The sequence below is a fragment of the Rhinolophus hipposideros genome, assembly GCF_964194185.1.
Source record: "Rhinolophus hipposideros genome assembly, chromosome: 15".
Classification (NCBI taxonomy): domain Eukaryota; kingdom Metazoa; phylum Chordata; class Mammalia; order Chiroptera; family Rhinolophidae; genus Rhinolophus; species Rhinolophus hipposideros.
Window position 1 is genome coordinate 20,214,538 of NC_138061.1, and position 1,153,433 is coordinate 21,367,970.

At 41.4% G+C, this 1,153,433-nt stretch overlaps 9 protein-coding genes and 1 pseudogene across 20 annotated transcripts; 4 read left to right on the forward strand and 6 right to left on the reverse strand.

The window, feature by feature from the left end:
* Nucleotides 1-70,703: 70,703 nt before the first annotated feature.
* Nucleotides 70,704-612,579, reverse strand: SORCS3 (sortilin related VPS10 domain containing receptor 3). 2 transcript variants are annotated; one of them, XM_081075409.1, is made up of 27 exons: nucleotides 611,835-612,579; nucleotides 446,513-446,580; nucleotides 375,950-376,049; nucleotides 325,669-325,827; nucleotides 261,919-261,992; nucleotides 220,708-220,772; nucleotides 210,601-210,719; nucleotides 180,054-180,143; nucleotides 171,832-172,011; nucleotides 162,894-163,040; nucleotides 161,289-161,391; nucleotides 156,230-156,306; nucleotides 153,211-153,302; nucleotides 144,915-145,022; nucleotides 115,805-115,922; nucleotides 114,649-114,782; nucleotides 105,407-105,520; nucleotides 103,053-103,224; nucleotides 100,519-100,705; nucleotides 95,044-95,177; nucleotides 86,624-86,747; nucleotides 85,118-85,230; nucleotides 81,060-81,191; nucleotides 79,177-79,276; nucleotides 78,105-78,210; nucleotides 72,646-72,806; nucleotides 70,704-71,333 (listed from the first exon to the last, which is right to left on the reverse strand). In XM_081075409.1, exons 1-27 carry the CDS (start codon nucleotides 612,459-612,461, stop codon nucleotides 71,269-71,271), a joined length of 3,669 nt encoding a protein of 1,222 aa, XP_080931535.1. In that variant the 5' UTR covers nucleotides 612,462-612,579; the 3' UTR covers nucleotides 70,704-71,268. The 2 variants fall into 2 exon arrangements, with proteins under 2 accessions (XP_080931535.1, XP_080931536.1); XM_081075410.1 differs by lacking the exon at nucleotides 180,054-180,143 and having other exon boundaries at nucleotides 71,136-71,333.
* Nucleotides 612,580-751,278: 138,699 nt separating this feature from the next.
* On the reverse strand, nucleotides 751,279-840,654 carry CFAP58 (cilia and flagella associated protein 58). The gene is made up of 18 exons (XM_081073722.1): nucleotides 840,503-840,654; nucleotides 835,678-835,959; nucleotides 833,437-833,585; nucleotides 830,725-830,881; nucleotides 829,657-829,851; nucleotides 826,969-827,106; nucleotides 824,863-825,022; nucleotides 821,288-821,370; nucleotides 818,654-818,845; nucleotides 804,608-804,769; nucleotides 803,818-803,964; nucleotides 797,760-797,900; nucleotides 796,790-797,013; nucleotides 794,164-794,275; nucleotides 791,701-791,805; nucleotides 758,227-758,346; nucleotides 755,752-755,885; nucleotides 751,279-752,078 (listed from the first exon to the last, which is right to left on the reverse strand). Exons 1-18 carry the CDS (start codon nucleotides 840,509-840,511, stop codon nucleotides 751,967-751,969), a joined length of 2,622 nt encoding a protein of 873 aa, XP_080929848.1. The 5' UTR covers nucleotides 840,512-840,654; the 3' UTR covers nucleotides 751,279-751,966.
* LOC308508187 (riboflavin kinase-like) lies at nucleotides 815,422-815,909 on the forward strand (annotated as a pseudogene). Its single transcript has one exon. The product of its transcript is annotated as a riboflavin kinase-like (transcript).
* A 15,921-nt stretch (nucleotides 840,655-856,575) lies between the features above and the next one.
* Nucleotides 856,576-882,185, forward strand: ITPRIP (inositol 1,4,5-trisphosphate receptor interacting protein). The gene is made up of 2 exons (XM_081073579.1): nucleotides 856,576-857,011; nucleotides 876,150-882,185. The coding sequence occupies exon 2, from the start codon at nucleotides 876,163-876,165 to the stop codon at nucleotides 877,819-877,821; it is 1,659 nt and encodes a 552-aa protein (XP_080929705.1). The 5' UTR covers nucleotides 856,576-857,011; nucleotides 876,150-876,162; the 3' UTR covers nucleotides 877,822-882,185.
* A 5,581-nt stretch (nucleotides 882,186-887,766) lies between these two features.
* Nucleotides 887,767-904,388, reverse strand: GSTO2 (glutathione S-transferase omega 2). Its single transcript, XM_081073723.1, has 6 exons — nucleotides 903,917-904,388; nucleotides 903,561-903,669; nucleotides 902,804-903,026; nucleotides 901,794-901,895; nucleotides 889,394-889,500; nucleotides 887,767-887,934 (listed from the first exon to the last, which is right to left on the reverse strand). Exons 1-6 carry the CDS (start codon nucleotides 904,266-904,268, stop codon nucleotides 887,775-887,777), a joined length of 1,053 nt encoding a protein of 350 aa, XP_080929849.1. The 5' UTR covers nucleotides 904,269-904,388; the 3' UTR covers nucleotides 887,767-887,774.
* Nucleotides 904,389-908,941: 4,553 nt separating this feature from the next.
* On the reverse strand, nucleotides 908,942-918,548 carry GSTO1 (glutathione S-transferase omega 1). Of its 3 annotated transcripts, none has more exons than XM_081073724.1 (6): nucleotides 917,836-918,548; nucleotides 917,499-917,607; nucleotides 914,569-914,791; nucleotides 912,625-912,723; nucleotides 910,878-910,984; nucleotides 908,942-909,172 (listed from the first exon to the last, which is right to left on the reverse strand). In XM_081073724.1, the coding sequence occupies exons 1-6, from the start codon at nucleotides 917,867-917,869 to the stop codon at nucleotides 909,019-909,021; spliced, it is 726 nt and encodes a 241-aa protein (XP_080929850.1). In that variant the 5' UTR covers nucleotides 917,870-918,548; the 3' UTR covers nucleotides 908,942-909,018. The 3 variants fall into 3 exon arrangements, with proteins under 3 accessions (XP_080929850.1, XP_080929851.1, XP_080929852.1); XM_081073725.1 differs by having other exon boundaries at nucleotides 916,374-917,607; nucleotides 917,836-917,860; XM_081073726.1 differs by lacking the exon at nucleotides 917,836-918,548 and adding an exon at nucleotides 916,374-917,168 and having other exon boundaries at nucleotides 917,208-917,607.
* A 4,468-nt stretch (nucleotides 918,549-923,016) lies between these two features.
* CFAP43 (cilia and flagella associated protein 43) lies at nucleotides 923,017-992,991 on the forward strand. 2 transcript variants are annotated; one of them, XM_081073452.1, is made up of 39 exons: nucleotides 923,017-923,212; nucleotides 924,589-924,842; nucleotides 928,902-928,998; nucleotides 930,060-930,227; nucleotides 931,926-932,076; nucleotides 937,013-937,172; nucleotides 940,435-940,502; nucleotides 942,255-942,386; nucleotides 944,224-944,340; nucleotides 946,536-946,616; nucleotides 948,974-949,122; nucleotides 950,905-951,008; nucleotides 954,427-954,567; nucleotides 955,357-955,529; nucleotides 956,787-956,936; nucleotides 958,810-958,940; nucleotides 961,397-961,544; nucleotides 963,653-963,754; nucleotides 964,357-964,407; nucleotides 964,495-964,572; nucleotides 966,254-966,379; nucleotides 970,010-970,114; nucleotides 971,168-971,284; nucleotides 972,440-972,667; nucleotides 974,259-974,465; nucleotides 976,124-976,213; nucleotides 976,511-976,591; nucleotides 977,192-977,317; nucleotides 979,958-980,077; nucleotides 982,991-983,098; nucleotides 984,671-984,757; nucleotides 985,478-985,566; nucleotides 986,143-986,356; nucleotides 987,502-987,614; nucleotides 988,319-988,478; nucleotides 989,039-989,203; nucleotides 991,151-991,231; nucleotides 992,086-992,239; nucleotides 992,429-992,991. In XM_081073452.1, exons 1-39 carry the CDS (start codon nucleotides 923,145-923,147, stop codon nucleotides 992,593-992,595), a joined length of 5,061 nt encoding a protein of 1,686 aa, XP_080929578.1. In that variant the 5' UTR covers nucleotides 923,017-923,144; the 3' UTR covers nucleotides 992,596-992,991. The 2 variants fall into 2 exon arrangements, with proteins under 2 accessions (XP_080929578.1, XP_080929579.1); XM_081073453.1 differs by lacking the exon at nucleotides 964,357-964,407.
* Nucleotides 992,992-994,871: 1,880 nt separating this feature from the next.
* Nucleotides 994,872-1,002,323, reverse strand: SFR1 (SWI5 dependent homologous recombination repair protein 1). 6 transcript variants are annotated; one of them, XM_081073479.1, is made up of 5 exons: nucleotides 1,000,048-1,000,157; nucleotides 999,813-999,910; nucleotides 999,221-999,342; nucleotides 998,219-998,617; nucleotides 994,872-997,162 (listed from the first exon to the last, which is right to left on the reverse strand). In XM_081073479.1, the coding sequence occupies exons 2-5, from the start codon at nucleotides 999,826-999,828 to the stop codon at nucleotides 996,971-996,973; spliced, it is 729 nt and encodes a 242-aa protein (XP_080929605.1). In that variant the 5' UTR covers nucleotides 999,829-999,910; nucleotides 1,000,048-1,000,157; the 3' UTR covers nucleotides 994,872-996,970. The 6 variants fall into 6 exon arrangements, with proteins under 6 accessions (XP_080929605.1, XP_080929603.1, XP_080929606.1 ...); XM_081073477.1 differs by lacking the exons at nucleotides 999,813-999,910; nucleotides 1,000,048-1,000,157 and adding an exon at nucleotides 1,000,214-1,002,323; XM_081073480.1 differs by lacking the exon at nucleotides 999,813-999,910 and having other exon boundaries at nucleotides 1,000,134-1,000,205.
* Nucleotides 1,002,324-1,024,177: 21,854 nt separating this feature from the next.
* On the forward strand, nucleotides 1,024,178-1,081,602 carry COL17A1 (collagen type XVII alpha 1 chain). The gene is made up of 53 exons (XM_081073454.1): nucleotides 1,024,178-1,024,264; nucleotides 1,038,256-1,038,318; nucleotides 1,040,241-1,040,285; nucleotides 1,041,308-1,041,403; nucleotides 1,043,261-1,043,392; nucleotides 1,045,880-1,045,927; nucleotides 1,046,876-1,046,911; nucleotides 1,048,044-1,048,091; nucleotides 1,049,450-1,049,593; nucleotides 1,050,892-1,051,050; nucleotides 1,051,657-1,051,728; nucleotides 1,052,949-1,053,020; nucleotides 1,053,796-1,053,864; nucleotides 1,054,900-1,055,061; nucleotides 1,055,447-1,055,527; nucleotides 1,056,651-1,056,695; nucleotides 1,057,645-1,057,860; nucleotides 1,058,442-1,058,666; nucleotides 1,058,988-1,059,017; nucleotides 1,059,363-1,059,389; nucleotides 1,060,352-1,060,378; nucleotides 1,060,481-1,060,543; nucleotides 1,061,350-1,061,454; nucleotides 1,062,174-1,062,236; nucleotides 1,062,927-1,062,962; nucleotides 1,063,639-1,063,683; nucleotides 1,063,932-1,063,967; nucleotides 1,064,496-1,064,531; nucleotides 1,065,165-1,065,227; nucleotides 1,065,872-1,065,907; nucleotides 1,066,152-1,066,223; nucleotides 1,066,729-1,066,755; nucleotides 1,067,697-1,067,732; nucleotides 1,069,510-1,069,545; nucleotides 1,069,813-1,069,893; nucleotides 1,071,241-1,071,276; nucleotides 1,071,796-1,071,876; nucleotides 1,072,803-1,072,856; nucleotides 1,072,979-1,073,020; nucleotides 1,073,596-1,073,655; nucleotides 1,074,522-1,074,572; nucleotides 1,075,109-1,075,234; nucleotides 1,075,727-1,075,864; nucleotides 1,076,351-1,076,416; nucleotides 1,076,783-1,076,923; nucleotides 1,077,491-1,077,580; nucleotides 1,077,684-1,077,794; nucleotides 1,078,289-1,078,435; nucleotides 1,078,716-1,079,081; nucleotides 1,079,623-1,079,760; nucleotides 1,080,005-1,080,067; nucleotides 1,080,213-1,080,293; nucleotides 1,080,635-1,081,602. Exons 2-53 carry the CDS (start codon nucleotides 1,038,267-1,038,269, stop codon nucleotides 1,080,685-1,080,687), a joined length of 4,365 nt encoding a protein of 1,454 aa, XP_080929580.1. The 5' UTR covers nucleotides 1,024,178-1,024,264; nucleotides 1,038,256-1,038,266; the 3' UTR covers nucleotides 1,080,688-1,081,602.
* Nucleotides 1,081,603-1,085,546: 3,944 nt separating this feature from the next.
* SLK (STE20 like kinase) lies at nucleotides 1,085,547-1,125,477 on the reverse strand. 2 transcript variants are annotated; one of them, XM_081073483.1, is made up of 20 exons: nucleotides 1,125,134-1,125,477; nucleotides 1,124,732-1,124,900; nucleotides 1,114,281-1,114,445; nucleotides 1,112,494-1,112,542; nucleotides 1,111,973-1,112,122; nucleotides 1,110,809-1,110,881; nucleotides 1,110,462-1,110,656; nucleotides 1,109,827-1,109,908; nucleotides 1,108,433-1,108,561; nucleotides 1,106,745-1,108,094; nucleotides 1,104,695-1,104,825; nucleotides 1,104,353-1,104,476; nucleotides 1,102,047-1,102,226; nucleotides 1,099,573-1,099,665; nucleotides 1,093,188-1,093,317; nucleotides 1,092,431-1,092,555; nucleotides 1,091,725-1,091,913; nucleotides 1,091,048-1,091,173; nucleotides 1,090,038-1,090,151; nucleotides 1,085,547-1,086,810 (listed from the first exon to the last, which is right to left on the reverse strand). In XM_081073483.1, the coding sequence occupies exons 2-20, from the start codon at nucleotides 1,124,879-1,124,881 to the stop codon at nucleotides 1,086,664-1,086,666; spliced, it is 3,702 nt and encodes a 1,233-aa protein (XP_080929609.1). In that variant the 5' UTR covers nucleotides 1,124,882-1,124,900; nucleotides 1,125,134-1,125,477; the 3' UTR covers nucleotides 1,085,547-1,086,663. The 2 variants fall into 2 exon arrangements, with proteins under 2 accessions (XP_080929609.1, XP_080929610.1); XM_081073484.1 differs by lacking the exon at nucleotides 1,099,573-1,099,665 and having other exon boundaries at nucleotides 1,085,548-1,086,810.
* Nucleotides 1,125,478-1,153,433: the final 27,956 nt, after the last annotated feature.

Consider the following 1,153,433-nt stretch of genomic DNA (forward strand, 5'->3'; position numbering starts at 1 on the left):
CACCTTGAGGCTATTAATTTGGGCTATTAGCCATGGGTGATTTCAAAATCCATATTGATAATGCTAAGGCTGTTCTGTGCTGGCTGCTTGCTACATGGATGGGAAGTAAACAGTGGTAGCGTCCTCTGTTATTTCTGCTGCTGCTGAGCTTCCGCGAAGCTAAGCTGGATCAGGTCACTGTTATAGAAATCCTGTTCTGCTAATGACTTGGAGACAATAGCTGTCCTTCCTAATGGTGAAAATAACAAGAATCCTAATGACAATAAGTTAATATAATAAATTATCGATATTGTATTGATAACATTAATTAGCATTGATTAATAATTATTAATATCAATTAACAATAAAATGATTTTAATAAACAAAGATGACAGCTGTTTTTATGGTAGCTCATTTATTGAGTTACTACTACTTGCAAGGCCTTGTGCTAAGCAATATTTTTTTTCATAGAATCCTCACACTTTCCCTATAAGTTTAATATAACCATCTTACAGATGAGAAATCTGAAGTTAGAAAATTGATGCAATCTGCCCCATCACACAGTTAGTGGACAGAGTTCAAACCATATCCATTTGAGTTCCAAGCCAGCACTTCTGGTTTTAAATATCAGTCCTACAGACTGGCTGCTTCCCAATCACTTGAAGGCATTTTTTAAATATACAGATTATAATACTACACTCTAATCCATTCAATCAGAACCTCGGCAGCAGACCCCAAAATCCACTATAGTAAGAAGCTCTCCAAACAATCCTCACATACAGCCTACTCTGGTAACCTCTGTGTAACCAAAGGTGGCTTGGTCCACAACACTTTACAAGTATGGCTCTCAAACTGGACTGCTTGGCCGTAAATTCCACTTATTTGCTGCACGTCATTCACAAAGTTACTTAATCTAAACTGGGCCTCAGTTTCCTCATTGTTCAAATCAGGATAATTATAATTAATACCTTAACATGTTGTTTAATACCCCTCTTTTGAACACTTATTATTTGCCAGGCTGAGCGGTCAGGGTAAAGTGAATTAACACATCGTGGCTTTCTGACACTGCCAGGCACACAATGAGTACTGGTTATCGTCAATACACTAGTCTGTGGGGAATCAGAGACCACAGCAGTCTATGGGCTCAAAGCACATGACTTTTTATTTTTAATTCTTTAGGACAGCCTGAGTTTTGAAACTGGGCAGAGTAGATGCTTCTCACCTTGATAGCTGAGCAGGATTTACAGTTGAAAAAATACCAGTTAGAATCTCACTCTGTGCCTTTCTATCCTGGGACTGTAGTCAAGTTACATGACTCTTTTTAACTCAGCTGTAAAATGGGTTAATAACACCTACCATGCATTACGGTGCAGAGACAACAGATATGAAAATGCCCATCTTGACCTTGATGGCAGCTAAATGTTGCATGTGAATATTTGTTGACTTTGAGAAGCACAAGAAAGGGTTCCCCTATATAGTAAATCTGTGTCTCCTCACCATGCAAGACCTGCTCTAATGCCTTTGGAATCCACCATGCAGAATTATTTGGTATTAAGGTATTATTTCAGGTTAGACTGTAAATAATAGACATATTTTACATGTGAGTGCCTCCCAATTGAAATAAGCCAATAAAAAGCATGGATTGCTAGGAAGGATCAGACATAGCCTCCATCCCATTTACTTAGCTAACATCATAAAGGAGCAGGGTATACAGCACACACAGTGGAGTGGTCATAAACATTCTCCAATGCTGGAAGTTTAAAAAGCCAGAAGTTGAATGCTCCACTTTTTCCTCTCATCTACTTTCCAAAATGATCATTTGTATGTGTTTTTTTTTTTTTTTTTTTTCAAAAGAGTCTACATGTTAATGTTTATCAGTTTTTTCTTTTTTCTTTTTCCCTTTGATGTTGTGTTGTTAGGGCATGGCTGCTGTGGGAGTTAGCAAGTGAGGACAGAAAAATCTAAAAAGGAGGAAGTCAAAGTCATACAGAAACTCTTCCCACATATATATATGCATATGGTACATTTCCTTCCAAATATTTTCTATGATTGTATAATGGTTACAATGTCTTTCCGATGGATAATGCAACGTTATCCTTTTTTCACCTAATACTTGTATCAGAATCTTCCGCCGTCTTTGAAAATGATTTAAACACATCATTTTATTGGCAGTCACAGTACGGATGTGCTGTAATTTACTCAAACAGCGGATTTTTGTTTGACATTTCAGGGGTCTGAAGTTTTTAGTCATTTGTAAAAATGATTGCACTGAACATGATAGTGTGTAAATCTTTGGTTTTATCTGCATTTATGATGACAATATTTACCTAGGAAAGCTTCCTCAACATAGCATATCAAATCCCACTTCTTTGAGGCTATTGATATCCCCCACCTACTTTCTAAGAAGGTGGAGGATATCAATACCCAGTCTATTGATATCAATAGCCCAGTATAAACCAGTCTATACTCCCACCAGCAGTGCGTTAAAGGGCCCCATTAATGAAACCCCCAGGAAACGTTCTTTTTACAAATAGCAGAAAGGTTGGGATCGTCATAAAATTTGAACTAGCAAGTTCAAATTTTATCCAGCTTTACTACAGACTTATTTGCTAATTATTAACCATGTACATTAAGCCATCTAATTTTAATCCCATACGTAAGATTTGGGATAGAAATAAATGACTGAAAATCAGACTGGAACAACCTCAATTCACATGTTTGAAGGTTGTCCAACTGATCTGAGTTTTTGTGATTCTATGCTAAACCCACTTTCATCCATTCACTTCTTCCATTAATATTTATTGAGCACCTGTTAGAATCACTCACCGACTTAATAAATTATTGGAAACTTATTATAAGACAGGGCACTAACCAGATTCTAAGGCAACACAGGGGCAAGTAAGAAATACCTCCTCGGGGAGCTTCCATCTAATTGGACAAGTAACTACAAGTCTGATAAATGTTACACAAGATACAAGCAGAAATGTCAAATCTGGGATACGAACAATAAGTAGTAGTAGGTTAGCTAAAAACTAGATAGGAGAGCATAATATGCAAAGAACTTGAAAAAGGAAGACATGCTTTCATTGAGGAACTGAAAGAATGTCAATATGGTCAGAGCACCTAGAAGAAGGTGGAGAAGAGTGCCAGGTTTGGATGGAGGGGATGTTGACATAGGTCAGACTTTGTAGGCCATTTATAACTCAACATTTTGGCACAAACATTGAAAAAGATCAAATCCAAGTAATCAGATTTACATTTTCAAAAGACAACTCTAGCTCCTGTTGAGAGAATAAATTGGAGAAGGGAAAGAGCGGAAATCTAGCAGCCAGTTAGCAGGTTAATGCAATCCAGGAGAATGATGATGGTTTGGACTTCAGGATGTGGCAGTGATGATGGAGAGAAGTGGACAATCTTAATATTAATAATGCTACTGGCAAAGTGCATTGCCCTTTGAATCCCTTACACAGTGGCTCAAAAATTTTTCTTGTCCCTTGTTCAGTGAGAATAAAGGATTGCTAATCGCCATTAATTCTGTAAGATCTTTCTCCATGTCTAACCTAGATTATAAAGTTCCTCCTGGTCTTTCTTGTTCTCCAGTCAAATAATCCCATTTCCTTTTATCTTAGTTCTCAGGGTTCAAATTCTTTAAACTGTTGTTCAACAAAATTATTTTAGGGGGTGGTGGAAGGAAAACCCCAAAGCTTTAAAAGGTTAGTGTGTATTTGTCATTTTCCTATTAGGCAAGGCACACTTGTGGGGTATTTTCCTTGGTTATTGTAGAAACTCCACATATATTTAATAACCTACTTATGAAATGCTAGAACTTTATAGTTTATAAAGCAATATTTTTATTCCATTCGCTACAATGTGATGAAAACATTATAGGACAGGAGAACGATATCTGCAAATGTATTTCTTTTGAGGCATGAACACAGGAGTTTTCTCTGTTGGGCAAAGACGCAAACCTCAGAATGGTAATTTTCTGGAACCGTATCCAGTTGTTTTTGCCAAGGAGGTGGGGACAATGAGGATTCCTCAGACTCTTCCATTGTCTTGATCTTCAACTCTTTGCCCCATTTCTGTCAACCAGCTCACTTTATAAAAGAAAGACGCAAGCATTAAGGAGAAACCCTGTGTGACTTTAAACAGCTCCTAAAAATAAAAGGGACATATATATGTATGTATATATATATATATATATATATATATATATATATATATATATATATATTCAATGCATTATGAATCTGTGTTTGTATTTGTGATTTTTGCAAAGTTGACTTATCCCCAGAAGTTCCTGTTTTCTAATTCTGCATTGGGAGAGGAATTTAGTATTACACCCTCTATCAAGATGTTTCTGTTAAATCAGGAGAAAGAGGGGGCATGCAGCTTTCATTCACAGTTTGTCTTCTCAATAGCCAGTTCCTTTCTCTTTTACCACATTGCCAATCTTTGTATTCTCTCTCTCATTGCAAGCAGACACAGCCCTACCTCTAAATGACTTCACAACATGACTGTATCTCTTAGTCATTGTTTTTTACCCTTATATGATCTCCACTCAACAGATAGCTTTACCTCTCTGTTAATTGTATGCTTGCTTTGGGAATCAAGAGAGAAGGATGCTGTAAAAAAATCAAAGACAGCGACGTGTGTTCTGCCATTTGCCTCACAACCTTGTACACTGACTCCTTTCTGCAGGCTTTGGTATTATATTTAATCCTGTCCATTATGTTACTTTTGATGAAAGTGACAGTCTGAGAGTGACATTCTGCCCAAGCACGTCAGGCAGTCAAGGGTGGTAGGAGATTGCCTGCCGTAATTTCATGAAGACACCTCAAACCTAACCTTTAATTGCTTTCCCAGTGCTCAGACATACCTCCCAATGACTTAAAACAATTACTAGAATTATGAGGTGGGCCCATGAACCAGGTGATTTTGTCAGGCTTCAGGAATACCAAAACAAGTCTCACATTCTTGTTTCTTTACTCTTTGCAAGCGTTTCAGTGCTGAGCAATAAAAGACAAAGGAGCAGAAGTCAAGAAGGTGTGTGATTGGGATGTGAGCTGAGCTTCTCCAATATTTCTGCCTTGAGTATTATTTATGCCTGTAATGATGGGGGCAGGCCAGACCTCTGCAAACCTGGAGCCACTTATATCACTTCCTGTGACCAGCACTAAACCTTGAACTTTGCTTGCTCAGTTCCTGAATGAAACTCTCGTTGTTTATTTATTTGTGATTTATAAAATTGCACCCTTGGCAAACCACTGGTTTTGGGGAACAAGCACACAGCTGAGCCCAGCCAGTAAGTCATGTAAAGACCATTACAGCAATCCACAGCCTATGTCAGCGGGGAGTGACTTAATGATTCTTCTTCTTCCATAGCAGTCAGGGCAGGGATATTTACAAAGATGGGGCCTCCCCTGAGCCCTGAGAAGGGGGAGATAATGTTTTCTTCTCCTAAGACTCAGAAATCCTCTTAGAGCAATTCTATGTTCTCAGGAGGCTGAGACTTGATTCTTGACAGCCAGGAGAGAAATTCTATTCTCAAGAAGTCTGGGAAAGTCTCAGCAAATCTCTGTAATCTAGAGCCTCCTGTGCCTAGCCCTGGGCAGTGCATGGGGTAGGTGAGCATTATTTAATCTTTTATTGAATTAGTGTATTCTGTGTCAAGCAGAGAAATTATATATCCTTCCAATCCTTGTCTCAAGGACTTTAAAAGGGCAGTTCCCATGGCCTATTCAGCTGAGAAGATGAAGGAGCAGGGGGATCAACCCCAATCATGCAATTGGCTTTGCGAATGAAGGAAAATAGCAAAGCTCTTGCCAGAGGGAGGATGGTTAGGGAATATATGACATTTTGAAAATGTGGTCTTGCTGTGCTCTTTGTTTAAAAGATACTACACAAAAGCTGAATGGTGACAAGGCCTTACACATTATTTCTTATTATGACTGTGACTAGAGCTAAGTAATAAACGATGGACCACTCTACTCTCTGGTTCTGCCCCCACCTGCACCACCTGTTCCCTTTCACTCTCCTCCTCAAACTAAAGAATGAGGGATTCATTTAGATTCAGGAACAGCATTTATTCAAATCTAGACTTTCTACTTTATTGGCTTTGTGACTTTAGGCACTTCATTGGCACATGCAATGTGTTTGGTGATTAATGAATGGTGGCTAGCTGGTTTTGCTCTTACAATTACGCATGCTATGTGCTCTGGGCCTGTTTTCTCATCTGTAGAAATTAGGTTAAAAGTTTACCATGCAGGACTACGGTGAAGATTAAATGAAACAATGCATGATGACTCTCTCTGACGTCCTCACAGTTACATAGCAAAACGCGCATCCCATAATTTCATGGATCCTCCCACCCCAGTGGTAGATCTAATTGTTATCCTACTTGTCTGCGTACTTGTGATCACAAGCATGAGATGAAGCTCCTGGAGGGCAGGTATCTTAGTTTGGGGTACTATTAAAAAATACCATTGACTGGGTGGCTAGAATGACACAAAATTACTTATCACAGTTCTAGAGGCCTGGAAGTCCAAGATCAGGGCACCAACAGATCCAGCTGAGCCAGCTTTATTTGTGAAACAAGGAGATAAAGGCTACTCCTCTTAAAAAAAAAAAAAAAAGAAGGAACAAAAGGCACTAGCAGATCCACTGTCTGGTGAGAGCCTACTCTCTGCTTTGTATCCTCACATGGCAGAGAGAAAAAGCTCTAGTCCCTTCATCTTCATAAAAGGACACTAATCCCATTTTGGAGGCTCTACTTTCATGACCTCACCTAACCCTGTAGCCTCCCCAAGGCCCCACCTCCAAATATCATCACATTGAGGATTAGGGCTTCAATATATGAACTTGACGGGAACACAACCATCGTGTCTATAACAGCAGGGAAATTGGCTATTTCTAGTTTGGACTCTCAGGGACTAACATACTAAAAACTACTCAAGATTATGTAGTGGATGGATGGATGGATGGATGGATGGATGGATGGATGGATGGATGGACCAATAAAGTTTTCAGCCCTTAATATAACCTGAATAAAATAAAAATAGTGTCCTTCCTTCTAATGTTGGCCCAGGACACCAGGACACTCTATCAATATGGCCATGATAGAGCTTCTCAGATGGGGCTCAATTTCTAGTCTCTCTCTTTCCCTTCCCCACAGTCATCAGACCTGAAATGTATTTTATTCCTAATAGAAAACTAATGGCAGCTGGTTGACTGGGTAAGAAAAAAATAAGCAATCGCACAGCCACATTAGCACTAAAATGCTAATGACCAGCACAGTTTAATATTTTCTCTCATTTAGAGATATTTGCATTTTAATCAGGCATAGTGCCTTAACCGAAGGACAGGCATATAAAGGTGGTTTGTCAGGATTCAACATTTCCAAGCTGGATCTTTCTATAGTATCCTGTCGTCACAACCACCATCCATTCACCTACCCTCAAGACATTCTTAAGTATGAAGTCAGTTATGAAACAGAACATCCATAAGAACTCCTTTTTATTTCTTCTTTGATCAAGGAAAAAAACCTGTCACCAAAGCTGGGGCACCACCCTAACAACTTACAATATACACCTACCTATGAGATATATTCAGATTTTTGCCCAGGTAAGGTGAGGGGTGGAGGGACTGCTCTTCCTGGTTGTGTTTTTGTGTAACCAACTACCTGGCCCTTCCCCGCCCAGCCCTCAAAAGTGCCATCACTTCCACCATGAGTGTGGCTGGTCCCAGAATCAGACCATGCAGCCTGACAAGTAGACTTTGGGACCTAGGGGTGGGATCATTGAAATTTCAACTTCCAAAAGGTTGGATGTGGGATTCTCCTGTACTTGTGTGTGAGTAAAATGACTGCCTTTGTCCTACCATATTAGCCCCTACCTGGACAAGTCTGAGCATAGGCAGCCAGCTCTACAGGGAGGCTTAGAATGCAAAGGCACCATCTCATGTCAGTAAACATGTCAGAAAAAGCCATGTAACAAAGGGATAGTCTCATTCTCAGTGGTGTGGCATGAGGGAAAGAGAATTTTAAAATCTACTACTACCATTTTGTTTCTGTGGTCAATAAAGTGATTTGTCCAAGGTCACCCATCTATTAAGGAGAGACCTGCCCTATATTAATGTATTTAAAAATTGTATATAGCATTTAAAGAATGATTTTTATTACATTTGATTCAAAAATTACTGTGGTAAGCAGGACAGAGTAATCACTTCCATTATATAGATAAGAAGAATGGGTATTAGAGTTGTTTAGTCACACCAATATCCAAACTTAAATGCTGGTGTTTTTGTATTTTCTTTGTTTCATTGGTTATTTATTTGTTTCAGGGTATGATTTCACCACAAACACACTCTATCCCCTTTCTGAAGGAAGCAGAGTACATCAGCATGAGTCATGAACTTACGTATCAGAATCTGTCTGTCTCTGCCAACATTCAGCTGGGTGATCTTGGACATGCCAGGTGATGGTTCTGACCTTGGAGTCTCCATCTTAAACATGGGAAGGGGGTGCACTGTGTGGTTTCCAAAAAGCTTTTCAGCTTCCTTTAAAGAACGGTCAAAAGTTTTGTTCATTCTTCTTGCCAGGCTATGTCCAGGCAGCAAAATCATACCTGGCCTGTCAATAGTCCTCTAGTTGCTTTGATGCCTAATTCTTCCTTTCCCTTCTCAGTGGAGAGGAGGAAAGCTGACCAACCCAGTCATATTTCTGAGTTCCTAATGCTGGTTACCTTTGTTTTTGCCTCTGATGCTCAGCAGAATCCTGTCAAGAAAGCAGCACAAATATCATTGCCCAATCTTACAGCAAAATAATTTAGGATATCGGGTCTTGAGTGAGACAGTCCTGGGATCCAGTTTAAGGTTCACGAAAATCTGACTATGTGGCCAATAAGTGGTGGTATTAGAAACTGCGTATTCAGAAAGTGAGACCTGAGGAGATTATTCCACACAGCTGGCTAAGGCTCAGCTAAGACATAGAGCAGTGAACCCTAATGTAGAGGTAATGGGAGGAGGAAAGGGGGGAGCATATTCAATATTATAATTATTACTAGACTATATTATAATTTAGTGTTTGTAAATATACATTTTATTTTTGTAATGCACAAAAGAAGAAAAATACTGCCAATCTGGGGATACATGGCACACATGCAATTTTGCAAAAGGGAAAGAGTTTTCTGTTTCTCAGACACAGATATGGGTTTTCAAAATTGAGAAACCCGTGTAGCTTTGCCACTGTGGGACCCACGTAAGTCGCTTAACCTCTCATGGCCTCAGTTTCCTCCATTTGAAATAAAAACTTGTAGCCCGGCCTTGCAGAGCAGAGCAGGCACTTGTGGGTAATGTGCCAGACCACTGTAGGCACTGCTCACTGTTTGTCCTTCCTCCTGTCCTGATTCACCTTCCAACACTCCCTCACTGTCTTCACAGCCATCGTGAGAGTAGCCTCTTTGCTATTCACTGTCCCCTAGGCTGGGTGTCTGCCTCTGACAGCTGCCCTGACAGAACAGGCCCTGATCATCGTTTCCTGTATTATTTCTTCTCAAAAGGCAGGCACTAAAGATGCCAGCTGCTGAGCCCTGACCTTGCTCTCTTAGCCAGAGCTTGTTTCCCAGGCCTGGCTGAGAACAGCGCACCTCATCTCGGAGATTTTTGACCTTTTCCCAATGTCTCTTTGTTGGTTGCCTCTGTCCTTTCTAAAAGCTTCTTATTGATGTTTGGCCCTAATAGGGAAACGTAAACAAGAGATAGATAAAGGTTAACAATACCCAATCAATTCTGCAGAGAGAGGCAGCACAGGGAGGGAGGTATTGAAAGGCCAAATGTAAGAAGAGCTCTATTGACAATTTAATTGCATTCATTCTTTCCTCCTTATGTGTTGAACTAATAACAGGGCTGCCTGATAACCTTTCATTTTAGCTTTGGTAACATTTTTTTTTTCTTTTTAATAAATGAGAATAAAATACATGCAAATAGGTATAGTATCACTTCTCTTAATTTTTTAAAACTAATTCTTTCTCAAACATTCTCATACGTTGCCTATTTTCAGTGGTATTCTAAGTTATTCTCCCAGCCCCGAAATGTGTTCCCCCATCTTCCATCTCTTCCTGTCCAGTTAATCTTGATCTAACCACAGAAGCCCAGTTTCCCTGCTGGCCTCCCTAGAAAGAATATCCTGAAGCTACAACCTACAAATGATGCCCGTTCTTCCGTCACTGCCACGATGCTACTGCTTCCACGGTGCCTGTGCTCTCTCAGACCAAAACTAAAGCCAGAACTCATACTATGCACAAGGCAAATATTATTCAACAGCTGAGGAATGAGAAAAATGACTCAAAGGGATCACACGTGTTTCCTGGGGTCATACTAAGTGTTACAAGATTTGGAGTTGGAAGTTAGTCATGATCTAACTTCTACTGTATTTTTCTACCATTATCATTTAGTTTCTTACACAAACAGCATGAGATGAACTGGTCAGTAGCACATATTTCAGCTATACATAAAATATAAAAAGGAGGAAGAGAAAGAGCTGGGAGGGAGGGAGGAAGGAAACAAAGAAAGAAGGCTATTCATTGGCAGAATCCTATGGAAGAGAACCAAACCTCTCTAACTGATGCCAATATTTCTCTTTTTCTTTATAACACTTCTCTTGTCCCAACCCTTGTTTTTCACACCTCTGCCTCTCTTTTACCCAGCTTATAGCCTTGTAAGGGTGAAAAATAAATATTCTCTTCTTCAAAAAAATCTGGTATGTGAAAACGTGGAATTGAAGGACACACAGGTGTTGGTGGCAGGAGTGGGACTTAACAACAATAAAGTCTATGTCTAAATACTTCCTCCTTCATTACACTTTTATATGATTGGGAATCTCAACATTGGATTTACCAAGTTCAAATTATAGAATCACACATGTTGAAAAAATAGGACTGTTAGACAGAAAACCTGTGTTTTATTTACTTTGCCCCTTATGCAGTTTGCCCATCTCTACGTGACTTGCAAATAGCAAAGTGTGTGTCTAAGAACCTCATGTCCCGTGATGTGTGTCCAGCATAAAGGCTGTATTTGAGACTTTATCCTGCAAACCAATAACTGCAGGATTCTTTCTGAAAAGTGGGGAGAAGAAAACCAAGGTCTCCACTCCCTTCATAGTAGGAAAGGAGGGCAATGGGTGCCAACAACTGAAACCAGCCCATTTTCTGTATTCACCCCCATTTACACGCTGCAGGAAACGAAAGAGCAAAATACTGCTGCATCAAAGAAAATTGCAGCAAGTGTTAATTATGCACTTAATCATCCTCTTCCAGAAGGGAAAGCTGTCTTTCATGACATTTTTACATATTTGAAGGCAGTGCTGTGTGAGTACATGGCAGGATGCTGGGTTTATTAGACGTCACAGACAATTTCAACTGACACTGATGGATTGACCCAAGGGACCAGAGCATTTTAAGGGATGTGAGTGCTAGACACTAAAGAGACTGCAATGCCCACTCTCAGAATTTTATTTTGTTTTGTTTATTCACTAAAAATACTTGCTGAGATTAATTCTATGAGGTGTAATATTTTAAATGTTAGCGATAGAAAGAGGAAAGGTAGAACCCACTCTGAAAGAGCTCCCAGTATAATTACTGATGCAAACAAATATGTTAAAATATACTGAGATATAAGCAATATTAACAGAGGCACAGGGCAGGCTGAGATTCTCTTAATCTGGGGCAAGAAACTATGAAGTGTTCTGGCTTCCCAGAAAATATTTCGAAGGTTCTTAGCAGGGGGTTGAAAGATAAATGGGAATTTGAAAAGCAGACAATGTGGTACTGTGTGTTTGTGTGTGTCCCTTCATATGCCCAAGGGCACACTTCAGAATAAACGCGGGTGGTCTCCAGGTAGAGGGAACAATACCTGAAAAAAACTGTACATATTATTTTAAAGTTAATATCATGCATTTTTTAAAAAAAGATTTTATTGGGGAAGGGGAACAGGACTTTATTGGGAACAGTGTGTACTTCCAGGACTTTTTTTCAAGTCAAGTTGTTGTCCTTTCAGTCTTAGTTGTGGAGGGCGCAGCTCAGTTCCAGGTGCAGTTGCCCTTGCTAGTTGCAGGGGGCACAGCCCACCATCCCTTGCAGGAGTTGAACTGGCAACCTTGTGGTTGAGAGCCCACAGGCCCATGTGGGAATCAAACCGGCAGCCTTCAGAGTTAGGAGCATGGAGCTCCAACTGCCTGAGCCACCAGACCTGCCCCAAATCATATTTTTACAGTAGAGATGACCAAAAGCAGATGTAGCATAGAGATGTTGAATTATTTTCCAAAGTTCTTTCAACATAGAATCTTTGTTTCTGTAACAAGAGTTGAATTCAATCAAGGTAAGATGTCAGGACAAAGGTGGAATCCTTGTGATTGACTCTTCAACTGTATTGATTATTTTTTATAGTGTCTTAACTTTTTATTGTACCTTTTTTTAATTGTCGCAAAATATGCATAACCTAAACGTTGCCATATTAATATCCCTTTTTAAATGCACAGTCCAGTGGCCTTAAATATCATATTTTGCCATGTATAATGCATCCTTTTTTGCCCAAATTCATGACAGAAAAATAAGGATGTATACATGAGTATTACTAATTCCATAGCTATATAAATGTTTTTAATTCTTTTATTTATGCTTATGAGTTAAAAGTGTAACTCTAGAAATCAATAATGATATTGTATGCAAAATAATACCCTGGAATACGATAATAGGTTTTGTTGAACTTAAGACGAACTTGTAACGATGAGTAAATATTGTAAATTTGTTACTGGTATATAAAATTTGTTGTACCTTGTATCTGTTCGTGTGTTTTGTAATTATTTGCTACATAAAATTTCTTGTACCATGATATGTTAAAAAGTAGATGCTAAAATTCCTTTGTAATACAAAAAACAAGTACCTAAATATAAACAAATAAAATTTTGAATTAAAATGAAAGATATTTTTCCTGAAAGTTTGGGCCCAAAATGTGGGTGCACATTATACATGGCAAAATATGGTACATTCTTATTGTCGTGCTACTATCACCACTATCTGTCCACTGAACTCTGGTCATTTTTCAAAACTTATGCTCTACCCATTAAACAATAACTGCCTATTACCCCTTCCTTCAAGTCCCTGGCAACCACCATTCTACTCTCTATGTATTTGACTACGCTAGGAACTTCATATAAATGGAATCATACATTATGTGTCCTTTTGTGACTGACTTCTTTCAATGTCCTCAAGATTTTTTCATGTTGTAGCATGTATCAGAATTTCATTCCTTTTAAGGCTGAATAATATTCTATTATATGTATATACCGTGTTTCCCGGAAAATAAGACCCAGCCGGACAATCAGCTCTAATGCGTCTTTTGGAGCAAAAATTAATATAAGACCTGGTATTAGTATATTATATTATATTATACAAGATCCAGTCTTATAGTAAAATAAGATCAGGTCTTATATTAATTTTAGCTCCAAAAGACACATTAGAGTTGATTGTTTGGCTAGGTCTTATTTTCGGGGAAACACGGTACTACATTTTTTCCCCATCATCCATCAATGAACACTTGCATTGCTTCCACCTTTGGTTATCGCAAATAATGCTGCTATACAAATGGGTGTATAGATTATTTCTTTGAGACCACGCTTGTAATTCTTTTGAATATAACCCAGAAGTGGAATTGTTGCATCATATGGCTCTCCCCCCTGCCTGATTGTAAAGATAACATACACTTTGAGGTATTCTTGTGTTAAATAAATACAACCCCTAAAACTCTGGCCGCCCCATTATCCATAGTCTTAGAAATTTGTATTCTAGAACGCTCAGATTCTTTGCCCTCACCTTAATTTTAACCTCTATTTCTCTTCCCCTTGTCCCTTACATGTCCCCATCATGGATTTCAGGGTTTTGTTTTTGTTTTTGTTTTTGTTTTTTGTCTCATTTCTCCTGTCAACTTCTTGTCTTTCTCTCATTTTCTTTATCTTTCTTCTGGCTCCTACATTGAGATAAGCTCCTCTCTGCAGGTAAAACATTTAAGATTCTCAAATAAAATGAGGTCACAGATAAGATGCTGGCTTCTATAAAGGTCCAGGATATGCAGTGGGGCTCCTTTGGGGTCTTGAGGGAAGCAGGGGAGAAGCATAATTGAAATAGTTCCATCTGATTCTCAAAGCCAGTGTCACTTCACTTTGCTTTTACCAATGTAGTCTCAAGTAAAACATAAAAAAAGTTTTAAAAAAGTTTTTCAAGGCTCCCTTTTACCAAAAAGAAAAATATTATTACATAACTACATGGCCATTTTCACACTTAATAGCATGAGCTATATTTTTAAGACAGCATGTGATATCTATGATTGTTCTTGATTGTCTCCAAAAATCTCTTTTCGGAGATAGTTTGTTCAATGGGTATTTACAGAAAATGTCCATTGTTACATTTAGTTGTTTTGTCTCTTCAGTCTCTTTTCAGTCACTTTTAATCCAGAATAGTCTTTTTTTTCCTTTACTTTGTTCACATTTTAAAAATATTTTTTAATAAACTGGGTTAATAGTCTTGGAGAAAGTTTCACATTCTGAATTTGGCTAATTATTTCCTCACCGTGTCATTTACTTGTCCCTCTATCCCCTGTGTTTCCTACATGGACTGTCGACTGTAAATTAGTCCTAACGGCTTCATTAGATTTAGGTTAAGCAAGTTTGGCAAGAAGACTTCACAGGTGGTACTGTGTAGCTTAGATTGCATCACACCAGGAGGCACACAACGTCTGTCTCACTGTTAGTGATGTGAAACTGATCGGTGGGTGCAGGTGGTGACAGCCATATCTCCGCACCGTTCCGTGATTTGCCAGCAGAGAATAGATTAGGTCATTTATTTTAAGTGCCAGGAGCACTGCCTTGTCTAGCCTTCATGGAGACTCTCCATAAATACTAAATGACTGTATGTATGGATAAACAAACCACTTCCGGAGCCTGATCTCCCTGAGATATTAACAATGATGCTATTTACTGGGTGTGCACAATTTGTCAGGGACTATTCCAGATACTTTATAAGCCTTAACCCATATGTGCTCACAATAGTCATTCACATTTTACAGATTAGAAATCTGAGGTACAAAGAAGTTAATTAACGTGGCAAGATCACATGGCTGGAAAATGGCAGTGGTGAACTTCGAATTCAGCCCATCTCACTTCAAAACCTCACTCTCAGCCACTCTCAATTCCTGCACAGGTCACCTCAAGTCTCACTGTTCCCAGGAAGCCATCTTTTACTCTAGTCCTTTCAATACCCCATCTGACATAATGCAACACCTAAATTATACAATGTCTGTATTGCTATGCAGTAGAGAGCATAATCCACCTGAAAACATGAGATGTGGACCCAGGAGGGGAAAGTTTATTTCAAGCTGTCACCTTCTAGCTTTTGTCTTGGGGCAACTTAACTTCTCTGGGTCTAATTTTCTGACATAACAGCACTTTTCTCTTAAAGTTCTTAGGAAGGTCCAAGGAAGGAACATGAAAAATCTTTGTAACTTTAAGGCACTGTCCCAACATTTTCCACTCTTCTCATTCATTCTTATTCTCTTTCTTTCTTTCTTTCTTTCTTTCTTTCTTTCTTTCTTTCTTTCTTTCTTTCTTTCTTTCTTTCTTTCTTTCTTTCTTTCTTTCTTTCTTTCTTTCTTTCTTTCTTTCTCTCTCTCTCTCTCTCTCTCTCTCTCTCTCTCTCTCTCTCTCTCTTTCTCTCTCTCTCTCTCTCTCTCTCTCTCTCTCTCTCTCTCTCTCTCTTTCTCTCTCTCTCTCCCCCTCTCTCTCTCTTTCTCACACACACACATACACACACACACACACACACACACACACACACACAAAACCTCTCCTTAATTAGATTTTATAGTTCTCAGTCAGGGACCGTCTTGACTGTACCTTTTTGTTTTCCCACAATTTTTCAAAATTTGTCATTGCTTAGGACCTTTCCTAGGACATCTGCTGATAAGCTGACTTTGCTAAATAGTGAAGCATCAGGGCCCCTGCCTTCATTAATCCCCAAGGCTTCATTTCCCAATGGACCCCCAGCCCACACATGACTCAGGAACCCAACGGTTTGGCACTGGAGAGTTGCTGGGTCTAGCACTCTGTTAGAATTACATAGGAGGCAAAGAACACCATTTATATCAAAGTCACATTGATTTAGATTCTATTTAGTCACATCATTCAGACATGGCGAATGTGCTTCTAATTCAAAACCAGCCTTTGGCAACATTATGAGGTTGCAAGACTCTCCTTGGTGTCTAACCCCTTCTCTCCTTCCCCACCCCTCCAAATATGCCTATAGGAGTCCCTGGCTTGATCCTAGATCTTCTGTAAGGTAAATCAATCTTGATTTGTGTGTATGTACGCATTACTGTAAAATGGAGCTTTGTGCTTTATTTGTGCTTAATTCAGACGACCAATTTAGTTGAGGCCTTTAGATGACTATAATTTTACAGACGGCGTTAGCTCCAATACTGGAAACTGTAGACATTCCATTGGCTTTAGGGGCTTATTAAAGGAAATTTGAGCCAGACATTTCAGAAGTCGTCAAAATGACTTGGAAGCAGATAATGCTTATTCTGTTAATCTATAAGGAAGTCCATCTTTGATGTAAAGATTGAGACGTTCTGAATCATTATTTCTTCTGTGAACTTGCAGTAGTTTTTCCGTCCTAAAAGTGAGATTATCCTAGTCCAAAGTTCACTGCTACATTGCAGTTTGAATAAAGCATCTAAAGGTTATTATTTGAGACTTCAGCTTGCAAAATGACACCCTGAATTGCCATGGGTTCACTAGAGTTAACTAATAAGACTATATTGAAAAAAAAAGACTTTCTTGAGCATCTACTTGGCACAGAAGGTCATTTAAGCTGAGAAAGATATGAGTTTCCTCCTTACCGATGCCCATTCGTATGCATAACCATACAGAAAAATGGACATGGACAAACCTGAGTTCAAATCTCGGCCCTGAAACTTACTAATTAAGAAATAATTTAACCTCCCACACCTCAATTGCTTTCTCTGTAAAATAGGAATAAGAATTCTGATATGCCAGATATCCTGTTTTATGAATAACTTAAAAGACACAATATAAGAAAGTGCATGGCACATCATGGTCTCTCAATAAATACTAGTTCCCTTTCTGTTTATAATATACTGCAGATTGTGATGAGTTTCATAACATAAGTGCAAAGTATGACAAGCCTATGGGGAAGAGATTAATTCTGACTGAGAGATGTTTTATTGTCAGGCTGTGTCATTTTGTCTAATGGAACCCTTATATATTATGCTTTAAAAAAAAATCTCACTTAACTTTATTTTCTAGAGTCCATTAATCTCTCAGCTTCAACTATATAGAGAGTTTGGTTTCAGAAAAATGTCCTCAAAGAAAACAGTTTCCAATTCATACTCTCCACTATGCCAAACAATCTTATGTTTGCTCGGGAAACAGAGTTTGTGTCATTCTGCAGTCTCTCTCATTCACTCTCCATTCCCTTTCTCAGTCATATCTAGCCAGCCCGATGGGATCATTAGATATTATCCCTAAATGTTACTGTGTACCTCCTACAATCACAGCCTCTGTAACTGTATGGGTTAGCCATGTTTCAAAGAAAACACACACACACACACACACACACGCACCCACACACACTTCTGGACTCTGTGTTTACATTTGCCATTTGGAAGAGAACATAGACTACCAAATAGTACCGCACTCATTCATTCTTGTGGTTTTCTTCTTGATGTTTTTCTTCCCTTCTGTTTTTACTGTTATTTTTAAACTAAAGCTGACCTCACTGAATATTTAAATTCCCATTGTGTGCTTTACACTGTTCAAACATAACCAGGCACTTTCCTCATTCTTCTCCTATTTTCTGATAAATGAATGAATGGCTGGTTGAAGCACATGAAGCCCAACCCCACACATCCAAAAGGAAGAAATCTACGTGGATTCTCCGAGTCAAAGTCACATTGCCATAAAAGGCCCACCCTCATTCTGTCATGCACACACGGGTTGTTGTTCTTGTTGTTCTTTATAAAAAACAAAGTGAGTGAGTGAACATTTGGCTTCCCAGCAAACGCGAACATTCACTGGCCAACTCTGCATAAGGTAAGATCTAAGCACACACAATGGGCAGGTTACATATACCATTCGGAAAAGTTTTGCTAGGCAGATCTGAATTTGCACTTGTAATTGTGTGCACTGAAAGATATAGCTGCGTCTGAAGTAGGGTAACTTTTTACCTCTGTCTCCAAATCCACTGCTTATCTTAGCACTTAACCTACGCTGTCTTGTATATTTTATCATTTGTGACTATAAAACTTGCTTTCTGTACACAAGACCTTGTACTAAATTGAAAACACAAGTTTCTCATTTTCCATCTTATTTGCTATTTGATTAGTTATTGCCTTACAGACAGATAACCACTGAAAATCATCGGGGAAAAGCAATCAAGGAACAGTACATAATTATACAAAGTGGTATGCATTTGCTTAGTGCATGCTGACCTTCTCTCTGTGTTAGACCCTACGTACAGACAGCTATGATGCAACGGGACTCACTTAACATCCTTAAGCCATAATATTCTCCTCCATGTCATAGGAATGATTATTTTGAACCCTTGGGGTTAGAACGAAGACAGAATTCTTTGTAAGCCACAAAGTGCTATGTAAATATTGGATTACTGTCATTCTCTTTCCCAGCTTATTTTCACTTATTTTTAACAGATTTGTCTTTTTCTAAAGTTTTATTTTAAAGGTCCCAGAGACTTTTCATATCCAGTTATGAATCCCCACAACGACATTTGATAGTCTTCACAGCCTAAAAATAAAACGTAACATGTAATTCTTGCCTAACGTATTTCTGGTTACAAGCAAAGGACTGATGTCAAAGCAGCACCGGCAAATAGAGATTTGTGCGCTTATGTATTTAAGACAAGTGGCTGTCTCACAAAGCCCAAGGGCAAGAAATACTGCAGGATTTAGCAAACGACTCAAAAGACTAAAACCAGGAATGGGAGAGAGCATAGAAACCAAGCCTGAGGCTTCTCAGCCTCACTCTTGGATCTCTATAGTCTCTGCTGCTTTCTGCATGTCGGCTTTATTGGTCTCTTTTCTCCTCCATGCTCACGGTTGAGAAGGAATGCCCCACAGCCCGCAAGTACATACAACTGCTGTTGAAGTAAGCACACTTCAACATTCCAAGGGGAGAAATTCTGTTTCAGCTTAGGTCAGGTATTCATTCATGGCCCATGTATATGGCTGTCCCTCTTCATCCCTGTTGGTAAATGGGGTGGGTGTGGGGTTCAGGTGTGGTAGAAATGTTCTCCAAAGAAGGAGTTTTCCATAAATTGCATAGACACTTCAAAAGTTGCTTTGTACAATTACATTCTCTTCTATTGTGTTTCCTAACTATTTCCCCTCCCAGGAAGAGTATAAGTTTACACAGTACCATGTACGATGAGTCGATAAGCCAGAAAGGAATATCCCTTTCTTAAGTGTAGCCCACAACCACCACAAGGCCCACTGGTGGCTAAGAAATATTTGATTGTTTAATAATAAAAACCCAGCACACTAAATGGACTCTATATGGGAACACTAGAAATTTTAAATTTTTATATATTTATATATACAATTATATATATATTTATATATATACTTATATATATAATTATATATATTATATGTATATATTATATAAATTATATAAATCATATAAAATTTATATAAATTATATAAAATATATTACATATATATTTTATATATGTATAAAAATTATATATAAATACATAATTTTATATAAATTATATAAAATATATATTACATATGTTTACACATATATTTTATATTTCATATATATTATTTTTAACTTAAGCCAAGATCTGAATCCATGAATTATATACAGTTCAGTATGTTGGGAAGTGGCAGAAAGGTTGTCTTGAGTGTGCTTTGGGCCAGCTGAAAGGGACAAGAGAATACTCAATTGATGACTATCAATCTTTCCTATGAACTCTATCTGAGACCCTTCACCTAATAGGTTTCATAATGAAAAATACATAAATTGTAAGAGAATTTAAGATGACTAGAAGCCCCTTATGAACATTCAAGAACTAAGGCAAAAGGGAAAGAAGGATTTGGAGAGAGCACTGCCCTTTCTTAGATCGCCCTTCCAAAGGGAAAATGTGAGTATTTCAGTTTTGCTCTCCATTTTCAGTGACTTGGAAATCTCTGTCATGGTGTATTTATGAGACTTTAAATATTTAGCACCATAATACAAGCCTTAAAGATGCATTATTATTGGTTTTTTAACCAACATTAAAGTTTAAAACTGAATAAAAGTTTTGCTCCATAATCGACCAGATTCTCACAACTAAGAAATGGAAGAACAAATCAGAGAGCAAGATTTAGAGTCCATGGGGGGACACATCTTACACTGTTTCTTTTGAGGATGCATTTCTATTTGTATGTTTCTCTTCACAGAGTTTGGAGAAGAAAAGTGCTGCTCTAGGTTTTGTAGTTAACTAGCTGTAGGACATTCGCATTTCCAAGATAGGAAAATGACCTGCAGACTAATTCAGACTGCTGGTTAGTTGCCCTTGGATAGGATCCAGTTTGTACAGTATTGGCCTATCCAGTGTCTTTAAAAATTGAAATTAATCATCATTTAAAAATCTGTCATTTTTACATTCACCTTTAAATTTTTGGCTTTATCTTAAAAATTCAAGAGATGTGATAGACTATGCAGAATTTGCTGAGTTGAAAAGAGGTTGTGCCATTTAGTTAGTGTTCCTATGTTTCATGTTTATCATAGTCACGTGCTTCTGTTGTCTTGTGGACACTGAGATTGCAAGCCAGTGGTCATTTACTATAAAAAAAAAAAAAGTGTTTTTGCTCTTGCCCTAGGACTCTAATCAAAGAAAGAAAACAAAACAAACAAAGAACCAAGGTACCATGTTTCAAAACAAGTTGGAGAAAACATACCCGTATTTCTCAGTGGAAATAAAGAACATGACTCCATGGGTATATGTAGGCTATGAAGTAGTATAATTTAAGTCACCACAATGATACAAACCCAGATTGCTCCACCATGTTTTATTAAACCCTAACAGGACCACATGTTTGACTCATGCATTTATCAGACCTCTTTTAGTTCTAATACTCTATTATTCGATTCTGAATGTTTACCATTTTGACAGATGTAGCAAAACAATTTTCATATGGGTTTATGAAAATGAACAGTGGAAGAAAAGATAATGGTTTTCTATAAAGAGAAGGACACAAAATTAGAGATAGGAACTCAGATCCCCTAGGTCACAGCCCAAGACTATTTCTACTACTATTTCTATCATTTCTACCCTCTTTTAGATGCATTAACCAACAGGGGAGCTATTTGGATCTCCAAGCCTTCTTTCACTTAAGAAGAGAAACAAAACACATATCTCTTGAACTTTCTAGAAAACCTTTTCATTTTCTCAATGACTTCACATTTTGCAATGATATTGTATTTTTTTGCTCTCTTCTGTAAGTACTTCCTAGATCCCTTTGTACCTGCCTTATCTCTTCTCAGTTCTTAGAGTTTAAATTCCACTCTCACTGAAACTAGAAGTAAACATTTCCTTAGTTTAACAATAAGGTAGGCTTGCTTCCTAAGACACATAGTCATTGTGCTTGATGCAAAATTGCCTATTGCATTTTGACCATTAATGTTTCATGATGTTTTCTACTCTGCCTGCCAATGCCAAGTTTTATACTTTGCAGGGAAAGCCAGAGTTTCTCCCTTTTCCAGCCTGGAGAAGTTACTGGAGCAGAATCCACAAGGAATAGTGGCTCATCAATTTCATGAAAGAGCAGGGGAGTGCATTTCAGGAGGGCAGTATTTCAAGAAGTCCAAGGACGACGCTCCGGAAAACAGGCACCCACACTCATACCCAGGGCAGAACTAAGGCTAAGAATGAGGCCCCCTCGAGAAAAGAAAACACTGGAAGAGTTAGTGCTACAGGTACCGTTCCTCCGCTTCTTACTGTCTGTTTTAAAGTGAAGTAATGCTTTATGAAACTAGATTGCAGAATTTTTGAGGTAAGAAACACTTGTTGAAAGCAATCCTGACCGATAGAATTGCTCTAGATGATGTGACTTCAGGTATTCATAAGTTTCTCAAATACTAAGAATTAGACTAACAAATGCAAAATAGCCAGATTCCTATCTGAATCTGCTGAAAGTCTGCCTGCATTTGTAGGTCTGCAAGATAACAGCCCGGAATCTTGGGGTTTCTAAATAACAGAAAATGTACATTATCTCTTCCAGGAAGGGACGATTAGTCCAAGACCTCTGACTTCACTTACAACTAAAGTGGACAAATTCTATTTCTTAAAATAAGCATATTATGTAAGTTAAATGAATGACATGGTGTTTCAAAAGCTATGTGGAACAACAACAAAAAAAGTGACTGTAATTACATGCAATATATTTAGTAAATAAAAACCCATGAGTCCATCATAATAACAAAAGGGGAAAACTCATTTACTACCATTCGAGCTTATTATTATACCATTTCCACACTCTGAAAATTGGCAATTAAGAATGTAGAATAATTCTTTGAATAATCGTATAAAGGGAACAAGATAATGATAAAAATCATTAGATGAAATTGATGGGGAATGGGATATTTGGACAATTCCCAAGGATCCAAATATGTATTTGAAATTGTGGCTACATAACAAATCACCACAAACTCAGTGGCTTCAAATTACACACAACATACAATATAGGGTCTCACAACGCTGCAATCAAGGTGTCAGCAGGGCTGGTTCCTTTGGAAGCCAGCTGGAGTTCATTGCCAAGTGACCTCACAGACCCTCTACAACAGGACAGCTTATTTTTTTTTAAAGACAGGGCAGGAGGCAAAAGGAAATGGAGGGTCGGCTGTTCACTGGGTATAATGTTTCAGTTTTGCCTGATGGAAATGTTCCAGTTCTAGAGATCTGTTGCACAATAATATGAATATAGTTCACACTACTGAACCGTACACTTAAAAGTGGTTCAGATCTTTCACAAGCAGGTCTTGATAAGTGTTTATGCATGGGGGCTTGCCCTCTCTGAAAAGCTGCCCTGAGACTACCATGCCATGAAGAAGCCCAGAGTTCAGGTAGTACTTTGGGGAAAAAAAAAAGGTGGTGAAGATGGTGAATTTACATTATGTGTTTTTTACCAGAGGTTTAAAACATTCCAAAACAGGAAGCACAAAACACCTTTTGTCATTTTGAGGATTAATGTTGTAGAAGTGAATTAGTACTAACCTTTGCTAGGTGTTCTGGAATCGTTAGCACTTACCAGTCCTTGTGGCAAGCTGTGGCTCAGGTCCTAAATACGCTCATCGATGTTGGCTCTGTATGGAAGGGAGTGGCTCTTACACTTTAAATAGTCAGACATGCCAAGAGGTAGAAAAAGCTTTCCCAGTAGAGAGATTTCCCTGCCACACACTGCAATCAAGGATCGGTGGAGATGACTTGGGTGGGCGTTTCTCAAGATTTACCGTGCATATGAATCACCTGGAGCCTGTTCAACTGCAGATTTCTATGCAGGAAGTCTGGGGGTAGGATCTGAGATTCTAAAAGTCTAATGGTATCTCCCAGGTGCTATTGCTGCTGCTGGTTTAAAGACCACACTTTGAATCGCAAGAGCTTAAAGAGATTCAAATAATTAGCAAAGGTTGAAATAACTACGCAGTATTTACCGATTTCATCTAGTCACCTGACACTCTCGTTAATACTGATGACTAGGCCCTGGCCTTGGGGAACAACTGCCTTGGTTGTTCTTCAGTGGAATTCTGGAATTTGTGTTTTTCACCTCACAATTGTTATGATCAACCAATTTTGGGAAATATTCACTACTTTTTGAGATGGGTTTCAGTATCAACTTTCCATGATTCTGTTTCTCTGTATTTTTCATAGGGCTGGCTCTACGCTAGGTTTTCAATACATTGCTATCTCCAGCTTTGTCTTGCTGTGTTGTTTCATCCCAGGGATATTATACTCCCTCCTGGAAAGTATCATCTACTTTATTTTTAATAACCAAGAAAAGCACTCTCTATATATGGGGACCTGCCATCATCATTAGGTCATTAAGTGATTTCATTAAGTGATAAAAATTTTCTTTGTATGACAACTCTGAAGGTTTATATTGTTTCCCTCATCGTGTGGATTAGAAAACAGAAGTCGATAGAGGTCAGCTGACTTGCTCAAGGTCACACAGATAGAGGTAGTTGTGGGAGCTGGAGGTGACTCTCCTCTCAATGCTAAGTCGGGTCACTCAGACACTGGACACCCGATACCCTGTGGTGCCACCTCCCCTTGGTGCTTCTGAGGCACGCGCCTGCGCACTGATCGCCTTTTCTGCTCCTCCCTCCTCAATGTCTCCATCTCCTCCACCTTCTGTCTCCTGCTCAGGACTTGATGCTCTTCCTGTTGCATCTGCTTTGCCCAGGTCTTCCATCACAGACTCTCTGCCCTGATCCTGACCAGTGTCGGGTTCAGACTTCCTCTTTCCAACCTCTCTCTGGTGTTTGTGAACGTCGATATTCCTCTCGGTCTGGAGAAAAAGCCCAAGTGTGATGCAATGAGGTTCCTCTACAGGCTCTTCAGAACAGAAGTAAAATATATTCCTCAATCAGAGCCAGCCGTTGGGCACAGAGCCAGGTGGTGGGGCTGGAGGGGTGGGGAAATGAGCCCTTCCTAGGTGTTAATGACTTTTGTTGGTTTGTTTCTGTGCCTCAGTGATCATTACTACAAATTGCATGGAGATTATTTGTGTAACAGCTATGCATTGAGCACCTGCCTGTACTGTACAGGGTACTTGGAGATGCAGTGCTGAGCACAAGTTGATATGGAAGGTGTCCTCATGGAGCTTCTGATTCCATGAGGGAGACCATTTAAATAATTATAATAATTCACATGTGATTATAAATAGAGATCAGAGCTATGATGGAAAGGAACCCAGATGTTAGTATAAAGTCACAAACCTGTGGTAGAAATCAGCAAACAGGTCAGGTAATCTCATTTTTCCTTTTATCCTCTTTAGTAGAGTTCTAATGTTTATAGATGTAAAAGAGCTAACATATATTGAATCCTTATTATGTACAAGTGGTTTCTTATAAGCACTTGATATGCTTTATGATATTATAGCCACACACAAACCATATTAACCCTATAAAATAGCTACTCTTATTCCACTTCAGTTTCTTCATTTATGAATTTCCGATAGAGTGTTTATGTAACCTGCCCACAGTCACACATCCAGTGAGCATTGGGTGCTGAATTGAACACAAGTCTGGCCGCCTCCAGTGCTCAAATTTGTAACTGTGGATCACTTATTGCCTTAGGGAAACATGGTGGGCTTGGTGTGTCAAAAGCCAGTAGGGGTTGCAACAAGTTGTCTCATTTCATAATTGGGCTCAGGATGGAGAGAGCCTGGCAAGATGTAAGAACAATTAGGTAGACTGATAACCAGTTGAACAAATAGACCCAAAGGGGATTTTTTGATGGGTGACCAATGGGAGGAAGGTTTGTAATAGCATGGTCCGAGGCTCTGTCGTTGGCCCTATCTGAAATATTTTGTCTGTGGACCTCAGCAGATGCATGAAAGGGCAGTATTCATCACAATTGTGGATGAAAAATGCTGAGAGGAGGACCTAATAATGTTGATCGACAAAATTAGTATTCACAAAAATATCAACTGAAATGAAGTTCTGTGTCAGATGTGAAATTTAATGTAAATGAAAGCGAAGTCTTACCTTGTGAGTTCAGGGTATCAACTGCATAAATACACAACTGGGGAGATGACACTTAACATTTTAATGTAGGAATTTTGTGGATAGGATACTCCAAATGAGGCAGGAGTGTAAGGTTATTTGTAAAACCTTAATGAAATCTGTGCTTCACCCTGAAATGTGTACAATTTGGTACAATTTGGCACAATTAAAAAAAAAGAGGAGATAAGAAACAGTGTTGCTTTATCTAAGCTGACAATTTATGGAAAACGGTATTCTACTTGGTTTTGGCACTTTAAAGTTAGGTTACATATAGACTGAGTCATTTAGAGGAAAGAAGCCAGGATGGTAAAAGCTTGGAAATAATTTCATATGAGGAATTAAAACTTGAATAAATAAAATCAGGTAGATAAGATTCAGGGTAGTTGACAAGCTGTCTCAGCATGTGGACTTTTCTAGAAGAGGAGGCATGACATCAAATTGGGGTTATTGCTGATGAGACCACTGCAGGAAGAGGAAATTATCTTGTTTCCAACTAATAGTTGCTTTTAGTCTCCATTTTACAGATGAGAAAGCAGAGGTCTAGAAAGTTTCAGTAAGTTTAGTCTGGGTTAAGGTCTTGTTCCATAACTCAGGAGAAAGGGAAAGCAGAATAGGTGAAAGCTTTTACAGAAAGCTTCGGAAAGCAGATCAGAGGTCAGTACAAATCGGTAGCCAGCCACAAAAATAATTAGAGGTAAAAATGTATTGTTCTTATTATATACCAGCCATTCTGTGCAATGTTTCACATCCCTGGTCTCATTTAATATTCCTGGCAAATCCCTTTTCCATTTCAAAGAGGAGAAAACTGAGGCTGAAGGAAATTAAGTGACTTGCTTATACACAGCAGAGCTGAGACTCAGCCATATCTGCGTGAGTGTCCAGAATCTATGCTAATAGCCAACTCTTTGTGCTTCTAATAGTGTAGAGCAGGTGGAGACCAACAAGTTGGAGTTGGAAGGCAAGGGACACTGGGGCTAGGAAAAGAGAGACATTTGCTCAAGGGGAGATATTGCAGACCCTCGTAGGCATTGAGCTGGAGATGCAAGTGGTCTGGATGGGGAGTGATACGAGGAATTGCAAGCCACTAACATAATCAAGAGTGTGGTAGGCCCTGGAAAGCACTGGCTATAACCAACTCCAGCTACTGTCAGTCTTCCCTGGGGTTGGCTCTTTATAACACATCAAAATCCTTAGACAAACGCATCCAGCACGACCTCACATCCACATCTTCCCAGGGCAATATCACTCTGCTTGAATAGTGTTTTCACCTTCTTTTGTCTCCACAGGTTGTCTGCACTCCCTTTTTTAATGGAAGAAAAAAATCATTAAGGACTAACAGGACGCATACGAAGTGCTTAGAACAGCAGGGCTATCACACTGATATCCTAATTTGTATTGATGTAGTGCCTCCCGCCCAAGCTTTACATATTTTCTCTCTTGTAGATGTCACACGTTTAGCACTACAGACATTATCTTTCTCCCCAGGTGCCAGAAAAAGGGAAGACACTATGCATTCTAATGTTGGACTTAGTTCTGGGGAAATGGAGGCTGGCAGGGTATGATCTGAGCCCTCCACATCAAAGACCAAGTCACAGAGGAGAACCCAAGGTGAAACTTTGCTTCTCAAAGACTATTCCCCCCAGGGTGTTGCCCCTGCTACTTCTAGAATGTAATAAGACCACTTCTGGAATGGAGAGAGGACTTGTTGGTGGAAGAAGTATCCCATGCCCACTCCGGTGAGTTCCAGCAGTGGAGGCCTCTCTTCCCTGCTCTGCAACAACTTCAGCGTGAGTTAATTTCTCCCTCCTCTCATCTTGCTGTGTACTGCTTTATTAAGAGGAATTTACTCTTCAATTTCCTGTAGTGATTTCAAATCCCCAAGGTTACTGCAGTGCCTTGCTTCACAGCAACAATTACACACCACTCCCTAAAGTCTTAAAGGATTTGGAAATACATCCTCAGCAGAACCTGTGGATGTCAGAAGCCACCAGCGTGCAACAGCATTAACTGTCATGAGAAACTCCAGTGTGAGATGCTCAGAGGTGGGAGAAGAGAAGGAGCCCCAAAAGAACAAGGAGAGGGTTCTTTAAATATCCTGGCCTGGTCTCAACACTCAGGGAGTGCCTTGGAAAGAGGATCACAGCATGGAAACAGCCATTGGTTTTCTCTTGCAGAGAGCAGTTTCATGTTTGCAGGGGGTCGGATTTCTTTCCTCCAGCCTCTAATCACATAGCCACAAAACTCTCTTTCCAAGAGTGGTTATTTTAAATGGTTAACATTTTCAAAGAAAGCTACTGCTGAGGTTCTTTAATCTTCAGAGCCAGTTGGTAGGGGGCCTGTATTGTGCTTCTCTTATGGTCCTCTAACAATTCCTTCAGGACAGAGTCTCTAAGAATCATACACTCTCCAAATGGGAGCTAGGGACAATGCTACAGGCCATCAAATGCAACTCCCATATTTTTAAAAGAGGGAAACTGATCCTCAGAGAGGGTATATGCAGTTCAAAAGCTAACACACTTTAAGTAAATTGGGAGATATTTTTCTTATATTTTTAATGCCCATAAATCCCATATTCACCACACTAAAGAGTGATGCATTGATTCACCCACATGTTACTTTTTTATTTTTTTTTAATATGATACACTCTTTAATTCAGTTCAGCTTTATAACAACCCAAACTTGGGGGGCTTATGAAGAAAATAAACCAGGAGTGAGCAACTTCTGGTTCTGAAATTAATTTAATCTATTTAAGATGAAAACAAGATGTACAATCCCCATTAATGGCAATAGTTGGAGAAAGACCAAGGCTTTGGGAAGGTTTACCAGCAACATCACCAACAATCATAAGATGAAAAATTATACCACAAAATTGTAACCTCCTACAAGCCTTTCTCAGGCAAGAGGATGGAGAGAAAGAAGGGGACCACCTCAGATGACATGACCCCCAAGTCCTTACATCTATCTGCCTTGTTCTTTATTATCAATCACTAGCTTCAGTTTGGCTACAAAATAGTGGTCTGTAGAAATATCTATCAGTAGGTGAATAAGTTTGTATTTCACATGACTATTTTGTAAACAAAAGAATATAATCTTTCATGTTTCTATAGCTATAATTGCAGTGGGGATTTTCAAATTGGGTGCAGAATAAGTTGAGGAGTATATGTCAGTGACCTTTGTTTGAAAACAGTCCCTTCTGAAATGGAAGACCTAGGAAACTTTTGAAATTGAGATCTTGGTCAGAAACCTTGCCCCCCAAATCACTTATTTTGTTATTCAGCAAGCAGTGTTTGAGTAACTACTGCATGTACAGTACATGTCTCAGCCTTTGTTTCAGGTGGGAAATGCAGGGGCTCAAATTAGAGTGTTAGTAAAAATTCATCTAGGAGACAATCACAGCATAGTAGCCTCCTAAGAAATTCAAGAATTAAAGTTTAGGAAAAGAGAAGAGAAATGAGTATCTGTTGAGCCCTCTGTCCAAGAAGACATTGAGCTGAATGCTCTGTTAACATCACAATATTTTCAGTTATAAAAGGAATTTATATGCCCCCCACTTTTTTTCCATGGAAAAGTTTAATTACATTAAGTAACTTTCCCACAGTCTCCCCTCTAGTAGGTGCATCTAGGATTGGAAACCAGGTTCATCTGTGTCCAAAGCCCAACATTTCCCATTATTCTGCATGAATTGTTCATTGGTGTAAGTTTTATATATAGGTGATGAACTAATAAAACTCACAGATATGTTAAAATTCATTTTTATAAAGTCTGTCAGAGCAGAGTTTTGTGAATAAGAGAGGAGTTAAGCCTAGTTCCAAATCAAGTAATCACTGCTTTTATAGGGTAATGTAACACAGTGGTAACCAGCCTGGGCTCTGAAATCCATCCTTGTGATTTTGAATCCTAGTTTAACCACTTGCCAGTTTTGTGTTGTAAGCATGTTATTTCATCACTCTGAGTCTCAGTTTCCCCAACATATTAGTCAAAGTCCTCCTTTTTCCTGCTAGGAAAAAGACTGCAGCATTTGAGGAAGGTTTAATAAAGGGATTTTTTTCCCAAGGTGTGGACAGATTCCTAGAAACCTCAAGGAATGACTTGGTATCCCCAGCAAGTGACAGTGTCAGGAGCTGCTATCTCTCCAAGGCTGAAGAGTTTAAAGGAGGAAGAATATTGGAACCCACAGAAGAGGGAGAGCTGGTAGAAAGTGCCGGCTGTCAGAAGAAGTAGGCTTCAGTCAAGAGATGCATCCATCCAGAGGGTATCGCACCATGAGGGAGCTGGAGAATAAGTTCCCCAACCTCACTCTCATTCTGTCCTACAGTGTCCTGCTCCCCATTAGTAGAACCGTAACAGAAGCCAGAGAGAAGAAATACAATTCACATAGGTCAGCCTCCCAAGTATTCCAGGAAGATGGAGAATAATGGCAAGTGTATCCAAAAAAACCAAAAACACATCTATCAAATGGGGATGGTCGTAGCGCCTACCTCTGAGAGTCGTTGCAAGGATTACCTGAATTCAAGCAGGTAAAGTACTAACACTGATACCCGTCACATGATACACTCATGTATAAATCCAGAATTGAAGTGAACTGAGCATGACCTACTCCAACATCTTCATTGGACAGATGAGGACACAGGCCCAGAGAGGAAGGACTTGCCCCAATTGTATAAATAGGGACAGAGTCAAGACTGAAACTCAGCGCTCCCATCTAGTTGTCTACCTGTATCTGTAGTTGTCTACCTAGGGCGGGGCACAGACCCAATCGCAAGCCCCAAAAGGTGAACAAAATGGACTCTTGGACCTGCTGAGCTCGTATCTCCCTGAGACTTTCAACATGTTCCTTATAATAGTCTGCATTCCACAGAGTGGACTGTGATTTCCTAGTATAGCAGGTCCTCAGATAATGTTTCATTCAACATTGTTTTGTTATAGCAATGATGCGCTGCTGTAGGAACTTACCTCTTGTTTGTATCAATTAACCTGTGGTAAACGTGGTATTGCTATAAGTCATTTTGCTTAAAGTCCCAGAATCTATTGATAAAATAAAATGAGGACTTACTGTAGTTGGTGCACTAGCTGACTTGCATTTTTCTCTCTCATGGGTTTCTCTGTATAAATGAGAATCTACATGGTAAATCTTAAAGGACCAATAAGCAAAGAGCAGGAACCCTCTATTTCCGGCCTAACAGTGTAAAGAACAGACCTCATCTGGTCCACAGTGACCATGTCAGAGCAGGAAGCAGAGCCAGCACAGCAGAGCCATACACACAGCAGCCTCCCCTTTTAAGGAACAGAAACACTGCGCAGGGGCAGCTTTTAACTAGGGCCCTTCATGATAACTGGAGCCAATTATAGGGCGACTAACCATCCCAGTTTGCCTAGGATTATTTTAGGATTATTAATAATAGGATTATTTTATCACAGAAAGTCCTGTATCCTGCAACAATCCCCCATCCCACCCCACCCTGCCCAGTCCACGGCAAGCAGGATGGTTGGTCACCTTAGATGATTTACAGAGTTCAGATCCGATAAGAGCCCTATGCTTAGGTTCTTGACTGTTGCTTAATTGCATTCTTTTGGAATTTAAACAGTGGCATTTCTAAGTAATAATCTGCCTTTGCCTCTGGGAATCCTAATAAGCATATGCTAATAAATCAAAAAGTGGTCACAAGGATAGAAACAAAAACTAAGATACAGCTTAGAAACACAGGGAGCAGATGATACAACTAGTAGTATTTTGTAAAGGACTGAATTCCTGCCCAAAACTGCTCGAAGCACCAATTTATGTAGTGAGCAAGGACTGGTGGTGTAGTGGCCACCAGAAGACCGGATGGGAAATAAAGAGGGTCTCAGTACGGACTGGGGCCAGTAGACATATTACTAGTTACTCAAGACATCCCGGTAGTATCATGTAAGGAACTTAGACTACAATACTATGCAATAAATTCTTGGTGAATCAATGACGGAAGAAAAAAGGAAAGAGAAAGACACCTCAACTGCTACAAAAGTTTGAGACGAGGGTCTTCAGTGTCGTTATTTCTAGATGTTTGTGGACTTAAATTTAAGTTTGTTTCCTTGGTCAGCCTGCTGTCACCAGGCCCCTCCAGAACCGAGCCCCACGTGCTGGATTACTGGGAGACATCAGGGAGAGCCGTGCACTGCCAGCCTTGCATGCACAAAGTAACCTCAGTGAGACTCTGATTGCACTTGGGATGAGGGGGAAAATCACATGAGGTAGTTTGGCCCACATCGTGTTTATTGTTTTAATTGCACCACGTTACAGTTCTGATGTGCCGGATCAATTCTTGGGATATCTGTGGTAGAAAATTAAGTTGAAAGGGAGGAAGGCTGGTTTTTTTGGAGAGTGATTCAGGAGAAGAGAAAATGAAATTGGGAGTTTTCAGGGATATTAATGGGACTATGATTCACCTTCATAATATTCAAGAAATGCAAGTTAGAAAAATTTATTTAATTTATGATTAATTTTGTTGCAGGAACTGTGTTCTTTTAAAAAATGTCACCACTGTGGGATAGAAACACATGGCTCATGAATCTTTGAGTTTAAGATAACATTCTGTATGACACAATTTTACACTACTGATAGAATATGGCAAGGAAATTGGCTATTCTGGTATTTTATAATCAATGTATAGCTGTTACTTTATATCAGTGAATACAACTCACCCTGACAGATATTCAAATCTATATAACAGCATACAATTCTGTTATATATTCTGCTGACATTCTATCACCTAAAATTTTATATACAATTATTGCATTTTTAATCAAGTCTATGGCATAAGGAAGTCTGGATAATAAAGTTATTTCACTAATTTAAATTATGGCAATTTTGTTTAGTAGGAAGTACACAGGATCCAAAATCAGAAATTCTGGCAATCCCATCTGGACCACAATTTGCAATGTGAGTTTGGCGACTTTCATTCATCTCTTTAGGACTCAGTCATATGTAGAGTCATACTAGCAAGATTTGGGGGCTCAAACTTGACCCAAGTAAGCCCATTGAGAAAAATCCCCAAGTTCTATACAAATGAAACGTTACTGTTATATGCACTGCATGAATGGAAACTTGCTAGTATTAGGAAGATATAAAGTGTAACTATCATTAAGTGGACTGTACTTTTAATCTTCCTGCGATGATTCAGAAAGAACAAAGGCAAAGCAGGTCCCACAAACTGGTATGGGGCTATTTAGTTCAGTGGCTGTGCTTCTGTTTTTGATTTGACCATCAAAGTGTGAAAATTTTTAGTGTGAATTTAAATGTCCTTAGACTTGCCCTATACTGAGTTAGAGACCACTTCCTGTTGCCTTTCCCAGTTCCTCTGCACACACTGGTCCAATCTTACTGGCCTCTGAATACATTTACTGTAGCAACCACTGCAAGCACTCTGGAGCCAGGCACGCCTTAGGCTCCTTATTTTTAACTTTAGCCTCAATGCTAACCAGCACCAGGGAACCCTGGCAGAAAACCCCAACTGGTAGCAGGACAGAGCAGTCTCTCTTACAGCAAATCCCTGACTGCAGAATTTGTCTTTGCCATGACAAGGTGGAGGGAGTAGCCAGAAGGAAGCTTTGATGGTCAGTGGAAGCACATTCTGGAATTACGTATTAACTTTTTGAGCCCCGTTTTTTTCACCTATTATATGAGGTTACTTCCTTGTACAGCTGTTTTAAGGACATCATGAGATCACTCATGTTCAACATCGAGTAAAATGTGGGCACATAGTAAAGTACAAGGTACCTATGTTTTACCTGTTATTATTTTCTGACCTTCTACATTAAATCAGTTTCCACAGTTACATAACTCTCACAAAACTGGATTCTTTTTCTTCATGACTCTGATAAAGACTTGTATTATATGTTCATTATTGTCATTATTTGCTTAAAATCTGTCTCTTTGGATCATCACCTCAGGAGCACACATCCACGTCTGCTTTTTCTCAGTACTATACCTTTAGCTGCCAATACAATGTCTGGCACATTATAGGTACCCAGTGTATATTTGTTAAATAAATAAACAGTGATGTCCATGGAATTTATACTAATGATCACTAAAGTACAGAAAGTCAGCAAAAGTCATTATTAACCACCTACGGAGGCTAATTTCCCCCAGTCCACCAGCCCCATCACATGGGTCTGTGGCCAACAAGTAGCTCTGATTGAAGAATAGCTAAGGGAATATACAGAGGGTGCCAAAAAAATGTATTTACATTTGAAGAAAGTAAAAAAAAAATTAAAATTGTAATACTCAATATATACTGATAAAAAAAGGTGAATACAAGTCACGTTTAACTTCTGCAAGTACAAGAGGTGCTCAGTGTGGTTACCATCAGCGTCCAGACACTTCTGATTACGGCGAACTGCTGCTTGAGCAACGTTGACCAAAGTGTCCACTTGCATACTTTTTTGGGCACTCCCAGGATTTTGCTGCTATTCTGAAGAGCCTGTCAGAGGAACCTCATTGCATCACATTTTGGCTTTTTCTCTTGACCAACATAAATGTGGATATTCACAAACACCAGAGAGAGGTTGGAAAGAGTAAGTCTGAACCCGACACTGGTCAGGATCAGGGCAGAGAGTCTGTGATGGAAGACCTGGGCAAAGCAGATGCAACAGGAAGAGCATCAAGTCCTGAGCAGGAGACAGAAGGTGGAGGAGATGGAGACATTGAGGAGGGAGGAGCAGAAAAGGCGATCAGTGCGCAGGCGCGTGCCTCAGAAGCACCAAGGGGAGGTGGCACCACAGGGTATCGGGTGTCCAGTGTCTGAGTGACCCGGCTTAGCATTGTGTCGTGCGGGGCGGCCTGCAGGGTCTCAGCTCCCGCTCCCCACATAAGAACGCAGGACATGGTGAGGCCAAAAAGGAACACCCACGGAGCCATAAGTAGGGGAGTCATACCACTATAGTCTCGCTGGCGGCTGGATTGGAGACACAGGAAGCAGGAGCCACACTGTTTGCAACCCTCACTGCGCCGCTTATAGGCTCAGCCACCATCTTCTTGATAGCCCCCATTTTTTTTGCTAGCGTAGCCACAGCAGTTATATTAGTGGCCAATGGCTTACAGGTTATAGCTGACGGCCAACTAGCCACAGCTGATGGCCATCTGATTACAGTCGATGGCCATTTACTACCCAGCACCTTTCTATGTGAGGCCGAGAGCCTGGAAACTGCTTTTTGGGGCTTTGTCCCCACACATTGAGAGGAGAGTCACCTCCAGATCCCACAACTTCCTCCATCTGTGTGACCCTGGGCAAGTCACCTGACCTCTGTCTACTTGCATTTTCTAATCCACACGGTGAGGGAAGCAATATAAACCTTCAGAGTTGTCATACCAATAAAATCATATCACTTACCAAAATCACTTTATCAGCTACTGATGATAGCAGGTTCACATAAAATACTTATACTTGGTTATTAAAAATTAAAGGGGGGTTTGATTCCTTCTAGTAGCAATCTTACTATCTCTGAGACCAAAAATAAAAAGCAAAAGAAAACATTAACAACAGCAAAAACATTTCAAGGCAAACAAACAAAAAAAAACGTCAATAGCTAGCTAACCCTCTGGGAAACAGAGAACTAGCATTGTGGAAAGATTGTGAAGATCATCTAGTTAGTGTTTCCCAAATTTGCCTCATTGTAAGAATCTCCTTCTTAAGCACAGAGTTTCTGGACTTCAACCAGAGATCAACAAAATCACAACTTCCATAGGAGGAAACTAGAGACCTAGATTAACAAGGATACTAGATTATTCTTACAACCAAACCAAATATAGAAGCCCTCTTATGTCACTCTTTCCTAATTACTGGAAAGCACAGAAATATGTTCCATGTAGCAGCAGTATGACCATCACCTGGGGATTTGTTAGAAATTCAGAATCGTAGGTCCTACCTCCGACCTATTGAATCAGAATCTGCATTTTAACACAATTACCAGGTGATTCTTATGGTCAGTAACATTTGAGAAGCTTTGGTCTAATGCATTCCCATCTATTCTTAGACGCAATCAGTGACAGGAAACTCACTCTCTAAATATTAGTTATAATGTGGAATCTGAAGCAATATCAATGAACTTTTGCTACTCTTTACATTAAAATTGGTTAGTCTATCTTGCATTTGGGTAGCTTTTTTATATCATTTAATGGAAAATATTGGTTCAATATTCCAAATATTGACACATTTCATTATAAATTATCAAACAAATCACATTCATGAATATCACCATTGATCTCATCAGAAATGTCTTTAAATTTTTTGTAATTTGTCAAGGTCAGAGTGGGTTAAACATGTTTTACAAATTTCAACTTCTTCAATTTTTCATTGGTAACAAATATTGTCAGTTGTTTTCCTTTAAGTCATGTACAACATTTATTTTTCTAAAGATGTTTGCCAAATACTTAAGCTGAATAACCTTAAATTCTTTCTGTCAGTTATTCTTTCAAGTAAAACCTGTGTTCTATGGAAAAAGTGGCTAGTTCACCTTTCAACTCAAACAATTGCACAAGTGTTTTTCCTAGAAGCCACCACAGTACTTCAGTTGGCAGCAGGCATGCTTTATGCTTTATTAAAATTCATCTTCAAATGCTGATTCTGATTCAATCGGTCTGAGGTGGAGCCTGAGATTCTGAATTTCTAACTAGTTCCCAGGTGATGTTCATACTACTGGTACATGGAACACAATTTGACACATTCCTTTGCTCCACAATTTGACCATAATAGGTTCTATTGAAAATATGAATCAGTATTAAATCATCTCTGTATATGTGACAGTCTTTAGGGTATCAATAATTCAATACACTTATATGTGCACTAAGGTAAAGTTTTACCTACAGTGATTCAATAATCTAATGTGAGTCAATAACCTAAAATGAAAGATATGTCTGGGGGAAAAAAAAGCTTACAACATTTTATTATACTTGTGTATCAAGAAAACTTGTGTTTTCAAGAAAACAGAAGTCACTATATGTATTAAGATCTTCATTTTAATTTAATAGAGACAATTGGTGACAAAGGTTATGGAAAGACTGAAAACAAACAAACCAAACAGCTGTGAGAAATCCAAATTTTAGCCACAGCAAAAAGCCATCACCAAGGAAAAAAAGGCTACAATGAAAAAAGGAGAGATATGGTGTTGTTCTATTCCAAGGGCTGGAATAAGTTCAGTTCTGAAGTTAATAATCCAAAGTAGACATTGCCTATACAACCAAGAGACAATGTTCAATAGAGTGAATAGATCTGGGAGGAAATAGGCCAAGGATTGGCACACCTTGGCTTTGTGTGATATTGCCATAGAAAAATGCCACTTACTACTTTTGTTTCAACAAATGTTTATTGAGCAACTACAATTTGCTAACCCCTGTCCCAGGCAATAGGGATTATTGTAAAACAAAAAAAGACACGACATGAAGCTGATGTTCTAATGAGGAAAGACAGACAGATAACAAATATCTCCACACAAAAAGTTGTATTAGCTGTGCAGAAATTTAAAACAGGATGATGTGAGAGGGTGATTGAGTAGCTCTTTTAGATCAGGCATACATGCAGGGGTACACTGAGAAGATAATACCTAAACTGAGATATTGACAAGAGGGACCAGGCCTGTGAAGACCAGAGGATATAATTTTTTTAGGTCCTAAAGGCAGAAATAAGCTTGATATATTAGAGAAACAGAAAAAAGGTCAATATGACTGAGATTCGTGGGTAGAATAGAAAGGGAGGGAATTAGGTAGAAGTCAGATTGTATAGGGATTTATCAGTCTAGGAACCTTTCCATTACAAGTTTGTAAGAATTTTCTTTTATTCTAAATGCAATGAAATGTCGTTGGGGAATTTTAAACATGGGAGTGACATGATATAACTTATTTTAGAAGGTTCTCCGGAGGGCAAGAGTGGAAGGAGGGAGCTATTGAAGGTCAAAGAACCAAGAGGAAATCTACTAAAGGTACACTGAAATCATTACGAATGATCTCAGGAGTAGAGGTGGAAGAGAAGATGATGAGCCAGGCATTAAGTTATCGACAAATGCAGGGGTCAGGCGATTGCACTGGGATATGTAACAAGATCTGACAGCACGAAATTCACAGAAGTGATGATTTTGAAGGAGAACTAAAGAACTGATTTGTAAGTGGCTATGTGCATGTTCTGAGGTTATTAGGTAAAGGCAATGCCTGCAATGCAGCTTCCTCTAGAGGAGATCATTATTTATAAGGGAATATCCAGATTTCTGTTAGGGCAAGAAGGTGAAGAGAAAGTTTAGGAAGAGGAGCATGGTATAGAGTAGTTCACAGCTAAGAGAACATAGATCCGGAGGGCTCAGGGGAAAGTTCTGTGGGAAATCTGAAGTACTTAGTAACTATAGAGATTAGTATGAAGAGGGGGGTCCTGACAATGAATAGTTTACTGTTTCCCCGAAAATAAGACCTAACCAGAAAATAAGCCCTAGAGTGATTTTGAAGGATTCCATCCCCTGAACAGAAGCCCTAATGCGCCTTTTGGAGCAAAAATTAATATAAGACCCGGTCTTATTTTCAGGGATACATGGTACGTGTTGTAAGGACCACAGAGAACAGCAATATGAGACATGATTGGATTAACCCAGGCTATCCCTTAGGAGGATGTAGTAACCAGGTTAAGCTGGAAAGCTACTATTTCTTTATACTTGTGGGCATGGCAAACAAAGAGTGATCCCAAGGCTCTTTGGAAATCCTCTCTTCAGTGGCTGTGATATGGTGGGCAGCACAGAGATGGCAGTGGGGGCTTATGCTGAGGTTTGTCTTGAAGGTTGTGGCAGCACATGTCACATTAGCCACTGTCCCTTCTCACCAAGGCCTATTCATAGTGGATGAGAAACTGAACAAGCATGAGTGAGTTTCAGACTTCTTAGCTGTATCAGCCTTGCTTCCAGTGAACACTGATGCGAAGGCCCAACACAAAGTACAGTCTCAATTAGACTCAGCCCACACTCTCAACCCTGAGACTGCAAGAGGACTTCTCAGGTCCTCTCGGTTTTAAAGAGGCAGGCTTCACACACCTCGAAACAGTGCGATCTCTAAACAAGTTCCAAGTCTCAGAATTTGGTACTGGTATTATACACACCATTCTGGCTAATGTCAGCAACCATGACAAATATGGTAGAGCCTCACTAATTTTGAAAAATGAGGCTAATGTGACTCAGTAACAAAACTAAATTACAGACATTTTGTTAACAAAGTGCAATTTTATTACTCTCAAGTAGAGAATGAATTATAAACTGAGCTATAAATGGATATTATTACGCTGAATGGAAAAAGTTTGTGTAAAAATACAGCTCACAATAGACCTACGTAACGTGGCAAGGTATTACAAACATGTAAATCCTTTAGCATAAGAAATAATTGCTGTGGTTGAGAAATTGAAGGCAGGGTGAAAAGGGTCTTTGACTTGAGTCTTTGGTGTACAAAACTATTACTTGTAGTTTAAATTCTCTCTTAAACATAAGACCCTGAAAAATCAAAGATAAAGAAATTATTTCAACATTTACTTGAAGAAAGTAAAATGTAAACATTATTGAAAATCCCAAGTGAATATGGTTGGAGAAAATAAAATTCCGTTGTATATTTTGGCTTGGATCCTTGATAATATTCCAAGACAGGCACTGAATTAAATACTTTATGGGGGTACAGGTCTCCTCAAAAGTTTAATATGCTAAAGTGGAGTGCCTCAAACTTTAACGTCATTATGAATCGCGTGGGGATCATGTTAAATGATCCCCGTTTAACAGCAGATAATAGCAGATTACAATTCTGTAGGTCTGGAGTGGAACCTGGGATTCTGAATTCTCCATACAATGCCAATGCTGCAGGTCTGTACCACACTTTGAGTAGACAGGTACTAAAATGCATCCAGACATTATGTTAGAAAGCTGAATAGGTATAGTATAGCATTTTTTGTATTACAGATCTTTTGTGGGAAGAGAAAGAAGCATAAAGGTTTAAGATGATTGTATTGTAAATTTTTGTATATATGACTTACTTCTATTAAGTAAGATGATCCTTTAATTCCAGCCTCTTGTCTGTTTTCTCATCTGTGTTTCCTCTAAGCACTTAGCAGGGGGCCTTTCATTAGAGAGTATTAGGAAAATTACATAGGAAAATCAAGTACAGAATTCCTTAACCCAAATAATCTGATGTTGGCATAGGGGTCCTTGTTTAACTTTAAAAAAAAAAAAATACTGTATTCTCTTTAGGTATATTTATTTCAATTCACTAATGTTTAGTTAATGACTTTACCTTAACATGCTTTTGGAAAATTAGTTGCTTCACATAAGAGAAAAGCCAGCAATTGCTCTTTAGATTCCCAGACTTACAGAATTCTAGGTTGAGCAGGTTGTCAGAATATGTATTACCTAAACTCTCATTTTTCAGATAAGGAGGTAGAGAGACCCTGGTTACATCATGTGCCCAATATCTCACAGAAAGGTTTAGTTCCGGTATCTTCAGTCTTTCTTCACATTTTTAAAGGAAAATGTGAACCTCAGTGCCTCTTGAATTTAAACTCAAATATTGCTTATATCATGTACTTCTGGCTTATTAAAATAGTCACAACATATTTGTAAGTACCTCAGTGGAGAATAAATGAGTTTTATGCACCTACTTGTAACATTTGCTTTACTGTTTCTCAGATGCTAAAATGTTTGTGCCTTGAACGGTGTTAGGAGAGCAGTTTGAAGGTTTTATGTCAAATCGATTGGTTTTGGTTGTCCATGTTCAAGATTCAGGTCCATATGAGCCCTTGTTCCCAAGTAGATTTAACAGAATGGATGTATCGTTCTAGAATGAGGTATGTTTAAGGGAGATGTAACGCAGGTTCAGGATCACAGACTTACACAGCCTCTGATTATTGTCCATACAGGGCACTGAACATCCCCAGTAATCTGTGAAATATGCAGAAGCCATGCTCTCCAGTTCCAGTTGCTTGCCACTTAACCCCAGTGAGCTGGCTGGTCTCCAATTCAGGTAATTGCATCCTGTCTGCTCAAATTTCCTTTGCAATTTCAATCAGATATGTTATCCTCCTTAGCGTGGCTGCCCAGAATGATAGTTTAGGATTCCCTTACAGCTGCTAAACAGCTGTTGTGTTCAACCCAAGAGGTGACTACATTTCAGTAGTGGGTAAAGTGATTCCATGTTATTCCTTTTTGCCATCACAGAGGCATTCCAAGGCTTAATTAATTCAGATGTGCACAGCTTCCACATTGCAAGTTACGGTAAAGATGGCAAACATTCATTATTAAGTGTTTTTAAAGGGTTCTGTGCCTGCCTTCATCTTAAAGTGAAATTTGGGCATGATATGTTCCTCCCTCTACAAAACATCCTATTTAAATTTAATAAGAAATTTATATCAGAAATAAGCATTGGTTGAACTTAGAATTATACAACTTATTGCCTTTTTATCACTTTAAATGATCTTCAGTACTAATGAAGAAAACATCTTAGAACAGCATCGATAAACTTTTCATTGATGGTCCCACATTACTATTGCAAATACTATTAAGTTGGTGCAAAAAGTAATTGCAGTTTGTGCAATTTGTTTTTAATCTTTTAAACCACAATTACTTTTGCATCAACCTAATACAAAGGTATAGAACTGTTTTGTCCATCATTTCCCCATGATATTTTGCTATATGACTTTCTATGCATGCCCCTTGCTCATAAATATGTGTTGCATAAAAAAAAATAAAAATAAAAAGACTATCCCAAAGCTTAATGGCTTAGAGCAAACATTATTTTATTATTTCTCATGATTTTGTTGATCAGGAATTTAGGAATAACACTGCTCCACGTGACACTGACTGGGGTCATATGGTATTCAGCAGAGCAGAACTGCTCTGGAGGAGGTCTGCAATAGCTTTATTTACATGCCCAGTGCCTTGCCAGATTAGCAGGAAGACTGGACTTAGCTGACTCCCTGTCCATTTAGTCTCCGGACCTTTTCATTGGTCTCTCCAGTAGTGTCATCAAACTACTACATGGAAACCCAAGACTTCAAGAGCTTGAGACAGAACCTGCCAGTTCTCTGAAAGGCTGAACCTGGAAAAGGCATAGTGTCACTTTAATTCTACTTCCTTGGTCAAAGTAGCCACAGGCCAGCCCAGATTCAAGGGGAGGGAAAATAGGTCCACCTCTTTTTCTCTCTTTTTTTTTTTTTTTAACAGGACTTTATTGGGAACCAGTGTGTACTTCCAGGACCATTTTTTTTTTTCCAAGTCAAGTTGTCCTTTCAATCTTAGTTGTGGAGGGTGCGGTTCAGCTTCAAGTTGTTATCTTTTCAGTCTTAGTTGTGGAGGGGGCAGCTCAGCTCCAGGTCCAGTTGCCGTTTTACTAGTTGCAAAGGGCCCAACCCTCGGGGAGTTGAACCAGCAACCTTGTGATTGAGAGGACGGGCTCCAACCAACTGAGCCATCCGGGAGCTCAGTGGCAGCTCAGCTCAAGGTGCCATGTTCAATCTTAGTTGCAGGAGGTGGAGCCCACCATCCCTTGAGGGACTCGAGGAATTGAACTGGCAACCTTGTGGTTGAGAGCCCACTGGCCCGTGTGGGAATCGAACCAGCAGCCTTCGGAATTAGGAGCATGGAGCTCCAACCACCTGAGCCACAAGGCAGGCCCCAGGTCCACCTCTTAATGAGAGGATTGTCAAAGAACTATAGACATGTTTACTCCACCACACTGTCCGTTTTAATAGTGTTCTTGTCCATGATAATTTCAAAGATATTTTGAGTTTTCCACAAGACACATGTCTACCATGAAATATCCAGGCACAAGACAGATATTACCAACATCTTAGCTTTAACATTGGCCTAAAATACCTTTGGAAACCAAAAGCAGCTATTTCCTCAGCATTAGCACCCGTAAAAGGTGCTAATCACAATAATAAAATTTCAAATAGTTTAGTTATTTCAAGTCCATTTATACCTAAAATATCCAAAAGACTTTCAGTGGAGATAGGATTTATATATATATATATATATATATATATATATATTATATTATATATATATATAATATATATATATATATATTATATATAATATATATATATATATATATATTATATATATATTGTCTTTTTTTCTATTTTGCTCCTGAGGAATTTAACATAGAGAGATATAGATGATTTGCTAAAAAGTCGTCTATGACTCCATTATCTTTACTCCATATTTTTTCTCCCTGTTAAGATTGGACTCACAACCTAAAAATCCTTGATGAGGATCAAGGTTCCTAACCTCACTACAGTGAAGATGTTCTTGCAAAAGGGCAAATCCATCTTCAAACTGGATTCACATTTTCATTGAAAAACGTATAAGTTGGAACTGCTGCTGTTGTCCCTAGTCTGTTTCTCTCGGCATGGAGTAGGACAGTCTTGCCTGGTTGAATAATGTACGGTTTGCTCTGGATGGCCACATCGTGGTCAAAGATGCAAAACTATTCCAGTCTTCTAAATCTTCTCTACCTTAAGCAAAATGCATTGCCTGCATTATTCTTGCCCTTTTCTCTAATTCTTCATATCCTTCTCTGTCTTGAGGACTCACTCAGTTCTCTCAATTGCTCTAGAAAGATGTCTCCCATAATTTTAGCCTACATTTCACTCTTTTTACTGAACTCAAAGAATTTTACAGTCTGGAACATGACGTGTAGAAATCAATTACATTCATCCTTTCACTCATCAAAAAATTTAAAATACCTTCCTCGTGTGTATTTCTAGGCTAGATACCCTGCTGATACAAAACCGATTACATGTGGCTCTTGCTCCAAAGAGCTAACAACATTTGAGAAGCGAGTCACTGAGGAATCATGACACACCATGCACTATGTATGAAATAAGGGTTTCACATACGTCATCTCACTGACACCTCACAACAATCTCAGAGGGCTTCATAGATGATGGAACTGGAGCACTGCAGTCCAAGGTTACATTACTAGTAAGTGGCAGAGATGGGACATTAGCTCAGAACTGTCTAACTCCAGAAACAAAGCACGTGGCCATTAGGTTATAATGTCTTTGGATAAATGCATTATCTGTATGCATTTCCATTTAATGCATACATTTGTAGACATAGTCATTCAGGGAAATGTATGGTGACATTTATATTTCAAATGTCATGTGTAGACAAGAAAGGCACAGACAAGGTTCTACAAGATTCAGATGGGAGCAAAATAACTTCATCTGAAATAAGGTTCATGATACTTCACTTGAGCCTTATCAGGGGAAAAGTGAGTAGTTTGATTTAACATAAGAAAGGGACGGATTAGCATGAAGAGTAAGGATATAGTAGGTCAAACACGTAAAAAATATGCTAAAAATTTGAATTTGGACACATGGTCATTTCTAAGTTTTTAACGGTGTTTAATGTAGGTTGGCAAGATCAGAGATGACCTTTAAAAGGATTAATCTGTCAGCCTGAGCAACAGGATAGGTTAGAGTAGGACCATGTTGGTGATATAAGTTTAACTCCTTCCAAAAGCAATTATGAATCTATTGCAAAAGTCCAAGGAAAGCAAAGTAACAGAAGTCTGACTTTATTATATATCTAATCTTGGCTTGTTTGTTGATGATTTTAAGAGTGCAATTCTGAATTCTTAACTGTTAATCATAACAATAGCAACTGACATTTTTTTCTCATATTTTCCTCTTTTCATTGGTCCTTCACATACATTATCCGTTGAATTTTAAATAGTGCGTTGACTCCACAAAGCTGAGGATCATAGACTAGCAAAGTGCTGAGGATATAGTTACAATTCAAAATGTTTGGCTAATTTACTAATTAATCTATCTATAAGCAGCCATTCTCCTTCTGTTCTTAGAACCATTCTTAAAGCCATTTTCCAAAGCGTCTCTGCTTATGTTAATAAAGCATAAATAATAATCACAAAATAATGATAATATATTCCAATAAATAGGTTACTATTAATATTCAACATGAATCAAATATAATTTAAGAACAATTGTATAAGATATATGTGAGGTCTGACAACTAAGTTTGTGTTTTAATGATGTTGCCAACCTTTTTTCAATGTGTTTCAATTATGTTGCCAACCTTTTTTTGATATCAAAGGGATTATTCATTATGAATTTGTACCAACTGGACAACCAGTTAACCAAGTTACCGTTTGGAAAAGTCTGTCTGAAATAGTTAGAACACCTAACTTTTCGCCAATAATTCATGGCTCTTGCATCATGACAATGCACCAGCTCACACAGCACTGTCTGTGAGGGAGTTTTTAGTCAGTAAACAAATAACTGTATTGGAACGCCCTCCCTACTCACCTTATCTGGCCCCCAGTGACTTCTTTCTTTACCCAAAGATAAAGGAAATATTGAAAGGAAGACATTTTGATGACATTCAGGACATCAAGGATAATACGATGACAGCTCTTATGGCCATTCTAGAAAGAGTTCCAAAGTTGCTTTGAAGGGTGGACTAGGTGCTGGCATTGGTGCATATCTTCTCAAGGGCAGTACTTCGAAGGTGACCATAGTGATATTCAGCAATGAGGTATGTAGCACTTTTTCTAGTATGAGTTTGTGAACTTAATTGTCCAACCTTGTATTATAATTCCCACTTTATACATAAAGGAATGGGGGCAGAGAAGGTTAAATAATTGCCCAGGCTTAGATATTCATTAGGAATAGTTCTGGGATACTAATACCATCGTGATGACTCTAGAACAGGGGTGTCGAAACTTTTTTCAACGTTTTTTACCAAGGGCCATATGCAGTAAAATACACAAACAGCCGGGCCACTCACTCGAGGTGAAGTACGTATTGCCTCACCTGGCTTATTTAAGTAAACTAAATATATTCTTGGAATTTGCTGCAGGCCTATTAACAATGGATTACGGACTGCAGTTTGGACACCCCTGCTCTCGAGCCTTGTATACTTACTCGCCAGTCTCCCAAATCTAGATTATCTCGTCTTGGTTCCTGAGTTTCTGTGAGACCAAGAGATCCTCAACTAAGAGCCTCAGGAAGAACAGCTATATTAAAATATATATATTTTGGGATACTCTAATCTAAATAGAGATATTTGGCAATGCATATCTATATTTAGGGTATCATTTAAAGACTGTCCACATTGCAAATCATGAGTTTAAATTTAACTGTGTTTCCCTGAGCTTAACATGTCTAAAGGCAAAAAGGGAACTTGAAAACCAGTAAGTGGAAAGAATCCAACCTCTTTTATCCAAAATAAGACTCAATTTCTAAATCCCCAACAGGTTTTCTTTCACTCAGCCGCTGGCTGCCAGGAACAGAGCATGTTCACCACAGCCCTGCACAAGATTTAATGGGGTAATTAAGAAGTGTGTTGAGTATTTGGCCCAGGACTTGTTTCTGTTTTCGCTCTGCAGATTTTGTGTTGGTGGAAGCAGTTCAGGCAATCCGTTATTTATGCTTGGCAATGTCAGTGACACAAGTCAGTTCTTGGAATGCAGTAAGGTTCAACCGTACAAAGTTGGTAGCCAAGGTTTGGCAGCAAGCTATAGAGGCTTTACGGGGCCCTTTGGCTATGGTTAGTATTCCTCTCAAATAACTGTTAGCAGCAAGTGGCAGGGGAAAATGGGACTGCCATTCCCCCAATCTGCCCAGACTTAGATTACATCTTTTTTTTTTTTTTTTATTCTTTGTACAACTATAGGTAGACTTGCTTTAAAAAGAAAGCTTCACATGATATCGCTAAGCTGATATAAGTGATAAATGGTATTTTTAGAGTCTGAGAATGTCTAATTACGAGTGAGATCTATCATCTCTTTAAATGTTGGAGAGCCATGCGTATTTCCTTTTCTGTGAACTCTGTTCATTCCATGAAGCAAAGATCTACAAACTGCTGTGGTGAGCTACAAAGGAGGTGCCCACAAATGATGATTGTAGAATCATAAATGGCACAACAATTTGTCAATATCTGATAAAAATTTTAAGGTGCTCATTCCCAATAACTCCACTCTTATGCATTTATCTTACAGACCAACCTACATATGTGCAGCATGACATACTTAGAAGACCTTCACTGCAGCATGTTAGGGAAGAATAAGATAGAAAACAACATAAATATCTGTTAACAGTTGCCTAAATGAACTATGGAAGGAACATCTACTTCTGGCCATGAGGAAGTAACTGGTATGAGATAGAACTCCAGCCGTCAATATCTATAAGACTGGACAAAATGCATGAGGAATATTTTTTCAGTATTGAACAATAGACAGCACAAGACTGTAATCTCTGAGAGGAGGGAAACTACAACTGTGAGGCCTGTGATTGCCTAGCCTTCTACGTGGGGATAATTTTCTAACCATGGTACCGAAAGCTAAAGTCAAAGCAGGCCTTGGCTGTCCTTCTGAGTTAAGGAGGCAGAGATCTGGAATTAAGGAAGCTGAGAGGGCTGGACTTTACAGCGTGGATACCAGAGAAGACGGAGGAGCTAGGTTCAGATGGAACTCCAAAGAATCTGCACAAAAGCCACATATACATCTATACTGGCAAAGAACAACTGGGAATTCAAATTAAAAACAGTACTACTTACAAAAGCACACAAAAAAGAAACTTTTAGGTATAACTAACCCAAATATGGACAACATTTTTATTGTGAAAACTATAAAACATTATTGAAGTAGTTTTTAAAATACTTAAAAAACAGAGATATATATAGCACATTGTGGATTAGAAGGTTAGGATTGCTAAGATACCTATTCTTCCATGATTGATAAATAGATTCAATGTAATTCCAGTCATGTAAATGTGAACAAACTAAAATTTATATGGAAAAGTAAAGGAACTGAAATAGCCCAAATAATTTTTATGAAAAAGGATAAAGTTGAAAGTCTCACACTATCTAGTTTCAAGATTATTATGAAGCTATAGTAATCAACACATAGATTAAAAGAAGAGAATAGAGTTCAGAAACAGATCCACATATATTTGGTCAATTGATTTTTGACAAAGGGACGAAGACAATTCAACCAAGAAATGACAATCTTATCAATAAACGATGCTGGAATAATTTGATATCCATTAAAAAAAAAGGAAAGAAAAGAAACTAAGTCTATAGCTCACACTAACATAAAATTTAATTTAGAGTGAATTATAGACCTAACTATAAAACCTAAAGCCATAAAACTTTTTACAATAACACAGAAAAACAAATCTTTGTTACCCTGTGTTAGACAAAGATTTCTTAAATAAGACACAAAGAACATAAACCATAAGAGAAAAAAATGGATATAACATACTTTATCAAAATTAAAATTGAATCTCTTTGAAAGACACTGTGAAAAAAATTAAAACGTTAAGCCATAAACTGGGAGAATATTCGAAAACCACTATTGTATTCAGCAGATGTAAAAAGCTATCAAAACTCAATAATAAGCAAACAAACAAATCGATTCAGTTCAAGGGGGAAAAGGAAGTATTTTTTTAACAAATGGTGCTAGATCAACTGTATATCCATATTGTAAGTTTGGGGAGAAAAACTGATGGAAGGGGAGGAGAACCTGACTCACCTTACACAATCTGTAAAAATTAACTTGAAATGAGTCATAGTTTAAATACAAAACAAAATCTATAAAACTTTCAGTAGAAGACATAGGAGAAAATCTTTGCAACTTTGAGGTAGGCAAATATTTCCAAAAACATACACAAGAAAAACAAAAACTATTTCAAAGATTGGACTTCATCCAAATTAGTATCCTTTGTCCTTTAAAAGACACTGTGGGAGACAGAATTATGACTTCCCATGCACCCCTCCACCCGAAAAAAAGACTGTATGCCCAGATTGTGCATGTGTTATATTATATGACAAAAGGAACTTTGTAATTCCAAAATTAGGTTACTAATCAGTTGACCTTAAAACAAGCAGATTATCCTGGATCTCTGGGTAGACCCAATGTAGTCCCATAGCTCTTTAGAAGCTGAAGAGGAAGGCAGAAGGGAAAGTTGGAGAGATTTGGACCATTTGAATAATTTAACATTACTAGCTAGAAGATGGAGGGGGGCATGTATTAAGGAAATAGGGACCTCGGTTCTAGAACCACAAGGAGCTAAATTATGATAACAACTTCAATAAGCTTGGAAGCAGATTCTTCCTCAGGGTCTTGGGAAAAGCACATACTCCTGCCAACACCTTGACAATGGCCCCTTGAGACTCTGAGCAGAGAATCTAGCCATGCTGTGCCAAACTTAGAACCTACAGAACTGTGAGATAATAAATGGATGTTGTTTTAAGCCACTCTATGTATGGTAACTTGTTAACACAGCAATAAAAAAAACTAACACAGACACTGTTAAAATGAAAAGGCAAACCTCAGACTGGGAGAAAATATTTGTAGCACAATATATCAAACAAAGAACTAGTATCAAAAATGCATAAAGAGCTCCTACAATTATATAATACAAAACAAACAACACAATTTTAATCTTGGACCGAAGATCTCAACAGATATTTCACAAAAGAAGATATGTAAATGCCCAATAAAACTATGCAAACATTAGTCATTAAGATTCAAATTAAACACACAGTGAGATATTTTTGCAAACCCATTAGAACAGCTACAATTTAGAAGACTAGACTTACCAATAGTTGCAGATCATAGCACAAGTGAAATTCTTATATGTTACAAATAGGAAAGCAATAAAATACACCTCTGAAAATGATCTGACAGTTTCTTAAAAAGGTAAACAGACAACTACCATGTGACCCTGCTATTCCATTCTTAAATATTGTGAAAGACAAGTAAAAAGGTGTGTGCGCACAAAGACTCGTATACAAATCTTCATGGCAGATTTATTTGTGATAGCCAAAACTGGAAACAAATAAACAAACAAATAACCCACAAATGCCTAGTGACAGTTGAATGAATTTCTTTTTTTAAATAATGGCATATCTATACAATGAAATGCTTTCGGCAATAAAAAGGAACAGACTACTGATACATACAACAAAATGGTTTAATCTCAAAAGCATGATGCTAAGTGAAAAAAGTCAGACAAAAATAGTACATAATATAAGATTATATAAACAAATCTTTAGTGATAAAAGTAGGTCAGTGATCGCCTGGGGGTAGGAGAGATAGATAATAAACTAGCATGAGGAAAGTTTTAGAGTGATGGAAATACTTATTTTAATTGTGAGGATGGTTTCATAGGTATACACATATGTCAAAACTTATCAGATTGTACACTTTAAACACGTAGTTATTTACTTCAATCATGTCTCCATAAAGCAGTTTAAACAATTATATGGACCACAAACCACATCTTCCAGCCAGAAAGGCCTGGCCATCGTCCAACAGTTTGAATTCTCGAGTGTCATGATTATCATAAAAGTCAGAAGTACACTCTGAGATAATTAGAATTGTGTCACAGAAAGATCCAGGGAAGGCTGCCTATGAAAGGCAGGTGGGAAAAGGGGGAATTTTCCTTCTCTGCCTTAACTCTATTGCTGACTTGAGGAAAACCCGCCCTCTGAACTATTTTGTGATGGTTGACTGCCTTAATCCAACTTGTCATAAGCCATGGAATCATTGAGTCCATGAGTCTTTCAGCACTGGGCCTGACAAAGCCACAGGGATTTCTAAGATACAGGACTCACTTCTTAGGATTCTAAAGACTTTATATCTGGGCCCCTGCTGTTGTCAGCATTGCTTTGAGCTTGTCAGTGGTGGCCAATGCCATAAGCTACAGACAAATCTCAGGGACTCCTTTGGTCTAAGATAAAGAAAATCCCCTTAGGAATTTTCTAGCCAGCCCTGGAGTAGCAAGATGACTTTATCACATCCGGGAAAGAAGGATATCGTTCTAATCACATCTTTCGATCTTTTTTTTTTTTTTTTTTTTTAATTTTAGGGCCTACTTAGAGGCCTTTCCAGGGCTAGTTTCCCAGCTCAGGCCTCTCCTGAAGTCATAGCTGATTGCTGAGCAGAAATCCAGAAACTGCCAATGCAGGGGAGAATCTTTCTCCTCCCGACAGGAGCGCCTGCAGCATAGCAATGCAAACCAGCCTCCATCCCTCCTCCAGCGTGCCTCAGCCCTGGCACAGAGAACAGCCAGCTGCAGAGGCTTTGACACTTCCCTTCCTCCACTAACAGCAGTCATTGCCAATTTGGGAAACAAAAGATTTAGCTGCTTCTCTGTCACTGGCAGCCCGATCAGCAGGTACCTCAGATAAGGGTCCTCATAGGACCTCATTCCTCTTAGCCTCAAGACATCTTCCTGACAATTCTTATGCTCCAGAAAAAGCATTTCATTGCAACTTGAGTAGGACAAATCATTTAATCTCTTAGTACCTCCTTTTACAGTTATCCATTCTTTCATTTATTTGATAAATGTATACCTACTATGTACAAGTATACCTAAATGCACAAGTCACTCGTACATTTCTGGTAGGAATCATAAAAATCTAGATCTATTAGAATAATGTGGTTTTTTTTCTTTATAGCAATAATATTATAAACTATCATTTGTGAACCCACTATTAAGCACCAGCTGTATTGCATACATTATTTCCTTTCCTCACAATGCAAGTTAGATATTATACTAAGCACAATTGTTTAACAAAGGTTAAACAATTCACCCAGGGCCACCAGCTTAACAACTGTCCAATCTGGAATTGGAGCTCAGATTTAGAATTATCTGAAATGCATGTACTTTCCACTCCCGGTAGATTACCTAGTCTGTTTGAAGTGATTTTGATATGGTGATGTGTCCGTATTTATAGCACTTCAGCAAAACTGTGCACACTACGATCTCTAGCACATTTACAGAGCATTACAACAGTAGGTGACATCTGGCTGCACAGACCCCTGGTGGATTCCCGTAGTCCAGTTTTGGGTTTTCAGACTTTAGGTTCAGACTTCAATTTGTCTATCAGAAAGTAATTTGCTAAGTACACAGAATTTGATATAAATAAGAATTCGAACTTATTATTTATAAGGCTAAGTTGGACCAGAAAACAGAGTGGAATATTGGGCATAATGTCTCATCCAATCCACAAATATTTATTGTGTATCATGAGATATGATTGAAAAACACAATGAATGTTTAAATTAAAAAAAAAAAAAAATATATATATATATATATATATATATTACAGTAAAAGACATTGCCATTAATCCCCCTCAAAATACTCCCCCTCTCTTCGAACACACTTATCCCACTGTTCTTGCCACTTTCTGAAGCAGTTCTGGAAGTCCTCTTTCATGAGTGTCTTTAGTTGCTTGCTGTGGCTGCCTTGATGTCCTGAATCGATTCAAAACATTTACTTTTCATGGTCATTTTGACTTTGGGGAAGGGCCAGAAGTCATACGGTGTCAGATCCTGTGAATAACGATGACAACAGAGCTGGATGAGGACACACTGAAAAGTTTTTATTTGACAGAAATTGCTGTACCAGAAGCGATATATGACATGGAGACTTTCTGTTGTGATCAACAAATAGGGTGAATGCTGCTGCCGAGTGCCATCCAACTGAAAAGCAGGGATCGTCAATATGGGAAGCAGTGTGTGACAAGTTTCTACTTATTTGGTGCAGTCAGTCAGGTGTGAGAGTCAGGTTAACAAAAGGTGTGGCTTAAAGTGTGCCATAAATCAACCTCCCACATGACAATGCTCCATGTCACACATCACTTCTGGTACAGCAATTTCTGTCAAATAAACACATTATGCTGTGTCCTCATCCACCTGATTCACCAGATCTGGCCCTGTGTGACTTCTGGCTCTTCCCCAAAGTAAAAATGATTCAGGACACCGTGGAAGCCACAACAGTGCAACTAAAGACACTCACGAAAGAGGACTTCCAGAACTGCTTCAGAAAGTGGCAAGAATGATGGGATAAGTGTGTTCGAAGCAAGGGGGAGTCTTTAGAGGGGGATTAATGGCAATGTGTTTGTTACTGTAATAATTTTTTATTTAAACATTCACTGTATTGTGTGATCACAACTTGTAGGTGCCAACAGGGTTCTAGGTGCTGTAGATAAGACAGTAAATATGATTAGTATGGTCCCTGCCCTCATGGCAATGACATTGTCAGTCCTGATGATTTAAATTACTAGTTGGGAGGAAAACAATCACACAAGCTATTAGGTGTTCAGCTTTGACTATGTAGAATCTGAAGTTTCTATGGGTTAATCAAGAAGACAGTTATATAAACAGTCGTGGGGTTGTAAAGTACAACATAAGTAATATAGTCAATAATACTATAATAACTATGTATGGTGTCAGGTGGGTACTAACCTTATGAGGGTGATCACTTGCAAATTATACAAATGTCTAATCACTATGTTGTACACCTGAAACTAAAATAATATTGTACATCAACTTTAATTGAAAAACTTTTAAAAATTAGAGAAAGGTTACATTTCCAGCAGATGCAATGGTGTGCTGGGGCTGGCTCATACCAGCTCTGGAGAGCCGATGGTCAAATTTTCAGTTATTTTGTGAGCTGGTAGATGTTAACTAGGGAGTTAAAATCAGCCATGATCAGTATATTTATGTCATGGAAATTGGCATATTCAAATCAGAGCCTCTCTTTTCTTTCCCCACAAGAGCCCAATGTGAAAGATTTACTGGCTCATTGTTGGGTAGAGGAGCAGAGGCCCATATATGTAGACCAGGAGAAAAACTTTGACTCCCTTGGGTTCCACAGCATGTAGTTAAGTTTATGGAGTATTAGAAGGCAGATGGTAGTAAAAGTCTTAGGATAGATACACTAACCTAAGGGAGAGTCATAAAAGCAGATGACTGAGAAAAGAGCCTTAAAAAGTTAAAAAACAAAAACAAAAACAATAGTTAGGCGAGAGGCAAAGGAAAAAAAAAAGCCCCCAAAGAGATTTGAATGCATCAGATTTGAAGAAACAGGAAGGAAAGTTTAATAGGACATTTCCAGAAGGAAGTGTTCCACTTGGCTGTGTTCATCTTGATAAATTATTGTCTGAAGATTAGAAAGTGTCCAAGAATTTTGGTGGCTGGGGTGAGGTGAATCGTTAAACTCAAAGCATGTTCAAAGAGTAATGGGAAACGAAGTCAGGTGCACAAAGGTAAAAAGTAGGTGGGAACTGAAGTGGAGATAACAAGATACAAAACCCCCAGAACCGGAGGCACTCGCTCTCCTGAGATTGATGACACCTAAATCATTGAACTTGGAAGTTCAACTGCTTACCATTTAGGGTAGGTTTTTCTACAGATGGCTAATTTCATTTCCCGCATGTTGAATTCTTCCTAGCGTTCTGCTCAGAAGGTAATCTAAATTTCATGCTTAGGGAGTACCAGGAACATATGCTCCAAGAGGGAGTATTTTCTCTGATCATTTTTAACTCATAAAAGATGCAGCAGGCTTGAGGGAGAGGAGACAAAAGAAAAGAGTATGACACTTACATTGCCTCTCTGGCAGTAACCATCCCATCCTCATCTTAGAGAAGCTGCCTCATCTCTATGCAACTGAAAGGGATGGTCAAGTTCTGTACCATGATATCCTGCTGTCCAAGTCGCAGCTGATGGGGTGGCAGATGGGAAGCTACTCAGCAGATGGTCATTTCAAAATCTCAACAGAGACAGTGATTGCTTGCTCCAAAAGCTAAGCTACAATAAACAGATTCTCTATCTCTACCACTCTTCTCTAGGGCTCTTTGCTTGAGTCCTTCTTGTTGCAGGAGCAGGATCTTGAAGAGCAAGTAAAAATAGGGATGACTATGGGCAGACAGGCAGGCAGGTCGGCAGAGGAAATCAGAGATGAGAGACCACGTGGTTCCTGTGAGACAGAGAGAGCAAGCTTACCATTGAGCCTCCTATGAACTGGAACTTAGAACTGGAAAGTCGGAAACCAAGAACAAAGTCAAACACAAAGGCAATTTACTCAAGATCTCAATTCATGATAACAAAACACTCATAATTAATATAGGCATGGCTTTTATCCAAGATACTATCTTTTCATGATTACAACTTGATTACTCTCAACAAACATGTGTTAAGTTCTTACTCTATACCAAACACACAGGAAAGAAGGTACATCCTCAAATAGCTCTCAGAGTGGAAAATGGAAAAGAAAAAGCTCTGTGCTAAGACTTCTCTGGAAAGGGCTGAAAAGGAATATGGAAAGCAGCAACTAAAGTCACAATTTGGGGGCAGAGAATTTCTCAATTATTGAAGGGCAGCAGATTTTCTGTCAGCAGACGGAGGGCATCTAGGACTCAAAGAGCTGAGCACAGAGGACTTGCCGCTCATTGTGGTTAGAGCCATTGCTTCATCACTGCAGACAATGATATTTAGCCTGCTTGGCAGGTTAATTGGTTTCTCTGCTCCAGAGCCATAGTCTGAACACTACCTCTGGGTTCTACCAAGAGGAATATATTGATTTGGCTTGGCTAATTCCTATAAAATCAAACATATTTTTCTTCATTGATAGCCCCAAATCAAGTCACAAGACTAACACAAACCAAATGCACCCAGATGAGCCCCTGATAAATGAGACTGATTATCTCATGTAATCCTCAGTCAGTACTATGAAGTCCCTACTATTATTATTCATATTTTGAGGTGAAAAAAAGGGAAACTAAGTCTTAGCTTTGTTAAGTCACTTGCCAAAGTCACCCGCCAGAGGTGACAGATGAGACCCAGTTCTATTTCCATGATCTTCATTATTACAGTATGCAGAAGGCATCGTACAGAAGACTTCTTATCCAAATGAATGCATACCATTGGCAGTAGTAAGACAATCAATGGTTCAAGTTATACATTCACTGATCGCTCTCAGAGGAGTCATTGCCTTTGGGAAGGACAGCTGTAAAGAGCCACCTGGAAAAGGTGGATTTAATTAAATAAAAGATAATGTTTGAGTGCATATTCATTTTTAATTTCTTTATAACATCAAGGTGCCAGATTATATCTTTCATACACACATAAATATATGTGTGTGTGTGTGTATGTGATGTATTGAAGAAAAAAAGAAATCCACAGAACTTTTAGCAATTGTTATTGGGAATGATGAGCTGATCCTACTTAATTAGCAATAATTGAACAAGGTAATATATGACAGTGTTTTCTTTGGCAAACAGAGATGGTGGAAACTTATAATTCGCAAGAAAATCCCTCAAGTTGTGGCTCATGTCCCCTCCCACCAGGCAAGGGTTCCATGAAAGCAGTGTGCGCAGTGACAAAAACACTGAGGGAAATCACGAAGCAGTCCTCCAGTGCTTGGGAGGGAAGAAGGACAGCCAGTATCCACTTAGTGTTGACTGGAGGAAGAGAAAAAAACATATAAGACTTCCATTCACACACCAGATGTTTCCATTACACAAACACTTTCAAGAAAGCTCAGCTTATGGATGATCATAATTATTGAGTTTGACGGCTTAGCAACCACGGAAGAAAATTCCACAGAAGAGAGGACTGCCATCTAAGGCCTAGTGCTATGACAGGCCCTGGTGCTCTAGCCTTGGTTATGGTGGTGGGGGTGGGGGTGTCCAGCCTGCCATGTATCCCACTGGACACACAAAAAACCATTGCCCTCCATCTCCCAGAAGTCCTCAGCTCTGGCTCACTACTGGACACCAGGACTGTAGCACTCAGCTCTCTGTGTTTGCAGGTAGTTGGGGAGCTGATTTTCCTGCTCCTTGAGATATTATATTGAGAACGACATAGCTGTGTCTTACATATCTCCTATCTGTAAGTACACTTTGAATCTTAAGGAGTGGGATTTTGTTTTGTGATCTGAATACTATGGGATGGTGTCTTAGGTTGGGTTCCTTAGAAGCAGACCATGAGACAGGGATTTGGGCCATGTAATTTACTGAGAGAGTGTTCCAAGGGAGAAAAAAGAAGATGTATGAAGTGGGAGAAAGAGTCGAGCAAGGATGCAGTCGAGCAAGGAGCAAGGAAAGAGTCGAGCAAGGATACTGAGAGAGTGTTCCAAGGGAAAAAAAAGAAGATGTATGAAGTGGGAGAAAGAGTCGAGCAAGGATGCAGTCTCAGGTTAAGTTTGGTTTGGACTTGATCCCCAGGGTCCTCTGGAGCATACATTACACCACAGACTTGCCCCATCAAGGAGTAGGGTTTGGGGTGTTACTTCCAGGAGAAATAGGCAGGAGCAGCTGTGAGACATTAGCAGCCAACACTCACAGATGCTGGTGTTGGGTGTACTGCTGCAAAGAAGTGCAAATCCAAGCATAGGGAGAAGCCAGGAAATTGCCTTCATACTCAGCAATTTGTTGTGGCAGCTCGGAGCCAGTATATTAAATTCATTACAGGACGAGGTCTCTCATTTGATACATACAATTACCTGATAAGATATAGAAGGCAGACATAATTTCTAGTCAATACAGACTCCTACTTTCTAGCAGAGGAAATGTGCCACGAGAGACTGAATTGTTATCCTAAGTAAGCCAGACAATATGAGAAGAGCTGGAACTAAGATCTAGGACATCTGATTTCAAGGTCTGTGTCCATTCTGCTACATCTCTCTGTCTCTTACCTCTCTCATGGTAAAGCATGAGAAAAGTCCAATGATAACAGTAAGCATGTAGACAGCAGAGCAAATGAATGCTGTAGGAAGCAGGGAAGGGTGAGAAGACTTGAGAAGCCTTGTTGAGGGAGCCACATCTATGCTGAGTCTCTCCCATGTGGTTAGGATTTAGATGAATGGATGGATGAGCACTTCCCAGGCTCTGCTCAGGTAGTACAGAGACCAGAGCGATTGGGGTACCTCTGGAGTACAGCATGTGGATCAAGCTGGAGTGAGGCTAGATTTGTACCAGCAATATGGAGCTGAGTGTCTGTGTTGGGAAGAGGGTCCTCAATCACTGTGGCTTGTCTTTCCTTTCACTCATCTCCCACGTGGCTGTTCTCCAAGTACTCACCCTACTCCCTTCTCTGGCTTCAAAATTTGATTCCAGGGTCTAGTTGTATTAACTTCTGAATAAGTGGTCCTGCATAAAATTGCCTTCCATCATCAGATGAAGTGGAATAAAGCCCTTTTGTCTCAATATTCAGTTTCTATGAAGTAATGTTAGGATTTAATAGCATTTAGATGGTTTAGAAGAGGCCCAAGTATTCAAAAATGCCCAACTTTTGTCTCAAACACTCCTCCCCAAGAGGTTTCCAAGAGTCTCAGGGTAAAGGACAAAGGAAAACAAATTGCCACCTTCTTGTTCCTAAGACCTGGGCAATAAAGCCTGATGTAGAATGTTTTGAGAAACCTGAATGACACACGTGACCCAGCGTAGATATTTATGAGGCCTCTTCACCAACCTTCCCCTCTTCTGGGAGTTCCAATGAAGTCAGAGCACGTGATGGCTCCGTCTAGCTCATGAAAATATAGAAAGGTGCAAGAATGCATACAAAAGAAAACTCCCCTATTTTGCTGAGAATGGCACACACCATAGCAGCATGGTGATCCCAATCACTAGCAAAGGAAACCCAGTGGATGTCCTGGAATCTGAACAATGGGATCACTCTCTCTCTCCTCCTTCAAAGAGAAGCAGAGGCGAGGGTTTCAGTGGGAAATAACTTGTTAATAGTGGGCCAACAGGCTTGTGAGATTAAAAGACTTGTACGAATTAAGGTATCTAATAATAATAAAGTTCAAAAGTATGGACCAGAATAGCATGCTCATAGCACACAACCCAGATTAACTGTAGAGAGTCAAAGAAAGGATTGGCATTGGCCTGGTACACTTTGATGGAGAAGGAAGAGTTAAGGAAAAGAAATGAATCATGGGAACTGGCAGTTGATGCTGATTGCTAAGGATGAAGAGCCATTGTGTAATGTTGGTCCCCACACAGATACTCTGCTTATCCCAACTGTTATCCTTTTGCCTGCATCTTTATGTTATTTTTAGGAATGAGTCTATGGAATGGGCTGAAAGGATGACTCTCCAAAAGATATATCTACCCAGAACCTGTCAGTGTGACAGGTTTCTTACTTGGAAAAGGGATTTTTGCAGATATAACTGAGGATCTTCGGATGAGGTCATTCTGAATGAACTGAATAGACCTTAAATTCAATAAAATGTCTCTTTATAAGAAAGGAGAGAACACACAAAGAAGTCATATGAAGATAGAGGCAGAGATTGCAGTGATGTCTCTACAAACCAAGGAATGCCAAGAATCGCCAGCAGCCACCAGAATTTAGGAGAGAGGCAGGGAACAGGTTCATCCTCAGGGTCTCCAGAAAGAACCAGCTCTGTCGACATCTGATTTCAGACTTCTGGCCTGAGAACTGTGAGAACAAATTTCTATTGTTTTAAGCCACCTGGTGTGTGGTAATCTGTCATAGCGATTTAGGGGACTGACACAGCCTGTTAGGGGCTGCTCTTGGAAACCCTCTTGACAACAATAGTGTGAACAGATGAGTTACCAGGCTGCCCCAGCTCAGGTACCTCCAATGTGAGGGAACAAGTCAGCCAAACAGTGTTATAATCTGCATTGAAACATGGGAGTTCCATAGTCTGCCTAGGGCCCCTGACCCCACACAGAAGCTTCTGCCCTCAGCTCACAGGCAGCATTGCAGCTCAAACACATCCTATTAAACCCGCCTCAAGCACATCTTGAGGCCCCTGGGAAATATACTCAAATGACAGAGCTAGTCTCCTTTTGGCAAAGGTCTTTATCAAGCAACACAGAATATATTTTCAGTCATTCCCATCTCACAATGAAGAGATAAACCCTATTAGTGTGTGTTCACTGAGAAAGGGAAACATAAAAAAAAAAAAAAAAAAAAAAAAAAAAAAAAGACGCAAAATGCCATGGCTTGCTACCCCCAGGGACTAGCCAGGGCTTTGAGCCTTCATGAATCTTAGCAGTAGCCAGCGAACTGTAATTCAGTCTTTTTAACGTCATGATATATATTCATGTCAGAGACTTTAAGATAAGGAAAAGACTTTTGTGAAAAATGAAACTTCTGATGAATAACTCAGGATGCTGAATAATATACAAATATTGTTTTCCCCTCAGTCAGAAAGATTCCAAATCCTGCTGCGTATGCATACCTGTCACTGCCGTTCTTTTATAAGGAAAACAATTTGGAAGAGGAAAGAAAAGAAACCTTGGCGTTTGGGGCAGGAGGAGGGAGGAGTGGTGGGAAAGAGGAGGGAGAGGGGGAGAGGGGAAAGGCCAGGAGAAAGAAGGGAGGGAAAAAACTCAGCATATAATCACTGCAAGTTCCTAAGAGATGCAGGGAAATTGGCACATTGTTGATAATAACCAAAATAACAAAGTTAATGATAGGCTCTGGGAAGGACCTTGCTTGGTCTCAGATTTGTTATAATGAAAAGGAGCTGTTCAGCTGGCAGGCGTGGCTGCATCGAGCAATGTGTCATTTATCCTACAACAGCTCACCAGTCACGCGACGGCTCTGACCACTTGTCTCCTGCACTGTCCCAGCCCTCATTTTGCCTCTGCAAAATTATTGGCATCTTGGCTCTTCTCTGACTTGGCAAAAGAACAGGTGTAAACATTTGTGGGGTGGTGGGGTTGGTTTAGGGGCTCTTTTTTCTACACTTGTTTCATTGTTTCCTGTACAAGGGAGGGGAGGCAGTACTGGGTTGATGGATTGGCTGGAGTAGGGTCCATGTGGCAGTGGGGCAAGGAGCATCCTTGGGGAGTCTGAGCCTTCCTACCCTTCTGTCCTGCCAGGCGCCTTGTGGGGTCTGCCATACAGGTGTCCTAGGAAATTGCAGAGGAAGGGTGGAGGCAAAGGGATGGTTCATTTATGCCAAACCTATTATATGTTTTCTATTTATTATTATTTTCTTCATAAGAACAAAAGAGAAAATTGAGACTTGGGGAGATTAGATATTTACCCAAAACCTCAAAGCAGAAGCTGGCACTGAACCCAGACCTCTAGCTTTTCAAAGGCTAAATCCTTAGGGCAACATCATGCTCCTGCCGCCAAAGGTGAAGGCAATGTCCTAGAAGAGTCTGGGGTAGGAAGTGATCCCTTAATTCTGAGAGCTCAGCGGGGGAGAGACTTCATTTGAAGGAAGGAAGGTTGCATGATGCAAAGATAAACACGTAAAAACTATAGTCTGTCAATAGAATAATTGTTTAGAGAGCAGAATATTTTCGAAAGCTGGGAGGGCTAGCTTGAGCCCCACCACTCGATGTCTCTCCATTGGGTGATCTCATCCAGGCCTGTGGCTTCCAGAGTTCCATTCTGAACCTTCAGGCATCACCCTGTTTCACAGTGTCAGGTAGGTGCTAAGGTTCAGGGAAGAAGTTCCTTCAGCTAAGTTCTTCACCTCACAGCGCATGCAGAATTGTTGGCCATGTTTGATAACCACTTGAAACCTTAATTTGTGTTGTTCTGTTCCAAAGTTCGTTAACAATGGCAAATTACTTAGGATGGGACGTTGCCAGCAAAATTGTGAAACACAAAAGTGTTTCTACTTTTGTGAAAGGAGTAAGACAAAAGAGTAGCAGAGAGCAACATAAAAGCCATTTCCTTTGCCAAGAATCTTGAGTAATGATTTCCTGCGTCTTTAATACTCATTGTGAAGGACCTAAGTGATTATAGTTTCGTTTTCCATTTGTACAGACCAATAAACCATTCTCTAGCAGATATTATGCTACTACAAGTCTATTTTAAAATTATTGTCCATCTTTGACCTATGAATGTTCCTATTTTAACAATGCTTAATAATCAGTACTGCCAAACAATCTCATTATGCTGTTTTAAAGTTTATTAAAAAGGACTCTAGTGAAATACCCGGAAATCCACTAGATCTCGAATACAATTATGGACATTTGATGTGACTTTTATTTTCTTCTTTATTGTTTTAAATTATGAAATGAGTATATGCTCATTATATTCATTTATAAAGTTGGAATAGTACTGAAAATACAAACTTTGTCATGGACAGATTAGAAGGTCAGCATTTTTCTAAATTCAACTTCTGATTTTTTATTTGTTATTTCATAGTTGTCTTTCTAGCCCATTTCCCACCATCTCGCCATCCCTATTCATCCTCCCGTTCTGCCACTTCTTCAAAACTCTTATCACTTTGCCAGAGAGAAAGGAAAAAAAGATTCTAGATGGAAAAAAACTGTGTGAACAAATTCCAACGTTATTAATGCCTAGTGTAAATATACTTTCCTTCTATAATTCTTCCTTAACTTTCACCGCCAGCCTAATTACTCCTCTCTACCCTTCTGTTACCTTTCTCAAAATTATCAAAGCACTTTGTTTCCTCAAAAAGGGTGATAGAAAATAGAATGCTTACAAGAATGCTCTTTAAATTATAGGTTCCACCAAGCCAAGGCAGAGCTTACATACTTGTCCCCGGACTTCTAACACCTAACACAGTACCAGGCACTTATTTTCTTAGTTTATGCTCAACAAATATTGAAAGAATAATGATATTACAAGTTACTTGAAAGGTTATTGTAGTGAACATTCATCCTTTGTCTAGCACCTATTGTACCTTCATAACCACTCACGTATTGCCTTTGGTGGTGGTGGAGGGATAACTTTTCTCCTCGTGCATCTAGTCTAAGTGGAATAGTAAATTCAAATGCCTCCACTCCCATTTCAAAAGCCAGAGCCACACTTACAAGTCTGTTCCCCACATGGTTTTCCTCACTGCTTAGTTTTCTAAGGCTGTTATAGCAAGTACCACAGATTGGGTGGCTTAAACAGCAGAAATGTATTGTGTCACATTGTGGAGACTGGAAGTCAGAAATCGAGGTGTCCGCAAGGTTAGTTTCTGAGGCCTCTCTCCTGATAGATAACCATCTTCACCCAGGGTTTGCATGTTTTTCCCTCTGTACCAGTCTGTGTCCTAGTTTCTTCTTATGAGAATGTCAGTCAAATTGGATTAGTACGAACCCTAACAGCCTCATTTTAACTTAATTACCTTTTAAAAGTCCTCATTCCCAAATACAGTCAGTCACATTCTGAGGTACAAGAGATTAGGGCTTCAACATATGTATTTTAAGGTGACACAGTTTAGCTCATAACACTAGTATCATGCAGTGAGCGTGTCATCTAAACTTCCCCAGTTGGGAAATTTATCTGGAATTTTGAATCTTTAGTAAGATAGGGATAGAAGAGATGATTAGAGTTCATTCATTCCAGAGGAGACCTTCCGTAGGATGCTCTCTGCCAGAAAAACATTCCTGTTTCCTGATTCTCATCCCTCCAAAGCTAGCTTACCTTCTGCCTCTTTCTAAGCTGTGTTCTCCAAACTTGAGTTGAATTAACCAGGATCAGTGTCTATTTTCTTATTAACAGATACCATATATATATATATATATATATATGTGTATATATATATATATATATATATATATATATATATATATATATATCTTTAAAAAGCATCTAAAGCTATGCTCACTGACCTTGACTATGTAGGAGTCCACCACCCCAATGAGAGTCCCTCAGAAGACTCCAAGGCTGATAGGGGATCTCCATAAACAGCTTTTAGGCTCAAAGAATTAGATTTCCATCCATAGGTCATGGTCTGAAAGTGAAAAAACAATCCAAGGGTAAATGGAACATGGACACATCTCTGACTTTATGCTCCCTCTGAATTTTAAAGTAGGATGACTGTAATATCCTGGTTTGCTTGAGAGAGTCCTGGGTCATGCTTGTCTTCCCAGAGTAATTATTAATAGTGTCCCACTCTATGTCCCAGTTTGGATAAAAAATGATATGGGTAGCCTACATGACGTGACAGGGGTTTGATCATTGATGTATTCCCGGTATCCAGAACAGAGCCTGACAGAGAGCAGGTTTTCCTTAAATATTTTTTGAATGAATGAATGAAAGGGTTCTTTCCCCATTATCAGCTACAGATGCACGTTTAATTATTTATTTTTATTCTCCCTGATGTCACTTGCTGGGTCTAAATCATTAAGCCAAGAGGCTTTGGAAGGATAGCATCTTGCTATGGAGAACTCTTAGAAAGGAGACATGTGTTTGGAGACCTGCCGTGTTCCTGTTACCCCCCATTCAAGAGGTGGCTGCCTCTTTAAAAGGCAAGGTGTGAAGTCCACCTGTTGTTGGAAAGTCTGCCAAGATCTATCTCCACTTTGCTCAGAGCTCTTTCTCCTCCTACCTGCCCATCCCCACCTATTGCCTGGTTGAGGCTCCAACTTGTTCAGCAGGCAATCAACATTCCACTAATTAGGAGGCACAAGGCATAGCATTGGATGATTAGCTCATGATGAGCACATGCTGCCTAGAGTTGTCTTGTTACTATTATAAACAGTTTAGAAATCTTGGGAGCATTCATATTTTCCCCTCGCAGAAGAGAACCTGAAATTGACAGGTGGAAATGAGAGTATGTCAAGTGGAGCTTTGTAATTGACAATGATTAACTCGATTTCTCTAGACTCATCTCTTCTCTCTTCTTCCCTTGGTGTCCCTCTCTCAAAATATCCCAGATGCCAATGGAAAAAGCCCAACCATCCTCTTATTGAACCATAAGACTGTGAAAGGTCAGTGCAAGCAAATCATTCTGGTGCTCCAAGGACCAGGTGTGCTGTTTATGGAGACAATTTTATGCTTTTTCTAGAAACCAAGAAAGATTAGTGACAAGGAAAACAATTCTGTCCTGTCTCTCTTACTTCTGCACAGCCTCTTTTCTCTTCCTATCTACCATGCTTGGACACAATGTTAATTGCAGCCACTTCTTGGAAGACTGATTTTAATAACCCTTTGCAAGGGAGAGTAAGCACCAAAAGACCCTACATCATAAGAAGAGGCTTCTGGGAGAGGCCCCAGGGAGGAGAAGTAGGGCTTTCTTGGTGGGAAGAAATCCCCGGGGCCTAGGGATTTCTTTAGCACATGGGACACTTTGGGCAGACATTTCAGCGGAGCAGGTTTCTGTTCTTCAGGGACCAGACCACATACTTTCTCAAGAGCAAATTACGGAAAGCTCCACTTTATCTGGTTAATTTCTAATAGCTGCAAACAGCGCCATTCCCCAGAGACTAAGCCATAATGACAGATGGCATGTGTGCTTGTCATGATCTATTTTCCTCTGTCTTTCCTGACATTTTGAAAAGAATCTCAATGTTGTGTTCACTCTCTGAAAGAGCTCTCCTTGAGCTGTGACCAGAATCGAAGGTAAGAAACCATGTCCTCGGTACCTCCAGATATATAAAAGGTATATCTATATATCTTTATATACATACATATATATATATATATATATATATATATATATATATACACACACACACATATGTGTGTGTGTGTGTGTGTGTGTGTGTGTGTGTAGAGAGAGAGAGATATATATTGCAAATAATTTTTTATCTGATTATTTTTCAATGTGTAAAGATGTAGGAACTCAAATCAGTGACCCTCAGAGGGGCTTTGAGGGACCCCAAAACCTGGAACTGCAAACATCATCATCAAAGCTTCATACCAGAAGGGGGAGTCAACAAGAAGCAAGTTATAAATACTGGAGCCTCAAAGCATAAACAAGCAAAGCCGAACTATTCTTGGCCCAGCAGCATGGCTACCTCCAGAGCATCACGACATTTAGCAAGGATGAGCATGTTTCAGAACCTGAGAGCCTTCGGTCTATTTTTATGAGGCATTTCTGGCAGTCCTGATTAGAAGCGTCCATGTTTTATCTCTTCCACATGGTCCACGGAAAATTAAATCGGTTGTATTTCTAAAATAAAATAAGGCAATAAAATGGAATCAAGATGTCAATAGTGGATTTTAATCCAAATTGTCTTCCTCGTGAGGGATAGCTGAGGGAGATGTCTCCCCAGATAATTCTGAATTATATCCCTGGAAGTACAGCCCCAGGTGAGAGATTAGTCAGATCATTTTTACAACTTGAGACCAGGAAGGACAGAGGAAAAGGATGCAGCACAACAGAAGTAGAGCTTCTCAGATTCAATTCATTATTTGTCAGGCCCTCATCATTTTGTGTGTGTGTTTACCCAAATCATCTCATTTCATCTGGGTTCCATCCCTGTGAGATAGATATCATTTTGGTCAATTTATAGATAGAAAAATTGGATGCTGATTATGTCATTTTACCCATCTGGGCCTCAGATAATTAAAAAGTAATGCATCCAAGTTTTATTGAGACTTTCAGTCTGAATAAATTGAACTCTGGCCATGCTCTCCTCCCTGCCGCCCTTTTTGGTTTTGTATACAATGTCCCTCTGAATGAACCGATATCTCATCATGATGTATGGTCTGAAAACAGAGAGGCAAAGAGCATTTTAAAGGGCACTCTGCTACTGTAGAGTTAATAGTAACGAAAATAAGTTTAAGGGACCTCACGATGCCATAGTACTTTGAGAGGGAATTGTTGGGCTACATCTAGTCTCCTTTGGCAGTACTGTTGGAGCAGGTCAGAGAATTTGGCGGGATCTGGTGTGTGTGTCAGGATGAGGCATCCTCATTACTTATGTGTGTTCTCTGGCCTTCTTCCTGTTGAACAAGGCCAACCACGTTAGAGCAACACAGCACATGAAGCCGGGGCCTGGCAGCTGTCTACTGAGCAGCCTGACTTCCGTCCAGTGAGGGAAGTAAGGGCATCAGGCCACAGGCTGCTAAATAAGTGGGTCAGGAGAGTAACAGGATATGGACGGATGTGAACTACTGAATAATTAGCACACTTGGGAAGTTAGAATCTAAACCATTCTGGACATTGTAAACATGGGAGCCATATGGGCATAACCACTGGCTCCCTACTGACTCTCAATAATGTGCAGTTCAGTCAGCTTTGCATTTGTTAGGGAGTGGTATGGTGGAAAGAAGACATGGATTCTTGCTTCAGCTCTGCACTAGTTTGCTGTGCAACCTTAGAGAAGTCACTTTCCTCTCTGAGTCTCAGTATATCCCTTTACAGAAGAGAGTTCTCCTAAGTACAACCCATAGTAGCCATCTCTCAATCATTTTGGAATTGGCCATGTGCTTTTCAGAACTCTGGAAAGCAAAACGAGCCAGTAAGGCAGGCCTTAAGTGCTTTCCTTTTACAGATAAGGAAATCGTGGTCCAGAATTACTTGCTGAAAGTCAGAGATCTCCTAATTCCTGGCTTAATATTCTTTCCAAAGTACAATCCATCACCACCTTAATTCACAGTGTGTTTCTGTTCCAGATAACTCAATTAGATGACTCTCTCAGAGTTGCAGCTGTTGCCCAGAAGGAAATGAGCAAATTTGGAAGCTGTTCTCACTTCTGTAAATTAGGCGCCTGTATCATGGTGACAGAAGCCAGGGCAGGTGACTTTTACTCACTCTCCCTGAACTATTCAGTAGCAGATAGAGCAGTTATCCTCAAATATCAGTGTACATGAGAATCCTCAGAAATCTGCTTACGGTGCTGATAGCTAGGTTCCAGTTCCAGAGTGCTTCCACAGGCTTACTTATCAGGTCTAGAAATGACTTAGAGAAGACAATTCTGACGCAATGTCCTCACCCAGCATAGAAGTAGCTACAAAGCTAGTCACACTCTCTGCCATCTGCCTTTGCCTGTCTTTGCCTGTCTTCTACTGAGAAATCTGACAGACCTATGCTGGTGCTGGATACAGAGACTATATTCCTAGCACGGCTTAGCCCAAATGAACCAACTAACTCATACTGTTTTACCACTTTATTTCACTTTTATCCTTTTTAATCTTGTGGAGCAATTTTATCAACCTGACATAAAATGAACATGGGAAGAACTCAGATTCCATTGGAAAGCAAAAACTAATGCATGTAGAAAATTCACCTTTGACTTGGGATAAGAATATTAGCCACTTTACACTATTTGTGAAACTCAAAACTATTAAAAAATCCCTTAACGACGTACAGGTACTTTATGTTATAAACCACTAATTAGACTGAGAAAACCAACTACTTCTTTTAGAGGTACCGTAAGTGACTCCTCAATATTTAACGAAGGTACTTATATAATGTAAATTTGTTTAAAAGGTGAGTATAACTCAAGAAAACTTATATCAAGAAAAAATTGTAATTTGTTAAATAGATTCACAAATTAAAAAAGCCCACCTTTGTTTAATCTTACACGTTCAGTTTGAGTCCAGCATCTATGATTCCTCCAGAATAGCCAGTTAGTATGCAAAGTGTGGCAGCAAATTATTGACCAAAGCTTTCAGGTTTCTCGGATCTGTGGAAATTCATCATATATTTTGAAACACTAAGAAAACTAAAATATCCCGTTCTTAGTCTAGATATTTAGTTCACATTCCCTTATTACCTAATATGGAGAAGAGCCACTCACTCACCCTTCCAAATTCCTTACTCAGCACAGGCAAGAGAAGGAGATGTTACCGGTGTGATTCATCAAACAGCATGAAAATGGTGAGAGAGAGAGAGAGAGAGAGAGAGAGAGAGAGAGAGAGAGAGAGAGAGAGAGAGAGAGACAGAGAGAGAGAGAGAGAGAGAGAGACAGAGAGAGAGAGAGAGAGAGAGAGAGAGAGAGAGAGAGAGAGATTTCCTGCTGATTTCCTCTCCTGTTTTTATTACTCCTTCTGAAATCTTCAAGACCTGAGTTGGAGTTCCAACTCTACCACTCACTGGAAGCTGAGGTCACAATCAACTCCAAGCAGTTACCCAGACATCTGCTTAGAAGTCCTGGCCACAAACATTGGGATGGGAAAGTTGGATATTGATTCAAATGTACCATCTAATGAGGATTCCCCATGGTGGCTGTCACGCAGGGTATTATGTGGGGTCTCAGCTCCCGCTCCCCACATAAGAACGCAGGACATAGTGAGGCCAAAAAGGAACACCCACGGAGCCATAAGTAGGGGAGTCATATCACTATATTCTCACCGGCGGCATCCGCCTCTCTGCAATCCGCTCTTGCTAGCCCCCATTCTTTTTTGCTAGCTTAGCCACGGCAGTTATATTAGTGGCCAATGGCTCACTGGTTACAGCTGACGGCCAACTAGCCACAGCTGATGGCCATCCAATCACAGTTGATGACCATTTACTACCAGCTCACCTCAGAAAGGTGAGCCAGCACCTTTCTATGTGAGGCCGAGAGCCTGGAAGCTGCTTTCTGGGGTTCTGTCCCCACAGTGGCCATAGTAAATGAACAGGTAGAGTAGACTGAATTATTGTTCTAAATCCTTCATGCCCTTCCTAGATTGGAATTACCTATCCACACCTTTTATCATGTAACTCAGTAGTGTCTTACATCAGAATATGCAAAGTCTGTTTCCCTAGTCCTTTGATGTTGGACATGGCCATGTGGTTTGCTTTAGTCCATGAAATGTAGGTGATAGGTAAATAGAGTGACCACTTTGAGCCAAGGCATTAAAGGCATACGGTATTATGTCAGCCTGACTTGGAATTCTGCAATCCACTATGAAAAAAACATACCCCGGATAGCTGCTGTTCTTGGAATGATGACAGCTCATGGAGCATACTTGAAGCAACTGAAGCCTGCATCCAAACTAGCCCAGGTGAGCCTGGTCAGTCCCAACTGAGCTCAGCCAAATGACAGCCAACCTGAAGACTCAAGTGCAAAACATAAATATCTGTTGTTATAAGCTATTGGGATTCTTTTTTTGTCACGTAGCATTATTATAGCAATAGTTGACTGATATAATAAAGAAAACTGCCCAAAGAGAGAAATCTCTGACAACTATATAGCTTTGATGTACAAAAATACATTTATTTTCAACAATTTCAAAACCACTGTCTTTTTTTTACAGTAGAAATATTCAAATGGAACAATAAAACCAAGAACAGTATATGTACATATACTGTATATATAGATATGACTCATGCATTTGTATTCCAGTGTTTAGTACAAGTATTGCAATTGTCTGCCCCATTTAACCCTCGAAACAAAAAAGCAGGATCTTTAGAAATACTCCTAATCTTGATCTATGCTGTAGCCAGTAAGATTTCTGTAGATCACATTCTCTCAGTGTCTCACAGAGAAAAATGTGAACATCCCACAAGTATTAACAGGTACAAAATTGGCCTTTCCTCCCCTATATACAGTATATCATTTTCTAAAAGTGTGCACAGGCTAAGCCTGGGGGGCAAAAAAAGGTTACAGCATGGCTTAAAGTGACCGTATTGAAACCAATTGATGTGTGTAAATGGGTAAAGGGGCTGGGGTGCTGGAAAAGAGAACACTGGCTTTGAAAGTCAGTCACTCAAGAGGTAAGAACTATCTTAAGGGAACTGAAGGCAGACATTTGACTTTAAGGAAGTTGTGTACATCTGACAAGCAAATAGCACAGCTTTGCTAAAATCATTTTTGACTAATATCATTAAAGACTAGACTCCTATTTGGCCTGCAGGGTTTGCATGGGCTCATGGTTCCACAAATGCCACTTCCCTCCCAACCTCTCTAAGTCCTTTTATGCCAAGAGGCACTCACTGGGCTTAACCTAGTGCCCAGGGAACTTTTCTGAGCTAAGAATAGCCCAAGAATTCCCCAGGAGCACAATACATTTCCTTGGAATCCAACCAGAAAGCAGACCAGTGTCATCTTTAGCTCCATTGCATGGCTTTGTTAGAGAAACCATTTTCTCAGGCTGATGATATCCTCAACCTTTTCTTTTGGGAGGGGACGCCTTGTACCCACATGTGGATCTCAGTTTGGAGTCTCTAGCGGGCTTCGTCTTGCAACTTCTCCCATGTCACTGATGGGACAAAAAGACCCCCATGTTCTACAATGTCACCATAGTCCTTCCCTTGCCAATTGTCCAACGGAAGCCCTCCCCGCTCCCATATATATAAGTAGAAACCAGCTATGTCATGGACACAGAGATGCAAGAGTTAATTGTGACAGACAACTGGAGAGCGTCCAGAACCCAACACATCAAGCAGTCCTGGGGCTGGTCAGCTCGGAGGGTGAGTGCATAAGCCAACACACACACACATCTTTCTTTTTTCTGTTTTCTTTTTTACTAAACATTAAATTATTTCTTAGGAAATAAAAAGTTATTTACATTGTAATTATATACAATAAGCCATCAGTAGCCTCGCTATTGACATGCACGAGGCAGGGCCTTTCATAAAGGTGTGCACGCTGTCTGCAGCTAAAGTTCACTCCCCATCAACCTACCTCCTGCAGATCTAACGGGGAAATGGTTTATGTTTTAAGTGTGTGTACCAGGGGAAGGGCATGGGACAGAGGAATGGGAGGTTAATGAAAAGCTAACCCAACTTTCAACATAAAGAGAGAGACCACAAGGAAAAAGAGAGTCATTGCACTATTAACGGCAGAAAAAAGCGAAAAGGCCATGGGAAGATGTACACTTTTCCCATGGCACAAACACAGCCTTTTATCCTTTTTGTCTCATTTTAATCAGCTGAGAATCCCTTTGCCACCCAAAGCTAAGCACCTGCCTGCTATTTATGAAGGGGCCCTTGGTAAACAAAGGTTAAAAAAGACATTTTCATAATAATAGTAATAGTAATCATCAAAAATAAAAAGTCAGAAAGATGGTGGACCGCGTGGCTTGTCGGTATTAAACACTAGTGCAGTTGGGGATCTCCTTTGTGCTTTCACTGTTTGCAATGGTGGCAATGCCTCCTGCAGGGGAGAGAAGACAGGGAAAAAAGGGTGTAAATTTCACAAAGGTGGGGATCTTTTTTGTTGTTGTTTAATTTACTGCTAAATAAAAAATCCACCTTGAACAGGTGCCTACTATGTTATTTATTTCATAGGGCACCTGTATATTCCATTCTACCGTGTTTCCCCGAAAATAGGACACAGCCGGACCGTCAGCCCTAATGCGTCTTTTGGAGCAAAACTTAATATAAGACCCAGTCTTATTTTAATATAAGACCGGGTATAATATAATATAAAATATAATATAATATAACATAATATAATATAATATACACATAACATAAATAACATAACATAATATAATACTAGGTATAATACAATATAATATTGGGTCTTATATTAAATTTTGCTCCAAAAGACGCATTAGAGTTCATGGCCCGGCTAGGTCTTATTTTTCGGGGAAACACGGTATTAGCTCACTGGCTTACCTCATCTACATTTGACATTTGCCATCTCCCACACTGTTGCACAAGATAGGAGAAATACCTTGCCGTCTTCTACTCTAGTGAGAGCCCAACATGCACTGAACTCTTACTAAGTGACAGGCACTGGGCTAATGACAAAACATCATTTCATTATCATGACAATCTCAGAAGGTACCGTGTTTTCCAGAAAAATAAGACCTAGTCTGGCAATCAGCTCTAATGCATCTTTGGGGCAAAAATTAATATAAAACCCGGTATTTTATATTATATTATATTATATTATATTATATTATATTATATTATTCTCGGTCTTATATTAAAATAAGACCATGTCTTATATTAATGTTTGCTCTAAAAGATGCATTAGAGCTGATTGTCTAGCTAGATCTTATTTTCAAGGAAACATGGTAGGTACTATTATTCCCATGTCACAGATGAGGAATACAAGTCCCAGGGAGGTAACAGAGCAAGTTGATGGGCTGAGCAAAAAAATGGACCTAGGGCTTTCAGATGACAGAGCCAAACTTCCTGTGATTATTCATTAGGACATACCATGCTTTTGCTTCATAGAAGAAAAATAAAAAAGGCCAACAGTGATGGATAGTTGGCCTTATCCCTCCCCCACTCCAGCTCCTGCATTTTCAATCTTCATCTACTTTTAAGGAAAAAACATTCTACCTGTTTTGTGTGGTTAGAGGTGGCAGGCAATTTTCAAACATGATTATGTTCCTGTATTTTTTCCCCTTCCCTCCAGCCCAGTGCCATCTGAAGAACAGGCCAAGTGGGGTGGCTGACCTCGTGTTTAGGGGACAGAGGACACAGAGCCTTGGGGGTAGCAGCTCACATACCTATGACCCGGGTGTCCAGCTCTTTGTCCAGCAGTTCCTCGGGTTCGGTGAAGTCACTGAGTGTGATTTTGGGGGTGTTTTCACTTTGGCTCACTGACCCAATCATCTCCTGCTCCTTGTCATGTTGAACTTGAGCATAAATATTAATCCAGGGGATTTTCCTACATGGTGGGGGAGTAAAATCAGATTATGATCACAGGGCACATCAAACGTTGGCAGTTGGAAACATGGGTAAGAGGGGGAAGCAGCTTTTTACAGGAAAAGCCAATGTCTGGGAAAAGGGCTGGTCACTCAGACACCACTGTGGCCATGAGGCTAAGAAAGACAAGGTCAGAGACCCAGGTGCCCAGGGAGATGCACAGAACTCCCTGAGGAACTCATCTTCTTCTGGGGTGAAAAACAAGTAGGTACAAATAGAAGGGTAACATTGTCATTCAGATAAGCACTAAAACCCTGCAAACAGACCTGTTAATAAGTTTTCAAAGGAGCTGGACTTTGAGACTCATAAGGTTGTATCATAGTGAAACTTGCATCGATTTAATCAAATCACGTTGGTTCCTTTATGAATAGACAAGAAATAAAAGATTTATAGCCACTGCTACCATTTTCAGAACACCATCCACAGGCCGAGTATCTTTACTTCAACAGTCAGTTTCCTTATCCATTCAATGGGAATCACAGTAGCTTCCTTTCAGGAAAGGAGTAAGGCAAAGATTGAGAAGCTAAATAACTTCCTTCAGAGACACAGGGTGGGTTTGGAAACAAGGCAGGCAGACTTGAGGCTGGAGGAATAGGCAGGTTCAAATGAAAAGCTTCTCAAAGATTCATCACCTTATCTCGGGACCCACTGTGTCCCAGCTTAGGTAGGCTCCTTTGAATTCCTCTAATTCAGTGCTTCTCAAACTATAATGTGGTTGTACATTGCCCACGTTCTCGTTAAAATGCATTTGTGACTCTATTGGTCTGGGCAGGATGGGTTGAAATTCTGCATTTCTGCCAAGCTCCCGGTCATGCTGATGTCACTGGTCTGAGACCCAGACTTCGAGTTGAAAGACTCTAATACATCAAACTCATCCCCACTGTGGTGACTTTGCACCGTTTCCTCTACCTGGAACACATCTCCTTCTACCCTTCTCATGACGGTGTCCTTCTTGCCTGTCAGAACTTGGCTTACAAGTCATTTCCAAGAGGTCTCTCCTGACCACCCAACCTCTCCTGCTATCGATATGTAATGGGGCTGTGTCTAGGAAAGATGTGAACACGTATTGGTTTAGGGTGATGTAATAGGCAATGTTTGTTAACTTGTTTTCTATCTTTCTCTCCCTCTAGACTATAAGCCCCATGTGTGGAAGGCCCAGGCTTTTAGCTTCACTGTTATACACTTAACTTAGTACAGGGCCTGGCACATGGTTTACATTCGGCAAGACTTTGTCGAAGGAATGAATAAATGACCTGAAAGCCTGTGCTCTTTCTCCATTCATATATTATGCTCTCAAACAAAAAGATCACACTTAATATCTTGGAAGAGATACATCTAGAAGAGATCTCTCTACCTCAATAAATGATGAGGAAATTGGACTGAAGTCCTGACATTTCATGAAGCTGACTACTGGCATAGATGTTATTAAAATTTGAGACATCTGACACCCACCACAACCCAGAACATTCTGTGCATTTCTAAAAAAGAATCATTCTGTTGTCCTAACACCAACATGTGATATTGTCAAGCTTCGATATTCCCCTCCCCACGCCATCCCAAACCCCAATGAAGTAGAGTATGGAGACATTTAATAAAGTTTTCCTATAGCTAATTCAAAAGACAAGATCCAAAAATAGGTTTAAAACACAAGTACTTTTTACCTTTCTTTTACTTTCAATTTTCACGTCTCTAATGGTTGCTTTCCATATACCGAGGGAGGTGTCCTTGGGATTCCTACTGGTCTGAACCAGCTTAATATAATTTATAAGAACCTTGAATGAACAGACTACACATGAGGCAGCAAACTGCAGGCTCTCTAAATGTGTCTAATTAAAAATTCATGCTGACCGTTACTTTCTCCTTATCTAAATAGAAATGCAGCCAGATGACTTAGATTTCTTCTAATCATAAAAGTACATATTACTCACGAACATCGGAATCAACTGCAATATTTATTAGGTGCTGGGGGCAGTCAAACCATTTCTGCTCACACAAGCCTATATACATCAAAGCTGTAGCCAGAGTTCACTGTCTCGCCCCCACCCTTTCCTGCTTTTCTAATGATACCTGTGAGGATTTAGATAAATTTGTCCTTATAAAGATGGTTCACTTTATTTCAGTCTCCAAAAACAGGAAGGATTATTTGACATCTTTAATAGATGGTGGAAGGGAATGAATTTTATATGTCACAAATTTCAGCCTTTAAAAAAATTGTCAAATTGTTTTTCACTTCTTAACATGCCCACTTGTTGTACTGCTGAGAATCTAAGACTAAACCCAAAGTTTGCAGATAAGAAAGGGTGGGAAATAGAGAGATACAGAGATATGTCTTGGGCTACACATTCATACAGGTTTTAATAAGAGGAGTAAGATGGATCAACCCAAGTCATCTCTAAAAACTTAAGTTTTCATTTGTTTGTTCTAACTATGATAGTATTAGAAGCCCATGGGAGGAAATTAGAGAAAGTAAAGTCGTCTTCAGACTATAATGAAAGCATTACTGAAACAAACAAAAAAAAAAAAGTGAAAAAAAAATATAAGCTCAAAGTTATCTTGGATAATCAGAAAAAAACAAATCTACAGTAGAGAAAGAACGTCTTATTAAGCAGGTTTTTCAGAAAAGAAAAAACATTTCACAATGATTTTTAATTATATTGCCTAAAACATCAAATAATAATAGTCACTATCCAAGAACAAGATCCAATGGGAGAGACTGGGTGATATTTACCTGCAGGAAGCTTGAGGCCAATGGTAACTCTATTCTCCTGCCCTGTGAAGTGATGACTTGGGGTATTGAGATTCTTTTCAGTGCCTGTCACACAGTAGGCATGCAATAAATGTCTGTTGAATGAATGGCTTACTGACTTAAAGCTGGTTGTCACAGAGAGAAAATTTGGTGTCTGAAAACAGCATGGCCAGTGATATAGAAACAGAAACAGAATTGTCCATTCCCTAGACTGTGCTAGCCAAGTGTTTATTGTCCAGGTGTAGTATTTAAATTTAAATGAACTCAAGTTAAATACATTTCACAATTCAGCTCCTTGATCACATTAGTACTGTGTTGGACAGTACAGATTTTGGAGCATTTCTATCACTGCAGAAAGTTCTAATGGACAGTAATGAAAGAAGCAAAGGAGACTCTGGGAATCAGGTGTAAGAACCTGACCTTTACTTGTCTGCAAGCCAGGCACCCTGCACAGCGCCAACACTGGAGTTCCAGGTGATGGGGAGGAAAGAAGACTAAAGAAAGAAAAGAATATCCGACAGGATGTCCACCAAAGGGCTTGAGCCTTGGGAAGAAAACTTCTAGAAAAGGTGGCTAGAAAAGAAAATTGCTGATTGGTAACTCTTAGCTGACTCCGCTGTTTATCCAGTTTGACTGGTGTTTGTTTCCTGTAGCCTTAGCCACATAATTCACTGTCAGGGACATAGAAAGGGTTGGCTGCTATTTAGGGACTACAGAGGTAGAATAATTCAGAGATGGCACTACCTGGCATAGGTTCAAGTGTTGAAGTGTACACATTTAGAGATGCCTACTTTCATAAGTTGACTGTCTAAGGAGTTTAGCAGCATTTATAAGAGAACAGAAAACTCTAAGCCACAGGATAAATTTTGCTTGAATTTGGAGATGTCTGACACAAATACCGTTTTGTAGGACTTCCACTGGCCCTGACCTCAGCCACCATGAAGTTCTAGAAACCAGAAAGATAAATTTGGTTTAGTTCATCTTCAAACTCCAATAACCACTAGGCTTCCCAACAATCAAATCCTTGGATGAATGAAAGTGTGCCTTGCATGTCACTGAAGTACATTGAGAAATGGGTATTGCCTTGACCAGACTGTTTGTGTATTGAATCTTTGCTCTCCAATTGAAATATAACCAGTTTTCCGCCCATCCTCAAAGGGAACAGGGCATGTGGGCTGACACACATTGATCCAAGAGGACATGGACTCACATACTTGTCTATAAAGCAAGTAGGAAGGTAAACCTCACTCCGTCCTTCTGCTAGAGGGTGTTGAAGGATCCCTGCTGTTGTGACTAATGCTGAGATGGCTATTGATTAAACTGGTGTTCTTAAGCCTGAGCTCCACTACAGGAGAGTTAAAGGGGATTGGGGAAGGTGTAGAATGAAGCACCTTTACCACAGATTGCTTCCAAAATCTAAAAGCATCACTTCCAATACCTAGAAAAACTCCCAGGACCAAGTGACGCTTTCAAAACACATCTGACAGTAGTTAATGATATTTCTACTTTACCCAGGCTTCCAACGAAGCATATTTCTACGCCACTGATATGATTTTTGTGAGCCTACTATATGGCAGTTTGTGACAGAAAGGGCACCTCTGGAAGGTATATTCTTTGTTATTTATAACAATAGCTTAGATTTGTTGATTAGTTAATATGTACCAGGTATAGACAGTATTACATTTAAACCACATAGCAAACCTATAAAGTGATATTGTTTTTCCCATTTCACAGATGAGGAAACTAAGGCTTAGGGAGGCAAATTCAATTGCCCAAGTTCACAAATGCTAAAAGTTAAAATTGCGTCTGTCTGATTTCAGAATTTATGCTCTTAAACAGTATACCTCTTGGTAGAGTATTACATTATTCAAATAATAGTACATAAGTATTGATTTCAATTTCATGTTTTTAATAAGTATTCTGTTATATCATCCTTCCTGTGGTCTTCAAAACTAATTTCTGAATGCAAGTCAAGTTTGGTTTCCCTGATCAATTTCCCTTTAGAAACAGGAAAACAAAAAAAGGTGGGGGGCGGGGAAAGGTTGAATGTTTTTAGCATGCAAATTTAAACAGAAATACTGCATAGCTGTAACACAAGAAAATGTATGTGTGTGTCTGTGCATGTGTACCAGATTTCAGCTGCATTTTCTCTACTCCACTATCATGAATGGTTGTTAAGCTGTAGAAAAAGATATCCTGAACATTTGAGACCTGACTTAAGAAATTTAGGTGAGGTTCGAAAACCCGACAGTTCCCTTGAAGAGGATAAATTGATTTCATAGACTATCCCTTCTCGCCCTAACTCAATATACTTATAAATTGGATAGAGTTCAGATTCTTAAACTTATTTATTCCCTTACCCTCAACCATTCCTGCTTTTCCCCAATGCCAAAGAGAGCTTCAAGGAGAATTAATATCACATATTTGGATTGAGTTTAGGAATGTTGATTATATGAAGAATCAGCTCCCATGAATCAAGCTCCAAGATCAAAACTGAGTGATCGTAGCACATACCTTTTAAACTTGTAGATCAAGAACACGGCCAGGCCGACAAACACCACTGACAAGAGCATAAGCATGGCTGAGCTGCTGCGCCCAGCACTGGAGTCCACCAATGGAGCTAGGAGGCAAGAACAGGCATGCTCACTTGTCAGCTATTAGCTGGAGGGCATACCCACTGGATAAAGGAGTCTCCAATTGCCCTGCATGCTACCTGGGCACAGAAAGCTTGGTTTCAATGATGAAATGGTACCCCAATTACAGCGTCTTAGGGAAGGTAACCTCCTCTGCTCTGCCTGGGGAGACTTGCTGTTCTTTGTGTGAACTGAGCATGTGTATCTACTGAGGGGCATACAAGAAGGACTCAGATGATCTCTCGCCATTGCCTGAGTGTCTGTCAACACAATTATTGGTGGCCCATTGGGAATTTTGGATTAAACACTTGTACAATGTTCCCCTCTCTTCCTTTACACTGTTCTGATGAAACAGTGCTAAGATGAGCACATTTGGAATCTCCCCATCTGAAAAGTCTTTTATCAATAAGAAACATTTAGCAAATAGGCTCTCCCAGAGAGCCAGCAGTGGATGCCCAATGGGACAGGTCTTGTTTTTATTATTACTTTTACAAATCAACCAACTAGAGTTGATCCTGTTTCCATTTAGACTTATACACTGTAAATCAAAGGGAGTTTTAAAGTCATTCGATCTGGCCTCCAGACCAAGATTCATAGAATCAGAGAATTGCAGAAATTAAGAGAGTTAGAAGACTACCTAACAGAATCCCAACTGTTGCAGATGAAAACAAATAATAAAGTCAAGGCCCAAAGAGATTGCAGGTTTTCCCCAGATCATCCAGGGATTCAATAGCACAGCCACTTCTAACAAAGTCTTCTTGCCACCTCAACAGGAAGCCTTGAGAAAGATGTAACTGATCTTTCTTAATCATCTATATGCAAAAGAGTCCTGCCACAAAGCCATTTTCAGGCTGTTATGGAGAAGTATTTGGCAATTACCTCCTCCCTTTTCTCTCCAGGTAAACAGATCACCATCTCCATTGGCCCCTGAATCCCAACAGGCGCTCACTCACCTAATGTCAGCTGTGTGACATACACAATGATTTGAACTCCTGGCTTCAGTTCAAATTGGACCAAGTTTTGATTTAGAGCATTAAACAGAATCTCTACAATCTAAAAGAAGAGAGAGAGAGGCTGCATGAGTAGGCATGACATGCGACAATGTTCCCTCATGGAGTAAGAAATCAGGCTCAATAGGCAAAAAAAATGACTGTGTTCAATCAGAGGACAGGACATCGGAACCTTATGTCAATTTGGTTCTCTTGGGCCTTGTGAAGCCAAGGAAGTAGTTGGTATTATTCACGTACCCTAGATAAGATAGTGAGACACAAAGAGGTGTGTCCAAAGTCACTAGGTAAATTAGAGTTGATAACAGACATCAATTATCAATTAGAGTAGATAACAGACATCAATGTTTCATTCATCTCCTAGTTAAGTGCTCTTTCATCCACACCTTTTAACTTACCATAGAAAAAATTGTGAGTTCCAACGAAAGAAAGTCAACCCATCATTTGTCCTTTAGTCTGATCAAATAATACACACAGGGTAGAGAGGCACTTGCTAGAATAAAAGCAGGTACGTATATCCCAGTCCACTCCTCTGTTGTTGTTGATTTTTTTCTCTTAAAAACAATGGGAGGCAAACATCAAAGCAGAAGCTGCCTCCTTTTTATGGGATAATTTTTCCTCTTTACTTTTCCTCAGCAAGTCTCAGAACACAGAACATCGATTTAATCACTCCGTAATTCCCACATGAAAGCAGAGGCAGACTTCGGCTGTTGTCCCCAACTCTTATCTCGCTGTACACGCTTTAATATCACAGCTGCTATTCATCGCCATAATTACCTATTTATCTAAATGGATGGATATTGTAGCTTCCAAATACAGTTCACACATGCCACTTGCTATTTCAGAATAAAGAGGTCTTGTAAAAGTGATGTATGCACTGAGAAGCTGAATTTATTTCTGGCCAACTTCAATATGCAACCCTGCAATGCAAGGATCCGCTTCATTTTCCAGAGAAACTGACTGTGATGACATCTATGCTGCTTGAGGAGGGCTGAAGATGGATGTGGGGATGGGGGTGATGGCCAGGTGAGTGTCAGAGGGACACAGGAAATGCCTATACAATGATTACCTCATATGGGAGAAAATGTGTTTGATTCATGCCGATTTCTAGCGGCCTCATTTTCACATATTTCTACTTCTGACTTAGCACCAAGGGAAATTAGGGGAGATTGAAGCAGAGCACAGCCACTAAGACCCCAGTAAGGGCAGGGAGTGACAGAGGAAGAACCATGGGACTGGCCATCTCCTTTACTTCCTGACTAGTGTGCAGATCACAGGAACGATATGCCCATTTGGTAAGGACAGTAAATCACAATCTCGTTTGTAAACACTGCTTCCTTAGTCAAAGTAAGATGAGACAACCCATCTCTCTCCAAAGACACATGTTGAAAGGAGTTCACGTTCTCGCCAGGAGCAGGACTTAGACTGACCAGGATCTCTAAATACAAGAAGCACATTTTCCCAGAAATAAATAGGGAAACCCAAATTCCTCTCTTTCTCTCCCCCATCTCTCCTCTGGGGCAAGTCATTGGGTGGGAGATGGGAGCAAGCTGCAGGGATGCCAACTGTTGGAATGATGATGCCAGGGGGGCTTTTTCTTCCTGGGTGGCCAAATGCTCCCATCTATGTGCATTTGTGTCTATTCTGAGTAAGGCTGATTGCTCTTCAAAGCCCTGGGTGCTGGGCCAATAGTGACAGGCTGATGGGCCAACGGGAGACAGCTTGTCTTTCATTTTGGCTGGAATCATCTTTGGGTCCCCTTAGAATGAGATGTAGCAGTTGTAGCAGTTGTAGAGGCAATTGTTCTAGCTAAGTTCTCTTTCACTTACTTGTTCCAGGTCCCCATCATTGCCTTTCCTCCTCTCTGTCAAGTTCTTCGGGGGGAGGATAAAGAGCTCTGCTGAAGTTGGGAGGCCAGGGAACACAGCCACCAGGATCTGGTCTTCGGGGACACTGGTTACCTGCAAAAATGTTTAGACTGAAGAGTGACGTCCTTGAGGAAGACACAAGTCAGTAACAAGGAGCAGAATACGCACAGGGCTAAGGCTTATGCATGGTTTTTCAATGCAGCATTGTAGGCACAAGTTCCAACACACATCCAGGCTTTCTTTCTGTTGGCCTCTACAACTGCTAGGTAAAGAATTCTTAGTTTCACTACATCCTCTGCTCTTATATACATTTTCACTGAAACTAAAATGCTATTGCAAATGATTTCCAAATTATTGTTTGCTGGAAACTTTTGCAAAAGCCCCTCCCATATTTTCTGTACTTAGAGGGCGAGAGCTTCTGAGTAAAACATAAACAGACTGGCTGCAAATGAGGAATAAGAAGTTATAAACAAACATGGGGATATGCAAATTAAAGAAAAAAACAAAGCAGCACTTGTTTTCACTTACGAAAGCAGGATTTTTTGTTAACTTAAAATAGCTAATATTGGTGAAGCTTCAATTAAGATATTTCCTCATTTGTTGCTGGCAGCACTAAAAATTGATACATATTGCCAATTTGTTTTTCAAAAGACTCACTTTAAGGCCATAAAAATATTCAGACCCTTTGTTCAGTAACTGTAACTTGGAGTGTTTGTTGTAAAGAAATAATCCAAAATATAGGAAAAAGGCATATCCAGGAAAAAAATGCCTACAACTTTATTTATAATATAATAATAGCAAATAAGTGGGAAAAACACAAATGTTCAAAAACATTAAGTAAATAATGATATCAAATGATAGAATGTTACTCCACCATTAAGATTAAAATTAGTACAGTGAAAAAACACTTATGATAGCTGCATTCTGATCTATATCCTTACATTTCTTGGGTTACAAGTCTATAAAAATAAAAATGTGCAGGAGGGAAAAAGCAAAACAAAACAGTAAAAGTTATGTCAAGGTGCTGATATTGTGAGTTAATTTTTAAATTCTTGAGTGTTTGGTCAAAGGATTATATTGCTTTTGATAAAAACTTAAGAGCTTCTGTCTGAAGGCAGATTCCTGAAGAAAACAAAACTCTGAGTTTTCCCCCTGTAAAGGGTATGTCTATTCTTCCCTCTGTGTCTCCTGAAAGTCTTTTATCCAGAACAACACCTCTTCTTCTCCCAATCCAATTGTGGTAAGGTAGTCTTTAATTTGGCAGAAATGCCTGCCGCCTCCCCTGACTATCTCTGCTTGCAGTGTACCCCTCCATGTCAGCACCCACTCCCCACAAGCCCTTCCAAAATACCACCTCCACCACATCTTAGGAACTTAGATCATAGCCTCTATGACAGATGAGTATGTCCATCTGCTATAGTCTTTTGTCTGATAGGTTCTTACTGTATGTTTGCCCAGACATTCCTGGAAGTCTTTGGGGGCAACCTCACTCTTTCAAAAGATGCCTGACAGAGTAGAGACTCAGTAAATAGTTGCTGGATTGAATAGAAGTGGAGGGGTTAGTTGTTTCCCATTTGCTCAGCTCTGATTCCTAACTGGAACGAGGCTGAGAGATTAGAGGTAATGCTCAGAGATGTGATAACGAAGGGTAAGTTTCGACTTGACTTGCGAGAAGTAGCAGGCAGCAGTCGGAAGACTAAAAAGTTCACCAAGCAGAGTCTTCCCTTGGAACCTGAGGAAGCTTTGCCAGCTGCCTCCCTATCCTGCGGGAAGGCATGATCCCAAGTAGGTGGAAGTCTCCGTGTCCAAGAGCACTGGGCTGGAAAGCCTCATCTTAACCAGCCAGGGGAAACAAGTCTCCAGAGACCAGACTGGGGAGCAACATGCAGAGAATTACCCAGGGGAGTGAAGTGGGTGAGCCTGTGAGTGCAGTGACTGGTATAACCCTTTGTCCCAGGGAATTGTGGTCTTAGGGAGCGTGAGTCAGTTAGAGATCTTGGAGGGAACTTGGAGATATGTGTCTAGAGTCACTTAATCTCATCCAAAGGGGTGTCTGAGTAACTGGTCTTCATGAGATTTAAGACCCAGGTATGAAATGGCATGAGTGATTATTATTATTTATTGGGATTATTATTAAAATTACAAAATTATTTTTTAAAAAGCTTGTATGATTTTAATAAACACAATCATACAAAATACAACACAATTCTGGATCTTTCACAGTCCAACGCATCCCCGAGCAGCCTCATTTTCATCCTTTTCTATGAACAGTCTCTGTATAAAAAGATTTGAGGTGAAGTTCACCTTTCAAACAACTCCCCACAGGAATGCTCTTCTATCATTCTTTTCCTTCTTCCTGTCTGCCTGCCTGTTCTCCATGTCTATCCCTGGATCTTTCGCCTACAACTTGGGAAGCATCAACATTCGTGTCTGTCCTACACCCATACTATCCGTGGGGGTGGGGTGGTTTATGGACGTCCACAGCCTCAACTCCCACATCTCTACCTGGAACGGGAACCTCTGCTTGATCTTCAGATCCATATTTCCAACTCTCCTGGTTATCTTCACCCAATTGTTTCTCATGTGCTCCAAATGCATATAAATGATCAACCCATTATTGTTCCCCCAGCATATTTCTCCTACATAGTCCCCATCTTGATTAAAAGGCAAGGCCATCTCTTACCTACTCTTGTAATCAGAAAGCTTCTCCCTCCCTCTCACCCACACTACATATTATTAGTTATTAATTATATTGCTCAACTTCCTAAGTAGCCTTTGAATGTTTCCATTCCAGGATCATTTATCTCTAGATAACGAAAGTCATCTTTTAACTGGTCATTTTTTGTGACACCTCTCCCCCACCATATTCACTTCCCACCTCAGCAGCCCATCCTCTGTATTGCTACCAGAGTGGGTCCCTGACATGTAAATCTATTGTCAGGATTTTTTACTACAATAAATACAATACATCTCACACTTCCCAGTGCCTATAAGAGATATGTCAAACCCCTGTTAGCTTCTCAGATCCTTCACAAACTACCTAACCATCCTAGCTCAACATTAATCATACCTGCCCTTAAAATCTAAAGATTCCCTACACTAAACTCTGCCATTTCCCAAACATGCTATGCTTTCTCAGTAGTCCATGGGTTTGCACATGCTGTTCATTCTACTTGAAAGATATGATCCTTTTCTGTTAACTACTGTCTATCCTTTAAAACAGAGTTCAAGTGTCTTCTCTGAAGACCATCCTAATAGTTCACAAGTATTTATTGAGTCACAAATATGTGCTAAGCCTTCACTTTCCTGGATAGAGGGACTCACATTTCTCTCCACGCTCTTTTGAAATGCTGGCCATGCCTCTATCATAGAATGAGTTGCTTATTAGAATTGACCACGTTTTTGTCATTGTTATAGCCTAGTACCTAGCCCTGAGCAAAGTGTTAACAGCGCCCTCTAAAGTATCTTTAAGGCAAATCTGACATTGGGTTAATTTTATAGAGTCTGCTGGCATGCTCTGTTTCCTGGCCTGTAGCCTTGATTGCCATGTACGGCCAATGGTAGTCTTGGAGTCTGAGTGAGTGTCTGGTTAAGAAACCACTTTGTTGGGCAAACAGCCAATAAAGTGAATGATAAAGCGTAGACTCAATGAGTGGTCCTCACTATTTCATTAAAGGAGTCAAGCTCCTGTATTAGACAAATTTAGGATAAAGATGGGGCCAATCTCCATCCTCAAATGCTTCTCTCTCTCTCTCTCTCTCTCTCTCTCTCTCTCTCTCTCTCTCTCTCTCTCTCTCTCTCTCTCTCTCTCTCTCTTTCTCTCTCCCTCCCTCCCTCCGCCTGTCCCCCAAACCCTCATCTTTCTTCACTTCTTCCATTTTTTTCTCTCTCTCTTTTTACAGAGAAATAATCCTTATCGAACTGTAGAATGGTGATTTTTAATTCATGAAAACATATTCTGGAGGACACCATCTGGCTCTTTATTCCTAAAGATTTCAGCAAAAATAAAGCCAACTTACTTTAACCAGAGCTCGCTTGATGACATGGCCAATATCTTGCCTCCACTCAGGAATGTCAGGATTGTGGTAATCCAGATTAGGAGAGAATGATAAGAGCTGGGACTGGAAGTATTCTGCAGGAAGAGAGAGTGTGGGACTGAGGCTGAGAGAGGGTGTGATAGGCAAGGGGACAACACAATCACTGTGTTTAGGGAAAGGGCACACTTTCGTGTAGCATCAGCTCTAATTCCATCTTTTCAGCCTGTTTCTTGGCTTCTGAAAGGAAGTGGGACTTGATGAGCAGGAGTAGATTTGTGTTCCTACCATTTTTGTTAGTCCCTAAAATCTTAAGCCCGTCTTCTTGTAAAAGAAAATTACCTGAAATAAAATGTAAGTATGAAACCCCAGAAGAAGGACACTTTTGCTACTGTAAGTGATATCATGCAGATTTAGTGATACAGTTTTAACAAGTTGGACTTAATGAAAACAAAGCCTTATGTCCTTCCTTCAGTTCCTTTGTACATCCTGCTAGTAACTGCCTCAGGGCGTTAAAAAGCAGATTGAAATTCTCTATCGAGGGGATGAGTAAAATTCAATTTCTTGACCTGGTTAGTGGGTACACAGCTTTGTTCACTTTGTGGTAATTCATGAAGCTGAAATGCTTATGATGTGTACTTTTCTGTATTAAATTTACACTTCAGTAAAAAATGCTTAATTGAAAAACAAAAATCTTCTAGGTGCCCAATGAGAGAGCCTGAGCATCAAGTGGCAGACATGTAGGAAAAGACATTCACCTGAAGTGAGGCTGAAGAGATGTGTTCTGAGTCAGAGGACTTTAGTACAACTTTCTAGAAAACCCCTGGTATAGTGACTGTTTTTAGGGGCTTGGGGGAGGTTGTGTGGAATGGTAGTAAAAGCACAATTTTATTTAAAATAAATTTAATAATTAAGAATAGTTCTCCAGGATTTAGAACAGGATAGGGGCCATATTTACCACTCTCCTGCCTTGTCTGTCCTTATATTCTTAGCCTTGTGTTCAGCCTTTGCAGTCAATGATGGTAGAATCTCCACCAATCAAGAAAACACATAGATTATGTGCAGTTCATCTCAGTATCTGAACTATGAGTTCTTCAAGGGTAGGGACCATGACTCCTCCAGCTTTTGAAATCACTGGTCCCCATCCTCACAAAGAGTCATGCTGCATGCGTGTTGTAGATACCTCAGCACGACATAAGATCTAGATGCTTCTATTTCTAGTTTAGCATCACTTCAACTGATGATAAGTCTCTGTCTAATGAGACCATCAGGTTGTGCTGCAGACACATCACAGAAGACAACAAATGCCTGCCTGTGCCTGCTTCTCTGTCCAGGAACAAGGTAGGAAGAAGGTAGCAATACCTCTCGTGGACCTACATCATTTCCCCAGGGTCTAAGAAGTTCCCAAAGCAGTCAGCAATTGTCACTAGGATAGGTAGAGGGGATTGACTGGGCAGGAGGGGGCATCACTGGACAATTTCCAGAGCTTACCATGAACTGCAATATCTTTTGTATCCTGGATAAGGGCATTCCCAGCGGCCACCTGAACGGTGATGGTGTTGGTTCCCTCTGCAAGGAAGGTGAAGGAAATACTGCTGTCCAAGGTGATGAGGGGCTAAAAGACAGTAGAAAGACAAATTTAATCCTCTGTGGGATATGAGATGTCCTCCTTTACTATAAATCTCAGATGGTCATAATTCTGTACAGCATTTGCATATTCTCAAGGGGTCCTAACATGAAAAAGAAAAAAGAAAATTACACAGGTTCCTAAAACTGTGATTGTATCCAGTATCCAGGAAGAGTATTCAAACACTCAAAAAGCACTATAAAATGTTTATCCTGAGTGATGAAGGTAAGACTGAACACCCTGGATTTTACTTGTCATTCTGTTCCTTTTCCTGGGGCAAGGTAGAAGCAACTTTTGTAACCTCTTTCTGTTGACTCTGGAAAGAGATCATTTCCGTTCCCCAATACTCGGTGTCGCTTGTATTTTCATCCTGTATTCGATTGGACTATAAGACTATTCAGAGAAATGACCTCATTTTATTTACTTCTGTATCACCTATCCTTGGCATATTGTCTTACATACAGCAGAATAGATATGTAGATTGGATGCAAGGTCATATGACTGGTTTTTAAATTTATTTTCTATTTGCAAGCCATTTCTAACATTGTTAATAGGTTAGAAAACATAAACCTACATACCTGTGATCATCTTTTGATGCTTTCTTTTTCCTTTTTCTGTTTTATTTTCCTTATCCTACCAGATAAGGACTTGACAAGGATAAAGAAACAGAATGATTCCCCCCCACCCGCCAGCCCCGTGAATTAGGATCTCAATAAAAATCAGGTACTTGTTAGAGAAGAGAATGAAGATCCTGAGATTCAAGAGTCACTATTCAGTGGCCATCTTGAGCCCATGCCCTCTCAAGTTCTCTGGTGTTTGCAACATAAGACACAACACTAGCAGGCTTCTCTAAGGCGGCTCCTAAAGAGATGTCACAAGCCCGGATGAGGACTCACTCTGGTAGCTGTCAGGACAGCAATGGGGTAGAGAGTAACAATGTAGCCAGTTGGGCGTACACAGAGCTGCCCTATAAGGGGGTGGGTGTGGGCCATTGCTCACACAGCAAACTCATGTATCTAGCTGAACATGGCCTGGAAGTATGGGCTAGAACCCTGCAGAGGCTCAGAGAGGCAGCTTTCAGACAGCACCCCTGCTGCAAGACTAAGTCTTTTTGTTTTTGTTTTTCTTAACTCAAAATTTTCAACTGGGACCCTGAAGTAATAATTTGATTTCTTCTACTTTAAAATCCTATAGCTCTATTTTATGACCTGGCTGATGGCTGGACTTTGGGAAGATTAGCTCTCAGCTCTGACACCCTTTCTTCTCTGGTTGCTAAATGAAAAATGAAAGAGGTTGAATATGGGAAAGAGATATACTCTTTCCCTTATCTAAGGGTAAACCCCAGAAGTCAAGCATTCTTCCCTGTATTTATGGCTCTGTGATGAAACACACAAAGGTGTGCCTACATTAATTAAACAACTAATGAGGTACAAGTAGTTTCCGTGATGCACATCAACTTCAGTGGGCCAGTGTCCTGTGTTGAGGAGGATTCTGAAGTTAAGCTGGACTCAGCATAGCAGCGTTGGCCATGGTCATTGAATAAGGGAAAAACAACTTGTGTACCCTGGGTTGCCACCTCTAGTATAACAAGAACAGAGACTTGAAACACTGGCTCCATTACTATTTTAATGAATGACCTTGCGCAAAGTTTGTTCCCTTTCTGCGTCTTAGTTTTTTTGTTTTTTGGTTTTTGTTTTTTTTTTGGGGGGGGGGTTGTTGTTGTTGTTGTTATCTGTTAATGAAAGGTTTGGGTTAGAAAAGCTGTGAGGACTCACTCAGCTTGGAATATATAGGCTAGATGACTGGCTTTATGCACACTTTCTAGTTCCTACTGCTCAACCCACTAGGTCTTATCTGTCAGAATCCCTTCAACTGCTTCATTACCTTAGAAAAACTTCAGTTTTACAAGAAATTGCAATCATTATTTCTCAAGTAGTTGTGCCATTTTACGTTTTATGACTTAGCAATCTCAGTCAAGTTAAAAGAAAATACATGTCAACAAACAAACAAAATGTCCATAGCAGTATATTCATAACAGCCAAAAACTGAAAAGAGCCTAGGAGAATTCATCAACAGAAAAATGAATTAAATAGTCATAGTATATTCATACAATGAACACAAAAGTACAAATGCTGATATCCACATCAGTATATATGAATCCCAAAATCGTAAGAAGTGAAAGAAGCCTTACAAAAAAGAATTCATATGGTATGATTACATCTATGTGAAGTTCTAGAACAGGCAAAGCTAACCTATGATGAAAAAATAGTGATTGGTTCTGGAGATTGGGTGTGGGAATGGACTGAGACTGGGCGTGAGAGAATTTTCAGGAGTAACAGTAATACTACATATTTTGATGGGCGGTATGAGTGTACATAAATATTGAATTCTTGTTAATGATTTGTAAGCCAAGGCATTTAGGACAAAATGTCTAAAATTGGCTCTGAAATGGAACAAAACATTAATATCAGTTGGTGATGGATGGAGGGATGGACAGATAGATAGATGTGTGTAAAACAAGCATAGTAAATGTTAACCGTAGACTACAGGTAGTGGGTATATGGATGTTCACTGTAAACTTCTTTCAGCTTTAGTGTATGTTTGAAGTTTTCAATAATAAATGTTGGGAAAGAAACAAAACGAAAAAGGAATTGATGTGTTTTTATTTTTCTTGATTCCATCAATTACCTCTCTCGGATCATGACTATGTTACAGCGCCCTTCCATTTTGGTGATTGCCCTCAGCTATCTCTCATCTCTTCCTACCTCGTACACCATGATATTTTTCTCCCTTGATAGTCAGTTCTCTGGGGGACTTTCACTACTTCCATGTCACCTCTTCAGCTCTCAGTGGTCTACGTGGCACCCTCTCCTTTCTCTGCACACTGTTCTTCTCTTAGACTCAGTGGTTGGTGCTGTACTGGGCGTGACATCCCTTTTTGAGGGGACTGGAATTCGTCTTGTCCCAGCAGATTTGATTTCTCCATCTAGCTTCTTTCCTAGGAGAACCACGGGCCAGAGACACAGGGTGGCAGGACAACGGAATGTCATCTGAGGTAGGAATGGGTGTGCTATCCTGCTAGCCAGTCAGGGATCTGAGCCACAGCAAACAAACTGTGCTGAATGGCCACACTTGGTTTCCGGGTGGCAGGCCATAGGCTTCTGTGCTGGGGAGATGGCAGAACCTAATTCTGTTTTTAAAATGGCTTTTGTTTTTCATGAGCTGTTAGGGCATCATGGCTGATATTGCAAAGCTGCATTACCTTCCTTGCAAAGCTGGAACACTCAACAGGATCCTTGAATTCTTTCTTGGCTACCGATATCTAGTGAACAATGCTAAATTAAATCAAATATTTTAAGGTTCATTTACAAAATCTATTAGGCAAGCAGACACATTTATTAAGCCAGACCTTTGTTAATCCCAGCAAATTAGCCTTCCAGAGCCCCACAAATCCAACAGGCGGTCAATTGACTTCTCTGTCTCTAAGATGCTTGGTCCACACTGCAGGGCCAGCCCACAAGGAAGCTCCTTAGCATACCATATTTGGCTATGTATAATGTGCACTTTTTTCCCAAATTTGTGAGGGAAAAATAAGGAAGCACATTATACATGGTTAGTACTAATTCTGTATCTACATAATTTTTTTAATTCTTTTATGTATGCTTATGAGTTAAAAGTGTAATGATAAATAAATAAATAAATAAATAAATAAATAAATAAATAAATGCTGAAATTCCTTTATAATACAACAAACTCAAGTCCCTAAATATAAACAAATAAAAATTTGAATTAAAAAATTAAAAGCTTTTTTCCCCTGAAAACTTGGGCCAAAAATGTGGGTGCGCATTACACACGGCAAAATATAGTAATACCTCATGCCTGCCTAGGGTTTGGAGTACTTCCCTTTACACAGAAAATCACTCATGTGCAACAGGTCACACATTATCCACTGAGCCCAGCAAGAAATCGACAAAGCTCTGAGTGACTATTTAGTTGTGAGATTTTCACTGGACCAATGGAATAGGGAACTTCAGGGAAATCTTTGGACGTAGCTTACACCAGTTTGCCAGGTACAGTAAGTCAAGTTAATATCGAATATTATAAAATCTGCACAATTTAAATGTATACCTTGGTGAAAACTGCCATTCCGAAATTGGACAGACCGTGCAATCAATATTCTTGCCTTACTTAAAACCTCCATCAGATTATATAGTAATGTGTGAAAAGGGCTTGTCATATAAAGTGGAAAAGGCAGAATATATAATTTGGATATACTATGATTAGAACTATGTAAAAGCTCTAAAATACACACTAAGAATATTTTGTAAGAAATAAAGCCAAATAGTATGTGTAGACTATTATTTGTGACTGTAGTTAATGTGAAAATTCACAGCCAGGAATAAAAGTCCTCAAATACACACACACACACACACACACACACACACACACACACACACACCCCACAGAAACTCTTCAAAAATATCTCAGGGCCTAAAGTATCACTGTCCATGAATTTGGTTCTATCTTCTACAATTCTATCCTAAATTTGAGTTTCTGTGACAAAATAAATAGCATCCATTTACAAGTATGTCACTCAAAGCCATCTGTCATCTGTCCTCCCCACCATTCATTTTTTTCTCTGGTTTCTGCTTAAGAGAATCTTCTGCTTTGTCTGAGTCAGTCTACACAGACCACAACCATGCCCAAAGCCTTACCTTTACACAAAGCCTTACCCTTTCCCTCCTCTCTGCCTCAACTCTGTGCTGGCTTAGGGCCAACTTCACCCAGGACTCCTTCCATGACCAATAAAGTCTGCATCCATCATCCTCTAAGTTGCTGCACTGGGCCAGTAAGATTATTTTCCTTAATATAGTACCTTAGAGTGTCTACTACCCTGTAGAACCTAGCTTTGGAGGTTAACCTCATATTCACAAATAGATTATATTTCTTGAAGGCAACAACTGGAATTTAAACTGCTTTGTATTCCTCACAACATCTAGCACAAACCACAGGCTCTTGAAAAAGATCCATGGAGGTACCGGTGTAATTTCACATCTTCTGAGGATAGGTTTGTAGGTTTAGGAAACTACAGCTGGATTTCAGGAATGCTTGTTCTCTTCTATTTACTTATATATCACACTTGCACACCAATCATCCTTCTACGTGGAATGTAATTTCCTTCAAGGTAGGAGAAATGTTGTATGTGCTCTTTTATTCCTAAGCAGAGGGCTGGATATAAAGGAGAGTATTAACTAATTTTTACTGAGAGATTGACTTAATTCAGTCACCTGGGTGAACCTGTCCAATTCACCTAGTCACAATACACACACACACACACACACACACACACACACACACACACACACACAAAACACTGCCTTCCAAGGTTATTAGCCTAAGAGTTTTCTCTGTAAAATGGGATAATTTCTCCTTTACCAGTGATGATCTAATGATTAAATAAAATAATGCGTATGAAGAGTCTCATACGAAGCAGTACTAGAAATAAATGCTTAAAATTAGTATTAACTCCTTGTACAGGTCAGTTTGCTAGTCAAAGGAAACCAAATAGTTCTAAAATCAGAGAGCTCACAATGACACTGAGAGACACTGACTGATTCATTTACGAAACAAATATAGTGCTCACTGGATCGGTTATTGGGTATAGCGGCCACCTTGATATGTTTATAGCACAGTGTTAGGAAAAAGCACTGAAAATGTATCTCTTTCAAATGGACTGAGTAACCATTCTTGGAGGTGAGAGGAAAATCTATGGAACCAAGTCAGGTTTGTCACTGAGATGTAGATGAAAATGATGAGAAAGCACAACAGCGACTGATATTTTCAAGTGCTTGCATGTGTTCTAAGAGTATCTTTTTTTCACTCAATCCTCAAAGCAATATTACAGTATAGTTACTACTACTCTTATTGCAACATTACAATTAACAAAACTGAGACCCATAGAAATTACATAATGTGACTGAAGGCGTACAGCCAAGAAAAATTTTAGTCTGAATCCCAACCCAAATTTACCTTATTTCAAAACTATTTTAATCAAATGGCTCTCATGTGTTATCATTCTCTTGGTTTTGGGGGAACAGAAAAACAACTAGTAAACCTCTGAGGTCTGGGTATCTGTGTAGCACTTTATGCTCAAGTTTATAGATGAAAAATACCTAGCTAAAGGAATAAATACCTCAGGTCATCATCAATTTTAAAAAAAAATTTATAATGTCATTCTGTAATTTTAAAATGGCCCTTTCATAATATGGTATAATATAGATTAGATAGATAGACATTTCAAATAATAACTCAATGTTCATGGATTAGATATTAGTATCCTTGCTTTAGAGAAAAGAACATTGAGACTCAGATCAGGTGATTTGTTCGAACTAACACAGATAATCATCAGAGAAATAAAAACTAGACTCCCCAAACCCTTTATCCACTTTCTGCTTATTTATCAAATATTTATGAGATACTGTCTGGTATATCAGGCCTTAGAATGAGCACTCAAAGAAAGAAAAAAAAAATGGTGTTGTAGAGAAACACTGTGTCTCCGGTTCCCCGCGGACTGCTGAGTAAATCGTCCTGTTGATAACAGCCAAGAACTGCCCCTTTGCTCTCAATCGTTTCTCAGTAAAGATCATCAGTGGACAGGAACAGCCAAAACCTCACATTGTCAGCGGAGAAATGAACTTAAAATCCCTCTCTTTATTACTTTCTCCCTTCGTATGAGCTTCTCTTTTTCCTTCTCCGCGTCTGTCTGCTAGCTTTTGAGGCAGGATTTTAGGGTCTGTAACCTCTAAAGCAGAAGTGCAGCTAAAGCATCCTGGACCTGGGGGTGGGGCGTGGTAGATGGGAGTGAGGAGACAGGATTTCAGGTCTAACCACAATTAACCAGCTGCTTGACATTGGGGTGCTCATCTCACACAGGGAGCTTCACTCCTCTAATGAACCAATGAGGATCTTATCAATAACCTCCCTATCCATTGCCCCGGTGAGTAATAACCCCAGAGATGCTTCAGTACAAGACAAGCATCTGAAAGAGTAGAGCATGAAAAATGCAAACAGAAAAGGAGCTCTTGGGTCCATGAATCTAGTTTTACTTTTTATCAATCCATCCTAACTCATAGTTTTTAGGACAAAATAAAAACTATCCGTTTAGTGAGTACCTAGTGTGTGCCAGGGAGATCATATTATCTTACTTAGTTTTCACAACATCAAGATGACATAGATATTCTTTCCAGTTTCCAGTGGAGTGAATTAAACTTCAGGTCAAATGTCTTGATCGAGTTCACAGGGCTAGCTGTGAGCATGTGGGAGCCCTGGAAATCTTACCCATGTCTCTCTAATCCCCAGGCCTCTGTTCTCTCCATCACATGCTGCCTCCCTGAAGAAGAGCAGGGATGAAGCATCTCCCACTCTTATCATGCAGGGGCCGAAGTTTCCTTGGCTCATCTCAAAACTCGCAAACAAAACCAACATTGTTCCATCCATGTTTTATAGGAATTACTACACCAGTAGCTGAGTATTTATTAGCTTTTGTTTAGGTATTCAGCGTTTCCAAGTCTAATATGATAGACTTCCTAAATTATTAAAAATAAATAAATAAAAGTCTCTCTAAGAATGGTCTCAAGAATGACCAAGGGAAATGCAAAGACTAAAACGGGAACAGAGAAGAATATGAATCCCCTAAACTGAGAGATGCTCAGCCTAACTGCTTTCAGCTTCTATTATACAAGCATGGTCATTTTCCACACAATTGTCACCATCACTAGGGGCTGGGAGCAGGGAGTATCTGCAAAGTCCAGAGTTTGGCCCCTTCCATTCCTTTCTTTGCCACTTGACAACATCAATGCCATGGCCTTCATTGAACATCTCGTCTGTCTCGATAAGGATATTTTACATATTAATCCAGATTTTGCAAACTTTTTAATCTCAGAGATGCTAAGTGACTTCCTTGAGATTATATAGGTATGAGAGGAAAGGCCAGGATTAAAACCTGGGGCAAAAGATGTTTTAGAAATACTGATTAAAGGAGCAAGAACAACCAGATTTGTATAGTTTCTCAAAGTACTCTCTTCCTCAGGATTATCTGAACTTGCCCTATTAGAATAATGAAGTTGGTGTAGGGAGGTGTGTGGTATTCAATTATGTGGATTTATCACTTCATTAAGGGCATCCTCTTGCCCACATCCCCAGTGTCTCCAGCATCAATACAGAAGCTGGAGCCTAGCAGCGTTCAGTAGAGATCTACTCAGACAGCAAGAAGAAAGGGCCGAACCTTGGTGCTGTTGCCGAACCACCAGAAATAGGTAAGCGTCCCCAGCTGACTGGGCCATACGACTGCACTGATGTTGACCTCCTTATTCCTGATGGCAACGAATGGAACTCGGAGATGAACATGCTCCACAGGACCTACAGGGACAAGGAGAGCAATGTCAGTGTTTAAGTCCCTGGAATAAACACTCAAACTTTATCATACTCCCAGATTCTTAACCCTAACCCCTTTTACCATCACTTGTAATAAAACAAGGCTTATAAACTCACAAATGTTGAGAGGGGTGTGTGTGTGTGTGTGTGTGTGTGTGTGTGTGTGTGTGTGTGTGTGTACTTGAAATGAAGCACCATGTATAATAGGGAAATCAAATCAAATCAGACATCAGATTTTTTAAGTGACATTTGAACTTAATGTAACATCTGATGAGCCAAACCACAAATGCTTGTGAAGCTCCAATCCAAAAACAAAGCTAGTTTACTAGTCATTTAGCCAATAAATAGAAAGACAAACAGCAGAAACAGCAGTCTCTTTCATTTCTGACGATCAGCCTGTATTGTGATTTGGAGTCAGTGCACTGTATGGAGAGCGCTTCCATTGTCCTCAATTGTTAGTTGGTCGCATCCTCTTTAACCATCGGCCATTGTGCCTGGCACTGCAGGACTCAGTGGGTGTCACTCAGAAGCTAGCAAGGTAGTTTTACAAAAAAAGGAAAAAAGCTCATTTCCCTAAACTGAAGGAGAAACAAACGCCAGGTTCCCAGATAACAAAAAAAGAAAAAAAGCTGTTTCTAAAAAGGTGAGCAAATATTTCTTCGTTGCTTTTTTTTTCCCCCTCAGAAAATTTGTATAAGCAACATCAAGTTCTAAAGTAGCAGGTAAGAGAACATACAGGAACACAATCTAAAAATAATTTATTTCCAAAATAAATGAGAACAGGGAAATGCGAATGGAAAGGGTTCATATGTCAGTGTTGCATTTGTGGGGTAGATGATGTTATTTATTACCTCTCTTTGGGATTTTCTCCCCAGCTCCACCCCTTCCTCTTCCCTTTACTGTTTACCCTTCCTTCCTCCTTCCCTTCTTTCCTTTCTCCCGTCTTTTACCTTTTCTCTCTTTTCCTTGCTTTCTTTCTTCCTCCTCCTTTCCCTTCATCTCCTTCCTACTAATCAAATCCAATTAAAATATTCTAATGATCTGTTCCCAGTAAGAGCACATTTTCCTGGTTTCCACAGTGATAGTTTGATGAGTAAAAGTGACTAGCGGTCACAACTGCAGCACGGACATCTCTTTAGCCAGTTCTTCTCATTGGTGGGACATGTTTCAGGCCACCCAGCCTTTGCTATTTGCATCCTTCGTCATTTTAAAGATGATTCAATTTAAACTGAAGAAATGAAATGAAAACAGAAGGATGCTTCTTTTTTCTGCTCTGGTTCAACTTTAGCTATATGGGATCTTTCCCTCTATCTTACAGGGTCTCGACACTACACAGACTATTAAAGAGTCCTAAAAATAAGGGACACAACTTTCCCTGTCTTCCTTGTAGCCATGAGAACATGTGAAAGTGATGTGTGGCTGTTAAAAGTACCATATAGTTAATTATGGGTTGGCACTATTCCCACAATGACAACCACAACCACCACAGTGTCACTGTTTCTATGTATCATTGTGTAGACTTGCCTCTAAGGACAGTGGGCATTTGCCTGGGTCTCCCTGAGCATATTTTGTGCCATAGGCAAATTTATATTGGGGGAGAAGGTTTTTGGACATGGACTGATGTTTGGGGGAGGAGACCAACCAGGCCTGCTTGCCACTGTCCAGATTGTACTTTCCTGAACAGTCACCACGTCTTCAAGAATCTGCATATCCGCTTTCTGACCTGATCCCAGACATACGGCACCTCAAGATTTCTTCCAGCAAATAACTTGAACCTTGTCACTTCAGATACTCATTTGGCTAATGGCTTAATTATTTTCAATAAGGAAGTTGTTCAATTATTTTTGTATGGTTTCATTGTTGATGAGAGTGAAAAAATAAAGTGGGAGAAAACACTGGCTTTCACTGCTTTATTGACTGATGTTTTAGGAGTTTACTTGATTTATCTCCCTTTGTGGTTTGTGTTTTACTGATTAATGGAAGAGAGAATGAGGCAGAGTGAAGGAGTCCCTGGCCAGCTCAGGTCCAAAGAGGGAGATGAGAAATCTCCCTCTCCATGGCCAGGTGTAGACCCCTCATTCTTCCTCTGCTGGGAAAGGGACCTTTTTTACCCTCAAAATCAATGTTCCTGTTCTCATGGGAGAATGGACTAAAAGTCACTCCCTTGGCCAGCTCATGGGAACCCAGGGGTTTTCCACAGTGAAGGAATGAGGCCACTGCAGCTGTGTCTCTACAAATTCTTCTCAGTAAGTTGTCACTCAGGGGCCAGGGCTTACGTTGCCAGGTCGATGGATGCCCAAGAAGATAAAAGGGGACCTCCTTCTCCCTAAACTCACACAAACACAAAAGGGATGGGGCTTCCATTAATTGGAGCTCCATCAAACATGGTCACATTTATTCCAGCTTCAGGACAAGCATCTTTGGGTAAATAGAATCTCAAGGAACAACAGTATGTTAGTAGCTTTTTAAGGCAAATAGCCTGAGCCAGAAGCGTCAGGCTTCACCCTAGATATAGAGCATGGATTAGGGAGAAGAGAGCTAAAGGGATTCAAGAGAGAACACAGCGAACTCCTAAAATCCTCACTGTCAAATAGTGCTCTTTTTGATAAAAAATCTAATAATCTGTGCGAGATTGGTTATTATGGGCAGCTAACAACTACTTTTGTTAGCTAATGGCCCAAGGTGAGGCCAAGAGCAGTTTCCACTGTAATAACTGTCTGGTAAATGCAGCCATGATTGATTTGGAGGGAATTATGAGCACGATAAAAGTTTCAAGGAACATTTCCTCCTTCACGCACATAACCCATAGTATAAACCTGTTCGTTGCTGTTGTGTTTTTTGCCAGTAAGACACAGTCTTTGCACCCTGCAGGCAAAGCCCACTCTTGCCAAAATTAGGAACATGGATGGGGCAGGTTCTTGGGATAGAGGAAAGTAATTTTTTCTTGTCTTCACTTTTAAATGCAGCAGAAGTGTCAGGCAGAAAGTTAACAGGAAATCCTTCGTACAGTTGACCCTACACGTGGATCTTCTTCAATAAATATGTACAGTACTGTAAATATATTTTCTCTTCCTTATGATGTTTTAATAACATTTTATTTTCTCTTACATTTTATTGTAAGAATATAGCAAATAATACATATAACATACAGAACATGTTAGATTATTTATGTTAGCAGTAGGCTTCTGATCAACAGTAGGGTATTTGTAGTTAAATTTTGGAGAGTCAAAAGTTATACGTGAATTTTCAACTGCACAGTGGATCAGCATCTCAACTCCTGTGTTGTTCAAGGGTCCTCTCTAATTACAACAAAAGGTAACATTTATCATGTGCTAAGCTGGGTGTTAAGTAGCATTTTGCACAGTGTGCAGAAAACTGGTAACACAGACCTGAAACTGCCATCCTTTGAAAGATCTGTGTACAAGATTGGCCCTTGACTAGCATCTGGAAACTTGGCTCTGGGAGTTTTTCCAGTCAATAGTTAACTGATAAGAGTGGTTCATTCTGTCGCCAATATGGTTTATTCTGAACACCCGCTTTCCTCTTGGAGTGTGGACTTCCGATTTATGTTAGGCAGAGGACGCATACTTGATCAGAATCCAATAAAAATCATGGAACTGAGTCTCCAGTGAGTTTCTCTGGTAGACAGCTCTTCATGCATGTTGCTAAACCTCATTGCTAGAGGAATTAGCATGTGCTGAGTGACTCCATAGGGAGAAGCCTTGGAAGCTTGTGCCTGGTTTCCTCCGGACTTTGCCCTGTGGACCTTCTCCCTTGGGTGATCTTGCTTTGTCTCCTTTCACTGTAATAAATTATTGTAATGAATCCGACTATAGGCTGAGTCCTGTGAGTCCTTCTAGAGAGTCACCAAACCTGGGGTGACATCAGGGATCCCTGACATACATAGAAAATCCAGTTTGATCCTTATAGACTCCCTCCCTTGTTCTGAACCCTGGGCTCACAAACACCCTACACACCACCCACGTGCTGCTTCTGGCCCAGAATGATTAGAATTTGTGTAGCTATCATCACTTGGGCCATTGATGGCCCATATCTAACAGCACCCCTCCCCCCATTCCCCACCAGAATGTAAACTCTGTAAGGTAGGGCCTTATCTATATTACTGCCTCCCCAGCACCTAGCAGAGTGCCTTGTACATATTAAGAACTCAACAAATAGCTGTTCAACAAATTAGTGAATGATTGGGTGTTTCATTTATGTTTCCTATTTACTGTCACAAGAGCCCTGTGAGGCAAGGTACCAGTTAGAATTAAGCCATTTTAAAATTGGAGTTCCGAAGACTGAGCAATAAAATAACTTACCTCATGGCCACATAGTCTGGCAACCTTAGGAATACAACCGATCTGTAATTCAGGTCTCCTCCCATGTACTACCTCTATCACTGTTGGTCCTTGTGCTACTATTGTGACAGGAATATTAGGAGACTAGCTAGATTTCTATTTGTAAGGGAATTCTTAAATGCGGATTGTTTATAGGGTAGAGTTTATATCATCACTGAGTTCTAATCGGAAAGGTGCTCCCTGAATCCCCTCAGACTCTCATAAAACATATAATTTTCACCATCTACATAGCATATTATCCAAAAAATAACACTTCAGAATGTATAAGAGCCACAGAAATGCTTAGACACATGAGTGTTGCTGATAGAGGTTTAGGAAGCCAATACCAGCCCCATAACACTATCTCCTTGACTCAACATTCTAAAATCAGAATATTTCAGTTTCAGTTTACATGGGTCAAGTCCCAGGATAGTAAACACACAAAAGGCATCCAGAACCAAATATTCAGAACTTCAGCTGTTGCTTTGGTTTGTGCCAAGCAATAGCCAATAGCAGTGAAATATATTCTAGGACAGCAGAAACATTTTGGAGAGTTCTTAGAATTGTTTGCAACAAGAATCATCTTGTAATACCCTTAGATGTAAGAATTAAAATCTTTCGTGTGTTCGGTTCTACATTTTAAAATATCTAAACACATATTGCTTTAATCATTCTTTGGCTCTTCCAACAGAGACTACAAAGGGATCGTCACCTCCATGTGAGTCTGCGCACTTACATCAAAACAGAATGGAGCTGAAAAGGAAGGGCCAGTTGGTGATATGTTAGCCAAACTTTGAAAATAATCAATCAACTTCAGCATCACGAAACTCTGAAGTACAGAGGAGCATGCATCTCAATCTTTGGATTTGGGTCTTCATTTAGCGTAATAGTTAGGTCCAGTATCAGCCCTAAATCCCAGCAAGTCTGGACAGAGGGAGTCGTCTACTGGGAGGAATACAAGCAAAGGGATGGCTCCTGCTACTTACAAAGCACATGCAGGAAGAGGACCGCTGTGTCTGAGCCCAGGTTGTTTTCCGCATAAGCCGTCACCTGGAAAATCCCCGCGCTCCTGTACACATGCTTGATGCCATCCTCAGTGGGACTGAAGTTAGCATAGGACACCGCAATTCCATCACCAAAGTCAAGCTGAATGTTTGTCCTTTGGGGATCACCCTGCAAAAGGGAAGAATAGTTCGCCTGGGTCCATTCACATAGTTCAGCTTGACTCCTGTCTGATGCTTTGACCTGTGCCTTTAGCACCACCCTCTAAGGACACAGAGTCTCTTCCATGGGGCTAAAACATCCTCAAAACCATCATCAGATTTCTATCTGATATCCACTGAGCACTATGCCAAGCATTATGGACCTATTGTCCCTGTATGCCCAAAGTCGGGCAGGCTTAGTGGATTTGACAGCTGCAATAAAGGGGAAGGTAAAGACTCTACGAAACTTAAAGTGGGAAAGCCCAGGGCTTCCCTGGTTCTCTCACACATGCTTTAATTAATTATTTCTTTCCTGTGTTATAATATTAACAATAGCCATAATAATAAGAGCTTACGCTTATCATTTCTTTTTAGTTCCAAGCATTTAACTTCCTCACAACTCTGTAATGTACAAAATATTACTGTCACCATTTTGGGGACAAAAAAAATGTAATGAGACCAAAGTCTTGAAGCTAGTAGTGTGAGAGGCAACTTTTGAACCTAGGGAGTCTGGTTTCAATACTAATATCCTCAACTGCCATGCTATAATTATAATTTTCTTATTTTGTAGTATTTATTATCATATTCCAAGAATGATGCTAATCATTTGACACACATTATATAATACCACCTTCCAAATAACTCTACGGGATAGGATGATTATTCCCATTCTACAGATAAACACAGCATACCAGCCAACATTAATCTGTGCTCTGTTGACCTTGGGCTTCCTTAAACCCACCTAAGCCCCTCTTCCCTGAAGCCTTTCCTGACCCTGCCAATTCAAAGATACCTCTGCCTCTTAGAAAACCAAGAGACCTGGTAATGTGATATCAACGGTTCAGGTGAGTGCATCTTATCACCCCAGACCAATACTCAGCTTCTTAAGGGCCCATACTGACCCCCATCCTTCTTTGTTCTTCCCCGCTCTCTGTAATGGACCAATACTTTGGATAAATGCAATTAAGCCTGACCACAAAATAAGGATACCAGATGAAAAAGAAGAATTGGCTCTCTCTGTTTATATATGAAGATGGTTGATGGAATAAAAAGAGAAATATATCATTTTGGAATCATGAGCCAATCTTTCTGCCCAGTGAATGTGCATCGATCATAATTTCGCTTTCTGTCTCTTCTTCCATGGCAACCCAGATGTGAGTGAAATATTGATAGCTGCTCCCTTGTCCCACATACAATGTCAACTACCTTTGAGTTTATGAATATAAATTAAAGTGGAAATGAACTGGAGGCAATTCAAACGGATAAGATCATGGCTCTTCACATCCATTCAAGAGAAGGCTTTTATAACGCTGGTCCTGGAAACTCCCTAGTGGAAATGTGATAAAGACCTTCTCTGAATTTTAATTTTTTTTTTTTTTTAATTCAAGTGCCTAGTGTAGGTGAAAGCTGATCTGTCACCCCAGGATAAGGAACCTTCACCATCCTGTGCAGTATGGATTTGACTTTAAAGGTTTCTAAAGTATTCACCCTTGGGGAAAAAACTCCTGATCTGCTTTGGTCTCTTTCCAAAATCTGAAGAGCACAGAACAATTTGCATATAAATTTAGAGGGCTCTGTAAATCAGACAAACGTTCTTGCCCCACAACCTCAACAAGGAGTTCCTGAAAACCTCTCTGATTTGGGAAGAGATGAAACAGCTCATGTAGGGAGCAAGAAGCATACAGCAGATCTATTTCCATTCTGGAATGAATGAATACAGTCTGATTTTACTGCCCAGTGTACAGAAGGCACTAAAAAGTGAACTAATGGGAACTAATGGCTGTTGGGAAAGCAACTAATACGACAGTCTTCGTAAAGATAAATTGAAAGGATTTCAATAATCTTCCCCCATCCTCACACTCATAGTTTTAAGACCTTTTGAAAGCCTTATGGGCTTTTTAATCAGTGGAGTAAAGGGTTAGAATAAAGCAAAAGAGGTTCCTGAAAGCAACAGATAAAATTTGCATTCCCTTCTTCTGGCAGTTCACAGTATGTGGTCTTACAGGTGATAAACTTTCCTTCAACAAAGCAGAGCCTAAAGGGAAACCTCAAAGAATACATCCAGATCTGCTCTGCCCAGAGACAAGTGGGCCCAACTGCAGCCTGAGTCCGAGTCTGTACAGTGGGATGAAGGGAAGAAGGTCTCTAAACCCTCCAAATCCTCTTTTCCTTCTTTTCTCTTCTCCTAGAAGTTTCGGCTACTCAACATTGACTTTGGTGCAGGGACCCAAATACACCATATTTTTTTCTTCCCTCAAAGAGAACAGGGAATGACCTGCTTGCGAGTTCTGACCTCAGAGACCCAGGCCAGCACCTACCTCCTCCATGAGAATGATAAAGGTCGCATTGTGCCCCTGCTCTGCCACCAGGCGTCCATCGGTTGTCACCACGTGGAGGCCCCGAGGGGCTTTTCCAGGGCACATCTGGGCCTTGGCAGTGTACTTCTCCCTCAGCCCATCGGTGCAGTTGTTGGACACGATTCGCCGGTACCTAAAGAGTGTTGACAATTGTCAGTGGTGCGGTTGTGTTGTGCGTGCGTGTTACAAAGACAGTGCAAGGGAGCAAGAGCAAGACAGATATTTCACACGGCTGCTCCTAAAAACTGAGTCTCAAAGAAGACAGCCATTTAGGGAGCTAAACAAATGCTGAGGAGACGCTGTCCTGCATCTCAGGAAGAGTAGCTCTTTAAACATTATTATTGATCCTACCTGGTGAGCCACGGATCGCATCAGTGTCTAAACCAGCCAAGAAAAATCAATGTCTGACTCACACAAGATGGGAGGAGGCAGACCCACTGGATTAGGGGAGCAAGGAGAGCAGGTGCTTCTCTCTGAAGGAGTCTTATTTCTAGTTCCTGAGGCCATCCCCAGCTCTCTATGTACCAGAAAGCAGCTAGAAGATGAGACTTCTAACTCTAATTTATCAGGAAGCCTCTTCCTGTCTTCCCTCCACCCCCAGGACATCATTTGATACCTCAGTAACTAACAGTCCTGACTCTGGAGCCACTGGGATATTTTATGACGTATTTTCTCTCTTGGTTAATGTTCGTTTCCCACTCAACACAAATGCCAGATTAGAAGCACAAGTTTGAAACTCCTATTCAACCCGGCTGAGATAAAATGACCTCAGAGAAGAAGTCAGAGTGGGAAAACCTCCCACAAGGTGCTGTGACCTCCTAGGACAAGGGCATGTTTGTGCACAGTGATGTCACGTCGTCTCACTTGACCACTGACCCCAGCGTGTGAAGTCAAGCCAAGAGCTTGCCCACAACCTGGCCTAATGATGGACATTATTTCCAGGCACAGCACTATCTGTAAGGCTGCAGAAAATCAACATTCTGGTAAAACCACATAAAATAAATGCACCACCACTATCACAACCACCACCACCACCATCCTCACCACTACCACCATCATCATCATCATCATCATCATCTTCTTTCACCCTTTATGTCAGGACTAAGTTACCAGTCCATCCATGTTGCCTTCTTCTGGTGGCCTTGAAAGCAGATGAAACCAAATTCTTTATGTGTGATATCGGTCCTCCACTAAACCTGATATCTCTCCTGTCCCCTCCCCCACAACAACACCACTGAACTACTAGGTGTGCTCTCCATCCAGAGATCTCAGGAGGATGTTAAGCAAACGTCATATGTAATTATTGTCTCAGATGGAATTACAATATATCCTCTTGTAAATATATATTACTTTCAATTGCCAAGTGAGCTCATAATGGGTCGGGAGCTGTGCGGCCAAATATGCTAGCCATGGTCCACCTGTGCCTATTGAGCACTTAAAACGTGGTTAGTGTTACATGTTGGAATGACATGCAATGGCATATTGTGTGAATGGCAGAAGATCTGTTGGAAGAGGTGAGACTGGCATCCAGACACCATAGACCCTGGCTACTCAGAGAGTCCTAGGACCAGTAATGTTGACCTTGCATGGGAGCTTGTTAGAAACGAAGAACTTCAGCCCCACCCAGATATCCCAAATCAGAAGCTGCATTTTAACAAGATCCCCAGGTAATTCATAGCACATTAAAATTTGAAAAGTGATGTCTTAGCCCACCCATCCACTTTCCAAACCCGTTCTGGGCCATGGAAGCGGCCAAGGAAAGGGGAAGGCAACGAATGTCAAAGGACATTTTTTTCAAGCATCTGAATGAGTAACTAATAAATGAACAATGAGAGCGTTATACACATAATTTGACAATTATAGAAAATGTGACTTGACCTTTTTATTCTAAGAATTCCTAGGATGGAACTTTTGAATTTTCATTATAAGTTTCCCGCATCGGTCTATGAGCTTCAGTTCAGCTATCGTTAGAGAGAGAGCCTCACAGCATCTGCATACCACTTGTGTTCATTTATTTCCCTTAGAGCCCAAGAAATAAGGAGGCATCTCTTTCCAGAAGAGAAGGCCTGACCAAAACAATACGTATAGCTATCGTTTGTCAAAATGGTAAAAGGTACTGAAATTGGCTAATCAGAAATATATTCTGATGTTCCTAAAAGGCTACTCTCAGCTAAAGAACTCCTCAGTTTTTCTCAGAAATCACATAAACAAACTCTATCTATACTCCATCCTGCTTCAATAGTGACGCTCCCTTTAATCTCAATTTGGAGAAACAGAAAAACAGTGAGTGGAGTTCCTTCAGGTGTTTTACTTACCCAGTGCTGTTAAGGTAGCTTTGACCAAGACTGCAGTCCTTTGCTGGGGATGCTGGATTGTACCAGAAAGCTGGGACACACTGGCTCTCTCCATGTCTCTCATAGCCATAGTCACTGTCCGGAAAACGAATATTGCAAAGTGATATAGATGCACAAAAGCTAAAATACCCAGAGACACACACACACAGAAACACATCCCCATAGCCATCCACAAGGCTGCAACACAGTCCTTAAAACATTCCCAGTAAGGGCAAATATTCATACTTTGAGAGTTAATTTTTAGATTCAAAAGTAATTCCAAGTTGTTTAGGGTCTAGCCTATAAAAGAAATAGTGGGTTATCAAATGGATATTCTAGGTTTAAAAAGGTACAGCTATACATAATGTGGCAGGTACACGCTTGGGGTGGGTATGAGGGAGGCTGTAAGCTTAAAATTATATTTTGGATCACAGTGAAATTACTGAAAGAAGTAGATGACAACCAAGAAAATGACTTAAAAGGTCAAGATTTATTTATGTGTTAAGATTCCACATGGGTTATTGAAAATTCATTTCATTTTTATGTTTCCTGCAAATTCTCTCTCAAACACAAATACAGTTGCATTCACGTATATTCATAGATAGTCTTTCAAACTTCTCCCAATTATATATAACTCAGGTCCCTTGTTTCCCTCAACTAACAAAACAAGACAAACCCTAAACTGTAGCTCTTTTCCATGGTTTCATAAAAGCCTACCCATAATAAAATGAAGAAAGAAAGTCAGGTCCCCTTCCCCTTTCCTCCCCATTACAAAATGAGAAACTAATAAACCAGTGTAGGAGAAGAGGGCCCCATCTGAAGTCTAAATGATGTTTCCTTACTTCTTGAAGCTTCATAGGCTCCCAGATATGTAATTGTCAGGGTAGAAAAAAAAGCAATAAAGTATTACTGCTCTGTAACCAACCAGAGGTCATTGAGGGTGCCATCGCTTGGCAGGAGAATTTATGCGTCTAAGTTAAGCATCCAAGGGTTTCCTGAAACCCACAGACTGTGCAGAGCAATCTGAACATTTGAATATCGATCCACTGAGTGTTAATGAAACATAAAACAGCAAGGGAAATCATTCTTTCTGAACCCACCCCTCCTTTGTTTCTCTGCCTCCATATTCTTTGAGCCAAGATTTAATGAAAGTCCAGTGAAATCAGAGGCCGATTGTCTATGTGTGTAACTAGAATAGGACTGAAAGCGAAATAGAAATGAAAGTCTAATTCCACATTTCTTTGTCACTCAATATGTGCCCTGTCTGTGAGAGAAGTACAACAACCCCTATCCTCAAGGGGTTTTCAGTCTTTTGAAGATAGAGACACAATGGAAGAATAGAACAATGCACTATGAAGCAGAACACGGTATAAAACAGTATGAAACGGTGAAGATGTACCAAGTGATTAATGAGGTTATATAAATTATCTTCCCAGTTTGATTCCACCCTACTGTCCCACCATCTTCCTCCACACCAAACTCACATCTGAACACTCCAGACCAACCTTTCCACCCTCTTTGTCTATGTTATGCCCTTGGCGTGGAACACTCTACCACCTTCTGTATTGGTAGTTTTCTACCTATCTTTCATTAATATCTAGGTCAGATGAGACCATCTTTGATTCCCCAGACAAAACTTTTGTGGCCATAACATGTTAGGAACACTGAGGTTATAAGAGAGCCGAGCCCTCTGTTGGTTTTGTGTGCCAATCGGAGTCTAGAACGAAACCTGGGCCACTGAAGGTATTAAATAAGTATTTACTGGGTGAATGGATACTCCAGTTACATTTTTAAATGATTGCACTGAATTATGCCATTGCAATTGGTCTGTCTCTACAGGAAGACGGGGAGCTCACAGTTCACTTTGCAGTGTGGACCACACAGAACATCCCAAGTGCCCAACAGCTGCCTGTGGAGTGAGTGTGAGCGAGAGTCATTCGAAATCGCTACACGGAAATGTGAAACTCAAGACCAGCTTTGATATGGCCATGTTTAAATGAAACTGAAAGAAAAGAAGGAGAAAGGGACCTGTGTGACAAGCAAATCTTTTGTCATGCCTCCTGATCCAGGACTGGCGATCTCCCAGCCTGAGACTTCATACGGACTTGGTGTTGTGCCCGCTTGTAACAGCCCATGACAGCCAACTTAAAATTTCAGGGATTTTGCTAGCTGTTTAATGGCTGGTAAACACTACCATTATTAAAAATTATATGAAATTTCAATTAACAATTACATTTAGAAAGTAATAAATATTCAAAACACAGAAATTCCTTATTACTTTACTACGTAGTTTTATGTATAATAATATCTATTGTATAAAATGTTATTACATATTATCATATTCTCTGTGGTCGAGGTTATTTACATCTCTGTATCTGTACACTAGAAATACTACAAAATGCTGTGCTATTACTACTACACATCTCTCCCCAACTCTGCATTCACAAATGTTATGTCGGTAGCCTGAAATAGGCCATGGTGGCAATATTTATAGCAATCAGCAAATGCTGCTCATTGGGTCTTATTTATTTAGTTGTTTGCTCCCAGACAGCCGGTAGTTAAACCTTTACCATCACACCACTGAATGTCTGATATCTAAGCACTGTTTATCTGTAGAAACATTGAGACTGTGGTGTGTCTGCATTACTTCTAGTAAATCCCCCAATTGCTTTATGAGATAAATCTGTTGAATGTCCTGCTAATCTTAAGAAATTTAATAATCTTTGAAAGAAGTGTGTTCTCCTAAGCAGCTTTGGGAGAGAGAAATGCCTTGATGCTCTTTACTAAATGTAACCATCTTTAGCAATGCTGTTCAGCTCTGCTACCTGTTAACCATACAGTAATTAAAAAGGGGGCATCAAGCGTGCTGCTTTGCCCCAAAGAGAAAAGGCACCTCATTAATATTTAATAACATTAATGGAAATATCACTGGTTGCCCCCAAGCTGTGGACTCCTTCATTAACTTCTGATGAATGCATATTAATTTCTCTCATATGGCCCAACCTCCCTCTCAGCTCTGGAGTCTGCATGATTTAGACAAACAAGCAGTTTCAGCTGCTGCTCCAGCTGCCTGGGGAAAGGCGTTTTTCTGTTGAATTATGAAGTTTGGAGAGAATGTACCAGGAACTTTGAATTGCCTCAGGGAAATATGCTCCACAGCTTCTTCAAACACTCAAAAACGGTTTCCTTCAAGAAATGTTACCTCTGCGTCTCTCTTAAAAGGGTTTAAAACTTCTAAAAGTTTAGGGGAAAACTTGTCCACTTCTAGGAGCCTGTATGTACAAATCCCATCCAGGGATCCAGGGAGAAGTCTTAGATGAGCTAAAGAAGGCATAGACAGAACAGCTTCAGAAATCAAAAGTCTTCTGCATGTCAGAACAGGAAAGGACACTTGTATTCCTAGGGTCCAACCCCTTCAGTTGGTTGATTGGAATGGAGGAGCAAAACGAGGAGAAATGACTTGGTTAAAGGTTGGGCATAACTGACAATGACAAATGGAGGTGATAATCGAGGCTCCCGGCGCCTGGTTCAGCATGAGGACAGTCCCAAGGGCACCATTTCATCAGTAGAGATGGCCCTCTGGTCCCCAGGAATGACATTCGGAGACTCTTGGAGCCAGCCAAGAAGTCATGGTCTCTGCTGGCCCAGCTCCAGGGGCTGTGCCCACAGGTCCATCGTAGCCCCAGTGACCCCCAGTTCCTCCATTCTCCCATTTGGCAGTTGGGATTCCAGGATCAGTGTTCCACAGGTGGCCCTGCCCCATTTTGGGGATCAGCACAGCATGCTGGGTTTGGGATCAAGCAGAGAGAGGTGTTTCTGGTAGGCACAGAGTCAACCCTCAGCAAACAGAAGCAACCACAACAAAAACAATGAAATAATAACCTCGTCATTTAGCTAAGGCATGAGCCTACATACAACTGGAGAAAGACAATTACATCCAAACTATTTCAGAAATTGTTTGGAAAACCCAACAATCTTCCCTCAAGTATTTCTTCTAATCTAAGCCCATTTGGCCTTATCCCTCTCCTTGTATATCTGCTTTCCCTGAAGCACTGCCTGTTTTCCTTGTACTTACTCAGCAGCAAGTCTACACAGCTCCACCACCACCGCCAGCAGGAAGCCGTTCGATCATTACTCCAGTCCTCAGTGCTCAGGGCTCTCTTCGTTCTGACCCTTTCTAGCACCTACCAGTGCTGTCCGATAGAATTTTCTGTGATAATGGAAATGTTTTATATCTATGCTATGCAATGTGGTGACCACTAATCACAAGAAATGTGGCTAGGGAAAACAAAGAACTAAATGTTTAATTTTATTTCATTTTAAGACCAATAGTCACATGTGACTAGTGGCTACTATAACCGGACAAGCATCGATCTGGATCATAAAATTCAGCATCTGATTATACTTTTTATTATTTGCTGTTATGCCTTCTTTGAGTTCTGTAACTCTGGTTTACACATCTTTGAGTTTTCCACAATGCCTAGCCTATAGAAAAAGCATGCATGATTGTGCTCTATGTGCAGAATACAAAGGGTTGAATGGATTTCAGACACACCTGAGTTTACGTACTGTGGCACCCCAAAATCTCTTCTGCTGTACTTTCTATATCACCACCTGATAAACTAGCTCTGTATATCTGGAACCATACTGAACATGGTGGAGAGTAAGACATCCTAAGGCTTAGGACTCTGAAATCATAACATTATTTTGAGTGAGTTACTTAACTTCTGTGTCTCCATTTATTCATCTCTAAAATGCCTATTATAAGAGACTGTTATTTCAAGAGCTGTTTGAGAAGAATAAGTAAAATAATACATCTAAAGAACTTGGTACATAGTAGGTGCTCAGCAAAAGTTATTGCTAAGTAAATGACTGGGTGAGTAAGAAAAGAGAACTACTAGGTGCAACCTCTGATCCAACCCAGTTTCTCACTGAACAAGTATATTTGGGTGTCCCAGAGGGCAACTCATTTCTAGCAGTCCTCATATGACTTTAGAGCAAGCCCTTTATGTTACCTTTTCTGACTATCCAGTGGTCTCCGACAAACTTAATTCTTAGGGAAGATTTGTTCCTGGCGCCTCACCAGTGTCACGGTGGAGGTTGCTGCAAAGTGCCTCCCTAGAGTAAGCGTAAGGCTGGGAGGTTTACAAGGCTATTAAGCAGAAACATCATAATTTATGAAACATCATAATTTACGCAACATTCATACATGATTAACGCCGGCTCTGGATGGAAGTGTAAAAATTGTGAAAGCTAATGGTGTTCCACAAATAACACCTTTGAGGATGTATAAAACCTTCCCTCTTAGAGCAGAGGAGGCGTACAGGTTGCTCTCCTTAAGTTTTCCACCAAAACCAAGATGTTTGATCATCCTCCCCAACCTCCAAATCTCCCACCAACCCCAACCTGATTAAACTAGTAGGTTGAACACTCTCTCTGTTATCTCTGAGACCTAAAATTTGCCTAGACCATTCAAATGGCAATGACCTAATATGGCTTAGGGAAACAACTAAGTGGAATATGCATGATAATTTCTTATACTGACTGAGCTGGGAGTTTCAGATTCCTTAGCTGATAACACTTCCTGGTAGGAAGGACCATTGAGGAGGATACGAGGCTATGGAACTTGCCATATACTGTTTTCCAGCATGAGCAACAAAGACAAACCAACTACATTTGATTGAAAAACTGTATTTTTAAACTGATAACTATGCTTATTGAAGTTAACTTAAAATCAGACCGTTTTAAATACTCAGTCCCATTGTCCACAAAAATCACTGTAAAAATCCTGGAAATTTCAGAAATGAAACTGCCTATTCCATACTCAAGGGTAGTACAAAAATACTTTTTGGGCCACTCTTGATTTTTTTTTTTTCTGTTGTTCTCAGTTTACAACCAGTAACCCAGCATCCAGCCTGTGTGTCTGTTTCTCCTACTTCAGACTCAAGTGGTTCTTCCATCTTCTTTTTAATATGAGGTATGATTGACTATAAAAAGACAAACATACAATGCCTTATATAACCCCACCAAATTCTACAAAGTCTTCTTGAATACCATACACCTATTACAATTTCAGTACCAATGGTCAAAACTACTTCATTTATAACTGTTTTAGAGTTAATGGAACATTTTATATTACACTACATCAACAGCAGTTAACCTAGGTCATTTGAGGATGAGTTTTAATTTTAAAATAACTAAACTTGGGAACCCTATTTCTTCTGATACATGAAGTGAATCTAAAATAATAAAGACTTGTTCGATTTCTTGAGAAGTGGCATGATGTAGAGGAGAGAGCATGGTATAATATTTAGCTAGACTTGCATTTGAACCCAGCTCTTTCTCTCTCGGTTATGTGAACTTGGTCAAGTAATTTACACTCCAGATGCTCATTCTTCTCACTAAAAAATGTTGTAATAATGATGCTGACATTACAGGATCTTGGATCCAGGTAGTACTTCTACCAATGCAAGTGTGAGAAGCACAGAACACCTTGCAAGGACTCCCCTGCTTTACTTATAGATGTGTTCTGACAGCAATTCCAAAGAAAGGTTCAGAACTATTTTAAGCAATGCCACCAATATTAAAATAAATGGATAACACTCAAAGGTAAGACTTTGAAGATAGTGCTTATTTGAATATATAAGCTCTGGTTTTCTTGCTAAAAATACCACGGGGACCACTTAACCCTGGGGTACAAGATTAACAACAGCAGCAGCAACAGCTATCATATGGATACCTACAACACTAGGATAAATGCTTTGTTCACGTTAATGATATATATTAATTCATTTATTCCTCCCTAGAACCCAGTGAGATGCATGCTATGTATTTGTATTTTATAGCTGAGGAGGTAAATCATAGAGATTAAGAGATTTTCCCAAGGTCAAAAATTGTGAAAATCGGAGCTGGGATTTTTTTCTAGACTCATAAATGTAATTGCTGAAGGAAATAAAAAATGTTTATGTTACAATTCTTAGTCTTTCTCAATTGTGTCTCAATTGTGAGGTTTCCCAACAATGGGTAGGGACTAGAGCCCAGAAAGACACAGGAGACGAAGCAGCATGACATACACAGAGACAGTGCACCTCTATGGAGTCAGTGTACAGAAGGATACAAAGATGCCTGACATTCATGTGCGGAATATTTAGGTTGACATAGATATGTCATGAATCATAATTCTGAGTGGCCTACTGTGTACATTGCTATGACTATTTTGCTGGATTGCAGTTAATAATTAAAAACTATTCTTCCCAAGTGTGAAGATGTCTTTTGTTTCCAAAGGGTCAAAGTTGACACTGTCATTCACTTAAATTCCATTTAGCACAACCCATTGGAATGATTCTTCCTGAAGCTCAAATTTCGGAGGCATGTATTCAGGGATGAATCTCCATGACAGTCTTCTGGCTGGCTTACAGTTACTAGTTATAGTCGTAGGAGGAAGCTGGGAACAAAGATGGCTTCCAGCACAAATACACCTTAAGAAACAGGTTGTATGAAATGAGGATGGAAGGAGTAGTCAAGGGTAGCTGTTCTGTGATCATTTGGAATTACTTCTGTTATTCAACACCAGAAAAACCCAACTGCCACTGTCATTGTCCTACCCCTTCCATGTTTATAGGCTCATGCCTGAACCCTTATCTTTGTCTTTTAACCTGGAATGGCTTATGAAAATATCTAAACTGAACTTCAACTTTTGATTGTGATACAGAGGAAGAACTTATCCAGCTGGGGTCAGATATGTACCCACTCCCAGAACTTGGAATGTTTTTGACTCTCCTAAAAGGAACAACATTTAGAAACATGGTACAAATATTTAATGCTTAGTATTGGCTAGGTGCTGAGGGTGCAACAATAAAGACAGTCTAAAACTCCTGCACTCAGAGTACTTACATTCTACTGGGGAAATACAGGTGATAATAAAACGATTGAAAAACATGATCACTCCATATGGTGAATAATACTTAGAAGACGATAAAAACAGGCCGAGGTTCTAGAGAGCGCCAGGATGTAGGTGAGATTAGATAGTCTCAGAAGGTATTTCTTAGGAGCTGATATTTTTAACTGAGACATGAGTGATCCAAAGGTGCCAGCCATGCTGAGATTTGGAAGAAATCCTAGCACACGCTATTTCCTCTGCTAGGAATGAGCCTGGATTAATTAAGGCACCGGAGATGATAATATGGCTGCAAAATGGTGAACAAGGGAAGAATAGTAAGAAATTAAGGCACGATGGTAGCAGCAGAGGCCAAATCACTTATAATGAAGCAAGCCAAGATAAAAAGATTGGCTTATATTTTAAGAGAGGGGGAAGCCATCGGAGTGTTTTAAACTTAGGGATGATAAGATCCGATTTTAAATTTAATTTTGGTTGCCATGAGGAGAATAGATGTTAGGGTGACAAAGGTGGAAGTAGAGAGAGAGTGAGTAGACTGCTGGAGGGATCCAGACAATGGTAGACATGGGTAAATGTGTTTTGAGTTAAAATGTCTTTTGGAGGTAAAGACTTGCATGGACATGTGGATGGCTTGGATCTCAAGGTGAGGGAAAGGGAAAAATCAAGCTCTCCTGGGGTTTCAACTTAAGTATCTGAATGGATATCTGCACTGGGGTGGGGATTCAAGAAGAATCAAAAAACCGCTTCCAATAGTGGTGATTCAAGAAGAGTTCTGTTTTGGTCAGATTAAGTTTGAAATCTCTGTGAGCAATTCACGGGGAAATGAATGCTGAATAGCTAGACGAACACAAATGTCTCCATGCTAGAGGAAAGGGAGGTCAAAGCCTGGAGGTAAATATTTGCAAATGTAAGAATCATTGGCTCATAGGTGAGATTTCACTTTGTTCTTTGTGGTCGTCATTGGAGGGGGGAATAAGAAATGATGATGAGAGTTCAAATGCAAGAGCACAAGCTGAGCAGACTTGTCTGGAGGTTATTGCCCAAAGCAGTATCTCCCTAAACTCTGTCAGTGCCCAGCCCAACCTCTCTGGTACTTTCTAATACTGATGCTAACTGAGAGGAGAAAAAGTCCCCTTGGACGTGCTGCTCTGATAGAACAGTGATCTTCCCCAAAATACCTCCTTCTGTCCCTCCTCCATTGATGCAGACGTCCCATCTGGCTGAGGAGGTGAGGCCAGTCGTTCCTCCGCTAACTCCAACTTCATCTACGCGCCCCAAACTGGTACATGCCTGGTTGGAATTGACAGTGAGATGCCAAGGGACTTACCACTCAAAGTCCCAGTCGGCACAGACACAGGGTTCTGAGACCACTGTCCCCGAGGCGTCTCGGCCCAGGGCACACTGAGCTCCTGGCTTGCGTTTCTTAAATATTTTCCTTTCTCCCATGACACAAGGCTCCCCCTTAGGAAAAAAGTTCACAATGAGAAAGGCAGGAAAACACAAAGAAGGTGAAATAAACCAGCTTCTCAACAAGAAGCATTAGCCTCTTCATTGTCTTCTGGTCACTCTATGTAGCAGGCTCATTCCCAGTAACCATTCTGGAGTTTTAAGGGTAAAAAGGCTGCTGTCTTACTACCATACTACAGGAACAGCTTCCCTAAGGGAGGCTAGCCTGTCACTACTCATCCACCCAACTTGGCCAGGGATGTCTGCTCCATCCTATTTCTTTTCCATCTCCATAGGAATGCAAAGATTCCAGTCATCCTCACAGACCACCAGGCAATTAATTGCCTAACTGACTTTAGCAAAAGTTCTAGTGGAAAGGTTCCCACTTCTGGCATACATGTACTTTATGCCAGAGTAAAACTGAAGTGAACCCAAAAGTTCCCTCTCTATAATAAACAAGGACGTCCGAGTCTTTATTCCTAGTCAAGGGCAAAGAGAGCAGGAGAAGTTGGTACAACTTACAAGGACCCAGTGGTTCTAAAGAACACAGAAGCCTGACTATATTGTGTACCGATAAATATCTGCCATTGCTAGAGGCCCTAACCCCCAGGCCTCACCCTTTCTCCGTGGTTCTGTTCCCAAAATTCTGAGGCCCCGTCCTTCAGGCTGGCCTGAGAAATGCCCTCACTCTCCTCATGGGAAGGTAAAATGATAGATCCATTCTAGAGTTGCCTAGCTGTCTGGGCTTATTTCTCCATGGCTAGAGCTAAAACCCCAGGTTATCTTTGTTACCTCCCCCCCCACCCCCGTTCTCAGTGATTTCAATGAATAGATCAGGATACCAGGATGTAAATGGTCCCAAATACCATCTACTATACCTGGATGTGTGGGTTTCAACCCTTCCCCCAAATTTACCATTATCCTCAGTTGGCCCACTACCTTCCTCTTCCAAATGAAGAGGCCCAGGTATGACTAACCAGGGCTGCAGTAGCTCCTCGCCTAGAAGCCCATACTTCCCTCTGCACAGCGTGGTGTACCTGATTGAGCAGGTGCCAGGTCTGATAATCCTCTTTGGTGCAGTGCCGGCTGAAGATAGATTTGTAGTCCACTTTCACCAACTGCCATTCAGAACGGAGGCTGAAGTGGCCAAAAACTCTGAGTGTTCGGGGAAGGGATAGGAAACACAAGCAGGAAAAGCCTCATCATCAGTCACAAATGCACAAAGACTGGAAGGATAGAACACTGAGTTGCAGTCTGGACTTTAACTGGTTCTCCCAAAGTATGTTCTTTGAAGGCCATTGAGGAGAAAGGTCACTGTCCACATAACTCCAGCCAATTGACATAGCATTCACAGTGGGTTTAAATTCTCTCTCTCTTTTCTTTTTGCATATATATGCAAAAGTCATATATATGCTTTACAGAACATGTTTATAATATAGAAAGGTATGGAGAAGGAAAAAAAATTACCCAATAGTCCAAAATCCTCCACCCAGATAGAATTGCTGTTCATATTTTGACATACAGCCTTTTTTCTCCTTAATTACAAGCATTGGTATTTTGTTTACTGATGTCCACTGACAGGGACTCAGTTTCCTCATCTATAAAGTAGATCATATGTGTGTATGTTAGGAGGAGGGGTGGGTTAGCTAATCTAAAGTGTGACCCTACCAATTACAAAATTCTGACTGAATCTAAGTGCGTTTTAGTTGAAATCTCCATTGCTTAATTCACATGACTACCACCCTCCTTCCCCCTTCCCTGAGAAATCTCAGGAGTCTCATATAGGAAACTCATATTTATGGATAGCAAAGAAGCACACCATCTGCGTGACTTAGATAATCAATACTGACCTTTTCAAAGCCCAGCACTTGATAGCCCTATAAATATGAATAATCAATCGTTTCTAGAAAAATAGATTGATCGTCCGTACTCCACTTGGATGGCATGTCTTGTAATTACAATGCAAGACATCTATCACAGTGACATAAAGGAAAGACCAATCATGCCGGGAACTTAAATCAACTGAAGTCTTTCAAGGAATTGGATGGCTTCCATTTCATCAAGACTTATTCATGTTTCCATCCCTTGAGTCTCTTCTCTCCAAGTTAAGATACTTTCATGGTGACACCAAGAGACTAATTCTCTTCAAGAGACATTTCCTTCTGCAATCTGAAAGATGAGGATGCTTTGGGAGGGGTAGGGGCTGAGTGAAATTGTGAATTGGGGAAAGAAATATGATTGTTGTGTAGCTCATACAACTTAAAATACATCTCAGGGAATGACTTTTAATGTTCCATAGATAAAACATTAAATAAAGCTTTTTAGAGCTTTGTCTAAAAGAAGATTAAACAGACTATGAAGGAAAGGCTGAAGGTCTCTCCTGTTGTAAAACTCTATGGTCTTTGTATGAATCTGAGCTTAGCATTGGGTAGTAGAAACCATGGGACTCGATATCCTGGACTGTGTGACTAACAATGTGTGGAGCAGAGTGAACATAAGTATCTCCCCTGGTTCTCTCCATTCTCTTTCTTTCTTGCTATATCCAGTAGTCTGCAAATCCAATATATCCATGACAGGTCTCCACTAAGGTAATTCTACCTTTTAGTTCTTGTTCAATTCATGAAGTGGTCATGAGCCAATCCATTTTCAATCTTTAACAAAACAGTTATCTGAATGTTTTTGAAAAAAAGTCCTCTTGTTTTAAAAGGGAGAGAGAGAGAGAGAGAGAGAGAGAGAGAGAGAGAGAGAGAGAGAGAGAGAGAGAGAGAGAACAAAAGCAGTGGGAGAAGACCTTGATGAATGTCTTCTTCCCTGTCTATCCAGCCCCTCCAAATCCTGCCACATTGAAATGCCACCTTCTCTAGTAAGTCTTCCTTGATTGGAGTACTCTGAATAGCAGGATATTAGTGATGCTAAACCAAACACTTCTGCCAACTCCAAATAGTTTACAGTTATTTCATGGATCACAAAATACATCATGTCAGATTAATCCCATCTCTTTCTATGAAAGGATGAATAGGCAGACAGAAGAGGGAAATATGAGGCACATGATTTACCTATCAGCAAGGCATCCGACATTATCTGCCATAGCAATCTTGAAGAAGAGATGAAAAACTATGAGCCAGGCGCTAGTAAAATTATGTGGCTGAACAGTACCTAATTAAGGCATTAAAATCAACCAGGAGGGAGGGTGTGAGTAGTTAGCTCCAAGGTTCTGCTGTCTGCTCTTTCTTGTTTATCATTTTTATTAATAACTTGAAGACATGAAAATAATGGTCAGCAATGGAAATCACATATGCTGATGACAAAAAGCTGGAAGAAACAGTCAATATACTTGATAGCAGAATCAGAAACCAAAAAGGTCTTGACAAAATGAGAGACACACTAAATTTAATAACATGTGAAACAGCAGGAAGAAATGTCAGGTTCTCCCCTTGACAATTACATAAGTATTGGATGAAAGAAACGGGGCTTGGTGAAGCTTAGATTAAACAATAATAATAATAATAATGGTAGCTTAAGAGTTTTCACATACAATGTAATTAATATAAGTATATACTTCAAAGAGACCAAAAATATTAAAGGTGATCTTAGAATGCATTAATTAATACAGAATTTTTTATATTACCTAGAGCAAAAGAGACAATATCTTGGTCCATTCTACATTAATTAGATCACAAAAAAACTGTAGTTAGTTTTAGATGTCACCATTCAAGAATGATATAGAGTATGCTAATGTATAGTACACATATCGGCTTTGGTAGTGATAGTGGAATTTGAATCTCCTGAAATTTTAAATAAAAATATGCATTTGTTGACATGTGCATTTATCTATGGAGAAATTATATATATTTATCAGAATTTCTTTTTTCCTCCTTTTTTTTAAATTAAAATTTATTGGGGTGACAATGGTTAGTAAAGTTATATAGGTTTCAAGTGTACAAATCTGTAATACATCTATATATCACATTGGGTGTTCACCACCCGGAGATTTTCAAAAGGGTTCACAGTTCCCAAAGTTTAAGGACCACTAAAAAAAAAAGAGTGATTAAGATGGTGTACTGAAATGAATAGTGGCTCCCCAAAGATATATGACCACGTTCTAGTCCCTGTAAAACCTATGAATGAGACCTTATTTGGAAAAAGTTCTCTGATTTGTAAGTAAGTTAAGGATCTCCAGATAAAATCATCCCGGATTATCAGGGGGAACCCTGATTCCAATGACAAGTATCTTTATAAGAGTTACAAAGAAGAGAGACATGTAGAGAGGAGAAAGCCATGCAAAGACAGACATAAAAAAGAGAGCAGCCCATGTGAAGACAGAGGCAGAAATTGGATTTATGAGGTCACACGCCAAGGAACACCTGGAGCCACGAGAAGATGAATAAGCATAGAACAAATTCTCCCCTAGTGCATGAGAGGGAGAGATGCCACTTTGATCCTGAACTCTGGCCTCCAGAACTGTGAGAGAATACATCTCTGTTCTTCTAGCCATTCAATTGGTGGTGATTTGTTAGAGCAGCCACAGGAAATTAATACAGGTGGTGATATGATTTGAGACCACTTTTCACCTGTCTAAGAAGTAGTATTAAAAACTATGGCTAGTTAACGTGGAGATGGCTTAGGAAGGGGCAGGAGATGGAAGACCAGTAAGTGGGCACTCTAGGGTGATATTTTGAATGAAACAAAATAAAATAAAATAAAGTAAAGTAAAATAAAATAAAATAAAATAAAAAGTGTGAAAGTTTACAAAACGTGAGAGATCTTTCTAATACACAAAGTTGCCCAGAGATGGAAAGGAATGCTCGAGAGTAAGGAAGCATGAAACTTCAAGCTCGGGCTTAACCACTTCTCAGAACTGATGTTGAGAAGAATGCAAGCATCACCCAGGACCTTGGCTTAACTGACCCTGAGCGTCTAGGGATGTCCATGTTATTGGTCTTCCCAACTCTTTGGGATATCTATTTATGATCTCAGAGTGTTCATTTCAGGACTAACCACAAAAACAGGTGCCCAGTCAGGGCTTGTGTACTAATTCAGAGTCTTCTTTTCTGCGATTTTGGCAGGTGCATGCCTTTCATCTATATTTCTTGGGCGTCTATCCCAAATTTTCTTACACTGTGTGTCCCAGGTTTTTCCCCAAACTGTAAATTGATACACTAATATTATAACTTTGAAGTGTTCTAGTTCTCTTTCCTATGTGGTCACTTCCATATGGCCGGTGTAAAACTTTAATCATTTAATGTTAGGATTATGAGCTTTCCTCATTTTCTTACTGGATTCCAACTAAGATAGGTTGGGGGAAACCCCTTAACAAGTTTCAGACATTAATGTACTCCCCATCTCTCCATTCATTATCAGTTCTGGAAAGAAGAATGTTCATTGTGGGTCCCCTCTTGTTGAACATAATTGACTCCAACACAGGGTTTCTCATTTGAACAGATCTAGCTTCCCTTATTATGTTCAATATTGCATTCATTCATTGCTCTCCTGATTAGAGCTCATGGAAGCTAAGAAAATGGCAGAAACACAGCAAACTAAGCAGGATATAAAATAAGGACTAATTTAAATTCAAGCATTTCTCATTCCTTTTCATAACTACACTTTGAACAAATGTTAAAATTCACAACAGGATCTGTGGAAGTGAGCACCCAGCATAGAAATTAGGGTGATCATCAGAAACCATGTCCATCACTTTGGGGTAATAAATATTTACAAGGTCCATTTGATTCTGGATTGGGAAAAGAGAAATCTCAGACTGGTTCTAAATACTACTACTACTACTACTACTACTACTAATAATAATAATAATAATAATAATAACAACAACAATATCAAGTTTTGAGATAAAACTTTCTTATCCAGTAGAAATGTTTCTCTAAAGTTAGGGAGCTTCTCACCAATAAAGTAGGTGCAATGTACTCATCCCACTTGTGTATCTTTGGGGGACAAAGTGGTTCATATATCAAGTGAATATGAAAACCAAAAAGATGGGTGGGACAGAGGAATAAAAGACATGGAACATCTCTAAAAGGATAATGTGATTCCCAAATCAGGTGCTACTTTTTCCAGAAAGTCTTCTGTGACTATTCCAGCAACATTGAGCTCTCTTTCCTCAGAAGCTCAAATGTCCCTGATATCTCTAGACCATAGTCCACTGTCTGAATCAGAATCACCTAGAAGGCTTGTTAAATATAGGGTTGTCCCACCCCCAGACTTTCTGAATAGTATATTTTAGGTACCTGATTGTGCAATTTTAGTAAGTCCCCAGGTAATGCTGATGTTGCTGGTCCAGCCTTGGGAAACAGTGCTCTAGACCACTGACTCAGCATTTCTTAATTTTCTTGTACTGATGGTCAAATTTTTGTCAACTAGTTAGAAAGCTCCTAAGGTTGAGAAGGATTCTTGTACTTATACCCCACAGAGCCTTTCAACAGTAATTGCTTGACAAAAAAATGGCTAATTGATTACTGAGTGTCAATGGAATAAGGCAATTCTAGAGGGTGGTTTCACTTTCAAGTCTTTGGCATAAAGAAGCTAATTCCTAGTCAATCCACAGTCCCATTTCCTTGCAATTACCAAGATAAACTATTTTGACCTCCTTATTCAGAAATGCATTCCTAGTCCCCCCTTTTCACTCAAAGTCTATGTTTACCAACACATCAAAACCCTATCATGTAAGATAATGTATGTGAAAATCTTGAGAATCTCAATGGACAACAAATGTTTATCACCATCACCATTATTCTTATTACTGGAATCCCATAATCACACACAAGGCCCTGCTCAGTAAGAGGTTTGGTTCAAAATCCTTGTCTTCAAGGTACACACTAACCTCAAATAGAGGGGCTTTCTCTGTCTGTGTGCATGTGCGTGTGAGAGAGAGAGAGAGAGAGAGAGAGAGAGAGAGAGAGAGAGAGAGAGAGAGAGAGAGAGAGAGAGAGACTATAGAGCCTTGGAGGAAGTACATACCTCATTTACAAATCCAGGTGACTGTAAACAGGTAGCCTACCCTTTAGTTCCCCTGTAGAAGTTGCTCCCAACTAAAGGACAAAATAAATGAATTCCCTAAGCCATTGCTCACCATATGGATTTTTAGAAAAAAATCTATTAGAAATTATTACTTCTAGTTTTGTTTTTCTTTTTGCCTTGCCACCTAGACTTTTTTGTGAGAGGTTTTGGCTCCACTCAAGATTCACCTTCTTGGGCTCCACAAATCTAAGAGTCTCTCTCTTTCTCTCTCTCTCTCTCTCTCTCTCTCTCTCTCTCCATCCTCTTTTTCCTCCTCCTCATCCTCTTCTTCCTCCTCTCTGGTGCTAAATGTCTACACCACAAAGGTGACTCTGGTCACAGAGAATTATCCTGTGCTTTTGTGCTATTATTTCACTTGTAACATACAGGTGGTCTGGGCATGACAGCAAAGTACTAGGCAAGAAAATAACAGACTTGTCTTTCCCTACTCCTCATCTGCCACTAAATTAGCTAGCTAGGTAACCTTGAGCCAACGACTTCATCTTTCAAGCTTCCTTAGAGGAGATGATTTTTACTCAATGACATATGTACTCAAAGGACGGGATGCAGAAAAAAGCTAGACATAATGTGGCCCTTTCAGGACAATTTCTATGAGTTATTTTCTTTCAATCCCTATGTTTGCCTCCAGGTGTGCAAGCTATCTGTCTCCTGGTGACCCTATACACAAAGGATTTATCTAGTCATTCATCTTTGTCTCCACTGACACTTCTTTCATATAACAGATGCTCAATAAATAGTCTGGGTTGATTAATAGAATTAATCAATCAAATCATTCATTTCTTCCAAAATTGGGGTAATAGCTTTATCTGCCCTTATTTCTGGGCCAAAGAACATGGTTGAATTGTGTGTCCTTTGGGGTTTAGAAGGACAAAAGCAATCTCAGGGAAAAACCAGCAGCAGTTTCAGTGCCCCTGGTTATCTGGGACTATGCTAGGATTTTTCACAAACAGCTGTGATTTGCTGGGGCTCTGAATAATACACCTTCTCTAATCCACATCCAGATCTCAGTAAACCTTGTGGGGAGAAGAGTAGATAATTTGAGGGAGGGAGGTGGTTCACAAAATAAAAGACTTCATTAAAATTCCATACACAAACAGGGTTACCTACTCATTAATTAAGTGATTTCAAAGGGGGAATCTTGGTATGTAATTGCTATAATTTAGGTGGAAACAATGCCACACTAAATATAATTAGAGGAGTAGGCTCTGTAAAGATGTTTTTCTCTTTACCAGAGAGCAACTCTGGGTCAGCTGATTTTCTTCTGCATATTAACCCGGTTCTTTATTCCATCTCTAATTAAACCAACTTTTATACATAGTTATAAAATCTGAGAGAAGTTTCAAGGGGAGCGAGGTTGACTACAACCCTTCAGAGAGGGAAACGGGGAGGGTTCATACTAGGAGGCCACTAGAAATGTGGAAAAGAAAAATCAAACAGCACTTCGGGAATTAGATGAGGAGGACTTCACTGCAGACCGACTTTTCTGTGATCATTTGATTGAATTCAACCAGGATAATAGTGTGTTGTTATCAACCCGCAGCAGAACCTCCTCCTGTCCCTTATCTCCCTTCGTGACTCCAGGACCTGCATCATGAGCTCTCCTCAAACACCAACTCTCCCATCTTTATCTGCCTGAAGAAAATCTGAAGAAACAGAACAAGGCCAGCGCTGACACTGTTGGTTTCTTCCTGACTTTGTTCTTTCCATTATTGCCTCGACTGAGTTTTCAATCATCAGGCTAGAAACCTCTGCATCAGCAGGCTCAGTCCTCAACTTGGTCCTCTCTCTTAACCTCCAGTCTGACTGAATCCTTTTCATTACAAGTCTACAAAATCTCTCACATTCATCAACTCCATTTGAGTTCCATTCCCGTGTGCTGATGATAATAATGGGTACCACGGGCAGCACGCTTATGTGCCGGGGACTCTGCTCCACAAATTTACACAACTATTATCAATGCTTGCAACGCTCTGAGAATCAGAGGCACGGCAATTTCAGATGAGGAAACTGAGCTCTAGGGCCATGCTCGAGATTAAAGGTGAGCTGGAATTCGAGTTGGCAGTCACGTGAAGTCGAAGTTCTTATTGGCTGCCCTTCCTCCTGCAGAAGACTGTAATCTATGCTTTCAATACTTCTTGCCTCCTCATTAATTTCACTTGTTTACACCAAATATCCATCTTTATGAGACCTATGCTCTACCTGCTTCCAGACAGTTGTCTTAGAGCATTGTTCCAATGACACTACACCCTTGCTCAGAAACTATCATTATATTATAGCCCACATTCCTAGCACTAGAACTCCATTCCCGATCTGGATCTCGCATTCCTTTCCAAACCTTTCTTCCTTCATCACTTTTTGTTCTAGCCAAACTAGTCTATTACCCTTTGTACAAATGTCTACTCTACATAGATACTTGCATGTGTGCACACACACACATGCACTGTGATAATAGCTATAGAAATAGCTATTTCTATAAATAGCTATTTCTATAAATAGTGATAATAGCTATAGAAACTTTTGTAGAGTCCCTGAAACACACAAACATGCATTCCTGATTCATACCTTGCTTTGGTCATGCTTTTCACTAAAAACATCCTCCTTCATTTTCTGCCTGCCCCAATCCCATCTCCAGCCCCTACTTAAATGTCACCTCCTCTTAGAAGCGATCCTTAGGTATCTCAAGTTGAACTGATCTCTCCCTCTTCCAAACTTTTGGTTCCTTCTCTTCCTTTTTCCATCTATGACTGCCATAACTTAAGCCTTCTTCTTCTCTGTCCCCTGTCCCTATACTTGACCTTGGCAATCCTATTCATTTCCACAACTTCAACCTCTATGTAGAAAACTTCCAATGTAGCTGCCCTTGTCCTTGAACTCTCACAAGACTTAGACATGAATATCATGCTAATAACTTTGATTTTTATTCAAGAACCTACTGCATTGGCCTCCATCTACCTTTGTGGTATTATCTCCTTCTACTCCCCAATTTTTCACTTGTGCTCAAACAGAAGTCCATTTTGTTCCACTAAAAGAAGTGTGATTTCCTAGTGTCTGCTTTTCCTCTGCTTTGAATACCTTTCCTATCTTATCTTGTCCAACTCCTACCCATTCTGCCAATCTCAAGTAAAATATAGGAAGTAATTATTGGGAGGGGAAAAGAGGGAGGGGAAAACCTTTTAATTTTAAATACTTCACAGTGATGTTTTGATTTCCTCTTTACGAAACAAAACTACTCCTAAATAACCCAGGGTTTTATTTCCAAATATATGATGTTTACCCCTTTATTTATTTTCCTTATGATCATTTTATTTTAAAATTTTGATCTAATTGTAATGTTTAGAGAGAACATGATATCAGCTTTTTGAAATTAGTACAGTGTTTCAGGTGTACAGTAACTTTACTAATAATTGTCACTCCAATAAACTTTAATTAAAAAAAAGAAATTGATACAGTGTATGGCCCTTTAAAAAATACTATGTTTGCTTAAAAATACGTATCCGCTAATTGTTGAGAGGAACGTTGTATAAAAGTCTTCTAAATAAAGCTTGCTGATAGTATCATTCATATCCAAAATCATACTAACTTTTTGATTGCTTGGTAGAAGTTTATTAAAATATTCCCCTAAGATATTTCAAATCTTCCATTTCTCCTTGTGTTTTTTGTAGGTTTTTGCATTATGTAACAATACTCTAAAGGTTTTGAGATTATTCTCACTTCTTGATTGGTTGTTTTGAGTTTCGATTCAAACGCTAACTTTTCTGTTATGCCCTCCACAACCTTTCCTCCTGCTCAATGGTGTTTTATCCTCCTTGCTACATTTGTCAGAAATTTGCAATTTATATAACCTGTACCTTATACATCACAAGTGCTTGTCATATATTTATCGCCTGAGAGCCAGTAGAATGAAGTGGTCAAACACACAGGTGTTAGGATCAGACAGGAGAGATGGGAGCTGCGATCCTGGACCTACAGAAAGTTCCTTCCATGGATTAATTAGACTTCAGTTTCCTCATGTGCAAAATGAAGATAATGACAGTACACAACAGAATTCTGAAGTTTAAACATGTTATGTATCTATAGTGTGCAGTATAAGTTAAAAATTAATAATTTAAAACTGTTAACATTTTTACGTAATTATATTAAATTATAATAATTTAATGTCTTAGAGTTTTGTGAGCAGATAGTGTGCCTATGCTTTTATGGCTCTATGATCCCTACTACAACACTTTCTAAATAGTAGGTACGCTAGTAGAAGTCAATCAAGTAACAATAATCTACCAATATGAGTAAGAATTTATTGAACACTGATAATATGCTAACTACTTTGCATGGATTATCTCATTTCATTCATCATTTCCATTTAACAGATGAGGAAACTGAAGCTCAAAGAAGTTAAACAACTCATCCAATAAGATTACATAGCAAGTAGGTGCTGGAGCCAGGAGTCCAACTTAGGCAGTTGCTGCTAATATTAAAACACAGTTCTCAGCACTTTGTTTTCAGCAAGGTTCACACCCCTCTTCTAAGTGTTTCATGGCTCATTAGCAATCACTTGACTGTACATTTGGCACTAAAGTATGAGCACGGGGGTGCCTCTTAGCTCTAATTCATAATAGGCTTCAGGCACAAGAGGCAAAAACACCTTGAAATATATAAAACTAAAAGCATGGTTGGAGAAAGGAGGAAAAAAGAAATCTACAGAGATGTATCTAGAGAGTTTCAATTATGGCCTTATTTGTCTCAAGGTTTAAAGTATCTAACATGTGGGGAATTACATACTTAAACCTGAACTACAACAATCTTTATTGACTTGTTCTCTAGATGGGAGTCCCTGTGGCATGAAAAGAAAACAAACAAAATTACAAAGGCTTGGTATTGGAAGGATCCTTAGGGATGAACTTTTGACCCAAACCCTTCATATGCTGGTGGGGAAAACCAATACCCAGATAAAGTAGTGGCCTGCTCAAGAACACAAAGAACAAGAACTCATCTCTCCTGAAACCCAGCTCTTTCTCCCACACTGAATGTTTTCCATGGGAAACCTTTGCAGCCAGCAGGCTGAGTCACAGCACACCACACATAACAGTAGCACCACGAATAATTGCTGGAGGAATGCAGAGTATATAAGTGATCACAACCAAGATTACAGTTAACCAGGGAGGGCTTCAGCTAAGATCCACTATCCATATTTTGCTGGCTTTTCTGCCAGGCTGCTATAGCTAACAGGAGCTCTGGGTTTTCCAAACTCTAGCCTGCCACTCTGGAACCACAGATGTGTGCCACCTGTGTCTTCTAAGAGAGAGGAATTTATTTGGTGTGCTAAGATGTGGCACATCTTTCCCCTCACTCTGTCGGATCAAAGGAATTATCAGAATGACACAGACAGTAATGTATCCTGGTCTCTGGGGAAATGAGCCTGCTCCCCTCCAGGGACCATTTAGCTGTTCTCATTGAGCCCCTAAGGTAGGTGAAAATCATAGGTGCTAGAATGATGGAGTCTAAATTGGGCTTCCCTGGTGGCCAGCGAGCTGGAAGGCTGGCACAGTCCTTCTGTTTATGAAGGAGAACGCCTGCGAGTGCCAAGGCAGAAGAAGAATTCCCCCACTGGTTCAGGTGTTGCCTCCACACTGACATCAAATGCTCTGCAATGACCCTGTCTGGCTACGTGCAATTTCCCCCATTGACACACTGGATTTATTTCTCATTCTTCTAAGTAAACAGTTAAATCTGCTGTGGATTCCTGTGAGTCACACACCATCTTCTCTGCCACCCCTGTCCAGGACTCAGAATTAGCCATTGCTAGGAAACAGCAAATCCCAACTCAATTCTTTTACGAGCCTCAACTTCTTTCCCTGGCTGGATGTCATTAATTTGAGAGCAAATTATTAGAAACCTGGAAAACAGTTCTGAACTGCCTGCAAATGTACGATGAAGTCATTTCACAAAAGGTCATAGGCAACCCTGCTATAATTAAATCTTTCATTAATTTTTAAAATACACAATAACTTATAAATGCAGCATAAATTAACCAGATGACCTTGAAGAAATTATTTAGAGCCCCGATTCATCAGAAGCCACTATCTAGTAATTTTCTGAATTTTTATTCTGCAAGTAGGACTTGTCTATGTTTCACTCTTGTCTTTGATTGGGTTCCAGTAGCCTATTTATGTGTAATTATTTAGTATTAATTTATTCAGAGCATTAGTGAGAACTGGGAAGTGATGGAGGGTAGTTAAGATTCTCCCTGGCTTAGGTCACCACCTCAAAGGTAGAGTAAGTATGACCCACACAATCACCCACATATAGTTAGACACAGCCTCTCTCTTTCATTAATAGGGAGATACTTTTTTCACATATATATTTTGATAAGTGGGTTCCCTTTTCTCATTATAAAAAAATAATGAATTCTTATAAAATTTTTGAAAGCAAAAAAAATCTATAAATAAGTAAATGAAAAAACCCACTGGAGATAACCGTTTTTAATATTCTGTGATGTTCCTTTTCATTCATTGACAGTGCTGTTCTTTCTCAGATGAGGAGATAAGCAACAATTTGAAGCCACATTCAGGGTTCGAATCTTTGCAACTTAGAGAAACTCTAAGGTTTATGGTAATATCTTGTCTCTCTCCCTCTTTTTTCTCTTCTCTTCTCTCCCCTCCCCTCCCCATCCCTTCCCTCCTCTCCTCAACTCTGCTCAGCTCTCCTCTTCTCCTCCCCTTCTTCCACACAAGTCCTCTCCACCACCATCACTCTTAAAAACTCAAAATTGGATTGTAGAACAGATTCCATGAACACTAGAACTGATGTAAACCTCATACAAAACTGATCTTTCTTCGTAAGGTGTGGGACAGGCTTTAGAACATAAAACTCCCCAGCAGCTGAGACCTCGACTATTTTGTTTATGCCCTAGCCCAGCTCCCAGCACTCTTAGAACAATCCCTACCTTGTAGGGGACACTCAATATGTATTGTTGAATAAAGACATAATAAATGTTCTTGTAATAGGAACTTCATCCAAGAGGACCCCTGAGTCCTTTTTCTAAACATTCCTATAAAAGTCGAGCTCTCTCTGAAAGGTCTGGCCTCCCCACGCCTCCTCTTGCCTCCTGCCTCCATAATAAGCCCTCCTTTCTGCTTCCATGGAAGAAGCTGTTAAGAACAGATTTCAAATCAAAGCAGAAGGAGTAGTGTTCTGAGAAGGTCAGCCATCAGCGGCCAGCAATTGTCGGTCTCCAGAAATTCAGGCCACAGCTCTGGTTATTGGTGTGTGTCCATGCCACCTGATTGTTTTCCCATTAGGGTGTAGATGGGATTAGTGGGAAAGGAGGTCAGCAGCTACAGGGAAACGACATTGAGTGAAAGTGAGACATGAACTAGACCTTAATAGAAATAGGCAGGGGATCAACAGCAAGGAATCCTGCAAGTGGAGCCTGTGTTACTTACACAATATAATGATCGGAGAGATGGTGGAAAGAGGTAGGGATTAAAAGTCTTGAAAGTAAGTACTGGGAGAAGAGGTGGGTGAAGGGAAGATTAAGAAACCAAAAGGCACTGGAACTGAAGAAACAAAAGAAAGCAAGCTGACTTTCAAAAATTAATTTAAAGAAATCATATGTCCAAACAACTTGGATTCTTTTCTCAAAACCTAATAAACTCTATCCCTGGGCTTGAAAACTTAATGTCCACAACAGTGGGTTAGAAACTGCGGTCTGCGAAAGATGAGTCAGGAGTTGGGTGACGTAGGAAAACTTAACAGATGGAAAAAAGAGGGAGAAGATGGATATCCAAGACGGGATTTAAGAGAGGAGGAAACGTAAAGGAATTAAAAGAGCTGTAAGAGAGAAGCAGAATGATGGGCACCTGGTTTTCCTACGTCATTATATTTCTCAGTCTCCTACTTTATGTCAAATCCTGAACCAAGAGCTAAAAGCATCAGCAAAGGCGTAAAATCCAGGCCTTTCCCTTAAATAGCTTGCAGTCCAGTCCAATAGTATTATTAACTCACCATATGTCTGCTGAGCACCAGCTACGCACAAGCCTTCATGTTCGGTTCTGTGGGGGATGATGAATAAGACAGTCGCAAACCTCATGAATTTTACAGACTAAAAAAGACCTTACACTTTAACTGCAACCACAACCAATACATAAAACAATTAGGAAACAGTGCAAAATAAAGGTCACGATGACAATTCATTGTGACTCAGCAAGTCCACTTGTAGGTATGTAGCTCAGAGAACTTCTATGTATGTACTTGGAGACATATACAAAGAGAGGACAGTACTGTTTGTAATAATGCAAAACCAGAAACAACCTACATGTCCATTGGTAGAAGAAATAAAATTGTGTATATTCATATCATTACAGAATGTCATGCAGTATTAAAAGTTTCTGGACCAGATGGATATACCCCAAGATTGAGTGACAGACACATATAGGAGAATGAGAGCATTTAGGTACATTAAATATTTTTCAAACACTTAATGCAATACCACCTATAGCTCTATGAATAAATACGAGATCAGACAATTAAGTTCGTGAATTTTCCACTGTGTACGCGCATGGTGGAAAGTTCCTGAACTTAACTGTCTGACCTTCATATGTGCTAACCGCATAACCTCATGTGCTAGAAGAATATATATCAAAAACATGGCACCCACTGAACTGCATCGGGAACAGGAAAAGGAGTCTGGAAATGGGCAGTACTGAGAAGACCAGCTCTATGTGAAATGACTTGCACATTTATTTTTAAAGTCTGGAGCCAAAGTGATAACGTGTTAATATTTATTAATTCCAAGTAGTTAGTACACAGGTGCTTGTGACATTATTCTCTGTTCTTAACTGAGTTTTTAAATTTTTCAAACATAACTATAAAAAATACAAGTATGAAATTGTGAAAGTTACATTGGGAATCAAACACTCAGAATCTTACAGGAGCCACTAGGGCAACTTAAACAAATAATGAGTAAGCTGAAGCAATGGGAGCAGATGCGTGTTCCTCGGGTGAGAGAGGGGGAAAGAAATAGCATATCTAGTCAGAAGTGGGCAGCTGTCATGTAGTAGCTATTGCAAACTGTTGAACTATGTTGCATTTGGGCTCAATGCTGCCAGATGTTCCTGACTTTGCAAATTTTGGCTCCATTTCAAAAAAAAAAAAAAGTGTAAACCAAATGAAATACACCTGTGAGCCAAAGCCTCAAGCTTAAGATAGGAATTCATTGAAAAGAAATGAGGTTGAGCTGGGCAAATCGTGGAGGGCTTCGTGAAAGAGGTTAAAACTAGTCTATGTGATCTGGATCAGAAATGAGGAGATTTTTAAGCCATTTCAAATGATTTTGTCTTTTCGATACTTCATAAGTGGGTGCACCTAGAGAAGTAGTTTACGGGGAGGGGAAGTTTGTAGAAACTGAGTCAAAAACTCCAATGATCTCTGTAACATATCTACAATGGATGAAGCTCCATGTGTACTCTCTCTTGTTCAATACTGTCTCTCTTGCCAATGACTGCCTGTGGGACAACTCTGGCCACTACCTGTTCTGGATGGCCTAAAAGCTAACACTAGTTTTTACATTTTAAATAGTTTGCCGGGGGGGGGGGTAGGGAGAATGAAAACCAGTACTTTATGATATGTGACAATTGTATGAATTCCAAAGTTCAGTGTCCATAAGTAAAGTGGATGTCCAATCATTACATATTGCCTATGGCTTCTTTCACATTAGATGGGGAGAGCCAAGCAGCTGCAACAAAGACCACGTGGCAGGCAAAGTCTAAAATCTTTACAGAAAAACTTGCTGACCACTGCTCTAGTTGGCCATGGTTCTTCCCTGCAAGTGGCCCATTTCTTGATCGTTAGGAGACTACAAACAGTTCTAATGTCCGTTGATGGAGGTTATTTCACTTAACTCTCACACCCACGTGAGGAAACCTGAGTGCAGAGGGCGGATAAGTAAAGTATCTAAGGTCACATGCTTGGTAAGTGGCAACCTGAGCGCTGTCCCTGGAACATCAACCTCCAAAACCCATTCTGTAAGCTGTCCATCCCACATAGGAATTCATCGGTCAAAGAAGCCTTTCTTTTTTTCACCAGGTTACTGCTAGTCTCCAGTACATCCCAGTATCATCCAAAAGTCCCTATGCAGGCATACATTCTGCTTGTGTGTTCCTTGGCACAAATGAGAATGGGCCTCTGAGTTGATGGCAAGTCTGATGACAAACTGAAGGATGTGAATCCGGCAGCCAGCCTGAGACGCGATGACTTCGGAGTTCCCCTGGATTTGCCAATTACCCGAATGACTTACTTTAGGCAGTCAAGTCAAGCTCTTCCAGCAAACAACAGAGAATTGAAAAACAGATCAATGGAAGCAGTGCTGGTTCATTTCCAACGACTTTATTGGATGCAGTTACCGGAGGCTAAACAATGCATTTGAGCTCAGGGCTGGGGCTCTGCGTTGTGCTAAGGCTGTATTTCAGAGCACGTTTTCTGCTGAGCATGTGGTCACAGTTTCTTCAGTGGAAAGTAGGTCTTTGTTTTTATTTTGTTTTTAAACCTCTACGCTTTGGGGTTTGCATAATTTCCTAGGCAAAAATGTTCTCTCTCGTCCTTCACTTTGGCTATTAGTTTTGCTGGTATTTTCCAGTTAGAACTGGATTTATACAGTGAGTCAGCAAGGCAATTGGCCCTACACAATTTACTGAAAGCACCTCTATCCTTTCCCATCTCTCACTCTCCCCTCCACAGGCCAGGCCTGTTCCTGCTGTTCCATCTTGGCTCGCATGGCTCCCCCACCTGGAATACCCCCCTCTCCTTCCTCTCTGTCTAGCCACGCATAACTACTCTAGCTTCGATCACTTCTTTGCTACCAAACGACAACTATAATTTGTCCCAGACCACACCATTTAATTGTCTTCTTTCACATGTTTGTCATATCTTTTCAAACATCGGTCTGAATGGGTTTGCCGTGACTGACGTGGTGGTGCCTGGCAGCAATGTAAATACTCATCGATACTTGGTGGATAACCAATGACCTGCCACTCTTCCCACGAACCTTGGTCTTTTATTGAGCAAACCTTGGAGAATTCTAGTACCTTTCCTCAAGTACCAGCTCCGATCCTGGAGTTTGAAATTCATATTCCTTGCTTTCATTTTGCCTCTTTCAGAACTAGAACGTGTGAGCTGAGCCCTTAACTTCTCTGAGCCTCAGAGTCCTCATAAGCCCGATGATAATCTGATCTCCCTGGCCGGGTTGGTGGGACATTTCAATGAAATCAAGTTAGAGAAAGTGATCAGCAAGATGCATGACAGAAAGATGTGGAACAGACATAAGTTGGCTTCTGTTCACTCCTGGTAAGAAGTGTCTGCTTTCTTCCAGGAAAACTGTGCCTCTTCCTTTTTTGATATGTATGTATGTATGTATGTATGTATGTATGTATGTATGTATGTATGTATTCTGGGAGGCTGTTACATTCTCACTGGCCTTTGTAAAAGATCAGCTAAATCACAGCCAGTAGATTGAAACATTTCATATCAAGAATGAATTCCAAATGCAGCTTTGAGGTTTTGGGAAAACTGTTTTTAGCCATCTGATTCTACATCTGATCCAAGCAAAACAAAGCTTTCCTAAAAGTGCTAATCTGGGGGCAAACCTGTCAAGAAATAGTGGACTAAAGCAGCCCAGCTGCTCTAACTACCACAGGCATCTCATCAGCTGGAAAGACACGGCCTGAGATGGCAACAGGCCCTCCGGCTTGTCAATCATCCAGTCCTGTCCTATGCCTTAAGTAATAAGAACGGTCACATTTCTCTGTGAATTAGGCTAGACTCGATGGTTCCTGTCAAGTTCACCGGGGAGATGTTGAAATAATAACATTTGAAAAGACAGCAGAAAAAGGAGCAATAAAAGTCAGCAAACCAGATGCCTGCAAGCTGAGGACTGTTTCTCCCACACCAATTCCCCTGCAGAGTTATAGTGTTACAGATTTCCGATTCCTGAACTCTTGCTTTCCACCCTCCTGAGAAGTAGAAGCCAGACAGATTCTTGTGGAAGGTGGAGGAACTCAGAAATCATTCCCAGGAGGGACTTCATTCTCTAGATATCTTCTTGTGCCCATCTGCCATTCCACCCCCCGCTTTTTCAGCCTCCCTCTACACACTTCTGTGCACAAACACAGACTACTCTGATTCCTACCCCGTAAGTTCCAACTACTGGATTCTGATCATAGTACTTCAGCATGTCTAGGGATCTATAATCAACTTCCTAAAATGCTAGAGCCATGAGCTAGAGAAATATCTACAATCACAACACTGGTAAGATTACTAAGGACCATGTGGTTCACTGGTTAATTCATTCACTTTCATTCATTCATTCAATACATATATATTATTGAATCCTCACGGCTAGCCCAAAACTGAGAAACATGGCACTCAAAGAACAAGATAAACAAAGATCCTTCCCGATGGGAACTTACAGTCATATGCATGTGTGTGCCAATGCATACACAGGTGTGTCTATCTATCTTAAGGGTGGATGAAGGTGGAGGGTGAAGCTACTAAACAGACAAGACCATATTTTCACTAATATTTATTGCCTAAAGTGTCATGAACAGCATATAACACAAGGACCCAACCTCACCTGATGGGCTAAAGGAAGGGGTGCTACAAGAAGTGATAGTAAGTTATACTGAAGCTGAGACCTAAAAGATACTTACAAGTTTGGTTGTTCATGTGGGAAGGGCAAGCACACTGCAGACAGATATACAGATAGAGACCTTGGGGCAGGATGGCACTAATGGATGAGAAAGGGGTGGTCAGAGCATGGAGCCCAGAAATGGGGTCCCAGACATCTGGTCAGTGTAGATATTTAGAGGCCATCCAATGAGTGTGGACTTTATCCTAAAGGCAACGGTAAGACCTCCATGGGTTTCTAGATGAGGAGTGGTGTTACCATAGTTTCAATTTCAACATCAGTCTGGATACATGTCAAATTCTTAAGTATAACCTAAGACCCTTCACAGCCTCAACCACTTAACAACCAGTCATGCTTTTTCATGGTACTTTCCTTTGGATTCTGTCCTTTGCCTTGAAGTAATTGATTCTTTCAAAACATAATTACTGACATCCTACTATGTGACAAACCCTCAGTTAGGCACTGAGACACCAGTACTCAACAAAACTATTAAACATATGTGCTTTCTTCAAGCTTACATTCTATCACCTATCAGTCAGTTTTCCACTAGTGAACTACAATTGAAACTTTCAAACCAACTCACTGATGACCTCTTGTATGTGTAAAGTCTTCATTTACCTCTACTCATATCCTGGTTATATAACTAGGGTTCCTTGATGATTGGAATATCCCTACTCCCCCAGATACAGTGGCCTCAGAATGCTGTAAAGGTAGAATTTTATTTACCTCTTTATTACCCCTCAAGAGGGCCTGAAATGTATTAGAGGCTTTTAAAATGTTTTTAAATGAATAAACTATGTATTAAGGCTCTCCAGAGAAACAGAATAAATAGGACACACACCACACACACACACACACACACACACACACACACACACACACACTGCCTAATCTAGGGTGAGTAGGCAACCTGGACACCCAGGAGAGTAAGTGGTGTAGTTCCACTCTCCAGGTTAGCAGGCTTTGGACCCAGGAAGAGAGAATATTTCAGCTGGAGTTCAAAGGCAAGAAAAAGCCATGTTCCAGTTTAAACCCGACCAGGAACAAGGAAGTCTCTTTTGCTCAAGGAAGGGTCAGCCTTTTTGTTCTAGTCAGGGCTTCAACTGAATGCACAAATCCTACCCACATTAGGGATGGCAATCTGCTTTACTCAGCCTACTGATTTAAATGTTGATCTTATCCAAAATGGCCTCACAAAAACACCCAGAATAATGTTGAAACAAATATCTAGGCACCTTGTGGTGGCCTAGTCAAGGACACATAAAATTAACAAAGACAAGGGGGAGACGTCATCAAAATGGCGGCGTGAGGTGAGCCTCTGTAAATCTCCCCTGTAATTTACAACTAATCGGACAACAATAACTCCACAAAGGACTCCCTGCACAGCAGACAGGCAAGACGAAGAGGCCCACTACTGAATTCACCTAAAGGTGGGAGAATCGTGCGAACAGGGAAGCAGGGAAGGAAGAAGTACAGATACGGAGCCGTGTGGGCACAGGACACAGCCCTAGCTCAGTGCTCGGAGCCCGCTGCATCCCGGAACTACCGCAGCTGTGGGAGAGGGAAGGACTCGGACTGCTAGGGCTGTGCTTACGGCCCACAGGACTGAGGGGGCAGCATATAACACGGCTGAACCCAACGCTCACGGCAGAGACCTCGGAGCAAAGACTGAAGGAAGAGGGCTGAGATCGGTGGTTTGAGCCCTCACTGCCGAGCAGAGAACGGAAGCCTTAGGCACTGAGACTAGCCGCCCCCTCCCGACCCTCCCAGAGCTCGCCCCGCCCCCACCTGCCTGGTGCTAGAAGTGGAACAGAAGCAGTGTCAGACCAAAAGAACAGAATATTTGCTGTTCTGAGAACTGTGGACCGCAGACACAGATTCGCAGCCCACCTAGTTCTGGCAAAAGGGAGGGAGCTGTGGAAGGAGGACCGGCTGTGGTGGTGGTCACTGCCATTGCTCTGGGCCACCTCTCACAACTCACCCCGCCCCTGGCCCCACCTATCTGGGCGGATCCCTGCAGGAGTAAAATGAACTGCTGAAACATACGGGCTCTGAATCTGGTACAGAAAGAGCTTTGGAACTTCAAAACCTCTCCGCATACCCACACGGACACTGCGCCTGTGACCCCGGTGAACTGTTAACAGAGGAGAAGCCCGTCTCCCAGGGAACCCCCCCCATTGTGTGAGAAGCTGGAAGAGTGCAGAGAAAACATAGCACTACCCTGTGAGAGACAAAAAAAAAAAAAAAGGCTGCAGTCGGAGAGAAAATATAACATTCTACCAACAAGTACTGGAAAACAAAAGAAAGACCTTTTCCTATCAACCTGTTTCAGGAGCCACTCCTGTAGATGTCTAGGAAGAGATATAATAAATCAATAATTGCCATGAATAACCAAGGCAACAAGACAGCTCAGGAAGAAAGTGAAAAGTCTCCAGAAGATATGGAAATATGTGACTTAAATGACAGAGAATTCAAGACTGCAGTTTTGAAAAAACTGAATGAGATGCAAGAAAACGCAGAAAGGCAGTTTAATGAACTCAGAAACACAATCAAAGAACAGCATGAGCATTTTACAAAAGAGATTGAAATTTTAAAAAAGAACCAAATAGAATTTCTGGAGATTAAGAACCCAATAAAAGAAATCACGAATGAAATAACCAGCTTAGGTAGTAAAGTTGACCAGATGGAGGAAAAAATCAGTGACATCAAAGATAGAAACCTGGAAATTACACAGATGGAAGAAGAAAGAGACTTGAGACTTAAAAGAAATGAAAGCACTCTACAAGAACTTTCTGACTCTATCAGAAAGAGCAATATAAGAATAATGGGCATACCAGAAGAAGAAGGAAGAGAGAAGGGAACGGAGAATATATTCAAACAAATTGTTGATGAGAACTTCCCAAACTTGTGGACAGAACTGGATCCTCGAATCCAAGAAGCAAATAGAACACCTAATTACCTCAATCCCAACAGGCCTACTCCAAGGCACATTGTATTGAAGCTGTCTAAAATCAACGACAAAGAAAGAATCCTCAAGGCAGCCAGGGAAAAGAAGACGGTAACCTACAAAGGAAAGCCCATTAGATTATCATCAGATTTTTCAGCACAAACTCTACAAGCCTGGAGGGAATGGAAACAAATATTCAAACTATTGAAAGAGAGAAATTATGAGCCAAGAATAATATATCCAGTAAGATATCCTTTAGATATAAAAGAGGAATAAAGACCTTTCCAGACATACAGAAGCTGAGGGAATTTTCTAATACACGACCTGCACTACAAGAAATACTAAAGGATGCTATTCAACCACCATCAACAGGGACAATTTGTGGAAACATAAAAAGGGGGAGAGTAAAGGCCTGAACCGGAATATGGGAATGGAGAAAGTAAGCGTGCTGAAGAAAATGGAATACTCTAAATATCAAACTTTCTTTTACATAAACTTAAGAGTAACCACTCAAAAAATCCAAAACTGAAATATATACTGTAATAAAAGAAGAAACAGAGGGAAACATCATAGAATACCACCACACAGAAATAATAGACAACAACAAAAAGGCAAAGAAACAATGGAGACACAGCCTTACTAGAAAACTAAAGATAGAATTACAGAAAATCCTCACATATCAATAATCACCCTAAATGTAAATGGACTGAACTCACCAATAAAAAGGCACAGAGTAACAGATTGGATGAAAAAACTAAACCCAACCATATGCTGTCTCCAAGACACACATCTCAGCTACAAGGACAAGCATAGACTCAAAGTGAAAGGGTGGAAATTGACACTCCAAGCAAATGGTACCCAGAGAAAATCAGGTGTAGCCATAATGTACCAGATGAAACAGACTTCAAGAAGAAAACGATAACAAGAGACAAAGATGGACATTTCATAATGGTAAAGGGGACTATACAACAATAAGACATAACAGTCATCAATATTTATGCCCCCAATCAGGGAGCACTGAAATATACTAAGCAACTACTAACAGAACTAAAGGGAGAAATTGACCAAAACACAATTATACTAGGGGACCTAAATACATCTTTGACAGCTATGGCTAGATCATCCAAACAGAACATAAATAATGAAATAGCAGCCCTAAATGACACATTAGATGAAATGGACATAATTGACATATATAGAGAATTTCATCCTAAAACATCAGACTGTACATTCTTTTCTAGTGTACATGGAACATTCTCAAGGATAGACCATATATTGGGACACAAAATCAGCCTCAGCAAATTTAAAAAGATTAAAATCATACCAAGCATATTCTCTGATCACAAGGCTTTGAAATTGGATATCAACTGCAAAAAGAAAGCAGGAAAAAACACAAATACATGGAGATTAAACAACATACTTTTAAAGAATGACTGGGTCAAAGAAGAAATTAGAGGAGAGCTCAAAAGATACATAGAAACAAATGACAAGGAAAATACATCCCACCAAAATTTTTGGGATGCCGCAAAAGCAGTTTTAAGAGGGAAATTTATATCATTACAGGCCTATCTCAAGAAACAAGAAATATCCCAAATAAATAACCTCATGATACACCTTAAAAAAACTAGAAAAAAGAAGAACAAGTGAAACCCAAGGTCAGCAGAAGAAAGGAAATAACAAAAATCAGAGCAGAACTAAATGAAATAGAGAACAAAAAGACAATAGAAAAAATTAATGTGACAAAGAGCTGGTTCTTTGAAAAGATTAACAAAATTGACAAACCCCTGGCTAGACTCACTAAGATAAAAAGATAGAAGACACTAATTAACAAAATCAGAAATGAAAAAGGGGAAGTTATCACGGACACCACAGAAATACAAAGGATCATCCAAGAATACTATGAAGGACTATATGCCACAAAATTCAATAACCTAGAAGAAATGGACAAGTTCTTAGAAACATACAGCTTTCCAAGGCTGAACCATGAAGAACTGGAAAATCTAAACAGACGGATCACCAGTAACGAAATTGAATCAGTCATCCAAAACCTTCCCAAAAGCAAAAGTCCTGGACCAGATGGCTTCACTAGTGAATTCTACCAAACTTTCAAAGAGGATCTAATACCAATCCTGCTCAAACTCTTCCAAAAAATTGAAGAAGAGACAGTACTCCCTAACTCATTTTATGAGGCCAACATTAACGTGATACCAAAACCTGGTGAGGACAACACAAAAAAAGAAAACTACAGACCAATATCTCTGATGAATACAGACACAAAAATCCTGAACAAAATTCTAGCAAATTGAATGCAATAATGCATTAAAAAGATTATTCATCACGACCAAGTGGGATTCATCCCCGGGGCACAAGGATAGGTCAACACCCGTAAATCCATCAATGAGATACATCACATAAACAAAATAAAGGACAAAAGTCGTATGATTATATCAATTGATGCAGAAAAAGCATTTGACAAGATACGACATCCATTTATGATTAAAACACTTAATAAAATAGGCATAGAAGGAAAATACCTTAACATAATAAAGGCCATCTATGACAAGCCCCCAGCTAATCTCATTATTAATGGTGAAAACCTGAAACCCTTTGCTCTATGTTCAGGAACACGACAGGGCTGTCCCCTATCACCTCTGCTTTTCAACATAGTGTTGGAAGACCTTGCCAGAGCAATCAGGCAAGGGAAAGAAATAAAAGGCATCCAAATTGGGAATGAAGAAGTTAAATTATCACTCTTTGCCGATGACATGATGCTATATATAGAAAACCCTAAAGACTCCACAAAAAAAGCTGTTAGAAACAATCAACGAATACAGTAAAGTTGCTAGCTACAAAATCAACGTACAAAAGTCCATTGCATTCCTATATACTAACAATGAAATCTCAGAAAAAGAAATACAAAAAACAATTCCTTTTGCAATTGCAGCAAAAAGAATAAAATACCTAGGAATAAACTTAACCAAGGATGTGAACGACCTATATGCTGAAAACTGTAAGACATTTTTGAAAGAAATTGAAGAAGACACAAAGAAATGGAAAGACATTCTGCGCTCATGGATTGGAAGAATCAACATAGTTAAAATGGCCATATTACCCAAAGCAATATACAGATTTAATGCAATCCCTATCAAAATCCCAATGGCGTTTTTTAAAGAAATAGAACAAAAAATCATCAAATTTGTTTGGAATCACAAAAGACCCCGAATAGCCAAAGCAACCTTAAGAAAATAGAACAATACTGGAGGTATCACACTCCCTGACTTTAGCTTGTACTACAGGGCTACAATAATCAAAACATCATGGTATTGGCAGAAAAACAGACACATACACCAATGGAATAGAATTGAGAACCTAGAAATAAAACCACATAAATATGGACAGAAAATTTTTGACAAAGAAGCTAAAACATACAATGGAGGAAAGACAGCCTCTTCAATAAATGCTGCTGGAAGCATTGGTTAGCCACGTGCAAAAGAATGAAACTGGACTGCTATCTGTCAACATGTACCAAACTTAATTCAAAATGGATCAAAGACTTAAGCATAAGACCTGACACAGGTCTATAAACTACATAGAAGAAAACATAGGTACTAAACTTATGGACCTTGGGTTCAAAGAGCATTTTACAAATTTGACTCCAAAGGCAATGGAAGTAATAGCTAAAATAAACAAATGGGACTATATGAAACTTAAAAGCTTCTGCACAGCAAAAGAAACCATCGACAAAATAAAGAGGCAACCAACTGAATGGGAGAAGATTTTTGCAAACAGTGCCTCTGATAAGGGGCTAATATCCAAAATATACAAGGAAGTCATGAAACTCAACAACAAAAAAACAAACAACCCAATTGAAAAATGAGCAGAGGACCTCAAGAGACATTTCTCCAAAGAGGACATACAAATGGCAAATAGACATATGAAAAAATGCTCAACATCACTAATCATCAGAGAAATGCAAATAAAAACCACAATGAGCTATCGCCTCACCCCAGTCAGAATGGCTGTCATCAACAAGACAAATAGTAACAAGTGTTGGAAAGGCTGTGGATAAAAAGGAACCCTCATACACTGTTGGTGGGAACGCAGACTGGTGCAGCCGCTAGGGAAGGCAGTGTGGAGGTTCCTCAAAAAAATTACGAATAGAATTACCATATGACCCAGCAATACCTTTCCTGGGTATCTACCAAAAAAATCTGAAAACATTGATACATAAAGACACGTGTGCTTCAATGTTCATTGAAGCTTTGTTTACACTGGCCAAGACAGGGAAACAACCAAAATGTCCTTCGATAGATGAATGGATAAAGAAGTGGTGGTATATATACACAATGGAATACTATTCGGCAGTAAGTAAAGATGATATAGGAACATTTGTGACAACATGGATGGATATTGAGAGTATAATTCTAAGCGAAACAAGTCAGATAGAAAAAGCAGAGAACCATATGATTTCACTGATATGTGGTATATAAACCAAAAACAACAAAAGAACAAGACAAACAAATGAGAAACAAAAACTCATAGACACAGACAATAGTTTAGAGGTTACCAGAGGGTAAGGTGGATGTGGGGAGGGAGATGAGGGTAAAGGGGATCAAATATATGGTGATGGAAGGAGAACTGACTCTGGGTGGTGAACATACAATGTGGTTTATAAAAGATGCAATACAGAATTGTACACCTGAAATCTATGTAATTTCATTAACAATTGTCACCCCAATAAATTTAAAAAAAATTAACAAGGACAAATAGTTAAATCTTCCAAACGAAGGTCACAAGATGAGATAGTAAAATCTTAATGTGAGTGGGCCAGGCCTTCTTTTTCCTGGACCACAGCTCATCTACAGTCAGGGTTAGCAGTGAGGGAAAAGATACAGAATTCAAATAGCCTACATCATTAATAAGTTTTTAGTTAAATTGCGAGGTTAAGCATTTTGTCTCCAAAATGGACTCCATGTCCTGGCAGTTCCTAAGGAATTGATACATTTTTTTGAACTCCTGCTTCAATCGTTGTGATTGCCATTCCATGAGGGAAAAGCACTGGTCAGCCCTAGTGAGCCACTTAGCTTTAACGTCGTTTTCAAATCTTGGACAGAAACAGAAACTGACTCTTGGCAATCCTTCCATAGCTCACCCCTTTGGCTGTCTGATGAACCCTGGCAAAACTTGTATCATTTGCGTACTACAGAAATTCCAAATTTAATAAAAAGTTAAAAAACATGTATCCTGAATTGTTTATACTTCAGTGGACGACTGCTTCCAAACTTATCTTAATTTTGTGAAAAGACAAATACCTCTCTGTCCCAAATCTCATATAAGAAAATCATGCACTATTCTAGTTCATTTTCTACTTATTAGTATTTAAAGCATCTCGATAAGCAAGGTAGAAGTGGGGGCAGAATCTCTGCTGTGCTCTTGAGGAGCTTGGTGGGGAAGAAGGGGAAATAGGAGTGGTATCTAGTCTTTTCAGTAAATGGTTTGACCCTGAGGTCAATCTCCCTCATTTCCATGTGACCAGCTAAACTCTATCTAAAGCTAAGGGGAAAAAAAGAAAGAAAAAAAAAAAAAGTGAACATTTAAGATAAGATGAACATAGAATTTAAACTGTGGCCTTAAACTTGCCAAGGAATGCCAGGTCATGCAGAGATTAGTGTACATGCGATATTGTACACATGTACATGTGATGCCCAAGAGAAGCATGTGTTGAGCTGAAACAGGTCTCATCCAAGAGAATGCAGGATAAATCACATTATGAGATGAGGAGAAAGCAAAATAAAAGGAGGACCAATATGTCTCTCTGGTACAAAAACAGGGAATGCCTGACTTTAGGACCATGTATAGCTACGCTGCCGATGAGAGGACCATGTCAGATTTGAATGTGATGAGCTGCCACATCTGGCTTGATAAATTCAAGCAGATTGCATAACCTCCTTGAATGTGTCTACTTTGCCTTACAGAATTTCCAACTCATTACTTAAACTCTTTGATGTCCACATCAGAGAAAGTCCTAGAAAAGAGGAAGGTTTTCTTTTTATATCTGGTGATTAAGTGAAGGATGGGAAATAATTTGAAAAAAAAAATCAGTTCATGGTCAGAAATCCTCATGAAAAAAAAAAAAAGATAGAGATATTTCTAGTATTCCATTTCCTTCCTGGAATTCACAAGAACAAATTTTAATCTCTTGACAGAGTATTCTGAGTAAGGTGCCATTTTTACATCACATTTATTTAATGGGCAAACATGCAAACTTCATGAGAACAGGAGTTTCTCTCTGAGTTTTTCATCTAGAACAGTATCTGGCACATAAGTAGCACCATTTTGTTTTCTTTTTACAGTGTAACTTTATGAAGGTCTTGCCAGGACCCTCGATCCTTGAGATTTCTTTCTGACTATATCTCTGTTATATCTCTCTAGATATACGTACATGTGTGTACATGTCTATATACACATACAACTACATATACCGTCACTGCACATATATATGTATATATTTACCAACTGACTTCTATTTTAGAAAAATATATTATTCTACCTGTATGACACTGCCTTTGAACACTGTACTTATGCAACATATTGTTACTATGTATCCACCAAAGGATGAAGCTTAGACTCTAGGCATTAATAATGTACTATATCTTAAGTGCTGTTTAATGCTTGCACAGCTAAACTTATATGCAATATTGTTAACTCTTAATAAACTCATGTGGCTGATTAACGATAGAGTCTGCTTATGATAGGAGTAGGGACGTGGGGTTGGTATTGGATGGTGGAGGGTTATCATAACTATTCTCCATATCTCCCTACATACACATAGGAACACAAACACAGAGAGGTGATCAACTTTTTAAGAATTAAAATTTGATATATTTTTAGAAAACAGTACCAAATTATTATCTTTAATATTCAGAAGGTACTTCGGGGCTTTTTACAGCTTTAAGATCTATATCCTGACCATCGATTAGCATTGCAAAGGAGTATAGTAAAATTTTCACAGCAAATTAAAGTAGAACAAGTACAACTGTGAGTGTGCATGTGTGCACACGTGCACGTGCAGGCACCTGAATGTGCGTGTTACAGACTCTACGAGTTGCCCTTTGAATAGCCTGTTTTCAATATGTTGGCTACTTTTTCCCCTCTATCCCTATCCCTTACTGGACTGTGTTTGGAAACAGAGAAACACATCTAAAGACATGAGCTTTCTATTTGCTTGGGCTTGACTATTGATTATTACAATACTAGTTTAAGTTCTGTTACAAATCTTAACATTTCAATCAGAAGCCTAGCTTCTCCAATCCTATTAGTAGACTGTTCCATTGGTGGTGCAAGCGACATATTTCCATTTTACAGATGAGGAAACATTGTCCCAGATGGTGAAATGCTTTCGTTTCGGTCTCCCTGGGAAAATCCCTGACCTCTTTCGAAGTAGAACCCAGGTCACTGGGCTCCTTTTGACCATAGCAGAAGAAGTACTTACGTCATGATTTGGGTCTCCATTCCTGCCTCCACCAGAGCACCGTCGACAAAAAGAGGAACTGAAGTGAAACCGTACTTGTCCCAGGAGTGGCCCTCGTCAAAACTCACCCTGGGTTGGAAACAAATACATGAAAGAGACAACTGAAAACAAAACCACACTCTTCGGCAACCATCTTCTCAGGTTATTAAATTCTCCTCTGTATCTCACTCTCTGGCAGTTTGGATTATCAATAGGCATTAATCGCCAACATCTCCCCATATTATTATGGGATTTGATCAAAACTGCATTTCCTGGCCCGGGAAGAGAGACAGCAACAGAGCTGCAGAAATATTTCAACATATTAGAATCGAGAAAAAAAAAAAAAACACCAACCCAAGAAGGAGGGCTTCGTGAATGGAATGTCACGTTTCAAGTCCTCCGAGTGAAACCTGAGGTTCCATTTACAGTACAATCAGTTCCGCCCTTGGAGTTTTTGACACAGATAAATTGAATAGTGTGGGGTGTGCCCCATGGGAGGGGAGGTGTGTGTCTTTCAGATCAAACCTTAAAAAAAAAGCAATTTCCTATTTGTTCAGAATGGATGTTAGGATCATTTTCCCTCCCTGATGGCACTTTAAGGGGCTTTCAGGGAAGAGTACTGAGTGTCTGAGGTGTTCTAGGCAGCACTGTGCCATCTTTCGTCCAACAGTAAGAGGAAGGGCTGGCCCTTTGTGGATACAGCATCGGAAACTCTTTCGGGGATGCTACTAAATGGAGGAGACTTGAGTGATCCTGAGTGCTGGCTTCCTTCCTTTTCTCGGTATTATCAAGTTCCTGTCTGCCGTTGATTTAAGCAGAGGACAGAGCCAAAACACCATCTCCATGTAAAGCTTTTCCTGACACCCCTTCCACAAGGCAGCTTTATTTGCTCCATTCTGTGGGTCTTTCTCGGTCAGGTTAATTCTTAATTCTTCTCTGACTTCACAACACAGGATTATCTGAGTCCAACTATAAAAACTCTATTTCCTTATAACACCCAGGCCTTCTCCTATCCTAGTGCCGAGTGATGGTGTCTTAACTTATCCTGAATCTCTCAATTCAACATTATAATTTTGGGAGTTCAGGGGCGGGGGGTTACGTGTGTCATGTTCATTGAATGACCCCTTAACACCACCTACATATCTTTCTCACAGTGCTTCTTTCCTGATATCACATATATATATATTATCAAAAAATATGTCTGTCTTTCCCCTGAACTGTGAGCTTTTTGAGGTCAAAGACGATACCATTCATTTTTGCATTGCTAGTACTTAGCAGAAAAGTTGGCACGTGGCACTATATACATGTTAAATGAACAAATTAATGAAAAAAATAAGGAATGATTAAGGACACTCTTCTAATCCACCAATCTTTTTTTTTTTTTTTCAAGCATCATTTACACTGGCATGCATGAACTGGATGTGGGAGTCTCTTTTTCCAGTACCAGACAACCTACTCAGTCCATTCCATACTTATTTATATTTTTGTCTCTCTCAGATTCTCTGTCTCTCTTTCTCGTTGTCTTATCCTCTCTCCCCCAATATATTGATTTTTAAAATTAGGCGGTCCATATCTTTACCCAGCTAGAATAACTAGTCTCTCAAACAACATTTTTTTTTTTTGTATTTATGCAGTACCTAAAGGTGGTGGCAAGATAGGACTACAAAGTCAAACTGAAATAAGATTCATGTATCCAATAGTTATTGATGCCTACTATGTACCTGGTCTGGCAGTGGCCTCTGTTCCAGGGATATAATAGTAAACAAGAAAAGGAAGGCCCAAGCTTCAAGAGAACTTACATTCCAGTCTGAGGAGACAAACAGCATGCAGATAAACGGATTCAAAAATAGGAGTAAGAAATAAGTGTCATCAAGACAATTTAAAATGGAGTGCTGTGATAAGTGACTACATAGCTACTTTGTATTAGGTGACATTTAAACTGAGATCCGAATGATACAAAGGAACTGGATGTGCTAACATCAAGGAGAGAGCAATACCAGAGGGCAGATTTAATGTGAAATTAAGTTGCTGTATGGGAAGAACAGAAAGATGATCAGTGGTTGTAGATTAGTGGGAAAGGAAATTAAGAGAAGGAAATCGTGTCAAGAAAGTAGGGCTGGGCCAGACCAAAAAAGACCTTTTTCTGGTTGAAATGAGAAAGATAAAATTTGATTTAAACTTTAAAATATAACTTTTATTTCTTGGTGGTGAACGGATTGTTAGGAATCAAAGTAGCTACAAGAAGACAAACTGGAGGGAGGAGTAGTGATTATAAGTGACCGAGTAAGAGAAGGGACTTGGATAAAGGTTATAATAGTGGAGATGGAAAGAGGTGGGAAGATTTAGGATACTTTTAGAGGTGAAGTCAATAGATTTTGGTGATGGAATGTATAGATCGCTTGAGTAAAAGAATCACAAACAATGTGGATTTGGGGTTTAACCAAATGAGGTAGGAAAATAGAAAGAATGGGAGAAGCAAAGCCTTCTATTTGTTTGTTTCTGTTTGGTCCACATCAAAGATTAGAAGCTTTTGGGACTTCCAGCCTTTGACACTGTCAAGGAAACCTTTGGATAAATTGGATCTGAATTTCTTGGGAATGAGCAAAGCTGGGAATGTAGATTTAGAAGTCACTTATAAGGTGGGACCAAATGAAAGAATGATGCTTAATTTAAAAACAAGCAAGCAAACAAAATAAAACAAAAAAACTCCACAGCGGGAGAAAGAGGAGAAAGGAAAATAATAACTAATAAGCTAAAATAACAAACTGGGATCACTGTCAATCACAAAGTATTTCCCAGCAATAGCATTATTGTGAGAGGTAATCAAGCCACTGGGTCTAGTGTGTGCTCACAGATAGCATATACAATAAAAGAAATTATCCTTCTACCACGTCCTAAATACTATATTCAGTTTCAGTCATTGGAGAGAACTGACAATCAATATGATTAAAGGTTAAAAAAAAAAAAGTAGGTTGTTGTAGAAATAGGTTCTATGCATTGAAGATAGCATAGGGAAAAGAAGCATAGAACTGAATTCATTACCATTGCTTTTTTATTCTAGTAAGAAAGCTTCTAAATAGTTAAACCAATAAACAAACAAAAACAACCCTAGTTAATTAATACTGAAAAGGGGTAATGTCTGTGAAGGAAATCTGAGAGAATATAGTTAGATACATGAAAACATCAATTAAAAAGTACAGATAGAATAAAGGAGAAGATTTCCATTCTCATAATTCTTCTAAAGATCATAGTCAAATATTTGTGTACAAGAATGTAAGCGCCAAAGTATTTTGCCTTGTTCATCAGTATATACCAACCCCTTATTAATACTGGATAAATAGTATATGCTCAATGAATATGTGAGGAATCAATGAACAAATGCATAGAATTTGTCGTGAGTTGCATGTCTGATCATTTTCCAGAACCTACAAAGGCTAGGTGAAGAAATCTTATGAGGTCCTTTCCAGTTGTGTTTCTTTCCATAGCTCTAAAAATCACATGCAATTCTGGAGCAGACATTCTGCATAGATGTGGCCAGCAAAACAGGGACTGTTGGATAGAAATTACAAGTAGGTTCATTATTGCTCAGCACAAAAACCATCTTTCTAAAAAACTGAAACCATTATACAAGATGGGAACTCTCTGTCTTGGGTATTTGCAAGCTGGTCAGCATCGTGGTATTCTGGTGAAGTAGAGTGATCGTCTTAGGTGTCACAGAGGTATCTGCTCTACTAGTTGTGAAAGTAAAGCACATGTTCTCTAAAACCCTTCCTTGCTCCATGGGTCTATGACTTTATGATCCTGAGATGAGACCTACTGAAAGGAACAGAATCTTCGAAGAGCTACCAGTACCCTCCCTGGAAGTCTCTAGCATAGAAATAGAGCTGTAATGGTCATTGAGAATCAACATTCCTCCCTTTGGTGAGATGCGTTGCTCCGTTTTATTTTATTGCAGTGTATGAGGTGGTGGCAATTTAGCCACCGGGAAGTTCTTCAGAATAGCACATGTGCTTTCCCTTCGCAGAGGCCCGGATTAGAACTATCGTTTTCATGTGAATGTTTCTCATGTGAATTAGTATTAGAACAAAATACTAATGCTCACTACCATCTAGAGAAGAGCAAAGAAACAAACAGGGCCAGGTAATGTTTCACGTTCCGCTTCCAAGAGCATCCCATTGAAAGGAGATACTAAGCAAACAGTAGGACCCCATCTACCTGCCGATTAGTAGCTCTGTCTATTATGAGGTGTCAGTGTCCTGCATTCCATGGGGCTCCATTGTTCATTTCACTCTAATGCTTCTAAGGCACAAAGGTAATACTGGATGGAAGACTCACCTGAAATGGCACTTTGGTTCTAATCCCTATGCATCCCAATGTACAAGGTCACAAATAGATGGGCTCATTTGTATGCTGTTTGCCTTCATGCATATCTAGCTCCCTATCATTCCAGGTTATAGGAAATAGTATGCCTTGTTAACCTAGCTAAAGTTTCCCCAGCTTTTCAACCATGACTCCTATTTTCTCTGAAAGGCAATGTAGCTATTATTTAAATTTGAGAGCCATATACCCTTGTATAAGAGTGGCTAGGCTGGTGTCCTGTTCATACACACACACATATGTATGTATGTGTGTATATATACACATACACATCTTGAGACATAACAATAGGAAATAAAAATGAACTGATTACTTAACCTTTCTTCTACTTAAAATGAGCTATGTGTTTATCTCGAAGGTTGTGGCTTAATTAGAAGCTACTGGTAATGAAGAAACTGTTTGAGTCTCACAAGCTTGCAATGCAGAAGCAGGAGACAAAATCAGTTAAGAATGTTTTAAAGAAACACTGATGATAATGGTATGGGCAAGCCCTTACAAAACACTCACTTAGCCTTTGAAACAGAAGTGCAAAGGAGAATTCCTGAATGAGTTATTTGTGCTTGTTGGCTTTTTAACACACTCAATAGCTGGCATTTAACCATTGCAGCCATTATTTCAGAAAGCCATTCATAGATAAGCAAGTAAGCAGAAATTGTGGGTGGTGCTCAAGTTCAGGGAGACATCTGTCGCATTTATGACAAATGACAGTGTCAACATCCTTTATATGGAGAAAATGCTATCTTAAAAGCTCAGTCTGAAAAATCATTTTTAATATTGTATAAGTTGGAATAGGCCAACGAATGCAGGGTAGGATTATCATTATTATCAGAGGAAATTCAATGGGAATGCAGCTTATTTTTGTCTGAGTTCTATAAATATTTTTTTTGCCAATAAAAAAGAGATATGTAATAGAACAAAGGAAAACTCAAACTTTGTATTGATTACTTTGAAACGCATGATTTGATCCTGAGTGAATCTGAAATTATTTTCCCAAGTTTGATGGTTTCCCTCCAGAATATCCCACACAAGTGCTCCTTTTGCAACTGATCAGGTCTCTGAAGAGAAACTATCACAGAACAGACTGAACGGTCAGATGTAAGGATGAGAAGATGTACCAAAGCCAAAACCCTCTCTAGTCCCTCGGCTCCATACACTCCTTCCATGCCAAATATACTCTCCCCTTCTATCACCAAAAGGAAATAACAACAAAAGCAATTTACTTATTTCTTAAAACTAGGAAAATTTTGTCCGAAAAGCCTTAAAGGTCAACCGTTAAGTAAATACTAGCTTCCTATCATAATGAAGGAGAAAGAGCAGGAGGTAAAATGAGGTTGTCACCTCTTCTGCTAGGATGTAAATGGAAGAAATCTGCCAGCTATATCTGCCTGCAGAGCATTTATCAATTGTCTCACTGAGACTTAGATGGAGGCTCTTAAAATATCATGATAGGGGTTAACAAAGGTTGCCTTCATTAGTTAAAAAACAAACAAACAAACAAAAACAAACTCGTTTTAAGAGTCAAGCTGTCTTCTCTGAGAGTGCAAGTCTTCCTCAGCCCTCAACAGAGGGAGTTCTTCCCTCCATAGAGAGAGAGAGAGGTCTTTATAGTGGAAGGAATTACCTACAGGCTCAATCTGAACCCCTTAAACTGGCATTTAAGTTCTTCTGAGTCCTATCCACCCTGACTTACATTCTTGATTCCAACCAAATGTAATCTTCTGAACCCTCCCTATATTACCTGAATTCCTGTCTTTGGTCAGAGTTTTCTCTTCCCTTGGCTTGCCTCCCATCATCCCTCCTACTCCTGGCATACTTTCTTCAAGGATCAGCCCCCATGACTCCTACTCCATCCTCCTTCGGGATTCCAGCAATACGTATACCCAATATCCTTTAGCAGGTATTGCTTTCATTTCTGGTGATATGTGAACTAAGTTCTTATCTTGACTATGATCTCCCAGAAGGCCTGGACCATGTGATAATCTTCTGTGTACTCATTAAAGTGTCTGAAAATTGGTAGTTAAAATAGAAGAGCATCTATGACAGATGCTCAACTGGGTGCTGCCACGTACTGAGTTAGCCTTGAGAAAGGTATTTAATATGTCTGCATTTCAATATCATTATAAATACGTGATGAAAAGAATACCAACATACACAGGGTTGTTTCAAGAATTAACTTAGGTAATTCATGTAAAGAATTTATAACAGTGTCAGGAATGTAATAATCCTTCTGTAAATGTTATCATTAATATCAAGTAATTCCACACCTCTGATTACTACCCAACAAAGTATGTAATTGGTAGTAAAAGGATGATAAACAATTGCATTGGGAACTTTTACAGGCTCATTCTTGAGTTGGTAGAGTACTTTTCCTACAAACAGCTTCGTGCATCTTTTTAAAATTTATTTTTATAATCTCTAAGAGGATACAGTTAGTGGTTGGTGTAATCATTTTACTTTATGTTAGGTTGAGCTCAAAGAAACTAACAATATTTGACCATTTTGACTTACAAACATGGCAATTTCACAGGGTTTAACTTAATAAATGGCCAGACTGAGCAAACTCTTCTTAAGTCCTTGCCAAGGTAGCTAAAGCTTGGATTTGGTATCTGGGAATTCTTTGCTTTTTCTTGATTTCAATATGATACTTTAGAGTAAGTAAAACTCTTAGTCTAAAAATTCTTAGTCAACAAATCATGCTCCTGGTACTTAAACCAGATTCCATTTTCCAGCCCATGGCTCATTCAACCCCACTGAACTCTAGGTAGCATATTCTCTACCACCAAATATTCACTTAGCTGAATCTAAAGCCTAATATTTCTTTCCTTCAGGATATAAACACCCATGAGATTTACCCAACCCCTGCCAAAAACAAACACAAACAACAACAGCAACTTCATCATCATCTTTACAATCATCGTCATCATAATATACCCTCACTCAGCTCTTTGTCCTCACTGGAGGGTCTTGTATACATACACTCAATTCCATCCCATAATCTGCTTTCCTGAAAAGACTTATCTCCTCTGTCTTTGCTTTACCCTGTTGCTTATCACTTATGCATTCATTCAACTATTGCAGTCTACCTTTCAACCTCACCTCTTTTTGAATCCACTCTGACAAAAGTCACCAATGACCTCCTATATTGCTTCACCCTGGATTTCTTTTCACTCTATAACTGACTTGATCTGATTGTAGAATTTGGTGCTATGGATCACCCCTTCCTTCAGCATCCATGAAAACATTTCTCCTGGGTTTTTATCTGTTCGGCTATTTCTCCTTAGTCTGTTCCATAATTTCTTCTTCTGCTCTGTTTGTTGGTGTTTACCAGTGTTCCACAGGAGTCCAGAGTTTCTCCATGTTGTACCCACTCTCCAGTGCCATTGAGCCCTCTGCCATGACTTTACCAACTAGGCTAAATACCTCTACATCTAGAGTATCAGCCCAGAACTCTCTCCTTACTTTCAGATGAATATGTCTGATAACTAATGGTCACCTCTGCTTCAATATTCAGAGTCATCTCAAACTCAACTAATCTAGAATTGAACTTAGTATGTGCTACATGTACCTAAATTTCTTCTTGAAGCAATTTCCATCTCCCATATTTTGGATACTTAATCTTGTCTGCTTGAATTCAGAGCTCCGTTCTGCGCTTTTTGGCCTTATCAGATCCTCCTACCTCCTCACCCTACTGATCATACTTCCTCATCTAAATTATCTGGCCTACTACTGCTACCTAAGAGCTAGATGATGTAGTGTATATCAAATAGATGGATGGAAAAATGCATGAATGAATAAATGGATGAGAAAATGGGAAAATGGGCACAAAACCATGCAGAATAAGTTGCCCCAACCACTTTCACTAAAAAAGTTTCTCATTAATAGGGTAGGGAGCTCTCCTTACCACAAATGCCTGATTGGCAGAGGTGTGTGTTTCATAGCCACGAGGGCACCACCCCAGTCTAGGAACCAGACATTGTACTCTTCATCAAAGATCTGGAACAACAACAACAACAACAACAACAACAATTATAGCAAGATCTTACATTTGCACAGTGCTTGACTGTTTACAAAGTCTTTCACATACATTATTTTTTCCAGATTCTGAGCCTTCCAACAACTCTATCAGGCAGTTTGGCAAGTACTATCACCCCCATTTAATAGATGAAGAAATGGGCTTGCAGAGGACAAATAACTCTCCCTAGGCTAAGGAAATGACATTTCCATGGCTCTTTCCACTAGTACTGTAAACCAGTGTGCTACAAGAAGAGGAGGCAACAAGATGCATGCTCAACTAGATAATCCAAAGGAAAATGTAGCTTCAAAAAAGCTTCTCTGTCTTTATCCTAGTAGGTTACCACTCAGCTCTCTGTTCTTCCTCTTCTATTCAGATATTGGCTAATTTTTAAATGGCCTGCGTCTTACAGTGTTGTTTATAAATTACCAAGGAAGTTAAAAGACATTTTTCTAGAAATTATGCTATTCATGATGACTGACTTCCCAGAGTTAGCCACCACTTCCTTGGTTCCCCTAAAAGATAGATGCAGATCTAGATTTGGTGCTTGGGGATCCTTACTCTAAATGCTCATTGGAACAGAGTACTTCCAGGGACCTAAAGCTATTCATTCTTTAAATTATCCATTGTCCATCACCTATTAACCAATCCCCTTACTCATTAACACTATCTATGTAGGCATTTACTAAGCATTTACTATAGCTAAAAGAAATTCAGACTTAATCCCACATATAGCAATGCTTCTGTTATATATGACTTTCAAATCGCCAACCTGAAACAGGAAAAAACATTTCTCTAGCAGACAACCAATCCCCTACTTTAGATCTTCTAGAACAAAGTGGAATTGGAGAATTCCTCTAGCTTTTAAGAACTTATGGTGGCTCTTACATACTGGATGGAGAGGTTGGGATAGTGGGTTAAGTGAGAAGTACTATGAGGGGTAAGAAGTTATAGGTGGATTTGAAAGGGAGAGAGTAGGACGAATGGGGCCTCCTACGCATATGCCCCAGGGAACACTATAGAAAAAAAGCAAGTGGGGTCTCAGGTCTAAACCTCAATGGGTTTTATTTCCCATATTTGACTTTTAAGGAAAAAAATATATCAATACTAATGATTAGTCTTAATGCACAAAGGACATAAGGGGGATTCATTAATATTTCAGATATAAATATAGACTCTGAACCTGTAATGCCAACATTTTCTCTCCAGAACTCATAGGTGGGCTCTGTGATAAGACATACAATGGAGATGCTGGATTGAAGTGTGAGGATAAGGACTTAAAGAAGATTCTTGACACTGGTGAGGAGAGAGATCTTGTTATGCTCACACTTCCCTCTTGATACTATCATTCCGGCCACTGCCACCTCTTGCCCTGTCCAGCAATAGAATGGAAACTGGAATCCTTAGCTGTTTGGGAAAACAGGAAAGAAAACCCAAGTAGTAACAGCACAATGAAGGAATGTCACAGTCACCCATTGGCTGGGTGAGCTATTTCTTGATTTGGAGGAATAACAGTTTGTCTCTTTGGAATTTCCATGCTAGAAGAATTTGCATTCCAGCTTCCATCCTCATTTGGCACTAATCACTAGATTATCTTGTATTTTGAAGGTATGTTTTTATGTGTTTTTATGTGTTTGAAGGTATGTATTTATGTGTCTTTTCCTCATCCACCTGGTTATGACCTTGTAAGAATCCTAACTTATTCTTCGTTATATTCCTTGTAGGACTTTAAAGGGCTGTGTCTAGTAGGTCCTTGGTAAAAATTTTCTGGTAGTAGTAGTGAAGACAGGGGTGGCAGTGGGGGTGGTGACGATGATGTTGGTGATGGTGACGGTAATCTTCACTAAGGAATCTATACAGGAACTTATAAAACTAGATTTCAGATGGTGACTTCACCTACATCATCAAGATATTCAGTGCTCTTCCCTTTCCTTCCCCAGGTGGAAACCTTATGACCTTTAAGACTGAGTAAAATGTCAGCTCTGCTTGTAGAGTCTTTCCCAGTTTCCCCAAAGTAGAACAACTCCTCCCTTTTCTCTGCATGCTCATAATGACACTAAAATATTATAGTCAGCCTAAGCTTTAGTTGGGTTATTTATGAGCCCATTTTCTCTACTTAATTTGGAACTCCTTGAGGAAAGCCATCTGAGGTATTCAACTGCCTCCTCAGTTCTGTACCCGATACCTAGTTGACATTGTACAAATCTGCATTGTCCAACAGAGTAGCCACATGAGATTCTTCAAATTTAAATTGATGAAAACAAATAAAATTAAAAATCCAGTTCCACTGTCACATCAGCCACATTTCAAGTGCTCAACAACCCACATGGGGCAGCACAGACACAGAACATTTCCATCATCACCGAAAGTTCTATTGGACAATGCTGCTACAAATGTTTGTACAATTGGATTATTCTTTCATGTAGTCATATATCTATAAAGCTGTTTCATACTTACTTATGGACTTATACAATACTTAACCACAGACTTCCATGGCTTTGCTGGTTTAAAAGGCTACCCCCTTCATCTTGCAGATACAGAAACAAAGCCAGAAAGGTGAAGAGACCTGCTTGCCAAGATTCCATGGCACATTAATGATAGAAACCACTTTATTGGTTGTATCCTCAGCAACCAGCACAATACTTAGAATCTCGTGACTGTTCTATACATATTGCTAAATAGAAGAACGAAGGAATTTGGAAAATTCCAGTTCTTATTTCCTGCCCAATGTTCTTCCCATTTGATCCCATTGCCCACCCAACATGCCAGCCCAATTGCCAAGCTGAGCAGCTGCTTCCATTTCTTTGTAACGACAAAGTCATAAGAAGCCTAGGAGTCTATAGAAAGGAGAGAAGTTGGCAGAAATTGTCGTAAATCCCTCTTCCTCATCCCAGAGTGTCCCAGTTACCTGTCTCCATGTGTTGCCCCCATCGGAAGAAATGAATACACCAATATCAGTATATGAGAGTTCCGGGCCAATGTTGCCTGAAACATAAGCAGAGTATTTGAAATTGTCAGACAGTTTACAGATTATGTGTGCTTGGGGTTAGAGGACAGGGCAGCAGTGAACAAAAGTTTTCTGAATGATGTATAGAGATGATTTGTGCAAGTTCTTTCTTAGTGTCATATCAAAAAGCCACCAGGAAGATAAACCCAGTATGGGAAAAAGTAAATAACATAACAGGAATGCATCTTTAAATGATAAGACTCAAAGACCAAATATTGATTAGCTTGGATCTCTTGAACTGTTCATTCTGTATACCAATAATTTCTTAAAAACTGATCTTGACAGGTGTTCCCCAAGGTGGCAAAGAGAAGAAGAGTGGACATACATGGAGAAGCTGGGCCTAGGGATACCTTCCTCCTTATATATATTTTAGCCTAAGAAAACCTGGTGTGTGCGCGTGTGTGTGTGTGTGTGTGTGTGTGTGTGTGTGTGTGTGTCCAACTTTAATTTGTCACATGTTTCTTACATGCAAGGCAACTGAGTGACCGCCCAGAATAAGATAACTATACTTAGCTGACCATGGCCATCGAGCATGGCAGGTAAAGAAGTCACCTGGCTTATGCCTAGACTGATCAGTTACTGCTTCTATCCCTTTACATCCACTTATTTTCTTCCTCTTGTACTTCATCACCTTGTAATTTTGTTTATTATAAAAGAAAGTGGTCCAGATTTTCTAATGTATCTATATTGCCCAAGTTTCTCCAATGGACACTTCCTCCCACCACATAGCCTAGAACAGTGCCCCAAATACAGCAGTTAGTTGCACAATAATTAATTGTGGAATGAGTGAATGAGTAAACAAATGATTGAATCAGGTGGCAATATTAATGTGCATTTGGGGAGGTATTGAGAGCTAGGAAAGTACCCTAAGCATGTAAGAATTTATCATTTTGACTGATAATTTTTCTTTAAAAAAAAAGCAGGAAAAAAATGTTGGCTCCCACACATCTGTAGCCTAAATAAGAGCACAATAAAAATGCAATAATGAAAATGTTAATTGAGCTCCTGACATTTAATGCTTCAAAATGAGAAATTAAAGCCAGGCTACGTCAAGCGCCTGTCAGCATCAAGAGTGCATAGCTAGCCAACTTGTTTTGACGCTCAGGCTTCTAAAAATAACCCTGGGGCTTAGGGCTCAGGCAATAGGTGCTAGTGGGTGGGGAGATTCACTGCAAGCAGCTCTGGGGAGATCTGTTGGGAATTTGGAATTCCAGTCTCCAGATACAGGTTTTGGAAAATAAAGAAAGATCAGATGGATGGGGCAGAGAATATCAGAGTTATTTGGTGATGGCTGCTCAGAGCCCAGTACTAAGAAGGATTCTGAAGTCGTATTTGGTTCCAACAGAATAGAGTGTGGAGATTGATTAGTAATGTCTACAAAGTGTGGGAGAGGAAGAGAGAGAGAGAGAGAGAGATTTTGACTGATTCACCTTAGGGCTAAAATCTGCCATGCCTGCCATGGTTTCTAGGATCTGTCTCATCACCTCTTACCTGCTCCTTTTAGGAGGTGGTTCTGCCAACATCCGTAGCCTCCCTTTCAAAGCTCAGCCAGACTGATTGTGAAGGCTTTGAGGTGGGGAGAATCGAAGGCTAACAGTGAAGTCTGTTTTTGGAAATATGTCCTGTCAATTGAAAGGAGCCCTGAAAGAAATGCTGCTGATCACAGGGACCAGAAAGTAGGTTCCCCAATGGAGAGACAGAAGGATGTATCCGGGATGATTTCATTTTTGAACATATTCAGTCCCTAAGTGGCCCTCTGGGAAATCTCTGACAGGAAGAGTCTGGAATATCCTGTCAGAGAAGGAAGATTTGAGTAACGCACCTCACTAAAGTGGAACTGGGGCGGCTTACCTCCAAAGGTCCGGTGGCCAGGTTGGAAGATATAGCTGTCCCCACTCAAATGGTGTGATGGGGGTGGGGGGAAAAGAGGGGTGAGATGGAGAAAAACCCGGAGCTTCTCTCACTCATAGCTTAGCTGGCAAATCAGGGAGGTTCTGTTATCCTTTTGTGCAGCTTAAAAACCTTGCTTTTACCCCTCATTTCCTCCCAGGGCTACCCTTTTCCACTCCTTAGTTAAACACTAGTGAACAAAATGAGAGGGAGGGAGGAAGAGATGGAGATAGGAAGAGGGAGAGGAGAAACAGAAGGAGAGAGAGTGGGGGAAGAATTTTGAAGTCCTCTGGGGTTAGAGATGCTTGTCTCACCACCTCTGTTACCTTTTCAGAGCAAAAGAGGGCTCAGAGGAGGAAGTAGCTCAGTGCACCATTCACTGCAGGGAGGGAAAGTGCCTCCATGGAGGGGACAACACTAGGGTTTGAACATTTGAGTTTCTAGGAAGCATGGCAGGGAGCCTGGGGTAGCTGTGGAGCTCCGGGGTAAGTCTGGCTGAATGGTTACTGGACAGATTAGTCTCGGAGCTAGAGGAAATATGGGCATGGGCACGACATCCTTTGTCCTCTGCCTCTTCATCCATAATTGAGGAGAATAGTATTAGCCTTTTCTACATCATAGAGTCACTATGTACCCAAGGTAAGGCAAGTGCGTTGCACACTGAAAGTGTTTTGCACTGTGAAGATGTGAACACTAGCTTGAAACCACAGTGGTAAGGATATTTAGAACCCTGGTGATTCTGCTTGCTTAAAGCAATTGCCAAACTCTCCAGACTGCAATTCCATCTGCCTTCTGAGACGGCCTCAACAGGAATTAGAGATGAATCCTGGGGTGTACTTTCATCTAAGCAGCTTCCCTGAGACCACATCTCCATGTGAGATGGGAAGACGCAGTGAGTAGTGAGAGCGAAGAGGAGAGAGCCCAGGGTCACTGACACCTGAAAGCAGGTGAAATGCATGGATATGGGAAAGGGCCCTGGAGAGACATTGAGACAATGCAGGCCATTGAGGAAACCATTGGCTAACTTCATAATTATTTTCTGAGAGCAAATAACCTCTCAGGGAGAGCTGGCAAGCTGAGGAAGGGGAAGCTGGGTATGAGGAAGTGTGTGCCAGTAGATATAGGTCTGGCTTATCATCATCTCGTCAACTATATTATATCCCTACCAATGTCCCAGGTCCAGCAAGTGGTCGTACAAACTTACAAAAGTTACAAAAGGAACAGAAAAGGAAAGTAAGTCAATTCTGAAATACATGCATAAAAACAAAAAACAAACTCATCTTTAATGGCTGCACATTTGTTCATGTATAAAGCCTTACTTAACATTAGACTAATTTAGAGGCGCGTGCTGGTCACAGGTCATAACATCTACCAGTAATTCCACTCATTACGCTCTGAGCCTCTGTTGGGTATTACAGACACTCTTCCATCTCTAATTCTTAAACACTGTCACAAGGTAGAAAACATCTCTGTTTTACAGATGAAAAAAGTGAAGGTCAGAGGTTAAAGAACTCAGCTGAATTCACAAGCCTAGTAAGTGTTAGAGCTCAGCTCGGAAAGCAGGATGACAAGGTTCCTGAGTTTATTCATTCATTCAGCGTGTGCATAATGCATACACATCATTTATGGATTCTATTGAAGTAGATGAGGAAATCCTAGTCTTCCGTTGCAAAAACAGTGGTTTTAAACTTCTGTAATATTAGTGATGGTAACAGGTTAACATATATTGAACAGTCAATATGTCCTAAAAACTGTTCTGAGCACTTTAAATCCATTGCTTCGTTTAATTCTTCAATTCTGTTATGTCAGTACAGTTATTCCCACTTTGCCAATGCAAACACTGAAGCTCAGAGTGGTGAAGCCACACAGAACAAAGCCTGGCTACATAGTGCACATGTAAATAACATTAACTTTTATTACTGATTACTGTTTTCCAGTGTTGCTTCTACACCAGTCCAGGGCCTCCTGTCAACCTTGAGGGAGACAGAGAGCGCAGCAGTCCCCTAGTTGGGGGGTGCAATGCACACAGATTACAGACTATGGGGACCACTCCCCAAGTCATGAGAATAGCAACAGAGCCTGCCCTTACCTCACTGTCCTGGGCTCCCTGAAGACAGCGGAAGTAAACATGGGGGACTCCCAAGCTAAGTGGTTCATAGTTGTTGCCTGAAATGCCGGAAGTCTACACTAGATATCAATCTGATCAGAGTGGTTGGACACTAGTGGCATTTAAACTTTGCACAGTTGGAGGTTTGGCCAAGGGAGCCACATCTAGGAGGGCAGTAACTGCTGGGCCAGAGCTTCAGGTTGATGAGAAAAATCAGAATGTACCATCGCAGAAAGTCACTGTGAATTTATCTGCTTTCATGAGAAAAAAGCTGCCTAACACCAGAGCTCTAACTTCTAAGATTAGAAGCCTGCCTTGCTTTATGCCATCAATGTACTCCTGAAAAGATGCATGTAAATTAAATGCAAGCTAATTAGAGCACCTTCAGGGGAGACTTTCCGTTTCATTTGATGGGCATCTTTATTCCTGATGGATGTTCAGTGGACAGTGGTTCCAGCAACGCAACCTGTAGTTTTTCGGCCCTTTTCCCCAGGCTCTCAGCCAAGTGGTTAATCATGTATAAACAAACCTTTACATGCACCAGACCCCTCATGATTAAAAAGAACTCTGGGGTGAATCCTCTGGGTAAAGAGAGAACTACCCCAACCTACATTTGGTGACCTAGGAAACTCACACAGCACATGTTCTTAAAGTAAGAATTCCCTATTACAAACAGCCTTTCGGACCAGTCAGTTTGCTTTCAGAGGAACTCTGGCCTCTTGCTAAGCACAGTGACTGCTCTGTGCCTGTGTGGGATGAGGCACTAAGCTAGAAAGCTAGAACTTCCAAGTGTCTGGAGCCCCTTTCCTGGGTTGTTAGAGTGGCCATGGGGATGCATGATCCCTGCCCTTTTTCCTGGGGAGAGTGCCCATAACTTTTATCTGTTGCTCAAATGAGTCCAAAGAGGTTATAAACATATCCCAGCAGCCTTCGGTAAAGAAGCCCAGGGAATGTCTTCCTTACCTGTAGCCACCACAAGTCCTGGGGCTGTTGTCTTGCTAGAGATTCTTCCTGAGGAATATGGATTTTCAGAGATCTGTAAGTGCAGGTGTAAGGAACAGAAGGGCTACAGTGGAGAAGAAAAAAATAGTTCCATTACAGTAAACTCCTGACACACACACCCCGATGTTAAGGCTTTCAGAAACAGTAAGGATTGGATGCGAGACACACCCTTAATTTTGGGCAGGAGTCATCACCCCCTGAGATCAGCGATATGTTTACATCAGAAACTGCTCTGAGCACCTGTCCCTACTCCCACTGCAACTGTGTGGTATCCCTCCTCTTCCTCCCTTAGCCTCCATCAAGATGCAGTTCATGGTCAACCTCATGAAGCCTTCCTGAACATTCCTTATGACAGCATGACACTGACCTTCTTCCATATCTGATCCTGACTGTCACACTGTGCTTCTTAGAGCTCTAAAGGCCCACTGAGAGGGCTGAAAAGGGAAAGCTAAGTGAGACAGTCTCCAAGCTCTCTACCCTCCTCTTCAGCTAGATTGTCTCTGTTTCTGTTTGATGTATTTTGTTCCTGTTTATAATTTTACTTTTAAATGATTGAAGTTGTTATCAAAAACTTATGTTTGTGTTCTTTCTTTATTTACTTATTTATACTATTTGGGTATTCTTTAAAAGAATTAGGGAGTTATAGGGATATATATATATATGTTTAAAATATGAAAATGATGAAATTGGAAAAAGGGGAAAATTCTGTTAAGAAAATAAGATGAAGCCATGGGTAAGGTAAGGTTTGGGGGGGCAGGAATCATGCTGTGACCAGTTCCTAGAGAGAGGCAGGCATTTGTCTCTGACCTTCCTAGTACCCTAAGCAAAAACCATGGAGTTTGGATACTACAAAAGGGGAAAGGCCCTGTCTGCTCTATTTACCACTATATCTCCAGTTTTTAAAATAATGTCTAGAATATAATAAGCGGCAGAAAGCAACTTTTTGCTAAGGAGAAACATAACCATTTTTGAGACCTTAGAAGAACTTCTCACATGGGTCCACTTTAAGATGGCACTGAGGGTTGTGAATGTCACTGATAATTACCTGTCTTCCCTTCATATCAGAAGTTGTGGCAACTTATATATCTTGCCCTCCATCGTGCCTACCCCAATATTCCATACAGCTGGAACCCTGGGAATGCTGATAGATTAACTATTTCATATGAGTATACCAGCCTGACCCTTCCTGGGCTTCCAAGGCAAATTTTGCTTACCTTGACTTCCATCAAACATTTATCAAACTGTATTATATCAGCATCGGTTAGCAGGTGTGTTACCTCTACTAAGCTCCATCTGGGACCCTGGAACATAGGCGCTTTCTCTTATATGTTTCTTTATCTTACTGGGAGTTAGAGCACAGGTAAAAGCCTGTGGAATTCAACTGAACTTTCTGTCTAAGTGGTATGGCAGTCTGAGTCCACTGACCCAACCCTGGAAATTGTAGGAAATCTCAGCCCAGTGTCAGCCAAGCTCCTAAGAGCCCCTGATGAAAGAATGCCCCTAACACAGCATCCTTAGGGAATCAGCCGCCCTGGGGACTTCTTCACATGAGGCTGAGTGACTGACCAGCAGGCAGTGTATGGGGCTTCCTCTCAGGTCCACGTCTGGAGCTTGCAATAGGCGCCAATCCCTGCCCTTGTTGTAAGTGATGTATGTCTTCACCTGGTCATCCACCTTCTTATTTGCCAGAAATATCCCTTTGATACCTGCTACCTAGGAAAAAGGGTGAGAGATGGAGAACCATGTTGGACCAAAACACCTGTAGTCTTGGAGAAGCCCTGGGAGAAGTCCCAGTATTTTCCACAGGGTGTTCGGGGTACAAAAGAGAAGAGGTGGACCATGGTGAGAAATGCCATATGACATGTGTTCTCTGACAGAAGTTTAAGTTCATCTCTGCACCCTCCACCCCCCAACCTACATGTCTCATTCGCCTCTTATCCACTTGCTTTTTTCCACTTTACATGTCTCTGTCCTTTGTTCCATAAAACCTTATCCTTAATTAACTATTAGCATTTCCTCTGAGGTGGGAGGGGTCGATAACAACTAAAGGAGTTACCCCTTCCAAAAGAACACAGGTTTTGCTCAGGAGGGGTTTGTAAACAGGTTTTCAAGGCATCAAGGTATAATCCTTAATGGTGTAAGTTGATATATTTTTTGGGCAGATGACCCAGCTTGGTGACCTGAAATCTATCTCTGGCTGTGTCCCTAGCTCACTGTGTGACTATGGATAACTCCCATATCATCTTTGGGTCTCATCCAAGGGTCACTTTGAAACAGGCAGTATCAGTCCTGTCCTCCCTTTTTTCCCTCAGTTGGCTGGCGGTGGATACATGAGCTAATACAGAGCACTCTTGCCAGAATTCCCAATTGTTGGGATCTGCATACTCTTAATATTTTGAAAGGAGAAGAGCATCACCACAAAACAAGAAGCTAGAGGGTTAACAGACATTTACGATCTAGAAGGTTCTGGAGTAAGTACAGATTCACTCAAACTTTTATTCTTACTATCTCTACATTCTGGGCAATAAGAATATTGACAGCATCCTATGTCAAAGAAAGATTTCCTTAATTTCCCACACAATCCCAGCATGTTCCAAGGCTGAAAGATAATTCAAATAGACTAAATAGATATAAACAAGAGGTTTAATGGCAGGTTTTCTGGATAATAGAGATCTCAAAATTTTAATTGTATTTATGCCCCATTCATTAAGGATCATGGTTAACTGAGGTTTATTGCCATTCTGAGAAAACACCAATGGGAAACAATTCCACAGAAGTGAGCTCTTTCACTTTTTTAACGACATAATTTAGTTGATGAAATAAAAAGTCTTTTTAAAATTAAAAAAAATAATAATAACCTGACTGGTCTTAAAAGAGAATGCCAAGCGAAATAAAAACGAACAAACAAACAAAATGGACAAAGAGTGTCAGGAGGAGAACAGAATTATCTGGGAAGGACACCACTAGGGGAATTTGACAAGTGGCCAACAGTGCAATTGATTAAATTCCCAACTTGAACAGAGGGTGGGTAAGGAGAGAAGCCAAGATAGGGGGAGGAGTAGTGATGTCAGTTATACCCTTCCCCAGACGTACCCTCCTCCCTGCCCTAGCTGCTTAAAGTTAGTGCCACCTCCGGAAGGCTGGGCTCTTATAGGCTCATTCAGGGGCTATGAGACCCTCAGATCACCTGTCTTTAAAACCAACTGCAAAGATGTTTTTTCTTAATCCTGATTGCCAATTATTTCTTAGAGAGACTGGAATGTGTGTTTCTTTGGAACCTTCTGCCTTTGGTATTTTCTTTAGCTACAGAGATGGATCACCAAATAATGATTCCAAGAACTCTCTCCCCTAATCCCCTCCAACATGTAACTAGAGCCTTGCAATCCACTTCCCAGAAAATATAGAGTCAGACTTAGACTCCTGAGTCTGCGCCTGTGGAGCTCATGTCACCCCACCCGCTGCCTCCTAGCATGATGCATTACAGTCTGAATTACTAGCCATTCAGCTGCCTCTTGTGTTTTGGATGAGCATGCTTGGCAGAGGGAATGGTCTCTACCATATTTTCCCATGGAGAGCTCCACCCCTCAGATGGGCATTTTCTGTGTGTCCTACATATTCAGAGAACAAAATCAGGAGAATGGAGACTGAAAAGACACAGGAAGAGGAGACTTCTAGGGAACCCATCTGTAGCTCTGCAGGCCTTCTCCTGCAGTCGCACATAAAGCCACAGCGACCTCACTCATGTCTGAAAGAACCAGAACACTCCCCGCCCCTTCTATCTGGATTGGTCAAAGTCCTTATATTATTACTGAATTGCTTCTTGGCTCCATAACTTGTACAAATGGACAACAGGTTTGGAGGTCACTTTACTTTTGTGTAACTTAGGCCAACAACTTTCAGTCTCTTTCACTGCAACCCAAATATGAAATACAATTATGTTGCAGCTAGTAGACTCATACCCATATATGCATGTCCGTGTACACATATAGGTACATATAGATCATAAAACACAACTTACCCTCACTACATGCAAGGTAAAGGAATTGAATGAGACACACATTTTAACTCTTCTCCATCCAAGGAGGTACTCAGCATCTGCCTTAAACATGCTTCCTCCCCCTGTTGTTTGAAATCAGAAGCCTGGCTGTTGCTGTTGGGCCCAGCAGTCCAAGGAGAAGAGCACCAGCTGGTGATGGTCCCAGTAGGAGAGGGTAGTACAAAGTTTCAGGCCTGCATGGCCCACTTTCCCTCTGGGAATCAATTTGAATTGCAAAGGAAAAGTGATAAGTGGTCCCTTGGAAGAACACTGAGTCCAGGTGGCATGGTCATCTGTCGTTCACCTTCCTGGGCCCTCAGGACAAGAAAGCCAGGGATCTGCTGAGAAAAGCAATTACCATCGTCTGCTCTGGGCTGTCCCTAGAGTTGGACCTGTAGTGAGGGACTGGTTAAGGTCAGTTTGGAAAAAATGTCCCTGTGGAGTCTATAAGCAGCTGTCCATCTGGCCAAAGAAAGGTCACCTAAGTTCATGATAGAACAGGGTGGAAGGCAACACTGGGGACAAAAAAAGCAAGGAAACATCGATAAGATGGGCAAAGAGATCAGAACACCGAGCATGGCTCAGAGAGCTGCATTTTATCCATCCAAGTATAGTGGGGTCAACATAATTAGCAATGAGGAATTTCAAATTAAACCCACAATTAAGTAATACTAGGCTCCTATCAGAGTGGCTAAACACACACACACACACACACACACACACACACACACTTCTGATAATACCAAGTGTTGGTGAAGATGTGAAGCAACTGGAACATCTCATACATCTCTGGTGGGAACGCAAAATGATATTGCCACTTTCAAAATAGTTTGATAACTTTTTCTAATCATATACTTACATTCAATCTAGCAATCTTACTCCTAGGTATTTACCTATGAGAAATAAAAACTTACGTTCATGTGAATATTTATAGGAATTCTGTTCAAAATCACACACAACTGAAAACAACTTAAATGCCCTTCAGCTTCTGGATGAATAAACAATGGTACATCCATCAAAAGGAATGCTCCTCAGCAATCAAAGGAACATCTATGGATACTCAACAACTTGGGTGACTCTCAAATACATCATTCTAAATGAAAGAAGCCAAACTCAAAAGAATAACTACTGTATAATTCATTCATATGACACTCTAGAAAAGGCAAAACTGGAGAGAGAATGAGAGAAAGCAGACCAGTGTTTGCCAGTGACTTTGGGTGGGAGGAGAGTTGACTTCAAAAAGGCTGTAAGATAGAATATTTTGGGGTAATAGGACTGTTCTATATCTCAACTGTGGTAGTAGTTTCTCAACTGTATGCCTCTATCATAACTCATAGAACTGTACACCACAAATGGTGGATTTTACTGTATATAAACTATACTTCAATAAAAAAATTAATATGAAACAAATATAGTGGGAAGTGCCTAGGCTTTTTACTCAAACAGACATGGGTTCATTCAAGCATAGTGTCATTATTTCCTAGCTGTATGAGCTAAGCCATGTTACTAAATTGTCTGCATCTCTGTACTCTCCTAGGCATAATGGGGAATGGCACCTACCTCAAAGAGATATTGTGATACATTTTTTAAAAAGTATATAAGTCGTTTAGGGTTGTGCAGTCTAATACCACAGCCACTAGCCATATATGGCTACTGAGCACTTGAAATGTGGCCACTGGGACTGATTTTTAATTTCATTTAATTATAACCAATTTAAACACAGATACCCAATTCAGTTATTGGCAATCTTTTAAGTATATTTTGTAATAACTTGGGTATAATAACTTGGGAATCTGCTTTATCTACTGTAAATTTTATGAAATGTAAATACTGATCATGTATTTCTGGTGAAAATTCAGCATGTAAATTGAGATGTATGGAAAGTGTAAAATACACCCAGGATTTTGTAGACTTAGTATGGAAAAAATATAAACTATTGCATTAGCAGTTTTTCATATCAAACATATACGGAAATGATATTATAGATATTTTGGTTAAATCCAATATATCATTACAATTAATTTCACCTGTTTCATTTTATATTTTTAATGTGTGTAGTAGAAAATTTTAAAATGCATGTGTAGCTCACATTATACATTTATTCAATAACGCCAGTGTAAGGCATTGCCTCGTATGCTGCTGTTGTTATTATAAGAAGTTACAAGTTGGATGCTTAATATCCAGGAAAGTATTGAAAAAAATACATCAGACTGGCAGCTCAGAACATGTTTCCATAATAAAACTGAGGGTGTTGGAAAGAATATTTGTTTCTTGATTTATCAGTGGAAAGCAACTAAGAAGAAATAAAGTTTATAGTTAGAGGTGTGAAAAAATCACCATAGAGCTCTATATGAAAAGAGTATCATAAGAATAATGGTGAGCACACATAACGGACTACATTCACAGTCAACACTAGACTTGTTTTGATAGAATGGGCTCTGAAACCTCAAAGACGAGATGCATTATTATTTGGCCTTCAAGAATTATTTCCTCTCTGATTACATAATTATGTCCATGACAATATTGTACTTTGAGGCATGGATTAAAGAGAGAACCAGCAGGAAACTTTACACAGCAGTAGATGGTTCTAACAGGCTAGGAAATGAACACTGACTTTGCCTTTTTAGGTTTTAGGGAGTTTAGTGGGTTTGCTCCCCATTGGTCTCCAAAGTCTCTCAGTGCCAAGACCTGCAAGGTGAATTCTCAAATAAGTTCTCACTTTCTTTGTCCCCTTTCCATTGTCAAGAAAAGTCTTGTGAGGTCCATGTGGAAGATGGAGTGATACACCAGTAGCTTCAAGTGGCCTGAGCTTCAGCCTGAGCCACCTCACATCTGCGTTACCTACAGGCATCGCTGACATTTCAGACAAGGGAATACAAGAGTACTGCCCTGTTTTATTATAAAGTTCCACATAAATTTGGCATAGGAGACTACATCATGCATGGAACTATAACTCACTACATATGTAGATGTAGGGTAAAAACAGAGAAATACTAGCACATCGATTAAATGCCGAGCTCTTAAGTTCTTTACCAGTATCTTTGCAATGTTCATTTATACTATTCCCCAAGGCCACTCAACACTCTATAAAACATGGACTTCTACGCATCATACTCTGGTTCTCTTCTCATGCTGGGACTCCACCAAGCAATGTCTTCCTCCCAAGCTCCAGGATTCATCCTTTAAGCCAACTGACCTACAAGTCTCCCCAAATTCCTCAAGTTAGAATTAACCTTCTACTTTAGTGATGCCACAAAATGGGGAATACCTTCAATAAAAGTTAGACCGTGATCACTAAATCCTAATAGAGTCACTTATATCTTTCCAACAGATTGTGAGTTTCATGCACCAGCCTCTTTTCATAAAAAAGAAATACACTCCATGAAAGTGTGTTAACTTAGCTGAATTGAATGTGAAAGCTTACTGGTTTTCCCAGATGCATTACTCAAGGGCATTCAGAGTCCAAAAGAATTATAGTCTCTTTGCTAACCTTCCATATGGTACACAACCTCAGTTCCTACAAGAATCTCCAGTGAAGAGGTGAAAGTCTAATGACCTCTAGAGACCAATTAAATTGAGCTTTGTCTCCAAATCACAGAATGTATCTCCAGGTACAAAACAGCATCGCCCTCTGAAAACCTTCAACACGTTCATGGTCTAGATAGTGTCAGGATCCAATTTATTCTCTTGGTATTAAATGCTTTCTAGAATCTGAACTCCAACTATGTATGCAGCCCTCATTCCTATACCTGACAAGTATCTATTCCATGCAGTTAGACTGGCTAACTCACCGTCTTACAAATCTATACCATCCAATTCCTGGCTCATGCCATTCTTGATATGTGGAATGGCTTCCACTGCTTCACTTCTTTGTCCCCAGAGAAAAAGGATTGATAATGATTGGTAATCTTGAGAAAAATAACTGGGCATGTACAACTCATTCCCCACATCTGCTATTATATTTTTGGGATCTGCCTCCAAAGACCCAATCTTCTGTACCCAAATGTCATGATGCTATAGAAACTTCCACAGGAGATCTTTTGATTTCTGCCTGTTACTGGATGGATGGGTACAATTCTGGAGTGCAGTATTAGCAAGCCCACTTCCTCTTACATAACTTTTAAAGTGATACAGCTGGTGCATGATCTCCATTTGTCTCACCCTTTGTCTCTGTATCAATTGGTTCCAATCTTGGGCAAGTAAACAAAGGAGTTTGTTTATTGACCCCTCAAAGCCCAACAAACTAGGATGCAAGTTCCCTAAGGGCAAGAGCCATCATCTCTCCTGTCTTCCTTATGGGTGAGAATACAAAGTAGGGGCACAATCAACCCTGATAAAACTGAATGGAGAACCATCTCCACAGCGCTGGTTTTAGAGAAGTTGCCTTGTCTGGCACACCTTGCTTCTCTATAGATGCAATGACACCATGCATTTCCCCCCTAGCGAGATCAAAAATGCAAGACTGACTTCAGCAAAAAGAAAAAAAAATGACATGGGTCTGGGCACATCCTTCATTTTGATTCATGCTCCACTTCAGATCAGAGTGTCTCACTGTTCTAAATGACCGAGGAGTTTCCCTTAGGAAAGAAACAGCACAGTGACAAACTCACCCACCATTATCAATAGGGCCAAAGACAGATATTTCTCAACTTAAAGGTCCTTGGCAGAAATGTCTACCCTCTCCTCTTGGTTCTGGCCACAGGAACATGGATAATCCTCCTATCTCCATAGCCTCAGTTGTGCAAACAGGAAATTGGTTGGAGTGGCCTCAGTCCTGGGGAAATTCACCCAAACCTTCCCATGAGATGTGACTTATTTCCCAATAACAAAGGTATATTTCTGCTTCCTGGTATGATTAGAGACATGGAAATGGAAGTTTCTCAGATCCATTTATACACCTTAGTCATCTTTACCAGTTTTCCTAACTCTAGGAAGATATCGGGGCCATTCTCCAAAGAGATTTTGTTGTTAAAAGAATTATTTCAGCATTTGTCAACTATCTCCTTAGGAAATCAGAATATTTCTACTGATTTTGTTTTATAACCAATAACATTCACTTCTCTCTTTTTAAAAACATACTTCCATTCATTCCACACCCTATGGAATCCTCTTTTCACCTAATACAATAACTGGAATCTTATGTATTTCCACCATGATCAGTAACAGAGCAGTCAACTTAGGTATCAATATAGGGACTCTGGAACTTTCACAGGCATGGCTCAGAAGAGACAACTGTAAAGCAGATACCCATACACTGATCCCTCTACCGAAAGCCATTCTCATTCCTCAAAGAGAAAAACTCACCAGGGAGCAGCTCACCCAAGCCATCCGAGACTACCACCTACAACACACAACTTTTCCTTCCATGAGTGAATGACCTCAACCAGCACAGCCTGTGTGGGTCCGACCGCCAGCCACTAGTGAATATTGGATAATGAGACACATTTTCTTTGCTCAAATCAATCCATCAAACTGAGTGGAGAGTCAAGTCCCTTTACTGCGGCCTGGGTGGTCAAGGTCATACACTGTCAGAGGTATAAAAAAGTATTACATCATTAGGGTCCCGGAAACAGTTCCTACACAGAGTCACTAGACAAAGTATTCTTTAACTGATGATCACATGTATATATAGAGAGAGGGTGCCACAAAAAATGTATACACATTTTAAGAAAGGAAAAAAACCGTATTAAAATTACGCGGATGGTAACCACTTTAGCACCTCTTATAATTGCAATGCCAAATGTCACTTGTATTCATCTTTTGTTATCAGTATATATTATTATAATTTTAATACAGTTTTTTCCTTTCTTAAAATGTGTATGCATTCTTTTGGTACCCTCTGTATATATGCAACCGCAATAAAGGTGACCAAATTTAAAAAAAAAACTAAATATAAGTCAAGGCCAGTTCTTCATGCACAGATTTGCTGACATTTTGGTGGCGTTTTAGGGAAACCCTCACTTCCATCACTGATGTTTGATTTTCTTTTCCTATAAAAGTTATTTATAAACATGATTTTCCAAATAATTTCAGACATATAAATAACACTACTTCCTCCACCCCGAGTCCATAAGAAGGAGCATAGAATTGAATACTGTATTTAAGAGATCACCTGGGCCAAACACCTTCATTTCTGGCTTGTAATTATGCTCATATACACAAGAACTTGACTTTAGCTACCATTTGTTGAAGGCTTATTGAGTCAACCATCACATTAGCTGTTTTACAAACAAACATTAACTCTCATTCTCACTATAATCTCATTAGATAACTATTTTACCCTCATTTTACAGGTGAAGGAATTGAGGCACAGAGAAAGTAAGTCCCTTTCCCAAAGTCACACGATTGCAGAGTAGGGAAGCTGAGATCTGAACCCAGGACCATCTGACTCCAATGCTTGTGTTTATATTATTAAAACTCATGAAAAAGAGAGGCAGATCCAGGGGTGGGGTAATCTTAGCTACATACCTCATACAATTCAATAATGATGTTTCCCATTAGACCTCGGCTGCTCTTAATATTCTCCATGGCCAGGGTGAAGTAGATCCCACGTGTGTCTGAGATGTAGAGGTTGTAGGTGTCATTCTGGTTCCATTCTTGGACCGCTGCAAACACTTGGTTCTCATCGGTACTGATGATGTGCATGTCCTGTAAGAAGATGGAAGGCCTATAAAGGCAGCAGATCTCCATATCTCCCTGCCCATTGGGACCCAGAGTAATTACCATGACTTATGAAATGGTTGAGAAAAAGCTTGATTTATAGGCAATGTTAAACAATTTTGTGTCAGACCAAGGCTATAAATTATGAGTTTCATGATTTCTGCTCCTTGCTAAGTGACAGCAAGATGGGTGTAAGGGGCTTTGGTGGGCATCATTTTCCATGGCTTTGAGGGATTCATCCACTTTCATTTTTTATTTTTATATCAGAAAGTTAGTGTTGGTGCTAACAGAGACATACAGCCTTGCAAGAAGAAGCTCACACGTGCCAAGAAAGCAGGGCCTAGCTCTTCTTTAGATCTTCATTTATATTTTCAAACTTTTATTGTAACGATTTTCACACTTTTCTTTGGCCTCAACGGTGTCATGAAGACTGCAAAATGGGTGGCATGGAGGCATCGCCAGGGGTTAGGGCGCTAGCCTTCCAACCCTGTTTCAACCAGAGCAGAACCACTTGAATCTGTTTTATATTGGAGTTTTGTGTAATATTTAAGGAGTAAAAGGTGAGGGAGGGGTTCTTCTACTAATAAAATAATATTTCAAAATCACTGAGATGGAGGAAAAGATACTCAACTTGGAATTTAGCTTGCTGGGTCATAAAAGTGCTTCTATAAACAGGCTGTATGATGTGGAATGTGTCAGTCTCCTCGAGCTTCAATTTTCTTACTAAAATAGTGAAGAGGCTGGGCTACAAGTAAAAAAAGCTAACATTTGGGCACTGCTCTAATTTATCTAAATGTGTTATTTCAATTAAAAATCCAAATAATTCTATAATGGAGGTAGTGTGATTAAACCCATTTCATTGAGGAGTAAACTAAGGCAGTTGAGCTTTACCAACCTGTTTCTGATTACATAGCTGGTAAGTGGCAGAATCACATTTTGAACCTTAGTGGTATGACTCTAGCCTAACTATTAGTTTCTAACCACTTAAATATATAGCCACTAGATTAGAAGATGCAGACCAATGACCCATGAAATAAATACGAATCAAACGTGTTTGGTTTGACCACAGCCTCTATGCAACACCTGAAAATGTGGTCTTTTAGGTGGAGTCAGCACTCTTTGGAGTCTCAGTCCTATATATCCAAATGTTCTTATCTGTCACTTACATGTTGCTGTTAACTTCCTGGTCCCTGATATCACTTTAGTCCGTATTCCTGGAGTGCATCACTTATAAAGTCAAATCTAATAGTTCAGAATTCAAAACAGTTTATAAACGCCAGTTTGCATGTGTAGCTAGACACTGTACAAAGATTATCATCACAAACTCAGGTCTTTACTTAAGGACCTTACAAGCACAGGAAGTAATGTGAACAAGCAAGGATACGTTTGGAAAAAAATGGGACTAGTTAAAAAATGCAGAACTATACAGGTGTAGGTGCCAAAGAGTAATAGCATCCCGAGAAAGCAGGAGAGGCACCCTTGTCAGGGTGGTGGGAAGCACGGGTAATAGGAGCACAGGCAATTGGAGTGGGCAGTAAGTAGATAATCAGACTAAATCTAGCCTTTACCTTATTTGACCAACCTTTCCCAGAAATGGTTTCAACAATAAAAGGAGGCAGCAATGTCTATAATGTCAGGACCATGGAGAGATCCTCCAAGATGCTTTCAAAAGCAGTAAGCCCATTTGATTGGGACAACCGGGAGGCCGGGAAAGTGACAAAGCAAGTTCTGGGTTTTGTTTTTGTTTTTTTTTTGTTTTTTTGTTTGTTTGTTTTTTAGTTTCAGGTGTATAAAATAATGTGTAAATGTCTAACTATTACATTGTTTGTTCGCAAGTTCTGGATCTTTGCAGTGGGAGTCTGTCATATGTCAGCCTCTGGCCTTGAACTCTCTAGGTCACCTTGACTAACCTTGACTAAGACCTCACTTATACACCTTGTACAATTACAGGTTCTTGCTGAGCTGCTCAAAAATAGAAATAAGGCTTACTCTTAAAAACCATGTGATGATATCTTGTGCTGGTATGGAATTAAAGCCTAAGAACCCAGTAGGAGGGGAAACAGCAGCTGCAGGAAACACAGATTAAATTCACTTACTCTTAAAAATGTAATAAAAATGCCTGGCTTTTCCCAGATGTTTGGGTCATAAAAATGAATGAGCTAAGTTATTTTGGACTAAACTAATGTAAAAGAAGTGGGAAAGAAAAAACAACTTAAAACATTAGGGTATGGTCAGCCAGTTTTGCTGTGAGTGCATCTTAGTTTAGACCTGCGCTGGGATTATGTTATCTGGTGAACAGACACTGCAGGCTCTGGGGTGAAAGACTACTTTCTAGTATCTAGGATTCTAGGATGTCTGCTTGAGAAATTCTTAATCTGCCAAAGTCACTCAGCTAGTAAATGATATTACTAAGATTTAAACCCAAGACTAACCTAATCAGGAAACTAAGCTCTGTATCTGTGGGGGTATAACTTCAATGTGCATCAAAATGACCTGGAGATCTTAAGAGCATGCAGACTTATGTGTCCTATTGCCTGAGGTTCTGACTCAGTATGTAGGGTGTGGAACCTTAGAGTCGACCATCTGAAGAAGCCCTCCAGATGATTTGGGTGCAAGCCATCTGGGAAATCACTCTTTGAAAAGTTCTGAACTCTGTGTCCTCTCACCTAATAGGTCTTATGGTTGAATAAGGATCAACGAACAATGGGCAGAATATTGTCTTCAATAATAAAGAAAATTATTATTAGTTAAAATTGGTCCAATAGGGATCTGAAGGATATTAAAGCTTATTTCTTGAATTCTGCTACCTTAACCTAATTCCAAAGTGTGTGTCACCAACTTACTAAAATAACTATAAGTGACAGTCCCCCTGTACACTCCCAATAGAGTAATTTGGGAGAATCAGAGTCGCTCTTTGAAAACCTAAACCTGTGACTTCCTGGGTGAACAGTGGTGAAAATACTTCCCTGTTACCGAAACACTTTCTTGTGATCTGGGTCTAAGGTGACTTCATTTAAAAACACATTGTTAGGCACACACACTGTGCCAAACACCACAATAGAAATACAGAGAGGGACAAAATGTAGAACGTAACCCCAGAAGATGCCCCCCCCCCCAGTGGTGGAGATATCATATGCTCTGTGGCTGTCCATGAACTTGAAGGGCTACAACAGGACTGAAAATGGTGATAGGAGTAGAAAGGTGAGAGGAGAGATAGGTGAGAGGAAGGGTGTCATATTCAAGGCAATGTGTGGACCTTGGAGTAGCTTGAAAGCAGTTTTCCTCTGAGGACAGTGAGGACAGAGAGTAGCCACATAAGAAGGGGTGCTATATGGCACACCGAAGTTTTACCCAGAGGGAAGTACAAAGCTATCACAGATTGTAAGCAGGAGAGAGAAAGGATTAGAGTTGATCAACGCAGAGATTGGGTTGGAGAAGATTAGCTTGATTGCATGATTATATTCATTGTGGAAGCAGTATAAAGACGAAAGTGGGGCAGGGAGGAAGGCTTCAAAGGTCATTGCAACATCTAAGTAGTAACAAATGAGGGCCTGAACTAAGGAGTAGGTTTTCTATAAGAACCCTATGAAATGGATCGGTGAGACATTAAGGTGGCAGAATCAATAGGGAGTAAGGCAGAAGGACATAGCTTTAATAGTTCAGGTATATGACTTCCAAAATCCTCTGCTTTTCTTACAGTGCTCATTAAAAATTGTAACGAAACATTCACTTGTATAATTACTTATTTGATATCCGTCTCTCTTATTAGATTGTGAACTCCCAAAGGGCAGATGCTATGCCTCTCTTATTTATCATTTTATTCCCACTATTTATCAGAGCATTTAGCACATGGTAGATATCCAACAAAAGTTTATCAAATGACTAAACGGAGTAAGTAAACATGGTAGAAGGAAGGGATGTGAGGGGTATAGAGACTCTGAGCTCAGTTGTGGACCTGTTAAATGGGATCGTTAAGGGGATGTATTTCGAATAGGTATTAGAGATACTTTCCAGAGTTTAATGAAAAGATACAGGCTGGGGTGACCAATATGAAGAAAAGGGATGAGGTAACTCAGGAACCATGCAGAATGCAAGAATTTAGGAAATCATCATTTAAAGAGTGGCCAGGGGAAGAGGATCCAGAAAACGAAATCAGAACAAAATACTACCACAAAGGGCAAGTATCAAGTATGGATATTTTTCCCCTCCCCAACAGTGTCAAAAGCTACAGAGAGGTATAAAAAGACAAACAGCTAGAGATGTCTGTTGGATTTGGCATGTAGGTAGTCACTGGTACTGACTAGAACAATGTTAGTGGAATAGTAAGAGGGTAGATGTGGGAAAGCAGAGGGCAACCAGCAGAGCGCTGAAGAGTGAATAACAAGTGAGAAAAGAGGTTAGAATTACAGATAACTCTTTAAGAAGTGTGTGTGTGACACAACAAAGAAGGATAAATGAGCATTTGGGGAAATGTAAAAATTAAGAAAAATTTTCCTAAGGAAATTAAGGAAAGGTTACTACCAGTGTCATGATCATAATAATGAATTTTCTAAACCTTATTTCCCTTTCTCTTTGCTAATTCAAAATCGGATTAACCACATTCTACTGTCAAATGAAAACAAACCCAGACTTAGGTAAGAAGAGACTGTGTTTGAAAAGACTGTTGCAACACTCTGACCATAACGTCAGCACGTACCTCACAGTGAAGGCAGAAAAGAATTACTTTTATAGAGAGAAGTCAAACAAGGCTACAAAGAATTGAGTGTGAGGAGTGGGGTGAGTAGGTGACATAATGAAGCAATTAGATAGGAAATTGTTCTCCTCAGAGTCAGGTGATTCCCAGAGGGGCTCTTAAGAGAAGTTGTTCTGAGTTCCAACAATTGTGTAAGCTCCCAGTGCTCACATATGCTCAAGAGTGCCTCAAAGTTTAGGGTCTTGAGGGAAGGAGAACAGCTGAACCTAAGTTGATAAAGTCAAATTAGCAAGCATTTTATCCAGATTGGTCAGTAGGGACAGACAGTTCAGCTAATTGTTTATGAGACAAAGAATGGAAATCTGGTCTGGTCAGAGGTAAACACAGGGGATCTTATGGAGGCAATGGGAAAGGGGAATTCTTTGTAGTAAGCCATGTCCAGGAACACAAAAAGGTGGGGGGATTGCTTAAATATTGCTGTTTTCCAGAAGTACAGGACTCAGGTCGAGTTCAAAATCATCATGACCAAGTTGAATCCCATATAGAAACAAACAAACAAAAAAAAAAATTTCTCTTGGAGAAAGACTATTAGCATAACAAGTCAAGAATAAATCCAGAGACAAAAGAGGGTGTATTAGCACCAGAGTGATAAAGTGAGGGCCTCAGACAACACTGAGTCCAAGAGCAGGCTAGGACATGACCCCCTGAGGAGCACTGCTCTCCACCCCGGAAGTTTCAGAGCACGTATTTCCCCCTGGGCCACAATTATTGCTCAGACTTATCTGTCCAGCACTTTACACTTTATCAACAATGAGCCATTCATTAAGTTCTCACAACTTTGTCAAATAGTTTGACAATGCCCATTTCACAGCTAAGAAGACCTGGGCTCATGGAGAATTAAGTGGTAGAGCTGGAATGAGAGCTCAGGGTTTCTGTTCATAAGCTCCATCACCTTTTCCGGAGGCCACCATGGCTCTCCTTCATCTGCTCCCCTTCCCCATACTGGTGGGTGCTTCTCATGCCTGTTGGACAGAGAGTGCCAACCCAATGCCTAGGGACTGGGTTTGGAGGACTCAGCACAAGGTTGCTGACCCTAATCATGCTGCTTATTATTAATGGCATTCATTTCATTCTCTGAGAAGCACTTCAAAGCCACCGAGTGAGGCAGGTGAGCAAATTCTGAACAGACAGCCTAGGAGTAGAGGTGTGAGGGCAATGATGACAGAGAGCTTCTCTGTGTTTTTATTTTTAAGCAAGATGCCCAGCAGCAGCCGCAGAACTACATGGAACAGCAATAACTTGCTTAAAAGCCATTTCCATTTTTAAACAATGAGAGGTACCCATCTCCCTCCACCTGCTCTATCCTCACCTCCTCAGCCTTGGCGAGGAAAATCTGGGCCAATGTCAGCTAATAAAGGGGATCGATAACCATCCAGCTATTTTCACAGCAGCCCTCATATTAATGAGACGCCGCTGTGGATGAAGTTCTATAAAAGGGGCCGCACGGATGGTACTCCACCACAATAAATGACTGTGGGGTTGCTGATCGTTAATGGAGTGTTCTGGGGTTGTGATCAATTCCAGGCTTCATTTGTCTTCACCTGCACCTGCGCTGCCCAGGGGACGCAAGCTATTTGTTTTCCTGAGAACATTAAAAAAAATACAGAAAATATGCACACATACACAGGAGAAACAGGCCCTCCATTTTTGGAAAGAAGGTTTGGAAAGTTCCCCAAACTTTTCCTGGGCCAATACACAGAAATCACCAGGTTACTGAGAGGTGTCATTCTCCTTTGGAAAGACCATGATTACGAACTTCCGTTTCCTCATCTTCTCCAGGCAGGGACGCCGCTTTCCTGCTTGGGTTTCGAATATCTGATGGGTACACCTTGCAACCACAATGCTATACGTCCTATAAAAGCACATCACAGACAGGCTAGAGAAAATGAGAAATTGATCCCCATGCCACTGAGGCTGTTTAATACAGTCTCTGCCCACCTCCTCAGCCTCTTCACCTCTCTGCAACCCAGTCTCTCGACATGCTTTTTAGTTATTTGAATGAACCATATTCTCTCTTAAAAGAAAGCCTATGTGTGTATTTTCTATTGGCTTCCCCATCACTTCTTTGCACGATTAACTCCTTAGTCTTCTTCATTTTTTTAAAATCAGTTTACACATCACTTTCTTTAGGAACGTGCTCTCCCTACCCATATTTGGTTAGCTCCAACTTTCATGCCACCATGGCCGTTGAGCTCCCATACCTATAACACCCACTATACCTGCATCATTTGTTCAGTGTCTCTCTTCTCTACCAGAATAGAAGCTCCATGAAGGCAGGGCCTGTTTGTCTTATTCACTACTCTACCCATAAAGCTTAGGTCAGTGCTTGGCACAAAGTAAAAACATAAATGGAAGAAATAATAGTTCCATGGATAAAAAAAAAAAAAAAGGAACAGATGAATGAATGGACTGATACATGCATACCTGAATAAACGAATGAATAAAAACAACCAAAGGGTAGAAAATTGCCCACCATCTTACCCAATCCTCCGTCATACCTCTGTACCCAGTTAGCCTTTGACAATATGTTTCCTAGCACCAGCTGACAGACCCAAGTCTTTGCAACATTACTTTTGGTATGTGTCCAACCTGAGACTCTGCTTCTGGGCAGCCTCATTACGTGATGTCTTGTCCAGTTCACACCGAGGCCCTAAGATTCATTTCCTCCCAAAAGCCATTGTTCACAGGGGATGGGGTCCTCAGAGTACGTTGAATGATTGTCCAATAGAGGAGTTAAAATGACATCATTTGATATTAAAATTATAGTAAACCATTCCTTTCTAATTACTCATAGTGGCAGAAGGGAGTGGAAGTACAGGCAGCGCATTTATAAATTAAAACAGCATTAAAATCTAGAGAGAAGCAAGAAAACCAGCAGACTCACCTGTGCAGCTTTATGCACCTATGTATATATAGCTTCTGTGCTCCCACCTCGGCCATTCTGAGCCTGTCCCTCCATGCGGCAGTAAGGCCCTTGCAAAAGGAACAGGTCCTCAGAAGACAGAAGACAGTGCTCCTTTCACTACCACTACTAGGGAATGACCCAAGGTTATGCTGGACATCTGAGTCATAGAAAATCAAAACTCCTGCCTGTGTAACCTGCTGAGAGAACACAGAACCCAGGTCCAGCGACATTAGCAAAGGCCAAACCCTGCAGTGGTAAGTCCGGCTGAATGCCAGCTGTCTCCCAGGCAGGGATCAAACCTTCCACAGACCAACAAGGCAGCCTCTCCCTGCCACTTTTTCTGGCAGGCCCCAGAACGCAGGCGACGCATACCTTTGGCAGCGAGTATTTGGGCAGCTTTATCTGAGCGAAGGGCTCTCTTCGATAGGACACATAATAGCTGGCTCTTCCACCAGTTGTTACCTGGATCATGGGGAAACACAAAGAGGTCAGATGGAGCCATGGCTCATGGCATGAGTTGGAAGGGGATTACCCTCTCCATCAATAGCCACAGTAGGTTTGTGACAACCTTTGAGAGAATATTTCTTGCTGGCTTTGAGCCTCCAATCCCAAGGCACCCTGAGTTTCTCCCATGTCATCAAGCTTAGAGAATAAATGGGTGATGACACAGTCTACCCCCATGGCTGGCACTTTCAGTGAGAGCAGGGACTCTGTATTTGGTAGCTGTTCTCGGCATACGATGTCAGATAATGAAGTTCGCAAATTCATCCTAGAAAAAGCACTACATACCTCATTGCTGAATATCACTATGGTCACCTTCAAAGTGCTCCCACTATGCACTGACGCCTGTGCCTAGTCCACCCTTCAAAGCAATTTTGGAACTCTTTTTATGGAATGGCCATCAGAGCTGTAATCATATTATCCTTGATGTCCTAAATGTCATCAAAATATCTTCCTTTCAATATTTCCTTTATCTTTGGATAAAGAAAGAAGTCATTGGGGGCCAGATCAGGTGAGTAGGGAGGGTGTTCCAATACAGTTATTTGTTTACTGGCTAAAAACTCCCTCCAAGACAGTGCTGTGTGAGCTGGTGCATTGTCGTGATGTAAGAGCCATGAATTGTTGGCGAAAATTTCAGGTCGTCTAACTTTTACACGTAGCCTTTTCAGTACTTCCAAAGAGTAAACTTGGTTAACTGTTTGTCCAGTTGGTACAAATTCATAATGAATAATCCCTCTGATATCAAAAAAGTTTAGGAACATCGCTGCAACAAGTCCACAAAAATTGTCAGACCTCGTATGTACACATCTAACAAGTATTTTCAACTGAAAACAGAGAAGCTGTTATGTGGGCTGTACCCATGATTTATTTATTCTGTCTTCTTTTTTTTTCAACAGTTTTTAATCCATTGCAACTATGACATGATTGACAAAGAAATTTCTTTCTTGATTGGAATAATTACTATTGCTCAAAGTTCTCATTACTTTGAAATTAATTTCACTTCTGATATGAGCACAATTTTTCTCTTCATATTTATAAATTAATTCATTGAGCAGATATTTATTGACTCTTTCCATGAGGAAATTACTTAAAGGCATCAGAAGTCAGAGACAGAACCCTGGATTTGAAAGCCAGAAATCCTGGGTTTGAGCCCCAGTTCAGCCATCTCATGACTGGGGGTGGAGGAGCCAAGGTCTGTGACCTCACTTGGGAACAAATGGATTCTTCACAGAACCTGGAAACCACTCTACGAAACGAACGATCCTCTGGCCTGGGCCTAGCGACAAGTCCTGGCGACACGGCCTAGCTCTGCAGATGGCTGCTCTCGGCCCAATCAGCCTAACCCAGGGGAAATTAATATTCACAAGAGCAGATAACACAGCCTGTTCAGAGAAAATAGCAGGATGACAATTGCAACCAGGCTGTTGTGCTGAGGAGGCAATTATTGGAAGCACAGGCTCCGTTCTCACCAAGGCCCAGCACTCATTGGAGATCAGCCAGTCCTCCCACTTTCACCCAAACCTGGCGTCCATCCACAGCGGCCGTTGAGAGTAGGCGAGGTGGAACATCTCTATTGAAATCCACCTATCACTACTCACTCTGAGAGATGGTATCTCCCATGGCTCCCCCTGGCTCTGCACAGATTGGAAGCACACAAAGCAGGCACCATAAGCTGCCAGGTAGAGCAGATGTTAGAGGCAGCGTGAAAGCAGAACCTTGGGAAAAAAAATGGTGCAAAGACGTAGGCTGTGAACCTAGAGGAGAAACTGGTTTTCTCCCTGATGTTCACTGCTATTCTTACATCTCTATTTCTAATTAAAATCATTTTTGTCTTGTATTCCAGGACCTTTTTCTGTTTGTTTTTTGATAAGACATCTGTTCTGAATCTATATTGTTCCTCATTGGCTTCGAGGTGGGGTGTTGACAAATGAAGATCAATGAGTTGCTGAGAAGTCTTTTTTTATTTTTTTTTCCATTTTAAAACAAATCTCAATGGAATCAGATTAAAATACAATCCTTGGCTCTAAATACACACTCACCATTAGTTTTCGCAGAATCTTATTTATTTATTTATTTGCTTAATTTGTTTTTATTTTTAATTATAAAACCAACACATGTAAAAATAATTGCCAACCCAAAACCTAGAACAGTAGTTTTTAGACTTTAGCATGCATCAGAATCCCCGAGAAAGCTTGTTAAAACGCAGTCAGCTGAGTATCTGCTGACTGAGATACCCACAGAGTGTCTGATTCAGTCCATCTGGGGGAGGCCCTAAGAATTGTCTTTTCTAATAAGCTTCCAGCTGCTGCTGACGTTGCTGGTCTGGGGACCCCACTTGGAGCAGCCCAGAACTAGCACTTTAAAGACAATTGACAGACACCTCTGTGCCTCTGTGCCCTTCACTTTTCCTGACCCCAGCCTCCCTCCAGGTGTAGCTACTTTCCTGAAACTCTGTTTACAGTGAAGATAATTTTGTTTTAATTGAGGTGAAATTCATATTACACAAAATTAAAACTTTTCAAGTATATAATTCAGTGGCATTTTGCATATTCACAATGTTGTGCAACTATCACCTCTTACAGAGTTCTACAAAATTTTCATCACCCTCAAAGGAGAATGTGTACCCAGCAATAAAGTTTTTAAACCTCAAAATATTTCCTTCGGTTGTCTATATGACTAAAAATCCGTTCCCTACAGGACACGCTGACCCTCACCAAACTTACTCTTAGTGAATTAGACAGACCTCAGAGAAGACAAGTCCCATCTCTGAATGCCAGCCAGAGCTCGGCAATTAAAAGAAGACACACTCACATCCACAGGGACCCAGTCACATCCACAGGGAACAACATGACAGCATCATTAGGCCTCTTATCAGCACCACAGAGCAAGACTGGACCCTTTAGGATTGCCAAATCACTGAGGGCTACAGGAAAACAGAGTGTTCCCCTTGATAGGGTGATGAACCGCACCTCTTGGGAACACAGCCCAGTCATGTTTGCTTCAGCCCTGCACAAGCACAGACTCTCACTTTCACAAGCTCTTACAACCTGGAAGAGCTTGTGGTTGAATAAATCATGAAGATCGAAGTTACGCTTTGGATCCAACATGGAATAACCCAAAATATTCAGGGGCTGCATGAAGCCCGAGAGCCCAGAGGTTCTCCCAGGACCTCATATTACAGTATCTCCCAGCAGTAACAAGGTGGTTCCCGCAGCTGTGCCCTTGTCCTGGCCATGCCCCTCTCTGTACCATCAAAATCCAACTGATGCTTGAAACCTCAGTGTAAGACCCAGAGTTCACGGAAGGGTTTTGCATGGCACAAATTCATTATAATTTCTCCTTCCTCTAAACTCCTGAACTTTGTTATTTCCATTTCTTCAGCACTCTCAACATTTACTCTTGTGGTATACATATTCCTAAAATTATCTCTCCATGTCTTAGTATAAGGTTGCAATTTCCTGATTTGTAGGCAGAGCTGGTCTTGTGGCAAGAGATTAGTGGCTACACGATAATGATAAAACTGTCATTGATTGAGTTCATCTACCATGTTCCAGAACTACATGTAGCCCTTATATAAATTAACTACTTCTATCCTCATGACAACCCGACAGAGGCTATAAGATACTGAGTGACTGGCCCAAGGCAAATTTGAACATAGTAAAGTTTGGCTCTAAAGTTTCCCCATGTCCTGTGACTTAGATGAGTCCTCTAGTCATCCTACTCATCCCACTGTAACAACAGTACACTTCCTTGATTCCAAAATCTTTAAAAAAAGTTTTTAAATATCTGTAATTTGCATGTGTTTATATGTTTGTATTACTTTGTATTCCCAGAAAATCTGTCAGGGCATTTATGCTGCATTTTAATAAGATGTCTTCTTAAAAAAGAGATGAGGTAATAAAACAGTAATAATAATAATAACTACCATGCAGTAAAATCTATTACATGGAAGATAAGCAGTTTATAAACTGTACCTCATATACACATATTATGCATTATGTATATGCATAATGCCAAAAAATGTATACACATTGTAAGAAAGGAAAATTGTATTAAAATTGCAATACCCAGTATATACTGATAACAGAAGATGAATACAAGTCATGTTTGACTTCTGCAATTACAAGAGCTGCTCAAAGTGGTTACCATCAGCATCCAGACACTTCTGATTACAGTGAACTATTGTTTGAGCAATGCTGACCAAAGTGTCCACCTGTATACATTTTTTTGGCATCCCCAGTATATATTATCCCTACTTGATAGGTCAAGAAATTGAGGCTGAGAGTGACAATGACAGCCTTTCATTGTCACAGCCACTATATGGCCCCAGCGTATGCTGGGCCCTTAACGAGGCATGAGCACATCCCCAAACTGTCAGGGCAGTGGGTCAATACTTATTGACTAACTGAATAACGAAATGTGATTAATCTGCTTAACCAGAGACTGCATTTAATTTCCTCCAGTGTTCAGTGACTAAATCCTGGAGGTAGAGAAGAACTCTCTATTCCTACCCAGCCCCTGGATGACCACAGGATCTTATTTCCAAACAGAAGCTCTAGCACTCCCCCTTGGAAGCAGGATCATCACGAGATTGGGATGGTACCAGGTTAATGCATTTGCAGCCTCTCTGCTATTTGCATGACTCTCTGGCAACCACACAAAAAGAAATAAAGTTTAGTGACTATTAATCTATTTTGATGAACTTTTCTCTTCTTTACAAGCAAATTTGCTGGCATTGTAAATCCCAGAGATTATTACCACTTTCCCTTTCAGTGACACCTTTTATTTTATATTTGATGAATGTCATCCAATTATTTGCTCTGGGCCCATCCGTCATACTAAACACAGAATTAGCTGGGTCTTTTCCTCACTAATGACTGGCTCGTTAATCTGATTTTCTGGATTTCCATTTTACAGGTTTAATTGGGCTGCTGGCCAGTGAAAATGATTCCTTTGGACAAGTGCAGTGGCCATTAAACACATGTGTCTCATCTGACTTGTTCCCACTCTTGCCGTAACAAAGTCTAACCTGGCATATCCTTTATTTTTTTCATTTCTCCTTGCTTGTGGATAATGGCTTACCCTGGAGGAGAGAGAGAAATCTACCCTCCAAAAAAATGGAACCAGAAGCCTTTGGAGTCGTATTGAGCCTGTTTCTTTCATAGACAGAAGAAAACTTGAAATGTCTCTAAAATTCATAAATAGGCAAAAATAATCTGAGAAGAAAAGCAGAAACTAACATTTTCAAATATGAATTATATGATGTATGCTTTACATTCATGACATTATTTAATATCCACAATAATAATGATTACTATTCACATTATTGTTAATAACAGCATTAGAACCTTACAAGATAAAAATATTAATAACATAACATTTTTTGAGTATTTATTATATGTCACGCACTGTTCCTGTGTACATCCAGCCTTCAAAATCTTTGAAGACGCACCACAAATAAATAGTGGAGCTGGAATTTGAACCCAGGTTTATCTGACTACAAAGCTTATGCTGGTCCCTCAGGCTATGTGAGGTTTTCAAGCCTCTCTGTGGAGGGAAATGGATCACATGCCACTCAACTTCCAATTTCCCAAATAAGATGCCCACCAGAAAGGCAGATATTTCCATGTGAGGGTTCATATCAATTTCTCAGCCCCGAGAAATCAATGGTCTATTGTTGCAGAGGAGTGAATGGTGCTGCTATTGGAATCTGCGAATAAGAGGGACCATAATGGAAATAAATTTGGCTTATACAAGAGCTGTTGCCTTCATAGAAAATGACATTTAGAAGCTTTTCCAGCTAGAGGAACTTGCTGGGTCCACTCTAATGTGAATAATCTGTCTAAGCCAAGAGAAATGACCACCTTTACAGACACACGTTAGTTACTTCTCACACAGCCTCTGCACCATTTCCTCCTCATTTTAAAGAAACAAAAGGGAACAGCCAAGTTGTAATGATGCACAATTAACTTTTCCAATTTCTTTGCTCATTAATTCTATTCAGATTATTTAAAATAAATCTTTACGTTGTTAGGCCTTTCTCCTCCTCTCTTCCTATATAATTCCTTCAAAGATCACATTTCTTTTTCAAGAATAAAGAAACAGGCTTCTGATTCCTGAGCCACAAGAGTCAATAAATAGCCATAGGTCTTATAGGGATATTGGCCATAAGTGTCAGGATGGCGCGGGAACTTCTTCATGGCAGGCTAGGTTGCCACTGCCCTCTAGACCTCATTTTCCAAAAGTGCTTTCTAGGGTACCACCCTGTGTGTCTGAATCAAAAGTGTGATACAGCACTGGGAACAATGAGACATCCTATCAGCAAGCCATCTCCTCTGCTAAACTGCTTGATGTTGAATTTGAGTATTTGTCAAACTTGTGCTTGCTCATTTTATGTCCTGGAGACTCTGTGAAATTAATGCAATATGCAGTGTTATCTGCTTGTTTCTTGAAAGAGTGGGTCTAATATCTAACACAGCACTTGCACTGAGGCTGAACCTCCTCTGAAACAGATTTGCACATAAAATTTGTTATTAGAGCCCTAACATAACAACCAAAAACAGCTTCACCAAGAATACTGTGTTTCCCCGAAAATAAGATCTAGCCAGACCATCAGCTCTAATGCATCTTTTGGAGCAAAAATTAATATAAGACTCGGTCTTATTTTACTATAATAAAGACTATGTTACTATATAAAACAGGGTCTTATATAATATAAATAATGTAATATAATATAACGTAATGTACTGTAATATAATATAATATAATATAATATAATATAATATAATATAATATAATATAATATAATATAATACCAGGTCTTACATTAATATTTTCTCCAAAAGACACGTTAGAGCTGATGGTCTGGCTAGGTCTTATGTTCAGGGAAACAGGGCAGATTTGGGATATGAGAGTTAACACTGAAGCCAATATTGCTCTCTTTCTTTATGGCGTGTGTGTGTGTGTGTGTGTGTGTGTGTGTGTGTGTGTGTGTGTGGTGTTGGAGGGACGAGGTTGTACTAAAGTTGCCAACACAGTCATTGGCCAAAAAATACTGACGTCTCAAATGTCACCTTCACCAGCACTGCCAAGAAACTTCTTGAAGCCTTTACTATCTATTAGGAATGTAGGGAAGGCAGAGAAAAAATGATGACTTAGAATAGCATGAGACAAAGACTATGTATCTAAACCACAACATCACTAGAAGAAGAATCTGTACGCCTGACTCATTGAGTCTGATTATTTCAGATACAATAAAGGACTTGGACTTGATAAGTTTCCAATTACATATTTTCAAAGAGTCTGATTTTTGCCTCTGATTTGTAAGCATTACAGACCCTTTGATTGGGGATCCCAGCCTTGTGTTTGAATCCTGCTTTTGCCACTTGCTGGTTTCGTGACCTTGAACAGGTAATTTCACCTTCCTTATTTCTTCTTCTGGAAAATAGAGATCCTAATACTACCTAGTGACATGTTAACATGAGGATTAAACACAATACAGCATGTGAAGGGTTTTAGTCTTGAACCTGGCACATACGAAGTACTCACTGCATATTATCTGTCCTTGCTGAACCAAAGGCACAAATGCCTGCATCAGTCTAACATCTGGGAGGCCTTATGGTGACATGGTGAGAGCTGATTTATGCAAACTGGAGGTTTCAGGAAGTGTTGGAGTAGCTACGTGGACCACCTGGTCAGAACTGACCAGGGATAGAGGACTGATACCCTTCTTGTTGTCTGTAGCAAGTATGACTTCATGGAGAAGACCACCTATGGGGACCACTAAGCCAATGTGTTTTTGCCAGCGATTTAACCATCAATGGCTGCAAGACTTATCTTCATGATCTGGCTTTTATGATTTAGAGGAAGGGGAAATGTTCTTGGGATGCTTGCCTAACCTTTCAAAATGGAAGTTCTTTGTTTTTCCTCTCCTCTTTTTTTTGGGGGGACAGTGGGGGTGGAAGTGGGGGGATGATAAAAAGGCAAGGATGAGTACAGAAATAAAAAAGAACAGATCTGGATTTCAATTGTTATCCTGGAGTACAAAACTTGGGAGCATCTGGTTATTCCCAGTTAATATAATAATAGATAAAAAGCTAAAACCTCGACAGTCTGCTTTGAGTGTTCTAAATTCAGGATGTCCGAGTTTCACACACACACACAAAGACAATACTCATGGAAATCCTAAAGAGAAAATTTAAAACTTACTATCAAAACAGTTTCTCCCTTCCACTGTTAAAATTGGCCCTCTTCCTTGTGGACTGTGAGTTTTAGGTTTGTAAAAGATGGAACTGAGAAGAAGCTATAGAAGATATTATAAGAAGTCTAGCTTATAAAGTCTCCCTACACTTATGTAAGCTTTTCTCTTTGACTCAAAATATCACATAGCCTATTTCCTTTACGCAGGTGGAGATTATGAGGACAATTAATTGACTGAAATCTTCCCAAGCTATATATTAGCCTCTGTCTTTTCTGTAGTATCTCAGAATTTCAGAAAATCACAACGAAGTGGAGGGTACGGAGAGGAGGGAAAAGTCCAGCATCTGTAACATCTGCGATTTGAGTTTGGCTCATTCATTTATCAGACATGCTATTTTAGCATGGCAGTGAATCTCTTGGAGTTTCAGTGTTATTTTCCTATAAAAATGAAATGAATAATAATTACCATGCACTTACAGAGAAGTAAAAGAGATGATATAATAAAATGCTTTCATTTAACTAGAACGTGTTCCACAAATATGATTAGGATGTTATAACTGACCTATGGTATGTATCCAGGAACCTAAATATTTTAGAATTATTTTAATGGACAAATTGCAATAGACTGAATTTTGCCTCTGCTACCCCAAATTCATACATTGAAGCCTAACCCCCAATGGGATGGTATTTGGAGGTGGGGCTTTTGGGATTATATCATGAAGGTGGAACCCTCATGAATGGGAGTAGTGTCCTTATGAAAGATGACCCAGAAAGCTCCCTTGCTCCTCTCTCACGTGAGAACATGGCAACAAGACAGTTGTCTATGGACCAGGAAGTGGGCCCTTATCAGATACCAAATCTATCAGTGCCTTAATCTTGAACTTATAAGCCTTCAGAACTATGAATTTCTGTTTTTATAAGCCACCCGTTTATGGTCTTCTTTTATAGCAGCCATCAAACAGAAATCAAGCTGCCGATCCAGATTTGCCCACTCTATTGATTGCGTGGGGCACTGAAATTTGCCAGAGAGGCTATAGCTCTCCACAGACTGAAAGGCTAGAGGCAATAAAGAATTTGGCAAAAGAAGAAGGGGACGGATGGGCAAAGGTATCGAACAGAAGTGCTTAAGCCGTATGGGATGAATGACAGGTGCATATAGCTGCTGAGAGGCTAATTCAGTTTATTGATACGTTCGAGATATTTTAAATATCTTAAAAGACGAAAGTAAAGAAAATCACTAATTTTCTAGAGTAGCAAGGATGCTAGTTTGGGACATGGGATTTCCAGATGGCCTTGGAGATATGGGCGTGCTAAAAGATATAACAGCAAAACTTCACCAACATGGGATTTGCATGCCTCGTGAGTGAATTTTGGGACAGCAGTGGATGGATTTAAAGCGTCTGTCAAGCTGTTTCTCAGAAAACACTGCCACCTCTCCAACAGAGCCATGAATATTTGTGAAATGCCAACTGCTACTTCTCAGAGCTTCCCTGTTGCACTATTGTCACGCCTTTCCTGTCCTCCACCTGCAGAAGCAGCATATTAGAGAGCCAAGCTCTGTGCTCACCAACTTCTATGCACTGTCTGCTCTCCTGCACAATGACCATGTAGAGGAGATGCTATCAGTAAAGCACCCTGATTTACTGATAAGTTAATTGACACACATAAGGTCACTCATCTTCAAAGCGGCAGAGCCAATTTTGAACTTGGGTCTTTAAATCCTGACAATATCCACTACACTCTGCAACCATGAATGAGCCTAAAGTATCTACTGCAGAGTCTTTTCAAAGAATGGCCAGTTTAGGACCAGTTACCTGGAGGGATTCATCAGACTCAGAACACTAGAAGGTTCCAGCATCAATTAATTTCCCAGTGGCTTCTGTCAAAAACTACCTCCTTAATGAAGATTCTCCCCAACCCCAGTTTCCCATTTGGAATTCATTTTGTCTTTCTCTGATTTCCACAGCTTTTTGTTTGTAGCCCTCTTGTTACAGTTACCCACTGCTTTCTTGAATTATTGGAAAGTGGGTACCGCTTAGGTCTCTCGTACTATCTTCGATAGTAGATAATGTTTCTTGTCTCTATTTAACCCTCTCTTAATATCTGGCACGCATGTCATAACAACTAATATTAGTCGACTACTGTATGGTATTAATTTTCATTACTGAACTGAAACTCACTTGGTAAGGGCACAACCCTGCAAGTAAGGTATAATTACATCCCCATTTTAGAATTAAGGGGCGAAGGCCCAGACAGGCCACTTTAGGTCATCTTTTTTACTAAAAGGTGAAGTTCAAAGCCAACCTCAGGATTTCCGAGTTGAAATGCTAAGCTCTTTCCACGTTGCTAGGCTGCTTCAGTCTGTGTTCACTAAATCAAGATCAGAAAAACACAAAGTGGAGATAATTGCATGGATTTTTACAAGTGGGTCATGATTTTACATCAACTACTCCTTTGAGTGGTTGGCAACAACGCAACATGGAAAACCAAGGATGATAAGAGAGTGTGCTTTTCTGTGGGAAACGGGGAGCCAGATTACAAGATGTTCTTTCCCACCCATTGCTGAATTCATATATTAATTAAAGGGCTGGCCAAATTCACATCATTCCTGGAACACTAATCATGTTTAGACATCCCATTATGAATATGGTCCCAGTTCTATTCTGTGTTACATTTACCAATCTATCGGCAAGGACCTATTCCGGTCTTTGTGCCCAGGCTGTGTCCAGGCTGTGACCTCACAGAGTTCACCATTCCTATGTAAAAACAAGCCTAACATAGAAGAAGTACATGTGCCAACATAAGATCAGTGATAATGTTATGGTGTCCTGAGCAGGGTAAAAGATAGGTGCTATAAAACAGAGAAATTCCCTCCCCAGAACCACAATACTTTACTTATCTTATTTTCATGCTCCTTCCAGAATTACAATAAAATCAGTGCTGGGCACTTGGAGTCCACATTCATCCAATCTCCACTTTCCATATGCTACGACTAAGATATGGAGGTGGCAGAGTGACACCGCTAGCACAGGGCTGAGCTGGACTCTACACTCATGTTGTCGAACTCCAGATATGGAGACGTAACCCTTCTCCTAAGCCCCCTCCAGAGTGTGACATACATAAGCGCATGCACGTGGGTGTGAACGCACACCCTGTAATGTGTAGTATACAAACCAGTGTTATTTATATTCCCACGGACTTAGGAAAAGATTAGGTCCTCAATATTAAAGGATATTCTGTTTGCTAAAGGTGATGATGGCTTTGAGGTGGGAAGAGCAGCGAAACCAGGGCTTGGCTGAACTGTTCTAAATAACAAAGGGAGAGTTGGCCAGAAAAGGTGGGGATGATGTGAAGCTGGATCTGGAAAGAAGGGAAAGATCACCAGCAAAGCTCCAGTGGTCACAGGAAGAGATGTTCAAGAGAGTGGATCATGGTTGTAGGTTCCAGAAAAGGTACTTTGGAGTAAAGACCAGAAATGGTGGCTGTGCACAAGTTTTACTCCGGGCTTTTGCTGCACAGTGTCTAACATGAACATGGTGATTTATTTTTGTTTAACATTTTCTATAAAAAGTCTACACTACACTGCTCAATTAGCTTATTATAATTGTATTTATTTTATTGTTTATTTTTGCAGAAGTGGTTCACATCAGGGATCTAGTTCTGCTTCAAAAACATGCCCAAAAGATACAGCTGGGTTAGCAAGAATTTTATCTTTCCCCTCCTTTTGGGTTATTTATTTAGCTACTTGTAAAAATTAATGAAGAGCTCCAAAATGGAAGCCTAGGAGGGGATTCCAAAACTTCTTTCCCCTATTGGCTAGTATGGGTCTTTGGGAAAAGCATTTAACTCTCCTTCCAGACCTCAGTTTCACAGGCACACTCAGAATATGAGGCCCAACATGTGTCTGACACAAAGTAGGGACTCAAAAGTGTCATATCCCCCATATTCTCATCCCTTTACCTCCTGGCTTCCTCAGTGGTAAGGTCTTCTTTAACTCCTATATTCGCATATTTTATGCTGCCAGTTTCTTCTGCAGTCATTCAATAATTCCACAAACATGGTCTAAGCATCTACTTTGTGTTAAAGCTTTCCATCCCTACTTACTGCCCCTTACACATAACTTGACCCAATTTGCCTCAGACAAATAAGAAAGTGTACATTGTGAGTCTCATTTAAAGAACAGAACAAGTGCAGTGGTTGAGAAAGAAGGCTCTGGTGTTAGATTGCGTAGGTCAAATCTCTGCTCCACTCTATACTGCGTGATCTTACGACAATGACTTACCCTCTCTGTGCCTTTTCTGTGAAATGGAGGTAAGAGTAGGACGTACCTCCTAGGATTTCATAAAGATTAAGCGCATGAATAATAAGCCTAGCTCATACTAACTACTCAGTAAGCCTTGGCCGTTACTATCACGTAATTGGTTCTCCAAGAATTACATATTATTCAATAAGAAAATTAATCAGGAGGTCAAAAATCATAGATGAAGGCTAAGGACACATCTTAAACAAGAAAGTGCTGAGAACTACATACAGGAAAGTTATGTTCAATCTACTTCACAAAGACTCCTCTCAGGTATTTCACAGGGAGTAAGGAAGCCAACACTTCTACGCCTTCCTCCCACACAGAACACAGAGCACCCAGAAGCAATTGCATAGCGCAATAAAGTAATAAACATAGTCGTATTAAGAGCACTTTGATCATTTCTCCATACTGCCATCTGGAAACCATGGCCACCGGAGGCAGGCAGGCAAACCGCAGGCGTTTATTCTGGAGAATCTGACAGCAGGCCTTGGGGATGGCGGACTCTCCATTCCAAATACGTTCGGTGGAATTACCACTGTGCATTATTACAAGGTGTGCAGACCTTCCAAACACATTTTTCAGAGAAGAAAGCATAAGCCATCGTACCTGGCCTCGAGAAGTTACAAGGCTAGAGGGAGAGGCTGGAAGTGGCTAATTTCATACCCCCATCACACACAAGCTGGCTTAGAAGAAAACAAGGAAGAGGAGATGATGGAGATTAAAGAATCAGACAATTTTAAAGCCCAAGAAGCACAGAATGGAAAAAACCCAATCAATTTCTTTCTTTTTCCTTTTATGCAACAGATGTTTCGCTTGCAGTTTCAAATCTAATAGTAGTTGGTATAGTAAAGATGAAGTAGTAAGAGGAAGAAAAAGAGAGAGCTAAAAAGGAAGGGAGGGAGGGAATGGGTCTGGCAAACAAGAAGCTAATCCCCTGGGCCTCTCTTCTTCCTGACTGTGTTGTGCTAGGTTCTGCCCACTGGGGACAGGCCATGTGCCTGCCACCTAGCCTGCCGTGTGGTTCTCCTCAGGTCTGCCATACAGCGTCCCTCCCTGCAGGCATTCCTCACCAGGCCGGCAGAGGTAATCAGGCCCATCCTTTACACATCTTCATTCTATTAGTTTCATAATCAGCTTCTAATGTTCTGTTCGATAGATGTGAGCCCCACCAGACCCAGGGCTTGAACAGCTGCTCTGGCCACAGAGCTATTCTCTGTGCCATTGATCACACAGACAAAAATCAATCCTGGCTAAGGAGAAAGAAGTTAAAAATAAATTGCCGTGATTAATTTCTGTTCAGACGTTCTGACTCCCAGTTAAGGAAGGGGGAAGGGAGCATGTGCATGTGTCTGCCTATCGTGAAATCACTTTCTAAGTCTCAGAAGGATGTTTTACACACACACACACACACACACACACACACACACGTTTCTCTTACTTTGTGCTTTTATGTTATTTTAGTTGTGTCTCCTAATAACTATCAGAGATAAGAATCTTCTAAATCATAAGCTCCTATGAGAAGTGTATTGGGTCTGTCTTGTTCATTACAAAATCTCCAGAGTGTGGTCCCATGCTTTCTAGACAGTAGTAACTCCAGAAATAGTTACTGAAGGACTGACAGAATAAGTGAATGAATAAATGAATGCCCTCCCTGCCATTACTGTTTATTACAATTACATTATTTCTTCATAAATTTATCACAGTATGCAATCATTTTTCTTATTTATTGCTTTGCTTACATATTCTCTCTCTCTCTCTCTCTCTCTCTCTCTCTCTCTCTCTCTCTCTCTCTCTCTCTCTCTCTCTCTCTCCTTTCCTTCTTCCCTCCCTCCTATAAACCCTCCTATCCAGGAACTCTTTCTTATTCGCATATCAATTTCTTATATGCTGCATGATCTCCAGAGGTTATAATTTATTTATTTTTTTGCTTTTTAATTTTGATTTATTGCATTATCTCCATATTGTGCCCTCAGTAGATGTATGTGGAATGAAGGAAGGAAAGAATAATTCAGCAACTCTCTTGACAAATTAACTACATACCAAAGATATTATTATTATTATTTTGACAATGGAGAAACAAGTTGGGAAATACTTTTGAATAATAGTCCTCTCCCTGTGTTCAGTAAACAGAGTGTCCTGTAAAGTGATCAGACTTTTGAACTTCTGGAGTCATACAGGCGACTGCCTTCCCAATTGGGTTCTGTGGAGTTCTAGGGCTCTACAGCGGTACCTTGGCGTCCACAACAGGGTGAAGAAGAGGCCGAGAGAGTGGAGATGCTGCTGATACAGCCACTAATCCTTCTAAAACTAGATCCACCTGCATCCGTTTTATATATTGGAATTCCTTGAACAATGTTGTCTGAAAAGTAGTTCCCACTGCTCAGGACAGCAACAAAGCAAGGCTCAGAAGCTCTTCTTTGATGTAATTCTTTCATTTTGTGATAAGAAAACTGAGCTCCAGGGAGGGAAGATGATAGTCCAAGGTCACAGTGTGAATTAATGGTGAGACCAGACTTCAATCAAGGGACACCACCCTCCCCACACCTGCCTACCCCATCCTGGGCACACTGTCTCCTGCCATTGAAGGGGCTCTCTTCCTTATGCACTGCCTTCTCCGGGACAGTGTGCCTGATCATAGCACGCCTCAGGGATCTCCCTCTCTCTGAGAAGGAGCCTAGCGCTTTTGTAAGTGCTTCTGAGTTTTGCTCACAGAGAGTGTCAGGCCATCCAGTCCTACTTCCTCATCTAGACTGAACACAAAATGAGGATGCTTTGTCAACTTTATTTACCCTTTCATTTAGAACAGTAATGGAGCATCTTAAGTGCTCAGTAAACGGTTGCTAAATGAATGAATGAATCAATCAATCAATACCTCTGTCTCAGACAGAATTTATCACAGCCCTGGGTACATACTAGGTGCTCAACTAAACCAAGTTGATTGGTGAGTTAATGGCTCTGCCACTATTAAACTCCAAGAAGACCTTATTCTGGATGACCATGATGGCCTTCAGAACCAGATTCTTAAAAGCTGCTTGCAGAAATCCAAAATGTTTGTTTATTCCATCAGCTAGCGATGAAGTCAAAGCCAAAGTGATTAAAATTTTTAAAAGCTGAAACTCTGAAATAAACAGATATATGCCCTAGTTAGAATGGTAATGGGGAGAGAACTGGACTTAATAGTCTACTTCTCAGTCAGCAGCCCAACTGCCTTCATTATCTACACTGTTGTTTTTACAACAATATAATTATCTGTAATAGGAGAAGGCCCCAGAAAATGGATCCTCCTGGGAGCTGGCCTCAGCAGAGTGAGTGCTAGGGATTTGCTGGGACTTGGAAGGAAAGGACAATGGGAAACCTTGCTGTGTCTCATTTCAACAGCTCCTCTGTACCCTGGAATGGGACTCAAGAGAAGCTGTGCCCAAAACGCATCATGGAGATTGGATAATGCATGGCAGGAGGATAAAGACAGGTGGGAAAGGCTGGAGAAGAGTGGAGCTGGGGATGGTAACGATGATTAACCAGGCTGCCACTCTTCCCCGCGGCACCCCATTAAAGAGCGTTTGAATAATCCTCCAAGTATATCTGAGGGACAGCTCTCAGAGGTGCAGGCGTGATTACATTGTATCGAATCCCATTAAGCTCTTCTTTGGTTAATGATGCAGAGAGTTTCTGATCTGAAACAAAATTGAAACAGATCCAGACAAATAGGCCACCAAATAAGGAACAGAGCGACGTTTTCCTGCCCTCGTACCTACCAAGACGGAGACAACATTTGCCTATATCTCTTTTACAATCATCTGGAAAAGTTTCTGGAAACACCAGCCATTTGGTGCTAATGTGAAGATCCTCAGACTGGGAAAATGAAAAAGAAATAAATCATTGTCCTCTTTGGTCATCCTTTATGAACCCAGTCAGCCCTGAGGTCACATCCTGACCCTACCGTTTCTGGAACTATATGACAAAGCGTGATTCTCCAAACTTCTCTGACATTCCGTTTCCTCCATTGAAAAACAATGGTAATAGTTACCCCACTGAGATCCTGTGACAATGAAAGAAGAATTTAAAAAAGTAAAATGCACCCATGCCAGACATAAACTGGGCACAAGAGAAATGTGAGCTCCTTCTCCAAAGATGACAACAATCATTTCAGTTTGCTGACTGGTGGGTGGAAATTGGTGGTGTGGCTAAGTGGAAAGAACGTTCTGAAGAATCACTGCTTTGCAAATAGGGAATTGCTGATTTCCAAATAGTGGAAGAAACTGAGAGTTGTACAACTGATCTCACTTTCTTGAGCTGAATATACAAATGCTTGCGGTCCCCTGGACAACAAAACCTGCCTTCCAGACCAGAACTCACAGGCTACATCTAAGCAGATGAAGCTTGTGGATGATTAAAGACGATGAACACCACTCTTCCTGTACAACCCAGTGCAGAGCCTACATGCCACCACTCTTCTTCCCACACCCACGGAGACACCACTAATTAACAACAGCCGTCTCTCCTACGGAGCCACGAGAACACCGCCTTCTGTGCAGCTATTAAAACCAATCACTCAGAGGTGATACACAAAATGAAAACAACTTGACACCCCTGAACCAGACATATGCCATCCATGTACACTAGAAAGCAAGTACGTACATTATAATATGGAGGAAATTACAGAACAAGTCTCTGAGCTTAAGGAAAAACATACCTTGCTATTTTGGCCAAGTGAGAAACATGCAACCTCAGCACACCTCTTGGGAAGGAAGTCTTAATAATTTATTAGGAGCATTCAGAGAAAAGCTCTGAATGGAATGAAGAGATTGCCCTGCCTAAAGGATAGGTGGGCATTCTGTAAATAAGGAGCCCCTCCCTGGAGCCATCGTCTCAGCAGGAGACCCTGGACTCCTCAGCATCTGGGTAGTGATTAATGCTGTGCTGTAAGAAAGGATGGGGGGGATCACTCAGAGAGAGGGCAGCAACTGAACGGAGAAAAGGAACCTAGGAAGGACTCTGAGAAAAACCCATATTTAAAAGGTAGGCAGAGGAAGAGGCACCAGCACAGGAGAAGATCCTGGGAGGTAGGAGCTGGACCACACATTATCAAAGAAATAAAGGGGAGAGAGCACTTCAAGAAAGAAGCAGCAGTCAAGAGATTCAAATGTTGCAGACAGGTCAACTAAGTTAATTATGGAGAGACGTTCATCGGGATATAATTCTAAGATATCTTTGATGAACTTGACAAAGGTAATTTGAGAGGCGTGGCAGAGGGAGAAGTCAGTCTTGAGTGGGTGAAAGAGAGAAGGAAATGAGAAAATGGATAATGAATAGGGACAGCTCTCAAGAAATGTGGTTGTGAATGAGAGATGGAGCCTTTATAGAGAGGAGTGTGGAGGTCAAAGAAAGTTGGGTTGTTGTTGTAATTTAATGACAGTAGATATTTAAAAATACTTAAAAAAAAAACCACAACAAAACCTTAAAATAGAGATAAATAAGGTAAAGACATAGGGAAAAGAAGGCTAATCAATAAAGCCAGGACCCTGAGAGTTTAGAAGGGATGGGTTTGGGTATTCAGGCTGAGGAGTTTTACAAGGGAACGAAGTGGGTTCTTTGTACTTTTCTTGCATAATTAATTCTATAAAGCTGGATACATAGTAGGGACTCAATAAATTTGAGTGTTTCAAAGTTGTCTTGAGTTGTGTTTCCCCCCTGAGACAAGGACTTTTATGCAGTTCGTATTTTTTGCAGTGTTCAGAGCCTGAGACAAGGACTTTTATGCAGTTCGTATTTTTTGCAGTGTTCAGAGCCTGAGACAAGGACTTTTATGCAGTTCGTATTTTTTGTGTGTGTTTTTTTGGAGGGGTGGGGTGGGGATGTTTATTTGTTTGTTTTTGAGAAGTGATCCCAGGGAACATGACTGGCAGAAGTAGGATGTAAGAATCAAAGAGGAAGAAAAAGCCATCCCAGGGCTTATTACTAAACTGGTTATTACCATGACAAGCTGGTTCTCAATCCCACTGGGGACCTTATGAGAATGAGGCGCAGAATTGTCCTTCTGACACAGGAAGAGAGGAGTATTTACCATTGACTCTTGATTCCTACTGGTCAAATTGTCCCAAAGGGACACTTTGCACTTCAAGATTTGCATCTGCACCAGAATGGCTAAGGGGTCTCTTGTGAGCAACCCACTTGGGGAGAAATGAGCTCCTGAACAAACAGCAAGAGGCTCATAGCGCAGCTGACGCACGAGGAGATCAGACCACCTCTGTGCACAGCTAGTTTCTGAGCAAACATGAGCCAGAAGGATGTGAGATGGGACACATAATACATTCAACACGAAGGTCAACTGAACATCACTAGCTCACAATCAGATCACTAATTTGCCTTTCTTTATTCAAGGAAGTAGTTCAAATTCTAACAGCAACTTTTACCTCAAGTTACTAAAATCATTACATATAGAGGAGACATATCCCAGCTATGTGCTATGTGAAGAACTTTCATTAGTGTGGGCTATTATAAACACTTTTAAGAGTCTCAAACAGTTTCAAGAATATTCACCTGAAGATGTCTTTATTGGATTCCTTTTGAAGATTGTCTCTGCAACTCTTTCATTTTCCGTTAAACTCCTGTGTTGTAAATGTGTCCCTAATGATGAAATTGCTATTTATTTAACATTTCAAATCTCTCCCATTAAGACCAAATTAACATCATTTAAAATATTGCCAAATAGATTTTCTTTGAATAATTACACTCCACTAATTCCTGCCTCAGGGCTTTTTTCTTTCAGAAAGACAATTTATTAGGGATACAGTAGTCATGCCATAGAGGCTTTCCTACCTCATGCATTGGTGCATAAAGCAGGATCTTAAACAAAGTATCAAAACCCAGGTGAGCTGGATTACCAAGATGTACAAAAAGGTTTTCAAGAATCTTGAAAGATAATTAAACCCCAGAATATCTACAGTTACCTATGTATTACTAGAAGTTGGTTTCTTTGATAACCAGCACTATGAATGGTATGTGGGAAGATTTTATCATGCACGTATGTCAGTACATGAATTGAGTCTATGCATAATTTAAAAAATGAATTTGGGGAAAAGATTTAGTCATCTTTTTTTTGTGTGTGTGATAGACTGATAAAAACCCTTAAAAGAGAATGTGCATACACAAAATAGTGAGGCGTATTTGCATGTGATTAGACTTATTCTTGCTTTTTATAGGACTATGTAGTTTCCAAAGCATTTCAAAGCCATTATTATCTCCCTTGGTCCTCATGAGACACTTCCTGTTTAGGCAGGGCAAGTAGCATGAGTCCGTCCTACAGAGATGAGGAAATTAGTGCTCTGAGAATCCAAGGGACTTCCTCGTGTTTCCTGGCTATTACACATTAGATCCCTGATTACAACCCAGGTCTCTAAGTTCAAGGTTCTTTTGCCCACATCAGACCACTAGCTACTTGAATCATAAACCGCTTAAGAGCAGAGACAATGTGTTCTACCTCTGCCATGTTCCATTGCACCTGGCACACTTCTAGGGGCTCGCCAAATATCTGTTCATTGGTTACTGCTACTCATTAATTGCTAATACTCCTAGAACACCTCCCTATCCTTTAAAGCAGTGCTATTTTTCTATGTGTGTACCCAGTACTCTTAAAAACTAATAACATCTTGTATCCAAACTATCGACTGGATTGACTGTGGTGCTGGAATTATCCTAGAAGCACTCTGACGTGTGCCATCGCTGCATACTCAGAATGTCTTGCTATAGAAGGGGACTTCTCTTTTGACTGTATCTACACAACATTACCAGGAGATGAGAGGGACATTAGGTAGCAGATGGATTTACACACTGTCACTGGTCTAGTTGTGCATGTGGGGAAGGATTTGGCAGAGTGGGGATAACCTTCCCTCCTCCTATTTTCTGCTTTCTCCACCCCTCTAGAGGACTTTATTTGTTCTTTATTATCAATCTGCTTTTTCGGCCTGTGTTTCAGATATTTGAAGATACATCAGTGTCATACTTTTTTTTAAACAAATAATTGCATGCACAATGAAATGTATTCAATAAGTGAATGAATCCTTATCATACTGAAGGCCACCTCCCGTGCCCTGAAGGGAGGGTGGGGCTTTTTGCAGCTCAGTAATGACACACACATCTCTTACCTACCATGGCTTACTAAGGCTCTGTTCTTGTGTCTTCATCCCATTCCCTAATAGCCAGGGTCTGAGTCCCATCACTGAGGGGATTTTAACACTACCACTGCTGAGCTACCTATTCTCCAAAATAGTCACTAGAAAAGCTACTCCACAGGAGAAAAGACAGGATTTCCAACCAGTTTGGCTCAGAACACAGTAAAAGACTTATCTCTCTCTCCGCCTACCCCTACAGAGGAAAGCCTATTTCTCCTTTATCCGTGTGGAACTGAGACATTTCAGGCAGACTCTTTCCCATTAAGACAAGGGTTCTTCTGGGAAGGATTAGCTCCTTTTGATTTCACTAGGAAATCGCAGACTCTGGGCCCCCTGCACAGAAAAGGCACTGACAGATTGACAAATGTCACAGCTTTTTGTACATCTCCAGCTCAGCTTCCCCAACAGCAGGAGAGCAAACACTAGGAACCCTGGAGCAAAACCATCCAGATGATTTCCTTCACTTCTTTGTCAATGGAAAAATAAAAGGTGAGGCAGAATTTTTGGCGTCTCTCTAAGTTATAGCAGGTGCGTGAGTAGTATATGGCCTTTCCCCCACACTAAATATACAGGTCAGAAATAATAACATCATGTCTAGAAAAAGGAAACTAGGACTAGGCACAGGAGCTTTCCTTTAAAGGGCAAATGGGAGAGGGTGATTTTTTTTCATGCAAAATGAGTGTCATGGGAAGTTCATTAAGAAGAGTTTACCTAGGGTTTGGGTTATTTAAACTGCACTCTCAAATGCAGATACATTTGTGTATAATGACTCACTGATGGGTAATTGATTATGCCTCAAATACCTACTTCACATTTGTTAATATGTAGGGAAAGGATATGGGCCTGGATATCACCTGAATTCCTACTGGTTCAGTGACCTGCACAACAAAAAAAGGCTGACCCTTGACCCATGGAGCCAGCACTGCTACACAAAATCAATGGTTTTCAAACATCTCTTATCAGCAGATTCCTTTTAACAAATTAAAAAGTATTAAGAGCACTGATACACAGAGCAAACAAAAACAGAGTTGATTAATTTCAGGAAGGGCTAAGAGTCCTAGATTCCCATCCTGCCAGACACCCTCCTGAGACAAGATCCCTAAGACTCCACGTAAAAATGACCAAGAAACACATTTGGCATGTAAAGGTAGGGAAAGAGTGAGGGGGACAGACTGACTAGTCTCCTTTTCTGTGATTTTTTTTTTCTCCGCTCAGAGTTGTATGTCTGTGGTGGCACAAAAACTAAATATATTAATACTTTAAATAGTATTAGTACTTTAAAAAGTTAGAAAATTGAAGTGGGTAAGTCCCTTAACTTATGAAAAACCAAACCCACCAGAACCATGCGTGCCCATCCCACTATTGTTTAGGTGCTCAAATTGTAGGCATAGAAGAAAATAAAGTGCCACTACAAGGCTCTTCTTTAAAAGCCAAACTATGGAGGGGCAGCAAGCATCTTTCAGTGGAATTTATAATTCTCAGTATCAGTTCTGCTTTATTGGTACTCCCTGGAGATGCCACCCAGGAAGGCTGGGCTGGCCCTACGCCTTGCTGAACTATAACTTCTTGTGCCAAGATCATTCCTTACATTTCTGGCAGGTTAGGTAAAACATGTCTCACCCTGATGCCCAGATACCTTGTTTAGATACAAATCTGTGGTTTCAACCCTGTAGGATAAACTACTGTTGGTCTGAGAGTTATCTGCTCTGACAAACGCCTTCGAGGCAGCTTTATCCCAGCGAACAGGATGAGGAATTCTAGTCCTTTCCCTGCTTCAGAGGTAGATAATAATCATGGCAATGAAAATCTTACCTTCTCCATTAAGCCTTTCCTGATCCCCATTTCAATTTTAAAACTCATACCCACCAAAAAAAAAACAAACAAAAAGAAACCCCCCCCAAAAAAAAAACAACAACAAAAAAACCCCACACATTAAAAACCTCTATTGATTTCAGAACTTATTTGAGATGGCTCCAACACTTTTTAAGAAACAATAAAACAAGCAAACAAAAGATTTTTAAAAAGCAGCAAAGTAATCAAAAATGACCAATGGTAGAGGAGAAAGAAAGAATAATACCCTAAAGTTTAATGCAAGAAAGCGGCTAAAATTGACACAGACATTAGTTCTGACCTTTGTAGCAACTATAAAGAGGGAAACACAAAATTACCTACATTTAATTAAAAGAACTAGCAAAGGTTCACCTCTGCAGAACAGTTTTCTAATTTATTTGCCTGCCACTTCACTCCCTCCTAAAAGTACAATTGTCCTTAGACAAAGAGGTCCTGGTGGGGCATTCTGGTCTGTCACTTCCCTAACTTTACCCATGCCGTCCCCTCTACCCAGAATGCCCTTCGTCCTTCACCTGGAGAACTGGTGCTCACAGTCTCCCTTCCAGGAAGCTTGTACTGACCCCTGCTCCCAGGGCAGGATGACGAGCTCTCCCCCTGGTTCCAACCTCAACAGGTGCTTCCCATTAATACAGCCCTCAGCACACTACGTTATAATTGTTTAGTTGTCTGTGTGCCCCACTGGGCTGAATACATTTTAATTTATTTAAATGAATGACTATAAAAAGGACACGAAATAACATAATGGATAATTTCTGGACAGCAGTTTTGTAAAAATGCACACACATTCTCCATATGGTGATTTCTTATGCAGTAAGCAACTGCCAATTACCCTAAGCCGTCTTATATTATTAGCTAGAGAAACAAGGTCCCCTTGCTTTAAAAAGATAACTAACTACACTCCCTGAGAATAAAGACGGTGTCTTATCTTCTCAGTTCAGTTCAGTTCAACACACATTTATTGAGTATCTGTCATTACGCTAAGTGCCGGAGAAACCGTGATGAATGAGACGTAGTCTTGTTCCTCTTAAAGTTTACAGACCTGGCCGTGGAGAGATAATGCACACAGATAAGTAGTCAGCAAAGGAGCCTGGTCCGATCCTGACTGAGGAGGTCAGGAAAGATTTCCTAGAGGAGGCTTTGCCTAAGCTGAATCTTAAAGGATGAGTTTGTCTGGTAAAGGGACATTCCAAACAAGAAAAGAAACAAACAAAAAAAAGGTGTATTAGACAAAAAGGACATGGTGTGTGCATGGAAACTAAAGAAGGTTTATTTTTATTGACAGGTTAAAATATAACAAGGACGGCATATGGGGACAATGGCAGATAAGGAACTCACAGGCTGATGGAGCAGGTGGGATTTGTAGGCAATGCTAAGGAAATTGGATTTTAGCCTATAGGTGATGAGCAGCCACTGAAGTCAGGAACATTGATTTTATTTTAAATAAATTGTTGTGAATGGTGTTGTGAATGGATTGGAGGGCGGAGTGCTCATCTGGAAGCAGGGAAATCAGTTAGCAAGCTATTGCAACATTTCAGAAAAATGCATGATAAGGGTTTATAAATGGTTTTAAATAGCCAAGTAATAATGGTGCTTCCCCCTTTTCCTCTCATAAATCACCCTGGAGCAACTAGAAAAACAAGAAAGAAAAATGCAAACTCTATACTTAATGAAAATATAACCCTGAAACCCAATATATATGAAACGGAAGCTAAATGCAGTGAAGAACAAACAGGGTATAAACAGTCATTAGGGTAAAAATGCCTACAGTTACAAATCTTAGATCCTAAGAGAGAAAATTAAAATTCTCCAAAGATGGCAGTTCCAAAGGAGCAAAACTAACAATCTATTATTTGGAACCAAGGGAATGTGGCAGTGGGAGCATTCCAGAAACTGAGTGGTGACAAGGAGAAGCTGGAGAGGCATGGCAGGAGAGAAGCCACTCAGGTGTTTCTACCTTATGAGAAGAATCCACTCACAGAGAAAGCATCTTGTGTTATATCGAATCTCACTGAGACCCAAGGACGATTGTTAAGCTGAAACAGAGCTCTGATTTATCATCAAGATACATCTCCCTCTTCAAACAGTTCATCCAGGAAGAGCTCATGACTTTAAAAAATAAAATGGTTAATAACGTAGCAATAAAAGAAAGCAACACAAGAATGAGAAAACAATACAGAAAAATAAAAGAGGACAAAGAACAGGAGAAACAAAGAGCAGACATACAATAAAAAATGCTTCCATGGGGCAAATGAAAATCATGACCATACTACCAAAAGGAACCTGTATGGCAATATCACCTCTGTAAGAGAAGAGCTCACAGCAGAAATACAAAAACTGAAGGGAGATGTGTTGAGACAACAAAGAGTGATAAAATATAAGCTGGCAAAACTCAGGAAAGAAGTTAAACAATAGCAACAAAAAAGGTCAAGAGGAGCTTGGACATTGCTACTCATTCAATAATAATATGAGGAAGACTTTTTTTTTTTTATCTCATTTTGCTCAGGGAATTAAAATAGATTAAAAGAAAAAAATCTGGCTCTCCTTTGTCTTTCCTGTCTATTGTACATATCCTAAGTGTCTTGGAGGAAGAGAGCCAAAACAATGAAACTAAAATAAAATATATGTTTCAAAATATAAATCATACAAACTTTTGAGAAATTAAAATGGAAGGAGAAATTGAACCCATTGAATGAGACTTATATTCCAGGGGAAAGAATTGATCCAATATGACCAATCACAAAACATACACTAGATAAATAGTATTCAAATATATATTTTTGAAAAAAAGGACTTTAGGTATCAAGGAGAAAAAAATTAAGACACCTAAAAGGGAAAAATATCAGACCGACCTGATACAATAACATTCAGTAAATTAATGGAGTGAAATTCTCTTGGAAAACAAATGACACATTGATTTTATAAACAATATTAAACCATAAAGGGGATACAGAAACATACTTTCAATACTAAAAAAGTAACCTTTCTTGAAAACGTTGCTAAAGGACAAACTTTAGTCTTCAGACAACTAAGAAATAAATGAGAAAAATTATAATAAGAGAACTGGTGGTCACCACTAAATACATTTACGTATAAAATTAAAATCAAAATAAATGCAGGAAGAATGGTTCAGAGCAGGATGTAAATGCTCTAAATAATTTAATTAAAAACTTGAGGTTGGCTAGAAGGGAGAGAGTAAGAGGTCATAAACATGCTATTTTTCTCCACCTTTCTTCAGTGTCTCATAAAATATTTAAGTGTAACAGAATAATGTTTTAAGTGAGAAAAGCAAACACTAGAAGATAATATAATCAAGCAAACTTGAGTGGTGGAAAAATTAAAGTGAATAGGGAGGAAACAGAAATTCATGGAAATACAATAATCGTATAATTGCTCACAAGAGGAAATCAATAGATATTATCCAATAATAGATGATTTACCATGTTATAAAAAGTTATATGCATAAAGTTAAGTAGTTAGAACAAATACTCAAATTGTCAAAGAAACACATAGGCAGGAAAGCAAGGAAAACAGACCATGTAATGAGTTTGTTTTAAAAAAGTGATTACACCTAAAAACTAAGCATACACTTTAGAACTAAGACAAATCTGTAATATAACTCAATGCAAATGGCCAAACTCACTTCTGAGAAGGAAAGGTTTCTCTAATTAAACACTGATGGCCAGCCAATTTATATTTGTACCTGTAAAATGGATAACTGTTTATCTGCCACCTATTGACATTCTTTTATTTTGTTTCAATCTCAGCCAATTGATAGTTGAAAATAATAGCATTTAATCTGTGTTTATTTGATGGTTCATGAAATTCAGTTTTCTCAAGAGTAATTGGCATTTTGGGACATTGTTATTCCCTTGCTTCTCATCTATTTCATAGTAAAAACAAACAAAAAAAAAATCCTTAAAACAGCTTTCATTCTAATGTTATCTCTAAATTCTCCTTGTAGTGTAAGAGTAGGTTAGCATAAGAAAGGAAGCCATTTTCTGGATGACCTTAACAGGGTGTGGACCAGATGCCCTGTTTGAAAAGAGCTTATCTTGTTAACTACTGACTGGGTGGGGTACAAGCCAGCTTATCTTGTCAAATCCCCAGAATGTGGAACAAGCCCATGATATGTATACTCTTTGAAGCTATGGAAAATTACTGGATGCTTTAAAGATGCTATATAAACCCTTGGCTTTGAGTGCTCGGGGTCCTTGTTGAAACCCGCTGCGTCGGGCAGATACTTGGACCCTAGCTAGCTGGAAATAAACCTCGCTGTGTGACTTGCATTATCGCGTGTGTCCTCTGTCCAATTGAGGGGAGGTCGATTCTAGACCTTAACAGTAGGTCTCATTTCCTACTTCCTTCACATCTCCCTAAACTAAATAATAGAGTGCCCCATGGCCCAATCTTTGGATTGTTTATCTTCTCTCTCTATACTCCCATGGTGCCTTCAATGTCGTGGTTCAGAAATATCGTCCGTATGCTGACACCCTTCCAATTTATATTCCCAGCCCCTACCACCCACCATTCCTACTTCTAAACCCAGCCACAGATCTACCTGCCCACCCTGCATCTCCGTGAGGAGATGGGGGCCCAGGGCCCCACACACCTGGCTCCCTGGCTCCCTCTGACTGCTGACTTCTGCCACCCCCTCCCTGGTATGATTCCAGTGTAGCCTTCCCAGGTCATTCTAAATAAAACAGCAATACCTACAGACACCTAACATTCACAGTCCCTCGTTTATTTTTGTCCATAGCATTGTGATCAACTGAAATATTTTGTAGATATGGAAATAGATACCCGATAGATAGAAGAGTAGAGAGCAATATTTATATAACCTTGTTTTGGTGCTTTCATATAATCAATAAATGTAATCCTCCTAGTGACCCATGAAGTGGGGACTGCAATTATCCTTTTTACAGATGAGTCAAATGAGAAACAACTCAAGGTCATGCAGCTAAGTGTGGCAAACCAAGGTCAGAATAATGCAGGCCATCAGTCTCCAAACTACCGACAGGCTTTTAACCACAATCCCTTGTAGCCTTTCATATTAATGTATATATCGATGTATATATCACATACGTGTTTTTTCCTGTGTCCCACTAGAATGTAAATGCCACGAAAGCAGGAACTTTATTGTGTTTTATTACCTTAACCCCAGCATCTAGAGTAGGCGGTCTGGAACGTAGTAGACAATAAAACTTTATTGAATAATGGGAAATCATATCTCTTTCAAACAAAATAAAATTTGATGCTGATAAAAGAGAAAATGCCTATTGGTTTCCAGTATAATAAAAAATAAAAAAGAGAAGTGTTTCAAAATAGTTAGAAAAAAGCTATCTGGACATCTGCCTGCAGAGTTATAGAAAACTTTATGCAATGCAAGGAAAAATGAAACCAAAAAAATGTCAACATTTTAAATGCTAAGTCATGTTTCCCAGAAACAATTCTGGCCTGTTCATCACTATATGCAGTATTAGCATTAAGAAAAGGGCAATCAGATTGGTAAATTCATAAATCACCCCTGTGTTTCCACCTTAAGGAAAATTAAATAGAGAGCAAGTGATAATAAAGCCTTAAACTGGGACCTTAAAAATGGGGATGGAAAGAAAGGAAGCACTTGACAAATAACTAAGGGTGATATTAGCAGAAGCTGTGGGTTCATTTAATTTGGTAACAGAGACTGACTTCCAGGTTTCTATCTTGAGTGACCTAATAGAAGGTAGTATTTCCACAATGTATCCTGTTGCCACCCAGCAGCCTACCCGTCTGTCTCCCTGTACCTGTCCCTAAAGAGAGGAGACTCTGTGAGACAGATCTTTTCAGGGACTTCGCTTCACCTTTGTGCTTGCACCTTATGTCTCCCTGTTTGGCCCCAGAAAGATGGCTGGTCAGCCAATCTTTCTTTCCACGTGGAAAGAAACCTAAGCCAAGCGGACCCACGTGGGGACCAACAGGAGAATCAACGGGGTTCATAGAGGTGGGCACAGCCCCCTACCTTCCCCTGGCTAAGGAGAGCCTCTGCCTCTGTGGTTGCATTCCTTCCCACAACCTGCAGGGGAAGTGACTCCATGATGTGCTCTCCATCTATTCATATGCATATAGGTTTTGTCCCTTGGGGAAGTACATACAACCTGAGACTTAGGGTTCCGCTGCCTGCAGGTAAGGGTGATTGGCTTGAATCAGTTTCCTATTATAATGTAAAGGATTCACAGATCTTGAGATTGACAGCTTTATCTCCTTTACTTCCCCACCTAACTAATAAAAGCTATGCATAGGCCCTGGGGCTCAGTCCTTGAGGCTGCAGTCCCTTGGCCCCTTGCACTCTGTTCTTGACTACTGTATCTTAACCCTGCGTGGCCCTCCTCGCTCCCCACAACCCTTGTCGGGTGGGATGCGACAGTATCAGGTTTAAGGAGGACATGATTTTATTTTACCTGTGGAACATCCAAGTCGGGATGTTGATATGGCTATAAGTTACATAGGTCTGCAGTACATGATAGAGGTCACAGCTCACTAATGTGAGAGTCATCAGAACATGGCGATGGTATTCAACACCATGAGACCTCCCACGCCATGAGTACTGGGTGCAAAGAGAGGCAGGCCAAGGGCAGAAAGTTGGGGAACGACAAGAGTAGTGACTGGTGCTGTCTAGTTTGCATTGTATGTGCTCAGTACATACTTGTGAATAAAAGAATGATACTGCCAATGATCTGCCAAATTTAGGAACATTTTTCTGAAATTCTGGCTCTTAATCAAGCTAAGAAACAGTGACTTCTTTAAGCCACAAAGATCTCTCTTTCACTCCATCTTTCAAAGTGGCTTTTGAGTGGTTAATTACTTTTCCTATATTATATTAGACCTCAAAAATTCATGCAACTAATTTGCAAAATGAAGTAACTGTTACATCCACAATCTAGCAAAACAAATAGTTATTGAGCATCCCTGGTTTGCAAGGGCAGCTTTCTAAGGCAAAAGATGAGGGGTAAGTTGTGTGCGTAAAATATTGCCCCTATCCTCAGAGTGTAAAATACAATTTGGAAAGAAGAAGACATGTAAGTCACAACTCCTCCTAACTTGGGAATATTCCAAAATTCAAGTTTCCTAGAGGAAACAGTCTGTAAAATAACTGACGACAGAAGGGTGGGAAGGCAGAGTGGGGGACATCAAAGTCGCCCTCAAGTGCCAAGAATGACTTCACACATACACACCCCACACAGTGAGTCACCTAGTGGAGGAATCATCTTTCGTTTTCCCTCATTTTTTAAAATCTATTTTGCACCTTCTTCCAGTGAAACTTAAAACCTAAAACAAGGTTTCCTTTGTCTGCCAAAAAAACGTGAGTCCCACCTCTGAGTCCAAGTTCTAGAAACGAAGGATTTTGGACTTGGACATTTGAAGAGGCAATCAGCACTGCAAAGAGAAGGGAAGATGTAGTGCATCCTAGATTTTCCCAGAAAGAAAATCCTAGAGATGCTTAATTTCTTGGAGATTCTCATTCCCAAATTAGACAGTTCTCTGGGACAGAAATAGAACGTGGCTTTGACAAACTACTTAAAGTCAACTACCATTAGAGATTTCACTCCAAGTCACCTCAAAACCCAGGTCAAATCCCTGTCATTTCAAGACCTCTTTGGTATAATAAAACAGCAACCCAACCAAAGGATTCAGTGGGCGGCTCAAGTCCCCTGGAGATGAAACTGACCCACAATGCCTTTAACTTTCACTGGAAGTCTCGGATCTCTCCAGGGGGCCCTGTCCTCAAAGCAAACAAGGGGCAGCACTCAGCTCCACACCCTCACAACCTCAGAGAAATCACCCTCATTTTCCTAGGCAGCAGCTGACATCACCTATGCACCGTCCTTCTATCACTGAGTGTACTTCCTGGACTCACCTGAATGAAGATGTATTCATCCTGGACGACCAGGGAACTGACGTCAATGGAGCGAGCGAAGGGCCCACTCCGGGTAGTCTCGGCGCATTCCTGGATCCTGCAGGTGAGGTAGTGAGCATCTGAAATGGGAGGGCAGAGCGACATTTAGATACACGGGGAAACGGTGAGCAGACCTCTCATCCGCCCTCATGGGAGATCAGTGATGCAATTTAAAACATCACCGAGATTCCATTTTCTTGCCCACAACATTTGTCATATTTTTTTTAAATGATAAAATCAGGCAAAGGAGTGGGGAAAGACTTAATCTTATGTTCTGCGGGCAGAAGAGTAAATTGGTATACCTTTCTGGAAGAACAAATTTGAAATATCTATCAGAATTTTAATTGTGCATACCTTACACCGGCAATTCTAATTCAAGGGGTATTTTCTACAGAAACACTCCTGTATTTTCACAAAGAGGCAAGGGCAGAGATGGTCACTGTGGCACTGTTCACAGCAGTGAAAAAGCAGAAACAGGCTAAATGTCCATGCATCAAGGAACATCTGAATAAACTAAGGCACACATAGTATGGAGTGCTCTGCTGCAAAAGGGTTAGGAAGACACATAGACATCACTGTGTTGATTTCTCCAAGATACACTATTCTGCAACCTTTAAAAAAAGATGTAGCAACATGTATAGTAAGATATTTACTATTATTACAATAATAAATTATTTACTTATTACTTATATAAAATTTACACGACTTATATAAATGATTTGTAAAATCTAAAGATCTCAACAGCTAAACCCCCTTCAAGTAACCGCCTCCCCCCCCCAAAAAAAAAAATCATGGCAGCAACCTGGGAAATCCTTGACTCTCAAAGGTATCTGGTTATGACAACAGGGTCATACAAAGAAGACAAGCCATTTGTTTATTTGTTCCTCCATGAAAAACTACAGGTACGTCTCTGGGAAGAAAACTAATGTATACATTTGCTTTAAAAATGGTTATTATTCATTTAATAGTATTTAAAAATAATAAATGGTCAACATGAAAAGTGGGGATTATTTTAGGATTCAAAGCATAGTGTCTCTGTTTTAATTTAAAACCACCTGCGTTACCTACCACAGGTATCTAATGCATTGTCCCCTTGGATATGTGCACGCGTGTGCATAGGTGTCAGGGGCTACAACAGGCAGGATGGCAAGCAGTAGAGACAAACAAAGGCAAAAGGTTTAAATAAGAAAAAAATATATAACAACTGAGTTTAAAACAAGGTACTTCACACTATCCCTCACTGTCGTTCTTTAACGAGAGCAAGTATTTCTTGTGTCCATGCAATGTATTGGATATCCTGTAGGTACTAGGAATATAACAAGGAATGAGACAGAGATTTTCTTTTCTAAAAGGACCTGCTCTCCAGGAAGGGGCTTCCTCATATGATTTGTAGGTAGCTATTATACACATGTATTTATAAATAATTGTAATTAAACAATAAAACATATTTTGGTAGAGAATGAATTCATTTTGTGCTCTCTTCCTGCTTCTCAAATGTCCCTATCTGAGCAAAGTCTATTTGCTTTGGTATCTATAATCTGAACATGGTCAAACATCGATTTCATTCTCTCCGACAGCAGTATTATCATCCGCCCAGCAGCTCAAGCCTCTTAACTTTTCTTTCTTCCGCATGCCATACAATCCAGCTGGTTCCTAGCCTTGACAAGTCTGCCTCTGGAGTGCTTCCAGAGTCGCTTCTCCCAATGATCCCTGCCACTTGCCTGGGACAAGTCCTTTTCATCTGTGCCTCTTGCTGCATTCATTTCACCACCCGTGTTCATGTGCATCATCAACTGGAAACTGGATGGACCTGAGGCAAGGAGCAGGGGTCAGTTCTAAAACCTAAACCTGAGCTAATCCCTCCGGCTTCGAAACAACCAGCAGTTCTACGTGCTTCGGGACAAAGCCCAAATGCCTTTCTATACAATAGAAGGTCTTTTACAAGTAGCCAAATAAAATCAAGTGCAGAAGGATTCGGGCAAATGTATAAGAGTAAAATGAACTGGGACATGGCAGCTGGCACGTGGCCTTGGTGTCAGCGATCCCTGAGGAGTAATAGGGATGACAGTAAAATGGCCAACACTTGCCTCTTTAAGGGAGAGGTGCTCTCAGCCTCAGTTCAACATTGACATGCAAAAATAAGACATTCCAAGTTTCTACAAAAAGCTAACTGTCCCTACTTCTTAATGTAAAATTCCCTGATTTTTTTTAATTGACAGCTAATTTGAACTTAAAACAGAGCACAGGCCAGACACAGTAAGTCCAAACAAGCCCTGGGAGCCACTCATTTCCCACGTCTGCTCTGCAATTTGGTTCCTACCTACCTCTCCAGAGAAGAGACAGGCCATTTTCCCCATTCCGTGACCCATTAGCAAAACCAGCTTGATCACCATTCTGTTTTAAGTATAGCCTGCACGTCCCTTCCTCTTTGTTCATAGAGGAAGCCAAAAGTGGCCTGGCTTTCCACTTCTGGCTGAGAGGACAAGGGAAGGCAAGAAGCCCAGGCTGTCCTTTGGAGCACGTGGCCTGCCCACCAGGAATTTCTTGGACCCACACAGCCTAGTAATTTGCTCTTAGAATAAAACACCAAAAACCCAACTAAAAGTTGTGGTAAATACGTGTAAAGAAACCCCAAGTGTTGACATAACCCACTTCCTTCTCACTAGCAAGTATCTCAGAAAGCTGCTTACAGTGGTAATCAAAGGTGCACACAGGAGGCCATCTGCTTACCACCCCCACACAAGCTCATTTCCCCCTGTGTATTTACGATTCACTCTGGCATTTGGACACTTTGAAAACAGAATCAAGTGTATTCAAGGCCACCTTAAACAAAAGCAACACCTACCTAAACCTTGGCCCATGGCAGGTAAGTTATCATGCTAAACTCATCCCACTTCTTGGCCACGGCCCAGCATGGAATGAAAAGTCCAATTTAACAGGAAAGCAGCCCTAAAATGAGTTTTTGAAATCCACATAAAATTCAGGGGCCTTGCAGCCTCTAGCTGCACTCATGTAGTTGAAGTCTCAATGCTTTTATTTTGAAAAACACAGAGAAACGATAATAAGCACCAAAGTGGGAGCTTGGGAAGAGTAAATTATTAGGCAGGTTTGACCACCAGATGGAGGTGACCGTGGGTCATGAGGGGCTTTGGGTGTTAAAGGTGAGCAGGGAACATCATTTGACTCAGACCTTGCATTTGCAAAAATTCTCAAATTTGGACCTCTGACATTATCTCCAAATGAGGCTGGATAGAGACTTAAAAGATTCTATAATTAAACTGAAAGAATTTATCATATAACGTGAAATCCCAAAATAGGCCTCTAACAACAGTGACTTTTTTTTTTTTTTTTAATTACAGCAGATGCCTGATAAAATGGAAGAGGTTCAGATCTCTTGAGCATATTGTGATGCTTGACAGCAGGGCTTCTGATGCAAGAAAGGGCTGAGTGCGAATTCTGCCCTTGATCCTTGCCAATTGCCCTTGGTAAGTAGCAGCATTGCGTTTCATCTGCGACATGCTGACAAATTACCTTTGGCCTCAGGATTATCGTCAGGATTAAATAAGATTATGTACGAAAAATGCTTACTTAGTACATTGTTGGATACATTTTAGAAGATCAATAAATGTTAGCTCTTTTTATTGTGAAGAGAGAAGGAAGGGGATTTAACACTCAGCATCCCTCATAACATTCAATTAATAATAAGTGATGTGTTTTATTGTGGAGAATCAAAAGACCATGACAGCTCAGGTCCTACTATAATAGTAAAATCATATTCTGAATTTATATCACCATTTACTTTCTTTAAGTGCTATGGTAGTTCAGACAAGAAAAAAAGAGTGTCTGAGCTGGAATAATCAAGGAGAACTTGAAGGAGGAGGCAGTCCTTGTGTTTAGTCTGGGTGGAGAATTATGTTACTTGAGAGGGGAATTCCTGAAAGAGGGCATGAAAAGTGAACACAGATTTTCAGGTAGGCAAAGCTCATGGGAGGCATTATATAATTACATGTAGACTTTCATTAATCCTTATTCTTGAACTTCTATTTTTCTCTCCTCACCTTTGAAACATCCTGAGATGAAAAACTAGAAAGACCAGATTGAATGAAGATCTCATTTGCATATCCCCTTGGGAAAACCAGAGAGTGATTTCCCCAATGATTGAGAGTCACATCACCACCATGATTAATGTATTTCTAAATGTCAAATGTCTTTCTAATCCATTTGTAAGACCTGGTGTGGCCATTGCTTCACTTACAAAAACTAAAAGTCAAAGGCTTTGCTCCCTGCACAGAGAACTGCTTGGTAACCAGAAATATCTGGCCCTATAATCAGCAAGCTGTACTTCTAACAGGACCTTCCGGTAAGGTGGTACCCTCTCCCTCATGTGTCCAGCCTCCACACCTTCTCATCCTAGATGTTGGACCAAGGGTCTCATATGGTGAGAAGGGGTAGCCTCAGACCAACTGATTCATTCCTTTTTATTGGCTTACGGTGTATAGAGAAGTTGCAGGTGTCAGAGAGTCCCTGAGATACCAAGAAGCTGGGAGCATAAGAAAGGTTCTTGGCCTCAGAAGAATCCCAGGCCAATGATAGAGACAGGATATTCCCAAGTGAACGTGCCTTGCGGTCTGCGCTGGATAGAGATGATCAGAGAACTGGGGAATGTGGGAAGAGGGAATGAAGGAGACAACCTGACATTCTTAGCTGCCTTTTCTTCCTAAGGAATTGCATTCCTGCTGGGAGTTGTGCAGTGCCTAGGGAGGCAGCCTCTAACTTTCTCCATTCAGCAAGTCGAGCTTCTCATCTGTCTACCTCAACAAGTTTCATCACACAGTCCAACATTTCTCACTCTGCCAAACATTCTCCAAAGAGTCACCTCCTTTGTAGCAGGAATAAAGTTTTAGTCATCTTTGTTTCTCTCCTCAGGCTGATTTTGTAAAGCCTCCGTAAATGCTACTTCAGCTGAATTGAATTATATTAACAGCCTACATATTTCTGTTATGTTGAATTATATTGTGACTAGTGATTATATTTTGCCTTTGAGATTACTAAATATTCAAACTATCCTAAACGTCATGCCTTTTGCCACCTCACAGAAAAAAATCTTTTCATTATTCGCTCAACTTCCATTTCTTTGGGTCATATATAGTCAAAAACTGCAAAAGGGAATTAAAATTGTGAACAAAAGCAAAGTCAGCTGTTCGGGTCTTCTCTTAGAGAAATACCCTAGAGCTATTTATTTTAAATAAGAACATTAACTCTCAAATGCAAATAAGTAAAACCAGAGTCCAGGAAACTCTTAAAAGTTATTTAGCTTTCATAAGCTTCCTTCTCTTAGGGGAGTGGAGCTCACCTGTGCATAAAAAAAGGACACTGTCATTGCTGCCAATGCCTGCCATAGTACTTGAGACATGGTAGATACTAAAAACAAACAGAAGCAACGAACTGGAAAAAGTAGTTTCCATTCCTTCCTGTTGAGCTTACGAATTTAGAATTTTTGCAAAACTTCCAATAGCCCATTGGAGAATTCCAGTGTCTGTATCTTCTAAAGTCACATAGAGGTGGGGAGGATTGGAAGAGCAACAGAAATCCTGGCGACCTTGAATATCTTAGGACCCTTGACTCTCCACTTGCCAAATGAACAGATCCTGAATATGATGACTGGCTGATGATGATGGGCGATGATGACAATAAGTAACATTTTCGAACGCTTCTACTCTACGCTTCAGACTCTACGTCATCGGTGTTGCAGGAAATGCATGCAATCACTGATTATTGCGAGAATGAAAGAATCGTGCGCGAATTATTGGCAACCACCCATTTCACAGATGAGGAAACTGAAGCACAGGATGATTATGTGCCTGAATTCCACAGTGCTAGGAAGTGACACAACTGGGATTTGTGCTAAAATCATTTAAATACCTGTCTATCTCCCCCAAATTCTGTAAGATCATTGCGGACAGGGATGATACCACATTCACCTGCACGTCCCCCACAGTGTCTAGCACACATAGATTTTAAATAAATACAGGCTGTATAAAAGAGCCAAATGGATTAATTAATTAATTAGAAAAGGTAGGAAGTTTTTTAGCACTAGATACCAAGAAGTCTGCATTCTAGTTTTTTTCACCATTGATTTTATTTTAGTAGTCTTTTAAAACAGGTGTTTGTTTTAATTTATGTACAAGTTTGTACATTTTTGGCATACAGTTCTAAAGTTTTAATAAATATGTAGATTAATGTAATCACCACCACAATCAGGCTACAGAACAATTATATCACTCTAAAACATTCCCTCCTTCTGCCCTTTCTTGTCCAATACTTCCCTCACACTGGAAACCACTGATCTATTCTCCATCCCTATAGTTTTGCCTTTCCCATATAGTCCTATAAACGGAATCATTTAGTATGTAACCTTTGGAAACTAGCTTACGTCATGCAACATAATGCCTTTGAAGTTCATCTGTGTTGTTGCATGTATCAATGATGCTGAATAGCATTCTATTTTATAGCTATACCACAGCTTGTCATTCATCCATTCAAGAATTTTTAGGTTGTTTCCAGTTGGGGTGATTGTTAATAAATCCGTTATAAACATGTGTTATAGGTTTTTGTGTGAAAACAACATTCATTTATTTAGGATTAATGTGTAGGAGTGAGGATGCTGTATCTTAAAGTGTGTAACTTTATAAGAGACTTCCAAATATTTTTCCATAATGTCTATACCATTTCGCATTCCCACCAGCAATGAGTTCCAGTTGCTCCATATCATTGTCAAAACTTAGTATTGTTGTCAGTTTTGTTTATTTTAGCCATTCTAATAGGTATGTAATGATATCTCATCATGGTTTTAACTTGCATTTCCTTAATATCTAATGAAGGCTTATTTGTCATCCTTATATCTTCTTTGGTATAAATCGTCTGTTCAAATCTTTGCCCATTTTTTTTAATTGAGTTTTTCCTTATTGGTATATTTTGAAGTTATTTTATGTTCTGGCTATAAGTCCTTTGTTAGGTATATGATTTGCAAATGTTTTTTTCACTGGCGTTATCATGTCTTCTGAACATCCAAAGTTTATTTATTTATTTTTTTTTGATTAAATCCAATTTACCAATTCTTTATTTTGACAATTTTGTTCTTGGTGTCAATTCTAAATCACAAAGATTTTCTCCCATAAGTTTGTAATTTTACATTTTACATTTAGAATATGATTCATTTTAAGTTAAATTTTGTACAAATTTTGAACCATAGGTTGAAGTTCATTTCCCCTCGTATGATTGCCCATTTTTTTCCAACACCATTTGTTACAAAAATGTTATTTCTCCACTCATATGTTATATCCTGCAAACTTGCTCAGCCTACTTATTAGTTCTAGAAGCTTTTTCGGTGGATTCCTTATGATATCCTACGTGGACAATCATGTCAACAAGAATAGCAACAATTTTATTTTTCCCTTTGCATTTCATCTTTATTCCTTTATGGCACTGGCTTGGACTTTCAGCATGATGATGAAGAGGAGTGGTAAGATAAGAGTAAATATCCCTGCCTTTTCCCTGCCCTTAGGGGGAAAGCATTCAGTACCTCACCATTCAATATGACGTTTAGTTATACATCTTTGTAGAGGTGATTTGTCAGAAGTCCCCTTCTATTTGTAGTGTGTTGAGAGCTTTCTGTTCCAGTTTTTATTTTATCAGTCAGCTAGCTGTATGAATCTGGGCAAATTCAAGTCTAAGCTACCATATCAGGGAAACAAAGAAAAGGAAATAAAATACACTTTGTGCCTTTTTGTGATGATCAAAAGATTAAGATGTGCTTGCATGCGTGAGGATAAGAAAGCACTCAACATCATGTCACCAAAGGAAGGCGACATGAATTTCATTAGGATATGTAAAATAAAACATCCCCGAGCCAATGCAGTCTTGTTATGTGCACTCTCTAAATAAAGGTGGGTTAGAGCCGATTCACTAGGTTGAGAGAAGATTCTTTTAACTATTGAAAATCTAAGTTTAAAAAAACCTACATAATAGAAGAGAATGAATAAATACTATGCTTTAACCTGAATGTGGCATATGAAATTTATCCCTGTTATATGTCTGCATTTTTTTTTTGCAATTCTTGACAATAGGCCCAACTCTTCTATGTGCTTTGCATTTTTAATCTCATAAAATTTCATATCACTCCTGCACCATAGGTCTCACTCAAATTTGGACCAGAATTCTTGAACTTTCAAAAAATAAATTTAAGCTTAATGTAATTAAATTATCTGAAAAAAAACCCATAGGAGCTGTGCAGCAGTAGCAAAGAATGTGTCTTTAGCCTGAGCATGTGGAACCTGAGGATACACAGTAGAGGTTTTGGGGGAAGGTATCCCTACATGAAGTATGAGGTCAGATAGTCCTATAAAGTTTCCTCCACATCTATGGCTTTAAAAGGTTGACATGGGAAGCAAAGGCAGAGGTTGTCTGAAAAACTAGCCTGTTGGTCATCATCTGAGAGTTACTGTCTGCTCTTTTCTTCCTGCTGTCCTACTATGCTCCTTCAAACCCCTACACCTAACTCTTCTCCCAGTTTTTTGTTTGTTTGTTTGTTTTCTTTTTTTTTTAGCTCTGAGTCAGTTAATATAAATCTGAATCTGAGTTTCATCACCCTTATGATCAGTGAATTTGAGTATGTGACCTTATCTGCTAAATCTTAAATAGTTCTTCTATTAAAGATTATTTTAAAATACTCTGGGTTATTCCTCATCCCTGTCTGCTTCAGAGACTTACATGTATTCAAGAATCAAAGGGACTCCCCATCCCCGCCAAGGAAAAAAAAAAAAAAAAAGAAACTTAGTAGACTGCCAGACATACAGTAACAAATGCTGGTTGCTTTCTAACTCTTTGAAAATAAAAGCAAAGCAAATACATTACCCAAAATGCATGTTTCTGGCATGCATCTGCGTTTGGCTTCAAAAGCATGTTTTGGCAAAACACATGCATTTTTGCTCCATGTATTCTAAATGATATTCCAGCACGTACAGCCAGGTTAAAACAGAATCTCCTTACATTTGTACAATATTTTATAATTTCTACAACATTCATCCCCATTTGGTCAACCCATAACCCTGCGCAGTGGGCAGGGCAAATATGAGTAACCTCTGTTAATAGAGGAAGTCAGAGCACAGAGAGTTTGAAGGGGTCTCCCCTGGTCTTGAGGTTAATGGGCGGCAGAACCCAGTGCCCGGACTCACTGCAGGTGTCTGTTCAGCTGCATTCCCCGGTGACCCCTGCCTGTTTCCATAGATTATTTGGCCATATTTTTGACCTAGGATATGCTAATTATATTTTCATGTATTTTATATATATTTTATATATATCATATGTTTTCACATGTTTTGTATGTTTTGTTTTGGGTGGTTTTATTTTTCTTGCCTAGGGAAGAGCCCTATACATATGATCAACTCTGGGAAAGTGGTGCAAAATGATACTTATTCAGTCCAATTCTAAGGTGTACATAGGTGCATGATGTGCAAAGGTGTCACATGTCCCAAATCTCGGGGTTTCATTGTTGGCAGGGACAGCATATGTCTTACTCACCACTGCATCAACGGAACCTAGAACGCTGGCACATAGTAGGCTATCCACAACTATTTGTGGAATGAATAAATAAAAAGTTTTGCAAATAACAGCCAAGTTAGTGTTTTGGTAAGCTGGACTCCATGAAGGGTTCGCTTTTTAAAGCTGGCAAGTCCTGCACTTCACCATGGGAATGCAAAATCCTGTGATGAGCTATGGATATCCCCTAATTCGAACTGCACCGAAGATGCCAAGAAATTACTAACAGGAGCCTCAAAAGTCATCACATTAACTCACATCCCCAGAAAATTCATTCCTGAGGGTTTATTTCAATGAAATGTCTCCCTTGGGACCAGAAGCCTTTCCCCCACTCTAGGAAATAAGGATGGATATGGCAGTAATGAAGCTTAGGGCTTTTCATCTTCCCAAGTCATTAAAATGCAAATTGGGGGAGGAGAGAGAGCTGCAGGCAGGTCTCCCTGGGCCCAGCCTGGCAGAAGCAGCACTCACATCCATCTGCAGTCCTCGCCTCCATGTGTACCAGGTCCGGCTCCTTATCCAATCCGGCCACCGACCTGGGGAAGGAAGGGAGACAGAAGCTCAGTGACCGCAGGACCACGGACAACAAAGGGTAGCACTCAGGGTGATTACTGGATCGGAAAGTCAAGAGGGACTGTCTTGCACCATGCGGATCCACAGATATGGCCTGTAATGGTCACAACGCATGAGTCCTGGAGTGGTGTCAGAGAGTTGGCGACTGTCACAAAACATGAAAGAATACAGAGTCCACAGCAATGCTGGTCCAAATCTCCGTCCTTGCCCCTCCTCCACCATCTCACACCTTCTAAGAGGTTCTCTCTTCCCCTTGGTCTTCCTTCCATCTTGCCACACCTGATTACTTCCACCACTTCCTCCTCCTCTGCCATCCCACTAAGAGCGTGCTATTCCCTATCCAGCTCTGTCCCCTGGGGAAGGGGCATCAGCCTCAGTCCTGGCCATTTGCTTCAAGGCACTCTTGCCCTCCTGAGTTGATCCATCTACACTTCCTTCCTTGTGCCTTGCAAACAAATGTTTGGTGACAAACATTCAAAATCTGGCCTGACAAGGATCAAATTCTCCTGACGATCAGAGTAGGGAAACTTAAATGTCTGTTGCCAAGAGCCAGAAGAAGAAGGCTAAATGAGAATCCTTACAAACGAATCCTCCTGGGCCACAGACCTTCCACACATAAAGCCTAGTCAGCCGTCTCCTGCATGAGATATCCAGGTCAGAGTAAGACCCAGAAAATCAGCTAAAAAAGGCAACACAGACATTAAAACATTCATGCACTAAAGAAATCACATAATCCACCCTCTCCGGAGAGCGCTTACTCATAGTCTATTCACTCTTATTTTAAATATCATTCTAAGATTGGTTTTCTGGCCTTCCAGTCCTCAAAAGTAAGAAGCAGTGAGCTAGAAAGAAAAAGTAGAATTTAAAATGGTGAGAATCGACAGCTGATGCCCAGATAGCAAGAAAAATAGAAAACATATGAAAAACAGACCTAAGAACTCAAAACGCAATCTCCCACACCATAATGTCTACACTTCTCAATGGCCCTGAGGCCATTACTGTATTAAAGCATCTGTATTTGACGTCTATACTAAGGGACTAAAGGCATAGAAAACCAGAAACGGAGCTAATGGTACCAGTGCACTCTGTTTAAGAGACTAGGGCTACAAATGATGTATGTTAGGAAAAAGAAAATAATTTTTGTTAAAATAAAACAATTATGTTTTGAATGGTTAAACTTCAGTTACTAAAAATGTTTGTTTATATAAAATACATCTTTCCCCAAAGAAGCTAAATAAGTGAGGACTTGCTCTAACACTATCAATAAAACAAGTACTAAAACTGTTCCTTAATCTAGGATTGCTCACTCACTTCCATCTATGTAAAATCTGTCTGATCAATGGACACCTAGGTTGCTTCCATATCTTGACTATTGTAAACAATACACAGGGGTGCATATATCTTTTCGAATTATTGTTTCTTTTTACTTTGAATAAATACCAGAAGTTGATTTCCTGGATCGTATGGTAGTTCTATTTTTAATTTTTTGAGGAATCTCCATACTGTTTTCCGTAGTGGCTGTACTAGTTTAGAATCCCAACAGTTCCTTTTTCTCCACATCCTCGCCAATACTTGCTTTTGTTGATTTATTAATGATAGCCATTCTGACAGGTATGAGGAGATATCTCATTATGGTTTTGAATTGCTTTTCTCTGATGATCAGTGATGTTGAGCATTTTTTATGTGTCTATTGGCCAATCTTGAGGTCTTCTTTAAATGTCTATTCAGATCCTTTGTCCATTTTTTAATTGGATTGTTTGTTTCTTTGTTTTTTAATGTTGAGTTGTATGAGTTCTTTCTATATTTTGGATATTAACTCCTTATCGAACATATCATTTGCAAATACCTTCTCCCATTCAGTAGGTTGTCTTCATTTTGTTGGTTTCCTTTGCTCTCTCTGCAAAAGCTTTTTAGTTTGATGTAGTCCCATTTGTTTATTTTTGCTTTTGTTGCCTTTGTCTGAGGTGTCATATGCAAAATAATATTGCTAAGACCCATGTCAAAGAGTTTATTGTCTATATTTCAACCTAGGAGCTTTATGGTTTCAGGTCTTACATTTAAGTCTTTAATCCATTTGAAATTTTAAGATATGGTGTAATAAAGTAGTATAGTTTCATTTTTTTGCATGTATCTGTCCAGTTTTGTCAACACCATTTATTGAAGAGACTGTGTTTACTTCTTTATAGATTCTTGCCTCCTCTGTGATACATTAATTGTCCGTGTACGTATGGATTTATTTGTAGGCTCCCTATTCTCTTCTATTGATTTATGTATCAGTTTGGGGGCCAATACCATACTGTTTTGATTGTTATAGCTTTGTAGCACAGTTTGAAATGAAGGAGCATGTGACTTCCAACATTGTTCTTCTCTCTCAAGATTGTTTGACTATTCAGAGACTTTTGTGGTTCCAAATTTGAAGACTATTTAGCCAAATAAGCCCATTGCACGCCTTTGTTTGTGAGGGTATTTGTATATTTATTTGCTTAATCCATCCATTCCAAATAGAATAATTCTTATTAATGTACTACCCATCAGACAATGAGCTTTCTAAGGACAGAGACTCTATCTTTTTTCGGTATTTAGTACCACACATTGCTCAAGATTAGGCACACCTACAGATTAAATAGTAGGGATAAAAGATTAGTACTTCAAAGCTGCTCTGTCCCTGGGTCCACTGGGGTGAGAGATTAAACTGCTCAGCTGGCCAGAGGCTGAGCAAAAGAACTTGGGTGCCGAGGGTCAGGAGAGCACTCTTGCTTTTGTCCAGTGCACTGTCCACTTCTGTATTACTGCCAGCAGTAGCATAGTGCTTCTCACCATCGGCACAGTTGACATTTGAGGCTGGATAACTTGTTGTGGTGGGGCCTCCCCTAGGCAATGCAGGATCATGCTCAGCCTCTTACCATGTTTTCCCGAAAATAAGACTGGGTCTTATATTAATTTTTGCCATAAAAGACACATTAAGGCACATTTTCAGGGGATGTCTTATTTTTTCATGTACAACCATCTACATTTATTCAAATACAGTCATGTCATCTTCTGGAACATCGTCATAACGTCCATCTGGCTGATGATCTTAACTGGGGCTTATTTTCAAGGTAGGTCTTATTTTCGGGGAAACACAGTAGATGCAGTAGCATCCTTGCAGTTCTGACAACCAAAACTGTCTTTAGACATTGCCAACTATCCCCTTGGGGCAAAACCGTCCCCATTTGAGAACCACTGCCCCAGCTGGACACGTTTAATTGATGCCTGGGTTCTGTGCCTCCCCTACTAACAAGGTGCCTTAGCAAAAATAAGCATGCAATGAGTTCACTTCTTCACGTAGTCCTAACACTGCTGAGATCCCCTTGAACGGTTGCTATTCTGGACCACGCCATCTCACCAGGAAACGCTGATGTTCACCAGGTGGAATCCATCAAGACCTTAACGTTAAGTTTCCACTTCTAAAAACCTAATGTAAGGAAAGTGCACACAAATACAGCAAGCAAAGAAATACAAGATGCAGATATTTGGTGATTTGGGGGGAGGAGGTGGAAGTTGTAAGGGATAAACTTATGGAAATGTTTGAGAAAGTTCATATGGTAATAAAGACAAAGGCTAATGAATGTTGAGACCATTCGCATGCCAATCATTGTGTTTCTTTCATAAGCATTTTCTTCTTTAATCCTCAAAACCAGTCTTTAAGGAAGATACCATTCATCTAATTTCCATCCTTGGTAAAATGGGGATAATAAGATCGACTAAGTAATGATCGATGCTCAAGTCATGATAATAACAATCCATAGATATTGAAAGTACTGTGTTTCAGGCAGTGTTTTAAATATAAATGCTGATCTCATTAATCCTCACATCAATCCTATGTGTCGGGAATCATTCTTTTTCCATATTTCAAAAGGGCACAATTAGACTTTGAAAGCTTAAGCAACTTGCTAAAAGTCACACAGCTAGGAAGCACCAAAATTAGGGCTCCCACCAGGCAGATGGCTTTGAGTCTCAAGCTGAACCTCCCCTGTAATCTGCCTCTCCTGACTTGTGAGAGAAGAGATGGGGTATGAACCCAGTCTTTTCTTCCACAGTCAAGGATCATAACCATTGTGCCCTATTGTCTCCTCTCCCCCCATATGTAAGTCTTTTACAGCAGCACTGTAGGAAATGTAAGTGCATTCTGCATTCATGTTCAATATTTCTGAAAATTTTGGAGCTAGAGTACATGACCTGGGAGCCACTCATACTGATAATAATCAGGAAGAAGGAAAAGTAACTCATATTGGTGATAATCAGTAAGAAGGAAAAATGTTGGAGATACAAAAAGGAGGTTGGGCCAATGGCAGAGGAGTAACGAATGGAGAGTTTTGTAGAAGTCTAAGAAAGATAAATAGAGTGGAAAAAAGAAAATTTGGGGTTTGGGTTTCACTGTTCTTTAGGTCTGTGAGAATGGAATGAACCAAAACATGTATAAGTCAAACCATGAAACTGCCATGAGTATAGGGGAAGGAATGAGAGGCATACCTGCTTAGATATGCCAAGCAGGTAAATAATTGACCCTGACACCTCTTCCATCTCAAGTATCCAAGTATTTTTTTTTTTTTTTAATATCCAAGTTACATTTCTAGGACCCAAGTGGGGCCAGGGTGGACCACAGGTTCAGCAGCAGTATCCTTCACAGAACCAGCAAAGGGACAGGTCAAGCTCCCTGTACTTAATGTGTGCAAGTAAGTAGTGGTGAATTTGCAAGCATCCCACTGAAGCTACATGGAAAGAAACTCACAGAAAGTTTCCAGAAAGCACCAAATCCTAAAAAGAAATTATATCAGTAGGTATTAATTCTAATACAAAATGAAAACAAGTCATTAATAGTGCTTTTATTTGTTTTTATTGTATTTCTGGTTTTAACTGACTATAAAACAGAATAACAGAACAAAACAGAGTTAAAATATCAAGAATAGGTATAAATCTATGAAAGACCTTATGAAATTTTAAAAAGTCCTCACTGGTGAATTTTCTTAAGATTTTTCAGAAAACTAACATGACTCGGGGAAAAGTAATCTTTTCCAGTGGACCTTTCCGTTCTTCCTCAAGAAGGGAAGCATATCAGGCCAGTTTCTGCAAACTCCTCTTCACATTTTGAACATACTGAGGGTGCCAAAAAAATGTATACAAGTGGACACTTTGGTCAACATCGCTCAAGCAATAGTTCACTGTCATCAGAAGTGCCTAGACGCTGATGGAAACCACTTTGAGCACCTCTTGTCATTGCAGAAGTCAAACGTGACTTGTAGTCATCTTTTGTTATTGGTGTATGTTATTACAATTTTAATAGTTTTTTTCCTTTCTTAAAATGTGTATACATGTTTTTGGCCCCCTCTGTATATGCACATAATGACTTCTTAGTTTCCACATCTGTAAAATGGGAAGACCATAATACCTACTTCATGTCATGTCATGGGGAGTAAATGAGCTAAGTAGTAAACACACAGAACAGCACCTGACACAGAAAGCATTCCTTATATTTTAGCTATTTAGTGTTTCATTTGAAGAACATATGAATTCATCTGCTTTGCTGTCTGACTTCTTCCCTCCCTCCTACCTCAGTTTTACATTTGCTGAGTCCCTAATAATTACAGCATTGTTCTAGGCACTGGATGTGCCAAGTTCCGGCTACTGAGGAGCTCTGTTTAGGCACATTTCTCTCTCTCCATATTGATTATACGTCACAAATCCTGGGAACCAACTCTTGCTAAGGGCTCCTATAATGCTCTGTTCTCCTCTCTGGTGTAGGAATCATTATCCTGGACTGCAATTGCCTGTTTTTACCTATGGGATATAATGCCATGGGCTTTTGCTGGGTCTTCATATCAAGACATCCATCACAATGCTTGGAGCATGGTAGATCATCAGTAAATACTGGTTGAATGAACAATTACAACACTTTTATCTAGTCAGACAAACTTTGTTGAGGTCCTGTGTAAGCTTTAAGCTCATCCTTGGGCCTCAAAGACAAACATTTTTTTATGTCTAGAAGAGATCTCATTTTCCTACCTGTGTGTCGGATAGTGTTTACCATGTGGATTGCTCAAGTGGTGCTGAAAAGGGAAGAAAATGATTCTATAATCATTAACAAGCCCAACATCCGCACAAAAAGCTCATGTGGAATCTGGGAGGAAGGGAAGTGATTATTCCCTCACATTGAGAGCCCTTCTGAGACCTGAGCACAGACCAAGGACACAGGGAACAACAGGAAATTAGGAGCCAGACGAACCTCCAGGGAAGAAACAGAAATCGGCTCCTAGAGCCATGGGCTCACAGATGTTACGGAGGGAAGTACCTAAAAAGGTGAAGTGGCCTTCAAGTTTACTTTTAGCAACTGAACTTTCTGTCCAAAACAGCCACAGAGTCCCAACATATAAAAGAAGTCAAACAGGAACTGATCAGGCACATTAAGGGCTCACCCAGACACAACAGAGCCCGAGGACCTGAATGCAGCAAATTTTGGACGACCTGATCTCAAGCAACCCCTTCATTTCATAGAAATAAAAATGGAGCCTCACAAAACTATGCAGAAACACACAGCTAATTTGTGTTGTGTGGCCCTAGAATCCAACTTGGAACCTCAGCCCAACCTCTGTGATACACTTGGCTGCCATGAGGAAGGGGTAGGGCTAAACCCCTGTGTGTTTTCTGTCTTTGTGGATGTGAATCCCAGAGCAGAAGCTTCCCCAGAAATAAGAAAACTGGACCTTGGGGTAAGCATGAGGCAGTGCTGAGGGTGAAAGACTGAGAAGGTCAAAGTACAAATGTTTTACCAACTGATTAGCTAGACACTTAAATTACAAAATAATCTCATCTCAATATATTTCACCAATTCACACACAAATACTCTCCCCCTTTATGTCTTTGTTCAGGCTGCCTCTCCCCCTGAAATACTCATTCTGTTTCACTCTGCATATTCCCTACTCATGGCCCAGCTCAATACCTACTATCCACGACATCTCCTGACCCTGGCTAAATATTATAATCCCTGGGGAAACTTTCTAAAAACATCGAATAGTAACACACAGTCCCTAGTCCCAGAAATCCTGGTTTAATTGGTCTGGAGCAACAGTCCTCTCACATTTCTGTAGCATCAGACTCTCCTTGCTAAAACACAGATCCTGAGCTCCACCCTCAAAGCTTCTGCTTCGGGTAGTATGAAGGAGGGCCCAAGAATGTGCATTCTTAGCAAATACATAGATGATATGATGATGACAGGGATCACACTCAGAACCATTCGCCTGGAGTGTAGCCCAGAAATCAAGAGCTTTCAGATGCTCCTGGGTGATGAGATTGTGTGGTCAGAGAGGGAGAACCACGCATTATAGCTTGAAACACAATCTCCACAACCTTTACCTAAAATAGCCTCTCCTTTCGTGTACTTGCAGGGTTGTTAAGAGTATGAATTCTGGTGTCTGACTCTAAGTTAGAGTCTTGGATCCATCCGTTCCTTACTAACTGTGGGATCATAGGCAATTTACTTAACCTCTCTATGCCTCAATTTTCTCATCTGCACAACAGGGAAAAACTAATAGCACCCTTCTCATTGCTCTTATGAGAACTAAAATGAACTATAAAATGCAGGTAAAACATTTTGAAGACAGAGAAGCATGTGCTAGCACTTGACCCTATATAAGGCTCTATCATAGCGCTCACATGATCTAAAATGCAATGAATATTTATTGAGGGCCTAACACACCAACATTTTTACTATCCATTTAATGATATCTCACCTTAATCCTTAAATGAACTTTTGAGATAGGTAGTATAGTTTTTTTTCCGATGAGGAAATGGAAATTTTGAGACGTCAAATTGCCTAACCATTGGTACAGAGTAAGAAAAAGATGGAACCTGGATTCAAACATAATCTGTCTTGATCCACCTTTAGTCATTTGCACACCTAAAATGTTCTCCTTTTGGATTGTGCTATTCTTAAAGACAGGCTCTAGGTCTGATTAAATTATGTTTTCTACTAGTGCCTAGTACTGTGCCTTGCTCTGCATTTATTAAATATCTGTTAAGTAGATGAATAAGGACACAAATGAGAACAATAATATCCTCAGCAGTATGTATGTTTGAGACAAATGTTGACAACAGCTCCATCATATGGTAAAACAGATTCCATTTGTTTAATTAATCTCTAGGCAATTAAGTGAATAAAGTCTTCATTTTCCGTTATTATGTTGCTATTTTCACCATTTATCCTCAAAACCATATTGGATCTGTCAAACACACAGTCATCTGTGATTTGTTTGACAAATGTGATTGTTCTATGGAAAGGCTAAGGCAGCAAACAACGCAAGATCTCATCCCGTTCCAATGAACGTGGTGCCTCTAGTGGGCCCTCTGGGAGTTTTCTTCCCAAATCACAAACAATCCCACCTCTGTCAACTGCTGGCTCCCCTAAATCCACAGATTTCTAGCTGCAGACCCCTAAGCCCATGTCAGTGCTATATGGCCCCGCCCCTTGTCTATAGCAGATTAGAACAGGACTAGAACCCAAGTTGGGTCAAAGATATTTGTGTAGGCTTGGTTGGAGAAACTGTAGCATGAGACTTGGAGCAACTTGTCTTAGACAACTTTAACTCTTCCGCAAGAAGGAAGAGAGAAGCAGAAAGAAAAGACAGAAAGGGATCCTTTGAGGTCTAACTGCATTTCTTCTCTTGAATCCTAATTCTCTCTCTCTCTCTCTAAGCTAACTCAGATGATGTACTGTTTGTTGTAACCAGAGAGTTGTTACCAGTACCCTCTCCCCAAAACTTGCTCGGCATATGCAAGGGCTTCTCATGACTCCTGGGTCAGCTGCTGTCCCTTCAGCATTCCGTTTCTCCCAGCAAATAAAAAGGGCCATTGACTCTTAGATCAGTGGCACTCAAACTATGGGCTGTGATCTATTAGTGGGTTATGAAATATACGTATTGATTCAACCCCCTCTTTAATAAAATGGAATGGAATAGAAAATATCAGAGAATATCTCATATAGAAGACTATTTTTCATGTAACTTTGTTTAAGATATATAAAAAGATATAGGTTTTTACTGGGTCATAAGTATAACATTTCCTACCAGGTAAGCAATATTTAAAAAAGAGAAAGAAAGGAAGGAAGGAAGGAAGGAAGGAAGGAAGGAAGGAAGGAAGGAAGGAAGGAAGGAAGGAAGGAAGGAAGGAAGAGAAAGAAAGAAACAAACAAACAAACAAACAAAGAAACAAAGAAAGAAAGAAACAAAGAAACAAAGAAACAAAGAAACAAAGAAAGAAACAAAGAAACAAAGAAACAAAGAAAAAGAAAGAAAGGAAAGAAACCATATAGCCTAATTTAATATATCTTTCTAAGTTCTAGATGGCAGAACCAAATCCAGCAATCACATAAAACATTTTCAGGACCAGGCATGGACATATCAAGAGGTCACTCCCAACAGACAAGGAGATTCATCTCAACTGAAGAATCTCAGTGAACCAGAGCCAACACCATGCTACATGCTGGCAGTAGTAATTTAAAGCTGGTCATTGGGGTTTCATGATTGTGTTAATGTGGTGACAATCCATGAAGCTTTACCCAAATACACTGAACAACTGCTCTACTAGGAATATGACCAGTAATCCCTTGACAAGTACTTACTGAATACACACTATGTGTGAGTACTTGGTCCTGTTGGCCCACCAGTGTGGCCTGTGGCTCCCAAAGCAAGAGTTTCCCAAGAGTGTCCTGTGTGTCTCATATTGGAGACTGAGGATAAGATGAGGTTCAGGGGGCCAGAGGCATGGAGGGGTTGGTGAAGTGGGGCAGGATCTAATTTGAGAGAGAAACATATTCCTAAAGGTATAAAGACCTATCTCTTGAGTGTATACTATTCCAGTTAAACAAAAACAAGTAGAAATGAACAAAACCCTCATTGCCCCGCATTTCCCAAGCTGGAGTTTGGAATGACACAGTTAGTACTTGTTGGGGATCTACTGGTCACATTGGGTATTATGTTTTAAAAAATAATGTATTTTTAGGATAAGTTGTCTCCTCTATAGTCCAGTGGTTAAGAGAGTAGCTTTGGAGTCGTACGTCCTAGACTCAGTCCTGCCTTTACACCTATAGTTGTGTGACCTTGGGCAAGTTAACCTCCAATTCTCCGTAATAATCACAAGTCCATCATGGGTTGTGATGAGGATGAAATGAAATGATATACGTACACGTTGAGCAAATGTGTGTGCTAGATTATAGGCCTCTTATGGAGCATATCCAGATGCACACACACACGGACACACACACATCCATGTCATCACCTACTGATTACGTAGAAAGTGTCCACGGAAATCTTGCATCGGAACATAGTACAAAGAGAGCTGGACTGAACTGAGGGCAAAGATGTCAGTTCTGGTCGAAGTCTATTCACTGACCAGCACTTTGGCTTTGAATGTGATACTCGACCCCTCTGGGCAGTTTCTTCCTCTGCAAGTGGAAGGGGTTGCCAGGGCTGTGGGGTGGAGGGTGCCCAGGGATCCTGTCTCCGGTCTGTGGTGTTGGGTAACTCCGCAGCTGAAGAGGATGGGACACATAAGCTTTTGCTTGGAACTGATCTTACACCCCGATTGTCAGGTTCCTCCCTGCTCCATTCTCTGAGGGCGATCTTTTCTAATCAATGGAATTCACCAAAGGCAGAGGACTTTCCTGCTGGTAAGGTCCCCAAGGTGTCACTCACCCCCAGCTGGAGAGGGCTTCTCTGATCATCCTCACGCAACCCTCATGCTGTCAGAACGTGCTTGTACATGCACCTCCCTGGGGACCAGAAGAGCAAGCAGGGCACAGACAGATGAAGGAGCTACTGGGGATTAAACTGTCATACTGGACAGTTTAGAGAGCACTTTCACAACACTGGCTAATTTCATTGCCTTCAGCCTGGGAGATACGTATCATTGTTCCCATTCCACAGATGATCAAACTTAGGAAGCAGAGGTCACTTAAGACTATCAAACAGAGCTGAGGCTCCCACCAGGCTCTGCTGACTCGAAACCCCGAGCCCTCATGCTGTGGGCTCTCCATGGCTACCTCTTAGATAAGCCAGGAGGCCACAGTGCAATTAGATGCAAGATTTTGTGGTACTGACTGGAAGTGCTGGAGGAACTCAGAAAGTTAATGTAAAAAAGGCAAAGGACAGTAAGGAGAAGGCTTGGGAGGATATTCTGTGGAAGTTCTAGAGAAGGAAGAGAAAGGGACCAGGTGTATTTATAGACTAATAAAAGTGCAGAAGGGGGAAAAATGTGCTGCCTCCGGCAATTCTCATCAAGTTAATAGATATTGCCAATTACTGTGGTAACATTCTTAATTGTATCTTAGCCCTAAAGAGAATAAAAACAGAATTTCTTAGTCTTTGCCTCAGGACTGTTAGGGGCAGACATTCTGGCACATTATGCCAGTATATGCATAGCTGCCTAGAGTCTATATAGACAGCCCACATCACAGAAAAGCCTTACTCACAGCTGTCCCACACCTGTTTGGGGCTGCAGGAGTAGTTAGAAAACGGCATCTGCTTTATGAGTTCATGTGCATAAATGGGTGAGGAAGACAATAGGCAAATGTGTGGGGAATCGTTTATAATCACACGGGCACCCTGATGGGATATTCCCCAATGACAATATGTAGCTAGTATTTGTGTGCTTTCTTATGACAGGTTGTCCCTCTGATACAATGCTTTGTGTGGGTGGCCTTATTTAATACTCATAATAATTCATGTGATTCTTTGAATAATGCCTGCAACCCCTTCTAGATTGGAAGGTTCTGGAAGGGAGGGGCCTTGCCTGCTTTGCCCACCAGGGTAACTCCACTTGCACAGAGCCGACACTAATCATGCTATTGAACAAATGATTCAAAACTCCCACGGGGAAGGTGCAGTTTTCGTCTACATTTTACCAAAAAAAAAAAAAAGACTGCAGGCTCAGAGGGGCTAAGTGGCTTGTCTAAGCCACTAAACTTAATCAATGGCAGCTCTTGGATTCAGACCCAAGTCTGATGGACTCAGCTTGGAGCACATCCTGTGATGCACCATGAAGACCACTTTTTTTTTGACTAGAGGAAGGCAAGAAAATCACCAGCACATGTTAATGAGCTACTCTGTGTGCCAGGCACCTTATTTTTTTTACCCCATTTCATTCTAAGAAGAAACCTATGAAACATGTATAGCCCACAAGTTGGAAATGCAGAAATGGAGGTCCTGAGAATTTAAGTGCCTTGCCCAAGATTTCTCAGGTAGCAGAGAAGAAAATAGGGAGAATTCAAATGATTCCATAACTTAACCTCGGCAGATCTTCCCTTTACTTCATGGTTCCCAGAGACTGCTATCAGGCAGATCAAACTACAGTATATCCAGAAAACACAAGGTACAGATGGGGAGAAAATAAAAATGTATGGTTTCCTGTTCCTTCAAACAAATCCTTTAGGGGCAACTTGGAGACAAATTATGATACAGATAATGCTTCTCTGGTTACCCCATCCCTGTCCCTGACCCCATCTCCCCTTTCAATACTTCTCTGATTGCTTCATCCAGTGACCTCATGCTTCCCATCCTCATGCCTCTGCCTCCTGGATAACATTCTGGGACCTAAAATCAACCACCAGCAGCCCATAGATGTGCCCAGGCCCTCAGCCAACAGCAGCCAAGGGGAAATAATTGAAGGAATGAAAAGATCTCCTTTAGGAACAAGCAAGGCCATCTTGGGAGGGGCAACAGGGCAAACCAATATTAACTATGTACATAGCAGGTCCTCAAAAAACGTCATTTTGTTCAGTGTTTTGTTATAATGTTGATTAGATGTCATAGGAACTTCGCTCTTGTTTATATCAATTAGCCTACGATAAAATTGGTTTTGTAATATACCATTTCTCTAAAAGTCACAGAACCTAGCGACGATGTTAAGTAGAGGACGTACTGCACTTGTTTTGCATGAACCAGTTACCAAACACCGTCTGGCCAACATTGTTCTCTAAGCAGGAGATGCATGAATGAAATACCCACTTTGCCTAGGCCAGGAAGAGATCACAGTCTAGGTTCACACAGATACGCAAACACCCCCAAGCTCTCTGTACCCAAGACCAGCACACAGAGCTCATGGCACAAGCCCCAAACTTCCCAATTTAGAAAGCTAAACCTGGCTGATATAAGCATTACCTATCTTCAATTCAAAGTCAGCACTGGTCCCTTCCCACCTTTTCCTCCTTCTCACTTCAATCTTGTTCAGCACATTTTGTTATCATGCTTCCCCGAAAATAAGACCAGGTCTTATGTTAAGGTTTGTTCCAAAAGATGCATTAGGGCTTATGTTCAGGGGATTTCATCCTGAAAAATCATGCTAGGACTTTTTTTTCCGGTTAGGTCTTATTTTCAGGGAAATATGGTATGAGGCAGTAACAGAGTATAGTGGGGTAAAACATGCACTTTGCAACTCAGAGTGCAAATCTCAGCCCCACCATCCGCCAGCTAATTGACTTTGACACGCCTCTGACTTCTCTGATCCTTAGAATCCTCATCTCTGAAAAGGAAATAAGAACATGCTTACCTCAAACAGTTGTGAGAATTACACTTAACTCAAGGAGTTACTGTAAGAATTAAACTAGACAATAGTATAGTTTAGGCTGAAGAATGCTCAAAACATGTTAGCCATTAGTGTTTCTGGTCTTCCCAATGGATCATCAGCCTTTGACTCTCCACTACCGTCGTGAGCCCCCAACCCCCAAATTTACCTGCATAGACACAGCTGTGGGCACATCCCCTGGCTAAGAGGAGAAACACACAAAATTCACAGATCCTATCGATAGGTACTAGAGATATTTAATTTACTCTCAAAAAAATGATTCTTCCAAAGCCCCAGTACATTCCAGAGGCAACTTGTGAAAAATCCTAGGTTCTGGAAAACTGAGTCCAAGATGAGCATACACAACCCTGACACAGGGCACCATCATCCTCGGAGGTATTGCTCACATCTGCATCCATCCTCCAAGAGAAGGGCTGCCCAGGGGAAGAGCAAGAAGTGACACCCTCTGGGATAATTAAAATTAGAATGAGCCAGACACTCTGGAATCCTCTCCTGGGAGTCTTTCTGCTAGTCCAGGGCTGGGGCAACACCGCTTAATAGGCCCTTTTTCATCTTTAATTTCTCTGATTCCGGAAGTTTACTAGATCAATTGCTAAGAAGGCTAATGTGAGGCGATGAGGCAGCAAGTTGCTCTGGGCCCACACTCAGCTAATTCCTTAGCTTCTAACTGGAGCCCATAGGGACCCACTTGTACAAAGCCTGAGGACTCGCCTTGCACAAATCACCCCGGCTACCCATGAGCCCCTCCAAATATAGGATTTGAATTGCAACCCAGAAAGAATAGCATATCAACCTCAAGCCAGTCAGTACTTCCCAGGAATCTCAGAAGAATCTTGCTTAATTCTTATGCTTGCTTAATAGTTATGCTTCTGTCCACGGCAGGTAGGGCTTGTGGGTTCAGAGCCTGCTCCTCTGTTTTCACACCAAGGGTTCCAGGAACCTTGCATTTTCAAAGATTATCTAAAGCAATGCAACTTCATAATCAAGTCAATGTGCTCTCAAACTGCATGGGTTTACATCTCATTTCTACCTTTCTCTAAGCCTTGGTTTCGTCATCTACAGATGGGAATCACGATAGAACTTTGTGGGCATATAGCTAAACAATGCAGGAAATGTGCTTATCAACGCACCTGCACTGAGTAAATGCTAGCTGTCACTCACTGTCCATTATACTTGGGCCACCTGGTGCCAGCACACTGTGCTCATTCAAAGGATTAAGTCCAAATGGACCCAAACTATGAAGCTCTTGTGCTTCATGGGAAAAACATGAACTATACTCAGATTTCATTTTAGCCAGTGCCCTACTAGCTCTGTATCCCCTGAAAGGACTCCCAGCCTTTTCATTTCTTTTCTCCATCTCCTTTATTCCTGTAGTAAGTTAAACCCTCCCCGTGGGAAGCCACATATAGGAACAATGCTGTCTGATGACAGTCTCACCAAATGATGGCTGGAAACAGCACAGAAGAAGTTGTCGCCCATCCCAGAGACTTACACTCTCCAAGTGGAAACACAACCCAGAAGGGGGACAGCTCATACCTCCAGGACCCTTCAGTTTCCCTAACAGGACATTGCTTCTCTTACTCCATCATTTGCTGCATATTTTTCTTCATGATGGTAGAATTTTAACAAGTCTTTCTGCACAACTGGCTCGGGGGGATTCTAGAAAGTCTGGGAAGGAAGTTTCAATTTGTTCGCTTGCTGAGAATGAATTCTGCCTCATATAACTCCTGACAAATTGCCATTTTTAAAGGGTTTGTTAATTTCCAATGAGCAAATGGCACATCAGATATCTTGTTTATTCAACAGATGCTCCTGAGCTAAACAAATGGTTCTTGTTTAACAAACATGGAAACATCTTGTCAGCTTTACTGAGATCATCCCACTTAACTATCAAGGGAAGGTCTTGTGATTTGTGGAGAAAATATGAGCTGTCTCCCTCCAGTGTAGAGTTCTCGAAAGCGTTAGGGACAGTGGTTCCATTGAAAGAGATGATCTAAAGCTCCGTCACCAGAGGCTAGGAAGTGGCTCTTACACAAAGGACATTGGATTTCTCCCTTTCTCTGCAGATATCAGGTATTACAGATTCAGGTCTATTTGATCCAGAAATCTCCTTGGTGCTGAACTTGAAAATAGCCTTAAAGGAGACACCAAGCCGACACAGAGGTGGTATAAAACTGTGGTTAACATGGCTTTGGAGTAAGACTCAGTTGAATCCTAGCTCTGTCACGTACTAATTAAATTGTGTGAACTTGGACTGCTTACTTAAACATTCTCAACCTCAGTTCCCTCATCTGTGGAATAGATCTAAGAATGACATGAAAGGCAAAGATACTGGAAATAGTGATAAATGATCATCCTGTCAATCCTAATAACATTTCAAGAAATTTCTAAATGGAACTGAAACCAGAAGTGTGTCTAAGGGGTAGAGAGACGGTTGGGAAGAGTCCAATTCCTATGTCCTCCATTGTTTGGAAGGAATAATGTGGCATGTTTGATAATGTGATGGCTCAATGACTCCAGTCAGAAATGAAATTTAAACAGAGTGGAGTCCTTCCAAGCCTCAAAACTCCAGCCTGCTATCATAATTACATTCAGCCAGTGAGCTAAGGATCTGGCTAGACTAGGAGGCAGGGTAGGATGGGGAGGGCTGGGAAAGGAAAGGAAAGAGGCCAGCTTACCAGGAGCAAACAAAGACACATGGAGAGAGATGATGGCCAACCTCTGTCAAGTCTGAATGTACAAGGATAAATCCATATTCCGATGGGTGCATCACAGTACAACATATTAATTATGAGAGGGATGGCATTTCAAAGCCTCCCTGCTGGAAAGTGTCACAGAGAATTACCTTGGGACAACATGTAACTCACTGAAAATTAATTTACTCCACAGTCTAGATGCTTCGGAGTGATGCAAAGTGAGGTTGACCCCAGCTGAGCCTGGCATTACCATGTAGTGTCTGATAGAGTTGCAGATATTAACCAATCTGAATGCGTGGAAGGGCTGAAGAACCCCCAGGCATGGTTAATTACCTGACAGAATCTCCGCAGTAAATCTGTGAGGTTGACATCATTATCATCATGACCACTAAACTGAGGAAGAAACTGAGGTTTAGAAAATGTACCCCAAATATTAGAGCTTCTAATGGAGGAGACAAGATGTCTGTCTCAGGAAACATGTTCTTAACAACTCTGAAAATGTGTGAGTGTTCAGGCAGTTGCAAAAGTAAGGTAATTTTTCAGCAAAACTTTAGAAGATATCAAGTATTTTGCCTGGAACTACACCCCACGCCGTTATTGTCCTGGCAACGGGGATGCGTGAGTGAAGACCTGCAGATAAACAGTCTCATGGCACGTATGCAGGAGTGATGGGTCTGGAGTATGAGTGGGGAGATAAAGTAGATGATGGTGAGTTTGGAAAAATGTTACAGGTATGTGGTGTGGGAAGGCACTCTATGCCATGCTAACGGGTTTGGAATTTAATCTTTAATTTCGTTTTTTTCAATCTTGATTTCATGAAAAATCTATGGTGGATGCTGGTCACATAAGACCCAATCAGGCCGGCATACCACGATTTTGAGAAAAATCTCCAACAATTTTCAGTGAATCCTGCACAGTGATGATTTGCATTCACTATAACTCTTTATGGTCCATCCAGAAAGGCAGCTTACTATGATCAGTAAGAGAGACAAGAGGCTGGGGACACATTAGCTAGCATCCAATTGATTTTGTTCATTTAGGAATGTGAGTAGGTAAGAATGACATAATTTTACTGACAACCTTGAATTGCCTCAAATTTAGCAAAAGAAATAAATAAATAAAGGAGGAGAGGTAACTCATCAACATCAGTTCTTTATCATTGGCTGAAAAAATGTTGTGACACACTTCACAAGTAATCATGACTCACTAGTGTGTCATTATGCTTATTTAAACTTCTTTTATAGTTCTCTCTCGACTTCATCAGCAGTTTTCAACCAAAGGATAACATCATTTAGTCTGCATTTTAGACAAATTCCAAGACAATATAAAGGACAGACTCAAGTGGTGGCAAAACTAAAAGCAGAGAGGAAGCTTGTGCAGACAAAAGGTGATGAGAATCTGGCTTAAGAAAGTGCCAGTAGGAAGAAAAAGGTGTAATTGGGAAAGAGGTCTTGCAGGTGTCATAAACTTGGAATGGGGATCAAGTGGGTGGGGATGACTGGGAGAATGAAGGAAGGGAGTCCAGAGTGATTTGAGATCTCTAGGTCAGGCAAGTGGACAGATGGTTGTATTCTTAACTGAGATAACCTAAGAAATCAGGAGGAATATTGTAAGCAAGTTGGGGGAAGGAGGAGGTGCAGTTTCTGTGCACTGAGGAATGGGAATATGTTCTGTTATAGATAGCTTACGCTTTGAGGTATCTGAGAACTATCACAGTGGGGCCATTCAGCAGTATCTGAGCAATTTTGGGGGAGAGATGGCTGCTGAGGCATGGGGACTGCATGTCTGTAATTCCAGAGAGAGCAGAGTGGGGCAAGGATTTGGTGGTCTTTATAGGAACTAAGTAGTGATGGTCATGGGTATGCTTTTCTGGAAAAAAAAAATGATCTCTTTTCAAAATCAAAATGATGAGAAACGCTGACATTTATGGGTTTCCCGAATCAGAAGGAGTCAATGAAACATGCAGCACAGGAATCCTCAGGAAGATGGAAAGGAAAACGGAAGCAAATCACAATGGTCCAAGAAGGACAAAGACTCTGGAAGGAAGTGGCCAACAGTGAGAACATTTGCAGAAGTCAGGTGGAATGAAGAACGAAAAGAGAGCAGCAGGTTTGGCACTAGGAGGTCCCTGATAACCATGCAGGGAGTAATGGCGCAGAAACCAGACTGAGCAGGTCTGAAGGTGAGGAAGTACATTCATCATAAATAATTTCATACAACTTGGCAATGAAGAAAAGGAGACCAAGAGGAAAATGCTGGAGTGGAAAGAAGGACAGGTTTGTTTGCTTTTTCCCCTTCTTTTTCAGGATGGAAGAGAATTAATGATTTTTTTTTTAAAATAGAAGGAAATAAAGAGTGAAGATACTGGATCTAGAGAGTAAGTGATGAAGCAAAGCTCCTGAAAGGTGGGAAGAGACAAGATTTTGAAATGCAAGTGGAGATTTAAGTTCACTAAGAAAAGGTACATCTATTCTTCCAACACAGCAGAGAAATATAGGGAAAGAGAGAAAACTTTGGGTGGAAAGGGGCAAGGAAAAGCTGAGTACATTTACATGTCACAGCCTCTATTTTTGTGTGTTTGTGTGTAAGACAGAAGGCTCAATGACTGCTGCTAGTAAGGGGCAGGGAAAGGAGGAGGGGGCTAGGTGTGAGTGGTAAAGGTTTGAATTAGGGAAAAACACTATGTGGCAGGAGCAGGGCTGTTTGGCTAATCCACCAAGAGGAGTGAAAGGGAGCAGATCATGGCTGGTGCTGGACTATTATGATTCTCTTTCTTCAAGACTGAAGTGATATGGAGTGGGTGCCTAACAAATAAATGACAGACAATGATAACATATCCCATGAGGTCTCTAGATATAATGATTCAATGTGATGTGGCAAATCCACACTCCCACACCAGCTCTGCTCCTGGCAAGAACAAAGGAGTCTTTTGTGGCCGATGAAGTGGCAGCCCCTGCCTGTTCCTAATTTATCTCCAGCTCTTTCAACCTCTAAACCCAGATCCTTCTCCTCATGTCCATTTCCACCTCAAGTCCACTGTTTCCTAGCAAGACCACATGTCTAGAATAGATACTCCAACCTTGAATATTGTAGAAGAAATTGATGTTCATAGAGAAAGGTTTCAGCAGGGATGGGCGTGGGGGAGGGGCTACTTCTTAGTATTAATGCAGGTTTTTCATGAAATGTGGTCACAAAATGTCAGCGTGGATTGTTCCACCGGATGCGCCCATGAATGAATATTAATTTTTAAAAACCCTTTCCGAGTATTAGCTTTTTATAAAACACAGTGTTTACCCAGGGGACCACCCATAATGGCAGTTAAACAGAGACACTCTATTTCATTGTGTTTCCAGGGTCTTGGGAAATAGAAATCCTTTAAGTACCTTTACTCTGTTTCATGGGAGTTACTTTTCAAAGTTTAAATTGCTTATATTTCACACTACTCACTTCCTAAATTCCATTTATAAATCAAAGTAGCTTTTGTGCAATTTGATGGGAGTGAAATGGATTAAGAAAGAACAAACATCAAATATATATATTTGGTCACCTGAGTTTATTGGATTTTTCTTTCTTTGTTCTTCTAACCTATTTTATGCATATGCTCTGAGTGAAGTCTGGTGTGTTCAACGTTGACCTGGAGATCAGGTGTATTGCCAGGAAATGACATGTTGCGACTGTCTTCTTAGAATACCAACTTCTGACTCCGAGAATATCATGATGTCTGTGCTTGATCAGGGCACTGGAGTTGACCGGGCTAACATCTCAGAGACCCAAGCTGAAGAAGAGTTAATTCTTTCTACAATAACATTTTCTCATTCATAATTGCACAAGTCCAGGTTCTAGCTCTCACTTTGGGTATTTTTTCACACTGATCTAGAAGTTTCTACCCCATCCACATAGAATCAAAGGCTCTTAGCACTGCAAGGGTTCTCAGAGGTCATCTTGCATAGTTAGTTTTCAAACTACTTGGGATGAATGTATTTTCCCTAACTATTACAGGATGATATTTTGGTAAATGCAGTAAAAATACCACAAAATGTCAAACTGCTGTACAAGTTTCCGGAGACTCTCAATGGATATACTTATTGGTACTTACTTCTTCATGGACCAGTAGCAGTTTGTGGACCACCATTTGTCCCTGGACTGTACTTTGAGGAATAATGATGCTGATACAAACGGTCATTGTTCAGTTAACGAAGCTGAAGTATACAGGGAGAAGGCAATTAGCCACAAACACAGTTTCTTAGCAGGAGGGTTAAGTTAGAACCAGGACTACTGACACCATCCACAATGTACCGAACCTCCTCAGACTCATGCAGGTATAGAATAAGACAGATGGACGGACCCTCGCAGGAAGACGCCTTGTTATCTGCACCCTACATATTTTGATTTTCTAAGTGTATAGGTACATCTGGCTAGGTTTGGTTCCTTGTTATGTATACACTATGGAGGAAGGCCTTCAAGACTCCCAGACTATGCTGGGTCCTTTGGTTTTACACTCACATGGCAATGTTTAATTGCCCTTCATTGCTTTTGTCACAGCCACCCTGTTTCCCCGAAAATAAGACCTAGTCAGACAATGAGCTCTAATGCATCTTTTGAAGCAAAAATTAATATAAGACCTGGTCTCATTTTATTATAAGACCCAGTCTTATCTAACATAATATAATATAAGACCGGATCTTATATTAATTTTTGCTCCAAAAGACGCATTCGAGCTGATTATCTAGCTAGGTCTTATTTTCGAGGAAACACGGTAGCAATTACATCTTTAATTGTCTGACTATTTGATCACTGTCTGTTTTCCCTGCTAGACTATAAGTGCTAAGGGGGCAGAGACTATGTCTGTTTTGCCTACCATTATATCACGCTGCCCACTATCGTACCTGGCTCCTAGTAGGTGTTCAATAGATGTTTGACGAAAGAATGAATTAATGAGTGGAGAAGTAATGCTAGAATTGCACACTGGGACCTCCTGCAGGAGCTGGGGGAGCTAGCAGGATGGCCCGGGCAGCCATCATGAGGACACCAGGACCCCCACAGAGCTGAGCCTGAGTCCACAGCCTAACTGTGGGCTGATGTGCTGTTTCCTCCAGGGCAGTTCAGCTTCTCATGCCTAGCAGCTTCTCCAGGTTTATTTCCTGTGGTCCTTAATCAATACAGCAGGCAGGACAGTTCCTTCCTCCTCTTTCTATTCCTTCCTTTTCTCTCTTCCTCCCCACTCTCACCTTCTGTCCTTTCTTTCCTCCCTGTAATTGTTCATATATCTAACACCAGGTGAGGCAATGTACTGAAGGCTAATCTGGCAGGATTTCTGCTAATCTAGTTGGGGAGACAGATAAGTACATATGATCAGTCAATAAGAAAAGTCAGCAAAAATAAACAGTTAGACACTGTGAGCTCCAGGCATTTCAATTTCTCTGCCTGGGTTTTAAGTCCTTCCTAACGAGATCATATCCTGCCTGGCCATGATTATCCAGCATGCTTCAGAAAGCCCCAGTGCCTCAGCATCTCTAAACATCACAATGTCTGAACCTCTGGCTCCTGCTGGGACTCTGGGAAAATGTCCCCACCCTCCTTCTTCTGACTTTGCTAGGTCTCTTCTTGCCAGAACTAGCTCAAATGTCACCACATCCGAGACCTATACTACCCTTTGGTTTTTTATGGCACAAATTATCTGTATGACACAGATGAAGACCAGGAGTTTGACACCATATGATCAGGTCTCCCAGTTGGATTGTAAACACTCTGAAGGAAGGGATGGAGGCTGGTATATAGCCACTGGCCTCACAGTCCAAGTGTGAGACTGAATGAATCCTTCAGTGGAAATACACTGCAAGGCCAAAACAATTTAGTTTCAGGTCATTTTCTGGGACTGCCACCATCTGGAACACATCAAAGCAAATTCAGGGCAACAGATGCAAATAGATGTCATTAAAAAAATTTGTGCCTTATCTTAGAAGTGGTTATATTTTGGGTAACCTACAGAAGAGCTTGCTAAGACTCGGTTTGTCATTTACAAAATAGAGACAACAAGGATAGCTGGGAATAACGGGGAAAAAATGCATAATTACTAGTAACAGCAGCACGCTAGATACAACGAAAAGCTGCACCACTGTGCCCAGAGTGATTCTGGGTGGGTCATTTTACCTCTCTGGGCCTCAATTTCTTTATCTGTCAAATGAGGGTTCTGGGTCTGTTTTCTCAAGATTCCCTTCCAGCTCTAATCATCCGAGGATCTCTTAGACACCAGCTTGTCTCTCTTGGGTTCTCAACGTCCATGGCTGTTCCAGAAATAGCTGCTGATACCTTCTGAGCAGCCGGAAGGAAAAGGTTCTTATTCATTACACAGCCCCATAAATCATCTGGAGTCCATAGGATGTTTAATACGGAATCACTTAATTTAATAGTCATTTTGACATAAGGAATTGTTTTCTTAAAGCTAGAACTGGCTGTAAAACCTCAAGTGATATTTTATGGCTGCCATATAATAAAATCATTCAGCAATTAGTGATTAATGACATACAACGGTAATTTTCTCCATGGTCACCTCCCCCCGCTGCTGTTTCTCTCTGGTCTCTCCCACTTCCCAGTCCAGCAATCATACCTAGAGTGATGAGCCTCTTTTTGTAACATCATTCAGTCCCATCAGCAGATGTCTGAGCCTAAAACACCATGCCCTCCATCAAAAATGTCTGATGGAGCCTGAGGCTGTGATGGGCCTGAATGGAAACGTCTAAATAGACATGATCCATTGCAGGGAGGACAGTTAAAAAGCATAGGGCTTTCTTGGACAAACCACCAAGGGAGGTATTCAGTACAAAAGAATGAAGTGTCGCTCCCCCAGTTTTTATTCTTTTTCTGACCAGGTTAGGCCTTGCTGGGGAAAGGCACCTCAATACTGTGAGCTTGACAGTCTTCTGCACCCACCTGACTATCAGTCCTCTCTCACTATACTCGTAGCCCAGGCTCCTCCACACCCCAAATGCCTACCACCCTTTCGCTGAGCAGAGTTCCTATTGTGGCACCCTCCTCTGGCTTACCCTCCAACAAACACCAAAAATTAAACGTAACAGTATCGGCTTTGAACTCAGAAAAACCAGCGCCACTACTTCCTACTTCACATAATACTTGCCACAACCCTATGGGACAGATTATGGGTGATAGTCACAAGAAGAAAGAGAGGCCCTGGGTGCCCAAGGTCACACAGCTTAATAAGCAGTACAACCGTGATTCAAACATAGTCAGTCTGCAGCCAACCCCGCACATCGGACCACTACAGTGTTCTGAGTTCATGCTTGTTAAAAAGATAATTGCAATTGTGGGTGCCACGGACCTAGCTCATTGCTTGACATAGCATAAGCCCTAGAGCAGGGGTGTCCAAACTGCGGCCCGCGGGCCAACTGCCGTCTGCAATCCATTGTTAATTGGCCCGCAGCAAATTCCAAAAATATATTTAGTTTACTTAAATAAACCAGGTGAGGCAATACGTACTTCACCTCAAGTGAGCTGTTTGTACTGCATATGACTCTTGGTAAAAAAATGTTGAAAAAAGTTTGGACACCCCTGCCCTAGATAAATAACTTATCATATTCATTGTTATTTATTGTACAGTGTTACTTACTATTATACTGTAATTTACTGCTATTATTATAAAAGTTCATCTCCCTCTTAGGAACAAGGATAAAAATTGGGAGTACACCTCCCTGGCCCTGCTTTAGTGGATACAATGGTGCGCTATCCAGACTCCACTCTGTTCAGGCATTCACTCCCAAGGTTGGAAGTGTGGGTGCCTGATGACTCAGCTGAGGCTTTCTCTGAGAATTTTCCACAGCTGGTGACAGCCACCTCACTAAGGTCATAGCCCCTCCTCAGTGGTAGTCTACATTTATGGCTGGTTATTGTGGAGGACTAAGGCCTAATCCCTCAGCTCACGGCTGGACATCTCCAAAGGGCCACGCCAGGTACACAGCTCCTGCAGGATCAGCTGCTCCAACTGCATCATAGCCCATCCTCTCCCCTGCCTGTGCTGCACCCCTCACCTCTCAAAGGAGGTGTTATTCCTGAGAGCTCCCAGGAAACCTCCTGCACAGAGTCTCTACTTCAGAGTATACTGACCAAGGAAACACTGACTACAACCACTACCCACACCCCCAAATAAACAAACATAAAACCTCTTAGGGAACATTGTTTCAGTGCTTTTTTACACTGGGAGACATCACACCTAAATCCAGAGCATGGCTTTCCACAAAGTATGTAAACATCATGCTGGATTTGAACACTCATTAAAAATGGATTCGTAAATTCTAGAAATCTGTGGTCATTGCAACCTGTTGATTTATTGCCAAGTAGGATTTGAGATTTTAGACTTATAAAGACAAGAAGCAACATCCTAGGATGGGAGAAGGATTTGGATTTATTTTCTATGCTTCGAGATGTTCTTTTTCTTTTTTAATTGCAAAGCACATTTTTTTCTTAGAATTTCCTGGAGTTCCATCTCCTCTTTCCAATATTCACTACTCCCAGTAATGGTCTTTTAATAGGCCCCCTGGTCTCCAGCTCTTCCTTCTGTGATTTGCCCTTCATCCCACTGAGAGAATGACCTTCCTAAAAGCCAGTCCTGAACACACCTGGCTCTGAGCAGACCCTTCAAAGGGGTACTGTGTTAACTGCAAACTCTTCAACCTGGCATTTAAAACTTCTAAGTTATCACTTTAATCTTCTTTCCAGCTTTATTGGCATCTTTTCTATCACAAGCATAGAACTTGAACTTTGCAACAGCCTGAACAATTAACGATTTTCTAAACACACCTCATGCTCTCTTTCGTGGCTCTCCTCCTGCTTCTTCCTCTAGCTGTAATGCCCATCATTACATCACACCAGAAGGCCCACAAAGCACACATATACATAAGCTCTGCCTGTTGTAATTGAACACATCCTTTAAGGTTCCTCTCAGATGCCACCTTCTCCATGAAGGCTTTAGTGACGCCATCTCCCCTGATCCCTCTATCCCAGGTTGTACCTCTCTTGTGGCACTTCACCACTATCCTTTGTGTCAGACATGTGTCAATTTTGTCTCATCTTTTCTTTGTCCTACTGCATCAGCCTTCTTTGCTGCACAATGAACCATCCCAAAGTTCAGTGGCTCATACTTCTAAGGGCGAGCTGGGCATTGGTTTGTCTAGGCAGGCTGGGCCCCATGGGACGTCTTCTCCAAGCTAGAAATTGGGAAGAGCTTGGCTCCTCACTGAGGTGTGGGCTTAGGCCTGCCCCATGTGTTCATTACAGAGTCTGGGATAAAGGGCAGGAGCTACTATGGGATGGCAGAGGAAACAGAAGTACACCCAACTGGGTAGGCATTTTAAAAGCTTCTGCTTGGGTCACATCTGCTAAACCTGGAGAAAGCAAGTCACATGCATGAAACCACAGTCGAAGGGTTGAGGAAGCGCCAGCTGCATACAGTTGAAAGGCACTGCAAAGTTACATGGCAACGAGTTTAAATGTATAATTCTATTACTTAAGTGTAGGGACTCAAAACCATTTCTAGAATAGAATTCCTAGTAAGTACATCTAAAGGAACACAGAGAAAATCAATAACTTCATTCAGGCCATAGTGTTAATAAAAACTAGACACACTATTTTAATAATAACTAACATCTATACAACATTGTACAGTTACAAAACATTTTAATAATGCCTTACAACTTTCAATGCATACTTTATTATCTCACTTAGCATGGATTGTGTGCATTTTAAAAAGATACCTGGAGGGGGCAATGTTTTCATTGGTTGCAATTACTCTTTAACTATGGATGTCAAATAATGCAGAGAAAGAGGAGGGTTTTGGGAAAGGGGTCGCAGACTACACTTCTCAAAACACATCAACCTGGTACCTCAACCCTCAAGGATTTGCCTCCCTGGTTTTCAAACCACTGCCCATCCACCTCCTCTGGTTTCTAAAACCTAATGTGCAAAGGAATTGCCAGGAGACAGTGCTAAAATAAAGATTCCTGCGGCCAAGTCTAGAGATTCAGATCAAGAACCTGCATTTTAAACAAGCACCTCAGGTCAATCCAGTGCAGGTTCTCCCTTGACTATCATCTGAGAAACAAAATTCTCCCTATCAGAAGAGTGAACAGGCTTTCCTCTCCTGCCAACACCTACTGCTGGAGATTAACATCTAGGCTGCAAGGGAATCATAGACTCTTGGGATGAAATCACTGGACCAAGCCTCCAAAACCTTCTAGTCAGCCCTTTGAATTCTACAGATGAATACCTAGAAAGCCAGAGAAATCCCAGTGCCTGATTGCTATTCCAGTGGCCGAGGGAGAATTAACACCTAGAAGTCCTGACTCCTATTCAACCTCCCTTTCCACTACACCTCAAGGTCACAGATTTTCTCTATCTAATTTATTGAATTTCTCTCAGCTCTGGAAAAAATCCTAACAAATTTCACATTAAAAAAGAAGAAGAAGAATGAAAAAAAAGAAAGGAAAAGAGAAGGAAGGCAGGGTCCCCCAATTATGTAATTGGTGTCCCAAATACCTTCTTCCACAAAAGTAGAAAATAGTCATAAAACCCAATTCCATTTGTTCTAGTTCACTGTAATTTCTTATAATGACACTTGTTAAACGGGGACAATAATGCTAAAATGTAATTTATGAAGCAGGATCTTGGACCTCTCACTCCCAGAATCACTGGGACAAATGCACATCCATTCCATTTTAAACACCCTAGTGTATTGGGCCTGGCTTGTTGGCAATTATTGAATACTTTGGTACCTTTTATAGATCAGACTGGTTACAGGGTTTGACCTTTGAAAGGTTCAGTCTCCTTAAATTCATTGGAAATGCTGAGTGGGCAGATCAGGGATCCCCAGGGGCTGGCTCTCTGCCTCCATTGTGCACAGTTCTGCTCAAATTGCTTGACAGCTTCTCTTCCACACTGTTAGGAAAAAGGTTGAAGAATATCTGAATATGACACAGTTGGCCAGTGGAGAGATGAGAAGGGGTGGGGCATGCCCCTAATCCATCATCCAGGCTGTCTTTCCAAAGAGCAGATGCAAGTGAGATGACTAAAGGGGAAGGATGTGTCCTGATTTGGGGGGATTTAAGGAGAAGCACTATGGATTCTTGAATCATAATTTTGTCCCTTATTGTACTTGTAACCAAAGGGGATTAAGGTGGTAGCATATGCCAGTTGCTAGATCCAGAGCTACACAAAAACATGTACGCAGGAGGAAAACTGCTGCCTTTGAAAAGCAACATTCTGACAGCTGAAAAAGCCTAACTTCCTAAAGAAATCTCGTGTTGTAGGCATCCATTTGAGAACAAAACAAGCTTGAGTATGACTAACTGATCCTCAGTGGCATTTGCCACCAAGAAAATAAAAGGTCCACTTCTTCCAACCCAATCACCATAGACTCATATCCTCTCTCACAACCGGTTCCATGAATTAGCACTTAAACTGCCAAAATCAAGTCCACGTGAGTGTAGATAGTGATCTTCTCACCAAAACAAGATGAGCCCATGGACACTATCCTCACTGACACAATGGGCTTCGGCAGTTTGGCAGACTAACCATTCAAGCACTGTCTACACCACGCAGTTGAACATTTCAGAGTGATGTAAGCATTGAAGAATGATCATCTGAAGACTGTTATACCAGCATGCAGCTTGTGTAAACTAAAACAAAAAACAATAAAAACAGTCTAGATCAGTGATTTTATAAACATTTTTGTTTGTTTCTTTAATAAATGGTCTTCTATCTTCAAAAGTAATATTCTGAAGAAGCCTAATATATAAAACAAATTAAGAAGCTTAGTAGTTCTGGATGAAGCAAAAATTGGAGGGCCTGATCACTAAGCACTCCACAGGCTTCTCAATGTATCAGGTGGGCCCTGGGGTAACTTATCAGAACTCCCACAGAACTTTTAAGGGCACGACTGGGGAAATCACTAGACCAGATTATCTTTCAGGGTGCTTTCCACTCTAACTTTTTCAGGATCCTTTAGTATAAATGAGAGTATATCAATGCAGTGGAATATTCTTCCACCATCAAAATGACCTTTATGCATACATACAGAAAATTATTTAGGCTAGGTGTAAGTGAAACAAAAAAGACATCAAATTGGAACATAATATAACTATAATTTCGTGAGAAATTACTTTCATGTGTACACAAATTACAAAAGGGCAAGAAAGAATGAATGGTGAGTTAAAATGATTAAATCCTTAGTTTAATAAAATTCTACAATATTATATCAATTAGAGTATAAACAAAAATGCATTGTTTTTAAAAACATATATTAGGTATATAGTTTTAAGAAGTCTACAGTTCCATAATTTTTCATTGGAGAATGGAATTTGGGATCAGGATGCTTTAAAAGATTTGCCTCTGTCATGAGAAAAATCAATAGTTTATCTATTGACAGAAAGTTGCACAGAAATGCACTTGAGCACCTCAAGGAAAGTACCAAATGTCAATAAATCTTCATAAAACATGAATATCATATCATTTCCTTGCACAAAAGATGAATGTCCTCCATTACCCAGACAGACAAGTCTGAACCACTTATCTGGTTTTTGAGGACCCCCTTCACAATCTGAATCTAGTCTATGGCCCTAGTTTTCTTTTTCACTGTTTCTCAACACAAATCCTATTTTTCTAGCACAATGATTCTCAACGGCAGGTTGGGAGGGTGGGAGACTATTTTGCCCCTCAGAGAACATTTGTCAATATCTGGAGACATTTTCACAACTAAAGAGCTTTGGGCATTTATGGAGCAAAGACCAGGGATCCAGCTAAACCCGTCCAATGCACAAGGCAATTATCCAGTCAAAAATATGTCAAAATGCTGAAGTTGAGAAACCTATTCTAGCTGCTAACTGCTCTCCAAACATACCATGACTTAAGCTTTTTTCCAATTATTCTCCCTTCCCAGGAAAACCTCTTTACCTTTCTTAGGTGCCAATTCAATCCACTTTTCAAGATTCTTCAATTCTCCTCCTAGAAGCCTTTGGTGGTCACATTAGGCTGACCTGAGCCCTTCGTCCTCTGAGCAATTATAACTTCCTCTAACATTCTTCTGGTGTTTCCCATTTCTGGCCATGGTCCCTTGGCAATCTGTATGAATCTGTCTCAAATCTGCATCACATCTGTTAAAGCACAGGTGATCTGATACTGCACAATATTATTTAGATTATGGTCTTATGAATTTCATTAACATTAAGCCAGAAACAATTTTCCCTAAAAAATAATTTTAACGAGTATAATAATAAAGCATATGCTGATAGCTGGTAAAAGAGATCAGAAATACAAACACTGACCATCAAGCAATGGGATTTCATTGTGGGGGAAAAATATTCAGACATACCCAACCTTGCTTAGTTTCAAAGAGATCCTAAGTGCTGTTTGCCACCGAATTAATGAGGATGGTCATCTCTTCCAATTATCCTTTCACAAGTTGTTTTATAATTATTTTATAGCTGATATTTATTAAGTACTTACTACGTGTCAGGCTGAGAAGACTGACATTCAGCCAGGAGGCAATGGCAAGATATACGAGCTGGTGTTCTTTCTAGCCAGTGGAGCATTAGGCACAGAGATAAATACAACTGCCAAGGTTAGACAGCTATTAAGGAGAGCGCTCTCCTCCTACTTAGATCTCTAAACTCCCACAGGAATGAATCCCTAGTCACATCACACTTTCCAGTCACTTAAAACACACACACACACACACACACACACACACACACACATTTTATTTATAGCATAAAGAATCGTAGGGTACCAACTATGTATATGTAGGCAAATTACAGATACACCTCCTGGTTACCCAGTTCAGTCATGCCAGTCTAAAGAGAGATGCTTTGTGTAAAATATCTTTACTTAAAATAGCACCAAAGGTAAAAATTCCTAAAAATAATATTAACTAAAACTGTGTAAGACTGTTATGAAGAAAACTATACAACTTTACTGAGGAACACATAGAAATGTAATAAAAGAAAAGATAAACCATATGGTCAAAAATGGAAACTAGATATTGAAAAAGATTCAGTTTTCTACAAATAAATTTATAGCTTTGCTGTAATTCTAATCAATAGTCTAATTAGTTGCTCTATTGGGTGGGGTAATTGGGAGATTTGGGAACATGACAAAGTGATTCCAAATTCATTTGGATAAATACATTAGTATTATAAGCCAAGAATGTTTTGAAAAAGAAGGCGGTGTTCATTTCAGTTTGATTTTTTTATGTTTTTCAGGAAAGGAGATTGGCCCAGCCGGGCATTATGTTGTGTTATAAACAATAAGCAAATGCAGTGAAGTCCAGCTGAGGGCACAGAGGACTGATGAATCCATCAGAATAAAAGCTGATAAATGCCACCACCATCAAGGGTAGCTAACTTATGACCAGTTTCCCCTGCAGGAAACTATGAGAAGAAACAGAAATATGAGCACAGAATTAAGTGGGGACATGTTCATTAAATTTTATTTTACTTAACAAAATAGAAATCCTATTTTGTTCCTTCCAAGGCCTAAAAACATCTATCAGTATGGATAAAATTATTAAACTTATTAAATGATGAGATAGTTACAGGATGAAATATTATTGTGAGATTTCTGAAGCATAATGTAGGAGAAAGCTCAGCATTTTTACATCTGTTATATTCTCTAACATATAGAATATATAAATAGTATACATTGTATATATTATAAATTTAATAAAGCATCATTACAAATCAGAAAGCTTCAGATAATATTTACATCATCGTAGGCTGAGAGCACTCTCTGAACATAAAGTAATATAAAGCATTATAATGAGAAAAGTAAAAACATTTGAGCAATTTTTTAAACTAAAAAGTATGTTCAAATCCTAAGGTAATTAAATCCCAAAGAACAAAATTGAAACAAAATTGGGGACAACATTGAAACAAAATGAGAGACCATATAAAGAACTGACAATAAGCAAGAAAAACAGAGGATCACATGTAAAAGAAATACAATGGCTAATAAGTATATGAAAACACGTCTAAACTCCCTAGTCTGATAAGAAACGCAAATTAAAACAAAGAAGATCCATTTTTTGCATATTAAATTAGATTACTTTTCAAATTAAATTTTTATGAGGTGTAGTGAAATGGTATTTTACTAGTTGAAGTGGAAAGGGGTATAAACTTTCTGGAGAATAATTTGGCATGACAATATTTATATATATTGTTTTGGTAGTCTATCCTTAAAATTATAATAATCAGACCTTGAACAAATAATTACGTAAAGGTTTTCAAAACAACATTCCAATGCCTTCTTCAATAGTAAAAGATTAGAAGTAAGATCAATGTTAAATGATAAAAGATCTAATTATTACACATCCACAATTAGAATACAATGCAAGTCATGCAAGTTTTAATTCATGCTTAGAAAGTGTAGAGGATGGTATAGGAAAATTTCCAAGTTCATTTTTAAAAAGTACAAAATTTTATTAACAGCATGATTTTAATTGTGGTAAAAACTTAAATGCATATTTACAATTATGCTATATTACAATAGGAGAAAAGTCTATGAAGAAGTACTTGATTTTTTTAAGTGGTGATTTCTAGGCAGTGAAATTATAGGTAATTGTTTTCTTTTTATTTTCCCGTGTTTTCTTAAATGTCTACAATAAGCTTGTAGTGTGCCTATAATTAGAAAAACGTACTTAAAGTGTGTCCATTTCCCTTTAACCTGAGTTTTGTAGTTTTGGCATTGCCTCTCCATCTTTTCTCACCAGCCTTAGCTGTTTCTGCTACAGAACTCTTGTTGGTGCGTTCGCTAGAAAGTTGTTTTCCTTCTCAAACTCTTTCAAGCTTTTTACCCTGTTATGGACTTAAACACCTCCCATTCTCGACACCACCAAATTCATATGCTGAAGAACTAACCCCAATGTAATGGTATTTGGAGTTGGGGCCTTTGGGTGGTAACGAGGTTTAGATGAGGTCAGGAGGGTCCCTCATGATGAAGTAAGTGTCCTTATAAGAAGGGATACCAGAAAGCTTGCTCTCTCTTCTTCACCATTTAAAGACACAGCAATAAGGTGGCTGTCGAAAAGCCAGGAAGAGAGCTTTCACCAGATACCAACCATGTTAGCACCCTTATCTCAGACTTCCAGCTTCCAAGAGTGAGAAAATAAATTTGTGTTGTTTAAGCCACCTGGTCCATGGTATTTTGTTATGGCAGCCCAATCATTCTAATACACACCCAGCCCAAACTGGATTAGAACACTCTTAGATTTCCTCAGGGAGAAAAAAAATGACTTCTCCTGCCTGCAACCCTGTAGCCAACCTAAATTTTAACCAGCCTCCAAGCCCTCATTTTGGTGCTTTCTCCTTGTGCTGCTCAGCCCAAATCCTTTGCTTTCTTCTCTCTTTAGGCCTCTCCCTGCCCCTCCAGTTCTCATATTCCCCAGTCATAAGGCTGCCGAGTAACTCATTACTATCAATGAACTCACCATCCCCACTTCATGTAAGGAGCAAACCCTGAATGAGCAATCTGAGTTTCAGAAAGACTGTAGCAGTCAGGACATGCTACTCTATGTGGGGTCTCTAATAACCCCACCCTCAAAAGGCAGTAACTGGATGAAATCTTACCCACAGTAAGAATAGTCAAATTTGCTCCCCTCTGAAAGTTTATTATCAATGAGATTCCACTGTCTCTGAACTGAATGAATATTTCTCACATCGTCTGCATAATCATTTGGGTGGAATAAGCATTTGGAAGCCATGTGCCTTTAATTCTGGAGACAGGGCCAAAAAGCTAGGGAAAGAGAAAAGAATGTGTTTTCATTTCCATCTTGGGATTTCTGTTGTACTGGATTAAGTGAGTGGATGTGGCTATCTTTGAACCTGTGTTTAACACATACAAATCTTTTCAGATTTCCCAAGGCTTCTCTCCATAGCAAAAGACTCATCATGTACATAGCTATATATGGTTCCTTATTTCCCCTCCCTCATAGAACTCATATGTGCTAAGCATAATTATTGCATGAGTCCAGTAGACCTTAATTTCAACCAAGGATGTGAGGATTCTGTCTTCTTCAGGGCACTGGCAGACTACCATGTGTAAATTCTGAGCACTGTATTCTGCTCTTAGCATTATGATAGTTCTTCCAAGGCCAAGATGCAACCAGACATACAGCATGGGCAGCCCCCACCTGTAAAATAGAAACCGTTTTCTACTTGCAAGCTGAGATTTCACATCTCGACCCTTTTGACCTTGCATGCATTATTTTAGATGTAATGTATTTTTAAATTGCTTCACCATTTTAAAAATGTAAGGGAGAGCTGAATTAAATATTATTTGTGGCATACGCTGGTTTGCAAAGGGCCTCTAAATCTGATCCCTTATATCAGGTCGATGCCTAAATCCCATTATTTGAGATTGCAAATGACTGCGTTTGCAAAATTTTACATGCACATTTAGAGTAGCCTCAGAATTTCATCCCATAATGTTAACTTTGTTTGAAAAGGCCTTGATTTTCCAGGAAGCAATCTCAAGCCGTTCTGCCTGTTCCTTCACTCTGTCTCTGTCGTGGTTAATGCATTAATAGCCTAAGGATGACTCGGCACGTGGTTCTTTAGGAACCCTAGTCTAGATTCTAAATGAGTTCCTAGCTGAAGAGATGGAGCCCAATTTTGCAGCAAAACATAGAATTCATTCGAGAAAAGGGGAGATGTATGGAGTTTAAATTGAGGTAAAGGTGCAAAAGCGTTCATACCAGCCACTTTATTTCAACATAATTATTCTCCATTTTCACCTCCTACATCTCAGCCCTATGTTCTCCACACTGTTCTCCGCATCTGCTACCAGGCTGAGAAGGGTAAGTCTAAAGCCCAGACATAAGGGATTTTTATTCACTAAGTGAAATTAGCACTTATCTAAATGGGCATGTACACATTTGGCTCGTGTGTATACACACACATATATACACAGACACGCACACATATTCAGAATTAACAATATTCTCAGAAAATGCAATCCTACCATCAATGTAGAACGAGAATAAAACAGAACAGAATAGACCAGAAAAGAACAAGGTCAGACAACCTCATTATATTAAATGAGCCTCAATCAAGCTAAGGATAAGGCTCTGAGGTCAGTTACTCAACCATCAAACCCCACAGAACCTAAGCATCAGGAGGACAGGAATATCAGGACATCATGATATTTCCCTACTGTAAGGGTAGACCCAAACAATTAGCAAAATACACCATCTGGGGTTGACAGCAAGGAAGAGAACATAGAGGAAGTGGTCCAAGACAGAGCAGTTACTTTATGTTCAAAAAATAAACAAGCAAAAACTAATGGTCATGGAGAAGTGTATTTGTTGTCTATTTCTCGGTGACAAATAACCACTAAACTTAGCAGTTCAAAACAACAAATGTTTATTATCTCACTGCTCTTATGGGTCAGGAATCAGGGCATGACTCTGTTGGGTGCCTCTGTCTCAAAGTCTCTCACAAGGGCTGTGCTGTCCAGGGCTACAGTCGCATCTGAAGACTTGACTGGAGAAGTATCTGCTTCCAAGATTACTCATGATTGTTGGCAGGATTGGTCCTCGGTTCCTCACTTTCTGTTGGCTGGAGACCTATCTCAATTCCTTTCCACATGGACCTCTCCATAGGGCAGCTCACAACAGGACAGTTTGCTTTGACCAAGCAAGCAAGAGACCACACCTAAGATGAAACCATCATCTTTTTGTAACTAAATCTGTGAAGTAACATCTCATCACCTGTGCTACATTCTGTTCACCAGAAACAAGTCACTGAATTAAGCCCAAACTCAAAGGGAGGGGGCTACACAATGGCAGGGTCTCCAGAAAGCACAGATCACTGGAGGCCCCTTGGAGGCTGCCTACCCCAAGCAGCAAGTAAATATTCATTACAAATAGACTAATACTGTCATATGATATATATATATATATATATATATATATATATATATATATATATATATATAAAATATCACACAACTGTGGTAATACTTTTTATTATGAGTTTTAAAGATAATCAAAATGTACATTTTGATGTAACTATTCCCCTTTGGTGATTAAACCAAAAATATTAAACTTTAACAATACAAATCCCCCCTCCTCAATGTTCTAAGGGACATAGGGGTATATCAAAGATATGTTACAGTGATTTGCTGAGGGTGGGGTGGCACTGATAGATGGAGAGGTAAAGAGAGCAGGTAGATCATTCTATACAAGAAAAGCTATACTATTGGGGAGGAGGGTGTGGGTGTGGGGCAGAGGGCTCTAGAAGGGGATTCATAGTAGCGACAAACCTCTGTGACTGACAGCCCATGGTAAGAGAAGGAAAAGGAGAAATGAAACACTGTGATGATCAGGACTTCAGGGAGACAGATGTGGACAAGGGCATTTTAGGAACACTTGCTGTGTGTTGTGCCATGCAGGGCTTCTTTGCAACCCTTTGCAAGGAAAGGTTTGTTAAAATCTACATTGCTCTGAAAGGCTTTTGGTGTTGAATTTGGGTTATGCTGTTTAAACTGGACACTCTGCTGATACATGGGAAAAACACAATCAAGTTTTAATTTGGGCTACATAGGACAAGAAAACAATCCTAGGTGTTAAAGAAATATGTATAAAATATTAATGAAACAGATGTTTATGATAATAAAAAATGTGAAAATGTTCAATGTCCAATAAAATAAAATACAGTAATAAAGTATGTATTGTTACACAATAAAGTGTTGCATAGACAATTAAAAATTATGGTTATAAAGTTATTATAATAATATAAAAATTGTCATAAGAGAACATTAAGAGAAAAAAGGCAGATTATATAAATTCATGTGTGGCATGTTTAGGCTACATATGAAAGAGTAGATACATACAAACAGAGGCTGGGAAAAATAAGAACAATGAAAGATTAGAAAGAAAAGATTGCAACAAAAGGACTTTCCGTTTGTTCTTTTTTTCCCTATCATCCCTTCCTCTTTTGAAAGACATTTCCTTAAGACCTCCTGTGTACACACACCAGGAGGGGCATGCTTCACATTTCTGTTCTTCCCACCTCCCACCCCCACCCCTCATGGCCTTTCTGAAAGAGCAGAAAAGGAGCTGCTGGCCCAACCATCCTATAAATCAACAATTAGTAGTCTAACATTAGGCAAGTGCAATAGAGACCTGGAGCCCCTTCTGACTCTCCTTGTGTCCCAGCAACTCTTCAGCCTGCAACCAGGCTCATAACAGCTCAAAAGAACAGTCCTCAAGGACCCCTTCGCTGCACCCCCAAAAGTTGGCTAATCTAGAATTTCTACTCCATCTGCTGACGTTTTCAAGTGTTTCTTACTCTCAAGACCAGTCCATGTTGCAGTCCAAATACCCCAGAAAAGGGGTAAGAATTTAAGTCCGTCACACCTTAGGGTGTATTACTTTATCAGAACATCTTCTTACAGTGATGGCAAAGAAGAGAACAAAAAGACCCTGATTTTCCAGGAGAGAGAATAATTAAATAAGGAAGAGATTGGAGATATCCTTTCTCTCTTCCACAACACTATACAAGCAAATGGCCCCAGAGACTGTAGACACTTAGATGCCAGTCCACACAGAGAATTCAGCAATCCTAGGATGACTGTGAACACATTGAAAAAGATGCCAGAAGAGGGTGAACACCTAGGGCGGGTGAGGGGCCACAGAGGCAAAGCTGTGAATAGCAGCAAGTATTCACATTGGATGTGCAAAGAAAACAATCTTCCCACTGCAGAATGCACATGCCTGTTAAATGTCTCCCAGTGGAAGAGTGGAAATACTATTCATTTGCAGCTCAGTAGGATATTAAAAAACAAAAAAATAAAACTAAACTGTTTTTTCTTACATGATAACTCTGCCCAAGCAGAGACCACAAAGGGATTATGTTAGCACAGTTATTCCACTGTTGTGCTTCCTGCAAATTTAATAGTTAAAGCAATTGGGAAGATGAATGGGGAGCGTAAGATGGGCCTGATGACCTGCCTCTTAACTATGTAGGTTTCAAATGAGTGAAAGGGTCACACATATAAAGGAGTTTTTGATCCTATTCTCGGGTTATGTGTTTGATGGCCTAGTTACTCCATAGTGTAGGATTCCTAGGTGACCTCGCTTGTTGGAGTTAAAACGTCTGGAATTCATTTGAAACATTTTTGTCTCTAAATAAAGAATTTATTATTGATGCTAATGAATATTATGCCCCATGCCCTACGTAACCCACAGGCACTGTGGGCCACTAAGGAGAAAGGGATAAAGATGATGGCCCCTTACAATTTCCAGGGGATTCCCACAGCCATTACAACCGTCAGTCACCGTAGATGAGAAAGAGAGTATGAGGCATGCGTGTGGTCAGTTCTTCCTCCTGCACAGAAATCACTCCTGGATCACAGTGTTCTCCCCACAAGTCTCTTCCAGGCCACTACTTTCTATTCCTTGAAGGTGACATGGGAGATGACATTCGTAAAGGATGTATCCCTAGACATATGCAAACCTCCAAATTGCAAATAACAATAGTTGGACAATATTGCTTACGTTCATTCTATTTATCTACATACCACAAGATACACATCTTTTTAACATTGTTTTCCATTTCAATGGCTTGCTTTTGGCATATTGCTCTTCCCCTAGTGTTTCCCCATCGTCCCTCATGCCACTTCACTCTGCGCCATCCCTCCCAAAGAAGTACTTTTAAGGCTTTTTGCTGTTGATTGTATTTTTTGTTGTTACTGTTTTTACTACTTCTTAAGAATTATGACTCAAAGAGTAGAAGAATATAAAGTTAGATTGTGATATGGATCCCTCGAAGTAAATTAAAGCCTTTCAGTTGTTATTAGATGCCCATGGCCGTCTCACCATGCATGGGATTCAAACTTGCATCGCAGAAAAATGACAAATCACTTATGTGCCATGGTCTTCAAAAGACTTACAACTTAAAATTATCAATCTGAAATGTACAAATGAAATCTCCAAGTGTCCAACTGATCACACCTGGTCTTCCAATAACATTATGAGGTTGACCAGTAGAATATTGTTCCCATTACACAGATGAGGAAATCACAACTTAAAGAAGGCCTTGTCTCAGCCAAAGCTGTACTCTACATCCAGAGAAACGCACACTGTCTTTTCTCAAGGAGGTGCAGAGTGAATGTTCCACTTCAAACACACATAGGCCATGTCTCTTCGACATAACTGGTTTAGAGCTTTCAAGAGCCTTAGATTCTGTCATGGGGAAAAATAAGGTCTATGTAAAAAGTTGTTCTTCCTCTGTGACTCTTATGACACCTAAAAGGATAATCATGGCAATTATACACCAGAAACAAAGAAGTGATAATTACAAAAATGGAATTTGCAGCTATCACTTGGCTAGCCAGCATGAGCTGTGACATTTATATTTCCCCATGGGGGCATATATGAGAGAAGCACAGAGTGGAGGAGAGACGAACGCAATTATCAGGACCTCGGCATTTATCCATTCTGCTATACAAAGGAAGTGGAAGGACGACAGCAGCTGGAATATTCTCTTCTTGCTCTTTGCAATGATAGGAAAACACTTCCCGTCATCCATTTATTTTAATTTCCTTCAGAAACGATGACAAGCCTTATCCAGTCTATTGTATTTTCCTTATCTATCAACATGACTTCCTAGTTAGCTAACTGCCTTACCATATCAAGAGTTCGTTCCAGGAATAACAGATAGCATTTTGTTGTTTTTTTCCTTTTTGAGGGATTTCTGAGTGATGGCACATTGAGAAACTGGTCCGTATTAGCTGAGCAAAAGGCTGTAGTTGTATAGCTGGAATGTCAGAGAAACAAATATTTCCTTTTTTTGCCTTAGTCTATTGAAAAATCTTAACAGTTCAAAATACCGACCAAATATTAATTGTAATACTTGTTACATACCAAAATAATAGTTGGTCTGAAAGAGCAAAATAACTGGGGATAGTCCAAATGTTGAGTCAAGAGCAGTAATACTCCCAACTCCCTTTTCTCTCTTAATATTCTGAACTGTGTCCATAAAACACAATTGTTTTTCACAGTATGCTTCGGAAGTCATCATTTTTGATTCTGGATATAATTTTTGGGCACAGAGGGTACCAGGTAAAGCCACTGCTTCCAAAGATGTTGGTGTGGATGCACATATGTCCAAGGTACTCATCACCACCTCCCTGACACACTACCCCTTATCTCGTGTAGAACATAAATGGCCATCTCATGACTTTTTAAGGAAATAAAATTAAGGTATTCAAAAAGATACCAGGAATAGGTACTGCTTCCAAACATTGTCAATTTTGGTTTTAGTCAACAAATAAGTTTGCGAACTTGTAACGATGTTGCTAAACTTTTTTGATATCAGAAGGATTATTCATTATGAATTTGTACCAACTGTACAAATAATTAACCAAGTTTACTATTTGCAAGTGCTGAAAAGGCTGCGTGAGAAAGTTAGGCGACCGAACTTTTCATCAACAACTCATGGCTCTTGCATCATGACAATGCACCAGCTCACACGGCACTGTCTAGGAGGGAGGTTTTAGCCAGTGAACAAATAACTGTATTGGAACACCCTCCCTACTCACCTGATGTGGCCCCCAGTGACTTCTTTCTTTACCTGAAGATAAAGGAAATATTGAAAGGAAGACATGTTGATGACATTCAGGACATCAAGGGTAATACCATGACAGCTCTGGTGGCCACTCCAGATAAAGAGTTCCAAAATTGCTTTGAAGGGTGGACTAGGCACTGGCATCGGTGCATAGCTTCCCAAGGGGAGTACTTCGAAGGTGACCATAGTGATATTCAGCAATGAGGTATGTGGCACTTTTTCTAGGATGAGTTCATGAACTTAATTATCAGACCTTGTATTAAGCATATAACTAATTAATATTACACACCTCGGTGCATGCTCCCTAATCTCTATTCCTTTGACCTTTCCCTCTACTGAAATAAAAGCAAGATACAAGAAGCAGTTCACCTTATAGTAAGGAAGTGTAAGAGATAAAATTATACCAAACCAAGCTTATTTTATGACAACCAAGAGTATGCATATATAAAAGAACTTTGATTAAAAAAACACTTTCTAACTGGGGAAGGCTTAATTTTCCATTTGGAATATGCATTCACTCTTACAAAAGGCTTTTTCAAGACATGCTCCACAGAAGTTGTTCTAAAGCTTTTATTTGTTGTGACACAAGAAAAGGATTCTGCAGTGAAACAAGTTAAGAATCGGTGACTTAAAGTTTGGCAGGCTTCCCCAGACTCTTCAATACCCCAACTCATCCTGAGTCTTCAGGAGGGTAGAGTTTGATAATCAGTACTTCAAATTAGTGGACCATAGAAGCACTTATGAAAGGAGAAGCATTTTGTGGAACGAGTGCTTTTCATAGTTCATTTTAGGAAATATTGCTTTTCAGAATAGGCATGTACAATACATAGTTTTTCAAAAAGAAAGGAGATTAGTATATAGCTAAGAACACTTGCCCATGACCTTCTCATGGAGCTCTGTAGCCCAGTGCTTTCTAAACTTGAATGTCCACATTAAATCACCAGGGATCATGTTACATGGGGGTTCCTGATCAGCAAGTCTTGACTAAGACTCGGCATTTCTAACAAGTTCCCAGGGGATGCTGACACTGCTGATCCATGAAGCATACTTAGAGCCCCAAAGGGCTAGAACCCATGTGCCTTCAGGCGATGAAGGTGTCCAAGAACTGTCCAGAGAGCTATGTTGCCTGCCCATTCTTTAACCAAGCGGGAGGTGAGTCTGTGGATGGGGCTTACCAGTAAAACCTGTTGGGGGTGATGCGTTCATGCATGACTTGCCACCGTCTCCCAAAGTCCATGGAGCTGTAGAGCTGCAAAACAATGAAGTGAGGAGAGCATCAGCATCAAGGGGCACTTTCAGTAGGGACACATGGGTCTTCCCCCTGGAGAAGAACATCCCAAGACACCAGATGCCTAACATACCCAAGTAGGCATCTGTTTTATCCAGATCAAACATTATGAATATGATTGTTCTATGCTTATCATCATCATGCCGTCTAGCACCAAATTGGTATATATCTAATCGACTGATGTATGTGAGCTGAGTATAAATCCATTTCTGATGTCATCCATCATTCTCTCTTTTAGGGGTAAAACCTTTAGTAATATTATCTTTTTTTTCCCCCGAAAGGCTATGGAAGTCTTTAGCTATATCTAAAACAATCCGGCATCATTTACTTAAAAAGTATTGAAAGCAATAAATGAACAAACAAACAAACAAACAAAAACTCATAGACACAGACAGTAGTTTAGTGGTTACCAGAGGGTAAGGGGGTCAAATATATGATGATGGAAGGAGAAATGACTCTGGGTGGTGAGCACACAATACAATATATAGATGATGTACTACAGAATTGTACACTTGAAACCTATATAATTTTACCAACCAATGTCACCATAATAAATTTAATAAAGGTTTAAAAAGTGTTTAATGGACAATTCCTACATGTAAGGCACTCTGGTGGATATCAAGATAAGGAAGAGGTAGATTCTGTGCTAAGAGGGAAAATGGGACACCTATGTAAAAATGCTTATCAGCTGGTATGTGACCAATATTCTATGCAAAATAATGTACTCTTTCAGTTTCATCTCTTACTGCTCCTATAGAAAGCACTGCACCAATTGGGCCTGGTGTCAATGAAAGACACCAGGCCCAGTTATACACACATCTTTGCAAGATGGAAAAGATAAGGCCACTTATATGCCTAAGTAGAAACCACTCATCCATGCAGGGCCGTCATGAGAGTGACTTCCTTTCCAAAGCCAGTTCTGACCACTACAGTCCACTCATCTTCCTTCCTTCTCAATTCACTGTACTCATCTTTTGTTTCCATTGACCACTTAGCACAGGGTAATATATAGTTATGTGTTTCAGATTTGTCTGTACTATTTACTTGTGTTTATATACCTTGAATACCTGTAAAGTGTTCACCAAATACCTGCTGCATAAACCAATAATCAAAGTAAGGATGGAGTTAAGGATGGAGAGAAACACTTGGAATGAGAAAGAATTGCAGAAGCGCCCCAGAACTTTGGAAAAATAAAACAGAACCTTCTGCATGGCTAACAGAGTCGGTTCCACATTCACTTATTTTATATATAGAGACTGATCCCTTTGTAAAAACACACGAGGGAAAGGCCAGCATCTCTAGAAGAGACTAGCTAGGAGTATGAGGTTTATTTTCAACTGAATGCCTGGATTCAATTTCTAAATGTGATAAAATAATAATAATAATAATAATAATAATAATAATTCAACCCTGTTGCTCTTCCACATCCATTTGAGCCTTACAAAGACACTGAAAGGAAGGTAGGACATTTATTACTAACTTAAATTCTTGCTCCCATGGATTCTACGGTCCACTCAGACAGGGTTAACCACTCACACCATGGTGCCACCACTAGTTTTACTGTCTGCCTCTAAGAAGCTGTGCACACTATGCCATTACTGGTTGACATGCCTCTCTGCTACGATACTAGACTGTTAGTCAGAGAGAGGTAGGGATCATGCCTTAATTCACCTTTATGTATCAGTGGTTCTACCATGCCTGGCCCATAACAGGTGAACACACAACCGTATTTCATAGTTAATGAAACTCAGTCTTGGAGAAGTTAAGTTTGGTCAAAAGAACTAGGATATAATTTTTCTGATGTTTAGCTGACATCTTCCATAGAATGGTATCTAGTTTATAATGAAGATTCCACCATGTTTATGTTTCTCCCACAAACTCTTATAGGTAGAGAAATTGAGAAAAGCAGAAGTAGGTGGCTCTCAAGTTTACAGAAATGGGGTCAGGTGAAGTATATTCCTATAATCATATCCCCAGTAGCCGCTCACCTGTAGGGAGGCACTGTCCAATACACCACACCACACTGCAGGTAACTTTTCTGTTAAGTTCAGAGTCCATAATCTTACAACCCATATAGAAATAATTTTTTTTTTTTAGTTCTTTTTTTTTTAATTAATTTTACTGGGGTGACAATTGTTAGTAAATTTACATAGATTTCAGGTGTACAATTCTGTATTACATCGTCTATAAATCCCATTGTGTGTTCAACACCCAGAGTCAGTTCTCCTTCCATCACCATATATTTGATCCCCTTTACCCTCTTCACCCACCCCCCACCCCCTTACCCTCTGGTAACCACTAAATTATTGTCTGTGTCTATGGGTTTTTGTTTCTCATTTGTTTGTCTTGTTCTTTTTGGTTTATATACCACATATCAGTGAAATCATAGGGTTCTCTGCTTTTTCTGTCTGACTTATTTCACTTAGCATTATTCTCTCGAGATCCATCCATGTTGTCACAAATGCTCCTATATCATCTTTCCTTAACGCCGAATAGTATTCCATTGTGTATATGTACCACAACTTCTTTATCCATTCATCTATCGAAGGACATTTTGGTTGTTTCCATGTCTTGGCCACCGTAAACAAAGCTGCAATGAACATTGGCGTACACGTGTCTCTATAGAGAAATGCTTTTATATTTTTGGGGTAGATACCCAGGAGAGCGATTGCTGGGTCATATGGTAATTCTATTCGTAATTTCTTGAGGAACCTCCACACTGCCTTCCATAGAGGCTGCACCAGTCTGCATTCCCACCAACAGTGTATGAGAGTTCCTTTTTCTCCACAGCCTCTCCAACACTTGTTACTATTTGTTTTGTTGAAACACTTACTAAAATTGGTATAGAAAGAAAATGCCTCAACATAATAAAGGCCATATACGACAAGCCCTCAGCTAATCTCATAATTAATGGTGAAAAGCTGAAGCCCTTTGCTCTACGTTCAGGAACACGACAAGGTTGTCCCCTATCACCTCTGCTTTTCAACAGAGTGTTGGAAGTCCTCGCGAGAGCTATCAGGCAAGAGAAAGAAATAAAAGGCATCCAAATTGGGAATGAAGAAGTTAAATTGTCACTCTTTGCAGATGACATGATGCTATATATAGAAAACCCTAAAGACTCCACCAAAAAGCTATTAGAAACAATCAATGAATATAGTAAAGTTGCTGGCTACAAAATCAACGTACAAAAGTCCATTGCTTTCCTATATACCAACAATGAAATCTCAGAAAAAGAGATAGAAAAAACAATTCCTTTTGCAATTGCAGCAAAAAGAATAAAATACCTAGGAATAAACTTAACCAAGGATGTGAAGGATTTATATTCTGAAAACTATAAGACATTTTTGAAAGAAATTGAAGAAGACACAAAGAAATGGAAAGACATTCCGTGCTCATGGATTGGAAGAATCAACATAGTTAAAATGGCCATATTACCCAAAGCCATATACAGATTTAATGCAATCCCCATTAAAATCCCAATGGCATTTTTTAAAGAAATAGAACACAAAATCATCAGATTTGTTTGGAACCACAAAAGACCCCGAATAGCCAAAGCAATATTAAAAAAAAAGAACAATACTGGAGGTATCACACTCCCTGATTTTTCCTTGTACTACAGGGCTACAATAATCAAAACAGCTTGGTATTGGCGGAAAAACAGACACATAGACCAATGGAATAGAATTGAGAACCCAGAAATAAAACCACATAAATATGGACAGATAATTTTTGACAAAGAAGCTAAAAACATACAATGGAGGAAAGACAGCCTCTTCAATAAATGGTGCTGGCAGAATTGGATAGCTACGTGCAAAAGAATGAAACTGGACTGCTATCTGTCACCATGTACCAAAATTAATTCAAAATGGATCAAAGACTTAAGCATAAGACCTGACACAATAAACTGCATTGAAGAAAACATAGGTACTAAACTTATGGACCTTGGGTTCAAAGAGCATTTTATGAATTTGACTCCAAAGGCAATGGAAGTAAAAACTAAAATAAACAAATGGGATTATATGAAACTGAAAAGCTTCTGCACAGCAAAAGAAACTATTGACAAAATAATGAGGCAACCAACTGAATGGGAGAAGATTTTCGCAAACAGTTCCTCTGATAAGGGGCTAATATCCAAAATATACAAGGAAGTTATGAAACTCAACAACAAAAAAACAAACAACCCAATTGAAAAATGGACAGAGGACCTGAAGAGACATTTCTCCAAAGAGGATATACAAATGGCAAATAGACATATGAAAAAATGCTCAACATCGCTAATCATCAGAGAAATGCAAATGAAAACCACAATGAGATATCACCTCACCCCAGTCAGAATGGCTTTCATCAATAGAAATAATTTTTGAATGAACTTCTGGTTATTTCAAAAAAGCTTTGAGGGGCTCGGAAATGTTTTGGCCCATTTCAATTTAATTTAGCAAATATTTATTGAACATTGGCAGTATAAACTACATAAAATGTCTCTTCATGTCCAGTAAATGAAATGTGTGTGTGTGTGTGTGTGTGTGTGTGTGTGTGTGTGAGGGAGAGAGGGAGAGAGAGAGAGAGAGAGAGAGAGAGAGAGAGAGAGAGAGAGAGAGAGAAAGAGATTGCTCCATATATTGTCTTTTTATACTCAAAATAGTCAATAAGGTACTTAAGGAGATATATTTACATTCTCATTTTATAGATTAAAATACTGACACTTGGTTCTACAAAGTGACTACCACAGCAACTATATGGAAAACCAGGATGTCGTCCCTGATCTAGCTGATGGCAAGTTTACACTATGCCACACTAACTCTACACCAACTTGCACTGTATTTATCCAAAATGGGCTTTCACTCCATGAGTGAGTACTATTTACTATGTGTGTCCAACTCTGCACATGGGAAAATAGGCAACACCTTTCCTCATCACTCTTAGTCTCGTTCTTTTTTTACCAACTCAGTGAATAAAACAATACTGTCTCTACACCATTAAATTACAGAGCACACACAACCACATCTAATACTTCAAGCAGCAAAAATGGGTAACGGCTCACCATCAAAATATACATACAGGTACATCATGTAAAAGGGGAAAGTGGGGCAAAGGCTAAAGCTCTACATGTTGAGAAATGGGCAAGATTAACAGGGGTAGAAATAGAACAATGAGGCTTCCTGGACAAGTACGTCTTGCACCAGGCCCTTGGAGATAGATGGTGTGGACAGGAGAGAAGACAGAGAGAGATTTTGCTGGGTGGAGGAGACAACAATGACAAAGCTGTCAACACGGCCAAGGTTTTGAGCTCGGCTTGTGGGGGAACTTTGCAGAGGAAGGAGGTTTGTGATGACTGTTACTCCTTTTGTTACTGTCCAAAAGGAGGTGGAGGTTGTCTGTTCATTAGTTTATTTCTCTTTCTATCCATCCATCCATTTGTAGATATTTCTATCTCTACCTGTATGTACATTTATATCGGTGAGGGCTGGGAGGAAGGAGAGGTTTGGTGAGGACCAGATCATCCCACTGAGAAGGATATATCCATATATTTTATTGCAAGGATTGGGTTTTCCATGCAGAGTTTTAAGAAATGGATCACTCTCCTTCCCATGGCAGGTGTCCGAGGTCCAGATGCTCAGACTGAAGACAGATGTTTCCCAATTAAATACAGAAGAGATTTTGCTTGGAGCCTTCTATAACCCAATGATATCAGACTTTGTCAGTGTGATTTCTATCTTAGCAAACAGAGCCCCAAATTCCTTCAACTAAAACCCAGCATGATTGTATCTTTCTTTGCTCCAAACTCTAGAGACGGCAGGGAAAAACCATGAGGATCACAGTGACACTGTGGGAGTCACAATTCTCAGAGAAATGATCAGTCTTTCCATCACAGAGGAGGGTGGTAGTGACAGGGTGCCACCCACCACAGCTCCTGCTGGTACCCATCTTGGGAGAAGCATGGCTTCTCTCACCTTGCGCTCTCCCTAACAGAGAAAGAACAAGAGATCAGCTGCTGATCTCCTCATCCAAGTCTGTTCCACCTCCTGCCTCCCTTGTCTCTGGTTTTGCTTTTTCAGCTCTTCAGTTTGACTGATGGGAGAAAAATTAAATTGAATTCTCTGCCTCAAGGCTGATTCAGACGAACAGAGAACAGGCTCCTATTCATTAAGGGCCCTGGGTTAGGTACCTCGTCTCTCAATCTACAGGAAATTGCTGACTCTGAAACAAATTTTATTTGACCAAGAGCTGGATCTTTGCAGCCTCTCAATTCATACATTTGCCCATCCTTTTCTGCATTCATTCATTCATTCATTCATTCACTACAATGTATCAAGCAATTACTAGGCTTTAAGCACTGATCTAATAAAGCATGTAGGCAACCATTCAATAGTATTAGAAGAGTACTGAATGATATGAAAATGTTCATGATATTTATTTAAAAATATATAACAAAACATGCATACATTGACCCCAACTGTATTTGAAAGTAGTATTGCAAAAGCTTGAAACATATTAGAAGAAATTATGCCAAAATATTATCAGTTGTTATTGCTGAATTATGGGATTATGGGTAATTTTTATACTTTTTAAAGCTTTCCTTCATTTTCAGATTTCTTTACAATGGATATGTATTATATTTTAATAGCAATACAAGCCTGCATTTTTAACTTATACTTTCATAATAATGTTCTAATTATAATACATATATTATATTTATTTCTTAGACTACCTTTTCAAAGGCCAAGAATTGAAATGCCATTTCTTTTAATGAGTGAACTAGAATTAAACAAGGCAACGTGAGATTTTCCACAAAATCTTATTTCACAGAGATTATTGTGGATAGTGGTGAATCCTTCCTTGGACAGGTAGTGTATTAGCTCACACAGTTTTTAAACTGTCCTGCCTGGCTTCAACCACATGGGCTTCATGCAACATTAAAATAAATTTATTGTTTATTGTATTTTTCAAACAATAAACATCTTTAAAAACATTGCTTTTTTATACAAAGTAACATTTACAAGACCATGTTTTCCTCCATATCCTACTTTATGACGTCACCTCCATGCCAGACGTCATTCCTGGAACTTTCAGCAGAGAGCAACCTAGATCCTCTCCTTTCCCTTCTCCACTATATGTCATGGTCTCATCTCTCTTAAGAAGCACGTCCTCAGTAGAAACACACACACACACAGTCCTAAATGAATCATCAGAACAGCTGGCAAACATGAAAGAACACGCTCTTTTCCTTATTGATTCAGTTATTAGTTCCCTAATTACATCAGCCTGCCAGGGAAAAGCATCTGATAGCTGAAGAACTAAAGAGGCAATTTAATCAATGTAATAATATTCCACAGGAAGAACAAGTTGGATCTGAAAAGCTTAAGTTCAAAGAATAATGATTGCTTTCAGAGGCTATGGGATGAATGGTGTCCACCAAGATGATATGTTAAGATACCCCCAGTATCTTAGAATGAGCCCTTTTTTGAAAATAAGGTCTTTGCAGAAGTAATCAAGTTAAAATGAGGTCAGGGTGAGCCCTCATCCAATATGGCCGATACCCTCTTAAGGAGAAATGTGGACACAAAGACAGGCACAGAGGGAAGGCCTTGTGAAGATAGAGGACTGCAGTGATGTATCCACAAGCCAAGGGGTGGCAAAGATGCTGGAAAATCATCAAAAGCTGGGGAGAAGGGAGGAGCTCTCCTATAGCTTTCAGAGGGAGCATGATCTTGCCAACGCATTGATTTTGGACTTCTAGCTTCCGGTATTGTGGGACAATCAATTTCTGTTGTTCTGAGTCACCCAGTTCGTGGTATGTTGTTACAGCAGACCCAGGAAACTAATATAAGCATCTTACACCAACCATCAGAAGTCATAATGATAGGTCTGTTTCTACATTACTCTGTCGTGTTTTTTTTTTTTTTCCTTCACTCCTAGGCAGTTAGTTATAAAACCACAGTCTGGTTTAGGGCCAACTGTTGAATCTGTGGTTACAAGCCAAACTCTCATTTGCCAGTATTTGTCTGTCCTATGCATTTTCACCATACCCCTAAGGATATTTTTAAGAATAAATGTGAGTTAATAATAACCATATGGCAGCAACCAGACATAATCAGAAAAGGCAAAAAAATACACATTTTTATGGCAGCTTTTGGGAATCTGACAGCCAGATTCTCTAGAGCCAGCAGGGCTCCCAGATAGAGGAAAATATGGCGTAGAACTCATTTATATAAAAGCTGTCCCCTATAGGCAAATTCAAACTTAATGTATAACTGCCTGGGTTTTTTTCTCAAAACATGTGGAGTTTAGGTAGCATTCTGCTGAATTGTGGTCATGGTGATTTTGTCTTTCAAATAACATGAGGCTGGTTTCTTCTCAAAATAAGAAGGTCTCTGCACCCACTTCCTTGGTAGCTAGCTACAGAGGGAATGGGAGGGCTTGGCTGAGCTCTGTGGATCTGCAGAAAGAATGCCCTGGGCTGTTGCAGCATTTGTGGTAGGCAGGAGAGAAACCAGAGTCACACAGCAGCAAACAGTCCTTTCCAACATGTGCCTCTGGTTCCTTCCACAGATATTCTCCAAAGAACTCCTCTCTGGATAACTGATGAGGACAATCCCTCCCAATGGTCCTCAAAGCTCTGGGTACATAAGAGCTTTGGTCTTCAGCAGCCATTTTTTTTGCCCCTGGAAGATATAAGGCATTCATGAAGATATCCACTTAAAAAGACATAGGCATTCACTTAGTCATGCCATTCTCTGTAAAAGGCAACACTTTTCTTCCCTCTTGAAGATTTCTAGCCACAGAGGTTTTATCTCTCTGAGGTGACTTACATCATTCATTCCTTCATTTAACAAATATTGATCAAATGTCTATGAAGAACCAAGAACTGTTCTATATGTTTAGGGTTCATCAGTGAACCAAAGAGACGAAAAAACCTCTGCCCTCAGGAGCCTTACATTCCAGTGGAGATCAAGAACCTAAATGTTTTCAAGTTCTTAGTGAGAGGATGTGAGGGAGGTATAAGAAAAATAGAATCATTGTCTGTATTCTTTAGACACGGGTTTCATTTTGCTAATGCTTAACACACAAAGGAAGTTTCTTTCCTTGCCCAAGAAGAGTTTTACTAAAACATTTGTCACTCTAGGGCTATCTTTTGTTTTCCTGCTTTAGATAGAGACACGAGTTCAAAAAAAAAAAATGTTTCACTTTCCTTTCAGCTCTAAGGAAAACGCAGTGCAAGTGTGATAACACTTGACGTGAATGGCAGATGACATTCACCACAGTGCTCGGCAGAAACGCAATCCACAGAGCTTACGCTGCATCTAAAAACGGGCTTAGCTGTTCCTTTGCTGAACAGGAGACCTGAACCAGTGTGGTCAGGCTTTATAATTCTCCAAAGGAACCTGAAATTTCAGATTTTTTTTTTTATGGGAAGTCTCCATATTTTTTTTTAATGTGGGCAAACAATTTAAAACATATTGCAGGGCAAATAACACATGTCTTGATCAAGAGGGTCAGAAGCCGCTAGAGGGCCACCAATTTGTGACTTGAATCTTAGTGTAGATGTCCAACTGTGTGAGGTGGAGTGCGGAACTATTTGATCTGGAAGTAGGATTGCCAGATATAGTAAATAAAAATACAGAATACCCAGGTAATTTGAATTTCAGATAAGAAATAATCTTGCGTGTGTGTAAATATGTCCCACGTAACATTAGGGATTTTTATTTTTTTAAATGTTGTTATTTATCTGAAACTCAAACGTAGCTGGGTGTCCTGTATTTTATCTGGCAACCCTACTTTGATGTCCTCTCCCGTTTCATTTCTAAGCATCTGGATCATAAGAGACCCCCCCCCTTATATTATGCTTCTTTATTCTTTCACATTAGAAGACATCAAGTGAATAAAAGAATCTCAAAATTATTGTAAGTATGCCCTGTAGACAATTAAATCATTTCACTCAACTTACTTAGCATTAATTGAGCATCTATCAATTGCTAGACTTAGAGCCAGGTGTGACAACACAAAGATAAATAACAAAAGGCTCCCTGACCTCCAGAAACTCACAACCAAGATGGGTAGACAGATATGCCAACATGCAATGGCAACACAACATCAGGAGGCCCGGGCCAATAGAGGCAGAGGAGCGCTGGGAGAACTCAAAGGAGGGAGTGGTCAGTTCTGCTGAGTTGGGCACTGGGCCATGAGCTGAGTCATAACGGATGAGTAGGAGCTGGCCTGAAGGATAAGTTCCCCCAACACACTGCAGCTAACAGAGGTAAAAAAAAAAAAAAAAAAAAAAAAAAAAAATCTGGTCATTAGGGAAGATGTTGGAAATGAAACAGAAACATTATCTCATCCTCCTACTAAAGTACAATTCACTTGGCCCTGGATCAGTGTACATTGGTCCAACTGCCACATCTGAAAGAAGAAAGAGCAGAGGTGAAGAAGAATCCAAACAGGGTCATCTAAAGGATGCCAGAGGAAGAGAAGCAGCAACTCCACAAGAGTGTGGGTGTGAGGAAGAAACGAAGACTTAAAGATGGGCTGTGATAGCGAAGGCTGTAAAAGCAGAGAAGTGTAGGGAGACACGTACTTGTTTATCGAATTTTGAAACACCTTCCCTTGAAACCTAAGAGGCAAAATTACAACACCAAACAAAGAAGCATTACTTTTTTAAAGTAAATTCATAAAATTCACGACTTATAAGAAGCTGATCAAAAAGGCACAGGATAGTTTATAAATGGTATCAGACCTGGTTTGAGACTCAATGCTTTTCAAAGTTTTTCATCAAAACATCTCTAACAGCCAAAGGGAATGAAGCATCTCACTGAAAATCTGGAGGTTTGCTCTGAAGCAGTGTGACATAAGGGCAAATGTTTTCAAATCTCTAATTCTTATCGTAAAATTCCATGGATATGTTGTAGACTATAACATATCTATGCTTAGAATAAAAGATACATTTCTTCACAAATCTTCCAAGGGAAGGGGACCCACCAGAAAAACACTCCATATCTATTATACTGCCTTTACACCACTGACCCCCAGGAGTCCATTTTTGAGCCCCAGTTTGTAGAAGAGGGGTGAGTGACACCAAGAATGTTTATGCATAATTAGCATAATTAGGGGAGGGGTGTTATTGTTGGAGGTGACTCAGCTGTGTTACCTGTATGGTGAGTACAAGCCGGGTTGTGATCATTCCTTGGTGCCTATTTCCATTGGAATCCTGGATTCGATATGAGGAGACGCCCTAAGGGCAGGATTTGTATTTACGTCTCCTTAATGTTAAGGAACAAGGCGAAGGGAAATGTAGTTTTCGCGATGCCCTGCTTACCATAAAGTGATTACATTAAACCCTGCATATGCCAGCTAACATGGTAAGTCTGACTTTGCCTGACTTTGCCTCTAATTTCAGAGGCTACATGTGTATTTGGATAACCAAAGCCTTCTACCTCCCAAGTCCTACACTCTGCCAGAGGTGCTGGTGACTCTCAAGGTGAATTTCAGAACACACAGAACAGGTGATGCTTACCCCCAAACTCCCCAATGCCCTCCCCACAGTGTAGAGTGCTTTCATCCAACTGGGCACGTAGAAACTGGCTCATAATGATATGTATCGGTGTCTACACTCTGTCAACGGGGTGACACTATATTCATTTTCCCCTCACCTTTTCCTCCACGTTTCTCTCATTCTCCCTTATTTTCCATGTTCCAGCCTCATTGGCCTTCTTTTGGCTTCTCAAACGTGCCATGAACTCTTTAGTCTCAGGCTTTTTGCACATTCTGTCCCCTCTTCCTAAAATGCCCTTTCCCGCTTTCCATTCATGTACTGAACTTCTACTCATATGTCAGGTGTCAGCAGAAATAACACGTCCTAAGGAAAGCCCTCTTTGGTCACCTTGTGCCCCAAACAGCCCTGGGTCCACCTGGGATCTGCTCTCACGACTCTCCGTTCCCTTATTTCATAATCTTCATCAAAGCATTAAATTATTAAGTATTTGTGTAATTACATGATCAGCATCTGTCTTCCATTCTAGGTAGTGGGCTTCACTATTTTAATCGTCCCAAGCGCATAACACAGTGTCAAGTAGAGCAGAATAGATGGTCAATAAATATTTGCTGAATGAAAACATGAATATTCCTCTTCAAGTCTTTAAAGTTCTATTCCTTCCCATCCCAAATTTGCCTAAAGTCTATGCTTCTTTCAATATTAGTTCAGATTGTCTCCTTTCTTAAGCCATCGTTGCCCACACTTGGCCAAAAGAGGCAAGATTACAACAGGAAAACTGAAGAACAACTGTTAAAAGCAAATTTGCAAAACGCATCACCACAAGATGGTAAGAAGGAAAGAGTACCCCATAAAAAGTATCTGTCTTCCACCCATATTTACCACCCAGTGTCCAACCAGATTCCAATGACAAGTTTCTCTTATAAGCATTAACATTGTTTTTATTTAATTCATCCAAACATTAATCTATTCCTTCATTCACTTATGCATCAAAATTTCACGTAATCTCTTCAAATAGATTAAAGGCTCCTAGATGAGAGGAATTCCATCTGAAATCTTGATCCCCAAAAGAAACTGCCACTGGGCTTCCCGACAACATGGAATCAGAGAACAATAAACTTTTGTAGCTGACAGTGGCCTCAGAGATAATCTGGACATTTCTTTTAATACATTGGGGATTCTTTTTACACTCAGAAAACATAAGTAACTTGCCTAGTGCCCCACAGCTAGTTAGTGGTGGAGCTGAAATTCAAACTTTTTTTACTGTATGGTGCCGTCCTTTTTTATTAACTGCTTGATTTGGAAAAACAAACAAAAAAAAGGTAATAGAACCTCATAGGAATAATGGCTCATTTGGGTACGCCATGCATGAATGACACTGTACCTTGAATTTATCTAGGACTTTTATTTACAGATCACTTTCACATTTCATTTTATCCTCTTTTATACTGAAGAGTGTTTTCTGAGCTAACGGGCACATAAAACAATCTTACAATTCACACAGTATTTACCAAAATCCATTTTTTTGTCTCCACAGTCATATTCTCTTGACCATTTTCTGTTGCAATCAGGTTCTATTCATTTTTATACATTATAATTCAGAAACACTTCATATTTAGTAGTACCTTTTGGACATAAATGTTGGCCTTCTTCTGTGAGTTATTTGTTCTGACCCATATTCCCCTCCCCCCCACCTGTGTATCCTCTCTCCTTAATGGTTTGGTTTCATATCATATCACATTATTACTATCCACTTCATTGCCTACTATCCTGGCCTTTTCACTGGGTCCAATTTGTCCTTAACTCTTTTCCAAGTGCAGATCTGTTTTTTCCTCCCCAAAGGCCTAAATCTAAAAGAAGTGGGAAGAACTTAAATCTCTTAGTTTTAGGTCATTTATTTAATTTAAATTACTATCTCTACGTATCAAAACAATACCACCTGCTTTCAATGTGGTACACATCAAGGCTTTATTATCCCTACCATATGAAACACCATTTGAAACCGTTTTCCAGGTGGACATTTAAATATGTTCATCATTGCAGTATTAATATATGGCCAGAAAAATCTGAGTTCATTCAAACTCAAGATAATAAAGAAAAAATAATGTGTACTTCAAAGGCTAATCTTTCAGAGGAAAAAAAGAAAGAAGAAACTAACATTAATGGAAGATTTTCTCAGACAGGTACTTTTTTTTTTTTTTTTGCTTTTCTTTTTTTATTTTTTTAAATAAACTTATTGGGGTGACAATTGTTAGTAAAATTACATAGATTTCAGGTGTGCAATTCTGTATTACATCATCTATAAATCCCACGTGTGTTCACCACCCAGAGTCGGTTCTCCTTCCATCACCATATATTTGATCCCCCTTATCCTCATCTCCCACCCCCCACCCTCCTTACCCTCTGGTAACCACTAAACTATTGCTCAGACAGGTATTTTTGTATATGTTATCTTGTTTAATTGATGCAAAGTAAATACAGTTTGATGGTTATTTCTGTCCATACTTCCTGGAGGAAAACACGGAGGCCTTATGGGTTTTATGAACTTGTTCAAATCCTCAAAGAATATTCCAGGACATCTGATTCCAAAACTCAGTGTTCATTCTAAAACACCTGGCTGCCATTGAGAAATGAATGCTTTCAAGGAAACACCCTGAGTTGTGAGGGAGCTCAAACAATGTCCCAGGAGAAAATTTGTAGAAACATGAGATTGTTGGCACAGAAAACTGACCAATGTGCAAAGAAGTTTATAACTGTTTTCAATGTGGGGAAATGTTCTTCTGCAGAAGGACATGAAACTTTCTTCTGGGCTGCATCAGAGGGTGAAACAGGACCAAAAGGTCAAATCTAGATGGAAATACATGGTGGCTTGATATAAGAAATAATATTCTAATGGAAAGAACTCCCTGATGCTGGGAGAAGCTGTCTTGCACGGCAACAAATTCTCCAGGCGGTTGGGGGACATGTTTCAGTATAAGAGTCCTTGGATTAGATGATATTGTCAGAAAATTAAAATGTCAGATGGGGTTTAAACCAATAAGTTCTTAGGTCCATTAAGATTTTGGATTCTTCATCCCAGAGCAATAATCCTAAGAATAAACCCAAGGGAATATTCACTATTGATGCTCCCTAGATATTTGTAAAAGCTGGAAGATAAACTTTTTAAAAGGCTCTCAAATGCATGGGAAAGGGCCAGGACTCTGTGTAGCAGGCTTTGATGGATTTAGTCAGCCTCCCTGTATCTACAACTTTTGTAAAGGAATTTAAAGCTCCTCCCTTAAAGAGCTAGAATTTGTTTCCTCTCCCCTTAAATTGAGCTTGCCTTTGTTCCTTGTTTTGGCATCAGAGATGACAGGGTTCCAGCTCTGAGTGCAGTCCCTAAGAAGCTGTGGACACCTTCAATTTTGGAATGCTGTCACCCTGAGGTGAACAAACATGTGCTAGCCTGATGGAGGATGAAAGATCACACAGAAGAGAACCCAGGTATCCCAGTGGAGACCATCTCAGACCAGGATATAGCCTAACCAGCTGAGCTCAAACACAAGAGAGAGCCCAGCCAAGATCAGCACAGCTGCCCACTCAACCATAGCTGACCACAGACACACACATGAATCTCGCTGAGACCAGAATTATCACGCTGCTAAACCACAGAGTTGTGACTGATGATTAAGATTTACTGTGTTAGCCTTTAAGTAGGGAGAGATGGTGACACAGCATTAGCTAGGAATACACAGACCTAGAGTCAAGTCTTAGCTCTATCAATAACCTCACGGCGTTGTTTGGAGGAAGACTTTAAATTCCTCAGTCTTGGTCTTCTTATGTAAGTATGAGGAAGGGCCTTCTCCAGAATAGTGGCTCTCAAATTTCAAAGTTATTCAGATACCTTGTTAAAAATGTACATTATAAGCATGTCTACAGAAATTCTGATTCAGGAGGTCAAACAGGTCACGCATAGAGCCCAGAAATGTGCATTGTAACACGCTAGCAGATGATTCTCTTGTAAATGTTGACGGACCACACATTGAGAAACCCTGTTCCAGATAATTAGGGAAGCTTAGACATGTGTAACTATGCTCATTCCCCTGCCTTCAGTCAACCTCTCCCCTATTACAGATAGACAATGTCCAGCTGAATATTTGGCGCTCCTTAGAGATGGGAGTACCACAAGCTTGCTCTAGGGCCCCTTAGAGAAGAGTGACTTGACTTTAAGTCTGACACTGTTGGACTCCTGGGAACCCACTTCTAGCTCCATCACAGAAGCCATGGTCTCTTGACAAAGAAAATGGGCAGACTGTTTCCACTTAAAATCATTTCAGCCAATTGCCAATTCTGGAGCACAATTAAATAGCAAAAAGCATCGCTTCAGCTAAAATGCACAGTAACAGCTGGACTGTGTTCCCTGAAAGCACGATGCATTTATTACAAGATAATGAGACTTCCCTCTAGATACAAAAGTGTTGTGGTCTGAGCATTAAGGAAAGGGGACTTACCACAGCCTGGCCAACACTTGCCCAAAGACCTCGTACAGTGCTGAGCCCTGGGTTCTAAAACGTGGTGAGGAGGGAGCTGGGGTGGGACTAGGAAGACAACAAGGACTTTGAGGTTCTTCTGGGCATGACTTTAATGATGCAAATCAGTGGCTCTAATCTTGGCATTAGAATTTCCTGTGAGTTTTAAATACCACTGATACCTGCGCCCATCTCAGAATAACTAAATCAGAATCTCTAGGAATAGACTACCCGGGCAGAGGTATCTTTAAAGCTCCCTAGTGATTCTAAGGTGCAGACAGCGTTGGTTCAAGCAGAGGATGGCAAACTGTGATCTGTTTTTGTAAAGAAAGTTTGATTGGAGCATCGCCATACTCATTCAGAATTGAATTGTTGCAACAGAGATTGTAGGCATGGCTGGCAAAACCTAACATATTTATTGCTCAGTCCTTTACAGAAAGTTTGCCTATGTCTGCTCTTAAATATGGATCGTTAGTACCAATTAAGGGGCCCCGACAGGAATTTTATCCCGAGTGCCTCCTGGCTTGGTTTCATAGCCTTTTGACCTATTTTTCCAATAGCAGGAGCCCAAAGTACATAACAAGAACACATCTAACAAGTACTTATTATGTGTCAGGCATTAGGTTAAGCGGTTGCATCACCTCATTTAGTCCCTACAACTATTCTGTAAAGAATTTCTGATTATTTTCATTTTCTGGAAGAGAAGACAACGATTGGGAGAGGACCCAGTGACTTGATGGAAAACACAGAGTACGTGTGGAGGTCAGATGTAACCCAGGCTGTCTGATCCCATGGCCCACGTGCTCATAACCACACAGCCAAGATTCACAACATGAAAACATGGAGCTTCTGAGATAGGCTGTAGTGTGAACTGGGACAGGCCACGTCAAGGGGTGGGGGTGGGAGAGGATCTCTAAGATTCTCCGCCCTGCAGAACTATGGTGAAAAAAAAAAAAAAAAAAAAAAGGAATAGCATGGTGCCTAGCAAAACGAAACTGTCTGGCAGATTAAAATGATTATTTTGTCAGATATTTTGCTTGAGACTTTCTTGACTCTATTTCACTACTGTTTTTCATCCATTTAATCACTCAGTAATTGGGTGAGCTCCTTCCATGAACCAGGCATGGTTCCAGGTACGTAGGATACAGCTGAGAACAAGATGCTGGAAAACACAATTTGCCAATCTCGGACTTCCTGGAGTTTACATGGTAGAGGGGAAAATGGGCAATAAACAAAGGGATATTTATATATACATAAATAAGAAAGCACGTGTGTGTGTATGTATTTACAGTTGGTTCTCATTATTCACAGTAGTAATGTTTTTTAAAGTCACAGCAGACACTGGTTTAGCAAATACTAAACCATTGGCTCTAGGGGAAACACAAGGTTAGATCCCTGGGAGTCTAGGGTCACATTTTCATCAAACAACCAATACACACCCTTTTGTTTTAGGTGTGTTTCCGTTTAAAGACACCTTATTGAATATCTATTGTTAATTTAGTAACTTTGGCCTCATGCATGAAGGCAGCTTAACTAATTCACACATTTACTACCTAATACATATCACGGCCTTCTCATGCTTTAGGAACACTAGACGGACCCTCAGCACTATTCTTGGGGGCCATTTTTCACAGTGAAATCAATAAGGAAAAAGCACAGAATTATAAAAAAATATGGCACGATGTCGACCATGAAAAGAGCAATTGCTTACGGCATCAGAACTTAAACAAGAAGGCAGAACACCCCTTTGTTCAGCCTCAGCTGAAAACATGCACATTGAACAACTCAAGTTTTTTTGCCTCTCTGCTCATGTCCTTGGATGACCATGAAAACACTTGGAGTATCGACAAATTTTAGCGAGCAGGTACATTCACAAATACAGAATCTTCCAGTAATAAAATTGACTGTATAATGTCATGCAGAGATAACTGCTAAGTAGGAAATTAAAGCAGGAGAAGGGGATAGGGCAAGACAAGTGGTACTATTTTTAGGAAGGTAGTCAGGGAAGACCTCTCTGAATAGCTAACATGTCAGCGGAAGCCTGAATGAAATGAAAGATCAGGTGGTGTGAACATCTGGAGAAGAGTGACCTAGGATGGAAGAGGAGCCTAAAGCGGTAGCCTGGGCGTGGGGGGCGTATTAGAGGGACACTCCAGGCCAGTGCAGCTGGAGCAGTATGCAAGAAGGAGAAGCAGTGGGAGATGAAGTTAGAGAAAATCAGGGACGACCTCATGTCAAATTCATGTCAGCCCCAGACAGGACCTTGGGTTTCCTTCTGTGCATGATAGAAATGTATAGAGGTGTATGAGGAGAAGGCTGCCATGATCTGATTTAAGTTTTAAATCTGCTCTGTGAAGAACAGAAAGTAAGACAACCAAGAAAAAGCAGAGACCAGGGAAGAGACGACTGAGGTGAACCAGAGAGGAGGGGTGTGGTGGCTTGATCCAGCACGTGAGCAGTAGAGCTGAGGCAGTGGAGGGGTTTGCAAAATATACTGGAGGTAATAAGAATCTGGCCAATAAGATTCGGTAATGAAACGCCTGTGGGGTCTCAGAGGAAAAGAGCAGTCACAGAGAACTCAGAGATTTTGGACTCTGTCAACTGAGTAGTGGAGGAAGGTGACAGAACTGATCATATTCAGGACATATTTTGAAGGTGGAAGTGACAAGATTTGCTGCTCTATTGGAGTTGGGGTTGAGAGAAAGTGACCACTCCAAGATTTTGAGCCTGTGAAAAGGGATGTCATTTATTGCAAATCAAATTTGGGAAAGGAATGAGTTTGTGGGGGTTTCATGAGTCGTATGCATTAACTTACTCTTCTTTGTGTGTTTTTTGTTTGTTTTGCTTTGTATGTGTGTGTGTGTGTGTGTGTGTGTGTGTGTATGAGACACAAACAGAGAGATAGAGAAGAGAGAAAATTATAATGAAGTAATAGAAACTTATTAAATATTCATAAATTACTTATTCTGTATGCTCTGCTAAATCTAGGGATAAGGCAGAAATAAAACTCCCTGGAGGAGCTTGAAATCTAATGGGAAAAACCGACAAGAAAACAGGTGATTATTAAAAAAAAAAAAAAAAAAAATCTTAATACAGATTCTGAAGCCAGAGAATGCCAGGCAATGCCTAAGGCTGCACAGAAAAACAAAAACAACAACAACAACAACAAAAGAAACTATCAGAATGAGATCCAAAATTCCTAATCTGTGGAACTCCAATTTCTACAAAGAAAATCCTGAGAAAGGATGATTTTGCTCATCTCAGAAACACACAGTCATGAGTTTTCAGCTCAGGTAGCTCAGCTGATGATTCAATTGCTACTAGAATCTCCTTGGGAAAAGGCTTCTGAGAAACCTAGTCGGGCAGGCCCGTGGCCACAGTAACATGATGATGCCACATAAATCTCTCCTCCCTCAGAGGACAGCCCACAGATAGTAGGACCGGAGTCCCCATATTCATTAATTCCCCTGCTGAGCTTGCCTGTAGACATGCTTGTTGCTTTTTAAGTATAACCAAGAGCAACTCTTGGGGAGAGCCACCAACAAAACTAAAAGCCCTCAGCCAAGGGGATTGCCTCCTCAAACAAAGCACAAATTCCGCCAAGGTTTGAGCAACGGAGAAAAAATAGCTCTCTTGAGGAAAATCCCTGTTGAGGGCAGGGTACGTTTTCTGAGTTTATTTCTACTCTTCTCCCTGGTTCCAATGCTGAGACGAAACTGAAAATAAGACACAATCCTTTCCCTGAGTCTCGTCAGTACAGCTGTTAGAGGCCAGCATTTTCAAAAAGAATTTACTAGAGAAATCCAAAAGGGAAATAAACAAAGAGAATATAAAAACTGTAAAACTGTTGCACTCCCGAAGCAGAGGTCTCTGACCCTACAATAGCTAAGGATGTACCAGACACAGAGACCCTATCTTTTTCTACATTCTGTCTGAAAACTCCATGTTCAGAAAACGGCTCTGCTTAAATCTTAAGCAGGCAGCTCATGAACACATGCACATTTATTTATACACACTGTTTGCTATCTCTTTTCTAGATAAATGCCTAGAGTGGAAACTCCAGTCCAGTGGCGGAATGGGGGAAATAAGTAGGTATGGAGGGCAATGAAACTCCCCTGGGTAAACAATGCAAAACTCATATTCCTTCAAGCACACAACAGCAAAGGCACAGGTTAAATAAAGATTTGCTCTCCTCTTCTCCATTGTCTCTGCCCCTATTCCATCCCTATTTCATGCAAACTTTGCATTTTAGGGCTGGGAGGATTCCGTGCGACCAGTGCCAGAGTCCTGGTTGTAGCCAATAACCCTGAGCTAGGCTTAGATGTCTGTCTGGCTGTAAAGTGCTCCCACAACCCACCAATGTTGACATTTCATACACAAAGCACAGTAAAAGATAATAGTCAAATGCATTCTCAGATACATCACTGGATATAAGAACGGAAAAGTAGGCACAACCCTTTGAGGAAAACCAGAACGCCACCCACAAAATCACACAGGGGCTATTCAATGTATTCTCACCCAGAGTTTAATTTTGTGTTACTGCACATCCCACATGGAGTGTGAATCACATGTAGTTATGTATGTCCCCTTCTGCCATTTTATTTTCCATTTTACCTTTAACGTTCTTGCACAAAGAACATTAAATTCCAACAGTATTTCCATGACAAAGTCAAATTAAAGATATAAAGGAGAAAGGGGAGACTGGCTTCTCCTTGAAATGGAGCCTGCCTGGCTCCTGGCTTGCCCCAGTAAGCACATTGGAACTACTCTGTATGTGACCTCAGCCTTCCAATTCCAACTGGATTGTATAGTGCGATAATTTTTCGCTATTTGTCTCCTATGACCCTATCCCTGTCCATAGTTCATAATTTTGCAAATAGTTAGAATTTAGTTTCCATTTATTCCTTACTGCATTGCTCAGCAACTACAGAGGTGCCTCAGACTGATTTTCCACCACCCTCCACCACTGTCCCCAGGCAAGAGACGAAAGTTCCTATTGGACCCATCATTTGGACGTGCTCACTCTCTGTGGCATGATTTATAGAGAGACAGCCTCAATTACAATTTCTCTTACTCCTTGCATTGACAAAAATGCTGAAAATACAGAATTGCCAAGATGGCACGGTACACAGCCTCTGACTCAAACAGCGTTCTGCCTACAGCCCCAGGCACACACACACACACAAAAAGCTGCTGTGTCAAAAACAATGACTTAATCCATCAGTGTTAAAGAAGGGAAGACCGGGAGCTGTTTTCCTAACTCAGAGAGGTGGCCCCACCACCACAACTCCCCTCTCTCCAACCAATATCGGGAACTGTCTGCTCCCTTTCTTCTGGCTCGGAGCTTAAGGGCAGCCACTGTATGGGCCAATCAATTTCAGACACAGCAGCCAGCAGACAGGAATTGAAAGATCAAAAAATAAATCTGCATATGTGTTCCTTCCAGGACTGGTTTACTCACAGTAATTAAAAAACAAAAACAAAAACAAAAAAAGAAAAAAACATGAAACCAGTAACTGAAATGAAAACAAATAGACCGTTTAACTACCAGCTTTGGTTTCACTTTTATTCTGTTGAGTTGAGTCTGGTGGGAACTCCTTCACCAAACAGGAGAGTTTGTGGGAATAGCTTACCCAGTTCTCCTAACAGGAGGGAGCCTGGGGGCAGGGAGAGAGGGTACATTAACATGTGTCAAGTTGGTAGAAGAGGGAGTGTAAGAAAAACCAGGTCACTCTTGGACTAGTACCTTCTGGCAGACATTCCAATCTATTTTTAATCCTGTCTCATCTAAAGTCTTTTTATCACAGACTTAATGATCATCATGGCTTAGAAATTATGATTTTTAAAGCTCAATGTTTGGAAAAGGAACTCAGAGGCATTAACTGTCATTTTTGGCTTACACAGTCTACTTTCAATCCACTTAACCATAGTGATACTTGCAGTGTCCCTCCCAGGATGTCCAAATGGTTTGCTGGGTAAAATTTCTAAGAGGTCATCTCTTGACGATTAGGGTTATTTTATTGTCTTAATAATTTAACTTAAGATTTTTTTTTAAGTTAATGGACTTTAATGTTTTTGGAGCTGTTTTATGTTTACAGAAAAATGAGTGGAGAGTACAAGTGGAGAGTTCCCATATATCCTCTTACATCTCCATCAATATTAACATCTTGCATTAGTGTGCTACATTTGTCACAACTGAAGGTCCAAGCTTCATACATTATTATTGACTAAAATCCATACTTCATTCATATCAGGGTTTACTCTTTGTGTACATTCTATGAGCTTTGACAAATGTTTAATGACATGTATCCACCATTGTAGTATGATACAGAAATTTTCACTGCCCTAAAAACTCTTCTGTGCTACACCTATTCATATTTCCTTTCCCCCCAGACCCTGGCAACCACTGATAGTTTTAATGTCTCCATAGTTTTGCCTTTTCCAGAATGTCATATAGTTGGAATCACATAACATATGTAGCCTTTTCAGCCTGGCTTATTTCTCTTAGCAATATGCATTTTAAGTTTCTTCCAGGTCTTTTTGTGGAAGAATTGCTTTGTGTGTGTAAACACAGGGTTGGCACTAGTAGCTTATAAAATTGTAAAATGTCTCTCCCAACTTTCTCCTCTCTTAACTGTAATCTCTGAAGTAGATCAGAGACACCAGGAAAAACTGGTGAAACAAAAGCTTGGTGCTTCCTAACACTTGTAAGGGCAAAACCACAAAGATGCGTTTTATATTATCCCGTTCATGTTTACAGATATGTCAAGTGAGTCAACCAAAATTATCCCATCTCAGGGAACATTATTATAATTACTAGTTATTAGAGTTATTCATTATTAAAATGGGAATGTGTCAGAGTTCAGGAGGGAAAAACTGCTTGAACTCTGTAAAGCAGCACGGAAGAGATATTTATTCAGTTGATTGGTTAATTTCACTTTACATACATGCTGATGGAACATACATGCTGATGAAACAAGCACCCCCTAAAGGATATTATCTGATAATCTAGTCATGACAAGCTTTGCTCAGTGCACTTGGGCATGTGGAAGTCCAAGATACACACTCTGCACATTAGCAGCATATGATTTCCTCATATGGGGAAATCGTGGGGGCGGCGATGGTTGCAGTAATTACTACAATGTTAGACATTCTGTGCTGGGGCAGAGGAGGTACAGAGGATTAGTGTCAGGAAACTCAGACAAGTAAGGGAGATTGTTTCTGACTGGGTGGTATGTCAGCTGGTAGCCCATCAGGTAGGGCAGAAAGTCAACTGTAAACAATGGTACAAAGACAGAACAGCATAAGCCGGATCGTGGCCATGGTGAAGGTCAGGTGCCATTCATTCATTCATTCTTCCATTTATTTTGTGTGAGTGTAGGGGCCTCAACCTTGTGATCCAAATCTCGCTTTGGTTATTTGTCTCTGTATGCTTTTTAAAAGGGGAGTTGCTTAGGTTCACTTATTTTTTATTACTTATTTTATTTTTAGTTTACTTATTTAGTTTACTGATTATTTACTTATTTAGTTTACTTATTTTATTTTTTTTATTTTTAAATTGTATTTTTAATTTGAGTTTGAATATCTTTAGGCAAGGCATGGGCTCACCACTTCACTATAGTCCAAAACCTTTCTTATTTATATAATCTTCCACTCCCTAATGTGCATCTGAGATAATAAACCTATGGTTTAGAGATTGCACAGAGAATCAGAGAACAGTGCACCCACATGTGATACAAACTGTGGGAAGGCCGAATTCTGTATTTACAAGCTTGTAGTTCATCCTGACGGCAAGGAAGAGCCATTAAAGATTTCGCAACTTTGTTTGGAAGAAACTGTGTTACATGGTCAATATGGATGAGACCTTTGCCTTAAAAGATTCTTTTTCCATAAAGAAAAAATCCCATCTCCTGGATATCCAGTGGTAGGTAGGTAGGGACAGCCCCACGGATGCTAATAACAGAGGAAGCTTCCTGATACAGCAAAGAGACGATGGCTACAGGGCTTAGAAAAAGAGGCTGAGTTTCCCAAAGAGGGCAAACTTGGGCTCTGGCATTCACTTGAGTTAAGGGAAGTCATAAAGCATTAGCACTCTAAGGCCTTGAAGATCAAATGTAGGTAGTCGGCACTTCTGCAACATTCAAGGAAGAAAAGAGAAGGGAATACACTTCTGTGGTAACCAGGACCCATCTGATATGGAACAGAAAAATCAACTGCCACTTTAGTCAGAAAAAAATGGGCCCCTGCATTAAGCTGATCATAATTCAGCAATAACTGCATTCCTTCTTTATTAATTTATTCATCCATTCTGCAAATGCCTATCAAGGGTGCTCTATGTGCAGGGAGTTGTTCTGGGTGCTGGAAGAGAAACAAAGATGATGACAGATTCATTCCAACATGGTTTTGGGGTAAAAAAAAAAGGAGGTGTGTATCACTGAGCCAAGAAGCATAACTGCTTAACACAGGATATGGAGCATAGTATACACTTGATGAATAACTACTCTTAGTATTAGATGAAAGAAACAAAGTCAGGTGCAGCCTTAGAGGGAGTGTGATCACTTTGTTAGATGGTAAAGGAAGCTTTATGGAAAAGTGGCATCTGGTTACGGAAGTTCATTAGCATGTGGGTTGGAGAGGTAAAAGAAAGGTGGGAAAGAGGCAGAACAACAAATGTTTACAGAATGGAGCACCACCCACCTGTGTCTAGAACATGAAGCAAATGAAGGGAAGAAGTGGAAATTGTAGGGGCGGGGTCTAGAATGGAAATGTCAAATTTTAACTTGAAGTACGAGCCATGGAGAGCAATTGGTTGATGATTCTGTGTGGGAATAACATACCACATCACATAGAATACCATGAGCTGACTGAAAGATATTAAACAGTTATCTGAATCTCTCTTCAGTTTTATCACATCTAAAATGAGAAAAGAGTAGTAGAGATGACTTCTGAAGAATCATCACATACGCCGTTCTGTACGAATTTTAATTTGGTATCAGTATCTAGGAAGCTTGGAAGGAAGAGACATGGAGGGACATCTGAAGAATTAGGACAAAGAAGGTAGAAGTTTTTAAATATTTCCTCAGTGTCCCAATGAACACTAGTTTAAGAGAGAGAGAAAAACTGACGTTAGAGTACGTAACTATAATTAGTCAGGGGAGAATCTGGATGAGCAGCTGTAGCTTCTAGACTCCACTGAAGGGAGCAATTCAACTCAATTGTGTTGAGTCTGTATTGAATCATTACTGTATGTTTTGTTTTAAAAGTTAAGAGAGAGAAAAAATGAAAGCATAGCCCCACTTGTAATAATCTTAAAATTTAGCAGAACAAAATACCAAATCCATGTTCTTATGTAAAACGACAGAAGACATCTCTGTTTGATGTTCGTTGCTTTCCTGCTGCGTTCATTTCTTTCTACATCTTCCCATAACACTGAATCTGACAGTACCACTCTTCCCGCAACTAGTTCAGGAGATTTAGGTGGGACTGTGCCCCCTCGCACCCTGATACTGGGGTCAGCAGGTGATTCAGGCCAAAGCCAAGGGCAGTGGCCTGGGTGATTAGGGTAGGGGTGGGATGTGGCACAATCAGAAGTACTCAGAGCCAGTCCCAAGGCTTTCTGGTAAAGGAGCCCTCTTTCACCAGGGTTACCTACAGACAAGACAGAGGCCTGGAGTTGCTGTCAGCCATCTTGCCACTCCTGAGAACAAAGACAATGGGGGGGGGGTAAAGAAGAGGTGAAAGATGCCAAAAAAGAGAGCACTGCTAGCATGGTTTGAGCTCTTAGACTTACCCACACTTGAAGCCAGGTCTTCCCTTGAATTTGCAGCTACCTTACTCCATAAATTTCCCTTTGTGTATGACAGTTTCAGATGAGATTGTTGCCACTTTCACCCAAAATATTCCTTTCTGTACATGGCATATGACCACATGTAACACTGCATTATATAGAAACTAAGTCCAGAGAAAGGCATGCAGGCTACATTAGCCAGTGAACTCTTCATGCAAGAGTCCAGTTATTGGAGGTTGGTGCACTGTGCTTTTTATTAGGCATTGCAGGGAATATAAAAAAGGATCTCAGTGCAGCTCGTGCTAATTGGGGACCTCATGATTTCATGTAGGAAACAGTTGCATGCCTAAACTCAACAAAAGAGTGAACAAAGTTTCAAGAGACCTAGGGTGGAACCTGACAGGGAAGGATCCATCCTTGTGAAACAAATGAAATTAAGGAGAACTGTGTTTTGTTTTGTTTTATAATTGCAGCATTCATTGAGCAACACTGTAGGTGCTAGAACTTCTCACGTTTACTATCTCTATAGTTCTATTCTCAAAAGCAACACTACTACTACTACTAAAATCCATAAAACCCATGACTGCTTTCCTTTTTTTTTTCATAGACTGGACTGCGCAATCTAAAAAGTATTAAAGTATTATACAGTGCTTTAAGCACTGTATAATACTACCTAGCAAATTTTGGCTGTCTGGCTGATTGAATCATACTTTCTGTGCATCAGTCAAACAGGACTGCCCATATAAGGCAGGGCCTTTCTATTATTGCCACTAAGACGCCTTTGTGGTGGACTCCCCCACCCTGCCCCTGGCGACATACACCCTAACCATACAACCATTTCACACACAGACAGGCAGAAGAAGCAAATGGCTCCCTCAAAAAAATTCCCCTTCGTTACAACAACAAATAACCTTGATAATTACCCAAAGTGGCAGGAAAAAATATTACTAGCATGGGAGAACAAGCAAAACTTAATCTTTAAATGAGACATAACGGCTTTTCTTGCAGTACATCAAAGTCATTGTTAAAAATCCTGTTCTCCAAATGAGAACACGTCTCTCCTGATTCCAAGAGTCAAATCAGTTTATACACATCTTTCCCCCGAGGCAGTTTTCAAGATTAATAATATAGTACGTTGTTTGGGGAAACTATTTTCTTCCCCTGCAACTCGGAATAACATTTATTTTGTGAGCTTTACGCAGGCCAGACATCCATTTCCACACAGACATACGGAGAGTAGAGACAACGCATGTTTTGCCAGGATGGCAAGAAATCAGAGTGGCTGAGAAGGGTAACAGTGATTGCAGCCAAATGGGTCCACCTTCCAGCCAACATGACAGAGCCCTCAGCAGCCTTCATCTTATATGGTAATCATTTATAGAAGAGGGAGCGTAGAACAAGTGACCATCATTTGAAAAGTGTTACAGTTATAAAAGTGACAGCTATTGTGTTATTCAGCCCTTAGACTTGCAGGCATGATGCTGAACAATTTTAGCTCTACAGTTTCTTCAGTGCTACGTTTCAGCTTTTTAAAAATCCTGCAGTATTTTATTCTGATAAAATACATATGTAATACTTGTAACATGCGATATGTAATATACATGTAAGTGATGAAGCTCAACGTAACCAACGCCTGTGATCTTACCACCAAAAGTTGGGAACTAGGACCGCTCACTTCTGTTGAAATTAACTGTGTGCTCTCTCTCTGAACCCTCAAGGTACGCACTCACCAAAACTGGAGTTTTATTGTCCCTTGCTTTTAAAAATAGTCCTTCCCCATAAGTATGTAACTCGAAACACTGTTTATTTCTGAAACTTTATGAAAATGGCGTGATACTGTATAAAGCCAACTTTGATGGGATTTGTTTCCATCCAGGATTAGTTTTTCAAGATCCATCCACATGGTTCAATGTAGTTTTAATTAATGTTCATGGCTGAATAATATTTCACTGTGTCAATGTAAAACAATTTATTCATCCATTCAATAGCACCTGAGTGACTTCAAGTTTTTGTGCTGTAACAAAAATTATGAACATTCATGCATATGTCTCCTGGCAAGAATTTCCCCAGGGTCTATCCCCAGGAATAAATTGTTTAATGGTGGGATTTGCACTTAGGTGATGTCAAAAGTACAGCCAGCTTCTTTTCCAAAGTGGTTGTTCAAATTTAAACTGCTACCCAGGACGTACTAGGATTCATTTCCATCAAACCTCAACCTGCTTCATACTTAAAATAATGAGGTATCTTAATTTTGCTAGTCTGATGGGTATTATAAGGTATCTCACTGTCATCTCAATTTGCATTGTACTGATTACTAAACAAAGCATTTTTTTCGTGTTTATTTTCCATTAATGTTTCCTCTTAAATGTTAAGCCTTTTCATTTGTTTTGACAATCATTTTGTTAATCTATGTTTTGCTTATACACAAATTTGTAATATTTCCTCATATCAAATAGATACTTATCCTGAGATACTTGTTGCAAATACCTTCAAGTTTGTGACTTATATTTTCACATACTATTTTTGGTGTTTTTTAATGAACAGCTATTCTTTATTATTACGAACTTGAATTAATATAACTCAAATGTATTCATCTCATGGTGAGCATTTTTGTTTCTTAATTAAGAAGTCCTTTCTTATCATAAGGTAAAAAAGAGAGTCTCTAAAATTTTCTTCTTAAAGGTCAATATTTTTCTTCCACATTTAAGTCTTAAACCATCGGGAATTTTATTTTTGTGTATGTTAAGAAGACCCAAATAGATTTCTTCCCCATGCATAAACAATTGTTTTCACATAATAATTAAACAGCCCATGCTATGCCCACTGTTCTGCCATGCCGACTCTGTTATATCAAGATGCCATATATGCATTGTATCGATCTGTCCTGGGTTCTCTATTCTGTACCACTTTTCAGTTTGCCCAGGCCTCATGTGTATACGCAAACTGAACAGGAGTACAGAATAAACCTATCGTTTTTGAGAACTGTTAAGTTCTCCACCCGAGTCCAATAACAAACACTTTATTCTCCTTCAGGTGAGTCTGGCTTATTCCTGGGCCTTTGGTGTCTTTTATGTGTTAGAAAATGAGGTTGATAAGTTTCTGTAAACTCCTGTTGCTATTTTGATTAAATTGTACTGAAACACAGCAACTTGCCGGGAAAACATTTTTAGGTTATTGAGGCTTCTAGTAAATATGAGTGGTATATTTCTCCATTTGGTTTGGTATCTTTGAAGTCTTTTAACAAAGTTTTTCTTCATAAAGTTCTTACAACTTTATTCTTGTAGATGAAGAAGTTATACCATGTAAATTATATCTTTAATTATGTTTCCTAACTCATTATTACTGGGGAATAAAGAACCATTGGATTTTGCTAAGCTTTATTAAATTTAATAATTTGTCTAGAGTTTCTTGAGTCTTATATGTAGAGAACCATATTATCTACAAAGAATGACTTTTCACTTTCTTTTCTTACTTTATTATGATGGTTAAGACTCCTAGTGCAATGCTGATTCAAAGCTACAGAAGTGGGTATCCTTGTCTTACGCCTGATTTTAAAAGAAATGATTCTAATATTTTACAATTAAAAATAATGTTTGTATTTTTTGGTTGATTATCAGGTTACAGAAGCACTCATCTTCCCCTAGTGTACTGAGAATTTTTTGTTTGTTTTTTGTTTTCTAGGTTTTGCTTTGTAACTCACTGATGGGTGTTGAAGCTTGTTCAAGAATCTGTATGAGTCAAACAAAATGTTAATGTAATTTTTCTCCTAAAACCTTTAATATGATGCGTTTCATTTTTAGATTTTTCTAACATTAAATGATGTTGCATTCTAGAAATAAACCAAACTCAATCATAATATATTCCCTTCTGCATACACTGCTGGATTCATTTTAGTTTATTAATTATTCATATTATGAAGTCTGTGCTTTACAATCTCATTACGGAGTATTATTTAATAGGGTTATGACAATGGGTAAAAGCAGAACTTGACCTCAGGCCTGTCTGACTCCAACCCCCAAGATTTTAATCATGTGTCATAGTTCTCTGGATACTTTAAAGTTAACAACTCATGAGGAGGCCTCAACACACAGCATTTTCATAATGTCTCCTAGGCCTCTAGTCCATTTTTTTTTGTTCGTGGGACATTAAGATCCCAACAGGTTAATACAATAATACGTTTGACTGGTAGACCTTGAAAGTCAACCCTGTAGATATGTGTGTGTGTGTGTGTGTGTGTGTGTGTGTGTGTGTGTGTGTGTGTGTTTAGGGAGGAAAAGAGGGATAGAACTGCTGAAATTAAAATGTTCAAAGACAAAAGGAAAAGGGTATAAATGAAAACTGAAATGTCTTTTTAGGTCTGTTAGAGGGAATGACTAGAAGTTTATCAGGTTGCTATCCTAACAGGAATTGGCCTGCTCATTTCCTTTCCATGTAAACTTATGAATCTATTAAATCTGTTTACCCAACACCACCCCCACATAAGTTCGGAATTCTTCTTTAGGACCTTCACCATTAAGTCATTCAATACTTAACTTTATGTTGAAAGGGTTCACCAGAAAAAAATGGCAAGCTCTCACCATCCAATGTTCAAAAGTCCATTCAGATTTGCTCCTAAACATGATTTTCCTTCACTTTGAACGTACATGTTTTTTTCAACTTGCTCCAGTTTCTCCACATCCTCTTCTAAGTTTAGTCACCCGAACCAAACATCACAGAAAATTCAAATACACATGTTAAGAATACAGAGCTCTATGGAGGCAGAAGTCTTGGAAAACGTGAGAATGAGTGTCATGAAGCTCCACCCCTTCTGCACTATTAAAAGCCTGCCCATCTTCCCGAGATCACGCTCTGGATATGAGTGTGACGCTGGAGCCCCACAGTTCTGGCTGGAGCCTCTGCTCTGAAACTTTGAGTCTCTTAAATATCACTGCCTCCACGAGCTCTTCCCTGACCAGGCTACTTGTAAGTTGCAGCTGTCCCAGCCTGGCTCTCCCTAGTCCTCTTCCTTCTGTTATTTTCCTTAGAGCACTTATAGCCAACTAACAATATATGTTATTGTTAGACCAAGTATAACAACAATTGGTCAATTATATAGGAACTACTATAACAATAAAAGTCATATATATATATATGTATATATATATACATATATATATATATATATATATTTTTTAATTTGACAAGCAAGACAAACTTCAGGATAGCAGGGATTTTTGTCTGGTTTTTGATTATTCATTTATTTCTTGATGTAACTAGGCACCTAGAACAGCACCTGGGATATAGTCAGTGTACAGTAAATATTGATGGAAAGAGGAAAGGAAACTGGGAAAGAGGGAAGGAGGGGAAACCCACCTCAACCTCTCACTGTGCAACCTGGACTGGGAAATGTTGATCACCACTGCTGGTCACTAGAGCTGCTCCCATATCCCTAAAATGTGTAAGCAAATGACCTCAGCTCAGATGTACATAGAGAGTTTCCCAAGTACCAGAACCAGCAGTAACAGCTATAAAATAAAGTCTTGTGATCATCTTAAAACACCATAGCCAACAGAAAGGAATAACCTACTGACATGCTCATCGACATGGAGGAATCTCAGAATCCTTGTGCTCTATGAAAGAAGCCAGGGACACAAAAGAAGTACATACTGGATGATTCCATTTATTTAAAATGCCAAAAACCTACAGTGATAAAAAGCTGATTACTGTTGGCCTGGGGCCAGAGGTGGAGGGAGGGATGGACCGAAAAGGGGCATAAGACTCTTTGGCAGAACAGAAATGTTCTGAATCTTGGTGGAGATTTTACAGACGCTTACAATTGTCAAAACTCATTGAACTGTATACTTTACATGATTGCAGTTTATTACACATAACTAATTTTTCAATGAAGTTGATGAAGAACAAAATACCATAACAGGGACAGGGAGAGGCAAATGGCTCTTTAGCTCAGTTTCCTATTCAAAGAACAATAGCAGTCAGACTTGTGTCTAGTTATCAGGCCAGATAGCCACAAAGTGCAATGTCAACTCTGAAGTGTATTGATTTTCGCTGGTGTGCCCTTCCCCTTTCTCCTGCCATCACTCCTCCTGAGAGTAAGAAATCCTCTAACAGCATCTCATGCATGCACCAGTTCCACTCATCCATCCCACTGACTGTGTGGTCACACTACATGTTGTTTGCACCAGTTGTCACTATACTAATACTCTAGCTGGGCAAAAGCAGGCATAACCCCCAACATCTCCCTGGAGAATTTCAGCTTGAGCCTAGTCTGCCTTTCCTGTTCTCTTAGAAGTGTTTAAACATCAAAAAATTACCACAGAAAGAAAAAAAAAAAAGAAAGTGTGTTTCCAATAGAAAGATTTTTCATTTAAATGCACTTTATTGTGTGATGTATTCCTTTAATTAAAGTGTGTGTCTGGGTGCATTGGTTGCTATTACAGTGCAATTCCTCATGTTTATTGAATGCAAGAGTAGCTGGGGCAATGCAGTGGAAACTCACACATTAGCTAGAGTGCAACTTAAAGCTATAGTTCCCTGATCTTTTGAGCTTCTAAGAGGTAATCTTCTAAGATAATCTTCAGGGTGATTTTGGTTACTGGCTGTGTGTGATGAGATGTCTTGTATCGATTTGAATAGGTCGAGTCTGAAGACACAAGTTTTAATTCCAAATACCTTGTTTGGCTCTGTCTTGTTATCTAACTCAGATGGCATCCTTCACCTCTGGAAGAAAGAGTCAGGCAGAGGAAGGGTAGAGGCTAAAAGTTTTCACCATCCTCAAAAAGTGGTGCAGGAAAGAATTAACAGTCCCTGCCATTCATATGTGTTTTACAGTTTACAAAGCACGTTTATGTTTCCTCATGGACTCCTCTTAAGAGGTGTGTGAAGTATTATTACCTCCTATACTGACTTAGGAACTAAGACTCAGCGGATAAAGTTGCACAAAAAACAGAAGAGATACACTAGTCCCATGCCTTTCACTCTGAGTCCAATGCTCTTCTCACCACAGCAGAGCTAGCAGTCAGGCCTCTGGTCTGATTCTCACACAACTTATGGGACAAATTTCGGGACACATTTTGGAACCTCCCTGGGTTTTAGCCTCCTCATCTGTAAACAGGGTATTTCAAAATCCCTTCAATTTGTACGCTTCACTGCGTCCACAAACTGAGAAATGGGAAACAGAGGAAAAGAGGTTTCATTTTATGGTCATCTGGAAGGCTGGTTCATTTCCTTTCTAGCCAGGGCCGTGTTATACCATGATAAAAAGCTAGCCTTTCCTTTGGTATCACTCCTGTTTGTTGTTGTTGTTTCATTTCAGACTTACTGAGGAAAAAAAAAAGCCGTCATAAAAAACATCAGACTGAAAAAAATCCGTAATTAATCAGTAATTCCAATAGATCAACCATTTTCATTTCCCCATGATTCCTGCCAGGCCTTGCCAACATATATCTACATGTTTCCATGCAGATATTTCATCCCACTGCCATTTTCACAAAGAAGATCCATGGTTTTGCTCTTCTCTTGGAATAAAATTGTATATTTTCTCTCCACCTCAATTGTGAGCTTCTTGAAGGCAAAGACCTGAAATAACACCTCTTTGGATGTGCCCTGGCATTTTTTGTTTACTGCTAGGAACACAAAAAGTAGCAATACACATTTATAGTGTGTTCCTCTGCTTCTTGAATTTCTCCTTTCTTAATTAAAGCTCACCTTCCTTTTCCAGATTTTGTTAATAAAATACCCCTAGAGTTAAAGGGGAAAAAGAAGAAAAAAAAAGCACTGAACTATTCACCATTGTTCTGTCAGTGACATTCAGTAGAATGGACAACATCCTCTAAAATCAGCCTGGCTATGAAGCATCTCACCTCTACCCTCTTCTGATGACTCAGCTGCAATAGCAAGTGATAGTTGAAAGCCACATCAGAGGGATGGATGCTTCCAAAATGGTGTTACGGCCTACAAGTTCAGCCAGGTTTGAATATATTTCCTTGGTCAGGGACTGCTGATGAGAGGAAGGAGATCCCTTCACCCAGAATTTCTCCTAGACATGAGTACAATGCATACCTTAGTCCATGAACTTTGGGTATTTACTATTATATTGGGCATGAGGGATTCACAGTAGAAAAGACAAGGTTTCTCCTCTGCTGTTCCTCACAGTCTGTACTACAATGGGTGATTATAATAGGAAGTGGCAGATGCTGAGATGGAGACGTATCTGTGCAGCAGTTGGAAGGGATGTAAGACAGTGCGGTAGAGATCCAAAAGGCTTCCCAGAGATACTAAAGCTGAATGAGAATTTGCTAAACAGAAACCAAACTACACAACCAGAATCGTGCTTTGCCAGTGATTTCTCTGTTCTCTCTCCTCCTTTGCTCTCCAGCTACGCTATATTTCTTTTCCCATCGTTTAGGCCAACCGTATATCTCTCCTTCTCTGTGGCATAGCCAATCATCCAGCCCAGAGGGAACGCTTCCCTGGAAGGAGACTGCGATACTTCTGGATTTCCAGATTCATCCTGATTTCAAATTTATGTCCCTTTACCTTCCGAGCTTTTTGAAGACAAGGTCCAAGCCTGGAGTTGCTCATTACTTTATGTCCATCACAAAACACCCTGCCTGATCCCTAGCAAGCACGTTCATAAATATACAACCAGTGGTTAAGCATCACAACAATTGGCATGCCATGAACTGATCCTGTACTCTAATTTTTGTTGTGGTGGTGGTGGTTGTTCAGAAAACACTGTAATTATGGCACTGAGAGTCCGGCAGGTGGTTTGTAATCCAGCTTCTGCTGCTGCACTCACTGCCACCATCCTCACAGACTTGTACCCGTTCACCTTGGAAGAGTTACTTATGCACTCTAGGCCTCCATTTCTGCATCTGTTCATTTCTTTCTTTGAAGTGGAGGGTGGCAGGTGTAGAGATAACAATGGTACTTTTCTCATAGTGTTACAAAAATTAAATGAGTTTTCAAATGTAAGATTTTAATACAGTGCCTGCAAAATAGCTATTAATGTTACCGACATTAATGCTAATTACTGTGTGTGTGTCTTTGTGTGTGTGTATGTGTGTGTGTGAAAGAGAGGGAGAGATTCACCTCAACCAAACTACAAAAGCCCTTGAAAATTGAAATCATATTACATATTTCTCTGTATTTCTCAGAGTACCCAATATAGGGCTGTATGGAAAATAGATTCCTAATGAATATTAATTGACCAAATGGTTAAAAAACCCACCACTGGTTAGGACTTCAGGACGAAATAGAACCACCAATGCTAGACTGGAGTAAGCCTCTTCCTTCCTTGGGGAATGAGCTTTCAAGGATAAGTCCTCACTAAAGTGAGGATCTTGTGTGAGGACTTGCTCACCTTCGTGCATCCAGTCAGTCAACAGGTAGTCTAAAGCACCTGTCCTAAGCAAGGCTGTGAGCAAGGCACTGAGGATGGATCTCGGGACAAAAGAAATCAAGTCCCTGCCTTCCTAGAGCTTTGATTCTGGTGGGTGTGACCGACATGCTACGCAAGAATTAACATGCTGTATGGTGGCAACTTGTTAAGAAGAAAAATAAAGCAGAATAAATGGTGCCAGCAGTGGGTCAGAAAGAAGTTGCATTTCACAGAGGGTGACTGACGAAAGCATTTCCACAAAGATAGATTTGAACAGAGATTCGAAGGCAGTGAGCACTCGAGCCAAGTGAATAACTTCAATCCCAAACACAATGCAAGAGAAGAGGACTGAGACAAGACTTGGCAATTGGGGGAAGAGCAAGGAAGCCTGAGGGGCTGGGGCCCAGTGAGTGCGTGGAGAGTAGTGGAAAATGAGGTCAGAGCAGGGGCAAGGGCAAGCAGACAGGGAAGGCTATCCATGACCTTGTGAGCCATGGAAGAGACTTAAGGTTTACTCGGAGCGAGACGGGATCTATTGGAGAGCTTCGTACAAGAGTGATTTAATATTTACATTTTAGTAGATAGTTCTGGCCACTTTATAGAGAGTCAATTGTAGGTGGACAAGGAAGGAAGAAATAGTTACAATAACCCATGTGAGGGAGTGATGATGGCAGCATGGACCAGATGGAAGCAGTGGAGGAGGGAATTGGGAGTCCTGGGATTCTAGATGCATTTTTAAAATAGAGCCAAGACAATTTGCTTAGGGAATGATGGTAGAGTAAAAAATAAAGAGAAGGCCAACACTCCAAAGTATATGCCCTAAAAAATTAGAAAAACGAAACTGAATGAGGAGCAAATACGCGAAGGGGAATGAACAGAAACCAGGTGTTTAATTTTAGAATGGAATATTTGGTATATTTATGAGATAATCACATTGAGATATCAAGTAGGCAGTAGGAGATGAAAAAGTCTGGGGTATAGAGAAAAGAATCAGGGCTGATAATTAGGACAAATAAATGGTATTTACAACCAGGGGACTGGGTGAGATCATAAAGGGAAGGGGTGAGAGAGAGATGGGAAGAGGTCCAAGGACTCTTGAGTATTTGGAGAGGCCAGAAAGATGAGGCTGAACCGTGAAAGGCTTCGGAGAAGGAGCCCCCACTGAGGGAGAAGACACAAAGGAGCACAGGGTTCCATCTTCCACCTACTTCTGTTCCCACTAGAACTCCTCCTACTACTACTGAATGCTTTGCGCTGGCTCTGCTGGATGGCTTCTATTCAACTCCCAAATCTCAGCCTTAGTACTAATTTCTCGGAGAGAACTTCCCCGATCCCCAGTGTAAATGTTCCCCTTCTTGTCACATCACACTGGTCTTCACCTTCTTGACACTCTCCATATGAATCTATGTGTATATCTCCCGTGAATATGGCGATTTGTATCACCCCATGTTTGTTTATATGTATACAACGAATATCCACCTTTAACTAGACTACTGCCTACCTATATGCAAAGGCTCTAATTCCATTCACCCCAGGAATTAATGCAAAACTAAATACTAGGCCCTGGGCTGGGTGTACTATATTCATTATGCAATTTCAACTTAATAGCAAAACTGTGATGTTTGTAGAATTAGTTCCTCCTTATAGATACAAAACTGAGGATAGAAAGATAAATAACTGGCCAAAAGCTACCTCACTAATACACAAATATACCAGGATTAAAAGAAAATCCAAATCTACCTGACTCAAAGCAGATATCCTTTCCACTTTCACTGTTGCCCCTACATAGCAGTAGTTCAGTAAATATTTAATGCTGGTCTGTTTAGAAAGCGGCTGATTAAAAATAGTGGAAGAAGAGGGGAAGGGAATTGATAAGCTTGAACCTCATATTTCCAATGCACCCCCCTACCTCTCCCCACTTTCTCCCAATTTACTCCATTACCTCACACTCATACTACACAGTGGCCCACATCTGTCTATGATGATTAGTCTCCATTTGTCCTCACTCCACAGCCACTTTCTGCCCTTCTCTAGCCTGGTCTGTGTCCCTGCAGGGCTCACGTCCATGGACTATGTTGGCCCACCTGGCTTCCTTGCCTTTTGCCTTCCAGGTGGACTGAGCCAAAGAAAGGTACCTGCAGGAGTCTAGCAGATGAGAAGAGAGAGACGTTAGGATTTATCTTTCCACCTGCCCATTTCCTGCCAGCCTGCCTGGGGCCCAAGTTTCTAGCAGGTGTTCTATCTCCTTTGACTTCAGCTATGATGCCCCCACTCTGCTTCAGGTCACTCCAGGAATTAATGGACTGCTGTTCTGTGCTTGCGCTTTGGGCCCCAAGTTCTAACAGCTTCCTAGTGCTGCTACTCTCTGGGTGCCTCGCCCTGCTACACTCACTCCCTTAACCCTGCATGTCCCTGTGAAGAGTCCCATCACCCACTTGTCACTGGAATTCTAGCTAGAGCCAACCTTGTCCTCTGGGACCTGGACCCTGACTGACACAAGGTCACGGTGCATTCCTTCTTGGCGCTGTCCCGCACTGATCCCACCCCTCTCCTGCCCCCCGCCCCTGCTGCCTGTGCCCACACCGGTTGTATAGCCATCCAATCCCATAACAATCAATGGAACAAAAACCCAGAGAATTTTTATCACATCCGACAAATTTCCCATAACTGTCCTGAAATTGTCCTGGATCACCTGAGGAAAAAACTTAAAGAGAGGCAAAAAACAAGAAGAAGAAAAGGTTTGCCATCCAGGTGTAAACTAGTGGTAATTCCCGTCTTTACCCAGACTGAATGAAAACTGAGTGCCCACGAGGAGCTCAGCCTGTCTGAAGACTGAGATAATGTCTCCTGTCCCTCCACTTCTGAGGGCTGCACTGTTTACATAAACATTGTCAAACCCCCGGTCCTAACTATGTGGGAGCCAGTCTGCAGCATAAAGCAGAGCCTGGCTAGAATGAAAAGTTAGATCTATGAGTTTTTGTTTCTCATTTGTTTGTCTTGTTCTTTTGTTGTTTTTGATTTATCTACCACATATCAGTGAAATCATTATAGATGATGTAATACAGAATTGTACACCTGAAAACTATGTAATTTCACTAACAATTGTCACCCCAATAAATGAATAAATGAATAAATAAATAAATAAATAAATAAATAAATAAATAAATAAAAAGAATGAAAAGTTAGGGGGACTGGCGCCCACAGCAAGCGCCCAGCCTGGACACACTCATGCTAGGACACAGGGTTAGCACAATTAATGACCAAGTGGTTGGTACGGTTTATGTAATCATACTAAACACCTGGCATTGCACCTTTACCTGACACTCAGTGATTAACCAGTTGCATAATCTAATATTTATACACGACTTGGAATTGCGCAGTGCAAATGAGCACCTATTTTCATGTAATCAGAGAATTGGGAAAAGAAAACAGAGTCTGGGGACATTTTCTTTCAACCCCCACATGTTACAGATAAGGAAACTAAAGTAGAGAAGGGGAGGGAGGTGTCCAATGCAGGGTGAACAAGAGCTAAGAGCCCGTCTTCCACTGCAGTCCTTTTTCTGCCATACTTTGCTATTTTCCACTAACGAGAGAAACAAGGTGTCTGCCTCTCCTAGACTCTTGAAAAGCATAAGAATTAGAGTTTCTCCAACTCACTTGAAGGGCACAATAATAATACCTAGCATTTCCCATGTTCTTCTCTACGCCAGGCAGACACTAAGATATTAAGGGAGTAAAAGATTGAATTCTCCCAGCATCACTATGAGGTTTTTGCCATTATCAGGAATTATGATAAAGATTGACAGCACTGATTCTGGGTCCTGACTGCCTCGGTTCACATCAGCTCCATTATTAATGAGCTGCGTGACTTTTCTGCTCCTGTTTCTACATCCATGAAATGGGGGCAATAACAGCACCTACCTCACAGGATAGTTGTACAATTACATTAACTAATGCAAATAAAGCAGTTACAGAGGTGCCTGGAGCGTGGTGAACACCCTGTAAGATGTTCCCTGTATTATGGCTCAACTGTTCTCCCTCTTTGGTAGATAAGAAAGGCAGAGAGATATTTTTATTTTTTTATTTTTTATAGTTTTATTTTATTTTATTTTATTTTTACATCCCTCACACCGTGAACTCCCCTCCCCCCATCCACCACCACCCCGACCTCACACGGAGCCATCACATTATACACATAAAATTATAGTTGGCATTCATTAATGTCCAGCCTCTGGTGTACAATGCCATGACCAGGCATCCACAGCATCCCTGAGGTGGTCTCCAGAGAGATATTTTTAAAACCTGCCCAAGAACATGCACAAACATACAGCTGCTAAGAGACAGAGCCAGGTTCTAACCCAGGCCTTCTAATTCCAGAGCCAGGGCTCGCTCTCCTTGCTCTCACTAACACTGGCCAACAGAACTTTCTGTAATGATGGAAATGGTCCACAGCTGCGCTAACCAATATGGTGGGCACCAGCCACGTGTGGCCACTGAGCACTTGAAATGTGGCTAGTACAGTTGAGGAATATAATTTATTTTATTTTACTTTATTTATTTATAATTAATTTAATTGATAGCCACATCAGTCGTTTGTTATTGTACAGCTCACCTTTTCACTACCTTACTCATTTTGTCATCCTTATACCCTAGCTTAGGGCCCCACAGATGGTAGGCACTCTGTGTCACTCTCTAGGATATAAATCCTTGTTCCCATCTTTCTGATGTTACTGCCTTCACGATTTAGCACAGTTACTGTCTGTGCTAAATACAGGGTTATAATTTAGCACAGTTACTGTCTGTGCTAAATACAGGGTTATAAAGCCAAGGCAACCTCATCAATGCCTGTAGGATGAATGAAGAAATAAATGAATGAAACTATCATCTCAGCTAGGTTAAAAAAATGGCTCCAGGTAAAGCAGGGTGGGTCTTCTAGTCTCCCCTCCTCTATCATAATGCAGACACACCTTCCCCAGCCTGTAGTCTTCTAGCTTTTTTCAACTCTTAAGGGAAGACCAATGGGTGAAACTCAGTGACCATAAAGATCCTGAGTCACCTGTGACCTAGGTCCCACCTGGGCACACAATCTCAGTGTCTGGAAGAGAAATTTGGACACACTGATCTCTCATTTTGTTTCCAGAAGTCACACATCTGCCAGGGAAATTACAAGAACCACCTAAAACAGATCTCATTGCCTTTACCCATTTCTACTGCCCCCATCACCCCTTACCCTCTGGTAACCACTTGACTGTTGTCTGTGTCTATGAGTTTTTGTTTGTCTTGTTCATTTGTTGCTCTCAGTTTTATATTCCACATATGAGTGAAATCACATGGTTCTTGACTTTTTTCTGTCTGACTTATTACACCTAGCATGATAATCTCAAGACCCATCCATGTTGCTGCAAATGGAAGCATTTAATCTTTTCTTATGGCTGAGTAGTATTCCATTTTGTGTGTATGTATATACATATATATATGTATATATGTATATATATATATACATACACATACATACATATATACATATACATACATATACATACATATATACACATAATATCTTCTTTATCCAATCATCTATCGAAGGACAAGTTAGTTGTTTCCATGTCTTGGCCACCGTGAATAATGCTGCAGTGAACACAAGGGTACATATATCTTTACAAATAAATGTTTTCAGATGTTTTGGGTAGATACCCAGAAGAGAGATTGCTGGGTTGTATGGTAATTCTATTCTTAATTTTGACTCTTGATGGTGAACACATAATGTAATATATAGAAGATGTATTATAGAATTGTACAATTGAAACCTATATAATTTTACTAATCAATGTCACTCCAATAAATTAATAAAAATTTTAAAAACTATTAAATTACTAAAGTAGTTTCACTATTTTTTAAACCAAAACAAACAAACAAACAAACAAACAAACAAACAAACAAAAAACAGATCCTAAAGTGGTACCCGAAAAATTTAGATGCCTCACTATGGAGTCTGCCAGCTTTTGTTTGAATGCTAATTCTATCATTTCTAGCTCTAGTACCTTGGACAACATCAATGCTTTAAAACCTTACTTGCCTCATCTTTGAAATTGAACAACAGTATTCTTTTCCAAAGGGTTGAAAGAGACACAGAGCATGAAGAGCTTAGCACACAACCCAATATGTTGTATGTGTTTATGAAAGAATGTTCTGCCTCTCCTTGCAAGGCTAACGTGACCACAACCATCTCCTCTAACTGGCCTGTTGCTAACTGATTCTTCCTTTCCATGTTTTTCTCCTGGTGGGGTTCTGTAGGCAATGTTCCAAAGAAAAACTGTATTCAAAGGGTAAGTATTAAACATGATCCCATGTTTTTGCATAAATTTTTCAGATAGGAAGTGCAACTTCAAGGAAAATTTTGGATAATCACATCAGCATCACAAAGTACTTAAGTGCTTAACCTGTTGCCCCGAAAATAAGACCTAGCTGGACAATCAGCTCTAATGTGTCTTTTGGAGCAAAAATTAATATAAGACCCAGTATATATTATATTATATTATATTATATATTATGTTATTATATTTATATTATAAGACTGGGTCTTATAGTAAAATAAGACCAGGTCTTATGTTAAATTTTGCTCCAAAAGACTCATTAGACCTGATTGTCCGGCTAGGTCTTATTTTCAGGGAAACACGGTATTTGCAAGTGGTGCTAAATGAAGAGGACAGCACTACACAGCCTCTGCCCTCCTGGCCTTCTTCAAAGAATCACTTAGACACAATCTGTTCTCTTTAGAAAAGGGTTAAATATACAATGATTTTTTCAGCCCTTACCCCTCTAAGAGCATTTGATTCTTGTCCAAATGAACCACATTCCTCTCCTAAAATCTATGGCATTTTTCATTCTTAGTTCTCCTTCTGCTTCTAGGAACATTCTTCCTTTGTTTCCTTTGCTGGTTGCTATACATCTCTGTTCTGCCACTTACTGGCTGTGTGACCTCTGAAAATTGCCTAACCATCTTGAATCTTGGTATCATCCATAAAATCAAGGTAATGATACCTACTATATAGCGTTAGTTTGAAGACTATACAAGAGAGATAGAAAGGCCACAACTGAATGGGACCTCATGTCTCAACAAACATTCTGACACGATAAAGTAAAACTCAAAATCTTAAATAATTTCTGAGCTTGAAAGTAAATTCCTGCCTGTCAAGAATCAAACTAAGAACTTAAAACCAAAGTGGTAAGTAGGAGCTGATCAGTTGTGATTCATGGTGTTTGTGAAGCAAATATAAGCTCTGGGAACCAAGAGGTGGGTTGTAATATCTTCACAAGGAAAAGACTTTTGTCCTATGCCCTACAAAGTACATATCTGGAAATAACCCATATATAAAGCATGAAGTGTCACCAGATAGGTACATGGAGCCTTGAAATATGTTAGCCACTATCTGGGCAACCAGAAACAAATTGTCTTCAGATCACAGCCCTGGATTAGGATGTGGGGAGGTGAGCATATAGGAAAAAAAAAATCAGGCTACCTACAACTGTGGATCTGGAGTTTGAATTCACACAACCTGAATGATGAAGAAATCTGCAGTAGATAAAGATATAATCTGTCCACATCCACTGATAATCCTAAGACTCAAACAGAAACAAATGAAAACCACATATGAGGGATATTTTATAATCCAGGCTATTCTGTAATAAAGCAAACTAGACAAGTCCATGTGAAGATGAGCTAATATTTAAAATACATAACCGCACACAACCAGCCCCACACCCACAACTATGATGTTTTAAATTAACGTAATTGATAAATGCATCAGAAAGAGGTTAGAAGAATAAAATTAGCATAAGTACACTTAGCACAATGCTTAGTGTACACTAAGTATTCAGTAATTCCTATTTCCCACTCTCTTTTCTTCTATACCCTAAATGCTGGTTCCAAGAGTCTGTTGTTGTCTCTGTTGGTTTGGTACATTGATATTTGGTTTTGTTATACTTCATTCATTCATTCACTCAGTCACTCATGCAGCAGGGGAGTGCATGACCAGAGCTGACTTTTAGGAAGACTGTACTTTATGTGACCACCATACTGATTTGTTCATCACTGGATAAAAAGGATTAAAAGAACCAGAGGCACTAATGGAGACCCAGGACCTAGCAAGAGGCAGGCGGTCCAAAGGAAAGGTAATTCATCTGCTACCACTAAAGGGACGCCATGTGGTAAAATAAAATCTGAGGGAAGGAGCTGAGGGAAAATAGCCGGGAGGCACTAAATAATCTCTAGCTCCACTTGTGGACTCTAATGGGCTGGATCTATGACTTGAACCCAAAGTTTCGTAGAATAAAGCATTTTTCCAAACTTTCTGTGTGCACTTAAAAGAACAACAATTGGATCACTGGGGCATGAACTCACCAGCCTCCCCCTACACAATAGGGTTGTAATTTAAGTTTTTAAACGTTATTTTGTAAATAACGTTATCTTTTGGAGTGAGAGATGTTTATCCCAGAGAGGATAAGTGATACAAGTACTAAAGCTATGTCACCTATGTGAAGGGTCCTCATAAGGAGACGATGGGGGGAGACTTAATGTAGATTTCAGAGAACAGAATGCTTGAATGAGGTACTCTATACAGAGAAATTATTTCCAATAAAGGACTAAAACAGGAATATTTTATTTTTACATGTAAGGCCTTAGACAATAATCAGAATTCTCTAAAACCGGGATTGGCTGCTTTAAGGAACTGAGCTCCCTGAAACTGGAAATGTATAAACAAAGCTATGTGACTGCTAGTCAGAGCTAATATACAAAGGATTTGGGAATTGAACTAAAGACCTGTCCAGCTCAAAGATTCTATAGGAATTAATTAAGAAAATAAAAAGGAAGGTTAAAAGCAGCAGCAAAAACAAATACAAAAACATTTACCAACAAAATTATATAAACTGAATTCCATACCTAGAATTATTAATAAAATAAAAATGTTTAATTAAGTAAATGATAAGCACGTTTTTTTTCTCTCCCCTTTTCCAGTTTTAAAGCAGAGCATGAGTGCATGCATACACACAACCCATCCAAAGAACACCACCCAGGGAGGCTGGCACAATCGAAATGCTAAAAATGTCATAGTTCACACATTGTCATAACTTTCCTCCTCTGTGTATATTTCCATGATAAAGAGAAAGCGTTGGATAATATGAGCACTGCTGTCTTCAACGCAGTAATTAGAGAACATGTACCCTGATGAATTGCAAATGGATTCAGAACCCCAGCCTGTGACTTAATGAGCAAAGACAGCCCAGTCACAGACGTCCATGCTCCATTTCAATCAACGGCTGATGATTTTTGGCTAGGAAACTCTTCTGTGATAGATGGTCCTATTAGCCACCTCTTGCCGAGTAGGCTTCCTTTGCCTAAGACCTCTGGCCTTTCTAGTTCTGAGTCTGGACAACTAGGCATTAAAGACACTGAAGGTTCAAAGAATCTTGACAGACAATTTCACCCAAGAAAAAATATAATACCACCTGAAGTCTTAGAAAAGTTAAAATTCAAAGTTGCAAAGGAAGAGAAGGTTTTAAAGGTAAATAAATAACTGCCTGGAAAGAGAAGGAAATCTGGTTAACTCAGCCAGTGCAAAGACCAGATCGTATGAAAATTAATGTCATCTACTCAGTCGTGGGGCCTGACAGGACACAGAGCTGGTTTATTCCAAGTAGAGATTTAACCAATGAAGAGAGGCTTAGCATATATATTTCCCTTCTCCCACATAATTCCTACAAAACACCTATGAGCGTTCCATCATTATTCTCATTCAATAAAAAATGAAGTAGGTTCAGAGAGGTTAAGCCATCCACTCCAGGTAACACATAGGAAAAAGAGAAGCATGGATTAAATCCATGCCTTTTGAATCCAAGACCAATTCTCTTTCCAGAGCCCAGTTCAATGTCTTTCAAGGAGGTACACTTTCAGCTGGCTATTAACTACAAGGTGCTCTCTAAAGTATATACTCTTCCTGACTGATCCTCTTTTATAATAACTGACCTCAGGCAAAGTATGTATTGGGCCCATAATAAGTACCTACTAGGTCCCTTTCTTTGGTGAATCCCCCTCATCCTCCAACATTCAGTTCACTCCCTCCCCCAATATTATGTAGTCATCAAAGACCCTTCCCTACTGCTGGTCTCAGAAAGTTACTCGTTCCTAACGTGCCAAAGACACCATATGTGATTAAGGGTTCATTATTTTCCCTTCCCACCTGATTGAGTTACTTCAGGGAAGGTCTGAGTCTGATTCATCCTTATATTCACACAGGTGCTGCATATAATTATTTAAATCCTTCAAGTCCTCAGTAAAGATTTGCAGTGTGAAAAGTAGGTTCTGGCATGAGGAAATTAGGGTCTTGTTACAGAGCCAAGATGTACACATGAAATAGTGAAGAAGAGGAGATCATTAAACGCTGAGCTGTATGCCTCAGATTTTAATTGCTGTAGAGGTAACCCCCAAGGGAGAGTCTCCAGAAAACAAAGAACTCATATACATCTCCCTCACCCTAATCCTTGAGGTGCCTTCTCTTTCTCCCACCCATTGAGAGCATCCACAAAGGGCTGTTCCCTAAGACTATAAAACAGACATGTTAGAGTCAGGTCATTACCTGATCTAGAATGGATTTCTTAATTGGGATGAGATCATTGATGGAAAAGTCAAGTCTCAGGCCAAGAGAAACAGAGAGAAACATTCACATCTGAAATTCTGAGACAAATTGGAGATTCTCATGAAATTGATGAAGGACAAAACTGAAGATTCTCTTTAGGTTAGTTAAGTTAAAGAAATGAGTTCCTCAAATAGCCTTTATTATTTTATTTTATTTTTTTTATTAGTTTCAGGTGCACAAGACAAAGTAATACTTAGACGTTTATCATTTATATCCATGTGGACCATGTTAAAAAGCAAAGAACTAATCTCCAACCTACATAATAAAGCACAAACTCCCTAGACTAACACTCAAAGGCCCCCACTGGCTGCCCTCAGACTAACTTCCTGACTACTCCCCATCATGCATTCTGTGCTCCACCCCAGCTAAACTACATGCCAATCTTAGCTATAAGATTGGCATGTAGTTTAGCTGGGGTGGAGACCCTTTTCCCCCACCTTCACAACTTTACTTAGGCTGCTTGCACTGCCTAAAATATCTCTTCCATGTGCTAATCTGACAGTTTTCCAGGAACCACACCACCCCCCAAGCCACTTTTTTTCATCTTTCAATGATGAAAGATGAAAGCACCCTGGCTGTCTGAATCTCCCTTTACTTCCACTGAACTCCTGAAGTTTCATCTCTTCAATGGGTTTTCAAGGTAGAAAATTTTACTTATTTAACATTTTAAAGTGACATTTCAGTAGTAAGGATTTTTTTTTTTTTTAATTCTTGTCTCTAATGGCTTACAAATACTTTCTCATACATTAGGTAATTTCACACTTCTCTGAAACTAGTAAAAATTTCCATTTTAGAGATGAAGAGTTACAGTTACTGTACTCAGTCACAGAGGACCAGAATATGGCCAATCTTGGTAAATGTTCTATATGCACTTGAGAAAAATGTGTATTCTGCTTTTGGTGGGTGAAGTGTCCTATCAAAGTCAATTAGGCCAAGTGAGTTAATTGTGTTGTTTGATTCTTCTAAATCCTTACTGGTTTTTCTTTCTACTTGTTCTATGAACTATGAACAAAGAATCAGAAGATTAATTTTAATACCATTTTTAAAAAGTCATACTTATGAACTACTTAGGGATAAGTCTGACAAAAGAGGTGCGGGATCTATAAATTAAATCCTAGAAAGCCTTGCTGAGTAAATGAAAGGGAACATAAATAAACGGAGTGGTATAATATGGCCATGGATCAGAAGACTCAATATTTGTAAAATATCAGTTCTCAAACTGATCTACAGACTTTACATAATCCTAAAATTCCAGAAGGCTTTTTTGGAGGGTAGAAATTAGTAAGTTGATTCTCAAATTCATATGGAAATGCAAAGTACCTAGAATGACCAAGACAACTTTGATACAGAAGAATAACTTGGAAGACTTACTTCAGGACTTTAAGACTTATTATAAAGCTACAATAATCAAGATAATGTGATGTTAGTGTCAAAATATAAAAATAGATGAATGGAATAGAATAGAGTCCAAAAATAGAGAATTGGTTTTTAACAAAAGTGCAAAGGCAATTCAATGAAGATATGCAACAATAATAATACATTTTGACTCATATCTTACACCATATACCTTTTAACTTAAAATAGATCATAGGTCTAAATATAAAACTTAAAGCTGTAAAACATCTAGAAAAGAGCAGAGGAGAAAGTCTTTTTGAAAAGGTTGACTTAGGCAAAGATTTCTTAGATTGACACCAAAATCATGATTGAAAAATAAATAATTAACCAATCATCAAAATTATGAACTTCTCTTCATTGAAAGACACTGTTACAATTAAAAGATAAGCTACAGTGTGTGTGTGGGGGGGGGGAATATGTACAAATCACGTGTCTGATAAAGGACTTTTATCCATAATATAGAAGGACTTTCAACATTCAACTTTCAATTTTTAAATGGGCGAAATACTTGCTCAGGGACTTCACCAAAGAAAATATATAGATAACAAACAAGCACATGCAAAGATGCTCACAACATTCTTAGTCACTGAAAGAATGAAAATTAATCACAATAAGACACAACTACATATTTACTAAATTATTAAATTAAAAAGATTGACCGTAACAAGTGTTGGTGAGAATGTAGAGCAACTATATCTTTTATTTACTGCTAGTAGAAATGTGAAATGGTACAACCACTTGGAAAACAGGCATTTTCTTAAAAAATATGGTCCAGTCACTTCACTACTAGGTATTTGCCAAAGAGAAATAAAAGCATATATTCACACAAAAACTTGTACTGGAATGGTCATAGCATCTTTATTTGCAACAGCCAAAACCTAGTCAACTCAAATGTCTATTAATAGGGGAATGGATAAACCAATTTTGGGATACACATACAACGTATACCAGCCAAAAAAGAAAGAAAAAAAGAATAATCTATTGATATACTCAGCAACAGGGATGAATCTCAAAATAATTATAGGAGAAAAAAGCCATGCAAATCTACAGAATATACTGTATGATTCCTTTTATACACAGTTCTACAGAATGCAAAATAATCTATAGATACAGTAAGCAAATGTGCAAATGTGAATATGGTGAGGGGACAGTGAAGAAGGGAGGGAGGGAGGAATTACAAGAAAACTTTGGAGGGGTGATGGATAGGCTTTTTTTTTTTTAACTGTACTTATGACTGCATGGGTGTGTCCATGTCAAAACTTATTAAATTTGTATACTTTAATTTGTGTAGTTATTGAATGTCAGTTATACCTCAATAAAGTTGTTTATAAAAATATGAAGGCAACTCATACAGTGATGATAGTTTTATTTTAAATGTTTGTAAGCACTTAAAACTGTTTAACTCCAGGAGACCAGGAGAATATCTCAACTCTCCAATACAGTAATTGTATCAAACATCTTTGAAGATAGGTCAGTTCTTCTCCCCAATATATGTGTTGATAAAAATCCATACTTCTATTTTGTAGCACTTCTCACCATTGGCATTAATTATTTATTTGATCAATGTTTATTTTTTCAAGACAGCAGAGATATTAGCATCCTCCAGGTACATAGTAAATATTCAATAAGTATTTGTTGAATATAATATCCTTGACCTGGTATCTGGGTAATAAAAAGCAGGCTGTTGATACCTCCCAGGACATACACTAAAAGGTAAGAAATGGTTTTTGTTCTCTGTGCATTTTTCCCTTGTTTTCCCATTCATTGTATCAATATTCACTTGACCAAAAAAAAAAAATCAATATTTTAAAACATGAATCTTTGTTAAAACATGCTAGACTCTGATATCTGTTAGTAAGTTACCTGGGAGGGAAAAAGGACAAATGTTGTGGCGCAGTTTTCAGTTATTTTTAACGATTAAGTTGTGATACCTGTAAGGGAGATTACATGAATAATGTCAGCTTTGTACCTGGTTATTAAACTGGCATATTCAACATCAAAAAAGAGAAAAATATTGTATAAACCTAAGGATGGAGAGATTATATCGGGAGCAATGATCTATTACTGAAACTTGAAAGCTCCCTTTGGGAGCTAGACCCTCTGGGCTAGAAGGTTCTAGAGCCCATCCATGCCTGAGATAGATGCAGGAGAGAGTCGATTCCTTAAACACTTTTCAGCATCTCGATTATGAAAACATTCAAAACCAATGTTAGTACCACAGTAGTATTTGAAGAATGGAGAGTTAATACATCTTTTTTCTCTCATTCATTCCCCAGCTGCTTATTACAAAGCTTCTAGATTATCACTTCTGGTATCTCTACCAAGCACTTCAAATGAAAAAGTCTCCATTTTTAAAAGCCTTGTTTCAATAACTTAATCAGACGGCTACTGCTTGCTGCTGCCTCCAATGTTCAACATATCAGAAAAGCAGCTAAAGGAAATAGCAACCACAAAGGGAGGTCATTATCCCCTCCGCGGCACAGCTTGGTGGCAGCGCCTACCAAGCCTTCCCCCTCTCTCACTCCATGTTTTTGAGAAACAGGCATCTCCCTTGTCAACAAAGAAACACGCTGTAGGCACAGCCCTTGGTCTTAGATGTTTTTCCAGCCAATCGGACTATCAGATCGATGGTGTCCTTTTGGCTGTTATCATGGTTGGGGTTATCAGGCACCTTTCCTTCCTGTGACTTCTATGCAGTTACAAAGTCTGCTTGTACATGCTATCATTTGTCCCATTTCTTTTCAACCCCACAATTATCAACTTAGTTCGGCTCCTCTTTATCTCTTGTCCGGGGACAGTTTAAGATCTTTGGATGTCCCAAATACTGAGAAAAATGTTGGTCCCTCTACCCCTTAAGTACTTATAAAATGTAAAACTGTAAACTAAAAAGCTTTCCAGTGTGCAAATGTGACAATACCGTCTTTCTAGATTTTTGTTCAACATCTTGATAAGTTTACCTATGTTTCCATAGACAAGTTTGTCTAGGGAATGCTTTCTCTCAAAAGCTGTCTTGCATTGAGTTTTGAAAGGTAAATAGGAGTAGCCAGATGAAGAAGGGGAAAAGCACTCTCAGAGGAAAGCACATGTACTAACTTATTTTGGGGTGAAACCCCTAGTGCATGAGTGAAAGCGGTGTTTGGGACGAGGGGTAGAAAGTTAGACAGAACTATGATGGTCTATATGGTGAGAGAACTTTATCCTCCAAGTTCTGGGGAGGACAATGATGAATTTTAAGGTTTGTCACATATTTAGGTCAACCAAACCTCTTTCTGTAACATCTGGCACATCTGAGATCTACTGACCCTTTCAACTGCAAAGAGAGAACAAAAACAAAGCACCAAAATAAAACAAATCTAGCTTATACGAGCAAATAGCTATGATTCTTAAATATAAGTTTCCATCTGAGATTTCTTTCAAACTCTGTTCCCTCAAAGTTCTTCCCAGTGGTCTTCCTGGTGGGGTACCATCTTTTCTCTTGTACCCTCCATGATTTCCTAGCCTTTCTCAGGGTCAAGGCCAAAGAACAGTTTGAAACCTTCCTGACAGTCTCAGGGCTTCTCATGAGGATGTGCTTTCCATCTCAGGAAATGGCCCCACCCTTATTTTCTTACCTCCCACCCCCATTGCAAATCCTGTCTGGTGGTTGTTTCCATTCCATGTGCCTCAGGAGCCCTCAGGCTACACAGCAGGAAGAGACTCCTACTTTCACAGGACAGTAGAGACACGAGGGACAACTAGCTTTTCATCACTCAGCAACCTTAACATGTATAGATGTTTGGGGCTGAATTCTGTCCCCTCCAAATTCATATGTTGAAGTCCTAATTCCCAGTACCTCAGAAAATCACAGTATTTGGAGATAGGGTCTTTAAAGATAGGGTCTTTAAAATTAAAATGAGGTTATTAGGGTGGGTCCTAATGCAACTAGACTGGTATTTCTGTAACAGGAGGAAGTCAGGACACAGACACACACAGAGGGAAGCCCTTATGAAGATGCAGAGAACAGGCCATCTGCAAGCCAAGGAGACAGGCCTCAGAAGAAAATAACCCTGCAGACACCTTGATCTCAGACTTCCTGTTTTCAGAACTATGAGACCTTACATTTCTGTTGTTTAAGCCACCCCATCTGTGATACATTGTTAAGAAGAGCAAACGAATATGTGACAAGATGATGAACATGTTTTTCCATGGGAATTCCTCTCAGAAGGAACTCTTCTTATGTCAAGACTACCTGGATCAGTGTGAAGAGAAGTCAAAATAGGGGTGGGATGGCCTGTGTCTGGGTCTGGACGCATGGGCTTCCAAGAAGCAGGTGAAGATAAGTGGAGGATTTTTCCCTGCTGTGGGGCAGAAGGTCCATTAAAGCTGGGGTAAGGGTCAATGAGTGTATTAGTTTCCCGTCACTGCTGTAACAAATTACCATAAACTTAGTGGCTTACACAATTTTATTATTTTTAAGTTCTGGAAGTCGGAGGTGTGAAATCAGTCTTATGGGCTTAACATCAAGGTGTCAGCAGGGTTGTGTTACTTCTTGGGGCTCCAGAGGAGAATCCATATCCTTGCCTTTTCCATCCTCTAGACGCTGCCTACGTCCCTTGCCAAGAGGCCTCACCTTCAAAAGACATCCTTCCAGTCTCTGTTTCCACTGTCACATTTCCTTGTGTCTGACTGTTCCTTTTCTGCCTCTCTTTCTGGAGCCCTGTAATTACATTGGGCCCACCCGGGTAATCCAGGCTACTCTGCCCATCTCAAGATCTTTAACTTAATCACATCTGCCAAGTCTCCCTTACCCTGTAGGGGAACATATTCACAGGTTCTGGGGATTCGAAGGGAGACATCTTTTGGGAAGGGGGCATTATTCAGCTTACAACAGTGAGGAAAACCAGAAGGTGGCATGGCTCAGGACAGACTAGGAACACAGAAATGTCACAGGAGACTTTCTGGGTGGAAACCTGTATGCTGAGACCCCTCTTCTTGACTCCACAAACCTTCAGCTACCATCACCTGAATTGCAAAATGCTTGGCACAGTTGGTTAGAGTTCCTTCAGGTGCAGACACTGAGACAAAAATTAAGTAGTTTATTTGGGAGGTGGTATAGAAATGAGGCAGGCAATGGAGGCAGTCAGTATATGGCATATTATAAAGCCAGCTAACTCTGTGGGCAACTGAGCTTAATCCCATTGGGAAGTTCTGAAAAAAACTTTGAACCACGTGCCTCAGAGCCGTCCCACATGAGAAGAAAGGGAGCCAGGGTATCTATACACCAGTTTCCATGGGTGACTGGCTAAATGCTGCTCCCACAGTCTTGGTACTTCTACAGTATGCTCTGCAAAGGAGTGAAGTAGCCTCTACGGGGTTTGGAGAAAGTCCTCCAGAAATGGCTATCATCAATAAATCAACAAACAAGAAGTGCTGGCGCGGATGTGGAGAAAAGGGAACGCTTGTGCACAGTTGGTGGGATTGCAGATTGGTGCAGCCTCTATGGAAAACAGTATGGAGGTATCTCAGAAATCTGAAAATGGAACTACCCTATGATCCAGTAATTCCACTCCTAGGCATCTACCCGGAGAAATCCAAAACTCCAATTCAAAAATCTGTATGAACTCTTATGTTTATTGCAGCACTTTACACAATAGCCAAGACATGGAAACAACCAAAATGCTCATCGGTAGACGACTGGATTGTATAACTGTGATACATTTATACAATGGAGTATTATGCAGCCATAAAGAAAAAAGAAATCTTACCATTTGCAACAACATGGATGGATCTAGAGAACATTATGTTAAGCGAAATAAGCCAGAAAGAGAAAGACAAGTACCATATGATCTCACTTATATGCGGAATCTAAAGAAAAGAATAAGTGAATGAACTAATCAGAAACAGTTCTGGGGACAAAGAGGGAAAACTGAGGGTTGTTAGATGGGCAGGTGGTAGGGATAAGGGGAAAGGGAGGGGATTAGAAAACAGTCGGTAAGCACAAAATGGCCTCAGGGTTTTTGAAAAATAATTTGGGGAACGTAATCAATAATGTTGTAAAGATTTTGTAGGGTATCTGATGGACACGTGTCCCATTTGGGAGACCACCTCAGGGAAGATGTAAATGCTTGATCAATGTACTGTACACCTGAAGCTGAACAATAATGAATGCCGACTACAATTTTATATACATATATAAAAAAAAGAAATGCAAATCTCAGCCATCAGAAGCCAGTGGGAACATACTACGGTGGAACTACCGAATGGACTTGGGCAGGATATCAACAGTGTCTGCTTAAAATTAGATTCCTCACAGAAATCAGCAACATGGCTGAGTTTTGCATCATCACTGATGTGGGGTTGAAATAGTCCATAAATATGAGGTAACAGCTGACATCTGGATTACACAGAAAATGAACATCAGTGGCACAGTGACTTCTGCCTATAGAATTGCCACTATGGCAACTCATTCTGTAGACTGTTCCACAGAAAAAACAGCCTTGAACTCTGTGCTATCTGGCCCTGATTCAGGACTTCTGTGGAGTCCCCATTTCCAGCCTTTCCCTGGTCTGGAGCCAATTTCCCCCTCCTCTCCCACTCTCACCACATTTGGCTTAGACGGAACATCAATCTGCACTGCTACGCATCTCTATTGCTCTTTTGAGTAGATGAAAATGTACTGGATAGAGTTTCTCTCCACCTACTACTTCCTCCCTCGATTAAAAGAGAAAATTTTAAAAGAAATTACAAAGAGAAAACTCGCCAACTGTGTTCCCCCTTTCATTTTCTCCCTCCATTTCACTTTGAGTCCTCAGGCTTTCCCCTCTCTTCCCAGCCATGTATCAGGCAGTTGCGGAGGTTCCACGGCCAAACGTAAGAGGACAATATGCATGTGGGTACTTTTAAATAAGAAGTCAATGTACTATAATTTAATTTTCTCCTTTCACACTAAACCTGCCATTCTTTGCATAACCAGAGTGATAAATGCAGAGTCAGACTTCGTCTTTCTGACATTAATACACATCAGTACTTCAAATGCAAACAATTGTGACATTCGACTTTGTAAAAATTACCAAGTGCACCAACTCTGCTTAATTAAACCATTTAAAAGTTGCTTTTGTTACATTTAATGAATGATATATTATACTGCAATGAAACATGCAGCAATACAAATACTTCACAATGCTTCCAATTAAGACTCACTTCACTTATGCCAATTGACAACACAAGTGTTCCACACTTCATTCAGTGTGTGCATTTTAAATGAACTGGTTACTGAGAAGGGTGCTTCTTTGCTAATGAGTTTTGTAATCAAGGCATCTATTTTAATTTCAAATTGGCTAGATTGGGGAAAATTGCTAGACTAAATGACTGGTACTAATTAGGATTATAAAAATATTCATCATGCTGTGGAATTAACATGGGGGTCTGATTTTCCTACATTTGCATATTGCTTGAGTTTTGGGGGAAAAATCTTGACAAATTGTCTTCTCTTTAGCAAATTGAACAAACACTATATCTGTTTTAGCCCTTCTTTTCATTTAAAGCATAATACATATTCATGATTTGTAAATGAAGTTAAATGATTTCAACTTCTATCTTCATTACCATATTAAAGATGTCTCCATAAGCTTCCTTAAAAATCTTCATATCATAGTATTACCTAGTTAAATGGCAAACATTTTGGTTTAATCTATATATTAACCCAAATGTTGAAACAAACCAATGGGAAAAGTGAGTAAAACTAGACAAAATCTGAAAAAAACACAACCGCCTTGTTTATCTTCTGCCTGACACAGAATTAATTAGTCCTATGGCCTATCATCCATCAGTAAGCAGTTTGATGACTTCCTTCCTCAAAGTCCCACCCGGATCATGCCTTCAAGCTAAGGGGTATAACAGAAGAACTTCTGCATTCATTTGAAGGGCTGGGCTCTTCATGGCTGATTGTGTTGTCTCACTATTGTAAGTGTTCTCTGGGGCTGAGATTCAGTGTAAAATGGCCCATAAGGAATTCTGCCCCGAGTTGGTGGAAAGTTTGTCTACTAGCGATAGTGCTGTGTGGTGGTCTGTGGAGTTGTGTGTGTGGGGGGCGGAGGGGACGTGAACCTCAGCTAAGCCTAGGATAGAGAGCTAGCCAAGCCCCTCACAGGCTGTGTGACCTTGAGCAAGTTAATGTCACCTTCAAGAGTCACACTAAACCTGCCATTCTTTGCATAACCAGAGTGATAAATGCAGAGTCAGACTTCGTCTTTCTGACATTAATACACATCAGTACTTCAAATGCAAACAATTGTGACATTCGACTTTGTAAAAATTACCAAGTGCACCAACTCTGCTTAATTAAACCATTTAAAAGTTGCTTTTGTTACATTTAATGAATGATATATTATACTGCAATGAAACATGCAGCAATACAAATACTTCACAATGCTTCCAATTAAGACTCACTTCACTTATGCCAATTGACAACACAAGTGTTCCACACTTCATTCAGTGTGTGCATTTTAAATGAACTGGTTACTGAGAAGGGTGCTGACCTGTAACTTGAAAATAATAATTCCCATGAGGATTCCTATGAGGAATCCTATGAGGATTCAATGTAATAATATACATAAAAGCACCTGTCAGTGCCCATATGCAGGAGATACTTAAGCACATATATCTCCATTTCCGAGAAGCACCTGTATATCCAGCACTGAGTAACAGGGAGTGTAAGGGTTACTCGGCGCAAACCTTAATTCCCTGCGTAGGTCTACACCTCTTGGCTCCAGAGTATCTGTTTCCATTACAGCTGTCAAATCAAATATCCAAATACTAATTCAATTTGGGATATAGCTGCAAAATTCATCTGAAAACTACCAGAATAAATCACTTCCTTAACATCTATCTATAGTGGGTGCTTCTAAATAATAAAACCTATATCTATCACTGAGTTATAAATAATATAGATTGAAGTTATATCCAACAAGAGTACACTTTTTGTTAGGAGAAAAAATATAATTCCTAGAGTTTCACAGTTCAACAGGGACCATAGTGAACAGCAAAGCTGAAGAAAAGAGAAACCACCAACTCAGTGTACTCCTAGTTTAGGGGAATTTTCCCCTATGCCACATTGCCTCTTGAAAAGGTATTGAAATAATAATTTGAAATGATTTTACCTAAATCGGTGCTATTCACACTTAAAATCTTTTTTAAAAGCACTGCCTTATAATTAGGACTGAACGTAAGCTATTCAAGGTAGATTACTTTTCAGAATATTTTAATTATAAAACTACTCTAATGAAAGTATAGAAAATTTGGAAAACAAATGGTGCGAAAAAAAATCCATAAACATAATCCCATCATCTTAAGAGAAACGAGAACAATTCTATTCTTTCTAAATGTTTCTCCTTCCTTCCCTCTTTGCTTCCTTTGTTTTTCTTATTTTATTTTTGTATGCCTGTATTCAAAGAGTACTACTTTATTTAATATGTACTATGTATGAATTTATATATACATGTATATATACATATACACATATATAACATATGTAACATAAGATCTATATGTAATAAATAGGCATTAAAATGTATCCATGCTGCTACATGGTCACCATGACCACCATTTTAATGGCTGCATAATATTCTTGCAAATGCGTATAGTCTGATTTAAAGTCCCTTATGTTGAGACTTCACTAAGTTTCTATCCAGTTTTTCCCATTATGAATGACTTTGATAAACATTATGCCTAAAGCTTCTGGGTATTATTCCATTGCTATAGTCTCAAAAGTAGAGTAACTGAATCACTGGATCAAAGTTATGAATATATACATATCTTCTGATACACATATCATGAAGATTTTTCCTAGGAAGGAAAACTTATGTGCACAACATCAATACTACTTCAGAATATGAGTTTCACCACAACTTCGCCAGCATTGGTTATTTTTCTTATGGCCCAGAAAGGAGCACATTTTTAAAAATGAAAACTGTTAATTTTAAATGAGCATTTTTTTAAGTTTCCTATGAATTCTCTGGATTAATTATTCAGTATTAATGAACTCTTACCTTTGGTTTAGTCTAATCTTCTGTTGTTAATACTTTAAAAAATTCTCTTTCTCTGTTACTTACCTCACTTGCTACTTTCCAACCTTTCTCCTAAGGAATTCATCTTGTATCTATTCCTTCACCAGTTTAGCCAGTCATCAATTACCAACATAAAATTAGAAATGACCATGACTGATAGCAGCCCCACAGGGGTGTGAAAGATAATTGCTGGAAAAGTACACATGGTATATTCTGGGGTGCTAGTCATGGTGTGTTTCTTGATTAGGGTGCTGGTTTCATAGGTGTAGTCAGCTTGTGAAAACTCTCTGAGCTCATGAAATGTGCACTTTCCTGTATGTGTATTACACTCTGGTTTAAAAGGTTTGAAGATTGACCCCGACTTTAAAAGACTAGGTGCTGCCATACTGGGGTCAGTGGTCAAGATGGACGCAGAAAATGGAGAAACGATAGAAGGCATGATCAGGTCAAGTAGACAAGATCGTAAATCTAGAAAGGCTTGCAACGGAAGAAACAAGCAGAAAAATTCCCGAGTCCAACTGAAAAACTGGAAACCTAGGGTCAGAATTAGGCAAAGAGGTCAAAGTTAGGAACATTGGGTAGAAGTGGGAGCACAAAGAATCACTGCATGTGTGAGGACAAGGTGACTCCATGTAGAAAGTAGGTAGAAGAACACAGAGAAGGCCATGAAGCTCCATGGTTCCACCTCCTCACCCACCTGTAGCTATAATCGCCTCGTTCACAAAAATACTACCATGGCTGAATTTCTACTGTGAGCACAGTTGTTTGAGAAAGATGTTGCTGGAAAAAAGTATCTGAGTACCCTTCTTAATACATACATATATACATACATACATACATACATACATACGTACATACAAACAGATATACATGTATACACATACACTACATCTTCCACTATTACAGCAAATGTCCTTTTCTCTGGAAAAAAAAAATGTGTCAAGTTACTAAAATGAACACCTAGAAAGTAGAGGAAAGGAACAGAAAGTCTGGGACATGATATAGGAAAAGCAGGCTTGGAAAGACAAGGCCACCAAATCCATGTTTGCTGAAGGTTAGTCCATTGAGCTAATGTTCTCGTGAACAATGTGAACATGGGTGGAGAACCTTACTGCACCCCTCTCATTGAATGCAAGTTAATATTCTACATTAAACCAGTTATTTCATTCAGAACTTAGCCCAAATAGATTAATGGTATTATTTAAATAGTACAGTGGTTGCTCCACCTCCTTTACAAAAAATAGGGCCATTCTAGGTCCACTGTTTTTGTTTTCTACAGGAAAATGGCCTCATGGAGACTGGTGTTTCTATGGTGATGGAAATAGCACATCTTCAATGTACTGATGAGGCATCTGTAAGAGCAGTGTCAGCTTGTCATTGGTGAGTGGGACTGGATTTTCTTCTCTTAAATGATATGCAAATGATTGTATAGGCATGGAAGAGGTCCTAATGAAAATGCAATGTTTTTCTTTAAATAAAAAGTGTCCTTCAGTCCTACGCTTATTCTATGGAGGATAAGCTTCAAAATCATGTTCATCCCTAGTTAATCCCCAACAGCGTTAGCCCCATCAGGTGGGGAGACGTGATGCCTATTTTTGTCAATGGCTGCTAAGGAAAGTTATCATCACCTGCTAATCCTGGAGGCTCTGAATACAGTTACATTTCTAATCTGAGAGTGTATATGAGCATATAAATGAAAGAAACATCTTCATTTTTATCCAGCACTGCAGAAATACAGGTTTAAACTTCCTTTTGAATTTTCAGGTCCTCCAAACTACAGATATACTCTACTTCCCCAGGGCCCTGCTTGTGTATGACGTGGCAGCCCTAGGTAGGATCCAAGCAGCAAAGCCCACATGGAACCACTATCACCTCCTCCACTGTGAACCCTGTTTTGCAAGTGACCAACTGCCTCGGCTTCTTAACCTGCTATTGAACTTGGCTGGTAGCAGGTGATCAAAAAAAAAAAACCATAGTTGCACACCCACCTCCCCAACTACTGTAACAGCAACGTATCATTAGTGTGCTAGTACTTCAGAAAGTGGTTTTCACTTTGAAATTATTGGATATTATAGAATAGCATTGTCCAGAAGTGTCTGAAAAACAAGAGTCTGAAATCCCATTGAGTTCCTCATCTCTGATCTCCAAAGCCAGCTGTATTTGTTCAAGTTTCATTTTGCCAAGAAGATAAATGATAATAAAGAGCTTTGCAATACCACCTCTTATGCAGAAAACTAGCTATTGTCAGCCCTTTATCTCCGTGGGAAGCCCCTGTGCCAGGATGTACACATCTGTGAATGCATGAGCATGTGCCCATTTTTTAAAAAACTACACTCTCTTGACAAAACCAGCTTTCTACAGCAATGAGTATAGCACCTAGCTATCTATTTATAGGATTGCAATGTCCTCAAAACCTATCTCCAAAAATTTTCAGGTTTAATAAGATTACTGAACACTCCAGGTAATTCAAAACATCACAAGGTAAGCTATTTCAGTCATCAGTGAGAAACTAGCCTGATGAAAACAAAACAAAACAAAAAAATCCTTCCTTTTAAATAATTGGTAAATATACAGCCCTCAAAAGATTTTCTAGCGCTTTGGTTCTCACAGGAGAGGAGAAAGGAAAGGAGGGGAGGGAAGAGGAGGGGATTAGCTTTTCTTTTATTATTCCAAATTGGTCAACCATAACCTATTATTTTCGCTGGTTGTGTTTTAATTGCAGAGATTCTTGTAAAGCATCTCCAAAGATTCTTATATCCAAGAAAGAATCTCTTGTCTTTACTAAGTTTCTGAGTCTTTTTATATTAAAATTCAAGATTACAGGAAAATCTGTAGGGCAGAGGAGAAGCTGGCACAGGAATTGGCAGGAATTTGGGACTTTCACAGGGAGTCCAGGATGGAAGGACTTGATCAAAAGCCCAAGTCAAGCTGAGCGGGATACAGAAAGGACTTTGCTGTATTGGTACTATCAGAAGTGGAGAGGCATGGCCCTCCCACACAGTCAAGTGCAAGGTGCATTTGCCCCTTACCTCACTATCCCTTTGCAGCTTTGGAAGTTGGAAGGCTTGTATGATCTTCACCCACAGTCTGACCTTGACACCAAGGCAAGGTAGCCATGTTTCCCAATTGACTCAAAAGCTGCCATTGGGCACCTCAACTAACACAACGCTATGTGCATCACTAAATTTCTAGATACAATTTTGTTGTCTCCAGAAGGTATTTTCCTAGTTCCGCTGCAGGAGACTTGCCAGGAGATCTCGCTTGGTAAAGGCACTGCTGGGGAACTAGGAAAATGCCTTCTGGAGAGAACAAAATTATATCTAGAAATTTAGTGGATATTAAATTGGATATTGTCCCTTTAAAATATCATCCAATTAGGTCTTTTGTAATACATACAACAGAATGTGATAGCCTGACCGATTCTAAAGAAATTGCTAGTGCATTTCATCAAAGGCACAATAATGGAAACATCGATTCACTCCTCATCACAAATATGTCCCTTTGATGCTGCAGTTACCTTAACACTAGCACTTTTCATTTTCTCTAGAAGAAACCAGCTGCCTTGTTGCATGCACATCAGACAAGGCTGCAGTCTGAAATAAGAAATTGTATGTCAATCTCCACTACCTTACATCTTCATTTGCTGCTGCATCGTGTCACTTTCCTTGACTCTAAACTGATAAATTACCCCCCAAATAAAGACAAACTCTTCTGCAACCTGGATGACTGGGTCTGGGTGTTTCATGTCATCTCTGCAAACATTGCCAGAGGCATCATCTGCCTCTTCACACCGCTTATTTAAAAGAATGACAGGGCACCAGTTCGAAACTTTACGGGCCTGAAGAATATTCAGCCACTTTACACAAAAGGTATCAACAAGAAAGAGTACCGAAGGGATAATGCATCCAGAAATGTGCAGTGTGGTGAGGAAAATCCATCCACACCCACTGCCACATTTCCAAATATTTTGACTAAGTGTAAAAGTAGCCCCCAAGTCTGGAAGTGTTTCGAATGCATTATATCCACAAGGGTAGGTCCTTTTTGAGCAATGCCCCAAATGTTCTCACTGCTGTGGCGATGGAGAAAAAGAATACTCCTTCTGGATAAACACAAGGCACACTGCATTTGGGTTATCAACCTCTTGGCATGAGAGGTCTGCTGCTTCTATTGTGGCTTGTTTTTGAGTAAATAAAAACATGGTTTAGGACTCCTGAGCTGCTTCTAAGTAAATTACCATCCAGCCATGGAACAACATGCAAATCATTTGTTTTTTTTCAATATAGCTTCAAAATTCCTGGCTATCCTAAGCATCTAAACTCACAGACTACCTGACATTTGGCTAAGTCTTTCATACAATATCCACTTGATGCCATGAAAGAAATGTGTTTGCAATGGCTTTTGCTCTGCAAATGTCATGTGGGTGTCCTTAGGGGATTGCAGTAAGCACCCGACGCCCACCTCAAGGCTCCATTAATGAGAGATATAAAGGTTATGTTGAAATTATTGTTTAAAGGTGCTGACATCACACATGCACACACACGCACACACACTCACTCACATATACAGTCACATATTCAAATATACACTGAAGAGTAACTGCTTTAGGATTGAAGAGAGAACAAAGAGAAGAAGCTATTTCAGCCAAGATTATTCTGTGGATATCTCTATGCAAGACAGGGCTTGGAATTTTCTATTTTCCTTTACTGATTGATTCCACAATGTTATTACACAATCATTTGACATCAAGCACTGTACTTAGGTTCTGGAGATGGCAGGAAACACGAAGAAGAATCATCTAAAGTCCATTGTCTTACATTTAAGGTGACCAGCAATAGAGGGCTTGTTACCATAGCATTTATGCATTCATCCACTAATCCGCCGACTTCACAAATATTTACCGAGCGCTTATTAAGTACCACGCACTGTGCTAGGGACTGGTGTTACACAGTGAGCAAAACCAGACACGGTCTTGCCTTCCAGGAGCTTGTGATCTAGGGAGTAATGAAGATGATCCAAAAATCACATGAATCAACATAGAATCTCAACCATGACAGGTATTTTGAAGGGTTCCTGATCGTCCTTCTCACAGCGCTATGAGAAAGAACATCAAGGATGGTAAAACTTTGTCAAAGAATTTAGGGAAGAAGTCCTGAGGAAGTGATACTAGATCTGCGATTTGACAGTGGCGAGGTTTACTTTAGGGAAGAAGATTCTAGGCCGAGGAAATAGACCAAGGGAGACAGCTGGGGTGAGGGGCTGAAGGAAACCATCCAAGGGGAAGTGATTCAACAGTGAGTCAAGAGAGAGAAGGAGGGATCAGACCAAATAGGTGCTTACAGATCCTACCGAGGACTTTGGTCTTTTTTCTGTGAGCAGTGAGAAAATGCTGAAGGACTTGTAACAAAGTCATGAAGTCATAAGATCTAAATTCGGGAAATATATTGTCCAGGTTGCAAGTATGAACACACTGGAAGAGGCTCTGGCAATAATTCAAACGACAGATGTAACCTATGTTTGAGGGGGGGTGGTAATAGAACAAAGTACATGGGAATCAAGAAATATTTAGAGATGAGACTTGACGGATTAGAGATGCTGGGTTAGGAACAAGGAAGTATTAAGGATGACTCCCAAGTTTCTGACTTTTTCAACTAAATGGATACAATTAGGGAATACAGGAAGAGAAACAGGTTTCTTGTGGGGTGGGGGGGAGAAATCCAAAGTTCATTTATGGAGTTGTTGAATCAAGAGGCTTCTGAGACATACAAAGGACAAGGTCAAGTACACATGGATATGGAGCTCAAACAGGAAGACTTATTGGCCCTCTATATCTGGAATGCACTTTTAGAAAATAACAAAATGGACATATTTGAGGTTCTGCTTCCTTTGCTAAACTCAGAACAATGGTATATTCAAATCTTACCAAATCAAGGCAGCATGGCGTGATGGAATACACCCTTGACTTGGAATCTGACAATGTGCATTCAAACCCTGGCTCCTCCAGCTATGAGCTGGGTGCATTTGAACAACTCTATTTACAACAGTCACTATAAAATTATTTCGAATACATATTTGCCGCTTTCTTCACAGGGCTGTTTTAAATGTCAAATGAGTAAAGTTATAGAGAAAACCATCTTGTATCTGTGAAATCATAAAGAGCAGTGCCGATAAATGAAAGATACCTGCCTGCAAATTTTGATACTAAAGAGGACAAAGGAAAGTTAGTTGCTGCAAATAAAATCGACTTGGTTGGAATAATGAAATGTCACTTAATCCCCTCCAAGAATTGGATTGCATAAACAAAGTGGCCCTGGGTGACGAAATGTGAATGAAAACAGTTTTTGTTCACCTTTTGATCCAGACTGTAGGCCAGCACCCAGTCTTCTTGCCTGGGATGAAAGAGCAGGCTCTGGATATAGAAGGTGAGCCGGTATTTCTGATAGGTCGCCCCTTCGTCTGAGCTTATCAATATGCTGCTCTCCATTTCAGGATCACTAAGAAGCATGATCTAAAAAAAAATAAAATAAAATAAAAAGGAGAGGAGAAAATAGATAGGGTTAGTAGGAGAGAATAAATACAAGAAATTAAAGCATAAATATAAAGTCATCTGTACTTGTATATCACCACATAGAAAGGGGTGTCTGGGCCTCTATATGAAATATTGGTATTTTTCCCCCTGATTTAGTCCTTCATTTTCTGAATTGAGCTGAAATATTGTGCAAGGTTAGGTCTGCATACAAATGAGGTTTCATTTTTTTGATGTCTCTCCTTTAAGTACTGGAATCATATTCTTATGGTCCTCTGTCCCCTGACCTTGGGGACACCTGTCTTTCCTCCTCTTCCCCCACTCAATTCTCCATGTCACTCTTCATCACACGATTGCTTTTTTTGCTCTTTAATCATGAAAAGGATTCCCTTATGATTGCACTGTGTATTTTGTTCTTTCTGAATTGTTTTAGTGATTCAGTTGATTGAAGTGGTTTCATGATCCCTTTGTTCTCAATATTTTCCAAAGCACATATCTCCAAAGGACCTTGAGGCAAATCCTGCTGCTCAAGAAAGTTTGTCATCGCCAAGCCAAATGAACAGAAAGGTGTAGTCTCAGGTTTTGGCAGCAGAGAAAGCAGGTTCAAATCTGAACACTTTTCTGTTCCTGTTGTGCCACCTTGGAAAGTGACTTAACCTCTAGAGTCCTTGGTTTCTACAACAATGATTGAGTATGATGATACCCATACTGGTTTTGAGCACTTGGTATAATGAATATTCTTGACAAGCAATAGCTATGATTGTGATTTACCTTTCGATACTTACTTAAAAGCCCTCCCATCCAATAGGTACAATCTGGCTTCTACTTATAGAAACTCAATGACACTGGGCTCACTAAAAGTGTCACCGACTTTCCAATATTTAAATCCAACAAACACTTAGGCACTCAGACCTTTTCTTTGGCTAAACTAAGAATTTTTGATTCCACTGGCAATTCCATTCTTCTTGAAGCATTCTCTTCCAGGTGCTTCTGTAACACCATATTTGTCTTGTCTTCCTTTTCATCCCTTTTGAACTCAACTTTCTCTGTTATCCCTATGATATCACCATTCCTCATCCCTCAGCTTAATCTTCTTTTCTTTTCATTCAACATACTGTTCCTCAGTGACTTCTTTCACTCTTGCTTTTATTTTCCTCAATTACCATCTTTCTAGGGACAATTCATAAATTAAATCTCAAACTGCGGTCTCCTCAGTTTCAGAGTTGAGAACTTAGCTTCCTGGTTGATTCTTCTATTTGGATGTCTCACGAACACCTCAAACTCAACATGTACCTTCACAATCTGCATCACCCCAGCTTTATTACTACTCCCATCAGCATTTCCTGCCTGGCTTACTGTTTCTGTCAACCATTTATGTGTAGCCAAAAGCCTGATAGTCATCCTTAACTCTGCTTTTTCACTTACCTCCTAAAATTAATCCCTGAGCCTTGTGTATTTTACCTTCTAATTAGCTCTAAAATCAGATCCATTCTGTCCCTGCCAATTGTGATTACCTTAGTCCAAAATGTGATGATTTCTGTACTGGATTATTATAAAACACTACTAGCCAATCTCGCGGTTTTTGCTTTGTCCCCTCCAATCCTCTCTGCACGTTGTGGTGAGAACAATCATCTTATAATACAAATCTGACTCTACATTACCCTCCTTCAAACCATTCAATGGCTTATCATTGATCTCCCTATATTCTAAATTCCTTAAAATAGCCTAACAAAATCTGCACACTGCCTATGTCTCTGGCTTTATCAGCAGCATAGTAACTTCCACCTTTATTACCCAGCTCAACCTAACTTCTTTGAGTTTCTAATGCTTGCTGAATGACTGAATGAGCACATGACTTTATTTCCTCGTATACTTTTTCCTGTCTTTGGTTCTACTGCCACCAGTTGTTAGGGCTACTTCTACACACGGTGTGAATCACGGGGCCCCAAGTACAAAACAAAGCCAAAAAACATGTCCATACATTATAAAATAAAACTATTAAATAACAGGATTTTTTAAATGTTAGCATAGCATATATCACTATTACAAAGTAAGCTTTAAAGCAAGTTCAATCCCTTTAGGTGCTAAAATTCATAGTCCTTTTCCTCTTTTATTTCTTTACAGCTTCCGAGACAAGTTTACTTTCTTTTCCTGAAATATTTGCTTTGGCTTCATTGAAATTAGATATTACTAGTTATCAGCAAATATTTAAGAAAATGGATGTAGTATGTAGCTTGGTTTTTTGGGTTTTTTTTCATTCATGTGTGAATAATCTATGAGGAAAGCTCTTAGATTGCTAATTCAGACACAGAATGACTTTCTCCTCCATTGTCACTATGATGGGATGGGGACAACTGGGAAAAGCACCCTGCTGCCTTTGAGGGAAACTCAGAGAAGCATCCAAGCTCCTTGCAGAGCTTGAGAGGACAAATATACTGGGTCAGAAGGAGGCTTTCATAACTGCCCTCACTTGCTTCACACCATGTACTGATGGGCTACATAACGGGCAATGAAATCAATTTTCTCCAGGTGCTGAGAAATTAAACTGCTCATTTTATGCAGGTATAAAGAAGCTGCATGCCTATGATTTTAATCAGAAGATAAGACCAACAATAAACAAACTTTATTTTATACAACATGAGTTACAATATACTGAATAAGGGTTACCATCGAATAGCTAATGCAATATATCCTCTTCCTCCAGCCCTGTTCTTTCTTCACCCACACCCACATTTGCATACACAAACACAGCAATTTGCACACGTGTCGCATACATGTGTGCACACATACGCTTACACGTACACTGATATGGCATATACGTGCATGCATACACACGGAGACTAATTCACATATAAGGCATATTGAAATTGCGTGGTGGTTTTAGGTAGCTTTTGTTAAGAGTACACTTTTATTGCAACCTTTCCCTGACATTCTCATCAGAAATCCTTTCATATACTTTGATATCACTGGCAGTGTCTGTATTCAATCCTTGTTTCTAAGAAGAATAAAAGGAAAGGAAATAGCAACCTACATGTTCTGGATTTCTAAAGTGTCAGGCACTTTTCTGGATATTTTATCAAAACCACAAACAAATTATGTGAAGTATCATTCCTTGCATTTTACAGATAAGGAAACTGAGGCACAGAGGAGGAAAGCAACTTGACTTTGACCTCCTCTGATCAACTCAAACACTGCCACCTTCCGTGCCCCTCCCCCGCCACGTGCCCAGTAATACTTTCCGGCACCTTGAAACCATAGCACTTTAATATCTTTACCAAGGGACAAGGAGAAGTCAGAGATGCAGGTCTACATGCAGGTCTTTTTTAAAGCATCTCTAAGAAATACACACACACGCACACACACACAGAGAACCCCTTTCCTCCTCTAACACATACCTACCACTGGCCAAGTGGACATGAAGAATTAAATGAACAGGTATCCAACAGGAAAATATAATGGCAGTACCAAAACAAAAAAAAAAAAAAAAAAAAAAAGGAAGGAAAGGAAAAGGGCAACCATGATATTATATTAACAAATATAATAAGAGACCAAAGGCCTCATCAGAAGTTGTCTCAAGCCAAAACACGTATATTGTATATTAATATGCTGCAGATATAGAGAAAATCATTCCATGTACACCCACATTTTTATTGTTAAGCAGGAATTCCAAACACAAATGCCTAAGAGGGCAAAGCAGGTAAAGTGAGTGAGTGAAGCAGATAAAGCCAGATAAAGAGTGGTGACGACCGTGCCAAATGGAAAACACACACCTTTCCTTAAAATATTTACCATTGAGTTAAACAAAAATGTGTCTGAATTCATGGTGGACTGAATTCATGACGTAGGCATGACTTGTGGTAACACTATGATAGTTGGTTTCTATCGAAACAGATTTACAAGCCTTGCCTTCCCATTTTTAATTCAGTTCTGGAGGTACAAAACGTATGACGATATCTGTTTAGATGTCTGTGAGTTCGGCCTTTATGTGCCTTTCACAATATGAACAGGAAAGAATTCCTATTGAAGATTCTTGGTTTTCTGTTTTTGTTTTTGTTTCGCTTTTGCTTTATTTTGCTTTGATTCTTTATCCAGCTTTTCCTGACATAAGATCTGCAATGGGAGTATGCATGTACTGGAAGAGGAGCAGGGATATTTCAAATCCGGTTTAGCAGAGTTATTAATGGTATACATTCTTGAGGCAGGTGGCCTGACTTTCAACCATCAGTCTGCTATTTCATGTGTTAAAGTGAGGATGGTATTCAATTTTCCCAATCTGTTATCTCCTCTATAAAAAAAGTAGCAGAGAATAATTGTATCTAACTAACAATGCTGTTGAGATATTTAAATGAGCTAATGATTAAAACAGCTTAGCATAGATCCATAATTGCTAAATAAACATTAACCTTTATCTTTAAATCACCCAGATGAAGAGCATAAGTACAGTTAGAAGCAGAGCCAAGCTGTTTAAAGACAATTAGAAGCGATTTGGGGATTACTTGCCTCCCTCTTGCCTCTCTTCACTACTGAGCTTTGGGGATAAAAACTAAAGGGATAGGTGGTGAGGAAAAAGGGGAGCTGCTGTTCAATGGGTATTGCTCAAAAAAGAGACAACAGGCCCCAAATGGAGTCACTTGTGTTAAGGCCCCACATCAGCAAAACAAGACTTAATACTTAACCTCATTACAGCTTACTCATTCTCCAGGAATGTGACCTGTAACCAGCAAACCTGGAATTTCCTGGTCACCACTAGAAGGCCTCTGATGAATCCCCTTCCGTTCCCCTTAAGAGGGCAACTGCCTGAAAAAATGCGTTCATTGCTAATAAGTTCCTTTGTCCACCCCCTCTCTGCCTTTGAAAACCTCTCTACTTGCTAGATGGGATGCTGTCCCATTCATGAATCATTTAATAAAGCCAATTAAAGCTTTAAAATGGACTCGGTTGAATTTTTGTTACTTCACAATATAGTTTCAGTCATGCAAGATGATAAAGTTCTAGAGATCTTCTGTACAATATTGTTTTATTGTTAACAATACTGTACTATACAACTGGAAGAGTTTGAAAAGGGTAAATTGCGTGTTTTTTTCTTTTACCACAATTAAAAAAAACATAAAAGGAGAGGAGCAAAAAAGTATAATTTACATTTATTGTGCATACATTTTACATCCTGATAACAATGTAAGAAAAATATACTCTATTAGGAAATATCAACACCACCCAAATGAACACCAGTCAGTAGTGAATTGTCAATTTTCTAAATACAATTGACATTTTTAGTTTTTGAATGACCATTCTCATCTCTTCAAAGGGAGGCTCCAACCCCTGCAGCCAACTAAATACACCACTGCCTTCAGAGTGAGAACCTCATAAAACCAGTCTCTGGATTTGATCGCTCACTATACATGAATTGTCTGTATCTCAGATTAGAGATGGACAAATTTTAGAGTTTACCAACATACAAATGGTGCAACATCATTTCTTTCTTTTTTTTTTTTTTAACTTTTTTATTAATGCTTTTTGCAGGAAATTCCTGGGAAAGTTGAATGATAGTGGCCCTAATTTTAATGGTGTGTTGCAAATTGCAAAGGACACAGGTGGAAGGCAGGAATCAGGCAGGGGAGGTGCTTAATCAACTTAAAATTTCAAAAGCCCGTCTAAACCAGTCAAAATTACTGTTAGAGATGTCAAAATCCTCCCCGGAAATCTTTGCAGAACGAAACTTTCCTGCTGTTGGGCAAGTCTTAAAATATCAGAGATGAATATGTTATACTTTATTCAATTGTCATCCTTTCTTTTTCTCTTGTGTGCAAGCTATAAAAATGTGGGTGAAAGCTAAAAGTTTCTCATTCTTTCACTCACCAGAGATCCCAGAAATGCAGAGAAACAAATTTTAGTCCAATACTTTGAAAATAGTCTCCGAGTAGGAGTAAGTAGATGTCCTCTGACTAGAAAAGAAGAAATACTAGAATTTACTGTACAAGGTGTGATCGAAAAATATGACAAATGTTTAAATTTAAAAAAACAATTTATTACAGTAAGAGACACATTGCTCTTCATCCCCCTCAAAATATCCCCCCACCCACCCCCTTGCTTTGAAAACTCTTATCCCATCATTCTTGTCACTTTCTGAAGCAGTTCTGAAAGTCCTCTTTTGTGTCTTTAGTTGTACTGTCATGGATGCTCCAATGTCCTGAATAGATTCAAAACGTTTTCCTTTCATGGTCATTTTGACTTTGGGGAAGAGCTAGAAGTCACATGGTGCCAGATCCAGTGAATAGGTGGATGAGGACACACCGTAATGTTTTAATTTGACAGAAATTGCCATGTGCCAGAAGCGATGGGTGACACGGAGACTTGTCATGATGGAGAATGAAGTAAAGACACTCATGAAAGAGGACTTCCAGAACTGCTTTGGAAAGTGGCAAGAGCGATGGGATAAGTGTGTTTGAAGTGAGAGGGATTAATGGCAACGTGTCTTTTACTACAATAATTTTTTTTTTAATTTAAACATTCACCATATTTTTTATGAGACCTGGTATAATGAAGTCTTAACAAGAGAACCTCAGCATAATTTGTGCTCAATAAGAAATAACAATAATATCAATACTCACTCACAAAGAATATAAAAGAAATATTCTTTAGGATGACCCCTAAACCTATTGACATAATTGATATATCGTTGAATATTGACTTACACACATATAGAGGCTGTTATAGATAAGGCTTTCAATCACAATATAACAATAAACCACTATATCCCCCATCTATCAATTTATCCAACACCTCCTCTTATAGCAATGATTCTCGACTGGGGTAAGGGGAAGAGTTGCCCCCTCCCGGGGGACATTTAGCAATGTATGGAGATATTTTAATTGTCACAACTGGAGGCAGGGGAAGGAGTTACCAACATCTAGTGGGTAGAGGCCCAAGATGCTGCTAAACACATTAAAGTACACAGGACAGTGCCCCACAAAAAAGAATTATCCAACCTAAAAGGTCAGTAGTGCTGCTCTTGAGAAACCATGTTATTATATATGCTATTATGGGCAAATATGTAAATTGCATATACATTTTACAGATAGGACATCAATGCATATGTATGCTTATATACGTGTTTCTTTCACCTACTACAATTTATACATGCCATTATCTTCGCCAAGATTAGACTGCCCACCTTTCCACCCCAACACAGTGTTCCTACTCATCCTTCAAAATTTAACATAAGCATCATCAAAAAAACAATAATCATTGAGGCCAATCAGGAAAAAATAAAAAACACTAAAACAACTCAATAATACCAAGAACAACAAAAAAACAACTATGAAAAAGTGGGCAAAGGACTTGAATGGATTTTTTTTCCAAAAAAATATATATAAATGGTCAAAAAGCACATAAAGAGATTCTTGAAGCACTAATCATTAGAGAAATAAATCCCACAATGAGATACCACTTCACACCCACTGGGATGTAAAAATAGAAAATATAATAGGTGTTGGCAAAGGCTTAGATAAATTGGAATCCTAGTGCATTTTTGTTGGGAATGTAAAATGGTACAGCTGCTATGGAAAACAGTATGGCAGTTTCTCAAAAAATTTAAAAAAAGAAATTACATATAATCCAGAATTTTCTCTTCATATAATACTCAAAAAAATTGAAAGCAGGGTCTCAAAGAGATATCAGTACACCGATGTTCATAATAGCATTACTCACAATAGCCAAAAGACAGAAGTAACCCAAGTGTCCACTGATAGAGGAATGGATAAAAAACGGTGGTGTATATATGCAATGGAATATTATTCAGTCTTTAAAAATAAGGAAATTCTGACACATGCTACAACATGGATGAAACATAAGGACATTATGTTAAAGGAAATACGCCAGTCACAAAAAACACAAATACTACATGATTTCCACTTATATGTGGTAATTAGAGTAGTCCAATTCATAGAGACTGAAAGTAGAACGATGGTTGCCAGGGGCTGGGGAAAAGGGAAATGAGGAGTTGTGGTTTAATGGGTACAGACTTTTAGTTTTACAAGATGAAAAGTGTTCTGGGGTTCAGTAAAGTCCTCATTGAGAAGGCAACATTTGCAAAATGATATGCCGTGTTTCCCCAAAATAAGAACAGGTTTTATATTAATTTTTGCTTCAAAAGACGCAGTAGGGCTTATGTTCAGGGGATGTCATCCTGAAAAATCATGCTAGGGCTTATTTTCCAGTTAGGTCTTATTTTCAGGGAAACACGGTAGGAGTCCGGTGAGCTAGAACTGAGTGAAGGAGGTAGAATGTTGGAAATGGGGTCAGTAGGTGACATAAGCACCCAGGCTTTATCCCAAGTGATGTGGAAAGTCCTGGTGGGCTTCGAGCAAAGCACTGAGGAGACTATGGCTTGCATTTTGATACTTTCACTCTGACTGCCATTCTGGGGCAATCAAGCTACGTGGGAGGTAGGGAATAGAGGAACAGAATCAGAGAGACCAGTTGGAGGTGACTGGAATGATGGGGAGGCTAATGGGGAGACTAATGGCCTGAACTAAGGTGAAGTGCCGAGGTATGGAAGTGTGGTCCATTTCTGAGTGTATTGTAAAGTGAAAGTCAAAACAGTCCACTTACAGATTAGATATGGGGTGTAAGAGAAAGTGAGGAGACCAGTTAAAAAGTTTTATACCTGCTCGTTCATCTCAGTGTTGCTTATCATAATTAAAAACTGGAACTAACTCAAATTGCCTAATAGGTTTGTGGCCTGAACAATTGAGAAAACAGAATTAGCATTTATGAGATAAGGAAGCCTATGGGAGGATCGTGCTGGGGTTTTTGGAAATAAGGAATTTGGTTTTGAAAAGGCTAGCTGCCTACTAGACATCCAAAAGGGGATGTTAGTAGACAAAAGATGTACTGGGCCTATTTTCAATAGAGTGGGCTGGCCTGCAGATAAGAACTTAGGAGACATCAGTGCTTGAAGAGCATTTAAAGATATAATCTGCAGGTCACCAAGACAGCAAATACAGATAGAAAAGAGTCTGGAGAATGGAGCTCTATGGCACTGTTTAAGGGTCAAAGAGATAAGGAGGGACCCGATAAGGAGCGTGAGAGGGAAAAAGACAACCTGGAAACTGCAGTGTCCTTGAAACACTAAAACCAAGGAAAGAAAGTGTATCAGGGGACGGAGTGTTCAACTGTGTCAAATACAACTGACAGTTGAGTAAGCTGAGTGCTGAGAATTAACCATTGAATTTAGCAACTTGGAAGATGCTGGTGACCATGGCAATGGCAGTGGAGTGACGTATGCAGACCATATTGATGCAAGTACAAATTGGCATGACTGTCCTGGAAAGCCATGTGGCTATATGGAACAAGAATCTTATAAATATTTACTCTTTTGACCCTATAATTTCTCTTCTAGGAATCTGTCCAAGGAAACCATGAGGGACCCGATAAAAGGTTTATCCACTTGTATGTTCATCTCAGTGTTATTTATAATAATAAAAAATTGGAATCAACCCAAATATTGGATAGAATGATTAAATGAAGTTAAATCCATTCAGTAGAATATTATGCATCCATTAAGTATGAGTTCAAATGGTTTTATGACACATGAAAAATAATATGTTTAAACGGTCTGTAAAAAGCAGACTAAAAACACATGAAGTATAATCTCAATTTTGTTAAAAACTGTTTATATTTATGACTGTATTTATGCATAGATAAATTCACTACATGTTAACAGTAGTTGTTACTGTGTGGCAGGATCATGAGAAATTTCTTTTTCTTTGCATTTTTCTATTATTTCCCAAACATTCTGCAATTCTGCAATGAGAAAATATTGCCTTTATGGTTTTTTTATCTGTCACTTTACACACACACACACACACACACACACACACACACACACACACACACACATATTTCCCCATTAGCCCTCTCAAGAATCTCAACAAGGTTATGCTAACCTGTTACCTGCCCTTGGAAAACCTGAGAATCTGGATAATATCTGTCCACATTGTGAACACTGCTCTGAGTGCTGGACAGGTGTGGAGTGAAGGCAGGGTAGCAAGGGGACCTCAATGTAGACAGCAATGAGAATGCCTCTCAATTTAGGGAGTAGTCTTCCTGACCTCCCCTCTGGAGTAAAAAGCTCTGCCCCCCCCCCACCCCATCCACCATGCTCCACATTATGTGCCCCCCACCCCACTGTATGATGGAGCTCTCCCAGTCCAGCTCTGATCGTGGCATTTACCTCCACAAGAAACTCCAGCAACATCTATATAGCACAGAAACCAAGTCTGGCACCTCACACACTCCACAATTGGGACCCCATGTGGTTCTCAGGCTTGACCTCTAAAACACAACCCTATGTTCTTGCCAAACACTCCCTAAAAGTTGTCATTTTTGTTTTTTCAATTTCAAATCACAAGGCCTACTCCAACATTCCTGTCTTTGCTGACGCTCCTGCCTTACCCAGAAAGCACAGCATTCTCTCTGCCTCCCAAGGCCCATTCCAATTCTCTCTCTTCTAAGCAGCCTCCCAAATGTTCCAGCAGAAATATCTCTGCCAAATTTGTTGTCACAAATTTGATATGACATGTTTTGAAATGTTTAAAATATCTGAAAGTTTATAAATATTAGTGATATTTGGTTTCACTTGTATTCCTCTCACTTTGTCCCCTAGATATTGTTCTTTAAAGACAAGAAACTTCAGTGATATCACACACTCTGGTCTTTGGTGGGCTCAATGAAGCCCAGGCTCAGTAAACATCTGCTACATGGCTAGATGAAGTTCACTCAAATGTTTCTAAGTTTGCTTGGCTTAGTGTTCACTGCATTATATTGTGGCTTACCAGTGCCCTGGCCAGAGAGGCTGGCTCCATCTCAGTAAGAGCAGTCAGCAGAAACTTTACCTGAAGCACTGCCCCCTGGCAGCCCAGACATTACCTGCCCCACCAGCGGTAATCATCACTTAGGGCAGTAGCCCCTTCTGCCTCCTCCAGTTATCTTTTGTAAAAGTCTAATATGGACAAATTAACACATTGATGGCCATGCTAATTTTCAGCAATATGTTTATTTCCAATATTTTTAAAAAGCAAGTCTAACCCTGGGAGAAGTCTACGGGATCGTGTTGGAAGTAATTTTCATGACCTTGGTTGAATTATCTTTAGTGTTTTGTTAAGATTTGATCTGGGAACTTTGGTTTGTTTGTTTTGTCTTTGTCCACGTGAGGAGCACTGAAGAAAGATGTGAACCCAGATATGTACTCAGGAGATCAGACAGTGGGTGCTGAGATATGAGTTAGACAGGTTGAAGGCATGGGATTTGGCACAATATTATCCCGAGCATAGATAATAACCAATTGTACTGGAGAAGGTTTTGAGAAATATCAAACCAGTTGAATCGACATTGCCCAAGGTGTTTGGTTTTTCAAGCATTCCAATTGCTACTGTGCATGTCTGAATCCCAGAGTTAGAAGTCACTTCAAATCCTAAAGGCAGAAAGGCAATGACTACATGAAGAGATACAGAAAAAATGCTTAGCAGCATGTGTATTATCTACCACACAACAAATCTAATTTATAAGCATCTTGTTGAAGCTGCGTAGGAGGAAGATCCTGAAAAGATTCTGGTGCACAAGAGATGGTAAACGGAAATTAATTGCACAGTCCCCATTATGACTAATTTAAGAATTGTAGATTGTCAGTGATACAGTATTTATTTAGTGAGCTATCTTCTGTATTTAATTTAATGAACATTAAAAAAAGAGGGGGCCAGGGCTTTCATAAGTTCACCTGCTAATTCTATATTCCCATTGGATCTTAAATTCTTCATATGAGAAGCTTCAACCTAGGCAATTTCCGGGTACCTAATATTAGATATATGGGAAGGATTATTTTCGTTAGGAGAGGCAAGATAAGCTTTAGGTTACCAGAAGGAAAACAATCAAAGGAGAAAATAAGCTTGGAAATATCCTTGTCTTGGTCGAGTTGGGAGAGACTACACAGCCAAGAACATGACCATAACAATGGTCATGGCCATTGTTAGCAAGGTCACTACATTCTGGGAGCACCATCCGGTCTAGTAAGAATGGTGATCCTGTGAACACATGCTAAACCTTAACTTTTCACCTAAGTCACTGCCCACATTTCTGAGGGACAGAGATGGGCTCACATACAGCTAAGTGCTAGATGTGATCAAGACGAACATGGCAACTTTCTGAGGTGACAGCTGTTTGAGCCAATGGACCACAGAGGAGCGAAGCTGTAACAACCAGTAGCATCTTGGAGTGATCTCACCAGTGCAGGAACTGTCCTGAGAAAAAGGGAGCACTGATCTCACTCCCCGAGGGGAGAGACATTTAACTCTCAGAAAGAGTGGAAACAGAAAGGAGCCAGACCATGCAAGGAATTGGGCAGACCTTTGGTCTGTGCTTTCTACCCTTGGTTCAGGATAACTGCTCTGTGTACCTTCACTTTGGCAGTTAAACAATATCAAAGGCTTTGGAGTTGCATTGCATTTGGTAGTTTGCCAAGTCTTTCCACAGCTATTCTCTCCTTGACCCTCACTGTACTTCATGGGGAAGGCAGGGCAGGTGCTATTACCTACCGTCTTAGTTTCCTGTTGCTGAGAAGAAATTACCACAACTTCAATGCCTTAAAACAACATAATTTTATTATCTTAACAGTTCTGGAGGTCAGAGCCCAAAATGAGTCTCACTGGGCTGCAGTTAAGGTGTCTGCAGGGCTCCATTTTTCTCTGAAAGCTCTAGGGGACAATCTTGTATCTTGTGTTTTCTACTTCTAAAGGCCGCCCCCATTCCTTGCCTCCTAGGCCCTTCCATCTTCAAAACCAGCAGTGGACCGCAGTCTAGTCTTTCTCATATGGCATTCCTCTGACTCTGCTTCTTCCCTCTTCCACAGTTTTCAGGACTCATGACTATAATGGCCCTCCTGGATAATCCAGAGTATTCTCCTTATTTTAATGTCAGCTGATGAACAACCTTAATTCCATCTAGAACTTTAATCCTCCCTTGCCATGTTATTTAACATATTTACAGTTCCTGAGGATTAGGACATCTTTGGGAAACTGTAATTCTGCCTATTATTCCCCATTCTACAAGCAAAGAGTTGCCCAAGTTAGAGCTGAGCAATTCGCTGGAGGTCACAGCTGGTTACCTAGTGTTAAAACTGGGGTTCAAACTCAGAACTTTACCTCCTAAATTGAGTGCTCTGTTCTTCCTGCTGTGCTCTGTGTTGGTGACATAGTGAAGGAGAGAGAGAGGACGCAGCAAGTGAATTACAGGGTGGGTACAAACAAAGGCAGAAAGAAAATGAAACAGAAATCAGAAGGAGAAGCTAGGAGGTTTTCACCCCATGGGTCTTTGTCCATGGTGTTCTCTTAGTCTTGCCCTCTCCACTATCTTCTCCCTTTTGTTGTCATCCCTACAGCTGTAAATTTGACCCCATTTCCCAAAAGAAAAGGCTGTGTGTGTGTGTGTGTGTGTGTGTGTGTGTTTTCCTGCTGGGTTTTTAGAGTGTTCTGGTTGTTTGCTGTTGCTTCCTCTCTTTCCCAACGTGAAGCAGAGAGGAGGGGACAGAGAGGTAGCAATTTTGCCAGGCAGGTACTCTCTGTAATGATCCATCATCCTATGCCAGGTAGTACCCAGACAGGCAGGGAAGAAAAAGCCACAATAACAGTAATAAACGGAGAATGGGGCCATCCAGTAACAGCATAATGAGGAGCTCCAGCTGCCTCAGTCAGGGAGGTTAGAAAAGAGTCAGGAGAGGAAAGACTGAAGGGGTGAGAGAGGGAGGCGCCCAAAGGTGGCAGTTTTCTATTTTGCCCCGGTGAATACTGTGTGTGTGTGTGTGTGTGTGTGTGTGTTTCTCTCATTGCTCAAAGGAAGAAAGCAACACCACACATACCCTCACAAACTTTTTGCTGTTGTTAAGGATAGAGCAGCACATTTGTCAAAATGTACAAGTGCCACATCGGATCCCTAAATTCGGCAAAAGGATCCACCCCTATGGTGATTTAGATTAATTGCTTCTCATTAAGAGCCAATAAACAAACTGCATCCAGAGAGCTCCTCTCAGCCCAGCCCACTGTTGCTGGGTATAATTGCCGAGAGGGAAAGCAGAGGCACACCAGAGAGTTGTCAAATGTAATTTATAGGTTTTTAAGATCAAATCATTTTCTATAATATTAGATTAAATGATCATCTATATTAAAAAGGAAATTACATTTCAACTTGCTTTCTTCACTCCCCCCCCCCCTTTTCTAGTTCGGCTTTTCAAAAAGCTCTAATCCCACAGCAAAGGACCAGAAAATATCCTTGACAATGTACTTGAGAAGGATCAACCAAGGGTCTTCCCTGCACGCAGTCGTCTGTGCGGAGCAGCAGGACAAGAGACAAATGGGTATATTCTCTTAGCTGAGCCAACTCTATCCAGGAACCCCACAGAGTCCCACCCACTTTACTTTAATCAGAGAGGGCTCTGTCATCTTATCCCTTGACCACACTCGCCCCAGTTCCAGAGGATTTACTTTAGTGCTTGTGGTGGTAAAGAGGGCCTAGAGTAACCCCAAATCTTATAAAAATTGCATCACCTTTAGATTTGGTATCAAACAGACCCTGCTTTTTCATTTAGTCATTCAGTCATGTGGTCAACTATTTGCTCACCTTCACTCACTGAAGCTCTAACTGTGTGCCAGATTCTAGGATGAGTGTGGGGATACAAGGATGAGTAAGATATTATTCAACTTCCATCTCCACTTATTAGCTCATGTATTAGCTCCTTAACTTCAAACCTTCAGTTGTCCTGAACTGTAAAATCAAAAAAAAAAAAAAGGAAGTACTATCCCCCCACCCCCCGGCACCACCACCACCATGGTGGGTTTAGAAAAGAGGAGAAAGAAAAATAATGTTTGGAAACCTCATAACCTGTATTTGCTCTCAGCAGATATCAGGGCATTTCTTTCCCTTGTGCTCCCCATTGTGTTTGAGAACCATTATTTTCAACTGAGATGGGGGCAAAAGTACAGAATCTGTTTGTGGAAGGAGAAGGGGAAGTCACTAGGGCTACACAGGTGGGATGTATGAAATGAATACAAAAATGTAAAGATTGATAACCATTGTCATAGAAGGATAGGTCCAATTCTCAAAGCATAAGAAAGGAACAGTGACAATCATCTGTTACTGTGCCCTGCTTGGGATAAACAATGTCAGATTACAGAGACTAACTCATTAGCCTGGAGGTCACGGTCCTTCACTCACTGGTTCCAATAGAACACTCTAACCCTGTGTCCTCCAAGGGCCTATACTCTTAGAAAGATTTGCCCAATGTACTATTCTCCACACATCCTGCTTCCCCAGCTGAAGTCACTGCTGAGGCCATTCCTCTTCCTAGATGCTCTTCTTCATACCCTGTTCACCTAAACCCTAGCTGTCCTTTAAGGCCAGACCCAAAGTCCTCTAAGAAAGCTCCGTGGATTCCTTCCTCTTCACTCAATCATGCTTTTTAAAGCTCAAAACTACCTGACTAAACTACAGTAAAATTGTAAGCTCCCTGATGGCAGGGAGATTTCTCCCCATCTTTTTATTCCCCCCAGAGTCCAATTTAGTATCTTTCAGAGGGAGAGCTAAGGCCCACTGCTCCGCCCATGCTGCCTGCATTCATGAACCCAGCCTGAAGGAGCAGACCCTGCCACCCCTGCAGAACCCCTGAAGGATGGAAAGGAGTCATGGCAGGGCCTCAAGATGGTACATAAGGGTGCTGTTCACAAGGCACTGGTCACCTCTTCTCTCATGGCATTCATTGGCGAAAGCAAGATGCATGGCTGAGCCTATTCCCACTGAGGTAAGGTGTATAATACTCGCAGGAGGAGAATCCCAGTGGCAGGCTAGAGGCAAGGAATGTTTTGTACCAATGATATACCCAAATTCCACTCCTAGTTATGTATTCAAATGAATCAAAAACAGATAAACAAATACATGTACATTCACGCCCATAGTAGCACATTCACAAAATGTGGCCCAAACATGTGGAAACAACCCAAACATTCATCAATGGATTAATGGTAAACCAATTTTGGTACAAACACATGGAATATTATTCAGCCATAAACAGGAATGAATTATGGATACATCTACAATGTGGATGAACCTCAAAAACATGCTAAGTGAAAGAAACCAGTCACAAAAGGTCACATATTGCATGATTCCATTAATATGAAATATCCAGAATGGGTAAATCCAGAGATTGCCAATCAGTGGTTTCCAGGGGCTAAATGTAGGGTAGAATGGGAAGTGCCTGCTTAATGGTTACGGGGTTTCTTGTTGGGGTGATGGAAATGTTTTGAAATTAGTTGGGGGTGGTATTTGTACAGCACTGTGAATATATTAAGTTGGTGCAAAGTAATTGCGGTTTAAAAGGTTAAAAATGATTGCAAAAAACACAATTACTTTTGCCACTGAATTTTTCACTTTAAAATGGTTAATTTTATGTTATATGAGTTATATCTCAATAAAAATACATAAAATAAGAGAACTGTGGCCAGCACTCATTGGCTTCAGGCCCCCTCTTTCTTGTGAAGAATATTAGGATGATAATATTAAGCTTAAGATACCAGTAAGCACAGAATTCACTTCCATTTAGCTTGTAAAGTGACTAGTGTCCTGATAAACCCTCTACTTAATGTAAAATAAGTATACAGTTTTTCTAAACAGGTACTTGAGACCCCCACTGTAAGGAGAGCCTGAACAGCTACACTGGTTAGTGAATCTTGTTACTGGTCTGCTTTCTTCCTGGATGCCCAGCTCCAGCTCAAGCCACAGTCTATAAAGAATCCACACATCCTGCTGATGTCAGTGACAGTTCAGGTGGACCACCCTTCCCAGGAATAAATTCTATTCTAATTGCCTCAAGCTTCCTCTTCCTACTTCTTAAAAGTTAACACTACCAATGGATTTAATTAACACGCAGAAGCCCCCTCTTGCCTAAATGCTGTGCTTGAATGCTCTCATTTTAAAGGATGGTGCATACATGCTAGCTTTATATTGCTTTACGAAGCATGCGTTATGAAAGCACCTAACCTAGATGACTTTTTTTTTTAATTTATTGGGGTGACAATTGTTAGTAAAATTACATAGATTTCAGGTGTACAATTCTGTATTACATCATCTACAAATCCCATTGTGTGTTCACCACCCAGAGTCAGTTCTCCTTCATAGATGACTTTTTAATACCATGGCAGTCCGTTCAATTCAATCCCATAAAATCCCAGCAATATTTAAGTGTTAAAGGTGACTTTCACTATGATATTTATTATTAGATAATGAGCAATGGACAGATTTTAGCCTTCAAAACTTCAGGCAATGGAGTAAACCACATGTCTTCTAAGCTTTTAATAACAGGACCACCGTATTTCCTGAAAATGACACAAATCTCCGGAGTCTCTTTTGAGAGTCCCTCTTGGCAGCCTAAGTTTTATTAACAGTTTTGTTTTGTTTTGTTTTTTAGAAACCAAATCCCATGTCACTCAGTGGAAAGTCAGTTAGTTTAATACTTGGATCTGCCTTTGCCAGCAGACTGGACAGTTTTTAGGACATCCTTGCCCTTCCCACATGACCAAGAGCGCCCCAAGATTCTTAGTCTTCCCTTGCTGTAGCTATCCCTATAGAACTTAATATAGAGAGCTATCAGAACACAGTGGGGCTTACTCTGTGTCACTCTTCCCAACTCTGGATCCTCTTGGGTCCTATGTTCTGTTGCCATTATACCAGCCAGTATGCTTAGTGCCATTTATTGCTCTGTGTGTTTTTATCCTCAGACTGACATCTCTGAGAACAGTGACTGTGTCTGATTTATCTTTCTTATCCCTCAGCACAATATCTGGTGCACTGCAGATGTTCATAGATATGTCTGAGTGAAATAATGGTTAACTAACTCAGAAAATTATTATAGAGCAAGATCATCCATCGCAACTATCTTAACATGCAGTTGAGGTCACGTAAGAGATTCAGTCATCTTCTTAAAATCCCACAGTTATCAATGATACAATTGTTAGCCAGTAGTGGCAACTTGGAAAAGACTGTCAGAATCAACCAAAGTGCTTGCTAAACACTGCACCTTCCTGGGTCCTACCTCTGACATCACGAATTGGAATTTCTGGTTCAGGGAGCAGAGCCCTGAATCTGCCTTCACAATCACCAAGATTATTCTAATGCACACACAAATGTGAACACCACCTCATTAGAGTGTTTGCAGCAAGAAAACAATTCTCCAGTTTCTTGCAGAATGGAAGCAAACTGCCAGTGCCTGATAGCGCCCATCAAGAATGTGGCACCAAGGTTTGGAGGACTCCTACTAGGTACAATGGAGTGTGAAATACAGAAGCAGCCTTCATTCGAGGGGTCAGCTTCCTTGGACTCAATTGGAAATCAGGAAATGCATAACAAAATGATGTGGTACTGGGGACGGAACTGATTATAACACGAGAATTAGGACATCATTTGTTAGCTATCCTTCTCTGAATAACCTTTGATTCCCCACAATATCAGAAGTGGGGTCTCCAAATATCCCTTTTGCAACTAAACTACACACCAAACCCCCAGAAGGTGTGTGGCTTTTCCCCTAAAAAGCCTACATTTCAGGCTTTCTAAACACCACCAATTTACTCATAACACGGTTGGAAAGTAATTAGCATCCACTGTGGAGCAATGAGCTGCTGCTTTCAGATTCTACATTTACTTTCTAGAATAGAAATGAGCAGGAATTAGCCATTCTCCTTCCTCATTAATAGGCAAGAGTTGCCATCCCTGCAAATTCACAACATGTTAACACAACTCCAGCTATTCTCTGGCTCTTGTGCCCAGCTTACAATGACATCAAAGGGAAACAAGTACAAGTATTTGGTGTTGGTGTGTGCATGCATTTAGGCTAAGGAAGCAAGCATGTGGGAGGGAAACTCGAATCTAATTAGCAAAGAGTAAGCCTGAAAATGGAAGGCCCTTCAGCATTTGTTCCCGCCCCCTGGGTGAATGCAACCCCCAGGGATCCTGGACATCTCGACTTAGAAGAGAAAATTGAAGACTCAGGGGAAGAAAGATAGAGTTTAGAGAAGTACATTTCAAACTTGAAGATGCTCATGAATCACCAAAGATTTTATTAAAATACAGATTCTGATTCAGCAGACATCGTGTGGTCCAGAAAGTTGGCTTACTTTAAAAAAAAAAAAATTCAACTTAAGATGCTCCTGTTATAACATCACTTTGCTGAAGTCGTTGATATTTAGGTCACAGCCTTTTAGTTATGAGACCACTGGGAGAACAGCATTTACATATAAGTTTATGGGTTGCAACTTTAGTGTGATTAAGAATCCCCGGAAAGCTTGGTAGAACATTCAAAACCCATGTTGCATGTTCTGGAGATGCTGATTCTGGATTTCTGAGGTGAAAACATAAGGCTCCCCACCCCTTTTTTTAAGACAGAATCTCCCACGTCTGAGCCAGAGGAAAATGGTGCTTTTTCCCCAAACCACTTGGACTTGCCTTTCTATTCAAATGGAAATTTACAGCAAGTTTTCTTCAAAATCAATTTATAAAACATTTTTGTAACTAAACCAGATCTATAAAAATAGCCTTAAAATCATCATTACGATCATAAGAGCTAATATTCCTCACTCTTGCTGTGTGCCAAACTGTACGCTAAGATTTTTTTTTTTTTTACATGCAAGGTTTCATTTAACCCTCAGAAAGACTGTAAGAGTTAGGACTCTTTATTAACCAGTTTTCAAACATAACTCAAAATCATACAGCTAGTAGGCAATGTTGCAGGAACTAAAATACGATGTTTCAAACCCCCAAACTTACTACTGTACACTGTCCTAAAATTAGCTTTTCTTTTGGGGAGTGGAGGCGATCAAAAAAGACAATAGACAGCATCTCATGGGTTTGGGTAGTGATCACACATGGCTTCATTTCAGATGGTAACATTTTGAATGGGGAAGAAGGTTTATAGGAAACAAAACAGAAGGGTGTTACAAAGACCGGAACAGAGGTATAAAGGTGGGAAAGCTCAGAGGACTCCTGCTTTCTTTACTTCACTTGCTGCTACACTTTATTTTTGCTCTATCCCCACCTCATGTCTTATTGTCCTGGCTCCTACCTCTGCATCTTAGATTGATGCTTTCTGTGACTCACCTGGTATCTGTACAGGTAGGCCCGTGCAGCTTAAACAAATACTGCACACAAATTGAACTTGTGTAAATCGAATCTTATTCCTCCACTGACTCATTACCGTTTCACTTCAAATTGATATTCAATGTGTAATTTAAAGTTTCTCTCCCCTCAGTTCTCCGCCAAGCAGCTAATGATCTGCAAATGAACAGTGAAATACACCAAGGAACTGACCAATAAATTCACTATTTTCCCGACCCCTCCCTCCTCCGTACACACAGAAACTCAAAGCCTACATATTTTACAATTCAAAATGTTTGTATAGTGGACTTTCTTACACGGGATGCAAATTTGAACATGCACTTGGTTTTACTCAAAAAGCTACAATGATCCAAAGCCTCGACCAAGCCAGATTTTTGCTGTAAGATTCTGTTCATTATATATCTATGTGTAAGGAAAATAGAATACACTCATGAAATGCTTCAAAGGGTTCCAAGAGATAGCATCAAATTTCCTAAGAAATAGAAGTCATATTTAACTTCTTTCCTTAATACTCCATACTTTGAACCCCTAAGAGAATGTCTTCTCTATTAAACCGTTTCACTCTGTTACTGGGAAAAATAATTCAGTTCATCTATCATTCCCTTGAACTGCCAATTCAGACTAAAACCTGACTTCCCAGGCATGAACTACTTTCAAAATCATGTTGCTTTCTCTGTAGCACATCAGCAATAAAGCTCCTTCCCCCACTCTTTCATGTCTCCCCAACTAATGCCCAAACACAAACATAGCATCTGTGGAAAATATAGCAATTTAAAGACAAAGCAAACATAGCAATTTTAAATACAGCCAACTTTCAATTTTCTGCCTCTGGAGTGGGACGAGGATTACGTGTACTAAAGGGACCTATTGATTTTTTTAAACATTGAAGAAAACTCACACTTGACTTTTCCTGTCAAAGCTTTGTCATTCATACCGTGAAGAAGACCTAGAGGGGTGTGTTATCCAAATGGTAACTAACGAAAGCCTTTTTCCCTTTCTGTCCTGGATGGTGGTCTTTTTTGAGACAAATTAAATTGACTTAACTTCAGCTCTATTAGCATGAATTCACATTCCTTGACAATATAAGTAACACTTAGTGGATTGGCTGGGAGGAATGAGGGTGGTAGCAAATGGGACTGGGAGAACAGTGGCCTATAATGAAATACTTCCCATACAGACACCACTGGGAATTATCAGCACTGGGATAATGGGGGGCATGCTGGGTTTGGAGATATCAGCCCCATTTGATAGCCCCTAAGGAGAGGTAAATCTGATCATTTATTCATTTCCTATGAACTCTTCCTCTTGGGGAGTTTCCTTTCATTTAAGACTCTTCTGTGGACTCATAAAGCATGTCAGGGTCAAAGAAAGAAAAAAAAAAGAAGACAGAAAGAGAGAGAGGTAGGGAGGGAGGGAGGGAGGGAGGGAGGGAGGGAGGGAGGGAGGGAGGGAGGGAGGGAGGGAGGAAGAAAAGAAAGAAAGAAAGAGAGAGAGAGAGAGAGAGAGAGGGAGGGAGGGAGGGAGGGAGGGAGGGAGGGAGGGAGGGAGGGAGGGAGAGAGAGAGAGAGAGAGAGAGAGAGAGAGAGAGAGAAAGAAAGAAAGAAAGAAAGAAAGAAAGAAAGAAAGAAAGAAAGAAAGAAAGAAAGAAAGAAAGAAAGAAAGAAAGAAAGAAAGAAAGAAAGAAAGAAAGAAAGAAAAGCATTCATAGACGTCAAACTGGAAAGTTAACAACATAAGAGCAAGGCTTTATTTGGCCTTTAGCTACTGTGTCCCCAGGGCCTGGCATCATGAAGATGCTGTGAAATGAATTCATCACTATGCAAATTAATTTCCCAGCTGGACCACTTCTCTCATGATTCCATTCCACTTACCTCCACATTGCTAATTTCTCTATAATCACCTCCATACCCACCCAGCTTTCACAGTTTTCATGCCAAGATGGATGCCTATGTGATGTCTGAAGCTGGCTTCCTAGCTCTTTGATGTTGATTTCTCCATCTTGTATGAGGCACCCACATCAGAATTTATTGGTAATGACCTACTAATTTGGTAAAGCCCTCATTTCTGTGCTTTGCATGCTATTTTTGCAACATGTACCACACACAGCAGACTGTAAAAGGACTTAAACAGCTCAGGTGGGGCACAGTTGAAGGTGATCAGGACGCAGGGACACTCCAGACAGGGCAAAATAGGGTTCAGGATCCCGAATCCATCAAAGAGGTGGACAGTGTACAGTTGGGAAGAGCATGAAGGTTGTACATGTGTTATTTGTTCCTCACTGGGGTCCTCTTTTATAAAGAGTCCTTAAATATTCTCAGTCATTTTTATAATGACAAAAAAAAGCTCTAGTGCCCAGACAAAGTAGTTTTGTTTTTTGAATGTTTATGCCCAAGGTCTTTAAAAACCATCAAACCCAGTGTTGGGGTAGGAAGTGGAACCTGATAAGCTGATAAACTCCTTTTCTCTGAGCCAATAGGGTAAGGCATACTGCTGCACAGGTCAGCTTCATCATCCATGAAGAGACAGCACCTCTGTGTTGGGGCAGGGACTCACTGAGCCTCCGTTAAGAGGAAAGAGAACAAGACTCTTCTCTCTAAATCCCAGCATTTCCTCAGCCTCCTTCTGTCCCAACTGGAGTATGTGCATCTTAAAGGTGTCAGTCCTTTCTAGTACCCACAGAGAAGGAGACATTTTCCCTCAATCTGCACAAAATATGGCAGGCATAGATCTCACTGCCAGTCTCTGCCACAGAACCTTCTTTTTTCAAAGTGCACCTCTGTCCAACAGAATCCTGCCTTGGCCAACCACTTCCCCTCCTGGAAGGAGAAACAGAGGAGCTCTGCATATGTGCAAAAGAAAATGTGAGGATGGGGATAGCAGATAAGACCAGGTAACAGCTAATTTTATAGGCCACACTGCTGCTTTTTCTGGACTGTGAGCTACCATTTCCTCTCTCAGCAAACAACCCAACCTGCCACTCCCAGAGGTAAGTTTGGTTTCATGTTCCCTGCTATCCCCATTCCTGCTGCATGTGCTCAGACCAAAGGAACAGCCTGGGAGCTCAGAGGGAGCGAGGGCTCTTATTTCTCTAGGACTCAGGAATCCTACCAAGAAAATTTAAAACTATTAACTCCAAATAAAGATAAGCATGCTCTGATGCCTTTGCTCCCACTCCCTCGAGCCACATGCAATTGGTTCTCATGCAGAACAAGAGGAGAAAGGAGAATGTATCAGTTAATCATACCCACTGGGAGGAGGGTAGGGAGGAGGTGAGAAGTGCAGAACTGAGTGATCCTGGGAGGTGGTGATATTCTCTGACAGTGGAAACGGAGCTTCTGGTACCGACCTGCAGGCACCTGCATGTCAAAGCAGGAGATGGGTCCATACTTCCACAAAGAGTTTTCAATGCCCTGTCTCCACATCAAAGCCCCTGCAATGGTCAGGCCACACAAAGTGCAGATCAAACAATTTGGGTTTCTGCTGATAAAGTGAAAAAAGGCTACCTCCATCATAACCACACACACCATTCGTAGACAGCATGAGTCAGGCAGGGAGCAATGGGACTGGAACTCACTGAGCTACTGTAAAGACAGGAGAAGAGGAGAGTGAAGAGAGGATCCCAATGGAAAAGATGAGAGACAGAGACAAGGAGGAACGAGATTGGCAGTCCTATATTCATGACTCTTTATTCTGAGCCCCCTATAGGAATCTTAAACAGTCCCATATACACTCCTTTGCTGGTAACAGTTGTCCCCACCACCAAACCTGTCTTTTATTGAGTACACTCTATGTGCCAGTCTTTGTGTGAAGCACTTCCATAAGTTATCTCATTTGCTACTCAACAACACCCTAGAAGGTAAGTACTAATCGTATGCCCATTTTACAGACAAGGACCCTGACGTTTTCAGAACTCAACCAATCACTCAGAGTAACACTGATAATAGGTGATAGAACCTAGAACTCAGGTCTACCTGAAGCCAACGAGGGAGCTCTGAAAAACCACACCAACTGGGTACAAATGGCAACCACTTGAGTCAAAGCCCTCCCCATAGTGCCCTGCAAGGTCAGCTATGCCACTCCCACTTCCCCAACGTGACTGAAGATATAGTGCTCTAGAGACAAAGTACAGACGGCATGAGGCAAACACACTTTTTTTTTGGTGTGTGTATTTATGTGTGGTCAATTTTGTGAAAAATGTGTGTGCTGCCAAACAGTGCAGCCACGGCCCGCCTTTTAAGTCAAGGAGCCTCCTTATCATTGCAAAATTATCCAACGTAAACCATGTATTCTAGTCAACACACATAGTTCACAAATCATAAGGGTACAACAAGTGAGTATGCCTCTATATTCACTTCCAACATAAAGAAAAAGGATATTAGCAGCACCTCAGAAACCCACCTTGTGTCTTCTCTCCCCAAAGTAATCCCTGTCCTTTCTTCTATTAACAATGATTAGTTTTGACTATTTTTAAGTGCTGTATCAACAGAGCCCCACACTGCATTCTCTTCCGTCTTGCTTGTATGGTTCCACATTCTTTGAGCTTAATCCATCTTGTTGCTTGCTTATGTCAGTGACTCGTTCTTTCTCTTTCCTGTGTGGTATTCCATTGTATAAGTATTCCACAATTTACTTGTCCATGGGACTGTTCATGGACATTTGGGTTGGTTCCAGATTGTGGCTATTATACCTAAGCGTAGAATTGCTGGGTCATAGGCTATGTGGTTGTTCAGCTTCGGTAGATGCTGCCAGTTTTTCAAAGTGATGTTAACAATTTACATCCCTCTCAGCAGTGTCTGAAAGTTCCAGTTGCTTCCCATCCTCGTCAGCACTCAGTACTGTCTACCTAATACACTGATTATATCCAGGGATCTCAGAATGGTTTTATTTTGCATTTCTTGATGACTGATGGGCAAGTTTTCATGTGTTTATGAGACATTTAGATATCTTTTGTGAAATGTCAGTTTAGTCTTCTGCCCATTTTTCCATTGAGTCATCAGTTTTTTTCTTAATGATTTATATAAGTTCTTTATATATTCCAGATGAGTCCTTTGTCACAAATATGTATTACAAATACGTATCTTCTCTTATTAAGTGGGTTGTCTTTTCACCCTCCTATAATGATTACTGAACAGAAGTTATTCATGTCATTAAAGGTCAATTTATCCATATTTCCTTTTTGGTCAAAATGTTTTGTAGCCTGTGTAAGAAATTTTCGTTTATCCAGAAGCCATGAAGATAATCTCTCATGTTTTTGTTAGGTTTTAACTTTCACATGTCTATTTGTAATCCATCAGAAACGGTTTTTGTGCAGAGAGTAGGACAGCAGTCAAGAATCTTTTAAAAATTATATAACAACAAAAAAGCAAGTTATATTTATTAAACTATAACCCTTTTATCAATGCATTTCAATGTTACTTTTGTTGTACATCAAAATACCACACACACACACACACACACACACACACACACACACACACACACTTCTGGACTCTATTCTGTTCCACTGGTCTATTTTTCCATCTTTTTTGCTACTACTATACTGTCTTAATTCCAGCAGCTTTAAATAAGTCTTAATATGTGGTAGCATAATTCCTCCAACTTTTTTTCAAGATTGTCTTATATATTCTTGGCACTTCACATTTTTTTCTATAAATTTTAGAATTAGCTTGTCAAAATCCATATAACAAGTCAACTGGAATTTTTATTGGGACTGTTTCGAATTTATGGATGAGTTTGGGAGAGAATTAACATGTTTATAACATCAAGTCATTCTCTCCAATTTATTCAGGCCTTCCTTCTTTAATTTCTCTCAGCAATGTTTTGCAGTTTTTTTATTGAGGCCTTGCTCATCATTTATTACTCTATTCATTATATTACTATATTACCTACACTTTTAACACATTATTAAAAATACCATTTTATATTTTTTTAATTTCTATTTGCTTGCTACCATCATATAGTATAGACCGTGTTTCTCTGAAAATAAGACCTAACCAGAAAACAAGCCCTAGCATGATTTTTCAGGATGACATCCCCTGAACATAAGCCCTAATGCGTCTTGTGTGTGTGTGTGTGTGTGTGTGTGTGTGTGTGTGTGTGTACTGTATCCAGTGACCTTGCCATATTCACTCAATGATTCTAGTAGTTTGTTTACAGACTCTTTTTAATTTTCCACATAGACAATTATCTGATCATTTCTTTGTCTCCAATCTTTATACATTTTCCTTTTTTTCTTTCTTTCTTCCTTCCTTCTTTCCTTCCTTCCTTCTTTCCTTCCTTCCTTCCTTCCTTTTGTCTTTTGCACTGGCTAGAACTTCCATTATAATGCTGAATAAAAGAGGTCATAGTGGGCATACTTATCTGCTTGTTACACCATTGTGATGTTTTCTGTAGCATTTTAAAAAATACGTATTTTATCAGATTAAGGAAGTTCCTTTTTTCTAGTTGGCTACAAGTTATTAGGAATGGATGTTGAGTGTTAGCAAATATTTGTTTTGTATCAGTTGAGATCATCATATGATTTTCTCCTTTATTACATGATTACGGTGAATTAAATTTTGTTTTTAATGTTAAAGTAATCTTGCATTCCTGAAATAAACCCAACTTGATTGTGATGTTATCCTTTTTATATTTTGCTGGCTTGAATTAGCTAATGTTTTATTAAGGATTTTTGCATCTATGTTAATGAGAGGAATCAATCTGTAATTTTTCTTTCTTTTAATATCATTCTCAGATTTTGGCATCATGATTACATTGCCTTCATAATGAGTTGGAAACTTTTCCCCCTTTTTCTATTCTCTGAAGAATTGAGATCTCTGAGATCTCGTGGGTCTCTGAGATCCACATCATTTTTTCCCTCTACCATTTGGAAGAATTTACTAGTGAGGCCATTTGGGCCTGGTGATTTCTTTTAATTCCAGAATAAGTCTTGCCAATAGGTACTAGACTTTAAGATGTTTCGGTATTCTAAACTGTTTCAACAGTTGCTCTAGGTAGCTATGATGTTTGACTCCTAGAAGTCCTTGGGAAATGCTACACCACGTTCTGTTGGTCAGCTTCCATTCGTGATTCCCCTTGCACGGTCCTGATCTTTCACTCAGATCTCTTTGATCCTCATCCTATCTCTGCATTGCCTCTCTGATGAATGCAAGATGTTTCTCTCATTAAAACAGAAAAGACACTCCCTGTCCTTGTAGCAGGGTGATGTATTGAGCATTTCACACAGCAGGATAACTTATTAAGACATAAAATTATGTCTTCTTTCTCAATGCTCCAGACTCATCAGGCTGAAACAAAACCTAAGTCCCAATTCCACACATCAACCCTTCCAGACAGGCAGCCAGGTCTTACTTTCCAAGGACTGGACTCTCTTTTGGCCCAGTGGGGACTGCTCAGCTCTTTTGTTACTTTGAGCCAGAACGAGAAGAGGTAGAGATCTGTATTTGGACACCAATGCGAAAATCATCTTTGCTTTCTTCTCCATGATCAAGACCAGCCCAGGGAAGTTAGCCAGGTTGTCTATGTTTTGGTGGTCAGGTTGAAAAGAACAGAGTCCAAACCCTGAACGTCTTATTCCATAGCAGTAAGAAGAGTGGGAACTCTCTGAGTCTGAAAGCAGCCATGGAGTGGCAGAAATTCAAATGAGTGTGCCTGTGAGTGCCTATAAAGACTGTGAATAGAGCTGGTGGTCTTGAGAACCCCAGAGAAGGCACGCACAGCCCAATTCATCACAGAGGGAGTAAAGATGGCTTCAGAGCCAGCCATCTCCGAATGAGTCAGACAGACACTTGTCAAGGGCCAAGTGCAATGAGGACAATCGCTAAATGAGGTCAAAGATGTTTCCATTCTCACCCTGTGTTGTATAAAATCCAGCATTTTTACATGATCCAAGGAGGAGAGAGCCAGAAGAAAATAACTGATGTGAATTAGAAGTCTGGTGATTAAGGGCTCAGTCTCTCAATTTTGTTTTAATAGAAAACAAAATAACATTTTTTAAACTGTGGCTTATCTTTTACCCCATGAGTCCTATGTAGCAAGAAAAACCCATGCCCAAATCCCTTGGACTTTTTGGAGCAGGGTGACTATAAAAATCTACGAGGAAATTGGTTTTTTGAGTAGGTTTTTGACGAGACCAGTCATTTCCCAGAGCCTTAGAGCCTTCACAGTTTGGTCTGCCTTCACCTCCCTCTTCCCCAGTGATACTTCCACCCAGAGGACAGCAAAGGTCCTCTAAAGTTCTAGTGTGCAAGAGTGTCAAGCTCAATGGATCACTTAAGAATTTTAAGCAGAGTAGTTGCAGAAACAATATAGAGTCCAGATAGTTCACCTCCTTTTATTAGACAATTTCTGGAATGTTCTCACTTAGTAATTGTTTATTGATCTCAGCTTAGTTGAAATGTCAACCCAGTGCCAAGCACTGTGTTAGGTACCAGAAAGCCTGGACAGATAACGCATGGTTTTGGCCCTAGGGAGTTCAATGTTTAGCAGGGTAGACAGAGACATAAATGGCTGAGCTGTAGGGAGATGCATGTTAGGACAGGAGATAAACAGAATGCTGTAAAACTACCAAGGAGGGAGCAATCAATTCCACCATAAATGTCCCCCTCACTTTCTCCTCCCAGCAGAAGGTTTGAGGCTCTGAATTCTGGCAGAAGATGCTGGGGGAAGACTATAAGCTGTGACAGCTGGAAGCCATTAGTCCTGTTGCAATGACAGGAGAGGCCAGCAGAATGCTGAATACAGAAGGTGAGTCCAGAAGGAACAGCCAAGCTCAGGTGCCATCTGGACCAGGAAAACAGACCTGGAAAACTGGGATAAAAGCTGAAGCAAAAGCCATCTTCATTACTCAGCCCTCCACAGGCTTTGCCCAGGGAAACATGGAGAACCATCCACAAGTGGCTGGCATCCAGCTCCCCTGGAACAGCCTTCAACACCTGCACTACGGCTTCCCTCCAAGGCCGCCACAAGCATGCTGTGCTCTGGAAGCATGCAAGACCTCGCACTAGGCCCTACAATAGGTACAGGAATGGGGAAAATGCAGAGCCTGCCCCAAAAGACCTAGCCATCTTTCTAGAGACAAAAGTGGAAATACCAGTAATGTGGGAGGAAACACTAAGCGAGTTGATCAGTAAAGTCCTCTTGGAGGAGATGGCTTCGGCATAGGGCCCTGAAGATGGTTAGAATTAAAATAAGAGGGGCAACTATGTGAAGGGGCATCCTAAGAAGACACTACAAGCATAAGCACAAGAGCTGCCATGGAGCCAAAAGGAAACACGGAGTGTCTGAGTCGTTTGAGGGTAGAAGAGTACAGGGGCTATGAGGCAGGAGAACCTGTCTGCTGCAGGTTCCGGGGGAGATTCCGTCCCATGCTTGGAGTCACTGGCTGATTGTGAGCAGGGTAGGGAACTGCATAAAAGCAAATTATCTCACAAAACACTTCTCGAAAAACACTCTCCCCTGACCAATAAAGGCCATTCAATGGGAATATGTCAAAGCAAAGCCTGATCTCAGGTTATAAATTTACCTGCCAACTACTGAGAGCCATACAGTTTGGGAAGGTTTGGGTCTCTGCACTCTATTCATTTCCCAATCAAAAATTTCAAGCACTCACAATAGTAGAGAAAGAGGCAAGCTGAGGTCGAGTGGGCTCCTAATGCACAGAGAGCCCTGGAAGCGCAGGAAACACATTAAACTGCAACAAAAGCAAAGGATAAGACTGGAGTCCAAACGCTGCCTATCAGTCATCCTTCCCCAGGTCAAGCGTCTACCACTTGGCTGGCTTCCATCCCCACTGGCACCAGAACGTGAACCACGACTCGCTGTTCTACCTTGTAATTAACGGTAAAAAGTACACACAAGCGCTGCCAAAGGAGAGCGGCCAAGCACATGGCGAAGCACCATGTGGAAATGCCCAGGGGTGTGGCGAGGTGCGTACAGCAGTGAGGTCCTGAAACAACTTTGCTAAGTGACCTTCAATAAGCGCCCTGGAGGAGAGAGAGAGCGGGTTCGCCTCTTCCTATTTAAGCAGCTGTGGGAAACGAAGCATCTGCCTGGAGCTTGACTTGGCTCGTAAGGACTGGAGGACAGTCTAACACAGACACCATCCACCTGGACTCAGATCTTCCGTGTTGCTTTGCCTCCTACTAAGTGAAGGTGATAGGAGCTTTCGGCCAACCTGAGGGACTTAAGCTGGCTTACAAAACATCTCACCATTAGTTGTCTTAGAAAGGAACTTCTTGAATTTCAGAGGAGACTCTTCTAATGGATTTAACACTCAGCTCTCTGGCATGCAAGTTAATCCCCACTTTTCTGGACTATGCTTAATTTCTAAAGTGAAATTTACCTGCAACCACAAAAAAAGCGTTGATCCTCTGGGCAAACTCTAACTCATCTTTTAAGGCCTGGTCAAATGGAACCTGCGCTCTGTCTCTTCCTCTAGCCACTCATGGTAGATTTAATCACTCCCCTCCTTTGTGTTCCCAAAGCTCTCCATACACATCTCTATTATAATATGTTTCCTTGGATAGAGTCCAAGTCTCATTCATCTTGGTGATCCCAGTGCCTGGCATTCTGCAGACCACGGAGTAAGTTTCCAATAAGTGTTTGCTGAACTGGTGGCCAACTGGATTTATTTGCACTTGCTCTTATGTTCAACAACAAGAATTGAAAACGGACTTTATTGTTGAATTTATCTCTGTTTCCAAGACTTGGGTGTGCTCTTAAGCATACGTCTGTCTCCTAGGATCTAAATCCATGAATCCAACTGCCTAAAAGCTTTCTTACCTGGATAGCCCATAGGATCAGACTCAACATGCCCCAACCAAACAGATTATTTTTAGCCCAAAACCTTTTTCTTCACTCCAAATAGACCAGCGATTCTTCAATCCATGTCTTATTAATAACCCAAACCCCCACTCATTTACCCAGCCACTCAACTGAAATCCTGAGAACCACCCTGAAATCTTCTATCGTATCCCACATCCAAGCAAGCACTAAAGTACGTTGATTCCAGCTCCTACCACTTCTCATAGCCAGTCCCTCCTCACTATCCTTCCACCACGGCAGGAGTCCATGCCCTTGTCACCCCTTGCCTAAAGCATCAGGTCAGCCACTGTTTGCTTGCTTTATTTCAAGCATATAGTTCTATAACCTGCTTTTTTATTATTATTGATATATAGTAATAGCTTTTCACATCAATAAATATGATATTTAATAACCATTTAGTATTCCCTCATACTAATGTATTTTAATTTACTAATGAATTTCTCATGGTTGGGCACTCACATGACTTCTAATCCTTTTTGCTTTTATAAGGCAATATCATACTGGACTCTCTGTTATCAGTTTCACCATCCTCCACCCTGCTCCCAGGTGATCTTTCTAAGACACGAATCTGATTCAATGTCATCCTACTCTGTTGAGAAAAAAACAAACAAACAAAACCTCCTTAATCCAGTACAAGAGACCCTTACTCACGTGTCCCTATACCACCTCTCTTTCCTCCTCTGCCACCTCCTCACATGTGCTTTCACCTCCTCTCCACCAAAGTTCTTGGGGGTCTCCTGAACATACCTTACTCTCTCACATGTCAGTGGCATCAAACATGTTATTTCCTTTCCCCAGAAAACGCTCACCAATCCATCCCACCATTGATCCTTAGTAAACCCCTACTGATATGTTGGCTCAGCTTAAATATTAGCTACCCCCTGAGCCTTTCTATCCCTGCCAAGTAGAATTAGTGTCTCCTTCTTCTGTGACCCATTGCACTTACCACCTTCCTGGGCATGCCAACATGAAAGCAAAGGTCTAGGACACAAGACAGCCTCCAAAATATTCGACACATGGATGAATTTTTCTTCACTCCAAGTAGACCAGTGAGTCTTTTTTTTTTTTCTTAAGGTGGTAAATTTTATGTTATTTTTTTTCCCATTCATTGGGGTGACAATGGTTAGTAAAATGACATAGATTTCAAGTGTACAATTCTATAATACATCATCTATATACCACATTGTGCGTTCACCACCCAGAGTCAGTTCTCCTTCTGTCACCATATATTAGACCAGTCATTCTCGATGATGGAAGCACTTTAGTATCATCCAGAAAGCTTTACAAATTACTAATCCAGAACCTTGCTCTAGATATATTAAAACAGTCCCTTAGGGGAGGCCTGGGCATGATATGATTAAGGCTCCTTCAGGAATCCTGAAGGGCAGCCAGAGTTGAGAATCCATGAAATTGACTCCAAACCCTTTGAAAGCAGTGATGCGTGTTTTCTAGACCCCCAGTAGAGGTAGTAGAGCAGAGTATGGAATCTGGAGTCAATCAAACCTTAGTTTAAAATTTAAGTCATCAACTTCTTAGTGAGGCCAAGTTCTCAACTCTCTTGGCCTCAGTTTCCACAACTGCAAAATGGGGACAGTAACAGTGCCTAACTCACAAGGGTCACAGGGCTGTTCTGAGGATTAAAGATTTAGGCCAGCCCCCAGGACACAATAAGCATGTCATAGGCATGTTATTTACATACTATTCCTTCATAGTTCCCATCAGTGCTCAAAACAAACCAATGTTCACCACAGTCATTTGGGGAATGCTCACAGACGAGACAACTGTTCTCCCACTCGGTGGCTCTATCAGCTCCCTGCGACTCCAACAAGAAGTGCTGTAACTTGTCGCTCTGATCATTATGGGTAAAAGAAAGCAGTGCAAAAAGTGCCTCTTCCCAGCCGTGGCTGTTTGCAGAGACAATGTTAGGTGAATTTTGACTGCTTCTGCTTCTGCAATCTTAAAGGAAATCACAGTCAGACTTTCCAGTTGGTTATAATTCTCAAAGGTGATAGAAAACGCTGGGCAGCAAGACGAGCTGAACATGAGGAGGCAGACCTATCTTCCTTTTTGGCAGGAACTGGCAGAGGAATAAATCAGGAAACCTCTTTGGGGTGTAATTCTTAGAATACCACGTGTATTGATGAAATGAGCATACACTTACCCAAACACACAGAAAAAATCTGGAAAAAAAATTTTTTTTTAATTCTTACACTTAAAAGATTCAACGAAAATACAATTATTCTGAAACTTGATAGAAAACACAATTACTCTAAGACATGTGCCCAGGCTGTGTGCTAAGCAACCATGGGCACAAAAATATATGACATACGGTCCCTGCTATCCAGCCAGGAAGAGAACTTGAAAAGTTATCAACTGTCTTTACAGTGTGTGATGAAACCCAGATGTTAAGTTCTAGGAATTATTTCTAAACCCTGCTATCCATCAGGAATACATAGGAGATTTTTTTTTTTTTGGTCTAGTATGTATCCTTAACCTTCTCCAGACCTATAGAATCAGAATTTCCAAGGGTAAATAAGGTCTGAAATTCAATATTCTTCAAGTGTCCTCAGGTTATCTGATGCAGTCAATCCTTAGACCGGCTATAGAGTTTCAGGAATCAGGGGCAGACGTTCCATATAGGAGAAAGAAAGGAGGGGAAATACTGGGATGTCAGGGAAAAGTTCATGGAGGAAAGAAGATTAAGCTGAACTTTGTAAGAGTAGTAAGATTTGGGTAGGTGAAGTGGACAAAAATCAGTGAGAGTCAAGACATAAAGATAGGACAGATGGTAAACAGGAAAAATGCTAACATTTACATGATTTACATGGCTTATCTCATTTGATTCTCAGAAGACCCTTATTAGGCAGTGTGGCAGGAATTGTTGGTTGCCTAGACAACATCCATCCACGCCTTTCCTTTTTCCTTCCTAACGGAACCTATATTCTGTTGAGGTATGCCCCTCCTTGTGGGCATGTGCTTGGAGGAGACTGGGCCCCACTCTGGCTCCCCCAGTTTGCCCACCGCTGGTAGGGGAACGCACATGGGAGGCAATGCTGGGAGCTGTGCTCTTCTGCAAACAGTTCCCTCATTAGGAAAGCGTGTTGTCTCCTATTCTTCTTCTGGACATTTTCATGTTCAGACGTGATGCTACAACCTCTACAACTATCCTCTTATACGTTAAGAGGAAAGAGCCCAAGGACTAAGACCAACACTCTAAATGGCAAAGTTGAAATAAACAAAAACACAAAAAAACAGAAAGAAACTGGTCCTCGACAATGTCAAGGAGCCAAAGAATTCACAACCTGGAAGTGCCATGCCTTTAGATTTCATCACGTGAAGTAATGATTTCCCCATGTTTCAGCTGGTTAAGGCAGTTTTCTGTCCCTTGTAGGGCCAAAAAAATCCCGGCTGATATAGGTAGGTATTATGATTTTCATTTTGTAGATAATGGCCCGAGGTTTGGAGCATTTAAAACATGTCCAACGTAACAGAACTGATACTATTCAGCAGGACACAGCGGAGGCTGGACAGTTACGCTCAGAACCACTTGCTATCCCACACGGGTGTACTCTCCCACGGATGCTGGAGAGCTCTTGAAAGTTTCTAAGCAACGATTGGCATAGTCAAAGTTGTGATTCCTGAAAATAAATGAACATTTCTGACTGTACAGTAGTCCCCACTCATCCGTGGTTTTGCTTTTCAAGGTTTCAGATACCTGTGGTCAACCAAGGTCCGAAAATATTAAATGGAAAATTCTAGAAATAAAAAATTCGTAAGTTCTAAATTGCATACTCTCCGAGCAATGTGATAAAATCTCACACCATCCCACTTACTCTGTCCTGCCCGGGTCGTGAATCATCCCTTTGTCCAGCGTATCCACAATATATACACTACCCATCTGTTAGTCACTAAGTAGCTGCCTCGGTTATCAGATCGAATGTCATGGTATCAGTGCTTGTGCTCACATCAGCCTCATTGTACGTAATAATGTCTCATTCACCTCACTTCATCTCATCATGCGGGCATTGTATCGTCTCAAATCATCACAAGAGGATGAGAGAGAAAGAGAGACCACATTCACATAACTTTTATTACAGCACATTGTTATAATCCTATTTTATTATTAGTTATTATTGTTAATCTCTTACTGTGCCTAATTTGTAAACTAAACTCTATCATAGGTGTGTATATATAGGAAAAAACATAGGATACGTAAGGTTCAGTACTACCTGTGGTTTCAGGCCTCCCCTGGGGGTCTTGGAACGTATCCCCACGGACAAGGAGGGACTACGTATCCTTTCTGAGGGGATGGCTGGGGCAATGGCCTGCTTCCTCACCGCTTCCTCCTCCCTCACTTCCAGGGATTGACTGTCTAGGCCCCAAGTACCTGCCTTCAGACTTCAGAGTAAACTCAGCAAGCATGAGTTCATAGGCAAGCAGCTGTGAGGCTAAAGAGAAACAATCTTTATAGCTGCTGAAGGAAAGAGAGTGGCACAGAGTACTTCAAACCATTTTCAATTGGCTCAGGGTCCAGCTGAGGCAAGACAGTGTCTCCAGACAGCCACGTCACGAAGCTATTAGTGCTGAGGAAATCTCCTCAGAGACATAACTCTTTACAACTTCATGTCTGCAAGGCTGGTCTCCTCGGAGCTATGGAATGTTGATGCTCTGTGATGGGATCAAGGCGGGGCCATTGACACCAGGAAGCCAGCACTTTATTATTCCAAGCAGGCTTACCGGAGCTAACCTACACACTAAGATTCTGCTCTGACATCAACTCACTGCGCTCCAAAGGTCCAGAGTGGAGTCAGGAAATCTCCATGCATATATATGCTGTCACTGCCTTCCCCAGGATGATTGAAGGTTCGAGGTTCAGGCCAAAGACCACTTTGGATAATTACATCCTATCTCTCTGACGCCCTTATGTGACTGTCCTTCTCCTCTGGCCCACTGACTGCTTTAATCACTCAAATGCCACTCCTGCTACCATCCCCCCAACAAGCAAAAGGTACCCAATAAAAACGTGCTGCCAATAACCTCACAGTCTCCGTCTGGAGGCCCATGCCCAGGCCTGCCTTTTACTCCATGCCCTGTCTTCCCTGCTGGCTGGCCTTCCTGTTTGGGGCCTTTCCTCACCGTTTGGATATTATCTGACCTTCACTTTAGACCTTTTCTCTCCTTGTTCAACATTGACTCAGACTCTTTGATTCTGCTACCGTTAGCTTCTCAGGGTCCAACTTGGCTTATCTGTGGCCCCATGCCCTTGGGCAGGTTCCCCGCCAGTCACCCTGGTCTGAGAGATTGACCTGGCCTCTTCTAACCCCAGAGACCTGGCAACTCGAGATCTGCTGGACAGAGACCCTGAGTGACTCAAGGCGCCTAGCTGTCAGCATCTTTCTTAACTGCCTGTTTGCCCAGGTCTGCCTGCGTCATACATTGTTCATTCTGTGCAATTTCATAAGAAGAGCACTGGGCTTGAAGCCAGAAATCTGATTTCCAAAACCATAGTTCTGCCATTTCTGCCATTAAGTGGCTGTGTAACCTTGAATAAGTGAGACTCCCCCGACGGGGACTCCGTTTTTTTATCAGTTTAACAAGAAGCTTGAACCAGACAACCTTCCAGTCACCTACCAGCTCCACACTTCTCCAAACAGATCACCCGGTGCCCGAGAAAGGGCCACGCGTGCCCAGCCAAGCTGAGTGCCCTTCATAAATGGGCACTTCCAACATGGGACTACCCCGTGTTGGAATCTCAGTTGTCCTGAGATTAGGGCGATGATAAGAGTCATGATAAATAGTATTTACTGAGTACCATGGGTCAGTCACTGGCCACGCACTTACAAACACTTCTCATCTAATCCTCCTGTCAGCCTATGAGGTAGATACTAGTATTATCCTGATTGCACAGACGAGGAAATGGAAACTTAGAAATATTTAATAATGTGTCCACGCCACCAGCTGCTAACATGTAGAGACAAGATCTGCACCAAGTGCCTTCTTGCCCAAGTGGAAATAGACCCTTGGGAACCCAGCCAGGCCCCACCCTATGGGGGCTTCCGAGTGGAAATGCCAGAGCCCAGCCCTGCTGCTTGCTCTTGTGAATTATTGAATGCTAAGACATTTTCCTCAGGCTATTTCCTGCCCCCATCCACCCCAGCCTGTTGTTTGTTCCATGTTTAAGAAAACTCAGCAACCCGGTAGCACTCTGACTTCTCTCACCAGTAAACATTTTCATAACTTCTCAGCACAGGACCATGATATTGTTGCACTAGAAGGAAACACATCCGTCTGCATATCTACACTCCTTTGTTTAGATACATAAAGAGGGTCTGGAGGGTGACAGTGCCCATCTAAGGCAAGGGGGCCACCAAGACTCCATACTAAACACTTACGCTTTAAAGTTGGACAATCTGTTGTGGCCATTCCCTAGCTGGGACAATTTTATGCTTTTGCTGAGGCAAAAAGCTCCCTTCCCCCCACTTCCTTAAGTACCTCGAGTCATTCTCACTCTTTCTCCTCCTGGCCTTTCTCTTAAAATGAGGATAACAGTATTAATATTTCCATTATACATTTTTGTATGTAAACAAATGTTCATGTAAAACCATTTGTATTATACACAGTAAGTGTTCAATAAATGTTAGCTTTCTTTTTTTGTTGTTGTTGATAATGTCCAAGCTGGTCCTGATGTTTAGCTTAGCAGCTGCTGCCATAACTGCAGCGTCTGAGGTCTTGGGCCACGGGCTCTCCTCTCCTAGCTTTCATTCCCAAATGAGAGTTCCACTTACATACAATGTCTGCCAGTGTGGGGTCCAGGCCTGATGTGCCTGCATGTTTCCTGGGCCCGACACAGTGTTCCCCGAGGAGTTCCGTGCATGTGTGGTGTCAAGAAGAATGGCAGATACAGCATCAAGGGGGAGCCATGAATCTGGATGTGCGTCTGCACAGATGGAGCTGCTGCTCGTGGGGGTACAACGCTGGGGAAGCTGTCTGGGGCGCAGACGCCAGGGGACCTGGATATGAATCCTTGTGCCACCACTTCTATCTGCCTAATGGGGCTTGGGTGATAATGGGTAGAAATTTGCTTAGCACACACTGCCCAGGGCTGGCACCCATCATTTTTAATTTACACTTCATTAAGTAAGACAGAAGCAATCAATGGATCAGTAAGAAAAGAAGGCACACAAGGCAGGTGGCTGGATGGAGAGAGAAATAGAAGACATGCAAAAGAGCCAAGTTTTGTTTGGGAAGTTGAAAGGACTTTGCCTAACGCTAGTTTGAGGAGAATAGCTTCCTTTTCCCAGGACAGAAACGTCAGCTATGTGGATATAGGGTCCCTGGATTTGGGAGGTATCACTGAGCAGAGGAGGAAGCCGATGAGAGGTTCACTTAAGGGGAGGGGAGAAGTCACATTGCTGAGCACCTACTCTGTGCACTCTGTATACATTGTTATTTAGTTCTTACATTTGTTCTTTTAAAATACTATCGTGAGCCCCATTTACAGATGAGAAAATTAAGGTTTGGCAAAGTTAAACAATATATTCCAGGTCACACAGCGGGTGAGGCACAGGCTGGCGGTGAAGCTCTTCCATCCACATCGTATCACCTTGCTGGGCACTAGTAAGGAACCAGGAAGAACTGCCAAGTTTCTAAACTGAACAGCACCCTTTCTTGTCCCTGGCAGCCGCGAGATCCTCATGTGCATTTCTCACATCTCCGTCATCCTCTCTGGTTCCTTTCTTTCCTCTGTTTGGTCATCATGAGACAGCTGCAGCCATCTCTCAGTGTTACACTCATGCTGTGGAATGACGGGGCTGACTGCATCTGCTGCCGGGGGCCCTTAGCACGGGGCTGCCAGCACCAACAGAGGCCTCCATTGGTCACAGAGGTCAGCGTCTCACTCTGCACTGCTGGCTCAGACCCCAATGTGTGGGGACAGGGACTTGCTTGCTGCAAACCTGCCCCAAGCCATTTGGAAGGCCCGAGGATCCCTCGTCCCTCATTACGCGGACACGCTCACCAGCACAGTGTGTGTGAAGCACTGATGTCTGTCTTGCTGACCTCATGCCGGTAATGGGCGGAAAGGCCAGGGGGCGAGGCATACATGCCAGCAGCAATCTCTTTGCTTGGCTGAGCTCACCGAAGAAGAAAAAAAGAGAGTCAATTCTTTCACTAGTGGTGGTGGTACTTTCCGTTACAGATATGTCCACCTCAGGGGCATCGAGATCCATTTGCTATGTAACTGTGAATCACAACATTAACACGGGCACATCATCCTGCCTTCCCCAAGCTCTGTGCTAAAATCGCTCTGCCCGTGATGTGCAGAAAACACACCCCGAAGGTCTGGTGAGGCCAGGGCAGGGCAGGAGAGATGGAGTGGAATGCTTAACATGGGCACCTCATCCGTCCAAGAGGCTCTCGACAGCATTTCTTATACACAGCTCTCAGGCGATCAGCCCCTGCTCAGAAGCCTGCTATGGCTCCCTACTGAGTCCTAACTCCACCCTGAGCTTTTGGTGGAGGGGGGGTCTCCAATATCTAGTCCCACCCTATCTCTCTCCCGATTTACAAATGCTAAACCGAATATGCCTAGTAAGACCTCCACATCCTAACTCCCTTATCAGATTGCCCTATTTCCCTTCTTCTCCAAATCCCAAGCTTTTTTCCAACCTCGGCAAGATTTTTGCCTCTGCCTTTCACTGGCTCTGATTATGCCACCGGATACCTTTCTTCAGGCTCCATGCTGTATTAACTCTTTCAGATGTGGATGCATTGTCTTTCTTTTTATAGGCCATCAAAATGTAAAATTCCCATGATCTCCACGGGTCCTCCAGGCCAGGTTTAGAATTCCCATCAATGTCAGTCCTGTGGTTACTTTCTCTTATCCAGCCTGATGCCCTCATGCTGCAGTTCAATGCCCTCTCCTGTGGCTTGGGCCCTTGGTCTTTCTGCCTCTATTACTGGCTCTGCCTTGGTCTGTATCTTTGGCTGCCACCTACCCCTGAATGGAATTCCTCCTCACAGGCTTGACTAAACAATGATGGTGGTCAACCAGAGTCCTGGGAAAGAGCCAGGCAGCAAAACAGATCCAGCATCTCATGTGACCATCCAGAAATATAGGCTTCCTTTAAATCCTTGGATCATTGTAAACCAGAATTTGCACAGAAGAGAGCAGGGTTTTTGTTATTTCTTAACTCTGAAGTTTTCATAATGCCTTTTGTTGAATATCTTCTGTATATACACAGGTGCCTATGTAAACATAGACACACACACAGACACACACAAAACCGAAAACCAATAAAAATCAAATTAAAACAAATAAGTTAGGCCATAAGCCACTAAGAAGTGCAGTAAGTGGCTAATTTCCATTATTCCTTTTAAATGCCTGGATAATCTTTACTGCAAATCATATCTTTATTTTTTTAAATATGATATACTCAATGCAAACCCCAAAGGGCACTTTGGAGAGAAGCCAGGCTATAGGTTTATATTCTTCCCATTTCCAAATAAAATGCAAAAGAAAAAAAACTAGTAATCACTTTAATGAGCCTTTAAATAAATTCTTGGCTAGAGCACATTGCAGTAATTTATACAGGGAACCACACATATATATATTTGCTGAGAAAGGGACTTTGTGACTAAAGAGTGAATTTCCAAGAATTACTCTAGTTGCCTTTTCCGTTAAGTGATTAGTTTGAATTGAACCACACTTCATATCCACTCCTTTGCTGGGTCACACTTGCAAAGGCACATAGAAATTTGTACCTCTCCTGTTTTCTGATTCTGGTTCTCTTTCTGGACATAACCAAGAATAAAAAGGTTTGGACTCAGAATCGGTAAAAGATAGAGGTTTCTTCTACTCCATCCTTTCACATATTTTCCCCTAAATGCATCTTCTGAAAAACTGTTCTGGCCTCTGGGTAAGTGTTAATTTATGAGTCAAGAGAAACAAGGTGGTTGTGAATTAACAAGTGTGGGATCATTTCTCTCCACCAGCCAAATCATCAATCTTTCTCAAGCAGTCAGCAGGTTTGGTTTTAGAGACAGGGAAGAGATTGGAAAAAAGAAGGTAGCAGAGTGCCTCCTGGCCAGGGCAGGGCACGAGACTCTTAAAAATCCAGGATTCTGGGAGCTGCATCCTCCTCAAGGAAGCCAAGATGCAGGCATCCCCCAGGGGAGGCCCAGGAGCCCCTGCAGTCAGCACCAGGGCAGAGCCAGGAAGGCTGGCTTCTGGTCTGTTATCATGATGCCAGCTCCTTCTGAATAGTCACACCTTCCCTCCATTTCTGGATTTTATTTCCTCCAAAGCAAGATTATATTTCTCATTTTATCCTAATGTTGTTCCCAAAAGGAGGGGATAGATAAATGATCTTTTATTCCCACTTTACAGATTGAGAAACAAAGACTCAAAGAATTTAAATGACTTTCCCAATGTCCCACAGCTAATTAAGAGAAAACCCTGAACTGAAAATCCTGATTCCTACCTGGACATCTCTTCCCCAGAGGACCGAGCCTCTCGTTTCTCTGATGGCCATCTGGCCTCAGGCACGCCACTCCACTACTCTGTGCTTCCAACATGGAAAAGCAGTTTGGATTCCAGCTCCTTGGTTTCTCATCCAGGTTCATTTGAAATGTGATTCTAACTGCAGTATCCTGAGGGTTTTGGGACCAGACCAGAGAACCATGAAGCTATGGATGTTTGCATGAACCCTACAGCTATAACACACATTCAGTGAGACTGTTGGGAAGGAAATATCCCCAGCTGCTCCCTGCTCGCATTCGCCATTGGACCCAGGCAGGGTTCCCCATAAGATCTGAGAATTCCAGCTGTCAACAGGCTTTTGGCAAAGAACACTGGATTAGGAGTCCCATAGACTCAGTTCCAGCACCAGCGCTGCTGCAAATGACTTTGTGACCTGGGGCCAGTCCCCACGTGGCCTCTTCTGTTAAATGAGAGCCCGCACAGGCAGTCTCTGAAGGCCCTTTTAGCTCCAGCATGCAGTGAATCTAAGAATTAAATGTGAGTGAAAGTGAGTTAGATGAGCACATTAGACCAACGTAAGTGACCATCAGCAACCAAATGTGAGCACGTGGCCGGCGTCTCAGTGCCAAATCCATCATTTGTAAATGCAATAATGATAGTACCCACATCATAGGGCTGCTGATGAAGTACTAAATGAGTTAATTCACATAAAACATTTAGCATGATTCTGGCACACTGTAAACTCTCAGAAAATGCTAGCTTGTTATCGTCATCCTCATTAATATCACAGACACGTGTTACATTTGAAAACAGACACAGATATTAGCACTAAGAGGGACTTCTCTCTCTTGCTCTTTAACACCTAGCTTATTGTGCACCTTTTCTGAAGGGAAAAAGCAGAGCCCACAGAGAGGTTGAGGCGGAAGCTAGTGGGCGGCCATGAAGGAGGAAGTGAGTATGGGAGCAGAGCTGGTCCCTCCCTGCTATTGTGACGCTTGGGGTTCTTGCCCCCTGGGTTGCCAGGACAGATCCAGAAAGTGTCTCTAGATCTGTTTCCCACCGGAAGAGGGCTGCACATGCCGGGATGGGGACATGAGGTTGTATCAGCTCATCCTGACGGAACTCCTCAGTTGTGCCGTTAAAGAGGCTGCTGCTGTTTTGAGTTCACCAGCAGAGCCAGCAAGTTTAAAGGAACTTCCACCTTCTGACCAAGTAACTGTACCTTCAGAAAAGCTGGCCTGGATGGGAGGGCTTAGCTGGCCCACATGTGGCCACAGAACCTATGGGGATCATGTCTTCCAACTTGTTATCCACTGAGCTCAACGTTCATGGATGGTCACATGTCCTCATGTTGTCTTCTGAGCAGCACTGTCCAAATGGTGCGATCTGGACAACCCGAGCTGGAAGGAACTTCAAAAAGTGTAGGAGGACCTAACCTTGCCATTATATGAGTGGAAAAATGGAGGCTCTGAGAAGAGACTGGCTTATTCAAGAACACTCAGTTCCTCAGGACCAGAAAGCAGATGTCTGTCTCCTACTCCTACTCTGGTGGTCTTACCCTTACATGACACAAAAGGTCTTCAATGCAGGACCTACTATGTGATCCCTTTGAGTCAAAGGGAGGACTTGGTGAACCATGCTGGACTTCGTTTTTCTCTCACGCAGATCATGAAGGTATCACTTCAGGCCCCAGCAAGAGCGGCTGTGCAGTGTTCCCTTGTGGCCCCAAAGACCACTTTGCCAATACCAGCTTTCACCTGGAGGTGGACTTACTACTCAGAATATGGCACTGAGACTGGTGCAGCCATTATGGAAGGCAGTGTGGAGGTTCCTCAAAAATTACGAATAGAATTACCATATGACCCAGCAATCCCTCTGCTGGGTGTCTACCCCAAAAATCTGAAAACATTTATACATAAAGACACGTGTGCTCCAATGTTCATTGCAGCTTTGTTTACGGTGGCCAAGACATGGAAACAACCAAATGTTCTTTGATAGATGAATGGATAAAGAAGTTGTGGTATATATACACAATGGAATACTATTCGGCGGTAAGAAAAGATATAGGGACATTTGTGACAACATGGATGGATCTTGAGAGTATGATGCTAAGTGAAATAAGTCAGACAGAAAAAGCAGAGAACCTTATGATTTCACTGATATGTGGTATATAAACCAAAAACAACAAAAGAACAAGACAAACAAATGAGAAACAAAAACTCATAGACACAGACAATAGTTTAGTGGTTACCAGAGGGTAAGGGGGCTGGGGGTGGGAGATGAGGGTAAGGGGGATCAAATATATGGTGATTGAAGGAGAACTGACTCTGGGTGGTGAACACACAATGGGATTTATAGATGATGTAATACAGAATTGTACACCTGAAATCTATGTAATTTTACTAACAATTGTCACCCCAATAAATTTAAACAAAAAGACAAGATGGAAAAAAAAAAAAGACTATGGCACTGCATGCCAGCTGGATACAAGGGATGGAAGTAGGTTTTGAACAGCCCGCCAGCCCCCACATCCTGCATTCCATATCCTAGTCTAGCTAAAACATTTCAAAATACAGAACTTTCGTATAAAAATGTACAGAGGAAATCTCTTAAGAAAATTAGAAAATGATGACAATATGTCATATCTGCACTGGGCCCTCATTCTCCCATGACAACAGTCATCTGTTGCTTATCAGTGACAGCTCCTTTCCAGAGGCTGCCTCAGTCGCCACCTGTCCCACATCACTCAAAGGTATCACCTGCCTGGCCTTTGTATGCATTTGAATTTGAGATTCCAGGTCTATGCATGCAGTTGCTTTTCTGTGCAACATGTCTTCCCAGGTAGACTGCATATTTCTGAAAGCAGGAACCTCCCTTCACCCCTCCAAAATACTTTGCTCAGAGCTAGCCATTAGACATTTAACAAATTGCTTAACAGCCTAAAATCATCTTTCTTTCCACATTCTTTTTTGCTTTGCTTTAGTAGAGGTTTTAATGTCTGTGAGCTGAAAGCATACTACTCTAGAGCTTAGTTTCCCTGCCCTCTAACAATCGCAGGAGACATGGTCAAGGAAAGCAGGAGCCCAATCCTCTCAAGTTCTGTGTTTTGCTTTGTTTAGAGGTTTGCCAAGGTGTCAAACAGAGCTCAGGGTTATGCTGTTGTGTTAAGAGAATGACACAGGAACAACCAACATCTAGCCATACACACAATGCCTCTTAACCGCTTGACAGAGGTGGCTTGCTCATCAGAGAAATCTGACTACTAATCCCCACTGTATTTCTGCAGGGTAGCCTGGAAGTAATTATCCTTCTCACTGATAAATCAATTAGAAAAGGAGCATCTAGCACTCTCTCCCTTCTTCCAAGAAACTGCTGATCTTCTAACACAAATGGGCAGAAAATCCCAGGCAACAGAGTTACTGCTCATAGAGTGATGACTGCCCTCCACCTGGTCTTTATACCTGTGGCAGGGGCAGCCAACCTGTATTAGATCAGAGTGTGGCCCTTGTGGCCTGACAGAGGTGAAGTGGGGATCCTGGACCCTCTCTTACTTTATAAGAAGCAACAGGCTGCCTGAGCCTCAGTTTTATCACCTGTCAAATAGGGATAAAACCACCAGGCTCAAGGGATTAGTAGTGAAACTGAGAATAAAGTGTACAAATGAACTTAGCACAGTGGATGGAACTTACAGGAACTCAATAAAAAGACGTCATTACCCTATACCGATGGCAGACCTTACAGTCCGCCTCTGCCCAATCTCCACCCCCCCTCGCCACACACACACAGAGGCACACACACCTCTACCCTGCAGTATTTTGGTCTCATTCCCTGGCAGTCAGAACTTTCTGTCCTCTGTCATTTCCAAGCCACTGTTTCCAAATCTGCAGGTGGCAGCCACTTTTGAGCTAGAGCAGTTAGTCCAGAACATGCCTGCATTTTCCTATCCACACAAAGATTTGTTCTGAAATAGACACCCATGGGAACCACACCCCTCTCTTTTTGAGGCACAAGGACTTCAGCCTCTTTGTACAAAGCACAGATCTGTTAAACACAGGCCTGATCTTGACACATGCCATTCTGCATGGGCCTAAGGTCAAGAGTCAGCTAACAGTAATGAGTTTTAGAGACCCAGGGTCACTTATCTCCTACAAGGGGAAGGAGAAGCTGTGACCTGGAGCTCAGACCCCACCATAGCAGAGCCCCTTTCCCAGTGGCAAACCTCGCACATACTTGCTTCTAGAACTAACACAACTGCTCCTGGTGTTCAAAATGCCAGGCTCAGACATCACCAAGGCAATGAGCTAATTGGCCAGTGGTCAGAGAAACGCAAGCAGAGAGGGATGCAGAACTCACATCAAACACAGCCAGGGCAGGTCAAGGTCACTAAACTAGTGCTAATGCCACCGCACAGAATGGTCTAGAGCAACTTCAACTAGAGCAGCTCCCAGCACTTCATATCAATACTCTCCTTTAGAGAAAGTCTTGTAGATCCTATTAGTTCAAGTCTTAACTTCCTTAAGGGAATCCAGCATTGTTGGATATAGCTTGATTAATTTAGCCCCCAAATAAAACCAATGAAAATGCTGAACCACCATTTACAAGTAGTAGAGCTTCTGGGTAATTTGCATAGGGTCTACTTTCTTATCTTGCCTGCCTTCTAAAGTGGATGGGAGGATTGCCGATTATATAGATTAAGCTTTTGAAAGGAAGTTTAGTATACCATATTTCCCCGAAAATAAGACCTAGCCGGACAATCAGCTCTAATGCGTCTTTTGGAGCAAAAATTAATATAAGACCCAGTATTATATTACATTATATTATGTTTTATATTTTATATTGTATTATATTATGTTATATTATATTATATTATACTATGTTATACCCAGTATTATATTATATTATATTACATTACATTATATTATATTATACCCTGTCTTATAGTATAGTAAAATAAGACTAGGTCTTATATTAATTTTTGCTCCAAAAGACGCATTAGAGCTGATTGCCTAGCTAGGTCTTATTTTTGGGGAAACACGGTAGTAGGTGCTCAATTAATGCTAAGATTATTACTGAAGGAAACTATTCATGTTAAAATTCCTACTTTCAACCTAATGGTTTATTAGCTATCTGCATTTAGAAATTTTATGTTGTCAAAAAAGTGTTAGAAAAATCAACAATTGGCCTCAGGAACAACTACGAAAATACAAGCACAATTTACTATCTTGCCAAAGGCAATCGATCTCTGATATTCACAGCCTGCAAGGAAAGGAGTAGCCATCTGTTAAATAAATAACTCTTTAGGTGAAAAGTGTTTCCATAAGATTAACCGAAAAATCTGCTGGAGAGCAGGACTGTTAGCTGGTTGATGAACATGGAGAGCTACAGATAATTGGGGTCCTGAGAGAATCAAAGGAATCTTGCATAATTCAAGCTGAGATGAGAGCCCAGATAACCACAGGTTTAAACTTGAAGACTTATTTGAAGTTTAATACCTTAAAAAAAGAGACACTTAAAAAAAAAAAAGAAGTCACATTATACAGTCATAATGACCCAGAGCACTAAACCAATAAAGAAAGAAATAAGAGTATTTTCCTTAATATCTAACTGCCATCTTGTCTACATGGGTGGAAAAGGGCAGTTCTGGGAAACTGAATATTCTGATTAGGAGAAAGTCCCTATGGAGAATATTTGTGCATTGTCAGTAGGTACAGGCTCAGAATACAATAAAAAACACTTAACAATAAATTGAAACAGAATCTACTTTCATCTTTCCTTGGATGATTCAGAAAGCACTTCAGAATCACATAGTCTCCTTATGCAATTAATTACTATTGTCATTTTTTTAAAAAAAATAATAATTCCACCGCATTCGCCTGTCATTTGTCTTCCCCCGATCTGAGTGAAGCAAATCTCTCTGCCTAGGTGACAGTGCCTCGTAGGTGGGACTTAACTGTGCTTTGGTGGTGTTTCTCAGAGAACTCAGACTAAATAGACGCAACTGTTAAGCAGGCAATCATTCCTGTGAGAATTAGCTCCAGAGAGCCCATGTCGCCCAATGAGACAGAGAAGTGAAGGTGGCATTTCTGTGCCAGTGATCTCCAAACCTCGCGTATGTCCCTTCCAACCCTCAGCATCTCCCTTAACCTTCATCTCTCACACTTCTGAGCACCTCCAGGCTATGCTAAGGGGAGTTAAAACCATCAGGAGTAGAGAAAAACAGCAAAGACCGAAAGAAACATTGTTATGAGTAGGAATCCAACAGGAAATGTACCTGACAGATGACTACCAAAATGGGTGAAAAGAGGCGTGACTCTTTCATAGACCACTTGGGGAAATTCTCATGAAGATGGCTGACCTATCATCAACATGAAAATATGGTTGACTCTATTGTGATCCAGACATAGGTCAGAGATCAGACTGAAGAGCACCCGTTATGTGTCAAACAGCCACGTCCTGCTTCTCTCCAAGTTTATACACACCCTGTGATTCCATCTGACCCCAAGTCACTGGTGTGGGATGGGAGGAGCTTGAAACTAGGAGTCATGAACCAATTGCCAACTCAGCTCATCACCAGCTGAGCGACCTGGGTGGGATATTTGCCCGCTGTGGGACTCAGCTTCCTTCTCTATGAAGGGAGAAGGGTAGAGGAAGAATTGAGATAGGTCATCACTGATTCAATTCAATCAAGTTTTATCACATGTCCATCATGGACTTGGTACCAAGCTTTAATTCAAAGTCATGAAGCAACTGTCTCAAGCCTCCAAATCAGGACTAGGTCATCAATTTTTAAATCTATGTGTCTGTATAGGAAGAAAAGGTGCAAAGTGTGGTCTGAAGCACAGAAATCTGGACTGAAAGTCGAGTCCCAGGCCCTGACCTGGCTCCTTGTTTTACCTGGCTACGTAAAGCCATTTACCTGGGCTTTTTTGGCTTCCATTTTCTCATCTGTGAAATGAGTCTATTGGTGTAGATTAAAGATTCTTAACTGAGACTCTACGAACATCTTTGGTCCATGGGTGGGATTCAAGCTATTCACAAACCCCTAAAAATTGTTTTCAAATTTTTGTGTGCAGAGGCATATTTCTAGAAAGGAAGTATAGAGCTTTAAGCACTTTTGCAAAAGAGTTGAAGTTCAAAAATGATTAATAACTGTTTGTATCGGTGAAATCTATGATTGCTCGAGCTCTAACACGCAGTAATTCAAGTAACAGTACCGAACAAAGTGAACATGGCAATGCTTTTGGACAAAGAAAAGTGAAACTACTCAGCTAAAACCAGTAACCGGTGCCTGAACAGCCATCCTGCTTATCAGGGTTTTGGCGCTTGGCTGGTGGGCACAGTGTCAGGTCTGGGGACTCCTGGAGCTGCTGGATCTTCGGGCATCCATCAGCCACACTGAACGAGGATTCACCACATCTGCTTCCACCCTTTGCTGGGGATATTTAGGGACATCGGAGGTGGAAGTGGGGAGAAGGGGTGAGGCTGAGTTGTGCTGCTAAGGATTTGAGCCAAAGCTGCTTTGAGCAGCATAATGATCAACATTCTAAGTCACAGCCTGTACTCAAGTGAGTTGGAGTCAGAGATCAGGGGCATTTGCACAACAGTTTGAAGCTCACGCCCGCCCGAGTTTACCTCACTGAAGGGAAGGTTTGCAAAACCACTGCGGAATGCAAATCAGTTTGCAAGAGAAGAGCTTGGGAGTGCCATTTTCAGCCTTTTAGAAACACTGAAATAGCCTCTTTATATGCCTGGTGTGTTTATGGGGGCCAGGTCTACCTAAGTTTCTAAACAGCAGTGCCTTCCTAGCTGGAGAAAGATCACTTCTCCCCAAAGCCGATATATTGCACAACATTTATTTCCTAAAACTGCCCATCATTCCATGGACTCCAGATCCCCTCCTCCCAGTAGGACTCCATGACAAAAGTCTGACCATATGTGATTTCATTCACATCCTGGCCGTTAAGTCAAAAGGAAAGACAGAGAAACACAGGGTCTGGCAGAGCCAGGTCGGCTCTCCTGCGCCTCAGCAGCAGCTCTGGATCAAGAGGATGAATCCAGGAGCTGCCTAGCTTTCCCTTGGCAGAAACCGATACCCTGTTTAGGAGAAGTGCTGTGAAAATAGACCAGCCAAGAGGGAGGCTGAAGAAGGAGTAAGCTCTGGAGTCAAGCTGACCCATTCCCAAATCCCAGATCTATTATTTACCTACCAAGCGCTGCCTGACTTCAGGCTAGAAAATTACAAAATCTTTCTGAGCTTCAGTTTCTTCATCTGTAAAATGTGGACAATGGTAATTTTAACCCCATAAATTCATTGTGAGGAGACATGAGATGAGGTATGAAAATCATTTACCACCTCCTTGGCACAAAGGGACCCCTTACGTGGTTATACAGTTTTACTGTTGTTGTTATTATGATTTCTATTACTACTACCAAGGCTATTGTTAGAATTACAAACAGTGTCTGTGATGACCTTGACATATAAAGCAGGCCCTCTAGAAGCCATTCCATGGCTATTGGGTTTTACTTTAATGCCTGGCCCTAGGCAGCCCTGGTACATGCAGGGAATGCGCCATACCCACTGACCTCTCCTCTTACCTTCCTTTTATTGGTGGGATTAACGTAGAGGTAACTGAGGACAGTCTTCAGACCCACTTTGTCATTCAGCTTTTCATAGGTGGTGCCATAATTCGTTGATCTGCAGATAAGAGAGAAAGGGAAAGACGGTTTTACCAGATGGGGAATTGTGTTTAAAGGAGAACCGGGCTCCACTCAGACCAGCACCTTTGTTCCCAAATCATATGAGTGCTTAAAAGTGTTTTTCAGAGATAAAAGTCCCGGTCACTTTTAGAAGAGCAATTAGACTAATGTATCTGCTCACTACCTAGGCTCTCTCACCTTTGCCCTGGCCTTTCTCAGAGACCCACTTTTCTGCCTCTTGTGAAGATGTGCTGAGAAAGGAGCTGCAGAAGAGGGCACCTCCCACGTGCCCAGCCCCGGTTCTCTGCATGGCACTGTGGAGGGGAACACGTTCCCACCAGCAGGAGCTGTGCGAGGAGGCCATAGGGAGAAAGGCTGGACTGTCACTTGAGGTCACGGAGGGGCAACCAATTTCACGCCCCCACCACTGAGCTTGAAGCAAGGGGATGTTCCGAGAGGCAGAAAGTGCAATACCTCAGAGCTTGGGGGGACCAATAGCCAAATCAGACCATGGCAGGCAGACAATTTGAGGCTTCACATAGAAACAATGGTTGTCAGAGTGAAAAGCCAATGACATTGAACTGCTTGCCAATAGTTTATCATTCCAATTATCCTGCTGACTACCTGCTGCTCATTTGGGCCTAATTTTCAGGGACCTGTCCTTATACCAAAACAGAGAACAAAGGCAGGCCAATTCCTAGGCTCCTTCCTACGGATCTCACCCTTCTGTGATGGAGGAAGGAGGGTGGGTGTCAAATAATGAGATTCAAGTAGCCAAGCTCCCTGCCACTTTTCACCTCCCTTCTCCAACCTCTGCTCCATACATACCTCCCTCCTTTTTCAAACCCCGAGTATCATCAGGTTCTCATCCTCTCTTTCTGTTACCATCTTCCTTGGCTAGACTCACATAACTTCCCCCACCTGAGCTTCAGAAAGTCACAAAGTTCAGTTTATTTTCTCTACGGTCAACTGACTTCATGGGAGCTTTCATTCTGCCTTAAATCTCAGTTCCTGACTCTGGCCATGTGCCTCTTCTAGTAACTTCCTGCCCCTGCCTTTCCCTTGAGTTTTAATCTCAAGGGAGATTAACTCTAATCTAGGAGATTAACTTCTAACTCTAATCTGCTCTTGTCCCAACCCACACAGCTTTATAAATTTAGTAGCCAAACTATGTGATGATCTTTAAGAGTTATCCACACCTCATCCAACCTGGCAAATTCCATGTTCTCCAGCTTAAATACCCATGCTCACTTCTGTTAAGACTTCACTAGCCCTCTTCCCAATCGCCACTCATCTCTCCTCTGCTCCAGAACTCATGTCCCCATCCATTATGCTCCCAAGACACACACGCGTGCCTCTTTTTGACTCTTCAACATTGTCATGATTATTTTCTTTATGTTCTGTTTCCCCAAGCACAACGTAAGCCCCTCAAGGAAGAGGAACTTCAGAGAACGTTAGGGAGAAAGGAATGAACGTGAACTTGGGGCAGGCATAGCAAAATCTCTGTTTCATTCCCAGATCTGCAGCTCTCTGGTTACGTGACCATGTGCAAGTGACTCAACCTATTGGAGCCTCATCTTTCTCACCTGAATGGTGGGGATAATTTAATCTCACAAGGCATTTGTGAGGATGCAAAAATATGACACATGGGAAACCTCCTAAAGGATGTAGGCATACTGAAATGTTAAAAACTAAATAATAGTTTTCTCTTTCCCCCAAAATGCACAGAACCAGGCATTACACATCATGGGCACTCGGCACATTTACTGAATAAACAAACATCAATATTTCAAATCCCTCCCTAGGCTACTGGCTCCACATGGTCATTGGGTCTGCTAACTTTAATAATCAGTCCCAAAATACTGACGTCTTATCTTCTGTCTCCTAACTTAGGCATGGCAATCACTCTCAAGCTTTCTCTTTGCATTTCTCTTTGCATTTATCTTTCGGACCTAGATCAGCCTCCAAGTCTTAAGGATTCTGTGTCCTAAATAGCTTAGACCACTGGTCTTTACCTCCTCACTCCAATGTTGTGGCTCGTGCATCATCATTTTTGCCACAATTTCCCAATCGGATGCTCTTCTTCCAACCTTCTCCCCCTCCCGCCATTCTCTTTGCTGTCATCAAGTTGTATTTCAACCACCCAGATCTGTCTACCTCACTCCCTGGTAGTGACTACTTACTGCCTGCGTACTGTGACATTGTATTTTCCAAGCTTAGCCTTGTAAAATCTGGCTTCAACCTCCTTTACTAGACTTGTTTCCAGCCACTTGCTCCTCTGCCCCTTTCTTTCCAGCCTTATTAAACTTTCCCAAATGTCTTATATTTTCATCTCCCTCCATTTCTGCACACATCATTCCCTTCGCCTGAGTTATCCATGCCCTGTTTCCCCTACTTGGTAAATTTCTCTCCAACCTTCAGCACCCAACTCCAATAACACCCTCCTTCCAACTTTCCTATGGGCAAACTAATTACAATTTCCTTTGTGTTCTCCTTCCATCTTGTATATATTTCTATTTTAGCATTTATCCTACTGTCTTGGTCATACCGTTTTTATTCTGGGACCTCTTCCTTGACTATCACTCCCTAAAGGCAATAGCTGTTTCTTGTAATAGCCCAGATGTCTTGCACCGTGCCTAGTACAAAGCAAATGACGCATGTATTGATTTTTGCATTGTTTTGCTTTGTCTTTATTTGCAAGAATAAATGAATGAGCGAGCTTGCCCAAAACTACAAGTTCCTGACCAACTGCTAGTGTCTAGTGGCAACTCAACACCTACCACAGCTAGAAAACACACCTGACCTTTTAGACTCTGAACACCTAGGAAGGTCTAGCAGAGTCTAGTGCCAGAGAAGGATCTATAGTTCATTCAGACTAGCATTAAGGTTAAATGGCCAATCGCCCTGAGCTCCTGTCTGACCCAGGGCAGGGGAGGAGACAGGCCACAATCACTAGAGGCTGTCAGTTGTATACTTTTATGAATCCAAATATGAATCCAATAATATACTTTTATGAATCCAATTTTTATCAAATGAACTGCTTCTTGATCTTACACTTTTAAAGGCATGAAGACATCACAGTGTAGGGAAAAAATATTGAGCTTAGAGTATGGAAATCTAGACTCTAGAAGTGATTCTGAAATGTCCTCAAAATGTTACCCTGGACAAGCCAATTCTCTCAGTCTGTGAAAGGAAAATCTAACCTGACTTTTGTTAAAATAGTTAGGCAGACTTCAGTCAGGGCTATTGCAATAGGAAGACTACAGTAATGGGGCTTGCAGTAGGAGATACAGATTGCTCTCAGCTCTGAATACAACAAGGAAAAGCCGGAACTTATAGCCAAAAAGAATGGCTGTGGTCAGCTGATAAAACATTAGTATGAGTGTAGGGTAGTTCTTTGCTAAACTCACCTGATAGGATGCTTGCTAAAGGCAGGCCAGGGTGATTAGACATCACCTGGGGCACGGTGCGTGTTGAGGAATCAGGTCAGATCTTAAGCGTGATGAGATATGGAGGATGCAGGATTCTGGCTAAGCAGACTAAGCAGGAATCTTGCTAAAACTGGGCTCTTAGGACATATCCAAGGACAGGGCCCAGTTGAAAAAGAGCTCGAGAAGCCTGATTATAGAGTATGCTCTAAAAGAGAATCTTGTCAAGCCCCATTCCATCATCAACACAAGAGGCTCCTTCTAGAACTTAAACCTTATTATCCCACCAACATAGTGCTAAGCTGTTTTCCAACTAGTGACTTTTCCTCATACTATATGTAACAAACATCTTACTTACATGAGTTAAATGCTCCCTGCATGGTCTCCCTGCATGACTTGTGTCACAACCTATTTCCTTCCAGAATCCAAATAACCCGCATCAAAGGTAGTATGCTTAGCACCACGCACAGTCTCTCTTTCTGCAAGTGTCACAACAGATTCACACTGACTTTGTTGTTTTCCAAAAGTGGCTACTGAGAGTAAGGACTTCCCTACAAAGCGTACTCCATATTTCGGCTTCCACCAAGCCTGGGGCAGTCTCTGCTCCTTCAGGCTGACAGAAAGAAGTCTCACTCACTAGAGACACCTCAAAGAGCCAATGAGCCTGTGTGACCAAAGGTGACCTGCACTCTCCTTTCCAGCATAGACTCTGCTCCCTGAGTTAGTTGATCACAGAATTCTGCAGGCCCCCTTTGTCTGGGGTGAAGGGCAGGTGGATGAGAGGCCTCGGACCCATTGCCAGAGACAGGGTCACTTAGAGGAAATAGGCTCATCTCCCCAATTTTAAAGCTAGCCTCCCAAATTTTGACAATAGGCTAAAATGTTCAGAAATGTTCAGAAAGCTGGAATCATCGCACACATGCACTGAGCACCCACCATGGGCTGGGCACTGGGCCAGATTCCATTTTGAGTTGCTCAGTACACACAGCTAACCTGGAAGATAGCACGTAATGTGTGCACAGCCTAGAGCATCCAGCCACTGCGCCTTGGCATAGGTTACTCCAATTCCAGCAGATAATTCCACTGTCATGCGCGCACCCACGTGTGTGTGTGTCCCTGTCTCTTTGTCTGTTTTATGAATTATTTCCAGCACACAGAAAAGCACAATGAGATGCCAATCATATGCCCACTACTAAATTTAATGAATATTTGGGTTCATAAACAACCTTTTCAAGTCTTTCCCTCTACATAAATCTTATCTTACACGATACATGTTCCAAAGCTTGCTTGTTTTGCCTAACATTGAGTTTTAGGGATTTATCCATACTGACACTGGGCCATAATTCATGCATTTAAACTGCTGTAGATCACTGTAGCTTATAAATAAACCACCGTCTATTTATCTTCCAACCACTGATAATTTTTTTCTTTTAAAATTTGCTATTACAGTGTTTCAATGAACATTCTTGTACATGACTTTTTTTGCATTTGTGAAGAAAAGGCTTTCTGGGGAGACATCTTAACGTGCAATTACTGCTTCATACTCTGTATAACTTCTACTTTGCTAGTTATCGACAAAATTTTCTCCCAGGAGGCTGTCCCTTCAAAGAGACACTCCCTTAGTCTCTAGCTCCAGCAGCTGGGTCGTTCTTCATTCTCAGAGCCTGAATCCATAGCTCCTGACTGGTCTCGTCCCAGTTACCTCTCTTTCCAGTGCCTGAACCCAACCGGCAGCGGGGCCCCAGAATCCTGGCTTCATGAACACCATCCCTGGTTTTCCTGTTTGCATCACTGCAGGTCACCTGTTCTGTGGCTTCTTCGCCTGCCCAGCAACCTGCTAGCTGTCTGGCTGGAGCTCCCAGCTGCCAACTGCTCAGACTACTCCCCAGGTACCTGATGCTAACTGGCAGGCTTGATGCCCTCGCTCTTCCCAGAGGTGGATGGGTCTATGCCAGGACCCTGACTCCTAGGCTTAGCCCTTCAACTATTCATGAACTCTTCTCCCATCCCAATAGGCTTCCGAAGAGCTCCGTGTAGGTGGTACATTCCAGGAGGACCACTCCAGCCTAACCTGTCATAACTCTGGTTGTTCCACAAGGCCACTTTCTCAAGGACAATTTCCAGAGTTGAGTTGTGGGTATGGAATACTTTAATCCACCCAGCAAGCGCCAACTCCTCTAGCGAGCTTCTGGGGGAGAGGCTGGTGGCAACAAGCATATGCGCTGCTATTTTTAAAGTAAAAGAACAGAAAAGAAAAACTTCCAGGCAACACAGCCAAGTCAGCTTCCCTGTAGAGCTGAGCTGGAGCTTAACACCCACATTCCCAAAGTCACATTCCTGCCAGAGGTGAGAGAATGCTGGGCGGCCCTCTGCCCGTTCCCACCAGACCTACCAGATGTTCAGAGTCAAGGTGGGAACACTGCTTTCCTCTTCCAGCCACTGCCTTCTCCTCCTTTACCACTGACACCCTTGGGCCCCTCCTCCGTCTCTGAGAAGGAACTGGGAAATTATAAGTCCTTTACTCTTTGATTCTCTTCTCAGTCCTTCATCTTCTCAATGGGACTCCCTTCTGGGTGATATAATCTAAAATTAGCAAATAACCTCAGTCATGATAGTTCATTGTCCTGTTAGCAATTATATTTTGCTTTGTGTGTTTCTTAAGATATATCTACAAGGTCTGACAATTAAGTCAGACTTCGTATATCTATGTATTCTCTATTATTTACATGTGCCAGGTACCAGGCTTTGCTTCCCCTTTCTGGACAATTATGAGTAGCTCTAGCTCAGGTTAGCAAACTTTTTTCTATAAGATGGCCAGATAGCAAATATTTTAGATTATGCCAACCTTTGTCACAACTACTCAACTCTGCCCTTGTAGATCAAAAAAAAACAACAAAAAGCGAAACACAATATATAAATGAATGGGTGTGGCTGTTTACAATAAAACTGTATATTTACAAAAGCAGGGGGTGCATAACAGTGGCCACTGCCCCATGTGATTGCAACATCAGTGGCTACTGTCACCATCACCACCCTGGCACCCACTCTGCTTTAGTCTCTAAGGAAACTTCCCAAGATCCCTTCCAGGGGCTCTGATGCCCTAACTCGCCCTTCCTGCCTGGCTGCTGTATCAGGTCAAAATGCCTGCCTAGGCCTGGCATCTAAAGTCTCCATTTTCTGTCCACTTAACATCCCATTTGCTAATACTCTCCCAATGAGCTTAGGGTGAGCAATTGTCCGCCTTTTCTCCTGTGTGACTCCCAGCTCCAGTACTCACTCATTCCATCCTGGAGACTTTTCCTACAACTTCAGCCCACACCCTCCTCTGCATTTATACTAACAGCTCCTAGTAGATCCCCATTTATTCTCTGAATATGCATATGTGCCTTTGATTCATTTCAGCAATTGCTAAAAGCTCCTTAAAAGTAAAATAACAAACAAAATGTATTTTGAAGCTCTGAAATTACAGAGCACAGCTCTTGGTAGAGAAAACAGGGAAGATACGAGCAGGGCGAAGAAAACTAGAGCTGCAAGAACTAGACGTGAGCTCAACTTCTATGACCCTTGGCTGAGACAATGGTGTTGTCATGGGGACTGAGTAAAGAGTAGTAAGACGCCTGGCCTAGCATCTGATGAAAGCCCTTGTCCCATAAGTGCTTATGGCTGTCATTTTTATGACCATCCCAGACTATTTTCTTCAAGGGAAATCACCTTGTTTTCTTTTCCTTGATTTAGACTCCTTAAACTTAACAGAGGGTGCTGCACGCAGATGAAAAATAAATCATTAAAGAATCCTTGGCCACTGTTTCCATCTGTCATTGTGATCGTACAACATGGCCAGCTGCCTGGGAATCAAAAGACAAACCATGCTTCTGAGCAACAGGCCTTGGGAAGCACCCACCAGTCATTCCCCGGAGTGTATGCCATTGATAGTCAGCAATCAAAGCCCATACGCAATTAGAGGCTTCAGTGTGTGGTGAACCATAGTCCATTCCAAGGTCAAGGTCTGCAGTTTCCCCAGCACAGCTCCAGACCAATGGCTGCCCAGAGAGTTTTTATAATTGAAATTGGAAAACCACTGATACTCCCCTCTGGCCTGTTCCACTCCTCATCTCAGGGCCAATGCCCAAAGCCACATTAACTTGTATCTTTGAAGTGGCAGAAGCCCAGCCTGACCACAAATAACCAGCCATATAACTAATTTCAGACCTCGAGCCAAAAACAAGTCATTTAAAACAAGTCATAGCTTCATTCTCCAAGTGGGTTATGGCCCCACCCTCTGCTTCAGAAAAACCACAGGCAGGCTTATGCCAAGGCAGAAGCTCACAAAGCTCTCAGTGACCTCTTCATGTTATCTGACTCCCCAGTTGCATTATCTAATCTCACAAAGAGAGGCACAATGAGACAGCGTAATTAATTCGCCTCTATGTCTTCCTGACACAGCTATTTGAATGATAGCCATCAATGGGTTCCAAATGCAGAAAACCGTAGGTTACCTTACTCTGGAAACCAGACCATGAAGAAGCCATGGCTTATAGCAGATAAAATGTAGAAGCAACAGCCACAGAATCCCAACACAGATCTAGGAGGGAAGGTTGGGGTACACGCGATTGGCCAAACATTCTGATTCTTGGTCTTTCTTTCTCCCTGTGTGAGCACTTCTGTTCTTACTGAAGAACCTCAGTTTAGACAATAGGGTTGTTGGGGTGTTATTTGAGGATTCAAAATGCCAAAATATCTCAATCCCATCAGCCAAGAGGTCTATTTGTGTCATACAAGTGAGGGGAGGAAAGAAGCCCTCCAGGGAAAAGAAAGTATGAGCAGACCCCCAAGAAGCTGTGACATCCCATATTTCACTGTACCTTTGTTCATAGAACATAATAGAATGGCAATCATTAGGGAAACTCATTAGAGGAAACACTAAATAAAATATAGTGTATTTTATACACACACATATACACACGGACACACACACACTATGTGACAGCATAAGGTAGATATCTGGAAATGTCTCTAAGACTTATTACTAAATGAAAAAGGCAATTGAATAATAAATATATTAAATATACAAATAGTATACCCAAACAAAACAATATATTTCCATTGGTCTATGTGTGTGTACACAAGTGTATTTTAAAAATTCAAGAGGAATACACAGATAACTGGTAACAGAAGTTAACTGGGTAGGAGACTGGGTTGGGGTGGGTAGCTATGGGGACCCAAGTGTATTTGTAATGTTGCAGTGTTTTAAAACAAAAAAAGTATTCATGTATCACTCCTGTAGTTAAAAATAATAGCAATAAAGTGAATTGTTACTGAGCAGTTACAATGCAGAACAGTAAATTAACACATCCGTAGAGGAACTCTATTATAGATAACGATTTGCATTCAAAAAGGCAGCCCACCATAATCATAAGAGGATTCATTTCAGAGCCAAGCAGATTTTGTTTCAAATCCAGCCTGTGGAACCTCAGGCTAATTACATAAGTCTCATGTTTCATATCTGCTCAATGGGAGTATAAATATTGCCTTCATAGGATTACTGTGAAGTTTAAATAGCCCGAATATCATGGAGTTCACTTCACTGTCGGTTGTTGGGAGACTCCATGGTAGAACAATAATGTAATCCTCGGAGGAGGAATTGTACCACATATTTCTGGGCAGACAGCAGCTGAGTTATAGTTACATAAGCAACAGTGACCAGCTAATATCATCTCATTCCCACCATATCAGCAGTAAGCTACCAAAAGGCACATGAGAAGACAGCGGCTGCTGCGCCTAATCAGAGATAGCCTCCAGCAGGTGGCCGATGCGTACAAATTAAAGTCTAGGGAAAACGGACTCAACTTTTTACACTAAGTTTTCCTGGGGAAAAAAAATAATGAGGCACGGATTAGAAGGTTCTGGACAGTTTTAGCAAGGCATCTCTGCCTGGGAAGTGGATGTTTACCATTTCCCTTTGAAATGACATGTAGCCAGTTTGGTCCCTCTGACATGCACACAGTTATGTCTGTTTGGGCACATCCAGAAACCCCAGGATAAAATGGGTAGCTGCCTAATGGAGAAATTAGAAAGCCTTCAGATAGAAAGCCTTCAGACCATCTCTCTAACCGAGAGAAGATACATTCGGTGCCCCGTTTATTTATAAATTGTTTTCTTCCCTGGGCTAAGCACCAATGCATTAATTATTTTATCAATGAATGCAAGTCTCTTCCTCATGGGAGCAGTCAGCCATGGAAAGGAGAGAACATCTTCTCTTGAGGCTATCCTCCTCCATGAAGCCTCTCATCTCTCCTGCCTCTGGTTTCCTAGCACCTGGCATCTGTGTTACTCGCAGGGAGCATTGTACCTGCTCCCTGGGGATACACATCTCTTCTCATCTGCTGTTGTTTTATGTCATTATGCATTTTTTGGTGCATGAGGCTTTTTTCTCCACAAAGAATAAGTTCTCTGAGGTCAAGTGACTACCTTGAGTATCTCTTTTAACCCCTAAAGCCTGCTGAATAATACCAGGCAGAGTAGATAAAATGACCAAATGTACTCCAGGGACTGAAATAGTCACATTCACACTGATTCCCTTCCAATGGTGGAAATGTTCTGCTGTGAGAGACTAACAACAAAGCAGATGTTCTTTTATGCTGCTCTGGTTCTATCAGTTATCCTACTGGTCATTCAGAGGAGAAAGGAAACTAAAGTCTTCCAACATCTCTCAACCCAGGAAAAACAAAGGAAAGCCCCAGACACCACGGGTGAATTACATGCTCTCCTATTTGAGGCTCTTACACCACAGTCACCCCATCTCCATATGGGCCCAGCATCCTGAGGTCTCATGTATCTCTTCCTTTAAAAGAAATAGGCATCAACTGGCATGCTACCTGCACTGTGCCAATTGTGCAACATTATTTGAACAATTGCCTTGTTGGACCCCACCTTCTACACTCTAAATGCCCTTGACAATCGACCAGAGATGTACGGCATGAAAACCAAACCCAGGTTTTTTAAGCTCTCTTCTGAAAGGCTAAGTAGGAAAAAGCAATCAGCTAGAAGTTGGGTTTATTCTCAAGTCACAGAGTAGTCTTTAAACCATCACTGTGGCCCTTAGAGTAATGCCCCTGCAGGATCTGAGGCAGCACTCACCTGAATCCCAGGTGACACAGGCTGGCTTAGTAGATTGATTCCCATGACCTTAGCTAAAAAGAATGCCACACTCTCCAGTCTTTTTAAAAGATAAAAGTACTGAAAATTTATGGTGGAAATATCATAAAATATAGAAAAGGATAATGTGCAATGTAGACATCAATTATAGCCCCACCATATAGAGAAAAACTCAGTTAATATTTTGGTATGTTGTTTCTGTAATCTGTGCTCATGTGTGTATTTACAAAATTTGGAGTCATTCTTTGTATGCAGTTTGGTGTTTTGCTTTTTCACTTAACGTTTTAAACATTTCCCCATGTTGTTAAATATCCTTTAAAAAATCATTTTAAAAGCCTTCCAACATTCCAATGTATAGATGTATCACAATTTACTTTACCTCTCTTCTTGGCCAGTGGGTTAGTTTCTGGCCAAATTTTTACATTCAATAATGTTAGTGTATATTCTTGTACATAAATCTTTGTATGCATATTTATTTGTTTCCTTAGAATAAATTCATGTAAGTGCAATTATTCATTCCACGGGTAAAAATGATCATTAAGGCTCTTGTTATAAACTGTCCTACAGAGATATCCTGGTCAATTTACACTTCTACTAACAATACATGGGAGTTTCCCTGCATTCTTCTCAACATGTGGCGTTATCATTTAGAAGTGTCTGGGCACAGGCACTGTTCTAAGCTGCCCAAAGGACATATGCCTTGGCACCAGAGCATTATAAAAATATGTGATATCTTAACTGTGTCTTCATACCAGAATATCGTATCTTTGAAAGTGGTTTTCAAACTTTTGTGATGGAGGACTCATTCATACTTCTAAAAAGTATTGAGGACCCTGAGAGATTTAATTCACATTATATCTATCAATATGTAGTATATAGAAAGGACATGTGATAAAATTTTACAAGACTTATTAATTCATTTTAAAATAAATAATAATACATAAATAACATATTACGTTGGTGCAAAAGTAATTGCAGTTTTTGCAATTATTTTCAACACTTTAAACCACCATTACCTTTGTACCTTTTAATAGGTTTATGAAAAACAACTGTTGGATTCTCGTATGTTTTCCTGCCTTTTATCTATTATGCTATCAAATAAGTCATACAGCTTCTAGAAAACTCCACTGTACACTCTTGAGAAAATGAGCATAAAAAAGGGCAAATCACTTTTTATTATTTATTAAAAAATAGTTTTGACTTCATGAATCCCCTAAAAGAGTCATGCACATGTCCTAAGGGTCCTAGGACCTCACCTTGAGAACTGCTACTCTAAGCCAACCAACTACTGGATCCCAAGAGGATTGACACTTACAAAAAGTTTTCAGTTTTTTCTTTTAATTAAAAAGTATGGATGTCTCACCGGTCTCCCCTCACTTCAAACACTGTTCTTGTCCAGACCCTTTCAAATTCAATTCCCGCCTCCTGCGTGAAGCTTCCTCATCTATCCTGTCCTCCAGTGATCTTCCTTTTCTCTGATACCCCGTTGTTTTTATGTCACGGTAGCACAATCTGGCCTATGCCTCTGATATCCACAGTCTCTTGGCCCCACCAAAACTGTAAGCTTCTTGAGGTCAGGGATCAAGTCTTTGGCATACACTTGTGCTCAGTAATTGATTTCTCGGAAGAGCATCATCCTAAATCACTGTGGCATTTAAGTGACTGACATTTGCATAGTGTTCTATACAAAACACTTTCTTTTGAAATATTTCATTTAGTTCTCACAATGACCCTTTGGCACAGGTATTTTATCTTTGTCATAAAAATGAAGAAACAGACTCAGAGAAGGTAAGTGAAAGTAAATGACAGTGCTGGATCTTGAGCCCTGGTCAACTGATTCCAAATTCCACATGCTCGACTAGAATGCTTGTTTTTTTTACTGAAGCAGTGGTAACTGAGCTTCTGCTTCACAAGGTGTCACATGGTATGGGTTTCACGGACTCGTCCTTTCAGGGGATTTCCCAAGGCATTTCCCAGCAGGAGGCATTCAAGATAAGAAAAGGGAGCATGTCTGCAGTCAAAATTAGGCTGCAATTCCTATTCTCCCAGTTACTAGCAACATGACACTGGGCATATTGTCTTATCTTCCGGGGCCTCAGTTTCCCCATCTCTAAGATAGGAATAACCATTGCCACCAGGAAGGGTTGTTGGGAGAACCTTGACACACTTTCACTCCTTCCTAAGTCCATCTTACCACCAATCCCTACTTCCCCTCTGGAAAACAAGAATGACTTCATGTAATGAAGACAGGTACTTCCTATAGTGTGAGCAATCTATTAAACAGAAAGATATTTTACCCCAGACATCTAGATCTAGGGTGTTTGGAACATAAAGGGTGCAGAAGCCCAGGCCAAAAGTACAAAAGTATCACTGAAAAGAGAAGACAGTTTTGTTTGTTTTTGTTTTTGTTTGTTTACCAAAAGACCAATGCATGTGAAAGCCTGTAGGGACATTGGCTCTGGAAGCCAGTCCCCCCTCAGCCCTCTCCCTTGAACATACCCAGACATTTCTCAGGCCCATGTTTTTTCAAAGATGCTGGAACTCAGCAGCACCTTTCTTGAGATGGGCTGGCCCCCTGAAGGAAAGGTAGTGCTCAATTAGGCAAGTTGAGGTGTTAAGAAGAACCAGATACCTGCTTGGGAACAGAGTGTTTCTTAGCCCATTAACAAACACCAGCACTGGCAGTGACATGATGCTATTAACTGTCTCCAGTGGCTCAAACTTAAACATTTGGCAAGCCTATAAGTTCTGGTCTATTGGGTTTCCAGAATCTCCTTGTTAGACATTCCTTGTCCAATCAAAAACAATAATTCACAGTTCCATTACTCTCTTCCTTTGTAAAATGAGAGGGTTGAAATTAATGATCTCAAAAGTCCCTGCCATCTCCAACCTTCTGTGCATCTGATCAATCTCCAAGTGAATTCTGGTTGCTTCCAAAATATGTATCTATGTTCTAAGGATGCAAATCTACCATCACTGAAGGCCACTGAGGTTTTGCAAAAGTGCCCAAGCCAGGGCATGTCTCTGGAATAAGTGTTCAGCTTCCCAAAAGTCTATCAACCTATGGATGACCTAATTTAGGCACCTATGGGTATGCTGTCAGAAAGACTCATTGGGAAGACAAGACTATCTTTCATTGAATAACTAGAAGACAGGGCATGAGTGAGCCCTGAAGTCCAAAGGATGACACACCTCATTTTAAATACAACACATGGACCACCAGGAAATTATGAGCAAAATGACATAGCACAGAGTGACATGTGATACAGTCCCCTCCCGGAAAAAATTAGAGAAGGGAGAAGCTTGGGGAGGGAAGTGGCGATTAGGGAAGGGGCTCAAGAACACAATTAGATAAAACTCTGTGAAGACAAGGGCCCTACTGAGTCCCTAGTGTCCATTCCCTGGCATTCAATCACTATTTTTAATAAATAAATGAATGAATAAAGGATAAATGCATAGGGAGTAGCTCGACTAAATGCAATAGGATAGCAGAGTGGTTCAGTGCGTACATTTTTTGAGTTGGAGACATGTTGGTTTCAAGGCCTGGCTCCACATCCCTCACTAACTATGTGATCTTGGGCAAGTCACTTTACGTCTTTGAACTTCAGCTTTCTCGTCTATAATATAGGCGAAATTATCTTAACTAAGAACCTTGCAGGTTTGAGAACATAATGAAGAATCAATGAGGAAATGCACACAAAGCATTGCTCACAATGTCAGGCACGTTACAGGTTCTTAATAAATAACGGCCATAATTAATAGGATGATAATGGTGATGGTGGTGATGGTGATGATGGTGATGGTGATGAAGACAATAACAGTGCTAGAAGACTCAGAGAAAAGAAAGGAAGACTCAATGGAAGGGGTGAGCCTTAAGGAAAAAGTAGAGTATTGGGAGCCCGAAGGAAGACAAATCATGTCCAAAGGCTTGGAACCTGAAACACGCAAATATTTTCAGAAGATTATTAGGAGATGGGCCAAAACTGAAAGAAATGTTCTTACACAGGCAGAAAAGGGGGCAAGATTATATAAGCTGAATATCTGCTAAGGAACGTGGACTTTACCTTATAAGCAATGGGGGCCTCAAAGGTTCTTGAATAGGGTAGGGACATGATAAAAGCCTGTTTGGACAGATTAACCTGTTGGTGATGTATATGATGGATCGGTGAAATATATTCTCCTGAAGGTAGAAAGACCTATCAGGAAACTATCTCACCAACCTGATGACAGTAGGTTGTAAGAAATGAAAACCGGATAGAGAGAAGAACCATAATCTGTTCATTGGACATAGGGCAGAAATGAAGGAGAAGGATCAGGTGAAGAAAGCTTAGAGACTCCAAGCCTGAGTGCCTAAGAGAATAGTGTTACGATTGACAGAAACAAGAATGAAACCAACATCTCTGGAACAGATTATAAATTTTACTTTTTTTTATAAATTTATTTAAAAAAAAGAAAAAGAAAAAGAAACACATCCTAGGCTAAGTTCCCTAGAATCAGAGCCTGAGTCTGTTATTTGGAAGCTCAAGAATAATTGATGGAGTGCTTTTAGGCAAAACCTTACAGAAGAGAGGGAGGCAAGATGGGGAAGGTTCAGCAGACAAGCAAGGATGTGGCTCCAGCTAAAGCCTGATCCACAGGGGAGCTGTGGCGCATAAATCTCACCACATACTTGACCAATTATAAGGCAAGGGGTCAGGCTTTTGTGTTCCATACCAGCCAGTCACTGGTCATTCCAGATGTGGGAACGTGGTGACCTCTATAGGGGGTCACCACTCCTCTTGTAGCAGCGATGGGTAGGGAATGTTAACCTGAAGCTTTGCACATAACACTTAACAAATGCCTTCTATTACTATTATGAAGGTTAGCATTAAGAAGATGACATGATGTTCCATATATTTGGTGGATGAAAGAAAACAACTTTGGACAAATACAGTTCTCTGCCCTTGCACAGCCTCTGTACAGGAGTATAATTCACTTCCCCTCCATTTCCTGACCTTATTTGTGTAAGCAGCAGAAAGCTAAGTAGTTGTCATTTGCTGGGTTTTCAGCATTGGCCATGCAATTCATCAGAGGTGCAAGAGCATGAAAGAAAAGCTAGGCAAGGTTTCTAAAAGTGTGTGTGTGGGGCGGGGGGGATAAGTTCTTTCTATGTTAAGCATTTAAATATGGATCGGAAAACCTGGCATGGATACTCCACTTCTTGAAGCCCGTGACATTCATTGCTGGTTCATACATTCTGGCCTGGGGCCCTCTCTCCTGCATGGAGCCTATCTGTAACGCTATTCTAACACTTCTAGGGATCTTTATGGCTGAATTTTCCTTTTATATGGCAGGAATCTCGCTGAAAGGGTGTGTGTAAATTTAATGTTACTTTTAATGTTCCAGGTAACCTGAACTCTCTGTTTAAAAGCTGTATACTAAATCTTGTAGCAGAGAATCACACCCAAATGCATATTTCCTCCAAAATATCAGCTCTAACATAAAACATGCTCGCATTTTATAGGAAGCTGCTGTTTCATTCTTTAACCCAGGAATCAATCAACACATGTTTATTGAGTGCCTATGATGTGAAGGGCACTATGCTAGATGCTGGAAAAACACAGCCTGTCTTGGGAATAGTAAATAGATATTATGGCCAGAGAACAAAGCAACTGTAGGAGTAGGAGAGCTGCATATGCATTTCAGACATTGTGTACATTGCGGTAGCTAAGAAAAATAGCAAATGCCAATAGCAAATGCAACATTTCAGTGACAACACTATGCTAAAAGTTGCTCTGCTCTATTCAGTGATTTGGAGACCCAGGGTCATTTCACAGAGATTCTACTATCCTGTAGATCTTAGGAATTCTCAATTGAACAGATGGTTGGGTAAATGAGTGAGCATGGAGAATGCTGCAAGCAGTGTTTTGATCTAGTATCGATGTGGCATCCATCACTTCCATCCCATTCCATGGGACAGAATTTAGTCACACGGTTATATCTCAATGAAAGAATGTAGTCTATCTGTTTGTCCTGGACTGAGATGAAACATATGTAGTTAATATCAAATCAATCTTTGCCACAGGAACATCATGTGGAAGTTTCAGAACTTTCAAATGAGTATTTTGTCTTATGCATAAAAGACTGACCAGCTAATGACTTCTTGCTCCCAACAAGATCTGAGCTCACTTGAGACACTCAGAAACACACCCCACCCACCAAAAGAACAGGAATAGAATTTTTCGATTACCCATTCATTTGCCAAATAGTTATGCAGTGACTATGATGCTATGAGGCTCTGATGCTTGCCTGATGTTCTAGTAGATGGTCAAAACACAACAATAAAAGGAAAATAAAATGCGTTGGGAACTTTATATTAACATAGGTATTTTTTGGTTTTCCCCAAGATATCAAATTTTAAAAATCTAGGTTCTTTCAATGTCCTTTCATGATAGATAAAATAAACAAGCAAGAAACAAAAACAAAAAATCCACAACTGTCAACACACTGAGTATGGAAGGAATATAATTCAACATAATAAAGTCCACATATGACAAGACCACAGTTCATGATATTACTGATGATTACTCAATGGTGAAAAGTTGAAAACTTTTCCTCCAAGACCAGGAACAAGACAAGGACTCTCATTAGTCTTACTCCATATACTACTGAAAGTCCTGGCTAGAGCTAAAAGGCAAGCAGGAGAAATAAAAGGCATCTAAATTGGAAAAGAAGTAAATTTGCCTCTGTTTGCAGATGACATGATCTTATATGTAGAAACCCCTCAAGATTCCAACAGAAAACTGTTAGAATGAATGAACAAATTCAGTCAAGTGGAGGATACAAAATTTATATTTAAAAATCTTTTGTATTTCTATATACCAACAATGAACTATCAGAAAGACAAATTAAGAAATAACCCCATTTAAAATTGCATCAAAAATAATAAACACTAAGGAATAAATTTAACCAAAGAGGTGATAGATCTGTTGATTAAAACTATAAGACATTCATGAAAGACACTGAAGAAGACACAAATAAATATTCTTTTTTTCATGGATTAAAAGCATTAATATTGTTAAAATGTCTGCACTACCCTCTTTAGTGATCTAACGAGATTCCATGCAAGCCCTATCAAAATTCCAAAAGTATTTTACACAGAAATATAAAAAAGAATCCCAAAATTCATATAGAACAACAAAATACCAGAAATAGCCAAATCAATCTTGAGAAAAACAAATAAACAAACAAAGCTGGAGTTATCACACTTTCTTATCTCAAACTATGTTACAAAACCATAGTAATCAAACACTATGTTATTGGCATAAAACAGACACATACATCAATGAACAAAATAAAGAGTCCAGAAATAAACTCATGCCTAAATGGTCAATTGTTTACAAAGGAACCAAGAATATACCATGGAGAAAAGAATAGTTTCCTCAGTGAATGATACTAGGAAAATTGGATAGCTACACGCAAAAGAATAAAACTGGACCTCTTACAAAAATACACAAAAATCTACTCAAAATGGATTAAAAACTTGAAAACAGAAGCTTTTGGTTTGATATAGGACTATATCAAAGAACAGCATAGCAAAAGGAACCATGAACAGAACAAACAGGCAACCAACTAAATGGGAGAAGATATTCACAAACAACACCTCTGATAAGGGACTAATATCCAAAATATATAAAGAACTCATACAACTCAACAAGAAGAAAACAACAACCCAATTAAAAAATGGCAGAGGACCTGAACAGACACTTCTCCCAAGAAGACATACAAATGGCCAACAGATGTACAAAAAAGGACAAGACAAACAAACGAGAAACAAAAACTCATAGACACAGACAATAGTTTAGTCGTTACCAGAGAGTAAGGGGGGTGAGGGGTGGGAGATGAGGGTAAGGGGGATCAAATATATGGTGATGGAAGAACTGCCTCTGGGTGGTGAACACACAATGGTATTTATAGATGACGTAATACAGAATTGTACACCTGAAATCTATGTCATTTCACTAACAATTGTCACCCCAATAAATTTTTAAAAAGTGCTCAACTTCACTACCTATTAGAAACATGCAAATTAAAACCACAATGAGATATCACCACACACCTGTTAGAATGGCTGTTATTAACAAGACAAGTAATAACAAATGTTGAGAGGTTGTGGAGAAAAAGCAACCCTCATCCACTGGTGATAGGAATGTAAATTGGCAGAGCCACTATGGAAAACAGTATAGAATTTCCTCAAAAAATTAAGAATAAAATTACCATATGACCCAGCAATCCCTCTTCTGGGTACTTACCAAAAAAAAAAAAAATCTGAAAACATTTGTCTATAAAGATATATGTATCCTTATGTTTATTGCAACATTATTCACAGCGGCCAAGACATGGAAACAACCAAATTGTCTTTTGGTAGATGAATGGATAAAAAAGATGCGGTACATATACATGATGGAATATTATTCAGTCATAAGAAAAGATGAAATACTGTTATTTGTGACAACATGGATGGATTTTGAGATTATCATACTATGAGAAACAAGTCAGACATAAAAAATCAAGAACCTATGACTTCACTCATATGTGGCATATAAAACTGAAAGCAACAAACGAGCAAGACAAGGAAATAAAACTCGTAGACACAGTTTAATGGTTACCAGATGGTAAGAGGGATGGGGGGTGGTAGAAGAGGTAAAAGGGGGTCAAGTATATGGTGGCGGAAGGAGAACTGACTCTGGGTGGTGAACACAATGGGATTTATAGATGATGTAATACAGAATTGTATACTTGAACCTTATATAGTTTCACTAGCCAATGTCACCCCAATAAATGTAACAAAGATTTTAAAAACTTGAAACTATAAAATTCCTAGAATTAAATATAAGGGGTAATTTCCTTGACAATGGTTTTGTCAATGATCTTTTGGATTTTACACTAAAAGCAAAGGCAGTAAAAGAAAATATAAACAAATAGGATTACATCAAACTAAAAAACTTCTGTGGAGCAAAGCAAACCATCAACAAAATGAAAAACCAACCTATGATATGGGAGACAATATTCTTAAACCACATATCTGATAAGGGGTTAATATAAAAAATATATAAGGAACTCGTGCAACTCAATAGCAAAAAAACAACCCAATTAACAAATGGCAAAAGACTTGAATAGACATTTTTTTTTCCAAGAAGACATACAAATGGCCAGAAGGTACATGAAAAGATGCTCAACATCACGAATCATCAGGGAAATGCAAGGCAAAACCATAATTATCACTTCACACCTAAGAAGGAAGAAAAGGGAACCCTTGCACACTGTTGGTGGGAACATAAGCTGGTACAGCACTATGGAAATAGGTATGGAGGTTTTTTAAAAAATTGAAAATAGAACAATTACATGATCCAGCAACCCCAATTCTGTGTAAATAGCCAACAGAAATGAAACAGGTTCTTGAAGAGATAGCTGCACTCCTACGTTCATTGCAGCATTTTTGACAATAGCCAAGATATGGAAACAAACTGTCTGTCAATGGATGAATGGATAAAGAAATGTGATATATACAGATATATTTCTCTCTCTCTTTTTATATATATATACATATATATACATATATACACATATATATGTACACATTATATATAATGTGTACATAATGTCCCATTATACAGCCTTAAAAATAAGGAAATCCTGCCATTTGTAACAACATGGATGAAATTGGAGGGCATTATGCTACATGAAATAAACCAATCAGAGAAAAACAAATACTGTATGGTACCACTTATATGTGGAATCTAAAACAATTTAAAAAGTCAAACTCACAGAAACAGAGTAGAACAGAGATTTGCAATGCCTGGGCAGTGGGGGAGTCAGGAGGGAATAGGGAGAGACTGGTAAAAGAATACAAATTTTCAGTTATAAGATGAATAATTCTGAGAATCTAATATATAAGGTGGTGACTATAGTTGATCATATTGTACTGTATGAGTGAAATTTGCTAAGAGAGTAGAACTTAATTGTTCTCAAATAAATAAATAAATAATAGAAGTGTTTAACAAATTTGATCACCCAAGTAGTTAAAAATCTCTACTCTAAAATCTATATAAGTTCTGTAAATGGATGGTTGTGATAGTTGCACAACATTTTGAACACATTTAGTGCCACTGAATTACACTCTTAAAAGAAGTTAAAATGGTACATTTATGTATGTATATTTCATCACAGTAAAAAATAATGTGGAAGCAAGGAAGGGAGGGAGGGAGGAAAGAGTCTCAGAGAGGCTAAGTGACTTGCTAAAGTTCACATATTTGCCAAGTGGCAAAGTGGATGTTTAAAACACGATCTACTTGTCTTCAGAACTTGCTCAAAGTATCCCATTCTCACGACCCACCAAGTGCTTCACCTGCAAGGAAGACTGTTCTGGACTCACGAGAGAAAAATAAAACATAACTTATCTCTCTAGCTTCCTTCACTGACCCCTAATAAATTATCATCCCATAGTTTACCAAACTATAAAATGGGTAAGAGAGTCATTAAGTAGATTGTTAGGAGAACAATCGAAAAAAAAATTAAAAATCTTGAAATTTAATATAGCTTTTCAGAGGAAAAACTATTCCTTAAAGAAAAGTAAATAACTTGAACTATCTGAATTACTTTTTGAAGAATCTTACAGATTTTAGTAGAACTGATCTTAATGGCTGGATATATTGTGATGTCTGAAGTCTCTCCATCTCCAAAAAGTGTTCCCCAACGTCTGCCCAGTGTGTCAACTTTCACGTGTAGATAGATACTCATTTCTTTGGGTTAAGCAAAATGCATTCATTGCAATCATTGTTGGAAAAGGCAAAATCCTGGGCAAAGTATTGAATGTTCAATTTCTTTACGTGAATTATTTTAGTTGAAGATCGTTTGGTATATGAGGAACAGGATGTAGGATGGAGTGAAATATTGTGGTTCTATAGATCTTTATCTCGTGGAAACTCTTTCTCAAAAAGCAACCCTAGTCTCCCAAGTCCCAAAAACGTAAAGGTGTCATTGCTTTGACATCCTCGGGGGATGTGTGTTTGGCCCAGGACTACGTGGTAAATGACCTGCCCCTAATTAATTATGCTATATGGGCAGCCCCCAACAGTGTGAACCAGGCATGCTGGGGTTCAGAACCCAGATTGAAACCTATTGCTTCCCCTGAATTTGCTCTCCACAATTCCAATCATAATTCCTGGGATCCTACGCCAGGGGACAGTTAACGTTTTTCTGTACAGGACCAGAAGGCAAATAATTTGGATTTCGTAGGGCATGTGGTCTCTGTTGCAGCTACTCAACTCAGCCATTGTAGTACAAAAGGAGTCACAGACAATACATTAACAAATGAGCCTGGCTAAGTCCCAATAATACTTTATTTATGGACACTAAAATTTGAATTCCTCTTATTTTTAAGGTGTCATAACATAGTATTCTTTTGACTTGTTTTCAAGCATTAAAAATGAAAAAGCTGGATTTGGCTTGTGGGTCACAGCCTGCTGATCCTTGCCCTCTAACACTGCCTACTTGACCCCTCCCCACCATGAGCTCCCATGACCTCTTGCTAATCTAGCAGCATCAACATTCCACATTCCTCCTACCGTGTTTCCCCGAAAATAAGACCTAGCCGGATAATCAGCTCTACTGCGTCTTTTGGAGCAAAAATTAATACAAGACACGGTCTTATTTTACTATAATATAAGACTGGGTCTTATAATATAACATAATGTAATATAATATAATATAATATAATATAATATATAATATAATATAATATAATAAATATAATATAATTAATATAATATAATTAATATAATATAATTAATATAATACCTGGTCTTATGTTAATTTTTGCTCCAAAAGACGCATTACAGCTGATTGTGCATGTAAGTCTTATTTTCAGGGAAACACAGTAGGCCAAAATCTAGACTCACACTTTGAGCTATGCCTTCTTTGAGATAGCCTTTGCCTGAACCACCCCAGTCCCCACTATTCTGGCATTTGTCCTTGGTGGCTGGCATGCCCATCTGATTCACTATAGTTTTAGTAGTAGGAAAGCAAACAAAGGGGCTGCCAAATATTGTGATTCTTCATGACTTAAAAATATCTGCAATTTAAGAATGGCCAAGCTGCAGCTTGCCCAGTGGACCGACATGCATGATGCCCCAGCTGGGCTTCTCCCAGAAAAGATGGGCAGCATCCACCGTTTCACTTCCTTTGCCACAAGACCAGTGAGGAAGCCTGTGTCCTATAAAGAGGGGGACTGATATCTCCAGTAGGTGAAAAGATGCACCAAACCCATCTGGTCAGCACAATCTGGCCAGGCCCACGTAGCTATGCTCATGCTGCCTAAAGCAACAGGTTACTTCCAGGGTGGAAAATGGCAGCAATAACAAATTAATGGAACCCAGCCAGATAGCTGGCTCTAAATACCAAAAGACACTGCATAAGGAGAAAGGGGTGGTGGGATATTTATATACACAGAGAAAGATATTATCTTCTTCTCCAACACATTTTTTCCCAAGTTACAAATCTATGGGTTCTATTTATTCCCATTGGAGGGAAAAACAAAAGCTCTGAGATTTACGATCAGTGTTGTTTATTTATAATCCAAGAACTCTCCTCATACCATATGCTTGGTAAATTTACAGAGAAACAAAGTGAGAGAAAATTGCCTGCTTAATTCAATGGCCTTGGCAAAGCTGGCAGGCAGAGACAGCATCCCCAACTCTTCCTCTGACACACGTGTAAGCGTGTACAGGCGTGGAGGCATGCAGGCAGAGAGCTGAGGGATCCTTTCCTTGCCAGCAAAGCCACAATTCAGTGCAGTGGGGGTGCAAATAGCTGGTGAGACCAGCTGAGGAAGCTCGCCTCATTTCTCTATTTTAGCCTACAAGTGAGACACAGACACAGAGAAAAAGACAGGAAAACAGAGTGAAGGCTGAGGGATGCTGAAACAACCGGTTTTCTGGGCCAGTAAAGAGGACACAGGGTACACACAAGTTCTTAGGAAAGCCGAGTGCACACAGGTCTCTACAACACTTTTGTTTAATTACTGTCTTTCTCGGTGTCAGTGGGAAATAAGTAAAAATGTCTGATTCTCTCTCTGCTGCCCAACGTGCTTTGCAAAGAGAGGTTATCATTCACTGCCTTTAAGGAACGCGACGTACATTTACACCTGATGTTTTTATTTCCTCTGCACTGTACACCCTCCACTTTCAGACTAGTGACAAATAAAAAGAATGGAAAACACTGAGGTTGAACACTATTAAGACAAATGAAAATAGTGCCTAGATATGGAAAGAGATTGAAAAGTTAAGAATAAAAATATACAAATGACACGATGGGTGGGGTCAGAGGACCTCATTGAAAAAGTTCCTCGGACAGCTCCTGGTATAACATTCCATCCAACTGAAATCCGCAGCGCCCGGTACCTCTCTATACCACACTGGGGTTCCACACCAGCTACCTCTAGTTTTAGCTGCCTTTTAATATGCTTATGATTGCTCCTCTGGTTTACCTCCCTCTTCTGTTTGGATAACTCCCAAAACTTAACCTGCACCAGCCTCTTCTGTGAGCTCCAGTCCTACATTTCCAAAAGCTGGGCAATGAACTGTTGCTATCGCAATTCCAGGATGCTAAAACTGAGCTCATTCCTTCCCCCACATTCCTGTGCCCACTTTTCCTGCCACCCCTCCTTCCTCCCTCCTTCTCCTCTTCTATCTCCTACTTCTGTAGTGGGACCAAACCCTCCAACTCTCCCAGGCCTGAAATATTATCATCATCTTCACTATTGCCCCTTCCCTCTCCTCGAATCGCTGCCAAGACCTGTGAGCTATATCTCAGAAACATATCTTGCATTGGTCCTCCTCTCCCTCCTTCTGACAGACCCAAGTTCAGCACGATGGTCTGCCTGGCTGGCTGCCTGGGCAGCTGTAATACTCCCCTCACTTGTTGTCCCACCTCCGGACAGCCTCCTCTTCCCCAATCCAGGGTTCAAAGTGGTGTCAACTCTACCCTCCTAAAGCAGAGCTACAAGCACCGAGGTTCCAGCTCAGGAATCTTCACGGTTCCATATTCACTACAAAGTATAATTCTGGTACTCAGTAACCTGTCTGCACTCACCATCACAACTGCTCACCCACCAACCCAGGGGGCTGCACATAGTTGAATCTCAGGAATTGCTTGATGATGAAATGGTTGGTGGCTAAACGATACTGAAAAAAGCAAGCGTTTTTTTTTTTCCTTTTCCGCTTGCTATTTGGGAGAAACATTGCTGTTCACAGGACTTGTAGGCTTATAAATATGAGCACATTTGACAGTTACAAATGTGTAAAACAATGATAAGAAAGCAAAGGGTGGAGAAAAGAAAGGAGATTATACCAAAGTTCGTGACAAATAGCAGGGAGGAAGCCCAGTTGGTGAGCAGCCAAAATAATTAAGGATAAGACCCCCAGAAAGGTCTGTGAATAAAACAGAAGGACCTGGGTGATCCAGGGAGAAGTAATTTATCGACGAAGAGTAGACACAGCTGAACAATGAAATAGATTTGTCTGTCAGGAGTGTTGCAGAAAGGGAGGAGGGAACAGGTGCTGGAGAGAAGCATAAATTTGTCACAGGAGAAAACCAAAAGTCCTTATCAGAATGAGCAAAGGAGTGTCTCAGAAGAGCAGAAGCCTGGCCAGATTGGTAAGTGGGACAGGGCTTGCCTGAGAAGAAAATAATTGGAAAAGCAAGGAGCTACCCATCCTGCCATGGAGACCACTGGCTTCCTTTCAACATGCAGAGCTAGTATGGCAAGGAGTCTTGGGGATCTGGAAGGAAATGAGACCTAATTCATAGAAACAGACTCCACAGAAGAACCAGTTAAAAGTTCCACACCAGAGGATTGGGGGACCAAAAGTCAGACAAGGGACACAGGGGACAAGAAGGACAAAAGTTCTGTCACATGCCAGAGGCACTGAAACTAATCAATACATACCACTAATAGAGTTCCAAAGCCAAGAAATCATACCACAAGCAGCATCAAACTCAAGTGTACTATGTCCTACCTTATTCTGATTGCCAAAGCTGACAAGGCAGCGTGGGGACTGTCATTAGTCACTCTCTACCCAGACTGAGGTGTTGTTTGTACTTGGTGATGCCCAGGAGACTGACGCACCTGGTTGGAGATTCGACTCTGCAAGTGCTCACTACAAGGCTCTCCATCAGCCTTGCGTTATGATACTACTTTATAAACACAAATTCTAACACCTGTAAACCGTACACCTTCCCATTGTCCTTGGGGCCCAAATCAACCACATCATGAGTGATAAAGCAAAAAAAATCCAGCTTCATGAAGCTCATAGAATAGAATGGGAGAGAAACAATGAACTAGTACAATAATAAGTAAATTCAAAAACTGAACTTATGAAGCACACTGAGCGACATAAAGAAGGACCATGACAGAGAATGGTAGGGGGCAATGTTTCCTAAGAGGCAATGTCATTTAGATTGGACCTGAAAATAGAAGCATGCCCAGAGTGAAATCAAGAGCATCAAAGAGGAAATGCCACGTACAAGGGTCCTGAGGCAGGACAGAAGTTGACCAGTTCAAGAAATTCAAGAAAGGCTGGAGGATAGTGAGCAAGGCAGACAGAGACATGCAGTGAAAAGACACGATGTGGTCTGGCTTCATGTTTGACTCTGGGAGGACACTAAGTGTGAGAAAGGAACTAACGTGCATTGATTATCTTCTATCTCTCAAGCACTGGGATAGATATTTTTCAAGCACAGCCACTGTCTTTGCCTGTAGAAGCTTACAGACAGAACTAATATGCATGAAATGGAATAGTAAGCCATGCTGGAACCATTTTTATTGGTCTTGGTTTGGTAAAAATTTGTGTGTAAGACATAATCTTATTTTATACCCTCAGCCAAAATAACACCTACTCCCAACTAGCCTGATGAATCTCCCCTAAACACAGCTCTGAGCTAGTCAATTATTCCTAAGTTTTTTGTATACTTAAAACCTAGGTTTCCTAACAACAAAGATGGACAGAACCCTAAAAGGACATCTTAGCTATCAAACTGGAATTTTTTTAAGGGACACATCAACGACCCTGTATACATATTTTACAACATCAATATGAAGTTGCAAAACTTAAAAAAATATTCATGCTGATACACACTCTGCATCTTCTTCCCAGGGGTCACAACCCTATCTACAGAAAAATGTGTTTAACAAATATGGGTCAAAGAAGAGGCAGGGATTCCATAAGCTTCACTCTGTTTGTGATTTAAATATTGTCTTTGAAGATTCAAAAGCCAAATCATTACCTTTGGAGGTGGCAGTGGCAGTGTGTGATATGACTGAAAGAGCATAAACACGGAAGAAAAATACCTGGGCTGCCACTAAACTGGCTAAGCAAACCTTAGGTAAGCATTCACCTCTTTTGACGGCAGTTTTATCAGATATAAAATAAGGCATAGGTACTTCTGATTTTAAGCATGATAGAGTAACAGGGACTCAATCCACCCTCCTCACATGAAACTAAAAAAAAAATAAAACAATAATTTTCAAGTAACTGGACATCAGACAAGGAAAAACAGTGATCTTTGAGGGACAGGAAACAAGTGAGGTAAGGCTTACAACTGCCCCAGACCACAGCACGGAGAGTTTTCAGGCCACGTGCAGGGAAAAGAAACTTAGTGAAGCCTAGTGATCATCCCAAATTGAGCAGATGTTATAGGGAGTCTGGGCAGGCAAAGACGGCTAGAGATTCCAAGAAACAGTCCTGGAGAAAAGGCAATTACATAAATAGAGAGAACTCTAAAGATACACAGAGGATCCCCTCAAATCTTCAGCCAATTATTTATCAGTTCATGCATGTGAAGAAACTACCCAAGATTGGAGAAAGAACCACATAAAAGGATAAGAGGAAATAATCCCAAAAGCTCACACAGGGTCAATAATAGTTACTGTTCCCATCACCCAGAGCGGTAACCCTCATAAATCTTGGAATATCAGGTAGAATACTTCAGAAAAGTTCTGCCTCAGTGACAGGGCAAAATTAGTACTGAACAAAATGCTGTTCTGATTCCAACTTATAAAGCTTAAAAGCAATAACTAAAAATGAAAGAATTCAACTATTTTCAAGTAACTTAAGTGTGTCCCAGAACAAACCTCAATAATATTTACAGAAATTCAAAACTATCCAGTACCCAATAAGATAAAAATGATAATATCTGGCATCTAATAAAAATTATTTGGCATGACAGAAGCAAAAAATTACAACCCATAATGAGGAGAAAAATTAATCAATCTAAATCACTCAACTAAGGGTGATTTCCCACCCCCTCCAACCTGGAAACATTAGTCAATGCATTTTAAAATTTGTAATTGTCATTACGGAAGATAGTACTGCTATATAGTGGGTAGAAGACAGGGATTCTGCTAAATGTCCTACGATGCACAGGAAATTCCCTAACAACAAAGAATTGGTCAACCTAAGATGTCAGTATTAACACTGTTGAGAAATCTTATTCACAATCATCTCAGCAATGACACAACTGATAGAATTAGTAAAGAACATTAAAACAGTTATTATAACTATTCCATAAGTTCAAGGAGCTAGAGAAAAAAGTGTATACATTAATTAGATACATGAAATGTATTTTAAAAGACATACATCAAACTTCCAGAGATGAAAGTTACAGTAGCTGAGCTGAAAAGTACACTAAATGGGATTAACGGCAATTAGACTTTGCAGAAGAAAAGGCAAGTAAAACTGAAAACATAATAGAAAGTGTACAAAATTAAATGCAGAAAAAAAACTGGTAAAAATGAATAGAATATCAGTGTACTGCAAGACAACATCAAGTGTAATTAGAGTCCCTGAAATGGGATGGTGGAGGTTGACAGTAAACATATTTGAAATAATAATGGCTGAATATTTTCAAAATTTGATAAAAACTAAACAAACATCCTAGAAGCACAAAAAATCCCAAGCACAAGAATCATGACTAAAACAACATCAAAGCATATCACAATTCAATTGCTTAACACTGGTAATAAAGACATAAGGATACAGGGAAAAGAACGATGAATCACATAAAGTAGAACAAAGATATGGATGACAGCAGATTTTTTGTTAGACACAATGTAAGTGACAAGAAAGTGAGGTTGCATTTTAAAAGTGCTGAATGAATAAAAGAAAACTCTCAATCAAATCCCATACCTAGCAAAAATGTATTTGATAACCAAAGGTAAAGAAAGGCTTTATTGTAAAAAACTGAAAGAACTCACCACTGCAGACTTGCACTACAACAAAGTTGAAGTCCTTCAGGCAGGAGTAAATGATACCAGATGAAAATCTGGATCTACGTAAAGGAATGCAGAGTACTGAAATGGTAACTAAATGAATAAATGTAGGTTTTTCTTATTATTTAAATATATTTAAAGGATAAATTATTGCTTAAAGCAAAAATAATGATGTATTGTGAGGTTTATAACATTTATGAAAAAGAAAAATGCATGGCTACAATGGTCCAAGGGCTGGTGGGGGAGAAATGAAAGTATATTGTGGTAAGGTTTTTATACCATATGTGAGGTGGTTATGTCACTTGGACCTAGCCTGCTTTAAGTTAAAGATGTGTACTATAAACCCAAAAACCAAAAAACAATTTTAAAAAGTAAAACGGAATAACAAAAAAATATTCAATCCAAAGGGGTAAGAAAAAAAATGAAACAAAGGAAAAATGGGACAAATAGCCAACAAAGAGTAAGGTGATAGACTTAAATCCAAACATATCAATAATCCCATTAAATGTAAAAGGTCTAAACACTCCAAAGACAAAAATTGTCAGATTGGATAAAAAAGCAAGACCCAAGTATGTGGTGTCAATAAGAAATGTACTTTAAATATAAAAACACAAGTAGGTTAAAAACCAAATGACATGAGGAAAGATGGACAAATCAAAAGAAAGTTGGAGTGGCTATACTAATATTAGAAAAATGTACATTTCAGAGCAAAGAATATTACCATGGATAAAGAGGAACATTTCATAATGATAAAGTAGGCAATCTGTCCATAAAACATAACAACCCTAATGTTTTTGCATCTACTTACAGAGTTTCAAAATACATGAAGTATAATAAGGCATAAGCAGGGCTAATATTCAACTATTAAAATGTTAAAATAATGGAATTCGGTAGATTGCTTTTGTCCCTAGGTCTCCAAATATCCCCCAGCCATCCCTGTTTACCCCACCTCCCGGATCTTCCCACAACTGAGAAACTAAAATGGTATTATCAGTCCAACATGGCTGGGCAATTTATGATTTAGTGGGGGAGACCAAAGATTCACATAAGCAGTAATTATATGACAATTTAAAACCCTACGTGAACAAATGGCAAAGACACTTCACTGCAAAAGCTGAAGGACTTTAGAATAAAAAGCAATCGGTATGGACTGGATTGGTTGGGAAAGATTCCTAGGGTGCGGTCAGCTTGAGCTAAGGCTGAAAGGATGGATAGGAAGAGCTGGGCAGGAAAGAGTCAGAGTATATTCTAGAAAGAGGTATGGCATGAGCAAAGGCTTGGGTCAGACATGAGCATGGCTTCGTGGGATCATGGGATCCTTCACGGGAACCTTCAGTCCTGCTGGTGTGGAGAGGAAGTACCCTGTTCCAACTCCATAGCTTCTATTTACTCTGATTGATTGATGCCTATTCCTTAGTATTTTAAATATAACCTCTGGGCTTACATAAAGGTAATCTCCAAATTTCCTGCCATTTCCAAGGTTTTATCATTGCATTTATTCAAACTAACTCAACATAGAGAAAAGGTTGAGTGCTAGAGGGGTGGTTAAGAGCAAAAAATCAAGAATGGACAGACATCCTTACTTTATACTGGTAGTATGTGTAGAAAACATACTTGTAGAAATATGCAAAAGAAGGGCCTCTTCCGCTGGGCCATTTTGCATTTTCATTGAACACCACAAAGTCTGATGTTCTGCATGAAAATACAATTAAACTCAATTCTTGGGATCAACCAGCAGATGAGTCTGTTGGCCCAACTACTTGGCCAGTCAGGTAGCTAGGGATTTATGGAAGTGATTTCAATGTTTAATTTTCAGTTTTATCCTCAGTAGCAGGGGAATAAAAACCAGAATAAAATCATTTAAAAGAGGTTAACTGTTAAAATTGTATGAGACTCTAAAAAGTGAAAGTAGGGGGACCTGTTTTATAATGCTCCCTAAAAGAACTCTAGTATGAGGTCTCAATGCTGTAAGCAAGAAGAAACGAGGTCTTGGGAGAGAACACAGCTTCCTAACTGTCTTCAAAAAAGCAGACCATAAGTTCCAACTCTTAGAAGCACTCTCTTGGTCTCAGGCTGTCTCGGTTTGCTTGTCCCTCCCCATATTGCTGGGAACATACAGGAGATCAGAGAGGTAGCCTGCCTTAGTACTAAATGTGTAAGCACCTGACACCCCATGCAAATCTGGCCACTGTAAATCATGACAGATGCAGTAGAGCTTAAAACATCGGCAGAAACATGAGTAAAACAATAAAGTAATGGAGGTGGGAAGAGGTAACCTTATTCAAGAGTGGTACCATTTGAAAACAAACCAGTTCACATAGGATCTAGATATAATTCACATAGGATGAGAGCTGTGAACCAACATCACCACTTGGTGGTCTTGGGGCAGAGAGAATCCTAGGGCAAGCACCCAACAACTTGACCCAGAGTAGCAATTCCACCCCTTCCTATAACTGGACTCTTGTCTGGGTACTGCCGTCTATGTAACAAGCCACGAGGAGCAAGTCTAAATGCCTCGCTGGAGCTTTTAAAGCTCTCTAACGTCTCCATCTTCCCACTCCCATAACTGTAATTATGTCTCTGCACTTCCTCTCCACACCAGCAGGACTGAAGGATCCCAAGTCTCCCACGAAGCCATGATCATGTCTGACCTAAGCCTTTGCTCATGCCATACCTCTTTCTAGAATATCCTCTATTACTCCTTTCTGTCCAGCTCTTCCTATCCATCCTTTCAGCCTTAGCTCAAGCTGACCGCACCCTAGGAATCTTTCCCAACCACTTCAGTCCATACCGATTGCTTTTTATTCTAAAGTCCTTCAGCTTTTACAATGAAGTATATACGCCATTTGTTCACATAGGTTTTTAAATTGTCATATAATTACCACTTATGTGAATCTTTGGTCTCCCCCACTAAATCATAAATTCCTATAAAACGGAAACTCTAAATAATTTGCCCTACTATGCTCTCTGAGGTATTCACTAAATGACTTGCTGAATTAAAAAATTTGAATCACTAGGGTTACCCAGACACTCGCACCTAAATATTGATTTTGGAAAATGTTCTTGTCAACCTGCACTAACTGAGCTCTCAGGCAATAAAGTGAATAATCTCCATAGGTCCCAATCAGGTTACTTAAAAAGTTGGACCAAGAAGGTAGTGTGTAAACTGTGGGGGGGGGGGAGTCTAAGCAGTCCTGAAATCTGTCACCATAGATAAAACTAAACGTTTTATTCAGGAAGTCTAGGGATAAATATTTTCTCCACTATCTTACAAATTTTTACATTTTAATTTAAACAAATAGCATAATGGCAAATAGGTTCTGTCTTGTATGCCATTTCTTGTCAATACCTAGTGACTGTCTTGGGCTCTCACCTAAAGAAAGAGACTAATTCTACATCTATGTTTATGGAAAAAAATATATATATACATATATATGTATATATATATATATACTGCATACATGCATACAAACACATACCTACATTTCTATAATATTCCGTATACTGTATGCATTGTTGTATGTATGTAATATACACACACATGTTTGTGTGTATACAGGCATCAGGACATATTCTGTGTAACTGCCTATTCTGAACAATTATAAATGTATATAAAATTAAGTTCATAAAGTAAATGGAATGAAGTCACCAATTATTTCTGCAACAGCACTATTCAAATTCAATTCCCAGGAATACTAAAAAGACAAAAGTAGTATAAGAATTTTAGAACCACTGATAAAACAACAGGGCCCAAATAGATCTTGCTGCTTCCATACAGGGATGACCAATCATGCATATCATAACCCCCAAAATAAAAGCCTCCATCTCCAATCTATTGTACAAAACTATGAATCAAGATATTACTACTAGATAAAATTTATTAAAGATGTGTTTAAAGACTGTGGAACAAGGATCCAAAAGATATAAACTGTAGTCCTCACACAGCTGTAATCTCGCTGGATATCTGTGAGATCATCACCTGATATTTTTGGTCCCTCAGTTTCCCAATCTGTTAAATGGGAGGAATGGCTACAATGTCTCTTCTAGCTTTGAGGTTCTTCCTTGACTTTGAGCATCACCTAATCACCTGTCACAGAGAACAGATATAAGTATGTTCTCTCTCATTTATCTCTCGTTTCTAACTATTCTGCTTGACATTGTTGCCTTTACTGTTCAGCTTCAGATCATGGAAACTAAGAGAAATTCTTGGGACTAATAAGGAAAAAAAGTAGAAATCTGTAAACGTTTGGGTAGTACTAAGCAGCACCCAAAATGTTCCCAGGATAATGGGCTATTCATCCTAGATGTGTTCTGTCCAGTTTGATGCAGCCATCTGCTTTCCATCATATGTCTCCTGTAAGTAGGATGGCATTGGGAATGGAAGAAAAGTAGAAAGAAACAAACATATATATAATTTTTGTTATGCATTTTATATTTGAAGGAGAACCTTTTTCTCCTAAGCCTTAATACCCTGAAGGCATTTTAAAAGAGGATGCCCATAAACATTTTTCTAATCCTAGCAAAATTAAAATACATGCAGATATGCTTTAAAAGTCTTGCTGGGTACTTAAGACCATATTATCACAAGGATCACCTATACAGCAAGTTCTCTGGTATAAAAGGGAATGTTAGAACATCTTTGAAGAGTATCTAGTGCACTTGAAACACAAGTGTGTATGCCTTCAGAAATCTACAGTCTCCCTGGCAGCATAAACTTAAATGCACTGTCCCTAAGATCATTGTTGACATGACCCTGATAAAGGCAAGACTTGTGATTCCAGAATCTCCAGTAAAGAGACACTGTTGACAGAGGAGTCAGTGGGCTACTTGGCTATGTCTATGAGCATCTAGAAGAAGATAGGGAGACAATGCTCCCTGCAAGGCTGAGCAGCAGTGAAATCTCCCTTTCATCAGCCTGGCTTTAGAGCAGAGATCAGCCACTACACTGTATTCCCAGGGCCTGGTATAAGGCCTGGCCTGTACTGAATTCTGGAGAACTCTTTGTTAAAATACTGACTTGGAAATTTACTACTAGTCCACCCACAATTTTCTGACTTCCTACCAACTTCAATGAAGCAGAAGAAATGGCGTGAGAAAACAATCTAGAGGCAATAAATGCAAGAGATGCTCTAGCAAAGTAACTAGTGTAGATCTGCTGTGATTGGTAGCAAGCATCCATGGAGGGATGCGGAAGAAAGAAAAGCTAGAAAGGTACATGAAACCAGATTATGGAGAGACTGCTGGTGGGCACCTTCTTTGTCATCTAAATTGCTACCTATGGGAACAATTCATTTTGGAAATGTCTTCTTTTCCTTATACCCAAATGTTTTACATGTGATGGGTTTTGTATCCATATTACCTCTCAAAAAGGTCCCCTTCTGCCTATACCCAAAGGAATCTGGTCTCCTTTTCCTAAGACTGTCCTTTTATATATATAAAAATTATATATATATATATATATATATATATATATATATATCCTTTTATATATATAAATGTATATATATGATATATATATTTATATACGTATGTCCATATATATATATATATATATATATATATATATATATATATATATATATTTCCCACAGTACAACCTAATTATTCTCTCTAACTTCTATTTCTAATCCTCCAACACCCGCTCCAAACCTTTAACTGCTCCCAAATTCTGCAGACTGCTTCCTTAGCCTGGCATCCAAAGTACACTGTCCTACATTCTTTTTTAACTTTAGTATTATATTTAAAGGTCTCCATAGAACATATTGATTGTTACATTACAGATCCTAGACGTTGGACTGCTTTATATAACCAGTTAGATCTTTTTTATTAGTAGTAGTAGTTTCAGGCATACAAAACAGTATCATGATTAGACATTTACACCCCTCACAAAGTGAAACCCAAAAAAATCTACTACCCATCTGACACTGTACATTGCTATTACTAGTTAGCTCTATTTATCTTTTTATCTCCTCCATTATAAGCCAGCAATTGGTAGTCCTTCCAGGTTTAAAAGAATGAATGAATGAATGAATGAATGAATGAATGAATGAACCAACGTATACTCGTACTATCTCTTCTCTTCTCTAAAGGCATTTACCACTTGTAGGGCTGCAGACTGGAAACTATGAGCTAATTCCTCCTGAACATGTTTGGTTTGGCTTTCCAAGAACTATTTAAAACTTCAAACTTGAATGACTTCCGAGGCGATATAAATGCTCCTGGTAACCACGGTTCCCCACCCTTTATTACCAGCCCTGCTTCACTCATTTGTTTTCCTCTGGATATCTAAGTCTATAATCCTGGACTTTAAGTTTAAAAATATTTGAATCGTAATAATAACTAACACTTATTGAGTGTTTACTTGATCCAGAACTTCTAGGTATTTTGTACGTACAGCTGCATTTTACACAACCTGATTCTCAACGATAAGGTCATGGTGCTATGCATTTAATAGTGCAGTGGTGATAGCCACTGTGCCCAACTGTACAGTAGGATCCACAACAGTAGAGAGGCTGGTCCTCCTGCAGTTCCCACACAGAAAAAACTGAAGGTGTAGTTACTGGCTGTCCAGGAAAGCTTGGAGGAAGCGGAGCATTATAGTCTCAGGGGCCACTCTAACAAACCCACCTCCCAGTTTGCTCAGAGGAAAAGGAGTTGAGTTTCCCTCATCTGGCTTCCTAATACTTAAGACACTCCAAGTAACTCCATACCTCATTTCAGAGCCTAGCAATGCTTAGAAGGGGCACAGAGCAGTATCACCAACAAGAAATAAGATGTTCCCCGTGGATACCAGCCCCAGTGGCTGCTTTGTGCAACATCCCTGAAAGACGTGACCCAAAGGAGCCATTTTTCTTAGCTCAGACCATCCACCAATCTTTTTATGATGCTAATAAAGGAGGTAAAGTCTAAGATTTTTGCCTTTAAAAATACCTATTTCAGAATTTTCTTAGCTTCTCTTCATTGCCAGTGAATCACCGACAGCCTTCTCAAAGCCTTTGCACAAAGGCACTTAATCTTCTCATCTAATGACACCAACTATGGAAAGAAGCCACGGTGTCTCCATTCACCAATAGCCAGATCAATCATTTGTCTCCAAAAAAATGAAGTCATACCAAGCTGGTTTTTAACATTACTGAGGGGTGTCATTAAGACCTTGTAGACTTTCTGCCGAGGGGCTCTGATAGCTTATGATTAATTAGGTAGCTCTTTCCCGTAGACTCTCTCGCTGCCTCTGCTGTCAAACCCGCTCACCACAAGGCAGAGACTCCTGGGTTCCCCAGACCCTGTGGCAACCAGCCTAAATGAGGTCCAGGAAAGTTCCCCACATCCACTGCTCTGCAGTGAAGTAGAAAAATGAAGCTCCTAGCCTGTCTGCTGAGAACTAACCAAGCAGATGTCACAGCCACCTGTAACCTGAAAATGTGTGCCCTCCTTCCTGGTGATCCTGTGATGTTGGTCTCCTGAGGACCAGGAAGCTCTCTTCTGTATGTCACTGCAAATCAGCAGCACCCTCTTTGAGGTGGAAGAGAGGGGTCAAGTGGGGAAACATTGTGTGACAATGAAACGGTAAATTAGCGTTCTTTTTTCTAGTCCAAATGTTCTACAAAGATGCTCTCATCCCAAGCTGTGGCTGGAAGGGGGCAGTGCAAGGAGAGACTGGAACAGGCAGCTATCATAGGCAGGTATAAGATGGGATTGGGGAAGCACCAAATGGGAAGGTTGTCCAAGGAAACAGAAAAATCATAGTGTATGTTACAGGCACGGGAGTGACCATCTGAATGCTTCTTCCCTAAATAGGAGGGCTGGGTCATATCCATGAACACATTTCCCAATGTGCTTTTTCTCTTCAGGCCTCAGTTTCTTCATCTGTAAAATGGTTCTGTAGAATTCTACATTTCTAGGAGGTCATGCTCTTTTCCCATCATACACACTGAGACCGTACCTATCATGATTTCCCTTTAAAACCTTAAGCATTCTGAGGATGCTTGCTTCATAAGCTGGTTCTCTGACAGTCATTTTTCCTTTCTCATTCCACATACTAAGTTCCGTCATAAGAGTGTCTGAAGCCAGATTCCATTTAACCAAGGAGATAGTCACACTTTTGATCATGTATCAAAGCTGAACAACAACAACAAAAAGTGAATTGGGAACTACCTTTATAACAAATATAGTCATTTCACAAGCAGTCAGATTGAGCACAAAACAGAGGTAGAAAGGAAATCAGAGAGATCTACCCACAATTTGTTGGAAAAGACATGCAGACCTTTCTTCCACTCTAGAAAAGTGGGGTCCTTATCAATGACAGTGATCTATTAAAATGCTTCAAAGGGGAATCTGTCAATTTTCAAAGGAGAATTTACCCTCGAAATTATACTGTGTATCCACTCAGCAGCTCATCACCTCTGGCTTTAGATCCCACTTGGGTTTTCTTTTGTTTTGTTTTTTTTTTTTTGTTTTTTTTTTTTTTTTTTTTTGTGTGTGTGTGTGTGTGTGTGTTTTCCCCAGAGGGGAACAGAGATGCCTGCAAACTGCTGAAGATGCAAAGAGCTTTTATCCCATTCGGTCCACATGAAAATCATGCAAGTTCCCTAAGGTAAGTATTGTTGCTCCCATTTTATCGGTGAGAAAAACTGAGCCCAGACAAGCAGATGGCTTAACCAAGGTCGTTAGGCAAGTTAGGAAGGGATGTGGCTCTAGCATCCATATCTGATGACACGCCACATTCCGTGGTCTTTCTGTTCTGCTGCTCTGCTTGGTTTTTCATAAAATAATTACATACCTCTTCAATCACCAGTAGATAAAAGCTTCTGTCTTTATAGCTGACAATATGTGTACTTATCTATATCTAAACAGAGGCCAAGTGAACACTGCCCGCCATTCCATTCTTAATATGAAATTCTTCAGTCTGTTACTTTTTTCTCTATTAAAATAATTCTCTTTAATCAGGAAAAAAGGCTCAGATTATATCTGCATGTTGTCGGTTCCTTCCCAAGCTTGGTCTTTGCAATTGAATATTTCCATTTAAATGCTCCATCAATTCAATCAAAATGTTAACATTCTGATTACAAAGTATTGCTCTGTGCATTATTAACATGTTTCTTTCCCACTTCCTTCCTCCAGCAAAGCATGGAGTTGGAGTTCACAAATAAGCTGGTCATTTGGGTTTAAAGGGGATAATTGCACACCACAATGCTACAGTAATTGATTAGTAAAAATATTTCAGGAGATTAAACTACAATCTGCATGCACTCACCCATACTCTTATCTCTTTTGTACTCTGCACACAGCTATCGCACAGCTGCTAAAAACTCTGCATGTTTGTAATGATCAGGGAGACCAGTAAACTAGCATCTGTCCTTTTAAATCTGCATTAAATATGGGTTTAGTGATGTTATCCAGGAGTGTAACTCTTTTTTCATACTTTGCTACATAAGTGATGCTGACGTTGGAGCAAATAAATAACCATGGTTTCAACCTCAAGGCATTATCTCTCAGGCTACAGAGATTATATATTTTAACAAGTCAGATTCACAGAACCATCTCAGGGATTTTGAAATATTAATCTCTTTCTCTCCTGTATGTAAAGTGACAAACATGTGGTTTTGAAATCCAATTGTGGCTCACATCATGACATTCCCACTGCAAAATGGATAGCCTACAATGGGGGATCTGCTCAGGAATGTCCCCATCAAGACGAGCCACCTCCCTGCTTCTCTGCATTATAATATTACAGAGCAAGGCAGGGAGGCCAGGCTGCAGGGGAGCAGGATTTCTAGCATTGTGAGGTTGGAAAATGTGCTCAAATGCTCTGCAAGAATGCCTCCTACCCATGGGGTCCGGGATGGAGGATTGTTGCTAAGAGGCATTGATGAAGGAGGTGACAACCTACGTGATAGGATAGTCAAAGTACAAAAAAAAAAAAGCCCCTGACACCAAAATGCTTCTCCCATCTGCTCTGACAATTATTTGAACACAAAGTAAAAACATTTATCCTGTAATTAGGCATCAAAGCCATCAGTTAAAGGTGAACCAGGGATGAACGTAATCACACTTGTGTATCAATACCGACTAGCAGATTTTTACCTAGGACAGGAAAAGCAGAGAGCATGAGGCAGCCAGATGGGAGGGACAGAGGTTCCCACGGAGGAAAAGAGTGTTCAGGGAGAGAAGATGAAAACATTGCTGTCTGATACTTTTTCTGTGTTGCTATAAAGACATTGATGGTATGTGTTGGTTAGCCTCAAAGGTCTTTTGCGACTCCCATCACATTTTATTTGTCATTAGTTAATTTAGGCCACACGTGTCATTAAGTATTAATAATGAGTTTGGGCTATAAGGAATGTAAGGAGAAGAAAATGTAGGCTTGCTGCTTTCCAGGAACTTATTGCCTGGCTGGGGAGGAAATAAACTCATATAATTATTAAATGTATAGATAAATGCATGAGGAAGTGAATCCAACATGGCTTGGGCCCTGGGGAGAATGATGTGAGCTGTGGCCTCCTCACCTGCAACAAGGTATCACCCAGATTTACCATCACCCCGTCCCCATCATCCTAGAAACACGTGGCAGGTGAAAGTCGTTGGACTTTAACACCTCTCTTCTAGAGGTTTTGACCCCTTGACCTCACCCGCGCCCCTGCATAGTGTTGTGCAGAGTAAAGGTATCCTTTCTAGGAAGGGAGTGGATCTGAAACCCAATCTATCCTCTCCTTGGCAGGCTGTAAGCCCTGGCCCAGGGCTGCATCTGCCCAGTGGAAGGGATACATGTTTCAAATTCACATGCAAGCTCCATCTTCTTGCCAAGGGGCAGTGTCCAACCAGAGAAGCTGCCTTCGTGCAAATTAGACAACTGTGTGTCCTAGACAATATGCTGGGGGTGACCGAGCCCCACCATCTTTCTCACATACATTGTGGTAGGCATAACAATGGTCTCCAGAGGTGTCCACGTCTTAATCCCCAGGATCTAGGAATGGCACTTACGGAAGGGACTTTGCAGATGTGGTTAGGAGTGCATATCTCAAGAAGAGAATATTATCCTGGATTGCCAGGTGGGCCCAAACTAATCATGTAAGTTCTTAAAAATGGAGAACGTTTCCCAACCTTGTGGATTCAGAGAGATGCGACATGAGAAAGACCCACCATTGCTGCCTTTGAAGATTGTGATTCACAGAATACAAGCAACCTCCAAAAGAAGGTGGAAAGAGCAAGTAAATAGATGCTCCCCCCCCCCCCCGCCACCCAGGGCCTCCAGGAAAGAATGCAGCCTGCTGTCACCTTGATTTCAGCTCTGTGGGACCTGTGGCCAACTTCCAACACAAGAGAACTGTAAAATAATACACTTCTGTTGGTTTAAGCCACCAACTTTATGGTAATTTGTCACAGCAGCAATAGAAAACACGATCCATCATAGTCGGTCCACCCTAAAACCCTCAAAAATTGAATCCTAACATGTAGCAGAAGTCTCAGGAGAAACATGTTCCAATCCGCCTTTTGTAGCATATAGCTATCTCTGAAAACCACCAACTTTGCTGACGCAGACTGGAGGAACAGGTTGGCGTGTCCTGGGCTTTCCTAGAGATTCTCCAGAGCTGCAGCGCAAGCCCTTAAAAACACCCACTATGGTGCTGCAGGCCGCGATCAACAGCAGCATCCCGACCTACAGTCCCCCAGCCCTTCCAACAGCTTGTACAATTCTCTCTAATTCCCTGTATTTAAACCTTCAGTACTTGGAATACATAGGGTGGATTCCGTAGAGACTGAAACATACTGATGATGATATAACTTTATGTACTTACATTCTAACTCACACAATTTTACTAATTTTTTTCACACAAGTATTTTGTTATGTTATTTTAAAACAGTTGTAAATCATTTCAATGATCACACAGTATTTTGTCGTATAAAATAAATGACTTAACCATTCTCCTAATTGGGCAATGTATTTTTTTCTTTTATGAACATCTTTTCCAAATAATACACACACGGGCACACATGCACACGCAGGCACATATGCACACACACACTCACACAGACACAGTTAAAAACAATAAACACAAGAGGCAATGGCTCAAATTATTTGCAGGTTTTAAGGAAATCTTAAACATCAAGTACCTTCCATGACAAATAGCCCTTTGCTCCAAATGCTCATAGAAAATAATTCTCCCCAGCCCCACACCTACCACCCTGCTTTCCCTATCACAGAACATTTTTATTTTCTTCAAAGTATCTATGTTTTGCTTGTTAATTTATCTGATGATTCTCTGCTTCTCTACTAGCACATCAGCTTACCAAGGGCAGGAGCCATGAATGTCTTATCCACATCTGTACGCCAAGGGCACAGCACACTTCCTGGGATGGAGTGTGGACACAATGTAGTTGTAGAATAAGTGAGCAAATACAGTTCTCCACGGAAATCTCTATGGCTGCACCCTTCTCCCTGAGCTAGTGCTCAGTAAAAAGACAAAAGAATTTCATGAACAAATGCAGTTAAAGAATCTGTATACATTTTTTAAAAGCTGGATTCAAGATAATCAACATACTACCGGGCTACCGGAAAGCCTTTCTGGAAAATGGTAAGATATGTACAAATAAGTAAAAAAAAATAAAAAATAAAAAAATTCAAAATATAAATGTCATTACCAAAGAGACCTCTTAAGAAAACTGATTTTATAACACACAGAATGTAGAAGACTTTCAAGGTCATAATGTTAAAGACATAAACGGTACATTGGAAAATTGTAGCTAACACTACAGCAAGGACAACCTACATGGTATCTGATTCTGTCCCAGGAAATCTCTCTCTTATCACCCTGTATAATTAGTTTTCCTCTCTTCTCTTAGCTTGCTTCTGTCCCCATGTAGCATTCCTTTATGTAGCCTTGAAATGATCCATGTACATCTTTCTTTATTTGATTCTGCGACCCTTGAGAGTGCAGCCAGTGACTAACTTGTTTACCCCACTGCCCTGGTTTATCCCTACACACAGGCTTGAAGAAATAAATGGCAATAAGCTAAATTAATAAGGGTGGGAAATTATATGTATTGAACATCTTTTGCGGGCCAATACCTTTTCACTGACTACTGACTTATTTAATCCTCATAAGATCATGAGAGGTAGGATATAATTGTATCCATTTATCAGATAAGGAAACAGGTTCTAAAGTGTAAATAAAATTGTTGGAGGTCATATTATAGATCAGTGTGGGTTAGAAAGAACTGGGGCTGAGTATTGAAATAGGGAGGAAGTTGAAAAAAAGGCAAAGAAAGAAACAGGAGGAAGACATTTAAGGAAAAACAATAAGATGGGAAACTACCGTGCACGTTGGATAATGGTGGGTAGACTACCTGCAGCCAAGGTTCTAGTTACTGAGAAATAGGAAATGCTATGCTTAAAATAGGTAGGCCTGGACCAGGACATGGTGTGCATGTGATTTAATCACTGAGCAGAGTTATGGGGCATGTGGATGAGGTATCCCTTGCGTTCTACAGTCAACAAGGCCATGAGAAGCTCTAAGCAAGATTCCTAACATCCAATGCAGGCTCTTTCTTTTATATCAAACGGAACAGTTATTATTTTCTAATAGGACCAGAAGGTCTTTCGGGGTCTCTGGTGTCATGCCCAATGGAAACACATCTTTAATTTACATAATCTCTGTTCCTACAGATCAATATGAAGTGCGTAACTATAAAATGTTTTGGAAGTTGCCTTGCTTTGTTAATAGCTAAAAGGCAGAAACCCAAAGATAAAGGATAGCAGTAAGAAAATAAACTCCACCCTCCAACAGCCAAAAAAAAATCAAAGCAAGTCATTAACATCTGATGATAGAGTTAATCCAAAACAAACTGGCTACAAGAGGAGATGACTACAATCCTTAGAATACAATCCCTTTCAGGAATGTTTGTTGTCCTTAGTGACCTACAACAGTTGTAGTCACAGTCCCCCTTTGTCAACAGGATTTGCTGTTTTTCTCAAGAAATGCCAGGTCTAACAACCATGTCAAGGTGAGAAAAATGTTTTGCCCCTTACTGGCATTTGACCTTGATGTATGGATTTAATACTAACTAGAGAGAAAAGACGTGGTTCAAATAATAAACCTTAGGAGGCTGTGGGCTTAGGTTTGTCAGTGTTATGTGAAAACAGCCACTTCTCCGTTTGCCATGTGAGTGTATTTAGCCAACCTCAGGCTTTCCCATCAGTGTTATGGTGTCTAGAGATTCAAAAACACTAATAATTATGTCCATTGTAAAGCTTTGCATTGACCATCAGCATAGCATTTATTCACTCAGACAGGCATGCAGGTTTTACAATTTAGAAACATTCCTAATATGTACCATTGAGCCCGTGAGACCATCTATTTTTTTTCATGGACATGAGCAGGCCAGCGGCAATAACTAACTAGGAATTTCATTAGCAGAAGCGGGGGTGGAGGGGGCACTCAGCCACATTTTATAGAATCAAATGTCTTCAGTGCTTCAGAGCTGAACCTGCAATTTCAGAAGTTCATTTTAAGCAAACACTAATTTGAAACTTTAGCAGGTCAATGACTTCTAGTAATAATAATTATGATTTTCTAAGAGTTTACTAAGTTCTGGGAGTTATGTTAACCACTTTACAAACATTAATTAATATAATTATCACCGTTACTTTAGGTGGACCCTATATAAGAGTCCCTATCATTATAAGGTGGACCCTATCAGCATGCCCCGTTTTGCAGATGAGAAAATTGAAGTCAAAGGAAATAACTTACCCAAGATGACTCAGCTATTTGATGGCAGAGCCAGGACTTCATCTCAAGATTGACTGTTCATATAAACCACTATTATGAAACCTAAGTGCAAATGATGGGATATGTACCAATATGGCATCCTCGATCCAATGCATATCCCGAAATAGAAGTCAGGGTGTAATTTTCTTCTTGATTGGTCAAACACTCCTGACTTGAAAAAAAATCTACCAATGTCAAACACTCATTGAGCATCTATTCTAAGCAAAGCACTGTGTATACAGAAGGCTTCATTCCCGGCTTCAAAAAAGAGTCTTTTAAAGAAGACATGTGACTTGAGGACTAGAGACTAAGGAGAGGTTGAGAAAATGGAAGACATCATGCACTCAAACAGAGAGAAATTCAGCAGCCATAAGAGTGTGAGATAATTGGAGAAGTAAGAGAATGTGATCAGAGAGGGATATTTCAGCGTTCAAAGTATTATATAGGTAAGACAGTCCCAAATGATGGTGACCATTTGGGACAAGGATTTGGGAATACTGATAGGTGACTGAAGAAGAGAGCTGAAGACTAGGAGATCAGAATACTGAAGGCATCTTCTAATATGGATGGAGAAGTCATCATGGAGGATATTAAAGGACATGATGAGGAGAGTTGTAAACCAGGTGCCTGGTAAGGAACACTTGGCAAGGTACTACAACCTAAAAGAACAGTGCAGGATAATATTTGCCATTCATTATGACATCTTCACAGAGTTGAAAGATACAGTAGCCACTCCTAATTTCACCCATCCTGATTGCATATAAGGTTTGTTTCCATTTACTAAGAAAACTGCCTCTTAGGAGTTTTCAGAAGGTTCCATAGTCTTGATGTCCTGAACCTTTGGTGAACTAATTAGTCTACAAAAATCAGGAGGTATAGATGACAAACATTGGAAAGAGACCGGCATACACAATTCAGGGGACAATAAAGCTTATAAATGTTTCTGATAACAATTAGAATAGCTCTCGATGGCAGATGTTCCTAATGTCAACCTGAACAGCAGAGTACGCTAGAGATGAGATAGCAAAGGGAAAATGGAGGTAAAAGAGAAACCCAGCTGAATGGCAGATACTAAAAAACAAACCAAGGACTGTCTGAAAATGCCTGGTATTTTGTCATTTATCAAAATTTGTTAGCATGACCAAATCCTCTCATTCAAACAAAGAAGGGGAGGTAGGTGTGAGGGGATCAGACACGATAAGCACACTGCATTCTCACCCCTATTAATGTGATTTCTCTGCCTTGTTCAGGATAAGCTCCCTTCACTGTGTTAGTCTCACCATGGCAGTAAATTTTTAATGCAAATCAACTGTCTAACAGTATTTGTATTACAATAATAACCTGGAAGAACTTGTTTAATATCGAAAGACTTAGTGGAGCAGATGAATAATTCCAACATGATATCCATGGGATAGAAATTCAATTAAAAACTGCAAGTAGGGCTGGAGAGAGGTAGTTATTGTTCACCACATACCACAGGGCCCTTTGCTGAAGCACAGCTATTAGCTGAACTGGTTGAGAAATTCTGTTTTCCTTTATGGCAATCTGTTAGCTTGTATAAAGTTAAATTAATAAAAACACTGAGCTGCCTCTGTGGTAGGATTGCAGGATGAGGCCAAGGGCTAGTTGCATATTTTATAATTATGAATTAAGTGCATTATGCCACGCAAATTAAAGATATGCCACAATTATAATAAAAATGAGAGACTGCGCATCTGTAAATGGTGATTATAAGACTATAGCATCCCAAAGAGAATGCAGGGCTCTACCCCACAAAAGGCAATCGTTTCCACTGTAAAAAAGCAGCAGGAAATTACCTTTCATGCACACTTTCCTTCGGAACAGATAGATAGAACGTCTTCTGAAGTAGTCAGGGAAAAGCCAAAAGGGACTCGTGACCGCCTCTGCTCTGTGCTCAGAACTGTGCTCCAATGCTCAAGAACATACACGTTGCAAAGGGAGCTCTTTGCAGAGAGTGGAGGTCATCAAGCCTATTTAGGAATGAATGGGTTACCAGCAAGGAAACTAAACTAGGTGTTAGACCAGAAACTAAAAAAAGAGAGGTGTTATCTCACTGAGGGAAAGTGGGTCCAGGACAAGGAAATCCAGTTTTCCACACCCCGTACTGCATTTCTGCGTCAGAAGCCCTTACTATGTTTCTATTATGGGCTAGTTTTGAAAACAGGAAGCAAAAGCTCTTCTTCTGAAAATGACTGACACATTGGCATGCCCTGCTCTCTGCTGGAGAGAGGGCGAGGATTTTTCAAACCTCTCTTTGCTCTTTTCTTAACACATTTGTTGAGTGGGAGCATAGGCAAGTGGCAAGTGCACGAGAGGCTGTGGGTCTGTGTGTGCGCACGTGATTATAAATCACATTCTCCAAATGGAATATCAGTCCTTCTAGCCATAAGCTTTCACGCATGGCGAGTGACAACACTTTCAGCACATAACACAATTTTCCTTCTGCCAAGACTTTAGCATATTGTGCTTTTCAGAAAACAAATTTTTCAACCCATATTGTTTGTAATGGTGGGAGTGGGCGTGCATGTGCACATTTGGGCAAGCCCACGAGACACACACAAGGAAATGGAGCTGAAGCAAGGAAGTTTGTCAGAAACCCAGACACCCCAAAAGGAGGTGTCAATGGAAGTATCTGTCTCCTTCACTCTTCCACTGTGGCAGGGCATCTCAGATTATGGCTTGTGGACGAACTGCATTGGAATCCCTTGCAATGTTAGCAAAAAACATGAGGATACTTAGGACCAATTCCTCACTTACTGGACCAGGATCCCTGGAGGATGGGATCAGAAGCTGGCATTTTAAGCAGGACTGTGCCCTGTCATGGCCAGGTAATGCTGATCCACACTCACTCCATTTGAGAATGAGTCCCCTATTTTCTTCCCCAGGCCAAAGGCCCCAGCATGCAAACAGATTCTCAAAAATACTTAACCAGGAGTATTATTAGACACACACCCCATTTTCCTGACACTGAAGCTGAAGTTCAGGAAAATAGAACTAACTTGCCAAAGGTTACAGGGCAGTCACTGGCGAAGTTCGATCTAGGCTGGTGACAATGCCTGTCATTTATAATTTAATGTATAATTTAAAAAGCATTTGCCAATTCTGATCACACGCCTTTCTCACATCTTGCGCATTTCGTGTGGCAGTTGTTATTACATTTATGTTACAGATGTGAGTGTAGAGACTTAGAGTAGGATTTGATTGACTAAGGTGTACACCGCGTGTGCTTTATTCAGCCAAGTAAGCAAGTGCTGGGCTACGTGTGTAAATTGAGGAGTCAGAGTGAGCAGATCAATCAAGAGTGTGGAACTCAGAAGAAGTGACCTCCTTGACTGAAGTACAACTGTGTCCTAAACAATTAAGACTATAATCAGGAACATAAGACAAAGGGGTAAAATGAAGACCTCTCAGCAGGGCTGAAAGTGCTAAGCAAGCATATCCACAATCCAGGGTCTACCCATCACCCCAGAAACGCCCTGCCTCCCTCCACAAGATTCCAGGAAGAGCAGAAACAAGATCACCTTTAACCTGTGTCTCGGGGGCAAGAGCACCTCAGCCTCAGCTCACAAACATTGATAGAAAGGATTCCAGCAAGGCGGCTCAAATAAAAATGAATCGAGGATTCAAAACCAATTACCAAAGAATAATCTCACTCAGATGGGCACGCCAAGAATAATTACTCTCCGTAAGAAAAATGTCTGTTGTAGACACATTTCAGAAGGCTGCATAATTAAATACAGCTGCCAATTCTCATTTATCTTTCTGGCAATTTGTATTTGAGGGTCCACCTGGATTGCCAAAACCCCAGTGCACAGTGGGGTTGAAAGCAGGGCCTGCACATTTCTAAGGAGGAAGGACTCTAATGAGGACACATCACCACTGATGAATAGGCCTCTTAAAATCGGTTTGTATCCCTAGTTTACCTAAGGGGACCCCATCGACAGACCACATGCCTTTCCTCCTCCCTTCCCGGAAAGGTCTCTCCTTTCCCTTTGCATAAATGAATCCTAGCCATCTTTCAAGGCCTAGTTCACAATGGAGCTCTCAGTGAAGACTTCTCTGCGCCTCAATTGCTTCATCTCAAAAACAAGGATCATTCAAGTACTCAGCTTCTTAGAGTTTTGTGAGAATTTGAAAAGCTAATAATCCATGTGCATTTTCAAACAGAGTGCAGCAGAGTAATCTCTCAATAGACATGACCCTCACTCTATCCTCTGGCTCCTCTGGCCACCACTGGCTTGTTTCTTCTCTGACTCTTCATCTCCTCAAGCACACAGGGTCACCCACGAGCATGTAGGACTGTTTAACCCACTGTGATTTCTGTTCACTCCTGTGCTGCCCTCAGGCCCCGGGCAACCTGAACTCTCCCACTTGCCCCAGACCCCCTGTCAAAAGTCTTTCTCCAAACCTTCCCTCACATTGAAATGCCAGGAGCTGATAGCAGTTTTGGGTGTTACCTTTCTTTGAAGTAATATAACACTGTTTAACAAGAACCCAAACATTGATTAAATCTAATAATGACCTGTCAGTTTCATCAAGGGGCTGGCAGGGAGCCTGGCACAGGGTGGGGCTCGGGTATACCTGCCTGCTGAATAAAGGCATGAATAACTGCATTGTCACTGACTAAAGGTGGCTCAATGTTTCTCTTTCCCAAGGATTTAGATTAGCCAACAGGGCAGTTCCAGAGCATAGGACCAATGATGAAAAAATATATATATTAGTCTAATTGCGTGCTTTTGTTTCTCTGTTTCAAATGCAAGATAGAAATAGGGCAAAATTGCCTCATTCTTTGAGAGCTGTTGAGACTTAGAACATGCATCAACTTTGTGATATATAATAGTAGAAATAATAACAATAATAATGATAACAATCAAGTGTATTACTAGAACTCTTTATGATATGCCAGGCACTATTCCAAGAACTTTCTATGTATCAACTCTTTTACTCTGCACAACAACTCCACGTATTGGATGCCATGCTCACTATGCCCATTCTGCAGATGAGGACATCAAGGTACAACAATGGTGAATGATTCACATAATAATGATGAAGCCAGCAAGAGAACCCAAGCAGTCAGCACTATACAACACATTCAACAATCATGCTTCCTGAGAGTCCAACTGACTCCTGAGTTCAAACATCTAATCTAGAAAATTTAAACATGATGCCCAGCGTGTCCTGCTTTTGAGAAGAGATGGGTGGTGGCAGTGTCTAAAGGGGTCCATTTGAGAGATGGCCATCAGGAAAGCAGAGCAAGGGGGAAATAGCTCTGGAATGGTTGGGAAAAGCCTGGCATCGGTGTCATGGCTAGGGACTAGCTAGATTATGGAAGCCTCTATCTGAAGCAAAAGACTCAAGTGAGCAACCCTCGCAAACTACACAAAGTGTAGGAGGTGAGCAATCCCATGAGAACACAGCTTTGCAATTGTGCGAGATTCCTCAAGGGAAGTGCTCCTTCAGACCACATTAGACAGAAAGAGCAATGCATCATACATCATTCATGAGTCAGAACTTTGCTCGTAATTTTGGAACTTTGTGATGCAACATTTAGCAATGATGTATTAATACTGTTAACGTGCTTTTAATTAATGGCCTACAGTTGCACATGTTATTTATAAAGAGACATTTCCCCAAGAAGGCAGCCAAGATACTCCCTCTCAATCAGAGAGAAAACTCCCACCACATTCTGAAGTCAGAGTAAAGGAGGAAATGAGTGGGACCACCAGGGCTGAGCCACAAGGCTCCTCAGCAATTAAAAATAACCAATATGAACATACAAAGCAAGGATGGGGGCGCATGTTCCCAAGAACCATGCAGAGCCAGAGTCCTGCTAATGAATACAGAGCAGCTCAGCGTTGTAAAACAAGATGAATACCACCCCTCATTAGTGCTGCATTTGATGGCTGCGTAAAAGGAAGAAAACGATCCACTTAAAAAGGGTCTTTAACATTGATGGGTCAATTTTGGCAATTACAGGATTTACGTGGATATCTTCGCATCACACTGAAATGAGCCACAGCAAATGTAATCTTCACTTACTTGTTTAGCAGATGACCAGGCAGCTCTGCAAAGGCCTGGCTCCTCATTACCTTTCAGGTCCCAGCTCAAATGTCACCTCCTAGGTAGGACTGAGACAAGCATGAGCTGTGCAAGCAGGGTGTTTAGGGCTCAAAATTGAAGGAGGCTCCTCTGGGACTCTAAGAGTGAGTGGCTCCTTAAATATCGCACCCTGGACACGCCCGCTGCCTCACCCTAGTCCCAGCCCTGCTCCTAGGTGAGGTCACCCCTGGCCCCTGACCACTCTAATAAAAGGATCCCTCACCTCTGCTCCCCCATGCCCACCTCGTGTCTATCATGCCCACCTGTGGCAATCACCATCATGCCCACCTGTGGCAATCACCATATTCAGGTATCACCTAGTTTATTATTTCCTTATCTACTATCTGCTATCCCCACTATTGTCTGGGGCATTGTCTATCTTCCTCACCCCTTTCTTGAAACCCCTATTGCTTCACACAGTGTCTTGCATACAGGAGACTTCCAGGAAGTTAGCTGTTGAATGGGAATAAAACAAGAATGTGAAAGCTTTTATGAGAATGGTGACCAATGGCTGTAGATAATCCAACTAAACCCTCCTAAACCCTAACTATTCCTACTCATATCCAAATACACGGGGAAAAAAAGTGTCATAGGCACATGTTCAAAATTAAGATATTCCAAAAGAGATTTCAGGCAAAAAAACCATCTGAGTTGATAAACAGTAATTCAGAAAATATGAGCTCCTCAATCATTTGGGGCCACCTTTTCCAAATCATTGAAGAGAAAAAGTGAAAATGAACACTCCCATTTAACAGGCATTTCAAGATTATTTCCGTTAATGTCCACATTAAACTCTGAAGTAAATCATATTCCCATTTCCCAGATGAGGATTTTGATGTGAGGATTAAAGAGTTTATATAATCTCTTTATGATTTTACAGCAAGTAACTGAGGTATCCGGGGTTTAAATTCAGGTTTCTGTAAGCATCAAAATTATTCTTTCACATGACCTGAAAGAGCACCGAGACTGATTTAACTTCAAAGACTCAAGGTGTGAACACAATTACTGACGGTCCTGCCTAAATGCTCCCAACTCTGGATCGTCTAAAGAATTCCTAAGTCAATAAATCCAATACGTCTACCCTTAAAGAGCAGTGAACATAGACCATTACTAGTCATCAACTTGTGTTACATAAACCCCACTCTCCCTTGCCTTAATTTGTCTCTTTCTTCTTGTTCAGACCGCAAGGCCTCAAGTACCTGACTCTGAACATTAAGTCAAACTTCAGCTCACTTCCTCAAAAGAAGCTGCTACAATGGTATCCTTTTCCCCTATTAGGCCTTTTTTCTAACTCACTGTTCCCTGTTTTAGCTGCATGTTCAGTGTTATTTCCTTGCTCCCTCCCTTTTCAAATTTCAGGGATAATACATATGAGATACAAACCACAAGCTGGTGAATGAGGGGCGTAAACAGAGAACTATTGTCTGATCCCTACACATCTTCCTCTCATAAAGACTCGTGACCAGGACAGAAGCACGGCAGTCAGTCTCTGCGTGTGAAGCACTGCCCTGCAAAGGAGGCAAAAGACGTGCTAGGCTTCCACCCAGAGTCTGCTCTAGCTTTCATTGTCAGGCGCATTGTGCTCAGCTTGTAGCTTCCTTTTAGGGAAAAGAAAAAATGCTATGTTCTTTCAAGGTCCCTTTGGGAGAAAGGCTTTTTCAGACTCACAGCTTCCTCCTGGGTGAAAGCCCAGTATTTGCTTGCCTTCGTGTGGTTAGTGTCCCACTTCTTCTATTGTTCCTCTAAAAAGCAAAAGGGTTTAGTCACAAATCCCTGAAGACTGGGATCTTTCGGGGATGCCTGCCTTCCTGCCTGAAAGTGTGCTGGTGTCAGTTTTGGTCCAACCTCTTGTCCTAACCAAGTGATATGGAGCAAGTCATTTCCCTTCTCTGAGCCTCACTTTCCTCTTCCCTGCTTGTAGGGAAGGCTTACTGATACACGTTTCTCCTAGCATGAAATATCAGCAACCTCGTTAAGAGAATTTATAAAGGAAGAGACCTACGAGGGGTTAGGTCAAGAATTGCCACCAGGATGCCTGATCATGGCATTGTACACCAGAAGCTAAACATTAATGAATGCCAACTATAATTTTATATATATAATGTGATGGCTGGGTGTGAGGTCGGAGGGATAATGGATGGGGGGAGGGAGGTTCACAGTGTGAGGGATATAAATGATGAACGTCTAAGTATTACCTCGTCTTGTACACCTGAAACTAATAAAAATAAATAAATAAATAAATAAATAAATAAATAAATAAAAAGAATTGCCACCAGGGAATTGGAAATCTCGTGTCTACCTGTCTTCCTGGCTTCTGTCTGTGTGTGGGTTCTTTGCCTGCCTACCTATTTCCCCGTCTTCCTCCCTCCCTTCTTTCCTCCCATCACATGGCTCCCATCACATGCAAGCACAGTGCTTGGCGGTGAGAAAACATGTTCTATGAGAAAAACACGACGCTGCTCTCAGTGTGTCTATGGCTAGTGCAAAAGGTAGTGAAAGAAATCAGTAACCTCTACATAAGACATAAAATGAAATGATTGTGAGTTGTACAATAAGTGGTGCTGACAGAGCTTGAGAGACAGACAAGCTCAGAAACCTCTCTTAGATAGGATGGCCAACTAACACCTCTTGGAGAAGAGGTGCTTAGATTGAAGAAATAAAAAGTTAAAAAAAAATACTAAGCTTGTGAAAAATGTTATTTGGGGCAGGTGGAAAGGGGGCGGTAGGGAGGAGAATGAGAATATTCCAAAGAGATGTGAACTTCCCAGACAGGAAAAGCTTGATTTGTTTTTGAGACTGAAAGAACACCAGTTTGTCTTTGGTGACTTGGGGCAACACGCATTATCATCCTACTATGTGCTCTGATGGGTCTATATAAACTTGGTGCCTTTACCTTACCACTGATGCTTTACTCATGGACAATAAGAAGCATAATGACTATCTAATGCTATCTCTGAAGCAAAGATACTGGGAGTACCCCGGTCCAGCACTCATTGGCTGATGCCGCCCACCATCGCACACCAAAGGGCCCTGAAAAGAAGAGAGTCTCACCCAGTGAGATCCTTATGGACAAACTTTCTAAAGCTTAATCCAAGGCACCACTCCAGAAGTATACTGGTGATGGGAGGGAGCTGAACTCTGAAGGATTGAGTATGGCTTTGGTGCCAGTGTGAATGGAAAGGTCAATGAGGTTTCCTAAGATATGCAAGGCTGAACAGTTCCCTCTGACTGTATTCATCCAGTGATCTCCGGGATGGGGGGGGACATGCTCCTTGGCACTCTGGGGTTGTGGTTGCAGTAACACTAAGCTCCCCCCACTCCTATGGGTTACCAGCAGAGAAAAATATATTTAAAGTGGTTTTTTTTACGGCTTTTATAAACATATAATTTCTGACATCTCTGGACAAGAGAGCAAAGCCAAAAAGTCATGCAGCATACATGTAGCATTGTACCCAGCTCAAACCATACCCAGTACTTCTCCCAAAATCTTGCCATCAGGATGTCTAGATTACAGATAGTATCAGAAAGTACCTATCCCTGGCTCCCAGCAGCCATTCAATATATGCTAACAATTATGATAACTACCCCCAAGCACATATTGCTCCCACTTCTCCCCCAATCTCTTGGAAATGTTCCTTTTGTCAATCCTGATAAGCAATCTGGCAACTGCCTCAAAACAGCCAGTGAATTTCAATAACTGTGGCATTCTCTGTGTGCCATTCTCAGTTATCAGCTGGCTAGATTCCAACACATCATCACTCTGAAATATCAATTTATCCCATCCTACACCATCTAACTGTGACAGAGAACAGGCTACAGAGCAGAAAACACTGTCACTGCAGTGCTGGTGACAGGAGCACGGGAGCTTCCAAGAACCAAGTGTCTGTAGTTGGCTGCCTGCATTTGGGGGACCAGCAGGAACTGAGGCTACTAGACCCAGCCAGGGTTTCAACAGACTCCCAAGGTCAAGACCAAGGAACCTCAGGCACATCCTGCTCCTCTGTCTACCCAAAAGACATTACAGACATCTACTGAGCACATACGACACCCACAGCACACAGCCAGGTGCTACGGATGATCTCAAGAAGCCACAGGTGCTAAGTCCAAGTAGCAGATGAGTGGGTAGAAAAGCGGATTGTAAGGGACACAAAAGAGAAAAGAGAGGGTGCTGGGCAAGGGGGGCTCCAGGAAGTCTCCAGAAGAAAGCAGAACGTGTGTCCTAAATGAGAGTAGGAGGAGACGTAAGTGACGTAAGAGGGAGTTCCAGAATGGGAAGTGACGTAAGTAAAGGCAGAGATGCTGGCAAGTGAGGCAGCAGCCTGGCTAGATGGAAGCATTTGCTCTGCCGGGAACTTCCTAATTTCCATCTGTACAGTAGGTCCCCAGCTCAGAAATGATTGGTGGAGCCACCCAAGACACCACTCAAGCTTCCAGCTGAGAAATTCCTTGGTTATGAATAAATCATGAGTCTGCCCATGTGGGTTAAGAGCCCAAATGCACCTGTGTGAACTTCAGCAGATGAGTCAGTTTATTAAAACCTCAGTTTCCCCATCAGCAAAAAGGAAATTATAATAGTTCCTACTTTGCGTGGAGGAGGATTTGATAAGATAATTGATCACAAAACAAGCAGATGTTTCCCCAAATAAATACCACAGCTCATTCAACAATTTTTAGCACACATTTCCCTTCTAAAGGATGGATGTGCTGCTGCGTAAAAACATATTTAAAAGGTGAGAGCTCTTCCATCTTAACCAATAAAACTAAGAAGGAATGTGATTTGTTTAGGATAAAGGTTAGTAGATTTGATTTCCAAAATGTAAAACTCCTACTTTATGAAAAACAAAGCTATGGTAATGGGATAAAACAGAACGAGGGAAATATTGGCATCAAATTTAACAATGTTTTCAGGTTATACATTGTATTTTTTAAATGTACCAAATGATAAGGAAAACAAATCAACAGATCAATGTACGAAACTCATGAAAAAAATGCATATGAGGAATGGCAAGTAGACAACAAAACAGAGAAAAATGTTCCATTCACCATAAAAATTGCCTAATAAAAAATTAAGTTCGATAATAAATCTTTAAGACATTCATTAAATGATGGCACGCCCCTGCTTAAAGCCTCCTAATTGCCTCCGACTGTGCTCAAAGTAAAACCCAAACTGTTTCCAATGCCTGACAAGACACCACAGAGGCTGCCCCTTGTCACCTCCCCTCATCTCACGGACCACTCCTTACTCATCCATTAGTTTACTTTGGCTTTTTGAAAGGGCACGCTCCCACCCACCACAGGATCTTTGCACAGACCTGCCTGGAATGTTTCCCCTCAGCTCCTGGTTAATTCTATCTCATCCTTCATCCCCAGCTTGGGCACTTCCCTGATGTTATGAGTTGAATTGTATGCCTCCTAAAATTCATATGCTGAAGTCCTCACTCCAGTACCTCAGAATGTGACCTTATTTGGAAACACAGTTGCTGCAGATGTAATTAGTCAAACTGAGGTCATAGTGGAGTAGGAGGGGCCCCAAATCCTATTGGATACCATACCCCTATCCATAAGGATACCAATATGGCAGATATCGTTATAAAAAGGGGGAAACTAGAACAAGGCATGCACACAAGAAGGCTGCCATGTAAACCTCAAGGCAGAAATGGGGTGGTGTTTCTACAAGCCAAGGAGCAGAAAAGATGGCCAGCAAACACCAGAAACCAGGGGAAAAGCATGGACAAGATGCTCTGTCACAGTCTTCAAAAGGAACCAACCCTGCTGACACCTTGATTTCAGACTTCCAGCCTCTATAGACTGTAAGGCAATAAATTTCTATGGTTGAAGCCACCTAGTTTGTGGTACTTTGTCACGACGGCCCTAGGAAACTAATATACCCAGGAAAGCCCTCCGTGATCCTCCTGCTGAGTGAGTTCCTGCAGCCCCACTGTCTGTGGAGCCTGTGCCCTCCTTCTGCTGAAAGTACTCCATCCACATCTGCCTCCACACTGGAGGGAAACACTAAAGGAGCAGGCAGTGTGTCCTTTTGCTCCCTGTTCTATCTGTAGTATCCAGCATGTGGGGCACTCCGTAAGCATTTGTTGATTATGTCTGGACAACACAGGAATAAGTCCTGGCAGGCATGAGCCCTCACAGGAGCCTTGAGGGATAAGGACAAAAGGCAGAGCAATCCTGACTGGAATTAAAGCAAACATTCAACAGAGCACGTACTTCCTGTGAGCCAGCACGGTTTCAAACACTTCACCATTATTAACTCAGGACATCCTCTCAGCTGCCCAGTAGGGTACGTACTGTCAGCACTCCTTTAGAGATGAGGAAGTGGAGCGCAGAGACGCCAGTGCCCAAGCTCTCAGCTGGGCAGGGCAGGGATATGAATCCAGGCAGCATGCACCAGAGTCAATGCTTTTAATCTGTCTGGATGGTGATTCTCAGGAATGTACAGGTAAACAGGGATAGGTGACAGGTAATGATATGGTCAGCTAAGGTCTGGCTGCCTGCTGCTTGCAGAAGTTAAAAATTGAGAGACATGGTTGGTAGGAAGGAAAGCAGGTTTATTCCAAATGCCAGCATTCGGAAGGATGGCGGACTCCTGTCCAAAGGCCACCTCCCCATTCCTAGATGGGACAGAAGGTTTTATAGGTACACAAGAAGAACAAAAGAAAGGGGGAGTCAATCAGGCAGGTCAAAGGGCTGACAGCCTTCCTGGGGTCTGGTCTGTTTTAAGATAATGCTATCTCTGGACTCTGGACTCAGATTGGACCACCAAGGCCTGGGACTTTATGTGTATTCCAGTGTCTGGGCGCCTGAGGATTAAGAAATTGCTCTTTCCAGATTTTGTTAATTAAATGGATTAACAAGCTATGGGTAGTCTTGAGAAAGGGAACAAAACAGAGTTCTTTAGTTAATCAGTGAGGGGGAGAAACAAAGAGGAAATAGCTGAATATCAGGGCGGATCTAACTGCAAACTAGCTAAGTCTAATTACATTATTGATTTACCGAATTTCACTGTGGGGACAGAGCCAGGAGTGCAGTTTCCAGGCTCTCAGCCTCACATGGAAAGGTGCTGGCTCAGGTAGTAAATGGCCATCAACTGTGATTGCATGGCCATCAGCTGTGGCTAGTTGGCCGTCAGCTGTAACCAGTGAGCTATAGGCCTCTAATATAACTGCTGTGGCTATGCTATCAGAAAAATGGGGGCTAGCAAGGAGATGGTGGCTGAGCTAGCAAGAGCAGATTGCAGAGAGGCGGATGCCGCCAGTGATAATATAGTGGTATGACTCGCCCATCTATGGCTGCGTGGGTGGTCCTTTTTGCCCTCACCATGTCCTGCGTTCTTATGTGGGGAGCAGGACCAGAGACCCCGCAGGCTGCCCCGCATGACATTCACCATTATAGTAAAACAGATACAGAATAAGTAAGCTTCAGTTTGACAAGTCCTTCAGGGTTATTAAGAGAAATGGGGAGGAGTTGAGACTTATCCCAAAGCTTTACAGAAAGGAAAGAGACCAGATGGTCCCATGCCCCTCCCCTTGATGATTTCATAACAGATAGTGCTTTGGGTTGGAGGAGTCAAGGGTCTAACAACACAGGAGGAATTTTCTCATAGCCTCCTTCTTTCACATGAGTCTTCCTCTAGGGTCTTGCATTACGGGGTTTGTAATTCTTAGACATAAGGGACCCGCAATAACAACTTCCAGACTTGGTCAAGTCTTACTTAATGATTGTCTAGAATGGTGTTAAATGCACAGACTCTAGAATTCAGGGTCGGAATCCAAATCTGAGCTCTACCGTCCACCAAAAGCATTGGCCTTGGGAAAGTTATTTAAACTCACAGGCCCTCAGCTTCCTTGGTTGTAAATGGGGGGGGGGTAGGGGGGTGAACAGCAGTATTTACCTTACTGATTTACTATAAGGCTGGGTTAAACATATGTAAAGCACTTTACCCATTGCCTGGCATATAGTGTGCAGTAACCGTGAACAGCCATTGTTGTTGAGGTCATTGCTATTGTTTTCATTGTATCTGTTCAGATGGGCCTGGATATTCTCAGTCAGCAGAAGAAATGCAAGTTCTTCATGGAGTCTAGGGGTACATCATTTTCAAGGGTCTCATTACCCAAATCTTATTCCAATAACTTTACAATAATTTTAGCCATGCTAGTGACCCTAAAGCATGTAAATACAGGTGTGCAATATGCATAGATCACACACAAATATACAAACTATGTTAACTTTTCTCAATTTCAGAGGTTTTTTTCCCCCTGGCATAAGAGTTTCAGAAATGTACCTTTCTCAACAAACTTGACAGTATTCACTAAGAGGCTTAAAATTTCTCTTCTAGAAGTCTATCCTAAGAAAATAATCTAAACCGCAGACAGAAAAAAACAAAAATTCATATACCTAGATATTCATTACAAGAACTTTAAAAAAATAGAAAACTGTAAAACAATGTAAATCTCCAAAAATAGAGTAATGAATATAGTTAAGCAAATTACAAAAGAGCAATACAGTGCACTATTATGCAAACATTAAAATTATGTTTGCAAAACATTTTGAATAACATAGAAAAATGCTTAGTCTAATGTTATATGGAAATAAACAATTATTTGTACAAGAGGATCTCAATTATGAAAATATATAGGCAAAAATGTATAGGTATACATATGCTGAAACTTAACATTGATTTTAAACAGGATTATAAATGGTAGCTATTTTTATAGTACTTTTCATTTTTCAAGCTTTCGAAAATTATTTTTATTAGTGAAATTATTGCATAAAAATTTAAATATGCTAAAAAGAGAAAAACGTCTAAGCTTAAGAAACTCATTGTTTCTTCCTTGTTGGCCACACAAAATCGTGTACAGCATCTCAATTTTCAAGTCTGAGGGAATCCAAGCAAATGCATTTAAAGAGAATGCTAATATAAAGTATCAAAGCAAATCAGAATTAGGTGCAATTCCAAATTCCTCACAGTCTTCATTGTTACAATTCTGCCTTCCATATCCTCACAGCAAGCACATATTGAGGAATGAAATGGAATAAACATTTCTGACCATTAAACATGAGATCCTTGGATATTCTACAAGGATAGGAGAATAAATAAGGTCACAAGCAAACACATGGATGAAGGGATGGAGGGATGGATGGATGGATGGATGGATGGATGGATGGATGGATGGATGGATGGATGGATAAAGTAATAAGAATGGCATAATAGTCTCAGAACTGACCCCACCCCACCTACATTTTTTCCTCACACTAAATCACTCTTTCTAAACACATCTTTCCCAAAGCATAGCTATTATTTTATAATTGCTGTTCACAAACCTTTGTTCTTTCCTCTCTACCCAACAGACAAGGATCTAAACTGCTCAGTCAGGCATTGAAGTCTTCCCCAATGTGATTTTCACATCCTTTCCAGCCTCCTCCTTCTTAGCCACCTTTCCTGCACTGCATCCACACTTCAGCTCCACTGGCCTCCTACTCATACTTTAAATGTGTCCAGTTCATTCTCTCCTCCTAGATTTCAGTCTATGAATCTACCATGCACATTCCCTCACATTACCCATCAAAGTCTTTCAATTATATTTCTTTCATGCCATAATATAATATGAGCAATTTGTGTTCTTTAAAAATTTCCATATTTGAAGTCACTTTTATATTAAATTACCTGAAAAGACATGTGATGTCTGTGAGGGCTACTGATTTGGGATTCCCAGAGCCCTTTCCTAGCTTTCTTCTGCTGGTCCCGGTCTCCCTGTGCATAGGAATGAACAAGAGAGCCAGCCCAGGCCAGGAATTTCTCATCTGTGAGCACAGATAAAGCTTTAACTACTTGACTCAAGTGGTCCCTGCCATTCTCTCTCAGGAATTTAAATCCCAGAGAAGGTAGTTGTCCCTGTTATGGCATCCAGCTGTCATGGGTCCTGGAAATGTAAAGAGTAGAGCCATGACATGCCATGGTCCCTGGAGAGGCCTAGGATTTTGTTGGTCCTTAGGTTTTGTCATTATCTCTTCCTCAAAATGTGGAGCCATCCCAGGATCCTTCCAACAAATCCTCCAGCTGGCCTAAGTTAGTAATGATTTCTGTTGCTTGCCTTATGGATGGAAAGCCTTCCAAATCACCTGGAAATCATTCCCCATTAGTTATGTTCTCTGATCCTCCAAGGAGCCTAGATTCCCAGCTGCCAACTCACCCTCAGAGGGTTTATCTCAAACACAACTCCATGGAGAGCAGCACCTATGACCATTCTCTTATGTTACCAATCTCTAAAATCAATGTTAATTGCCCAATTAAACAAGCCTGATGCTGACAGAATGTGAGCTAATTAGTAAGTGCCAGAGCTCATTCCAATTATTAACCTTTATGGTTGTCATTTATAAAGATAAGGGTGCAACTATGGATTTTTGCATGAATGATTGTGCCTGTCATTCTGAACCAGCCATAAGGAAAATGGGTAAAAGGTACTGTTCTGGAAGGAAGATTCCCCAAAACAAGTTTCTAAGGACCCTTCAGAAACAAAGATGGCCATGAAGTCTCTTAAATCAGTGCTTACATCAGAATCAAGTGAGGAGTTCTTTATAAGTTCCTAGATCTTAACCCCAGAAATTGACTCAGTAGATTTGGAATAAGGCCCAGGAAACTGGCTTTTTCTTCTATTTCCCAGCCACTCCTCATGATCTACCAGTATTGAAAATCATTCCTAGCCCCCAAAGTAGCCTCTTAGCCACCGCGCTCTTATGAGTTATGAATGGTTGCCAAACTAGAAAGGCCAGGAAAGAGGGATTACTAATGTAACAGCATGAGCACAGGGCTGCTGAGAATCAGGAGACCTAGATTTGGATCCCAGATCTGTAACGACTAACCACCAACCAATTCAAGGCCTTAGCTTATCCATCTGTAAAATGGAATATTCAATTATACAAGCCTCATACTCCTGTCAGAAATTTGAGACGTGCATGTGTTCATGTGGGAATAAGTACAAATATGATATCAATTTAAGATATTATCATTGAACGGGGATCTTTGAAAAGATAAACTCTATGTATTGTATTTTAGGACTTGACATTAGCTTTCATTTGGGCACAACACATGTAAAAGCAACAGCAAGAGGTAAAATCCTTTTTAAATTCAGTGATTCCAGAAAAGAAGCCTCACAAACATGTGACAGAGAAAAGAGGCCATTTTACCAGCTTATTGCTCCCCAAATAATGTCTAGGGCAGTGATCTTTGTGGGGAAGCTGCCAGGAACCTCCTAAAGACATTTATAGTCTATGTCCAATAATGTAATTGGCCACCAAACGATGAGAAAGTAACTATGAAAGCCTGACTACCTGCTCTTTACAGTTGTTTTATATATATAAGCAGGAATGGGGTACGTAAAAATCCACTCTCCTATAAACTTGGAAATAGGTAGGCTCTGTGTGAGGTGAAAATGCCAGCCCCCCCACCCCCTTTTTTTTTTTTTTGGCTTCAAACCACATTCCAAGGACCTACCTATCATAGTTTTACACACGTGGACGTCTGGCAGGGAATAAACTAAAGCTTACCTTAGAGGGTAGGAAAATGTATACATTTATACATGTTATTTTAGAAGGGACTGTCTGATCCTATTGACTTATTAACATCATCAGAAGGCTAATGAATCTACTGCTGAGAAAATGAGAGGGAGCTCAGGCTGCGAAAGGGGACAGGCAGAATTTCACACCCCTTCTCCAAATGGTGGGGTTATTTATAATTGTGATAAAATGGCACTGCATTTGAAGGAAAAGAAAAACAACATAAAATACCAATCAACAGACACAATCCCCACAAAAGTGTTACATTCTCTGAGCCACTGGACAAAAATCCAGATTTATACAGGTCTGGGTCCTCCCTAGTGGAAGAAAAAAGACTAGGCCATAAAAAGAACCCCTCTTTCCCATAATAAATAGGAAAGCATTAAATCTGTAACCCAGATCTGCTTCTCCAGTGTTCTCATTTCTCTATTCTCTAGCAAAATAAGATGTCTGTGAGCTCAGTATTTAGAGCAAACTCCTTTCTCGTTCTACTTTTTGGAACAAAGGTTTTCATAGATTGAATCTTGCTCCTTATCTTTAATGAATTTAAATTGAGTAGTTTGGGCAGGTGTTCTGGCTAACGGCCACTGTCCATGAGTGAACAGCACGTTAGCGGAGTGTGTCCTTGTTGGCGACACTACCAGGCTTTTTAAGGAGTGTGGTTGTGCTCAGGAGTGGGGCTGTCTTCTACTGGGCATCATAAATCCTAATGTCTGTGCTTCCTCTTTGACTTCCCAAGTTGGTAGAATCTGTGGGCTTTGTTAGGCCATATTTAGGCCAGGAACAGGAAACTTCTTATCTTAAAAGTCATCTTGCCTTGTTTTATACCTTGTACCTGACAGCTTGTGTTTGCCTTAAGCCTGGAGAAGCCGCCTGGAATGTAGAAACCATCTTATCCTGTCTTCCTTTGTGCTTTGCTTGTCTCCTAGGAGCTTGTGATCAGCAGGCCTGGGCAGTCAGGACAGAGGCCTGGGGGCCCGGGTGTGGAGCCAGAGGGCTTGGTCTTGCCCTGAAACCCTTGGTTGCTAGAGACAAAGCAACAAACCCCCTGAAGCATTGAAGGGGGAACAACCTCGTTTACCCCTCCTATAAAACTCCATATTCCTTTATGCTCAGGGAGGTTATGGTCTTTTCTAGGCTGACCTCCCTCAGCTCAAACATGCCAAATAAATTCTAATAGACCAATTTTGGTCTACCGCAACTCATTCCTCCGGCCATGCCTAACAGGCTTAGAGTCAGAAGAGACTTGAGAGAACATTTCACCCAATACCTTTATTTATGAGGAAACAGAAAGATGGCATGAGTAACCCAATCCATTAGTAACTGAGACGGGCCTAGAACCCAAGCTCCCGCTGAGCTCCATGGTTCCCCGTCTTACCTAAAGATAAGAATGCACTAGGGAGCTTTGCAGAGTATACATCCTGAATAACACCCAGCCTTTCTGAATTCGAATCTCTTGGGTGGGGCCCAGGAATCCAGTTTTGTAACCCATTCCACAAATAATTCTCAGGATAGCCAAGGTGCAAAACCATGCATGACCTCACCCTGGCTTCCAGGTTAATTACTTGGCAGATAAAGCTTTTCATTGGGCTTAGATTCACTGAGAGTTGCATTACAAATAACATAACATTAATGAATGAGTTAAAGCTATGTTAGGGAAACTTAAATCAGATTGTGCTTTGCATCTTGCACCCAAAATCATCATTACCATCATTTGCTGTAGGAAAACTAAGACATATATTAACCTTCCCTTTGGTGAAGCACAGATGATTAACTAACGGAGAAGGCTCTAGAATGTTTTCTCAATAGAAATGTATCATTTCCAAGCATTATGTGCTTAGGATTCTAAATGTGTTCTGCACCCCACCCTCCTAAAGATATCAGCACAGCTGTCATCTGTAGCTTGGTGGAAGCTGCTAGACTAACTGGATATAAAGGCCTATGAACAAATAATAAATTTATTATATTAAGTAACCACTAGGTTGCAGGTGTTTTGCATTCCATGAATCATCTCACTGAATCCTCACAAAGCTTCCATGAGATAGGTCGCATTGTCATCCCATTACACAGATAAGTAAATGAGGCTTAGAGAAATTAAAACATCACTCAAGGTGGTACAGCTAGTGAGCAGATCTGGGATTCCCGTCCAGGTAATCGGAATCCAGAACCCATTCCTTTAACCACCACACACACTCACCCCCATCTGCTACCAGGTGTTTCTGAGAACTCTGGGAATTATTAGTATATGAAATAGTCTTTCCTCTTAAGAGTTTCACATCCTAATGGAGAAATAAGATGCTTTATATTAAACAGCAAAACAAAATATACTATGTGCACATTGATCACTTCTCTAATTCATTCCTAAAATTGCTCTGCGTCCTTTATAGAATGAGGTGGGGTGATAATACTAAAAATGTAAGTATTTCCATAGTGGGAGCACGCATCGCAGAATGCACTGTATTTTGTTTATACACACATCTTCTTGCAGATGCCTGATGCTGCTTCCTATGTGCATTAATCTTGTCTGTCAACCAAACTAAACATTCTTTGAGGATAGCAATCAGGACATACTTATTCTGCATCTCCCAGCAGTGAGCGCTGGGCTGCTTATATATGGAGCCTCAATTAATATGTTCATTTAAATGCTCGCTGACCCATTCAGGAGTTTCCACCAAATTTACTACCACCGAAAGCGAATAGGAGAAGGCCCCAGTTCTAGAGGGAGGATTTCACAGCCTGTCTCAGCCCAGCCTTCGGGACCTCACTTATGACGAGACTAACGCATAGGATGGAAAGCTTTTAATTAACAGCCTAGCAAAAAAAAGTCATTCCAATCTGCAGGTTGTTTCCATTAATTCACTCAGATTCAGCAGGAATTCCACTAAGGAATAGGGGTGAGCAGCTGGAGAGGGAGGAAAGCACATAAATAAATCATGAGTGTCATTAAAATGTGTAAACTAATAACTTCTAGAAAGTCTCAGCAATTATTATCAGGGTTTTCTTGGCAAACAAAAAATTAATAAATCCAAAAGGTCTCCAATTCCTATTAAAAAGAAAAAAAAAAGAAAAAAGAAAAAAAAGAACAGCATTCCCCAGAAAGGTCACTGACAGAACAATTAGCGGAGGAAATAAATGGTCCAGACAACAGCTTGCAAAGCATATGAAAAGTCACAGGATTCCCCAGTGGCAGGAGGTTGAGACAACTCAATACAAAGAAGTGACAGGGCAAGGCGGGGATTGATTGGGGGCTATTGGAACGTCAGAGCAGTTCTTCAAACCCTTATTTAGTGTCGCCCAAGTGCCAGGCTTTGTAGATCCAAAAACCAGAAAGACACGGGGCCCCTGCTCCGGAGAGATTCCCAGTCTGGGAACCAATCACAACACAGTGTAAGGATAGGATATGAGCAGTGAGCAGAGGAGGGGCACCCCACCCAGGGAGGAAGGTCAGGGAAAGTGTCCAGGAGGATTTGCCCCGGAAGTGATACACTCCATAAACACCCCAACTAGGAACACCTTGGTCTAAAGCCCCCTTTCTCTGAGGGCCAGGCATACAGGAGGAATGGCTGAGCTGCCTGCCTACTTATCAAAGAGTAAAATGTCTCCCATACTGCTGGGCTAGCAGTGGATGACATGGAGCAAGAGAGGAGAGCGGAGAAGAACCGAGGTGAAGTAGCAGTGGAGGGACATCATCCATTGCAAAAGATTCCCGATTCCCCTTTTTTTTTTTTTAATGCCTCCACAATTGCAAATTCGTTCAGCTCTGTGAGTACACTTAATCCGATAGGAAACCAAGAGGAAAGTTTCTGTAAGACCTCACACCTGATCAGAAACTGACCTCTAGGGATTAGCGCCTGGGATGGACAAATTGAAGTTGGAGAATTGCTTGCCAGCTCATCTCCCTCCAGAAACCAATTCCTTAAACTACTTTTCTTCTTTGAGGGAAGGGTAATGTGTTTTACAGTCCAAGTGTTAATGTTTAAGACATCTAGAACTGCATCCAAGAAGTGATTTGCCAATCAGAAAATCCCAACCGTGGCTTACATTGAAAACTAAAGAGTCCAAAACCTCAGGCAGTGGAATCCCTGAACTTATCATAGTTTCTACTTCCTTGCTCTCAAATTGAGGACCATGAATGCCACCAAACGAGTCAGAGATACACACACCTACGCTTGTAGAGGGGCACAAAGATGGCACCGAAACGTGAGCCACATGTCATGTCATTGTCAGAGAAATGAGGAAGAACGTGGCCCTGTCTTCGAGTCCACAATGCCTGCACACCATATGACAACAGCCTATTTTCACCAGGAATGGAGGAGACATGAAGTAGACAGTTACAGCCAGCTGTAGGGTTTCCATTTAGGCGGACGTGCGACACCATGGAAAGAGGTTCCGATCAGGAACCAGGGAGCAGTCCTAATCTCGGACTTCACCACTTTAGTCCTGGATCCTCCCACTTCTTAGGTATAAGATCTGGGACAAGTTCTTTAACCTCTGAAAGCTCACTGTCTTCATCTGTGAAATGAGGCCCCTGATACCCAGCTCTCAAGTTTGTTGTAAATGGCATAACTAGATAGCTTAGATGAAGAAAGCAGCATAGAGAAGCAGCCCAGTCACTTGTGGATTACACGATGACTAACTCTCCTTGAGCACGTTCCATTCATAGGCACTATATGCGTATGCCAGGCACTTTTCTAGGCAGTTTATGTATTTTATTTCGGTAAAATATCATAAACACTCTATCAGGCAAGTGCTAGCATAATCCTCATTGTACCGATAAAGAAATGGAGGCAGAGAGAAATAAGAAACTTCTTCAAGGTTACTCATTGGCTCAGTGGAGAAGCATGGACTTGAACCCAAGCCATCATCCCAGAGCCTTCACTTTAATTAATTTGATGAGGGGGACAATGTTTCATGCTGAGCCACCTGACCCTGACTCATCTCTCCTCCTTGGGTCAGGCTTCTATAAAATCGAATAGAGACAAGGCCCAATACCACTCTTGACTGATGGGCAGCCTCCAGGCTGGACACACTATGGGCTGAAAAAAATACCCTGAAAGTGAAGCCCTGGTTCTTTTTTAAAAAGTCATCCCCTAACCCTCTAGCTTAAAATTCTCTAGCTTGAAATATCACTAATTCTTTAGCTTGAAATCTTATATGTAAACTATTATTTGAGTAAGGGATGCCAACAGACGGTTGTGCTAATGGCCAACTTACACAGCCATTATTGTATTGGTGGAGAAAAACACTTTAAATCATTGTATTGGTGGAGAAAAACACTGTATTGTATTGGTGGAGAAAAACACTGTATTGTATTGGTGGAGAAAAACACTGTATTGTATTGGTGGAGAAAAACACTTTAACCACCTCCAATATAACAGCACCAGGGAGTTCCCGAAAGAGTGTCACAAGGACACAAGATACTGCTACATCATTGAATGCTTTTAAACTAATCCAGTGAGGCAAATAATCATATCGCACTGGTACCTGCCCAGGAGGGTCATCCTGTCATGACAGCGACTGCTCCTGTCTGTACAGAAAATTGAAGAAGAATCACCAAATTAAATTTCAACTTGGTTAAGCACGTTGGGCCAAATCACGAAACTGAAAGGGAGCGTGTTTAATTTAGCTTCTTTTCCCTGTGTGCCGTCTTAGGAAGGGAGATCACAGTGCCCTGGGCCCTAACTCAAACCGCACCCTCATCAGCATAGAAAAGAGAGTGGGAGACACAGACCTTTGGGGCTGAGCAGAGAAGACAATAAAAAGTCAGAAGACACCCTGTGAGGCCCCAGCCAGTTGGAAAATTCCCACAAAGTGTAGGAGCAGTCCCTTTCCTCAGTCATGCTCTCTCCAGGAGTTCCTAAGCTGGGCTTTATCAGACCCATGAACCCTCTGAAGCACAGCACAAAAATACATTCTTATAAAACACTTATCCAGAGGGAAAGCACATAATATCCACCAGCTTTTCAAATCCCTAAAAAAATATCACACCGCATGGAATCTATTATCTGTAAACCACACTCTAAGTCACCCCTTTGGTTTGGCCCCTTCTCCGACTCTAGTGAGTCTCCCTACTTCCTACCTGGACCAATACCCAGCTCGCCTCCTGCTTGGCTTCCTTCTCTCCTGCAGGCCAACCTTGCCTGGCCTGTTCCCTGTGCTAGGAACATTCTTCCACTATTCCATTTGCCAAACTGCATCCCATCCATCATTCCAACACCCAGCTCAGAGAATCTTGTCCACAAAAAAACACCTCTGGCTAGGTTGAAATTGATATTCCAATTCCCCCCCCCCCAGTCAGCACAAGGGACAACATTCTAAATCACACCTCTCTTTTCCCTATCCCCTGCCATTACCCCTTGAAGATCTCTGGTAAGTCTTAGATAAGCCTTGGTACCCTTGGTACAATCTCTGTCACATGAACCCCTGCAACAATGGATCCTTACAAACAAAGGCAATAATGGAATGAAAACTATACAAACAGGGTTATCGCAATCATTAATGATTACAATTAAGTCAGCAGTTCCTGCTGTCCTAAGTGTTTGTTCATTTATTATTCCATTGAATCCTTGCAATCCATCCACTAATTTATTTATTGAGCAAACATTTATTAGGTCCCTTCAAGTGCCAGATACTGGCACTAGGTGTGGAGGACACAGCGGTAAATTAAAATGAAAAAGAAAAAAAAAAATTCTCTATACGCTTAGATGGGAGTGTAGGTAGACAATAAATAAATGAAAAAGTAAATATTTAGCAGGCCAGAGGGTGATAAGTGTTAAGGAGTGATGGAAAGTGAAGTCCTGGAGCCAGGCCTCGCTGATTAGGTGAGCAATGGAGGGAAAGACTGAGGGAGTACCCACCTCGGGAGAAGAGACCTCAGGCAGAGGAAGAGCCAAGTGTAAGGGTTCTGGGGAAAAGAGACCGGTGTGTACGGGGAACAGAAGCAAGGATGTGTGGCTGGAGCAAAGGTAGGTTCTCCGACTTGTATTTAGAGAAACTGAGACTTAGTGAAGTGAGTTGAATGGTGCCCCTTCACCCCCCCAAAAAAAATATGTCCACGTTCTAACCCCCAGAATCTGTAATGGGGACCTTATTTGGGAAACAATGTCTTTGCAGATGTAATTAAGGCTCTTGAGATGAGATCATCCTGGATTATCCTGGGCCCTTATGAGGAGTGTCCTTCAAGAGCCAGAAAAGGCAAAGACAGGCAGGGAGGAGGCCATGTGAAGATGATGAAGGCAGAGAATGGAGTCATGCAGTCACAAGGGGTGCTGGCAGCTACCGGAAGAGTCCCCCTAAGCCTCCTTAGAGGAAATGTGGCCATAAACACACCTTAATTTCAGACCTCTAGCCTCCAGAACTGGGAGAGAATAAATTTCTGCTGTTTTAAGCCACCCAGTCTGTGGTGCTTTGTTATGGCTGCCGTAGGACACTGATCAGAGAGGTTAAATAAACTTCTCACATTTACAGCGTTCTTTGGGTGGGCAAACTGGGACTTGAATCCTAACAATTGGACATCAGGTTATCCTTAGGGTCACTCAGCTGTCTACAATATTTGGTACACACCAGTGAATATATTGGCTCTGATGACCATGGGACACACACTGGGTCACTTAAGAGCCTCTAGCATTAAGTACCTGGCCTTGGCTCCCTGGCTTTGCCTGGCCACCTCCTAAAACTAGCCCAATCTTTCCTGAAACATGGGCTGCCAGCTACAGCTATTTCCCATTGTAAGGACAGAATTTTCTGGCTTGTTTCATGATTTGCACCATGCAGACAGCATGGGAATCAGGCTGAACGGATCACCACAGTATCGCGGTGATGGGGCCTGAGGGTAAGGTTTCTGAGGCTCTGATTCCCTAGGAGTCCCATCTGAGTGGCGATAGGCTTGTTTTCATCGATTAGAGGCAGGCTGCTTACTGATACCTCTGCTAATTTTCACTGAGCAGCAAAATTATGTGGTGGACATCCTATGCAAATAGAGGCAGGCCTCAGTCGATAGGAGCAATTAACCCCTAAATATTTAATAGATGCTATGACTGCTGCCCCTCCCTGCAAAGACACAGAAAGGTCAGATTAAGAAGAAGCAAGGTGCACAGACACTCATGCCCCTGACCCTTCTGCTCCAAAACCCCAGGAAACCCTCAGAACAGGGTAACCAAGTCAATGACCTTTTGTGTCAGTGTCCTTTCCAGTCTTTACAAATAACAAAGCAAGCAGAATAGATACACAACCCTTGAGTCCCATGGACAGAAAAAGCATAGAACGTGAAGCCCCAACTCAGGGGCTGATAACACTTGCCGTCGTCCTGGGTGGCCGTGAGCCTGAGTGCATATGCATGTGAGGAAGTATACAGAAAGGTAAGTGTGCAGGTGTTCCCTCTCCAGGGAAACTCCAAGGCTCATGGCTTCAAGCCCTGACTTATCCCACCCACAGCCCTCCTCTCCCTCTCCCACATGCCCCCGTGTCCCATGGCGGCTGACTTATCCAGCACACACAATGGGTGCAGTGCCTGGGGCACAAGTGCTTTCATTTCCTTTAAAGTCAAATTAAAAAATGAAATTTTAGGCTGAAAAAAAATGTTTGAATATATTTGTCTTTACACCAATGCACGCGTAGAATAGATCTTTTAATATGATTTTATGGAGGAAGCAGCCTACTAAAGCTAGAGACCATGAAAGTCATGAAAGTCACTGCACAGACCTGACTCCCACGTAAGTCTGTGCTCCTAAGGACAGCCGTCTCAAAACCAATCAATCTTACAGACACGAAGGACTGAAAACAGTCCCTCCTACAACAGCTCCTTTACCACGGTCTCTCCTTATGTCAGGCACGCTCCCTTGATCTCTCCAACCAGACCCGTGTCCATCAAAGAATGAGACACTTGAGGAATGCAGAAGTAACAACACTCCCAAGGAGAATGTGTGACAGGACCCAAAAGAGATAAGCAGAGTGCTAAGGGAATTCACAGGTGGGCGCCATTAGTTCCCAGGGCATTAAAGAGAGCTTCCCGGAGGACGCCCATCTTTACCTCCTCCCAAAACAGGTGTCACAGCTGTTTAGCTGGCATTGCTCACGTGAGCGAGCCAAGTAACTCCTTAAGACTCTCTAATTCACTTACCTCCAAAGTGAACTCTCAGTCACGCTGCCCAGGTTGAAGTCATACAGCTTCGTCAGGATAAGTATAACCTGTGGGAAGGGTTGAGGAGGAGGGCAGAGGAGAGGAACAAAAGGGGAGAAAAAGGAAGCTTACTTTAGTTTGTGTAACAAGATACAGTGCATCTCAGATCACCCAGAGGAGGGCTTCGTCGTTATCCACTGAATTCAGGGGTATTATAAGATCAAGCAAGGGGGGGAAATACTAATTTAATGCATCCTCTAACTGGTAGCATTTATTTTAATCCTGAAGATTCTTTGCATTTGAAATAAAACATGCCAACAGCAATTAACTGGGTATCTGCAGTTGTTTTTCCACATCTGTCCTCCTTTGAGGTCAGTCACAGGTCGGCTGGCTCTGTTCACTAATATGGTCACCCAGAGATCAGAGGATGGGCTTGCTTTTGATCTGGAGATGATTCTAACTTACACATTTGGGCAAAAAGGGTAAGAAGGAACTGGGCCTGATTCTGTCTACAAAGGAGTTCAAAAGGATTTTTTGTTTCCATCACTAGGGCCTCGGCAGCCATAAATACTTGAATGGCAGGCAGGCCCAGTCCCCAACAGCTTCTTATGCCATCTGCCATCTACCATGCAGCATCTGTCCCCATCATGGAGTAGGCAGGTCATTGGACCCCAGTGGACTCCAGGACCACTTTCCTGACTCCAGTTGAAATGATGAAACCCAGAAGGAATCTGTACCTGTCAGAGAGCTAAAGCTGCCTGTTAGCAGTTTGCTGAAATGGTCTTGGGCTGGTCAGTCTAGTCCCATGACTTTTAAACTTCTCCAGCTGGGGACTTGCATATCAGACATTTCCCTGCTTGCCCCTCATGTGCTTGGACAATGGCTTAAGTACAACTCCATACCTACAAGGGTGCTAAGTGCATGCACCTAAATCGATGTTAATCAAAACGCAGGTGCCTAGTATACGGCATCTGCCTGGATGCGTGATAATCCAGTTACACGTAATTGCGTTTATCTAAATTTAATGCACAACTCATTTCACTTTTCTCAGCTCCTTCCCTTTCCACAATTTAACTTCCTCCAGTTCATTTGCACAGCAGCCATTAAACTCTTTCTGAGATAATGAATTTCTGCTACCAAGATGGGCTTTCCCATTCTAGGTATCCATTTAAGATTAAAGAAAAATAATCAGCCATTATAGTGAACACTTTTATGGCACTTAACTGACGACAAAACGCACTTTAATATTTATTCTCATCTCCTCATGGGGTGGGTCACTTCCATTTCCGTTTCTTTTATGTAAACTAAGAAAAGAATTAGAGAAAAGGATGTGACCCATTATAGGTCAAAGAGAGTCCATCGTAAAGTTGGTTTGGGACATTCAACTTTTCTGCCATTGCTGGAGAGCTCATAGGTCTCCCCTCTGATTGTGTCCTGTGATGGGGATGGTGGATTAGCAGGAAATAGTGAAGCCAAGAAAGACATCAATGGCATGGTATTCATAGAATAGTAAAATCTACCCCACCACCTGTCCTATTAGCATAGTACAACAGCTAGGAGTGTGTATCTCATGCAAAAATGTTCTCCACAGTCACTCAGTGGTCCTTCCCTCTCCCATTCACAGAGAATTTCTTCATTTGTTAAATTCAGGGGCTCATGAAGGCAAGGGACTCATCCACACCTTCCACAACCAAATGCCTAGTAATGTGCCAGATAATTCCTGTTTTGTTGAATTAATACACACACACATACACACATACAACAGACTTCTTCTCCCCTTCGTTTTACCTTCTTTCATCTACAAAGTCATTCTCACAGTCAGTATGCGAAAGTAAAAATGGCTATATGTAGGCCATCTCAAATTCTGGACAAACGGAAAACTATGCTCTTTGAGGAATAGGTCAGCACACCCATCTAGAGCTCTACAGGAGCAAGTCAGAACACTTCATTTTCTTCCAACATCCAGCCTCCAGGGACATCAAATAAGCTCCAAAAAGTGCAAAGTCCACATAGAGAGAAGAAAATGGTGTTGGGGGTTCCACTTAATTACTAGAGCGTCTAACAAATAACTGGGTTTGGAAAACCCTTCTAAGAACCCAGAGCCATTCTCGTTCTATCAGTCTCCTTACCCAATGCTTGGACCATTCTTCTTCTTTCCTTTTCTTCCTCCATCTTGTCTGTCCCTAATGTTTCTTGTGTATCTAATTTTTATCTTGGTGTCTGCTTCTTGAAGGATTCAGACAAACACAGCCTTCCAAACCTCTATGAATATTATTTCTGCCTTCATAGTAGAGAGTTTCAATTCTGCCTGAGTTCATTTACTTTCTTGATTAGAAATCTTTACTGGCTCCCTCCATCTAAGGATGAAACCCAGATTCCTTAGCCTGGTATATAAGGCACTCCACATATAAAGCACACTGGCTCCTCCAAAACCACTTTTCCCCAGTTCTCAAGAAACTATCCCCTGCTGTAGCAATCCAAGTTTCTTAAGGTGCTGCAAACTATCCAAATCCATTCTCACGTCTATTTGCTTTTTTTCCTTCTGTATAATTGCATCATTGCCTGTCCTTTCATTAACATCTACATGTGCCTTCCTGTTGTTCAAGAAATAGCTCAAAATCTACCTTCTTCAGGCAGACTCCTAGGACCATCCTAACCATCAGAGTTATTTCTCTTCTGAAGTCCTATTGTGCTCAAATTCAAATTTCATAATTTGCTTCTTAGTTAGATACTACTTTGACACTGTCTGGATGTCAGATGAGTTACCTTCTCATCTAGATTCTGAATGACTTGAGGAAGGGTTTATGTTTTGTACTTCTTTCTCCCTAGCAGAGAGACACAACACGTCAAAGGTTCCTAAAAATAATCATTTTTGAGTCAATGAAACATTAACAGAGTTTTGGTGTAAATTATAGTCCTCAGAAAGAGATGGTATTAATCTAGTCTATTACCCTCCTTGTACAGGTGGGGAGACTGAGGCACAGAGAGAGGAAGTGACTCAAGTTAAAGTCCCATTAATATGTGACCTTGACCCAGAGTCAAGGCTACTATTCTTCCCACTCCGTGAGTAAAGCTGGAGCCTAACCGTCAGTGGGGAGCAGTGACACAGATTCCCTGGCCCACTCCCAGCAAATATGACTTAGTGGGTCCTGGGTAGAGTCAAGAATTCTTCCTGTGGTGATTGGAGGACCGCAATTTGAGCAATACTCTATCACATCACGGTTCCTCTTCCAACGCTGTGGTGAAATGACACCACTCTTCCCCCTTGCTGAGATCCTGACCTAGAAAAGCATCATTTCCTTTGAATTGAGTTTAACCTAACAAAGGAAGCAGGCAGTAGGAGAGGATGTCTCTGCAAAGTCACCTCAGCATTCCCCAGAGAAAAGGTCCCAATTCATGTCACTGAGAATTCAGGGCCTGAAGCGTCCTTTCCCCCGGAGCCAGCACAGAAGAACAAGAACAGAGCTATGAAGAGATGATAATCTAACCTTAGCCTTGAAACAGTCTATGCCAAGCAAACAAAACTAAGAGCCAAAAGCCCGCCCACCCCAAAACCAAAAGCCTGCCCGCCCCTGGTTTCTGTCACCACTCAAGAGCCTTCCAACGGTTACCAGGCAGGAGGGAATTACCAGAGAAGAAAAATGAAAGCACAAGCGGTAAACCCACCGAAGAAGCCCCAGGCTGCTGGGCAAGTACTCGGAATAGAAAGAGAAGACGCAACTGTGCCTCAGGAATCACCAGGGCATGGATGTGGCGTGCAGGAAGGGTGAAGGACCCACCACAGAGTCTGACTTGACTCCCTTCCAGCAGGGTCCCCCATGTGAGAGTGAACTCAGATTCAAAGAAGGGAAAACACATTCATTGAAGCCCTCAATGTGCTAAATACTATGCCGGATTCTTCTCAAGCCTCACAACAAACTTGAGACTGAGTAAGTGTTATATCCCCATTTTACAGATAAGAAAACTGAGTCCTAAGAGCTAAACAAATTGCCCCCAAGGTACCCCACTACAGAGCCAGCATTCCCAGCCAGGGCTACAGGACTCAACCATGCTTGTTCTGCTCTAATGAACTACTCCTCCATTCAGCGAATGTTTGTGTGGGCTTTGTATGCAAGGCAATGAGTATGAATACAAAGAAAAACATACCCTTGCCCTCAAGGAGTTTATCACTCATTCAAGGATTCTACAGCATCTCTCATGTGAGTTAGAGAGATAGCTACTAAAATCTAGAAATCAGGGAGGAATCCAGGGCTCAAAGTCCAGGTGTGAAGATCACATTTTTTCATTAACCATTAAATTTATTTATATTTTAAATTAGTTTCAGGTGTAAAAAACAACATAGTGATTAGACATTTATTAGACATTTACCTCACAAAATGATAACCTCAATAAGCCTGTTACCCGACTGACACTGCACATAATTATTACAATGGTATTGACTATATTCCCTATGCTGTACTTTATATCCATGTGACCATCTTTTTTTAATTTAGTCAATATTCAATATTATTTTATATTAGCTTGAGGTATACAGTGTAGTTGTTAAACATTTATACAATTTATGAAGTTATCCCATCGATAAGTCTAATTAGTTACAAAATAATCAATAAGAGTGAAGATAACTTTTGATTTCTTTCTTCTTGGAGAAAAAAAATAGGAAACAGAGATATATACTGAGAAAAAAAACTAGACAAATTGTTGAGAGACCCAGGTTCATCAAATAAGCTTTGGCAAATAAATACCTTTTTGACCTAACAGGCTATAATCCCGGAGAGATTTTAGACAGCAAAAGAAATTAGAATAATTCTTAAATAAATAGCACTTCTCTCTTAATATAAGCTATATACATACAGAAACACACATAGATAGTAGAGAAGCTCCCAGATATATGTGAGCATATATATAAATATAGCTAGAAAATCTCATATATATTTGCAATATACTTCTCAAGTCTCACAGATGTGTGTGTGTGTATGTGTGTATACACACACACATAACCTATAATTGCCATCCAACAGCTTCTCTGGAATTACACTCTGTTCATACATCTCTTATAGCTTTTAACACATTGGGTTAAAGTGATTTCTCCATATGTCTGTCTTGTCTCGTAGATTATGACCACTTTGAGGTAAAAAACCAAGTCTCATTCAACTCTGCGTCCCCAGTACCTAGCATACTGCCTGCCATTTGTCAGATACTACGTAAGGTCCATTAAATGAATTATAAATAACAATAAAAGAAGGGATGAGAAGATAAACGTATGAAAGAGGTATAGATGATGTGCTGTAAGAATGGATAAAAAGAAGCAACTAAGTCCAGAAAATGTCATCAGCAAAGTCTTCATGAAGGAGAGATTATATGACCTGGGACTTAGAGCATGGTAAGAATTTGGATATATGGAAATGGCACCATCCCTCCCTCTTTCTTTTCTTTCTTTCTATATTTCAGGAATTATATTATAATAAAAGACTTATATAAAAGGTGACAAAAGGGACATGGCTGGCCTCTTACAAAGTTAGTTAGTGCTATCTTTGTTGACTATCCACCTCCAATTTTCTTGTCCCCAGGCATCTAGTGTCTTCTGCTGCCCCCAGATGCTCAGGCCAGCCCTCAGCTAACTGCCTGATCTTTATACACACACGATGCCAGTTATTAATGTCTTTATTTCTCATTGCCCCTTCTTTCTTCCATTTATCTATTGCTGCCTTATGCTCAGCACAGCATAAGATTCTTGGTGATCCAGTAAGCAAAAGAGAACTGATTCCTGTCTTTGTGAAATGTATAGTCTTCCTTAACCTGCTGCCTTCCAGGATTATCCGTATTTGAACTAAGGAGTGCAAGTCCCTGGCAGCATTGGAATGAGTGATGTTTGGGGGATGAGGATGCTTTCTACACTCTCCCGCCACTTCCTAAGTAAAAGGAGGTACACATTCTCAGAACTGCAGACGAAGAAGTTTCCGTTCCGATTCTACCTTCTAAATTTCCCCATGTCTAAAGTCACTTACCCCATTGGGTCCAGCTGGCTGCCTCCCTGATGGGGCTCATGTGGCAGCATGGGAAGACAGGGCACTTGGAATGAGAGAGCTGCACGCTAAACCCCATCTTACCATATGCTACTATGCAAGCCTGCGCACCTTATTTACATTTTCAAAATCTGCTCTGATTTCCTGAAATGGGGATAATGATACAGTTCCCCCTGCGCACCTCACAGCATTGTTGATTCAAATCAACTAAGGGAAGCTGACCTGCTTTATAAGCTGTACTACGCAAATATGAGTCATTAGTATAATAATTATTCTTCCAGAGACCAGGATTCCCTGTAATCTTTATTTGGTAGGAGGGAAAGGGAGAATTTCGATTCTAGAGTTGCAAGCTCCTTCTTTAAAAAAAAAAAAAAAAAAAAAAAAGCCCATCCATTCTAGACCCCAATGGCAATACAGGAGGCTGCAAATCAAATCCAGTGTGTTGACCTGGCTCCTGCACTCAGCTTTGGAAGGAAGGCAGGAGGCCCCGGGGAATCCTGTCCTCTGAAAGGATAATGCATAATCTGCAAATTCATAAATCAGTGGGAGGCTCTCACCCGTGAGCATATTCAGTGAAGTGAGGACCTTTAACGCCTGTAAAATTTTACTCTAAAGGAAAATTACTTTAGTTCATTAAACCTGCCTGACATCTTGGTGCCTTTAAATCAGGGGGTTCTCTACATGTCCCCCTCCAGTTCCCCCTCACCTCTTACCACCTCATTCTGGCCCTTAACTGATAGCTCTTTGTTTTCAGCCAATTGGAATAGAGACGGTGGCTTTCTTTACCCAAACTAGTTGACAAGGGTAACATGACAAGGAGGCTAAAACATACTCCTCCGGGATCTCCTACAGGAGTATATTTTTCAGTCTCAGCAGAGTCTGAATCCTGGGGTCTTCCTCCCACCTCCAGGAGCATCTCCCCAGGGAACAGAAATTCAATGTTTGCAATCCATAACCCAACTGACCCCGGTACAAGACTGCCTGGGCACCAGCTGGGTATCCAGAACTGTTTTGGGTGTGGGCCAAATTCTGAGTAACATACGCAGTGCTCTCTGGCTACCATGAGTCTACAATCTAGTTGAGAGGACAAGGAACTACTACAAGAGATATCAACTTTGTCATATGTGATGCATAGAATTTCACAAAACTGTTGTCCCCCTCCCAGTTTTGTTTTTTTTTTAAAGGGCCTATCATCAACTCTGTGGCTCAAGATAAAACCTCGCATAACCCTTGATTCCTTCCCCATCCCACACAGAGCAAGATAAACACCGAATCATCTGAAATGTATGGCTGTCCACGGTATCATCCAATTTCAGGTCCTCATCATTTGTTCATTCACTCACTAACCAAACATGTATGGAATGCGTCCTGTTTGCCAAGTGCTGTGGATTCAGCACTGATGCAGACAAAGCAGGCTCTTCATCCTCATGAAGTTTCCATCTGGCAGGGGAGATAAACAAACCAATAAGAAGGTAAGTGACACAGTAGTCAGGTGACAGTGAGTGTTACGTGGGGGAAGAAGTAAACCGAAGGAGAAGAGTGCTCATATATAAGGGCGGTCAGGGGTATGCAGGCTCCAGCAGTAAACGAGGAGCCCAGGAAAGTCCACTAAGAAAACTGACACTCAAGGAAAATCCGGAATGACGTGACGGATGAAGTCATGTTACTATCTGGGTAATACATATTACAGGCAGAGGAAGCAGCAGATCCCAAGACCCTGAGGCAGGAGTATGCCTGGTATATTCAAGAAACAGCAAAAAGGCCAATGAGGCTGGAACTGAGTGGGGAGAGCAGTAGGAGATAAGGTCAAGGAGATATTGGGAGGCTTAGGTCTTGCTGGAACTTGTGAACCATGTAAGGACTCTGCCTCTTATTGAGTGAGATGGGAAGCAGCCGGAGGATTTTAAGAGGACTTAAGTTTTAACAGGATCACTCTTGTTGCCGTGTTGAGAAAGGCAGTAAGAGGACAAAAGTGAAATAGGATCCTGTTTCAATTATCCAAGTGTGGGTTAGGCCAGAGCAACAGCAGTGGACAGGAATAGGGATGTGATGTGAATATATTTTGAAGGTAGAGCCAAGAAGATTTGCTAACAAATTGAATGCAGGATGTGAATGAAAGAGGAAAACCCTCAGCATTTAGGACTAAGCAATTAGAAACATAAGAGTTGCCATTTTATGAGATGAAAACTACAGGAGACGGAAGTTTGGAGTAAAGATTAGACGTTTAGCTTTGGACATTAAGTTTGATAAGCCTGAGAAAATTCAAATGAAGAAGTCAAGTGGTCAGCTGGATAAATGAGTCTGGAGTTCAGGGAAGAGAGTCCAGGCTAGAAATATCAATTTGGGAGTTGTCAGTGATTAGATGGTATTTTACGACTTGAGACTAGAATAGATCACCAAGAGATGAGGTGTGGACAGAGAGACGAGGATAGAAAGCTGGGGCATTTCAGCATTTGGAGATTAGAGAATTAAGGAAGGGAAACCAGTATGTGTTTGTACCACTTGAAATTGGCACAGTGGACATTTGTGTATTTACAAATGGTATTTACTACAGAAGAGACTTTCAATAATCAGAAGGACAAGAGAGCCCTCTGTTGAGGTCTTCAATCTTTCCCCAGCTACTCCTGGGTTTGATCTGTGGGCTCTTGTATAAAGTGGCCATTGTGACAGAGACAGATGTTTTGGCCTAGATTTGACGTGGACTTCCCCTCACCACGGCTGATGCAGAGATCACCACTGGTGACTTTCCAACCTGCCAACATCAGAAACCAATGCTGAGCCCTGGTGATGGAACCTGGTGACAGGTTGATACATTGCACCCTTCCCATAACATAGAGGGAACAATTTCCTTTCATTGGAATTGCTTTCCCTACCTGCAGTGACTATGCTAGAATCAAAATCTTTCCATTTCAGAATGCCTTATTCACTGTCATGGTATCCCATACATTACTTCTAACAAAGGAACTCATTTCACAGCAAATGAAGTGCAGTAATGGGCATGCCCACGGAATTCACTGGTCTTACCATAGAGCTCATCATCCAGAAGCAGCTGTCCTGATACAGCGGTTAACTGGGCTTTCAAAGACTCAGGGACAGGACTAGCTGGGAGCCAACACTCTGTGAGGCTTTCCTCCAGGATGTGGATTCAACCAATACGTGGTCAAAATATAAAGGTCCAAGAAGCAAGGGGCTAAAGCAGAAGTGGTCTTCTCATTATTACACCCAATAAGCCATTGCATAATATATTTTTCATGTCCCCACAACATTGGGCTCTGTTGATAGAGAAATCTTGACTTCCTTAAGAAGGCAATTGTCGCCAGGAGACAAAACACCTGTTCTACTGCACAAGAAGCTGAAACTAATACCGAGCGCTTTTGAGCTCCTCAAAACTACCACCGAACCAATGGGAAAAAAGGAGGTTACTTATGCATAAGGGATGGAAATGGATGCTCACAGCAGCTAAAGGGGTGGATTGTTATGTTTCTTTAACCTTGGCCTGCTTTTCTGCCTATGTATGATAGGTAACCAGGATCCTGAGAATTGTATTTCTAAGATTCTCCTGTCAACTAGCTTCTAATTGGATTCTGCCAATTGTGGGGGGTGGGGTGACTTGTAGAGACCAGTGGAAAGGAAAGGGCAAAGCTACTCTCTTCACATATCTTTGTTCTGGTGACAACCCAACAGTAACAACAGAGCCGCTGGTAGCAACAGCAGTGGTGTTGGTGACAGGAATTGCAGGCGCTGGGGTTCCTGCTTGTGTTGCTCAGCACACAGCAGGACTCTGGATGGCAGGGACTCTTGGCCTCTTGTACTGTTTTTTCTCCTCCTGTGCAATGGTGTAATAGTTTCTGCAATTACCAATCTTTGAGCAACTTTGCCTTTCTTTTTCTTGTTCCTCCAGCCTTTCTAGCACTCTTGTAATCAATTCCTGCATTCAATGTCTTCTCTTAGAAGTACTTCGAGTCAGAGATCTTCCACGACACAGAATGGTCTATGATATTAGAGGAAACCCAGAAGAGTGTTCTGGAAGCCAAGTAAAGAAAATGGGTCAAGGAAGGAGTGCTCAGCTGTGTAAAATGTTGCTGACAGTCCATGTACAAGAAAGATTAAAAACGGACCATTGGATTTAGCTACTGGATGATTGTAAAGACCTTCAAAATAACTAGTTTACTGATTTCTGATCTTCATCCCTGTTCCATCCTTACATCAGAATGACTTTTCCAAAACGCAGGCTCAATCCTGTTACTTACTGCCCAATAATCTCTAGTGGTTTCAGGCTGCCTTTAAGATCAACTCCAAAGTCCTTATCACCGCATAAAAGGTCTTTCTCAACCTGGCCCCAACTGACATTTTAACCTTCTAGAACCACTTTCCCAAAATGACATCTAAATTCCAGCCACACCAGAATACCCATCTTTCTCTCTGCTCCATACTCCCACATTGCACAATTTTTTTTTTCTCCTGTGAAAGCCCTTCTCCCATTCTCCACCTGAGGATCTTTCTCATTCTTCAAGGTCCCCTTCAAAAATCATTAACACTCTGATGCCTCACCTGTTCTCCAAGACAGAATTGATTTCCCCTTAATCCATATTCCCCTATCTTGGTGCACATACTTCCAATTAGGCTACCCAGCAGATTATAATTTTCCATTTGCATATATAGCTTCACCATTAACCTATGTGCTCCTTCAGAACAGGGACCTTGTTTTTCTCATTACTCTATTACAAGAGTATTATTATGCTCTTCCCTAACATAGTACCTATGAACCAACAGAAACACAACACATTCATTGAATCAAAAGTGTCGCCATAGTCATTCAAAGGAGGAGACGAAGAGTCTGAGCTGGGGCTATCACAATGCCCACCTAGAAAATGAGACGTGTAAGTGACATCAGAAGTGAAGCTGGGAGGTAGAAATTCCCCACCCTCTTCTTTCTGGAGTATTCTGTAAACTTCCAGGTTTTCTTTTTCTTAGAGAAGCTATACTGCCAAGTCTCTCCAGAAGGGAGAATTCAAAGTGGCTTATGAAACAACTTCAAGAATATCTGTCTACTAGCGGGTAAGAGAAAGGGGACACAAGGGCAGGGAGGGAAGTTGGTGAAAGCAACCTTCTAAAATATAACTGCATTAAATTTTCAATAGCCTTTTATTCCCTACTGACTTCTAGAGAGGACAAAGGTATATACCTATACCTGATGGAATGTAGGTTAAAGAAAACACTAGATGCACGTACAAAAGCAAGACTTGATTGAGTAGTTTAGACAAGAGCAGAACAAATACATATAGGGCCAAGGTGGGGACATTAATATATTTTGAGCATCTACTAACTGCCTAGCACCATGCTTGGTACTCGATGTGCATTACATAGATAATGGGCATACCCACGGTAAAAGGTAGATAGCATCATTTGCATTATCAAGATGAGGAAACTGTCAAGGTCATGCAGCTAGGGAAAGGTAGGAATCAGCATCCAAACACAGGTTTTTTTATTCCTGCATGATCTAAGGAAGGGACAAGAGATAAGAGAAATTAATAAGCATTAGTCATCCCTATTTAAAATAGGGCCATTGTTAAGAAACTACTTTGCAGAATTTGGTAGCTGAATAAAGCAAGTAAGAGATCAAGGAATTGGAAATGCAGTGTTGTTGAAATAAGGAGCTTGTGAAAAATGGCTATTGAATAGTGGGGGTTTTGTGGAATGAGCCATTATAAATGAATTAAAAATCCATTAACTCTTATTCCCTAAGTAACTTCGAAAATGAAAGACAGCCATCTTTTGAAAATAATTGTGTAGCATGCCGCCCAGTAACAGGGGTGGGGTCAAATGACCCCAGAATTCCTTACAGTGTCTGTATCCCATGATGACAACTCACCAGAACTAGAATTAATTAGCTCTAAAGATGTACCATTAACTAGGGATCTGAGTTCCTGCCTTCCTACATGTCCATCACTCCTTCCATCCAACCACCACCCCGAGGAAGAGGCCAAACGCAGAAAGAGATGTGAGCAGATTAAAGATGAAATGGTGGCTCCAAAGCCACTAGAGTGAAGCTTCCAGAGATAGTCATCAACACAGAGGAAACATAAGCAATCTTGTTTCTTTTGGAAAAGAGCAGAAGCCCTAAGCCACACAGTCTTGGTGTGGAATCCAGGCTTTGTCACTTACTATGTGTTTTTAGGCAAGGGGCTTACCCTGTGGAGACTCAGTGTCCTCATCTGGAAAATGAAGCCAATATCCTTCCCTTCACTGGATTATTCTGAGAATTATTAGATAAAAGGTATCTTGTGTCAGGTACAAAGTAAACCCTCAGTATATGTTAGATCTCTTCCCTCCGCAGTCTCTTAGCAAACCATGTCATAATTGCCACCAAAGTAGGAAAATGCCATGTCTCCGAGAGGAAGTATATCACTTTTTTAGTGACGACTACTTGAAGCTTACAAAGAGCAACCTCACCAGGCCTCTCACTGGTAGAGAGATAAAAACTGGGCGCGTTACCCGAGTGCCGGTGTTCGCTTTGTGTGGACATGCATTGACACCCTTAGCAATGGGAAGACCACATGTCCATCAGGTCCATTTTCCCAGTGTGTGATACTACACACTAGTCTTTGTCTATTTCAAGGTCTGTCTCTGCCAGTCTTGCCTGCAGACACACACACTCCCCTTCCTTCTACCACTCCTGTCAGGGGCACCATTCCCTTTTGTGTCTCAGGAGCTGAAAGAGCTCTCAGCCGCGCTGTTTTAGCTTCTGACACCAGTGGATTTTCTGGGGATCAGCAATCCCCCAGATTGGAAGTAGCTACCAGCCTGAGCTACGTCAAATGAAACCAAGAACAGGGACTTGACTATATGTTAAAATGCCTCAAGACAAACACATCTGTCTTCTTACTATAACTTTAGCACCTGGGACAATGCCCAGCACATCCCAAATCCCCACACACAAGGGTGAGGCAAAATGACCTATCACCCAATCCATGATCTGGCGTTTATCACAACCTATCTCCTATTCAACCCTACAAATCAGTACAGTCTCTCTTATGGTAGGTAACACACTATGCTAAATACTATAGAGGATGGACAGATGAGAGCCACAAAGTTCCTGACCTAAGGCACTTTCAGTGCAAGAAGAGAGATGTGCATTTGTGCAACTACATTCAGTCGGAATTGGTCTGATTTACAGCAGATTGGCTGGAGACATTGCACCTACTGTCTCATGTGAGTCTCACAGTAACCCTGCAAGGTGGACATTCTGCTAGGAACCGGTGATTTCCTAACTAGAGTGAAGGAGAGGATTACCCTCTGTGAAAATTTTTACAAGAGGTGATATTTCATCTGGCTCATTTTAGTATGTGAAGAAGGCAAAGGGATTTTCAGGCTAAGGAAGCAACATAAGAAAACACAATTAGGTTGAAATTGCCTGTCATATTCCAGGACCAGGGGCTGGTTTGCTTCAGGTGCGTGGAAAAGGAGATGGAGAACCAGACTGGGGTCAGATAATGAGAGTTTTAAACACCAGCCATGTAAATTTCCTGTTGTTGCTGTAATCAATTACTACAAATGTGGTGGCTTAAAACAACACAAGTGTATCATCTTACAGTTTGGGGAATCAGAAGCCCAAATGAGTGCCAAGGGCTAAAATCAAGGTGTCAGCTGGGCTTGTTCCTATCATCCTTCTGGAGGCTCTAGGGGACAATCCATTTTCTTGTCTTTTCCAGATTCTAGAGGCTGTACCCATTCCTTGCCTTGTGGCCCCCCTTCCATCTTCAAAGCCAGCAAAAGCTGCTCAAGTCTTTTTCATATAGCATGACTCCGACTTACTCTTGTGCCATCATCTTCCCCATTTAAGTATCCTTCTGATTACACTGGGCCCAGCCAGATAACCTGGGATGGTGGTTTTTTTTTAAGCTCAACCGATTACAACTATCTTAATTTCCCTCTGCCATGTAACCTAACATATTCACAGGTTCCAGGGATTGGGACATGGTCATCTTTGGGAAGCCACTACTCTGTCTACCACACTAGATTGAAGAGTTCTGACTCAGTATTATTATTTATTTTTTTTTTAGTAAATTTCATGGAGATGTCTAATGTATTCGAGCAGGTGAATGATCCATTGGCACATGTATTTTGGAAACAAAACTGTCCAGAATATAAAGAATGGTTCAGTGAAGATGAAAAGCAAGAAAGCTAGTGAGAAAAAAATATTGCAATAGTCTAAACATGAGAAGTAAGAAATCTGAATTGAGGCCACAGCAGTGGGAAAGAAAAGAAGGGAAAAAAGAAGCCTATGAAAGTTGTTGCTGAAAATTACAAACGGAGCATAACAGAAAAGAATGAAGTCAAAGATGTCTCCAAGATTTCCAGGAAGTTAGTGTGTTTCATTGTAATTCCAAGGCCTGAGCTTGAAATCCAGCTCCGGAACTTACAGAAGGACTATCTCATCTGTTCCCATGGCCTAACCCTCATTTCATGCCCCAAGTTAGTTGGTTGGATGAGTTTCTAACTAATTTCCCTGAATCTATGCATTCTCCCTTTCTTAGACATGAGCTCTTGGCCACAGTTCTTCCTCTGTCCCATCTTGCTCTCATCTATCTGCCTAAGGGACTGATGGACATGTTTGTTACTACCTGCCCCACTGCCTTAACTTCTGAGAATCTCCTTCCCTAAATTAACATTTCTTGTCCTCTCCCATATGTCTGGTCACCTCTTGGGCTCTCCTCACCAACAACTTGCCTGAATTTCCGTTGCGGGTTGCCTAGCTTTCCATGTTCTTCCTGAGTTGGCTTTGCTCTAGGTCTTAACCCAGAACAGCAGAAAACGGGGCCATGACCACCACATCCCAAGACATAACAGATGAAGGGCTGCCCCACTCACGTGGTAGGAAGTGGGAAAAGGGAGTAGATTTTAATGTGTTCAAGCCATTGATCAAAACTCCAGAGGTCTGTGCCATATATCACAGAACCATCCATTCAAGCAAAAGAGTGCTCATAAATCCCAGACATCAGAGGTAGAAAATATTTAAGGCGTAATCAGAGCCATGCCAGACCCAGAGAAGAATTGCTCCCCTCTGGTCTTTTGCAGTGGCCAGCCCTCCTCTCGCCGCCACACCAATATTTCCAGTAGAAACTTATCTGTATTGCCTAAAATAACACAAGTCTGGATTTTGTCTCCATATAACTCCTTCGAAAGGAGCAGAACTTCTACCGGCTGATGGCAGATGATTTAAGAGCCGTCTCTTGTGTAGCCTAAGACATAATAACAAAGAACACATAATTTATTTGTATTGATTCACTAGCACACATTTGATCATATCTCCTTGTCCTTCCTTTCGCTAAGAATCCACGGCCATGCTCCTGAGAAATATATCTTTTGCAAAATATCTCTGTGAAAAATACATTCCCCACATAGCAAGAGTTCAGGCCAGAGAGACTTGCCAAGGAAAAAGGGACAGGGAGCTGGCAATCCTTCTTGTGTGTTGACCCTGGTCAAAATAGTCTCCCTCCATGATAGGAAACAGACAAGGTGTGCTTAGGAACTAAAGCCTCCATTCTGGGACAGGAACTGTCAGACACAGAAACAGAAATTAAGGGCAGGTTAAATTCCTGTTCTAGAGGAGTAAGGAGCACAGAGGAGCTGGTCAGATTCTGAGATAAAGAGAAGGGATAAAATCAAGGAGCGGAAACAAGTTTGTTTCTGAGATGACTGCTAGACTGAGATGGCATAAGAATGCCCAGGTGTGCAGCACTGCTTTCATTTAACCTTCATTCAAGGTTATTTCATTCAAAGAATCTTGTACTGCTTATCCACTATGTACCTGGCTCTGCTCAGAAGCTGGAATAGGTTAGACATAGTTTCTTCTCTTTAGAGACCCTCAATCTAATTGGGGGGAAACAGGCAAGTAAGCAAATATTTTATTCATTGTGATTTCTGTGCTAACTAGGGTGCTCACTGCACTAATGAAGAATTTCGGTGACACATGATGCCATGGTGTAGAGGTTTCCTCTAGAATAGAACAGAAGACAATGAGACAATCAAGTCACATTTTGGCACCTGATCAACTTAAGAGGGCACGGGGAACTTTAGACCTGAGGTTCAGTAGGATACCTGGAAGGAAGCCATTTGTTTTGAAACTGCTGTGACCCACGGTGTTCCACAGAGATGTGGCAGTAACAGGATTCCATCTTTAGACTCCTAAGTTGCCCGCAGCATTAACAAGACTGATCTAGAAGACCCAAAAAGGAACATAAACCCTCCGGTGTCACCGACAACATGTACAGAGAGTCATCCCTCATTACTTCAGTCCACACCCATCTCTCCATCTGCAGACAACTACGTTCCCCAGTATCTCCCATCCTACATGCTTATCTCATCTTACAATTTGACCTTGACATTCCTTTCATTAAGTGGAGTCCATGTCCCTCCCTTTGACTGTGGACAGATCTTTGTTACTGCCTGGACCAATAGAATATAGGGGAAGGGGTGCCAAGTGACTTCCAAGGCTAGCTTCTGCATTCTTTTTTTTTTAATTCAAATGTATTGGGGTGACAATTGTTAATAAAGTTACATTGGTTTCAGGTGTACAATTCTGTAATACGTCATCTATATATCACATCGTGTGTTCGATAGATGATTGGATTAAAGAAGTTGTGGTATGTATACACACAATGGAATACTACTCTGCCATAAGATGAAATAGTGCCATTTGTGACAACATGGATGGATCTTGAGAGTATAATGCTAAGCGAAATAAGTCAGACAGAAAAAGCAGTTGTGCGTTCTTAGGGAGGTAGCTCTGAGTCCATGTGTGAGGAGGCCCAAACCAGCCCACAGCAGGAAGGACCACATGCGGTGGCCATGGTCCTCCACACAGGCCCAGGAAGGACCCAGTGGAGAGTGAGCATCAGTCACTAGATGTGAGGGAATACCCTTTCAGATGACTACAGCCCCAGCCATCAAGGCAGCCTCAGCTTTGACTTTCCAGCTGAGGTTCCAGACATCGATTATATACATCATGCCCACTCAAAATCCTTGAACTACCGAATCCATAAACATCATAAAATATTTTTTCTTTTCCATCACGAGTTTTGAGATGGTTTGTTTGAAAGCTCACCTGAAACACTATTCATACAACGCATGCAGCAGTTAAGGTTTATAGTCATTATGCACGTGGAATTTTCTCCTAATGATTCAGGTAGACCTAATCTCTAGAGATAGAATGTAAACTCCTTGAGAGAGCAGATTAAGAACCTATCAGACATCTTCCCACAGGTATGCTAAATTCCACATGTCCCAAAGAGTGTTCATCAGGGCACCATTCAGACCTACCCCACTCCTATTGGAATGCCACATCTTAAATAGGATGCAATCATCCCTTCAGTCATCCAAGCCACATATCCAGGAATCCTGCCATATTCCTCCCCACACTACATGCAAACGCACACTCTTATTCTGCCCCTAATATTCATACCTCACTCTTCTATTCATCTCCACCCCTCCTTCCCAAGTTCCAATTCTCATCCTCTAAGTGGTCTCCCTGCATCTAGACACACAACCCTGTTGTACAAGATGCCAGTTGCCTTCCTAATATCCAAACATGATTACATCATTCTTCAAAAATGACTCCTTATGGCTTATAGTGTAAAATCCAAAGGGAATGACAAGGTATGGCCTTGTCAATCTGGCCCTGGCCTAAGTCTCTAGTCTCATTTCCTGTCCCTAGCTTTTCAATGTAGGGTTCTACTTCTGGGTTACTCATCCAAACCACAGAACAGAGAAACAATGAGAGTGACTTTTCTCAATTCTCCCCCAAACCAAGGCATCTAGGCTTTCGCTTTCTCTCTCTCTCTCTCTCTCTCTCTCTCTCTCTCTCTCTCTCTCTCTCTCTCTCCCTCTCCCTCTCTCCCCCCCCTCTCTCTCTCTCCTCTCTAGAGCCACAGCTATAATCTTCAATCCATTGCCATTAGCTATACATAGTATTTAAATTTAAATAAGTACAATTAATAATTCAGTTCTTCAGTCGCACTAGCCACATTTCAGGCACTCAATGGTCACACGTGTCCCCTGCTATTTTCTCACCTAAAATTCAGATTTTAAACCCCCATTACTGATGATGTGAAGAGCTAGCTTCCCCATGCTTCCCAGAATCCATGCCCTCTCCTCCTGGAAATCATGCCCCTTTGCGAAGCAGTTCTCTCAATGATGAACTCTGTGGTTCAGGTGGCATGACCCATGGCACTGACCCTCAGTTTGAGGGCAGGCTCCACTGTCCTAAGCCAATCATCCTCCCCACCCCCATAGTATAGTGACTGGTTCAGGGGAAAACACGTTGCCTAACTGGAGCCAATGAGACCGAAGATGAGTCTGGCTGGGGTTTCTAGGAAAGAGAAGCATCCTCTTCCTTCCTTTAGAAACATTAGGAGATCCACTTCTTCTAAATAATATAGAAGGAAGATGTGAGTCCTGGAACGGCTGCAAGCATATTGCTAGCTTGAAGGGAGTGCCTAACGTGGCTGAAGGATCACAGTGTGGAACCTAAGGATGCAGCCACCACTGTACAAGCCAGAGTAGAAAAATGAAAGGAATTTAACTCATTGATGATACCCTTTGAGCTGCTGGGTCAACTTGCCCTGAAGATATTAACCTCTAGTATTTCATGTTAAATCAGCCAATAAATCCTCCTTTTTGTTTCAGCCCATTCACGTTCTTAAGTGTTACACTTGAAATACTCTTCCCACCCTTTAAGCCTCAGACCAAAGTTACTTCCTCCGCAAAGCCCACCCTGCCTCCTCCAGACAGATTCTATTACGCCTTTTGTATGACGCTCGATCACCCTAACTTTATACCAACTTCCTATTGCAGTGTCATATTAACATTTTATCTTCTTACTACACTGTGAGATATTTGACAGCAAGTTTTTGAGCCTTTATTTGTTACAAATAAACAAACAAACATAACCCTACCGGATCCATAACAGATGCTTGTAAACATCTGTTAGTGAGTAAAGATGTAGAGGATAAATTGTAGCCAAGTGGTACATTTCAGTTAATAATATTGGTAGTAGGAACAGAAGTCAGCACTTCAATCCATTATCTCATTTAAACCTCACAATAAACCTATGAAATGTTAAGTATGATGATTCCCATTTCTTTCAGGGAGGAACCAGTCTAGGAGAGATGAAGTAACTAAGCAAAGTACCACAATACATAAATGGAAGCACCTGATATACTCTTCCTCCAAAAAATTTGGCTGTTCTGTCCCAATGTTCCATATCCCACCTCCTTCCTGATTAAGAGCGTAAACTCAGCAATTTCAGCATCACTGAAGTTACTGTGGCAACTGGCTCTGTACTAGACCCTCCTCTGGAATCTCAAGGCTAAGTTCAAAGTAAATAAACCCAGCAAAATCCTCAAGACAGAACCACAGACTCAATCTCAAGACCACTCTATTCTAAGCTCAGTGGTCAAGGGATACAAAACTGCAGGTCTGGTTTCATAGCTGACTGGACAACCTCAGCTATTTGGGACTGAGGACCATGACACTTCTATATATAGTTCCTTCCTGCCTCTCTATTCCCCTGAAACCCAGGTTCCACCTCCGTGTTTTGAGTCACACTTCCTCTCAGTTTGTTGCTCCAGACCACCTACAGGGCAGGGCTCAGAGGGCAGGCTCATGAAACAATAGGACTATTGCAATTCCTAACTAAAAATTGAAATAACATGCATGAGCAGCCCATCTTAGGTACCTAATAAGTGATCATTTCACTTGATTTCCTGGAAAGGAAATTTCACTGGCCATATTCTTCCTCTGACACACAGCTCCTGCTTGGCCAGTTCTTGCACAAAGCACGCTCAGAAGCAGTGTTCGCCCCTTCAAGGTGGAAGTATAACCACATGCAGGTAAAAGTGCCAAGGGGTCAGGCTCAAGCAGAAAGTGCTTAGGGCCAAGTTAGCACCTCGCTCAGTGTTTCAGAAATAGCAACACTCCTCTGAGCTTTGGGGAATGGACACATGCTGCCCCAGAAGACAGGGAGCTGGGTCCACTGAGGTGGATGCAGAAATGCTCACCCGGAATCTAGGCAATGTGAAATCTTAGGTACCTGGGCTGAAGACTCAGCTTCCTTCCAGACTGGCAGCTGGGTTCCTACTGGGACTGACCTGTGCCTGGAGGTGTCCTCCCATCAGTACCTAGGGGCTTCAGGCTGTTACAGGGGCTCTGTTCCTACACACACCTGAATCATTTGCAGGAGCCTTCAGAGGCCAGATGGCATGACCACCTCTTGGAAAGTTGGATTTGTTCCCAGAATTCCAATGACTCAAGACAATCTAGAACTATATGAGCAGTCCCTCCAGAAGTTATCGTCTGGAGGAAGGGTGGGGGACAGGAAATATAGAAGTAGGACTAAGGTGTTGGGAGCCACACCATAGCTCATGACTCCCAAATATTTATTCCTGGCCCACCTTGAATGAGGAGGATGAATTCCACACTTTAAGGGACTTTATGTATTTGAGCTCTATGGTTCAGCAGAAACCCAGCTTCCTTTATATAATACATATGAGCATCACTCAAGTTCTCCACTAGCTTCTAACTAACCCAGCCCTGAGCAGCGTGGGTGGAGCATGAATAAGCCCCCACCCAAAGGTGGGATATGTCCTGCCAGATTCCCAGTATGGTATGATGCAGGCACAGGGGGCCTATAAGCCACCACTGACAACACGCCATTGTGCTTCAAGGTGGACCCACCTCGTAGAGCTCACCTCCACCAGACAGCCAATGCAGTGGGGACAGGATAGTCCCCCCCTGACTGCTGGGGTGGATGGAGTGCTTAGGAAACTAGTTGAGGCCCCAGCCTCCTGGCTGTCCACAGCAGACGTAGAGCAGGAGGTACTCTACTGCTGCAGCCCAGCACCTGGGTCAGGCACTGGCTCAAGGAGGTGCTCAGCAAGTATTACTGGTTGGCTGACCAAACGCAAGAACAAAGCAACAATGAGCTCCCAGTGTATATACCGGTGTACATACTATTCAGTAGAAAAGAAACACCCTAGAGACTAAATGTATAGTAAGTAGTTAAAGCCCACATCCTGAAAGCACGTAGTACCGGGTTCAAATCTCAGCCCCACCACTTCCTGTGCACCCTTGGGCAAAGTAACCCCTGCAGCCCCCCTTTCTACTTCTGTCACCGACTCACTGACCTCATAGTGCTACAATGAGGAACAAAGAAAAAAAAACAACAATCAAGAACTCAGTGTCGGCACATAGAAAAAAGCTGGGCAATGGTAGCTGCCATTAGAATTAGTTCCATAAAGTTCCATCTCTTTTAAAAGGTAGAGGAGAAAAGAAGGGTGAGAAGTTAAGTGACAGAAGGTGCAAAGTAAAGAGAGGCCACTCTAAGTGACACCAATATGATGTTCGAAACAATCCTCCAAACTGGCTTCTGTTCTCCCCAGCATCCAGCTGAGGAAACTCAGGCTCAGAGAGGCTAACAAACATTCACAAGTCACACAGTGCAGACCTAGTATTCAAGCCCAGGCCGAACCTCAAAGCCCTTGCTCTTTCCTCAACTCAAGACGGTTTTTTTAAAGCCTCTGGTGGGTCTGGAAGGTGACCTAAGCAGAAGCTAGTCCCTACCTGGCCCCAATGGCACAGCTAAGAACCTACTAAGCTCACAAACTCCCTGCACACAGATGGACCTGGGACTGATGTCATTTGTGTAATGTGGAAATAGACTGGGAAGTAAAGAACATATTCAAGAAAAACAATTAGCAAAGTGTTATAGCTTGGTTCTGTTTTTCCTTGTACTGTAAAGGATAACCATTGGTTAGTCTAAGACGAAGAGCTGTGTTTACAGGCACCAGGGCAAGGCAGAGATGCCTGAAAGCAAAGAACAGGTAGTTTATACATGAAGAAAAGTCGAGTGAACCAACATGAGAAAAATATCCAGCAGCCCGTCTTCAACTGATTACAAACAGCAAATTAATTCATTTCTGAAATGCCGGGATACCATTTAAATTAGTGAAACTTAATTTGGAAGTTATGAAGTGGACAGATATTCTAAAGAAACCAGTATCCTCTTCTCCTCCAGGGACTAGTTTGCTGGCTTGGGTCTGCCGGGGAGCATTCTGGCAGAATGACAAAGCTATTTATGCCCATTAACCTGCTAATTCCACTTTAGATATATTCTTATGTCCCAAGGAAATCATCCAAAAGTGAAAAAGAAAAAAGCTATTTGTATGGAAATGTTCGTAACACTGCTATCCCTCACAGGGGGGGAAAAGCAAACAAACAACCTAAATGCCCAACAGCACAAACATATTCAAGCAATTAATAGCATATTCTATGATGGATTCCATATTATTACTACAAACTGAAAACTGAAACTACATGGTCTATATTAAAACAGGGGGAATATGTAGAAACTTACATAAGTTACAAATTAAAGCAAAAAGTATGCTGACGCTTATATAGCTACATGTAAATATGTATATTCACTGATAAACTATTTTATATTAATAAGATTATATCCTATAAAGTTATATGCATAATTAAAACTAGTTTTTGTTTTATGTACTCACTGAGGCCTACCTACAAAAAAAATGTGTGTGTCTCTTTAATATGTAATTGTGGAAATGCAAATATATTCCCCTTTATACCTGGCCATAAGTGACAATCAAGATAGACTAATATTTTTAAACAAATAAGTAGAATCGTGATGAATCTACTTTGTGTTTCAATTTCAAATCTTTACTTATATTTCAATGATCCAAGAATGTCATATGCCAGGATCTCCAAAGGCTGACCCTCCAAATTGTTCTTCACGACTATGGATAGCCATTATCAAGGCATGTGGTTTCGCTGACATATCAGTGATAACCACGCACACATATCCCCCTTCTGTTAACACTGTCTCCCCAGCCGCCTCCTCCAATCACAAGCTTTCTGAGAGGAGGAATTGTACCTTCCCTCTTATTCCAGGTCTATCCACCAAGAGCATCTTTGAAGTTCCCATTCACAGAGCTCAATTAGGATTTCATTATGAGGACAAAGGAATCTTGTGACAAAAGGAAGAGTCAAAAGTATCAACTATATTTACAAGATATAATAATGCTGGGAGACTGAAAAACAGGAGTTAAGGACATAAAATTTACTTGCTGTGTTTTATTTTGCAAAGGTCGTGAAGCAAATGAAACACTCTCCATATCCATTACTTAACAGTAGTATGTAGTATGTCCTAGTCATACAAACATAAACTACACCCATCCCTGCCCCCGCTCCAGATTATTTCATATTTAGTGAGTTAGATACATGAACACACAATAATCACATAAAGAGAGTGTCTTTGATGGAGGTTAGCATGAGGTGCTATCAGTGAATAGAGGAGGGCAACTGGGGCAGGCTTCCAGGAGGAGTGATATCTGAGTTGAGTCCTAGAGGATGAATAAGGAGTTGCCATATGGAGAGGGGTGTTGATGGAGGAGTAGGAAGGGGACAGAATTTCAGGCAAGAGGAAAAACATCTACAAACACAGAGGCATGATAATCAAGAACAGCAAGTAGATCTCAAACACAGGGTTTGAGTTCGAGGTTGCTAAGGCTGGGTCCCTGGAAAGTCTGGCCTTTGAGGGGGGTCTCACTCAGTTATTTAGGGCAGTGTGTATCCTTGGAATAAGGAAGGAGGGCAGGAAGACTAGAGGGAAGGAACAGAAAAAAGACCAGTGCCATATGTCACTTCAGGGAGGGAGAGAGGGAGGCAGAAGAAAACCGCTTTCTGAACACTGCCTTCAGCATCAAAGGTAAGCCAATTTCATCTCCCTAAAATGCCTCAAAACAGCAGCACGCCCACCGCAGTGAGTGACTAGCAACTTGGAAGCTATTCAGACGACAGATATTCTAGTGAAGTGTTACGTGATTAAGAGAGAGAACACATACCAATTTTACTTGATAAGTTGCAAAGTTACTCTGGAATAGAATGGAAAAAAAATCATGAGTTTTCCTAAATTACTCATTGAAACCAAAAAAGAAAAAAAAAAAATTGACTCCTCCAAATACAGTTTATCAGTGAGAGAATTTTTGTTCCCTGCCTGAAGAAACAGCTTTTAGAATTTCCAAAATGTTCACGACAGTGACAGAAGGGAGATATCTTATTTTGTTTCTTACCAAATCCATGAAAACATTGTCGTCTTGGTTACTAATTTCCTTTCAGGCAGAGATGGATTATTGTGTGTTTTTTTAATGTCATTCTTGCCAGCCCACAATGTGCTCAGTGGAATCTTTACATTCATGGCCATCGGTTCCACTCATGAAGAGAGACGAAAAGGGTACAGAAAGGACCACTCTGCCCAACCTTAAAAAAGGAAAGCCTCCCTGCTCCAAGGATGTGTGATGTGCCCAGTCACACGGGAAATGAGCTGATAAGCCCACAGAAATAGAATGTCTCAGGTTCAATCATTTGACAAACAGTAATGAAGACTCCTATATTTTGGCCACTGAGGTGGGTGTGTACATTAATATATATTAGTGTATAAAATGGGCTGTCCCTGTTCTCATGTAGGATTAAATCTAGTAGTGAGAATGAGTCTTGTAAACTACAGAAAGAAATGAATATCTAATTGCAAATTCAACGAAGCCTTCTGAATTAGAGAATAGTAAAGAAGATGGCTTTTCCATCGAGAGGTCAGAAATGCCTTTTCTAAATGGTGAGCAGATCATGAGAAGTAGCTGCCCATTTGAAAAGAGCAGGAGGAAAAGCATTGCACTGACAGGGACCCCAAGGCTGAAAAGACCTTGGCACCTGCCATCTATAATACCCCCATCAACAAGGGAATGGAGGTGAAACCAGCCCACACTGCCATCAGATGTTACCCTGGTTATCCTTTGGGAGGCTCTGTATGTTCCCCTTTCTCAGGTGACATTCCGGGAGAGCACCTCAGCTTCACTCTGCTGTCTCCTTACAGGCCTCTGCCACAGGCCAACCCACCTGCCTGAGCTTCACCTGGACCATCTTAGGAGTGAAATCTGGTTCAGACCTGAACAGACTCCCTTGGGGGCTGGGATGCTCCGGTCCCAGTCTTTCCCATTTTTATGCACTAGCCCCACCCCACCCCTCACTGGAGTATTTCAACACTGTGTGCTATTATTTAAGAAAACAAAGCTTGTTTACGGTGGCCAAGACATGGAAACAACCAAAATGTCCTTCGATAGACAAATGGATAAAGAAGTTGTGGTATATATACACAATGGAATACTATTCGGCGTTAAGGAAAGATGATATAGGAGCATTTGTGACAACATGGATGGATCTTGAAAGTATAATGCTAAGCAAAATAAGTCAGACAGAAAAAGCAGAGAACCCTATGATTTCACTGATATGTGGTATATACACCAAAAACAACAAAAGAAGAAGACAAACAAATGAGAAACAAAAACTCATAGACACAGACAATAGTTTAGTGGTTACCAGAGTGTAAGGGGTTGGGGGGTGGGTGATGAGGGTAAGGGGGATCAAATATATGGTGATGGAAGGAGAACTGACTCTGGGTGGTGAACACACAATGGGATTTATAGATGATGTAATACAGAATTGTACACCTGAAATCTATGTAATTTTACTAACAATTGTCACCCCAATAAATTTAATTTAAAAAAATTTAAAAAAAGCTTCTTTGTTTTGGGAATGGTGAGCCAGGAGTGACATAAAAAAATAGAAAGCAAATCATATTTGAGTGGAAGAGGTTTTGTTTATTTGCTATTTTAAATTAAATAATACAACAAAATCTAGGTCAAAGAGGTCTTTTTTAAAACTATGTTAACTGAATTAATAAAAGAATGGCTATACAAGCAAACACAATCTTGAAATAACTACAAATGGGCCTAACTAGTGACTTCCTTACTCTAACATGCATCAGCTGCCTTTGGAAGTGGGACAGCTCTCCAAGGCGGCCAGAAGGCTCTATCTCCCCGTCGCTTAATCCTAGGGTGCTACAACAATTAATCTCTTCCAATGTGCACCTCTTGGCAGGCAACTCCCTTGTTCTCAAAATATTAATCGCTTCCCTATCGACCAGCTGAGATGCCTAGCCCTTAGTTTAGAATGCAAGGTCCACCCCTTTCCTCCAGTGCTCCTCTAAATGACCCTCTGGTCTCCTACCTGACCTGTTTCCAAGCCTCTTCCCATGAGATGCTGCTCTTCAGTCATTCCAGCTCTAACTCCAGCTGTTCCACGGATTCATCCTAAATTCCAGTTCCCTTTAAGGGATCTAGTGACTAGTACAGAGAGCACATCCAGGGGAATCTGTGACTCTGCCACTTTGGAGGTGGGTGATCTCAGGCAAGTCATTTAACCACTGTAAGCCTCAGTTTCTTTGTGTGTAAACTAAGTCCAAGGCCCTGGCCTTTCCAGGCCATTGTGAGGAGTAAATGAGGCAAAGCACCATTTTTCCTTCATCTCTCATATCAAACTCCCTCCCTTCTCAGAAGCCAGCCTCAACTCCCCCTGGCAGGCTCTTTCCTCTTACATGTGTATCTGTTTCGATAATTACCATGTCAGTGGTAATTATCTGCAGGTCTGACTCCCGTGATGCTGGGACCCCTTTCAGAGCAGGTACTCTGGCTTTTCATCTTTATATTCCCGGGAAATGAACAAATGAATGAATGCATAAAACACGTGGCCCAGTTCCTAGCACAAAAATGTGCTAATAATTATTTTCCCTTCCTATGTGGTCCTTTAGTGTTGTAATTATTGTGTGTATGTCTTATCTCTTTCACAGATTTTAAGTTCCTTGGGAATATGGGCATGTCTTATTCATTTTTTTAAATTTTATTTGTGAAATTTACTCTTTTTGGTGTCCAGTTCTATAAGTTTTGACAAATGCATAAAGTTGTGTAATCACCTATGTTAGGTATTTGTATTTCTCCCTAGCTACTTTATCTCTCTATAAATGTTTACTGAATAAATAACTAAATGAAGGAAACAATGGACAAACAAATACTTGCTGGGAAAATTTCCACAATAGCCACCCAGATAGTTCCTGAGTCAAAGAAAATTCAGAGGATGAGATTATCACTGCTACACCACCTTTCTGCAAAGCAATTTCTCAATATCTATCAGAAATCTTTTAAAAAATGGTTATTCCCTCTGGCTCAGAATTTTTACTTCTACAACTATACCCAGAGGAAATAATCAGATACTCACATGACTTGGGTACCAGAAGGGGCTCAACAGCATTATTTATAATAGCAAACCATCAGAAGCAACATAAATCTCTAACAATAGAGGAATGGTTAATTAAACTGTGATACTTCCATACGATGAGATAAAATCATATGTTCACATTCTTATTTTATAGCATTGAATATGATGTGTAATTGTGTAATGTTAAGTATAAAATACAATCTATAAAGCAGTATATATAATACTAATAAGTGTTTGAAAAAATATGTATGCACAGGTGTACATTCTGTAGAATGACAATGTTAAATCAAAATTTTTACGCAAAATATTAACCTCAGTTTACAAAATAAATGTATATGTATGTTGACATAATCATCAGTATGTGATAGGTGGTTTTTATTTCATTATATATTGCCAGATTTTCTAATTTCTTACAATAGATACTCCTATGTCTTCTATAATCAGAAAAACAAGTTATAAAAATAGAGCTGAAAGGCCTTTATTTCTGCTTTAAAAATCTCATAACCTTTATTTCATCTCTAGATGATTCAGTGGTGGCTAAATTTTAACATTCAAAATGCGGCATATGGCTGTGCTTACACGAGAACGTGCTTTCTGTCTGAAGCATGTTCAGAAATAGTCCAACCCACTGGTGGGTGACACACCTACCGGAAGCAGCCCCTGTCGCAGGGGGCTGAGACTTCAACAACAGTTACACGGGAGAATGTCAGATAAAAATCACTGGGTACAGTCTGGGACATGCAGAGCAGGTTTGCCTTCACCACTAACAGGTACGCGATTTTCCTTAACCTCCGTGCTGGGACTATGCTTTGCTCATTTCTGTACCCCTGGCAACTAGCAGAGTGGTCAGCCCATAGAACAAACACGTACGCTTGTTAAATGAGGATATGTGAGACAGAAGTTAAGAGTTGGCAGGTGGAAGAGTGAAAAAGTGCTCTGAAACTGTCAAGTAGTCCCGCTTTCTTGGAGAACATAGGGGATAAACTACCCACAGCAATGGCCCCAACTGCCTTATTTCCCTGTACCCACATCCATTTCCAGGCGTGACTTGCAGCTTCTCCTAAGAGTCAGACTCTATTACCCTAGCCTTGTAATCTGGATTGGCTTTAGACTTGGTTTGCCTCATCAAATATGGCAGAAGCAACGGTATGCTCCAGTTCTGGGCCTGGGCTTCCAGACATACTGCCTGTTTCTACCTGCTTTTTTAGAATCCCACCTAGCCACCACAAAAACAACCCAGAGTTAGGCTGCTGTGGGAAGAGATAGGTGGCCAGTCACCCTGCAGGGGCAGAGCCTCCCAGGTGACACGTGCACGACAGCAGATGCAGGACGAGGCCTAGCTAAGACCAGAACAACTGACCAGCTGAGCTCAGCCCAAATTGCTGCCGCTCAGAATCCTAAACTGAATAGATGGTTCTTAAGGTACGAAGTCTTGGGAGGTGAATGACAAATGAGCTCTATCTCAGCTTTTAAATCTCTACCTGTATATCTTAAAGGTATCTAAAACCCAGCACACTTCAAACTAAACTCCTGTTCTCCCTTGCAGGACTTCTAGAATTCTGAGAATGACATGATTATCCTTCCCACTGCTTGTGACACAAATCTAGAAATCATCCCCAAATCCTCTTTTGTCCTCTCCCACATTCTTCTATATCCGATGCATCACTGAGCTCTGCAGATCCTGTCACCTAAATATTCCTCAACTCCATTTACTTCTCTCAGTCTTCATCACTAACACAGCTCCAAGTTATTATCAATCCATTTCTGTTGTGTGACCTCTGGCAAGTTACTTTATTTCTCTGATACTCAAGAAAGTTTCCTTGAATGTGAAGTGCAGATAATGCTAATAGCTACTTTATGGAGTTGTTGTGTACATTGAACAAGATAACACGTCTAGAGTACCCAGTAGAAGACCTGATATAAAGTAAGTGCTCAGTAAATGTTAGTTTATTTGCCGTAATAATAAGGCACATAGTACCTGATTATGATGAGTCCTATTAGTCTTCTCATCTGACAGTTCCCAGTATCTCACTTACATGGAGGCAATAATAAAACTGCCTTCACCCAATGCCTCATTCTCTTTCTTAATTCCAGGCCCTTCCATGTGCTTTTACTTCCTTCTGGAATGTCCTTCCCATCCATCCTTTACAGATGAACTCCTATCCATCCTTCAAAACCCAAGTTATATTTTACTTCCATACTTGCACCTCTCCTTGAGCCCACCATACAGTTAACGACTCCCTCTAATCAGTCCCTCTTTTATGCTATCCTTATGTTCTACACATACTTCTACTGAATTGTACATTATCATAATGTATTTATTTATATGCACCTGCATGTTACTGTGAGCTAGCTGAAGGCAGTGGTCATGTCTTTAAATCCCTAGCATGTAAAAAAGCACCCGGTACACAGTATGTGCTAAATAAATGCTTAGTGAATGGATCAATAAATAAAGGAAGATCTACTATTATGTCCTCCCCCACCTCACAAAAGCAGAATGTGCCCTGAATCAACAGAACCAACTTCTTCTTCAGGAGTCCTAGTTCTTTCAGTGCCAAAGGAACTGGCACCCATGTGGAAAATATTTGCTGTCACTCCCCCACCCAGATTCCTAATTCCAGTCAAAGCCAAGTGCCTATCTCCCTGCCACGGCAACCCACAGCTTTCCTGCAAATGTTTCCCTCTGCTCTTTTCCATGTATAACCTTAGCTATATTATTTGCTACCGTGAACACCATAATGTGTATTTAAATATGCTGTAAAGGTCAGACAACTGAGCCATACCCCTTCTGGGGAATCCATTTCACACCATACTGAAGACAGGCCTCCCAGAACTGAGTCAAACCCAGATCTGAAGGTAAATTATGAAGCCTTTTTTTATGGTGTGAGGACGACCTCCTCATGCATCATATTCTATGGAATAATAGCTATAAATCCATCTGTTACAAGCCGGGAGAGTAGCAAGTGTTGGAAGCCACAGAATGATTTTAACTTCTGAGCTGTCACCCTCATATACAGAAAGTTCAGCTATAAAAAATCAACCTCAAGTTTAAATAAATAAATAAATAAGCAAACAAATAAATGGAAAAGAATGAAGAAAGTGCCTGGAGGATAGATGTTACTTCCCCACCACCACCAACCCTAGATGGCTCCAAACACTTGATTCTTAATCTTCTAGAAGGCCACTGGTCTCCTCTTCTTCCAGTCTAGTTCTCTCTTTTGTTTTTGTCCTGATGCCTTCAGTTCAGTTCTCTGAAATTTAGAAGTTCCAAGTGCTCTTAGAGAAATAATTAGATGATGGGTCCTCTCTCCACAGAAACATACACTTCACATAAATTTTCCCACTCAATATCAGGGTGTTTGTGAATCCCCTTAAGCCTCTCAATGAGCCAAGGAACCGCCCCCCCCCAAAAAAAAAAACTGGTCCTACATTATCTCCCAGATGAGACTGAAAAAATAAACAGTGAAGGTTGAAGCCTCCAAAAACAAAACACAGCAGCAGCACCACACACACACACACACACACACACACACACACATTTTGTGCAGGGAACTTAGTAAAGAGATAATTAGGAAAAAAGTTTATTAAGAGAATCAGTCCAGAAGTGTCTTAGGATGCTGCCTGGGGGTGCATATCCGAGGAGACTTTCCCAAAGGCATTCAGAGTCCAAGAAGAGGAAAAGGTTTGAGTTGTAGGCTCTATGGCACCTGGCTCTGCCCTCAAAGTTCCTGGGATCCTGGGAGTTTTTGAGAGTTTGTCATCACCCAAAGCAGCAAGGGAGACAAACTGGTCTCAACACTCAGTGCAAACCCTACTCTAGCAAACACCACTCCGTTGTCTTCCATATGCTTTCTTTTTATTTATTCATTCATTCATTCATTCATTCATTTATTTATTTATTTATTTATTTATTAGTTCCATATGCTTTGATTATGAAAACTACAGAACCAAAGACAACTGTGGGAAGAGGAAAAAAATGCCATCCATAATCACACTAGCTTCTTACAACTATTCCTATCTTTCTGATTCCTTTCTGGTTAGAAGAAATGTGGACCTGTGTGCTCGAGGACACATACCACTTTGAGCTACCTTATGGTTTGCACCTAACCGATCACGAATGTATTCCCATTTTTCCATTAGGCCTCCATAATGATTAGTATTCTGATCAGGGAACATACCCTGTTATGTTTCCTTTTTAAATTTTTTTGTCATGTAATTAGCATCTTTTCATTGTTGAACAAGTTCTTAGGATAAATTCCAAGGTGTGGTATTACTTATTTGAAAGTGTGATCAATGTCATACAACTTTGGGTTGTGCAGCTTTAGGTACAATGTGACATACTGCTGGCCAAAACAGTTGTTTCGATTTACAGTGTAACCAGCATGAGTATTCCAGATTCTCCCCAACTGAAGAAGGTTCTAGAGCCCACAGCACCATTAGTCACATTCAGATGTGTTGCTGTTATTGGAGGCCACTTTCCATTATCCTACTGCATCACCTGTAACTAGGTTCCCAACTTCTCTGTGCCTAGACTTACTGTCTGGGCACACAGGACATTAACTCAGAGAAGACAGCCTCAAATGGCAGAATGACATAGTATGGACATTTATTCCTAAGTATACTGTTTAGATTCCTGGCTCTACTAATTACTAGCTGTGTGCTCTTAGAAAAGATACTTGGCCTCTCTGTGCCTCATTTCCTCATCTGGAAGTTAGGGATAACTTACGGATAATTGGACTTACTTAACAGAAAGCTGACACGTAGCAAAAAATTATTAATCTGCAAATGTTCATAACTTCTATCCCAACACCCACCCTCACTTCATGAGCTTTATAATGTAGGCTGAGGTAATTTGCAGGAAGATAAGCAGGATATCTGAGATAGAGTTTAAAAATAAAGAACTGAGATTTACTCTCGAAAAATAGAGGGAAAAAAGAAAGGATAAATGGCAAAAGGAACAGGAGGAAGGCAAAACAGTTTTTGGGGGGTGGGTGTAGAGAGGGGTCCTGGACTGCAAACTGAAGATGAAAAACATGAGAAGGTTGGAGAGTGACAATAATTGAGTGTCACTGTGAGAGAACTGGGTGCTATGCTTATTAATACACCTTGTTTCCCTGAAAATAAGACCTAGCCGAACAATCAGCTCTAATGCATCTTTTGGAGCAAAAATTAATATAAAACCCGGTATTACATTATATTATATTATATTATATTATATTACACCCAGTCTTATAGTAAAATAATATATAATATAATGTAAGATCGGTCTTATAGTAACATAAGACTGGGTCTTGTATTAATTTTCGCTCCAAAAGACGCATCAGAGCTGATTGAAGAGCTGAAAATAAGATTAGATTAGCTGATTAGAGCTGAAAATAAGACCAGCTAGGTCTTATTTTCGGGGAAACACGGTATTAGGTCCCTTCTCTGCTCCCCCCCCCCAAATTCCACTCTCAAGAAGAAAGTGATTGTGACTGGCCTCAGTCTTAATGCCTTCTCGGATCCTGTCATCTTCCACTCAGAAATCCCCCATTACTCCATCCTACTTCCAAGGAAAGTCCTAATTCCTTAGGATGACGGATCAGCCCCACTTCCAATTTCCTAAAATGAACCACAACACACCGTGTTTATTAACGTCTTCCAGCCAAAACTACTTTCAACCAAAATGTGAAAAAATGAGATTTCTTGACAATTCCTTGTATTTCCCACTCCTGAACCTTTGCTCATGTGCCTTCTTGATATGGCTTCTCTTCCATAAAGCCTTCCCCAGATCCTCCCGTTGGAATTCTCTCATTATCCTCTGTGCTCTCAGGACAATTTTATTTATGTCTCTTCTATAACCAAATCACATGCTAGCTGTTAGTTCTGTGTACATGTCTCTTTCCTTCTTTTTAAGGGTAACAAACTGAAGTGCAGCATGGTCTGGAGGCCCTTGATGACTCACATAGAGGAAGCATTGACTACAGTTGGGTGGGCTCTATGGGAAAACAGAATTTATTCCATGCAGTATCTGAGAATCAGCAAAGGGTGACACTCATGGTTTGTCTTCCTCTATTTATCAACTTAACTAAACCCTATTGATTTGAATGAATGACATTCAAATAAATAACTGATTACTTATTTATTTGTAAGTAATGCACAACTGAATGAATGAAACTTCAGAGTGTCCAGAGTCATCCTTTCTGAAGGCACACAGGAAGCTTACACCTACCAGCCAGGAAGAGCCAGAGGAGAAAAGAAATCAGAAAAATCATCCTGCCTTTCATGAGAATCCAGAAGCAAAAATGGGATCACTCACCTGCAGTAAGAGCTCGAGTGATTAAGTGAGCCTGGGAATTCAACTCAGGAACATTAAATGCATTTCTTATAAACAGCCACCCAGAGACACCCAAAAAGGGAAAGAGGTGATAAGGTAGAAGGGAAAAAAAGTGCCAGTGATGAGAAATACAGAAGATTACAGAAAGTGCTTACAGCATTGGTTTTCAAAAATATTTTAGTCCAGGAAATCTTACTTTAAAGAAAACCGATGTGGAAATCCAGTGCATAAAACAAGGAAGGTCAAGGTGAACTAGATGAGGAGAGGTTTGGAGCCTCAATGCTCAGCCCCACAGCCTCTCCATCAACTGCTGGCAGCTTCTGAGAGGAATCTGAGGGACCCTAAGGGATCTGACAGCAGATTTATAGATGCTGTATTACAGAATTGTACACCTGGAACCTATGTAACTTTACTAACCATTGTTACCCCAATAAACTTTAATGAGAAAGAGAGAGAGCGAGAGAGAGAGAGAGAGAGAGAGAGAGAGAGAGAGAGAGAGAGAGAGAGAGAGAGGGAGAGAGAGAAACTGACTTCGTTCTTTCTCTCTCACTGCCATCATGGACGTGACAATGGCTAGCTTCAACCATGTGGAAAAGACAAAGTTAGAGGCTAGTAGAACAATGAGATGGAAGGAGCCTGGGTCTCTGGATGATGGTGTAAAGAAGAGCCACCTCCCCTCCCTGGACCACACACCTACACCTGGACACGGGGAAGAAAGAAATCTCCATCTTGTTCAAGACTCAGCACATTAATAGATGCCCTATAACCTACTAATCAGGTGTGAAGGAGGGAGAGAGAAAAGTGGGAAAAACTCAGTTTGGTATCTCCTACACCATCCCCCCTGACACGATCTTCTCTGAACAAGATAAACTCTTGGTCTCAATACCAGAATAGTGACCTCTTTGACCTTTAGAAGTTGTTCTTAGCTTTGAATTCAGATTCTGGGTATTCTTCATGTTTCAGGGAAAAGAATTCTGTATATGCTCAATAGGTCCTGACTGGATCCCAGGACCAGACTTTGGCAGCATAGAGTTCCTTTCCTCTCTTTGCTGTGGCTCCATCTAGGCCTCAGAGCCAGAACTAGGATTTCACAATCCTGCATATTCTCTACTTTCCCAACACTATTACTTCTGGGCTATTCCCAGAATAAGCCCATTGTTTTCTGGGGTAACCACAGCCTTGTAGCTTGTTCTTTAAATCCCAAAGAAACCTATCAGCTCAGGCTAAAAAGTGTTACCTCAATTCCAAGAACTATTACAAACTGTTGAAAAACAACTTTGTATACACCCTACAAAATCCTGTCTCTGCGGTGGCTGCTTTTCAGTGCTTCATCTCTTCTATGTCCTCATCTTGGCTGATTCAATTGTCCAATACAGGCAGAATCAGGAAATTTTAGATCCTCCATTCCCATCACCCGACAAGCTCACCATCTCTTGGCTTCTGAGATCTAGAATCTTTACCAAACCATTGTTAAATACTAGGTCATTACTGAAAATGATGATGTTTGAGGTGTATAAAAGAAAATGCCTCAGAATATAAAAGCCATTCTAATCACTACATCTAATTACCAAGAAGGATGACTCACCAAAATATTTTAAATGTCTTAAAATATAGTAAAAAGAAAAGAGATAATGTGAGCAATTGCTTACTGAGCTGGCAATGGGAATAGATTTCAGAGAATACAATTCCCATTTTAGCATCAAAGAAGTCAGGATCTTTCAAAATCATTGGAAGTCCTATTTTTATCAGTGTTTAAACTTAAGACCTTCAGAAGTGGCAAAACTTTTAAATCTTTTTAACGAGATCTGAAGTTCTCCCTAGCTGTATAGTACAATGACATTATAAACTTTTACATATCTGTAAATTCACGTACAATTTTGGTGTTAGATATAAATGCATTAGTTTCTCCTTTCAGGCTCTGTTTCAAAACATACATGCCCAGATGAAAGTCCTAAGATATAAAAATTATGCTTGCTACAGATTCATATTTTACCCTCAAAGATTCCATTTGCACTGCACTGCAATACATAATTCATTCATTCACACGCTCACTGTGTTCATGGTAGCATGAGTGACAAGCATAAAAAGGATAGTAGCACTGAGTGAGCCAATCACAAAGCTGGGCCTTTCACAGGGCTGATATTTTTCACCCTCACAATTACCCCGAAAGGTAGGCATTTTTAATTTCATTTTGCAAATGAAGAAATTATGGTTTCAAAAGGTTAATTTTTTTCAAGATCAGAATCAAAGATATGTCAGGCTGCAGAGCCTGCCCACTCCCCCACATTGTCTCCCTCCGTGGGAGGGGGAAAGTAGAAAACAATAAAAGCTGCTATGCCCGAATCTATTAACCCTAAACTCCATACGAGATAGGCCCTCTTAGTTCCCCCATGTTTACAGATGAGCATGCCTGGGTATGAACAGCTTAAGGAGATTTTAGGTCCTCCATTCCCATCACCTGACAAGCAGATGTTCCAAGGAGACACCAACAACAAATGGCTGAAGTAGAATTTGAACTCAGGCCATCTGGCTGTACCCATTACCACTACATTAAAGCTACCTCTCTCTACTAAAAGAAGTGAAATATATAAGTGGGAGAAGAGCAATAAAATAATCACCAATTTCTACAAATTTGGGGGAAGAGTCAGTCCTGGCTACGGGAATCAGGCAATGCTTCACAGAAGTGGCATTTTTCAAATTCAGTGGCATAAGGGGAGGATTAGCCTAGTCGTCAGAAGAACCACGAGTGAGGAAGAAAATTTATACCCTCAGGTTCTTCCATGGTCTGACTTGGTCTAACCCCAAAGCCTTTATTTCACATTCACTCTTGTTGTTGCACATTTTATGGGTTTTGACAAATGTATAAAGACACGTATCCACCATTAGAGGAGTGTGAAGAATCCTTCCACTGCCCTAAACATCATTTATATTCCACCTATTTCCTCCCCCACTAACCCCTGGCAACCACTGATCTTTTTACTCTCTCCATAGTTTTGCCTTTTCCAGAAGGTCACATAGTCTGAGTTATATAGTATGCGTCTTTTTCAGGTTGGTTTCTTTAACTTAGAAATATGCATTTAAGCTTCCTTCATGTCTTTTCCCAGCTTGGTAGCTCATTTCTTTTTAAAACCAAATACTATTATTCCATTGTATGGATGTACCACAGTTTATTCATCTGTTCACCTACTGGAGGACATCATGGTTGCTTCCAAGTTTGGGCCATTATGAATAAAGCTACTATAAATATTCATGTGCAGGATGTTGGGTGGCATATGTGTTCAACTTATCTGGTTAAATACCAAAGAGCATAATCACTGGATTGTATGGACTGTATGGAGAGTACATTTGGTTTTGTAAGAATCTGCCAAATTATCTTCCAAACAGGATGTACCATTTTGCATTCCCACCATCTGAGTTCTGTGGCTCTAAACCCTGGCCAGCATTTGGTGTCAAGGTTTTGGATTTTTGACATTCTACTAGGTGTGTAGTGTTATCAAAGTTGCATTTTTAAATAGTGTTTCCCTGTGATTCTCATGCAGATGGCTCAAGGCTTGGAGAAATATGGAACTTCTAGAAAAAGAAGACTTTACCACCAGGTTGTAATTTCTCATGTGAGGGTTACCAGGGCTGATACTCAACTGGTATTCACTGATACAGCCACACCAGTTAAAATATTGACATACTCCTAGGCCCGTTAGTAAAAAGCCATTGCTCCAAGCTCCACATTTGTCCCAACACAACTCAAGTAGCCCCAGACATGCTGCTTAGACTTTCAATCTCGTCTCATATCCTGTACCACAGAGCTAAGGCTTGGCACTGGGAAGACCTCTAGAACTCCAGCTACAGCCAGGGTTTTTTTCTGATTAGGCAGTGTCCAGGCCCTTCCTGGTTATTAACCATTTTAAATAGCACCCCTAGGATTACCCCACAGGAGTTCTACACTGTTTCCCAATCTCTCCTGATGACTGAACATACCTGCTGAGCTTGTCAGGTAATGGATCGATCAGGCCTCACTCTCAGAAATGCTGATTCAGTAGATCTGAGTTGGGGTCCAGGAACATGCATAAGTGTGTTGTTGTTGTTGTTTTTCAAACATCCAAGATAACTTTTTTCAATCTCCCAAGGTGATTCTTATCTTTGGGAGAGTTTTGCAATTTAATAAAAGGAGCAGGCGGGAATATTTCCACCCAGGCTATAAAGATTCTTCTAAGAAAAAGGTAGGTAAATCCCATAATGTGTAGACACATTCGCTAGAGATGTAAAATTCCAGTCCCATCTTGCCTGCTGTGTGACTTTGGGCAATTGACTTAACCTCTCCGAAGCTTAATCTGTCTGAAGCTACAGTTTGCTATAATGATTAGGTGAAATAAATGTATGTGACACATAGGAGTTAGTCAAACAACTACAGCCAATATTGTAAGTACCCAGCCTACTTATGGATTGTCCCTCAGTTTTTGAAAGATCAGCCTTGATTCTGATTCAACATTTTGCTACCTTTTTCAGAGCATCAAAATTAGCCAATATTGGCTTGGCAGACAGCTTGGCTCCATCAAACCAATGCAAATGTGGCTCCTTGATCTTATTTACCTGGTGGACATCCAATTTTTTAAATCATATTTATAAAAATAACTTTTGAAACTCCATTTTGAGTTAGAAAACATTTAACTCAAGCAACTGTCATTAGTCACTAAAGGTTTCATTTCACAGACATATCTTACCTATGCTATTTATTCTTCTCTTTCTATTTTTGCAGCAGCAAATATTCTTGGCCCAGCTTCTTGTGTTGTTCTAAACTGGGGGGGGGGACAAAAATAGGAAATTCTTTCTTGCAAAGAATTTCACCCCTCCTAAAGGCAGAATGATTCTTGGGAATCCCAGCCCATCCCATGTCATTAGGGATGAATGCCACCTTGTCATGAGTGCTAGGCTGCAAAGAGTAGAGAAATGGGCAGATAATGAAATTACTGAACACTCAGAGTGTCAGAGACTGACAGGCTGGGGCCATCCATCACTGATTATATGAGGCATTAACATGCTGCGATCCTATCCAGGGACAAAGACAGCAACAAGAATAGTAAGTAGTCTGGAGTGGGTCTGTGCAAGAAACCAATAATTTAATAAACTGACAACCAGTCAAAACCCTGAAAGTGTGGCCTGCCTGTGTTCTAGAACTTGTTTTACACCCAGGCGTCTGCCCCTTGAATGACACCAAATGGCAGTGTTTCCTAACCGTCAATCCTTCCTATACCACCTTCTCTGCAAGCTACATCTGTTTGACACCTGTACTAAATGTATTTCTTTAAACTGGCTCTTCTTTGTACCAAAATTAATTGATTTTGAAAGAAAACTTGGCATTACTACCAAAATGGAAAATCCGTATCACCTGTCATAAATGCCGCATAATCATGAATATAATTGCAAAGCAGGGAAAATTAAGGCCATTAAAGTCTAGTCAAGACACTTCCCTGCTGTGGGGTCTGAGCCTGAAGCTGGCCTTTTCTTTATTAAAATAAGAGATTATCCACTGTTAGAAAGGTGTTAAAGACACACTTTCTAACACACTAGCCCCAAATTGAGGTTTTCTTCTCGATGCCCTAAAGGGATTTAAAGCAAACTGATAAAGGATTTATCATCTCACCAAATGAGCCAATGTCACTTACGCCACACCCATGTACTAGAGGAACTACAAGTCTCACACGTTGGCAAATACTGTTTAGAGCTTTGGCTGTAGACAAGCACTGACAGGCTTTTCACAAATACAGAACTATGGAAACCTCAGAACGTAGTAAGTCCAAATGTGAGAAAACAATAGCTCTACCCAGCTAAAAGGTAGACAACTCATGAAATATCTCCTCAAGGACTTTTCTATAAGACATCTTACAAGTCATTATCCTTTCCTCCTTTTGATCCAACCAAGAAGGTTTAGCCAAAGTAACACCACTGTCAGAATTGTTCTCAGTCCAAAGCAGGGCAAGGAGGCCTGGTGGGCGGCCTGGCTATCGGGCATATAAGTCACCTTATGGAGAAAGCTAAAGTTGGCAACTAGAGCCTTGGATCAGGGAGCCAAGAGGGGTCAGGCAGTACATGAAATCTGTCCAATGCGTCCACAGGAATCAAATTAGCTTGCGCCAAAGTCTGCGCAGCACCCGAGACAGCTCCTTGCTGGTACCAAGAATTGATACAGAGGGTAACTGGAGTTCTTCGGTTCCCAGTGGAACTGGTCTGTCTTGACCACCACCAAGACTTTTTTCTTTTTTAATATACATGTATTATTGGACACCTTACATAAGTTATCAACAAGAGAGCTACTGGCCCTTAGGGGCCATTTTGAAAATTTGGTGGAATGAAGCATACTGGATTTATTGGGCAGAGACAGAATGCTGATCATTCTGCTCCATGTTGTTCCATGGAAAATCATCTCCCATCTCACGCAGCCTGAAATAGCCAGCAGACATTCTTGTAGGAAAGGGTCTGTTTGGCATTAACCAAGCGTAGCACCTAAATTCGTTTCCTGTGTAAGCAAAAAATATTTTTGCACAGTATTAACAGAGTCAATTTTCTAGGCATACAATTACCACGGAGGTTGAGGGAAGAATGCCTTTTGCTTTATAAAGAACTTTACCAAAAGAGTGTCTGAAATTTTTTAGAAAATCATATGCTAAATGACAACATCATTTTTTTATTATTATTATTAGTTTCAGGTCTACAAAACAATGTAATAGTTACACTAACAACATCATTTATAGTGTTTGAATTGCCAATGCACACACCTGTATCGGGCTGCTTTGGCAGCCACCTTACTCATGGCAATTGTTTGTCTGGGAGCAAGTACCTGATGATTTCATTCTACCTTCTAGTGGAGTCATACCTGAGCATTTATTGAAATACACTTTGTTATAAATTCCTCTCCATTTTTATCTTCTCTATATTAGAGTCAGGGCTTTGTGTTGATTTTAATTATGTGTGTAGGCAGGTGACATTACCTCTGAATTGCATTTCAGTACTGTAAAGTGAGTGTTTCAAAACATTTGTTACAAAAAGAGGGGAACTAGGCCTAATATGCCGGAGAATGCTGTTTGCAGAGATCAGGCCCATGGTGGTTTGTCTTAAGCATTTCCGTATCCCCCACTGAGTCCATCTAGGGCCTTCCTTAGGGTAGAGGAAAGCAGGCTCCACATCCTCATCAAGCCCTGTGTAGGTCTTAGGCTACGACATCCAGAGAGCCAATGTACTTGGGCAAGTTCAACTCCAACGTGGTCCCTCCTGAATCTACCTGTGACCCTACTAGTCTCCTTGTCCTGGCAGCAAAACCTGTAAGAAGGTTTGTGCTGCCTACTGAAGTAACTTTCCAGATCTCCTCTTCAGCTATGCTGGATAACAATCATACACACACACACACACACACACACACACCATCTACCTTGATACCTGTTCTTGATCTTGTGTTTAAATCCTTCTGATGGAGGCTCTTTTGGTCCATTTCCCCTGGATTCTTGTAGCTATGTCTCCTCTGGGCTCTTGAAGGACACTCCGCCCCATACCACAGGCATCTGTTCGGAGCCCCAGAGCTCCCTTTATCACTGTTTGTCTTTCCCATCTACAGCAGCCACTTGGCTCTTTATCACTTTGGCTTTGTGATAAAAAATGTCTCAACCATCAACCCTTGACGGAAAACAGGCGCACTGGGAAATATCTCATGCTTCACTCCAGAGAGCTGATGAGCAATAAGTGTACAACATTTTCCAAACCGAAAACCTGGACACAAAATCTGACAAAAATATGGGCATGAAGTCTGACAACAGAACAAAGTATCTGAAATCATGACTGTTCCAGAAATTCAGGGATGAATGATCCAGATAAGGAGATCTTAGAACTCTTCAGAGGTAGCTGCCAAGCATACCAACAGCGGCATATTACTTTTCTCTCGCCTGTAAACTGAGGCGAGAAAAAGGCCCAGTCCTTGCATTCCTAAAACTCTGCGGGCATCTCTTTCGGCTTTGTCATCCCTGACCTGCCTCGCTCTGCCCCTTCAGTTGCGACCATGCCAGGTCCCAACTTTACCCCTCACTCTCCTTCCACATTCTATTCCTTGGAAATGTAATCTGCTCTGACAACTTCATTACCACCTAAGGGACCAGTGGACCCAAAAGTTCTGTCTCCCATTCAGAATTCCTTCCTACTCTTCAGTCCTATAAAACCAACTGACTCCTCGAAAATTCCAACCTTTTAACTACTGGTACTCCAGTCATAATATGTCAAAATCATACATATTCTCCTTCCTTCCCTTCTGCTAAATAAAACGACTGCTCCTCTGTTTGTATTCTTGTCGTGCTTAATGGCGCCATTGCTCTTTGAAGCACCCTAAAAGCCATATTCCTGCCCTGATTGCTGAACTCTGTCAATCCCTGCTAAGTCCTAAGAACTCCATCTTAGCAATGACAAGTTGTTATCACACCCTTTGTCTTCCCACAACGTCAGTCCAGATTTTTCTCATCTTTTGCCTGGAATGTTGTACTACCATGGACTTGAACTAATCCCTCTTCCTTCCCACAGCTTCTTACCCATGCCTCAACCTCCTATCAATGTTATCCTACTAAAACACATTGTCAAATCTCGCACTTAGCTCAATGGTTTCAATGGTGAACTTCAGTGCAGAATAAAAATTCCTAAACATAGCCCTCCCTTACTGTGTTCTTTCAATCAGGAAGGACTAGAACATTTGAATCAGGCACACCTGAGATTGAATTATAGGTTTACAGATTACTAGCTTTGTGACCTTGGGCAAGAACGAGAATGCAGACTCATTATTGTAATTACCCTAATTGTAGCGTCTGTGTTTACTGTACAGAGTTCAACCTCCTATTCAGCCACTCTGGGTAAAAATAAACAAACAAACAAACAAACAAACAAACAAATAAATAAATCGCTCATGAGATGAGGTTATGTTACCTGACATTCAAAATCACTCACTTCTAAAGTGGTAAGAATCTCTTTTTTCCCCCCTCAAAAATGGAGATAATAACAATGCTTATCCCAAATAAGCAATGTGCTGGAAGATATAGATATAGATACATAGATATATAGATACACACACACACACACACACACACACACACACACACACACGCAGAGGGTGCCAAAAAAATGTATACACATTTTAAGAAAGGAAAAAACTATGTCAAAATTATAATACTCAATATATACCGATAACAAAAGATGAATACAAGTCATGTGTATACATTTTTTGGCACCCCCCAGTATAAATATCAGAAGAGTATGTATACACACACACACACACACACACACCCATAGTTCAACTCATTGCTCAATTCAAGTTCCAATAAACATAACATTGATACACTGAAATTCCTTATTAAGGGATAAACTTGGAAAATCAATAACCCAAAAATCACTCCGTCCCAAAGAAGGAACACAGCCATTGTGGAAGACCCAAGGAGCCCACAATCTAGAAGAAAAAGGAAAAAAAAGATAATGCACCACCTACGAAAGTGTAGGAATTTAGACAGGGTAGGGCCACATAAATCAGAGTCATTAGAAGTTTCACGAATAAGGCTGCTTTTGAATAATCTTATTTGGAAAGAAGAATTATGAAGAAGAACTGTAGCCACCTTGATACCAAGAATACTTAGAAGTTCACTTTCCAAAGCAGGAAATGCTGCAAAGACCATGAGGATAAGTTTTCATTGCATTTCTTCTAACTGCCAGGAACAGCGCAAATACTACGAGCAATCCAAGGGGAATGAAATACTCATTGCCTGCAAGGACCAAATGGTCTTCTAAAGTCGTTAACATGCTTATCTAGTGAAGCAAAGCAGAATGGGATGGAGTTGAAAAGAGGAACTAAGCACATGCCACAGAAGGATGACACAAGATAGCAGCAAAGCCGCACTGAATACACAGGCTCTAGCCAGGAGACTTAATGTAAAAATCCAATCTCACTTTTCACTTTTTCCATCGTCTTCCCTCCAAGCCCCATTACCTAGATACCTCTATGAGGATAGGCCCAGGATGTTTCAGGATAATTCTGACTTTTCTGTGTTTTTAATTCAGACAAGCATCACCGCCAAAACATGAGCTGCTCTTTGCAGGGGATGTAGACACTGGTCCAAGCTTCCCTCTGCACGTATGCCTCCAATCTGCCCCCTCCCTTCTTTCTGATTTGATTCCAAAACAGAAATATAACAACTCTGGTCTCAGCGAAAGATTTTAATCACTGGTTTTGTTATAGAAAGAGGTGTGTAAAATATAAGTATCTGCTCTGACCACAGCCACCACTTAAAGATTCCCAGTTGGGAAAGAGCTGCAATTTTCTCACCGTTGCAGAGTACTCTGGATGATCCATTAGATAGCAACAGAAGAACTTATCCGCTTATGAATGACGAGGGAAGGGTTAAGGAGACACTCTGGCCTTGGGTGCCGGTGGCTGCTCCAGGTCCAGACCATCTCGGAGCAGCCTGGGTACCCACTTTAAGTCTTTCGGTATCACCCAAGCACAGCAGCCAGAGTACAAAGCCTTTACACTCCAATACTCCTGGGTTCTAAGCTGAGAGTGGAAGGGGAGTCGGTTGCTGAGGAGTCTGGGTTTCAGCGGAATTAGGTGCTTTCTTCTACCAAAATCCTAATCTGAAAAAATGTTCACAAAACGGCCACTCCACACACCATTGATCACCACTGGGTTATCATCAACTAGACCCTTAAACTCCACTGAGCCTTTTTCAAGTCATCTGTTAAACAGAGGCAATATTTTACTGACATAAAGGCAGAGGGCTGGATCAGATGGCTTCCTGACTTATCTTCCAGCTCTAACTTACCTGCTTAGCAACGAGGAAAATGAAGAGCTGTTTTTCAAGTTTGACAAGGGACTGATTGGAGCTAAGTTTGGACAGATATACGTTTGTTTGCAGGGCTCTGAGTCCATATTGCTTCCGCAAGTCTACAAATACCTACAAGTTGACCAGTTAACGAGAAAGCGGTCTGTGTCATTAATTTCACCAGTCGTCTGAGCCCAGGACCTACCTGCCCCAGGCCCAGCCCTCTCACTCCTCCACCACTGTCTTCCTCCTGAATTCCTGAAATCCACTTTTAGCCTTTTTCAGACACACTCCCCATTCCACTGGACTTGCTTTAACTATCTCCTGCATGTTTTTTCTTTAGCTCTCAATGCACCCTAGAAGATGTGTTCCCAACTGTTGGTTAGGGCTATTTCCAGGTGCTGCCAGTCCTACTCATTCATCCATGGACAACAGGCCAAGAGAATGCCACTGGAGACGATAAAATAGAGCAATAGAAGAGTTGCCAGAGATTTGCCTTTAGGCAAACTAGGAGTGTCATTCTTATGAAGGTCAAGTAGCCATGAACCTTAATTTCCTCATCTGGCACATATACTGTGCAAAGAACTGTACTTAATTCTGCCAAAGGTAAAGTCCATCAGTGCTAAGACTACAATTTGTTCCTCTAAGCATCATCCCACACTAGCACTGGGAGTGGTATATAATAAGTGTTTACTAAAATAGTTGTTCAATTGTCAGCACCAAGTCATAATCTCTGCCTTCAGAGAGCTTATACATTTGTAGGAGGGGAACAAACAAGGACACAATTAACCATCAGAAAAGACAGAAAGTCAGCACAGCACTAAGAGAGACAGGAGCAATGAAACAGAGTTAAATACTAAGAGGGAAAGTTGTTTTCATCTGGAACATCAGGGAAGGCTTCAGGGAGGAGGTGGCATCTGAGCCACTAAATAAATAAATTATTAAACTGCAGAGAGAGGGAAGAACTATTACAACAGTGGGAACAAGGGGCCCTTCCAGTCTACCTGGGGATTCCAATTCAGGACCATGAGATTTTTCTCTCCTACCGTCTTGAAAAATGGTTTCCTTTCCTCTGGCCTTCTTTCCAATATAGCCATTTTCTGTTCCCCCTTCTCCTACTTCCCCATCTACTGCAAACTCCTATTGGGAAGTTGTTTGTTAATGTTCTTCCTTTCTTTTTGTCTGCCTTACATTAATGGGCTTCTGGCTAAATACATGAATTTATGCACCCTAAGTTGTCTTTACAGCACTGTTTTCAGTAATTTATAGGAACCGTTGTCTGCTGCATTGTTATTTAGTAAGGTCGATAGCATTCGGATATAGTCTGCACACAGGTGATTCTGCAGGGGAGAGAAGCAGTGTTATATGGAACCTGGATGGGCTCTCACTCTCCTGTTCTGGGGAAGAAACTCCTGTACGGGTGAGTTACCAGAGAGTTATGGCAGCGTTGGCACAGAACCCCCTGAGTCACGCCAAACCATTAAGGAGAGACAGGGAGATGAGGGAGAAAGTCCTAAATTATCCAACGAAGTTGAGACAGCCAAGATCGCTACTAGCCAGAGAAAGCCAGACAGAGAAAACACTGCCCCCCAGATATTCTTTATATATGGTGGCAGTAGAGGACTCAGAGTAGGACAGACTAAAGTACTCACCTACACTTACAGCTACACTTTCAAAGGGCAACCATTTTTTTTGTTAATGCTTCTCAAGTCCCTATTCTGAATATACTCGTATATTATGCTAAGAATTATTCCATTTGTTTATTTAATTTTCTCAGCAATTCTGTTCTAGATTTTACATTTGCTGTCACAGAAATATGCTCTGGAAGAGAGCTTCCCAGTTGCAATTCTATAACCCAGCATAACTTGAGTTTTCGAAGAACAGCCCAGGACAAGATGTGTTAACCTTTGCCTTGAGGAAGGAGGTACACAAGTCCTCACCCTCCAGGAAGCTGACATCCAGTGGAAAAGATGAGATACCTTTTCCATAACTTGAGGCAGAATGCACCGAGATACAAAGAGTCAGGCTACCTCCCGGCTATCTGGTCAACGTTCCCCCATAGATTCAACACCAATGCCTAGGAAGTTGTTTTCTGACTCGTGAGGCTTCTATCAAAAGTGCAGGGTCGAGTGTTACTGAAGGAGGAAGAAGGGACATCAGAAAAAGGTTCAGGAAAGGGATTGTACAATTTCTTAGACCTTGGACAAGATATGACCTGCAGAATTTTTTCAAGCTGCGTTTGGTTGTTTTCAAGAAGAGCATGTCCCTCTGGGTGCCAAAGACCTCACGACTTTAGCTGCCTCCCATGTGGCCACTCCAAACACTTACGCTACCTCTTTGCTCCATGATTCACAGAAAAAAAATTCTAAGAGACCCAGAGGAACGGATTGAGCACCATGCTAAAGAATCACACGACATCCCAGAAGAGGCAGGGAGCCTGGGTGGTAGAAACAATGATGTCATTAGCAGAGATGTCCAAGCTTTAATAGATGGCACATAACAAATCGGTGTGGTATAAATGCAATTTATGTGGACCATAATGTACTCAATTCATCCCCATAAATGAAGGTAAAATCGTATCTCACCTGACAGGTTCCAGTTCTTACTTATCATTAGCAGTGATAAATCCCGCACAATAATGGGAGTTCCTGGAGACAACTTTTCATTTCTGGGTAGCTTCAGTTAGTCACATTCAAACCACAATTTGCTCATCCTTCCAAAAGCAAACCTTGCTAGGCATTATTAGATTTGAAATTCGTTTTTTAGCCTTAAGTGATTTTTGAGAAAGTAACACAAGAAATAGTAAAAAAAAAAAAAAAAAAAAAGCCAGAAGCACAAAGGATTTTCTACATACCAGGTTTGAAAATTAAGTTCTCAAACTTGTTGCAACAATCTTGCTAACCTTTTTTGATATCAGAGGGATTATTCATTATGAATTTGTACCAACTGGACAGTTAACCAAGTTTACTATTTGAATGTGCTGAAAAGGCTGCATGAAAAAGTTAGACGACCTGAACTTTCTCCCAACAATTCATGGCTCTTGCATAACGACAATGCACCAGCTCACATGGCACTGCCTGTGAGGGAGTTTTTAGCCAGTAAACAAATAACTGTATTGGAACACCTCCCTATTCACCTGATCTGGACCCCAATGACTTCTTTATTTATATGAAGATAAAGGAAATATTGAAAGGAAGACATTGTGATGACATTCAGGACATCAAGGGTAATACGATGACATCTCTGATGGCCATTCCAGAAAAAGAGTTCCAAAATTGCTTTGAAGGGTGGACTAGGCACTGGCCTTGGTGCCTAGCTTCCCAAGGGGAGTTCTTCAAAGGTGACCGTAGTGATATTCAGCAATGAAGTATGTGGCGCTTTTTCTAGGATGAGTTCACGGACTTAATTGTAACAACCTTGTAAATCTTTCCCACCTCCCCAACTCTCAATCAAGTCTGTCCCTGGTGGCAAATACTGTTCCATATTTCTTGTGAATATTGCCAGAGATCACCCTTGTAGATGCAAGGTATACACATTTATAGATCACTCTTACTTTTACACAAATGGAAGCTGCACTACACTTTATAAACACTGCATTGCACTTTTCTTTCTCATTTCACATTGTGCCATGGAGATAAGTACTTATCAGTGGAAATAAATCTCCCTCACTCTTTTTAACAGCTGCATAGTATTCTATTTTGTGGATGGACCATAATCGATTTAATCAGTTCCCAACGGACACACATTACGGTTATTGTTCCAATCTTCTGTTCCCACGATGCAGCAATAAATGGCCCATTGGCTCCATTTTAGTTTTCTTTCAACGCAGCCACTGCTTGATTCAATTTCCCCATCTTCTTCACGTACATTCAGGAGCCAACCCTGAGAGACAGAACAAATGTCTCTGCAGAGAGTCGTGGTTCTCAGCAAAATGAAATAAAATAAAATCCTCCCTCCCTCAGACAATCTGGAGGGAGTGGCTGCTATGAGCCGAGTCTATAAGAATAATAAATTTCTCTTGACACAGGAGCTGGGAGGAGGCTGCCCAGGCTGCGGCAATGGGCTTCTCACTTTGAGATGTCAACTGCCTGTGCTGAAAGCAGAAAATGCAGCCATATAAATCTGTAATTGTAACCCCCATTCTCACGGGCAGAGAGCTGCTTACTTGGAGCTGGTTTTCATTACCTGCTTACAACTATAATTTATGTGTAGTTTTTCTTCTCTATGCTGCTGTTCGCTGGGGATTCAAAGCTGGGGTAGTAATGCTGGCCTTTTTTTTATTTTTTAAAGAAGGAAAAGGTACCAGTTATGGAAAAGGGACTTCCTCTTTTGAATCCAGCTACTAAGAATGTCACTGTCCTTCTTCAGGTGAGGACATCGCAACCTCATGCAGACACAAATTGTTTCTAGAAAAAGAAATCCCACCTGCCCAACTTGCCCAAGAGCATCAGATGGTGAGGCTGGATTGTAGCTCAAAGTACTTGCCAGCTCCAAAATATGAGCTCGACCTCTTCCCAGGCTGCCTATAGTATGTGTCCTAGCCCAAAAGAAGGAGAGTAGTTGTTTTATTGGATTCATTAGGATTCATCATGGAGCCCAAATAAGGCAGACCAAACGGAGGTAACCAGGGCATCAACATGATTCATTGCAAAGGTGTTCCTCGTGCTGCAAAGATCTCCCTCTATGGAGACTTCATCAGCGAGCCCCTCAATAAAGACGTGATCAGAAAAGTCAACCTTAATTCCTACCAGGATTAGCAAGGAACCAAGGACATGATTCTACTACACTCAACCCACCCCATTGTGCCTTATGTCCTTCTCCTTCAGCAAAAAATATGGGGGCTGTGGCCCACAACGTGTGAGCCAAGTCCTAAAACCCCAAGATGGAACTGTCTGTCATCTGTACCTTTCCTATAACAACTATGGGGTACCACCCAAGTGGCCCCAACTCTGCAGAGGACACTGAAAACGGGTCCTCTGCCAGCTGCCTTGGGACACTGGAAGGTTCTGGATCATTTCTTAAAGTGCTTTTCAGGCCAAGCTTGAGCCCAGGACAAGTTGACCCTGCCTGGTGCTGCACAATTCTTCAACCCCATCAGGCAGATCTGCGACTGAGGAAGCCAGTGCCCACAGAAGTCCTGGTCCCAAATGGCTCGCTCTCACTCAGGTCACGCTCTCACTGACCAGAAGCTGAAGCTACTCCTCTCAGCTTCTATCTTCAGGGCTCACGTTTCTTTATGTGTTGTCTTTCTTTTTGATTCCTATATCCTTTATTGTTGAGAAAGAAGACTATCTTCTTGTCTTTGACTCTCCGGTGGTTAATACTACACTGGACATATAGAAACTAAATAAAGGTGTGCTGAATGAATGAATGAGTTAAGACACCAGAAGTTACTAACTCACTGTGTTAAATTATCATTCCCCATGAACAGGGATTGAGGTGGCTGTTTCTCTTGTACACCCCAATGATGATGCTCAATATACAGCCACAGAAGCACCCAGTATCGACAGTGTCCCCTACTTTAGGCCTGTACGCTTCGGAGTTCATGACCACAGAGGTCCGTGGGCCCCATTAAATCACCTGCAAAATTATGTACATCTGTATGCATTTTTCTGCAAGAAGTTCATTACTCCCATCATATTCTCCAAGGGATCCAAAGCCCCCAAAGAGCTCCATGTTCACTGACTTAGAGAATCAGAACCCCTGAGAAGTGGAAGAGTTTCCTCTGTCCTCCCTGATATGCAGCAGGGTGAGGGAGGGCTGCAGGGGTGAGTTCTGCGGTCCAACAAGCATCATTGCTCCGCTTCATGGAAACAGATAAATCCCCAGGATTTAACGAATCCCAGTCCTGGGAACACTCCTGTGCTTGACAGCAAGCACATATTTTTCCCACCAAGTCAACATTTCCAGAAGGAGCAGCCAACCCTGTCAGTCCAAGAAAAAAGAAGAGAGGCTCGGAGCGAGATTAAAGAAATAAATAAAGCGCAACATGCAAGCAGGGAAAACAGGCTCTTCCAATAATGATGCTAAACCACTTGATTCTGGGAAGGGAGGACAAGGACGAGGGGCTGGCCATGTCAGCCCTGATGCCCTGCAGAGAGAAGGGGCCTTTCATCCCTGCCCACCTGGGGCTTCAGGGAAACTGAGTGCTCGGCTCTGGTTTGTTACAGTGGTGTCCAGGGAAATATCACCTGAGTGCACCTCTTACGACATTGTCTAGAAGACATTCCTCATCATAAAAGGCTTGACGACCTGTCCCCTGCCTACCTCTTGAAGAGGGTTTTGCAACCTCAGCACCACTGACATCCGGGGCCAGATAATTTTGTTGTGGGGGGCTGTCCCGTGCATTTAGGATGTGTAGCAGCATGCCCGGCCTTTATTCACTAGATGCCAGGTGCACTCGTCCCGCAAGCTGTAACAATGAAAAATGTCTCCAGACTTCGTCAAATGTCCCCTGGAGAGCAAAATCATCCCCGATGAGAACCACTGCTCTAGAATCTCCCCACCATGTTCCAGGGAACCCCCATACTGAGGAATGCGAAGAATTGTTACTTAGAGAACAGAATATCATGCTCAAATAGTTTGGGAAACCTTGGATTAAACAAAGATAAACAGAACCCTCCCTGATGGATTTCTCGAAGTCTGAAATAGATCAGGATGTGTGGTGAATCTCTAAGAGGGAAACACAATACCCAGCATTTTCCCAAAGGCATTTGGCCGCACAATCCTTTTATCTCAGGGCATTTAGGAATAGTATTCCAAGGGATTTACGTTTGGAAACACTTCTGTAAGGCAAATTGGAAATGTAACTCTAAGACAAACACACTGGAAAGAAGAGGTGAGGAAAAAGCTCAGGGCTGCCGTCTGTGCACACACAACTTCCCACAACACAAGTTACCCTAGAACCTCCGATGTCATCAGTTAGAGATGTTTTTTGGAGACCAGGTTTAGGCTTTCAGGCCTCAGAATTCCCAAATATATTGGAAAACATTAAAACTCTATATCACCATCAGCTAGCACTTCATCTAGGGAAAGGTGATCAGATGATTGCCTCAGGATGAGAGGCCAGGTCCAATGGTCCATGGAGAGTGGGAAAGCACAGGGCCCCTGGAGCAGAAGAGAGTAACTCAGGAAAGGAAGAAAAGAGAATACCACGACCAACCTCTCTGAATTCGCCATTCTGGCCAGGACTGCCTCAGGTGTAATATTCGCATTCACAATCTGCACGTATGGACTTTAGAAAAGTCGGAGATGGCAGAAAGGCTGTCTTATAAGAGAAGTCAGAGTGGTTGTGTGAAAAATGGATGTAAAATAGCATTATTCTACTGAATAGACTGCATTATAATTTCTACAGATTTCAATGATCATAAAACAATAGAACTGGAAAGGACCTTGAGTTATCTAGTCCTATCGTTTTTTTAAACTTTTTTTAATCGACAGAAGTCATTTACTCAAAGCCCAACATATAAAACACAAAATCATAACTATTATCATTTAGTATGGCTGGAGTCCCACCCAGCACATACCTCCCACCTCAACCTCTTTTGCAGCCCCTGAGGAACTTTCCAGAAAGCCCAAGCTTCTCAGAGGGCTATTTGAAACACAGTCCCTCCCATTTCACAGGCAGAGGAAACTGAGATACCATTACCACATCCTCCCTGTTCTCAGTGACAAGAGGCTCAGGGAAGCTGTCTCTAGAGAAGCGGCACAGCCTCAGACAAAGGGCGACCCCAGCCCATCCTGTCTGGCTCCCCAGCTCCAGCCTTCTCGTGCTGGACACAGGCCAGCTGAAATGAACAGCAGGCTCAGCGTGGGTGAGCGATGGTAGACAACCAGGTGACACATCCCTAAGCTAAGTCAACAATTCCAGGCTCAGTGTGTATCAGGCAGAAATATGACAGTAACTGTCAGTCACAGGAAATATCAGAAGGGGGTTAGAAGATAATAAAGCTGCCTTGGAACTGGCGATCCAAATGACCCATGCACAAGACGGCCGGTACTGCTCCAGGTTATTGCGTGTGGGGGGCAAGTTCAGCGCAGGCACGCTTGGGAGGGTGTCTGTGGGTATACACACACCCCTCTACACATAGAAACAAAACAAGCACTGTGTCTGTGAAGCTCGATGACTCCCTCTGATTCCACCTCAGTTCCTCTATCTACAGGAGACCCCACTGTGCAAATGATGGCAGAGGAATGGGGCGGACCCCAGGATCCGGGGAAGGGGAGCAGGAAGATCTGCCCTGATACCAAAAATCAGCGCAAACTACATATGCCCAACTGGGCCTGACGATCAGCAGGAGGAAATGCGGGCCCTGGATGATTCCCACCCATCGTCCGCTGTGCTCCTTCTGGAATGTAGGAAAGCATAACTGATATTTGGTCATTAGTGAGGTATAGGAATAGTGACACAGCTTTCTATGATTGTTGCTTGTTTGCTCTGTATGTTTTTCTTCTTCTTGTCTTGTGTGTGTGTGTGTCAGAGTTTTGTGTGTGTTCTCCAGGAGTCACCATGACCTCCAAATACGTAAGCTACCGGGTGGCTCAAAGCCATGTCCTCCAACGAGTGATTGCCTCTGACACCCCCAGCACAAGCCCAAGCCTACCTCATACACTCTGTCTCTGTGAAGGTCAAAGGACATGACTGATGGAAAAAGACATAGAACACAAAGCACTGTGCCACATGTGCCACATATGAATACATAAGCACCTGTGGGGTGGCAGCTGTGGTAGGTGGAACAAGTCCTGGCCTTGGCATCACAAGGGGTTCGAATTCCAGCTCTTCCACTTACCAGCTGTGTGATATAAGCAAGCTACTTAACTTCTCCAGGCTGCAGTTGACTGCTGGTAAGATCCCATGAGATGTAAAGGTGGATATGAGCCATAAAACATTCTGCAGATGTTAGATATCAGTATTACTACTACACCTGCCTACAGAGTTTTCTACTCTCTGTAATCTCTCCTGTTTCATTTTCTGTCCAAAATACATCCATATTGGCACCACAGTGCTATTTATTACTAGTAGTCGTAGTATGTACTACTAATAAAGTTATGTAATGTACCTCTCTGATATTAAAGAATGATATTTTTAGCAGTAATATTAACAGTAATATTAGCAACAAGAGTCTACAGTTAGTACCTATGTACTGTTGTTCACTCCCTAAGAAGACAGTGAGCTCCTGAGGAAAGATCGTCTCTGACATTTCTGTGTCCCCTGTGAGATGAGGATCATTCATCTGACACAGCAAATGTTTGATGATTGGCACAGGACACGGGTGATTGCTGGTCAGTGCCCATCTCAGCTGGCCACTGGCTTTCCACTGAAGGTAATTGGTTTCGGAGCCTGAGTTCAACATATTCTAGCAGAGACAGTCCTTATCTCCCATCCCACCCAGAGATCCAGTTTCAAACCTTATTATCCCACAAAAGGAAAATTTGCTTTAGGATCAGAAGCTCCTCCAGGTCCAAACAGGAACCAGGCCCAGAACTGGCCTTCTCCCCTGATAGAAACAGTCCCTCTGGAAATAAGATCAGCTACCCAGGGCTCATGATAATAGCCCAAGGGGAGTCCTCTATCATCAGAGTCTGGGCCAGACAGCGGAGCATGGAAGGGTACAGTGTAGGAAAGCAGTGAGCAAACTCTGAGGGTGGTGTCTAAGGCTTATTAATAACTTCCCTTTCCTTCTTTCTTCCTCTTTACGTTCTCATCTCAGGGTGACCTCCATAAGTCACACCACGAGAGAACATTTATTAGTATTATAATTACAGTGATCATATTGGTCCGTATGCTCACAGATGCCTCTGAATGTGTGCCGTGCTAGTTCTCCTGCGTTTCCAATTCACAGTGTCTCGGAGCCAAAAATACTCTTGCAAATTACGCTCAGCTAGTTTTTTTTTTTTTTTAATCTGCCTCTTTTCTCAAGGCAACGCTTCCCAATTCTCTACCACGCAGCCACTCCTTGCTCCCCTCCACCCCCCTGCCCCACCCCTCCGCTTCCCTCCTCCTTCCCACCAGCAATAGTAATGTTCTTAAGGTTAGTGTTCCCGTCAAGCCTCCCTCTGATGAATGACAGGTGAAAGACGTGCACATCTCCTTAAATAATTCATTCCTCTAATAACCATGTTAGTCAGCACTTACACCGCCCTCATCAACTGCCATGGAGTAGTGCGGGGTGAGGCTGGGGAGAGTAGAGACTTGTATGACAAGGAAGGGAAATGAAGAGGGCTCCACCTGCCACCCCCGATAATCAGAGTTACAGCGGGGAGGGGGTTAAAGCTGCTTCCAGAGCATGTAAGCCAGCAGCAGGAGCCACTGTGCCATCTGGAAAGGAGGGCAGAGGACCAGACGGCAGACTCAACATCGAAGGTGTCAGTGGGTCACTGGGCAAGAGAGGAGCCGTTTCCAAGATACCAAAATGCCTTTACAAGACATCAGCTGGAGACCTCAGGGGATGGCAGCCTTCCCACTTCCTTTCAGAAGTCCCCTGGGATTAATAGGACCAGTGGGGAAGGATCCTCACTCTCAACTTTTCCTCTCAAATGTTTCTGTTTGCTCTTTGATGCGAATTCTCCCAGGCTTTTCAGGTGTAAGTGTAGGTACAGGGGTGAGTGGGTGGGTGTCTGTCTCTGTCTCTCTGGGTGTCTCTCTCTCTCTCTCTCTCTCTCTCTCTCTCTCTCTCTCTCTCTCTCTCTCTCTCTCTCTCTCTCTCTCTCTCTCTCTCTCTTCTAACTGCTCAAATAGCAGATGTCTGACCTCCCTTTGACCACTCAGGCTTTGTGGATAGGAGACCATCATAAGTGTATTCATTTCCTATGGCTGCTCTAACAAATGACCACAACCTGGTGACTTCAACACAACACAAATTTATTCTTTTACAGTTGTAAAAGTTGGAAGTCCAAAATGGGTCTTACAGGGCTAAAGCCAAGCTGACATCAGGGCTGGCTCCTTGTGCAGGCTCTAGGGAAGAATCCACTTCTTTGCCTATTTCAGCTTCTGGAAGCCGACCACATTCCTCGACTCAAGATCCCTTCCTCAAATCACTGCAACCTCTGGCTTCCGTTGTCCCATCCCCTACTTTCTCCTATTTCTTACCTTCCTATTGTGAGGATCCCTGCGATGATATCAGGTTCACCCACATAATCCAGGATAATCTTCCATCTCAAGATCCTTAACTTAATCTCGTCTGCAAAATCCCTTTTTCCATGTAGGGTAACATCCACAGGTTCCAGAGATTAGGAAGTGGACATCTTGGGGAGCCATAATTCAGCCTGCCACAGTCAGAGTACCTGGAATGTGGTCCAGCTATAAAACATGGTTGTTGTGAAGCCTTTTACAATAAAAGATCATTGTAACAGCGTTTAACACGGTGCCTGGAACATAAGCGATTGATGACTGTTAAGTCTCTTTATTATCAAACACAGTAGGCTCATCTGACAGGTATAAACACCTACTTACTTTTGGCCAGGAGCTTTGACACAGGTTATCTCATTGTATGCTCACTGCAAACTATGAGATGGATGATGCTGTCCCTCTTCTGAGGCTACGACAATACAGGCTCTGAGAATAGGAGACTTGTCCAAGTCACATATTGGACAAACAGCCAAGCTAAGGTTAATATCCAGATTTACCTGAATGGACACATAACGATGTTCTACCAGCACTGTTACCTTATCCATTATTTACCAAAACAGGCTCCGCGTCAGAAGCACCTTTGGAGCTAAGTAGCAATACAGATTCCTGGGCCCACGCCTGGACATTCCGATTCAGTATACAAGAGTTGGATCTGGGAATATATGTTTTTTAAACAAGCGAGATGTATAATTTTGATGGTCAGGCAAGTTTATAAAACAGGAGCCTAATTCACCCCCAAAATGACATCAACACCCTCCCTGCAGTCACAATGAACACTTGTCTCTTTCAAAATACACCCCCCACACACACACTCCCACGCAAAATGAGACACACAGAGTTTCTCAGCAGCAGCACTATTGATGTTTGAGGCTGGATAAATTTTTGTTGTGAGGGGTTGGCCTGTGCACTGCAGGACATGTAGCAGCATTCTTAACCTCTGCCCATGAGATGCCAGTAGCGCCCTCCCCGGGTTGTGACAAATGCCTCCAGACATTTCAAAATGTCCCCTGGAAGGGAAACTTGCCCCTGGTTGAAAACTGAGATGAGGGAATGAGAAAGAATAGGTTATGAAGGCAAAGTGATTGCCTGCAGAAACACCCGCTCTTTGCTCAGTGCACGTCCCTCAGCTAAAGTAAGTGGGAATGGGGCAGCAGGCAGCACATGGCCTGGGACTCAAGAGTGTCCAGTTCTCACCCCGCTTGCCTTTCCATCGGTTCAGCATGTAACTGGGGTCCACTCCTTGAGCACAACCACTGACTCTCACACATGCCACACACTTGTGGAGACAGTGAGCAGCTGTTGAATTTCCCTTGTCTGGGTCTCAGTTTCCTCATTCGCAAAATAAACATATTAAGCAAGAGTATCTTTAGGGTCATCTTGAGTTCTAAGTTCCTCAAAGGTGAGCCCAACCTTCCTGACCATGAGAAGACAGGACCAGAAGGAAGCTTGTCCTTGGGGTCCCAGGAGGAGGGCACAGCCACGACATCTGCAAAGCCACAGCTCACTGTGACCTGGTCACGAGTAAGGAACCAAAAAAAAGTCTCTACTCCCCAACACCCCATTGTTCCCCTCATCCATGAGCATCTCTATCTCTCACCCTTGTAGGTTTTTTACTCTCTCTCTCTCTCTCTCTCTCTCTCTCTCTCTCTATCTCTATCGCTATCTATCTCTCTGTTGCCATATAACAAAGAGGAACTATTCAGGGCTTTGTGAGTCTTTTTTACTTACTTATCCGGTTGCTGAATAAGCTCAGATTCTTTTATTTTTATTAAAGCTGATATCTTCAGTGAAAATGGTACAGAAAGGTTCTCAGTTCTGAGATATATGGTTATTACAATTTTGCCTGACCCAGGCTCTCATAAGGATGAGCTGATACAGCCATCCTGGGTAAAGACTCAAGAACAGGCTCTTTGAGGCGGGCACGGTGCATGTTTGTGTTCTGGGCTGTCCTTTAAGAAAGATAAAAAGACAACCTTCCTTGCAAACTATATTTGATGTAATTATTTGGCAAGGTTGTCTGACACACAACAGACAGTTAATTCCATTTCAAATTAATCTTATTTCACTAGCAGAGTGTGATTCGGAAAAAAAAAAAAAATTTAAGCCAACAACAAAAATACCCAACTATTAAGCATAAATGTCTTGTCCCATTTTCAAAAGGCAAATGCAATTGACTTTCAGATGAGGGCTTCCTGCCAACTCCAACAACCCTTGCAATGTCTGGCAACATCAAGCTGGCCTGGCAGAAAGAACTCCAAACAGACATAAGAATTCCCCAACCTTGGGGAGTGTTAGAGAACTCCATGGCACGTTAGAGCCCCATGGCCTGAAGGAAGAATTGCGTGAACACTGCTAAGATCACCTCTTCCAGAAATCCTCCCCTGGACTCCACGAAGCCCTTCTTCCTACAGCTTGGTGCACTCACACACCCCTCACATTCAGGCTCCCAGCTCCGCTCCCAACCCTGTCCCCATGTCCTTAGCCCCTCTCATCCATTGCTAAGCATCTTAATGTGTCTGTCTTCCCAGTTAGACTGGAATCTTTCAGAAGCAAGTAGCAGATTCACCCGCTCCAAGAGCCTCAGCACTTAGACACCCCAAAGTGTTGAATATCTGCTTATTTAATGAAAGGAAAGGAAGGAAAGAAGGGCAGAAGGGAAAGTGCTCCATTACGATGTACTTGACGTGGTCAGAAGCAACTCCACGCTCTGCCTCTAGCTTCTTGCTATTCAAGTGAGCAGACCTTGTCCCCCAGCTAAGTCAGACTTCTTGGCCTCAGGGGACTGTTTCTGCTTATCTGGAGAATCCCACCACCCATGCATGGTGCCAGTCTGGCTCTATATACACCAGCGCCAATGCTATTCTGCCTGGAAGGCTTCAAGTACAGTGCTACCAAGAGGGACAAGGTCTAAATGCCATGCCCAAGCCCAAAGTAGCACTGAAGGGCGTCATTCCGTCTTTACAGAACTGGCCCCAGCTGCCCTGTGTTTGCATTTCCTCATTGGCACTGGAGCACACTGGCCACTGGCTTGCTAGTTCGTGACTCTATGGCTAAACATCTCTGGGCCCCAAATTATTGCATCCTTACCTGAGGTGCTGATGGACACCTCCTCATGGACTGGGTGTCTGTCTGCCTGAAGATCAGTGGATGTCCTGCAGACAGGAACCCCCTGACTTACACGTGTCTTTGTATTCCTAACACTTAATCAAGGTTGGTACCAAAAAGGAAAAGGCGTAACACTTATGGAGCATTTGCCTGCCTCAAGCCTTGTGCTATGTGTTCTGGACACGTTCTCTTATGTATTCCTCGATGAGGAATACATGAGGAATACACTCTTTCTACTTTATAGGTGAAGAAACTGAGACTCGGAAAGTTTAAGTAACACTTAAGTTACTTAAGAACCCAAACCCACTGCTAACAAATAGCAAATCACAGATTGAAACCCTGGTTTCAACTCAAAATCCTATGTGGCTTCCAGTGTGTCATACTTCAGCCGCAGAGTGGACACTCAGTAAATGCTTGTTGAGTTAAACAGAATTCCCAGAACACTCTTAAATGGAAAACACACACACACACACACACACACACACACACACACACTCCCTAGACTCCCCATAGCTTACTGCTGCTTATTAAAATTATTCTTGGCTAACAAGAAATAATAGGAATCCCTGGAGTACAGTTCATTAGAAATATGTCCTTGGGAATTAGAACATAAAACAAACCGAAATAGGACTATCTTTGCTTGTTGGTGAAGTTCATAAAATCATGGAATCTCAGTGCAGAGAGGGGCCTTGGAGAACACCTGGTTCAAGTCCGTCCTTTTACAAAGAGGTAAGCTAAAGCACAGATGGAAAATGACTTGCTCAAGGTCACACATCAAGTTGCATCAATAACAGGACCAGAATCCATGATGGTCCCTTTTTGTTCCCTTTGTGTTCTCGGCTCCTGGCCCTAAATGTCCTGCTTGTCACTCCTCGCTGCCCACTGCCCTCAGAACCAAGGCTCACGATGGACTCGGTCAAATCTCTCTTTCTTGTCAGGTAATTGGGACTCATGGCCACAGACGGAAACTGCCACATCATCTCAGCATTTATTCACCCGCAAAAGCCATTTCTCGCCTCATTTGCTCCACTGCCAGAAATATTATCCTTAAACAATCAACACACAGCAGACACCCTCGGAGGGACAACACAGTCTTCCCTTTTCCTGGGGACATGGAGATAGCAGCACAGGGTGCAGAGTAAGAAGGGGTGCTGCTCAGCCATACACCCTCTGAGACATGGGGGTTAACAATGCAGCCTCAGAAAATCAAGTCCTAAATTGCAGGGAACCCGGAGAATGAAGAGCGCCCTCTTCTTGCTGTCGGGGAAGGGCTGGGATAGTCTGTTCAGTCAAAAGTAAAGGCTGATCATATTATAATCAATAATGTTGTAAAGATTTTGTAGGGTGTCAGATGGGCACACGTCTTAATCGGGAGACCACTTTATGGACAGGGTAGATGCCTGACCACTGTGCTGTACACCGGAAGCTGACGCTGAATAGTACTGAATGTCGACTATAATTTAATACATATGTAGTCACAGGATGTGGAGGACAGCATAGGGAATAGAGTCAATGGAATTGTAACAGCTGTATACGATGTCAGAAGGGCAATAGATTGGGGGTGGAGGGTTATCATTTTGTTAGGGGTTTAATACCTAAGTATTACATTATTTTGTACACCTGAAACTAATAATTTAAAAAAATTAAAAAGTAAAAATAAAAGTAAAGGCTGGTCTCCCACTGAGAGCTGTGAGAAGAGGTAGAAAGAGGGGGTAGCAGAGGAGCTGGGGTGATTGTAAGTGAACAGAACAATTATTCATAGAGTTCATGCTTTATAAGAAAGTGTATACCACACCTTTTTCCCAAAAAAAGGGAGATGGCTGTGAAATTAAATACAACATAGAATGTTATATTTTACAAGGTAAAATTTAAAACCATAATCAAAAACAATTCACAAGGAACAGAAAATAGACATTTCCAGTTCTTGAGATACAGAGATAATTGAGAGATGGAGGAAACCAGCCTGGTCTGTTCTGTTAGACCTGAACTGGGGGCTCTCATTTCAGCAGCTCTTCTCTCTTTCCTGATACCCATCTTCTCGAATCTATCTCAATAGCTCCATCTGATAAATGAGAAAACTGAAGCTCAGAGAGGCTAACCAAATAACTTGACCAGCAACAAACAACAAAGTGTCTATCTCCCAATTCTGAGTTTCTTCTTCTCCCACCTACTGCCTCCTGCTTTATATGCCCAGCACTGTACGGCTGGCGGGGCATACTGGTAAATGATTAAATACCAGCTCTCTGAAAGGAAAAATACAAGAACCTAGATTTATAGCAGTCACCAATTTCCATAGTGTAAATACTGTCATCGTGGCCAATTTCAAGCAACCCATGTGCAATAACCAGCTCACAAAATTCCTGAAAATGCATCAGTCAGCTCTCCAAGTCACTAGGCACCAGTACATTGCTGCTGCTGCTGCTGGGGAAGAACTGGAGGTCTCTCGGTGAAGACCCCGCCTGCAAGGAGTTCACAGCCTAATTAGGAGGACCAGATCAGATTAATGTCCATGACGCAACGCCACGGGAATGACATGCTGGGATGGGGCCATGCCTCCGCTCCCTATGGGATTTGACCCCTGCTACCTCTCTAGCCTCAAGACCTTCTTCCAGAAGCCTCGGGGCTCATACCTGTGCTATTCCAATGCTTCGATACCTACCCCTTCAATCCTCATCCTAAACCTTGCTTCTCCAGGGAAGCCTTGCTGGAGGCCAGTCTCCCTGGAAGACACTCCCACAGCACCAAGATTCAAATTACAATAATTCGTTATAATGTGGTGTGTCCTTCCATCATCCATCCTCAGCCCAGGAATCCCAGAGTCTCTCTACCGGGTCAGAGGCCAAGTGGCCATTGCATGAGCCAAGTGCATCCACTTTTGCACACGGGGTCCCTTACTTCCTCACGTCAGCTGTACTTATTAGCTGCGTCCACAGAGAATCTGAGGGACAGGAAATCTTGAAATTAGAAGAGATGTCATCTAACACAGCTTCTCAAAGTTTAAGGTGCACAGAATCCCCTGAGATAGTGCTAAATGCAAAGTCCGATTCGGTAAGTCAGGTGTGGGGCCCGAGATTCTGCATTTCTCTAGAGCTCCCAGGTGACACTGATGCTGACCTTTGGACCACATGGTAAGTAACAGATCTCTTAGACCCATACTGTCCAATACGGCACGCACCAGCCGCAAGTGGCTGCTGAGCACTTAGATCACGGCCAGTCTTAATTAAGATGGGCTGAAAATATAAAATCTGCACCAGATTTCCCAGGCTTAGTAGGGAAAAAAAAAGTGCAAAATGTCGCATTAATAATTGTATATCAGACCCGATCTTATTTTACTGTAGGACCGGGTCTTATATAACATAGGACCCGGTCTTGTATTGGTGTTTGCTCCGAAAGACGCTTCACAGCTGATTGTCCGGCTGGGTCTTATTTTGGGGAAACATGGTATCTCAGACTGGTTTTAAACAGTGCTTTGTACTGGATCTGCCGAAGCATCTGTCCAGCTTGGTATCCTGTGAAAGTTTGTTATTTCCTGGGGAGACATTCTTATAGAGTATTGTCTTTAAAATCAGATTGTCTCTTCTATGTTGAAAGCATTTTTATGTTTTCTAATTTATAAATTAATATTTTCTTATAGATATTGTGCAATAAAGCTGAAGTAGGATGTGTGGTTTTTGCAAATGCTTTAACAGCTGATAAAATTTTACATTTGTAAAATTAATATATTGTACTGGTACAAAATAGTTTTAAATTATATTTTGAAAAGCTCTCAAAAAATAATTGTATATTAATTACATGTTGAAATAACAATATTTTGGATATACTAAGTTAAACTAAAATAAATCATTAGAAATGATTTCACCTATTTTCTTTTTTTCTTTTCGTGTGGTTTCTAGAAAATTTTTAATTTTCTATGGGACTCACATTGTATTTGTATTAGACAGTGCTATCACAGATACTCCCATGAAATATATAGTAAACCCACAAAAGCATCATCCCCACAGAGTTCCATGGAACTGCTTTGGTAGCCTCAAAATAAGAGTCCCCCTCTCCTCTTATCCAATAAAGTCCTACAATCAACTCTGGAAACACTGAGCTAATCAAAATCAAATACATCCTTTCTCTATTGGATTTCACAGAATCAATCCTGTGCTTTGTGAACTTCCAACAAAGTATATAGTGTACAGGGTTTTCCAAACATACTTAACCTCTCTACAGCAGCACATTGCTTCAGATCCATTTTTCAGGATAATTACCAGGTCCCATTCAAGCCTGTCAAATTAGAATTTCTGGGGGTGGGGTCCAGGAATATAATTTTTTAGTAATCAGATGATTCTGATGAAGATATCATGGAATTAGTCCAAAGTATTCTTTGTGGCTTGAATACCCCCAGTAACAAGGAACTCATCACCTCATAAGGCAGCCTGTTTCACTATTGTGCAACTAACAGTGTTATAACATTATTATCCTAATTGGAGACATTATTATAACCATCATCATTCCCAATGGCTCCCAAAGAAAAGTCATCTGAATAAAGCTTGTAACTTATAAGATCAATCTAGGACTTAGGGGTCACCAAACCCAAACCCTTCATTTTACAGACAAGGAGCCAAGACACACAGAAAGGAAAGTCCTACCCCAGGACACACATGCAGAGAGAGGCAGATGTCAGACTCCAGCTAGCACTCACCCCGACAACCCTGCCTGAGACCTCAGCAGCTAAATGGTTCTCTGGCTCTGAGCAGATGTTTTAGACCTCTTGGAGGATGGTACCAATTCCTGGCCAACTTCCCTTAGTTGGAACAAGTCGTCTTGAAGAGCCCCCTCCCTCTACTAGAATGAGACCCTGGCGATACTTGCCAACCTCTTCCATCTGATGCTGAATTTTGCCCTGGGGCCCCAACTACTTAGCAGACATTTCACCACACCTGGGCACATTTCCCAGAACAAGGATGGCGGCTGGCCTCACTCCAAGGGGTAGGAATGCCCGCTGTGGTACTCCAAATATCTCATCAGAGATATTTGTTCTAAAACAGCTTCCAGAAGTAGCTACCACTGGCAGCACCCCTGTGGGCACAGTGCCTGGGGCAGCCTCCATAGCCAGCGTCTGTGAACTGGCCTCACCCCGGCTTTCCCTCTGGCTATCAGCTGGCAGGGGCCCAACCTGCCGCCTGCTACAGCCCCCTGGGGATGTGTCCTCTCTTCCACTCTTGTGTTCTTCCCTGTGGAGTTGTGAAGAGTCCACAGTCGGTGATTCCTTCACTCCTGGTGAAGCCACACTTTTCTAACACCACAAGATAGATCCTTAAACTCCCTTAAGGGCAAAGAAACTGGTAGTTCTTTGACCCTCTCTTCTGTCACTCATGAAAATAGAGGAGGTAGAAAGTTTAGAGGAGGAGGATGGGGCAGCAAAGAGGAGATGCAGCAGCAAGGAAGTATTAGAATAACGTGAAGCCTGATGTCAGAACTCTACAGAGAGGGTGCTCAAGGGTGCTCAAGTATTTACTGTGCATTTTCATTGATGTAAATCATGGCCTGTGTCAGAAAAGGTCACAGAACCAGCTCTCAAAAGGGTGGAGCTACCCTCTCCAGCTATCGGGATTCTGTCTGCACAGTCAATAGGACTCCACGAGCTGCCCTTGACCCTGACCTCCTTCTGTGCCCAGATCTTTACACACTTGTCCATGTTCTGTGCCTCCACGTCGGGTCACTCCAGTGTCATTCAGGAGGAGGAGGACTTCTAATTACACAGAGAAGCAGATGCTTTCTGCATAGAAAATTGGGTTGGAGGGAGCAAGGGGTGACTCCTGACTTGTGAAGCTCTGGAATAGCAAATTCTCCATCAGCAGAAGCTCCACAAGCACTGAATGACTAATAAGAACCACAACTTCGCTATCGCCTTAAAGCACCACGGTGGCTTTATTAGAGGTGCTCTGCTTGGTGTCCATGGATACCACACTGTCAAGGAAAACAAAAAATCAGATTAGCAAAATGATGTTGTTTTTTTCTTTTCTGTATGTCAAGAGTTTCCTCCTCCCACTTTCCCTGGCCCCATCTCAAGTACAACTTCTCTTTAAATGTTCCTTGAATTATAAAATACAATTTACAGAGTGCTGGTTTTAGTTTTTAATATAAGAAACTCTCATATTTCCCAAAAACTGCCCATTCTCCACCTCCTCGTTACTGAACTCCAATCCAATGTGCCCACTTCTCTCCCCCTGAGGAATGGAGAATGCCTACACTAAATGATTCTCTAAATGCAGTGCACAAAAGCATCATCTGACAAAATTATAAAACAGCAGGTTCATGGTGCCTCTTTCCTACAGACTGATTCTGTGCACCTCCTTTGGAGCTCAGGAAACCATAATTATAACAAGTACGGCAGGTAATTCTGAGGCGGTTTTCCTCTGAGCCACACTTTGGGAAGCTTTGTTCTAACTGTTCTCACCCAGGTCAAGGAGAGTATATTTAGAGGCTTCTTTTCAGAAAACATTTGACAAAGTGCTAATTCTGCTTTATCTAGTTAAGCACCTAGTCCTGTCCTGGAATCTCCTGAGCGTCTTTTTACCTGTAGTAAAACGATTCATTGAGTGGCACCTACTGACCATCTTTTTTTTTTTTTTTTTTTTTTTTGAGCCCACTGGCCCATGTGGGAATCGAACCGGCAGCCTTCGGAGTTAGGAGCACGGAGCTCTACCCGCCTGCGCCACCGGGCCAGCCCAACTGACCATCTTTTATACTACAGCCAAGTTCTAATAAACTTGTAAATAATGTAAATGAATGAATGAATGAATAAATAAATAAATGGAAAAAGGAGAGGGCCACATTTCTAAAGAGAAGCAGTGACACTTAACTTTCAGAATAGAACCTAAAAGCTTGCCACTGTTAAGTCTTCTGGAGTTGGCATTACAAAAAGGTATTATTTCTACAGGCCTGGGAGGTAGAGTTTCACCTGTATCTTAAGGTAAAATTTCATCAAGCGTGTAGGCTAGAAATCCCAGCATTCCCTAAAGCTGTGATTCAGAAAGCCAACCTTGCCACCCTCTTGGAAAGGTCATTTTCTCAGCTACTCCAGCATAGATTAAGTGTACAAACACTGACTCAACAAGTATTTACTATGCATTTTCATTCATGTAAACCGTGGTCTGTGTCAGAACAAGTCACAGAACCAGTTTTCAAAAAGGTTACAATTAAGCTGGGAAAATAAGATGTTGACTGTCAGAGCCACATTTAATTGGGGGCAAGGATGACTTAGGCACATTATTCACCAAAAATACTGAAAGAATGTGAATTCAAGGAAGAGCTACTTTTTGTATACTTCCTCTAAACCCAGAAAAACTAGAAACATGACAGTCATTACCTAGGGAATAATGGGTCTTACCGATCATACTGGAGGGCAAGTAATATTTATGTTAATTCAAACCCCATAGGCAATTATGGTGGAGAAAATAATGGGAGAACATGTCACGGAAAGCCAATATGCACCTTTGGAAAGGCTACAGAAAGGAAGCACCTGCTTTCAGGCAAACAATTCAAGTTACAATGGAGAGTTATTCTTTCCATACCGTGGCCCCTCATGTCCTTGAACCCAACGTATGGCATCTGCTCCTCCTTCCACCTACCAGTTCCCCAAATCCTGACTCCATCATGGTCCCTCAGCAGTAGCAAGAGAAAGCCAAGGTGAATGCCCAACATGTCAATATGAAGGAAGAGAGCCTCCCCAGCAGACAGCAGGACAAAGGATGCATTCACCAGATTTGGTCAATATTTGCCTCCTCAGTCCCATGCTGGAGCCCTTCCTACAATAAGTCATACATTCACAGTTCATTTACCAACTGCATGCCCAGTGCTTGAAATATAAGAACACACAGAGTTCACACAGGACACAGACAAGTAAACAAGCACTGAAAATGCCAGTACAAGGACAGAGATATATAAGGATATCACGTTATTCACTTCCCGCAATGCTCCTCTGACCACTCAAAACATGGGAGTCAGGGTGGGGCTCCAGGACTGGGTCAAGGAGGCAAATACTGACCAGACCTGATGCATGCATCGATTCCACTAGCAATCTCCTGGTCCACTCTCTCAGCTCCTCTCATGTATACCACAGCAGTCAGACCACAGGCTCCCCCTTTTGGTTCTCTTTAGCCCAATCTTACAGCATCACTGGGTCTATTCCAGACTTAATCTCAGTCCCCTGTCTCCCATCCTGACTTTCCCCTGGGTCATTTCTCCCGAAAGCAGCAGGAGAACACCAGAATCAAGGAGAAGTGCTGCTTCCAGAAATTCCAGAAGATAAGAAATTCTCCATGAAATAAAGCCAGTATCTCTGGCCCCAAAAGGCAAGTTAATGCCCCCCAGCCCTAGCCTAGCTGAAGCAGTACGTTCTAGTGGCTGAAAGCAGAGTCTGCAGCCAGACTCCCTGGGTGGACGCCAGCTCTGACACTGACTAGTGGGGTGGTCTTGAACAACGCATTTAGTTTTTCAGCCGCTGTTTCCTCATCTGTGAAACAGTACCTAATTCACAATGTCATTATGAAAATTAAACAAATTAATATCTACAATGCACTTCAAATTATACCTGGCACAGAGCAAGAGCCCTGGAATTTTTTGCTACATAAAATAATTATCCTTTCTTCCCATCCAACAGCATGCATGAAGGTCATCTAGATTCTATGCCAAGTCAGGTCACAACTCCCACCCTATGCCAACATGCCAGTATCATTAAAAAGTGCACACAGTGTGCAGAGGGCCTGCTGAAAGTGGAACCAACATTGGCTGAATGCCTGCCGTATCACTTATACAAAATCACTTACACATTATAATCTCAGCAACCCTGAGAGGTCAAAATCACTATCCCTGATCTTACAGATAAGGGGACAGAGGTTTAAAAGTTCCTCTGGCCTATTTAGGAACTAGAGACTAGTTCCATGTCTATATAGTGTTGTATGGAGACATAAACCTATTAACTTTTTCATGTCGGCATTTGTCTGTTTCCATGGAAAGATTAGGAGTTGGGCCCCTAAGGGAATGGAGTTGATGAGGTAAGGTGGAGCTGGGAAGACTGCCCTCCTCTCTGTTCAGATCTATGGAGAGAGAAATCACAGGGGACAGAGGAAGTGTAGCTCAGGTAGAGAGAAAAGATTAAGCTCCAGGGCAGCAGAAGAAAAGAAAGGTGAAGCCAGGAAGCTGCCACAAGCCGATAAAGTGGTCCCGAGTTTCTTGCAAGGAATTTCTGGCAGTCTCTGGTTCTTGGTGGAAATTCAACCTAAGTCCATCTGGCTCTAGAAATCAGCTCACCACTTTTCCTGTCCTCTGTCAAAGGCGGACATCAATAATCGATCACAGCACTCCTGCCTACAGACCTGGAAGCACATTCAGCATTTACACTCCAAGAAACCCTGCCAATTAATCAGAGCTGACTACTAGATAAAATCTATTTGCCATCTCTTCTCTTCAGCACGCTGCCAAATGTAGGTTAAGAAGCCCCCTACTTCTTAAATTAGTGGGCCATTTACTTAGGGAACTGATTAGGACAAAGGAAATGAGTACAAAATATATTCCTAGGGCCTGCTGGATGAATCTTAGTGAAGGATTCTGAAGAAAAGAAAAATCACCCTATTACAATAGGCTGAGAAATGCAGTGCAGTTAACTGTGCTTTGAGAAATTAATAATTCATTGCTTTTTAGCTTAAACTTCTAGACTACTTTATGATATACAAATTACCATCACTTGCCCCTCACAACTACCTCACCAGGCAGCTAGGCACCTTGTAAGGCATCAGGCATAAAATTCTTATTAGTTTTAGTGGCTTGTAAATTTTTTAAGTAGGCAATCAACTTTGCAAATAATGTCCTGTGCAATTCTCGTGTCCCTCCTTCCTTTTTCTTATTTTATTGCATCAGCCAGAACCTCAGGGCCATGCTACTCCCTGTACGGTCTATGAACCAGCATCATTGGTATCACCCAGAAGCTGGCTAAAAATGCAGAGACTTAAGCCCCACCTCAGACCTCTCAGAATCTGCATTTTTAACAGGATCCCCAGGCGATTCCCATGTACATTAAAATCTGAGAAACACGGATCTACTACCTGCTGAAAACAGAAATAGTAAAATTTTGCTCAGTAATGAGAATGTCACTCTATTTTCATCCTTATTAATGATGCTTATAAGTTTTTGATAGATATCTGTGGGGACAGAGCCAGCAGTGCAGTTTCCAGGCTCTGGGCCTCACATAGAAAGGTGCTGGCTCAGGTAGTAAATGGCCATCAACTGTGATTGGATGGCCATCAGCGGTGGCTAGTTGGCCATCAGCTGTAACCAGTGAGCCATTGGCACTAATATAACTGCTGTGGCTACGCTAGCAGCAAAATGGGGGCTAGCAAGAAGATGGTGGCTGAGCGAGCAAGAGCGGATTGCAGAGAGGCGGATGCCGCCAGCGAGAATATAGTGGTATTACTCGCCCATCTATGGCTCCATGGGTGTTCCTTTTTGGCCTCACTATGTCCTACGTTCAGATGTGGGGAGCAGGAGCAGAGACCCCACAGGCCGCCCCACACGACAATATCCTGTATCAGTTAAAGCCAGAAACTCTATGTAAATATTAAAAACAATGAAAAAATTGAAGTCTATAGAAGTTAAGTGTCTGCCACAAGACTACCCAGCTTCTAAGTAGTAGATGAAGCAAGCACTCGCACTCAAGCCCACGCTTGTGCTACCTGGATGCTGATTGGCCATCATCATCACAAACCTAAGAAACATACTCATACTAACAAATTATGGCAACAATTTGTAACTTGTAATAATAACAAATTATTCATGCCTAGTCTGAGATTCCTGGCCAGTCAATACATATTTGATGAATGAATAAAAATGAATTTCATTGTACTCTGCATGAGGTTCCCAGCCATCAACACATATCTGTTGAATGAACAAACGAACGCATTTCACTGTAATTTGTTTTATATGTGTGTTTCTGTATAGCTGAATGAACATTAAATATTAGATCTTTGAATATTTGTGAAACACATGATTCAATATACAAGAAGAAACCTCTATTTTAAGGTACGCTGCACTAACTAAATCCTTTCACAAAGAGGAAAAAAATAGCTTGCTTCATGAAAATTTACTCCTTGATAGATTTTAATCAACAAGTGTTGATTGGGCACAGCTGTGTGCCTATAACTGTCTTTAGTTCTAATAAGGATTCAGAAGACATAATATCGTTCTCAAATTTAGCATGCCTCAGAATCACCTGGAAGGCTTATTAAACCACAGATTGCTGGGCTAAGTTTCGCATCCAGTGGTTCCGGGGTGTGGACCAAAATTTAGCATTTCTAACGAGTCCCAGGGTGGTATTGATACTGTGCATCTAAGGCAGTGGTTCTCATCCAAGCTGTACATTTGAATCACCTGGAAAGCTTTTAAAAATACTGATGCCTTGTTTCCTCCAGTGACCAGCTGAATCAGAAGCTCTGGGGGCAGAGCCTGGGCATGAGTATTTTTCATAGGTTCCCCAAATGTTTCTACTATAAAGTCAGCATCGAGCACAACTGAACCTTCCAGTTTAGTTGGGGTGGTAAGATAGATATGTAAGAGTCCTGGGGCAGCACATGCAGTAGTGTGCCGGAACCAGCTGGTACCGGCTGGAGAAAGCCAATGAGCGCATCTCTTCACAGCTCTGCATTCAGTGACATTTTGTCCTTAGCTTGAAATCGGCTACTGTACGAGTATGTAGGCTACACATATGGTCGAGTCCTACGAATCAGGGTTCTCCCCTTCCCCTAGAGAACCAGTTTTTAAACATTTACCAGCACACCACTGAATAGAAGGCAGATGTGACAAATACCAAACAAACAGTCAGCAATGAGTACCAGGGAAGAGGAGAAGCAGTGGAAATCCCACAGGGCTGGAGTGAACAGGGAGGACTTCGTGGGGGTAGAGGGGCCAGAGATGGGCCATAAAGTATGGATAGGATCTATATAGAAAGAAGGCCACCTGCCTAAGAAAAAATGGGAATATATGTTTGTAGGTGGGACAGGACAGGGTGCCTCCGGGCACAGTGAGAGGACTGAACATGCTCAAAAGGATTGATGTGGAAGAGTGTTTCTATGAAAATGTGGTTTCAGAAGTTTAGAATTTCATACAATGGGCTTCCACAGAAAAGTGCATACATGCAGTGTAGGTCCATATATTAGCCAAACTTTCTGTATGATCATTAAGACAAAAGCTGGCCGTGGCATAACCACCCCAGTTCCATCATTGCTTCCCAGAGACCCCTAACTTTGTACCAAGTCAATAGCTTGTAGGCAGTGCCTAAGTGGCACCCTGGACCAAACCATTGGTCCATCCCCATTTTTATCCCTTCTATGACACCAATTGGTTTGATCCCATCTATCTTCTCCCAGAAGCCTTTGGGGGTGAGGGGTATTTGCATCTTCAAAAACCTGCTGTAATTCTGAAGGGGAGATGGAACTGTCAAATCCATTCTGTATGGATTTGGTAAGAAGCAGATGCATCTCAGTTTATTGGAAAAACAAGGTGTCAGGATGAGAAAAGAGGACGTTGGGATTGGAGGGGGAGAGCTTTTTCTATACCTCCCTCCCCCAGAAGGTCAAAGATAGGCCTGCAGGTGCTATTTCTACATGCTTTCTGTACTCAGAACATCTGGCTTGGATGCTTTTCACTCCTGTATCTGGAGAGGGAAGAGCAGAGAAAAAAGAAAAATACCCATGAATATTTCATGCAGTGCCTCTGCTGACTTTTTAGTTCCCTGAACACCCATTAAAGTGCCACTGTAATAATGTCATTGTTTGCTTGTCACTTTGTACCTGGCTCTTAGGGAGGGAGAAAAACAAAAATAATAATTCCTTGCTCTGATTGGGAGGTCACAGGAAATCATCTACCACTTGTACTGAGGCTTTTGAAGATCAAAGGGCTAAACAATCACATTTTCATTTATTTGGCATCATTCAATGAAGTGGAATACCATAGAAGTACATTTTCCAGATAAATGAAGCTTATCCTTAAGTACCAGATTTGTGTTTGAATTTTAACTTTTTCAAATGGAAATTATTCTAGAATGGTACCCACTTTTCTGTTTTCTTAGACAAAATTCATGGAACAAAATGTAACCTTTTTTGTAGTACATCAGTATCCTCATTGTAAACAGCCTGTATTATTACCATGCTCTAAAAGATCATGTCCCCGCTTACTGTGATGCTTAGGGCTGCTTGTCCTTGAATTAATAGCCTCACACTGATGAGCTTTCTGGATTCTTAGTTCTGGTTTTTTGTCTTCTCACCTATTTACTTCCTTGTTGCCAGTCTGTCCACAATCCCATCCTAGTCACATCATGATGTTTGCCTCGAGTGTCGATTTTCCACCCCTACTCGCTTCCAAATTATAATGTGTTACTCTAAAGTTGATAAGAACTAAGAAATTTAGCAACCAACACCATTATAATAATATGTAAAAAGACAGTTAATAAGCTCTAAACAAGGGCCAAAGGCAGTGTTTGTTACATCAATTGTATGACCCTGAGCCATCTTGCCTTGGCATGTCTGAACATTGTTGATTTACTGATTGCTTCTTGATGCATCTTGGTTAGCAGAATGTGCCCAAGAAGGAGGCCTTAGATAAATGTGTTATTGCTCAGTGATGTTTAATTAACATGTTTGCATACAGGTGTTTATGGTTATCCATTCAGCATGCACACACATATATATATTAAGGACTGACTGTGGGCGAGGTACTGCGCTGATAAAGGTTACGAAATCTTTTCCACTGCTGCCATGTTTCCCCGAAAATAAGACCTAGCTGGACCATTAGCTCTAATGAGTCTTTTGGAGCAAAAATTAATATAAGACCCGGTATTATATTATATTGTATTGTATTATAGTATACCTGGTCTTACATTACATGAAAATAAGACCAGGTCTTATATTAATTTCTGCTCCAAAAGACGCATTAGAGCTGATGGTCCGGCTAGGTCTTATTTTCGGGGAAACACGGTAGCTCAGTCTGGCAGGGAGACAAAGCTTCCATAAACCCACTCCTGCTCATCTCATCAACCCCACCATCACTCTCCTGCTCAGTAGCCATTTGGCAACTACTCAGGCCTGAACACGCAGGGACCGTTCTCTCCCATGGGCTTCTGCATTTTGTGCTTTCCTCCCCTGGAACTCTTCCTGCAGATCTTTGCATGACTGTTTCCATTCTTTCAGGTCTCAGCCTTCTTGGGGAGGCCTCCCTGACCTCCCTATCTCGAGCTGCCCCAGTCCTCTTCTACCACATTGCTTTGTTTTGTTTTCTTCATAGAACCCTCCAGAACCTGACACTATTCTGTCCCCTCACATGCTTGTCATCCACTTGCCCCATTTCTGTATCAGCAACCTGAGCACAGGGTCTCCTCTGGGTCACCCCTCACCCAGGATAATGCCAGGCAGCGGCAGACCTTCCAGGGAGCTAAATCAACACAGCAGCACCAGCGATTAGAATACAGTGAGGTAAGCTATGGGACAGGAGAGCAGAAAACAGCTACCCAAACCTGGGAGTAGAAAAATACACATCAAGGAGGTGAGATCTGAGCTGGGTCTCCAATAATGACATTAGCACATCAGCAAGAAAAGTCAGAGGTATTCTAGATAAAAGACCTCATATAATAAACATGCCAAAAAAATATATTAAAGTAACCCCTACAGAAAGTCTCAGCCTGATGGCTTACATATGTCCAAGAATGCCATGCACTGTGAAAGGGCAGCAAAGAAGGCAGAGCCTGTCCACTGTCTTCTCCCTCGCTAGGTGATTATTCTCCCCTCTGCACTCTCAAACACTTTGGGTTTGGAGCCTGCAGTCGTTTGTTAGGGCTGCCATAACAAAGTACCCCAAGTTGGGTGGCTTAAACAACAGAAAATGTTTCCATCATAGTTCTGGAGGCTTGAAATCCAAGATCAAGGAGTGGACAAGGTTGGTTCCTTCTGAGGTCTACGAGGGAGAAGCCATTCCATGCCTCTCCCCAAGTTTTTGGTAGTTTGCTAGCAATTTTTGGTGCTTTGGTGCTTGTCAATGCATCATCCTAATCTCTGCCTTTATCTTCGCATGGTATCCTCTCTGTGTGTCAGTCTGTTCAAATTTTCCTTTAATAAAGATACCAGTCATTTTGGATTAGGGACCCACCCTACTCCAGGATGACCTCATGTTAACTAACCATGTCTGCAGTGACCCTACTTCCAACTAAGGTCACATTCTGAGGTTCTGAGGATTACGTCAACATATGAATTTTAGGGGAACACAGTTCAACCCATAATGAACCTTAAGTTGGAAACCAGTGTCCCGAGTAGGGTCACTTCTGCAGGGCAAAGACATGTCTGGGGTCGACTTGAAACACTATGCAAGCCGATGTAGCCATGTGAGGCCACTAAGTGGGGAGAACAGGAAAAACAGGCCCCCTGGGTCTGAGGAGCAGCCTGGGAGAAGGACGCGAAGAGGGATGGAAGCTCCATTCCCACTCGTGGTGGAGCCACAATATCCCAGAGTCCCAGCTAGATTGCCTTTTCAGCTCAAAAGCCCTGCAAGATCCTAGCTGTCACTTTAAAGTGATTCAGCACAGGGCATTCAGGACACTCGATCTATCAGAGCCTGGACCTTGGAGAGAGACTGGACAGATGAGATGGAGACAATAGTTTCCTCAACTGCAAAACGAGAGGCTGGACAATGACACCTGTGGACCTTTCTTGCTATTGTGGTCTCTAGTTCTAGGCTGTGGCATACTTTATATCTGGTAGCCACTTTACATTCATCAGAGAGCTGAAGAAGGAAGGAATAAATGAATGACTCCAGAGCCTTAAGGATAAGGTGCAGTAACCCTCATTGTACTGCATTGTAGACTGTAGTTAACCCCCCTCAAAAAAAAAAAAAAAACAGACCAGGAATGAATCTGGGTTAAAGAGCATTGCCCTCGGGAAGTAGTTAAAATCGAATACTGTTGTAGGAACTGCAACAGAGCAGTGCAAACACACCAAGGGCCTAATTAGACTTCTGAATACATATGTGCACAGGTCCTGCCAGAAATTTCATTGCCTCAAAACACGGATCTCAGACCTTTTCTCCCCAACCAGGATCTGTACCAGTTGCTGGGGCTTAGTCTAAATCCATTCCTCAGCATTGAGATGCCAAACAATCTACTCTGAGAAGCACTTATTTCTGGGGCTGAGAATTCTGTTTCCGCGTCCCAGACTGATGTGAGTTCTTCCTGCAAAGGGCTGAGAAGCTACAGCCAAGAATACAATAGAAAAAGAAGGACAACCTGTAATCTGAACTTTCCCTTTGTACTTAAGACAACCATTATCAGCATCAAGGCAGTGGGGGGAAAATCCTACAAGTGGAGGAACCAAGCACCCATCTGTGTAGTCAGACTTCTCCCAGAGACAATGAAAACACCTCCCTTTAACGCCAGCATTTAAGAAGAGCAATCTCTTCAGAAATGAGAACTCAAAGGAAAGAAAGGGAAAGAGAAAGAAATGGGGAGACAAAGTTCATGCCCCCCCAAACTGAATTTCAAACCACCACCACAAAACAATATCCTGCTAAGAAAAAGCAAGCAGAAAACCTATTCCCCCCGACAATAAAACAGCTGCCCTCCGAACAAACAGGAACACAGCTACACCGGCAGAAGATCTGGAGCTGAAGTGCAAAGAAGAGTGCCAAATTCATGGCGCCATCTCTGAGAGCAAAGCAGCCTGACAAAGTGGCCCACCGAGCCAGCTCGGCTGTGGCAGCTGCCTGCTGTCTGAAGGACAAGCATTCCAGGCTGCCTCAGAGAGCTTTGCAAATGAGACAAAGATCAGCCTACACTGAGAATCGGGATACACTGAGGACAGGAGCTAATGGCAATTATTTAGTTTTAATAACTGGGTAATTGCTGACCAGACCAACAGAGGCCAAAAGGCCAATGCCTTTGCTTTGCCAAGAAAAAACCAAGGGTGAGATGTTAACTGCATAAAATTAAGTGGGCTGCTGCCCTGGTCACTTGTAATTGGGCTGTGGTGCCACAGGATGTGGGGACAGACCATTTGGGTCAGTGTCCTCTAGAAGAACCCCCTGGACAGAGCAGGCACAAACTTTGTTGAGGTGTAATTGGGCTAAAACACCATAACTTGGACAACAGCAGCTGTTCAGTGCCAAGGTGGGTTAGGGGTCTGAGAATAATGGTCAAACTTGAATATGAATACAGACCTTCCAGCTTCAGGAGAAGCCAAGGGACTGTCTCAGGAGAATCCTGAAAGCAGGTGGAACTCGTAGAAGGTCAAATCCTTAGCATTCAGTCCCAGAAATCACTCATCTGAAAGTCAGGAAGGTTCCCCCATGCACCAGCACAGACATGACCATCCAGGATCCCAGCCAATGTGCTGCCAACAGCTTGTGAAGAGAGGTACTTAAGCTCCTAAGGGATTTATCTTGAAGTATCACCCTGACCACTCTTAGAGGTGCCATGTGAGGGCCACTCCAACTCCATAGGCACCTTCTTTCTGCAATCTCACTCCACCTCCACCCCTTCTCTCTTGTCTTTTTCCACTCTTAGGATGCCTTCTCTTCTCCCATTCAAACCCTGCCTGGTATCTTCCAAGTCCCACCCTACCCCATCTTTACCCCACCAAGTAACGCTGTTTGTGAAGAAGGCGAATAAGCACTACCTGCCCTTCCCAGTTATTAATCCCTGCTGAACTCTTTGAAGCCTCCATGAATTTCAAGTTCACATTAGATATCATCCAGTCCAACTTCATAGATAATAATAAGCTAACATGGCTTATTACATGCAGGTTACATGGCTTACCCAGACATTAATTTGTTGATTTCTGTTTCATGTATGGGAATCTTATGTTTCCAATATGCTGTATGTTTCTGAAAGGCAGAGGTCCCATATTATCCTATACATTAGTATTTTATATACCCCCACTTAACATAGGAGCAGACAGAAGTAGATCCTTGATAAATATGTGTCCATCATGGGACCTTTTCCTCCACGGTCCATTGATGACCTAACTCTAATAATAGTACGGCAAGTCTCGGAATGACCTTGACTTCCTCTAACCACACTGACGAGGAACCACATGATAAGCGAACAGTTTTATAGCAGAGCCAACCACTTTGGTTTGTGTTGTATATGTAGCAGGTGACAAGGAAGGGAAGAGGGATTGGTCCCTCACCGTTATCCAGGTATATCACCATTCAGTCCCCACACACTAACTGGGTACATGCTATTTGCCAGCTTTGTGTAAGTAATGGTACTTGAAAGCCCCAGTCCTTGCTCTTGAGGAGTTTCAATCGAATGGGAAAAACAGGCAAAAACACAGATCATTATGACTCTGTGTGACAAGAGTGATGACAGAGAAAAGGCAAAGGAATATCATTCTAGATCATTCAACAGAACTCCATAGCTCTCTCTTGACTCACCAACATTCATCTTCTCCATGAACACACCATGGTTGTCTTGACTGCTTGCCAAAGCCCCCAGCATACCTCTGCTTCTAGATTTTTGCTCACACCATTCTCCCCACCTGAAATATCCTCACTTCCATGTAAGTCTAACTTATGTTTGAAACTCAAGTTTCAAGTTGAATCCTGAATTCTTTAGGATTACTCTTTTCACCCTTAACAAGCTCTCCTTAAGTACTCTGCCACTTCCTTTCTGCAACACTTCCTTTGTCTCACATGATATTTCTTGTTCAATCCTTATGTCCTTACTTAACTCTTATGCAATCATATTACTGATCTAAATTTTAAATCCTCTAATGATGGGTCTCAAATTCTCTTCTCTAGAAAATTCACACACGGACAAGTATTGGATAGACAGCAAGTGGTCAATATATCTCCTTACAGAATAAATGCATGAATGAGTGAATGAATGAATGGGCCATATGATTAGTCAGGTTTCACTTGTTGGTCAATAAGTCCTGATAAATTTATCCTCTAGCTGTCTTCTCCCTATTACCCACTAACACACACAGACACGTGATACTATTTTTGGTCAACAAGAATGAGTTCACCTAAAATGCATTGGCCACAGATCTCTGCTAAGATTAGCCAAGTTATTTCAAAACACCTTTTCTCATTTAATTTTTTCTTTGGCATTCCCCTCCAACCTGCCCTGACTCCATCTGAATTTTTTTTTTTTTTAGGGTTTGGAGAAAATGAGTAAATGAGCTGGCAGGAGTAAGGTATAATTCTGTCGTTCAAATTGCCATGCTCTAATGAGAGGAATAAATCTTTATTGATGCTAATAAACAAGATACCGATACCTGGACACAGAGGTCAGGGCTCAACCTTCTAGGGCCCCGGCAGGGACTGATTTCTGTAATCAGTTTTCATTCCTCTATGAATATCCCAAGCTATCACCGGGCTGCATGGAAATAGTTTCCTGTGTCTGCTTCCGTGTCCTAGGATAGGAAGCCTGGCCATAAGCCCAAACATTGCTTTAAACCACCAAACCCAGGGAAGCCTATCTTTCAATGTCTCTCTTGACTTCTCCCATTACAGTACCTAAAGTCAGAAATGTCAGGGAATGAAGGGGCTTTCCCCCTCTTCCCCGCCCCACTATTTTGGACTTTGTCTCTAACATCTGCTAATAAATACAAGTGCACAGGAAAAGTCCTCACTACAAGGCTACCTTCTAAGGCAGGCAGTAATGCCCATGACCCAGACTTGGCCAGGCATCCAAATCACCTAGAAAACTAGCTCACAACAGCGGGAGAGATTCTGACTCAGGAGATCTTGGATGGATTCTGACAATCTGATTTATAACAAGGGCCCCAGATGATTGTGAGGTAGCCAACCCATATGGCAGAGTGGTAAACAAATGGAAACACTGCATTATATAAACGACATGTGCTTTGGGTCAGGCAGGTCTAGGTGGAAATCTCAGCTCCACTATTTACTGTAAACTGGGGCAAGTCAGTTAACCTCTGTTAAGAACAGCTTCTTCAGAAAACTACTGTAGAGATTTAAGCACTCACAAAATTAGTAGTACAGCGTCTGCCAGACGGTTAAATTTGAGGAAATAGAAACTGCCCATGCATTGAGTCCCTGAGCTCTTACCTTCTGGACTCTTTGGCCCAGTCCAAATCATATGAAGTCTATCACATTAAGGCTCTATCTCAGGATGTACGTATGATTTAATCATTCCATATACATAAATTATCAATTAGAAAAAAAGCGTTTTGGGGGTCTTTGAAAATATAGTTACCAAAATGATAGCACAGGTTTCCATAGCTATAGGCCAGCCGTGGGCTTTCAGGTCATTGATCTCTGAAGAATGTCATGATAATGTTGCCTCATTCGTAACAGAGTGCTCCAACATACAATCCAAGGACAATGTCATGCTAGAAAAGAAGATCATGGATGACGAAGTCCTTTGGAAAGTCTTCTATAGAGTAATAAAAGTATCCTTTAAAACAACTTTTAGAGGGAACAGAAGGAAAAACCATTAACAAAGTCACACACTAGGATCCTTCTTGTACTTCTATTATCAAGGTTCATCATTCGTGTAGTAGTAGGAAATGTGCTCTTAATTAACGCTAAGTGTTGCTATCAACAAATACTTGCATTTTTCTGTTCTTGATTTTTACAAACACTTTGTATTCAGTGCAACGTTTAGAACGAACTTTAATGGAAACTTATGCGGCACATCAGCACATAAGTTCTCTTCTTGACATCACCTGGCCTAATCACTCTAAATGAATGTACTGTGGATCGCTTTTTTCCTTCTCTATTTCTTGGCAAGAAAATTTGCTGGTAAATATCATTTAACCTTTCTCACACAGTGAATGCGGCCTTGGTTCCATCCATCAAATGGATTCCTCATTCTTAATTTAAAATATTAGAAATGCGTTAAACCTTTTTCTGTGGGAGAGACCCAATCAAATCTTATTTGGATAGATTCCCCATGGTTATCTAAAGTCAATGCCAGATTCTTAAAAGATAGCTAGCCGGGTACAGCATTTAATTAACAGAATGTCAGTCAACAGAGTAGACATACTCCTACTTAAGTGGTTAATTGCTAGAAAGAGTTCAATACATTATTTTTTGGAACCAAAGTCCTGGTTTCTGTGAAGGGTTTTCCTTTGTTTATTTTGTTTTGTTTTGTTTTCTTAAGCACTCACTGAATCCTACCAGCAAACTCTTTCTAAGTGCGTTAAATCGCTGTCTATAGGCATTCAAGATATGTGTAAAATATATAAACTCTCTTTTAAGTACACAGTAACTGTCTGAAACCCAACAGTAACTTTATTATTATATACTGCCTCAGACCATTCTATGATCTTTTATTTTAAACATAAAAGATTCAGATGAGAGTAATTAATTTCATGTAATAGAATCGAGGGCTGGTGAAAGGAAGTTAAATGTCAATCACCAAGCAGAAATGACAACAATCACAAAGGAACACACCTAATATGCATGACATCTAGTTCTCAAAGAAATGGAAGAGGGAGGCTAAATGAATCTGTGATCCAGCCAGAGAGCAGGCCCAGCCCACAGCAAAATTGAAATGGTTTAAATGTGTCCTCAAAGTTCTGCTTTTTCTCAAATCAAGACTTAACTTCAGTGGTGATTCACCACTCCCCTAATTTTGTTGTAGCAGCTCACCCAAATTTGCAATACAAACACTGCCACATGCTCTGAAACAACCTTTCCTTTTCTTAACACCAAAAATTGCTTACATCCCTGTGTTTATATTTTGGAGGAAACTAACCAAAAACCTAACCCCCGCTAGAATTAAACTATTAATTACTTTTAGAATTCAACGTGGTTAACATGTGGCCCTACCATTAGCATTTGTATATTTTCTAAGAGAAAAGATGAAGACTTCGTTCAACTGAATAAAACCCGAGTGGTGAAAGTCCACTCACTGTATAAATATAAGATAATTTAAGGGATAAGATATATCTGGATAGAAGCCACTGCCACTTCCCTCTTCACATCCCACTATTTAAGTGGGCAGCCATACAGCTGTAAATGCACTTTCTCTAAAATGGCATTATTATAGCTCATTTTCATCACAGACTGTCATCAAAGAAAGGGATCCTGCATCTAGTCTCTCATTTCACAGTTGAGGAAGCTAAAGACCACAACTGTTTAATGATCTGCCCCAGATCACACAGCAAGTTATAACCATATCTTATTTACTCGCTGTGTTTTACAAGCAACGGATATATTGTTTTGTGCTTTGGTGCAATGGATATAATCTTAGACTCTTCTGCATCTACTTAACCCTTACATCCAACCAGTTGCCAAGTGTTGTTTCACCTGGACAATAGTGATAGCTTCCTAACGAGTCTCCCTGATTTTAGACTAGCATATCTATGGTAGGGAGGTAAGAACCTCTGTCATTCAAATGTTCAGAGTCTCTCCATGCAGGATACACCAGAAATCTACAGGAATATCTCTACACGATCTTCCATCCTAGGGTTAACTTCCCATAATACAAATTTCAACATCTCCCAAGAAAACTTATCTCATAACCAGGAATTCCTATGAGGGATTTATTCATTATTTTGAACCCAAATCTCTCTCCCTGTGGCTGCCACAAATCAGCACCAGTTCTGCGATTTGATACCATATTAAGCAATTCTAATATCTCTTGTATTTGACACCATCTGCTATATGGCATAGTTTGAAGTCTTCTTATCATTTGGTTCTCCCTCTCCTTACATATCTTTCAATTTGTCCATATCCTACCAGGTATCCACCAAAACCGAAAAAATATTCCAAACAAAAATATTACAAATGCAATATTCCAAACTAAAAAGTGTAAAACACAAAGAAATCACACCCATTCTCATTCTAGACTATACGTCTATTAATATAGATTAAGGTTTTGTGAGCCCTTTTGGCTTATTACATCCATGTAGACTCACAGTGACCCTTGCGCTTACTCTGTCCCAAGTCATTTAATAATATTTTACTCATGCTACCAATTCTCTGAATATCTCCCTCATCTGAATTTGTGCAGTTTAATTTTGGGATTTGTAGAACTTTACATTTATCCATACTACACTTTGTTCTGTTAGATTTGGCCCAGATATGTAATCTATAAATATCATTTTATATCCTGTTTCTGTCTTAGTGTTCGCTGTCCCACCTGTCTTTGTGCTATATGCACATTGGTTGAATTTGCCATCACTATCTTCCCCAACCTATTGGAAATGGTGCCTGCATCTCTAACGTAGGCAGGAGATCAGGACCAAGGACAGCACCATATAGCAGGCTATGGGGAGACTATGTCCAGGTTAATTTTCAACCATGGGTCAGTTCTCACATTCCTTTGAGAATGTGCATTTGACCAGTTGTTAACTATCCAGTTTCCCTGACATACAAATATACATCCATATTGTCCACAAAGATATCACAAGAAAGTTGTTCAGATATGTTGTGGAGAACTTTTTGGCTTGTGTTATTTTTTCCTCACCTAATAGATGACAGAAGAATCAAGATTTATGCTAGCGTTAATTGCTTGCACCAGACCCTCACAACATCCCAGAGATCATCACCTCCTCTTCATCGTTTTAATATTCTCTTCTAAAATCTGGCCTAGGGTCATTTTCACCCCTACTGCTCCAGGGTTGTGACAAGCATCTCACATCTATATCTAATTCTTGAAGTTCCACAGTCTTTAACTGCGATTTCCTAGGGTAATACCTTTCAGAGCCCTTGCAGAAAGTCCTCCGTGATAAAAGACTTGAATTTATTTAGATCAATATGATATTCTATAAATCGCTTCACATACCTTGTGGCTGTTCTCATTTATCCATGTTCATTTACACATGTTAATTCTACACTGTTGAGTCCAAAGATCATTTTTCCTGACACAGAAGACAAAAGTAAGTGAGAACCGCGGTGCTCTGTTTTCTCCTTATCATTCATCATGCTAATATCCTTATTCCAAATATTTACAAAAATCTCATTCTCGTCCTTGGGATGTTTTTTGGAAAATGATTTTCTAAAATTTTTCTTTCCAAACTATTTTTAGGCTAATGCCACCCACTAAGTTATATTACACATACTTTGCCTTTGAGCATTTATTCAAATATATTGCTTAAAAATTGTGTCTGATGCTGATCAAGACAAAATAAAGGGGCAGTCATTTAATATTTTGATTTTTACCATCTGTTGATTTTCAGAGAACAATATGCAATTCCACTATTTTGCAAGGCATCTATAATTGTACAATGCAGGCTCAGGAAACACCAATGAGATTACACTTTTTTAAAAAATGAAAATCTTTCCACGTGGAAATTTTTTTAAAAAAGGAATGGAAAAATATCAGGTATGTGAAAAATGAGCAAAGTAATTTTTGAAATCCTATACAAAGTGAAAGCTAGGATAGTATAGTAGTGAGGAGTGCTGGCTTTCAGCTTAGCAAAGCTGAGTTTAAATGCCTTTGTTCAGCTCAAACTAGGTGTGTAATCCTGAGATAGTTACCACCTCTTTCTTAGGCTCCATCTCCCTTATTTGTGAGATACAGATAATCCTAATGCCTACAGCTTACGGGCTGAGAGGATCCAATGAGAAAGAGGAAATAATGAATTTGTACATTCACTGGCATAAAACACCCATTCACTAAACTCTACAGTATTTTCTATGCTCCCATTTAAAATCCACCCTTAATATTGAACGCCTGGGCCAAAGATGCCCCAATTTTTTAAAGAGCATGGAATATGAGGTAGATATAAATAAGTTAGGAGAAAAGGACCTAGGAAAACAGCTGTTACAGAAGTCACAATCATGTTCAAACTGATAAAGCCCTCTCTCAGTTTGGTTATGGCCTTGCACTATACCCTCCTAAAAGAAAAGGTCCATGAAATATACACACACAGACACTCACACACACTCACACACACACACACACACACACACACACACCCCATACCTTGCACAGACTGAGGTATATCGTACGTGCTCAGTAACCATGGTTGACTGAGCAGTGATCTCAGAGTTGGAAAACAAGAAATTTACAGTTCTACAGGCTACACAAAAATTAACTACAGTTGATATACTGTATACCCAGGTGTCCTGTCCCTGAGAAGTGCCTGGTCCACACAAAGTGGTGGCCTCCTCTTAATCATGGTTTTGCTTCATGACCCTGCACCTTTGGCCACAGCAGCTTGGTTTAATCGTGAACATCTGACCACACCTGGGAAAACTGAGTTCTCTCTTCAGGAGATCAGTTAAGACTCGAGTTATACTATTGGTGAAGATGTGGAAGGAAGGTCTACAAACTCCTGCCTCTGAGGCCTTGGATTTTCCCTGGTGCCCACACTTTTTGGGGGCCTTCTTGTTCCCTGACATGCAGTCGTACAGTATTTTTCTTTACTGAAGTGAATAATCTTCTTTACTTAAGTGAATTCCAATGGGTCTCTGTTGCCTTCAATTAAAAAAGTAAAAAGAAGAAAACTGAACTGATACAGAAAAATGAAAAGAAGGAATACTGGTTTCGTCAGCCTGGCCCTGCCCATGACTGCACATGCTTTCTGGGCATTGAAAACAACCACAACAAGATGCCATATTTACTGTTTGTTAGAACACACTGAATGGGACTCAGTAAAGCTATTTAGGAAGAAGATTGTGGAATCATGTCATCAAAAGCCTCCTCAAGATCCAGTAGAGATTATAAACTTTAGAGTCAGACCACACCAAGTCAGAGAACAACCAGAATTTGCTGAAAGATTTTTCTGAGCAGATTAATCACGACTTCACGGCAAACTTAAGAGCCAGCACAGGCTCAGTGCTTACTGTATGCCAGCTACTGCTCTAAGGGCATTAATTCAATTCTCTGGACAACCATGTGATGCAGACCTACTATCAGACCCAGTTAAAGATGAGGAAACTCAGACTGAGAGGTGAAGTATTTCCCCACGGTTTCATGGCTTAGCAAGCAGCGGGTCCAGCTTCAAACCCAGTGCTCTTGACCACTTATCGTCGGGCATGCTGTAAGCTGACTGCATTTCTCCAGCACCTGGCATATTCAGGAGGTGCAAAGGAGAGAGGCGATTATCTTGTGGGAGTTGTTTTGCACTTTCCATGCGTACTTGTTCATTCATTCAACAGATGTTTACTGAAACCTCCTACACACCAGACACTGTGCTAGGCGCTGAGAACAGTCTCAGTGGCACCCCTCTTATAGAACATGAATTCCTAGGGTTACAGGACGTGTGCACAGAGTGTAGCACAGTATCTTGTAATGAGAAGGCAATCGATAATCTTCGAGAGTCAACCTATACACTCCATATGGGAAGCATTTCTTGCCTTCCTACAAACTACAGTTGAGATTACCCCTTCCTGATTCTCCAGGAACCTCATGTATCACAGACTTCTCACAGCACTTTGGAAAGATCTGTGTATCTATTTACTTCCCTATAAGCTTTTTGTGTATGTGACTGGGCTGTTCATCTGTCTCACTAGGGCTGGGAAGAATTCCTAGCATATGTAGATACTTAATAAGTGTTTGTTGAATGGATTCTTTAATATGATCTATTCCCTCGTCATAAGCCCATCCTTTGGGGGGGAAAAAGTCATAGTAGGACAAACACTTTGAACAGCTGGTCCACTGGCACAGTTGGGTTTGTCCTAAACCAAGCATTGTCTTTACTCCTGTCTTCTTTAGGACCAAATCTACCCATCTGGGAGGTGGTTGGCCAGGTGAATTGCAGACCGAGGAAGTCTGCCACTTTGGATAACTGACACCAGTCCTAGAGCTGTGGGCATGGATTTGAGCTCACACATACCTTGAGTCAAACCCTGCTTCTGCACCCAGCAGTTGTGCAACTCTGAGCAATTAAACTTCACGGAGCCTCTGTCTTCTCATCTTAATACTTGCCTCATAGTCATCCTGAGGATTCTGCAAGGATCACACAACTGAAGGTGCCAGAAAATAGTAAATGTGAATATGTATGAGCAGCCTACCACTTGGCTAAAGCAGCATATGTCTCTTAAAAATATATGCTGATCCTTTTAGTTATTTTAGAATCTACTTTTCTGTCTCCTCCTTTTCCGTATTTCTGAGTTGGAGGCTTTTTAATATAGGTGTGACGATAGGGAACAGCTGTGAGCTACACATGCTTAAAAAAGGAAAAACCACACCGCTAATTGAGGATGATGGTCTTATTAACTCAGTTCTCTGTAACATCTTGCATGGGAAACCCCCTTGAAACCTGCCAACTCACAAAAACCCAAGGCTTGCAGCCATGTTCACCGTGCAAATGAAACATCACTCCTCAAACCTCAACTAATTTTGTGTTTAACTTTTTTAAACAAACCATAACAAATACTAAGTGTAGCTAATCATTCCTTGATTCCTTGGGTATTCATTGTAATAACACTAATTATAATAAACACATTTGGAATTAATGTGCATGTCATATGCATATATCAATTCCGTTCTAATTTGCCATTGATTAACACCCATGAAGTGAACAAGGAATCTTCAGTTTTAATACATCACTCACGCCTTGGGCAGCACAGCCTTAAAATGGGTCCCAAGCAAGCAACGCCGAACCAACAGCCTACAGACAGGCAAAGGGCAAGAGAGAAATTGCAGGAAGAAGATTCTGCTTGTCCTTCACTTTTCATTGTTCATGACACATGTTAAGGGGTGCAGACAGAGTCTAGAGTCTTCTGCAAACCCAGCATTAGAAAACATCCATGGGGGAGAAAATGAGGTTGGGGGCTAAAGCATAGGCTTGGAATCAGACAGGCCTGGCTTCAAATCCTGGCTTTGCTCCTTATTAACTATACTGTTTTAGGCAAGCCACTCAATGTCTCTAACCTTCAGCTCCTTCATCTGCAACAGTGGTGATAATAATACGTTTCTCATAGGACTGTTGTGAGGATTATGTTAAAAAAAAAAAAAAGCAAACACTTCACTATTCTCAGCATATGGTTTGTATTTTAATAAAAAATAGCATTATTATAATTAATAGTCATCACTATTATTGCTATTATTAATAGAAAAATTACTATAACAAGGTAGGAATTTCATCCAAGAGGAGGAACTGGTGTAAATAGCACCCAAGCAGGCCCAGCGCGTTCAGGGACCCAAGAGTGAGGAGGGGAGGGGAAGGTAGGCAGAGCAAAGATATCTCTGACAGTCTATTTGTTTTTAGTTGTTTGGGGTTTGGGTTTTTTAAGAGATCATTTTAGAGGATTGGGTTCAGAGGACAGCACATGACAGGGCAAGGGGAGAGCTTGGAGTGAGAAGACTACTCCATCACCCCAGGCCAGCCACCCCAGGCATCATTATAAGAGTTTATTATTACTGTTATTGTTAGTATAATTATCACAATCATCATTATTACTAAATGAAGGTTTAAGGAAGTACATTCTGAAATCATTTTATTGGAATCTTACCCGTTAAAAAGATGCCATAGGGTCAGCCCGGTGGCTCAGGCGGTTAGAACTCCATGCTCCTAACTCCGAAGGCTGCAGGTTCGATTCCCACATGGGCCAGTGGGCTCTCAACCACAAGGTTGCCAGTTCGATTCCTCGAATCCCACAAGGGATGGTGGGCTCCGACCCCTGCAACTAAGATTGAACACGGCACCTTGAGCTGAGCTGCCTCCCGGCTCAGTTGATTGGAGCGGTCCTCTCAACCACAAGGTTGCCAGTACAACTCCCACAAGGGATGGTGGGCTGCGCCCCCTACAACTCGCAACAGCAACTGGACCTGGAGCTGAGCTGCGCCCTTCACAACTAAGACTGAAAGAATAACAACTTGAAGCTGAAATGGCACCCTCCACAACTAGGATTGAAAAGACAACTTCACTTGGAAAAAAAGTCCTGGAAGTACACACTGTTCCCCAATAAAATCCTGTTAAAAAAAAAAAAAAAAAAGAAGTTCTTGTCCTTTATTTTTTTTGTTCTTTTTATTTTTATTTATTTATTTATTTATTAAATTTATTGGGGTGACAATTGTTAGTGAAATTACACAGATTTCAGGTGTATAATTCTGTATTACATCATCTATAAATCCCATTGTGTGTTCACCACCCAGAGTCAGTTCTCCTTCCATCACCATATATTTGATCCCCCTTACCCTCATTTCCCTCCCCCCATCCCCCTTACATAAAGTGTGCTTTTCATTTTCCTCTTTCTAACCTATCTTCTAAGCCTTCGTGTCCACTTCTGTACAGACTAGGGAGATTTCCTGTTTCCCAGCCCCAGACCCGTCTTGAGGAAGCATGCTAATGTGCACAAAGAGCCTTAGGAGAGCATATGGATGGCTCAGAACAGACTCATCCCCACCCCTTAGGCTGTCTGAGAGCTCACTCTCAGTAATACCAACCTATAGAAAAGATTTTCTTGGGCACAGTTATAGGGCACCCAGCTCCTAAGCCCCCTAATCCCCATGGGTTTCATCTGGTCAAGAAACCCCAGCACAAGACAAATGCTTCTCACAGCACATCTCCCACCCTGCTTTGTATTATACCATTTGAGCATTAAGCTCAACCTCCCCACACTGGACCATGAGACCCCTTGAGTGGAGAGATCGTTTGAACAAAAAAGACTTTTACATTCCCAATATGTTAGCCTATAGTGGACGTTTAACAAAAATAGTAAATAAAAATCAAATATATATATTGGCAAGATTGTGAAGCAATTGTACACTGCTGGTGAGAATGTAAAATGGTGCAGCCACTATGAGAAACAATATGGAGGTTTCTCAAAAAAATTGAAACAGAACTACCATATGATCTAACAATCCCACTTCTGGATATATCCAAAGGAATTGCAATCAGGATCTCATAGAGGCATCTGCACTCTCATATTCATAGCAGCTTTATTCACAATAGTTTGTTCCCAAGATATGGAAACAAACCAAATGTCCCATGTCAGATGACTAAATAAAGAAAATGTGCCATATACATATAGTGGAATATTATTCAGCCTTCAAAAAGAAGGAAATCTCACCATTTGCAACAACATGAATGGACCTGGAAGACGTGCTAACTGAAATAAGTCTATCACAGAAGGACAGATACTGCGAGATTCCTCTCTTATGAGGCATCTAAAATAGTCAAACATATAAAAGTAGAAAATAGAATGGTTACCAGGGAATAGGGAAAGGGGAATATGGGGAGTTCTTCAATGGGTCTAAAGTTATAGTTATGCAAAAGGAGTAAATTCCAGAGATGAGCTGTGCAACATAGTGACTACAGTTAACAATTATGGACTTAAAATTCTGTAAAAAGGATAGATCTCATTTTAAGTGTTCTTAACACACACACACACACACACACACACACACACACAGGGACACAGGAAATATTTGGAGGTGATGGATATGCTTACCGGGATTGTGGTGATGTACCATGATATACCGTAAGTCCAAACTCACCAAATTGTACACAATGATTATATGCAGTTTTTGTAAACCAATTACATCTCAATAAAGCCAGAGGACAGGCAAGAAAAACACCAAAGTACTACAATTGGTTACCAAAGGAGGGTGGGATTGAATAGGAGTGTTTGTCAGGGGGGTATCAACATGTTCTTTATAATCATTGAAATTTTTATTAAAAACATTTTAATCTCAAAAAATAATAACTGAAGTTTCCCTAAATTTGGCAAAAGACACAAATGTAAAGATTCAAGAAGTTTAGCAAACTCCAAACAGGGTAATCCCAAAGAAACATATGCCAAGACACAACACATTCAAATTTCTGAAAACTAAAGGCAAAGAAAAAAATATGGAAAGCTATGAGAGAAAGACAACACCTTACTTATAGGGGAAAAACAATTTGAATGATGGCAGAAATGAGGGACACCAGAAAGAAGGGGCACATTTTTCAAGTGATTAAACAAAAGAACTGTCAACCAAGAATTATATATCCAGTAAAAATATCCTTTGGGGATGAAAGGGTGAATCAAATGAAAGAAAGCTAAGAAAGTTTGTAGCCAGCAGACCTATTATAAAAGAACAGCTAAAGGAAGCTCTTGAAACAGAAAGGAACTAATCAAAGATGGAACCTTGGAAAATAGAATACAAAATGGGGCACAGGAGAAAGGAGATTGCACTGATGCTGCATTGCCTGCAAAACACAAATGCATGATGAAATCAGTGGATACTAGAATGACTATCAATCCAAGCGGCCCTTCTGTTTCCTCTATTCTTACAAAATGTGCTATTTTTCCACCTATGCAACAGATTCTGATCTTTTACATAAGTCTTCCAAAAATGCTCTTGCTGCACCCACTTGGACTTCAGGAATGATATTAAATGAAGAGCATGTGCAGCCACATCTGTTTCCTGTCCTTACATCCAAGAAACTCGCAGCCCTGTGTTTTGAGTACCCAAATACAAGGTCAGTCCCAGAGGCATAGGGTGCCCTCATCCTGGCCCCACTATTTCTTCATGCAGACTGTGAAGAGGACAATCTCATCACTAAGAACTGTGCTCTTTGTGAAGTCCCAAATTTTGCAAAAAAAAAAGAAAACCAATGTTATGTGGTCAAGGGGCATCGCTTCCCCTTCCCTCACTCTGCCTTCACCCGCTGACAATTATTTCTTTTTGGAATCCCAGAGCCTGACCTTGTCTGCATAGAGGCCTCCTGTAATGTGACTGGGGCGCCACTTGTCCCCCATTAGGGACAGAGAGCAGAAGGAAAGGTGACCAACACTGGAAACCCCTGGTTGATGAGAGACAACTCCATCTCATGTCCACAGGCTTCCCATATCCCTATATGCATTTGTACTATATCATTGTCTTTTCATTGGCATGGATCTGTTCTCTTAACTGATATGCAGGGGAACCAATGACAAAACGCTGGCTCTGGACCTCAGTGCCCTCTGCTCTGTGTGTCTGTGATGTATAAAGAGGGGAGTATGCCCACCAGGATCACAGAGACCATGCGTGCTCTTAAGACGGTTGGGTGGTGAATGTCAGCATTACCTTCTAATGAGTATCAAAAGGCTTTAACTTCGTTTTTGAAACTGAGAACTTCAAGATAAGAAGCTAATATCATTGTGTGGATGGAAAGGTAAACTCTGTTTACTTGATTTAATAATGTCAATCAGTATGCAAGATCCTGGAAGAATATCAAGCCCTCAACTCCCAGAACCTCCCAGCTTCTACACCATCATTTCTCCATATAAACCAGCGTCCTTGCCTTGAGACATACAGAAACAGGAAATAATAAAAAAAAAATTTTAAATCAGTGCCCTTTGTAAAGCCTCTGTCTGAGGCACATTAATCCATTGATCTTTCGTGGAGCAGTGCACAGTGTGTGCCCTGGATGCTGTGATCTGTTGATCTGTTTCTGAGAAGGAAACAGGGAATCCCTGCCCTTATGGAAGTTACCTGGATGACAGACACTGAGCAAATTACAAGAGGAGCATTTAATACAATTTATTATGTGCTGGGAAGGACCAAGTCCAAGCTATGAGAACAGAAACAAGGGATTTCTCAATCTGGGTGATAAGATTTCCCCAAGTAGGTTGCATCAAAGCAGTGAATAGAAGGAATAGGTGAGACATAATAGGGGTCACAGGTATTAATGTATTATGATCATCTTCTGATCCAGATAAGTCCCTACTCTTGAGAAGCTTTCATTTTACCAAGGGATACAAACTTATGAATTATTTGACTCAGTGATATATGTGTGAAGAGAAAGGATCCCACCAGTTCCTAGGACTACATAGTACAGGCAGGTTTTTCTGAATGAATTTGTTATGATCAATGGTCACCTTTCAGTTCTACATAATGAAAATATTACCTAGTTTGTCTTTGTTAGTATGTGTTGCAAAATCTTAAATACACACCTTTTAGGTTTTGGGTGTTTTTTTTTTTTTTCGATCATGCTAAGAAAGAAATTCTATATGCAAATTAAAGGGAATACTTTCAATCTTGTCAAAAGTAATACTAACTACCATTTTGTGGTCCAACTCTTTCCACTTCACCATATAACACTCCTATCTCCTTACATACTTCCTACACAAAGGGAGTACCAAATAAAATGTTTGATCATTGAATAAACAAGAAGCTGCAAATTAATGGAAATACAATCAAAGGAGAGAAATGGGAGTGGCAGGATGTGGGAGAAGGTATGATCTCACCTGTCCTAATAAACAAGCAGCAGTGACTGAAGATCCCTCCAGATGTCCTGGGAGCCCTCCGATCCCGAAGTCTGAGGAGAGGGCTTTAACTGAAGAGCATCTATGGGTGAACTCCAAAAAGCATGGACTTACCCTGTGGTGGGGATGACTTCAAGAACCCTACTTTGTGAGGTACGAGTACGGACACAGCACCTGTCTAAGGTGCCTTGTCTGTTTGGTGATAGAAACGGATAAAAGGTTTTCATCTGCCCAGAGTGCCTTCAGTTCTCCTAGAAGAAGCACATTCAGGAAAACCTGTCACTGGGCAACGTGATCAGGCTATCAGAGAGTTGGGGCCAGTAATCAACAGAGGCCTGAGTATTCACCCTGGGATAGTGAACATCTATGTGACCATGGCAGACAAAAGCTCAGAAAAGATTCAATCCAGTGCCTGAACTGTATTTGAAAACCCATGTTGACTATTCTGCATGGGCACAGCTTTTTGATTACCTGTCTCATCAAGACTTTGGACAGAGAGGACTAAGGTGGTCTTTTCACTTGGCCCAAGTGTTTTGACATCTCTCAAAAACAAAGGAGTCAGGTCAACATGGCCCTGGGCAGCTGATAGCGGAGATTGAAGCTGACACTGTGTCTGTACTGACCACATAGTGCTGGATAGTGATGTTCTATGTTTATGAGCGTCTGCTCCAGCAACAGCCAATGGCTTCCTCATATAGTCTAATGACCTGTAGCAGGTCAGACATGTGAATGGTCAGCAGAGTCTACCAGAGAGCTCTGAGATGTTCATCTCTGGGGCACGTGTCTTGGGTTCTCCTTGCTTCATCTCTCGCTGCCACTGATGAAAGGTAGAAGTAGGAGAGTCACCCAAATAGGCTATGGGTGTCTTCAGGAATCTGCAGATTGTCAGGGAACTTTCTCTGTGTCTTCAGACCTTGGCTTCTGGGTTGTGAGTCTTAGGGGAAGATCTGAAGTTGCTGTCACTTCTGAACCGTGGACTGTTCTCCACGCAAATACAAAATTGCAGAAAGTGACGATTTTCCTGGATGGTGACCTAAAAGCCATTTCATTTTCAATGCCACTGGTGGTTTCCATCTACGCACGCCCAAATGTCTGTCTCCGAGCCTTTGCGTCCACTCTTCTATCCAGGGATCCCAAGAGATAGTAAGAACATGGAACTCAGGAACATCCGCCGCAAGGAAATTACAAATATTGCAATTGGGTCATGGTGCCCTCAAGAAGTCATTCAGAGTCTGTCCAGAAAGAAAGAGCAAGTGGAGAAAAAAACTACTGGCTCACATAGTCCAAAGTTTTTCTGATATTACCAGATGTTTATAAGAGGTTGCGTCCATGAACTGATGTTTCAAGATGAATCAAGAACCCGTTTCTGGAGAGTGCCTGGGTTGGATCAATGCACAGTGTCGTGATGTGTGGGTGAATTGTGAACAAAGAAAAGGTCATCGCATTAAAAGTCTAAACACCAAGCAAGAAAGATGACAAATAAATGAGTCAAATTTTCAACAGAAAAAGTCAAAGGAGCAATCAAAGATAGAAACATTTTGAAAGGAAAAGTTCCCTTGCAAAGAGCACAAGGAAAACAGTCTTCAGAAGGACTCATTCCCCAAATAGAGAATAACTGTTTAATGGAATAAACCATGAAATTAACAAGGTCTTAAAAAAATTACTAAAACGCCAAAGCTCCTTGGGTCTGCTGACAATAATACTAAAAACCATGAATGTTAAGTTCATGAAGGTCAATTTAAAATATATTTCAAAATCTTGACAGAATAACGAAGTATCTCTGTGCTCTCTAAAATTCTCGGGCCTAAGAAAACATGGCCCTCACATGCAATAAAATATACGCGGAGTGTCCTGATTGTGTAAACACACGTTCCCCCAGAGCGTGTCCTTTCCACTTGAGTGTTTATTTCTCTCAGGAAGACATTGAAACATTAAGAAGAAATTCTCCCTTGCATATGAACAAGAAATCACTTTGTTTTTAACAAGCTCACCATGTCTCCTGTGGCCTCATTCCTTTTCCTCCTTCCATGTTTAAAGTCAGACCCCAATCACCATGCCTTATGAACTCCACCCAATCAATTCATAAGAGGGTCTGGCTGAGGGCAAATGACTAGCCATGTTCAGCAATGACATTCACAGGCCTGAGGCCCAGAAACTCAAGCATTCAAAAATTACGACAACAAATTTAGTTCAGTCGCTGGAGGACAATTAAGAAGGCTGGCTGGTTTGTTGCATAAGTGGATTCCTGGGCAGCCGAAGTATGACAGCTGTTTAACACAGGCCCAAGGGGATAGGCCAAGATGAAAGACAAAATGAGTTCAATCAAGCCTCATTCTGTTATTAGAAAGAAGAAGGGAATGAGAGAGAAAGAGAGAGAGAGAGAGAGAGAGAGAGAGAGAGAGAGAGAGAGAGAGAGAGAGAGAGGAAGAGAGATGCATTTGACTTCACTTTGAGCACCTGCTGTATTGTGTTTGGAGGGCTGTATATTTTTTTTTCCTTGAGGGAGGGTATGGTCAGATGAGGGAAAGAGGTTACATTTTGAAAGAAAAGAAAAATGGTTATTAGTGAGCGAATCAGAGCTAGTTCCAAGAAACCTGAGGCCTGGATGGAGCCCATGGCATGTGTAATAACTGTCCCCCAAACAGAAACCCTTATCACAATGTTCGTCCCTCAAAGCCACCTTCAATTGCTGCCTTTTCATCTCAGCAACCACCAACAGGCCAGCAGCTCAGCAGCAGCTTTCATTAATTTCTGCTATCATCACTGATCTTGAAGCTTTAGCCAGGAAGGGAGCCAAGGGCTTTGTCTTTTTCGTAGGTAATTTACAATTACAAGGGCCAGTTTCCTTGAAACTTAAGGGTGGGAGACATGGGACTGAGGAGCAGCAAGCCTTTCTCTCCCAGTGAAAAAAAAAGGATTGGTTTAAAAAAGAAAAAGAAAAAAACAGACGGTGAGAGCTCATGAATATCCCAGCTCTGGCTCCAGCCAGAAATAAACATGAAAAGTAATGAAAGTCCTGAAAGTGAACAGCTGAGAATGCATCTCCGGCTGCACTTAGGGGCAGCTCTCAAAAGGCACCTGGAGTTTCCTGAATCCCAAGTAATAACTTTCAAACTATGTCCTAAGCCAATTTTTTGAGACGCCTGAATGGCGGGCATCAGTGCCAGGAACAATGCAGTGGCAGAGCTTCCACAGAGCAACCAGCCCCCCTGCCCAACCCCCATTCACCGAGCAGCAGACCCACCTGAAAGTCAAGCTGCAGGGGGACAGCCCCCTCTGGGATCCTTTCTCTGTCTCCACATTCTTCACCAACTCTTGAATTTGTACTCTACCCACCTCAGGAAAGAATTTCTAAACTCAATACCTTAAAGAGTAGATTCTTTTATTAACTACAAAAATAAAATTTTAAACGAAGAGAAACCTAACGTACCAGATGTATTAATAATAAGGTAGTAACAGGCCCTGCATACATGTCATCTCATTTAATGTCACATATACAAGGTCAGTATTGTTTTTATCTCCGGTGATCAAAAAGGTTAAATCGTTCAGTCAAGGTCATGAAGCTATAAAGTGCCCAAGATGGGATCAAACCCAGGTGTGGCTAGCTCCGCCCAAAGCTGCAGATGTACTTCTCACTGCAGAACAGGGTGTGTCCTGTCAAGGGGTCCTGGGCAATATCAGCACAGGCGATGGAGAGCAATATCAAGGGCGGGCCTCCCTGCCCACATGTGGACACCTCATGATTCATTCTCACAGTGATGGTTGCTAAAGTCGTCATGCCTACATGAGGCTGAGAGTCACAGACAGCCCTTCCTGAGGTCCTGAGCACAGGCACGGTGTCTTCTGTGCTCTGGTACATACTCTGCCCTGAAGCTCTTTCCATCTGATTGGAAAGGTAGGACAAAGATCAGCCTAAGCTGAATTACAAAAGAAGCAGTTCATGTTTGGTCAGGGAGCTTTCTCTACTTTCTCTGTCCTTCCCCCTGTTTTGTCTCCTCTTCTCCACCAAAGGCTCCTGGCTACGTCTCACTACCGTAATTTCTCCTAGAGCTAAAAGAAAAGGCCACTGACTAATTCATATTAAAGTTTACAGGACTACAGATGTCCGTCCTTACAATAAAGAAGTACATTTCTAATGGTAAAAATTACCGTTGCACACCGGGCTAGGAAATAAGATATATTTCTAGGGAAGAAGTCTTTCTGGCACTCCTGAAAACAAACCACAAAAGGAAACTTTTGTTTTCACATTTGAGATGAAACCAACCTAACACATACATACTCAACACAGACGTGTGCGTGCACATGTATGCACAGACACGAACAACTTAACAATAGTTATATCTCTACTCCAACTCAATCCAATTATTACATACTGAATGCCTACAACTGTGGGGGCCGTGAGAGCACGTTGCCAAGATAAGCAGGACACCGGGACCCTTAAGAAGCTTATAATCTTTCTAGGGACAGACATGCATCTAAAGACACCGTAGGAGGACCATCACAGACCCAGTCCTTTTGTTTTAAGGGGATGTAGGCAAAAGAGCAGCCCCATGTAAATGGGGTTAGGTTGATAAGCTAGCTCAACAAGGGGGCTCCTCACCCTCCCCTACCACAAAACAGGGATTGAGGAAATAAAAAAAGAAACCTTTGAATCTTACAGCAAAGCACCAAACCTGCTGTTTCCCAAGGGAAACTTAAGGGGAAACCCCGCAATGGTGCTTTATTTAAACACATAGGCTATTGGAGTTATATTTCCTAAAGCTAACTCAATGCCTGACACCAAAAAAAAGTGCCCGAAGATTTGGTGAATGAATGAAAGAACAAATGAACAAATTCTAGAACTCGGGGTAGACATCAGGTCCAGTTCTTTTGGGCCTAGCTTGGCCTTGCACAGGTCCCTTAGCACTCTGCATCTTAGCCGAGGGGACAGCGGTGCCTGCCCTTCTCACCTCTCAGGGCTCCTGGGAGCATCAGGAGCTCATGGACTGCAGAGCATTTTCAGAAGCATTCTGCAAGTTCAGGGTTGTTATTACATATTCTTTTGCAGATGCCTATAAACAATCCTCAGCAATTCTTGTACGGAAACTGAATCCATCCCTGATTAATCAGCCTGTTTACTGCCGGCTGGTTGTAGCCTGACTTGCCCTCACTCTGGCTCTGGGGCTCCCTCCTCCACTCTTTGCTGCTCTGCCAGTCAACCTTCAGATGCCAGAACCAGGAATGGGGCCTGGAAAAGACCCTCCTCTTCTATGGCCTTGGCCTGCATAGGGTCCCGTCACCCCCAGCTCTATACCCACCTCCATCCTGGGTACACATTCTGCCGTATCCAAAATGCCTATTAAAGCCCCCCAGCTAAACAGCCCTTCTAGATGTCAAAGCACTGCTGGATCCCTGCTCCGCCCCCCACCCCCCTCCAGCCAATCCTGTATTATTAGCATGGCTATTTCTTTTCAGGAAGTGATGAGATATCTCTGCTCCACAGTATGCACATTTTAGCCCAAGATAAAAGCTTCTAAACCGCAGGGGCAGCAGCGTGTGTGCAAAAGCACAGGTTGATCCAAGTTAAGACTGAAGCTCATCTTTCTAGTAATTTGGTACCCTCCCATCCCCTCTGGCGGTCAGCAGAGGCACTGGGCATTTTTAACTTCCCTCAGCAGAGCCTGGTTCTGAGTATTCCTCTCTCTCACTAGCATCTATCGAAATTGTTAAAAGCAGTGTCGTCCTGGAGTGACTTGCCTTTCAAATACAAGTGCCACCGTTTAGGAACATCATGTCCGGAGACAACAGAGAACACTGATGTAACAATGGCCTTGACCTCATGTTCCTCTAGTTCTCTCTTTGTATCCATAATGTCTGCTATTAAGCCTGTGCACTAGCACAATTCTGTTAAAGCAAAACACTATTGTGTTTTATTGTAAATGTGCCAGACGCTTTGCTGAGCCCGCTCTTGCTTTCTTTGTATATATTGGGGTTCTTATCCAATAAGTACTCAAGATGGATTTATTGAGGGCCAATTAAATACCAAATCAGCAGTAGTAATAGAAGGCGGTCTCTTGCCCTCCTTCTCCTGACACACACGCTAGAGCTAGCGAGGATTTCTTGAACACTTGTGACTAATAAGAGTGTCATGTCCATAACTGCATTTAAATCTCCTCCCAACAACCCTATGAGATATCCCCCAGTATTTCAGAAACTGAAGAGTAGAGAATGTACCTGATGCGCCCTAGTTAGTAGAAGGGCTGAGATTTGAATCCAGGCCTCTGACTTCTGAGCCCATAGTCTGAAGGCAGCAGCAATAAATCGCCAACATGAGACCAGCAGGGAATACTACAGGGCTACACGGTGCCGAATGGTGTTCATGCCTTCATTGGTTCGTTCTCGTTCATTCTTTTAACGCTATCTATCTACTGAGCATCTTTGGAGTGCTAGGCAAAGTCTAGATACAGGGATCAGTTACTCCCTTCAGTTACTCATCGTTCAGTAAATCTGGATGGGCTTATTAATAGCCTGTGCAGATCCCTGTGGGGGGGAAAGAGTACACAGTAAAACTTGGGAAAATAAAGAGAGCATAAAGAGCACATTACAATGGGAGAAAAACTGAGGGCCGAGTCCTAGAGCCTGGAATGTGGATTAAAGGTGACAGGGAAATTGAGGCTCCTAGGATCAGAGTGGAGGAAGAGTCAGGGCTTAGGCACTCTTTTCTGGAAGAATCCCAAGCAATGACTCCTGGGAGGGAGATGAGTTAGAGTTAGGTGCCAAGTCCTGCTCTTTCTCCCAGAAGGGGCATGGCCCAGTAAATAAAGATGCAGGCTAAGAAGACACATCACTCTGCATCTCTGCCTCTGGCTGGGCCTAAAAAATCCTTTGATGTCCGCCTGCGTCATCTGTTACGCACCATTCCAGAGAAACACCGTTTCCCCAAAACTAAGACCCAGCTGGATAATCAGCTCGAATGCGTCTTTTGGAGCAAAAATTAATGTAAGACCTGGTATGTATTTTATTATATTATATTACATTATATTATATAATGTAAGCCCGGGTCTTATATGATAGTAAAATAAGACCGGGTCTCATATTAATTTTTGCTCCAAAAGATGCATGAGAACTGATTGTCCGGCTAGGTCTTATTTTCGGGGAAACACAGTAGCTGTGACTCATTGATGTGAATGCTTGGGGGGGATGGTGTTTCTCAGAGGGTCTTCCAGCCTTCCTCACCAGGCAATCAGCTCAGCAGGAGCCAGGGTGGGGTGAGACCGGATAACCAGACAGCTTCTGGCTTTCTTTGGGCATGCATTTACTCATAAAATCACACCCCACCCAGTCCCTGCCCTCCCAACCCTGACAAATACATTCATTTCCAACTCAAAATTGGCCCCAGGTCATCCACAGAGTGGAATGGAAAACCTGGGCTTTTTTTTTCACAATTCTTTTTCAATCTGGGAGGGATATTAGTGGCTATCTAGCCAAATGTACTAAGGACCCATCTGAGGAAAACATGATGGAGAAAAGTGGGAGGCAGATGGAGGGACTATAGAGATATGACCCAACTAGTCAGGGGCTGGTCTCGGACTAAGACTCTTCTGGTGCCCAATCCTTCCCCATAACACCGTGACAATTTTCAATACTCTAGAATGCAAGAGATGAAACATGATAGTATACACAGGGAGACTGAAGATGAGGTTCTAGCCCTGATTCTGCCCTGGCTATCTGCAGAGCCTCGGTCTAAACACATCTCCCAAGTCTCAGTTTCGTGATAGGTGAAATGCCAGCAAAAGTCGTACGTACTTCACAGGGCTATCCAGAGGGCAAATGAGATAATCCAAGTAAATCACTCAGAACAATGTCCGGCAGATGGAACACATCCATCTCACATGCCTCCAAGTCTACTCCTCTGCAGACTGCAAATCTTTACTTGACATGAATTTCAACTCTTCTTAAAATCTTGTCCACTCCCCTGTTAGCACGGACAAAAAGAAATCCAAGACTGGCTGAGCACCAAGTCTGAACAAGGCCTCGTTCTAAGTGATGTCCATAAATTACATAATCCTCACAAAACTTGATAAAGCAACCATTCCTTGCCCCATTTTACTGATGAGGAAACTGAGGCTCAGAGAGATGAACACATTCCCCAAGGAACCCAGAGCCTGTCACTGGCAGATTTGGAAGCTACCACGTTCTATCCCCTCTGGCACACTGACTGCCTTTTGTTTTCTCTCTCTCAATGTGCTGTGCCCAGAACGAGTCGCCTCATTCCAGGTATAGCACACCCAGGGCCAAAGGAGAAGTACTTTCTCCAGCTTCATCACAGGTTCTGTAGTTTCATTCACACAACCTGACATGGACTGAAGTTGACACTTAATAACTTCTGAAATATGAGTACGCCAAACCACCCCATCCTGCACTTGCGCAGTGGTTTTACTGTTTTAGTGCAAGGATAAAACCAAGCATATGACCCTATTAACCATCATTTTGATAAATTAAGTTCGTTTTTTCAAGCCTGAACTCATCATTTTGGATCTGAATTCTTTCATCCCACATATCCATTATCTCTCCCATCTTCATGTCACCTTCATATTTCTTTCTTTGTCATTGATGAAAGGAAATGTTAACAACTAAGGATAGAGAATAGAACCTTGTAGTCCGAGAAACCTGTCTCTGGCTTAGGAATGCTTCATTAAAATGTACTCTGGGCACAGTCCATGAATAACTGATCCAGCCCAAAGGCCTCTGCCTTGAGCCCAAGGTTATCCCACAAGGCGTTTCCAATGCCGGGATGAAATGAGGATACTCCATGCTTACCAATAGAAAGGAATGAGGTTAGCTGAATCAGACTTGCTTTTTGTTTAGCACATGATGATTCCCAATGATTACTGTTTGCTTTTCCAAGGTTATACAAACCATCTTTTAAATACTGTATTTCAGAAGCTTGCCCGGGATTTAAACAAACACAATGAATCTATAAACTAACTCATACAGACTATTTTGAAAATAGGAATAAGTCTGTCTCCAACCTTCTCAAACATTTCCACTCTGCAATGATTTCCTCTAATCCTACCAGCAATATTATTACATTGCACCAAATTTGACATCTAACCTAGGATATAATTGTTGAGATCAAGAGACTTGAGTTCACTTAAGGCAGGTGACTTTCTCTTCTAATCAGGTCATCAGGGCTTGTCATCCATATTTACTAGTCCTAATCTACCCCAGGCTTGTAACCTGTGGGACTAGCTTCCCAGTGAGCCTGGTAGAAACTGTTGCTTGCTAAGCTCAGACAAGCTGGAGCTAGAAAGATCAGCCAGATACTAGGATTTTCCAAGGCTTATGATGAGATGCTCTTTGAGCCTACAGGCCCCGGGAGAGCCCTATCACAGAAATTAGTCCTTGATTTCTGGTGGAACAGGTGTAAAAGTCTTCCTGCCTGAGGCAAGATTTACTGCAGTATACAGGTCCTAGAGATCATAGTGCTTAGTGTAATATATCCCCAAATTCAAGAGTCTTTGACCTGATTTGACCCAGTCTGACCTCTTGCACTGCCCTAACCTGCTTCCCAAACCTTTTCCGGGCTCTGACCATCCTCCTATCATTATCTCAGGCACATACAAATTCCAGGAATCCAAATCCACCATAAAGAGAGTTCATTCTCAGCCTTGGCTCTGCAATAGAACTCAGTCTCCTCAAACCTCCACCATTCAAGTCTTAGAACTTGAATGCAATAGAACTCAGTCTCCTCAAACCTTGGCTCTGCAATAGAACTCAGTCTACTCAAACCTCCACCATTCAAGTCTTAGAACAGCATTAGAAGTGCAGGGTCATGGCCAAAGTTGAGACCTAAGCAAAATTTAACTTCTAAAGCTCGCTGATTCTATCAAGGGTAACCTGCAAACTACAAACTGCACCCTGACTTTTAAAATTACTCAGAAGCCTTTGGCTGAGAAATTCTACCTCTAAGAATTTATCTTAAGAAAATAATCAGGGATTATTAAAGAGATAGAGTCATAAGAGCAAAATTTCTGAAACAAACCTAAATGTCCAAGAATGGGGGATCAGTTAAAAAGGAAAAAAACTAGTGGTATAACCACAAGTTGAATAATAGATAGATATAAATATATAGATGGATAATATATAAGGATAAACATATATTTGATATGTAAGGATATATCCTTTAAGAATTATGATAACAATATTAAATGCATAAGAAAATGTTCATAGGTTAATAAGGGAAATAACAGATTACAAAATAATATGTACCATAAGATCCAAGTATATTTTTAAAGATATAGAGAAATAGATGATGATTGGATAGATAGATGGAAAGACGGGAGGGAAGATATTGGAAGGAGAGAAAAATGATATTAATAGAAGTTACATCTGGATAGTGGGTTTACAAGCAATATGTGTGCTTTTCTGTTTTTTCCACATTTTCAGCAAACCACAATGAACATTATTCTGTAATAGATAAAACTGAATAAAAATCAATCAATGTAGTTATGCTACATCTTTTTACTTGAGGGATATAATTCATTCATGCATCCAATAAGACCTGCACACCTACCATGCAAAAGCACCTATGCCAGGTACTCCAAAGGATCCAAAGAATAGGACATGATCTTTCTCCTTGAATTATTTACACTTCAGATGGAGAGACAATAAGTGAGCATAAACACCTAGGGAAAAGCCAATAAAAACAGATGGTGCCACATGAATGGACAGTGAGTTCTGGAGCTCAGAGGTCCAACAGGAAGTTGAATGGGACCTTGAAAACGGGTGAAAATTCAATAGGTGGAGACGGTGTTGGAGGGGTGTGACCAACTCATCCTGGTTTACCCAGAACTTTACCGGTGTGAGTACTGAAAATCCTGTATCGCAGGAATCCCCAGTCCCAGTGAACTGAGACTACTGGTCACCCCCTCTGGGAGGTACTCTCTGAATGAAAAATGGCTGGGGCATTAAGATGGAATCAGGTAAAGCTTGTTCAGTAGAAGGAAGGCAGCCCACCTTGAGAAAACGTAAAGAGGAACCAAACTGCAGATGGTTCTGACGTCTTGTCAGAGCAAATGGATTTATGCCAGTGACAACAGAGAGCTACTGAAGAGTTTAGAGAAGGAGCATGTGGGGACAGAGCCAGGAGCGCAGTTTCCAGGCTCTCGGCCTCACGTGGAAAGGTGCTGGCTCAGGTAGTAAATGGCCGTCAACTGTGATTGGATGGCCATCAGCTGTGGTTAGTTGGCCGTTGGCCACTAATATAACTGCTGTGGCTACACTAGCAGCAAATGGGGGCTAGCAAGAAGATGGTGGCTGAGCTAGCAAGCGGTGGAGTGAGGGTTGTGGATCGTGTGGCTCCTGTTTCCTGTGTCTCTAACCCAGTCACCAGCGAGACTATAGTGGTATAACTCCCCTACCTATGGCTCCGTGGGTGTTCCTTTTTGGCCTCACATGTCCTGTTCTTATGTGGGGAGCGGGACCAGAGACCCAGAATGATGCCCCACGTGACAGGGCAATTTTGGAATAATAATCTAGTGGTAGTCTACCTCGCAAACCAGAGGAAGAGGAAGGAATAAAGGTGAGATCCCAGAGAAGTGCCCAAGAGAGAGTCCCTCCAGGGGAAGCGGTGTGGTAGGATGGCACTAGCACCATTTACATGCAAGCATGCAAAACAGCAGGGAGGACAAGCTCCATGTTGCTCCTAAGATTTACATCAGATTTTTCAACTCTTATTGCACACACAGGCTCTCATCTCCATCCACCACCTCATCACCCAATTCCGTTTGTCTAAAGCAAGAACCCAGATGAATAAGCAGGTTTAAATTCCCAGTAAAAAAACACACTGCCTAACAAAGTGAAATACTGCTTGCAAGCAAGTGCCCTTACAGTAATGAAGAAACGCCAGGCTCCAGCACTCAGGAGATGGCAAGACCAGATGTTTCTCAGTCTCCCCAAGGGGGAGGCGCTTTCGAGAGTACAGGATGGTAATACAACATAGGGAGTTCCTGGAATTCAGAGCCGCTGAACACTAAGTAAGGTACATTTGCCTCTGCTGGCTTTAATTGCCAGGCTTGTTTACTTTAAAGATCTCTCTGAGCAGAAAGCTCTGCTGGCTGATTAGATTTCTGACATGGCCTTACACACATAAAGGGGAGAGAGAAATCTGTTTTCAGACATAGCTCCCCCAGCCCTAAGAACTTTAAGATGCAATATACATTTGTTTCATTCATGCCAACGCATATACAAACACACTCCTTCAGTCAAAATATGAGTATAAATCCCATGGTTTCTTGCCACCAACAAAATTATCTTCAGGCAAAGACAGGGGAGACCCCAGCTGACTTCAATCGTCTTAAAATAATAATAATAATAATAATAATAATACACCCTCCTTTACATGTGTGCAGTGTTTTTTACCTTTACATCGGTGTTCCTTTATCTTTACAACAATCTTTGAGGCAGTGTAAATGATCCCAATGTCCCCATTTAACAGAGAAGGAAACAGAGAAGTGGAGAAGTGAAGCAGTTTAGCCTAAGACCAGACAATGATACTTAATAATGTCTTTCTCTGCATTACATCCACTATCCATTTTCCACAACCTGCCTCTGAGTCAAATTCTCTCAGGGCCTGAGTCAAGGGACACAGAAGTAAAGGGAGGTAGTTCTATCCTCAAATTCCTTACATTCAATTATACTGACAAAACCTAAAGACCTGAATTAGCCCAATCCACACGTATATGAGCACATATATACTAGACACTCAAGTAGAAAGGGCAAGCAAAACCAGGGACTGATGATAACTACAAAGAAATAAAAGAATGGGGAAGTAAAAGAATTTTAGAGATGGATAGAGAATCTTCTACACCCACACTGTCCAAAATGATAACCATTAGCTATGTGTAAAAACCGAGCATGAAAAACATGGCTAGTCAGCTTGGAGAGGCACTAGAGGTGTCAAATACCACCACATTTCAAAGACTTTCATGTAAAAAATATATATAAACATCATTAATATTTTACATTGATTACATGTTAAAATTATAATGTTTTGGATACATTGGGTAAAATAAAATAATCACTAAAATTAATTTCACCTGTTTTCTTTATACTTTTTTTAAGTTGGCTATCAGAACATTTTAAATGACATGCAGCTCACATATTTCTATTGGACAGCACTGTTCTAATTCAATTTTCTTCTTTATTTTTTATGGGATAAAATGAGAATTTCCTGTTTTTCCAACATTCTTAATAGCATGTAAACAGATGTTTCCATAATGGCATATTCCTGACATGTTTCCCACTTTCCTGGACCTCTTTCAGCCCTTCTGGCATACTTTGTCCATCATGTTGACCTTCTTAGAAATAATCTAAGTTTCCTTTTGGTCACTGCTGAAATTGCCACACCCAACACACGCAATTACAAAGCAGGTGTCCCTCCATTGGTGGGCTCTATGTCTCTTTCCTAGAGTAGAAGTCATTAAGAGAGAGTCAGAGCATGATCAGATTTTTCAGACTCTAATTATACTTCACAGGCACCTCCCAGACTTTTCTAGGCCAGCTTTTATAGAGACGGTTCCTGAGCTGGTCCCTGATTTGTCCATTTCTATGTAAATAAGGAATCAAAATTTGCAGAGTCTGATTGATCCAAATAGCACTGCCCTGATTGGTCAGAATCACATGTCCTGATTGGTCATCATGGAGCCAGGCTCAAATGAGAGTGCAAATGAAGATATGGTTGTGCAGCTCCAATTGGACAGGCCAGGCCTCAGCCTATTGGTTAGAAGACCATTTCAGGAACTGCATTGTCTGGGTTGACTCAGAAGACTGGAATGCAGTATAGGAGGCTTGGCAGCTCAGTCTATGGCTTTTTCCCTGATAAGCAATGCTCAGGAGCGGCTCCTGTCAGCATGATTGCTAGACTGTGATTATGAATTTGAGCCCAACTGACCACAAGGAGTCCTACTTGGCCAGTATATATCTTCTCGGGCTCAACATTTACCATTTATTTCAGAAAGAAAGTATAATGGTTCTCCACAATCTCTTCTAGAAAAGAGAATCAGAGAGCACATTTCCTAACTCATTCCATGAGACCAGAATTATCCTAATACCAAAACCAGAATAAGATATTACAGGAATGGAAAACTACAGACTAATATCACTTATAAAGATAGATGTAAAAATCTCCAACAAATATTAGCAAATCAAATCCAACAATGTGTAAAAAGAATTATAAAACACAAACAAATGGGATTTATTACAGGTATGCAAGACTAGTTCAACATTCAAAAATCAATCAGTGTAAGCCACCACATTAATAGACTAAAGAAAAAAATGATCATGATCATGTCAATCAGTGTGGAAAAAGCATTCGACAAAATCCAGCATCCATTCATGATAAAAACTCTCAGCAAATTAGAAAGAAAGGAGAATTCTCAATTTGCAAAAGAATACATACTCGTATCTACCCCAGAAACCTACAGTTCACATGATGCTGTGAGCCAAAGAGAAGATAGAGAAATAACCCATAGAAAACGACAAGGGGTAAAAGCAGATTTTTTTCTCAGGTTTGGAGAAGGCTGTAGGGGCTGAAGAAGTTGGGGCCCCGTTTTTCTTCCCACCACCCTGAATGCAGTTGGGATGATGCCATGTGCTGAAATGAGAAAAGGTGATGTAACACTTCCCTGGAAACCCATCCATAATAGCACACCCCATAACCTTTCTCTGTTTTTCTCTGTAGCACTTATCACTTTCTAACATGCTGCATAATTTATTTTGTTGATTGACTATCACCCATTGGAAAGTAAACTCCATGAGCCCAGGGTTTTTCTGTATTTTATTAACTGCCATATCCCCAGCATACTGTAGGTGCTTGTTTATTTTCATTGAATGAATGAACCAGTTTGGGCCTTTGGGTATTGTCAGTTACTTGGGGTCCAAGAACACGGGGAAAGATGGTCCTGGGGTTGTGGACAGGAAGACAACAGCCATTCTTCAGCTGTGGGCACCTTCCCAGAAAGGGACACTACATCACAGATGCTTCCTCTGTCTCCTGCTCCTCTAGACCTACCCACCCTGCAGGGAGCATGCTGCCAGGCTCAGGACTGCAAACTGGCTCACCTGTGACAAAGGAGAGCATCTCATTCATCCTCAGCCTCCACAGCCCCCGCCCCGAACCCCCAAACCTGGAGCGGCTTCCTGAGCCAAGAAAACCATATGTGAGGATGGCCTAGAAAACAGCATCATGCAAATGTTTTCATTCAGCAGCAAAATCATTTGATTTCACTCAAGCTTGTCTTTGCAAGGGCAATTGAAGCCAGCTTGACAGAGAACCGTTCAATAGACTAATTAGGAAATGATTTGGAGAGGCGGTGCAGCAGAGTGAGAAAGAGTCAAGCAACTAGGATCGGGTTCTGGCAGAGTTACTTACTAGCTGTGTGGCATCTGGCAGGGTGAGGAACCTCTCTGAACCTCTACTTCTTCATCTTTAATATAGGAACAAAATAATGTTATTTCACAGGTTGTTATCCCATTTCAAGAAAATGAGGCGTGTGAAATGTGCTTCTTAAAGTGGGAAGTACTATCGAAATCTATTTGTTGGTATTATTTTATTATTATTACTATTGTTACTATTATTATCATTGGAAGAATGACTAGAGTAGGAAATGGGAGAACTTAGGTGTTAGGGATACAGTACAGAGAGAAAAAAACATCTAACAATGGATAGCAACTTGGCTATTTGAACTACACGACAAGCACTTCACAAGAAGCATGGGGAAGCGGAGAGGCCATGGCAATTTGCTCTCTCCTGCTTCCTTTCATGTCTCCTCTGTTCACAGAACTCACAGGGCATTACCTTTGCTCAAATATCTCCATCACTGAACTGTCCTTAAGGTATCCTTCGAGGCCTGGCCTACTAAGAGATTTCTGGTGCTCAGTAGCCTATGATGCTTCCCAAAATCCTTCCATTACAACTCCACCATCATCCCCAGAGGCTGCTCCTCACCTTCGATCCCAGTTCCTGAATATACAGGGATAGGGAGGGGGTCCAGCTTGGTGCTAGGGAACTGCCCAAGACTAGAGCCAGCCTTGATTCTCTCTGCACCCAAGAAAGTGATTGTGGGCTGAGCTGGGCTGCCATGAGAGGGCAGCTTAGCAAAGCCATTAAAAGCACAGCCTTTGGGTCAGAAAGACCCGTGTTAGATTCTGACCTCCGGACAACTACCCAGCTACGCATGTGTAACTTGAGTAAGATGCCTGATTTCTCAGACTCGCCGTGTTCTCATGTGAAAGTGATAGAAGCATGTAGCTTACAGCTCTTGCCTGGCCCAGAGTAAGCGATAGAGATGTTACAGACTGCCCAGGTCCAAAACTTGGACAGGATACTTAGGTGCTATGCAACCCTGGGTATATTATCAACTTCTCTGTGCTTCTGTTTCCTCAATCATAAAATGAGAACAATAAAAGAATGTATTTCTTAGGTTTATTGTGAGAATTAAATAAGCTAATCCATGTAAAGTATTTAGAATAGTGCTGAGTATATTGTAAGGGCTCAATAACAAGAGCTAATATTTGTTTAATAAAAATAAATAATAATAACAGTGAATTATTGCTGAAGGGGCTTGAGAACCAAAGCAGTCCCACTCCATCCGCCAGCCTGTAGCATACAATAGGAATTTGTAAACATTTGTGAATTACCCTAGAAACTTCCATCTAGTCTCCCAATATTGTTGTGTTTCATCTACTCATGAATTCTGTTCTGTGGCCACTAGGGGCAGAAAATGTAAATCCATGTTACTGTCCCCTGGTCCTTGTGCTTTACATACAGCCGTTCTGTGGTGATGCTGTTTACTTCCTCAATAAATTTCCTAATGAAAGGAAGACAGAGATGCATTTGCATTCATTCTCCCTAGAGCTGGTCTGGAGGAAGCTACTATGAGCCACGAGAACAGGTAGGCACAGAAGACTCAGTTCAGGTCAATTCATTGCTCTGAATGGGGTGGGGGTGGGGTGATTTGGTCTGAAGATGAGCATAAATCTCGCGGATCTGCTGTTTCCTCTGACGGAAATGCTCTTCCTCACTGAGGCTTTTCTCGAATATCACCTCCTCAGAGACACCCTCTGCAACAGCTCCCTTAACATTCTGTACCCGTCATACTGCTTTGTTCGTCTTCACAGCATTTTATGTGACATTTGTTCATTAGTTTATCATCTGCTTCCTCCAAGAGAAGAGTAGGGAGACTGGCCTGTTTTGTTCATTGCTGAGCCTAGAAGAGTGCCTGGCACATACATAGTATGCACTCTCGAAATACTGGACAAACTAAAAGACAAAGCAAATGTCCTCCCCCGGCAGAGGTGACCCGCCAGCAGCCTGGCTGCATTGCAGACTTGACACCCCTGTGCCAAATGACTTTTCCCAAGCCCAGGAGGATGGGCTGGGTTGGACTGTAGGGCAAAGGGAAACTATAAACTCGGGTCCCAGCTCCATTCTTTCTGACGGATGGTAAGACTTTGACTGCTTTTTATCTGGAAAATACACTCAGTGACATTCCATCATTCAATTAGAATGTTAAAGAGTTGCAACAAAATTAATTTGCTTATCACCAGGGAAATTAAAATGTCTGCAAATAAATTCTACCCCTGCAGCCCAGTTTCGGGTGGTTGATACATCTGATGTGTTGGCAGCAGTAAGAACCAAGAGTATTGGGAAAACTAGTTTCTAGCTGGCAGGAAATTTCAGAAAAGGTAAAAAATAATAATAATAATAAAGAAAGAAAGAACCTTCCCTGTGTGTCTGTGTTTTTAATGTCTCCTCTAAAATAGACAAATGATTTAAGGAAATAAAATGCAGGCTATACAGTTAACATCCCTCTCTCTCTTTCTCTCTCAAGCAGAGAATTCAGATATTAATTGTATCCCCAAATGTCTTGAGTCCTGCCATTTAACACATTATTCGAGAGTATGGGCTTTGCAATTCGACAAGCCTGGGTTTGGAGTTCATCTCTGCCACTTACCGTTTTTCCCCGAAAATATGACCTAGCCAGACAATCAGCTCTAATGAGTCTTTTGGAGCAAAAATTAATATAAGACCCAGTCTTATCTTACTATAAGACCAGGTCTATATAATTAATATAACATAACATAACATAACATAACATAACATAACATAATATAATACCAGTTCTTGTATTAATTTTTGCTCCAAAAGATGCATTAGAGCTGATTGTCTGGCTAGGTCTTATTTTGGGGGAAACACGGTACTGGAGTAACCTTGGGATAGTTACTAACTTCGATGAATCTTGAATTCCTCATCTATAAAATCGGGATAATAAAATTAATCTCGAAATAATGCATAATTGTACCTAAAGCACAGTAGATGCTCAACACATGAAATATACTTTTATTATTATATTAATGATGTTAAATATCAAGAATGTAAAAAATAACAATGCCAATAAAACATTAAAGATAATGTATCCCATTTACAAGGGGGAATTGTAAATATCAAAAAACATAGTAGGTCTGGCAACAAATCTCACCAGGACTGCCACTTCTCCTGGAGCTTTCCTCGTAGCCCTTCTGTTCAAGACCCATATGACATTCCTGTTCCAAGCAGGACACAGATGGCCTGGAATGATTCCCAAGAGATGAATGAATTCCATGTGACTCATTCATAACTCCAAACACCCAACCCAAGTCTCCCCACTATCCTGCTGGTTCCAAATCCCACTCCATCCACCTCCTTCCAAACACACAGAAGATGGACACAATTTTTAAAAAAGGAAATTAGTGACTTAGGAAAGCATCCAAGGGGTGCTCACCTGGGGAACGAGAGTGAGCAACTGGAGGTCTAGGCAGAATTGCTCTCAAACCCAAAGCAGAAGTGAGGAGACAGACAACATAAGGGGGACCAGAGGAGGAGGATGGGGTGAGCTCCACTGCACCCTAATGAGCCCCCATCATGATGGCATGATGGGATGGCAAAGTCACTTTCCCTTTTGTAATACTACTCTGTTTCCCTGGAGCTTTCCTCGTAGCCCTTCTGTTCAAGACCCATATGACATTCCTGTTTCACTAAAAATTAAATAAAATAAAAAACTTAGGTACCTCAAAAGGGCTATGTGATTGCCTCAGGGACAGGAGTAAAGAATGAGCAGGATGCGTTTTTGGTTGATTTATTGATAATAGCCATTCTGACCCCAGAGTGAGGTAGTACCTCATTGTGGTTTTTCTTTGCATTTCTCTAATGATTAGTGATGTTGAGAAATTAGAAAGTACAAATTGGTAGTCACAATATAGCCATGGGGATATGAGGTACAGTTTGGGGGAATATAATCAATAATGTTGTAAAGATAACGTAGGGATGGGCACTGGATTCATCCAGGGAGACTACCTCATGGATTATGTAGATGCCCGACCACTGCACTGTACACCTGAAGATGAAGTTGAATAATATGGAATGTCTGCTACAATGAAATACAGAGGGTGCCAAAAAATGTGTACACATTTTAAGAAAGCAAAAAACTGTATTAAAATTGTAATACTCAATATACACTGATAACAAAAGGTGAATACAAGTCACATTTGACTTCTGCAATTACAAGAGGTGCTCAAAGTGGTTAGCATCAGCATAATTTTAACACAGATTTTCCTTTCTTAAAATGTGTACATTTTTTGGCACCTTCTGTATATGTATATATATATACATATATATATATAGTCACAGGATGTGGAGGACAGCATAAGGAATAGAATTATAACATATATATACAATGTGAGAGGAGGAGTAGATGGCAGAGGGGGTTATCACTTTGGATGGGCATAAATGTATAACTATTACATTGTTTTGTACACCTGAAACTGAAAAAAAGAAAAGAATGAGCAGGAAAAGGCATCCTATTCAACATGGGAGAAATATAATCCCAAGGATGGAAAGAGACAGTAAAATATGGCTGTTTAAAATAAACCCAAGTCAAAGTCAGAGACCAAAAACACTGAAAAGTGTAAAAAAAAGTGGCCAGTCCAAAGTCAGCAAGTGTTGGGAGATTTATAGAAAACAGGTTTATAACCCAACTCCATTTCTCCCCGGCTCAGAGCATGCGTTTTTGCTGGTTGTATTCACCAAACAAATTATTATAAGCAATTTAGCAATCAGTTAAGCAGTGATAAATGGACTTACTCTCCCTTTTTTACCAAATTCTCTAGCCTAACATCTTTTATTGTACAATGACTCACATGGGCAACGGGGATCCTTTCTTACTTTGCTACCTTGGGTCTCTTGAGAGGAAAGAGGGCCAGGACGTAGGTTGGTAAACGTCTATGCTTAATTGCAAGGCAGTGGTGGCATGCAGTGCCATCAAGAAGGCTGCACCAGGTGACACTGGCACAGTCCATATTCATTCACAGCTGTGGGGGGGTTTATCCAGGGCACCAATTATCTAATTGCTGCTAATGTTCCATATATTTACTCAGCTGCAAATTTGCAAGATGGGACCTGACTCACAAGAAGAGGATAATAATGGGAGATATATTTCCATTTGAAAATTCATGAGTAAGCAGTAAGAGCCCTGTTTATTAATATTCAGATGCAGATAAACAATGAGTATAGTTCCAGGAATAATTGCAGGGTTTTCACAGTTGCAGGAAACCAGTCCCTTTGTCAACACTTCATTGTTCTATTTATACCTTGGGAGATATTGCACTGAATTTCTATAAATACAACGGAAACTCATTCATCTCAACCCCTCTCAAGTGTAAAGTTCCAACCTTTCAATAGTAAAATAACTGCATCCTGGGTGTATCTGACATTAGGTCTTAAGACTGTCAGAGGCGAGTCCTTCCTCATATAAAGGATAAAGCAGAACAGGCTGGGATTGGACTTGGAAGGGGGAGGGGAAGCAACAGACATTCTATTCTGGTTTCTGAAATAGATGAAGCAGATACATCTTTTTCAGGTCTCAGCCCCTGAGTGTTAAGAATCTCAGTTCTTAAAAGCAAAGGAAACAAACTGCCCAAGATAACTTGACTCCTGCACTGGATAAGAACTCATCAGTGGTACTCATTTATACATTTTCTTTGAATACAACTCTGTCCTCCTCTGTGGCTATCAGGCCCCTCTTCTATTATATTGCAAACTTCTATCGTGGTGATCTTGAAATCTACTTCTTTGATTGCCCCACCCCCAAAGTATTTAGCACAGTATTGATCGAAGTCTGATTCAGTGAAGGTCTGCTGATCTCAAGCAGCCCAGAAAAGTGTCCCCATAGCAGGACAAAATTGTGCTGTCACATACACAAATAATATGTATAACGATATCACATTTTTAAGTGTGTACTGTGTGGTGGGCACTGTATGAATTACTTTCCACATGAAAATCTCACCAGCCCACTAGCTCTGTGAACGTGGTCCTATATTACTCTCTTTTTTATAGACTAAAACAAAAATCAATAAGGTAAGTTGCCTAGACACTCAGCTAGTAAACAGCAGTCCTGGACTTGACTCCAGACTATTTGAATCTAGGATATATATTCTTCGCCACTGCATTACCATATATATTTTTTTTTGGCTTCCTGGATCCAACTTCACACTGCTGTGTTTCGTGGATAAGCCCGAGTGCTTTGTCTTTATGCCATGGCTCAGACAAATCTTGCTTCTATCAATTCATTACTTTAACGAATCCTCCTCACACACACATTAAAAGCTTTAGTCTCTCTCTCGATAATCCCTGGTTTGCAATAACTGACCCTACATCCGCAGCAATCTTCCCTGTGTCCACATGATCTGTCTCATGGTTAGGGGGAGAAATAATTCTATATAAAAGATACAAAGGTATATAAAAGGCATATAAACTCATATACATTACTCATACATATGTATATGTATGTGTATATCTACATGTGTATAATGCATCTATATGTACAGAAGTGTGTCACACATACACTGTAAGCCTCTTGTCAGTGGCTCCGTACAGGTAAGGTAAAGTTACCCACAGAGAAGTGGTTCCATACCAGGAATGGGGCTCTGATGTCCACACCACACCCCTCTCCAGCAGGCGTGCCACATGCTGCCGTAGAGCCAGATTCGTTAATGGGGTTTACACGTACTTAATTGTAATACAAATGGCTTCCTTCAGTGGCATATTTCTCTAGAAACTCCAGTCCCTAAACATTTCACAGGTTTCAGAGCCTAAGTAGAAGGGGCTGAAACAAGAAGCAATGGCAAGGTCTCTGGGGAGCAAAGGAGACATTTTATCCTTCAATCATCAGCAAGACGGCAGCTGTGTTAGAAGGTGGGCTTTGGGGAGCCAGCTGGCAGGCTCATCCAAAAATCTGTGCCCTGTTTCTCTTCACAGTCTCATTACACACACGATGGGGAAAGTTCCAACTTTTTGAATTGGGCCCAGCACCCCTATAGATAGAGGAGATGGCCAACTATGAGTTGAAATATCGGTGGTCCTGAAAAAGTCAAATCCCCTAAAGTGCTCCCCTTTACTTACTGGATTGTTCATGCATCCATTTAACAAATTACTGAACACCTACTTACACAGGCTCTGGAGTAACTCAATCAAGACTACTATCTCTAAACTGAACTTTGCTTACTGACATGCCAGACTAACTATGTTCTCCACTGCTGCTGAGGCCCACGTGACGCAACTCCTACCAATTGGGTCACATGCTAGTCCTCTCTCCTGTACCCAAGCATTGCTTCTCCCACCAACTGAACTGTGTCCACAAGAGCTAATTGTGCTTGTTCTCAAAAGTTACGTATAATTGTCATACTTGCTATTATAATTATATTATTTAATAATATGTAAATCAACAGAAAATGAGTAATATATATATATATATATATATATATATATATATATATATATGTTTCCCTAAAAGCTTATTTGAACGTTACGCAAAGACTTGACAAAGATGAGTCACTTTAAAAATGCAGTTGAATTTAGTGTGAATAGGAAAAGTATAAAATACTGGGTGTGGGAAAGACTCTAGAATCTTTAAATTGCCTTCCCAATGTTTTCTTACTTCATGAAAAAAAAAAATATATCAGGAACTGGAAATTAGAGGTCATGCATTACAGGTCGGGCTTATATAAGAAAGATGACCTAGAACTCTAATCAGCAGACCAATATGTACAGAGAAGACCTACAGCCTGCCTATATTAAAAAAAAATGGGTAAATAAACATACATCTCCCTGTTTTAAATGAAAATAATATGTTCAGGGTATACATGTAGTTTTTTTTTAATGATTCCCCCAAATGTCAGATAAATTTTTAAATTATCAGCATCTGGTCTCCCTTATAAGATACAAACAACCACAATCCAGAGCCACGAGCTATAATAAAGGCATGTGGAGCGGGCATTGGAGGTAGCAGGGGATGGAGAAGGTGGCTCATCTGAACCAGAATTATGGTAGGCAAGGAGGGGAACAGGAAGAAACTTCAGGAAGAAGAAACATATAGTCTTGAGGAAGAAGAAAAAGCTAACATGGAGAAGTAGGAGGGAAGGGGGTTGCAAGCACACAGAGCAGCTTCCGTAAAGGCACGTGGTCCATTTGTGGACCTCCAAACAAGTTCGTATGGCTGGGACACCAAACATACAGTAGCAAAGGTGATTCTTTCCACAATGATTTGCACACTTGTTGTTTGCCAGATACCTTCCTAGGATCTGAACTCGGGGCACACATTCTAAAGAGAAGGTGATCCATCACACTTTACAAAGCCTCTTCATACACTCTCCAGAAAGTCGGTCCTCTAACGGCTAGAACCAGGTTTGCCTCTGCTTTGGTATCCACCCCATCTCAATCCCATCTCCAGTTTCCAACCCAATGCAGAGCACAAAGTTATTTCCCAGTAAATATCATATAAGGATAGGTTCACTGATCAACAACAAATTCACCCTAGCTGAAAAGGACCCAGAGTTGAAAAACAGCCTTGTTATTTTCCCTCCTGTTTGCTGCTATTTCCTTCTAAATTGAAATGATTATCCAACAACCCAAATGTCACTGAAATAGGTGAGAGCTGAGATTACCTGATACACCTCCACACCCTCCAAGAAATTTCCTAGTAATCACAGTAGCTGCTATTTTCTCCAGCTGGTTGCTGACATTTCAAAATGAGTCCTCCTACATTTTTATTTTTACCTTTGACTAGTTAATGGTAATCTTCTTAGGTTTGGAGCCCAGAGGAAGTTGAAAATCTCTGATTTCTTTCAGAAGTGAACTTTGGAAGAAAGCAGCTCGATCCAGTCACTCTTAAACATTTTGTTTTCATCCTCTCCCTGCCCTCATCCCCAACCCTTACCATTTTATCTAAACTACCATCCCATTAGCTTTCTTGAGAGTTCAGCTTCCAAATAAAGAGACCAAAACATCCCTTGGTCTTTAAGATGATCTTTACTTTATAAGATCAGGAAAATCTAAACTCTTATATAATCAATCATTTTGAAGTTCTCTCTTCCTTAACATTAATTAATTTGATCATCGGTAAGTATTTTGTTCCCTAGTATATCCTCTATGCCTAGCAAAGCTATGACTGGGAGTAGGTGCTCAGTAAATGGAAATAGAATGAATGGGTAATCCTCACAACAGCCCCATGGGGTGAGCAAGGTGGGTAGTCTTACAGTGGATGACAGACTCATGAAGGTTAAGTAGTTTTCACGGTCCCTCAGTCTAGGATTCTATCAACATTTGTCTAGTGCCATTTTACTAGACCTTATACCAGAACTCCAGCACTGGAACAGGAAAATCTTTCTGGTCCTTGCTTCTGCAGAGCTAAAATCAGGCCCCCAAGTCCAGTCCAATCTCCACTGATCTTAATACGGAAATTCAGACATTGGAAATTGGGCTTTTAGAAACATCACTTAAAAATTTAATCCTGTAATAGTTCTGCAGAAAAAGGGAAGGGAGCAGGATGGTGGCTGCAGAAATGCTTTGATAACACAGTGTGTGTCAGCTGTGCTCAGGCGAGGTGTCCACTCCAATAGACTACACGTCTGCAAACTACTGCCCATGGGCCAAATCTGGCCCGCCATCTGTTTTTGTATATAAAGTTCTATTGGAACAGAGGCTCACCCATTCATGTACATATGATGTATGGCAGCTTTCACACTACAACAGCAGAGTCAAGTAGTCTACCCTATGTTTCTCAAAACCAAAAATATTTGCTATCTGCCCCTTTATAGACACGCCCCTTTACAGAAAAGTTTTTGCCAATTCCTGGTGTAGAGTCATTAAGTAACAACATGAGCATCAACAGCAGCAGCAGAAATGAAACGAAGTACTACTGCTGTTCAAAGAACTGGAAAGGATAGTTTTCTACCCAATCCCTAAATAAATAAATAAATAAATAAATAAATAAATAAATAAATAAATAAATAAATAAATAAAAAATACATAAATAAATAAAAATCACAAACCCAATGATCTTAGCACTTGATACCTGCTTAGAAGCTCTTGTCGATAATATCTACTCTTACATGAGCTCTTGAACCAGATATCTACTCCCTCCATTACTACTGCTTTAAGGATTAGTAATCAGTGGAAAAGCTACAGACAACAAACTTTTTTTTACTCTCTTTAGAAAGAAAAATCAGAGAAGAGCACATTGAATGCAGTGCTACAATAAGCGGAAACAGCATGCCTCATAAAATGGCTTAGATCACATTAAATGATTTCTTGGCTATTATCCTTTGGGTTCACCAATGGATTTAAATGGACGCTCCAGTGAAAGTGAATGTTTAAGGTTCTTTGGAAAGGAAATAACCGTTAGAATCAGAAAAGAGGAAGACCAATTCTTAGGAAAGCTGATTTCAAATTAAGAGTGCCATTTTTTTTTTTTTTTTTTTGTCTTTAGGCTTTGCCACTGATATTCCCCTGCAAATCTCTTAACCCTCCACCCCAGGTCTTACTTTCCTACATCTACCAAATGGGGAAAATCATATCTATCTCCTACCTTCAATCCCCTTCCTCCAAATTAGTGACTAAAAAGGACACTTAAAAAAAAAAAGCATTTGCTGTGAGCTTTTTAAGAAACACTTACAGGGAAATGCTAAACATTGTTGTGCACATGTTCTCCCAGCTCAAGGTGTTTTCCATGGAGGTGGAATTCAGTAAATGTGAACATGGCACAGTAGAACAAAAGCCATAGGTCCAAGGACAAATGACCTCCACTGATCTCCTGCAAGAGTCTTATTCCAAGTACAGCAATGTAGGATGGAAAATTCCAGTGAATTCTAAAAGAACTTTAAAATCTTCATCCTCTGAAGGCTAAGCAATTGTTGCTTTCTATCAGCATGAATAACTTTTCTGGAATTTGAGGTGGAAATTCCTAGTTAAGTCACTTTCTCCAGCCTTAAAGAGCTTGAGTTGTGGTTGGCTCCAATATCCAGTACGTCCCTGTCTGTGATAACCACGTCTTTTGTTGCAGTCCAGGCTAAGGTGAAGTCTCAGCAGAGACTCAGATAGCAGGTAAGGTGATATCACCTTGATCTGAGTCAGTGCCCTTCTCTCTCTCTCTCTCTCTCTCTCTCTCTCTCTCTCTCTCTCTCTCCCCATCACACACACACACACACACACACACACACACACACTTGGAAGAGTAAAGAGCAGGTATGAATGATAATACATTCCTTCTTTCCTATACTGGATTTACACTTCTTTTCCTCATTAATTCCTCACTAAAAGATCAAGTTTGTTTAAGGACTTCCTAAAAGTGAAAATATCATTGGGACTTAGCTTCAGAGAGCATATGATTTTCAGTGAATTTTTTTTAAAAATTACCATGATAAAATTCCATCACACAAAGCTGATCTGAATGTCTCAAACCACTTCTTATAATGAAGTTTGATATGAATCAATAGGAGGGCTTTCTTCAGAGACCCAAAGAATTCCTACTTTCACTGAAATGTATTGAACACTGCTCACGAATATTTTCCCAAAATGCAGACAAGTGGCTTGAAGTTTTACAGCAAAAAGTTTTATGAAACTTCAAAGCTAATAAAAGAAAAGCTTTATTTATAAAGGACCTATTGTTGTCCTTAAATCCATGATCTCACTGAATTATCACAAAACCCTGCAAAGGAGGTGTCTTCAGTTGTGTACCCAGGACTTTGAAGCAGAAATTTGCATGCAGGACTTTTTGTGTGTGTGGAAGGTGGGGAGTGGGGAAGGCTAGATACACACCCGTAGGGAAGTAAAGGCTACAGGATGGGCAGAGGGAGATGAAGTCATGAAGGCAGAGGGATGTTGCAGTCACAGCAGTGGCCTTAGCCCATCCAGCAAGCTCTGGAGTCATCTTACTTTAAGTCAAGGTGGCCAGGCCATTACACTTCAGACATTGATACAGACTGCCCCTAGGGAATGGGCATGACCTTGGGCTAGGAAGCTCCCTTATGATGAAGGCAATTCCTAGGGAAGGACTCAGCTGCCAACACTCCCAGCACTTCAGGGAAATGAAAGCTCATCCTGAAGGGAGGATTTGGGTGATATAGGACAGAACCTACTGCATTCGCTATGATACTATGCATGTCCTAGAAATAAGGACACAGCAACTGAGAGAAATTAAGTAACTAACCCAAGGAAAGCTGAGAGGCAGAATTTGAACCATCTCCTTCCCAAACTCCTTCCTTAATGCCATGCTGCCTCCCCAAAACCAAGTACCCACTTGGAACATCTGTCTCAGAGAAGCGTAGCTTCTGGTTCTACATCTCATCCTTAAAATTTGGGCTTTTATGCAGAGAAGCATATCCGTTTGCCCACCAAGAGGAAGGGAGGAAAAGAACTCTTGAATCTTATGTTCTATCAAGCAGAAGACATCTGGCACAAACACAGGAGAGGGGCTTTGCTAATAACCACACGGATTATCACAGACCTGTTGCTTTGTAATCACTCTGTTATCTCTTCCCTATACAAAAACCTGTGCTCATCATACTTACACTGTGTGTCTTACTGAAGAAGGTTTGGTTGCAAATAGATCCTTTAAAAAAATCCATTCAAGTCCATTCCCACGTGCCATGTCCTATACTAAACTATCAAAAACAGAAGCTACATAGGATAAACTGGATGAGAGAGGAATGCACATTTTGGTACTTGGAAGAAGAGAATAAGAGAGAGGAGAGAAGGAAAGTGAATAAAAGAATCTCTTTCTTGCATAATGCTTCCAACCTCGGGACTGGCATCGGATCTCACATCCTTCCAGTAGCTGCTATAAATCACTGGGCAAGTTATCCTTGAAGCCTCAGTTTCCTCCATTGTTAAATGGAGGGTGATGATGCATTAGACCTCCTGAGGCCATTGTGAAGATTAAATGAGATCATGAACATTAAGTGCTTAGCACTGTGCATGTACAGAGTGGGTACTTAATAAATATTACCTCTTGGTTATTACTGTCAGGGCTGTTAGAATCATCAACACCCTCCCAATCACCAACTGTCACAGGAAAAGTCAGAATGAAAGAAAGCGCAGTATATGGGTTGTGTTTTTCTGGGATTTCTGCGAAATAGGTTGGCTTATAAATGGCTTAGCATTCCTATCTTTAGAGACACCCCCCAAAAATGGCAAGTCCTCCCACAAAATTCTCTATCCTCTCCTGCATTTCACAGTTCCCATGATGTGGCCAGCTGAAATGACAGCAGCTCACCCCCACGGCCTGCGTGCAAACCTCACACACCCAGTGAGGGCACCATCATGTCCCACTCAGCAGAATGGAGTCCAGCCAGTCTGCCTTTGCTTCCTGGCTTCATGAGTTAAGGCTGAAGAAGGACAAAGTTGATGCTTTCTCCTGTGCTAGGGAAGGCAAGGTGCCTGCGTCTGCCAGCCCCTCAGAGGCTATCTTACTGTTGTTAAAACGATTTGTGAATACCCTAAAAATAATAAGCCTTGAAACTTGCATGGCTCAGGGGGCTCCCTTGCATGAGGAATGCCCCTGCCGTAGACCAGTGTTTCTAAGCGTGTGGTCCCAAGTTGATCTCCATCAAAATCACCTGCATAGCTTGTTACAAATAAAAACAGAAAGAGATTTGCAGGACTACTGAATCAGAATCTACGGGGTGGGGCCCCAGAAGCTGCATATTTAAACAGATTTCTTTCCAGATGATTCTCATTCAACTAAAGTTTGAGGACCCCTCGGATACAGACATACTTTTCATGACAGCTTAGATCACCAGCGTTGGTTATCATGACCTTTTTTTGAATTTCCTCAATCTCTAACCCCTGTTTCCCATATCCCAAATATTCACTCAGCAGTCAGCAAATCCCTATTATACACTTGAAAATGTGTCATCTATTAATGCCCTTGGGGTTTGATGATCCTTAGAGAGATGTTTCATTTTCTCAGGTAGAGTGTAAGCTTGACAAGGACAAGAATGATGACTCATTCAACAAGCATAGGCGTCCATCCTTGCGTAGGTGCCATGAGGAATGAACTGTAAGCCATGGACCAACCTTACAAGAGCTCTTTGTGTACACACGAAAAGCTCAACCCATCTTGTACCTAAAGCCTCAAAGACTTTTTGCATCTATAGCTGCCCTTTCCCACTGAGGCACCTATAATCCCTGGAAGGCCAATGTCCACCTTCCTTTTCTCTGCAGCCGTGGGCACAGCACAGCCTGCTGCCATTTATCCTACCCTCTGTTCTTTCTCCCCATGGCCTCCATATTCTCCATGCCACCTGCCCTTCCCCAGCTGAAGAGGAAGGAGAACGAAGACTCAAATCCTTCCTCAGCTCCATGTTGAGATGGTCCCATCGCAGAAGGACTGCCAGGTTGCTAAAAAGACACCAGGCACAAAAGCCTGTTCCCATCACCTCACTCTGATCAAGTCATGATCAACTCACAAATATCAGCATGTGTCCATAACTTAGGGTAAGAAACCAAACACGTGTCTCCAAAGCCAGGGTCAAATACTCTAGACCAGAAAAGGATTCGGAAATCCAAATGGCACAAGTAGGGAGGGGAACAAATCAGGAAATACTTCCAAGAAGATGCGATCTAAAGCCAGATCTGTGTTTTTTCTTTTATTGATACTTATCTGTCAGAGCCTTCTCTATTTCTCCATCTTTTAAGAATTTTTTTCTTTTCTTCAGTTTTCCAAACCCACCCAAAACAACTTCTTCCACCCTCCCACACTAGTCATTTTCACTCTCCTCCCACCAAGACCCCCATCATAGATGGCCATAGCCTGGCTGCTAATGCAATGGGCTAACTGGAGTCTGATAGGTCCCAGGGTCCCCAGTCACTATGTGGATGGAATTCCTCCATTTGGTTGCTATGACACCATGGCACTAGGACTCTCCAGCCTCGTTACCATGGAATCTTTCTTTCCCTTTCTTCTCTATCCCTTACAACATGTCAGGAGGGCAACAGCACTGCAGGGCAAGCTGCCTACAGGCTACTGGCCAAGCCTGGCCCTCTGGACACTGTCCTAAAGTATACAGTGATCAGGGCCAGCTGCAATCACACACTTGAACCAAAACAGTTTAGGGAAGAATTTTCTGGTGGCCCCTTCAAAAGGTTAAATACATAGAAACAGCCTTTTAAAATCTGCATCTGAAAAACAAAGTGCTCTAGACACACTTGGATATGCTCTTTCCTGAAGGAACCATCAATTGGGTCATTGCTAACAGAGGGGAGCCTTCAGCACAGTCTTGCCTGGTCCCCAGAGGCATAGCTAGAGGTCAGCAGGGCCTATGTGGATCATGGATCACTTGGAAACACCTGTTTCCCACCCAGGACCCTGGAACCCACGCCGTTGCCTTCATCAACTCAGTGTTCTCAGGATGATGAACAGGAGGGAAAAGAAGGAACATGAAAAAAGAAAAGGTTTACCTTTGTACAGTGAAAATAAATATAAGGGTTCCTGCTGCACAGAAGCCCACATCTCTGAATTAACATCCTGGACTACATGAGGGTCTAGCTATGATGAGGACAAAGTGTCCCAGATAAGGTGACATGAGACCTGGGTTCTAATCCTGTATCAACCTTGTGATTTGAGCGAAGCATTTCTTTTCCATAAACCTTGGTTTCCTCCTCCATAAAGCATGGGGTTGTGAACATATCATCCCTTTGCGCCCCTCCCCTGGATGGGAAGGACTAAGTCACTCTTAGTGGGGGTGTCAGGGATGGGCCTTGTGAGTCTGCCCTCTTCAGAGGAACAAAGCAGCAGAAAGCAGGTTACCAAGGACTAAATCTTCATATTCACATCCCATTCCCCTGGCCCAAGGAGACCCAGGGTCCAGAGAAGGGCTTCAACACCAAAAACAGGCCTTTGTGGGTGCTGCCACCCAGGGCCACATATATTTGTAAGGGAACCTCCCACCTGTAAGTAAAGGATAAAAGAAACGCCAGCCTCTCGGTGTCCCAAAACCCATAGCTGACCCAGGCATTGTAGGTGCTCTTCATCAGACTCCTCTATATTTTCATTAAAAGAATGATTTTGTTGGATAGACAGCAACCAAACTGAAGCATTCCAAAGAAACAATAAAAGTAAAGCATGCAAAAGGGAAGAAATGAATGATGCCACATGGTGACAGTATCTGCTCCAAATGCATCTGAAGGAACCACAGACGAGATGGGATGGTACAGTGCACAGAAGAATCGGTCCCCATTTCCCTTCTTCCCAGTTAACCACATCTAGGGCATCCTGATTGAAAGTTCCTTTTCTCTAGACCTCTGTGTCTGCTCCCCAGCCCATAGCAAATGGCACAGGGCCAGGTGGGGATACGATGGCAAAGCAGCTAACAGGGACCTTGCCCTCATAGCTGTTATCTTCCCGGGGTGAAGACTGACAAACGAGAGATAAATTTAAAGCTGTAATAAACCATTGCAAGAGAAAACAGGGTGTTGTGATAAATAAAATAATCTAGGGGGAAGGAGAGTCAGGGCAGGCCTCTTGGATGAGGTGACATTTAAGCTGAGACATGAAGGATAATATGGGGCCAGTCTCATGAACAGTGAGAGTATGAGGGCATTCATGAAGGGCCAACAGCACGTGCAAAGACCCTGAGGCAAGAGTGATTAAAAGGCACAATTTGAAGAACTTCCAATCTGGATGAAGAGACAGATAAGCAAAGAATCAACCACAATTACATAAGGTAACAAGGGCTTCATTAGCAACATGGACAATGTAAGCAGGCCATAGAAGGAAGCTCTACAATCCAACTTGGCTAGGGGATTGTCGGGAGGGCTTCTCAAAGGAGAAAGCATCTCAGCTAAATCTTGAAGGATGAGTGGATCTTGCCCAGGCAGGAGAAACACAGAATGCACAAAGGCCTGGAGGTGTGAGGGGCATAGGGCTTTCTTAGAATTATAAGCAGTTCCATATACCTGGAGCTTCAGGTGAGAGGAAAGGAGTGATGGAAGGTGTAACAAGAAACGGATAAAGGGGGCAAATCATGAAGGGCTTTGATGTCAAGGCAAGACGAATAGGGAGCCAGAGTTGGAGTCCCCTAGAGATAAAAAAATACAAATTAAGTGGTTAACATGGCACTCCCAGCGATACTCAAAACTGACCACACCTCTGTGTGCTATGCCCTCCCTTACCTGGCATGCCTGCCCACCTGGAGGGGACGGACTCCTCTCCCACAGGTCACACAGAACCTGCCCTTGTTTCTTTGTGGCAGGGAGTCAGCAGAGGCCGCCAAGAGCGGGCCCAGTGGGGACGTTCCAGGAGTCCGCAGGTGGAGAGGCAGAAGCCTGGGGCTTGGGAGACATCACCATGCGTCAGAATCCCACCCACACCAGCTCTCTCAAAATGGCTGGTATGGAGGGAATTCTAGAGAGAGGGAGGAAAAAAGAGAAGAGGGAAGGCGGGCGGGAGAGGAGAAAGGAGAAAAAAGCGCAGGAACAGGAAAAAAAACGGGAGTCCAGGCTGCCCTACACACCCACTGGGATGGGAACGCTCTGAGCTCTGCTGGCTGTTTCTTTCCAGAAATAAAGAGAATCGGTCCCCAATGCTGTGTTCCAACTCTGAGAGCTGCGGTGTGTGTCTCCACGCGCGCTGCTACTCTCTCTGCCCACGGCCTGTTGGCAGCGCCTGGAGTCTCCGCACTCTGATTCACAATGCCCGCGGCACCCGCCACGCACGCAGCTTCTGTGTCACGGCTGAGTACCACCCCCACGTCTGCCCACACACACAGCCCCTGCCCTGGCAGCTCCCACACCCCCATCTCCCCACGCCCCAATCTCCCCTCGCCCCAATCTCCCCACGCCCCAATCTCCCCTCGCCCCAATCTCCCCACGCCCCAATCTCCCCACGCCCCAATCTCCCCACGCCCCAATCTCCCCACGCCCCAATCTCCCCTCGCCCCAATCTCCCCACGCCCCAATCTCCCCACGCCCCAATCTCCCCTCGCCCCAATCTCCCCACGCCCCAATCTCCCCTCGCCCCAATCTCCCCTCGCCCCAATCTCCCCACGCCCCAATCTCCCCACGCCCCAATCTCCCCTCGCCCCAATCTCCCCACGCCCCAATCTCCCCACGCCCCAATCTCCCCACGGCCCAATCTCCCCACGCCCCAATCTCCCCACGCCCCAATCTCCCCTCGCCCCAATCTCCCCTCGCCCCAATCTCCCCTCGCCCCAATCTCCCCACGCCCCAATCTCCCCACGCCCCAATCTCCCCTCGCCCCAATCTCCCCACGCCCCAATCTCCCCACGCCCCAATCTCCCCTCGCCCCAATCTCCCCACGCCCCAATCTCCCCACGCCCCAATCTCCCCACGCCCCAATCTCCCCACGCCCCAATCTCCCCACGCCCCAATCTCCCCTCGCCCCAATCTCCCCACGCCCCAATCTCCCCACGCCCCAATCTCCCCACGCCCCAATCTCCCCTCGCCCCAATCTCCCCTCGCCCCAATCTCCCCTCGCCCCAATCTCCCCACGCCCCAATCTCCCCACGCCCCAATCTCCCCTCGCCCCAATCTCCCCTCGCCCCAATCTCCCCACGCCCCAATCTCCCCTCGCCCCAATCTCCCCACGCCCCAATCTCCCCACGCCCCAATCTCCCCACGCCCCAATCTCCCCTCGCCCCAATCTCCCCTCGCCCCAATCTCCCCACGCCCCAATCTCCCCTCGCCCCAATCTCCCCACGCCCCAATCTCCCCACGCCCCAATCTCCCCACGGCCCAATCTCCCCACGCCCCAATCTCCCCACGCCCCAATCTCCCCTCGCCCCAATCTCCCCTCGCCCCAATCTCCCCTCGCCCCAATCTCCCCACGCCCCAATCTCCCCACGCCCCAATCTCCCCACGCCCCAATCTCCCCTCGCCCCAATCTCCCCTCGCCCCAATCTCCCCACGCCCCAATCTCCCCACGCCCCAATCTCCCCTCGCCCCAATCTCCCCTCGCCCCAATCTCCCCACGCCCCAATCTCCCCACGCCCCAATCTCCCCACGCCCCAATCTCCCCACGCCCCAATCTCCCCTCGCCCCAATCTCCCCACGCCCCAATCTCCCCACGCCCCAATCTCCCCTCGCCCCAATCTCCCCACGCCCCAATCTCCCCACGCCCCAATCTCCCCTCGCCCCAATCTCCCCTCGCCCCAATCTCCCCTCGCCCCAATCTCCCCTCGCCCCAATCTCCCCTCGCCCCAATCTCCCCACGCCCCAATCTCCCCACGCCCCAATCTCCCCTCGCCCCAATCTCCCCTCGCCCCAATCTCCCCACGCCCCAATCTCCCCTCCCGCCCTAGCCTCCATAGGCTGCAGGACCGCGATCAGCCAGCGCGCGGCGCGGTGCCCCACTTCGTCCCGGGGTCCTACTTGGGACTAAGAGGCGATCCAAACCCCGCTTTGAGTGGCTCAGTTGATTCTAGTTCCCAGATAAAACACCAGTTAAATTTGAATTTCGGATAAATACATTTATTTGTATTTGTATTCGCTCAGCCTGGCAATGCGAGGACTGATGGTTCAGATATGCAAATCCATCTTGCTCTTGCTCCAAATTCCTCTCCTGAAGCTAGAACGATGAGGATGAGGATGGTGATAACAGCTAACATTCCGAGCTGTTATGTGCCAGGCACTGTGTGACATGAAGCACATGCCTTTATTTCATCAAATCCTCACAACTACCCTAGGAGATTGGTATTATCATCATCCCCCTTGTACAAATGGAGAAGCTGAGGCTTAGAACTTGTCTGAAGGTGCACAGCCGGGAAGTGGGAGCTGCAAGTGGAACTACTACATCAGACTCCAGAGCCTGTGCCCTCCAGCTCTAAGCTCCCCACCACCCTCTCGAGACACACGGAGATTACAGCGACCCAAAGAGTTCTCATGCTCAAATGTTTGCCTTTCAGTTTGCAACCACTGGCCCAGGAGCAGCCTGAAGAGCTTCTGCCCAAATGTCTTAATCCTACCCACCCCCTCACTAGGGCTCTCTCCTGGCCTCTGCTGCCAGTGCACAGCCACACGCGTGGAAAAAGTTCACATCAGTCATTTACACCTTAGTGTGTATTTATGTTTGGTGGGACCTGTCCCCGACATTTGAACTTGGGGTGGTCTCCTAGCAGAATAAAGATGTTATTCACCATTAAAGGAAGCTCAGTCACTGCTAAGCATTTGGTACCAGGAAAAGGGCTTTGCATTCACCCAGCCACCCATTCCTACCTGAAGGCAGCAGGAAATGGTAAGGGGCCCAGAAGGCTCCCAAGTGCCGCAGGTTGTGCCTCATTCCCCAGGCCAGACTGGATGGATGACTTTTGAAAAGTCTGTCATGTGCTCTGACTGAGGAAGCTTACTGTCCAGCTGGGAAGGAGAAGCCATCTTGGTGGAGGGAGGACCTGAGGCAGAGCTGGGATGGGTGGGCAATGGACAGATGGATGTACAGACAGGTGGGTGGGTCGGTGGATGGATGGAATGAGAGCCTAAGAGGGGCGGGTTTGTGGTTCTGAGAGAGAAAACTGGCTACATGGGGCTCCTCCCAGCAGCTTTTCCATCATGTACAGTGAGAGGTGTTAAAGACGAGGAGAGATGAGGAAGGGATGGGAACAGATAGCCAGGAAAGAGTAAGGAAAGAGGCAGCAAGGCAAGATAACATAGGGGAAAAGAAAGAGCTCTATGGCATTTTGAATTCATCTGGCTCCCTCGGAGATTCCTGAAACTTCTGGGCTTATTACACCAGAGTAGGGGTGGCTCGTAGGGACCCCAACTTTTCGTCTCTTCAGTTGACTGAGTGTGGGTGTTCTAGAGCTCACGACACTCAGTTATTTGTCACTTTATTTACCCAGGAGCCTGGTGCAGGGGGTGAGTGAGGCTGAAGTCTGAGTCTGCAGCAGGTGGCAGTTTGTTTCACCCATTGTTGTGTTCCCTCCTCCAGCCCCAAGCTAGTCATCATCACTGCTCCTTATTTAATGCCACCCCCAAAAACTGAGACATGGCAAGAACTCCTACAGAGCCCATTTGCCTCCTGGGAATCGAGACCCCTGCTTGGAGCCTCACTTCTGGGAAAAAGGCAACATTCCCCTCCCCAGCCTCCTCTTACCACAAGTGGAGTCTGCAAGACAAGTCAGAGCCCATGCCCCTCAACAGACGTCCTGTGCATTCATTTCCCTGACCATAGCTATTCTTCTCCCTGGTATTTCTTCCCTCCCACCCCAGGACCTCACTGTCACCCAAGCAATACAGGGCAGATAAGAGGGGGTCAGCCTGCCCCCAAGAGGAAGGAAAGTCAGCCAAGAAACCTAAAAGTGGGGAAGCAGAAAGCTATCCCACCTCAGCTCCAGTGGATCTCACTGGGGGTGGTGTCATGCCCTAGCGGACATTTGGAAGGGGGAGAGGAGAATACCAGGGACACTGACGGGGGACGCAGGGATGCCAAGTCCTGCAATGCACATAACAGTCAGGTACCAGAGACAATGTTTTCCCTGCCCCGGAAGCCAATATGCCCCCTATTGAAAAATATTGCTTAGAGCCATGCCTTCGTTCCAGAAATATACAAGTTTTTATAAGAACTCAGAGGTGGGAAAGGTGAACCAGAGCTGCAGCCAGCAGGCTACGCAAATTCGATAAACTAGAGGAAGCACTGCTGACGTCACATGGGTCTGGATGTGTCAGGAGTGCCAAGTACATGTGACCCTTACAGCTGCTGCCTATCCATCTTAGCTGGGCAGGAAGAGCCGATGACAGCCCCTGGCCCCATGATCTCACTCCAGAAGGGCACTGGTGGATGACCCTCAGAGCCTCTGCCCACTAAGAGGATTGCCTTGGAGCCAGGACGTAGCAGCCTTGGTGTTTGAGGTGACTCCAGGGTGACCAGTGAGCTCATCCTTGGACACTGAGTGTAGCAACCTTTCTCTCTGCCTTGCAGACACAGACTGTGCCTCCTCTGTGCTCCCACAATGCTCAGGTCAGGCTTCGTTTAGCGCTTCTCTCATTGCATGTCCATTATCCAGTTACTGTCCATCTCTCCACCTTTAATCAACATTGACATTTATTGAGTACTTCCTACCTGGTAAATAAATGCCTGGCACCGTTGTCTTTACATGGAACAGCTCATTTATCCACACAAAATCCTCATAAGATAGGTCTGACCATGTCCCCATTTTACAGACGAGCTGCCCAAGGAGCAGAGCAGGTTAGAAACTGGGCAAAGGTCCCACAGGTGGTCAGTGGTGGAGCAGGGCTGACCAGCACCAGTCTGGTCAGCAGAACCACTGTGTCTCACTGCCCCACTGCAGTCCACACCAGTGTGCAAGACCAAGGACTCAACCATGTCCCAGAACTGCCCCTGTGCTTGGCACATAGAGGGTGCTCAATAAATGCTGAACAATTGAAGGAATGAACTGAATGACTAGATGGATGGATGGATGAATGAATGGGGTTCACCTTCTCTGTGTGGCGCTGTTCCAGAGAATGTGCCCATGTAACCAACTAAAGACAGGAACAAGAAATGAAGCAAAGGATAGGAATGCTCAGGGGATGATAATGGCTCCATTTACTGCCATGGACCACAAATACTTCACAAAGGTCACTTTCTTTAATCCTCTCAGCCATCCATGACTCCCGGGCTCCCAGTCATTTCTTTGTCCAGAGTCACTTCCCTGGAGAGTGGGAGGACCAGGTGTGTCTGGCACCAGAGCCAGCTGTACACCACTGTAGAATCACCACCTTGACTCCTGTAGCTTCAAGACCCAGTGCCGTGTCACCTGTGAGTTACCCTGGTGGAGTAGATAGCAACTGTTCTCTGTTCCTACAGAACCTTGTATCAACCCTACTAGAGAACTCTGCAGGCTTTCCAAGATCTTCCTTTAGACTCTTATAACTCAATGACAGGCCTCTATCTTACCATCACAGCACAGCGCCCTGAGCCAAGCATGTGGAAGGAACTCACCAAGCGTTTGCAGAAGAAGTAAGCAGGCTGTTTAGTCAGCTGAACAACGAGACTTTTCATGAATGTGGAGGGACTCTGCTATGAACTGAATTGTGTCCACACAAAATTCATATGTTGAAGGCTTAATCCCCGGTGTGATGGTATTTGGACGTGGGGCCTTGGAGAGGTAATTAGGTTTATATCAGGGTGGAGGCCGCATGATGGGATTAGTGCCCTTATAAGAAGAGACACCAGAGAGCTTGCCTCCTCTCTCCATCTACATACACAGAAGAAAGGCAGCATGAGGACACAGCAAAAAGATGCTACCAGAACCTCAACCTTGGACTTCCAGTTCCCCAGCTGTGAGAAGTAAATTCCTGTTGTTCAAGCCACAAATACCGTAAGTCTGTGGTATTTGTTATGGCAGCCCAAGCAGACCACGACGGGCCCATTCCAGGTCTTGCCAGCCAGTGGTGTTGCTCAGCCATCACTTCTGAATCTTAGTTCCGCTCTGCCCAGAATCACCAGTGCTCCATAACTGACTTCCCCATTCATTTTCCAGACGTAGTTTGGCTGGGGACACGAGTCAGGTGATGAGCACCAGCTAGCACTGAAAATTACCTCCAGCCTATGTACAGTGAGCCCACAGAACAGCATCAAGGCAAAGGGTAAACATACCTTTCTCTCCTGTATTCAGTCTCCCTTCACTCAGGGCTTTGTGCCGAGGGCAAAACATCACCCCGGAAGCTTCACTGACCCACCAGATCACTCTCGGCCGGCCCCATCTTTTTCAGCTCTCCATAAATGAACACGTGTGGACCTGCAATGGTCCGGCAGCCAGACTCCGTTACAAGCACCTGCTCTTCCTGACTCAGGGCAGCGAGAGCCCAGGCGCTCTGGCCCCGAGAAGCACGTCCTGTCTCTATGACCAAGGAGCAAACACAGGCTCATACTCACAATTCCTATTCGAGCACTGTGCCCAAAGGAAAACACTGTCCCTTTCCAAGTCTTCTCAGGCTTTCTGGACTCATGACCTACCTCCAATGTCACCGTTATTTGAATGGGTCATTGCAGAGAATGCAGCAGGATGAGGATACCTGTCCCTACCACTGGGACATTGAGGGCCTTTCTCTGAGCTCTGCAACGACATGGGCAAAGCATGCTTAGATGCCCTGGGTAGGCAGAGTCCCCAGAACACTGGCTGAAAGCCCGTGACTCCCAGATTGGCCATTATGCTGGAGAGAATCTGATTACTACGTAAGATGCTGGGCCAGTACTAAACAAGACTCGGGAGAATGAAGCAGAAGACGGGGGCTGCCTCCCCCACCCCAAAAGCAACTCTAGGCCCAGAGCCAGGTCCTTCCACCCCAGTCTCCCCCAGTTTCCTAACCCAGGTACCATTTTGGAATACTTCTCTTCTGCCTAGATGGCCATTCTCCAAAGTCTTTAGCATTATGGAAACAGTGAAGTTTCCCTGTGCAACCTGGCTGGCAGCCCCACTCTCCTCTAGGGCAGCAAGGGAGGCAGGATGCGGTCACCAAATTAGTGCCTACGGGAGTCATTTATTGAGGGCCTGACCTAAATTCCATGGAGGGGACATCCCCTGCCTGGAAGCAGAATGTTAGAGCTGAAAGTACTTTTCAAAATAATAGTTATCCTGTTGAGCACTTGCAAAATGCAGGCATTCTTCAGACCTGCATGGACCCCTCACAACAACCCTACAAGGTAATTACATCACCATCCCCTTTTCACAGGAAAGGAAACCAAAGTCAGCAAGGCCCAAGGCCCGAGTTAGCAGAGATGGTAAGTGGGGGAGTCCACGCCACAGAGCTCCAAGCCTGGCCTCATGTTCATTCACTTAGCAAATATTTATTAGGTACCAAATAGAACCAGCATGAAGATTTTTTTTTTTTCCAAATAAACAAACTGCTTTCTGGAAAGGCCATTTCTTTTCACAGCTCAAGAGATAAAGGAAAGCCAGGAAGTTTGCAATCACAAAGTGTTTTTACCACCTGGCTTTGCTCAGTCCCCACCCCCCATCATCCTCACCCCTGTACTATGTGGAAGCTGGAAACAAAACAGATAAATGTCCATCTTCATGGAGCTTGCCTTCTCATGGGGTGACAGATTACAAATAAGATAAATTAGTAAAATGCATATATAATATGTGAAATACTTACAAGGAGAATGTAATTTTAAGTAAAAACCAAGAGGTAAGAGAATGAATCATGCAGCTAGCTGGTAAGAGAGCATCCAGAGAGAGGGCAGAGGCAGTGCAAAGGCCCTGAGGCAGGAGCTTTGCTGGCGTGTTAGGGAAGAGAGAGGCCAGTGTAGCTGGACCAAGTGAGCCGGGGAGCAAGCAGAAGTGACAAGGGCCAATCCAGTGGCCTTGAAGGTCATAGTAAGGACTCTGGCTTTGACTCAGATCAATCCTGTCATGGGAGATGAAGAAACTAGGCTCAGAGATAGCTGGTGATTAATTAAAAGCCACACAGAGCTCCAGTTTAATACAAGGCCCTGAAGCAAAATCAACCGTGATGCGTCATGCCCCTAAGGAGAGACCCCAGGCATTTTCCTCCTGCCCACAGCCTCTTCAACCTGGCACTCCATCCATCTGACTTAAAACATCTACAGTATGAACTGATGTAAAAAGGCAAGTGGGCGGTCCTCAGTGGGAAGGCTGGAATCCAGGGCTTTCTCGTCAGCCCCCACACTGTAGTCAGAGGTGGGGAGGATGACAGAGAAAAGCCTCCGGAGTCAGGAACACCAAAGGTGCTAGAACCCTCTGGCAATGGTGAGCTTTCTGGGTCTCCTTCAGCTCTCCGGCTGTAAAAAGAAACCACCTCTCCAGAAAGAGGGTTTGTTTACTTGGAGAAAGTCCCCAGCTGGCTCACGAGCATCTCCCCATGTGTGCACTACAAATAAATAACTCCCATTTCCCATTTGAAAGCAGGGAAACATGACCCACAGCAGGCCGCATGTGTTACACCCCCATGTGTGAGCGTGTCTTCCTCTCTAGAGAGAGAGAGGGAGCTGAGGTGGAGATTCCACAGGGAAGTTTGAGATTTTCCCCTTCCCTGGCTCTCTGTTCCCCAAGATGCCTGCCTGGCCTCCTGCTCTATCTGGGCACTGGCGTTCTGGGAAGTGTTTGTTAAGGCTCTGCCTTTGCCCCCCTTTTGCTGGCTCTCAGGAGTGGGTCAGAACTCTCAACAATGCTCACATGTGGTTTGCCTGTCTCCTCACAGAGCAAAACCTCACAAGGGCCCTCTGCAGAACCTCGAAGTCTATAGCAATAAAGAAGCCCCAAGAATCCATGGGCCAAAGCCTCAGAGCAAATAGCAGCAGTAGCCAACATGCCCACAGCTCAGCACTTGTGTGTGTCAGGCAAGGTTCTGGGTGCCTCACATGTATCAAATAAACTAGTGTAGCCCTCACAGCAACCTGTGAGGTAGGTTCTATGATGAGCCCCATTTTACAGATAAGGAAACTGAGACACAGGGAAATTCAATGACTTCACCCATCGTTAAGTGCCAGAGCTGGGATTGAACCCATCAGTCTGATTCCAGAGTCTATACTCTAGACAGCCCCTCGGGGGGAAGGTTGGTGGCCCACCTCCTTCTGGGACATGCCCAGAGATAAGCCCCACTAGGCTGAGAGAAGAAGCATTGAAGGCAGAACCAGTAAACTATTAAGTCCTAAGTAATTGTCCACCATGGACAATTACTCTCTGCTCCTCTAGGAATGCTGTCTTATCTGTTACCTACATATACCGTACATCTCTGGCATGGTGGATTCGTGTGCCTGTCTCTTCCAGGAGTAGACTGTGAGCTCCTGGATGTCCCTGTTCTAGTCTATTTATATCCCACTGAGAGGCACTTTGAGGGCTCGGTAGCTAGCAAACAGTAAATGTGTGCTGAGTGAGTGAATGAATGAATGAATGATTGAATGTGTGAATGAATGAATGAATAAATAAATGTGTGAATGAATGAATGATTGAATGTGTGAATGAATGAATGAACCGGCCAGATCCAGATGTTTTAATATCTCCTTCAGGAACTTTAAGGCAGAACATCACAACACGCAGGTCAACAGTTCCTATCTGCCTCCCACACAGTCCCACGGCAGGACTGAAATAGAACATACATATGCTCCCTCTTTTTCCTTTTATTGCATTTAATTCCATGTTTCAGTGTAATTAAAAAACACAATAGCTTAAAGTGTTGGATCCTGATGCACTGTGCTATTCATGCATATTTATCACTCTGGGCTACATAAAATTGAATAATTATTAGCAATTAAAAGAAGATCAACAGAAGGCTTTCTGGAACTCTCCACCAAAGGAAAGGGGAAGAAATGGGACACTGCATTTAAGAGCCCTGGGCAAGGACTCTACAAGAAAGGGAAGTTGGTCTTAGCTGACAAGGCAAAAACCCATGTATAGAAGGCCACCCAACCCCTTGAAGAAAGTTCCAGAAGGGTTTCAAGCAGGTCTGTTCTATCCACAAATCATTTATTTAGATATGGAAAAAGTGGACTTGGTGTAAAGAGTCCAATTGACAGCACAGGGTTCCAGGAGATCATTCAGAAAGGAAAACGTGAACCTGGCCAAATTACTCTACTTGCCTGAGTATGTCTCCTTCTCTCCTACTCACCTGAAGGTGTTCCGAGACAAGTCACGTAAAGAAAACACCTGACAATGCTCCTGACACATAATAAGTGTTCAAGATGGATAAGCATCCCACCAACCCCAACTGGTCCAAATGGGCCACTCCAACAACAATTACTTCCCTCTCCACAAGCAAAAAAACCCAGTTCTCATCTCATGTAATTTTTACTTTAGAAGAAACTTTGAAAACAGATTCCAAAGTCCTTCACACACGACTTGGCAGCCACTGAAAAGATCCCCAAGACTCTGCTCGCCACTTCTCCTCCGGGCAAAGTTACTCCTTAGGCCAAGAAATCAGCCTCCTTGCAATCTTGTCTATCTCCAGTCTAACTTTATCCCTAAGGCTGTGAGGAACAATTCTCATCCTTCTGCACAGAGGCCCTCCAAACAAGAGAAGACCTCCCAGCCTCTAGGTCTTCTCTTCTCCAGGCGAAACGAACCAAATACTTTTAACAGTTTATTTTACGAGAGGGTTCCAGGATCTTTTCCTGCCCTGGTCACTCTCAGCGAATGATGCTCTTGTTTGTCTTGGGCCCCCAGACCTGACAGGAACCTTACAGACGTGGCCCAGGTGGGGAGAGCAGAGCAGGACCTCACAGGTGGATATGACGCTGTTGTTTCAGAGTGTTAACTTTGGGGGCTACCACAGCTCACTGTTGAATCATTGTGAGCACGTCATTCATTCTTTCAACAATATATTTTGAGCACACTCCGTGGGCCAGGGATTACTGGAACGGATGTGGTCCCTGCTCAGGGCTAACCGTGGGAGCAGCGACTCCTGAGCACATCCCCACTAGGTGAAACCCTGCAGAAGTATCAAAGAGGCAGGTAAAACACTTGAAAACAAGTGGTCACACTGACTCTCCCTCACTCTCCAGCACTGGATGCTCTCTAAATGGTACGCACCCCAAATGGTACGCGTAACCCCAAACACTGACTCTACGGACTTGCTTACCAGGCCCAGATGGTTATTATCTTCACCTCTTTTCAGCAATAATAATCATATTCGCTACTACTGATGGGGTACCTACTATGCGCCAGATATATCGAAGTGCTTTACTAGAACGACTGATTTAATAGCTGCCTTTGCAGCTCTGAACTCTGCCTCTGGAAGTCACTCACATGCAGTAGGTCAGGTCTACCCAACCAGTCAACCCCAAATAATGGGAGTCACCTCACTGTGACAGGACTTACTATCACTAAAGCCTCATGCCATTGTCACACATCATCCTGAACTCAACTACCTGAGGGCGAGGTCCTTCCTTGTTGACTCTTAAAGTGCACTCATGGGGTCTATGCCCAGTTGAGAAATTCAATTTCAGCATCCTCACATTTTTCCATTTTAAGCCCATGCCCATGTGTCGTTCACCACTGACATCAATCTATCCCTATTAGAATGTTCCTAGGAAGTGAGAGGCCTACTGCATTACACAAATATCTAGCCATGCACCATACCTCTTAGTTTAAATTGTTGAATAAGAGAAAAAAATTAGATAATCTCAGAGATGAAAGCAATTCCAGTGATCTTTGCTAAGCATGTGCGCGCGCGCGCACACACACACACACACACACACACATACACACACACACAAAATGCTTTGTTTCCAGGAATGGGGAATGGATGGTGCTGAATCCTCCACCCTCCACTCTTTCTCCATAAGGTCATACGCAGAGACTACTGGCCACTGTTAGGACACTGGCTGTAGCCCTGAGGTGCAACAAAGGTTGTTATCTATGCAGAACAGGATAATGGCGGAGAACGGCCTCATTCCCTGCAAACTTCACCCCCTGTACCAACCCCTCAGATGGCCACCCCTGGGGACCAGCAGGTGTTTAGTGTTTCAGTAAGGAAGATGATGATGGCTCAGGAGCCCTCAGCAGGCAACATCTCAACCCAAACCTCAGCCTTTTCCGCAACAAACTTTTCGGCCAAATAACAAATGCACCAGGTTCAGGGCGGGCTGTGACAGATTGGCTAGCATGAGGGGAGCATCTCAAATATATTAAAACATTGCATAGCCTATTTTCATTCATCTTTCAAAGAGTAAAAAACCCTTCTTTATTCTGTTTCTTCTTCAGTGCTTTTTTTTGGTGGTTGTTTTATATTGTTTTTACCTTAAATGGAACCATCCTAATTCAGTCAGGACTAGAAAACCAAACAATAATAGCCTCAGGATAAACTTTGTAAAAGAGAAAGCAAAACCAGTAGGAGAACTGGGCCAGCTGCAGTGAGCTCAGGCAGCAAAGCAGCAGCATGGCTTGCAAACACTCCAAGATTGGATCCCAGACAGTGGCCTCAGCCACGGAAGATAAGCTTGGCTTGTAGCCACAGTAGGTTGGGCTTGTCTGGGGTGAAGAGGTGTGGTTGAAGCCTTCACTCAGCCTGAAACTTGCTCAGTCCTCTTACTCCATATTGTACCAGTAAGTACCAGATGGCTATTATTTGCCGAGAGCTGCCACCAAGACCACAGGGAGGTGCCAGCTACATCCATAATCTCATGGCCCAGCCATTGTGATCTAAATGACCCAGGATGACTGGCATTATCTAATAGGCATCTCAAAAGCTGACTTAAAATAAGAGGTAACCCAAAGGAGAAGAGGCTCATATGATCTGGACGGAAGAGGAAAGAAGATACACACCACCATTCTCCATTGGAGACAGAATGAGATTGAGCTGGAGTCCAAGAGTAAGATCAAGGCTGAGATAGAGATTGAGAAAGATTCAGTAAGGAAAAAACATGTATGGAGAGACACAGCAAAAACACGATGCCTTAGGCCCAAAGGAGGACTCTGCAATTGCCGTTATCTTCCTTATAGGACTTCCTTTTGGTTTACTCCCTCTCTGGGTGAAATAGAAAGAACAAGACCCTGGTTCCCAGAAGAACTGGGTTCTTACTCAGCCTCCAGCCCTCACTAATCATGTGAGCTATTGATCACAACTTACCTGGGCTCTCAGTGCCTACAACATAGAGGGCATCCAAAATTTTTTCTTTTACTCTCCGTTTTAGCATACTTCTTCATTTCCTTCTCTCTCTTCCTCTCTTACTCTGACTCATGTTATCATCATTATGACTCCCTTTTATATATTAGCCTTTACTTTTTCCATACAGAGATAATCATGAAATGTGAGACTTGAAATAGAGACTTTTATCCCTTACCTGATAATAGGTATCTATAACTACCTACAGCAAACATGGTGATTCATTGTGAGATATTGAATACAATCCCACTGAACTCAAGAACAAGAGAAAGATGTCTACTATCACCGCTTCATTCAACACTGTGGGGAGGTCATACCCTGTGCAATAAGGCAAGAAAATGAAATAAAAGGTATAAAGCAAAGAAACAAAACACCCTTTCATTATTGACAGATGATATGGTGGTATGCAAAGAAAATCCAAAAGAGCCTAAAGATAAACAGTTAGAAAATAATTTTAAATTATTTTTAATTATTAATTATTTTTATTTAATTATTAATTATTTAATTATTATTTTTAAATTCCCACTTAAAATAGCATCAAAAAATATCAAATCTCTGGGAATAAATCTACTGAAAGATTTCCAAAACCTTTCCACTGACAACTGAAACAGTGGAAACACTGCTGAAAGATATTAAGGAAAACCAAAGAGCATTAAATGACCAAATGATATAATGTAATGACCCTCCAAATGACCAAATGATATAATGTAATCCTAGCCCAAAAAACTAGGAGGCTTCTTTTTATGGAAATTGGCAAGTTGATTCTAAAATGTATATAGGAATGCAAAGGGCCAAGAGCCCTTTGAAGTTGACAAGCTTAAATTATCAAATAATAATATGAATTATAAAGCTAAAGCATTAAGACCTGAAAAAAATCAAAATATTGATGACTCCCGGGAGACAGGCTATTGACGTGAAGGGGGAATGAAGGAGCTTTCTGGTGTTCTATAAGTGCTCTATATCTTGATCTTATTTGAGTGATGGGGTAACATTGGTGTACTCACATGTAAAACATTCGTTGAGATGTGCACTCTATTGCATGCATATTATACATCAATAATGATATTGGGGACGGGGGAGGATCTAGTAGCCCTCACCTTATCTCCTTCTATATCTGGTGATACTGGGCCCCAGAAAGATGAACAGATTTCCTTAAAGTCAGACATCTGGTTTCGAGTGCCAGTCCTGGCGAGCCTCTCTCACCTGGTCAGTGTGTGCATGCCAAACCCACACAACCTTCTGGTTGAATTTCCCCTCTGGCAGTACCACGTGATGAGAACTGTTGACTCTCAGAGACAGGGGACTACCTGTTTAATTTGCTCTTCCAGCCCTAAGGTCAAGGCCACACTTGGGAAAATACTACCTCTGGTATATGACCAAGTTCTCAGAAACCAGTTCCATACCAGGAGTTATACTGTCTTGGCCCCCTTCACCTTTGGAGCCTGAAAATCACAAACATTAAAAATGCCAATTATTCTGATCCTTCTAATTCAAAATTTGGGAAAAGCTAGATGTGATCTGGATTAAAGTCAAAGTTTTGCACTGAGTTCAAAAAAGTGTTAAGTTACTGGGGAAAAATACAAATGGTACATTTAACCCACTTAATTATGGTTAACTTTAACGAGACAGACATCATGATAAGATTTTACAGGCATATCTCACTGAATCGGAACATCAACACCGCGAAGTAGGTACTAAGATGCATGCCCCTTTTGTAAACGAAGATATTTACACATAGAAATACAAGTAAAATGCCCAAGATCATTTAGTCATAAGAGGCCCAAACAGAATGCAAACCCATGTCTATATCACTCTTAAGCCTGTGATCTTAATTAATTCATTATATGACTCCTCATGCATCACTTTAAAGAAAAATGCCACTTAGTAGTTCTGAATGTGCCAGTCATAATGGATCTGATAGAATCAATAAAGCAGGACCAGAAGGGACCCTTAACAGTCAGACTGAGATATTCCAGGTCCTAAAGAACAAGCTTGGAGTGTAAATGAACCTAATCTGGTTTACTAATTAAAACCTGCACGCTTGTGTGTGTGTGCATACACCCACCTCTACACCTACACACACACACACACACACACACACACACACCTGTTACAGGAAAGTACAGTAAGCTCCAACCTGCACAGCTGAGATGAGCAGGCTGGACCTTGGAGACAAAATAGAGACCTGTCCACTCTGATTCCTAGCACTGCGGAAGAGGCCTTGAACTCAAGCAGCAAATACTCCTGGAAGCTCAGCAAGTTGTCACAGATGGAGAGTCATGGGCTTCCTTAGACCAATCTATTGCCCCGGTGGGGCACCAAGACAACAGCACCCAGACGTGCTCCATGGCAAAGCACCCACAGCTCTTGGAACCCTGCAAAGCACTAAGTTACCTGATGCCATCCTAGAGACTAGATCAGTTTTCCTAAGAGAAAATGTGGCCAGATCAAATGAATACAATATGAAATTACAGTCAGCGTGAACCATGCAAACAACAACAGCAAACCAGCTGTTGAACTGAGCATGATTAGCCATTTCATTGCAGGGGTCTCTATGAATGCTCATTTGTTACTTGTGCATTCATGTATCAGCCAAAATTTAATACGTCTATACAAAAATATTTGTTAACCATGCAAATCTAGCCCTTTTTTTTTCCTATCAAAAGGCCACTGCTCATTTATTTTTGCGGCAGATATTCTAGCTTAATCCTTGAGCGAGCCAAGCATGTTTTATATCAGAGGAGAATGACTTCTCTCTCTAGTGGAGTTTATAGTCTAGAGAAAGAGAAGGGGCGGGGGGTTGGTAGGAAGAAACAGTATCAAGGGAGGAGGGCTGACAGGAAGATTTCAGGAGAAGAGAGCAGATAAATGGAAAAGGGGGGTGGCGGAAGATGGGGACGTGGGCAGACGAAAGTAGCTGAGGAAGCGGGTAATCGTCGTGGGGCCCAGAGGCCAGCTCAGGCAGGCAGGAGGATTTACGAGCACAGTGCCTTACATGTTTAAGGGCTCACCTTCTAGAGGTAGAGCCATGTCCCACGTTTAGTAATATATAACCATAAGTCCGTTCCCGCTCACTTTCCAACACCTCCTCACTGAAGCACTACATTTATGTATTCTCTTCATATCTACTTATATTTTATTTATATTTTTCATATCTTATATTTATATGTTATTTACTTAATAATTGTCTCCAATACACACGCACACACACACACACACACACACACACACACACACACACACACACACACTAAACTGTAAGCCGCATGAGAACACAGATGACATATTCTGCCCCCAATTTTCAGCTCTGCCTTACCAGCTGTGTAACTTTAGGCAGGCTTCAATATTTCATGGAGATTTTGTGAAGCTCAAACGAGAAATACATGCAAAATACAGAATAGCTCTCCTTAGAATTATTCGGTTTCCCCTAATACTGAGCAAGAACCAAGGTCCAGGGTCCATATTCCAGAACAGCATTTCCTCCATTTCCTAGACGAGGTTCATTCTGGCAACCCGTGGTGAGACTCTCCATTTCAGGATCCAAACAGCAAAGTCCGACATCCCTCCCATCCCTTGCTGTTTTATTGGAATTTCATCCCTGCGGGCTATTTCAATCCAATCCTCTCCTCTCCTCTCCCCCTCCTCCTGCCTGATGCTATGATGCCACAATCCAGTCTCTGTGACTCTGGAAATGTTTCCATGGTGATGAGCAGTGATGTCATAAAGGGGGGATTGTTAAAGGGTTGAATGATATCTGGCACTGGATGAACCCTGCCTCCTTATATAAGGCGGGGGCGCGGGGGGGAAGGGGGGAGACAAATCCTGTGCAGTTCCAGAAAATGGGAAACCAAATCACCCAAGGGATGGCGAGGGATGACCAGAGGGAGAGAAAGTCGCAGCCCCTTCCACACACGAGCAGCCCCATTTGGAAAAGACTGGATTTAACAGACCTCAACAACACAAGGATAGTTTTTCGCCAAAGGAAATCAAAGGCACAAACACGAGGCAGTGACCACCGGAGACTCCACCTTCTGATCTAGGAAGACCCAAGCCAACAGCGGCTTCGTCCACCACAGCCCAATGTAACAAATATGTATAGAATAAAAAGCCATGGACTCTTCCTTACCAGAGTCTTCTATTGCCATGTGCGTCTGGTTGCGTCAAAGACAGACACTGTGATTTTCAGCCCAGCATGCATTTTACAATAAGGAGTCTTACCGGAAATGACAGCCACCACCAGCTGAATTCCTAGAGGAACTCAAACCACCTTGTTAAGAAAATTCCCATTTTATAAGGAACATTCCGTAAGGCTGTCTGCCACCTCTGGGTTCTCTAAATGCAAGTCCCGCCTTCAAAAAGGAATGCCTGACACCAGAGGAATTTGGCTGTACAGCTGGAGGAAAGGGAAGCTGAAGGGCAATACTTGGAAGGAGAGAAGCATGGGGTGCACTGGAAAGGCCTGGTCAGGGTGGCCACTGTCACGGCCAGTTCCTTCTCTGACTATCCCTTGAAATTGAGTGATTGCCACAACTGTGAATGCCAGGGTATTGTCCCTTGGTCTCTTCATCCCTCAAGAACTCTGGAAACCAGTGCTTTAAACAATGCATAATCCTTCATTCTTTCTCTGGACAGCTGGTTTTCCTGAACACTCTGCTCCTGCCCTGTTTGGTCCACAGCAATAGCTAAGTACGTGTGCAGTGAGTGTGTACTTTTATGGCCTTCATCATTATTTCTGAGCTAACTTCAAAGGGAAGTCATTTCCATCCAGGAAACCTGACACACGCTTTTCCATACCCATACATGCAGAGAAATAACTGCACTGTCTTATTATTCTAGAAAGCACAAGGCAATGTTTTCTAGATGTCAAGTATGAGCAGCACCAAGCTGTCCACCATGTATCAGAGAAAAGCCAAATGGCCTGCAGGCTACATCTCTAGGTTACTCTCCAGTTCCCAAACATGTCACAATGTCTCATGCCTCCTGTCTGGGGCCCACGCTGTCCTCTTGGCCAAGAATGTCCCCCACCCCCATCCTGTGCTCACAACCCCTTCAACCATTATATCTGGGCCCAGGACAAATGGCGTAGATCCTCCTCTCTGAATGGAATGCTTCCTTCTAAGAAGAGGTCCCGCCCTCCTTTAGTGTCCATCATCTCCACTACAGTGCAGCGCTCTTAGGGCAGGGGCCATTTCTTACTCACACTGCATGCTGGGTAGGAACACATGCCCCTAGCATCTGCAGAAAGGTGCCAAGGGGAAGGGTGGGAGAGAAGCCAAATCCTCACTGCCACCTTCAAGTGCCCCAAAATAAAAGTTGAGTTTTAAAAGTAAATTTTGGTGACTCAAGTGACTCATTTTATGGACTGGGGTCCCTTAATAAGATTGAAGAGGAGTAGTATGGTCAAATAAGAAGGCCTGAGACTCTGGAGACCCAAATTCTGGCTGTGAGACACTGAGCAAACTGTGAATCCTCCCGGAGCTCAAATCTCCCCTTGTATAAAAGCAGAGAAGGGGAGAAGTTTCTGGGGCTCCAAGTCCAGTTCTAACCTTCTAACTCACTGAAGCACTGATGGCATTTTCCTATCTTGAAACAGGAATGTGTTATACTTCAAGGACGATTCTTCAAGGCACTTTGCTACTCTCCTGGGTTGATATTGTCCCTTTCAGTCGCCCTTAAAAATACCTTCTCCTGTTTATTACTCATAGTGCACTCTGGGCCGGGGAGGGATGACAACTCCCCACGAAGAGCAGACTATAAAAACAACTGGAAACTGCTGCCTAGTTAAGCTGCCCTTGTTAATGCCATGTCACCCAAAGAGAGCTGTCCCCCTTCCCAAATACCTCTGAGCCTAACCTTGGCCAGGCACCTCCCCACCCCCACCCTCCACCCATCACCAGCAAAGCTCTTCCCCTGTCTTCCATGAGTGGGACCAATTCCATTATTTTGCAAATACATCTCACTGTACCTGTGCATGTTGTCATTCTCCTTGTCCATGACAAATGCCTGGCATAAAAATTACCTTCAGAAATGTGTGAAGGCAGGCAGCAAGCACATCCAGAGGCCTGGGAAAGGTGAGGAGGATGGAGATTGGTGGAAATGATCTTCATTACTGTGCATCAGAAAAATAAAAGGAGAAAGAGGAGTGGGGGTGCCAGGGTGAAGGAAAAAGTACTGGTTCATTCACCAGCACCATGCACATATTGAAAGTCTACCCTAGTTGCTCAGCAACCAAGAAAAAGCATTTCAGAGAGCAAGGGGCTAATTGGATAAATGAATTAATTAGACATTTCTGGAGTTGGTGCCGTAAATGACAACAGGCTTGAGGGGCCAGTTTCTTGCTGGCTGAAGTATCTTCCTCCCCTACCTGAGCTTTGGTCCAGCAAATTTAGGGAGCTGGGGAGGGTGGGAGCCAGGTAACAACAATGTGTCAGAGATGCTATCTTGGGAGGGGCAGGTAAGGGAGAGAACTGCCTTGGGAGAGAAGGTGAATTAAAGGACCTTCGAGATCTCTTTCAACTCTCACATTTGATCAGTTTTCCCCTGCAGGGCAGGAAAGGCAAGAAAAGGAGTAAGTCCCCACTCTGGCAGCCTGAAGGGAATTTAATAACCTGCTTTCCCACACCATCCCATGGGGGTTCCCTTTGCTGTATTTAAGACAAGCAGGTTCCCATGAAAGCCAATAGATGGCAGTTGTTAAGGTGTTTGTGTGTGAATCAGATGTTTTGCCGGTGGTTGCTTTTTCCCCTTGCTCTGCTTTGCTTCCTCCCGTTGGCTTCCTTTAATTACAGCAGAACCCCACTGTTTGCTGAATGATGGAAAGGGTGCTGCTGTACTGAGCTCACAGTGGAGAGGCGGGAGCAGGCAAAAGGCCCTGCTGGTGGGAAGGGAAAAGCCAGCAGAGGAAGAAGGAGACCAGCAACAACCACAGCCCCGACTCTGCGAAGGGGAAATGGCTTCGCAGTGAGTTTCTGATTTTGCTGCTTGGAAAACAATTTGCTGGGAGCCTCCAGACAAGCCTCTACACCTCCCTCCAAGTAGGGAGAATGAGTTTTGGGGTGCTTTGAGAACAACTGATGTTATTGCTAATTACATCTCTCCCTTGCTCAAAATTACTCAGGCTGCCCATTGCCGATCAAAATAAAGCCAAGCCTGTCAGCAGGGCACACAAGGCCTCCAGAATCTGGCCTCACCTCATCCTATCTCTCCTGCTTCCCAAATAGACCCAAATACTTCTCACTTCTAAGCTTTTATTCATCCTGCTTCTGGCCTGAAAACACCAAAACATAGGTACAAATTACTGTGAAGGCTTCTAGAGAAAAACAGGATGGTCTGATTGGAAAAAGGCCCAGGAGTTGAAAGCCCTGGTGAGATCAGTGGTTGAACCTCACACTGCTGGGGCCTTGCTCTCCTTGATGTTACAAGTAGGGAAGTGGACGACTTGAGGCCCTGTGGATCGTAAGGAGCTCTCAAGTCACACCCACAGGGGACTTGTGGCTCAGTCACTCACCAGCTGTGTGGCCTGGGCAGGTATTTAAACTTTCTGTGCCTTTCTTTACTTGTCCTTACAATGAGGCTCATAACAGCAGATACCTCAGGGAGATGTGGATTAAATGAGATTCTAATGCAAAGGTCACAGTTCAGCATCTCATAAGAACACATTTAATGTTGTCCTTTATTTTTATAAAATTATGTCATTCTAGAACAAAATAAAAGATGATCTCTTCACCTCTACCCACCCATTTATTCTGGTTCTCTCAGCATTCCTCACTCTCAAACTCCATAATTTCACAATTTCTATGTCAGTAATACACTAGACTCAATGACTTCCATCTCTAAAAAGCATGTTTCTCCGTTTCATTACTGCAGCTATTTCATTCTTCAGCTGGTTAGCTGTGTGACCTTGGAAATCTATGTAACCACTCTTCATCACAGTTTCCTCATGTGAGGGGGAAATGAGATGACACATATAAAGCACCCAAAACTGGCACATGGCACATAGTAGGCCCTCAATAAATATTACAACCCATCCAAAAAGTCTTCACTTTTGGTTTCAATATTGGTTTGGTATTTCCATCCTCCTATCTTCATGGACTTATGTTAGATTTCAAGTTCCAAGAAGACCAAGGTCAAGTCTCAATCTGAATTTTTATACATATACAGAGTGCCAAAAAATGTATTAACATATATATTTTAAGAAAGGAAAACTATTAAAATTGTAATACTCAATATATACCAACAACAAAAGATGAATACAAGTCACATTTGACTTCTGAAATTACAAGAGGTGCTCAAAGTGGTTACCATCTGCATCGAGACACTTCTGATTACGGCAAACTATTGCTTAAGCAACGTTGACCAAAGTGTCCACTTGTATCCATTTTTTGGCACCCCGGTGTATATATCCAAATCATAACCACACAACTCATCATCATTCACTACTTTTAATAACAATGATAATAAGGAGTATAGGAGATAACTCACTTCTGGAGTGCGTTTGTTTCAGGTCTCAGCTATATATATATAAACAAGTTCCTATTTAAAAAGGCTTAGCCGAGGGCTGGCCCAGTGGCTCAGGTGGTTGGAGCACCGTGCTCCTAATGCCGAGGTTGCTGGTTCAATTCCCACATGGCTCAGTAAGCTGCGACCTCTACAACTAAGAACTGTGAACACGGTGATCCTAATGCTGTCCCTGAAGACTGAAAAGTTATAGTACAGGTTATGATTTCAGGAGTCCCCATCCCTAAAATACCTTTTCAAACCATCCCCAATAGAGGTGGAAGATTTTCATTCTCTATTAGGAGATCAAATTTAAAATGCGTGTCTCAAAAGAAGACAGAGAAACATCCAACAGAGGTATGAAAAATGCTCAACATTGCTCATGATCAGGGAAATGCAAATCAAAACCACAATGAGATATCACCTCACACCTGTTAGAATAGCTATCAAAAAGACAAACAATAACAAGCGTTGGTGAGGATATGGAGAACAGGGAACCCTTACGTATTGTTGCTGGGAATGTAAAATGGTATGGCCATACTGGAAAGCAAAGATTCCTTAAAAGCTTAAAAATAGAACTACCATATGATCCAGCAATCCTACTTCTGAGTGTATAGTCAAAGGAAATGAAATCAGTATCTCCAAGCGATACCTGCACTCCTATGGTTCATTGCAGCATAATTCACAATAGCTAAGGAATCCACCTAACTGGCCATCAACAGATGAATGAATAAAAAAAAATGTGATGTGTCACACAATGAAATACTATTCAGCCTTTAAAAAGAAGGAAATCCTGTCATTTGTGACAACATGGATGAACCTAGAGGACATTATACCAAGTAAAACAAGGCAGGCACAGAAAGACAAATCCTGCATTATCTCACATATATGTGAAACCTCAAAAAGTCAAACTTGTAGAAGCAGAAAGTGGAACGGTGGTTGCCAGGGGCTGGGAGGTGGGAGAAATGGGGAGATCTTGGTCAAAGTGGGAGAAATGGGGAGATTTTGGTCAAAAAATACAAGTTTCAATTTTGCAGGATGAGTAAGTTCTAGAGCTCTAAGGTACAGCATGATGACTATAGTTCATTATACGGTATTGTATACCTGAAATTTGCAAATAGAGTAGATCTTAAATGTTCTCATCACCACCAAAAAATGCTTACTATGTGTGGTGATGATGGATACATTTATTAGCTTGATATATATATATCAAAAATATATCATTTTTGTTGATTATAACTCAATAAGGTTGGAAAATAAAATTCACAGGACTCAGGAAAAAGAATTGAAAGAGTCAAGGACTAATAGTCGAACACTTTTTTCCAGAGCAGGGAGAGAAACAGAAGTGGAGGGTTCTTGGGACCAGAAAAAATAAGAGCCAGGAAAGGGAACTGAAAGCACTTCAGTGCCTCTCTCGCTTTCCACATTTTGCTTTCAGCAAACATTGGCCCAGCACCTACGCCTGAGAAGTGACACAGGCTCTGGGATATTTCAGATTCCCTTCTGTCCCTGGAAATTCCATCTTCTACCCAAGAGTTAACCCATTGATGACCCAGCTTTACTTGTTGTAAATTTACAATGGGTCCTCCCCAGCTCACAGGATATTCAGGATGAACTTGTTAGAAGCAGAATAAATTCTCCAATTAAAAAAAAAAAATCCCTGAAATTCATTTTCAGGAAACGACTTTAGTAACTTAAATCAAGAAGAGACGCCCCAAACAACCCAATTAAAAATTGGGCAGAGGACATGAAGAGACATTTTTCTAAAGAGGATATACAGATAGCAAACAGACATATGAAAAAATGCTCAACCTCACTAATCATTAGAGAAATGCAAATAAAACCCACAATGAAATACCACCTCATTATTGGTTATCATCAATAAATCAACAAACAACAAGTGCTGGAGAGGCTGTGGAGAAAAGGGAACCCTTGTGCACTGTTGGTGGGATTACAAATTGGTGCAGCCACTATGGAAAACAGTATGGAGGATCTCAAAAACTGAAAATGGAACTACCTCATTACCCAGCAATTCTACTCCTAGGTATCTATCTGGAGAAATCCAAAACTCTAAAATTTATGCACCCCTATGTTCATTGCAGCATATACATAATAGCCAAGACATGAAAAAAAAACGAAATGCCCATCGGTAGACGATTGAATTAAGGAACTGTGGTACATTTATACAATGGAGTATTATGCAGCCACAAAGAAGAATGAAATCTTATCATTTGCAACAACATGGATGGACCTAGAGAACATTATGCTAAGTGAAATAAATCAGACGGAGAAAAACAAATACCATATGATCTCACTTATATGTGGAATCTAAAGAAAAGAATAAATGAACGAATTAATCAGAAACAGTCTCAGAGACATAGAGGAAAAACTGAGGGTTGCTAGATGGGGGGGTGGGGATGAGGGAGAAGGTGAGGGGATTAGAAAGCACAGTCAGTAACCACAAGATGGCCACAGGATCATGAAAGTTAATTTGGGGAATGCCATCAATAACGTTGTAAAGAGTTTTCCGATGGACACTTGTTTTATTAGGGAGACCACCTCAGGGAAGATGTAGATGCCTGATCACTGCACTGTACAGCTGAAGTTAAACAATAATGAATGCCAACTATAATTTTACATACATATATATATAGTTACAAGAAGCGGAGTACAGCATTAGGAATAGAGACAGTGGAAATGTAACGGCTGTGTGCGATGTCAGAGGGGTAGTGGATGGGGGAGGGCGGTTATCGCTGTGTGAGGGATATAAATGATAAATGTCTGTTACATTGTTTTGTGCACCTGAAACAAACAAACAAACAAACAAATAAATAAATAAATAAATAAAACCTACTTTAAATAAAATGAACAATACTTCCAAGGAAAAAAAAAGAAGAGAAGCCCCAGAAGACAGAGCCATGCAGCATATGGATGGAAGCCCTTTCCTTTGTCTCATCTTCAGCGTCACCAGCATGCTGTTCTTTGAAGATGGTCATCCCACCTCCTGCCATCCCCACCCCCATAAAATGGGGCAAAAACTGTCCCTGTCTGAGATTAAAGAGAAAGGAAAGGCCACTGGCAAGTCGTTGCTTACCCCTCTGGCCACTACAGGACTGTCTCCTGCTGCACAGGGCTTTCCTGTGCAGGAATCCACCCAACCCTGGGGAAGAAAAATGATAGTGCTGGAAAGGGCAGCTTCCCCCTCCCTTTAAAACATGCACCCTCACGATGGGGAAAAAAATGGCTCGCAGGAGGTTGACCTACTATGAGGCAGACCCAGCTAATCTTCAGAACCTCTTATCACCTAATAATCATTTCCTACCCACTGTCAAGTATCTCAACCGCAGGACAGGCACCTTACCAAGCATTTCAAGCTCACTGAATCCTCACAACAGCTGTGCAAAAGAAGGATTATAACCCCGATTTTGTAAAGGAGAGAATTGGGTTTCAGAAGGTAACTAGCCCAAGGACACAGTAGTCAGTGGCAGAGCTAAGATTCAAAGTGAGGTCCATGTGACCCAAGCACTACTCTGGCACCTAAATCATCCCGTCCCTTATGACTCCCCACAAATTCTCTAATGTATTCATTCTGCTTAAGCCTCCCTATGTGGAGAAAAAGCCCCAGACTGTATTAAGAACTTAATGGAAAACGGAAGAGCATCAGGGTGTTGCAGAAAGAGCACTGGACTAGGAGTCAGGGAGCTGGACAATGGTGTGGGCGTCTCCACTACCTCGGTGAACTTGGGCACTCCACAATCTCTCCTGGCCACATTTTCCATACCTGGAAAAGAATGTGGTTAGATCATTATGTGTTCTTTCCAGCTCTAGAATTATTCATATTTCAAGAGGATCTTGGAGAGGACAGTGTTTAGTCCAAAGGAATGACTCCCAAATTGTGAAGGTATGTGGGGAATAAAAACTGAGCAGAGAATCCTCTGCTGCCCCTCAAAATCACACCGCAAGTCTGAGCAACTCCTCCTATGATTTAATAACAATGACATCCCCTTCAACATGTCTGTAACTTTAGAGTTTATAATGCCCTTTCAAATATACGAGTATAATTTCAGTTTGATCCTTTCAACTATTACACAGATGAGGAAACTTGAGTCTCAGATGTTGATTGACTTGGGCCATTTCCTAAAGCTGATAGAGAGTGATATGAAGGCTGGTCTTCCTATTTTAGTTTAACCACAGCCAAATGCATGCTCCTACCTATATACCTTGTGCTTAGATTTAGAGACGTACTGCACTATGAGCCCATTCACATACGGCAACAACTAAGCTGTCATCCTCATCAATCATCCACATTGATCTCATTTGAGCACGTAATAGACACTAAGTCATAGTTGTTAAAACTATCAATAAAGGAAGCTGGTACTATTTCAATACATACATCCGAACACCTGCCCACTCCATCCGCAGGTAAGACGGGCTCTGCTTGAGGCATACACATCAACACTCACATGTGTACACAGATGATCTCCCTACGATTTTCTCCCCTTATCCCAGCTCCTGAAAAAGGCACACTGATGAGGCCTCTTGTCTAAGACATGATTCTTTCAGCATCCCTTAGTCTGGTACTGCAAACAGGCTTGGCTGAGGCAGGGGATTGTCAAGGAATAACAGTTTTTCACTATCCCCTGCCTAGATTCAGTTACAAGGTATGACAACGCCCATTTCTTTAAAAATTCATATGTGCACAAGAAAGAAAAGAAAACACAAAACAAAACCAGAAGGGGGAAAAGGCACTCTTGAAATGAATTCGACTGCAGAAGCTTATGTTCCTGCAGGCATAGTAGATATTAATAATTCAACAAAATATTACAGTAATTACTATACTTTGCAAAATCACAACAGTGCACTTTAGCACAACTCCTACCAATCTCCCTGCAACTGCCATTAATAAATAAAACACAGTTCCCTATATTAAATTTGTTGTTTAAAAGCTAAATATTTTATCAGCACTAATATATTTTAAATAATCAGTCAAAACCAAGAAAAATCTCTGGCCCCCACATTTCTCCACCACCCCCCAAGTGAAATCCCATCTTTACAGCTCGAACAGAAATTGATTTCAATTCTAACAAGAATACACTGAGTGTCAGGGCTTGAAGGCCCCCATTGAGGGACCCAAGGACCACTCAGCTCCAACTCTCTGCTGGCATCTGATTAGGCTGCTGGAAAGGGAGTGAGAGAGAAATAGTGGAAGATTAATTCTTTTGGACCATGAATCCAACCTACTTCATTCAGCTCCAAGAAAAAAAAAGCCACGAATTGTAAAGAGATGAGTGTCAGGAAACCACCAAAAAGATACATCTATGTATAGCCCTGAGCGTGTATGAGACTAGTGACCTTGAAATTTAGGAGCTTCACTTTGCATCTTAGTTATGTTCCCACAAATTTTCTACATCCAATCTATCAAGTTCTACTGATTTCACTTGCTGTATCAGTTAGTTTTTGCTGGGAAAAAAAATGTTGCAGAACAAACCACTCAAATCTCAACCACTTATTTTCACAACAGTCATTTATTTTCATAAATGTACAGGGCAGTTCAAGTTTGGCTGATACAGCTGGGCTCAGCTGGGCAGTTCTGCTGCTCATTGCTGGGCTGGGCTGGGCTCGGAGTAGCTATATGTGACTTGTCACTCATTCTTTTACCAGGATCAGTAGGCTGGCCTGGGCATATTTTTCTCATGGCCAATGCTCAAGACAGCAGGTAGACACACAATGCCTCTTGCTAACGAAGCTTAGCGCTGACATCTCTTCTATTGGCCAAAGCAAGTCACAAGGCCAAATCCAAATTTAGGAAGTGGAGCAGAATGCCCCATCCACAGAAAAAGGGCACTACAAAGGACCAATGCAAAGGGAATTACAGGAAGGAGAGAAGAATTATAGAGAGGTGCCAACAACACCTGCTACATATTTCTTCAGTTGGCTCCTTCTTATCCACCCCCACTGCCACCGCCTAAGCCGTCATCCTCTTCAGCTACAGCAGCAGTCTGGTCTCCTAGCATCCATCCTATTTTCCCTACAACCCACAGGTTGATTTTTTAAATGTGAATTTAACTATATCACTCTCCTACCTTAAACCCTCCCATGGCTTATCCCTTTGATCTTAGGATAGAGAATAAACTTCCCCTGGGCCCACACGGCCCTGCTTGGTCCTACCCATGCCTGCCTGTCTAGCTTCATTTCTCGCCAACCCCAGCCCACGACCCTCTGCTCCAGTCACACTGTCCTTCTTTTGGTCTCTTTTGGATACCTTGCTTCCTTATGCCCCAGAAACTGTGTGTCCAGAACGCTCTGCCATCTCCACTTCACTGACTCTGTGCCTCTTTTACTTCTGCCTCTCTGCCCTCTCCAAGTTAAGTGTCCCCAAGTTAATCTTTAACAGTATCATGAAACTCCCCCTCAGAGCCTAGCAGCTCCTGGCACATAAAGGGTACTACACAAATATCTGTTGAATATTGACATTTTAAAAACCTGCTTTTTTATTTTTAAAAGGTAGCTCACATTACTTTTTTGTTGTTGAATTTTATATTAAAGGTATTTGGTTAATAAGTGCCTATGGAAACTTGCTCCGTGGAGAGTTTCATCGCCCACACCATACTGATTTTGTATGTATCTGGTTTGAATGCATCAGGTCTCCTTAAAGGGTTGTACATCGCCAATGTGAACAAAGCCACAGTTGTCCCAAGCTAGGTACCTCCTTCCCCCCCCTTAATCAGTCCCTGAGTGGGAGGAAAGACACACATCATCCAAAAAGAGCAGATCATACATAACCAGCAAGTAATCGAAGTACTTCAAAGATCCAAGGGAAATTCTTCTTGACCCCGGATTTCTATGTCCAGAGGAACCATCAAGCCAATGTGAGAACCAAATGAGTTTTAGACCTGCCAAGAATGAAGAAAAGCAAAAACAAAGTATTGCTCAACCACTGGGTGACCATGTTATATTTATCATCCAAGCCAGGATCTTTCAAGAGGTAAAAGGAATCTATCGGTATTTAAGTCAGGACACAGGAATAAGCCAGGACATTCCCACACACTCTCCGACAAAGACTACTGGAGTATATACCACAGAAAAATGAGATTCAGCTTAATGAAAGAGGAATGGGATCCAAGAAGCAGGAATAGAATACACATATGATGGTTACAATAGGGAAGCCTAGAAAGAAATCAGTACAAGTTAGAATATCCAACAACAATACAATTATGAAGCAGAGTATCTTAGTACTAGGATGAAAAACAGATTTTCTTCTGTTTATAAGGAAGATAAAACAATTAGAAACCCAAGGTAAAACAAAAAGCTGTATAAGAAAGTTAGTCCAACCTAATATGGCAGAATTCTGAGCCACTGTCAGAGCATAAGATAATCTATTTCACCTCAAAGCTCAGAATGCTCCTCACCAAGTGACACAGGTTTAGTCATGAGAAGGAGATCTATTTCCAACCATACTACTGAGTTTGGTTGTAGATAATAAACACGACCGTAATAGTTAAGCATTATGTTAGTTTCCATTTCCTGTGCTTTTGATCACATTCAATGTATTTCCTAAGTATGCTTGAATTCACAAGTATTCTGCGTTATCTCCCATTGTTCTCTGCACTGTCTATATAATATGTGTTTCTCACACACGAGACTATATAAGCTTTGTGGGTATCCAGTCTGCATCATACACTCTTTTGCACATCCTGCATCATTCGGCATGTAATAGAGGCTCCCCAATACTGCATAGTAACTGAAAGGAATAAGGTAGCACAATCAATACGGGTCAAATCCTGGAATAAAGGTTTAAAAAAAAAAACATGCAAATTACATTCCCATCTGAGAATGCTATTATATCAGATGTGACTTGAAATACATTGTACAGCATTCCTGGAATAAGAATCTTGAGCTTTTTAACACTGGGTATGTGTGCTAATGAAAGTGTTTCATTAGTGCTGGGAGAAGGCAAAAGAAAGTAGGTGCTGTACATGGTTCCAAATCTGCTGTGGAAGAACCTCCAGCAACTTAAGGGATAAAGGAGAAGCTAGATGAACTAACACCTTTAGTTCATATCACCCCCTGCTCATGTCGCCTCTTCATGTCACTTTGAAAAGCGTTCTTTTCAAAATGCTTCCAAGTGCAGTAGCTCATTATTTAACTGTGACATAAAGGGAGCATATAGGATTGTCCCCATTTCACACATAAAGAAATGATTGATCTAATACCACATCTAGTTTATGGTAAACTGAGCCTGCATCAATTTATGCAACCCTTTCATTTCATATCTGAAGACACTGAATCCCCCAAAATTCAAATAAATTAGCATCACACTAAGCAAAAAGCAAAAAGAATGAATGAAAGCACATCTGCTTGGGATAAGACCAAATGCTTGAAAGAAGCATTTTTCCATTTTTTTAAAGCACTGTTCAAGACGGTCTCCTTACTAATGAACCCATAAAAAACCAAATCCTTATTCATAGACATGTAAGCTATACACTTGGAACGGTCTTTCACTTACACCTGAGATATGGTGACTTGCTAAAGACAGTTTATGTAAAACAAGAACCCAAACCTAGAGACCCCAACTCCCTGGCTCATACTCTTTGCAACATATCATGATGGCCCTCACTGACATCTTAGAAAGGTGAGGTGATGCTCCTTTGCCCTGAGAAATGACAGTGGAGACTAATTGGGAGGTGTGTGTCCCCTCCTCAAAGCCCCAACACCATGTTCCTGCCGTTCAATATAACCCCAGACGGGGCTCCTCTCTTCTGGAAGGTGCTACGCAAAAGGAGGACCCTCTTACAACTAGGGTCAGGGACTTCATTCTCTCTCATTCCCAACACATAGCACGGTAGAGCCCTATGCGGGAGTTTTCAAAAGGATGAGAGAAATTCCTGACTTGGTGTGATGGTTAATTTTATGTGTCAACCGGACTGGGCTATAGGGTGCCCAGATATTTGGTCCAACATTATTCTGGGTGTGTCTGCAAGGCTATTTGGGGATGAAATTAATGTTTGAATTAGTAGACTGGGTAAAGCAGATTGCCCTCGCAATGTGGGTGGGCCTCATCCAATCTATTGAAGGTCTGACTAGAACAAAAAGGCTGAGTGAGAAATAATTCTTTCTGTCTGCATGACTGTCTTCTAACTGGGACACTGGTCTTCTCCTGCCTTCAGCCTCAGACTCAAACTAGAACGATACCATGAGCTGTCCTGGGTGTCCAGCTTGCGGGAGACAGATTGTGAACTTCCCAGCCTCCATAACGGCGTCAGCCAATTCCTGCCAGCAAATCTCCCTACACATACAGATACAAATATACATATGCATATACATACGAATATATATACCACGTATAGAGATTTACTGAGGGATATTTGTATGAAAATATACATACACAGATATACATACACATATACATATATATGTGTATATATACACACACACACGCACATATATTTATACATATGTATGTATTTCCTATTGGTTCTGTTTCTCTGGAGAGCCCGGACCAACACATTTTGAAATAACTAAGGTATCTTAGTTTGCGTTCTTCCAGAAACATACCCTGAATCAAAGAGTTGAATTCAAGTAATTTATTTCAGAGGTGATCCCAAGAAATACTGACAAGGGGGTGGGGAAATGAGATTGGGATGGAACGGCAGCCAATAAAGCAAACAAGTTAACACCATAGGCAACTGGGGCTTAATCCCCCGGGAGACTCTAGGAGACAGTGTAGGAAACAAGCCTCCAAGTTACCCCACCCCAAAGGCAAGGGAGCTGAGGTATCTATCCACCAAATCCCACTTGTTGATAGGTGGCTGCTTCTTACTCCCTTGGTGGGAATTAATTTCCTGACACTTCTTGCCTGTGCCTTGTGTGATGAATGCAAGCTCCAGCAGGCAAACAGCCCCTGATGCTGATGGTTAGAAGTCAGGCCAGCAGGTAGAGGAAGGGCAAGGACAAGGGGATGTGGGAAGGGTACCAAAAGGTCTGCTACAAATGGCTACAAATTCAACCTACCCCGCTTCCTGCCGAGGCAGATGCTGAGAACTAATGTTCTTAACCAATAGAATAGCCTACTCTGCTAGACCCTTTATGTGTGTTATCTCTAAGATTCACAACAGCCCTACAAGCTCTGTATTATCCTCATATTACAGCCAGTGAAACTAAGACTCTGGGACCTGTTCAAAGTCATTGTTGCTTGGGGACCTTCTCATAACAGAAAAGACAGTTTAGAGTTTTGAGAAAGCTTTCAGTCAAATGTGTGTTTTCAAGTATGAATGACACTGAAAGCAACAAAGGGATGTGTGCAACTGTTTCGCCCCCAAAAGATACCTTCCTCTACACCACCACCCTGGAAAATAAGTGTTTCTGCATCTCATTTCAGGGCCTCAAAATCCTTCTAGAAAGCTCCCCCAGCATGTGTAATCATATTTGGATATGAAAGCTTGAGCTACTCTTCAAGCCCTGATAACAAAAAATGTTGAACTCAGTAATTGTTCTCCATCTCCCACTGAGAACAGATTTCAAAAAGAAAAATTTATTTTTTATGCAGCAGTGTAATCTTTAACCTTATTCTTGTCATCCATAAAAGAACCTGCCTATATCACCATAGATGCAAAAAAAAAAAAGTCTTTGAGAGTATTGTGTCAGGCACGTGGGACCTCAGAACAAGTGAGTGACAGCTGTGATGTCCCAGGGGTGCAGACTCTAGGCGTGAAGGCAGCCAGAGGGGGCCACATTCTTCCTCATCCCCAAGACACCCAAGACATCCCCAAGGCAGTTTTAAGTATTTAATGAAGTATTTATGTCATTCAACTCAACAAGCTTCTATTAACTGACCACCATGTACAAGCAAGTGAAGGGCACAAAGGTAAAAAATGCAGAAGAGATGGGAGAGGCAAGCCTGAGAATCATTTCCAGAGTTTTATTCCATAAATAATGGAAATGTCATAAATAGGTTGAATGGACTGCAGAATGGATGTATTTGTACAAAACATCTGTTTCCTTTTTTCTCCAGGAAGAGGCTGAATGACCAACCCTCACAGGATTCAAGTGCTTTGTTACCTATCAATTATTCATCTATGAGCCACCAAACAACCTCTCTCACCATGCACTTGCAGGAGATGCTGCTGTTCTCTCCTTTGAGGTAATTCCTCATGCAGCATTCTTTCATTTCATTCTGTGTATTTTCACTTCTTTCCCAGGGCTCCCTCTAGTGTCTGTGTAGAGATCTACAGCTCCATTTTTGGTGCATAGGGCATAGGCTAAACGGGAATTCAAACCTGTAACTCCATGGGTATTGATCACTGCAAAATATTAATGGATTTGGCCAGTGTGATCATTCTGGGAAAAAGGCTACAGGTATTCTGCAAATAGGTCCAACCATGGACCTTCGCATTTTACACCAGGCACAAAGCCGACCTAGGAGATCCAGAGAAGAAGCAAACCTGGAATATCAAGGCCCATCCCACAACTTCAACGTAAATGAGTCCTGGGCATTATAGGCTCTGTTGGCCAACCAGACCCAGGAGCCCAGTGTTCTCCTATTATCCTAAAGCTACACGTTTCACTCACTTCCTTCAAGACGTCTTCCGTGATTCGCTGTGAGGTGTGATCACGGATTCCCAAGCCAAGAGAAGCTACTCTTCATCTTTCTGGGTATCTTTCTCAGGCCTCACTCCATGAAACTCCTGGGAAAATGTTCAACTTATTAGCTGTGAATTAGTGGAATCTTTAACCTGATTCGAATCATCTGATTCTAACCATTTCTATTACAAATTCAGAGTATGAGTTTCAAGGAGCCAGGTCCCCAGCCATTCCCTTCTCTGTCGCATTCACTATCTCAGCACCACACAAAAGACATCACACAGAAGACAGATATCTCAAAGACGTGTCTCGCTGAGGCCATTGACTGTGGGAGGTGGCTGAAATAAGCATCTCCCTGAGAACTGGGTTCCAGCCAAGGCATTGCCATCAGCTCCCTGGGAAACTTTGAGCAAGTACCTACTTCCTCTGCTTCACTGTTTCCATCTGAAAATATAAAAATAACAACTAAACCAACTAACATCTCTGGAGGGCTTACTACAGGTCAGGCACTTCTTTTAAGCACTTTGCCATGTACAATATCTTGCTTAATCCTTACAACAGCCCAATGTGAGAGGTACTCTTATCATCACCCTCTTTTTATAGATGAAACATAGCCAGGAGAGGGTAACAACTTGCCCCATGTCACATAACTATGAAGAAACAGAGGCAGGATTTGAACCCAGGCACCTGGCTCCAGAACCCATGCTCCTCACTATTCACTATATGGCCTTGTTTCATGCTCCCAATCTAAGTCTGTTCCCAATTAGTCCTGAAAAGGATTGCATTCATGATGAGAACCCTCAACAATTATGAATTCACACAAGACATACCATCAATATGTCTTATGTTAATAATAATCCCCAATCCACAGCCTGATAGGATTTTTGATTACCCTGTACAGCTCTATTTCCAGTTTTTGCCCTAAACTGGATTCTCGTCCAGTGGGTGCCAAGTAACAGGCCCGTATTTAGCAGTGAGTTACTGATCGACAGCCCTGAATGCTGGCCCCCACTGTGCTGGTCCCTCTCATTTCTTCAGCAAGGAGTTGACAGTGGAAAGCTATTAGTACAATCCTGAAGTTCTTAGACTCCATTCCCTTTTTTTTCTGAAATTTACTATAGCACAATTATTAGTGTAGTATAAAGAATAGCATTTCCATAAATAATTAAACCCAAGCTACACTGATCAAAATAAATGAGCAAAATGTTCCTGATGATGCAACCAGGCTTGATTCACTTACTAACTCAAATAATGAGGTGACTCACAAGAGGCCCTCATTAGCAGTAGTTAGGAAGATACAGATCATCCAATATTAACAAGCTTGGTATTTATTGTCTGTAGCCACAGCTGTGGGTGGGCACTATGACCATAGGACACAGCCCTGGAACAGGAGGGAAAATCTATTCCTAAGGCTTTCTAGCCAGCCTCATGTATACTCATCCTAAGCCTCAGTCTACCCTACCTATAAAATGGGCAGTACCCTATCTCACCTGAGTGAAAACACATAAATACTCTTATAATGAAAATGGTCTGTTAAACCCAGGAAAATGGAGAAAATTGGGAGTGGGTAGAGGACAGTTTTGCAGAGAAAATGAGTAGTTGAGAGTCCAAGCTGTACGGTGCCACATTTCTGTCTGAGCTTCAGATCCCTCATCTCTTTGCTAAGTGATTTGAGGAAGACAATTTCCAAGTGCACATCCAGCCTTGGCATTCTGTATGTCTAAGATGCCCGTAGCATCTCTCACACTGATCCACTCTCCTCTGAGCTCGTAGCCTGAAACAATCACTTCACAGTTAACCATATATCACCCTGTGGCACCTGTCTTATTGTCATGTGGTATTTAACTTTACCAAAGAGCAGTCTCATATCCAAAGCATGTTGGAAGGACCTTGAGGCAAACACTATCTTATTTTTGTCTTCTCCCTCCATCACATCCCTACCAATCCACAGTGCCCAGAACACTACCACACAGAGGAAACACTTAGCAAATGGTTGACTATATTACATGAGCCCATCTGATTTCTGGAGAACGTAAGGAAGAAGCCAGGAGTATCGAATAGTCCCTATTTCTGTCTTACTAAGTGGGACATCTATCCCACTGAAATCTTATGTTAACTCTTATGCGATTAAATCTTATGTTAAAATGCATAGATGCAATAATAAACCAGGTATATAAACTCAATGCTATTAAGAGATCGTGTTAACCTGTCCTCTTCCCACAGCTAAGGCATTGTCCAGTGCCCAAGGTGCACTCAGTAAATATGTACAGAGCTATGTCCCCAGCACTGTGCCACACGCCTCAAGACACAAGTGAGAAGAGCAAAACTCACCCTTGCTGTTTTTTTCATCCTTCACCCTCACAACACTTACAAAATAATACTAGATTAAACTCACCAAGTATTGAACTAGATACAATCAAATGTGAGTTGTAAATAATGGGTGCATCTCAATGGAGGCAGATGGGTATCCTACGTGAGGAGACCTCAAGAACGAAGGCTTGGAATCAAGACAGTCTTGGGACAATGAAGGGGCTCCTTCAATAGAGTTGAAGGAGTCAACCAGGGAACAAATACAAGTTGGAAAAGTAAACCCAGGACTTACTTTGGATTTGAATCTAAGATGCTAAAGATACTCAAGGTAGAATGTAAACATACTGCTTGGAATACTCCTGGTTATAGCAGTTATCAAGTTATGAACAACCTGAGAAAGATATCATCAATACACCAAAGGATAAGTATTCCTAATTTTTTTTTGTAGCTCTGCTAGATGAGACTTGAGACTGTCACTCTTTTCCCCAATCAAACATGATCAAGTACCTACTACTCCATGTAAGTCTCTACTCATTGCCAACAAAGTCTGAGCACCATCAGACCCTTTCTCTGTCACCCACTAGTTCAAAGGAGAACGAGCGCTGTCAGCCAAATTCCATTCGTCCCATCGTGCTGGTTCTGATGACTAAGGCGGCCGACCAGGCACTAGCATTCTGTTTTCCACCTCCTACTCCACAAGGTCTCTTTTCCCCCATACTTGCGGAAAAATCATATTGTGACATTTTCTCCCTGTGAGGGAAGTGTCTCAAGCCGGGCAAGAGGAGAAAGGAAGCAGGAGATCAACAGTTGAGTCAAAGCACCAACGTTCAGGTGTACCTAGACTTGGATCAACCCCGGGCCTTCAGACACATCTTCCCGTCTCAGCTTGTCTGGCTTTGTGGCACCTTCTGGTCCTTCCGGGATGATTCAGGGCCCTCCAATCATCCAGTTCCTAAACTCCCCTAGTGACAATAACAGATTTACCCAGCCCAAGGAGAAAGCAGTTCTCCCTTCTGCCCGCTGAGGCTTCTTACTACTGTGAGCACAACCCAGCCCTTAAATCCTACACAATTGTAGAATCCACTTCCTGACTTCCTGAACTCCAAAGCAAGCTCCAACCACTCACTGCATTTCTGTAATCATTAAACCAGGTCTCCTAATTAAGGAGTTTGCAACTTCTGCTTACCTTGGAAATCACGGCAAGATCGGAGAAGCAAATCACACCCTGTAACCAGAGCCACACAAGCAGGCTCAAAGCAAACAGTCTGTTGTCTGCCCGCCCCACCCCCTCCAGGAAGCTAACAGTGACCAGGAGCAATTAGCGCTGCTCTGCATTTCCCAGCTACATCTCAACTGAGATGGCTCCCCTTGTAATATTAATTAAAAACACATTCTTTTTGGCAAACCCCTGAAGAATGGTTTCTGTGGCAGGCTTCTTTATTAAGCCTCCAAGAAGGCGAAATGCATTAAGATATTGTGACACAGGGCCTGTGAGCAGATATGATGAAAACTAGACAATCCAGCCAAAAGCTATTTGAAAAATCTGTTTGGGAGCCACAATTAGATGCTCCAGTGAGTGACATACAATTAATCTGATCAAATCTGTCACTATTTTGCACATTAGGAGTAAATATTTTAGAATACAGTTCAGCTGAATTAGTTAAGGGTATGAAATTCCACCTGGGAGAATCTGTGTGTTCTACCTCCTAGTGTGCTCAGGGAAGGGTGACCTGGTAGGGACCTGGAATTATCAGCATCTCCCCATTTCTCTTCATCAGGGTGCACTGTGGGGCCCATTAGCTGAAAACTGTTGGGCAAGTCATTCCAACCAGATACACTGCAGGGGCACCAGCCTGCAAATCGCTGTCTCTGGGAGCAAGCTGCTGGAAAGCAACGGGGACCCATCTAAGGAGGATGCAGCACTCTCACCTCAACACGGGGAATAAGGGATCCCCATCAACAGTTGCTCCAAGAAGGAGGGGGCATGGAAATTGGGCTCTTGCCTTTACAACTTCCCACTCTCCAGAGCTATTTGCCAAATCACTGACCAAGCAGGGAGGCGTCTTCCTTCATTTGAGACAAAAGGGCAGAATGATGTGTTTTTCTGTTCCCCTGTCAGCCATGGGGACTGGATTCTCTCTGGGTGTTTGTGAAACATTCTCTAACCCATTAATCACCAGCTGGAGACAACCAGAGAGAAACAATGGCAAATCGATCCCCTAGAGTAGATGCTCCAAGCCCAAGTCCACTCACCTGTTCCCTAGAACAACCGGAGGGCAAGAATGGTCAGAGGGGGCCCCAGACTCTATCCCCTCCTAATACCTTCTGGCTCAAGCCTGCTGGGCACCTCCTCCTTTGCCCCTTAAGCCATCCCACCCCATTCCTGGAACCAAAGTGAATGTGACCCAAGCCTAGACAAGGATATCCTTCCGCCCCCTGAATCCCTGGGCACACACTAAACACATGGGGTGGGGTCGAGGTCCTTCTCTTGTATGTCCACCTCCGCATGCCGGACTGCAAACTTTCAGAGTAGAGGTCAATTCCCGGTTATATGGGGTGACTGAAAAGTCTCCCCCAAAAGGTGTCCATGTGAAGTAATGACGTCCACCAAAGGCAATTGGAAGGAGAGCAGGAACCCCCACAATGTGTTAATTAACCTGGTGGCTTTCCCGAGCAGACCATGCTTAACACTTTTAAAGTCAGAAAAGAAGATGGAATTCTCTTTTTGTGTCAAAAGAGCCTGGTGCTAGGACCCATGTTCTCTGCCTTGGGGACATCTCTCCACTTTGAAACCAATGATGAAGGCATCTTTCAGAAAGTTCATCACCCTCATCACTCCTCACCTGGCTTTTATTTAGAGCACCTTCTTTTGCTGCCCTCAGGACATGGGGAAGGGAGAAAGAAACCACTTGGATAATGTAGCAGAAACTGGTTTCCCAGTTTCTTTTCCAGGGGTTGTTTCCTTAAAGTCTCTCAAAGACAGGGTCATGTTAACATGTTTCCCCATCTTTCCTCAGAGTGGGACAGACCCGATACTCAACAAAACCTTTCTCACTGATACTGCATGCAAAGTGTGGTCAAAAGAGGCAGATCCAACCCAGAAGCTAGAGAGGCAGTCCCTCTCTGGACCAGACAAAGAGGACACAGCGGGGTCCCTGCACCCACCTATGCCGCCTCGGACACTAAGACTGGCCACCAGCACAATAAATAAACCCCTAGGGGGCCGTCTGAGGATTGTGCAAATCTCATCACTGTTACTAAATACTCCAAGGCCAACTGGTGCATTCCCCAGTCCCTTTGGGCCTTCTTTTAACTGAAGAGCCATTTCCCCAGGGAGCATTGGGCTAGACTTGCCCCCCTCACTTCCTCTGCTGCACAACTGCACGGAAGATGGGCAGAGAAAGCCATGCTCATTTAACCACTCTTTGCAAAAAGCATTCTCTAAAGACTCATCTTCGGAGGTTTTGTCAACAAAAAGTATCCTTAAAATAAAAGCAGAGACGTAAGAAAACTTTTTAGGCACAGTGATTTTATATTGTCCAAATGTGGCAGTAATAAAGTCACAGATAGTGAGGACATCACCTCCTCTACCCAGGACATTGACTTCAACACATCCTATCCATCCTCCTCACCAAATAAGAACACAGGAAGGAACACACATACACACACACACACACAGCCCGCTGAGAACTTCCAAGTCTTCATCCACACGTCCCTGCAAAGGTACACACTTTGCCCATCCCCCACAGCCCAGAGCTGTCCACTCCAAAGCTACAGAGTCTTCACTAGAAGCAGATGAAGTAGCCATGGTTCTGGCTGCAGGGAGCTGAACTACACAACTCCTTCCCCCCAGCACCTCTGACCCAGCCTGGGCTGCCCGGGCTGTGCGTCATTAATAGGAAATCCGTACTCAGGATTGCTGAGGTGCTGTGCTTTGGACTACTTAGCTTTTCTGTTATTCACTATTTGACCCTGTGACAACCCCAAGCCTTGTTAAAATAAGGAGAAAATTTTGCAGGGAAATCTTTAATGCCAGTCATGAAGAGATATACAAAGGGAGGAGGGTGGTGCTTTCCCATCGAATGAGTTCCCCAAAGCTGCCTGTGCAGACATCCATCATCCTTCTGCCCAACGCCAGCTTCGCATCTGATCCGAAGCGCCAGAGAAGAAAAAAGGATTTTTGTGAGACTGGCCGAAGTGGTGGTGGCGGAAGGAAGGGGAGTGGGGTAAATCGTGGGAGGCCACCCCACTCCACCCGGAGAGTTCGTTCCTTGGCTTTTCCTAGGTTTGGCTGCACAGCACTGGGTGCTGGCGGGGTGGGAAAGGACCCCTCCTGGCAAGCTCTTGCGACAGCCTGGGGTGACAGAGCAGACGGCGCTCCAAGCGGGTCGCTGGATGGAGTGGGCTCCACGGCGCCACCTCTCGGTACAGCCACTTCCAGGGGACCCTGGACACGGAGAGGAAGGGGTGGAGAGGTGCACGCAAAGCACAGGGACCCAAGTCCACTTCGGGAGCCGATTGTGGTGCAGGACGCAGCAGCCGCCGAGGCGAGGTTTGTGCTCAGCGACTTGTGTGTGCTTGTGCATGCGCGAGGGTGAGGGATGAGGAATGGGTGCTGAATTGCACTTCACTGCTTTAAACTTTTTTTACTGCCTCTCCTGTATCTTTCCAGGGCAGCCGCCTGGGTTTTGAACGGATGATCGGTGTTACCTGGAGGCCAGGCTTGGGCCGAAGCGGTCCAGCCTCCAGCCAGGGCATGAAGAAAGAAAGTTCGCCTGGCGCAGAGAGCAGCAAACGCTAAGGCGGGAGTAGGAAATCTAAATCGCCTGGTCTCCTGGGTTCTGTTCCACGTGACTGGGGGGCAAAGGGGAAAGCCCCAGCGGTCCGAGGAATCCGTCAGTCTGTCCAGCGGCTCCCTCCCCAAATCAGTCCGAGTCCTCACCCAGGAATTCAAGCGCCCAGTGGGAAAACTGACTCTCCGGGCCGAGTACCACAGACCGTGACCACAGACCCCTCCCCTGCTCATCTTTAAGTACCATCTTCCCCTGTGCCATCCCGGCGGCCCCAACCCTAGGTCTTCAGTAAACAAACGCACACACTGTCTTAAAACAAAGTCCCGCGAACCTGTTGGGGGCGTAGGGGAAGCCGGATGAACCTGTTCTCTCTAAAAGTCAGTGCACATCACCCCCCACCTCCCTCATGGACCCTCCAGCAACTATTTGTCCCTCCTTCCTGCCCCCCATTCTCCCTTGCAGTCGGGAGACAGTGACATCCACCGCCCGCCGAGCGGGTACTCACGCTGCTGTTGTGTCCCGACCAGTGCACCATGGCTTGGTTGTGGGCCGAGTCCCCAGTCAGTGCAAAGGAGGTACTGGGCAACCGGAGCTCTTCGGCCGCCGCACCCCCAGCCCGCAGCGCCTTCCCCTCCTCCCGGAGACCCTTGGCCAGAGGACGGCTTTCTTTGGACCCGTCAGCCAAGGCAGTGGCCCGGGAGTCCCAGCGTTCGAGGGCACTGGGGGGCTGCGCCCGGCGACTCCTCCTCCTCACACGGCCAGGTTTGCCAGGATCTGGGACGCCCTGTCCCCACCGTGCGCCGGCTAACGACGGCCCCCCATCTTCTCCCTGCTTCTTTCCACCGCTGCCACCGCCAGGCTGGGGCAGCGGCTCTGGTCCTGGCCGGCGCCCCAGTGCGGCGCCTCTCCGCGCAGTCGCCAGCTCCTCCGGCCACTGGCTTGCCACTGCCCGAGGCAAGAGAGGAAGCAGCAGCGGCCGCGAAACAGGGGCCGCGGGGCCCCCAGGACCGCCTGTCGCACCCCAAGTGATCTCAGCACCGGCCAGGACCCACGTCGATAGAAGCAGGAGCCCTGTCCGGGCGAGGGGCGCCCCGGGCCAGCCTGCGGGGCGCTCGGTGCGCGCCACCTCCATCCCGCTGCGGCTGCGGCGGCTCGGGCTGCCGAGTGTGTGGTGCCTGCCGAGGTGCGGGTCCGGCGTGGGGGGTGTGCGCGCGCTGGCGAGCGAGAGAGTGAGTGTGTGTCGGGGGAGTGAGGAGGGGGCGGCCGGGAAGGAGGGGGCTCAGACTGGAGCTCCTCGCGGGTCCTCTCCACTCTCCTCCTCGCTCTCAATCGCTCGCTATCTCGTCCAGAGGGTGATTCCAAACCCGAGAAAAAAATTAATAAATGCCCCTTCTGTTTTTTCCTTTTTTTTTCTCTTCTTAAAATAAGATCCCCTAAAATCTTTCCCACCGAGCTCCAACAGAAATTTTGTGAAAAGGAATGTTCATAGGTGATGAGAAAATCCTCTTTTAAAATATGAAAATCAAGCCAGATCCAGGAGGAGGGGCTGGCAAGGGACCCCAATCCAGAGTCTCTCCGAAATCCAGCCTCCAACCTGCTCCCAGTAAAGAGTTGGGAGCTGCTTCTCCCCGCGTTTAGGGGGTTACTCTTCTGGCCTGTTGTAGAGGGCGGGAGATGGCGCGCAGGGAGGATGGTGGGGGGGAGCGTCTCAAGAGAGGAAAAGGGGGAGAAGGCGGAGGAGGAGCAAAGTGTTTTCAGCGCCAACTGTTCGGGTTCGGAAGCCGAAGGGGAGCTCGGAGCTTTCTCGTGGGGAGATAACACACCGAAGCTGAGTGTGGGATGGACCCAGCCTCCACTTGGGACGCCCTGGCTCACGGCTCCCACTTCCCACTCACCCCCTACCCTCCCCTGGTGGTCCGCGCCCCTATCCAGTGCCGGGAGTGTGTGAGTGCGCGTGCGTGTAGGCGGGCAAAGGTGAGGCAAGGGGTGCGCCCGGGGCTGGCAGACAAGCGCCATAGGGTGGGGGTACCTGGCTGAGAGGGGTGTTGAGTGTGAGGGGACTCGAGGTTCTGCGCGTGCGTGCGCATTTGCACGCTCTTGTGTGCGTGTTAGTGTGAGCGATGGGGTGTGGGGCGGGGAAGGGTGAGCTCAGGCCTTGGGCACGCGCGGATCACACACGGGCTGTTGGCATTTTCACAAGCCTGTGAGTCGTCAGAAAGGCAATCCTGAGAGCTAAGCAGACCGCTCAGGACAGCCCCCACCTCCTGGCGCCCTGTGCCCCCCTGGTTCCCCACTGCCTGCGTATGCAATCTAGTACTCCTTAAGCCTACTGGAAGGTAAGGGAAGAGAACTAGAAGGTTCCTGCCATGGGGTCAAGGGTTTACCAGTCTTTCATGGGCTCTTCTTCCTGGGACCCCCTGCGGGAGCTAGGAAAAGACAGCAGTCAAGACCCGTTGTGCCCACTGGGAAGATCTAGGCCCCGTCTTCCCTCATGGGACTGTGTGGTCGCACCGTCACTCTGCCTGTATTCGTTTCTGAGCGAGCTTAGTTGTTCTTTCAAAGTGTCAGCTGCCAGTTAGAGGGTCCCAGCGGCCTATCATACCCCCCTGTGCCCTGCTACAGAAGCACAGCCTGGGCTGGGCCCCATCGAGCCCTGTAGGAAGAGGGAGGCTTGAGGCGGGCTGGAGAAAGGGAAGCTAAACCTGATGCTCCAGGTTCAAGATGCGATTTACAGACCCTAGGGAGCGTAAGTCAGCCCGCCTCCTCCAAGAAGCTCCCGGGATTTCTAAGGGTTGAAAAGGCAGAGCTGGCAGAGGAATTATTGAAAAAGGAGCAGGGTTTCGGGAGCAGGCTTAGAAAGCGTGATGGCCTCTAGGCCCTTCCCTTCCCCTTCGGGATTAGACGAATAGTTCCTTTTTGGGAGATGGTTCAAGCACAGCGAGAGGGAAGGAAACGGGATAGAGGGGAGAGGAGAAAGATGGGGCGAAGGTAAAAGAACTGAATGGAGAGGGAGAGAAAAAAAGGAAAGGGAGAAGAAGGAAGGCGAAATCATGGCTCTGCGAAAGAAAAGGGAAGAGAAAAGAAGAGCGCGCGAGCTGAGAGCCAAGAAGAATGGAGGAGGCAGAGGAGGTGCCTGGGAATCTGAGCCGGCCAAGGGAGGGCGACAACCAGCGGTTCCGGGAGCCCCCATCCTAGCGAACTAGCTTTTCCACCCAGCGCTAAAATGGAAATTGCGACCGAGGAGGCTGGGTCCCAACCGGATAAGCAAGCCAGCGACAACGACGTCCAGCCCAGAATAAGGCGAGTCTTGGAGTCTGTGGGTTTCCAAAGACTGCGGGCGATGAGCCGCCACAAGAAAAGTTCAGCTTGGAAGGCTGAGGTGGGCGCGGGATCCGGCCCTGGGTGGGAGCAGGCCATCCGCGGATTCCCAGCGCCTCTGCCGGGGAATGCCCGGTACTGCAGCCCTAGCCGCAGCTTGGGAGCTCGGGAGGGACGAGGCTCCTCTGCTTGGGCTCTGGGCAGAGGTGGAGGGTGGCACAGTATAAGCAATCTGGGCTGTCAAGCCGATCTCCAGGACCCACGGCTCATACACCTGGGAAGGTGCGGCATTCGAAACCCCAGGTCCTCAGAGGAAATGTGCTGTCCAATCCCGGAAGCTCTCTGAAGTAGTACCATGGAGGGCAGTCATTCTCAAAAATAAGGCCGGAGTCTCCCCTCATTCTCTCCTGTCTGAAGGAGACCCTACCAGGACGGAGCCTGTGGAAAGATCAGATCCTGGACTTGTGGAGATGTGGTTATTAAGCATTTGGGGGTGGAAATGGATAACAGATCCTCACAGATGCAACATTTTTACTTATCTCCTGCAACTTATCCTATGTGGCTTGCTCCTTAATTATCACCTCCTCCTATCTTTCGTCTCCCTCCTTCAGCCTTTGCCTAGCAATCCTAACCCTCAGCCCCTATACTGCCCTCCCTCCACAACCTCCCCACCAACCTTCTCTAGTGCCCAAACTTGTTCAAAGAGTTCTCCGCTATACCTACGTCTCCCCTTCCTCACCAGCCACACCTCACCAGATGCCATCGTGTTGACGATAATGCTGAGTGTTAACATATATTGAGCACTAACTCTGGACCAGATGTGTGGTAAGAACCCATCAGCATTCTAGCAGAGTGATTATAAATGCATACTTTAAAGCTAAATTACCTATGCTCAAATTCCAACCATACCAACCACCAGCTGTGTGACCCTGGACAAATTAACCTCTCTTTGCTTCCACTCCTCATTTGGGGATGATGAAAATATTTACCACATAAGGTCATAGTGAAGATTAAATCAATTAATGTACATAAAGCAGCTGAACAAAATGGGGCCCAGATAAAACGCTAGATAAGTTTGGTTATAAATGTTCTTACTCTTTTTTTTTTTTTGCTTTTATCCACTTCAGTTTTAATGAGATATAATTGACATACACCACTGTATAAGTTTAAGGTGTATAGCATAATGACTTGACAATCATACGCAGTCTGACAATTAAGTACATGAACTTGCCACCATGTGTTTACCTTGGCAGCACTGTGCAAACAGCTCAGTAAGGTTTCATAACCTTGGTATATCAGTGTCTCACAGCTCGTGTTGAGGTATGGCGGTGTCTTACTGAGTGCTGTTCATTATTGTTGTTGCATGTTTTTGTGTGCCGTCGCGAGAACTTCTGAGCTTGAATTAGAGCAAGGAACGAATATTAAATTTCTTGTTAAACTTGGCAAGAGTGGGAGTGAAGTCAGGGACTTGTTAGTCCAAGTTTACGGGGATAATGCCATGAAGAAAAACAGCAGTGTACAAATGGATTAAACGTTTTCCTGAGGGGAGAGAACACATCACTGATGAAGAGAAGTCAGGGCGGCCAGTAATGAGCAGAACTGACGGAAACATTGCAAATATACATCAAATTATGCGTCAAAATGATTGGCTGACTGTGAGAAGCATGGCAGACCAAGTAAACATTGATAAATGGGAAAATCTTAACTGAAAATCTTGGCATGAAAAAGGTGTGTGCAAAAATGGTCCCAAAGGAGCTCACCAGTGAACAAAAGCAAAGGAGAGTTGACCTTTTGGAGAGGTAAGACCTTTTGGAGAGGCAAGACAATGTTTTGGGCCGTGTTATCCCTGGTGATAAGACATAGGTGTACCAATACGACCCTGAAACAAAGTGTCAAGGTGCACAATGGAAGTCAGCCAATTCTCCACGACAAAAAAAGTTCCATCAGTCCAAATCATGAGTCAAAACGATGTTGCTAACCTTTATTGATATGAGAGGGGTTATTCAGTATGAATTTGTACCAACTGGACAAACAGTTAACCAAGTTTACTATTTGGAAGTGCTGAAAAGGCTGCGTGAAGAAGTTAGATGACCTGAACTTTATGCCAACAATTTATAGCTCTTGCATCACAATACTGCCCCAGCTCACATGACACTGTCTGTGAGGGAGTTTTTAGCCAGTAAACAAGTAACTGTATTGGAACACCCTCCCTATTCCACCTGATCTGGCCCCCAGTGACTTCTTTCTTTACCCGAAGATAAAGGAAATACTAAATGGAAGACATTCTGATGACATTCAGGACATCCCGGTAATACTGTGACAGCTCTGATGGCATTTCCAGGAAAAGAGTTCCAAAACTGCTTTGAAGGGTGGACTAGGCACTGGTGTCAGTGCATAGCTTCCTAAAGGCAGTACTTCGAAGGTGACTGTAGTGATATTCAGCAAGGAGGTATGTAGCACTTTTTCTAGGATGAGTTCGCGAACTTAATTGTCACATCTCATGTGTAGAAGTTTAACCTAGTGCCTGGTCCTACTAGGTCTTCAAGAAAGAGTAATGGAATGAATATACAGAAAACAGAAAGGAGGTTTGGGTGATTTAATTAGAATATCCTATGCCAGAAAAGCAGGGGAGTTGTCCAGAAGGGCTGGAGATGAGGATATGAGAGGCTTTGCCAGTACTAGTTGAGAAATTTTAACAAGTTTCAAGGTTATGACAGGGAAAAGAAAACCCACTTCACTGAGTTTGAGGGTTAAAGGAGAGAATTTACAAGGACACACTAGCGAAACTTAATGGGCTAAATGCACAGGCCTGTTGTCTTTGTTGACATCGGTACAGTTACAGATCCCATCTCCTCAGACGGGGCATCTTCCGGAACCAAGCCAACCTACAGTTCTGGTTTCTGGAACCAAGTAAGTGCTTAGACAGTCTTTGCTGCCCTCAGCCTCCTTTTTCTGTTTCCATGACTCCTAGTTCTGTGCTCTCCCAACAAAGTTTGTACACAGGGGCACATCTAATTCGTACTTAAATGTTCATGTCTTAATTTACCTCTTCTCAGGAGTACAATATTTGTATTTACAAAGGCACCACCAGATGCTTACCAAGTTTAGCGAGTGGCTTAGACAAGCATGGGCAACTCCAGGCAGCGCTGACAATGAGACTGAGGCAGAGCTGACCTATTCTCCAGGGATGACACTGGTGGGCTAAGGCATAGATAACAGAGGAGAAAATAGGACTGGTATTGGGGGAAGGACTGGAAAAGCAAAAGGAAGAAGAAAGGTGAGTGAGAGAAGGAGAGAGAAAAGAGGTGTCGTGGTGGTGCTGGTGCTGGTGGTGGTGGTGGTGGTGGAAGTAATGGTGGTGGTGGTGGTGGTGGTGGTGGTGAGAAAAGAGAAAAAGACAGATAAGCTTTCAGTGACTAGAGATAGGACTCGATTTCCCACTGGTCAAGCAGAGCCCACTGGTCAAACACAATGACTCTGGATTCAGACAGAGCAGAGTTCAAATTTTGGCTTTGCCTTACTAGTTGTGTGACCCTGGGGAAGGTGTGTAACCCCTCGGCTTCATCTGTGAAATGGAAATATCAATAGTTCCTATCTGAAGGAGTATTTTGAGGATCCAATGAAATAATGTTTGAATAGTGTGTGACACGTAATAAGCATTTAATAAATCACTATTCAACCCCTTTTTTTCTCTCCCAATTCTTCTCTCCACCCTCCTCCCAAAAATATGTCCATCTGCCCGATGATGCCTGCATTTCCTTCATGACAAGTCGATGCTTTTATTCCCCAAGTTACAACCACAGAATTAAAGAGCAAATAATGTCTTAGAAATGACCTTGGTGGCTAACCTTAATGCTATGACTGTGAATGATTGTGTGTGTACACACACACACACACACCCTTCAACCTTCCCAGAATCTCTATCTACAGATAGAGACCCCAATGCTCAGAGAGCTTAAAGCCACCCTCCAAGGCTAACAATAGGGAGGGTTGGGGATTTCCTAAGAGCAGCTTTGGATACATGAGCAGCCCTTATTGGAGAAACCAGGGGGAGCAGCTCCCCAAAGGAGTGAGAACAGTCAAAGACAGGGCTACCACTCAGAAGAAGCACCCCACTCTGGAGAAAGATGGACTGGAAAATCCTCAAGAATGGCCCAAGGCCACAGTAGCTACTGCCAAAGGAAAAGGAGAGTGCCTCAGGTTTGAGTGTGGCGCTCCTGCCCTGCACTCAGAGGCCACAACCCTTACGCCCATCCAGGTGTAAGAATCAGGAGCACCAAAGGGGACCTCGGAGAGCAGCAGAGCTCTTCGTTCTTGGGAAATTGTTGGAGATGTGGCAGAGAGAGCAGAGAACTAAAGACAACCTCCAAATAAACATGTGGATTACAACCGAGCATGAGGAAGGTGGAAGGGAGGGAGAGCCCCTGCCCAAGTCACCGGAAGCCCAGATGAGGCTTCTGCAGAAAACCAGGCAGGGGTTTTGCAGTGCTCTGGGAGCTGCCTCTCTACGCCTTCTCCAACAGGTCCAGCCTCCCTCCTGACACAGTGGGGTCTTGGCCCATGTTGCTTCTCCCCTCCCTAATTGCCTAATTCACTCTCAATCTACCTTCAGATCTGAGGTCTAGCTTGGCCTCCTTCATGGAGCGTCCCCGACCTCAGGAAGTCCCCTCCCCTATTATTAGAATGACTGTGTCCCAATTAAGGCCCATGTTCCCAGCCTAATCACTAATAGCACCCTCTTCCACTCTCAGAAGTGTCTGTTTGAGCCATAAATTATGTGGTCATATTCTCCTAGGACTTACCACTTCTTTTTAAAGCGTTATTATAGTTGATTTTACATGTGTTTGGATAGAGGTTTAATTAATGCCTCTCTTCTCCGGAACACTATAAACCCCAACAGCAAAGGAATCATATCTATTTTTAATTGAACTTTTAATGTTGAGATCATTGTAGACTCCTATGCAGAGTAAGAAATAATACAGTACTCTTTACCCAGCACCCCAAGGTAACATCTCGCAATACAGAATTGCAAGACAATACCACCTGGATACTGACATTGAAACAGTCAAACTACATAATAGTTCCATCATGGCAAAGATCCCCATGGTGCTTTTTCATAGCCACACCCACTTCCATTCTATCTCTAGGTTCTCCTTAACTCTTGGCAACCACTAACCTATTCTCTATAGTATAACTTTACCATTTCAATGTTACATAAATGGAATCATTCGGTACATCACCTATTGGGACTGACTTTTCTCACCCAGGCTATCACCCTGGAGATTAATCCAGGTTGTTACTGTTGTCAATAGTTTATTCTTTTTTAATGCTAAAGTGTATTCCATGGAATGGATGTGTCAGGGTTTGTTTAACCTACTGAAGAACATCAGAGTTGTTTTCAGTTTGTGGCTATAAATGAATAAAGCTGCCACAAACATTCATGCACAGGTTTTCTGTGAATATGTTTTCATTTACCTGTAATAAATGCCCAGCAATACAATTGCTCAGCCTTATGGCAGTTGCATGTTTAGTTTTTAACAAACTGCCAAACTGTTTTCCAGAGTGTCTATAGCATTTTACATTCCCACCAGCAGTGAATCCTCGCTAGCATTTAGTATTATCACTGTTTTTTTTTTAAGTTTTAGACATTCTAGTAGGTATGTAATGAAATCTCAGTGTGGCTTTCATGTGCATTTCCCTTATGGTTAATGCTGCTAAACATCCCTTCGTGTCCTATTTGCCATCCATATATCCTCTTAGGTGAAATGTCTTCATGTCTTTGACCCATTTTCTAATTATATTAGTTCAATTTTCTGTTAAGTTTTGAGAATTCTTTATATATTCTAGTTATTAGTCCTTGTTGGATATATGGTTTGAAAATATTTTCTTCCAATCTATAGCTTGTCTTTTCATCCTCTTAATAGGCTCTTTCATACAGCAGAATTTTTTAAATTGTGATGAGGTTCAATTCATCAATGTTTCCTTTATGGGTTATGTTTTTGGTGTCATCCGCACTTTTTGCTTAGCCCCAAATCTTGACATTTTTCTCCTGATTTTTTCCCTATAAGTTTTATAGTTTACATTTTATATTTAAGCACGTGATGTATGTTGATTTAGTTTTTGTATAAGGTCTGAGACAAGTTGAGTTCACTTTTATGGCAATAGAGGTTCAATTGCTCCATCTCCATTTGATGAAAAACTGTCTTTCCTCCATTCAATTGTTTTCATACCTTCCTCAAAAATAAGTTGGGCATATTCAGATAGTCTGTATCTGAGTTCTCTATTCTGTTCCATTGTGCCTATCTTTCTGCCAAAACCACATAGACTTCTTTGTTGTAGCTATATATTAAGCCTTGAAATCAGGTAGAATAATTTCTTCCACTTTATTCCTCTTTTGAAAAATGGCTTTAGCTATTTTAATTCTTTTGATATAAATTTTAGAGTAATCTTATCTATATTTATAAAATCTTGCTGGGATTTTGATAGAAATTGTATTGAACCTGTACATTGATTTGGGGAGAACTGCCTTCTTTACTGTGTCATGGATTGGAAACAATCCATGAACAGCATGTCTCTTCAACTATTTTTATCTCCTTTGATTCTTTAATCAGCATTTTGTAGTTTTTAGCATATCATTCCCATAGCTGTTTTGTTAGACTTATACCTAACTATTTCTTTGGGGGGGATTATAAATGGTATTATAATTTTAACATTGGTACCCATGAGTTCATTGCTAGCATGCAGAAATACAATTGATTTTTAAAATTTTTATCTTATATCCTATAGTCTTAGGGTGGGTCTGCTGGTAACAAATCCTGTTAGTGTTTCTTCATCTGAGAATGTCTTCATTTTCCCCTCATTCTTGGAGGATATTTTCACTAGCTATGGGATTCTTGGTTGACAGTTCCTTACTTTCAGCACTTGAAAAATATTATGTCACTTCTTTCTGACTTCCATGGTTTCTGATGAGAAATCCATTGTCATTTGAATTGTTTTTTCCCTAAAGGTATTGTGGTATTTCTCTCTTGCTACTTTCAAGATTTTTCTTTGAGTTTATTCTGCTTAGGGTTTGCTCAGCTTCTTGAATATGTAGGTACATTTTTGCCAAATTTGAAAGGTTTTCAATCATTATCCCTTTGAGAACTCTTCTATCTCCATTCTTTCTCTCCTCTCCTGTCAGTCCCAGGACATGAACGAGAAGTCTTTTGTTAGATTCCCACAAGCCCCTAAGACTTTGTTCATTTCTTTCAGTCTATTTTCTCTCTGTCGTTCAGATTGGGTAATTTCTACATTTCTATCTTTCGGTTCCTCTGTCCCCTTTATTCTGCTGTTGATTTTATCATTTAAGATTTTTATTTTTAGTTATGTTTTTCAGTTCTAAAATTTCCATTTGGTTCTTTTTTATATCTTCTATTTCCTTGCTGAAACATTCTATATTTTCTTTTGTTTCAAGCATGTTTATAACTGCTTGCTGAAGTATTTTTACAATGACTGCTTTAATGTCTTTGTCAGATAATCCTAACATCTCTATCATCTCAATGCCGGCATCTACTGATTATCTTTTTACATTTAATTTTAGATTTCCTGGTTTTGGGCATGGCAAGTGGTTTTTGATTCAAACCTGGATATTGTGAGTATTATGGCATGAGACTCTGGGTCTTATTTGAACCTCTGCTTTAGTTGGCCTCCTCTGATACTTCCCTGGCAGGAGAAGGGGAAAGAGTACCACCTTATAATACCCAGTGAATGTATAAGTCCACATTCCCTACGTGGCCTCCATTGACACCTGGAGGGTGGTGTTGGGCAAAGGTCGGAGTTCCCTGTCCCCACCAAATCTCTACTGATACTTCTCTGGCTGGGAGGGGTGGGAGTATGTCTCTCTACTGCTTCCCATGTGGCTTTCATTGACACAAAAGGGTGGAGGTGATGGGTGGCTTCGTTACCACTGGGCAGAGGTGAAAGTCCTAACTCCCCTAGGCTTCTTCTAACACCACTTCAGCTGGTGGAGCCGGGGTGCCTCATTACTGCTGGCTGGGGGTGGAAGTGGCTTCTACTGCTGTCACAGGGAGGGCCGGGGGGAGCCTCATCGCCACCAGATGAAAGTCTTGGCGTGCTACATGGCCTTCTCTGACACGACGCTGGCAGAGGGATGGGGTACCTTGTTACAGCCTCACGAGAGTGGAAGTCTAGACTCCACCTCCAGCCTTTGCAGGTATGGATGGGGGTGAGATTGCGGTTCTTCTGCAGTGTTTGGGGAGAGCAGAACTGTTATTGTCTAAAAGTTCTCTCTCTTGGCAAGCTGCCCATTTCCTTGTCTTTTGGCTAAAGAGAGAAGGATTTTCATCGTCTGCGCCCATTGGTATTTCCAGGTTGTTGGCTTCTTCACCTCCCAAGTCTGGGATACATGAGGAAAAGAAAACCTAGGGAACTCACTGCAATGTCATTTCTTGGGTCCCAAGTTTCCTTGCTGATTCACCATCTTCTTTCCACATTTCAGAGTCTTATGCTTGTTGTACACACAATTTCCAGGGGGTTTTGTTGTGCATAGCAAGAGGAGTAAGGAAAAGTATATCTACTCCATCTTCCCAAAAGCTAATCATACCAGCTTTTGTTCGTCATATTTTCAATACCAAACCCAGTTCATGGCACAGAGTAGTAATCTTATGTAAATAGTTGTTCAATGAATGTATGACTACAACTAAATCCAAATTCACCAGAGTTCAAGTAAGCCCCTCCCACAAGCAAGCTTTTCCATGGTCCTACACGCTCCCAGGCTGTAGAGGGTTCTCTGAGAAATAGATGGCCTTTCATTATCTGTGGTAGGTGCGCCCCTAGAGGGTTATATATCTATACAATTGACATAATCATAGAATCAACTTTATATGTTACAGTAAGGATTAAATAAGGAATCCATATAAAGTGCTAAGAAACACCTCTGTCAAACTCTCCATAATACTATTATTTTGCAAAAACCTGAATTTTTGTCAGTTGGATTGCATTTCTTTCTGATTTGCTTTATCATTTTAGAGGTGATGTCATTTCATTTCTGATTCATTTTCAACCTGACAATGGTCCCCAGTGCTTAGTTTCTCAGCCTCCCTCTCAGCCTTTGTGATAAGCCTACAAATTGACTGACGGTCAGAACAGCCACGCGTCTTTAGAGTTCACTGAATCTGGCACTTCTTCTTTTGTCCATCCCTTATATTCCCCCCTAATTATTCCATTTTATGAACTCACATGCTGGTTTCTTTAAATTCTGCAGGTTTGGAGTTGAGCGTAATGAGCTCTTGCCACCCCTTATAGACGTTTTCCATTGGATACTCAGAGGTTGCACAGTTAGAATACACGGTTTTTTTCTGTTGATAACCATCATCATACTAATAACAATAATTTCTGGTTATGGAGGATTTGTTATACCCAAGGCCCATTTTCAGAGCTTTACCAGCATTTTCTCACTTAATTCTCATGAAAGAACAGGGTTATAGGCACTCTAATCATCCCCACTTTTCAGTGAGCAAACTGAGCTTTAAAGAATCAAGTGACTTGCCTAAGGTTATAGGATTACTAAGTGTTGGGGCCGGCATTCCAGCCCAGGCCTGTCTGGGGCCCAGCTCAAGTGCTGTTGCCTGGGAATTGAGGGTCAGCTTCTCCAGCTGCAACAACCACGGCACAAATCAATGTTTCCCCAGGGGCCCCCTTTTCCGGAGGTCAAGCAATTTAAATTCTGAGCAAACCTCATTCATGGAAATCAAAAATTCAAACAGGCTAACAGGAGGAGTTCTGAGTTCTGCTTAATTGACCTATGGTAATTATTTCTATTGAATTGCTCTACATCTGGAGATGGGTAGTCACTAAGCAGACTGGCCCAGTGGTTCTCTGCAGCACCTGCTTCAGTCTGGAGGAAGTTAATTGCATGGAAAGTTCTCATCTAAATCACTGAGTTTCTTATTCCCACCAATGCCTAAAACACACACACACACACAGAGTCTTGTGCCAAAGGGTTTTGCTAGAAGATGGACCTGCCCTTTAGATGAGATGCTGCTTCTGAATGGCACAGCTCAAAGCATTCCGAGGCTCTTAGGAGCACGGCTATTTGAGACAGCCAAGAAAGGCCCTCTGCACTCCACAGAGGAGACAGCAAGGAGCAGCATAACCTCCGGACCACGCAGACCAAAGACACCAACCCCCCTGCCCCAACCACCACCACCACCAAAAGAAACAAAGCAGAAATAGGATGCAGGGAAAATGTACTCGGAAAGTTGCTTTCTTTTCCTCTTTGTAAACACAAGAAGATAAATTACAGTTTCTGTTAGTAACATAATCACTTTAATTAAAATTTAGGGGGTCAGAAAAGCCAATTCTGAATGTCACATTTCCAGTGATGTGTGTTAAGCCTGGGAGAATAAAAATATAGCCCTGTAAATAACTGGCATATTATAACTGGAGCTGTGTGTGTTACAGTCACTTAGAGTTAGAATAGCAATTAAACGCTAACCAGGCTTCCATTCTCTGCCCTCGCTGCCTCTGCCCTCATTTCACACCCAGGTAATAACTTCATGCATTTGACTATGGTGGCTTTCCCCCTTCCCTATCCAAGCAATAGCCAGTCTCCAAGGCCCTTCTCATATTCTGCCTTCAACTCTTTCCTGAAGATTGTCCCAGAGAAGTCCTCCCACCCTAATCAGCCACTGTGCTTGTTTTCCGCACCAGGCATTTTCCCTTTTAATTGGACTGATTTCAGCTTTGTATTGTAGTCTGTCATATATAGCCCTCTAATTGTGCCGTGTTTCCCTAACCAGAGTGTAAGCTTTTAGGAGGCACTGAACGTGTCATATTGAAAGCACAGATATTTAGAGCTGAAGGGATCTCAGAGACCATACTGCCAATGAGAAAATAGGCCACCGAGTTAGTCGGGGGCTGAGCTGGAACTAGAGCTCAATAATTCTAACTCTTAGCTCAGGGGGTTCCAACCCTGCCCTGGTTCAGGGGCAGGTTTTGAATAAGTCCCATCAAGTATCACCTTGGTCAGGTATGAGGGAGAGGGTGCTAGGGGGAAGTTTCCTTAGACTACCATCACCCCTTTAAGCCCATTCCAGAGGGCCTGTCACATTGAATGGAATGGGACAAGGCAGGTTAGGTGAAGGGCTGAGGAGAGTCTCTGATCCAGAACAGTGTGCTGTGGCTGACAGACGACCAGCCAGCCGCTATCATTTGGGCTGGGGGGAGGCTCTACTCTCTGAAGGACAATGAGAAAGGCCAGGCTGGCCCAGCTTCTCTGTAGCAACTTGATCTGGCAAGGGATAGGGCTTGCATTGAAGACTTCTCCAGCTCCCCCTACTCCTGTCCCATCCTAGGTATCTTAGCTCCAGTTCCCCAGAAGCAGACTGAGTGGTTGGTAAAGGTGGTGCTCCCAGAGAAGCAGGAGAAACAGGAGAAGTAAGGAGAAGCCAACAAAGGGTACAATTTTATGAACAGTTACATGGAGGGTAGCTTCACCCTGATCCTGCAGGAATGAATGCTCTAGAGTATAAGTTACCCCTCAGAGTTGTCCCAAACAGAGGACGGTCAGTTGGGCCCTCATACTCCCAACCTTCAGGCATCAGCTAAGGACCAACTCAGGGGACATAAGTTCCAAGGCCCTTCTATCTTCTCATACGATTGGATAGACTGAGCTCTAGGGACCCAAGGGTGGGTCTCTGAAAAGCAGCCACAGGTTCTAACCATTAGAAGCTCCAGGACACTAAAGGGGTGAGGGGCATAAATGGTGAAAAGGGATCCGAGGACATCTGGGCAAAGCACCAACATCGTCTGTGACACTAGGACATTTTTATCTAGTCAACTAGCAGCTTGGAAACTTAACAAACAAATATCTGTGGCCTTTGTTTCCTGGTTTCATTAAAAGGTGACTCCTATCTAGTGATCTGGACCAGATATGGTAGGATCTGGAGGGGTTTCCAGGAGGCAAAGACCCTCAGGGCACAAGTAAAGGCAGGTGTTGGTTTAAGGATGAAGGTATTTTGGTCGACAGTTTGAAACCATCTCCCACCATATTTCATATGCACAGGAAGGTTGTCACTGAGTCACTGAGAAGTGAGAAGTCACTGAGAAGGCAGGCTGACAGACCGCCAGAATCTCCCCCAGGTGGAATTTGCCTTGGTCCCTCAGAGGCTCTGGGGTATTTTGTTTAAGAATACACATTGGTTTTAAAACCCAGCCCTACAACTAACCAACTATAAGTCCCTGGGAAAATTACTTAACTTGTATGAGCCTCGTCATCTGTAGATTTCATCATCTGTAAAAATGGGGAATAAGAATTATCTCATGGATTTGTTGTAAGGAATAAATAAGGTGTGTGTGTGTGTGTGTGTGTGTGTGTGTGTGTGTGTGAGAGAGAGAGAGAGAGAGAGAGACAGAGAGAGAGAGAGAGAGAGAGAGAGAGAGAGAGAGAGAGGGATTTATCAAAGGCATTTGGATACAGTAAGTGCTTGCAGTAGGTTGTATTTTCCCAAGAAAGTCACACTATCTCCCATTGCACATGCCCCTTCAGAACCGTGGCATTTTCTCATCAAGAGGCGGAGTCTATTTGCCCTCCCTCTGAATCTGGGAGGGGCCTGGGACTCACTTGTAACAAACAGAAGGCAACTGGAAGTGACGCGACTTCTGTGGCAAGATCAGAGAAGTTGATAGAGCTTCCAGTTGGTTCACTGAGAATCTTGCTTTTGGAGCCCTGGGAATGCCATATTGTAAGGAAACTCTAAGCAACCCCCCTGGTGAGAACAGAAGGAGAGGTCCTGAGTCCTCATACATGGAGAGAGAGAGATGCCCCTCATGCCCCAGCTGCTCCAGCCATTGCCCAACCACAACTCAAGCCAGAACTGTTCAGCTCAGTCTTCCCAAACTTCTGATCCACAGAAACAGTGGGAAATAATTAAATGATTGTTTTTGATTGAAGCCACTAAGGGGTGCTTTGTTACACAGCAACAGGTAATCGCAATGATGCTTAATAAAAGCTATGGATTGCCACTGTCGTTCACCACGGAACTCGGAAATCATCCGCAGCCTTGCCGGTTCTGAAATGTGACTTTGTTGGATTGCACTGAGAATGAATCAGCGTCTCGGGGATGGACTCTCACTAAGCGAGGTCACAGAGGACTGACCGATGTCCAGCACAGAATGCCAATCTATTACCACAATAGAATTGCAAGGGGGTTAAACCTGCCATCCTCAGGGAAGACTGTTTCCTTCATGTAAGAAATGTACTTTGTAAAATAAACTATAATCAGATTGTCTAGTGAGAATAAGGGAAATAAGTTGCCTGACTCGAATGATTCAGTGGTAGCAGGTCAAGAGAGCACATTGCGTCCGTTTCACTGATAAAAGCCCACCAGCTGCCAAGGTCTGACAGCCCAGCCCTTGGGCCAGGTCATCATCTCCTCCAATCGGCACTTGGATGGACCCTGACTACATGTGTTCATCTGATTTTCCTTTTTCCAGCTTCAATGCAGATAATGCCTCTTTTTATTAGTACAGCATTTCCTTAGTCCAGCAGATATTAATAGTGTTCTATAAAAAATGTTCTGTCTCATAGCGTTCTATGAAAAATGAAAGTCTGTAAGTTCAAGAACTACTAGATTCAGAAAAGTGCACAAGGGTTCATTACTACAGGACTTCTCAGAACCTTGAGTATGTGAATTCATGATGCAAACCACCCACCCAAGGGCAGATATAATAAGACAATGAATCCCCCATATACACATATTTCCCCCGACCCCCGGAGGACAGTTTATGGAATGCAGTTTTAAAGGTAGCTTCAGTCAACTCACGCTATGAGCCAGGAATCATTCTGACGACTTAAGCTATCTTTATATATGATTTTTCTGACCCATTAAGTTGGTTTTGTAATTGAACTCTCAGAAGTTTCCCCTCATTTTCCTTTTGTTCAAACTCTCTTGAAGGGTACTGGTCTCTTGCCCTTAAGGAGTTCTGGAAGTGAGGAGGGTTTTAGAATAGAGATTCAAAATACCAGAAATGACTTCAGAGAGAGGCAGCATTTAATGGGGGCTTTGAAGAGAGAAGAGGAGTTTGACAGTTCGATAAGCAGAGTTGAAGAAAAGAGCACCTCAAGCTGAAGCAGCAGGCTGAGCAGAGGCCTAGAGAGAAGCAAGGAACAGACTAGTCAGGAAGTTGGGCGGAGCACATGAGGATAGAGGGATAAAGCTGACAGTGCAGGAAGAATCTAAAATGCCATATTAAAGAGACCAGGCATTAAATGAAGGTGTAGGGACACAGAGATGGACTGTAAATGAGTGAGGGTGGCCAGATTAGTCTCAGGAGCTGGGAAAAGAATGATGAAGCTAGTGTTTGGAAAGCCCTGGGAAAGTAAAATATGGAGGCTACTCAGGAAGCAGTGACAGTATCCCACAGGAATGTCATCTGGTACTCAGAAATATGTGGTGGCTCCATCATCTCTTTTATACTTTGTGCAACAGGAGACAAACTATTAGAACATCTGCTGTTAAGAAAAAAGTACTGAGCTCTGTGCTTGGGGCTCTTTGAAGAATCGTCAGCAGATCATTTCAGGCACGCAACTTCACACAATGACAAAACAAAGAGAAAGCACTCCTCAGTGATAGCACAGAAGCGAACCACATAAATCCAGCCCCGCAGATAGGAGAATGGGATTCAGCTCAGCTCTCAATACAAGGAAACATGAGGATACAGCCAGACATTTCCAAGGTTAACAAAACTAATATATACTGGTTGATGTCTTGCCTCTTAATCAGTACTCTGCTCTGAGCTCTCTCCAACCTCACTAGAGGATATCTAGCTCTGTAACCCAGTGGGGCTCCCTTTTCCGTGCTCTTCAAACATCCCAGGGTTCTTGTACATCCTCAATTTTCAGAGGAAAATCTTATCTTCAGTCCTCACAATTATAATGAGGTGATGCTGGTCTAACCTGGTCTGAGCATTTGAGGGGGCAGATCCAAGCCTGAGCCCAGAGATGTTCCAACTCAATGACCAAGGGCACAGTATCCAGTCTCCCAGGTATCCACAAGCCACCTCACAGCAGTCCCAGAGTGGGGAGTTGGCATCTTCCCTTACAAGACCCACAAAAGCCACTCTTCCCCTAGTCTCAGCGAATCTCAACACTGCTTCCCCTTCAGCTGCCTGTGCCTCTCCCCTCCAAAAGCCCTGATCTAGTCCTAGGCGGAAACTCAAATACCTAAGAGGACCAGCAGGTGGTGTAAATGAGTGGTACCTGCCAGATGGAAGATGATAAAATGGAAGCTGACTGTCAAGTCTGGGTCAGGAAGATGAGAGGGAGGGGTAGAGACGGTGGCTAACCAGAAATGCCTGCTTAATGAAGGGGACAGTAGCACTGCTGGAACCGCAAATGTGGAGTCAATAGTGACTGAGCACTCGATTTCTGGAAAAGCCTAAAATCTGGGTGTGCATGTAGAATCTCTCCATTAAAATTTTTTAACAATCATCAGACTTAAAATGCTGTACTAATACTGTTCCAACCACACCAGACACATCTCTTCACTATCTTCGGCCCTGGGCCACTTGTGTAATGCCCAACTGGTCTAACAATCTCCTCTCAAAAGGCATGGGTTTCAAAAACAAAGGAAAAGTCTGCTGTTGTCGATTATAACTACAATATGAAACACAAATTGAAATCTCAAGAAGGAACCCTGCCACAACCGTTTACAGAGCAGCTTTGGAGCAGAGTGTCTGTGGGTGGCCAGCCGTAAGGTCCCCAAGAGGGAGGATTAGGGGCAGGGCTAAGTGACCACATTATTTTGGTTGTGCCAGCTCTTGAAGAATGGTGGGAAATCGCAAGTGAGACCCATCCGATCAGAGAATACATTGACAGCACTCTCTTCTTTTCTCCCTACATTGCCAGTTTGAAGAGAATCTCTACTCTCCCCACTGCTTCTCTAAGACTTTGTGTACACCAGTAAGTCACCCAATTTTCTATTAGCTCTTTTCTCTGCAAAACCCCTGCTTCCTCTTGTTTTTTGGTCATGGCTGTCCATGGTTGCCCCATGTCTAGAATCAGCAAATATGGGTTTCCCTTTTGTCAAAGTAGAAAGGCTTCAAGTCCTCTTACTACAGTGAAGGAAAGAACTAAGAATAAAACTGTTAATTTTCCACATGAAAACAACCTCAATCTTCATATCTTACTACAAGTAGTCTGTCACTCATTTGCGTCTTTGGTCTCAGATACATTCCTTTCTTTTGCCCCCAAAACTACATTTCCCAGGCTTCCTTGGCTTCTGGTTCAGGCAGTGAGAGACAATGTTGGGAGACTGAAGGGCAGAAGAGAGGGAGAAGTCAGGGTATTTCTCTCTTTCTGCTTTGATTGGCAGCTCCTCTGTGGTCCAGATCACACCAGGCAATCTTATAGACCCAGCTCCTGCTGGGCAGCCACCGGTATTCTAACTCAAGCTAGATGGCCCCAGCTCTTTGGATCTGAATACACCATCTCCTCCCTTTATTCCCTATAACTTAGAGCTCGGGAGGCTATCTGCTTTTGTTAATCTCTGGGTTTCCTTGGGGTCCCCTCTTCAGCTCCCCAAAACCTTTCTAATCAATTCCTCCTATTAAATTATTTCTATTGGACTACCTAGCTTTGTTCCTCTAACTGGATTCTGGCCATATCAAGTAGGTCACCTCATCATCAGAACACCAGCCTCAGGACTCCTATTCTTCTTTTTTTTTTTTTAATTTATTGGGGTGACAATTGTTGGTGAAATTACATAGAAGAACTCCTATTCTTAGTTGCATATTGGGGGGGGGGCGTGATTAGTATCAGGACACTGAGAACTGGGCAGCAATGCATTAACAGGGTATTGTCCTTGAGACCCCAACTCTTTCCAAGGTCACCACAAGCTAGGACCCTGTCTTTTCTAATGTATATAGTAGTTATGTAATAACAAATTTCCTTTTAGTTCAAAGTGAGAAATCTCCTTTTGTTTAAACGGCAAATGATAGGAAGTCTTGCATTCATTTGCTTCTAGGAAATTCCTAAGATAAAAAGTGAATTCACGTGTCTGGAGGAAAAGAAATTGATCAAATACTGACATCCAGTTCAAATTCCTTACCATTCATGAAAGCACAGGTTGGACCTAAAGGTCTTAATCCTGAGCTATGGCTTAATTTGGAAATTAAAAATAATTCTGTTTTTCAGAGTAAGTTTTTGTTATTGCTGTTTGTCTTTGTCATATACAATTTCTGGGGAAAAAATGATGAGACTAATTAGTTCCTTCAAAAATATGCAATTGAAAAACTTGTCATGATTACGTGTTATTTTTGCCTACCAAGCATCCTTCTCCAATTCTCCTGATAACGGATGCTCTGCTTTCCTCTGGAGAAAGTACCATTGTCTCACTTTCCCACTGTCCTTTCTGTAGAACTGCTTATACCCCAGGCATCATGGGTAGTCATGTGACTCAGTGAAGCCAATCAGGGCATCACATGCTCATAGCCATGGTGATTGATTGGCTCAGGAATGGGCACATGACCTAATCCAAGCCAATCAGGTCAAACAAAGCTAACCCTGGGATTTTTTGATTGAGCAACAAAGCAAGAAGTATTTTATTTTTCTCAGGGCTTAAAGCTGCGAAGATGCAAATGTGGAGCTTCCACCTGGAGAGAAACTACCTCAGAGTGAAGTAAGAGAGAAAGGCACTGAGGAGAGACAAAGAGAGAATCCAGGTCCTGACAGCAAAATTTGGATCTTTATACAGCTGCTCTGAAGTTTGTCTTCAGTTGAAATACACACACACACACACACACACACTATTTTTTTGGTTTAAGGACATTTGAGTTACATTTCTCACCCCCGCAACCAAGAGAATTCTGACTAATACAACTGTAACCAGTAAGGCATCGTGTTAGGCTCTGTGGAACATCTCAAGATGAGCAAACTCTCAGGTAGTTTAGAGAGGAAAGAAGTGGTTCCATTACTTGAAGCAGATGGTATAATGGGACCAGGAGACAGAAAGCACAACTACCCAACTTCGACTTTGCCTCCATCATTGTAGGAAAAACGATCTTCATGTGGAGAGAGGAGAACAAATCTTTCTTCAGGGTTCAGAAATCTGAGATAAATGAGGATACAGAAGAAAGCCCTTCACTCCCTCAAATGAGTCTAAATCGCTTGTCCCAACTGAGTCCCACTGAAGTGTCCCCACAGCACTTGTGGATAAGCATGCCACGCCACCGGGATAGTCTTTGAAGGACCGTGGGGAATGGGCAAGTAATCTGGACTTTTAAAAATGGATTTTACTATTGACTGTCCAATGAGTTGTAAGTAATCTTTGGACACATTAGAAAAATGTGTTCATTTTGTTCAATTAAGTATCTTTTGAAGGAACTAATTAGTCCCATTTATTCACTGCTCATTGTATAGGACAAAGAGAAACAACAATAACAAAAAACTCAGTCGGAAGAAAAAAATTATTTTTAATTTCCGAATGGAAGGATATCTCAAGATTAAGACCTTTCGGTCCAACCTGTACATTCATGTATGGTAGGAATTTGAATTGAATTTTAGTATTTGACCAATTTCTTTTCCCCCAGAACAACAGCATGGGTTCCAAATGAACAAGTTATGCCAAACCACTCCAGTCTCCTTTCTTTAATAAAATTACAAGATGGGCATAAAAGAGACTGTGACAGACATAATGTATTCAAGTGGTAAAGTAATTGGCACTTTACAAAAACAGTGATCTGATTTTTTTTTCCTGTTTTTGAAAATCCTTGTTTTCAAATGGAGAAACAAGCCACATGATAGTACAGCTATGATGATTAATTGATCAGAGTCAAAGAGTGTTTGATCAATGGAGTAATAAAACCTGGAGGGTGGTCTCCAAGGGACTGCTACGAGGCTCTATCCTATTTAAAACGATTTATCAGTGAGTTTGATACTTATTGATTTTTAAATAATATAAACCTGGGAGAGATTTGTTGATGAAATCAGGGTTTAAAAGATCATAACAGGCTACAATAATTTACTTCAAAAGCAACAAGATGATTTTTAATAAAAAGGTAAAGTCCTACATTTAAAAGACTGGTTACACACGTACAGGAGGATGAAGACCTTGACCACAAAGTCCAATCTGATGTCATCACTATGTATAATAGTGTAGAAGGCTATTTCCTGACATGGGAAAATGTCTATAGCATTTTCTTAAGTAGATAAAAACCAATTCACACAATACACACACATATACAGGTATTGATAGAAAATACAGACTCAAAAGATAGCAGTGGTTAACTCTCAGTGCTGAGAATATAGGTGGTCTTATTTTCCTCCTTGTGTTATTTCATATTGTACACATTTGCTGCAATTACTTTTTATAATAAAAATGTCATTTTAGCTTAACATGGATCAAAAGTGTAACGTGGCTGATTTAAACAATAGGAATGCAGTCTTAGGCTGCATACATAGAATTATATTTTCCAGAAGAGAGACACTTTCACTATGCTCTGTACATGGACAGCCATATCTGGGACAATGAATCGGGTCCTGGATGCCATGTCTCGGGGGGGCACTCTGACAATTTGGAATGCATATGTGGGTTGGAAAGGTGTGAGTGATCTGAAGGTCAAAATAACTGGTAAGTATGGCCTATAAAGTAAAAACTTAATGGAGACATATTTGCTCTCTTTATATATATTGAGTGTTCTCATATGAAAGGGGCCGTAGATTTGTGATGTTCTAGATGGCTACAATTTCTTTGACACTCATCCCATTAAGAGATGGAAGTCTAGGTCCCTTCGCTTGGAATATGGATGGTCTCTGTGACTGCTTTGATTGACAGAACATGGAGGAAGTGACTCTATGCCAGTTCACAGGCCCAGGCCTTAAGAGAATGGCAACTTCTACTTCCTGTCTTCTGGGGAAGCCAGTGGCCTCATCAGAAGCAAGCGTACACTACGACCACCACATTGTGAGGAAGCCCAAGCTAGCCATGTGCAGAGACCATGTAAAGAGAGAGATGTTTGACCAGTCCCCAGCTGACCCAGCCTGACCAGCCCAGACACCATACATGTGAGTGAAGAAGCCTTCAGAGGACTCCTTCTGACTGCAACCAGATGAGGGAGGCCAAGCAAGTACCACCTAGTTGAGCCCATCAATCCCAGAATCATGAGAAACAATAATAAATTGCTACTTTAAGTTACTGAGTTTGGAGATCGTTTGTTATAGAGTAATAGAAAATTGGAACACTTTTTATAGCCAGCTTGATCTTAAGATAAAATCCAGTTGGGGACCACTGAGGCGGCTTTGAGCAAAGAAGACATTATGGCCCTTTATAAGTGTTCTGACAATACAGTGTAGATGGAAGGAGGTGTGGCACGTGAGACAAGCTCAGGGATGACACCTCAAAGCATCGTAACAAGCTGCTAGATAACGGCTACCTGTGAGGCAGGACCAGGCCACAAAGATAACAAAAATCAGCTCCATCCTCAGCGATCCCCATGTGGAAATGGGACTGAAAGCAGAAAAGGGACACAAGCAACTACGGGGTGAACTGAAGTATGAACTGAAGTTATAGTCCCTTGGGCTAGTGCATATCTGAGCAAACTGAGGGGGCACCTTTCCCTACTTGCTGGTAGCATGCTATCCTGGTTTCCTGCTTATCTTGGTACCACCTCAGTTCCCACTTGGCATGAGCCAGCCGGATATTGGGTCTAACAGACTTCAGGTCCAGACTTTGGATCACTCACACCCTTCCCAACCCCCAAATTGATGGAGTTTAGGGGCCTCGCCTACTCAATGCATGAGAGTGAATTTCACCCCAAGAATTCTGAGTTCATGTCTGGGTGGAGAGAGAAGAAGCCATACTTCCCCAGCATCCGGCCTTAGCACTCCCCAAAGTAGGAATACCAGAACGCTTCCCAGCATTTCTCCAAAAATGTGTGAACTATATATGCTCACATATCCTTCAGACAAATCCTCCCAGGAAACACCACAAGAGGATGATGGACTTCACCACTAGATCTAATAGTATATCATCCAGCAGGCAGCATCTACTTTAGCTGTGTGTTTGCCAGCATCCATTTGTACAGAATTGGGGGAAACTACCCATCCCCAACTTTTCTCATCTGAAAACTGAGGTCTCTGGGTGGCGTAGTCAGGGAGCACTCCCTTGCTGAGTTTTCCCTTCCATGATTTCCTTTTACAATTCCTCCACTAGTTTCACTCCCAGCATTTATTATAATGTGTAAAATGCCTTTTTTTCCTCTTTCACTGACTTCTGCTCCACTAGCCCGTAGGTTTGTGAGGGCAGATACTTGTCTTGGTTCATTACTGGGTCCCAGAGCCTCAGATAGTACCTGACACAGTGAAGACATTCAAAAAATATTCGTTAAACAGATGAATAACTGAGGCTTTATTTTATTTTCCTATGCTGATCTTTGAGTTGAGGATTTGTTTACTGTATACATATTTGGTAAACTTCCCACATACATCAAACTCAGAGGAAAGGGAGAAATAATGGAACTGTAAGAAACCAATTATCAAAATTTCAAAGTTTGGGCTTGATACATATTCCCAAATAACTAGGGGATAGCCGCGGTGTGGCAGATTAAAAGTAAATTGTTTTCAAGTGATTAATGTTGCTATCTTCCCAAACACTGTCATTTAATCTCTTTTGACAGGGTACCACCAAGCAGAGAAGAATGATAAGACAACTGTTGTGACTAGGCAAAATATAAGAAAGTTATAATTCTTCTGAGTGCTGGATGTTTGTGTTCTATGGATTCATATTTAAATCAGACTCTGAGCAGATGAAAGGAAGGTACAGTCAGCTTGAAGAGAAAGGCAGGTATATTTGCCCCCATGGAAAACAACTGGGCCTGTAGTAGATACCAGGACTTGGGGATAGGGGACCAAAACTGGGAGGGAAGGAGCTGTCAGTCTTTGTGCCACTTTCAGACCCACGGTAAGTGCATTTCCATAGGTATATTACAGCTCAGAGGAGCCCTGAAGCTCAAGGGAAAGATTTCCATATGGTGATGAAAATTAGGACCCTTCTGCAGAGGTGTCTGAAAAAAGCCAAGAACCTGGGGAAACTCTTGGAAGCAGCTTAAAGAAAGGAAAGTTCGGTGAGAGGGAGACAGAATGTTTTTGGCTAAAAGTTGTTGCTTGGGGTTGATGATGCTGTGTTCTTAGCATTGGGTTCTCTGAGCCAGGGTCACAGATAACAGAGGGCCGGGTCTCTTGGCTTTATCATTTAGAACCAAAAGAAAAATGCTCCCTTCTTTTACTCTGTCTGCTTTGAAGATCCCACCTGATTTCCTTTGCAGCCCACATCTGAGGCTCAGCCTCCTTACTACAAATGTGTGGGTCCCTCTTCTGCAGCCTCCTCCTTCGGCTCCTCTGAACAGGTGACTTTCTCCCTGTTTCCCCTCTAGCCTTCACCTCGAGTTTACAAATGACCACTGTACGGTGCTTTCCTTAGCTACACACACCCACATACCTTGTCTCACTCGATCTTCACCACAGTCCTTTAAGGAATCCAACAAGGAAAGAGAAAAAGCAGTGATAACTGTTAAGGGTACAGTCTCTAAAGCCAGGCAAAGCTGAGTTTGAGTCCTTTCTTGCTTCCTAGCTGTGCGACTTCAGCAAAGTAACTAACCTTCCTGTGCCTCAATTTCCTGATCCCAAGACGACTTTCAGCCCAGGAGGTGGTAGGGAATTTGGTTAAGAGCTTAGACCCCGAAGCCTGACTGCCCCGAGGAGAATCTCTACCACTGGCTGTCCTATGACCTTGGGGCAAGTTACTTCACATTTCTGTCCCTCGGTTTCCCCAGCTGGAAACTCGAGATAATGATAGTGTCTCTAATGCAGAGGTTTGTTGTGAGGCTTAAAGAAGTAAATATACGTGAAACACTTAGAAAACAACCTGGCATGTAGTAATCACTATTTACTATTTACTACTAGCCTTATTATTCCTTCAACAGATATGTTTTATCCTGTTCATAAAATTAATACATCAACATTGTAAAAATCCTGGGAATTCTCTAGTTTGCTATTTATACTTAATTATATTTTACTAATAGTTTTAGTAAACACTGTTCCTAAATATTCAGCCAATGCCTCCTCTCTGCAGCACCATCCTCCTCCCTCCAGGCTGCCATAATTACTGAGCCAGAACACATCTGTGTTCTCACAGATGTGGAGCACAGAGGCAGCTGCAAATGTCTCCACCCACCATCTTTTTCCTCCCCCAATGGCAACACCAACAGCCAACAACCAAGAGAGAAGAAAATTCAAAGTAACGCCAGAAGTGTTTTCTTTAGGGCTGGTTGCCTATGTACGTTACATGAGCTTTTGTTGTCATTTGAATTTGGCCTCTCTGCGTTGCCTTCCCTCTGGCAAGTAGACACTCACCTTCAGAATCAAGGAAAATGACAAAGTTCCCATAATGTGTGCTGTCCTGGAAAAAGAAGGGGGAAATACATATCCCTAACTTTTCCAGGAGAAGGAAGGAGATATTTTCTTCATGGTTCTCCCCCCCTGCAGCCTCCCTGACAACACCAGAGAAGCCCCGTCTCCTGGAGCCAACAGGATGCCAGGCATCCTTCCCCAATGCCAGACGGAGCTAAGTGGTATTTCCAGCCACACTCCTTTGAGCTACAGGGGAGTGTTTTTCTTCAGTAGGTCAAGTATGAGGAACCACATAATTTCATATCTAGCCCAGGAGAGCTTTAAGGTGAAAGGGGGCACAGTTAACAATAACAGGAAGGTAGGTAAACCCAGGATGGGCGGCCACTCTAGAAGTGTCCAAGTTTACATACCCCGTCAGGGCCAGTCCTGGGTCCCATATGTATAACTGCTCAGTAGCTGAGGTCTCCTCCTGAGAGTTCTCACTCCCAGAGCCAAATCTCCTTTCAGAGATTCAAGTTGACCCACCTTAGTCTTTTCTCCAGGTATTTACATACACTATTACAATGTTCTAGCTAGGGTAGAGCAAGTAAATGTTCCTCCAAAACAGAAAAGATGTGCACGCTTCCTCATGAGGGAAGGAAGGAACTTCATTCCAGTACCAAGCCCCCACTTGGCATAGGCTTCACTATTTGTTGAATAAATGGTGTTAAATTAGAGTAGTTCTCAAGAGAATAAAAATAAATAACACTGATTGAGTATTCTTGCTATGTCAGGCACAATGCTAAGTGTTTTACACATCTATACGTCCTGTCTCATTTGATCCTCGTAATAACCCTAGGAGATAAAAACATCCACACATAACAGATGAGGAAATAGAGACTTAGATAGGTTGAACAATTACCCAAGGTCACAGAGCTGGTAAGTGATAGAGACAAGACTCAAATCCAAATCTTTCTGCCACCAAAGTCTCCTCTTCTAACCACTAATAACAACAACAATAACAACAAAGATAATGACAATAATAACAAACACTATGCCAGGCACACTAAGCATTTTACATGTGTTAATATAATATATATACATAGACCGAGATCTGACAATTACATTTGCAAATTTTGTTGCAATGACATTGCTAAACTTTTTTGGTATCAGAGAGATTATTCATTGTGAATTTGTACCAACTGGACAAACAGTTAACCAAGTTTACTATTGGGAAGTGCTGCAAGGGATGCATGAAAAAGTTAGGCAACCTGAAATTTCTGCCAACAATTCATCACAACAATGCACCAGCTCACACAGCACTGTCTGTGAGGGAGTTTTTAGCCAGTAAGCAATAACTGTATTGGAACACCCTCCCTACTCACCTGATCTGGCTTCCAATGACTTCTTTCTTTACCTGAAGATAAAGGAAATATTGAAAAGAAGACACTCTGATAACATTCAGGACATCAAGGATAATATGACAACAGCTCTGATGGCCATTCCAGAAAAAGAATTCCAAAATTGCTTTGAAGGGTGAACTAGGCGCTGGTGTCAATACGTAGCTTCCCAAGGGGAGTACTTCAAAGGTGACCATAGAGATATTCAGCAATGAAGTATGTAGCACTTTTTCTAGAATGAGTTCACGAACTTAATTGTCACACCTCATATTATCACTTAGAGCATTTAGCGTTGTTATGCCCATCTTACAGGTGAAGAAACTAAGGCACAGAGAGGCTAACTGACATGTCCAAGGTCACACAGCTCTTAAAGTGCCTAAGCTGAGACACAGACCCGAGCAGTCTAGCTTGCGAGGCCCTGTCCTCCACCACCCCTCCCAGGTCCCTCCACTTGGCTGCTCTATTACCTATGATGACCCAAGACAACATTATTTGGGTAGAACTTTTCTCTGGCAGCACTCTGATAAAATAAGGACCCAGGCAGACACTTTCATCTGACATAAAACATCTGTTATTATATTATCATTTAGTTTGCCCAAGGCTTCCTAGGAACTGTCAAGTACACAGCAGGAGATGCATGCCTTTGCTCTCTAGGCCCTTAAAGTCCATTCGAGGCTGACACTCTGTAACACTAGCAGTGTGCTAGGTCCTTTTCCATCAGCATGCTGCCTTTGATCTGCACAACCATCCTGGGGGGTAAGTATTGTTCTCCCATTTTACAGATAAAAGAACAACGACTTTCAGAACAGAAATCCCTCAGCTGTTGGCTCTGGCCCCACCTGCCCAGTAATTCTCCCCAGCGTATCCTTGGATCAAGTAGCTTTCCACATAACAACGGCACTCATACTTAACCTTTTCTTAGTAGTCTGTGTACACAAATACACACACATACACACACGAAACGCCTAGCTATTTAAGAACTAAATATAGAACTGATCGTTGGATTCAGTGTTTCTTCTAACCCATCCAGGTTCATAAAGTCCCCTTTAGACCAAAATAAGGCTGACTCACATTCGTAAAAGAAAACCAGTTGATATTTACTTACAAGCTCTATAAAACAAGATGCAAATACTTAGGCAGAAAAATACAACAAGAGCACTTACACCCTACCCAAATGTCTCCCTAGCAGCGTCTGGAGGAGGCTCAGAGAGGGCTGAGAACCAAGAAAGTATGAGGTTCGGGCAGTCTATGAGGGTAATATATTCTAATTACTAAATGAACAGTGCAATCTGAGAATATTGGATTCAAATGGATTTTCCTGTGTTTGCAAACCTACTACAGACCACGGAATTTACAAGACTAGACTCATGAACGAACGAACACACACACACAGACCATGAGAGAACAGAGGTTGGGACTTCGGCCTGAAATGTTCAGCAATTGTTGCCATTTCCAGGACAAATCCACTCCCTGTGCCCAGCCGGGTGCTACCCAAGCTCATCCTTCATTAAATCAACAACCACTGTGCCTCCAGTGTCTCTTACTTGACCTGCCCTGTATTGTACATTGAAGAACAGAAATGTGGTCCCTGCCTTCAAGAAACTTACCACGTGACCCCCATGGATTATTTAAGGAAGACATTGGTTGGGATCTATTTGATGAAGTACACCAAAGCCCACTGGAAATAGCTCAAGGAGGCAGGAGATTTCTTGGCCGGAAAAGCAGCATCTTAAGGAACCCAGGTGCAGGGAACACAGCCAAGCTCCTGTCCATTTGTCCTTCTGTCTGAGAGCCCTTGGTCTCACTCTCTCATCTCCATTCCTGGGGCTTCTCTCACCTCATCTTTCTCTCTCCACCAGCCCCGCTTTGCATCCACACAGCAAGTCATGTACAGAGTGGGCAGGGACTCTTGATTTGACAACTAAACCTGCTGCAAAGGAATGAAGAGACTGCCCAAAGGCTAAGAAACACCCAGAGCCACTCAACATCCCAGCTTCTGAGGGAGGAAGGTGCCACCTTGGGGACTTCTTGTCCCATTTTGTGCCCACAAAGAAGGAGCAGTCTGGCTCATTTTGCAGGCGCTCCGAAGCTGTCCCCAAATCTTATTCTCTTGTGGGAGAAGGACTCTCTGTCATGGGGCCATTTTCCAAAGATGTGTTTGCACTTATAGAGATGCCCCACATCTGTGGAGGTCAGAGCTCCTAGGATATAGAGAATGGAAAAAGGCCTCCAAGGCCTATGCCCCAGAGTCTGCAGGAGAAAACAGGGCCATTTCACAGTTGCCTCAGGTCAGAACTTATTGACTTATAATATTCTCCAATCCACAAGCATCAATGGAGAGGCTACAGCAAGTCTATGCTTGGCACGAAAGGGCCCAGAATTAGGCAACAGTCACAGCCTCAAGGACTCTGCACCCTACCAAAGACCACAGACATGCCCCCTAACCAACCAGAATACCAGGCGAGAGGTGGAACACGCCTCCGAACATGGGGAGGAAACTAGACTACATCAAAAGAACACTCTGCGCAGGCATGTGAGCCTCACACTCTCCCTGACAGAAGTGGGGTTAACCCAAGGTCAGGGAGGCAAAGATATTTGTCCACAGTCACACTGTTCGTTGCAGGATTTGGACCATGCTCCTTCCACAATGCCAGGCCGCTTCTTCCTAGAACAGTGGATAGAAAGAGGTACAGAGGGCCCTGAGAATGCAATGAGAAAGGAGTAGCTAAGACTGCGCTGGAGAGATTTCCACCAGCCATGTTGGGAGCCTTAGTTTGTAAAATTAAATTACTAATGTACTTTCACAGTCTACAGTGTACAGGGAAATAGAGTTTAAAAGATTTGTTTGAAACAGGCACGATAAGAGATTGACAATGATAAAGACAGACCCAAGACATACCAAGAGCAAAGCCCAAAACAGCATTAAATGAGGCCATTTAGTGTAGGAGCAAACCTCAGCCGGAACCTGCTTTACAATGTTACAGGGCAGTTAGTGTTCCCAATGATACCTGGGTTACCAAGAAATGGATACAATACATCGACATGTCCTCTAAGGTGAATGGAATGTGTGGTAGGGAGTCTTTCTGTTGACTCTGAATCAGTTTTGGGCTCGCTGTGTGGTCTTAGAAAAGTCAGGTAACTCCTCTGGACCTCAGTCCTCTCACTGGTGAAAGGAGGGGTGTGGCAACTCTAAAAGTCATTTGTTGCACACAAAGGATCCTGGAGAGACAAAGCATCACTGCCCATTCCACTCCAACAGTGCCACGGATCCTTCACGGTGGGGGGGTCCACCAAATTCTTCCTTTTGGACCATCAAATTCATATATAGCCATGTATTCCAAAGACACTCTATTGCTGCTTCCTCTCTCTGCTCCATTTCCCTAAAAGCCCTTCTTCTCCACAGCAGCTCCACTTCTGCCCAGGTTGTCACTGGTGGTAGCGTGACCATATTTATTTTAAATCACGGGGTACTTTGCTATTTACGAAAAATGAAAAATTATTAACATGGCAGAATTATTTTTACTTAGTATTTTTAAGGACCCAAGTCATGCAGTTTAGAAGCTGAGCTACTTTTCCCATCTCTAGGCAGCACTACTTTTCCCATCTCTAGGCAGCACAGGTCCCTGAATTGCTACACAAATGAAAACGTGTGGCAGAGAAACAATGGAGGACTCTGGTTGTTGACTCATGGAGGTTGCTGAGGCTGAGGGCAGGCCTGGACAAGCTGTTTCTGCAGTGCTCGAAGCCTGGCAGTGCTGAGGGTTTGGGGTACATTTTATTGCCCTATCTCATGTTCAAGGGTCAGAGGCAGCCTAGACCAGGGAATGAGATTGAAAGCCTCCAGCCCCCAATTTCGTCCAAGTCCCATACTAGAAATCACAGCATTAGAGGCCCAGTCCTGCCTTGTTCTAAACCATCTACATATCCTTGGGGGACGCCAGACCTTAACCCATGAATGGTAAATAGATTTTATCTAAACTACGAACTTTGATCAATTGGTAATGACTGCCTGGAGTATTGTACTGAGAAACATTCTTTAGTTGTTCCCCAGGGTGATATTCAAAATATTTAACTACCCACAGATCAGCACAGACAATAACTGCAGGGGTGGAGGGGGCTCTACCAGCCTCAACACCCTCCCCTAACCCTAACTCCTGGGACTCTTCCAGGCCCTGGATGGTTTGGATGTTAACTCTTTAGTTGCTGAGTCAGTGTGGGAATGCCCAAGGGGTGCCCTCAGCAGCTATTTGCCAGCTGATGCAGATGTTCAAACCACCTAATTACAGGGAGAGTATCAGCTCCCCCGTCCCCCAGGTTCATTGTTACTGCGCAGCAATGGATTAGGGTGTCAGCCTTAGATGGGGCAAGGAGGGCACAGCACTATGTGAAGCGCTTTCTCTCTCTGCTGCAGACCTTACTTCCAAAGGTTCTGCATTTCCCTTGCTGGGCCATGGGACCAGAAGCTCATATGTTGTAGGCCCTGTGAATCTTGACTCAATGCACATAGAGAGCCGAGAGGGTGAACGTCAGCTATATTCATACTGGACATGTGTGCCTTGATTTGTTTTCTACTGTCAGTAAACTAGAGCACTCATTGGTCACGGTGTAACTTTCCTAGAATTAACCTTAAGACAGCTAAAAATGATAGAATTGTTTCTATTCTACTTCAGTTAAAAGTATGGGTAGCATCAAGCTTGCTAGTCTGACAAGACGGCGGCTTTCAGACCCTAGGGGTCCCAGAAAGGTGGTTGAGTTCTCCCAGCCCTTCTTGGGTGCTCACTCATTAGAAGCTATTGTTAAAAATCTTAGGCAGAGGGCAACCCAGGGTTAGCCTGCAGGTTGGGCACCTGGCCTGGCAGGTAGAGCAGATCACTCTCCAACCTTGGAGGACACCTGAGGCTCGGGTCTAAGTCCCTCTCAAACCACAGTGTGCTTCCGAAACACCTGGGAGTGTGTGAAAATGCAGGTGCATAGGCCCATCCTAAAAGATTCTCGTTAGGCGGGACCTTCCATTTTAACAACTTTCCAAACGGATTCTACTGCAGGTTGTACATGACATTTTGAGAAACCTTAGTGGGAATAAGAAGCCAAGAGACTTCTGGGGGAGATGGAGGCAGACTGCAAGATGCAGGAAGACAGTACAACAGGGACATGGGACCCATTTAGGCTTTCCTAATGGGTGGCCAGATCCTGCATTTGTCAGATCATTAATTAGTTTCATTTACTGATGCCAAGTGACAAGTGCTTGCTAAACACTCATTGGTTCAAATCTCACAGCGGCAGCCGCCCAGATGGAGGCACTACCAGCATTCTCATTTTAAGGGGAAGAAACTGAAGCCCAAGTCAGCCCAACTTGAAGGTGTGAAACCAGGATTTGAAACAAGACAACTTAACTCAAGAGCCACGATACCACCCACCTGTACTGCCCACGTTCGAGAACAATTCTGATGTGTCTGACACAATAGCTCATGTTATCCTCATGGACTAGCTAGAATATAAATACAACTATCAGCTTTATTTCAACTTATAATATTACTGGTTGAAAACACAGAACAGAAAATAAAACTGACAGTGGCTAGAAGGGCACACGATAAATTTCATTATAATTAAAACATGACTAACGTTCACATCTCCTTGACAAAATTTAGATTTGCAAAATCAACTCTGAAAAAGAAAACCGAATCTGAAAAAAATAAAATCATTGTGGCAAAAGCCAAAATTTGAAATGGTCCAAAACCAAGAAAACCATACAAACAGAAAAACTAAAACCTGAGTGATGAATCAAATATTTATTGTACTATAGATGGAGTAGAATTTCTCATAATAAAAATGGAAATGAAAACCAGAATGACTGGAAATTTTTAGATGCATCAGATAGCAAAAAAATGATCAGGCACTGAATTTATTTAATAGAGTTTGCTCCCTCAAACCGTTTTTGACAAAAATTAATGTTTTTATTATTCCAATCAAAATGACTTTATTTATAAACATGGAATCAAAATGTCTTTGGGGGGGATCAAAATAGTAAGGAAGAAGCTTTCAGTAGGTCACACTGGGCTTGGGCAGACACCCTAGGGCCTCACTCACAATTAGCATTTGTGGAATACTCTGGACACAAAACCACATGACAATTGGTGGGATATTGGAGTAGGGCATGTCCCCCACATTCCCCCAGCTGTACATGGCTTCCTCTTCCAGAGGAACCCCAGTTGAGAATCATTGCTAAATTGGGAGGTGCACAACATTCCCCAGGAGGGCTGGAAAAAGATGTTTAAGAAACATTGCTTTAAATATTGAGACTTTCTCCTCCCTCCTTGTGTCTCTCTACCCCACCCTCTCTCCCCGGGTGTTTAAATATCAGAGTTGGGTTTGCCAGCTACTCCTCCAGTCTACGCCACCATCTCTCATCTGAACTGCTACAATAACCTCACCAGGCAGCCTTTCTCCCCTCTGGCCTCCTTACAATCATTCTTCATTCTGCAGTCAGAGAGATGTCTCAAAAAGATAAGTCAAATTGTGTTTGTCTGCTTTAAGCCATTCAATGGTTCCATATTGCACTTAGAATAAAGCATAAAATTCTTATTCTGGTATACAAAACCCTTTACATTCTGACCCTGCCGACTTCATCAGATATCTCCCATCTCTTCCCACTCTTACCACACTGCCTGTCTTTTGTGCCTCAGATTCCCACCTCGGATTCTTTGCACTGGCAGTTCCCTCTGCCTACAGTACTCTGATCCTTGATTTTTGTCCTGGTTGGCTCCTTCTTGACTTTCAGATCACAACTTAAACATCATGTCCTTAAATAGGCATTTTCTAATCAATACCCCACCAAACCAACAAACCAGCCACTGCTGTTTCATCCTGTTTTAATTCTCGGGACAACACTACATGTATCTGTCCTTGCCATATCTGATCCTTACATTATTAAGCTCCATAAGGACAAGGACTGATTTTATCTTGTTAACTACATGTAAACACGTGATATGTGTTAGTGAATATAGTGAATGGGTAGACGAATGAATGACTGAGCAAATGAACAGATGAAGTTCCTTAAGGTAGTTGAAATTTGAGGAGCCAGTGTGCTAGAGAGACCAAAGAGAAATGAAGTGAGGAGGATTTTCCTCTTCTCAACCCAACATCCTCCTCAAAGCCCTCCTCTCCCTCAGGCAGCCTGCCCGCGCCACAGTGGCTTCACCTTCTCTGAGCTCCCATAGCGATGACTTACATTTGCAAGTACCCTTCATTCCACAGCAAACACACATCCCCTTCTGCCACTATATTACATTATCTTCCATACAATATTGCTCTGCGTCATTGCCCTAGATTAGATCTCCCCAACGAGGGTCTTCTCCTTGCAGGTTTGGGCTACATTTTTTGTAACCTTCAGCTCCTAGTTGGCACCCAATAAATAGTTCATAAACTGTAGAAGCTCAGGGTTGGAAGTGATCTGAGAAATCACCTCCTGGAAACTGCAGGGTATTGGTAAGAGAGCTGAGACCTGGAGATGTGGAGTGACTCACCCAAGACCAGCACACAGGAATGCTCCTGGTAACAGCACACAGGAATGCTCCTCGAACCTGTGGTCCTGTTTCCCAGGCCACCACTCTTTCCACTACGTCGGTGGAGACCTGGTTAAATATGCAGATTCCCGGGCATCCCCCCCAGACCTGGGACAAGGCCCTGGAATCAGGTGCCCAAATGTCTGTGGTGGGTGTGGCTCCAGGCGCCTAAAGACAATGCTGCTTCTGTAACGAAGTCACGTGGGACCATATGAAATCACAGACATTCAGCAGCTTTTGATGTACAACATGGCAATTCCATACAGTTCTACCTAATATTCTCTTGGGCATTATGTGTTAAGTGTAACAGAGGAAAAGACCCAAAAGAGAAATGATAGCTCTCTGGGGGAAAAAAAAAAAAAGAAAGTCTGAGAAGGATAACAAATAGGCTCCCAAGTGGAAATTACATGATGACAAGGAGAACTTTTTTAGTGGACCAAAAGCTGTCCTCAGGTGCCAGGGAGGGTAAGGGTATAACCCGCCATAGCAAGTTCCTCATCACTGAAAAGGTGATACTCAATAAGGAAAGTCCTTAAAGATGGCTCTTATTGAGGGGCTTCTCTTGCCAAGGACTTCACATGTAGGCACTTCACATGCATTAACTCGTCCTTACTGCAGTCTCACTAGGTCAGTGCTATCATTGTTCCCACTTTACAGATGAGGAAACCGAGGTAGCAAGGGGGGTAAGGAACTAGCCCAAGGTTAAGGATCAGGAAGTGATGGGGACCATGCCCTCATCCACTACACTATTTTAAAGATGTTCCAGGGAAAGTCAGATGACTGCTCAGCACAGACTTTGGAAAGCCATCTACAGTGTGGGGTGGACAGTTGAATAAAAAGGAAACTTCCAGGCCTGTGGTTCTAGGATTCTAGGACTCTGAGTGAGAATTTCTGGTAGAGGGTGTCTCACCCCAGTGCCTCTTTCCTCATGTACTCTCCTCCTCCCTGCTTTTGGTCAGGCTCGCACTGTTGCGGTGGCGGGGGACATATAGGGATGGATCTAGGAGATTGAGGTTATGAACCCCTACTGATTATACACCTGATATGTACCAAGCACTTGTCTATCCACAGAAGACAACATGTCTGATACACTCCTCTCAACATCACCGAAGTAGGTATATTCCCCCACTTTACAGGTAAGAAAACTAAGTCACAAGAAAGGGGCCTGATGTTAGCTGATTAGTGACAGAGCCAGGATTGGAACCCGAATCTGATTCTAGAAGCTTGTCCTGAGTCTAATTCCAGAAACTTATGCTGTTTCCACAAAACCACAGAATATCCGTGAAATGTGGCTGTAGGCAAGAGTTGTCTCTTCCCCGTTCTCCATGTTAGTGTGGCCTGAGAGGCCAGTGGAGCTAAAGGGGAGGAAAGGAGTTTTCTAATTCTTGCTTCTGATTGCCAATGGCACGTGCCTCCTGCAGCCTCAACCCCTGCATCTGTGGAGCTGGCAAGCCAATTAAGCTTATCCCAGGCAATTTCCACACCGTAGGCCCCATCCAAAGGCATGAGGTAGGATAAACAACGTGCCTTTTCCAATTTAACTGATCAACAGACTTGGAAACTCATGAGAGTTTGTCAAGACAGTCCAACAACAAATAAAAGAAGTCAGGAGGCTCATTATACTTGCAAAATGTAGCCCTAACCCAGGCCCCCACAAAATGTCCTTCTCTTCAGGTGAGTCACTAGGAGCATTTGCTGAGCTGTCAGCTCCCTTGCTCCTGGGTGAGAACTGCTTCTCCGGAAGGCCACATAGCAGCCAGCTCCAGTTCTGGTTCCTGCCATGGCAGGGACAGCTGCTGTTTCCACTACTTGTCTGATAATGATATTGTTTACCTTACGGGTTCCTTTGGCTGGTTTTTGTTTTATATGCTACACAAGTTCTCTATAGCCTCTCTCCTCCACCATCTGCTGATGAGAACGATGGCTTCGTGAAAGTACCTACAGAGGGTCCTTTCCCTTTTTACTCAGAACCAGTGAAAAGTGACACAGAGCTGGGCCGCAGACCAGAGTCACTACTTCCCCACTGCAGGGAGACTAGACATGGCGGAGAGGGTGAGGGTCTGGGTTGCCTATTCGATGGGAGAGGACGCTCCAGTTCTAAGGCCAAATCACCATCCCCCGCCCAAGATACCCTCTCAAGCTGAGCTCTGCCTGGCAAACCTAGGGTTACTGCCTTCACCTTTCTGAATGTCTGCCTAGTAAAGCCCTGGTCCGAGTCATCTCAGGGCGGCACAACCAGATGGTGTTGCCAGGCCCAACATTCGAACTGTGTTTCCCAAACCATTCTTCAGAACATTCATTAACATATGTTTGATTTAAGTGTCCCTTGATCAAATGCAATGAAACAATCTACTCCCAGGTGTTTACCCAGGAGAAATGAAAATATATGTCTAATACAAGTGTTTGTACACAAACATCCGCAGCAGTTTAATTCTTAACCACCCAAACCTGAAAATAACCCAAATGTCCATCAACTGGTGGGTGGATTAACAAACAGTGGTCACTCCACACAATGGACTACTACTTGACAAAAAAAAGGAACTCACTACCAATATACACATGACTGAACCCCAAAAACACATTATGCTCAGGGAAAGAAACCAGAAACTACTTACTGTATGATTCTATTTATGAGAAATTCTAGAAAAGGCAAAACTATAGTGATATAAAATCGATCAGTAGTTGCCTAAGTCTGAGAGTTTAGGAAAAAGACTGACCAGAAAGTGTCGTGAGTAAATTTGGGGGCTGGTAGAAGTGTCCTCATTGTACTATTGGTTACCTATGTGTATATATGTACACAAAACTCTCTGAGCTGCACTCTTAACATAAAGGAATTTTATTGTATGTAAATCATACTTCAAGACTAATTATTTTTTTAAAAGTCAAACCAGTTGTTTTTAAATCACAAGACATTTCAGAACCTTTAATATGCTGATATGCATTTTAAATCTTCAAAAAGGAGCTATGATGTCCTAGCTTTTTCAAATTCACTTGACAAAGGGTTTAGTCAAAAGTTGTAAAGAACACTAGTCAAAATCTCAAGGAAACAGAAATTGCATTAGAGAATTACCAATCTTTAGCATCTTTTTTAAAAACTCAAATACCCTTGAGAAAGGAAGCACGTTCAGCATGACATCTACATGGTATTTAATTTATATGCAATTGCCTGCAGACTGGAGGACTGGTTTAGCATGAGGATACTGGGAGAAGAGGGTGCTATGAGTAGAAGTGGGAGCTGGAAAACTGGCTGTGGCAATTCATCCGTCCATCCATCCATCATTCATCCTGTGAGGCACTCGGCCAGGGAAATAGTCATGTATGATGCCAGCCCTCCAGAAACTCACAGCCTTGCCCACTCTTGTCAAGGGCTGTCTGTCCCAGTATCACATTGCTCACCCTCTCTTCCATGACTTCCTTCTCTGGCTTCTCATTGTCTTTTCGTAGAGGGAGAGTAGGATGGGTTTCTGACATTTGATTCTGGCATATTGCTGCCTACCTTCAACCAGTGTAGTTACCAGCTCTAACCAGCAGGTTGTCCCAGACTGAAGGAATTCAGCACCTGCCCAGGGAGTTCTGGCAGATGGCAGCCAAAGGAGAGAATCTTCAACCTCATTTAATCTCAAGCCACATTTAGCTTCTCCCCACCCCTCGCTGGGTCTGTCCATTGCTCTGAGTCAGGGAAAAACCAGAGAAGAGAGCATCACAGAGATGGCTGCATGGAGCAGGCCTGCTTTGTTAAATGGATAAGCCCTGGTCCAGCTAGCTCTGCCCTCACTGCCTCTTTCCCTTCGCCTTCTCTCATGCCTCCCAGACATGGCCATCTGGCTCTATTCCAAAAACAGCTATCTCCAGGAAAGCAGAGCAAAAGCCAAGATTGGGACCCTAGTCTGCCCTTTCCAGAAACAGCTTTTAATTGCTGCACTATGCTGGGGTTTTTGTTGATTTTTTTTTTTTAAATAATATTCCCTATGCTGTACTTTACATCCCTGTGGCTATTTTTTTTAATAATTTCTTTTATTTTTAAATTACAGTTGATATACAATATTAAATTAGCTTCAGGTACACAACATAGTGATTAGACATTTACATAACTTACAAAGTGATCGCCCCAATAAATCTAGTACCCATCTGACACCATGCATAGTTATTACAATATTATTGACTATTTTCCTTATGTTGTACTTTACATCCCCATGACTATTTAGTAACTTCTTAATCCCTTCACTTTTTCCCCCATCCCTCAACCCCCTCCCATCTGGCAACCATCAAAATATTCTGTATCTGTGAAGTGAAATCATATGGTATTTGTCTTTCTCTGTCTGACACTCCACTCAGCACAAGGCCCTCTAGGTCCATCCAAGATTTCATTCTTTTTTTGGCTGAGTAATATTCCATTGTATATATGTACCACCTCTTCTTTTTCCACTTATCCACTGACAGACACACAGGCTGCCTCCACAGCGTGGCCATTGTAAACAATGCTGCAATGAACGAACATATGAATGCACACGTCCCTTCTAAGCAGTGTTTTGCGTTTCTTAAGATAATTACCCAGAAGTAGAATTACCTGGTCCTTCTTTGTCACTTGTTATAGCCTTTGTTTTAAAGTCTATTTTCTCTGATATAAAGTATAGTTATCCCAGATTTTCGTTTGTTCCCATTTTCATGAAATGTCATTTTTCATCCCTTGCAGTCTCTGTCTTTTGATCTGAAGTGAGTCTCTTGTAGGCAGCATATGTAAGGGTCTTGTTTTCTTATCCATTCTGCATTATACTTTTAAGTTCCTTCCCTGCCCACACCTAGGAAAGGAGGCAGATCCAGATTCTCCTCACCCCTTTCTGTATTTAAACTTCCATTGCTTCTGTGAATGTTGTGTGTACAACACTCATTGCCTCTAAACCAGCACTTGTCAAGCTTTTGGTCTCAAGACTCCTTTGCACTGAAGAATTAAGCCCACCCTTCCCCCCAGGAGCTTATGTGGGTTATATCCATTGATATTTACCATTTTACAAATTAAAAGAGACTTTCTAAAAAGAGATCGATTCATTGAAAAATAATGATGAACTTATTACACCTTAACATAAACTCACAACATGTTAAATTAGGTGTTTTTTAAATGAAAATTAGCTATATTTTCCAAAAAATAATTAGTGAGATGATGGCACTGTATGTTTGCAAATCTCTTTAATGTCTGGCTTAATAGAAGGCAGCTGAATTCATATATCTGCTTCTCCACTCAGTCTGTTCTGATACCACACCTCATGTAGCCTTTGAATAACTCCCCTGTACATTCTTGACAGAGATGGAAAAAGACAAATGCCTCAGTGTTACTATAAAAAACACATGAGAGTTTATGTACCCCTAAAAGGGACTCGGAAACCATAGGTGTTTCCCAACCACACGGAGAATCACTATCAAACCTTCCAAAGTTACTTATAGGATTGACTAGCTGGTTAAAGATCGGTGCTTGAGCTTATTGGGGAAACGTGAGCATGGCCCTCTAGCATTGGTGGGAATGGCAGCAGAAGTAATTGCCACCACCTCACTAACAAGAATCTAAGTCCCAGGAGGGCAGCGTGCTGATACTATTTTGTTCATTGCTCTATCCCCAGGTACTAGAGCCCCTAGTAGGTTCTCAATAAATATGTTGAATGAATGAATGAAACAAATGTGTTTATGTATTTTTTAAAGGGCCTATTTTAAAAGAATGTTTTTAAAAAGGAGAAAGAAAAAAGAAAAGCATAGATGTTTTGGGTGATAAACCACACACCTGGGAACACACAGCCATCCAGAATGATAATTAGACAAGGGGCACCTAGATGGCTGATTCTGTGATTCACCTGTAGTCACCTGTCATTCAACTGTCTAGCACCTCACAGGGAATTCACCACTTCACAGGTGTTCAGTACAGTTGCAGAAATTACCACGTACCGGGTTTCACTGAAAATAAGACCTAGCCAAACCATCAGCTCTAATGCATCTTTTGGAGCAAAAATTAATATAAGACTTGTTATATTATACCTGGTCTTATAGTAAAATAAGACCAGGCCTTATATTAATTTTTGGACACATTAGAGCTGATGGGACGGCTAGGTCTTATTTTCGGGGAAACATGGTAAAGGAGAAATGACTTCTTCTTTAGATATGTCAGGAGTCTGCTGTGCCTATCATATCATTGTAATGATTTCCACAATCTCCTGGAGACAGATTCCTCAAAGCTGTAGAATCTGTGAGAAGGCTGAGGAATTATCTAGTCTAGTCATTTTCAATTTCTTCACAAGAAAATCATTGTGAAGGATGGAATCTTGCACTGAACACCACAGAAGAAAGTGGGGTTGTTCCAGATGAGGCGGGAAGGTGAGAGCTACGGGGAATCGACCTCTTCATCTGTCCCTCTGTGCATCCCCAATCACCCTCCAAACCCCCTCCCCACCCTTGCAGCCCCCCTTCCAGGAGCAGTCAGTGGTCATGGGCCACCCCAGGCACACCCAGAAGAAATGAGAGTCTTGGCAGCATTGAGCTCCTGCTTCCAGGAGAATGAAAGCCCACCTTATTATCCCCATCCCTGGGCTCTGTGAACCACCTGTGTGTCCTCAAACATTTTGCATTTTGTTGCTTAAACCAGCTTGAGGAAGGTTTTTGTCACTTGCAGCCAAAGTGGCCTTAATAAAGCTAGCCAATCTGTTGTGGGCTCTCTCACAGGTGCCCCTAAGCCTTTGTCTTTTCCCAGCATTCACCCCAGAAGACGTGCTGCGAGCCTGCAGGCCACGGATGGAGAAGCAGCCAGAAATAACAACCTGTGACCTTCTAGCTGACCAGCACGTCCCAGCCTGCAGGGCAGGGGCCCTTCACACTAGATGAAATCAAAGTTAACCCCCTTATTTTTCTTTCAGCAAAAAAATAAGTGAGTAAAATAAGAGAACTCTTTCATTTTTGGCAAGATCTAAATGCAATTATAACTCAGTAGAGCCATGAGAAAATTGACAAGAGCCAATCCTTTGCACAAGGCATGTTCTGAATTCATGCTGACAAATTATTTTTTAAAGGGCATTAATATCACAAGCTGGTGACTTCTAGCCCTGAGCAAATGATGCATTTTAATGTTTCTTTACACATAGCTCTCAGCCCAAGTAGAGCTGTCTTCGGCAAAGTATCAGCAAACATTTACATTTCAAAACTCAACAGCATGGTTGTTGTTGGGTTTTTCTTTCTTTCTTTTCATAGATGCCTGGACAGAGAAATCATATTTCACATGTTAAGTGTAGCATTGTTTCTAACCCCTGGCAACCCGTTAGTAGATAGTGGCACCTGGTTTTCAGGCATATAATCTAAAGATTGGTCTTGAAAGGGAGAAAGGAATACAGCGGCATCATCAAACACTATTACTTTTGTGGCAAACAGGCTATTTTTGGAATGGCAGTGGATTTTCATGTTTCTTTATTCCTACTCAGGATAAGGCACCAGACATTTAGTGCCTACTGCTATCTGGGGGTCAAAGCAAGACCCTCGAAGAGCAAATGAGCCCAGTAGTTTGTTTATTTTTCCAAGTGGAGCCAAAGCCAAAATGACAGTGAGCCTAGCAGTGGATGAAAATTAGAGTCAATTGGGGGTGGAGACTAGGTTTTCATTTTGATAAACTCAAAAAGGTTAAGAGTGTTGAGTGTGCCGTCAAGATCTACTGCATTTTAAGTAGTCGTATTACAATACAGTCTATACTGTAAACCAAAGTCTTCAAATGCCCCCTAGTATAATGGTTTGAGCCTGCAAACTCTGCAGGCAGAGAGGTATGGGTTCAAATCCCAGTTCAGCCACTTCCTGGCAGTGAGACCTTGTACAGCAACTCAACCTCTGTCAGCTTCAGTTTCTTCATCTGTAAAATGGGAATAATAAGTTTGCCCATCTTTTTGGGTTACTGCTAAAAGGAAATGTGATTTATGTGATGAGGTTAGCATGGCCCCTAGCTTACTTACATACACAATAAGAGCTGCTGGCTCTTCTCATCTTTTCTTCCCAAAGGAAACTTCCTGTCCAGGCCACTCTACCACTTCCATTTCTTAAGTTTCCTGTCCTCACAAGACTGGTTGTCCATCTTCCTATCATACTTTGCAACCACCTCCAATAGCCATTCAAGCTAATCATTCATAGAAACAGGATAATAAAAACCACCACTGTTCTAAAACAGGTTTGCAGTGATAGTTGTACAACTCTAGGCATTTACTAAAACACGTTGAATTGAATTGTACACACACAGTGGGTAAATTTTATGGTATCTAAATTATACCTCAATAAAGATAACAAATAACAAAGACAGAAAAGTTACCAACTTCTAAAAAGTTAGTCGACAAAGATTAACAAATGGGTTGAAATCTCCCAAATGTCTGAGAGTTACGGTGTGGGGCAAACATTCTTGACTACTTCCTCTCCCGTCCTTTAAATAAAGAAGGCCATTTGACATTGACAAGCTTGCTTATCTCCCTTCACCCCTCTGCTCTGTGCCCAGTGGTTGGGATGGCAGATTGTGAGTCTTTAAGGTAGGAGTCCCACCTTCTTGCCCCCACAGAGGAAATCTGTTCTCCTGCTCTGTGCCCACCTTTCCTCCCGCAGATGACAGTGATTAGAAGGCCCAGGGGAGATGCTTACAAAGAAACCCAGACCCAGAAGCGATCTTGTTACTGAGCTTGGGGAAAGCTACCGAGAAAACACAATCCATTTCACCTAATGTTCACTCGTCCTGACAGCTCATCTCTCCCACACACTTATTCCCCCAAATATTTATCTATCTTGCTTCCTCTCTGGGTACACCCCAAGCTAGCTGTAACAGAGATGACATTTTCCTGAAAAACGCCCATCGTGGGGATATGTGCGCTCTGTTATTTTGGGAGCAGCAGACATCTGGACAGGGTTACAAGAGGGCTATTTAGTGTCCCCAAGGCATCTTTCAGTTGCAGAATGCCTCCGCTCCCTCTTCACTCTCCATCTCTGTCCCTCTGAGGTGGGCACAATCTCTCCTGCATCAAGGTGACCACAAAAGGAGGGAGGGGACAGCTCTCCCAGATGCCTGAAGAAGACATACCAGCATTTTTACCTCTTTAAAGGCTGCTGGCGACTCTGCTTTCTACTCCAGACCCCATACCCCAGTCCCTCTTCCATGCACTGCCCACTTCCCGAGGTTTGCTCCTTGCTTACGTCTTACAAATGTTCTCAGGATAAACTGAGTCCAAGTCCTGTGGTTTTTCCCAACAGCCCCTCTGCCGATTGAATATAAGGCAAAGGAAAAATGCAAGCAAGAGGCCCCACGGCAACCCCAGGAGAGGCACCAAGATGGGCAGATTGTAACCGCCCTTGCTGCCTCAAGCCAGCCTTGGGCTAGCACCACCTATGTGGATGAGCAATCTAGCTAAGTGCTCAGAGACCCAGGCTCCCATCAGGGATTTTATCTTCTACCCTGCATATATTAAGGAACAGAGGCCAGCAGACTTCCACAAAAATGGAGAGCAACGGGGAATTGCTGACACACAGAAAATGAGCCCAGGGCAGCCCTTGAATGCATCCTCCGCATTGATTGGATAGGTGTTAGTGGAGTCTGGTTTAATGGCACCCTAATCTGCCTGTACCCAGAATATCCCCCACCCCACATTCTTTTCAGAATTTTTTCTGTCTGAATATCCCAAGTTCATTTGTTTCTCTCCATCTTCACTAATGCCACCCTAATGTCTCTGGACTCTGCAACAGCCTCTCTGACGTGTTCACGCTTGTGCCTCACCTCCTGTCCCTCACAGAACAGCCAGATGTAAAACGTCACACCACTCCCTGGCTCCATTGACCTCCCATGGCACTTGGAATAAAATCCAGACTCCCTTCCATGACCCCCATGATCCTACTAATCCTCAGCCTACGTTTCAGACTTAATGTCCTACCACACACTATGAAAGCCTGCGTCATATATAGCTCAGTCTCCATCTCCCTTTTCTTCTTAAATAAAAATGGACACATCCATAGAGGGCGCCTGTGGTTCTGACAGCCATCAGAATCTCACCCCACCCAGGAACACTTCTCCACCTCTCCGACCAAAGTCAAAATTAGGGGCATCGCCTCTTCTGTTCAGTCAGTTTTCTACCTGGGGCTTAAGCTTTACCTCCCAACATCACCCCTTCTTCTAAGTTCACACTATTTTCTTTTCATTGTGTACCTATGCGCTACGCACAGCAGAACTCGGAGAAGTCGGGCCCGCGGAAGCAATGGACACTCTTTGGTGCCCCCTTGTGGTCATGTCTACTTAGCCGGCTGAGAAAGTGTCCACAGGAATGCTTGCCTTTCTTGCAGTTTTGGAGGTGGATAAGGCTGCTCTGGGGATTCGGCAAAGGGGAGCCTAACCCTGGAGAGGGAAGTAGTTGCAGGTAAAAATTCTAGAGATATACGTCCACCACCCACAGGAGGAGGAAACCAGATTAACTTGCTTACCATTCAACTTCTCTAAGTCTCAGATTCCTGTTTGGTAGAACCGGTATAATAATTCTTGCCCAACCATCCTAATGAGTGTGTTGTGAAGCTACCATGAGCTCATACGTATATTTTTGTTGCTTAAAAATACTTATTTCTAGTATTCAATCTTGATAAATCCTAAAGTACTTCTCCTTGCCCCTGCACCCCTGCCTATTCATACGCACTTTCTGTAATCACCAAATGAGTCAGGCAGAATGGAAATGAGGACGTAGTTGAGATAATGTGTGTCTGAGAAAGAAATGCCCATATGCCACTCATCGTCATACAAAAATGTACTGGAGAAAATGTCAGTGACAAGACTTTGCAAGTGGTGAAGAGGAAAGCTGAGGGGTGTGGTTATCTCCTCCGGGGAATCTCAAGGGCTAAAGCTGGATTCTGGCATTTGCAAAGGAACAGGAGCCAGGTGAAAAGCCAGGTATCTATGATTAGGAAAACTAATCCTCATCTCCTGTTTCCAACCCTAAAGATAATCATTTTTGCATTCCCAGAGCCTATTGAAATGTTTGACACCAAATAGGCAGTGTGTGCATTAATTAATGAATAAATTTAATTTGATTTTGACGAAATATTTCCAATATCTACAGCCTCTAGCTCTGAAGCTGCTTACTTTCTAGTCCTACCCAAGCCCCTGAGGACCCAGTTTTTGTCCCCTGTAAGCCTTAGCTTTTTGATATCTCTTGAGGATTGTGAAAAGATTACATGGCTAATTTTGTCATGAATGCCTAGAGTCTTTAAATCCCTCTCTCCGCACAAATAATTTTGCATTGTCTGCCCATTACATTGTCTTAGACTGATTAAAGAAAATCCGCCTAATTCTAACAGTGAAAATGGAGAACTTTTTCCTCCAAACCAGTAGTTCTTAAGTCTGGCTGAACATTAAACTAAACTGAGAAGCTTGTACACACACACATACATATGTACATACATACATACATACATACATACATACACACACACCCCAATTATATTAAAATCTCTAGGGATCAGGGCCTGGGCATCAGTATTTTTCCAGTGCTCCCCAGCCTGTTCTAATGGGCATCCAGGGTTAAGAGCCACTGCGAGGAATGAGCTGGCCTTTGCCCAGACAGCACAGACTCACCAATTATGAAAGAAGTAAAAGCGGGACTTAATGTTGCCTTCCCAGCACCCTTAGGCCCAGGCTGGGAAGAAAGGCAGGATCTCAAGCCCAGGGCTGGTAGAGTTCTAGTTTTCACTCCTCCTTGGGCACCTCTCTTGTTGATGGCCAAGAGGAGAATAGGACCCAAAGCTAAATCTCCCTCATCCAGGTTGGGCATGGACTGCAATTCAGGAGCAGGTTCCAGCAAGTGTAATGGCTTCAGCACAGACTCTAGTGTGGTCCTGCCAGCTCAGGCTGGCTGAGGAGTGAGCCTTGGGCATGGTGAAGGGAGGGGGAGATCTCCCTTTTAGGGCACTAACTGGGTAGAAACTGGGCTTTCAATGCAAATAACCAGACATTCAAGGGAATGCTGTATAAGGAATACACTATTCATTTTAAATTAGGCTTCCAACAGCCACTAATATATTTCAAACACAGCACAGAACCTAATTTCAATCTGCTGCATTATAATTTCTTGCTTTTAATTTAAGGCCGCTGGGCCTTCAACTAATTTAAGGGACAATCTGGCAAGGAAAAGGAGACCATCTTCTCACCAAAAAAAAAAAAAAAAATGTCATTAGCATCAGGCACTGCTGCCCAGATTTGGAGTACAGTTGAGACTTCCCAAATCTTCCCTACACTTTAGGAGTCTTTTCAAGCTATGCACCTGAGCCATACACATACAATGAAATAACATCTGTCTACTAGTTAGCAAATCATGGCTATGTCCATCTCTTCTCCACCAAACCAATGATTCATTTAAATGTCTCTGTGCTCTTAGACATTAGGTGGCTGCCTTTGAAACCACAAAATAAACACGAACAGGAGTCATCACTATCCCGTGTTTAAACAGTGGTTTCACTGTGTTCCGCTGGGTCTCGGTGAGAACAGCAGTCCTCAGCTCATCAACAAACCCCAAACTGAGATCAGAAGTTCCACCCCAGGCACAGATACCAGTTGTCCGTCACTGATAGACGGGAGCATTGTGAGACCAGCTTGTTGTGTCTGATGGAAACACAGGGGAGAAGGCCACGTTTTAGGGCTTGCTGAAGGCAGCTCTCACCAGCAGGCCAGATAACAGAAGGTGCTGGCTCAAAGGCACAGGAGGCAGATTGCAATGATACTGACTGTATTAGCTAGATCCAAGCAGGCGCTCTGAGGTGGCCATCCTGGGACATCCCACAAGGGGCCAAAGTTCCTTTAAAGGAACTTTTGTCCATAGTGCAAAATAAGTTACGGCCTCTAACGCTGGCATTTAGAGATCCATCCCCTGTGATTTGCAACAAGATGGCCTGAGTTTTTAAAAAGCCTTGACTTTCCTTTGCCTCACCCTCACCCTCCATCCTCACCCACTTCCGCCTCCATCTTCAAAAAGCACTTGCCACAGAGAGATCAGTAAACATTCATAATAAAATTCCCAAATAGTGAATGAACAGTCCTCCTTTAAAAAGCTAACCCATGAGAAAAGAGAGAAAGAAATCTGGGATAGAGTCTCCTCTTTTCTCAGAAGTTTTGTTCAGAACACTTTCATTCATTGTAAGCACTTGATCTTAGACATTAGTGCTCTGACGGGACCTCTCCTGCCCCCTAAAGAGTGAAGAAAAAACAGAAGGTGATGTTGGAAAAAGTCTTAGAGATTTCTTAAATGAACCCCCCCTTCTTTGGTGGAAGAGGGAATTGAAAGGCAGAGATTTAGAGACTTACACAGAGAAAGCTCTCAATAAATGTTGGTTCCATGAATAACTAAACAGTTTAGTTGCATGGAATGTGCCAAGACCTCTGTCTTCCAGCTCCCTACCCAGTGCCCCTTGCATGGCACCACCCCACAGGGAAGCAGGTCAGGACACAGCCTAAATCACCCTCCTGCTCAAATGCCCTGGGTCGTTTCCACCGGAGCCTACTCGTAACTGCCATCCAGCCTTGGTTAGGCAATGTTTCCAGGGAGCTGGAGAGACACAGAAAACCTAAATGTGATATTGTTTATGGGGAAATCAAGGCATGCCAGGCTCTGGAAAACAGCCAAAGGGAAACAAGCTCATGATTGGTCTGAGCTTCAGAAAAGACTGTGCTGAATGAGAGATGAAGGCATGGACTTGGTGGGAGAGGAAAGGAGAAGGTTATGAGTTTGGAGTGAGTGACAGAGAGGAAGGAGCTGGGATTTCAGGCGAGACAGGTCTAGGTGCCCCTCCTCCCCCCAGCTCTTACTACTTGTATGACATTGGGCAAGTTAGGTCACCCCTTCTTGTAAAAGCAATCTGTAGTAGTGCGTCCCAGAGTATGTTCACCAGAACATTCACTGTAGGAGATGTAATACTGTCCTTTAAAATATTCCAGGAAACCCTACTTCTACACTGGTCCATCACAGTATAAAAGAGAGCTACAGTGCATCTTGGCATTGTAAGGCTCTGAGCATTCCTGAAGCAAAGGAACCTCCTTCATTCAGTATTGTCCACCCATGTTTGACCACACAACCTTTTTCCCGGGAGCACCTCAAGGAATTCGTTTAGTGGCCTGTGGGGAGCGGGCTGTGAGCTGACAAAGGCCTTGCACCTGTAAGGTCATTCCCATGGAAACCCTCGCCTCAGCAATGTTCGATGTAGGGAGTGGGCTGTAAGGTGATAAGGGCCTTGCAGCTGCAAGGCCTTTGTCAGCTCACAGCCTGCTCCCCACATATCCCCCTTCTCTTTTTGCTTTAAGCAGTGGCCTATGTGTCCCATATAAAAATAGAGTTAAACCAAATCACCTTAGTCTGACAAAAGAGTCATGAATGTAATAGTAATTGTTGTATGTACCTCTCCAAGGGACAAATCCTTATGTTGATACTTACTGAAAAGAATAGATGGAGAACTGCTGTTAAACTCAAATCACTGAATATAGCCAATTAGATGACCCCTACATGACTGTGTCTGTCTTAGGTTGTTCCTTCCTTGAGGAATCTTACCCGTCATTGACCAGCCAGCCATCTCTTTGGGGGCGAGTTCTCCAGATGGCCCCTATGTGGCTGTGCCTGGCTTAGGTTATTTTTACCCGTCATTGACTAACCAGCCATATTTTTGGGGTCAAGTTCTCCAGATGGCCCCTATGAGGCTGTGTCTGGCTTAGGTCGTTCCTCCCTTGAGGAATCTTACCCGTCATTGACTAGCCAGCCATCTTTTGGGGCCCCACAGGGAGACATGAGTTGTAAGCACAAAGGTGAGATAAAGTCCCCGAAAGGATCAGTCTCACAGACTCTTTTGTGTCATCTAAATTTTTCTTGGGTGAGATGTTGGGGCGTAGCCTCAGGCCCAAGGCCTCAGGCATCTGTCAGCCTGCAACCCGCTCTCTACAGTGGCCAACTAACTTAAGGAAATGCTGGGGTATAGCAGCGGTTCTCAAACAGGGTGATTTTGCTCTCAGGGAACGGTTAGTAATGTCTGAACACAGTTTGGGTTGTCACAACTGGAGGTGGGGGACAGGGTTGCTACTGGCATCAAATGAGGAGAGGCCAGGGACACTGCTAAATATGCTATTATGCCCAGGACAGTCCCCACAACTAATAATTGCCCAGTCAAAAATATTAATAGTGCCTAAATTGAGAACCCATGGTCTACAGTCATTTATACATTTTTTCATCATTTATTCTCTTCATTTCTGGTAAATGGTCTAGCTCTGCCTCCTTCAGTTCACCCACATGCCATCTTACTACCATCCAGAAGCCTTTTCTCATTTCTCATCCAGCTTGACCTTTCTGAATCACTTAACATTGATGATCTCCATAGCTGTCTTGAAACTCTTTCCCTAGCTTTTAAGACCTTTCTCCTGGTTCTTCTTCAATCTCTCTGGCTTTCCTTCCCCTTCTCTCCATGTAAACCAAGGATCTTTCTCCAAGCTTCTTCTCTTGTGGTTCTTTTATCTGTCCCTAGATGACCACATCTACAGAACCCAGTAATGCCTTTTACATGGCAAATGCCCTAGGGAACAGGGATACAGATATGAATAGGTGGTTTCTGCTTTGTAAAAACAAATTTGGAGAAGACGTTTATTTGTTCAATAAAGTACCTATTAAGTGCCTACTGTGTGATGGGCACAAAAGTAGACATGGTCCCTAACCACATGGAATTTAGAATCTAGTGGGAGACACTCAGGAATCAAATTATCACATGGACAAATGTGAATTGCTTCTGAGGTACATAAGAAGGAGAGGCACCTGGTAAAAAGTGTCTACAACAGGGATATGAGACCTGGTCAGGCGGTCAACTGAAGCTCACACAAGTGGCTGAAGGAAACACAGGGTTCACACCATGGAGGCAGTTGAGAGATGGGACTGGAAATGAAGTCGGATTGTGTCAGATCTTGAAGGAACAAGCATGCTAGAACGATGAATATGGAATTTACCCTGTGAGATGTTGTAAATCCACTCAGAACTTTAGAGTCTAGGAATGGCACAGTGAGGGAGGGAAGGGGACTGCTTCATGTAAGAGATCAATTAAAAAATACAACATTGCAAATAGCTGGAGACTTGGGGTGACATAAGACTTCCTGCAATATGCTGCTCAAAGTGAAATTCAGAAATACTAGCTATTATGATCTCAGTCTGAATACCCACCCCCAAAACACCAGAACCATCACATGACTCACCAGTTTCAAGCTACTAATCAAAATACAAAATACCAACCTCATGCCAATAAAAATCAATTTCTGTTTTGCCCTTTACAAACGATCTAGATTTTCCAAGTGCAGTAGAAGTAATAAGGTAACTTTTCCAATAAGATTATTTCATGCAAGAAACAGACTCCTTTTCGATAAATAGTTTTAAGCCATTCTCCCCGGATTCTGAATTACACTACTCTCTGAAGATATATAAATATCAGGTAGCAGTTTTATTTCCTGTGAGTGGGGAGCTTAGGTTTAATGAGGAAAGAGGCAGGGTGATAGACTTTGGAGATGAAGCAAGATCTATTAGATCATCTCGGCCATTTCGCTGGGCCCGCCGAGATTGCTCCCAACTGCATTGGCATATTCACTGCTGCTCTGGCTAGTCCAGTTTGAAATGATTTAAGGGTAATATATTAAAGGCTCATGACCAGCTATAAAGAGGTGCTTCCTCCTGAGACACTAGCGAAGGCTTGGCTGTAATTATAGATGGACGCTCATCCTACCAGAAGTTGGAGGGCACCTTGCTGCCCTTCAGCCAGTACCACACCAGGGCCGCGGAAGTTATGCCCATCTGGACTGTGGTCACCACCCGAGCACAAAACACCATGTGCATTTATCAAAGCCTGAAGGCAACCATGGGCTGTGCTGCTGAAGGAAAGAAGAGCATTCTTACTATCCATGGCACTCAGTACAGATAGGGTCATTCTGTTCCCTTCTAATCGTGATTTGTTTACAGGATGCGATGCACATCATCTGCTCTTGGGCTATCAGGGCGGAGGGGGGCAGGCATGGTCACCTCCTCATTAAGAGTGCATATTGCCATCAGGGAGTCCTGGGACTGAGCCATTGCAGGACTGGGGGCTCCAGAACGAGGCCGTTCCACAGTCCCACACACCCTCACCTACACAAGGCCCATGGGGTCCAAATGCTCTGAGTACATTTAACCATTTGAACGCCGTGGTGGCATGGTCCAGCCTTAACAATAGAGAAGGTAAAAAGAAATGGGGTAACTCAACGCAGGGATTGGAGGCCATCACTAATCTCTAAACAAGTCTTTTTTTTTTTTTAACAATATTATATCGGTTATATTAGTTTCAGGTGTACACTTTAGTGACTCAACATTTTCATACCTTACAATGTGATCACCCCACTAATTCATTCCCCTCCTCTTCTTTAGATTTACAATAATCATCACTAGATTTAGCAAGCACTTACTGTGTACCAGACACATACACAATTTCTCCTTTTATGGTACATCCTTGAGTATTTTCTATTACTAGTCTTGTTGTATAGTGAGGGACATGGAGGTTTAGGGCAGCTAATTCATCCACCCTTATTTTTATAGCTCTGTCCCCCACCCATACAATCAGCTGTGTTTGGGCCCCTCATAGACTCACTGTCATTATGTTTCACTTGGGTCATTATGGCATTGGTATCCCTGGGCATTTATGAGAAATCCACAGCTAACATCATCCTTATTAGTGACTGAAATCTTTACCTGTGAGATAAGGAAAAATACAAGAATGCTTGCTTTCATAACTACAATTGAACATTGCCCTGAGAGTTCTGTTCAGAGCAATTAGGCAATAAAAAGAAATAAAAAGTACCCAAATTGGAAAGGAAGAAGTTAGCCTACCTTATTCATACGTAGATGGCATGCTTCTACCTATAGAAAATCCCAAAGAATCCAACACACACACACAAAAACCTACGAGAGCTAATAAACCAATTCAACAAATTTCAAGGTATAATATCAACATGTAAAAAAGCTGTTGTTCTTTATACACCATCAATGAATAATGCAAAAGGAAAAATTCCATTTACAATAGCATCAAAAAAAAAAAACACCCAGAAATAAATTTAACCATGGAGATGAAAGACTTACACACTGAAAACTACAAGGTATTGCTGAAAGAAAGTAGATTTAAATAAATGTTAAGACATCCTGTGGTCATGGAGTGGAAGACTTAGTACTGTTCAGATCTCAATACTACCCAAAGTGATCTGTAGATTCAGTGCAATTTCCATCAAAATTCTAGCATTCCTTTTTGCAGAAATGGAAATGTGGATCCTCAAATTCATATGGAACTGGAATGCACCCTGAATACTGAAACAATATTAAAAAATAAGAGCAATGTTGACAAACTCACATTTCCCAATTTCAAAATTTACTACAAAGCTGCAGTACTTCAAATAGTATGGTACTCCCATAATGATAGACACATAGACCAATGGAGTAGAATTGGATGTCCAGAAATACACCCATACATCTATGGCCAATTGATTTTGCAAGACTTTTGCAAGACTATTCAACAAGGGAAAGAACAGTCTCTTCAACAAATGGTGCTGGGACTAGATATTCATATGCAAAAGAATGGAGTTGGTCACCTACCTCACACCATATACAAAAATTATCGCAAAATGTATCACAGTCTATATATGTGCTAGAAACATAAAACTCTTAGAAGAAAATTAGGAGTACATCTCCATGACCTTGGATCTAGAAATGGATTCTTAAATATGACAACAAAAGAAAAAACTAGACGGGATTTCATCAAAATTAAAAACTTCAAAGGACGTTATCAAGAAAGTGAAAAGACAACCCATGAAATGAGAGAAAATATTTTCAAATAGTATGTATAATAGCACTCTAGTATCCAGAACAGATTTTTAAAAAACCTCTTAAGAGCACAATAACAAAAAGACAAACAACCCAATTTAAAAATGGACAAAGGACTTGAATAGACATTTCTCTGGAGACACACAAATAGCCAACAAGTACATGAAAGGATGATCAACATCATTAGTCATTAGAAAAATACAAAGAAAAACCACGATGAGCTACCGCTTCATATCCACTAGGATGAGTATTTAAAAAACAAAAAAAAATTACAAGTGTTGGTGAAGATGTGGATAAATTAGAACTCTTGTACACTGCCGGTTGGAATGTAAAATATTCAGCTGCTGTGGAAAAGAGTTTGGTGGTTCCTCAAAAAGTTAAATATAGCTGCAATATGAGCCAGCACTCCCACTCCTAGGTATATATCCAAAATCATGGATATAGCAACACAATATCTAAAAGATGGAACCCCAAATGTTTTTCAATGGATTAAAAAATTGATGTGTGTGTGTGTGTATACACACATTATACATACACACAATGAAATATTATTAAGCCGTATAGAGGAATGAAGTACTGAAACCTGCTACAACCAAGATGAACCTTGGAAACATTATGGTAAGTGAACAAAGACAGACATAAAAGAATCGCACATTGTATGATTCCATTTATATAAAATATTCAGAACAGGTAAAGCCATAGAAACAGAAAGATGGTTACCAGGGGCTGGGGGAGAGCAAAATGGGGGTGGGGTAAAATTGCTTTCATTTTGGGATGATGAAAATGGTTTAGAACTAAAGGTAATGGTTGCACAGCATTATAAATATACTAAATGCCACTGAAGTAATCACTTTAAAATGGCTAATTTTACGTTATGTGAATTTCACCTCAATTAAAAATAATAAACCAGATAAACCAACTTTTTATTTAAAAAAAAAAAAAGCTAGTAAAAGTAAAACTCAAGTCTCATTCATTTTATGTCCTCTCGCCCCCATGATCTTTAGCACAGGCTGGCACATAAAGACAATGAGCAGTGTCTGCCTGGGTGAATAAATAATCTGAAGAAAAGTTGTATATAAATTTTGGAGACTTAGAAATGCCATAAAATCTTCCTTACCTTTCATTCAACCATTTTGTTTGTTTGCTTGCTTGTTCAAATGTTTCCTTAGATTTTCTTTTCTTTGACCATAAAAACAATACTCACTCATTGCTACAAGCCAACAACAAACAAGTATATAAAGAATGCCCAGCCTACCCCCAGCACTGCCATCTCTGCACTCTCAGAAACATCAGTTTCCCAATATTAGCAGGTTAACAGTCTGATGTGTGTCTTTCCTCTGTTTTCTTCATGCTTATTCAACTATCCCCAAATGATGCACATAATCCATCACTCAGTTATTATCTCGGTATTAGTATTCTGAGGGTGAATTACTCCTGTGTGCTTTTATTCCTTCATCTCTTCCCTCCAGATGCTGGGGGGGGCCAAGAGGGAATGATTAGGCAAATTTTCCCAGGTCAAAGGAATGACATTTCAACTGCTATATGCATTGTCTAGTTACACAAAGTAGGAGTTATATTTGAAACTTAACATGAGAGAGTTTAAGTGGGTAAGACATTTGGCAACACCCATTCTCCCACCCCTTATATATGCTGTTTCCTATTTTATAACCATCCCATTTATCAGCAGAGACCGTCTGCTGCCCAGCATGAATTTTATCTACAAGTATTTCGACTCCTATCAGTCCAAAGATGGAATTTCATCACCTAATATTTACTTACTCGTTTTGCTTACTGCCTGCCTCCCCCACTAACACGTTACAGAGCAGAGATTTTAGTCTCTTTGGTTCATTGACATATGCCCAGCACCTAGAATACTGCTTGGCACATAGTAAATGATCGAAAATATTTGTTGAATGAAATTTTACAGGATCTCCTCTCTTGAGCCTCTTGTGAAGGTTACTTTCCTCTGGAAAAAGTTTGAGATAGAAATGTGGAACATTTCCTCTTCTCTCCTTACTGGTTTCCCAGCAAGATTATAGCTAAGTAAGTGGGGGTGAAGGGGCTGATGGGGAGTTGGTCTCCTGACAAGGCTCTGGCTTGCTTGGAGCTGCCAGTTTCTCACCTTGCTGGGTTCCCAGCGAAGTCTGAGATAATAAAGCTCTCCATGTGGATCATCCCTTGAAAATTGATGAGCCCCTCCACATGACCACATTGGATCCTCAGCCCATCCTTTGAGAGAGGCAGAGAAGGGCATCACCATTTAAAAGAAGACATCTGGGAGGCTTCTGAATGACCCGAGAAAACTGGGACCAGAATCCCCAGCTCCAGATGCTTCCTAAGGAGTATCTCTATTTCCAAGGAGAAAAACCACTTCTCCCTAGCTAAGTTTCATTTTAAAACTCTAATTTAGTATCCTGTTTTTCTACCCCAGCAAGCAGTATCCCCCAAACCTATTTTGAGACCAACAGAGTACAGGGAAATTCTGTACTATTTTGCAACTTTTTCTGTAAGTACAAAATTAATTCAAAATAAAACATTTTAAAAAGTGGTGTTACTTGTTCCTTGTGCTCCTCACCTCCATTTACCTGAAAAGAAAGAGGGGGGAAAGACACACATCTTCCTAGCTCCTTTAAAGCCACAAAGGTAAGCGCGCCCAAGCCCAACCAAAATGAGAACTGGACAGCTGCAGGTAGCTTCTGGGCTAAGAGCTGGATGACCAGCAGATAGTAGGCTCTTCCTGAAATTCCGAGATGCTCCATGTTGGACAGTTTGCTGAAATGTTTGTTCCCACAAACTCAGCTGTGTCCTGATAGAGGAACCTGGATGATTGGTCTCATTGGCCAAACTTGATACCCACAAGAGGCCCTTGCTCTCCCAGCTGTCTACATAACCACCCACTCATCTTCTCTGTATGCCGAAGCTCTACCAGGCATGCAGTGGTGAGCATTTCAGAAGACTGATCCCCCTTCCCTGCCCTGACCCTAACGCTGACCCAATTTATGCTTGACGTTTTCTACACATGCACTAAACAAGTAATTTTCGACTTATATTGTGTAATTTTCACATCATCAAGTCATACACAATATTTTGGTAGTATCTGTGAAGTTGATATCAAGTCACTGTCAATTGTGGGTAGCAAAAAAAAAAAAAGGACTTCCAACAAACCGCTATCTACCACACCTCATTCATTCAATAAATATGTATTGGAAACCTTCTGAGTGTCAGGTACCGTGGAGCAATGGGGAGTGATTCACCTCCAATCCTGCCTTCTACAACATAAAGTGAGTGACCCCTCTTTGATGAGTCCAGACCTACGACTCGTCAAGAGGTCTAGTTTAGTCTGGACCCAAGCGACGCATGCAGACCCACAACACACAGAGAGCAAACATTAGGGTCAGTGTGAGAGGTATTTTAAAGGAATGAAAAAGGACACCGAGCTATTAACCAGATATGGAGGTGTTTGAAAGGAGAAAAGGAAAGAATAATGGAGCCAGCATCTATTCCCATTTTTAGGTGCCTGAGGCCAGATTCTAGCAGGACCCTTAGATCTTACATCAAGGAGGCCTTTCCACCAACTCTTTTTGTCTGTTCAGACTGCTATAACAAAAATGCCATAGACTAAGTAGCTTATAAATAACAGAAATTTATATCTCACGGATCTGGAGTTTGGAAGTCTGACACCAGGGTACCCTCATGCTCAGGTTGTGTGTCTGGTGAAAGCCCACTTCCTGGTTCATAAACAGCTGTCTTTCAATATAACCTCACATAGTGGGAGGGGGCAGGGGGGCTTTCTCAGGCTTCTCTTATTAGGGCACTAATCCCATTCATGTGGGCTCAGGTGACTTAATCACCTCCTAAAGGTCCCGCTTCCTAATACCATCACCTTGGGGTTAGCATTTCAACATATGAAGGTTTGACAATTAAGTTGGCAAATGTGTTTGCAATGATGTTGCTAACTTTTTTGATATCAGAGGGATTATTCATTATGAATTTGTACCAACTGGACAAACAGTGAACCAAGTTTACTATTTGGAAGTGCTGAAAAGGCTGCGTGAAAAAGTTAAATGACCTGAACTTCTCACCAACAATTCATGGCTCTTGCATCATGACAATGCACCAGCTCACACAGCACTGTGTGTGAGGGAGTTTTCATCCAGTAAACAATTAACTGTATTGGAACACTCTCCCTACTCACCTGGTCTGGCCCCCAATGACTTCTTTCTTTACCCAAAGATAAAGGAAATATTGAAAGGAAGACATTTTGATGACATTCAGGACATCAAGGGTAATACGGTGACAGCTCTGATGGCCATTCCAGAGGAAGAGTTCCAAAGTTGCTTTGAAGGGTGGACTAAGTACTGGTGTCAGTGCATAGCTTCCCAAAGGGGATACTTCAAAGGTGATCATAGTGATATTCAGTAATGAGGTGTATGTAGTACTTTTTCTAGGATGAATTCGCAAACTTGATTGTCAGACATCGTACGAATTGTGAAACATTAAGACCATAGCACCAACCAGTCTCAGTCCCTATTTCTTCTGGTAACCGATTAAATCTTGGACTCATCGTTATAAATGGAAATGAAAAGTAAGAATGATTTGGGTTCAACCTGACATGAACTTGAGTTTTAAGGTTCTGGACTATTATAAGGGAGTGTAATACTAAGAACACATGAGCTTTGGAAACAGACCCAAGGACCCAGAGAAAGCTTACAGACCCCGCCTCACTTTTGGGGATGTAATGATATAACCATGGTGTTTCAGAGGCCACTGGCCACACACCTCTGAGTCCCCACTCCTCCCACTGTCCACCACTGTTTGTGTTGCTGAGCTGGAAAGGTAATGAGTCAACAGTGCTCAGAACCACCTTCCCTGGATGCTGAAAGAAGCTATTTTTCATTTTGTTCCTTAAATTTCTCTCAGCGTAAGTGAAATGCAGCCAGCTCCCTTGTTGCCCAACACGTCAGGGAAGAGTGGCTGTCCCACATCTTCTTCTCAGCCCATATTTTTAATTGCTTAATAATAGTGAGTGGGCTTCCCTCCTCCCTTCCAGCACAGCAGTGTGGGGTACTTTGACATTCAGGGTCCGGTGTGTGGGCAGGAAACACAGATGAGGCTGGGGAAATGTCAGCCTCCTACAACTTCTCTCCCTATTAATCACGGCGCCATATGACAGGGCGCACCTCTGATGAGGAACACTGGGCTGGCAGTCCTAGGGCTTGGTTCCATCCTTAGCTCTACTCCTAAATTAGCCGGGTGACGTGGCATAAGTGGCTCACCCCCAGGAGCCTCCAGTTCCTACTGGTTTGAAACTTTTAAGAGAGAATGGGAATTGGAAAAGGGGATCTTTAGGGGGTAGTTTTATAGGATAGTGATTAAGAGCAGATTCAAGATCCAGGCCACCCAAATAAGTGATTTAACCTACCTGTGCCACAAGGCCCTCAACTGCAAAACAAACCTGATAATAGTACCTACTCAATAAGGTGGTTGAAAGGACTTAGAACCGAGCCTAGCACGGGGTATGCCTTCAATAAATGTTAGTTGATATTATTATCCCAATTCTTGTCATCCTATTTGACTGACTATATTCGAAGTTCCAAGGGAAATATTTGAAAGATGAATAAAACATGGAATTTGCCCCAGATACTCAGTCTTATGAGAAAGACAAACACGTGCATAAAACTGTTGGTGGGTAAGGGAAGTGGGTTGCCACTTGCCGGGGCTCTACCTGCATTCTCCCATTTAACCCTCACAGCTGCCCAATAAGGTTTATCCCATTTTATAAAGTGGGAAGCAGTCTCAGAGAAGTTAAATAATTTGGCTTAGATTACGTAGCTTCTAAGTGTCAAAGACAGGATTCAAATTCAAGTCTAAAGTCATTGCTCCTGAACTCTGCATCACTGGGGGATTGGGTGGGATTTGGAGAATACATCAGCCAGGAGGCCATATTTGAGCAGTCTAAGCCTCCACCTTTTTTATCATGAAAAGGCAGGATTTCTGGAGCATCTCCCAGCTTCTTAGCTCTAGAGTTGAGTTCACATCTCTGAGCCCCAATTTCTTCATTGCTGAATAATAGTGCCCGCCACAGAGATGGTGAGAGAAATAAATGAGTTGATATGTGTAAAGCTCTTGACAGTGCCTGGGACATCGCAAGTACTTAATAGATGTAATTTGATATCATCGCTGTATCATCACCATCATTATCGTCCTTGTTCAGTCCCCCCTCCCAGCTGACAGGATCACCCACTGATTAAAATGAACCACCTCCATTTTCACAAGGGCTCTCAGATCATTTCCTAACAGGTGCCTAAAATGTGACAATCAACCATTTGTTCCTGAGGTGAGACATTTGTCCTATGCCCAGGGTCTCCATGTAAACATAAAAACCACCAAGAGGAATGAATAACACAAGCAATTCTTAATAGTGTTCAGTATGCTCCCAGGAAGGATACATAGCCAGGAAGGTGAAGCAGAGGAAGGGAAAAAACCCTACAAATGGAGACTAGAAATAGGGAGCAGGGTAGAGTTAGATGTTGTCTCCATGATTCCACCAAATGGGGCTGCCCATTATATGTCTGCCAAGTGGCTGAGCCCCCTCCCCACCCCCAGCCTTCCCTTTGGGCAGGGATGGATGGTATATGAACTGGGCCCTCATTAGCATGTGCCACTAGAGTTCAGAGGGGTGAGTGATGGCTCCCCCAGAATGGAGGCGTGTTTGATGCAGGCTTGCCAGTCCTGCCTTCTTTCACCAGGACCTGGGGCCAACATTCATATCCTCTGTCAGAGGCTCATCTAACACCCTGAGCTGGCCTCCACTGGAGTCCAGTTTGTACACCCCCTCCCTGAAAATGGCAGGTAATCTTTCAGGGCCTGGAAATGGGGAGACACACCGCAATGCTCTATTTTTCCTGAGAATAGTTTAAGGATTGGAGTCAGGATTAACCAGTCGAGGGAAAGGAGAAAAGGAGGATTCAGAAGGAATGCATTAACCATGGCTTTTTGCCCATTTTCTGCCATTGTTGCATATGCTCTTCCTTCTCCAGCCCCATCCGGTTTTTCCAGGCAATATTACTTTGAAAAATGGTATATTATTCAGTATCAGATCAAGATACTAGTCTGTCACAATGGGCAGTTCCTCACCAAGAAAAAATGATGCCAAAAAAAAAGAAAATGATGTCATGATATGCCAAGATCAGATTCATATGAAAAATAAAATCCTCAAGTCAAAATGAAATAGTTTGACTATTTAGTTAGAAGCTTTTGTCACCTTGCTCCATTTTGTGTGTCCCTTGGGTTGTCATGTCTTTAATTTAATTTGTTAAGTTCATATTATGCGCTGGGGACTGAGAGACATGCAATGATGAGTGTGGCCAAGTGCCCTGCTCCAGGAGCTCACAGTCTTCACCCTGGGACTGTGAACCTCCCATGGGCAGGAACTAGGCATAGGGTGGGGGTCGGGGGCTTACTCTGCCCTGTGGCTCCCACACTGCCTGGCACACAGTAGGTACTCAATCATGCCTCTTTGACGTTAAATTTCAGTAGCATCTTTCCAAAAAAAAAAAATGATGCAGAAACAAACAGGGGTAAAATCTTATATTGTTTTCCCTGATAGATCAGGGAATCCATTCTGGTTGGGGGGGGGGTACTATTTTTCTCATTTTTCATTAAGATTGGACCACAGTAAAACTACTACAAAACTTGACACCACATACCCAGGCAACATTGCCATACATTGGTGTGATACTAGGGGAAGGAATTCTAGGCTGGAGGCCACACATTAATGCTGGCTCCGCCCTATGGATCCTGTGTGACTGTGGAACCTCTGGCTACTCTGAGCCTGGTACATGTGTGGCTGGCTCGTCTTCCTGATTATCAGGATATGAAAGGCAGAGGAGTTCAAAGATGCTTTAAAATGTGAGTTCTGAGCTGTGGGTTCTGCTCTCAAAGCCTAAAGCTAAGGAAACAAAATGGCAGTCCCCAGATGCTGGTTTGGAGCCTACACAGGGTTTTAAAGAACACTGAATTCATTCCAACTTTGAAAAATTAGGAGACTTTACGTTATAAAATCTGAATATCCAGCTGCTCTTGAAAAATAGAAAGTCTGACAACACCACACCAGCAGCTCATCATGAAAACAGTCTTACATACTTGGAGAGTGGCTATGTCCTTTAGAAAGACCTTGTGCTCTGCAGGTCTCCACAGTTCTCACTACAGCTACCTTTCCTCTTTTAAGCCACCTCACTGGACCCTGCAGTCACCTGACTGGGTAACAAACCTGAGCAGGTCAACTGCTCCTCCACGGAAGCATGTGCCCAACACCATCTAAGAATTTACACTTACAGGCATAAGTGGGGCCCAAGAATTCAGAGGAAAGGGAGCTCCAGGATTTAGGAAAGGGCAAGGGAGGCGATCAAGAAAAGTCATGTAAAATGTCAGTGGACCTACTGGGTGTCAGGTGTCCCAGTTGTCTGTGCAGGGCAGCTGGGGCGATAAGGCTAGAAATGGTAAGTTTAGCCCTTACCATTGGAACAAGGGCCCTGAATGCCAGGTAAAATTTTTCCCAGCTTTTCATGCCAGAAACTCCAGATATAATGTGGGATAGGGACTAAGGCTGCCAAGCTGCCCCCTACACACATTTCCACTCCTACCTTCATGACCAAAGTTGAGGTAGGAGTTTAGGCTTCAGGAAATACAAGGCTAAGTACAAAGTTCTGAAAACCACCCTCTACCTTCACAAAGTCCTCATCCTGTAGGCTTCTTAAAGCAGCCAGAGGTACCCCACAAAGTCCCAGTGGCAGCAGGGCAGAAACTCCTGGGTTGAATTCCCCCAGAGATCCTCAGGGGAAAAAATAGGAGAAAGAAAGAAGGGAGAAAAACCCCCCTTTCATCTTCATTAAAGTTCTTGCTTAACTGAGCTAAAAATAAAACTAATTGCTTTTGCTATTCTAATATGAAAAATCAGTTTTTAAAGGATCAAGATTCTTTCCCTGGCTGGAGAAATCATTGAATCAGTAATAGACTGACGGCCAATGAATTATGAATGTCGTAATCAAGCCTTCTTGGAAGGCCAAAGTCTTGGTTACAAATGGGCACTATAATTAGAAATATGCTAAGCTGCCTAAAGCAAACCTCCTTTGTCTTTTTTTTTTTTTTTTTTTTTTTTTTTTAAGGAGGAAAAAGGCCTGGACAGCTCTTCTCCAGGTATCGGGCTTGTTCTTGAACCATGCCTTGTTCTCATTAGAGGACACATCTACACGAAACAATGTATGAACAGCATCGCTTCCCCTTCTAAAAAGTCCCACCAATCTCCCCCAGCAGTGATTGAGGAAGTGCTTCAAGTCTCTGCCTCTATGACCTGGCATTCTACAAACTATAGATATTCTAGGACAAGCAGCCTCTTCTCAAATCCAAGAGGGCTAGGGTATGGACAGAGCTCAGTCATACACACGTTAACATTAGTGGGAATCAGTTGGAACAAATAGCAGAGCTCTGCAGGATTGGGAGCTGGAGGAGATGCGGCATGCATATCAGGGAGGAAAATGAGACAAACGCAAGATTGAAGGTTGAAGTTCCAGGGAGGATGGATAGGAATAGGGCTGCGTCCTACCTCCAAGCCCTCAACCAGGAAGGATTAGAGGTCCCTCTACACACACACACATACACACACACAAAACTCAGTCAATGAGAAAAGCCAGTCATGATTGACAGAGCCAGAAACAATAACACCCTCCCCTAACCCCACGAAGATAGAATCATGCCTGAGAAGGGCTTATCTTACCTTGTTTTCTTGAGGATGGATCCAATTTAAGCAAAACAATGGCTGGAAGTTTCTGTCTTCCTTCAAATCCTTTACTTCTGACTTGGTCTCTAGAGATGGGATCAGTTCCAACCAGAAAGCTCCCTGAACAGGAGCTACTTTCAAGAGCTTATCTTATCCTAGCCCTGGAGTGGCCAGTTGTGGGAAGGAAAGAAGTCAGGACACTGCTTGTCTCTGAGCCCTGGACTGAAGCTGAGCCAAGCTCCTCCATCTCTTGCCGCTTGCTAAGTACAAACAGGTGGACTTACCCCGTACTTCTCGGCCCTGTTGCACATTAACTTCACCTGGGATACTGTTCCGCGTTGATGCCTAGATCATGTCCCAGATGGATTAAATGTAATACTGAGGAGTGGCTCCAGGCATCACTATTTGTTAAAGCTTTCTAGTGATTCTAATGTGCAGTCATGACTGAGAACCACTGACTTCATCATTCCCTTCCAGCAGCTGTTCTCAATCTTCCTGCCCCTCCTCTCAACTTCCCAGATCTAGGCCAAGGAGCTTCTCTAGCACGAGAGGCTCCAAGAGGCAGTGTTTAGCAATCAGAGTGGGCAGCAGGTTCTGCCGCGTTTCTGGATAGCACCAGGAAAACTTCTCCACACCCCAAACCATTCCATTAGAAGAGACCTTACCACTCATTACCAGGGTAGCAAACAGGATTCATTCTCAAGCCAACTCTGTTGCACCAGAACAAGGCCTAAAATTCTACGTGGCAGGAGTAACGGTCACTCTGGAGGATCGGTTCTTCCCCAGTCAAAATGGCCCCTCATACAACAGTGTTCAAAGGCCCTGGCCAGCCATTCTGCAGACCCTGCCCACCCCACAAAGTTAACGTATATGGAAGTACTTTGCAGATACTAGAGATGTGCAATGGACCGTATCAGCATGGCTATATGAATGGAAAACCTCAAACAGAATCTTAAGAGTCGTGGATATTTGCCTATCTTTTATTCTTTCACACTCTTGTGTTTGTGACCAGAAGATTTTTGGGGTGATTCTAGTTATGTTTGGATCCTGCCTCTGGCACTTCTTAGTTGTGTGACCTTGAGCAAGTTATACTTAACTTCTCTAGGCCTCAGGATTGCGTAAGAGCATAAAGGGGTACCTCTGTCTCAGTCACCCCCACCACCAAGCAATCCTCCTACAGCTATAGACCTTAGTGACCATCTCTACTACTAAGGTCAACATCCCCACTGGGATAGCAAACCCCAAAAACTGACCCTCCCTCTTCAGGCATAAACCATCAAAATGTGCCACAATTTTCTCACAAGAGCCAAGGAAACACCATCCTCCCCCTATGGGCAGGGGACATAGTGCCAACAGCAGGAAGGCCCTGCTTTCTCTTGCGCAGACCTGGAGCAGCTGAGAGTGTCAGGAAACTTGGGGGCTCCCAGAGTTATTCCCCGCTGCCCTCCCTGTTCACAGAGGGCCCGCATGGCAAAAGCAAATTGTGTATGAAATCCATTCCTCAGTGCTGCCAAGTGCAGGCGGTGGGGGGAGTGTTTTGACGTAAAGCTATAATATGCCCGCCATAAAAGTTTACCGGCTTTTATATAGGTTCCCGATAATGAGAGGAGATATTTCAGCAGTTCAGTGCCGTGAGAGGAAAAGCAATTCCCGGCACCACCTCTCTAAGGCTAGACGCTGACTCCCCTACACGGTACATAACTGGGAGTTTTTCCCGTTTAAAGGGGATTGCAGCAAGTTCTGCCTCTTTCATTCCTCATCAGAGTTTGTCATGATTCCTCAAGTATTCTGAATGAAGAGTTCATGAAGTGTAACTTCACACTGGAGATGGCTGGTGAATTTGTATGCCTCTCAAACCTTGGAAGGGTCAAGAGTTACAGCAACAGAAAGGTAAGGAGGTGAGGACTTCTGACATGTTCTAGCAGTTCAGAGTTGGGGCCTGGTCTGTGAAGGGAAAGTGTGGCCTCAAGTTGTAGACCTTGGGAAATAAATTGAGGCTGGATCCACGTGTTGCTAAGAGGTGGTCAGAAATGTAAGAGAAAGTATAGAGGAGGGTCTTCCAGAGTGCCTGGGAAGGGGGCACATTTGGGGAGCCAAAGAGAATGAGTGGCCACCCAGGAGCAGAGGAGATGCTTTCAAGATACGGGTGAGGAGTGAAGGCCAAGGCAAGAGGGCAGCATGAGGGAGGCCAGGACGAAGGTCAGATGAAGAGAAGCTTGCTCTTCTGAGCTGCTCTCCCATGTTCCCAGAGAAGAAGGGCTCTTCTCCCTACGCAGGGGACTGACGGCAGCCTGGGCTGAGAGGCCCCCGTGATCTGAACACACGTCTGGGGCCTAGTGGTCTGCACTGTCCTGTGGGCTTCGTGTCAAACCTCATTAACACAAACATGCCTGATTCCCAACATGTGATCTTTTGGACACAGACAAGACGTGAGTTGCCATATGAGCTTTCAGTGAAAATAGTTTGTTACACAAATCAAGAGTGTGAAAGAATTATGGGCCAGAGGGATAATTAATCTAGTCAGGGAGAAACCAGCTGATTTCAAAAACTTGGAATGACCTTAGTTCCTCTCTCTTTGCATCCAAACGGTGTCACGTACAAAGAACTGCTGTCTCACCTTGGTGTAGCCCCCCACAGATGCTCTGCGTCATAACACTTCATTAGTCGCTAATTGATATTGTTGCACACGCCTAAAATAGCAATAGTAACTCTCCCCTTCACTCAAGGTCCAGCTCACATCACCCCTCCACCCCCTGCCAGGACTTCTCAGCCCACATGACTCTCCCTACAGCATCTGGTGTCCGAGCCACCTATGTGCCGTTTACAGGTTCCCTTAAACGATGAGTTCTCCCGTCCCATGCCCACATCTTCCAGACCTCACTGGACTGGACAAACTTGGACACCAAAAGTGGGTTTGATTGAAGGCAATTTGACCCATTCAGTCACCCAGCACTCTGTGTTGGCTCACAGAAAGAGAAGTGTAATTTTCTAGCAAAATATATATGGATATGATTAGGAAGCAATTACAAAGGACGAGTTAGAGCTCTCTATATTGATTGACCTAGAAAGATACCCATTTCACTTTTAGTGGAAAAAACTAACTGTGGGGTTATGCATATTGTGTGATCCCATTTTCAAAGAAAAAACTATTGATTGGAATATTTTATAAACATTTAAATATGTTTGAGTGAGCATAGAGAAGAGGAAGGAAGAATACACATCAAATCGTGAATGTTTGTTTTCTCAGTTTGGGAGATGGGGTTGGGGATGGAGGAAGAAGTGGGCTTTCCTTTGCAGGGTTCTACGTTATTTGGCTTGTTGAAATGAGCATGCATTACTTTTTAGTTTGGGGGGAGTCAGTAAGCATTACAAACAGTGCAACGTCCATCTATGTCAGACCCTGCACTAACCCAGACGGCATGGCCTCTTCCCCATGAGGTTGAAGGCCAAGCTCAGGGAGGGGCCTGGCAGACCATCAGTTTCCCCTGCCACCCCATGTGACAGCCACACAGTCTCCACAGGGAGCTTGACAAGGGACCTTCATAAACTCCGCATGCCCTTTGTTCCCACCTTTGAGGTCCCAGTCTCATCACCTGCTTCTCCTTGAAGTAACCATGAGTGGATCTGTTTCTTACACCCCAGAGGGCTCTGTCTAGAATCAGGAGATAGTATTAGAGAGGTGGATATTGTCTGCTTTTGTGTCCAGGTCCATTCTCTACCCCACTCCAGGAGGCGGGCTACGTGGACTGCATCAGTAAGACTCCCTTACCAGGTTGGCTGTAGCCTCCGGGAGGAAAACAGAGGTGGGAGTAGAGAGCAGTCAGAGTCTTCATCTCCCTGGCTCTCTCCCAGTCCATCCCCAGGCTGGCAATACTTGTGTTCCTCTCCTAAAACCCACAGCTGCTGTGGGGAAACCCTTTCTGCAGCTATCGCTCTCTCGGCACTTCATGGCTTGGGGGGAGGGGCGAGTGTGGTAATAGTTTCTTGCTATTAGTAAGTCCAAGGTCCTGCACATCCTCTGCTGGTTCCCTCAGAACTGCCGACACCCTTGTGAAATGTCCCCTTACTAAACGCTGTCCAATCCTCCCCTGTGCGAGTGCCATCTGCTTCTTGCCCAGACCCTGAGCTGCTTCCCCGCTCTCTGCCACTAGCAAAGGGCTCTGGGATGCTCCCACGGAGAGCAAGGGCCGCCTTCAAAGGCTGCCTGCACTCTGAGAAGCCTCTCCAGGTCAGAGACCTGTGCACCCCTCTGGCAGACCGTGCAGCCTGAACCCAGGGAGGGTTCTAACAGTGATGCCTCTTGGTTCTCGCACCCACTGGCCATGGAGAAGTGGTGAAGGAGCCGCGCTTACTTCCTCACACCATTTGAACACAGGAATCCAGGTGAGCTAAAACAGATGGAAATCTCTGTGCCCCTTCAGGGTAGACACGATCAGAGGGGTGCTCTGAAGCCAGCCACGGTGGCCAAATCTCTCCCATAGCAAAGTTATGCTCCTGAGACACCCTCTCACCCGGCATGTGTCATTCAGGCGAGGAACAGGGAGAAAACAGATGCAAACAAGCCAACTAAAAATACACCCACTGCAGACTTTGTTAAATGTGCAGAAACATTCTCAGTCCCTGGGGCAATGGTGAGACCTGAGGATCTCAAGGAGCAGGAGAGGAATGGCAACTGAAATAAAATCCAATATAAAAACAACAGCAGGAATGACAAAAATATGTATCCAATGCCACAACAACAACAACAACAACTGTTCATGTTCAAATCCTGGGCGATACTAACGCCTAATTATTAATCAAGCTGAGCAAGATTGAGCTGTGGCCTCGGAAGCTTCCTTCCCCTGCATAGAGCCCATCATTCAATCTGTGTGTGCGATTGAGCCCATGAACTTCAGGAGATGTGAGAGGGGACCCGTCTCGGACCTGCTTCTACAAGAAGCAAGAGGCTCCAACCAAGTGGGGCCTGAAGGCCAGGCAGAGACAACAGCACACAGCAAACAACCCCTCCTCCACTACCCACCACCCTCTGGCAGCAAGAAAGTGAAAGATGTTCCAGATCTAGGTTAGAACAACCAGGAAGACAAAGGACTGGTTTCACATTCATAAAGGCCCACGCGTTACCTTTATTTTAGTGCTGCTTCACCAAATTGCTGCTTCCCAAAGAGTTCCCATTGCAGCCTTAGATTTGAGTTTCCATGGTGTGACTTGTGTCACCTGCTTGTCTGTAACTAATCTCTGTGGCTAGGAGAATGGAATGCTCTGATTGGCCAGGTCTGGGTCATGTGCTCATCCCTGGGTCTTGGAAGTGGAGTAGTCTGGCATATAGTAAGCATTGAAAAAATATATGTTGAATACATGCATGAATGAGTAAAGGAATGGCCCACAGGTGTGAAAGTTCACAGTACACTGGGGGAGAGTGAGTTGGCCACTGTGATGAGAAAACCAAGACTGCACAGACAGTATTTGATGTGCTTGCCATGGGCCAGGAACTCGCCAACTGGACACTGTAAGCTAAGGACACATGGAGAAACCCAGATGCACTACCTGCCTTCTGGAGCTTACACCCTAATAAGAGTAGTGTTACAACCACCTACGTGTTATAACACAAGGCAAAGGTGACGGGCCCTACGGAAGCAGAGAGGATCTCTTCCCACTTGGGGAGGGAGTAGGATGGCAGAAACCTTTTAGAGGAGGAGTTCACTCTCTGTTTGGAATTGGTAAGAGGGAAACGTTTGGACACATGAAGACAAGGATGAGAGCTTTAGGCAGAAACTCTGCTTGGGGAGACGGTGTGAGAGTGGGTAGGTCTGCTGAAGATAGGTCTGTGAGCGGAAGGGCTAGGAAGTGGGGCCCTAAATGGGCTCAGAAGGCCCTGAGGGAAGGCTGAGGACTCTGGGCCAAGGATTTCGACCTTTACTCTGTTGGTTGTGGGGCACTGTGGTTGCCCCTTGAGCTAGCTCCTCTAGGTCACTATTCTAGAAATTGCACTTACATTTCTTGAGCCATATCAATTCAAATTCATGCTTTTAAGAAATGGACAGGCTCTCTCCTGCTGACAGGCTGCCTCCCCAGCCTCCTGCTAGGGGCTGCTTCCCCTCTGAGGGGCAGTGTCTTCAGGCTGCAAATCGCGCTCCCTGACTTTCAACCATTTCCAGCAACAATGGCATAGCTCATCTTAAAGAGGCAGGTTTCACGGCCTGCGTGATAAACTCAACTTTAAACTGATTATTGAAATCTACAAGCTGTTAATCCAGTGGCTGCCAGCAAAGCCCCATTCTCTGCATGGTTTAATCTTCACTTACAGTGACAGGATTCATATGTTCTCTCAGCTGCTCTCAGCCTCCTTCCCGAGACCTCTCCTGCTCTCCTGCAGTCACTCCACGCAGAAAAGCCATTCACATAATCTCTGTCTCTCTCTCCCTACATCCCTCTGTCCCTTCTTCCCTCCCTCCCTCTTTCAATAGATCCTGGAAATTACTGGTCAAAATAAGCACGGAAATCATTTGACGGGGTAAATTCTAGGCAGGGGCAAAGTATGCATTCTCACGGATTTTGATCAAGGGAATGGTCCAGTAGGCTCAGAGGACTGCTCAGTTTGATCAGTGGGGAGCCTTGTCAGCGGCTTCCTGGAGGTAACCTAGGAGCACCACTACAGGCTGTGTTGTCCCTTACCCACAATAAGCTACTTTACTGCCAGCCTAGGACCCACACCTGGCAGAGTCAGAGCTGCCTCCGGGTCCTCGACACCAAATGAACCACAAGCACCAGGGTAGACCAGGCCTACATCTGCTTCCTCATTGTTTTTCTATCCGTCCCCTACTCATAGCCCACCATGGGGCTTCCAGTGGCATCTGAAATCTGCCCCAGACTGATTCCACTTCCTGTCTTCTCTGCACCCCCATCTCTTCACATACCTTTGGATCAAGCCACACTGAACTGCCCTGTTCTCCCAGGTACCCTCTACCCTCTCTCATCTCGGTGCATTTGCTCCCCTAACTCCTACACCAGGCCACCCACCCTGCAGCCATCCCTCCCCGACAATATCCAGCTCTCAAAATTCTACCAAACCTTCAAGTTCAAATGTAATGCTTCCACAAAGCCTTCCCCGGTTCCTGAGCTCACTTGGGACCCCTTCCAAGGAACTTTCATGGCATTGTTTGTGCATTTGTGGACATTCCTCCTCTTTCACTTTGTATTAAAGCAGCATAGTAGAGAATCTAAGAATATATAGCTTTGCTGTGTGGCTCCGGGAAAACAACTTAACCTCTCCATGTCTCACTTTCCTGGTCCATAAGATAGAAATAGTATTCCTATCTCAGAGAGTTATGGAGAAAAAAATAAATGGGCCAATATTTTAAAGCTTCTGTGGCAAGATATGGCATAGAGTAACTGTCTAAAAACCACAAGTTGTATTATCTTATCATTAAGGTGGTTGTTACTATACTTATTTTATTTCTCTTACTATGCTGTGAGTTCCTTTAGGATGAGACAGTGTCCTGTTCATACCTGAATCCTTCTCATTGCCCAGCATATTTACAGCACACAGCCTATATTTGTTAGTTGATATAGAAATGAATAAGCAAGCAAAAGAATAAACTGCACAGCTCTGGCTTTCCTGCTTGGATTAATTAATATTTTACCTTCTTTTCCTCATGGCACCTCTTTACACACACACACACACACACACACACACACACACACACGAGTCTGGCCATATCAGCCACCTTAGTCATAGAAGGAGGACAGGAAAAAGCCTCATGGGAGGCCAGTAAATGCTGCTTTGCTGGGAGTCATGCACAGAGCACTACAATGGTTCTTCTTATCATGCAGGCACTTCTTTCATTTTGTGAGTCAACAAACCTGTGCTTAGCGCTTACTCTGCACTAAGCATCGCTGGGCTAGTCAAGGCAAGACAGGCAAAGTTATGCCCTCATGGAGCTTGAATCTAGCAGAGAAGGTAGACCTCAATGAATAGTAACTCAAAAGACTGTGAAATTATAACCTTACCTTCTGTAGTGCAGGCTCAGAGCAGCCTATTGGTGATTCACGTTGAATTTGATCCACTTAGCCTTCTGATTTTCTTTGAAGCTTATTTTCCTCAGAGCCAGTGGTTCTTAAATTTTTATGAGTGTTAGACTCTCTGAAAGGTTCTATTCTCCATTAGAAAGCAAACCTACAAACAAATGTCACAGATCATTTCAGGGGATTTATGGGGTCCCTGAACCCACCTAGACCCTCTCTTCCCAGGCATACTCCATCCCAGGTTCAGACACCCCACCCTAAGTATCCACTAGCAATGCCAGAGCAAGCTTTGGACACCTGGGAGCCTTCTACAATGCCTCCTCCTGCCCTTTCCTAAGGCAGAACTTTCTTTCCTTCTCCCTCCTCTCTTCCTAGAACCCAGACCTACTTTGTTAAGTCCTGATAGTCCAATGGAATCAACTTTCCTATGAAAATCCCACCTGTGAAAATCCCAGCAGTTCCTTCAAAGTTAATCTTTGCCATATCTCTTGCCTTTGCCCAAGCCAACACATGAAAATCCTTTTGTAGGATTTTAATGTGGATTGCACAAGAAAGAAAAGGAGGGGAGAAGGTTGTGAAATATATTTGGGACACACTGGATTTAACCAGGGTAACTCTGTTTCTTTGCTTTAGGACTTCTCATTGCTTTTAATATGCTAATGTGTTTCTCAGGTCTATTTGACCACACAACCTTTTTTCACAGCCCTTCTCATGGGGCCAGTGGTGCACAGAAACAACTTTTAAGAACCGCCATCCTAAACCTCTTCCGCCACCAACATAGAATTAGGCAGCTCCTCAAAAGTGCCCTTATCCTCGAGGGATACGTCATCAAAATGGCGGCGTGAGGTGAGCCTCTGTAAAGCTCCCCTGGAATTTACAACTAATCGAACAACAATAACTCCACAAAGCACTCCCTGCACAGCAGACAGGCAAGACGAAGAGGCCCACTACTAAATTCACCTAACGGTGGGAGAATCGCACGAGCGGGGGAGGAGGGAAAGGAGAAGTGTGGAGAAGGAGTCACACAGGTGCAGGACACAGACCTAGCTCAGTGCTCCCAGCTCGCTGCATCCCGGAACTACCGCAGCTGTGGGAGAGGGAAGAACTCGGACTGCTAGGGCTCCGCTTATGGCCCATAGGGCTGAGGGGGCAGCATATAACACGGCTGAACCCAACGCTCACGGCAGAGACCTCGGAGCAAAGAATGAGGGAAGAAGGCTGAAAACGGTGATTTAAGCCCTCACTGCCGAGCAGAGAACGGAAGCCTTAGGCACTGAGACTAGCCGCCCCCTCCTGACCCTCCCCCACCTGCCCTATCCCCACCTGCCCAGTGCTAGAAGCAGAACAGTAGCAGTGTCAGATCAAAAGAACAGAATATTTGCTGTTCTGAGAACTGTGGACTGCAGACACAGATTCGTAGCTCAACTAGTTCCAGCAAAGGGGAGGGAGCTGTGGAAGCGGGACCGGCTGTGGTGGTGGTCGCCACCATTGCTCTGGGCCACCTCTCACAACTCACCCCGCCCCTGGCCCCACCTATCTGGGTGGATCCCTGCAGGAGTAAACAGAACTGCTGAAACATACGGGCTCTGAATCTGATGCAGAAACAGCTTTGGAACTTCAAAAGCTCTCCGCATCCCCACAGAGACGTGGCGCCCTATGACCCAGGCGAACTGTTAACAGAGTAGAAGCCCATCTCCCAGGGAATCCCCGCATTGTGTGAGAAGCTGGAATAGTGCAGAGAAAACATAGCACTACCGTGTGAGAGAGAAAAAAAAAAGGCTGTAGTTGGAGAGAAAATAAAACATTCTACCAACAATTATTTTAAAACAAGAGAAAGACCTCTTCCTATCAACCGGTTGCAGAAGCGACTCCTGTAGATGTCGAGGAAGAGAAATAATAAATCAGTAATTGCCATGAATAACCAAGGCAACAAGACAGCTCAGAAAGGAAGTGAAAAGTCTCCAGAAAAGGAACTTAAAGATATGGAAATATGTGACTTAAATGACAGAGAATTCAAGATTGCAGTTCTGAAAACACTCAACGAGATGCAAGAAAACACAGAAAGGCAGTTTAATGAACTCAGAAACACAATCAAAGAACAACATGAGCATTTTAGGAAAGAGATTGAAATTTTAAAAAATAACCAAATAGAATTTCTGGAGATTAAGATCTCAATAGAAGAAATTAAGAATGAAATAACCAGCTTAGGTAGTAGAGTTGACCAGATGGAGGAAAGAATCAGTGACATCGAAGATAGAAACCTGGAAATTACACAGATGGAGGAAGAAAGAGACTTGAGACTTAAAAGAAATGAAAGAACTCTACAAGAACTTTCTGACTCCATCAGAAAGAGAAATATAAGAATAATGGGCATACCAGAAGGAGAATAAAGAGAGACGGGAACAGAGAATATCTTCAAACAAATCGTTGATGAAAACTTCCCAAACTTGTGGAAAGAACTGGATCCTCAAATCCAAGAAGCAAATAGATACCTTAACGTAATAAAGGCCATATATGACAAACCCTCAGCTAATCTCATAATTAATGGTGAAAAACTGAAGCCCTTTGTTCAGGAACACGACAGGGCTGTCCCCTATCACCTCTGCTTTTCAACATAGTGTTGGAAGTCCTTGCCAGAGCATTCAGGCAAGAGAAAGAAATAAAAGGCATCCAAATTGGGAATGAAGAAGTTAAAATATCACTCTTTGCAGATGACATGATGCTATATATAGAAAACCCTAAAGACTCCACAAAAAAGCTATTAGAAACAATCAACGAACACAATAAAGTTGCTGGCTACAAAATCAATGTACAAAATTCCATTGCATTCCTATATACTAACAATGAAATCTCAGAAAAAGAAATACAAAAAACAATTCCCTTTGCAATTGCAGCAAAAAGAATAAAATATCTAGGAATAAACTTAACCAAGAATGTGAAGGACCTATATGCTAAAAACTATAAGACATTTTTGAAAGAAATTGAAGAAGACACAAAGATATGGAAAGACATTCCGTGCTCATGGATTGGAAGAATCAATAATGGCCATATTACCCAAAGCAATATACAGATTAAATGCAATCCCCATCAAAATCCCAATGGCATTTTTTAAAGAAATAGAACAAAAAATCATCAGATTTGTTTGGAACCACAAAAGACCCCGAACAGCCAAAGCAATCTTAAGAAAAAAGAACAATACTGGAGCTATCACACTCCCTGACTTTAGCTTGTACTACAGGGCTACAATAATCAAAACAGCATGGTATTGGCAGAAAAACAGACACATAGACCAATGGAATAGAATTGAGAACCCAGAAATAAAACCACATAAATATGGACAGATAATTTTTGACAAAGAAGCTAAAAACATACAATGGAAGAAAGGCAGCCTCTTCAATAAATGGTGCTGGGAGAATTGGATAGCCACGTGCAAAAGAATGAAACTGGACTGCTATCTGTCACCATGTACCAAAATTAATTCAAAATGGATCAAAGACTTAAGCATAAGACCTGACACAATAAACTGCATTGAAGAAAACATAGGTACTAAACTTATGGACCTTGGGTTCAAAGAGCATTTTATGAATTTGACTCCAAAGGCAATGGAGGTAAAAGCTAAAAAAAAAGAATGGGACTATATGAAACTTAAAAGCTTCTGCACAGCAAAAGAAACCATCAACAAAATTAAGAGGCAACCAACTGAATGGGAGAAGATTTTTACAAATGGTGCCTCCAATAAGGGCTAATATCCAAAATATACAAGGAACTCATGAAGCTCAACAACAAAGAAACAAACAACCCAATTGAAAAATGGGCAGAGGACCTGAAGAGACATTTCTCCAAAGAGGACATACAAATGGCAAATAGACATATGAAAAAATGCTCAACATCACTAATCATCAGAGAAATGCAAATAAAAACCACAATGAGATATCACCTCACCCCAGTCAGAATGGCTATCATCAACAAGACAAATAGTAACAAGTGTTGGAGAGGCTGTGGAGAAAAAGGAACCCTCATACACTGTTGGTGGGAATGCAGACTGATGCAGCCGCTATGGAAGGCAGTGTGGAGGTCCTCAAGAAATTATGAATAGAATTATCATATGACCCAGCAATCCCTCTCCTGGGTATCTACCCCAAAAATCTGAAAACATTTATCCATAAAGACAAGTGTGCTCCAATGTTCATTGCAGCTTTATTTACGGTGGCCAACACATGGAAACAACCAAAATGTCCTTCGATAGATGAATGGATAAAGAAGTTGTGGTATATATACACAATGGAATACTATTCGGCAGTAAGAAAAGATGATATAGGAACATTTGTGACAACATGGATGGATCTTGAGAGTGTAATGCTAAGCGAAATAAGTCAGACAGGAAAAGCAGAGAACCCTATGATTTCACTGATATATGGTACATAAACCAAAAACAACAAAAGAACAAGACAAATAGTTTTTGTTTCTATGAGTTTTTGTTTCTCATAGACACAGACTATAGTTTAGTGGTTACCAGAGGGTAAGGAGGGGTGGGGGTGGGAGATGAGGGTAAGGGGGATCAAATATATGGTGATGGAAGGAGAACTGACTCTGGGTGGTGAACACACAATGGGATTAATAGATGATGTAATACAGAATTGTACACCTGAAATCTATGTAATTTTACTAACAATTGTCACCCCAATAAATTTTTTTTTAAAAGTGCCCTTACCCTCAATTTGGGGAGCTGGCAATAGAGATTTGGAACAAATGCATTGGTTGGTCAAAAGCAGTGATTTTTTTCATCCTTGGCTACACATTAGAATTTGGGTAGCTTTGAAAATGTACCATATGTACCGCTGCCCAGACTTCACTCCCAGAAGTTTCAGGTCTTTTTGGTCTGGGGTGGGGCACTGTTTTGCTTTATTTTTTCCAGCTCTTGGTGATTAAAATATGTAGCTAGGGATAAGAAAGTGTTAAGATTCTTAATGGATTAGTTGTGACTAAGTTCCACTGTGTGGAGAAGATGAAATAAGATGACTTAAATAAGTGTTTCTCTTTTACATAGAAGTTCAGAGGTAAGTTCAGAGGTAAGTTCATAAGGCTGGTATGGTGGTCCTGCTCCATAAAATCCTCAGAAACTAAAGCTTCTTCCATCTCCCTATTCCATCATCTCTAGAGTGTGGTCCTCAACTTCATGGCCCAATATGGCAGCTAAAGCTCCAGCCATCACATCTATGTCTTCCTGGCATCAAGAGAGGGGGGGAAAAAAGGAGGGGCAATGAGCTGTGCCCACTTCCTTAATGAAGGTGTTCCCAAACTGACAAATGGCACTTCCACCTACATTTCATTGACTAGAATTTTGTCCCATGATCCGTCGCACCTATCCACAAAGACGGCTGGGAAATACAATCTTTATTCTGGTTGGCCATATGCCCAGATAAAAACAATCACATGTTCTCTAGAAGACAGACAACAGACATATTGGAGGACAACCAATAGCCTCTGCCATGGGTAACAAGAAGTTGAATTCGATGGTGCATGTACACACTTGCCAAGCACCCTATCTGGCTACAGGTGATCACAAAGAGGCTAGACTAGTCTTTGAGAGTGGCAGGGGTAAGGATTCACTTGGCAAGAAAGATTATCCAGGAAAAAAGTCTTTCCTAAGACCCTGATTTCACAGATGGGCAAAGTACACCCCTATGGAGGCTTGTGACAGCTCCAAACCCTAGGCTGTCTAGGTATGAAGTTCTAATACTTTGGTTGCCTGGCAGAGGGAAAGGAAAGTATGACAACATTTGTCTGCAGCAAAAAGAGCCCACACATGCACAACTCAAAGCCCCCAAGGCCTTGCCTTAGGGTGAAGACACAGCCTTTGTTTGATTTTCTAGAGTGGGGGCTCTCTCCCATGTCCATCCTGCTAGGTTAAGGTTTTGCCTTCTGCAGGCCTCTGACAACATCAAGTGACTGACACCCATGTTACTAAGCATATGGCAGGGGAGGGGAGAGGAGGGCTGGAGAACCCAGAAACTAATTTATTACATGATAGTGGAATGGGGCGTAGAAGAGGAATCTGATCACCAGTGGTAGGGCTCCTTCAGGGAGTGGGCTGGGATCCCTGAATATCTTCCTTTGTCACATTTGATCCATTTGTTCTCCTCAGCACTGTGCTCTCTTTACTCAGATGATTCCCAGAATGAATTCCCAGCCAGGTTCAAAACATGTTGCTGGGTAGTATCTGATGACATCAATCAGTTGATCAGCAGCGCCCCGTGGAGTATTGCAGACTGACAACACCCAGAGCTCTGTGCTTGACCCTCAGTGGGAGGCAGGGTGCATGACACAGAAGAGGTAGTCCTTTGTCTGAGAGCTTCTAACTCATTAGACAGACAGAGGAATTCTCCTAACCCTCCAGATGACAATTAAATTACAACCCAAGGCATGTGCCTGCTGTCTTAAGAAAGGTTCCCAGAAGCCAACGTGTGACACCTCTGCTTACATTTCATCTGCCAGATACGAATGCACCTACCTCGAGCTGGGTCAGCTGGGCTGGAGCAGGAGGGTGGGGAGGAGTGGTCCTAGAAGGCTTCATAAAATATCCAGACTTGGCAAATGCATGTGCACATGGTGTGTGGTAACGCATATGCATGTGTGTGCAAGGGTGCATGTGTGTGCAAGGGTGCACTGAGTGCACGGGTACATATATATGCATGGGTACAAGTGTGCACGTGCAAGGATGCATGTGTGTCTTCAGACTGGTCTTTGCCAAAACTGTCAAGCTGCAGGTTTGTCCCAGCCTCCATTTTAAGTGTTCTGCTCCTTTCTCTAGCCCCACCCCACCGCCCCATGCTCACCTCCTCTGCTGCCCACCGACAACATGCATAAGAACCAGTGGCTCCCTCCACGCCCAGAGATAACGGCTTTATTATGCTTAAATACATGACCCCGGCCAGGGGTATCTGCCTCTGCATTTTGAAAAGGAGCAATGCTTAACCCCTAGGACTGGATGGGGAGACAGATTTTCTAACAAATTTAAAAGTCTCCTCTAAGTCATGCACAGTGCTGGGCAAATCACGTTCATTATCGCATTCAACCCTCATAGCAATTCTGAACCCATTCCCAGCCTCATTTCTCAGAAAGGGACACTGAGGCAAGGAGACAGGAACAGGAACTTGCCCAGGGTAACCCAGTGTGGAGCAAACTCTGCCCTTTTCTGATACCTGTGCCTCAGTGGAGACAAAGTGTCAGAGTAGGGACAGGACAGATGGGAGACACGCTCCTCAGAGCCCTCCCAGGCAGGCAGACGTCTACACAGAACTACTTCAATCAGCAGACCCCACACCTGTCAGCCGGAGGTCCTTCTAGAGCCCTTCCCCCAGACACTTTCCTTCCCCCACCCTTCCTCATTCCCCTCTCTCCCTCACTTTTCCGTCCTCTGTCACTTGAGGAAGTAATTCACAAGGCAGGATTATTTGCCCTTGCATTCACACCTCCCAAACACAGGCTGATTTGGGGCCATCCCTAAGCAGATTTTTAAGAAATCTATCTAAACTGAATTGAGTGTATGTTCCTGCCTCAGATTTTTAGCAATGGAATCATTTCTCCGGAAATAATAGTGAAAAATGGCCTCCAATTATTCAAAACCTGTATCCGTGAATAATTTAGGAGCAAAGGAGCCAGGGCTCTTACCTGCTTGTCACAACACCTTCCCCCACCTCACTCCGTCCCACACTTCTGAGGTGCTTCTTAGTTCCCCCCAAAAGACTGTAACTCTCTGCACACTAAAATACCCAGAAACTTGGTCACCTGGAAGTGCCGATTCCGATAACCACCAATATTTGTGGAACCTGTGCCATGTGCCAGCACTGGGCTAAGCATGCTGTGGGTCTATCCCCATTTTACAGATATCCACATCTGACACATGAGGAAGCAGAGGCTCAGACAATGAAAGAAATTATCCCCAAATCATATAACTAGAAAGTGATAGAGCAAGGATTGAACTCCAGGAGATGCCAGCATCTGGGTTCTCTATCAGCACTCTACTGCTGATATCCATTTACACCCAGGGGAGGAGGGCAGTTTCAGGGCAGTATTCCTGACTACTCCCCTTCTTACCTCCACTCTCAACACGGAAGCAGGAGAGTTCTTTCAGCTCATTCCAGTGCTTTAGGATTTGCACAGAATCTGGAATGTTTCTGGACCCAGCTTACGTCCTGGGCTTCTTGAAAGACCCGATTGGTGGACGAAAACCTAGGAAACCTTCTGGAGCCCTCTGGCATTGAGGGGGCAGGCTTTGCCTTGTCTCAAGTCCAGCTCCTGGCAGGAAACTTATACAAAGTTTCATGTGTAGGTGAAAACAGCCTCTGTACTCACAACCCCCTTCCTTCCTCATCTTCCTGTCACAGCAAACATATCCCATCACAATGACGAGGAGAGATGGGAGGAGCCAGCTTGCAAATAGGAGGTTAGCCTCCTGATCTAAGACGCTTGTGCTTAGGTCTGCTCTCGTTTCTTTACCTTCTCCCTGTGAGACTGGGCACGTGGTCCCTGCCCTACCCTAAGCACAGGAAAGGGGCGCAAGCCAGCCAAGACCCCAACAGGAGACCAAAACCTAGATACCCAGTAAAGGGAAAAGAAAGAAGGCACAGTTGACTCTGTCCACCCACTCAGGAAGGGGCTTTAATCAGCTCCAGGGCAGAGCCAGCCAGTGGCCTCCCAGCACCCATTCACCTTTTTTCCTCAGGAAGAGAACACTGAGATTTATTCTGAGTCACTGTCTCCAAAAAGAAAGATCACATTTCCTGGCCTCCCTGGGCACCTGGGTTCTGACCACATGAAATGTGACAAAAGTATGGTGAGAAACTTCCAGTAAGTCTTCTCTTTTCTTTCCATTTGCTGCCCAATACTCAGATGTGCAGAGGACCAGAGTCATTGCCAAAATGGCAGGAAGAACGTCCCTCACCTCATTTGTCTCTTGCTCTCCTACCACCTGCTGGCCCCTCCCACTGGCCAGACCCACCTGGAAGTGAGTGTGTGTGTGTGTGTGTGTGTGTGTGTGTGTGTGTGTGTGTGTGTACTACATTTTGTTTGTTCATTCATCCATCAGTGGGCACTTGGGTTGCTGCCACCTTTTGGCTACTGTGAATAATGGTGCTATGAACATGGATATACATAGTCCATTTGAATCTTTACTTGCAATTCTTTCTGATATACACCCAGAAGTGGGATTGCTGATTCACATGGTAAATCTATGTTTAATTTTTGAGGAATCACTATACTGTTTTCCACAGCAGCTACACCATTTTACATTCTCATGATAGATGACTTATTTCTCATTATCGTTTTCATGACATTTTATGTGCCTGTGTTGTTTCCTCAAGCAGACATTTAGTACCTCCAGTGCTGAGCAGGACCACACCTTCTCTAGCCTGTGGTTTTGACATCGACTACACTATATGGGGGACCCACTTTAGAAGGACACTACAGGACACCAAGCACATTAACAAAAATGACCAAGACGCTTTCCTAGACCTCAAGAAATCAAGATTTTCAACCTAGAAAGAAAAAGAGCCAAGAAAATAAATGCAGTGACATAGGCTGTCACACAGAAACAATATGCGAAGTGGCACACGGGTATTTAAGGTAATCTCCCGGGTAAAGATAGCATTTGAATTAGGCTGTGAGAGGTGATAAGAATGTCTGCAGCTGACACTGAGAAAGGGAACTCCTAGTGAGGGAAACAGCAAGAGCAAAGGCGTGAGGGTATGGAAGCTTCTGGTGTGTTTAGGGAACAGATGCTTTGGGAAGAGGCCAGCAGTGAGAGTGCAGGGCTCGTGGTGACCTGAGAGGCAAAGGGGTGAGCTGGGGTCAGGAATGAAGACCTTGTTAGCTGCCATGCTGGAGAGTCTGGGATTCCTTGGAAGACAATGAAGAGCCCTGAAAGTTTCTGATCAGGAGATGTCATCATCACAGCTTTGTTTTAAGAGAAGGAAAACAGCCATGCAAAGGATGGGTTAGGAGGAGGGGATTCGAAACAGGAAGCCACGTCAAGAGGCCACTGCAAATTTGACCTGTACCATATTATGAAGGACGGAGTGGGTCTATGCCTGGGACTCTGGTAAGAGAGCACTGGCAGGGTGCCCTACAGAATGCAGGCTCTTCCTCTCCAAACTGAAGAAACTCACTGCATGCTGCCTTCCCAAGCCTCTCTCAGTGGACTTGTAGTGTAGACTTGAAGTGAAGAATCACTTGGCCTTCTGTGGGACTCACTGAGGCAGGCGTGAAATGACTCCACTTCAAAGGCTGGGGATAGGTCTCTGGGCTGGCACCTCGAAGGGCCCAGGAGAGCAAGGCAAAAGCACGGGGGTACCCCTGGTAGGAAAAGCTAAGGGAGGGCCGGTCAGGATTTCCACTGAACCCCGGAGCCTGAGAACCGTACAAGCTTCTGCCCTCCTCTCCTCCAGTGCCAGCAAGATGAGCAGTGATCAGGTAGACAGCTGACGTGACTGTGGAAACCAAGGAGCTGTGAAACCTCTTGTACCTTGATGATGTGAGAGAGGGCCCCATCCAACCCAACATCAGTCTGGGCAGGGCAGAAATAAGAGAAACGAAGCAATAGCCCAGGTTGGACAACATAAAGAATGTTTTTCCACTCATCAGAATGTTGGACCTATTGTAGTTGGAATGGAAAAGCTACAAGTTCTGTACCAGAGAAGGAGATGCTCTTAAAACTTTACCTTTCATCCCTGTACTTGGAGTGACTAAGGGACCTATTGCATGCAGCTCAGCACGCCCTGGCAATGCAAGCCAGGGAGGCAGGTCCAGACTCACCCCTCAGAGCTGTGGGGACATGGATGACAATTAAGGAGGCGGGGCTGAGGAACAGGGCCCTGTATACGCTCCTACAGGATCTCTAGGTCGTTCGTAAGGGCTCCTGAGTGACGGGGTGCCTTTTTCTAATTTGCACACAGACTCCATTTAGAGTGGCTATTTCCCTGATAAGACAAAGATTTTTAATTGGCAGAAGAGGGCTTCTGAAATCATCTCCCATCTCCGATGTGCCCAAGTCAAACACCTCTATGATTATGTCTCATAGCCCGTGTCAGTCCCATGAGTAGCACCCGTCACAGTCACAAGTATACACACATTTATGTGAGTACTTTTCAATATCTGTCTTCCCTCTGGATCTTCAGCTCCATGAGAGCAGGGGCAAGGGGTTTCTTTGATGCCGAGTAGTGCTTGGCACTTAGTATTAATAGACAGTCTATAGAAGTTTGATAAATGAAAACTACTGACCCAGCTGTGGGTCACACAAGGCTCTCTCTGCAGGATGAATTCCATGTCCCAATCCCTTAGCCAAAAGCAGGAGAACAGCTGGGGATTAGGAGTGGATGACAGGTTGGGCCATCATTATGCTCTGGCACCTCCAGATTTTGAAGAGAATGCATTGTGTGAAAATCGTCAAGCCACAGACTAGAATGGAACTCAATTAAGCTCCCTCACCTCTTGTGTCCCATCCCTTATGCCACAGGATAATGCGATGAACGGCCAGGGCACCCCATGACAGAATGATGGAAAAGTCCAATTTTCTAAAAGGCACCTAAGTCAGACTTGGTCTGAAATCCACACACCCTCGCGTGCACACACAGACATCCTTCTGGGGTGCTGAGTTACAGACATCAGCCACGGAAATTAGCACGTTTTATAACTATGGGGAAAATGTTCTTTAAAAAGCCCAGTTTCTTTTTCCTCCCCAGAAGCCGTCATCATTCAGGTTTTCACAGCAACAGGCTTGGCTTAGAGAGAAACATGTTTAGGGAAAATTTTACACCTCCGTCCACCTCTCTTCAGGCTTCCATTTGGGGAATAATCAACCACTTCTTCAGGTCAATCCCCCATGTCCCATTCTTTCTAAAATGTCCTTGTTATCCCTTAAAAACAACTAACACCTCAAGGCCGTCTGTGTTTTTCCAGCCAACATTTCAGGTTAACAGTTGTATTACAAAACCATTGCTACGTTACAAACAACCTCTGTATCCCACTGGCATCCAACAATAGGCATTCATTTCCTCACTCACTAGGGATGGTCAAGGTTGCCTGGGGCAGCTTTGCCCATGTTTCCCATCCTCCTCCTGGGGCCAGGGATGAGTCAGGTGATGGTAAAAGCACAAGAGGACAAGTCAGCTGCACCAGCACATCCCAAGCCTCTCTGCTTGCCTCCTGTCCGCTAACATCCCATTGGCCAAAGCATGTCCAATGGTCAACCTGATGTCAACGGGCAGGGAAACATAATCTACCTTTGTGAGAGGAACAAAGAGACATGGATATAGAGAAGGATAAGCCCACCCCCCATAATAAGTGAACTATCCGCTCTTCACCAAGTCCCACATTTGCCGAGTTTTCACTACTTGCAAGGCACTATGGGATACCAAGTTGAATTGGATCCAGTCTCTGCCTACCAGGAATTTACAACGCAATAAAGGAAACACGTGAGTCTAAAAAGAGGTGATATTTGAATGTGAAGCAAAGAGCTTGGGAACAGGGGGGGCAGTGACACATTCTGTCTGTGAAAGTCAAGAAATACTTTGCAGGGAGGGAAGAGGACATCTTACGTATAAGGATGGTTTTGATGGGTTAGAAAAGGAAAGGACCCTTAGCATTCCAGCCAAGAGCAAGAAATCCAAGGTCAATGATGACGTCAAACGTTGTGTTCTTTAATGCCGTAAGCTGCTTCCATAATCCTGGATAGTGACACTAAGGACACAGAAGGTACTGGATCGCCAGCAAGATACTGCTGAAGGGGATCAGAGAGACCACCGAATCCAAGCGAGTATCTGAACCCCCAAACTCCGCTAAGCCCTGGGGAAGCAAAGAGGAACAACACATTTGTCTGCCTTCAGAGAGGTCAGTCCTTAGAACTCTCAGAATACATGAGAAACACTTGCACATGTGGACAGGTGCATGCCTTGTGATTGTGGGAAACCAGCAGGACCAGTTTGTAATACCAAAGCCACCCAAAACAAGGGACATGCTAAGGTGGCCACCTCAAGGACAACAGAAACGCTGAGAGGTTTCTGGCCAGGTCCACACTCTATGCCTTTTCATGGAAGAAGATTTGAATTCTCTCTCTGGGTGCGGGTGACTGGAGTAAGAATTCATAGCTTTCCCTGTATTTATATTCCCAGTACAATTAGGATCACCCACAAAAAGTTAAAAAATTTGATTCCCTCATTCCTTCATTTCTTCAACAAACATTTATTGATGCTGACAATTCAGAGACCACATAGCCAGCCCTGAGATAAAAGAAAGACATTACCCCAGCCTGCAAGGAGGACCCCTGTACATCATCTTGCTCTTCCAAGAAGCCTGTTAGGTTGGCAGAAATTGAAACCCTTTCATAATTTGGGCCCATCTGGCTACCCAACATTATTCCTCAGGATTCCGGGAATTCTCTCCCCTCCACACCACTCTCTCCCTGCCTCCCTTCTTTTCTATCTTCAAGAATTATTTAAGGAGCTCCCCCTGGCTGTATCTTGTTTAATTGCTGGAATCATGCTTTGGACTAAGCCAATTTTGAGGCAAATTCATCTCTAAGGAAAAAAAAAAAATCAAAGGTCTTTCCTCTCCTTCTCCCCGCCCCTCTCCCTGCCACCCTGCCCTGCCCCAGTTAGGAAAAGCTTTGTTTTCTCCTTGAAGAAGCATAATGAAGACTCTTCCTATATTTATGGTTTATGGAAGAACATTAGAGAATTGCCATGGTTACAGGCCCCATTCTGCCTCCATTTGAGGACCAGAGGGAGCTGGAGGAAAGCACCGAGCAGCAGCTCCTGATGCCGCTTAGCCCGGAATCATCATAAAAAAAAAATGTTTACATCAGAGGAGAAATTGCTTCTCAAACAGCAAAGGAAAAACACCAGATTTGATGAGATTGTTACACAGAATCTTGGCTGGATTGTTTCTCTCACTCCCCCTTCCCCCTGATCCATTATTATTTAAGGTCATATTAAATCAGGCAAAGGGAACAGATGACAAAATGCGACTTGGTCTTGGCCGCTCTGGCAGGATGCCCAGGCTCAGTGCTGGACCCACATCTCATCCTCTTCATCTTCAGCTGCCAGGATCAGTATCTCCCTGCATCCCCAGCTCAAAGCCAACCAAAGTGACTCCACTCTATCTCCCCAGGGGCTCACAGACTGGAGTACACCATTCTGATTCTGATACAGAATGAGGGCGGACTAGAACCAAGCAACCAGCTCCTAATCCAGCTCTGTTCCTCACTTGCTGTGTGTCCTTGAGCAGGTGTCTTTGCTTCTCTGAACTATGATTTCCTTTAAAACAAGTAACGTGCTGAAAGCAAAGCAGTGGAATGCTGTTGTTAAGGGTCTAGTCCTCTCTGTGCCTCAGTTCCCTCTCCTGAAAAACAGGAATGATAGTAGCACTTACTGCATGGAGTTGTGAGGATAAATACAGCGAGTATCACTCACAAGCAGGTGTCATCACAGCCCTTTGTCCTCACAATTATCTGATGGGATACACATTGTAGTTATTTCCGTTATATGGATGTAAAAGGGGCCATGGAGAGGTTCCATTTCAAGTTCCCAAAGTGGAAAGTGACAGAACCAGTATTTAAAATTAGAGCTATCTAAATCCAGAATTGAAAGCCCTCTCTCTGTGTGCCCATTGGTTCCCTCCTTAAGACAGAAAGTGAGAAGAACTATCATAAAAGCACAAACCAGATCTGTCTAACCCCAGAACCCAAGTTCTTAGCAGTTAAAAGTTCCCTTTCTGCAAGGAAGCCCACCCTAAAAGGACAGCACAGCTACCAAAACCAGCTAAGCAGCACTCTGAGACTGTCTAAGTGAGGGATGAAGGCCGGAGGTATAGACATGAACAGAAGGAGACATCCCTGAGGGTTGCTGGGAGGAGGTGAGATGAGAGGATGGACTCATCAGAGCAGAGGTGGAACCAGCCCAAGCAAAGGCAGAGAGATGGGGATATATCTCAAAGAGCAGAGGGAAGAGGGGAAAGCCCAATAGGGCACACCGAGAAATACAGTAAAGGAAGTCGCCTCCAGTGGGCTGTGAGCAGTGGCAGGAGTCCTCCGAGTGGGTGTGAGACGGACTGCAGGGCTTCAAGAGTGGCTGTGGGCTCTGAACTCTCAACTCCCAGCTTGTCCCACAAAGGGACTCTGGGAAAAGGAACAGCAGAGCTCAGACCAAGAATCAGAGCCCTCACACACCACCCTCCCCTAAGCTCCTTACTCAAAAGGAAAAGCAATTTTCCATATTAATGTATCTGAGTCCCAAACCTGCTGACCTGTGAAAAACACTTCCTAGTGATTTATTTGTCTCCTCTTTCTAAGACAACTGCTTCATTATTTTAAGTCACGCACACAGCAAAGACACTTGCTTCCTTCTGGGGTCAGACTGGGTTTGTCGTGGGGGCCAGAGAAAGCACAGAACGGGTCTCCAGGGCATCTGGCCCCAGGAAAGAATCACTTAGCAGTGCCACTTACAGCACTTTGGGACTACAAGGCACTCCTTAGAGATCCCAGGTGGTGAGAGATTTGGCCCAGGAGGGGCCAGACCAAGAGAAAGTCTGGACTCATACCAACAGCCAGTAAAATAACCTCTGGAGGCTTCAGCTTACTTCCTGTGAAACCAGGGCACCTGTGTCATGGCAGACATCCCAGAAGAGCTTTCATGGATTCCACAGTGGACTCAGCTGTGATCAGGAACAGTCTTATACTTTAAAAGACCTTATTCTCAGATAGCAATAGAAATAATAATATCCAAATATTCCCACTCCACTCCCATTTCCTCCTTTGCTGGAAAAGGAAAAATGTCAGGCAGTGGAGGTTAAAGACAGGTCAGACTGAAAACAACTCAGAAATGGAAACTCAATTCATCGTGGAACAAATATTGATGCAGCATCTGGTACCTGGCCATCAAGCTTTCCAATGTGCATGGAAAAGAAGGGGGTTTCACACGGGATATGGCCGTGCCCTCCCAGCCACCCTCAGCCAGAGAGGATGGATGACGATCGATGGATGGATGGATGGATGGATGGATGGATGGATGGATGGACGGACGGATGGATGAGGGATGCATGAAGGTATGGAGGCAGGGAGGCATGGATAAAATGACCTTATCCTAGGGAGAGGTCTCTGGCCTCTTGGTCTCTTCAAGTTTACCCTGCATCTGTACCTTCTATCCTCTTCCGCAGGCTCAGTTATTCCAACTAGGCTACACACAAAAGCGTGAGGGGCAGGCTGATTAGTTTTCTCACTTGCTTATATTGTAAAATAAATAATATAAAAACAACAGAGTATCACGTCCCAAACATCTGCCAATGCTGCCAGCCTCCTAATTAATGGCATTGCCTGACAGGAACGCAGCAGCCTGTCCCCCTGAGCTCCCTCTGAGCCCCCAGGTCATGCCTGCCTGGAGCAGCCTTCATGGAGCCCCACCCCGTGATCTCCTCTCCTGCCCACCCTAGAAACACAAACAGTTCTGAAAAGTTCAGTGTGAGTCAGCTCAAGGTCATCACAAGCCCAAGAGCGTGGTTACCAACATCATGTAGGAAAACAGGGTCTGTCTTTGAGGAAATGCCAGGATGGTCCCTCTAGATCTTCCTTTTACAGCCTGAACTCTGCTCAACCCAAGTCCCATCCTCCAGTGAGCCTTCCCTGATTTCTCAGCCCTCACTGATTCAGTTTCCCATAGAGTAGACAGAAATTAAAACTATCTTTTCCCCCCAGCTCATATTTCAATTTCAGCCATCCAAGAAGGGCATCTTTTACTAGTTATTCCCAAAGGACAGTCTACCAAACACATAAACAGTACTCCTCAAAACTGTCAAGGTCATCAAAAACAACAAAAGTCTGAGGAACTGTCACAACCCAGAAAAGCCTAAGGAGATGTGATGACTAAATGTAATGAGGTATCCTAGATGGGAGCCTGAATTGGAAAAGGGACCTTAGCAAAAACTAAGGAAATCTGAACAAAGTATGGACTATGGTTAATAATGACGTAAAACATTAGTTCATTGCGTAGGGCAAATGTACCATACTAATGTAAGGTGTAAACAGTTGGGCAAACTGGGTGTTGGGTATCCGAAACTCTTACTATTGTTGCAATTTTTCTATAAATTTGAAACTATTCTAAAATTAACACTTCAGTTTTTTAAAAAGTTCATGGAAGTATTTGTGCCCCAAACCCCACCCACTCTGAAACCCTAACATATATACCTCCCAGGAAAGAAAATATTCCGACACTTTCTCACCGTGCCATTCAGTGACCCAGTAAGTTCAAGTTCCTTAAAGGCAAGAACCAGGTCTTCTCTTTCTCTTACTTCATGGATAGATTCTTAGCACAGGGCCAAGCATGTAGTAGATGCTTAATAAAAACCTGATGATTGTTTAAAACACCTCAGGACGTCAGAAAGTTTTGGAGGCGAGAGGAGATGGTGAATGTGGCCCAATTGTGCATTTTTGTATAATACGTACTTTCCACAAAGATATCAACTATGATAAGTTAAATGAGGCAAATTATTGCAACTTCACAATTAACTGACCTGTACAAATAATAATGTCACTCATAATATTTAACACTTAATGCAGTAAGTACTCAACAATATGTCAGATGCTGTGCCTTACCTCATTTAATCCTCATAATAACTCTAAGCGGAGTTTGGTTTTAACTCAAGCAGAGCAGTCTGCCTGAATCTACTCTGAGCCAGTACGTCCTACCTGGGCTGACTACCTACCAACCTGTTCACTTATTTTAACCTGGTTCTCAATAAGGTTTGTGGGTTCCACGTTCAAATGGTTGCAAATTCCCAATAAGCAGGTCAAAATAAATAAGACTATCCAAAAGCCTCAGTCCAGACTCGCAGAGAGAGGTTGCCCCGACTTTCCAGACTACCTGCTTCTCCTGCACAGCAGATGGCCTGTCTTCCAGCTGCCGCTCCGCGCTCTGTTCTGGTCCTGGCTCTGCCATAGTGGCTGTATCCCCGCTGATTGGCCTCCGTTTCCCGTCTGTACAATGTGAAGTTTGGACTAACAGATCTCTGAGGTCCTTTCCAACTAGAATATTCCAGGGCTCTCAGACACAACTGGCACCCCAAGCAGGCAGCCTCACCTCTGTCAGAACCCTGTGGTGGGGGTACAAATGGATCAGTGTCTAGGGAACCAGCCTGCCTTTGTCTTTTCACTCCAAACAACCCCAGTTCTATAGTCTCTTCTCCAGCACCCAGATCTTAGCAATGACTCGCCCATCACCCCTCCCTAGGGGCTGATTTCAGTTCCCACACACTCACCTGGAACAGGGACCATCCCAAGCTCTAGTGTAAGACTCTCCTGAGTAAAGCAGATGAGAACAGATGCCTTGAAGAATTTCCCTCGCGGACTCCTTGTTTGGGCTTCCGTCCATTCCTGTAAGACAGCACATTCAATAATCAGGCTATAATCATAAATACAACTAGTATGTACAACCTGTGGGCAGGCGGGCTCCATCTCTAGCTGCACCCAGTCTCTTCTCAACAACCCCTGAGACACCTGCCCAGAACCTTCCATAGCTGTGGCTGGTGGTGGCTTCCCTACTGAGGAACAAAACCAACATAATCAGGCTCCTTATCCAGACAGGCCAAGGCCCCTGCTTGCCTAATGGCTCAGTATAACGCCTCCAGGAGAAGCCCCAGAAAGGCATAACCTCACCTTGCCCCTTCCAGGAACTCCTGAAACACCAAAATACCTTTAAAGAGGTGTGAGCATATTACTAGAGTTTAGGAGACCCTGAATCTAGTCCCATCTTTGGCATTCACAAGCTGTAGGTCTTCTGGGCTTGTCAACCATCCTCCTGAGACTCAGTTTCCTCATAGAATTAATTATTTTCAATCCTTGAATAAATGACATAATGAATTGTAGTAATACCTAAACCACTTATCCTATAATGATGACACGTGAATTAGGTTAGATAATAGACAACAGCTCTTCCCACTTAGGGAGAACTTACGTTACGCCAGGTCCTGAGTTAAAGCCTTTTACAGTCATCAAAAACTAAGCATTTTATGCATAACAAATTACTACCATCTTAGCTGCTGAAAAACAATATCCATTTGTTAATTTTTAGTTACATAGCTCAGAAGTCCAGGCCCAGTGTTAACAGGTTTCTCTACTCAAAGTGTCATAGGAAATCCAGGTGTCAGCCAGGCTGCCTTCCTTTTGGGTGCTTCTGGGAGAAAATCCACTCCCAAGTACTGTAGTTCCTTTTAGCTATAGGACCGAAGTCCCCATTTTCAGGCTGGCTATCAGTTAGAGGCTGTTCTCAGCTCCTAGAGGCCCCCATTCCTTGCCGTGTGGCTTCCTCCACGGACAAGGTGATAGTGGAGAACTCCTCACGCTTCACATCTCTGACTTCCCCATCTCTAACGTGGGGTTAGGATCAGATTTAAAGGGCTTGTGTGATGATGCGGTCCAGCCCACCCAGATCACCTCCCTATCTTAACTTCAACTGATTTGGGACCTTCATAATATTTGCAAAATCACTTCACAGTCACACCCAGATTAGTGTTTGAATAATTGGGAAAAGGTTCATGTATACTAGGAGCCGGGAATCTTGAGACTAGCTTAGAAGTCTGGCTACTACAGAGTTTTGGGCTATTATAAATAAAGCTGCTATAAACATTGTAAAACAAACAAACAAAAACAACTAAGCATTTTACATACATTCAAACCAAGTCGACCTGGTGTAGATTGACTTGTATGTTCTCATCCTCCGTCATGGGCCCGTTGAATGGTAGCTGAGCCATTGCAGGCTCTCTATGCCTCCGAACCAACCAGCAGAAATCGGCATCAGAGCCCTGGCTGGGGTGATTGTTCCAGAGAAGGTGACTGACCCAACGGGAAATGGGTTGCTGCTCCACAGTGGGGCATGAGAAATTGTCTGGCCCTCTGGGGAATCACTGGGTACTTCCGGTATTCTTTTGTCCAATAATCTTGACTGATGCAAAAGACAACAATCTAAGCAATCCCACAGGAATGAAGGCTTGGGACATCAGCCAGGTGAAGAACCTCACTCAGGAGGAGCCCACCCGGCAGCAGGGGGCCGTTCTGAACTTCTCTCCTATTTCTGAAGGGAAAAATCCAGCCACAGCAAGCCTACCCAGATGCTCTTGTTGTTCTGTTTTAAATCACAGGGACAATCTACTACACAGACTTTTAAGACTGAATCACAGAATCTAGAGGTTGGCAATCACTTCAAAAACATCTACAGTAGTCAAACTCATAGAGACAGAAAGCAGAATGGTGGTTGTCAGGGACTGGGGGAGGGGGAATGGGTTCTGCTAGATGCAAAGAGATCTCAGATTGGTTGCACAACAATGTGAATGTACTTAATGCCCCTCAACCTAAAACAGGGTCGATTTTATGTCAGATGCTTTTTTAAATTGCAGTAAAATTGTTTTAAAATTTTTAAAAAATAATTCACAATTAAGAAAATGATTCAATTCAAACCATCACCACCACAAATGTTTAACCCTACTCTACAGCATTCCTTCTAAGAGGCCCAGTCCATCAACTTCACTGACACCACTCTCAGTGTGCTCTGAACTGGGTTCTTTGGGAGAAAGGCACTGGAGGAAGGGAAGACCGGGGCAGGAAATGGGAAAACAGGATATGGTTCTTGCCTTCCGTAACTGTATGCTGGGGAAACCCAGAGGCTCACAGTTTAAATACACAAACAGACCCTAGGCCTGTGGTCCCCCGTCCCCTGCTCTGACCTTGGAGGAGCCTCCTGGGTCACTTGGTTTCTGGCTGGGTTGGCCCAACAGGAAGCATTAATAGGAGGCTGGAGGGCGGGAGGAAGGGAGAAGCCAAAGTATCTCCTCTTCCTTCTTTATCCAAGGAAGTGTCTATGTTAACTGGCTCCTGCCCCGTAAGAAACACCATGCCCCATGGCTCCAGTTTCCACCAGATGATACTCCTGCCCCCACTTCTGGGCTCTGGTGACTCTACCTCTTCCCCTTGATCATCCAGCCCAAGGTGGACAAATACTTCCACTATTGATAACCTCTGGGTTGCCTCACAATTCCTTCTGGCTTGAGGCTTTTCTAATGTTGCATTAAATGTCCAGCATTGTAAAAACTTTAGTGGTGCCTGTTTTCCTGGTTGGAACGTGTGACCTGATACCAGCTCCCGGGGTTAGCTCAGAATCAGGCCTGGAAGGCAAAGCACCTTTGGTCCATTACTCTTCATGCAGCTCATCAGTGGGCCTGTGCTCCAGAGGAGGGAGCCCCCAGTCCCCAGGCAGTTAAGAAAGGAGCTGAAATATCTTGTGATCCTGGGGATTTGAACCGCTAGTCCTAGAGCTCCTCACCTGTAACTCAGGCTCTCTCCCTCTGTGGACCTCCCTTACCCTCCAGATGTGTTTGAGAACCCAAGGCCAGATGTGCTCAGAGACTACTGAGAGCTGGGAGAATCTGCCAATGACCTGAGAGCAGTGGGTGCCCTTGGTGGAAGTCTGGAGCAGTTTGGGGTGGACTGGAGGGAAACCAACTACCCCTCTACACTCCCTCTGTTGGAGACACGTAAACTCTTGCCAGGTGTCCAGGGGTTCCACAGAGCAGCATTTGGGGGTCACTCCCTTCTAATCAGGAGTGTTCTTATTCATAGACCTGCATTGTCCACAACAGTGGCCAACAGCCACATATGGCTTTTTCTCATTTAAATTTAGATTAATTAAAATTAAATAAAGTTTAACATTTAGCTCTTCAGTCACACAAGCTGTATTTCAAGTGCTCGCCTTATGGCTAGTGGCTGTCGTATTAGCATGCATATAGAATGTTTCCATCTATTGGGTAGTACTGTGGGTAGCTATAGCTGTCTGTCAACACAGAAAGAAATGGAACCTGTATAATACAAATTAACCAATTACATTTAACAACTGAAGAGTCTCCGAGCCATGTGTGTGACCAAAGGATGATTGTGTTTTCATGCAGAAATGGCTTTTAGCTGGACCGGCTGGGGTTTCAGGCAGAACGGAAGAGACAGAGAGACTATTTTCTAATGCCTTTTCCAAAGATGCATAAATTGAGAGTTGATGGGATTAATGTAAGGACACAAACTCACCAGAGCGAGGAGCTTTTTTAGAAATGAAAGATATTTACTTAAATGGAAAAGAGAAAAACAACATGTTTCCTCTTTACTTGGTTCTTTGAAAAAGAAAAGAAACAAAGAGCAGCAGCTAAAATGTATTTAACTATAGCACAAGCTTAGAGACCCGGACTCTGAAGGCAATGCCGGCAGTGGGTGAAGGAGACAGAGTATTTAACCTGTCTGCTCTGACAAGAAAATTAAAGACAATTGAACACGGCATTAAGCCTGGAGAAACAGATGGTTCCTTTGTACTATATCTTCTCTCACTGCAGCTCTTAGCTACAAGGAAACAGCTCTATTTCCAGTTCATTCAAAATCTGCATACAACTGGGGATGGGAGAGAGGGAGGTGTCCAGGGTGCCAGAAGGATAAAGGGGAGTCATTTGCAAGTGAGCCCTTAGAAAGCTAACCCTTTTATTACAAACCAAAAGCATCGGAAGGCTACAGGGGGATGGTCCTGACCTGAAGAGAGAGTACCCTGTTCCCTGAGAAGTGGTTCTCACTAGAGATTTTCTGGGCTCCACCTCTTGATTCAGTCAATCTGGCGGTATGGGACCCAAGAATTTTCAGGTGATGCTGATACTGCCAGGGGGAGCCACTCTGAGAAGCACTTCTCTAAAGAGAAGTTCCAGACAGGACAGCCCCAGTGAGGCTCGTGCTGACTGCTGTCTACTCAGGGAAGTGTCTACATGAGCAGAATAGGATGCACTAATTTTGTTCTTGTTTTTGTTGTTTTTGTTGTTTTTTAATGTTACATTAGAATACTGTTTCTTTTGATTACTGGGGTTTTGGTGCCTCCCTGCTTAAATTCTGCACCCAAAGTGAGTGCCTGACTCTCCTTACCCTAGTCCTGGTCCTGGCTGCAAGATTGGCACAAGGATAACCATTTTCTCCCTTCTGAAGCTCAGAGATGTGGAGTGACTTGCCCAAGATCACACAGTAAGTACAGAGCCACCACTCAGGCCCAGGACTTTGGACACCCAACTCCAGGACTCTTTCCACAATTCATTTTGGAACCACGGCTTAGTGTTAGCACCCTCTCGATGCCTGTTTCCCCACCGCTCCTGTGACTCCTTTGGGCAGGTTGGCAGAGACCGGTCCCCCATCCAAGCCACCTCCCATGCGTACAGGAAACTGCTGCAACCCTCTGTCTGCCTACACCCCCAGTCCACACCGGAGAGACTTTCTTGTGTCTCTTACGGGTGTCAGCTGGGAACTGACAATTCACCTACTGAATCATAAAAAACTGCTTCTCAAAACAAGAACAGGTCATTGCTAACATTAATGTAACATTTATCATGTGCTATGCACTCTACCCACATCATCTCCGTCACTCTTTATATCAAATCAGGGGAAGGATCTTTCTGGTCTTTCTATGTCTCAAATGCCAGGTGCAGAAAAATATGTCTGTCCAAAGGGAGTAAGGAGAAGAGCCAGAATTTCAACCTGGATAACCCCTGCTTCCGGAGTTCGGACCCATCACCTCTACCCCACACACAAGAGGAGAAAGGAAGGTCCTAGATTCAGCAGATGCCCACAGCAGCTGTATGAATTACGCAGTCCATGCAAGGATGTTTCCAATTTCTTCTTTGAGCTAAAGACTGATCACACACCTACTATGTGTAGGCACCCAATAAGATTTAAAGATTCTCAGGTCCCAGTTCCAGCCCAGCGCTCCAGGCTTTTACATACTTACCTCTTTCAGACATAGAGAGGGCTGGTCCTTCATGGATAATACCCAGACCACTTTTCTTTCAAAAACAAAAACAAAACAAAACAAAACAAAAAACAAAATGGGGGAGGGGGGGAAGGCACATTTTTAGCAAGTAAGAAGATGCCAGAAGGTAATTAATTGCTTTGCAAATTACTCTAAGTTATAAATGGATCAATGATTTTCTCCAAAGTTGGAATCAACTGTAGTTAGCAATATGTAAATTCTGCCCTAAGCCCTTTGCTGGCCAAAGTGAAAGATTGCCTTAAGCAATCATTTACATTCTTTCAGAGGCAGCCCTGATGGAAGCACATCAAATGGGGTTTGCAGGCTGTGAACTGAAGGGAGATGGAGAGGAACAGAGAAAAGCTGTGTTCTGCTGAAGTTGGAGGGTGCTCCTAGAGCTCTTCTAGCAAAATCCGTGCCCCTGTTCCCAGCTTGGGCCTGAGTGTGGATAGTAAAGAAAGATCTGCATCAGATGTGACATCCCTTCCCCACCAAACAGTGAGGTTGGGAGAAGGGTGGGAAAGCTATGCCGATTTAATTTCTAAATAAAATGACTATGTCTGTCACCTAAATGAAGAAGTTAGCCTGGATGAGACGAATGAGCAGTGGATGAGAAATCCACAACCTGGTACTAGTCCTAGCTCTACACTATTAGCTTTGAGGCTTTGAACCAGGCACTTTGCCTCTTAGGTCCTCAATTCTTCATTTGTACAAGGAGTGGGTTGGATGCAGTGCTCCTTAGGATTCCTCAATTCATTTATTCAAGCACTTCTTCTGTGTACTATGTGCCAGGCACTGTTGCAAGCACTAGGGACAGAAACCCAAATAGAACTTGTTCCCACCATCAGGAGCTCTCAGTTTGCCAAGAGCATGTATAACCAGATTATTTTTAGGATGTACACTAAGTACCCCAGTACACACGTGAACAGGTTCATCCCAAGGGAATCAGGAAGGCTTCTTGGAGGAGGTGACATTTCAGCTGGTATTCAAAGAATGATTCTAAATTTCATTTCTAAGCAATGCATTTATAACTTTTCTGGGGTCACAAAAAGATTTAAGGCAGTACTTCTTGAGCTTTTTATGAACACATAAATCTTTGGGGAGCATATATAAACTGTCCATTCCTGGGGCCCATCTCACACAGATGCTAATCAATCCCTCTGGGACTAGCGCTGAGAATCTTCATTTTAACAATCTCACCAGTGATTCTGGGAAGTTGGTCTGTGGGCCACATTCTGAGAAAGAACTGGTTCAATCCTTCTTCTTAATTCTATCTGTATTATTATAGAAAAACAAACAAACAAAACAAAACTCCTACGGGCTGTTTTCAGACACTTGATAAAACACTTGACATTTAAAAATAATTCCAGAAACTTCAACATAGGTGTCCCCCCACAGGAAACATACCAACAGCTACTGCCACAACAATGGTGCCACCAAGGGTCCCCAAAGAGCTTCTTCAGAAATGAGGTCCCACTCTCCACCCATTCCCTGCGAAGGGCCCGTGGCCTGGTCTGTTCTTCAGAGGCACCTGTGAAGCTGTCTGGGAAGATGTTCCCCAGGCTGTTCCTTCAATCCCAGTTCTCCTGCTAACTAATGACTGGCTCCATAACCCAAAAGCATTCGGTTTTCCTCCCTGTTTCCCCCACCCCTATCAAACAGGGGTCTTCGCCAGGCATGGAAGCAAAGGCAGAGGGGGCATTATGGCAGAGAAAGTGATGCTGTCCTGACTGGAATGCTCGAACCATAGTTCTTCAACTGGCTGGCTCCACAGTCAGGCAGGCCTCAGCTCAAATGTCACTTCTTCAGAGAGGGCTTGCCCCCCAACCAGCCCCCCTAAAATCCCCAACCCCACCTCATTAGTCTGCCTATCATCTAGTCTAGTATCTGGGATTGCCCTTTAAATGGTGGTCCCCGATCCAGCATGCCGCCAGTATTTATGCCCTACACAGTATCATCCTATTGAATCTGGGCTGGTCCAGTGACTTGTTTTAACCACAGAATGTGGCATAGGCGATGCTGTGCCTTAAGAAGTCCTGAGAGCTTCCACATTTGTGTTTGTGGAAACCTGGAGCCCTCCTCCTAGATAGACCACATGGCAAAGCCCCATGGAGTGGGAGAAACCCTGAGACTACATGAAGAGAGAGAGGCTCAGCCGACCGAGCTGACCCCAGATACAGCCAATCTGCCAGCCACATGCAGCCGCCACACAGGCGACCATCAGCAAGATCAGCAAAAGAGCCACGCTGCAGAGTTCAGCCCTGATTGCAGAATTACAAGAAAATTGAATAGGTGTTGTTTTGAACCACTGAGTTTTAAGAATGGTGTCATTATGCAGCAATAGATACTTGATACCATATCACTCTGTTTCACTTTCTTTATACCATCTATCACAAATAAACAAGAAACTCTCTGTTCACCTCCTCTAGAAGGTAAGCTCCATGAGGGCGGGGCTGTTTGTTCATCGCTGTATCCCTACCACCGAGAGCTTTGCCTAGCACAGGCATTAATAACCTTAGTATTGATGGAATAAATTCACCACCAAGCATCTGAACCTCGGGCTGGACCAGGAGTAAAATGTAAGACAATAATCTAATGCCCACCAGCCTCTCTGGCAGAGCCAAAGTCAGAAAGACATGTGGATTTTCCACTAACAAACTTCATACTAATCAAAGCAACCTTTAAAGGATAAAGAAAAATCTGCTGGTGAGGGATTCTATGCTTGTTCAGAGGCACCATAAACAGCTGACTTATAAGCAGCCAGTGCTGCCATTCCCTGGGGTCATAGAACGCAGCAGCTGAGACCAAATGGCACTAACACGTCCTTGCATGGTCCCAGAGCCAACAGCTGGCCTTCTGCGCTCCCTCTCACCTGCCCTGCACAGAGCACGCCCACCCTGAGTAATATCTCCTCCCAAACTGGTCCTCAACTGCCCCATCCTGCAGAGCACAGCCAGCTGCTGGTACCAAATGAAGCCAAGGGTCCATCTCTGGGGTGGGCAAGCCGGCTACGTGTGGGGCGAAGAAAAACAGTGTGGGAAGATGCTTCCTGGCTGCTTTTTGCACACATAGCCCCCTGACACCAAGCACTTAACTCCCATTGCGCACGCTCTTCTGGCTACTTTGTCCTCCTCCCGTCTGTGTTTGCCTGGGGGACCTCTCTCTATGTGTCGCCTGAGCTGCTAGCAAGTGTGAAAGAATGCTGTCTGCCAGGATCCCCAGAGCCCCCAAATCAGTTGGAACTGGGATTTTTGAGGGGGCCTAGTCCACCCCCTTATCCTTAACCTTTCTAAGTTTCCTTGTCTTCTCTTTAACGGGGATGCTCTCAGCACTTTTGTGAGGGTTAAATTAGGCAGTGTCTTTAAAGCAGTGGTTCTCACATGTACATCATTTGTTAAAACACAGATGACTGGGTCTCACCCCAGAGTTTCAGTAGGTCAGGCAGGAGGCCCAAGAATTTGCACTTTTAACAAGTTCCCAGATGATCCTGGGGCTGCTGGTCCAGGGAGCCCATTTTGAGAACCACTGACTTAAAACCGTAGGAACATACTCGTAAATGTGAGCATCTTATATGCACACACAAAGAGACCAGATTTTTCTGGTCTTATCCCAGTTTTCAGTCAATGGAAATATATAAATCATTTTAAATTGCCCTTACTACAGCCCTCAAGGGGCTGTCAAGAAAAATAGCCTTGAGGCAGAGTGATTGTAAAGGAGGCTGAGAGGAGAGGATAAATATTTCACGGGCTCAGCCATTGGTGTTCCTCATATGTCCAGAAAGAAGCCAGGGAGCGTCGAGGGAGAAGAGAAAGGAATCACTCACCTTCTGAATCCATTAGCCAGGGAGCATTACTTCGTTACTCATCAGTCAAGGAGGACTTTTAGGTGGAGGTAGGCTTTTAGGCCTGGGGGTGTGCTGATGTACCAGGCTCCAGGGAACGCCCTCCTCAAGTTCTAAGATCCGTGGACCTGCTGTATCAGAATCACAGAAACTCGGGCTTCCAGACCTGTGGAATCAGAATCAGGGGAGTTCTAGAACCATTTATTTAAATGTAATCCCAGATCAGACTTACACACTTGTGGAGTTCTTTCCTAAGGTGTCTCAAATCCTATCAAAGATGTAAGGGGCTGAGGGGGGTGGGGAGGAATGCACAGTTAGTGTTTTGTGGGTACAAAGTTTCAGTTTGGGAAGATTAAAAAGTTCTGGAGGTGGATGGCAGTGATGACTGTAAAACAGTGGGAACGTACTTAATGCCACAGAACCGTACACTTAAAAATGACTACAATGGCAAATTTGTTGTTCTGCATATTTTACCACAATAAAAAATAAACACCCATCAAGGAGATAAAAGCATAACCAATGAGATTAGTTGTATCTGATTAAGTACGAATTACCTTGAAAAAAGTTGTCATAATGGATTGCACAGAGTACAAAAAGACAAAAGAAATCATGTTGGGAGGGATCCCTGCCCAGTAGAATGGGTGGTCTGATTCTAGTAACAAACAGTTCTGAATAAGGCAAAAGTATCTTCAGGATAAATAGGAGGCAATATTCCTGGTGAATATCCAACGCCCCTTCTGGTGCGCCTCTTCTGGTCTCCCCAGGCAATATTCTGATCTACAGTGATGGGGGCTGTCATGTGGGGAGGCCTGTGGGGTCTCAGCTCCCACTCCCCACATAAGAACGCAGAACACGGTGAGGCCAAAAAGGAACACCCATGGAGTCATAGGTAGGGGAGTCATACCACTATAGTCTCAGTGGCAGCTGGGTTGGAGACACAGGAAGCAGGAGCCACACGATCCACAACCTGCTGTCCACTTCTGTGCCAACCGACTGTGGGGACAGAGCCAGGATTGCAGTTTCCAGGCTCTCGGCCTCACGTGGAAAGGTGCTGGCTCAGGTAGTAAAAGGCCATCAGCTGTGATTGGATGGCCATCAGCTGTGGCTAGTTGGCCGTCAGCTGTAACCAGTGAGCCATTGGCACTAATATAACTGCCGTGGCTACGCTAGCAGCAAATGGGGGCTAGTAAGAAGACGGTGGGTGGCAAGCGCGGATTGCAGTTAGGACGGCGGGTTGTGGACAGTGTGGCACCTGCTTCCTGTGTCTCCAACCCAGCCGCCAGCGAGAATACACTGGTATGACTCCCCTATCGATGGCTCTGTGAGTGTTCCTTTTTGACCTCACCATATCCTGCATTCTTATGTGGGGAGCGGGACAGGAGACCCCGCATGACACCCCGCGTGACACCAACCAACCCCACTTGCTAACTGCAATCCGCTCTTGCAGGCTCAGCCACCATCTTCTTGCTAGCCCCATTTTCTGCTAGCGTAGCCACAGCAGTTATATTAGTGGCCAACAGTTCACTGGTTACAGCTGACGGCCAACTAGCCACAGCTGATGGCCAGCCAATCACAGTTGACGGCCATTTACTACCTGAGCCAGCACCTTTCCACGTGAGGCCAAGAGCCTGGAAACTGCACTCCTGGCTCTGTCCCCACAGGGGCCTTCTCGAGCACTGCTCCCCAGCCCCCCCACACGCCCAATAGGCAATGTCCCCTGCAGGTTCGTGTGGCTCAAGCGGTCTTCCGTTGTAAATGTCCTCATCGGCTCTCCAATACATGACTCATTCCCCTGGGACCAGAGTCCTGTTTGACCACAGCACATCCATTCACAGAACCTCAATGTCTGGCCAATTGAAAACGCCGAAGTTCTAAACCTGCAACGCTGAGGATGCAAATGACCCCCCAGGAGGATCACAAATTCTAGAAGGCACAGCCTGGAAAGAGGACTGTCAACTCCATCCACCTTCCTCCTCCCAACACACACCTGCTTATAATGAAAGTATAAGTCAAACCTGAGAAATGCTCTCATTCTGCCCAGGAATGGATAAGCATTATCTGCTTATGCTTTCCAAGCTCATCGCAGGACTCTGTCAAGTCCCACTTTAATCTCACCTTCTCAGCAAAATCGTGGCTGAATTCTCCAAACTCATTGACCCCCTCTGTTCTAAATGCCTACTGAATCAGAATCAAGGATTTGGCATTTCATTATACATGGCCTTGTGTCTTTTCCTGGCTTAAGTAGCTTGACAGGGTGCAAGAGGTGTGGGTTTGGAGCCAGAGAGATTTAGGTTCCAGGCTAGCCCTGCCACTCCGTGGCTGTGTCACTATGATTCTGAGCCTCAGTATCTGCACCTATGCTTAAAATTTAAGAAACTCAGTCAAAGAAAGAACGAAGAAGGTGGTACAATGGCTGCAGGCATGGCCGGCGCTATGGAGGCACTCAACAACTATTCTCTGAACACACTATTCAGCTACTAGAAACGGAGAAACACACACTCTCCTCCCTTTCTCCCAGAGCCCTGGCTCTCAGCCCTGGCTGCCTATCAGGCTGGTGAATAGCTTTGAACGACCAGAGATCCTGGAATGGGGCTCGAGCATCTTTTCTTTTAAAGCTCCGCCAGCCACTGCCTTAGAGCAAATGGCACACTACTGACTTCAACAAATGCTTGAGAAGGACTTCATAAATTGATTGAGATGCAGAGTTCTGCGATCAATATAACTGACAAGAAGGGACTATTCCTTGCAGGTATCATCATCATTGCCAGGTCCCATTTTCACAGCGGAAAAACCCCACCGCATATTAGATAACTAGAGATGAGCATTAACTGAGCTGCCAAACACTTGGTCATGAGACCAAGGACCCCAACAATGTTTTTTTGTGTGTGTGTTTTTTTCAAATGTTACCTTTTTTTTTTTTTTATTTGGGGAAGGGAAACAGGATTTTATTGGGGAACAGTGTGTACTTGCAGGCCTTTTTCCAAATCAAGTTGTTGTCCTTTTAATCTTAGTTGTGGAGGGTGCAGCTCAGCTCCAGGTCCAATTGCCATTGTTAGTTGCAGGGGGTGCAGCCCACCACCCCTTGCAGGAGTTGAACCGACAAACTTGTGGTTGAGAGGACACGCTCCAACCAACTGAGCCCTCTGGCACTGGCCCATGTGGGAATCGAACTGGCAGCCTTCGGTATTAGGAGCATGGAACTCCAACCGCCTGAGCCACCGGGCCGGCCCCAACAATGTTTTTGTTAATTATTCACATTCGACAGCAGTTGTCTGTTCACATACTGAGACTCCTTAATTAGGGAAATAACCATCTTCTCCAAGACATACCTTGTTTGCACAGTGGTAATAAAATAAAGGGGTCACAGAAGAACTTTGGGAGGAAGAGCTGAAAAGCCCAGTGTTATATAAATAGAAAGCTGGATGGTTACTAAAATTGACCCCACAGTCATATAATTAGCAAACAGGGGGTGAAAACCTCATTAACTACAAAAATTATTAACAGAGAAAAAAAGGAAAGGGAGAGCTGAAGGTGGAGGTTTTGAGCTGCCCAGGGAAGGCTGCTCTGAAGGAGGCCGGGCTGTAGCCACAGAGGGCTCTGTGGGTAAGAGCGGGAGTCTGAGATATGGGGAAGAACCAAAGAGCTGCTTGGCCTCCACATCCACCCGGAGTTTCCATAAGGATAAGACAAGAGGTTAGAAATGCTCAGGACAGTTAATTGGCCACGGTCTCTGTCTTCCAATGCCTAGGCCCAGGGTTGTGTGGCAGCACTGCCTGCAGGCACAGGGTCTGCAGTGGTGGCCCTCACTCTCTACACTGCATGTATGAACATGAAGGGTCTTCTGTGATCCAGAGAGTAGTCAAGGAAACTCAGAATAAAGCCAATGAACGAGACTAGCCGGGGCCCCGGTTAGCTAGCCCTATCAGATGCCTGCTGCCCAGATCTCAGCTCCCTCTTGAACTCCCTAAGCCTGGACTTCGCTTTTGACCCAAGTAGGGTGAGTGTTGACTCCTGTCTCATGACCAAAGGGGGAATTTGGTTTTTTTGGTTGGATTCATTCAGCCAGTCTATAGCTGATTACTCTTTAAGGCAGCAGCCGCAGGCAGGATCTCTTTGGGGAAGAACAAAGTGGAGAGAGACGTTCCTTCCCACTGTGCCACAGACCACCATGCTTTGACACCTCAGTGAAAGGGCAGATGTTGTGCAGGGACACTGATATGCTCTGTGAGAGAGGGCAGTGGAGGCAGGGAAAAGGGACAGTGTGACTGGGGACATGGCCATGTCCAATAGAGGCAGAAACAAATACACAGTCGGCCCAGTGGCAGCAGTGCCCAGCAGAGACTGGCAGCAGCTGACCAGGCCTGCTTGTGGGCTTTCCAGGGATATTCTCTAGGTACATCCAGGAAAACATGGGGGGGCCTTTGGCAAAGATGGGGATCCTGCATTAGCAGGCAGGGGTGCAGCTAGGAGAGCGTAGGAGATTACTGATGACATGACCCACTTTTAACCTGAGGACACTTATACTGAGTGTATGCAAGAGGAACTAAGAACCGATACCCAGCGTGACTTTTTTTTTTACTGACTCTGATTTCTTTCAAACCAAAAGGGCAAGTTAAATGGTAAAAAAAAATAAAGTTATTTATTTAAGGGCAAAATGAGGATAAACAGTTTTAGTTACACAACACCACTCTCCCCCTAAACGATCCTCGGTATTGATGAAAATGTTTGACTTAAATCTTTCCATGTCTCCTGACCAGCCCTGACCATCCAGGGAAAAATCGACTGACTCCATGAGCGGAACGTACCTCATGTCCCTCAAGCCCATGGCGGGAAGTACCCACAGTCACCTACATGCGAGCCCACGGTACCCATACAATGCAGCCCCACCTATAGATCACAGAGTTGACAAGATAGGGTTAAAGCCTCAGCCTTGCTTTTCCTCAGGAGATGCCATGTGAAAAATTGCTAGCCTGGCAGTGCCCTTTGGCTTTGGCAATCAGGCAAGGAAGGCTAATTAGTCAGTCTGAGATCCAGGGGGGAAATGCTGACAAACTCAATAAGCAGGAAGTGCCTGGACCCCAGGGGGCGCTAGAACCACTTAAAAGCAGAGGGCAGCGGGGGGGGGGGGGGGGGGGGGGGGGGGGGGGTCGGGGAGAGCAGTAGAAGGGTAAACAGGTGTTCTCCAAAGAACTCTTTACCTGCTGAATTCTTCAGCCTTTATTCAGAGATTATTTTCAATCAACATTGAAGAGGCTTTACCAAGCTCCAGGCACTGTGCTCATGTTTTCTCAGACACTCATACCTGTGAAATGAAAGAGGGGTGGGTGGTGGTGACGGACAGCTGGTGCCAAAAGTTGCAGGGCTTTGCAGGATGTGCAGAGTACGCCATGGTCCTGGAATGTCAATTCTCTATCCAAAAATGGCAGGGGGCGGAAGGGCAGCAGAATCATTTGATATCAGAACAAGCATGGGCATATTATGGAATACAATGCAAACTCTACAGACAAATGTAAAATAGAGCGGAAGGCTTCAGAATTAGGGCTGTATTCTCAGATATTCCAGGGCACACGATCAGTGTCCCTTGGAGTTAGGATACATCAGTGGAGAAGCAGAATATATTTTTACTTTGTCTTTATATTCCAACTGCAAGGGTTAGATTTCAGTATCTCTTTCTCAAATTACAATAATAATAATAATAATAATAAATGACTAGCCCAAACTCACTGAGCTCATGACTGAGCTAGAAGTGTAAACTAAGTATGTTCTGATCCACAGCCCCATTCAAGAAGACAGGTTGGAGGGCCTAAATCCTATTCAGACTAGGAGAGCATTCAGGCTCCTCAATTATTCCCCAGGTTTCCCACTGAGGGTACACAGGCAGGCACAGAGGGATGGCTGTTCAGAAAAGGACACTGGACAGGCCCAGATAGGAACAGGTCACCCCAATGTTCAACCGCCACCAAGGGAGATAAGGAAATCCTGAAACAAACAAAAGTAGTCCCTTCCTTTAGAGATGAGGTGTGATGGACACTGGATTATACAGAGAAAAAAAACGTTTCTTTTTCATCTTGTATAACACACCTTTCTTTTCATGTATTGTGACTCGGGACAGAAGCCCACCAGTTGTGAAAATCGGATTAGATTTAATAAATGTATTCACATACTTTCTGGACCTTGGTAGAAACACTTAATTATAATGATTTCCAAGTATTTTTTGAAGATTCAAATTCATAAAGCTTGGGTGAGTTTTTATTTCATGAGCATATCTTTATTTCACTTATTTCCTTGCGCATCTTCCAAATCGAAAGATACGCTGCAGGCAGCGGAAATCAGGTCTGGAGGCTGCCCAGACAGCCCTGCCTAGAGGTTATCCATGGCTGAGCAAAGGAGCAGATAGCACATGGCTCTGAAGTTTACCCATTCGACAGATAGGCACCATGCCAGGCAACTGGTCACACAACAGTGAACATAACAGTGAAACGTCCTGTCGTCTCTCTCAAGGAGTGACAGAACTGATGCAAATCCAGACTGTTCGATGAGTAATTGATGCTGCTCTAAGAATAGCACCAGGAGCTGCGTGGGAAGAGTGTCCTGAACCTGCTACCTAATTTACTTCACTTCCCCGGACTTTACTTAGTTTCTTAGCCTGTACATGAAGATGACAGCGACAGCCATCATGATGGGGCCTGCGAGACCTAACTAGTTTACAATAGATAAAATAGGAAACACAGTGTATAGCACTGTGATGACATGGGCTTGGGCTCAAAGACCTGAGTTTGAGGGTGTGACACCTAGAACAATGCCTGGCACATGTGAGCACTCCACAAGTATTAGCTTTTCTTACGAACGACAATACAAATTAGAATATAGAGAACTGATTGCTCGCTGAATGGTATTTAGTGAGTGTTCAATATGTATATCAGTTACCATTCCACCCTCCTCCTCTTTCTGTCCCCAGCTGGGTGACAATAGGGGGCTGGGATCATACTGAATGTTAATGGATCTGTGTATCCAATCTCTGGCTTCACTTCAAACCAAAGGAACAAATGATTTTGAACTTCTTTGCGTTTTGCATCAGTTGTCCCTGAGGAGAGCAGAATGGTGTTACATCTGAGTGACGCAGGCACTCCAGGCCAAACTAGGGCTTAGTTAGCATTTTGTTTCTCACCCTCAGTAATCCAAATCATGGCCTTGATTCCCCCATAGATAGTTGCCTGGAAGTAGCTCTCCTGACCTGATAAAAATAAACAAATATGTGAGGCAGGGGGAGGGGTGGGAATGAAGAAAACTGTGTCCATGGATTAAAAGAAAAACTTGGATCTGTGCTCTATTCCCAAATCCAAATGGGACTGGCTCCACCAAAGGTGTACATATTAGGTAAAGAGCCCAATCCTGAGAGCATATCTAGAGGGGAGAAGGGAGAAAGTAGCTCATCACACTCCCACTAACTGCCCTCCCTCTGTCCCCCACACTGGCTTTCAGCTGCAATGAGGAGGAGCCATTCTTACAAAGCAGCAACACTAAAGGAGCCAGTTGAGGATCTGAGGGGAACAGATGTCTGATTTCCTCCCTGGCTCCTTAAAGCTGCTTTCAGCTTAATTAGCCAACTGTGCTCCTCTCACACCTGGATGGGATTCTGGAGGGCTGAGCAAACACCCACTGGGCCCCTTAAAGGGTGGCCCACACCCTCTGTGCCCTCCAGGCTTTGTCTGAGCCACAAGAGCCCACCTCCCCACCAGCCTCTCCCTAGGAGTCTGGGCTGTAGCCAGTCCCCTCTACTGACTGCAGAGACGTGATCGGAAGAGAAGCAGGCTCATGCAAAAGGCCTTCACTTCCCAGTTGCCACTTCAGCCCCCAACTCACTGTGGTCCCTTGGAGGGGAAGAGCAGAATCTCAAAGTGCCGGGCACCCTTCTCAGTATCTTACACGTATGGATTCCCTTACTCCTCACAAGAATGCTACAAGTACAAGATGTTACTTTTTTTTTTTTTTTTTTTTTTACCAGTAAGCGAACTGATACAAAAAGGGATTAAATGATATGCCTAAAGTCACTCCACTAATGAGTAGTTTAACTGGGATTAAACATGGAATTCCATCTCTACAATCTGTGTTCTTCACCATGACACTAGATGCCTGATGGATGAACTCACCGGGGAGCAAAAATGGGTGCATGTGTTTTAGGTTTAAAGACAGAAATATGGATGTTACCCAGCCCATCAGTTCAGCAAGCCAGTGTAGCACCAAGCTGTCCTGGAGAGATCAACAGAGGAAGGAAACGTGGCTTCTGTTCTCGCGAGGTTTACTGTTTAATAATGACTGACACTGGTCAAGCAGTTACCCATACCCCAACCCTATGTTATTATTTCCAATTTACAGATGAGCAAAACTGAGACCCAGAGAGGAACATGTTCAAGGTCATATAGCTAATGCAAGGTTGAGCTGGGATTTGAGTGCAGTTCTATTTGTCTCCTAGGTAGATATGCTGGTCCCTGTGTCAGGTTCGAAGGCAACACTCATTCAGGCATAGGCGCCAACCAGGAGTAGGAGGACCTCTCCCCTCATCCCTGCTCCGTGATGCAGAAACCCCTGGGCCAGAAGACCTAGACTTGGCCCCACTCCCCATCAAGCCCACTTTTGGATCCCTTGGGTCCTCCTTGAAATAAAGCAGAATCATGGGCTTCAGCCCCTGACTCGTGCCCATGCAGTCCCTCTTGACCAGGGAACCAAGGTTTCCAGCAGCATGTCTTCCAGCAGGAATCCTTCTCCAAGCTCCCAGGAGAGTAGGCAGATGCCCAGAAGAATCTGGTCCTCCTAGCCTGGAACTGCATGTGAGCCTGCCCTGGAAGCCTGCTCCATCCCCACACCCACCTGTACCATCTTCCCAAGAGACAGAAAAGTACAGCCTGACAGCCTTTAGAGGATGCCCTCAGTGATTTCAAATTTTTGTTTAAAAGGCTATTTTGGACTTTTTCAGAAGTCTCTTCTAAAGCACTCAGTTTGGAGCTTTGTATGTCCATGGGATCTGTAGTGATGTCTACTCTCATTTCCGATTTAGTAATGTGTCCTCTTTTTCTCTTAGTCTGTCTAGAAGCTTATCAATTGTATTGATCTTTTCAAAGAATCAGCTTTTTGTTTCGTTGATTTTCACTGTTGATTTCCTGTTTTCGATTTCATTGATTTCTACTAATTCTTGTTCTTTTCTTCTGCTTACTTTGGATTTAATTTGCACTTCTTTTTCCTAAGTTTCCTACGGTGAAAACTTAGATGATTGATTTTAAGAATCTCATGCTCTACCAACTGAGCTAGTGGGGTAAGTCCCTAGATGATTGATTTTAGATCTTTCTTCTTTTCTAATACATGCATTCAGTGTTATAAATTTCCCTCTAAGTGCTGCTTTCACTGTATTTCACAAATTTTAATAAGTTGTGTTTCTGTTTAGTACAAAACATTTTTTCGTTTTTTTTAAGATTTCTTCTTTGACCCATATATTATTTAGAAGTGTGTTATTTGATCTCCATACACTTTGGGATTTTCCAGTTATCTTTCTGCTGTTGATTTCTAGTTTAATGCTATTGTGGTCTGAGAGCAGACATTGCCTGGTTTCTATTCTTTTAAATTTGTTAAGTTGTATTTTATGGCCCAGAATGTGTCTTGGTGAATGTTCCATGTGAGCTTGAAAAAAAATGTGTATTCTACTGGTGTTGGATGAAGTAATCTATACATGTCAATTATCTCCAGTTGATTGATGCTATTGTTGAATTCACCTATGTCCTTACTGATTTTCTGCCTTCTGGACCTGTCCATTTCTAATTGGGGGATGCTGAAGTCTCCAAGTATGATAGTGGATTCATCTGTTTCTCTTTGCAGTTCTAATAGTTTTGGCTCATATAGTTTGATGCTCTATTATTAAGCTATAGAACAATTATTAAGGATTGTTATGTCTTCTTGGAGAATTGACTTCTTTATCGCTATGTAATGTCTTTCTTTATCCCTAATAAATTTCCTTAGTTTGAAATCTGCTCTGAGATTAATATAGCTATACTCTTCTTTTCTCTGGGTTAGGGTTAGCATGGTATATTTTCCTCCATCCATTTATTTTTAATCTGTATATGTCTTTATATTGAAAGTGATTTTTTTTTTGCAGACAACACACAGTTGGATCTTGTTTTTTGATCTACTCTGACAATCTCTGTCTTTTAATTGGTACATTTAGACCATTTACATTCAAAGTGATTACTAATATAGTTGGATTAATATTTATCACATTCATGACTCTTTTCTATTTGTTTCCCTTGTTCTTTGCTTCTGTTTTATCTTCTACTCCTTTTCTGTCTTTTGTGGTTTTAGTTGCGCATTTATGATTCCATTTTCTCTTCTTAATCTTAACACATCAGCTATACTCATTGGTCATTCCTTTCTAGCCTTGTTTCTGCCTATCTAGGCTGTCTCTCTGTTCTTCTTTTACCAAATCCATTCCACGCAAGCCACTTACCAGTTATTCAGTAAAACAACTTTATCTTGCAGTTAGGTCTAGGTATACGGTGATCCCTGCCTTCAGGAGTTGATGATCACCATTACCATTTACCAAGCATCTATTATATGCCAACCACTGCCTTGGACATTCTTAAATAGTTCAATACAGGGACATTATTATTCCAGTTTCAGAGATTTGCTGCAAAAATGTTCTTAGTTCTACATTGCTACCACAGGTTTTTCCAAAAGACATTAAGAGAGTCCAGGGCCTGAGCTGAGATCTAAACTCAAATGTCTCCTCTTCTCAACAGGATAGAAATCTGACTTTCTGCCCTCTGATTTCCTCCCAAGTTCATTTTTTCATCCGTTGGAGAGGGATTCAGTTGGCTTCGGCAGCAGTGAGTGTATATTGTGATTTTTTTTAATTAAATTATAATATTGTTTTCATTTTAAAAATATAGAGTAGAGGCATTTGGGGACAAGCATCAAAAAGGATGACATCACCCCTTCTGAGCCTTCTGATTGAATCTTAGCTGTGAAAAATATCGTAGTAAAATGATAGGGGACACCAAACAATTTGGGGCACCGGGTCTATAGCTGATTCAATCAATCATGGTCATCGTGTCCATGTGATGGCCTTTGGTTTGCCACTTTTGGGAATTTAAAATGGAAACTTGGAGATTCAGCCACAGATAGGAGCAGATCAGAAGTGGAGTTTAACTGAATCACTGCAGGGCTGAAGTGCTAATTCAAGGTCAGGAATTCTGCTGTAGCTCTTGTCCTAGGAATAGCTATGGCCTACTGGTCCAGATTTTACTTGGATTTCAGCATGTCCACAGCCTTAGAATATTCTCCCCTTAACTCGAGGGGACGTCTGTTCCTAGCACATATATGAGCTCTTAGCATAAACTGATTTTGCTTTAAAATATAAAATGTACCTCTTTCACAAAAATAGAGAAGATATTCTCTCCTGAGCTTCAGGTCATCTTACGCTGACTATGGTCAAACACTCAGGCAGGTGGGTATGGAGCTCCCACCATGCACCTGGCCCTGTGCCAGGGCTGGTAAAGGAGGCTGGATCGTGGCAGCCTAGCCTATTCTATTATGGAGGGAAAGGACAGAAGTGAGGGAAGAAAGTTTGGCTTAGGCCCTAAGGGAACAGGAAGACAGGTTAAGGAGCCGGCTTTTGTCCCGTGCTTGCTCCTTGCCTGCTGCCAGCTTTCTGGCTGCCACAAGATGAGCTGGGGGGTTTCCTGGGCTGAGCACTTCTTTTCTGGGAGCTTGGAAAGAGAAGAAAGCCAAACCCTCGCTGACCTTTGTGAAGTCAATAAACTGAGGTTCATGGGAAAGGTGAGTTCACCCAAGGATAGTTATCACTTTGCAAGATAGGAAAGTAGCTTTTTTACAGGGGCCTTAGGAATGAAAACAGAACAACTTTAAAAAGTTTCATGAATCTGTATACAGAGTGGGTATGTGTACGTGTGCGAGTGTTTTTTTTTGGGGGGGGGGTAGAGGGCATTTATTTTCTTTCCTCTTTGGAAAGGAAAGCAGTGATGGAGAAAACCACTTACTGGGTGTCCATGAACAAGTTACTTCTTTCAGCCTCAAATTTCTTCATCCATAAAATAAAAAAAGATAATACCTACCCCATATGTTCACTGTGTGAATTAAATGATCTAATATATAATGTCTGGTATATAGTCAGCATTCAATAAGTGGTAGCTTTTTTTTTTTTTTTTTTTAATTCAGATAGACACAGGGAGTCCTGCCAGATCCTACAACAAGATCCCTCGTAAACTCTTGCTGTCTGGCTAGAACAGAACATTCCACCAGTGTGAAACTTAGCCCCCCACTCTTAAAAATCAAAGCCCCACAGCATTGCGATATAATTTCTTTTCCCTTACAGGAAAGTTGTTCAAGGAGAGTGGCAGAAAAGGAAGCACGGGGAAAGGGCTGCTGCTCATCTCAGCACTTGGCATTCCGTGCCTCTCCCACCCTGTCGCCTATCCAATAACCCAGATTAGTCCATGTGCCCAGAGACCACCCTCAATGCATGTAAGCATAGCTGGAACTCAGGTCACACAAGAACTTTTGTGTGACCAACTCGGGGGCTTCACATTTTAATACGGCCAATGTGTGAATATAAGATTTTATATTTTAAAAAGTCCGGATTTCTGGTCCATCTTGAAAAGCCAGAAATCAGGCCCCGCTGGCATGCCTTCCTCTGTGTCAGCAATAGGTGGGCAATGGGTAGCAGCTGCCTCTTCCAGCTGAGGCATGGGGTCTTCAGTTTTCTATAGTCCTCACCACTCCCTACTGTTTTATCTTCATGTATGTTCCTTGCCTGGCCCTGTGGGCATCTGTAACATCTGCTTTAGAGACACGTAGTTAGCTATTTTCTGAGCCAAATCTTTACCCTCCATCAGCCCCTGTAAGAAGACAAAGAACAAGGATCATGTGGGGATCTGTGAAGTCCTTAGAATGGTGCCACAAGAAGAGGTCAGGACATTTTTTTGTCCTCCAGACTTGGTTTCTTCCCTAGTAGGAAACGAGCACTGGGTTGGGAGTCTGGCTCCTGGGTGTGTAAATTCATGCTCCTCCATGTCACCTGGCTGGACTTCAGTTCCTGCTATGACTTGGGAGCACCGGAGGAGAGGGACCCAGAGGGCTCCCTGGGCTCTAATTTGTCATAACTACAGACCAGCAAGTATCTAGTTCAGATGGGAATAGAGCTGCACAAAGACTCCAGGGGCCTGAGTCATTGTTCAGAGCTAGTCATGCCCTCAATTTCCTATTAGAGAGAGGTTGAGCCAAAAACACCCAGCAGCTGGAGCATCAGCACTGAAAGGGAGAAAGCTAGAAACCTTTGTTTCTTGCTGTGATGGTTCATTTACAACCCAAAGATGCATGGTGGGTGGGTGTCAGAGAAAGTAGAGTCCCCACACTGGGGTCAGGAAAGTAGCAGTGAAAACTTGGAGTATAGGAAAAAACATTAAGAGCCAGAGGGATATGGGGAGGGGGGAAGTAAACGCTGGTGAAGAGAGAGGTGCCTGATTAAAAAGCTGCATAATTCTGGACTAAAAAAAAATTAAACCCGGGGGGAATAAAAACACTAAAAAGAGTCATCAATTCATGTTGTGACTTATTCCAGTGCCACCCCAGCTCCTTGGGGCATTTCTGACCTTGGCTCCCCTGTCCTGCCCTGCCTAGGATGTGTTCTATGGGCTCACCCTCCCTCTCCCTCTTCCCCTCCAAGCCCTGGCTGCTTCCAAATAAGCCCTCAGTTCTGCAAGCCATTTTCTTAGATTGCATCTAACGTAAAGTGTTCCACTGGAATAATTTTGTTTTCATTTCACCAAGCAAGAGAAAAGACTTGAGATGCTTTTAAAAAGCAGCTAAGCCCAGGCAATTTTAATAGGCTAGCGGGTGAGGTAATAAGAGTACTTTAACATAGATTTACAACAAAGTAAACACTCCAGAGAGAGAGATGGAAAGAATAACAGAGAGAGAGAGAGAGAGAAAGAGAGAGAGAGAGAGAGAGAGAGAGAGAGAGAGAGAGAGAGAACTCAACCACAGAGGAGTAAGTGTTGGATCATCCCTTGCAAACTCTGATATCTCACATGAAATCCAAGACGGCTCTAGGAAAATAAGTGCCCCCTACCACAAAGTCCCATCAACAATCTCCATCAAGCACCTCAGACGCAACATACTATCTCTACAGCTGGCACCTTAGACAGATGGCACCCATGAGAAGCTCTCAGCCATATGCTAGCTGGCCTATGGGTAACATTTAGGGAGGTCTATGTTTTTTTCAGAAAGGGTACAAAGTCTTTGGCCTTTCAGGAAATCTCATAAGGAATCCTGCTCCTCCTGGAGCTGTACGTCACCAGGCCCCCTGGCAATGAGATACCAGGGAGTTCTAAACCCAGCCAACTCATGGGTAGAGAGTGGTCCTCCTTTAAACCTGAGTTCTGGAACTTCCTGGTGGTGGGAGGAATGGAAGGGTGCAGTCCTGTACACTGATAATAAAAGATAACTTCTTCATCACTAGCAGTTGCCTCCTAACTGGCTTGTTGCCTGCCTGACTCCCATCCCCAGGGCATTTTCTCACTGCAGCCAGAGACTCATCTGGGAAACCTAGATTCCGTTGGGGAAGGATCTCATCTGCTGAAAATCCTGTAGTGACTTCCCATATTTTAGAGAAAGAATAAAATCCTTAACAGGGTCTAAGAGGGTGACCATATGCCATCCAAACCATGACAGTGTTGGGAGTAAGGGGGAATCTATTCCTAATTTGCCAGGGGAAAAGACGCAAACGAGGACTGTCCCCAGCAAACTGAGATGCATGGTCACCACCCATTCAGGCCCTGCATGTTCTGCCCCTAATCACTCTCTCCAGCTCAGCCCAAACTGCTGGCCCTCTTTCATCCCCAGAATTCCTCATGCTCCTTCCTACCGCAGGATCTTCGCATGTGCTAAACCCTCTCCCTGGAATCCTTTGGCCATCCCTTTTAACCAAATAATTCCAACTCATCACCCATATCTTAGTTTATGGTACTTTTTTATTTTTCAGTTTCAGGTATATGAGCAAGGTAATAGACATTTACATCCCTTCCAAAGTGACAACTCCCCTCCCTCAAGCTACTACCCCTCTGACATCTTATACAGCTGTTACAATACTATTGACTATCTTCTTTAGGCTATATTCCACATTGTATGACAATAGATAGATGGTAGATAGATAGATGATAGATAGATAGATAGATAGATAGATAGATAGATAGATAGATAGATAGATATGGTTTCCCGAAAATAAGATCGGGTCTTATATTAATTTTTGCTCCAAAAGATGCATTAGGGCTTATGTTCAGGGGATGTCATCCTGAAAAATCATGCTAGGGCTCATTTTCTGGTTAGGTCTTATTTGGGGGGAAACAGTATATGTATTTAATTAGAGTTGACTTACTCGTACAATGTCATTCTACCTCAGCTTCAGGCATACAGCGCATTGGTCAGGCTCCCACGCAGTCTATGAAGTTATCAGGGGGTCATCACTTCATAGACTGTGTAGCTTACGCTACTTTGAAGAGACGCTTTCCCCGACACACAGCCAGCCCTGGCCAGATCTGGTTGTTATATGTTCCCAAGGAAACATGTTTCTTTCCTTTAGATCAGTTATTTCCCTGTGTGGCTATTCGCTCATTTGCTTAATAATATGATTGCTGTCCATTCCCCTCCTCAGACTCCATGAGGGCAGGAATTGGATGTGTTCTACTCACATTATGCACTCAGCACTTAGCACCATGTCTGGAAAACAGTAGGGGCTCAGTAACTCCATGAAAAATTTATGACTATTGTCTCAAGCCTTTCTAGAACATGCAAGTAGACTCACTTTGTCCCCAACCCCCAAGCTCTAACCAACTTCGCTGAGGTCCTCCCACCCCATCATCCATCCCTCCTCCTTGTTCTTTTATCCACTCTGACCCCACACACAGTCTGGACCACCAAATGTAGCATTGGATTGTAACCTGCTCTGGAACATTCTTGAATGGTTTCATGGGTAACAGTTATGTCTCCCAACTAATGAAAGCTCAAGAACATGAGCCTCTGAGATGGAGGGAATCTCCGAGTTCTGAGCCAACTCTCCATATGAGTCGTTCTCAATCTTTATTTTTTTTCCTGCCCCCAACCCACCTGTGAGATGCAGCACCCTCTCATCAGGCTTTAGCTCAGTGATTAAGAACACATATCAGAAAGACGAACTACCGAGGTTCAAATTCTCATGCTGTCACTCATTAGCTGGGTGGCTTTGGACGAGTTGCTTCACCTCTCTGTGTTCTCACCTATAAAATGGGGATGATACTTGCACTACACTATAGGTTGGTTAAGAAGATGAGATAAATTCATGTGTGTGAAGCATTTAGAATAGGCAGTGTTCTAAATAGCACATACTAGATGTGTGATAACCAGTGGCCATTATTATCAGAAACACTCTAGCTATGAGGATCTTCAGAGGTGGTAGGGATTTAAAATCTCAAAGAGTCATCCCCCACCAAATCATTTAAACACACATTTCCTGGGAGATGCCTCACCCCAGTCTCCCCCGCACCCTGACATGGAAACCACTGCCCCAGTAACTATAGTGACTAGAGTCCATTCAATCCAGAGACCCCTCCTATATCTTCCCCGACTTTGCTTCTGTAGCTCGAGGATCAAAGAAATCACCCTTCCCGATACAGGCCAATCTCATCAGATACAGCCTCAATCTGTTATTCATGCAACAAACATTCTGCAAGGCTCTAAATACTAGGGAAGCCCCTCAGGATCAGAACCATGTCTCTTTTGCCCACTAATGTATGCCTGGTGCCAGGCATGGTTCTGGCACATAGTGGGTTCCCAATAAATATTCTTTGACCAATTGATTACTTTGTGCCAGGCACTAATCTTGGTATAAGGGAATATGACGTTGAGTAAAAAAGACACAGCCTCTGCCCCATGGAGCCCATAATCTAGCTGGAGGAATAAAGACCTTAAGAAACCATTACATTATAGTAGGCTAAATGGCGGGGCAGGGGGCGGGGGGGGGGGGGGGGGAGTATAGGGTCTTATGAGAGCACATAGGAGGAGCATCTAACCCAGACTCAGGGAGACAGGGAAGGCTGCCTGGAGGGGCATTAAATCTTTAACCCTTACATGAAGGATCAGAGTCATCCAGGAGAAGAAGTGGTGGGGGAAGGGTACGACAGGCATAGGCAATAGCGCTGTGAAAACTCAGTGGCAAGAGGGAAGAGGATAATAAAGGAACAGAAAGAGATTTGGGGCAACCGGATGGTTGGTGACGAGGAAGAGAGTTGGAGGGAGTCTGGTGAGGGCGCCAGACTGCTCTACGCAGGACCTGAGAAGCCATGCTAAGGCACCGAGACTTCATCCCAAAGCGGTGGAAAGCATTCAACAGATATTTATTAAGCAGCTTCCATGTGTCAAGACTGGGCTACACACAGGCTGGGGGAGGTATGGAGGGGGGAAGCAAGTCAGATCCTTGCCCTCGTGGACTTTAAAATTTACTGCGGGAAACATGAATCCAAAAACAACTGAAGCAATCCATGTGTGCGCAATCACAAAGGGAGATAACCAATCCAGAACAGCCCTGCCGGGACCTTTCTGTGATGGATGGATGTGGATATGGTACAGCCCCATACGGCTTACGTGCACTTAGAATGTGACTGATGTGATTGAAGAACCAAATGTCTAATTTTATTTAATTTTCATAATCTTCAATTCAAATTTAAATAGCCATAGGTAACTAGTAGCTACTGTATGAGACAGCACAGAAAAGAATGAACTCAGAGCACATCACAAAGGAATCCGGTCTCAACTAAGGGATCAGAGTGAGCATTCCTGGGGAGGTGACATGAGTTAGGATCTAAACTGCAAGCTGGCAGATACTGTTGACTGTCTTGTCTCAAAACCCTTAATAAATGGTGGGAAAAACACTAAAACTAGAATCCATGAGATTTAGGCCCTAGCCCTGGCTTGGTGACTTACAAGCCAGGCAACGTATGATTCAAGTCCCTGATTTGCTCTGAACCTCAGTTTCCTGATCTATTAAATGGGAATAACTGTTCTCCTTAATTCACAGAACTGTTATGAGAAAGGAGCAAATGAAAGGATGTGTGTAAAAAATGTTGGAAAGCATAAATACTATATGAATGGAAGATTATGATTTTAATATTGTTTTTGCTCATTACAAAAGAAATAAATGCCCATTGTAGAAAATTTGGAAGAGATTTAAAAGATTTAAAGGTGAAAATAAGATTAAATAACATTTTACCTGTCTCTTCAGTTATTTTTTTCTTTGCTTATGTGTGTGTTATATGTAATTTTTCTAAACAAAACCTGGGAGCATACTTGCGTCCTTTTTTGTAGTCTGTCTCTTTCCCTTAGCTATTTGTCATGAACCTTTCCCCAAGTCATTAGATAGTTTTCTACAACATGGTTTTCAATGGCTGTAAAGTGTTCTGTAAGATGTTGTCATTTTACCTTCAAAGCCCATTACCTTCTTCATTATCAGGTTGAGAGTGAGTAGAGGGAAGTCCTCAACTGCTTTCCCAACCATGCAGCTGGCACTGGGCCCAAGGACGCTGCCAGCACATTCAAACTCCACAGTGCCCGGCTCCTAGAACCCACTGCCTCAACGTCTCCGAACAAACTGAATGGCAAACGAGGAAGTCTCCCAGGGGACTCAGCTGATCCCACCTGTTCAATTGCTTCCCAGGCTCTGGAATCAAGCCAAGCCCAGAGGGCAGCTCGGCCAGCCTCACCAGTAATTACACAGTGCGCTCGGCACCCAGTCCCGTGTGAATTCCCCAGGCAGTGACCAGCATGCTCCCCTCACCAGCCCACCCTTACACTGGCCACTTGGGGAACAGCTTCCTTTCTTTGTCACAGGTGAGCTTTGCTGGGCTTTGATATTTTCAAAGTTCAGCTGGCCCTGGACCCTCGGAGCACACTCCTGCTGAATTGGTTTGCAGACTGTGCCACTTTAAACATGATTCAAGAAACATTACCAGAGCTTCCACTCCATCTGTCTCTGGAAATGGTCTTTGTGCTCAGATCATTTGCCAGCGACACTCCATCGCCACAATTGCCTCAGCTATTTTATCTTTATCTGTCTGGAACACTGAAGGGGAAGCAGCAGATAACACCGTTATTTAAGTGACTTGTTCAGCTTAAATACTTTTGCACCTCAGAACATGAAATACCCTCCTGCTGCACTGGCCTTTCCCCAGGGGGACCAGCCCTGGCATTGTCTTTAGGTTTTAAGCATGATAAAGAGACTGCCAAGGAAACAATTTCATCATAAGGGGGGGCTGCATCCTTAGAAGCACAGCAGGATGGGTAGTCCCGTGGCCTAGGAGGGTATTTTAACACCAGCGTGGCTTCTATGCAGCTGGAATATTCTGCAATGGACAAAGCTTCAGCATGCCTGCAAGGTCAAGAGGAAAAGAGCAAGGATCAGACAGTCAGGACGTTACCCCACCTGGTCCCCACATGTGGATTGTTTTATGCACTTAATATATATACATACTGTAGACACCAAGAGGAAGAAAGATGTTACCGCATGCCTCCTGCCTTCAGGGAGATAAAATAGCGAAAGATAATGAACAAAACTAGGCAGTACATGCCAGGTTAATAATAACAGCTAGCAAGGATTGAGTTCTTGCTACGTGCCAGGCATTCTGCTAAGTGCCATCACATTTTCTTATTTACTCCTCGCAACTATCCTTTGAGGTGTACATGATGAGCCTCATTTTTCAGATGAGGACACTGAGCTATAATGAGATTAAACAACTTGCCCGACGTCTCACAAGCAGCAGTTACAGCCAGACCTACCTGCTTTGTAAGCAAGACGCTGCTGCTTCCAAAGGGTACAATTGGGAGAAGGAAAGAGGGGGCCCAGCTTCACTTTCTAATAAAGCCAATCTACTGGCTGTTTCAAGTAATTGGACCAGAAACTGATACAAAGAACACAGGGCAGCCCCCGTGGGTGGTGACCACAGCTTTCCATGGACCCTGGTACTTCTCTAGAGACAAGTCCCTACATTTCATGCCGGAGGTGTGGTCCTTTCAGGCTTTTTTCCCCCCTATTCCTTCCTCCTTTAAGAATGAGATTCCATTCTTTCCACTCAAGGACGAGGCCCAAACCAGCAGGAATACCAGCCACATGGGCCAGGAAGGGTCCTGGGATCAAGCCAGGTCACTGTTCAGAGGGGCGCAAGGCAGATATGACCTGAGAAGTCACACGAACTAAGGTAAGGAAGGGAGCAAGAAGAGCCAATGACAGTACAAAACAAGCCATGGCAGATCTTAGACTCAACGTGAGAGAGTCAGGTCAGAGACAGGAAATGAGGAGTGAGGTCTTAGGTTGTGAGCGCCAGAAGCAGGCTCTGAGACAAGGTTGAGTGTGAGTAGTTTGTTTGGGAGGTGACTCTGAGAAGTAGTAGTAGGGGAGTGGGGAACTGAGATAAGGAGAGGAAGGAAGATAATGCAGGGCATGTTAATAAGAAGTTTACCATTGGTTTCAATTGTAGCTCAATTGCACCGGGGAACTCTGGGACATGATATGCAACATAGTTCAGAATGGTCCCACCCAAGGAGCTAGGGAGCTGGGGTATTTGCCCACCAACCCCTTCACATGAGTAGTTGAGGGCTGCTCCCACATGAGATGAGTCCTCCCAGCATGTCAGGCCTCCCCCTGCTCAGGCTCAAGGAGCGCCTCCTGCAACCAGAGGAAGCCCCAAGGCAGACAGTCTCAGGTGCTTGCAGGAAAAAGCCCTGGTTGGGTATATGGGCAGGTACAGGACAAGATCAGAGCCAGAGCAAACAGTAACTGGGAGGGAAAGAATGGAAGGACATAGTGCAGTCCTCAAGCTATAAAGGAGACAAAAGGACGGAGAGCTCCCCGGTCAGCCTGTACTGATCACAGGACACAGGGAAAGGCAGGCCTGAGAGTTTCAAGGGTCAGAGCTGGGCTGATGGGGAAGCAACTCCCATGGGCAAGTCACTCAGGCCCTCTGCCCTTCGTGGACCTGTTCCACGATCTCTTCCCTGTCCCAAGGATGAGTGGGCCAACCAACCTAAAAATCAGACCCCAGGAAACGGGAGAGCACCTGCAGGTCCTTGGTCCCTTTGTCACCTTCTACCTTCTCTCCCGACCCCCACACTACTCTGCAGGGCTCCCATGCACTTGGATTCCTTGGCTAGGGCAGGGTGATTTTACCAAGATCTTACCTCCTCTCTTTCAGTTCAAACCTATTGCCTGACCCTGTGACAGTGGCCCCAAAACTGTCACTCTGCAAATAATTGTGGCCAGGGTAAGAAGGACAGAAGTCAATGTGAGGACCTGAGGCAGACACCTGTAATTTCACATTTGGGGGAACCCAGACTTTAAAACAGCAGTGCTATTTCAATATTCTTACGCCCATCCTTCTTTAACCTTAGACTAAGGGGGAAACAAACCCTCTTTGATTTGTAGACTGAAATTTTTAAAGAGCCAACCTACCCTTTTTTAAATTTATTTTTTCCTTTTGCTTGGGGCAGACATCAGGGGCCCAAAATGGGAATTTGTACCTTGCTCAGATGGCCCAAAAATGCCCGAGTTACCATGGGGAATAGCATGCCACCAATCATCTTTCCTGCTAATCCAAAAGTCAAATAAGTCCATAGAGGGCCTTTTTTTCCCCTAGAATTTCAGGCTCCCCGAGGACTAATTTCTCTGAAAGCTGCATTAAACTAATAGCACCATAAAAGGCCCATTGTGAGATATAATTGGTTTGCAGGACTTTCCTATAAAAATAATAAAAAGACTGCCAAAGGCAGTTTCCAAAGGTCAATTATCTTTGTGTTGCTTGAGCTGAGTGGAGGTCAGTCCCAGAATTCCATTTTATAGGTATATTCATCAAAACACGGCCTGCCCTACCTATCTGACCCCATCAGCTGTCAGAGAAGTCACACATTCCATCTTATGCTGATCTCCAAAAGGGTGCTTTGGGCTCCTTTTTACCCCCGGAAGGGACTGGCCCATTCCCACATCAATACAGAGTGGGAAGCTGAAGTTTTCAAAGCAGAATGAAAGAGAGAAAAGCTACACCCTGAGCCTAAGAAGGAAGAGATGATACTCGGTGAGTCAGGCAGGCATGTGCCTAGCTGTGTGCTTAGTTAGAGACTAGGCTAGACAGGGCCCCTGTCCCCAAGAAGTTGGGTAAGTAGTTATGACTCTTGGTTACACCTGACCAAAACCAACTTCAACTATCTTAAGTGAAAATGAAAAGTTTACTCATAGATACAAACAACAGATGGCTGGTTACCAGAGAGGAAAAGGAATGGGGGTGGTGGGTAACGTGGGTAAAATGGGCCAATTATATGCTGATGGATGGAAACTAGACTTTTGGTGGTGAGCAAGCTATAGTGCATACAGATATCGAATTATAATGTTTTACATTTGAATCTTATATAATGTTACTAACCAATGTTACCTCAATAAAAAAAATAATTTAAAAAAGAAAAGTTGGCTACCATTACTGGGAATTTTAAGGATGACTGGATTCAAGGGCTCAAACAGTATCAACTCACTGATGAGAAAATGTTCTCACCTCTCTCTCCCTCCCTCTCTCCCTCCATCCGTCTATTCCTCATCTTCGCTCCTTACATCTGTCTCTGCACTGCTAGTCCCTGCTCTCAGACAAGCTCTCTGCCACGTGGCAGGCAAGAAGGCATCAGGCTGCCATTGTTGCCTAATTTCCCCATTGAGCTACCTCAGTATAAAGAGACTTTTCCTCCTAGTGTTCATGTATCAATTCCAAAAAACTCTCTGGTTAGTCCTGTTTGGATTATGTGGCCACCCCTGGACCAGTCATTGTATCCAATGGGTCGCAAGAATGTGATTTACTCAGACTGGGTCACGTGCTCACACTTCTGGCTAGGAGGTCTGGAGAGAGGGGACACACAGCCTATTTGACATTTAACCAGATCACACCCTGCAGGGGGAGAGGAGTTTCCCCCAAGGACAGGATGCTGGCAGACAAAATCCTGCCTACCCAATTCCAAAGTGCACTCTACTGGTTAACTTAAGGTGTTCTCATTCCAAGTGATTCCTTAATCTATTCATCTCTCCTTTCTTCCATCGATTCATCCAGTCAGCCAGCCACTCAGTTAGCCATTTATTAGGCCAAAGTGTTCGTTTTACAGGAACAAGTTTTTCTCCCCTTGCCCCTTTTCAAAAAAAAAAATCTCAAAAACAATTGCTTGTACGGGGCCCCAAGTTTCTAAAGGAATGAATTCTTCTCAAACCCTAGCGTCTGCAAGTCTCAATAAGGATGCATTAAAGGTATGTAAGGCTACACACTTAGCTCTAAGTGGTGTGTATGGCTCCTTTTTTCTCTTTATTGTGTATCATGTTTTCTAATCTTTCTGCAATGAAAATGCATTACATGTATAATTTTAAGAAGGAAAAAATAATGTTAAAAGCCTCTCAATCTCATTAGTCTGTTCTGTATGCACCAAGCAACCTTTTTGAGACTTAAACTGGTTTCCCCAGTCCAATTTGCTACTAAAAAAAGAACAGGCTGTCCGTTCTGAGCACAGAGTAGCTATGTCTTTCCAAGAAGAATACTCAGCTATGCTAGTTTATCAAGTCTTTTCTGAGTCTTGGACGTGGAAATCTCCAGCTTACAAGGTGCTGGCCCAACAAACGGACAATCTGTTTGGCAAAACTTGAAGGCAGCACCCAAAGCCCTGCAGGATGAAAGCGTTCGCCTTCTCACAATAGCCCTACTGTGACCAGCCGCAGAGCCATTACTCATTAGCAGCCAAGTAAAAAGCCAGTGTATTTTCTATCATCTACATGAGGGAGTGGTCCCTTGATACAATTAGTGACCGGCCACACCAAGCATAAAAGAACGTGCCTTTCCTGAGAACGGTGGCAGAAATGTTCCAGCTGGGGTCAGGGGCTCCATAAAGAGTCATTTCTGTGTTGGCAATAAAAGTGGAAATGATCAGCCCTTTGAAATAGCTTAAACTTAGATCTTAATATTTTGAATAGGATCAAAGAGCCTTGGCATCACAGTACAGTACTTTTCATGGAGTCTTTTGTCACCTGAGTATGGAAACAGAGATATATGTTGGTCAAAAATATTTTAGACTTTTATACCCAGACTCATCTTGGAAGAGGTAGGATTGTTCATCAAATAAGGAATACAATTTTTAAAGGATGTTGGTGCTTCTCAGATGTGACACTGTTTAATGACCAAATACCAAGCTACACATATAATATAAACATGAACTTGAATCTATTTACCAAGGAAAACATTTCTTAATCAGAAATACACTAACATTTACTATTATCATATTACTATTCATCTGTGATGTATACATATTATTTCAAGTAGTCCTTTACAACAGCCCTACAAGTTTTTGAAGGTGGGGAATTAATGAATAAAATTAGTAATTGGAAGAACCAGAGTTTAAGCAAGTCTGTCTTATCTCCATCCCATACCTGCTTCCATTACCCCTATGCACGTTTCTCAGCAACACCCCAACTGTATCTGCCTGCACATATAACGTGCATGTCGATAGGTGTGCAATGCTTAGGTGCCACATTTTCTACATCAACGACATATTAATACGCAGGCAACAGAAAGGGATGCCAAGTGAGAAAACTCAAACGACAAAGGAAAATAGAAGGTAAACTCTGAAAGAGTAAAATCAATTTTCCCCAGCACAGAAAGTAGCAGCTGAGCAGCGGGTTCTGGACGGGCGTGGCCATTTCTGGCTTAAAGACAACCTCTTAGAGGATATTTCCTGAAGCATCAGGTAGACATAAGTCTAAAATGTAACACTAAACATCAGCAGGGAAATAAACGCTGGTTATAAATCCCATAAGGAAATAATAAAAATATCTCTGACTAGATAACAGCGTGACACACCAATGTTCCAGAAAGAAAAATATAAACATAAGTTGCTGCCTACTTTTAAAAAAGAAGAGGTACTGACAAATTCACTCTGGCCACTTTGCCGAGTCCTTCCTATTAATGCCTGGAAAGTTACAGGGCCCCAGAGCCTGTTCTCAGACACCACTTTCTGGGACAGGTGCCGGCCAAACTGGGTTTATTTCTTCTAATGCTCAGACTGGGGAAAGTAGAAGTCTTTCTTTAGAGATTTATAGATGACTGGCTTATTCAGCGTATGGCTTTTCTGCTCTTGTTCCTTACAATAACAAGAGGATTTGGAAACACACTTGGGTTTATGAAGTATAAGTCCTGTTTAAATCTATACAAGTTAAGAAGACATGTGATGGTTCTTTGGAGAAGAAAGCAGCACCTGTGTTGGGCTGCACTGAGCAACGGTCTTTGTTGTTGGAGAGATTGATAAGTCTCCAGGTCTTCGACAAGGGGAGTCGAGAATAGGAAACTCATTTCAAGTCCTATCTTAGGTTGGCATCTGAGCCAAAATGACATGAAACTCATTAATTTCTTTTTCTATTAAGCCACCAAGCACAAGTGGAATAGTTCTCTCCTTTTCTTATTTCTATCTGAAATCTGTTACGAACAAGAGCCAAGATTCTTGCTCTATATTTTCAGAGAATTGCACAAAATTGTTCTTTTCCTTTCTCCTTAACAAAAACAAGGTGCGAACAAAACTGTCACTTAATATGGTAATTAATATAGAGAAATATAATTAGCTGCTACAAGCATTTCTTTCTCATCTCAAATATTGCTGATGCCAAGGCGATTAACGTCTATCTCTGTTAGGGTAATAAACCCACCTGATGGATAGGAAGCTTTACCTGTCTTAATCTGATAACACGATGTCCCAGTTAATTTCCAAATGATAGTTCCAAGACCTCTTCTTAGACGAAAAAAGTCACAGAGGCAAAATGCTTCCACAGGCAAATCTTCACATTTGTAAACATAAATAGCCTTGTAAACAACCACTTAACTTTCTGTAACAACATATATATGAGTAACACCAGTAAGGCAGCCAAAAGCTGACCCTGAAACTCAGGGCAAAGCTGGAACAATCTCTGATGGTCACAATTAGACAGCTAGCACTCAAGTATTTAACCACCTAAACCAAAAATCACACTGCCTTCAATCAACATAAGATCCCACAACAAAAAAGATTAGAACTCCATCTTTAGCAGGCTATTTAGATGAGGTTGCGTACAGCAGTACAACACGTGGCTTACCTTTTATTACAAGAACGCCAAGGCTGTTCAATCAGAAAAGAAAATCCAGGCATGCAGTTTGGTTAGTGATAGCATGCTGCTTATTTATCTGGATCCTTCCATCACCACTCTCAACCCTCTCTCTCTCTCCATGTAAAACAAAACACAAGCTGATGGTGGTCCCATTACCTTCTCCCATTGCCCAACTTTTTCCTACATCTCTGTCTATTTCTAACCATCCCTGTAGCTTACATACTTGAGTCAGTTCACTATAGTCTTTGCTTCCTGTATTTTTCCAAATTGGGAGCTTTTATGTGGTCTTCCTTATATAATCAGTTAGAAGCTGCAATTACTCCCTTATAAGTAGCATCATCATTCCATCAAGTTTATTAATTGTTCAGGAAAATGAAGGGTCTGCATAGTATTTGAATTGCAATGTGTCAGCTCTGAGCTTTCTCCAAGGCACAAATACTGTTGTTTTCGATAGCCTGATTCATGACCTTCTCCTTCTGCTTAAACACTTCAGGTGGAAAGAAAGCCACCAAAGTCAAGGCAACCTGTTGCATTGCAAGCGTGCAAACAGCTGTAGACTTACATTTGCTGCCTTGCATTTGCTGGAGACTGTCTGCCACAACTTGAGGTGTTGATACTTGAGGTGTTGATTCCACTCTCAGGGATTCCAGAGAATACGTTAACTCCCCCTTCTCACTGGGTAACCCTACAACCAACTGGAGACAGCAATTTCATCTGGAGGAATGTTGGGCACAAAAAACTCCAAAAACCAAAACAGGTTGGCTCATGAGACCGTGGGGAGCCAGAGAGCGTCTCATCCAAGGAGACCAGCAGTGACTTGGCACCACGTGACTGTTGTCATAGATAAATGAAGATCCAGTGCCACCAGATCTTTCAAATTTCCAAGAGAATCATGAAATCTGGATTTGTATGTGAAATTTCTGTTTTTGCAAGTTGATGAGCAAATCAGAAAAATCATTTTAACCAGCATATAGGCCAAAGGAAACTCATCTGGATGCCAGGTCCCAACCACAGAACACAAGTTGGAATCTATTTTTCTAAAACCTTCTCCTCTTCACACCAGAGGTGTATGGTTTTGATAACAAGGACACAAATTGTTCGGGATCCCTTTTTATTTTTATTATCTTACACACTAGCCTGCAAAAAAAAAAATGGTTCCGTGTCTTACTGAAAGCAGATATTTGCATTTACCTGGAGATTTTCCTTTTTAAACCACTTCAACCAAACTAAATCCTCATGCAAGGCTGCACACATGAATACAAGTTAGATGGCTCTAAGTTACTTAGATAATTAGCTGACATCATTAGTCATACATCTATGTATAGCCTTAGAAAATTCACTTAAACTCTCTGAGCCTCAATTTCTACATCTGAAAACTGGGATAAAAGATATCTTCCTTGGTGGAACGTAATTACTACCACCCCTTCAAGGTTGAGGTTGCACTACAATTTGTGACTTGCTTGAAAAAGAACACAAAGAACAGAACACGGGAAGAGAAAAATCGTAATTTTACAGTGGAGAAACCTGGCAAACACTAACTTAACCAAATGATAAAGGTGAGCATCGCCCATGATGACATATTATGATCATGTACCTCCTGATATGAAGGGCTTAAAAGGATGTTCCATCTCTATGGTATTCTTCCGCCCCCCAAAAAATAACTCCAATCTAATCATGAGAAAAACACCAGACAGTTTCACATTAGAAGTCATCTACGGGATAGTGTTTCGCAGAAGAAGAAGTAGTCCTGTTGGGTCAAACGTTGTTGAGTGATTGTGTAAGATTAGGACAGGAAAGGTTCCAATGACTTGAGTCTTTCCAGGGATGTAGCTGGAGACTGAAGCTATAGGTTTGTGCAAAAGTAATTGGGGTTTTTGCGATTATTAACCTGTTAATCTGCAATTACTTTTGCACCAACCTAATAGATTGGAGAAGAGTGAGTGGAACCAAGTATAGATAATGGGTTCAAGAAGGTTTTCTGGAAAAGAAAGAAGACAAATTGGGGTGTGAGCTGAAGAAAGATGTGAAACCAAGGAAGACCGCCGTTGGTTTTTAATGGGCCATGCTAGTAAATAGCTGCAAGTTAATGAGAATAATCCTGTAGAGTAGGACAGAGCAATGATGCAGGAGAGAGGTAATAAAACTTGCTGAAACCACAAGTTCTCAAGAAACTGAGGAGACGGGATCCAGAGCACGAGAAGAGAGGTTGGCCTTTGACAGAAGTGGGGACTCTTCTCACCTCTTAATGGGAGGGAAGTGAAGACAGGCAAAGCTCCAAGTAGAGTTCTAGATTTGTTGGTGGGGAGATTATGGCTTCCTTCAATTAAGTATGAAGCAAGCCATGAGTTACAAGTCAGAAGGGGTGAGAAAGGGTGGTAAAAAGATGACAGTGGGAACACAAGGCTCACACTACGAGCCTTGACAGTCTATTACAGCAGAGCAGAATGGTCAAGGGCTGAAAGAGCTGAAAGTGTTTGCAAGGAAACCACAGTAATTGTGGGCCATAAAATTGAAGCCACATAAGGAAGAAAAGTAAGAAAAGAGACGAATAGTGACAAAGTAGTAGAGTCTAAGTTTTGAAAGGCTCAGTGATATTGAAAAACTATTGCATTTGTTATTCTGGAGCATATCATCCAAAAGAATACAAAAAAGAATATTTAAAATCTAAATTTCAAGACTGGTGGAATAATTGGATGAAAACCTGTAGCGGAAGGGAATAAAAGTTGTTAGAAATGATGAACTCAAGGAACTGAGAGCCCAGGGCATTGCATGAGTCATCCATACAGTTGCTGAAATCCCCAGAAACAATGAGAGGAGCAGGCATGAAAAAACAACCGAGAGCTAGTACCTAAGGCCTGTGGGGCATGAGGAACACGCCTCAGAGGTGGGTATATAAATGAATGAAATTCGAAGAGTTGGTGGGTGATACAGCAGGATGGCACAACTTCAAACATACTGATATTCTGAAAGAGAAAAGAATAAGAATTAAAGTAGAAATGCAGAGCAAGGAACACACCTACTCCATATGCTCAACTTGAAGCACAGAGTATGTGACATTTAAGAAGTAAAAGGTCTCCACTCAAGAGGGCTACAAGGGAGTGGGTCAATTCTCTATTAAGAGGAAGAAGACAACTTTCATTCAGAATAAAAGGTTGAGGATGTATGAAGTTTGCTGATCACAGATCAGAGTTCAGAAGGCACAATGTGAACACACAATGGGATTTATAGATGATATAATACAGAATTGTACACCTGAAATCTATGAAACTTTACTAACAATTGTCACCCCAATAAACTTTAATTTAAAAAAAAAAGGCACAATGAGGGAGTGGAAGGATAAGGGGTTGGGTCAGAGTAAGATGAGAAAGGGACAGCCAGGAGCTTGTGCTTCCATCAGAGATTGAGGAAAATCTCCATGTCATGATAAGGGGCATGATAGGGTGAGTCAAAGAGGTGTGTGAGTTCACGTCTTGCCTCTGAAAATCACACTCCATGACCTGGGAGGATGCTTCCTCTCTCAGTAGTGAGGCCACGTGGGCCACGTGAGGGGCTTCTCTCAAGGAGGAGATACTGTATGTGAAGCAGCCATTCTCAAGCCTAGTTAGGCATCAGAATCATCTGGGAGCTTTTAAAAATCCCAATGCTCACATCACAGCAGGGCCAAAGAAATCAAAGTCTCTGCGGGGGAGGACCCAGACATCAGTATTTTTGAAATTTCCCCAAGTACTTCCCATCTGTAACGAGGTTTGAGAACGTGGGTTCCTCTACCAAATATTGGGTATGGCCTGGGCATTCGAGTTTTTAAAAACCTTTGTGGATGATGGCTATTACTTTTATTGTTACACATATTCAGTTCCTTTGAGTCATTACAATGGGAAGGAGGAAAAAGAATTGTCTTTGTTTAAATAGAAGAGTGCGATCTTGAAACTAGAGGAAAGAGTTCCTGGCATTGTCTCAAATTAAGAAAGACTAATCACTTATGTGAAAGAGATGGAACTGGCACAATATACTTTAATAGCCATTCAATCTTCTAATACCTATATAAAGAGCATGATGGAAGGCTTCACAATCCAGGGAAGGTTCTTGACCATATCCATGCTGAAAGCAGTTAAGCAGTTTTCATGATGTTTATTATCTATTCACCTGACCACTTAAAATAATATTTTAAAACTGTCCAGGCTATTATTAGGAGCAAGGAGATGATTTTCAGATAATAATAATTAAGGCTGACATTTATTAGGCACTGACTATATGCTAGGTACTGTGCAAATAATCACATGTAGTCTCCTGTAATCCTCCTAACAATTGTATGCAGTGGGTACTGTTATTATGCCCATTTTACAAATGAGAGTCCAAAGGCTGGAGACTTGTCTGAGATCAAACATCTATCATTGAAAGGATATGGATTTAAATTTACAAGTCCACCCAGTCCTAAAACCTGTGTGCTCTTAACCATTATGCCATCCTGTCTACTTACAACGTTCATGAGACACGAAAAGATTGTGGGCAAAGATGGAGGAATTAGCCTTAGAGAAAAGCAGAGACATGCTCTCTTGCTTGACAGAATGAAAGAAAGAATGGGTGGCGAGGGTGAAAGATGTAAAGGAGTTTGAAAGTAATAAGGAAAAAAACTCAAAAATTCTAAAATTTAAAAGGACACCTTCACATTTTCTAAAGTACTTAGCATAATAAATTATACACAGTATAAACTCAAAATATCCAGTTGACTTAATATTCTTTCAATTGTCATCATGTCATTAAATGATAAATCTTAATGGAAATAGTCAATTTGTCAAAGGGCTCGGGTTCTAGAAGCTTTTTGCTCATTTTTTCAGTTCTCATACTTATTACAGCTATATTGTTTGTATAAATATCTTAGAAAATATAAATACTGAGGAAGGAAGAGAGGAGGCAGGAAGGAAGGAAGGAAGGAAGGGAGGGAGGGAGGGAGGGAGGGAGGAAGGAAGGAAGGAAGGAAGGAAGGGAAGGAAGAAAAGAAGGAAGGAAACAAGGAAACATTCTTTCTACCAGTAACAAGCCAGCTAATAAATGAAGAAGAAATGACAGAATAAGAAAATCACCATTTGGCAAAATATTATCATTTCTGTTGATTCAGGAAAGAATCATCAATGGTACTAAAACTAGAGGGTGAAGATTGAGAAAAGAATATTGACATAGTGTCAAATTATTTACCTGCTAGATATTTATTTCTTACAATGGGTTGAAGAATAAATTTACAGTGGAGAAATATGAAAGTTATCACCATAAGCAAACTATCAAACTTAATGTGGTCAGTAATGGGACTTACCATCTGCCTCCTAATATGATGCATTGAGAAGAACTTGACATCACTTCTGTGATATTCCTGCCAAAAGTGTATAACCTAAATGTAACCATAAGAAAACATTAAACAAAATTGAATTCAGTTTGAAAAATAACCTTCAATGTCATGAAATACAAAGACTCAAGATCTGTTCCAGATTAAAGGGGTCTGTCTAAAGAGATATGACAATTGAATGTAACATATGTTATTTGGATTTTCATTTGCTATACAGAACATAAATGGGACAATTTGTAAAATCTGAATAAAGTCTATAGATTAAAAATACTATTATATCAATGTTAATTTTCTGAGGTTGATTTTATTGGAGTTATGTTGCAGACTTCCTTGTTTTTAAAAAATATGCTCTGAAGTATTTAGGGATAAAGAGGCATTATCCCATGAAGTATTTAGGGATAAAGAGTACAAGTTACTCTTAAATGGGTTCAGAAAACAGATAAATGAATAAAACAACTGTAGTAAAATATAATAATTGGATAATCTGAGTGAAGAGTATAAATGAATTCCTTGCACTATTCTTGCAACTTTTCGATAAGTCTAAAATAAGTCAAAGTAAAAATAAAAAATAAAACTAAAAAAATAAAACATATATGTATATATGTATATATATATATATATATATATATATATATATATATATAGAGAGAGAGAGAGAGAGAGAGAGAGAGAGAGAGAGAATAAGCTTCTAAACTAATCCACAAGCAATTTAACTACCTACCAAAACAAACTGCTCATGCTTTAAAGGAAGACAACAAAATCTAGACACTCAATAGTATAATACTCACAATATCTAGTATCCAATAAAAAATTACCATATATGCAAAGACAGAAGAAAAGGTGACCCAAACCAGGAGAAAATTTCAGTCAGTAGAAATATCCATAAATTACAGAGATGATGCAATTAATCGACAGGGATTTCAAAACAGCTATGGTAAACATGCTCATGGATGGAAAGCATGAACATAGACAGGAAAGAGAAAGAAGATATAAAAAGTAAGAAAATGAAGATTCTAAAGCTGAAAAGTATAATATCTGAAATAAAAATATTTACTGAATGGGGTTTAATCGTAGAGTAAACAAGGAAATATTAGGAAAATATTGACATAGCAATAGAAACTACCCAAAGTGAATCACAAAGCAACAACAAGACTGAAAATACAGGAATCAAAGCTTTATAAGACACTATCAAACTGCATAACATAAAAGTAAAGGATTCCCAAAAAGAGGATGTGCACACAAAAAAAAGTTTTGAAGAAATAATGGCTAAATTTTTCCAAATTTTATAAAAACTATAAGCCTACAGATGCAAGAATCTCAATGACTCTCAAGCAGGATAAACATAACAAAAACCACACCAAAGCACATGATAATCAAATCCTAAAAATCAGTTTTAAAGGACAAATTTTGTAAATCAAAAGACACATTACATTCAGGGGAACAAAAACAAGAATACTGCAGACTTATAATCAGAAATAATACAAACCAGAATATAATATAACAACAAACAAAAAAGAGGATGGTAAAAGGGGACAAATTTTCAGTTATAAGGTGAATATGGTCTAGGGATTTAATGTAGAACAGGGTGACTATAGTTGGTAATACTGTATTATATAATTGAAATTTTCTGAGAGTAGAACTTAAGTATTCTCACCCCCTTCAAAAAAAGGTAAATATGTGGGCTGTGAATTAACAATGGAGGGAATCCTTTGTGATCTATAAAACAAGTCAATAAATTTGGAATGATTCAAAGCATACAGGACATGTTCTCTGATGACAACAAAATTAAATTAAAAATCAGTGACAAAAAGATATCTGAAAAACCCCTAAATGTTTGGAAATTTAGAAACGTGATCCTAAACAGCCCATGAGTCAAAGGAACTGTCATAAAGGAAAGTGAAAAGTAGTTAAACTGAATAATAATGAAAACAAAACATATTAAAATGTGTGGGAAGAACTGAAAGCAGAGCTTAGAGGGAAATATATTAGGTTTAAAGGCTACATTTTTAAAAAAGGAAAGGGCTAAAATCAATTACCTTAAGAAGGTATAAGAAGACAAAATAAGAGAAAAATTTAATCCAAATAAGTAGAAGAAAGAAAATACTAAATATCAGGGTAGAAATCAATGAAAACAAATGGCAATAGAGAAAAGTTAATGAAACAAAAAGCTGGTTCTTTGGAAATATCAACAGAATTTTATTGATAAACCCCTAGCTAGACTTTCATAAAGAAGGAGAGAACATCTGTTGAGATCCTAGAAATGTTAAGGGTAGCAAAAGAATGTTTTGAACAACTCTGTGTCAATAAATTCAACTTATATGAAATACTCAAATTCCTTGACAGACACAAATTATCAAAAAAATAAAGATGAAATGGAAAATATGAATAGTCCTATATCTATTTAAAACATTCTCGTAGGAAAAAAATTATAATTCAAGGTGATTTTATTGTCAAATTGTATCAAGGATTTAAGGACGAAATAATACCAATTCTACACAAAGTATTTCAGGAAATAGTGGAGAGGGAGTATTTCCCAATTTAGTTTATGAGGCCAGCAAAACCTTGATACCAAAACCAGGCAGTACCTTATAAGTACAGACCAATAATCCTCATGAACACAGTTGTAAAAGCCCCTAACAAAATATCGGAAAGTCTAACTCAACCATATATAAAAATGATAATATGTAGTGACCAAGTGGAATTTATCTAAAGATTGAAAAGTTCGTTTAATATTTAAAAATCAAAATAATTCACCATGTCAACAAAATAAAAAAGAAAGAGCCTTTGATTCTACCAATACATGCATAAGAAAGCATTAATAAAATTCCATACCCATGCATGATGAAAAACTCTAGCAAATAATAAATAGAAAGGAGCTTTCTCAACCTAATAAAAGGTATCTATTAAAATCCTATAGCTAACCTCATACTTCATGATGAAAGACTCAAACTTTCCCCTCCAAGATCAAGAAAAAGGCAGATATGTTGCTCTTTCCACTTTAATGTAATATTATGCTACAGTTCCTGCCCAGTGCAAGTATGATGATTATGAACAAAGAAATCATAGAAAGTATATAATTGGAAATAAAGAAAAACTGTCTTTGTTTATAAAAAACATGCTTATGATCATAGAAAACCCTAAGTAATTCCAAAAAGCTGTAAAACAAATGAATTTAGCAATGTCATGGGGTACAAAATTAATATACATAAGTCAATTGTATTTCCACTTATTAATAACCAATGAAAAATAAAATTTTAAATACAATTTACAATAACATCAGAAAATGCAAAATACATAGGCAAAAATTTAACAAAATATGTGCAATATCTATAAAGCTGAAAACTACAAAAGGTTGCTGGGAGAAATTTTAAAAGATCTAAGTAAGTAGAGACTTATATACCATGTTCATGGATTAAAAACATCAATATTGTTAAAGTGACAACGGTCCCCAAATTAATCTATAGATTAAATGTAATTCTAACCAAACTCACAGCAAGCTTTTTTGTAAAACTTAATAAGCTGATTCTAAGCTGTATAAAAATCAAAGGAACTAAAATAAAAATAATTCTAAAGAGAAGAAAAAGTTGAGGGTTTTACACCATCCAATATCAAGACTTACTATATAGCTATTGTTATCAAGATAGATATGGAACTACAGAACAGAATAGAGACTTCATAAATAGAACTACTCAAATATAGTCAATTGACTTTTTACAAATGTGCCAAGGTAATTTAATAGGGAAATGACAGTCTTTTCAGTAAACGGTACTGAACTACTGGATATCCATAGGAACAAAAATGAATTTGTACTCTAACCTCACACCACACATAAAATTAACTCTAAATGAATCATAAATACAAACATAAAAACTCAAGCTATAATAAAACTTATAGAGAAAAAGACAGATAAAAAATCATTACAGTTTTGAAGTAGGCAAAAATTACTCAGGACAAGAAAAATACAAACCATATAAGAAAAATAAGGATAAATTGGACCTTATGAAAATTTTAAATGCCTGCTTGCTCTTTAAATTATACTAAGAAAATGAAAAAGTAAGCCACAGACTGAGCAAAAATATTTGTAATATATGCACCTGACAAAAATTTTATATCCAGAATATACAAAGAACTTTGACAAACTAATAAGAAGATAAAAAATGGGCAAAGGATTTGAAGACACTTCAGAAAATAAGACATATGAATGGCCAAAAGTACATGAAAAATAGTTTAACACTATTAGTCATTAGGAGATACAATTTTAAATTACAATGAGATATTACTATATATCCAATAGAATGGCTTAAAAATGCTGACAATACCTAATATTAACAAAGATTGGAGTAATTAGAGTTCATACACATTGTTGGTAGGAATGTAAAATGGTCTAATCAGTTAGGAAAACAGTTTGGCAGCTTCTTAGCAAATTAAATACAGACTTACCCTTTGATCCAGCAAATCCATAGCTCAGTATTTACCCAAGAGAAATTATAATATCTGTCCAGATAAAGATTCATACATGAACATTCATAGCAACTTTATTCTTAATGGCTAAACACTGGAATAACCTGAATTCCCATCAACAGATAAATCAATAAACAAATAGTAGTGTGTCAATATAATAGATTATTCAGCAATAAAAATGAATAAATTACTGATACACACAACAACATGGGTGAAGCTCAAAAAAATTACACTACCTGAAAAAAAGCCAGACACAAAGAGTACATAGTGTATGATTCCATTTATCTGAATTCTAAGACAATATATATATATATATATGTATATATATATATATAGACGAAAAACAGATCCATCGTTGCTTAAGCTGGATAGGCACTGGGAATATTGACCACCAAGGGGCATAGGGCATTTGGGGGGGTAGTAATTGTGGCTACTTGGGCATATTCATTTGTCAAAACTTCCCAAACTGCACACTTACAATACTTTTACTATATGTAAATTATGAGGTTGGTGCAAAAGTAATTGCAGTTTAAAAGGTTAAAAATAATTGCAAAAACCGCAATAACTTTTGCACCAACCTAACATCCCAATTATATCTTTGATTTTATATATATATATGTATATATATATATAGTATATTTATTTTAAGTGTCCATAAAGATGTACTCAAAATTATAAAGCAGTAGTATTCCATGGGTAATATTTAAAATATTTAAAAATTGAGAATTATAAGCACCAACCAGTTAGAACAAATGATGGGTATGAACAATTCACACAGCCAACTCATGTGAATGATCCAAGTGTTAGCCCAGGAAAACAATAGTTCTTAATAAGTGGTGGGATTATTGTTCTCCTCTTTCTTCTTTTTGCTCATCTGTATTTTCTAATTGTCTATCCATATTTTCAATCAGGTACTCTAAAATAAGGGGGAAATCTATATCTAATTACAAAAAAGAAAAACAGTTCCTGTTACGATCACATCTCATACTGTTATAAAATTTTAATGGGTCTCAAAACCCTAATGGAACTTTTAAATAATAGATATGAGAAATGGTATACTAAAACAGCATTGAATGGGAAGTTAAAAATGGATAATGCCATAAAAAAATATTTCCCATCTACTGCAAAGAAAATAGTGAGATGTATTTTAAAACTATTGCACCATTTTAATATTTTAAAATGCTCTCCCTTTGCTCCTATTCCAATTTGATCTCCATGTAATTGATTATGTGTAAGAGAGAGAGAATATCTTTCCTCAAATTGTCCAGGCTCTGAAATGCCATACTGCTCCAAATTCATTATATAGTATTTTGCAAAGGGTATCATGGGCTAGGTCAAACTTCAGAATCTGGCTGAGCAAACCAGGAAATCCAACAATAATGATCAACCCTGGGTAAATTTTTATAGCAAAATTACAGCCCATGACAAAGAGCGATGCCACCATCTCCTCCTCGCATGACTACTTCCATCTCTAAGGCTTATGACAGCAACAAACCTTTGCTCTGAGCAGTTTCTTCAGAGGTAAGCACAATAAAAACCCGGCTACGAGAGCAGTGGCTGAGAAACTACGATCAGCAAATAATGACCAGGGAGGCCCCTTTATCGTGTCTCTCTCAACAGAGAAACTGTACCAGCTCCCCAGCGGCCCAGTCAAGAGGCAATGGCTGGTTTAGCAATTTGACTCTTTTCCGTAACTTTGAAAACCCCAGGGTAAAATGATGCTACCTCACAATCTCCTAATGTTGCTTTGCAGTGCTGCTCGAATTTGTAATTTTAAAAGCACCTCAGCCCACTGTGAGATCCCAGTTATCCTTAATGATTTGCAAATCTCAGTGCTTTTAACAGCTCATTTTTGTACTGTGGCTACGGTGCTAACACCTGCATCTATGTAGTTGTAGCTTATAATAGCCAGGGCTGTCAGGATGTGCAGTAAATGAGAGGCGGCAGCAGTATCTTCCACCTTTTCCAGCCTTAATTTACTTCTGCTGCATTTGAACATAAGCATATTGAGCCCCCAGAGCTGCCGCATCAGCTCGCAGAGCCTGTGCAATTGTGGCTCATGGGACCTCTGTCGTCCGCAGAAGCTGACCACCCTGCTCCATTACATGGAGGAAAACAAGAAGATGGCAGCTCCGGTCTTTTCTTCTAGAAGCTCTGACTTCTGAAGGGGAAGCATCTGTCCCCAGATTTCAATTGCAAGAAAAATGTAACAGAAGATTTTTATGACGCACCCAATGTGGCATTTTTACAAGATATTCAAACTATACATTACATGACCAAATTCTGCTTTATCCAGACATGTGTCATCCACTCTCTAAATAAGCATTAGAATCACATTTACAGTTGATATAATAAAGCATTACATAACAACATTTATTCTAATTTCAAAATATCAGGTATCTCTTATGTAATAGTAACAATGGTGGCGATTGTTAAACAACTGCTATGTGTCTGACATTGTTGAAAGCTTACGTGCATTAACTCATTTAAACCTCAGAACAACTCATTGTTATGCTGAGTCAAGATTTGAACACAGCATCTGTCTCCGGAGTCTTTGCCATACTGAGATAGATCAAGAACCACAGGCCCCACTTCCCTAGAGAAGTGAACTGCTTACAGAGTCACCCAAGGACTCCGCAGGAATGGCTACATTTCAAAATATCCCTGAACAGATGGGGAAATCTCCAGTGGTGTACATGTGTCATAACTGCCTTACCTTACTTTCGAGTCTTTTGTTTAAACAGAATCTGGTTAGCTCTGAGGGAAGATAGCATCAGTGATTTTCAAAAATGGAAGTGCCCCCCTCATGCTACACCCGCCCTGTGATTCTTTAGGTTTAAAGTGCTTTCAGCAAATTCTCTAGGGTACACACCTCCACACTCCACCCCTGTGTGGTACACTAAGAGCTGATGATCACACCTCACCAGAGTTGCCAGCTACACTGGAGTTGATTGCCATTTGCAGTTCTCCCTCTGGGACCATCTGGGAGAAGCAGCAGAGGCTAGCTCTGCCCAGCCCATTCATTTCTCCAAGCCCTCAACCACTTTCACGTCCAACAATCAGCACCAGCGGTGGTCGCTTTGTCTGTCTGAGGGCCGCTCCTAGGCGGCCAGATCCTGCTTTGCCCATAGCAGGGAGAACCAGAAGGACCCCTCCAGAGTAGTCCTTGGCCAGTGGCTAACAGCATGAGGGATATAAATATGCCAGCTCCCTCAACCCTGAGGGGGACAACGCTGAGGTGTGATTACAGTGTCTCCAGAGCCCCCTGCAAGACCCAGCCAAAGTCTCCCAGCATGGAACTTAACTTGATATTATACCCTAGCTACATCTCCTTCCCTTCCTGTCCCACTTCCCCACTCTTACTGAGTTTCCTGGGATCACTTCATAATAAACCACTTTCTCAGCCATCATTGCATTGGGTCTATTTCTAGTAGCAGAAGATCCTTCTAAAATCCCACCTCCCTGTATAATCTAAACAAGCACCATGGGGTCATTGGTCTCCTGCTCCTCTCCCTAGAAACCTGGGACCCCTAACACAAAGGGAGTGACCCACCTGTATTGTCCTTGATCATCCCTGAGCTACTTTCTCCTCAATAACAAAAAAATTACTGAAGTCAAGTTATTGTGAGAGAGATGGCCATTGTGTCCTCATATAATATTAGTGAATGAGCACTCTTAATGTGGGAACTTGGCACTGATTCCCACATAATTGTGGCTTCAACAAGAAGAAAATACAGTGGATTCAATGGCTCCACATGCTGGCCTGCAGCTTGGAAGCCAAACAGATCCCTGTCCTATGTAACTTGGTTCTCCAAGAGTGAGGTCCAGGAAGAGAAACCCATCCAAGCATACCAGCCCAAACTCCTCATTTTATAGTCTTGGTTCCTCTGAATCAAATCTTTATGTTACACATTTCTAACAGCAGTTTTAATCTTTAATTACTTTCCCAAAGCAAAGATCAACATCTCTACAAAGGCTCTCTTTTTATTTTTTATGATGAAGTATTTATTAGTATGTCTCTTTGGAATAGATTTTCATACCCTAGGCCTGAAAAGAAATTCCACATAGAAATCATTCTCAAAACAATTTTTAAATACTTGAGTTTGTCCTTCTTTCTCACCTCATGCAATGACTTGTTAATGAGGGATAATTAAAATAGATCCTTATTAATAAGAATGCACTGCATTTCAAAAATATTTTTTTAAATAGAAAAGCTTCAAGTGCACCTAGTCTATAACAGAGAAGTTAAGAATCCACAGCTTTATTCACACCGAGTGTCTAGACAGGGCACATTTCAAATGAATCAATGTGGCATTAACAAAAGACCTGCTTTATGCAATGGGTCAGCCTAATTGAACAGAGATAATTATAATCTGTAATATCCATGTGGACCAAATAGAATGCCATCACTCTTATATGTACATGACTATGATAGTTCTGTGTTTCTTTCCATCCCGTAATCTGAGCAGTGATTTCCCTAAATGTCTGTGACCTAACAGGTTTGAAACAGACTTCTCCAAAATGTTCCAGAGCAAATTGCGTGAGCTGTTCAACTGGACCCAGCCAGCAGCTTCAAGTTAAGACTTCATTTGAGATGACTTGCTGAGGGGAAATCCACCCCCAGTAAAACGAGGGCCAGTTGCTTTGGCCATTGAGAAGGCATTATCCATGGATATTCTGTCTTTGTTTCTGTAAGAGAGGAGGTGAAAGTTAACCTCCTTAACATCTTTTTCCTTTCCTAAGTTTGGTGTTCTCTAAGTTCTTAGGATGAGTTAGCCACTGCAAACTGCTGTGATTAAAGCTTCTGGTTTTAGACGAGGTGGTTGTTGAAAATCTAATTAGGTGTTCACTGATAACACATAGAATTAAGGAAAGACACAATTAAATGTGCCCTCCGAATGTTGATCTAAATACAGACAGAAGAGCTCATTAAAACTCAAGCACTATGGACTTAAGGCTTCTGACTTCTAATCATCTTCCTGTTTAAAAAAAACAGTTCCAAAGATCAGTCAGAAGAATCTTTCTCTTGACTCAATTACAATGACTAATTTATCGTTTATCAACTTTTATATTCCAAAGCACCAGTACAAACATAAATATTTACCACATATACACGATATCTTCATCAAACTTGGACATTTATAATAAGTTTTTCTGTAACTTTAGACAAGCAATAGTTATTATTAAAAATAGTTTAAGATTCAAGAAAGGCTTGGAAAGATAAATAAGATAGTACATTTGGCAATAAAGGGAATTCTACCCTAATATCTATGCTGTATCTTCTATACAGATCTCCTTTAAATACACACACACACACACACACACACACACATTCAGGTATCATACAGAGGTACCTTAAATTTATACAAATTACCCAAGTGGTCTTATGGAAAACATCTTGGGAATCCCTTTTTAAAAATAAAAATTAAGCAAACTACTGAGACCAAAACCAATTAGATTTGAGAACTGGCAATGATTTACCTTAGGGGAATGAATCTATCTTTTGGAAAAGAATCTGACTGGTACTGCAGAATCTAGACCAGCCTGGGGGTCCAGGGTAGGGGAGCTGGGCCAGGTGGGTAGAGCACAGGTTGGGACCAAAGCATGATAAAAAGATTATTTCAGAAAAAAAGAAAGCAAAAAGGTGAAAATGATATGAGTTGCTGTTTTATAAAATACTTATGTGGGGAGAACATCCACAGAGATTATTCTAAATTATTCCATTTGGAAAGAACATGCAGAGGGTTGGTTAATCAGTCCAGCTGTCTCTTAGCAGAATTGATTTCATTGTTATAAAAAAATAATCCTCCATAAATAGGACAAAAGCTTTAGCTTTGAGTGGGTCCAGGAAGAGAATTCCTTCACGTATTTTGGCCATTTGTCCACCTCCCGACTGTTGTTAGATGCAGGCAGTGCTTTCTCCTTCCCCCTGCCCTCTCTTACCTTAAATAACCCAAATTTTCCTCTCTGAAGGAGCATATACTTATTGCTTCTGGCTTGGCCTAAGCTGACTAATGGGAATAATGTCTCCTTTATATTTTCTTTTTCATGTGTTCATAGACCATTATAATGACTCCCTCCAGGCTTCTCCCTTCCAATCTAAACCATCTCAGCACTTTTGTTCTCGCCTTGGCTTATTTTTTTTTCAGCACCTTAATACTTTTTTTGCACTTCTCCTATGAACTCATCTCTCTGTCTACGTCCAGTTTATGGATCCCCAACTAAATGGAACCACCAGTGACACTCTAATCAGATCAGAGTGGCTAAAACTAATGAGCATTTAAGGTCATGAAGAGAACAGGTCAAGACAAATATTCTAGGGCAGCACAGTCTGATGGAACTTTCCATGATGGTAGATAATCTCTATATCTAGGCTGCCAATGCAGTGTCCACTCGCCACATGTAGGTAGTAAGCAGTGGAACTGTGACTAATGCAACTAAGGAACTGAGTTTTTAATTTGATTTTATTGTAATTCATTTATACTTCAATAACTACAGGTGGCACAGGGCTGGGCCCACTGGATGGGCCATTGGGAAGTGCTGAGTCAATAGAGGGGCGCTATCTGTTGGCTGGGCATGCTCTCTGTGCCCAGAGAACAAGGGGAGGGAAATCAATAAAGATCCAAGGGAGACTAGGCTAAACCCCAGGGCCAAGGCAGGGAAGCTAATCAACTCTAGAACAATAACTAACTGTTCAGCCAAGCTAGCTGTTCATAACACTGTAAACTAGACCACTGGTCTTCAAAATGGAGTACATCACTTCTAGAAAATGAATGAGATGACCCACTGGGGGTGGAAAGAAGATATTAGAGATTCAATTTATACTGTATCCTTAAAAATTACAAATCTCATTTTACTAATAATTACTCAAAAAGTGACAATAATATATGCACGTAATTTATAGATTAAAATATATCGGAAGTAAAAAAGGATTCTAAAATACAAATTTTATTTAAAAAACTACATGCATATATATTGGGAGGACTGCAAGTTCAAAGACGTTTCACTGATAGGGTGTGTAATCAAAAAGCTTGAAAGCCACTGAGCTAGACACCTGCCTCACGTGGAAACCAGCCATGTTGACACTTCATAAGCCTTACTTTAGTGTCCTAAAAGAAAACTCCAGTGTTTCCACTCCAACATTCATTTAATTCACATCATTAATATCCACAATTCTAAAACTTCAGTGTACAGGAAAATTACCTGCAGGGTAATTAAACGGCAGATTTCTGAGGCCCTCCAGAGCCTGCTAAATCTGAATATCTAGAAATGGGGCCTGGGAGCCTGCATGTTTAATAAGTCTGTTTCAGTGATTCTGAATCAGACAGTTGCCAGACCCACATGTTAAGAGAGACTTACCTAAATTTGCTCTAATTTTTAGCAGCATTTTATTCTACCAAGGAGCTGACATCTGAATGTGGAATGGGGGAATATTCTGATTTACAAGAAGGGTAGATATTTACTGGCAAATAAATTTGCATAAAGTTACTTGAAATAGCTCTTTGCCACTAATAAATCATAGCCAGATGCATTCAAATGCTCTTTTACCATGTCCCTGAAATGCTCATGTGGATGAAATACCAAACTTGACTTTCAACCCATACGGTGAGCCACAATAGAGTGGACTAGATGATTTGGGCAATGCCCTGCAGCCAAACCAAGGTTCAAACCTACTGATTCATTTGGGCTCACTCTCCCACCCTGAGATCAGGCAAGCGATAACAAAGTGAAGGGAACATTGACCTTGAGACCCAAAATGTTAACCTGCCATCTGCATTGTCATCTTCTAGAAGAATGAGAGCTCACATCGAAAGCCCACAGCAGATACTGAAGTCAGTTACTAGACAAAGGGATTGTTCACAGACAGTTTATCTAAAACAGATGAAAATTATCTGTGCATGCTCCTGGTTACAGGGGTACAGTCATATTATAGAAAGAACAGCTTTACCAAGCTCAGACCCCTTGGCAAAATTGCAGTCTTACATGTGAATTCTTCAGCCAGTATAAGGCTGATGGTGAACCTCATTTGCAAACATAGTTATGGAATGATTATCTCCAAACCGTGAGAATAGTGTGGGGACAAAATGACACTATGTTTCCTCTACTCCACGTTAGGTCCACCAGGGAGCAGATATTAATGGATTCCTGTTAGTGTCCAAACAAGGGGCCTCAGTATCGGATGAGACCCTGATCTTACTCCGCCGATACATACCCAGTGAGTGACCTGTAGAATATCAATTATTCACCCTGTAACTTAGTTTACCCCAGGGAAATCTGCAACTCTGTGATTGCCCACCAAATATTTCCTCATCAGCAGGTAATAGGCACAACAAAACTAGAAGAATATATGACTCATTCTTACTTCTGAATGTGTTCTTTACGTTTCTGAGCGAGATATTTCTTCTTTAAACTTAGTAGTTCATTGGTGAGTTTCTCAATCTCATATTTATATTCTTGGCTCTGTGACTCATACATATTCAGTTCTGAAGACAAAACCTAAGGTGGCAAATGAAGCAACGTTAGCAAAAAATATGCAGTGAAACAATATCTTTGTCTGAAAAATCTTTTTAATCTGCTGCAATTTCTAGAGGTACAAAACCATGCCCAGTTTAATAATCTTCACACTTCCTTCCAGTTCAAGCTCTGTGTCTGAGTGAAAATCTCACTGAGCACTGAAGATTGTCCCTCATAATCCAGGGACAAACTTAAATGAAACCTCATTCCCCTGCTTAGAAAGGAAAACAATCAGGCAACAATCAACAGGCTCACACATGAATGGTGTCATGTGTTTCAAGGAATATTGTGAATAGAGACAGAAAAACTCTGACATACAGTTCAAAATTGCCTTTAAAACCTTTTTTAAAAAGCATTCAAGAAAGACATCACTAGGGAGTGCCATTCATCTGAGGATTATGGTAAAAATTATCCTGGGCTCATCCTGCCACCACCACACCAAGCAGGAATTCAATTTATGTGTTTTCTGCTAAATGCCTGTCACCTCTTTACTGTGTTCCTAGGGACCGTTCACAGGTTCCTGCTTTATCCCAGCACTGAGACACTTTCCCCAGAGAATCAGAGAGTTATGACATGTGTACGAGAGACTAATGCCTGTGAGGGGCTGTAACAGGCCTGATTGTCTGCCTTTTCCATTGTGGTATTCAATTCATGTCACTGACCTCAGACTGGGCAAGAAGAGTGGGAATTTACTCGTCTGAACAGAATGTGGAAAGCGTGCCAAAGCTAGGGGTGTGCCCCACAAAAATCAACGGGAGCAAAGGAAGGCTATTGTTCTAAGGGGCACGCAATAGACTTGGATTTGTTTTCCCTCTTGCTCCCTATTTCAAAAATTTGTAAAAAAAAAGAGTGGGGGGGATTTTTGTCTTTTGAGTGTTCATCTGCTTCTGAACTCTTTCCTCTTCGTTGCTGTGAAAATGATTCTATGTTATTATGAGCTAAAGAATATGATTTTCCTGTTGGAATAAAATCTACCTTAATAGTTAAACTATTAGGAACAAAGATCTTGTTCCCAAACAATGAATGTGGAATTTCCTAAAAAGGAGTCCAGACAATTAGGGCAAGCTGGCCAAGAGGCTCAGGACCATCCACCTCTGAACCTCTTCCACCGATGGTCACATTTCATTCAGAGCAAAAATCAGGACTTCCTGAAATAAAGGGTTAATGTAACAAAAGTCTCCTACGAACCATTGAATGCAATCCAGTGCTACATGTGGCTGACAGTAGTGTGAAGACAGACAAGTGCTACTCTAGTCTATACCCACCCCTCAGAAAATAGGCTTCTATTTTTTTGCTGTTGTTTGGAATATTCAACTGTTTAAGGGGATGAAAACAACCAAAAGATTATGCCTTGTGCAAAACTCAAATTATGTCTCAGGATGATCATGTGAAATGAACACTTAAGAGTGATAAGATGAAAATTAATGTTCTAATTCGATTTGTGTTTCATCTGCCTTTTTTAACTAAAAGCGTGCAATTTTACAATGTCCTACTTGTGAAAGGATTAGTACTATATTAGTAGCATGGCATCTATTTTACCCCAGGCAGAAGGGTAGGAATTATTACCCTCCGTGTGCAGGTAAGTGCCAGCATTCAGCTGGCGTGTGCTACATTCTGTGCATGTGTGTGTCTAAGACTTCCCTGGCACGCCAAGAATACAGAAGTATCCACTTAGGAGGTAAAGCTCAAAATATAATGGGAATGCAGAGCTTTTTAGAAAACTTTAAAAAGGCATGTGCAATAGTAAAATATTCCATCTCCCCAACTGAGGTCCTTAGGACACTTTGAAGGGAATTTATGCTAAGAGGATCCCTGCATGATTTTATTTCCCTTTCATGGCAATTGATTTGATACATGGTCATGAAGCAAGGTCCTGGGGGCTGGGGAGTAACTGGTGCTTTGTGTGCATTTATTTCAGGTGGAATGGAACAGCAAAACCCTGCTTTGGCACTGTGGTCTGCTTCAGTGGGCAATAGTGTTAACACATTTCCTCTGTTCTTCCCTGCCATCCAACTCTTCAACCATTTAAGTTGTGATGATCCATAAAAAACTGTATCCCCCAAATTTCCATCCTATCGCCATCATCCTCTCCCCAACTCTTTCCTGACTTGCTCACCTCCCTCTTTCAGGAAATGGAGAATTTTGGGGTCTATCAAGCTAGGAGCAGGGGGTGGCACTGAGGCTTGCCCTGCTCCTAAGGCTGATCTCGGTGGAGCATGTCATTCGTGAGGCCAGCTCCTTGTGCTGAGGCAGTGGATGCGTCCAGAGTGTTCCCCACAGTGTGGCCATCTTCAGCCAGGAAAGAGCAGAGACTGCCACTTACTTTAAGCTGCTTGGTCTTCTCCCGCAGCGTGTGGCGGTATATCTGCAGCTGCTCCGCAGCCTCGGGCCCCGGCTGCCGGGCCAGGATGTGCTTTAGTTCCACATACAGTTTCTCCTTTTCCTGGTGGAGAACATAACCACACACAGAAATAAATAGCCCCATCAAGACAATGAAAGTGTCTTTAGCAGCATGGTCAGCTTGGTTGGGGGCCATCCTAAGTGACATCACAGCTCCATGCTGATTCCATTCACCTGTAGATTCATTCAATCACGCATCAAACCAACCCCAATCAAGGGACTAGCATGTGCCCAGCATTTGGATACAAATAATCAGGCAGATGAGGAAGAGAAAGTCCTAAATTTATGCTCACATGCCTGAAAGACAAGGGCAGTGTTGGAAGAGGTCAACAAAGTGTTATGACCAGTAAAAGGAGTAACTCTGGTTGGAGGAGTTGGGGGAGATTTCACCAAACTGTCACCTGAATTGTCCCTTGAAGAATAAGTTGGTTGCCCCCATGCAGAGAGAGACAAAAAGAGCTTTTCAGGCCAAGGTTCAGTGACAGAGCAGGGGAGTGGTGAATCCAGCTCAGTAGGTACACAGGGCAGGAGGTGGAAGAAGCAGAGAGAAAAGGCTGGGCTCCTAGCTTGGGACCAGACTGTGTGTGTCATACACGATGTGCTTCCAGACCACATCTTTTAGGCAGTTGGGAGCCAAGGATGAGCCACACCTGGGTTTGTCTTCAGAGGACTGACTCCAGCGGGAAAGCAGAGAACAGAATGAGGAAACTGCTCAGGGCACCAATACAAGCAGAAGATAAAGAAAGCTGGACCAAAGGCAACTAGGATGGAAGGTAGGCAGATACGAAGACATGTCCGAGGTAGAACTGGCGGGATCTGATGAATGATCAGACAAGTGAAGGGAGGGGCAGGAGCCCAGACGACTCCAAAGTCTCTAATGGGGGGGGGGGGTGATGGAGGCAGTGAGGCCAGGAAAGAAGACAGTGTGGAGGGAAAGGAAAGGGAACTGTTACTGCACTCTCTCCTGAGAATCCGTGGGTTCGGGTTATGCCGAGCGTGGGGCCCTGTAGGATATCTAGAAGAGGAGTTGAAAATGCGCTCCCAGAGTTGAGAACTGAGGAGCAAGTTGGCGCTAGATGTGAGTCATGGCTAGAGTCCTGAGAGTGGATCCATCAACCAGGGATAGCTTATAGGATGAACCAGGACAACAAGATTTCGGGGAGAGGCAGCATATAAGCGGTAGGCAAGTAAGAAGCATCCAGAGAAAGATAATAAGGAAGAGTAATTGAATAGCACCCAAACCAAGAAAAGGCAGATGTTTTGAAAAGGGAGGAATGATTTGGGTGGTCAGTGACATCGCATGGGGTAAAAAGAAGAAAACAGAGGCTCTTGGGGTGGACTATTAGGAAAGCACCGCTGACCTTGTCAGAAAGGTTGCAGTAACATTTTGGGAGTAAAAGTCACATTGGTTGAAGAATAAATTGGAAGTAGGAAGTACAGAAAATGAATCTTTTAAGAAACATGACATAGGAAAAAAAGGACTCTAGAAAAGGTTTGAGGGAATCAGTAAAAATCCAGGAAAACTAGGATACACAAATTTGTAGAACTAAAAGAAAGGGCTTCCTAGAAACCCAAAGCAAATCACCACTAGGTTACAATTTAATCTATAAACAATATAGAATTCCCATTTGTACCCAGAGTTTGTTTGCCACATGTTTTGGGGTCCTTGAATTAGAAATATTACATATAAGCAAAGATTTCTAAAGCATTCGAATTCTAGATTCTCATTCCTCTAAACTGTAATAATTTGAACAAACATTGAAAAAAAAGTAGTATGTCTACTCATTTGTCTCTGTACATATTATTGTCTTAACGTAATTAAAGGAAAAAATATAAGTAAAAGCGCTCTCATTAAATGAAACATCCAGTCAAATGGAAACTATTTTTTACCTAGAGCTAAGTATTCTTAGCGTTGTCATCAAATGATCTGCTTTTGCCAAAGAACATAGAAGTCGTTTTTAAAAACGACTTAAGTCATTCTTAACCATTTGTCTCTGTTTTTCCTTTTCCCTGGCCAAATTATAGAAACTTTATTATAAACAGCATGGCTCTATTTTCAAAAGAATATATGCGCCTTAAAAATTAGTTGGGTGGAATAAACTTCTGGAGAAACAAATATCACCTAATACCCAGCATTTTAATAATAATTCCAGAAATGACAAAGAAATCCAAAAGCCCACACAAAAGAAGAACAAATCGAATTACAAAGTAGTGACTTTCCTTTGCTGTACAGACCTCCTGTCACACCTTACAACATAATCTTCCCAGTAAATGGATGTAGCAGGCAATGAGCAAGATATCAGGAGGTAAGTTTATTTTCTATAGCCACTTAACACCTGCTCTGTTGGAAAAATAACACTTCTGACAAGGCTTCAAAATTCAATTTGGAGAAGTAGTGGAAAAGCTCATGAAACTGTTTTGTCCATTCTTTCAGCTCACCTCTCTGTATACCAGAATACAGGAAGGCTTGAAAAGTAAAGAACCCCACAATGATGAAGAGGAAACAATCTAGTTTGGGATATAATAATGTCTTAAACTGAAAAGACCATCTTACTCCAACAACCTTCAAATGTTTCACAGGTGTAATTCTTTTCAATTGTTCCTGTGAAGGAGGGAGGAAAAAGACACAAGAGAAAATCTGGAAGAAGCAAATATTTATTACCTCACCTCATAGGTGAGAATCCCAAGGTCCACAGGGATGAATGGTGTGTCCCAAGTCCCTTGACAAGTCAAAAACCTCAAGAATCACTTTTAGATAGACTCAAGAATCACTTTTCCCATGTAACACCTCCTCTGGGGCTTGAAAACATGCTATAACCCTGAAACAATTTGGATCAAACTGAGCTACATAAAAGGCTACACGATCACATCAATAGAAAATGGAGCCAGGTTAGAGGGTTTTAGCGGGAAGTGCATGACTCAGCTCCCCCCTCTCCTGAGCTGCACCATCTGAATGAGCCTTGCCTATGTCCTGTAACAGGATGTGCAAGAGTGAACAATCCTATCATTTTCTGTAACTTCCTGTGTGTGTGTGTGTGTGTGTTTGAGATTGTAAAATAAATTAAAATGGATTTATTCTAAAGGATAACAGAGTGACTGAACAGTAAATATCCACAAGTGTGAAGAAACTCAGTAAAGTAGCATTAAACCTGCCTGAGTATTCAAAGTCAAGAAGTTCTGCGAGTTAACTAACCCAGGACAAGTGATACATGTGTGTTCATGGTGAGTGGAAAGAATACCAAATGAAACTTCAGGGACTAAGACAGTGGAATGTATGAAGAGAGGAGGGAAAGAGAATGGGAGGGTAGTGGTTGAAATGCACTGCCGGGCTCCAACGCGCATGAATTTTAGTCTATGCTTACAATGAAAAACCTGTTAAAACCAAAGTGATGTCTGATCAGCATTAACATTCTAGCTGTGTGTATCATACAGATTTGTATTTTGGGAGAACGTGCTAGTAATTTAGATAAATATGGAGTGTTTGATGGATTGATGGTCTTAAGTACAATTGTTTTCCAATTTATTTCTCTCCTAACCCTCTATAAGGGCCAACCAAGCTCTTCAAACATTGTGCAATGGTGTGTATAATAACCCCATTTAGAGACAAAGCATGCAATTCTATTATAAAGAGAATCTATCTTATGCAACAGAGACTCATTTGCTGTCCAATGTATATTGTCTCCATAAGCCAGTAGTGGCATAACCAGCTGCCTGGTAATACATATCCTGTCCTTCTTCATTAAGGCACCTCCATTTCTTTTTAAACCAAGTCAATTAATTTGTCACTGGGTTAGAAGCACCATATGCCAATGAAATATCATAAGAAAATCATAAATAGCTTATTATTTCCCCACCAACAAAAGATTGCATCTTCAGGTTGGCATTTCTTTATTTATTCAGAGTTTGTTCATAATGCATATCACTATTATTTTGTAGCATGCCTCACTCTTTAAATTATTTTATGAACAGCTACACTGGAAAAAAAGGCAAGACTATTAATGCCAAGAGACTAGCTTTCTTTTTGGCTGAGCATGTCTTGCAAGCATTAACCATACGATGCCCATTCCTGAAATGATATTCTCTTCTTAGACATCCGTCTCTCAGTTGGACAGACTGTCAGACATGGTTAGGGATTCTTTTGTTGCAAGAGTCCCTGCCAATTTGTGCTGGATAACAGCATGGTTCCTTGTCAATATTGGCTGAGTATAGCGGTACGATGTTACAATATTAGCTTCAAATAATGTATCATTACATGGTGACAGTCTCTAACCACATGCTGGAAACTCAGATATGGAATCACTCAGACTTCAGGTATTTGTATTTTATCTGACAGTAAAATAAAAGTCTACATTCTGAACAGCCTATGCAAATAAAAGTCAATGTTATTCTGGGTACCATTCAGAGGAAGAAATTGAGTTGCTCATGAGAACTCCTTTCCATCCTGAGCTACAATCTTATATTCACTCTCTGTTTATATTCTCTCTTTTGCTTTGCACCCTCAGCTGAAAACAGAAGGTAGTCCACGTTCAGCGTGCACCTTAATACCCCTTCTTCTTCGGCTCATCTACGCAAAACAGTCACTAAGAGGATCTAATTTGTTTTGTTTTAATCGGAATCTGTGCTGGCAAATGCCAGTGCATTGGTTCTGATCACCTTGGATTCATCGGTTTGCTTGAGAGTGTTGGGAATAATCACCTCAGCCTGTGAACTAGCTAACTCACGTGAAACAGGCAGCTTTCCCCCTGATTCGCGCTTATCTACACCCTCCAGGACGAAAGCCACCCATTCAGATGCTTGGATACCACACACTCCAAGGAACGAGAGGCTGTCTAGTCTTCACTCTAGCTCACCCAATGGGTTCAAGATGAAGTGAAATTTTTTTAATCCCATAACCAATGCTTCTGAGAAAGCCTACTTTATAGAATACACAGAAAATCTGCTTTCCAAAATGTCCACATATGCCTTATGTTACTTCAGTATTTAATCTTCATGATTCCATTGTTTCTCTCCAATTATGAGCCTTTAAGGTCAGTATCACGATGGATCTTACCATGTATCTCTCATACCTACTATTGTGCTCTACTCATTCTAGGAGCTCAGTAATTTTGCTGCTTGTAATTATATCGTCAACAAACCATGCCCATCATATTTTAGGAGTACACATCCACAGAGGTAAGCTGTATTCATGTTGAGAACTTTTACTTGAATTAGACCATTGGCTAACATCTTCCAATTAGTGAAGCTTGTGTAATTCCCCCCTACTGAGCCGGTACTATAAGTTTTGCAACTTGGAGCTAAATTTTTCATTGTCTATATCAGATGGAACTCAGGAAACCACTTGTACAATTTTGACCTCTTACTTAAATGTTTATAGTGGTTTTCTGATAGTGTGAGTGGTTACAAATACTTTTTTAATCCATAAGATTAGCAAATGTATTCCATTAATTGGCTCTGAAAACCTACTTGTATGTACATGTGCATATTGATACATTAAGTATAAAAATGCAAGCATAACTCTTAAACTATAGTCCTCAACTAAATAATGGGTTGACTTTTTACACCAGCTTCCTTAAACATAGAAATTCTAATTGCACACATCACTCTTTTCCACACTTAAAAACATGTAATACATTTTTGCCTCTTTGCTTGGTTCTCATCCTTTTTCCATCCTCCCGCCCTATCCATAATCCTTCACAAAAGACTAAAGCCAGATTTAAAATCTTAAGCAAAATCGTTTCCCTCTCTATAGAAAGGCAACTTCAGAACACTGCATAATTTATCTTAAAATGCCTGCTTTCATTAGTAGGAAAATTAATTAGAAACTCTGTAAATATATTACATTTCTATCTAGCGTTAGCAAAGGAAAAAATAATGGCTGGTACCTTGGGACTTTCTTGTTTATTAGCTTTATAACAAAAATGTCAGCTAAATTGAAGTCTGGACCTATATTGTTTATGATGTCATGAAGTGGTAAAGCCCCCTGGAGAGAATAGGAGATGCTGAATTTGGGGACGAAACAGAATTACACGGCTGAGTTCCCTATGAGCAAGGAGCTACTTGGTTACACAGTGGTTCTTGGCTTCCAGTGTAGATGATTAAGTTGTTTTATGAGGCATATGAGAAATTTCCATGCACTAACCTTCACCATTTTTTTAATAATAGGAAAAAAATGCTTCTGGTGCTTTCTGATATAAGCAACACAAACTTTCTTGAGAAATCTTTTTGCAAGGGGTTTTATTTCCAAATGCAAATATATGTAAAATCCTGTACAAAGTATATAATTGTCTAAACCAGACTGAAATTCATTGTCCGAACTGTGGACTTATTTCACCTTTGTATCTAACTTAGCAACTTAATATATGTGAAGAACTTGCGCATATTAAATAATGACTGCGTTGACTTTTCTTAAAGCCTATAATGAAACAGGTCTAAAAACTTCAAGGTAACTAAGTTTCTATTTATTACCAGTTCTATGCATGTTATGGTGCTAGTTTCATACAAAGATGAGTAAGGCCAAAACTTCAAGACCCTTACTATTCAGTTGAGGAAAAACAAGGAACTAAGTCGTGAAAGAAGACAAAGTAATTTCAGGTACCCAAAGAGATATCAGAAGTAGGATGCAATGTGTGAGTAGGTTCAGTGGTAGAAATGATATCCATTTGATGGAACATAGGGAGGGAAATAGTTTAGATGGATCTTGGTGAGAGTAACAGTAGAAACAACAATATTTGTATGAATGAATTAGAGAAGGACCTCACGATCAAAGGGCAAATTTAATAGATACAGTCATTTGAAGTCAATCCACTTAAATGTGACAAATTTTCATAAGACATAGTAAAGAAAAACTTTGAATGAGATATTTTTCCTTGAAAAACTGATCTAATACTCATAAAAAGAAGTTTATTTTCTCTTATAATTTAAACCTTTACATTTTAATTTTAATAATGTTCTATTTCCTGGAACAATTTATTGATTGGGGGTTTTGGCATAACTAACAGCATTATATTATAGTACAACTGACTTTCTTCATATATCTGACTTCTGTACTACAAGTTCTTCTTAAATTTTTATTATGTAACAACCATACAAAAGTATATAGCATATGTCACTATAAAGCATAATAATAAAATGAAATAGAATGTTATCAATTACTTAGAATCTGTGTATTCCCTTCTCCATCCCATTTCTGTGCCTACAAAAAGACTACCATCCCCCAAGGTAAGCACCATTCTGAATCCTGTTAGCATCCCTAGTTTCTTTCATATAATTTTAACATACATCTATTATTTCATTGTGCTTTACTGTGAGCTTTATAAAAATATATCCGAGTGTACCTAGTTTCCTTTGACTTGCTTGTGTTACTGAACATGATGGTTCTAAGATTGATTTGATGTTGTTGTGTGTTTCTGTTCATGTCGTTCATTCTATTGGGTGAGAACTCCGTAATTAACTCATTCTTCTGTTGATGGGCATTTGGGTTGTCTCCAGGGTTTTGTCTTTATCAACAATGTTGCTACGAATATTCTTGTGCATGTTCCCTGGTTCACAAGTACAGGTCTTCCCAGACTGTAGACCTAAAAGCAAAATAGGAATGGCTGTATCTTAAAGATATGTGAATATTCAACTTCGTGAGATAATGTAAACTCATTTTCCAAAATGTTTAATAAAAATCCCCACTGATCCGCATCCTTGCCGTCACTTAGTGTTGTCAGGTATTCGTAAGCAGAGAGCCCGCTAAGTCACGCCCTGACCAGACACCTGACCCACTGAAATTAGAGATAACGTGTGCTGTTTTAAGCTGCTAAATTCGTGGTAATTTGGAACAGAGCAACAGATAACTAATGCAGACATCTTAACTTCTGTCTGACCAGAAATAGTAAGATGGTATCTCAACGTGGTGACACATTTCATTTTCCTAATTATGAAATAAGGTTGAACATTTGTTTTCAAATGTATTCATCATTTGTGTTTCTTTTTCTGAGAAATGCCTGTTCACATAGATTGTTTTCCTATTTTTCTACTGAGTTGTTTTTTTCTTACTGATTTTTAATTATTTATATATTCTGGATAAATACATATAATATTGTGCCTTGCTTTCTTTATGACTTCTTTTGAGAAGCAGACGTTCTTAATTTTAATGTAGTAAGATTTACCCACAATTTCTTTTATGATTACTGTTTTTTGTATCTCAGGTATTCAGATCGATTATTTTTAAAAGATTCTTTTATCAGAAATATTCAAAGCTTTTATTAATTTCTCCCAAATCTCCTCTTAATCCTTTGATATTTAAAACATTCTTTTTTGAGGTACCTGCACTTATGAGTATATTTGTTTAACTTTCTCTTTTTCCACCAGATGCTGATTTGTCATTGCCTTTGTATCTAATGCCAGGATTTCTTAAATATCACTTTCATTAACTGCATGAGATCTGGCACCTTTTGTAAAGTTTACAATTTTACTTTACAGTTGCTTTACTTCGTATTTGCATTCCCTGTTGGGTATGAATACCATTGGACAATCCTACTGAAAAAAAGGAGACCAGTGATGTCAGGATGAACAGGAGTTAGTCACATGACCTGGGAGACATGTCTGAGTAGGCAATAGTCATAATAAATGGCAAGCTCATTAGTGGATGTATTTATATTATAACAACATTCACTTTCCTGCACATCTCACAATTTGGCATTACTGGACAAAGAATACTGGAAAAGAGTAACCGAAGCAATAACAGCAGCTCTCACGATAGAACAGGTATTATGGATGTGTCAGGGATGGTACTAAGCCCAACACGTGTTATTTCAATAACTCATCACATACAACAATTCATTCACCCAACCATTCATCTATCCATCCATTCAACACATGCTGATAGATGTACCAGACACTGAGCTATACTCTGGCATCATCAATGTTGTCATGGTTGTTTTCATTGTTACCAGCTGCCATTTATTAAGCAACTACTATATGCCAGTTACTTTTCATAAATTATGTCCAATTCTATAAATCAGTGAGTATCTTCATTTTACCCATGGGAAAATAAGTTAAGTAATTGACCAAGGTCACTAGTGCTAGAGCTATGAAACCAACCTAATTCCAAAAGACCATAATCCTTCTTTTATACTGTGTTGTTCTCAAGGAATTTAGATCTAATGAGAGCAATAGACAAAGGAGTCAACAATATGTTGTGATAAGAGCAATTCTAGACAGACAAAAATGATTCCACAAGAATAAAAGAAGGGACAAACCTTAAAAGAAAAGTCCCTAAGATTCCACTAATAATGGTCCGTCCTTATCAAGCTCAAGGAGTTTATCTGCAAAGGCCATCTGGCTTTCCCCTGGATATCTCTCATTCTTGCTTCTTGGTGATTTGTTCAGGTGTGGGTGAACTAGGCTGTATAAATGTAGGGATTCTAGACAGAGACAGTCTAGGAACACGCTTTAATCAAGTACATACTCCTTGGTCCTAAAAGGGGCGCTCCTTCCTCAGGCCCTATTTAATTTGTCTAACTTAGAAGAAGACCTTGAGGCCTCCCACACTTTCTCCTTAAAGCCTGAGGTCAAGAGTCAAGCCAGACAGTGAACTCCCAGCTTCCTCTCACCAAGGTGCCACTGGCATAGGAAACATAAGGGAAATTCTAGAACCATAAATAATTAATCAGGCCTACAACATGAATGATCCTTTAGGGACTAATAGGATAAGGCAGAATGATTCCAATTATTCATAGAACAATAATTATAATAGCTAACATTTATTGAGCACATACCACAAGCTCTGAAAACCACTTTATAGATATTGTCCATGATTTCCTCCTACATCAACTCCATTTCACAAATGAGGAAACTGAGGCTCAGCATGTCTAAGTAATTTGCCCAAGATCACACACCTACAAATAACAGAGCCAGAATTCTAACCCAGACCAGTGTGACTCCAAGCCTGGACCAGCACTCTCTTGGCTTCTTCTAGTCCATTGCCAAACAACCCCTTTCTACCGCTCTCAGTCACCAGCCACGCCAAAGGCAGTGAGGGATCAGGAGAGAACAGAGCAGCTGTGTAAACTGTACGCTGACAACGACAGAGGCATAAAGAAAAGACTTTACACAACTAAGTTATTAAAATATGCAGTGGGGCCCATGTAAGGCAGCTCAGGGAAATCTCGCTAACTGGGAAGATTCTTTGGAATTGTGTGTGGTTTTGAGTAAGCCAAATTAAATTTTAAAACGAGTAATACTCTGGTGGAATTACTCAAGTTGAAATGACTCCAAGTAATGTGGATATTGTGATTAAATCCTAAACAGTAATAGGACCATGAGATTACAGCATGGGCTCAGAGCAGACAGGGCGCTATCCTCACTCTGCTCCCCTCAATGTTCCCTGCGTGCCCGTCACAGAGTTATTGTCACTCCCTGATCCACCAGGTTCATTTCAGCCTCCTTGCTTTCGCACTGGCTGGCCGCTTATTTACCCAGAATGCCCTTCCCCCACTCCCATCTCCACCCCTTCTCATCCATGAAGACCCTGCTTAAAGTAACTTCTGTTGGGAAACCTTTCCAGTTTCCTCAACTGGACTGCATTGTTGGTGTTATCACAGTGCTGCTCGGTATTTTAACCTGGAGCTGATTTAGTCATGTTCTTCAGTTCGTGCTGCATTCTCTTCGTTAGTCCATCTTTAACTTTATATATAGCACAAATAACACTATAGAATAAGCATCTTCAGTATGACATATTTTTACACAACTGATTTATTTTCTCTGGATTAATTCCTAATGTAGAATTTGAGTCGAGTTTGCACATTATCAGGCCTTTAATACAGACCATCAACCTCTCTTCTAGGAAGTTTACATCAATTTAAACTCCACCCACAGTATATAAAAGTGCCTGTGACCACATTCCCACTAGCACTAGGTAGCATCATTCTTTTTTTCTTCTTTGGCAATCTAATAAGTAAAAGAAAAAATTATTCTTTTAATTTTCATTCTTTTGATTACTAATGGTAATCATATTTTATATGTATATTAGCCACTCATATGTCTTCCTCTGTGACTTGTTTACTTATGTTCTCTACCAATTTATTCTATGAGGTGATCATCTTTTTCAATTGATTTGCAAAAGTTCTTCATTTATTGAGGTTATTAAATCTTTCTCTGCCATATTTGCTGCAAATGTTTTTTTTTTCCTTTTGTTGTCTTTCCATTTTTAAAGTGTTTTCTGCTGTACTAATCATGTTTCAAACTTTTTATGTAGACAAAGCTATCACTCTTTTCCTTTGTGATTTCTGCTGTTAGGATTATTTTTAGAAAATTTTTCCTCCACCTTTACGTACCCTAGAGAGATGTTCACATATGTGTGCAAGGAAAGTTGTACAGGAATACCCACTGAAATCACTTTTATAATACTGAAAGTTTAGAGAAAAAATGAATTTCCATCATAAAAAATACATATGATAGAGATACACACTAGAATTAACTACATCGTCTATGTTTATCAACATGGATATTTCCCAAGAAAAAAAAATAACAAAATGAATAATAATCCATGCAGTACGATACCAAGCATGTAAATGTAAAATACACCAAGTAATTTTCTATGTTGTTTGTAGATGCACTGATTTGCAGAAAAAGCATCAAAATGTACTGAAGGAATACACATCAAATTCATGATAATTTCTACCTCTAGGAAGGGCAGAAAAGAAATGGGTCTTTGAAGGAATATAGAGAGGTCTTCACCCAATCTGAAGGATATACTTAATTTGTTTTTTAATCTGAAACAAATATGACAAAATATTAATATTCACCATTCTGGGTAGGTAGAACATATGTTTGTTCTATTATAATCTACTTTTCTGCATACCATTTTTCCCCAACTGAAAAAACGGAGGACTTTCCAAGAATACATAGAAATTCATTTTTATTTTATTCTAGAACTTTGGCAATATTTCTTAAATTTTAGCGTATGGTATGAAGTAGGACTGTAATTGAATGAATGAATGGGTGAAAAATTGCTAAGTGAATGAAAAGAATGATGAAAGAGTGACTCATCTAAATAACTAAATAATTCTCTGCCACTGCCATGAGTGTCATCATTCAGATTACATAAACAGGCTCAGTAAATCAGACAGAACTTAGCAGTCAAGCTAGTACTCAAGCAATCATGGCCATGAAATAGGTCTGTGCTAGTCAATATGGTAGCCCCTTGCCACATGGGGCTGTCAAGCACTTGAAATGTGGACAGTCTGAATTGATATGTGCTGTACGTATAAAATACAGACCAGATATTGTAGACTTAGTATTTAAAAAATGTAGAATACCACATTAATAACTTTTAAAACTCATTTCATGTTGAAATGACATTCTTCTCCATTAATTGGGTTAAGCAATATATATATATCATTAAAATTACTTTCACCTGATTCTTTTCCGCTTGTTATTGTGACTACCAGAAAAATTTACAATTACCGATCTGGTTCACACTATACTTTTAGTGGACAGCACTGAAACAGAGCAATAATGTTGTTTTAGATCCAAAATTGTGGAAGAAAAATATATGTCCAGTTTTCGCATTTGCCTAATCTGAATGCAAACCAACCACCTCTTTATATAAATAATGGCATGAAACTAGATGAAAAAGTATGAGGTCATTATGCTGCAGAGCTGACAACCAGGAAAATTAGACCTTACACAAATTGTTCCATAAGGCACTTAAAATTTTAGGGAAGTGGAAAATTTTATATTAAGTTCTGTAATACAAAATAGATTCATTTCCAAAAGAAGACCATAAGGTGAGAAGGTAACATGAAAAACAGCCGTAGAGAAATGACATTTTTATGGCCTGTCTCCTAACGTCGCCGTTGCCCCATGGATCATTGCTGTATCAGCTCATGTTATTTTAACGGTCCTGGAGTTACTCTCAGTTCAATGCAGTCCACTCTTGACTAAAAAGTGATGACTCCAGTGTAGCCCCATTGACCCTAAGACCTACGTTCTCCAGTCATGGTCAAAGAAAGCTACCAAGAAAGAATTTCATACTAACTTCAGAATTTCTTTGGTATCAAGTACTGTGACGGGAATATATTATCCCTATCAGTACTTAAAATCCCCCTTCTCTCATCACCTGCAGCTACTCTCACACCCTTGACTTCACAATTCCTAGAAAAACTACTTTCATGTGCTGCCCGTCTATCCATTGCTCACTGTTTTCACGATTATGTTTCTTAAAAGCCAAGAGAACGATTCTGGCAAGGATAGACGCTTCCCCCACGCTGAGAGGGAAGGGGAGCTGACAGTGAGAAGACAAAGCCAGAATGCTCTCAAATAGGCAGAAAAGGAGGAAAGATTGTGGAAAAAAAAATAAGTTTAGATTTTGTGTGCTATCTAAACCAGCCATAGCCAAGAGTTATAATTCTATGCATAGCTAGAAGGTTAACATGGGTAACTCAACAGATTAAAAGATCAGATTTTATAAAACAAAAGCAAGGGTTGGTACAAAAATGTACCTTGTGTCATTTTTTATTTAAGAGAAATTCAAGTTGTGTCAAACCTTGCAGACTGGAAGGATTTCACAAGTCAGAGAGCATCTGTAATAGTTAATATTAAAGAGGAATTAAGACTTCTCCAAATAGATGCCATTTGATTTTCCGAAGTGACACTTACTAAGGGGCCCTTAAAAACAAGGAAATTTTGGTCACCAAATTTGGGAAATAGGATATGGAAGACCACAATAGGCACTGGTTTTTTGGGGGGAGGGGTTGTTGTTGTTGTTGTGGGTTTTTTTTTTTCTTTTATCTGGTTGAAAAAGTACACCTGAAATTCCAAAACCAGTTTAATCTGAACGTCATTAATTCAAGAGCAGGCTTTAAATGCCCTAACTCCATGTTTCCCTTCTCTAAATGCAAACTCCTAAGTTATTTCTCTTATTCCTTCACTCTCTACCCTCACTGGAACCTACAATCACTCAGCCCTCCCACTCCCACTCCACTCAGCCCATTGGCCTCCTCCTGGCTTTAATGTCCGCCCCACCTCTACCCTCGAGTCAGAGTTCCAAGAGCCCTCTACACTTGGACTCCCACATCCTGACCTTCTGTCCTGCCTGCCTTGCACAGTCCCAATACTACCTCTTTCTGTCTATCTCATTCCTCAGCTCCCAGGCCACCCAGTGCTTCTGGAGGGCCCTACAGAACTTACAGAGTGGGGCCGTTACAAATTCAAACTAGCATACTGATTTGCTCCTTCCCCCTACTCAGCAATTCTCACTTTCATTTCTGTGAATACCCAGGTATCACCTCCTCATCACCCCCTCAGACCTCTCTCCTGAGGACCTCTTCCAGTTTGGTCACACTCACTCTCAGCAAATGACCTGATCTGAACAGATAAAAGGTGTCTAAAGAGATCCTGACCTTCATCACTAGACCTCAGTGCAACCGAAATCCTCTCTTCCTTCCTGTCCATATCACATGAAAGCTGGTTGCCCTCATCCTCTCTCCCAGTATGTGTGCATGATTAAACATGTGAATATAAACCCATGCATATAAAACCCTACATACTAAACCCCTCCACACACACAAACATACCTGTCTACCTTGAATCTCCTCCTCTCCTTCTGGGCTTACTCTCTGCACTCATGCCTGATACCCACATGAATCTCAACTCTCTCTCTAAAACATTTATCAAGGATTAGAAGAGCACATGTCATTCCATTACACCCAGGGAGTGGGGCTGCAACAAAAAGGGACAGAGGTCCTGTATGTTTTATCCTGTGTGTTTCTAAACTCTTTAAATCTTTTATAACAATAACATTTTATATGTGCATTTCAAATCCTTTTCCCTCAATCCTTCATAGCCAAATTTCTTACGTAAGTAACTTAAGTCTACTGCCTCCATTCTCTCACCATCTCTTCCCTTCGGAGTCTTTGGCAGCCAGGCTTCCACGCTCAACAAGCTCCCAGAACTGGACTCTCAAAGGACAGTAGTGGTGACTTCCTTGTGGCCACATCCTTCCCTCAATTCTACTTCTCTTGGCAGATGCCAACAATGTTGACCTACTCCCCACTTGAAATTCCCTCCTCTCTTGGCCTCTGTGAGACTGCCCTCTGAGTTCCATTGTAAAATCAAACACATTTCACTGAAGGACACTGCAAACAGACAAATGGTCTTTCCCTTTCCTTCTAAAATCAAGGGAAGTGAAAGGAACTACAGAATGAGGAGCATGTGTTTGCACGTGCAATGCCATCCTCTATATACCTTTGCACAACCATCTTCTCCATTGTTTCTACTTTGGGGAAAAACCAAAGATGATAAGGCCAAACCAAAGTTTCCATAACCCTCAGTGTTGCCGAGGGGCTTCTGGTCAACCATCCTCTACATACATTCCTCAAGGGACACAGGGCTGGGTCCTCCCTTCCTGAGCTAGCTCACTCAGTTTCTCTCCACTCCACCTCTGTCCATTACCTCTCCCTTGTGAGGAAGAAGCGAAAATAATCTCCTATCTGAACAGAATTTTGAAAAATGAAGAGAGATTCAGTACCTGGACAAGGCAAGAATGGACATTTTCTGTGAAGAATTTCATTTTCAAAGACAGAAAAGAAAACCTGTGTTTAGAGAACCACAAGTAGATAAACCTTTTGAGTGTACGTAAGAAATCAATGAGTGTGAGCATTAAATGAGGTAGTATAGATGGAAGTACTTTGCAAAATGTAACTTGCTAGACAAACGTTAGATACTTCCATCATCATCTGTCACACAGAGTTGATAAGGACCAAATGAGAGGATATATGTAAAATTGCTTTGTCAACTGGAAAAAACATTTATAAATTATAATTATTATGTGATATTTTACCTCTAGCTAGATTAAGAGTCAGACCCTGGCAATATTGAAGAAAAATAGATACCTGCTAATTTCTTTTAAATGCACATTCCTGGGACTGTTTATAAACAGAATTCTAATGAATTTCCATCCTCTCACGTCTTTGCAGATGAATTGATTGCAATAAACTACAAAATCTATTAACAACAGAGTCAAGTTCCTGTTAACTGTCAACTAGACTACAGGACTTTGAATTTGAGGCCTGAATGTCATCTTTTGTGCCAGGTCCACAATAGCAAGGCCAGTCCATTTTCTCTTGTGACCATTTCAATTTCCTTCAGCATCCTAACATCACAATTCTGCTGCAGTAGCTTCCGGGCCATTCCCTCTACCGTTAGCCTCTCTGAATTCCTATCCATCCTTCCTAGAAGGGCTAAAAACCCCAACATCATGGTTATCATTCTCACTAATTTTTTTAATAACTGATATTATAAACAAAGTGAGAAGTCAGGAAATTAAAACAAATTGAATAATTATTGGAAAGAAAGAGGAAAATCATCACTTCTTAGAGAAGGTATAACTATATACCTACAAAGCCCAGAAAATCAACTGAGAAGCTATTTAGTATGATGGGTTGGATACAAATAAGCATGTAAAAATCAACAGCTTTCCAATACACCAGCAGTAACCAACTGGAACACATAATGGGGAGAAAATGTCTTTCACTCTAACTGCCAGTCCTTATCAGAGACACAATCAGGAAGAGTGAAAGTGGGACGAAAAGATTACCAGAGTCTCCAGTTTTTCTGTGATAGTAACTGTTTGCAGCCTTTATGTGGCCTGGGTTTTCTTGCCTGCTTTGTTTTTGCCTTTCGTTCAAGGTTTAGAGTCTCATGGGCCAAGTTTCAGCCTGGACAGCTGTGTGTTGGGGGAAGGTGAGGAGATGTTGGAGGCGTAGGCGGAGGAAGAGGGGGTGGTGTAGGCAGTGGACCAGCTGCATTAACCTGGAAGTTATCACTGACCAGGACGAAAAACTAAAAGTCACCTTTGACTCTTCTCCCTAGATCAATTGCCAAGTCCAAACAAACAAACAAAAAATTGCCAAGTCCTATAAATTGGTCTTTTTAAAGCTCTCATGCACTCCTTTCTCCTCAGCCCCAGTACTTGTCCCTTATCAATACCCTCGGCAACTTGGAACCAAATTACAACTGTCCATTAGCTGCTTCTTCAGCCCCATCCCTGACCCCTGTGTCCCTTTCAGTCTCATCTCCAGGTCACTTTTACTATATCACACCCTTGATTGGTTAATACCCTACAGAATGTAGGTCTGGACAGCCAACCAACCTGGGCTAGAATACAGGATTCACCTCTTACCACACACTGCATGGGTTCGAGCCCCACTCTGCTACTAGTGAGCTCTATGACCTTGACCTTATTACTTAATCACTCTAGTCTCGGTTTCATCATTTCTAAAACTAGCCTGATGCATAAATAATAAAAACTATTGTGGGACTAAAAATAATACATCAAATAAAGGACCCATCACAGGATTACACTTATAATAATACAATAGGCATTCAAAACCCGTGACTGCTGCCATGGGAGTTGTAGTCATTGTCACAATTTAGAGTCCATAGTTGTCTATGGGAGCAAGTTGAATGCCTATGCTTGGTCTCTAAGAATATATAATTGATCCCAACCTAACATATCCAAAGGTACTCCGCAACACAAAATAGCCAGTTCTATGTCCCTACTGCTCAGCCCCATCTCCCCACCCCAAAACGTACTCACTCCCATCTCAGAACTTCGACTCTTCGTCTTCCCTCAGCCTGAAATGCCCTTCTCATTGTTTTCAAATATGCGTCCTTCAAGAAAACTTTCCATTACCCCGCCCATGTGTCGCCACAGTGCCTTTCCTACACCAACACCACCTCCTTCATAGACATGTAGCTCTGATGACCCAGCCCGTCTAACGCTGTCTTGGGAAGTTTCAATGAGTTTTCTCATTTGAGCCTGACAAGCACCCTGTGAGCCAGTTACTACTCTCACCACTGTACAGCTGGAGTCACGAAGGCTCTGAGAGGCTCACTGAGTTGGTCACTGGTAAAAGCAGGGCTCAAAACTAGGTCTGAACTCTCTACTGCTGCTCTCCCATCCTTCTACAATATGTATTTTTTGGGAATGACTGGATGAGTCATTTTAACATGTCAAAGTCCAGCCCAGTCATATCTTCTTTGTCCCTGAGAAGCCAGTTCTTATTCATCTCCCATGTTTTGACCCCTTTGGCACTCACAGCCGTTTTAAACTATCAACACCATATTATACACTGTCCTAGACAGGATCGCTACTGCATAATTGGGCACTATTGTCAGTATCCAGCATGTGATTACACATAATTGGGTATTGTTCACTAAGTGGAACCATAAAGTAATGGTCTGGCTTTCCACACACTCCTCATAGAGACCAGTCTCGTTTCTTCACAGACATACATCAGGAATCTTCTTAAAGAGAACATAAATTTCTTGCAAGTAAGGACTGCATCTTATATTCCTTTGGGTCTCACAAACCTCTGCAGACATTAGAGATACCCCCAAATACCTTTTGGCTCATAATTGGTCTTCCAAGCAGACTTTCTTAAATTGAGGGGACAGCAGGTCCCTGGAGGTATGCAGGACAAAAGGATATAAGAGGGAATAACCTTCTATTATCATCTCAGAACAGACAGCACACTGGGTGCCTTATATACATTGGGGAAAATGTTTCTAATTATCAGAAGCCAAAAGCAAACTGGGTTTGATGGCCTCAATATAATGCTGAATGTGCTACATATTTGGCATCTGTTCCAAGGGAGACTGCGTTTCAGAAACTTATAAAAGGTCTCCCGGGTATATAGGCAGCTCTCAGTCTGTCTCCTACACATTAAATACACTCAGAGTAGGGAATATACATTTTTAAATGCATGAAACATGAGCCAAAGTTGACACCCATCTATCAGAGCTGCTTTAAGGATAATAAAATCAGTGCTACCATTATAAGGAGAGGGACCTTGATGACCCACTGGAGATTTCTTCCAATCTCAATGATTCTATAAATTTCCCTAAAATCATAAAAAAGCAGGTTAAGGATTCATGTAGGTGTTTGGACTATAAATATAAATTAATTTCCACTCCAGCTGCAATTTTTCTCATCCTTATAAGAAGCACCTCTGTCTCTGAGATATTTTTGGGTGATACACACCAAAAAAGCAGCTAAAGATAGAGAGAACTCCTTCAGGTTCTTGTTGGTAACAATTTCCTTCTAATTTCACAAATAAATCTGCATCTTGAAATGAACTGAATTGAATCTTCCTGCTGTCCAAAAACATTTATCACTGAAAATCCGTTTTGTTTGGGGAGTAAGATATAATTGTGTACAGATTCAATAGAACCTAAATGTTCCACTGAGAAATTATTTATTGAAAATGTTTTGTTTGAACTCTAAGTAATCTATTTCATTCTCAGTTTCTAGTCATATAATTCTATTTGTTTTTACTAAAAAAATTTGTGCTTAAACACTGCTCTTATTTAAAAAAAATCTTGAACAGTTTGTGATATGAGAAACTCATATTATTATTCTTCTCACTTGGTTTTGTGAAACTTAATTCAAGGAAAGAAAATTAATTTTTTTTAAATTCCCTCACCTATTAGAGCTCAGTAGAAATCCAGAGATAATAGTAAATAACATTTTTAAAGGTTAATTTATCAACTAATACATTTTTGGTTCACATATGTACTCTGATTCAATATGAAGTCAGAGACCAAAATAGAAATGAATAAATGGATTGTGGATCATCTTTCGAAATGCATGGGGATAAATGCATATCCCTAAAGAAATGGGCTCAATTATGACATCACAGCTGTTTCTCCTATAAAAAGAACTATGTCCTGCAGCAAACTATAATTTCCCAAATAAAAGGAATAAAAGATTAAAGAAAAGAAAAACTTGTCAGCAATAAAATCCTAGAGTAGGGACCAGATGCCAGGCATATTAAAATACCGTATCCAACAAAGGATTAAAAAAAGAAATCTTATTCCACTTGAATACTTAAATGCAAAGTATTTCCACTCAAACTCACCAAAGAAAGAAGATTGAGGTAGATTGTTGCAATAATGGCTGCATGTATCCATGATCTTGGAGAGTCCTCTCCAACACTTACTGAGGGCTTGGCCATGTGACCTCCTTTGGCCAATGGGACATTAGCGAGCATGACACAAATGGAGGCTTAAAAAGTGCTGAGGACTTGTCCATTCTTTTTGCTCTTGGAAATCCTGAGACTGTCATCACAAGAATAAACCTGGGCTAGCCCAGTGGAGACGTGTGGTTCCGTCACTCCCCTCACCCTGGCCAACTGCCAGAACCACCACTGTACATGTGAATAATGCCATCTAAATCAACTAGCACCTAGCAACCCACCAGCTGCCTGCAGAAACATGAGTGAGTCCAGGCAAGCCCAACAGAAGAACTGGCCAGCTGAGCCCAGCCCCAATTGCCAACTAATAGAACCACAATCTAATAAATGATTATTGTTTTAAGCCACCAAGTTTTAGATTGGTTTGTTATACAGCAAAATCTTACTGATACGTATTTCATGAGCACATCAATTAATGGACTAGTTACTGTAGAGGGAAAGTGAGAGGGTGCCCTAAGGATCTAGCAATTATTCCTGAAAATGAGTTTGCATTTGAAATGCTAAGTTGTTATACTAAGCTATTTATAAGCTACTAGCTTGGAGATCCATCTAAAATCTACATCGAAAGTGCAATACCATGATAATAACAGCTAATATTTATTAATTGCAAACATTGGGCTATGTGCTTGATAAAGATGATCTCATTTAATCTATACAAAAACCTCATGTGAAAGGTATTACTATTATTGGTATTTTACAAATCAAGAACTGAGGTTCGGGAAGTTAAGTAACTTGCTCAGGGTCACACAGTGTTATGAGTTTGGACTCAAATCTGATTTGCTCAAGAGTCAGAGTTCTTAATTACTATGCTTTTCTACCTGATACCACCACACTACCTGCCAGGAAAGTCTTCTCTAGTCCATTGCACTGGGGAATTGACTGGACTGGGAGACCTGCTCTCTCTTGAATCTTAGATGGCCAGACAGAACAGACCCAATGAGGCTTATCCACCTAGTCAAAGATACAGAGGCAGGAGGATGGACAGTGAACTTAGTGGGTCTTGCCCTGGCCTGCTGACCTCTGACAGAGAGACCAGCCCCAGAAAGCAAGAGAACTGCAGTGCGTGGGCAGGGGCTGGTTAACACATAATGGCCTGGCCCACCAGCAATGTGTGGCCCAAGTCGCTTGTGTGTAATCAGATTAGCAATTCCTCCCTTTCAGTCTTGGGGAGGTGAAGGTGGAGAGGGAAAAGGAGTCTTTGGAAGGGGTTGGAAAAATAGGTGGAAAGTTGGGCAGAAGTTCTTTTCTTTCTGTGGGTAAAGAAGTTGTTTCCATGAGGAGAGGGAAGAGTTCAATACCTACTGCACATTTAATATCTGTCTGTTCTTTATTAATGAAACCTCTGGAATCAGACCCGCTATTCCTTGGATTTCTGACAGTTTAAAATGCCTCAACCTAACTTTTAATATTGAGAGGAAAACAAGAGTGAGGGGATGGAAGTCAACCAAGACAGCCCCTTTTGAAAACCACTTGTTTCAAAATATGTAACATGAACAAAACCCTTGCTAACCACATCCAAGATCAAGCCCACCACTCAGATGTGCATCTCCTTGACTAGAATGAGATTCAAGTGTTCAAGTTACTTATGGTCGAAGGTATAAACTGGTTTTTAACTTCTATCTGCCTAATGGAGCCTACTAGAGCCAATCTCTTTTTAAGAAACTCCTAATGTGTGTAGGACTCGAACACTACGGGAAGTTATTCCTGGCACATTTATTGAGAACTAGTGAGAGGAAATATGAGAAGGCATGAGATAATTGAACACATTAAGTATACCTAGACGGGTGTAAAGGGACACAGGTTGAGCAAGTTATTCACCTTAAATGAAGCTGAACACCATTTTAAGAAAAGTGTAAAACATCTGCGTATTAAAAGCCTGCTCCCCTAAAGGAGACCAGTGGGTTCTAGACCACCCTGCAAAATTGCCCTTTTTCTTAGGGCTGCCAGCAATGATAGAGGCATTTTTTGAGGGTCCATGAATTTCTCCAACCTTTATTTTCCTGATCTGTTAAACGGGGTTGTTGAGAAGATTCAGATATAAAGTAGTAGTTCCTTGATTTTAGATTTCTTGAACCTGAATAATGCCTCCCAAGATTTGGGGAAGTACCAGCATAGTCTTGCTAATTTTTTTCTTTTGCTAAGTCTTAACATGAAAAAGACTAATAGATGATGTTAATGTAGTGTAATGTAGTGCTCTGGCCAGGGTCTATTCTAAATGTTTTACATATATTAATGGAATCTCCCAACAACCCTAGAAGATAGGAATGATTACCTCCACTTAATAAATGAGGAAACTGAGTTACCATGGACAGGTTAAGTAACCCACCCAGGGTTTCAGAGCTAGTCGCAGAGCCAAAAGTCAAACTGCAGTAATCCAGCTCCAGGATCCATGTTCTTGACAAATAGGAAATTTTTAGGAGCTCTTCCCAATTATTTCATAAAGAAAAAGAATGCACAAGAGAATGCCATTTAAAAAAAATAACATTTTACATCTCCAAAAGTATGAAAGAAGGAACAAAAACAGAGCACAGTTCCAAGAACTGAAAAATAAAAGTGCTTTATGGTACATAGTCATTGTGTTCATTTCACTACAAACCACTGAATATTCATGTTTGGGAACATGTAGATTCTCCCAGTGCCCAGATTAGCCTTGGGGAACCACTGAGATACCATGCATGGAAAGCCCATTGATACCGTACCCGTCATACATGAATGGTCGCTATGGACTATACGATGACGAGCAAGGTGCCTCGGAGCCCACCCGCTTGGCATGCTACACCGAGGCTGTTAGCCAAACTAGCTTACATTGTGCCTTTCCAGCCCTCAGTCTCTCTAGTGAGGAAGCATCTTCAACAATTGCAGCTCAGCTCTGGCAGGGATACCCACTGGCAGAGCAGACAAGAATGGCAGGTAGTGTAGGCTACACCACCAGCGACCAGGAGGCAATATTAGAATTCTACTTCCATATCTTAAAGCCATTCTCTAATAATTGAACAATTCCTTTGGAATTTGCAGGGATGGGTGGGGAAGGGGTAGTTGTGGAAATGGAATGTTTAGTGACTTGGAAGGCGCCAGAGAATAATGGTGAGTGGCTCTGTTCTGGATGCGAATGACTGAGGTTTATAAGAGGGGTTGGTAAATCATCCTGTAATGGGCCAGACGGTAACTGTTGTAGCTTTTGTGGGTCACACAGTCTTTGTCACCACTACTAACTCTGCTGTTGCAGCATGAAAGGAGCTATAGACAATACGTGAATGGATGAGTGTGGCTGTGAGCCAGTAAAACTGGATTTGTGGACACTGAAATTTGAATTTCATATCATTTTTACATGCCATGAGATACTACTTTTGATTTTTTTTCTAACCACTTAAGTGTATAAATACTACTCTTGGTGTGGGCCACATACAAACAGGCAGTGGGCCAGTTATGGCCGACTAAGGGCGGTAGTGTACCAAACAAACCCTGGTTAACAACTGCAGCTCTGGTATTTCTCAGCTGTAAACTCTTGGGCAAGTTTTGTTCTAAAGCCTCAGTTCCCTTCCCTGTAAAATGGAAACAATAACCGCATTGACCTCATATGGGTTTCCTGGGGGATACAGTGAAAGCAAAATTCTTTAACACGGGGAGGGTGGATATGTACTCAGCATGCAATAAATGCGAGCTGCTCCTGTGTTTTCCTCCTCTCTTCCAAACTCTCCGCAGCTTCTGCAAAATCCTTCCAGGCTACCATCAAACAGGATCAAGGTTTTCATGTCTCTGTCAACAAAAAAACATTCTAGACTTTTCATACTGACATGAGTTGCCTTCGAGCATTAGTGGGGCCCTCAAACACGCCTCAAACCCTGGAAGCACTCATTTGTCAGTTTCCTCCTACATCTCAGTCGCTGCAGTTCCAGAGCTGGGGACCAGAGTATGAGGTTATCATGCTCCAAACAAGAAATAATGATATTTTTTAAGCAGTGGCCAGTTCTCACAGGCTCTGGCATTCTGCTAAGTGCTTCATGCAGTTCTTTCCCTTTGTCTTCACAACAGCCGAAGGGTACTGATGAGATGATGAGCTCCAGGTTTCAGAGAAGAAAACAGAAATGTAGGAAGATTAGGTAACTATGCAAGGCTATGCGCCTAGTAACCAGAAGACAGGGCATCCCTTTCTGAACCACGGCTCTTGCTTTGCAGCATAGAAAGGGGTGACCATCTATTAGGGCTCCCATGCCTCTCTGACTGAACCAGTATTCTGAATGCCAGGAATCTTGTTAAAATGAAGATTCTGATTCATTAGGTCTGAGGAGGTTCTGAGATCCTGCATTTCTCAGAAGCTCTCAGGTGGTGACACTGGTCCTAGGACCACACTTCAAGCAGCAAGGTGAGAAATGTGAATTTTCCCCACTAATGACCAAGGTGATCTACCCAAGATGAATCAATGACCGTGGTTTTCCACAGTGAAGAGCTTTTTGAGCCCCACTGCAGAAGTTACACTCCTGACTCCACCAGGTACCAGAAGTGCGGCCTTGGCGCCCAGCCTTTCATCCTTTTCATGCCTTCTGTTTCTTGCCTGTAAAGGGGAAAGCTAACAGCTCTTATCTCATAGGGCTGTGACAATGATTCAATGAGAGTGTATATATATGTGAAGCATTTTGAGCAACATCTAATACATTGTAAATGTTCAATAGATGAAAGATAATCAGAAGATCAGGAAAAATGAAGAGCTTTACCAAAGAATTATCTAAAAACGTGCTATATGAGGTTTGTTCCCTCTGCACAGCTAATAACTCATGCAGAGCCATTCAAACCCGCCTATCACTCAAGCCATTTTACAGTTAAGTAAACCAGACTTGCATCTAGTCAGTCATAAAATTAAATTAGAAAGTTCACCTTGAAAGGGCAGGACCCAGAAGCCAACAGAGACGCAGCGGCCCTTTCCAGCTTATTCATTATTTATTTATCTGAGGAACACGCCTCTTCCCTAGACCTCTAGGCACAAGAAACAACCGGGAATGCACATGACAATTTCCTAAAGCGACACTAATCTGAACTCCAGTTTCCTCACTGAAGTCATTTCAGTGTGTCACTCTTCATTAGGCAGTCATTCCCATGCATCCTAACCCCCTCAAGTAATGAACCCCTCTAGTAAAATGTCACTACAGCACGTATTAGGGGGGATGTCTCAGTGTTCTCATCTGTAAAATGAACATTCTGGGCAAGATAATCCAGCACTAACATTCTCGCAGTCACCTTCTGCTCAGGTGACTCACGGGCCATTTCACACCCCCATCCCCACCATCTGGGGAGCCCTGGTTCTCTGAGTGCTCACCAGCACCCCCTGAGGTCTATGCATGGGTAAAGCACAGTGCCAAGCACACAAGAAGCACTCAATAAAGGGTGGCTGTGATTAGAACAAAATAAGGGAGCCATCTTTTAAACAAACCACAGTATGACCTGACTGTGTCATCTGATTACTGACTAGCAACTGGAACGGCAGTAGGTGGGTAAAATGGGGCAGACCAAACGGGACCTTGGTTGAGAAAATGGCCACTCCTTTTTTAAGATGGATTGGCAATTTCTCGCTCAGGTGAGAAACTGAGTAAGCTAGCTGGGTGGTGGCTTTCAGGACCCATCAGGAAACCTCATCTCCTGTAGCAGATACTTTTAGTGCCCTGAGCCTCATCCTCTCAGTCCATCTTGAAATTTCAGCTACAGCTGAAAATCCTGGCACACTAGAATGATCATCAGTTCCTAGATCAATCTGGCAGCTTCCACCTCAAGGGCATGTGGAGTCAGCTTTTCTGCTGCAGGCCAGGACTTCCTTAGAGGTGGGAGTGGAAACAAGTAAAGTACCCTCTGTTTTCAGAAGCAGCCCCCAGGACCACTTTCAACCAGTGGGGAATGAGAGTCAAGGCACAGCTTCTCATCCTCACTTCCTTTGTTGGGAAAATCCTGCCATTGTTTCAATATGGTTCCCTCAGAAGACCTCCAGCGATATTGGGACTCAGATGCTCACGTCTGTGACCAGCTCTCTCTCTCTCCCTTACTGGCTTTTCCTCCATCCCTGTCTCACTCTCCTGCTCCCTTACTCTAGCTTCCTGAGACCACCTCCCAGATTATCAGAACCCAAGCCCTTGACTCAGTCTCTGATTTGGGGAATCCAACCTGAGACTCCTGACCACTCCAAAGTCTTGTTCAGAATCTCATAGCATCCTGTACGGAACCACAGCCCTTGTCAGACTGCACTATGGTTGCAGAACCAGGAGGTCCATCAAAGCCAAAATAAAGTCCATCTCATTCACTCGGGAACCCCAGGTACCCTGGCACATAGGTTGTGCTCAGGTACTGTTACTTGAGCGGATACCAGCAACACATCTACTGCCTGGACACTGGCGTGTGAGGAGGCAAACTTTGGTCTTTTCAACAATTCAAGGAAGTCCTTTTCTGTTCTAGAAAAGTTTGTAAATGAATTGAGGCATGTCATTAGCAGCAGGGAAAAAGACATCTTAAGAAGGTCCACCTTTCATGAAGCTAAACCACAAAACATACCCTCGTCCTCTCTATGTCCTTGCTTCCTCGGAGGAGGAGCTCAACCTCATCCACCTCTGATTGTCCATCACTGCACACCAGCTTCCTCCTGCTCCTCCCTTCACATCTCCTCTTTCTCCCCTTTCCTGATTCTTATACTCTGTACTCTATCAAGAAATCAGAGCGAAGAACTGGATCAAAGAAAAGAAGTCGAAACAAGTAAAGCTGATTGTGCTGCTGCTGTTCCTTTAAATCTCTTCCCCCTCCCCAGGCCTTGAAGCTAGAAGTTGCAAACGAGCCTCCTGTGGGTCAAGGAGAAACTCAGTTGGCAGATACGTTTCTGAGAAGCTCATGCAATGTTCTTAAAATTGCCAATATTTAAAACTCAGTATACTGCACATAAAATTCCACCTTTCCAGCTAGTCTTGAAAAAAATTAAAGATTGACAACATGAGCTGCAGTCAGCTGGGGTGGGTGTAGCTGCTTCCTAGAGATGGGACCAGCAGCCCCAATGTGATGCAGTCCGCATCACCCCGTTTTGCCTCTGATTCTGAGGCCCCTGCCACTGTCATTTGTGATCGTGATATGCCAAGTTCACTTTGCTGTTTCTTGTTACGTGCTTGGCCCTGAGGGTGAGTGTATTTGAGCTTGCTACCTCATATTTTAAGCACTTGGAAAAAACGAGTCTCCGCTGCTGTGATTGTTCCATGTGTTTTTAAGTGCCTCTCACAAGAGGTGAGAGCTTCCTCCTTTCCTACTACCATGCCTTATGCCATTCTTCAGAACCCCATCTTAGTGATGATGATGATGTAATGGTACCCTGGAAATGGAGAGCAGTTACTGTTGGCACTTAATGTCTGCCCAATCCTACAGATGCTTTTCTTTTTTTTCCAAAAAGTCATTAATACTGAGGGATTCAGAAGGGATGAGGAATAATGGGGCAAAAACAGAAAGGAGAGGCCAGCAGGAGGCACATCTCCTCCTTGTATTGCCTTTGCTTCCTTCAAGGGGAGAGGAGCCTGATGGACAAAAGAAAAAAATTCTTCCTATCCACATCTTAGATTCTAACTCTGGCAAAAATACAGACTTCTTCCTCTTACCTCTGAAGCTGTAAAATCAAACTCAAGAACCATTCCACATTAACCCAGAGCAAGGGGAGAACTCTTAGAGCACCACGTGAATCAGCCTGCCTCAGCATGCAAAAAGGACACTGACAGTTTGAACCAAGTTTACAGGTCCATAAACCAACCCACAGTAAATTCCAGACTCCGGCAAAGCTGTAAGTTAATGACAAAAAAATGCAAAGGCAACAGGAAGAGTAATTCTCATAACCTCTCCGAGCTCAAAGACAATTTAAATGACTGTGAGACATACTTCTTACTGAAGGACCCCATTCTTCCATCATTTAATCAGTCACTAAACAAATATTTACCTGTGGACGAGGAACTGGGGATGAAGTGATTATCAAGACAGACAGAAGAACTGCCGTTGTGAATCTTATGGTCTAGCAGAAAAGGGTCATTAAACACACAATTACAATTATTTTATTAATTGCAAGTGTGATGAGTGGTATGAAAGAGAAGTCAAGGTATAGGAACATGTATTAAGAGACCTAAGCTAGGAAGAGGGCCGCTAGAAGAGGAAAAAGCATTTAAGCTGAGACCAAAGGGTGAGTAGGAGTTGCCTAGGCAAAGAGCCTGTCCATCTTTGTTGAGCACTTACTCTGTGCCTGGCATTGTACCAGGCATTGGGGTTAGAGAGATGAATTTGCCAGTCACTTTCCTCAAAGCACTCACAGCCTACTGGGGGGTAAACAAGCTTCCATCATGTCTCCTGCTGGGACATGATGGGGTCTCTTCATCACCATGAACAGAATAAGCAGTCATTTAAAAAATGTTCTGAGACTTAGAAGAAGTCAACCAAAAATCTTCCTTACTGCAAAATGTTCTGTTGTGAGTACAGAGAATTTCTCTAATAATTTAATAAAACATATGAAAATGAGAAACTGGCAAATCCTGCGGAGCACCTGGAGCTTCACCAAGATAACAGGCTTGCTGTCTGGGGATGCAGGAGCTCCAGGACGAATCTCACAGCAGGCACAGGGCCACTCAACCATCAAAGAGAAAGGTTAAATGAGGAAGTGGACAGAGGGAGGGAGGCAGGATACTAAACTTCGGAGAGAAAAAAAACTGGTGATTAATTTATTAATAATCATAATAATAATGTCAATAACTAAACACTCTGATAAACCTTTATTTGTACTTAATTAACAAACTCAATTCTGTGGGTAGGAACCATTATTTTCCTCATTTTATGGATGAGAAAACTAGCGATTAGAGCAAACAAGAAATTTCTGTTTATGGCAATATGGCAGACTAAACAGCCTGAAAACTAAAGTTCACAGAGCATTAGACATGCTGAATAAAACAACACATCCATTTAATCACAAAATGGAGTTTGTAAGTAATGTGATCCTCAAGTGTCAAAATCAGAGTGAACGGCATATTAGTGCCGTGAACAGATATTGCACTACCCCTTGAGGGATGATTGGGACAAGTGGCTGGACTCACTGAACAAAGGGCGTGGATTTTAACGGCCACAGGTGGACAAAAGATGAGGTGCTGGGCCTCTGCAGAGTGGGTAGTTGGTACTGAGACTCCTCCACATAAAGCCAGGGACTTAAAAGAGTTAAACCCTGAGTGAAAAGGAAATCTACCCACTGGGACAGGAAAACCAAAAGGAAAGCTGTCTCTCCTGGGCTCTGAGGGGGGAAAAAATTGGCTACCCTGAGAATCTGTATCCATGAATCTCCCATCACGAGTGTTTGAGGGTCTAATATTCATTTACCAAGTGATCCAGAAAGCCCCAAAGTGAGAATTTAACCTAAAAAATTATCCTAAGCAAGTGATATCTCCTAGTCACATGGTAGAAACAAATGAAAAGACGTAAAGATATATCCGTAACCCGAACCATTCCTAAGCCCTATAAATAAAGCCTTCCTGAAAATCAGTTAACAATCCAAAATCACAGCACAAAAGGAAAAAGATCCACTGTAAATGAAAATAAGCAATCATAATAAATAATCGGGAAAGACCCCCAAGACCTTCAAATAACACAACAATCAGATAAATACTATAAAACGTTTAAATTAATTGAAGACATAAAGAAAGGAATAAAAGCATAAGAAAGGATCATTTCACTGTCAACATAGACCAGTCATATGTGAAAAAGAATTTATAGAAAATCAAAATAAAATCATTGAAAATAAAATCTTCGTGGCTTGGCTATTAGCAGATAAGTATACCTATTAAAATATTTAGTAACCAAGGAGATAAAGCTGAGAAAAATGTAACACAAGAGACAAAAAAAAGAAAAATATCAAAGAGGTCAGCAGATAAGGAAGAAAGAATGAGAAAATCCAACGATCATCTAAGAAGAGTTTCAGGAGTGAACAGAGAAGAATAAAGGAGAAACTATTCAAAGACATAAGAATCCACAGATTCAGGAAATGCAGTGAGTCCTAAGCATAGTAAGTAAAACTAAATTCATACTAAGTGTATTGTGCTGAAACTCCACAACACCAAAGACAAAGAAAAGCTCTAGTAATCAAATAGAAGAAAAGGCAGGTTACCTAAAAAGGAGAAATAATAATTAGACTGAACAGACTGCTTACTAGCATCACCAGAAGCTAACAAAGTCCCAGTAGAAAATAGGATTTCAACTTAATCATTTATAATAAAGCAGAAAAAAAAATTTTTTTCAGACAAGCAAACTAAGATTGTTAACTATTGAAAAGTTTATCACTAAAAGGATATACTTCCAAAAGAAGATGGAACCTAGAATAAAGGAATTGAAGATATGAAGAAATAGAAAACAAAAGGACTGGTACACATCTTGGTAAATCTGAATAAATATTTATTGACTCTATAAAATAATAATGGTGATAACTAATGCTGGGAGGATTGTAGGGGTAATTGGAATGGATAAGGCATTCTGAGTCCTCATGTTGTCTGTAAAAAGGATAAAGATATTGAGTGACTTTAGGTTTGGTTAGACTTGATGTTCATTAACTGTGCTTGTTAAATTTTTAAAGAAATCCATGAGTGAGAGAGAATGAATGAATCACATTGAGTGGTGGTAACTATTCAGAATAAATAATCAGGAAAAAAGGGAATAGGGAGTAGTTAGGAGAGAGAAGTGATGGGTGGAGAGGGGGAATTAAAGAAACTCAATCTAATGGAAAGTAGGAACAGACTTCTTTTGAGCACTAAACAAAAAACAATCAGGGTAAATAATAGAAAATAGGAAGGTAGAAATAAACTTAAAATTATCAATAAACATAAATAGATTAAACACCTCAGTCAAAAGACAAAGATATCAGATTGGATTTTTTTTTTTCAATTACAAAAGACTCACCTAAGGGAAACAAAACAAAAAACAAACAAATGGGACTGCCTCAAACTAAAAAGTTTTTGCACTGCGAAGGAAATCAACAAAAGAAAAAGACAGCCTAACTGAATGGGCAAAGATATTTGCCAATGATACATTTGATAACGGGGTTCTTGTATAATATAAAGGAACAAGTCGCCAGGAAAGAATAAAAATCGTTACCTTTGATTCAGCTTGTGAACATAATCTAAACTGTACTTAAAGCGAAAAACAAAAAAGAAAAAAGAAAACTCAAGGAGAAACAGATAAACCTCCAAACTTTTTTCCAGTCATTAGGCAGACAAAAAATTAGGAAAGATCTAGATTTGGACAATGCAATTAGCAAGGCTGATCTGATGCACATCTCATAGGCTCCTGAACCTGGAACATTCAGAGAGAACACGGCATTTACAAGCACAATGGCGCAGGCATGCGTTATACCTACTCACCACTTGGCAGGTCACACAGCAAGCCTCAACAAATTCCAAAGTATCACTATAATACAGACCACAATGCAAAAGAAGAAAGCGAGAAATCAATAGTAAAAAAATAACTGAAATGGATACATCTTTGGAAATTTAAAGTTATACTTTTAATTACCATAGGAGAAATAGTGACCATTTGTTAAGACTTACTCAAAAGAGAAACAATTCTGAAAATAGAAAATATTTAGAACAAAACGCAAATGAAAATACCATGTCTCAAAACCTGTGGGATGAAACTAAAGAAATTTTTAAGGACACTTTATAGCTGTACATGCTTGTATTAGAAAGGTAGACTGAATATTAATGCACCGAGTGTCAGTTAATCTTAAAGTGGAAAAAGAACAGAATAAACCCAAAGTATGTAGAAAGAAGGAAATAATAAAGTTAGAGTAGTCCAGGAAGTATGACAGAAACTTACAATAGAGAGGTCTGGCAAGACACAAAATTTGGTTCTTTTTAAAACTGACAACGTGCTAATAAAAGGAGAGGCAGGGTGATGAAGTGGGAGAAAACCTGGGCTCTGGAACTGACTGCTTAATCCCCACTCCGCCACTTAGCAGCCGCTTTGGCCTGGACAGGTAATTTGTGGCTGGCATGGGTGGAGCCACAGCTCAAACCCTGGACTGCCAGACCCCAGGGCCCATGCACTTATTGGCTATATTTACAAAAGGACATCTAAGTTGTATACTCTGGTGTATCGTCCTCCCATCAGGAAACTGGGTATCGTTATCCCCACTTAACAGATGGAGTAACTGAGGTTTACAGAATTTATGTAATTCTCCCCAAATCATGAAATATCAAGCATTGAAACTGATTCAAGTCCAGATCTTTCTGACTCCGAAGTTGGCGCTCTTAACCATCCTGCTCATCAATAAGAGAAGAACATCCCTGGAGCCACTGGGCATAGTGGTGCTCTGGAAAGCTACTTACTGTAGAATCCAACTTCAGGGAAGGTGTCTTTTTTAAGGTAGAATGTCAAGAGAAGAGGCAAATGCCTCTAGTTCAAATACAGAAGTTCCTACTCTTACTAATGGTAACCCAGAGGTTAAGATTGCATGCCTTTGGAATTAGAAATAATAAGAATAACGACTAACATTTATTAGACACTTACTATGTGCCAAGCACAATGCTAAGCTCTTTCAATCCTCACAACATCCCTTTTCACAGGTTCTACTATTCTTCCATAACGTAGATTAAGAAACTCAGGTGCAGAGAAGTTAGCCTCACACAGCTACAAACCGGCAGATGCAAAATTCCAACCCAGACCATCTACCACCAGAATTTACTTTTTTTACACAATAAACTCCTGGGACGCAAATTCCTCATCCATTGATTGGGGATGATGACACCCACCCCTGCACCGTGAAGAGGAATTGACACAAGGTAGGTAAAGCCACCAGCACAGGATCCAGGATGACGGCAAAGATAGAGACGACAGCTGATACTTGCAAAGATGTAGGCTTAAAAGGATGTTACATTCCTGATCGCTCCAGAATAACTTCCTGCACAAGATCCTCAAAAAGAAATATTTCCTCCCATTTCACTCTCACAAGTCTTCAAGAGGACATATTGTGCTTTATGTAAAAGCTAATCTTTAAAATCAAAATCATGGCATTTCACATTATGTGAAGATATGAAGGAAAGTATTTAAAAAGAATCTGACAAATAAAACTGTAGAGAAGTGGAGAGGGCGCGAAGCTCACATTACCCAACGCAGTACGTCTAGCCTTGAACTTATTTACCAGAATTCTTGAAATATCAGTGATAGCACCATAAAAGACCAATTAATCAGGTTGTTTGTTCTCTGTGTGCGAGTCACTGTTGCCATCTACAGTTACAAATGGGGTATGCAACACTGCCAAATAACTAATTCTGAAAAAACACAGTCCTGGAGGTGGTGGCGCTAAGAAAATATGCTTGTGCAACAAGTGCAGAAAAGGAAAATGCTACCTGAAGGAGCAGCTCTTTCTCAACCACCTCTTCTGTCTTGCTGATGAGACGCTTCTGCAGGGTGTGAATTTTCTGTATCAGCTCAAAGGTACTGGGGTCACTGGCCTGTTCAAGGAAAAACAAATAAAGCAGCTGAGATACCATCAATTTCAAAGCAGGAAGGCCCCTATGTGAAGCAATGATTATTTTATTAAAGTCCACTGCAAACCTGCAGACCCTGGATAGAGAATGAGAACCTAAAAAAAAAAAAGTATAACAGATGGAATGGTTATCAAAACAGATGGATGTTTGGCTAATGTTTTATCTATTGGTTCCGGTTAGCCAATAACTGGAAAGTGAATATTTTTATTCCACCAGGGGACACAGCACCAATAATAGCAACAGCAATAATGATTTCCACTGGGCATGATACCTATTCTTTGCCACCATCCAGACACCACGCTGAGTGCTTTGCATACATTATCCAATTTTAGCCACACGACAGCCCTATGAGACAGCATTAGCCTTCCCTTTTTCCAGATAAGACAACTGAGACTCAGAGGATTAAGTCATTTTCCTGCACTGGTCAGAGCTGGATTCCAGCCCAGATATGCCAGGTTCTAAAGCCTGAGGTTCTTAATTAGTATGCGCTAAGGCTTCCCCTACCTTCATCTCTGTTTCCATAGGAAAGAGACAGGGTTCCCTAATTCATTCAGCCCCAAGATTCTCCTTTGATAACTGTTAACGAGAAGGTTCATTACAGCCTATGATGGAGAAGGCTTCTAGGATGTGGTCTTCTGCTAATAATTGGCAGCAGAACACAACCGTGGCATTTAGCTCTCAAACAGTGTTGTTATCAATCCACAAAGCTCTGATCCTCCTTCAATAGTTATCTGTGTACAATTCAAATAAGATCTACACTTCTAAACTGATATTCTGTCCTGCAGACTTTGAGCCAAAGTTTCACTTCCAACTGTACTGACGTTTTGAATTAATCTAGCAGCAAAATATTTTCAACCTCCCAGAGTCTCTATTTTCTATTTTTTTTTCAATAGAAATTGACATGGAACTAGAAACTTTAAAGATCCGCTTCAAACCACATGGAATAAACTAATATGACAGTAAATGGATTTAAAATCTTCAGTTCCACTTCCCCAGACACATCCATATTATTGTTAATTTAGTAAACTACACCACTCTTGGCATTTAAAGAGGAATAAATGGGTGTCCAAAAGAGAGTGGGGGAAGATATTCCATTAACTCTGACTTTGCCTAAGAAATACTACGCAGTGCCAACTGATAGCCATCTATTGGGATGAGATTTGGCATATTCACTTGGCAAGACTGGATGTTGTTAAAATTCAGGCCTCATGTTTATATAACAATTTACAATGCATTATCCTTAAAGCCTTCTTCATTAAAAGGAAAAAAATAAACACGAAAAATAAATACCTACTTTGCTGATTTTCTCCCTTGTCCTGCTTCTTCTTGAATCACAATCTTATATTCTCCCAACACCCTAACTGTTCATTTAGTTGAAGCCCCTTTTGGCCCTCACATGGGTAGGTACAACTACAGGAGATGGCCAGCACAAAATAAAATATGGTGTCTACAGGCAGACCTCAGAGATGTTGTGAGTTCGGTTCCAGGCCACCATAATAAAGCGCATATTGCGATGAAGCAAACGCATCACAACCTTTTTGTTGGGGAAGGGTCTTGCCTTCAGTTTGTAAAAAAAATTGCAACACCTGTGAAGCACAATAAAGTGAAGCACAATAAAACGAGGTATGTCTGTATTATCCATCACCTACCGATGGGACTTTGGCTGTGTCCTCCAGATCCTAAAAGAAAGTGTTTGGCTAACGTAAGGCTAGTCCTCTGAAAAGAGGGCTAGTTCACAAAAGTCCTATGGTGATGGAAGGAGAACTGACTCTGGGTGATGAGCACACAATGTGATATGTAGATGATGTAATACAGAATTGTACACTTGAAACTTATGTAATTTTACTAACCATTGTCACCCCCATAAATATTAATTTTAAAAAAAGCGCCCTATCTCCTGCGTGAAATAAAAAAATGCAAAGACCAGTTGAAAGGTGGTTGAAGATGCTGGTGGCCAATATATAGCTAGAGAAAATTCACAATCCAAGACTACAGGCAGCTGCAGGAGAGCTGGTTGACCAAAAAGTACTTAAACAAGAAAAACAATGTCAATTGGTGAAGCCAGTTTGCAGCTTTCACCGGGTCTTCTTTAGGCAGGAAGGATTTTTGTCCAAGACTTTTTAAACAAAACCCAAGTGAACTATCTTGTTCTGGGAACACTTGTTCTGGGAACTCAATTTACATTTAATCCAGCCTTACATTTTACAGGACAATTTGCATAGCATTAAATAAAACCATGCTTCTCGTTGGGCTTGAGGTAGGAAGCCATGTGGAGTAAAAGAAGAGATTTGGGGGTGGAAGGAAGGCTCTGCCAGAGGTTACCTCGAGCTTCCGCCATCTGTGCACATTCATGGGGTTCTCCAGTTCCTCCTCCAGGGCTCGGCATCGTGTCCTCTCCTTCAGGAATTCTCTTTGCATGTGAAAAAGCTCCTGCCTGGAGAAGACACACTTCCTTTTGCAAAGGAATTCTCCACCCATGTAAATATCTTTATGTGGTTACACACATGCTACATCTTACATAAAATTTGGAATTAGGGAGACTGCTGAACACGAAGACCAGCCTCCTAATCTGGGCCAGACACAGATGATATCATTTCTTGCAGAGCTCAAACTTCAGCCTTAGCTTTAAAAAAAAAAAAAAAAACGTGCCAGAACTTCAGAATCGTGATTCTGGATACCCAAGGAATTTAGAAGTATATGGAAAGAACACGGAGGAAGTGAATTAGGAGAATTTCAATATACTTCTTAATGTTGCTAAGTATCTCTACAGTAGCAGCAAGAAAACCATCTACATACAGTCCATCACAAGGTATGGCACCTGACTGCAAAATGTTGAGGCTCAGGTGATAAGCAGACACCAGTTAGGACAGTGCATGGCCATCCTGACTGCATTGGAATCACCTGGGGAGCTTTGACGACACCTTTGCCTGGCCCCAATCTCCAGAGGGATTCTGCTTGAATTGGTCTTGCATGTGGCTTGGATTTTGTAGGTTTTAAAGTCCTACTGGTAATTTCTATTGTGCAGCCAGGACTGAGAAACACTTGAATTAGGAGTGATATTTTATCTCATGTTCCACAATTACACAGATGGCTGAAAAAATCCTGAAAAAGCTAGCTCTGGCTCAAACATACTTCTGAAGTCTGTGGGAATCTCTAGTTAGTAGGTAATGTGCCTCAGCCATCCACAGTAACCCCTGAGCTGGCTGCCACCCTGTTGAACAAGATGCTCTGTTGTGGGTGGAGGGTGACGAGGCAAGCATTGGCATTGATATGGGCAATAAGGACGGGCAATAAGGAATTATCTGCTCTCATCTACTGTGGGTGTGCAGATTAATACTATGCCATCTCTTTTACTTAATTGCTTCATGTAAACCAATAATACAACTTCTCCTCATTAGCAAGACAAACCATTAGAATTAACTGCATGATATTCACTCAACAGGGAATTCAGAACAAACGTCTTAGAATTAAAAGTATATTTTTAATACTTCTATTTTCTAGCATGTCGTCAGAAGAGGAGGGCAAGAGTATTAGCTACCATTATTGACAGTTTATTTTGTACTAGACTCTGTGGGAGGCACATTATGTGTGTGTTCGTGTTTAATTTTAACTGCAAGTCTAAAGCTCAGAGACGTTAAGTGATTTGCCCAGGGTCACACAGCTTGTAAGTGGCAAGGCTGAGACTGGAATTCATGCCTGCTTGTCTCTGATATTTTTATTAAGTTGTCTTCCCATTGAAAAGAAAAATAAAATCTATTATCAACAAACCAGCAATACTGATTAGGAATGGGTACAATTTGGTCCTTTGTGTATGTAATAAAAATAACTCATGGCCGACAAGTTTAGTAATGGTCTCAGAGATCATTCAATAGCTACTTGGAATGAATCTATTTGTCTCCAAAATGTCAATGATGGTATCTCTGAGTAGTAAACTTATGAGTGATTCTTCTAATCCCTTCTTTATAGTTTTTCTGCATTTCCCACATTTTCTACAATGAGTTTGTATTACATTCATCATTTGAAATACAAGCAACTCTTAGAAAAAATAGTATTGATCCATCCTTGAGAGTGGCAACTTTCCTTGCTATTCCCTGTATCTAAATATCAGAACTATCATCTAACTCAGTTAATTGAAGAAGGAGATCCAAACCATGTCCTTGTCCCAAGGTCATCAAGGATACTGTTCATCTACAAGTCTGTGGGGAGTAGGGATAGTTACTGAGAAAACAGCAGACCTCTTATTCGGTTTCTTGCAATTGCCTATATAAAACACAGTGATGTTTTCCCAAAGGGAAAGTACGTCTTGTATAATGTAAGATTTAAAGCAAGAAGAAGGCGCACTAAGCTAAAGTGAAAGATGCAAAAGATAAATCAAGAGTGAGATATAAAATTTGGCCGCCTTCTAAGGAAACAGAGTTTTCAAATAGTGGTAAAATTAAATTTTTCCCCTCTTTCCATTCAGTATATAATTCCAAGAAAAAGATGGGTGAATGTTACCAGGATTAAATTTAAATACTGATGCTCCATCTCTTGCATACTGCCTTATTAAAGAAATTCTAAAGAGCTCATTAGGAGAAATTCTTTTTCTGAATTAGAAGTACTTTGTGTGTTGTGATTTGACTTGAAATATCTTTTTTAAAACCCAGAATAAAATTTTGGGATTTTTTGTTTGTTTGTTATTTGTTTTTGTTTTTTATCCTTTTGCACTTGCTGATATTCCCCTGAAAGGGAACTAGTTCATTTCTTGTGACGTAGAATGGGCACAATGTAGATTCTGTATTATAAAAAAAAGCTGTTCTCATTATTTGCTAGTAATATCAGCATATTAAAAAAACTCATTTTATACAACTAGATAAAGACCTTCGATGACCACCAAAAGGGACACAAGGTCATTTTGGGAGCTCCCCCCAGACTGCTGCGCCCTCGGTTCTGAAGGGTCTCCTAGTACCTGAGTTCGTCGACGTTAGCCACACTCCTGGCAAGAATCCCCTTTTCGCGGCGAAGCTTCTTGATCTCCAGCTTGAGGATTCGCATGTCCTCCACCCTCTGGTTGTACTGGCTCTCGCCTTTATTCAGCACCGACTGTTGGATCTTGATCTTCTCATACAGCAAAGCCAACTCATCATTGCGACGAACAAGCTGTGACCCAAGGATGTCTCTCTCGCTGATGACCTAGGAAGGTAGGAAAGGACGTGGCTACCAGGGGATGAAAGGTCTCATGTTTCATTAAGGCAGCAGCATTCATTCAGCCAATGAGTATTTAGCCAATGCCCACGTGCGCTAGGCACCCAGTGGGTGGGGATTGGAAATTGGAAATAGCCTGCTAGGCAAGCAGCACTGGCCTCCTCCCATGCGCGTTTGCAGTCTTGTTGGAAACAGAAAGAGTCAACAAATAATCCGTAATAATAATGACCCAATAATCCTTGGCCCATAAGTGTTTGGTTGGTTTTATCCAATCCATTATTTTGTAAATGTTTCAATTTAAATGACTTTTTAGCTCTTGCCAAGTTCCACCACTCCTTACTGTATCATACTGGCCAACTTCTCTCTTTAAACGTGCCAGATCTCTGAAAGCACATAGGTTTCCACCCCTCAAGTTATGTAATTATTAATTGCAATTCTATGTCAGCAATTATATTAGAATGTAAGCTCCCTGGGGACAGGGACCTACTTTTCTTGTGCATCAATGTATCTCCAGTGCCTAGAGGAGAAAGTGACACATAGTAAGTGTTCATACATATAATTTAAATAATTGAATGAATGTTTTATAATTAATCGACAAGCGATAAGTCTCTGCTGCTGTTCTTCCAATAGACTGAATGGAAAAGCTTAGAGAAGAATGAGGATTCACGAGGAGTTGACTCAAACAGTTTGCATCTGCTGATGAGGTCTTGAGTCTGGTGAGGAGATATTCCTACCTGGTCTAATTCCTTCTTCTGTCTCAGCCTCTCCCCATCAGCCTCAGCAATAATTCGCAGGAGTTTTCTCTCTTCAGCTTCCTGCTTTTCAATGAAGTGTTTGGTCTCCAGGGCTTGTTGTCTCAGCTTCTGTAGTTCGGCCTGACAAAGCATGAAAGATATGGACAAATTTCACTCTGTAACAGCACAAACCAGGACTGCAGGGCCCAGAATGAGACATACAATATGCTTCTTATACTCTCCCCTGATGTTTCATTTAACATGGTTTGATCACGCTCACAAGCAAAACAAGTTACACACACACACACACACATATACACACACACCCCATAAAGAAACGGCAATGCATGTTGCAGTGATCATGTTTATTCTATGAGCTGTACCCTAGAGGGATTTCCATCATTTTTCTATGTATTTGTAGCAGAGGCTTCATTGGTATTCAACAGCATTTCTCTTATTGGCTAACCACGGGGAGAACTCACGAGGAATAGTGCAGAAGAGGATGTGGGGGTGAGCATGGGGTGGGGGTCTTTGTATGTACCAGCTCCTGTAATGGTCCTAATACCACCAGCACATCAACTGTAGAGATGAAGCCCATTTCAAGCAAAAATTTAATTAATAAAGATAACAGCTATCTATCTCATAAAACATCTTCATGGAACAGAAGAGAAGTTACGGTATAAAAAGATAGATAGATCCTACTCCTAAGATGCTTCCAATCTAGATGAGAAGATAAGATACACAAGTATTATGGACATATTAACAAGTTCAAGCAATAATGTTTCTATATCTTTATCATCACAAAGACAGTGAGGTGATGTTATAGGAGGTGAGAAGACTGGATTTGTCAGGTAGGATTCCTGGAAGAGCTCAGATCTCGAAGCTCTTGAGGTTACATGGAAGTTGTAAGAGTAATGGGGAAAGGGTGCTATGGACCAGTAAGTTTTGGAAGGAAAATTCCTCCCATCAAAGGACACATTCACTGCATTTCCACAACTATATTTGTAACTTACAATATCCTCGGCATGATATTAGGTATTTTGCATAGCTACTCTTATCCCCATTTCACAAATGTAATTACAGAGACAAAGAAAAGCAGATGAATTCACCCAAGGTCACAGAGCTAGTGAGGAGCAGAGTTGAGATTCCAGCCTAGGTCTTTTGATTCCGAAGCTTATGCTCCCTCTGCTATCATTACCATGTGAGTCATCCAAGTCCAATACAGGAGATGAGTAAAACATGAGGTATTCCCCATCCATTGTAGCTGACAAATACAACTAACCACACTACACTGTGGAAATGCCACCTACAGTATGAAAAGGGACAGGGGGGTACACAGGAATAAGTTCCTATTTCTGCCTGGGGTTTAGACAGAAGAACAAGTCAGGGCCTTGGCAGTTGACAGATAGTTCCAAAGTGGAGGGTATGTGCTGGGGTACAGTAGCCAATAGACAGGCTGGTATGAACAAAGGCATGCAAACTATTAAGCACCCGGTATGTCCACCAGACAGCAAAGCATCCCATGCGGTTGGGTTAGAGTATCAGGTGAGGAACGGCAGGAAGTATGGCTGATAAAAGAGCTGAGCCAGCCTGGGAAGGGCTTTGCAAACCACACACTGTAGGGAGCATGCAATGGGGAGCCACAGAGGTGTTCACATTAAAGGAAAGAAGAATATGTCTCTGAATGGTTCCATGCCAAAATGGGAAGGACAGGTGTTATCACAGACCAAGTCAACACAAGAAGAAACAAATGGGAGGAGAGTTCTGCGTTCACCCGTGCCGGGAATCACAAGGGAAATGATTAGACAATATTCAGGTTTCAACTTTTCAATGACTTGCAGATCAGCAAATGACAGTCCAAAAGTAATAATTTTCTCCTTCAAAGAAATATCGGCACCACCCCTCTTCACCCACCCAGAAATGTCACTGGGGTGATAGAAAATCCCATATTTGCAAGTACCTATGAGCCAATCCAACTCTCCATGACGTCTGCTTTTAATCCATGAAGACCAAGAGTCATTAACTCCATACCTCAAACTTACCCAAACAGTAGAAAATACTGCACACCTAGTAATAGACACGTAATGTCACAAAATAAATGCAGTCAGCTACTATAAAACCAAGGGCTTCTTTTATGACACGTTGTTTGCTCATTCATGAAATACATTTTGGTCCAGAGATAAACAAAAGGAAATACTTATTGAGAAAAGATCTGGTCTAGTATTTACCACTTTGGGGAGGTTGCGTGTTAGGAAAGAGCCTTTCTATTTCTACCATCATTTAAGGTGACAGTGAAGACAGTAATAAAATACCTGCTTGGCTCATGCTTTTTTAATAAAACTTTTATTTTCCCAGATGTGCAACATTCACTTTCCTGTTCCCAAGTGCCACGAGCTGATCAGAATCCATCAGCAGAACAAAATGAAACCCCTATTACATTAAAATGCAATCAACAGTGTGTAAAAGTATCTGTCTGAAATGTAAAACCATTCATGCATTTGGCATTGCTGGGTGTGTTTTTTCATAATATATCAAAATTCTGAATAGTCTCCTTATGTCATAAATTTATGGGCTGTAAACAAGACGTGGCATTAGACGTTGGCAGCAAATGTTAACATCAATAAAATACCTTGGGTCTAATGCATTTAGTAGCTATAAATCTGAGCTGTCTCACCCAGGAAAGATGGTAACAACTGCTATGGACCTAAATGCCCATTAAACAATGTTCCAGGTGGGACCCAACGTATCAGCATTTCTCAGAGTGTTACTGGTGGTATGAAGTTGTAATACAATAGCCAGGCACACGTTTTAGTCAATCCTTCCACAATTACACAGTTTTGTGGTAGGTGTTTATGAAATACATATCATCTAATTTGGCTGTGGGCATATGAGTAAATCACATCTCAAGAACCACAATCATGGGAGTTTCACCCGTTCATAAATGATCACGATATTCACTGGATTTCAAGAAACCATTTGTTTACATCTAACAAAACAAATAGGACCACCTGGAGCCTTCTAGCCATGAGAATAATTAGGCATTCTCTCTTCTCTCTCTCTCTCTCTCTCTCTCTCTCTCTCTCTCTCCCTCTCCCTCTCGCTCTCACTCTCGCTCTTGCTCTCTGACAGTTCCCATCTATGTCATTCTAGAGAGTCCCCTAAGTAAAAGGATATGGTGCCCTGAAGCCAGTTGCTAATGTGATGCCGAGATCTGGACATAGAGCGTTTGCTGCTGAATTATTCACCAAGAATCAGAGTACTGTCAGATCAATGTGGGGTGATTGGAAGGTGATGAGACAGAATCAGGGGCTTGTTAGGACTGAAAGGCAGACAATCCAATGAGGTGGCTCCTTCAGTGCTGATGAAACAAGACTGGGACAGAATGGGCAGACGGACACAGATGCAGTAACGTCTACAGAGACCTACTGACATTCTGTTGTAACCATAATGTGCTGACAATGGCTAGAATCCTGAGGAGTCAGTACAGCCTGGTAGCAACTAAAAAAGGAAAAGAAACATGAAAGGAGCAAGATTTTCTCTTTTGAGGGGGCTAAATGAGAATGGGAATAACCTAGTATGGACAATTGTTTGTCTGCTGGCTTGGAGTAGTAGTAAATTGGGTTGTCCTGGCAAAAGGCATCTCCTGGTCTACCACACAGACAACGGCTTGCCCTTCGCAGAGGGTTATGTGCCCACATAGTTTTGTGGAACTCACAATAATAAGCTACATGTCTGTTGGAGCAAAGTCATTAGAAAAATCTTCCCTTTTGTCCAGGATTTTTGTTTGCAAACTTCAAATGCATGAAATCCAGAGACTTATGGGGAACGGGATTCAGCTTTGAGGCTACAAAGGGCAAGAGGCTGAAACTCAACAGTTGAGCTACATATTTTTCTAAAGCATGTCAAATGGGCTTAATGATAGGCCAAAATTATCCACTCGAAGCACCATTGCAAGTCACCCTTGGATAACCTCAAATAATAAATCAAGCTGGCATCCTTTTTCTGTTCCCCATTCTTGCTCTAATGGGAAATGCTGGGGGGAAAGGTATCCTAGCTTAACAGTAAGTCCAAACCGATCATCTTCCTATAATCGATAATCCAAAGTGATCCAGACCTATGACTCTCCATTTAGAATGGACTTTCCAGAACAGGAAAGTCATCTTTCATACGTACCAGCTGCCAACTCTGCTGGCCCAGGACCAACAAACAGGGCCCCGTCACTCTATATTTTATTTTATTATGATGCTTCTTTGGAACTATATGGGTAGATTCTTGATGATGGAGGGCATACGTGAAACAAATGTTAACCAAACTCAAACTCTAAGGAATTAGGAATAATGTCTCTTTTGCATAGGACATTGCTTGTTCTAAAGCAGGATTTGTAGAAGGCAGTTAGTTCCACCTTGGACCCCATTATAGGGTAATAATCTTTTGCAGAGAGCACTACTTGGGAAAATAAGAAATGAGGATCAATGTCATCCTCTAAAAGGAAAGAGAGTTACACTGAAGCCTTGTTAACACGGGTCCATGAGGCCCATGGGTAAAGCAATGTTTGTAATAAGATTCTTCTAAATCATTCATTGATAAATAAACCCATTCCACTACAGGCCCCGGGGTGGAACAAGCTACCTTCTATAAAACGATGCTTTCAAATAAAGAGAAGAAGGGCAAAGACACAAGACATTTTCAAATTTTAGAAAATGTATTCATGTTTCTTTATATGCACACATAACATAAAAGTTACCATCTTAACCATTTTTAAGTGTACGATTCAGTAGTGTGAAGGAGATGTAAACAAATTTTAATGCAGATTTTTCTGTTCTTTTTCTATCATAAGCTGGAATTGGGAGATGAAAGTCTCAGACAGGTAACTATATCAATTACCATATTTTCTTTTGTAAAGGCACTTTTGCTACTTTTTAATCTTCCTCAAACCAAATGTGCTTTCAGTTAATTTAATGTAGTAGCTGCATTTCCATGAATACCTATCATTAGTTGACAAAACCCATTGTTGAGAGTGCATATTTCATTCTATGGCATTTTGGAATCAAGGATATATGGCATTAAATCTGTCCAACACTAGATACACATTTTCAAGATAGTTCCTATCTTTGAAAGCTAATATGTGCAGAAACCAAGGGATCCAGTCTCTTATTTGTTGTAGGTAGTTCCTACAAGTGGCTCAGAGGCATTTATGAGTATTCTGCATATACATTTTCACAATAAAAGTGGCATCATCCTCTTGAAAGTTCCTTTTTTAATTCTTTGGTCAAATGGATTGAAAGGGAAATCTACTGGATCGGACAGGAAAAGGAAAATAGATTAGTTTTAGTAAATGTGTATGATTAAACAGATTTGGTTTGAGGATTTGAAATAGTGTAATTACTTGGTATGTATTCTTGGAAATAGTCTCTATGTTAGTAGACATAGAATGCTCTAAATTAGTAGATTTAGAATGGTAAGGCTTAGCACATATAAGAAGTCAGAGGTGATTCCCTGGAGGAGGGGCTAAGTTCTTAAACCATAGCGATAAGTTGAACTAGGAACATGGCGGAGGGCAAATCAAGTGAAGACAAACCTTGACTCCCAGGAGCTAATGATATTGCAGGCAGAAAAGTCATGTGCACGTGAAGCAAACAATTAGGAGCAGAGGGGCAACAGGTCTTGCCATCATTGGCTTACAGAGGGCCTGGGGAGGAGTGTGGGAGCGTGGGACGGGGACACAAGGGCTGGACTAGGGTTGTGAATGGAAAGGGATTGTAGAAAGCCTGGAAGCTCCAGGTTCCTGGGCACTGCTGACCTGCAAGGTTCTCTCCCGCTGATGTGATGGTGGCCAGCCTAGGTGAACTCGGCACATGGGCATGTCCACTGGCCTCCTCTCCTGTTTACCTGGGAGTGCTCCCTGGGAGAAAGCCCAGTCTGCAGCTGGTAGAGCCCATGCTTCTGGGGCCTGGGTTCTCTTTCCTGCCCCGCATTGCCTTCAGTGAGTGTGAAGCCTGCCTCAAGTGGGTCACATAGATGGATATTTGGTCCATCGCTTTTCTAACAAGACCGGTACCTTCAGTGTTTCCTTCTCCTTCTCTATCCGCTGCTGTTCCAGGTGTAGCTTCACAAGTGCTGACTCTTTGGCAGAGATTTCTTCTTTCAGCTGATCTACTTGATGGGTCATAATCTTTAATTTTCTCCTCATTTCTGTTATTTCATCCTAGCCAAATGCAAGGAGAAATGTTTGAAAGGGAATTAAATAGACATCTCCATCTCTATGGCAGATCAATACGCAGTAGACAGCTTTTAAGAAAGATTCTCTCAAAACAATGGTCTCTTGGCCAATTACAACTGGACTATTGTTTTGTATATTGTGCCCACCAACCTCAAAGTACTTTATAGCATTAACTCTCAAAATATTCTCATGAGACATATGCAAAGTATACATAGTGAATAACACACACACACACACACACACACACACACACACACACACACACACACACGCTATTCCTCATTTTACCAGAGAGGAATTGGAACCACAACACACTTTATAACTAAAAGTCTACAAAGCAAAGCTCTGCATTTAAATGACAAGAGTATGCTGCTCCCCTCTGAGTCACAGCAGCTATTAGCAGTTTTAAAAATTAAAAACAGGAGAACGGCGATTCTCCATAATAATTAAAAGCAGGACCATGATCGTCACATCCTATCAAGTTGTGTCGTTTCCATTTCAAACAATCTGAGAATTCCGCATAAACTCATCTTCTCTTTCCGATGAGTTCCACAAGACTTTTGCTTGATCTACTTTAAATTCTGCCATTAGGATAACAGAAACTGCTTTATATAAATATATTCTTTACCTGAGCCTCCACCAGATTCTTGCTATACAAATTCCTGTCTGACCTCACAGCTTCATAAAGGTTCTGTTGCTGTTTTAATTTAGTCTCTGATTCAGCGATTTTTTTCCTGTAGTCAAAAATCTGCATTTCACGGACTTTTATGTCTTCCATGTTCATGAAGACCTGGAGGAGAAAGTATGTGAAGATGATTAAATAGCCCATCTGCAATTATCGGTTCAAAACACACAGGTGTTTATCTAAGGGTAGCTCGTAGAAACACCGGCGATCAGAAACTCTGACCATAGCTACAACCACTGAGGTATAACAGAAATTCAACCCCGCTCACTAGGGGCAAACATACATTTTATCTACTCCAGAAGTCTGCTCAAGCATGAAGTCTTAGCACAGTTATTTTGCCATCACAAAAGGGGAAAAAAAAATAATGAAATTCTGAAAACATCTCCTGACCACCCCCACCCACCAAAAAAAGAAAATACAAAGAAGTCACAGGCTTAAACAGATCTTATCACAGAGCACTAAGAAAGATAAGAGATAATGTAGCTGTTTGGCCACACTTGGGGCTTTATAAAGTTAACAACAAGAAAAAAAAGTGGCCTTTGAATGTTAATAGCAGTCACAATGCTTTCTCACTAATGTCAAACTCACTCCATCAGGGAAACTCAAAGGACTTCATAAAAATGCATTCTGTTGTGCACAAAACACTTCCAGGAAAGACGAAAAGCAAGAACGGCCTCATTTTGCAAGTATGGAAAACCGAGGCATGAAATTCCACAGTGAGCCAATACCTCTCACAAGCAATCCCTACAGTAGAAATTACATAATCATGGCTCTCAAATGCACTGTCCACAGAAATTGATTTTTTATAGACAAACTTCTTCAAAAATTCCTTAAGAAGAAAAGCATTAGCGAGGAAGATTGATTCAGTCAATGGAACCATGGTCTAAACAACACGTAGAACTAGAATATATAAGAAGAAAGTTCTTAAGGCGTCACTGCATTTTAGTGAGGTTCTCTTAATTAATGGTGAGAGTTGAAGGCAATAAACAGAGCAGTGTGACCGAGAATGGAAGAAAGGAGATGTACATTACGTAACACAGCCAGGGAAGTTTCCTCTGAAGAGGCCTTAGGGTTCTAGGTAAAAAAGTACTTTGTTCAAAAAGTGCTTAGATCTTTGCCATGACAACATCCATTGGGGTTCAGCTATGGGCCACCTATGAGTAACGTGTTCCCAAATAATGGGAACTACAGAATCCTTTTTTATTCCACTTTGGAATTAATATTCCAGAAAATATTGTATTCAGAGAAAGTATTCAGAGAAACCCTATTGTAATATTTTCCCTTCAGAGTTAATGATGGCTGGTGTTTAATATATTATCCTTTATATCTACAAATAAACACATTTCAAAGTATTCTTAGACTTATCATTAAGGAGAGATGGGATTACATTTTAGTAAATGCCTTTTCAGCATATATTATTTTGTACTATATTTTCTATTGGCTCTATTGATTTGATATACTTGTATTCCTTTCATAAGTATTTTAATTTTATTTCTTTATACGTAGTTTCATGTGCCATAATTTAAAATAAATGCATAAATGTGAAGCATACATTGATTTTCTTTTCCTTCTTTACTTGGACCTTCCTTCTCCCTTCAACCCACATCAGCCCTTCATCAACACATAAAGTAACCAGATGAATAATCTAGGATGTGTTCTTCCACATTTTTCTTTGAATTCTGCATATTCTATTCAGGTCTAGTAACATCATCATCATCAAAATAGCTAATATTTCTGTTACTTTCTATGTAGCAGGCATTTTACATGTGTTAATTCATTTAATCTTCATAAAAATCCTATAAGTTGTGCATTATTATCATCACCCCAATTTTACAAAGAAGGAAACTGAAGTCAAAGAAAGTAATATCACTCACAGCTATTCAACTAGTAAATATACAGATACAGAAATTTGCTTGTTTTCCTTCTGGGGCTTTGTTTTTATTTTTTTAAGCAAAATGGGAGCTTATATATATTTTTATGCACTCTGCTTTTTATCACTCAGTAATACTTTGTGGAAATCATGTGGAGTAGCTCAGTGTGGGTGTACCATCATATACTCAGCTCTTCCTCTCTGATGGGATTAACTTGGTTTCCACTTTTTTGCCACTCTGAACCATTATGCAGTAAACATTTGTGTACATATGTCCTTTTACTTCTTTCATTTGTGCTTTTACTTCTGTTGGGATGGATTCCCAGGACTAGAATATCTGGCTCAAAAGATACATATTTTTTTAAACTTTAATAATATTGCTAGATTGCTTTCCAAAAATGGCTGTAACACTTTACATTTCCATACCGCCAGCAATAGTTTTCTTAATAGAAAACTCTGCTTGTGCTTTCAGAATAAATTCTCTTTGGTCATACTGAGTGATTCTTTTAATGTACTGTTGAATTTGATTTGCTAGATTTTCATTTAGGATTCTACATACATATTCATAAGTGACCTAAGTCTATAGCTTTCTTTTTGGTTCTATTTTAAAATTAAGGTTTCTGCTCGTTTCAAAAAATGAATGGAGTACCTTTGTGTTCACTTATTCATTCACTCACCCATTTATTCATTCCCTCAATGAACATGTATTGAGGACCTATCAATGGTATGCACTGTAAAAGTACTGGTGATATAAAGTAGAATAAGACTTATTCCCTACTCTCAAGTTCACCTCTAGTGAGTGACTCCACCACAAAATTGATAATTAAGGAATGGATACAACCAGGAAACTGAGATATGAACAAGGTGTTATGAGAGAATCAAACGCTGGAAGGTTAATGGATGAGGAAGGTCCTACCTATCTTATCTAAGCAGTTAATATTCAAGATTTACATAATTTGTGAAAACTACCCCTTCCTTCTTATTCTTCAGCCTTCCCAACCTTGAAGCCCAAGCTGTCTCCTAGGTTTGGAATCTTTAGTCATTATACCTGCAGAAGGCATGGGTTATATTAATATAGCAATGTCAATCAATATTACCCCAAAGAATACAAAATGCATGAGTATCGCTTTTTCTAAATTCACAAAAATATTACATAGCCTCAGAATTATCTTAAAAGTTTAAAAAAAACTCAGTTTTAAAATCCTTAGGCCCTCGGCGACAGTGTTGAAGCTAATTTTCTCTCAACTCTTTCAGTGACTTCCATAGTTAATGATCTTTCTATATTTTCTACTTCTCCTTGACTCAAACCTTGATGTACATACATGTTTTTGAGAGAATTATCTATTTCAACCAATTTTTAAAATTTATGCGACTAGATTTGTACAATGTATTTTTACATATTTTTACTCTTTTATTATTATTTCTTATCATCCACTTCGTGTGGAAAGAAAATGGCCCAAGGTAAGAATATATATGGACTCTGGTGAATGGTTTGGAAGCTCGATTGGAGGCCTGGAAGGAACGAAATTAGAAAATCTGAGACGAGAAGGTCTGGGGAAGAACCATGTGGATAGTTCTGAAATGAAAAGAAATCCCATTCCTTCTTCATCATTTCTTTGATCCACATCTTTAGATTCCTTAAAAATGAATATCAGGTGGCCTTTCAAAATACAATAGTAACTAAAATGTACATAAGTTAGGAATAAATGTGAAACTTAAATAAAGTACCCATGACTGGATCTGGTATTTGTTTGATGTTTTAAAAAGAAAGGTACTATCTTGGCCTAAAATTTAACCTTTCTATGAACATGATCACCCTTTCTGGGGTTCAGTGAAATGAATAGATTGACGACACTTTGAACAGCACGATCAGCATTCAGAATATCAAGCAGCACATCAGAGAAAAGAAAAACAATTGCTTCTTCAATCACTCTGAGAGATGTCAGAACAAGAATAATCCTTTGCACAGACAGAATAATGCTCCAGAGGAAGGATGCTGCCAAGGGTGTTTCTTTTTTGGGCATCCAGCTAGCAGGGTCCATCTTTCTGCACACAACAGTGACCAAATTCACCACTTTGCTTCTGGACTCTTGAAGCTAGGAGTAATAAAAACACATCACAATACTAAGAAGATCAAAGGTATTTCAGTTAAAAGACAATGAAAGAAGAAAAAAGTACTGAAACTAAGGGGAAAGACAAATTACAAAGCCATTTAGTTCTGTGTGTTGGAATTCAATTTGTTTAGATGGAAGTCATTCAAACCAACGTCACACAGACGTTCCAGTCCTGAAAATTCTTTAAATGTGTGGGATATTAAGCAGGAGCAAAACCTTTCCTCAGCAAAATGTCCCGTTAAAAATAGTATATCAGAGAATGTGGGATGCCAGCTGTGGGCCTGGAGCTTAATTAATTGATTACACTTTAGATACCTCAAAGCAACTCATGAAATAAATCACATTTTAGAAAGTTTTATCACAGCCAGAGAGTTGGAGCTCCTAGCATTTGTAGGCCCTCTTCAGAGGAGCCCAGAAAATGCTTACGGCACATTCTCAGGGTACAGTCCCCGTTTATAACCTACTCCTACCTTTTCTTCTTCTGTTAAAACAACCTGCCAATGGAAATGAGGCGGAGATAAAAATCAATAACACATGCTGGAAATCTGCAGCATAGTCAAAACATCACATAGACTAAGGAAGGATAAGAAAGTAGGTCACTGAATTTGGAACCCTTTAACTTGCATTTGATGAAATATCAGTACAATAATCTTCTCAAATAAGTTTTTCTGACTCGACGGTTTGAATGCTGACAATGCCTTTACCTTCTTAATGAAACTGAAAACCACACTCTCTGAAAAAAAAAGAAACTATGTGCCCAAGCATGTGAAATTTTAAGTCTTCTTATTTTTCTTGCCTTCTTATGTTATCCTCTATCTTAAATTTATAGAGGCATTTCTATGTTTCTGTTTTTTAATAGCATCTTACATTATATAATGAGGTATATAATAATATCCACCTCAAAGGACCATGATGAAAATTTAAGGGAGAAAATATATATATTTGTGCCATCATGTAAGTACTTAGCATATCATAATTTAATCATTTAATAAATGGTAATAGATTATTACTTAACAAATCAACTTGATTTTTCCATGGATGATATTCTGTTCTGCAGGAAAATAGTGATCCCTAGTACACTTCTTTTATTATAACACAACAAGCTTATAATTTCTATATACCTCCTTGAAGTTCCTCTCCAGGATCCTAGCCTATTAAAGATGCTCTGTATTAAAACTTCAAATAAGCATCAAAAAAACAGGAGCTTCATTTCGTTATGAAGTACCTATTCAGTGAACAACATTTCTTTGATCTTTTGCTTTTCTCACCTACTTCTAAGCCCTTGAAAGCATGTTATTATTCATTTCTTGGAACATCTGTCTAGAAGAGCTTTGCTTGACACTGTTATAGGCAAATAAGTGGAGAGCTAAGAAACTTCTAAGGAGGGATTCATTGTAAAAGACTGCTTTTTGGTATATAAAATGTCCAGGAGGCGATGGCCAGAAGTTTAATATTTAGAATAAAAAAAGCAGGGTCCTAAGTGAGCCAAGTGTATGGCATGCAAAATGCTCCTCAGGTTTAAAAATCAGCTAGGAATGGTTTTACCTAGAATTTGTAACAGCTCAGAAAAAAGTAAATACAGTAGACTACAACTTACAATGCCACTCCTGGTTGCCTGTCAATTTATCTGAACAGTAAAATACAGAGTGCAGCAGAGGAAAAAGCATAAGGACAGAAAGTGCTGAAACATGGTAGTAGATTAATTTAAGGTTCTCCAAATGCTCACTGCCTCTCCCTGTCCCCACCACCTGCGTGGAAGGAGTCTATTTCCCCTTGCTGTTGAGGTTGGACCTAGACATGTGACTTGCCATAGCCAATGGGACATCAGAGAACTTTAGGCATGTGGAGAACCATGAAAGGTGCTTATGTGGTTGTGTTTATCCATAGCATTCCTTCCTTTCTCCATGAGAATACCATGCATCCTAGTGGATAATAAACATATAGAGCAAAACTAGGCCCATCCCACAGCCCTGCACCGAGCTCAGAGAAGCCCAGCCTAGATCAGCTGACACCCCCCACCCCCAGGCAACTGCAGGTGTGTGAGTGAAAAATAAGCGCTGATCTTTGTATGCCAATGAGATTTGGTGGTTGTTTATTATGCAGCAATATTAGAGCAAGCGTTGACCGAGACAAACCCGTAAGAAAAGGTATGGGATTCTAAGCCGTTCAATTCTGGCACAAAAGGGGATCTTCTTTCTTATTTGCAAATGCCAAGTTAAATTAGTAAAATGTAATGTAGGGCTTTCAGCATCTTAGATTCCACCTTTCTTTTTCTGTACAGAAAGAACCAGAAGGCAAATGTTGATACTGTTTTTGCAGCCACAAGGAAGAGACAACGCCAGAAGTCACTCAGAGCTAAAATTGCCAAGAATGATTCAAATAATATTGTCCATCATGGCAACATGTTGCAAAAGAATTTGAAGAGTAGACCCATCCTGGTAAATGTATTATTGAAGGAGAATTTGCTCTACTAAAAGTAGTCTTTGAGTAGTTAATTCAGACTCTAACTATACTTTCCATCCATTCTTTCAACAAAAAAAATATTTAAGTGCATACCTATTTAGTAAACAAGTAACATGAAGAACTCAAAATTGAATAAGACTTGCCCTCAAGAAACTTGTAAGTCGAGTGAGGCAGACACACAAATAAAGGTAAGTTGGCACAGGATTTCTTCAACTGCCAGACAGGGGAACCAAGTACAGAGGAGTCAGAGATCACCTTTAATAAAGGTCCTTGGGAAACTGGGAGTGTATTTGGTCCTTAAAGGAAAGGCAAGGTTTCATTAATACTTTTTCCTTTGTTTGTGTGGTCTTTTCCCTTTTTGGGGGGGAAAGGGTCAGGATATTAAAGTAATACATATTCGTTTTAGAAAATTTGAAAAATACAAAAAGTACAAAAGGGGGAAATTGAAATGATCTGTATCCCTACCACCCTAGGATAACCACTCTTTTTCCTATTAAAATAAAAAGGCAACTAGGCTTCTTTTTTCATTGCCCAATTCTCAGAGCCTACTTTTCCTCATCACTGTAGGTAAAACCACACACACACACTTTCTTCCAGGGCAAGTCTCTATGAGATTCTCCGGTCACTGGTTTTGCCTGGGACATGGTCGAGCTGCAGGCACAGTTTTTTTTCATCTCCAGAAAATATTTTCCCATTACATCTCTGCTTTGGATCTCAGTTCTACCGTCAGAGAGCAACTGCCTGTAGGCTGGTTTCTAGTCCCTGTCCTTTTCTCTTCTCTTCGATAATTTTTATCTTTAATTTCTTTTTCCTCTGCATTCTAGGAGAACTACTCAAGTTTTCACTCCACTTCACTGCTTACATTTTGCACCACACCAATTCTGTTCTTTACTAACTTTAAATGAGGACTTTAAAATCTGCCATTGTTCATTTTGTTTTGTTTGGGTTTTGTGTGTTTTTTCATCGCTTTACAATTGTTCCTTATTTTATCCATCTCTTTCTTTTTATTTCATCTTTGCTTTACCCTAGAGGTAATATCGTCTTGGACTTACAACCCAGATGACAGTCCTGTGTCCTCTGGGGTCACCCCATCCTTAACAACCACAACAAAAAGTCTAGAAGCCCTATTCTGTATGCTAGGAAACCCAATATCCCACCTACTATCTCCAAGAATTCTTAAAAGAATTATATTTCTCCTAATGAACGGAGGCTTCGAGTTCCTGTTTCCATAAGATTCTGGATTCTCAGCTGGTATCTTGTCTCTGGCACGTACTGCCCCCTTTTCTACTATGTGTTACCTCATTTCCCTCACCATCCAATTCCTGCTTCCCTTCAAAGTGCACTCCAGTCACAGGGTTGATGTAGCCAATTGTCACTGAAGGCTTGAGGTACAGAGAACAGTGAAGAACTTAAAATCAAATAGTAGGCATCCCAGTTCTTAGCAATTCCTGGGTCATTCCTTCCAGAAAAGCCCAGCCTACTGTCTTGATGTTGGGACTGTCTGCTCTCTTCTTTTAAGCTTTTTCATCTCCTCCCCATTTCTGCCTCACCACACTCCCTAGCACTAATTTTTGTACATTTATACTCTTGGAAGGAAGCCAAACCTTTTCTCTGCGTTTGCTTCTATTCGGTTGAACCTTAGGAAATCCCTGAGAGTCAACTGTTTTTCACTTACAAAATTGGCTATTTCAGAGGGTTCAACCTAAATATCTTGCTATTTTCTGAGCCAGGCTTTTACTCTGGGGCTTCCAGAGGCCACTCTTGTCCTCTGGTTCAAAGGCATATTTTTTCCATTGGCCCCATTAAGCTGCGTTTTCCCTTATTCATCCTTGAGCAAGGTGGGATTTATTGCAACCTAGGAGCAGCACTGTTAAGGTCACTCCCATCCTTAGTGTCCCAGAATGTGCTAGAATCCACTTTCAAATCTCCAGCTGGAAACAGAGCCCCGTCCAACTCTAATCTCTAGTATTCTTGCATTTAGGGATTTGTAGGAGGCCCAGGCCCAAATGCCTATTCTCTGTCACTCTGAGCTGAGGTAGCCTATGGAAAAACTGTAACTCCTAGTATGGCCCATTTTAACAGGTGATTCTCTCTGCCCTGACACCTCCCTAAGCCACCATCCTCAGAATATAATGGGACACCACCAGTTCCTCAGCTGCCTGCTTTCCCACTCATTCTCTGGGTTTGCTGTAATTGCCCAACTACCTGGACACAAACAGTTGACTGGCAAGTGGAATGACCTGGTCAGTACAGACACTGAGTCAGGGAAGAGATGGTGGGAGAGTTCTAAATCATCTTTCTAGATCTTCTCAGGTATTCTCTTTTATGAAGCAAATTCAAGGGACAGTGAGTTGAGGTCCAGGTATTTTTTCAGTTCACCTTTGAACCTTTGATGGTTTTAAAATCCTCATCCATTTTTTTTTTTTTAACTTCAGCATTAGGTTTTATGTCAGCCTTAATATTTGATGCTGGTAAAACTTTTCATCTATGTCTGTACTTTACTGACATATTACAAGAAGCTGAGAATAGCTACATTCAAATACTACTTTAAAGAAAAAACTCTGAACTATTCATCAACAAATTTACTTACTTGCTTCCTTGCTTCTTTATTTATGAAAGGTTTACATAGTATTTATTATGTGCCAAAGATTATTCTAAATACTTTACAAATATTACCTCACTTAATACTCACAACCACCCCTGATGTACATCACCAATCCTTTTCCTATGCATGCAGATAATATTGGGGTCAAACCACATAAATAATTTTGCATTCTGCTTTTATCAAATTCATATTGTAAACATGTTCCCCATTGTTAAAAATGTTTTTCAAAAATATGGTTTTAATTGTACAAACTGTTGTATCAAACAAATGGAGCACAATTTATTTTGAAGAATATTCTTTTATTAAAATCTTTGCATTTCTTATTTTTTCATCCATTCAGTTTTTAGAAAAGAAATTGCTGGTTTCAAAAGGATAAACTTGGAACAATATATATTCACTTTAGATGTAGATGAAAATATCAGTTTCATAACATCTTCCCCAGCCCCTGATAGTATTCCTCAACTCCCTATAAATAGAATGCATGAAAGGGAACCGTTTGTGGGAAGTGAGGGTGTGTGTCAGAGAAAGAGGGAGAGAGAGGAGAAATAAATAAATATGGGGAGGATGCAAGAGATATATGTCTTAATAAGAAGTCCAGAGATGGCACAAGTTGCTGTAGCAACTAATATATGCTGTCAGGGGTGAAGTAAGAGATAGAAAAATTATAGTTGATAAATAATATTTTAAGAACTTGTACTTAAATTATTTAAGTGAGACATTATATAACCTCATACAGTTAAAATCAGAAATTGTGAAAAAGTTACCAGCAAAACTTGGTACCAGTATCTCTCTTTTGCAAGGAACCAGAGAAAAAATATACACTCCTATAAGAAAATCAGTGGCAGCATTCTTTGTAACACTCATCATCTATCCATTTGTTTAACAAACACTTTTTTGGTGCCTACTATATGCCAGCAGGTTGTAAATGAAGAAATGAATGAGATAAACTCCTTGCTCTCAAGAGCTGACTGTAAAGTAGGGAAAACAAATGTGCAAATAAGTAATTACACTAGAGGATGATAAGTGCTATTCCCAAGATATCTACAAATCCAGAGAGAAGGAAGGGACTAGATCTTCCTAGGGAGTCAGAGCAGACTTGATCCCAGAGATGAGTATTTGAGCTGGGTATTGAAGGGAGAATAGGAGTTTTCCATGCAGAAAGGGAAGGAAGGACTCTCCAGGGAGAACAAAAAACTTGGACTCTGCCCCATAGTCAGACCATACCAACGGCTGAGTCTTACATGGGTTACAGGAATGTACAAAAATACTGCTTCACTCTCCACACTGGATGGCCAGGTAGGACAGGGGCAGCTAGGATCCCTGGGTTAGTCTCCTCCTGCCCTCAACAGTCTCATTCCCCTGATTCCCCTGTGACATAGACATGTTATGTTTTACATGTGCTGTGATGCAAAAAATGTTAGGAAGCACTGCCCCGGGTTGCTGAGAGGTGACAGAAGTTTGTAAGACCACTTTGGGGTTTTAGCACTTAGCTCTGGCAGCCTCTGAGTTGCCTGGCAGCTTCTGTTGGGTTAGTGCAAGGGGCTTGCCACCCCTCATTTCCAGTGCCTCCTGGCCCGTTGTGCCTCTACCCGCCCACAAGCCAAGCTACTGCCTGTGTCCCCTGGCTGGCGGGGGGTGGGGAAGTGGTGCACAGGTTGGCACACTGCCTCTCAAAGGCAGCTCCGCCCGACCTGTGTACGGCATCATGTGGCCCCTGCCTTACTTCCGCCACCAGCCAAGTGGTGCAGGACTTTGGACATGGCTCCAAGCAGCTGGGCATCTCCACAGCTAACTTTCCTGAACAAGTAGTAGATAGTCTTTCAGCTTATGTGTCCACGGGCATTTATTATGATTTATTGTGGTGGGGCCAGTACTGGAAGCAGAGATGTCCATGAGATGGTGGTGAGCAAAGGACGGAATACAAGAATGGAGTATTACACGAATACAAAGAAGTCCATGGAAACGCATGTCATGCATCCCTTCAAAGAGGACTTCTCTGGGGAAATCCTCAATGGGGCCATCGTTGGCTACTTCCAACCAGAAAAGAACTTTGATTCTTACAAGTCACTTATGTCGGCAATTCAAGGTGATATTGAGAAAGCTAAGAAACGACTAGATTTACCAGAACATTAAAAATTCAAAGAAGACAACTTCTTTCAGGTTCCTAAGACCAAAATAATGAAGGGCCAGTGATGAATGGCCATCTTATTTATTCATTCACTGTTTTCTAGTATTTTACTGCTCATAACTAGGCAGTCTCAACTTGGTTGTATTTTACAAATCAAACATTTTCCTACAGCTGTGAACTAGTTTGAACAGTGCAATGTAGTTACCATATTATGCTTCAACTGTTCGTTTAAACCCATCATGTTACAGTACTAAAGATTCATTTTAAAATCAAGATTCTTTTTATGTAATATGTTGATTAAAATTTACCACTAGAAAAGTCTTAAGTGTCGTATAATGGAAATGAAATGTATATAGCTATGGGTAAAAACGCAAGTCACTAGTTGGAGATGAAAACTATAATTCCCATGGTAAAATACTAGCATATACTCATACAGCGTGTCCTGCTCAACAGAGAGGGCTCATAAAAGTCAATGTACTAAATAGAGGTTTGATAGTTTATTATAAACCTAAGGGGGAAAATTCATACTCTGTGTTTTTGATATTTTGTGCATTAATATATTATTACAAACATGAAGACCTGTGAAATTTTATCTTATTAGTCAGTTTTTTTATGAGGTCAAATCAGTGTATTGTGTTCATTTTTGTCACAACTGTCTCAGATCCAATTGGTCTAGACCCCCTGTACCTATCATGTTTTGTCTGTGTTTCAAAACATTAAAATTAGTGTTTTTCAAAAAATAAAAATAAAAACCAGTTGGTGTTATGGCAGCCAAGAATGGAGAGAGACTGATTATCAGGAAAGAGAAGTAGGAGGCATGTTCCGATATATTTCCCATCTCACCATATAGGCCCCTTTCTTAGGAGGACCATATTCCTGCCCAGAGATGTCAGGCTTAGCCACCTGACTTGCTTTGGCCACTGGAATATGAGTGAACGGACCCTTTCCTTCCCTATAGAAGCTCTGAGAGCATCAGGAAGGCACACTGTTACACTGTTTTCCCTCTGAAGAGGTTAGCACATCCCAACAGAGTCAGTAGTAAAGAAGACACAAAGTAGGGTTGCAGCTGACCCTCAAAGGCCATGAATATAGGTGACATGCAGGGCAGCCTGCGGGGTCTCAGCTCCCGCTTCCCACATAAGAACGCAGGATATGGTGAGGCCAAAAATGAACACCCACAGAGCCATAGGTAGGGGAGTCATACCACTATATTCTGGCTGGCGGCTGGGTTGCAGACACAGGAAACTGGAGCCACAGGATTCACAACCCTCACTGCACCACTTGCAGGCTCAGCCACCATCTTCTTGCTAGCCCTCCCCCCATTTTTCCTGCTAGTGTAGCCACGGCAGTTATATTAGTGGCCAATGGCTCACTGGTTACAGCTGACGGCCAACTAGCCACAGCTGATGGCCATCCAATCACAATTGATGGCCATTTACTACCTAAGCCAGCACTTTCTATGTGAGGCCGAGAGCCTGGAAACTGCTTTCTGGGGCTCTGTCCCCACAATGTGCAAAAATAGATCTTTGTTGCTATAAACCACTGCGATTTGGGGGTTGGTTGTTACAGCTTAAGCTGAGTGACAAAGAAGCTAATGGGCTAGCCCAAGCTAGAGAATACAAGTGCCTGAACTGACAACTAATCTTTTCAGAGTCAGTATATCAATCAATGGAGCTTCTAAAATGATTAAGTCAGAAGAGAAACATGCTGTATTCCAACGGTTCCCAATCAGGGGTATGAGATTCACTTGGGGATCTTTTACCAGGAAGACATGTCTGCCCAAGGCAGATTGGAGCATATGTATTTGTGCTTCTCCAAACTTATATTCTGCAAATATCTGTTCAGCATTTATTTAGTCTAAATGGGAAGAAGCTGACTTCCTCTTAGTAAAGCTTGTTTCTCACTTTCTTCATGTTTATAACTCAAATGTTGACTGTCTCCTTGTCATCTTCCTTAAGATTCCACTCCAAAAAAAAGCAAAACAAAACAAACATGCAAGAGAATAGGTAAACACTGTAGAATTTATAGATTTCATTGAGGAGATGGAAGAGAGGGCTTACATTGCATAGCAGGCAACACTTTGCTAGAGGGAGAAAAAAAACCATTAAATGATTCTTTTCTCCCAAATTCTCTTCTAACCTCATAGCTAAAACTTCCCTTCATTCCCCAGCCCCCACCCCTATCCTGAAACCACTGCCCATTGCCATCTGTGAATGCACCAAAAACAATACTAGTTTAACCACTGCTGCTTAATGCAGGCAATGTGCTAAGACAACTGGTTAAAGTGAAATCCAATCCCTGAAGTCATTCTTAAACATGCTGCCTTGAGCCTTCTCCCTCTCAAGCAGTTTAGAAGAAACAGCCTGGAGGTCAGCTACACAATGTGTGAATTTCCACCACTGGTGAAGTTTTAGGTTCACAGTAGTTTTAAAAATAAAAAAGCGCTTTGAATGTGTGACACATTTAGATGATGCCAGTCCTTACTTGCCTCTTAATTTGAAGTCATTTAATTAGATGCTTTTCTCAATAGGACAACAGGGAAGATGGAGAACCTGGAAGTTGGGAGAGGGGCTCGAGGAGGGGAATCTGAGGTCACCTAACCCAAGCCTTGCCCATTTCACTGTTTGGTCCAGGATCAGCTCTGAGACAGCTTAGACATGGTCAAAGTCACTCCTCTTAAATCTTCAGGTGAACCACGAGCTGAAATCTGAATAAATGGTCTTTGCAACAGTGTGACAATCAGAAATGTAACAATCAGAAAGAATGCCAGGTGCTCTCCTCACTCACATCCCCACAAGGGGTGGCTTACCTTTTGGGTTAGGTCACTGGCTTCATTGATGTACCGATCTCGCTCCTTTTCCAGCTGAAAGATGATTTTTCTCTGTTTCTGAGCCTCATCTTTGTAGTTCTGGATTTCTTCCTCCAAGTTCCTCTTGGCTTGTTCGTGGAGCTTTACCATGTCTAGCTGTTTCTGGGTCGCATTGACCGCCTTGAGCATGTTCTAAAAATAAGGACAACAGAGCAGCCCCATTACTCAAAATGTTAGGGGTTAAATTTGCTCCCTGCCTCAATCCTGATATAATTAGATGTGTTGTTTTGGAAATGAGTAAAAACAATCATATTCTCTACAGCTTATTAAGAGCTTATTGTGTTAATTTTGCACAAGGTACTTTAAACACACATATAAATGCACGAAGCGGCCACAACATCCCTAGGAAGTGAGTATACACTGTGAATGTACTTAATGTCACTAATGGTAAATTTTATCTTATGTGTATTTCACCACAATAAAAAAAAGAACAGTTTTGTTTCTGTTTTTGTTTTAAATGCAGATGTTTATGTCTCAATTCCAGAGATTCTGACTCAGTGAAATTGAGACGGAACCTAGGCACCTACATTTAAAAACAAAAGAAGCTGTATTTGTGATTTTAGAAGCTGAAATAGAAACACCATGGGTTGGCTGCCCAAGAAGCCAGGTTGTCCCCCAAAATACAGAGTTAACAGCAATACAAGTCTGACAGCCATGCTCATACAAGAGGAACTGCTTCTCTAGCCACAGTTGAATGGACCAAATGACCCTCCCCAGGGACTTTTGAAATAGGGCCTTTAGATTTTTGCAATTCAGTATAAGATGTACATGTGGGAGTTGTCAGTGATAACCATTTTTCTGCCATGTGGACTGGGAAACAGAGCGAGACAATCTTCACTGAAAGAGGGGAATAAAGCAAAAACTCAGCAGGAAGTCTAGCGGTAGAGGGGTAGGGGGTGGCTTTGTGTGTATCCCAAGAATGCCAGACCAGGTTCCTAACAGTTCCCGGAGCCCAGATGTATCCTTGGGTTCCATGAGACACCTCGTCATCCCTTCCCAGGTTCTAACCAATCAGACCTGCAGCCAGGTCTGAAAACTACTGAAGTATAAACGGGTAAAATGTACATTAAACCTTGCTTAGGTGAGAACATAGAACATAGAAAAGATCAACTTTATTTTCAAGTATTAAATTAAACATTTGCTCTGTAAAAGACAAAGCCACTTCAGCATTGCACTGAAAGAACCAAAACATGTTAACATAGCCGCCTGTCAAAACTATGTCACTCCTTCAGTCAACGAAGGTGGCATTTCAAGTCAGTAAGGTAAGAATGTATTATCAATCAATGTTGATTGCATACCTGCAGAGGGTTGGGCATTGTGCTAGGCCCAAAGGATGCAATGACCAGGAAAGAAAAGGAAGTATACCCTGCCCTAAGGGAGGAATTGACGTGAATCAAATCAAACAGATAAATGCAAAAATAATGTGCTACGTGTCCTATCACGGCAGAAAATCAATTGGTTGTTTACCAGTATATATAAAGTATAAATGGATTAAATATTGTACATGTGAAAACTAAATGTAAAAATCTATATCCAATAATATTGTTTACATGTAGAAATTTACAGAATAAAGGAACAGCTTCCAGGATTATTTTTTTAAAAATTTAATAATTTTCTTAAGGTGTTCTGAATGTAAAGATATCTAATCTCCCAACTATTTCCTGAGATTTCCTAACTAGTCTACTTTAAGCCAAAGGGTAATTTATTTTGTTAACAGTTATTCAATTCTGGGAAACCTAAAGAAGTAATGAACAGTCAGAATGAACACATCTAGGCTGTATCTACTTTGATGAGATGAAGCTATCTTGGCTGAAAGCCATCAGGCTGTCTGTTATGGAAGCCACCTCCCAACTCTACACCTGTCCAATCACTTTTTGGAGGAACATCCTTGAAAGTAGTTAATCTCCTAAGATTGACTGTCTATTGAGGGAAGGAATCCTCTGGAAGGGGCAAGGAGAGGAAAGAGGTGGGGGGAAGGGAGGTCCTGCCTCGAATGGAAGATCTTCAGGCTTCAAGCTTCCCCAACTCCTCCCTCAGCGTTGGGCCATATTGAGTTCAAAGACTAGGAGAAATGAGGGCTGAAAACAAAAACCAAAACCTACAACGATCCTGAAAAGATGAAGGAAAAGTTAGAGACTTTTTATATCACCAGCCAGCCATCCCTATAACCTAACACGTCAAAGTTAAAATTTTATTAGCACTCACCTGTATTTTCTGGATTAGCAAAAGTTACAGATTATAGACATTAAATTGAGAAACTGGGGCAGTATAGGACGCTAAATAACACACCAGCAATAAAAAACAGAGCCCACAAACACTCTGAAACCCCCTGCTAGTTTACATGATAATCCTCCAAAGTTCCTTTGTGCTCACAGGTGATAATATGATTTCAATTCAAAATCAGTGAAAGCCGGGCTGCAGACAGCTGCTTAGAGGAAAACGGAACACTATTGTTTATTCTAATCTACTTTGCTTTGCCTCAGAGTTTTCTTTCCCCGTACAACCTGTTATGGGCAGATATTGTAGCGCTAAAGAAAGACACTCATTTAACCAGTGTTACTGGAACAAACTCACCTTATTTAATATGTCCCTTTCTCTCAGAAGCTCATCCATTGCTTTCTTATCAAGTTCTGCTTGTTTCTTTGAAGCCTCCACCTCTAAATCACCAGAAAGAAAAATAATAAATAAATATGGAGTCAACCTAAGAAAGTATCTGCCAAAGCCAAAGTGATACAAAACTACCTTATATGTTTACCTGTAGCTATAAAAATGTTTGTCAACTGTTACACAATCTTCATTATTACTCAGTGAGACAGGTCTTCCTGTTCACTAGACCGATGGAAACTGAGGCTTAGAGAAATTAAGTCACATACCAAGGGTCTGCAGCCAAAAGGTGACAGGGCTGAGACTGGGAGTACGATTTCTCTGACTCCAAAAAGTTCTTACTCTTTTAAAATCTTGTTATACAAGTAAGTAGAAATACAGAAAGAAATTAGAAATAAAAATAAACAAAAAGAAAATATTCAAATCAACCACACTCTATTTAGGATTTTGATATGTCTCTTTCCAGACTTTTTCCTCTGCAAATATAAGTGTGTATATAAGTATGCATACATTCATATATATACACCAAAGGGAATAATAGCATACATGCTTTTTGTAACTTGCTTTTATAATTAACAAACATAAAATGAATGCCTCTCTATATTATAAATGTGCATCTACATCAGAATTTTTAATGACTCCACATTTCCCCATATGAAAATGGATAACTTATTTAGACAATCCTCCTTATAACATTTAAGTTGCTTCCATTTTATTTATTTGTAATTATAAGCAATAATCCTGGGAAAGTTCTTGTTCATTTGTTAATCTAGAAGAGGGAGTCCTGGATCATAGGGCAGTAAACAAACAAACAACAACAATAACAAAAAAGAATACATTTCTCTTCTACTGCCAAATTTCTCTCCAGAAAATTAATAGCAATCTAAATCCACACCAAACCACCACTGGGTATTATCATTCTCTTTGATCTTTTGATAATCTGATAGATCATTAAAACTAATAGGCCTCTATTTAATTTACATTTCTTTGATTAGTAGTGAAGTTGACTACTTTTTCATGTCTAATTACCATTTATTTGTATTGCTGTTTTTCAAATTGGCCACACATGCCCTTTGCCAATTTTTTCATGAATTGTTTGTCCTTTTTGTGGATTTATAAGAACTCTTTATATATAATAAGGATACTACCTCCTTGACAATATTTTGGTCAATTTGCTTTATAGTATATAGTCTTTGATACATATAAAAAATTAGCTTTTGTTTCACTTAAATAAATCTCTCAACCTCAGCCTTATGCTTTCTACATCTGATGTTAACTTTTTTTTCCCAGAAAAGTCGCTTGTTGTCATGCTACCATTTTCTTAATAACCCAGACTGCACCCTGGTATGAAACAACACCTTTATCTCAAGTGATAATCCGGGGTTTTTCCATGGCCTTTCCAGACTTTTTCATTGATCTGTTTATTCGGACATCTTCACTATACTATTTAATTTTTGAAGCTTTATAGTATACTTAAATAACTGGTAAGGCAAATGCTTCCTCATCACTCTTCCAGAATTTTATGACTATTGTCACATGTTTATTCTTCTGGAGGAACTCTAGAATCAGTGTTCAAGTCCCAGCAGTATAACTCACTGAAATTTTTATTGGAAAAATTAAATGTATAGATTAATTTAGACAGATTTATTATCTTTATCATATTAAGTTTTTTCATCCAGGAACTTGGTGTAGCTCTCCATTTTTCAAGTCTTCATTTATGTCCCTCAGTAGAATTCTGTAGTGCTTTTAATACACAGGTCTTGCAGATATCTTGGTAACTTTACTCATAGATATTTTATTACTTTAGTTGCTGTTTTGAAAAGAGGTTTTTCCATCATGTATTCTGACTCTTTGTACGGAAGAATGCTACTGATATCTATATATTAATATTTATTTTATAACCTGACACCCTATTGAACCCTCGTGAGTTCTGGCAGTTTTTCAGTTTGTTTCTTGGGTTTTGTGGTAGCAAAAACATATGGAGGACTCATCCTCTAACTATTATGTCAAGTGCCATCCTTTGATCAGGCACATCAAAAGGAAGAAAACCCTAAGAATAAATATCTATAAAATAACGAAAAGAAAGAGTATGATGACTTTTGTAAACATGATGTAGCGATGAAAAATTGGGTTCCACACTGAATAGATGACTTTTTTTTTTCCCAAAGCTTAGAACTATTGCAAGCAAAAATACAGAAATTAAAATTTGGGAATGTTTTGAAAGTCACTAAGCCAGTTACAAAACAAGCTCTGCAAGTTTTTCTTCACATGAGTGTATGTCACTGTAAACATTTGATTGTAAATTCGTGCTACACTGCAAGCATCCTGAGTGCAGGGACCTCCACGAACCCAATGTCTAGCACAGTGCCTGCACATACTCATAAAAGACACTCAGTTTTTTGAGTGAAAGAATAAATGAATGAATGAATGAATGAATGGGGAAATTGTCAAGATAAGCTGCAACTGTGTCTCAATAAAAGATTTTTTTGCCCATGTCTTAGAAGGAAAAATACCTACACTTCTCAGAGGTTTACATGACAAATATTTCTAATAATGTGATCTGGAGATTTAGATTTTACCTAACTTTTAGCAAGGCAATGTATGCTTTAATGTTTTTGCATATGTTATCTCAGTCAATTATTTACAACTCACAGGAGCACATGAGGTGAATGCAGTGTTTCCTGCCTCACATGTTCTGGTATAGTCAGAATTCAAACCCAGATCCTCTGTCACCTAGTCCAGGGCTTTTTCTGACACCTAATTTGACTAGTATACCCTGTTTTCAATTATATTCTTTTCAGAATGAGATAGTATTCTATCTTATTACTGGTATAAATAGTAATATCTGGATAATAATAGATAACATTTAGTAAGCACTTAGTACGTGCCACGTGCCGTCTGCAAGTACGTTATGTGTATTAGCTCATTTCATCCCCCAACAGCTAAATATGATGGAGGTGGGATCTACACCCAGGGTTTGTATCCTTAATGATTATTCTGTGTTACACTGCCTCCTATGGCACTTAAATATTTCCTCCACAGCTCAATGTGAGAGCTGATAAAACAAGTGTTTGCCATATGATAAAGTACTAACAGAGAAAAAAAAGAAGCCATTTATTTTTGTCCCATTGCTTCTCGGTACAATATTGTATCAAATACTGCTAATGGTGGACATTCATTTTCACATTTTCATTTATCCCCTATCTTCTGTGGGGAAAGGGACTAAAGCTAAAAGTCATATAGAACCCAGACCTAACAGTATAGATGTTATTTACTCCACTGACAAGTACTGAACAAGACTTTGGGCTGGATTTATACTGTGCCAATATAGTCTGTTGAAGAAATTTTGAAGGTATTGAAAATGATGTCCCCTCCATGTTGACTACCTACCCGTTGACTACCTACCCGTTTCAACACTGTTTTACTGATTTCATTTGATATTTTTGTGTTTGTATGCCTGGAGCCCTAGTTTGCCAAATGACCTTAGTCACCAATGAAATGTTTATAAGCAAATTTTTAAAAGCACAAAACGTTTGCTGGTTTACCTCTCTCTAATCCCAAGATCTGATTTTTCAGAGTTTCCTTGTGTTGTTCTACTTCTGTCTTTTGATCTTCAGTCTGGTGCAATTTCTTATGGATTTGATCTTTGACTTTGTTGAGCTTCCCAATGTCAAGTCGCATTTGATGGACTTCGTCCTCTTTGGCCTGTAATTAGTGAGAGAGAATTAACCAGGGATACTCAGTAAATAAAGGGCTGGTGACTGGATGATGGTAAACTCAGAACCAATAAATTCTTCCTATGTCATTGTGAAGTTGTTCTATCGGATTAAATCAAAACATACACTGTTTAGTTCTGAGGGAAATTGAAAAACTCTATTCTCTGAATAAAATATGTGGCTATATAAACTAAAATAATGAAAAGACTGATTAAACCCGATGTCTCAAGGCACCAGTGAATGTTGAATCAAACAAGGTAAGAATGCTGAGTTGTGTGTGTCATGAATGTGTGGATTTTGTGTACAGATGCTATATTCAAGTAGCAATTTTCTCATAATGTGATCTTTCTCAGAAGGTTATTAACATGCTACAAAATATTCAAATACTCTTTTGGACCCACGTGGCCACTATAGCGCAATTACATGCACTAGAGAAGGGGTCCTCTTTCCTCAGAGGATGTTAGTCTATGGGTATATATATGGAAAGGTGGACAGGTGGGTATATATATATGGACATCAATTAGCAAGTCTACATAATGGCAAAAGGTACCAAAACAATAATTCTAGCATTAGGAAAGCACCAGATTGTAGCCTATAGACGTCAAGTTTTACGAATTTTTTCAAATTCAAATTAAATTCTTTTTTATTTTTTAATTTTGTCATTCTTAGAAATTACTGGAAAAGCAACCAGTGCTTCTTCCACAAATAAAGGTTAGCAATTATCCCCAGCTCTTGACAATGAAGAGACTGAACCTAGCTGGGCATGTTACCATCAGACTATTGGTGGAAGCAGAATCCCATAGGCTGAGGATCTGATACCAAAAATATATCATCGTTCAAGGTGCCCCATTTGTGTAGTCAAAGGAGAGAATTAATGTCATGAGTACTTTCACTTTAATTTCACCTTAGGGCCTCATATATTATTTTGCGTTAAGTAGTCATTTCATTTCTGCTTTAACTTACAGCATTCTCATAAAGAATGGTTTCAAGTCAAACCATTTAAATGTTCCTCAGCTTAAGGTGCTACAGGATCCAAATTAGTTGACCTAAGACCTATTTCAATTAGAACAACAAGATACTCTAATTCAGTAGTTATTAATCCAGACCCGATGGTTAGATTTCAGAAAAATCCTGGAAACCTCTGGGACTGTGTGCAAAACAAGATACAAGATGTAAGTGAGTGTGTGTGTGTGTGCGCGCGCACTTTTATCAGATTCTCAGAAGGGACTATAATGCAAAATTGTATGATTCACTACTCAAATCTATATATTATCCTTGATCAGTCACTCTTTTTATACCCAGTATTCTAACATAATCAGAGGAGGGTTTACGGATTCTTCAGAATTAGTGACAAACATAGAGTTTCTCTGCTAAGTATGGAGGCATAAAATATGTATCCAAGTATAAAACTGTTGTCCAAACTTAATTAGCAAGCATACTTCAAGGAAGAAAGGGAGAATAGGAGCCTGTCTTTAAATTTGTAAAGGACAGAGTGAAAATCCTGCGTCTACAACCTTAGAAGTGAATACCCAACAGTACCACTCCATCCCCCACCCCTCCCATTCCACCTTCTCCATACAAGTAATAAAATATAATCTGACATCTTTGCTACTTGCTCTTAGAAATGGTTTCTAGCTCTGGGCAACTGGTTTCTTGCCAGGCTAAGTTACAGAGATGAACATCTGAGCTCGGTTTGGAAAGCATCTGCATAATCATGTAATCAATAATCAGGTTTGTAATTTTATAAGTAAGAATGGAAGGTGTCACACTATCTGCTCCCAGGCAGGAAGCAATCACGGTAGACTTACGCCTGCCTCTGATGTATCAGAGCTGATAAAGGTTATAGAACCAAGGGCTCTGACGGCACGGCAAACCTATATTAATAGGGAAAGACGGAGGGAGTGCTAGGTAACAGATAGGTCACTTGGTGTTTACTTTGAGCTCCAGTGCCTTCTGCTGGTTTTCCTGGGATAGCTGTTCACAAGTCAAACTGTGTTGTTCGTTCTCTTGCTGAAGTTTAGAATTTCTCATCTGAAACTGCTCCAGTTCCTTTGCAGCTCTCTCATTCAGTATCTGAAAAATGCAGAAGGAGCTGATTGTTGCTTTTTAATCTGATTACAATATCTGCATATATACCCACAGGAGACCCTGCAAACCTCCTGGGACAGTCATAGCAGCCACACTTTTTTTTTTTTTGTCTTTGTAGAAATGGTTCTTTATCCCCAATGAAAGCACTAACGCACTCAAATATGATGAATGTTAAATGGCTGAGGAAAATGACGCTTTCTAATGAATAACACAGAGAGGAAAATTTTTTTCTGAGAGTCTTGGGAAGTCTTGTTCACAGGTGGTGGATAAATATTTTAATGCCTGTTTGCCATTTGGCAGGCTTCATATATGCAACAATTGCTATAATCATTGCAAATGAGCTAGAGATTCAAACGAGTTTTATCTGCTGTGGGGCTCAGAAACTATATCTTCAGAAGCAAATTCTGCATTAATATGCCCACAACATTTTAGGGAATAGAATCCTTCACTAATACCAACACAGAGACAATTTTCCTTTAATCCAACTTAAGTCAAAAACCTGGAAGAGCAGTGAAATGATTTCTATCTGCCTGACTTCAGTGTCAGCCAGATTTTCCTCTTCCCTACCTTGACTATACGTTTCATAAAAACAGAGGATTATATTTTATGGCGGCCATTTCTATTGGGAAAAAATTGGAAAGATGAAAGGATATCAAATGGGCTGAAGGGGAAAAAGAAAGCAGATGGACACTCCAAAACAGAGTTGACCCTTGAACAACACTGAAATTAGGGGCACTGACCCCACACACAGTCGAAAATCCACATAAAACTCTGAACTCACCCAAAACTTAACTACAGTCATCCCCCAGTATCCACGGGGGAGTGGTTTCCGGACCTCTGAGGATACCAACATCCACAGATGCTCAAGTCCTTTCTATAAAACGGTGCCAAACAATGCATACAGTCAGCCCTCCACATCTGTGGATTCCCAACCACAGACTCCCAACTGTGGATCCAAAATGCTACTTTCAATCCATGGTTTGTAGAATCCGCGGATGCAAAACCAGCAGATAAGTAGGGGCAACTCTACGTTTATTGAAAAAAATTCACATAATTGTGGACCCGTGCAGTTCAAATCCCTGTAGTTCAAGGGTCAACTGTATAATTTCCATGCAAGCAAGAGTTAAACATGAAAAGAATCCATCTAATTTCCCATTAATAGGGACTAGATAAAATATAGCCAGCTATGCAAAAAATGAAATTGTTTTACATGAGATCTGGACATTGCTGAACAAAGCACTACAGTTTTATCATCATGTTCAAAAATCTTCCAACTTTCATTCCCAAAGAAGTCTCATGTTTTTCTCAAGGATAATGCATGTTGTATATTATCTATTTTATTTCTGACTTTATGCAAAATAAATGAAGCAACTGACAAAGAAATGTATTCTAATACCTATTTTTCTAAATAGAAAAATGCTATATGGCTTGACAATTCTTTGGAAACTTCCTCAGAGAAAATATTTTCAAGAAATGAATTTGTTTCAATTACATGAATTGCTTCTTTAAGAAATGAGGAAAGACAGGCTAGCGCTATTACTATTTGAGTTGCCTTAAACCACTATTACAGGGGAAATGTTAAAAAAAAATAGTACCATATTTAAAATGCATAAAGACTGTGTAGGGTTTCCTAAACTTGAATAAACCTATAAAAGAATATATAAAAGGATATATAAAAGAATATATAAAAGAATAAACCTATAAAAAACTAAATCATGTTATATTCACACAATAGAATACTATACAGCTACAAGAGTGAAGGCTCCACTGAGCGCTGTCCAATAGGACTTTGTGCAATGATGTAAATGTTCTCTATCTGCAGTGTCTAATATGGTGTCTTCTAGTCACATGTGGCTATGGAGCACTTGAAATGGGGCTAGGGCAACCAAGGAACTGAATTTTTGATGCCATGTAATTTTGAATAACTTACATTTAAATAGCCATGTGTGGCTAATGGCCACCATATTGGACGGTGCAGTTCTATAACTACGTGGCAACAATAAAAATGAACCTCACAAACAGAGTATGGAGAAAAAGAAGTTAGGACAGAAGAAATGATTTCATTTCTGTAAAGTACAAAAACGGGCAAAACTAATCTCTGCTTAGAATTCAGAAAAGAAGTGGCCTTTGGGGGACAAAGTGACCAGGAGGGGGCACAAGGGGACTTCTCGGATACAGTTTCTTAGATTGGGTGCAAGGGACACAGAAGTGTTCAAGTGGAGAAAATTCATCAAGCTGTACACTTGTCATTATATACTTTCCTGTGTGGAGATTATATATTGATAAAAGGTTAAAAAGAAATTAATTAGCTGTTGGAGCTGACAAAGAAAAAGGAGGTCTACCTATATCTACCTATAAAAGAGGGCATATCTATCCACAAGAGCCATTCAAAGTGCTAAGTTTTTGTTACCAACATCGATAGTGAAGGGAGTTTGCTGTTTTCCAAAGAAAACTCAAAATGCCCCAATGGGCCACAAACCACAGCGCCATTCTCGTTTCTGCAAGGACCCACCAAGCAGCCCACACACAACACACCTTCTGCTCCTTCAGCTGCTGCTCCAGCTTCTGGAGCTCCTCCTTGCTCTTCTGCACATACTGCTGCAGGGCCTTAATTTCCGTCTGCCTGGTGTCCATGTCTGTCTGAATCTGCCTGAGCTCTTTCTCCAGTTTCTCCTTCTTCCGAGACTCCCTAGAAGTTTCATTCTGACGTTGCTGGATTTCTTGTTGGAACTATGGGCACAGAAAGAACAGGAAGGAAAGAATGAACTCCTCGCCAGGACAGGATTCAACCTCCCTCTCTTAGATCCTTCATTTTTAGGGCAGCCGCTTTGTGGTAGCATTTCCCCTGTAGGATAGTCATCTTTGAAATCCAGTGTTCAAACTTTTCAAGAATATTCTGTATTGTTTTTCAGAGCCTTGACACCAAACATCCACCGTGATAGTGGGAACAAATCCACAAAGAATGATATAAAAACCGATTAAATATGGAAGCCCAGAATCCTAGAGAAGTTAAACCGGGAAAGAATTCATCCAATTCTCCATCAATGGGAACTAAATAAAATGTAGCCAGTTACCCTAAATATGAAATTGTGTTGTACAGGAGTACTGGATATTGCTACACAAAGCACTATAGTTTTATCATGATGTTCATATTCAGTGAAAGGCCTTTCTCTTGTCTCATGCTCAAAGAAGTCTCATGTTTTACTCCTAGAGACATGACTTGTGTATTATCTATTTGATTTCTGACTTAATATAAAAGTGTTCAGGAGGGTTCAGCTAGATGGCTTCTTTACAAAGAAAAAGGGCCAAGGGAACTACTTCCACCATCCCCAGATGCTGGATACCCTGGTCAGCACAGGGGGACATCTTCCAGAATTGTAAGCAGTGCCCTGCCTTAGTGACTTCTCAGAGAATGTTGAGAAGAGGGACTCAAGTAAAACGGCTCTTGTAAGAACAAACCAGAAAAACAAGCAGAACAGGGGATGCTTCATTTGGGCAGCGGGGTAAATATGAAAGAGAAACAAGACAGGGAGACTGAGGAAGGACAAAATATCCTTCTGGAAGGTAATGTTCCTTCTTCATGCCCTCCATGGCAAAGCAGACCTGACTGATGGTATGCTCGGCCTCTTCTTTGTGTTGCTCCAGTTCCTGCTGCTGTTCAGTGGTCTGAGCTAAGGACTCTCGTAATTTCACCACTTCTGACAAGAGCTGATCTCGCTCCTTTGTCACTTCTTCTTTGAACTTCAGTAAATCTCGGATACTGAAAAAGAAGAACACGGGAGTCAAAGTAAAGGGCCATCTGCTCAGGAGTCCTTCTTATCATCCGCTGAGCTCATTTTCATGGGAAAGACTTCACGTCAAAGATGAAAACTATCCAAGCATGAAAGAGAAAGATCTTTATGCCCTCACATGCTGTTTGTGAGTTGTTAACTGAAAAAGAACTTCCAATAATAACATAACATGCATAACATAATCCCTGTTCTTATATTTAAAAAATTACAGTGTGTGTGTGTGTGTGTGCGTGTGTGTGTGTGTGTGTGTGTGTGTGTGATAGACATTTTTTTTATGGAAGTCAAAAAATAGACACCAAAATGTTTACTGGTTATCTCTGAAAAGTAGAAATGACGGTGGAAGAGTCAGGGGCTGGGGGTGATTTTTACTCCTTAGTTTCCACACCTTTGTGTTATTTTGACTTTGTTACAATAAGACTGTACTGTTACTGTCAACTCTTGTAATTAACACTAAGGAGATGTCAATTTAGGAAGTTGTTTGTTTAATATATCCACTGGAGGCCTATGATCACAGCTATAAATTCTAAAGTAAAGTATAAATGTAAACAAATAATATGCATTGCCATTTTTCTATCCATTCACCCATACAGTTTCTCCCAAAAAAATGCAATCCATTTTCCAACAACAAAATTTGAAAAATCATTCATGATGCCAGTTTTTAGAGAGTATGTGATAATATTTGTTGATTTGAATTGTAAACCAGTTACTTCCACATTTCAAAAATCATTACATATAATGTGGTATGACTTTCTGCAGAATTAGCATTCTGAAAGTAGAAAAACTATATCTGATAAGACTTGTGCCGCAGAATTAATGTAGAGCAAGGCAGCTACTTTAGAGCTGAGAAAGCAGACAACTTGCATTTGAGGCCCTTGCAGCTGACAGGCATCAAATTACTGTTGGGAACACAATAATTTGGTGATGTTTATTTACCAACAACTTTGATATAACATACAGGAACCTTGAAAACCACATTAAAACTCTTCTTCAGAAATAAAACCTCGAATTCTAAGGATACTATGAAGAGAGAAGCTACGCCTGAATGTACAGGTTGAAGATAAAATTTTGGGCTGGATAATTTCTTCAGATCTCCTCCTCAACCATGTGCCATTTCTCATTACAACACCTCCCAACTGAATCAGTTCCCTCACATTGCTCTTCAATAGTTGCTATGATTATGGTTGACTTCTTTAATAAGAAACAGTCCATTAGGATGGACACCGCATCTCCTATTTGTTTTTACTGTTCCCTCCCCAATACCTGCACTTAGAACTATCTATCACCATTGGATAAGTGCGTCTAGAAAGCATAAGAAACCCAGATGACAGTTAAATTTGGTGAAAGAAGCCTAAGGAAATGTATGTTCGTTCTTGATTAATGCCAGGTTTTTCATGACCTGCACAGTGCTAGACTCCTGGAGGGAAGGGAAAGGTGTCTTTCTTCAGGGAGTTCCCAACCTAATGGGCCCAGAAGCACATCAACAAAGAACCTCAGTACAATGTGATCAGTGCTATACTTGAGGCAGATGTTGGGTCCTATGGAAACAGAGAACACAGTGACTCTTCTGCTTGATCGTTGAATCTGAGGGTGGGGCGGAGCTTAGAACAGACATGCTGATGAGGAGGAGGTTAAGATGGTGTTTCAGATGGGTCTTGAAGGGTGCTTTGTTGCTTACTACGTGGAGAAAGACAGAAAAAGCATTCCTGGCAGAGAAAACAACATGTTCAAAGGTACGGAGGCCTGAGTAAGCAAGGTGTTGCTGGACATGAGCATCCTAGCAAGGATGACGGGGGCAGATCTAGGAGGGCCCTGAAAGACGTGTTCAAGATCTGGGGCTTTATCCTCTGGGGATGGGGAGCTATGGCAGGTGTTTATGCTGGAGATGGAAGTATGCAGATAGATGTTTCAGAATCATACACCTGGTATGTGGACGATGGTAGAGAAGGGAAAAGTCTCCCTCTTTGAAGGCAGGGAGACCAGTTAGGAGTCTACTGCCAAATCCAACAGAGGATGGGAGGCAGTAGCACGGGCAATAGAAGAGGGAAAGGCAGAATCACGTGATACTTAAAGACAACCAACAACAAGATGAAGTTTTAAGGGCTGAAGGAGGGGCAGAGGCTGTTTTCTGGCCAAGAACCTGAGAATTCAGAAGGATGGTAATGCAACTAATCGTGGGGTGGGGGAGGGGTGGTACGGGAGCTGGAAATCTGGGCAGAAAGGCGGCCAGTTCCATTCCACATAAGTTTGAGAGAAATAAACCTAAAACCTTTACTCATTTTGAAACCGTGATCTTGATTTTCATAAAGCCAAAAGTTGAATAGAACCACAAATGAGGAGTTCTTGGGTATGGAGAAAGGGAGTATTAAAAAGAAAAAAAAAAATAGCAGTAGACAGAAAACTCCAGGAAACCCACAAAGAAGGAGAGTCGTGTATCACAAAGGTGACATTGGCAAGCCCCAGGCTGTCTGTTAAAGGAGTCCTCTACAAAAGCGAGTTCAACAGACGTCAAAAACGCATCACCTACTTGCTGTCCTGGTCCATTGACAGTCCAGATCCTTGCTCCACTAATTTGGTTAGGTTCACTATTTCCTCTTTCAGGGCAAGAATCGTCTCCTTCGCCTTCTGCTCTTTATCATAGGCTGAGTCCACCATCTTCCAGGCCTTTTCAATTTCCTAGGTGGGCCACAGGACGTCAGTGAGAAAAACCAAACTAGGTTCCAGATGTAAGACAAACGGAGTAAACTGAGAATAATAAAACAACTGCAGCATAGTAGTCACTTATGGGGAGAGAAGGGTACATATTATACGTTATGCATTAAATTTATATTGACTTACTGAATTGTTCAACATGAGCCAGTCAATACCGAACAGCAGTTTTTAGGAGGGGTATTGGAAAAGTGTCTTTCTTCTTGAGTAGATGAGAGTAGCTACAGAGCTCACAGACTGCAAGGGCTGCTCTAAGTAAGAGGATGTTTCAAATAAAAATGTTAAGATAGGTTTACAAAATCAAAACTGACAACTTCTGTGCTTTTCAAGTCCAGATAGTTTATTGTTTTAAAAAATAAGCTTTATCCCATAAGGAATAATCTTGGATCCAAGCCCTAAATTGGAAGATCTTGATAGATTCCAAATAAAAAGTATATTTTCCCAAGTGAACACCTGGATGGCAATGTGAGCTTTACAACAACTCATAGCAAAGTGGTCCGTGCTGTCACCTAATTGTACACAACAGCCTTGGTACTTCCCATTCCCAGAAACTCAAGCTCAGGCCTTCTCATCAAATGCTTACAGGGGAAAAACAAAAGCCATGGCAGGGAATGGAAATAATGACTCATGCAGCTTTGGCTTCCTTACTATTACGAAATGCAGTGCGGACCATAAACACTTGCAAGTGAACTCCAGCCATTCAAATAAGTGAACAAAGCACAGTAAATATTGCAACAGTCTTGAGTTTTACCCTGCCACGTAATTTCCTTGCAAAATTTCATCCAGTGGAATGTGAGTCCTTTATACAGGTAAGAACCTATTAGCTTAAGGAGAAAACATTCCACTTTCGTGTTAACAAGCAATAAAATGAGTGGTAGAGAGTATTTAATTAAATAAATTCATGTGATTACAATAGAGATGACTCTTGGGTCACTACAGCACATAATTTAGCAATTCAAAACAAAATGTCAGTTTATGAGATAGGCTTTTCTGTAGCAACCATATATACTATTTTCAGCAAAACAAATGAGGGATATTTAAATGAAAATGTGATTATATGAAGACTTGTCCAAATTTACATCACCGATTAGATTTTAATCAATTCATGACTTCCATCTCCAGTTTGTAAATTTAGAGTAAAAAGTAGGTTTTTAATCTCTCGCCATAAAATGAATTAGAGCCTTCTTAAGTTGGTTTTTCAGCAAAGAAAAAGACAATAGGGAGAAAAGAACGACTCAAAAAAAAAAGTCGTTTCTAACAAAACGTCGTATTTTACACAGGTCTTAGAAATTCTTTTGAATTGGCTGATGTTTAACTGGATGATATCAAGGCAATTATCTTAAAACTTTGTGAATGATTTCTCATCACTGGGCTTTTAATTATAAATTAAAATGTCTTAACCTCTGATCTCCCTGAAATCAACATGGAACATTTATGTTTTATCTTCAAAATAATGCAAAACACTTGAGGATGGAAAAGTAAAGTGTAAAACAAAGTCATACTTCCCCAATTACTCCCCCCACTTCCAGTCCCCTCTCCTCCCAGAATCCCTGTTCTTCCATCATGAGGAACTGGGGTGATCAAGGAAGAAGCAAAGGGATAAGAAATATGATGAAAATGATATTTCTGAGAATTCCTAAGGTAATCTCTCCTAAAACAGTAGAAAAAGTAGAAATAGGAAAATATCCTTAACAAACTATCATCATGAGATATTTAATTACTATTCATCTTGTATCAAACAAGTCATACTGAGATTCCTAATATTGAACTTACTTATCTCTAATTTTTTTTTTTTGTTAACCCAGCATTTCCTAAAAAACCAAGCCAGTAAGTAATGTTCTACATTGTTTCCTGAATAGTGAAATTTTCCCAGGCTAATTATTTTCTTTAACAATGAACATTATTCCCTAGACTTAATGAATATATAAATCATGTAAATTTTTACTTAATAACTCATTTACTACCAGCCAAGAGCTGTCAATATAATGAACAGATAATGTTTTAAATATAGGATGTATTTATGGCAGCTCTCCTTTGGTCCTATTTCTAAATCACTGACCTTCTTCAGGGATGCAATGGTGGTTTGATCATCCTGAGAGAGCTTCAGGGCAGTGGCAACCTTCGCGGAATTAACCACAATCTCTGCATTGAGCTCTCTGCATTTGGCCATCAGACGCTTTTCATTGTCATAAGACTTTTTCATGACAGCATGAAGCTTCTCATATTCAATCCTAAATCTCTCCAGACTTTTGTCTCCTGAAAGTTCATTGAGAACCTCCAGAAAATCCTTTTCAATTTCTTCAAATGCAGTTTCTTCCAGCATGAGTTTTTCTCCCTTTTCCTGGACAGAAGAGCAGAGATGGGAATGAGCTTTGCAACATTTACACCATTACTATTCAGGAGTTACTGTTAATATCCATGAATAAAGGACCTTCACATAAGCAAAATAAAATGCACTGTTAAGTAGAAAATTTAAGTCTGTATGATGGGAAGGGAGCAACTATATGATATCCCCTGATGCATACATACTATGTAAAGTATTTCCTACCACATGGTGTTGTTACAGATGAGATTAAATGGGATCATTCGTGTTGAACACTTAGCCAAGTACCTGGCAGAAAGTAGGTACTCAATAAATTTTCATAGCTTTTATGATTATTCCAAGCCCTGATTTTTTTTCATTTCATTCTATTTCTTACTGCCCCAAAACTGCAGGGGGAACCCATGACAGGTTGAGGTCAGACTTAGGGACATCTTGGCATAAATACCATGAAATAACACATATTCACAATGAAGCCCATGTGCAATATGGACTAGTCTCCTAAAAGATATTCCATCCATTTTATCCCTTAAGAAAATTAGGCCAGGTCATCTCCACAAGTATACTGAAATGTCCCCTGTGGAAGGCTCATGGCTTTTTCCACATTTGCTTTCCATGATTAGCTGGACAACAAATCATTTAAAAATATAAGCCCAGACATGCAAATGTAATTCAAGCAAGTCTGGCTATGCCTTACATAAGAACGCAGGAGTTAGTCATATGGGAATTCTTATTTCCCTGGTGCATGGGTAGAATTGTGTGTCCCCAGAAAGTTATGTTAAAGCTCTAACCCGCAGTACTCATGAATGGGACCTTATTTCAAAGTAGAGGCATTGCGTATATAATTAGTTAACTTGAGGTCATACTGCAGTAGGGCGGGTCCTAATTCAATATTACCAGTGTCCTTGCAAAAAAGGGGGTATAGAATTATAATTATGTGTGGCAATGGCTGTTAACACTAAACTTACTGTGGTAATCATTTTGCAGTATATACAAATATGTAAATATATAAAGTATATAAAAATATACTTTATATAAAAATATATAAAGTGTATCAAATCATTATCTTGTACACCTGAAACTAATACAATGTTACATGTCAATTATATTTCAATAAAAAGCAATGGAGGGGATTTGGACACAGAGAGACACACACACAAGAAAACGCCGTGTGAAGACAGAGCCAGAGATCAGGCTGATGTAGCTACCAGCCAAGGAAAGCTAAAGATTGCTAGCTACCAGCACAAGCTAGGAAGACGCAAGGAAGGGTTTTACTCAGAGTCTCAAAGGGAGCATGACCCTGCCAACAACCTGATTTCACACCTCTCGCCTCCAGAACTATGAGACAATAAATGTCTGTTGTTTTAAGCCACCCCGTATGTGGTACTATATTCTGGCTGCCCTAGCAAACTAATACAGCTACTGCTTGTCAGATACAGCACAATAACAAAAAAAGAATGTGCATGGTTAATATATTTGTTTATTCAGCAAATATTTATTGAACATCTGCTATATGTAACTTGGAAGGTTGGTGCCTGTAGGAGATACCAAGGTAAGGAATAAACAACCCTCCCACAGGAAATTTATACATTAATAGTTGATGAGGTGTGTTTTCAGAAAATGGAAGTACATACAGAATTTTATTTCTGCCATAAAATGGATTCAAAGTTCTACAAGGACCTATACGACGACAGAATTACTCCCAGCAGCAAGAATTAAGGCAAATTTTATAAAGGAAATGGGTATTGAGCAGGCCTAGAAGAGAGAGTGGAATTTTCACAGGTGGATACGGAGAGAAAGGATATTCCTGGCAAATGGCAAAGCATGAGCAAAGGTTCAGGACCAAGCAAGTGTCCAGGATTTGAGACTGGTTAAGAAGTTCAAGTTGGCTAAACTGTAAGAAGTATGACAGGGAGAAGGAAGGAGAAGACTAAGCAGGAGTTAAGGACTAGGAGTTAAGACTGGGAGTTATGGACAGACTGTGGAGGAGCTGAATGGCATTCTAAGGAATAAGGAGTGAATTATTTTCTAGGCCACAAGAAACCACTCAAGGCTTTTGAGCAAAGAACTGATAAGGTTTGAAAGATCTCCTTTATGTTTGCAACATAATGCTTTAATAGTCTACGCTAAAAAGGGTATTGGCATCAAAGCTCTATTGCTAATCAAAGAAATCAACTGAAATCATCTTTAAGCCAAATAAGAAAGCAAAATTCAACTTCACCCCAAAGATTTTGGGCAAGTAGTCTAGTTTCCCTTCTGCCTTGACAAGACTGTCTTGCTCAATAGGGAGAAAGTCTACCTATTTTTGATTTTCAAAAATATTTGTACTATTGATTAAATTTCTAAAGATGACATGTAAGCAAAATAGAATCCTCATCTTAAAATAGATCTATAACATTTTGTGTAACAATATTAGTGCTAATGTTAAACTTAACAGAAGTTTTCTTCCTAACTAAAAAAAGATTATTGCAAAGATCACAATACAGCAATTCCGCAAAGGAGGAAAAATCATATTAAGAAAATATGGAGCTGCTGTTGTTGTGTGCTTTCCCCTTGCTGATGCTAAACATGAGCACACAGAAAAATATATGACAGCAATGTTCTCGGTTCCATCTCTGTAAATGGTATTAATGTCAACACTTGATCACCAGCCTAATGATTTGTTGGCAGACTAGGTTTTCCCTGTACACCTGGCACTTAGCACAGGAATGGAAAAATATCAAAGAAAGAAAAGTTTTAAAGAAACTTTTATGAACATAAGAGATTTTCTTCATATTGCTATTTAAAAACATACTGCTATTAAAAGCAAATCAAAACTAATCTCTTAGCTGTGACCAATAGCCAGCTGGTATTTATACTGTTATGGCATATAATGGTATCTACTTCAGAAGCATGGTTTCAGCATGAACTACTCAGAAAGAAACTGTGATGCTCCTTCATTCAACACTTACCTGTTGCCAGGTAAGTTTCTATCTGCCAGGCACAGTTCTAGGTGTTGGAAATGCTGATTAGTGGGGAGAAAGAAAAGAGAGCTGTAGTGAAAAATGAGCCCAGAGTGGAAATGAAGATTTATGAAAGCAAAAGTGAGAAAAAGTAGGCTGAGATCAAGTGAAATGAAAAATAGAAGGAAGGAATAGGGGAGATAATGAAAGGGAAGGGAGGCTAAGCAACAATTATTTCACAGTATTGGTATCTGGGGCTTATGTCTGAAAAATGAAGAAGAATGAAATAAACCAAAATTACTAGTGAAAGAGAATAGGAGGACATATGCAAAAGCAAATAATAGGGAGGAAAGGAAAACTAGAAGGAACAGGAGGAGGAAAGGGGAAGAAAGACATGAATGAGTGTGGGTGCTGGCTATAAGTAATGTGGCCCCCAGCAGTATGGATGTACAAGAGACATGAGAGTGATGGCACTCAGGGAGTCAGGAAGACAGAGGGTATGAAAGGGACTGTATGATAAGGAGAGGGAGCTGTTGACCAGAGGAAGATGGAGTTTAGAAGGGAAGACCAGATATGGAGGAGATGGAATGATACGGGGATGTGAACAGTATAGAGGAGACAAGAGAAGCAATAGGAGTGGAAGAGGGGTGGGGGCATAATGGTGATGACAGGAGTTGGGACCAGGGCTGGCCTCATGGGTGTGTGACCTATGCAGTGGCACGGGGCCCCTTGCTCAGACAGGCTCCATCCCCAGTCAGTTTGGTACTCTTCTGTCTCATCTTGAAATTCTTAATAATTTTTAACAAGGGGCTCTCAATTTTCATTTTTCATTGTGCCCCACAAATTATCACAAAAGCTGATTCTGAATGGGACTGACCATGTGATGGGTGAAATGGGGGAGAGCTCTGATGGGGCCATGAATGATTTGGGTAGGGCCAAGATGGATGGGGATTATGAATAGCAAGTGATGACAGGGAACGAATGTCGAATTTATAAATGAGGGTGCTAAGGGACAGACAGGGGGGTCTTTAAAAAAATGAAGAAACGACGCTTCATCAGTGAGACTGAAGATGGTGTGTACTACAATGTGGGGGAGTGAATGGAGGCTACAAGAATTTAACACAGTGGTCAATGATAACACAGGGTGGTGGTGATTGGCTGAAGAGCTTAATGAAGATGTGTCACCACAGGTAATCAGTTGATGGGGAATCATGCTGTGATGGGTGGACAAGAGTCAGTGAATAGCGGTGACAGTGATGCCTATGAAGCCTTCTTGTACGTCCCCCACCCCACCCCCCAGTCCGTGAGACATCAATATGTCTGTGTTTCTCTGTGGTATCACCTCATGTCTCATAATCTAAGGATGGGTGCCTGTCATGAAATTTACCACCCGGTTTAGCACAGGGCCAATTTCTATTTAATATCCGGGGTGAGAGGTTTCCACCCAACTAAAGGAAAGACAGGAGGTAATGGGGCCAGAGGCAACTGGGACAGGGGAACGGGTTGAGGCTGCGGGTGGGGATAAGATGTGATGGGGAGAATACTGGAATCAGTGGATAAGTCCATACAATAGGGAGGGGTCGAGCGAGAAGCGGCAGAGAGAGGGGGGCTTGACTCCTGACCTCAGCCATCCTGACGTTCTCAGAGGCTGCTGTGGAGATCGCAGAAACTGGGCCCGAGTCTGAGGAAGGGGCTTTGCACTGCCCCCAGCGTCTAAAACCGCACCACCTTATTTCTATTCCCCGCCGGGGGCGAAACTCGGCGCTCAGCGCGTCCCCCTGTCGCCTGGCAACCGCCACGCCCTCTAGAGGATGCTCGAAGAGGGCGGGGCCCCGGAGGCCCTCACGCCGAAGTACCTCGGAGAAATACGTCAATATCCCGAGTGGGGCGGGACCAAGGAAATAAGAGGGCAGTGCTTCTGAGAGTCTGGGAGGAGTCACAAGGTGTGCGCAGAAGTCAGAAACACCAAAGAGAAACCAGAAAGCGAGTGGGAAGAGGCCACTGAGAAAGAGGGAGCTGGCAAAGGAGAGCCGAAGACTAACGCTTACAAGGAAAGATGGATCGGACGGTTCTGGATGCGGGAAGGACCAGCAGCCACACTCCGCCCTCTGTGGCACAGCGATTAGGTCACGGGAACAAGAAATAATCTCAATTCGAGTCAATTGCATCCCTTATGAAGCAGTTACTGTGTGCAAGACACCTGCAGGGAAAACGCAGGTAAAGAAAACACAGGTCCTGACTTCAAAGGGTTTCGTTACTAGTGGTGAGAAAAACAGGATGTAGAGCTCAAGGCACCCTGGGAAAACGTATTTGGGGCCACATCATGAAAAACTGCCTAGCATCTGGGGCTCCTCTCTCAAGACCCTTTCTTCTCCTTCCCCCTCTCTCCTCCTCCCCCTTCACCGCCATACCTTTTAGACTTCAGGTACAGTGAGTGGGAGTAATTAAACTCCTTGGTTCATAAGACATGCAAGGCCCCTCTCGTTTTATTTTTCCTCCTTTATCCCCATCTCTACTTCCATCCCTCATCCTCAGTTCCATTGGCATTCACGTTTCTGTGCTTGGATATGTATTTCTGAAAAATGTATACCATTTTTGTTAGTGCATTTTTAAATGTTTATGAATGGTATTAGACTAAGCATCATCTTAGTCTACTTTTTTGTCTACTTTTTTCTAAGCATCATCTTAGTCTACTTTTTTGTCTACTTTTTGTCTACTTTTTTCACTCAATATTCTTTTTCAGGATCTCTCTCTGTTTCAGTTGGTATTGTAATCCCAGTTCATTGCTTCTGACTGCTGCCTACTATCCTTTGTTGGACATCCACTCGATTTACTTCCATCCCCCAACGTGATGGATACCCAGGCTGCCTCCACATCTCCAACACCACAGTCAGCGCCGCGGTGATCGTCCTTGTCCATGGTCCTTTATGGACCTGTGTGCAAATTCCTCCGAAATGCATGCCTCGGAGTGAGATTGCTCAAGTTCAAGTCACAGGGGATGCATGGGGCATTGCATTCGGTTATGCAACTCGTCCTGCACAGACACCCAGCCAGGGAGCCAGTGGGGTCAGAAAAACAGTCCCTACTCTTCCACATGTCATGTGTCCAGTTACTGGAGGAAGATATCTCCTTTTCTTTCCACAAAAGCCCACGCCAAAGTACTTCAGAGAAATACATAAATATCCTGGATGGGGCGGGACCAAGGAAATAAGAGGGCAGTGCCTCTGAGAGTCTGGGATTGCTTTACTTATAGCCAGCACCCACACTCATTCAAAGCGTTTGGTTACTAGTGGTAAGAGGTGAAGGCTGTGACTATCCAGAGGTTATGTCGTTTACAAATTCATCTGCCCAGTGGCAGACTCTATTTTCCAATGGCACAAAGGTGCCTAGTAGCGTGGTGGAAGCCCTGGGTACTTAACTTCACCAAGATTCACCAAGTACACCAGAAGGGCTGCCCTACACTTGGTATAAGGATTTCTTTCCCCCATTCCCATCCTTGCAAGTATGTGGTGGTTTGTTTATTTATAAACACTAATATACTGTTTACTAAGTGTCAGATACTATTCTAAGTGCCTTAAATACTGACTCATCTAATTAGTCAATTTTTAACTTTCTGTCAATATCATCCAATAGTGTCAACACATTTTTGTTTACATTTGTATTTCTTTGACTACTAGTGAAATCGAGCATTTCTTTACACATTCATAAGCCACTTGGGGTCTATCTACAACATTTGTGAACTATCTATAACATTTGCCTTTTTTTTTAAGGAGGGTGCAGCTCACAGTGGCCCATGCAGAGATTGAACTGGCAGCCTTAGTGTTATTAGGACCACACTCTAACCAACTGAGCTAACTAGCCACCCTTGCCTATTTTCCTAATGGTCTTTTTTTCCCTTATGATTTGCAGGAGTTCTTTGTAAAGTCTAGACATTAATCTGCTTTCAGAAACTGGAAACTTTGCCTGTGACATTCTTTGCAGAACAATAATCCTTAATTTTGTAACCCTTCATTTTTTAAATTTTTTTTTTTTACTTTTAATGTGCTTTTCCGGTATGATTTAAGAAGTCCTTCTCAACCCCAAGGTCATAAAGGTATTCTCTGTCATTTTCTTTATTAGCTTTAGAATTTTACTTTTCACACTGAGTTTTCTTATCCATTTGGAGTTCACCTTTGTATATGGTGAGAGGTAAGCATCCGATTTTGTTTTTCTCAATGGAGTGCACAAATTTGTTCAACATCTTGGTTCCTAAATATACCTGGGTCTGTTCTGAGCTCTCTCGTTTGTTCCTGTTAGGACAAAATATGGCTGAGACATGATGTGCATAGAGGTGGTGGATAGTAGCTGATGCTGAAGAAGCAGTCAGAACCAAACTGTAAGCCAACAGAAATGAGGTGGAGATGCGGCAGGCATCACAGCTCAGGCTGCTTGGTATGTTTACAGGGAACCTGACTACATGCTGAGACCACCACCTATGGGACCATGATCTAGAGACACTCCATAACATTCCTGAAGCTACACAACATCAGAAAATAACCTAGAAGGCCCTGTACAATTGTGGGGCTCTGTGTCTTCTCGTTTCCTAGGAATCACCTAAAGGACCATTGCAGAAGCAGGTGGCCTGCTAAGGTGATAGTAATTCTACCCAGGAAACACTTTTTTAAGTATCTGCTACATGACAGGCACAAGGCTGACACAGGAACCACAGAGGTGACTAAGGCAGAATCACTGCCCTTGGAGTTGAGGGAAAGAAAGGAAAATCTACAATTCCTTCTAACATAACATGATGGGATCATTTAGAATGTGCCTTGTCAACGGAGAGCACTATGGGTGCTCAGGGAATCTAGACACTGATACTTGGAGAGTTATGTATGAGGTGGGGAAAGAAAGACCGAAACATGGGAAATCAGCGAACCACAGGAAGTTGAAAGGAATTAGACATATTCAACTGACAGGAAAGACAGGCAAGTGGACATCAGCACGGATGAATGAATGGATGAGCACATGGGTGGTTGGACCAATTAATTTATGCTGGTGAAAGAAAGTGCTTTGTTTCTAATGTTTCAGGTTACTAAAGAATACTCACCACCCTGCTCCTCTTTGTTGTTGTAATACAAAGGAGCACTAGGTGGCATCATACTATCAAAAGTCCTCACCTTTTAGAGCCTCTAGGAATAACACATCCACCAAGATTGGGTCAACCCCTAATTTAGACAAATAAAAGTGCTTCCCTCAATCTCATTTCTTATTGTACCCACTTAATTGATTTATTGAGCACCTACTATATTCCCAGCCCTCTGCTGCATACAGTGAAAGATATAAAGGAGTTGAAAGGATCTCCTCCCTAAAGGAACATAGGGAGAAAGTAAAACATGCATGCCACCCCTCCCACATGTGCAAAAATTTAAAACAGTCCAAGGCAGGATGTAGTAAGCACTGAAATGAAGATGTCAAGACATACTTTCCAGTGTAATCTGACCCTTTTGACCTTCTGGTGCCTGCCCACCACTCACTCCTTGTTACACTGGATTGCTCAATTCCTCATAGACGTCATGTTCTTTCCCATTACTTGGAATTCACAAACACCAATTTCTCTGTTTAGAATGCTCCACCCTCCCCCTTTAACTAGCTGACTTCCATCTATCCTTCCTACATTTTTCACTTCTTCAGGGAGACCTTTCCTGACCAACCCCTTAATACCAGACTACCTTTTCAAGTACCATGTGCACTACTTCTTGGACCATCTAACAATGGTAATTAATTATGGATTCATGGAAATGGTTGTTTAATATCTGACTTCTCTACCAGGCTGTCAAACAACAAGAGGACCAGAGTCACATATGTCTTGTTCAGCCCTTGTCTTTACTGGTGTTATAGGCTGAATTACGTCCCCCTAAAATTCATGCATTGAAGCTCTAACCCCCAGTACCTCTGATGTAACTGTATTTGGAGATAGGGCCTTTAAAGAGGTGATTAAGTTAAAATGAGGCCATTTGGGTGGGTTCTAATCCAATCTGACTGATGTTCTTAGAAGAAAAGGAAATGTGGACACACAAAGAGACACCAGGGATACACACACACACAGAGGAAAGACACAATGAGGAGTCCGTCTGCAAGCCAGGCAGAGCGGCTACAGGAGAAACCAAACCCTCCAACATCTTGATCATCAACTTCTCACCTCTGGAACTGTAAGCAAATAAATGTCTGTTGTTTAAGCGTCCAAGTCTCTGGGACTTCATTATGGTAGCCCCAGCAAACTAACATAAATGACCATCCCTCCTCCCAGTATGTAACTATTAAGTGAGGAACTTGAATGCGTTCCAAAATAAGGAAGACCAGTAAAGCATGGCATTATTAGGGAAAGGTACATGGTAGACATGGCTCTTGAACTTGACCGTAAATGATACACATGAATTATAGACATGGAAGGAAAGAGAAGGAATTCCAAGTATGGGAAATACCATTGGGCAGATACCAAGACAAGAATGCAAAATCCTGTGATAGGGAGGGTGGGGTCTCTCTTAGGGGCCAGTGGACACTAACATTGATAAGGGGGTGTGGATGAATGGTAGAACTTTGGAAGAATAGCAGAGAAGCGGCTGCAAACTCAAAGACAAGGGACAGCCATGGACACACCCATTCACTCTGCCCGAATACTTGAAAATAATGATCATTGAGCTCTGACACCTCTGCACAGCTCCTTGTTTAAACCTGGATGTAGGTGCTTCCTGGAGCACCCTCCAAGGACATCTAAGCAGTGTGCTATGACTCGGTAATAAGAACAGCGTTATGTATACAGTGCTCACCTCTTCAGCCGCACCCAGGAAGGATATAAAGTGAAACTCCGGAAAAGCAGAAAGAAACACTGATGTGAGCCCAAATGGAAATCCAGCCTGCAATACAAAGCAGCTGTGCCCTAAAAGGAACCTACTCCTCTAATGGATCAGAGAGGTCCTAGAAGCCATTTTGGGGGAGTCTACACAACCCACAATCCTCTAGTGAGACTCGTGAGGATATTGTTACTCGTAAGACTAGTAGCCCCCACCCAGAAATATGTTTCTCCCTGAAGCCAGAATGTTCTAGACGGCCCTACCTGCTCCCCAGGGCCATTCCTAGAAGGGTCATGAGTGGAGCTCTGACCCACATAAGGCCAATTCCATTATTTTTCCTGGGGATTTACAGTTGGGACCAGGAGTTGCGAGCCACTCGGTGCTGGGGGCCTGGAATGAGGATGTGAAACTCAGGAGAGGCAGAGAAAGGTGGGCTGCATAGAGGGAAGAATAAATCAAGGGAACAAGGAGGGGAACTCATAGGCCCAAGAGAGAAAGGAAGAGTTGAGGGAGAGGAGGTATCCTTGGTTGTGGGAACCCCTTCAGATTCTGGTTACAGTCCCTGAGGAGGCCCAGCGATACCTGTGCCTTAGGTTTTTGCTAAATAGTTTGCGTCCTCCTAACAGTCACCTTATTTGTTTTATCCAGTTGAAGTGATTTTCTATCTGCCCCCATTACAAACAAACAAACAAACAACAACAAAAAGTCCTGACCCACACAGATCCTATTTGTACAGGCATTCTTGTGCTATATCTGAATTTAGTGTCCGTGACATCTAAAACCTGCATTTGGGGCCCCAAACAATATGGTAAAAACTGCGCAGGTCATCATATGTAACATTTCTGCTCCAGGCTGTTGGGAAGATTAAAAGCCCACGTGTTGCAGAAAATTGTTATCATTTATCAACTGACCTCATGCTCACCTTAGATGACAGAGCACAGCCCCAGTTCACTAGTGCTTTCTAAAACCGTTGAGACCATATTTTATTCCTGTAATCTGCTCCAGTTCCAGCCTGCTGCAGAGCTAACTTAACGGAACATTTGCAAGGCCTTTGACATCGGTTCCCAAAGGGTTTCATACAAACTCCCCTCTTGATACCACAGGAGGCAACGAAGCTCAGGCACATTTATTAGGAAGGCTGAAAAGTCAGGCATGAGGAGGAAGCAGCCGGCAATCTGCCACCGCAGATCATTTTTATCAGAGAAGACACAATGTCACAACCACGCAGCCATCTTACTTGCCTGGAATTTTATTGGATTAACAGCAACTGCACTTCTCCCAGCCAGATTACTTTTGGGGGTGACTAGTTAGGCTAATGTGGGAATAAATGTTAGGAAAATTTGCCTTCATTGGCTGATGTTATCTTTCGTCTGTTAGCTTTTTGTTCCCCCCACATGAGAGACTGCATGTGGGGTTCCCTCATGTGAGAGACTGCACGTGAGGTACTAGTTAGCTTTTGATTAGCTTTTTGTTCCCTCATATGTGGAGGACTGCATGTGAGGTTTGGTTTGTTTGTTCCTTCACATGTGGAAGACTGCATGTAACGTCTGTCTGTTCGTTCCCTCGCATGTGGAGGGCTACATGTGAGGTTTTTCTGTTTGTTCCTTCAGATGTGGAGGACTGCATGTGAGGTTTGTCCCAGAATAACTCTGAGTTGTTTTTTAAATCTATTTTGCCCACATCAGCAGATAAGGTAGAGAAGTAACTAAGTTATATCAGAATAACGTGACAGGCACGTTGCCAAGATTTGGAAGGCCTTGGGCCGATGGTCCCAGACAAGAACAGTAAGTGTTGTTTGTCCGAATGAACTGGCCCTTCAGGCAGATTAGCAATATTCTTATCACAGTAACTGCCTAACCCTCCCGGGAACTGGCCATTCCTGGAGGGGGAGGCAGGAACAAGGAGCTTGGCTTTAAGATACATCTGAAAAAATATATAAGACAGACCTCAGTTGGCAGTGTAATTTCATCATCCATCCTTGGTGATTCTTCATCATTCCAGCATTCCTGGGAACTAGCAAGTAGCTGAGGGAACCGTCTCAGCTTTCTCAGCCGCAGACCTGACAAGGTTTTGATTTCTGACTTTTCCAGTGCTGTTTTCCCTTGGTTTGGTGAAACCAACGTATATATGTTATATATGGTATATATGTTAGTCTTATCTGCCCTTATTTTCTGTTACTAGCCCCTCGTTTGAATTGCCTTTGTCTTTTGCTATTGCATGTTGCTAAATAAATTAATTAGCCCTCTCTAGCGTGCTCCTCCTCTTTCTTTTCCCCACTCATCATTACAGCTAGCTCATTCATTCCATCTTTGCTTCTTGCCCAAGAGGCCAAGGTCGCAGTTTGATGTCCTACCTAGAATTAGTGGTGACTTATACAAACTAACCAGCTAACCAGATTGGTTAAAGTGACTGAGGCTCCCCATAACCTGTTCACTCAAACAAACTCAAACAAACAAACAAACAAACAAACATATACATAAATTGAATAAGTGAACGAATAAGCAAATAAATTAATGAATAAAATTGTTTTAAATCAAAGCACAAATCCCTGTGATGGTGGGTCAATGCTCTTATTTCTACTCTCCCCTAAAAATGCCATATTTTCAAATACCTTTAGACTTTACATATGCCGGTCCCTCGTCTGAAATATCCTGTCTCCTTTGTCCATTGAGTTTTTCAAGACTCAGCTCTGTGTCCCCTCCTCGGGGAAGTCTTCTCCTGTTAGGCACTCCTCTTCTATGTTCCCCAAAACCTGAGTGTCCTTCTGTCGATACACTGTACTATAATCGTGTGTTTATTTCTATGTCTTCCCCACAAGATTGGAAGGACCAATCTTTTCTTTAATATATCTATATATCTACGGTGCTGATACATAAGAGACACTGAAAATAGAAAGTTTGATGAAGAAAGTTAGGAAAGGAGGGAGAGAGGGGTGGGGAGAGAGAGAGAGAGAAGAAGAAGAAAGGAAAAAAGAAAAAGAAAGAAAGAAAGAAAGAAAGAAAGAAAGAAAGAAAGAAAGAAAGAAAGAAAGAAAGAAAGAAAGAAAGAAAGAAAGAAAGAAAGAAAGAAAAAGAAGGAAGGAAGAGAAAGAAAGAAAGAAAGGAAGGAAGGAAGGAAGGAAGGAAGGAAGGAAGGAAGGAAGGAAGGAAGGAAGGAAGGAAGGAAGAAACAAAGAAAGAAACAAAGAAAGAAAATAAGAAAGAAAAGAAAGAAAGAAGGAAAGAAAAAACACAATTAGCTTATACACTCAGACACAGCAATTACTCCTAGGAGTGACTAGTAACTAAGGGAAGTTAAAAGCTATTGGGACACAAACATTTAAGATTCTAAGGTAGTTAAACAAAATCATCTCCAAGTACACACCAGGTTTCCAAACAGAAGTATTAAGAATTAAAATTAAATACATTTATCTCATTTCTGTTCCCATCTTGATGCAAGTGGCAAATAACCAAGTCTTTTTCCCCGCAACAGGGCCAGGTGCACAGTAGGTACTCAATAAAAGTTGATGTCCTGCTTCTCATAGCAGCAAAGACAGGCAACTATAAAATGAAACTCTGCGCTATGTTAGAGGAATAGACTCTCTTTCCTATCCTGTAGGTGGGTTACTTTCATTCCAATATCTACTGCCAGATCTACTGAATAATTTCAGCAGCAGAAAATGCCTGCTGAGCATCTACTCTGAACAGGTGTTCTCCGAGGCAATTCAAGGGAGGCAAAAGGCCTGGACCAACCCCAACCCCAACCCCACCCACCCCAAGTCGCTGGAAACCCAATTTAGGCTAAGCAGGATAATTCACACCTGCTGGATGGCAGAAACCGGTCTAAAATATCACTGTATTTTAGAATCTAACACCAGAGTCTGAAAACTTTTTCTGTAAGGGACCAGATTAAGAGATATTTTGTGGCTTCACAAGCCACATGGTCTTTGTGGCAGCCACTTGACTATCACCATAGCACAAAAGCAGACACAGACAATACTTGAATGAATGGGCATGCTTGTGGTCCAAATAAAACTTTATTTACAGAAACAGGTGGTGCTCTAGAGTTGGCCTGCTGGCCATGCTTTGCCAATTCCTAGTTTAGCACAATGCTAAATAGTAGGTGCTCAAATATTTATTGAATAGATGGATGGATGGATGGGTGGGTGAATGAAGGTTTTCCTATGGTCAGAGCATGGTGATTGGTTTTAAAGTCCCAATGTTTCATCTTTAGACATTAACTATAGTGAGAGCAATAAATACCGACTGACCAGAAATTACTTGACAGTCTTTCCCACTCCAACAAATGTGTATGGATGGAAATTTAACATGTATAAATTACTAACAGTTTTCAAAACAGAGATGTGAGCTACAAGGGTAGTTTAAAGAAGCATTTTTTTCAAACTGTGGATCATGACTCATTAGTAAATTGTGGCCTGCATTTTTTTTTTCAAAAAAGGGTAAGAAATAGAAATAGACAAAAAAGGGGGGAACATACCAGGGGATATTACAAGTACAAAACATAAGGATTGTTTTTTAAGAAAACTATCTTTCAATTATAACACACTGGTGTGTGTAAGTATATTGGGTTCTGAGGTAAATGTTGTATTCTTAAAATACTTTGGAAAATATTCTAATGATTGTAATCTCATTCTTGGGGAAATTCAGTGTAGTTGTACATTTGAAGGGGATTCACTTTGAACAAATTCCCTCACCACATGGGTAGCGTTGTAGTTAAGGGCAAGATTCTGGAGCCAAAGTTTCTGGTTCAAGTCCTAACTCTGCCACTTATTAGCTGTGTGATCTTGAACAAGTTACTTGGCCTCTCTGGGCCTCAATTCTTCATCTGGTAAATGGGAATGCTAATGATACTACATGAGGTTACTATGAGAATTAGATGAGATGTTATTTGTAAAGTGCTTAGAGGAATACCTAGCACATAATATAAGTTGTAGCCATTATTATACTGTCTCCAAGCAAAAATGTGATTTTGAGTGTGGACCTAACTTCTCTGGGCGTCATTCTTGTTGGTAAGTAATCTCTAAAGGCCCTTCTGGCTCTAACATTCCTAGAAGAGATGGAGGGGTTTTCAGGACAGACCTTGAGGAAAGAAAGAGCCAAATGCAAATCATCCATCCTGTACAGCTGACACCTTTGTGGTCTCATCTCAGCTGAACAGCCTATTCCAATGAAATAGCCTGTAAGCCAACTTGTTATTATCTCTTGAAATTGAATGCAAAGGTTAATTCAGGACAATGAGAGATTGACAAAATCAAGGAAAATGGTCTTTTTTTCCATCCATTAGACCCTTTATGACTAGCATGGGCTTCCTGACAATCCCATTGTCATGTATTTTATTCCATATCCTGGGATAACCACAGCTGGGGGTGAACAGGAAATCTGTCCCCATGTTTGTTTTTTGGCATTTATTGCCAATGTTCCTGACTGTGAAGTATAGTGTGAGACTGCCCAGCCGTTGGTTCAGTGTTTGTCACAAGTCAACTTTCACTGTGGAATGTGAAGCCACATCAAGCCCCTAAGAGCATGAAAAAAATTCCACTTACTTCTACACACACATACACACACACACACACACACACTCACACACACACACACAGAGCCAACAGAAAAACAGGTGAAGTTATAACTGACTATTCACAAATAGAGAAGTAAAATTGGCAAGTAATAATGTTCCATTCAGCCTCACTTATAATAAGAAATGCAAATCAAGACCCTGAAATATCTTTTTTCACTTATAAAAAAAGGAAATTCATTAAAGTTAGGAAATAGCCAATGCTGAAAAAGATGTAGGGAAACAGGCATTCTCATACTTTATTGGTGAGAGTCTAAATTGGTGAAACACCTTTGGATGACAGTTTTACTATATATATATATATCAATACGGTAAGTATGTATAACCTTTGACCAGCTCCAAAATATGAAAGCAGTGAGCCAAAGCAGTCAACTATCTACAGACTTAAAAATAAAGCCCTATTTGTTTAAGCATCTTGTAGTTTTAGTCAGGTAGAAAATTAAATTCAAGTATTCTACACTTGCAACCAAACACATTCCTAAGTGACAAGTTTTGAAAAACTAGGTAAAAGAGAACATCTTTATCTTGCACTGACTTTAACATGAAACTTGCTATTATTTCCCTCATGAATTTTATCTAATGGTTTTTCAGCATCTATGGTGATGACCTTCCAATTTTTCCTTTTTGATCTATTCATGATATATTTTTTTGATATGCCATTGGGATTCTGTGTTAATATTTTACTTAGGATTTCCGAAACAGTATTTATAAATGAGATTAATATGTTGCTTTTCTTTATTTTCCCCTATTTAATGAGTTATTTTTATTGGAATTTTGACTGATATGTTATTACTGTGTTAATGAAAAAAGAATTCTAACCATTGAGGGTTTTTTTTTAATGTAAATGGCTAAAGTTTTTTTCTATAATAGTGCATTTGTACTTTTTCAAATTTGCCTCTTCTTTTTTTCAGCGTTATGTTCTATCATTTTGACTCTGTAATTATTGAACATAACAATTTTATCGCTCTCTTCCAAATTGTTTTATTGTCTCAAGTTCTTAAGGGGTTAATTCTCCTGTTTATTGGTCCAATCCCTCATGTGGTCCATTTCCTAGTTTGGTTTATAAGTTCTTATTATAAACTCATCTTCAATGGGAATTGCTTATTCTGTGAGAGATCAGAATAAACAACTGGGTTTTGCACGTTTCTGGCGGGACCAAAGGGATTCATCACTGTGAAACCAGCTTTTATATTCTTTGTTGATGTCAGGATTCCCTCACCACATGGGTAGTGTAAATTAGAACCTCACACCAACACATGGCATAGTCAGGCTAGTGGTTTCAGTTTCAATAGCAGACATTTTTTAATTCATCCGGAGAGCCCCAGACAAACCACAAACTTCCTTGCTGTGGCCCTAGACCAGTGGGAGGATTTGTTTTCTCCATCCTCCAGTCACTAAGAGCCTTTCCAGGGTCCCAGTTTTAAGCTGGGTCCAGGTCCAGGTCTCTACCTTTCTAGACCCTAAGGCCTGAGTGGGTACTCAGTGCCCAGTCCTTAGCCATTCGGGTTTATATTCACATCAAATAGCCCTATGCGCCTCAAAGTTCCCTCTTCCTATCTCATACCTAGAGATCCCCCTTTCTTTCTTTCAATTGTTGATATTTTTTTCAGCATTTCTGTGTTTCCAGCAAAGGTTCCCTGACTTCTTGGCCTCTCATGTTCCCAGAAGTTGAATCCTTTGTCCTTTCTGTCTTTTAAAAACCCTTTCTAGAAATCCAGGATGGTGGAGTAGATAAACACTGTGCCTGTGTCCGTCTGTGAACACATTAAAATTACAACTAAATTACAGAACAATCAACCTGGAGAACCATCTGAAGTCTAGCTGAACAGAAGTCCTCTAACTGAAAATATAAAGAACAAGCCACGTTGCGACTGGTAAGAGGGGTGGAGACGCAGAATAGACCCCTAATGTCCCTGAGGCAGTTGAGAATCAGAAGTATCTCAGCCGTGGAGAGTACCCCCAGAGGAGTGAGGGACCCCAGCCCCCCACACCAGGCTCCCCAGTCCCGAGTACCAGTGCCTGGAATAGGAGGCCCCATAACATCTGCTTGTGAAAAATAGTAGGGATTCCAACCATCCATGGACGGAAGGCAGCGGGAAACCCAGACATCCTCTTAAACAGCCCACACACAGACCCACTCATTCATAGGCACTCACCTTGGGCTCCAGAGAACAGTCAGCATTTTCCTGGTAAGGGGTCTACTTCCGGTGCAGCCAGCGGATAGGCGCCATCTTTCCTATGTTAAGCCCACCCCCACAGGCTAAACCTGAACCTGATTGGCCTGGTGAGCTCTGCTACTCCACCCTGTTGACCCAGCTGGGACCCTGTTCCACCAAACTTGAACACCTCCAGAGGCACTTTCTCCAGGAGCAGCCACCCCTCCTGCATTGCACGCTTTCTGGGAAAACTATTGGAGTCCATAGGCCCCCAGTGGACAGTGACTGGCCTCGATGTGCTCTGAGACTTTTGCTGAGTGGCTCCAGGCTCAGCACGGGCACCAAACCAGAGTCTATGTTAAACTGGTGACCACAACTCTTCCCATTCTAGTGACTCCCTGAGACCTTGTCTCACTTAACTCATGTACCACATGAAGTTTTATCAGTAGCTGAACTTTAAAGGAGTTGGCAGGTGGCAGCAGGCCTCCAGGTGTCTTGGCTTTTTGCCGAGTTACCCCAGGCTCCGTACTGGTGGCAGCATCCTTGGTTCACAGCATGGCCTCTCCCACACACCTCCTGGTTCAACACAGGCAACGAACAACTATGGATTATTTTGTAGCTCCTACCAGGTAGCCCCCAACAGTCACAGGCAATAGGTGACATGGGCCTGCACCGGAGCTACTTCGAGGGGACATGTGCCTCCATATGTCCATTACAGCATTGTTTATAATGTCCAAGATGAGGAGGCAGCCTGGGTGTCCGTTGATGGAAGAATCAATAAAGAGGAAGTGGTGTATATATATACAATGGAATATTGCTCAGCAGTGGAAGGGAATGGCTTCTTGCCATCTGTTGTGGCACGGATGGACCTGGAGGGTTATTATGCTGAGGGGAGTGTCAGATAGAGAAAAACAGATGCAATGTGTTTTCGCTTATATGTGGAATCTAAGAACAAAATAAACAAACAAAACAGAAACAAACTCACAGATACAGAAAGCATTTTGATGGTTACCAGATGGGAGGGGCTTGGGGGTGTGGGTAAAAGAAGGGGAAATGTAAGAAGTAAGAAGTAAGAAGTACCAACTGGTTATGACAAATTAGTCATGGGGATGTAAAGTAAAGCTTAGGGAATATAGTCAATGATATGGTAATAATTATGTATAGTGCTAGGTGGGTACGAGACTAGTCAGGGGGATCACTTCTTAAATTATATAAATGTCTAACCACTATACTGTACACCTGAAATTAATATAAAATAATATTGAATGTCAACTGTAATTGATAAATTTAAAAAGGGAGAGGAAGAGGAATAAGAGGTCCAAACTTCCAGGTATAAAACAAATAACTCATGGGGATGTAATGTAGAGCATGGGGAATATAGTCAATAATATCGTGATAGCATAGTACAGTGTCAGATGCTTGCTGGACTTAATCATAATGATCACTTCTTTAGGTGTATAAATATTGAATAACTATTGTGTATCCCTGAAACTAATATAATATTGTATGTTAGCTATATTTTTAATAAAACTCTTTAAAAAACAAAAACAAACAACCTTTCTACAATAAGCACATGGTGCTACAGAAACTGTGCAGTGGGGGTGGGGTGGTGTCTAATCCAAGCATTGGTGTTCACAGAAGACTTCCTGGAAGAGAAATCCGAGACAAGAAGACTGAACTCACGTTAGCCAGACAAAAAAATAAAATAAAATAAAAAAAGTGTGCATTAAAGTTGACAAGTTAGAGTAAGAGGTGGGGTGAGTTATAAGCAGAAGATAGAGCACGTGTGAATAGCCAAGGGGGTAAAACAAACCACATAACACATTCTGAGAAGCACAAGTTCCAAGAACTGCAAGGAGTTTGGTGTGGAACATGGACTGAGATATGAGGTTGGTGAGATAAGCAGAGGCCAGCTCGTGAAGAGCCCATGTGCCAGGTTAGGACAGTGGACCTAATGCTGAGAGCAGAGGGAAGCCAATGAAGGTGACCATCAGATCATGGAGAGTGAAATCATCAGATTTAACAGAAATACAAATCTAATAAATGTTTGTTATATAAATGAATATGCACAGCCAGTTAGAAATTGCTGAAACAACTTTGCACACAGGATGACAATCCCAGAGAGCATCCAATCACTAATGGTGGCGTTCCAGCAAATTGTTAACCCTGAACTCTTACCCCAAGGATTACAAGGGAGCTGGTGTGCTCAGTCCAGTGTCCCCCACCTCCCGGGAATTTCCCTCACCTGCCTTAGAGATGAGTACTCCACTCATCCAACTTGCAGACATTTTGTAAATACACAGCTCTTTCAAGAACATTTCCTCAGATCTCCCCATTCCCCACCTCTCCCCACCAGCTCCCAAAACTCTGCCATAACTGTGCCTGATGTAAGGAAGGAGCTGTGAGCAGAAGCTTGAAAACAAAAGTAACCTGGGCCAAGGGCCAGGGGCCTATTTTTAGAACTTTTCTCATCGCCTGTTTATCTTTCAGACTCAGCCTAATGTCTTCCAGGCGAGTGTTAACGTTCCTTCGCTGGCTTGAGGACCAATGATGATAATCATTTGGACAGTGTGTTCTCATAATTTCCCTAAAGTGCCCTCACTGGCATTTGACTCCCCCAAAGCAACTTCGCGTAGGATTTATTCAAGTCTCTCCGGGCCACTTCTACTGGCTGTGGAATCTGGGCAGGTCACAAATAGGAGACAATAGGCTGTGGATTTCATAACCCGTTAAGTGCGTGCTGCTGGTGCTGCCCTCCGGGCCTCAGCTCCCTCCTGCCTAAAATAGGGGTCTCACAATTGTGTAAACAAGCGTTGGAAACTAAAGCGCCCTCTACAGATAAAAGCATTTAAGTCATCATTTTCCTTTGTACCTGGTTACTTAGGGAGAAAGGCAACGAAGCATTCATTTATCATAAACTTTGGTGAGTTATTTTAATCTATTCAAGCTGCAAAAGAGAAAAGGGACGGGGTTGTAGCTCGATTTCCATTTCCTTCCAGGGACAAAAGAGGTAGCCCCAGGAATCCGCGGCTTGTAAAACGCGCCGCGGAAAAGGCACAGTTGACTAGCTGTGACTTAACCCCTTCCATTCCGCCGGCCCGGACTGGCTTTTAAGGACGTCCTCCTCAACTCCCTGTCGACTCGCCCCAGTTTATTCCAGTGGCCAGATCTCATCTCTCCCGTTCACCCTGCAATTCTCCTGTGCCCTCTGGAGCTCCTGGGGGTGTCAGTGGGCAGGTTTCCGCGGCGGACCCTGGGCCCGGCCTCTAACTCGAACAGTCCTCCTTAAGGAGCTTCCGCGGCCGAGAGTAGAGGCGGGTGTTTTGTTCTTATAAGGAGGAAAAGTTTCAGTGACATCCAGGAAATGAGTAACTCCGACGCTCTTTAGAGCCCGGCTGATGGAGGCCAGAAGGCGGGAGCCTGCCTGGGTATCGCCGCCCCCGACCCTCTAATTGCCCCCGTACGCTGCACCTCCTCCGCTGCCAAACTGTGGGCCCAGGCCCTGGGGACCCGCGAGTGCAGCCTGGGCCCACGCGGTCCTCCCCACAACGGGGAGCGGGAACGAAGGCTACAAGTAAGTTTGGGTCGGCAGCCGCGAGGCTCTGCGTCCTCCTCGTGGGTCAGAAAAGGGGCGATGGAGACGGGTGACGAGGCGGAGCTGCGCCCCGGGTGGCGTCTTGGGGTGGGGGCGCCTGCTTGGCCCCCCACACTGGGACCGACTGGAGACCCGGGTACGGCATTCGTGCCGAGGCGGGGCCCCCGCATTGTGGTCTGGGGTTCGTGCTTCCTACTGCGCCGCGCGAGGTCCCGCGCTCCACTCTCCGCTCCAGCCCCAGCCGCGGGCAGCTCCTCCTCCTGGCGCCCGGAGCAGGATCACGTCTTTGTTCCTACTGCCCCGACGATCCTTACTTTTGACCATCTGAGCAGAGTGCTAGGGCAAAAAGACAGCCCCCCTCCCCCCCACCCCCCGACCCCCGCCGCCGGTTCTTCAGCCTCTCCTTTCCCGCCTTTCTTCCCCTCCTGGAAGGAGGCAGCAGGAGTGGAACTGGCTTATTCTGTTTAAGGTAGTGAAGCTAGGAGGTTGCTGGGGCGGGATAAAGACCCCACCGCTTCCTCTTTCGGAACTGTTAGTGGAGGAGACCCCACGCTGTGCAGAACTTTCCCTAGGGGCTGCAAATAGTCTCTGCCACCTGACCCTTAACTCATCTCAATCCCTTCCCAGTGCCTCCGCCTTTCTAACTGCGGGCTGAAGTGACTCAGAAGCCCCACCACCGGGCTTCCCATCTAGAATGCTCCTTCTCAAAAAAAAAAAAAAAAAAAAATGCTCCTGCCCAGGAAGGGAAAATGTTTTACTGAACCTCTTAGGAACCTCACTTTGCCTTTTGCCCCTCCGCCTAATGGGAGACGCTGTCCCCCATCCTCCACCCCCTTCAAAAGTAGAAGAGCAGCAGATACTGACAGATCCTGGCCCCTGGTCTTTTGGATCTAAATCGGTTTCGGAGTTGTATTCTGTTTTCTTGTTCCTCTTTTGGATTTGACCCAGGGCCCTTCCCTTTTACTAACCAGTTCTACCTTGGAGAGGCTGAGGCTGCCAGGTAAAGCTAATCTGTGCTCTGTGCAGTCACAGGCCCAGGTTAGCTGGGAAACTTACAAGGCACACCTAGGTAGAATTGCTGCCATCCACCTCTTTATTGACATTTGTGTGCTTTTGAGTCTTCCTTCCAACCTACCTGTATGAGTGGCTTCCATTGTTTGCGAATTCCGTGTCTGCTGCTGCTCCAGGCCTTTCTGCCCTCCTGTTTCCCACTTGTGGGTAATCATGAAGTGGTTATACCAATGCTGCTCTCCCTGGGTGGATTGAAAGGCTTTTGTTCAAGTGCCATCGTCTAACTCCGTAGTTGTCAAAGATGCAGCAATTTCAAGCTTTTGGGGGCAAGGATCTGAACTTTTTAACCTGACGCCATCATCCCAGAACCTGTCACCTTACCAGGAATAGTCTCTTGACTCTTCTCCCATGAGGGAAACAAAGAAGAAGGGTATGTGGGTGACCTTTGCATCTGAGGGCACGTTTAGGGAGGAACTTCTGGATAGAGGATTCTGGCAAAATTGCCCACCAGAGAAGGTATTGTCTGGGAGGAACCTGATTTTGTATTTTTCCCTCTTGGATCCTTTGGGGTCAAGAAAGAGAAAGAATATGGGGGAGTCTGTCTGATGGAGAACGTACACATCTGGACAGGAGGCAGTGATGAGCACCTCAGGCATGGAGCCCAGGAACAGTAGAGCTGGGCTGCGGGAGGCCAGGAGCACCGTTCTCAATGCCTCTTCTTGTGAGGGACACCACTGCCAAATGGGGATGTGTCCAAGGAGAGGGGGGGGATGGGATGGAGGGCCTAGAAAGTGAGCTGGTGAGGGCGCTGGCACTATTTCCTCTAAGGATGAGACTCCTCCGGCCTCAGGGCTGTGGCCTTTAGGAATCTCAAGCATTGTCAGGAGAAAAGAAGACTTGCTCTGTCCCGCCTCAGAGACTCACTAGTGAGAAGCTGGGAGATTGAGGTTACTCAAAAGGAAGAAAGAACTTGTCAACAACCAGAGATAATGTGCTGCCTCGTCACTCAGCTGAGACAGGTGGCCATCAGCAATTACAAAAAAGAGGGTCCCTTCGGAGTGTAAGATTCTGGGACTCTATGTGTTTGGGTCTGAGAGTCCCCCAGTGGGCATGAGCTGATAGAGCAGCCTGTGGGGCTTTTGAGGGAGACCTTAACCAAGTGTCCTCAGTGAGGGCAAGTGCTCAAAGTGAGCTGAGAAGCAGGACCTTCTGTATAGCTGAGACCAGTCCATCTGAATCCCCGTCTAATCCAGTCTTGATGGGAAAGAGGACATCGCCGTGAGAATGCCAAAAGCTGATGAGAATAACCTCCAGGGCTGCTACTAGCCTGTTTCATCCTTTGCGTGAATTAAAATAAGGTGTCCCTCTAAAGAAGAAAATGGCAACTTGGTGCCATTTAGAAAAAGGAGTCTCATGTGGGTGGACACAGCCAAGGCACGTAGCTGGACAAACAGAGTGTGTGAGCTGGATCCATCCTCAACACCCCCCAGCCGGGTGTTTTTGAGCAGTACACCACCTGTACAACCATACACAGCAGCCCTGAGAAGCAACAATTATTGAGAACCTAACATGTGCCAGGCTTTTTTTTTAAACTACTTTGCCTGTGTTAACTCATTTAATCTTCATGGTAGCGCTATGACGTAGGTATTGTTATCCCCGTTTTATAGATGAGGACACTAAGGCACGATGTAGTAAAGTGCTCAGGAGCCTGGAAGTTGAGTCCCAATCGCTGAACATTCCCAGAGCAAGAAGCAGGTTAAGCTTAAAAAGCAAGTTTGCTTGGGAGCCCTCAAGGGAAAGAGGGAAAAGCAGTTGCCTTTTTCTTTCTTTGTCAAAGGAAGAAAGACCTGCTCCCAGCTCAGGAAAGATGGAAAACCCATCTGGCAGCAGAAAGGCATGGAAAGAAAGGCAGGCCCCACGACGAAGGCTGATGGGAGGCCTGGCCCAAGCATCAGATGACTTTCCTTCTCCGTAGCTGGGCGGTGTGAGGTGGCAAATCCAGTTTGGGACCTGGCATGAGGGTGATGAGTAAGTGCCACCTGGGTGTGGTGCAGAGGGAAAGACCACAGCTACACAGGGCCCCTGATCTACGTACGTAGAAATCTCCCCCAGGAATGGGACAAAGTGGGGAGTGTCTGAACATGCTGTCCTGATACTTCCCCCCCACCCTCCAAATGGCCCATCCTGTCCAAGTCCCGTTCACCTGCAAACACCCTTCCTAAGCTCATTCAGGAAGCCTTTCCCAAAACTCTTACTTCGCAGCTCCATCTTTATGATTACTTATTTTCCACCAAGAAACCTGGTCCCTAATCTGAATAGCTGCTTGGGGAAGTGGCAGGGCCAGGACTGGCCGCTTACTACAACCCCTGTGTGAACGTGGAGCAGTCCTAAGGCAGTGCTGGCTTTGGCCGCCTCAGCCACCTGGCCTGCCCAGCTAGCCTCTTTGGATTTAAAGGGCTTTCCCTGGTCTCTGTCCAGGCCCCCTCATGGCCTATCTTCATTCAGTAAGCTGCAGTCTCCAGGTGTTCCAGAGCCAGTGACATGTGACCCATGTGGGCTTTACAGGAGGGCAGACTTGGGTTGAATACTGGCTCTACTGCTCTGTAGTTGGGTGTTCTCTGTATTTGGGTTAAGTGCCTTGACTCTTCCAAGCCTCAGTTTTGTCATCAGTAAAATGGCAATAACCCTTCATAGCGCCTGTGTGGAAAATTCTGGGCACAGTGACTGGCACAGACCAGCAGTCTGGCTAGTATGAGCTCTTAAAGACCATAGAGGGCAATTGAGAATCTACATTCTTTGCCAGATTGGGACCCTAGCTTCCCCTTGAGTGCCACTGCTCCCTCCTCTGAGGTCTGGGCAAAGGGCAAGGTCGCAGGGACCCAGACTGTTCCAGATGGTGAGAAGGAGCTCATCAGTGCCCTTGCCTGTGGTTTTTGAGAGCTGAGGACAAAGCTACTCATTCTGACCTATCAGCTGACTCTGGGAGAGGGAAAGTCGGGTTTGCGGCGTGGCCTGTCACGTGCATCCAGCGGGGAGAGAAGTGTGAGAAGGGTTTCTGGGATACGAAGGGGGTCATTTGGGAGTGCCCAAGAGGTCCATAGGATCCTCCTCACCAGTTGGGGCCTGTGATGTTTTCCCTCAGAAAGCACATCCCCCTCTGTTGATATGGCCCACCCCATGACATCAGCAGAATAGAAGCACCTTGCCGGTGACATCACTGTTGCCCAAGGCAACACCTCCACCTTAAGGTAGACAGGGAAGAACAAGAACCAGCCCAACTGTAAGACACAGGTTGAAGGGAGGGAGCACAGAAGAGGTAACATCCATAGGTGTGTTTCTCAGAGGATGGGCAAGGGGAAGAGGGAACCAGTTGGGGGGGGTGTCTTCTGGCCTTGGGTTTGGCCCAAGGGAGTAGAGCACAGTGCTGATAGCTCAGTCTTGTTTTGTTCTCTGTACTGCGACTAGGATGGGAGTAAAGAGCATGACTCCTTACAGCAGCTTCTGGCAGCTTCCATGGCTCTGAGCCTCCCTTCTACAGCCTGAATCTGAAGGGAGAGAGGAAAAGTAGGCTGGAGCAGGGATGAGGAAATCAGAAATGTGGCTTCCCTCTTCATTACCCTCACCCCCAAAAAAAGCAAGAAACAAGAATGCCCGTGTCCTTACTCCTTTGGGGGATGACTAAGAGAGAAGCTTCATTCACTGACTGTGAGTATTTATTGTGCACCTGAGATAGGCCAGGTGCTATGCTAGGGATTCAGGGGCAACATGGAGCTTTGTGATCGAATGCACACAGCGGAGGAATGTCTGGAATCCATTGCCCCAGGAGTCATTGCCAGCTGGAAAATAGAAGAAAGGTCTCACTGGTGACCTCTCACCCAGCTCTAGCATTCCCTGTGGGATTCCCGATGGTTCACAGTGGTTCAGTGAAACCTGTGAAATCTTCCTCCCCAGTCGTTCATGCAGGAATTCGGAGGTGTCTGAGACATACCTGAGACTTTGGGAGTGGTATTAGAGAGGATAGCTGCAGGTGTCTTCTGTGTCCTGCCAAAGGCAAAGCCTGGCGTCAGCCCTGTTTATAAGGCTGAACTCACTTGGCAATTCTGATGCTCTTAACTTGGTGACCTGTGGCTTCAGCTGTGTCTCGTAAGGTGATGTGTTCTATTCTCCTTAAGATAGAAATTCCTAAGCAAGGACTGTCCAATGCCAACACAAGTGAAAAGAACTCCTTGCCCTGAAGAAAGGTGAAAAGTAGATGACACGGTAGCTTTCCCTCTTAAAGAGGGTTCAAAACAGGAATCTCCTTGTCTTTCAACTTGAAGGTGTTTGATTAAAGTTTTTGCTTTGTGCAACTGGCCATAACTTCAGACAGTCTAACATACATGTAGCTTCCCTGACATCCAACCAGCATATCAGTGGCAAAAGTAATTGCCCTAATTTTTGTATGAATTAGCTTTTTCAAGGTTATAAATGAAAGTGAGAGTATCGTTGCCAGAAAATATTATTTGCAAATTGTGCTTCTATTTACAAATCTGGTCCTCAAATCAGTTGTCATGCCCTTTTGTTCATAAAACTAGAATAGCCTTTAAAAAAAAAATAATGGTTTCATTCATTGAGCACCTACCCTGAGCAAAGCCCCATCTTAGAGGCTTTGCATATATTTATTTCTCTTCCTCAAAACGGCCCAGTTTTACAGGTGAAGAAACAGGCTCAGAGAGGCCAAGCAACTTGCCCAGAGTTGCAGAGCTGAAAACAGCAGAGGCAGGACTCAAACCCAGATCTGTGCCTCCCAGAGCTTTAGACTCTTTCTGCCACTGCTGGCCTCTGCTGGACATCCTGGCCCAGTGAATGTGAGGGCAGCATACAGAATCCCACAAAATCTAAGTGTCAAAGGTGAGAAGATAACAGGCAGACCACCAACTCCAGGTTCCCTCCTGCTGTGACGTGCTCTGTGATACTAGCTGATGGAGCTCAGTTTCCCTGTCTGTTAAATGGGGACGGCAGCAGCCAGTATCAGATAATATTCAGAGCCCTTTGAGATCCTCAGATGCCATTCCCACAATTTTCAAATGACTCACTTACGCGTGAGGAACGCTACGCAGTGGGACACTTGCTGCGGAGGAGGAGGAGGGGCTCAGCTTTGAAGCTATCCTGGCTGCTCTGTCCTCCCTCCAGGTCATCCCTGGATGCAGGAGAGTCTCTCACCAGCCTGGATCAAACCAGAGGGAGGGCGCTGTCATAATTCTGGCCCTGCTTGTTGGTGCAAAATCACGTGCTCATAACAAACTGTTCTCCTGGGAGCATGTTTCAATAAATAGCCTTCTTAGTAGCAGACAGGGGACATGCCTGAAGTTCATGAAAGGGTCCTTTGTTTGCTGAGACTTTGTTCCAGAGTCGCAGGGGAGGCTGGACCACAGTGTGGCTGGGCTGGAGGGGAAGAGAGTGGGGGATTCCTGGCACCCCTGTCTGCTGCCCCAGAATGCCCCCAGGACATCCATGCCACTTCCTCCCTGTTGCCTCGCCCCAAAACACACTGCCCAATGTCAGAAGAGCCTTCACTCCCTTTCCTAATCCACTGCAGAGGAGGCTTCTTGGCCCTTTTGGCAGAAAAATCATCTCATCCCAGATCCCACCCCCAGAATCTCTTCATTGAGTCTAACTCCGTTTCATGCCCAAATTTAACCTAAATTGTCACCTCCCTTTCCCTAAACAGTACTGGGGAAGAAGCCCATAGGTGCATGTCTAATGTTTCACAGAAACCAGGTCAATGAGCAGCATCATGGGAAGACTGAAGACATGGAAGTCATACAATCCTGGGTTCGAATCCTGGCTCTGAGACACTGAGCGAGTGGCCTCACTTCTCTGTACCTTAGTTTCCTTATCTATAAAATGGGGATAGCACCTCCTTCAAAGGTTTAGACATAAAGCGTTTTGCATAATGCCTAAATCCCAGTAAGTGTGGTACATTTGTGGCTATTTACCAAACTCTCCCATGGGTAAGAGGGCCATGCGGCTTGTCAGGTTTTCTCCAGAAAGGGAGACTTGCTCATCACTCTGCCTAGGGTTGCTTCTCTGTTCCTTCTTTTACCTAAATTGCATCAAACCCTGAAATTCTCCATTTACCTTCCATTTCTGTAAGACATCTGAGCACGGAGGTGGGTGTCGGGGGAGAGGCAGCTGGGGTCAGATAAGCTGATGTCGGGGTTCATTCCTGGGCCATTTTCTTGGTAAATGGTGATGGTGAGTCAGCCTGCAGTTGGATGAACGCTGTCCAGACCTAAAGCAGCTGCGGTCTGTCTCTAAGGGCTGGTCTGTCTCTAAGGGCTGCGTCTGGAAGGGTTTTTGCGCATACTTCCCAAGGCACTTACTGCTTGGCGCTTTGCTTTTCTGACCACAGGGTGCCTCCCAGGAAAAAAGCTTAGAAGTTACTTCATCCAGGACTTGCTACTCTACTTCTATTTCAGATTCCTACTTCTGGGAGTAAAGGCAATAAGGTTCTTTCCTAGTCCTGACTCCATTCACTCATTCATTCCGAAAGTATTCATGGAGCGCCTGTACCTACACTGCTGGACATCAGAGACCAACACTGGCCTGTCCTTTGAGGAGCTCAGAAGGAGTGGGGGAGCTGTCAGTTGATGCTGCCCAACTGGAGGGCGGAGCTGAGCTTCCTAGGTGCCAAGCTGCCTGTTCTCCCTCTGTGGCAGCCCCTGGGGCCTTTAGAAGAGAACAAGGAGGTGGGGGAGACAACTTAGCCATGTCCCCACACTTCTGGCGTTGCTGCAGGGATGCTGGTCACCCCCTTCTTCCCAGAGGAGTCCTTAAGATGCACCCACCGGGATTTAACAAATCAAAAGGGAGAGCTGGCCTTATCACCAATACCAATGCCAGCGGCAGAGTCCTTTACAGGGCACTACTGTGTGACTTTCATGCCCTAAATTGGTACTATTGTCACAGCAAGTAGGAGAGCCAGGATTCAGACCCAGGCCTTCTGATTCCAGAGTGTGCCCCGTTGGCTGCTATAGCTAAATCTCTACCAAGTGTTAAGCTCTTCTGAGCTGAAGAGCTGTGGGCTGTATCTTTCTGTGTGGCCTTGGGGCAAGAATATGCCCTGGTGAACTTGGTGGTATCTGTGGCTGCTTGCTGCCCACCCCCCACCACTGTATACCTGTCACTGGTTCAAGGACCCCTACTATGTGCCAAGCGCTGCCTCCAGCAGAAGCCAGGGCAGAGCCTCCATCCCTGTGGCTGGAAAACGACGTGGTTGTAGTAGGTTGTTGTTTTGTGTAATTCACAGGGAGTGTGACTCTAGCGTCATAGGTGATTCTGGGGGTGATATTGCTAACTGTTCCTGGCCTTCTGGTCTAGGCCACCTGCTTTCCCAGGAGGAGGAGGACTGCTTTGTTCTGACTGGTGTGGCCCTGGTGTGGGAGGGTAGGCCCAGCTCTTGCTCAGCCCAGGTCCCAGCCAAAAGGCCGACCACAAGCTCTTAAGTTTTTTACAACTGGCTTGGCCTTCCCCTTGCCTTTGTGTCTCTTGCTGTTTTCCCGTTTATTAAGATGAAAGGGGTTTTAGATCTTTGCAGGCACAGAGCGTGAGTGTGTGTGTGTGTGTGTGTGTGTGTGTGTGTGTGTGCAGGAGGCCCATGCCGCTTCCTTTCCTCCCCACTCCTCTCTCCCTCTCCCTCTCTCCCCAGCCCAGCTGGGGCCCAGGCATTGTGTCAGGTACCGCCCAAGTCACAGGGGACCAGGGTGGGAGAAAGGCCTAGGAGTTCACTGTGTGGGGCCAGAATCTCTCCTAGCCAGGACATGACTAAGAGGTGGTGCGGTGGGGAGGGTGGGGAGGGGAACTGGCTTTTCTGTGGCCATGGAAAAACCCTGGGGAACCGTCATCTCCATGCTGAGAAGCCAGGTTGTCTTTCTGAGCTGGTCTCTCTTTGTTTCCATCCAGGGGTAATAAGGAAGGTGACTGCTTGACACCAGCAGTCTGTTTAATTCCATCCATCCCCAGCTTGTCTGTGAGAGGGGGCAGCGGGTGTCCAAGGGAGGGCTTTGTGTCTTTGTTGTCATTTGTATTTATCCTCAGATTCCTGCTACACCCCTTCAAGCCAGTATGTTTGCTGTTGTCTGGACCCTGCTTTCTGTCACGCAGCCTGCCCTCCCTGCCCCACAGTGAAGTGTGCTGGCCCCGAGCATTGACTGCTCTGCTTGAGGCTGGGGGTGCAGAGAACACAGGGTGGAGGGAGAGACAGGGGACAAGTTTGGGGTGCCCTGGCATGGCTACCTGAGGTGGGTGTTATTGTTCCCTCCTCCAACGTGCAGGCGCACTTGTGGGTGAGATGGGGCCCACAGACAGAGGGAAATTGTGAGAAATACAAGCTGAAGCCAAGCCAACGTCTGACAGCAATGAGGGCTGCTTCACCACGGGAAATGGTTAGCACGGTGTTCTATTGTTAGCACGCCCATGTGATTTCAGGTCTAGAAATCTGAGGAGGGAATTCCAGGGGTTAAGGGAAGCCCCTCAGTGCACTCTCTCTGCAGGAAATGCATCCTTCCTAGGAATGGAGGGCGCTGAAGCGGGCCTCCTATTGAGAGTGGGTGTGTCCAGCACTCAAGGTGAGCACGCTGGTGGGTCCCCAGGATGGCAGGTCCCCAGGATGGCGTGTCCTTAGTGCTATGCAGGCAGCCTTGCATTTGGCCTCTGCCAGGCACTCTGGGGGATGGCAGCACAAACAAGCCCTGCCTGGCCCTGCCCAACGAAGGCAGTGGGCTGAGACCAGAACTCAGCCACTCACTGATGAAAGGGTTTTCTCCAGAAAGGGAGACTTGGGGTCACTGGGAAAATGGTGGGGGTCCGGAGCTGCAGACCTGGCATGGGTCCAGCTGCTCTGCTCTCTTCCTACTTGTGTGGCCTTGAGCTCCTGCCTGGCAAATGGGGCTGCTGCCCAGGTGAGAGAACTAACTCAGGATGAGTCCCCATCTACACAAGGCGCCAGGCACTTGCCTGCACTCAGAGGGGCTTCACAAATATTCCCTCTCGCTCCCCTTGTCGTCTCCCTTTCAAGAAAGAAAGATTTGTCTCGGAGATGGGGGTGGGGAGGGGTCCGGAAGGCTCTTGGAAGCTGCTTCTGAGATGGGCTTGCGGTGAGGACTGTAGGAAGGGTTTCGGCTGCAGACGGGAGGCGTGGACACAGTGCGGGGGACGGTGGGGAAGTGTAGGGGGTGGTCAGAGACCATTATTTGGATAATCTGAAGTGGCAGGGGCAGGCCCGAAGAGAACCGAGGCAGGCTGGGGCCAGGCCATCAATGTCAGGCTTAAAACTCGGTCCTATGTGGCACGGAAACAGGAACCCTCTGAAGTGAAGACAAGAGATCGCCAACGCCAGGGAGGCTCCCTCGGCTGGCTCAGAGGGACTGACTCCAAAGGGCCATGCAGGCCGGGCTGGGGAGCCCCGTCAGAGTGAAATCCCCAGGCTTTGGTGCAGAGCAGACACTAACGCAGAGGTGGCTGGGAGAGTGGAGGTGCCGAGCAGGACTGGGAAGGCCACTTGGGGGGCCTGGATGGGGAAAGTGCATTGTCCTTGAGATGCGTGAGTCTCCTGGGGCTGCCGTAACGAAATACCACAAAATGGGTGTCTTAAAACACAGATGTTTTCCCTCAGAGTTCTGGAGGCCAAAGGTCTGCAATCAAGGCACCTGCAGGGCCACACTCCCTTCAGTACTCCAAGGAAGACTCCCTCCTTGCCTCGTCCAGCTTCTGGTGGCTCCAGGCCTTCCTGGGCTGTGGCACAATCACTCCCACCTCTGCCTCCATCTTCCATCGCCTTCTCCTCTTGGTCCGTTTTCTCTTTTTCTGTCTCTTTATAAGGACACTTATCACTGGATTCAGGGCCCAGCCAGGTAATCCAGAATGATCTCAGCTCAAGATCCTTGATTTAATTACACTTATAAAGACCCTTCTTCCAAAGTCACGTTCACAAGGTCTGGGCATTAGCACGTAGATTTATCTCTTTGAAGACCACCATTCAACCAACTACAGTGACTCTTGGATTTGAGGTGACCTGAGGAGAAAGGGGGATGTGGGCCCAGACTCAGGGCTGGCAGGGAGCCCCTCCCTTCCTTGTCTCTGTGACCTGCCGACGTCCTTGTCATCCCTTGGCCTATTCCCCCTCCACGACCCAGCCCAGTCAGTCTGTTTGTCTGTCTATCCCAAGATGCTGTGATTTTCCATGATGTCCTGTGGGTCAGGGCGTCTGCTGTGAGAAGTCAGGCAGCCATGTCCTTCCTGGGAGATTGATGGCTTCCCTGCCTTCTATGTCCTCTGGAACAGGAAGGATGTGGGCTCTCCCACCCACGTCGGCAGAGTCCAGGCCACTGTCCTTCCTGTGCCTGAATTGGCTGGCCACATGACCTCAGTCCAGAGGATGGGATTGGTATCCTGGTAACTTTTTGGAAACGCTTGCCTCTTCTCAGAGTGGGCCTTGAGGAAACTTAATGCTTTGGCAGGTATGACCAAGCACCCTCTGTGAATCTGGCCAGTGTGGCCAGAGGCTGTCACAGCAGAGCTCACCTTGTGAGAAGGCTGCTCCCCTCGCAGTGGATACTTTCCCACAGGCTCATCACTAGGTCCAACCTCAACTGGGCATAGGGACGGGGGTCTCTTCTCTCCGCTTTTATTCTGTCCTGCTCCCGTACCCTCACTAGGGCCCAGTCGTGACCCCTGGGTCCTCCTGAGCCTCGGTCCCTCCTCAGTCTGTCTGTGATCTTCCCTGGGTTAGGAAGGGGCAGTGGAACTCTAGGGACCATAGACCTTAGTCTGTAATACCGAGTGCTCCCAGTGCATACCCATTAAGCTATAGGGTCTCTTTCTCTTTTCTTCAGGTCCCTGGGGAGGCCATGGGGAAAGCATTTGTATAAGCCCTGAGCAACAGGTCTGGCTTCTGGTTAGCCCTCATAAATGCTCGTTGTGATTATTCTGAGGATGGCTTCTGGGACCAACTGGGAGACATTGGAAGGAACTCAGTGACCAGTAGGGTGGCAGGTCCGAGGAAGTTGAGCCTAGTTGGACAGACTAAGGGCCTGCCCAGTGGGAGAGATGGAAGGTGGTGGGGAGAGTGGGGGGCACAGGGCGTTGGGGAGAAGATTTGCAAAGATGCTGAGGAGGTACTAGGGGCCCAGAACTGCATCCTTTCTACCCACTTTCTCAATTTTTTTTTTGTTGGGCCTCTTCCTTCCTCTTTCCTTACTTCCTTTTTTGGCCTGCTCCTGATATCTGCCAGGACCCCACCCCCACCCCCAATGCTGCTCAGCCCCCATCTCGCCCCCTACAGTTCCCCTCCCACATCTCTATTTGGGGTACAAGTGAAAAGAGATGTCAGCCAGAGATGCCCCCGTGGTGGCTCTCTGGCCTTGCTCTTGGGACGTGGGCCAGCTCTGCAAGGCTCCCTGTTCTGGAAGAGCGGGAGTCAGTCATGTTGAGCAGCAGTGTGTTCAGAGGTGCTCTTATCAAACCATCTGTGCTGAGTCTGTCCATCCTCTGGTTCTGAGTTAAGCGAAGAGGAAGGCACTTGTGGAGACATGTCACTCCCACAGCCAACCATCACCTCCCAAATTCATAATAACTCAACTCCCACTGACATTGGGCACCTGCAGTGTGCCCCACACTGAGCCTGGTACCCTGGCTGTGGACCTTGCTAGAATTGTAGGTAGGAAGGCAGGGACCAACTGGTAGGTGAACTGACAAAGGTAAAGAGCAGGAAGGTGACTTGACATGATGGAGTTCAGAAAAGAGCGGGGCAGGCCTGCACTGAGGGGCAGGCTCCCTGGAGGAGGCGCCCCCGAGCTGGCCTCGAAGGATAGTGCTACTGGACTCAGTGGGGAGACTGGTCTTACCCCAGTATGGGCCATGGGCTCTGCTAGAGAGAAGCGTGGAATCAGGCATGAGGCAGATAGGCCAGGCCACGGGAGGAGAGCTTCCCCAGGGCTTCAGACAGACTGCTCTTGGGGCCCGGACTCCAAACCAGGATTCAGGGTCAAGCTTGTGCTCTGTATTCAACCGATCCTTTCTCACCGTCCTTTGTCTCCACGGCCTGGGAAGCTTGGGGGACAGCTGATCTGGATGATTTTGGTGGTCACCACTGGCAATGGTGCCAAGGATGTGCCACTGGGCAGTAGGGGGTGGCAGGACTCACTCATCCCCTATGGGAATGTTGGGAAAGAAGAGAGGAACAGAGTCAGTGCAGACAGGGAATCTTAGAAGCCACCCCGAACTCCCTGACCATCAATCTCTTCATAAGATAGGGATGTTGCAACTAACTAACTGATGTTCTGAAAATTAAATAACAAAACACATGCAGAGTACTTAGCTTCCTAAATGTGGGCTGTTAATGAAAATATGACTTTCACTACTCCTTTCCTGTCTATGCGGGAATCCCTGTGAGGTCCACAGGGTGATGGCCAGCCTGCCTGGACCACCTCTACCTGCATTACACCCCACCTCCCAGTCAAATGCATCTCCTCTTTAGGCCTCGGTTTCATCATCTGTAAAATTGGCATAGGTTAGTATAACTCTAAATTCTGACACTCTTAAATTTGTGGCTTTATTGCTCCCAAATAACTGTGTACCTCCTTAGCTGGGACTGCAAACTTTCAGCACAGACCAGGCAGGCACACAGAAGGGATTCAGCCCAAACTTATGGAGAGCTTGGGTTGCCTTGGCCCCTTCTTTCTGGGAGGACCCAGAACCTAAGTAGTGAGGAAGGGACCCCTTGGGGCAAAAAGTGCCCTCCTTTGCCATCAGCCCGCCTCTTATTCCATTCTATGGAAAAAGGAAGCACATCAGCTGCTGCTGTGGGCTCAGAGGATGGTGCAATGACCCTGCTGCTTTTGCTGTTGTAATTAGCAGAACTAATTACCTCTGACGGGCTGGGCGTGGGGCAAAGCCTTGGGGAACTCCAGGACCTGGATTGTGGGGATACTGAGGAGCCCCACCCTCCTCCTTGGAGGCCTGCCGCTTTGGGCAGGGGTGAATTCTGACTTGAGAGGGCATTAAAACCACTAGCGGGCTCAGGAACACACAGATGCTGGGCTGCAGCCCTGGAATTTCTGATCAGCAGGTCTGAGAGTACACCCGAAAATTTGCATTTCTAACAAGTTCCCAGGTGAATCTGGGGCTGCTGTGCTGGGAACCACATTGGAGAGCCACTGTCCCAGGGACTGCTGGGCTGCTGAGGAAGGGGTCTTAGGCACCCCTGCTGCTGAGGCTACAGTCAGCCTTGGGTGGGGGAAGGCGGGGGATGGGGTAGAAGGCGTATTGATGATCATGTCATGGGGTTGGACACTGGCTTCCACTGCTCCGGTTTGTTACAGAAATTGTCTGGAAGGAGGTAGGGAGGTGGCGATGGAGCCGGGGTTGCTCACGCATAGCTCCCCAGGAGGTGGGCACAGGAACAGTCTATAGAGCAGGAATGAAACTCTCTCCCTCAATCTGTTTGTAGCCTGTTGCTCACACACAGTTTATGCCCCACAGCTCATTCTGTCCTGTGACGTACTTGGTGGCTGGCTGCTTCCCCACGTGGGTTGTAGTGCTTTTACTGCTGAGGATCATGCCACGCTCATGGTTGTGGGCCCCCCAGCACCCAGCATGTTCCCTGAGAGCAGAAGGTGCTCTGTACCCATACTAGCACTGTGGAAAGAACTTGGGCTTTGCCGGTAGAGGCAGACAGAGTAAGTTAAATCTTGACCCAACTGTGCCTTTTCCAGTTGTGTGGCTAGAAAATAACCTTGTCTCTTGGGCTTTGATGAACTCATCTGTGAAATAGGGCTAACCCACCACTTAGAAGGTTACAAGGGTCACTGTGTACAGTGCCCAGCACACCTACTGAGGCTGATGAATGGAAGTGTGTCACTGTTAGACAATTCATAGTGGCATGCACTGGTTAGGCTTGGTGGAGGTGCTGTAGGGCTCGGAGGATACACAGGAAGGAGGGGCCATCTTGGATTTCTCCCGTAGGATCTGGCCAGGCTCAGAGTAAGGGTCTGAGTAAATCATCAATGGTTCTGGCCGACCACCTGCAGTCCTCCGCCCCAGCCCCTGCTACCCCGTGACCCTGGCGCTTTGCCAGGCTAAGTTTAGCTGTGACCTGCATGGGCTGCCATGCTCTGTGGGCAGGGGCGGGGGTGGAGAGGAACTCAGCAGGTTTCCTGCTGACTTCCTGACAAGCAGATAGATACAACCCTCAGAGTGACCCAGGTTTATTTTCAAAACCCAACCCACCAGCTGGATATTTCTGACTACATGTGGGGGGCAGCCTCATAGAGGTGAGAGCTTTGGGCCAAGGTGGAGATAGAATCCTTGAAATTGGAGGGGGGGGGGGGGGGCTTTGGGAATAAGTGAGTGTGTGTGTGTGTGTGTGTGTGTGTGGTTTTGTGAGAGGCTCCAGGCTACCTGTCCTGTCCCCATGGTCTCCAGAAGTCTTCACTGCCCAGATTCTCTCCCTTCGTTCTGCTGACCCTGGGCCCCCAGGGCAGTGTTCCCTGTAAGTTGGTTTGGGGAGGGGAGGTAGCAGAGACTTCAAACTCAGCCTCATCTAGTGGGCACGAAGCAGCCACAGCCCAGCCTGTTCCCCATCCCGTAGGTGGCGTAGGCAGAGCCAGCCTGTGCAGAGGTAAATAAGGGGCAAAATGACTGCCGGGATCCCTCCCTCCCTGGGAGGGAGTTGATGTTTTAAATAAGGAGTGAGTCAGAGGGAACTCCACCTCCAAGAGGATCCAGGGCTCAGAAGGCTTCTCCCCTTTGCTGGGGGGCAGGGTGGACAGAATGGTGTGCCAATCAACAGCAGTACTGGGGAGCATAGGTGCTTTCAAAGCACTTTGGAGCGTGTGGTCCTCCACGCCCCAGGGACTTAGGTAGGGCTGCTGTGCTTGGCAGGTGAAAACAGGCCACTGGAGGCCTAGGGGAAGAAGCTGGTATTGTGAGGTGCTACTCTTTGCCAGGCACTGTGCTAAGCCCCTTAGATGGATTATCTCACTTATTAACCCAATCTCCCTATGAAACAGGCCTGTTCTTAGCTCCATTTCAGAGGTAAGGCAGTGGAGCCCCAGACACGCCAAGTGACTCACCCAAGACCTCTCAGCAAGGAGCAGAGGTTGAAGCCCAGGCCTGCCTGCAGCCCAGGCTCCTTCCACTATTTCCATCAGGCTCCTGTTGAGTCTTGTGTGTAACTCTACTCTACTCAGTGTTACTGTGGGCTGCCTGCACGCCTGCATCCTGCCAGAGTTCCTTGTAGGGTCATCTGTATGGCCCACTGCATCTGGAACCCCTGCAGGCAGGTTCATCTGCTATTCCCATCCCATCACAGTCATCCTTTTATAAGAAAACTTGCTCAGAGGCAAGCATTTTGCTAAGTGTTTTATATGCGTTCTCTCATCAAGCTTTACAATAGAGGTATTATCCCATTTTATAGATGAGGAAACTGAGGTTCTGAGAAGTTGAGTGATTTGTCTAAGGTCACATACGTAGTGGGGACACATGCTGGGTGCTAACACAGCCAGTCTGTCTCCTCCAGAGTCCATCCTATTACCCTCTCATACACGGAGTCATCCCTCCAGTTGGTCTGGAGTTTTGAACTTTGCTGCTCCAGTACTAGGAGGCCTTTATAGCCCTTCATCCTCCCGCAGGTATGAGGATGGACTCAGGGAGCCCTGTGGAAGCCGTCGGGTAGAGAGGAGGACTTCCCAGCTGTAGGGCTTGGCTGTGGCACCACTCCCCAGTTCGTGGCATCCTATCTTGAGTTGGCATGGAAACTAACATCCGGAGTTGAGAGTTGCCAAGGGCTATTACTGTGACTTGTTAGGGCCCGCTGTGCCTAAAGGTGGCTGCCTATGGTACAGAGGCTCTAAAGCGCCTCAAACCCCCAGATTATCTCCTAACTGGCTGCTGCCTGAAATTCTGCTATTAGTACTCCTTCATCTTAAAACTCTGATCCACGTTAATCAGCCAGCCTCATGGCTGGGGCTTGGACCACCCTAGCAAAACTTGCCATTGATGTTTCTCTAATATAGAAGCCAGGGCTGACCTGTTTCTGCAGTTACCTAACAAGCTGCTCCTTGTCTTGGGGAAGAAAACCTGGCTAGCTGCCCCCGTACTTTTTTATCACCCAATCCCCTTCCAGTCTGACTTACTCCACTTTCTCCTGTCATCACTTCCTCAAGTGGAAACAGGTAAGTACTTTTCAGAGTTCACCGCTGAGGCCTGACCGTGTCTGCACACTGAATTCTGCTCCTGCTGGACCTTCCTCCCCACCAACCCGTTTGGTACCTGCTGACACATACAGCTGTGTATAGGCTGGAGTTACATCTAGGCAGCAGGTTTTGCCCACGTAGAGGAACTCAGGTCATCTACAATGTGGCACTGCCAGGTAGAACCTGCAAAGGTGCCCTTACCTGGTGACAAATACCTGCTTGTTGACACCATTAGGGTAAGAACCACAGCAGGTGGTCTTCAGGGTGTCAATTCAAGATCAGGGAATGGGCTCAGGCAAAAGGAAGAAGCTCCTATTAGCATGTGTTGGCATGGGGGGCCTCTATATTCTCTTTGTTGTCCAACAACTGATTTCTTTTGGCCATTTGCTCTTCTGGCTGAAGTCTCTGGCAGGAAGGGAGCAGGGCACGGGTGGAAAAGGCCCACTGTTGCTTCCTTAAGGCTCCTGCCAGAGAGAAGAGAGGATATAATGTAAGGCTTACACTGTAAGACAAAGCTTCTCAGGCTTTAATATGGATGGTGTTAAAATGCAGATTCTAGTTCAATAGGTCTGTGGTGGGGTGACATTCTGCATGTGTAGATAGTGCAGCTGCTCAGTCTGAATAGCAGTGATTGTAAGGGGTTAGTCCTTCCCCCCAAAGTCACTGGATACCTGAAAATCCATTTATCCTGGAGGAATGGAGTGTCTCCTTTCACAAGTAAGAAGTTGGATCCAAGTTCAGGTGACTGGTGAGAGGAAAGCCAATGACTCAGTCACTCTGGTTGTCTCCAAGATTGTCCTAGGGGAAGACCCAGGAGAAGGGCAGATCAGTGTCTGAATTTGGGGTGGGTCTTCCAGATCAGGTTTACAGTGAAGGAAGATAAGGGCTCAAAACTGCCTCAGAAACAGTTGCTGTTCAAGGAAACCATGCCATGTGTCGTTCACTGTGCTGGGTAGGCAGTTTGCATGGATCACCGCATCCATCAGTATGATGACCCTGTGGGTACTATGGCTTTCCTCTTGTACAGTAAGGAAACTGGGGCTCAGAGAGGTGAGTTAACATGTCTAACAGCTAATCAGTGATGGCTGGCTTTGGAACCCAGCCCTCTTATTCCTAACCACTAGGCTTTACTGCATTGAGAAAAGATATATTCGCCAGGAAGCATTCACTGGGAGGAGAAGGGGATGCCTTAATTCGGGACTATTTTGGTTTCAAGTGATGGAAAAACAAATTGACTTCATCACAAGGGGAAATTTATTGATTTGAATGAGTCCAGAAGTCATAGCTTCAGGACTCCAAGGGGTCTACTTTCCTATTTGTTGGCATCTTTCTCAGGCACACCCTTGGCTTTGAGGTAGCTGGAGAGCCAACAACACATGGAATCCTATTCCCGTTGGTCCCAACAAATCCTACCTCTGTCTGCCATTGGCCCAAATGGAGTTACATGCTCATTCCAGAACCAATCATTGTGGTCAGTGGGGAAGGGGGAGCGGAACTAGTCTTGTCCTAGGTTATATGCTCACCCCTGGAGTTGGGAGTGGGTTTATTCTCACCCAAGCCATAAGGACTGGGAGTAGGAAAGGGTTGGTTCCCAGGGAAAGTGGGGTGCTTGCTACCAGAAAGAGGAACGTCTGGGCAGACAGAAACAGAGGTCCGCCACAGTGGGTGTTCAGCCAGGATTGCTGGTGTGGGACGCTGGGGTTCTTGTTCCCCAGGCTAGTCTTGAAGCACATGAGGAGATGGTGGGTTGGTTGCAGGGAGAATAGTAAGACATTCATCAGCTCTGCAGGCTAGGGGTTGGTGGGAAGGTCCAGGGAAGATGTGATGTTGAAGGAAGCTTGGTGTGACTGTCGGTTTCTCTCTGTTCCCAGGAGAGCTCCAGCCATGGCACTGGGGCTCTTCCGGGTGTGTCTGGTGGTGGTGACAGCCATCATCAACCACCCACTGCTGTTCCCACGGGAGAACGCCACGGTCCCCGAGAACGAGGAGGAGATCATCCGCAAGATGCAGGCGCACCAGGAGAAGCTGCAGCTGGAGCAACTCCGCCTGGAAGCGGAAGTGGCACAGCTGGCGGCCGAGAAGGAGGCCCTGGAGCGGGTGGCAGAGGAGGGCCAGCAGCAGAATGAGAGCCGCACAGCCTGGGACCTGTGGAGCACTCTCTGCATGATCCTCTTCCTGGTGATTGAGGTGTGGCGGCAGGACCACCAGGACGGGCCATCGCCCGAGTGCCTGGGCGGTGACGAGGACGAGCTGCCGGGCCTGGCGGGCTCCCCGCTCCGAGGCCTCACCCTGCCCGACAAGGCCACGCTGGAGCACTTTTATGAGCGCTGCATCCGGGGGGCTACAGCCGACGCGGCCCGCAGCCGTGAGTTCGTGGAGGGCTTCGTGGATGACTTGTTGGAAGCCCTGAGGAGCCTCTGCAGCCGGGACACGGACATGGAGGTGGAGGACTTCATTGGCGTGGGCAGCATGTACGAGAACTGGCAGGTGGACAAGCCACTGCTGTGCCACCTCTATGTGCCCTTCATACCTCCCGAGCCCTACCGCTTCCACCCAGAGCTCTGGTGCTCCGGCCGCTCAGTGCCCTTGCATCGCCAGGGCTATGGCCAGATCAAGGTGGTCCGGGCTGACGAGGAGACGCTGGGCTGTATCTGCGGCAAGACCAAACTCGGGGAAGACATGCTGTGTCTCCTCCACGGCAAGAACAACCTGCTGCGGCCCGGCAGCGAGGTGGAAGACCCATTGTGTGCGAAAGGCTCCCCATACCTGAACACAATGCAGGTCATGAAGTGGTTCCAGACAGCCCTCACCAGAGCCTGGCACCGCATCGCCCACAAGTATGAGTTCGAGCTGGCCTTTGGCCAGCTGGACACCCCAGGGTCCCTCAAGATCAAGTTCCGCTCGGGGAAGTTCATGCCCTTCAACTTGATTCCTGTGATTCAGTGTGATGACTTGGACCTGTATTTTGTCTCCCACCTTCCCAGGGAGCCCTCTGGGGGGACCCCGGTGTCCAGCACTGACTGGCTCCTGTCCTTCGCTGTCTACGAGCGACACTTCCTCAGGACCACATCAAAGGCACTGCCCGAGGGTGCCTGCCACCTCAGCTGCTTGCAGATTGCTTCCTTCTTGCTCTCCAAGCAGAGCCGCCTGACTGGCCCCAGTGGGCTGAGCAATTACCACCTGAAGACGGCCCTGCTGCACCTCCTGCTCGCCCGGCGGGCAGTGGACTGGAAGGCCGGGCTCCTTGAAGCTCGTCTGCATGAGCTGCTCTCCTTCCTGGAGAAGAGCCTGCTCGAGAAGAAGCTCCATCACTTTTTCATCGGCAATCGCAAGGTTCCTGAGACCATGGGACTCCCTGAGGCTGTGCGAAGGGCCGAGCCTCTCAACCTCTTCCGGCCCTTCGTCCTGCAGCGAAGCCTCTACCGGAAGACAGTGGACTCCTTCTATGAGATGCTCAAGAATGCCCCAGCGCTCATTAGCGAGTACTCCCTACATATCCCCACAGACCATGCCAGCCTGCCCCAAAAAGCTGTTGTCTCGTAGAGCAGCCAGGACCTCGAGGGCCAAGACACAGGGCATCCAACCTGTGTACACCCCTGGGGGCATCTGCAGGCCTTCTCCTAGGAAGATAGCAGGCTTTGTTGGGAGCCCTGGCACAGCCTGCCAGGAAAGCCAGGCCCTATCACGTGGAGGAAACAGAATATCAAGCCGGGAGCCGGTTTGCTTTCATGCTGTTGGGGCCTGCTGGTGAAGCTATTATCTGGGTTTGGGGACTGACCCTTTGCAGCTTGCTTTGGGATCATCACGAACGGCCAAGATGATGATGGAACACTCTGTAGACACTGAGTTAGAGAGAACGCAACAACAATTTGGGTGTAATGCTTTTTACATCCTAGGTCCAGTCTTTACTTGAATATCAACAGGAATGCGGATCGGCAGGAATGCTGACAGGGATCCATGTTAAGACCCTCACCTCTATTTCCAGTGACACTTGACCCCAGGCGTCTGCAACCAAAGCAGTAATAGGGACAGGTGTGGGAATTCGCAACCTTCCATCCACAGCCTGTACAACAAGGGTCCCACTGTGGCTGCCATTTTTTATATTATTTGGAGAAAAGATCTAGTAGAGATTCAAGGCCCCAAGTGGCTAGTCTCTGTTGCATAGAGGTGGGTACTTAGGGCAGAGAAGTTTAAGTTGACCACTGTTTCAGCTGCACATGTCATTCAAGGTGCATACCCTTCTCCCTGCCCCTCCCCCAGCACATCACTGTGGGTGCCACATACCATGCCAGGTCCAAGCTCAGTGGCCCCTCACCCCTCTCTATTCTCTCCACAGCTGATCTCTCTGACCATTAGTGAGGTACAGGAGGGCAGACGCTAAAGGCCGAAGCTGATAAAGAGAGGCACAGGGTGGGGTGAAGGACAGCCTGGCATCCAGGGTGCTGGGGGTTTGGCTTGCAATCTGGCCTCTGATACCCAGTTCAGAGGAAGTTGCAGAGCTGAGAGGTGAGGGATGCCGTAGCCGAATCCTCAAGGTACCAATCCTAGAGCCGGGCAGGCCTGGCAACAAGAGCTGCCGTGGAAACCCAGCTCCCATCTGCAGGCCCCCAAACCCCCTCAGCTGTTCACTCCAGCAGGGCTCCCTCACTGCACAGAACCCCTTTCTGGGTGGTTCTTGCTGGTTGCACGGATGACCAAGACCCAGAGAGCCTGACAGATTCAGCTGACTGGAAACACAGGAACAGCACTGCGGGCACAGCCCCAGGCTTCAGAGGCCACCTTGGCGCTACTGGGAGCTGTGGTGACTTGCAAGCACCAGAGCCTGCAGTTGGAGCTGGCCTCTGTCTCCGAGCGTGGTTTAGAAGGGTTGGGAAACCATTCCCCCACTTGTGGCTTCACTGGTCCTTTGGGATTTCTTTTTTTGGCATTGCCTCAGTAACCCTTGAGAGGGTCAGAGCAGCAGCAAGAATGAATGTGCCTTCCCCAGCACCTGGGTTCGTCTTTCAGGGTGTAAGCTGGCCATGCCTCCAAGACAGTATACCCAATTCCATGGAGGTGTCAGGCTCACCACGAACTGAAGAAAAGATCCTGTCCCTACCCCTGGAGTGCTGTCAGCTAGCCTCAGTGCTTAAGAAGATGGACAGTTTTCCCAGCAGGCTCTATTCAGGGTGGGAGGCTTAGCTGTGATGGGGCACTGACGTCTGTAGAAAGCCTGCCGTGTGAGCTGGACGTAGACGGAACAGCACTGGGGTCTCCCCTTTCTCACCCCCGAGTCTGCTAGGATGCATTTCCAAAATTGGGGTGAATTTTCTTATTTATTATCGCCTCTTCATCCTATCCCCTCTTCATCCTATCTCATTGTGCTTAGAAGAGATCCCAGCAACCAAGAACCAGCCTCCAGAAGCCAAGACCAAGCCTGACTCTCCTTCAGCTTCCCCTTTGCTTCCAGAAGAAAATTCATTGAAAAAAATACCTTCTGGCTTCTTGTTTATACAGGGGCCAGAACTCAGTGGGAAAATGGAGATATTTTATGCATCCAAACTGCTTATGGAGCAGAAAGTAGCAGGGCTCTTGGTGTTTCATGCTGCCTTATTTATATTAAAGGAAGAATTCTTGCAAGGAGTAGTAACTGGTCACGTGCTTGTTTTTAACTTCAGGAAATCCGTGAGGTTCCTGAGGGAGGTAAATTTCCTATTGACGAGCAGAAACTTTCACTCCTTTTTATCTTTATGCTTTCAGGAAACTTTTTAAAAATAGCAAAACAGAACATTTCTAGCCCATCTTTGAGGCAGCCTGGAGAGTTCCAGAAAGGTCCTCTGAAAGCCGGCTCTAGGGTGGAGTCCAGCACCTTGTTTGATAGAGTTTGGTGTGTGCCAAAAAATGTGGGAGCTGGAAGTAATGTGAAGCTTTTGGTTTTCTAGAAAAGCGCCTGTCTTTTAAATGGAAGCGTTTTAATCCTTCAGGGCACTTAGGCCTTTCCCCTATGGACAACCCAGCCATCTTTCTCCGAGGTACCTCTTTTCCTTCCCAAGGTCGCGTGGCTTTTACCCAGCATCTGCTCACTTGCTGTGCAGAACGTCCTAGGACTGCATTGTGCTGAGCCTCTTGACAAGGCTGAAATGAGTAGTGTGGCCCAAGGCCAAGACGTTGTTAGGTTGGGAAGGGTCTTGCATCCTCAAAAGCCCCAGCCCCTTTCTGCCTTGCTAAAGCACAGCCCGGGTTGAGAACCTGGGGCCGGCACTTTGGTTCATAATCAAGGGTGTCATCAGAATTACCTGGAGAGCTTGATCAAATGCCCACACCCCACGTTGAACCTACATGGCACCCAGGTAAGGCTCTGCTTCTAAACTAAAGCTCCCTCAGTGACTGATGCCATCCCTAGTTGATTATGGCTTTACACGCCCTTTCAAAATGGCAAGGTAAAGAAAACTCAAGTGGACTGCTTTCCTGAGAGAGCTGTTGGCAGACAGACCTACATAAAGCCCACAATCCTGCTTGGGATCACCCAAGTGGCATCAGCTACACCACAGCTTCCCACGAGTGCACCCACACTCACAGGGACAGGAGGAGCAAGGAGAAGATGGGGGAGGCCAAAGCTGGTGAGCACCTCTTTCTAGCAGGCCATTAACAGTCCCCAAGCATTTACTGGGAGCTTCACCTGCGCAAGGCATTGTGGGGGGAAAAAAAACTAGGACCAAACTTGTGCCCTGGGAGGGACAGAGTACGGTGGCCTCCCAAGTACTCACCTATGAAAATCATTACAAGAAAGATGGAAATGCACTACTGGTGTGGTCAAAGGAGAAGCTATGTTAGGGCGTGCTCTAGGTGTGGCCCCGCACTAACCATGGGTATCACCTGGGGGGTTTCTGGGCCCTCCCGCAGACTTCAGTGGAATCTCTAGGAGTCCCACAGGAATCTATTTTGACAAGTTTGCCAGGTGATACTGAGAGCCCGAGAATCACTGATAAACCTGTGTGGATTAGGGCAGGGCCTGATAGGGCGCTGCCTGATAGAGATTCTGCAAGATAAGCAGGGGTGACCAGGAAAAGCACTCCAGCCAGAACCATGAAGTGAGGGTGGGAAAGCGTAACAGATGTAGGCAACATTTAAGTAACACCTATTGTGTGCCAGGCACCTTTCTACGTGCCTTTACATATATTAAGGCATTTAATTCCTATGTCAACCCTATGATGTGGGTGGTGGTGTTATCCTCCCATTTTCCACATGAGGCATCTAAGAGTTAAGTGACTTGTCCAAGGTCACACGGTGTTAAGTATCAAAGTCAGGATTTGAATGCAGGCAGTGCTGGAATATATGCTGATACATACTGAGAAATCAAAGCAAATGAGTTTGAAACTTGTGTGGGGCTGACCACGGGAAGCCTTGAACGCTAAGCGAAGGTACATTTGAATGTCATACATTAAGTTATTTCATAATAAAATTTGGACTTAATACAGTGGCGAGCTACTGGCAATTTTTGAGTGAGACAGTAACTTGATTCCCCCAAAACTACTTAGTCCTGGACTGTGTGATCACTATGTAAGTTGCCGTGGGGGTTATGGCTGGCTTCAGGTGGGGCTGGTGGCAACTGTGGCAATAGGCAGTGACTATCCCAGAAGTCCTAACTTCAGTCATTCTGAAGGCTGTGATTCAGAACATTCTCACGCTCCCTCCCATCTCCATCTCATGGGACAGAGCTGGAAGGTTGTTTGGTTTGGCCAGCAGATGGGGAGCAGAGAGCCAAGAACCACAGAGTGAAGGAAATGAGTGCCTTCAGCTCCTTCAACTCACCTCGTCCCCGCCCACTTTCCCCTCCTTGGCCTTGACCCACTCTACCACCCAGGAGGGGCATCTTTTAGTTAACTTTTCTCATCACCATCCAAAGATAGCTTGTTTTTCTAACTAGATTTTTTAAAAATAAAAACAATACAGTCATGATAAAAAAACAATCCAACCACTGACAGAAAAACAAAGTGACATAAAAGCTCCCACCCCTGACTTCTCGGTCCATTCCCCAGCAATAACCAATGTGAAGTTTCTTGTATATACTTCAAAATTTTTTCTATGCGTGTATCACGTGTGTGGTTCTTATTTACATAAATTGCATCACACCATCTAACTTCTCTTGGGTTATCTTTTCTGAACATTTATTTGGCTGTACCATATTCTTTAAGATAGCTGCTTACTATCTATCTCACTATGTATGGATATACCCTAACTTATCCAATCTCCTCCACTGAGAAATACTTGGTGTCTACGTTTTTTGCTATTATAAACAACACCGCGGTGGCCATCTCTGTGCATAAAGCCTGCTTTCAAGTGGTCTTCCCTCTCCTGGTAATCGCTGTATTCTGTACTCACCAACTTGCCATCTCTAGTCTTCACCAAGTATCTCACCAGAAAAATAAACTATTGCGTGGGATTTATTCAGTCACCATGACTCCAGAGTGAGGAAAAGGTATTTTTAACCAAGCACAGCTTGTGTTCCACCCTGGGTCACAGAAGTACAAGAGTAGGGCCCTGTCCCCAAGAAACAGGGTCTAGGATGAAGACGAGACCAATGACCAAAAAATCAGCCCGAGCACAATGAAGGGTGGTGAGCAACTGAAAGTGAAATGATATGGCTCTGAGACTCGCATGGCACGTGCAGAATGGAAGAGCAGCCAATCAGCTTTGGGTTTGAGCTGTGACTCCCTCATACACAGGAAAATGTGAAAAACCTCCCCAAACAAAATCAGATCCACACAATTGTCATTCTGTCCCCAAATGCTTGTGTTCCGGTCATCCGAGTCCAGGCCTGGCTTATTTCCTCCTGCACAATGTGGGGCCCCTGCTTTATAGGTGAGACCGGCATTTCCCATCTCTCTGATGTCCCTCAAAGCCCCACGAAGAAGCCAGGAAACAAAACCGTCAACCATAAATTATCTCCCAACAAGAAAGAACCACATAACCTCAGAAATGTTCCAAGGTAATTCTTTTTCTTGACGGGAAAAGGTAGGTCTTAAAAGTGCAAGGCGAGATTTGCAGAGCAGCGGGGGGATAGGACGATGGGAAGAATCTGATCCCATCTATTTCTGTAAAACCCTACATTAGTGATATTTTAAGGTTCTCCTAGGGTAACTACTTAAAATAGAAATAGAAAGCAAAGACCCGTTTTCTACCACTTCTCACAAGCCACCCTTGGGCCAGAGATGATTCACCCAGCCCCCATGGCCTCATTGCGCACCTACTTCTTCAGAGTGGACTGAGCTGCATTAAACCAAAAGTCTCTCGGGACAGAGGTCGGACCCCCAAAGGCTAACAGACTCTGGAGTCTGTCCAAAGTCATGTCTAGTGGTGAATCAGCCGCCCAGGAGTCAAACCTGCAGGTCAGCCCCAAGATCTAGCGAAGGACACGAGTCCGCCCGTATTTTCTCCCCACTCCACAAATCAGGGCCAACAGAGACCACAGCAGAAGCCTTAAGTAGAACCAGAAGCAGGGCCAGGAGGGTTGGTGGTGTTCGTTCCTCTTAATAGTCACAGTTCTGTCTGGAACGATTCCTAAGGAGCCCTCGCCACACATTGGTTTCCTCCTTGCAGCTCAGCAAGTCTCAAAATTGCTATGAGCCTTGGTTTTGCCTCAGTTTCTTTTCCTATAAAATGGGAATGCTGTCCACCTCATAGAGCCATTGAGAAGACTGAGTAAAAAGGGCACATGTGAAGCATTTAGCTTAGGGCCTGACAAATGATAAACTCAATGACGACGAAAACGGTAGCCGTTATTATCCTTGTTCTTAGGAGGGCTCCTTACAAATTCCTACTTCCTGTTTCCCTACTGGTGACAAGGCTGTCCCTCAAGTAGCTCCTCCCACCCTACTCAACTGCATGTGAGTCTCTGTTCCCTGGGCGGATCTCAGCACACAGCATGGTCACCCACAGGAACTGTTTCCTCCACACCCACCTTAGGCACAGGCACATGCTAAGGAAATATTTTGCAGCTGACCAAAGGGTGCTAAGCCCCTTGCATGGATGATCCCATTGTTCTCCAACAACTCTATGAAATAGGTACTCAGTGGTCCCATTTTGCAGATAAAAAACAGGCTCCGTGAGGTAAAGCAATTTGCACACAGAATAAATAAGTGGCACAGCTAGGATTTGAAACTGGTGCACCTGATTGCACAGCCCTGTTCTTATCCACTATGGCACACCACCTCTTTGCACAAAGAATTTTGATATGAATTTTGCAAGAGAAAAGCTGGTTGGAAAAAACCAAAAAGCTGCTCTGAGGAAGACTAAAGAGTGAAGCCAACAGCATTTGCAAAGGCTCAGGAACTCTGAGAAGCCAGATGTGAGCAAAATGTTTGAAAAGACCAAATGTCCAGCCTTCCAGGGACTCACGGATGAAGATGGATGGGAAATGAGTCTCCTGGGTGGGCACAGTGTTCAGTGTGGAGAAGAAAGAGGGAAAGGGGCTGGAGGCTAATCAATGAGAAACACATTGGACTGGATATTTGGTTATTTGTGAAGACTTTAGATAACAAATGGAACTTAAACCATGGGAGAGTCAAGCTTGGTTGTCAAGGCAGAGCAGCACCGTTCCCCCTCCATCACGAAGGCCATTGACTTTGACAAAGGACACGTGGACCAGACAGGACATGAGGAGGAGTAATCAAAGGAGAGACACGCCACCATCACCACCACGAAAGCTCCACGGAGCAATATGGAGGCACACACCCTGCAGTGCCAAAGGAACGCTCTAGCTTATACCTCATCCTGTAGATCGAATCCACTCTTCATACTCGCAGTCACTCTGTTGTCTAAGATCGGGAAAATTTAGAACTATAGGTTGGTGCAAAAGTAATTGCGGTTTTTGGCAATTATTTTTTAATCTTTGAAGCTACAATTACTTTTGCACCAACCTAACAGAAGAAATCTCAAGTAACATTTAGTCACCATCTCAACACCACCACCATCAACACTGCCAGCTGTCCAGGCCACCCCTACTCCACCCCCCACCATGTCAGGATATAATTAGACTCACTCCAGATGGGCTCCAAAGCAGAACCTCTAAGGAAGGAAGCTCCACACGACCTCCTCTGGCCATCGGCTCAGATGGTAACCTCACCTATGAAGTGAGGCTCTTTCAAATGCTGTGGTTTAAATTGTTTTTCTCTTTTTTCAATCTGTAGGACATAGAGGACAGCTTTAACTTAAATCCTTAAATTTAACATACTTTTATAAGATATACACCAATTATTAAAAGCGGTTATCTCTGATGTGGTTATCTGAGACATGAGATGATGGAAGACCTCCTATTTTTTTTCATTGTTGTGCTTTTTTTTTTTTTAACTTTGATACGTTATTTCTTCCCTTTCCACCCAGTTCCCACCCCACCAATAAAAGAAGTGGTACCGTGTTTCCCTGAAAATAAGACCTAGCCGAACCATCAGCTCTAATGTGTCTTTTGGAGCAAAAATTAATATAAGACCCCATCTTATTTTACTATAAGACCAGGTCTTATATCTTATAATACAAGACCTGGTCTTATTTTAATTTTTGATCCAAAAGACGCATTAGAGCTGATTGTCCAGTTAGGTCTTATTTTCGGGGAAACGGTATTTTAAAAAGCTCCTCATGGAGCATTATTTCATTGCCTCTTTTCTCCGCGCTAAATCCTAGTTTCATCCAGAGGCTGACAACTCAGATTCCTCTGTCAATCAGACGGTGACATAAAGGAATGAAAAAGTGGAAGGTGGAAGGCAGCGCAGGTGACCCTGGCAAATTGCAGAGCACAAGTGGCAGAAAGGCATTCAAATCCCAGATTGGGCTGTGGGCTGCCAGCCTGCAAACTTTCCCCACAAGTACTGCTGTCCATACTTTATTTCCTGGTTCTTCACGCTTTCTAAATTAGTATGTGGAGCCCAAAAGAGAACATCTTTGGTTTTAACCATCAGAGACATGCACTGACAGCAATTTTGGTCCTGTGGCAAACACTTGCCAGCATACAGGATTTATACCTGCCAAGACTGATCAGTTTCCACCTTCTCGGAGAGGCCACAGGCGCCATGCAAAGATCCCAGGGAAATGTGACTCACAGACCTTACTCTGCATTGGCTTGAGCACCATGGAAACCGGGCACCCCATCCTGAGCAGATGGCACAGCAGACGGCCCTAGTCACGCGGCGCCTGCGATGGCAGATCAGGCCACCTCACCAAGCAGGCTTGCTTCTGTCGTACTGGCACGGAGTCACACTGGTAACTATTTACATGAGTCAAAATCCACCCCAAGGCAGCAGATGGCCAAGCCAGGCTGAGACAGGGGGCGCGAGGGGGAGAAGGGGAGGTGGAGAATGGAGTGGTTTGGGCTGTCAGAGACAGCTCCTCTATGGGCACCAAAAAAATCAAAATACTCCCCTTGCTGCCTGGTCGCTCAGCCTGGCTGGAGGCTGGGAAAAGATCAGGCATGAACAGAGCTGAAAGGATCACAGTCTGATCCCTAGACCCTGAGACAAAACGGTATTGGACACGTCCGTCCCACTCCTAAGGCACCTTCCAGCAAACCAGGCCATTCTTCTTGGCTCTTTGTCACCTTCAGTGTTGAACACAGCTGGACTGAGCCAGCAGAAAGGCCAGATCCGGCTGAGACAAGCATCCCTCCTGCACGACAAGCAACTCCAGAGCACTAGGTTTAACCCCACAACCAAGACAAGCGGACGAATCAGGGGCTCCTGTGTCTCTGTCATCTTTATCCTGCACAGGGCCCAGGGCTATACACAACAGGCAACCAGAGGCATTTGTTGGGATGAATTGAAAGAGTATGTGACGCAAATCCAACAGAGTGACCTTTGCCTGTGACCGGGTTTGGGGCTTGTATATTGTTTTAAGGCAGGATGTCGGTTACAGAACATTTTGTGAGCCATCCTGAGCCCCGACAGCACCGGTGAAATTCTGACGTCGTTAGTCCAGGGTGATAACGGGTGTTTCATTTCCTGCTTTGGAATTCTTTCAGTCATAAGACCCTCAGTGTCTCTCCCAGGCCCACAGCCAGATTTAGAACAAGAATGATACTCATGCACGCCCACGTGGACTGCAGCTTTCGTGTGCCAAGTGGAGAGGATCTGAACTTGAAGTGTTTTCTTCTTCCTTCTCTTCTCTAGCTTTCGTCCCACCAGGGCGAGGAGGGTGTGGAGGGTGCCATTCTGTAGTGACAAACGCCAATGATGGATGGGCTTTGGATTCACCATCAGTATCAAGAGCCTGGAGGTCAAACTGGGCAAAACCGAGGAGCTGGGAGGCACACCAGGCTCCCAAAATGTGCTTGGACATGAGCATGGGGCACTATATTTGTGTGGGCTAGATGAGTCATGCAAGTGGTTATTAGAAAGAATACATTTTCTTTGTTTATTGGGAACCTCAAAGGAAATGAACAGAGATCGACTGACCCACCAAAACAATTCCTGATACAGAATCATGAATGCTTGGGGATTCTGGATGGTGAAGGTGTGCACGGTGAGGGCTCAGCAACTTAGCCCGTAGTCAAAGGCTTCAGGGTCGTTCTGAAAATAAAGATTCAAGAAGCCCAGAAAAATGTTCTTATCTATGAGAAGCGCACACACTGCCGGGTCCTGCTTCATGGCTTCTATCCAGAGCCGAAGTGCTGGGGTGTGGGTTACACAGCTGCAGGACAGAAAGAAGTGTTAGTTCATCTGAAAGTGAAGGCGTCGGGAGAAGTGGCACGTGTCACTTTTTAGATTTGCAAGATATGAAAAATGGGTTTCTTTGGGCAATAAAGTTATTTTAGTGACCCTTATTATCAACTGAGTACGATCACTTCCCGGAGGAAATGCTTATTTTGGGAATACCTGTGTGTGCTTCTGAACAGTAGACAATGTTGCTGATTTTAACACTACAGTTACAATACTTGTGGACTAATGGCTCTGGGAAAAGAAGGTGGCTGGGCCTCACTAAACCAACAAAAAGACAACCCCCTGAAAGAAACATTCTTCTGGCATTCTCAGATTTTATGTTAGGGGGTTTGAAAACAAATAAAGACAAGTAGTTTCCAAAAACACTTTGAAATAAATGAGTAAAACAATCACCAAACCTTGAAATAATGGAGCTGACTGGGCCCTCTCAAAGGTGGATCAGGAAGTTTAGGTCTAGGATAAGTCATGTGACTCGCTCCAGATAGTACAACTGGTTAGTGGAGAATCCAGGAGTAGAGGTGAGGGTTCTGAATCTGTGGTTCAATACTCTGTCCCCAGAGGAGACAGGTTTTTGTGCTTATGTTGAGACATAGTTTAAAATATCCAAATATATGATATCTGATCTTCCCTAAGAGATAGGTGAAGTGGAGAGCACAGGAGATGATTCCTGGGTAGACTCAAGCCTGTGCATTATGAGGACACAGACTGGCTCGGTAGGGCCAGATTTCCAAATGCTAGAAATGTCTAGCACCCCGCCAGGTGACTGGCTGGGATGAGAGCAGGTGCCGGCACAAGTCCAACTTCTCCTCTGAGCATCATGGGAACAAAGCACGGCTTCTGCCCAGGGACCCACAGTCTCCCTAAGTCTCCCAGGCCGTTTCTTCTACCTTAAATATTCCTACATGTCCATGGTGTGCGGGTGGCCATTTCATTTGTTTGTTTTAACACCAGGCAAATATCCCTCTTAAAATCATTTATTTTTTTTAAGGATATTCCTATCTGGAGAAGATTTCTCAAGGAACTAAGATGTGAGCAAGGTGTATGGTGTCCCCGGGGTGACTGAGCAGGACCAGGTGCAGAGCCACCGAGGAAGCCGACAAGTCACCGAAGCCCTGTCACTGAGACTCTCCATCTGCTTTCACCAGCGCCCTGAGCTTGCACAGGCGGGTGAGGACAGTGGCTCTGAAGCACTATGGGAGGTTTCTGGACTCAGGGTCATCTTAGCAGAAATACAGGGAAAGTTTAGGTCCACAGTGGCAGAAGTGCACAGATGCATTTTGAACAAGGAAACACATAGTTTTAAACCTTAATTTCATTTCATATGCATTATGAAACATGTCTGAAAGAGGGTAAATGGCACACAGATCATTTCAACCACTGTTACCCAGGAGGACCCTAGGAATTCACGACCACACGGCCAAATGTCTTACTCAGCTATTCCATACACATCCAGCCGCTCAAACCAGGGCCAAAAGAGGTAATCAATCATGGATATACAGTCTCCACCAAAGAAGATGGTGTTCTGATAGCCAAGAATCTAAAAGTTTAAAAAGAACAAAACCAGGTTAATTTACAGATCTGCTGGCATAGTTACAGACCCTAAATACAAATATCAAATTATTTCCCAAAGAGGGAGAACTAAGGCTTTGGTGCCTCTTCCAATTTGTTAGGTGAATGCTTCCTCCCTATTTCTGAGGTTTCCACCACCTCCTTTAGGGTCATACTCCTGGCCACCCCTAGTCAACACTGGGGGGATAGTGCGGCTCATTGGAGAATTTGGGAGGATGGCACAGGCTCTTCCATGTGCTAAGCTCTCCGTGGACAGCTCAGCCCCTGGAAGGGGGAGGCCCTGCCTCAGGCCAGCACTGCCCATTACTGGGAGGGAAGGGGGCCACAGTGGGAACCCCACTTGTTGCAGTTGTGACCCCCATTCTCCAGGATCCACTTTATCTGTAATAAAGGGGATACTGGAGTCTCCATATGTCTTCTTCTTTTGCCTTATTTCTCAATTGATTAAGGCAGGAAAGAGCAGTGCTATTTAATGGATTCCTAAAATCCCAACATTGTCTTTCTATCATATTGTCTTGTTTATTTGAGCACTTTGAACTTCACACTTCTTGGCCACTCAACATTATCAACTTTTTATATTAAAATAAAATTTCTCATTCCCAAATGGGACAAATCAACCCAGGGAGATGGACTGCAAAGTAAACAGATAAACTCTTAACAGATGGACAGCCAAAGACAATTTTTAAAAAGGCATCCGAAAATTTAAAAAGCAAAAGTGCTTAACAGAGGTTATTGTTGGGCCAGGTCTTCCCAAAGTACGGTGCCAAATACCTAGTTACAGTGAGCAAATGACTCTCTTTGACCTATATAACTCATAATCAACTAAATACTTCCCAAGAGCTATATACCTAGATTCCTATATCCTTTATCTAGATTTCTATGTTCCTAGCTCTATCACACAGGCTTGATTCTTCACACTCCAGACCAGCTGTTGACTCTATGATGTAGTCGAAGGCTGTAGATTAGAAGGTGAGTTCTGGAGCCAGCAGACCTGGTCCCATGCTGGGTTCTACCTCCGATTCAACATGGAACACAGGGCAACTTATATAACTCCTCCACCAAGCCACAATTTTCTCATCTGTAAAATGGTGCTAATGTTAGCGCCCACCTTAGAGGTTACGGCGAGGAGTGATGTGTCACATATGAATAAACGTGCTGTCTTGTGATGAGAAAGCATAGAGACCCCCCAAAGGTTACCCCGACAGAAAGCAAATGCACCCCTGACAGAAAGGATGAATGGCATCCCCCACCCACCACCCGTCTCAGAGGACAAAGAAAATCTTGTGGCCCTAAAATCTAAGCCTCCCAGTGTGGCACGGAGCAGTCCCCCTGACTAGTTGTCCGGGAAGTCTAAGAAAATGTTAGCTGGCATCACTGTTCAAAGAAACTGACAGGATGGTACTACAACAGCAGAATCTGCCCAATGAAAGCTCAAAACAGAGGCTATTTTCAGTCATGTGTAAAGGTCTGACTCACAGAGGAAAGAAGCAAAGCGTTCAGTTTGTAGGAATTCCAGAAAGCCCGGGACTTTATGTTCAGAAATGATCATCATTACCCAAACTTTTATCACTGAGTTTGAAATGTACACCTCCAGCTTATTCCTGGCCTTCATGGCACAAATCAGAATCAAATCTAAACTGATCGATCTAGAACATCTGTATAACTCTACTGCTTTACAGAGCAGAGGTGCTCTTGGGAAAATCCTTGTCAAAACAAGTTACACATGGACATTTAATGGGACCCATGATGGGTCCTTTGGTAAAGTGATGAGACATTTTGAAAATAAATAACTGCTTAGTAAGTGATGTGTATTTAGTATATATTTCTAAAGCTTTTCATTTACTCAGAGTAGGAGTATGCCTTTAAATATATATGATCTTACAGATATGATCAATTTATATATAAACACTCATAAAGTAATTCAAGCTCTATCAAGGTACTTTGTATAATAAAAAGTCAAGATGAGCATATGGATGAGGCATCAATTATCTTCTGTCAGCTTCCCCCAAACTCCTGAAAAACATATACACATTCTCTCAGACATTCTTAAATCTAAGTGTGACTTGGGACCACCCCCATCAAAATCCTTGGAGTTCTTGATACAGCGGCAGATTACTGAGCCCTGCCTCTGACAGACAGACACTTCTCCACCAGATTGCCCTCAGAGCAAGTCTAAAAACCCCAACAGAAAATCTGTCTTCCTCTACACCAGCACAAAATACTGGTTCCTCTATAGACACACCCCACTGATACAGGAGAACATACTGGCCAGGCCGCCTCAGAGGTTAATTGAAGTCTTAGGACCCTCAATAGAGCTTCGTTTTATGGAATCCTGATCCCCTCCAGACATGTGAAATGACTTTTCCCCCTAAAATCACAGAGCATCAGTACTGGAAGAGCCACCGGAACTCATCTAGTGTGACTCCCCACCCGTTTTACCATTTTTTATACCATGCTCATCACACAAAAGATTAAGGTATAGTGTAAAAAAAATGTGTATAATACAATATTAAATACGAAAAATAATAAAATGCTAGGATCAGGGAAAATAAAAGAACAGAAGGTCAAAACAAGGAAGGAAAATGGCATGAAGATATCAAGCCAAGAGTCCTGCAGAGTTCCTTAAAGCTTTGAATTTGATTTGAGTTTCCTGGCAGCCCAAGTGGAGAGGAAAGCATGCTGGTAAGCTGATTCTTGTCTCTCACATGGAAGCACAAGAGACTCTCACTTTACATAGGAGGAAACTTGTCCCAGGGAGGTAAAGGGATTCTCTGGTTAGTGCCAGAGCGAAGACAAAAACACCATTCTCCTAATTCCCAGACTATTGTCAATCCTTGTGTCATTCAACTTCAGATATATATGTATGAGGACTCTAATCACGGAAGCTTACTCCTTGTGAATTCTTTGCTTGTTCTTTAAACTTAAGTAACAGCAAAAAGCTTAGAATCAGCAAACTCTGAAAGCCTCTCCTCCTCTACAGCCAAGGATGGGCCCAGCTCAGCTCAGCTTCCCTGTGACAGCTCCCTCCGCAATCCTACTCTTCCTCACTCTGTCAATCAGGGGTTCTGCGAGAGTACCTGACAGGGAGGTGAGCTGAACACACATACTCGTGGTGAAAGAGCTTGCCAAAAGTGTCTCCTTCCTGTTTTATTCCATTGATAAGAAGGTCTTCAGGCAACTTTACTAAAACAGTTCTTCTGTGCGCTCAGTTTAAACTAGTCTCTTGCTTATAGTTGATTAGCACCCCTGACGAGTAGGCAGAGGTAAAATAAACTGGCAGCCTTATCTTTTCTAAGTGTTTTGTCATGAGCAATGGAATGTGAAGATGCTGCTATACCTGGCCCCACTTACTAGTGCTTATGTTAATATCTAATGTCATTTTTTTAAAAAGCTATTTTGAGTTCTTTCTGTCACCCACTTGCCATACATATAATGACGCTGGCCATTCTTTATGTTAAATAGCTTCTTCATAATAGAATCACTTTCAGAACTATTGTCCTTGGTATCACCAAGCAAGGCAAAATAGCCCGCTTAGTGGAGATACTTTTCCTCCAAGGTCCCAGAGGTCCCCCACAAGGCCACACATGGGGAGGAAACTGAGGCTCTGGCTTCTAGCCCTTGGGTTTCCTAAAAGTATTAACACATCTTCAATTCACGCTGCAGAACTGAGATATTTGGGGGAAAACCACTTGTTGTTCTGGAATAGAAAATATTTTTTAAAAATGTTCTGTCCTCGGCCGGCCCGGTGGCTCAGGTGGTTAGAGCTCCATGCTCCTAACTCCAAAGGCTGCCGGTTGGATTCCCACATTGGCCAGTGGGCTCTCAACCACAAGGTTGCCGGTTCAACTCCTCAACACCTGCAAGGGATGGTGGGCAGTGCCCCCTGCAACTAGCAACGGCAACTGGACCTGGAGCTGAGCTGCGCCCTCCACAACTAAGACTGAAAGGACAACAACTTGAAGCTGAATGGCACCCTCCACAACTAAGATTGAAAGGACAACAACTTGACTTGGAAAAAAGTCCTGGAAGTACATGCTGTTCCCCAATAAAGTCCTGTTCCCCTTCTCCAATAAAAATCTTTAAAAAAAAATGTTCTGTCCTCCAGTTCATTGAATGCTGACTACAGAGCGTTACCTTGCTTTTGTATGTGATAAGGAATAAAGAGTGTGCAAGCAAATGAAGAGGGAGGGAGTGTTTGGTATGACAGGGTACAGTATTTCCAACCCCTGAACGTGAAAAGCCTGGAAGGACCCCTCATCTTTTGCGAGGGCCTCTCGGGCTCCCCCAAGGGTCAGAAAGAAGAATTGCGCTAGAGTGCGAGTGGAAGGAACAAGCGCACAGGGCTCCCCCTTGTGGCCATAGGTGGTGAGGCGCACTGACTGTGCTCCCCCAGGAGGTTCGCAACTGGGAAAATGACATCCCTAAGATCAAGACCACAAAGAAAAGCGCATCCCAGACTTCCTCAAACCAGGCACTCTAAAAAGGTTCAGTCTACAGTCCTGGGCTCTTGGATTCAGCTTCAATAACGCCTACCCTGCATCACTGTCATTTACACTATTGCCAAGAAATCCTGGCCTCTAACAAGGACAGACAGCGCATGGTAGCTCACAGCAGGCGCTGCTGTACTTGCTGGAAGAGGAGAAAAGCGGTTTTTCTTGATGAAAATAGTTCTTCGGAAGCCGAACATCCTTCTCCCTCTCCTCAAAGACACAAAGCCACCTGCCAATAAATCAGCAATGCAGGTCCTAACCCAGAAGCAGCAGTAAGGTACTCAACTCCAGAGGAGCAATCTTTGGAGTTCATAAAAGATAAGGGGAGATACTCAAGATTTCGAATTTCAGGTCCCTGCTACATGGACGTACAGCTGAGGCTGCGTTAACGACAGTGAACCGATTCCCTGTAATACAAACCAAGGGTATAGAACAAACAGAGTGTAAGTAAAACCATTTCTCTTCTGGAAAGAAAACTTAGATGTAGTGTCTGGCAAAACGCGACCCCCCCACCCCACCCCCTCCCTGCTATTCACCACTTAGGAACTACAGTCCTCTACGAAGATTCAGAATAACACTTGTCAACATTTGGGGATTGAAGGACCACCCTGAAAATTTTATGCTGGAATCCTTTAAACGGGGTTAATACTTTCATCAAAATATGTCTGTAATGTAGTGAGGGGAGGGGAGCCAGTGGATGGTGGATGAAAAGATAAATGAATATCAAATCTCTGAAGGCAGAGACTTCCTATGTATAAAAGCAGTGGAAGAAATCACAACAGAAAGACACAGCACAATATTTTTAAATGTTATATTTCTACACGTACAAAAAAAAAAGACAAACCAAATAAAAAGTGGTAACAAAAGAAAACTAAAAAAAAAGGTGTCCTAAAAACAGGCATATATCCTTAATATATAAGGAACCCTTTAAAATGAACTGTTACAAACCAGCAAGAAAAATCAGTAAGACCTTGACAGACAGATGGGGAACAGACCATTTCCACAAACAGAACACAAAGAGATGGCATACTTTAGGGGGGAATCTCCCACTTCACCAGCAATCAAAGAATACACTTTAAATCAACAACAATGAGAAACTATTGTTTCTTTCCAAAACAGGCAAATATCTTTTTAAATCTCCCAACAATGGAAAGGGGAGAGGGCAAAGAGCATTTCCATACATTGCTGGTAGGGGGTAAACAGCACAAGTCTTTGGGGAAGGATATAGCTACACACAGCTCCTGTCTGTGAGCTGTTCATCCCCTTTGACCTGGTAATTCCATACTTAGGTAAGTCAGACCTAAGTATGTTCTAAAACAGAAAAAAACACCTTTAATGCAAAGAAGCTGCTGCCGCCTGCAGCATCATTCAGAATGGTGAACGACTAGACACAATCTAACTACCCCTAAGGAATGTGCTGGATAAATAAATTTATGGTTTATGCATATAGCAAATTATGAAAAATGAAAAGTTATTTTTCCATTAAAAAATTACACATGTAATAGAGAAATGCATTCTCATTATTAAAAAAATATTCAAACACAGAAAACAGTATTAAAGGCAAACCTCTCCTTTCCCCACCCCTGCCCTTAACCACTTTTCTTTTCCATCCCAATTCTAATCCCCTTCCTAGTAGTAGCCTCTATCGGGAGTTTAATGTGTATCTCTCCAGACATTTTTCTAGGCATTTATTTACATATATACGTGTGTGTATCTATATATACATATGGTTTTGTTTTCTTCTGACAAATGGGATCATACCATCTGCAGTACTATCTAATTCACTTAAATATTTCTAGCTAATCTTTTCATGTCAGTACACATGGATCTACCTCATTCCTTTTTTTTTTTTTTTTTTTTTTTGTTGTTGAGAGCCCACTGGCCCATGTGGGAATCGAACCGGCAGCCTTCGGAGTTAGGAGCATGGAGCTCTAACCACCTGAGCCACTGGGCCGGCCCCAAACTCATTCCTTTTTAATTGCTCTACAGAATTCCAGAAGATGAACATAATTTATTTAACCATTCCCTGTCTAATGTACATTGAAGTTTACAGTCTTTTCACCATCACAAATAATGCTGCTCTAATAAACACACACACATATGTATACATATATATGCATTTATAGAGCTTATAAAAACATGAGGGAAATCCTTACATCATAATGGTAATCAAGTTCCATATACAGTACAATTTCAACTACATGATAATATACATAGCAGAAAAGGACAGAAAACAAAAAAATAATACCAGTGGTTGTTTCTGAGTAGTGGGGTTATAAATTTTTTTCTTAATTTCTATATTTTTATGTATTTTCCAAATTATCTCTAATGAACAAGTATTTATAATTGGAGAAGAGTAAAATTAATTTTAAATAATAATTATTATTATTCTATTATTTATATTGTGAGAGAGAGTATAGTGGAAGGTTATTAAAAGAAATACAATACTAGTTTACCTAGAAAGCAGTTCTCAGAATTGGACAATGAATGAACTTACAAACTAGTAACATCACTCAAACCGCTTAACTAGCCATTGTGAGTAGAGAATAATAATCAGTCCCCTAGTATGGAAGAATAGTGGGTACAACTAAAAAAATGGCACATCAGTGGACATGCTAAATTAGTTGGCAAATCCAAGAGAGTTCACAACATACATCCAACTTGTATACCCATAAAAACTTGTATACCCATCCATGTTCACAGCAGCATTATTCACAATAGCCAAAATGTGGAGGAAACCCAAGTGTCCATCAACTGATGAATGCGAAAACAAAATTTGGTATATCCACACTATGGAATATTAAGTCATAAGAAGGACTATAGTTATAGTGGCCAAGAAATGGAAACAACCAAAATGTCCTTCAATAGATGATTGGATAAAGAAGATGTGGTATATACACAACGGAATACTACTCTGTCATAAGAAAAAATGAAATAGTGCCATTTGTGACAACATAGATGGATCTTGAGATCATTATGCTAAGTGAAATAAGTCAGACAGAAAAAGTCGAGAACCATATGACTTCACTGATATGTAGGATATAAAACTGAAGGCAACAAAGGAACAAGACAAGCAAATAAAGAAACAAAAACTCATAGACACAGACAACAGTTTGGTGGTCACCAGAGGGTAAGGGGGTCGGGGGGAATGGAAGAAGAGAGTAAAGGCGGTCAAATATATGGTGATGGAAAGAGAACTGACTCTGGGCAGTGAACACATAATGCAATATATAGATGATGTATTATAGAATTGTATACTAGAAACCTATGTGTTGACCATTGTCACCCCAATAAATTTTAATAAAACAAAAAAAGGAATAAAGAATGAACCTTGAAAACATTATTCTAAGTAAAAGAAGCTCACGAAAGACTAACATTATATTATTCCATTTATGTGAAATGTCTAGAACAGGCAAATCCATAGAGACAGAAAGTAAATTGGTGGTTGCCAATGGCTGGCAGGGTTGGGCTGAAATGGGAAGAGACTGCTAAAGACTAAGGGGTTTGTTTTTAGGATGATAAAAATGTTTTGAAATGAAATAGTGATGATGATTGCACAACTCTGTGACTATACTAAAAACCACCGAATTGTACACTTGAAAAGGGTGAAATTTATGGTATTTGAATTATAGCTCAATAAGCTGTTATAAAAAATAGCTCATAACAATGAATTTAGTTTGTAGATGTGTTAGTTGGTAAAAAAATAAATTTAGGGCAGCCGGGTGGCTCAGTTGGTTAGAGCGTGAGCTTTCAACAACAAGGTTGCGGGTTCAATTCCCGCATGGATAGTGGGCTGCGCTCTTTGCAACCAAAGATTGAAAACAGCGACTGGACTTGGAGCTGAGCTGCGCCCTTCACAACTAGATTGAAGGACAACGAGTTGGAGCCGATGGGCCCTGGAGAAACACACTGTTCCCCAATATTCCCCAATAAAATTAAATAAATAAATACATACATACATACATAATTTAGCTTGTAAATATTTTGCCAAACACAAAAGGCTATACAAAATTATTTTCAGTGAACAATTTGCCAGATATACACTTTCTTTCCTTCAAGTCTTGGTGACATCAAAGGAGAAGCAAACAATTTATAAATAATTTTATTATTGAAATTAATAGAAATCAAGAAAGAAAAAAAGCAAAACTTAACTCAGGCCATATAATCTAATTGGGCAAAATGTATTCTTTGTGGGGAAAAGAAAGTTCAGATTAAAAATTAGTATTATGGGTAAAATTTTGAATCAAGAAAATATTTAACTACAGATGCTCCTAGGTCATGTACATATAATTTATGCAAATTTGACCTCATGCAAACTGCTCCATGTATGAGGCTTCTAATCAAATTTGGCAATGTCGGAAACTTTGTACAGAAATGCAAAGTAAAATAGCACAAAGCACGCCGGAGACAGGCAAGAAATAAAAACAGTAAGTGTCCTGTGGCCACCAGAAACTGAAGGCCTCAGTTCCTGGGCAGGTTGTCAGTCCCTCAGTGTTATTCTACGTTACCCCCTTTTCATTCTCCTTTATTGAGTTCTGATGATGACTTAGTAAGGGTTCAAGCAATAGCCAGGATGTAGAATTCGTAAGCATAGGGACACTGAATTAGAGCAAAACTCCAAAGCATCAAAGAAATATGGCTGAATCCAGCCCTTCACTGCACTTGAACTTGATTTAACTACTTCCACAATGAAAATATTTAGAATGAAGGCACTGGCAAAAAAAGAACTGCTAAAGGTGTTGCCACATTCGAAGCCACAAAGTTAAAATGAAGGTGGGCTCAGGTGCTATTTTGAAATAGAGAAGTCAATAATAAAGCTTTACAAAATGTATGCTGCTTAGGCTAATGATTCATAAAAGACTAGCAAATGGGTTTGAAGACAGAAAGTGTGGTTAGTGTGGTTACAGGAAGGCATCCCAGTAGTTTTAAAACTCATGAAAATGTTCAGAACAGGAAAGCAAGTGGGAAGGTCGCTGGTTCAATAATAAAAGCAGCAGTAATGTATCTCAAATAATTGTAAAAATATTATTTTTAAAATGTGGTTCTATAGCAATCACAATAAATCTTTATTTTTGATGCAACTGGACTTTAAAAAAAAAGAAAATTTAAAAGTCGGCATTTTTTCCAAAAGGAGGAAGTGTCAAGAGTTTAAGGCTACGAAAGGTAAACTGGGTCATGTGCTCGAGGATAACAGGGCAGAAGGTGATACACTGCTATCTTGCTGATCCCTCAGAAAGCCCGTGTGTAGTTAATATATTTTCAGATCACACAAAGTCTTGATTGTACAAAACCATGAGAAAGAGTTGCATAAGCCAGGGGACCAACTCTATTAGAATTACTCTGACAAGTTTCAATATACTAGTATTTACAGGAACGGATCAAATCATTCACGCTCATGAGCATGTTTCAGATTCTGGTACTGCCTTACTTAAATTCTTGCTAACAGTTCAAAGGATAAAACCCACAATAAACCTAGTAGAACACTGCTGACTACTCAGTGAGTGGTTCTTAAGGAAAATCTGTGAAAGCCACCTACACCTCGTTAACAAGTTGTTTCCAGAACTCAGCGACTGAAGATAAAGTGGAAATATGTTATTCAGTGATGTGCTAGAACTGACTGATGACCCACATCTCTTCCAAACTCTGAGTTTAGAGACATCACATTCGTAGGTTAAAATCAGCCCTTCGTGGGAGTATGTACACCGCTGAAATCAGCAAATCCCACAGATCAGGGCATTTTCCTTCTTCTTTTAGAGAGAGATCATTGTTACGCATTTCACACCACTGGCTATATTCTTAATATCTCTGGTTAAATGGTGGCCACAAAGGTAAAACACTGAGTTTCAATTCTTGTTCTTATGATTGATGCATTTTATAGCTCTGTCAAGTGTCTTTGCCTCCTCTGTCTATCCCTAACTTCAATAAAAAGAGTATTATTCTTCAATCTGCAGAGTAGGGATGATAGTACCCTTTACTTGACCAAGGTTGTTGGAAAGACTAAACAAGATGGGGTGTGCAAAGCACCTGCAGCATGAGGCCTGGCACAAAAGTGCAGTTCACTTCCTGTGGAAGAGCCCCAACTAAAGAACTGCTGCCCTATCATGTGATACATTTATTTAGCAATCTGTAATTTACAAAGGTCACTCATCATCCAAATGCACAGTGGGAGGGAGACAGGTCAAAATGTGTTTTCAATTATCTTTGAATTCAAAGGGTTTTGTTGCCTGGCTCCTTTCCCTGACCCAGCATTTGTCTGTAAGAAGGTAACCAGGTGTGACAGAATCAGATCAGCTAATCTGTGGAATAAAGACCTTAAAAATTCCTATGCACAAGAACTTTAAAGCTTCCTTTTTGAAAGCAGCAGTCCCCCTGCCTCCCCAAATGCTATCTTATTAGATGTTTTGTTAAACACAGTGTCAAAAACAGAGCTGTTCTGGGTGAAACAACCAACCAGGCCTCTGCAGAACACAGAGGCTCTGAGAACACATTTTTCCAAACACTCCTTCATTCTATAAATGTGGAAACTAAGGCACAGAGAGGTCCAGAAACTTGCCCAAGGTTCTGGAATCTGGTAAAACCAAGCCTAGGATTCAAGACTCTTTCCACCATGTCATACTGCCTCCTCAGAACAAAGACCAAAGGTTGGCATTTCTTACACATGACTATTCATCATCCAAAAATACTGCAACTGTACAAATCTAAGACAGGCAACTGGAAATATAAATAAATTCAATCTGCTTCCACTTGACACAAGTCAAATGGAAGAGTATTAATAATCAGCCTTTCCTTGAGGGAATAAAAATAGCATTCTCTGGCTGCCAACGGAGTTACAAACTACTCATAAAGGGAACGTATCAGTTTCTGGAACAAAGATAAAGGAAATCAAAGAACCAGATTACTCTAGATGTAAGGGGTAAGTAGCCCTATCTCTGCTAGGTTAACGAAGGAAGGAACTGCTGGCAGAGACTGCTCCTTGTCCACCCATACCCACTTTCCCCTTCTTTCTTTATTACAGAACCCTGATTTTTATTTAGGGTGTCCCACCTAAAACACTAATTTTCCCAGCCTCCCCTGCAGATCATCGCTATGACCCTACAATTAAGTTCTGAGCAATGAGATTTAAGTAGTCGTTGGGTAGGACTTCTGGGAAAGCTCTTTAAAGGGCCATGGCCTTTTGCCATTTTTCCTTTCTGTTCTCCTTCCTACAACCTGGAACTTGGATGTGATGGCTGTAGTTCCAGCAGCTATCTTGTCATTTTGAGGATGAAAGCCTTGCACTAAAGATGACAGAGCAGAAAGAGAAAAAGAGTCTTGGTCTCTGATGACTTCAAGAAGCCTTCAAAAGAGCCCTGAACTGCCCTTCCTCTGGCTTTTTTGTGTGAGAGAAAAAAACCCTTGTAAGGTAAATTTACAGTAGTTAGGTCCCTTTTACCAGCAGCCAAACACAACCCCTAACAGATACAGACCTTGGCCTCATTGGCAGAAGCTACAGAAGCTATGCAGAGAAATACTTAAGGAATGTGGTGACTCCAGGAAAGGAAGTAATGCCTCCCTCCCCCACTCCTTGCCAGATTTTCAAGAATAATTCCAAAACAGGGTAGTGGAAGGCAAGCACCCACACATTTAAATCAGATGACTAGTAATTGAACTTACTAAAGTCGGGCAGAAAGAATAAACCTGTGAAAACAGAGGGTGGCAGAGGAAACCAGATTAGCAACCCTACATCTCTTTTTCCACTGGGTCTAAGCAGAAGAGGGGCTCCCTTTCATACCTCTTCAAGGTTGCTGAATTCCTGACGAAGGGCTAGCTTCAAATCAGTGCATTCTCTCCCGCATCTCAATGCTACCAGACACTCCTTGGTCAAATGTGGGACCTAATCAGAGGACACAAGTTTCTTAGTGGAGAAGTCTGTGGGAACTCCATGCTCCTGCTCTGCCTAAAAATGCAGCCAAAGCTTTGTCACTCCAGCTTAAAAGGCCAACATACACATCCAGGCTCCCCAGCTCCCTCTGAGGGGCATCTCTGTGGTTCCAGGAACCCACTTGTCACAACACCCTGGTAAAACAAGGTGCTTTAAAAGGGGATCTCCAGTGCTCCTTACTTGATCAGTTACTTCCATGATGTACAATCTTAAGTGGGCACTTAACCTCTCTAAGCCTCAATGGTCTCATCTGGAAAATGGATACAGTAATTAGCACCCACCTTAAAGGGCAGTTGGAAGTGTGACATGAGTTAACCTGTACTAAATAGTTATGAGAGTGCTTGGCATAAGTACTCAATATACGTCAGTTATTTTTTATTTCATTTCAAAGAGAACTATCTTAAAATTTCTCCATCGTTTTTTTTTCTCCTATTATTAACAGGTGCCCCTTGTCACTCTTCTTCACATTTCCTGGACAGTCAGCACTTTTGCTCTGCATAGAGAGCAATCCCCTTCTATTCATTACCTTCTTTGCACCTCTGAAAGCTTAGAAATATTCCCTTTAAAGCACCAACACTTTTCAGCTCTTTCAATATTCCTATCTCAAGTCACACAGTTCTAATTATGCTATAACCATACCTCTTGAGACTGCTAGTTCAAATGCAAAGACAGCTATCAGGGAAGTAAGGATCAGAGGTGATAGCCCTACTATAATTCCATACCACTTATTCTCCAAGGCACGCGTAGTATTCAAACAAAACAATTTCACCAATGCTTTGGCTTTTAAAATGGACTGAGGTTTGGGATAGAAATACAAAGGACAATCGAGTGTAAGGTGCTTTTTTAAAAATTAGATATACCTTATAGAATAAGTCCAGTAACATCTTTTGTCGAGCTCGCTCATAAGGATCATATGGACACAGCTTCTTTCCAGGATAAGCATCATCCAGGTACTCACAAGCGATGACAGATTCATAGATCAGTTGACATTTGCTGTTTTCCAGAACAGGAATTTGGCCAAAAGGGTGCTTTGTATAGTACCAGTCAGGCTTGTTTCTCAGGTTAATGTTGACAACTTCATGTCTTAAAAAGAAAAGGGAAAACAAGACAACAAAAAGGAGGGGCTTATGTAGGGAGACACTCATCTTGAAAGCTGAAGTAATCAATTTGTAGAATTTAAATTTGCAATTAATTTTTGCAAAGTCTAGGTCTCTTCCAAAGAAAAATCCATAACGACATCATTGTCTTCATTCCTACAGTAAAATGTGTTAAATGTTATTCTATGCCTTCTCTCATTTGCTCCTGGATTCCTGGCTCCAGGAGGTTGAATCTCCTGCCCAATATCAGATCTAGGAAATCTGACTCAAAGCTCATATGCATAACCAAGGCACTACAGTTCAGCCCTGGAACCGAGCATAGCACAGTTCAGTGTACTCTGAGTCGTCCTAAAAGTCTCCTGCACATGCACAGCTCCGCATTTTAGGGCCGCCTGCTAAAGATCCCGCCCTTTTTAACCATTTACTGGCTTTGCCTCAGACGAAAAGGACAGGGCATCTCCGGATTTGAAACCTCCCCCCACGTCCCGCGCCTGTGGGGCGCTGACCCGCCGCTTTTCACCTGATGCCTTTGGCCCGGAGGACGAGGCGCGTCCTGTGAGCATAAGGGCAGAACCTCATGCTGTAGATGCGGATCAGGCCCTCTGGTACCGGCCCTGGGTAGACGCTTCCTGCCGGGGACATGGGGGGACGATGGAGAGGGGGATGAGCAGAGAGGAGAGGGGCGCACTCGCCTCTCTAGGACCCTAAGAAGGCTGTACGCGCTGGGCCTCTCGAGTCCCAGAAAGGCACATGGCTTTTGTGCAGAGGAATCCTTCAAGTCCCTCCCCAAACCGGTCTGGGGCCAAGGCCGGGCAGATCCCTCTGCAGAGCCCCGCGGCTCCCCCAGCCCCACGGACAGCTGTCAAGAAGACTTACCTTTCCCCAAGGTCCTGCTCGCTTCATTGGCCATGGTCTCCAGGTTGCTCAACGCGCAACGCCCAACGCAGCTGCCACAGGTTCCAGAGACACCTATGCTCCCGCGGGCCCCTCCTGCCCAAATGCAATTGTGAGCAACGGGGCTCTCGTAGGGCAGAGAGCTGGGACGTGAGCTAGATAGGATCACAACTGCAGAGGCATCGCCCCAGGTTCCGAAGCTGAAGAGTAGGAGTGGGCAAAACAAACACCCTGAAAAGCACCCCTTGCTTTGAACACGTGGGCATAGCATTTCGTGGGGTCTCTCTTTTCCACATCTAGAATCCGTGAAGAATGGGCATTTCAACTCCAGCATGTATTTCAAGGAAATTTAATAAAACTTGACCAGGGTAACGCTGTTTTCTTTCCCATTCCAAGCCCTTCCTTCTGCATCTCTAAGACAATTGGCTACATCCTCCGTATAATTAGTACTTCAAACAATAAGTACTAAAAAAGGCCAACCTTTTTCATGACATAGCAGATAAGAAGAAAACTTGTTAGTGCTGGGATCTTGCACGACCCTGAGAGTGTCTCTTTAAATTTTGCGCCCTAGCCATCTCACTTGCCTCACCCGAGTTCTGGCCCTATTTATGAAATTTTTACCCAAACTATGAAAAACAGGTAATGAATTAGAAACAAGATACCTAGAGGCAAAGAAAACTTTGTGATCTCTCCCCATTCCTCAGCATAAAATTCAGAGAAGATCCTTTATATTTGCTAAGGATGTGTTGCCAAAAGCCCAGCAATACAAGGGCCACTTGGACAGCTAGTTCTTCCATCTACATGAGATGGAAAGATAATTCCTTTCATTTTACAGGACTGAGCTGAAATGGGAATTGTTTGGGAATGTATTTTATGGGGTTTGAGAGGTAAAGAAGGAAAGAAAAGTATATGCTTCGCTCACACTGACTAAATGATTTCCATGGGTTACCTTGATTCCCACAACTACTCAGTTAGGCAGCTGTTATTATTCCTATTTTACAAATCAGCCTCAGAAAGATGGCATTATTGGCCCAAAGTGACCAGCTAGTAGAGTTGAAGAACTTTAAAAGTCCAGAGCCTGACTTATTGTCTTGGCCTCTAAAGCTGGTAATAACAGTGTGGAAAGGAAAGATGTAAGTCCTGGAAAAGATACAGCACACAATAGCTGCTCAACAAATAGTTGAATCTAAATATATTTTGTTAAAATGTCAGAACCTAATTATGTAGCTTATGAATGGGCATCTTTTGTCCTTTGGAATTCCAATCTATCCAGAAACCCTTGGTTAACAGTGTTAACATTTTTTTCTACTGAATAAGAGTCTTAGAAAATCCTTGGAATAGTTAACTATATTTTTTCCTAAGTCATTCAGAGTAATTTTACGTGAAATATGGCAAGTTGTTCTTGCTATATAAGAATTGGGGAACAGCAAAATGTTTTAATAAATGTTCTCTGAAAAGAAAGTGCATATATTAGCAAGAAATCTGGTATTAGAAAAGAAAAATTGGTTCTTGACTTGCCATGCCAACAATTTTGCATTTTGGAAGATGCAGAAAGTAATAGGACAACTACTATTATGGGGCTAATTTTGATCAAAAAGAACAAACTGAATGGTAAAACAGAAGCAATGAAAATAATCATGTCATATGAAAAACTTCTGATAGACAAGGAGATGACTCCCGGGCTGACAAAAGTATTCTTCAGATAAAGAATGCAGATGTCAAATAGTTGAGAAATAACTATACCACAATAAGTTTAGTTAACATCCATCTCCTTATACTCATATAGTTACAAAGAATATTTTTTCCTCATGATGAGAACTTTTAGGATATGCTCTGTGGGGACAGAGCCCCAGAAAGCAGTTTCCAGGCTCTCGGCCTCACATAGAAAGGTGCTGGGCTCGGGGTAGTAAATGGCCATCAACTGTGATTGGGTGGCCATCAGCTGTGGCTGGTTGGCCATCAGTGTAATCTCATGTGGGGAACGGGAGCAGAGACCTTGCAGGAGACCCCGCATGACAAATGGCACAGCGAGCAGGGTCCCCCGCACGACATACTCTCGTAGCAACTTTCAGATATGTACTTGATTCTGCTTTCCTATCCCTGTTTCTATTTTACAGGGTGAGGGAACAAAGACAAAAGATTTTTAAACATTTTGATGTAGTTACATTTGAATGAACTAAGGCAGATTTTCAAGATCCTGTAATCAGCCAAAGTCTAACATTTGTAAAATCAAACAACGCGGTACATCAACACTTTTGATTAAATCCCAAGCATAATACCAGTAGTGGTATGTCAAAAAGGTGGATACTATCCACACCTGGCTCAACCTCTAAATGCTAGAAGTGATTGAGTAATGAGACTGGAGCGGGAGCAAAAGTAAACTCTTATCTCACGAATGGCCTGAATGACTAAGCATTCAGGCTTGATTTGAATCTCCTGCAGCACATACCAGCTGTGTGACCTTGGGCAAAGCACAACTTTCTATGCCCTAAGGTTCTCATTTGTAATTCAGAGTTGATGGTACTAACATATCAGGTGGTTTGGGGAGGATTACCGGTAATTCAGATACTGGATGAAAATTGCGTGATAGTTATTACCTAGTAAGCATTCAACATTAGCTATTATTTTTAATATTAGAATGCAGCATGTAAGACCTATAGTCCTCACAAAGACAGGCCATTCCCTGGGACCAAATTCCCTTGCCTGCGGGTGCCCTATAACGTAGCATCTACACCGGAGGTGCCCAATGCAGGGCTGAGAATTAGGGATTTTCAGTCCTCTTTACCTGTCTCCAGCCAAATCAGAAAAATAAAAATAAAAAATTAACATTTTTTTTCCCTTTGAGTTAAAGGTATTGCTTTAAAGACCTGTTCTTCATTATGTTAAGTGAAATAAGTCAGAAAGAGAAAGACAAGTACCATATGATCTCACTTATATATGGAATCTAAAGAAAAGACTATGTGAATGAACTAATCAGAGTCAGTTTTGGGGACGCAGAGAAAAAACCGAGAGTGGTTAGATGGGTGTGTGGGAGGGGGTTGGGGATAAGGGGAAAGGTGAAGGGATTTGGAAGCAGCTGGTAACCACAAGATGGCCTCAGGGTTTTTCTTTTGAAAATTAATTTGGGGAAGGTATTCTATAATGTTGTAAAGATTTTGTTGGGTATCCGATGGACATGCGTCCTATTTGGGAGACCACCTCAGGGATACTGTGGATACCTGATCATGGCATTGTACATCAGAAGCTAAACATTAATGAATGCCAACTATAATTTTATATATATAATGTGATGGTTCAGTGTGAGGTCGGAGGGATAGTGGATGGGGGGAGGGGGGTTCACAGTATGAGGGATATAAATGATGAACGTCTAAGTATTACCTTGTTTTGTACACCTGAAACTAATAAATAAATTAATTAATGAAAAAAAAAAAATAAAATAAAGACCTGTTCTTTATTTTTAGATTATATAGCCCTTGCACTTTTTTAAATGTTAAATTCTTTGATGAAATAGTACGGCTTTCTTTCAAAAAAAAATATTAGGCAATATTAAAAGTTGGCAATCCTACTCTGGGCCCCGAAATCGTGAAAAATCCTAAAATTCAGAATTGACCTTAAACCCCTCTTGCCTTCACATGCAACACTGGCCGGACCAACCCACCCGGAGGAGTTGACAAGAGAGACATCCCGAAGCTTTACCCCCGCGAGGCAGACGAAGCCGGAAGTAGAGCGACCGCTGCAGGCGGCAGAACCCGCCCCCTAGAACGAGATCCTACCCGCCAACTGGCCACGGCACTGGGAGCTTCAGCCAACCCTCAAAGCCTTTGGAAGGGCTCCAGCCAATCAGTGCCGAGCTGAGCCAATGGGCAGCCGCGTTACAAGCTCCTGGATACCGGAGTCGTGGGGACTCGCGGATGTCTGATACGGGTCCGGCAGAGCTTGGGCGTTGGTGGCTGTCGAGGGTGGGCGGGCCGAGGCCGTTTGTGAAGTCAGCCGGTTCTCAGCCGCCAGTCGGTGCGGGCCCGGGATCTTCTGCATCACCATGGGGTGGGGGCGGGGGTGGGGGGTGGGGGGATGAGGGATGCTCATTTCACATGTGGACTTCCCGGCCCATCCCTTACCTACCGAATCTGAAATCCAGCGGTGGACCTTAAGTGATTGCTATGCGCTCTAACGTTTAAGTACAGGAAACCAGGCTCTATTGGGACAGGCTGGTCTATATAGCCCTCTAATTCTGTTAGTATGAACAGAATACTGGGTGTGTTTTCCAGATATTTCTGCCAGCGTTTTAAGGCCTCACTTAACCTCCCGAGCTCAGTTGAATCATCTGTAGAATGAAAGACTCCGACCCACCTTCTCATGGAGATGATGACAAAAAATTAAATAGAAGCCCAATTGGCTATGGAAGTGTATGGAAGATGGCATTAATATTTCCGAATGTGAATATTACCTATTACTCATCCAGCCTTCCATACTGAATTGAGGGATGTGGTCCTCACAGTATTTAATTATATATATGGGACACCTGCTATGTGCCCAGCATGGAATTTGGTAAGAAGGATTTGAATGGGATAGAAATTGGAGATTGGGAGACCACATAGGTCATCTAGTCACCTGGCTTTGAGGTGATGTGGGTTTGGTCTTCAGTGGTAAAAATAGGAATAAAGGAGTGAAATGCCATTGATGATGGAAAGGAAAGAATGAGGAATTGAAAATTTCTCAACTTAGAATTCTGAAGACAAACTTGAAAGGGCATCTTTGAAATGACAACAGGGTATCCAAGTGGAAATGTCCTAAGGGTAGTTAGAAATCTAGATTGAAATCTAGATCTCACTAGAGATAATGATTTAGAGATTTTCAGCATAGACTCTGTTAGAACCCTTAGAGTCATGTGAGCATCCGGAGCAGGAAATGTGTTTACATTCTGCAGGAGGGCCTTGAGGAAACGTCACAGTTAAGCCATGATGTCAACTCAGAGAAGGTGATCCAATGACACGTGAGAGCACTCGGTAAAATTAAAGCATGTTGTTATTCCTATTAGTGAAGGAAAATATCAGACATATCTTCATTGCTGACTCTTGCCCCCATCAGAGCCCATAGTCACAGGCCTGGAGGCTGTCCTGCAAGTAGAGATCTAAGAAACCTCGATAGGTCTTCACATCAAGGAGGAGCGCTGATACTGTGGGATCTTTCCTCATGGCTGCCATCCAGAGCTTAAGTTTTGGAGTGTGGTCTACACACCTGTGGGAGATGGAAAGAATGAAGGCATGAGCTAGACTAAGTAGGAAGGCAATGCAGTCTCCTATATATCATCACTCTGCAGTTTCATTTTTTCCTCTAACCTGTTAAAGTAGTTCTTTAAAAATATTTCTTTAAAATTCATGTAATCATAGAATACAGGCAGGCCTTGTTTTATTGCACTTCTCAGATACTGCGTTTTTTACAAACAAGGTATGGAGCAATCCCCCATTGAACAAATCTATCGGTGCCGTTTTCCCAAGAGCATTTGTTCATTTTGTGTCTCTGTGTCACATTTTGGTAATTCTCAGAGAATTTCAAACTTGTTCATTTTTATATTTGTTATGGTGCTCTTTGATCACTGATCTTTAATGTTACTAGGGCAAGACTCTCTAAAAGATTATGACTCACTGAAGGCTCAGATGATGGTTAGCATTTTTAGCAATAAAGTATTTTTTAATTAAGGTTATGTACATTGTTTAGATATAAAGCTAGTGCACACTTAACAGGCTACAGTATAGTGTAAACAACTTTTATATGCATTGAGAAACCAGGAAATTTGTGTGACTCACTTTATTGCAATATTTGCTTCATTGCAGTGGTCTGGAACCAAACCTGCAATATCTCCAAGGTATGCTTGTATTAGATTTGGAACATGTTGTAGAGGTCTTTGTTTTATGGAACAGTAATTTTAAAGTGAAATGACTTGTTCAGTTAATGTAAGAACTGTTGCAAACTGAAACTGGTAACTTTTTTAACATGAAAGACAACCCATCTATGGCCAGATTGTAACTAAAAGGAAGGGATTAAGAAGTACAAATTGCCTATTACAAAAAGAGTTACAGGGCTATAAAGTACAGCATAGTTAATATAGCCAGTAATACTATATTATATATATATGGTGTCAGATGGGTACTAAACTTATTGGGGTGAACTTACTTATAAGTTGTATAAATGTCTAATCACTATGTTGTACACCTGAAACTAATATAATATTGTATGTCAATTGTAATGAAAACTTAAAAAAAGAGAGAGAGATCAAACTTTTTTTGCCAGCGGGGAAGTGGTGATAAAGGTGAAGGGGGATATAGTCAATAATATTGTGGTAAGTTTGCGTGGTGACAGGTGATTATTAGACTTATTGAGGTAATCACATTGTAAGGTATATAAATGTCGAATCATTACACTGTACACCTGAAACTAATATAATATTGTATACCAACTATACTTAAATTAAAAAAACGTTTTTAATAAATACAAATTTTTTAAAAGAATAATGAAAAAAGAAGTAACCCTGAATGCTCTAAGCTCTGAGTTGGGAGTAAGCCAAAGTGGCTGCCAAACTTCAAAATACGCAATTTGGAAAACAGTATGGGAATCTTACTGGTAAATGGGAGGTAGCGTTGATCATACACTCCTGCATGACAGCCTTATAGAAATGTACATCCTTATGGATTTTTAACCGGGAGGGAAGGAATAAATTACTTTTAAAACATTTTACTACATGTTACAGAATTCCTGCCCCTCCTAAATGTGGAGGTGTGGTGAGTATAGGTATGTAATATGCCCAAGTCTTTCCTCCTGTCTGCTTGTTCCCATTCATACCAGTTGTATGAAATATTTTTATTTCTGTGCAGAAAAAAGGTCAACATATACTATTCCAATTATCATTATCCTAAAATATACACAAAACATTCAAATGTCTTACTCAGTTAACTCCAGTCCTTCCAGCCGTTCAAACCAGGGCCAGATGAGGTAATCAATCATAGAAAGCGAATTGCCTCCAAAGAAGGTTGTCTTCTTATTGGTCAGAACCTGAACATTAAACAGCATAAGAGTACTTATTGTGCATCTAGTAAAACATCATCAGAGATGACACAGGTGAGTTGTGTAGAGTGGTGAGAGCAGCAGTATTTACCCTGACATATCCAAGTTGGCTTTTTGATCAGTTTAAACTTTAGAATCTGTTGGTTTGAGATGAAGCAACAACAATCAACAAAATAAACTGGAAAATGGAGAAAAATAAAATAAGGGATAGAGTACAAAATTTTTGTAATAAATAAAAGACTGGTATTCAGAATATAGAAAGAACTCCTGGGAATCAAAAGAAAAAAGGCAAACACCCATGAGAAAATTGGGCAAGTCTTGTACTTCACAAAATAGTATGTCCCAGAGGCCAATGACCACTTGAAAAGGTGCTCCAACTACTGTTAGTTATCAGGGATGCAAATTAGAACCAAATGCAATACCACATTCTAATACATCTATTAGAATGGCTAAATGAACAAGACAAAGTTAGCAAAGGTGTGGAACCACAGCTGATAGGAATATAAATTGGTACAACCATGTTTTAACAGTATTTCTGTGCACTCTACTAAAGCTGAGTGCATATATTCTCTATAACCCAGTAATTCTACTTGGAAATGTGAACATATATTCACCCAAAGATAAGAATGTTCACTGCATCATTATTTGTAATATAATTTGTTATAGCCCCAAAGTGGAACTGTTTACTGTCCATCAGGAGTAAAAAGGATTAAAGAAAAATTATGGTACAGTCATAAATAGGAACACTATACAAAGAATAGGAAAGAACTATGTATAACATACCGGTATGTGAACTTCACGAACCTAATACTGTATGAAAGAAACCAGACCCAATTATATGATTCCATTTGTATAAGGCACAAAAAATAGCCAAAATTAATATTCTGTTTCTTGATTTGGGTGCTGGTTCCATGGCTGTGGAAGCACAAACAGTATGTTTCTGAAATTTAAGAAGGTGAATTGGTATTACAGTTTGTCAAAGCAGGGAACAGAATATTTTCTGGTTAACACCAAACCAACTTTTATAAACTGTAGTTTTTCTCAGGGCCCACATAACATTCTGCGTTGTAGACTGATTGGATCTACTTGAGTATTTGGAATGTCTCAAGGCCAAGAGGAAGACTCAATTTAAAGGCCCCAATGGCAGCTCTACCTGAAAGGAGGTGAAACACAAGTGTCTGTAAGATTCATGGCAAATGCTTTGTGGTGGAAAATGTTTATTACATAATACTAAGTGGAAAAAGAACACAGAATGGTATCTATGCTCTGATTACAGTTATGTACATTTTTTTTTAATATATGGACAAAGACCGGAAAAAAGAAAATAGGTGACACATTGTAGAAATGTTGGTGAATATCCCTTTTTCCTTCTTATTTTAATGTCATTACAACAAAATGTTTTAAAAGCGAGCTCATGATACAATATTTTTAGGTGTTTTGGTTTACATCTTAAACACAGTGGCTTATGGCAATCTGTTGTAAACTAAAATTTTTTACTTGGTATTATTATTACTAATTGCTATACAGTGTTTGGGAAATGGTAATATGAAGAAAAGACTAGAAGGAAGAAGAGAGTAGATACAGTGTATCATTTAGGCTGATAAAAGCTAGGAGAAGTGATTGATTACCTCCTCAAGCTTGCTGAATTCTTTACGAAACTCTTCTTTTAGGCCAGAACGGTCTTCCTTATTTTTACTTCTAAGAAAGCTTCCCACCAAAGGTGGTATCTAGACAGAGAACAATTTCTTAGTTTATCATGGGAGGCTAATTATACCGGCCTCATATGAAAACACAATAGAACCCTCATAGTCCCAGTATCAGTGTTCAAGAAACTTCAAGGGTGCACTAATTCCTGTGTTCACAGAGATTATATGCTGATCTTAGGAACAGTCTTGTGGCCTAAGATACTGTGTTGGTCAGGATTTTATAAGTTCCAAATCATAGAACACACCTTGACAAGTTTGAGCCAAAAAATATCTTTAAAGGACACTAATTATCTCACTGAATTGTTGGGAGGCTGAACAAATAGGCTTGGAACTAAACTGGAACATTCCAAAATCATGCTCAGACTGGCCTGATGGAAAGCAATCTGAAACTAGTTTCTAGTGCCAGTGAGCTGAAACAAGAGGTTACAGTTTGAGCGGCTGCCAGTTAGCTGAAACTAGAGGTTACAGTTTGAGTCACTGCCAGAACCTGGACTCTCAAGTAACTAATGCCACTAGTACCAAAACTGTTTCTACCCCGGAATTTAATCTTGCAACCACCCACCACAGTTCCTGAAAGCCAGAAGCTCTGCCACCAGCCACCAGCAGAACCAGTGCCCCCCACCAAGCCTATTTCCTCACATGGCTCGTTTCTGAATTGAAGTCTACCATGTGTCTATCTGACTGGAGAACCTAGGTCCCGAGCCTTGGCCCCAGCTGCAGAGAGAACTAGGGAAGAGAATTTTTCTGATTTCTACCTTGGGGAAGACATGCAAAGTCTTCAAAGGGGACTGCCTACCTGAAGACCTGACAGGTGTAGTGTCACATGCTTTAATGCTAGTGGTGGGTGCGTGTTTTAATACTTCGGTCCTTGATATCATCTAACCGCAAGAGAAGTCCACTCATCCCAGTTTAAGTAAGCAGGCACTCATAAAAATATGGATACTCGTAAAAATACGAATCTCCTGAAATCCCACTGATGTCAGTATAGCTTGCCCTCATTGGAATTGAAGATTTGCAGGCAGCCATTCGTCCACATTTCTTTGTTAATACTAATTGCTTGAACTAATATACAACATTGACAGTAACTAAGATACAAACAGTTCTTCTACAGGAATGCCATTGACTCAGCTGAGAGCTGTCTCCAAGACTGAGTAGATAGGTGCTCACTGCTAGACACTGTGGTTAGAACAACTAACACTATTTACCACGTGTCGGACTCTGCTCTCAGTGCTTTATATGAACTGCTTCTTATCTATGAGGAGGGAGCAACTATATTCATTTTACAAATGATGAGCTGAGGTACAAAGGTAAAGCAAAAAGCAACTTGCTAAGAGTCACAGAACATGGAAGTGGCAGAGCTGGTCACAAACCCAGGTAGGCAGTGAGCCAATAGTGATCGAAACACTGCCCTCACCCTCAAGGAGCTAATAGCTCTGGTGTAACACACAGGCCAGAAGGCAGGCAGTCACCAAAAGAGAAATGTTAGTATATATGGAAACAGAGCTGGGCATTCCCCCAGTCTGGACAAGCTTCTGGAAGGCAGCAGCATCTGAGCAGATACATGAAAGAGGATTTGGAGATAAGCAGGCAAAGTGAGAAGAGTCTCTCAGCAAGAGCTGATAAGGTGGCGAGTTTGGGAAAACTGAAAACATTCAGTATGGCTGGAATATAAAGTGTTAGGAGAAAGGTGAAAAGGGGTAACTTTGGAAAGGTAAAAAACTAATCGAAAAAGGGCTTGCAGGACACGTCAGAGCTGATAAAGAGTATAATCCTTTCTAAATTACTGAACCATAAATGACAGCACCGAGGTAGCTTAAAAAGCAAAGGTTGTTTTCAAACAGGAACTGAAATTTCTTATACACACACCTTAGAAAATAATTCAAAGGTCATCTTCTGGCATGCTTTCTCATAGGGGTCTTCCGGCAACAGCTTCTTCCCTGGATATACTTCATCCAGGTACTCACAGGTGATGGCAGATTCGTAGACCAGTTGACCCTGACTATTTTCCAGAACTGGCACCAGACCAAAGGGATTCTTCTTAAAGAACCACTCAGGCTTATTTTTCAGATTGATGTTGATGACTTCATGCCTAAAAGACACATAGAAGACAACAAAGAGAGTAAAACATTTTTTGTACTTCTGAATAAATCCTCACTGGTCCTAATACCCACTAAGCTGATCAGACCCCAGATTTAGGAGTCAGCTCAGCCTTGATTCCTTCCCCCCACATCCTCTTCCTCAAGTCAAATGGACCAGCAAGACCTGTCAGCTAGACCTCCAAGTCATACTCTGATTTAATCACTTCTCACCGTTACCACTGCCACCTCATCCAAAACATCATCTGCTCCCTGGGCCTCCGCAACAGCCCCCCACCAGCCTCTCAGCTTCCACTGTGGCATGTCTACAGTCCATTCTCCACACACGGCCAGGTGGAGCTTTGACAAGCGGAAATCACATCAGCCTGTCCTCCTGCTTACAACCTTTCAATGGCTGCTCATTGCAAAGAGGATAAACTCTAAACCACTTTCTATGACATGCAAGGCACGTTTGATCTTGCCCCTGCTTACCTGTTTCCTACACCTTTGCCTCTAGTCATGGTCTGGCCACCCTAGCCATTTTCTATTCCTTGAATTTGCCAAACAAGTTCTCACCTTAGAGCATTTGCACTTACTGGTTCTCTGCCCTCTCTGCCTGTCTTCCCAGGTCTAACACCACATGCTCAGTTCCTTGCTTTTTACAAGTATATTAAGGAATTTAAAAAAAATCCACCCACAAAATAAGCTTTCAGATTAAATCTCCATGCATTGATACATTTTTTAAAATGTTGCGTGGTAAATCATACAAAGTAAACCCAAAAGAAAGAAAACAGGTGAACTCTGGAGCTATATTCAGATTGTAATTATATCTTGTATCTTGCCTGAGAGATTTTAGGGGAAATAAGAAAACGGAAAGTTTCGCATAATCGTTAAAGCCAGGTCCATATAATTGTCAAAGCTGGATAACTGTTCAATAGAACAGATTACTCAAAAATAACATACACTAACACATATTGGTTCCTATTTCCCCATCCACCCCAGTAGCTAGAACAGCATTTAGTTTGAGGGTTTAAATATGTAATTCCCCCATGGAAACAAAGGATAACCAGATTAAATGCAAGCATGTGTGTGTGCGTGTGTGTGTTAAAAGGTTCATGTGCTGAGAGACAGTGGACACTCAAATACAAGACACTGCAAGAAAAACCAGGCCTCCTGCCAAGGAAGGAATTGTCAACATTTCTGAAATTTTATACTGTGAAAACAAAAGGTAGATTCTGGGCTTTTGTGATAAAGGTTCTCATAACACACATGTATTTGGTGGTAACCTTGCATTGTGAGCCAACAAGTCAACACATCTGCTACAAGTTGGAAAACGTACCTTTTAGAGAAAACCATACTTTGTTAGGTTATACCATGTGGTAAAAATCTAGTACCTCTGACGAAAGTCTTCTGGGACTCAAAAGCGATCCATGAATGTAGTAGACCTCTGCTGTTTGCACTACCTAGTAACTGTTATCACTCTTCACCGCCATACACATACTATGATGGTAAAGCCATTTCAGTTTTCCTTTGGAAAACTGTCCCACTAAGTAAGGTAGGGTTGTTTTCAACCCAGAGTTACAGAGAGGCACTTACCTCAGGACTTTGTGCCCCAAATCCATCTGTGTCTTGCTCTTGGACTTTTCAATTATATGAGCACAAAGTAGTCTTTTTTTCAATCCAATTTGAATTAGATTTCTCTTACTTGCAATAAAAGAATTCTAATACAGTGACATTACACTATTGGATTAAATACAGTGTTTGGGATAAATGTTACTAAATGTTGAGTATTTTGCTATGTGTTCAGAATTAATTTCATCCAAATAAGATGCCAATCTTAGTGAAGTGATGGCTGACCTGAAAATAATATTTTTTCTTTAGAATGCATCTTACATTTCTTTTAGGGAAAAGAATTGCCTCCCTAACTCTCCCCCTAGAAGTCTAAAATTTGTTTGTAAACCCTAAGCACATAGATGGAAAATTTCTTTAAAATGGGGGCTATGTTTTAAACTTATACACCACAGATATCTGATACCTGTTCCATAGATTGCAAAGGGAGGCGGTTCCAATGGATATTTGGCATAGCCAGAGAAAAGCAAAGCGACTATTGCATAATTCTTGTGGCTAACTCATATGTCAATAATCATGCTAGTTTCAGTGAGGCTTCGCAAAAGAAAAGTTTTAGGCACAGGCCCACAACCCAACCCGGTAGGACTATGTACTGTACAGTTAACTCAGCACACTGCTAGGAGGGTCAAGGTCTGGAATGGTTATCTACTTCAACAATTCGATATAGAAACATGCTCACAATAACAGCAAATAGTATCATAAACCGGTCAGGAAGGGAGAAGTAGGGTGAGAGTGAAAGGCAGTGAGCCAGGAATCAGGGATCTACCAGAACTTAAAAGAGCTCTGGTAGATCCCTATCACTAACTTTACTGGAACCCCAGTTTTTCTAAATCCATAAAATGGTTAGGTTAGTCTAAATGGGGAGTCCTAGACTTCTGGAATCTGTGGCATTCCCCTCACCACCACCACCTCCCCAACCCCACCCCTCGAGGAGAGGATCCATAACTTGCTATGTCCCTCCCAAAGGCTGAGAATAGTAATTATTTTGCAGTAAAGGAAGCTCTGGGGACCCCATCAGAGATTCCCTCCCCAGCCGCCCGCAGCAGCTGATTCCCGGCCGGCTAGCGGAGCGGCCTCCGCCGTGGTCCTCACGGGATGCCCTTGGCCTTCAGGACGAGGCGCGTCCTCTCGGCGAACGGGCAGAACCTCATGCTGTAGACGCGGATGACGCCATCCGGGACAGGCCCTGGGGGCGCGCTCCCTGCAGGGGAGAAACAAAGGCGGTTACGGCCCCGAGAGCGGCGGGGATCCCCCGCCTCCCGCTACCGGTCTCCGCCGCGCAGAGGTCCCCTGCGCTGCAGCCCTTGCCGGTTCCCTGGAAGGAGAAGGCGCTTCCGGGAGGCTGGACTCCAGAGCGGCCGAACTAGGACCCGCGGCCGGGGGTCGCCGAGATCTCCCCTGCCTCCCGCGGCGGTCCGCTGAGCCTCACCCTTCTCTAGGCTCCTGGCTGATCCTCCAGACATCGTGGCGCAGTGCAGACTGACCTTGGCGCACGGGTTTCCAGGCTATTCAGGAAGTAGCGGCCCCTCCCTTCCTCTCTCAGAAGTGCGGACCTGGGTGGGTCGACAGCTCCGCGTGGGCTGTGTTCCCAGGACCCAGCACTGCCGGGGTGCGTGGAGCGAACCCACGCGCAGCGAGCCCTGTGGGCGACCCAGACCGCCGGCACCAGGATCTATTTCCCACCCTCTGCAAAAAGCAACGCCCCGCCGCCGGGGTTCCAGTGCCTCGAGGGAAATCGCCGCCCAGACGCCCACCCGTTGCGCCCGAATCCAGGGCCAGCCTTCCCGGTTTGGTGGGGGTCGCGTTTAAAACTCTGCAGCTGGCAGTTGTGCCAAAGTGTATCGTGCTGGCCAAGAGATGCCCACGTCGAGATGCACAAAAGAAACGCTCAGAGCCATTCCCAACCCGGTACGATGATGTCCGCCCTCCACACGAGTCCACGCCTGACCCTGACCTCCCGGATTCCACGCCCCCTCTGGGAAGCGAGCTCCAGCAGCCCCCAGGTGGCTCGCAGATCTGGTCCCAAGCTACCATCAGCTGCAAAGCTACCCCAACTTCAGGGCCTGTGGCCTGGACCCAGCACTCGCTCTCCTTTCCAGAACGTGCTCTGGAACAGAAGCACAGAACGTGCTCTGGAACAGTAACAGAAAAGTTACTGTTAGAGGCACAGTGAGAGGTCGCCCAGCCAGCCACCTGGACAGCCTTTTCCTTTCTCTGTCAGTACTAGCTTAATATGACTACTGGGAGGGCTGCTGTCCCTACTGTCACCCACAGGACACATCCTCTTAGTTTTAACCCAAAGGAAACAGCACAAGTCTGGATGTACTAACCTCAGATGGTGCTGCTTTCAAAAATCTATCAATTTCTATTTGGAATCTCTAGTAGGGGCATAGTCTCAGAGTCAGTCAGGTGGACTGAATAAATTTAGTCCCATAGGTCTATGAAAAATACCTGGCCAGAGCATCTGCTCAAACAGCTCCTCTTAACTTAGGGGTTAGGAAAGAGGGTTCCAGGGCACTTGGTACAGATACCGGGAAAGCGTTGTCAAAGTTTTGCTTGTCTGCATAGATTTGAAAGCTGGTAACTCCTGTGCCATTTATTTGTGGGGAAAGGGGGTGGTGGTGGTCTGTTTTTGATTAGCTCTATTATGGGAGAGGCATGGAGTAAGGTGATAAGTACGCGGATTTCAGAGCCTTCCTGCCTGGATTTGATCCTGACTCCAGCCCATGTTAGTTTGCTAGGGCTAGGGTAACAAAGTACCGCAAACTGAGTGGCTTAAACAACGGAAATCTATTCTCACAAGTTCTGGAGGCTAGAAGTATGAGATCAAGTTATCAGCGCAGTTTTTCCTTCCGAAGCCTGTGATAATCTGTTCCATGCCCCTCCCCTAGCTTCTGGTGGTTTGCTGGTAATTGTTGGTGTACCTATAGAAGCATTACCCCATCTCTGCCTTCATCTTCCCGTGGCATCCTCCTTGTGGGCGTATTTGTGTCCAAATTTACCCTCTTTATAAGGACACCAGTCATATTGGATTGGGGGGGTGGTCAACTGTAATCAAGTGCGACCTCATTTCAGTTGAATTAATTACAACTGCAATGAACCTATTTCCAAATAAGGTCACATTCTGAAGTATTGGGGATTACAGCTTCAACATATTAGTTTATGAATTAGTAATTTGACGTGAATTTATTATGAAACCATATGAATTATAATAACCCTTTATTAAACATGTGAATGTGGGAAAGTTCTCTCTTTGTTTCAGTTCCTTCATCTGTAAAATGGGGTGGAAAAAGCTAATGCCTCTCTTATAGAGTTTAAAGAAGAATTAACTTAGTAAATATGTAGAAAGCACTTAGAACAGTTCTTGGCACAGAATAAATTTTATATGTTTGTTACTATAGCAAATACTATTGAGACAGGTTAATTAGCATTTTGTCAGGTAAATAGGGAAGTCCCCGGTAGAATAAACAAAGGCAGCCATATCCTGAAACTCCAGGTTCTGAAATACTCATTCACTCCACGACAAAAATGTAATTGAGCTCTGAGGTTAATACGTTATGTCATAAATCCCTTTAGACCAGACAAACAGAACAAATCTGATAGACAGAAATCTGTTATTTCATAAATCCTTTCAGACTGGACAAATAGAGCAAATCTGATAGACAGAATTCATTTAGAAGGCACCAACCCCCTTCCCCAGCATGCAAGAAAAAATATAAAATGAGAGCCTTTTGCCTTAGCCAGTGGACATCCCAGTTTCAGGTACTCCCTCTTGCAAGAGAGCTGCACTTTCGCTTTGATAAAAATCTTTGCTCCTCTACTTCTCCTTTTGAGTCTGCATTCTCGTTCTTCTGGTACATGAGACCACGATCTCCGCCACCGGACACCAGGGTCCTATATCACTAAGTGAAAAAAAAGCAGACCATATTTTTGCTAAAACATGGGTCTTGCTTAACTCTTTTAGAAAATTAACATTTTAGGAGGTCTTTTAGCACATTAATATTATGCAAATTTAAATTTGGCCTGGCAAAACCTCTGATTGGCCAAACTAAAAATTTCACATCAAGGTCTTATTTGAGAATTTTTACTTAGAATGGCCTGTCCCCTAATTAGTATGAACAGTGTAAAATTTTGTCATAAGGATTTGAAAGATCCAATTCATCAATAAAGTAAAAGTTAATTCCTCAAAGGAGAAAATTGAAAAGAAAATATATGTCCCAGGAAACTACTGTACTGTAGCACTGCTCTGCATGATAGTGGCTTATCTCCAAGCCCTTTGTGGTTATGCGCATAATATGTAAACATCTGGGAACACACTGCTGTTAGTCACAAGGAAAAATAGTATCTCACCTTTTTGCAGCTGTAATTATCAATAATTAACCTGAGTGGGCTCACCTCAACTAATTCTGCTAGGTAGAGATCAAGAGTTAGAGGTCGTAGTGATAAGAAATACCTTCTAAATATCATTTGTCTTTAGTGACCATATACACACACTTGACACAACATTCTTCTGTGACTTTTCAGGAATGCAACTTAAATAATTTTATACTTATTAATATATAATAAATTGATATCGATAAGGTGTTTTTTACAAAGTTAGGAATATTGAAAGTCACATGAAGTGTTTCACTGTTATTATTTTAATTAATTATATTTAAAATCTCTTTTAAAAAATTAAGATCCCTTAATGTGAACTCATGAATAAGAATGTTTCTTTAAAAATTAACATTCTGTGACAGTCCATAGCAGGGAGAAATAGCCTTTATCAAAGAGATTCCAGTGAAAGATTCTGGCTGAATGATTGAGTGAAAGAATTTGTAGGGCCCAGAGTAAGGTCAAATGAAATAAAAAATTATAATCCTCGCAATAAGAAGCCATACAGGAATAAATGGTCTATAAAGAAAGGAGCTTGAATGATATATATGTATATATATATATATATATATATATATATATATATATATATATATATATATATATATATATATATATATACATATATATATACACACACACACACACACACACACACACATACATACATACACGGGGGGGGGGTGCCAAAAAAATGTCTATAAGTGGATACTTTGGTCAACGTTGCTCAAGCAGTAGTTCCCCATAATCAGAAGTGTTTGGACGTTGATGGCAACCACTTGGACATTGATGGTGAAGCAGGGCCCAGTTGGGACCACTCGGGACATCCCCCCCTTCACCTTTCCTTGACCTATAGCTTAACAACCGACCATCCCACTGCAGTGGTTAGGCTCGATGCAGACTCCCAGAACTCAGGGAACCTTTAGAGGAACGCCCAGATTTTCCCTTAAATACCCCAAGCTGATCTGAGAATGTTCAGGCAATTTTTGGAGTTGTTAACCTGCTGCCTTCTCAGACCACCAGTGCTCTGATAATAAATGCTTATTCTATGACCCAGCTCCTGTGTCGGTCTATTAGCTGAGCAGCGAAGGCAGCACAAGCCCCGACTCTGATGGCCTCCGGTTTCAATGGTAAACTATGGTCTTCAAAAACTTGGTACTTAATGCTCTCCCAAAGGGCTATTTTAAGTGATATTTGTGCCACAATTCAAATTGATTCCTATATTTGTAAAGTAATATATTTTATTACATTTATAAACTGTTTCCTCTTTCATCAGCTCCTACAAAGTTTTCCTCCTACATTATGTAATCTTTCACTAAGTGCATAGATTGTCAAACATATGTGACAGAGTGCCACCCATGACAGCTACAAAGGGTGCCCCTGCCATGGGCCTCATGCTTTAGAGGACCCATCCATCTGTAGAGCACTCAACATTCCCCGAGGACTCAATATTCCCCCAGCACGGCTGCCACCCTAAACAACCCTAAGGATCTACCATTGTGATTAAACCCCTTCCCCACCCTAGAGAAATGCTTCTCCACTTTTGCCCCGGGTCCCTGAAACAAAAGACTACTTACTGAGTTTGAATGCTGAGAGGTTTGTGTGTTGTGCCCTATCCAGCCCAAAATGCCAATAGTACTGAACCTGAGAAACCCTGCGTTAGCTTCCCTTGTCAGGACCATAAAATCAACTTCTAACATCTTCCTATTTCTGTTCTCCTACCAAATTGATAATCTTCCTGCAGACAGAATAATCTTTCATAAACATAAATCTGATCATATGATTCCCATTTAAAACCATGTAATGCCTTTCCAGGGCTCTTAGCCTAAGGACCAGAATTCTCAACTTGGCCTTTACCTAGATGGCCCCGGGTATTTTCTGCTTATTTCCCTTCTGCTCCAAATCACACTGCCCTCCCCAGTTCATCCAATCTGCCGTCCTGCCTTAACGACTTTCCAAAAACTGCTCTCAGCCCCCGTTTCCCCCCCCCTCGGGGGCTTCAAATAACGTCTGGCTTGGTCAGCACTCAATATTAATTTCTGCTGGTGATATTAATATTGTAAGTATTTGCCACAGGACTGGCCCCGCCACTCCAGCAACCACTCCGAAGGGCCCGCCCCTCGCTTCGTTCGCCGCCCGTCCATTGGCCACCACGAGGCAGCGCTTCCACCAATTCGCTCGGCTCTAGAAGGAACAGGCCGAAAGGGCAGAGCCAATGGGAGCAGGGGTTACGGTCTCCTGGCTACAGTGCAAACAGTGGAGGCTGCGCGGGCCCTGCCGCTGGGGGCCTCGGAGTACCGGTTGCAGACTGGATCCGGAGTCCAGCGTTTGCTGCCCGGCGACCCGCGGAGAGAAACGCGGCCCATGGCACAAAGCCGGGAGCTAGAGGAGCGCCACCTGGCCAACTCTGGCAGCGCGTCCCTGTCCGTGAGGTGTGGCGCCGCTGCCCCGCGACTGACTTCGGTCTCGCGGAAACTTCTTGGGACCTATACCATCTTCTTCCTCCCATTCTTTAGATCTGCTCTCTCCCGGAAACTTCGACCTCTTCTCAAACCCATCGCCTGCGAGAGACTCCCTCTCTGTGTGACCTCTTCTCTCCATCCCTTTATTCAGTGACCGCATCTCCAGTTGTGTTTCCCCGCACCTCCGGCCCCCAAGTTTCCTGCCCCTCTCTCACTTACCCAGTATTGCTCTCCTCCACTGTTCCTTTCTGCCTCCTCTTGTTGGCTCAGTATTGCTGTCAGTGATCCGTTTTCCCCAGACCTTTCATAAGTACCCCCCACCCCCACCCCATCCCAATGACAGCCCATCCCATTCTTGTAGTCTTTGGTGATTTCCCCCCAAATTTATGGCCGTCAGTCCCTTCCTCCTAACTGCTAACCACTAACTTGGGATTTATTTGCTTTTATAGTGGTCTTTGAAAAGCATAAAGCGCTGCACAGATAAAGGTGGTGTTTTTCCCTCTCCATATTCTAGACTGTTATCTGTTCTGTTCCACACAGCATACTCCGCCCGGTCCTGGCTGTACTCTCCAATCTCGAAGTTTCTTACCAAACCAGTGCCCTTCTCTTGCCTTCTCCACCATCTATCTTTAAGGATATCTTTAATATTTAAATAAAACTAGAATCTCCCCTCATCTCAAACTCTCCTAACTTCTAGCATACACCCACCACACACTTCTTACTTAAAAGTATGTTGCTTTTATGTTCTAACCTCCTCATTCATGTTGACTTACTTCCTTTTATTTTATGCCTTTTTCTCTGTTTTTAGATCTAAAATATGGCTACCCATGCTTAATCTTTGTAAAAAGGCAAATTTCCTACTCCACTTACAACCACAAAGCAGGCTGTCATATTCACAGTGGGTTTTTTAAGTTTATTTTTTAAATCAAAGCAAATTACAAAAGAAAGGCCCAGGATATACCCTGTTTTCAGTTAGGTCAAGCTTCTCTCTCTGCTGTTTTCACTTTTTCTTTTTTCATGTATACAAGACCCCAGAAATCCTTCTGAGACTTTCTCAGGTTTGATCAGAGGATTTGCTTCACTGAAAAAGTTCTCTAAGAAGGAACTTGAGACCTATAGAATTTTTGATCTACATTTAAATTTCTATAGAGCCTGGACTCAAGCTGTCCTTAACTGTATAAGTGTCCAGTATAAGTGTCCTTTTATCTCAGAGATTATTTTGGGCAGAAAGGGTGAAAATAGGATAGATGTGTTTCAAAGACTTTGATGACCTTTTAATTCCTTTGTCAAAAAAAGAAAATATTTGAAATGTATTGTATTGATGGTGACATATCTTTTCCCTAAAGATGGGTGCAAGGATTCCCTAAGCAGAATGTTCATTTTGTCAACGATAGCACCATTTGCTACCCTAGTGGGAATTTTGTAATATTTATTAATATTGAAACCAAGAAAAAGACTGTACTCCAGTGTATGAACGGAATTGTGGGCGTCGTGGCAACTAATATTCCTCATGAAGTTGTGGCTTTTTCTGACCGGAAGCTAAAACCCCTCATCTACATATACAACTTTCCTGAATTGACCAGAAGGACCAAATTAAAAGGTATCTTGTAAGACCCTTCCTCTGCCATAACTGAAAGATTTTGTTAGAAGATATAACCAAATTTAGTTCTTATAAATGAAGGTTTTTTTGGAGGAGGTGTGTGTGTGTGTCTGTGTGTGTGTTTTACACATTTTTAAAGAAGGAATCAGGCTGATCACAAATGATTAAGTGGGCTAGAGCCTTGCTACTCAAAGTGTGGTCTGCTTGCCTTCTACAGTGGCATCACCCAGGCTGCTTGTCATATGCGCAGAAACTGCTCTCATCCCAGACTTACTGACTTAGAATCTGCATTTTAACAGATTCCCCAGGTGATTCATATGCACATTATGCTTGAGAAGCACTACCCTAGAAGACTCATTTACAGCACTAAATGCAGTTTGAAAACTTTTTCCAGAACAATTTTTTCTTTCCTGATGATTTATTGAAAATCTAGGTGAATTGATGTGGCATAACTTGTAAAGATAAGTCTCTGAGCCTCAATTTTCTTTTCCGTGAAATGGGAATAATGGTAGCATCTACAGTTAAGGCTGTAGTGACACTAAATGAAATTATATGTATACCTATGTCATGTATGACATATGTCATATATATGTAATATGTCAGTCAATGTTACCTACCATGTAAATTATCATTGACTCATTCTTAGATACAACTGACTCAGATGGGGCTGCTGTACATCTACTGGAGCCTCCATCTCATGAGCCCCTCATTTAACACATCATAGACAGAAATCTCAGGAGAGCTTAAGGCTGATCTTAGTTCTGTAGCCTGATGGGTCAATATGTTTTTGGGTCAAGCCAGGGAACTTTACTATAATTTAACATCTTATTGGTGGGAAATTTGTGTTCTCATAGCTTAAAACAACTTTCAAAACATAACACATTCGTACAATAGGAACCGTGTGTGTGGATTGTACCTACCCTTCATCTTTAAAATTTCACCAGCCTGGTTATTTGGCTATAGCCCTATCCAAGCAATTGAAAGGTAATCCAAACCAATAACCAACATTCATATTGAATTAAACTCTAAAGGCATTCACAATAAAATTAGGAATAAGTCGTCAAAGACACCTGTTATTACCATTATTATTTAATATCAACGTGGAAGTTCTAGCCAATGCAACAAAATATGAAACTGAGAAAAAGTATAGCTATGGGAAAAGAGAAAATGGGTAATGCAATAGTCTACTCGGACCAATCAAAAATGCTCAATAAGATGCTGGTTTCAAAATAAATATCCACGCAATTAGAAGATTTAAATACTTAGGAATAATTCAGAAGAGAAATGTGATTGACGTCAGTGAAGAAAACTACAAAAATCACTGATTTAAAGTATTTAAATATATTAGAGATATTCCCGGATGGAAAGCCTGGTTATTATAGATATATTTCTGATATTCTTCCCAGAAAGTAATTCATAAGTTTACCATATGTTTTACAGAGCCAAGAGTGCTTAAATGAAATGATTTGAAAGTTCATCTGGAAGAACAAAGAGTAGAGAATGCGAATAATTTGAAAGAACAATGGCAAGGCAAGAGGGCCTTTTTACCATGAGGATGCTATAGTAATTAAGAGTGTGGTATTGATGCAGGGATCACAGGATCAGTGAAAGAGTTGCAGACGGGGGACAGATTCTAGAATATACTGGGGGTGCCAAAAAATGTGGGCGCATGACTTGTATTCATCTTTTGCTATCGGTATATATCGAGTATTACAATTTTGATATAGTTTTTTTCCTTTCTTAAAATGTATACATTTTTTGGTCCCTCTTATTATAAAGCTAAGTACATGATAAAAGACACTCCTAACAGTGGTGTTAGGAGAACTATTTGAACAGAAGTATCAAATTAGGTACCCATAGTATACATCAAAACATGTATCAGCCGAAAATAAGAGTTCAATATCAAAAAAAAAAAAAAAAAAAGAGTTCAATATCAACAACAAACCCCTTGAAAAGTAGAAGAAAATATGGTAGAAAATTGAAATGATTTTTGGATGAGGAAGAACTTTTCATAGAAAGGAAAAAAATAGAAAGATTGACAGATTAGATACAAATTTAAAACTTAAGGAACATCAAAAATACCATGAAAACTTAAAAGGTAAATAAACTGAGGAAAATATTTGGAATGACTATGATCAAATATTTTCAGAGCATTTATGAAACAATAAGAAAAAAGACAAATATCCCATTAGAATAATGGAAAAGGGACTTGCCGACACCACAAAATACATATTTTTTTCTTTAACTGTAACTTTGCTTTTTCTGGCTATAATAATCGTGGATTAAATATACATAATTCATTTTTAAAAATGAAACTTGGATCATACATAGTATTACTCCTATTGGTTTGTTGTTGCATGTTATTGAGCATTTTATAATTAATAATTCTTTGAAAATGTGAATTTTAATGTTTGCATAATCACTTTATGGGATATTTTAACTTATTTAACCATATTCATGGTTTTGGAAATTGTAGGTTGTTTTCAGTCTTTTGCTATGACAGTGCAACTCCTTTGCACACAAACCTTTGACCGTATTTCTGATTACTTCTTAAAAGTGAATTCTAGGTCTTGAAGTGGGTTTAACTGAGTCCGATAGAGTAAATATTTACTTCCCAGAAAGATTGTATCAATTTATACTCCCACCTTTAGCAAAAAAGTGCTACCAATTTCACTGCACTCTGCCTATCAAGCATCGGCTTTAAAAAAAAAAAAAAGTGACCTTAATAAGCAGAAAAATCTCATCTTGGTTTAAATGACACTTTTTAAAATCACTATTGAAATAAAACATTTTTTGATGCTTAAAAAATACAAGCTTTTTTTCATTTGTTTGTTTTTTGGTAGATCAGACTATGCTAAATAAATTCAATAAATGACCAAGTTTAGCATTATATTGTGGTCAATTAAAGTGAGAAGTGTAAAAAAGCAGGAAACAGAGCCATTAAAAATACACAGAAGTAGCAATAGGGACATGAATATAAAAAAGACAGGCATAGGACAAGGCAAAAAGCAGCAGGTAAAGGAGAAGGAAAACCAGAGCCTCATATGCAGGGAGGCAGAAGAAGACACTTCGTTTTAACATCCTCATGATGCACGTTTTAAACACACAGTTGCTAAGACTTTTAAAGTCATGTTTCATTTCTTCAACTCTAGGTATGAATTAGAATAGAGCTTTTTGTAGTACTTCTAAGAACTGGAGGATATTAAGCTAAGGGCCAGATATGGCCTAAGGTATAGAGATATGGAAGTAAGCTATTAGGCGGGTGCAAAAGTAATTGCGGATTAAAAGGTTAAAAACAATTGCATTCATTATTGTTCAGCTTCAGGTGTATAATGCACTGATCAGACATCTCAACTACAAGTTTGTATGTGTATATATATATATATATATATATATATACACATATGTGTGTGTGTGTGTGTATGTGTGTGTATGTACTTACAAGAAGCGGAGTACAGCATTAGGAATAGAGACAGTGGAAATGTAATGGCTCTCTGCGATTTCAGAGGGATAGTGGATGGGGGAGAGGGGTTCACATAGTGTGAGGGATATAAAAGATAAAAATCTAAGTATTACTTTGTCTTGTGCACCTGAAACTAGTAAAAAAAATTCTAAACTAAAAAAAAAAGAATTGCAAAAACCGCAATTACTTTTACACCAACCTAATAGAACTACGTATTACATCTCCCCCAAGATATTTAAAGTTGTTTGAATAACTTTTCTAATTACAATGTTCCATATATTTATGGACTATTTTATGGATCGTGGGTCATTTCAAATCACATTGGGATATACATGGTGCAGTGTGCTTAGTTCCACCTTGAAGTCTCGAGAAGGTGAATTCATAGTCTTAATTCTCTCTAATATCTTTTAAAAATGAATCTTAACTTTGCTCTTAACTTTCTGTTCATAATGTTAGAAATCAGCCAGGAGATGTTATTTAAAGAGTTAAATGCTTTTGGATTACGTGAAATTCATTAGAAAAGGGAAATGAACTATAGACTATAGTTAATCTCAGAATATGATCATTATTTCCTTGTAATGGATTTTATATTTTAGGCAATGTTCTTCTGGACTACACTTTACTTTCGTTCAGTTACTGCGGCACTTACCTGGCTAGTTACTCCTCTCTCCCTGAATTTGAATTCGCTGTGTGGTAAGTTCTAGCATTCTGCAGAATTCCTTTCATTTGGGTTACATTTCACTTGTTATAGGAATTTACATAATACCTGTACATTGGGTTACTTGTCCTTCTGGATTTTATCACAGGACATATACATGAAAAATCTGAAACAAAAAAAATGGAAAGAATAAAAGCCCTAATCAGAATATTTAATATAGTTACTAGTTTTAGGCATAAAATTTGGTAGGGCAAAAGCTAAATGAACGCTAAATTAACTATCATCTTTCTCTTTTTATTAACGTATTATAGTAAGTATCTCTTTGTCAGGTAAAGAAAACAATTGTAAATACATAAAGTTTCATCTTTTTAAAAAAATAATGGTAACTTTGAGTCATTTGCATATTTCCCACTAATGTTAAAGTTAAGATGGTCTTTATATTAGAACTCAGTTTGAAGTAGTTGTTTTTAGAGAGATTGGAACAATTATATGTTCAGAGCGTGGAACACTGTACCACCTTTTCCAGCTGTACAGGAAGTACCTGTGCATAAGACACATCTGGGTCATTCCATGTGGCCAGCTTCAAAGCTGCACTCACTCTTTCATCCATAATATAAACTTCAGGGAAGCCTTTTTTAGGGGAAGTGCCAAATGTTCCAGAAATGATTGAGGCAACGCCTTACATATCAGTAGATGATCAATTGGATCAACGTGTACAGTACACCCAAGATCTCTGGAGTACTCATATGTAGAAATTTAGACACCTACACTTACTTTTCAGCAAGCATGATGATATATTCCATTTTCTCAATTTGGATGAGTTAAACACAGATTTAATAAGGAAGATTAAAATAGCCTTGGCAACATATGACAGAGTGATGTTTAAAAAATAGTTGTTTTACTTTCTTAGGTACAGTATAATGATAAGCATGATTATTTATAAATTTGATATTAATGTCATAGTTGTGTATAATAATGTCATAATGTATAATAAATTAAGTTACAATTTATGTAAATTGTTTTCAGATAATTAAATATTCTCAAGATAATGAAATTCAAATGACTTATTTTTCACCAAATGCAATTTTTCTCTAAGGAACTGGGAATCGAGTGTCATTTTGTGCAAGAAGTCACAACTCGGTGTGGATGTGAGCCAGATGACTTTTAACCCCATGAACTGGCATCAGCTGTGCTTGTCAAGTCCAAGTTCAGTGACTGTGTGGACCGTGGAAAGAAGTAACGAGGAACATTATCTCAAAGCAAAGTAAGAGACTTCATTACAACACAGTAAAGTGGTGGTCTCTATTTGCATTCATGTAATGTGATTGGATCAATTTGATGAATTAAATGGTTTTATACATACATTTTAAGTTATAATATCTTTCTACATGTATAATGACCTTGGAGTGGTTGCATTTCAAAAAGATTCTCTATGACTTGATTTCCCACTGAGTTTCTTGTAAATATCAAGTCCTCCTAGAGCTTTTTCCAGCATGATTTAATTTTCCAAAATTTTATTTGTGCTGACTGTTTTCAAAACATGCCTGTTGTATAAAAAGAATGGTTATGACCTTTTGCTCCTATTACTTTGATGTCCAACTGGAATTTCAAACATAAGAAACTTTTAGCTATGGAGATTTTATACATAGATTATACATCTTCGGCCACATTATCTACAAACAAAAGGGTAGTTGCATACAGTAAAGTCATGGGAGTTACCTATTTAAATAGAACTGGGTCAAAGAGAAATACTGTGACCAATGTCCTGGTGATGGCTGATGATAATGGTATCTTTGTTGAAAAGAGTTCAAAGACCCGAGATGCCCCTGAACTGACCATACTCCCCCAAGTCAAAGACTAAAGAGATGTTGGCCATGTACATCCGTGAAATTGCAATTTTTGACAAATTACCTTCTTAAGAGAATTGTAAAGCTTGTAAATCAAGTTTTGTAAATGCAGAACCCCGAGAGAGGGCACTTCTTTCTCCTCAGTACTTGTTATGTCTCAATTTCATTTTTACAAGCACCCTTTGAATAGCCACATCTGTCTCTAAGCAGAGTTGACATCCCTGTAGGCCATGACTCAAGCAGATCTTTGCCAGGGCGGGCAAGTAATTTATCATACGCTTCTCTATTTTTGCTTCCCTTGGATATTCTCTTCTAGTTCTGAATGCTGACTTGTGGTTTTTCTATAAGCAAGTGAGTGGATTTCCGGTTGAGAATGCAAGCAGAATACTTAAGCTTCATATTTGAATAGTAGGTACTGTTTTACATGATCATTTTGCAAAATTATTCACCACTTATTAAACATAACCAAGGAGGTTTTGAATTTAATGCATGAAGCCATGAATTCTCTAAATTCATCTTGATAGCCATATTATGGATTAAAAGTAGATACATGGTAAATTTGAAAATGAATTCTTGATACCGGGGTCACAAAGGTAGCTGAATACAACCTACATATATGTTCATTTTGGCCCACAGTGTTTTTTACTTGAATTGATTGCCAACATTGTAAACTTGAGAGATCTTCATAAATATCCAGATTATGATATTCTCTTGAAATTTTGGAACCAAAATTCTCACATGTGAGCAAACACCCTCTTGACTGGAGCTGGGTGGTGCCTGCCACTTTTAGGAGGAAAAACAATTTCACATTTGCCACAATTGCCACCTGCCACACTTCACCTGCCTGACCCTGTCAACATTCAAATTTACAATCCTGCTTTAGATGTTAACTTTGGAAAATTTTGAAAATCCCTATGTATTTAACTTCTAACGGTGCATTACTTCTCCTTTTATGATATATATTTTAAAATCTACTGTTTGACTTTTATCTGTTTTATTTTGTTTCTTTTTTATAAGTTATAACACCTCTCCACCTTGCTCACCAACAATATACAGCAGTTACATTAATGACTAGTTTCTGCTGATCTGATTATCTGTTTCTTTTTTTTCTACAGGTCAATAAAACTACCTATGGAAGATGGGTCAATTTTTGATGAAAAGGACTTAATTTTTCCCAGCTCGTTGCCAAAGGATCTTATCTATGGACCTGTGCTCCCAATGTCAGCCATTGCTGGGCTGGTAGGCAAAGAGGCAGAAACTTTCAGGGTAATTACCTGGCACCTCTTCCTGTTTACCTTCCCTTATCCTGCATGAGACCTGCAGGATAGAGAGGATCGTCCTGATTTTTAATACAGATTAGCCCTGGAGACCACAAGAGACGAAGACTCTGGAGTTACGAGTTTGGGTGACTGGGAAAATGGTGCATTGCTGACTGGAACAGAGAGCCCAGATGTGATTTCAAGTTGGACATACTGAATTTTGGATGCGGGGAACGCATCCAGGTGGAGATGCCAGGTGGAAGTTGGCAAAGTGGACCTAATGTTAGAGAGAAGTCAGGGCTGGAGACACACATATGTCAGTCATTCCCACAGACAGGCCAGTGGAAGCACTGAGGGGAGGGGTGTGGTGAAAAGGAGAGAAAGTGTGTCAGGGAAGTGAGCCAGAGAGGAAACTGAGAGTTAGAGTTAGAGTTAGGAGGAAGAAGAGGAGTCTGAGAAGGAACAGTCACAGAGATAGGCGCAAATCAAGGAGAGAACAAGGCTATGGAAAACAGTGGAAGGAAGTTTCAAAAAGGAGTTTGTCAACATTTGCACATTCTTTCATTCATGCAATAGATTTATCAAGTTCCTTCTATGTAGCAGGAACTGTTGTAGGGTCACAGGGTGACCAACCAGGCATAATAATCCCTGCCTCAGAATTTACATTCTAACAGGAAGACAGAGCAACAACACCAAAGGAGAGAAATGCATTAAATCATTGTAAAATGTGATAATTACTATAACAGAATAAATGAGGGATGGAGGTGAGGACAAGATTAACATATGCTGGTGAAGGAAGGCCTCTGAGGAGATGATACTTAAGCTGAGACTTAAGGACTAGGAGGTTTTACTCATGCTACAGGGTAGAGTGTTTAGGCAGAGGGGGAATTGCATGTGCAAAGGTCCTGGGGGAAGAAAAGAGTTCAGTATGTTTGAGGAGCCAAGAAAGGGCCCGTGTAGCTAGAGCACAGAAAAGGGGGAATCAGGGGGTGTGAGGTGCAGGTGATGTTCAAGAGGGAGGCAGGGAGCAGAAGTAGCACATGCAGGGCCTTTGGGATGAAGGTAAGGAGCTTGATTCTAAGCCTCTCCAACCTGTATTATGCTAATGCTTGTGTTAAAGCTCCAACCTGAGGATAAAAGAGATAAAGGTTCCCAAATGTTTTTGACCACTGCAGAGAATTAAGCTGTAGATGTTCAAAATAATTCAATGTGGTAAGTAGTTTATTAAAAAAATCTCTGGCAAGCAAGAGAAACGGTTGTATGCTTTGTGTTTCCTCTAAAGCAGGGGTGTCCAAACTTTTTTCAACGTTTTTTACCAACAGCCATATGTGGTAAAATACACAAACAGCCGGGCCACTCACTCGAGGTGAAGTACGTATTGCCTCACCTGGTTTATTTAAGTAAAATAAATATATTTTTGGAATTTGCTGGCCAATTAACAATGGATTGTGGACCGCAGTTGGCCCGCAGGCCGCAGTTGTGACACCCCTGCTCTAAAGGATGACACTCGCTTTTTAAATTACAGAAAATGACGAATTCCTTTTAATAGCACAGATCTTGCCTTGGAAATACAACCACACGCAGCCACAGTGGGGCAGCAAAGTAAACACAAATAGATCAAACATCAGGGTTTACAACTTGAAAAAATGTTTTTCTATGTTTAGTATATGATGGTTAAGACCCCAGATTTTCATCTCAAATCTTTTTCTGTAGTAAATCTCTGTAGGAGCCCTCATTTTTCACATTTTGCACCAGCATGATAAACCCTACATAAAACACTTAAAATTCAGGCAATTGTCCTTATGATTTGAAAAATGCTATGAAATGCCTTTCTTAAATACTTAAATATGGAGTTACCATTTTAAAAAATTCTCATAATGAAACAGATATCTTTATTTCCTAGCACTTTTGTACTCAGTACATTTTAACCTTTTTCTGAAAACAAATTTAATGTTAAAGTTTGACATCTCTAAATCATACAAGGAGTATTAATAAAGCCATATATACACTTTGCATTTAAATTAGAAATTAACTTTCCCAGTATTTATTTTTTCATTTTATAGGTAAAGAAGTTGGGAAAACTGGCTAAAGCACTAATTAATGTTTGTACAATGAGTGAGAGCATAACCAAAAAATAGATTTCAAATGTCATGATTTTGCATCTTCCTTTGAATAGCATTTTTTGTGACCTAGGTACCAAAGGCAAAGAAATGAGTAATGACTTGATCTATATAAGAGCCTTAAAAATTGACAAGCTGTGGACTTTTACAAAATTACAAACATTAAATACTCTCATATCTCTCTTGTAGCTAACACTAGAAAGGCATAAATAGGCCTGTGTCACCTTACCCAACTTATTTAGGGCATTAGAAAGGGAATCTACTTGTAGCATGAGGGAAATCAAAGGCAGATGTTATCTGGCGAGAAATGGGATCCAAAACAATGAATTTAATCTCAGGTATCCAGTTTCTTTTTTCCATCTACCTTTTTTTTTCCTTGAAAAAAAAAAAGCAACAAGTTGTTAAATACGAATCTCTTTTATAAACTCAAGTATTCTGAAACATACTTATGTGTTTATATTTTCTAAAGCGATATTAAGTCGGACTCACATGTTTTATGTTTGGTCTTCAAGTGACCAAAATGTTTGGTTTATGATTTCAGAGGACTGAACAAGGAGATGACGTTATCAACAAATATTTTTAAACACTGTTGGCACCTTTTCTTTTACAATGCTCAAGTTTTTTAGAATTAAAAAGCACAGAACATATTTATTGATGAAAGGAAGTAATAGGAAGCACAAGTTTATCCTGAAATAAGAAAAGCCATGGGGTGACCGGTTAGCTCAGTTGGTTAGAGCATGGTGCTTGGTGCATGGAGCACCAAGGTTGCCGGTGTTCGATCTCCACATGGGCCACTGTGAGCTGTGCCTTCCGCAAAAAAGAAAAAGAAAAAGCCACATACAATATTAGTTTAACATTCCAAGGTCATAAAATTCCAATTTTTAATCCTCACTTTCTGTCGCATATGCAGATTCACTGCTGTGAGAACCAGATGTGTGTGTGTTTTTAAGATTTTGAGACCATTGCTATACCAGGAAGAATCTATTCCTCTGTGATTTATAGTCTTTAAGGTTATATGTCATCAAGACAGCCCAAGAAACTTTTAAACAATGGTGATTATATCACGGTGTTCAGTGAGTAATTCTTTTCTATGAGTTAGGTCTCAGACACCACAAAAATGTCATTAATCAGCAGCAGTTTAATCCATTTGGCTAGTTTTGTCCCTTTTTTTTGGTTTACTGGGTGACCACATTGTTATTCAAGTATGTATTTTCTAACAATCCAAAGGTATGAGGGCATGAAATAGACCACCTATACAAAGTTAACCTATCCTTTTCAAAATTACCGTGATGATTGCTCCTATGTATGATTTCTGTCTTAGTCATGTTTCAAGGTCCATCCTAAATGATAATTCTCTGTACTTCCTTCACTCCACCAAGAAGAACCAATTGCTTTCTTATGCTTGTGCCCATAATATTTAAACACTCCTCTACTATAACCTACCATGCTTTTTGATTCTGATATTTGTGGATATTACTTCTTCCTTCAATTGGTGACTGTTATACTGAGAAGAGGAATTCTTTAGGACTTGGCACAACACTCAATAAATGTTTGTTGAAATATCAATTATGCAACAAATTTATATCAGTTGAGAATCTAGCAGAATTAGTTACTTTAGAAGTTTCAAACCTGCTGTGCATTGAAACTACACACCTTTTCTAAATTAAAAGAGTAGTATATAATATACATATTATTCAATCAGTTGAGTATGTATTAGAAAGGTGGCTTGCATACATTGGGAAGTTTTGAAAGGAAAAATCAATGTCTATATGGTTTGAAGTATTCCCCAACTGTGAAACCACTTCCAACTTACCCTGCTTTATTTTTCTCTACACTTTTCAATACATATTATTCTATATATGTTACTTCTTAACTTATTTTTACTCTGTTTCCACTCATCAGGATGTAAGCCCTATGAGAGCAGGGATTTTTTTGTGTTTTGTCCACTGCCACATTCCTGTGCCTAGAACAGTGCCTGGAATGTAATAAGTATCCAATAAATACTTGTCAGACGCACGAATAAATGAATGAATAAACATAGAACTCTCAAGGAATTTAACAATTCTGGTAGTTTACCCAAGGGCTTATTAAAAATGTTGTCTGTTCCTTAAAAGGATATGTGACAGAGATCTTTGTGGTCTTCAAAGCCTGAAATGTTCACTCCCTTGTCCTTTACAGCAAAAATTTGCCTTAGATCTTTGGTCCATATTATTTTCAGTCCTCAAAGCCAGCTTTTCTTCTAGGTACGTCCCATAGATTTTTCTTTGAGTTTTCCGTGGAATCAAAGTCATGTAGGAGGCCTCATGAACAAAATCAGAAAGGCCACCAGAAACAGACAAGAGCCCCTCTTCTCATTCCCCATGAAAGCTAACTAAGCAGAGAATCTAGGCCAATCTCTCCATAGCCACTGCAGGAAAAGCACATCCATGCTCCCTGCAGAACGAGGAGGGAGAAATGGTGACAAAAGTCTTCCTCAGAAAGGGTGATTGTAGCTAGACAATGACTTACTTAGATTCAAGATACAGAAAAAGTCCACCAAGAAACAGTGTAAACGATATTACTCAAAACTTTCACAAAAATCTGTGACACTAGAATTCTGAATGTGTTGGCAAATATGACTTATTTTTTTCCCTAGTAAATTAAAATGTAGTGAGAGAACTGGAGGAAGGAAGGAAGTTCCCTTAGCTCTTGGCAAATGTACCAATAAATATATGTGTGTCCATATTTATTTGATTCCTGTTGGAAATTGTTTTGATGGGTATTTCTCTGGCTCTTGTGCCATGATTGTTGTCTTAACACAAAGTTTCTAATCTTTCCCTGAAGCCCAAAGATGATCTATATCCTTTGCTTCACCCAACTATGCACTGTTGGACTCCAACAAACGACCTGTACGTTGGCTGTGAAGAGGGTCATCTTTTAGTGATTAACGGAGAAAACTGGAAGGTGACTATACTTAATAAGACAGAAGACAGACTACCAATGGGTAAGAACCTGTTTTGTTTTATATTTCTAAAAGTGTAGCCAGTGGTAATGGTTTTTTATTCGATGATGGAAGTTTTGTTTCCAATTTTCCTTTTTTAGAGACATTTTTAATTCCTTCTTCTCCCTACTCCTGTAGTTAGTTACCAAGTCCTATTCCTTTTAGCTAGCCAATGTTTATTAAATGTTCTATGCTCTAGACATTCTGTCATCACTCAAAATGGCAGATCTCATTTAATTCTCAAAAAACCTTTACAAAGAGATACATTTTAATTTCCATGATATAGATGAGGAAATGGAGGCATCGAGAGGTTAACAAATATGCCTGAATTCACATAACTGGTAAACTGTGGAGCTGATACCTGAATCTGGTCAACAAGACTTCAGAGTCCAAATTCTTAGCTACTATATTCTATCCTTTCCCCTACATATGCCTGTTTTGTTTAATAAGCTAATCATGTTCTTTCCTGCCCTCTCCCCCTCTCTACTCCCTTCTCTATAATGGTGTTCTCTTTTAAATTCGACCGCCATCTTGAAAATTACCTTTATGTTGAGTGGTTAGAATTCATAAGAGAACCTATCTATTCTCTTTAGGCCTGGTGTCCATTCCTGGTCCCATCAGCTCTGGCCAGAGTTGGGCCTCAGTCACAGAAGGGTATAGGTATAGACTCTTCGAGAAGGGAGCATTGCCAAGGCAAGCTCCCCAAACCTGTCCAATGCACTCTCTATTCCACTTGCTCTTATTATTTCACTCCTTGATTTTTGCAGCAACTTAGGATTGACTTCATTGACCTTAATCTACAACTGACCCAAACCAGGCAGCTCATCCCTGCCAAACTGCCCTTTTTGAAGACCATTTTCAACATGTTATTCAAGGACTGCTCTGCCTTGGTTTTAAGCTCTCTCTAATCTGACCCTACCAGCTCCATTGGTATTAGTTCCTACTATTCCCAAGTGTGAATTTTCTGTCTAGCTAGTCAGTTCTTCCATCTCATTTCACAGACATGCCTCCTAGCTTATTCCCGTGACACTGCTCTCTGAATCTTCCAGTTCCCAGCTCAAACACCACATCCTACAGCAAGTTTTTCCAACTGCAGGGTCCTTCATCTACTCCCTCCCCCATTCCTTGATTCACACTTCACTGATAAACCTGAGACCATAAGGTTTGATTTTCCTCCCCCAGGCCCACTCTCTTCCCTTTGCTCTCATTTGTACCCTCCAGGCTTAGTTCGCTCTCTAATCTCTCATCCACAAAGCCATCCAACATATCTCTAAAACGTAAGCCTCTTTTCTGGCCTGCCTTTCCAGTGTCACCTCCTCCCACTTGAGCCTTTTTAGAAGTCCTCATCTTTCCTGTGCTCTCACCCAATTCTGCCTGCTGGCATTTCCAATTACCTTTGTCTGGGATGTCCTCCTCTTTCTTGTCTACCTGGTGAAATTGTCCTCTGTCGAGCCTTCCCTGTCCTCACCTCAACCTTCAGGCACAGTTAGGTACCCCTGTCTGGGGTTCCTTCAGACTCACTGCTTTGTTGCAGCCTCATCCTGTGCCATGACAATGCCCCAGTGCATGTCTGTCTTTCCCATAGTCATCAAGTCTTGGAAGTCAGGAACTGTGTTTTACTCATTCTTTGGCTCCAAAGTGTAATCCCAGAGATTGCTGCAGAGTAAGTTAGCACCTACATGTGTTTGTAAAATGAATTATAAAACAATGTTTCTCGTCTCCAAACTCCTAGCACATTTGTAATATGCTATACACAATTTAGGATTTAATCATGTGTAGTCTTATATTGTTCACTATTTCCTTCCTGTATACTGTTTCTAATAATGTTCATAGTTTATTATAAATGCTTTCGAGTAGACATTTATCTAGCCTCTACAATGTGGGAAACACTAAGCAAGGTGCTCCAGAGTTGACATAGATGGCAAACACGTAATCTCATAATCTCCACCCGCCAGGGATTTATGTTGTTAAAGAGAATACGACAAGTAGTCATGTAATTCCAGCCAGGTAGGTTAGGATCATTTCACTGAGGGAGAACTTCACAAAGTGCTGTGGGAATTCAGAGGAGGGGAACAGGCCAAATGAAGGTTTGTTGTTGCTGTTAAGTCATTTTGAAGGTGGCATTTGAAATGGCCTTGAAGGAGGGTTTCGCAGCCAGAGATAAGGGTAGGTGGACTTTTGGGCAATGATATCTGTGTAGACAAAACAAACATGGGAGAGGTGGAGACACAAGAAGTGGTCCAATTTGTCTGGAGCATCAAGTTTTACACATTTGTAGTGGGGAACGAAGGGACGTCGATGCTATAGCTAACCTTGTGTGTCCGGCTAATATATTAAGTATATACACCTCTACTTAATTCAGCTGATAGTGGGCAGACATCAAAAACTCCTAATAGGGATATACCCTAACTTGAATTGTTCTTGGGGACATTAATTTAGCCATCATTCAGGAAAGGACAATTCTCGAAGCTGGTGGTTATCCTCTAGGCAGCAGGCACCTAGACTTGGGGAGGAGTCATAAGAAGCTGGACTCCAGTGGTAGTTGGATTGGGAAAAGTGGGACTGCTGGGAAGTATATCGTCCTTGAAAGAAAGGACAGTATGCTTCTTAGCATCTGGCAAAATGCCCAACATGTAATATGCAGTAAACAAATAATTTGACGGATGCCATCTGAGCTTTTGATCTTGTAGTTCTCATAGGTTATCTATATAACAAATAATATGTTTTTGGTATTTTCCACCAAGGAAAATAGTTTATTTATAATTAACATATAAGGGCAATGTATGTTACAACATCCAAAGGCAATATTTTATTAATAACAAATGCTCTAATAGAACTTTTTACTTTCTTTTATCCACTGACCTTTATTTACTAAGGTATGAATTTACATACCATGAAATGTACAAGTCCTAAGTGTATAGCTTGATGATAATAATACAGTTTCTTTTTTTCTGGCCTCTTAAACTCTCTGACAATGCTTTCCTAAAAAAGAAAAAATATTTACTAAATAATCCTACGATATTATATAGATCTGATGATACCAACCTTAAAAAAACTCATGTGATTTTCATCAGTAATCATTACTAAGCAGCTTTTATTACTCATTGTTTGGGAGGTATAGCACATATTCTAATATGAAGTTGATTTTTAGAAAAAAAGATTACAAAGAAATAAATAGTCCTAGGAAAGCAAATGAAATTAATTACCTTGTATTGTACTTTTAATTATGTGTCAACTGTTTTATCTTGTTTTCCTTTTCCAAAAGATGAAAGAAATTTTATCAGTCCAGCCACCTTGACATATCAGAAGGGAGGCGTCCTTGCTTCTGGAATTGTAATGTATTTTTTTTTTCAAAATTAATTGCTTTCAAGAAAATATACAGTTTCCATTTGCTGCCATCTATTATTATAAGCCATAATTTGGGATGTCAGATTCTATCATGTTATTAACTGAAATTGTGTCCTCTTTTGATGCTATTATAAAACGTTTTATTATGAAGAATTTCAAATACATACAAAAGTAGCATCACATTATAATGAACTACCATATATCTATCTTATTACAAATAGGCAAAAATAAAATTTTAAAAATCCGTGTCCCTTCCTCCCCCCCAAAAAAATCCTCCTAATATACGTCCCCCAATTCCGTGCCTGTTTGTGCACTTAATATATTAGGTTGTTAGGCACAAATGTAACCTTTTGTCTAAGCTTCAGCTTAGCCTCTTGTGTGTGTCCATTTTGCTTTCCTGTATCATAGTGTTATTGTCTATGTCAGAATTACTATTAACAGCCTTCATTTACTTGGTGCTTGTTTTGTGCCAGGCGCCACAGTAAGTGCTTTGCTGGTATTGTCTCATTGTTCTTCACAACAACCCTATCAAGTAGAAACTATCGATGAAGGAACCAAGTCTTACCGAGTTCATTCAGCCTCAGTACATACGAAAAGTGGTCAGACCATGTTACTTTTCCATGCTGTGGTAATCAATGCTAAGGTTTGGAGCCAACCTAGACTAAACTCTCAGGTATACTGGGAGCTGTCCCGAGACCACTGTTAGCGTAATCTCTTCTGTTGGCACAGAGTATACCCCCAAAACCCTGAGGGCACCTAGGCAGTGAGGTCAGGGTGAGAGATGTAGCTCCACCAGTGAGAAGCAATCGGGAGCTCATAAACGCAACTTGTGATCCCCTACCCCGAACCTTGCAATGCACGGTACCCACCTCCTACATTTAGTCTGCGTTTGTGGCCTTTTGTGACTCTTGTCCTGGGGTTTTCTTCAACTTAGTTTAAAGGAATGATTGGAGCATCTGCTCTATTGAGGGATAGAGAGTGAGGACAAGCTTAGACAAAGCACCTGCATGTTTCCCTCCCTAGGTTCCCAGTGTCTGAACCCAGCCATCTCACGAATGCCTCCTTTTAGTTATACTGGGGTCTGATCTAGAAGGATGAATTTGTCCAAAGCCTCTTCATTATTGTAGAATTAACTCAAATTCCCCATGAGAGTAGTTAAATCAACCTAAATCTGGTTATAACCAAGCAACCCAGTTTTATTGGACACTTGCCATGTTTCTAGCACTGTGAGAGAAACTGGACAGGAGAATACAAAGGAAACAGCACATTACCTACCTTTGGGTCATTTAAGGAGATAAGAAATGCACAAAATGATTAAAAAACATACATTAAGACTAGTGTACTTACTAAGACTAGAAGTAAGGAGACTGCCATATATGCACATAAGCCCCACAATAAACTCTGCCTCATTTGTCCTACCTCCTATGTAATAAAGAATGTGATGAGAATACAGATGCTAGAGAAGTTCAAAGAAAGGAGAGATCAGTAAAATTTTAGGTAATTGCAAAAGATGTCACAGAGAGATAAAAATGAAACTTGACCAGGCAACATGGTTACAAGTTATCTAAATAAAAATAAGAAGACAGCAGATTCTGGATAATGTAAACATAGATGATGATTCAGAAAGTAAACAGTAGGTGGCAATCAATAAGCTTTAGCTTGTCTGATGAGGGAAAGTATATTGTGCATTGACTCAGACTGATTTTCTGCATTTATTTCATTGTTTTTGGTCTCTAGGATGGCTTTGTGTATTCTTTTATTATTAAGGATTCATATTACAAAGTAGAGGATTTTCTTCAGGTTGAAGGGCCTGTGGAGCATTTGATATTTTCTCCCAGTTACAAAAGGTTGCTGATTCAAACAGACAAGGTATGCTAGATGGTTATTTCTTAATATGAAAATTTCAGATATTATTATCATTGCATGACAGGAATAAGGGCAGAATATGCTGCATAATGATATTTTACTAGTCAAGACTCTTTAAGTTGCAAATGAAAAAAAAAATTTTAAAGGCCTTAATAACGAAGGGATTTTTGTTTGTTTTTTTTTTTGCATGTCACTGAAGGGCAAAGAGTTGATCTGAATCCAGGGCCTCCCATAATACCACTGGCCTTGTTTTTTTACTATCTGTTGACTCTCTTTCCTCTCTGCTGCTCCCCTTCCCATGCAGCCTTTCTTTCCCCTATAGTGTCACGAGAGCTCCCTGTAACTCAGTGTATCTTTCTATCTTTTCAGTGACTCTGGTAAAAAGATATGAGATAGAAAAAATGTCCTAGAATCTAGACTCGTACTAAGTTGGGTCACTTCTCTCTCCATGAGTCAGTCACTATGTCCACATGGATTCTAAGCTCTGATTGGCTGGGCCTAAATCACATGCCTACCCTAGGACACTGGGTAGAGTCAACCCACCCAAACATAGACTGAGATCTAACAACCGAGGGAGTATGTTTGAAATCCAGAGAGGAGAGAAAGTTGGGTAGAGGCAATATTTAAAGAGATATTTTTCAGAACTGATTAAAGACATGCATTTACAGATTCAAGAGGACCAGTGAATCCCAAGCAGGATTCATAAAAAGTCATCCCCACTTTGAAATTATCAAAGTGAAATTGTTGAAAACCAAAGATAAAGAGAAAATCTTAAAAGCATTCAGAGAGGAAAAAAAAGATTATTTCAAAGGAATTTCAATTAGACTAACAGCTGATTTCTATGTGGCAATAATGTGACTAAGAAATAATGACTATGTCTTCCATGTAGTGCAGAGGTCAGCAAACTATGGCCGAATCCCCCAGTAGAATGTAAGTTCCACAAGAGCAGGGACTTTTTGTCTATTTTGTCCTCTGATGTAGCCCCAGCATCCAGAGCAATGTAAATAAAAGGTGAGATCAGTAAATACCTACCAGATTTTAGACTCTACAGAATTGTATTTTTTAATATAAATAAGAACAAAAAATATTCATGTTTAATTCAAATAAACTTGAAGAACTTGTGATTAGTAGAAAGCAGACTTCTTATTGCTAGTTAAGTGATGGTAGCATGTTATAGTTACTTGGCAGAGATGTAGAAATGTATAACTTACAGGATAGATTTTTGTTTTTTGAGAGGTGAATTTGGGAGCTGAGAATGGTAAACAAGTCATAAAGTGACAGCTTTGGTCATACCTCCACAATTACCATAAAGGCTTATTAAAAGTTTTCATTGAAGTTTTCATCTACCATGATCTCGTATGTGATGGGATTTAACTCGTCTTAACAACTTTTTCCACATTTTCCAAGTTTTCTGCATCAAATTATTTTTAAAGTCAGAAAAAAAGCTTTTGTTATGCTTTACAACTTAAAAAATAAATGCTTGGAATTGGAGAAAAGAAGAAAGTCCTATTTATTGATTATTTTAAATGATGAATGAATCAACAACAACAAAAAAATTAAGCATCTAGATTTTAAGTTCCTCAAGGTCAGGGCCTTCCTAAATTGATCTCTAATGTTCTATCACCTATTCCTACGTAGTGCTTTGCTCACAGTGGGCATTTAATAAATATTTGTTGAACTGTCCACACAACAATTGCATTAATTTTCTTTTTTTCTCTTTCTTTTTCTTTCTTTCTTTCTTTTTCTTTCTTTCTTTCTTTCTTTCTTTCTTTCTTTCTTTCTTTCTTTCTTTTTCTTTTTCTCTTTCTTTTTCTTTTTTTCTTTTTTATATGTTTAACAGGGATCTGTTTATATTTACACTTTTGGTGAGGAGCCAACCTTGAATAAAATCCTAGAGGCTTGTGATGGGAAATTTCAGTCAGTTGACTTTATCACACCGGGAAATAAACACTGTGTGGTAAGGAATATTTTATTGTTTCACAGTAAGATTTAAAGATGAGATTTTGGAAGTTCATGTGTAACCTGATGCAAATAAGAGGCGGAGGGTATTCTTGAAGATGTGGTAGAAATGCCAACCACTTTCATCATTAAGTCTACTCTCCAGTTAGAATGACATCATTGTATTGGGACTCCTTAATTAGGGGTCTGCAAATGGCTAAAGTAATTGAACTTTTAGGAGCCATCCTGTTTGTATTCACCATACAAACTTGCCAAGCCAAAACTTGAAACACATTCATTGCTAATGAGTCATCAACACTCAAACTATTAGTGTTTATCCTCTTTCAGAGTGATGCAGACCCATATGAGTAGGAAAGTGAAATAGTTGCCATGCACTACATATGAATTCAGTCTACTTAGAAAAAATACATACCCTCTACATTTAGAAAAGAAATGTTTTTCCTGGTGTTTAACTGTTTACCTATTGTTTATCTCAAGAAACGTATTTCACTTTTCATATGATTTACCAACAAATCCATTAAAATCTGGGGAGTTCTAGCAAATAAAAAAAAATACATAGGTATAGAATAGGTAACACATCAGGTGTCTTCCAATCTTGAGATTCTAATTATATGATTTTTCTTCCAGGTGTTCTCTGGGAAGAATTCTGTCTATTCTATGGCTGTTTCAATTCAATTAAAAATATCGTACAGTATTTTCATATTTTGGATTTAGATACTTGATCCATATTTTTATGTTACCCACTCCCTAATATTAAAAAACAAAACAAAATAGCACTTAAATTATATGACGTTGCAGTTACTTTAAGCTGCTTTCAGCCTTGACCCTGTGAAAGAGTAAAAATTATTTGTACAAATGAACAATGTGAACTTTAGGTTTCTAGTCCAGCATATAAGGAGCCTTACAAGAAAATAACTAAACAAATTTAAAATCAACAATTCTTCTTAGATCCATCAAAGAATTAAAGTCATAGGGAAAACCTCTGGCCCCAAAATTATAGACAGACAGGCAGATACAGAGAATCACAGCTTTGGGAGAGATCGCCAGAAGTAGAAACCACCTCTGGAGTCAGTACCAGGGGGATTACAACTGAACAATCTGCACATCTCAGACCTTATTTAAGATGTCTCATGGAAAATCCAAAGACAAAACAGGAGGCAAATTTTTTTTTTTTTTAAAAAAGGACACCAGAGGAGGCAACCAAGATGTCCTTCATTAGGCAAATGGATAAACAAACCATAGTGCATCCACACAATAGATATTATTCAGCACTAAAAAGAAATAACATATTAAGCCATGAAAACACACAGAGGAAACTTAAATGCGTTTTGCTAAGTGAAAGAAGCCAATCTGAGAAGGCTATACAATTCCCTCTATATGACATTCTGGAAAAGGCAAAACCATGGAGACAGTAAAAAGATCCGTGGTTGTCAGGGGTTCAGTGGGGAGAGGGAGGTTAGGGAGAGATGAAGAGGTGGAACACAGAAGATTTTTAAGGCGGTAAAACGATTTTGTATGATACTGTGATGGTATATACATTTCATTATACATTTGTCAAAACCCATACAACGTATAACACAAAGCATGAACCCTAATGTAAACTATGGGCTTTAGTCAATAATAACGTATCAGTACTGGCTCATCAATTATAACAATTCACCATACTACTGCAAGATGTCCATAATAGGGGAATTGTATGTATGTGGAGCAGAAGGTATGTACAACTCTGTACTCTCTGCTCAAATTTTCTGTAATCCTAAAACTGCTCTTAAAAGCAAGGGCTATTAAGTTTTTTTTAAATGTATTATTTTCTATTTCTAGGCTCATTCACTAGGCAATAATCCCACTGAATTTCCAAGTAACTTTTATCTCAATTACATTACACATAAAAAATTATTTCACTTGTTTAATTCTAATTGGTTTTTATGTCACTCAAATTATATTTAAGATAATAGTTAATATTTGTTTAAATCAGAAGTATTGATGTTGTGATTGTAAAGTAATTATAATCCACACAAATAAAATGAAATTTTATACTAAATCATCTAAGTGATTGACATATTAGAAAGGGATTTTTAAAAAGTAAAGAAAAAAAGAAAGAGGAAAAGAAATTGGAAAAAAAAGGAATTTAGAACATGTTTCCATAGCAGTCTTATTTTCTATTTAGCATTTTATTTTTCTTTTCTTTTACAGACACTCACATATTCAGGGGAAGTTTGTATTTGGTGTATGGAGGATGGTGCTTGTGTCAGCAGGATTTATCTGAAAATCTCAGTAAGTGTGCTTTATAAATGGACTTTTAAAAAATATATTGATTTCTAATCCAAACTGCTTTTTCATATTCACATGTCAATGGTCTGTGGCAATATTTGTTACCAGATGCCTTATTGCATTTTTGCTTATATATTTAGAATACTTCCATGGTAAATATTTCCTGATGTCTTACTAACATCCCTGAACTAATCACTGTGGACAGGGGGATGAGAAATGTTAATTGGCTTAAGCTTAGCCCTAGAAATGGGAGTCAGATCTATTCCACTCAATGCTGAAAATAGAAGAGAGGTGGATATTCAAGAAATTTTCTAGAGGAGGGTGGGTGTACGAGTGCTGGGTGGCAAACCATAGTTTCTCACAATACCTGCCATAAGGTGGCCATAAGGTGATACTGTCATGTCTGCCATGTTCTCAGTGCATTTTACATAAAACACTATTTCTAAAATAAGAGGACCAAACAATGGTAATACAATTTTTTATTAAATTATCATCATTTGCTGTATTACACAGTTCTAGATGAGATACAGGGTTTGGTAGTAGATAGGGAAGTTATCTACAGTCCTTCCTTTCCCTTTGTAAAATTAAAATCTCAATGATAAAACAAGATGCAGCATCATGCTATACGTACGAGGAGGATTACAGGATGCAGAAGAGACATAATTCAGTGGGATAAATAAAATTCACCCCAAATGGTAAAGATAAAAATTCTTACCTAAATGACTGAAATAGGAGTAGACTCCACAACCTGTGTGACAAAGGCTTATATATATTTATTTTTATTAAAATTACTAGAACTAGTAGAGGTCTTGAAGTTCATCTGATCACATCTCCTTTTACAGAAAAGAGACATACAGATGTTTAACAACCCACCCAAGGGCCTGTACAATCAGGACTGACCTTGTTCTTCTTGGCTAAGGAGGGAAATAGGCACCATTGGAAGGCCTGCTTTCTGCTTCAGACATCTTCTCTTCACCTGACCAAAGGGAAGAGATTCCAACAACTTTCACAGTTAACCTGACAAACCTTCACTGAGCTTCAAACCACACGTGGTACACTCATGCGGTTTAGCCTGCACTGGGGAGAGTCGGCGGTTTTTCCTCACGGTGGAGGATACGGCTGCCCTGTGGGGAATGGGAAGCAGACTGACCCAGTTATGCTGAGGCTGGGTCTCCCTGCCTGAGGCCGGGACTGTGTTCCCCAGGAATGTTTTAGGTGGTGCTCCCCAGAGACACTGGCCCAGCACTGTGATGGCAGGATACCTGGATCCAAGCTTCCCTTGATGGTGCCTATGAGGGTACATGAGACCCTCCAGATATTGCTGTATATTTTTATCCTAGCCCACTATTGCCCTGGAATGGAGGATAATTTCACTAAATATTTTGAGAATGCAACACAAACGCACATAAACGCACACACAGCTCCCATAAAGTCTTTCAGTTTAAAAACAATCAAAAAACCTCATTATTTTGTTTCTAGTGTCACACTGAGATACCACTAGACTCAACTGGGTTAAGCCTTGGAAAATTCACTTTTAAACTAAAACAAAAACTTCCTCAATTGGGAAACTGTGCATTCTACTGAGGCAGGACACCTGAGAGCTCGTCTGAGCTTTGACACCAGCTCTGGGATCCTGGCACAAATCGTTGCTCTTTTCTTGGCCTCCATTTTCTACTCTGCGAAACGATTCTCTCCTAAGATCTTTCCTATCTCTAACATTCTATGATGTTATTCAAAACAACCTACAAAGTGTAATTTATAGAGGAATGAATCTGATTTCTTAAGTGTCATGAAAGCAAATTTAGTCTCTTAGACATTATATTCTGTAAACGACTGTGAGAGAAGCAGGAATCTGTGATGCATTTCTTTGGTGACTGAATACACAGTCCAGTGATAATGGTTATTTTCTGAAGGCTTCCTCAGTCATACCAGCAGCCAAGATCTACCATTATCCAGCAGATGAATGCTGATTTTTAAAAAGTGCGAACATTTTATAAAGATGTCCAAAAGATGCTAGGAATGTATTTTAAATTTCTTATTTTATTTTTCATTGTTATTGGTATAATTGGTGTAATTATTTCACTTAGGGATAAAAATGAATCCATGGTTTAAAGTTCAAGAAATTTTTAAATATTTTTATCATTCTAATTTTAGGATAAAAGACTAAGATGTACAAAGTCCTGTGACTTTTTATGCAATCAATTAGCTAGAAATGTTGAGTGTATGCTTTGTCATACCACATCACACTGCCCACTCTTCTCATTCTGCAGGCGTGGCAAATAAACTAGAATTCCAATACGTAGGGCAGCAGGCTTTGTTTGTCGGCTTCGTGAAGTTAAGCATCTGTTTATTTTAAACAGGCGACGGTTTTGGCTTGCTCGCCGTCCTCCCTCTCTGCAGCGGTGGGCACCGTAGATGGCTCTGTCCACTTCCTTGACCTCCGGGACACCAAATCCCCACAGGCCGTTCACAAGGTCTTTCTCTCTGAGTCTTCCGCCCAGCATCTCCTGTAAGTACTGCCCGCTTCTGGCAGCAACTTTGTCAGGCCTCGTCTGTTGAGAACTCCAGGGAAGCCATAATTCCTTTAAATTTTCAGTGCTACATGTTTTGTTTTGAAAATTAATGTATTGACTGGGTTCAACGTTCAAAAAGTACAGAATGGTGTGTAGCGAAAAGTCGCTCACCCCACCCTTGGCCCCAAACACCCAGGTCTCCTCCCTGGAGGCCATCTGTTACCAACTTCTCATGTCTTCTTTCCAGAGATAGTTTATCCAGACACAGGCAGAAAATTAAGTCCTTCCTTTTATTTACACAAATAATTTCCAAGCACTGGGAGGACGCCAGGCACTTGTATTGTACTAACTTTATGTGATAGATACTTGCATTGTCTCCATTTTACAGATGAGGAAGATGAGGAAAAAGACTTTCAATAAGTTGCTTAATATCACACAGGTGTAAATGGCAAATGTCGGATTTGAACCCAGGCAGTTGGGCTCCAGAATCATTGCTTCTGCTCTAAAGGGGAGCGAACCATGTACAATGTTCTGCACCTCATTTCTTTTCACTTAATGGTGTATCTTGGAGAATATTTTCTATCCACATAGAGAGACCGTCCTCATTCTTTTTTACTGGTACATAATGTTCCATTATACAAACATCCATCATTTTGAAAAGACAGTATATTGATGGGCATTTAGATGATTTCATATATTTTGAAGCACTACTTTTAAGAAGATAGCATGGAGACATTGGATTTGGACACATGTGTTATTATCCTTTTATTAATTTATCAATAGGAAATATTAGTAAGAACTGACATTTGTGCCTTGCTTTGAGGTCACACATTATACCTCATTGAATGTGATCCTCATCCCACCAGTCAGAAAGGTATTATGCTTGTCCCTGTTCCACAAATGAGGGAATTCAGGTACAGAGACGTTAAGAGGAGCGTTTGCCCCCGATTACCCAGCTGGCGCCTGGAGGAGTTGGCTTTCCACAATTTGCTCCAAAAGACACATTACAGCTGATTGTCTGGCTAGGTCTTATTTTCGGGGAAGCACGGTAAGGGTCTGTAACCTCCCTCTGTTTACACCCTTCTCCTTTCTATCATATTTTTGGTGCCTCTTTTTTTGTCAGATGCTTCTCTCTTACCCACATTTGCGTCTTCCTGCTTTTTCTAATTTGATGAAAGTCTTTTTCTAATTTGAGGAAGAGAACATTCTTCCTCTTCCTGCCAGGTACTGGTCCTGCAGTGTACTGAAACGTCACACTCATCACTAATTTGAGGATTGCTTATTTCCACTTGAAACATCGAGAAAGCTCTACTATCATATTCCATTAATGTATGATGAAATAGTTGCCCATCTTTAGTGAATCTTCTTGAGTGTATTTATAAGTTGCAATTTGTAAATAGCATTAGCCTAGAATATAATGATTACATTTACATGTAATCACTTGGCTTTTATAAGGTCAGATAATATTAAGAATCACAGACCATAAGAATGACTGGTTTTAAATGTATCTCTGTGCTGTCATTCAATATGTTTGTGCACCATCTTACCGTGTTTCCCTGAAAATAAGACCTACCCAGCAATGGGTAGGCAGGGGAGGTGAAAGAGAGGGGGGAAGACCTAACCAGAAAATCAGCCTTGGCATGATTTTTCAAGATGACATCCCCTGAATATAAACCCTAATGCGTCTTTTGGAGCAAAAATTAATGTAAGACCCGGACTTATTTTCGGGAAAACGCAGTATTAGCGAAACAAGTAAAATCAGATCTCTTCTTTTCTAGTTATGACCAACGGGGATTGTATCTATTAGTTGGAACATCAGAAGGATACATCTTTGTTATCAATGCCAACCCTTCAAGCGTGTTTCAGATTCTTGGATTCGTAGGTACTACATAAAATGCTTACTAAAATATTAGTCGCTTTATTCCAAAGAATTCAGGGTTGTGAAAATGGGGCTCTAGTGAGACAATTATTTGTGGTGTATTTTCTAAAAGAGAAACATTTAAATAACTGTTCAAATTTACTTAGGAGAATCCCCCCACCATATTTAGAGGTTTTTGGTACATCCGTTTGCTACATAGTTAATGCAAAAAAAAATTTCTTGACTCAGTCAGTGCATTAATTAATGAAATGACCGAATATTTCTAACGTTATTACAAAGGGGGTTTGGGTTATTTGTCCCTGAAATGTTTTTTAAAATAATATTTGATCTCTATTCAATTAAGATATCTAAAGAAAGTTTTATTATATGAATGTTTAATGTTTCTTCTTTAAACAAAACGCTATCCAGCTTTTTCAGTAGCGTTTATCCAAATGCCAAGATAAACAACAGGTCTGGTAGGCGAGATGGCGTTTATGTGATGTACAGTAAGAACTAATACATGTCTCTCTGGCTTCAGTACTAAATACATATGTATATTTTCCCCCTAAATATATTTTTTAAATTCATTCATTCCTTTTTATTTTTTAAATTACTGAGTGCCTGCTAGATATAAAATGCTGAACCTAGGTCTGTGGGGCATGGAACGGTCAAGGAAACAATTTAGTGAGGGAGGAATAAGCAGAGTGCTGTGTGGGCTCAGAGGAAGAAGCAATTAATTCTGCCAGGTATGAGGAAAGGAGTAGAGATAAAGGGGGGCATAAATAAGAGGGGGTGCAGAGGATTGGGGGGAGTTTTCTGAGGGTTGAAAGTAGTGGAAGATGGGGCATGTTAGTATTTCATCTCAAGATAAAAGTGTGAGCAAAGGCACTTGGAATGGTAAGAAGTCTGGTGCAATAGGTAAACAGAAGAGTTTGCTGGATGATGATTATGATGGCGAAGTCTGAAAGAAGACTAAGTGTCTTGAGTATCATTCCCGGGAGTCTGGACTTTGCTCTGTTGTTCATGAGATATTATCGGAAGGTCAAGATGGGACTTGCATGATTTGACTCAGTTTTTGGAGGACGACTTGGGCACAAGTGAAGGATGGAGCAGAAAGGCAAGAGAATAGAATAAAAAAAAATGAGTTAGGCAACCATTCTAGTCACCCAGGCAAGGTCGATATTAATCGTGATAATAGCCAACACTTACTGAGGCATTCCTTACCATATAATAGCCAGCGCTCTAAGCACTTGGCATGTGTTAATTTATTTAATTCTTACAGGCAACTTTTATAAGGTAGGGACAGTTATTATCCTAATTTACAGATGAGGCAGCTGAGGCAGAGCAAGGTAGGTTAAGGACTGCTCAAAATCGTGCAGCTAGGTTGTGGTGCAGCCAGGACTCAAACCCTGGAAATGCGCCTCCAGGGCTCGGGCTCTTACCCATAGCGGCTACACTCTATGCAGTCTGAGGCTACACCCATGCAGCCTCACCCATGCAGTCACAGAAAGAAAAAGGAGGGAATAGCTATGAGTGATAGGATTGGTAGGGCTTGGTATTCAGTTGTATGTGCAAGGGAAGGATTGGCAATGACTCCAGAATTTCTAGCCTGGATGGTGGAATCTTGTCATGTCACCCATTGAAAGAAAAACTCAAGAAAAAAGAAAGTTATGGAGGTTGAGGAATAGGGTGATCTGACAAGCTCTGTAGATTTGAAACCAATAATAAGCTCTTCATTTGGGGCTCTTCAGCATAAGTTTGGAGATGGAGATTTGTAGTTCACAGCTTAGTGATAGAATTCTGATCTTAAAATCATGGAAGCTGATGAGATGGCTTAAGAAGACAGAGTAGAAGTGGGTGGGTGAAGAGGGTTAGGGGATTAGGAGGTACAAATTGGTAGTTACAAAATAGTAATGAGCATGTAGAGTATAGCATGGGGAATATAGTCAGTAGTATTGTAATAAATATGTATGGTGTTAGATGGCTACCGGATTTATCGGAGTGATCACTTCATAAGTGATATAAATGTTTAATTACTGTGCTGTATACCTGAAACTAATATAATATTGTATATCAAATGGAATTGAAAAATTTAAAAAACACACACAAAAGACAGAGTAGAAGCAAACCCAGTTGCTTAATGAGGCCAAGCGGGTAACCTAAATATGTAAATTAGATGACATGGAGTATGGTAGGACCTGTGGCTGACCTCAGAGTAGACGCAAGTTGTGCCAATATATTCCTTTTTTTTTTTTTTTTAACACATTTGAGTGTGGGGTGGAAGAACTACTTCCTTTGAAGTTGTGGACAGAAAGAGCTTGAAGGAGGAAGGCTGGAGGAGGGTGTAGACTGCAGTAGAAGTGTGAGTGTGGTGAGGGCTGGGACGAGGCCCTCGTGTATTTGCCAATCATAAGTGACCCCTGGGAGAGCAATTTCTTTGGAGTGGAGAGACAAAGAGGTTAGGGAGAAAGTGGCAGTCAGAAAATGAAGTCAGGAAGTGGCAACTCCTGATTTAAGAAGTCTGCAGTACAAAAAGGAGAATTAGATGGTAACTGTGGTGGGTTCAAGGAAGTTCCTAATTTGAAGATAGGGAAGTCTTGAGAGCTGAATAGAAGAAACCATAAAATACACAAGAAAATAAAAAGGTAATTGACAGCACATGGTCTAATAGGACATTGGACGCATGAGCTCAAAATCACAGACGGAAAGGGTTACATTTTGTTTCTACAAAAATGTCAGGAAATGAAGGGGGAGGATGGGAACAAACAGAGAAAATGTGAAATTTGGGATAAGCAAGTTGAGGTCAAGTTTGTGTCATGCTTTTTGTCTTCCTCGCCAAGAGAAAGTCATCCACTAACACCTGAGGGGAAGGGCTGATATTGGGGGCCTGAGAAAGTGGACACATGCAGAACAGCCCTCATGGAGAGTGGGAGTAGTGAATCTGGAGAGAACCCACAGTGGGCCTCAGGTATGACCCCTTGCAGAGGTCAGATTACCTAGATTTCTGGAGGGCAAACCCAAGTCCTATGTATATCTACCACACCTGCAATACCTTGCCTACAGATGAAAAGAGAACACTGATGCCTGAGTTTATCTAATATTGGGAGTGAGCAAACCAGCTAGAGTAGACATTCAAGGGACCAGAGCATGCAGGTGCTGCTGAGTGGGGTGCACATGGCAGACTCTGGAGGCCTTTTGGGCTGGGAAAGAAGCTGAGCACATCTGAGCTGGGTTGAATTGGCCCGCTGAGACATAATCAGGAGAATCCTCCAAAATATCCTCATCACTTATGTTTAAAGGTCACTTTAAATATCCAGTAAATACATTTGGATCTAAAGATTTAGTAAAGGCAATTCTATAATACGATCTCTTACTTGAAAGATAAAAGATTCTTTAAACTTGTCAATGACCACTTGTAGTATTAATTTCCATTTGCTTTCAGAGGTGGGCAAAGACATTTTACAAATATCTACAGTGTCTCTTTTGGACTCAGACGTAGTGGAAGTGATGGCCCTTTCCCCACTTCCACAAACAGGAAGAAGCAAACTGGAAATATTTACTCTGCCTAAAATACTACCACAAGGTAAAGAACAGACAAGCAATCAGACAAGTAGTTGCTATAGCTGTTTTTTTTTCCTAGTGATAGTGGTTTTTTGGTTTTGTTTTTTTCCTCTTAACTTGTGAAGAGATAAAATGGCCACCTTTGGAGTATTTTACAGAGTGAAACAAATGTGGCTGCTAAACAATGTGAAATGTGGACTTTCTTCTAGGACTTGTCATTCATGTGAACCTGTCATATTACCAGAGAAAGGAAACAGGATCGACTGGCATTTTTGTCAAATTGATTTGTCATTTTGTGACGTCTCTTTTTTGTACTTTTAAATATACATAATCAAACTCAGAGCGGTTACTGTAGAGTTACTTTCACTGATAAAATTATAAAGAAAGCTTTCTGGATAAAGAGGTCTGATAAAATAGATACTCTTTGTTTTCGATAACTATCTGGGTAGCTATTTTGCAAATATATAATTATGGAGAATAAGAGAGCCAAAGATGTCAGAGTATTTTGATATTTTAATTAACCATATTTTAGAGACCATCATGAGTCTCTTTTAATGGTCTATCTCTACTTAATTGATGAAATTAACCCGGGCCTTATAAAAGATATTTTACACACTATCAGTCATTTAATCCTCAAGTATTTCTAATGAAACCAAGTTGTTTTTAAATAATTTTTTATCACCTAATAGGCTATGCATTATGAATTGACCATTTAAATTTTTTGTTTCACTTTTCATAATTGTTCGTAATGATAAAAAAATTAAATCAATATATGGTGCATATGATCTCTTTTCTTCCCCAAATTTTATAGTTTCTACAAGCATTGCTGATCAAAGAGGGAGGATGATAGATGAATTAATTCATAAATTCCTGTATGAGATAGAGCACACTCTGTCCTCTGCAGTGTTGGACTTTCAAAGTAAACGAGTATATGGCTTCTGTAAAGAAGTACCATACATCTGCAGCTATCTTCTTCCGGAGCAAGTATGCCAAAGCTTAAGCATGCTATCGTTTTTCTTACCATGTTTCCCCGAAAATAAGACTGGGTCTTATGTTAAGTTTTGCTCCAAAAGATGCATGAGGCCTTATATTCAGGGGATGTCATCCTGAAAAATCATGTTAGGGCTTATTTTCAGGGAAACACAGTAGTAATCAAGATTGACACATTGTATGAATTAGATGTGATCCATGCTTTAACATTATAGTCCAGTTAACAAATGGCTTTTTGTAGTAACACAATTTCCTTGGATTAGATGTATGTTAGCATAATTTGTTAATCCATCATAAAATGTTTGAGCAACCTCATACTTGTGCTACATACTCGTATATCACACTTGTCAGATAAACATGAAGATGACACAATATTAGTTTAGACCTTGAAAAAACAATCTAGCATTAGAAAATCTATTCCACAGGTGTCAGGGGCTAGAGAGTTGATGATTTTCAGTGGAACTTTGCACTTGAGCCCTAAGTAGAATTGCATAGAATAGTTAAACTATGTTTCTGGCATCCTTTTGTCACACTGTCTTCACACTTCTCCCATATGGTATCACCTCCTGTTGCATACACTGGCCCAGATTACCTACTGCCCTTCCTCTCTAAACCCTTTAATCAAAGCCCTTTTCTCCTGGAATAGCCGATGTCAGGAAGGTGTGACACAAAGAAATTTAGAGAAGGAAGAAATGGCTTATGGTAAGAAGAATTCAAGAAAAGCGTCATGGGGGAAGTGATATTTGAGCTGGACTTTGAAGAATAGGTTAGATTTATGCATGGAGAAATGTTGTGGGCAATCTTAGCAGGGAGCTGGGTTGCTGAGGTAGGGAGGGGGCGGATCGGTGGGGATGTGGTGGGGAAGGGCGCTCCAGACAAAAGTCGTGGCGTGTGCAGAGGCTTGGAGGGGGAAATGCATGAAACACATAAGGGGCATAGTGAGTAATTTATTTTGACTTGAACGTGGGGATATGTGAAAATGATTAGTGAAAAATAAAGATTGTCAGTATAGTCTAGGATCTTTAATGGTAGCTAACATAGAGAAGACTTCTTAGTTGGCTGAAATGAACTTTTATTTGCAAACAAAAATGAAAAATATGATGAAAATACAGGTGCCCGCTTTATCATGTATCAGTTTATTTCCAATGACAGTTTGTGAATTTGAATCTGACTGTATATGTACAACTGCAAATCCGAAGGTATCGCTTCCCTGATCTTTTCCATAATGTGATTATTTTCTTTGATTGACAGGGCCATAGCGGTATTTGCATTCTTAAGCCACACCAAAAAATGCAATGCAAACATTATGGACCTGGAATGCTCTCTCTGTCTCCACATGGATCGTGGCTCATATCAAGAGCTAAATGTGGAACTCTGTGTATCCGAGACATTCACACTTTGGTAAACTCTTTTTTGTTGCTGTTGTTGTTGTTTAAATCATGGAACGTATATCTTGATCTCATATAAGAAACAAAAGCCCTTAGGAAAGGAATTGGAACTCTTTCTTGGGTAAATTGACTGATAACTTATTTACCACTGATGGTGTTATTGACTCTAACCATTAGGTGTATTTATGTACTGAAGTTTGAGTCTCTGAGGGAAGAAACACCAACCAGGGATTGAAGTCTGCAAGGAAAGAGGTGGGGCAGGGCTGTAGGTGAGCTCCAGCCGAGCTCCACCACCACTCAGCTGTGTGTGTTGGAAACTCACTGAGCTTCAGACGCTCCTCTGTAATGGTTAGGGAAGGCTTGCTTGCTGTCACCTTGTGGTGAGAGCCAGTGAGAGGATGTATGCAAAACTGCCTTGGAAATAGTGAATTGCTATGCAAACTTAGGGATGATTGCTGCTATCTCGCTGGCCAGACAGGCCTCTGAGCTGGTTGCTGCTGTCTCCACCAGACTCTTCATGTGATGCTGGAACTGAGTTGTCTGGTCATTATTATAATTCAGTGTGGTCAGTGATTCTTACTGAGGGTTCTACCCCATATCCCTGAAGCATCACAATCACATGACACATCCCCCGGGTCCACAGAGCAGCTGGTTGTGCCCATCCAACTCTCCTTGCTCAAGCATTTTTGGAGCACAGTTGGGCAAAAGTGATATTATTATTATACAGGAAAAATCTTAAATCCCTTAGACATTATTTTTAAGTGAACAATTTGCAAACTCTGTTATACTGTCTCATTTGAATGATTTCTAATGTATACTACAACTGATAGCAGTATAATATGGCAATGCATCAAAGTTTTTTTGGGTGATTCTATGTAAAGCACCTCATATATGAGGTTATCCATGGTAGCACTTTTTTTTAAAGCAACCTCATACCCATCAACAGAGGACTGGATAAATAAATAATGGTACATAAACAGTACATAAGTAAAATATGGAATACTATGCAGCTATAATACAGAATGAGGAAATCCTTATGGAACAATATGGAAGGAACTCCAAGTTACAAAGCTAAGGGGGAAAACCGAGGTGCATAATATATGTATTATGGTACAATTTAGGTTAAAAACTGTATAAAACTTTGTTTATATGCATAAAAAAAAGCCTCTGAAAAGATATTGAAAGTGTTGTCTTTTGGGGGTGGTTGGGGAATGCTGACAGGAAGGAGATTTCACTGCATATATTTTTATAGTTTTTTTAATTTTGAACCATTTGAATGTATTACCTACTCAGAGGCTTTAAAATTTTTTTTAAGCATCAAGGTTGAGAACCAGTGTGACACAGAAATCCCAGTTTTTAGTCAAGGGGCTCAAACTGTTGCCCTGTGTACAAAATGAGTGATGTGTTTTGTTTGGGTTCTAATTAAACTGGCTTAATTAGCACCCTCCATGTAAAGCATGTTATGCTTCCTTCTTCACAGCGCCCTCACTCATCACACTCACCTCTTCACATATAAATGGAACCTGCCTGATTCTTGACAGTTGTCTCAGTTTGTCCCTTCCGCTTGCTCAAGGACCCTTCCTTAACTTCGTAGCCTGCAGCAAGTCCATTTGCTTCTCTGTGTCTAATTTTCCTATTATAAATTAGTGGTAATAATCCCTCTCCATCTATACTACACAAATGGAAGGATGAATTAGTATGGGTTCAGATGGATTTTGAAATAGGGATTTTCAGTGCTATGTATTACCCAGAGGCTACTTCCATACCAACTAAAATGCTTTTAACAAATAGAAAAAGAGAAGCAAAGTTCATGTAACCCCGCTTAGGAAAACCATGTGGTAGAATTGCATTTGTAATTTCTGCACTTTGTTCCTAAAACTATTGAGGAAACATTTGTTTCCTGTCGGAGTCATTCTCACCAAGGGCACGGAATTCAATCGGTGAGAATTTCATTGGATGGACAAAATATTCTGGTGAATGGGAAAGAAGATGGCACCCTTGTTTACCTAAGATGGAGGTAAGTACAATCTATAGCAAGCAACCTCACATGGTATGGTGTTTTAAAACACAGATTTTATTATTTAGGTACAGTAAGGCCAACATAACTGGAGACAACTGCCATTGAAAAGATTGTTATATTCATAATTCCCAAGAGGAGGGCATATGCCATACTATTGGGGGAGGGGGAGTGGCACATGGAAAGCGCCAGAGAGGGTAAGGAGACAGAGGAAGCAGGGAAACTGTGGGCAGGAGGCTTTATTTTGATTTCCATGAAAATGAGGAGGCAGATTTAGGATTGGCTAGTTTGGATGATATCCATGGATTCTGGGGCACAGGGGCTACCCCTAGTTATCTGGTACGTGGCCCTGGGGTGATTAGGACAGGGAAACAGTGTCCCTGAGTATGGAAGACCAGGGGAGGAGATGTTGGGATGTGGGCTCTGGATTGGTTGGTTTGCATTTGAAAGGGCAAGTTGTTTACTGTCTCTAGAAATTGGCCAGCCCTGGGAGGGGCAGTCCCTCCAGAGTCATCATGGCCCCAGGTATTAAAGCATCAACATACAAAAAGTAAAAAGACATGGTTAGTACAAAAGACATGTTCAAGTCTTCTCTTTAATAACATGTGTTGGAGGAACACAAGAAATGAGGACAATTCTGAATATTAGATAGCTTTAAAAACTCCTGTTTATCCTTAAAAATCCTAACATAGATACATATGTATGTGTACACACATACAGACTTATTTCTCTAATTAGACTTCACTTAGACAATATTAATTGATTTAGATTTTGATTAGGCTAAAATTAAAATGCTAAATAAACAAATACTACCAAAGCATACACACGATGACCAGGGGGTTAGCGAGCGTGAAAGTGACAGCCTGGACTTCAACTGTTGCCTTATTTGACCTGCCAGTGGACATCACTAGTCAACATGCAATTCATCTCCCCCAAAATAATACGTCACAGTGCCTCTTGTGACCAAAACAATAATAAAACATGGCCTTTCTCAGTGACATTTGAAAATGTTACGTCTTGTGGAAATTTTGTATCAAAACAATTTGGGTAGCTATTAAATACTTCAAAGACTCCTTTAAATACGGCACCATCATGCCGTAAAATATTAGCTTGTAGCTCATACGAAGTATGACAATTAAGTTCACAAGCTTAGCCTAGAAAAAGTGCTACATACCTCATTGCTGAATATCACTACAGTCATTTTCAAAGTGTTCACCTTGGGATTCTATGTACTGACACCAGCGCCTAGTCCACCCTTCAAAGCAATTTTGGAACTCTTTTTCTATAATGCCCATCAGAGCTGTCATCGTATTACCCTTGATGTCCTTTACCCTTTATCTTTGGGTAAAGAAAGAAGTCATTGGGGGCCAGATCAGGTGAGTAGGGAGGGCGTTCCAATACAGTTAATTGTTTACTAGCTAAAAACTCCCTCACAGACAGTGCCGTGTGAGCTGGTGCATTGTCATGATGCAAGAGCCATGAATCGTTGGTGAAAAGTTCAGGTTGCATAACTTTCTCACACAGCCTTTTCAGTACTTCCAAATCATCAATTTGGATTAACTGCTTGTCCAGTTGGTACAACTTCATAATGAGTAATCCCTCTGATATCAAAAAAAGGTTAGCAACCTCGTTGCAACAAGGTTCGTGAACTTAATTGTCAGAACTTTGTATAAAAGTCCTAACATATTCTTTACAATCAGTGGACAAGGAGCATCTCAGTTAACAGCACACTGGTGCTGGAGCCCTCTTTATGGAAGTAAAGTCATTTCCAGCCCTCCCCGGGCGAATCATGTGTACTTCTGACTCAAAGTTGAGTCTGAAATCTCAGTCCAGGACTTACTAGCTTGTAACCTCAGGTACCTGACAACCCCTCCAAATCAGCTGTGACAAGGTGGGGTCTGCAGCACCTTAGAGCTTGTTAGAAATGCATATTCTTGAGCCCCACCCAGACTTTCTGAATCAGAATCTCTGTGGGTGGGACCTAGGAATTTGTTTTACAAACCCTCCAAAGATGATGGAGTTCCCAAAGTTTGTGATGTCCTGGTGTATTGAGAGGAAGTAATACTTCCCTCAGTGGGGGTGAGGACTGTGAGGGCCGAATGTGATCATGTGATTATGTACTATGTGAATCAGCACAACACCTAGTACATTTTAGGGACTCAACCAGAGTAGTGCCTCTTCTGTGCAGTGGCCAAGGTGGGTACAGAGGACACGTAGATTAAGGGCATGGAGACCGTGTGAGAAAAGGTCACCCAGAAAGGTCAAGCATCTGGTCGTGTTATGGAGCCCATAGAACGGGCTCTCCTCTAAGAAGCAGAGTCCTAATAACTACAGAGCACCGCAAACAATTGTCCACGTATTTCTTTGTATAGAACGGGTTATGTATCTGGAAATAATACCGCTAAATGTGCGTTTTTAAAATTGTGATTTTGTGTTTTCTTTTTTTATCAATATAGGCGGTTGGGAGGAATCTTAACCAGTGAAACTCTTGACTATTGCCATCAACTTTTAGCTATTATGAGCAACACCATGGAGGAAGAGAATAATTATTTAAGTATAGCGCAAAGTGACTCCTCAAGTTTGGGATCAGAATCGGAACACACAGTTGAGTTCCAATACAGTTTTCTTTCCCCTTCTGTCGACCTAAGAAATATTAAAACCTGTAAACAATTTTTACAAGAGTTTATTTGAGCTAAACTGACAACAATTGCCAGGAAGCAAGATCTCGAATGCTCCGCAGAATGAGTTTCACAGTTTCTTTTATGTGGTTTTGAAATTAAGGAGGAAACTAAGGGAGATTACATGAAGGTAGAAGAAAGCAAGGCGGGGATTGGATTACAGGATAGTTAACAAGATTCTGTGCTATCCTGAGGGTGGTTACTGTTTATTTCAAAGGTGTGTTGACCTAGATGCACAAGAATAATAGACAGGGCTTGCTCAAGGCAAAGATAAACCCTTTACTAAAGAAGTTATATGTCTGAGGCGTGACTACCTACCATGACCTGCCCAGTTAGGAATTTATGATCAGCTCACCCCTGAGGTTACTTTTCGTGGACCCCTTTTTTGTCCACTCTTCCTTGCTTTCTTTTTAAACCAAATAACAGTTTTTGGGTTGCTTTTAGCAGATATTTAGTAATAGTCCTTTTTACCCATGTGCCCCATGATTTTCAAAAAGAGCATGAGCTACATCTGAGATAAAATAGTCAGCCTTTCTCAAAGCAATCACAAATATTACACTTCAAATCTTATTTAAACCATCGTACAAGATCCAGGCTTGCCTGAAAAAAAAATCTTACTACCAATTCTGCTGCTTGGTCAAAATGGTCTAACTTTTATGTCACACACATGATTTAGGAAGTATCTAGCCAGAGAAACACATTCATTCATTCAATCATTTAACAAATATTTATTGAGTACCTACTAAGTGCATGAACAGATAGAAAGTTTCTGCTTTCATGAAGCTTACATTCCAATTGGGGGTGGGGGTGAGTAAAGAGAAAGATAAATAAGCAAATAAATAAGAAAAGGTTAGGTAGCAACAAGATCTATTTAGTGAATGAAAATGGCATCCTGTGATAGTGTTTGGCTGGAATAGCCTCTCCAAGGAGAAGACTTTTAAGCTGAGATCTGAATTAAAAGAGGGTGCCAACATGCAACATGGGGCAAAAGAACTCAAGGAAGAGGGGAAAAGAGCTTGGCATGTCTGAGGACCTAAAAAAGGCCCGTGCGGTTGAAGGAAGCAAGAGAGAGAGTGGTAGGAGATGAGGTCATCAAGGTGGGAAAAGGCCAGGTAATGAAGGGCTTTGTAAACCAGGTAGAGTTTGGATTCGATTTTACGTGTAATAACAACCTATTAAAGTGTGCTGAGGAAAAGATTTACATGATCTTATTTACATTTTTGAAATGATTACTTGCCTGCAGTGTGAAGAATGTTTCCTGTGGGGGACTAGAGTAGAAGCAGGGAGATTTAGTGAGGAGGCTGTGATAGAGGGCCAGGTAACAGTGACAGGTGAGGCAGTGGGAGAGGAAGTGGGAGATTCCGAGTAGGTTTCAGAGGTAAAGTTGATAGAAGTCACTGATGGATTAGAGAGAGAGGGAAAGGAAGGACTTAAGGATGACACTTAGATTTTTTTACCTGAACAATTAAGTAGGAGATGGTACCATTCATAGAGGTGGGGAGGGGAGCCACTCTGGGGAGACAAAAGGGAATCTGAAACCAGTTAGTTACTCATGCCAACCTTGAGAAACCTGTTAGACATCTAAGTGGAGATACAAAGTAGGCCACTGGGTAGTGGAGCCTTCAGTTCTGGGGAGAGGCAAGGACTGGAGATGTTGATTGGAGAGTCAAGCACGTGTGGATGGAATTTAAAGGCAGAAAACCAGGTGAAGTCATAGAAAAGTAAATGACAAGAAGTAGAAGGGGACCAGGACAGAGCAACTTTTGGAAATCTGGAGAAAAAGGAGAGTGAGAAGGAGCAGCCAGTGAGGTTACAGGAGGGCCAGGAGACTGTGACATCTCAAACTCTTTCAACACATTTTGCTGCCTTGGGAGAATTAGAAAGGGAGTAGTAGCTAAAGGGGAATGTGGTCAGTGGAGAGTGGCTTTCCAAAATGCAACAAATGCAAAGGGATTCAAAGTACTTATAAGAAGTAGGGTGAGAGGAGAAGCTGATAAATTTTCAGTTTAATAACTGTGCCTGTCTTCTTCTAAGATAAATGAGAATGTGAATTTAAGCATTGACTCATCGCAAGTGGCATTACTCCAAGTTGATAATATGAAGGAAATTCCCTGGATACAACAAAAAAACCAAGAGGTATTTATAAAACATGGGAGAGGTTTGAAATAATGCTTTGAGGGTGTGCCAAATAGACTGGTTTCCTGTGAAAACCTGTTGGAAAGTTAGAAAGTAGAACGAGATCCTACTTGACAGAGCATTATAAGTGTAACTTTCCTGAAAGCAAACAAACGCTCTCAACACGGCCTGGTCGTTTAGAGTCAGTTATAAGAGCTTTACGAACTGTACTTAGGTTAATAGGAAACCCAACAAAATGAAGTGTGATACTTCATGTTGGAGTGCGTCTGGGGGCATGCTGCATGGTTGATGTCAAGAAAGGGGTGGGTCGGGAACAGGAGATGACGGGGTGTCGTGGCTTCAGATGTGCAGGAAGCTGACAAAGGATTTAGCCTGCTTGTCCAGTTACCCTCAAGTTCCCAATAAAACAGCACGCTGGTTTTCCTTTGTAAACTATTCTCCATTTAATTTTTCACTATTTAATTATTTTCTTTCCATTGGCCTTATAATTGACATCAGATCCAAGACGCTGCAGTGGTCACTTACATAATAGCAGCTGACTTAGTGAAGGTGCTGCAGTGGTATTATTATTAGTCTTTAACATTTGTCTTATTTGTTTCTAGAAACGTGCTACCTATTATGTACCTATGGACCGGTGCGTGTACGTGATGAGTGTATGTAGGTGTGCCTGTATCGTATCTGTCACATGCTTCTCTATCATTCCTTTTGCCTGTGTAAGTGATATGCTTGTCCCATTTCAGGCCCTCAGAATGGAGATTAAACTGTTTTCCAACAAAAGGAGAGAGATAAAAACAGGAATGAAAGAACTTGCTAAAACTGTAAGTGTTGTGGTTTCATATAAAAATACATTTGGCCCTTGGCCTAAAATTATTTTTTGAACTATATTTTGTTCAACACAGCATGAGGAGCTATACCCATTTGTTTCTCTGCCTTTCTCTTCTACCTTTCCTCAGTTTTCTGGGGTACTTCAACAGGGTAGAATTTTTACCATACCACGCTATATATAAACAGTGGTTTTCTTCTCTGTCTTCCCCAAATACTATGTCTTATTTTTTTAATAATTATTTTAAACTAAAGTTATATGTTTACATTTTTACAAATTAATGGCATAATTTAAAATAATATTTTAAAGCAGTACCTGCCCTACTTATTTATTTTTTACTATGATTCCTGTACTCTAGAGATAACTGTTTTCAGTTCTTTCAGCTTTTCTGTTTGGTTGTTTACCTCCATCTTTCTAAATAGTCTTCTTAATACTGTCTTTTGATATTTCTATTTTGACACTGTGGGTTTCCTGGTATGGAAGATGAGTATTTAGATTCTTTTACACGGCACCTTCCCATCACTACAACATACACATAAATCCGTACTAAGTATGGACACTATTATAGTTATGTAAATATTCTTCATAGCTGAGCCACATTGTATATTATAATTACATTTCCATTTTTACAACTTTACATTTCCAGCAATTAATAATTGCCTTTGTTTTGGATTAAGGCTTTCTAGTATGTACCTGTTACCTATGCAAACTCCACTAATGTTAAGTACAAAAAGCCTTTTCTCAATACAAATACCTAAGGAAAGCAAACTGTCCGAGTTTCTTTTTTTTTTTTTTTTAACTTTATTTTTGTGACCTGCCTTCTAGAGCTTTCCATCTTCCATCTCTAGTCTAAGCACCTTGCTCTCTAGACCAGGCACACAACTGCTGTCCTAGAAAATTCTCCTGTCCACCTCCCTGGGAACTTCTCTCACCTGCCCCCCTGAGTTGGAGCCCCTGTTTTCAGGGTCTCATGCATTTTTCTTTGTTTTCTTGGTCTGCATCTTCCAGCAGCTTCCTAAGCAGAACTGCTGTGTTGTCCCACGCTTGAGAACATCATTTATCATGTAGCTGTGCTTCTGACGGACCATTTCAATGTAATACAGTGTGAGTCGTACAGTGCTTTGGCACTTGAGAAAGTGTGTATGGGAGCTATGTTTTTTGAGACTTGGTTTTTCTTAAAATGTCTTTATCCTACTCTTATATTCATCTTGTCACTTGCCTATGTCTACAATGATTTCCCCTCCGAATTTTGAAGGCTTGCTCCATTGTTTTCCAACTTTCAGTGTTTGCCTCAGAGAACCTAATACCTTTCTGATTATCAGTTCTTTGTAGGCAGCCAGATTTTTCAATCTGGAAACTTATAGGATCCTTTCTTTATCCCTGCTGTTTGGAAATTTCACAATTATGCAACTTGATATGTTTGATGGATATTCTTGGTTTGCTGGTACAAATATACAAATAGGAATTTATGCATTTTTGTTGTTGTTCTTTATGAATGAATGACCTCTTAGGGGTTAAGCCTTAAAACTTAAATAACCACAATAGGCACATAACCTAATTCTTTACTCAATAGTTGCATTTAGATAAACAGAACATCTATTTTTTATTGATTGCTAAGAGAGTCTTTAATGTTTAATTCTTTTCTTGTCGCTATCCTTTTCTACTTTAAAATTCAGGTTCTGAATATGATGGAAGAAAATGAAACAGTAGATAATATTGCAAAATTAGAGCAACGGGAATTTGGTCTGGATCTTGAGGAACTGGAAAAGCTTCACGACGAAAGTGAGGAAGAAATAGAAAAGGTATGAAAAATCTGATTTAAGCACCATAATGAAGGGAACAAAAAGAAAATAGGAAGAACTTTTCCAGATTATGCAAACAAAACAAAAACTTTTCCAACACAATGTGAATAAAGCAAACCTAGTGCATATAAATGGAATGAGTCAGAGAATTATTGAATTTGGGGGTTAGGGGAAAGAAGAGTATCTGGGCTAGCCAGACATCTGATGTTTGTCTCTCCTCCATGACCTTCATACCAAACATCTTCCACCATGTTTGAAAATTTTTGGAAATCCGCTTGGCTATCTCATGTCAACTTTGGGCACTCTGGTTTAATAATCCCTTTCTTAATTAGAGTTGAAATCTTTCTTCCTACACTCACTGATTCTTCTATTTTTTGAGCACCATCTACTCTATGTCCACTCTGAAAATGGTTAGAGAAGATTAGCAGTTACCATGTTCCCTGTGTATCTTCTCTTGTCTCAGGTAACTATCCCAGCTCCTATGAAGATCATATAATGTAGTTTCGATAGCTTCATCACCATCACACAGTTTTCTTCTGATTTCGTTATACTTGAGTCTGGCATCCACAAAACAATTCCAATTATTATCTGTCCAGTTTAGAGAAAAGCATAAACTTAAACCTCCACTTTTCTAGATACTTCTATTAATTCAGCCTTTGCATCTTTTTATTGCAGTCACATCACATTGTTTACTCATATTGACTTTGTTTTAGGTAAAAGCCCTAATTGTGTTTTACATAAGATGTTCTTAAGCTACCTCTTTCTCAACCTGCACAGTACCAGTGATTTTTTTAATGTGCAAGAATAAATACATCTTTCCCTCTGAACAAGAGAATTAAATATAGCTGGATTCAACGATATTTAAGTGGATTATAGTTGGTTAAACAACTACACAAAAAGAGAGTGATTACTTGATTGATGTCTCTAGGAGAGAGGTTTCCAATGATATGCCCCAGGACTGTGTCCTGTTAAACATTTATTAATGATTGGGTGAAGATGTAGAAATGAGGTAGATTTGTCAAATTGGTGAGTGACATGAGGCTGAGAATGAGAGGAAATATATTGGGTAACAGATTCAGGACCAAAAAGACCTCAACAGACTGACCCAAAGAGATAAAATTTACCTGGATGATCATTCATCCATTCATTCTGCAACATTTATTGAATATCTATTACGTGCCAGGCTGGAAATACAATGAATAAAACAGATAAGTCCTGCCCACATGGGGCTAATCTAATGGAGAAGACAGGCCATAAATAAACAAATCTCTCTATATTGTATGTTGAAAACAAACTGGATGCTATGATATATGTGGGAGATCTACTTCTGTGGTCAAAGAAAGCCACTTTAAAAGGGTGACATTTTGATTGGGAACTAAAAGAAGAGAGAGAGCTGACTATGCAAAGATCTGGGGGAGGAGAATGTCAAGCAAAGAGAGCAGCAGGAGCAAAGGCCCTGAGGCAGAAATGGCTTGGAGTGTTCCAGGAACAGAAAGGCCAGAAGGCTGTAGGACATGAGGTGACAAGAGAGCCCCATCGAATGATGTGGGAGAGGCAGGCAGAGGCCAGTCTGAAGACCTTGCACAGGTGTATCAGGGTAAAGAATTTGGCTTTTGTTATTACATAAATGCACAACAGGAAGCTATTAGAAATGATCCCTCCCCTTTTTTTTGCTATAATAATTGGCATCAATTTAGGGGCTTTTTGAATGTTATTTATTTTGATTGTCACAACAATCCAAAAAAGTATGTTATTGTTTTTTCCACTTGAAGAAATTAAGGCTTCGGAGCTAAAGTCACTTGGCTAGGATCCCACATCTGGGATCTGAGCCAGGAAGCACTCCCTATCTGCCCACAAGGCTCCAGGCTCTTCTCCTTGGCTGTGGCTTCACTCAGGCCTGTAATCTCCCTTCCTATTCTGCCACCAGTTTCTCCCAGCTCATTCAGCTGGAACGTTCTGCAATGAGTCTGGGTTAGGTGCCCGCCTCCATTCTTACTCTAGCATTGCTTCTCTCTTCAAACCCATGTCTAACTACCTGGCCCCAGCAGCCTGCTCCTTTGGCCTGCTGACCTCCTAACCACTGGTGAACCTGCTCACCCACTCTACCCCTTCCCCATGCCTCTGCCCCATATACCCGCCTTTGACGCTTATCAAATTGCTGCCCATCTCTTGAGAAGGCCCCTGATCCTCTGAGTCAGGCTTTGGTGCAGAGAAAGGCTCTTCACATGCTCGTTTCCCTCATGTTGTGTACTTTGCCTGAGCTCCCGGCCTCTTGAAGAGGTATCAGCCCCAGACTGGGTGTGAGAATGGGGCCAGATCATGTAGCACAGAACAGTGTTAGTAGATGGCACCACAAACCCAGCTGGCTTTCAGCACACGGGGAGCGGGACACGAATCCCTGGGAAGAGGTAGTGCATCTACCCATTAGGGATGCCCGTCCCCAAAGGGACCAGGCCACTGCTAGCCCTGGCCAGCATCTCAACAATAGAGAAAAGGCCAAAGCCCAGTACTGGCAGCTTGGACACAGTGTTAGGGACCAAATCTGGAGGTGTTGATCAAGTAGCTCAGCGGTAGAGACAGAAAGGCTGGGAATCACACAGGGTCTGACACTGATTCTCCAAAACAGCTGTTTATTTAAGAAAAAGTAAAATGTGTTAGCCATTAACTCAATGGATAAAAACAAAACAGAAATAAAATGCAAATTAAGCAAAGTATTCAGACCATAAATAAAATAAATATGAATAAATGAATGAATAAATGAACAAGACATTTTGTAATGGGGGGCGGGGGGTGGACATTATGCTTAGCTAGTTTGCTAACAATTCTGCAAACAAAGTGAAATGCAAAAAAGGATCTGAGGATCCTAAGGACTAAAGATTACTGGGTCTCACTTTCATACCAGCTCTTTTGACAAACTTTATTAAAATGAGAACACTTAAATCACTTAAATATTAATTAATAGGATTACTTGAAGCAGATAAAACTAATTGAAATAGCACATAAGTTTCTAAGTGGGGAAAGGTACATTATGTGACCCCCAAGAGTAGCGGAGCATTCACTTCATAGTGGACAGAAATAATAGAAGAACTAAGTAAAGGCCCCAGACAGAGGTCACAAACTGGCATTTTACATATACAATGACAAAAATTAAGCCAACATTTAGATATCTGGCAGTTTCATAAAATTACAAATTTCAAACTTCTCTAATAAAACAGGAAGACTTGGCATAGTGGGTTTGCTACCCCACCCTGTACCCACCAGCCAGATCTTGGATGACGTGTGTGTGTGTGTGTGTGTGTGTGTGTGTGTGTGTGTGTGTTAGCTATCCAGCCCACCATGGCTGTGCTATTGTTCCCACAGCCTGCCCTTAAAGGTGTTTGTGTTGACACCCTGGTCCTCAAGGAAGGGAATCCCGAGCCTCCAGACTAAACTTCAGGAGAAGTTCTCCAAGACAGGGAAGTGTCCGCACCCAAGTGCATCTTGGTGCAGGGAAGCTCTATGTGCCGGGGAAAGATCAAACTCTATCACGAAACGTGCAGTCATGACTGGCTCATTAACGTACTACAGAGATTATTTTTTTAAGAGGCCACATTTTCATTTTTGTTTTTCCCTTCATCTATGTTCTGCAAGATAAGGAAGGAAGTGGAGATGCATAACCTAGCCAAGAGATATTTGGCTGAACTCATTAAAGAAGAATGCTGGAACTCAATGGCTGTGAAAGGTCGAGCTCTTAAGGTAACGTGTATAACCCCAGGTATAACACCTTAGCCAATGAGAATTTTTATTGGAAGTCTCATGGCAGAAAATTTTTTAAAGAAAATCCATACATAGGAAAGCATTCAAAGCATGCCTCTCCCGTTCCCGTTCTGAATTCTACCTAGATGTTCACTTTTTCTTGTCTCATTCTTCCCTCTCTGCTCAGTCCCCTTCTGCTTCCAAGCCAGCATCTCTTAAGATTTGCCTTAGCACCTCTTTCCCTCTTTCTCTGTGGCACTACCTGCCGCCAGGTGTTAATACCTGTTTGTTCCAGGAGGCCACCTCACTCACTTTCTATACAGATTGAAAACCAAACGATATTGTTCATATTTCTACCTCTACCTGCCCTCACATTTTCTAAAGGGCTGTTTTTCATGCTTTTTCATTGAGATTCCTCCCAACACAACTTTCCTCTTTGTGTAGGGGGACCAAAAGTCCCAGTTTATGTCTGTGGTCCTAGAGTAACTTTTAACAGCACCCTTTTCACTTTCAAATATGCCCCCCACCCCACACACCTGTTTGGATAGTGAAGTCTATGATCAGCCTACATTTATGTGATTGAGTATTGCTCAAAAACAGCGTTTCTCAAGAGTGGCACATTTTGGGCTGGATAATCCTTTGTTGTGGGGGCTGTCCTATGGATTGTAGGATGTTTTACAACATCCCTGGCCCCTACCTACTGGACCCCAGGAGCATCCAATCCACCCACTAGTAAAAATCAAGAATGTCTCCAGACATTGCCAGATGTCCCTGAGGGGCTGGGGCGTAGGGCGACACGGCAGGCAAAATCACTCCGGGCTGAGAACCACTGCTCCAGAAGTAAATCCTTCACAAAAGCACAGCCTTTTTATACAAAGTTATACCAGTGTTAATGGCATACATTGTTTTATTTTAAAGAAAGTTTCCATTTTCAATTTCACTCATGCATGACAACCTATGAATTAATTTTAATCAGGGAAAACATCCTTCACTCCACCCCAGATACACACTTTTATTAAAAATGGATTTATTTTGTGTGTTTTTTTCCTCAAGTGCTTTCACATCCCCTGCGTGGTTGAGAACTTTCCAATGAAAGAACGCACAGATGAAGAGTTGAAAAAATTGAAGAGAGTTTTACAGCAAAAGAAGATTGAAACCGAGTGTCTTAAAGTACAATTTTAAATATATGTGTTTATATAAGTGATGTGGTTTATTTCAGGGTCTTCTTTAGACAGATTTGAGTTGAGATACAATTTAGGATAAGTTTAGATATTGTTTGTGTTTATATTTTCATTCCTTGTTAATATATAGAATATATTCTAATGAATATAGGAGCCAAATCCTCACAATAAATCAAGAAGCCTATATCCTCTACCACACTGACTAGCCCTCAAATATGAGGATATTCTTTTTAAAATGTGCTTTGGGTTTTTTTTTGTCCTGGTCAGAAGTTGTCTTCATCTACCCATATTCTGTTTATCTTTTCTTTTCTCTTAGCATTGGATTTTGAGATAATTGATCAAAGATGAAGTAGTATCTGTTTTGTAAGAATTATGGTTTTCCTAAAGAATTCCAGCTTTAAAAAAAAAGCAGAAATTTCTATCAGACTACTAAAAACAAAAACAAAAACAAAAACAAGCCACTGCCCCACTGGTGTAGTTTTGTTTTGGCCAGAACCTTGCATTCATTCTTTTTCTGAAACACAAAATAAAGCTATACTTAATTCTTAACCTACATCCACCAGTCCTATATGAATGAGTTCCTTTGTAAAATATGAAGAAAAGGTATATTTTTTATTGTATAAGTTCCAACAAAGACTCAAAATATTTAGAAGCAGCTGTCATCCTGACAGCAAAATGTAAATATTACATACTATCAAGGACCATTTTTACTCTTATGATTTATCCATAATTTATCAGTTTCCAAAGCTTTAATCTCATCTGCAGCAGTTTCCGGATCTATCACTTTGAATTCAGTTGTTGACGAGACAATTTAACATCTTAAAATGATTGTTGAAATCAGTGAAATCATAGGGTTCTCTGCTTTTTCTGTCTGACTTATTTCACTTAGCATTATACTCTCAAGATCCATCCATGTTGTCACAAATGCTCCTATATCGTCTTTCCTTAACGCCGAATAGTATTCCATTGTGTATATATACCACAACTTCTTTATCCATTCATCTATCGAAGGACATTTTGGTTGTTTCCATGTCTTGGCCACCGTAAACAAAGCTGCAATGAACAATAAATTGTCACAAAACTGCTCTTTAGAGAAGAATTCTTATTATTGCATAACTTCCATGTCATCTTTTTCTGTATTTAGCTACGGAAAGAAATTGTAGAGTTTCAATCTGCAATGACTTTGGTTAAAAAGCATCATGAAGAGGATGATGAGGAAGAGGAAGACGATGTAGAAGTAAAAGATACTAACTTGCCCAATTACATGTTTGGCAGTCAGAGTGCTGATTTTGGGATACATGCCTCTTTGTTGTCAAGCCAATTGGAACTTCATTCCAGAGAGGAGAAAATCAACCAAATTATATTATTGCAAGTGGGTGAATTTTTTCTTTATCCTTCAAAATCTCTAAAAATCTCTATGAGCTGTCATGCAAAGGTTCAAATTGAAATTTAATGCCAGTCAAATGATGTCTCTAAAGTACACAGAGAAATATCCAGATGGCTAGCCAGCATTCATGTTGCTTAAGCTGAGCTTGTGTACAAGAGTTGCTTTTATCTAGTTGGACCGAGTTCTGTGACAACAGGTTTTTCTAACGAACATCCTCCATTGGCTGACACCACAAACAAACCATTCTTCTACTTAGATCTTCAGTAAGCTCAAAGATAAAAGAAATCCCTGAATGCCATATTCTAGGTAACCCAGATGTCAAGTAGGACCTCCTTGTATGATCAAAATGTGATTGCTTATCTATCCTTTTAACCTGAGGAAATACAATTTTCTCTCTAAAATGTGTGTAACTTCTGGGGCTCAAGGATAAGGGGCAGTGTCCCTCAAGCTCTAAGCTCCTACTCCTTACTTTCCACCAAATAAGTCAGTCTCAGAACACATCTGTGCATGTCTACTGAAGGTTTTGAAAATTCAATGGTGTTTGCACCAATGCAAATAGTTTGAAATTTAATTATGGCCATTCCTGATCCTGAAAGTCCTTCAGCCATGTCTGCAATTTGTGTTCTAGCCTCCTGTCATGTTATCCTGCTCTCTCTTCCTATCTTTTCCTCTTCTCCTCCTTCAACCCCTGAAATTCCTGTGCATTTATACTAAGAGCTATTTAGTTACCTCTTTCCTTGCTCAGCTTCCTCTGACTCATGCCCTCAGGATCTCACTTCCCTGCTTCTTTATTAAGGCATTTTCCTACAAAAAGGAAATTACAGCCCAAGAGAAATTTCCTGGTGCCAGCTTTTAAGAACATTTTTCCACCCTGCTTTACTGGTTTCATCTTCAGTAGGATACCTATATAGACTGAATTCTGATGGTAAAATAAAGGCCACTTTGAGGTGACCCATTGTTCTAATCATCAGCAGAGGTGGGGACAATCCAGTTGGACCCACTGCCACCTTAGTAATTGGCTACTGCAGCTAGCCAGCTTGTGTACCCTTCCTACCTGAGAATGACATGACTATACAGAGGAAAAGTATTGTCTGTGGTTTTGCTTCTCTGGGAGATTCTCTATACAACCTCTATAGGCCATCTCTTCCTCACCACATCACCATGGTTCCAAAGAAAAGACATTTCCCAATTTAAATACTGCACATTGCCTTTTAAATATTTCACGATGGATTTTTTTTTTTTAAAGAACATACACAGAAGTAGAGAGAATATTCCAAAGAGCTTTCAAGGATTTATCACCCACTTCAGCATTTATCAACATACTTGCACACTGAGTTACACTTACATTTTGGGAAGTAACTTGTGGTGTAACAGTTGTTGCCTTAATCATACCAATGGTGGAATGCCACTGTTCAGCTTACAGAACCAAGAAATGACTTACTATAAACAGTATTTTAAAAAGATTAATTTCCTGATAATTTGTAAATGATTTTGGAGGGAAAGTAAAACTGTGGAATCATGTTACCAGTAAAGGTATAATATGTGATATGTTTTCAGTTACATGTTGATATTTCAGGATATCATTTACAAGGTAAAAACTGCTTTCAATAATGAGTTTGATGCTGCATATAAACAAAAAGAGTTTGAAATTGCACGTATAAAGGAAAGAAATGTAAGAATTCAAGAAATTATTTTAGATCTGGAATTGGAAGAACCTGTCTGGCAACCGGAATTTGATGACCACGAGAAGCCAGAGAGAATCCTTGTTGTGGAAAATAGTGAGGTACTGGCAAATTACATTATTCCTACCTTTTTTTCTCCTGACATTTTCCCGAGCTCTTATTTATTCATCTTACTGTTTGCACTACTGGAAGAAACTACATGAGGTAGCATTCTCAGTTGTAAATAACAAGAACAGTTGGCATAGCCTCAACAATAATGAGGATTTGTTTTACGAGTCCCACAGAGTTCAGGGAAAATTTGGATACCAAGCCTAGAAAGAAATAGGAACCCCAGACTAGAGCCTTGTGGGGAGTCTGGAAGTCCTTTTTTCTTCATCTCTTAGCTCACTTCTCTCTGCATTTCAGCTTCCTCCAACAGTTTTGACTTTATACTATTTCCTACTCTCGAGAGAACAGCTGGTCTGAACCAGAATCTTTTAGTTCCAATTCTGGATTTACCTGGGAAGAGGCTCCTTGGCCCAGCTTGGGTCCAGTGTTGGGCCACATCGTTGGGGGGAAGCCGACAGTGCTCCAGCGATTACCTAGGTCATTAGGGCAGCATGGGTCCTAGAGAAAGGGGGTTTGCTGGGCAGCCTTAATAAAAGGTGTTGGCACAGAGCCAGTTACAAGTAAATGCTTTAAGAAAACAATTAAAATAACCACAATTTATATCTAAAAGTAAAAAATGCTAGAGAATACTCAAAGAAAACCCCTTGCTCACATGAAATCAACTAAATTACTTTGGGGCAATCACATTGCTTAGAAGTAACAGCAAACACTTATCCAGTACAGTCTCAGTTAAAAGCTAGGCACCATTCTAAGTACCCTAGATAAATTGAGACTAATTTATCATTATAAGACCTTATAAGATAGGTACTAATATTACCTTCATTTTATAGATGAGGAGACTGAGCACAGAGAGGGTAAGTAGCTTGACCACAATTACAAAGCTAGTAAGTAACAGAGTTAGGGTTTGAATCCAATTATAGTACTTCAGAGTACACCCTCATAACCTCTACACTCTACTGTATTGTTTAAGGAAGTTGCTTCTTCCAGAACCAGACTCTTGCCACATGACCTAAGACTGAAGGACCTCACTCTGCTGCTCTCACCAGTGTCCTGCTCTGAGCAATCACTTTGTATGTGCATAATTCACCCCACCATGCTTGCTTCTTCCTATACGCTAATCCCCTCTACATTCAGGAGAGTGATCTCTTTAAAACCAAACTGTCTTTCCCCTGCTTAACCCCTGCAGTGACTAGCTGTTCATCTCACTCCTGATAAAGCCCCCATGTCCACCCTGGGCCCGCTTCACTTCAGTTGTTCTCCCCACCTTGCTCTGTGCTGACTACATTTCATTTTCACAATTCCTTGCATCTCCCAAGCTATTGACCTCTCGGGACCCTCATCCAGCAAGATTTGGCTTAGAATACATTTCTTTGGACCCACCCCCCAACCCTCCAACCTAAGTCAGGTCCCCTGTTATAATCTCTTTAGTGAAGGAGATGGACTTAGAGAGCTAATGGAGAAATAACGATGTGTTTTTTTTCAACCCTCTTCATTTCAGATCTCATCTTTATTCCAAAATAGGAAATTGGTTGTGAAATCTGGACAGTCCCTTTATCCCCTTGATACCTTCTAACCTCCTCTTGGTATGTGGAAGGAAAGTTCGGTTGAATTTTGTAAAAATAACAGCAGGAAATAACATTTTCTCTTTCAGATTACAGCTCAAAAATATGTTAATCCATGGCAAAAAGTCGAAGCAGAATCAATCGCGGCCCATGAAATAGAGGAAGGGCTTCTATCACGGGTATGCAGTGTTGCTCAAACAGTACCTGAGACCCTCCTTTCCTTTAGGGATACCTGTTCCTAATTTGGTTGAATAGTCTTGTACTTGAACTCCACTGTGGAAACACATCAAGGCTTTTGTCATGGTCAGAGATCACTGGAATCTGTGGCCTCTTTCTCCTCTCCCGTCCATACCACTGCCCCCCATCCCCAATCCTAAATGCAGTCATTCTAACAATGGGTGGGCGGCTGCCTGTGGGACAACCAGAGTGTCAGATCTCTGTCTCAGCCACCTTCCCTGACCCTGGCTCCTTCCCAGGGCCCTGACACCAGACATCGAGCCCTGATGGACATGATGGGAGGAGTTCTGGAAGTCAAGAAGGAAGACATTTTGAGAATGGTGAGATTTCTGAGCACCCTTGTGGAAGGTGGAATGGGGTGGAGAGTGCACTTAAATTTGACCACTTTTGCTATATAAATCTGAGTTTTCGAAATTCGACAGCAACAAATACACAATCTTAATAAACATACAACATCAGTCAAATAAGAAATTTGAAACCTCAGACCTGCCTTCCAATCTGACAAAACAAACAAACAAAATCAAGCAGCCACAGTGGTTTTGGTCTCTACAGAAAGCATGGCTAACTCTGCACCTGTAACTCTTCAGATACACCAAGAAACACTCCTTTTGATACCTGATATGGGAGTCCCTGGAGCTCAGGTGTAGTTCTAGTTATAAAGGTATCAATGTTTACCTCCAAACCTGTCACCTAAGAGTCTGGGTATCCCACACTGCCCACTCTTGCTTAAGTCACAGAAAGACAGTTATAACATTTTTTTCATGTTCTTTGGTCAAAATGTCAGGTCTTGCCAATGTGAAGAACTATGTACCCTATTAAAGGTCTCTTTTTTTTTTAAACTATAATGATAACTCTGAGCTTTTATTGTACTGTTACATTTATATTTGAACTATTGTATATGCTTTCCTTTGTGTCTTCAGGTGATTCCTCCTCCTGCTTTCATAGCAAAACCTGATGCTTTGTGGTCTGAAGAGGAAAAGAAACAATTCAAAGACTATGAGAAAAAAGTCAAGGACTTAAATGAAGAAAGAGATAAGTATAGAAAGGTCAGCAGAGCAAAGAATTAATATACTCTACCATATCCAGGGTTTTGTTTCAATACGCTTTGATAGCTTCACGGTAATGTTTCAGCTTAAAATCTCAAGAGAATTTAGGAAAGTAGGTGGAGATAAATTTAAAGAAGTAGAACAGTTTAAAACCAAAAGAATGTATTTCAATGAGTTTTTTAAAGTTCTTATTGATTTCAACATTTCGCACCTGGTTGCAATTCATTTTGTCCTCCATTCATTCTTCACATGTTTAATGAATACCTATTATAGTATGTTCAATGCACTGCTCTAAATTGTCTACATCTATTAGAGTTCAGTCATACTGTTGCTTGATTAGTTCTCAATCTCAAGAAAAGGACTTGAAAGAAGAATGATGCAATCAGTGCAACACATACTTCACAGTTTTAATTTGAGATGTTTGCAATGCAGTTCTACTTTATCTCCTTCCATCACAAAGAAACATTCCCACATTAACATTGCTTACAATTATAATAGAGGTATAAAAGCTTATAGTATACGGCCAAATAAATAATATTTATTCATCTGTGGAGAAGGGAAAATCATACCACCATTTAAGGCAGGCCATTGTTTTTAGCTGTTTAGTGGCTGTATCGCATGAACAATTTCTTTGAACCAGTTGTTAACCTATCCCTGTTTTTATTCACTACAGTCCTCTAACAGTGCCCTTGCATTTTATCCTAAGATGGTACTTACCTGAAAGCCAAAATGAGTAGATCTGAATGCAGTAAAGATTTCAAGGAGTTAGGGAATAGAGATAAGGTGGTAACATTTACTCCATGGTCTTGCATTGTAAGACCGTGCACTGCTTACACCCTCACCTCCCTGTTCCTTGATCATATTTACCTGGTAAAACCCAGCCTTGATTAAACCCAGTACTTGGCCTTCTCTGCATCTGCACCTGCAGTGGATAGAGAAAAAGAATACTGACTGGTTTCACTCTAATGACCTTAATTTTTATTAGGTCCTTTGTAAAACTGCTCAGCAATGCTATTCTGTTTTTCCCCAGCTTAGTCCACATTACCTGGGGGATCTTGTTAAAAATGCAGATTCAGGTTGTGACGTTCTGAGGATATGGAAGCATTCTGAGATTTCTAACAAGCAACCAGGTGGTGCAGCTGCTGCTGGTGAGCAGACTGTACTCGAAGTAGCGTGATTCTAGAGGACCACTTCATATGTTCTCCTCTGTCCTCCAACTTCTAACACCTGACCCCCTCAACTCTCTCTCACCTTATTTTCTGTTTCAGTGGGGGAAGAGAAGCAACCAAAAGAGATTTTTCTTCCTCTTCTATCATACGTCCCACCCTCCTGCACTGAATCCGTAGGATCTCCCTGCCTTTCTATTGCTTGTGGATGCAATGGCCTTGCATCTACCCAAGCCTGGCCCTCCACTTGTGCACTGGATCCATGCCATCTGACCCATTCAACATCGTCACTCCGGCTATTTGCCCCTATTTCCTGCATCATCAGTTTTTCCCTCTGTAGGATTTTTCCCACCAGCATAGACACATACTGTAATCTTATACGTACATTTTATACATCGCTCCTCTTATACAAAAAAAAAAAGAGAAGACTTCCTGGAAGGGGATTCTGGAGTTCGCCTACTCTTCTTGTGACTTTTATATTAGTCTGAATTTATTTCAAAATAAAAAGTTAAAAGAAAAAAGTCAAGGAGTTAATTGAGTCCCAAGGAGTTCAATCCACTACTCAATATCTCCTCAAAAAACTCCAAAAACAATTTATGTTCAATTTCTCCAATTTCTCTCTTCTGAATTTAAAATAAAGGGGGTGATAGAGGGTGGCGAGGAAGAGAAAAGGGGATACATACTGAGCAAATGATAAAGCAAATGGGGCATAACATTGGCAACTGATTAAATTGGTAGAAAGTATATGGAAATTCTTTGTGCTGTTCCTGCAACTTTTCTTAAAATTTGAAGTTATATCAAAAATTAAAAGTTACCAAAAAACTTAAAGCTAAAACTTGTTTGTAACAATATGTCTAGAATTGATCTGCAGATGCTGTTCTCCTTAAAACTATATAGCTTTTCCCTTATCTACTATATGCTTAGCTCTAAGTCCTGGTGGAATTATTTTAAAAGGAGGTGGGACTTTTTACCCCTCATGTGGAACTGTTTGGAGAGACAAAATATACAGAAAACAAGAGAGTAAGCACACACACACACACACACACACACACACACACTTTTTTTATTACCTTAAAATCTAAAAAATTCCATGAAGATATATTCATGACTTTTTTTTTTTTTTGTATTCATGACTTATTAAAACATCAAGATTTCTTTTCCAGGCCAGGTCGCATGCCTGGAAATTTCTGTTCTATAGAGAGTCAGAATTTTCTGGAAAGATTTCCTGTGATTTGTTTTACTAGGCCTACTGCTACCTTCATCATCAGTGATTTTTAACATTTTTAAAGTGTAATCTTTTCTAAACAAAAGAGTCACAATATACTAACCAAATTCAGGTGGAACATCTCTGGTTGAAGTGGGTGGAGGCCCCAGAACACCTCACAAGTCTTGCCGGCCACCTACCCCACCTACACCCCTTCCTAGGAGCATTTGATGTTCCTAAACATTAACTTTGCTGTTGACTTCCTTTCAGTCATTAGAAGCAGAATTGAGGAAACTTCAAAACTCAATTCAAGAAAGCACACAGAATTTTGATGACTACTTGAAAAGACTCTTTGAAAGGAGAGTGAAAGCAGAGATAGTTGTCAACCAGGTAAATGAAAGTTTTACTTATATAACCTTTTCTTCGAAGGAGGCTCCAGGGCCTCTCAGTGTTGTTGGGATAAAGACCAACATCCTTTCTGGCACCAGGTCCTGCAGACTCTGGCCCTGGCTCCCACTCCAGCTTCATTGGTACCACCCTCCACCTCACCTGCCACACTCCCTCCTCTGGTGCCTTGAGCACACACACCAGTGTCATCCTTCCACTTCTGCCAGTAATACTCTGTGCCAACTTCTTTGCGTCCTGGCCTATATCTATTCATCTATCAGGTACCAGTTTGAAAGCTAGTTTCTCGGACTAGGTTCGATCTTCCTATTATATATGCTGTTCTTTTACTTTCTAGTACTTATTGCAACTGGATTTTAATTTATATGAGATTACTTTTTAATGCTCCCAAGACTATAAGCTCCATGAGGGTAGGGAGTGAATTTGTCTTGTTCATCCCTGAATCTCTAGCAACTACCAAAAGGCTGGGCTCATACTCTATGTTAAATGAATGAATGAGCCACATGCCCAAAAGATCAGATAAAGAAAATAGGCTTAATTTGATTCAGCAGTAAGGATATAAATGGAGTGTGCAGTAACTAGAAGCAAGAAGACCAAGGAGTGAAGCCTTTAAATTCTGAGGGAAAATTATTCCAAACTTTGGATTTTATACCTGGCCAAACTATCAACTAAGTGTAAGAGAAGAATAATGTTTTGAGAGATGCAAGGTCTTGAAAATTTATATGAGAGAGCTAGTCTCTGAGAGTTAGCTCTCTCAGAGAGCTAGTCAAAGCTGTGTTTCACCAAAGCAAGGGGCCAAGCAAAAAAAGATGAGGGTAGGTAAGGGAACCTCTGGGAAGGTGTCTGTATCCTCAGGGTCCCCACAGGAATGGTACACCAGAAGGGTTACATTTAAGAGAGTTTAATGCAGGGACTTTTTACTGAGGTACAGGCAGGGTTAAGGGAAACAGCAAGAATGGTGAGGCACACGGAGACTAGAAACGATGGAAAGCCAGCATCATCTCTTAAAAGGCAAGAGAAGGGAGCTGTTACCAGGACCCACCAAGACCTGTAGTCATAGGAAAGGATTCGCTCCTCCTCAGTCATGGCCATAGATAGAACACAATGACTGAGTCAGCAGGAAGGAAATGTACCTATATGGTAGTTAGGTGGGGAGATTGGGAATGAATGCCCCAGTATCAGTCATAAAAGCAGTATTTGTCATAATGGCCAAAAAGTAGAAACAATCCAAATGTCCAACAACTATGAATAGATAAATAAAATATGCTTTATTCATATAATAGAACATTATTCAGCAATGAAAAGAAGTGATACATGCTACAACAGGCATGAACCTTGAAAACATGCAAAGTGAAAGAAGCGAGACATCCAAGGCCACATATTGAATGATTCTGTTCCATTTATATGAGATGTTCAGAATAGGCAAGTCCATAGAGACAGAAAGTTAATTAGTGGTTGCCTTGGGGTGGAGGCAGGGAGACCTCTGGGGTGGGGTGGGGTTTGGGAAGAAATGGGAAATGACCTACTAACGGATTTCTTTTCAGGGTGATGAAATATTTTACAATTGATTGTGGAGATGGTTGCACAACTCCGTGAATATACTAAAAACCATTGAATTATACACTTTAAATAATCATGTGGATTGTGAAATACACCTGAATGAAGCTGTTATTTTAAAAAGATATGTTTAGAACATCTTCCATACAAGACAGTGGGGAAGCCATCAAAGACTATTATCAAAAGGACTCAGGAGCCCACTTTTAAAAGTTCCCTCACTTGGAAATGTTAAATGGAAATGTTAAATGGAAATGTTAAATGGAACAATTTAACACTCAACAATGATAATAATTGCAATTAACTGAAACCCATCAGATTTATTTAAATGTGTGATATTTTAAAAAGAAAAAAGTCCAATTGTTCACCTTCAGAGGTTGACAACTACTTCATTATCTAAAAACTGATAAAGAGAAAGCATCAAATATTTATTCTGCCTTCCTATATGAACTATACCACTAGGTAACCAAAAAGCAGATAAGGAGAACCATCTCTTTATAAAATAATCTCACTTAATGAGTGAAAAATAAATAATAGAAATAGAATATTACCATTTTGCAATTCTCAATGAATTAATGGATCTGGGCATAGCTGCTAACATCACAAAAAGAAAGACAACCTGATATTATATGTCTCCTGATCAAAGAACACTTACAGTCTTGTCAAAGAGACCAAACATGAATCTGATAAAAACCTCTGATCCAGCTGCCCATTTTCAGGAAATACACAGGATAAAGGACCTTCATAAACTCACCATAAGTATGTAGTTAGTAAAACCCAGACTAGGTGAAACTACAGAAATCTACAAATAAATGTAAGGAAAAGAAAGTGATGGAAGGGAACGTATGGAGTATAGAGACTTTAAAAAAAAGTGACCATTTTTTTTAATGGACAAGTTATACTATAGTGCCTAGAGATATGTACTTGGGTAATAACACTATAAAGAAACGCAAAGAAATGATTACTATAAGTCAGCACAGTAGTTATTACCAGGGTTGAGATTATGATGGGCACACGTGAAAGGGGCTTTGGGCAGCGGCAAAGTTCAGTTTCTTGAGCTGGGTGGTGACGACAAGGGTATTTGCTTTTATGAGAACTCATTAAACTATACGTTTGTTTTATATGTTTTTCTATATGTGTTTTATCTTACAATGAAAAAATGAAAAAGGTGAAATAACTGAGTCATTATTGTAACAGTTTATGTTCCCATTTTCTTAAAAAGGATTTCTCTTACCTGTGTGTCATAAACTTGCTTGATGAGTGCCAAGTCTATGACCTTCACGAGAAAATCCTTTCTTGGGCAGGAGTATTGATCATTTCCACCCCTTTTAAATATTTCTACAGGAGGAATTGAAAATAAATAACCTTATATTTTCTTTACTGTTGGGTGAAGAAATAAACTCCAGAGAAACATTCCTAAACAATTACCTGATGAGGAAGCAGGAGGAAAAAGTAAGTATAGTATCTAATATCTGAGTACAATAATTTTTTGATAGACGTACTCCTTGTTAACAAGAGCTCACACTCCTAGACCCCTTCCTTCCATCCTTCCTGCCACATTCCTGCTCAGCTGTGTGCGTTCTGTGACTCCCTGTCTGGGACTTTGCTTTAAAGTCAGGTAAAAACACCCACTCCAATCTGTTAATAAAGTTATGTGATTCTGCATTTACAATGATTCAGTCAAAAGAACCAAATAACTTTCATGTAACATATGGTTTATAAAATGAGACCATATAGCTTCATAATTGAAAGGCCCCACTTTTAACCACTGACTGGCTATGAGAACTTGGACAAGACTTACAGCCTTTAAGCTATTTGCAGACTCTTCACTAGAGAATATTGTTCTCTCTGGACCATTTGGCACCCTAAGTTTTACTAATCGTGTAAGCAATGGGTTAGCTTATAGAATAAAAAGCTGTCATATTCTGAAAAGCTATCTAATAAGTAGGAGCATGAATAGATATGTCTCACCAAAGAGACAATGAAAACTAAATGCTTGTCAACAAGAATTTTCAAAATATGTCAGCTTTTACTGGTAATATTAATAAAGGACATTTATAACATACGTACTTCCTTTTTGCTAAGAGTCTATAAAACAGCATAAGCAAAGCACCTTCTAAATACAACCGTACTCATAACAACCCTGCAGGGTTTTGCAGGTCCTTCACAGGTGCAGAAACAATCTCAGAGAGACTGGTAACACTCTTCAGTCTCCCACTAGTATGTGGTATGTAGTATGTAGTATGTAGTACTAGTATGTAGTATGTAGTAGCAGGAACTGGAGGTGTGGAAATAAACAAAGACCATCCAAATAAGAATACAGACTCTTTATTCAGAGCTTGGGATGGAAAGGGAAACAGCCACCATCATTTGTGTTTGGCAGACACTCAAAGGCAGGCAGGGGGATGGAAAAGCTTTAAAATGAAAAGATGCACCCTGATCAGGTGCACCCTGATCAAGTCGTTGGCATGGGGAAGCTAAGGGCAAGTTAATTAGAAACCAAGAAACCTATGTGATTGGTTTAGGGAGCATATTTAGCTTTCTCTGTTTGGTTCTAAGCTGAAAACGGTGGCATAAATTAAGAAAGCTGAAAGTTATTGTCCAAGTCTTGATAGTTTGGGGCTGATCACTGCAGAGGTTGTGGATCAGAGTTCTATTTTTATATATGGCCTGGCCATTGTCCATTTATATACTCGTATTCAGTCTCTCAGAATCCAGGTCCAGGCAACTCCCGAGCCTGTGTGTTTTCTGTCATCCATACGGCCCTCCCAAGAATGTAGTGTGCTCTATAGTCGCTTAGATACTCACATATAGCGCTGGCTATACTTAGAAACAGGTGATTGGATATTTGTTCTTTCAGTCTCCAATTGGTTTACTTTCTTCTGTAAATTTTATCTGCAGTGGATACTTCACTGACACATTTATCTTGTACTGGGAAATTCCTTATTTTTTTGTTATCCCCAATATTTTTGTTTATCCTGAAAAATCTCCAGTTCCAACTGGCTATTCCTAATGTTGTTATAGGACCAGACTTCAGAGGCCATCCAGAAAGCTAGAGAAGACCTCGATGTGTACAGGGAACACTATGACAACTTACTGGCAGAAGACAAAGTGAGAGCCATTGTCTTACCTACTCACCAATGCAGTAGAGTTGCTGCTGCCTGGATTGGGGGGAAATTAAAAGAAATATAATTTAATTTCCTCATAGCTATTTCTCCTACAATAATTCGTAGTTACGGGTGAACTTCATCCTATGCCATTGTATATTTCTGAAAATCACTGTGTAACATAAATTTTTGTAAACTTCTCTGGTTTAAGCTTTCTCTTGCACAAAAATGAGAGATGTCATCTAGACTTTAAGGCTTTTCAAACTTCAGGTTTCAGGCCCTATTAATTGGTCACGATATCAATTTAGTAGACTATGACCAGCAATTTTATAATGGAAAAGAATATAATAGAAAAGCATAAAGAAGAATGGAGGGAAAGGGAAGGGAAAGAAAGGGAAGGAGTAAAGTGGAATGGAATGGAATGGAACTGAACAGAACAGAACAGAATAGAAGTAGAATTAGAATAAAGTACCTTGCATGTTTTATGGGTGTTATTTTGTGTTTTCTAAAACCTCTTATATGAAATATTTTTAACTCACTGATGTGCTTCCTATTCAAAATAAATCTCTGAGAAAACCTTGCACAGTGAGTGGTCACCCAGTAACAAGTCTACTTTATAAACCAAGTTTTCATGAATTTTTAAAATCAAAGTGATACAACCCTATATTTTAAAGGGTACTGTCAACAAATAGAATGTTTCTGGCAATAATCTTTTTGTCCTTAGGTTCTGGATCGCAGCTTTAAAAAGGAATTTTCTGAAATTCCTAGTCATCAGGTGGATATGCTCTACAAACTTTTTAAACGCCGACCAAGGTTTGTTTCTCCTTTAATATCATGTTTCTGAGAAAAAGTTTGTAAATGAACAGGAATGCTATTAGATTTCAGCTTTTACTCCCAATTAGAAGGAAACATTCAGCCTAACATCTTTCACATGAAAATTTTCAAGATCATAACTCAGTTTTTTAAGATTATTCTTATATTTTAACGTGCTTAAAGAATACCCTTTAACATTTGCAAAGCTGGTTTAATGGTGATGAACTCCTTTAGATTTTCCTTTTCTGGGAAACTCTCTCTCTCTCTCTCTCTCTCTCTCTCTCTCTCTCTCTCTCTCTCTAGAAAGTGAGATGTTTTCTAGTACAGATAAATTTGCCAATGCTGACAACAGTTAGGGACATCTATAGTCTAGCCAAGGTCATGATTGGGGGTCTAGAGAGTATGGATGGTCAAAATGGGTGTTATCCTCTTTTGACTAACCCACCCATCTGCCCTCAAATGCCAAAGAAAAGTGTCATGCAATGTCATACGTATGCTAAGGGTCATATTATAACGGATTTTTTTTTGTCTGTGTGAGAATATGAAAGGTTGACAGGCTTTTATTGATAATACCAGGATTCCCAAACCGAAAGTACACACAGAGGCGGCCAGTAATGTGCCTTTTGGAGAGCGACCAGAATCTGGGAAATTGAATAAAGATGCCTTTGCCCAGTTAATGAAAGGCATGGATGACCTGGACAATATTAATAACATGCCAGAAGGCTTGGACCCCTCGGTCTGGGAACATTTCTGCGTGACCAGACGAGTAAAAGTGGAAAATGAACAGAAAGTATGTAATAGCATATTTTTCATTTCATTTAGTTTATTAATATAAATACATAGTTTTTAGTTTACTAATATAAAGTATATAGTTTATGGTGGTCACTTCCAGAAAAGCTAGTATTTAGGTTTTCCTCCTAGGGTAGCAGTTAGTAATATTAATAATAATGATGATGAAATAAAATATTAATCTTAGTGCTCTTGAGGGCCACGTATAGGCCTATACTGGTGTAGACCCACACTGTCTGTGTGGTTATTGTTTACTTGAAATAAATATGGCTAGTCCTAATTGAGATATGCTGTCGGTGGAAAATACACACAGATTTAAAAGACTCAGTATTAAAAAAAGTAATGGAAAATGTCTCAATATTTTTGCACTCATTACAGGCTGAAATGATAATGTTTAGAATATATTGTGTTAAATAAAATATATTAGCAAAATTAATTTTACCTGTTTAATTTCATTTTTATAATGTAGCTACTATAAAATTTTGAATTACATATGTGGCTTGCATTCATGGCTCACACTGTATTTCTCTTGGCTAGCACTGCTGTAGACAGAACTTCCTTTCTCCTCTCTGCCTTGGTCTTCAGTGGTTCTCGTCTCTTCTTGTGTAGATTAGAATTATATTTCACCAGAACCAACTTTATAGTTTTGCTATAATTTTTTTTTAAACGTAGTAAAGGGCAACATGTTGAGAGAGTGTTTAATTGGGAAGAGGCTCCTTCCTCTTGTTACTTCTTGACCACCCTCTGCCTCCCCTCCTCCAAATTCCCTAAATTCCATGCCACATGCGTCAGGCTGGCATGTTTTTGCTAAAGCATCTATGATTTTATAATTTTATCTAAGATGATGAGAACAAATTTTAAAATAAGATATAAGAAAAATTCTAGTTGCTTGCACATTTGATTTTCAGCAAGAATCAAATTTGACACTTTCCAAATTATTCATGGAATGTACGTGTAAGTTTTATATATCTTATATTGCATAATGGCAGGGATATACATTTTTATTAATCTCTTAGAAAGATGGAATTGTTAAGCCTCTGTAACAACGTTAATAGATGTATGTTTTCTGAAATTCTTTAAAATTAGTTTGCTTTTATTTCTAAAGCTCCATATGTTTTGAGATGTCTGTGGTTTGGTTTTTTTCAGGTAAAGCAGAAAGCAGCTGGATTAGTGGAAATGGTGGCTTTCCTCCGGAGGAGAGTTGAGGAGGATGACAAGCTGCAACAGGAAATTGAAAAAGTGTTCCAAGAACTCATTCTGTAATTTGGACCTATCATTCATGTTCATTTATTCAAAGTCTAAGCGAGGGCTAAGTTACGGTGCATTATCGCAGGAGAAGAATGCCTACTCACTGGTGTACAGCTGGCAGAGACTGATCTATTACTATCTTGTTGGGCTTTATGATTTCTGTTTGAAAAAGTGTATTTTGTTGCATTACACCTTATTTCTATTGCAATATTTACAGCCACATTGTTAAATACTTCTATGACTTTCCCAAATCCAACATCATACATCATTTTCAGATCTAGGCTGTAAAGAGAAATATGAATTACCTAGAAATAGATTTGATCAGTAGCTGATAGATTAAACATTGTTAATAGACTATCAGGAGTCAATACATAGTCAGAACTTTAATAGATTTGTTATTTGGTAGCATCATTATTTTCTTCCAGCTATGATCACAATTACGTGAATCTTTTTTTAAATCACAAAGTAAAACTTGATGAATGTATTTTTGTCTCTACCATTCTTTGAGCAGCGCAAGTGCAATTTCATACCAATAAGAAGAGATATCATAGAGACCTCTAAGAAAGTTTATCGTTGGGAAAATATTTTCCACATTAATCTCTAGCATGTTTTCCTTCAGCTGAAGGAAAGTTTGGATTTATATTCTCAGATAATAGGTGAAACTTGAAATATAAATATAGTACAACTACTTACTTTGAAGTCTTTTTCAATTTAGATTACAAGAAGAGAAAGTGAAATTCCAGTTGAATTTGACAATCCAAATTCTCCTTAAACAAGGACAAGTAGAGCTGGAGAATTTCCAATTATTTCTGGAGTATTCTGATGCAATTCTCATCAACAAGAATATAATTGAAGACCTGAATTCTGTGATCCGGGTAATTATCATTTTTTAAGGAGAGAAAAACACCCCAACTTACCACCTGCTATACCAAATATTTTTCATTATTCTTCCATTTCGATAACAAAGGTGTTCATTTTCTTCTGGCTTACAGGATTTCTGACAAGATGCCTACCACATTTTTTTTAAAATCCTTGTTCCCCTTAATGTAATGTGTCTGCCTTTGAGATTTTCTTTTTCTTTCTCTTTCTCTTTTCAGCAGTTTATCCATAGCATCAGGAAGCAGAAGAGAGAGTAGGGTATAAAGGCATACAAAATGGAAGATTGCTGATGACAAAAGGAGCTCCTATCTAATCATCGACATATAAATTGGCTATACCATTCAAATGTATCTTACAATTCATTCTGTTTAGTAAGCTTTATAGTGATCAGATGTTGCCCAAGTAATTTTTTAATATTAGCTACATTTTTAAAAGAAGATAAAATTATCTGCAATCCAAGTGTTTTCTAATAGTAACATCCAGCTTCAAATATTCTATATTCTTTATATAGGATTGTATTACATGAATATCAAAATGTGCCTTTTTCTGTTTAAAGACTCAAGGACAAAAGAAAGTTACTAGCATGATGGAAAGTAAAGATATCCACAAAGGAATATTTCAGATTGAGTGGGAACATAAGAAAATGGAGATGGAAATGGAAGATCTAAATCAGAAGGCTTGGGATATTCAGATGTTATTTTTTTCAAGAGAACGTCAAAAGGTAAGTTCTACCTTCTCCACTATATAACTTTAATTTCATTCATTGATGCATTTTTTCACTCAACCCAGTATTTAATAACAAGCCTCTGTGACATCAAGCATTTTCTAAGCCAGTAGTATTTCAAGTAATATAAAAAGCCAGTGTGCCTATTAATTCTGTCTTTTTCTTCTAGTAATTTACATTTGCCGCTTTTGGTTCTTTGTGACCCATTCAGTTGTACAATTCTATCTTGCAGTACAGTTCACTGAGGATTTCCTAATTGTCAAATCCAGTGGTCCCTTTCCCAGTCTTCACCATCTCTCAACTCTCTATAGTATTTGACCATCTTAATTGCCCATTCCTTTGGCTTTTTTAAAATATGTTTTATTAGGGAATATTGGGGGTACATTGTGTTTCTCCAGGGCCCATTGGCTCCAAGTAGTTGTCCTTCAATCTAGTTGTGGAGGGCGCAGCTCAGCTCCAAGTCCAGTCACCGTTTTCAATCTTTAGTTGCATGGGGCACAGCCCACCATCCCATGTGGGAATTGAACTGACAACCTTATTGTTGAGAACTCTCACTCCAACCAACTGAGCCATCCGGCTGCCCACCGGGAGCTCTCTGGAAGGTCGTTGTCTTCAATCTAGTTGTGGAGGGTGCAGCTCCTTGGCCCATGTGGGAATCGAACCAGCAACCTTGTTGTTCAGAGCTTGCACTCTAACCAACTGGCTGCCCTCCTTTGGTTTTTATCATCCGTGTTTTCTCCTGATTTTCTTCCAACATGTCAGACCACTCTGCCTCTTTTACTGATTTCTCTTTGGCTTCCTATTCTTAAATATTCTATAAGATTCTGCCCTTAGCTCTGTTTGTATTTCTTTCCATGCCTTCTCCTCTGATGATCTCTATTTCTCTAACTTCAATGATCACTTCTAAAAGACGAATCTAAGCTCTCTGGATTCCAATTCAATTCCAATTGCAATCCAACCTCTTTGGCCCTAACCTCTTTCAAGCTTTATTTCTGTATTTCCCACCTCCCAACAGCAACTCTTTCTTGCTTATTTCTGTTCTTTCCAGCCACTCACTCAGGCTTAAAGATATAGTCCTCTTTGAGTCCCTTCTTTGCCTTGCCTTCCAAGTCTTTCCTAGTTAATCTATTTTATTGACTCATTCTCTATCCCCACTGCCTTTACCCTGGCTCAGGACTCCTTTTCAGTGATTTAGGCTATTTTGTAATAATCTCCTAACTGGTCTCTTGACCTTGGGTCTTTATCTTATCTAATCTATACTATATACTACTGTCAGAGTAATATTCCTATTCATTTCTAATAACATTACTACTCTGTTCAAACATTTTAAACTGCTACTTCTTACCTGGCAAATGAATTATGAAATCCTTAGGTGGGTGCTCAGGGTCCTTCCTAACTTTTCAAATCCATTCCCACTGTTCTTCTCATACATCAGTATTCCAAACTATTGTTTTCTAGGATCCTATGTCTGTACATGGTTCTTCTACCTGGAATATCTTTCCTCATTTTATTTTCACATCCCAAATGTATTTTTTAAGGTCTAGCTTAAATGCCATCTCTTCCATAAAGCCTTTTGATTTCCCTAGTCCAGGGAAACCACATCTCATCTCAAACCACCTTTGAATTTGCATGCCTTTTTACATATTTTCTGGCGACTAATCAATTCTACATGTTCTCTTTTTCTTGGAAGTAAGTCATGTTATCTATCATTGTACTTCCCTCAATGTCTTTTAATATGGGACTCAAAGGAGATAATAATTATTTGGTGAATTTCAATAAATTAATGAATCAATGAGAAAATAAACTCTAGGCATTTGTAATTATTAGCATATGGGTGAGCATATCAGTGTCTAAATACAAGTAAATTTTATAAAGTTATCTATTGAAAGAAATAAAAATAAATATCCTCACATATATGATGGGGTTTCTTTTCTTCTCTCAAAGTACCTAAATGAACCAAACTATGAGACTCTGATTGCCATTCAGATTGGAATAATGGAAGAAACCATTGCTGTTCTAGATAAGGTAAGTCTCAAAGACACTGATCATTGTAATCCCAATAGTGATTCATTTGAACAAAGTAATAGTGTTCCAAATTATGAATTCAAACAGAACCTAACAAAATCTTGGTCCTTTATTGATATTCAGGATGTAATTGGAGATCCCTGAATAGTGTCTTTGCAACCATAACAAGTCTGGTAGACTGAAGCACTTCTTTTAATATTAGAATTCACCCCTTGGGAGATATCTGAGTATACATGAATTTCCTATTAAATGTTATGATTTGTGTAATAGAAGTGTTGATAGTCTTTTCTTGGCATTGCTTCTTCATAACTGCTTAACAAATGTTCAGTTTTGATTGTGAAGCATATATAAAATGAAAACAAAGTAATCACAAAGCTATGTGTTTTTTATCTTCTCTCATTTTTAAGAATACAAAGGGTGCCAAAAAAATGTATACACATTTTAAGAAAGGAACATTGTATTTAAATTGTAATACTCAATATATACCAACAACAAAGGATGAATACAAGTCACTTTTTACTTCCGCAATTACAAGAGATGCTCAAAGTGGTTACCATCAACATCCAGACTCTTCTGATTATGGCGAACTACTGCTTGAGCAATATTGACCAGTGTCCACTTGTATCCATTTTGTTGGCAACCTCAGTATATAAGATTTTTTTCTAAAATGTGGGTTTGACATACCATTCTATCTTTCAACTAATAATTTAGGTACCTACTATGTGCAGGCATTATGCTAGGCACCAGGTGATTAGACATCTTAATGACAATGAATTTAAATTTTAATAATGTCTTTATAAAATACATTTTTTCAAAATTATTTTTGTGGGGTGTCCTGGGAACAAACATTTCAGACCCACAAAAAGAATGTGGAAAACTGCAAAAAACTACTAAAAAAACTGGTCAAGTTCGGCAATCAAAAAGATGTAGCAAATTATACTCTAAGCTGCAATTTAAGAGAAGAGTTGGTGGCTGTCTCAGAGAGAAAAGACATCTGTCATGCATTAGGTAAGCATCTTTTTTCTTTACTTAACTGTAGATTTCTTTAAAAGTAATCAGTATTCCTGAAATCTATACAGTTGTTATAAAGCTACCATCATTTCTTACACATGCTTAATTGACTCTGAGTGCTGTTTCTATATTTAAAAGTATAGCTAATAATCCAACTAATTCCTTTCTTCTTCATTTTTGGGATAGGGTCTAAACTGACTTGTGAAAAAATTGCTGAAAAACGATATGAAAACATGATGCAACAACAAAAGTTAACAAGTATTTCAAAAGAACAAGCCGAACAGATTTTAATACTGCAGGCTGAAGTTGAAAGATTAAGAATGAAAACGTTTCCTGCTCTTGTTCCAATGTAAAAACACTGGTGGGAAACACAAGGCTAAATCAGCCATTTAAAAAATAATTTCATTTGATTAAAATGATTTTTTTATTCTTTTATATCAGGAAACTTAAATGGAACCTCTTCTCAGTTGAATATTTTAATAGAAAATTATTTAATTTTAGCCTTACTCATTATAAAAATGTTTGTCCTGCATGAATAAATGTATAAAATATCATGAATTGTTTTCAAGAATGAACAAGATTTTGACTCAGAAAGTATTCAAAATCTATTTTATTTGTTTGGTCTTAATTAGATCAATAAGTATTTTCACAGCAATAGTATAAAAGTCTTAAAGACAAAAAGAAATTATTCTTAGCCACCACTGGCATTTCTAATTTTATAAAATTACCAGAAAATTTATGCAACTATGGATGTTGTTTATACTTTTCTATATTTCCCAAGATTTCTTCAATAAGCATTTCTTCTATAATTAGAAAAAATTTTACCATAATGTTTAAGATTATTCCTTGTTCTAGCAATGAGAACAAGGTAAACTGTTTATATTTAGCAAGCCATAAATCATTTGTAAATTACAACATATTTTCTTCTACATAAACATAACATAATCTTCTACATTTCATATTCATCATTACAGAACTCAATCTTGTGCCCTACCCAACAGGGATTGGCAAACAGAATGTTTTCTGATTTCCGTGAAAAGTTTATTGCTGTATTCATGTAGATGATGATAACTAAATAATGTGATTAACTGGTCAGAAAACTGCTCTGCCCTTCCATAGATTGTGAACTGCTGCATTCCAAGATGATACCATTGGGCTTATTGACCACAATCTCCAACTGATGTCAATGCTCAATGTTCTGGAACTTGTTAATTGTTAAGTTTAACCTGTAACACCATGTCCAGTGTACAATGGTGTCAGTCAAGCAAGTGAGCTATTATAAAACTTTCTATTTATAAAAAAATATATATTTAGGAGATTTGAAATCTTTTAGGAATTTCCAGGCTAGTACCACAATTGCTCACCCATGCACTGATCAGTGCTGGGTGGGAATGGTAAGAAATTATAGGATCAACATTTTTGATGACTCCTCTCCTTAGTACTAGAATGACTCATGAAGTAGTCAGTTTGGCTGATTCAGCAGGAAAGTCCCCATGGATAACCCTACATCTAGGGTCCTTCAAAGTTATCTTTGACAGGACTGTGTAGGGTGAGAGGATGGACCCAAGGATGGAGAAGTGTGTGAAGAGTATAGATACTTTGTACTTAAGATGGAATTGTCAGAAATTTTCTGTCCTGTTGGTTTGGTCAACCATGGATATACTAGAGTTTTGGTGTTTCTTTTTTCTGGTGATACAAATTCCATGTCACCTAAATTAGCTGCCTGGAGGCTCCATTTGCTAATAGTGAATGCCATAAATTTCACTAGATAATGCTCTGTGGATTCCCAGATCTCAACAAACTGAACAGTCTGTGTGATTTCTATTTCTCAGTGGCCACCTGGGTGACTCTAGCAATGCTCTTGCTTGAATGCCACAGCTTTGAGACATACATGGAGTGGTTAGCAGGAACCTCTTGCCCCCAGGGGTATATTTTAGTAGCAGCACTTTTCAACAGGAGGTACTTCTGGTTTGGGGGGTTAGCTTTGGAAGAGCACATGGGTCATGCACCCCAACCTACTCTTGATACTGTCCATGGTACTGATTCCTCTCAGCTTCTGCTGAGATAACAGCAAGTATATTTTTATAGCCCTTTAAATTATCTATATTAAGAAATATAATTAATTGGGTCAAACATAGCATGACTTTAAGCATAGGACCTAAATCCTGGTTACAAAATCCTGGCTCTGCCACTTCAGTTTTAAACAACTACTTAGTTTTTACATAACTGATCTTAAATTTCTTCATCTTGAAAATTGGGATGTTGACAATTGTAATACTCAAATGAGTCAACATGCTTTTAAAATTGACACAAAGCAAGTGCTAGGTGGTAGCTTTCATTTTTATGAAAATGTTATTCAGTGGCTTTTAATACAAGCATACCTCGTTTTATTGCACTTTGCTTTATTGTGATTCACAGATGTTTTTTACAAATTGAAGGTTTGTGGCAATCCCGCTTTGAGCAAGTCTGTTTCCAACAGCATTCGTTCATTTCATGTCTCTGTCACATATTGTAATTCTCACAGTATTTCAAACCTTTTCATTATTATTTGGTATAATCATCTGTGATTTCTGATGTTACCACTGTAATTGTTTTGGGGTGCCACAACAATGCCCATATAAGACAGTGAACTTAATGGATAAATGTATGTATTCTGATTACAGACTGATTGCCTGTTCCTTTCCTTGGGATCCCTATTCCCTGAGACAAACATTTGAATTGGGCCAATAACCCTACAATGGCTTCTAAGTGTTCAAATGAAGTCGCACATCTCTCACTTTAAATCAAAAGCTAGAAATGATTAAGCTTAATGAGGAAGGCATGTTGAAAGCTGAGATAGGCTGAAAATTAAGTCTCTTGTGCCAAAATTAGCCAAGTTATACTGGGAAACCAAAAAATTCGTGGTATGGAACAGAACCCACAATACCTTCAAGGTATGCCTGTAAGTGCATCCCATTAAATGGAGGTGAAAGTCAACAGAAATGATTTTAAAGAGAGGAGAAAAAAGGACCACCTCTCGTGTATTCCTAGGCCCCAAACTCTTCCAAAAGCCTGATCCATATTCCACAACACACGTCCTGTTGCTGGAGTGCCCACTACTGTGCTGTTGGAGCCCGCAGCACCCAGCCAATGCCTTGGAAATGCCCATTACTATGAACCCATCTGCTCTTCTGAATGCTCCCAGAATCAGATTCCCACTGATGCTGTAGTTTCTCCAAGTGAACATGTCAGGGTGATTGCAGGGGATGTGCTAGTCAGCAGTCAGCAGCTGTAGACAAAAGCCCAGCACCGTCAGCAGGGAAACCCTTTCCTCTGCCATATTTCGGCTCTGGCTGAGCAGCAAGCAGTGATGGAGACTAGTAGGCACAAAATAGTACAGCTCCCCAGGGGTGCCCATCCAGGAAGCCCAGGGCCAGGGGAGGACCATTGAGGCCTGGGCCAGTCCTCTTGAGTTCACAGAAGCCAACGACAATGGCAGTGTCTAAAAGGCAAAGGAGATAGGAGCAGGTATGGACACTAACAGTTAGACTGGATGCAAGAGCTGAGTCCTTGGATCGCCTGTTAGGCCATATATTAACAGCTTGTTAGATTATGGGGAGGGACTGGGCTAAAAGTGGGGTGCACTTGGAGGACGGGGCCTACTAGTAGGGAGGTACTTCTTTTTAAGTGTTTTTTAACTATCTAAAGTTGTTTTAGCCCTTAAAAGGACCCAAAAACAGACATCCAGAAAGCCCTCAAGATAGACTGGAAGTACACAAGCTTTTCTGCCTCCAAGGTTACTAGCACATAAAATAGCTCAGCCACAAAAAGAGATGAGCTTTCTTTTCCTGAGCAGAATTCCGAATTCTCAGAGACTGGCTAGCTTGGATCATATTTCTATATATGGCCAGTATGACAGGTAACATTGTACAACGTGGCAGCCAGAAACACAACCCTATGAAGGTGGGTTTCTGGCTGAGGAGTAACTGAACTAAATAGATGGAAAGCCCTTCAGACTCAGCTGTGATTTTACCTACCACTCCACAGGCCTGTGCCAATCCATCTCCCCATAGAAGTAGTTCAAGAAAACAAGTATGAAAATCTTAGTTTAATCTATTTCATAGATGAAGCTAGAGAGGTAGATGAATGTGAAAGACCTGGTAAGCCATACCACCTAGAAGTGGGAGAGGAAGATAATGTGGTTTTGTAAGATAGATGGTATTTCACTAAATGAGATAAGGCATACAAGAAACAAATCTGAAGAGACAGCAAGAATAGAATTCTGGACATATGAGTTTCGTTACCTGTAGGACCCTCCAGATGGAAATATATGCCAAATACATGGAAACAGATTCATAAACTTAGGATAGAGGCAAGCATTTTTTTGACCAGTTTAGGTTTAGACATTCACCAGACTGGACTATTTTTTTTAACATTTAAAATAAAACCTGTTTACCACAATAAAACAAAACAATGTATTACAACTTCCAGAACTGCACAAATTATTTTTTAAAACACGATTTAAATTTTTTTCCCACATTTTTTAAATGTAAAATTTTCTTTGGCAAATTTATCCAAAAAGAAAAATTTTCATTTTAGAACTTAGTTTACATCTATATAACAGAGTACCCCAAACTGATGTTCATTAAGATACCTTTCTCTAAGACCTAGTGGTTTTTATCTTCCCTTTAAAATGTAGGATCTTTTAAGCTGTCATTCTCAAAGATATTCTGGAGAAAACAATATGAATTAAACATCTATAAATTCTTCTTCATTTCTGTTATAATGTAGCAATTTATCATCTAACCCATAGTGATCTATTAACTGAGTAAGGCTGAGCTTTTTGTTCTCTTCAGACATGGCTGACTGCAACTCATAAAGCAACAGCTGGCTACAGCTTCTCCACTTCTTTATTAGCAACTGTAACTGAGACAGGTCATTCTGAAACAGAAAAGAAAAACATATAAGTGTATAGACAGGCATCCTATTTTAACTTTCTTAATGAAAGCTGTTAAATCAGTCAGTGAGTAGATTTGAAGGGTAACACGCTTGTCATGAATGGGACTTCTACCCAGGAAAAAGTAGGGTGGTTTTAAGTAGAATAGTTAGTGACACTCAAATTGAGTTCTATGGCTATTTTGTTTGGTCCAAGCTCTGAGCTTACCCTCAGGGAAAAAAAATCAATCGTTAAATAGGGCAAAACTGCGTATGTAAAGAAGCAACAATGTAGATTTAAAAAAAAAAAATTCACTTTTCTTATTACAACTGTACTTTAAAATTGAGAATACTCAAAAATATTTTTCAACTTTCACTGTCTCATAAAACAAAAGCAGTTATAGTTAGAAAAATTTTAAAAACTCAAGAGAGCAAATAAGATATATTATTCCATCATTTATTCCATATCACTGGGGAAGAAGGAGCAATTACATATACATGAGTGATCCAAAGAAGTAAAGGTTATCGTCTTCCAAGTGCCCAAGTTCTATTTAATTCAACCTATCTGGGTTGAAATCTAAACTCGAATATATACTTGCTGTTTTCTCAAACAAAATGCCTGAGAACTTTAATAATTTGGAGGAACAAGATCATTAGTAAAAATATTTTATGTACTCTGTGGCTCATTTTTAGCTTTTTTAAGTCATTCACTGTCAGCTGTCACTTCTGTTGTCATTACACTTGCATCTAACATTTGATACTTCTTATACTGCTACAGGGTAGAAAAGTTTCAACTGCATATTAAATGAGGGCTGGAACTTTAAAAAAAGTTGTATCTGGTGTGTAGAGGCCTCTTCTATTGTACTCTAAATCTGACATATTTGAGTTAAAAGTTGTGGGAAGCCAGGTTTCTGGATGCTTGGCTTATTGCTCATTATGCTAAAATAATTTTCTCTTTTTGAAATGACTTTCCTATAATTTATCTAAAAATAAAAACTAAATTTAAAAAATAATTTAAAAAATTTTAAAATAATTACGCAATGGTTCTGATATTATTCTCACCTTTGACCTATACATTTTGACTAGTTTTAGCCTCCGAAGAAGGTCTTCTTTCTCCTGAATCTGCTTCACCAATTTTGCTTTTTCTTCGTTTAATCCTTGTTTGGGAAGATTCTCATTCGCAAAGTCATTTTGGAGATCACTGCAAGACCCAGTAGATTCACATGCACTGATATTTTTGATGGTATTTTTCAAATATGTACTTTCCTTAAATTCACTGTCAATGTGTTTAAAATTTTCTTGAAATTCCAAGCAGTTTTCTTCTGTTGAAGATGCTGGTTTCTCTGCAAAGTTCTGATTGTTTTCTTCGTTCTCTATTTTAAGACGTTTTACCACACTGTAACAGGAATTAAATGAAGACCTAGTTTTCCTTAACCGTTCTCTAAGTGTTGCACTCATAGGCTGTAAAAAGGCACAAATATTAATAATGTTAATCAAGAAAAACATTGTTGACATAAATAAATCTACTACTAGAAATATAGACCTTCCGTTTCTATGGTACACACCACTAGATGGCTTTCTGTCTCCATGTATCTAAAGTAACCATCACAAAATGTCTAGTTCCTGGAAGCTCCGTTCGTTTTGTTCTTTTTATTTTAGCAAAGTGAGCACTCTTCTAAGTGTTGAGATACTTATCCCAGGAATCACAAACATTTGTTCAGCAACTAACACATGCCTGACACTATGCTAGGTGCCTCAGTGACAAATTAAGGAAAATACCTAGATCCTGCCACCAAAGACCTGCATGACAATGCAGATTCAAACTTCTTCGAATTGTAATGTTTTCATAACCTGATCTGAAACTAAATGAAATAACTGATTCAAGATGAAAATTTGGGGGTGGGGAAAGGTCAAATACATTATCTTAGACCTAAAATTACCTAATACATACTTAGTGGTGCTACATATCACGTTAGCAATCCTCGGTAGATTTAAAACCACCGTTGCCACCATAATGAGTAATGATAGAACTGATCCACTCTGGAAAACTCGGATTTTTCGTACTTGTTTTCTGGAACCAGTTCTACGGGGCGAGGGTGGCTCGGCGCAGGCCTGGGGGGTGGTAGGGAGCAGCACAGCGGAGTCGGAGGGGCTTTCCATCCTGGAAGTGAACCCCTGGTGTCCCCCTAAAACAAGACAAAACTGATCACAAAATAGCAGTCAAACGAACCCACATCTCCACACACCCCTCAGTGTGTCTCCAAGAAGTTTTTATTGTAGGTTAACAGCAGCAAGTAAGCGAGTCACTTCCTCTTTCCTTCGGTTGTGATTCATTCCTGCTCGTTGCTGTCCTTTTCCCATTTACCCTCCCAGATCAGGCTGTGCTGGTCCGTCGTGACTGTCGTCTAATTATAAACCAGCTAGCTAGCGTCTCCTCTAAAGAAGACTCTCCTCTCGTTTCTTATCAAAATGTTCTCAAATCCGCCCTCTGGGGGTGGGGGTGAAGCACAACGCGGGACAGTCTGGAATCCTTCCGTTTCGTCCCGCCAGCTTCACCGCGAAAGGAAACAGAACTGGTACGTTGACTCAGAGGACATGATCAGCCCTGGTGTGACTGCAACAAGGTCGCTTCAGGCCTGAGGGATAAGGAACGCACGCCGAGATAAATTCATAGCCGCCGGCGTCGTTTTCCTTTCCGTAGTGAATAGACCCTGAACAGGAGCGTGGACTCGTTTGTTTCTTCCAAGGCATCAACTTTACAGGTTAAAAAAAAAAAAAAAAAAAAAAAGAGAACACGCGTCCTCCTCCCCTCCCCCCACTGCAGAAACCCGACCCGAGCCCCCGAGAGACCCCAGGCCTGAGGCGGGAGTGAGGGAGCCCCTGAGCCCGACCGCGGCAAGGGAGCTCTATTCGGCCGCACCGCCGACTCCGGACGCAGTCCAGCTCTCAAACATCCACTCGCCACCCCGTACGCTACCTCCCTCCGCCACCCCCAGCGCGTAGGAAAACCAAGCAACCACAGCCGCGATTGCTCCCGTTCCACGGGTGGGGCCGCACCGGAAGCGGAAAAGACGTGCGATTGGCCGGAATGACTGACATGCGCAGCTCCTCTTCTCCCCGCGCCCGAGAGCGGCAGGAGCCGCGCGCGCAGCCTGGAGCATCCGCGAGGGGGCGGGGGCGGGGCGGGGCGGGGCCACGAGGGAGGCGGCAGAGTCCAGTGATTGGCCAGATGGACTGACGCGCGCCGCTCTGCTCCATCCGGCGCTTTAGCGCGGCGGGATTGCGCGCGCGCAGTCGCGAGCCTTGGCCGCGCTGGGTGCGTGCTGGGATGAGCTACCAGAGGGGCGGACAGATCCCCGCGAGGCTGCGCTCCTCTTGGCGGCTTCCCCTCCCTCCTCCTTCCGTGCAAAGCCTTTCCTGCTTTGTGAGCGTTAGTGCACGACGCCTGAGGACGCCCCTCCCACTCCCTTGGCTCCGGTCTCCCTTCTCGCTCACGACCGCAAAGGCCTTTCCTCAGACTTGACCGCATCAAAAATCGCAGGGCCTGCTGTGTGCTCCATTTACAGCTTGTAAACTCCCCAAAGGCAGAGGCCACAAAAGAGCAGCAAGGAGTTAAACGGCCTGTTGAGAATCCGCCCTGTTAGAAATGTCTCCAACCGTCCCTGCGCAGGCCGGTGAGCTCATTGCTAGCGTTTGCCGCCACCGACGTGGCGGCCCAGTCACCGGTTTTCTAGCGTAGCTACCTCGAAATGCAGCTTCCTTGGCTTGGCTGCACTTGTTGGTCGAATCTGAGAGAGGATGGAGGCCAATGAAATGTGTGGGGGTGCAATGAAGGGCGTAGAAGAAGCCCTAAAGAGCGCGATACTGGACCAGAGCGAGGATATTGGAAGCGAGCGCGGCCCTCGCCGAACGCTGGGCGGCGACCTCCTCCGTCTACCGCGTCCTCTCCGTTCCCTGCCGGGCGAGGTGCGGTGGCGGCGCGACAACCAAGTTCACTCCGTTGGGCGGAGCCCTGCGTTTAGGGAAAGACGGTTGAGTCATTTCTGAGTCGAGAGGAACTTGGGCGTTTCAAGGGGCCGGTGTTTTCAATCCTGGTGAATGGCCATGTTACACGTGGACCCTGTCTCTTTACTGACATCGGTCTGATAATGGCTTAGAAGCAGCCAGGACCCCAAAGCATACTACGTCCTAAGCAGTCGGATATAAATACAGAACCTGAAGCTACCTAAGGAAGTGATGCAAGACTTACGTGTGGGAGTCAAATCGCCGAGGTTCATATCCTGACAGCATCGCTTTAGGGGCTTTGTTTTACGTGCACAGTGTCTCTGTGCCTTGGTTTTCTCAGTGGGTGAAAATGGGGTATAACAGGGATTGGAGATTAAGTGAGAATTTATTACAGGCAATGAGAACAGCACTAGGTCTGTAGGAAGCGCTCAATAGTTGTTATATATGCGACTGGATTCACCCTTCCCTAATTGATTTAAAGGAATGCATCACATAATTCCTTCCTCCCTTCATGTATCTCCCCCAAAAAAGGCCGCAGATTTTTCTTAAAGGTGCTGTGATCTGTAAGATCTCTCACAATCTAAGCCATAAATAGCAGAAAACTTGGCTCCTCCCTAATAATACGTATTCCATTCCTTCTAAATTTTTCAAAACGTATATAAATTAACCTCAAGGAATTTCCAGAAATGAAAGCGAGAACTCATCATTTTTTAATACAGGTGTTACTTAACCAAACCACAGTTCCTAGTTTATACATTTATTTCTCCCTTGACTCGTCCATTGGCATCAGTTGCACTGAAAAAAAGCAGAATGATTTGTCCTGACACTAGACACATAATGCAGACTCTGCGTATTCTTTATACCTCGGGGCAGAAGGTTGGGTTGTTTTTATGATTCCCTAAAATCAGCTGCTCCAGAAACCTTTTATCATTACAACCTAAGCTTAGAGCTGTTTTTGCTGGCAGCGTAAAGGAAAACAACATCTTGCCTTGTAAATGTTCTGACTTGCTTATTATGTGAACTGGTATATTAAAATGGGATTGTTTTGGCCAGATTTTCAAAGAACTTCAAAATAAGTACTCAGAAAAACCTGTTGTTCAGAAATGTGCATTTGTTGACCTGTATCTCTGACTTCGTGTGTTATTAAAATTGAATGATCTTCCCATACATAAGTTTGTATTTTACTTACTCCCATCACATACCAAAATGGAAACATATCTTCCACTCTCAGTTTATTTAAGGGATCTGGAATATAGCCCGTATAATTTTCATTGTACCTTTAGATGAAGCCTAGCAAATGTTTTCATGTCTGTAGGATCCTGAAATCTACTGACCTTCAAGATGCTTGGTATTTCTGACACAAGACATTGTATGTTTCATATGAAACTTGCTAGGTGGGGAAAAATACTGCCCGAGAGAGCCAGAAGGCCGGGACTCCTTACTCTACCATGGAGAATAATTTGAGCACTAGAAGTCAATGACAATAGTAATTAATGTCAATCTAAGGCAGGCTTTCTCTGTGTGTTTTTAAATTTCTTCAATACCCAAGGCTACTGTTAACCACTTTGTTATTCATCAGGGAGTGGTAAAATGCTTTCTTCCATTCTTCTCTGTGATTATTGTGGGTGGGACGATGACATAGACCTAAAAATCTTTATGAGGTTTTTTGTTCTTTTTTAATAGCAAGAAGAGAATAGTGACTAGTGTCTCCCTCTCCCCGCCCCCCTCGTTCCTTTTCTCCATACAAGCACACACCCACTTTCAAGCCACAATTTAAAATTTCATTTCAGTAGATATTTATTTTTTAAATTCTTGCTTTAGCATTATTTTTCAAATCTTAACAATAATCTCAAGATTACCTAAATTCTATTCCATTGACTTTTCTGTGTTGACAAATAATTTTATATGATGCAGACATAGATAGTATCCATAGGCATTTTTTAAACAATTAAACATATATACACTTTAAAAACTAGGATTTAAATCCACTTGGGTGAGGAATTGTGCAGAATCCACATGATTAAGGAGACTTATAATGTTCATTAAGACAAGTTAAACAAATTTAATACAGATTTATAACAAGAAAATCTACTAAATTTTCTTAATTGGCTTTAAGTATTTCTTACAACATTTATATATAATTGGAAAATTGCCTTCAAAAACTCTCCTCTAGGTTTCTCTTGCCTTGAATTCAAGTCTCATCTTACAGATCTATCCGTGGTAAATAAAAGGTGTTTTAGTACTCTGTCATCTCATAAATTTCCCTTTGAGAATAACTGATATACTATTTCTATTTCTTTTTCCTATCACCTAAAGATCTCATATGGAATTCTATAATGTGTGAAGAATTCGCTTGTACTCAGTGTTAAACAATTTATCAAAGGGTGACCTTTGTGGGTAAACCGTTTAATATACTTTAGCCAAGTTAAGTAAAAAAGATTTTATTTTCAACCTCAAGATGAAAGAGCCCTTGACTTAACTATTAGGCATGCCTGAAAAGTTGCCTCACTGAGTGGAACAGCTACCTAAAGTGTAGAGATATGGGGATTGTCAATAGAATTAGTGTGATAAAAACCTGTCCACCACCAGGCAATTAAAAAATTTATCTGATAACTAATATTGAGGGTAATATACTGAACAAGAACCTAAAGAGCTCCTTTCACCTGAAGTTCCTTTCCTTCTATTCTCTCAGATCTGGCATTTTGTCAAGACCATTGGAGACCAGAGAAACAAGACTGTCTGTGATTCACTGCTATTACTGGGGAGTGTTCTCCTCGAGAAGAATGGAGTGATTCAGGTTAGATTAATAACTGTGAGGAAGGGGGTAGGGTGTGTGTGGGTGGGAGGGTCATGGCAGAGAAGTTAGATTGTGGAAAAGTAATGGTAATAAAAGTATTGCTCAGGGCCACATCTTTCTCAGATCCTTTATTAACCCAGAAATGTCACCACTGCATTCATTTGGAGAAAGAAAAAGGCATTAGATGTCAGCAAATCCTTAAGCAGCAGAACATGTTTTATAATCATCTTTAACTACTTGAAGTTTGAGGGATAAAAATTCCCAAGATAATTTCACCGTGCTGTTTTGAAATCTGGTTAAAGTGACTGCAAAAAAGTCAACTCACTTTTCTTTCAACGCTTGCCTCTCGTGTCATTTCAGTCTTGAGAATATAAAAGGTTTCTTCTTGATGGTTTTTAGAGGAGGGCGCAAGGGTGTCTATTGGTACCAGGAAAATAGGACTTAAGAGACCATTCTACCATGTTATAGGACACTTTTGGTCTTTTTGCTTTTGTTCTTCCACCCCTTGGCAAACTTTCATGATAAGTATAATAATAGTAGTGAAAATCTGTGAGTTAGCCAGTACCAGGAATTTTCCTACCCAATTCAGGATCTGAGAGCTAGATTGAAACTTAATCCCTTCCCCACTCCCAAATGGAACATGAAATGTCCTAGATTTTCATCAGGGACGTTTATGAGCAGTACAAATCCACTGAATGCAGAGTTCCTGACCAGGTAGTCTGAATCACCAGGGGGAATCCATTGGAGAGGCATGATCAAAGGTGGGGGAGGTGGCTTGAGCAAAGGCATCTCTTCCTTGATCCTCTCCCTTTCACCTCCAAGACCTTGCCCAGTGTCCATGTCCCCTACACCGTGTTTAAATTACACAGCTTATCACTGACATCAACATTACCCAACTCTCCACCTGTGTCACACCTGTGTGGCTAACGAAAGAAAATGTGTGAAGTTTAATGATGACGCTAATGATCCTCAATTGACAAATGCAATCACTGTTTTTTACAGTGACTGTATATCTTTCCCATGGATAAGATCTTGGAAAAGAAAGACAATACAGGTACATTCACCATGATACGGTCCTCCAAGATTCACCCAGCAATTTAGACTTTGTTAACACAAGGTTAAGACTGATAATACTTTTCCTTCAACAATGTATACCTTTAACTTGAACTTTTCCCCCTCCCTCCTCCCCAAATTTCCCTTTATGGACCATTCTGGTTATTATTATAGCAGCTATGAGTGGGGTTAAGTCCCTCAAATAAACTCTAGGAAGAAAATCCATTTCAGAAAAAGGAATTCATGGATATCGAATAGTAGGTGCGACGAGCCACACCTGAAGTGCCTCCCGACATCATCTCAGTTCTTTTTCACGTGGTGTAAGTGACTAGGTCTGGATCAAGTTATCCTTTTCTTTTGTCTTTTTATTAGTTCCAGGTGTACAAAACAATGCACTAGTTAGACATTTCACCCCTCACAAAGTGATCACCCCTCTCCCCCCAATCTGTTGCCCCTCTGACATTGTATATATCTATTATAATTCCATTGATTCTATTCCCCATGCTATACTCCATAAAACTATCCTATTCTTAAAGTCACTGATAAGCCTTTCTTTTATTATTTTCTTAAATCAAGAGAAGATTATTTGTTTTCCAGTATTTGTAGTACATGGAAATGATGGCTTGGTGTATTTCCATTGTGTTGTTTACTCTCTTCCTTACACTCTGTTATAAATTGTGAATCTATGCCCTCCTATGAAAGCGGGACATTGAAAGCTCAATTTCTATGTTGCTGAAGATCAGCTGTGAGTGGAATTCACACCAAATGCAGGGATAACACCAGCAAAAATGGCCTTCTCAGACTTTTGAAAGCCTGTCATTTGGCAGATACCGTGCCATGATACCAAAAAACCCAGGTTTGGGTTTTGGAGAGCTGGCACCTAATGACCTCCACATTTGTTAAGCAATGTATTATGAAACTATAAATTATATACTTCCCATAGGTTTTAAAAAAGGAACAACAAGCATTACTACAGGTTGACATTATCTGAAATACTTTCCTAGCCTACCTCTGGGCCTTTGAAATAGGGTATTTTGGACCTGTATGTACACGTTTAAGATTTTTGTGAAGCTGCCAAATCTTTAATACAATAATATGTGCAATTGAGCTGCCCAAAAGAAATGAGTTTGAATCTTTGACAAGATATTCCTCTTTTTAAAAAAGCAGTTTCACAAGTACGTAGTATTTTCACTCACAGCTGTTTTCCTCGGATTTTGAAGGCATATAAAGCTGACTTTGTTTCATTCCAATAATTATCTACAAGGATAGCAATTTATTTTCAGTCACTAGTTTTCAGGATGATCAATCAACCGATTTTTCCCACCATTACAAACCTGTCTGCTATGAACACTTTCATTTTTATAATTTGAAAGAATTAGACTTATTGCTCTTCTCAACCTAGGTAGAATTATTCTGTGCTCAGAATGGGATTAAGTCCCCAAAATAAACTCTAAGAAGAAAATTCATTTCATAAAGCAAAATTCATGGATATCAAACAATAGATGTGGTGAGCTAGTACCTGAAGTGACTTGATTTTGAGAAGTGAAAATAGCATGTTATCACAGGTTTGAAAGACTACAGGTAAGAATTATGTGGACTAATGAGAGTATTTAGGAGGCTGAAATTGAACATTTGCATACTAATTGGCAGCTCTCAAGGCAAGCCTCACAAACCCATCACCTTCCAATCAATACCTGCACAAGCTAAGACTACAGGAAGACTTTCTGGGCCACTTCATTCATAACTGAAGCTGTTCTCAAGAGTTCAAAATTCCCTGCCAAGAATTTTGTAGAATAGGGAAAGGGAGGGGAGAAAAGGGAAGAGCTGGGTAGGTGAGGGGAAGAAAGGGAAGGAGGAAAAAGGGGAGAGGAGGGAAGGGGAAGAAAGAGGAGGAAGACATCTTTACTACATGTTTCTTGCCCTTAACCAGAAAAAAACTCTTATGTTTTAAAACACTATTTTTTTATAACAGATTGCTAGGCTTGTTTACTTCATACTATATACTATAATTTATATTATATAATTTATATATTTTTTTATTATATTATTATAAATTATAATTTATATTATATATAATTTATATAATATAATTTATAATTTTTATTATATAATTTATTCATACTATAAATTATTCTGTAGATTTAACCTGGATTTTGAGGTCCAAATAGCAGACCAAACACCACAAAACCTGGGCGCACTTAATTGGGGCTAAATTCTGGGGGAAATCATTTCTTTCTTAATGAGAAATGCATACTTTATGTTATTAAGGTCTTTTGATACAACTGAATAGAAAGGATTATGGAAATACAATATTTTGTGATTAATAAAGATGTAAATATGCATTATAGACATACATGTATTTTCATAGGCCTGATGGAATATTATAATAATCAAACTAAACCTAATTATATCTTGTAAATTAGGTAAGCCACATTTTACAGTAGGTGAAATTTTAAATGAGTAAGGCTGTAAGCCACAGACCTTACTTACTTGAGTTTTCTTAGCATTCCAAAACCTTTTCTTTGTTGATTTTTGTTGCTGTATGCAGCGAATTGGGGATGAAATGGACTGTGGTCAAAAATTATGAAGGTGAGGTTGCTTAAATCTGTACTAAACATGACATAATCATGGGTTGTCAGTTTAAACTGGGGATAATGGGGAGGTCACTTGGGATTTTTGTTTGAATACAAGTTGTAATGAATACAAATGACACACATTGTTGTTTACAACACTTTTTTTCTGATTCATTCATTCTGATGGGAATATGGCTGCAGCAGGGGATTGGACTGAATCAGAGAAGCCGAGTCTTTACTGACACTGCCACTAACAGCTTATGAGCTATGTGACGGTCAGATTCTATTAAATGTTATCGTCTGTTTTTTCATCTGTGAACCATAGAGAGAAAGATGATCTTTTCCAGCTCTGAGTTTCTCTGATTTTAGTTTTGGTACATTGTGTTGCATCTGAAAAACCAGTCACCCCCCCCCCCATTAGTTCACAGAGAGTTAAAGTTACAAATAAAATTCCCTATAGAAACAACATTATGACGATATTAGGTTGGTGCAAAAGTAATTGCAGTTTAAAAGGTTAAAAGTGATTGCAAAAACTTCAATTATTTTTGCACCAACCTAATATTATGGAAGATGTGCTAGGTGCTGAAGTTGGAAAAGTAAATATATTTTTAGGAGTTTACAGAGACACATTGGACACGTTGGTATTTATCACAAAGATTCATTCAGTAACAGCCCTGGTTGGTACTGAAAAAAATTGTTATATAAAGAATTTTTTGTTCAGTGACCATTCCTGCCTCTTAGCAGCCCTTCCACATCATCTAAGCCCCAGTCTCCCAAGCCCAGGAATACAGGTTAAGTCCTATCACCCACCACTTGCCATTACGGGACATACTTGTAGTTACTCTGCGTACTTTTATGGCCATCTTCTGGAACCCATGTCCTTCCTATGTTAATATTTGATGCTTACTGTAGGTGCTCAACAAATGTGTTTTGAATGGGTAAATTTAAGGATGAATGGATTAATTATTTAGTCAGTAACTCAAAAGGTGAGAATCCCAAACCAGGTAAGAAGAGAGTGATCATGTAGCAGTCTAGCAGAGGGAGGGACAGCAGGAATATTAACACCAGGCAGAACTTTCACTGTGCTCTTCAGATTACTGATAAATTACTGAATTTATCCTTCTTTAAAAAGTGATGAAAGGTAAACTAAATACAATTGATACAGACAAAAAGACTAGTGAATTTAGTGCCATAGTGAATGAAGAGTGAGTTTTAAGAGAAGCAGTTGTAACCACCCCCCCATCTCCTCACCCCCATCGCCCACCCCCAGTCAAAATCCTACTTTTAAAAAGCTCTTGCATTGCTGGTGGGAATGTAAAATGGTACAGCCACTATGGAAAAAAGTGTGGCGGTTCTTCAAAAAATTAAACATAGAATTACCACATTGTGAGATAACAGGCAATATATATATATTGGTGTCTCCACCCCCAGTTGCTGGCACAGAGCTCCTGAAACCCTTGTAAATTCCTAAGTGACAAGAGCACCATGACCACCCTCTGTTCAAATTTTGGTCTTTTACCCTGGTTCCTGACACAGGGCTCCTAAAGTTCCTTGGAGTTTTCTGGGTAGTAGGAGTAGCTTTCCTTCTAATGAAGTAACTCTGGGTGGGCTCCAGAACGGCTCCTGGAGGGGGCTGGTGACTAGGAAGACCAAGCCATGAATGGTATTTTCAGCCCCGCCCTCGCCACCCCGACTTTTCTAGAGAGAGGAGAGGAGCTGGAAATAGAGTTAATAACTGATCATGCCCACATGAGGAAGCCTCCATGCACTCCCAGCAGTGTGGGAAGCTGAAAGCTTCCAGGTTTGTGAACACATCCTCCTACTGGGAGGGTGATGCACTTCAACTCCGTGGAGACAGACGCTCTTGTGCTCAGGACCCTCCCAGATCTCGACCTGTGTATCCCTTCATCTGGCTGTTCATCTGTATCCTTTACCATACCCTTTGATACCGTGTTTCCCCGAAAATAAGACCCAGCCGGACCATCAGCTCTCATGCATCTTTTGGAGCTAAAATTAATACAAGACCCAGTCTTATTTTAATATAATATAAGACCAGGTCTTTGATATAATATCATGTAATGTAATATAATACCCGGTCTATATCATATCATATCATATCATACCAGACCAGGTCTTATATTAATTTCTGCTCCAAAAGATGCATCAGAGCTGACGGTTCGATATTTGGGGAAACACAGTAATCTGGTAAACATTTTTCCCTGAGTTCTGTGAGCCATTCTAAAAAATAATCCAATCCAAGGGGGAGAGGGTCATGGAAACCTCCAATTTGTAGCCAAACATGACAGAAGTTGTGGGGTACCATACTATTTATGATTGGCATCTGAAGTGGGGGTAGTCTCATGGGACTGAGCCCTTAACCTGTGGGATCTGATGCTACCTCCAGGCAGACAATATTAGAATTGAGTAAAATTTTAAGACATCTAGCTGGTGTCACAGAGAATTGTTTGATGTGGGGGGAAAAAGCCCGCACATCTGATGTCAGAAGTGTCAGAAGTAGTGTGAAAGTAAAGGAGAGACACATAGGAGGAAAAACTGTTGTTTTTTCCCCGAACACACATATGATCAGCAATTCCACTTCTGGGTATTCACCCAGAAGAAATCAGGGACTCAAACAGGTATTTGTACACCAAGGCCCATAGCAACCTAATTCACAATAACCAAAAGGTGGAAACAACCCAAGTATCCATCAACAGATTAGTGGATAAGCAAAATGTAGTATGTACATATAATGGACTATTCAACTTTGAAAAGGAACAAAATTCTGGGTGAACCTTGACAACATTATAGTAAGCCAGACAGAAAAGGACAAATATTGTCTGAGTCCACTTATGTGAGATACGTAGAGTAGTTAAATTCATAGAAACAGAAGGTAGAATAGTGGTGACTAGGTACTGGGGGGTGAGGGAAATACAGAGTTTTTGTTTCATGGGTACAGAGTTTCAGCTTGGGATGACAAAAAAGTTCTGGAGTTGGATGGTGGTGTGGTGATGGTTGTACAACAATGTGAATGTACTTAATGCTATTTTAACTATGCTTAAAATGGTTAAAATGGCCAATTTTATGTATATTTTACCACCCTCCCCCCCAAACCTCCAGGGAACAATATTCTTTGGCATACCTGATACAAATACTGCACAGCTTCTCTGAGGGGAAAACTGTTTCTCAAATCTAATTTAAAACTTTCAGTTGCATGTCTTGTTATTTCTTATTGGTGCTTCTGTCAGTGGACCAAGGAATCATAGAAATGTACACTAAAGATGGACTTCATTTCTGGATGATGCCACCAACCCTCTTGGAAGTGCTGCCTTTTGAGTTGCTTTGTTCACAATGGGATGGTTTGTAACAGGTTTATCTTTTCTGCCCTTCACCCAATCTCCTTGTGAGAGGCAGCATAATTTGTAGTCTGTGTAGCTAGGGAGGAATGAAAGTAAGTCAGGTTCATGGAAATCAACCCATAACTTCAGCTTCAGGAAAACAAGTCAGATGGTGCAGCAACAAGTAAATATATGATGGGCTGCATACAAAGACTACTAATTCTATTAATTCTGCTAACCGTGCTATATACCAGTAGTACAACTTCTGGAAAAGGTGAGAAATGTGAATCTTTTCAGGGATAACATAAAAAGGTAAATAGGTTTTATTTATCTGAAAAGCTAAGATTACTGTTTTATTTTGCCCCATTATTCATCTTATTTACATAAATATGTCTTGTCTCTCACTCCTTTTCAACATCACTGCTGCTGCCTGAGCTCTGGGCTGGCTTGGATGCTTGCGAGAGCCTCCTGACAGCTCCTGGCTTCTAGGCTTGCGCACCACTTTCCCTATGCATCTCATTTCCCACGCTGTTTGTTCTCTAGCCGGCTGCGAGGATGATTTAAAGATCTCAAGATCTTTCAGTGACACCCGATCCTCATCAGGATAAAATCCAAATTCCTCACCAAATCGCTCATACATACCTTACCAGCTTCATCTTGTGCTATTTCCCAGCACACACCCTGCACACAATCCTTATCAAATTATGTACTTGTAGTTCCCGTGACAGGCCAGGTTCTTCTCCTTATCATCCTGCTTGGTTGTTTTGCCTAGAAAACACATGTGCATGTGCACACTCATGCACACACACAAACACAAACAGACCTCTCCATCTGCCTAATTCCTATTCCCACCTCAAGACTAGGATAAAGGACCAAAATCCCCACTCCCTCTCACTTTTCTTCCCAGTAGCCCACATTCTTCTTTTATTCCTCTCCCACAGATCTTCTAGATATTGTTAGATGTCTTTTCTCTTTCACAGCATCTTGTAGGTATCATACTTGCAATACATATTTTATCAGAAGTTATTTAAAAGCAGGAACTGTCTTTGATCTCTGTATCCCCAGTACCTGCACAAAAGGCTTAGCAGATTTTGGGTGTTCAACTGGGAGATAATGTGCTAAGGGTAAGGGAAAGTGCTAAGGGAGTTCAGAGAAAGTTGAGTCAAGGAAAGCTTTATGGGGTGGAGGGAGTGGTATTTGAGCTATATTTTTATAATCTTCACAACAATCCTGATAGATTCTTCCTTCTTGGTTTTCAACCAACATCTTTTTTATATACAACTAATTCTACAATATATTCTACAAGTATATAAACCTTATTACAGGAGACAGATACTCCTTGGGTAATATAGTGATAGGTTTATGTTTGAAAAGTTTTTACGCACCTGATCAAAGGGCTTATTGATGTGCTTACAAAATGCAATGGATTGTTATTTTCTACTCTTGCTGTTGTATATTGGGTCATAAAGAAGGATGTATAGGGTAGCAGTTAAGAAAATGGACGTTAGAGTCAGACATACCTGGATTTAGATCTCAACTCTACCCTTATAAGCTATAATAAAAGTGTTTCCTCATATATAAAATGGGGCAATAATATCTACTCCATTAAATGTGATGATGCTGATAAAGTGCTTAATATGGAACATGGGAGATAGACACACTAAGCGTAATGGAAGTGAAGGTGGTGCTGGTGGTGATTCCTTTAAAGCTGAGGATGGCTGCACGTGGGGGGGCAGTATAAGAAAGCTGCTTAATGAGAGAACTTTTCTCATCTCTTTCATTTCGCTAAATTTTCTCAAATTTTGCTCCAGTAGAATAATGGTATTCTGAAGCTGGTCTAAGATGTTTCATAGGTAAAATTAAAAGTAGGGTGATCTTTCTAAATTTGTAGAAAAAAAATAAGAAGTAGAATGCTTTCAATTATAATTTTTTCCTATATACTCTTCTTAAAGGTTTAGTGTCTGCTATTGGATGACAGGTAGAATGAATAGGTCACAAATTAATGTTAAGAGGGGACAATAAACTGATTTATTTTAAATGTTTATTCAATATTCAACAAAAATTTGTTATTAAAAGTTTTTTTGTGTTTTTTTTTCTTGGTAAAAACTTGTAAACATGTAGTTTGGTCACGTTTCTTGCAGTATTATTGCTCTTATTTCATATGACAAAATTAAATATGGCTTTATTTCATGTTGTTCCACTAAAAGCACCATGTCATCCCCATGCTCATTGCCATCATTCCATTGTCTGAACGAAGCTTTAGAGTCCTGGTTTTCATGGCATCCTGAAGACATTACTAAATTATCCAGAGTGCCCAACAGTTCATCTCTTAATCCACTTTTACATTAGAGGAGCACTGCCTTATAAATACAGAATTAAAAAACAACAACGACGAAGTCTTGGTTGGTGCACACTTCTGTTATTTGTGGTATATACTCTGAATAAATGAGTACATCTGTACCTGTAGAGTTAGTGTATATGAGGATATCCCAAAGAGTGGGAGTAAGAAGAAATGGGAAGTGTAGAGGAAATACGTCCTGCTTTATCCCATGCTCACACCTGTCATCCTCAAGAAGAGAGAACTGTGCTATTCATAGCTGAGGATTAAACAAGGCAATTGCTCAAATCTGGGAAACACAAATGATTAAATCTTGAATCATTTCAGAAATCCTCTGAGGTTCAGAGTAACTTGTCTATTGCTTGTTCTTGACAAGTTGGTGAGTCTAGCACATTTCTAGGTGTTGACTGGCATGACTGATTTGTGAGGACTGCAGGAAGCCTATCTAGCCTTGGGCAGCCTTCATCTCATAGTGTGGCTCACTGTTGCTTCTTCCTTGGTTATCCTAGTAAGTCTCCTATGTTTATTCGGAAGCCTGGAAGAAAATGATCTGGAAATTTCATTATCCAGACACAAATAAAATGGCTCAAAGAACATGGCATGAATTTTGGGACCCAAGTCTACTCTTTTCCAGGTAGTCCCATACTGTTGAAGGCCTGGATGAACACTTCTGTTTGAGTCAAGTTTGATTTTTGCAAGTAATGCTTCACATTCAAAGACCTATCATAATCATAAATTTAATTATTTGTATTTTTGTTAATTGCTTATCTCAAGTGTTTGCTTTATTGCTGTGAAGTGAATATAACATGCTAACAAAAATTAGGAGTAGCAGTCTCTTTTTCTAAGGCTTCTGTACCCAGAACACAGTTGGATTTCTAAGGAAAGTTTCATGGTTAGCTTTACTTAAAAAAAAAAAAAAGAATGCAGAACCTTCCTGGGAAAATTTCCTAGAAAACTCTTTCTTATTGTAGCTGTGTGAGCCCTGATATTGCTAAATATACCACAAACAAATCCTTAAGTCTATAAACTCTTTTTCTACATGCTATCAATTTTGAACTTAAGAAATTAGAATCCTAATGTTTTTTACTCCTAAACAAACAAACAAATCAAAATGTAAAATGTATAAAAAGAATGACCACACTGGGTTTGTTACATGAGAACAGGCTGGTTTAGAATTTGATAATCAACTTAATTTATCCTATTAACAGAAAAAAAAAACATCATGTGACCATCTAAATTGATGGTTGATAAAAGCATTTGATAAAGTTCAATATCAATTTATGCTAAAAATCAAATTAGTAATTAAAGTGAACTTCTTACCTAATAGAGGATTTAATTTTTTAAACTCTGATAAATACAATGGTGAAATGTTAAAAACTTCCTTTAAAACTGAGAATAACATGGATGCTTGCTATTATCACTTCTAATTATCGTTGCATTGAATGATGATGTAATTCTTACTACAAAGTGTAATTAGGCAAAAAAAAAGAATGTATAAGGATTGGAAATGAAAAAATAAAACTCTCTATTTGCAGATGATATGATTGAATATACAGAAAATCCAAAAGAATCTACAAATAAATTACTCAAAATAATATGTGAATATAACAACGTAACTACACATAAGGTCGATGTAGTAAAAGAAAAATCTATTAAACTTCCAATAGAAAATGAAATTTTAAAAGGCATTATTTCCAATAGCATCAAAAACATCAACTATATATGAGAGAAATAAAACTTCTATGCAGAAAATTATGAAATTTATAAACTATAAAATTATGGAACATATAAACGATGTGTTTATAAAACATAAAAGCACATAAAACATAAACATTAAAATAAAAACTGTATGTTTATAAAGCATATAAACTATAAAATATATGCAACTATAAAGCATTATTCCAAGAAATTATAGCTCTAAATAAATGGTGGCATAGACAGGGCTCATGAATTGGAAGATTATGTTATAAAGGTGTTGATTCCCTCAAATTGATACGTGGATTTCCTTTAATTTCAATTTCAAAAAAATTTTTGGCAGGGGTGTGTGTGTGTGTGTGTGTGTGTGTGTGTGTGTGTGTGTGTCTAATTCTGAAGTTTAACTGGAAATGTAAAGGCCCAAGAACAGCCAAGTTGCATTGAAAAAAGAACAAAGAAGAACAACTAGCACTCTACTGGTTACCTTGATAGCTAGGCAGTGTGGAATTGGAAAAAGGACAGATGAATACCAGTGGAACAGAGTCCAAAAACATACCCATGCAGAGGCAGAGACTTGATTTATGATCAAGAGGTCACTACAGAGAAATGGTGGAAAGAATTATCTTTTTAATAAATGGTACTAGATCAATTGGGTAGCTATGTGGGGGGAAAAATGAAACTTGACCCCTAACTCACACCATCACACGAAAATCAGTTCCAAGAAGATGTAGATCCAAATGTGAAAAGTTAAAACAATGACAATTTAGGAGACTTACAGGAGGTAATGTCTTCACGACCTTGGGAAGTGGGTGCCACAGATTGGCAAAGGCATTTGCAATGCATAAATAACTGGAAAGGAAATGAATAGGAAAAAGACAAACAGTCCTAATCTTGAAATGGTCATGAAACTTGAACAAATACTTCACAAACGTGTGTATCCAAATGGCCAGTAATATATGCCTCATTAGAAATCAGGCAAATTCAAATTAAAACCACAATGTGATAACTACTACAGATCTACCAAAATGGTAAAAATGAAAAAGTCTCACCATACCAAGTGTCAGTGTGGATATAGAGCAACTGAAATTCTTGCACACTGCTAGTCGGAGTGTGAATTGGTGTAACTCCTGTGGTATATCTGGCATTTGTTACTAAAGTTTAACATGTACATACCTGTTATCCGGAAAGTGCACTCCTAGGTAAAGATCCAGCAGGGATTTTCTGCACTTGTTCAACAAAAGACATGTACAGAATGTTTAGAGCAGCATTTTGCATAACAGTCAAAGTCTGAAACAATTCAAATGCCATCAATAGACAACATATAAATAACATGTAATATATTCATACAATGGAAAACTACAGAAATAAAAATGAATTACATATAAGAATATAGATGAATCTCATAAACATTATGTTTAGCAAAAGAAGCCAGACACACAAGATTACATACTTTATGATTGCATTTTATTAATTTCAAAAACAGACAAAATTTATTTATGGTACTAAAAGTTCCTGAGAAGTGGGTTTCTGAGGTGCGGGTGATATTCTTCTTCTTGCCCCAGATGTTGGTTATGTAGGCATGTTCACTTTTTGATTATTCATTAAGCTGCACAATTGATGATTTGTGTACCTTTCCGTATGTGTGTTTTTTTTAAAGCAATAAAAACTAAAGACAAGCAGCCCATGAATCAAGAACTTTCTCTACATGTCTCAAGGTTTACTCCATTTTTGAATTCGGGAGTTATGAGGCCATAACAAGCATTTCTACATGTTAGTTACATTGCCGAATTTTAAAAAATCATTTTGTTAATAGACTTTATATTTTAGGGCACTTTTAGGTTTCCAGAAAAATTGAGCACAGAGTACAAAGAGTTCTCACATACCCCCTCACTTCCTCTCCCCACAAACCACAGTTTCCTTTATTCTTAGCATTTTGCATCAATGGTGTGGTACATTTGTTACAATTGGTGAGCCAATATTGATATGTTATTATTAAGTAAAGTACATAGTTTACATTAGGGTTCATTCTTTGTAATGGTCATCATATGGGTTTTGACAAATATATAATAATATGTATCCACCATCACAATTGAATGGATTTTTAAATTTATTTTTAGTTTAAGTTGGTATTTGGTTTCTTAGCTTCCTACAGTTTCCATAATTATCATTCTTCCCCATTGCTGACAGATTTTGTCTTCTTTACAACCAAAGCTATTTACCTGAGAGAACGTAAATTTCTTTTTATGCCATTAGCTAACTGTTGAAGTTAAAAAAACATCAAATTAAGGATTTAGGGCCAACTTTTTGGGCAAAGAAGTTGCTTCCCAGCCCTAAAATTTCAGTGTGAGCCTACCTTCCACTTATCTTTGGTGATTAGATGTGTCAACATTCTGATAAAAGATTTTATTATAATGTTTCAGGGAGGACTTGCCATGGGCCTTTCTGTCTTCAGCCCCGACACTGAAGATGGCTGAGTCACACTGTGAATCAACACCAGACTCAGGACAGGATGTGTAAGTTCTTACTCCTGGCACAGTCATCTCAAAAGGCTTAGTATACCTTAATATGTGAATATCGACCATACTCAATTTGGAGAGGGTCTGGACACCAGAGTTCTTCTCTGCTCCTCCCTCTGCATTCCTCAGGGTAGCATCTCAGAAATGACTAACATTATGACAGGATAGGAAGATAATTGTTCTCACCCGCCTTAGTTCACAAAGAAGAAGCAGGTAGTGTGGTGGCTTCCAGTACGTACTCAGAATTAACAGGAAAAACCGAATGACTGTATTTTGTGAACTTTGTGGGATATGTAATTATGAGCACTGGATTAAAGATAAATCCAATGTTTAGTCATTGAAAAGAACATACTGGGAGTGTTGATTATATATTGGAAGAAGAGAAAGCAGATATACGCAAATGTGTTCAGAAACAACCAAAAAAACATGTCATAAATACAATCCAAAAACAGAACTAATAACGTCAAAGGCAGCTCAAAGTTGTCATGAAGCAAGATGGGTTTACCAACATGTTAAGTCAGATAATATCAAGATGACCACTAATACAATCTCATTATGATACTAGTTTTACTAAATTCAAACAGTGGGAAGGATTAGATTGACATCTAATAACCCTAGGCTTAATGAACTTTTTCTTCATGAAAAATATTAAAACAATAATATTGGGGTAATTATTTAGAACTCTAAGGAAATGAAACTATTGTTAAACACTTTAAATCTCTTTGTGTACCTACAATCATGATAATAATTACCTATTAAATGAAATAGTGCCAGTAGCTGTTGAGTTACAACAAAATGGTGTGTTACCTGATTCATTAATTCAGGTTTTCTCCTATATCATGCTCCTTTGCATGAAGATCTCGGGAGGTTTCAAAGTAGCCTGAATTATATTTTCTTCCTCTGTCACCCATTTTTGTTGTTTATTTAGAGATTTCCATCCATCATATCATAAATCTTCTTTAAAAATAGCAAATATATAGACTTCCCCTTTTTTTCTAAAAACATTCTTATCCAATGATACACCATGTCCCATGGGTTCAGGTGTGGCTGGAAAGGTCTCTGAGATACCAACAGGCTTTCGCTTTCTGAGGCCAAGTCTGTCCTCTGACAGACGCCATTAGCTGCTTTCTGAAGTGCAAGGTCCTCAGATGTGTTAAGGTAAATAGAGCTACACAAACATAAACACTGGTAGTGGAATGCAGAATTCATCCATGGGGTCAGTGATTTGTGGAATATCAGGACTTACCAAAAAGTGAGCTGTGTGCTTATTTTATTTGCTGTGTGGTGTATGTCATTTGCTTTATTAAGAATTAATGTGTTTTTCTTCTTACATGAAAAATTTTCTTGCCTGTGAACTCATAAATTTTAGGACAAACCCTTGAATTGTTTGGGGTTTGTGCTGAGTCCTAATCTATATTGTTGTCTACTTTCCTTGTGAGCACCATGCTTGAGGGCAACCAGGTGAGTTATGTTTTCAATATTCATTTATATTATAAACTTACAGAAGACTCTTAATAGAGTGTGTACCACATAAATAATTTATTTCTATGAGTACTTATACTGTTTTGTTTAAAAGATTGGGAAAAAGTACATGCTTCAAGTCTCTAGGCCAGAGGTTTCAGCCGGAAGGGACCTCCTGTTGTTGGTTTTCACACCCTGCCTCATGTGCTGACTGAAGGAGTTAGTTCACAAACTCTTGTCCATTTATATTTCAGTAAAACTCTCCATTCTGATAGAAAAGCCTCTCCCAGGCATTCCAGGAATCTGGGGTGCAGAGACTGATACTCAGAAGGTGAGGATAACTGCCTTAGGAATAACAGGTGCTTTCACTGGTTAAGAACAAAAAATCACAAGAGTCCTTTAAGCCTCTTTTTGAAACAAGTGTTGAAAAAAAAAGTTTATCTGGAAAATACTATTTTTATAGATCTAAGCACCCTTCAAACTATGAGATACCAGCATGATTTTATCAAGTCCCTTAAAATGATGAAATATTCCTTACACATTTCCCTGTGGGCTATAATGTACCTCCCACAAATAAAATCAAGGTGTGCCTGCATCTTGCCTTTACCTGAAAATGTCTTGAGGTTACAGTTATGACATGTCACCACTCAAAGAGATTAGAACATCTGACTTAAAATAAGCTGGCAACAGAACCCCAAAAGAAAACACACAATAAGTTACAAGACTTATTACAGGACCAGAAGAGCAAGCAAGATCTTGTCCCTTTATCTCCTTCAGGGAAAATAGGGAATCATTCCCCATGGGAAAAACAAATGAACCTCAGATCTTCATTTCAGAGCCTCATCTCAAGAACTGTGTGGTTTAGGAGAGAGGAGTCTAATCAGACTTTTAATTTTTGCCAATTGTTATATAGAAACACGCTCCATAGTGGAAACTAGCCCGCCTGCTGATACCTGTGTGTGCGGTAGCGGTGGCTGAGAAGTTGGAGACATGCCCTTCAGTCCCCTCTCTCATCACAGCCATTAAATATTGAGAGTCTAACACAAACTGGAAACTAAGAAAACACCGGAGGTACGTGGAGTAAGATGGGAAAGTGTTCTAGCTTTTATTTCAAGGGCTCTAGATACATTTTATACCCCCTGATTTGGGGAAAAGCTACCTAAAATATATTTCTCACTGTCCTACACACTACTGTCCTCTTTTCTTTTTTGCCTCTATGATTCCCTTCTTTATATTACTATTTTTGTCCTCATACTTATTTTCTGTTCTCTTTTTCCTCACTTTTATTATCATGCTACTTTGAATGAATATTTTCTCAAAACTTACAGTCAGCCTGATACAGAATAGGTCCCACAGACAAGGTCTCATTAGACACACAGACAAATACAACACTAGAGGCATGGCCCAGGGGAGGGGAAAGAGGTGGAGAGTAACAAGTCTGGTTTTTAACATGTTGAGTTTGAAGTGTGCCAGCAGGACATCCATGGAGGCAGACAGTAGTGTTGGGAATACTAATCAAAAGCTTGGGAGAGAGGAAGTTTTATTGAATGCCTGTTATACATAGGCACTGTGTTTGGTGTTGGGAATATGGTGAAAAGATAAAACCCAGCCCATTTGTCCAAGGACTTTAAGAAAACAAACTAGTACATTCAAATCTTATAGGTACAAAGATAAAAGAATGTGCAGGTGCTGAGGAGATGCAAAAGACAAGTGATCAGATGTACCCCAGAGAGAGGAATAGAGTGAAATCAGCCCCTCAGTTTCAGCAAGCAGATCAGCTGGGGTGGTCCCCACAGGCATTAAATTTGGGGTTGGCCTTTGAAGCTCTATTGATACCAATCGTTCCAGACAGTCTCACCCATGGGATGTTAGCTTTTCTGATTTGTGTTCTTTCTTTGACTGGATACTGAGCTCCCAGTACCAGAAAAGTCCCCATCTCTCTGTAGGAAGGGAAAAATCCCTGGCTACCTGGAGGGCAGCTTCCCAAGTTGTTACAAGAAGCCTGAACTTTTTAACTTTATTGTCAGTCTAAATACTATGCTGATTTTGCAAAATAGCCAGCAATCGCCTACATTTCTTCTCATGCATTTCCTGGGCCCTAGACCAAGCCTGAGAGTGTGTTCCTGGATGAGTGCACAGACTTTAATATAGCTAGCAGTCTGATGGGTTGCAAGAACTTCCTGGGAGCATAAGTAAATCATTGCTGTTGAGCTTTTCTGTCGTGTGAGATCTGACACATTTAACTTTCTATTTCAGAAACCCTTCCCAGCTTTTGTGATGAAATCCCCTTTGATTATCAACTTATCAGATCTTAGAACTAATGGAAAGTCCCTCCGACCCTACACTACTCACAACCCCATTTGTTTGACCCACAGAGAAAACTCCCGTCTTTCATCAGTCACCCATTTGTGTCTATCTCTCCTAACCTAAAATATCTTTATAGACTGATTAAATAAGTTGAGGTTTACATAAACAACTTAACTCTCCAGTCTTTTCTCAGATGCCTGAGTTAACCCAGACAAGCCAAAAATGGAAAGAAACCCAAAGGTCATATACCTGCTACATCTTTATCCCTTTAAAGGAAAAGTCAGTCTCCTTTTGTGCTTTTCCTGTGCCAAGAACATTGCTCTCTACCCACAAGTTATCACTAAGAAACAGGCAGGCTTGAACACTGGTGTGGGATTCTACATATAGGAAATCAATATGGCTGCCATCAACGTGGATATTTCTCCTCAGTGATATCTGGGTTTGTTTTTCCAGGTTTTCAATTTAGATTGTTGACTTCTTTCCAAAATTACCTATTAAAATGTTATTTAAATTATGGTAATATGTTATTAATTAATCACTTCTTGAATTTTATTTATGATACCCTTGCAAGATACACAGGATTATTAGGAAGTATCTATATTGAAGTTGAAGGTGCTTCTTTTTAGTTTTAGAAAAATTGAATCTATTGTTTTTGGCCATTTAAAATTTTAATTAAAGCCCTCTAGCTACAGGCCAAAGAGGTGGATAACTTGAGATAATCAGAAATCATAACATTTTTGTTTAAATTTTAGTATCTCATTTCAGGTATACTTCCTGCTATGGTTATTTATTTAATATAGGTGAAATGAGTACAATCTAATAAACGTAAGATACATGGCCAAAAAATTACCATATAAAACATATTTAATTTTATGCCACAATAACTATCCTGTCTTTTTGAGTATCCTGTAAGAATGTAGGATGACTAGGCCTACTTCTTATTTCCAAGAGAAATGAGTGGCTGGTAGAAATCATCAAGAGCAAGCTTATTCTATTTAAGTCCATCATCACTATCATGTTTCATTGAAAATTGCTAAAACTTGCACAGGATTTTAGTGGCATAAATTTGGTCTGCAAATTTTTTGGTAATTTTTCAAACTCCTCGGTATTTAAGATAGTTAAGAGACTAGAAAGCATCTTAAACATTTTTCCCGAGTGCCATAGCAAAAATCATCAAGCAAACAAAAAACCTATGTCTTAGTTTTGATTCTGCCATTACCTTCAACAACTTATGTAGTTTATTTGGGTCTCAATTTTCTCATTTTCATCCTCATTAGGTGATCTCTAAAGACCTCTTTGAGTTTCAAGATTTTATGATAGTAATGTTAGAGCTATGCCCATTTTTACTAAAATTAGTCTTAAAGATTCTAGCAACTTCTGAGAATATGTAATCTCTTCACGGTACATATACTATGTGATCTTCTCATTGAGGAAACTATAGTCTTTATATTTGAGTGAATCACTCTCAACCTTTGTAAATGTGAATACTTCTCCTTAAGGTCAAAATATTTTTTAGAGTTCCACATAATGATACATGTACTTTTGGACTGAAAAAATTAGGCAATGCCAGGGGGCTACTGTGAGTCTAGTAACATTTAAAATGAATTTGTATTTTATGATTCACAACAATAACACATATATTTGGAGAATACTATTACTGATTATTATGTATCAGTGAGGATGCTTTCAACTCCAATAACTGAAAACATCACCTCAAATTGGCTTAAATGATAAATTTGTAATCTCACATATAAGAAATCCAGAGGTAGAGTGGCTCATGACTGTTTATTCAGGAGCTCAATGTTGTCATTGAGGAGCAAGGATGTTTTCAGTTCTCATCTCTTCACTGAGGTGATTTTGCCCTAGTGACTGTAGTAAGTTAGCAGGTACACACCACATCCAGACATAACAATGCCTTGAAAAAGAAAAAGCTGCTCTTCATTGTTTCCTTAGAGGCAATTAGCCTTTCCCAAAAGTCCCTGGACAGGCTTTCTTCATGTACCATTGGCCAGAAATGGGTCACAATTCCTTCCTAAATCCATCACTAACAAGGGCAATAGATTAAGATGAAGAGATTGAGGGAAGAATAGGGAGGCAACCACCATGACTTCTAGAACAAATAATACATTCTCAGTCCACACAGAATGATATGCACAGAACTGTGGTAATAACTGGACATGTACTACCTACTTCTGGAAATCCTTGTTCAATTCCTCTCTATGAGACCTAAGTCTGTTAATGATTTGTATTTTTCTGTGGGGGAAGAAATAAAATTAATAGTTCTGAAGTAATGACTCTAACTTGTATGTGCATCTTTCTTAGAGGACAAATCACAAATATTGCAACAAATAAAACCAAGTAATGATTTCTTACTATTTAATGTTGCTACTCTGAATAAAAATAGAGATCTTCCCGCTGAACCAGTCTCAAATGAGATTACAGAGATTATGATTGGATATTATTACTGCCAATCATTTCTGCCACAAGAGTGCTAATAAAAGAAGTCAAAATACTTCTGTTTTTTGAAACACCTGATGGCAGGCAAAAACCACTGCACCCAGTGCCAATCATGAAGTGCGATTCCTGGATAGCTAGGTCAAAAGAGAAGAAATATCATTAGCAAAGGGGTGAAATACATATGAGGACAAATTTGAATGATTTTAAGTACTGTATTGGGAAGAGAATAATGGAACAACAGAATAACCTTTGATTGTCTAACTCTCTTGGTGTCCTAATAATCCCGCCCTATTGCTTTTTTATTTTTTACTTTATTTTTTTTTATTTTAGGATTTCCACATAGGCCTGGAATGGAGAAAGCCGAAATGAGCATTGCTCCCACACTAGGAACAATAAAAATCCAGATGAAGTACAAAATCATAAATACCCTTGAATCCATCAGAGAACTGAGGTTGCAGGACAATCAAGCAGCGTAAAATTAATGAAAAATAGGCCTTTTAGGACACAGAATATGAGTACTGGATACCTGTAGCAGAACACAGGAGAAAGACCCTAGTCATCTTACAAGGAGGTAAGAAGAATTCAGGTAAAATTTTCCACCCATTTTAAAAGTCTTCTTTCAAAGGTGTATGAAATAATCATGAAGGACTTTTCTAGGATATAAAACAAACTTCAACAAATGTAAAGGAATTGAAACCATGCAAGGTATGTTCTCTGACCACAACATAATTAAACTAGAACTTAATAAAAGAAGATATTTGGAAAATTCCCCAAATATTTTAAAATTAAATAACATAAGCATGTGTCAAAAAAGGAAGTCGCAAGGGAAATTAGAAGATATTTTAAATCAAGTGAAAATAAAAACACAGTATATCAAAACCTGTAGGGTACAGTTAAAGCAATGGTTAGAAAGAAATTTATAACAGTAAATGTTATATGAGAAGAGAAGCAAGATCTCAAATCAATTATTAATACCTAAACTTCCGTCTTAAGAAACCATAAACAAAGTTAGAAGGCTGCAGAAGGGAGGAAATAATAAAGGTAAGAGCAGAAATCAATGAAATTGAGAACATAAAAACAACAGAGACTTCTGGCTTCCACTCCATCCTAACAAGTAAAAACATAAATAGACTGAAAAATCAACAACTCTTCTTGGATTCCTAAGAGAGGGGAGAACACAGGGCAAACCATTGTCCCCAAGATTGGAGGCAAATACAGGGAATCGAGGCTTTTAATGGAGGAGACTCACCAGCAGAAAACGCCACAGAACCAGTGCGGGAGCAGGTAAAACTGAACTATACCAGACAAATTGCTGAGGCTCAGGGGCACAACTCTGAGAATTAAAAAGTTCAGGGGACCCAGTCATAAGTGTCCCCATAATATTGTGAAACTTACCCTCCAGGGGCTTGACCACATTCCCGCAGTAAACCTTGGGGGGAAATCCTCTCTTGCTTCTGGCAGGAGGAGGAGAAAAAGAGCCATGTTGAAATACAACAGAGCATTCCGGTCTTCTTAACAAGGCCTGTCCTTAAGGGAAACTATTTAACTAGAGTCTAACCTGCTGGAGTATTATTATGAGCCTAACATAATAATACTCATATTATTATGAGTATTATTATGATCTGTGGGAAGGGAAATACCCAACTCTAGCCAACCCTAGCTATCCTGTCCCACCTAAGGGGGGAGAAACATTTGTGAAGTTCACAGTCCAGATGTATAGGCTCACTAAAAGGCAGACCTAATCATAGGACTATAGAAGCCTTCCCCTCTGCCAACACCTCACCACCACATTACTAAAGGCCCAATAACAGCAGGTCCTTCTAGCCAGGAAATCATGTCCAGTTATCAACAAAAAATTACAAGGCATACCACAAGGCAAAAAAACACAATTTTAAAAATCAGGCAAGCATCAGAACCAGACATGGCAAAGATATTGGTATTATCAGACTGGAAATTTAAAACAACCATGATTAATATGCTATGGGCTCTAGTGGGTAAAGTAGACAGCACACAAGAACAGATGGGCAACGTAGGCAGAGAGAAGAAAATCTAAGAAAGAACCAAAAAGAAATACTAAAGATAACAAACACTGTAACAAAAATGAAGAATGCCTTTAATGAGCTTATTAGTAGATTGGACCCAGCTAAGGAAAGAATCTCTGAGCTAGAGGATATATCAATATCTCAAACACAGAAAAGTAGACCAATATCTCTTATGAATATAGATGCAAAAATTCTCAACAAATACTAGCAAATCTAATTCAACAATGTTCAACAAAAAGAATTATACAGCATTGCCAAGTGGGATTTATCCCAGCTGTGCAAGGTTGGTTCAACATGAAAATCAATTACTGTAATCCATCACATCAATAGGCTAAAAAAGAAAAAGCACATGATCATATCAATAGATGCAGACTCATAGACCAATGGAATATAATAGAAAGTTCCAAAATGGATCCAGTACTATATGAGTAGTTGATTTTTGACAAATTTGCAAAGGTAATTCAATGGAGAAAGGATGATCTTTACAACAAATGGTCTTGGTACGAGTGGACATCCTCGTGTGAAAAAATGAACCTTAGTCCCTCCTTCTCACCTTACACAAAAATTAACTATAGACATAAATGCAAATAAAGCTGAAAATAATAAAACTAATAGGAAAAAATATATGAGAAAATCCTTGTGAACTTGAGTTAAGCAAAGATTTCTTAGACATGGTTTCATTAATTATTTATAATAGAAAAAAAAAAGATAAATTGGACATCCTCTCCCAAAGACTATGTTAAGAAAATTCCCTAGCCAAAGGCTGGGATAAAATATTTGGGAAAAACACCTATCTGATCAAGGACTTGTATCCAGATGCATAAAGAATTGTCAAAATTCAAAAATAAGAAACAACACAATTTAAAAATGAGCAAAGATTTGAGCAGACACTTCACCAAAGAAGATACATGAATGGCAAACAAACATATGAAAAGATGATCCACTTCATTAGTCACCAGAGAAAGGCAAATGAAAACCGAAGTGAAATGCCACTTACAGAATGGCTAAACTCAAACATGGAGAATACCAATACCTGATGAGGATGCAGGACAATGAGAACTCTCATACATCGCTAGTGGGAATGCAAAATGATAAAAATATTTTTAAAAATAATTTTCCAGTTTCTCATCAGGTTCAATATATACTTACCTAGGCCAGCATCCATTCCCAGGTGCTTACCCACGAGAAATGAAAACTTATGTTCATATAAAATCTGTTATGATGTTTATAGCAACTTTATTCATAACTGACAAAAATTGAACACAATTCAATGTCCATTAACATATGAATGTATAAAAATTGTGCATCCAAACAACGGGCTATTACTCAATAATAAAAAGAGACAAACTGATGATACAAATAATGACATGGATGAATCTCAAATGTTAAGTCAAAGCCAAGCTCAAAATACTATCTACTGTATGATTCCATTATATGACATTCTGAAAAAATGCAAAACTGTAGGGATAGAAAGCAGATTACTAGCTTCCAAAGACTGGAGATGGGGGTGGCCTACAATGGAGCACAAGGGAATTTGGGGATGTGATGGAACTGGTCTATATCTTGAAAGTGGTGGTGGTTACCTGACTATATGCATTTGTCAAAATGCATGGTACACTACAAAGGGCAAATTTTACTGAATTTAAGTTATCTGACTTATATGAGTCTGGCAAATGGCTAAAACACTAGGGTCCCCACACCACAAGTTGGAAATCACTGCTATAGCAATAGTTCAGAAATTCTTAGATGAGTGTTACCAGTGGAATGTTGAGTCAATGAGTATGTCAGGCAACAAGACCTGATTATCAGCATAAGTCTGTGTACTGGAGATATACCCAGAGGAAACTATTGGTAACCACACACCAGATAATAGGGTGCGGTCTTCATCTTAATGAAGCTAGTCCTTGTGTGGACATGTTTTGTGAGAATCAAGACTGTCTTCTGAATCATGACCTGCAGTGCAAGAGAATGCTCAACACCTGACACAGACTTTTTGGATCTTCGGGCTAAAAGCCATTAAAATCCAGTAAGAAACCCACGTGTCATGTGGCTTCCTGCTGTTTTGTTGAATTGTTTTTCCTTGCTCCCCAGTAGGGATCAATCTTCACACATATTTTAAAGAACTGGTCTATTTATATTAAGTAATTCACTTTTGAGAGCACATCTTTTTCTATGAGCAGTATTGAACTTTTCATCTTCTTGATGCTTCTGACATCCTTCTTGTCATTTCTGAACAAATAAAGGACAAATAACTTGGCTTGCCCCAGTTCTTAGAGAGGCTTAACACTGCCAGGGTGGGCAGGTAAACACTGCCAAACATAAGGCTAGAAATGATTTGGCATCCAGACAGAAGGATTTTCATTTCTTCCATGAATGGGGAATCATTTGGAATCCAAACGATATTTTTTCCTTGATTATGAAAGGGTAGCAACTGCTAAGACTAACACGTCACATGTTTTTCTTTGGCTCATTGCTGTCTTTTGGTAACACTAATTTATAAAATGTTAAATTATTAAAAACAAGTAACAGATAATTTAGTAGGGCATATGTTTAAAAAAAACACAGTGGCTTTAAACTAATAAATGTATCACCTACAGATGATATGTTCTAATATTATTGTGTTCATATCTAAATTCTCAAAGACATAAAATAAACCATTTTTTTTAAACCTCACATTCGTAATGTGTTAGGTAATGAACACAGGGCAAAATAGGGGCAGGAAAGAGTCCAAACCAAAGGGAATTATTATTTTTTTTAATCCTCCACTGAAATGTAAGCTCTAACAGATGGACCTTTGAAGAAGGTAACTTGGCAGGGAAGAGGAGGGAAATTGCTGTGGTTAGTGGTTGGCTGGGAAAAATCTCAGCAGCATCCTAGGCCTCTCTGTCACCATAAAAGCAATCCCCGAATGCTCGTCTCTGCCCAGCCTCACTGATACTGCCTCCCTCATTTCTTTTCCTTTTTCATCCTCACCTTGCTAAACTTCAGTTTCTTATTATCTTTCACCAAAATAATTGCCGTAGTGGTCTGATCAGTCTTACTACCTCGTCTCTTCTTTTCTGGTCCATTCTCTACATTGTCGCCAAATTAATCTTTGTCTAGCCCAGCTCTCATCATTTCATTTTTCACTTCCCATAACTCCCCCTCACCCACGGAATGACATAGACGCTCCTCAGTCTGGCATTAAAGATTCTCCACAACTTGACTGACATATTCTACATCTCCGACCTCTCCCCATCTACTCTTTTTTCACAATGTTCACCATCTTCCACCTGAGCCTTACTCTTCCCTGTATCTGTGCCTTTCATGCTGTGCTTGAAATTCTAGCTCTGCCCTGGGCTTCGTACTACCACCCATCTTTTAAAGTCCAGCTCAAATGACACTTCTTTCATGATGCATTGGCTGACACCCACAGCTGGAAGTGGATTTCCATTGTTCCTAAATCTCTAATGGTTTACATTCTTCCTAATATTGTAGTTATTTGTACATGTGGTAAATACACCTCTATGTCTTTCTTTTTTGCATTGTTAATTCCTTGAGGGCAGGTTTTACATCTCATCCTCAATTGTATCTATACACCTACTGTCTTGCTCATGGTAGACACTCAATAGGTATTTGTTTACTCACTCAACAAATATATATGAGTTTTGAATGGATAAATGAATGAAAAGATCAGAAATTAGAAATGGAAAAAAGGAAACCAGGGTGCTTTGTTTTTATAATAAAGGCAGCAAGGAACATAGTTTGGGAGCAATTCAAGAACCATTATAGACAAGAAAATCTGATGGAGACCTTAAACCTATGTATGAAGGGCAGGAGTTGGTACTATTTCTCAGCTGCAGGCTTCTAAAAGCCAAATGCTCCATAAACTGTGACATACGCTCTTGTCATCATTGTCGTGACAATTATGTATTATCCAGGAGTACATGCTAACCCAAGAGAAAGTTAGGCAGAAATATTGTCTTCTGGTCTTAGAAATGTAGTAGCAACCTGCAACAAATAATTATCGTATCATTTTATTTTAATATGTAGAAATTCATTTTTTTTAAATCAGTGGATTTACTGTCCAACAAAAGAGCTGAATCAATGATTGTAGATACTGTGTTTCCCGAAAATAAGACCTAACTGGAAAATAAGCCCTAGCATGATTTTTCAGTATGACATCCCCTGAACATGAGCCCTAATGCATCTTTTGGAGCAAAAATTAATATAAGACCCGGTCTTATTTTCGGGGAAACACGGTAGTGGAGTTATCTCACGAAATATAAAAACATTTTCTCTTGCCTCCTTGTCAGTGAACTTCACTGCTTATTGTCTCTTAGGGATGCAAGACAAATGTGTCCAAAGCTTTCAGATCCCTGGATGAAAGTATCATAAAAACATATCACTATCATGTGATGCTGTTTTTTGGAAGGAGGGTCACAGAATACGTAGAAATCCATCTATAGGATATATTCCTTTAAACCAAACCAAGAAAAATCTGTGTTCACAAAGATTAATAAGGTTATGAATAGTCACTTGACAAAAACACTCACCCTAGTCACCAAAAACTGGATTTACACATCACATTGCTCAGCAAATGATGAGTCTGGTCACCAGGTGCCAATCTGGGCTACACATGAACAGACATTCTTTCTCCCCAACCTGTTTAAAAGTTAGCAGATAATTTTGGAAGAATGACTCTTTTTCTTGTTGCCTCGTAAGGAAATTTTCTTTCCAGTCCATCAAAAATTGATTAAATGTGACTCATTAAAACAGCTCCAAATGGAGCAGGGAACAAGAAATACCTTTCCGGTGTCTTAGTCATTGCTATTTCCTAAATCTGACTCCTTGTTCCTTAATTTTAGCAAGAATTTTGTTGCTTTCTGGTTAATTTGAAACATTTAAAAAACAATTCCCTTAGTAGCAGGATATGGTAGAAACTTAGCATAAGGATGTTGAATGAATACAAGGTTTCTTTCACTCCATGTACCATTTTATTATAAATGATTTTCCCAAGCACAATAAACTGTGAACCTTGAGTAACTAGACTATAAACACTTAGATTCTGTTCATTTTCTTCTGCCCTGGAGGGCCTAGTACAGGACTCTGTAAACAGTACTCACATGCACATATAAATACGTGGGAGCATGCACACGTAGACTTACTAGCTATTGAGTTAGCTCAGAGGATCCTGGATGCATTACCTTGGGGTTTATCTATTTTGGGTCTGAGTTTTCCTTTGTCCCTGGAGAATGTCAATGTTATGAGAGGAACCCAAAGGGAAGAAAAAAACAGCCATGCTGACTTCAAAGATTGGTTAGCATGTTTGGTTTTTAGTAGTTATGTAAATTGAGTAATTGATTGGTCTAGGGTTGCCAACTCCTAATACAGAGTTTTATCTAAAACCATCCATAAATTATACCAATATCATAATGCTGTTGACAGAATATATCTCCACTGTGCAAATGGTTTTAGTTCTTATTTAATGTGTCATTTGCCCTCAGCCTGATCTGTTTTGATTTTCCTATTTCTTTTGAGTTCAAAGCTATGGGCATACTTAAATCTTAATAATACACAGGCAGTGGGAAATGAGGGTTAAGTAGTGGAATATAGGCTCTGCACTGTACAGAAAAACACCTCCCAATCCTCCTCCTGTGTCTTTCTTTCTGACACCAGATATGTGGGGGGTTTCCCACAATTCTCTGTGACACCAAGAGAATTCTCTGTGACACTATCTACCTACAATTTAACTCAATTCTGACACTATCTGCCTGGAGATAACATCAGATCCCACAGGTCAAGGACACTCAAGACTGGCCCCCCACTTCAGAAGCCAATCACAAGTAGTAGGTACCCAGGTTCCCCACAACTTCTGTCTGATTTGGCTACAAATTTGAGGTTCCCATCACCCGCTCCCCCTTGGATTTGATTATTCGCTAGAGTGACTCATAGGACTCCGGAAACTCATTTACCAGTTTATGAAAGGATATAATAAAGGATACAGATGAAAGGATACACAGGGTGAGGTCCTGGGTGCAGGAGCTTCTGTCCCCATGGAGTTGGGGTGTGTCAGCCTCCTAGTATGTGGATGGAACACATCCACATTCACCAACTTGGAAGCTCTCCAAATCCTATACTAGTGGGATTTTTCGGAGGCTTTATCATGTAGGCATCGTCAACCATTTAACTCTTTTCCCAGTCCCACTCCTCTCTCTGGAATCACTTATTAGATGTAAGATCTTTGTCCTGGTTACTCAACTTCCCTGAATTCCACTTTTCTCAGCTATAAAATGAAGTTAATAGCAGCACAACCCTCTTAGAGTTGCTGTAGGGATTAAATAAGATAATGTATATAAAATATTTGGCACATAATCCACCTTAGGAAACATTACTTCCAGTTCTCTTCTTTAATAATCCAAACACAGAGTGCCTATATAGAGTTGTTGCCTAATGCCAACTTAAGAACATTTGCCAGCTACCGCAAAACACCTCCCTACCACGTTCTATGTGGCCTTGAGTGGTCTATCTCTTGCCTATTTCTCCAGCTTCTCTTCCACTGCCACCCTTGCTTTGCTTAGTGCATTCAAACTCACCAGTCCAAACTTCCCAAATTACCTGCACCTAGAGCCTCAAGCTAGTCTTTAGGGGTGCTCGAAAGCCAGATGCTCTCCAGGTAGTCATGAGAATTGTCTAGATTAGTGCAAATTGACCCTCCATGGTAGTCTAATTGTCCCATGAAATGCATGTGGAGTTACAGGGCCTCTGGGAGTCCACACATGTATGGAGACTATGTGGTTGCTGATTCAAGGGGCAAGAAGGTCCTTAACCCTCCGCAGCAATATGTCTCTCCATTAAGTGGCTACATGCCTAAAATCCCATCACTAACATGCCACTCTGTGGAGTCTGCATTAGTCTATCTGGTTTCCTCATTTAAAAAATGAATCCCAATGCCACAAATTGCTCCACATTTTCAATCATTAACTTCTTTTTCTGATTTAGTTCACCCACTATTTCTCTCCAGGTGGACTTGACCTGGCTTGGGTCAGAATGGGGTAAACAGGACGAAGGCATATATAGGAGAAACAGGTCTTGACTATAAATTCTGCCAATGTCACAGTTTTTCTAGGGCTCAGACACCTTGGCCACACGATGGCACCTTGACCCTCACATCCCTAGCTAACCCACAAATCGTGCACATTGGAATGTTGACTATTCCCGTGGCAGTAAGGAAAGGGAATATCAAGTTGTGTCAGTTTTCTGGCTATCGAAGGTAAGGAGAGGTAATAAAAGGGAATTTCCTTTACATTGAACATTTGTTCCTCTTTCCCTATGGGCCCATAAATGGTTAATGCACCTAAAGAAGTAGGAGAAACTTTCTGCCTTCTATAAAGTTTGATTCCTGGAGGCAGATTTTTTTTTTTTTTAATTCAGCCAGTGTCAGATAATTGGAAGGGTGGAGTAACGCCGTAAACCAAGACACACCTTTGTCAGGACTTGTCTGGAAGCAAAGAACTGAAAGATACAAGGGGGAGAGAAGGAGAAGTGAACATTTTTGAAAAATCACTCAGGTTTAACACACCTTGGCTGGGTCTGGATAAAAAAAAAAAGTGGGAACTGCAAACCTCTAAAAGAAAACTTCAGAGGAAGGGAGAGAGGGGATTTATTCAAAGTGGTTTTCCATTCCTTCAAAATCTCAAACTCGGTAAGTAACAGAATGAATTTGACCTTTCTCCCCCCTTCTCCTGAGACTTTGATTTGAGATTTGGCATTTAGAACTTAAATGTTGGAGAAAAGAAGATGAAATTGTTGAGTTTCAAGTGTTCTCGTTGAAGTGATTAATTGATTATAAATGATTACTTTGGTTTATGCATTCTGCTTAGGGTAGGTCTTTTAAAGGAGCAACAAGAAAGATTGATCAGTGGGAAAGAGAAGAAAAAGGCCAGTTAAGAAAAAAAGGCCAGTTACTGGGCTCTAGTGGCCAGATTTTTTTTTTTTTTGGCATTATTTTCAGTGTTATAAAATATCTTGTGTTCAGTTGTTTTATTTAGAATATGATGAGTTTATAATTTCTTCTCTCTCAATTTCAATTTTTCCTCTCCCTCTCTCTCTTTGCCCCCTCTCTGTATTTTTCTCTCTCCCCTTGACAGCAGAGAACAGCTCAGAGGTGAAGTTAAAGTGTAGGTGAACGGGACCTTTTTAGAAGCAGCTCCTGAGCTGCCCAGGCCTCTGTGCTGGCAGGTTCTGATTAAGCTCAAGGGGCCGGGCGAACATTGTTGTTTATTACACTCTAAAATTACTACTTCCCTAAAGTAAAGCGAAATATCTGAAATGATATAATTAATCCAGGAATTTCTTGGAGTCGAATTTAGAACAAGAAAAAAAGAAAGAAAATTTTGTCGTGTGCACACTTTAACTGGCCAAGTTGGGCCCCCAAAATCATTTTGGGGTGAAAATTACCAGCTTAGGTGTCTCACAGGACCACATTAACTGCTAACTGACAAATTACTACTTCACTTTTTGAAATGTAGGCAAACCCTCTGGCATATCACTTATTTTGAGAAGCAGTTAATCAGTTAGCCTTAATAGTTGGATTTGTTATGTCCATAAAATGCAGTGAGATTTTAAAGAATTTCGTTTGAAAAGCAGAGTTGTTCCTTCTCACCCCTGTATGCTCTCTCTTAGAGCTAAGGTACAGATCTAACTCAGAACTAAATGAAGCAGGCATCTCATCCCCCTCAGAGAATCAGAGGGGGTCTGCTTTACTCTCAGCCCTTTCAAAACACCCATACAAAAATGAGCGGAGTTTACATGGGGAAAATTAAAGCGAACAGTCCCGATTCAAGCTTAGGCAGAAACTTGTTATTTTGATGAAACCAGTCCAACCTAAGAACTAACCATATTCTTAGATGCTGCCTGACCAAAAGAAATCTGTGTGTCCATGATTTTGCTCATTTGTTATTAACAGCGGTAGGATTTAACCAAACATGGCACTAAACAAGTGGCATAATCACAAAGCTGGTGCCCAAGCTCCCCCATCCCCAAGCTATGAAAATGTAGTATGCCAAATGTAGCTAGCAGGCAAACCCATTGCTGGGGTAGAGACAAAACTTCTGAGACAACCCCAGGGCATTGATTGGTTTCCCTGCCTGTCAAACTGCTTGACCCTTCTGCGTTTACCGATTAATAGCTAATGGATGGGTTTTCTCACACTTTTGGTCATTTTGCTGTATTGTTTTAGAATTTAAAGTGTACAGAGGTTGGAGTAAGAGGAGCTGTAAAAATACTTGTGATTCCTTAGCAGAGTATAAGAGCATTTATTCCTAAAATAGAAAATAGAGAGAAAAACATTTAGCTTCTCTGTTTGGCCATCAAAGGATCGGGCATCAAAGACCAAGTGTTTCATGAGTCCTTAGAATAAGATAAGGTCAACGCCATGGTTTACTGTCGCTCACAGTGGGTTGTCCTTGCTGTGTGTGTGTTACACCACATCCTCATTAAAATAGTTTTAGGTGGATGCGACGTCATTTAAATGAAGTGGAAAGAAAAAAAACACTCATAAAAGTAGAAAAATGATTTTGAATTGTGTTTTCCTGCATCAGAAATTGACACGGGATCATTTTTAACATCTTCAACAGAGTATTAACTATAAAATAACCATGAGCAGCCTATAGATAGAAATTAGCATACTTTTGGAATTGAGAACTTGAGTGACTTGCTCATCTTCAGTGCTAGTGAAGTGACCCAAACATCCAAGAAGTTAAAAATCATGCTACTTGACCACGTTTTCATTAAGTAGTGTCTTTGGAGGAGACCGTACTGGTGAACGTCACGGGGAAGAATAGGATCGGGCTCGTGCTGGGCATGTAATTTCTTTTCCCATATGTTAGTTATTCTTTTTAAACCATTGGCACTTAAAATATTTAAAAAGGAAGTCTTGTGGGAATATTGTAGGTCCCACAGGATGATCTCCGTCTCGGTCTGTGCCTCAACACCTCACTTTCCATTTGATAACTCACTCACAGAAAGTTTTCTCTTACATTTGGTTTAAGGGAATCCATCTCCCAACACATTCCTGCCACTTCTGGCTATCAGTCTGGAAGAGATCTTTGGCAGAGTCAACAGAGTTCAGTACTGTATGTTTCAGGCCCAAGAAATCATTCTGTATAGCCAGGGGGACACAACCATCTGAAGGCTTCAGGCTGAGAGAGAAAGAAGGGGCCATCTACCTGCACTCAACTAGGGCATGTTCTATCCCAGGGTACCTGCCGGTGAGGAACCCCCAGCTCCAAAGGCAATTAATCAGAGGCCCTGAAGATGGGCATCTGATTTCTTAACAAATTGTCTCTCTGTGCTCTTTGGAAGTTGGGGAACTTGACATCCTGCAGATGTCAAGGCTCTGTCATTAAGAAAAAGATGGAGGGGCCGAGAAATGTCTGTTGTTTTTCTGGTACAAAAAGAACAAGAAAACACATGCCAGTCTTGCTGCTTGGACACTGAGACTCTTACCACAGGGAGCTGTCATCAGCCTGCCTTGACAGCTACAGTGGAATAAACCCAGCCAATCCCAAATTTATAGCTGCTGGCAGCAACTATCATTAAAGGATCAAAATAAGCAATAATTTGTGGGAAGTAAAAGTTTCCATGGATTGTTATAAACAGTTCCTTTCAGGATGTTTTATATCAATTCAGGTGCCATCCTAGGTGGCTCTCTACTGGCAGCCAGATGCAGTTGAATGTTTAACCTCCAAAATGACCAATTTAAAAGAGAAAAAAAAAAAGGTGGAGAGAGGCTTCAGAGGTACCAAAGGCAATTAATGCTTAAACAGAATTTTAAAGAATTTCAAAGAGGATGTCCAGTTGCATGTATGTTTGCATGACATAAGTCACACAGGTTATTTCTGGAATGCACACACAGGCCAGCTTTGGTCTTCCAATGAGGCTGGACTCCATTGTTAAGCTGTTTATGGAGCCCCTCCTCTTGGCTCTGGGACACAGATCTACGTAAAGACCTTCTGTGGCTTCTCAGATGCAGCTAGGAGTTTTTCCATGATGCCTCATTCCTGGCCTAGAGTTGCATTTAAGAAACTCCGACTAACATGAAGTTGGCACTTAAGTTAGCCCTGAAGCTAACTGTGCCGATCTTGGTTAATTCCATGGGGTAATGGACCAGCTGGTCTCACGTTGTCTTGGTTTTCAGTGGGAAAGTTACTCAGGGTCACTTATGATTTTCATGGGCCCTGGGCACTTTTGCCTTCAGAACCTCTTCCTCCATTTAAAAAAACAAAAAGACAAAACAAACAAAAAAAGAAACTTTTAAAAATTATATTTAGTTTATAACTGCATTGGAAGAATATAATCCAGATTGGATTGCGTCCATTTTTCCTACTGATTTTAAAAAGGAATTAAGACACTTTGTGGGCCCCTAAAAGTATGATGGGATTAGGTACTAAAGTCATCAGGCAGGCAAAAAAGCTTGAAAGAAGAGATCATCAAGCAACAGGGGCGTCCTGGGTAGAAGTAGCTTCTCCCAGAATTCTAGAATCCAATTTGAACTTCATCCAAAAAATAAACTGGGAGGAAGGGAAGATTCGGGGGTGGGGGGGAAGAGAACCACAGAGAAAGCCAGATTTCAAGTCCTTCCAGAACCTGAGACTGGGACCTATAGCCCAAATTGCCCAGTTGGGATGGGGGTCCTTGCTGTGTTCTTCTGTGTGTTTAGGCCTAAACCCCCACCCCAGCACACCCCTTGATGTGTGAGCCCTGCCCTCTTCCACCCACACTCCAGCACACAGTGAACAAGGTCTCAGTGATTTGCCTTTCCAGAAGCAGAGTGAAGGGAGAACATAGCTAACATGTACAAATATGTATTATCCTACATATTTCAATAGATTTTATATATTTTCTCAATATATTTTTTCTATTAATATCTGCAAGGAAGCATACTAGGACTGGTTTGTTATGAAGAGCAAGTTGCATACTGGGAAAAGTGTAAAGTTCTGTACAAATATGACCATTGTAATGATTTTTATCCTGATTTCAGTCCATCAAACATCACTCTTACACCCAAACTCTAAATAATGAAGCACAAATGTCTTATATTCATAGAGCTCCACATAGAACACTGAACATTATGGGATACATCAAAATGAGTTAGCTGAAAGCACTAAGTGCTTTGACAGATATCCTTTAGCTGTTTGTGACTTTGGCAAACAATGGAGGTTTTCTAGTCAAAGGTCAGGGCACCACATCCGTGTAAGCCCTTTAATGCCCAGCAGGTGATGGCCTGCTTAATTAGATCCTGAAAAATGAGATCCCAATACAAGGAATAGAATACAAAGCGGAACTATTAAATTACACTCTGTTATAACTGATAAAAGAAGTGAGAATGACGCATGTAAAAAAGTATGCACGTGAAAGAATTATGCTTTGAATACTAGGAATCAGATTTTAGGTTCTCAGCTTGAATAGTAGGGACATGTACTTAGGAAAAGTGATGGTAAGAAGCATGGCCCTTCATGGTTTCTGGCTTTTTCCACAGGTGGCTATGGTATGGATGTAACCAAGAAAAACAAACGAGATGGCACAGAAGTCACTGAAAGATGTAAGAGCATGATATATATGTCATTATCAGAGTAATAAAAAATTAGAAAGAGTAATTAATTCATTCCTAATTTCACCACAAGTACTGTATAATTTTTTCTTTTTATTTAGTTTTTCTTTTGTTTGCTTTTTTTAAAACTGTATCGTTTTGAAGGTATTTCTAAACAGACTTTATTCCTTCCTATGAAATGCCTTTTGTGGATTTTTATTTTAACATTCTTGGAATCAAAATGTGTTCTGCTTTTTTTCTTTTCAAAGATGAAAACTGCCATTTTGATGTATAGTTTTTATAATCAGCATTTTTAATGGTTGCACAATATTCTGTTGAATGAATTTGCCATAGTGTATTTAACCATTTCCTTATTTAGGGATACAAAGCAACAGAAATCCAAAAGAATAATATCCACGTTATTGAAGAGACAAAGTTGAAATAAGACTAGTGTCACGGTTGTAATCTACACTGAAAATTGAAAACAGACACATTTCTTTTGTGAAGCTGCCCAATGATAACTTTAAAGACATTTAAACTGTCCCCTTAGCAGGTCTAACTCTTTCATTTATCCTGTGACTATCATATATCTCCAAATAAAAAAAGAAAAATTCTGGCTCGACAGACTTTGAACTTTAGGTTAAGAAATAATTTATTTTTATGTGTCGAGGAATCCCAAAGGCCTATACATTGAGAGGTTTAGTGAAAGCTCAGGACCATTATTCATATCAAGCTGCCATTTTAGTCTGAAAAACCATTTCCTTTTCTGTATGGAATGCTGTTTCTGTTACATTCATAACCTCATGTTCCTGCTAGGACAGCCAAACTCATTAGGAAAATGCAGTGTGAAGAAGGAAGGGGTCAGGGGGGTGGGTAGTCAGACTGGTGTAGGGTGGAGCATTTGTGAGCAGCACAGTTGAGAGTGGCTCAAAATGATTCTGCGCCGTTTTCTTCCATCCTTTTCTCCTTTCACCCCCCTCCCCGTAACCACATGCATGTGCACATGCACACCACACATACACATGCCCCTGGGCGTGCACAGATGACAAGCATTTAAAGGCCAGCGACCTCAGCTGGTAGGTGCTCCTTTATGTCCAACACAGACGGAGGTAGTGGTGATGGTCATGGTCAGAGTACAAAACCGGCCCCACTGTGGTTCTGGGGAATCTACGCACTTCCTCATGCTTCTGCAGGGGGGACGGTGACTCAGGAGGGCAAGAGGTCTTTCTTCTAACTGGTATTTTTAAAAGCACCAGAAACTTTTTTGACCTTCATAGACTCACCATCACTTGGAGTCTAGAGAAACTCAATTTCGGGAGGCAAGGGGACTGGTTCTTCAAGTTTGTCTTTGATGTTCCTCTAGCCCTGATTTCATTACGCACCAAATGTGACTTCCTTCCTACACCTCCTCACACTCACGGATGACCCTGAAGATTTTAGAATGAATAGGATGTTCTTGAGACACCCCCAAATTCATTTTTAAAAGTACAAGGTAATTAATTATCCACTCCACAGCAAAATTAAGCCAGAATGATGCCCTGCACCAGTTGGCCTGGGTGACCATTTGGAAGGGGCAGAGCAAAGAAAGTGTCACTTGAGGGCCTGGTCCTCCTTCAGTGGCAAATCCAGGCCTGACTGGATCTAATTTTTAAATGAGTAGCATTGACACCAGGACAGCTCATTTTTCGAATCAGGTAGCTACTTACTTTTGGTTCCAAAGGGATATAAACTTATTTTCCAGGTACATTAAGCCACATTGTTACTGCACATATTTTCATGGATAGTGGAGCAAATCACGTACCTTAAAGCATAAGTATACAAAAATCTCTGTTGAGATTTAATGTGCTGAGCCTATGAGAGATATTAGGCCTTGTCAAAATACAGGGATTTTAGTGCATTATGTAAGAGCTCATCTTTTCTTTGTCTTTTTCTAGTTATCACCGAAACCGTAACTACAAGACTTACATCCTTACCGCCAAGTAAGTGACTATCTCAGGCGCTTTCTTCTCAGAAAGTCATGTATGAAGGACTCCACGTGTAACCTTTCCCAGGGGCACTCACGCTCCAGCTGAGCAAATCCAAAATATCTGAAATCTTTTTCTTCTTATAGTTGTATTGACATTAATTTATATACCATTAAAATCTATCAGTTTAAAATGCACAAGTCAATGGTTGGTAGTATATTTGCAGAGTTGTGCAGCTGTTGCAATAATCTAATTTTAGAACATTTTCATCACATCAAAAAGAAACCTCATGGCCATTGGCAGTCCTTCCCCATTCTCTTTCCCCTTTCCCCTGCCACTGAAAACCACAAATCTACTTTCTGTCTCTATAGATTTGCCTGATCCGGACACTAAAATATCAAAAATCTTACCGAACCTGGACATGGGGTGGGAGCAGGGAACTGCCAGTCAGGCTGTTACTTGAGTCCACTCTTCTCTGGAGGTCCATATGTGTAGTGGATTCCGTAATGGAGATCTGAGCCCTCAAGTTACCTCTCTACCTCCCAGAAAGCCTGGCATAACGAGGGGCAGGAAGGTGGAAATCCCACCCATCAGCACTCAAGGTTGGAGCATGATGGGCTACCAGGCAAGACACCAGTAACACAGAGCTGTCACTCGTCCCTCCAACACTTCTAGGGGCAGCCATGCACTGACCAGGCATTTGAAAAAAGCAAACCATTTAACATACCCCTTGGCCTCAAGGAGATTTTCATCACTGTCTAACTTTTCTAATACTTAAATTTTCCTAATAAGTAACTTGCTATGTTCCACCCAGAAGACATTCCTTTGAATCAAGTGGAATATTTGCTCTTGACATTTATATTAGAAACAAACAAAACGAGAGCATGGCCGCTTGCACTGTGCAGTATAGATGGCAAAAGGACCCCAAACTAAGAGTGTCATGGTTGAGAAGCCAGGAAAGGTTTCCAAAGGGGCAAGGAATAAGGGACCCTCTGGACTGACTCCACCCATAAATTGTCACCTGCTTTTTTCTTCAGAAGGGGGGACCAGCAATGGCTATGCTAAAACAGGTGGAGGGAGCCGGCTGGAGAAACAGAGCCTGACACATGGTAGCAGTGGTTACATAAACTCAAGTAAGTGCCTGCTAATGGGGAGGGGACTGGGTGGGGGGGCAAGAACAGAAAGACGGGGAGAGAGGGTCCTGCAAGGAGAGAGACAAACTGTCATTCATTCCCAATGCCCCAAAGAGCTATGTAAACAATATGCAACCCAGCAAAGGTGAGACTTTCAAATTATCTGCATTTGATGCCTGCTTAAAATGGGATCAATTTTTACTTACGTCCCCAATATAAATAACAATAATTAATTAAGGAGGCTTTGTCGGGAGGTGGCTGCTTTGCACTGAATCACTCTCTGTAAGCCATCTCTATTCGAGAAGGGCGTGCACATCTGGGGGTTTACAATTTGAATTAACAACAAAAGAAACTTAACGATTGGGTCACTGTGCTAAAGGAATCTGATTTGTGAGAGTTTCCATTGGGCAAGCGTCCAACACAGGTCCGTTTTTCCCCATGAAACCCTCTTTCATAGTAGCGTTCAAACTGAAACAAGACAAGGGGGAAAAACACACACATATATCCCGTGAAGCCATTTAAAAAATCTTGGAGTGACTAAAAAGAAGACCCAAGACAGGCAACAGCCAGGTTGACCAAGGAAGGAGCCTGCCCTTATCTGTTGAGGAATCTTCCACGTCGGATTTTGTTCTAGTCTCTCCAGCAGCAATCTATGATTTAAATAAGGCTAGGTCCTTGAGAAAAATCCTGCTGAAGTCCCTCCATTTCCATGCCCTGTAGCCATGTGAGTCAAGGACCTCCCTGCCTTCCGGTGGTCAGCTTGGGAAGGAAGGTGTCATGCAGGAGACCCTGCTCACTACGCCATTTGTAATGCAGGGTGGCCTGCAGGGTCTCTGGTCCCGCTCCCCTCATAAGAACGCAGGATGTGGCTAGGCCAAAAAGGAACACCCGCGGAGCCATACGTAGCGGAGTCATATCACTACAGTCTCACTGGCGACTGGGTTGGAGACACAGGAGGCAGGAGCCACAGAATCCGCAATCCACACTCCGCCTCATTCCACCACACTCCGCCATGCTAACTGCAATCCGCGCTTGCTAGCTCAGCCACCATCTTCTTGCTAGCCTCCATTTGCTTCTAGCATAGCCACAGCAGTTATATTAGTGGCAAGGGCTCATTGTTTACACCTGACGGCCAACTATCCACAGCTGATGGCCATTCGATCACAGTTGATGGCCATTTACTACCCGAGACAGCACCTTTCCACGTGAGGGCAAGAGCCTGAAAACTGCACTCCTGGCTCTGTCCCCACAGAAGGACAGGAGCAAATCCAAAATCTGTGGTGGACCTTTCAGTGCTGACGCCATTTGGCCCCTTGTCGTGTGGGGTGTCCGGCGGGGTCTCTGGTCCCGCTCCCCACACAAGAACGCAGAATGTGGTGAGGCCAAAAAGGAACACCCACAGAGCCATAGATAGGGGAGTCAAACCAATATATTCTCGCTAGCGGCTGGGCTCGAGACACAGGAAGCAGGATCTACATAATCTCCAACCCGCCATCCTAACAGCAGTCCATGCTTGCCAGCCACCATCTTCTTGCTAGCCCTCATTTTTTCTGCTAGCGTAGCCACAGCAGTTATATTAGTGGCCAATGGCTCACTGGTTCCAGCTGATGGCCAACTAGCCACAGCTGATGGCCATGCAATCACAGTTGATGGCCATCTACTACCTGAGCTAGCACCCCTCCACGTGAGGCCGAGAGCCTGGAAACTGCTTTTTGGGGCTTTGTCCCCACACCCCTCCATATGCCCTCTTTTATTATTAGCAGCCTTAGTTAATATAACTTAGTTGGACTTAGTTAATATACTTGGATGTCAATCTGTTGAACTGCTATGAACTGATGATGCTTTCCCCGCTTGCAGGTGGAAGTGCACGAGGCAATGCCTCCACCTCCAGTTATCGGAGGGCTCATTCACCTGCCTCCACTCTGCCCAACTCACCAGGCTCAACCTTTGAAAGGAAAACTCACATCACCCGCCATGGAACATATGAAGGTATCAGTCCCACAAACTTTGAAAGAAAACCGCTCTCTTCCCCAAGTAACTTCACTCATTCTTTGAAGATTGACATATATTGGCACCTGTACCTGTGTCTGCCCCTCACCCTTCTCTCCACTCTTCCTTCATTTCTTTTATGGACTCATGCTACTTGGCAATTTTGTTGATCAACTGGTATTTTTTTTCAAATATCTGCCATGTGTTTAGCACCATGCCGAATGCCCTGATGGATGCTGAAATGAATCAGACATGGATCTTGTCTTCAAGGAGCCTATAGTCTAATAGACAAGTTAAGATAACAGATAAAAACGATAATGCAAAGTAGAATGGGATCATCATTTCCAGCTGAGTCTCCAGGGCAGACTCTAGCGGGAGGTAGCATCTGAGCTGGGCCTTCGTGACATGTGAGATTTTGCTACCCGGAAGTGGAGAGATGGGCTGCTCCAGGCTGCGGGAGCAGCAGCATAGCAAAGACAGGCCAGAGTGTCAGGGCTTAAGTAGCAAGCAGCAGAGGTGCTCATGTAAAGAAGGCCTGCGGGACTTAGATCCAGTACTCAGCTAAGACGTTTGGACTTTATTCTGCATACGTGAGAAGCCACAGAGATTTTTGAGCAAAAGAGTAGATCATATTTGGGACCCAGGACTAGCACTCTGGCAACTACATGTAGGGAGACTAGGGAGGGAAGTGAATGAACATGGTGATAAGTGAGGCCATGCTCAATAGTCCAGGGAAGGGAAACCGTGGCTGGGACTAGGGGATAGCAGTGGGAGGAGCTGCAGGTGAGAGGGATTGCAGAGATAGAATTGACAGGTTTGACAACTGATTAAATGTTGGGAGAAAGAGTGTCAAAAATTCAGAGCTAGCAGAAGTGTAAAAGCAAGGAATCACTGAAGTAGTAATTAGTAAAAGTATTGTGCACACACCAAAAAGACAGTTTGCAGACTCAGAGCACTCAAACTAAACACGAATGAGACCTTGGGCATATTGTTTCAAAGCAGCTTGTATAGTGAGGAGGCAGTGACTATTTATTCTTCACAGTAATTGGTTATACTATTGGAATTGTCTTCAGTGATAGGGAATCCGTCAGTAGATGCCTCATCTTACCTTGGGAAACAGTTTAAGTTTTGCTTGTTATTTTCAGAGGCATAAGCAAGAAGTGCCCCAGGTTAAATTAGTCTTGCAAAATATGCTAAATTAAGCTTTGCTTGAATGATTAAACCGGTTTTGTCCGCTCAGGGAATTTTCAAGGCTGGTCTCATTTATTTTTTAACAGGAGAAAAAGGAGTCAGCGATTCTGCTGAGATTTCAGACACAGGTGGTTGGGTTCGTGGTTGTGCCAACAATTGCAGCAGGGAGCCCAGGTGGAGGCCCCCATGAGAATGACTTCCGTTATTAGGTCCTGAAATAGAGCTGCTGGCACCGCTTTCAGATGGGGTACCAAGGAGGCAGTGGGACTCCCAGGAGTTGAGCTCAGGGAAGAAGTCAGACACCCTCTTGGAATCATTCACCAAGAAATGTTAGTAGAAGGAGGAAAACTGAAGGAGTTTGATGAAGAAGACAGTATAAAAATCAGAAGGGAGCAAAGAGATAAAATTGGGGAAAAGGAGAAAAAGAGCTAGAGGACACAGAGAGGAAGAGCAGGGGGACCGGGAACAGGCGGCATCATTGAAGTCAGCCGGAGAAAGTGCTCAGGGTCAAGAAGAAGGAGGCAGGGGGGAGACATTGGATTCTGCTTCTAAGGTTCCTAGAGTTCCTGGGGATCTGCAGAAGCAGTTTTAGTGGAAAACAGACCAGCCAGGCAGCAAACGGGCCTAATGGTGAATGGAGAGGGTACTGATGATGGAGAAGCATTACTAAGGGACAGGTAGCCCAGTAAATAATTTAAGACCCAGAGCTGTCAGGGGACCTGGGGAAGCCCCAAATTCAGGCAAAAAGGATGCTGTCCCTATAGTGCCTTCTGATGTTAGGCCTTCATGTTACCAGGGTGCATGCTGAGGACGACCCTCACAAGGTCAGAGACACCCTGGTGCTGATAGCACGTTTACTTGGCCAGGAACAGGTCACCTGCACCAGCACTGGTACAGGGCAAATGCAGTCAAGGAAGGGAAAACAAAAAGAAAATGCAAACCTCCTGTCTTCCTTTGTCCAAACGCTGCCCCACTGAAGTAGATCAGGGTCAGAACAAAGTGCCACAACCACGTCCACCAGGCACCCGGTGGGGTTAAATTAGGAGCCTGCTGAAGAGCACCTGGCAGCCTGCTGAACGCGCCAGCTGTGAGGTTCGGAAAGGAGGGGCCATTGGGGCGTAAGTGACCTTTGGCACAGGCAGAGCTCACAGAGATGACGGGTTCACTTCCAGACCACCGCAGTAAAGGGAGTCAATTTTTCGGCTGGTGGAGGATCTTGCCTTCAATTTGTAAAAACATCTCAATACCTGAGAGGCACGCGGTAGGCCTGTACTAAGTGTTTTATTCTCTCTCCAGGGAGCTCCAGTGGCAACTCTTCTCCGGAATACCCTCGGAAGGAATTCGGTATGTCCTGTCTTTATTTTCTGGGGGGAAAAATGGTCAGATGAGGCACTGAGGCACTGGGGAAATGCCTGGGGTCAGGGGGGAGGGAACATCATGAGTTAAATGGATTCTTCTAAAGGAGTTTAACCTCTGCTGACCTTTTTTCTCTTGCTTTTTATCCTGAAACATCTTAAGGGGACTGTCAACCACATTAACGTGCTATCATAGCCTTGGCTCATGATGTAGTGAAATGGCCAGCTATTCCTACAAGGCTCAGGCGTGGACAGACAAGCCCTGAGACCAAGCAACAATTGTAGGGTCTGCTTTCCACAGGATGCAGAGCCCTCCCAGCAGAGAGGCCAGGGTTAGAATGAGCAAATGCCAAGCATCCCAGCACCCCGACCACAGCACGCTTCAGAGGGGCACGTTTTATGCCAACTGAAACCCTAGGCTGTGTCCTCACTTGGCTTAAGTTTGGTCCATGTTCTTGGATTCTCACTGTGCATATGAATTGAGGATATGATTCTTGATTGTACAGTGCTTATGATTTATTTGCTTCCAGCGGGAAACCGAAAGCCATCTCTAACAAAAACTGAAGGGAAGATCTGGCAGGCTTTTGATACATATGACGAGAGTGTAGTCAGCCAGTCCAAACGGATCAGGCTCCCAAATGGGTTACCTTAGCTGACTTACCACTCTAAGTGTGAGCTAAGAACATGCATTTAGCTAACTTACAGAACACCCTAAATGCACTGGGGCCTTGTGAAACTTTCTCTGCCTTTTGGCTCTATGGTCATCATGTATTAAAGCATCCAACATCCGTGAGGACTCCTGTCTGGAAAAAAAACACTGTGAAAACAACCTCTTCCCCCCACCAAATAGATCTACGTCCATGTCAAAAATATTTATCCTGCCACTTCTTATTTATACATATATATATGCCTAAGGTGACTTTTCTTTCTTTCTCAGCATCTTCTTCAACCAGAGGACGGAGCCAAACACGGGGTGAGCTCTATCACTGGGGTATTTTCTGAGCATCTAACTTGTGTCCAGCTTTGAGGCCGGAAATGGGAGGAGTAGAGCAGAATGAATACGGCATGGTTCTGCCTTCAAGGAGCTTTCAGCATCCTGGGAATCTTTTGCTGGCCCTGCCAGGATGGGAAGGGTAGATTTTCACAGTGGTTTAACAAGCATGTGGCGGCGGGAATGAAAACACGTGGTAAGGGCCTGGGGGGTCGTTGGTCCTGCTGTGGGTTACGTGAAGATGTGGGTTTCACATGTAGCCCCCTGGTTGACTTGAACAAGATGTGCCAGAATTGCCTTTACGCATCAAAAACTGAGCGGTAGCCCTTTTTCAGATCATCCCACGGGACAAGGACTCCGTGAGTTTTGCACTCTGCACAGCTGCCCACGGATAAGGCTATGGAGGGAAATGTGGTCCTGGGGGAGCTGCTCTTGCTTTTTTTTTTTTTTTTTTTTTTTTTTTTAGCAGGGAAACCCAAGACTGAAGGGAGGGAGGAGCTGCTCTTGATGAGTCTGGTGAGGGTGGCAAGGAGCAGGAGTCTGTACCACACACGTGGCAGGGCCGTGGCGGGCTCCGGGAGTTCTCGATGACCAGCCTAGACTTCCTACGGGCCTTATTACACCAGTAACTTGAAAGTTAGGAAATACCAACCACCCACAACATCAGGCTAATAGTTGAAAGATACCAGTTCTCCACCTGAAATGAACTAATAATGTGAAACTACCCACTTTCTGCCCTTTCCATTTCTGAAGAGGCCAAAATGGCTACAGGTTTTAGAATTCACTCACTAATGCCTGAGAGTCCCTGGGGGCTAGAAAGAAGCTTGATTCTGGGAAATGTGTGATTGGAAAGGGGTTGGTCATTAATGACTGTGATGGAGCCACCCTGCTCAGCCTGGGGTTTCTGGCAGAAAGGTGTGCAGTGGGCAGGTTGCGGTGTGGCAGAGGACATCTCTTTTTAAGCAGCGTTTGGCCTGAGTACGCCTAGGTTTCCTGTTTCTGGGACATGGACATCTCAGCAGCACAACGATTTCACCACTGCTCACAGCTCAAGGTCAGGCACTATGGCCCAAGCTCCTTCATTCACAGACTTCTCCTTCTCTTCCCTGCACAGAGAGCGAAATCCGAGTTCGACTGCAGAGTGCGTCCCCATCTACCCGATGTAAGTGGTCACCGTCTTGCTGAAAAGAAAGGATCCAGGACCCCAGGGCCGTGTGTGTGTGTGTGTGTGCAGTCACTCAGTCATTAAATGTCTCTAAGGGCCTTCTGTGGAAAGGACCCTGGGCTAGGTGCTGAGGGTAAAGAGCTGAGTAAGGCATGGTCCCTGATGCTTCATGCTTCACAGACTAATGGGGAGACAGTCAGCAACCAACCATGACAGCTCAGGTAGCAGAGGGAACACAGGTTCTGAGAAGCCTTCTGGGTTAGTGTCACTTGAAGGGAGACCAAAGGGTGGATCAGTTTGACTCCATGAGGTGAGCTGGCACAGACATTTGAGGAACACATGATGAGACATTGAAGGAATGCTCAATGTGACTGAAGGAAAAGGAACAGGAGGGGATTTAATGAGATAGTTAGGATTAGAGTAGGTCAGAAATAGAGTGTGAGTTTCAACTTGATCTCAAATATCAGGGATTCACCAATCTCTGCCCACTGACTATGTTAGACTCCTGTTGTTCTTGTTAGAGGTTATTTGACATTTTGAAATGAACCCAACTATTAGGGTGGGATCTGAATGCAAAGTGTAGGAGGAGAAAGAGCTGGGTGGGTGGCTCAGGAATCAGAGACCAAGACTTGTCCAAAGAGCTCAGTACCTGGGGCCGGGGGGTCTGACTCCAGGCCTGCTACTGTCTCACCTGAGCCCTACCAAGCAAGGAGCACCGAGATCTCAGGGGAGGGTGTTTGGGCAGTTCTCCAGCACATACTGTCTGCAAATCTGGTTGTCTCCTCTTATGCACTGCCTTTGCTCCACCAGATCACCTCGCTGCAAATATCAGTCAGACAGATTTGAAATTCACTCCCATGAGAGCAGCATAATGGTTAGGAGATATGGGCCACAAATTCCTTGTGACATGCCCAAACTTATAGGGTCAGGGGCCTGACACCTGAGGTGTCCCGTGCAGGTGTTGAAGTCACTGTTGATCCATTTGTTTCAAGGGGTCTGGTTCTCTAAGAGCTCTGGGTGTAAATTTCCCTCGATCTAGGATGAGAGTGTCTTCCATCCACAAAATCATCCCTGTGGTGTCCGATGAGGTAGAATTAGGAAATATCTACTGACGACTTTGACCTCCTTGTAGAGGCACTATATTTACAAGGACATTAATACTACAAAGGGCCAGGTTGGTAAGTGCTATAAATTGGCAAAATGCAAAAATTTATAAGGCTAACCAAAACGATCCCAGTGTGGGAAGAAGATGGCATCCTCCCTAGTCTTCAGAGTGCCATAAATGTAATTCCCACTGCAGTTAGACTCAGGAAAGAATCCTGAGCCTAATGGAAAGTGTGGGGATTCTTTCGCAGGGACGGAGTTGGATGATGTTAAACGTTTGCTCAAGGGCAGCCGATCAGCCAGCGTGAGCCCCACTCGGAATTCCTCCAACACACTGCCCATCCCTAAGAAAGGCACTGTGGAGACCAAAAAGGTGACAGCGAGCTCCCACTCAGGTAAGGCCTACAGCCCAAGGCTGCCACAGAGGGACGGGAACAAGGTGGCAGATTTGTCCTGGCCCAGGAATGCAGCCATACCCTGGCAGGCCCGTCAGGCTGGGGCAAAGCACGGAGCATTTGACCTTTGTGCTGCCTGCAAATGTGGGCTGTGCTTTTCTTACTCCTGCCTAGTCAACCATCTCATGTACACATTGTAGTTGAACTCTAGATCCAAGAGATTCTTCCCCAGGAAATTCTGGCCATCTGAGAATGTGTTGGCCAGGTTCCCCAAATGAATATTGGGGAAAGGCATAGTGTTTTCATTCATTCATTCATTCCGTGAATGTTTATTCTATGCCTCCTCTATGCCAAGCACCAGACACTAAGGAAAAGCAATGAACAAGGCAGAAACAGCCACGGCCTTTGTGGAAGTGAGGGCCTCTGGGGGAAGTAAAACAGATAACCCAAGAGATCGTAATCAGGTTGGATGTGTGTTGTTCAACACTCCTCATATGCCTACCAAGTACAAGATAGATTCTGTGGGAGGCAGAAAGAAGAATGAAAAGGTCCTTGAAGGTAGATGAGGAAAGAAGCCAGTTCTGCTAGGATGTGAAGCTTTTCTGTCATTTGCTACTGGGGGGGGAGGAATTTTGAGATTTTTGAATACAAAACCTCAGAGTACTTTATGACCTGTGTGGCTAGCTGCCTCTTGTATAAGGAGTAGGTACAATTGGCCTCAGATGTGAAGAAGCACCAAAACTCCCTCTTGGGTGCAAAAGTGCAAAGTGTCCCTTGGGTCTAGCTGGTGTGTAGGAATGTTTAAGGAGAGTTTAAGCAGAGAAGGCTGTCATCCATCGGTGTGGCCTCATAAGTGAGGGCTGCCTAGCTGTGCTTGCTGCGTGCCTGGAATCCTGCCAGGATTTGCTGTGGGGCATTGTTCACTGCTCCCTGGCACCTTTGAAGGTGGAGTCAGCAACAAACAGATGGAGAGAACATTGGTGGAGACAGCATATCAGGGGGTGGAAGGGGACGTAAAAGGAGAAATGGGCAGACCCCAGAGCAAAACTATTCTACTTCAAATTTCACCACGAGCCAGGAAGAATATCTAATCCAAGAGAATAAGTTTGCACCAGCTCCAAGATTTCAGACAGAAATGGGATGACAAACGACCCTGGTTTGTTCCAGACGGAGGGAGTTCCTGGGATGGTGACCTTCAGGGCTAAACCAGGAAAGTCCCAGCAAACTGAGCCAACGGGGTCAACCCAGCATAGAGTGCTGATTTGTCCTCCACTGGTGTGTGTGTGTGTGTGTTCCAGTGTCCGGCACCTATGACACAACTATCCTGGAAGCCAACCTTCCCTCCCAAATGTGGTCCTCCACCTTGCCAACGGGATCCTCCATGGGAACCTATCACAACAACATGACAACCCAGAGCTCATCCCTCCTCAACGCCAACACCTATTCTGCAGGATCAGGTATGTGAAGCATAGTGCATGTCTCCTCCCACCCCCTGAACCTCCGCACATTACCTGGAGCTAAATGACCTCCCTGGCGTTTGCCATCCCCAAGGCTTCCTAGCGGGGCTTTCTGTGGCCAAACACCCGAAGGTATTGCCACTGGAACTTCAGTTCAGTTTCTAAGGTGTTTCTTTTGGTGGGTCCTTCATAGAAAGGACAGTATATCAGAAAAAAATGTAATGGGAAAGAACTTGAAAACGTATGCAAGGAACCTACTTTCACTCCATGTGGATTTACTGTGTCACCTTTAATCACACAGTAAAGTTTAACTTCGCTGGGCTTCAAGTGCCTTTTCTGTACAATGGTCACTAACAAGTGGGGCTTCGGCCGGAGCCAACGTCCACTTGAGGCCTGACCAACCTAAGACCACTCTTTGGCTATAATCTAAGGCACACCAGAGACTAACACATGGTTCTCTGCTGCAAGGCTAGAGCCTAAGATTTTCTTAAAAACAGAAATTTAAACAAAATATAAAAATGCAAGCCTCGTTTGTCTTCCGGAGCTTCCGTGGTACCCCCGTTCTGGGCCAGGGTCCCTCTCACCAGCCTTCCTCCTCCACTGCAGTGTTTGGAGTTCCAAACAACATGGCATCCTGCTCCCCTACTCTGCACCCCGGAATCAGCACCTGCTCCTCAGGTCAGTGCTCTCCAGCTTCACTCACCTTTTCCGGGTGGCTTACTTTAAAAAAGGGGGTAGGAGGGTGCTCCCTCCTGGTGAGGAATGGTTTTTAGAGAAGGCGTTCTTTGTTCCGGGAGTCTGAGGACATTCCTGCATGCACAGCAATCAGGAGCAGTGGCCCAGGGGAGGCACTGAGCCTGGCCTCAGTCAGAGACAGCTCTGTCCCCAGGGGAGAGGACTCTGCTGGGCCCTTTCTTTTCTCTGAGAGATGGAGAAATGGAGTAAAGAAGCTAAGTGAGACATGGCCTTAGACATTTCAGGTGAAAAGCATTGTTAGTGAGAAGGCTCTTACTTCAGATCTTTCTCTAAATACAGTGGTTCATTGGGGGCTCAAATTTACTCACTTTATTCCTATATATGTTGCAATAGCCTCTGTGTAAGCAAGTTACTGGCTACATCGTTTTTTAAAGGAATTGGCCTTCTTCCTGCGATGTCATGACTAACACATGTAATGATGTGGGCCTTCCTTGTTTACTTGGCTGGCATATCTGCAAGTGCGAATGTGGCGTTCTGATTTTCAGCACCTCCAATGAACTAGCATCCCACCAAACCCAGGAGACACCTACTTCATGCTTCATTTCTTCTGCCTTTGTTCTTCTGCTCTGCGAATAGATCTTGTAGATCCATGATCTTGTACCCTAAACACTAGATAAGATGGAATAAGAGAAGCTGTTACTACGGAGGGATGAGCTTTGCACGTTATTAAAAACAACCAGCCTGTGATATCATAATGGGGGTGAGGGGAGCTTTATGTGTTTGTGTCAGGAGAAGAGTTCAGGGGAAACTAGAGTTCTGCCAAGTCAATGCCTCCGGGCCCCCTTGTATCTGAAGCCTGTGCTCACAGTTCCCACACTATACACCACAGGGAACAGGGAACCCTGGGATATTTTGAGGGATACAGTGACATCTGTCAGATCCTGTGTGAACTACCACTATTAAGTTGTGTGGACCTAACTACTCAATAAATGAATCTGTTAGTACCTTTTGGCCTGATGTGAAGAGCTGGGCCATTAAAAAAAATTACTGTCTTAGAATATGAGACGAGAGAAAGTTCGGGGACCTCTGTCATGTGCAAAGGCATTTGTCATCCAGGTAGTTTGGGGGCTCCTGGGGGATGCCTGTAGCTGAGGGCTCTCTTCTATGCACCTGCGCTCACCGGTCCTCAATGTCTCTCACAGTGTTTGGCATGCAGAACAACCTGGCCCCCAGCTCCTCCGCCCTGTCCCATGGCACAGCCACCACCTCCACAGGTCAGTAGCTGAGATTTGGAGCTTAGGGGCTGGGAAGACACGCCTCTTTTCAGCTATAACTCACAATATCCATTTTCAACAACTGAGTCAGAGGAACCAAAATGTCCCTAACAATTAATCGACTTTTCCCCCCAAAGAAACAGCCCCCAGCCCCCAACCAAGAGGTTCCAACCACAATTATATACTGCCTCAGACATGAGTGAAACCACAGAGGGGCATTGCTGTGGGCTGTCACCTGTATATCCTCCTGTCTCACTGCTGTCCCTGACAGCCCACTGTCACGGCAAATCAATCATCTGGCTGCTTTTCTGGTGCACCCCCTGTGCAAACCTGGGGGGAAGGGAGACAGACGAGGTGAGCCTCAGCTCTGGCCCTCAGCTTGCTTACTGTTGGGTTGGGGTGGGAAGTCTAATACACATGAAACCACTGGAGACTCATATAAGACGACATGAATCAAGCTGTGCAGAGCAGGTGTTAGGGCTGTAGGAGTTCAGAAGGGAAGGTGATGTGGGAGGGTCGAGGAGAACTTCATGGAGGAGGCGGCCTTTGGAACAGTCCTACAAGGATGAGAATTGTACCAAAGAAAGTTCCATCCAAACTTTCATTGCTGTCCCCGTGGCTGGAGAGAGTTGATTTCATTATTCATTCATTATTATTCATTATTATTGTCTCCTGCTCACCTGGGGAGGCTGCCAGGGCTGGTCAGGCTGCTTCTCAGCTGCATGGAGCCACCCTCCCACACTGTCCTGTTTCCTCAGTGGTTCCTCTCTTGCAGCATATGGTGTGAAGAAAAACATGCCCCAAGGCCCTGCCGTGGTGAGCACTGGCATGTCCACCTCTGCCGGTGAGTATTGTTCTCAGCTGCCAGGGGCACACCACAGCACGCAGTGACGTCGCATACAGAAGGAGGGACCATACCCCATTTGTGGTCTAAGGTCTGCAAGTGGGACTCACACCAGGGGCCTCTCAGTTATTTCCAGGAGTAGAGGCGAGCACCCCGCACCCCCAGCCTTACCCTGACCTCCCTATCCGAGAGGCAGGAAGCTCCCCCCTCCACATCTGCCGAGGGTCAGACACACCCCAGCCCCGACCCTTGTCTGGAAACCTCTGGCCTGCTCCTGTTACATGTCGTCCATGGCAAGAGCTAAGGTGCACCTTACCTTAAAGCTGCCGCACCTTCCCTACTTTCTGTAGTATGTTTATCAAATTGGACTTACAGTTGCTTCCTTCATGTATTTCCTTCCATTCAACAATTCATTCATTCAGAAAACACTCACTGAGCACCTCCTCTGTGTGAGACAGACACTGTTCTAAGTGTCTGGAGCACAGACATGAACAAGGCAGGCTGCGTTCCTGCCCTCCCCAGGCTGATAAATGCAATGGAGGAGGCAGATAAACAAATAGACAAAGCACACGAGATAATTTGAAGGAAAGAAATAGATGAGGTGGTAGAGAAAGGAGTGTGTGTGTATTAGACGGGGTGCTCAAGGAAAAACCCCAGGAGGCTAACACTGGAGATGTGAAGGATAGAAGTGAACCTACCCAGTTAATTAAAGAAGGGCCTGCCTGACAAGGGGGTACTTTTGCCCATTCACTAAAGATCCTGTAACATTCAGGTGGGAGGCAGCCCCATAGGCTGGCTCAGGGCTTCTGACATCGACCCACCTCCTCATCACCAGTCCCAGCCAGAGGGGAGGCTGTCTTTGGTCCCCAAGATGCTTCTTAGCTCCTGTGGGTGAGAGCAGGGCACCCTTGGACATACCCACTGACCTCTCTTTTCCTCCCTACTCTTCTTTCTCCTCCCTCTTCTGCTCATTTCTTCCCTCTCCCTTCTCTCGGCACCTTGTTCTTCCTCCCCACCCTTTTCTTCCCTCTCCAGCCTGTACCACAAGTGTCCAGAACGATGACCTCTTGCACAAGGACTGTAAGTTCCTGATCTTGGAGAAAGACAGTGCGCCTACCAAGAAGGAGATGGAGCTGCTGATCATGAACAAGGACAGCGGGAAGGTCTTTACTGCCTCCCCTGCCAGCATCACTGCAAGTATGCACAAGCGCACACGACTCCGGTTTCAGGAGAAAGGCAGACAATGTAGGAGACGAAAGGTCCTAGCAAGGTGGTTTGAGAGGATTTAATAATGAAAACATAGTCATCCCATTCAAATAAAAAAATGCCTGCCTGAATAGGGTGTCCCAGGTCTGCCTTGAGTGCAGACAAGCCAGGAAAATTCTGGGAAAGAGCTCCCAGAGGGTTCTTTGGGCAACAACATCAAGACTCCAACCACAAGCATTAATCGGGGGATTAACGCCAGGAAAGCTGGATCCTTTTCCTATCAGGCTAACTTATACCTCCCCAAGAAGGAGGGGATGTGGGGTGGGGTTGGGGAATAGGGAGAAATATCCCAGATTATCATGGGTTGTATGCACAGCTTCTTTTTCAGAGGACACCCTAAAAAAGGAAAAGCAAGCTGCTTACACTGCTGACACCAGCCTAACATCAGACGCTAATGGTAAGACCAAATCTAATCACTGTCCATCTTGCCTTCAGCCAACCCACATTTCATTTATTTATTTGTCTTCTGAGACCTTACTACTCAAAGTGTGTTCCCTGGACCAGCAGCAGTGGTAACACATGGGAACATGTCAGAAATGCAGACTCCCAGGCCCTAGGCCAGACTGCTGAGTCAGAGGCTACATTTTAACAAGCTCCCCAGTTGACTCATGAGTCCACATTATTGAAGCAAAAGCCTTAGACCACGACACGTCTAAGGTCCACAGTGGCATTTTTTTTTCTCGTCTTCCCTTAATTTTCAGAACTAATAGAAAAATCATTTGCAAAGCACTTGCTAGCTTTATTATCTTTCTTCTTAAACACCTGATTTTTTTTTCCTGGATAAGCACATTTCTTCACTGCTCTGGGTGTTGTACAATTTCTCCAAATCACTGATTTTTAGGGATATCAGTAAAGGAAGGGAAAAGTTACATCATAGAACATTTTTAGATAAATGCAAAGGAAATCAATTACAATCCTGACAGGACCTGGGCCTAAGTCTTCTCCGTTAGTGGTTCCTTACATTTTAGGGGTGGAGGTGGGGATGTGGAGCCAAACGACCCTTTCCGAATCTGATGAAAGCTATAAACAATTTCCCCAGAAAATTCCACACATGTCCACAAACACTCAGTGGTCAGAGAGCATCAGGGACTCCTGAACTGCCCTGCGCCGAGCCCCCCCTTGCCTGCGCGTTCCCCCCACCCCAGGTTAGGAACCTGTGTGCAAAGTCCCTTAACCAAGAAGTCGAGAGGCATTTCTCACAAGCACATTTATTGTTTGAAAGCAAAGGTCCCCCCTTGCGTGGTCTTCTGCAAATGTCTTGGGCTTTAAAGGTTTCAGGTCACAAGAGGGTTATGACGCTGCTTTTTTCCACCACGAATTGTTGCTAAGCTATGTCTGCATAGATGTAATTATGGTAAGTATCAGATCGGTGAGAACTGAGTGGATAATCCTGCACTCAGCTGTTCTTCTAGGTGCCTGGGGGTGGGGTGCGTGTGTCTACCTGCCGCCCAGGCTGTGCCATGGGCTCCTTGCATTTAAAAGCTCAAGTCAAAGCTGTGTGCTCGGTATTTATCTTTCAGGACAGGTGAAGACTGTGTCCACAAAGGGCAAGGCCACCTCAGCAGGTAGGTGAGAACGGCTTTCTGGTGGTGACAGGAGCCCTGGGGGCTGGTTATGGTGACTGGCACAGATAAGGCCCCGGCCTGGGCCAGTGAACTCCCAAGCTACCCAGCTCTAAAGAGTGTCCCTGAAGGCTTGAAGGGAGCAGGGTGGGGAATAGTCGGGCTGCAGAAGAAGCTTAGGTCAGGGAATGACCCTTTATCTGCCCTTAGGTCCAGGGTCTCCCAACATGGCAGGGGCAACACAACAGGGCTACTATTGTCTTCCCACACCCCAAACATACACGGGCTTCAGGGTGACACTAAGACCACACACAGCTCCAGCTTTTTACACTTTCCTCACTTCCTCCTCTGGCCCTGTGAGAGAGACAGATCAAGGGTTATCACCCCATTTTAGATACTAAAAACCCTTTTCACACACAAAAAAATTTACTGGGCATCACTTAAATGCGGAGTAAAGTTCTAGGCACTTGGAGATTACAAAGAAAGAGCTGTGAATACTGAGATGTCACAGATGGAAACGCCTTAGGTTTGGGCCTAGTAAAATACAGGAGGTTGTGGCAGATCAAAGTTCATAATCAAGATTTTTAAACCTAGAAATATGTGCTACATCCTCTGCTAATTACTTTGCATTCCTTACTTATTTCATTCAACAACTATCCTATGCAGTAGGTAATCTTTTAATCGCATTTTATACAAAAAAGGAAACAGAGGTTAAGCGACCTTCTCAGGGTCACACAGCTCAAGCCACGATTGTCAGACTTCTGCCCTTCAGCAGCCACGGCCCTGTGGTGGTTCCAGACGCCAGCCTCACCCCTCACGGTGCTGCGCAGGAGCCTGAGAGTCCCACTCACGTTCACTCAGGCCCACAGGAAGTCACCAAAAGCCAGGAAATTTGGAGGGAAGAGAGTAAGAGCCATCTGTGTTCACCTTACCCTTACCCTCTCTTTCACAGAAATCCACGGCTACGACCAACATAATGGCGGAGGTGGCTTTAAAAGTGGCGGTGGTGGCGGTGGTGGCGTTGGCGGTGGCGTTGGTGGGGCCCCGTGGGGGGCGGCACCAGCCTGGTGCCCCTGCAGCTCCTGCTGCAGCTGGTGGAAATGGCTGCTGGGCCTGCTGCTCACCTGGCTGCTGCTCCTGGGGCTGCTCTTCGGCCTCATTGCTCTGGGTACGTGGCAGCAGTGGCAGAAAAGCAGGCCCCACTGTCCATTCAGAGGGCAGGAATCGCCCAGTGTCCCAAGTGTTGGAGATAAGGGTCCGGACAGCATCAGTACAGACCCCTTGTTACTGCTGCTGAGGAAACAGGCTCCAGGAGGCACCTGGTCAAGGTCGCAACGCCACCGAGTGGCAGAGCTGGGATTCTAATGCAGCTCGTGGGCCGGGGGCTCCGCAGCAGCTGCTCTAAGCACCTGGCCACCCATAGTGGTCAGGCCATCCCTGCTCGTAGCCTTTGCTGGCTCTCACACCAGCTCCCAGGGACAGTAAGGACCAGCACTGTCGCCATGTCAGAAGACTGACCCCCAGGCCTGGTTTCTTTAAGGCTCAGTGACAATTTTCAGAAGCGATTATAATCCCGCTGGCAGCCACGGCAGATTGTCTCCACATAAGTATTCCAGCAAAATGTCCCCCAGTGGCATGAAGAACCGCCATGGAGCCCAGCGCCTCCATTTCAGGCTCCCGGTGTGGAGAAGGGGGGGAGTGAGTGTGTGCTGCGAGGCCCTGGCTCACGCTGCCTGCCTGCCGTTTCAGCGGAGGAGGTGCGGAAGCTGAAAGCGCGCGTGGATGAGCTAGAGCGAATCAGGACTGGGGTGTCGCAGTATGAGGAGGAGCTGATGAAGAGGAGCAACCAGGAGCGGCTGCAGGGGCTGGCGCCTGGGCCGGGCGGAGGCTTGGGCACATCTGGGCTGGACGGCCACAGTCAGGAGGCGCTCTGGCTGTTCGTGAGGAACAAGCTGATGACAGAGCAAGAAAATGGTGAGCACATCGCAGAGCACAGGGCCGTTCCCTTCCACTTCCTGCCCCTTTGCCTCTGTGTGCAGTGGTGCCCGCTCACGCTCACTGGACTCTCATGCTCCCTCTGCACTCAGTCCTCTCTATAGTCCTGGGTGGAAGGAGGGACCAGTATTGTGAGCCCATTTGACTGCTGGGAAAACTGAGACCTGGAGAGAATTGCCCAGTTTAGAATCTGATTGGTAGTAGCCCAGGTTTCTTCCCACTGTAATACCACAGCAATCCCTTTCCCCTGTGTGTCACCAGAAGAAATGCGACTAACTCCGGGTTTACTTTCTCTTGTAGGCAATCTGCGAGGAAACCCCGGACCCAAAGGTATTGTGGTGGATTGAGTCCTTTCCCTGTTCTCATTTCCTGCACTTAGAGCTGGTTTTCTGGGTGGATTGGAAAACTTTTTTTCCAAATTGAAGGTCTTACGGTATTTGTTGGGAGGGCTGAGAATTGCCTTTACAGTCAGAATATCTAAGGCATCCTCTAAGGCAGAAGGGACCTAAGGCATCCTCTAAGAGAGGCCCAGTAACATACTGAAGTGACACAGACCCCACACCCAACTCACCTTGAAATGCAATTCACCTACTGTTAGCTGGTCTTAAAATACTCAGAGAGAAGAGCCCTTGGACTCTCACCCCATTCACAATTTTCTCATCTTTCTGATTTTAGGTGACATGGGAAGTCAAGGCCCTAAAGGTAATACAACATGGACATTTTCACCTTAAGTATTAGTGAGGGTTGACAGTTTAAAGCAAGTGTCAGAGGACCTATCTCACACTTTTCCTGGCCATCTCCCCTTTGTGGTGGGACCCGTGAATCGCAGAGCTACCTGCAGACACTTGGGCTTTGGGGGAGCAGGGGGCTTCATGACAGCAGGGCTCTACATCTCTGAAGCAGAGCCGTCCTTGGCCCCTTCTCAGGGCTCCAGGGACCCCCAGAAGAAGGACTCAGATGGCCCACATCAAGGGCCTGCATCTCCTCCAGCTCCAAGGGGCAGCCTGAGGGCCTGCTACTACACAATGCACCCCCACGCCCCAGAGATTTCTAGAAATGTCGATTCCTGGGCCTTGCCAGGAATCAGATGCTCCTGAATCACACACTCTGGGTCTGGGCTCCCCTCCCTCCAGGTTTTTATCTGAGGAATCAGGTCAGGAACCACCATTCCAGGTGAGCAGCCTGCTTTCAAGGGTCTTAGCCGAGGGAGTCAGGGAAGTAACACCCAGCAGTCAGCGACTGAGCTCCTGTGGGGGGAGATCCAGTAGGAGCAACGCCACCTGCTTTCGGGGGGCAGGCAGGCAGACACAATCACAGGAAAAGTGCCCCACCGTGTTAATTGGGGGACACTCTTGTGGCACACATTTATATGCTATAGGGAATTGTGAAAGAAAATACTTCTCAGAAAATACAGGCTGCCCAGTTAAATGTGAATTACACATAAGCAACAAATAATTTTGCATTATAAACATGTCCCAAATAGTATATGGAACATACTTATACTAAACATTTATTCGACGTTTATCTGCAATTCACACTTAACTGCGCACCCTGTATTTTCATTTGCTACATTTGGCAATCCTACCTGAATCCCACCAGTGACACCTTTAGGTAATTGCCCAAGTCCTCTGACTGACTTCTCTGTCTTATCTCTGTTCCCACAGGAGATCGAGGGTTCCCTGGGTCTCCAGGTGTGTAACCTTTGATGGTAGGGCTGGTATTGAGGGCTTCCCGGTCCTGGCTCCCAGGTTCTGGAAGGAAAATAGGGCTGAGGTATTCTTGTGTGTCCACAGGTATCCCTGGGGTCTTCGGCAAACCAGGTCCAGAAGGACCAAAGGGACAAAAAGGCAATGTGGGTAAGAACTGCTTTTTCCATTCGTTTCCTTCCTTCCTTCCTTCCTTCCTTCCTTCCTTCCTTCCTTCCTTCCTTCCTTCCTTCCGTAAACATTTATTAAGTGCCTGCTGTGTGCCAGGCCCTGTTTCAGGTGCTGGGGAGACATCAGTGACCAAAACAGAGAAAGCCCTGCTTACATTTGGGTTGGGGAGAAGGACAACACCCATGATACATAAGTGAAGTACACAGCGGGGTGGGGGTGGTTTGGAAACGCAAAAGGCAGCCTGGTGGGACACTGGGAGTCCTGGGGGCCAGCAGGGGCCTCACTGAAAAGGTGCCATTTGAGCAAAGACTTGAAGGGGGTGAGCTGGCCGGGCATGAGGAGATCTTGGGGAAACACTCCAGGCAATGGAGCAGCCACAGGCCCAGGGCAAGAGTGTGCCCACTGGTCAAGGAGCAGTGAGGAGGAAGAGGAAGAGGTGCCAGAGGCCTTGGCTGGAGCCCAGGAGAGGGGAGAGCCCAGAGGAAGGGCTGGGGAGTGAGGCTGACCGTGTGGGGCCTTGGAGGCCCCTGCAAGGACGTGGGCTTTGCCTCCCTATGAGGTGAGAAGCCACTTGCAGGTTTGGGGCGGGGTGGGACATGATCCTCTTGCATCTTCAAAGGTTTGCTCTGGCTTCTGGGCTGAGCTGGGGCTATGGAGGGTGAGGGGAGGTACAGGGAGACCAGTGTAGAGGCTCCAGGCAAGCATCCTGCCAGCAAGACACTGCCTGTGGAGCCCTTGGCTGTGGCTTAGGGTCCTAATTCTGATATGGTCATTTCTGTTTTTAGGAGAGCCCGGCATTGAGGGGCCCATGGGCCAGAGAGGGCGTGAAGGCCCCATGGGACCTCGTGGTGAACCAGGGCCACCTGGGTCTGGAGAGAAAGGGGACAGAGGTAAGAGGCAGTTCCTTCACCAGACAAGTTAGCCGCATCCATGCTTACTTCTTTCACTAGCATCACTGGGCGCCTGGAGCCAGTGTCTGGCCTGGTGGAGACCGTGGTCTAATGAAGGGCATAGGCCAGGCTGTAAGTCCAGGCCTCGGACCCAGAACCCTGCTGGGCTCAGGATGCATGGGAACAGTGGTCACAAGGAAAGGGGCTTCCGGAGCCAGGGGAGGAGTCAGAGCTGAGGGGAATGCTCATGGCAGGGCAGGGCCTGACGAAAACTGAAGTGGGGTTCAGGCCCTCAAGCCTCTCCTGGCGAGAACTAGTCAGGGAAGGAGGCACAGACCTGGAGGGGCCTGGGAAGATTCTGCAATTAGATTCTTAACCATGAGTCTGTTTTTATCAGGAGCAACCAAGCACAGACCCCAGAAATCCTCTCAATGCCAACAGATCTTGAATATTTATTTTTAGCTTCCCTTTCTCTAAAAAATATTGCTCAAGAAGGCAACAAATGTTTATTGAGCATCTGCAGGTGCCAGACTTCATGGAGTATGAAAGTTCTAGGGCTAGAAACCAAAGGTGTTTTGCTGATTTGTGGCCTCACGGGGGTACCAAATGGCTCAAGGCCACTGGCAGGGTGGGAACCATCCCCCACAAATGATATCGGCAGGCTGGGCGGGTAACCAAACTGGGGGGAATCTCTCAGAGTATCTCTCATTTCTCCCCAGGGCCTGTTGGTGAGCCAGGGATTCAGGGGCCACCTGGTGTCCCGGGTTCTGTGGGGCCCAAAGGTGAGTCAGGTGTCCAGGATGGTACCCAAGGTTGCGGCATCCAGGATGGATCACAGAGGTCCAGGCGCTGGCATCCCAGACAGCCCTAAGCCCCTGTTCCAGGCCTGTGCAGGGGTGAGGGCCCAGAGAGAGTCCCCTCACAAAGGAGTCCCCATGGGTCAGGGTTGGGCTGGAGTTCTTGCTCCATGGTATATTTGGGGCCACATTTCCATCTGTCTTCAATGGCCCCATTTTGTGGTCCCAAGTGGGTGGATGAATCAGGAAATCAGAAGTCAGACAATTTCCTCACCTGACTGGGGCCCAGATGCACACATTTGAAAGCAACATGTCTGAACAACCCGGGAAAATGGGGCTTTCTCCGTTTGATGCTCATCGGGTCAGTTCTCCTCCCTTCCCCTGCCTGAGCCCAGATGTTTTACTCTGAGCTGGAAGGAGCAGGGGTCTCTTGATGCCACCAGCTACAGCTTCCCTCTGGAGGAGAACTTTGCACTGCATTTGGGTCGTCTTGGACCCATTGGCTTTCAGGTCCTGGCAGAAACCCCCACTGTGGGGACGACGCCCATACACACAGCCCTCACCAGGAAGGGAGCCCCCACCTCTCCGCCTGACCTTCACTGTGGGGTCAGATGTCCTGGGCCTGGGCCTGACCCTTCCACCCTTCCGATAAGTGTTTTTTGTTGTCCTTCTCAGGTGCCAGCGGTTCTCCTGGCCCACAGGGTCCTCCAGGTGAGTGTGCTTTTTCTTATCTTTCTTTGTGTGTGTGTGTGTGTGTGTGTGTGTGTGTGTGTGTGTGTGTGTGCTTTTTCTTTTAAATAGATTCTGGGGCAAAAAAAAAAAAGAATGCTAAAAGGAAAAACAAACATTTTTAAAGCAAAAGAAGCAATTATAAAGAGAGCCTCCTGGAGCTACAAAACTCATATCCACACTGTATCTCTTGTGACTGAGGTCAGGTATCAATGGGTCCTGTGACAGCCATTCTGACCTGGCTTGACGCCCACAGCCCTGCAGCGGTAGGCAGGTCCCATCCTTCCCTCCTCTGAGCAAGTGCCTGCCTCTGCGTCATCCCTACAGGCCAGAGCTTGTCCTGCTGCCTTGGAAATCTCAAGCTACAGCCTACATTATAATGAGGGCCAGTGTCTCTGCCAGGGTCCCATGAGGTGTCCTGAAACCCAGGGCCTGGCAATCACAGGGGTGAAAAACCTGGATCAGCACAACGTAAGAAGATATGGGGAGGACAGAGAGCAGCCTTGACTTTTACTCCAGGGTATATGTGTGCCTGGTGTGCATGCATGTGTGTGCACGTGTGTGCAAGTGTAGGTGTCCGTGTGTGCCCATGTACGTATCCGTCCCTTCCAAAGCCGGGGTACTCACCTGCATGGTCCTCTGTTTGCACGTCCTGTAGGTCTTCAAGGGCTCCGAGGTGAAGTGGGACTCCCTGGTATCAAAGGTAAGCTGGAGGGAGGGGCCAGGAGGAAATGGGATGTCACCCTCTAGATGCCACTCACTCAAGAAGAAGGTCTGGGGACAGGGAGGGTCTGATGGACATGAGCAATAGCCTATGCAGGCTGACAGGTGAATGAGGAGAAGGGGAGGTCAGGACAATGGGGTGAGGGGATCTGTTTCCACACACAGATGCTGTCCTTCTTGGTCTTCCTCGCCAACACTCTTTACACCAAGTGTCCATTAACTTTTCAGGTGACAAAGGACTTATGGGACCACCAGGACCCAAAGGTATGTTGCACCTGCTCAGACATCACTAGTCTGCCTGACTCCCAGGAACCTAATGTGACCCGAACCCCAGCTTCCAAGAATGTGGATGACTCTGGTTCCTAGACCCCTGGGCTAAGAGGGATCTGGGAGCTCATTCTAATGCAACCTCTCAGATATGGAAACTGAGGAACAGAGAAGAGACACAAAGCCCCAAGGTCGCAGTACTATGTTTGGGTGGTCGGGAAGTGAGAATGCAGCTGGGAGGTCTTCCTGTCTGGCCCTCCATGTGCCTACAGCATCCATTGTCTGACAGCACGGGCTGGGGTCACTTTGTGGGAGGGCTCTGACCCTGCGGGAGATAAACCGTGCACCTTCGGCTTTATGAATGCCAAGGTCTCAGCCACAATCTGCTGACAGTAGCTTCCAGGTACAATGAGAACAATTCTGCTGCTGGGGGCTAGGGGTCAGGGGCCCCTCATACTGGGTGGGAATGTTTTCCTTGCTCTTGACTGCAGCTTCCTGCCCCACCCCCACCCATGTTTGTTTTAGGTGACCAGGGTGAGAAAGGACCCCGAGGCCTCACAGGTCAGTCCTACATGGGAATCCACTTTGATTCACTAAAGACTTTTTGTAAATCCATCAGGCACGGGAGGTGAGAAAATAAATACAGAAATATGAGACAGAATCTCGGTCTAAAAACCTTCAGGGAACTTGCAATCTAGAAAAAACACAAGACAGGATAACATAAAGCACTGAATGGAGCATAGGCCACCATCAAGATGAATCGTCCAGACAGTATATGCTTAGGGCAGAAAAGGGAGTTTGTGATGGTCTCTGATTCTTTTGGGGAATTCAGCTGAGGAAATGAAGCCCTTCCCAAAGTAGCAGAAAGTTTGCACTACTTGTACCCCCCTCATCCACTTATCTGTTACTAACTTGCATGATTAAAAAGGAAATTAATAGTAATGATACTTTGGTTATAAGGGACAGCTCTCTGTTGCCAAGGAATAAGACTCACACCCCCCTTTAGACCAGGCATGGCTCTGGGCCAGTCCCTGCCTGCTGCCCAGGCGGCCTGACCATAGAGTCTAAGCAGCCTCTGGTCATCTGCTTGGGGAGGAGGCAGGGGTGGGGTGGGCAGGGAAGGTGTGGCATTCTACCACTGTCACGGATGCAGAGCTCGCAAGCCTCCAACCAGCTCGCCCGTTTCCTTTGCAGGTGAGCCAGGCTCAAAAGGTCTGCCTGGTGCTGTGGGCGAGCCTGGAGCTAAAGGAGCAATGGGTGAGTGTCCCAAAGGAGCGAATGCAGGGGGTCTGCCCCCTTCCCGTCATCATCATGGCTCTCGATTTGTGAGCCTTCTAGAACCACCTCTCCTGTTCTCTGATCCACTCACCCCCTGGTAGAGGCACCCTTGATAGGCTATTTTTGGGCCTGCACATCCCTCTTGGGGCTCAAAGAGCAGCAGCCGTCTCTGTGGGTTCCTCACTACTGGGGTGGGGGCGTTCTTGGCCTCTTCCTGCCTCTAAGCCACTCGGGACCCTGGGGAGGACAGACAAGTGTCGGGGTCCTTTGGAACCGGTGAGGTCCTTTGAAACTTGGAGGACCTTGAGTAAATGAGGCGGGCATTTGTTGAGGATCTGGTGTGTGCCAAGTCCTGTGAAGGGCACTGGAGAAGCAATGGGGAGTCACTGAACAGTTCTTAACAGGAAAATAGACAATTACTGGTTCAGGAGAAGAGGGCAGGGAGAAAGCTGCATCCAGAGGATGTGACAGAGACCGGCTTTTTCCATGTTTGACGGCTACGGGAAAGGCCCACAGTCTCCCTTCCTGGGAGACAATTTGATGTGAGGCTGTTGGGCAGTAGAGGGAGGGAGTCCCGGAGTCACTCCCGGAATCACTGACGTACTGTGGTTCTGCTTCCTTAGGACCTGCTGGCCCGGATGGACACCAAGGCCCACGAGGTTGGTCACTGCTCAGCTCTCCTCACTCTCACTGCCTTCCCTGCCCTGCCCACCTCCCCTAATTGTAACACCAGAGGGTATATGTCATGGAGAAACGTGCACAGTCCAGGCCTTCTTAGCCTTCTCCTTCCCACCTGCCTGCAAGTTACTCAGTAAAGCCCCAAGGAACCATGGACTCAGACATGCTGACCTGGTCAGCTTTTCAGGAAGGAAAACATTTGCACATTGGTCTTGCTCTCTCTAGGTGAACAAGGTCTCACAGGGATGCCTGGGACCCGAGGCTCACCAGGACCTTCTGGAGACCCAGGAAAGCCAGGTGACAGAGAGGGAAGGGGGAACGGGCCCTGCTGTGTGTGTGTGTGTGTGTGTGTGTGCGCGCGCGCGCGCGCGCGCGCCCCTTATCCCGTTTTCCTCTGGCAGCCCAGCAGGAAACTGCCACAACTGCAGTTGAGTTGAGTCTTGAGAAACACCTTAGGGAGGAAAAATATGCACAGAACCACGCAGAAAGCCATTCTGGTGGAAATGAAGTTGTGCCGTGTGTAGTGGCTGTGTGTCCTGACACCTGAGTCACCAAGTCTGGCACCTGGGAAGAGACACAGTAACTGCAGAAAGCAAGGGGTTCTAGGAAGGGGCAAAGAGTCTCTTAAAAACTGCAGAGTTTAACGCCACCTCAGTACCTTGGTCCGCTGAGCCCTTCCGCTTCGATCCCCCTCCCCTCAGGCTGGCTGTACGTGGACCCTTATCAATCCCCACCGGGCTGAGAAGAGAAGCCATTGTGGGCATCCTTACAACTCCCCCCTCATGTGTTTTATTTTCTGTAGGTCTCACCGGACCCCAAGGCCCTCAGGGTGAGTCACTGGGTCTCTCCCACCTCCAGAGAGCACCTTTCAAGCCTCCCATTCCCTTCCAGGCTTCAGCAAATACATCTCCCACAGTCGCCTTAGAGTTTCCTCTCCTCCTCCCCTCACTCCCAGCAAAACTGGGTTCAGGTCCTTGTACTGTGAGTCTTGAGAAACACCTTAGGAAGGAAAAATATGCACAGAACCACGCGGAAAGCCATTCTGGTGGGAATGAAGTTGATCATGGGCCAGTTCTGTCTGCCTGTGCCCTGTTCCCCTTTGGTACAGGGACCCCTGAAAGGAGGCTCCAGGCCCAGAAATTCCACTGGCCTCACAGGAGCCCCCGCCCCGCTGGTGTGGTGGGGAGTGGGAGCTCACCTCCTGCAGCAGAGCCGTTTTTTCTGGGCCAGCTGCAGTGTCAAAGTCTGTCCCATAGTGGGACCCGTGTGTGCCCATTTGGATTTGGGAAACTGTCCCCACACCCAGCCCCAACTCCTCAAGGAAATAAAGCAAAGATGTAAAATGAAATCAAGCAGCAGGTCCCCCCAAAAGCTGAGCGCACAGGGACGTCCTTCCACTGCTCCCAGGTGGGGGTTCAGATTAAAGCAAGGAGGCGTGTGGCATCAGATCTAGGAAGCCATCCCTGCCTCCTGTGCTGCTTAGCACTGCCGCTGGGGGCTCAGATCCCAGAGGGACTGGGTTCCCCCAAAGCCGCTGCCTCCCTCAAGCCCAGCTGTCAGCCCATTTCCCGGAGAAGGAAAAGGGCTCAGAGCAAGAGCCTCAGTCCCCAGCCCTCAGGGGTCACCTGGGCTAGAGCAGAGGGCAAGGCCAGGTAGGTGGCCAGGTTTCCATGCACGACTATGGCTTGCTGAGCGAGGACGCCTAGTTACTACCAGGGGGCCTGGGATTGCTCGTAATCATCCTCACTGACTGCTTTTCAATCACATCAGGACTTCCTGGCACGCCCGGCCGACCAGGGCCTAAAGGTAAGTGACTTTCCAAATTAAGATGGTCTTTCTTTTCACTAGTTATTTTTGCAGGGGGGAGAAGGGTAGATGGGAGGGAAGCCCCTCTCTGGCCAGAGCCTGGATCAACAGTGGCATCTAGTGGCTTCATTGGGAGACTGTGAGGCTGGGGAGCCAGAGACTTGTCCTGATCAACTAAGCCCCCCCCCCCCCAGTCATGAGCCTCACTGTGGCACCTGGACATCAACAGGCCTGTGGAGGAGGATCTGGAAGGGCGCTGCCCCCACTCCACGCGCCAGCCCATCCCCCAGCTTGCCTCTAAAAGCCCCCCTAGTGCTCTGTCCCCCTGCTTGGGCTTGGCCCCCTGTAGTGTGACTTTAGTGCAGGCAGGGAGGGGCATCCATGATGCTGCTAAGACGGGAAATCACCCCTGGGCTGTGACAGGGGCCATGTGCCGCCTCCTACACACAGGGTGACACTTTTGTCCTGGTCTACTCCTGTGCCCTTGGCCGGTTCTGCATCAGCAGGCCCCACCCCGAGCTAGTCCAGGGAATAATGGTGCTCGGGGGCAGTGCTCTTCCTCCTTCTGTCCCTGACTTACATCCCTGAACCCTGTCATGAGCAGTCACTGTCACCTTGGGGACCCAAGGAATAAAATAACTACTTTCCAGAAACTATTTCCAATGACTGGTTGGGCCAAGGAATTCTGTTAGGACAAATGTAATTCAAAATGACAACTGAGTTCACACATCCCAGACGGATATCTGGGTCCGCAGATCTGTTCATGGATTGCTGGTACCTTTAGTAAGACACACGTAGGTTTGGGGGTTCCACCCTGTCCTTCTGGGGGCCTGCATTTCCTGTTCACGAGGGACATCCGACCCTCCCTGGACAGTGTGCACAAAAGGTGGACATTTTACCTAATGCTGGTAAAATGACCCCTGGGGGCTGGCAGGTGGCAAGCAGTGACCACCCTCCACCTCCCCTGAGGGAAATCCATGTCATCCTCATGTGCAGTGACTGAATTGCTCACAGACCATGGGAAATGACAAAGGCCCTAAAAGTCCCCATTGGAGGACATTTCTGTCTTGTGCTTCACTCGGTTTCTCAGAATCTCTGGATTTCCAGTCCCAAAAGATGCGTCACTAAGATGGCATCTGGTGTGGGAAAGGATGAATCTGGCATCCCCTTCTTGGAAATTTCCGGTGTTCATGTGGGACCCTCTAAGACACAGGCAGAAAAGAGATCTTTTAACCGTTAGGTCACTCAGGAGTTCCCAGCTTACGCGCCACAGAACCCCCTTGTAACTGCACAGCTCCTACTACTGTCCCAGGGAACTCGCGTCACCCTGGAACCAAGCTCTCCCTGGAAGGCTCACACCTCCATCCTTTGACCTCCAGTACTTTTCCAACCCACGGCCGTTCCCAGAAAGAGCCTAAGATGCCTACTGTAGGAGAAGAGTGAATGTGGAATGGGGATGACTCTTAAGTCAGCCTCAATCTGGCCTCTCTGAAAGGCAAACCCTCTCACATTACCAATGAAGTCCGTTTGCGGAGTCCTACATCTTCCAAAAGCTAATGTGGGTAAAGAAGATCGATGCTCTGGCCTCCAGGGTCTGCGGTGCCGAGCCTGGCGCTTAATGCATCCTGCACATTCCCCTTAGTTCATTAAAATGTCGTTAGCCTGCGGGTTGCAGGCCCAGGAGTGGGTCTCAAGTGCAATCAGAGGCCTGGGAAATGATTTATTGGGCCACTAATTGATCCTGGGAACAACCGCTCTCCTTTTCCTCCTCTCCCAGGTGAACCGGGAGCTCCAGGCAGGATCATGACTGCAGGTAGGCATGTTCTGTGCTGCGTATTCTCATGTACCAGGCTTGTGCCCAGGCTCTGCCCAAACTCCCTCCAAGAGGCACCAGTCTGCACCGTGCTTTGGGCAGGATGCAGCGCTGGGCTCTTCGGGTCAGCAGCGAGGTAGTGGGACAAGTTCAGAGGTAACGAGAATAAGAGGCGCTGGCCTGGCCCGACCCACAGCCTGGCCTGAGTCCCAGCACCTCAGAGCCAGAAGAGGGGGGCTCAGTGTTCCATGTGCCTTCTGTTTTCAGAGGGATCATCGACTCTCACTGTCCCAGGCCCCCCGGGACCTCCTGGAGCCATGGGACCCCCAGGACCTCCAGGTGCCCCAGGTCAGTCCATTTTCTTGCTTTGCCCCAAATCTGCAGGACCTGGAAGAGGAGAGTAAGGGGGTTGCTGAGAAAGCTCCCTCCCAGACAGGCTAGGGATTCCTCATCACACACCAGCAAGTATCCAAAGCACTGCCCAGGCCCTGCTCCAGCAGCCCCCAGGACACCATTGGAGGCTTGAGCTGGTAAATGACTTGCCCAGGGTCTCTCAGCTGAGAAGCAGCAGAGGCAGGATTTGGCCATGCCTGCAGAGCCAGTGTTTGATCTGTCAGAGCACTTGGTCCTCACCTTGTTTCCTCTTGGAAAACAATTTAATAAATGCATTAAGGGCAACAAAAGTCCTAGGAATCTATTTGCAGAAAATATCCCCAAATTGTTCAACAATAATGAAATCACTGCAAAAATATGATGACTGAAAGTTGTTAGGAGATAATGGTGGCGTTTAAAGGAACAGAATGCTTGATAATGTGCACTCTGTGGCTGCAATGATACTTTTACAAGATGCAAAAAAAATGCTGGAAGGAAATAAAACAAAATGCCTACCAGTTAAAGAATTATGGGTAATGTTTTTCTTCTATTTTTCCAAAATACTTGTTATTTTGTTATATAATTCCCCCTTAAACAACATGGGTTTGAACTATGCAGGTTCACTTACATGCAGACTTTTTTCAATCAATATATTAGAAAAATTTGTGGAGGTTTGTGATAACTTGAAAACACTCACAAACGAACCTTACAATTTCCTCAACATTTTCTTTTCTCTAGCTTATTTTACTGTAAGAATACAGCATATGATACATATAACACAAAGTGAATCGACTGTTGATGTTATTGGTAAGGTTTCCAGTCGATAGTAGGCCACTAGCAGTTAAGTTTTGGGGGAGTCAAAGGTTATATGCAAATTTTCAACTGTGTGGGGGTGGGGAGAGTCGGCATCCTTAACCCCCACATTGTTCAAGGGTCAATTCTATCTACTTTTTAATTATTTTGAAATGTGTGTGTGTGTGTAAATGAAAAATAGATTCATCGTGACCAGTGCGCATATGGACCAGCCTGCCCCCCTGATACGCTCTCGTGAGAGAGGGGACATGTGGGCATTTAGAAGTCCCTCGTTATTGAAGGACAGTGGCAGGGCAGGGGCCTGGCAGAGGAATTCTCACGCAGATGGACCACAGGCGTGGTCTCAAATTGCTTATTGTTCTCCAATAAGCAAGCTGACCTTTTTGGGCGACTGTCCCATGCCTTGTAGCAAAGCTACATGTATACCAGGACCTGCCTTTCTTCAGTTCTTCCTAGAACTGTGACCCTAGAGGTGTGACAAAGTCTATTCTTCCCCAACCCCATTTCCAGGTCCTGTCGGCCCAGCTGGTCTCCCAGGACAGCAAGGTATGTCACGCCCTGAAAGAACACAACTGTGGGCTGTCAGGAGAGCTTCCTTCCCAGACTGGACTTGGGCCCCGGTCTTTACAGGAAGCAAGAGACAAGCATTTGGGGAAGGGAGGTGAGGGGTGACACAGTTCTTCACCAAGGGTCTTGCAAGGACTCAGCTACAAGAGAAGACACCTCCTCTCACCCCCTTCCGTGTTTCTGAGAAGGTAGGGGTCCTTCGGACAGGAGATTGAAGCTCTGTGGCCCCCTGGACAGTGTGAAGCTCAGCTATTTTCACAAGTCTGAGACCTCTTATGACCAGACCCTGATAATCATGCCACTGTCCAGAGATTTATCCAGATACCAAAAAACAGTCGGGCTTAGGAAAAGCAGATCCAGTTCCCCCTGGGCTGTTGCTCAGCTGGCAGGGAAGTTGGAAGCCAGCAATCTGGCCACCCTGCCCAGGCACCTCCAGAGGGAAAGCACTGACTCATTTCTGCGGGCAGTGCACACCCTCACTCTGTGTCCCCCACTCAGGCCCGCGAGGCGAACAAGGACTTGCTGGTGAATCGTTCCTTAGCAGCAGCAGCAGCTCCATCTCCGAGCTCCTCTCCGCCCGTGAGTGTCTCCATGTTCTCCGGGGCAGGCGACGTGGGGGTGGCAGTGGGAGAGATGGCAGTGCCCTGGGGGCGGTGGCAGTGAGTCATCGGGACCCCCAGATGGGGGTGAGGATGACCGGTTCCTCTGGAATGCAGTGGTAGCCAGAAGAAATAGCGAGGGTTTTGTCAGCGGTGACAAAAACCTCATTCGTGACTCGAGGGGACGAGTCACGGGCTGGAGCAGCTGTCAGAGGTTCTTGGGAGGACCAGAGGCATGTGGGGCCGAGGGAGCTAGACACTGAGTGTCGCTGGCAGGAGCACTGCATCCGCCACTCACTGGGAGCAATGACAGGGGCCCGTGCTCCTCAGCCACAGGCCTGGCCTGGGAGCGTGGACTCCTGGGTCTTCCTGTTCCCGAAGTCCTTTAAAGAGCCCAGATGGGGATGCTGCTGGGCCTCCTCCTGGACATCTGACCATCTGGACACCTGAACAGCAAAGACAACAAGCAGCCCTGGTCCAGCAGATGCCGCGTGCCCGGCATCGTGCCATGGCATCTCAGGAGTCTTCACAAGGCCCCTGTGACATAGGCCATATGCCTCTGGTTTTCAGAGGAGGAGCTGTGGCCGAAAGAGGTCGAGGACTGGTCCAAAGTCACCAGCTACAAGTGGTGGAGCAGGGATTTGAACTCAGACCATCTGACACTGAAGCCATGCTCTTATCCCTCATTCGATACACCCAGATTAGCCGTCAGGGAGTTCGACTGCCTCTGAGCAAGGGCGCCCTGAGCAGAGGGGGTGCTGGAAGGTCGTGTGCCATGACCCAGGGCCTGATGTGTGGGGTGCGATAGCCTGGGGTGCCTGGCACTAATGATTCTGGTGAGGAATGAAGCGGGCGGAGAGTAGTCCTGTGTCAGCTTTTACTCATTTCTGTTTTTTCTTTCTCCAGAGGGTCTTGATTTACGAGGTCCCCCAGGCCCCCCAGGACCACCTGGGCCACCAGGTGAGCATCTCGGGAATCTTGGGGGACGGGACTGGAGGCACTTAGTGAGGAAGCCAAGACCCTGCTCTCAGGGGCAGAATCGGCCGAGTTCAGCATTGCTTCTTCCTCACTCTCTTCTGCAGGACCTTCCATCCCAGGCCCATCAAGACCCCAAGGCTCCGCAGGTGAGATGAGCTTCCTGGTGGGAGGTGCGAGCTAATGGGACTCAGAGCCCAGGCTGCCTCGGGGCTGGCTCTTGGGAAAGAGCTTCCTTACACTTCTCTGTCGGTAGCCCTCCTCTTGGCATAACTAAGGCTTAGGGGTTCTCTTATCTAGGGGGAAGCCTGCCAGGTCCACCAGGCCCGCCAGGATCTTTCCCGACCAACTCAGATCATCACACTTGTTCTCTACCTCAGCCCCAGCCCCAGCCCCAGCACATTCCATGGTCACAGGCATCTGTGACCATGTAGGTCTTCCTGACCTACTCACCATGCTTCCCCCAGACTTCCCACTGGGGGTGTGTCTGCATAAACTCCGAGCCACCTGCTGCATGTAGAGAGAGTCAACGATGCCACCCAGCCACTCCAAGAGCCCCTAGCCTGAGGGAGGGAGCTGGTTCTGCCCTTGCAGAGATCAGGACTGTCTGGGCAAAGCTGACTCCTGTCCGTGGGGCGCCTAGGTCTGATAAAGTACACTGAGTCAGGGGCTGCTCCCTCACAAACACAGCGTCCACATTCGAAACTATTTCTTTCCTCTGCAGAGAACTTCTACCCTGGCCCTCCAGGCCCACCTGGCCCCCGAGGCCCCAAAGGAGACCAAGGTGAGAACTGTCTTAGGGAGTGCAGGAGACTGTACGCGCCCCACCGACCCAACTGGTAGACGGGAGGGTCTGGATGAGCTGGGGCATTTCTTCATTCTCCTGCCATATCCCATTAGAGCTCAGCACCCTGGAGCAGGGGGTGGGGGGCAGCACAGCGGTCAGAAGCTCCAGAGAATTCCCACCTCTGCGTTGGCCTGGGGGAAGGAGAGGCACGAGGGGCCTGCAGCTATGTCTGCTCCAGCCCTGGAGCCCCATCTCCTCCCCATGGGTCCCTTGAAGTCGTAATATCTGCTTCATACATCTCACAACTCTCTGCCTCCTTTCCTCAGGCCCCCCAGGTACAGCAGAGCTGGCATCAAACAAAACCTGGGGTGGGGGTGGGGGTGAGGGTTGGGGCGTCAAGAGCCTTGAGCAAGACTAGATCTGAATGGTTGAGAATGTACATGTGTATGTGCGTGAGTGTGTGGGAGCTCTTGGTACTGCCCAGAGGGCAGCACAACCCCAGTGTCATGAACCACTGGAGCCTTGGGAGGGGAGGTGGTGACTTGGGCTGGGACCTGGGGACAGGGAGGAAAGCACAGCTGACTGTCCTCCCCCTCTGTGTTCCTCAGGCTCCCAGAGCAGAATGAGCTTATTGGTGCTAAAGCCTCAGGAGGACAAAGTTGAAGAAAGGAGAGGCTGGCGGGAGGAAGGGATGGGGGTGTGGGGATACAGTCTGCCCAGAGGGAACTTGTGGTATCACTGCAGAAACACACGAAGACCTGCGTCCGTTGTTGAGCCACACACTGATAAGTGTGGTTGGGCTCGACAAGGGGAGGTTTCCTGGAGGAGGTCGTACAAATAGGGCTTCTCGTTTTGGATTCCAGGTGATCCCGGAGTGCCAGGGGCTCCTGGCATTCCTGGCAGTCGCTCTCAAGGTAAGAACCAAAGGTGACCAAAGTTCTCTTCTTTAAGCAAGGCTGATCAGGAGGACGTTGCTTCTTTCATTCACCCATCCATCCATCCATCCATCCATCCATCCGTCCATGGTTCAGTGTGGATTAGATACTTTCTCCACATGCTAGGAGCTGCCTTAAGGAGGTTACAAGTTAGTGGGGGCAGGAGGGAAGGACCTCTGCACCCCTGTACGATAAAGATGACTAACAATGCCGATGACAAGATGGAGGCAGCAGGTCCTGAGAGCTGGGTGTGTTCAGAGATGAGGGAAACGGGGGGGCAGTGAGCACGTGTCCAAAGGAATGAGGCTTTGGCCTGGAGAGCTCCCAGCTCTGTGCCCCTGGCAGACAGTGGCCGCTGCAGGCACTCCTTTCTTCTTTTTGGGGGGACTCTCTTTGCCACTGCCTTCTCCTACTGAGAAAGACCGTCCTTCCCCAGACCATGGGAGCAGTGCCCCTGGGCCCTCGGTCTCACCCTCGGGTGGAGAAACCAGTTCAGAAGGCTTGCTTTCTTCCAGGGGGATCGTCATCCAGCACCACGTTCCTGCCAGGCCCACCAGGCCCCCCTGGGCCCCCTGGGCCCCCAGGCTCCCTCAGCAGCTCCGGCCTGGAGATTCAGCACTACATCTCTGAGTACATGCAGAGTGAGTGCTGGGGTCAGAGCAGGGGTGTGTGTGGGTTGGGGGGCGCAGTCTGTATGGCCAGGCCCAGCTCTTCCCCGCCTGGAGCTGGGGCTGCAGGTCCACGAGCGTCTGCTTCTCCTCGCTGCCCACACAGGCCTCGGCCTCACCCCAGTGGTGGCTGGCCCAGCCCCACGCTTGTGCACGTGCACACACAGCTGCACCCACATTCACACGTGTGCACTCCCCGCCCCCCGCCCTGTGCTGTCCATAGACGTGAGTGGGCACCAGGGCTGTCACATGGGTAGCTGATAAGTCTCGGTGATCCACAGCCCTCGAGCCCCTGCAGGCCCAGCCCCAGCCTCTGCCTGGTTCTCCTTCTGTAATAGGCTCCCTGCTGGCCCTGCCTCGGGCCGTGTGGGCTGGGCCAGGCACTTCCTCAAGGGCTTCAGCTTACCTCCTCGGGGCGGACATGCCTACTTGGGGACAGGGTTAACTTTATTTCTTTGTTGGCAGGTGACAGTGTCAGGTCTTCTCTATCTGGAATTCGGGGTCCCCCGGGCCCCCCTGGTCCCCCTGGGCCTGTCATCACCATGGCGGGTGAGACTTTCGACTACTCAGAGCTGGCAAACCTCGTCGTGAGCTACTTACGGAGTAAGCTTCTCTCACCCCTGAAATGACCCTTCCCCGCAGCGTCCACTTCTGTTCCTGGAGCCTTGTCTCTTCATTTGCTATTGGCTTTGCCCTTCTGAACATAATGTTCAAATCTAAATTCACGGTGATCGGGCCACCGGGAGCTTCAAAAAAGGTTTGTTCAGATGAGGCAACAGTGCACAGCCATGGTTAGGGAGCCTTCTCGTGGTTGAAGTTGTGTCCTAAGTATGTGAAAGGGACCCTTCGGGTCGGCGGGGCCTCGTAGGAGGTAGGCCAAAGCAGTCTTGAAAACGAACTGCATTTCTTACCAAACAAAAACAAAACCCTTTGACTTTTCCATGCTTTCAAAACAGCCTCCTACTGCCCGCATTGGTTTACCTCCCCCAAATGGAAATGGCCAGTTGACCTGGTCTTTGTGATTCTGGAGTAATGGGGGTGTTGCTTTAGTACAGATACATAGGTTACCCCACATTTCCTTCCCCACAGCCTCGGGGTACAGCATTGGCTCGTCTACCTCCATCTCTTCTGAAGACATCCTGGCTGCACTGCGGCGTGAGTTGCCCGTGGCGGGCTCAAGGCTGGGATCCCTTTGCTGTCTCTTGACCACCCTCCTCAGGCACATTTTGTCCCTGTCTGAGCCTTGTGAGGGCTGCAAAGGGGAGTCATTTCTTCGGGACTAGGGGCCACTCCCTCACTGCTCCCAACCACTGGCAAGTCAGCAGCCGACTGGCAAGAGGGCAGCAAACCTCCCCCTCCCCAGTGCCGGGCAACCAGGCAGGTGCCCCTTCAGCTAACGTGGGAGCTTTCTGATTGCCCCGTGGGCCTCAGAACCAGAGCTCACACGTGTCACTCAGCAGACCTGGCTGTGGCAGCCCCATGGCCTACGTGGGTCCACGCTAGCACATCTTCTCCTTTCAGGGGAGGATGTGATTCAATATCTACGTCAGTACCTGACGGGCCCTCGGGGTCCCCCGGGGCCACCAGGCGCCAGTGGAGATTGGTCCCTCCAGTCTTTGGACTACGCAGAGCTGAGCAATCGCATTCTCAGCTACATGTCGAGTGAGTATCTGTCCTCTGCAGGCAAAGGTGGTCAGGAGGGCCTGAGGTGAGGCCATGGGGGCCGGACTTCCCTGAAATGGCCCCCTGACCCTCTCCTGCCAGGCCGCACCAAACCCAGAGAGTGTGAGCGGCATTCAGAGCTATTCAAACCTGTGGCCCAGAGCAGGTCAGGGAGCCTGGAAAGGAAAGCCAAATGAGTGTCTTGGGCACCATCCTGCGTGAAGTGTGCACACAGCTCACATGCACATCTCTCCACAGACACACTCCCCTCTGTCCACACACCTACACACACACACACACACACTCCCATACACGTAGCAGCAGGAGGAAGGATTGGGCCCTTTTAGACTTGCACTCTTCCCAGGACCTGGGGACCTCCTCTTTGGTGTCATTACAGATTGTAGCTCTGAGTTCCTCCTTCTGCCTGTCCCTTCCAGCTGCTCCTCCTTTCCCTTTATCAGCCCCACTCTGTTCATGCTGCTTCTATCTGGCTCCTTCCCTGACAGGGAGTTTTTCATCTGTCTTTGCCTCTCTGAATCCATCACAACTTGGGGTTTTGTTCCTCAGGTTCTGGAATCAGCATTGGGCTTCCGGGCCCCCCGGGCCCCCCTGGCTTACCGGGAACATCCTATGAGGAGCTCCTCTCCTTACTCCAAGGTAAGGCTGAGCAGGGCACATCTGTCCAAGTGGTTTGGGATGGAAGGCAGAGCCCCTTGGCCCAGCCCATGACTGACTCCCTTGCTTTTCCTTGGCGTCCCAGGGTCTGAATACAGAGGCATCATTGGGCCCCCAGGTCCCCCTGGGCCACCAGGGATCCCAGGCAACGCATGGTCCAGCATCAGCGTGGAGGACCTCTCATCTTACTTGCATAGTAAGGCACAGGGGGCAGGGGTGAGGAGGGCAGAGGCCTACAGTCTGGCCTTTAAGGCTCCAGGGGTTTTTTAACAAGGGCAGCCGTGGAGAGTTAAATCCATTCACCACTTACCAAGTCCTCCTACAGCCTGTACAGGGTGGACCACTGGGGCCCTGGAGAGCGGCACCCAAGATTTGAGGTGCTTTCAGCCCAGATAAGGGGTGGAGTGGGGAGATAGTGCTCCCAGGTGCAGCCCTTAGAGAACTCATGAGCCTGTGTGATCAGGTACCAAGGCAGGAGTTCCAACTCGGTGACAGAGGGCTGGTCTGATTTGGGTTGACGGAGGCTCAGGCCTGGGAGTGAGGCGGCCAGTCGGCAGCAGTTGTTCTAGGGCGGTGCTTTGGGCATGTTGTTCCCTCCTCCCCCCACACGGGGCCCTGAAACCAGGTGGGAATTCAGCATTCTTGGCACGGTGGTCCCTGATCTTTCTCTTTCTCCTTCCTCTCGCTCAGCTGCTGGCCTGTCATCCATCCCAGGCCCTCCAGGCCCTCCTGGTCCCCCAGGCCCTCGAGGGCCTCCGGGTGTCTCAGGAGCTCTGACAACCTACGCAGCTGAAAATAGCGACAGCTTCCGGAGTGAACTGATTAGCTACCTGACAAGTAGGTGCCCCTAACGTTGCTGTCCTTCCTCTGCCCTCTGCCCAGGCCTTGCTTCTCCCTGAAAGGGGGGCAGAAAGTGCTTGAGGGAACCCAGGCGGCCCAGTACCCGAGAGCCACCACTCGGGGAAAGCCCAGCGTCCTCCAGCCACTGTCCTGCTCGTGCTCAACTGCCTTCAGGTTCACAGCCTGCTTCGGGGTGCTGACACCCTGAGAGAGCCCTTAACTCCCACGTCTCGCTCTCCACCAGACAGCTCCCCCTAATGCAGCCTCCTCGCCACAGGTCCTGATGTGCGCAGCTTCATTGTGGGGCCCCCAGGCCCTCCCGGGCCCCAGGGCCCCCCTGGAGACAGCCGGCTGGGGCCCATGGGAGCCATGGATGGCTCCTACAGTCATGGGAGCAGCTCTTCACACAGCTCATCGCTCAGCCGGGGCACCTCCTACAGCTCTTCCATGGGCATCGGAGGAACCAGTGGAGGTTCCCTAGGCGAAGGGGGTGCCTTTGGCCCAGACGGTAGCCTGGGCCGAGGCTACGGGGCAGCAGCAGAAGGCGGCATGTACGGTGGCGACAGCGGCTCCTTTGGGGCCGGCTTTGCTGGGGGCCTGGATTACAACGAGCTGGCTGTGCGCGTGTCTGAGAACTTGCAACGTGAGTCAGGTCCCTGAGGCCTCTGGGAGGGGGCGGGCGGTGGGGGGCACGTACGCATCCCCACATCTAGGCTCCAGAAACTCCCCCTCTTGTTTTTGGAGCACCCAGGCTGTGAGGCCCGCAGTTCTGCAACCAAATGGACAGGAACTGAGCACAGGAGGCCCGAGTCTAATGCTCGGCCAGCTTAGTTCAAGGGGCCCCGGTCAGGACTGCAATGTCCACGGCAGGGAGCAGAGCACACGGCTGTCTTTCTACTTCGCTTCCCAATTCCTTGTGCGGGTCTCAGAAGTCTTCATGACTGCGATGGTTTTCTGCTGGGGCTGAGGGAAGGGTGTTGGCTGAAAAGCCCCTTCTCCCTGTAGCCTAGCAGCGCAGGTACGCAGGCCAAAAGCCTTTGCTGAAAGCCCACTGCAGCAGAGCGCAGTGCCAGCCCACAGCGGACGACACGGAAGCTGCAGGGCTCTCCCCAACGTCACTCACCCTCGGCTCGTTGTGCTGTGAGGCAGACAATGAGCGCTGCCCTCTTCCTGGTGTGTTACAGGTCAGGGCCTGCTGCAAGGGTTGCCCTACACTGTCCAGGGCCCACCGGGCCAGCCTGGGCCCCAGGGGCCTCCCGGCATCAGCAGGGTCTTCTCTGCCTACAGCAACGTGACCGAGGACCTCATGGACTTTTTCCGAAGTAAGGGCCTCTTCCCGATTGCTTTCCCAACATGTAACTTGCTGCACTCTCACATGGGGCCTGCTCCACAGAAATCGGTCTCCTGAAAAACCTCATTAATACTTGAGATGCTGAAATCGGACAAATTCTAAACGCTGTTTTCCTCTTACAAGCCAAAATGGACCACGACCTGTGTTACAAATCACTGTTATCTCCCCAGCTTCAGGGTGATAGCTAGTCTAAGGCCAGTTTTTCCCCCTTGTAGCTTATGGAGCCATTCCAGGACCTCCTGGGCAGAAGGGAGAGGTGGGCATCCCAGGACCCAAAGGTAAGTGGTGGCAGGAAACAGCCCCAGGGATCCTGTGTAACAAACGCCTCAGGCGAACAGCAGCTCCCTTGCCAGTGCTGGGATGGGCTCTGGCCTGTTCCTCCCGGCCATTGTGCTTTACTTAGTATGCCATGTGTCCTCCTAGGTGCGAGGGGCCCTGCCGGGCCACCTGGCCAACCTGGGCCACCCGGCCCTCGCGGGCATAAGGGAGAAAAAGGTGACAAAGGTAAGCCTCTGCTGCCACAGTTCCTGGAGGACTGGGAGGCCGGCGATGTGTCCTATAGCAAGCTTGGACAATTAAGGCAAATGCCTACAGTGTGACTTGCATAACAAACAGGGAGAAAGAACGTGCCAGTGCAGGGAGGAAGAAAGAGAACCAATCTGGTAATGAAATGGGGTGAACAATGTAAATAAATTGATAGTCTTACAAAAGAGTTCACTTTCAAGCTCGTTTTGCAGTAGTCACAGTTGCCATAATTGCCCAAGCTAAAGCTCTGCCCGCCCCACCCCCAAACACACAGGCCACAAGATAATTTTTCAACTTCCTACTCATTTTCTAACTTTCAGGTGACCAATTCTATGTTGGGCGGAGCCGGAGAAATGTCGCCGTCAAGCCATGAGCTTCCCTTGGCAGAACAGCCCGGACCAGTTCTTGCAATGGCTTATGGTGTTTAGGTCAAAATCTCTCCAAAGGGTGAAAGCTGGAGTCTCAAACTCCTACTGACACAGGATTGCCAAACAGTCACCTAGAACACTTACTCTGGTCTGGAACTACATGTATAAATAATTCAGTCAGACACACAATCTGAAACAGCTTCGCTGGGTAGGCTTGAGTAGTTGCTGTGCTGTAGGAGACTTTCTAACCACTCTCTAGATCAGAGCTCCTCGGCCCCTTTAACACTTGGGTCAAGCCCCAATCTAGGCTGCCAGTTATATAAAAGTTGGCTCAGGACTCCTTGAGCTTTGCCTTAAAAAAGAGCCCAGAAAATGGAAGACCAGGATGGGAGGGGGTGCCTTTCTGGGGGTGACACTTGATAGGGGATGTGCTCTGGTTAATGCTGTAAAGCTGTGCTACCGGCCCTTCCTCCCCTGTTCACTCTGCACTCTCTAGTCACAGAAAAGAGTTGACTAAGAAGCAACTCTTGCAACTGAAAAAATTAAGAAATTCACTTCCCCTGAAGGTGGTGACAGGGTGTCTGCTAGTTATTTCTCACTGTATCATATTCCCACTTGCTTAGAAACTTTGATTGTAGCTATGATCTACATCCATAGGTCAGCACTCAAGGTTATAGATACGTTGTACTGAACTAGACAGCAGCAAATAGGAAGAAAAGGAGAGGAGGGAAACAGACTATAACCTGCTGCTGGGGAAAGACGTCACCTCTGCTCTGCACTTAGGGAATGGCATCGGGGGCCGGGCGCTGTTGGTTTTTACGCATTTTTCAATGTCTCAAAACATTAATGTGGTCTATTAGATGAAAAGTGACTTCAATTGTAAAAATTTCCAATTAAAGGATTTTTTCCCCTTTTTTACTATTATGTGTAATGTGGTCCATCTAACCAAAGTAAAATATATAGATATACATATATACATATATATATATATTTACACACATACATACATACATATATATATTTTTTGGGTTAATTGGGTTTGACTCTAACACTATTACAAACACGAGAAAACAAAACTGGTTGTATTTCTGGCATTTGTTTACTCACTGAGATTGTTAAAGGCAGACCTTTATCTGTAACTAGTAACTCAATCTGGGCAATTACAAAGCATCTGAAGGGTTTCCCTAAGCATAAATTACTTGAAATAAACACATAAGCAACAAGATTATTTTCAAGTAATGTAGTGATTTATCCCCGGGGCAAAAGAATTATAATTGCAGGGCAAGTACTATGGAATACCAGAACACCTATTAAGGAAGAATGCACAAATAGGAAATGTGCCTGCCACACAAATGCATAGTAAAATCACACAGGCAAATTCAGAAGAAGCTACACTTGGCCAACTTTTGAATTTGTTACAAATTATGACACCTACTGGATAATTTAAAATGAGGTTAAATGAAATTTACTTCTAAACCTCTACTCTTGAAAGAATGGACTGTTTATTTCCTATGTGGTCTCTCCTGAGTATCTCACATATTGTCCTGGGAAAAACATACTGCTTAGTTCCACTATATCCAAACAACTGCTAGCAGCAACCGAGCACCAAACATTGTCTGCCTCCTTTATCAGATCCTGATAGTTACCTGCTCTAAATCAACATCGGAATTCTAAAAATGAGTTCACAAGGCCTTCAGAATTTCAAACAACTTTTTACTGTCTAATAAAAATTTGTGTATAATAAATAACTGCATTGTGCGTTTTTAATATTTTAGTTTTACCTACAGGCTGAATCCATTTAGGTTTGTAATAACAGCTGAAAGGGCTCAAGTATATATTCCCTTTAATGATTCTTGACTAATGAGAGAGGTATGAGTTTTGCCACTTACTGGATTTACGTTTCTAAGCTATCCAAAAGTCTTCATAGAGTTCCATGACCAAGTAAAATAAGGCAAAACTCCCAATCTGCTTACCTCCTCTGGACAGAATCCGGAAAGATGACAGGCAGATAGATGTCCTCAGCTGCTGGTGATGACGCCGAGCCTCGTTTGTTTCTATTAAAAAAAGGGTGTACAATGTAAGAATGAAGAATGTGCAATGCTCCTGGATTAGAAGACCACATGTTTTGACTCCCTCAAGCCAAGCTGAACACTTGCCAAATGATGCTGCCTAGTGTCAACTGAAATTTGTGTGAACGTATCAATGACAAAAAGAGGCTATTTTTAGCCAAAGTGAGGTATATCACATGGTTTGTGAAATGTTTGGTAAGAAAAATAATCCATCCCAAGGGAAAAAAAGGAAATAAAAATATGTACATATACATGTTGATGGAAATATTTATTTAAAGCACCTCTAATAAGTCTCAAAGCGTTAGAAGACCTGGAATATTGCAAGTGTTAACAAAAAGAGACCAAAAAGAGATGCAAAATGTTCTCATGCAGGAAATCCAGTTTCAATGGTTCTCAATAAAAGACTGCTTCTCAAAACAGATTCAGAAATAACTTTATTTTTCATTTGTCAATCCCATGATTGAAAAGACATGTTGCTCCCAAGTAGACAAGAAACAATTCTTTCTGAAAATTTAGCTTGTGACATTATTACACTGCAAATCAGAGAAGGATCACAAAAAGCTGCAGCCAACATTCAAAACTGGTAACATTCTAACCCAAGCTTAGTAGCAGAAAATTTAAAGCTATATCAAAACTATGTCAGCCACAGAAAAGCAATAATAAAGTCATTAACTGTGGTGCCTTCAACTTAAGAAATGCATTTAAAATATCCCATTCCCTATAAAAGATCATTTCCCAGAAAAGAATTGATTTACTTAATCAGAAGACCACTGGAACTGGAACTAATTCTCCTCTTCCACCTCAGTTCTAGGTTTTACTTTAATCAATATCTCTAGCTAATCATTTGACAGAATTTGGCTTTCTCAGAAGAGACTTTGTCATTTAAGCACAGTGTGGAATAAGGAAAGTGTGTAGTTACAAGGGAACTTAGAAGGGTACAAAAGACAGTCACTTCTGAAACTCGCTGATGCTCAAGAAATCAGAGACCCTCCATTAAAATGGGTCTCGTGCCTGAGAGCTGTGTGCTTGAGGAAACACTACTTAGAGGTAGCTCTGGTTCTGGTTCATATTTAATTACAATTTGCTGTATCCTGTCACAGGAAAGTTCTAATATTTTCAGCAAAGTATAAGCACTCAATTTCCTCCTTACCCACCCTATAGCTTCCCCATAGAAAAGGGTAAGAAAAAGCTTAATTGTGACTCAATACAGAATAGCAGCTAATTCAGCAATTCACACCTGACTATGGATTGACAGGACTAGGAAAGGCAACCTGGTGCAACAGGCTCTAGGAGTTAGACCTGCAGAAGTGCAGCGGTCTGGTGTACTCACAGCACTCAGGGAGAAAAGGGGAGCGTGAGTGATTAGGGTGCACATATGGAGAATTTCTTTTATGCATTTCACAGCACCTTCTGCCCCAGCAACAAAACCAAATCAGGAATGGATTTGACTATATTCTTTGATTTCAAAGAACTCTGCGTCCCTCCTCCACTCCTATACTTCATGCAAGAAAGAAAGATCACTGTTATCTATTGGAATATAGGGCCTAACAAGAAGTGAGCAGGGATGGGTACAAATAGGATATTCTATAACAAAACACTTTTGAAAAGATTTATGTAAGTTTTAAGTATTAAAATGAATGTTTCACCTCTACACATGTATCATTTTATAGCCCTGCTCCCGAATGAATAGTCATATTTGAAAAAGGACACCCACATAAACACTGAATCCAAAGGGCAGTTTTCAGGGAGACGCAAGAGTTGCAAATAAACTTACCAGAGTGTCAACCATTCTACTCTGAGTCTCTTTCCTGTAACTCAATAGTCTGAATGTCAAGTTGAAAGGAAAACAAAAAATCAAATATTCAGACCAAATTAATTATGTGCCATAAACTAGTTAGCACACAGGATGTCATTTAAATGATACTAAAAAAATGTCCACTGCCTGAAGTATTAACTTTTTAAAAGCCAATGACCTGAAAATTTCAAAGGAGAAAGTGGTATGAAACCTTCCTCCTCTCGCCCTCTTAAAATAAATCATTAAATACACTAACATTATGTTGTCGTTTTTATCATAATATAAACAATTTCCATTATTATCCTGAATATTACTTTATAAAGATATACATTTTAAAAGGCTTTCAAAACATTTTCCAACCCAGCATTTGAGAATAAAGCATTAAAGGAGTTCTGTATGTAGTAACACATTCATGTGATAAGTGTATGAATTTACAACCATACATAATATATATGTATATATATTTATATATATATATATATTTAAAAAAACAACTTGGCCAGAAGTTAAGGCTACCTACAAAGTTGTCCAAGTAAATTATGCTTGTCAAAACAATTACAAAATGAAAATTACACATGCATTTTTAAATCATCTAAACCACTGACAAAATAAGGTTCAGCATTCAAAGTTTTCAAATTAACTGCAAGAAAAGTGCTACAGATATTTACATTTTCTTAATCTGAATCAGTGTTTCCACAGTTACATTTAAAATTTTCACCAGCCTCAAATGTAATATAACTACAAACTGAAACTTGTACAATTTGGTACCTAGTCCTCTTGAAAGAGAAGGCAGTGAGCATCACTTACAAATGTGCTGTCTCACACACCACAGTACAGTTCATAATACTGTTTGACTTGACACATGCTTGAAATTCTAAGCCTCATGAGGGACTAAGGAGTGAGCATTTCATTAATACTTATACATATCAGCAACCATATCATAAAGGTTTCAGGCTTTTCCCACTCAAATCAAAGTAAATAATTTAAACATGGAACAAAATAAAAACAAAATATAAATGACTTTATTTCAAAACAACAAAGTCATTTCCAACATTGCCTAAATATTTTATTTAAATTCTTTCTTAAAAAGTATTCTGAACAAATGACTCTTAAGATCAATTTTAGAAAATACATTTATAAATATAACTCAGAGCCAGCAGGACTCTGACAGTTTTCAATGAACAGAATTTGCTATGATGGGAGAAATAATTTAATCAGCTCATGTATTGTTTTTAAAAAATAAGCTGGGACAACTAAATCTGTATTTCTTTTAATTTGTTGAGTTTTACATTTCCAATTTGGACATCTAAAAGGTACCTTTTTTTTCCCCATCTTTCCAACTTTGTACAACATATGTTTCAGGATGAAAATTTCTATCAAATGGTAATAGGAGCAAGATTTGAAAAATAATAATGCTTAACGCAAAGGGTGTTTTGTCCCTGTTGAATCAAAAATAAAATCCTATTTTAGACTCAACTGAAATTTAGTGTTTTAGGCACTATTGTAATAAAACTAGCACCCTTAATTATTAATTCATGCCTAAACAGGTAATTATTTTAGACAAATTATCGAAATAATTTTTCTCTTTTGAAATAATTTCTTGCTATTTAAAGATAAAATAGATTTATTTACTGAATCAGTATCATATTTTAAGCAACTCATAGCTTTTTCATGAGAGATGATTCACCAAAAGAAAATTATTTCAACTCTACACCAGAGTTTTATCTATAGAATTTCAGTATCATTGAGAAATTAGATCAGGTAAAAAGATATTTACTAATATTCAATGATGTAACAGGTTTTTAAAAATAAATTTAAACATTACATCTCTAAGAGTTTTTCAGGTAACAGTGTATAAAGTACATAGTTTTTAAGATGAATACACAAAATTATGTTAGGGAATTCTGCAAGATGCTACTTTGCCTACGCGGCCCAGCATCTGTCTTAGTTCCTTTCCCTTCATCTTTGCTAAACAAACAAGACAAACAAACAAAAAAACACCTAGAAGGTGAGGCAGGTGATTGTCTTCGTGCACTCTCTAATATAGGCTGTGGCAGAAGAAGAGAACAGAATGACATATTTAAAAGCCAAACCCGAACACAGAATGCTTCCCGTCGTTACGAGCCAGTGGAATGCAAGCTAGGAATAGGATAGAATTTGGAAATCCGGCTCTGTGTTGTCGGGTTAAGGCATTCAGACTCTCCAGTCATTTTAAAGAACACTTCCTGTTCCTGCAGTTTCCTGGCAAATTCTTCTTCCAGTGTCTTAAAAAGGAAGGGAAAAAGAAATTACGTGCTGGTATTACAAACAGAATTTACTCTGCTAGCCAAGATAAAACTCTTTTCCCCAAACACTTTCTCTGTGCATTATCCTAAGGAAGACCAGACTGCTCAATAGTTAGGATCAGAGGCTGAGCAAAGCCCGAGGCTCACATCTTGGCTCAGCCACACGAATGGATAACTTGAGTCAATTACGTCACTTCTCTATATTTCAGAACCATTTCATTCTTCTGCTATCAATAGGGGTAATACCACCTACCTCACTGGGTTGCTACGTGAGGGTTAAATGTGATAATGACGTACTTAACACACACTAGGTAAACAATAGATGGCATCTATTATTAACTATTATCTGCCTCTCCCACATGGAACTTACCATTTTCTATTTTTTATTTTGATCATTGATGTACATGTCTTTTCTTCTGCACTGGACTATAAGCTGCTTGAAGGTAAAACCTAAACCAGATTCACCTTTACATCCTCACAATACAGAGTAAATATAAGAAGTGTTTTATAAATATATGAGGTATCTATGACTTTGCAGACAAAGCTTCAGGGATAAGTGCTGCTGTAGGGGTACAAAGTATAGGAGAAGATGGAAGGATACAAAAAGGTTTCTCAGAAGAGATAAAACATTCATTGGCTCAGTCTTGAAAGAAAGATAAGAAACTGACAGAGTAGGGAAGGCATGCCAGACAGAGGGAGCTGAAACAATGCCGAGGCAGGAAACGAAGGTTGGTGTGAGTAATGATGATTATACCCAACACTGGAACATGAACTGGGAACAAAGTGGCTGGTGGGAGATGAAGACAGAAAGATTGACTGTGGCCAATGTGTGGCACAATGAAGGTTGAAAGTCAAACTGAGGCATTTATATTTTATCTGATGGAACTGAATATTTATCAATACCACTATGACAGTATCTGAGATCTGCTTGAAGACATATACTCTGGTGACGGCAGGCAAATAGGAAGTAAGGAAAGGAAACTAGCGACCAAAAGGCCCATTAGGACATTACTGAACAATTTTAAGAAAGTAGAATGACAATATAGAAAAGAGAAATATTACGAAAAGAGAGTCGAAATTATTTGTCATCTGAGTGAACGTGTGGTACAACGGAAATGAAAACTGATTCAGGTTTCTCGCCTAGATGTCAATTAAGAGAACAGGAATGTTGGAAAGAACATCTGATGGTGGATGGGACCGGAGAGAGCAGGAAAAGGTGAGATGGAAGAAAAAGATGTTGAGTTTAGTTTTAGCTCCATTGAGTTTACAATCTTTAGTCAACATTCAACTATTGGCAATGATCATTTACAAAGTGCAGGAACTGTTCTAGAAGTTGGATATACATCAGTGACCAAAGAGATAATGCCCCTGTTTTCAAGTAGTCTATATTCTTGTGGAAGAAGACAAATAATAAACAAAATGTGTCTGATAGTGATGAATGTTATGAAGAAAAACAAAGAAAGTTGAGGGGATAGAGAGTGTTTGAGGTGGGCATGAAGTCTACTTTATATATAGTGACCAAAAAAGGAACCTTTGATGAGATAATACTGGAACAGAGGCCTGAATGAAATGAGGAGGAATGGAACATCCAGGTGAAAAATGGGAGCTTAGAGCATGAACCAAAAAGAATAGAACAATGAAGAATAGCAACCATTTATTGAACCCTGACCACGGCTCAGGTACTCAGACAACTGCTGTACACACATCACGTCTTCTGTCTTAACCCCAGTCAGGTAGGTAGTATCATCTTCGGTTTACAAATGAGGAAAACTGGGCTTAGAAATATTAAATGACAAAATTAATCAGTGTTGTCACTAAGACTTGAACCCAGATCTGTATGACTTCAGAATTTATACAACCCCTACTATACACACTTTGGTATTGTCCTTAAATATACAACAGTTGAAGCCATGACCAGCTGTGAGATCAAGATAAAGAACAAAGCTAAGGGTATAAAACTAGAAAATGTCTACATTTTGGGTGACAGGAAGACAAAGAAAAGGTGATAAAGAGCACAAAGAAAGTATGTCACAAAAGTTAGGCAAGGAGAATTTTAAGAAACGAGATTCTTAAGAACAGTTTGATAATGCATAGGATCTAGTCATTAGCAACTTACTTGTGACCACTGTCAACAAGTTCAACAGGAGTTTGAGGTGAAAGCCAGACTGTAAAGAGTTCAACGAAACGGGAAAAAGGGACTTCTCACTGTTTATCCTTCCTTACCTTTTGAATTCTGAACCACAAGAATTTAACTATAAAATTTAAATTAAAAAGCGACATTAGCAACTAATTTGGTAACTTTACTTCCTCTAGAGACCTTTGGCACATAATAGATGCTAAATACATATTTCCTTAATTGACTGGATGAATGGAAGAAAGCAATAGTTGAAATGTATAGCAGGCAGGAAGCCCAAGGAAAAGAAAGGTTTAAGTTTGAGAATTAGCAAAGGGAGAAGACAATATAATGATAGCAAAAACATAATTGAAATGGCTGATTAATTGGACCAGGCTAGCAGGGAGTCAAGTGCAAATAAGGAAGATGGCTGGTTGGCTGGCTAGAAAAGGGAAGGGAAGCCATTCCAATTTTATTAGATTGTCAGTTTACATAGCAACAATGGCCTTGCAATCTAGCTCCAGTCAACCCATCCAGACCAAGCTGTCATGACTTCCTACCTTCTCTCCCTCCCTGCTGCGTAAACACAGGCACACATTCACCTAGTGCTCCAATGACGGGAACTACTTATGATTCTTGTACACATCTTCACTCACTCTCTTCTCTGTACTTAAATTGCCCCATTCCACCCCAGTCTGTCTGTCACCCTAGCAAGCTCTCACCCATCCTTCAAGTCTCACTTGACTTACAAAGTATCTGCGCTCTAAAGCTTCCCTTACCTCCCCACGCAGACTTAAGCAGCTATCCTCCTTTGCTCACACATTGTGCTCCGCTCTATCTTGTACTTCCCTCCTTCAGAGCAATGATCCTACTATCTATAGGATCACTGCTTGTCACTAGATTCTGAACATTTGGAGGACAGAGACTTTTTCTCCTCAACTCTGCATCGCCTGTCCCTGACACTGTACCAGACACGTATTAGGGAAAGAGCCAACAGCTGGGAGGATGGGTGGCTGGCTAGGTGGGTGGGTGGGTGGAGAGATGGACAAATAGATCGATGAAAGCATATTTTTTAAAAAGCTTTTAAAATTACCTTTTTCCTAGGTCTCAATTTCTCTCTCCATTCCTTTAATTCCTGGCTGTGTTCCTCATCTAATTCCTTTAGTTTCTGAGTCTCATGCTCAACCAATAAGTGGCATTTTTCATTCTGAAAATAAAGTTTGGATTAAAAAAAATTCAGCTCAACAAAGTGATTTTTTTAACAAATACAATTATCTTCCAAAATAATAAATTCCTCATCAAACACTATTCTATTACTGTCAAGCTACTCCTCTAAAAACCAAGGGCCAAGAATTATTAAATGAGTCATAGCTTCATTTTTCCAAGTTTAGAAGCTGGATCTGTTACCATATGAAAAGAACTTAAATAGAAAGAATTAGTTTGATCCTGTTTTTCCTTTCCTTTGCTCGTAAAACTGACACTGCAAGAGATAATTTTTATGCGTTTTTCTCATACTTGGTGTCAAAACGTGGGATTCGTAACTATTCCACTCTAGTAAATTAAGCAAACGTAGCATCTCCACAATGTATACACTACTCTGAAATTTTAAACATTTTAAGCTATATACTAGATGGGCAGCATATTCCACGTAAGGCCCAAAACAGTCCTCTCTAAAGTTAACATTTACATTTCTTAGGAGAAAAATTCTCATGTTTATCACTTTATTCAAAAACCTAGAAGAAAATGAACTGTTTCTCCCTAGATGAAAAGAAATGTCAAATTCAGACGCTGATAACAAAACTGTCTACATCATTTTGAAAACTCTGTTCATCTTCTTTGCAAAATATACTAGAAATATTCAATCTGCTTTTGAAAAACAAAACTTCTTAGATTGTGTAATTTAGCTTCATATTACATTAATCATGGTTATATAAAATGCAAACAAATGCCTAAGATACTTAAACTGAACTTCATTTGGGTCTAATCAGGAAACAAACCCCAGCATTTTCCTGGCAAGTACAATTGACTTTGTTAGCTATTCTCTTCTCAAAACCTGTGCTGCCCAACTACTGCCAGCTTTGTTTTCAGGCTTCGGTATCTAACCTGCAGTTGATGCAGCTCTCGGACATTGGCTTCACACTGCAACTGAAGATCCCGCATTTGATTTTCATGTTTTTGATGCTGAGCCATTCTCTCATTTTTCTGCCTCTTTTCTTCTTGAGCAGCAAACTATAAACAAGAAAAACAAAATACAGTTAACAATGTAATTTCTGTATCTTCCAAAGGTACAATTAAGGAATTTAAAAATACTGAAAAGTATAACAAATTGAAGTTACAAGTAACAACATGCTCTCACTCAAAGCTGGAGTCCACATCGTGGCTTTAGTGGGGAGTGGGGGACTTCTGATTAAAACCTTGTTATCTGCTTAGTGACCTCAGTTAATTTGTGTGTGGGATCTGTGATTATAGAAGTATACTGAGGCCATATGCTTTGACTTCAAAAGCTGTCCAAGTCATCTCATTCCCAGGATTGCTCTTAGGACCAGGCTAGCCCAGGATCTGATGTGGGGCCTGGGACGGAGAGCTCTACCCTGTGGCCACAACCCCAGGAAGAGTAAGTCAGTACATGCTAATACCTAGCTAGCCCAGCCCACAGAGCTAAAGTGAACATCAGCAAGCCCAAGGGGGCTCTAAATGTCTACAACACAACGATGTGGCACTTCTAAAGGTCATGCAAATGTTTGTAACCTAGAAGAGAAGAAAGTAATGTGCTCATTTACCTGTTTAATTTTTTCTCGGTCCTGATCTGGTGTGGCCGTTGAGTTAATTCTCAAACTTTTCTTAAACATGGCCATGCGAGTCTTGGCTTCACTGCGCTGAATCTTAGGCAGTCTTGCTCTTTCTTGAGTCTGTCTGTTTTTCAATTCCTCAATAAGTCGTTGATTGTAACGCTGCATTTGTTCTGTTTCCTAAAAAGTTATAAACAGAATCCAGTGATGTAAATATAATTTAATACTCAGTACCCACATATATGCTCAAATAAGTCATTTTGTTGTTGTTTCCCAAAATTACTCTCTCCCTTGTTGTATACCAACCAGCAAAATATTAGGCAAAAAATAATTTATAAGAAAAACAAAGCTATTACTATTAAGAGTCTTATATCGAAACTCTTTTACTAAGTATAGGGAGTCCACAGTTTTAAGATATTTGAACCATAAATGGAGCCACAATAGCTACCTCTGAGAGACAAGATGAAGATTATCAGAGGCTATTAAACCTTGTAATTAGTTTCCTCCCTTGGAATTTGAGGAAAAACGTTTGTAATCCTGATTAACATACAATTAATTACTCTAAACTTCAACAAAGAAATTTTAGGATAAAATAAATCTGAAATTCATTCTCTAAGAAATATGTTTCAAAAACGAAATCTTCACTCTCCAAATTTTAAAATGAGTAAAAAAGGGAATAAATTTTCCTTTCATTAACCTTCTCATGCCGTTTAAGTAGCTGATGTCTTTGCATGAAATACTGATCTTTAAGTTGCTGTTTGAGTAGCTGGTGTTTTTCTTGTAAGTGTCGTTCTTCAAGCTCCCAAATTGCAGCTTCTCGAGCTAGAAGAAGAAACCAATTTTCAAAATGTCACTTTGGTCTTTTTACTAATGCACTTTAGTCTTCATTTTAATATTCACATAAAAGTGTTCTATATACACTAACTTATAAATACACTGACATCCTGAGCTATAAAAGAAATATAACCAATGCAAAGATAATTATCTATTACTACTTTCCATTCTGTTCTAATGTCCTTTAAACAGAGAATGCCCCACCCCCAACACCAAAAGTCCATTTAATCATCTTAATGAGAAGTTCTTAGGGGAAATAAGTGCTTAAAATTTCATTCTATCATGTAGCCAATTAAGTACAGCAACAATATACGGTATAATGAGTATACAAAATTATTCAGGTATATTTCTAGCATCATCTGGACAAAAAAGATGTTTTAAGGATTATATGTTTATGTTTTCTACTGTCAAAAAGGAATTCTATACCTTGCAGTATTTCTTAATTTTATAATTTTTTTCTCTCTTATTTATCTTTCTTTATCTTTCCCTCTACCATCTTTCTTTATCTTTCCCTCTACCACCCCACCAAAGGAAAGCATTCAAATCATTTTCAAGGTATAGCTCGGCAATGTTTTTGAGGTGTCTTTGTATATACACATATGCTGCATAATTTCATATACCTCTCATGAGCTGTTGTTTGTTATTCAGGCACTCTCTTTCAATATTGGCTAACTCTGCCTTTTGCTGTTGGATGATCTTTTTCAGAGAGCCATCTAATTCTTGTTGTTGCTTCTGAACAAACTCTTGTTCCTATTAGACATAGTTAACCATCAATTAATAAGTATTTACTGAGCAAAACATCCATTTATCTATATGCATATATTAGTGGTTAACAAGATTTCTAAACCAAGTTTCTAAAATTTGTGGAATTAAAAAAAAAAAACAAAATTATACAGTATACAAATATATATATATAAATATAATATAGTCACCCAATTCAAGCCCGGAAAAAAGTACTGGAATACATATTATTCTAAACTTATGGACTAATACATACAAAAGAAGCCCATAATCCACTCATAAAATGCCATTACACTGATATCTTTGGGAAAATAATAAAATTATAGCTTCTAAAACTGACTATTCATTCCACTATGCTGCGGATAAAACAAGAATAAGAAATGCCTTTTAGAAAGAAAGGCAATAAAGAGCACATAAGTAAAACAGATATCAGAATGTTAAACTCTCTATTTTTCAAAGAAATAAAGAGGAAAAAATATTTGTGGTTAGACTAACAGAGAAAGATAGTTTCTGTATCAACGGCCTATGCCTAAAAAGAACAATAGTTTGAGGACTTAATAAGAAATCGTGCATTGCTAGAGAAATGTGAACTAGTATAAGAATATGAGCTATACTTTATAAATCTATACACAAAATTCCTTACAGAGAATTCTACCAACATGTTTGGGACTTATCCATTCAATAAATATTTACTGAGTACATACTATTTGCCTAAATGCCAAATTTATGCTTTAAAAATGTCCTTTGATTACTGTGTAAGAAAGGAAATGTTAAAGTGACTTATGGCTTTTATGCTAGACCATACACTTATAGAAGAAAAGGAACAATATAAAGTGAAGAAATGTGAATTTTGCCAGGAAATGTTTGGATCTCCAACCCTCCCTTGGCAGTTACAGCCATTTGTGATTCGCTCAAGGGTATTCTGATCACTGAGTGTGGATTTAGAAATTTAGGGTTGAAACACCACTTCACCTAGAATCAATCCCTCCTCTTGCACATCCGAGAGAAGATAAAACCCCAAGATCCTTTTAGGAACTATTTTTCAGGCCTCGGACCGTCTGATAGGACCGGGATCATTACCAGCCAGGACTTCCATGCACAAAGAATAAGCCCAGCAGTGTTCCCCAAGATACTTGCCTTACTACTGTATCTACTATGAAGGTAATTCGAAGTCACAAATGCTGCTGCCTCCTTTGCATCATAATGTTTTTTAGCAAATACAAATAAACAGTAGCAGAAAGACTAATGAATTACCTCTATAAAAAATAATTGCCAACTTGACTATAGTCACCTATATAACATTACCACAGCAAAAAAGTTAAAAAAAACTAAATGAATGTTTAAATTCAACTATATAGAATAAGGCCTTTTGAATTTTATTTAGAGAGATACAAAATCTCCATGTCTATCTTTTAAGCAGTTATAATAAAGTTGTTCAAGCTTCTCTTTTTCCTACAGCAAGTATCATTTGTAATAAAAACTAAACTTTCTCGATATGCAAACTTGTTAAATAAACAATATAACCTTCAGATATATGAAAGGGTTTTCTTTTGTTCAACATTTTTGCCACTGGTTTGCATAAAAGACTTTTTAAAAGTATCTGTGTAGACAGAAACAATGGGTACAAATTAACCAGCATAAATATAAATATTACACTTAGACTCAAAGAATTCAAGTGCAAAAACACAATATGGAGTAAATTAATATTTATGTGAAAATTAAAAAGGTAAATATAGGCCATTGCCACTAAAAAGTGAACGTAATTTCTTGTCGATGCCAATCTTTGGTCATATTACTATAATATATTTATGTCCAGATTAACAACATAAGAGTTCGGTTCAAAGAAAATCTTTATTAAGCAATTAGTAAATACTGGGCACTGTACTAGTTACAAGGTTACTAAAATTAATAAAAGACAGTATTGCTTTCAAAGAGCTTCACTCTATTGGTCCCAAATTGGTTTTCAGTTCACATAAAGGGTAGTGGGCCCCTTTCCTTAGTACTAGACTTTCAAAAGTTCAAAAGTAAACCACAGAAAATGCAAAGCTGGGGGTTCCAGAAACTATGCTACACAATGAATGACTGAAAAAACCACAGAAGCATGCCCTGAAGCAACTAATAATAAATGAGGGGGACTGAAGAGCTGAGACTGTTACGGAGAAGCAGGCAAAACTAGCATCATGCTGCTCCAGAAGGCAAAATAAAGACCAACAGGTAAGAGGCAAGGCAGGCAATGTGTGGAAGTGCTTCCTAACCATCAGGGTGAGCAAAGACCCCAGGTGCCCAACAGAGCTATGGACTTGAATAATTACGCAGAGTCTGGATGATTACGTAATCACGGATACTACACAAATAATTTTTTACATTAAAGCTAAAAATAACCTGAAAGGTCTCTTACATACTAATTAATATACTTTATTACCTCAAAAGAAATAACATTTTAATATTATTCAGCTTTCATTAACTTTCCTAACTTCAAAAGCCAAATGTAATATATTCACAAGAAATTTTTAATTAGAAATTACTGTTAGGCTCTAAAAGAAAAGTGACCTTACATTCTAAAATGATTGTACAAATTACATTATCCTATGAAAAAAATAAATAACAGATGAATCTGATCACTAGGAGTAACAATTTTAAAACAGACACATGCATTGTATAATGAGTGCCTTTTAAATGTACAAGTTTGAATTTTGATAAGGAATTCTAACATATTAATCGGATAACTATGAACATTAAAAATACATCTTTGTGTTCTAGAAAACTATAAGAAAGGGTTATGATATATTGGGCTATATGTACAGAATTTGATCATTTTAACTCAAAAGAAAAGTTAAAAATGGTAATGATCAGAAAAGTGATCGTAATTCATAATTTCTCCCTCTCGTTGAAAAAGTTAATGTTTTGCTTACGTTTTTAGAAAACTATAGAGTCCAAGAGCTGCCAATAATAAAATAAAAAAATAAAATAAAAAGTCTAATTTCAGGAGAGGGGAAAGGAGGGGTTAAAATCAAGCTGTATTCTATCTACTCCAGTTGTACATACCACATCACAAGCAAAACTTACAGTGTTAAATGAGCTAGTCACTTCCCTATATAAACTGTGAGAAAGAATACAGCCTGGAATTCCAGACTTAATATAAAACTACAGTAAGGAGAATAGCAGCAACTCACTATTCATTATGGACAATTTGAATAGTGAAAACTCGAGTTAAATGGAACTGAAGTCACCACTTTTAATATGGCTTTTCTGACCATATCCATAATTAAAACATCTACATAAACATATATGCAATCAAAATGTCACTTCACACAGAGATAACAATCTAATCACAGCATTCAATTTCTCACATGTGCAAAACTCATAAAATACTATTGGGAAGATATTTCTTGAAAAAGATGAAAATCTCAAATTAAAATTTGTGGTAGGGTAGACAGAAAAAGAACACTGTATTACAAGTGTTCCAGTTCCAGTTCCACCATTAATCGCTTCTGTGACTTTAGGCAGATCACTTAGACTTCTGTGCCTTAATCTCTTCATCTGCAAGATGAATATACTCCATCCCTATATTAGGGTGGTGGCAGTGAGAATCAAATGTGAAACTCTTTGAGGAATGCTCTACTGTAAAGTTCATGTCAGTTATACTGTTATTGGCATTGCTGACATTATCATCTAGCAATCTTCTGAGAGTTTAACGAATGAAGCTAACAATGAAAAGGCACATGTGAGCCAAAGAAAACGCAAGTAAAACAGGAGAAGGCATCCTCCTACAGGCATGTGGGACTTACGTCCTGCATTGGGGCGTTGAAGACTGCACAAGATGACAACTGAAAAGACTGAATCATGACCTGAGCAACACCCTGTGGATTAGAATACAACGCACCTCCCAGGTGAGAATATAGCTGAATGACTTTTTGTAAATGGAAAGAATAATTATACAAATGTTGACTTTTTTGAGGCCTGGAACAAGTCACTTAACAGAGTTGCCTCCTTCTTATCTGTAAAATGAAGGATTTGAACTAGATCAATGGTTTCTAAACTTTAATTCACTCACGTTATTTTTAAACCAAACATTCTTTAAAAAACTCACCAAAAAATATATAAAATTTGTAAAACAGATAAAAAGGGGTGCTGCTTAAGTTGAAGACAAAGCAGGGGCTCAGAGCCCCATAGTCCTCACTTTCTGAAGGATTCTTGAGGTGCTTCTTCAAACTCAAGAGCTCCTGGAAGCACAGTATGAAAATCACTTGACTAGATGACCAAATACCTTCTAACTCCACAACTTATATGGCTATTATAAATTCTCACCTTATAAATTCTCAAAAAAAGTTTAAAATAGATTCTGTAAAGTTATCAAGTTTTAGCATCTTCATTAAAAGCAGTAGCTAAAGAGAAGTACTTTTGTGCTCGCTTCGGCAGCACATATAATAAAGAGAAGGATTTTGGAAATCTGTTAAGACTACTAAATTCTTCACTGACTTTACAAAAAGAAATTTACTATTGCTTTCAGCATTAGTTGAAACATATAGGCTAGCCCTCAAAATTATATGAAAAATCACCAACAGAGTTTTATTAAAGTAAGGGATCACCTAAGTGATTCAACACTAAATTCTCAATTTTGACTCTGAAGTCTGGTATATTACCTTTTGGAATTAAAAAAGTCTATATTCCTTTACAAGGCAAAACCGTATTATTATTATCTGGCTTGAAATCCAAATGAACCAAAAATAGATGTGCGAACAGCCAGGACTTCCTCATCACCTAGTAACAAGACATGGCCAACAACTGGGCTAAGCGGATGAGAGTTTAGATTTGGCACAGAAAGGGTAGCTTAAACATGGGAGGCAACATGGTATCGTAGTTCAGTGTATGAAATGTGGAGCCAAACTCGCCTGGACAAGAATTCTGGCTCTACTGCTAATTAGATGTGTGACCTTGGGAAAGTCATTCAATCTTCCTGTGCTTTAGCTGCCTCATCTGTAGGATGAAAGTAACAAGAGTAACTGCCTCATATGTTGTGAGGTTAAATGAGTTTATGGAAGTGAAGCATTTAGAACAGTCCTTGACACGTAGTAAGTGCTGTGTTTGCCGTTTAGTAATCTGCACACCGGCCAAGACAAAATTTTTTACTGGCTCACAGCAAAAACTAAGTTTATTTAAATAGGCTAATTTTATCAAAATTTTTAATTCTGAGATCTTTCCCTTATTTTCCATAGTTAAAATAGTCTCTCTTTTGAAATGATGGTAACAAGTAAATGGCAGTTTTAAAATACCCTTACTTGGCAAAAACAAAAAAAATGTTAATGACAATCCATTTGTCATGGTCCCCAATAGTTTTTGTTGTTTCTGTGATTCTTTTCATGGGTGTGTAAAATTCAAAAGTCTGGGAACCACTTTTTAAATCACATCATACCATATTAAAAAGATAATTTAAAGCAACAATTAATATCTAATCATGTCTCTTCCTCCTTTCCTTGACATATGTAACTACAAATTGAGCTCTCTTCTCTTTGCCTCCAGGCTGAGTGCAAACTTAATTAAAAGAAAAACGATTCCTTGTATAAAAGACCTTGTAGTCATGTGAAATAATTCTAAAAGAATATGTTGAAAATACTAATTTATCAAGTTTTATAAAGAATTCACCCATTTTAATAGGCTCAGCCTTATCATAGTCTAGAATCAAGTTTATATAGGTAAAAAGTCTATTTTTTTAACTTTAGATTTGATTCTGAATCAAACTTTTAGGTTCTGAATCAAAAAGAAAATGTACTTAGTATTTAAAATCTGGTTTTAAGTTGCTTATATTGTTGACTTTAACAGCAATAAATGTTTGCTCTACCATTTAACATTACCTTTTACCATTTTTCTTTTAACTCTATATAAATAATGGCCTTTTAACAGGCATTCTTACCCTCTGTATTTTTCTGTCCTGAAAGTCTCTTATCAAACATTGACATTACTACTTAAAAATATAAGCTTCCATCATGATTAAAATAAGAACACAGTGGATTATACATTAACATACTTGTTTATTTCATCTGGAGTCAGCTTTCCCAACATTCCACTTAATTTCGTATTAGCAACTTAAATGTCACCATTAGTGTGAATTTAGTACTACATAAAGAATGCCGTGAATCTTTGTATTAGGAGAAGTCAATGTTATGTAATAAGTACAGTCAGAATTTACCATTTCAGCCATGGTTTATTGAGCTGTGAGAATAATGCTGCTTTCTGTGTTTAGTAGCAGTAAGCTGCTGCTGTTACCTGAGCATGCTGGCTGTGTGCAAGCTCCTCTTTCCTGCGTTTCATGAGCTCTTTTCTCAGCTCTTTGGGTGCTTTCTCCACTTCATTTATAACCTACAGTGTATAAGCATGCAGGAGGTGGGGAAATACTTTCTCCACAGCAAGCATTTATGTGAGCAGACAAGCTACAAGTCAAATATTAAAGCTGTTAAGAAGTTTAACATGCATTACCACAGGTGTTAGTTTGGTGAAAAAGAATGAAAGGACAGAACATGCTTAATCTCAGTTCGCAGAAAGGAGCGTAACACCATGTAGAGGTTAATTAGTTGCTTAATTATCCCTATATATCATTCTCAAGAGACAATCAGTAAAGGATTACTCATGCTGAAGCACTGATGCTGAACTAAAGGTGATAAACTCAACTGACCTTCTTGAAAGATCATAAAATTATAAACATATCTATTGACACTGTTTTAAAGAATGGACATAAGGAAAGCTAATGCCATTTATAAAAGTGAAAAATTTCATAATTGGCTTGATAAAACCAAAGAAGTAATTTGAAATAAAATCCACTTAATGAGACACCAAAAGAAAAACGGGAAACTAAGCTTTTAAATACACAAAAGAAAAATAAATGGACACTACATTTTCTTTGTTCATAAAACACACCATTTTATACACGGTGTGATAAAAATAAACATATCTGATGATTTTGTGTTGGATTAGGGTAACATTCTCCTTTGCTGACAATTTGAGCAAATTTGCCGACAAATATAGTTGACAATTTTAATATCAATAATATAAGTACTCATAAAGTAACATTTCACTATACTATAATTTATTATACTGGATAAAGTATATTATAAAATTAAGCATATTTCAGAGCACCTTCTTTTAATCACTTCAAAAGTTTAGATACGTATTTCACCTAAAAACAGACCTATAATCCAACTATGGAAAAAAATCATGTGTTTACAAGTAGAAGCACCAAAAGCAACCAGATTCCAAATCACCACATGCTATTGATGGTCCGTGAAAGAGACTGATTTTGATTCAACACAGAGTATTTAAAATTTCCCATCAGTAATTCCTCATGAAACCAAATCACCATTAAAAGGAAGAGACTCCCCAAATGCAAGAAGTTTAGTGATAAGGAAAAAAATACATAATTATTTAAAATATGCATACCACGATCTCAAACATGTTCATTGGCTAAAACTCTCCTACCCAAAACAGTAACAATAACTAGATTTTTATATATTTAAGATTAAATCATATATTTACCTGTATAATTTGTTTTATTTAATCTGTTATTAAAAAATAACCTCTCAATGAAAACTACCCATGGTTTCAAGAAAATTCACATATAGCCTCAGTAAAAGTCATACATCGTGATATAGAGCAATTCCATATAAAATATAATAGAGTAACAAAACAGTAATTTTTAGAAATTGTACCCACATCAAACAAAATTATACGCCATTTCATTCATCTCTACCTAAAGAAATCAAAGAGCACACTACATTTATGAATGTTTGATTCTATCTTTTTAAAGTAGATCCTCAAGATCAGCAATATGACATTCAATGTTCTGCATAATTTAAATGTTCAAGTCAAAGAAACTGGGTATTTGAGATGTGCAACAAAAGTGAAAACACATTCACTAGTTTGGTTGAGATACTTTGGTTCCAATCTAAAATAAATAGTAAAATTGTTGTCCCTGGGGTTGTTTATAATCAGGAAAAGATAAATTCTCCTCCTACACTAAAAGTATAGAATAAATCATAAAATTATCTCTGAAAACTGCTTTTTTAGTTTTATTTAATTTGGGGAGAAAAAGACACACTGATACAGTATGTAAATCTTTTTCAATCAATGAAAATCTTTCATGCAACAATATGGAACAGTTTCAGGAAAAATGAAAAAATTCGTTCTACTCAAATGACTTTGCAGACATTTTCCATTGTGATTCTCTAAAGTAACTCGCAGTCTGATGAACATAATTATAGGTATTATTTCTACTTCCAGGTTACTCCACTTTTGCTTTGGTACAATGTCCAAGGCAATCAAACTAATCAAGAAAAAATTTTACATGAATTAAATATTACAAAGAAATAATAAGGTGATTATTGCCACCTGCAAACAACATAGAAGTTTTCTTTAAAAAATGTTTCTGTAATAGGCCTTAAATGTTGCAGTAACAAAAGAGAAGTGACAGATTAGAAGAAAAATGAAGACTTGGTTCAGCGTTTAGCTGGACATTTAATGGTAATCTGTGAACTTGAACAGGGTATTTAAACATCTTCTACTCTAGTTTTCTTGGCATAAAATGGGATAACACCTGACCTTACTACTACCCTAGATGACTGTTGCTGGGAAGACCAAAAAGAATGAGTGTTATTTAACTATCAGGTATTATTCCTAATTCTTTAGGCAGTCTTACGTATACATTAAAAAAATAGCTATTGTATTTAAAAACAATAAGTTACACTTACCTCCTTCTTTCGGTTCTTCAACATATTCTGAAATTTGGACAATTCTTTCTCTTGTTCTCCTTTAATGCGTTTGGCTTCATCTCGCAAGCGATTTGTGTGTTCTTGTTCTAGCCGTTCAATAGTCTGTTTCTGCTGCTTTTCAAGATTCTCAATTTCTTGGTCATATTGTCGCTTTTTGCTCTGTAAAACAGTGTAGTTCAAGATCATTTAACTTTTCTATCACTCATATTAACTCATTATAATGAAGATATTTACTAAGAACATAACAAGCATTTTAATTTAGTGATTTGATTTATAGAACCTTTGTAACACTGAGCAAGTCAAGTGCACTAAAATATGAAATTTTTCAAAGAGATGAGTATTTCATTTCTTCTAACATGGAAAATAAATACAGTTGACCCTTGTACAATACGGGTTTGAACTGCACAGGTCCACTTATATATGGACTTTTTTCAATAAATATACAGCTGGCCCTCTGCATCCTCAGGTTTCTCATCCATGGATTCAACGGACTACAGATTGAAAAAAGTATTTTTGATCCACAGTTGGGAATCCGCGGATGCAGAGGGCCTACTGTATGCGTTGTTCTGCCATTTTATAAAAGGGACTTGAGATCTGCAGATTTTGCTATCTATGGGGGGGGCAGGGTCCTAGAAGCAATCCCCCAAGGACACCAAGGGACAACTGTAGTTAAGTTTTTGGGGAGTTAAAAATCATACACAGATTTTTGACTGTGCGGGGGTTCAGAGACCCTAATGCCTGCATTGTTCAAGAGTCAACTGTACTTTTTTCTATTATACAAATAGTAGAATGTTTAAAAATTTTAGACAATCCAGAAGGATATCCAGTTACTACGAAATACTAAAGAAAAATTTCAATATTTAGCCAATAAAACTTTCGACAAATGAAAGGTCTTATCTGAAGTCAATTTTAAGATTGTGCCATTGTCATTTTCAGATTTACTCTTCTTCATTACGGTTCTTAAAATGAACATTCTATTTCATTGAAACAAATGTGTCAGTATTATAAATCTACTCTTTCAACAGAAGATTGCTATTTATATAAAACTCGAGTAACATGCAATTTTGGATACAGGTAGAGTTAAATATTTGTAAAGGGTATTTCTTTAAAAAAAAATTAAAAGCAAATCATTCTGGGGGGTGGCCAGATAGCTCAGTTGGTTAGAACGCAAGTTCTCAACAACAAGTTTGCTGGTTCAATTCCCACATGGGATGGTGGGCTGTGCCTCCTACAACTAAAGATTGAAAATGGCAACTGGACTTGGAGCTGAGCTGCGCCCTCCACAACTAGATTGAAGGACAATAACTTGGAGCTGATGGGCCCTGGAGAGGCACACTGTCCCCCAATATTCCCCAATAAAATAAAAGGCAAAACAATCAGAAAAATATTTGTGGAGGAGAAACACTTGTTATAAGGTCTGGAAAATAGACTATAAGTACCATAAAAATACTTAATGAAAACAAAAAGTTCATTATTTTCTTAGTAATTCTCAGTTAGGATCCAACAAATGTAATCAACATTATCACACTTCACAAAAAACAATCCTTATTATTTACAATTACAAGAACAGCAAAACAACTATATTCAAAGCATAAATACGTACTGTAACATTTCAAATGATCTTTTTTCTAACCTACATTAGGCTAGATGTTCAACATAAGTTATCAAAATGTCGTATCACATTACTAATTCCTTTTCCAACTTCAGACACAAAGTAAAAATTGAAAGACTCGGTGACAATCACCCTTGACTAGTTGGCACTAATTTCTCTAGCAGATGTGAATAGAGATGTGGAAGCTTAACTGCAGAAGCCAGAGAAGTAAGTGTGTTGTGAAAAAGCCCCCCAAGAAGTTCTAATACTCAGCAAGGTTGAAAGACAACTGCTCTACACTGGCTTAAAATCTTGGATTCTAAATCCAAGAGGTCAAATTGTAACACTGAAAACTTATCCAGCAATAGGCACATCTAAAAACTTTGTAAACCATCTACTAGCTTCATGATTCCAGGTTTTCATGACAGATTTCAATTTAAAAAAATTAAAAAAAGAGGACACCCATCGCACTATAAGTCAGTGACAGGAAGACCAAGATGAAAAATCCTTTCAGACAAAAGGCAAAAGGCAAAAAATAAAAAAGGCATACTGAATACAGAGATAAAGAAAGGTCAGAAATACATCACAAAGTCAGAAAAATCTAGTAATCAGAGACCAAGTTCTAAAACCCACAAGTGGGTTCTTTCTGCGCTAAATTTCATTAACGAAATGGTACAGAGATCTAAGATTTTACCATCATTTCTTGCTCAAAGCGTCGGAAAATTTGTTCTCGCTGCTGTTGCAGTTTGCTATTGAGCTGTTGCTGGGCTCTTTGCTCTTCTTTTTGAAGAAATCTTAATTCCCGAAGTTCCTGACGTCTGATAAAATTTAATAGAAATGATAAAGGAAGAAAGCAAAAATTACACCTTTGAAATAATACTTTAAAAAAACTTTAAAAATAGTTTTTTTTCAAACAGGAAATAGAAGAATAATCCAAAATTAGTCAAGATTTTACTCGTTTCTCTAGTCTTCTGACTTTGCAGAGACTGAAAAGAAGTCACAAAACCAGTTTTAATTATGCTGTTTCTCTACTCACCTAAGAAACCTCAGCTCTTCAGTTTTGGAATCACTATCTGTAACTATCTTTGATGTTGTTACACTCACTTCTACACCATCAACAACAAATTTGCGTGTTTTCTTCAATGTTTTCTTTTGTCTTCTTGTTTCCTAAGTGAGATTTTATTTTAGTTAGGCTTATTGTGGGTAATACTAGAGACAGACAACAATTTCTTCTTAAAAAACAAAACAAAACAAAACTGAACAGCCATGAAGACTACACATACAAAGAATATAAAGCAACACAACTCACTTGTGGGACCAGTTATATCATCTTAAACCTCATCTGACTTGCACATGACTTTACAGTTGAAATCAAAATATTTTTCAAGTGAAATTATGCATTTTGATGAAGTGCATGTATAATTTTTATGATACCACATCATAATCAGGTACAGTTTTTTCCTTCTTTTCACTGTTTAGTTTCTCAGATACCTCTGCTTTTCAGTTTTAGAACCACTGACAAACCACATAAAATTTAATTCCTGGGGCTCATCCTTTAAACAATCTAAATCAATAGGGCTGAGGGTAGCTGGAAATTTGTATTTTGAAAAGGCTACCCAGGTAATTTTTAAACACTGCCAGGAATGGGAATCAAAATTCATTTCATCGGCAACAATAATACAACAGTCCTCCTCCAGCTCAGGGCCAGAGATGTGTGATTTTAGTTACTATAAAGATAGCACCTCTACTGTACCTCAAAAGTGTCAGATTTGCCTACTAACTACTGTCTACGGTTCTTTATTAAGACCAAACTCTTCATTCCTCAAATGGTATCAAATGTTTTTTAAATGCAAATGGAAATAGTAGAAGTATAACACTCATACAAATACATTTGGCAAACATGTAAGTATTGAGAGCAGATAATTACTTGATTTTGATATGGAGGAAAAGGTTAGAAAGCAGAGGGTGCAAAAGTGGAATGTGAAAATGCTAAACTTAAAACGCATTTGAATTTTAAAGTCTGTCTTTAGCACTTTCCAGTCACCTTTTTGCAACCTCTTATTGTTCTATTCTCCAGGCTCCCAGTATCTTCACATGCCTCTCCCTATGCCCTGGACTCTGGCACCCCACCTATGCAGGCTTCCGCTAAAATCTAACATGGGCATGTCTCAAAAATAGATCTACCTCCCTGTAACCTCCAAACTTTCCATTTCTTCAGCTCCTACTAAAGAGCCCATAATAAGTATTACCTTAATTCTCACAGAAGTATTTGCATTTTTAAAAAGGCTATTAAGTCAGTAAATGAACTTCATATTAATAGAATTTCGATCAGGAAAACAAATTAAATAAAAAAAACTCTAGGCAAGATACGTAATGATTTGGGGCAGACGGGCACGCAGGCTGATCAGTCATGCTCTGGAGTCCTGTCCCTAAGATATGTTTTCCTAAGCTGTTTCTGCTTTCACAGTCTTCTCATCTGCTACCTATCAACCCAGAGTCTTTAATTTGTCCCTGGCTCACCTGTATCAGATTTCCAGGATCTTTTGTTACAAATACTGATTCTCAGCACCCACCCCATACTTCTACATAGCTCCCCCTAGTAACTCTATATACACTAATACTTGAGAATTATGCTCTAAAAGCTGCAAGTGGTCTGGGTTTTCGTTTCTGGTTTTGTATTCCCATGATGGTTCTCAGGGTAGCAGAGATGGCTATGACTGAGGAAGCAACCTTAAACATGCTTTTAAAAAGATCATTCTTTCAAGTTCTCAATTCTTTCATTATTATTGATTCTTGCTACAATAGTATGTAGATACGTGCAATAAGAGAACCCAAATCATGCCAAGCAACTATATTATAGTGTTTATATCAAGTTGGCAAAAATAAGTAGGTACTACCAAAAATTTTGAAGGTCACATCCAAAATCTCTCTCCTTGGTTCTTTTTAATTAATTGCCTTCGTAGAGACCTTAAGAGTTTATAGGGTTAATATTACACTGATTTAGTGCTGTTTTATTTTCCAGACATCAGTTTCTAATTTGCCAGAATGACAAAGAAAAACCCAAACAAGGACACAGGTATACTTACTTGTAAAGATACTGATCCACTGTCTTTAGTTTTGCTTAGGAAGCTAGAGATGGATAAATTCAAATCGATGCTGCTATTATCGGCAGTGGAACCAGTGCCCGAATCAGTATCATTTTCCTTTTGATTCTCAGATTCTGGTAGCAACATAGTTTCAGTTTTTGATAAAGTACCTATTTCCCCTTTGTTTTCTGCATCTTCAGAGTTGATATTAATACTGGGTATTAGAACAGGCTGAGGTTCACTGGGCTGTGAGGCAGGAGTAACTTCAGGTTCTGTTTTAATTGGCACTTCACATGGAATTTCTTTTTGCTCTGTATCTGTCTGAGTAGTGGCTTCATGAGCATCCCGCATTTCACTTCCTAAAGCTTCTTGGTCAGAATGAATCACTGCACTTTTGACCTCTATTTCTTCAATGATTTCCCCAACTTCATTTGTCCTGGGTTCCTCATTGGTCTCCACTATGTTCTCAGAACCGTTGATTGACTGTTCCTCACCTTTATCTTCTACAGATTTTTGATCTATCTCATTAGTTTCAACTATTTCTTTAATAGGAACTTCCTCGGTAGCACCAACCTCAGGACCCTCCAGGGGTTTACTTAGTAATTCCTGGTCTACGTCAACCATTTCTTTCCCATCATTACTCTGAGCATCCTCAGCATTGTTTTCAACTGTCTTCTGAGCAATATCTAGTGACTCATTTGTTCGTATCACATGGCTTGTATCATTGACCACATCTTTTTGAGTTTCCTCATCTTTTCCCAAATTCTCTTGGGTGTCTTCCTTTTTAAGTACAACTTCATCGTCAATTGCCTGAATATCTGCCTCTTTTTCTCCAGTCTCTTGAGAAACTAAATCCATTGTTTGAATAGTATTTTTAATTTCTTCAGATTTTATAACCTTACTTTCAATTATCTGTTGCTTTTCCTGATCCCTTTCTTCCTCAGGTTTCAAATTCTGTTCAGTATTTGTTTCTACAATTATGTTATTTTCTTTTCTTTCATTGACTGGACTAATGTCTACTGTTTCCTGGTCTTCTGTGGCAGGTAGATTTTCAAGCTTGGGTCGCTTCTCCTCTCTCCCATTTTCCTCGATTACTGTTGCTCTATTACGGAGTTCAGCCATAGCTTCTAAATGAGTATCGTTAATATGTTCATTAATACCCTTCACAGCTTTTTCAGGCTCATCAATGGTGGGTTTTTCATCAAGAACTCTGTTAAATTTATCTTCAGGAGTATTACGCTCTGTTTTTTCTGAGACAGATTCCAAAATGCAAGCATTTTGTGAAAGTTTATCTTCTTCCGAGCTGGCAATACTAAGGTCAGAGGAGGCACGCTTACTTGCAGGTACTGGCTAAAAAAGATTTTATACATTTTTAGTATTAAAACATAACTTCAAGATGATAACCAAAACAATGTTTTCAATAGATACTTTTATATTATTTAATTCATATGTATGATTTAATGTTTATTCAGTAAAATCTCATGAAGTTATAAAAATAATTTAAAGAACTATTAATAATAAATATGACAAAAATGAGTAGCAAGAGCAAACTTGCTCTTAATCTTTACCTCTAAAATTAAAGATTTTGTACTGCTATCCATCAATTAATCCTTAGATACAGGTATAATCATACCTCAAAACTCAGCTCTAAAAATTACCTAAATCAAATTTCCTTGCTAAATACTGACCAGAGAATTGTCTGTTTCATCATCATCCTCCTCTTCTTTGCCATCTTCAACTTCCTCTGTTACTTCAGCCTTTGCCTCTGCAATCAATTCTCGGATTGGTTTGTTGGAATCAACAGTAACAAAGGGATGCTGTTTGATCATTGAAAAAAGTGTGCTTAATAACAGTTGAAAGGCTTGCTTATAAGGTTAAGTTTCAAATATATAAAAGCTATTATTATGTAGTAAAAATATAAACGCATGGGTTGAAAAATACAAACAACTTCAGATAATGTTACATCTGGGAAAGGAAGGAGGAAAAGGTGATTGAGCAGGAGTAGGGGCTGCCTGCAACTGTATCTGGACTTTTCTTTTTAAGAACCTGAAGGAAATTTGTCAAAAATAATAACACACTGTATCTGGGTGCTTGAAAATTTCTGTATACTTGAAAATTTAATAACCTAAAATTTAAATTTAAAGTAAGTTTCTAGTATATTACCAGTTCTTAAAAAGTAACAAGACACATATAAATCCTGTATAAAGCCTCAATAAAAGAATTACAAAAAGCCTTGAAGTTACATGAAAGTGTCTACAAACACTTGTTTTTTTGACCTGGTTCTAATAATCTTAAGAGTAAGAGGACATTTTACCAATCTCTGTATACTCAGCACTTTAAGGCCTTCAAATGTGGGGGTAGTGAAATAATTTTTTAAAAGTATGTTCTGGGGATATATTTATTGCACAGAACAAGCCAATTTTTCCTGTTTCCCCCCAGATGAACAGATCAACCTAAAACACTGTAATGCAAGAGTTACACAGTACTCAACACAGTACTCAACTAAAAAATAAGTATCTCAAGATTTGTTCTTTTTGTCTACCTATAATACTAATTATTAAACAAAGTTTTATTTCAAGTATATTATTTCAAGTATTTCAAGTAAAAATATGATTTAAAATTCATGATTAAAGTCCTGCCATAAAACAAAATTATCCAATTATTTTACCACCATTTTTTAAAAGTCAGCAGTAAATTTACTGAACATTTACCCTCATTGTAAGAGACATAAAAAAATTAACCAGCTTGTGCCCTGCCTCTAAGGTGCCTGCTTCCTAGTCACTGGAGAGACAAGACGGAGCAACCAACAAAGTGGAAATAACTAACAAAATTAAAAAAAAACACACACAATTAAACTGAATCAAAAAAGCACAGGAAGAATGACTTATAAGCTGAACACTTTTTAGCAATAGCAGCACATATATTTATAAAGCAAATGTTAACTACTAAAATGTATTTGAGTTTCCACAAGGTAACTTAAGTGGAAAGAGAACATAATGAATGAATCTGAAATTGCATTCTTCTTAAAAAGCTGTTAAAACAATTATAGGGTTTGTTGTTGTTGTATTACTCTTATCCTTACCTGCAGTAGCTGAGATGTAGTCCATCTGGAATCTACATTTTTTTCCAAGCATTTCTTTAGAAAGTCCTTAAAATTTGAAGACCTTCAAAATAAAATTTTAACAGTGACATTCTATTTTACTTTATTATTAAAATCAAACAAAACTCAGATAAATTATGCTTGTTTCATATGCAATTATATTAATTCACATAAAAAAACTAGTTAATGAGAATATTTTATAAGTTTATAAGAAAAGATTTTATAAATTATTCATCTATAAATACAAGTTAGACATATATGTAACTTCATAGTTTTAGCTATTGAGATATAGCCCTATGTTCACAAGTATGCCAAAAATCACAAAAATTCTTCTATTATATTAAACTCCACAAATACAGATCAAACACATACATAACTCACTTTCTCACAGTACAGAAAATAACCTTTTTCTTATAGAACTCAAAGTGCTGGTATTTTCAAATTTATGGGAAAAGTTAGTTATAAGAGTTTATAGGGTCCTTAAGTCTTAAAATAGACCAAAAATCAGTTTCCCACTTCATACAGTCTTTGCATCATAAATTTAAGAACCCTTAGAAAGTTGGAAGAATAGAGCATCATGTTTTACTTCTTAAAAAGCTTTGTTTAAACTATTTTACCATTTTGATGGTTGTGCTAAGGTAGGTGGCTCAGATTTTGCTATTTTTAACAACACTCGCATTGGATTTAACTCATGATGAGGTGGTTCTATCTCAGCCATTTCTATTAAAGTGATACCCAGGGACCAAACATCAGCTTTGTAGTCATAGGGTCTGTCCTTAGATGTTTCACACATGACTACTTCAGGAGCCATCCTATGAAAACAGAGAATTGAAAGTAAAGATGTTTAACTTAAGAACAGTGATTGCAAACCACATAAAAGATAGTATTATCGATTATGTAGACAAATTAAATACTATAATAACTGCTGACATAACACTGTAAATCCATAAAACTGAATACATACCAATATGGTGTGCCAATAAAGGAATCTCTTCTTTGAATTGTCCTTGTGTTTTTAGCTGATACTCCAAAATCCGCTTTAAATAAGTAATCATACAAAAGTGTTACTGATAGTTTTTAAGCAAAGTTCACTGTAGTCAACAAAGGGGAAAAGCGTATCAAATCTTTCTTAAGGCCACTCCTATTAAAGGGTAAAAGAAATAACTTCTCTACTATCCTAATTTTGATTACCATCTTCCTACCACACCTGCTCAAAAAATATTGCCAAAGAAAAGATTCCATCATTAAAAAAACAATGAGATCCTATCATTAATATACTCAATACCACCATCTTTATACAATCTTCAGATGACAAATTCTCCAGAATTGAAGGAAAAAAAGTAACTTTAAAAACAGTGTATCTACTCAAAACAAATGTTAACTAGTGCTATAGAATTAAATTATAGACATAAACATTTTTTGTACAGTGTGAAAAACAGAAATTATACCAAAGCAGCCTTTGTGACAGCATGTCTTGCTAATTTTTTTTTAAATTCATATCCTGGGTATACTTATCTTACATTTGTGTATTTGTGTGTGTGTGCATATACATATATATATATGAAATTAATTTATCATTTAAATTTACATCTATTTCTTCTCAGTGTAAAAATAAGTAAAAACTGTAGTCCTTATATTTTAGGCATCCCTCTCAGACCTAAGGTAAGTTATTTTGTTAGTTTAGCTAAGATACCATACATATAAAATAGAGTATAAAACTAAACATGGAAAAAGAATCTCATTAAACACGAGTTTTTGAATTCAAGATGAAACAAAGTTAGCAGTTTTACATACTATATCATATTCTAAATGTATTATATTAATAAGTATTAAGTCTATATATAGAAGTTTAACGGAAAAAAAGAATTAACCAGTTTTTAAAAACATGCCTTTTTGAAAATAAACATTCACCCATTCTTAGATTCTTTTTAAAGTGTCTTTATGTTAGATGAGTACTTAGGAATTCTGGGAGTTAATGAATAGTATCCAAGGAAGTATTTAAAAAAATAATAGGGAGTAATTCTCCATGTTTCACATATTTGAATCATAACAAAACAATATTAAGTCAAATACAATACTAAATCTCAGAGCACATATTCAAATGTATTATTTAAGGGAATAAACTTACCCAACTTAATGTCTCCATCTAAGGTAAAAAGAATGTTGCCAGCCTTTAGATCTCTGTGGATGATTTTATTATCATGTAAGTAGTTCAACGCCTCTAAGGTCTGTTTACAAACTACTTGTATTTGGGACTCAGTTAACGGTCTCTCAAGTTCTATAAGGAAAAAGTAAACAAATCTGCATTTTTATAACAGTGAAAAGGTATCAGCAGGCTATATACCTTTACCATCACTGTCAAGGATCATACACAGTGAATTTATTTTAGAAGAACTAAATATCTACAAAGATTACTTTCCTCACATATTATACTCAACCTTTTATTTTAGAATTTTATTATAATTATCCAAGAATATATAGAAATATAATTAAGCTGATTTCTTAATTGATTAAACTTAACAATGATATTTAAATATGTAATATATATTACATATAATATATATTATATACAAATATTATACACAATATTTTAAATCCTTTGATTTTTATTAAATGTAATTTAAGATATAAAGAGAAAAAGGTATTTACCAAGCATGACAGCATCCACTGCTCCACCTGCACAAAATTCAATAAGGATCTGTGGGAAAATGAAAAAGCAAATGTCTAACACAACATTGAGTTTGAGTATTTTTTCTTAAATTTAACAAAAAAGATAAAGAAATAGCTATCAAATAGCTTAGGTTATGGAAACAATATTTTGCTAACCATAAAGATTTTCTTTGTTAAAAGTGTTAGGAGTCTTAATGATATATATTTGAGAAAGCACAAAGACAACACATTTTGGAAGTGTATGCATTTTTGTTAATTCCATTTTTTAGTGTCCTTGCTTCTCTAAAATAACATAATTTTTCTTCAGGACAGCAGTATACCCATTTCATCACCACTGAAAAATTTTATTGCTCTCAGTTTTAAGGTAACTATTATAATTTAATTGATCAAATATATATTTTTAACTTTACTAGGAATAGAAATAAATCTTGAAAATATAGAGACTTTAAAAAAATAGAAAAAATATACACAAAAGCTTCAGTTCCTAGCTCAGTTATCACTTCTTGATGGATGCCTTCCCATACCTCCCTGGTACATACCACCATGTACCTTCTTAATCCTTATCACAGCTGTAATTTTATATTTATTACAATTCTTTGGTTAATTAATATCTATCTCTCCCACCAGACTGGCCCTTCACAGTTGTCCAACTTTTTATTTTATAATAGTCTCAAGTAAAGATCTTTTCTATTTATGAAATTGTCTAGGAATTCATTTTCATTATAATCTCTGGAAATATTCTGCTAGAGCCCCAAACAATGATATTAGAAGATACCACACTAATGATAACTATAGGGAATTTTTTTAAATTACATATCTTAACAAATTGCATAGCTTCCTATTTTGTTTTCCCTCTATATAATAACATTTTATTTTTTACAGGTGCTTGCCAATTATAAATTGTTTTCAAATGAATTATATCATTTGAAAAATAATTTGGGAGATAGATCATTACTCATCCTATAGGTGAGTACACAGACTCATAAAGGGTAATTGACTTATTCAAGCTCCTACCTAGCAGCATCAGGATCAAAATATATAGGCCTTTTGATTCCGTCAGCTATTACTTGTACTACCTACTCTTCTCTCATAACACTTTGCTTCTTCTTTCAAGAAGAAAAACGAAAACTCCATTTCAAAAAGCCTTCTTGATTAGTGTTGGTGGAGAGCAAGTGATTGGTTGTTATAACAAAAATTTATATTTTATTTCTATATCTATTTGTGCCTAATATTTCCAAAAAATGAACAAAATGTATAAATACAGTCTTAGCCACTTAGTACATTATATACTAAAGCTGGGCCTGATAATATAGAAGATAAATATTTAACATTTCTAGTAAGCATTTTACAATTTATTCATAATGTAGAAAAAGTTTAGGGTAAGAAAATTACAAACAATTTCTAGGAAAACAAAAGAAACTTTAAAAACCATTTTAAGTAAATGCTTCAATTTAAATTATAAGCAAGAGAAGGAAGGCCATCTAAATTCCTAATTTCGGAAACTTAATATTCTTAACCAAGTTTCTCAATTTGGGTGCAACGTCAAATAATCATAAAATATGGTACAATACGAAATATACATCTGAATATCTGTTGAAGCTAAGGATAATTATGCTGTGAATGAATCTCTCATCAACCCTCATTCAAGTAACACAAGTAACAAAACAGAAGAGATAATATATAAAGTAGGCTTTCACAACTTATAAACCCCTTTTGGACAATTAACTCATTTTGACTACTGCTATAAATCAACAGAAAATATTTACCCAAAGATTGTTCTCATAATAGAAGGCATCTAGAAGCTTGACTATATTTGGGTGATCACAAGATGCTAATATATCAATTTCAACCATGTAATCTTCAAGTTCTTCTTCAGATTTGGTGTCAATCACCTTTGCAGCAGCTAAAACATTGGTCTCTTTATTCTGGGCCTAAAAATGAAAGTAGCAGAAATGTCACAATGCATACTTGATTTTTCAATAAACTTTATTTTTTAGAATAGTTTTAGGTTCACAGCAAAGTTGAGAAGTACAGAGCGTTCCCATATACCCAGCCCCACTTCTACACATGCACAGCCTTCCCCACTATCAAGATTCCACACCAGAATGGTACATTTGTTACAACTAAGGACCTATACTGAGATATCATTATCACCCATAGACCATAGTTTACATTTGGATTCACTCTTGGCATACATTCTATGGGTTTTGACAACTGTATGACATGTATCCACCACTATAATATCATACAGAATAGTTTCACTGCCCCAAAAAATCCTCTATGCTCTACCTGTTCATCCCTCTCCTCTTGCTAACTCCTGGCAACAACTGATCTTTTACTCCATAGTTTTGCTTTTCCAGAATGGCATACAGTTGGAATCTTACATACTGTAGCCTGTTCAGATTAGCTTCTTTCACTTAGTAACATGCACTAAAGGTTCCTCCATGTCTTTTCACAGTTTGATAGCTCACTTCTTTTTAGCACTGAATAATACAGTTCATTACATAGATGTGCCACAGTTCATCCATTCACCTACTGAAGGTATCTTGTTTTTTTCCAAGTTTCAGCAATTATGAATATAGCTGCTATAAACATATATGTGCAGGTTTCTGTGTGGACATAAGTTTTGAACTCCTTTGGGTAAATGCCAAGGAGCACAATTACTGGACCATGTGGTAAGAATGTTTAGTTTTGTAAGAAACTGCCAAACTATCTTTCCAAGTAGATGGACCGTTTTGCATTCCCTCCAGAAATGAATGGGAGTCCCTATAGAGCCACATTATCACCAGCATTTGGTGTTGTCAGTGTTTTGGATTTTCACCATTCTAACGTAGGTGTATAGTGGTATCTCCTTGCTTTAATTTGCAATTCTCTTAATGACATATGATGTCAAGCATCTTTTCATATGCTTATTGGCCATCTATATGTCTTCTTTAGTGAGGTGTCTGTCCAGATCTTTTGCCGATTTTTTAATCAGATTGTTGGTTTTCTAATTGTGGAGTTTTAAGAGTTCTTTATATATTTTGAATAACAGTACTTTATACCATGTCTTCTGCAAATATTTTCTTCCAGTTAGTAGCTTGTCTTCTCATTCTTTTGACATATTTATTTTTTAAAAAAATACCTAAACATAAATATAAATTAATGCATACTATGCACTAATGCTAAGTACGTATCTTAATCAGGTCTTACAATACTAATTAGGCTTTTTAAAGACATTTCAATATTATAAGTTATCACTTCAGCAAAACTGGAACTATTATCTTAAAATACAGAAAAAAAATACCAAGCTGTTAAAAGCCACCAATGTCCAAATTCCTCTTTTAAGAATTTATAATAAGGAGATAATTTTATAAAACAAAAACTATACATATTTAAAAAATCCATCAAAGCACTGTTTACAATAAGGACAACTGAATCAGCCTTAATATCCACTCACAAGAACCTGCTTAAATCACTCAACATAATTCTACCATGGAACATTAATATTTCTTAAGATGGAAAAACAGCCATAACACATCACTGAATGAGAAAAGAGGCAACCCACTAAACATGAGAGGTTATGTAATTTTACAGAAACTACATATCCATTTTCACACATGAATAGCTGCATAAAAAGTATCTGGAAAGATATCATTAGTGACGATAGTGGAATTTCAGGTGCTTTGACTTTTATATTTTTTTATATTGTTTGAACTTTTAAAAATGGACGTATTATTTTTAAAGAAGCAATAAGTGATTAAAGAATCAGTGTATGGGAGATTTCTTAGTGATCTATTATCTAACCTTGACAGTGATGATGAAAAGAATAAACAAAGCACGTATCAGCCTGTAAATGGGAATTTTTTGTCAAGAGAAAAAATTCTGAGCTGTCCTAAATTAAATTACAGCAGAGAGGAGAGTGATAGAGAGACAGGAAAAATTAACCAGTTAATAGCTGTGGGCCTACTCACAAGACTGCTTACATTCCTGAATGTATGTTGGAGCTCTGAATTAACATCCAGAGTCTATTAACTCACCACTAAGCACCACTGTATACCGCATAACTTTCCAGACTGTGACCCACAACCAATGAAGTAGTAGTAAATATTTCTTCTTTACAGACTGTGTATCTACCATAGAACTGCCCCACTTCACCTTTTCCCGCTCACCCCTTATCTGCAGCCAATGTGAATTCTTTCAAAACAACTTACATCTTTCTTCCCCAAAACAGAATTTATACGAGGTTGGACAATTAAGTTCACGAACTCATCCTAGAAAAAATGCTGCATACCTCACTTCTGAATATCACTATGGTCACCTTCGAAGTACTCCCCTTGGGAAAGCTATGCACCAATACCATTGCCTAGTCCACCCTTCAAAGCAATTTTGGAACTCTTTTTCTGGAATGGCCATCAGAGCTGTTGTCATATTACCCTGGATGTCCTGAATGTCATAAAAATATCTTCCTTTCAGTATTTCCTTTATCTTCAGGTAAAGAAAAGTCACTGGGGGCCAGATCAGGTGTGTAGGGAGGGTGTTCCAACACAGCTATTTGTTTCTGGCTAAAAACTCCCTCACAGACAGAGCCGTGAGAGCTGGTGCATTGTCATGATGCAAGAGCCATGAATTGTTGGTGAAAAGTTCAGGTCGTCTATCTTTTTCACGCAGACTTTTCAGCACTTCCAAATAGTGAACTTGGTTAACTGTCCAGTTGGTACAAATTCATAATGAATAATCCCTCTGATATCCAAAAAGGTTAGCAACATCACTGCCAACAAGTTCGTGAAGGTAATTGTCCGACCTCAACTTAATTATCCGACCTTTTATATTCCAACAAGGAAGAAAAACTGCCAATTAAACTATGACAACACTTTATGATTTAGAATTTTTATGTTATACCTTTTTAAACAACTCTTTTGGATCTATTTAGATTAAAAAATTGTTACTATGTATCTATTATCCTTATGCATAAATAATTAAATACTTCATATTTAAGTTTTACTCTTCTGAATTACTTTTTCACTCAGAGTTATCTCATGTCTGTGTTTTCCACACAATACGATCTCTGGCCACTAAAAGCCTTGGTAATGCAGCATTGCTCCTCTACCACTGTCTCCAAAATTTTCTTTGAAGCCACTGCCTCCCATTTTGCAATTATAATGTTCATAATACTTTCTTAATCTTACCACAGGTACTAAAGATTTTTAGGGAACAACTGGGACTCACATTCTCTTGTCAAAATGTCTTTAAATAGTTTAATTGAAACATCAAGGGATTGAACTTTATGACACCAGATACAACTAAGTTCAATGACAAACATATCACGACTACCCCGGCCAATAATAATACTAAGGCATCAATCAATAAAGGATATATCCCAATTTCAGAGATGTTAAAAAGCAAAAAGTCTGTCATAAGTGGTGTAATACAGCATCAAGTTTATATCTCTAAGAAAGATACTACAGTTGTGCCAATAATAACAATTAGAACTCACCCTCCCCTAAGTCAGAGGAAATAAGCCAGTGAGAGATAAGCCCTTCTCTCACCATTTTACTGTAACTGTTCGGGAAGACAAGGGACCAGATGAACTATCTTTGAAGAGCAACACTATAAAATGTAAGTCCTCATAGGAGACCAAGGATATTGTGAGTGGAGTTAAAAGGCATCCTACTCCTGCATGCTTCTACGGATGTCTTGAGAGATTTTAAAGATGTGTCTTTTACTTGTGAATGGAATGGCATGAAGGGGGGAAAAACTAACACTAGATAATATCTTAAGTTCTTTATAGTAACAAATTTCACTATTCCATTCCCCTGGATCTACTCATGAAATCAACAATGGTACCATTTGATTTAATGTAAGTAATAAATAAAAGTTACATTAAGAAAGTATAGTGCCTCCTACAATGTTGCTTGAAAATAACTTGATTATTCATCAGCATCTAGTTCTAGAGAACTCTGAATCAAAACTGAAATAAACATTGATAAGCATGTGAAACTATACTTTAAACAAATATAATATAAAGTGTTAAAAAGAAAGTCTCATCTATCTACTACCTAAAAGCATGAAAATTGTTCACATGAAGACTTACTGAAATGACTAAACAAATGTTAATAAAAACAAGAACGGAGTAACAAACACCCAGATATTACTTTAAAGAAGATATAACTTCTATTGATAAAAAGTTTTCAGAGATCAGTCACGACCACTTAAAAATCACTGTACTTTTATTTTCATGAATCATGAATAGAGCTTGGCCAGTTTACATAAACAAATAGGGGGATACAGGGAAACATAACTTATTAAGTTTCCTGCACTGGTTTCATGTTCTAAACAAAGTAGGGTAAAAATTACATCCTCTTATATTACTCTTGTTTCAACAGTGGTTATCTTCCTGGGTGATGAGGAACAAGCAATTTTTAAATTTTTGTTTATTTTCTTTCTATATTTCTACATTTTCTAAGACCATGTAATACTTCCATAAGGAGAAATACATTTTAACAAAATTCTCAGCTGGAAATCGAAAAGACCAGCGCAGAAAATATAGATAGGTGACTTTAGTATCACAGAGGTGTTTGTCAATCAAAAGAGAAAGTGAAAAAAAAGGATGAATACCAAAAGAATCTAAAAGACTAAGAATAAAAAGAGATGAATTCATTCACTTCAATAATCATTAGGATTGACTATTGATTTGGATGATTTGGATCTCAAGGTTGAGAGCTCAAAGATATTCCTCCTCCAACCGAGACAAGAAGACCCTTGCTGTCCAGTGCATAAAAACATTCAACCATAACAAAATATGAGAACTAAACAAACCAAATCACAGTTCATGAACATCTACTACATGTAAGGCATTAGTTGGAGGTGTAGAAAACACAAAGACAAACAGCACCCCACAGATATCTGTTCCCAGAAAGAAATGCAAAATAAAAATCTATTAAAGTATGCTCAAGAATCGGTCTGCTAAAATCAATTCATTCTTTCAAGAAAGACTTAGTACCTTCTGTAAGTCAGGCACTGTTCCAGATGCTGACAATGTGAAAAATGTACAAAATCCCTCTGTCCTTGTGGCACTTAGAATTTTGTGGAGAGGACAGTCAACAGGCAAATTTAAAAAGTAGAGAGTATGTCAGTGATTAGTACTATGGAAAAAATAAAGTAAGAAAGACAAGGAGATGGGTGGCAGTTGGGGGGAATACACAGGGAAGAGGTTACAATTTAAATAGGGTAGTTAAGTTAGACTTCACTGAGAAAGTGATATTTGAGCTTATCAGTATTAGTCAAGTTCAATGATTATTTTTTGAGCTATGTAGTTAAATAGGAAATTTTAGTATTTTGCAAAGAAATAGGGTATAAAAATCAAGAATGTTATTCTATATAACAGTATCCATTATGCTATTAGATGATATTCATTGAGCAATTATCCTGACCAAGCACTGTTCTCTGCACTCTCCATTTATTAGCTTATTTAATATTTGTACCAATCGGCGCCCAGAGAGAAAAAAAGAAATCATATTGATTATTTTAATGGAGAGAATTTAATATAAATAATTGTTGACTCTGTTGTTAACTTGGTAACAAAAAAGATAAAGAGAAGGTGAAGGGTCAGGGAGGTAGTAACTGTAGGAAAAAGCTACTACCCTAGGACCAGAGTAGCCAAGGGAAGGGACTGTAATTATTAAAACTCAGAAAATTAGAGGAAAGATTCTGCAGACCTGAAACTCAGGTCCCTGAGGAAAGAGTGCTGTTCAGCTGCTGCTGGCATCTCTGAACTTGGAATCGTGGTCTTTTGGGACGAGGACACCTTTTGAGAAAGGGGACCAGCCAACTGGAGCTGGTGTCATGAAGGGCTGTGATGAGATTGGAAAAACTACAAACTATATTCAACTGCTGTTGCTGGGGTGAAGAATTTCCACTAGGATGATAGTCATAGTAACAGGAAAGCAGATAGGGAGCCCACAGGAAACAAAGAAAAAGGTGTAAGTCCTTTCTTCCTCCTCCTCCTTGCAGGCTCCCTCTAGTGCTATATACTTGTGAAAACTAAAAGTGCGCAGCTGGCAAGGTAGAAATGTGATTTGCAAAACGGTTAAAATCCAGAATACACTACAAATAAACAAGAAAAAGACATCCAACAGACTTGAACACAAAAGAAGAAATCCAATTTACCAATAAACCTATGAAAAGAATTACTTATTAGTCAGAAAAATGAATTAAAATCACAATAAAAAATATAATATCAGATTGCCAAAATTGAAAAATTCTGACAATACCAAATGTTCTTGAGGATGCAGAGCAAGGAACTCCTCACGCGCTGCCAGTAGGAGTGTAAATTGGTATAGTCTGGCATCGTCTAGTAAAATTCAAGATACACTACCCTATAACCCAGCAATCCAACTCCTGAGTTAAGCCTTAACAAAACTCATCCATACATGCATCAGCATTGTGTATAAAAGCCAAAAACTGGAAACAATTGATATACCCATTAACAGTACAATGGTAAATAATTTAACCATATCATTGAATTCTATGCAATAATGAAAACTAACTACAGGTCTAGGTGATAACAAAGATGAACCTCAAAAACATAATGCTGATTTTGAGGGTAAGGGGGATCAAATATATGGTGATGGAAGGAGAACTGACTCTGGGTGGTGAACACACAATGGGATTTATAGATGATGTAATACAGAATTGTACACCTGAAATCTATGTAATTTCACTAACAATTGTCACCCCAATAAATTAACAAAAAACAACAACAACATAATGCTAATTTTGAATACATTCAATATGATTCCATTCATATAAAGTTCAAGTGCACACAAAATTGAATTTATAATGTTTAGGGATATACACCTAGATGGTAAGCTATAAAAAAAGCAAAGAAATAAATATAGAATAATGGTTTTCTTTAGGGGGAGACAAGGATCAATTCAGAAGGGAGACGGGAGGGATTCAGCGGTAATGGCAGGATTCCTTGACTCTGATAATTAATACGAGTTCACTTTGTTGTTTGTGAAATATACACGTTTTTGTACTTTTCAATACAAAGATTATATAGTTCACTATTTTAAAAAAGGTACACACCCATGAGTGCTATAAAAAGAATCACTTTCATCCAGTACACAGTCGGTTCAGCTTCAATTCAATACATAATTTTATGTCATTCTTTTTTTTCTTGTTAAAAACAGAATCCAAAAGTTGCAAAACCTTGTGAGGGATATTACATATTTTCATTTATATGTAAAAGAATACTACATTAAAAACAAAATAAAAAGATAAAAAAATAGAAGTCAGAAACTTAAAAAAGAGAAAATAAATTAAAAATAGAGAAGTTTTTTCAGGTAAGAAAATAACCGTTATAAAGTTGTGTAGAGATGAACTGAGTGGAAAGAATACCACTATACGATGGGAAAATGTTTCACATTTAAGTACACAAAATGACCGCCAATTTACAATTTAATCTTTGTAAGTTGCTAATGTCTATAAACAAATGACAAAATCAATTTTAGAAAGTTTTCTGTTGTTACGTACAACATTACATTAAGGTTTGATAACTTCCTCCACACACACACAGAAGGAAGTTTATAAATTTAAAATTTCTAAAGTATCTTGGAAAACAAAAACTTTTCAGGGAAAACAGATCAGATAAATTTAAATTTTCTTTTAAAAAAAACTCAGAGCTTTGGAAGTACAGAATAGTGAAGCAAAAAGATGCAAAGAATTCATCCTCTTCAAATATCACACTAAAATAGTCATCAAGCCCATAAAATTATCCTTGACACAATTTTATAGTGTTCAATTACATGGAATAAGCCTCGTGTTTTTAAGAAAATTTTCAATTGATGTCTCACTATAGAAAGATATGCTACGGTTTACAGGGTCGTTAAAGAATTAAATCACAGAACATTAGTATGGCCAAACAATCATTCTGTGCCATGGGAAAACAAGAAAATGGTTCACTATCTTCATAGGTCCCTTTTCCTGTCCCATCCTATATTTTGCTTCTGAGCTCTAAATGTAATAACAGTAATTTCTACCATTTATTGAGCCCGTTTTATGTGTCTCATATTTATTACCTCCTTTAATTCTCACACACTGAGGAGTAGGTCTTACTGATAAAGAAAGTGAGACATGGAACAATTAAGCAATTTGTCCATGCTCACAGGCTGCTACTGAGGGAGTCCAGAATAGTACAACTCCAGAGCCAGTGTCTTAATACTACAGTGTTCCTATTCAATAACACATTTATACCATTAAAACTGCCCATAATCACCTACTAACTACTGGATTTCAGATGCCTTGAGGATTTATTTTTTTCCTTTCCTAGACAACTGCATACTCACAGAACATTAATGGGTGAAGGAATCTAAACAAACGTTTAGGGAAATCTATGATTTTTCAGCTAAGCAAACAGAAGTCCAGAGAAGTTAAGGGCTCTGTCCAAAACCACAAAGCTGGTTTGTGACAGCCAGCACAAAAACACAATTCTTGACTCCCAGGAGCAATCCTCCCACTGCACTAAAAACCTTTCCTACCATACATCTACATGGTAAACTCTTGCTGAAACTCATACTCTACCCTCCACGGCAGTACTGAAGTTTATTTTGCCAAGTTTCAAAGCATACAATAACTTCAATACCACTCACATGTAGTAACACACATTCTTTCAGCAAATATATAGAGATGCACTATGTGCTAAGGCAACTGAAATAGTCATCAAGTCCAGAAAACGTACACCATAATTTTTGATGAGCCCAAATGTACGTCACAATTTTTGCCCCAGCCTTATCATAAAAACACAAACATATTAACTATCATATGTGACAAATGCCATAGTAGCCACGTGAACAATGTGTTTTGAAAGCAGAGGAGTGGATATTTCAGCCTGAGTAACGAATGAGAAAGACTAGGGGCTGTGAGTTTCATCTGTGACAGAGCAAAGACAGAGAAGTGTGATGGTGCTTAGAAAGAAAGAAAAATGCTATCCCTTTTACCAATGGACGTTAAAGTAAAAAACAATAAGAAACATGGGTCAGAAGACCTGAGTTCAAATTTAAACTGTGACTCTGAACAATTTCTGAGTCTCAGTGTCCTCCTCTGTGACATATAGATCTACTGACCGGCCTACCTCACAGGGCTTTGGTGGGGCCAAATCACGTGAAAGTGCTTTCAAAACTACAAAGTCCTATTTAAACATAGTTAGTTATGTTTTCACGTCTAGGCAACCCTGTGGGTCCTTCCCCTAACCTGTGTCTCATAAAAACCTCACCCTTCAGGACGAAAATATTCCAATGACATCATTCATGTACGCCTTATGAGGTAGTAAACAGTTAACATTAATGCCTTCAGGTTGAAACAACAAACCTCTTTCTACTGATTGGTACGTGTGTATATATGTATATATGTATGTATATGTATAAATGTATACGTATCTGTAAATATACATGTATATCTATATATGTGTATATAAATATGTACATATTATATATGTATGTATAAATGTATATATAAATATACATACATTTATACATACATACACGTATATATATATAAAATATGTGTGTGTTTTTAATTTCTGAAACGCTGGTGCTGACTTCTAGTCAATGCTTACTATAATTAGACTTAGAAACTAGTACCAGATGCAGGTTTCCTTCTGGAATTTTTCTATCAGAAATTCCATTCCATTTTATAGTATGTTGTCAAGCAACCAAGTCCAGAATCGTCTGCAAGCGAAAACCACTTTGCTCTCAGCCCAGGGGGCTGGTTAGGTTGTAGCTACGGACACCTATGTGTCCTGAACCCTAAAAAAGGAACTTTTAGTACAAGCACACGACGGCGGACAACGAATAGACAACTATAAACCCACTGCAAAGTACAATGAGTTTCTATCACAAGTGTGATTTTAACACCCTGGAGGCGCACCGTCTGGCCCCTGCTTTGCAGTACAGAACGCCGTCATTTCCTTTCGCGTTTGACAGCGTGAACGGCAGAACCTCGCCCCCCCCAGCCGTCACCCCTTTACACTACATCCAGGCCCCATTTTGTTCAACCTTCAATCCTGTCTTAGCTTCTCCGTGGATGATCACCCAAATAAAGTTTCGGCGCAAGTTTACGGAATCAAAAGGGGCGACACGCAGCAAAGGGACAAGGGGGACACGAACCCCCAGCGCCACTGGGGCCAGGGGCTGTCTCATCTCACAAGTGCGACAACTTCCCTTTCGCTCCTTCTTACCTTGTACACTTTCCCAAAGGCTCCGTCACCCAATTCTCCTATGATTTCCCAAAACTCCTCGGGGTTCAAGTCCCTCTTCACGTGCTCATACTGTTTCTTCTTCTTCTCGCTGCCCAACTTGAAGATCTTACGGAAATTGAAGAAGGACATTTTTCCACCCACTTACGGACTACAACAACAAGAAAAGGCAAAGTTGGTGCTGCCTCCTCGCCCGCGCGAGCCCGGCGGCCGCGGGCTCTCCCAGCTCCCGCCGCTCCGGCCGGGCGTCCCCGGGGAAGGCGGGGCACGACTCGGGCTCCGAACCCGGGGGCGGGGGGTCCGCGCGGGCGCTCCCTCCACGACCCCGGCCCGCGGGCCGCGCGGTGGGCGCCTAGCCCCCGGCCTGCCCAAGGCACGCGGCACCTGCCCGGACGCTCGTCCCAATCCGGCCCGGCCCGACGGGTCCGAGCGGTCCGGACGCCCGCGGACGCCGCGGTTTAGGCCCGTGTCACGGCGAGACTCCAGGGGCGGCGGCCACTCCGGGAGAGGGACGCAGTCGGCGACCTCTGAGGCCGGCGACCGACAGGCCGAGCTCTCCCGCCTCGGGCCGCGAGCCCAGGGCTCCCTCCGCAGCTGTCCGCTCCCGCCGCGCGAGGCCCGCGCGTCCCCTCGGCTCGGGGTACCGCCGCCGCTCCGCTCCCTCCCCAGCCCACACGGCTTCGGTGTGGAGCGCGCGCCGACGCCGACGCCGCAGCACGCCCGCGCGCTCCCCGCCCGCGCGCTCCCCCGGCCGCGCGCCCCGCCCGCCGCGCGCCCGCGCAGGGGCGTGCCCTCTGGCCCCGCGCACGCGCGTTGAGCTCCGCATGCTGGTGTCTCTGAGGGGCTCGGAGGCGTCCAGCGCGGGCTGCGACGCTGATGCTTGAGCTTATTGCTACTTGAGCATTGCCCCAGGTTTGCCCTCCGAGCCCTAAATCCTGTCAGCGCACGCCTGTGGTGTAGTTGCCCCGGGGGGCACGATCCTGTTGGTTGTGCTAGCGGATGTTGTCTCCATTCTGGATCTGGGAAAATTTGTAGCGTGAAAAATGAGCTGCCCGGATTGGAGCCCGAAGGTGGACTTTTTCGCTCTCAGATGGGTCCCATAGTACAATGGGGGGGGGGGGGGGTATGTGTGATGCCGGGAGCTTTGCAGCCAGAGATTACCAGCTCTGTGACCTTAGGCGGGAACCTCTCCCAGCCTCAGTTTCCTCATTGTGGAGAGCAGTGCACGAGGCAATGGCTGTAAACCCTTTGCACAGTGCCTGCTCTGGCAAACGCTCAATTCCCATTCTTGCTGTTGTTGCAAGTGTGCAGGTAAGATAGACATAGATGTATAAAAATCATTTAAGCCCACTTCTCGAGTGATGACTGCGACACTCCTTGAGGGTAATCTACCTTCTGGCCACTTCGCAGCTGTAATCCCAGTGCCACCCTTGTGACTCCATCTGAACCACTAGTAAGGCCCTGGCTTCCCGACCTGCCTCCAGCCCCTTGGACAGCACTACTGGAAGAATTTCTGGTGGGCGTAGGCTGCAGTCTATCAGATAGCGACCCGCCTTCCTCTGCACCAGAGCGAGGCCTTTCAGGGCAGTGGCTTGTTGCTTATGGTATCCAGATACCTGATGACATTCCTGGCATGTAATAGGAAGGCAGATCCCTTGAATGAATGGAGGTAATCTGGAGCAGAGGTCATGTTGCTGTCTATATAATACGTATCCACCCAACCATTTTGCCCTCCAGCCCCAAAATGGCCTAACAAAACCCTTCTTCCAGTAAAAGGCTTAGCATGCTTTTGTTTCTCAAGATCCCTCTAGTTTTAATAGTTTTATTGAGGTATAATTTATATACAAGAAACGACACATTTGAAATGTGCACTTTTATGTTTTGACAAAGGTATACACCTGTGAAAACAATGCCATAACGAATCTATTTTTAATTAGTATGGTTTACATAGGTGGCACTAGATGTAAAGGTAATACATGCTCATTGTGGAAAATGAAGAAATGCGTAAAGAATAAAATAAAAAGTACTTTAATTCTACCATCCGGATATAACCATCGGTAAAAAAATTTTTTATATTTCCAAATAGGAGTTTTTGGTTGTGCACTAACGTTTTTTATACGGGTTAAATTATACTGCATATAAAGGTTTGCATTCTACACTTTTATATTTCAGTATGGTTAGTAACTGTTTTCTCCCATCTTCAGATATTTAAATTACATGGAACTTTTCTCTATTTTAGATAAAACATTGATAAATATCTTTGTTCACAAATCTTTTTCCATATATTTGTTATTTCCTTAGGCAAATTACCAAAAGTAAATTTGGGTCACAAAGGGTTTAAGACTGTTTCCTTCTTTGTTCTTTTCAAAATAGAAAAATATTTACTGTTTCCCCAAATTAAAAGATAGTATATCCTTGTTGTAAATTAATTCAAATAATACAGAAATGATAAACTAGGAAATAACTGTAATTCTTCCTTCCTGCCTTCCCTCTACCCAACTTCACCCCCAACCTAATTGTTAAGTTAAGCCTATGAGCATGAGAGAACTATGGGGGTAACAAAAAAGTTCCAAAACTCTACTGTAGTAATGATTGCACAACCGTATACATTTACTAAAAATCATTGGATTGTGTACTTATAACAGGTGAATTTTATGATATGTAAATTATACCACAATAAAGCTGCTTTTAAAAGTTAGATATATAGATATATAACTAAAGTTTTTTCTATGCATACACTTTTTAAATATAAAAATGGAATCCAATATGGATCATGGACATCTTTCCATGCCAGAACAAATAGATCTATCTAATCCTTCTTAATAGGTTCAAAGAGTCCCAGGGTGTAGCTATCCCGTAATTTATTTAAGCATTTTTTTACTGGTCGACATTTAGGTGGTTTCCAAATTTTTGTCATCATAAACCATACCTCAGTGAGCGTGCATATACAAGCATGTTTGTGTATGTCTCTGATTATATTTCCTCAAGATAAAATATAAGAAGTGGAGTTGCTGAGTTAAAGACCATATTAAGAATTTTTTTTACCTGTATTGCCAAATTGCACTCTAGAAATGTTGTACTAATTTACACTCCTACTAACAAATGTATGAGAGTGCCAGTTTCACCACACCCTCAGCAGCAGCAAGATATTAGCTCATCTTTTTAATCTTTGTCAAGGTGATAGCCCAAAATAACCTCTCATTTACAATTCTCTGATCATAGTGATGTAACAATTTTTCATATGTATATTGGCCACTTTTATTTCTTGTTTTATGAATTGCCTCGTCATATCAATGAATACTATCAAATGATCTTGTTAATATTGTATAAATGAGGTGATTGAGTCTCACATACTTTGGAGACATGATGGAGTTAATAATAGGTTATACATTTTTTTCCATGAAGTTGTTGCCATAAAAGTTATTTAATAATAACTGTGAGATGTCATTTAGATAGATTCCAATTTTCCCAGTAATGACTCTGATATCTAGTGTGTTATTTCTAAGTCATAGTTTGGCTTCCTTGAATTTTTAAACCTTTAAAAGTGAAGTTTAACCAGTCGCATGTAAAGCATTCATTTAATACACAATTTTTTTGTTCCACTCACCTTAAAAGTAGTTTAAAACATTCTCACTAACAGCTTGGTGAGGGGAGAACTATCTTCACAATTGACTAGGTAATTACCCTTCACTAATAATAGTAATATCACTAAAAATTAAAAATTGAGTATGCGTTGTGTACTTACTACCTGCCAGCACTGTGCTAAGTGGTTTATACCCATCATCTCATTTAAACCTCATATCAACCCTATGAGATAGGTACTATGACAGCCCCCAGGTAAAAGCAAGGAAAACTGAGACAGAGTTAAATAGCATAGTCATGACCTCAGAGACAGGAATGGTAGATATGAACTGGAATCCACATCTTGGTAAACCAAACTCCCTAGCGTTTCACAGCTCCACTAAGACTGTCTCCTTAGCGTTCGGGAGCTTCTGTAATAGCTCACAGAATTGTTGCCACAGCTGTTTTTCCCTCTTTTCCTTGAAAATGTGCTCTACTCACTGTCTCCACTTTGTTAGCTCCCAAACATGTATGTGTGAGTGTGTATATGTGGGTATATATGTGTATATATGTGAATATGTACGTTGACTGTGTGTATGTGTGAGTGTACGGAAGTATATGGGAGTGTGTATGTGTGTTCTTGTATGAGCACATGTGTATCTGTGTGAATATATGTGTATGTGGGTATTTGAAGGTATGTTTGTGTATAGGCATGTGTATAACTGAGTATGTGTGTGAGGATATGTGTATGTTTCTACCTGAGAGCATATGGAGGGCAGGGACGCTGTTCTTGCTCATCCCTACATCTCCTGCATCTATTCCATAAATGTGTGTTTCATAATGAATGAAAATGAAAGAACTTTATACCTAGTGAAAGGAAATTACACATCAGTTCCTTTCCCCTTCTTCATTTCTAATTTAAGCTGTAAATTTACTAGTAAGTTCTTTAAATGCTACTGTGTAGGTTACATGGAAGTAGTAAATTTCTTCGGTGTACAAGTACTCTGTGGTATAAATAACATTTGTCTATTTTTGTAGAGTTATATTTTTAGAAAGGAATTTTTCAGGTATTTTTTTTTTTTAAGTAAACTGCAATGATGACATTATTCTCCTGAAATAGGTTTGTGTGTCATTCAGAAAATTCCAAATTGAATTTTTGGTCATTTTTTCCTATTTTAAAAGTAAACAAATCACCTGATGAGCTATTTTTGTTTCAAAAAGGGAATCTAAAAATATCCTCCCTTCTACTTCATCTCCCTTTCTGTGTCACGTGGAATTGTTACACTCACACTCCCACCCTCTCCTCATCCCTAGTTAAATGAATCATAAACATTTGGCAGTGTGATGACAAGTCTTAACTATTCAAATCTGGGGAAATTAAAAAATAAAAACTGTACAGACATACTGCTTTTACAAGAGGCATTCATATTCCAGTTTAGAAATCTAGATACTATAATATCTTTTGAACTTTAAGGACTTGAATAGTTACTATTGAATTGATTTCATTCAGACATTAACTAGCTGCAGCGTTCAAGCAACCAGCCCTTTGGGGTTGATAAAAACCTTTGTGCTGTTCTATTGCTCCATATTTTTATATATTACAGTTCTTCTATAATATCTTTGATTCATAAGACAAAAAAGTTGGATGTGACAGTTTTGAGCACTGGCTAAAAATTATTTGTCCTGTCATTAACTAGCTCTGTGAGCAAGTCACTACTCTACATTTTGAGGCTTACACACGAGTTTCACTTTTAACAGAGGTGGCTTCAGGGAAATGAAACAATTCAGAATGACTCAGAAAATAGGGTAACTGCTAGGGTCAGATTTCGGTAGTGAATTATTTCTTTAATATCAACCCTAAGAGCCCTTGGAACTGTAAAATTCTATTTTCATCCTGCCCCTAACTTCAGTTACCTTATACATATACTACTAGAAATTGTGTCCATTTTTCTGACACAGTTGTGACTGAAGACTAAATAGATACAGTTAGGATTTCAGAAACAAGGGTTCGTCTGTCGCAATTCATTGAGAATCCTGCTTCCACTGAAAACTATTCTTGGAATAACCCTTAAGAAATTTACCTAGTGAGATAGGAAAGGCTGCCATATACCTTGGGTATTGGGAGGAATGTTTTCAGAGTAATGGTAGTAGCTATCTTCCAAAAGAAATTTTCAGGTATTCCCTGTAAAAAAAGAACTTCCCAAGTTCTGACTGCCATCTTGTACTCTTCCTCTTTTCCTCTTCTAATCTTTCAGAGCCACAGGTGAAAACTTTGTTAGTGTGCATTCCTATTCACAAAGCCACCACGACAATTAGAAAACACAATTTGTGGCTTAGATAGTAAATTATCAACACAATCATGAGATACTGCCCATTTGTCTAGAAAATAACAATCTTTTCTATTTCCATGACTCGTATTTCATCTTCCTACAGGAGGAAATTAACCAATATAGATTCCTATTAGAGGTATATATATATATATATATATATATATATATATATATATATATATACACACACACACACACACACACACACACAGATATAGAAGTATATAATATAGAGGTATATAATATATATAGTATATATTACATACATATATTCTTGAGTTTTTATCCATGTGAACTTTATAAAATGGCTGTTTCTAACAAAAATGAACAAATTATTTGTGACTGAGGATTCAGCTGAATAAAAAAATATATATTCCAGAATTGACTCTTTAAACAACTATTTAGAATTGCCACCTTTCACTTCTTCATTCAACAAATGGTCTCAATTTTCTACTATATGCTAGGCAGTATTCTACTATATACCCCAGTAGGGACAGTGAAATTGATCAGAATCAAAACAGACCCAAAGGGGGTGGCTGGTTAGCTCAGTTGGTTAGAACATGATACTGGTAGCACCGAGGTTGCCAGTTGGATGTTGGATCCCCACATGGGCCACTGTGAACTGCGCCCTGCTATTAAAAAAAAAAAAAAAAAAAAAAAGACCCAAAGAACAAATAAATAGAAACCTGCAGCCTCTTGGAACTTATATTCTCAATGGTTAGGTAGGATTTAGACAAATAATAAATGACAGATGTTCTGACCCAGTGATTCTCAACTGGGAGATATTTTGCACCCCACCCCATCATCAGGATATTTGGCAATTTCCACAGACTTTTTTGGTTGTCACAACTGGGGGAGGAGGTGCTGCTGGCATCTAGTGGTAAAGGCCAGAGATGCTGTTAAACATCCTATAATGCACAAGACAGCTCCCCACCCCCCGCCCCCAACAAAGAATTATCCAGCTCAGGGTGAGAAACCCTCTACTAATCTTTAGTATTAGAGGTCAGGAGGTTGTTTACCCTTGAGGGGTAGTAACTGGAAGAGGACATGGCGGAGAAACTTCTGGATACTGATTACACAGATGAGTTTATTACTTAAAAATTCTCTATACTCTGCTCTTACGATTTGTACGTTTTTCTGTATGTATAATTTTAACATATAGCCACTACCTTCTGTGAAACTCCTCCCGTCAAAAGGTGAGGGGGGGGGGTCTATGAATCCCCTCCGCTGGAATCTTGGAGCTATGACTGCTGAACCAATATAATATGGCAGAAGTGACACTGCCAGTTTTCAGACCCATTCCTTAAGAAATTGTCAGTTGCCACTTCCTGTCCCTTGGGACAGTCACTCTTAGAAACTAGCCACCACGCTCTGAGGAAGCCCAAACCACCCATGGAGAAGCCCATGTGGAGAGACTTTTGTGGAAAGGAACATAGTCTCCAGGCCCTCATTCCTGGTTGAGCTTTCGCCTAACAGCCAGCATCAACTTGCCAGCCACGCAAGTAAGTTATCTTCCAGCATCCAGTCAAACTACCCCAGCTGATGTCAAGTGGGAAAGAGTCAAGCCTTCCCCATGGAGCCTGCCCAAATTACAGATTCATGAACCAAATAAACAACTGCTGTTAATTTAAGGCACTAAGTTTTAGGGAAGTTTGTTAAGCAATAATGTATAACTGGAACAATGGAAAGTAAATCAAAATTTTACTTTAAAAACAAATACTATAGCCATATCACGTTGGGAACTTCTTTGTTAAATAAAGTTTTAAAGTTTCTTTTACTACAGTTCTTTTAATGGGCTGGTGTGTTTTGTGTTTCTCCACAAGAGTATCCAGTGTTTCTCATTTTTAACCGCGGAATCTATTTTAAAGTGTTGTCTTGCCAGATTGGTGTTCAATGGACCAGATTTGAAGAAAACCAGGCTAATCTTTCAGTAATTCAGTAACTGAAATTCTGGCCCTTAAAATTGCAGAGTTAATAATATCAGGATAGTTTTAACTGGAAAATTCATATGGAATGCAGTTAATTCTGGTAATAAAGTAAAATACCTTAAATTTGCCTAATGAAATTTTTTAAATTATTTGAAAAGTTCTCACAGCAGTTAAATAACTTAGATGGCATCTCAGTAGCTATTTTAAAGTCTCTAAGATCGTAACCAATGGCTACATAAGTTTAAAAAAATAACAACGTAAACTCTGTTTTTCCTTGGAAAGTAGTAGTAGCAATGTATACTTAAATGTTGAATGTTATAGAATATTTTCCACGTTTCCTTAAATTCTCGCTTGATCTTAAATTGAACTACAGAACATATTTCTAATATACTGATTCTAAGTTGCCTATTCATTTCTCCAGGCCCTAAAAACAACATTGGACTGAAGTAGATAAACCGAGAAATTATATCCTGTCTCATGGCGAGTGGAACTCAAGTTTATTCTTTATTGTCATCATCCAAAATCAAAAGGAGGTTTTGTTTTGGCTTTCCTATCAAAGACCAATTCCCGGTCCCCCCATACACACACGCATTCAATTCCCCCATGTCTCAGCTCAGACATATCACTTCAGTATAATGGAACTTTGGAATAAAAACTATGGCATTTAAGTATAGCATTATACAAACTAGGATACTGACCAGTGTCCCAGGTACCTCTTGTCATAATTCCCCTTTCAGATCCTCTGCGAAAGCCTGATCCCTGGAAATAGAGTTCTCATATTGGCCTTCTTTGTTCCACTCTGGACATATCCTGGATCAAGAGTACCTTGAATTCCAACCCACGGACTCACTGGCAAGTCTCATCCACCCTGTCCTATGCCTGACTGCTGAAAAAGTAAGTTTCTTTTTGACCCTTCATGTTCACACTGTGCTGACTCTAATAACCACATACCCAAACCAACCAAATTGGGAATTCTGGTTTCTAGATTTCTCTTTGGCTTGTGAAAAGTCCATTTGTTTGGCTTTTGTGCACCACACAAAAGTACATCAGTGAAGGTGTAGGGAGAGCCTGAAATCCAGTCCACATTTCATTAACTAGGCTGAGAGCCTGTGAGTCTGTTTGCCCAAAGAGACACCTTTTTCTCGTTTTAATGAAGATGATTTATAAAGTAGTAGTCGTGTGGGCCTCTAACTTAGACCTCAGTGTTGTCAATTTAACCATCCAGGATGTTCTCTTTCCTATCTTTGCTGTTGTCTTAAGCTCTGGTCTATTTCATGACATTTCAGACATGTCGTTTAAGTGGAGAGACCTCCCCTTTTCGTGACTCTTCTTATAATATGGAAGCCACTTTTGTGGTTTTTGTACCTGTGGTTAGCACCAATAACTGTACTGTCTGTAGAACATTTTGCTTCTAATTGATATTCACTAAATTCCTCAAAAACGTAGGTTTCAAGTGGCGCCCTCCAAGTCCTTTGCTCCCATTGAGCCTTTATGAACACTCAGGAGACCATCCTAATTCCATTCTACAGCTTTGCCTTTCAAATGTTTGCTGGTTCACATAACAACAAGGATTAGGGAATTACTGAAGGATCAAGACTGCTTGGAAGCCAAGTGTTACTGCCATCCAACCCCAGAACCAATCTTGCTAAACCAACAAACTCAGAACTAGCTCTCCTGGAGGGCTTTCCTTTGTCTTCCCCTCAAGCTGCATGATTTACTTTCCCAAAGGGAGGTTATGTTTTATTATGTTTTGAGAGCATCCAGACTCTCCAGATAAACTCATTTACCATGTGGTACACTCCTGTAAACCAGGCCAACTGATTTATTTTCAAATTACTCACTCTATTGAGCTGACAAAACAAGCTAGCTCCATTATTAATATAAAAGAACTATCAGGTGATGTGCTTCTTCAGTTTCAATAAAACACCATTTTTTAATTAAAGAATGAGGATTTCTGGGTAGTCAAAGTATTACTTACCGTATTCATGTGCTACACAGAAGGGAAAATTCAGTATTCCCTTTATTCCCAAGAGCAGGTAGAAAATTAACCAGAAGATTTTAAAACTACTACCTCAGTGGGTGTTAAATAATGAGAGGGTGGAAGCAGGGTTTTAAATTAAAAAAAGAAAAGAGCAGTGATGTTGCTGCTATAGAAGACTTTATCTTTTAAATTTGTTTTGCATGCGAAGTTAAGCACTCCAGGAGACCAGCAATTAAATGGTGTTGGTTGATAGTTTAAGAAGCCAGAATCAGGAGCAGAGGCAGAAGACCAGTGCTGTTCTTAGTTGTATCAGCTGTCTTTGAAAACGCTAACTGTGTGGGGTTTTATTGACAAATTTAAAGTGTCACTGGGCAGAATGACAGAAAACTGGCCTTGCTGCAGAAGTGGTACTAGATGTGCCACCCAGTTCCCCCTTCAGCACTGAAGGATCTATTCCCTTGGGTGATGGAGGAGAGTCAATAGTAGTAATAAGTGGGAAATACTACTTCACAGGGCGCCTACAAACCTATAGAGCCTTTGTGTGAATTTTTAAAAGATGTTCCCTCTCGGTGAATGAATTTTAAGTTTCTTCCCTCACTTCACCCTCCACTCACATCCTCCCTCCCACCTTCTAGGTAGACAGGCAGCACCAGACTTGGAATTTGTTATTTAGAACTCCATTTCTACCCAACTCTCCCCTTGGCCAGTCTTCTTTGCACAAGGCTTAAACTGAACAGCTATGCATGGCAGTCCGGAATCTCATTGCCTGAAATTGCATCTCTTTAACTATGTGTTAAGTCTATATAACCCTTAGTGTTTTAATTGGACATTTGTTTTCATTTATTCTTTATGTAGAGATGTTTTGAGTAGCTTAAAACCCATCAAGACAATATTTCCATGAATCTGTATAATACCCCAATAGAATAGATGAATAATAAATGATAATACCATTTGGTAACAAGTGAATGAATAAATGTTTAGTCCTGTGATATCCCAGCCAGCGAACCCTCCGGAAAATGTGAGTCATATAGCAGGAAAGTGACAATAAAATATCTCAAAAGTTTCAAACACTGGATGCTGGCAAATGAGCACACTTGCACCTGGGGTAGGTAGTTGAGGAAATCTTCAATTCCATACCATACCAGTGACAACCGTATATATTTACATTAGTTTAAGCTTAAGCTCAGGTCACCAAGCAAAAATAAAAGAAAGTATTTTTTTTACTCTGTACTAACTGCCAAATAAATTACTATGTTTGGAGAGAAATCCCTTCTTTCTGGGGCCCCTATGCAGTAGAGCTGTTTGGGCATCTGTCAAGAGCAATGTTTCAGATATCTATTTCTGTGTAACAAACCACCCGAAAACATGGTAATTTAAAATATCAATGTAAAATAATGTCTCAAAATCTTGTGTGTTGACAATTTGGGTTTCTCTTTTTCAGGCTCAGCTGTGGTCACTTATGCGGCTGTAGCCATCAGACCACTTGCCTGAAGCTGGAGGGTCCAAGATGGCCTCACTCCATGTCTGGCAGTTGGTGCTGGCTGTCTGTGAGGGCCCAATGGCTATGCTTCATGTAGGCTAAACTGGGCTTCTGCCCAGCGTGGAGCATCTCAGGATGTCAAGATGGCAAAGGCAGAAGCTGCATGGTCTCCTAAGGTCTTTGTTCTGAAATTCACACAGCATTGCTTCTGTCACATTCTATTAATCAAAGCAAGTAACAGAGCCAGCCAGGTTTCAAGTGGTGGAAAATTGGACTCCATTTATTGATGGGAAGAGCAGCAAAGCCACATTGCAAAGGGGCATGGACATAGGGAGGCAGGATTCATTGGAGGCAGGATGCGTTGTAATGACCTACCACAGGCAACTCTATACATTTCATTAATATTGCTTGTCCCATTCATACCCCCAATTTTCTAGTGAGTGAGAACCACCTGAGTATTTTTAGTCGAGGGAGATTACCTTCTGTGCTTTTCTTACTAAGAAATAAAAGTAATATAGACTCATAGGAGAAAATTTAGAAATCCTATCGAAGCCAAGGGAAAAAAATAGCAATAACCCATAATCCTACCACCCGCGAGATAACCACTTTTAGGATTTAGGTATATATTCTTCCAGCCATTGTTCTAAACTATTGATAATAATGTATAGTCTACATAAGCTATATATTATTATACACTTTCTTACCAGGCACTGTGCTGTGTACTTTGCATAGATTAATTCGTTTAACACCACAATCCTATGAGATAGATACTATTATTAGCTCCATTTTACAAAAGAGGAAATTGAGGCTTAGAGACGTTAGCTAACTTGCCTAATGTCATATATATAAGTATCTATGTATATGTATATATACATATGTGTGTGTGTGTGTATATATACATACATACATACATATATATATATATATATATATATATATATATCCCTTACTATTGTAAACTCCCTTTTTCATATAATAGTATACCATGCGAATTTCCTTACTTGAAAGATTTTGAATGGACTAAATCAAAATTGAAAAGCAGCAATGACTTCACAATTTTTGAGATTCTGGTTCCTGGCCATGATTTTTTCTTGAGCCTGTGAGGTGGTTGCAGATTTGAACAAAACCATGACGTATGCCCTTCACTGCAAAACACTAGCTTTGAATTTTTAATCTTTTATAAGAACCTCAAGACTTCATTTGGGCAAAATTATTGATGGAGAAAATAGCATCTGAATTTTTTTTTAATGTTATGACACATCTCCCAAAAGCGCAGCAGTGTGAGTGCAAAGTCACAGCACATCCATTCTTCCAAGGAGTCAGAGTGGGAAATGACAGGTATCATCAAGGACCACAGTGAAACCCAAAATATTTCCAAGTGTAAGGTTTTCGTGGTTTGATACACGATGTTAAGTTTCATTGATCACCTAGTTCTCAGTAAGTGAACATGTCCTTCCAGTGACATGCACCTTATATTTGTACCTTTAATCTCTGAATTTTGTATATTGTAGGCCAAAAATTAGCAGGGGTTTGGCGTAAGTGGGAAGGAAGTGGCAAGTGGAAATGTTTGGGAAGAGAAACACAGCAAAGTTCCTTTTTACATGAAATCAGAGATTAATAACATGAGAGATGTAAAAACAGCAAATGTAACATGAGAATCAATATATATGTACAAAATAAAATTTTATACTTTGCAATTAATTTGTAAATTTAGTGCTTATTTGTTTTTATTTGTAAGAGGATATCTTGTTATAATTCACCTCAATTTCTAGCTATCAGAAATAGAGGATTCAACAAGCTTTGCTGGAATGATTTTTTAAAATAAAGTTCTTTAATGCAATTATTAAAATTATGCTCACAGTTCTTTTTTCCAACTAGCAATATAATAATAAATTTATGAACAAAGCATTTTACTAATAAAGAGGAAATATTTGTATAAGCTTGTTTGTTGTTGCTTTTTACTTAACAGATATCATTGTATTTTCAACTTTTGAAGAAGTATATAAGAAGAATAAACCAGTGAAACAGAAAGGGCTGTCTGTGTGCTGGCGGTTATTATGTAGCCCTCCTATGGATATTTACCTTTGGAAATAAGAAACCCTTGATTCCCAAATATCTCTTTCATAACAGTACCACGTGCTCAATCAAGCAGGGGTTAAATGCAGTTGGTTTTGTTATATTTTAAGGCACTATTGGTAAATAAGTTCTTTTTCATATGCCTACAATAGATTGGAAATGGCTGCTTAGAACATTGAATTGAAATGGATTCTGAGATTGAGTGTCCAAACTCAGGAGTTCTGAGATAATTTAGTGATTTCTGTCATTGGTAGGTGATACAGGAAATGGCAACGCACATGCCTCTTAGCTTACATCTGCTAAGATGTAAGGAAATATTACTTTACATGAAACATGAATTTATTATTAATTCTCATTCAACACATGCTTACTGAGCACTAAGTTTGTTCCAGAAACTGCTGAGGACACAGCAGTGAACAAATACACACATACACACACACACACACACACACACACACCAACTGACATTTGAATATAGTACTTTACTATTTTCAAAGATCTCTTTTAGAAAATATCTCATTTAATACTCCAATTCCCTATCAAAACAGGTAAGACAGTTGATGACATCTGCAAATTGCAAATGAGAAGACCGAGCGTAAAAAGATTGAACATACTGTCTTATTTATTTTAATTCCTTAGCTTATCCATAAAACAAAATAGAGAAAAAAAGCAGAGCAAACAAAATACTTCTGGTAAATTTTCATTAAAATCAAGGATAAGATTAACTACTTCCATTCAACATTATATAGGAAAAGTATAAGAATTGAAAAAAAACCCAAAAAACGGAATATAGATTGTCTATAAATTCCAAGGATTCTACAGATACAATTAAGATGAAGACACAAGAAGATTTCGGGGTACAAAATCAACATACGTAAATCAATAGCATTTCTATGCATCATTCGTATTCTAATGAGGAAATATAATAGTAAAAGAAAAAAAATCTCATTCTCAACCACAAGAGGACCAACAACAAAATGCAAATGCAATTTGAACAAAAATCCCAACTTAGCTATTTGTAGAATGACAAGCTCAGCCTAAAGTTCATATTGAAATATAAAAGGTCAAGAATAGATAAGACAATAATGAAGATCTCATACTACCACATATCAAAACTTATACAATTATGATAATTAAGACAGCATGGCCTTTACCCTTAAAGGTTTTAAATAAGCCAATGAAATAGTAAAGAGTCTATTAAACAGACCCCTGCATAAATGGCAACTTGATATATGGCACAGTTTGATTACCATCAATGGAATAGAAAAGATGAACTAGTCAATAAATGGTCTTAGGAAATTGGTTATTTTTATAAAAAAGAATGTTCTTACATTACACGTATCCACACAGACACACACACACACACACACACACACACACACACAAATTGCAGGTAGATTACAGACGTAAAAATGAAAAACAAGTCTGTAAACTTTTTCAAAAAGAAATATAAGAAAATATCTTTATGACCTTGAGATAGGAAAGAATTCTTGCACAAAGCAGAAGAAGATTTAAACTTCTTCTTTTAAACTTTTTTAACTTTAATCTTTGAACTTTAAAGATTTAAAATTTAAAATAGAAATGTAAACTTCTATACATCAGAGATAAAGTAAAAGGACAGGCTACAGATTTGGAGAAAGTATTTGCAGTGAACGTAACTGATAAGATATTAGTTTCCAAAATATATAAAGTAGTCCTACAAAACACTAGAATAATGTAGCCCCCTACCATAGATGGAGGAGATAAACAGACATTCATAGAAGGAGAACCCAAATGACAAGCACTTTAAAAATGCATAACATCATTCATAATGATAAGCAAAATACAAATTGAAACAAGGATTTCACATTATCAAACTGGCAGAAAAATTTTAAAAGCTGGCAAAACACAGTGTTCATGAAGATGTAGATAGAGCAAAGGAGATTCTTAAACATTGATCCATAGAATCATTCAGGAATATAAGCTGATGGAGGTTCTGTAGTCTTCTGATACTGCCCTTTAAAAACATGGCTTCCAAAGTCTTTGCAGCAGTCATTCTTCTATGCTTACATTGGAAGTAACACACATTACATCTACTTACAGCCCATTGACAAAAGTAGTCGAATGGTACTGATCTAACTGGAAAGGAGGATGGGAGATGCCATCCGTTTGTGTGCCCAGGAAGAGGAAAATGAAATAGGATTTGATGAACACATGTCATTCTCTTGGTCATATTTGACAAAATATTAAGTTTATGAAATGTAGTGATAGATAAAAGATAGATATTAACTTTTATTATTATTTACATTTGTCTGTATGCTTAGATTTGTCATAATTGTTTTAAAAGTGGGGAAATGAAGAAAAAGAAATTAAATGATCAGTGTTACAGACCTAACAAGTGGTGAAGTTGTTTTGGACTTGAACTGTCTCTAATAAACTTCCTTCAAGAGTCAAATCCAAGTACTAATTTGATGTTGTTCATTTCAGATATATTTATTGAGTTCCTATTATATTCCTGCCCTTGAGGAGAGCACAGTCCAAATGTAGAAGAGACAGACACATAGACGATATATTACAACATATTACAACTATCACAATGGAACACAAAGAAAAGTGTGTCCAAAGTGCTCCTGATCATTATAACCTGGTAACATAATCACTGGAAACTTCTTCACGATGGTCTTCATTCCCAGAAAGTTTTAAAATGTGCACTAGCAGTGCATGAGGTCAATGTAATCTTCAATTATGAAAGCCAAACTTTTGGGGAGAGTTATTTCAGGAAATTCCTGAAGTAAAACTTTGCCATGAACTCCACCCAATTCATACTCAGCCAGTACAGACTTGTTAGGGAGGTGCCTGCTGAAACAATATCTATAGGCTTATTCAACCTCATGTCTTCAAATAAGAAGTTCTTTTCTCTTCTACACAAAAGAAGAATAGAGAGAAATAGGTTCCCAATGGAAAGGAAAATTATTCAACTTAATAGCATTAAAGCCTTGTGCCTCATTGGAACATCTAGACTGACAACTGTCGATGCACATTTGTGAAGGTTGGAGACTAAAAAGATCCAGCATATTTTCTAGACCATCCTTCATGATCAAGGACACAATTGCTTCAGATAACTTACCTCCTTATATTCTCCTCAATGTAGTTAAAAAATATTCCCACTTTATATTCAACGATGTTTCTCCAATAAGCTCCATAATCTAGTTCATTCATTCATTCAACACATTTTTGAGTTGGGGATATAGTGTTTAGCAAAACAGATGTGGTCTGACTTCCTCGAGCTTATGGTCCAGTTGGTGAAGTAGACATTAATCAAACAAATGCACCCATAAATATCTCACATATGGATAAGAGTTATAAAGAAAAATAAAGGATGCTGTGCAGGAGAATAGAGACCACTAAGGATTTTAATTTAGAATGGAGGGATTAAGGAATGCCAGCATGGGGTTGTGACTGGTGGTGGCTTGGACTAGGGAAGTGGTAGAGGGAAGTCTAGATATTTGTGACATCTCTTGGTGGCTAACTTGATAGACATGTAGATGGAGGGAGATGGAGGTCTAGGATGAATCCCAGACCCAATCCTCAATATAAATATTTCCTTCAAACTGTTGAAATGCTTTCTTTCGTGCAGTTTTGCAAAAGCACCCCTATTCATCTATATATCACATTCTTTGCATAGGTGCTTGGTCCTTAGACACAGATATTTCTTTACCTGGCCGGGAAATCATCGGGATGTGAGCCACCTTTAACTCTGTTCACTAGATGACATTTCTTTTTTTCCTGTAGCCAGGATGATGCTAAACCCAGAGATATAGGCTCTCATCTCCCTACTACTCTCTACTCTATAGAGTTATGTTGTACTCTTTAACGATTTTACATTTATGTTTAGTTTATTATATCACATTTACATGTACATTAACATGTGAAATGTACAAAATTTCACAAGGACAAAAGGGTGCACAATGAAAATTAGGTCTCCATTCACTCTAGCACCCAATTGTCTACCTGATCTCCCCAAAGTCAACCACCATTATAAATTTGTTGTGTACCCTTCGAGATTTTTGCATATGTGAGCAAAAATTTTGTAAATAAATGGAGGGAGACTATGATGATTGTCTGACATAAATGAGAAGTTTTATGTGTCAACTTGACTGGGCTAAGGATACCTAGATAGCTGGTAAATATTACTTTTGGGTGTGTCTGTGAGGGTGTTTCCAGGAGAGATCAGAATTTGAATCGGTAGACTGAGTAAAGAAGATCTCCCTTACCAATGCAAGGGGACACCATCCAATCCTCTGAGGGCCTCAACAGAGCAAAAATACAGAAGAAAGGCCAATTCACTCCCTCTACTTGAGCCAGGACATCCATCCATCTTCTGCTCCAGGACTTGGGTACTCCTGGTTCTCAGGCCTTCAGATTCAGACTGAATCGAGGAAACGAACTGGCAACCTTGTGGTTGAGAGCCCACTGGCTCATGTGGGAATCGAACCAGCAGCCTTCGGAGTTAGGAGCACAGCCGCCTGAGCCACCGGGCAGGCCCTATGTTGTTTCTAATTGTAGACCTTTACTAACAATGCTGCAGTAAATAATCTTTACATATCTCATTTCTCACATATGTAAGCTCTGTAGAAAAAAATTCCTAGAAATAGAATACAGAACTAAAAGGTATGGGCATTTGTAATTTGATAGCTATTGCCATAATTTTAAGGGATACTCCAGTTTATACTTCTATCTGCAATATATTGGAGTTCCTGTTTTCCCACATTCTCACCCACATATTATGTCATCGAACTCTTTGATCTTTGACAATCTGGGAAGTATAAATACTATTGCATAATTCTAATTTATACTCTTAGAGCAAGATTGAACATTTTTTTCTATAAATGTAAGAGACATAAATTTTTACCTTTTCTGTGAACTTTGCACATGTGTTACTTTACGTGAAAGAAACTTTTCAAAATTAAAATAAATAAAAAGATCAGCTATGAGTCAAATGTTCTTTGAATATGAAGGAGCAAAGATCTGTTTCTATGAAGTCATTAGCCAATTTACAGAAGTTAAGTCTTGAAATGTTTTACTCATTACTAAAATAGAACTACTTGAGAATGGCACTTAATTTCTGTGGTCTTTTTTGCAAAAACCTATAACACCGGGATAACCATGAGAAAGACAACAGATGAATCCAAATTGAGAGACATTCTATAAAATACCTGACCAGTACTCCTCAAAATTGTCAAAATCATCAAAAACAAGGAAATTCTGAGAAGCTGTTATAGCTCAGGGGAGCCTAAGGAGACAAGACAACTAAATGTAACGTGATATCCTGGATGGGATCCTGGAACAGGAAAAGAATGTTGGGGAAAAACTAAGGAAATCTGAATAAAGTATAAAGTCTAGTTAATAAAAATATATCAATATGGTTTCATTAGTTGTGACTAATGTACCACATAATATGTTATAATAGGGGAAAGTGGGTGCAGGGTATGTGGGGGAACACTGTACCACCTTTGCAACTTTTCTGTAAATCTAACACCATTTTAAAGTTTATTGAAATACTAAAAAAATAAGATTAATAGATGGATAGAGGAGTGGCTAGATGGGTAACAAAGCAAATATAGCAAAACATTACTGGTAAAATCGAGATTCTGGGCATGTAAGTGTTCACTAACATTTCTTCAACTTTATGTTTGAAAAATTTATAATATAATGTTGAGGAAAAACACATCCATGGAATTGAAAGTAATCTTATTAATTTTTTCTATTTTTTGTACTGTAAACTTTCCTTCTTTTTTCTTTCTTATTTATTTACCAGCATGATTATTCATACAAATTTTAAAAAAGAAAACTTTCACTGTTGTATTTCTCTTCTGTCCATCATCATTATTAATTTTGTTTCATGATTATTACTAAAAATAATATTATCGTGTGGAAAAGTGTTTAAAAAGTATCTCTTCTGGGTAGCAAATCACTAGCTGTGCCGCTGCTGAGAACAAATGAGTGGGGGTTACACACATTGTCCACCAGTCTAGTTCCTTTCCTGGGGAAAGTCTGTGATAGAGGAAGGTCAAGGCCATGAAGGCAGTTTGACTGGGCTCTTTGTGGGGTTCTGAAAGCCCAAAGGGCAGCAGCTGCAGCGCAGCATGGGCCTGGCAGCCTCCTCAGTGGCTTCCCTGCCCTTGGGGCAGCAAGGGCATCTGCAGGAGAAATCGGGCACTTTGGGCCCAGGCACGCAGCCTCCGCCACAGACAGATTCCTGCGGAGCTGGAGCAGAGCCATAGATGGGAAATGGTGATGATGCCACCTGGTATCTGGGGGAAGAGCCACAGAGACATGATTTTATATCGGGATCCCAATTTTACCCCCTCCTTGGGCTACTTGGGAAACATGAGTTGAAGCTTCATCAGGACCTTTATATTTTCTATGCAAATTGTTCAAGAACAACTGCGTAAAGCATGAACATTTTATAGTCTCTTTCAACTCATTAGGCTCATTTTTAACAGCTCCTCTCCACCTTCATCATTTGTATAATGATGAATTAGCTGTGCCACCCAATTACCAGCTGGGGCCTCCCGGCTCATTCCATCTTTGGCTCAATTTCCTTGGTTTTCTGAAAATGTTCAGGGTACTTAGGTTCTCTGTTGCTACAAGGCTTTACATTTCCATATTAAAGTCTGTTTTGTAGCACAGGAGTCTACACATGAAACTCCATTGCCTCTTGCAGCCATAGTGAGAGCTACCTTTTCACTGAAGACTTTAAGGGAGTAATGGATGGGACTTTACATGGCGATGCAAACAGTTTCAAACGCACAGGTCTTCTGGCTAGAAAGGCCCAAGTCACAGAATTGGCAACAACGCATCCGGGACTTGTTTCAAAGCCCCAGTCAAAGCTAAAACTGTTTGCAGTTATTAGCAAAAGAGCTGAAGAAGTTTTCATGAGTGTGGAAAACACTGCTTGCAGAACCCAAAGAGCCTGCCAAACATTGTGCTTCCTTCTTAGTAAGGGAAGGCATGAAATGCAACCATTTGACCTTTATTTTGGAGGGGATGTCCCAGTATAGCCCAACCTTTGCACACCTAAAAATTTCACCGAGGTAGCAGAGCCCTGAATGTTGGTAGGGTTGAACCCCCACACTCTGAAGCACAACTGTCTTACCAAGGCCTTCAATGTACTGGCAACTTCTGCTCACCTAGTGTGGTTAATTGATATAGCAGACCAATTTGATATGATGTTTTCTCCGAGCTTCCAAGAGCCATCCTAGCAGTGTGATCGCACCATTTCCCGGAGCCCTTGCCAGGGTGAACTCCTATATTATGGGAGAATGCTCTCTTATCAATGAATTTTTCCTTCTCCAATTTTATACCTTCCCCCACTTTGACCATGCATACTCAGAATCTATATATACTCTTTTTATTTTTTTTATTTTTAGTTTCAGGTGTACAAAACAATGTAATAGTGAGACATGCGTATACGTTCGCAGTTTCTGCCAGTATATTCTCCCTTAGCAGGGCCATCACTTCTGTTGTGAATTAACCCTAGTTATTTGTTTGGAGTAGGCAGCGGGGGCGGTGGGGTGGGTTAAGATCCATGGAGGGAAGGAGGTGTTTTCTTGCAAGGTAAAAAAATCTCTGTATCAACTTCAAACATGGAGAGAGCTTGTTTTGAACCTGGAGAGTGGGCCCCTTTTGCAGCCCATAAGATTCAGAGGAAATCTGAGGAGTTGAGATTTACAAGGACATCGACCCATATGTCGTCATCCTTTATCTCAAGATCTCTTTCCTTCCCAATTAAGCCTTTGACCTTTACATAGCTGACTTGCTAGGATTGATAATTCTGTTTTCAGTGGAACTCTGCTACCTTATAATTTAAGTTCTGAGCCTCAACCTCAGGAAGTCTGGTCTCTTGAATTGGTGATTAATCACTCTCAGTCTTTCTTGTCTCTCTCTAGTGACAGCCATTCCATTCCATTGTCCTTAAATTACTACTTTCCCTGAACCTCCGCATTCCCAGGACACTATACCTCCAACGCATTCCCTTCCAGTGAACTGGCATCCCATCCCATTTCACTACTGCTGAAAGCTTTACAATTGCACTGTTCCCTTATCAGGGGCTCCACGTACCATTATTGAGGGGTTCTTATGACTAGCAAATGACTCTGCTCCAAAATCTTGTTTTAGAATCTGCTTTCTAGGACCACACCACTCTTGTACGAGCTATTGGAGGTTAGGTTCCTCCAGGCTCTTAGACTTTGAGATTTGCCTGTAGGGGTACATTAGGGAGAGCTTTCAGGAGCTGCTCCTGGGAGGGAGTAAAGGAAGCAGGATTGGATAAAGGGAGAAGTTGAATTGCAGGACATGTGTAACAAAGGTGTCAGCTGATCCTACAGGGAGCTCTGAAGCTAAGATGGCTAATCAGAGATGTCCTGAATTGAGATTTGGAGTTGCATCGATAGGTTATTGCTCCTGGGGGCAGAGTGCAATTTTGAGTGAGATAGTTTCCTGAGTAGGGTCTCAACTGTGCCAGCACTTGTCCTAAAATGGGGATCTGGGTGGCATACCATGATATCTCTTACAGATAGGAAGAATAGGGACAACCAGGAATGAGGGATAGCCCAGAACATGGGAATATCAGTGCTAAAATTGGAACAGTCCCAGGAAAACCAGGATGTTTGGTTACCCAAGGAGCCCTGGCCCTAAAATATTAAAGGGAGCTGCAAATTGGCCAACTACAATTTTCTCAATAATAATGAATATATGTTGGAAATAAAAGATCATATCAGGAAAACTGGAAACACCATAGACATCAGGGCAGCTAGCAATAGGATCGGAACGACCTGGGGATCTTATTGCAAATTCAGAGTCCCACCTGCAGAAATTCTGACTTGGCACCTCTAGGGTGAGTGTAGGGCACCATAGAGAGCTAGCTGCCTTTTTAACGGGCTCCCCAGGGCATTCCAATGCAAGTGACACCAGATCACACTCTAAGAGACACGGCACTGTTTCTACCATTCACTTTCTTTTAGCCTATTGATTAATCACCAATTATATTTTTAAGTTTCTAGCAGATCAGGTTGTCAGACAAAATACAGGACACCCAGTTAAATTTGCATTTCAGATAAATAATAACTTTTTAGTATAAATATGTCCCAGGATAACATGTAATAAAATAATAATATAAAAGCATAATATCAATATGTTATAGTGAAATAGTATATGTGAATAATATTGTTGTACTATATTGTTACATTAATAAATTAAATAGTATGAAATATCCTAAGTAGTATAATAAAATAGAATGTGTTATTAATAACAAAAAATTATTTATTGTTTGTCTGAAATTCACATTTATCTGGGCATCCTGCATCTTTATTTGCTAAGTCTGCCAACCCTGCTATCAAGAGAATTTTCAAACACAACAGTAGAAAAATTAGTAGAATAAGCCCACACATAACCATCTCTCTACTTGGACAATTATCAACATTTTGCCCCAATTATTTTTAATTAAATTTTTGTGCCCACCATTATGTTCCATGATGAGGGAGATATAGAAAAAAATTATGTCCTTAAGTAACTTATCATCAAGAACATGATACAGGGGCTGGGCCAGTAGTTCAGGTGGCCCCATGCCCCTAACGCTGAAGGCTAGCGGTTCGATTCCCGCATGGGCCAGTGGGCTCTCAATCACAAGGTTGCCAGTTCGACTCCTCGACTCCCGCAAGGGATAGTGGGCTGTGCCCCCTGCAACTAACAACGGCAATTGGACCTAGAGCTGAGCTGCGCCCTCCACAACTAAGACTGAAAGGATAACAACTTGACTTGGAAAAAGACCTGGAAGTACACAGTGTTCCCCAATAAAATCCTGTTCCCCTGCCCCAATAAAATCTTTAAAACACCACACATACATATTCAAGTAATCAGTGCTAAAGTGTTTAGTGCTGACTGTAAGTTCTACAGGAGTTCAGGGAAGGGACCCTCAGTGTTGACTAAAGCGGATGAAGGAAGCTTGGAATTGAGATTGTGTTGGGCCTGGTAAACCTGTATAAATAAGGAGAGATGAGCAGGCTTTCCAGGTAGAGTAACCAGCATGACCAGGTTGAATTCACTTGGCTCTATAAAAGTCTCTCTCCATTTGAAAGCACACCCCCCCAGCCCATGCTTCACACTTTAATCATCAGGGCCCACAGCAGCTGTCACCCATCCAACATTACTGCAAATTACATCGTCAGAACCGATTAGCTCTTGAAAGTGTCAGCACAATGGCTGTTCAATCTTCTCTGGGTGACTCGTTAATTAACCTCTGTGATACGCTGCCTTTGAGATCATTGGGGAGTTCAATTTTTCCTTGATTGAAAGTAGCCCTGGGAAAAATTACAACCTGATAAGAGAAACAAAATTCTATTCAGTTGGCCAGCTTTATTCTAATGCTTATGAAATGCCATGGCTACTTGAGCCGTGTGGGGACAGAGCCCCAGAAAGCAGTTTCCAGGCTCTCGGCCTCACGTGGAAAGGTGCTCACTCGGGTAGTAAATGGCCATCAACTGTGATTGGATGGCCATCAGCTGTGGCTAGTTGGCCGTCAGCTGTAACCAGCGAGCCACTGGCCACTAATATAACTGCTGTGGCTACGCTAGCAGGAAATGGGGGCCAGCAAGAAGTTGGTGGCTGAGCCTGCAAGCGGTGCAGTGAGGGTTGCGAACAGTGTGGCTCCTGCTTCCTGTATCTCCAACCCAGCGGCCAGCAAGACTATAGTGGTGTGACTCCCCTACTCATGGCTCCGTGGGTGTTCCTTTTTGGCCTCACCATGTCCTGAGTTCTTATGTGGGGAGCGGGAGCACAGACCCTGCCTGACACCCCGCACGACAAGCCGATAGGGACATGTCAAATAAATGCAGGATGATACTATATCTCATCTCTTGAATTACATTAACATTTAAAATTGTCTATTTTTTCTATGCAAGTGACAATAACACAAAATAAAGGATTTTACACATTTAATAATTTTTTACTTTCTAATTCCTCTCAACTTTAAATGTAACTAATTCAAACACAGAATGAAATCTTGAAAAAATATTTTATTGAAATACAATACAGATACAGATCAAGAAGTATTAAATGTATCCTCAGAAGCCCCTTTATGCTCCCTATCCTCAGTCACCACCCCCAGATAAAGGGTAACCACTATCCTAACACCATAGAATAGTTTTGTCTACTTTTGTGCTTTTTGTAAATAGAATTATGCAGCATATACTCTCTTTTGTGTCTGGCTTCTTCGTTCATTACATTCATGAAATTCAAAAGATGCTAATTTTAAAATGACTTTTGTTACTAAATGACTAATATATACTCAACATTTAAAAATTAGAAAACACACCATAATTTTTAATTAGTTTTCAATTGTATGTGTGTCTGTACACAATTTATTTGGTCAAGATTATAAGCTCTTATAAAGATCCTGCATGAAGAAAACAATTCTCATTTCTTTTTGACATTGTTATTAATTCTTTTATCCTGGCCTGTTATTATGACTATTAATTCCATGTCGCCAAAACTTAATCCTTAGCTCCAAGTGCCTTACAGTTTTTGCGGCATCATTATAATAAAAATAGAAACATAAGAACAAGACAGTTTATTTTCCAGCTGGTGTTCTCACTGGTATCTGGTGGCCTCTAGGCAAGCAGTTGTGTTACCAGCTCTGCCCCTCTAAGTTACATCTGTCATAGCAACTCTTTGGGACTTTCTCAGAAGTTCCAAGACTTGAGGTGAAGAACCAAGGTATGATTGTGTCCATTCAGCTCATTGTGAGCATGAGTCCAACTCAAAATGGTCCATCCATCTCATAAACTACCCAGTAAGCACAGGAATCTCCATTCTTGGCAGCACACTGTGCGGATTTGTGTCTTAAATGACCAGGCATAGTGGTGCACAGGTGCCTGACACATAAGTTTACACACCACAAACCACAAGCAGTGCCCAGCAGTGCCCTGAGATACAACTCTTTTTTAAAAAAAAATTTTATCGTGGTAAAATACATATAACAAAATTTACCACCTTAATAATTTTTAAGTGCACAGTTCGATGGTATTGAGTACATTCATATTGTTGTACAGTCATCACCACCATCCATCTCCATAACTTTTTCATCTTACAAAACTGAAATTCTGTACCCATCAAACAATAACTCCCCATTTTCTACTCCCCCCAAGTCCCTGGTAACCACCATTCTGCTGTCTTCCAAATCTAGACTTTTAAAATATAAAATGCAAAATTCTTTCTTAATCCAGGCTCGTGGGACACAAATGTTCCTTATGAAAAAGTCATTCTTTGCTCTCCAGCCCATTACTTCCTGCTCTCTTCGTTTTTGCAAAGGTCATCACTCTCATCTCTGGATCCCTTTTGGTCAAATCAGACCATTTGAGCAGGAAGGAGAAGATCCTTGGTTTAAATGTAAGGACCTACAGGGTGTCTCACCCTCGGCTAGCTCTTGAAGTCATTTCTGGTTCTCACTCTAGAAAATGCTCCAGTGACTTGCATTCTGGTTCACACTGAGCCTTATGCTGACTTCGGGATCTTCTTAATATTCCATGAGGCAGGATGGGCTTTACGTAACTGCTTTCTTCAGCTAGGTCATTTCTGACCTTGTTCTATGATTTAGTCCTTCACCTTTAATTCTTAAGCTACCTCATTCTGCCTGACCCAAAGGACCTACCGTTAACTACAAGCCCTATCATCAGGGACTTCCAGCCCGAGCTGGTTGAGAAGCAAATAAACTCCCCTAAATGCAGCCATAAATCTGGACAAAAATTGACCAAAACAACCATTTCAGCACTGAGAATACATACATTAAAGGCACATAATCTGAAAAGCATCTATGCCTGAGAAACAGCTGAAGGTCAGGTAAGACAATGGGAGTCTGTGGAATTCTGGCCTGGGCTGCTCTCGGTCCGCACTCCCGACCCCCAGCCCCAGGTTGGCCAATATAGATATTCTGTCAGGGCAGGGCAGGCCATGAGTACCAACAGTACCTCTGCCACAGTCCATGGGGCTCATCCAATTTGGAGCACCTGTACCTATAGGGAGAAATGAAGAGCACCAGAGATGGTAATTATATGGGCTAATGTAAAAGACTATGGTTATCTTTTTCTCATTTCTTACCTTCTTTAAAAGACATATGACTGTATAAATAAATAATTATAGCATTATCTTGTTGGATTTATAGCATATATAAATGTAATGTATATGACAATAATAGCACAGAGAAGAGAGAAACGAATAGAGATATATTGAAACAAAGTTTCTACATTTTTCTAGAGAGTTAAATTAGTATTAATCTGAAATAGATTGTGATAAATTAAGATGCACATTGTAATCTTTAGATTATAAGTCTGAAAAATAACCAATTTTTTCGCAAAGCTAACAGAGTAATTTAAATGTTAGATCGAAAATATTTAACATTAGAGAAGGCAAGAGGTGGGTTGTGGCCAGGCCATAAGGAACCTGGTATGAAATGCTAAAAACTTGGAACTTTATTTTGCAGACAACATAAAGCCATTGAAAGATATTAGACTAGGGAGTAACATTGTCGAATTTGCATTTTATGACGATCATCCTGGCAGCAGCATAGATTATTACTTGAAGAGAGGTCAGGCTAGAGGCAGAAGGAGTAGTTGGAAGGTAGTAGAAGTAATTCAGGCAATAAATAATAAAAGGCAACAGGAGAAGGGAGGAAGGACTAAATTAAGAAAACATATTTAGGAAGCAGAATTGACAGGGCTTCTTTATTAATTGCATCTAAGGATGAAAGAGGTGTCCATGAAACCTTCTGGTTTTCTGACTTAGACAATTGGTGGGTGGTAGTGACACTCATTTGGTAGGGAAGAGAGGGGCAAAATTGTGGGGAAAGAGGTTTAGTTTGAGGAAAGTCCAGTTGGAAATTCAGATGTGGAGTTAGAAGAGAGTTCTGGGCTAGATGTGAACAGGTGTGAGTCACAGGAATATTGGTTCGGTTGAAGCCATAGGTTTGAATGAGGCTACGAGAGAGTACAGAGGATGAGAAAAGTGGATAGGAGATTGGGCCTTGGGGAAAACCAGCGTGTAGGGGATAAACAGAAGAAGAGGACACTGAGCAGGAAGAAAGAGAGCAGTAGAAGGGAAACCAAAAGGGCGATCAGGAAGCCAAGGGGGCGCAGGGGGAGAATATGATCAGAATAACATCAAATGCTAGAAAATTGGAAATAAAGATGAGTGCTAAGGAAAGTCCATTGTGTTTGAGAATTTGAATGTAATTGTTAACCTTAGGAGAGAAGTTTTAGTGAAGTTGTTAGATGGGGACGAGGGTCTCAGGTTTGGGCAGTTTTTAATAAATGCTATTCTTGCTAAATGTTAAAACATAGCACAGTATCTCGCAGACACAGTTGTAAACAGGATGAGTTTGACAGGAACCCAACCCACTGTAGCCAACTTCAAAGAAGAAGTCAATAGGTAATTAACCAAATAGTGTATATAAGCAATGGCTGAGCCTCCCTTCAGGGACACAGAGCTTTGGATGTGAATTCCATCTCTTTTACTTGCTGGGGAGGGGGGGAAGAAAACCTATCTAATGACAACCATGTCTCATTCTTGAATGGAATACCCCAAGCAGTGAATCCCATGAGTTTGGTAACAGTGGTTGACTGGGATGGGGTTAGTTGAAAGTTAAGGCAAGCCAAATTACAGTCGATTGAATTAGAGATGGGGAAGTGTGGGTAGGAAATGCATATGACTCTTCCAAGAAATTTAGCTTTGAACAGAGAGCAAGAGAGCAAGAAGGCAGTAGTTAGAAGAGCTGGGCTGGAATCTTCAGAGAGGCTGTTTTTTTAAAGTTGGATGACTCTTAAAGAGAGGGAAGAACATGCTTATGTGCCAAGACGAAGCCAGAAGGAGAGAGAGGGTGACATCGCAGGGATTGAGCAAGACTGCTGAGGAGGCAGGAGGAGAAGGGATACAGGCGAGGCCTACTGCAATTGGCCCAGCAATATTTTCTTACTCTAGTTTTTTCACCATCATTTGGTGAACATCCCTAAGACACAATTTTTAGAATAGATTCATTAAATTGAGTAGAGAAGTCTTCTCACAATTTTTTTTATTCCTACCAGATATGGAAGTATGTTAGTTGTGACAGGTATGCCTGAATTTTTAAAAAATTCATTAAATCGTTCCTCTGACCAATAATCAACAATACCCTATTGCTTACAGGAAGTAAAAACAGAAACTAATTCAAGCCCTTCCAAATCTAGTTAAAATCTTGGTCTCAAGTCAGTTTCCCCTGCAGCTGCCCTCTCCAGCCAGGCTGCTATGTCTTGCTCATTGT

Coding starts and splice junctions, on each gene's coding strand:
- SORCS3 (XM_081075409.1), bottom strand. CDS start 612,461: ATGGAGGTGGCGCGCACCGAGCGCCCCGCAGGCTGGCCCGGGGCGCCC. Junction 145,023..153,210: donor CTGCCAATCAGGCATTTGTG/GTAAGGAGAGCT, acceptor TTTCCAACCCAG/GGTGAGTTTTGACGAGGGCC. Junction 79,277..81,059: donor ATGATGGGGACCTGGAACAA/GTAAGTGAAAGA, acceptor CTCTTCTTTTAG/ATTGTAGAGATTCTGTTTAA.
- CFAP58 (XM_081073722.1), bottom strand. Junction 827,107..829,656: donor AGCAGCTGAAGGAGCAGAAG/GTGTGTTGTGTG, acceptor TGCATTTTTCAG/ATACTGAATGAGAGAGCTGC. Junction 818,846..821,287: donor AAAGGGACATATTAAATAAG/GTGAGTTTGTTC, acceptor CCTTATTTTTAG/AACATGCTCAAGGCGGTCAA.
- ITPRIP (XM_081073579.1), top strand. CDS start 876,163: ATGGCACTGGGGCTCTTCCGGGTGTGTCTGGTGGTGGTGACAGCCATC.
- GSTO2 (XM_081073723.1), bottom strand. CDS start 904,268: ATGCTGGAGTTGAAATGCCCATTCTTCACGGATTCTAGATGTGGAAAA. Junction 903,670..903,916: donor GAGCAGGACCTTGGGGAAAG/GTAAGTCTTCTT, acceptor TGTCCCCGGCAG/GAAGCGTCTACCCAGGGCCG. Junction 901,896..902,803: donor TACTGGACTTATTCTATAAG/GTATATCTAATT, acceptor TCCTCTGATTAG/GTCCCACATTTGACCAAGGA.
- GSTO1 (XM_081073724.1), bottom strand. CDS start 917,869: ATGTCTGGAGGATCAGCCAGGAGCCTAGAGAAGG. Junction 914,792..917,498: donor CTGAAGGCCAAGGGCATCCC/GTGAGGACCACG, acceptor TGTGTCTTTTAG/GCATGAAGTCATCAACATCA. Junction 909,173..910,877: donor GAAGGACTGGAGTTAACTGA/GTAAGACATTTG, acceptor CATCTCCCACAG/GTGTGTAGACCACACTCCAA.
- CFAP43 (XM_081073452.1), top strand. CDS start 923,145: ATGGCACAAAGCCGGGAGCTAGAGGAGCGCCACCTGGCCAACTCTGGC. Junction 940,503..942,254: donor GCGTCCTTGCTTCTGGAATT/GTAATGTATTTT, acceptor TTTGGTCTCTAG/GATGGCTTTGTGTATTCTTT. Junction 980,078..982,990: donor CAGAGATAGTTGTCAACCAG/GTAAATGAAAGT, acceptor ATATTTCTACAG/GAGGAATTGAAAATAAATAA.
- SFR1 (XM_081073477.1), bottom strand. CDS start 1,000,685: ATGCGGTCAAGTCTGAGGAAAGGCCTTTGCGGTCGTGAGCGAGAAGGG. Junction 999,343..1,000,213: donor GCACGTCTTTTCCGCTTCCG/GTGCGGCCCCAC, acceptor GTCTTGTTTTAG/GGGGACACCAGGGGTTCACT. Junction 997,163..998,218: donor TCAAAATGTATAGGTCAAAG/GTGAGAATAATA, acceptor TTTCTGTTTCAG/AATGACCTGTCTCAGTTACA.
- COL17A1 (XM_081073454.1), top strand. CDS start 1,038,267: ATGGATGTAACCAAGAAAAACAAACGAGATGGCACAGAAGTCACTGAA. Junction 1,076,924..1,077,490: donor CATTCTCAGCTACATGTCGA/GTGAGTATCTGT, acceptor TTTGTTCCTCAG/GTTCTGGAATCAGCATTGGG. Junction 1,077,795..1,078,288: donor CCTCTCATCTTACTTGCATA/GTAAGGCACAGG, acceptor CCTCTCGCTCAG/CTGCTGGCCTGTCATCCATC.
- SLK (XM_081073483.1), bottom strand. CDS start 1,124,881: ATGTCCTTCTTCAATTTCCGTAAGATCTTCAAGTTGGGCAGCGAGAAG. Junction 1,114,446..1,124,731: donor CCTTTGGGAAAGTGTACAAG/GTAAGAAGGAGC, acceptor TTTCATTTTTAG/GCCCAGAATAAAGAGACCAA. Junction 1,104,826..1,106,744: donor GTGGATCAGTATCTTTACAA/GTAAGTATACCT, acceptor AATCTCACTTAG/GAAACAAGAAGACAAAAGAA.